We start from the raw sequence: 1111059 nt of genomic DNA, 5'->3' as shown, positions 1-1111059 counted from the left end.
GCAAGGAGCATTCATGTTAAGAGTATGGGTTCATAGAAACAGAGAGTAGGTTGGTAATTACTAGGGGGTGCGGGAAATGGGAAGATGTTGGTCCAAGGGTCTAAACTTCATGTATAAGGTAAACAGGTTTTGGAATGTAATGTGCAGCGTGATGGCTGTAGTTGACACTGTATCGTGTACTTGAAAGTTGCTAAGAGACTAGATCTTAAATGTTCTCATCACACACACATACCAAAAAATGTGTATGATGTGATGAATGTGTTGCCTAACCTTATTGTAATCATTGCATATTAGATACAAAGAGCCAATCATAGGCACCTTCAATTTAAACCATGCTGTGCCAATTATATCTCAAATGGCTATGTATTTAAAAAACCAAAAAAGTATGGATTCAGATGGTGAGAAATTGCAACTTGTTGGCTGACCTAACAAATTTCTTAAAAAAATTTTTGTGATAAAATATAATTTAAAATATGCTATTTTAATCACATTTAAGTGTAAAAACCAGTGGCATTAATAATTACATTAACTGTTGTAATCTATATTTATGTTACCATCACCACTATATTTCCAGAACTTTTTCATCACTCCACACAATCTATTAATAATTCCCTATTCTCCCGTTCCCTCAAGAAAATTTCAGTTTCTTGGCCCCAAGAAAATGCTAAACTTTTTTGTCTGTAAAAGAAAGATAACATAGGATTTTTAGGAGAATTAAATAAGAAAAATCCATATACCAGGGCTGCAATAAGCTCACAACTTTAGTTGCTATTTTTAGTTCTTTTCATTAGCCACATTTTAAGTAATAAATTATAAAAAATAGAAAAAATGTTATAAAGAGGAGGGCAGTAAAGAACCAAGAAAATTATTAGTTCTACTTCCTTCTTTTATTCATAAGGAAATGAAACCAAAGGGGCTAAAATGAAGGCATTAGATGATCTTTAAAGTGGTTTGGCAGGTTTATCATTCATAATTTTTTAAACGTCGTGTGCAGTTTTGTTGCTGTAAAGAAAGGCTAATGACATGAAAATATATTAATAATATATATGAACCGAGCAGTTTAAAAACTGTGTGTGGAGTTCCCATCATGGCTCAGTGGTTAACAAATCCAACTAGGAACCATGAGGTTGCGGCTTCGATCCCTGGCCTTGCTTAGCGGGTTAAGGATCTGGTGTTGCCGTGAGCTGTGGTAAAGGTCACAGACGCGGCTCGGATCCCGCGTTGCTGTGGCTCTGGAGTAGGCCTGCGGCTGTGGCTCCGATTGGACCCCTAGCCTGGGAACCTCCATATGCCCGGGAGCAGCCCAAGAAATGGCAAAAAGACAAAAAAAAGAAAAAAAAAAAACTGTGTAGTAGAAGTCACTTATTGTTAAAACACATAAACAGCAAAAAAATATACACTAAAAGTTAACAGCAGTTATTTTTGTGTAGCAAGGATTTAAGAGGTTTTTTTTTTTTTGCTATTTGCTTATTTAACTTTTTTAAATTAACAGCTTTATTGAGGTGTGATTTACATAAAATAAAACTTTCCCATTGTAAGTGGGAATTTCAGTGATGTTTAGTAAGCTTACAGAGTTGTACCACCCTCCCACAATCCACAAAGATCTTGCATGCCCATTTGCAGTCACTATCTGTTCCTATCCCAATCCTTAGCAAACACTCATCTCCCTTGTGTCATTATCCATTTGCCTTTTCTGGGCATTTAATACAAATTACATCATACATAGGTGATCTTCTGTATCTAGTTTCTTTAACATAACATAGTATTTTCAAGCTATGTCTATGCCGTAGCAGGAATCGAGTTTTTCCTGTGTATTAATGAAAATATTTCATCGTATGGATGTACCATATTTTGTTTATCCATTTTCAGTTGATAGACATTTTGGTATCCACTTTTTGGCTATTATGAACAATGCTGTTATAAACCTTGCATGAAATATGTTTTCATTTCTCTTGGGTATGGACTTAGGAGTTGGACATGCTGGGTAATATGGTAAGGTTATATATAACTTTTAAAGAAATTACCATGCTGTCTTCCAAAGTGACTATTTTTACATACCCACCAGCAGTGTACCACGGTGAGAGTACCAGTTTCTTCACATCCACACCAACATTTGTTATTGTCTGTCTTTTTTATAGCCATTCAAGTAGGCGTGAAGTTGTATGTGAATGTGGCTTTGATTTGGATTTCCCTAATGACTAATGATACTGGGTCTGTGGATATGTCTTTGGTGAAATGTCTATTCAAATATTTCTCTCGGTTAAAAAATTGGACTGTCTTACTGAGTTGTAAGAGTTCTTTATATATTCTGTATTTATTTTCTCTGAGATTGTGGTTTGTCTTTTCATTTTTAACGGTGTATTTTGAATGCAAAATACTTTAATTTTTTTTATTAAAGTATAGTTGATTTACAATGTTGTGCCAATTTCTGCTGTACAGCAAAGTGACCTAGTCATACATACATACACATTCTTCTTTATATTCATTTCCATCATGGTCTATCCCAGAAGATTGGATATAGTTCCCTGTGCTATACAGTAGGACCTCATTGCTTATCCATTCAAAATGTAAGAGTTTGCATCAACTAACCCCAAACTCTCAATTCATCCCACCCCTCCTCTCCTCTCCCTTGGCAACCATGCGTCTGTTCTCTATGTCCATGAGTCTGTTTTGTAGATTCATCTGTGAACCTGTTTCGTAGATTCATTTGTGTCATAGTTTAGATTCCACATATAAGTGTTATCATAAGGTATTTGTCTTTCTCTTTCTAACTTACTTCACTTAGTATGATAATCTCTAGCGTTGCTGTGAATGGCATTATTTCATTCTTTTTTTTAATGGCTGAGTAATTTTGATTAAGTGTAATTTAGTAATATTTTCTTTTATGGATTTTCGTTTTTTTGCCTAATCCAAGATCACAAAGACTTTAAACCTTTGTTTTCTTCTAAAAGTTTTATAGTTTTAGCTCAAATTTAGGTGTATGATTCATTTCAAGTTAATTTCTCACATATGATAAGAGTCTAAAGTCATTTTTGCATATGGGTCTTTAATTATCCCAGACTATTTGTTGAAAAGACTATCCTTTCCTTATTAAGTTGCTCTGGAACCTTTGTAAAATATAATTGATCATAAATGTAAGGTTTTTGTTCCAGATTCTTAATTTCGTTCCATTGATCTATGTCTTTCCTTATGCCAATACCACATTATAGTAGATTTAATGCAGTGGTCCCCAATCAAGGGATAATTTTTAAAATTTTTTTAGGGCCACAGCCGCAGCTGCTGGCCTGTGTATACCATAGCAACATGGGATCTGAGCCGTGTCTGTGACCTACACCACAGCTCACGGCAACCCTGGATTATTAACCCACTGAAGGTGGTCAGGGATCAAACCCTCATCCTCATGGATACTATTTTGGGCTCGTTACCACTGAGCCACAGCGGGAACTTCCAAGAGATAATTTTGCTCTGCCTCCCCCAGGAGACATTTGGCAACATCTGAAGGTGTTTTTGATTGTCAGGTCTTGGGGAAAGGGTGGGGGGGAATGGTTATACTGCCATCTAGTGGGTGGAGGCCAGGAACAGAAACCGTATTTATGGCCACTTTTTTTTTCCTGAATAGGCCAGTCTCCTGTTTCTTTGCATATCTTTAAATTTTTTTAATTGAAAACTGGACATTTTAGGTAAATTGCAGCAACTCTGGATTCTGATCCGATCTTCGCTCAGGGAGCTAGTGATTGTTGGAACTGCCATTTTTCTTTTTTCTTTTTTTTTCTAACTCGTCCTGTTTTTTTCATTTTTTTTCATTTTTACAGTCTTATTGAAGTATAGTTGATTTACAACATCGTGATAATTTCTGTTGCACAAAAAAATGATTCAGTTTTACATATATACACATCCATTCTTTTTCAGATTCTTTTCCCATATAGATTATCACAGAATATTGTTTGTTCCCTGCTGCTATACAGCAGATCCACATTGCCCAGTCATTCCATAGACCACAATGTGCACATGTGATACTGCCATTTATCAATTTGTTTGTTTGTTTAGTGATTTCCCTGGACTAATTCTTTTTTTTCCCCTGTCTTTATTAATTAAGTAATTTATTTATGTCTTTTTGTCTTTTTAGGGCCATACCCACGGCATATGGAGGTTCCCAGGCTAGGGGTTGAATCGGAGCTGTAGCTGTCAGCCTACACCAGAGCCACAGCAATGTGGGATCCGAGCCGCATCTGCCACCTACACCACAGCTCACGGCAATGCTGGATCCTTAACCCACTGAGCAAGGGATCAAACCCGCAACCTCATGGTTCCTAGTTGGATTCGTTTCTGCTGCACCAGGACAGGGACTCCTCCCTGGACTAATTCTACAGAGATTGTCTTGCCTGTGGTGAATGGGCTGATGTTTCTACTTAGTGTTGCATGTTTTAAATATTATTTATGTTGTTAAATATGGCTTCCTAAGAGTCGCCCCTGTGTCAGCATAGCTTAGTGGTCAGCCAGTGATTTGTCAGAGGTTGTACTCAAGTATCTAATTTAGCCAGGAAGGGCTTCCACCCTTTGCCAGTGGATTTGTGGAACACATGCAAAATGTATGCATCTTACAAGTTCATGCAGCTTTTCCTTTATCCTGGACCCTTATTCGTGAGAGCTACCTGTGTCCAAGGCCTCACCTTCAGCCAGGAATGTATGCAGATAGCTAGGACTTCCTCTGAGTATGTACTCTGCCTTGCTCTTGCTCGCAGCCTTCCACACCACCAGGGATATGTGGCAACATGCACTGTGGTTGTCTCATTCCATGGACCTATCCCCCCGTTAAATTTCTGGCCAGTCCACCAATCTGTTGCTTGTCCCAACCAGAACCAAAACTTCAGGCTAGCTGCACTGATCTTTCCCATTCATTTGCCGCTATTATTGCTATTTCTAACAATGCCCAGGAGAATGGAGATTCGCTGCACTTGCTCTACTCAAGCTTGTCCTTGTCCTGCCTGATGGAGCTGGAAGGAGATGGGAGCAGCCCCAGGCTGCAGTGCCGCAGACAAACAGTCCTTACCCAAGGGGCAGTTAATTTTTCTTGAATAAATGCTTCTGACTTGTTACATGGCTTTGCCCAATTTCTAAAAATTTCATCTATGTGATTCTATTCGGGGGAAAAGATTTGCTCTTCCCTTTGCAATTTGCCATTCCAGGAATAAATATAAGATGGGTGAACAGATATTTTTCTTGATATTCTTTATAAATTACCCTAAAAATTTTAGCTTTTTAGCTTTACTCTTCCCACCCGAAAGGCCTTTATCCACGTCTATCAAAATCCTACACATTTTTGGTGTTCTGCCCTGCTTCCCTAACCTCAGGTGATTTCTTCCAGATTTGCATATCTTTTGTTCTTGTTCATAACTTTCTTATGATGTATCACATTTCGCCTTACATTTACTTTGGACATGCCTTTATGGCCTCTGCTAACTTGTCAGAGGCTTAAGGACGTAGGCTGGCAGTCATCTTTTTCACCCGTGGCATATGGAGGTCCCCAGGCTAGGGGTCTAATCAGAGCTGTTAGCTGCCGGCCTATGCCACAGCCACAGCAATGACAGATCTGAGCCTTATCTGCGACCTACACCACAGCTCACGGCAATGCCGCATCCTTAACCCACTGAGCGAGGCCAGGGATTGAACCTGCAACCTCATGGTTCTTAGTCGGATTGGTTAACCACTGAGCCACGATGGGAACTCCTGGTAGTCATCTTTTTAATCCACTCAACCACTTCTATGTTTGTGAAACACCCAGTTCTCAGACCTTGGTACTTGCCCCCAGACCAGGCGGCTCCATTCAAGGGTCCATATCTCTTGATTCGGAGTATTCTAGCACTAAAAACTTTATCAAAGCCACATACTTGAGAAAAGCCTAAACATTAGAAAATATGTCATGTATTGGGTCCTCTTAATGCAAATGTGGGAAATACACAATGTAGTTGGTACAGAGAATCTCAGAAGAGCCTAGTGGGAGAACAGGGATCTCTGACTAGTCAGGAGTCCAACATTCTAGTCCTTTATCCTCCTCTGAATGATTGCAAGACCTTAGGTAAGTTATTTGACTTCTCTAGGCCACCATGTATTTTCTGTAAAATGAGGAACCCGGACTAGAAAATGTGAATGGGATTCAAGAGATAATATGTTATTATGCACACACGTTATTGAATGTCCACCTGCTGTTTCCAGAAGCTCTAATGAGTTTCAAGTATACAGAAATCAAAATAAAATCTCCATCCCTGAACAGAAATGGATACACTTAATATGGTGACAAATGCTCTGTCAGAGGAACGCATTCCATGTTATAGTGGTCTGCTCTGTGCTTTTAAGTTTCTCTTTTTTTCTTCTGGGTGGAGAAGAGATTGCGGGGGCCAGTTTAGGGGCCGCTCAAATAATCTAGGTGAGGCACGGTGGTAAGTCAGACCATTGGCAAGGACAGTGATTGGGCCTCTAAGCTGCAGATAAAGCTGCTGTGCTTTGTACATGGATTGGATGTGACTGTGAACGAGAGAGAGGGCAAGGCTGACGTCAGCGGTTTGGACCTGAGTGACTGGCAGAATGGAGCTGTCATTTATGGAGTAGGAATGATTAAGAATTGAGAGGGGTAAAATTAGGCATTTGTTCTTGAACATGTTAATTTTGTAATTCCTATTAGAGAAAAGCTGCAGAAAGCTGAAGGCACAGCTGTGGTGAGTCGGTGGGAACCAGGCAATCAGGAAGCCAGGACACAGAAATCACTGGGCAGGAGGCCACCCTCAGACACAGCCTCTGCTGGGGGACACTACAGACCTGTTCTTAGCGCCCTTTGCTTTGCAACCTCACGCGAGGCTTGACGTTTGTGTTTGGTGAACAGTGGAGAGGGGTCCAGGCACTTACTCTGGCTGGCAGGGTTAGGAGCTTTCCACCCATTGAGACTCATGTAGAAAGGGATTCCCTAAAACCTGGATGTTCTGAGTGCTGGCAAGAAACAACACCAGAAGAGACAGCTACTCTCTAAAGCCAAACACTAGAGGTGCAAGTCCCAGGTCAGATGCATACGCCCTCCACGACCCTGAGCCCCAAATCCAACCTCTCGAGTCCTCAATCTTCCCACCTGAAAAATGGGATAACACATACCTCTCACAGCAGGGTGGGGAGGATTAATTAACTTGTCCCACTCGGCACCACCAGGCCGGACCAGCTGAGGCTCAGACCAGCCTTGCTCGCTGAGCAGCTGTCCTGCTGGACGGGAGCCGGGAGCCCTGATCCTTTAGTTTACAGTGGGAATCAGCCTTCCCTGAGAAAGGTTACAGGGGTCCCACAGTTTCTTCAGAGCTGGGTGGGGCCCTTCTTCCTAATTCTGGTCCAAGCGTGTTGCCAGGCCTCGTGAGTCTATTGGGCTGGTGCTTACAGGGGCTGATGGTTACAGGCCTCTGATTTATGGGGGCTGTGACTTACAGCGGCTGTCCTGGCCAGGGAGCAGTCCCTGAAGAGCTCAGGACCAGGGAGAGGACCTGAGACTGCTGGGAGCTCCCACGCAGGTCGAAGATGCTCTCTTACAAAGGACCCCTGTGTGATGTGGTGTGTGCGGTTCCCTCCGGGCCTTCGGGGCCCCCCACGCACGCACACTTCAGACCAAATACTGGGAGGAGCAGCCCTGTTTGTGGAGGACAGAGGGAGGCTGCTCACACCTGGCTCCCACGGGGATGCTGGGTTTCCTTTGAGCCCTTTCATGAAACGTTTCTGAGAAACGCAAAATGAAACCTGAGCGCTTGGTATTTTTCCACTTAGCCCACATCTACGATTTAGAGGGCACATGTTACTCCCCACTCACCCCAGTCCTTTCCTTCTTCCTCCACCCACACCCCCTGTCAGCCCAGCTCAGGCTGAGGGCCCAGGTCAACTGGGCACGTTCAGCTCCCAAGGCCTTGTCCCCTTGATGGGGGGACCAAGGGAGATGACCTGCAGGGGAGAAACCCCACATTCCCCCAGAGCCTGCGGCCAATGCTCCTAGGTCAGCCACGTGCCTTAAAAGTTAGGCAGATTCCTTCTTGGCCTCTGCAGGAGCCAGGAGATGCCAGACAGGACCTCAGTGGTTGACATGCCTCCTGGTTCCCCAGCAATATCAGGAGAGCAGAGGATGCAAAAGGTGAAACCACCTTGGCCGCAGACTGAGCTTCCTATAGCTTCCTCCTTCTTGGGCTTGAGAAGCACCCGGCTTCTCCTAAAAAGAAAGTATAATTAAAAAAAAAAAAAATCTAGCTTTAATCAGTCCTAGATACTGTCCTTGAAGATAATTTGCAAATTAGAAAAAAAAGAAAAAAGAAAAAAAAATGAGAGAAGGAGGAGATTCTTTTAAAAATTTATTCATGCAAACTTTATTTTTAAAGCACATTCAGTTGTCGTTAGTGCCAAGTTACTGGAAGGTTTGCAAAGATTAGTTATATTTAGTCCCTACTCTCAAGGACCTATCCCTATATTGTCATTTCAACTTTGCCCTCAGGAAATCACCCTGGAAAGGGCCTTATTCCACCTAATCTTTTGTCCATAAAATTGAAATCTGGGGGGGGTTTGGGGAGCAAAAGTGACTCAGCTAACAATTAGGCTAAAGACATTTTTAATTAGAGTCAGTTTAGCCAATATGAATTTCATTCAATTCAACAAGCATTGAGTGAGCATCTGTTACATGGCAGGAACTGGGCCAGGCACCAGGGGTGCAGAGGTAAATAAGATGCAGTTTCTGTTTTCATGAAGATCGCAGTCAAAACACATTCTAGCTACAGGTGGATCACGTGCCATAAAAAGGCACAGGCATGCTGTGGGCAGGGAGAGTAAGGCCACATGGTTGGAAATTAGGAAAGCCTTCTGAAGAAGCTGGCCTTAGAGTGTTAAAACAACCCTCCTCAATTCTGCACCCTTTTCTGTCCATCTGCCCTACCCTCTTTCTCCCTTCCAGGCTGAGAAGTCTGTTCATTCATTGAATCATTCATCCCCACATTCAGCAACTATTTATGTCAGCAACTATTCATTCAGCAACTCTGCACTGTCCTAGACCAGAGACCCAGCGATGAGTAATGCAAATTAAATCCTAATACTTTGTGTACCTTCCAGTAGGGAAGGGATGGGTGACAGAGACCAACAAATGAATAAATAGCTATATCATAATGTCAGTGATGATGAGTGTGGTAGATTAAAACAGGGTGGAGGAGACAAAGAGCATCAATGGGGAAGGTGTGCGTATTCCACCTCGAATACGGTGTTGGAGCCATGACGGAATGAGGAGGTGGGCGAGCCGGGGAGCTCCAGGGAGAAGAGTATTCCAGGCAGAGGCAGGAACGTGTTTGCCGGCCATGTGGCAGGAGCATCATGAATGAGCAGAGGGATGGAAAGAGAACGAGGATGGAGAGGCAGGCAGGTCAGGATGGAGAGGCAGGCAGGTCACAGTCCCATCTCCAGCATGAGGAGCTGGGACTGTGTTCTCAGGGTGATGGGAAGCCACTGGAGGCTTTGGACAAGGATTCAGATGATCTGACGTGGTTTTTAAGAGATAATTATGGCTGTGGGGTGGAGAATAAATTTTAAAAGGTCAAGAAGAGAAGCAAGGAGGACTTGTGAAATATTTTCAATTGAGGAACAAAAATAGGGTTGACTTTTCTGACACTGGAAAACAGCAAGGGGAGTAAGGTTGGGGGCGGGGGACCTCAGGGGCTCAAGCTTGGACGTGGCAAATGTGAAATGCTGTTGGATAGCTGAGTTAGGATACTTGGATCTGAACTTTAGGGAGCAGGATAAATAAAGAGAATCCATGTCTAGACCCATTGTAGTGAAATGGCCCAACAGGAAAGATGGAGAGAAGACCTTGAAAGCAGCCAGAAGAAGATAGATCACTTCCAAAGGACAGTTGGAATGATGCTAGCTTCTCAACAGAACAACAAAAGCCAGAAGATGGACCACAAAGCGTTGAGTGAAAATAGCTCTCGACCGAGATTTGTGTGCTTCGCAAAAATATTGCTCAAGAGTAAAGGCCAAGCATTTATAGGAAACAACATTGAGAGTGATTACCACCTAGAGAGCTATTCTAAAGAATAAACTTCAAGGAAGAAAGTGATGCCCACGGAGGGTGTGATATACAAGAAAAATGGAAAGCAGATCAATGGTAAAATTTATCAATAAACTCGAAATTGGGTGTATCGATAAACTCCAAAAAGGTCTTTGCTGAATTAAAAAATATTCTAAAGAGCCCCGTGTGAGTTCAGAGAGGGAGGAAGGGAGCTGAATTCTAGGAGAGGAAGGGAGATGAACTTCAACTTGAACACTTTCAGTTAAACATGGATGGTAACCTTTGAAGGCAACCACTGAAAGGACAGAAGTAGCCTGCAAGCGATCCACATGTTTAAGGGGGCGGGGGAGAAATAAAGGAAATGAATAATGACCTGATTAAATAATGAATGATGAATTTTTTAAAAGGCCACCATGGAAAAAGACAGAAACGGTTGGATTAAAATAAAACAGTGATATGCTGTTGATGCCAGGCACATCTACATAATGAGGACATGGAAAAATAAGTGCTTTAAACATGAGAGCAACTAATCAGACTTGTGTTTTAGAAAGAGGAGACTGCCCGTAACAGGGAGCGTGGATGAAGGGATGAGAGAGGAGGCAGGACCAATAATTAGGAAGGATCACCAGAGTCTGGGTGAGGGGGGCTTAGGGCCTGAGCGGAGGCTGTGGCAGTGACAGCAGGGACAGGCAGGCTGGGCTGGGGAGATGAAAAAGACTTGTCCATGATCCTAAAATAAAGCCCCAAAGGGCCATGCTCTTGAAGTCAACGTGACAGCCATGGGCCTCTGAACTCAAAGAGGGACACGGGAGCCCTGTGCCAAAACCGGGCCTGAATTCTGGCCTCAATGCCAAGGCCTCTGGAACTGGAGAGGCTGACTTTTTTTCACCTGCAAGTGACATCATTAATGCTCTCAGCAGCCTGGGCCTTCTTCTCATCCTGCCATTGAGCGAGGTGCCTATCAAATTGTCACATCGAAACCCTGTCTCTGGAATTGTCATTTGAGGCTCTGCCCTCTTGGAAACCAAAAAACATTGGAAACACACACACACACACACACAACTACCAACGCTAATGTTATTGCAATAAAATTTCTCCCTCTTGAACAAAACTTGGCAGATTTCAAATCCTGCTCTCCGGTCCTTCGCCTTTACCATGTGAGGAGATCCCATTATTTGACCAAGCTGGACGGGGGATTATTTTTCACATTTCCTTTTACTGAGGAGGAGACACCAACCTAGAAATTGATGTGCCTTGCTCAATGGTAAGTGGCGAAGCCGAGAATGGAAACCGGGTTGCCTGGGGCGGGGCCCGTTTCTCTTCCTGCTGTCGGGTGTGAGCTCGATGTGTCACTAGAAGGGCAATATGGAGAGACACTGGCCACCTCTAGCCTATATGTCCATCCACCCTCACCCACGAGTCTTTTTTCTTTGTTTTTTCCCAATAAATAAAGACATTTTGTAGATAAATATATTTTGTTTTTAATTAAAGCGTAGTTGATTTCCCGTGTTGTGCCAATTGCTTATTCATTCTAAATGGAATAGTTTGCATCTACTAACTCCAAACTCCCTTCTATCTCCTTTGTGCCCTATTTTAATTAATTTATTTATTTACTTTTATTTTTGCTTTTTAGGGCCACACTTGTGGCACATGGAGGTTCCCAGGCTAGGGGGTCCAATCGGAGCTACAGCTGCCAGCCTACGCCAGAGCCACAGCAATGCTAGATCTGAGCCGCATCTGCGACCTACACCACAGCTCACAGCAACGCTAGAACCTTGACCCACTGCACGAGGCCAGGGATTGAACCCTCAACCTCACCATTCCTAGTCGGATTCATTTCCGCTGCGCCACAACCGGATCTCCTGTGCTATATTTTAGATTCCCCTTTTGTTTTATTTTAAAATAGAACCTTGCTTTTAGATTTTCACAGATTTCTTGATTTAAGTGGCCAAAGGCAGTTCCCAAGAAAAAAATCCAAATCCAAATAACAACAGTTCCTGAGAGAGAAAATAGAGAAGGAAATCACCAAAGATATAAAGACAATTTCCCCAAACTAAAAAAAATGTATATTTACAGACTGAAAAGACTCTCCGAGTGCCCATTCACAAAAGACGAACTTAGACTCACTGCATATGTGAAAGTGTGACATTTCTGAACATTGTGAACGAAGAAAGAACCCGGAGAGCTGCTAGAGAGGGTCGGGAGATAAAAGTCAGATAAAAAGACCAGGAGCAGAAAGGATTTGAACTTCTCGGTAGGACCCGTGAACGCCAGAACATATAAACCACTGCTTTCAATCTTCTGTGGGAAAATGATTTCCAGCCTAGAATTTACACTGGGCCAAACTATCAAGCACGAGGCGAAAATAAAGACATTTTCAGACAAGCAAGGTCTTAAAACTTCACTATCTAGCAAGGGATGCTGCAGAATGGTCAAGCTAAAATTAGTAATTGGCTGAAGCCAAAATTTACCATTATCGAATGCACTTCTGAGAAACATGACTAAACCAGAAATTTTATTTGTAGTTTACTTATTAATATATTTTATGATTAAAATGTGTAGAGGTTGATTTTTTTAAGTTCAGCATTATAGGGCAGGAACAAGAATTTGTCAGCATTGCAACATGCTAGATTACTCCCGTGATCATTATATTTGTCCAGGAAGCAGATACTCACTTGCAACTGAGGTGTGAAGGAGGCGTAGTATTTTTAGTGTCACCTTGCCACTAGAGTACCCCTGGTGGTGATGTTGCTCCCAACATATTCATCTTTCTTTTTTTGTCTCTGAGTAACTAAGATAATGCTTATTTCAAGTCCTACTTGATGATTTGGTTGCTGAAGATGCCATTCGATGGAAGCAGTCCTGCAAATTGAAGTTTTCGTACTGCTGGGTTATTTTCATAAGGAGGCTTCAGATTTTTATTTTCACTTAAATTTGTGTCTCTTTAAACCTGGGATAAACAAGTGTGGAAGTGAAATAATACAGCTGGGTTTCAGAATAAGAGAATTTTCCATACATTTCCATCAGTATCTAAGATTTTATTGTATGCACCCTGATTTCAGCATCTTTTTTGGAGAAGGATGAAAGAGGATCTTTTCAACAGATGTAATTTAAGAAAAAGTTGCCTTAACCTGATGTGCCACAGAAGCATGTCCCTCTCTGCAATTTTTTACACATAATTGTCACCCTTCAGTACCAGGCAAGATAGAAGATAGAACCATTTCACCCGCTAAAGGAAGAGGGTACCGCCATCTGGAGGGCCGAGGGAACACATGCACATGGGGTGAGTTTTAACCAAATGAGAAACCAGAGACAAGTAGGAGCCAGGCAGATAAATTCTCTTGTCCTCTTTTCTACAGAGGGCACTGAGCATGGTTTAACCTTGCAGCTCCTCTGGGGAAATGGCAGGCGCGGGCGAACATGCTTGCTGGGCAACCTGCTCCGGCCCTTAGCGGCTCTGGTTTCTGCCCAGGGTGGTAACACAGCACTCCGCCTTGCCTCCCATCTTCCCTGGCCTCCCGTCCCTTCCTCATCCTCTCTGCCTGGATTTGTATCTCCCAAAGAAGGCCAATGCCCTCAGACTCTACTTTTTTGGAGAATCTAGGCTAAGATTTTTTTTAAATTTTTATTAAAAATTTTTTAATTAAAGTTGATTTACGATGTTCTGTCAATTTCTGCTGTACAGCAAAGTGACCCAGTTTTACATTTATATATTCTTTTTTTTGACATTATCCTCCATCATGTCCCATTACAAGGGATTAGACATAGTTCCCTGTGCTATACATCAGGGTCTCATCACTTATCCACTCCAAATGCAATAGTTTGCATCTATTAATCCCTAATTCCCAGTCCATCCCTCTCCCTCCCCCTCCCCACTTGGCAACCACAAGTCTGCCCTCCAGGTCCATGCGTTTGTTTCTTTTCTGCAGATAGGTTCATTTGTGCTGTATATTAGATTCCAGATATGTGATATCATATGGTATTTGTCTTTTCTGACTCCCTTCATTCAGTTTGAGAATCTCTAGCTCCATCCATGTTGTTGCAAATGGAATTTTTTTTTTTTTTGCTTTTTAGGGTCACACCTGCAGCATATGAAGGTTCCCAGGCTAGGGGTCCAATCGGAGCTGTAACCACCAGCCTATATCATAGCCACAGCATCACCAGATCTGAACCACGTCTGTGACCCACACCACGGCTCCCGGCAGTGCTGGATCCTTAACCCACTGAGCAAGGCCAGGGATCAAACCTGCACCTGCATGGATACTAGTCAGATTTGTTTCCACTGAGCCACGAAGGGAACTCCACAAAGGGCATTATTTTGTTCTTTTTTATGGCTCAGTAGTATTCCATTTTGTATATGTAGCACATTTTCTGGCTAAGATTAAAATTGAACAAATGATTAAACAAGAAACTCAACAGAAACTAAAAGGAGCACAAGAAAAGAAAAATAATAATAGGATGTGGAGTTCCCGTTGTGGCACAGTGGAAATGAATCCAACTAGCATCCATGAGGATGCAAGTTCAATCCCTGGCTTTGCTCAGTGTACTGGGGATCCACCATTGCTGTGAGCTATGATGCAGGTTGCAGATTTGGGTCAGATCCTGCGGTGCTGTGGCTGTGATGTAGGCGAGCAGCTGTAGCTCTGATTCAGCCCCTAGCCTGGGAACTTCCATATGCCGTGGGTGCAGCCCTAAAAAGCAATAATAATAATAATAATAATAATAATAATAGTATAGTGCATGGTCAGCCATTAATAGTACTTAGGTATAACATAAAAACTAAATATCCAACAAGAATGGAGACAGAGCCACACTGGAAGGATGGTGTGGGCAGAGGTGTCGGTGTGTGCAGCAGCGGTGGTTAAAGAGACCTAAATCCTCACCTTCCACAGTGAGGTCAGTTTGAGAGAAAGATCTGAAAAACTGAAAATTAAAAAAAAAAAAAAACCCTGGAGTTCCCGTTGTGGCTCAGTGGTGAACAAACCTGACTGGCATCCATGAGGACGCAGGTTCCATCCCTGGCCTTGGTCAGTGGGTTAAGGATCCGGCATTGCCATGAGTTGTGGTGTAGGTCGCAGACATGGCTCCGATCCTGCGTTGCTGTGGCTGTGGTGTAGGTCGGCAGCTACAGCTCCGATTAGACCCCTAGCCTGGGAACCTCCATATGCCGTGGGTGAGGCCTGAAAAAAGAGAGAAAGACAAAAACAAACAAACAAAAAACCTAAAAGAAATAATAGAATTCAAAAATGGTTACACTCTTGGGAAAGGGAAATAGGGAACTAAAGGCAATTCTGTTTTATTTACTGTTACTTGATTCTTCAACCATTTACCTTTATAACTTCAACTTTATTTATTAATTTATTTTGCTTTTTTTAGGGCTGCACCCTCGGCATATGGAAGTTCCCAGGCTAGGGGTCAAATCAGAGCTGCAGTTGTTGGCCTACACACCACAGCCACAGCAACACCAGATCTGAGCCCCATCTGCAACCTATACCACAGCTCACAGCAATGTGGGATCCTCAACCCTCTGAGCGAGGCCAGGGATCAAACCTGCATCCTCATGGATACGTGTCCGGTTCGTTAACGTTAACCACTGAGCCACAATGGGAACCCCTATAACTTCAATTTTAAAAGCTACATTTAGAAGTTCCCTCTGTGGTGCAGTGGGTTAAGAATCTGACTACAGCAGCTCGGTCTCTGCAGAGGCACAAGTTTGATCCCCAGCCTGGCACAGTGGGTTAAAATGATCCGGTGTTACTGCTGCTGGGATGTAGGTCACAGCTGTGGCTCAGATTCAATCCCTGGACAGGAAACTTCCATATGCTGCAGAATAATTTAAAAAAAAAAAAAGAAGAAGAAAGGTACATTTAAAAATACATTTCAAATGCAAGAATATGATTTTATTGTTTCTTATAAAATCGAATTAGGGTAAATGTATGTTTAACTTTAATTTTTATTTTATTTTATTTTTTTGGACTTTTTGCCTTTTCTAGGGCTGCCCCTGCGGCATATGGAGGTTCCCAGTCTAGGGGTCTAATCAGAGCTGTAGCCACCAGCCTACGTCAGAGCCACAGCAATGTGGGATCCGAGCCTTGTCTGCAACCCACACCACACCCCACGGCAATGCCGGATCTTTAACCCACTGAGCAAGGCCGGGGATCGAACCTGAAACCTCATGGTTCCTAGTCAGATTCACTGACCCATGATGGGAACTCTTAAATGAATGTTTAACTTTTAAAGAAACTTCCAGTTTCCTGAAGTAATTGTACCATTTTTCACTCCCTCTAGTACATGAGACTTTTGCCCAGGATGCCTTTACAAAGGTCAGGACATCACAGAAATACGGCGGTGGGGAGGGGAGACTCTGAGGCCCTGTCTCCACCTGCAGGGATGCTTCTGAGCCCCAGGCTGGGCTGTGTGAGTCAGACCTGACCTCTAGTCCACTCTGCATCAGGAACCAGGCTTCCACCTGCCCTGGGTGGCTGGCTCTGCTCTCTGCCTTGCAGGTATCAAGCTGCTTGCCAACTCTGGCAGCCGCGCCAAATCAGAAGCTAAACAAGCGCAGGGGACAGGGTAACTTGAAAGCCATCTCTATAGTGAGAGTTTCATAGGTACCAGCTCAGAAGCCTCTAGGTTTCTCAGGATGGTGTTGTCCAGGCTGATGCCCAGGCTGGCACTTCCCAGTGCGTGGACCATGTGTGAGGGAGAGAAGTGTGTTAGGCTGGGAGACACACGCTGTGCAACAAGAGAAGATACACTGACATACCCCCTGAGTGCCAGATGACCTGCTGGGCGTTTTATGTCTCTGTCCCCGAGTCCCACTTAACTCTGCAGGATAAGCCTTGTTCCATCTTGCGGATGAGGACTTGGGGTTCAGAGAGGTTGAGTAATTGGCCAACAGGCACACAGCGCCAAGGGGGGAATCGGGATCCCTCTACCAACAGAGCCCCATGTTTCCCCACTAACCTGCCACTGGCCCCTTAACCAGAAAGACGCCGAAGCTGGGCGGCTGCTGGAGGTTGAGAAGGAACAGGTGGGGTGGAGGTTTGCAAGGAAGAGTGTTCCAGAATCTGCTTGCTCTCAGATCACTACCCCAAGACTGGGCTAGAGAGTAACTCGGCCCCACAGAGACGCTTGGAAAGCTTCAGGAGACAGAGTCCACCACCAGCATCACCACCACCACCGTCGTCATTATGGCTATAACGCTGCCTGGCTGGACAGCGGATGAAACCCTTGCACGCCCCTTCCTTGATCTGAACTTACAACGGGAGCTGCTGTTCTGCCCATTAGGCAGAGGAGCCAAACGAAAGTCGGAAATCCTTCCTCCTTGAAGCTTCCTTTCGCGTGAGCTACCTTTGGGCCACAGAGCTCTGAGGCAGCCCCTTGGAGGGGCGGGGTGGGAGGGCAGGGAGCAGGCTCCCCATCTCAGGCCCATGAGGGGCCCAGCCAAATATTTGTGGGTTTGAGTCCTCACCCAGGTGAGGGAGGAAGAAGCCAGGCCGAGTGGATTACTGAGCATTTGAACTCAGCCTCAGAACAGCAAATATTGATTCAAGAAGCTGCCCAAAGGAGCTGACATTTTTATAGTCAACAAATAAACCCGAGCCCCTCCCAGGCCCTCTTCGTCAAAGGCCCTTTCTCCTGGCAGCTGACAGGGCACATTTCTGCCCTGGACACCTGGGAAGAGGAGGAAGAGCCGGTGGGAACTGTCCACAGGGACTTGGCTGACGTCACCAACTTCACCTTTAGAACGAGGATCCCCAGGTCCCCAGGGTGGAACTGTGGGGAACAAGCCAGCCAGCCAACCTCACAGGTGCCAGAGGCCCTCAGGACAGAGCAGAACCTGGCACGGGAGTCCCCAGGGACAGAGGCACGCCTCCCACAGCCAGCTTCCTCCTGCGGCCACTCTCCACAGCTCAGGCCCCGGATTCACGGAGGAGGAAGCTGAGGCCTGAAGAGATAAATGGGTCTCCAAGGTAAACAACGCGAGAACAGTGCAGTCCGCCCAGGCGTCCACTCCAAGGCTGCAGGAGGGTCAGCTGTCACGAAGCTGGAAACGAGGGGTGATCACCGGGCAGACAGCCATCCCTGCCCACGGGGCTCTGCCTGTGGGACCCAGGCTGGCACTCACCCTCCTGCCTTCCTGGTCTGCCTGCAGGCCCTTGACCTTTTCTTTTTTTTAACGATACAATTGGTGCCAAATGATAGGTTTTCTTTTTCCAGTATTCCTTTTTCTTTCACTAATTTGCTTTCTTCTATAAGGATGAGCTTTCCCTTTTCATTCATGGACTTTGTTGGTTGGCTGTACCTGTGACATGCACAAGTTCCTGGGCCAGGGATCAAACCTGCGCCACAGCAGTGACTCAAGCCGCAGCAGTGACAATGCTGGAGCCTGAACTGCTAAGCCACCAGGGAATCCCTCCCTGCCCAAGCGGTTATAGCCCGCTCATTATTCACAGCCTTGCTCACAGGCCACCTCTTCAGGACATTTTCCTAACTCCCTGCTCCCCCCTGCTCCCCTGAGAGGAGGCAGAAATCCCTGCTCCTTCCTCGGGGCTCCTGGAGTACAGGCTTGCTTCCTGTCCTGTGGCACTAAGGCTGCTCCACCCTGGTCCTTCCAGGCTCACATCCCCAGCCAGAGCAGGAGCTGTGCTTGATCCAATCCCCTTGCCCCAAAGAGACCAGAAAAGGGCCTGGAATTTGGCGGATGCTCCACCAGTGCCTGTGGAATTGAATCAGGTCAATCCAAGACTAAGATGCGACTCAGAAACCCAAGGAGCAAATTCAGCTGCGTCTGGGCTCAGGAAGGAAGCAGACGAACGCCAGGCAGGCCCACCGCAGGAAGAAGGCTTAAGCCCTCTGTTCCTTTACCTGCCACCTTGCCACTCAGCCTTCCCTTCATCCCTCCATCCGTCACCTGGGGTGGAGCTTCTTGCCGGGTGGGGCCCTGGTTGCGGGTTGGGAAGGCGAAGGTGGCGAGGAGCACAGCTCCGCACTCATCTGGAGCTTCTGGGCACCCAGGAGGCCTTTGCGCTGCCACGCTGCTCTGCGGGCCAGCCTCTGTGGGCTGTGGCTCTAGAGTGTGGCTTGTGGACTTCATGGAGCCGAGGGCAGCCCTGCTCAGGACCGGCCCAGGCAGAACCATGGAGTAAGCCGTGGAGCTCACTACTGCTGTTCACCAAAGGCTCTCGGCCTCCTAGACACGCGGTAGGATTAGACTTCCAGGCCCCTTGTGGCGGGTGGATACATGGAGCTGGATCAGGGCAGAAGCAGCACAGACCCCTCCTGCGAGGCCTCTCTCCTCACCTGCAGGAGACCCTCGAGGACTCGCTTGGCTCCTGAGCCGGGGCCCAGAGGTCATCCCGGCACCCGTAGGGGCACAGCTCTGCTACCCTCCACATCCCATGTGCGCAAGGCAACTGCCCCATGGGTCACCATTTCTCAGAGAGCAGAAAGGGGACAGAGGAGGAGCGGCTGGACCTCAGGGAGGGCACCTGGAGTTGTTTTTGTGGCTCACAGCCTAAACTTTGTCACGTGGCCACAGTCCCGCAAAGGCACCTGGGAAATGTAGTTCCTAGCGCGGCAGCCACGCGCCTGGCTGAAACTGCGCAAGGTTTATTATTCACACAGAAAAGGGGGCTTGGGGCATTTCGTTGTCGTCAGCTCACTGGCCCACTCGTAACAGCGCTGGCCTCTCCTCCATAGGCCCCAGCTGCCCACAGCTCATCCCTGAGCTGGCTGGATCTGGGGACTCTTCCTCACCCTTCCGGCTCTGAATGACCTGGGGCAAAACGTGTCACCTTCGGGGCTTCCTTTTCCTGACCTGCAAAAGAAGTGCTCACTGAGGTTCCTTCCAGCCCTGACATTTGACGGCCGCGGTATTGGGCAAGTTATTTAACTTCTCTGGGTTTCCATTTCCTCATCTAGAAAAGAGAGATAAAAATAGTTCTTGCCTCAAAGGGTTGTGAAATCATCGAGGGTTATGCCTGACATATAAGGAATAATCAATAAATGTTTCCTATCATCAAAATAACCTAAGTTCCGCTTGTCAGCTCCTTAGAATCCGATGAACTTCTTCATGCACAGGCTGCTTAGAGTCAGAGAGTATTGACGGAAGGCCCGTCTTCATCCTTCCGCTGTCACAGACATCACCAATCAAGCGAGGCCTTCCCTGGATGAGCCCCCGTGCACCTTCACAGCCCTAAAGGCAGACCTTCCACAGCCCCAGTCAATTCAAGATGCTGTTGCCTCCTCTGGGAAGCCTTCCTGCTTCAACTCCCCCCATGTTCCCAAAGCAGCCTACACATACCCTGTCCTGGCTTTTGTTATGTTATGCCTGGAACACTGCCTATGTTAAAAAGAGAATTCTAGATCCTGTGGCTGGCAAGTAGGGGGTGAAGTTGGGGAGGGGATGGACTGTGGGCTGTGGGATCGCCTTACAGACGACCTGCAGGGGCTGTGGGGAGGGTCTCCCCAGCCAGATCTCCCCTCCAGGACTGGCTGCACACTTCTGAGGGAGCAGGGGCAGCCTACAAATGTAGGGCCGGGACAAGACCAGCAAACACAGAGGCCTCCAAGACCGCTCCAAGGCAGCTGCCCTCCCCAGGGCACACCACGTGTGTCTGCCTGCAGGACAGCTTCCAGCTTAGCAGCTAATGGACCTGGGAGAGGTCAGACACCTGCATTCTACTCTCACAGACCAATGCTCAGCATCACCTTGGTGACAGAATGGAAAATGGGGGGGAGGGGAAAGGAGGGGCCAGGGAGCTCCATCTGCCTGGTTAGTCCAGAGTGGTGCTCGCTGCTGGGCTCAGGCAGGCCGGGCTGGGACAGCAACCACAGCTGTCCTCAGGAGACCCTGTCAGGCTGCACGGAGAGCTGTGTCAAGCTCATGGATGAGGCAGAGGCATGGCCACTCGGGACTGGGTCCTCAGTCCTGGCTCAAAGCCACATAGACTTCTGGACATGGGTCCGAGGTGGAAGCAGCGTGTGATCTGAAGGCACTGGGAAAAACTGTATGCATCACACACCTTCTTCTGGCCTGTGACAGGCCCTGAAATGCCAGAATCAGGATGAAGCCAGGTTACCTTACCTAGAATACCTCTTGGCTACCCAATCTATCATTGCGGCCGCTTGATAGACGAGGAACCTGAGACTCGGGAAAGCTAGGTGACTTCCAATGTCACATAATTTGGAAACGAAGTCAGGCAGCTCCAGACATAGGGCTTGTCTCTCCATCCTGCAAGCCTCTGCAGGGAGGACCCGTTCCTCACACAGTCCTTGGAGCTGTTGTCTTGCAGCAGAACAGATCCGATGGGCAAGGGTCACCCAAGAAGGATAACTAAGAATTACTCAATATTTGACATTTTCCATCCCTAATCTCAGGTGATCCAAATAGCACCCTGGCCAGGGGCTGGGGATTAAGATAGGAGCAAGCCACGGACCCTGACCTTCAGGACTTTGGAGCGGGACGGGGGGACTCAGAACTGCTGCATGGTGGCATCTACGGGGCGTTCAGTGGTGGGTCGATGGCTTCTCCATTGATGGTCTTGGATAAATGAGAATAATTATCATACATACAGACACACACCTGTTATGCAAGGAGAACTGTGTTGAACACCACCAGGGAGCTTACCCATCACACCCTCCCCTTCCATGTCTGCCACCAGCCCTCTTGTATGCAAGGAGAACTGTGTTGAACACCACCGGGAGCTTACCCATCACACCCTCCCCTTCCATGTCTGCCACCAGCCCTCTTGGGGCTCGGCCAGAGCTGTGCATTGCCTCCGGGAGGGTTATAGGATTGTTGTAGCAGGAACCAAACACTGTCCCTGGATAGTTGCCATGTCCTGGGCCATAGGGAAAAAAGGAAGAGAGGTGCCAGCCACCCTCTGAGGCTTGGCTCAGGGCCTCTGACCTGGAGTGGCACCCCTTTGTCTTCAGTGACCCAAGATACCTGGGCAACTTACTCATCTTCCTGAGCCCCCAGTTTCTCATTTTGTGAAATGGGGTCAGGATTCCGCTTTGCCTGGAACATCCTGTGTCCCCCTCTGCGCTTATGCCTCAGAACAGATTATTTGATGTGCGAGGCTCAGAGGGCATCAGCACTTGTAAGACTGACGCTGCACATTGCCAGATGGCTCCCCTGGGATTGTGCCAATGGAAAATGCCACCGGCCACAGGCAAAAGCCCTTCTTTCCTCACGTCCTCATCAACACAGAGAGTTAGCGTTTCCAGAGCGGTTCCAATCTGGTGAGTAAAAAAAAGGCAGCCCGCTGTGGATTTTAAGCATGCTGTGTGGATTTAAGTTCAGGTTCTAGGGTCAGACTGGTGGGTACAGGGGTGGCCCTGCCCCAGATGGGCACACGGCCCTGTTCAGGCTGCGTGTGACCTGGGCCATTCTCCTTGGCCTCAGTTTCTTCCTCTGTAGGATGGCGTTACATCCTGGAACGGCATCGTTGTGAGGCTTAAATGCTTTTTATTTTTTTATGTTTGGCCATGCCCGAGGCATGCAGAAGTTCCCAGGCCAGGGATCATACCCATGACGTAGCAATGACCCAAGCCACAGCAGTGACAATGCCAGATCCTTAACAGGCCACCAGGGAACACATTTTTTTTTTTTTAACTTTTTTTTGTAAACTTTGTGCAGCATGGCAGGTGCTTAATAAGTGTCTTGGTTCCACTTCTTTGGCCAGTGGTAAAGTTGCATTTTCTTTCCTATTTCATATCTTTCTTCTCTGACAGATAATGTTTGGGTTTTTTTGGCCTCCTCTTCTATTGCAGTACAGGACTTTTTCTTACTGATCTTTTAATAAGTCTTTGTCTGCGAATTATATTAAGTGCTCTAACTTTTAATTCTGGATGCCCATCAGTCACCTGTGAGCTTTTAAAACTTCAGGCCATCTCTGTGGGTCAGAACGGGGCATAGCAATTGGTCGCGTTCCTGAAGCTGTGCTCCTGTGCTGCCAGGGTGTGGATGTGGTCGGTTTTCACAGCATCATCTGCTAATTTTGTTTATATACAGCTTGAGCTTCGGAAGTCTGAATGGTTATGTACGCAGCCATGTACCTCTTTCTTTTCCTTTAGGATTTCTGCAGGATCTTTCACGTTTAAGGGGTGCCTCCAGTTTTTACTGGGTTCCCTTTCCCAACCAGAGAGTCACGTGGCGCTTCTGTTTTTGCGGTGGTGGCGCTTCTCACTTCCTGTGTGATCTTTGAACCCGTCTAGGCTTCCATTTCCCCAAAATGAGGGGGTTGGGCTAAATCAGACTTTCTCAAATTCTTCTGAGAGGCTGTGTGGAAAAAGGGTTTCCTGGCCAAGTCAGTCTGGAAAATGGACATTATGTCAAAAGTTCTGAGAAACAGCACAGTAAAGCAGGGCGACCTGACAGTTTTTCTCCTGGGTATGTGCCCAAGAAAATTGAAAACAGGTCCACCCAGAGTTCATACACAAAGGTTCGTAGTGGCATTGTTCAGAATAGTTAAGAGGTGAATACCACTCGATGTCCAGGAACTGAGGAATGAATAACCAAAATATCCACACAATGGAATATTATTCAGTGGTAAAAAGGAATGAAGTACTGACTCAGGCCCAGTGTAAACAAACCTGGAAAACATTATGCCAAATGGAAGAAGCCAGTCGCAAAAGACCATGCAGTTATACAAATGCCCAGGTGAGGCAAATCTATAGCAATAGAGGGTAGTTTAGTGGTCGCCTTGGGCAGAGGGAGTTGGTGGGGGGGGGATGGGAAACGACTTCCGATGGGGAACAGGGAATGACTTCTGATGGGGGTGAAACACATGTTCTAAAACTGAATTTGTGTTGAAAGGGGTACAACTCTGTGAACACATTTGAAACCACTGAACTGTACAGTTTATTTATTTATTTTTGTCTTTTTAGGGCTGCAGCAGTGGCATATGGAGGTTCCCAGGCTAGGGGTTGAATCAGAGCTGTAGCTGCCGGCCGACGCCACAGCCACAGCAACGCCGGATCCTTAACCCACTGAGCAAGGCCAGGGTTCGAACCCACGTCCTCATGGATACTACTAGTCAGGTTTATTAGTCACTGAGCCATGACGGGAACTCCTGAACAGTAGAAATTAAAGGAGTATGTTTTATGGCATGGTGATTATGTTTCATAATGCTCTTAAAAAAAAAATATAAGAAAAGACAAGTTAGGATCACAACATTGGAAATCAACTATACTCCAATAAAACTTTGACAGAAAAATAAATGCAAGCTATTCCAATGAGGTCCTGCTGTACAGCACAGGAAACCTTATCTAATCTCTTGTGTTGGAGCAAGATGGAAGATAATGTGAGAAAAAGAATGTATATATGTATGTATGACTGGGTCACTTTGCGATACAGCAGCAATTGACACAACATTATAAATCCATCAAAAATTGTTTAAGATCACACAAAAAAATTTAAATGTTAAAAAAAAAAAGTCTTTGGAAGAGCTAAGTGCTTCCCAACTTTGTATTCAGTTAACCCCAGGCCCTGGAGCAAGATTTTTTTTTTAACTTTTTGAAGCCCCTCTGAAAAGCATGGCCCAGAACACGACTCTGCGTTGTGCAGATGCAAAGGCACTCCCACTTGCATGCCCCATCTCCAGGAAGAGGTGGAAGCCACAGAAATGACAAGCAAGGCCCCGCGAGGGTGGCTGGGCTTGGTGCACCCAGCCACTAAGTGGGGGTGTCCGGATTTGAATCTGGGGCCCTTGGAATGATGTCTGCACTTCCGAGTCCTGGGTTCCAGAGAGATCTGCAGTAATAAAGCCAGTGCGTGTGCTCTGAGAGCCGGAAGGGGCTATGCAGTCAGGGGGTGTCACGCTAGCCGGTGAGGATGGGAGACACGTGCCGGGTAGAGTCACACCTATGCCTGCTTCCTCTGAGGCTCTGCACAACCTGCAGCCCCTGACCTGAGCTTTGTGTTCCCCCTTGTTAAGACGGGCGGCTAGCCCTTCCCTCATGGGAGCTGATGGGAGCGCATGGTACGGGCAGCCCCTCTGTCCAGTGCTGACCAGGTGGCCTGAGCACCTCTAGACTCAGGGCCTCGGTGAAGGCTTGGGGGACCCTGGGAGTTCAGTGTGGTCACCCCCTTCCACAGGGAGCAGACGGAGGCACACCAGCCAGTGTGCCATCACTCCCTAGCCCTCGAAGAGGTTGGCGAAGGCTGTGTGATATTGTCTTAGGCATGTACCTCCTCGACGCTGTCCCTGGTATTTGACATTTGTTCCTATTTTATTTGAAAATGCAAACAACTGTGGACACACTTACACATAGATTTTCGTGCAGCTCTCTGCTTATCCTTGAGCTGGATTCCTGGAAGAGGAATTCCTAGGTGAAAGGGGATGAACTCATTTACTGTTCTTCTTGTGTTGCCAAGTGGCTTTCCAGAAAAGAAAGACTGAGACATCCACGCTCCCACGAGCAGCGCCGGCGGTGCCAGTGGAGGTAGATCAGTAACCAGCCTGGGCGTCTGTTCTTCCTCTCATCCATCTGGACGGTCCCCTGAAAACTGACCTCACCTCACACTTGTTAAAACTCGCGTTAAGTAGTTAACTGGAAAGAGCTGGATCCATCCATGAATCTCTTCTATGGGTCTATGGAAAAGCCCAGGGCCCCTTCCCACAGAACCCTGGTTGCTGAGGTTGATAATAAATCAAGGAGTCACCCATCCTGCTGACAGCCTCCTCTCAGACATTGTGTGCTGAGATCTTTGAGGGGCCATCTGCTGCTTGCAAAGGCCCATCCTCGTGAGAAATACAGGAGTTTGAGTCTGTGGTCCTCCAACCAGCCAATCCTAACCAGTCCTAACATGTACCGAGTAGATACTCAATAAATTATGTGTATTCATTTAATCCTGATAGTCATCCTGAGAGGTTGACTTTATTAGTAGGCCCGTGTTAACTGTGGCATGAGGATGTGGAGGCACAGAAAGGTTGAGTAATTTGTCTAAGGTCACACAGTGAGTCAGTAGGTGGTGGATTAGGGATCTGATTCCAGACAGTCTGCCTCTAGGGGCCACACAGTCTGTACTGTCTGGCGATGGGCAGCAAGTACTCTGGTTAGTCCCTCTTGAATTGGCAGGAGGGTGTGGAGGCCTGAGACCCACAGCTAGGGCCACCTTCTGGTCAGCGCCTCGGAGAAGAGCCCTCGTAGGAAGATTCAGCAACACTTGAGACAACCTAGGGAGGTGTTAGCATCCATCAAAGGTGTTGAGATATAAAAAACCGATGAAAAATTCCTTTTTTACATTTTCCTTTGCATTAAAGGGGGATGTCTCCTTGTGCCTCTTCCCTGTGCTACTGAAAGTGACCAGGACTAAGGATTGACGTGGCTGCCAAGATCCTCCAGGGTCCTGCCCAGTGTGCCCCCTGCATTTTGCCCCCTTCCCCGTGGGGCCGTGAGGAGTGGGCATGTGTGGGCACGCATGTGCCCGTCTAGTGGCGCCTCCTGTCTTGCTGACGCAGCACTGAGCCCTGGGCCTGCGGAGAAGGCACTGTGCCAGCCAGCATGGTGTTGGGCACAGCAAGTGCTCAGAGAGGTGACAGAGCCAGGGATGGCCTGCCGAGTGCCTGGGGAGTGAATGGATGGCTCAGAAAGGGTCTCAGCACCTTTCCCTCCACGAGCCCTCTCCACGCTATAAGCTCTGTGAGAGCCAAGGCTCTGCTGCTTGTTCATTGCCACGTCCCCAGGGCCTAAGGCCATGTGACATGCAGAAAATAGACATTTTTGAGTGATAAGAAAATAGACATAGGAGTCCCCGCTGTGGTGCCATGGGACCGGTGGTGTCTCTGCAGGGCCAGGAAGCAGGTTGGATCCCCAGCCTGGCACAGTGGGTTGAGGATCTGGCATTACTGCAACTGTGGCGTATGTTGCAACTGCAGCTCAGATCTCATCCCTGGCCTGAGCAGCCATATGCCACGGGGTGGCCAAAAAAGAAAGAGAAAAGAAAAGAAAACAGACTAAAGCCCAGGAAGGGAAAGGCAGACGTGGAAGGAAAGAGGCATGAAAGGAAGTGAAGTGAGATGCTGTGTGGGGCCTGGGACGACAAGAGCATCCTGGAGTCTGCCTTCTGGGGACCGGTGCGCGGACATGCCCGCAGGGCTGAAAGAGTGAAGGCAAAGCAGGACTGCGAGTGGCCGTGGGCTTGTGGTCAGAGAAGAGGTTAGAACAGGGATGGGGCCTGTCTGTGAATCCCCTGCTGCGTGTGTATCACAACCCTGGAGACAGCTTTGTAAAAACAGAGACTGCCTGCGCACACCCGAGTCTCTGATTCAGTCAGTCTGGGTTTGGGCTGAGCGTTTGCATTTCTGGCCGTTCCTGCTGACAGCTGCACAGCTTTGCGCTCAACCTTTCTACTGTTGGGGGACACCCCGAGCCTGAGCCTGCATCCCAGGCTGAGCCTGGGGCTCAGGGCTTCAGAGCCGGGGAGCTGCCCCCTGTCAGCACATGAGGCCGTGATGGGGACAGATGAGGCGGGAGGCTGCCCTGCGGTTTCCTGCCCACACACCCGCCAGTCACATCTGTTTTCCTCCCGAAGCGGGTCCTTGCATGAGTGCACAGTGGAAACGAGATGTCAAGGGCAGCGTGAAGCAGGGCCCCAGTGAGGTGCTGCCCACCCCCTGCCGCCCCACGGCTGACTCACCAGAAACAAGCTGGGCTTCCCTCACCTGGGTCCGTGCTGCCTGCAGACCGTCCCAGAAGCCAGCAGAGACTGGGTTGGAGGAGGGCTGGGGGCTGAGACAGCTTCAGAAGAGAGTCCTTCCTTCAGCAAACTCCTGAGAGATGCTGGACAAAGCGTACATGTTTCCATGCTCTGGGATGAGAAAACCAGGGCACATGCCACCAAGATGCCAGACTGCACCCCAGAGCTGTGGGGATGGGGTGCAGGTGTCCTCGGAGTGAAGGCCTAGGGGATCCGGGCAGAGACCAGGAGAAGCAGGGCCCCTGTAGCACAGGCTCTGCCGCCCACCTCTGCAGTTTAGGAGTGAGCAGCCTCAGCCAGGTCACTTGGCTCTCTGAAACCGTGACACCGCATTGGTAAAACCAGGATACTGAGAGGATCCAGTTCAGCAGGGCTGGTGGGGGCTAAAGGGGATGAAATGTAAGTGGAGCGCCCTGGTGCCCCACAGGTCCCGCTCAGGGCCGGGGATGTGCCCCCGTGAGAGGTTGTGCCCAGCCCGGGGCCTCCTTCTGGGCGGCAGGGCTCTGGAGGGCCCAGCCCGGGCAGCCAGTCTGCAGACCCAGGACAGTGGGGGCTGCCTTGATTGGCTGGGTGTCCCTTCATGGGAGGGCACAGCTCAGAGACTAACCGCCCAGGCTTCCTGTGCTCCTGTGTAGCCTCCTCAAGAGCCTGACCCCGAAGGCCCGGCCTGATCCAGTCTCACCTTAGGATGGGGTGTGTGGGGGCGCAGGGGAGTCAGGGGCTCCTTTAGGCCAGAGCTTCATGTACATCAGAACCACCTGGGGGTGGGGTTGGGGCTTGTGAACAGACTGCGGGGCCCACCCCCAGTGGTTCTGACTCAGGGGGCCTGGGGTGGGGCCTGAGAGTCTGCATTTCTAACCAGCTGCACTTCGAGAACCACTGTACTGAGCTCATCTCCGCCAGGCTTCTGCGGATGCCACCCAAAGCTGTGCTAGGTCTGGCACCGTTCCCACCTGATGTCACCAGCGACGGGCTCTGAGAGCCTCTGCTGGCTGGTGACTGTGCTGTGGCTCGGGGTGCAGGCCCCCAATACCCACTGTCGCGGTGGTGGCTGGTTTCTGTCACGGTCTGTCCCACGGGTCCCTTCCCTTCTGCTGTTCCTCCCTAAACCTGAACCCAAAGATCCCCGAACCTGGGCTGACTTTCGGGGTTCTTTATGCCATGAAGACAAAGAACTTTTTCCTCCTCCTGTTGCCTTTTGCTTCCGGCACAGCTCTGTCAGCCTTTCAGGCCACTCTCTAGGCCCATCCGCCACTCACCCTAGGATCACCTGCCTCTTCAAAGCATTCCCTACTCTCTGAAGCACAGCCCTTCCCCCGCTCCCCCCACACATGCACCTTGCACCTTGCTGGCCTTGGCCTCTATCTTGCTGGGCTCTGTGTTTGACCAGGTCCCTGACTGGAGCTTTCCCCCAGCCCCACGGAGGGGCAGTGAGGGAAAGGCTGCAGGCTCAGGAGTGTGTTGGTGCCGGTGGGAAATGCTTGCCTGCTGTGGATCCAGCTGCAAAGTACATATGAAGCAATTCTTGAACAAAGGGGAAGCCAATAAAGGAGCTCAATAAATATTTGTTGAATTAGGGAACACAAGAGCTACTTTCCATGATGCACACTCAAAAATGCCTCTCCTGAGAAAGCACTTAGATTCTGGGAGCCCTGCAGGTGTGCAGGCAAAGCCTTTGAGGCTGACCCCAAATGGCAAACAGGAGCCCCAAGGTAGGAATTTTCTCTGCACAGTGGGTTCCGTGGCAGCTGGTGCCCTGGGCTAAAAAAATGCTGCACACCCCAAAAGGGACCTGAGGATGGTTCACTTGAGAAGCCCTGGAGTGACGGAGGATCAGCTGGTCCCTGTCCCAGGGGGACTTTTCCAAGCCTGGATCACAAAGGGGGGTTTGCTCTGGTCTTGAGGCCCCTGTCCCAGGCTTATTGGCCCTGAGGCCTGTGCGTGCAGGATACGTGTCTGGGAACTTAGGGGAGGGTCAACTTGGGGGCCAGAATGAAGGCAGCTTTTATTTCCCAGCAGAGCTCCTCTCAGCCCAGAGGCACTGGCATTTGTGCCCAAAAAGGACAGGGTTTTCCTTTCCTTCCAGGTTCACACCTGCAAGCAGGGGGGAGGGGGGCCGGGGACGTGCCCGCCCCCCCCCCCCAACTCCCAAAGGGTTAACTGCTGAGGACTGTGAATAACCTGATGACCTGGGGTCAGAGGTCTCCTCACATCTGCATGGGCGTGAGCGAGCTCCTGTCGTTGGCTGGCTGGCTGGCTGGCTGCAGGGAGGGACGGGTGGTTTTCACCCTCTTCATGCTTGCCAGCCCCGGCGCTGAAACAGATGCTTCCCAGCACTGAATCAAGTGGCCATTGACTCAGCGTGCTTTGGCCAGCTGGGCCCTGAGCCCTAGGCAGCACGGACAGGCAGGTGCTATTATTCCCCCAAAGACTGCGATCCTGCCATCTTTGGCCTGGTTTAACACAGTGTCTGCGTCTGTTCAGGCTGCTATAACAAAAATGTCATAACTGGAAGGCTTAAACAACAAACATTTATTTCTCATGGTTCTGGAGGCGGGGAAGCCCAATATCAAGTTGCTGGCGGGTCAGTGCCTGGGGGGGCCCACTCCCTCGCGGATGGTCAGCTGTCTTCTTGCTGTGGCCTCACGCCAAGTAAGAAGAAGGGGCAAGGGAGCTCTCCAGAATCTCTTTTACTAGAGCGCTAATCCCGTTCCCGGGGGCTCTACCCTCAAGGCACTACCTCCAAATACCATCATATTGGGGGTTAGGGTTTTTTTTGCTTTATTTAAAATAATTCAGTGAATCTTATTATGTTTATAGTCAAAGCATCATCACAACCTAATTTTAGAACATTTCCATCCCAGAGGGGGTTAGATTTTAACATATGAATTGGGAGGAACACAAACATCCTGTCTCTGGTACTCTTCTGGCTGGCATCCAGGACATCCCAGTGGTCATCCAGGCCCTTCGGGGGCACACAGATGGTTATACAAGTGGACCAGTGAGGGATGGTCCAATGAGCGGACCAATGAGGGATCGACTCCTCCAATCCTCGTCGCCTCGCCTCCTTGACACCCTGCCAGGCTGCTGGCAGCATGGCACAGAGTCACGTGTGGACCCTTGTGGGGTCTGCCCAGCGCAGTGACTACACAGTGCAGATGCCAGCACTGTGACTACAGGCGTGTATCTGGGTGCATCCGTCCCAGGGATTCCGGTCCTCAGGCTGGAAGTGCGGTCTCCCGGACGCCTCTCTGCTTTGTGTTCCTGCGCCCTCGGCTCAAACCCCTGCTGCGGCACCATCCTTTTTCCGGGCTGACTCTACGTCCACTCCAGGCCCCTACCAGACGTTCTGACCTTGGCCTGGGGACAACAGCCTCCTCTGCCCTGAGCCCCAGGCCCTTCCCTTGGCTTCGGGCCAAAGCACCCCGTTTTGCATCACCCCCACCCCGAGCCCCACTCACCCCATCCCTTCCCAAAGCTCAGCCAGCGGTCTTCACCACTGTGGTCTCACCCTTCCCTTGCCGCTGCGGTGGCACTGGCACTGCAAACAGAAAGATGTGATCTGAACCTCAGCTCTGCCCCACTGACCGTGGGCAATGACTCAAGCGCCCTGTGACCCATTTTCCTTGTCTCTAAAACGAGGGCCCGGCACGAGGGTGCAGTGAAGATAAAGTAATGACACGTGCCAAGTGCCGGCTCAGGGCCGGAAACGTGGCATTGGCTCAAGACATGTGGGTTTTCCTCTCCCCTCCCAGCGCGCTTCCTGCTCTGCTCTCAATCTCCAAAGTGCCCCCACCAGGGGCACCCACACAGAAGGCAAAGCCTCTGCCCACCTTGCTCAAGGAGGCTGAGTCTGCGTGGAACAGGAGAGGAGTCTAAAAGTTGCTGTCAGCCTTTTTCTATGCTCTTTTCTTGCCCTTGAAGACAGGAGGCTGACAGGATGCAGGCCCACGCCTGGCCCCGAGCCCTCGGTGGCGGGCAGACGGGGCGAGAGCCTGGCATTCACATGACAAACAGCAGGCCTTGCCTGGCCGCTCGCTTCACATCATCATGGGACAGAGACAGGGTTGTCCCGGCCCCAATCCACAGTGACTCGGGCTGGGCTTCGCTCCTCCGGCTGGGGGATGCCCATTGCTGCCGACAGCTCTGGATGCCTTCAACATGGTTCAGCTGGAATCAACGCCATTTCGCCTCCATCCTCTGTGTACCGGGCATCACCTTGACACCTCGGGGGAGGCAGGGGTGATAAAGCCTCTGGGGCTGCTGGCATAGGTGACAAGATGGATGCTGACAAGCATCATTTACAGTGGTGGTGCTCCACTCTCCATGTAAGGAGACGGAGGCCTGTGCCCGCCCAGAACACACAGCGCAGACACACACTCGCGTGCACACTCACTGCACACGCACACACACCAGCCCTGCCCTCTCCACCGTGGCTGGCTTGCGGCTCCTCCAATCCTCTGCCATTCTGCTGGGCACATTCCAGCCTCCAGGTTGCTGATGTCTGGGATGCTTTTTGATGACGTCAGGTTTTTTGAGGTATATTTATACAAGTACGATTTCTTCTGGCTGGCTCAGTTTCCCCTCCAGGGCGGCGCTCCTGCTCTGCTCCTCACCTGCAAGTGCCAGCCTCTCAGCTCTGGCCACACTCTGCCTTCATGCTTCCCGTTGCCGTGGTTTCAGCTCTCCACCTATCAGGAGGGCTTTGCAACTGAAGGACACCAGTGGGTGGCTTCTGAGCCCCTCTGGAAGCTTCCTTCTGATTCATCCTTCCAGACGGCTGATGTGTCCTGACATCTCCATGGGGCTGTGTGATGCTTGGGACTTTGTCTTGATGTCCGTCTTAGACATCCAGCCCCTCGCGGGCCTGGGCTGGGACTTTAGATTTGCTTTGCCAAAGGGGCATGAAGCATGAGTCAAAAGATGTTGTTGGAGTTCCTGTTGTGGCTCAGCCGTAACAAACCTGACTAGTCTCCATGAGGATGAGGGTTTGGTCCCTGGCCTTGCTCAGTGGGTTAAGGATCTGGTGTTGCCGTGAGCTGGATCCTGTGTGGCTGTGGCTGTGGTGTAGGCTGGCAGCTGTAGCTCTGATTCAACCCCTAGCCTAGGAACTTTCATATGCTGCATGTGCAGCCCTAAAAAGACAAAAAAAATTTTTTGTTTTTGTTACTTTCCATTTTGGCAATTTTTTTCACTCAGGGCTAAGCTCTGTGGTGGGAGCTGAGGGTGTGGAGATGAATAAGGCACACAAATTGCTTGGAGCAGAACAAGGGAAGATGACATATCAGCCAATAAACCACAACACAGAGACACATAGATGTAGAGCGCAATGTGGGACACCTCAGGAGGGTGTGATTGACTGGGAGGGGTATTCGGGGGGAGCCTCCTGCAGGAGGTGACTTTTGGGGTTTTGAAGGATAGATAGGAGTTCAATGGTGGTGCATAGCAGGAAAGCTGGCAGGTATTCCAGCAGAAGGAATAGCTTCTGCAAGGCCTGGAGGATTAAAGATCCTTGATGGGTACAGAGCTAGGATCATTGATAAAATCCTTTCTGGGCTGCTGAGGTGACCAAGAGTGAGTCTCAAAAGCAAGGTATTCATCTTGGAAAAAAGTGCAGGCAATTCTTGACTGATGGATTTCAGCCTCAAACTATGGCTGATGGGCATTCCCTGGCATTCTACATCTGCCATCCTTTCCCCATGGCCTTCTCTTCTCTTCCTTCTAATTCCCCCACCTCTCTCTGGGTTTGCCCCTTCTATGAGAGTCTGGGTGCAAGGCGCTGCAGGATTTTCTCAGCCAGAGAGCAGGATCTGGAGCTGCTCTAGCAGCTCATGGAGAGGCGAGGTGTGGGGCAGGGGCTACAGGAGGCAGCTGATGCCCAGGGCACCGGTGGGGATCTGTCTGTGGGTGAAGGATCCCAGCTGTGAAGCTAGGCACAGAGAAGGAAGGGCAAGCTGAGCACCTGCTCACTGATCACCAAGTGGGGCTCAGAGCAGGATTCCAGGTGGAGGGCACCTGGGATTCCAGCAGGGGGCGCTGCTCAGAACAGGCCTAAGAACCGGGGCAGAGAAGATGGAGTGGCACCCATGGGGTAGGGCAAAGGCATCATATAAGGATGCCACCTGGACACAGACTTGGGGGCTTGGCGTGCTACAATCCAGGAGCTGCCACGCGGGGCTGAGCGTGTTGCCAGAAGACCTCACCCTCTGATGTCATTGGCTGAGACCCTGGCAAGGGGTGGAGTCAACAGGTGGGAAGGAAAACCAGCCCCATCACCTCGGGAAGGGAGTGTTTCAGATTTTTGACTGTCTTCTTTCATAGAATGTTGGAGCCTTGGCAGATGTGAGAAGCTTATGTTTCACATCCATACCTAGTATTTATCTGGGGCTTTCCATGTGCCAGGCACTGTGCTATGTGTTTTGAAAACATCGCCTGGCTTAGTCTTCATACCCGCTCTGCTCTGCGTGGGAGGTGCTGTTCTCACCCCTCCTTAGAGAAACCATGGCTGTTACACAACGTGGCCCAGGCCCAGAAGCTGTTAAGTGGTGGTGAGACTGGGAGCTGTGCCCTGGACCACTGCGTGGTGCCTCCTCGTGTGCCCACACTGTGTGCCTGCCCTGCTCCCCTATGTTCCCCACTCTGCACAGCGTGTGCGGATGGGGATGGGCTGGACTGGGTCCAAGTGGTGGGCGAGGGAGCAGGGCTGCCCGGAGCCCAGCGGGCGGTCCGGTCCGCCTCTCCCCTCCCCCAGCAGAGCAGAGGCCGCGCCTGGACGTCTGTAAATTGGGTTGGCCCTCCTGTGGCTGAGAAGCCACTGGGGGCTGAGTCACAGAGATTTCCTCGGGATTAGCAATCCTCCAAGGTCCGTGGTACCTGGTTGTGGCCGAGGCAGCTGGCTCGTCCAGCCAGGCACTAATCCTAGCGAAATACTTGGTATTTCCAGTCATTCCGGCTGGAATTAAACTTAAATCAAGCCCCAAAAAGCACAGCCAAGAGACTGCGAGCCAAGTCGCCAAAGAAACCAGGCATCCGGCCTGCTCAGACGCCTGGCTCCCTTCTCAGGGCTCATGGGGCAGGAGTGGCAGGGAACAGAGCCTGCTTCACACCACCCAGCAGGCCCCGACACCTCCCACCTCGGTCCCACCTGTCAGGTGTGGCCTCGTGTCCCTGGAAAGTACCACGTGGTCAAATGACAGCCTCTCAGGCAGGCTGACTGAGGCAGGGGGGTCAGGCTGGGTCTAACCTGACTTGGTGGCGATCACAGCGCCTCTGCTGGGCATCGGGTGATCATGGTCATTGGTGGCAGAGAGGCGGCAGCAGCCTGGCAGCAAGGAGCAGGGGCACCAGAGCACCTGAACCTGACTCTACCGTCTCCAGGGTGACCATAACTTGCCACCTTCTGGGCCTGAGTTCCCCCATCTGGAAAACAAAATAATGGGCACACCGGGGGTGACTGTGAATGTTGAGTGGGTTAATACACAGACAGAGCCTAGAATCGTTCTGGCCTGTTTTTCGCACTGTGTGTCAGCTGTCATTATTCTCTGGGCCTCGGGTTCCTCACGGCAAGACGCAGCTGGGGGGAGGGCCTGACCATCCAGGGCCCTCTTCCTATCCTGTTCTTGGCCCATGAGGGAGACCCCTCCCCCAGGACAGCACCTCCCTCCAGGGATAGAACTGGCTGGACAGAGCATATTCTGCTCCACACGCCTCATCCATCCAGTGGCTGTGCATGCATGCAGTGTGTGTGTTTGTGCATGTGCATTTGTGTGTGCGTGCGTTCACTGTGTATATGTCTTCCATCCAAATCAGGCCCACCCTGCTTAGCTTCCAAGATCAGACAAGATCGGATGCCTTCGGGTGGTATGGCCGTGGACTGTCTTGTGTATCTGTGCATGTGCATATGAATGCTTGTTTGTGGGTACCTGTGTACAATATACATGGGTATATGTGTGTAGGTGTGTTTATGTGTGTGTGTAGTGTGCATGTGTGTGTATATAAGTTCAGGTGTCTGTATGCATGCGTGTATGTGTGTTTGCATGTGCATGTGTGCAAACATGTGTGTGTAGGTGCATGTGTATATGCATGTTTGTGGACAGATATGCATGTTTGTGTTTTGTGTATTGTGCACATGCATGTGATGTGTACATGTGTGTGCATGTGTGAAGGGACAGCTGGGTGGCCGAGAGCAAGCGCATTTGGTTCTTCGTTGAAGCACAGATGGGAATGTGGGCCTGACCTCATCGCATACCTCTTCCCGACCTGTCTGAGGGGGCAGAGGAGGTGACATGAACCTAAAAGGAAGAATGGGGGGGTCCGGGGAGAAAGTAGAGGAGGGGGGTGGGGGCAAGAGCATTTTAACCAAAGGAGCCCAGCAGGGTTTAGGGTGCGGGAACTCAAGAGTGAAAGTGAGGCCCGCTTCTCGGGGGCACTGTGCTCTAGGTTCTGTGATAGTCACATCACAGACCAGGAAGGAAAAGTTCAGACAGGGCGAGGGACACGCCTGAGGGCCTGAGGGCAGCAGTGGAGGAGCCAGGACCAGGCTACTTCGACACCCCCCCACCTGCCCCCGGGACTGGCCTGTAGGAAAAGGCCGGCAGACTGGGAGGGGCTGTCCCTGGCCCTCCCTCTGAACAGCTCCAGGCGGGGACAAGGCATCGCCAAAGTGCTGAATGCCAATACCCCCAGCCTGGTGCAGGGAAGAAATTACTAAGAGGGAGGTCAGGGGGCCCCGGACCAAAAAAGCTTCAACATAGTCACCAGGGTATTTACATTTTAGTTCTATTTACATGTGTGTCTTTGGGTGCCTCGAGTCACCTCTCTGAGCCTCAGTTTGCACATCTGCCAAATGGCACCACTCTTCTGAACCTGGCCTCATAGGAAGAAGCCATGTAATATTGACGTTAAAAGTCCAGCCTTTGGTGCCCTTAGAGTGAATCTCAGATTGACCCTTAGCAGCTGTGTGACTTTGGGCAAGTCACTGAACTCTCAGCCTCCTGTGTCTGTCAGGTGAAATGGTGATAAGAGCCTCACAGGGCTGGTGTGAGAGGCTCACAGGACTGGTGTGAGCGTTTACTCGAGGAATGTCTACAAAGTACTTTCAAACAATACCTGGCACAAAGAAAGAGGCTAGTAGAGGTTAATCACTTTTGTCACTGCTATTATTTCATAAGGCTGTTAGGAGGACAAAAACTGTCTTGCTCAGAGGAGACTGCTGAGTGGTGGAAAGAGCTGTTGAAAGGAAGGTAGACTGTATTAACACACTATGTATTAACATAAGAGTTTGCCCTTATTAGTGCCCTCCTTCCTTTTTCTTTTCTTTCTTTTTTTCTTTTTATAGCACACCTGCAGCATATGGAAGTTCCTGAGCTAGGGGTCAAATTGGAGCTGCAGCTGCCGGCCACAGCCACAGCAACACTAGATCGGAGCTGCATCTGTGACCTATGCCATAGCTTGCAGCAACATCAGATCCTTAACTCACTGAATGAGGCCAGGGATGGAACCCGAGCCTTCATGTATGCCTTGTCAGGCTCTTAACCCACTGAGCCCACAAAGGGAACTCCTTCTGAGAGAAATATACATTCTCACCCCATTGACTTTGGACTTGACTATGTGACACAACTCAGCCCATGGAATATAAATTAACATGATTCCAGGTCTCAGCAGAAATTTAGAGAATTTTGATCATTGCAGCTGCTTTTCCTTCCATCAGGAGAATGAGCTGACCCACTGAGGCAGCTCCTACAGCTTGGGCCCTGCGATGAGAGGGTGTGGGGCCAGGCCGCAGGAGTCACAGGTAACAGCCACACACAGGTGATATGAGTGAGAAAGAACTGTGCATTGTTGTGAGCTCCTGGAGATGCTGAGCTTGCTTGTTACGACAGCCAAACTGACACATACAGATGGCATTAAGACGAAGCGGTCTTAGAATATTACTCAGCCGTAAAAAGGAATGAAATCCTGTCATTCGTGACAACAGGTAGAGAAATGTCAGACAAAGACAAATACCGTATGATTTACTTATATGTGGACTCTAAATAAAACAAATGAACGAACATAACCAAACAGAAACAGAGTCACAGATACAGAGAACAACAGATGTCTGCCAGAGGGGAGGGAGGGGAGGAGGAAGAGAAAAATAGGTGAGGAAGATTAAGAGGTACAAACTTGCAGTTACAAAATAAATGAGTCACAGGGATGAAATGTACGATGTGGGGAATATACTCAATTGTTAGGTGAGATATTTGTATGGTGACAGATGACAATCAGACTTCACATGGCGATCACTTTGAAATGTACAGAAGGACCAAATCACGATGTCATATACCAGGAACGAACATAGAGATGTCGCCCAATTATGCTTCAAAAACAAACACAGGAGTTCCCGTCGTGGCGCAGTGGTTAACGAATCCGACTAGGAACCATGAGGTTGCGGGTTCGGTCCCTGCCCTTGCTCAGTGGGTTAACGATCCGGCGTTGCCGTGAGCTGTGGTGTAGGTTGCAGACGCGGCTCGGATCCCGCGTTGCTGTGGCTCTGGCGTAGGCCGGTGGCTACAGCTCCGATTCGACCCCTAGCCTGGGAACCTCCATATGCCGCGGGAGCGGCCCAAGAAATAGCAACAACAACAACAAAAAGACAAAAGACAAAAAAAAAAAAAAAAAAAAAAAACACAGAAAAAGAGATCAGATTTGGGGCCACCAGAGGGGGGAGTGGGGGAGGGGAGTGAGATGAAGGTGGCCAAAGATACAAGCTTCCAGCTATAAGATATATAAGCACTAGGGAGTGTCATGCACAGCAGGACGAGGATAATCAGCACGACTGTAGGTTATAAATGAGAGTTGCTGCGAGAGTAGATCCTAGGAGTTCTCATCCCAAAGAAAAAAAATACCCTTTTTCTGTTTCTTTCATGTTGTGTCTATATGAGATGATGAATGTTCACTAAACCGGTTGTAGTCATCGTTTCACGACGTGTTGAGTCACATCATTATGCTGCACCTCTTCAACTTACGGAGAGCTGTGTGTCAATTACATCCTCATAAACCTGGGACAGAAGAAGACAAACAAGGAGAAGAAGAAGGAGGCGGAGGAGGAAGGGGAAGAGGAGGAGGAGAGAGGGGAAGAGGAGGAGCAGAAGAAGGAAGGGGAGGATGAGGAGGAAGGAGTAGAAAAAGAAGAAGAACAAAGAAGAGAGGGTCTTAGAAATATCCCCACCCCTGGCTGAGAGGAGAGGTGCTGTATCTTGAAGGCTGAAGCCAAGGAGGGGATTGACGCAGAGAAAACACATGCACACGCGGGCGAGCTTGCATACACGTGTGCAACACAAGGAAACCCTCAGCATTCTCTGCCCTTTGTTTCCATAAGACACCGCAGGACCTACTCCTCAGCAGGTCCCTGGAGCCAGCTAGCTTTCCCGCAGGGTCCTTTGGCCCCCCTACCCTGCCCGGGGTGGGGGTGGGGGGCTCCTCCTTTGCTCCTGGCTTTGGTTCCCAGGTCGTTCTCGTTGAGAAAGCCCCAGAAGCCCTTTGGGTTGGCTCCTGTTTTGTTTGCCTTCACTCGTGCCATCCTGTTGTGGATGAGAAGGAAGCATGCCAGCATCAGCCCTTGCCACAGACCAAGGGAAATATTTCTCAGCCTCCGGTTGGATGTGGTTCCCTTCCCGTGGGTTTTCCTTCCAGAGCCAGGTCTGTCAACTTGGAGAGCAAATGGTGTGTTGCCACACTCTCTCTGGTCCGGTCCAGAAGAGGTCCTCAGAGGGGACCAGAGAGGGAGGGGGCGGAGGTCTCTGCGGTGCTGCCTCCCGAGGGGACACAGAGGGGCTGGCAGATGCCATCATCTTGCTTTTTGGAAGAGGGGCTGCTCATAGAATCTGACCTCACTGGTCCGCAAAAGTTTTCCATTTGGAGCTCTTTCCATCCAGGAGGCAAAGCAAACATCTGGTCGCATAGTTCCCTTTCTCCCTGCCAGCCATCCCGCTTGGGGATTCCAGGCATTTGTTCCATCACTTCTTTAGTTTCTTCCATACCATCTAGCTGAGCTTTGGCTGCTCGTGCCTCCCCTCCCATCCAGGGAGCCATTCACAGCCTCTCTCCCCTTGGGTCTGCTTCTGGCCCTGACGGGAATTTTCCTGTGGCTTTCTGTGGTCTCCAATCCTGCAATTTACCACCCAGTGCATGCAGGCTCTCCCTGCACTGAAGACTTTTCCAAGCAAATCTTGGTCGAGTGTGGTCACTGCGGGTATTCATCACATCACGAAAGCCTTGGAGAAGCTGCCTCTGTAGCCCCGGGGCACCCCAGCCCCCACCCAGATCAGGGTAGCTCACGGCAGCTTTGTGCTATGTTTGGTGTCCTTGGGGCGTAAGGATCAGAGGGACCATCGCTGGCAGGATCTGTGAGCAGAAACCCAGTTCAGGCTGCCACAGTGGTGGGGCTAGTAGAGAACCGCCTCTTGGCCCCTCTCCCTTCAGCAGGGCTGCCTGTGGCTCCTCGGAGGCTGCATCTTCTCTTCCCTGCTCCCGTTTCTTTGGCATCCTTGTAACTCAGGTTGTCTCGACTGCTGCTTCCACGGCTGCTACCCCCTGTCTTTCTCTCCTCTCCTCTCCCTCTCCCATGCTGTCCAATGCTTTGTGGCTTCTGCTTGCTGCCATCCCTCGTGCGGTCTCTCAGTTCTGCTCACTCTACTGCCTGGAGCCACCTTGCTGGGCTGCTGTGAGACTCCCTGTGACGATGCTATTGGGGCAGTTCTCTCTCTGGCCTCTCATCCTGGCTGGACAGAGTCCTGTGCCAGGCCACCTCCTGTTCAGGTGTCCTCACCACCAGCCCAGGCGTGGCTCACTTGGAATCAGGAGCCGAGCCCAGACCATTGGTTATTTATGGCCAGATGTGCATGGTCACGTGACCCAAAGCATGACAACCAGTGGATGGGGCACTGCCTGTTCAGAAGGTGGTGTGGGTGTAGTGGGCACTCATGGACCCTCCAGCCATCTAACAGTGACCACAAATGCAGTGGGCTAGCATTCAAAGTTATATCAGCTGGAGTTCCCGTCGTGGCACAGCAGAAAAGAATCTGACTAGGAACCATGAGGTTGTGGGTTCGATCCCTGGCCTCACTCAGTGGGTTAAGGATCTGGTGTTGCCGTGAGCTGTGCTGTAGGTTGCAGGTGTGGCTCAGATCTCAAGCTGCTGTGGCTCTGGTGTAGGCCAGCGGCTACAGCTCTGATTGTACCCCTAGTCTGGGAACCTCCATATGCCGCGGATACTGTCCTAAAAAAACCCAACCAACCAACCAACCAAACAAAAGATTTAGCCACAGGAGCTCAGCTGCAGAATGGGTTCTCGAGAGAGCACAGATAACCTGGCCTTGGTCTGGGTCCTCAAGAAGGTTGCTGAGCCCCTTGTGGGGGCTGAGGCAGCTGCAGCCTGCCCCTCAGGCCAGCATGGCTGAAAGACTGTTCTGGGGTGTCTAGGCCTGCTGGTAGTGAATCTGACTCAGCTGTGAGGAGCTGGGCAGTGGCGGCGACAGAGGTGGCAGGGGTGGCAGGGGTGCTGTGCTTCTGATTGAGGGTCTCCCTGCTCCTTGACAGTACTTCCAACAAGACATGTGACGGGGCTGCAGTGGAAGCCACAGCCCAGAGCATGGACTTGGGGTTGGCTGAAGATGCTCGGCTACCTGGGGCTCCCTGCCTGCAGGCGGAGCAGTGGCCCACCACACCCAGGGACTAAAGTGGCAGGTTCCATCAGCAGGCGATGTTTTTCAGGCTGACTCTTGAGTGGAACAGCTCTCACAAGTCTGCAGAGCATCTTGCTCCGCCCTGGTTTCTGGAACACTGGGCTCACCTTGAGGTGGGCCCCAAATTACCATTAGTTGCATTTGTATGACACTAGCGCTTGGAACAGGAGGCGTTGGCTCTGACTCAGAGCCAAGAGCAAGCCGGGGCCTGCTGCTGCCAAGCCGAGGGCTCTTGGGCTGTTCCCGCCCTTCTCCAGGCTTCCTTTTGTGCATCTAAACAAAATGAAGATCATGCTCGCCCAGTCCTTCGTCTGAAAGTTCCGTACAGGTGAGCTGGTTATTAAAATCGGTGTAAAAGGGAGTTGCCGTCGAGGCGCAGTGGAAATGAATCCAACTAGTATCCATGAGGTTGCGGGTTCGATCCTTGGCCTTGCTTAGTGGGTTAAGAATCCTGTGTTGCTGTGAGTTGTGGTGTAGGTTGCAGGTGCAGCTCGGATCCGGTGTTGCTGTGGCCGTGGTGTAGGCCGGAAGTTACAGCTCTGATTTGACCCTTGCCTGGGAACCTCCACAGACCACAGGTGTGACCTAAAAAGCAAAAAAAAACAAAAACAAAACAAAAAAAAAAACCAAAAAAACCTTGGTGAAAAAGCTGTGCCATCCATAACCCCGTTTCATGGTCACCATAAAGCTGCAGTAAGCACAAGGCAGTCATCATTAGCCATAGTTACCAAGGAAACAAAGGTTCAGAGGGTTATGAAGCCTACTGAAGGGCCAACAAGCCCAGATCTTTCCACCTCAAAGCAGGTGTCATGCACCCCCTGCTTGGGGTCCCCACAAAGGCCCTCTGGCCGCTTAAGATTCTGATTCAGAAGGTGCAAGGTGGGTTCAAGAAATGACCTAGCAATCCTCCCAGACCACAGCCTGAGGAGCATTGATAAAGCTGGTACGAGGAGGGCAGAGGCTGTGTCCCCTCCCTCCCTCCCCGTCCCCCGATCCCCGGCCTGTAGCTTCTAACCTGAGCTGAGCTGCTGCACTCGAGTCCCTCAGGAGCAAAGGATCAAAACAGGTCGCACTGGGTAAATGATGGAAACTTCTCAAAGGAGAAATCCATGCCCAGGAGGTGTCTGGAGGATGCTCTGCCCTTGAAAAATTCTAGAAAGGTATTGCTCTTCAACAGTGGCCAGCTCTGGAGCCGGATGGGCTGGAATTTGAATCCTTCCTCCCGGCTTGGTTTCCTAGCCCTGTGGCTTTGAGGTGTCCTTTAGTCTCTCATTCCTCAGTTTTTCCATATGAAACAAAAGATCCCGCCTCCAGGAAGCAGCCCTTGGTATAGCTGCTGGCGCCCTAAGTCATCCAGAGCTGCTGTTAAGAACATGGCTCCCACTGGCTCTGGCACCCTCTCCTCCTTTTCAGCTGCTGCTTGTCCACAGCTTACAGCCAGGAACAAACAGGCACAAGGAGGAAGTGCAGAAGAGGCACCTCCAGCAGAAGAGTCAGGCCAGCTTTGCTCCAAAGCTCTGCCATCCCCTCCCTGACCCTACAGCGCCTCTCCTGTCATCAGTGTGACCAGGGGCCCGTGGCATGCTGGCCAGATGCAGGCACAAGCCAGGCCAAGCCCTCACCCTCTGACTGACATCACCAGGTGCCGTCTTGGAAACGACGGCCACTGAGAAGCTGGCTTTGCTCTCCTGGACACCCACCAGGGCAGGGGCGGGGTGGGTGGCAGAGGCCCGTGGCTGCTGGGCCAGCCCCTCAGAGCTGTGTCTCCTCTGCATCACCCCAGAGAAGCAAGGACTCTGGCAGCAGGGTGGCCAAAGGCACGGGTAAGGCCCAAAGAGTGGGCGCCCGGAGGAGCTGTCCGCTCTTCCTCTCACTGTCCTGGCATTGGGCAGACCCGGCTGATGGTCTTGGTGCTGGAAACTACGTCCTCTTCCTGGGCCTTCTCCATTACGACCAACCCCGCTCTGCTTGGATGGCTGCCCTGGGGAATTGGTTCAGTGCACAGCAAATAGAAATTTATTTTGTATTGGATCCTTGGCAGCAAGGATGGATTCTCCCTGCCCTCTGGCCTGTTAAACTAGAACCAAGCCCAAGCGTCATTCTACAGAAACACTAAGGTCAGCTCACCCAGACACACCAGCTCTAGGTTCCAAGGGTGTGGGCCTGGGGGCTGACTCCCTCGCTGCGTGGAGAAACGCTTGCCCAAGGTCACATGGCAAGGTGAGAGCCAGCACTGGAACCCAGGTATCTGACCCCTTCCGCGACCCAGGTCCCCAGCTGGCTTTGTGCGGAGTAGACACAATTTGTGGATGGCTGCCAGGACTTTAACCCAGGTAGAAGCTGGGTTACCCTGAATGCTAATGATTAGAAATGCCATTTGGGGGCTTCTTAGACACATTGATAATTGTTCTTCATCCTAAGGCCAGGAGAGGTTTGGAAGATTTTAATGGAATTTTCAAATGCTTGAACATTAAATTATGTTTAGCGGAGTCTGGGAGTTACCAGACGCTCTGTATAAAGTAACTATTCTCAAATAGTAATGTATGTAAAATCAGCCAAACTACTGATTTGCACCATTTCTGGTGGGCCCAAATTGCTGACCACATCAAATAACCTGTTTCTCCAAAAGCTAGATACTGGTTCAAAAACCAGAGGTCTGGAATTCTTGCCGTGGCTTGGTGGAAACAAATCTGACTAGCATCCATGAGGATGCAGGTTCGATCCCTGGCCTCGCTCAGTGGGTTAAGGATCTGGCATTGCCGTCAGCTGTGGTGTGGTGAAAGACGCGGCTCAGATCTGGTGTTGCTGTGGCTGTAGTGTAGGCCAGCGACTACAGCTCCAGTTCAACTCCTAGCCTGGGAACCTCCATATGCTGCAGGTGCAGCCCTAAAAAAAAAAAGACAACCCCCCCAAAAAAACCCCAGAAGTCTAAGACTTAAGAGTACTCAGGGTGGCTGCATGGGACAGGGGTGTCTACACAGTTGGGACGGGAGCACAGGGGGCAGGTTCCCTACTGACAGGTGTTCTGTTTGGGGGCCATGGGGTGGACTGTGGAACAGGCAATGAAACACTGGGTTTCCAGGGAGAGGGCTTGGGAAGAGAAAGGAGGTGTGAGTGTGCCTGGGGTGAGGGTGTGTTAGGACTGCCTTCTTTATCAGTGATGATTCTGGATGGGGCAGCGAACGCTGGCATTTCTTCAGGACCTTAGAATTACCATTCACCCATGCAATGTGTCCCTTGACAAATACAGTTTCTTTCTTTCTTTCTTTCTTTCTTTCTTTCTTTCTTTCTTTCTTTCTTTCTTTCTTTCTTTCTTTCTTTCTTTCTTTCTCTCTTTCTCTCTTTCTTTCTTTCTTTCTTTTGTTTTTTTAATTTTATGGCTGCACCTGTGGCATATGGAAGTTCCTGGGCCAGGGACTGAGCCCAAGCCATAGCTGCGACCTACATCCCAGCCGCAGCAACACTGGATCCTTTAGCCCACCACCCCAGGCTGTGGATCAAATCCACACCTCCACAGTGACTGAGCCACTGCCATTGGGTTCTTAACCCACTGGGCTGCAGCGGGAACTCTTGACAAGTACAACCATGCAAGTGAGTTTTCAGTCAGACCGTATCACCTTGCTCACCCATCCCCCACATTTGAAAGCAGCACTTCATTTATTCTTCCTGATGCCCCAGTGAGGTTGGTATTATTGTTTCCATTTCTCAGAGGAAGAAACTGAGGCACAGAGAGATGAGAGAGCTTGCCAAAGGTCACACCATCAGTGAGTGGCAGAGCAGACTATGAACCCAAGCTTACCTGACACTCAAAACTTCCTCTTAGGCCAGGTGTCTTTAGCTGTGGTCCTGAATCAGAACTACCAGGGTCTAGGGTGCTCATCAAAACTGAAGACCCCTGGGTCCCACCCCGGAGCTAGAGCATAGGAGCCTCTGGGCTTGGGATGTAGGAATGTGTCTTTTGAATAAGAACCCCGGGTGGCTCCAATGGTCTCGAAGTTTGAAGAACCATGTCCTAAATGAAGGAGCAAAGTTATGCCCACAGGAGGGATGCCCTCTCTAGGCACTTCAGATCCAGATGTCAGGGATGAGCTTCCTCCAGGAAGTTTACAGGGGGCAGCCTTGTCCTCAGGCTAGGTCCTTTGAGCTGGTTCAGTACAGGGACCAGAGCATCTTCTGGCACATGTTATGCTGAGTCATCCCCTTAATGCTGTGACATTCAGCCGCCAACACTGCCCCAGCCCCCCACCTGCAAGAAGGAGGGAAGGGACTCGCCGCGCCTGGTGTACGTGATCCTGAACAAGACAGCTCAGAAACAGACTTCTAGACACTGCAGCAGGAAACCTGCACCCCACAGGCCAGCCCGCAACAGCATCCTCTGCTTTAGCCAATTTGTACAGATTAGAGCCGATGTGGTTACAAAACCTTGGTACCGTCTGCGAGCCCCAGGCCTGTGATTATTCTAGGCTCTTTCGTACAGAAATCAGCCCTTGGGAGACACGCTGTGACAGCTCCCAGGCTCTACTGGGACAATGCCTTTAGCTTTGGAGATGGCACCAGCTGGACAGGAAAGGATCTTTGGCCTGGAGTGGAGCCACCCGAAACAAGACACTGAGAAAGGAGGGAGGAAGCAGCCCTGGGGAAGGAGCCCACTCCTGGTGACAGCTGTGTCACACTGCTATCCCTGAAGCTGGTGGCCCCATCCAGCTATGCAACCTCAGGCTCTTGGCCCCGCTCTGCTGTCCCCTGAGCACCTATGTCTGTGATCCCATCCACGTGACCTCAGCTGAGGGCACCTGGCCAGGGAAGGCCTCCAGAGAGAAGGTGGGTGCCCACATGGTGACTAAGGGGGCCAACCTCCCCTTCGGATGCTCCCTCTGGGAGTTTGAATTTTAAATGGCAGAGGAGTGTGGCATTTGTGGGTAGGGAGGAGCCAAGTCTCACGAGTGAACAGACATCATCAATACGCTGCTGTGATGGCAAGGAGGAGCCTGCGGCCCTAGAGCCGCCACCATGTGTTAGTTCTCAAACCAGGTCCTGGGCGCTTTGAGTTCAGACCTCCCCTCGTGGGGCGCGTCTCTGTGGGACACTTGGACCCCAGCAACCCTCTGAAGCTCAGTCAGAGAGCTTATTCCGTCTCACCCGCAGGGGGCGCTCTTTTCAGCGCTCTTCCCATTGCGGGGCGGCTGGTGGCCTTGGGCTCCAGAAGGAGGAGGGGAGCCTGGTCAACGAGCCATCAAGGGAAGAGCAGCATGCCCCACAGCACGTGGGTTATTTTCTGTGATCCTCATGGTCCGCCTGAGCGATGCGGAGGGCGAGCCTTACTTACGGAGCAGCAACGTGAGGCCCGGCGGAGCGAAGAGCACAGGACTTTAGCCCCTCAAACCCGCGCATGCTCGGTCCTGCTCTTGATGTGGGATGTACGTGCGGGCCCGCGCGGATGGCCCTGTGTTTCCCTGCTGCAATCTCTACACTGAAAACCGAAGCCAAACAAACTGAGGTGTTTCCCTAAGATCCCGGAGGCCACCTGACAGAGGGTCCCTGCGTCATTTCCAAGGGCAGGGAGGCGCTCTGCTCCGGGCCTCTTGCTCCGCCACGAGAGAACCCTCTGCTCCTGTCTCAGGCAAGGGCAGCACGTGGGCCTGGAAAGGACTCCGAGGATCCCTCCTCCTTTGTCAGGACAGGAGACTGAGTCCCCAAGGTGGGGACGTCTCTGGGACTTTCTAATTGATATTTTTGGGAAAATTCCTGTTTGCCATTCAAACCCAGGCTACATCCCTTAGTTTATTCAATCCTCATCCAGAGGCAAGAGGGCCTCTTAGCACGGCCTTGTTATCTTGAGATAAGAAAGCTGAGGCTTCGCAAGGTCAAATCACTCTCCCAGAGAGAGACTTGAATCCAGCAAGTCTGATCTGGGAGCCCATCCCTGCAACCACCAGATGAGCCCTTGCCCTTCACCCTGACACATTGTTGTGCTACAGAGAAGTCAGCATAAATGGTCGGCATGATGCATGTGGGGTTGTCCTTCTAGGCCCCTGGGTTCCTCTACACTTGAGAAGCCTTCATTGTCAAGGCTCAAGTATCTGATGCTTGGTCACTGCCAATAAAAGAGGAAAGGAGTGTTTTATTTGCAAAGAAAAACATATAGGGAAAACCTATAGAAAAAAACATAGGAAAAACATATAGGAAATGCCTGTGTGGCCAGGAGACTTTGGGACAATGAAAATTTGGAAGATCAGCTTGAGTGAAGTTGCTAGAAAATCAAGATTGATTGTTCTTAAATTGTTGCATGTGACACCCTTTGTTTGGTCAACATGACAGTACTACTTTTTCTATTGGACAGTAGTTGGGTTGGAAAAAAGTTATTTAATTATATCAGATGCTCTGTTTGTTAAGTACCAGGAAATATAGATAAGTTTGCTAAAACACAGAGCGTTATAAGCTTCTGGAAGACAAGAGTTCAGTGGCAGCGTGGTCTTCTGGCTTGCTTGTCCTTGAGTTTTTGGCTTTGACCTTGCTGGTGTGTAGACTTCACTATATACACTGGCTTCTCTCATGGCAGCAAAATTGCAATAACCATTCCCAAACGCACATCTGCACAGCATCCTGTCCAGAAAGAAATGAGCATTTGTAGCTTCCCTGCCTCCAACCACTGGACATGCCCTTGAGATAGCGTCTCAGCCCTAACTGATCAAGGGCAAGGGGTGGAATTAGGCCCATCACTAGAACCTGGGGTATCCACATCAATTCTACTCAAGCAACATGGCAACTCCTCAATCTTGGAAAGAGAATGGATGCTGGGCACCAGCCTAGAATTCCCACTATATGCATTTTTCTATTATCTCTTCACTTTTAAATAAGGAACATCAATTATTTCATGCCCTCCCTAGTGTTAGAGTCCAGGCTTTCTCCATGACTGGCTAAAATTCATCTGCTGTAATTCCAAAAACGACTAATTAAAAAGCAATTCTTCCCCATTTCATAGACTGAAAAGACTAGGGCACCTTGCAGTCATGTTGTATAAATCTTGACAGGTATTTAAAATTATGCTCTTCTAGTGAAAATCACAAATCCTTAAACTTCCCCTCTTCCTCACAAACGAGATGATAAACATTACTTGCACAGTCTTTAAACTAGATACTCTCAGTTCTTCTGGAGCATTTCAAATCCCAACATGACCTGGACTTGGCCCCTGGGTCCTGGATAATACCAGCAGGGCCACCCTGGCCATTCGCATGTCCACAAGGCAGCCACAGGCAGGGCAGCTCTCAGCCACCTGGAGCCATCCTCCCCTAAGAAGATGGGCCTTAGGATCTATAATTTTTACTCTGTAGTGTAGACTACAGAGTGGACTAGTAGACTATACATCTATATAGTGTAGCTCTCCCTTACATGGTCCTACGATTTAGGCAAGAAAACCAGTGATACCAACCTTGATCTCATAATCCAATGGGACTGCTTTGTGTGAATGCCACAGGAAAACGTAGCACAGCGGTTCTCAGACTTTTTGGTTCAAGGGTCCTTTTTGGGATCCTACAGGAGCCGCTTGAGGACACAAAGGAGTTTTTGTTTATTATGTGCGTTATGTCTGTTGGGACTTACTGTAGGAGAAACTCAAACTGAGAAAGTTTTAAAACACAGAACACACAGCACACATTCCAGTAGCCTGAGTGATGTCACCACATGTCATGGGGCCTCTGGAAGCTTCACTGTGCCCTCGTGAAAGGATGAGAATTCCAAAGGCAAATGATGACTTAGCACTATTATCACAATAATTTTGATGCCAGACTTACTGGAAGAGAACACAGATTTTTGAGAAAATGGGTTTTTGAGTCAGACTGCTTGGGTTCAAACTCTGGTTTCGCCATTTAAACGTTTCCTTGCCTCAGATTCTGTGAAAGTTTTTTAACCTTCCCATGCCTGTTTCTTCAGCTAGAAAATGCAGCTACATAATATGACTTACCTCACGGAGCTGGTGGGAGATTAAATAATAGAAATACCTAATAAAGCACTTAGAACAGACCAGTATGTAGTAAACATTACCTGTTATCAATAAATATTAATTACTATTGGCCTAAAATATTAGCTTTTATTACCAACTCACTATGGTTAGTGTAGACCTTTGTGCCTTTCTTATGAGGCTTGCCCCTCTGGGTGATGACACTGGTGTTGAGCACCCAACACCCCCCACCTCCTCAATCCCGCTGCATGAAGCTTTGTTTCCTGGAAGCCAGTCTGCGCAGATTCTGCCTCGGTCCCCAGCACTGGGTCTCATGTCATGGAGGAGGCCATATTGACTGAATAACTCAATAGCTGACTCTGCCTCAAATGAGCAAACAGAGGAGACAGAGCTAGCAGCCAGGGCTCCTAACTCCCTATGTGGAGGGCAAGAGCGCAAAGCAATAGTTCACTCATTTTCTGTGGTCAAGGGGAGAATTAACTCAGAACAGTGTTTTCCTAGATCTGGAATTCTAGAAATTCAAACCCACACCTCATGCCCGTCAGAATGGCTATCATTAGTAAGACTACAAACAAATTTTGGAGAGGGTGTGGAGAAAAGGGAACCCTCCTTCACTGTTGGTCGGAATGTAAATTGGTACAACCACTGTGGAAAACAATATGGAGATTCCCTGGAAAACTAAACTTAGAACTACCAGCCATCCCACTCCCGGGCATGTATCCAGACAAAACTGTCATTGAAAAAATACATGTACCCCTATGTTCATAGCAGCCATAGCCAGGACATGGAAGCAACCTAAATATCCATCGAAAGATGAATGGATTTGAAGATGTGGTACATACACACAATGGAATTCTACTCAGCCGTAAAAAAACAAACTAATGCCATTTGCAGCTACATGGTTGTAACTAGAGATTCTCATACTAAGTGGAGTCAGAAAGAGAAAGACAAATATTATATGATATCACTTATATGCGGAATCTAAACTATGGCCCAGAAGAACCTATTTGCAGAATAGAAACAGACTCACAGACATGGAGATCAGACTTGCGGTTGCCGAGGGGGAGCGGAGGGAGTGGGATGGACTGGGAGTTAGGGGTTATTAGATGCAAACGATTCCATTTAGAATGGATGGGCAATGAGGTCCTACTGCATAGCTCAGGGAACTATGTCTAATCACTTGTAATAGAACATGATGAAAGGTAATCTGAGGAAAAGAATGTTTACATATGTATGACTGGGTCTCTTTGCGGTACAGCAGAAATTGACAGAACATTGTACATTGATTATAATACATTTTTTTAAAGCTAAAAAAAAAAGAAATGCAAAACCAACCCTCATGTTCATAAACGCACATAGGAACGTGTGTCGGACCGCCTCCCCTTGCCCATCCAGACCCTCCGTGCACCCTTCTCCCTCCCCAGTCTGCATCTCAGGGAGGCTGCCTTCTAGGGGCCACAACCCCCTGCTTCCTTTGATCGGGGTCCCAAGGAGGCCCAGGCAGGAGGCCAGAGGGCAGGAGGTCAAAGGTCATGAAGAACAGGCTGAGCGCGTTTTTCCTTGGGTGCCCTTCCTGTTGGGAAGCAGACTGGTTTTCAACCAGAGCTACAGCTCTGTGGGCCAGCTATCTCCTAGCTGCAGTGAGGCGCCCCAGGTTCTGGAAACCTCCCTCTCCTCACCCCCTCCAGGAGCAAGGAGACAATGGCTCACTGCCTGTTGCTAGTCCTTCAGGGCTGCCCATCGTTTGTGAAGACTTCCCTGAGCCTGTGGCTCAAAACTAGGTAAGTGGTCCCTGCCTCGGGCCCTTCTCAACAGCCATGACTGAGCGTGCCCCCTGCTTCCTCTGGGACCCTGACTGAAGCAGGGACAGAACATGTGTGTGTGAGTGTGTACACACACACTTACACTAATTCTGGAGGATAAGCACCAAAGGACTTAGCGAATTGTTGGCGTGAGATTAGTAATGATTTATTTTCTCCTTTTGCTTCTCTGCACGTTCTGATTTTTATGCAATGCGACATGTATTATTTATGCTAAAAATGTTGTGCAAGAAACGAAGTAAAATTTCACGGATTTACGAAGTCCAGTTGTGGCTCTCTAGGGAGACTGGGCTCAGGGGAGACCGGAGGCCCTTGGATCCAGATCCTGCAGGGGCAGATCTGGGCCCTGATCTACTTTGATGGAGAGAAACTAAAGACACTGGCCAGTACCCCGGATCAGGTGTCATGAGGATTAATGAGATAAACACGTCTGCAGTTTGGAATTCTTAATGGGATTAAAAAGGAAATAAGAGGCCCATTATCATTCCTTGGCTTTGGGAAGGCCCCTTAACCTTGGTTTCCTTGAATCTTGCTTCCATCCTGACTCTAACCATGCGAGGTGCAGCGTAAAAGCAAGAAGGCCGGTCCGCCACGGGGCAGGGCCCAGGCTCGGCCCGGTGGTTTCCAAACGGCAGCGTGTATAGAGCCATCTGAGGATGTGCTAAATGCAGCTTCTAAGGCACCTCACCAAAGGGGCCAAGGCGGGGCCCAGGAATCTGCATTTTACGGGTGGCCCTCCTCGCGCACACACACACGCATCGAGAAGAATGGAAATGCCTTGGCCGTGGAGTTTGGGGTGCAGGTCCTGCCTCCTTTAGCCTCTCATCCTGACTCAGTGAGCAGAGGAAGGGAGAAGGGGGAGACGAGGAGGAGCGCGGGGCGGTGGCGAGGGGCAGTCAGGCCCAAGCCAATCTGGTCATCACCAGGAGGAAACCCTCAAGCGGGACATTGAACCGCCGGGGCGATTAGTGCTCCGGAAACCACGGGGACCCACTGAGATGTTGACTGATGCCGTGTTCTTTTCCATTTCTTCTCTGATTACATTGATCCTGTACTTTTGCTGATGTTGTGACAGTCTAATTATAGACTTCTCGGCTGCTGAGCAAACAGTTGTGCCCTCTCGGTAAATCCGCCTGTTACACAAGCACCAGCTCTGGGACACTGTCATTATATGCAGCCAACCCCATGACATGCTGGGCAGCTCGGCCACACACCCTTTACCTCCTCGTCCCCGTTGGAGCCACAGGTGCTGGAGGTAAGCCTTCCCCCCTGACTTTTTTAACAGATGGGGAAACTGAGGCCCAGGGCAGTGAAGTAACACAGAGCTAGGCATGACACCTGGGACTTGATGAGGGGGTGCGGTGATGAGTTCCAAGGCCCCTCCCTCCCTCTTGCCCCTCCCTCCTTCCTTCCTTCCTTTCTTTCTCTTTCTTTCTTCCTTTCTTTCTTCTTCCTTCCTTCCTTCCTTTCTCTCTCTCTCTCTCTTTCTTTCTTTCTCTTTCTTCCTTTCTTCCCTTTTTCTTTTCTTCTTTCTTCAAACATCATCCACTCAGTATCTATTCTATGGATTTTGAAGGAGAGAAGTGTCACCGGCCAAGAGAAGAGAGTATCAGCAAGGTGGGGCCAGGTGGAGAATGTCCATCCTCAAAGTTCCTCAAGAATCTATTTCGTGGTCCTCCAACTTGTAGGCCTCAAAAACTTTTCTGGATCTGTGTCCCAGAGCTAGATGGATCAAAGAAGGCTTATTTGCTCCAGCAATGTTCACAAGAGATGGATGTGAAGGCTGGAAGGAAGAGGTACATGTTCTGGTTATCCAGCATCTGAAGCTCCTTATTCTGTTTGGCGAATTCCCCGTCTTAAGCAGTAGAGCCCACTTCTCAGAGTTAAAGCTGAAAACATCAGATGATCTGGTTTTTGAGCTTTCTTTGCAACGAGGGCTTGGGCACACCATCTGGGCTGTGCTGATCAGATGCTCTCTCTCAGAAGCTAGTGATGGGACACCAGATTCCATTTATCAATGCGTGGTGGCAGTGGTGGGAGTGGTAATTGCATCATTTCCAGAGGCAGCAGTAGCAACATGTATTGCCTGCATCTATGGTGACATCAGGCCATCTTCCCTGGGCCTGCAGTATGATTTTTAAGCCTTGTTCCTGGTAGCATAGCCAATTGGCCAAGTTCTCCAGCCACCTGCTGATTCTGTGGGCTCCACAATGCTTTTAAAATAAATTCCATTGTTCTTAAATCAGAGTCATTTTTTAATTTTTTAAAATTTATTTTATAGGTATCATTGATTTACATTATTGTGTTAATTTTTGCTGTACAGCCACGTGATTTATTTATATACATACATACATCCTTTTTCACATTCTTTTCCATTATGGTTTATCATAGGATCTTGGCTATAGTTCCTTGCACTCTAATAGTAGGAATTGTTGTTTATCTGTTCTATATATACTGAGTTATTTTTGATTGCTTACAACAAAAAGTCTAAACTGATATGAGGACTGGAAGACCAGTATTTGAACATTGAGAGCAACACCTGGTAAATGACTCAGACATTCCTGCAGGTGGGCATCCCCTTCCTCTAGCAAGTGTTATGGGAGTGGTGGAAGTCTCTTCCCCAAAAAACCAGACTCTTGTGCTGGGAGATTCAGGCATTATGGCAGCTGGCGAGAGAGACATCCAGGGCTTAAATGTAAGGCAGATTCAGAATGGACCTAGTGGCTGGTCATGAGTAGTTAACAACCTACACTTCCATGGACTCCCTTTTCCCTGAAGGGAGATTTGAAAACATTAATCCTCAGATAAGAGATCAAGGGGCCCCAGAAGTGAAGGCAGCCACAGGAAGGTGTTGAGAAATTACCCTCCTCAGCTCTCATCTGTCTTGCTTGCCAAGGGCTTCTGACAGTAAAGGGAGAAAAGGACCCAAGGTTGGCAAAGAGAGAAATCTTGTGAGCAGGGCAACTTTTCCAGGCAGTCACTACCTCATTGGATCAGCACACATCTCCAGCAGCAGCGAGGCTAATTATCATTTCCAGTTTTCAATTAGGGAGCTGAGACTCAGAGGGGTTAAGGCATTCAGTGGGCATACAAACCATCCAGCTAAACCCTGCATCCTTTCTCCAGTGACGCCTTTAGGGTGATGGGTAGGAAGGGTGCCTAGAGACACTGGCTCAGAAAGGTGGGGCCGGTGCCCCCCACCCCCGGCATCCTCATTGCTCTGGCAGTGCCACTGCACCCCTCCCCTCCTTTCTGGGCTCCTACTTCACTCCATGCTGCCCAGTGCCCCAGGGCTTCCACCGCCATGCATGAGCCTGCTGTCATAATCGCGCCCAAAGATGCAGCCCGCTCCGTCCTCCCTGCCCCATCCAATCTGATCAGTCCTACGCAGGTTCCATTCCTGGCCTTGCTCAGTGGGTTAAGGGTCCAGCATTGCTATGAGCTATGGGGTAGGTCAAACATGTGACTTAAATCCGGGGTTGCTGTGGCTGTGGCGTAGGATGGTGGCTACGGCTCCAATTTGATCCCTAGCCTGGGAACCTCCATATGCTGCAGGTGTGGCCCTAAAAAAAACAAAAAAAAAAAAAAGCAAAAACCAAAAAACAAAAACCAAAAAAAACCCAAAATATCTGATCAGTCCTAGGTCCTTCCCTTCTGTGCTTTCTCCTGATTAAATGCACAACTTCTTACTCCAAACCTAGCTCTTGTTCTGCAACATCCAAGAAATATATTGGCCTGAAGAAGCCAGAGAAGAGGCAGGGATTTACAAAGGAGAGTTCTAGATGGGAAGAAGAAAGCGAGTCATGCTTTGGCCACACTAGAGATCGCAGGGACACCGACAGTGCCACCGCAGTGGTTTTAAAATAGGTCTGCAAGTGCTGCAAGTGCTCCTTTGTTTCTTGATCTGTGTGCTAGTGACAGATTGGTTCAGTTTGTGAAAATTCACTGACCTGTGCTCTTATGATCTGTGCACTTCTCCGTATGTCAAGATACATCAATGACATCTTTACTGAAGAATCACTTTAAGATAAGATAGTTAGACAAGGGCATTTTAATATACGTGTATCAAGGTGATTCACTTGGGGATAAAGTCATACAAAACTCAAAACTTAAGAAATTGATAAGTGAGAATAATTGTGCACTATGCAAAAGGTTTTTCTTGCCCTAAAAAACATAGATCAATGACAGCATTTCTAAGCATTTAAATTAAATCCTGTTGAAAGGAGTTCCCATTGTAGCTCAGGTGATTTAGGACCCAATGTTGTATCTGTGAGGATACGGGCTCGATCCCTGGCCTTGCTCAGTGAGTTAAGGATCCAGTGTTGCTGCAAGCCGTGGAGTAGGTCACAGATTCGGCATAGATCTGGCCTTGCTGTGGCTGTGGTGTAGGCTGCAGATGCAGCTCTGATTTGATCCCTAGCCTGGGAACTTCCATATGCCACAGGTGCTGCTGTAAAAAAAACAAACAAAAAAAAACCCCTATTGAGATAGAAACCTTTTTCAGTGTCATGGCCTCAGTTGAGTCACACCTCCATTTTTTTTTTTTTTTTTTTTATAGCTATGCTGGTGGCATATGGAAATTCCTGGGCCAGGGAGTGAATCCGAGCCACAGCTGTGACCTACACCAGATCTTTAACTCACTGCACTGGGCCAGGGTTCCAACCAGAGCATCCAAGCTGTTGCAGTCATATTCTTCACCCACTGTGCCACAGTAGAAGCTCAAGATTATCTCCTTCCTCCTCTTTCTGTTTCTCAGATTTCTTAGGTACAGATCCGTGAGTCACTCAGAATGCAAACATCTTTAAGCCATATTGATTTGGCAAGAAGGAGGCTCTGATAATCCTGGAAGGGCAGTTTCAATATCTGGTTCTATGTTCAGTGGGCAGTACCTGGTGATTTACTGAGTCCTCTTCTAGCTCCAGGATGTCACAGTTTCACGAGATACAAAGGACAATGTGTATTGTAAAAAAAAAAAAAAAAAAATGAAAAAATGGAAACAAAATTCTATGAAAGTCATGCCCAGGAATAAAAGGGAGCTCAAAGAAAAATATACACATACATGTGAATAAAGAATTCCTCACATGATGGAAGATGGTATGAGAAAAAGAATGAGTGTGTGTGTGTGTGTATACATATATATACATATACACACATATATATATGACTGGGTCACTATGCTATACAGCAGAAATTGCCACCACACTGTAAATCAACTATACTCTAATTAAAAAAAAAATTGTCTTCTAGCTTTTGGTTCGCCCCTCCTTCTTACTACAAAATTGCTTTAGGTAGGCATGTTACCTTGCTAGATCAAATTCTAGGAATGAATTTCTGACCTATGTCCTACCTTGAGGCTACTTGTGCTAATGGCATCCATGAGTTATTGAAAAAGCAGAAATGGTCCTAGGGTAAATGTAATGTAATAATTTGCATTAATCTTATTGCAATCACGTGCCCTAGATTTTTCTGGACAATCGGAATTTTAAGTAACTGATTACTTTGTTTTCTTAACTGAATTTTTCATTCAATAAACATCCATTTATTCATTCACTCATTCAACAAAGCTACTTGCCAATGGTGCTAATTGGATATCCATATGGGAAAAAATAAATTTGACCTCAGAGTGCACAAAAAATTAATTTGAGGTGAATCATAGGCCTAAATGTGAAGGTTCAGGCAATTGAGTTCTCAGAAGAAAACGAAGAGGACCTCTAAGGTCTTAGGCTGGGCCAAGACTTCTTAAACAGGACATAAAAAGCACTAGTCGTAAAATATATGATTAATAAATTAGATGTCATAGGAGTTCCTACTGTGGCCCAGTGGGTTAAGTAAGAACCTGACTGCAGTGGCTTGGGTTGCTGCAGAGGCATAGGTTCAATCCCCAGCCCTGTGGGAATTTCCATATGCCATGTGGGAACAGTCATTAAAAAAAAATAAAAATCACCACAATAGATGTCATTAAGAATTTCTGTTCATCAAAAGATAGTATCAAAAAAATGAAAAGAAAGCTACAAGAAGATATTTGTGATACGTTTATTGGACAAAAGACTCAGGCAGGATTATGTAAAGAACTCTCACGGATCATTCAGACAGACAACTCCCTAGAAATAGGCAAAAGACTTGAATAGACACGCCCCTAGAAGGGTATCAAAATGGCAAATAGCATATAAAACATCGCTCAACGTCATTCTCGAAGAAATACATATATCACAATGAAATATACAACCTCATTTATTTATTAATGTTTTTAAAATCTTTTAATTTTTCATTAATATATAGTTGATTTACAATGTTGTACCAGAAACCCCATTTTTAAATTGAAAGGACTGATAATAACAATCCTGGCAAAGATGTGGAGCAACCAGCAATCTCGTGTTGCTGGAATATAAACGATTATACCGCGCTGGAAAAATGTTTGGCAGTATTTTTAAAACTTCATGTGTATATTGACTATGGTCCTGAGATTTTAATACCTGTGTAAAAACCCAACATCAAGAGATATTATGCCCACCAAGAGACATAGATAAGAATGTTTGTAGGTCAGTAAAAAAGTTCAGAATAAGTTCTGGGGATCCAATGTGCAGCATGGCGGCTCTAGTTAATAATACTGCATTATATACTGGAAATTTGATTTTAATCATTCTCATCCTCTCAACACACACAAAGCTAACTATATAAGGTGATGGATATGTTAATTGCTTCAAACATTTGTATCAAAACATGTAGTAAGGACACTTTTTAAATAAATAACAATTTTTATTCATCAAGTATACCTCAATAAAGCTGGAAGAAAAAGACCGTAGCTGCTTTATTCACAACAGGCAAAAACAAGGAAAATCAAACATCCACCTGTGGAATGAGTACATAAATTACTGAATATTTACATAATGAGATAATACATGACAATGGAAAAGAATGAACCATTGTTACACGCAGTGACACGGATGAATTTCATAGACACACTGTTGAGTGAAAGAAGCTAGACACAGAAGTGCACATATTATGAATTCATCCATACCAAGCTCAAACCTTTTGTGGCACACTGAACGGGAAGGGGCATGAGGAAGCTGGGTGGTAGTTACATATTGAGAAATTCATCGTTCTGTACACATAAGCACTTTACCGAATTTGTACCACAAAAACAAAAAAGGAAAACAACAACAAAAAAAATTAGATCATCTATCTTGACTTGATGTCCAACAACAGAATCACTGTAGCTTTCCCTAAAAGCATTCATACTGATATCCTATTCATTAATGTTGCAGGGGACCGCCCCCTCCCCTCTCATGTTTGAGAACTCTATCCTGGCAGACATTGAAAATCACACTTATTTCAGGCAGGGGTGGAAAGGGCCAGGTAGAGAAATATTGCATCTAGGAAGTAGTCTTTTCCCCTAGCACCCAGTAGAAGATTAGCATAAGCTCAATAAATGCAAGACCTACTATTTGATATAAAGAACATTTACCACACACTTTACACCAGGCACTGCGCTAATAACTTTCCATTTTCTTATTTGATACTTATATAACGCTACAAAGCTGTTCCGATTTTAGTCCCTCCGTACAGGTGAGGAAATGGAGATTTATGGAGGGTTGGTTAAGTTACTTGCCCAAGGCCTTACAGATAGTTAGGTAGTGAATAGAGATCCCAATCCAGGTTAATCTGAATTTAGAACCTGGACTCGAAACCACTTGCTACGGAGTGACGGGACAGCGTCCAAACCCCGCCTGCATGTTATGTAACAGACACGACTGAGCCCTGTGACATTCCGAGTACGAGTAAGAGTACGGCTGAAGCTGCCGCAGTTTGCAGGCTTGGCGATGGATTCCTCCAGGCCCTTAGTCCCACTAACTGCACACAGGTGGTAACCGCTCCAGAGAACCAACTGTGCTGGCCCTTTCCCCAATGACCTCCAGCCAATTTGCTTGGGGGATCAGGAAGGCTCGTCTGGCTCAGAAAACAAGTGTTCTCCCCGACTTCAAAACTCGAGTCCGGGGAGTTCCCGTCGTGGCGCAGTGGTTAACGCATCCGACTAGGAACCATGAGGTTGCGGGTTTGGTCCCTGCCCTTGCTCAGTGGGTTAACGATCCGGCGTTGCCGTGAGCTGTGGTGTAGGTTGCAGACGCGGCTCGGATCCTGCATTGCTGTGGCTCTGGCATAGGCGGGTGGCTACAGCTCCGATTAGACCCCTAGCCTGGGAACCTCCATATGCCGCAGGAGCGGCCCTAGAAATGGCAAAAAAAAAAAAAGAAAAAAGAAAAACTCGAGTCCGGGGTAGGCGTGGGGGCTTCACTCCCCACTACCGGAGAGGGAACTAAAGCTAAAATTCCCAGAGAAGTAAAAAAAACAGACCCGCGAGGGAGCGGAATAGAGCTGGAAAAAAACTTGGGCGCGGGGCAGTTGGGTGATAAGTTATGCGCTACCACCAGCAAAAGAGAAGGTAGTGGAAAGTCGAAAGGGAGTCTGAGTAACTCCGAAGTTAAGGGGGGGGTTGTCAACGCAGCCCCTCTCTATTGAGCCTGCGCAATGCTATCTCCTTTGGCACCCCGGCCCCTTCCCGCCGCCGAAGATTTACTCGTCTCTCGGCAACCATTCACCCGAGGAGCCAATCAGAGGGCACCTTTCGCCCTGCCCTCGTCGTCAGCGCCCCGGCGGAAGGATTTGGTGGGTGCCGGCTCCGCCCCGCCCCGCCCCTCGCTCCCCCGGGAGGGCAGGCTAAGGGGCGGGGGTGGGGGCGGTGGCGGCGGACGGGGGCGTGGTCAGGCCATATAAAAACGGAGGGGGCGGCGGCAGGACTGCTCACTCGGTACCGCTGCTTGGGGGCTGTAGTGACCGCGCCGCTCCTGCTGGGGGGCTGCCCACGCCAAGGACCTGCCTCTGTGGTCTCCTCCGCCGCCGCCGCCCAGGTGAGTCCACCAACCCCCTCCTTTAAAGGTGCGAGGATGCGCGGTCCCAGAATGCCGCGCGCCCTGCTCTCGGGGGGTCCGCTCCAGCCGAGAGGAGCCTAAGTCTTCGCCTAGCCCGGAGGGGACGCCGCGGCCCCGAGGTGAGGTGCGGACAGGTGCCGGGCCCCTGTGCCCCCTTCCCCCTCAGCTCCAGCGACGACACCCCCGTTATCCTGTCGCCCCCGAGGGCCAGGCGAGACGCTCCGAGAGGGAGCTACAACTTTCGAGAGACTTCGACCGGGCCTGGCAAACTTCGGCGAGTTCCTGCTCCGCGCGTCCCGCGGGCTCCGTGCTGGCCCGAGCCTGCCGAGCAGCTGAAGTGTATGTGACGGGGCCTTCAGCTCCTTCCCCGGGTCCGACGGCGGCCGCACCACTCCTCCCTTGCTTGCGGTCTCTCGGGCTCGTCCGGGCGCTCCGCGGGTGCGCACACCTTGGCCGGCCGGCCGAGCGCAAATTCGAATGCGGCGGCTCTGGAAGGTGCAGTTGGAGACAGCAGCGGTCGGGGGCTGTATCAGTCCGGGAAGGGGAGGACAGGGGTGGGACCCTCCCCCTGCTGGGTGCCAGCGCCAGGGTTTGAGGGAGAGGGCGGAGATCTCTAACTTCTCCTGCACTCGCACTAGACTGGGGACGCCGAGAGCAGCAAAGTGATCCAAGCGAGTGACGCGTGGGCTTTGCTTCTCTCGGGAAGACGGCGTCTGCGACCTGGTTCCTCCCCTTTTAGGAATGAAACTTGCTTAGCCTGTACGCGGAAAGCCACGGCCGTCCGTTGACTGGGCTAGCGGAGCCGCGGGCGGCTTAGGGGCACGGCTGTCCAGAGAGGTGTCACAGTTCAGATCGCGAAGGTGGGAGGGAGCCAGAGGAGGGTGACGAACCTGACGAGTGCAGGGTAGCAGCCTGTGCACCTAAACGCGGAACGCCTGCCCGAGAGAAACAAATCGGCGCTACCTCGAAGGAAGAGACGACTTCCGGGGAAGTGCCTGGCGAGTTTCTCTGGAGAACTCCGGTTCATCCAGGAGCACTAGAACCGATTGTTAGGGCAGGACCCTGTGGGGAGGATCTGTTCGGTCTCCTTGCAACCCCCCCCCCTTTTTTTTTGTCCAGAGGGAGGCTTCTGCAGGGCTGCCTAAATCGTTGTCTCAAATAGGAACCTGCTGCTTTTTTAACGTTTGTTGATTGCTTCTGGAGTTAGAATATGCAAACCGTGGAGTGCTTCAACTGCACTTTTAAACATCCAGCGTTTATAAAGACTAGGTAGCCAATTTGTATGGTGACAGTTGGTATTCAGGATAGTTAGGAGGTGAGTTGGGAACTTGAACCTCCCCAGGAAATAAAGTTAAGATTATTAAATCCTCCTGCAGTAGACTCCTGGGCTTGGCCCAGCTGCCTTGCAGGGGGGATGTGAGTGGCCATTGTTGGCTACACTAGCCTTTCAACGTGAGTAGCTTGGCAGGGAAGCAAGCCAGGCAGCGGTCAGGGCAGTAGGAGCGCTTACCAAGAATCGTGCTGTCTTAAACCTCCAGAGGTATTAAGGGAGTGAGACCCACACAGGCGACCCTGAAGCCCTGCCCTCAAAGAGGGTGGCGGGGAGTAGAAAACGCTGACGTTTCTCTTCCCTTTCAGGGAAGCTCAAAGCTGGACCAGCAGGGGTTTGACGTTCTTGTTTGCAAAGATGGAAAGCTTGGTATCTTTGGAGTCAAGCTTTTACTTGAGATAACTGGAACCTTGGTCTTAAGTTGTACCCTCATCTTTCGAGTACATTTATTCTCAATAAGGAGTTTTCAGAAAGCAGGGTTTGGTATATTGTATATAATCATTCAGGTAGCTGCGGGTAATTTTAACATCAACGTTAAAAAAAAAAAAAAAACCCTTTTTCTCTGTCAGGAGGCCTCTAAAATGGTTAGCCTCAACAAGGTTCCCTAATTTCTTAAGCTTGTGTGTGCACAGAGAGCAAACAGCAGCATTCTTTAGGTTGTTTCTTCCACGATTCCTACCTTGTACCCGGAGATTAAGTTGGGGTGACTTTGAGGGAAAGGATTTGGCCCTTGGCCTGTTTGTCAGAATGAATGTGATTTAGTTGAGCACCCGTGGCTCTGTCTGTTAAATGTCCTCAGCTCTCCTGTGAGTACGAGGAGCCACCAAAATCCCCTCCTGAGTCGCAGAAGCTCCCCCTGCCCCATCTCTACCGAGTCTGCATCCCCCAGTGGTCAAGGCCAGGCCAGATTGTGCACCCGCTGCCCATCCGAGAACAGAGAAATCCTCACACTTCCAAGAGTCCAGGGAACTGCCTGGAAGTAAAGATAACCCAGAGCGCGCTGGAGCATCCTTCTTCTCCCAGTGCCAGAAACTGGGCACATTGAATACAAAGTTGGAAAAGGACATTATTTTTTTCAACTGCTTAAGCAAATAAATACCCCGTTTTCATTTTCATCTTTGATATGTTGTGTGCATGGGGTCAGGCACTAAAGAATGACAAGCCAAGAGCTCTGAACGGATGTGGTAAACCTCATTTGTGTTACCTAGAGAGTCTCGTCCTGTGGATGCTCAGGACTAGTTTCATGAGTTCAGTTAAACTTGGGAGGCTGTGTTTGGGTTTCTCAGTCCCACACCAGACTCTGGACTGTGTCTGTTGTTGTTGTTGGGGGGAGCGGGGCGGGGTTTAAGGGGAAGCAATGCGGAGTCTGAGGTGTTGCTTGGGATGAAACATTATTCGGTTAGATAAGGTCCATTGCTTTTTTGTGTGGTCACTGAGGTAAACAAGGCAATATAGAAAAATATTCTCTCTTGATGTTTTGACGGTAGCAAGTTCAATAAATTGGCATAAGTTTAAGTGGTATGATGATGAGGCCGATACCTCTGTGTTTAAAAAATCGGTCGTGTGTGTAAAGCCACTTGGTTATGGCAGTAGTGCTGATCTTTGTGAGGCTTCCGGAACTTCTGGTCTCAAAACCTTTTTTTTTTGTCCTTTCACTACATGCATGAATAAGGAAGCTGCTATTTGGAATATAAATGGCTTAGAGGAAGCATCTTCATATAATTCAGCATGTAAGAAAGCCTTATGAATTGTTTAGAATTAATAGATTTTGTTCAGCTGAGCCCCGTAGCCTGTTCTAGAACTGTTTGCAGAACCTCTTGGAACAATAGGAAACAAAACGAATGTCAAGAAATAATTGCTGATGTTAAGCAACTCTCGTGGAGGATGTTTTTTAGTCTCAGAGCCTTTTTGGAGTCTCGGTCACCCAACTGTGTAGAGTGTTTACTTCTTGGATAACAGCAACCGAGTCCGTAAGTGGTTAAGTGCTTGCTGGGCCGCAGCTGGTGCCAGGTGCTGAGGCGGCCCAGGGAAGGAAGGGCGTGTGAAAAGGCCAGTGGGAATGCTCTGGGTGCGAGAGGAGCTGGGTGGCCTCAGAACGTCCTCGAGGCCCTTGGTTTTCGCCAGTTTGGGGCAGCCATGGGCACATGAGCCCCAGGGAGTCAGGGGTCTGTGCTCATGGCTGAATGCCCGGTGCCCAGAGCGGGGCCTGGCACGCAGAGGTGCTCCTGGTAACTGGACCCGGTGCTCCGCCGGCGTCCTGCTGCCGGTCCTCTCAGGGTGGGAGATGGCGTCCCGGGGGCCGAGGGGCCAGAACACATTTTTAGATCAGAAGCCCTGAGCCCCAGTGCTGGGTGGCTTCTGGGCCTTCTTTAAAAGGGAGGTGTGGCGAGTAGGTTTGGAGGCAAGGGGTGATGACTAATTGGCCAACAGCTGAAAGTCCTCAGGCCCAGCTCCAGGCCTGTTGCCGCCAGGCTCTTCCCTGCCTGCCCATCCACCCAGCACCACCTCACACAGCTCACTCAGCCTTTCTCTCCCCAAACTCACTCCATGCTAGTTCTGCTGAGTCTCTGTCTTTGTCACTTTTTGTTTCCCACTGCCATCACTGCCCTGGTTTCCAGCTGCAGACAGCAGCTCCATGAGAGCCATGGCCTGCCGCCTCTCCCTGCCTCCCGCCGGCTCTCCATCCTGGCCCCGAAAAGAAAATACCTTAAGAACTCACGGGGGAGTTCCCGTCGTGGCGCAGTGGTTAACGAATCCGACTAGGAACCACGAGGTTGCGGGTTCGATCCCTGCCCTTGCTCAGTGGGTTAACGATCCGGCGTTGCCGTGAGCTGTGGTGTAGGTTGCAGATGTGGCTCAGATCTGGCGTTGCTGTGGCTCTGGCATAGGCTGGTGGCTACAGCTCCGATTCGACCCCTAGCCTGGGAACCTCCATATGCCGTGGGAGCAGCCCAAGAAATGCCAAAAAGACCAAAAAAAAAAAAAAAAAAAAGAACTCACAGGGGAATTCATAATTCATGTTGCAGCTCAGTAGTAACGAATCCGACTAGGAACCATGAGGTTGCGGGTTCGGTCCCTGGCCTTGCTCAGTGGGTTAAGGATCCAGCATTGCCGTGAGCTGTGGTGTAGGTTGCAGATGTGGCTCAGATCTGGTGTTGCTGTGGCTGTGGTGCAGGCCGGCAGCTGCAGCTCCGATTCAGCCTCTAGCCTGGGAACTTCCATATACCATGAGTGCGGTCCTAAAAAGCAAAATAATAATATTAATAATAATAATAAAAGAACTCAGAAGAAGTGGCCATCCCCCTAGAAGAGGGGCACCTTTGGGGGATCTGTACCTTTCTTGACCTCTCTTCCTAGCTGCCCTACTTTGCCCCTGGAATATATACTCAGATTTTCAAAAGTTAATGTTCTTCTTTCCTCACCAAATTTATTTTAATCCAGCTTTGGCCCTTTCTCAGGGGCTTCTGATCTCACCCCATCCAGGGATCCGTTTATCCCACACCCTCCTCATCAGTGCTGCTTTGTAGTTCTACCTTGTACCTGACTTGCTGGTTTTTTCAAATCTTAAATTGGATGAGCACCCAAAGGTGCATGTCTGTCTATTTGCTCCCTGTAAACACCATTTGAGAGATAATCACCCATGAATCCTGAACTGCCTCCCCCCCCTTGTGTTGCCATAAGCCTCTGTCACCTTCCGAGCCCTTACTAGGCCAGGAAGAGGGGTAATCCACCTCCCTTGGCAGTTTGCCCCTCCCCCCCAAATACACCCTGTTTCTCCCTGACCTGTGCTTGTGATGGTTGAAGAGGTGGGCACCAGGACCACGGTCCCGGCTGATGCTGAGGGGGGCTTGGCCAGTCTTGGGCAGAGGTCTGACCTGAGCTGCTGTGGGCACTAATTGGTCACCTACTATGTGTCCAGGTGCTGGCCTGGGGTCGCTGGGTAGAACAGTGGCACTGCTGCTGTCTCCTGTGCCCAGGCCCTTTGTGGCCTTACACCTAGCCCCTCCCTGCCTCTGAGGCCCCTTTAATTGTCAGGACACCCAGGTTCTGGTCCTAGCAGCATCTCCGCCTCTTCAGGTTCTGCCTTCAGCTTCATCATCAGATGAAATATGAGTCAAAATTAAGTTTCTGGTAAGCACATTAAAAGGTAAAAATAAACAGGTGAAATTAATTTTATGTAACCCATCATGTCAAATATTATCATGTTAATTTGTAATAAATATAAAAATATTAGGGTTTTTTTTTTTCCTCCCCTTATACGGCGTCCTTGAAATCCAGTGTATAATTTAGGTTCGTGGCACATCTCAGTTTGGTATTGGGTGGCACAGGTCTAGACCATCCACAAAAATGTTTCACTCTCAAATCCTGATTCTCCTTGCATGGGAGGCAAGGGTTAATGCAGCGTTTTGGAGGAAGAGTGTGATCTAGCACCTAGCTCTCGGCCGCTTGCCCTCTGATGGAGCGTGAGCTGCTCAAACAGTGCTGGGAACGTGGTAGGCTCTCACATACCTACAAGAAGCAAAGGAGGCTCAGTCATTGTGGCCACACTTACTGATAATCATTCACCGTGTGAGTCAGCCCTGACCCTAAAACACAGGATGTTTGAGTCCTGGTCCTGTGCTCGTTCAGTTGTTTTTCTGTAATTTCTTAGAGAATAATCATAAAGTGATAGAATTTTAAAGAATAGCAGATAAAATCTTCTGAGACTGGCAGGGGACCGCGACTCCCACAATTCATCAACAATTTAAATCTATTAACAACTAACATTTGAAAATGCAAGAGGAAATAACTTTCAAGTAAAAGGTGCCTAGGAGATGTCTAATAACAACAGCCCAGGATTTGGTAAATGCTAATTAATCACCCCAGTGAGCCATGCATGTGGCCTCTATGGCTCACACGGGGAGGGACACCAAAGACAAGGCGGTTTGGCCACCTCACCTGCAGCTGGTGCAGAAATAGCTGCTATCCCATGGTCTCGCTCCTTGACTTTAATCCCACTCCTGCACCGCCGCCACCACCTCCACCGCCGCCTGCCCTTCTACTCGAATTTCTGTTCTTGGCAGTGTTTATGATGTTGTCACAGAGACCATTGCTAAGTCCCTGGAGGTTGGGTACCTGTTATGCAAAAGTTAACTCTGCCGGGAAGGATCTATGTGAAACTAGAACTGGGATGGACCTGTGCATAATTAGCATCCTCACTGAAATGCTTAGGTAGCAGGGATGGGGGTGTGTCTGTGTCCAGAGAAGGAGACGTGCTGCTTTTGACCGACTAAGAGTTGCTTATCCCTTTCCTGGTAACGCCCTGGGATGCTGCTGGTGACGAGGCTGGTGATGAGACAGCTTTTAGCTGACCGAGGTCCTCATTTCGGACAAGTGTTCAAAGCTCTAAACTGGAGATTCAGATGGCAAAGTAGCCTGTGGACACAACCCTTGATAAAACCTGGAGCTGTCAGCGCTTCAACCCTATGTATGTAAACTCGTTCATCTTCACGGTAAAGTCTCCTAGGAATCGTCCTCTTTTTCTCAGCCTGGTCCATCTCTGAAAGTATAGGGCTGTCCTGGGGATCTCTAAATGAGTTCAGACCTGTAATAGTTTTGATTTAGAAAGAGGGAGGGAGGTAGCCAGAAGCAACAAGGATTATTTCCATTTCAAGTTGTGTATGTAGCACTTGATCATGCTGACACCTTGGGAAAAAATCAAGGCTTCTCTGCCTCACGCCCATGCAAAGATATCTATGTTCTGACCTTGTTAGTATTTATATTTGCAGCAATTTGGGGTATTCCTTTAAGCACTTGAACTTCTGCGGTGTCCCTGTTATAACATCTGGGCCCGTGTTTTGATTCTGTCTCATGCTGTTTTGCAGCCACAGCATGAGTCCTTCCAGCTTTATCTCTCCAACCACACTTGCTTAAGCGTCCTATTTTGAAAGACAGGAGAGAGCCTTCTGCGGAGTCGGCTCAGGATGGGTGTCTGTGGACAGGGCCCGGTTGTTGATAACCACAAAGACTGTGTTGGCACTGGTGGGGAGTCTCCCCCTGGGAAAGCTGGGGGCAGAGCGAAGGGGCACGAACCCCTGTACCTGCTTCTGCTTCCTTCTGGGACACTTTGCGTTCAGCTCAGGCAGCATCCCAGTTGCCGTGGGAATCAAACCAAATTTTTCGAGTCTAGTAAACATCAGTGCTGAATGGCTGGAAGGATGCTGATAACCCTGAGAAAATAGATTGAGGCCTCTGGCCAAACGTGCTGGAGCCCAGTGAGAAAAGACCACCTGCAGGGCTCGTGTCGCAGCCGGACAGCCGTCTTCTCTGGGCACAGCTTTGGGGCGTGGGGCACTTGTCTCCTTGAACTGAGGTAGAGTGCGCTTGTGGGTGCTTGTGGGCAGCTGTGAACATAACTTCTTGGAAAAAGTTAACCAAGAATACATCTTACTGTCCTTTTAATAAACAAAGCATTATTTTATCTGGTTCTGTGGCTTTGGGCCATCTGTTCTCAACTTGCATTCCATGTGCATGAAAGACAGGTGTGCTTCTCAGCTATCTGACTTTGTCGTGTATTTGGGGGCAGGGGAAGAGACTCCACAATGTGGCCCCCTGGCAGGTGGTGGGCCCAGGGCCCTCCCGAGGGGCTGGCAGACAAAAGGCTTCCTCAGGCTTCCCCCTGGTCTTTGATAACTTTGGCCTTCACCTCCCAAGGATTTCAAGGAGTAAGGGGGGCTTTCTTCACAGAAGGCTGAATCCCTGTTGATCCTGGTGTTTCTCCTTTCTACCCACTTACTGGCTGCAGCTTTCATCAAGTCCATGGTCATTCCAAGCGCCTGGCTCTTTCTTGAGGATGAAAGACTCTCAAGGGTCAGACCGTGTGCAGGTGGGAAAAGGGGCAGGTGTCTGGTCTTAGGTTCCATGTGCACACATCTGTCAGTCTGTTTCAGCTCTCCTTCCCGTGCCAGCCCTTGGGGTCCTGGTCACCTTTTGCCAATTTACTTACCCTCTCTCTGCAGCCCTGGCTGGGTTGTCTGTTTCTTGGATCCAGTAAAGTTGCCCTCTCATCTGTAGGGAGTGTCCCATTCTGGTGCTTTGTCAGCAGATGTGCAATCCTGATCTTCCAGCCTCCGGAGCAAATCCCAGCAGCCGTTCCTTTATTCCATGAGCTGGGCACGAGCCTGAGCTGCAGAGCCAGATCGGGATCAGCCCATTCCTAAAAGCTCCCTCCTGGGCCATTACTTTGTCCTGTTAATGCTTGTCCAGCAGGCTGTCTGTCCCAGTTCCTTCCACTCCTGGCTTCTCTCTCCCTCCAACTTGCTTGTTCTGAAACCACCGCTGCCTCCCAGGCTGGCCAGCGCCCGGGAGCTCCCTTAGAAGGGAAGATGCTGGGCTGTCATCTCTCAGCCCTTGTTCCTGGATAACAAACATTTCCAAGACTGTCAGCCTGTCTCTGCTTAATTACATTCCACTGGGGTGGCCCCATCAGGCTGGGGAGCCACCCCCAACTCCATGACAGTTTTGAGGGAGTTTCTGTCCTGACACTTGTTAGATTCTTTCGTTCTAAATGCTTCGGCCTTGCTTTCGGCACTTGCCGTCTGGCCATACGTCCTGCCGGGGGCCTTTGCACGTCCAGCCAACTTCTTTCCCACATCTTAAAACAAACCTTCATATCTTGCTCCCCTTTTCTTCTTCTTGCCCCCTCCTTCCTACAACTACCTGAGCAACCAGCTTCCCTTCAGAGCCCTGCCCCCACCCCAGCACAGCCACCAAAGCTGCCACCCCCCGGGGAGGTTCCTAAATCCCATTTCTGCCACTTGCCAGCCAGCAGCACATCCTTGGACAGTTACCAATGTGTGTACCTCTTTGTTCTCCAGCTCCCCCACCTGTAAAGTGGGGATAACTCTCTCTCAGAGGATTGTTGAAGGAGTCAGAGGAGTTGATCCAGCTGAAACCCTTGCAGCGCTGTTTCTCTGCCTGTTTGGGACCTTGTCAAATAGTTTGGTGGCTCATATTAGGGCACCTGGCCAAACATCTAGTCATATTTGGGGTCCCCTGGCTGTGGCTGTTTCTACGTGAAGAGCTCCCTGGAAGGCTCTGCACCTGTCAGTACCAGCCTGAGCTCCTCAAGTAGTAAAATTAACCCAGTGGGAAACGGAAGTGAGGCTTAGCAAAATGTTGGTTAGGAAACAGCTGATGTGCCTGCGCCCCCACTGAGAGCTGGCATTTCCCACAGTGGGGCCGGCGAGTTATCTTTTCTGGAGCCTCTCTGAGAGGTGTCCTTAAGCCGCCGATCTCTGACTCATGTCTCTCGCTCACCTGGAGTCTCACTCAAGCAGGCGGGAAAGGGTGGTGGACGGACGTTTGCTGCCTTCCGGGGTACGGAGGGGATAAGGAAGATCAAGTGTCATAGTTATGTTGTTAGCCGGGACCTCCTTTTTTTTTTGGTCTAAGACCAGTACAGTTTCCGTTTTAGAAGAGATCACTTTGGTAGCAGCGAGAACTGGTCTTCCCCGCGGATGTGTGGGTTCGGAGTCTGTGCTTCCTGCCCGCTCCCCACCTCCTGCCCACCAGAGGCAGAACTGGACCTTGGTGGAAGCTGTCGCCCGTTCCAGGAGTCAGCACATTAGCTCCGGAGTAGGGTGTCTGGGGTCCATTCGCTCCACCTTTGCCATCCTTATTCTTCCTGTAAGATGCAGGCGTGGCTTCCTCAGGGCGCAGCGAGGGTTAACCAGGAACAGATGCCAGGGGCTTGTACTGAACACTCTTCCACGGGCCTGTGTGCTCCCCTCTCCGTCCTCACTTGCAGGAAAACAAGAAGCAGGCCCAGCGCTGTGGTTTCCATTCACTCCGCTAGATGAGGGAGCAGTGGACAGGCTGTTAGGACGTGCGTTGCCATCTGCTTTCGCTTCTGCTTAAACTCTCTAGGCCTTTACATGCAGTGAAGTACTTTCTTTTTGCTTAAAGTGTCCTGGGTTGTGCCCAGAGAAGAGTCTGCATGGAAGACGACAGCCTTGGGTACAGGGGTCCCCCCTCAGCCAGGAGCCAGCGACAGCAGAGGGCATCGTTGCGCATACCCCCCTCCTTGGGGTCTGTTGCAGGCTTGGTCGCTGCCCATGGCTGGGTCTCTGACCCCGAGCTGGAGAGGGTTGCCAGGAAGGGCCATTGGGGTAGCATGAGGTTAACAGTGAGAGGGTGTGTTGTCATCAGAGGAACGCTGAAATGTGCCTGAGTTTCTTTTGTGTTCTAGAGCCCACAAAGAAAGAGGGGGCCGTTCAGTTGTCTTCATGGACAGCTGTGCGGCCAAGAGCACCGCATCTCCCATCGCAGCAGCATTTCCACAAAACCTTCTGGAGCTTTCATGTGAAATGTCCCAGACCTAGGCTTAACTATATAATGTCTAACTTGGAGCCTGCTGAGGACTTTTTGGGCAGCGTCCACATCAAATGCCGGGCACAAAGAGGAAGCAGTGTTGACTTGACCTAAGCCCTCGACCAGAAGGCCTGGGAGGGTTGCACATGCCCTTGGCGTCCGCCTCCAACCCGTCCACCTGCCTGTGCTGATGCCCACCTGCAGTCCCCTTGTGCTTTTGTAGCCTGTCACTCTCGTTTCTGGGATCTAGATAAGCTGGGGAGCGGGACTAGATGTAGCTTTGTTTTCCTTCTCAAAATGAGCTCAAACAGGTTTTCACATCACCCTGCCTTGAGTGTCCCAGGCAGTGGGGAATGAAGGAAAGTCAGGTGTCGTCTTGACCTCAGGGGCTTAGTTTCATTTTTGGGCTCAGGGGGTCTTTCCCTCTCATCTTTGGCTGCCGTCTCTGCAAACTTGTTTTCCACTCATGTGTTGTTTTACCCTTCTGCTGTAGCCAGATGATAAAAGGGGATTTAAGGGTATCTAAGAGAGTCATTCAGCTCAAGTCAAACTTTTTAGAAGATGAAATAGCTTAAACGGAGGAGGCACTTAGGCATCCCCACTTGTGAAAAGGTGCCTGGATTTTCCAATCAGTGAGAAATCAGGGTTCCCACCATTTCCAGTTTCTATTGTGCAAAATACAGTGAATCTGTTTCTCAGACAATAAAAGTGTTTGATGTAAGCACTTTGGTTTGAATTTACCAGACTTCAAATTAATTTTTTTCCTAGCTACTATTTCATTCATTCTGCTAATTAGAATTTGCCTTTAACCAAGACCTTTCATGAGTTGACACTGTATGTTTGACATGATTCTTTTCTGTGGGGATTATATCAATGTCGATCTCAAGTGGTTAATTAAAACTAAAGCTGTTACACCAAGCTCTGATGTCTTATCTAAGCACTATGGGCCTATGGCTTGGATTTATTCTAGTAATGCCATGTTTGTCTAAGTAACTTGTAAATGTACGTTTGATATTTGAAACCCTTGGGATTGAGGGGAAACAAAGAATTCCTTTTTAGCAGGCATCGGTAAGGTAACTTATTTGGGGCTCTTCTAATGAGCTCAACACCAAATATGAACTCAACCTAAATGTGAGCCTTTAATAGCTTCAGGAGCTCCTCCATATCTAAATCATGGTAAATTGGGAGAATTTAAAACTATGCCATGCACTCGGCATCTGTTATGTCCCACACTGTGCTTTTATATAGACCACTTTTTTTTTCCCCTAAGACTTCTAACTCCATTATTTATATATGCTAACGTTGTTGACATGGAAGATGCCAACCATAGGCATCTTAGGCTCCTGAAAAAGCATTTCTTGCATTTATTAAGGTTTTTGCAACTGTAGCCAGTCGTCAACAGTATCATAAGGATAGCTGTTGTAACAGGTCTGAAATGAGGAATAGCAATTCTTGTAAAACTGCAAAAGACATTTCTGGATACTAAACACAGAATGGCATAGATGAGATGGCTTAGCCATTGTTTCAAAAAATTTTTTTAACTTATAAACAATGGACTTCTTCTTTTACACACTGTATGAATAGGAAATTGCCTAGAAGCCATTCTAGAGAAAAACTGTCCCTCCTCCCTTGCCCAACCCTCTAGAGATCAGCTTTTAAGGCTTGGAGGGGAAGTTCTAAGTGCACTTGATTTTGGATGAATATGGGGCTTGAGGGGAGGGCGAGGAGGAAAGGAATTGAAGGATTTACCCAAGGTAGCAGATTAGAAGGCTCCTAAGAGAAAGATTTTTGAACCGGGCTCATAAGAGTTTCATTTTTTTCAACTAACGCACGTATCTTCAAAAGAGATAAAATAAGTTTTCCTTGTATCCGTCGCCCAGCCTAGAAGTGGTACTTGGTGTAGCCTGAACTACCTGTGAATTCTTCCAGAGGATTTTTTTCACTGTATAAGCATAGACTTATGCTTTTATACACACTGTTTCACACATGATTTTTTGCAAATAAACCTTGATGAGCATTTCATATGCATACAGTTCGAGCTGCCACCATTCTTTGGGACAATGCATGCATTCATATACTGTTGTATACATGCATCAAGTCATTTAACCTTCTTGACTGATGACTGTATCTTTATAAATAATTCTTCACTGAGTATCCTTGTACGTGCTTGAAGTATATAGTCCTAGGATAAAATTCAAAGTAGATTTCCTAGAAGTAGAATCGCTGTGCCAAAGAGTGTGTCCACTTAAAATTGAGAGTCCCACGTGATTCTTCACGGAGAACCCATGGAAGGGACTTCTTGTTCTTTACCAGTCTGTACAGATGATGCATTGAAGTCTGAATTTGCCCATCCCTTACGGTAAGGTTGAATATGCTGTGTGTCTGAGCCACTGTTCTGTCCTTTGTCCCTTCTATTTTATTAGGATTCTAGTATCTCTGATTTGTAGGCGTTCCTTACTCATTAAGGACATACTTTGTCTAATGTTACAAATATTTTCCTAATTTTGTCTTCTCACTTCTTTAGGGTGTTTTTACTATGTGGATATTTTAATTTTTACATAGGCAAATGTATCATTTTTGTGACTTTTATGTGATTTAGAGAGGACTATCTATTTATTCTGTGTAAGTGTGTATTTTTTTTTCTAATGCTCTTTTAGGGTTTCATCTTTTACACGTAAGTCTTTGATTCATTCATTGAGATATTAGACTGGCACAGTCTAAGGAGCCATCTTCACTTATTTTTAAACTCTAAGTAACAATCCAGATGTCTCAAAAATCTCCTTTTACTATTTTGAATGCCTCCTTTATTGTATACCAAATCCCCTTATATATTAGATTTAAAATTTTCCGTTTCATCATTGTGTCCTTTTGTGCCATTACCATACTGTTTCAATGATTGTGGCTTCATAATATCTCTCACCAGGCTAGTATACATCATTCCTATTTTTTGTAACTTTTCTGGCTATTCCTGCCCCTCCTCCCATATAAACCATACAGATTTTCAGTCTCAAATAGATTCTAACTTTGAACCTACTACAAGTTGAGAGAGTTTAGAAAACATGAACATTTTCAGGCCTATGTACTGCTTGCCTCCCCCCACCCCAAGAAGGAGCGATAGCTTTCATCAGATTCTCCCTGGTCTTAGATGTCTCGCTTCTAATGCTAAGAACCACTATTCTAGAGGTGGGAGTGGTCCTGACTTTAATTCTAGACAATGTCTTCTTTTTTCTTCTTTTTTAACAAAACGTTAAAAAAAAAAAAGGAAGGTGGAGTTCCATCGTGGCTCAGTGGTTAACGAATCTGACTAGGAACCATGAGGTTGCAGGTTTGATCCCTGCCCTTGCTCAGTAGGTTAACGATCCGGCGTTGCCGTGAGCTGTGGTGTAGGTCGCAGACGCGGCTTGGATCCCATGTTGCTGTGGCTGTGGTGTAGGCCAGCAGCTACAGCTACAGCTCCAATTCAACCCCTAGCCTGGGAACCTCCATTTGCTTCAGGAGCGGCCCTAGAAAAGGCAAAAAGACAGACAGACAAAAAAAAAAACAAGGCATGAGTCAAAACAGCTCTTCTCCTCTACAACACCATTGAGTTTCTTCCTGGAGATTTTCTTAAAATTAATTGTTCCTTCTATTCCAAGTACTGATTGGATTGCAGCTCCTCTGTGGCTGTGACTTCTGGCTGCATCGTAGATATGAGCCTCGGAAGCACGCCAACAGCTGATACACAGGGTAAAGCAAGTTGTATTTTTATAGGGATGTCAACATACCAGACAGAAATCTCTGTCACCAAATCATAGTTGAGCCGTGTTGCAAAACAAAGCTGGAGCCGTCCCTTTCAGGGACCATTTGAACTTAACTGTGTAGGGCCTTGCCTAGTGGGCACAAGTACCCTGTACACACATCATTAAAGGGGCCCCAAAGATCCAAGGGGGTATAGGGCACATTCAAAAGGGAACTCTGCAGTCCCAAATCTGACCTGAAATCCAAGGCTACCCCAGTGAACATCACGATTTCATCACAAAGTTTGCTTGGTATCCTCCACTTGGAAGTGCTTTGGTAGGATAATCTAGGTGGCCTGGGGCTTCTAGCACTGTCCAAACAGGTTTGCAGGGACACTTTTATCTTCCCCTTGGCAAGTGTTCTTCAGTAGCAAGCAGAAGCACGCCCATCCAGAGCCTGCTTTGGTCACGGGATCCACCTTCCCATTGCCAGCCAAGCAAATTCAGTCCCCGAACCTACATACTAAAGGAGATCGGGCTTGAGGAGAGGCGCATGATGGCCAGACTGGACGGCCTGCCAGGTGTCGACTGCCTCCTGCTTTCTGCCCCTCAACCCCAGCCAACAGCTCTGTGGGCTCATGTCCCAGCCCCATAAGTGAGCTCTTTGGTGGCCTTCCTGCATCCCAATCAAGGGACACATCTTTCCCTACCTTTTATGTGACATTTTCTTTTGCCCACACACTGCCTTGTATTGAGATGTTGTGTTCTTACCCTCCTTCTAAATGGCTGGCTCCTGGGGTGTCCATGGGGCCCCACCACAGAGTGACAATCACCCCATCCGAGTGCCATAGATGAAGCAAGGATCCTTGGCACCCATGCCAGACTGCAAACGCACATTTCTACCCCGGGACTCTGCATGCTGGATGTGCATGCAATACTAGCAGCTTCCAGACAGTGAAACTGCAGGCCACTGAGATGGATTGTGTATGTCTAGGAAGGCAGAAAAGTGAAGGGGGTGGCAGAAGCTCTCTCTGGCGAAGTCTGAGGATGGCACCTCCACCTGGTATGCCCATCCAGCTCATGTGGGACCCATGTGGACCCGCTGGCACTTGACTTCCCAATATATCTGTTTTTGTTACTCCACCTTAGGATTTCCAGCGATCCGCTGGGCTTCATTTTTCTGAAATGCGTAGCTTGGCTGAAAACTGCTTTGGTAACTGTGGTTCTAGCAGGCGAAGTGCGAGAAGCATGCTTTTCTCCTGGTACTGTGTGCTAACTTTGTTCTCCTTGAATAGCTTGAAGGGACTCTTTTTCAAAATATAGCTGAAAGATCACACTGCCCCAGCAGGTTTCCCACATCCTGTGCGGGGGGCCTCCTTGCTGGGCAGAGCGGTTCCACTCCTTAGCTGACCTAACCCTTTGTTACACAGGAATGTTGTCCTTCAGCCGATTCCTTGGTCCTGCCCTGGATAACAGGAGAGCTTGTTACAGGGCAGCCGGCTCCTGTAAGCGAGGGGGATGAGAGTGGTGGGCTTGATTCCCGCAGGACTAGGCGGACTCCCTCTTCTTGGTGCGGTTGTAGCTTCAAGTTGAAAATCCACCTATTCGCAGAGTGAAGGAATCTTCTTTCGTGGGTGGTATGTTCTGTTGAGCCTTGCAGCCTAGGTGTAGTTAGGGAGCCACAGCGAGGAGAGGTGATTTCCATAGCAAACGAGGAAAATGAGCAAAACTTCCAGACCCTCCACGGAATGATGCTATGTTTAGGTTACTTGGTTGGATAAGTTTTCGTCCCTTCACACACAAACTCTGCCCCCTACCCGATACTCTCACACAGAGGAAACCAGCAACCCGAACAAACAGACCTGATAGAAAGCAAAATTAAAAACGTGTGAGCCTTGGTATAGGGTACGTTTGTGTGTATTTTGTCCTTAACTCCACGCAGGCCCTGGTCTTGACGTGTTTAACTCATTTAACCCTCACAGCAGCACCCAGCGGTAGGTGCCGTTTACCACTTGGCCAGGAAGGAAGATGTTCAGAAAGAAACCAGCATCCTCCCCGGGTCCCCGGAGCCGCTTGGCCGCGTAGAGTGAACCCTAACTCTCTTTCTCCCCCTCCCTTCCAGTGTCCCTGGCAAGACCATCGCCCAAGATGGCAGAGGAGAGCAGCAGTGCCAGGGACTGCGTGTCCTTCAGCGTGCTCAACTGGGACCAGGTGAGCCGGCTGCACGAGGTCCTGACCGAGGTGGTCCCCATCCACGGGCGAGGCAACTTCCCCACCTTGGAGATCACGCTGAAGGACATCGTCCAGACTGTCCGCAGCCAGCTGGAGGAGGCGGGCATCAAAGTGCAGGACATCCGGCTGAACGGCTCTGCGGCCGGCCACGTCTTGGTCAAAGACAACGGGTTGGGTTGCAAGGACCTGGACCTCATCTTTCACGTGGCCCTTCCCACGGAGGCGGAGTTCCAGCTGGTCAGGGATGTGGTTCTGTGCTCCCTCCTGAACTTCCTGCCAGAGGGCGTGAGCAAGCTCAAGATCAGTCCAGTCACCCTGAAGGAGGCCTACGTCCAGAAGCTGGTGAAGGTCTGCACGGACACGGACCGCTGGAGCCTGATCTCCCTGTCCAACAAGAACGGCAGGAACGTGGAGCTGAAGTTTGTGGACTCCATCCGGCGCCAGTTCGAGTTCAGCGTGGACTCGTTCCAGATCATCCTGGATTCCCTGCTCTTTTTCTATGACTGCTCCAGCCACCCCATCTCCGAGCACCTGCACCCCACGGTGATCGGGGAGAGCGTGTATGGGGACTTCGAGGAGGCCTTCGACCACCTGCAGAACAGACTCATCGCCACCAAGAACCCCGAGGAGATCCGGGGCGGGGGGCTGCTCAAGTACAGCAACCTGCTGGTGCGGGACTTCAGGCCCACCGACCAGGACGAGATCAAGACCCTGGAGCGCTACATGTGCTCCAGGTTCTTCATCGACTTCCCCGACATCCTGGAGCAGCAGAGGAAGCTGGAGACCTACCTGCAGAACCACTTTGCCGAGGAGGAGCGGAGCAAGTACGACTACCTCATGACCCTGCGCCGCGTGGTCAACGAGAGCACCGTGTGCCTCATGGGCCACGAGCGCAGGCAGACCCTGAACCTCATCTCCCTGCTGGCCCTGCGCGTGCTGGCCGAGCAGAACATCATCCCCAACGCCACCACCGTCACCTGCTACTACCAGCCCGCGCCCTACGTCAGCGACGGCAACTTCAACAACTACTACGTGGCCCACCCTCCGCTCCCCTACAGCCAGCCCTACCCCACCTGGCTGCCCTGTAACTAACCTTGAGACCCGAGGGTTTCCACAGGGGCAGCCCCCCTAGGGCGAGGGCTCTCGGGTAGGGGAGCCTCCTTCTAGATGTAGGTGTTTGGCTTTTAAAGGGGAACTCAGCTCTGATTCTGCTTTTTTTTTTTTTTTTTTTTTTTTTTTTTTTTGTGTGTGTGTGTGTGTGTGTGTGTGTGTGCCCATTGGAACGGGTCGACTGTGTATCATGAGCCAACCCCAGAGGGACCCATTATGCCCGTGCCACTTTGGAAAATGCTATAGGAAGTATGACCTGTGCACATCTTTCCAAGACGGACACTCACATGCCGGGCCCCAGACATCGGCACTGGGGTGCCCGAGCTCCGTGCGGTCACTGAGACGGGGTCTGCCCCGCGGGCAGGTGTCAGGAGTCTTTGGCTGCTGGGCCCCTCTCTGGGGCCCAGGGCGGGCGACGTCGGCCCTCACTTGGAATTCTCAGCAGTTAGGAAAGTTGTGCGGCTAGTCCATTTCCTTGTCGGAGTCTTAGGCAGAAAATGGCAAACGTGAGGGTGCTCTTGTGGTTGAATTTCTGTTCAAGGGACTCAGTTGCTTGTGTTTATTCTCTGTCAGCAGAGCTGAGGACTCCTCGTGTCAGTCAACCAAAGCTGGAGCATTGCGATCTGGTTGGAAGTGGTTTATGGTTTAAATGCTGTGCTATCACGAGGAACTGAGATTATCGCTGACAAAGGAAAAAAAAAAAAAAAAAAAGACCTTTTCTGGAAATGTAACTTGAAAACAAAATAAAATGTGCAACATGATGTTCAGTAAAATCGTGGTGGTGGCGGCTGGGGCGGGGGGTGCTTGTAAATAGGAAACGTGAATGTTCAGTTTTTTTCTTTTAAGTAAGGAATTCTTTTTGAATGACCCTTCCCCCCCCCCATCAGCTCATCACTTTTGCGTTTTGCTCCTCCCGAGACTAAGGATTGTGGTGAGTCTAAAGTCCTTGCAGTAACTGATGTGAGGGTCTTCCCATGTTTTAATCGGAAACCCATCTTGGTCACATTCCAAGTATGACTGGCTGTTTTTCTGGAGTACTTTTGGCTGATTGTGTTTGCTTTTGTTTGTATTTTTACTTTTCAACAATAGTGGTTTCCTTCTCCAGGCATTTTGGGCAGCAGAGGAATGCAGGAATTTCCGTGGATCTGTGACCTGTGGAGAGGCCCGCTCTTGCAGGCAGAGTTCTTTGGTTTAACATTGCTTTAGAGTCGCAGCTGCTGTCCTGTGCCGCGTGTCAGGTGGCTGCTCCTTCCACAGTGGGGCCTTGTGTGCTGCCGAGGCACCTCGAGGTGATGACTGCTAGTGTACTTGGGAAGAACTGCGTGAATGAAGAAGAATCTTCTTCCTCTGATAGATTGACCACACGTGTTTATACTCTGCACTTTAGAAGGAAAACAGTGTTAATCTCTCTAATCTGAAGCAAGCTTAGTAAATGGGAGAGTTTTAGGCTATTGTTGCTTTCCCAGTAGCTTAAGATAAGGGACTTTGTATTTTGAAACTTTGTGGGATCTCTTAGAAAGCATCACTTTGGGGTATCAAGGGCAAAGCAACTTAATGTGGCCATCCTGCTTGGTTTGTCAAGTGATCCAATCAAATCCATGCTCCTGATTTTGACTTTCTCCTGTGGCCGTACACATCCCAAGCCCTGAGTGAGTGCTTTCTCCTTGTTTGAAGCAATGAAGTTACCTTAACGCGTAGTAGAAAAGGGGTGGTTTACCTTTTTCTAAAGAGTCTATTTTCAGGTTTTTTGTTTTTTTGTTTTGTTTTTTTTTTTTTTTCTGGAAGGTGGTGTGTTGGTCCTCTTGAAAGCAGATCGGGCATGACCGAAACCCAAGGCTTGCTTAGTTGGTATCCATGTTGTGGGCGAGGTGAACAGAAACCACTTCTCAGTGTAATCAGCTCCTGTTTCCCTGGGAGCCATGGTTGTATTTGAATTCACTGGCTTTGAGTCAAGGCTAGTTCTACACTGAGGTGGCAGCGAGGAGTCCTGGCGTGCTTCCATGTTAAAAAGGGCAATGAAGAGTGAACCCCAACTTTACCAACTACGTGGTCATCTGTAACCTAAAAAGGCTGCCCTTGTGGTCAGATGGCAACATGTTTGCACAAAAATGACAGAGCTGTTTCACCAAAGCTTTGAAATTGGACGCAGCCACCGGCATAAGCACTTGCTCACAGAAGCCAGTGTTGCCTCTACTCGAAGGCTTGAGGATCAGCATAATGAGGCTCCAGAGGAAGATAGGATCAGAACTGCATCACATTAACTGCATTAAATTGCCGGTTTGTCCTTGGAGTTCTTTCTGCTTGTTTCCCCCCCCCCCCAATCTGGTACTAGTCTTCCTTTGAGGATGAAGGGAGGCACAGATGTTGTTAGAAATTCCCAGCGCCCCTGCCCAGTTGTTTACCACCATTGCACCGTGGCTGTCTCGGTAGACCTGAAGTTCTCAGTCAGCCCAGCCGCCTGAAAGCGGGACAGTAGATCTGGGCTCTAGAGCCGTCAGGGTAAAAAGCTGCACTTTTAAACACCACCCTGGCCCAGCTCTGTGAGCCTCTTGCCTGCCTCGGAGCAGACCAGGTAACCTTGAATTTCAGGTGTCTGGAAATTCTAGCTGAAACCCGCCTTTCGTGCTGCTCACACAAGCACCGGGTACACTGAACTTGTACTGAGTCCAGTGGTTCCTCTTTGTGTGTTGAGTAATATGAAACCTGGCAGTGGCCAAGGGCACTAAAGTTCAAGTGCAAGTTCTAATAGAAACGTAAGCAGCCTTATTTGCCTCAGGACTCTGAGCAGTTTTCTGAAGCTTTCTGCAAGTCCGCAGCTCATTACCCCAGCCTGCCTCTTGGCATCAGGTTGAGCAGCTGTGAGATTCAAGCAGTACCTTTCCCCCCCCTTGTCTTGGCAGAAGGGGACACACTAAATTCCTGGCCTCGAGCTTCACCTTCCCTTCAAATCTTAACTTGGCAGCGAGACACTATTCCTCACTCAGTAATTTCAACTCTGACACGAATCTACATCACTGACACCTTCAAATCTGGGCTCCTGCTGATGGCACGTGGGAGGTGGCCTGGCTCACACCTGGCAGGACCTGGCCAATGGGGAGGGTCGGGTAGGAAGATGCTGGGTTCCTGATGTGTGCTAACAGATGTGGTTTGGCATTCAAGGTTTTTTTTTTTCCCCCCAGTGCGATCCCCCTCTCCCCCCAAGGGATTTGAGTCACAGTGAGCTGTGTGTGAACCTGTATTTTGTGGTGACGCATTAATAAGTTGCTAAAGCCCCGAATCTGCTTGTCCTTCAGCCTCCCTGCTAGCACTAGCCCCTTACCTCCACGGTAGATTTGGATTTGAGCGAGTACCACTTTGTTAACGTTGGGAAATGGTGCCATTCAAAAGCAACTTCCTAACTTTAGGAATACCTCCTTTGTAGTTAACTTTCTGGAACCGGTGCCTCATCTTAGGATGCAGCTAGATTCCGAGCTCAAACGTCCTCTTCTTGAGAATAAATGGTAGTTATCTAGTTGGGAGCAGAGACCCTGATGCTCCCTGGGGCCATTGCTTCCTGGGTATCTGGGCTCCACACTAGGGAGAACCCTTGGGGTGGATTCTGTGAGGCGAAGGAACTTCCAGTTGCCAAGGTTAGATTCGAATTTTTCAATCTGGCAGAGACCAGAATGTCACAGCTGACTTTGGAACATACTTTAATTCAGCCAGTTCCATTCAGGGGACCAAGGGAGGGCATGGAGCGGGGGATATGTTTAAAGAGACCTGGCAACTTTTCAGGATTATTTGTGGAGATTTCCAAGGAGAGGATCAGGAAAGAAAAATGCCTTTTTATGAGTTCAAGTTCTAAATCCTGTTTACCTATCACTTAAAAAATAGTTTAAGTGGAAGCAAAAAAAAAAAAAAAAAAAAAAAAGAAAAAGAAAAAAAAAAAAGCTTGGAGTTTTCCCTGGGCTAATGAGAGTTGGTGCAAATTTCCGTGTTTGTTTGCATAGGAAGGTTAGAAGACCATCCACTAAAGAGGAAGTCGTTAAATAACATAGATCTGTGGGTGTTTTAAAACCAAAGCCATCTGGTCTTTTTTTTTTTTTTTTTTAATGAATAAAAGATAGTTGCTTTAGGAAAATTCAGTTTTTATCCATTAATTTCCAAATTACTATAGATGAAAAGATATGAATTAGACTAAATTGGGAGCTTTTTTGTTATTCTATATCTGCTTAGCCTTTGAAATCTTTCTTATGGGTGCCTAGGATGTGTGAGGTTTCCTCTTTGGTGTCACGGTCACTGACCTTCTTATGTGATGCAGGTGAAATCACTTGTCATTGCAAAATGTATTAGAACTTGATGAAATAAAGCTTTGAGTTTGAGAAATAAAAATATATTTAAAAAGACCTCGTGGGTGCCTCTGATTTCTTGGTGTCTCCACAGTGGTGAACTAACTTAAGGTTTCAGGAGATAACCGCTCACCACCGTGCAGCCTATCAGCATTGTCAGCCTTGGATACTTATCTGAAAGATGGTGCGTTCTCTGGGAGAAGGGATGGGTGGTGACCTTGGGGGTGGTGATCCACTTAATATTTAGACTCTTCTCCAAGGTGCCTCATTTAAACCGAGCTTTGTTATCAACCCCTGCCTCTCAACTGTCATCTATATCAGGTGGTGTGGTCTTGAAATTCACCTTCACTAGCACCTTGTCAGATTTTGTGCTAAAGGCTTGGTTCTCTTGAGCTTGACCTTGGCCCCAGACCTGCTTCTGTAGGAGGACCAAAATAACCTCAGCTATATTATACGTTGCTGTTACCGTGGATTCCTCCCATTTGAAAAGAAGCACAGAAGTGATAAGTGGTACTTGAGGGGTGGTCGCTTGGAGGATATAAAGACATACTGTGGACCTAGCATGGTGCCCAGCTCGCTCCCTGATTCATCTGATCCAATCTACAACCCCTCTGCACTGCTCCCCACCCCAAGCCTTTTCCCTTCCATGGCCTCTCTTCTGGGCTGAATTTCTTTAATTCCTCTGGTTTTCTGGTGACCCTTTGTTTCTCTGAAGCCCTGACTCCCAGCCCTCACCGTCTCTGTTGCCTCCTCCCCCCTCCCTTCATCCACTGCTGTCAACATCAGAGTCAGTGGCCTCTTCAGCCTTTTCGTTGACTCCCTCTGTTCTAGACACCTGCTCTCACTGGGTAGCCTTTGTCTGGACCTAGAACTACTCCCAAAGGTTGGAGTGACTTTCTTTCCTCTCTCTCCATGGCGGCAAGAATTAGGAGCCATCAGTCTTTTTGGCCTACGAGCCAACACCAGGATCCTTTTCCTCCATTTGTACTGCGTGTTCCTTGGGAAATGTTTGACTCTGCCTTTTTGGTGTTGCCTTCCCCTCTCATCTGGATTATTTCATGAGTCAGGTCATTTGTCTCCCCTCCTTTTTTTCTTGACTCATCCGAGGGATCGTTCTAAAACAGACTTGCCCATGCTCCTCCCAGACATGCAAACCTGCTGAAGGCTCTGCTGTGCAAGGGCCCGTGTCAGACTTCACCTGGCAAGGAGTCTTTCGCAGCCAGCCCCAGCCTGGCTCCCTCTGCTAAGCGGGCCCTCTTGCAGTCCCGTGCAGCGAGCCTCTGAAAGAACATGGTGGAAGATCGTATGAACAAAGGGTCACTTTGCTGTGCAGTGGAAATCGAAGGAACATTGTCAATCAACTATACTTTGATACAAAATTTTTCTTACAAAAGAAAACTCAAAAAATGGGCAGCCGAGATGCTGTACCTTCCCAGCTTCCCAGGCACCGCCGTCCCCTGCTTGTTTTCTACTCCTGTACTTGTGGGGTTGCATCAGTTCTTCGCCTAGATTGTGAACACCTGCTTGTTTCATTTTCCCCCAGCCTGCCTCCCACACAGCTGGTGAAGGCTGAACCGGCTCAGATATTGAACTTGGTGTTTTTGCCCTGGAGGCCTTGGACGTGGGCCACGAGCAGCTAGGAGGCTGAATCCTGGATATTAACCTGGATATGTTATCATGCCTCATTCTCGTGCCAGGAAACATTTTAGTCCAGGCATCCTCCAGACCGATATTTACACACAGAGCAACTTGTGTGGGCAGGGGTGGTGCTGGGTTCCCAGGAATGAGGAGTTATCTCCCGGACGCTGTAGCACTGTTGACCACAAGCTCTCGACCTCCTGAACAAGGTCAATAGTTAACGGCTGCACACTTCACACTCTGTCATATTCGTCCTAACTCCCCATCCATCTGATACCCTCAACAGACTTACCCTCCTGGTGTTTTAGCAGAACTCCTGATTCACCTCTGAGCGCTACTTCCTGGAGCAGGGCTCCTGTTGTCCCCAGGATTCCAGGAGTACCCTTTCCATTGGTGGGGAGTTGTTTTTTCTCCTTCACTGTCCAAGTAGTGACCTGGGTGGGATATTCACTCACCTGGAGTTTGGGATGACCTTCTGCTGGGAGATGCCAAAGGCATTAACAGGGCCTCAGAGGGCTTATCAGACAGCTTCCGGGAGAAGCACAGGACAGAGCTTACCATGGGGTGGAGCACCATCCTCTCGAGGGGCCCGTGGCTCCTTGTGCACCTTATGGCAGGTGGAGTCGAGAGGCAGGGCAAGGTGGGTCATGGCAGGGACCTGGATGGCACCATGGTGAACATCTGGTACTCCACCCCCCCAGCTCCCAAAAGCTAAGGGGGAGTCGGTGAGGCCCAAGTGACTTCCTGCCCCCAGTGACAGCACCAGAGCTGGGCCCCCAGAGTGCTTTCTCCTGTACTGTAGGCCTGTGGCCCTGTCCCGGGGTGAAAGCTATCTAGAAGAATGTGCTGGCCTGGCAGATGAACCACACGTCTCTCAGCTGCTTGACCAGCATCCCTCCCTTGAGCAGATTTCTGTGAGTGCCGCCAAAAAGCCAGGGCAGCTGGGCCACGGCGGGAGGCTCAGCGTCATGCCCAGGAAGGTGATTCTGCCCCGGCTCAGAGCAGGCAGGCCGACCTGTTCTTCATCATGGGAGTTACCACTCAGGCTGCCTTTTATCGTAGGAAGTTTCTTATGTGTGGTCCTAGGGGAGGGCATGAGAAGGGAGGGTCGCCTGTCCTTATTTATTTACTAAGGTCCCGCCTGGAAGTGTCCTGGCATGGGTTGAACCCGAGCCACTGCAGTGACAGCTCTGGATCCTTAACCCACTGCGCCACAAGAAAGCTCCGTCTTCTTTAGATGCTTATGGGGGAAGGAGGGGTCTGAGGCTGTCCTGTGTGTGTGAGTGAGAGAGCAAGAGGGAGAGAGACGGAGACAAGCAGTCTCACAGTGGCTCTCCTAAACAGTTCGAATCTGTTCAATATGGGTAGCATATTTGCTCAAGGGGTCTGTTGGACGTTAAAGCCATGAGAAAGTGGAATGACAATTGCTCACATTTGAAAAAAGCTTTAGAGTTTACCATGTCCACGTTATATGCACATCCGCATAAGGACCTCAGAGACCTGGGAGGAGGGAGTAGTATCCCCGCTTTAGAGACAAGGGGCCAGCAGCTCCCAGCACCCTGCAGTGGCCCAAGTTTTTGTACCTTGGGAGAGACAGAGCCTGTGCACAATGGCCTGCCTCCAGGGCCCAGCTCTTCCCACTTGGGTGCCCCCGAAGGCATTCTGTGAACCGTAATTCAGCGGGCAAGGGTTAGCTGTCATGCCAGCCCCCTCTCAGGGGCCGAGGCGGTGTTGAGTTCCCTGGTAATAGATCTGCTTCCACTTGCGCAGGAAAGGAATTCCTTGGACTGTTCAGCATCTTTTCTCAGACAACCCTCCCTTTGTGAATCAGGTGGGGGATGGTGGGGGGACCTACTGCAGGCTCGCTGACATGCTCGGGGGGTGTCACCCAGTGCCAGGTCCTGGAATAGGTGTTATCACGGACTCTCCCAGCAGCTCGGAAGTAGGACAATTCAGTTTACAGAGGCCTGGGCCTTGGGGTGTCTGACTTTGGGGCCCAGGCTTTTAACAGCTCTACGATATGCTCTTGTGCTTTCAACCTGTATTTTACAGGGTAGCACATGCAGGAGGCACAGGAGAACAAACAGCCCACCTTCCAGCAGGAACCCTTGGAGAGGAATGAGCAGAGCTCCCGGGTCCATGGTCAGTACATGGTGTTAAGTGGAGGCCAAAGACATGGGGGACTCCACTCAATATCTCGTAATAACCTATAATGGAAGAAAATGTACAAAAGAATGTATATATAAATAGATATATTTATATACGTGAAATCACTTTGCTACACACCTGATTTACAACATTGTAAGTCAGCTATGTTTCTATAAACATTTTCAAAAAACGAAAATAAATGGAGGCCAAAGACACTGACGAAACTGATTAGTTAAAAACAAAAATGAAGCCGGCTGACTAAGCTGAAATAAGGTTGCCCCTGTTGGGTTGGGATTGGCATACAATTTAAAATCAGAATCAAAATTGAAACAGCATCCTTCTTTCCCTTAAACAAGAAGTTACATAATAGAGGGGTACTTAAACCACCTGCAAGCTGGAGAAGAGGGTGAGGGCCATCGGGAGGCCTGTGCAGAAGTCTGGAAACCAGCTCACCCACAACTATGGAACAATGAAACCCAGAAGGGAGGGGACTCAGAAAACTAATAGCAAAACCCCAAGCAGTTCCTGGAGTCAAACACCTGTAGATTTTCATGCACTAAATATAGTGCTAGTTGGGTCATCTTATCCTTAAGTAAACACTAGCTAGGCAAAGGCTTTTTTAAAAAAAGAACCTTTATGTTGGCTCACGCAAGCTGGAGGCTGGGAGGCAGCGTTCTGCTCCTCCGCCACCCTGCTCTTTCAGGTTCCCTCTGTGCTTCTTCCTTTCTCCAGGGTCAACTGCATGTATCTGACTGTCCTTGTACCTGTTGTCCCTTCCCCCAACAGGAGGGATCTGTTTTCCTGGCCTTCACATGTTCAGCATGGGGATAGGGCGGGGGCGGGGGCGGGGGAAGAGCCCCTGTCTCTCCAGCGCAGGCGCAGAGGCAGCCCTCCAGCAAGCTTCTTTTCCGTCCTAGGGCAGATATCCTGAAAGGGCAGTGATGCGTCCCTGGCCTTTGTCTTCCGAAGTTGGGCTGCTGCTGAATTGGGTGCAGCCCCTATTTCAGGAAATGTCAAACCAGAGGCTTGCTGTGGGCATCAAGCTCTACCTCTTGCTGGAGCGCCAGTCCTGTGCCCAGCAGGGCACAAGGGACCTGGGGTGAGGAGCACCCCAGAGAGGCAGGAAGGCCAGAGCGCCAAACCCAGCATGCCTCCCCTCCTCCCTGAGAGTTCCTGTAAACCATGCCCAGCCCAGGTTTCCTCTGGATGATGCAGAGGAGAATGGTACCAACTTTGGGGGTGCTGAGAATTAAAGAAACAAGGTGTCTGATAGAAAGCCCCGAGCCCAACACCAGATGCTCAGAGATGGTACCTACTCCTTGATAGCCTTGGCCTTCCTGGAGCTTACAGTCTGCTTGGGAGCTACGAGAGGCTGCGTGTGAAAGCTCTAACCACGTGCCCCAGATTCCTTGGTTCTGTCTGACCCCAGGAAATAAATAGTAGCACTAACTGTGACTTATTGGAACTTAACAAGGCCCGTTAAGGGTGCCACCTGTACCATCGATAACCCTTATGACAGCTCTGCCAGGTGAGTAGTGGTAACCTCTCCCCTACCCCACTTCCCACTTAGCCAATGAGGAGCCAAAGCTCAGAGAGGTTAAGCAACAGGTTGCAGCCCACACAGCTGCTGAGGGGTTGACCAGCCTGGGCTGAACAGTTTCACACTGGGACCCAAGGTGGTGTGGACCATGCCCAGCTGCTGGGTTGGAGCCTGGGGTGCCAGCCAGTGCTCTGTCCTGGCAGACCGCCCCGTTGCCCGTTGGCCCATGGCTTGCAATATCATCATATTCCTGCTAGACAACCAATCAGCCTCACTTCCGAGGTGTCGCCAATTCACCCAGTTCCCTGGAACCTCGGGTCTCCTTCTCCCATCCCTGTACTGGGGGTGAGCGGAGAATGCGAGATCCTGTTCTGGACCCGCCACAGTGAACTCACTGTACAATGAAGGCATTTTGTTCTTTCCCCCAACAACTTCCCTGTCCCGGGAATTAGAACCTATGCACTGAAAAAGCCCAGAACCCTCCTGCTCCAGTGGGGCAGGCTCTTTTGTAACTGTGTGACCCACTGGTTTTGCTGGGATGTGCACATTTCTAATCATGGTGATGATAAACAAAGAGGACTTTGCAGGGCAGGGGCGTTTCTCTCTGCAAAGCTGCTGTTTCAGATGTTCCTCGACTGCCTGAGCCCCAGAGCCAGTCCCCTCGGTCCCCCACCAGGGCCTGCTCCCCCCAACCCCCGCTCCGTGACCCCGAAGCTCAGGGAAATGGCGCAAAGGGGGCTGGAGGGAGCCAGGGCTTTTCCTGCCCGAGATTTCACATGTTCACATCCCCCGGCACCATTGTGTGTTCTCTGCCAGACCAGGGCCTCCCCAACCCAGAGAGCATTCAGGGCTTCTAGCAGGGTCAGCAGCCAGGGCCTTGGGGAGAGCAGGTGGAGGGATGCTGCCCGCCATGTGGTTCCAGCTGGGGTGAGTTTCCAGTCCACCTGTCGTGGAAACCATTTGGAGAAATAGATCATTGGGGACATTATAAGGGTTTTTCTAGCTCAAAGGTCAGCCGTCTTTTTCTGTAAAGGACCAGTTAGCAATAATTAAGATTTTGTGGGCCATACAGTCTGTCACAATCATTTGAGTCTCCTGTTGGTATCACAAAAACAACCAGAGATAATACATAAATAAAGAGACGGGACTGTGCTCCAGTAAAACTTTATTTATAGACACTGGAATTCGAGCTTCGTATAATTTTCAGGTATTGTGAAATCCCATTACTTGTATCTTCCCCAGGCATTTGCAAAGTGAAATCCTTTCTTACTTGCCAGCCGTATGCAGATAGGAGGATGGATTCGGCCTGGCTGTTGCGGGCTGACTCTTGTTCTAAATAATAGGCTCCTTCACAGCAAGACACTCGGCTCGTTTTCTGTCCCTCCTCCCACCATGTCCCTCAACCAGGTGGAACTGCAGACCGCCAGTTTGTCACCTACGCGTCCCCAGCCTCCTTGGGAGCTCCCTCCACAGGGTCCGGTTGTGGTTGCCTGCTGCACCAGCCCGTGTGAGTTGCCATCGCCACGACCCTGAACTTGAGCCCAGAGGTTCTCACTGCGTGGGCGTTACTGCCCTGTGGCCCCAGATAGTGCCCTTGGCCCACCTCCAGAGAGCGCTCAGCTGGGGGGGGGGCGGGGAGCCCCCTCCCTGCGAGAGTTACCATTTTTTCTAGACAGGGTGGACTCTCCTCCTGGGGTCTTCATAGAGACCCCCACACATTACAACTCTTATTAGATAGGCTGCTTCTGCTCCTTACATTCCCTCTCAGAGAACTAGGGACATGTTGCTTGGGACTTTCAGGCTGTGCCCCTCAGTGTCGAGTCAAATTCATCCGTCCTGCCCACAGCGCCCCAAGACGCTCCCCTAAGGCTAAAGCAAGCCCTAGGTTCTCGCATCCTGGGGGCTGACTCTCAGACTCCAGAGACCTTTACCCCTGCTCTCAGGGGTCCCTGGGGGCTGTTTGAATGTGCAGGCGGGGCATCCGGCAGGGTCTCCCCACCTGGCTCAGACCTCCCTGCTCCGGGAGTCCACCTGCGCCTTTGCAGCAGGCATGTGGCTTGTCAGAGGTTCAGAGAAATGGTGGCCCGATGTGCCAAATGCCCAAGAGGGATGGAGGCCCCAAATTGACATTCTCCCTCATGGGTCTAGAAGAAGTGGGCGGGTGCTCACGCCATCAGCCCATCGGTGTGACTACAGGCCGTTCCGGCGTTCACACACGGGGTGAGCACGGGGTGATGGAGGGGCCGTGATGGGAGAGAGGGAGTAAGAGGCTCAAAGCTGCGAAGAAAGTATCTGAACGTCAGCAGCTTTACCGTGAGGACGTGGAGAGCACGGCCCCGCAGCCTGGGGAAGGAGAGAGAGGCGCGGGTGACACTGTGCAGCCAGCGACAGGCTCCGTTCCTCCTGGGGCCCCTGCCTTTTCCATTCAAGAGGGAACAGGCGGTGAGAGTGAGAAGTGGGTGAGGGCTGCGGAGTTGGATGGACTTTGCACGGCCGTTTCCCAACTCCGTGTCCTTTGGTAAGTTATTTAACCTCTTTGTTTCCTCGGCTATAAACAGGGGGATGCTTTTACCCGGTCCGGTTAGTATAAAGATGAAAGGAGATACAGTTAGTAAAATCCCCGGCGCTAAGTAGATGGTTAATGAGTGATAGCCTGCGTGGGAAGCCCTGTCCTCCACTGTGTGTTTAAACAGGGCGATTCTTCAGTAAAGCAGTGGCCTCCCTTGGGGCCCAGATTGCCTGATAAAACCCACCTAGGGTGCTAGTTACAAGGTCAGGTTCCCCAGATCCCACCCCACAATTCTGATTCCGTAGGTCTGAGGTAGGACCAGGGGATACTCGTCAGATGATCCTCCCGTGCTTGGCGTTTGAATGTCACGGCCACAGAGGTTAAGGAGGACAGGGGGGGTCCTCAGGACCTGGGGAACAGGGCTCAGTCTCAAAAGACGTCATCCCAGGCCATGGAAAACCCTGGAAGATGGGATCATGTGTCCTTGGTACCAAGAGGAAAAACGGTGACCAGAAACATCAGACTAAGAGATGGCCACCCGTAGAGTTAGTTGGAATCCTTGAAATGACTGCCCACACAGATTCAACAGGAGAGACCCATCTGCCTGTCGTTTCCTTAGACTTCCAGCTCAGGTGCAGAAAGACGGTTTTTGTGTGTCTGTATTTGTGTGTGTGTGGGGGGGGTGAATTGATTATTGTTAATACATTGCATTTCATCAGATACTGAAAAAAAAAAAAATCATGGGTTCCTGGGGAGGAAGTGTGTACTGAGGGGCTTTGCGGCAGAGTCTAAGAATTGAAGTCAGCTCAGAGGGTGGCGGTAAGAGGTTTTCACTTCCTGTGATAAAATCCCCGGTCTTGAGGGTTTCACTCTGCAAGGAGAATGTTCCATGAGGATGGGCAAGTGACCAGTAGCTCTTCCCACCCCTCTGGAGTCTTCAATCTAGTGGCCCCTGCACTGCCCCCTGCCCAAACCTGTCCCCGCGTGGGCACCACCAACACACTTGGTTCCCCTGGAGCCAGCTCAGACAGGCTGGGTGTTTTTTGGTTTGGTTTTTTGGTTTTTTTTAGTGTAGCATCCACAGCATATGGAAGTTCCCAGGCTAGAGGTCGAGCCACATCCTCGACCTGGACCACAACACAGCTCATGGCAATGCTGGATCCTTAATCCACTGAGCAAAGCCTGGGATAGAACCTGCATCCTCATGGATACTAGTTGAGTTCTTAACCTGCCGAACCACAGCGGGTACTCCTGGATTTTAAAAGCACATTTTATGAAATTGTAAAGGAGAACCAAAGGAAACGAAATATCAAAAGAGCAAGGGTTATAAACACAGAACGGTGTGAAGTTCATGGGCTCCTGGTTCTCCCCGAGGTACACTGGACCTTCAGGCCCCAGCCCGCACTGTCCCTGGCTGGCCAGCCCTGCGCTCCAGCTCCTGAGGGGCCGGCTCCTGCCTCAGCCTTCATGGGTGGGACCCACAGGTACTGTCACTGCTACTCCAAGGCCCCCTCCTTGACCTTGAGACCCTTCCTGGGTACAGACCACAGAATCCAGGGACAGATTCCCTGCTGCTCTTTGCCCAGGCTCTTCTCTTTGGAGTTTTCCATCCGCGGAGCTGAGAGAGTTCCCAACAAAGACCTCGCCAGGCAGGAGAGCCACTGCCTCTTCTTTGTACATGACTAGCCGCGGCATCCGTGGCTCAGGACCGACACTTATGGTGACTTTACCATCCCTAGAAGCCTGCATCTCCCACCTCTCTTCAGTTGGAAGCCCTGCTCCAGTCAAGTCAGCCTACTCTCAAAAACCTTCGCTAGCTCCCCATGACCTGGAAAGTCTCCAGATCCTCCACCATTGGTCTCAATCAGCATCCAAGACTCTCTCATGTTCCTCCCATCCCCACGCCCTCCTCTAAAGCTTCTCCGCCGGTGAGAAGGGACGATGAGGGTGGGGGTGAAGCACTCGCTTTTTCTAGAAAACAGCAATTTCCCACTGGTCCCATCGAACCCAGAGCGAGAACTGTGGGACACTGGCGGTGGGGCCAGGAGACTGTGTCCTCACCTGGCGTGTGTGGCCACGGTTTCTTCACCTGCAAAGTGCAGATGTGGGACTTAGGCCCGCAGGTCTAGGCCGAGCCTGATGCCATAGTGACCTCTGTGACTCAGAAAAGCCATGACGGCCTCAGGTGCTCAGAGGAGGCCTGACGTGAGCCCCTTGCTCATGTCGGGGTAACAGGAGTGCCCCGGGGCCTTTCTCAGAGCTCAGCCTTCTCATGAGGAAGATGTGAGTCAACTATCCAGTAGGCGTTCCAGGAGGTGCTGACTCCATGCCAGACACAGTGCTGGGCACTGGAGCTCCAAGGATGAGGATGAGAAGCCGTCTCTGCCTCTGAGGAGCGCGTGGACTCCCGGGAAACCCTGTATAACAGCTCCTAAGTGTCACACTGTGGAGGCGAATTAAAATGAAGGGGTACCATGTTAGGGTCTCACTAGAAAGAGTGACAGAGCAAGCCTTGCAACGAGGTGTTTGGAGCCGGGTCTTGAGGATGAGTCAGTTTGTCTGCGTGCACTCCAGGGACTGGCGAAGCAGTGGGAACCCACTGAAAGCTTTTGAGCAGGGAGTGACACCATCAGATTTGCATTTGAGAACGATCACGTGGTCCCTGTGCAGTAGATGGCGGGCAGGGGTGAGCCTGGAAACCCGGAGAGCCAGGGGGAGGCTCCCCTGCGGTGCCAGCAGCACGTGGGAGGGCTGTAGAGGTGAACTGGGCCCAGAACAGTTAGAGCAATTAGGGAGCCCTTTAAACTGTGCGCCTCACCCCAAGGAGCTGAGGCACACTTGTTTATTTTAATCCATCACTGTAATTTTTCTCCTCCGGCGTGTTCTGACTCTCCTCCATTCTCCCCACGTGAAACCTTCTTCTCTACCTCACCCGACCAAGCACAGGACACCCTCTCAGCCCCACTTGAAGCACAATCAGCTTCACAGTGAAAGCAAAGGAGGTGTCTGAGTATGTCTCAGGGATGCACTTTTCGGATGACGGGCAGGGCAGTTCTTTGCTGAAGGACCGTCCCACGGCTGGAGGACATTTAGCGTCCTGGCCCTTGGGGAACTAGATGGCCGTAGTGGCCCCTAACAATTAGGGCAACTGATGGCCCCTGTGCTTCCAATCTCCCCTTAGGACAGTGCTTGACTGAGGACTGTTCCTGCCAGGGTGTGTCCCTTGTCTGCCCTCCAGTGAAAGACCAGCTCCCGGACAAGTCATCCATCATCCCCCCCACCCCACCAGGTGGACAGAAGGCAGGGTTCCCACCCAACCTGCTTGCGTGCCTGAGATATCTTTATTCTACTCTCACATTTGGTTGAATTGAGATTGAGCCGGACATAAACTTCTCGGCCGGAAGTCATCTTTCTTTAGGATACTCAGGCCATCTTCTCATGGCCTTCTAGCTTCTAGTATTGCTGTTGAGGCATCTGATGCCACATGGGCTCCTGATCCTTTGTATGTACCTGTCCCCATTGCCTGCCCTCTTAGGGTCTTCTCTTCTGGGGTTCTGAAATTCCATGATAAGTGCTGTGTGCGTGTGCCTGTGCGTGTGCGTGCGTGCGTGCGTGGTGCGTGTGTGTGTGTGTGTTAGAGAGAGAAAGGAGGGGGATTTCTGTTCACTCTGTGTGTGTGGGGGGGGGGGATTTCCATCACTGTGCAGGGAACTCCATGGGTCATTTTAATCTGGAAGTCATATCCTTCAGTTGTGGGAAATTTTTCCTTTATTACTTCTTTTAAAAAGCTTTTGTCCTGTTCCCCTTCTGGATTTTGATTGTTCAAATGCTCGACCTTCTGGGCTAATCATGTTATTGTTTCCTCTGGTTTTCAATCAAATTCTCTTTCTTTGTGTTCTGTCTCTGTCTCTCTTTCTCTGTCTGTCTCTCTCTCTCTCGACATATATCTATATATCTGTATCTACATCTTTAATTTTCTGAGTGATTCCTGAATACCCTAAACCATACTTTCTAAATTTTCTGTTGAATTTAAATTTTTTGCTATCAAGTTTTTAACTTTCAAAAGTTATTTTTTAATACTTTTTATTTTACCTTTCTGTTGCACAGATGCAATATCTTCTCTTATCATTCTAAGAGTAGTCTTTATACGTTTTGCTGATATTTTTCATGCTCCTTTTACCCCTTTCCCTCCAGTTCCTTTTCTCTCTTTTTGTATTTTAGCCCATCTTTTATTTGAGACTGTCTTCAGAAGGTAGATGACCTTTGGCTGTTCATTCTTATTTTGAAATGAGTCACTTAAATATGAATTAGAAGCTCTAGTGGGTGCACAAGGCCAATTTATAGTCCCCAGCCTTCTCTCTAGAGGGATTGGGCAGATATCAGCCATGCCTTGTTGGGAGACCCCCAGTGTGGGTTTCTGCAGGAATTTCTCTTGGGCTGGCCAGTGTTCCCAAGAGGACTCTTTCAGCCATACATGTATCCGGAGGCACAAGCTTGACTCACAGTCAAGTGTATGGACTTTCACTTAATCTCCACTTTCAGAATAGTGTCTCAGCCTCCCCTTAGCAATTGCTGATAGCCCCTGATCCAGAGCTTTCAGCTCAGCTTCTGCAAAGTAAAACTCCCATCTTCTATCAATGTCCAATCTGCTGTTATTTACATCCAGGGTGCTTTTGATTTCATGTGTTACAGTTGTCATCTCTGGAAGTTCATTTGGGGTCTTTTACATCTTCCATTTCTTTACAATATATTCAATCTTCTGTCTTTCTGAACAAATGGAATAGACATAACATTTTTGTACCTCATGTAGCTTTTTTAATTAAAAGACTTTTTTTTTTTTTTTGGTCTTTCTATCTTTTCTAGGGCAGCACCCGTGGCATATGGAGGTCCCCAGGCTAGGGGTCGAATTGGACTTGTAGCCACCGGCCTACACCAGAGCCACAGCAACGCCAGATCCGAGCCTTGTCTGCAACCTTAACCCACTGAGCAAGGCCAGGGATCGAACCCACAACCTCATGGTTCCTAATCAGATTTGTTAACCATTGAGCCGTGACGGGAACTCCTTAAAAGACTTTTTAACAGCAGTTTTAGGTTTACAGAAAAATCAAGCAGAAAGTTCAAAGAGTTTCCATATCCCCCTCTTTTCCCTGCCCTCCTCCTCCCACTTAGTTTCCCTGGTAACTACCATCTAGCATTAATGTGGAACATTTGTTGTAACTGATGAGTCAGTATTGATACATATTGGAGTTCCCGTTTAGGCTCAGTGGGTCGTTGTGGCTGGGTCGACTAAGAACCTGACACTGTCTCTCCGAGGATGCGGGTTTGATCCTTGGCCTCAGCTCGCTCAGTGGGTTAAAGATCTGGCGTTGCCACAAGCGGCAGCATAGGCCACAGATGCAGCTTGGCTCCTGTGCTGCCATGGCTGTGGCGGAGGCCCGCAGCTCCGATTTGACTCCTAGCCTGGGAGCTTCCACATGTTGCAGGTGCAGCCATAACTATATATATAACAGTAAAGTCCAGAGCTTACATTCGGGTTCCCTCTTTGTGATATACACTCTATCAGTTCTGCCAGATGAATTGCTGGATCATATGGCAAGAGTATGTTTGGTTTTGTTAGAAACTGCTGACCCATCTTCTGGAGGGGTTGTACCATTTCGTATCGTCACCAGCAATGAATGAGAGTTCCTGTCACCCCACATCCTCATCAGCATTCGATGCTGTCATTCCTTTGGATGGCAGCCATTCTAACCGGGTAATAACTTTTTCAGTGTTCCAGTCTCCCAGTTCTTTCGTCTGTGTCTGTTCTCCCTCCCCCTGATGCCCCCATAAGGTTTCACACTCGGCTGTGGGGAGTAGGAACAAGTCCTGATTCTGTACAACACTGGAGAGTGTCCCCTCTAATCCTTTCAGGTGGTTCTATCCCAACCTGGAGTAGTTTCCTGCACACGTATGCACTGGGCAGGGCTCAGCTGAAGGCCTGAGGGAGACCCTCTGCAGATTTTGGCAGTTCCCTCTGTCTCTTCTCTCTGGTCCTCTGCCCTGTGCGCTCCCAGACCCCCTGCTCCATCTCCAGACTAGCTCTCCTTGGCTCCCTCCTCCTCGTCTCAGAAGCCTGCAAACTCTCTGCGGCCAGGGGATGAGCAATCAGAGGACTCAATTCCAGGGTTTCCTATCTCTCAGGGATCACTACCTTTCATTGCCTGACACCCAATGCCTTTCATATATTTTGTCTGATTTCAAGATTTTTCAGACAGGAGGGTAAGACGGCTGGAAGTGAAAGTCCGAGGATCTCTTCTGAATTGAACCAATTTCTGAGAAACAAATCTTTATTCCTGCCGGGCTCAGCACAAGTAGAATCCACAGCAGGGCACTCAGGATAGAAATCAAATCCGCCAAGCACAACTCTTTAGCTTGTGGCTGGGTTCAGCTTTGATGGCGCCACCCCTGGGGCCCATGGCCTGTACCCATCACTTCCCCATGAACGGGACCAACAATGATGGGAGTTGGTGATTCAGCCGTGGAGGCTGGACCAGATTCACCCAAAGGCCGGAAGGCCAGTCTCCATCTTTGGAAACAGCAAAGGGATGGGGCGGGGGAGCCATGAAACTGTCAGAGGAAGAGATCATAAGAGCAGTGCTGTTTATCTGATGAAAAAGCTTCATCTAACAGGTCATTATTCCATTTCTCTAAGACACTGGATGGAGGGGTATTGCTAATTAGGGAATCTACTTTGGAAATTTTTAAAAAGATCACACTAACCCAGTGACTCCTTGGTACTTTATCTCTTATCTCCAGTGGCCTTATGGTGCCACGCCTCTGGGTTACCCTGCCTGTCAGGTGATAGGAGGGCTGGGCCAGCTGGTTTCTCACATACCTAGAGATTAGCTGTTGAGGGCCAGTACTTCCAAATTTTACCTTCTTGATAGAATTATTCCTAAAATTCACTGCATACTTTTCTACCTCAAGAGAGTAATAAAATACCAATACCAATAATAATAATAATGATACTTAATGAGTTTGGCACAATTTTGAGTGCTTTACAAGAGTTTGTTGTTGTGGTGGTTGTTTTGGGTTTTTTTTTTTAACACCAAATAATTTATTTGGAACAGACTTAAAAGAACATTTGATAGTTGTGAAATGTGTTTATTTTGATACTTCTAATCAGTTGTACAGCTAATCTAAGACAAATTACCAGATAAATTTGACAATATTTCTTCAGGGCTCTGGTTTTTCAATGGCTTCAAATTTGGGGTCTTCAAACATGAAGTTAGGAAATGTAGTCTTGTCTACTTCACCATACATTTGCTGAAGCTTAAAAAGCTCCCTGTCCAGGAGTTCCCTTTGTGGCACAGCAGAAAGGAATCCAACTAGGAACCATGAGGTTGTGGGTTCAATCCCTGGCCTTGCTCCGGGGGTTAAGGATCCGGCGTTGCTGTGAGCTGTGGTGTAGGTCGAAGACACGGCTCAGATCCCATGTTGCTGTGGCTGTGGCGTAGGCTGGCAGCTGCAGCTCCGAATAGACCCCTAGCCTGGGAACCTCCATATGCCGTGGGAGCAGCCCTCAAAAGACAGAAGACAAAAAAAAAAAAAAAAAAAGAAAAAAGCTCCCTGTCCAGTTCTTGCTGATACTCAGGGTCAGCGCCCACGGGTCCTCCAGGCATCTGTCACTTAGTTCTATCTTCTCCAATCTTGTCCCCCAAGAGCTTCTGCCCAGGATCTCGTTCCTTATTAAATGCCACTGCTGCAACGCCAGAGGTCCTCCTCCAAGAGCCTGAGACTGCAGATTGAATGACAGGCGACCACCTAGAGAGCCTCTGAAAAATCCTGGTGATTCCGTGACGGGCAGAGATGCTGCCCGTAGAGCCTGAGCCTCCGCGGTTCTCAGCCAGCTCTGGAGGGAGGCCCATCAGGGGCCAACGGGGCCAAATCCGGAGCAGGTGCGCACGGCCGCGGGGAGGAGGGGAGCGCGGGCCGGCTTTGTTCTGCTACAGGCGTTAACAAATATAACCCTAATAACGACCCTGTGAGGTATGTACCAAGTGGTATCACCATTGCTTAGATGTGGAAACACGCACAGGAGATTCAGTGTTGGTTTGAGACACGCAGATCACAGGGCACAGTTGTATCCATTCTTGGTAACTCAGCCATGTCGCCAGAATCATCTCAGGTGGGACTGTAGCCACGAATGTAGAAACACATCTGGAAGGTCTAGAAGTTTGGGGGCTGGCCTGCCGTCCCCAGATTAGATTCCTGGGGGGCTCAGGGAGGACCTTGCCCTGGCAACGGTGGCTCTCCGTGGGGGAAACGACCATGGAGTGTCCCTAGAACTGAAGGCCGGGGAACTATAATGGGGACGGGGGGAGTGGGGAACCCCAAGCAAGGTGGTGGGGGAAGCATGGAAAGGCGGACGGGGATGTTGAGGTGCCCTGACGGCAGCCACGGTGGGCTTGGCGCATGCGGGCAGCAGCCTGATCGCTGTGGATACCTCAGGGGATTGGATGGGGCCGTTCAGTCCTGGGCTCACCTGTATGGGCGGGGTCGTTCTGCAAAGCTTCCAAACCTCTCCGTGGATTCGTTTCTGCATCAATACAATGAGAAAAAATAACTTAAAATCGAGGTAGGACTGACTCGGATTGACCCAGATATGTACACAAAGCACTGAGTAGAATGCCTGGAATGTAGTCATAACTCAGTAAATAAATGGTCCTCGCTGTTTTTAATAATGACGTTCTGGAGCGAGGCCGAGATGAACAGTTGCCTTTGGTTACATAATCCATCCTGTCTATGACTTCGAATGTGGTCTCGGAGCCGCAGTGGGCAAGTTTCTCTGGAGGGAGCTTGTTCTCTGCATGGCAAGTGGCTAGTGTCCAGCGAGTTTCCAGCCCTCATTGCCACCCTACGGGCAGCCCCTTTGAGCATGGCCACTTCCATTCTGGCTCCCTGGGCCTCTGCTCCGGGCAGTCATATGACTGGTCCTCCCTGCCCAGCGGGCTCCAGCAGGGATCAGGCAGCCTGCAAGGTGCAGGACTCCTAAGTCAGCAGCTCTGGAAGCCAGCAGGTCAGAGGGGAGGGCAGAGGTCTTGAGCTGGAGGCTCTTAGAAGCCCAGCAGCAGACAAGTCTAGACAAGGACACCAGACCTGGCAGCACATGTGCCCCTGGGATCCAGACCATAGTGGCTGCAGCTGGTCCCTGACTCCTCCTGGGGCCCAGCGGTGCCTCCTGCCCCATGTGGACCTGGGGACTCCACTTCCTAGAAACCATACCTTCCCTAAAGAAGACCCCTGGGTAAGCCGGCATTGCTGGAATTGGCCCCCGACCCCACAGAAGCAGCCTTTTTCTCAGCAGAGAAGTCAGGGAGGAGGCAGTTGGAAGGGAGGAGGTGGGGAGCCAGGGAGCCCAGGATGCAGAGGGCAGCCTGAAGGCAGTGTCCCTAGGGAATAGTCTGGAAGAGAGAAATTTTTTTTAGAAAAATAAAAGTAATTTTAGTATTTCTAAATAGTATGTCTATGACTGAAGGAAGAACTGATACCCCAGGGATTTTCTACATTTTTCTTTAAGCATCAAAAGCCACTTTAAAAAGAATGAAGTCCCTTGTGGATGCCCAGTATGTAAAGCAGCTAGAAGTGGAGCATCTGTGCTGCAGCTGATGTGGGGCCTGGAGCCCTCTCGGGTGCTTATCAGAAGCCTGACTCACCTCCACAGAGCCTCGGGGACCACTCTAGGAAACCCCTATAAAACAAGAGGACGATAAACTGAGGCACTGCCCGAAGCAGCAGAGCCCATAACACCCTGTGTCCCTGTGCGCCTCCCACCCCACAACTTCCAGCTTCAATTCTCAGAAAAATGACCTGCTCCACCGATTCTGGACTGATGAATTCAAATGAATGAGCTTTTTGTTTGTTTGTTTCTTTTTCCTTTTCAGTGCTGCACCTGGGGCATATGGAGGTTCCCGGGCTAAGAGTCGAATTGGAGCTGCAGCTGCTGGTCCACACCACAGCTGCAGCACCTTGGGATCTGAGCCACATCTGTGACCTACACCACAGCTCACGGCAACGTCAGATCCTTAGCCCATCGAGCGAGGCCAGGGATTAAACCTGTGTCTTCAGGAATGCTCGACGGGTTCATTACCGCTGAACTGCGGTGGGAACTCCTGAATGAGATTTTTAAAAAGGAATTTTTGAATCAATGAGAGGAGAAGATGTATTCTTTTCCTTATTTGTATAACTACCACCCAGTTGAACCGATAAAACCTTGTCGGTCTCTCAGAAGTTGCTGGAGCCCCGTGTTATATCACTCTCCCTCCTCTCTTTCCTGACCTTTGTGACGGCGATTTTTTTTTTCTTTGTAGTTTTATCACCTGTGCACGCACCTCTAGGTTCTATAGGTGAGTTTTGCCTGGTTTTGAACTTGGTAGAAGTGAATTCATAATTGCATTCGTTTAGAACATGCTTCTTTCCCCTCAACAGGATGTTTGTGAGTCAGCTCTGTGATTGAATAGGATGTTTCCACTGGCAGAGGATTTTGAATCGGTCATTCCCACGTCCTTGGGCAAGTCATTTAGCTTTTTTTTTTTTTTGAGCCTCAGCTTCCTCATCGCAAACTATGGTTCAGAAATGGGTTCCAGAGCCTCCTCCAAATTCCTGTCTTATTGGGGAAGAGATAAGGCAAATATAACAGAAGGGTCATAAATCACTGACGGGGATGAACGCAAAGAGAAATAAACAAGTTTCCATGAGGAAAGAACCACCTCTTCATCCAACAGAGAAGTGGACGTATCTTTGGGAGCGAGGTGATTTCAAAAAGAGACAGAGATTTTCCCATAAAATTGGAAATTTTATTTTTTAAAAGTGCAGAAGTGACTTTCCTACTTCAGCAAGTCAGCGGGACCCCTAATAACTGAGCTTAAAGGGACAGGCCTGGTGGATAACACCTTGTCTCTACCACATTCCTTTTTGTTATTAAGGTATCGTGTGAAAGCCAGGAAAATTACACACAGACCTCATAAACACCATGTATCGGATCACTAACCGTCACTGAAATTTTGTGGACCGGGAATTGGGCTATAATCACCCCCTTTTACCCACCATCTTCTGTCTACACAGCCTGAATGCTCCAACCTCTCCCGTTGTGCTACCCCAATAGTTTCCATCAGTACAGCCTGGCCCACGCCCCTTTCTCCTGTGCATTCAGGCCCGACGATCATGAGCTGCCATGGACCCTTGTTGGAGTTGGTGGGAAAACATCATGAACACACAGAATACCCACACTTGCCCCTGGACCACATCCCAAGGTCCGGCAGCCTCCCTGATGCCCCCTCTGACTCCTCCCAGGGTTAACTCGCACTCACTGGGGCCAAACATGACTTCGTCCATCATGCATAGATGGTAATAGACTCCCAAGAGTTATTCTGCTGAGTCCGGAGCATGTTTGGGGTAGGAGGAGGGGGGAATGCTGTGCACGGGTTTAACGTAGACTCATTTTACTGAAGCCAGCGTAGGCATGATGGGTTGGAACTTTTTCCTAGAGCTGCACTCTAGAAGTTCCAATAAAAGATCCGATAGACCTTTTGGCATTGATGGATGTATTCTCTAGTTGCTCGGTGCAAGGTGGTGGCCACTCAACAGTTTATTAGGCACTCAGCTCAGTAGCCACTTAGCTGCTGGGATTGGAGAGCTGCATTTTTAATTCGTTTTCATTGAAATAGCCACACGTGTTACTGGACAGCACAGTGACAGAGCACGCCTTTCCTGCATGGGCTCTTCTGGGCAGGTACCGAACTGTCATGTCAGTGCAACACAGACAACACAAGTGCCTCTTAGTCTCCCCTTTCACTGTCTCATCTCCTCTTCCTCACCTCCTGTTGACTTCTGCAGTCTGGCTTCTGTTCCACCAGTGTACAGAGATTGTTGCAGGGCCCAGGGGGCTCGCAGCCTTGCCAGATCAGGCCTCTGACCCAGGGTTAGCTTTCTCTTCCCTCTCGCCCTCTAGCTCGAGTCCTTCATGCTGTATGTCTTCACTGAGAGTCCATGGGCCGGGATTGTGGGTGCTGGTAAGAAAAAGGACATGCTCTGTGTTATAGTCTCTGGTGCTCATTTGATAAATTGATGATATTCCAAATAGCTGGAGCATGACCTGGAAATACGCTTTACTTGCAACCTGGTACACATATAGATACGTAGATATATTCATAACAAATATTTCTGGAAAAGATTTTTACCTAAATTCTTTGTGTGTGTGTGTGTGTGCATCTTTTATATTTTTAGGGCTGCACCCATGACATATGAAAGTTCCCAGGCTGGGCATCAAATTGGAGCTGAAGCTGAGGCCTACGCCACAGCCAGAGCAATGCAGGATGCAAGCCTTGTCTGCGACCTACACCACAGCTCACAGCAACGCTGGATCCTTAACCCACTGAGCAAGGCCAGGGATCAAACCCACAACCTCATGGATATTAGTTGAACTCATTAACCACTCAGCCGCGATGGGAATTCTGATTTTTACCTAAACTCTATGCATAAGCAGCCTAAACCATACAAAGCACCGTGTTAATTGTAGACCTCATTGAAAATGTGTAGGAGGAGGGATTTCTATCACAGCAAATACATAGCCAAGCAGGAACAGCCAATTCAATTTGAATTTCAGATAGACAATTTTTTTTCATTGTATGTCCCAAATATTGTTTCTGTTTGTTTGTTTGTTGATCTTGCAACTGTAACAGCGTGGCTGACAACTTCAACTTGAATATCAGATGTCCTGTCCTTGGCCTTACTCCAGCTGACTGGGAATTTCTCATGGTCCGTGTCATCCCTGTGGTCCCCGGCTTCCACATCTGTCAGGCTGCCACGCTGGACACTCTTCCCCACCCCCAGCCTTTGCTCTATGGCAGGTCAGCTGGCAAATCCCAATCCAGCCTGGCTCCCAGCACGACAAAAGGGGGGCTTCTCCTTTGCCCAGATCTGCTCGCCTGTGGAGGTAGTTTTCCCACTTCCTTAAATATTATGTGATTACACTCTTAAAGTGGGCCACTCTGGTGACAGCAAGCCCTTGTCTTCTCTCCAAGGCTGTTACAGACCCCCTCGCTGGCTGTGGTGCTCCTGGTGGAGAAGGTGTGCCATTCCTGCAGTCGGCACACGTTTATTGCATCCCTATGACTTCACAGGCGCTGGGTGTACAGCGGTAAATGAGACGAGATGCAGGGCACTGAGTGGTGGGCGAGATCTCAGCCCAGGGAGCTGAGGACACGGCCGGAGGAACAGACAGCCCGTCGTGAAATCCCACAGCAGGGGGTCAGTCTCAGAGGGTTTCATGGAGGAGGTGGCATTTCAGCCAGTCCAGGAATAGATGGGAGTTCACAGGTCAAGAACAGTGCAGATTCTAGGCAGAGAAAAGAGAGGTTCAGGACATGATGGCAAAGTAGGTATGGGGGAAGGTGTGCAGGAGAGGCCAGGAAGATGGGTTGGTCCAGCAGGTTTGGGGCATCTCTGATGGGTATACACCCCTGTTAAAGTCAGAAAGAGCTCAGCTCCACTTGTGCAAACAGGAGAAAGGCCTGTAAATGTCTTCATTTCCTATTGCCACGTGATAAATCAGCACTGGCTGAGCACCTTTGTACAATGCACGTTATCTCCCAGTTTCTGAGGGGCGGCAGTCAGAGTGCAGCCGAGTTGGGTGCTATGCTGCAGGGTGTCTGACAAGGTTTCAGTTCAGTCAGGGTGGCCTGGGCTGGGGCCTCATCTGGGGCTCCCCTGGGGAGGAATCCACTTCTAAGCCCATATGGCTGGTAGGGTTCAGTCCCATGCCGGATGTTGGACTGAAGGCCATGGAGAGACAGGTGGAGGACCAGGAGAAACAGGAGCGTCTGACATCCCAGAAGCCAAGGAAGGAGGATTGGCTGCATCAGAGGTTGCATAGACTAGAGAATGGACGTAGCACATCCCTGCGACTGCAGAGGCAGCCAGGGATGAAATGGGAGACAAAGCCCTGTTGCAGGGGGCTGAAGAGTACGTGCGAGTCATGACCATCAAGTACAGATGATTCTTTTAAAGAAAAGGCAGTAGGTTATGGGCTCGGAGCCCTGGCTTCACAGCTCACCCGCTGGGTGGCCTCTAGGCAAACCTCAGCCTCTCTGAGCCTTGTTTCTTCATGGCTACCCAGGCCCAGAAGAACGAGGATAATAACAGCCACCTATTAAGAGTGTCTCGAGACTTAAATGAGCTGTTGCAAGTAATAGCACAGGGAGAGGCAGCTCAGAACATACTCCTTGGCTTCTGCTCCTGCTTCCATCAGCCTATTCTCCCCAAATCCCCTTTCAAAAGTATTTTACTCCCCAGCTCAAATGTTCTCCCTGGATGTAGGATAACATTGAAAATCCCCCTGTAGTTTGACTTTTTTTTTCTCTTAGGGCCACACCTTCGGCATATGGAAATTCCCAGGCTAGGGGCTGAATTGGAGCTGCAGCCACTGGCCTACGCCACAGCCACAGCCACGCCAGATCCGAGCCACCTCTGCATTGCCACCTCTGGATCCTTAACCTACTGAGCATGGCCCGGGATCAAACCTGCATCCTCATGGATGCTAGTTGGGTTCTTAACCCACTAAGCCACAACGGAAACTCCTGGGTTGGCTTCTTTTTATCTCCCCATCCCCCCTTGAACATGCAAAGCTCCTCCACACCTCGGGGTCTGTCCACGTGGAGTCGCCTCCACTTGGGACCCTCTTCCCACCCACGTCACCTGGCCGTCCCCTCCCCACCTATCCTTCAGGTAAGTGTGGCTTTTGGACCCTCACCCTCTGGGGCCTTCCTGTCTCAACAGACCCCAAGGCTGCGTATTTGGGCCCTGAGGATTTCATGCCTTTTTTCTGAGGTCAGAAACAGGGCTAGGAAGGGGAAATAACCTGAATCACTCTCCAGGTGTGCAGCTATTTGCATCTCCCCAGCCTAAGGAGCTAAGAAAAACTAGGTCTCGCCACTAGAAACTTGCAGATGCAGGTTTCGAGAGACCCGGAGAGCGGTGACGTGTAAGTAGCCAAGATGTGCTTACTCATGAGCTCATTTAACCCCCACAGCGGTTCTGTGCAGGAGGGCTTACAGATGACGCAGCTGAGACGCGGATAGATCAAAGGAACTTGCCCCCGGGCTCGCAGCTGTGATGGGCAGGTGTGGGCTCAGATGGGGCCCCAGCAGGCCCTGCTTCCAAAGCCACAATCTCCGCCACCCCCACCAGTCAGCCTCCTGCCTTCGGTTGTTCCCCGGTCGCTGGGAGCTCCACTTGCAGGCTGCTGGCCCTCCCCTCCCTCCCGCACAGCCCTCTGGGAGCCCCTGCGCTCCAAGGGGATGCCAAGACAGTGGGTGATGTAGAAACTCAAGGAAGCACGCCAGGGGGAATGGCTGATGAGATGCTCCTGGCCCAGTGCTCCTCCCAGCGAGGCCGGCGGTCTCTGGAGGAAAGCAAACCTGAGTCCGAGGACAGACACACACAGGTCACATCTGCATATCAGCTGCCTGGGCGTCAAAGTGATGGCGCGATGACTAATTCTCGAAAGCTGACGCTGAAAATCTTTTTGAAATGTCAAGCCCGGTTGACCATTGCATTAGTCCTCCTCCCGCCGCCACGCCTGCATGGCTGTGGGACTGGAGTGCTCAGGGTAGCCTTCTCCGAACCCGTGTTTCCCCCACCATCTGGATGTCAAGAATTACCTGAAGTACTTGTTTTAAGGACAAATTCCAGCCCGGGTCCCCTGCCAAGCCTCCAGAACCAGAACCTCTAAGGGAAGGGCCAGGGAACCTGGATGCCGTACAAGGTTCCTGGAAGACTTTGATACCAGGAGAGTTTGGAAACAATCTAAATCAACCCCTTCTTTTTACCAGCCGAGTGCTCGCCATCCAGAGAGGCCTGTGGCTGCCCAGAGTCACGTGGCAAGTTGTCAGCGGGGTGAGCTGGGAACCCCCAGTGTGGGGTCCTGACCACAAGGAGGAGTGAGGCGGGGAGGAAATGAGAGTCACCTCGGACCAGGATCTGCACCTGACAATTTAGCGGTAAAAGCAAAGAGGACCTCCCGGTGCCAGGCGCTTGCTTGCGTGTCATTCAGCCCTTACGGCAGTGCCTGCTGGGACCCACTGCCTCCTCATCTAAGGAGCCAGGAAGTAGCCACACAGGGCTGAGTGTTTCCCCGGGGACCCAGAGTTAGTGCGAGGCCTCCAATCTGGGTCCGGGAGAACTCAGCACCCTATTGGCTCCCAGAGCCACTTTCCTGGTGTTATTTCATCTAACGCTCACCCAGAGCTTGTGATGTAAGCAGCTTCTCTTGGGAAGGTGAAGAAGCCCAAGAGCAGGACAGCGAGGTGACCTGCTTAAGCTCCAGCAGCAGGGGGAGTTCCCCCTGTGACTCAGCGGGTTATGAACCCGACTAGTATCCACGAGGATGTCGCTTCTGATCCCTGTTCTTGCTCAACGGGTTAAGGATCCAGAGTTGCTGTGGCTGTGGTATAGGCCTGCAGCTGTAGCTCCAGTTTCGACCCCTAGCCTGAGGACTTCCATATGCCACAGGTGCAGCCCTAAAAAGCCAAAAAAAAAAAAAAAAAAATTCCAGCTGCAGTGACCCACGACAGTGGGATCCAGCCTGGCTCTGTCTTACACCAAAGCCCACACGCTTCTCTTCGCACTTGGGGTTTTCAGACGCTCCTTCTGGGGCTCAGACCACCTCTCCTGACAGTCCCTCCCTCTGTCCCTGCCTCGCCTTCACCTTCCCTTGGCGGTCTCTGTGTCACCAGACCCTCTTCCACCTGGTGCTGCCCATTGCTCCACGTCTTCTTGTCCACGAGTCCTCTTCTGATCCCCATCGGCTCTAAGGTCCTACAGGGGGGCTCGGAACACCGTCTGCAGAGGGCCGGACAGTGAGTGGTCAGGGCGTTGTCCTCGCTCTTGCATCAGCTCGACGTGGCACAGAAGGAGCCACAGAGAGTTTGCGAATGGGTGGATGAGTGAGGCTCCATACGCACTGATTCTGGAGGCCACACTTTGCCCAGCCCCGTTCTGGAAGATCGCTGGGGCTGCCTGTTAAGGTAGATTCACATTTGTTTCTGCTCGGTTTGGAGAAAGAATATGTCTGTGTGAGAAAAGCCCCCATGTCGTCTCAAGAGCCTGTGCTGTAGACTCAGCTCTGAGCATGGGAGCTGTGGGCAGGTATTTGTCACTTTCAGTGAACAGCCTCTTTCCCCAGCAGGACTGTCACGGCTCCATCACAGAAGCCTCGTGCCTGAAAAGTGAAGGGAGCCCCAAGCCTCAAGGTCTGTGGCTCACTCATTCACCCATCCATTCACTCGTTCACTCGTAGGATGTTTTTTGAACACCTGCCAGGTGTGGTATAGACACTGAGCTGAGCTTTGGCACAACAGGTGGATAAGTCCCTGCTCTCTCAGGACATGTAACTCAAGCTGGGGCTCCCCCTGTGAGGAACCAGAGCCCAGAGTGTGAAGCAGACATGGCTTAGTTGGCAGCCAGGGAAAACTTCCTAGAAGAAGCATCATTTAAGCTGGGACCTGAGGCCTGGCTGGGAGTTACAGGTGAGGACAGAGGCTAGTCAAGATGAAATGGACAGGCTTCTAGGGTCGCATGTACAGAGTATGGGCACGGCTGAGTTGACTCCGTTGGATATAATTCTTTTCAACTGCAGGTGCATCTCATCTTCCCACAAGCAGATGGACCTGTCTGTGGATCTTCTTCCACCATCCAAATGGTGCAGTGTCCGTACTGGGAGAAAGGCAGTGGGGTGTAGCTGATGTTTTGTTCAAGTTGGTGCATGGACACACATGTGGACAAAGCCATGCAAAATTTCCAGTTGTTTCTTCAGTTTTACTGATGGCTTGAGTCTCTCCCATCATTCCAAAACATCTAGATCACAAACTGTGGTAGAGGTGACATTATTTTTCATTTTAAAGCAAATGCTTAAAGCTTGACATTTGTAATCATTATTTAAAATACAAAGTGGGAGTTCCCATCATGGCTCAGTGGTTATAGAACCCGACTAGTATCCATGAGGACTCGGGTTCAATCCCTGGCCTCACTCAGTGGGTTAAGGATTTGGAGTTGCCTTGAGCTGTGGTGTAGGTCTCAGACACAGCTTGGATCCCGCGTTGCTGTGGCTGTGGTGTAGGCCGGCAGCTGTAGCTCCAATTCAACCCCTAGCTTGGGAACCTCCATGTGCTGTGGTTGCGGCCCTTAAAAAAAAAAAAAAAAGTGATTTATTGCCTTTTAAAACAATTTTTTAAAAATCTTACCTAGTAATTCCTTCTTCCCTGGGTCCCAAACACTCAATTTAGCCTTTTAAGGGACATATAAGACATACTAAAGGTAGGAGGAAGTTAAATGGATATTTGATTCAGATACTAATTTAATGTTTATTTTTTTCACATTCTTCCCAGACGTTGTGTAGTCTTACCTGTGCCTGTGCTGTTGATTCAGCTCTGAGCATGGGAGCTGCGGGCTGGATATTTGTCACTTTCTGTGAATAGCCTCTTTCCCCAGCAGGACTGTCACAGCTGCATCACAGAAGCCATGTGCCCTAGGCAGGGGCTCACTACATGTTTGGCAAGGATGACAATGATAATACAAAGTGCTTGGGGCAGTGCTGACAGCCCAGCATAAATGAAGCTAATGCCGCGCCCACCTCCTCCTTGCACCCGCGCTCCGGGCTCCCTGCTGGTCAGGCGAGATCCCCTGGAGCGATGCCCTTGGTGAGTGTCCTCCCCGGCTGCTGGCTGCGCACATCGCCCCTGAGCCCTGAAACCTACACCCCAGGAACTGAAGAGACTGCCGAGGGTCGTCGTGTTCCCAGCACACAACAGTCTCTGGGGGAGCGGAGCTTTACCAGGTAGAAGAATGGCTGGAAGTCAGTCCCTGGAGCAGCTTGAGTTTCCAAACAATCTCACATCCAGCTGCTTTCAGGAAGGTCACTGAAACCTGGCCATTTCTAGGGCGTGGGCGGGAAAGGGTTGGCACCCGGGCTGGGGTAGGGGGGGCGGGGGGGGCGGTGCCTGCAGCCTAGATGACAGGGACCTCAGAGGAGGGGCTCAGGCTCCTGATGTGAGGAGGCGGAAGCTCGCCTTGAAGGAGCTGAACCCTGACGTGGGGGGTGGGGAGGCCCTGGATTGGAACCCCAGTGTTTCCTGTGGTTCTGTGGGCATGATGGGTGTCCCGGTTCCCCGAGCTTGAACACAGCGTCTCAGCACCAGGCGACAGGTGGCCTGAGTCAGTGAGGCAGGCAGGAAGGGGCCCCTCCTCTCCCCCCGGGTGTTTGTTTTTCCCCCAGTTGCAGGGTTCTAGGGTTCAGGAGCTTTTGTTCATGCCTGATGTACCAAACTTAGTCCAAAAGCCCACACTCACTATTGGAACGGCCTATAGGTTCCATCTGGGGTGCCAGTTCTGGTCCTGCCTGGTGGCTGCCAGGGCGGCTTTGCTGAGATGGTCCTTGGGCCACCTCTCGTCCTGCTGTGATCAGTCACGGGTGACGGCCTTGGGTGTGGCACAGTTTCACAATCTCTACAACTCAGTTGTGTTCTTCTGCTCCCTGGACCCGCGCGTGCAGTCAGAACAAATTGAGTCTACCTAGAACTTTCTCCTCTTGAGTGGCTGGTAAACCCACACTTCTTGGATGGCTCTGCAGGTGAAAAGGGACAGCTGGCTGTTGACTTAGCCCAGGAAATTTTGTTGTTTGGGCAGAGCAGGAAGGAGGGGGAGTAAGTACCTTCATACATTCAGGAGCTGATGACTGAGCTTCCACTGTGGTTGCTTGCGCCCTGGAGCCGGAGGCAGAATTGAGACCCCCTTCTCTGCTGAGGTGGAGGGTCGCCAGGACGCCTCCCTGCTCTGAGGAGCCAGAGAAGTTCTGCGACAGGTTGGGAGCCTGCTTCCAGGGGCGGGGAAGGGCAGGGGCGAAGCATTGCATGAGGACATCTGCCGCCAGAGGCCGTCTTGCCAAACCCCCTGCAGACATCTTTACCCCAGGCTGCCAGTCCTGACAGGCGGCCCTTCTTCCCACCAGTGATTCCCTCTGGGAATGGTGGCGGCATCCATCGGGCCAATAAGCGCCTCTCTTCGTGCCTGTGTATACTGGTGGAGGACTTGAAGTGCTTTCTAAAAATAAGCTGGTTGCTAAGTTCTCCTAGTTCCAGAAGGAGCAGATAAAGAATGCAGGTCCTCTGGCTTGAAATCTACCAGCCCGTCTCTTCTCCCCTCAGTCCGGCCCTCCCTGAGTCCACTGGGCTGGCCTGGTTTTCCTGGTCCCACACATGCATGCAAACCCTAGATAAGGATTTCCAGAGAACCCAACCAGCAAGAGCGAACAGACTGCTCACTCGGGTACGTCATGATGTATGTTTCTTTGCAATTGATTCCTAAGAACTCGGAATTTGCCACTTTATGCACTTTTAAGTGATTAAATAAATGGTTTGAAACCCCAGAAGTTAAAATGGCAAGTCACATAGATCTTTGAAGACTATCTTTAAAAAAAAAAAAAAAAAAAAAGCAGGAGCTTTTGGGGGTTTGGTTTGGTTTTCTGGGCTTTGAAAAAATGAAATAAATGAATGGTTTATCTGTGGAAATAGGCTTCCTGATATCTTCAGACACACGCACACCCGTGTGTGTGTAAGACACCATGGCCACACTTGCTGAGGCTCATGTCCATGCCAGAGTGGACACACGCTCACACACTCTCTCACACACACACACCCCTCTACCCTCAACTTCTCTCCTGGTTTCGGATCATCTGCCACGGCTGGTTTGTAAAGATTTGAATACCCCACAGCACACGGGTAGGAAACACACAGGGGTTAGCTGCGACTTCTCCTTAACATACTTTGGTTTTTCCAGACCTCCGCCCATTACATCGAGTATATGTCATGAGTGCACTCAGTTACAAATTCACAGAGACCCCAAACTTCCCCCACTGTCCCCTCTTTGTACTTCTGGAGGCAGCGCGACGTGGCAGAGGGAGCGCCACCAAGGGAGCTGGCAGGCGTGGGATGAGCTGCGGGACCCAGGGCAAAGACCCGACCTCTGGAGCCTGGGTTTCCTGATTCACACAAACAGTGGGTATGAGGATGTCTGCTTCGCAATGGTTGTGTTTAGGATTAAATTAGATGATGTGCATAAAATCAATGTCACCGACCTGGCCAGGAGGGTGCTCAGTAAGGGTAGCCTCTTTCCCTCTGTAACCGATAGGAGAATTCTATCTATTATAGAGTAGGAAGGAGCCTTAGAGGTCATGGCCAACCCCCACTATGGTCCTCTCGGCGCCTGACCCTGAGCACCAGCGCCAAGCCTCAGCCAGCAGCAAACGCACAAGGAAGAACTGTAAGACCCAGTTGGACTGAACCCCCTGTGGTGCAGCTCGGGCTTGTCCAGCTCTAGGGAGGAGGAGGGAACAGGAGGGAGCTCGTTTTATTGTTAGACACTGGAAAGCACTTCCTGGGAGACAAGGGCAGCCCAGGGATGCGTTGGGTGAGGGGTGGCTGTCTTGGGAGGGAAAATACCCACATGCACAACCATGTGCTTGTGCCCAGGATCCGGAAAGGGCCATGACCTACCCACTGCCATCCTTCACTTGCTGCCGGTGTTGCTGACAACCTCACTTGCCAGTGCCAAGTGAGGTCTTGGGATGTATTCTCCTTTCCCTCTGGGTGCCATCTACGGGGCACTATGGTGGATCAAAGCCACAGGCCCCACCTCTTCATGTTGCTTCTGGGCAGCAGCTCAACAGATTCAAATGTGAACTTGAAGCCTGCACATTTCTAGAAATCTAACGTCGGCAGCCTCAAATCTCCATGACTTATGCAAGTGGACGTTGTGTCTGGTTTATGATGCCTTTTTGTCACTCTGACAGCTGACTCATGCCACGTGGGAGAAGAAAGAAGAAGTGACACGTTGGCCGTTATCTCAGAAACTACGGCGGAGACTCCCCCGTGGGAAGGCACATGCGTCATCGCCAAGAGCCTGTTTGAGCACCAGGTAGTCACAGGAAGGCCATGTGACGTGGGAAAGTTATGGGGCTTGGGTTCTACTCCAGGCTCACCTTTGCAATGGCTGTGGGATCTTAGGGAAATCACTTATGTCTCTGAGTCTTCCCTCATTCCTCACGTGAGGGCGTGGATGGGATGCTGTCGTTAGGCTGACATTATGCAACCACAGCGCAGACACAAAACTCCCAGATCTGCAGGACCTTTGCCTTCATCTCTATCACCTTTCTGCAGAGTCACTAGGACACGCTGCTAACAGCACTCACTGTCCCCAGCTAGGCCAGGCCTTTCTCAATGGTCTTTAGGTCACAGGCTACCTGAGTGGTCCTTCTGAAATACACAACCAATGCCTTTTCCTCCTATTTAAAAATTTCCAGGCATTCCCATCGTGGCTCGGTGGGTTAAGAACCCAATATAGTGTCCCTGAGGATATGAGTTCGACCCCAGGCCTTGCTCAGTGGATTAAGGATCCAAGCGTGACCCCAAGCTGTGGCAGAGGTAGCAGAGGTGGCTTGGATTTGGTGTTGCTATGACTGGGGCCAGCAGCTGCAGCTCCAATTTGATCCCTAGCCCGGGAACTTTCATATGCCCCACGTGTGACCCTAAAAAGAAAAAGAAGAGAAAAAAAAAATTCCACTGGCAGCCATTAACTGTTTTTCCTCTTGTCTACTTGTGGCATTTTTCTGCTTCTTAATCCGTCTAGTGATTCTCTATAGTGCACTAGACTTTGTGAATGATACCGTGTAGGGAGCCTGGATTTTCTTGTCTTCTTTAAAAGGCACTGAGTTTTGTTCTCCCACAAAAGGAAGCAGGGAGCCCCCCTGCCTGTGTTTGTGTGTGGCAGGCAGGGTGCCAGAAGGCTGCAGCCTTGCCCTGTCTCTTGGGGTCTGGCCTCCTGGGCATTTGCTTTCTGCATCTTTCATGGATTCATTCAGTTTGTTGTGGAGACTCTAAGAAGCAAAAATGCTCCATAGTTTACTCACTTTCCAGAGAATCTTTCTGGTAGAAAAGCTCTAAACAAAATAAAAACCATAACGGCAAATGCTGTGCTTGGTGAAATTGTTTTTTCACCCCCAAATTAACAAAAATGTTAAAATCCTAGATCATAGTGGTTTATATAAAATTTGACCCAGGGAAGTCAAAGTTGGTAAGAAAGAAAGGCATGCATGCTCATAAGGGCAAATGTTAGTACAATTTGAACAAAGCAGAGAGATGAATAGATGAAACCTTTTTTGTTTAACTGCAAAAGGAATAAAAAAGAAGCTATAGCAAAAATAATTCGGATAACATAAAAGTAAGGAAAAATAGGAAACTATCTGACCACATTGTATAGAAAAATTGACAAAGAAAATAAATTGGCTCAACAGAGTTCATGCTGGGAAATATTAACAAAATTTATTAACGTTTGCGTAATTCTGATTAGAAATAGTTCTGGAGTTCCCATTGTGGCTTAGCAAGTTAGGAACTCAACCTAAATCAGTGAGGATGTGGGTTCGATCCCTGTCCTTGCTCAGGTGGTTAAGGATCCAGTGTTGCAGAGTCCCCCTCGTGGCTCAGTGGAAACAAATCCAACCAGGAACCATGAGGTTGCAGGTTTGATCCCTGCCCTCGCTCAGTGGATTGAGGATCCTATATTGCCGTGAGCTGTGGTATAGATCAAAGATATGGCTCAGATCTGGCATTGCTGTGGCTGTGGGGTAGGCCAGCAGCTATAGCTCCAATTTGACCCCTAGCCTGGGAACCTCCATGTGCTGTGAGTGCAGCCCTAAAAAGCATAAAAAAAATAAAATAAAAAAATAAGAAAGAAAGAAAAGAAAAGAAAAAAAAGATCCAGTGTTGCTTCAGGTTGCAGTGTAGGTCACAGCTGCACCTCTGATTCAACCCCTAGCCTGGGAACTTCCATATGTTGCAGGTGCAGCCATAAAAATGAAAAAAAAAAAAAAAAAAAAAGAAAGGAATCGTTCTAATTGAAATATCTCAGGATGAAAAGGAGAGTTCAAAATGCCTGTGCATCCTTGGGCCTTTCTACTTCCCTAAGTCCTCGTCCAAGGGGTCTTTTTATCTGGAAAATATACTTCTGAGCTGCCTGTAACTACTTCCTCCCCACTCGATGGCCCAGCCCAAGAGTCACCGTGAAGACCTCCCTGCAACCTGAGGCACAGCCAGCCCTTCCTCTAGGCACCCACTATCCTCTGTCCACCCCGCCTGGAGCTTTGCTGGTGGACTGTAAACGCACACCTGTCTGGAGACTGTGAGCCCTTTGATGGTAAGTGCTCATCCACGTGCCTTGAATTTGGTTCTGGATCCCCGGGATCCAGGAGAGTTTTGGATTCAACACATTTGTTGAATGTTGATACGTGTGTATGAAGCCCTGGCCTGGGCACTTGAAGGGGAGAGAGAGGACACAGGTGACCAGACCCAGCCCCTGCCTCAGGGAGCATGCTGTCTAGAGGCAGGTGGCCAGGGTAAGTAAGAGAGTCACAGGGGGCCATGCCAGCCACCAGCCATGTGCCTGAGGAAGAGGCACGCAGGCCCAGAAGAAATGGCCCTGGAGGAATCTAGGATTTTTTTCTTAAAAATATTTCCCTTACATTATAATGAACATGGAAAAATTCAGAAAAAAAAGGAAGGAAATCCCCTCTATTTCAATCACATAATAGAGCCCCTTTTTTCAAGATTTTAATTTTTTTATTTTTCAGGGTTTTAATTTTTTTCTATGTCAGGTTTGGGACTTTTTAAAAAAAAACAACTTATTTTGAAATGATTATAAATTCATGGGAGGTTGAAAAAAATAGAGCAGAAAGGTCCCATGTACCCTTCAGCTAGTTTCCCCCAATAATAATGTCTCACGTAAATATAATATCAAACCCCAGATGCTGGCATGGGTCCAATCCACAGACCTTACTCAGATTTCATCAGTTTCACATGGTATGGTTAACAGAGGTTTTGTATGTGTGGTCTGAATTTTCTTTTTTTTTAAATGTTTATAATGATTTTTATGTTTCCCGTTACAGCTGGTTTACAGTGTTCTGTCAATATTCTCCTGTACAGCAGGTGACCCAGCCACACATCCCTGTACACACTCATTTTTTCTCACATTCTCACGCTCCATCATAAGTGACGAGATAGAGTTTCCAGTGCCCTACAGCAGGATCTCTAAATTTTATTTGTTCAGTTAACCTGATCTCACATGGCTCTATAAAAAATATTATCGCCTAGTCTTCATAACCATCACGGGTGACGTCTGGATAGCACACATCCATCCACCATGTGCAGCCCTTTGCCAAACGCTTCCTCCTCCTTTGAGGTTTCCTTTGCCTCCAACTTCACTGTTAGGAACAGCATCGTTCTATTCTTTCTATTCTTGTTACATTACGTATGCACGTTCTCCTTTTATACTATTTCCTTCTGGATACATTTCCCAAAGAATGGAGGGAGGGTGGTAAGTGCTTCGGAGGCTACATAATGCCTTGGTCTTAGGACAGGAAAGCTCTAAATGTATTTTGGCATGGGGTCTGATCAAATAAGAGACGGAGCAGCTGAAGACACAGGAGGAAGGGTCTGATGACCACACAGGGTACAGGAGAATTGGGAGCGGGGGGGTAGGTTATGGTCAGAAACGGCCCCCATTCTTTACCTCTGTCCATGGCCCATCTGCCGCGTAACTCTGGAGCCCCCCTCCTTTTTTAATGGCCAAACCCGAAGCGTGTGGAACTTCCCGGGCCAGGGATGGGATCTGAGCTGCAGCTCTTACAACACCAGATCCCTTAACCCACTGTGCCAGGCCAGGGATTGAACCCGCGCCTCTACAATTGGATTCTTAACCCACTGCACCACAGCAGGAATTCCCTGGAGTGCCTCCTCTTAAATCACAATATCCCCCTGCTCTACGGGCAAACTTTGGAAGGTAGCATGAGGCAGAAATGCCAAGTGCCAGCTCTGAGCCCAGGCTCCAAGGGCCTTGAGTATATCCCTGAGGTGTCCTGGTTGGTTGCTACCCCGCAATTTCGTAACAAGAGCTAACTGATAAAGGGGGCCTAGGATAGAGGTAGAAGGAAAGAGGGGTGAGAGGGCTCGGGCCCAGGCAAGCCCAGGTACCCCAGAAAGAGCTGCCCGAATTGGGTGCTTTGCAAAGCCCACTTCTCTTCTGCTTCAGGCACTGGGACGGTGGCACAGGATGGTGACGCATACCAAAGGAACCACTTGGTTTTATACAACGAAATCCAATCTTAAAGGTTCCCGTTCAGGTTTCCTGAGACGGAATTCCTACTTAGCTGTCAGGGCTAAGGCACAAGAAAAGAGAAGCTAGACTTTTGTTTGAGGAAGCACGAGACAGGCCACTCTGATGACCCGAGGCGCCATGGACAGTCGCACAGGCTGTGCCCTGTGTGGGGGTCTGCCTATGGCAGCGCGAGGTGCACCTGGGCGCAGGGAAGCCTTATGTGACAGGAGAAAAGACCCCCATCCCCGCCCCTTTCTTTCCAACTCAAGAATAAATGTACATGGTCAAAGTGTGGGCTTAGAGCTTGGGTACCAGAAAGAGTTTCTGAGTTTCACATAGAATTAGATATGGAATGACCTCAGGATCAAAAATCCAAGTGGTGGAGTTCCCTGGTGGCACAGCAGGCTAAGGATCCAGCGTTGTCACTGCTGTGGCTAGGGTCACCTCTGGGGCATGGGTTCGGTCCCTGGCTTCAGAACTTCTGCATGCTTCAGGCTTGCCTCCAACCCCCTAAAAAAACCAAAACCCAAAACAAGTGGTTTCTTTACGGAGGCCCTTGATATGCATTAAAAACTAATTTTTTGGAGTTCCTGTCGTGGCGCAGTGGTGAACAAACCCAACTAGTATCCATGAGGAGGCGAGGTTCCATCCCCAGCCTCGTTCAGTGGGTGGTGTTGCCGTGAGTTGTGGTGTAGGTCACAGACACGGCTCGGATCCAGCATTGCTGCGGCTGTGGTGTAGGCCAGTGGCTGTAGCTCCCAATTTGACCCCTAGCCTGGGAAACTCCATATGCTGTGGATGTGGCTCTAAAGAGACCAAACCAACAAACAAACAAAAAAAACCTCATTTTTTTTTCACCCACAGAGAAAGTTGGCCTAATTCTGGTTAGCTCGGTGACATCAAGACCTGCGTGTTCCCTAGGAAGCACGACGGGAGAAAGTAAAAGAAAGGAACTTCTTACAGAATGGCCTTCCTCTCTGTAAAGAGGACTCATTCTTCCACTCGATACTCTGGGGGCGAAGATTCCTGTGATTAAAAACTCTGAGGTCAGAGCCACAGAAGCCAGGTAAGGAGAGAGTCCCTGACCAAAGGGGAGTGAGCAAGATCTGAGGGCTTATGCCGACCATGCTTCCATTGCTTTCGTGTCACGAATGAGGAAAAGGAGGCCCAGAGAGGTAAAGGGACTGGCCCAAGGTCACACAGCACAGCCGGAATGAAGTCTTGGGATTTTTCACTTTTCTTTTGCTGTGCTGTTTGTGCCCATCACACCTCAGAAGCAGATGGATGCTTGTTACACGATATTGAGCAGGGGGGATGGGCTTTAAGGTGTGTCCAGCTGCTCTGGGGAAGCTGCCGGTGTGAGCAGCCTTCTGCAGCGTGGCCTGTAGGTGCAGTGCAGCTTGCCCTGCTCCGGCCGTCTCATCCCGCAAGGCCTCCGAAGCTTGCTCTGGGTGTGTCTTGGGTCTCCCTGACTGGGGACCATCAGAGGCTGGTCACATCCCCAGCCGCATCCTCCCGGGCTGTGGTCAGAATCCAGGAGAAGTGGAGCTGCCGTTGAAATCTGACAGCAGTCGCACGGCTGGACCTATTTTTGGATCAGGACCGACAAGGTTTAAACTTGAGCATGCCATCCATCAGGGAAGCTGCCTGTCTGTCAGTGCCCGAGAGCAGACTGGGCAGGGGGTGCGCTGGGTCGGGGTGTTGGGGGGGAGAGGACAGCGGCCCCCAGACGTGCTCAGTGAGTCTGCCCTGCTCAGCTCTATGCAGCTGTGCACCTTGGGGCGGCTCCCTCCCCTCTCTGGGCCCTGGATTCCCCAGTGACGTAAGGGAGTCCACTGTATGGTCACCGAGGCCCCTTCCAGCTTGGCCAGACTTCCAGCCTTGAGACATATCGAGATTCGAAGCAGCCAGGCCGAGAAGAGCGCCCCAGACACTTCCTCTTCCTTGGCCCTGCACCTGCAACCACTTCCTCTCCTGGAATTTTCTGTTTTCTTCTCCGTCAGGACACCCGGCTTGTGTGGCTCTGCTTCCCTGCCTTCCTCAGGAGCCCACTGATGCACAGGGTGCCCGGCTGCCGCTCGGTCCTGGGCCACCGTCTCTGGAGGGCACAGAACAGTGGGGTGAAGGGGAACCTCTCTGTCAAAGCCCTGGGCAACTGCCAGGCTGAAGGAAGGGCAGCGGCTGGCCCGTCCCTGTCCCCAGGGTCACAGTGTCGTGACGCTCTCCTTCACAGCTGTCCTCCTCCTCCACCATCCCTGGGGGCAGAAGGAAGCCCTGGATGCCATGGAGCAGAAGGGGAGGTGGCACAGCAGGGCCAGTCTCAGGAAGGGGAAGGGTGGCTCTTGGACGACAAGTCTGGAGACCAGAGCAGGACGCCCCCAGGACAGAAAGGACGGCGCACTGCCTGGATCCCTGCCCCCTAGGAGAGTGGACACAAACCCGAGTGTGGGCACCTAGAGTGACTGCCCTAAATAAGGAATTGTTGTGACCCTCCCATGTTTTACCTTAAAAAGCCAGCGCCCAGCTCGTGACAGATGCTCCGTACATGTTTACTGAAGTCATCGGAATTCTGCATGCGACTTGCATCTTTTGTACAATCCCCCATTTGGGAGCCAAACTTCTGCTCTCCGGCGATCCAGGACCTCTGGCAGCCCTGCTCTCAGCTCGTGCCTGGGCAGGAACTCGGCCCGGCTGAAAGCCTCTGGGCAAACTATCAGTGTAAGCTATCGCCTTGACTTGTTGACCAGGTTCCAAAGGGCCTGCAGCAAGTCCCTTCTCCGTCCCTGGCTTCAGTTCCCAGTTCCCTGTGTGAGACGGTGCAGAGGTGGGGGGTGGGGGACGTGAGGTCCCAGCCAGCTCTGGGAGCTCAGCTGCCTGACTCAATTATACCTGGTGCGCCTGGAGGGACGTGGTGAAGTGAGCCCTGGGGAAATGCTTGGGGAACATGCAAAGCTCATTAGGGGCAGAGCTCCGTGTGCCAAAGGAGCAGGAATGAAAGAAGGTTCAGTACTTTGGGCCACTTCTGACCATCTTTGGGTGTCTGGCTATGACCAGAGGCTTGGAAAATGGGATCTTTGCATTGCAATTCACGTGTTATCTGTATTTTATAAAACGAAAGCCAAAGTCGGCATCGTGCTATTTGGAGGCATCCTTTCATTTGTTTGCTCCTTCGTTAGAAAAACACTCATGGAGAACTGACTACAGTGGCCAGGTCGGGGAGCTGATCAGGAGACAGTGAAGGAAGCGGGAAATCATCACAAGTGAAAGGGGCGCAACGACGGCATGAGGAAAGGGTCTGGCCAGTTGCCACGGACGCACTACCTGTCCCTCTGATACACACGCTGTCATAAGCGCGTCACCACCTCTCCCTGGAGACTGTGCAGGACTGCACAGGAGGATACAGGCTCAGCCAGGGGAAGTGACCTGCGCAAGATCACGCAACCCCTATCTTCTGACCCCAAATGCAGGACTGCCTCCGTTACCCCACAGCCACAGATAGAACATCATGAGTCAAAGCCGTATAGGCTTCCTTCAATGAATCACTTTTGCTTTGCTAAGCCGCTTGTGTTCCCACTTAAAATAATAATCATAAAAGCCCTGGCTTGCCTACTTTTGGTATAAAGCTGAGTGGTCTAAGGGGCTTTAAAAAATGAAAATGTTTATGGATAAACTGCAAGGTCCTACCGTATAATATTGTATTCTTGCAATAGCTGATAATGGAAACGAACCTGAAAAAGAACAGATCTATGTCTGCAGAACTGAATCATTTTGCTGTATACCTGAAACACTGTAAATCAACTGCATGTCAATAGAACATTTTTAAAAAAGAAAATGAGAATATTTGAAGATTTTCACCCTCGGCCCTTCATTGGGAGGGACCATCATTTCCATTGCTTGCCAGACCCTTTACTCCTTCAGAATTCTTTTTTTTTTTTTTTTTTTTTTTTGTCTTTTCTAGGGCCACTCCCTCAGCTTATGGAGATTCCCAGTTTAGGGGTCTAATCAGAGCTGTAGCCATTGGCCTACCCTAGAGCCACAGCAACTCGGGATCCAAGCTGCGTCCTCAACCTGTACCACAGCTCACGGCAACGCCGGATCCTTAACCCACTGAGCAAAGCCAGGGATTGAACCCGCAACCTCATGATTCCTAGTCGGATTCGTTAACCACTGCGCCACGACGGGAACTCTCCTTCAGGATTCTTGAGAGAGGCTGAGCACACTCACGTGGGACCCTGGCTTTGCTGCATGGCTCTGGCCCAGTCATTCAATTTCCCTGAGCTCCATGAGTTTGTCTGTCTTACAAATACATCAGCGGCACATCTCACAAAAGGACTCCAGAGTCACGAAGCAGTCTGTAAACTCCTTCCTTGAGGGAAGGAGGGTGCCCATCGGCCTGTCTGAGGCATGTGGGCAAGGTGGCGCGAATATCGGAAAGAGCTTGGACTTTGGAGTTAGACGGTCCCATTTCAAATGGCGCTGAATGGGCCTCTTATGAGTCTAGTAGCCTTGAGCCTGGAGACTCAGCGGCACAAGCAGGACAGCCATGCGGCTTGCCTGGCTCACCTCCCCGCAAGGTTGTTGTGGGGGGGAGGGACAGAGAGGCCAGGACACTGTCTAAGCAGGTGGTCTGGGACCAATGGACGTGGGTGGGCACCATGACCAATGCTGGTTTCTCCTTCAGCAGCTGCAGTTCTTCCAGGGGACAGAGGTCTTGTGAGCGTCTGGCCTTAAGATCCTATCCAGACAAGGAAGGGAAGGAAGCTGGCAAGCTCTTCATGGACCCTGCCCCCTGGCTAGGCTTCTGCCTCTTGAACACCTTCCGCACGGGCTGGACCCCTTCCTGCTGGAGTAGCGCGCACTGCTCTGTCTAGTCTGAGGGGCGGGCCTCCAGCATCACCCTCTCTAGGAAATGCAAGGGCTGTGGCCTGGCGCTGGCACCCACACCAGGCCCCCTCTTTTCCATGTCACGAAGCTCTCCCGGCCAGGTCTGGTTCCCTGGTTCCCTTGGTCTCTTCTATCACGAAGGCTCAGTCCAGCAGGAATCACCAGGACACTGCCTGGTGACTGACCCACTCGGAAGTCCTGTGGTGGGAAGGCCATCTGGGGCTGCCCTTTGAGCTGAGTTGCCCAGGGGTCGTCTGTTGTGCCCGTGGGGCTCCCCAGCCCACGAGGACCCATTCGCCTACTGGAAATTTGCCGGCTATGTCCAGGTGGCTGGCGAGGGTGTGGCACCTTCACAAATAAGGAAAACCAGGATAAGAGGCAATGTTTGCCCCTGTGAAACAAGTTTGTGATAGTTTTGTGATAATCCTGATTAGGCTGCTCCCAAACCATTGTTTCATCCATAACAGCGCTCCTCCATTTTTTTCTAGAAATCAAAGGCCACGACTGTTCACCTTTGCTTTGAAGTAGTGCGTCTGTTTGCTCATTTGATTCAGACAGATTGAGAACCATATAACTCTGTTTTTCATGTGAAATTTTCCTCCTTTAAGCCACAGGTCCATAGGAAACAAATGTCTCTGGGACTAAAAAGTATATATACAGTGGATATTGACTAAATAGAAAACATGTGTTCAAGTTAGAAAGCAAGCTATCTTAGCTGTGTTAGTAACCATTGACTCTAAGTCACCTGTCAACATGACCTGAGGTGGTAAATGCTGGATCAATAGTAATCGTTTCTGGAAATTCCAACATCAAGACTTTCAGGAGAAGGGCGTTTTCCATATGGCATGCCTTTCTTAAAAATATTTACCCTATGAAAATTGCATAAACATAATTCATGTTTTTCTTGCATATACTTCAAAAATGATTTTGGAAGGAAATCCATAAGCCTCTCACAGAGCATCACACGGAATACAGAGGAAAGCTGCCTAAGAGAATACAAAGACAGATCCTGTGGTTCCCAGGTACCAAGGCATACACCCGCCCAGCGCAGGTCGGCTGAAGAAAATCAGGAACATCCAGCCCCCAGCCAGCTCCTGCAGACTTGAGCTCTGAGCTTGAAGATGCCCTCTTCTCGCGAGAGGCATAAAAAAGGCCCATAAGCACCCTGTTTGGACAGCTTTCCACACCTAGGGCTTCTCCCTACAATTTCAAAGGCGCAGCTCAACTTTTTCTCCTTCCCCACGTTTTCTTCCAAGCAGGGCCTCAAAAGCCAGAGCCTCCCTTCCATCAGCCCAGTTGAGAGCTGGCCCAGACCCACGAGGCCATCAGTCCGTCTTGTACCCCAGCACCACGGACGGCCCTTGATCGACTAGTTCAGTGATGGAGAACCCCCCGCTGTGGACAGCTGTCTATTTGACTTTCCATCACTCACGAGTTGGTCCTTCTGGTGAGCTGAAATTGGCTGTCCTGAAATTTTACCATTGGTTTCGGTTCCTTCCTGGGAAACCAAGAAGCATTGGTTTCTTCTTCTTTTTTTTTTTTTTTTTTTTCCTTTTCGGCCACCCCTCAGTATGGAGTTCCCAGGCCAGGGATCAGACCTGAGCCTCAGTAGCCGTAGCCACACCTGATCCTTTAACCCACCATGCCGGGCTGCAGATCACCCTGTGTTGAAATGATCTGAAAGCTCATTGCTGGCCGGGCCTGGGTGCAACTCATCTCTGTCTCCCTGGAGCCCAACTGATAAATGATCTGGTCAGGTGATGGTCACACTGTGCCAGACTGGGCTGTGAGGAGCCAGGAAGGGGGAGGTGTCCTGGGACTGTGGGTGCGACTCCAGGGCCCCCCACCCTTCCACTTTAAGAAGAGCACCATTGCTTGTTCTTGCTCAAGTATTGGATTTCCAAGTGAGATTTCACTTTAATACGAGGTCTCTCAGAGTTCTTGCTGTGGTGCAGTGGGTTAAGAATCCCCTTGCAGCACCTCAAGTTGCTGTGGAGGTTCGGTTTCGATTCCCAGACTGGGAATGAAAGGATCCAGCGTTGATGCCCCTGTGGCTCGGATTCAATCCCTGGCCCAGGAACTTCCATATGCTGTGGGTGCGGCCATAAAGAAAAATTAGGAGTTCCCATTGTGGCTCAGTTGTTAACGAATCTGACTAGGAACATGAGGTTGTGGGTTCGATCCCTGGCCTTGCTCAGTGGGTTAAGGATCCAGCGTTGCCATGAGCTGTGGTGTGGGTTGCACACATGGTTGGATCCTGCATTGTGGAGGCTCTGGTGTAGGCTGGTGGCTACAGCTCCAATTAGACCCCTAGCCTGGGAACCTCCATATGCCACGGGAGTGGCCCTAGAAAAGGCAAAAATACAAAAAAAAAAAAAAAAAAAATTAAATTAAAAAAAATTTAAATAAAAAGAGTTTTCTCAGCTTTAAAACAAAAGATTTCCGAATCTCCAATCGCGTCTGGTTCCTCAAGTTATATATTTTTCACATAGTCAGGCAACGTAAAGGAGCTAAAGTTTAATCTCTGAGCACCAGCCTTCTTCCCCTCTTTCCCTAGTCCCCACTTGTGCTTAATCCTCTCTGCCCCGGCCCTTCCCTCTCAGGAAAGGATCAAATACCTGCTATCGAGTGAAAATATTTGTCCTCTGTTCAAGGAACTTCGTCCGTGACAAGCAAGAGAAGGGCGTTTCTAAGGAACGGGAAATCCGTTTGACCAAAGTTCCCCCATTTTATTCTCTTTTATTCTCACGTTTGTGCGTGAAGGCTCCAGGTGACTCCAAGATGCGTCCTGGTATCTTTCTGACCGTGAGATAAGAAGCTGGGACGTTAATGCCTGAACATCTGGGATTGTGAGTACACCAAAGGCAGGGCCAGCTGCAAGCGTCCCTGTGAAAGTGAAAACAGCACTTTCGGAAAAAACAAGAGCTCTGGGTCCAAACGTCTGGATGTTGGTCCCTGGTGTCCACTTTATGACTGTGTTTTCAGGTACATGATTAACCTCTGTGTCTTGCATTCTTTCTCCCAGAGCTCTTTATTCTGATTATTAAATAATATAGGTGAACATCCTTTCCAAGCTCCAAAGCCCTCCTCGAAATGCTGACTCTTACTGATGTTGATGATCAACCGGAAGCTTGAAGAAAGGGAGACCATCCCTGTCTTACCAGTAGCAGAGGGAACTTGTCCCGGAGAGACGAGGCCCTGGGGGCTCCAGAAACTTCCTTTGCTAGATGGTGTTGGCTCTATCTCCACGCTTGAAAAGAGGGAGCTTCTTCTATCTCTATCCCAGGTCTGCAGAATTGCCGGTGTGCTGATGAGACAGGACAGTCTAAGCCAGTGTGGGCCAGCTTGGCCTCTTTCCATGAAGGGCTTGTCATGCTCTGGTGCTTAATTGCACCTGCTAATGGACTCCCTGGAGAGTGACCAACAGCTTCACTGGAGGAGGGAGCAAGGGGCCGGCAGCAGCAGGCAGGCAGGTCAGGTCTGCCCGTTGGCAGGACTGTGCAGTCCCAGGCCATTTCCCACTGGAACACCCTCTCATCCCCCGGAAGCCCCTGACTCTCCAGCTTGCAGGAGCAGTGAAGGGGGATGCTGGGCAGCAGGAAGCTCACTTAGCAGCCTGAATTTAGAAGTAGAAGCCAACGGGCCAAGGCAGCCACAGCCCTGAGAAGGAAGTGGCAGCTGCGAAGCGGCCAAACCCAGAGTGGTACCCAGTCCTTCTGGTTCTAAGTCCCCAAGTTCTTCCCATGGCATCAGGGACCTCTACCTCTTCTCGAGAGGACACATCTTAGAGCTTCACGTGGCACCTTCCCTCTTCCCCGACTCTGAGCGCTGTGATGTCTCACCCAGGCTGAAGCATGATCACATCACAATGTAAGGCGCAAGAACACAAACCCTAAAACTAAAGTAAACGGACAGGTTGCATATCATCAGCAGAATACGGTAACTAAAGTTCCGCGTGTCTAGTGGAATGGAAGAGGAGGTTTTGCAGAAAGTCGATTGCTCTGGTGGGATGACAGCCATGGTTAAGGTTTTTTGGCACCTGTTGCCTTAAACTGCACACCAGCTGCTCTGTTGGAATAACTGCAAACCCTTGGTGTGATGGTATCACATGGCCTTCACCCAGAACGAACACCTTGTTTCCATACTGCCTCTGCCTCCCTTCTTTGCTAGTTCGTTTATGCCAATTCAAGTGCAGCCGGGCATTCCTAAGTGTCAAGGGAAGCCTCTAAGGGCAGGCCCCAGTTATACGTGTCATCAGGAGATTCGGAATAAGCTTATACTTTAAACAAAAACAATCTGGGGAAAAGCTCTCCATGCAAAGCTTGTGGATCCCCTAGAATAGTCCACTGGTGGCCCTTTGGTCTGGGGCTTTGAGGAAGGAAAAACAAGCCCCCGGTGAGAGGGGCAGATGGGGACTTTGCTCCACACTGCCCCCTCGTGGTGGGCTCTTCTCTACGCCTTGCCTAGCATCTTCACCTGCCCAGTCTATTTCTAGAGAGGAGGGTCCCTACCTGAAACGGAAAAGGAGAGAAAGGACAATGACAGGGGATGCTAGCATGTTGGCTGAATTGAGGGTCCTAGGCCACAGAATAGGCATGAGGACTGGGATAACCTAGGTCATGGTTAAGTCTGAGCTCTTTCTCGCCCAGGACCCCTCCTTCCTTGCTTCCCACAGCCACTGCTAAGGGTAGCATGGTGCTGGTTGAAAAGTGGCACCATGTCTGTTCTTGAGGAAGAGTCTGAGACCCTGGGAGGGGGATGTGGTACCCCCTGGAGAAGGAGATGGGATGGAAGGGAAGTGACTCCAGAGGCAGAAACAGCAAGTGGTGCCAGCCTAGCAGCGGGGAGGGTGGCCTCCTGGCTTGCTCTGGCTCCTCTTGGGCCCCACTAGCCTACACCTCCCAGCTCTCTGGAGCAGGGTTTGGACCACGAGGCCATCTGGAGCGCTCCGGGCTCTCCAGCCCTGTGTCTGTCCATGTTAAAGCGTTGGCACCTGTCCGCTTCACTATCCTGTCTCCTCTCGAGAGGTCAGGGTGCTCCCCATTTGTGCAGCCCCAGCGAAAATGCCCTGGAATCACACAGACCAACACTCAGATCCCAGTTCTGTCATTTACCGATCGAGCCAAACTTCTCAAGGCCCATGAGCCTCAGTTCTCTCACCTGTCAAATGGGAATGATGGTGCCATTCGCTCAGTCCTGTATGAGAACTTAACAGGATAATGTCTCTTGGACTCACAGCTCCGTGCCTGGCACATGTGATGCTTGGTGACTTAAGGCCCCTATACCCTCCCAGCTGTGAGATGAATACTTTTGAAGCCCTCATGGATGTTTAGAAGCTCTGACTCCAGCGCTAAGCCCTTGTAGCCTTGGCCACACTGGTGGCTCCATGACCTGACCACTGTGGTCATCCACTGGCTGTACCATTGGGGTCACTGAAGATGCTGTCACTCATCCCCAAACAAGGACAAGCCTGGGTTTTGTACCATGATTTTCATTGTTCTCCCCAAAGGACGTTCCCACGCCATGAGTTTCTTGTGCAAGCATCCTTTTTGGCCCCTCCTGGGTATGTGTTGTGCTCTGGCCTGGAGTTGTGGTGAAGCCAAAAGCTATTCTGAGATTTTCTGTAGTCTCAACAGCTATTTCAGGCTGCAGCTTGGATATGGGGAGAGAACCCAGCACTCTCTTTCTGTGTCTTGGCCACAAATTCCAAGACTGGTCCTTTTGTGTTCCCGACACCCTCAGACCTGGACGTGGTGACTGGAACCGGCTTGGATGGAGCAAGGTTGTGTGTGCATGTGCCACCCAGCCTGCAGCCGGAGGGAGAGGGTTCTGGAAGGGTTAGATCTGGGGGTTGAGACTGAGTGGAGGAGAGGCAGCCAGGGTGACATTCCTGCCCAAGAACTGCAGGCTTCTGGAGGGGAGGGAGCCCGCTGTGAGGGGCAGCGGCATCCAGTCCTGTTCCTCTGACTTCTCAGTTTGTCTGCCTCCTCCTGGGTGAGCATTGGTCTATCTGTGTCATCAATATTACTGTGTGTCTGCTATAGGCCAGGCCAGACTCCTGAGGTGCAGTCATGGATGAAACAGACAAGATCTTTGCTTTCGTGGAGCTCCCGTGTAACAGGAACTATAATAACTCATTTGCGTTGGCCTTTATGGTTTGCAAAGCACTTTTCTATACCTTCATAGAAAATTCTATTGAGGAGTTCCCTGGTGGCCTAGCAGTTAAGGACCTGATGCTGCTGCCACCATGGCTCGGGTCAGTTGATCCCTGGACGGGGAACTTTTGCATGCTGTGGGTACAGCAGAAAAAAAAAAAAAAAGGAAAATTCTATTGCATGCTCTGTGCTAACACAATATGTGTAGTTCTAACTTGCCTGTTCTCAATCCTAGTGTTCCTCTGAGTCAGACACATCTCCGTTTTACTGATGAGGAAACAGAGACGCAGGAAGAGTCAGCAGATTGTGTGAGGTCTGCAGGACCAGTGAGCAGCAGAGCAGGAATCTGAACCTGGGTGTGCCTGTCTTTAGGGCTTGCCAAGATCATAGCCAGGATGCACAGAGAGGCTGGTGGTGGCCTCGCCTTACAGGAGAGGCTCGGTGAGACGCAGAATGCCAGGGGCAAGTTCTGCTCCATGGAATGATGGGACATCAAGGGCGGAGGGACGCTGAGTTGGCCCAGCACAGGACTCCTTTCATCTCAGCTCAAGTAGAGGGAGAAGTGGATTCTGCTGAGCACCTCTGGGTTCTAGGGCACCCTCTGTGCTGCAGGGCTGGACCCTGGGATGGTTCCATAGTCCTTCCTGGCTGTGAGGGACCCTCTGTTGTTTATTTTCCCTCCAATAAACAACATTTCCCAGCCGGGGTGTGTGGTGGCCCCCTCTGCACTCCTTTTTTTTTTTTTTTTTTTTTTTTTTTACGGCTGTACCCCTGGCATACGGAAGTTCCCAGGCTAGGGATCAAATCAGAGCTGTAGCCACCGGCCTACACCACAGCCACAGCCACACAGGATCCGAGCCACGTCTGCGACCTACACCACAGCTCACGGCAAGGCCAGATCCTTAACTCACTGAGCGAGGCCAGGGATTGAACCCGCATCCTCATGGATGCTAGTCGGGTTTGTGAACCACTGAGCCACAACGGGAGCGCCGCCCTCACCCCTGCCCTGCATTCTTACAGCTCTTGGCCCACACGCCTGATGCATCTTCTCTCACCATTGGGGATTATAGCTGTCTCCTGCCTGCCAGTGCCCCTCCAGAGCACACTGTGGGCACCACCAGCTGCTCAAGCCGTGGTTACTGAGGGAGTGTTAAGGGAACCGAGAAATCTGAGCTGCTGCGTGCTGCATGGAGAGACTGGATGGGTTCTTCTTTGATCATAGCCGCCTCATGGAAGAGAAAAAGTCCTTTCGATCTTTCCTACAGTCTGGGTCATGACATTAACGTGGCCGATGGTGTTCAATAAACATTGTGGCTTCCGAGTATTAGCGTGTGAAGACATTTCTGAAGGCTTTGGCTGGTGTTCTAATCCCTGGGGCCACCTGGACTGGACACCCTACAGTGAGATGATTGGGGTCAGCAGCAAGCTGGTATCAAAATCAAAGACAGCCGACCACGAAGAAACTGACCATCTGGGGGGGTCTAGGAGGACACGAGGGAGGTGCCTTAACACTGCAGCAATGCCAAGACTATACACATGTCCATGGCTCTGTGGTTTGGTCCCTCCTCTGTGTGGCGGCAGCTGTCCCAGGCGACCAGCTTGTGACAGTCGACAGCCTGCCTGTCATTTGGGTGGTGCCTGAGCTTAGCACTCCTGGAAGGGTCCCCCCGGCCACGGGATTTCTGTTCAGGCAGCCATCTCTGAGCCTCCCTGGCATGGACCCTCTTGCCAAAGGGCAAACAGCCAAGAAAAAGACACCTGTGGATTCCTTAACCCCCGCAGTCTGGCTGGGCAATCTTTCTCTCAATCTCTATTCCTCCTAACCCCATAAAAGCCTATTTTTGTCTGCAATTTCTACTTTAGGTTGAGCCTCTTCCAACTGGTGGCCTAGAGGCTAAATAAGGCAACAGACGCTCTTGCTTGGGTCCAGAAGAGGATTAAAATAAAATGGACTGCTTTTGGGCACAGGAAGCCTTTTCCAGTTGTCACGGTTCCCACCAGGCCCGGTCATGTTGTATGAAGTGTGTTCGAAGCAGGAAAGTGGTTGGGAACACGGTTACACGGCTGGGTCTGAGTTCTTATCCACCCCTAACTAGCTGTGTGCCTTAACCGCTCTGTATTCCAGCCTCTTCCTCGGCAACATGGGCAGCGTAATAATAATAACCACCACCACCAAGTGGTGCCCATCTCATAAGTTTGTGGAGGGATTACATGCGTTAATACATCCTGGTGTTTAGCACAGCGCCTGGCCTTGGGGACACAATGACTATTTACTGGACACCTACCACAGGCCAGGTTGTTTGTTTGTTTGTTTGTTTGCTTTTTAGGGCCGCACCCGTGGCATATGGAGATTCCCAGGCTAGGGGTCCAATCGGAGCTACAGCTGCTGGCCTACACCACAGCCACAGCAACGCAGGATCCAAGCCGCATCTGCGACCTACACTACAGCTCACGGTAATGCAGATCTTTAACCCACCGATCAAGGCCAGGGATCGAACCGGCAACCTCATGGTTCCTGGTCAGATTCATTTCTGCTGCGCCACAATAGGAACTGCAAGGGCCAGTTTTTTTGGGGGTGTGTCTTTTTTTTTTTTTAGGGTTTGGGGATACTTTAGGGGACAAAACAGACTAACCTCTGCCCTTCTGGCACCTATAGTAGGGGCATGGCAGGACAGACAAGAAACAACATGGTCGACCATATAGTAAACATAACGTCGGGGGCATTCTATTTGCAGACACAGAGTAGGAGGAACAAGGCTCTGGCTGGCTCTCGTATAAAATGAGGATAATAGTACCTGCCTCTCTGGGTGTTGTCAGGATCCATGAGACATCTCACAGGAAGGGTATTATAGGACGATGAGTAAGACAATGCAGGTATTAAAACGGCAGCTCCCTTCCTTCTCTGGACCCCAGGAGGTAGCTCCTCCCACGAACGCTGTAGAAAAAGATAGGGCAGGGCAAGTGGGCGGCGAATGCTGGGGACTTAGACAGGATCGGCAGGGAAGCGTCACTGAAAAGACAGCCTCCAGGGAAGGCACAAGGAAAGTGAAGACACAGCCACGTGGCGCTCTGCAGGGAAGAGTGTGCAAGCAGATGGAAGAGCAGGCACAGAGGCTTGGAGACCAGCCATCCACATTTGCTAAAATGTCAGCTATTGTTCTTACTGCCTGCCTGCTCCCCTGCTCCATTTGAGTCTGTGACACTGCTATCAGCTTTTGTTGATAGAGGCTGTAGAAACTGACCTAGGGACTCTGGTATTGACTGGGAAAAGGCATGGGGGTGGGGGGTGGAGAGAGGTATGGACAGTGCAGAGGACGAGCAGAGTCGTGTCCCTCTCCTCTTTGTGAGGGCAGAGACCATGGCCCCAGGTCTGGGTTTGATCGCTGCCTTCCATTGTATGTGTAAAGGCCTGGGTCCTGGGCTGCAGGAGCAGGAACAGAATAAGGGATGATGATGGAGCTGGCAGGGTCAGAGGGAGCGAAAGCTAGGAGCAAGTTTTGCTGGAGGGCCCCAGGTTTCTAGTTGTGCTGACGACTCTGGGCCAATGGCTGGTAGCTTTAAAAGGAGTTTTGTTTCCGGCTCATTAGAAACAGTCTGTTGGCGTAACTGCAAGGCTAGCTCCTAATTTGATGCACATCTAAGCAGATTGGAGACATTTTTGCCAGAGTTGCTATTTTCACAGGCCACAATTTCTGTGCCCACCAGGAAACCAGGTTTGGTATGAAAATAGTGTCTTCCCCTGGCATCTTGTCCTCAGGAAACAGCAGTAGCTGGCTTTCTATGGTGCTGCCTCTTATGTGGAAAACAAGGCCGAAAAAAGAGGGGTGAGATGGGGAGAGAATGACATGTGCTATTTGCAGACACAGAGTAGGAGGAACAAGGCTCTGGTCGGCTCTCGTATAAAATGAGGGGCGTTGTCAGGATCCATGAGACATCTTACAGGAAGGGTATTATAGGATGATGAGTAAGACAATGCAGGTATTAAATGGCAGCTCCCTTCCTTCTCTGGACCCCAGGAGGTAGCTCCCTGGAGAGGGATCGTCTCCCTCCATTAGATCAGGACACAGAAGAGGGGTTCCTCTCTGGGAGAGGCAAGCGAGAAGAAATCCAGCAGGAAACAGACAGGCAGGACCCGCCAGCTGAATCCCCAGTGCTGGAGCTGCAGCTGGCTACAGCCATCCCCCCACCTCATACTGCTGCCTGCCTCCCCTTCCCCAAGTGGGGGCAGCCTCCTCTTTTTTTGTCTTTCTTTTTGGGATTGCACGTGAGGCATATGGAAGTTCCGATGATAGGGGTGGAACTAGAGCTGCAGCTGCCAGCCTACGCCATAGTTACAGCAACGCCAGATCCAAGCCTCATCTGTGACCTACACCACAGCTCACGGCAACGCCAGATCCCTAACCCACTGAGTGAGGCCAGGGACCGAACCCGCATCCTCGTAGATACTAGTCAGATTTGTTCCCACTGAGCCACAACGGGAACTTCTGGGCAGCACCTTGAAACGAGCTACAGCGCCGTCTCAAAAGGTCAAGGATGCAGCTGCCAGGTGTGTAAATCACAAGTTCCGGCTGGCAGGTGGGTTGAGGTGAAGGCCACTCGTGCTTTCTAACCTCTCCGTTCTGCTCTTGTTTTTGAAAAAGAACCCAACCCGTACAAGGGTCACACATCTTCTGTAATCCTGATTGCAAATATCAGAGCCTCACCTCAGTGAGCAAGAAGAGGAATCCATTCTTTCCAGAGTTCTCAGAAGCGCAGAACCAGCAAACCATGGGGGGCGGGGGGGGGGCGCAGATGTGCTAGACAAGCTCCTCAAATGCCACCCACCTGCCTCTATTATTCCTTGGCCTGTTTAGCGCTGCCTTTCTCACTGCGGCTGCAGTCTGGCTTTCCAGAAACATGACCAGCAATAGCTTCTCCCATAGGAGGGAGTCGACCTAACTTTCTCAATTCCCAGTTAAAAATTCCCAGGGAAGGAGTTCCTTGTTTCAGCTGGAGTCAGGCCCAGCCCCGAGGTGGCTGGCTGTGGCCAGAGGGGTGGGCCCATGCGAGAATCTGGATGCCCTTGGCGTTCCCTGGTGGCTTAGAGGTTAAGGATCTGGCATTGTTACTGAATGGCTCGGGTCACAGCTGTGGCGTGGGTTTTCAGTCCCCGGCCTGGGAATTGCTGCATGCCACAGGGGCAACCCATTAAAAAAAAAAAAAAAATCAGAACATTTTAGCCTTGCTTGGGGGCTGCAAGCACGCTGGGCAGACAGCTCTGTGGATGTCTACACCTCATATCTAATGTGTAATCCTGGACTTCAGGAGTTTACAACTGTCGGTGGCCACTCCAGGGCTGATGTCACCGTGACCTTTGTAGTAAGGTGCTATTCCTGTGCTTCTGGAGTGAGAAGGGAGGCGAGGCCTCTCCCAGGACGCAGGCACCCCCACCTCGTACTAGTCCCCCGACCCCTGGCCTTCCCCCCTTTCTAGGCATCCGCTGCCCTGTGTCGTGGTTCACAGGTTAAGCCTGCAGGGGGCGCAGGGAGCAGGGGTGGGTTACATTTAAGAGGTGTTGGCTGACAGTTTCCCATCTTAGCTTTCCTCTCTACCCTAAGGCTCTCCCTTGTTAAAACAGTTCTCCAGGCAATAGACAGATCGTAGCTCTAAGGGTGCAGGAGAGGTTACTGGGATGATTTTGGGGTCTCTCACACGCTCCAAGGAGGCTGTGGGAAGGGCAGAAGCAGGGCAGCTTGCAGGCTTCCGCAGCGGGAGTATTATGCACCTCGACTGTGGCTCTACCCATAACCCCACCCACCATCACCAGCTTGGTTTAAGGCCCCTTGTCCCTTAGGCCCACGCTTCTCAGTCCCAGGAGGGCTGATTGGTCACGTCCCTTGGGTCAACCAGCCAGGGATGGACGTGGCATATTAGGCGCTTGGAGCAGGTCATTTTTTTTAACATTCCCCCCAACAAACATTTTTAATAATAATCATGAAATATGGCTAATAATAAATAATGCTAGAAAAGAAACACAGGGACTATATTGGAGATATAGTCGTACCAATAAAACGTAAATAAACAAGTAAGATACAAAATAAAATAACTAGAGCACAATAATGAAGGAAAAATGCAATGAAATAATACGCTTTGTTATATTATGTATTTTTTGGCCAAAAGGGAAATAAATACTTACATATTGGTCTATCGCAGTAATGGACTGATAACATTTCACTTTTTGTTTTTAAGTTACCACATTTGCAATCGGATAAATAATTGTGTCAAATAAATCTTTGCAAATAAATCTTTGCATATTCGTGTTCGACAGGCATTATGATAAGATGTCCAGCTCTCTTTGCTCACAGTTGATCAACAATACTTTTTGTTGATTTTACTTTTAAAATATCTTTCTCATATGAAGGAACATAATAAATAGGTAAAGTTTTCAACCTCAAAATAAATTTAAGGGATTCACCAAAATCCCATTTCACAATAAAGTCTAGAACTTGAGATACCGTTCATGTCTCTGTGTGGCAGCTATTCTAGTAGACGTCAAAGGTGGACATGGTTGAACAATTTCTAGTAAAATAAAAAATTCATCAAACATTTAAATTATGTTCACTTAAAATTTCTGAAATTTTTGTCCTCCCCAAGTCAGAGTTAATGTCTGAATGGGTGATTGCAAACAGGAACATTTTTTGACCCCTTGCCTTATATCAAGGGTCTGGTTTTGGGGGATAATGATCAAGGCACTTAACCGTGACCCTCTGAATTTCCGTCAGTGTAAGACCAGCGACCTCTGTCACTTCTCCCAACATTCGCACATGGCAGAATTAAAGTAAGGCAAAGTCTTTATTTTTTTGTATTTCCCGTGCTATTATTGCTTATTTTGAATCTGCAGTTTGGAGGTGGTGTTTGTGGTACTACAGAGGTCAAACACATGAAATGAGTGTGAGTGATTTCAAGCTGTTAGGGATTTTTGAAATAAACTTGTGTGGCTGTACCTGTGTCCTGCAGTGTGATGGTATAACTGGGAGACTCTGAACTACCATGGAGAATGCAGTTATAAAGGATAAGCAATAAAACTGTGCTAATTTGAAGCTTACATGTGTTATTAAAACTCACCAGTAAGGCAGAAATTGTTTTTTTTTTTAATAGGGCTGCACCCTTGGCCTACGGAGGTTCCCAGGCTAGGGATTCAATCAGAGCTGTAGCTGCCAGCCTAGGCCACAGCCACAGCAACACAGGATCTGAGCCTCATCTGCGACCTACAACACAGTTCACAATAACACCAGATCCTTAACCCGCCGAGCAAGGCCAGGGATTGAACCTGAGTCCTCGTGGATGCTCGTCAGGTTTGTTACTGCTGAGCCATGACGGGAACGCCAGGCAGCAATTGTTTAGAATTTAGACCAACCAAAGATTCTTTTAGGAAGGAGTACTTTATCACCGACATTTTTTTGAAATTGCCAGCACATGGTGATAATAAAAAGCAGATTGGCTTCTAGTTGCTTTTATTATTGTTTTTAAATTCGCTACAGGCTTCCTGATTGCCTGCACCTGGGGCAGACTTCCCGCCTTGCCCAGCCCTTGGCGCACCACTGGTGGGGGGCATTCACGTAATATAGACAAAGGCTTCCCCTGAGTTTTAGGGCTGTACTTGGAGAAAGGTACACTGAGGTGACTCAGGCAGCTGCCCCATCGGTGACTATTGCATTCTCCTTCCTATTTGTTCAACATAACACACACACACACACACACACACACACACACACACACACACACACACACAGTATGCTTCATCCCATATGTGCAAGATGTCCTGCCCAACATGATTGGACATGTCCATGTTCAACCACAAATGCAATGGGCTAGCATTCAAAGTTACATCAGCTGGAGTTCCCGTCGTGGCACAGTGGAAAAGAATCTGACTAGGAACCATGAGGTTGCGGGTTCGATCCCTGGCTCACTCAGCAGGTTAAGGATCTGGCATTGCCGTGAGCTGTGGTGTAGGTTGCAGACGCGGCTTGGATCCCGCATTGCTGTGGCTCTGGCTGTGGCTCTGGCTGGCAGCTGTAGCTCTGATTTGACCCCTAGCCTGGGAACCTCCATAAGCCATGGGTGTGGCCCTAAAAAGCAAAACGAACAAACAAAAAACAAAGTTACATCAGCTACTGCATCCAAGTCATGGAGCCATTGTTCTCTGAGTCTAGGCAGCTGGGTGATCTTCATTCCTTCCCTAGCGCTACTGGGAGCCAACTGATAGTCATCAGACTATGGATAACTTAGCAACAAAGCCACTAATAACAACCCCTCCTCAAAATCTATGCCAACTCAATTTCTTCCATCTCCATAGCATTCCTTAGCCAGTCCCTGTACATAACTTCTTTCTTCTCTACATTGACTCTGCATAACTCCCTCTAGAGGTTTACGCTGAATTCAAATACTGGCCACGGAGTGGGCATTACTGAATGGTGGAGGCCAGCAGTGTGGACGGTTTGTTTTCTCCAGTAGGGGTGCAGTGAGAAATGTTTCAGAGGGGCTTGAAGGCTTGGTTCCCCTCTTCCTCTGGTGCTCCCATATGTCACAATTCCTATGGCTGGAATTCCACTTTTTGCTGATCGTGTTATATGCATATGAGATGTCCTGAGTTTGTAAATTCAAGGGAAAGTATAATTCAATAACCTGAAATATCCATTTCTGAACTTGTTTCTGAGCAATCTCAGATCAGTAGTTGTGGGATCCTATTAAGACCTTGACTTTGAACTCATGCCTGTAGGGAAGACTTATGGGACTGAGTTTGCTGTCCTCTTACCATAGGTTATCCCAGGGCACTCAGAAGCAACTATCTGACCCTCTGCTCTTGGCCTTTTTTTTTTTTTTTTTTTGGCCATACTTGTGGTATGCAGAAGTTCACAGGCCAGAGAACTTGTGCCACAACAGTGACACAGTTGGATTCTTAACCCACTGAGCTACCAGGGAACTCCCTCTCATCTCTTTTAAACTGCTTTCTGGTGGCAGCTATTGGGTGCCCCCACCTTACCACTCATGTGGTCCCAGGTGATCACAAGACATAACATTTATTGATATTTCCCCCCCCCCCCTTTTAAAACAGAGGTTGCTAATTTCCTACTTCTGAATACAGGATAGAGTCCTACTGCCTTCACTTCTACCTCAGTGCAATGACCTATTTTCCTTGTATTTAGTCTGGAACTTGCAACACTCTCTAGGCTCAATTTATGAATTGTTTCATTTTTTTATTTGAAAACTTAACAGTAAAGCTAGTTGATTTCAGCAAAAAAAAATAAAGGGAGGAAGACATTTATTGGAAGAATACTGGAGCATCTACAAGAGGGTGAACGTGGAGGAAACAGCTCAGCTGTCGGGAGGGGAGAAACAGGCCACGCGCGAGGTCTCAGCAGCAGGAGTTTATGGCCCTTCTGTCTAGAAGCCTGTTATTAGTGTGAAACACTCAGCGAAAACCAGGCTGAGTGTTTCTCAGGGGCGAACTTGGCACCGGCATCACTCTGAACTGGTGTCTGACTCTGGCCAGGGGCCAGGTTATGCAGTATAGACAAGGCCCACTGGGGATGGAGCCTGGAGGACACACCCTGCCTAGAGAAGGCGCAGCTCCCCTGTAAGTGTCCACTTCAGCTTTAGGGATAAAAGTTGTATCTTCTGCTTCCTTCGTTTCTGTCTGTACACACAAAGGAGGCCCATTAAATCCCGATGAAAATGTATCATTAGCTGAAAACAAGAGAGATTATAGAAAAGGTTCAAGGAGTTCCCACTGTGGCTCAGTGGGTTAAGAACCTGACTAGTATCCATGAGGATGTAGATTCGATCCCTGGCCCACTCAGTGGGTTAAGGATCTGGCATTGCCGTGAGCTGTGGTGTAGGCCGGTGGCCAAAGCTCTGATCCCATCCCTAGCCTAAATAAATAAATAAATAAATAAATAAATTGGGCCACGGGTGTGGCCCTAAAAAAATAAATAAATAAAAATAAAGAGAGAAGAAAAGGTTCAGGTTCAAGCTGGTCTCTGGGTAGGAAGAGGATGGTGATTCAGTAAGGGAGAAAAGAAAGCAGGGAGTGGAGCCCGAGATCCAGAAGGGAGAATTCAGAAGAAAAGCATGGATTTGTGTGACTCCAAGGCTTTTCCTGGTATCCTTAGCTCCCCAAGAGCCCTCTCGTCCCTCAACTTGAGTTCCTCTTGTCTGCACTGTCCATTCGACTCTGAGCTTGATAGCCTGCCATACTTTGTCCATTTCTGCACGAAAGTCCCTTCTCTCAAACCACCTGTCCAGATCCCCAAGGGCAGAGGGTTGGTCTTACATTTGTTTTGCATCTCTGGTATCAAACTGTTGCTCCCTCACAGACGAACTACGAAAGGACTCTGTTCTGATGATGACAATTATGATAAGCTGTCCAGAGAGGCCTCGCCATAGGCGTGAATGGGGGAAAGAACTGAGCAAGTTTTCCTTTTTAATTATGTCTTCGGATTTTTTTTTTAAAAAAAGCATTAAATTAAGAGCCTGGCAACGACTATATATAAAATTGATATTCCATTTAGAACAAGATTTACATAATTCCATAAGCAGAGTTTGGTTCATTTTTTATTTACCATTAATAGTTGTCATAAATGCTGAATCAGTTGCTGGTTTCCTTTCAAGCTCAAGCAGATTGCACACTTGTAATGCTACAGTAGACAAGGGCTCTAAGAAATCTAGCAATCTGCTTTCCACATAGTAGGCACTCAGTAAATAGTAACTAAACTGTAGTGGTTATAAAACTAACTCCCTTTGAATCATTTGTGGCCCAAACTTCCATCTGAGGCCCTTTGGAATTTTGGGTCATCTTGATTCTCAGAATCATTACAGGGGAGTTCCCGTTGTGGCTCAGCAGAAATGAATCTGACTAGTATCCATGAGGACGAGGGTTTGATCCCTGGCCTCGCTCAGTGGGTTAAGGATCCAGCACTGCCGAGAGCTGTGGTGTAGTTTGCAGATGTGGCATGGATCCTGCATTGCTGTGGCTGGCTGTGGCTGTGGCATTGGCCAGCACCTGCAGCTCCGATTCCACACCTAGCCTGGGAACCTCCATGTGCCTTGAGTGCAGCCCTAAAAGGAAAAAAAAAAGAAAAAAAAATTATAGGAAACTTGTATTTATCCTAGTGGGTCTCAAAGGGTTGCGGTGAGGGGACTCAGTAACCAGAATCTCCCTAAGAGGGAGGTGTTCTCATCTCTCACCCCCCTCCTCCCTTCACCCCTGGGAGAATCAACAAGAATTGTTATCCCCACATGGGAACATGGGTTGAGATCACTTAGCCTCATCTTTTCTTCCTGCCTTTTTCTAAACAAGAAACACTTAAAAGTACACATTTCTGACTTCTCTTCTCTTATGAGAAGAGGCTTTCTTTTTTGGTCTCTTCCTTACTGTCAGATAAAAGTAAAAACTGGGGGAGAGAAATCGCACTGCAGGCACAGTCAAAACAGTCTCAGTCATGTCGCTAACCCAGCTCTAAATTTCTCTCTCCCCAGACTTTTTCTTTGAAATCGTTCTTCTTAGAATAGCATGGGCAGTTGAGGGTGGCTGACAGCCTGCCTGTTTATAAGGCAGCCCACTTGCAAGTGGGAGAAGAAGGAAGCTCAGGCTCACAGACAGTGTCTGGGCTTGAATTGTACATCCTACTTCCTAACCGCGTTCTCTCTCTGGGCCTCAGCTTTCTGTCTGTGCATGGAGATAATAATAGTTCCTAGCTTTGGGGTTATAAAGAATTAAGAGAACACTCAGCATATAATAAATACCTAATAAATACTAGCTCTCATTCTTTTTATGGGCCCCTAATTATTGGGTACTCACTGTACCCACTGTATGCCAGCCACTGTGTGTGTGTGTACACTCGCCATATCTTATCCGTTCTTGGCTGCCTTGTTTTAGTAACAGAACCTTCTCCACCTGGAATTTTAGCAGTGTATGACTTCCTAGCTATTTCTGAATAGAATGAAGGGAGAATCAGACATCGGGGCTGGTAAACATTTCCAAGCCTCCCTTGCAGCTAGATGTGATCATATGACTAAGTGCAGACCTTCACGCACTATGTATTGCTTACAAATATTTGTTTATTGTGAGTCGACTGCAATTTTCATCAAAGGAGGTGCTCAGACTATTTGATTTACTGCTGGCTCTTTGCACCTGGAGCAATGCCTGGGCATAGCAGGTACCCCATATTCATTTGAGTAAATGAATGCTCAGGGATAGCCCTAAATATAGATATCCCTAAATATATACACACACTTGCACACACACATGCATACCCATATACACACACTCATGCAATTATACACACACACACCCCTACACCCACAACTAGGAATACGAAGTGCTTTTTTCCCAGGTATCTTGGTATTAGTCTAAAGGCTGATAAGGCAGCAAAGAGAAGGTTGTGAGAGATTTGGTGAGCACAGTCCAATGTCAGGAAATAGTTTAGGATGCAAATTCTGAGGTTTTGAGGAAGAGGTTAACCAGGAAATCTGAATCCAAGAGGAGGGAGTGGGAAGTGGTCCCGAGCGAGGTGATAACAGGAATGCGGACTGTGCAGCGGTGCTGACTGACTGGCCCCTGACACTCCCCCTGGCCCCCCGCCCCCCACATCTCACCGGGTTTCTGCAGGGTGGGTTTGCACCCTCTCCAGGGCTGCCTCCCTCCAGCTGTCCTAAAGCTTTTCTATTTAGGTTTGCTCAGTTTCCCAGAGCTCTGGGGATTGCTTTAACTGACAATTCCTGGACATTTTAAGACCTTTGCTGAGTCACTGCTTAAGAACTTTCCAGCGAAGAATGCTGAGACTCCACGACTAAGGCCACAGGCTGCTGCATCACAGCTCTAGCAGCTGGCTTGAACTGACAGCAGCTGATTTGGGGGCTGTAGCTGCTTAGCATGGGTAGAGAATCCCGGGTTTTCCTGACAGGGGAGATGATCTGGAGCAGACCTTTCTCCACGTGCCCTTTCCCTGGGAGTCACAGGCTGCCATGGCTTCAGCTAGAGGCCCCCACCGTCCTGCTGGGCTTCTCCTGGAACTTCTCTGGCCCGTTCACTGCTCCATTCCAGCATCCCTGCAAACAGTCCAAACGTGAGTGTCCAGACCAAAGAATGTGAGGGGCTGCTGTGGATGATTTCCTGGGCCATCTGCTCTCTGGAGAAACTGCAGAGACACTCAGAAAATGTGATGTAGCAATCACACACTAAACCGTAGGTCCTTAATGAGGTTAGTTCTCCTCCTCTGGGAGTTTTTGAGGCTTAGGGGGACTCAGCATAATTCCATTCGTTTGGCACACTGATGATGCAGAAAGAGAACCCTTTATCCAGTTATACAGTGAACTTCGTGAGCAGCAAGCTTCCATACAGCAATAATGAGTGAGCAAATTACAAACTCTTTTACCTAGTTAGAAATGGTGGGCCTTCAAAACGAGCTCATTCACTTCAGCCTTCTTCATTCATCAATGATGTAGGAAGAAATTGCTAAGCTGCAGGCTGCTAGGCAAGTGGGGAATGGGGGGATAATTAGGAGGCGTGGACACTGATTTTGCTGCACATAGTGTCGGGTGCTGTCCCCATCTTTGCATTTAGCCTTTGCAACAACTCTGTGAAGCAGGTGTGGCAAAGACTGGGACTTGTCTCTCCTCATCCATTCTTAGCTGCCTTCTCTGAGTAGCAGAACCTTCCCCACTCTGAATCTGAGCAGTATATGTGACATCTTAGCTGTTCCTGAACAGGATGATGGGACAATCAGATACTTGGGGTTGGTAAGCTATTCCAAGTGACCCTCGAAGCTAGGTATGGTCATATAAGTTCTATTCAGTAGGTTTTGAGGCATTCCCTTTGTGGCTCAGCACGTTAAGAACCCGACATAGTGTCTGCGACAATGTGGATTTGATCCCTCGCCTCGCTCAGTGGGTTAAGGATCCGGCATTGTCATGAGCTGCGGCATGGGTCTCAGATTCCATGGCTGGATCCCATGTTGCTGTGCCGTGTGGCGTAGGCTGGCAGCTGTAGCTCTGATTCGACCCCTAGCCTGATAACATGCCACAGGTACAGCCATAAAAAGGAAAGAAAAAATCAGATTTTGAACAAAAGTGATATGTGCAACTTCGGGGTGAAGTCCTTACTAAGGGAGCTATTTGCCAGCTAGGGACCCAAGTCCTTTTTGTTGATTTGGCTCATCTGGCAACCTTAGTGCCATGCAACAAAAAGGACCTGGGTCCCTGGCTGGGCTCAGGGACCTATGTCCTACCTGTTCCCAACCACCTGCCTACCTATGGATCATTACATGAAAGGACAATAACATTTCATCTTACTTGAGTCTTTCTACTCAGAGGGCTCTCTCCTACATAAGCTCAGTTTTTACTGTTCTACTCTAGTGGATAAGAAATCTATCATAATGGTGAAAAAAAAAATGAAGATAGGCACATTTTCTAAAATCACCAAGATACCATATGGCAGAACCAGAATCAGACTCAGGTCTGATTGTGTTCTGCTACCCCATACTCTCATCCCCAAAATAAGCAGAGAGACACAATTGTGAAATCCCTGGGCTCCTCGGGAAAAGAGGTACTGCAGAGATGAAAGCAGCTGATCTTAGAAAAGGCTCAACAGAAAAGGAGAGACTAGCATTTGCTGAATACCTGCTCTATGGCTGTCAGGCTGATGTGCACTTTACATAGGATGTTGCAGCAAAGACCCAGATGTTTGTCTTAAAATATGCACAACCTAAGAGGGTCTTAAAATATGTACCAAAATGACAATAATTTCTGAAAGGGAAAGAGAATCAAAGAGGGCTTTCTCCTCACTTAGGAGAGGGTACATCTGCCTGCGTGGGATGAGGAACACCTTCCAGAAGATTCCAGAAGGTTTAAACAGGAGTAGGCACTGGGGGGTGGGGGGGGACGAGCACTGCAAGTAGAGCACAAGGACACGAAGCAGGAGATGCACCAGAAGTGGTCCCCCTGCGGGGCAGGAGGAAGCTCGAGATGGTGGCAGCGACGTGGGCAGGGCCAGACTGGGGAGGCCCTCCAGGGGCAGGCCGAAGAGTTCATGTGGGGGGTGGGTCGTGGGGTACCTGTAGAGTTTTGAATAAGATGATGGAAAAAATCAAAGATTTGGGGTTAGCAAATGTTCCCTAAGCCATGCCTGGGCCCCAGGCACCGGATGAAGACAGCCCTGTCTGCACTGTGTGGAGGATGCTGGACTGACATATGGGAAACTGGGAGGCAGGCAAGGAGGGCAAGGAGGGAAGCAGCAGCGGTGGAGAGAAGGGAGGGATGTGAGAGTTGCCCCGGAGGCAGGACTGACACCCCTGGCAGCGACTGGCAGTGGGAAGTAAGGGAGAGAAGGGAACCCAAGGTAACCTGGAGGTTTGTTTTCTTCTAGAAGCTCTCAGGGAAGAAAAGGACTTAAATCCTGACAAGCTTTCTTCTTAATTAACACAGTGAATGCCACAGGAGTTTCCAGTAGCTCTGCAATGAATGAAAGAAGACCTTCCTTTTCTGCGGAATAGGTTCCAAGCAGAGAAGCACGAGAGGTATGGTCCTGGCATGTGGCCTTTCTCTGAAGATAAAAGTTCGGGGGGGAGAATTGGGCTCAGTGAGCCTGAAAGGCTGCCCTTTTGAAGACCAGGATCCATGTGTGCCTGTGAGCTGTCATGGCAGAAATGACCGTGGGCTGTGTTACCAGCGCTCTGGGGTATGACACTGATTTATTTTTTGTTCTTTCATCGTCAGATAACTTTTTAATCCGGACATTTATTTGAAAGTTTGAAAATACCTTGAGGAATCTTAGGAATCTCAGGAATCACTGAGCGAGCAGGCTCTCAATGTAAACACGACAACTGCAGGCTTCATACACACCCATGCTGCTCGGCGGGAGCTGGGAGACGGTAAGCACTCTCCTAAAACCTGGCTTCCTCTTTCTTTACCTTTCCCTCCCATATTTTCCATCACCTCGTGTCACAGGACACACAAGAGGAATTGGAAAGTGCTCCACTCTGACTAAATCAGAAGCAGAGTTAAAGGCCACGGTTTCATCGCCATCAGACACAAACGAGTGATGAGTTTTAGGCTCAAAGAAGTCAAACGTTCCACATTCTTGAGAAATCTAATCAGTTTCTCATTCTGGTGAATATTTTCATGTTGCCCTTTGCTGCCACAAACCAAGTGGGTGTACCTTTTTGAGAACTGATTTATCACTAAGAAATGTGAATTAGGAAACTGAAAGAAAACACTTGGTTGCTATGCCTTTTTTTTTTTTTTTTTTTTTTTTTAAATCCATCCTTGTGGGAGTTCCCATTGTGGCTCAGTGGGTTACAAACCCGACTAGTATCCATGAGAATGCAGGTTTGATCCCTGGCCCTGCTCAGTGGGTTAAGGATCCAACGTTGCTGTGGCAGTGGCGGGCAGCTAAGGTCCCGATTTGACCCCGGGCCTGGGAATTTCCAGTGCAGCCCTAAAAATTTAAAAGAAAAAAGGAGTTCCCATTGTGGCTCAGCGGAAATGCCAAAACAAACCCGACTAGTACCCATAAGGATGTGGGTTTGATCCCCTGCACCACTTAATGGATTAAGGACCTGGCATTGCCGTGAGCTGTGGTATAGGTCACAGATGCGGCTCGGATCTGGTGTTGTTGTGGCTATGATGTAGGCTGGCAGCTATAGCTCTGATTCAACCCCTAGCCTGGGAACTTCCATATCCTGCAGGCGCAGTACCCCTCTCCACAGCGACCCTCCCCAAAAATAGCAAAAAAATAAAATAAAAATCCATCCTTGAAAAAGAAGCTAGGTGTCAGTTTCTGATGTGGAGGGAATGTTCTCTTGAGATTTTTGACAGGATTGCCCAGGAATGACATGGGCGGTGACCAGGGGCAGCTGACCCCCGATGGCAAATGGAAGGAGCCACCATGTTTTCCTCCAGCTCACACCCACGGGTGTTTTCAAGTCTTCCTGCTCCCCACACTATTCAAGACTGCTGTGAATCCCTGTTATTTTCAATTCAGTTTTGGGGGGGGGGGGTTGGCCATACCCACAGCATATGGAAGTTTCAGGGCCAGGAACTGAACCCATACCACAGCAGTGATCCAAGCCACAGCAGTGACCACATTGGATCCTTAAACCACTGAGCCACCAGGGAACTCCTCGATCAAATTTTTATTTTCATGAAAACGTTCAAATTATGAACTATTTCAAGCATACATCAAAATATTGAGAATACTGTCATAGAAGCTCAGGGGTGGCTTTGTGTGACAGTTAAGAGCACAGGCTGTAGCTCGAGTTCAATCCCAGCACTGCCTCCCACTAACATGTGATGTGGGCAGCACCCCTGTGTCCTCCTCTGACATGGGGACAGCCATCGCCACCTCGTCATCAAGCTGCTGTGAGGTTAAACAAATTCACACTCGTGACGCCCTAGCACAGTGCCTGCACCTACGCGTTAGCTTGCATGGTTTCTAGCAAGCGTAATAGTATAGTTTTTGCAGTCAAGCCGCTGGCAGCTGAATCCCATCCAGCTCTGCCATCTGGTAACAGTCTGATCTTGAGTAAGTTATTTCACCTCCTGTGCTTCCATATCTGCAAGAGTATAGATTGTATAAGAACAACCTCGTAGGGTTGTTTTAAGGAATTAAGTGACTCAATCCCTGGAAAGCTCCTACAACAGTTCTGACACGTAGTAACTCCCAAGAAATATTATCTACTGATTACCCTCACTCAGTCTGCTTTTTTTTTTTTTTTTTGCTTTTTAGGGCCGCACCCGAGGCATATGGAAGTTTCTAAGCTCAGGGTCGAATCGGAGCTACAGCTGTCAGCCAACACCACAGCCACAGTAACACAGGACCCAAGCCAAGTCTGTGACATACACCGCAGCTCAGGGCAATGCTGGATCCTTTAACCCACTGAGTGAGGCCAGGGATCAAACCCACAATATCATGGATACTAGTCGGGTTCGTAACCCCCTGAGCCACAATGGGAACTCCCTTCACTTAGTCTTAACAGGTGCTCATATTGGCCATATTTACCTCAGACCTTTTTATTTTTTCAATTAAATGAAATGTTTTGACTAAAGTAGAAGCCCCCATCTTCCCTCCTCGCCCCCTTCTGCCCATCTCCAAGCCTATCCACTCATTTGACCATTGTGTGTCCTGGTCCCATGGTATGGTTTTTACATTATAAATCAATATAAATCAATCCCTTAATCACTCCACATATATATCCAAAGGCAATGCACACATCTGTTTTTATGTTCTAAATGCTATATAAGTGGTATCATACTATATGAATATATATGTCCATTCATCTGTATCTTGGCTTTTCTCCTCTTTCTCTGCCATCTCCATGCTCCCTCCACCCATCCTCATTTCTGAGACTTATCTATGTTCTAGTTCATTCATTTTTCACTGCTCTATTGTACACCACTGGATGCATAAGCCAGAGTTCATTAGTTCATTCTCACGGGATGGACAAGTTAGGTTGGTGCCAGTTTCTGTTATAACAAATCGTCTCCCATCAGGCACCTTTGTATGAAACCCTCTTGATATGCTCTGATTGTGGGGCTTCCATGCTTTTCAAACTAGTCTCTATCTGTCTTGCTCTGCAAAGCATCACACAAGTGTCTTTGGTCTCAGTGTGTTGAGGATTGAGCCAGATGCATTGCCTTATACAGTCCTTACAGTTACTCTGCAAAGCAGCCAGCAGAGTGGAATGATTAAGAACAGGGACTCTGGTGTCAAATACCTGGGTTCAAAGGTCAGCTCCTCTGCACACCAAGAGCAGGGTTTTGAGAAAAATCACTGAACATCTTGGTACCTCTGTTTCTTTCTGTATAAAACAGCAGTGATGATTGTACCTCTTTGGAGGGCCATGGGAAAGATTGAGTCAGTTAGGTGGAACTCTTAGAACAGGGCCTGGTACATAATGAATATAATCAAGTAGTTTTAATTTTTCACAAAAGGTGAAATAGAGCTCAAAGAAGCTAAGTGACATTTCCAAATTCACTCATCTAAATTGCATGCAAGTTAGGCACACCTGATGCTGCAAGCTTCCAAACCCATGCTTTTTCCCCATGCCACTTCCTCCTTACATGGACCTTAGTGTCCGTGCAATAACTGTCTCGCCTGGGAGTTCTGGGGCCACGAGTGAAATCACTGTGCTTGGTCCCTCTTTGTGAAGCTCTAGCAAGTATCCTAAGTGCAATCAGAAACTCATCACTTGGCTAATGCACAGTCCTCCCAACCATCTTCCCTCCTTCCACTTTGGGAGCCGGAGTCATCTGTTAAAATGCAGATCAGGACAGGAATTCCCATCAAGGCTCAGCGGAAACGAATCTGACTGGCATCCATGAGGACACAGGTTTGATCCCTGGCCTCGCTCAGTGGGTTAAGGATCCGGCGTTGCCATGAGCTGTGGTGCAGGTGGAAGACTCAGCTCGGATCTGGCATTGCTGTGGCTGTGGTGTAGGCCAGCAGCTGTAGCTCTGATTCGACCCCTAGCCTGGAAATCTCCATATGCCAGAGGGGCAGCCCTAAAACAAAACAAAACAAAAAAAAAGTAGATCAGGACAAAGACGCAAAAGCAATACAATGGAGCCAGTATAGTCTCCTTAACAAGTGGTGCTGACAAAACTGGACGTCCACGTGCAAAAAGATGAACTAGACACAGACCTTACAACTTTCACAAAAATTAACTCAAAATGGACCATAGACCTAAACGTAAAGGATAAAACTATAAAAGTCCTAGATGCCAACATAAGAGAAAGCCTCGATGACCTTGGGTATGGTAATACCTTTCCAGACACAACACCCAACACATGATCCATGAAAGAAATATTTAAGTTGGATTTGATTGAAATTAAAAACTTCTACTCTGTGAAAGAAAATATTTTTAAAAAATGAGAAAGAGAAGACAAGCCACAGACTGGGAGAAAATATTTGCAAAAGACACATATGATTGATAAAGGACTGTTATCCAAAATATACAAAGAACTCTTAAAACTCAACAGGAAAACAATCTGATTAAAGTAATAGGCCAGGAGTTCCTGTCATGGCTCAGTGGTTAACGAATCGGACTAGGAACCATGAGGTTGCGGGTTCGATCCCTGGCCTTGCTCAGGGGGTTAAGGATCGGTGTTGCCGTGAGCTGTGGTGTAGGTCGCAGACATGGCTTGGATCCACGTTGCTGTGGCTGTGGGATAGGCTGGTGGCTATAGCTCCGATTAGACCCCTAGCCTGGGAACCTCCATATGCCGCAGGAGCGAGCAGCCCTAGAAAAGGCAAAAAGACAAAAAAATAAAATATAAAATAAAATAAAAGGCCAAAGATCTGAACAGACACCTCTCCAGAGCAGACATACAGACAGTGAGTGAACATATGAAAGGATACTCCATGTCACATGTCATCAGGGAAATGCAGGTGAAAACAACAGTGAGATACCACCGTTACACATCTATTGGAATGGACAGAATTCCGAATGCTGTCAATGCCAAATGCTGGTGAGGATGTGTAGAAGCAGGAATTGCTAGTGGAAATGCAAAGTGCCACAGCCACTTTGGAAGAAGGCTTGTCGGTTTCTTACAAAACTAAACATACCATACGATCCAGCAATTGCATTTGTTGGTATTTACCCAAAGGAGTCAAACACTTACGTCCACACAAAAAGCTCCACATGAATGTTTATAGCCACTTTATTCATGATTGCTAAAATCATGAACCAAGCAACTAAGACTTTCTTCAATAGATGAAAGTGTGATACATCCCAACAACGGAATATTATTCATCATTTTAAAAAAAAGCCATCAGGGTTCCCATTGTGACTCAAGGGGTTAAGAACCCAACTAGAGTGCACAAGGATGCGGGTTCTATCCCTGGCCTCATGCTGTGTAAGGATCTGGCAATTCGTGGGCTAGTAGCTGCAGCTCCAACTTGAGCCCTAGCCTGGGAACTTCTATATGCTGCAGGTGTGGCCCTAAAAAGAAAGAAAAAAAAATTTAATTTAAAAAAAAAAAAGAGCTCTCCAGCCCTGAAAAGACATGGAGGGACCTTAAGTTCATATTACTAAGTGAGAGAAGCCAACCGGAAAAGGCTACATAGTGTACAATTCCAGTTCTATGACATGTCAGAAAAGATGAAACTATGGAGACTATAAAAAGATCAGCAGTTGCCAGGTGAGGGAGGGGAAGGTAAGAATAGGCAGCGAGCACAGGGGATTTTTAGAGCAGTGAGAATACTCTGATAATATAATGATGGACGCGTGTCATTATACATTTGTCCAAATCCATAGAATGTATACCACCAAGAGTGAACCCTAAGGTAGACTACGGACTTCAGTTGATGACAATGCGTCAGTGCAGGTTCGTGTGTGTGTGTGTGTGTGTGTGTGTGTGTGTGTGTATTTTTAGGGCTGTACCCACCAGCATGTGGAGTTTCCCAGGCCAGGGGACAAATTGGAACTGTAGCTGCTGGCCTATGCCACAGCCACAGCAACGCTGGATCCAAGCCGTGTCTGCAAGCTACACCACAGCTTGCAGCAATATTGGATCCTTAACCCACTGAGTGAGGCCAGGGATGGAACCCGAGTCCTCATCGATCGATACTAGTCGGGTTTGTTAACCCCTGAGCCACGACAGGAACTCCAGTGTAGGTTCATCTTGATAACATGTGCACCGCTTGGGTGAGTGAGGTTGGTAATGGGGTGGTGATGCATGTGTAGGGGCAGAGTGCATAGGGGAACTCTCTGTATCTCCCTCTCAATTTGGTTGTCAATCTAAAACTATTCTAAATAAATTAAATCTTTTTTAAAAATGTAAATCAGTTCCTGTCACTCTCCTGCTCAAAGCCCTCCACTGGTTTTCCCATCACACCCAAAAGAAACCTAAATTCTCCACTCTGATGTGCTGGGCCCTGAAGATGCGCTCCTGGCTTCCTGTCCACTGCATCTCCCCCTTGATCTCATTCTACGGCCTCTTTGTGCCCTTGAAATTGGCACCTCATCCCACCTTAGGATCTTTGCATCTACTATTCCTTCAGCCCAGGATTGGGTTGCCCTGCCTCTTTGTGCGTCATTCCTTTGTTTCACTCGGGTCTCTGCTCTAATGTCACATGCGGCAAGAGGTCTTTCCTGAACACCAAAAGACTCCTCTTGCCCTTACCTGCCTTTCTTTCCAACCATTCAGAGCCAGTGCTGCCCAGGGCTCTGGAGCAGGTCTTTTTGTTGCTGGACCTTTGGGAGGTCCTGGGGGCCAGCCTGGGGGAGGGGAGCAAGGGAGAACCACTTAGAGTAGCAGCTATTTGCCCGCTGGTGGAGGTTCCTTTCAAGAGTCTAACCAGTAGGGCTGCAGCAGTCCATACCACTATATCACTAGGGCCCAGACCTATGCCAGGCAGCGAGGAGGCACTCAAGAAATGTTTGTTTAATTAATTAAGCCAATGAGGAAACATGGTCAGCAAGAGCAACACTTTGGGGTGAGGAAGCATAGACAGCTCGAGACATGAAGGCAGAAGGTGGTGAGGGGCTCCTGGCCATTGGATTTGATGTGGGAAGCTGGGCAAGTGGAGAGGGGCCAGTCTCTTCCTCTGGTGGTCACTTCTCATCTGCTGCGGGTAAACGGGCTCTGTTCTCATGTCATCCACTGGAAGCAGCAGTGCCTGCTGCTGCCTTTGCTGGTGGGGACGGGATCTGGTTCTGCTCCAGAATGCACTCTTCCCTCCACATGGGTGGCCATAGAGGAAAAATGGGGGGGGCGGACAGCCCTTCTTGGCCTGCTCTGCTTGGATGGCTCCCATCATCCCCCAAGGCTCTGAAGGCGTTACAGGGACAGTCAGGGCCTCAGAAGGGCTCTACGCTTAGTTTAAGGCTCTGCTATCGCCATCTAGAAATTTTAATAATTTTTGAGCAAGGGACCTGCATTTTCATTTTTCACTGGGCCCTGCAACTTATGTAGCTGGACCTCGACAAGAAAACAGCCTTCCCAAGTTCAACCCCAGCCACAAAGAGTCTAAGACTTTCGGCAGGAAACAGCTGAGCCCTGGACCTGCGTTGCAAAGTGGGGCCCATTACCCAGCTTAATGAACTTGGATGGCCACCCAAAATTAGATAGAAGTTTTAAAGAGCTGCTGAGAGAAAAGACAGCAGCAGGACTTAGGATTCTCTGGCATAAAGAGAGATGCCCAGAGCTCCAAGCGTGCAGCGTACACGGGGAATGAATGATCCGTGGGTGTGTGCGCCCCTGCGCACCTTGGGTGTTCTGGTTTCTTTTGCTGACTTGTTGCTAATTGGCTAGAGACACCCTGACAACTATTTCTGGCTTCTCAGACTCTGGGAATCCCTGAGAGTCTCCTCACAGGCATTTGATTTTGCCCCTGAAGACCCTCAGATGAGCTAGCGAGAGGAAGCTTCAGCTTAAGGCTGCAGCTGTGTGAAACCCCAGTGCCTCCAAGTTCTGCCGTTTTTCCAGGGACTATGAAGCCCCCCACAGACTAGGTCTGTGTTGCAATTGTCTGGTTCTTCCTAGCACCAAGTGTGGTGCCTTGAACATGGCATGGCTCAGTCAATGTGACCTTTTCACCAATGAATAAGCCCCTGGCCCATTCCACACTGCTGCCTGAGGCCCTGCTATATGGCAGCTCAAGACTAGGGGTTCAGCTATAAGGGGCATATCTCCTCTGGACCACAGACTGTGCATCCAGCTCTTAGCTGACCTCAAACTCAACATGCCCAAAGGTGAGCTCACGTGCCTTGGCCTAGTCCAGTGATTCCTATTGACTGGACAGCTCCATTACTCAGAACAGCAAAAGGATGCACGGGACCCATAATGCCCACATGTGGGTACTGGCCAGGCCCTCGGCTGGGTGCATTACTCTACTCTCTGTAGCTCAGTTTCCCCAGAGAGCTGTGAGGCTTGAATGAGCTGATGCTTGTAGAAGCTGTTACGGTCACCTATTCAGGTTCTCAAGCCAGAAAACCAGGAGTCAGGTTCGACACCTCCTTCTCTTCCAACCTGCAGCCCCCAGTCCTGTTAGATCCCTTCTCAGTGGTTGAGGACTCCATTCAGTGCTCTCCCTCTTGGCCAACAAGGTCCTGGTCTGAGCCACTATCATCTGTCAGCTGGACTCCTACGATTGTCCACAACCGGTCTTTGCACTCCCATTCTTGTCTGATCTGTGCTTCACACTACAGCTAGACTGATCTTCCAAATGTCAATCTGACTGTGTCACCACGCCTGCAAGCTCCCCATGATTTCCAGCTTCTGCTCACCCCACCTTCCCCTTTGCTCTCTGCTCTACCAACAGGGGTGTCGCTGACATTTGGAGCGAGATGATTCTATATTGTGGGGGACTGTCTTGTGTACCATAGGATGCTTAGCAACATCGCTGACTTCTGCCTACTAAATGCCCGTAGCAGCCCTCCTCCTAAGTTGTGACCAAAAAAAAACATTTCCAGACATGGCCAAACATCCCCTGCGGGGACAAAATCACTCTGGTTGAGAATCTTTGATGTTAGGTGCTGTCTTCTCTCCCGAATCGAGGGAACAGGCTGCTCCTTCTGCCTAGAGCTCTCTCTAGGTCTTGCCCTTGCTCCTACGTTAACCCCTTCTTGGCCTCAGAATCTCCATTCTATCATCCCTTCCTCAGGAGAAGCTTCTCCAACACTTCTGCCTCCCTGATGCCCCATCATAAACTCGTCTAATGTTGGGTTTACACCTGTGTGGAACATATTACGGGGTAATCAAAATAAATGGTTACCTACCTGGTGGTAATTTTGCTGTTACTGGCATCCTTATTTGATTGACATCTGCCTCAGCCAACACACCGCAAGCTCCATGAGGGTAGGACTGAACTTGCTTCCATCACACGGTAACCCCAGGAGCCACTGGACCCCCCAGTAGCTGACTCATAAGTCAGCATCTATCAATATTTGTTGAATCAACAAATGCATGAAGATATAGCCCCTACCCTCATGAAGCTGCTTTTCTAGGGAGGAGGTTGGCAAGAAAACAATCAAATTCAACCTAAAATTCTCTGATGAAGGATTCCTACATTGGGAGCACATGGAGTACGAGCTCAGCCTCAGGGAAGTCACGGGAGCTCCCAGAGGAGGTGGGATCCCAGACTCTGTCAGGAGAGCTGAAGGGTATTTAGGAGTGAAGTGAATGAGGGACAGCAATGAGGTCCTGCTGTTTATCACAGGGACCTATATCCCACCTCTTGGGACAGACCAGGATGGAAGGTAATATAAGAAAGGGGATGTATATATGTACGACTGGGTCACTTTGCTGTACAGCAGAAACTGCCACAACATTATAAATCAACTATATATATATTTTTTTCTTTTCAGGGCCATAGGTGCAGCATATGGAGGTTCCCAGGCTAGGGGTCCCATCGGAGCTGCAGCTGCTGGCCTATGCCAGAGCCACAGCAATGCCAGATCAAGTCGCATCTGTGACCTACACCACAGCTTGAGGCAATGCCAGCTCCTTAACCCACCGAGTATGGCTAGGGATCGAACCCACACCCTCATGGATACTAGTCTGGTTCGTTTCCAATGAGCCACAACCCTCCAACTATAATTTAATTTTAAAAAATACATCACTTTAAAAAAAGGAAAAGAAAACGTGGGGAACAAAGGGGCTCTAGGTGGAAGGATCAGCTTGAGCAAAGACTCAGAAGTGAGGCTGCGTATCTCTCACAGCCCTGTGTCTTTTCTAACTCTTCTGCCAACTCCTGACTCCTGTTAAGGCCTTGCTTGGGTGACCCCCTTCAACAGGAGGTGGGAGTGGGGGCAGGGAGACCCCCTTCTGGTTCTTGAGTAGGGGGACCAACCACCCCAGTTTTCCCAGGACTGTCTTGGGTTTAGCTGAAATTCCCACCTCCCAGGAGACCCCTGGTCCCTGAACAAACCAGACAACTGGTCACCCTGCATGGGGTTTGTCTCTGGCTATCCGAGCCACCTGGAAGGAGCAACGGGGCCTCTGACCATCTGGGAATGACCTCCATTCCTCGCCAGCCCTGACATTCTGGGGAGTCTCGTCTCCCTCTCCTCCCGAGCCTTCCTGTCTCATGCGTCTGCCACAAGGGCCTAATGAGAGAGCGTCTATGAACATGCTTTGTATGCTTTGAAGTGTAAGGAATTTTTATTACCATTCCTTTCTGGATCGTTCAGGTCTGAAAGTGCTGGAAATCCCTGCAGGGCCCTACCGAGGACTCAGGGAGGCTGCTCTGCTCATTCTGCTGTGAGAGATCTGCCTGCCCGGCAGCCCCAGCCAAGCCCCGTTTGGACGGCCGCCCCCTGGACTCCTGGTCTGGCCGTCTCCTCTCCAGCTTGCACCTCCTTTTCCTTTCTCTGGGGGAACAAACACATTTAGAGTTTAGACGAATGAAACCACTCTATGAAGTGCTTGTCTGAGGGAGAAAAGCTTCCCAACCCCTTAGACAGTGTGCATGCCACAGGGCAGAGCCTCCCAAGCCTTCCTCCAAGGGGAACACATGGGAGGCCTTGAAGCCACCAGGCAGGAGTGCTGGGCAGGCCCTCATCGTAAAAGCAGGAGGCCGCATCCTCTCCTCTAATCTCTTCCTGGAAACTGTCCTTTTCTCCTGCAGCCCCGGGCTGTTTACTCTGGTTTACCTCCCGACTGGGTGGTTCACACCCACACAGCTAAACTAACACAGAGGCTGCGCATGACCCGTGACCAGGACTGCCTCCTAGACTCCCGGGCTATGAAATAAATCCCAAGTAGGCTAGGCCAGCTCTGTGGTTCTGGGGCTTCCGTGAGTGCTAAGTGGGCTTTACAGTAGCTCTTAGGGCCTTTGGATAGTGTTGCCAGAAAAAACATGGGATGCTCAAATGCTGCATGGATCATACTTACACTAAAAAGCATTTGTTGTTTATCCAAAACTCAAATTTAACTGGGGATCCTGCGCTCTTATTTGCTAAATCTGGTAACCCTACCTTGGAATCCTATTTCTGAGTCTATTTTTCACTTCCTGGTGGGACAGGCCCATACCCTTCATTGCTTGCTGAGATTTCTGTATTCGGTCTCACTCCTGTCCCCTGCTGCTGGGTCAACAGATTCCCAGGCACAATCAGGTGGGCTTTGGAGTAACCTGTTCCGAAGTCTATACCTAACAAGTGGATGAGAAAGCCGATGGGAGATTGGAAAGCAACCCAGCTGGGGCAACTTGCAAAACCTTGAAGAGAGCACTTGTAGACACAGAAACCGTGGCTGTGGTTGGCTGAATGAGGGACTCTTCCAGGAAAATGTGTGTGGAAAGACCTTTGGCTGGGTAGCTGCCTGTTGCTGAGATGCTGGGATTGGGAAGGTTAGATATCACCCTTTCTACAACACATCTTTTGGCTTTGGGATTTGGCCTACTGGGAAGAATGGAGCCTCATGCATCTATTTGTATCTAGGAATTTGCAAGGGCTCTGGGAGAAAAGGCTTTGGGGTTGCAATCTATCTTCCTAGACTTTCAAAATAGTAAGGCTTGGAGTTCCCGTCGTGGCTCAGTGGTTAACCAATCTGACTAGGAACCATAAGGTTGCAGGTTTGATCCCTGGCCTCGCTCAGTGGGTTAAGGATCTGGCGTTGCCATGAGCTGTGTGTGGTGTAGGTTGCAGATGTGGCTCGGATCCAGCGTTGCTGTGGCTCTGGTGTAGGCTGGCGGCTACAGCTCCGATTAGACCCCTAGCCTGGGAACTTCCATATGCTGCAGGTGCAGCCCTAGAAAAGGCAAAAAGACAAAAAAAAAAAAAACATATATATATATATATATAATATATATATATATATATATATGTATATATAGCAAGGCTTGAGTAATGGAGGAAGTAGGCTTGGCTGAAGACAAAGAATAGGAAAGGGAATGAGGCTGGGGGTCTGGGGTCTGGGGAACCTTCAGGAAAAACACTTACGAAGGAAGGAGGTGGGAAGAAACAGAGCTGATGAAGGAGCAATCGTGCTAGACACTGTGTAGCTGATACAGGACCCCGTTTTGATCCTGGCCCAACTTAGGAGGAAAAGGCCATGTGTGCTGGGCGTCCTCACGGTGGGGATCGTCTCTCAGTCCTTGACCAACAGCAGGACAAACTGGCACAATCTATGTGGGCAGTTGTAGAGTCAGCGAGCTGGGCTCCGAAGGCAGCAGGAGTGGTGCTCAATCAAGCCCGTATCTCTGGAGACTGGCCAGCACCTTGGCACACTCTCCCGCACACCTGCAGGTTGGAGGAGCTGAGATGGAGATGGTGGTGCTGAGCCCAGCGGTCCTGAGGTCACTATTTGGTGATGTCTGTTTCTTCCCTTCCAGGAGGTGGCAGCAGGTGAGTAAGGAGAAGGACCTGGATGGGTTGAGGGGCACAGGTGGGAGTATGTGCGTGAGCATGCATGCATGTGTGTACGTGTGTGTGTGTGTGTGTGTGTGTGTGTGCGTGCATGTGCAGTTTTGAGGAGAAGAATCTGGGTGAGTAACCAAACTTCTCCAATTTGGCATATGGGAGTTCCCAGTTATTTTAACTTGCTTTTTAAAGAAAATGGGCCCTCACTGTGTAGTCAAGGGTTAACTGAGATCAGAACTTTCAGGAAATGCATATTTGGAAGGAACTGTCCATTTGGATACAAGCTGACACCAGATTGAACTTTTTTTTTTTTTTTTTCTCTTTAGGGTCACACCTAAAGCATAGGAAGTTCCCAGACTAGGGGTCAAATCAGAGCTGCAGCAGCCAGCCTATGCCTCAGCCACAGCAACACTGGACCCGAGCCACGTTGGAGACCTACACTGCAGCTTGCGGTGACACAGAATCCTTAACCCACTGAGTGAGGCCAGGGATCGAACCTTCATCCTCACAGACACTATGTAGGGTTCTTAGCCCACTGAGCCACAATGGCTACTCCTGAACTTCTTTGACATCAGATTAAGCTTCCACAGGGAAAAGCTTGTTTAAGCTTGTCACGTCTTATCTTTCACCAATATTCAATTTGTAAGGAAGTGGGAAAAAAATTTTTTTCTGAGTTTTGGAGGGTGGGGTGCAGACTGGATTTCAGGCCCCTGTTGCCTCCTCAGATGTTTGCCTCAGCACAACCTTACATTCTAAGAAAGAATGTCCTAGAACATAAGCACCACTTCCCTATCACGACATGGTTGTAGTAATAGAATTAATGAACATTTACTGTACACCAGGTACCACTCTAGGCACTTTCAATATTTGCTTGGAACCTTTTGAGCCTCATGGCAGCAACTTCAGGTGAGGAAAGAGAACAACCTGCCAAGGTAACAGCCACGGCGGAGCTGAGATTGCTCTCTTAACCATCTGCTGTCCTGCTAGACATGGAAAGATCTGTAAGCAACTTCAGGCAAGGCAAGGAGAAAACAAGAGAGAAAGCAGAGCCCCAAGTAAACCTGGTGAGAAAATGCTTGGCATGAAATCCTATTTACTAGAGAGAAGCCACATGCATAGTTAGTGCTGAGCTTTTTCTAAAATAATCAACAGGGAGGGAAAACTCAACATCATTTTAAGATTCCCAGTATCCATAAGGTATAAAGTTCAAGAATTGGGGGAGAAGCACAACTATTTGTGGAACTAAGATAAAAGGAAATTGTCTCCAGTTGGTCTTTGAAGAGCCACTTATCCAAGGTCTCCCAGCTGCTCAGCCAGGATTTAAACCACATGGTTTCAGAGTCCACATTCTCAGGCACAGCCCCCCTCTGCCTCTGGAGCTGGACCTGGTGCTCCTGATAAATGTTTCTTGAATGGATAAGTGACCAACCAGTGAAATCAAAACAGTAGTTCAGGAGTGTCTGGAGCAACGGGAGGGTGGCTTGATATGACTGTGTCCATTCTTACATTAGAGTTGTTTATAATTAAGTGTTCAGAGACTGCCCAGATTAATAATAATCTTAACACCCTCCCAAACACCAAAGCAAACTAACTTCTAACTAAGGCTTTCACTCAGAGAAGCAGCACAAATGGCTATTGTGTCTCCCTTGTCTTTTGCAGAACCTAAGAATTTACTTGGAACCAACCTGATATGAATGGAATTTCACTTGTAGGAGTTTCGCAAAGACTCAGTCACATTCTCTCTCTCTGTCTCGCTCGTCTGTCCCCCCTCCCTCATAGGACTTGGATGGACACAAGGCTTGAAATCAGATATTGGGCTGCTCTGATCGATGCAGGGAGGGCATATTATTACAAGTATAAAACTGCTTATAAAAGTCTTACAGCAACTGGAAAAAAAATGGAAACATTAACAGCTAAGTCCCAGTTCAGCTTACACTCTATTAAATATAAAATCCTTCAAACCTGATAATCATTCAAAGAGGGCTTTACTCAGCATAGTTGAGCAGGACCAACTCCATGGCCAGTGAGAAGGAGGCAGATAGCTTCATATCCAAAAAATTCCCCAAAGCTCCATCATCAGGCATATATTTTCACCAAACAGTGTCTAATATCTGTGTAGCGCCTCTTAAACTGCATGCCTGAAACGAATCCATATTGGGTCTCTGCTCCAGTCTGGCACTAATTTGGTTTCTCACACACATTCCCTCCTTTGGAACCAACAACAACCCTGGGATTTAGGCTGGGCAGATGTAATTATCCCTGTTTTACAGCTAAGAATGCAGGCTTAGAGATGGAAAGGAAGTTTGTGGAAGCTGTAAGTGAGCAGGGGCCCTCTTGAGAGCAGCAAGGAGCCCAGAACTTAAACCTGGGTCTCCGCACTCTTGCACTCTGCTCTCTAACCTCCGCTGAAGATGTGAACCCCCACCCACTGGAAGGTTGGAGAACTATGCAAAGGGAAGCCAGGTGCCAACAGAGTCCAGCTCCACATCGTCCAATAAACCCACTTTTCCCGAGGGTGAGGATAAGGAAAGGTGAGCTCTTGGTGCCAAACCTCTAGTCCACTGTGTGGAGCGCCACCAGAGCACCCTCTGCGGAGGCGACCCAGGCCATGCTTTTCAGCTTTCTCCTCCTCCTGCTGCTGTGGATGAGCTCCCTCTGACTGTGTCGATGCATCAGGAGCCTCACCCCCATCCTGCAGGTTTTGGAGGCCCAAGAGCAGAGGCTAATGCACAGAGACACACTCATGCTCCAGTAGGCTCTGCCTATCACTAACTGTGTGCGTGGAAGCATCCCTAACTGTCCTGGGGTTACTGTGAAGGTTGAAAAAGAGGGAAATGTTTATAGCACCCAGCAATCTTCCTGGCATGAGAGTGTTAGTGATCCCTAAACGTTCATTCATTTATTGAGTCATTCATCCATTTATTTGGCAATTTTTGTTGAGCGCCTGCTATATATATGCCAAGCATTGTTCTCAGCACTAAGGATTCAGCAGGGGACAAAAACAGACAAAAATCTGTGCCCCTAAGGAGCCTACATTCTAGGGTAGAAATAGATAATACAGATAAAATAAATCATTGCAGGATGTAATCAATAAAATGAAGAAAAACTGAGTGAAAGAGAATGGTTGACCCGGGAAGGTCTCGCTGAAGGGATGACATGTGAGCTGAATTCCGGAGGAAGGGGGAGCCAGCTAAGCCATGAGCCCGGACAAGGGCTTGCCAGCCGTAGGAACCTCAGCACTGGACTTGGGTGGGAGGGACCTTAGACTTTCTCAGAGCTGTCAAAAGAGCTATGTGATGGGAACGAGGATGTGAGGGTGAGGGGGGTCAGTCGAAAGGGTAGGAGACGAGAGCAGAAGCCAAATCGCACAGGCCTTGGAGGCCATGATACGGGGTTTCATCCATCTGAAGCCCACCGTGTGGACACACCTGGGAAGAGTGGGCCGGTGGTGGGGGCATCCGATACGCAGTGTGTGGCTTCACATATGTGTGCATGTGTGAACTACTTAAAAAATAACCTCAAAATAAAGAAATCAACTATCGGCACAGAGGGGAGAAATAGATCCAACCGACAGTTGGAGATTTTAACACATCCCACTGGGAAACAGATAAAAAGTGTGAAGTACACAGAGACATAAAAGATCTAAAAATACAATAAACAAATATACCACACATATATCCTCTTTTTAGCATATGCATTGCTTTTGAGTACACACGGAACCTTTCCGAAACTGCCCATGTACTACGTCAATAAAGAAGCCTCAACAAACCAAAAGGATCAACCTCATTCAGACTGTGTTCTCTAACACACAAAAGGAAATTAGAAATAAATAACAAAAAGAATTCCCTTTTTAAAACACCTGTATGTCTGAAACTAAATGGCATCACTTGGGTGAAAGATTAACTAATAAGAAAAATAACAAAAAAAAATTAGAACTGTATGACAATGAAAATACTGTGGAACTTAAAATGTAAGTGAGTGGTTTAAAACACATTTATCAGGATGTAAGAGAGGTTGAAAACAAGTGCGCTAAGCCTTCAACATGAAAAAGAAGCAACAGAGCAAGCCTCAAAGAAAGAAAATAGTAGGAAATCATAAAAACCAGAGCAGAAATCAATGAAAAAGAGGGATAACTACAATAACAGGAACGATGAGTCAAACTAAAACCTTTTCTTTCAAAAGGCTAGTAAGATAAATCTTTGTCAAGATAGATGAAGAAAAAAGACAAAATAGGAGTTCCCGTCATGGCTCAGTGGTTAATGAACCCGACTAGTATCCATGAGGACTCGGGTTCAATCCCTGGCCTCTCTCAGTGGCTTGGATCCTGTGTTGCTGTGGCTGTGCTGTAAGCTGGCAGCTGTAGCTCGAATTTGACCCCTAGCCTGGGAAACTCCATATGCCACAGGTGCGGCCCTAAAAAGACAAAAAGAGCGAAAGAAAGAAAGAAAGAAAGAAAGAAAGAAAGAAAGAAAGAAAGAAAGAAAGAAAGAAAGAAAGAAAGAAAGAAAGACAAAATACAAATAAACACCAGACGTAAAAATAAATAGAGCTATAACAGAATAAAGTGCAGTTAGGGACTGGATGTTTGAGGTCCCCCCGACCCCCAGATTCCTATGTTGAAGCCCTAATCCCCAACATGATGGTATTGGGAGGTAATTGGGTTTAGGTGAGAGCATGGGGATAGGTCCCCATGATGGTATCAGGACTCTTGGAAGAAGAGTTGGAGATATCAGCTCACTCTCATCACCTCCCCCCAACCATGCACCTATGCGCACACTGAGGAAAGGCCAGGTGAGGTCACAGTGAGAAGGCGGCTCTCTACAAGCTAGGAAGGATTTGCTAGGATTTGCTACCACAGTCCAAGCTCACTAAAACAAGTGCATTATGAAAATCCACAGTGAAAATTTGAAAATCTATATGAAATAAGAGCATTTCTAGAAAAATATCAAGCAAAAATTGATGAAGAGAGAAATTGAAATTTGAATAGACCAGTAAGCACTAAATAAAACAAATTGGTATCAAAGCTCTTTCCTAAAAATCCCCAGGCCCAAGCGGTTTTTCATAGGAATTTTACCAAATTCCCAAGAACAGATCATTCCCACTTTTTTTTTTTTGGCTGCACCCATGGCATATGGAAATTCTCAGGCCAGGGATCAAATCCAAGCCTCAGATGCAACTTACGCCACAGTTGCAGCAAAGCTAGATCCTTAAACCACTGCGCCAGGCTAGGGATCAGCAGAGGCAATGCTGGAATCTTAACCCGCTGTGTCAAAGCGGGAACTCCACTAATTCCCATCTTAAACAAGTTCTAGACCATAGAAAAAGAATGAAAACTGTTCTACCATGAAGTCTGTGTAAACTCATTTTCCAAACTGGAAAAGAATAGTTCAAGAAAATAAAAATATAGGCCTATTTTACCTTGACTATAGATGTGTAAATTTTAAACAAAATATTAGTTAAACAAATCCAATGATGTATTAGAAGAAAAACACATCAAAATCATAACCATCATCAAACATTATTTATCATAGGATGCAGGAATGGTTCAGTGTTAGAAAACTATATCAGCGTAATTTTCCATATTATGGAAGGAGAAAATAATTTAACTCAATGACACAGAAAAAACATTTGGTAAAAGTCATACTTGTTTATGGTTTTTTTTTTTTTTTGTCGTTTTGCCATTTCTTGGGCCACTCCCATGGCATATGGAGGTTCCCAGGCTAGGGGTCTAATCGGAGCTGTAGCTACCAGCCTATGCCAGAGCCACAGCAACTGGGATCCGAGCCGAGTCTGCGACCTACACCACAGCTCACGGCAACGCCGGATCGTTAACCCACTGAGCAAGGGCAGGGATCGAACCCGAAACCTCATGGTTCCCAGTCGGATTCGTTAACCACTGTGCCACGACGGGAACTCCCATACTTGTTTATGTTTTAAAAACTCTTAGAAAGTAGAAAAAGGGAATAATTCCCTTAACCTGGTGAAGTTTATGTACCCAAACCTTGATATTATACCAAATATATCCTATAGAGTATATCAGTATAAAATGTTTATATTATACCTACTCGAGGTATTTCCTTTAAGATCAGGAATAAGACAAGATGCCCACTATCACCACTGTTTAACATAGCACTAGAGGCCCTCACCATACTTTAAGGAAAGAAAAGGAAATAACAGGTATAGATTGGAAGGAAAGGAATTGTTCTTTGCAAATAATTAGATTTTCTACAGAGAGGAAGCAACAGAATCAATGAACATTAAAACTAATAAGAAAGTTCATCAAGGCTGTCAGATACAAGATCACCTTATAAAAATCAGTAGCACTTTTGGTCATCATTGGAATAAAGAAAGAAATAACAGGAGTTCCCATTGCGGTTCAGCAGGTTAAGAAACTGACATAGTGTCCATGAGAATATGGGTTTGATCCCTGGCCTCGCTCAGTGGGTTAAGGATCTGGTGTTGCCATGAGCTGTGGTGTGGGTCACAGACGCGGTTCAGACCTGGCGTTGCTGTGACTGTGGCGTAGGCTGGCAGCTGCAGCACCAGTTCGACCCCTAGCCTGGTAAACTTTCATATGCTGCAAGTGTGGCACATAAAAAATAAATAAAAATTAAAAAAAATAAATAACAAGGTAGCTGTGTGGTCTAGGAACAAGGAAGTGCTTTTTTCAAACCCCTATTTATAGGGTGACCTAAAATGAAGATCCTCTGATCCTGGGGTCAAACCAACCAATAGGCAAAGAAGTATGGCTATCAGGGGGAGGGGGTGCAGAGACATGGAAGAGAAGACTGGGTGTGTTGTCTTCCACTGGCCACCCCCTGCCAGATCCTTTCTCACCCTTTCCTGTCCTGTTCTTGCTCTGGGAGGCTCACCTCAATGGACTGCAATTCCCAAGAGTCCTTTGCCCTCTGACTTCCCTTGGGCTTGGCCAGTAGGAGGCTCAGTAGAAGGAGGGGACAGAGCATTTAACGCCACCGTTCCCTCCTGGCCTTGCTGTGAACCCAGCACTGCCTCTATGTCATAGCTCCTATGAGGCAGCCCCCTGCCCCTGGCTCCGGCTCTCAAGGGCTCAGATAACACCCTTCCCTTCCAGCCCCTCCAGGTCTAAGGGTGGTCACAGCACCTGCTTTTGGTCCTGGGGTATTTCCTGTGACCCTGCCCAGTCCTCACGAATAGTTCTTTCCTGAAACTCTTATCAGTCTCTTTGGAGGATACCATTCATTCCTGCCAGGCCTTGAACACAAAGGCCAAGGACAGAAAGGTCATCCAGGTGCTGAACAAAGGTGAGATAAGTGGAGGCGGGGTGGGTGCACAAGAGGAAACAAGCAGAAGTGTAAGGGCCATCGGTGAAACCTGCCCCGGCCTGACCAGAGAAGGACAATTCTGCCGTTTCCCCGTGGCCTTGGTGCCTCCTCTCCTCGAACTGGGGAGAATGTCCTGTTCTCAAAGGACAGAAAGAGCTCAAGTTGATACTAAAGCGTAAAGAGGTTGCAGAAACCAAGCCTCCGTGTTCCTACCCAACAGAGGACCCAAGGGATAGGTAAAGGCAGGCCCTGCCCTTGGGCTTGAAGTGTTCTTGGAAGCCACTGACGTATGACAAAGGTGCTCAGGTTTCCCACACACGCACACAAAATAGCCTTGCCAAAAATAGGGCAACAAACAAATCTTTGAAAAGGGCAAGAAAAAAGTCATGGCTGAGCCCAGCCATTCATTACCTAAGTAGGTCTCCAATGATAAGCTTCTCTATATGCTGCTCTCTCCCGTTTATTCAGCGTGCCCTTTTCAGGGGTGTGTGCCAGATCCGGGAGAGGAGGATCCTAGCTCTCTCGTGTAATGGGCAAATCCTCTTCATCTCTGCCTTCATTCCTTCCTTTATAAAGTGAAGAGCTTGAGGCCCACTTGGTCAGCCTCACCCTGCTTGCCGTGGTTCTTCTTCCAGCTTCCCCCAAATAAACCCAGTGGGCCAGACCTGACAGCCCTCGGGCTTATGGTCATGATCTCTGTTCAACATCACTGTTACGTCTCCTCTACCTACATCCAGTGGGGCCAGCAGACCCAGCACCCAGGGCTCTGACGTGAGCCCTGGACCCCTTCATCTCTCTGCCTCTCCCGCTCTGCAGCCAGCCAGACTCCTACTGGCACCTCTGGAGCAAGACCTTGTACTGGAATTGAGTGGACCTGAGTTGTTCAAATTTAACTCCTTGTCTCCGAGCCTCAGTGTCTTCCTGAATAAAAGCAGAGATGGTAACAGCTGCCCCAAGGCTTGCTCTGAAGTCCCTTGCAAGACACCTCGCACACAGAAGACAGTCAACGAAGGGAAGTGCCTCCTTTCCTCACCTTGAGGTTCTACTGTCTGATGCCTGAGCCCTAGGATTTCCCCTAAATGAACCACTGTAGTGAGCACAGGGCTTGGGCTCTCACTGGACTTCTGTTTCCCTCTTAGAGAGTGACCCCTGAACCTAGGGTAGGCTCCTACCTCACTGACTCAAGTTTCCTTCTTCCTTTTCCCATCCTGCTTTCAGCCCAAACCTGTCTGAGTAATAATATCTTTGAGCTCCAAGAGTCTCTATGTCTTTTCTCACATAAGGTAATGAAACTCCACTTCGAAATCTATAACATGGGTGAAATATTCTGTGTTCACTGGTGGCAGAGGGTAGAATGCTTGATATCCTTTACAGCATTCATATATGACATTTAAAGAGGCAGTATTATTCTGCAGACATTTGACTTAAAATTAATTATGAGTTAAAATAATTTTTTTTTCTTTTTATGGCCGCACCAAGGGCATAGGGAAGTTCCCTGGCTAGGGGTGGAATTCAGAGCTGCAGCTGTGGGCTATGCCACAGCCATTAGCAATGCCAGATCTGAGCCACATCTCTGACCTATGTGGCAATGACAGGTCCTTAACCCCACTGAGGCCAGGGATTGAAACTGTATCCTCACAGAGGCAACTTCAGGTCCTTAACCTGCTGAGCCACAGTGATAACTCTGAACTATAATAATCTTTACTTCATCATCCGATAAACTAATTTTATTGGACCATTTAGGACATTTGTGTTTGGACAAGATTTGGATAGCTCAGGTCTCTTTAATATCTATCCAAGGACATCTGGGTTTTCATTTGATAACATTTCCCAGCAGTAAAAGGCATTAAAAATCATACCATAGCCCAATATTCAGACAAAACTATAACTTGAAAAGATACATGCACCCCTATGTTGATAGCAGCACTATTCACAATAGCCAAGACATAGAAACAAACTAAATGTCCATCAACAGATGAATAAAGAAGATGTCATACATATACACAATGAAATACATACATATATATACATACATATATACACATATATGTATATATACATACATATATATACATATATATACATACACATATGTATATATACATACATATACATATATACACATATACACTATAAAAAAGAACAAAATAATGCCATTTGCGGCAACACAGATGGGCCTAGAGACTATCCTACTAAGTGAAGTAAGTTAGAGAAAGACCAGCACCATAAGTTATCGCTTACATGGAGAACCTAAAATGTGACAAAAACGAACTTATCAATGAAACAGAAATAGACTCACAGACATAGAGAACAGACTTGTGGTTGCCATGAGGAAGTGGGAATGGGGGAGGGATGGGGTGGGAGTTTGGGACTAATCGATGCAAACTATTATACATAAAATGGATAAACAACAAGGTCCTACTGTAGAGCACAGGGAACTATTTTCAATATCCTGTATGAAACCATAATGGAAAAGAATATGAAAAAGAATATATATAATTGAATATTATATATTTATTATTATATATAATTAATATACAACTAAATATTATATGATTAAATATTATATATATAGAATTGAATCACTTTGCTGTATAGCAGAAATTAACACAACACTGTGAATCAAACATACTTCAATAAAATAAATTTCTGAAAAAAATCATACCATAGTCCAACATCAGAGTTAGTTCATAGTGAGGGCCTTTGGGGACAGAGACTGCAAAGGGGAGACAGTGTGGGGAGCAGAGGTCCTCTCTCACTGCTCATCATGAGCTGCTCTAATGCTCTAACTGTACAGTTATATTACTCTTCTTTATAAATGTCTCTGTCAACAGAGGCTGGGAATTTGTCAGTGATATGTTCGTTCTCTTCTATGTTTCCTGTCTTTAAAAAGATTCTAAATCTATGTAATTTATACATTGTACTATTTAGAACATAGACTATGATGTATGTAGTATATATTTATATATATATATCATTTGAATAATTTAAGGCATAATAAACAATAAGATGCATATATTTGATGAGTTCTAACATATCTACACAGCCATTAAAATATCATTATAACCAAGATAATGAACATATCTATTCCCCAAGTGTCCTTGAGACCCCTTCTTATCCCTCCCTCGTTCCCACCCTGCCTCACTCATCCCCCCAAAGCACTGATCTGCTTTCTGTCACTGTGATTATTCTGCATTTCTAGAATTTTCTAGGACTATAGTCACACTATATGTACTCTTTTTTGTCTGGCTTCTTTCACTTAGCGTGATTCTTTAAAGATAAAGGGATTATGATTTATCTGACAACAAATTTAATTTCTGGCTTAGTTTTCGGCACACGCATGAAGTTTCTCAAGGCAGAGGTATAGATATGTCCTCTAAAGTTTTTTTCTCCCTCCAGCTTTATTGAGATATGATTGATACTCAGCACTGTATAAGTTTAAGGTGGACGGCATCATGATTTGACTTTCATGCATGATGAAATGATTACCACAGTAAGTTTAATGAACATCCATCACCTCATATAGATATGAAATTAAAGAAATAGAAAAATTGTTTTTCTCATGGTGAGAACTCTTTTTTTTGTTGTATTTTTGCCTTTTCTAGGGCCACTCCCGTGGCATATGGAGGTTCCCAGGCTAGGGGTCGAATCGAAGCTGTAGCCACCGGCCTACACCACAGCCACAGCAACGCGGGATCCAAGCCAAGTCTGCAACCTACACCACAGCTCACAGCAATGCTGGATCCTTAACCCACTAAGCAAGGCCAGGGATTGAACCCGCAACCTCATAGTTCCTAGTCGGATTCGTTAACCACTAAGCTATGACGGGAACCCCAATGAGAACTTCTAGGATTTACTCTCTTAACAACTTTCATATATAATGTATAGCATATTAATTATATTTAGCATGTATTCAAAGATCTAGTTTCTAGTGAATACTCTCTCCTGGCCTTGCAGATGGCCATCTCCTTGCTGTGTTCTCACATGTCCTTTTTCTCTGGGAACATGTACTCCTGGCACCTCTTCCTCTTCTTACAAGGACACTAATCATATTGGATTAGGGCCCCACCCTTATGACTCATCTAACCTTAATTACCTCTCTAAAGGCCCTATCTCCAAATACAGTCAGCTGTAGGGTTAGGGCTTCAACATATGAATTTTAGGGGAATATGATTCAGTCCATAACAATGGGGAATTGAAAAAGGTTGTCTATGGTCAAAGGAAAAGACACAAAGGTATGCATATTTATTTAAGGAACTTAAGATACTGACAACTATTAGAACATCTAGATAGGCAAAGGTAGAACTGGAGACTAGTTCCTCATCTAGGAAAGCAGAAATTTGATGGATATTATCCTGAACTTAGAAGTTAAGAAATAGTGGTAGAAGCAGATGATATAGCCAGAATAAACAGCTGGAGAGTTACAAGTTTTATCCCTTGGAAGCGGTTATCCTGTTGATTGCCATGTCAATAGAGGTAGGAAGCACATTGCTTTTCCATTTCATTATTAACCTCTCCTTACTATTTAGCTTTTATCTATGTATTTATCTATGTATTTGATAAAAAAAAATTTTTAAAAACCCAATAAAATAAAACAAATCTGTGGCTTCTCCATCTGTTCTGTTTTGTTTTTTTTTCCCCCTTCCAGTTAGGTCCTTTTTCAGTACTTCCAAATATAAAAAGGCTGTTTTGGAAACTCAGGCCTGGGAGTTACAGGCTCAGCTCTCATTCAGCATTTCTAATTTCCTCTTTTGTCCCTTTCTGGTTTTATCTTTGCGCATGTTTATTTTGACAATCAGAAAGTAGGTTGCTTTGAAGACTTATCTATGGCTCACCTCCAATGCCTTGAACAATAACCTGGCACATGTCAATGTTCAGGGAATATTTGCTTTATAAACACACATCTTTTTATCCCTTTGGAGAGCAGCTCTGCTCAGAATCTCATCATCAATTGTCGCTCAAGCCTTGGAACCAGTGCAGAGGGATTCTCATCAGGATCACTTTAAGGCAAAATGCCCATTTTACATTTATAGTTCCTTTGTATATTTAAGAAAGCGATGCTTGAAAATCCTATTGAATTGTCTAGGAGAACCCTCTCCCCCTTTACTAAAACATTAAGTTTTCAACCTTATATGCATCTTCTGCCTCATGCATTCATTCATAAATGTGTCCTTAGCGGGTTCTCTAAGGTGCCAAGACCTGTATAAATGCATTATTTTTCAAATAATGACCCTGTCCTCAAGGAAATTATAAATTGCCCTCAAATGTGGAAGTTAGGATTGTTACATACATACAGAATTTATACTACAAAAGCTCCAGAGAGCTGACCAATATTCCATCCTGCATATGTATATGTATTCCCCATTATGAAATAAACGAGTTGGGGTGTAAAATGTACAGTGTGGGGAATATAGTCAATAACTGTGTAATGTCTTTGTATAGTGACCTATCATAACTAGAATGATCATAGTTATCATTGTGAAATGTATCGAAATATCAAAGTACTATGACGTGTACCAGGAACTGACATAGTTTTGTGGGTCCATTATGGTTCAAAAGCAAACAAACAAACAAAAAACTCATAGAAAAAGAGATCAGATTGGTGGTTACTAAAGGTGAGGGTGGGGTAGAGAGAATTGGATGCAGGTGGTAAAACGCTACAAACTTCCAGTTATAAGATAAAGGAGTATTAGGGATGTCATGTACAGCGTGCTAAATATAAGTAACGAGCTATACATTATATATGAAAATTGTTAAGAGAGTAAATTCTAAGAGTTCTCACCATGAGAAAAACAATTTTTCTATTTCTTTAATTTCATATCTATATGAGGTGATGGATGTTCATTAAACTTACTGTGGTAATCATTTCATCATGCATGAAAGTCAAATCATGATGCCGTCCACCTTAAACTTATACAGTGCTGAGTATCAATCATATCTCAATAAAGCTGGAGGAAGAAAAAAACTTTAGAGGGCATACCTATACCTCTGCCTTGAGAAACTTCATGCGTGTGCCGAAAACTAAGCCAGAAATTAAATTTGTTGTCAGATAAATCATAATCCTTCATTGCTTAATGCTGCTAGCTCAGGGATTTCTTTCCTGAATTTGATTTATCCTAACTTAAAAGCAGTTCCTGGGCCTCTAGCTCTAAGTTCTCTGCCAGACCCAGACTCTTTTACGTAGTTAACAATCTGAGAAATATGCTCTGGTCACTCCTTTCAGAAAGGAATCCTCTGTGAAGGCCAGTGGGCCATGGGGAAGAAGACGGTCATTCTCTGTGCAGTCTGTTTGGTTTAAAAGAGGCACAGAAGCATCTGGCTTTGGAAAAGAATTATTCTGTGACTTTTACCCCTGGGAGTGCTCCTATGCCTGGGCTCGACATCTAGACCCTCAAACACTCGGGCTACTTTCAGAATCTCCCAGAGGTCACATAAGGATGACGGGGAAAGAACAGTAAATGTGCTGCTCTGGATCCTCCCCATGGGCTTGAGTTAACTTGGAGTACTCTATTATTCAAAAGACATTTATGGAGGATTTAGGCCTTTAGGGAATTCCAGAGCTGACCTTTCCTCTGCTCTTTTCATAAGACATGAACCCTGCTATTGAAAGTCTAGCTTCAGGTAGATGTATAAACACATAATAGAATGCACTGTGTCTTGAGAAATCATTGAAGTAAGCACACGATTCAGAAGCAGCTCATGAGGGAATAAATCCTTCTGTTTTTGAAGGCCAGGAAAAGTAGGGGTGATTGTATCTGTCCAGACTTTTTGAAAGAAGTTTGTCAAATACAGAAAGTGGAAGAAAATTCTAAACAGTGAGAACAGCCTATAAAAATGAAGATGGTTGCGATCACAAGGGGTTTTAAGAAGTATCTACTGTCTATCACCAGATCTACATATGCACTTATTTATCCATTTTATTTTATTTTTAAAACTCTTTTTAAGGTGGAATAAGTATCCCTTAGGGAAATCGACATCTTTCTGATATTGAGATTTTCATCATTAACATGGTATATATTTGGATCTTCTTTATGGTCTTTTAGTAAAATTTAATGTCATTTTTTCCCACAAAGATCTTACACATGTTTGGATACTGTTTTGGGTTATTGTTGTTGCTATTATAGATACTAACTTTAGAAAATTATTCTTCCTATTTGGGCTGGGTAGAAAAATACAATAGACTTTTGTATGTTGATTTTATATCCAGCTACCTTGCTAAATTTTCATTTCAGTAGTAATTATTTTTAACTTTCCATATAGACAAGTAATGACCTTCCAAGTTGTCTGCAAGTAATGACCAATTTGTTTTTTCTTTAAAAGTCTGGGAGTTCCCGTCGTGGCGCAGTGGTTAACGAATCCGACTAGGAACCATGAGGTTGCGGGTTCGGTCCCTGCCCTTGCTCAGTGGGTTAACGATCCGGCGTTGCCGTGAGCTGTGGTGTAAGTTGCAGACGCTGCTCGGATCCTGCGTTGCTGTGGCTCTGGCGTAGGCAGGCGGCTGCGGCTCTAATTCGACCCCTAGCCTGGGAACCTCCATATGCCGCAGAAGCAGCCCAAAGAAATAGCAAAAAGACAAAATAAATAAATAAAAATAAAAAAATAAAAGTCTTATACCTTATATTTACTTTTCTTGTATTTTTAAATGATTTTTATTTTTTCCACCATAGCTGGTTTACAGTGTGTTTTTCTTGTATCGTTTTACTGATTATGACCTCTGATACTCTAGTGGATATAGTATGAGCAGGCACTTTTGTCTTATTCTTGATTTTAAAGGGTCCCATTCATTCTCTCCTACCTCTATACTTCACTTTGCCGAAACTGATGTTGATTGCTAAATTAAAAAAAAAAACATTTTAAAATGATAGTTTGACCTCGGTTACACTGACATTGCTGATCACGTCTGTTCTTGAACATTCTCTTCTTTTGGCTCTCCAATACCACATTCTCCTTCTGTATCTCTGGCTGCTTCTTTTCAGATACTCTTTTTTTTTTTTTTTTTTTTTTTAACATCTATCTGTTCTTTAAATGTTGAAGTTCTCCTGGGCTGCTCCATCCCATATCTGTTCTTCACTTTACACTCTTCTCAACTGAGTTCATCCATTCCATGTCTCTATATGCCATTCTGTACAGTGCGCACGCACACATACAGACACACACACCCCTGGCAACTTCACATTATGTTTAGATGTCACTTAGGCATCTCATGTTCAAGACTAAACTCTTCCCTTTCCCTAATCTAATGTCATCCTCCTGCAGTCCCCTCATCTTGGTAAGTGACACCTTCAACCAGTAAGTTACCCAAAAGAGAAATCTGGGAGTCATTGCCTCCCTCACTTGCAGCCCTCAAAATCAGTCTACTACCAGGTATTATTTAATCTAACTTCTAGATATATCCCATATTCCCTCTCTTCTTTATGTCTTTTTAGTCTATCACCCTTTCTTGCCTGACCTATAGTAATAGGATTCTAACTGGTGTCCTTAAACTTTCATTCCTTTACAATCCCTTTGACAAAGGTTTCTGTTACTTGTAATCAAAAGATTCCTAACTACGACACATTCCTTGACTTCCCAGTCTAAATTTAGTCTTCCTATTATACTCGTTAAAACATCCTATACTTTTCCTTAAAGTTCCTAAAAGTTATTTTAGAAATATAAACCAAGTTATGTTACTTCATAGTATCTCTTCAGTGACCTCTCACTGCATTATGAGAAAAATCCAAAACCTCAGGATAGCCTTGAAGGATGTGAAGGCTATGACTTCTTTCTTCTCCACCTTTTTCTTGTGCTGTTAATCCTTCACTCAATGTTCTCTAGCCACTTGGACCTTCTTATAGTCCTCTGAGACCTAGTTTTTCCTGCTTAACATCTTTGTACTTATAAACTCCAAAAGGGCAGGCATTATGTCTTTCTTGTTCCCTCAGTTGTGTACCCAAGCCATGTGTAAACAGTCAATAAATATTTGCTACATAAATGAGTAAATGTTTATTTAGACTGTTCTTTCCTCATGTATTACCTGGTTAACCTTATTTACCTTTTAGATATCCTATCACTTTATATATCACTCCCTCAAAGACATATCCTGATGAACTTACCTGTCCTTTCTTGAGACGATGGCCCTCAGTGCCTGGCTGTGGGCACTGACCCTGGATGAACTAACATCATAGGTTCCCATTTCTCTCAATAGAAGTCTTCCCCTCATATTTTCCTCTTTGGGGTTGTAAGGTAGGCTTTTTTGGTCTTATGTCCCTGAGCTACTTCTCTCATGTGTGGAGAAAGCTTCTCTGCAGTAGGAGAGTAAGAGGCCAACTCAGAGAGATGTGATGAAGAGGAATAAAGAGAGTCCAGAGGGTTGCCAGCCTCTGGATCTCATCAGCCCCCTTGAGGTCTTCTCCAAGCCTGGACTGGCAGCTCTTTCTGCTTCTAGGAGCAACCCCACTATCTTCTCAATCAGTTCTTTCTCTTTGCTTAAACTGGTTCAAATTGTGTTTCTATTACTTGTAATCAAAGGATTCCTAACTACGACACATTCCTTGACTTCCCAGTCTAAATTTAGTCTTCCTGTTATACTCCTTAAAACACCCACACTTTTCCTTTAGAACATTTATCAGAATTTATAAGTATGTATTCATTTGAATGTTCATCTGTTTGAAGTCTGACTCCCCAGAGGTGGCAGAAAGCATATTTATTTTGTTCATCACTTTTAATCCAGGACACAGTGTAGCACTTTACCCATAGCAAGCACTCAATAAATGTTTGTCGAATTAATGACTGAATAAATGACTCTGTGATTGACTAGATATGAAGGGCGACCAGAAAGGGAGGAGGCCTAGGATAACTCTCCACTGTCTGGCTTCATCAAGAGGGCGAAGGACAATGTCATTTACTCATATTGGGAACATAAGAGGAGACACTGTAGAGAAGGAAGACCATGAGTGAAGTTTTGGACATGAGCTTGAGGTACCCCAGTAGCCATGGCACAGGGGAGCTTTCCAGCAAATAGGGGGTCTATTTGTCTCCAGCTTAGAAGAGAGGTCAGGTTGGAGATCTGATTTGGGTGACCTTAGATCATAGGGAGCACTGGAAGTTCTGGGGGCAGATGAAATCTTCCTGGAAGCATGAAATGTAGGAGAGACACAATGACTGAAGAGAGGCCCCTAAGGAACATCCCTTTGGGATGGCCTAAATCCAGAACTGTCCAGGGCCTCAGGGTCTAACTCCCGGTTCTAGCTGGGATCCAAGAGCTCCTGGCCGAGGAGCTTAGTTGTAGGCTTTGGGAAGTCTCTGGGAAAAAGGAGGTGTGAGACTGAGTTCCTCCTCGACCTCTTTGACAAATCAGTGCTCTCCAGAGCAAGGCAGAGCTTCCCATCTACACAGAGCCTATGTCCATCTGCTTAGAACTCAGATCCCACCCAAGACTGTCTTAGGGTATCTGACATGTGCCAAGAACTTGGAAAACTTCTCCATATGTGATCTCGCTGAAGATTTAACCTCCTAAGACATAAATTATTATACCCATTTTACAGAAGAAGGGTCATGGGTTGAGAAGGTTAAAACAAACAAACAAAAACTTGCCTTGGATCTGACATCTGGGACATGTTCAGACCCAAACTCCAGCATCATGATCTTCCCATTATCCTGGCTTCCTCTTCATCAGAGGTTTGTGTCGTACAGAAAGGGGGAGCAGATCTGTCCACAGGAACTATAGGAACAAAAGGTCTGAGGGCAAAGCTTTAATATGAACCAATTGCCAATTCCTGCCAAACCCACTGCTCAGAGGAAAGTGGGCAAGGTCTCCAAACCCATCTCATGCAGGAATCTCTTCCTCTGGTGCTACCAGTCAGCCTGTGTGATGACTCCCAGGGGCCCTTGCTTCAGAACTGGTCCCCTGACTTGGCCTGCCTTCTCAGAAGCTTACCAGGCTTCCCTCCAGCCCCCGGCAGGGCAGCCCTTCAAGGAGCCTCCTAGGTTTTCCCTGGAAGGTCCTGGCAAATGGAGACCCAGCACTCTGAGCTGAACTGTACTCAGGATTCTTTTCCTAATTCGGAGAGTAGAATTGTTCATCTGGAGAGGTAAAGTTTGTGGAAATATAAAAGCAACAGAGGAAAAAAAAAAAACCCTCTTAAAACAAAAAACAAATTTTTGGAAAAATGACCTTGCCTTCAAGTACCTTTTGGATGTCATTGCTGATCTAAAGCCATTTCATTAATTTAGGGCCATAAAACATAACTCGCTTTACTCCAAAAATTATCACATCTGGTATATTTGGAGACAACCAGGCCCAGGGAAAAATGGAAAAAATATGGGAAAGAAAGGGGATTCCCATATTTCCTTTGAGTTTTCCAAGAAAACAAAATTATTCTCAGGAAAAAAAAAAATCCTTCAGATTTTATTGTGACCCAATTCTTATTATGAAAATCCAAAAATATATTTACCAAAAATAGTCATCTCTCCTGGTCAATATTTACCATATATGTCCACATTGGAGGGAATATTATTTATCCCTCTTCCACTTCCAAAGGTTTCAAAGCCAAGGTTAGGGGCCAGGGGCGGGGGGCTTGCTCGTTGTTTACACCCCAAACTAATGCATCTTATAGAAATGAAGAGAGTTGAGTTCTGAACAGGAGTCATAATCTAAGTTTCTAGCTAAGACACACAGTACAGATAAATTTCCCAGGAAATTCTTATGTCTATTTTATAGAATCATAATCAACAATCATTTACTAGGTTTTTTCCAGGCCAGGAGTCAAATGAAAGGAGGGAGGTCTGAAGGTGGATGAGCCATGGTGTTCTCCCTGAAAAGTCTCACAGCCCAATGAGAGAAACCAAGAGGCAAAGCAGCAACAGTTAAGGTTTACACAGGAGGCTCCCCCTGCACTGAATCTGTGGGACTGGGGTGGGGAGGGGATGAGGAGAGGCACGGTGGAAAGTCAGGGAGGACTTCCTAGAGAAGGGACTGCCTGAGCTGTGTCCTGTTGGACCAAAAGGAATTGGCCAAGCAGAGTGGGAGAAAAGCATTCAAGGCAGAGGGAGCAGCCAGGGAAAAAAAGAGACAAATAAAAGGACGAGGGAGAGCATGTGGCACTTTTCTGGAGCTATGAGTAGATAGAATGACTTGAGAGATCAGAGAGAGGAAGGAAATAGTCAAGATGAGGCTAGACAGGAAGGGGGCAGCTCATGATGAAGGGATTGGGCTGCTGTATTTCATTCCATAAATCAGGGGTCAGCATTTGTCTTTTTCTGTAAAGGGAAAAATAATAGGTATTTTACATTTTGTGAGTCATAGAGTCTCTGTCACAACTATTCAACTCTCCTACTGTAGCATAAAAGCAGTCATAGACAATATGTAAGTGAACAAGTATGGCTAAGTTTCAATAAAACTTTATTTACAAAAACAGGCAGTAGCCTGAATTAGTCTGTGGCCGATGTTTGCTGAACCTTGCTGTAAATCATAAAACCCCAGAAATAGGATGATCAGCTCATCCTGATTTTCTTAGGAATTCCCCAATTTTAGCACTGAAGGTCCCCCATCCTGGGAAATTCCTCAATCTCTCCAAGCCTATGTATGTAAATAGAACATCAGTTATCCTACCTGGGAAGATTGGTTAAAAAAGCACAGAATCCTGATGCTACTCCTGACTTGAATCAAAATCTGTTAGGGTTGAGGGAGTTACAGGGGATGGGATACCATCTCTAGGCAAGAGAGTGATCAGATTTGTATTTCAGATGGTTTGCTTTCAAGGCAGAAATAGTTACCCAAATATTCTACCCTAGCTGGCATGAGAACACGGTCACCGTGGCCCTTTGAAAGGACAGATTCATCCTGAGGCTGGGCATTAATTGGTTTATGCAAATGCCTTTTCTCTATGTAATTCTCTAAGTAATCACTGCCCACTAAAGATAGGGGAGGGTCCACAGAATCCAAGTGACAGGACCAGACCAAAGCAGAGAAGCAACCAGAGGAGCCATCCCTGTCCCTCCTCCCCCCAGAGACTGAGGCTCACCAGGCCAAGGAGGGCTTTGCTACTTGTCTAGAGCAGCCACACTCAAATCAATGCTCCTTCCAGAAATGAAGAGGGGAGTGAGTCCTGGACTGGCTTCACAATCTCTGTGTCTGGCTAAGGCTCTCATAGAGAAACAGAAAATAAGTAGAGGGGAAGATAAACTTTTGGGCCCAGATGTCAATTTTTGGAAGCTTTTCATGGTCAGCCCTTATCAGCGACAGCTCTCAAAAGCCAGGTCTGAAATTTTCCTTTCTGGAGCAACAGGTGTTTTACTTCTCTTAGAAATGGCAATTGTTTGGCTTGGACAAACAAAGAGTTTGCCCTAAGAGGACTAATAGTGCTCCCTTTACTTTCCTTAATCAGTCCCTTATTTCTAATTGAACTTCAGAGCCATGGGGGAATTTTCCACTTAATTACAAATAGGGCTTCCTATCTTCTGGAGTGCTCCTTTCCAAAACAGGAAGGTCTTGTTCTAAGAAGGTCAATGTATGAAAACCCATGCTTACAGTAGAAATAATCTGAATTACATAAACATGCTTAATGTTTAAAATAGGCAGTGCTTTGTATACTGCAGAGTTTGTTTATGAACTATGAAGCCATTAACTGCTTGGCTAGCATTTTTTATTGCCAAATGAAGAGCAACCAGAAATGAAAATAAAATCTATTTTAAACCAACAGGGAAATAAGTAGCCTTGCGGTATGAGGCAGCAGAGCTTTGGTGACGAAAAGAAATGGCTCTTGAGTCAAATTGCCTCAGTTGGAAATCTTGTCTTGCTTCTCACTAGCTTTGTGGCCTGAGGCATGTTAATTTATCTCCCCAAGCCTCAGTTTCCTTATCTGTGAACTGGTAATACTGAAAAATTGCTTCCCTATAGAATTGCTGTGAAGATAAAATAAGGTAATATAAATGCAGCACTTAGCACAGTACATGCACAAGTACCAGCCATAATACTCCTCCCAATAGGCAAGTCATGTTAATTAGGTTTTTGCATTTGTGAAATGAGAGAGTTGACTTCTAAAATCTTCCTGTTAGTTACCCTTTCCTCACCTTATGTAGAAAAATCAAAAAGAAGTGAGGGCAGGGCTATCTGGGTACAAAAACATCATTTGTCATCTGAAAAGTAGCAATGTGTTAGGAGGCTATATCCACAGGGATAGAGCATCCATTTGATAGTAAACGGAGAGAGAAACAGGAAAGGTACTGTGGGGATAGACTTCGTACCATGTAGCCAGACAATAGGTATTGATGTATTGTCCTAGTACATTGGAAAACCCACTCAGAGGCTGAGGTATCAGACATTACTGGGAGGTGTATGTTTTAAACTCTGTTGGATAGCTCATTCTTCTAAAAGGATTTCTCAAATTTTTAACCTACTTCACTGGTAGTTTTATTGTGTTGAGTGGGAATGTATCAGCAAATGGAATAAAGCCTAGACTTCATCTTCACCTTCAAAGAGGAATAGGTTGGTGCTATAACTATGGGAGGAACTTTGAGAGAAAAGATCACATGTCTCCCAAGCTATAACCCTAAGGGAAGGAATGCTGGGCATACCAGACGGTACTCCAAACAGCGGTGACTTCGAAAATGGAATCTGCAATTGCAAATTACACCCATGAAGAAGAAACTTGTAGAGTGTTACCAGGGGATTCATTTCCTCCAGGTATTACTGAGCACCGTCTACTTTCCAGGTTCCATGTGATATACTAGGGAGATATAAATCTTTTTTAAAAAGCCATTGTCTTAAAGGAGCCCACAGCTCATGGAGTACAGTTGACAGAGATGGCATCAAGTCTATAATTCCAACATAGCTTCAGTACTGCTATTATGCACAAGCTGCTATGGAAAACCTGGGAGGGGCCCCTAGCTGGATTGGTAGGGGTCAGATAAAGCTCCCCAGTCAAGGTGATAGCTGAGCTAAGTTCTGAAGGATGTGTAGAAGTGTAGTAAGAAGTACAGGTAAGGAGGAGGTTCTAGTCTAAAGAAATAGAATGTCTGTAAGAGATCATAGTGGAATCTTAGAACAACATAGCATTTCTCTAAAACTGAGTTTGAATCACAGAATAAAGGGAGATGGGGACTGGAGACGCAGAGAGAGGTCCAGGTCCTGTGGGCCTTGGATGAGGAGAGCCTTGCATAAGGGCCTTGTTAATGAGCCTGGATGTTATCCTGCAGGCTAACAGGGCATCACAGAAAAGTGTGAATCACAAATTATATTTTAAATATAAACCTTTAACTTTACATTCATAATTTAAATCTGTGGCATTGCGTAGGGTTGATTTTAAAGGCTCAAAGCTGAAAAGAGAGAGGTCAGTGGCAGAAATCTAAAAGAGATGTGAAACACAACAGAGAGTGGCAAGAGGATGGAGAGGGGAGTGGGTTGAGTTATGGTAGGAGGTAGAATGATTGTGCTGTGGATTGGATATAGGAGATAAGCAAAAGGGCCAATGCTAACGAGAACATAAAGGATAATGGTGGTAGTTGAAGACGGAAGAGTCGATGAGACAGCCCAGGCACAGCAGGTGGGGTAAAATGAAAAGATGATGGAGGACTGGCTGAGAAGCAAACCAAGATGGGAATGGAAAAGAAGTTGCCAGAAGGATTTCTCTCATGGTGCAGTAGATTAAGGATCTGGCAATGTCACTGCAGTGGTTCAGGTTGCTGTGATGGTGCAGGTTCAGTCTCTGGCCAGGGAACTTCCACATGCCAAAAGCAGACCAAAAAAAAAAAAAAAAAAAAGAAAGAAAGGCAATGTTTTTGGGAGTTCCTGCTGTGGTGCAGTGGTTTAAGGATCCAATGCAGCTGTAGCATAGGTCACAGCTGAGGCTCAGATCCAATCCCTGGCCAGGGAGCTTCTGTATGGCATGTGTATGGCAAAAAAAAAAAAAAAAAAAAAAAAAAAAAAAGTAGCTAGAGAAGCAGGAAGCAAACCAGAAAAGAGAGAGTTCCCCAAAAATCAAGAAAGGCAAGGGTTTCGAGTGGGAAGGTAACAGATTCTAAGCATTGGACTTGGCCATAAAAAGTCCATTTTTGCTCTGGTCAGGAGTGGTGTCAATGGAGCGGTAGGGACATAAGCCAGATTGCAGTGGCCTGAGGGGTGAGTGGGAGGTGAGGAAGTAGAGATAGAACATAGGTTGCTCTCTCAGAGGCTTGGCTGTGAAGAAAAGAATAGATTTAAAGAGACACCAGATTGAGGGAGAAATTTTATAAGATAATTTAAAAATTTTTGTCCAATTTAAAAACTATTGAGAAACCTGAGCACATTACATGGAGAGGAGAGGAGCCATCAGACAGGGAGCAGTGGAAGACAGAGGCTGGATGAAGGAAGCCCTCTCTGGCAAAGGCCATGCCACCCCTCACCCCCCCAACCTCCCAAAGGGGGCACTAGCAGAGCTGACCTGCTGTCATAGATGTTAGAGGAAGGGCTTTTCCTTTGATCAAACCTAGCTGAACCCAATGATCCCTCATAACTTGTAGATTCTTCAGTGTGACAGTGATGTATTGACCTGTTCATACGTTTATTGCTGCACATTGACCCAGGTGGAACATTCAGATAGGTTGAAGCCACATCATGGATTGAATTATGCAGTTCTGCAGCAGGGCCATGTGGCCCTCTTGGCAGCGCCCAGCCCCCTATGACTCAGAGATCACAATGAATTAAGGCAGGATAGAGTTGACTGTCAGGCCAGTCATCTTCCTAACCATCTTCCCATATCCACCTTGGGGGAAAGCCAGGCAAGGCCATTTCTCTCCAACTTCTAAAGCAATGGTTGGCTTCATAGTCCATCATTTCAATTCAATTCAATTCAATTAACCAAACATGCATCGAGGGTATATTGTTTGCCAAGGTTGTGTGATGACAGGAATAGGCTTCCTGTCCCCAGAAATGTAGTCCTGCCCTTGATCATTCATCTTTTCTGTGAATTGAAGATAAACAGAAGAGAAATTAATATGACAATCGGGCGAGGGTTTTTCAAAGTTTGTTTACGAAGCCCTTGGATTCTAAGGAAGTGCTCCCTGACCAAGGAAGTGGACAGAAGGAGGAGAAGCAGACTCCAGGCCCCCATCCCCCCCATTTCAGCTTCAACTCAAGTAGCTCTACTTTCATGTGTTTTAAATATTCAGGTTGTCATAGGTGTTTGTTTGACCCAAAAGTTCCATTGCTAGGAGAAGCTTAAAACGCCACCAAAATAATGCTTGCTTCTCAAAATCAAGAAAGGCAGAACTCTTACTGCTAAGAATTAACAGAGAAGCAGACCCAACACCTTGAATAAAGGGGTTCATTAAGTCTTCCAAAATTCTGTTCATGAATTAATTCATCAGAAAAACAGAGAGCGGCAGTCACTGCAGCCGTCCCACGTTGGTTGCTGGGGAAAGAGAGGTGAAGACGACTTGGTCCTGCTCTCAGAGGACCAAGTAATGGAGACAGGCGGGCATGGTCACTGCCTGGGGCAGTAAGTGTCATGCCCAAGGTGTGGATGAAGGATGGTGGGGAGACAAAGGTGACAAGAATGACCTCTGTCTGAGAAGAATGGGAGAGGACTTGTAGAGGGGAAGCCTCACAAGAGAGCAGTTTGAGCCGAGTCCTCAAGGAGGTGCAGGGCTTTGCTGGGAAACAGAGGAGGACAGTGTGTACCTATTTCTGCAGTGCAGCTCTGAGTGCAGGGAGGGGACAGGCAGGAGATGACTCAGTACTGGTGCCCTGTAAATGTGTGGGGACGAGCTGAGCGGGTGATCCTTGCTGCTTTCTCCTCAGGCTGCACCTGGGCCTCTCAGAGGCCCTAAGTCCTCCAGAGCCCTCGGGGCTGTCAGTCAAGGACTTCAGCTCCTTGTCCTTCCCAGTACTGCCACCTAGTGGCCATGCTGGAGGATCTTGTTTCCCTGGAGAGTCTTGAATCTTGACTCAGACAAGGAGTCATGTCTATTTTCCCAATGATTTTAGACTTGAGAAAAGAGTGGACATAGGAGAGTGACAAGTGACTCCTCTGGGAGCATAGAGTGTGGGAGAGCTGGGGGTGGGGCTGGGACCAGGTCACATGTGACCTAGTTTGCTCCCAGCCACCCTCTGGCTCTGGCAGGTTTATGATTGAAAGTCAAGAGAGACTCAACTTGATGGCTGCCTCTGGAGTATGCTTAAAATCCTCATCTCTGGATTTGGTGGGATGAGGGGACATTTTAAGAGAGAATGTGGCGGTAAGTAGCTGAGCTGGAGATCAAAGAGGATATATTCTCCCCACCCCTTCCCCACCGGTCCAGCCTTCGAACTTCTAATAGCAATGAGAAAAAGGTGGCTAGTGATGTTCTGGATGGACAGAGACAATATCGTTCAGGCATCGGGACCAGCATGTCAAAGAAGAAGGGGAGAGGGCTCTCCAGCCAAGTACTTCTTGAGGAATGGATGGGAGGGGAGGAGCCCCAAGGCCACGGGCAGAGGGGAAGACATCAAGATGGGGCTAGAGCTTCTGAAAACACCTGTCACCTGCTGAATGTCCAAAAAAGTGCATTCAAATATGATTTCTATTTAAGCCAACCATTTACATCCAACATGTTTCAGAAGTCCATCTGGGGTTGCAAAACCCACTATGGGTTCAACCTGTACTGTGACAAAGCCATGCAATCCACTATCCTGATCAAACACCATACATCCACCATGTGTATGTGTGGTCATACTGCATGGTACCTGCATATGTTTCGCATTTTATTATGTTATTCATTAGCTATACATATGATTGTTTTATACCTAGCAGCTAATGCAGAATGGATTTTAAAGACTTCACAATAAAAATTATGGAAACAGTAAGGCTAGTCTGATTGACATAGTCAAAAGAAAGCAGGAAATAGATAGTTAGGGAGGTGGAAAAAGAAAATTGATGTATTCAACAACAGCAGCTTTCGGCAGAGGACTACAAGGTTGAGCCTAAGCTTTGGTCTGAGCATCTCATCAGCTTGGGAGAGAAAAGAACTGTCACTGTTGAGCCCTAATGAGCACCAGGCATTTCATACATTATCGCATAACATACCATCAGGTAAGTATCTTGATATTCATTTTGTAGAGGAGGAAACGAAGGCTCATGGGGTTATTTGACTTTTCTGAGGTCACACAGCTATTACATGATAGAGTCACTTTATGAAATGGGAAATGCTAGAGCCCTAAATTATTTCATTGGCACCCTAATCTGTTTACCTCCAAAACCCTGAGCTGTCTCCACTCCCTCTTGCTTTTTTCCAAGCATCCCCAGAATGAAGACTTCTGGCACAAAGAGAGAGAACTTTCTGGCCTGGAGTAGGAAGATCTGGGCTTGCTAATATTTCCTGGGAGAGCCCTGGCCAAGGTGGGCTCATGAGAAAGTCTCCTCCCAACTTTCAATCAAAAACTCCTTCAGTTGTTTCTGAACATCCCATACTTGAGGCTGGGCAGCAAGACCAGGGATCAAAGCCCTGGAACTTCTCCTTGTACCCATCAAACTGAATCCACAGAAAGAGGGAGGGAAGAAGGAAGGAGATGCTGGGGGCTGCTTCTGATTAGCCTATGTCTTCTGCCAAAGTGAGATGTCCTCTCTGTGGACAATTAGATGATTCTCACGAACCCACCATCTGGGTTCAACAAAGTGTGGGATGGCTCTCTCTCTCTCTCTAGCCTACCCCACCCTGGCTCAGGGACCAGGCCAGAGAGATTGAGAACATCTAGCCTTTCCCCCACTTCCCACCCTTCCTGGCCTGGCTGTTGCTAACCCAGTCATCTAGCCCTCCTCCTCTCAGTGGATAAAGCCGGCCTAGGAGCAGATGCCCTCAGCAGTCCTGAAAAGAGCCAGGGAGCCACCCTTGTCATTGGGCTGGACCTTGGGACAAGGACTGGTGGTCCTCAAGAAGAAAGTGGCACCAACTTCCCATTCACTCCCAGGGAAGAAGTTCTTGGAGAAGAAAGCCCTGACTCAGTCACAGTTTACAGAATAATATCATGCCTTGCTATTGCTGTTACTGTTATTTTGTTTTTGAGTGGATTGACATGTGGGTTTTGGTAGCAGCTGGCAATGGGAGGTGCCAATAAAACCAAGTTTCGACAATATCGTCAAGTGGGGAACATCTAACCACCTTGTTCAGTCTTCTCAGGCCTCATCTTCCTCACCTACAGCCCCAGGGCCATGCATTAGCAAATACTCCTTTTGTTTATACCTCCTGTTTACACCAGGCACTGTGCTAGGCACCAATCCTGAACTGGCCCATCTCTTGGCTGGGGAGGAGAGACAGCAGACAGTGAGGTGACCTGTTAGGATTACAGAGAAGGGGCTATGAGAAGGACCTCTGAGACAGATCTTGAAGTGCTCAGGAGAGCTTGTGAAGCTCAGGAGGAGAGAGATAAGTATACAATAAGTGTACAAAAGCAAATAAGGAGTTCCTGTCGTGGCTCAGCAGAAATGAATCTGACTAGCATTCATGAGGACACAGGTTCGATCCCTGGCCTTGCTCAATAGATTAAGGATCCAGCACTGCTGTAAGCTATGGTGTAGGTTGCAGACTTGGCTTGGATCTGGTGTTGTTGTGAGCTGTGGTGTAGGCAGCAGCTACGGCTCCAATTTGATCCCTGGCCTGGGAGCCTTCATATGCTGCAGGTCCTACCCTAAAAAAGACAAAAAAAAAAAAAAAAAAAAAGCAAATAACTAACAACTCTAGTATGCTTTTGTTTTGTACTATGCTTTCTCCTAAATAATCTCGTTTGATCCTCAAAAATAACTCTTTTAAGTTGGGAAAGAGGATATTATAGTCTTGGCCCCTAGCAAATAACTCATCAATGTTTTCCAAGTGAATTAATCTCCCTGTTAGAGATGATGAAATAGGCTCCAGAGAAATTAAACCTTTGCCCAAGATTGCAGAGCGGGAAGCAGCGAGCCAGGGTTCACACCCAGGTCTCTGACTCTGAATCATGGGTGTTTCTCTCCACATTAGTATGGGTCACAGATCCTTGGGGCCCTCTTGAGAGTACACCAGTTCGCTCTAGGGATTTTCAAATGTCGTGGGGGTTTTGTTGATAATTTAACAAATTAACATAGGCATATTCTGGGTCACCATAATGGCTCTTCCCGGCCAAGTACACACAGGACTTTGGTGCCCACATCTGTGTCTTACATTGTGTGTATTTATGCACAAATCAGAGGCATCATGTATTGGAAAGGAAGAAGTACCACTGTCTTTTTTTTTTTTTTTTTTTCCTTTTCTAGGGTGGCACCCACGGGACATAGAGGTTCCCAGGCTAGGGGTCTAATCGGAGCTGTAGCTGCCAGCCCATGCCAGAGCCACAGCGACACAGGATCTGAGCTGTGTCTGTGACCTACACCACAGCCCACAGCATCGCTGGATCCTTAACCCACTGAGCGAGGCCAGGGATCGAACCTGCCACCTCATGGTTCCTAGTCAGATTGGTTAACCACTGAGCCACGACAGGAACTCCCTGGAAAGGAAGAAGTACAACTGTCTTTATCTGCAGATAGCATGAGTGTCTATGTAGAGTGTCTGATGCAATCCACAAAAAAGCTACTAAAAGTAATAAGTTTATCAAGGATGTAAGACATAAGATCGACATTAAAAAAAATCAATTGTATTTCTGTACACCAGCAATGAACAACCAAAACTGAAATTGGAAAAAATACCAGTTACAATAGAAGAAAAGGAATATGAAATATTTAGGAATAAATCTGGTCAATTCTGCACACTGAAAACTAAAAATCATTGCTGAGAGAAATTAAAGAAGATTAGATCCCGTCGCAGTTAATAATGACTAGAACATGAGGGGGTCAATTGCCTGCTCAGTGGTTAGGATGGCATGCGTGAGCTGTGGTGTAGGTGCAGACGGCTCGATCTGGTTGCTGGCTCTGGCATAGCCGGGCTAGGCTCAATTAGACTAGGAATCTATATGCGGAGCGGCTAAAAAAAAAAAAAAAAAAAAAAAAAAAGAAGATCTAAATAAATGCAGACAGATGCTGTATTTATGGATCAGAGATTCAATACTGCAAAGATAATCAATTTTCTCCAAGTTAATCTGTAGATTCAAAGCAAGTCCAGTCAAAATTCCAGTAGGATCTTTTTTGTAGAAATTAACATGATGTTTAAATTCACTTGGAAATGCCAAGAGTATGGAATAGCTAAAATAATTTTGAAAAAGAAGAACAAAGTTGGAGGACCAGCACTACCTGACTTCCAGATTTATTATAAAATTTATAATAATCAAGTATGATATTGATGTCAAGATAGACAAATAGATCATGGAAAGAATAGGAAGTCCAGAAATAGACCCATATGTATATGGCGAATTGAGTTTCAACAAAGATGGAAAAGAATTTAGTAGAGAAAGGAGAGTCTTTTAATAGATGATACTGGAATAATTGGTATCTATACACAAAATAATGAACATTGATTCATACCCAACACCACATACAAAAGTTAACTCAAATGGATATAAATCTAATAACTTTTAGAAGTTTTATAGAAGACGACATTAGAAAATCTTTGTGATCTCAGGTAGGCAAAGATTTCTTAGGTACAATACTAAAATAAAGGAAATAATTGATTAATTGATCTTCATCAATTATAAAAATTTGCTCTTTGAAAGATACTTTCTTTCATAGTGGTTTTTTTTGGTTTTTGGTCATTTTTTTTTTTTTTGCCATACCCACAGGGCAGGGATTGAACACACACCACAGCAGCAACATGTGCCAAAGCAGTGACAATGCTGGATCCTTAACCCACTGAACCACCAAGGAACCCTGGAAAGATACTTTCAAGAGAATGAAAAGACAAGCCACAGATTGAGAGGGAAGTATCTGCCAAAAGTGCTTCATTTAGAATATAGGAAACACTCTCCATACCCAATAATAAGAAAATAAACAACAAAAGCAAATAGGGAAAAATGGGCCAAAAAATTTTGAAAAGACACTTTACCAAAGATGCACAAAGGGCACATGAAAATACATTGAATAGTACTAATCATTAGGGAAATATAAATGAAATCCACATAGGATATCGTTGCTCTCCTATTAGAATGCTTAAAATTTGAAAGTCTGACTATACAATGCATTGGTGAGAATGTGGAGGAACTGGAATGCCTCTTTACTGCTAGCTGGACTAAAATGGTACAACTTTGGTAAACAATTTAGCAGTTTCTTAAAGATTTAAATACACGCCCACACGTGATCCAGCCGTTGTGCTTGTAGGTCTTAACCCAAGATAAAGCATGTGTTCATACAAAGACTTGTATACCAATGTTCATTGCATCCCTATGCGTTATAGCCCCAGACTGGACACAATGAAAATACTTATTAATAGGTGAATGGATAAAGACATTGTGGTATACAACCCATCGATAAAAAGACATGAACTATATACTGATATGCACAATAGATCAATCTTAATATAATTATGCTGAGTAAAAGAAGCCAGGTAATAAAATATTACATACTGTATGATTTCATTTACATAAAATTCTAGGAAATGCAAACATACATAGCAACAGAGAGCTGGTCAGTGGCTGCCTGTTGATGGAAGAGAGGAGGGTAGTTCAGGATGCAGGGATTACAAAGGGTGCAAGAAGACTTTGGGGGATAATAGATATGCTCATTTTCTTGATTGTAGTAATGCAATATGTCAAAAATTGTCAGATTTCACACTTTAAATATATGTGGCATGTTTTATGTCAGTTGAAATTCCATAAAACTATTTAACAAAACTCAAATAGAGCAAATCTTTATTGCCTTTCTTTTTATTGTCTGTAAGTAGTGCACAATTTTTTTTATTGTAGTTGATTTATAATACTTTATTAATTTCAGGTGTGCAATGGTAGTTCAATATTTCTATATATTATACTCCATTTAAACTTATTATAAAATATTTGCTATACTACCTATGCCCTACCTTACAACCTTGTAGTTTGTATTCTGCTTCTGTGATTCTGTTTCTGTTTTGTCCTATTCATTCATTTGTCTTAGTTTTCAGATTCCACATATAAGTGAAAACATACAGTATTTGCTTTGTCTTTCTCTGCCTGGCTTATTTCACTAAGCATAATACCCTCCAGGTCCATCCATGCTGTTGCAAATGGCAAATTTTCATTATTTTTTATGGCTGAGTAATATTCCATTGTGTATGTATATCACATCTTTTTTAACCATTCATCTGTTAATGGACACTTAGGTTGCTTCCATATTTCAGCGACTATAAATAATGCTGCTATGAACATTGGGGTGCATGTATCTTTTCCAATTAGTGCTTTTGTTTTCTTTGGATATATACTCAGGAGTGGAACTGCTGGGTCATATGGTAGTTTTGTCTTCTTCAAAGCACAATTTTAAATGAAAGTAAACACCATATAAAAAAAATCCTTATTTCTAGCCAAATAGGTTGTCACTTCAGCTGAATGTTCATAGTGTAGCCCAGATGCCTGCATGATTAATGGTTTACTGGGGGAAAGAAATGCATGACCTGGCACTCTCCAGACCAGTGTCTTGAATCGCTTTAGAGTTCTGCTGTCCAGCACAGGAGCCACTAGCCACATGTGCCTATTTAGGTTAAAATTAATTATAATTACATTAAAATTTTAAATTAGTTCATAAGTCATGCTAGTATTTACGGCCACATGTGACTAGTGGCTCCTGTATTGGACAGTGCAGATAAAAAACATTATCACTGCAGAGAGTTCTATTGGACATTGCTGCTCTGGAGCCTTGCCTTTCAAGTGCATGGTCTAGGAATCAACACCGAATTATCTGGAAGTTTGTTAGAAATGCCTAGTCTCCCCTCCCAGGGGATTTTGTCCACATGAAAGTTCGAGAAGTCCTTGTCAAGATAGTCTAGAAACAGGTACAGAACGAGTACAGGGGGATTTCGTGTTGTATATCAGGACAAGGGACATGGTCTTTCCTCTGAGCTGCCAATATGAAGTTGAACACTTAGGAAAAGTAAAGACAGCTCTTATGAATCCAAGTTGGGTGCTGGACAGAGCTAGAACATGGTGGGAGTAGGTACAGAACACAAGAAAGTAAGGTTTGTCCATAGGTGACCAGTCACTTAGCCAAGGTCAGGTGCAGGGGTGGCAGAACCAGATGGAATCGTGGGTGCACCACAATTCCATTTTCATAGAGAGGATGGGGCTTGCCAGGGCCCCAGAACATAAGCTGGTACTATCTTCCCTGTTTTCCTAAACATCTGGCTGGCTGCTCTTCTTCCAATTCCAGAGTTCCCAGATCTCAAAGCTGGAAGGGTCTTTAGTGGCACCTCTTACCTCATTATCACCCAAAGATCACAGACACACTAAGAAATCTGCAGGATTCTTACATTTGTCCCACGATCACTGAGCATCTACTCTATGTCAGAAAGACCAACAGTCCACCTCAAAGAGACTCTGGGAGAGACCTGGTCTGCCCGTTAAAGGAATGGGAAGTTTCTGACTATTGCCGCTGATTGTGTCAGGTACTGTGCTAGGTGATAGGACTTCAAATATTCTAGAAGTCTGGCCCAGAGTGCAGAGATATGCACCCTTAGAACCGGAATATTCTGGGTATATGTTTAAGTCCAATATGCAGCTTCTTACCCCTCCTTCCTGCCCTCTGACCCTGAATAAATGGGTGGGTTATCATTTTACATCTGTTGAACTGCAAAATATATTTACAAACCTCAAAACTGGACCTCTGTCCTGTTGGGCTTCCTCATTCCCATGTTATGTTGTTAAACATTACTTGTCCTCTGGGGATGCTTTTGGCCACACATTTCCTACTCTATCCTTCTACTCTCCCACCCTAATTCCCCCCTCAAATCTAAAGAGTGATTTTTTGTTGTTGTTCATTTCAGATCATTTTCCTAAGCTTCTCTGACCTAGGTTATTTCCAGCTCCCTTTGGTAATTGCTCTCAGTCCTATTGGGTAAACTCCTTGCTGGTTGGTGTGTGTCCTTTGTCTATAGTTGATGTGCTTTGCACATTTTCTTGACATTTGTTTATTCCTGCTTTTAAATCATTAGTGAAGATGTTAAATAAAACCAGACCCAATCCTGCTCTCTAGGGAAGTGCCCTCAGGCCCCCACTCTCCTCTCTGGAGCTGTTTCTGGGTGTTTATATCATTATCCTTCACTAAGGATCTCCCAGCCAGTTGCAGAGTCCATGTGACTGTGTTCTCATCCAAAGCAATCTGAACTGGCCTTAGAGTAGAAATGGCGTGGCAGGCTGAGCGAAAGCCTTCACCCAAGTTCCAAATTCTTTACTAAAGACCTGGCTTTTGGATTTTTTCTTCTGCCGAGTCTCTTGAACTCACTCCTTTTCATAAATCCTTTGTGATTTTATCCTTTCCAGATGTTGATGGATTTTCACTGTTAACATCTGTTTTATTACTATGACTATTCAATTTACTGGCCAGTAATTTCCACAATTAGCTTTCTTTTTTGAATGTTAACAGCATATTATGGCCTCATCTCATTCCCTACCCTTGAGTTTCAACTCTCTTTTTACTTCTCCAATAATTTTTCAAACCTTGGACACTTTGATCCAAGACAGCGATGCTCAGGACGCCATTCTTGGTGACAGATTTGAGCATCGACAGAGGTGAGGCTTAACCTGAATTTGGAGCTAGTGTTGCTTAAATCTATGTTGCCAGTAAACTGTCCAGGACCTTCTTAAAAACAGCGCTCAGGTTAAAAGAGAAAAAGAATAATTTTAAGAATAATGTTAATGGTAACTGTACTTATTTAGAAGGCCCTTAGCTAGTCATTCAGGTACCTAGACCTATAGCAACAATAAAAAAATAAATAAAGCAAAAAACATACAAAAATTTAAAACAGAAAACATTTGAGTCAGAAAAACCACTACAAGGCCAAAATAAAAATCGTTAAGTCCACATACTGAATGATGCCAATTTTCATCACTTTTTTTGAGTTCCTAGGTATTAGTAGTTTTCCTGTGTCCTCCATGAACAGGAAGATATAAACAATCTCTTGCTTTCTTGGGCATTGCCTCTAGCAGCACACTTGTACCAAATAACTATTTGGTGTCCACCAGGCCTGCCTACCACGAGGACCTGCCCTATGAAGGCTCAGCATGGTATGATTTTGAGTGAGTGAGAAGTAAATCTGATGTTGGATCAGAACGCCATTCAAACCAAACAACTTTGTAAAGCCAGACCCCACACAGCTGGTAGCATTTTTTTTTTAACCACTGGAATTTTCTTCTTCCCATCTCCACTTGATGAATTCTATTTACCACCTGAGATCACTTGACTTCCAAGTCACATCAGAGCAAATGAGCAAATCAGAAGAGAGGAGGGGCAGTGGTTGCTATAGGCCGTCACTATGATAAAAATAAAAAGTGATGGCTGTCAGGGAAGAGATAGAAAATATAAAACGTATACCAAACCCCAAGCCTCTGGAGGCTTAGAAGTTTTGGAGCCATTCAGTATAGGGGCAAATAACTCTTTATAGCTTTAATATCCTTTTTGGGGGGAGTAATGCTTTTTAGGAACAAGGCAATAAATAATATTTATAATGATGAACTTGATTCAGAAAGAAAGGTTACATTAGGCTCAGCACCTACATTTAAAGAAGTAGGAAATGTGTCATTATTTTTAAATTAATGGATAATAAATGAACTTATTTGCAGAATAGAAACAGAATCACACAGACGGTGAAAAACTTGTGGTTACTGAAGAGGATGGGGGAGGGAAGGAGGGAGAGATGAACTGGATGTTTGGGACTGGTATATGCACCCTGAGGTATGTGGAATGATCAGCCAACAGGGACCTGTTCTATAGCACAGAGAACTCTACCCAATATTCTGTGATAATCTATGTGGGGAAAGAATCTGAAAAAGAATGGATGTGTGTATATATATAACCGAATCACTTTGTTGTACAGCAGAAATTATAACAACTTTGTAAATCAACTATACTTCAATGAAATTTAAAAAAAATTTTTTTTAAATAAGAGCTAAAAAATAGGTAATAGATACACATCATTCAAAATTCAAAAGGTACAAAAGAGTACCTAGTGTACAAAAGAGTACATAGTGAAAAGTAAGTTTCCCCCCACCTCTACTCCCTAATCTCCAAGTCATCCTCCATGGACACAACCCCTATAACCATTCTTTTATGGAATTTTCCAGAGATATTCTGAATGCCTTAGAAAAGCATGTTTTATAAATCATTTTTTAAAAAATTTTGGATTTTAATAAGTAATCTCCAGTGATCTGGAAAATTCACAAAGGTGGAACTGCTAATTTCCCAATGAATTTAATCTGGGGGGAGTTCCCTGGTGGCCTAGTGGTTAAGGACTCAACATTATCACTGCTGTGACTCAGGTCTGCTGTGGCTTGGGTTCAGTCCTTGGCCAGGGAACTTCCCTATGCCATAGGTGCAGATGAATTAAGCATCACTGAGAGTGAATTTAGTTTTTAACTTTTTAGATTCTTGGGACAGAAGGGACTATTGTCAATCTCAAAGATACTGTAGGAGAGACCTGATCTTGCCCTTTGCAGGCCTGGGAAGTGTCTGACAATTACCACTGCTCTTTATAAAGACTGTTTTCTCAACTGTTTCCTCAAGTTTTTCTCAATCCTACCATGTGCAAATGTAGGGTGGTTGGGGGAAATGCATGTTGATTTAGGGGTAGAATGAGATGCAAAAAAGAATGAGTATGATCTCTGTCTATAAGGTACTTAGAATTTAATCTGGGGGGAGTTCCCTGGTGGCCTAGTGCTTAAGGACTCAACATTATCACTGCTGTGACTCAGGTATGCTGTGGCTTGGGTTCAATCCTTGGCCAGGGAACTTCCCTATGCCACAGGTGTGGCCAAAAAGAATTTTTTTTTAATTTTTTAAAAGTTAAGGTATGCATAAAATGCCCTAATATAAAGTATATTTGCTATAAGAAATTTTAGAATGCTATGAAAAGAGAGCTTACTTGGAGCTGCAAGTGAAGCTTCATGAAGGAAGTAGCACTTGAGATAATCTTGGAAAGAAAAATAGGATTGCAACAGGGCAGAAGGCAGAGAACATCTCAGGAAGAAGAAAAAACATAAAGTTTGGAGGCTGCAAAACAGCACTTTGAGTAAAACCACTAATGGAATTATTGCTTGGTATCTATTCACTTTCTTTCCTGAAATACTTCAAGCCTGCTCCCAGATATTGGAGCCATTGGACTTCGGCCTGCAGACCCAAGAGGTGTCTTTGGGAGGGAGCAGTGATCGTGTCCAAAGGCAGGGAGAATCAAACTGATTTGTTTGCCTGAGAAGCCAGTGGTCGCCTCCACCCTGACTCCAGCAAGTCTACCCTTGGCATCTTTGCTGGCCTAGTGTGCCTAAGCCATGAGTCTCGTTACGACTCCCTGTTTTCCTGGAACCGTCCCTTGGTTCTGTGGTGGTACTTGGAGGAGTAAGCCCAGAATGTTCCCAGAACGCTACGCCATCTGCTCACTCTGGCTTGGATTGGCTCACTGGCTGCCTCACTTTCCTGAAGCAGCCCCCAGAGCCAGGGGAAGGGGACAATGCCAGAAGGTGAACTTTCCTGGAAATGGGTTCACTTTTCCTGAAATAGTCTCTTCCACACTTTCCCAGGAGTAGAAATGGCCTGAGACCATGTGTTTGCTATTTCCCTCTGGTGGAGGCCTGCAAGAGTGCTCATGTATACGATGGATTTGATTAAAGAGACAGCCAGGCAAATTCTTTTATTTTAGGCTGACGGAGTGCCGTCATAGGTGTTGGGTTCTTTATTTCTCTGTACTCAGTCTACCTTGCTCAAGCCTCAAACCGAGGGCATGAGAGAAGCAATTGCCTTACTAGAAGACAAAGGTGTGTTTTATGGTTGTTGTTTAATCCTGGAGATACAGACTTACAGACCTCCAGAAGAGACCTCTGGGGTCACTTTGTTCTCTATGCAGAAATCCCCAGTATCCTGGACATGCTGCCAGATTTTAAGACCCATGAGGACAGAGACCATATGACCCTTATTTAACTACTGTTATTCCCAGTGTCTGGTTCATGGTGGATGCTCTGTGAATGGGGGTTGAATGAAGATAGTTTGGTCTCTCTTGCATGATTCTAGTCTCTTCCAAAGCAGCCCATCCCATATTTTTATCATTCTTTTTCGGGGTAAAATATTGTGAAATGATAAATTGCTGTGTTTTTCATTTCAATCATACTTAATCATGTTTCTTTGCAACTACCATTACGGTTTGAGGGCTAGGAGGAGGCTAAATGCTACCTTGGGAAGGAGAATAAGCAGTATAACTCCCTATTAGACAGAAGGGAAAAGGAAAAGGAAAGAAAAAATTAAAAACAACGGAACTTGTGATCCAGGTTATGGTAAGAGTATAGAGAAGAAAAATGTTTCACATCCATTTTTAATTTTTTTAAAAATTAAGATATAGCTGACATGTAACTCTATGTAAGGTAAAGGTGTACAATGCATTTGATACATTGATATCAATTTTTGAATCAGCTGGTCAATTTCTACAATCAAACCTGCTGGGATTTTGTTTCATATGGTGTTGAATCTTACAGATCAATATGGGAAGAGTTGACATCTTCTTAATACTGAGTCTTAAACAATCCATGAGCATGGTATATCTCTTTGTTTATTTAGGCCTTTAATTTTGCTCAGCAATGTTTTGAAGTTTTCAGTATTCAGAGATGCACATCTTTCATCAGATTTATTTCTAAGAGTTTCATATTTTGATGCTATTATAAATAGCATTTTAATTTCAATTTGACTTTTGTTTGTCATATACAGAAATACAAATGCTTTTGTAGATTAATTTTGTATCCTGCAAGCTTGATAAATTCAATTATATGTTCCTGTGGCTTTTTTTGTAGATTCCTTAGGATGCTATACATGGATGATCATGTAATTAGTAAATAAAGAGTTTTATATTTGTCTTTCCAATGCCATGTGTTTTAATTCCATTTTCTCCTCTTATTGCACTGGCTAGAATCAACACTACAATGTTGAAGAGAAGAGGAAAGAGTGGATATTCTTACCTTTTTCCCAATTTCAGGAAAGTATTCAATCTTTCACCTTTAAGTGTGATGTTTTGCTGTATGTTTTGGTAGATGTTTCTTGTCAGGATGAGGACATTCTCTTTTATTTCTACTTTGCTGGGAGTTTTAATCATAGATGTATGCTTTTTTTTTTTTTTTTCAAATATAGCCTCTACATCTATTGAGACAGAAACATGGATTTGTTTTAGTATATTAATATGATGAATTACATTGATTTTTTTTTTCAAATGTTTTATCCCTTCACTCCTGGGATAAATCATAGTCATGTTATATTAACATTTTTATACACTGTTGCTAAAATTTTGTTGAGCATTTTCCATTTGTTCCTGAAGGACATTGGTAGGTAGTTTTTTCTTATCATGTTTTTTACTGGATTTGTTTCAGAGTAATAGCGGCCTTATGAATTGAGAAACACTCTCTTTTCTCTTAATTTCTGGAAGAGTTTGTATGTAATTGGTATTATTTCTGCCTTGTTTGATGGAATTTACTGGTAATGCCATCTGGGCCTGTGGTGTGTGTAGGTGTGTGGGTGTGGGTGTGTTTTCTGACTGCTTTTAATATTTTAATGTTTGGTTTGTTTAGCATGGTCATATTTATCCTGCTTCAAGTTTTAGTGAACTTTTTTATAACTGAGTGTTGATGGGTTTTATTAATTTTGGAAAATTCTCAGCTATTTCCTCTTCAAATGCTTCTTCAGTCTCCTTAACTCGCACTTTTTTTTTAATGTCTGGCTCTGTCTCTCTCCCCCCATCCCTTTCTATGACTCCAACTATATATCTTTATATAAGTCGATACTATTCCACTGATTTGTAAGGCTCTGTTCTTCATATCTACTTTTCTCTGTGTATTCTTTAGTTTAGATAACATACATTGACCTATCATTGATTTCACTAAACTTTTTCCACTTTGCCCAGTTCACTGTCAAGTATAGCAAATCTATTCTTTATTTCAGATACTATATTTTTTAGTTCTACAATTCCCACTTGAATTCCCAATTCTCTTTTCAGTTTCTATTTATCTGTTGCAATTCACCATTTTTTCATTAACTTTGAATACCTCTTATTCTACATTTTAAATGTACTTATAAAAGTTACTTTAATGTCCTTTTCTGATAATTCCAACATATAGGTCATTTGTGAATCGGATTTATTTAACTTCATTCATCTTGATCACATAGCACATTTTCCTGCCAATCTGCTGCTTCACTGGATACCAGAAGTTTTGTGTATATATATAACAAAACAGACTGGAGAGGATAATATTTATCCTCAGAAATGGCTTGCCCTTTCCTCTTAGATATGTATGTCTGAGGGCTTATCTCTTCTATCTAATTAGGAATCATTGTGGGTGGGGGTTTGCTTGCCAATTTAGTTCATTTCAACTCATCTTTTTATTTATTTATCTATATATTTATTTTCCTCCCAGCTTAAGTGAGATATAATTGACAAATAAAAATTATATATATTTAAGATGTCCAATGTGATGCTTTAATATATATATACATTGTGAAATAATTCCCACAATCTAAGTAATACATCCATTACCTGACATAGTTACCTTTGTGTGTGTGCATGTAATGAGAATACTTAGGATTTATTCTCTCATCAAATTTCAGGTATACAATACATTATTATTTACTATAGTCACTACAGTGTATACTAGGTCTCTAGAACTTACTCATCTAATAACTGAAAGCCTGTACTTTTTGACCAATATCTCCTTATTTCCCCTACCCTCTATTCCCTAGTACCATCCTGTTACTACGAATTTGATTTTTCTACATTCCACATAGAAGTGAGATTATGCAATATTGTCTTTCTGTGTCTGGCTTATTTCACGTAACTGAACATGCTCTAAATTGCTCTCATGCTGTTTTTTAAGACTGATAAAATTTCATTGTATATATAAACCATATTTTCTTTATCTAGTCACATATTAATGGCCATTGAGGTGGTTCCATATCTTGGCTTGTGTGAATAATGCTGCAATGAATTTGGGAGTGTGGGTATTTCTATTTATTTTATTTCTATTTATTTGGAATGTTGGATCACATAGTACTTCTATCTTTATTTTATTTCTATTTATTTGGAATGTTGGATCACATAGTACTTTTATCTTTATTTTATTTGTATTTATTTGGAATGTTGGATCACATAGTACTTTTATCTTTAATTTTTGGAGGAACTGTCATTTTACTTTTTCTATAAAGTCTGTACGAATTTACATTCCCATCAATAGTAGATAAAAACTTCCTTTTTTCCACATCCTTACCAATAATTGCTATTTTTTTACTTTTTGGTAATAGCCATCCTTCAGGTAGGAGATGATATTTCACTGTGGTTTTGATTTGCATTTCTGTGATTAGTGATTTTGAGCATATTTTCATATACCACATAGTCATTTGTAGATCTTCTTTAGAAAATGTCTTTTTAGGTCCTCTGCCCATTTTAAATTGGGTTATTTTTGTTTTTGTTTTTGTTTTTTTGTTATTGACTTGAGTTTCTTATATAATTTGTATATTAATCCCTTATCAAATAAATGAGTTTTTCTCCCATTCCATATTTTTTTAACTATTTCCTTTGCTGTGCAGAAACATTATATTTTCATTCTGCCCCCCTTGTTTATTTTGCTTTTGTTGTCTGTGCTTTTGGTATCAAATCCAAAAAATTATTGACATGACCAACATTATGAGACTTTTCCCTTATGTTTTTTTTTCTAGGAATATTATAATTTCAAGTCTTATGTTAAGTCTTTAGTACATTTTGAGTTGATTTTTGTATATGGTGTAAAATAAATATCATATTTCCTTTTTTAACATGTGAATATCCAATTTTCCCAGCACCGTTTATTGAAGAGACTATCCTTTCCCTATTGTGTATTTTTGGCAGCTGTGGTAATGACTGGATGATCATATATGCATCAGTTTATTTCTGGGATTTTTTTTTTTCTATTCTGTTGGTATATGTGATTGTTTTTAAGCCAGTATCATACTTTTCTGATTACTATAGTTTTGTAACATAACTTGAAATCAGGACATGTGATACTTCCAGCTTTGTTCTTCTTATTTGAACTTGCTTCAGCTATTTGAAGTCTTCTGTGGTTTCATATGAATTTTAGTTTTTTTTCCTCTTTCTGTAAATGCCATTGGAATTTTCATAGAGGTTGCACTGAATCTATAGACTGCTTTGGGTAGCATGGACATTTTGACAATATTTATTCTTCAAATCCATGAACATGTGATATCTTTTTATTTATTTGTGTTGTCTTCAATTTCTTTCATTAATGTTTTTATAGATTTCAGTTTTAGTATCTTTTACCTCCTTGGTTAAATTTATTCCAAATTATTTTATTCCTTTTGATGCTATTATAAATAGGTTTTTTAATTTCTTTTTCTGTAAAGTTGTTAGTGTATAGCAATGCAAATGATTTCTGTACATTAATTTTGTATCCTGCAACTTTACTGAATTAATTGGTTATAGTTTTTGGAGTGGAGTGTTTAGAATTTTCTGTATATAAAACATGTTTTTGTTTTTTGGGGGGTGTTTTTTTTGCCTAATTTCTCTGGCAAGGTCTTTCAGTACTATGTTGAATAGAAGTGGCAAGAGGGGTCATTTTTGTCTTGTTCCTCATCTTATAGGAAAAGCTTTTAGCTTTTCATCATTGAGTATGATGTTAGCTATGAGCTTGCCATATATGGCCTTTATGATGCTGCATTACCTTCCTTCTATGACTAACTTGTTGAGAGTTTTTATCATGAAAAGATGTTTAATTTTGTCAAATATTTTCCCACATTTATTGAGATTAAAATATGATTTTTATCCTTCATTCTATTAATGTGGTATATAACATGTATTGATTTGTTTATGTTAAACTATCCTTGCATCCCAGGGGTAAATCCCAATTGATCATGGTGTATGAATTTCTTAATACACTGTTGAATTCAATTTGCTACTATGTTGTTGAGGATTTTTGCATCTATGTTCACCAGGCATATTGATTTATAATTTTCTTTTCTTATAGTGCCTTGCCTGGCTTTAGCGGCAAGATAATACTGAGATCTTGTAAAATGAGGAAGTGTTTAGAAGTGTTTATTTCACCTCAATTTTTGAAAAGACTTTGAGAAGAATTGGTATTAATTCTTCTTTAAATGGTAGAATTCACAAATGAAGTCATCAGGTCCTGGGCTTATCTTTGTTGGGAGATTTTAAATGATTGATTTAATATCCTTACTCCTCTTGGTCTGCTCAGATTCCCTGTTTCTTCATGATTCAGTCTTAGGTTGTATGTTCCTACAAGTTATCCAATTTTTTTCTAGGTTATTCAATTTGTTCATGTATAATTGTTCATAGTTGTCTTTTATGATCCTTTGCATTTTTGTCATATCAATTGCAAGGTCTCCACTTTCATTTTTTATTTTATTTGAATCTTTTTTCTTCCTATCTTAGCCTGGCTAAAGGTTAATCAATTTTTTATCTTAAAAACAAAAACAAACTCTTAGTTTCATTGATCTATTTTTTTTCTAGTTTCTACTTCATTTACTTCTATTCTGATCTTTTTTATTTGCCTTTGACTTTGTTCTTTTTTTCTAGTTAGATGAAGTGTGAAGTTATGCTGTTTCTTTGATACCATTTTTCCTTATGTAGGCATTTATCACTGCAAACTTGCCTCTTTGAACAGTTTTTGCTATGTCCCATAAGTTTTGGTATACTGTGTTTTTATTTTTGTTTTCTTTCATGGTTTTTTTAAATTTATCTTTTGATTTTTTTCTTTGACTCATTGGTTGTTCAAGAGTGTGTTTAATTTCCACATATTTGTGAGTTTTCAGATTTCCTCCTCACTGGTTGCTAATTTCATATCACTCTGTTCAGAGAAAATATTTGAGATAATTTCAATTTTCTTAAATTGTTAAGAAAGCTTCTACCAACTACTCAGCTGTGCTGATCACCTTAGTAATCTGGTTGAGGTGAGAAAAGAGCAGGCTCCTCGGGCAACATCTCACGTAATTGGGGGAATCAGGTGCTCACTCACCATACTTTCACTTTCCCTGTGGGAGACATTATGGCCTGAGGGAGTTTCTCTTGGCACTGAGTTGTACCACCTTGGGAGAGGAGTTATGCAGGTAAAGTGAAACTGTTCTTCTTACCTTCTTTGATGCATCTATTCCCAGATTTTTATTTTTTATTTATTTATTTTTGCTCTAACAGTGTGCTGGAACTTCTCTACTAGACTCCTGGACTCCCATAAAGGTACTGTCATCCCTGGGCAGTTGCCAAATTGATGATGCTTCTAGAGAGGTATGATGACAAAAAGCTTCTTTTCTTTCATTTTGCTGATGTCTTGATTTATGATAATTTCAATTCACCTGCTGTTTTAAATGTCAAGACTTTGGGATCTAAGTACAACAAAACTATCATATCTTTCTTGTCTTTTCACTTCTAGCCTGGCCTTATCACTGTTCACTCAACAGACATCTGATGGGGAAAAACTGGTGGGTACTAGACCTAGCCTGTGTTCAGACTCCTCCAGGTTTCAATCTATCATGATAGCCCATGTACACTGGTAAGAGCTTGACTCAGGCAAGTTCCTTTGCCCACAGCCACTCACTGTTTAGCCCACCTATACCCCCCCAGTGAATTCCCTCAAAGATGAAATTAGTACCAGCCATTGCTCACCTAGGAAAGTTTCATTCCTCTCTGGAATTTAATTCTCTTGCTCTTCTTTACACTCACATCTCTTTGATGATTATAAATAAAAATGTAGATTTCTTTTTTCCATTTACCCGGTATTTTCTTGAGTTACAGTGTAAGTGATACAATCCTCTTCATCCCAACAATAAGTGGAACTCTGCCCTTGTATTTTCTCTTTCTTACAACTATTCTTTATTTTAACCAACTCTCTTCCAATCTTCTTCATTTTATCCTATTTTCCTTTTGTTTTCTTGCCTCATTTAACAGAAGCTACATCATTTTCTGCCTTTTCAAAGACTCCTAAGGATGATTTTTTTTTTCTGAGAAAAATATCTTTCTCTGAGCCTTTAGGATTATTCTCTATTTTTCCTTATAATGCGGTAACATTTTCTGAATTATACATATTTTGTTGTTCTCATTGTCTACTTGGAAGCTGGCAGCATCCCTCTTTCCAATTTAAATTTAAATGTAAAGTTGATGTTCATCATGCCCAATTCAGTTTGCACTGCCTGACTGTAATTCATCTGATGAAGTCTGTTGGACTGGGAGAAGACCTTCTCTAGCTATCACTCTTTAGTTTCGAGCTAACCAGAGTCTCAAATGCAGTTTGCAGTTGGAAAGACTTTATAGAATGCACTCTTCAGTTTACACTTTACACTATACTTTCTTAGTTACTAAGTATGCCAGGTGACAACTCAGACTTTCTTCATCTTTCTTTACTTACTGTCATGTTGTACTCCAAGAGTGGGGTGAAGACTAGGTGGGATGTGGGGAAAAGAAGAATGCTCTTAGGATGGTAACTATGATATGAGGTGAACATAGTGATAGAGTTTGGGGCCTGAGATGGCAAGTTATCTTTTGCCAACTTCTTGTTGAAATACAACCATGAATAAATACCCAAAGCAAAAACAATAAATGAGGAGTTCCCATTGTGCCTCAGCAGTTTAAGAACCTGACACAGCATCCATGAGGATGCGGGTTCAATTCCTGGCCTTGCTCAGTGGGTTAAATATCCAGTGTTGCTGCAAACTGTGGCTTTGATCTGGTGTCACTGTGAGTGTGGTGGAGGCTGGCAGCTGCAGATCCAATTCAACCCCTAGCCTGGAAACTTCCATATGCCACAGGTGTGTCCCTAAAAAGAAAAAAAGAATAAATAAATAATAAAAAATGACAACAATAAATGGTCTGCTTGGCTTTATAGTTCAGAGTACAAACAAAAAGACAAGATGGCATGAGCTTCAAGTGGATTTTGAGTAGTTTGGAAGAGTACTAATTTATAGGGAGCAACCAGGAAATGGGGGGTGGGGTTGTTCTGACTCCTGGCTCTGAGAGCCCTGGAGCCTCTCCCTAAAGGTTGCTGGGGAAACAGGGTAGGGCAGAGGGGTGTTAGAGGAGTATCAAGAAGAGGCTTATAGTGAAAGAAAGTATTAAAAGAGCGGAATGGAGAGGACTAGAAGGGAGGTCCTTGGAGGGAGCGGGCCCAGGAAGAAAGAGGAGAAAGAAGAGCTGCGCTGAATATGATGTAAATAGCTGACCTCAGGGAGATGCACTTAGGTAGCAACTGGAATTGTAAGTGAGCAACTGTTAGTGAGCAACCTTTAGTGATCCTGCTAAGCCACTGGTCAGCATTGTAGTGAGCCCTTGCCCCAAGCAAGTGACAGTTAGTGAGTGACCACTGGCCCCTCCCTCTCCTCTTCCTCTGTATAAAAGGAGCCAGAATTCAGACTGAGAGAGGATGGTTTTTGGAGACACTCATCTGCCATCTTCTTGGTCTGCTAGCTTTCTGATTGAAGTCATTATTCCTTGCCCCAACAACTTGTCTCTGAACTTATTGGCCCGTTGTGCCACAAGCAGAGTGAATTTAGGTTTGATATCAGAATAAAGAAAAAAGAGAGTTAGAGAAGGGGACCAAAAGTGTCAAGATAGAATAACCATCAGTAGGATTCTTAAAGGAAGGCATTCCTTAGGTTCTTGATGTCATAAAGGAGACAAGATGGGTACAGGGAAAAGTCAAATAATAATGACACTATTTATTTATTTATCAAACATAAATTGATCCCTGTTCAGGTCAAAATGTTTTGCCATTGCTGAACAAACATTAAGTGATATGGAAACACCAAAAGAGATTTCAATGCAACTTGAAGCCTAGCATGTGACTCTGGTCTTCAGGAATTGAGAAAGCAATTGAAGCCCTCAAACGTCTATCCATCTGGCAGTGTGTGCTTGCTGCACGTTTCTTTTTTCTTTTCTTTTCTTTTTTTTTTTTTTTGTCTTTTTGTCTTTCATTATTGTTGTTGTTGTTGCTATTTCTTGGGCCGCTCCCGCGGCATATGGAGGTTCCCAGGCTAGGGGTTGAATCAGAGCTGCAGCCACCGGCCAACGCCAGAGCCACAGCAACGCGGGATCCGAGCCGCATCTGCAACCTACACCACAGCTCACGGCAACGCCGGATCGTTAACCCACTGAGCAAAGGCAGGGACCGAACCCGCAACCTCATGGTTCCTAGTCGGATTCGTTAACCACTGCGCCACGATGGGAACTCCCGCTGCACGTTTCTTGTAGCCAGTATAGGGGGCTATATACAGTAGCCCATCTTTCTTCAGGTACTTCCCTTTCCTCCTCTGAATTTAACAGATTTATGCACCTGGTCACTGACACAATGGACCTTGTCTCTTAGAGACAAAACCCCTGCTGCATGGAGAAGAGAGCATTAGAATGTTTTTTGCTTGCCAGCAGATCTAGAGAGGGACCTCAGAAGAGGGAGCAGTGGGATCTGAAGCAAAATTCTGACAACATTCAGGGACAATGAGAAATACTGATGTGGTACCTGCAAACCTCCTTTTTGATTTCTCACTGTTTCTGAGGGATAAGGGTTAGTTCCTCTTGGTTCTGAGCTCTACTCTCTTTGCAACAAGATCCCTATCCATTTGGCTTTCCAGTATAGGAAAGGTCAGCTTAAGTTGGAAGATGGTTCTACCTGGAGCTAAGCCCCTAGCATTTTAGACTGTAATTCCTAGGTTTTTTGAGTGGAAATCCTAAGCCCCTGATTCTGTTCAAAGATCCACATAAGAACTTTTAGAGGCAGTGTTCATTCCACCATCCACGTGAGCCCCTCTTCCACAGTCCCCATTTGTGGAGATCTGTTGGTTCAAGCCCTTCCCCAGTCTAAGGTCCTGAGAGAACTGGTGTTGCACACAGGGACCTTTCTTGGCCAAGTGCAATAATATCTCTTTCTTATTAACAATATATTAAGGTGCACATATTTGTTTTGTCTTTTTTTGTATAGATAAAGGCTAATTGCTAATCGGATATCAAAAGTTAAAAAAAAAAACAACTGATGGGTGTAAGTCAAGCATTTAAGGGCTGATAGACTGCTTGCCACCAAACCAAAGACTCTCATGCTGGGATAAGTTGGTCACAGAATGGGTTACACTGACACTAGATCCCTGCCAACCTCAAGAAAATTTCTGTGCAATGAGGTGCATTGTTAAACATCACACAGTCCCTTTTAGGTATTACTTCAGCTCCAAGAAACCCAAAAGTTTAGCTAACAAAATCATTGAATTCCAAAAAGCTAAGTGCACTCTCTTCCAGCACATCTGCTTATTTTATGTCTAAGAACTGTGGGTCCTAGAAGCTATAAATATCTATAAAACTGGCAAAATTCTCAAAAACAATCTAGAATTAGAATGTTCATTAGAAGGAGCATTCCGATTAGGTAAGATCATTTAAGAAGTGCATCTAAAAGTGAGAATTCCCAACTTAAACAAGCAGAATGGGATACTTGTTTTATTGGTATACAGAAGCTTCCAAAAGGCTTCAAACTTCCAAAATAGCTCCATTAAAAATTTTGTTGCAGAAGGCTAATGAAAAATATAAGACACAGATTATAAACAAAAGCCCAACAAATCAATGGCCTTACAGACACTCCCTTGTCCACCTTCAAGGGAAGGAGCCCATGCGGACCCCTCTCAGAGTTGATAGGACTCTGAGAAAATTTTTTTTGGAAACTAACGGCTATGTTATTCTCTTACATAGTCAATGGGAAACTAAAATTAAAATCAATTTCTAAAGTAATCTTGCCAAATTCTGGTAAATTTCAGAGCTTTGCTCTCCACTTTAGCTCAGAGCCTGCAGGTGGGATCCTGAGAGAGCTAGCAGAAGCCAGCAAAGGGTGAAAATTATTAGTAGAGCTAATTCTCCCCAAACTCTGTCTCTAACACTCTATCAAGAGAGAAAAATAGAATTTCACATGGTCCCTTCCTTTCCAAATTCAGATCCATCGCACTGATCCTTTTGTTCCAAGTGAACGTAAAATTCTTGTCTCATAGCAAAAAGAATTCAGAAATGAGATAGGGAGTTGGAGAAAGTAGAATGAGGATTTATTTCAGCAAGATTATGCTCTCAGAGGGAGAAAGGGCACCCAGGTGGGTAGCTGCCCTGGGTTTCTTTGGCAAACTGGTTATAAGGGGCCTGCAAATGAAGGGCTGGAATATTTTTTGGGGAAAGAGGGCTTTGGGGGTTGCACTCCCTGACTTTCATCCCAGGTCTACCTTCACAAGTGGAGGAGAGATTTTTGTCCTTATTTAGACTTGATGGGAAGTGTCATGGTATTGATGCAGGACAGGAACTTTTGATCTGCAAGGCTAATTTTACTGTAATGAGGGCATAATGAGCAAAAGGTTACATTGGAAAGCCAGAGAGTCTCACCTTTCCCACCTTTTTTTGTCTTCCTCCAGGACACTTAATACCAAAAATGTGTGGCTTCCTGTCAGTCTGGAGGTTCCTACTTTTCTTTGTCAGTCATGGACCCCTGCTGTTTACAAGAAGCCTGGTGTGGTTTCCTGCCACCTGCGCCTGGGTCCCTCTTTCTCTTCTCTTCTCTAGCTACCTGCCTGCTTTAACACGTTCTTCCCCAGGGCTAACTAGTTCCTTCTTGCTTCTCTCATGTTGTGTTCTGTGCGCTGGGTTTGGCCTTCTGCCTGCCTGGGACATACAGGCTGTCAGTTCTTTCTTTTGGCTATCTTTGGGAAGGACTGGATCTTGGGAAGGTAGAAACATTTGAATCCTCCTTGGGACACCTCTTGAATCCAAGACGTTTTTCAACATTGCCTAAAATATTTGCTATTTGTCCCAGCTGAACCCTAAGAAGATATTGAAAAGGATTTAATAATTCTATGACCAGAAATTTGGCCTGGAATTCCTGGGTGGCCTAGTGGGTTAAGGATCTGGTATTGTCACTGCTGTGGCTTGGGTTGCTCCTGTGGCATCGGTTCAGTTCCTGGCCCTGAAACTTCTGCGTGCTGTGGAAACAGCCCCTCACCCCCAAAAATAAGAAGGAAGGAAGAAAAGAAAAGAAAGAAAGAACTTTGGCCAAATTGGAAGCTAATATTCAGAGCCTGATAGAAAAAAAATTTAGGCCTCCTCTCCTAAACTAAATGTACTCAGAGGAAAAGAAAAACTTTCTAGAGCTCTCGTAAGAGGCTTTATGGTTGAATCAATCTATGAGGTCATTTAAATTGCAACTCAGTTCTTTGAAGCATTAAAAGTAGCTGTCCTTGCTTACAAATCTGCAAAACCAGAAATGCAGGTCCAAACACAGTTCAAAATTTACCTCTTTTACCAGCTACCAAACCTCCCCTTTTTATGTCAAAAGACTTGTAACTGTTGGCCTTGGGAAACCAAAATCCTTCTTTAGGGAACGTGCATTCCTTCCCTGTGCTTTTGAGATATGATTGTTCAAAGCTCTATTTACTTGGATTAAAAATGAAGACGTGCTTATAGGAGTTAAAATAAAATAGAAACTAAACCAAATACTTTCTAAGTTCTCATAATCTAGGATTAATCTTTAGTAAATTAAGGCTGTTTGAAGTTATTGGTTTAATCAAACAAGCATTTTTTAAAGAGTTGTCAACATTGAATATAATGCAAACATACAACTTGTCTGCTATTTGGGTTTATTAATCAAATAAGTTCATGTTACAAAACTTGTCAGGACAAAAAGTATCTTGGTATGATACAATTTTCATAAGCATTTTAAACCTAATTGTTGAAAAGAAATAAATAGAGGTAAGTGAATAAAGGTTTTTAGGTAAATTTTTATTAACAATAATTGTTTAATGGTATGACTACTTAAAAATAGTCACACCAATCTCTTTGGGGAATTTCACTGTTAAGAGTTTTGCTAAGTTAGGAGTTCATGTCATGTCGTGGCTCAGAGGGTTAAGAACCCAACATAGTGTTCATGAGAGTGCAGATTTGATCCCAGGCCTCACTTGGTGGGCTAAGGACCTGGCGCTGCCACAAGCTGCGGCATAGGTTGCAGATGTGGTTCAGCTTCGGTGTTGCTGTGGCTGTGGTGTAGACTGCAGCTGTAGCTCCATTTTGAGCCCTGGACCAGGAACTTCCATATGCCACAGGTGTGGCCATTAAAAAAAAAAAAAAGAGTTTTGCTAAATTAAATTAAATGATAGAAATTCATTAAATATCTGGGTCATTTCTAAATAACATAAAATACTGAAACATATTACTGATCATAGGTTTACCTAGTTTTGGCTTCTTTTCACAGAGGAATTAAAGATACTTGGGTATATTAATAAACACGTTGTACGCAATTTTCTATAAAAAAAGCATATGTTTCTAGAAATTAACTTGCCAAGCCACAGAATGTTAATATAAAGGATAGTTCACAAATGTTTACTTCTTTTTTTTAAGGTTTTATTGACATATAGTTGACTTAAAAGGTTATGAGAGGAGTTCCCCTTGTGGCTCAGCGGTTAACCAATCTGACCTGCATCCATAAGGACACAGGTTCAATCCCTGGCCTCGCTCAGAGGGTTAAGGATCCGGCGTTGCCGTGAGCTGTGGTGTAGGTCGCAGACGCAGCTTGGATCCAGTGTGGCTGTGGCTGTGGTGTAGACTGGCAGCTGTAGCTCCAATTGGACCCCTAGCCTGGGAATCTCCATATGCCGCATATGCGGCCCTAAAAAGACAAAAAAAAAAAAAAAAAAAAAAAAAAAAAGGTTATGAGAATTTCTGCTGTACAACAAAGGATTCAATCATACATATACACACACCCATTCTCTTTCAGATTCTTTTCCCACATAGATTATCACAGAATATTGGGTAGAGTCCTCTGTGCTAAATAGCAGGTCCCTACTGGCCAATCACTCCGTATATCTCGATGTGCATATGCCAATCCCAAACCCCAAGTCCATCCCTCCCCCCACTACCTGTCCCCTCTGGTAACCATATGTTTTTCACAGTCTTTGAGTCTATATCTCTTCTGTAAACAAGTTTCATTGTATACTTTTTTTTTTTAGATTCCACATATAAGTGATACCATATGTCTTTCACTGTTTAACTTCACTTTATGAGATAGTTTCTAGGTCCATCCATGTTGCTGTAAACGGCATTATTTCATTCTTTTTTATGACTGAGTAGTATTCCATTGTATGTATGTACCATGTCTTCTTTATCCATTCCTCTGTTTTTGGACATTTAGGTTGTTTCCATGTCTTGCCTATTGTAAACAGTGCTGCAATGAACATTGGGGTGCATGTATCTTTTTGAATTATAGTTTCCTCCAGATAAATACCCAGGAGTGGGGTTGCTGGATTGTATGGTAGTTCTACTTTTAGTTTTTTTTTGAGGAAGCTCCATACTGTTTTCCATACTGATTACACCAATCTACATTCTCACCAACAATGTAAGAGCATACCGTTTCCTCCACACCCTCTCCAGCATTTTATTGTTTATAGACACAAATGCTTACTTTTACTAGAAATGAAGGGTTTCTAAGGCCCTTCATTTTAAAAAAATTGATATATGTAATTAAAGCTACTGAAAATAAATAAGGCAAATATCTCTGTCTGCAAGGAATGTAGAATGTATGTATTTGGTAAAAGAAGATACGAGTAGTGAAGACGCATTCTTTGTTGAGGGGAAAGAAAGTAATTTTGTCCTAAAGGGCGGCTGAAAAAAGAGGAAAACACAGGACAAAATCTGAATGTAAATAAAAGGCAATTATTTAAGGTTTATAAGAATCTTTGGAAAGCAAATTTTATGCATTGTCTGGACAAGATAAAATCAGAATAAATTTGAGTCAATAAATTCTAGCATCAATAGTAAGCTGGTGCAAAATTAAAATTTGGTTCATTTTGGTTAATGTCCCTATAAAATGGTTAATGTCCCTATAAAAGGGACAAAGTTTTATTGGACTATTGGTGTGCCGTTGATAAGAAATTGTAAAAGGATTTTTTTTAACCTTTTAAAATAATCTGCCTAGAAAGCAAGCATTCTGTGTTTTGGCAAAATAATTTCCTGTGTTCAGAAAGCTAAATCTTTCCTTTTTAAAAAAATAGCCTTCTTAAAACAACTGTTTAACTTTCTGTACTTATCTTTAACATCTTCTTTTGTCAAAAAAAAAAAAAAAATGGAGTTCCCATCGTGGCGCAGTGGTTAACGAATCTGACTAGGAACCATGAGGTTGCAAGTCTGATCCCTGGCCTCGCTCAGTGGGTTAAGGATCTGGTGTTGCCGTGAGCTGTGGTGTAGGTTGCAGATGTGGCTTGGATTCCGCATTGCTGTGGCTCTGGTGTAGGCCGGCGGCTACAGCTCCAATTAGACCCCTAGCCTGGGAACCTCCATATGCCGAGGGAGTGGCCCTAAAAAGACCAAAAAAAAAACCCAAAAAACAAAAAACAAAACTTCTTTTGTCACTTTGATTCAGTAGATAACTAAGTTTTATTTCACAGTTACCTAAGATTCCATTTGACCCAGTGCTTTAAAACCTTCCTGATATTTTTTAAACAAACTTCCTCAAAATCAAATTCTAAATGAAGTCTTTTTTTTAACCTCAAACTAACTTTGAAATGTTCCAGGAAGTCCTATTTCAACATTTCAAAAGATTTTTTCTCTCTCCCTATAAAAACAGAGATATTAAAATAATTAGGCTTATTTGATACGTTAAAATACAAGGGAAGCATTGATAAATAAGAATGCCTTCTTTATGTTGTGTTTATATAGGTATATGTTATCAGTGTCGTCGCAATTATGAGAAATTCTTGAAAATCTGATATGTTATGTTATAATATTATCAGTCAAAATTCCAATTATTATTTTAAAATATGTATCACAGAAATAATCACATTTCCTTGTCAATTCCACTATAATGAACTCTCATCAGATCTTTAATAGTGGGCATCTTTTAAATCTTTTGCCATCTATAGACAGTTTCTGTTTTACTCAGATACTTTCATAAAAATTTTTTTGCAAAAGTTCTTCATCTTCAAGGAGATTCATGAAAAGGATTTTTTTTTTTTCATCTTTTTAGGGCCGCCTCTGTGGCATATGGAGGTTCCCAGGCTAGGGGTCTAATTGGAGCTATAGCTGTTGGCTACACCACAGCCACAGCGACATGGGATCAGAGCTGCATCTGTGACCTACACCACAACTCACGGCAACACCGGATATTTAACCCACTGAGCTAGACCTGGGATGGAACCTGCATCCTCATGGATGCTAGACAGATTCGTTTCCTCTGAGCCATGATGGGAACTCCTCATGGAAAGGATTTTTGGCATATACAGGTTTCTGATTACTTTAGATTGTAAAACTGAACTGGGTAAGAAATTATAGAAGTCTAATGGAAAAATCAATGGCTTCCTAAAACTGCTAACAGAAGATCAAGATCAACAAGAATTTATTACATGGGACTAAGGAAATTGAGAAGGATTATTATTTTTGAAACATTGCTGATTCTTTGTTTTAAGGAAAACTCTCAAGTTAACTATGACAGACAACAATCTTGGTACAATATACCTGTGCAAACAAGAATAAAACATTTACTTTTTCTCTCTACTTGATCCCTCCAGAATCTGGAGGTTTAAGTATTCCTTTCATGGTAATACAGTTAGTCATTTGCATAAGTTCAATGAGAATCTGTTCTCCTTGTAAAAGGACACAACTGGAAATACTGCCCATATTACCAAGGCTTTGATTAGAATGTCATACTTAAGAGAGATATGCATAGCCTCAGACAGATCCAGAGAGTTTTAAGGAATGCTTAAACTTTGGCTTGGCTTCCTGGCCTTGAGAATTTCTTAGGAAGTTCAGTCAGAGGTTCCTTATAAAAAGTTCCAACAAAGCAGTCTTAAAAGGAAGTTATACGGTCACTCACTACCCTTGCTGCATTTATGTAAATAATCAGTCCAAGCCTAATGCAAACAAATTACTTCTATTGTGATTATACTTAGAAAAAAGAAAAAAAAATGGAGTAATTATAGAGAGAAAATGTATGTTTGTATGTTTCAGATATTAGTTTCTAGTTCTCTTAATTGTCTTTGAGGTTTTGTTATATACCTGTAAACTGGACTGGATCCTGAATTCTTCCAAGTTTTTTCAAATATCTGGTTACGACTCTCCACATCAGTAAAAACAACGACTGCCCTTAAATCTCCTTGGAAGGGATTATACCAGCTCCTCCTCACTATCCCTGGCAGCAAAACTGCAAGGACTCAAGCCTTGGGAACACATCATAAGAAGACCTACCTGACACCTGGTCCTGTACAAACACTGGAGGCCTCCAAATCAAATTGACTAGGAAGAGAAGTAGCTCACATCAAGGTAGACTGCTTCTTCCCAAGAAGCTGGGTGGAGACTTTAACTAAACATGAAACCCTTTCTTCTTTTCTTTCTTTTATTTTGGCATTAGCCTGCAATGATAACTCTTTCACTTGTACCTCCCAGGCCACTGCCAAGACTTTTCAGACTGCTAGATTTGTCATCAACTCTGGTCTGTCCATTAACAGTACCCCTTTAATACAAATGGCTTGTGCCCAGACAGAGTTTGTGTTTGCGCTGGTTATCATTCGTCTTGGGCCAATGACTATCCAGATAGTTGGCACACAGCTGGGCAATGCCTCTCAGGCTCTCTAACTGTGCCCCTAATCACCCACAAACAGACAGAGACACCTCACAGGTTGTCTTCCCTGCATTTGCAATGTCAAGTTAAAAAAAAATTACCAGGAGGCGTTCATGATACAGGATTACTTCCTTTGTCAGGATCCTAGTTCCCTGCTTAGGAGTAAATATAAAGGACTGATCATGAACCTCTCCTTAACTTTTGAAAGTATTGCAAAGTGTTCCAAAAGCAATAGATGTCCGACAAAAATCCTTAGCCTCTCTGGCCAAAGCTGTTCCTGACAATAGGATAGCCCTTGGTTATCTTTTAGCTGAGCACAGATGTGTCTGTGCTGTGGCCAACACCACCTGGTGCACTTGGATTAGCACTTCTGGGCAAGTTGAAACTCAATTACATAAGATCACTGAGCAAGCCACGTGGCTTTAAAAGGTGACTTCTTCAACAGTTTCTTTGACATATTTGATTTTGGGTCTTGGTAACCATGGCTTCAAAGTACTCTCCAAACTTTGGGAATTGTCCCGCTTACTATAATCACAATAATTTCCCTCATGCATAGTATTCTCTCAATTTCTTTTTCTTTTTTTGTCTTTTTAGGGCTGCACCCACAGCATATGGAGGTTCCCAGGCTCAGGGTCAAAATGGAGCTGTAGCTGCCAGCCTACACCACAGCCACAGAAATGTGGCATCCAAGCTGTGTCTGCAACCTACACCACAGCTCAAGGCAACATTGGATCCTTAACCCACTGAGCAAGGCCAGGAATCAAACCAGAGCCCTCATGGATGCTACTCAGATTCATTTCCACTAAGCAGGACGGGAAAGCTCTAAATGCATGTTCATAGCCACCAACTGTCAAGGAAATCATCTCCCTAAGACTGGAATGTCAGAAGAGGAACTTAAAAACTGTGAGCCTGGAGTTCCCGTTATGGCTCAGTGGTTAACGAATCTGACTAGGAACCATGAGGTTGCGGGTTCGATCCCTGCCCTTGCTCAGTGGGTTAAGGAACCGACATTGCCGTGAGCTGTGGTGTAGGTCGCAGACATGGCTCGGATCCCGCGTTGCTGTGGCTGCTGGCATAGGCCAGCAGCCACAGCTCCTATTCAACCCCTAGCCTGGGAACCTCCATATACCATGGGAGCAGCCCAAAAAATGGCAAAAAGACAAAACAAACAAACAAAAACTTCGAGCCTGAAGTTATGACTGTGAATATCCTGGAGATTAAGCAAACGATGCCATTACCCATGGATATCACACAGAAGATGGACAAAAGCTGCAAGAACTACAGAAAAGTAGGTGAAAGTGGTGCTAATTCCTTAAATTTTGATAGGGTATCTGAATTAAGCTGAGCGTCTGACCAAAAGGGGGGAGTTATTTAAAGATACAACCAGTCCAAAATGGAGCTACGGTTTATAGGCCCCACATGAGCAAACCAAGAGTTAATACATAACCTAATTATATTTCAACCTTCCCCAGGAATATGATCTTTAATCAGCCAACCTGAAATTTCCTGGTCAGCACTAGGAAATCCACTGATAGACTGCTTTCATTCTCCTTAGGAGGGCAACCTTGCCTAAAACAATGCATTCATTGCTAACAATTTCCTTTTTTTTCAGCTCCTTCTCTTCCTTTAAAAACCTTTTTTTTTTTTTTTCCCCTTCTGCATCTGACAGAGTTCCTCTCTACTCACTAGATGGAATGCTGTCTGATTCATGAATTGCTCTATCAAGAAAATCAGCTCTTTCAATTTTTTTTTTTTTTTTTTTTTTGTCTTTTTGCTATTTCTTGGGCCACTCCCGCAGCATATGGAGGTTCCCAGGCTAGGGGTTGAATCGGAGCTGTAGCCACCGGCCTATGCCAGAGCCACAGCAACATGGGATCCAAGCCGTGTCTGCGACCTACACCACAGCTCACGGCAATGCCGGATCCTTAACCCACTGAGCAAGGGCAGGGATCGAACCCGCAACCTCATGGTTCCTAGTCAGATTCGTTAACCACTGCGCCACGACGGGAACTCCTTTTTTTTAAATTTTTTATTTATATATTTTTTTGTCAGAAAATCAGCTCTTTTAAATTTACTCAGTTGAATTTTGTTTTTCAATAGAGTTTAGGAAAACCACAAAGTCTAGAGAAAGAGGGGACAAAAGCCACCTCTACCATTGCATTTCTAGCACTTAGCCTCTTGGGGAGATGGATGCAGCAGGCATGAGGTTCTCAGGCTCATTCCCTGGCTTGAATGCCACCCCCATCAAATCACATTCCGATAATAATTTCCCTTTCTGAATAGACTTTCCAACAGAGGAGAGGTTATGCTAAAATGGATATTTGGATTTTATTTCCAACTGGAAATATAGACACTGGCGTCTGCTTTAGTGTGGGTTGTTTGATAACAGTCTTCCTAAGTACAATCATCTTCGTGAGAACTAAAAAGCTTGAAAAGCTGAAAAACAGACTTGGTTCCTGATTATCGCAGCAAGACATGAGGAAGTCTCAACTACACTTTGGGTCTTCACTCTAACTTGAATATCCATGTGGACCCTAGCCCAGGAAGAGATGAAATAATTGGTATATCTGTACCTGTGCTTTTGTGTTAACGCTGACTACATTATAGTGACTTGTGAAAATTAATAACCCACAATTATATTTTCTATGGTAAGGTACCTAGAACCAATTAATTATTATATATACAAATGAAATAAAAGCCAATAGCAGCTGAAATTTTTAAAGCTGATACTTCTATATTTCTGGACTTTTCTGACACCCCAAAAGCAGCCTGCCTCTCCCTTTCCCTAATCTTCTTATCTCCCTTTCAGAATTTCTTTCTCAAATACAGTGAACCAACCCTTCCACAACAATAAATGCCTTTAAACTCTGTGCACAAATGATGAGATTTGGCTCTGAGGAGTTAAACTGAAGTGAAAGTCATACATTTCCTGTCATGAACATGTGGAAATGTTCTTCCACAAAGAGGACTTTAGCTGGTGTCCTAAACACTCAGAAAAGCAATGCAGATATTTCATAGACTGAAACGCAATTCTTGAATGTGGCAATAATTCTGCATGTAGGAGTAACACTGAAATTTATAAACAAAACTGCACACATTTAACCCTAGAAACCTAAAAAAAAAAAAAAAAAAAGAGCTGTTTAATTCAGCATATGCTGAGAACTTTGCTTCAGAACCTGAAGCCAGGTCAGAGTTGCTTGTTCTCACTTCTGTGACAGAACCCCTTAGCCCTCCACCACGTGGTGACGGGCGCTCTGTCAGAATGATCAATGGTCCCAGCAGGCTCAGTGCATGGAAAAGCCTCTCTTGGCCTTACAAGAGGCTCAGCCTGGGAGGATGGCCTGGGGGCTGACCAAGAGAGAAAGAGAAAAACCACTAATAAGATCCAGCTGGAACAAATAGCCTCTGTTTATTTTGGGAAAATAATGTTATGTCATCATGATACATATCTAACTCTTGTGTTTCCAATGGTACAGGCCAGATATGTGAGCAATAACTCAGACACAGATCTTCTCCTAGAAGATGGATTTATCTGTTTTGATGATCTTACTCTTTAGGTGTGCCTTGCATTAAGCAATTGCATTATCAAGAACTTCAAATTTCAAGTAGTGGAAATTTAGAGAGGCTGCTTATTTTCCATAAAGAGATCAGAATCAGAAGTAAGTTTAAGTGACAAATGATAGGTTTAATGGCAGCAACATCCTTTGCACCTTTAGTAGAGAAGAACTGGGTAACCAAGGCAACGAAGGCACATCTTTGGTTTTGGTCTGAGAAAACATGAGAGGAAAAAAAAGAGCTGGGAGGCCACTGGCACAACGAGGAGCAGCTAAAGGAGCAGTATGATTATCTAAAATGCCCTGAAAGGAGTTCCCGTCGTGGCGCAATGGTTAATGAATCTGACTAGGAACCATGAGGTTGCGGGTTCGGTCCCTGCCCTTGCTCAGTGGGTTGGGGATCCGGTGTTGCCATGAGCTATGGTGTAGGTCGCAGACGCGGCTTGGATCCCGCGTTGCTGTGGCTCTGGCGTAGGCCGGTGGCTACGGCTCCGATTCGACCCCTAGCCTGGGAACCTCCATATGCCACGGGAGCAGCCCTAGAAATGGCAAAAAGACAAAAAAATAAAATAAAATGCCCTGAAGTAAGTCGCCCTGCCATGAGTCAGGCACAACACCCAACAGCATGTCCCCCAGGATAACTAGTCACCACACTACCCTCTCACCTCCAGGATGGATGCAGAGCTTTGAAATATGTGGCCTGCAGGTCAAAAGTGGCCCAGACATGTGTTCTCTTTGACCTACTTAACGATTTTTTAAAAAAAATTGAGCGTGCTAAAACAACAGACACCCAAATTTCAATTTCTAGTTTCTTTTTCAGGAAATAATAATAATAAAAAAAAGAATGACTGGGTAAGGCTGACCTCATATTCTATATGGTACCAACTGGCCAGAGTTCAGCAGCTGCTGCTCCTTTAGAGCAAAAGCAATGCTTTGTGCTATAGTGTGTGGTGATGAAAAGAGGACTCAAGCCAGCTGTGTGAACTTGGGCCCATTTCTTAACTTGATGTGACTCAGTTCACCTGTTCATTAGCTGAGGCTCGTAATTGTGCCTGTCTCATGGGTTGTTGTGAAGACTAAACAAATTAATAAGTATACTGTGCTTCCACTACTGCCAGGTAAATAGTATATTGTAAACATTTGCTGTTATTATAATACTTATAAGTATGCATCACTTTTTCTTCTAAATTATTTACATCTGTTCATTGCTGAATCCTCATAATAACCCAGATTTTAGGAATGAGGAAACTGAGGCACGGGGAAGTTAGGGAACTTGCCTAACTTTGTCATATAATTAGTAAGTGGCAGAAATTGCTCTGGGATGTAGGATCTCAACCGCCATGCTATCAAGCAATGTTCTTTTAGGTGGAGCACATACTTTTGTTGGCACAATACTGGCTATTTACACACTGTATATGGTCCTCTTCTTCTATCTCCCCACCCCCACCCTGCACTCCTTCAGGTTCTCTTCCGGGTGTCCTTCTCCTGCAGAGTAGATGTGCTGCAGAGCTGATGGACAGGCCTCCATGTAGAGCATCTCTCCTAGCGAAATCTTTACGAAGAGCTGAAGACAAACAGTATCTGTCAAGAGTCTACTCTTGCATGGGTGGTCTATGGTAGTGAAGTGCAGTCCCCTGATGAGGGCCTCAGATCATCTGAAACTTGTTAGAAACACAAATTCTTGCCCCCCCCAAATATGCCACTGAATCAGAATCTCAGGTATACAGAGTTCAGAAATCCGTGATTTACAAAGCCATTCCAGTGATTCTGATGCAGGCGAAAATCTGAGAATCACAACTACAGGGTCATGTTCTTTCATGCAAAATAAAGAGGTTCCACGTTCAATGGTGATGGATAGCCATGTCAGCTCCTACAGAGTTGGCCAAGAGAAGGATGTAGAAAAATCTCAAGAACACTTCAGTAGAAGGACCAGTTGGGAACAACACAGTTTTCCAGTGAAGCCATCAGGGTGAAATAGTAGGAAATTGTGTAGGCAATGAATTAAACTACACTTTTAATTTTTGTCATATAAATGACATGCTTCCTCCAGGATGGAACGATTAACCTTTGGAGGCCCTCTGCTCAAAACTATCATCTTAAATTTAAAATAGCTGTTATTTTCTGGCAATAGTTAGATATAAGGTCCAATCGTCTGCAGAGGCCAGTATAAAGGAGAACACGCATCCACATAACTCTGTGGTAGTGAGTCTGCAACGAGGTCATCCAAACGTTGCTTTATAAAATTACAATCTGTCACAACTCTGGTTGTAACTGACAGAAACTCAGCCCAAACTAGCTTAAGCAAAACAAAACATCACAACAGTCATTCTGACCACATTTAGGTGCAGAAGATGAATATGCTTTTGGTATAAAATATACAATAAACCAGTTAATTTTATGTGGGTCAATAATACCTACTCAGAAGAATCTAGTTACTGATTCTGACTTCCTAAGAACTGAGCCAATCCTAATTAGGTCCCTGATGACCTGACTTCTTATAGTAAGAAATAATCCAATGAGAGATAAAGCCCACCTGTGCGGATAGAGCCTTACAGAAGAATGGCCACAGAAACCTAGCCCTGCTTGAGGACAGTAGAAAAAAGGAAGAGGAAACATAATGCAAGTCTGAGGCCTGGAAACAGACCAGGCTCTTGCTCTTTGGTGTAACACATATTCTATTTGGATTACACCCGGATTCAACCCTATTTCCCTAATTCTCCTAGGATGGACATTGGGGACCTTGCAGCTGATCCATTGTCTAGGAAGAGCCATTAGCATGACATCTGAAGTCAGCCAACTTCATCTGGAGGGAAAGAATGCTCAAACCTTGAAAGCATCCTGGCCTGGAATTGTGGAAAACAGAATGAGGTGAGTGTGACACTTGCTTCTCTAATATTAAAACCATCTGATAAATAAGTGAATCCTCTCCTCCTTTTTTAGAGTGTGTGGCCTAAAGAACATTTCATTTCTTTAAAACTTATGAGTAGGCCATGGAATATTTAGCCAAGCTGGTCCAATTGCTCTTTTGCAATTCCATGTTAAGGAGTTTGGACTTTATCCCAAGGGCAGTAGGAAATAATTAATGATTTTCAGAAGAAAAATGACATAATCGGATGTGAGTTTTAGAAAAAATGACTCTTGGAGTTCTTGCTGTGGTGCAGTGGGTTAAGAATCCAACTGCAGTGGTACAGAGTGCAGGTTGGATCCCTGGCCTGGAGCAGTGGGCTAAAGGATCTGGCATTGCCACAGCGGTGGTGTTGGTCACAGCCACAGCTAGGATTCAGTCCCTGGCCTGGGAACTTCCAGATGCTGCAAGTGCAGCCTTTAAAAAGATAATAAGGGAGTTTCCATTGTGGGCTCAGTGAGTTAAGAACCTGATACAGTGTCTGAGGATTCTGGTTCAATCCCTGGCCTCACTCAGTGGGTTAAGGATCTGGCATTGCTGCAAGCTGTGGCGTAGGTCACAGATGAGGCTCGGATCCAGTGTTGCTGTGGATGTGACACAGGCAGTTCCAGTTTGACCCCTTGCCTAGGAACTTCCATATGTCACAGATTTAGACTTAAAAAGAAAAAAAATTAAAAACTAATAAAATAAAAATCGACTCTGGTTGCTGTGTGGAGACGAGAATTATTCTGCTCCCTTATAAAATATCAGATTAATACATCAAGAACTACAATTTGTTAAAGAGTAAGCTTGCATGAAACTTGTCTGAAATATCAGACAAGCTAACAACCTACAGAAGATTGTCCATTTTTAAAATGTGTAATAGGTGATGCTTTTGTTTCATAACATTGGGTTCAAACCTGTGGAGTTAGCTTATTGGAAAGAATCAGAGTGCAGTTAATACACACTTTGAATAGTGATAGAGGAAAATTTCGTCTTGATTATTTAACATTTTAAGTAACCTATATTAGGAAATGTTAGTGAGTCAAGGCAACACCCCTAGAACTTCAGAGCTGAGAGAAACAAGCCTCTGGAGCATAGATTGTAACTGTAATTCTAGGGCCTCTTTCAACCAGAACCATGTTGTGGTCCACGACCCTAAATGTATTCTTTTTTTTTTTTGTCTTTTTGCCTTTGTCCAGGGCTGCTCCCGCCGCATATGGAGGTTCCCAGGCTAGGGGTCCAATCAGAGCCGTAGCCACTGGCCTATGCCAGAGTCACAGCAACGCGGGACCCAAGCTGTGTCTGCAACCCACACCATAGCTCACGGCAACACCGGATCCCCAACCCACTGAGCAAGGCCAGGGATCGAACCTGTAACCTCATGGTTCCCAGTCGGATTCGTTAACCACTGCGCCACAACGGGAACTCCCTAAATATATTATGTATGTTTTCAAAACCAGAAGTGTGACCTCTTGCAAGTATTTATTACACCCAGATTTTCTTGAGGCAATAATAAGTTTATAATGAGATTTAAATTTGATCAGTTCATGGGTCATAGAAAGGGAGTGCCTCACTTTGTTCTCTTTTACCACTCAACACACCCACGTAGAGTTTATGGTTTGTTTTTCCTTTGGCTTCCTAACATTCTTGTCAAATCAGGAACTGAGAGATTAAGACACATTTGCTCAAGAATGAAGCAGACAATGGTAGACCCAGTTTATCAACAGATTCTTTGTAAAAGGAAAAAGGGAATAACTTATCTAAGGAGAGAGAGTAGGCATCAAATAATTAAGCAGTGGGTGAACGACGGTATACTCTACAAATATTGAGTTATTTACAAAGATGGTATGTGAAGGGCACTTTTAAGACTGTAGGAAGGAGACTGTTCTTCCAGTGACATAAAGGCCAGTAGCAGCAGCAGGTAAACAGCCTCACTACATCCTTAGTAAGTCAGAACCCTCTCCAGCTGAAGTCTTGGCCCTAATTAAATCAGTTCTGGGCTTTTCAAAGGTTTCTAAATCAAGTCCTTCAGAAACTTGCAGTAAATTTTTGTTCTTGCCTCTCAGTGATGGTAGCTCAGTCTTCTAGAAGAGATTTGTACAATTCTTCCTTTTGTCTCTATTTGTAAAAAGTCCTTGGTTCCTCCAGGACATCGGTGTCTTCTCCCTACTATAGGAGGAAACTCTTGCCCTCCACTCCCACTCAAGGTTGTGAGGGACAGGTTCACAGCAGGGCAACTGGTTTAGTCATGCAACTCAAAATTGCTGAATACCCAAACTAAACTTAGACCAGGGAAATACAAAATGTGCTCTCATGTTTGGCATTACATAAGCTTCTATTATCATAGAATTTAGAATTCAGATTCTTGTGGTATGGCATAAGCCACAAAGAAGTGGAACTAAAAATCAAAACCAACTTAGCCTATCTGAGGTGACCACGTGACACTCCCTTAGTCCAGCAAGGCATGGCCAGCAGGGCTCTGCAGAGATGATCTCACACATGGTCTCACCTAAGGGCATGGATACAAATGCTGCTCACATTGATGCTAAGATGGATACATATTTATATCAAAACCAAGAGCCTTCAAATAGATCCTCCACATGGAAAGCCTGTGACTTCCTATCCAAGAGTATGAGGTGGCTTCTTTTCAAACATTTATGAGCAACATAAATTTTTGGTTTGCTCTCCCAGGTGAATTGTAACAACTCTTGATGGGAAGGATTCCTCCAGAGAGAGAAAAATATCCCAAGTCACTATTAATTACAAGGAAATGTACTATGACATATATCTCTTTGGCTAGAAAGAAATGGCATTCCAATTCTGAAATAAAACTGAGTGAGCCAGCTCTCAATGGAAACCGGAATTAATTTGACCAAGAAAGCCTAATCAGAAAAGTACCTACCAGTTCTGAGCTGTTGTCAGACTTCAAATAAATTGGAATGGAACAACAAGAGTTAAGGCAGGAATGCTCTCTGAGGCCAGCTGAGGACAGGGAGACTCGTGCTGACAAAGAATTCAAGATGACTGAGGACTGACCCACCCATAAGACTTAGCAAATGGGCACCGTTTAAGTAGGCAGTAGGAAATGAACACAATATTTTGGTCAATTCTTAGCAAAATTCTGTTGAATGATACGTGCCATGTTTTGTTGACAAAGGTCGTCCAGATTAAGGGCCAAGGCAAATACATGCAAACTCAAACCCTCTCCAGAAGGTGAAAGCAATGCAAACATTCATTGATGGATGAATGGATAAACAAAATGTGGTATGTGGATACAATGGAGTATTATTCACCCCCAAAAGGAAGGAACTTCTGACACATGCTATAACACATGCTCTCCTCTTCCATAGGCGAGCATGCAGCAAGAAGACAGCTATCTATAAACCAGGAAATGGGCTCTCACCAGACATGGAATCTGGTGGTACCTCGATGTTGGACTTCTCAGCTTCCAGAACTGTGAGAAATGAATGTGTTTGTTTTTTATTTTTTGCTTTTTGGCCACACCCTCGGCATATGGAAGTCTCCAGGCCAGGAATTGAATCTGAGCTGCAGCTCTGACTTACACCACAGCTGTGGCAACATCATATCCTTAACCCACTGTGTCAGATTGGGGATTGAACCCATCCCTCATCAATGACCCGAGTGGCTGCAGAGGCAACACTGGATCCTTAACCTACTGTGCCACAGTGGGAACTCCTTTTTTTTTTTTTCCAAATAAACGTTTTTTATGTAAGCCACCCCACCCAGTTTATGGTATTTTTGTAATAGCAGCCTGAATGGACTGACATGGAAGTTGTTGTTTGATGGGTTAGAGTTTCAATTTTGTAAGATGGAAAGAATTCTGGAGATTGGTTCCCCAACAATGTGAATATACATAACACTACTTAACTGTATATGTTAAAATGGTTAAAATGGTAACTTTTATGTTATGTGTATTTTGACACAATTTAAAAAAAATTAACAGATGAGACTGCATTTTTCTTTGGCTGCACTCACAGCATGCAAAATTTCCTGGGCCAGGGACTGAACCCACACCATAGCAGTAACCTGAGCCACAGCAATGACAACGCTGGATCCTTAACCTGATGAGCTACTGGGGAACTCCAAAATTGCATATTTTATATTGGTGCAATTTACTGTCTTTCAGTTATACCTCAATAAAATGGTCTTTAAAAAATAAAGAAAAAGCAACACCACCAGGTGGGTTGGCGGGGATGAGGCCATTGTGCCTGCATGGTCAGAGACGGCTGCAGAGCTCCACGGAGCACCTGGACCAGATGGCTGTGGCTGGACACATGAAGTATGTACCGTGAGGTATTCAACACTAGCATTCTGTTACATATAATGTCTTTCTGTTCTTGAATCCACTTCTAATGATTTCATGACTTCAGGTCCTCATTTTCTCTTATTTATATTTTTCCAATAACTCCCTAAATTGCTTTCCCAGCTACACAGGCACATCACTGGATGTGGTGAATGGTGACCTTTGAAAGTGCAATTTCAGTAGAAAAGATAGGATATAGATTATAAGTCATAATAATCATCACTAAAATTTATTACGCTATATTCTTAGTTGTCTCTTTTTATATAACCCTAATAAGAATCCTATAAAATTATACACACTTCACAGATTAAGAGTCAGATGTTGAGAGTAGTTAGCAATTCATCCACAGTCCCTAGTCTTGTGCCAGACAGGGTCCTAGCAGAAGGCAGAATTTCACTCAGATGCTCAAATTAAAGATATTATAATGAATGGGCCAATTTCAGGGATTGTGGGCTGGGTTAAGGAAACCAAGAAGAAGTGTCAAGTCATCCAAAGTCTAAAAAATGAAAAGCCATTTCTATTTCTATATGTGAAGGGGCCAAGGGAGGTAACAGACTGGGTGAAAATTGGATGGTTATAGGATTCAGACCATACGACAATGTTTGCGAACTGAAGGGAAGAAAGTATTAGAAAGGGAGAGGTTGGAAAAGGGAGAGCTAAGAGAGCAGGAGGAAGCAGGAATGGGTGAGGTCAAGAGCACAAGGGGAGGTAGCACTGGAGACAGGAGAGAACCTAGCCTCCTGGCAGAGCCGGGAAAAGACGGAGAGAGGAGTGAAGGGAGCATTGTTGTTTGAATGTAAAGTAGCTGCAGGTATCATCTGGGAGGAAGGAGCCTGGGATTCTGTAGGAACCAGAGAAGAGCCTACGTAACAGCTGTTGTGGGAATTTGACAGAAACTCAACTAGGGATGGAAAAATAATTACAACATGGTGCTGTGGGCCACACAAATGCCTGCATAACCCAGATCTGCAACATGCTCTGCAGCATTGTCACAGAGCAAATATAACATATCAACTTTTACCCTTTCCTAAAGAAAATGGAATTGAAATGGTTACCAAACCATCTAAGAGACATTTACTTCTAGAATTATGGCTACTAGCACTCTGTATTAATCACTGCGTGTGTGTGTGTGTGTGTGTGTGTGTGTGTGTGTGTGTGTGTGTGTGTGTGTGTGGAGATTTTGTATATAAAGCATTGGGTTTTGGGGTTTTTTTCATCTTTTGTCTTTTTAGGGCCGCACCCACAGCATATGGAGGCTCCCAGGCTAGGGGTCTAAACAGAGCTGTTGTTGCCAGCCTACACCACAGCCACAGCAACACCAGATCCGAGCCATATCTAAAACCTACACCACAGCTCACAGCAATGATGGATCCTTAACCCACTGAGCAAGGCCAGGGATCGAACCCTCATCCTTATGGATACTAGTTGGATTTGTTTCTTCTGTGCCATGACAGGAACTCCTAATATAAAGCATTATATATGAGATTTATTATGAAGAAATGGAGGCTAAGTTCCATGATCTGTCATCAGCAAGCAGAGACCCAGGAAAATCATGGTACAATTCAGTCTGGGTCTGAGAACCAGGGAAGCTGATGGTGTAAATGCTAGTCCAAGGCAAGAGAAGATAAAATGAGATGTCTCAGCTCAGCAATGAGGGAGAAAAGGTGGGGGGACAAACTCTTCCTTCCTCTGCCTTTTGTTCTATTCAGGCCCTCAGGGATTGGACGATGCCCACCGATATTGGGGAGGGAAATCTGCTGAGTTCACCAATTGAAACGCTAATCAATCTCATCCAGAAACACTATCACGATGTAAGCAGAAACAATGTTTAATCTGGGCACTCAATAGCCCTCTCAAATTGGCACATAAGATTAACCATCACGAGTCCTCCCCTTGTTAATTTGGCACCTACACTTATCTCCTTAAATAAAATAAATCTGCAAATAAAGATGACAACAGGTCATAATTTCACCTAACATGATACAACTATCCTGCATACAACCAAAAATGCACCAACTCCTTCTCCAGAAAGGGAGATAAAGTCCTCGAGTGATATTTACTCTTCTTGATATTCATAACTTAAACACAATGATGAAAATTAACAATACTTAAATAGTGTGATATAAAATCAATACATCTCATGTTACATGATAAGGGAATAAGAGAGGAAAAAATAAAGATTATCTATCTAACTATCTAATTATCTAATCTATCTATCTATCTGTCTGTCTGTCTATCTATCTATCTATCTAACCATCCATCCATCCATCCATCCAGTTGTTTTGGTCCCTGCCTGTTGATAGTGATGTTCTCAGCTAGGAATGTGTGAGGCACTCCCCAGGCAGCATTTGCTCATAGACACAAACATTCACTCCATCCCAGCCCTTGTGGTTCTTATGGTCACCAGATACATCTTAGCAAAAAACTGCCTAGGTACCTAGAAGAACAAGAAGTAATAAACTCGCAGCCCTAATGGGTATATGGCATACCTGCTGGCTGCAGAGTGAGTTCAAAGATAGAGAGGGACAGAGGAAGCGTGGACTTAGAACTCCGCCTTTTATTAGGGTCTGAGGGTGAAGTTCCTAAGGTTTTGTTAGTTCACTCTGTATTAGTGAATTTAAAGCACAAGAGTGGGAATTAGGGCATGGGGAGAGAGAAGCAAGATCATTCAAGCAGTCAGGTTACTCGGGGCTTTCTAAAAGGGGGACTTCATGGGTAGGGGCAGCCTGTTTCCTTACCTAGTTGTTTTGCTAGTAGGGTGTGATACAGCTGGAAAAAGGTTTATTCAAGATGAATGTCTTTGAAATTGATATTCTGGCAATCAAAAGTTTAATGTCAGGCACTTATATATACATATAGCACTAATATGGCTATGGCCACTGACGCCCAATATGACAGTAGCAGAAACCAACACTGAGGTCATGATAAGACATCATCCCTAGAGTGACTAGCCAATTACCTGGTGGCAGGTTGATCATACATATATAATATGCACACACACAAATATATCCATAACAAAATAAGGAAATACTTATCACAAGTATAATTCTCACAATTCTCATATTTTCATTTCTGTCACTGGTCATATTGTTGTTGCTAGTATTTATTATGACTCTTCCACTACCCATTCTGAATACCCTTTTGCCTTTATCGGCACTTCAGCTGATTCTCTATCTGATGAGGTGACCTAAACCTTTATTCCTGAAGGGTCTGGGCCATTAACAGTCCTGCCTGGATTGGGCTATAGTTTCCATTGACTTGAATCACAGGTCATGGTAATATTAAGCGATGTCCTAAGGAATCTTCTATATTCTAGACATACTGTTCCTTACCTCCCTTGTGGAACAGTAGTTCAATTTCCCCTTTGTATTCAGCATCAATCATCTCAGTCAGTACCCTATTTCCCTTCTTTTTTGACTTAGTGGCATGAGGACCTCAAAGCAGGTCTTAACTTACAGTTCAATGGAATCACTATCATGACTCCTGGTGGAAGCAGACCTTCCACTGTAACCAAGACCTTTAGGTCAGCAGAGAATAAAGTTGCAGGAAGAGGAAGCAAAATTTTAACTACTAATTTACTAGGGTAATAGCAAGGGTTGCACTCTCTCATTTCTCCTCTCGATTCCTGGACCCGTGAACCCTAGCTGAGAAACAGCACCATGTATTGGACATGGATTCAAGCATATACAGCCTACTGGGGAACTTTGCCCAGTCCTGCAAGGTATTGCCACGTAGCTGGCACTGTTAACTAAGTCTTCAAAAGGCCATTTCACTGTTCTATCAAGCCAGCTGTTGCAGGATGTTGGGAAACAGGGTAAGACCAGTAAATTCCATGAGTATAGGTCCATTGCCACCTTTCTTTTGCTGGGAAGTGAGTTTCTTGGTCAGAAGCAATGCCACGTGGAATACCACAATGGTGTATAAGACATTCTGTAAGTTCATGGATGGTAGCATTGTATAAAGAGAAGGAAAATTTATATTCAGAAAAAAAAAATGTAAGGACAAAACACGGCTCTTGAGGAGGCAGGAGGGGAGAAAGGATTGGGAGTTTGGGATTAGCAGATGCAAACTAGTGTATATAGGATAGATAAACAACAAGGTCCTACTGCATAGCCCAGGGGAACCATATTAATATCCTGTGGTCAAACCATAATGGAAAGGAATATGAAAAAGAACATATATATGTGTCACTTTGTTGTACAGCAGAAATTAACACAACATTGTAAATTAACTATACTTCAATAACATTTTTAAATGCTCTAAATCTAAAAAGGTATAAAATTTTAAAAATCCGATTTTGCACAAAACACTGCTCCTTCTATGACAGAAGCAGTCCAGTGTAATGAACCTACCATTGGGTAGCTGGCTGATTACCCTGAGGATGATGCTTTATTGGGGGCTCGGTATTGGTCTCTGCTGCTGGCAGACTGGGCAAATCAGCCTTGATGAGAAGTCCAGGTTGCTGGTCCATGCAAACTACTCTATCACCATGGTCACGTTGCTAATGATCCCACGGGGTTTGACGGGGTGAATGGGGAAAGAGGTTGACTGATGTCCACAAAACATCATCCTAGTCACTTGATTATTAAAATTGTCCTCTGCTTTGGTAAGCATTCACATGGGACACAAACCCCTTATTTTTTTGTCCAGTCAGAGAGGTCTATCCATATACCGCCCCACCAAATTTCTTTGTCACCAATTTTCCATCAGATCCTTTCCAAGTCCCTGGCCATCCAGCCAAATCATTTGCTAACACCCATGAATCAGTACGTATTTGTACACCCGACCATTATTCCTTCCAAATAAAATGAATAAGCAGACACGTTGCTTGAAGCTCTGCCTATGGGAGGACTTCCCTTCACCACTATCCTTTAGGGAGGTCCCAGTGTTGCAGCTGTCCACTTCTGGGTGGTGCCTGCACATGGTGTAGAACCACCTGAAAGCCAGGCCCGAGTCTTTTCTTCCTGTCTTAACTGATTGTGGGTAACCTCCCATGAGGCCACAGGTAAGGTGTAGGCTGAGAGAGAGAAGGCAGTACAACAGGAGTAGGGACCATGGGCATTTGAGCCATTTCTTCCTGTAACTTCTTTGTGCCTTTAGGACCAGCTTGGGACTGATCACGGATGTAACACTTTGATGATGGAGTGCTATTGTGCATGTCTAATTTTATGGTTTGGTGGGTTAAATAACACCCAGTTCGTGGTGGGCAGGACAGGTCACATAGTAACCTGGTGGCACACAGTTAAGTGTTGAATGTCTCCTAAGCTGTGGCAGGCCAAAAGTTGTTTGTCAAAAGAGGAGCAGTTATCCAAGGAGTATCTCAGGGTCCTGCTCCAAAAGCCCAAAGACCTGAGCTGCAGTTCACCTATAGAGATGAGCCAAAGACTCCAAGCAGCATCTCTCTCTGACACTGACACTTTAAGTACCATTGGCTCTGCTGGATAATATGGCCTAACTGGCACAGCAGCTTGCGCAGCAGCCTGGACCAGTTGCAGTGCCTCCTCTGGTTCGGGTCCCATTAAGAAATAGCAGCTTTTCAAATCATGTGGTAGATGGACCAAGGTAACACACCCAAGTGAGAAATATGTTGCCTCCAAAAGAGGCCCACTAGGCATAGTGCCTCTTTCTGGGTGATAGATGAGGCTAACTGTTATAACTTACCCTTTACTTCAAAAGGTATATCTCAATATGCCCCACATCACCAAATGCCTAGAAATATGACTGAAGTAGAAAACCCCTAAATTTTAGATTTATTTCTACACTCTGACACACAAATGTCTTACCAATAAATCTAGAGAAGTTTCTATTTCTCGCTCATTAGTTCTAATCAGCATAACGTCATCAATATAATGGATCAGTGTGATATCTTATGAAAGAGAAAGTTAATCAAGATCCCTGAGAACTTAACTATCACCTAGGGCTGGAGGGTTGATATACCCCTGAGGTAGCACAGTGAAGGTATATTGCTAGTCTTGCCAGCTGAAAGTAAACTGCTTCTCATGGGCCTTAGGGACAAGTATGGAGATAAAGGCATTTGCTAGATTTGTGGGTGTATATCAGGTATACAGCCAGGGGATGTGTTAATTTGCTCCAGCAATGAAAACATTTATTGTTGTTTTTGCTGTGTCCCTTAAGTTTTGGTATATTATGTTTCCATTTCTTTCCTTTTTTTTCTTTTTTTGCTACTTTAGGGCTGCACCTGCGGCATATGGAGGTTTCCAGGTTAGGGGTCGAATCGGAGCTGTAGCCACCGGCCTACACCATAGCTCACAGCAATGCTGGATCCTTAACCCACTGAGCAAGGCCAGGGATCAAACCCACAAACTCATGGATCCTAGTTGGGTTTGTTAACCTCTGAGCCATGAAGGGAATTCCCTCCGTTTTCATTTTTCTCATGATATTTTTGATTTCCCTTTTGACTCCTTCTTTAATTCTGGTTGTGCTAGAGCATGCTGTTTAGCTCCATATATTTGTGAATATTCCAGTTTCCACTTGTAACTGATTTCTAGTTTCATACCATTGTAGTCAGAAAAGATGCTTCATATGATTTCAATCTTAAATTTCTTAAGGTTTGCATTGGCTCTGCTGGATAATACCGCTGAAGAATGATCAATCCTGAAGAATGTTCTGTGTGCACTAGAGAATATGTATTCTAGTGCTATTGTATGGGATGTCTGTTAGGTCCACTTGACTTAAAATGTAGTCTAAATCCAAAGTTTCCTAACTGACTCTGTCTGGATGATCTATTCAGTGTTGAAAGTAGGGTACAGATCTACAGGGTTATTATCGTATTGCTGTCTATTCTTTCCCTTCAGATCTGTTAATATTTGCTGAATATATTTAGGTGCTCCAATATTGGGCACATATATACTTACAGTTGTTAATTCTCTTGATGTATTGATTGATCCCTTTATCATCACATAATGACTTTGTTTCTTATTATAGACTTTGAGTTAAAAATCCATTTTGTCTGATATAAGTATAGCTACCTTTGCTTGCCTTTGGTTTCTATTTGCATAAAATATCTTTTTCTATATTTTCACATTCAGTACATGTGTTCTTAAAAGTAAAGTGAATCTCTAGTAGGCGACATATTTTAATGCTTAGGGTCTTGTTTTAATCCATTCAGTCACTGTAAGTCTTGCTATTGGAGAATATAATTAAAGTAATTATTGATGCATAAGCACTAACTATTGCCATTTAATTATTTTCTGGGTGTTTTGTAGATCATGCATTCCATTCTTCCTCTCTAGTTACAAGTTTCTTTGTAACTTGATATTCTGTAGCGGTATGTTATGACTCCTTACTAATTATCTTTTGTGTATCTACTCTAGGTTTTTGCTCTTAGTTACTGTAAGTATTATCGAAAGCATCTTAAAGTAAAATAGTCTATTTTGAGCTAATAACAACTTAACTTTGATCACATACAGAAGCTCAACAGCTCAACTTTTTACTCCCCTACTTATATTTTGTTCTTTATGTCACAATTTAAATCTTTTTACATTGTGTATTCATTTAAAAGTTATTATAGCTATAGTCATTTTGAATACTTAGAGGCTTTTATCTTTATACTAGAATTATAAGTAATTTACACAGCACCATCACAGTATAATGGTATTCCAAATGTGACTCTGTATTTACCTTTACCAGTAAGTTTTACTCTTTAATATGTTTTCATGTTACTTATTAGTGTCCTTTTATTTTAGCTTGAAAGAACTCCCTTCTCCCCCCCCCTTTTTTTTTGGCCTGCAGCATGCAGAAGTGCCTGAGCCAGGGATTGAACCCAAGCCACACCTGTCACCAGAGCCACAACAGTGACAATGCCAGATCCTTAACCCACTGAGCCACTAGGGACCTCCTGAAGAACTCCCTTTATCATTTCTTATAAGTAAAGACTGCTGATGATGAAGTTTAGCTTTTATTTGCCTGGGAATATCTTTCTTTCTCCTTCACTTCTGCAGAACAACTTTGCCAGGTAAAGTATTCTTAGTTGACAGGTTTTTTTTTTCCCAGCCCAGTACTTTGACTATATTATCCCATTTCTCCATCAGGTTTGGGAAGTTTTCAACCATTATTTCTTTGAATAAGTGTCTGGCCCCATTCTATTTTCTCTTTCTTGTACTCCCATAAGGCATATATTGGGCCACATGATGGTGTTGAATAAATCCCTTAAGCTATCTTCACTGTTTTTCATTCTTTTTCTTTTTGCTTCTTTGTATGATTTCTGCTGACTTTCCCTGGAGTTCACCAATCCTTTCTTCTGTTTAATACAGTTTGTTGTTGAAACTCTCTATTGAATTTTTACATTCAGCTACATTCAGCTATTTTTGTTTGGTACTTTTAAAATATTATCCATCTCTTTGTTGAAATATTTACTTTGTGTATACACTGTTCTCCTGACTTTGGTGAGTATTTTATGACTATAATTTAAAATCCTATAGTGAGTAAATCACTTACATTGACAAAAATTAAATATGAAATTGATAAAAGTCATCAATGATGACAAAAATCTGTCACCAAAGTGGATTTTATCACATCCATCTCAAATATTACATATGACACATGCCAAAAGAACATAGTAATGTAGATTATTTGAACATTATTTAAGTAATGAGCTTAATCAAATATAGATCATATATTAACTCTGCTTTTTAAAACTAGATAATCATCTTTTTCTTAACATTTACAAAAACTGATCATAAACATGTAAAGCAAGCTGCAATAAATTTAAAACTTGGCACATAAGAACAAAAATTCTCTGACAAGAATGCATTTTAGTAAGAGTCAGTAAAAAAAGTTTTAAAATCATATATTTGAAAATTTCAAAACACCCTGTAAATAAGTCATGTGTCAAAGACAAAATTATATTGGATATTAAATTAACTGTATTTGAATAATAATAAAAATAATACATATCAAAACTTGTGACATGAAGTTAAAGCAGAACTTGGAGAATAATTTATAGATTTTAATGTTTATTTTGGAAAAGAAGAAGTCTGGAATAAATGATCTTAAGAAAATAGAAAAGAACAAACACAAAGAAAGAGATAATGAAGAGTACAAATCAATGAAATAAGAAACATAGATACAAAAGAGAGCATCAAGAAAGCCAAAAGTTAAATATTTGAAAAGAATAAAATTACTAAACCTCTGTCAATGTTGATAATCAAGAAAAATGAAATGCACAATTAAACAATATCATATATGGCAGTGATTAAGGGGAAAATATAGTATGACTTCTATGCCAATAAATGTGAAAATGGACACATTTCTAGAACTTAAAACTGACTCTAAAAGAAACAGAAATCCTTAATAGTCCTCTTCTTATAAAATACATTGAAGCAATGTTTAAAACACTTTCAACAGAGAAAACAGCTCAGACTAATGGTTCAAGTGAATTTTACCAACTTTTCAAGGCACATATCATTCCAACTTCATAAGAGTTTCTCTACAAAGTAGAAGAAAGATGAATACTCTCCCAATAAATCCTATGAGGCAAGAGTAATTACACCAAAGCCAAACAAAGACAGCAAAAGAAGTAAAACAACAGGACAAAAACCACTCATGAATTTACACATAGAATTCTTAAATAATACTAAATTCACCTGTTTTTTAAAAAGAGAATACAAGGAGATTGATTGCAAATGACATGAGGGAATCTTATGGTGACAAAAAAGATCTATGTTCATGGTAGCAATGGCTAATGACTGCATATATTTGTTAAACCTCATTGAACTATACACTCTAAGAGGTGAATTTTGTTTTATGTAAATCATACCTCAATAAACTTTTAAAAAATGAAATTTTATAGAATTCTACATATTTCATGATAAAAATTTTTAGTAAATTACATGAATAAAAGATAATATTCCTCCTCTGATAAAGACTACCAAAAGTTTACAAGCATCATTCTTAATAAGGAATGTCAGACACATTATACTTAAATTCAAAAGACAAAGATGTCCAGCCTTAAGACTTCTACTCAACACTGTACGGGAAATTCTAGCCAGCATAACATGACAACAAAAGCAACTAGAGACACAAAAATAGGAAGAAAGCAAAATTGATATTTCCAGATAATATGTCTGTCTACACTGAAAGTCTCAAACAATAGAATTAGAAAGAATAATAGGATTTGGCAAGGTGAATGACCAAATGAGCAAGAAAAAAATAAACTTGTATTTTTATGCCAGCAAGAATACAAACAATTTTAAAAAGGAAATCATTTGGAATAGCAATAAAAAGGAAGTATTTAAAAATAAATTTAGCAAAAATGTGCAAGACTTATCAAGACAAATATAAGAACATTCACCAGGGAACTATTGGTAGGAACAAAAACTTGACAACCATCCAAGGGTCCTATTTTAGTTATCCTTTGCTGTGTGACAAACAGCCTTAAAGGTTAGTCACTTAAAATGACAATAACATGAGAGCCTGCAATTTTAGGAGGGCTTAGAGAGAACAGCTGGTCTCTCTCCACCCAGAGTCAGATAGGGCAGCTGGAAGACTAGGAGTTGGAATCATTTGAAAGCACACTTACTCACATGTCCAGTGGTTGATGCTGGCTATTTGTTAAGACCTCATTTAGTGCTGCTCCATTTCACCTATAAGAGACTTTTCTAAGTGGCTGCATTCTAAGTAGTGGGAGGAAGTGGAGGAGAAAAAAAGATAACATAGAGGGAGAAAGGAAGAAAGAGGAGAGAGGGAGAGAGGGATGGAAGCACAGAGGAAGGAAGGGAAGAGAGAAAATTACATAATCAGTAACTTTTGACCCAGCTTCAGAAATCATACAGTATCATGTTTGCTTCATTTATCAAAAAAGCCTCTATGCAAGAGAGAATTACCTTTTGATAGGGATATCAAAGAATTTGCAGATATGTTTTTTAAAACCACCACTTGTCCTGTAACAGAAAAATAGATACATTACTTGAACACATAGTATATGTAACAGTGAATATAAATGAACTGTAACTGTCACAATACTGTTAAATTCCTTTTTTTTTTTTTTTTTTTTTTTTTTGGCTTTTTAGGGCCACACCCATGGCATATGAAGGTTCCCAGGCTAGGGGTCTAATCAGAGCTACGGCTTGCCAGCCTACACCACAGCCACAGCAATGTGGGATCGGAGCTGCATCTGCGACCTACACAACAGCTGATGGCAACACCGGATACTTAACCCACTGAGCAAGGCCAGAGATCAAACCCGCAACCTCATGGTTCCTAGTCAGATTTGTTTCCGCTGCACTACTACAGTAACCCCACAATATTGTTGAATTCTTAAAATATAATTTGAGTGGAAAAAAAAGAGCAGTCCCAGAAGATTACATTAAGAGTAATATTACGTTCAGTCCAAAGCCCAAACAAAAATAAATAATATATGGTTTAAGCATAGATTTATATTAATGGCAAAACTATTATTTTTTAGAAGAGAATAATATAAAATTCAGAGCGTCCTTTCTTTAAGTGTAGAGAAGGAGGAGGCAGAAGGTTGAAATGAGATGAGCAAATATGAAGCTATATGTTATTGGAGAGTTCTGGATTTTATACTGGTTTCTGGTTTTCAGCTGCTCATTATATTATTATACATCATTATGTATGTACATATCTGTCTATAGTTACATATTTTGATACTCTTTTGAATGTACCAAATATATTAAACACAATAATGGGGAACTTTAAAAATGAAGAAAGAAATGAAAGGCTGAGATGGGTTAGGAACTAAAGAGAAAGTATCTAGTCAATTTAAGTGAGCTAAATTTCTGTTCCAGGATACTAAAAAAATTTTTGAGATGTGGCTGTTAAAAATCTTTAGGAAAATCGGAGTTCCCGTTGTAGCTCAGTGGTTGGCAAATCTGACTAGCATCTGTGAGGATGCGGGTTCAATCCCTGGCCTTGCTCAGTGGGTTGGGGATTGCATTGCTATAAGCTGTGGTGCAGGTTGCAGACATGGCTCGGATCCAGCATTGCTGTGTTACAGGCTGGTGGCTACAGCTCTGATTGGGCCCCTAGCCTGGGACCTCTATATGCTGTAGGTACAGCCCTAAAAAAAAAAAAAAAAAAAAAAAAAAAATTCTTTAGGAATATGATGTATGGGAGACATGATAGTAAGTTAAATAAGTTAAATAGATGCCCTGACCTCCTAGAAGCTAGAAAGGTAGATTTTAAAAAATAATGGCAATCAACTTACTATTGATTTCTGTCATGAGTTTCTAACAGATGATACTTTGGCATTTAGAAAAGAATCACATGCTTACCATGAGCTTCATGGGTTATAGACAAATGTAATTTCCTTTCATTATTGGGCAACTGAACTTGCAGCATGATTAGGGTAGGCATGAACATAGCTGTAACATGATCTGAGCAAGGCCTTTGATAAAATAACTCATCTACTCTTACAGACAAGATAGAGTAATGGGTTAAAATGTATGTGGATATGTGGAATGTTGTGGAACAATCTGAAGGATATTGGTCAGTATCAACCTGAATGAAGGTAAAGTGAGCTCTGTGTTTGGCCCACTTGTCTTTATATGCAAACCTGAAATGTGATGGGAGAGTAATACACTGAGACCAGAATCAGGACTGAAAAGCACCTGGACATGACAAAAGGAACATAGATACAAAACAAAACCCTCAATTTTAGGTTGAAAATGTACATGGAAAAACACAGTTTTGAGGAAGGGCTGAATGAGCAGCCATCATCTGAAAGGGTGACTGGGAGAAGCAGAGACAGGAAGTAGAATTGCGTATTTATTCCAAGTTCAACATGAGGCCATGGTCTGCCAGGGCTGCCAAAAGAGCTCTAAGATTGATACTCCATTTTGCTAATGGTTAGGATGCACTTGGAGTTGGGAACCAATTATGGGTACTGCATTTTAAGAGGGACATTGACCAACTAGAAAGAACCCCATGGAGGGGAGGTTGACTGTGTACAAGAAACCAGAAAGCACTGAAGGGATTTTAGGATTTTTTTGCTTAGAGGAAAAGTCTTGTGGTATGATGGCTACTTTTAAATATTTAGCCAAGTATCATGTGGGGAAGGGATTAGACTTATTTAAGCTCCAAAAAAATCTAGCTTGGTTTGGTGAAATGAAGCTTTAGGAAGGCAGATTTTCTTTCAGAGAGAGATCAAACTTTCTAACAAAACCATCCAAAGGCTGAATATTTGCTCTCACAGAAGCGAGTTTCCATAACTGGAAGTGATCAAGCAGTTCTGGGTGTTTTAGGGAGAATTCCATCACTGGGTGGAAGGTTTTACTAGTTGACCATCAAGATCTTTACCAGCTGTTAAGGTTCAGGGATTCTATAGCTACCCTTTACCAAAAACCTTCAACCAAGCTACTGAGATGATATTAGAAAAACACTATTTGACTATCAGTTGACTTCAGGAATCCATCCTAAAAGTACAATTGCTTCTGGGAGTAGCCAACTTTAAGCAGTTAACACATAACCCAAACCTAATTTGTCAGAGATTGGCAATACAGTGGACTCAAGTATCTGGAAGGAAAGAGAAAGAAATGTTTTAAAAATCTCTTTTATTAACAAAATATGACCATAATAACTGTAAAGGAATTTTTATGGCAGGCAAAGAAGTGGCCCTTGCCCTATGTCTTAAAACTGATTTCACTTTGACCTCTCCTGAATTTGTCCCTCTGCACAATGGGGTCTCTCTTTCTTTCATCTTTTCTTTTTCTTTCTTTTTTTGGGGGGTGGAGGGTGAGGGAAGATAGTGGTAGTAAAGGGCTGCCCCAACCAGGAGGGATGGCTACTTCCTCCTTAGGCAAAAACCACATGCCCTTCCCACTAGCTCTGCCTCCAATACCCTTGTACCCTTTCTGCTGCTCTCTCTTGGGTTTCTTCCTGCAGGGAAACCCAGCCAAGGGAGCCTCCTTTTATTGCAGTGTGACCAGATACACTCCCAGTTCCAGATGTTGCTGGCATCAGTTGAACAAGCCTCATGAAAACCATAAAGCCAAGCACAAACCCCTGATTAACTGTTTTAGATGTTTTTTCTTTCTGAGAACTAGGACAGGGGTCTCAGTCTTCTTCGTGCCCCTCTCAAGTGAAAGCTATGTGGGGACAAGTGAAAGTTACAATTTCAACCTGATTGATCATGATTGCATAAGAAGAGGTAGGGTCCATGAGACTCTAGTGAATATTACCAAGGGTTCTAGATATGATGTTGAGGGATCCGGCCCATTCTTGTTGGGTACAGTGGGCTGTTGGGCACAGTGGAGCAGTGGTCTAATTTGCCCAGAGGCCATGGAGTTTCTAGAAAAGTCACAAAAAGAAATTTTGAGACTTGTTTCCTTACCTAAAGGTAATGAAACGCATTAGAGTGGTACAGAAAAATATCCCTCAGCTAATGCAAGGGTCAACCCATGCCAGGGCTGTGTAGACCCTCAGCCCATCTCAGGGAGAGTGCCACGGTGGTACAACACCAGTAGGGTCTGGTCTGCATCCCCATGGGGAAAGCTGTCACCTTCTGGTAGGGTCAAGAGCCTTGGGCAATATAGGTTCATCTTCAGGCCCCATAAGTCAAGACAAAGACGTACTTTTTTCAAGTCTCTATAACTGTCTCCTATGCCTCTGGGTCAACATGGATGTTGATTCTCCTGCCTAGATCCCTTTGTCTGGCTTCTACTCATGTGTTAAAACACTTCTCTACGTTCTCCCTCTGGGAAGTCTTCCTGAACCATCACTTCCAAGTTCCCAGTCACCCGGTGCTCCATCATTGTGTTATATATTTTTGTCTCTCTCCCACCTAACCTGCAGTCTCGACTGAAGTCAGGACTGAGTTTTGTCCACTCTGTCCATATAGAGACACTCAGCGCTGTTATTTCAATAAACATAGAGGAATGGCATCCTGGGATTCTGAGGAGCAGCAGCAATAGTAGCAAAGATAGCCTAAATATGCTATGTCATCCGAAGGGAGTAGTGAGGTTTCTCCCAGGGACTCCAAGGCCAAGAGTTCCCATCAACATCAAGGATGGGAAAGAGATGGAGCCCCAGGGATGGCTTGATGACCATCGTTAGAACTGAATAGGTAGAGTGGTGGAGGATAGCAGTTCAGAGGCCACTTGCAGAGCAATGATGATGAAGGCCTGTTTTAAGTTATGAAGTGCCTTGAAACAGCACTGGGAGGAGCCCCCTGAGACATCCAAATTTGACATTGCCTCAGAGATGCTTTCACAGCAGGACCATTAGGAGCCCCAGTTGACCTGTGTTTTGTTACCAGATACAGGGAAGCGTCCAGACAACCACAGGGATAGTCACTATGGCACGGGGCCTTGATGTGAAAAAGCAACACGTGGGATCTGGCACTAGTTTGACTCAGTCACGTTGCCATGTATGACATAAAGCCTATAATTCCTGGCAGGGTAAGCCCCATATATGGGAGAATCACAGTGGTTATTATATCATTATTATTATCAAGTCAAAAATTAAAATGACTCTAACACTAAATGGCCAATTATCTGTGGGTGGAGGGATTGACTATTCACGGGTCAAGGGGTTTCACGGTGAGATGAAAGGAATCGGAAGTAAGTGGGAGTCGAGAACCCTCTGTTAGGCTGGGTCATCAAAGGGCTGGGGAATCTTGCATTTTACCAGTTGCTATGTGTCACTTTAGACAAATATCTCAGAGATTTATGACAATGGATGACAGCTTAGCTTCCATTATACTTCTTTTGTTTCGGTCCCTGTGGCACCAAGAAGCTCTCCCTGAGAGGAGTGGTGAGAAAATTGAAGAGCTTTGTCCCAAGGACTGTCCTACTTCAACCACAGAGAAGGACTCCACACTAGCTCTCTCGGCTGGAGCAGGAATGTCCCCATAATTACGGGGTGCGGTGCTGCTTTGTGAGACCAAGAAGGCAACTGCATCTCCTTTCGACTTTCTGTTGTATGGCACTCACTCATGTCTTTCAAGGCTCAAGCAACTTCCAAAGAAAACACCCACTAACCACTTCAACTCAGAACAATCCTGGGACCTTATTCAAACAAGCCTCAGACTAAGCAGTGGATATTCTAGGTCAGAGGCTGGCAATTTTTTTTTTTTTTTTCTGTAAATGGCCAGAGAGTAAACATTTTAGGCTTTTTGCAGACCATGCTGTCTCTGTCACAGCTACTCCACTCTGTCCTTGGAGCATGAAAGTAGCCATAGACACTCTGTAAACGAATGGTGTGGCTATGTTGCAGCGAGGTTTTACTTACAAAACGGTGGGCTGGATTTGACCCATGGGCCATGGTTTGCTGCCTCCTGAGTTAGAGCAACAGAAGGCTGTCATTACTGAAATGGTACTTCCACATTACAGCAGGTTACTGGAACGTTCTGGGTTCCTCTGGAGAACAGGGCTGAGGATGGCAGGCCCAGAGGGCAGGAGGTCAAAGAGCAGGTTTAGAGTCCCAGGCTGGCTATTGTTCTCAAGGTCACCCTGCTGAAAGGGGCAAGAGGAAAAGGACTCGTCAGGCATGAGGGGAGGGATGGGGAAAATTAGAACGCATGATGAGAAAGGGAGCTCTGTCCGGTGGATCTGAAAGAGTGGGACAGAGAAGGGACTGGGGATAAGCTGGTTGTGGGGGGAGCAGTAGTAAGACAAGTGGGTGGATAGGGACCTCTGCTTTAGCCAATCCCCTTTCTCTGGGGCTGGGAATGGAAAACACCATTGCTCTGGAACACAGCTGACTTCTCCCAGCAGCTCCTGGACAAACCTCCACCTGCTGGAGCTGGGTGAACCCTCACTGGTCCATGGTTTTGAGGGGAAAAGACCTGGTCCATTCTTTCTGCCATCTCAGTTCTTGCATCCCCTACCCTCTAACTCACTAACACATATTTACTTTCAACTGAACACAATCAAATAGACAGTGTGCTGAGAGGTGTCCAGGGAAGATCCTCTTCCTCAGGCCTGCCTCTGCTCTCTACCATTGCAGAGCTAATCTTTAAAAGAAGTGGGCCTCCACGATGGTCATGGACTCCTGCTGGGTAGGAGGAAATACTCAGTAATTATTTTCTTTCCTGTGCTTTGACTTCTTAGAATGCTGAGAGTTCTGCTGTGTTTATTGTTGACAGTTCCCACATAATGGCTGGTCAAGTCATGGGATGACTTTGGAAATGGCAGTCAGCTCAGTGACAAAGAGCAGGTCCTTCCAAGGATACTCACATCATGGGGAGGTCTACATTACACCTGTGTGAGGACTTGGTAGAGGGATGCATGGGGCCATGTGGCTCCACAGAAATTCTGAATGAATACTGCACTGGAAAGCAGTACACATGAGGCTGAGTGGCCTTTGGGAAGCCTTTTCTTCCTTCTCCTGGCCAAGGCTGTTTTCACACAGATATAGGGGAGAAAGGCAGAGTGCTCAAGGAGGTGGGCTCTAGAGTCTGATGGCCTGGATCCTAAATCCCTACCTTGACACATTCAAGCTGTCAATGACTTTGGGCAAATCACTTAACCCCTCTGAGCTATCTTATCTTTAAAATGAGCACACTGGCGTTCCCGTTGTGGCGCAGGGGAAGCGAATCCGACTAGTAACCATGAGGATGCATGTTCCATCCCTGGTCTCGTTTGGTGGGTTAAAGATCTGGCGCTGCCATGAGCTGTGGTGTAGGTGGCTGGCAGATGTGGCTCCAATTAGACCCCTGACCTGGGAACCTCCACAGGCCGTGGGTATGGCCCTAAAAGGCAAAAAAATAAAAATAAAATAAAATAAGCACACTAATACTATCTAACTTAAAGGGCTGATGTGAGAATTAACTGAAATAATCTGTGTGAACTGCTTAGGATAACAAATGTTTCTTTTTCCTCTCCTCCCTATTATTTTTGCAAGGACGTGTATCAAAGGATGTAGAGCCATTCCCACAAAAACCCCAGACTCCTGCTCTGGGCCTATTTCAGCTACATGAATTTTCCATGGAGATTGCTTTGGAATAAAATCTCTCTGGAGATAGAACAAGGTACATCGTTACCAGCCATTGATACCCCAGGGAGAGTTGATATGCTCCTCTTTGCATTTTTCCTTTACTTTGATGAAACACTGTCACATACCATGTTCAGTGCTCACACAGTCTTGGAAAAGTAAGGCTAGGGAGGGATTGTTCTCGTTTTACCAAGGGAACAATGAGTCACACCATCTAAGTCATTCCGCAGGGGCCTGGCCATAAACCAAGTGCTTGTTGCACTAGAAGAGTGTTTCTCAGAGTGCAGTCCAAGGATGCTCTCTGGTCCAGAGTACTTTGAAGGCTTAGCTAAAAATGCACATTCCTGGTGCACATCCACTTGAGACTGACTTAATTAGACTCGCGAGAGGTGGGGCTTGGGAATCTCCGTTCCCATACCACTGTTATGTCATTCTGATATGTGTTAACACCTTGGAACATCATTGCTCCAGAGTTTACACCAGTGGTTCTCAACCCTGGCTAAACATCTAGATTACCCGTGGGGAGTTACTTAAGAAAACACACTCAAGCATTCCTGGGCCCCTGCAATTCCTGGGCCCGTGCTCCAGAGCTCTGATTCAGTCGGTTCGGGGTGGATCTCTGGCATCTATGGTGATTTGATCCTCCAACTAGAGTGGAGAGTTTCTCATCTAAATCAGAGGGTCTAAAACTTGGCTGCGCATTAAAGTGACCTGCACAGGCTGCACCCCAGACGAATGACGTCAGTATCTCTGGGGATAGAGCTGGGCCATGGTCATTGGAACATCTCTCCCAGGTGTTCCTAACGTGCTGTCATGGCTGAGAACTGGGGGTCTAGAGCAGGGTCAGTAACCTTTCTCTACATGGTCCATGCAGTAAATATGTTTTGCTCTGTGGGCCATGTGGTCTCTGTCACAAGTATAAAGTGCTGCCACTGTAGCATGAAAGCCACTGTAGACAACATATAAATGAATAGGTGTGTTTGTGTTTCAATAAAATTTCTTTAGCTATGACCATGGCATGGCAGAAGTTTCCAAACCAGGGATTGAAACTGCATCACAGCTGCGACCCCAACCACAGCAGTGACAATGCTGATCCGTAATCAGCTGAGCCACGAGAGCACTCTGCAATAAAATTCTTTTTATTTACAAAATTAGGTGGTAGGCTGGACCTGCTCATGGGCCATAGTTTGTGGACATGTGGTCTGGATCAATACTTCTTGAACTATCTGTAGTACAGGATGATTTTTTTTTTTTAATTACCAGTCTGTGGTAGATCAATTCTTTTGTAAAACACAATGAAGGTGAATTATTAAAAAAAAAGAAATTAAAAAGACAACATGTAAGTCCATTGATTATGCAACTGGTTGTCATAGCAATGTCAAATTGCTATTAAAGTTTCTGAGCACTTAAAATCAATGGCTTTACTTATCTTGCATGAACTGGCAACAAACATCTCAAGACTAGATCCATCCAAAGATGGTACTTTGAGATGCATTGGTAAAATCACATAATTTTTCTATTTAAGGGATAAAGGAGTAGAATCGGATAAAAATTGGTGTCAACTTTGCAGAAAAAGTTGTGAGTTCAACTTTGAAAAAGGTGACAGAACTTGAGAGGTAAAGAAGGAAAGACAAAGCAACTAGCATAATACTTGCCACTTAAAAAAGTACTTAGTAAAGTGAGCTGGGTTTGACTGGCGCAGGGAAAGGCAAGATTCATTTGTTCGGCAGATGGAGAGAGGTGATTTTGACACTGTACACAGAGTAGGGCTGAAGGACCCCTAAGCGAAAGCACATTGAGCAGCTTTGAAACTGGACAGGATTTGAAACATGGCGTCACTCATTAGCTGAGCTGGGCAATCAGTGCCTTCTCACAGTGACTTTGTCTATGAAAGCAAGGCTATCACCAACTTCCCAGGATTGTTGAGGGAATTCGGGTCACATCCACAAAGTCCCTACCTCAGCACCTGGCACTCAATAGATGACAGTGATTGTCACTGGGACCAGCAGGCCTGTGCAGAGAGCACCATGGCTGCAGCTGGGCAGACTGGAGCTCAAATTCTGACTCTACCACTGGGGTGACATTGGGCCATTCGAACCCCTGTGAAGCTGAGTTTCTTTACCTGTAAAACAGAGACATTAACACCACCTTTTAGGTTATACCAAGGATATAGGGATTATAAAAGTGTAAGTGCTGGCACAAAAAAAAGTGCTCAAAAGTGGGAATTATTATGTTTCTAGGGTAATTTTTTACTGAGCTATCGTCACATAGCCTAAAATTCACCCTTTCAAAGAGTACAATTCGGTAATTTTTAGTATAGTCACAATGCTGGGCAACCATCATCACTCCTGGATTTCAGGATAGCTATGATATTTTTAACTCATTTGACTCAACAAACCCTGAAGTCTGCCTCTGCCCTCCCACACTCTGCTGATGGCTTTACTAAATGAAGCTTGACAAGGGACAAATCACACCACACAACACTCAGTCCCAACACTCAGACCCCTTTCCTAATAGTTTCTTTCCAAAGCCTCACACTTGACAGCAGCTGCTCCGGTCTAGTCTCTGTCCTCCAGAACTCCATCTTGGCCGGCTCTCCTCCTCACCCGTCTCCCTTCCCTTGCAACTTTTATAATCCTTCCTTGATAAGTTCCATGTGCTTCTCCTTGATGAGTGATGTCTCCCATGCCTTCAGAGTCTTGAGTTTGCCACCGCCAATCGTGACTTCCCAGTGCTGGGGACCGACAGCTAGCTGTTTTTCGGAGATCTGTGCTCCTCTGTCATCATGAGGAGGTCTTTCAGAAGGCTCTCCAGCTGGAGCTACATTTCTCAAGCCCCTTGCATGTGGGTAGAGTCCTGTGGACCAGGCAGACTAGTCCTCGTCGCTGGGAGGTGAGCAGAAAGGACGTGTGTCTCTTCCAGGCCGTCGTGACCAACAGGTGGGTACTTCTCTACCCTCCCTTTCCTTGTCTGCCAGATAAAGGCAGAGGACTCTAAGGCCCAAGGGGACAGCTACGCCTCAAGGAAAGAACGTGTCCATCAATCACATGGGAGGCTCTGTATCAAATACCTGCTTGGGACTGATGGGAGCAACGAGTAAAACCATTCTAGTTTTGCTATTGACAGTTGGAGGGTTTGCTTATTACAGAAGCCAGGTTTGCCTTCACTAGTACACTGGTCAGACCAAAGGAAACCAAAGCGCTTTTAACCTCAGAAGGCCTCAGGGAGAGGATCGTTGTAAACATTATGCTTTATGTAGATTTTTCTGTCGCGGTTCTGTGACTCGTATTACACACCCATTCCACCTAAGACTGGGACTCCCAGGAAGAATGTTAACATGTCTTTGTGGACAAAGAGATACTGAGTTGCTCCCCCAGGGGGAGTGCTTCTGAGGCAGTTGGGGAGAGCCCTCCACCAGCTGGGCCATGAGTCGTGGAGTCAGAAGCCCTTGGCCTGCAAGTACTTTCCCCAGAGACCCAAGACCTCATGCAGAGATGACAGGAGACAGGCAGGGAGGCCTTCACACTGACTCAGGGAGTAGCTGCAGCTGCTGATTACTGGGAGAGTGGCATGCAAGTCAGCCTCAGGCATGCAAACCACGGTCTGCCTCAGGCTGGGGAAGGCCTCGTTCTGAGGGTTGGATGGCGACTCAGGGAGTGACTCAGGGAGACGGTGGACACAAGGGAAAGAAACGGGGCTCTGCAGGTGAGGCTTGGAAAGCCCAGCGCCTCAGAGGCCATCCATGAAAATCTCCCCCAAGTGCACACTCCCAGTGGCCACAGCAGCAGGGTGGGCATGGGGCTCGGCCTCCCCTTCCTTGCCTACCCGTCCCCCTTCAGGATCCCTTTAACAATGTCCTGTTCATCCTCCAAGGCTGCCTTTCCATCCCTCGGTGTTTTTATTTCATCTTACTGTTAGTGGAAAAGAACACGGCTTTGCTGAGAGCTGAGGATGTCAGTAGCTCACCTCCACTTCTACTCTAGGATGAGCTGCTCTAGCTCGGATCCCAACTCCATTGGTCGGTGGTCCCAGGGCTTTCATAAAGCTTCACAAACGCATTTACTCATTTATGCATCTACTCGTGCATGTGCCAGACATTTCCTGAGACCTTACTTTGCAAACAGTACGATGCTCCCATCGATGGGAGCAACAGCTTGTAATTAAGTCTGTGTCAAAGCAGTGGCAGCAGCCCTCTGGCAGCGTGCCAGGGGGCCTGGTGATTTATAGGGCACAGAACGCTGGAGGCCTCTGGATGCTCTAGGGCCTGTGGTCAGGAAAGATGAAGCCTTTGGCAGTGGCTGCTCCATCTCACAGCAGGACTAGGCCGGAGTCCACTGGCATGGTGTTAAAGCACAACACTTAGGAGGCGCCAGAGTTCAGCTGGCGCTCCAAGGCACTAGGGAGGGGGTTCTGGTGGACTTCAAACAGAGATGACACTCCCCCTTCCCAAAGTTTGGTGCAATAGTCCCAGAGAAGAGCAGAAAGCCTTCCTTGGAGCCAAGCACACAGGCCGAATTCAGTGGTCAGGCCTGGTGCTCTCCCCTTCCTGCTTCTCTAGCTCTCAGCTCACTGGCCCCTAAGCCAACTGTGCAGGTGAAACATCAGTCAGACTGTCTTGTCAGAGAAACCTCCAGGGTGTGTCACCTGAAAGGACATCAAGACGCCTTTCTCTACTGTTAGAGGATGATCCTGCTGTCTGTGTACTGGGGGGCAGTGGGGTGTCCCCTGCTGATGAGCAGGACTGCCCCGGTGCAGGTGCTGGGTTTTTCGGCCACTGACTCCTCCCTCTCTCCTTGGGAAGGAAGTCAAGAGGGTCATATTTCCTACAGCCCAGTGGGTAGGCAACACCAGTGTGAAATCCACCTGTAGCAGCTCTGGGGACAGGTGAATACTTTTATATTCTCTCCAGATTCCTTCTTCAGGGTTGAGCCACCCAGCTTGCAGCTGCTGTTGCCTTCCAGCTGTGCCCCTATGAGACAAGGCCCTTGGCAGATAACTGCCTGGCAGAAAATGAAGGCCCCTCCCAGGGGCAGCTCACAGCCAGTGACTGACTAATCTAAGGATATAAATGTCGGTCCCCATTACTTCAGGTGGAAATCATTCTGAAAGCTCATCCCAGCTCCAGCGCTTCCTGTAGGCCTGTCTGAGGCCCCGTTACAACCATACGTGGGGTCAGTTTCTCCCTTTCACCAATCCTTACAGTGTAACACACACACAATACACCTGCTATATATAATTCTCCACCACAAGTCTGCTGATCTAAGCCACACTCTCTCTGGGGTTTCTTTAGTATTTTATGCGCATCGTGTCATATACCTTTTACCATATGAAATGATCAGATTTATATAAACGCACAGAGTAAATTGTTCAAAGTCACTTGGTAATGTCAGGATGGGTGAGCAGCTAGAACCTCTGGGAAAGGACAATAGTTCGAAGGAACAATCTGAGTTTCCCTGAGGAAAGGAGGTAGATCCCAGAGGGACCAAAAGGTTATCTGTTCTCTAATTTTCTAGGACAAGTCACCTTCCCCCTGGGCCTCACTTCCGTCATGCATCGGATGCTTAGGTGACCACCCGGTTTCTCTGCTCATACTTTCTTTGGTTCTGCATTTCTCTTTTTCTCTACAGCAGTGGTGCTCACTTGAGTGTGCATCAAAACCTCTTCAAAGACTTGTTAAAGCAAAGATGTCTGGGCCCCACCTCCAGAATTTCCCAGTCAGGAGGCCAGGGTGAGGCCAGAGAATCTACATGTCTCACAAGTCCCTGTGGGGGGCAGCGGGCGGGGGGGGGGGACGCAAATGCTTACACTGTTGGTCTGGGGGCCACACTATGAGGACTGCAGCTCTAATGGCATGGGAAGGGCTGTCTGTTCTCTCAGATGGAAGAAGCTGCACTGTTACGCACATGCCTGAAAGATTTGATTTCGTTTATTTGCTGGGTGAGAAGCTCTCTGTCAAAGAAAAATGTTCCTAGCCCAGTAGAGGCCTATCTAAAGCTAAATCTTACATGAAAGACAGACCACTTTTTCCAGAGGAGACTACAAAGATCATAAACCAAATAGACTCGGGTTTCTGGGAAGTTCCTCTAAGAAGGGAGGGAGGGAAGAAATTGCCTTTTGGAGAGAGTCTCGCCTAAAGCCCCTTGCCACCTGAACACCATCTGGGATGCTGACAGCGTCAGATGCTGAGCCTCATTTATGAGCAGGCTCTCAGGCTCCAGCCCCTGGGATTCTGGGGAAAGTGCTATAATCTTCTAGGGTGTGCTCAGTGCCAGCAAGAGTCATCCACATAGGGCTGCACTGCTGGAAGCACTCTCCCCTCTCTGGCTTGGGGCCTCGCCACCCAGTCTGTTTTTACTGGACATCCTGGAGGTCGGAGAAGCCAGGCGTCAGGGCACTTCCTCCTTGAGAGTATAGTGTCTGGGATGCTGAACCCGGGCCTGCCAGTTCTCATGCACACCCCCAGGCCATGAGGCAGCGCTGCTGGCTGAAGGCAGGCTTTGCCTGTTCTCACCGAGTGTTTGGATGGACAATGCCCTGGCACTCTCCTCTGGGAGCACTTGGGCACTGCATGGGATCAGGAAAACCTTCAAATAAATCTCCCCTTTCCCCTCGAAGGCAGTTAATGCATCTTTAAAGCCTCAGAGGACCTCAGGACTCTGAGGGACCTTCAGAGACTGTGGGTCTGGCTTTCTTTAATAATCATAAATGCTCTTCATAATAATGATGATAACATTTTCCAGTTGGCAAAGTTTACTAGGTGCTTCCGTACATATTACGTCCTTCCTCCCATGCTGCACTGAATCTGTTAGAAATCCTCTTAACGCTCCTCAAAAATACATCCCGTTGCTCTGTCTGCTCTTCCCTCCTTTCTGCTACCACCTTAGCCACTATTCTCTCTTCAGCATCCGCCCCCAAACATGTTTCTCCTTCTGCACTCCTGCTCCCCCACCACCCAGTTCCCACAGATCCCAGAATGATCTTGACAATATAAACTGGTGGTGACTGCACAACATTGTAAGCGCTACTGAAATAGTCACTTTAGAATGGTGATTTCTATGTTATGGGATGTTCATCTCAATTTTTAGAAAAGTGTGCGTGTGTATCAATCGGGATATGTCACCTGCGGGTGGAAAAACCCTTCAATGGTTTCCCGCTGCACCTGGCATAAAATTCAAATTCTTTACCAGCAGAATCCTAAGCCTCCCCGATGGGCCTTACAACCTTACCTCTTTATCACGCCTCCTCTCTTCCCCGGCACACTGACCTTCCCTCTGTGCTCGCACACTGAGCTCATTCCTCAGAACCTTGGCATTTCCCTGCCTGTGTTTCACCCAGATACACTCTGTCCAAAGGAGCCCCACCACTCAATACGTTTTTCTTCATTCTCATTCTCAGCTGAAAACCATCTTTCTTATTGAACAGAAAAAAAGAGAAGAGTTCAGGAAAAAACTTCCACATGTTCTTGATACCTGCCAATATATCCACATCTATCCCCACATACTCCAGTGTCCCTTACTGCCACTATGGGTGAACGGCCCAGGGGCATTTTCTGAGTCCTCTCTTTGCATACGGGATTCCGCCTCCTCTCACATACTCAACATCTTCCCTCCTGCAATCATTGTGTCATCAATTTTCCCTCTCTGCTCTATTATTCCCATCAGTACATAAATAATCCATGTAATTTCATGACCCCAAAATATCTTCTCCTGATATCATGTTCCCCTCTATATTTTAGAAGGTGGTAATTTGCAGGGAGTCAGCTCTGCCACCATCTCACCAATGACCTTGGGTGGCTGACTTCTGCATATCTCAGGTTTCCCTGTAAACTGAAAAGGTGACACTAGTTACACTCCAAAGTCCCTTCCCTGGTTAACATTTGACACACAGGACATGTCACCTCATAATGTGCATATCTGGCACAGAGCAAAGCCAGGCTGTTTCGGAAAGGTGTCAGGCTAAGTAAGCACCCCAGGGAGCGCAGGGAGGGGTGAGGCGCTGTCCCACCTGTGAATATGTAGGGGCCTGAGACAACACAAATGCCCTCGACTCCATCACAAAACAGATGGGGAAGCTCTGGCTGAGATTCAGCCCAAAGTTTTGAAAGTAAGGGAAAGGAAAGTAGTGTGAAGAAGATGAGGCTATAAAAATAGGCTGGAACCATGCTCTTGGGATCTCGAGGTCTGGATGAGAAATTTGTATTCTTTACAGGTAGCACCGAAACTAACGCTGGGAAAACTAAAGACAATGGAAACAAACATGTGTTGCAATTCAGCTTGAGTTCTACATTCAATGTAAAATTGTGTAGCTGAGGTTCTAGTCTCTAATGGAGCGAATGGGGCTGGAATAGAGAAAAGCATCTTTCTGATGAATCTGGTCAAAACACACTTGGAAATTATCAAAAGAGAATAAATAACCCCAAAGTATTACTCTATGAAAAAATTTTTTTCTGATTATAACTACATATTGAACTCTGGAGCCTAGTCTCTCCATATAGAAATTATTCTTTTCCAAGTTACCCCAGGAGCATACCTATTTCTTGTTTCATATTGGGACATGCAGTTATTTGGGTGGTGGCCAAGACAAGTCTTGCTATAGGAAGGGTAAATGCTTAATGATAGACAAAATGCTCAATTCTAAGATCAAATATACATTCTTTCCCATTCAATTGCTGGCGCAGTCTTGGTTTGCTTTGTATAAAACTTAGCATTAAACACTTCAAAGCCTATAGCCTTTGACATGGTGCCAGTTTTACGGTCCATAAAGCTGTGAGGGGAACCTAAGAGCCTGAATTCCCATTGATCCCACCACCAATGCACAGGGTCTTCTTAGGGAAGGCAATGCCTCTCACTGCTCACTGGAAACCTGGAAACTGGAGATGTCAATACCAGGGTCAAATCTTGGCTCTTCTACTGATGTGACTTAGAGCCTTAATTCTCACTGTGCCTCAATTTCCTCATCTGCAGAGTGGGGATGATAACATTTCTAGCTCCACAGGATTCTTAGGAGAATCAAATGTCTCTATACATAGAATAACGCCATGCATGTGGTAAGGGATTATACATACTGGTCATTATTATTCACTTCACCATGTACCTCAACCTCTCTCGAAAGGTATCTCTGCTTTCGGATGACTTTAAATACAAAGGGCAGGAACATAGTTTCAGTAAACACACATGACTGTGAAACAGAATTCAGGATGCTCAAAATGTGACCTTATACCTCCACTTCCTCTCTGACTCACTGGTGTGTATCCTATGATCAGAGACCCCTGGGAAGAAAGAGAGAAGTTCAGTCAGAATTCTTTCTGTGAAGTGGTCCTGGTCATCCTCTGACACAGCTTGTGCTTCAGGAAAACTCTGCCCCCCGCCCCCCACCACGTAATCCATTTCTTCTGCCTTCTTCAATGTCTTGTTAGTTCCTTTCCCCCTTTTCCTTTGGTGGATTTACTGATACCAGTTTTTCTTTTCATTCCTACGTAGCCCATTTTTTTAAGTGTGCTGACTGATGCACAGATAAGAACAACAGAGCAAAGGCGCTAGAGGTCAAAGTCTGATACCTTGGGTCAGGATATCAGTTTCTCTCCTGAGGGGTTGAAAGGAGTACACAGCCTCTTGGTTTACACACTGAAAGAAAGTGCTCTGGGACAGAGGAGTGGATCAAGAAGATGGGGTACATATACACAATGGAATATTACTCAGCCATTAAAATGAATGAAACATCAGCATTTTTAGCAACATGGATGGACCTAGAAATTATCCTTCTAAGTGAAGTCAGCCATATGATGAGACACCCACATCAAATGCTTTCACTGACATGTGGAATCTGAAAAAAGGACAGAATGAACTTCTTTGCAGAACAGATGCTGACTCACAGACTTTGAAAAACTTAAGGTCTCCGGAGGAGACAGTTTGGGAGCTGGGGGGATGTGCTTGGGTTGGACGATAGAAATCCTGTGAAACTGGATTGTGATGATCATTATGCAACTACAGATGTGATAAATTCATTGAGTAATAAAAAAATAAAAAAATAATAAAAAAGAAAAAAACAATGTTAGGTTAAAAAGAAAAAGAAATAAGAAAGTGCTCTGGGAACAGTGTAGGATTTTTTTTGGGGGGGTGGGGGTGGTTCTCAGGCTAGGGATTGAACCCATGCCACACAGCAGTAAACAGAGCCACAGTGGTGACAATGCTGGATCCTTAACCTGCTGATCCACCAGGGAATTCCACACAGAAGACTTTCATCAACAAAATTTCCTCTGGAGAATTTGGAGAACATGCATTTTCTACTCCTGTGTGCTTTCCTCACAGATGGAGCCAAGAAAATTAAAAATTCAGCTCATGAGTTTCCACAGGAATGCTCTTAAGACATGTTTAAAATTCAGTTGAGGAGTTCCTATTGTGGCTCAGAGGGTTAAGAACCTAATAACCATGAGGATACGGGTTCGATGCCTGGCCTTGCTTAGTGGGTTAAGGATCAAGCGTTGCCATAAGCTGTGGTGCAGGTGGCAGATATGGCTCGGACCCAGCGTGGGTATGGCTCTGGTGTGGGCTAGTAGCTGCAGTTCCGATTCAACTCTTAACCCGGCAACATCCATATGCCCCAGGTGCACCCATAAAAAGAAAAGAAAAGAAAAAAAAAAAAAGAACATTGGTCAAGTTCAACATCCTCCCAGACCTAACTCTCTGGAGAATCTCTACAAGGTCACGCTGTGACCAAACAAGGACATCCTGTGCAGAGGGATTACCGTGTCATCTCTATGGAACAGCACTGAATTCAAATAACATTCTAGTCTCCTCAAATGTTCACTTCTAACTGTCATATCATTTGATGTTTATTTGAAAAAAAAAAGATTAAAACTCTAGGACAAGAAAGTACAGTAGACTATTCCTGTTCACAGGTCACCCAGAACAAAAGTCAGGACTGACCATTTTACATTGGAATGTGTTTGCGTTTGATCCTTCACAGCAAAGTGGGATTCTTCAAATGAGACAGAAATGATTTGGTGAACAGATAGCCAGATCTCCTGGCCTTTACCGCTGAACACAATGTCCTTGTCTCCTCCAACTCATTCCATGACATATCTGCTTGAGGAATCTTGACATTTTCGTCACTTCTTTTCTCTATCTCCAGGTTGGTTGCCAGCCCTTGCTAACACTGCAACAGGATGTAATCATTGACCAAAACTCACAGAACTTTGTGAACTGCTTCTGTTGCACTCTGTTCTTTACAGGAATTTGCTCTGGCAAAGTCCTTGCATTTATTATATTAGACTTGGGCAGGCAGAGGCCACTTCTAAAAGATATAATTCTAATAAATCTTTATAATATCCAGAGTCAAAGGGTTGGTTTTGAATTTATAAAAGATCCAATGATGATACTTTGTAAGGTGGATATTGTGCTTTATAGTTTAAAATTTATTTTCAGATCCATGTTGAAGTAATAAAGTAGAGAATCTTATTCTATAAGAAGAGAATAAGGCTTAGAGATAAAGCTTAGATAGATAAGAAAACTGAGAGGCTGGGGTTTCTCAGGTCTTCTAATTTCAGAGACTGTGTTCTTTCTGCAACATTCTCCCAAGTTGAGTGCTATAAACAAGGAAGATAGGAAGAAGAAAACAAATCTTCAACTCTTAAAACATGGTACACTATTAAGCATTTCTAAACTGGGACAGGCCCTCTCTCACTTTCCAAAGAATGCACTGTTGGTGAAAATATACTCATTCTTTATGTCTTTATAAATAACTCACACAATACCCAAAGCCCTTTAGGTCTTTAGATATTTAAATAGGACAAGGCGTTGATTTTCCTGCCGCCTCTCTTCCTATCTTCTCCACTCCCTAGTTGTAATGTGTGGCTTTGCAGATATATGCCTAATTGATTTTCGAAATTATATTGCTGTATAAAGCCAAGAAAAACATAAAAATGGGTGTGAAACAGTTAAAGACACCCATATCCCTAGCAACAAGTAGTAACCTAGGCAAGAAGTACATGTTTATACTGTCATGTCTGGAAGTAACTATAAAGGGCAGGGCTTATGATTAATGTGAGAATCCAAGGTAGCACTTAGCCCCATCAGTCAGTGAAAAAAGTACACACTTAGTGCAGATATTGCACTCAGCACTGCATACTGGGGTATTCAAAACAGATACTGCATAGTTTGCCCTGCTAGAGGGTACAGTCTAGGTGGGAGGTTGTTGTTTTTCACCGAAACCCATGTGGAAGGTTAATCAAACTCCTCTTGTTACTGTAGCAATGTGAAGAAAGTATTTTGAGGCAGGCAGCACCCAAAGGCGTATCTGAATTGGCAAAGATTTGCACATGTGATTATCGCAAGGATTTCCCCAGTAGCCTATAGGTAGACAGGTGGCTGGAGCAACAGAAATACAGCTGCTAAAGATATAAGCCACTTGAATGTCTAGCAACTACTCACAGTGGCAGGTAACTCTGAAATGTGTTATGATGTGAGAAGGTACCTGGTCTCTAACAGACCACCTGGATCCCATAAGCAGATGCATGATACAGAGCAGCCTGGTAAGAAAGGATCTAGATAAAAACAAGGCTCCCGTGGATCAGGTATTAGCCTCCTGAGAATAACACTTTTCTGGGAGAGGGAGGGTCATCAGGAACTGAATCATCGTAAATACAAGTGGGGTGTTGGTGGTTCCCCTTCTGAGGATGGGCATGTGGTCTCCAAGCCCATTCAAAGGGTAGATGGTAGTATTTAAAGAAAGAGCACAGAGTGTATCACGAGGGGTTCTAGACAAGGAAGCCTCTCAGAATCATAAGGAAAGCAGTGAAGGCCATAGTGGGAGCGTCTAGAATCATGGTCTAGCCCTGATTAAGCAGAAAGTCTATACAGATCGCCATGCAGTAAGTGGATCAATGATTCTACATGGTATTCAAATATCAGATACAGGGCGGTCATGGAAAATCAGGCAAGTACACGGCACACCACTAGCCTTCAGCACTTTCTCCTGCTCAGCCCAAGAGGACATCATGGTCATTCTCAACACAGTGATGCCAGCAGCTGTGATCAGTTAGTATCCAAAACATAACCTTTTGGCAACATTTGGACTCGGCTTTTTCCAGACCTTGGTTTGAGTGTGGAAGGACCTACTAACTCATTGCCTATAAAGAGTCTCATTGGATATAATCAACTATAATTTAACTTAAAAATAAAAACTAAAAAAAAAGAGATTCCCATTGGATGCAGGACTGTGAAAGGGAGTTTTCAGGTAGCTGATCACCCTTTAGTGCAGAAAGGGGAAGGGCTAACAGAACAGACACGTCCCTTGTCTCTCCTGGCAAAGGATTTTTGTCCATCCTTTGTTGTGACAGAACTGGTCATTAATATTAGATTAACACTTCCCCAGAATGTTTGCAAGAAATTTTAAAAATTTAATATCCCTACCAGGCTATAAGAGGCATGAAGAGAAGGCCCATGACCGTCTTGTACAAGACTGTATTCCCTGGAGCCCAGGGCATAGCAGCTGCTTGACAAATTATCTTTTTGAGTTCGTAGTAAATTTGCGCCTATTAACTCCTCAGTAGGACAAACACAGGAGTGTGGGTTCAGGTGCTCACAACTACAACTGATCCCTTATTATTTGTGGTAGTTATGTTCTATAAAGTTGCTGAAAATGCTAGATTAGTGGATCCTGAAACACTGGTCCTAGGAGAAATATGAGTTTCCTCTGAGGTCACATATTTCATCAACCAATCAATCCGTAGCTTTGTTTTATGTGAGTTTCTGTTTAAAGACCCTTTGTATAATATATTCCATTGATTTATTCACACTGACTCACGGCCAATGGCACCATAACCCATGCCTGAATAAAGCTTATCTGACACATGTATTTTTCTCCATAAGGCACATCACGGCCTTCCTCCATTTAGGAACAGGAGACAGCACTTCAACACTGTACCGGGAGCCGTTTGCAAAAGAGAAATCAACAGAGAGCAAAAATGCAAAATACATGGCATCAAATAGAACACAGAAAGAAACTTGTTGACAGTATGAGCACTGAAATGAGAAGGCAGTGCAGCCCCTTGTTCCACCTCAATTATCTTGCTACACCAAGGAAGAAAACACCCTCTTTGGTGTGATTAAGAAGAGCAATGGGGGAGTTCCCGTCATGGCTCAGTGGTTAACGAAACTGACTAGCATCCATGAGGACGTGGGTTCGATCCTTGGCCTCACTCAGTGGGTTAAGGGTCTGGCGTTGCGGTGAGCTGTGGTGTAGGCTACAGTCGTGGCTCAGATCCTGTGTTGCTGTGGCTATGGTATAGGCCGCAACTACAGCTCCAATTCAACCCCTAGCCTGGGAACTTCCATAAGCTGTGGGTGCAGCCCTAAAAAGAGTAAAAAAAAAAAGAAGAGTAATGGGGAGTTCCCGCTGTGGTGCAGTGGGTTAAAATATCCAATATTGCAGCAGCTGTGGTGTAGGTTGCAGCTGCTGCTTGGAATTGATCCCTGGCATGGGAACTTCCATAGGCTGCGAGTGCAGCCAAAAAAGAAAAGGAAAAAGGCAGGGGGCAGGAGAAGGAGAAGAAGAATGGACCTATAAAGTAGTCTGTGGTTACCAATGGATGCCCAGTAGTTCCCCAAGAACATGGGGCCTGATCAAGAGCTATTTTCATCTGGGGATGGTTCATAAGATGAGACATTAGGAAGCTGAGTGTAGAATCATTTGGTTTAAATTATAAATGTAAAATGCTATATTTGGCAGGTACTCCTTGAGCCTTAAAAAGTGTATTTAGAGCAATCAGAAGATTATATATATCACAGAGAATAGATGAAAAATAAGAGACAGCATAGGCTGGAAACAGCTTCAGAAGTTCAGGGACATTCAGAACTGGCTCTTGAGGACAGGCAGGAAGTGTTATGAGAATTCTAAATGATGCACCCCACTGAACGTTTTGGATTCTGTGAAAGGGATGTGAAATGGGTTTGTGTCTCCTCTGATTCCTGGCCTGACGACACACATGCTGATGTGGTACCCAGGTTTGCACGTGCAGACTTTACCTGAGAGCAGCTCCCCGAGGAGAGTAAGCATCATCGGTACTTGCTCTCTTTGTGTGTGTGTGGAGGCCCAGCTGTCAGGAAGGGCGGGAACAGCTCTGACCACACAGGCTCCTTGGCTCACTTTAGTTATCTTGGTGACTCGGTCTCCACCAGCACAGGAGACTGCACAAAACTCCTCAGCAGGCCTGCCTCATCACCTCATCAAGGTGGAAGCCTTTCCTCTGGCTTCCACGCCTTGTTGGCTTAGCATAAGATGATAAGCTGCTAACTTCAGGTCTAGTATTTGGTCATTAATGAGGCTATTTGGGACCTAAAACCCAATCCTCACTTACATTCACCTTTCCTGGAAAAAAAAAGAAAATTATTAAGAGTTAATGTTGTGAAGCAAGGCTGCTCACTGAAGGAAAGATCATTTGATGTTCACAAAAAAGCACCATATAGGAATCCACTTGACTCATGTATCTGATCCAATGACTCACCAAATCACTCCCAATTCCTGATGGATCAAGTGGTTCTCCTGCTTTAGACCTTACTTCTTTGATACCTTAAGCACACTTTTTTTTTTTTAGCAATTATTTAAAAGCATACTATACATCAGGGACCGTTCAAAGAGACACTGGGAACACTGCAATGAACAAAACAGAAATGTCTACACCCCTAGTCATTCATGTATATGTCCATTTATACATATGAATATATAATATAGTAATAAATAAGTGTGATACATAAACTGGTGTGGCACTGGCACTTATCAGTCAGAAGAGTTATTAGCCAGTCTTGGAGTAGGGTTCTGGAAGGGCAAGAAGTGTTAACCCTTTAGCTGTTTGATTGTGGGGAGATCAAGGGAAACTGGGGGAAGGGGAGGACAGCAAAGGACATTTGGAAGGCTCAGGGTAGCAGCTATTTACCAACTCATATGGAGCATGCTGGCATTTTTAACAATTGACATGGCTGAATAGGAGCCCTGGTAATAAATGTCCTGGAGGAAAACTAAAGGGCGCTTGACATGACCAAAGTGTGAAGAGTGACTTGTCCCAGCAAGTGAAAGAAGAAAATACTCAAATTTTTGAATGGGACTCCTTTAGGGGGTCGCAGTGAAAGAAAAGTGGGAAGGGAGTAGCAGGTGAATGCAGTACCTTAATGGTTTTAAGTCTCCATGTGCAACAGATTTTTTTTTATAACATTCTATGAAAAAACAAACAAACAAACAAACCCTTAATCTTACTATTTACCCAGTGCAGTGAGTCATGATCTCAAGGTCCTGATGTATATGCAAAGGTATATAAAGAACAGATGCTTTATAGGGAAAAATAAAGATTAGCAACATCTGAATTTAATGATGTCAGAATATTAATAACTCTGTCTCATCTACTTCACAGGAGACCATGGGGTAGAAAGCAATGACAAGAAGCAGAAGCAGCAGAAGGCCTGATCTGAGTCACACACTGGATTCAGATTGGTTGACCTTTGGGCAGTGAGGAATAGGCATGCCTTCATAGCCGCATTTCTAAAGGCAAAAGATTGCATGTTAGTCTTAATAGGCTTTGGCTTCTCAACTTCATGTTGAAGCAACTTGGGCCCAGTAAAAGCCATTTTTAAGTAACACTTTTTGAGAAAGTGATTTTTAAGGGAATATAAGTTTTAAAAAGGATGCCCGGGAGCTATGATCAACTGTAGAGAAGAAAACATTTTAGGCCTGGTTTAATGCCTTTAATATCATGATTTCAAGAAGAGGAAAGACATACGACATCTCCAAATCCTGTTTCCATACTTATAGAAAGAATTATAATCAGTATTATTCAGAGTATATGAACAGCATCTTTTTTTAGTAGTCTGCCAAATATTTAAGGCATGGTTTCTCAGTATGAAATTTAATTCACCTGGAGAGATGGTCCAGAACTCTAAATTATTTCCCAAAGGTATCTTTGATCTCAAAAAAAAAAAAAAATTTAAGAACCAGTGAGTGGCATAATGGAAAAGTTCATTCAGTCATTTATTCAACACTTATGCAATGCCTATTATATACCAGGTATTAGTCTAGGCACTGGGATATAGCACAGAGCAAGTCCAATAAGGTCTTTACTCTCATGGGGTCTGTATTCTATTGAGAGAGTTGGAGGGCTGAGGGGAGCCAGACACCTGGGTTTAGATACTGGTGTTGTAAACTTGAGCAGGTGATTTGCCTCTGGGCCTCCATTTCTTCATCTGTAAAGTGTAGATAATAAGAATTGAGACCAGAGGGAAGGAGATATGGCACAACCTTTAAAAGAAATGAGCTAGTAATTGAGGATACAACAAAATCTGGTTGGAACAGATTAGCCCAAGATGGTGTCAGAACTGACTTCTGGTGGACCCTGAGCCTCATTATGCGCTCCCTGTAATACATCAGTTAAACGACATGCCCGCAGGTGCCGTGACAGTTCCAAGGACGACCATAAAAGGCCAAAAAGTGGGCAGGGGCTCAATGCCTGGACATCTCTGCCCCTTCTCCAAAAATGTTGGAATACCCTACCACACATTAGCCTATGAAATTACCCAGCCCATAAAAGTTAAACACCCCATATCTCAGGCTGCTCTCTCGCCTTCTGAGTGTGTTTCCCCCAGGCCCACTCTCTCACCTTTTGAGACTGCACTCTACCTATGGAATGTGTATATTTCAGGCTACTCTTGCCTTCTCTGATGGCCCACACTCTCTCTCTCAATAAATTTACTTATCACTTTGCCTCTTGCTGAATTCCTCTGTGCTGAGACATAGAGAACCTGAGCTTCAGTATATCCTGAGACAAGTTGTGCGATTTCAGTTGGAAGGAAGACTGTGGGTTCAAGTCCCATCCGAGGTGCAGCTTCAGATTGGAGCTAAAACGATCCAAATATCTAACACAAAGGTATAAATTCAATAAGTGACAACTATTATTAAGCTCCCTTCACCATTAGGAAGAAAGTATAGGTCAAAGAGCTATGACTACTTCATTTTTACAGATGGAGACGTTAAGCTCAGAGGTGCTGCGTGATTGTGCCAGACAAGGGAGTGATTAACGTAGCTATGATCTGGGCTGGCTGGTTAATTGGTCAAAGCTCTTAATTCTTTTTCCTCCACATGCTTTTCCCTAATAAGAACTCTGCTAGATGCACCAGCTTTAAAGAACTGCTGAGTTATTTTAAAAGGGGTTGACAAACTACAGCCCACTGCCCGTTTTTAAATGGCCTTCGAGCTAAGTGTGACTTCTACATTTTTAAATGGTGGAAAGTAAAGAGAAATAGTATTTTAATGTACTTGAAAATTATTAAAATTTAAATTCCGGCCTCCATAAACAAAGTCCTATTGGAACACAGGCACACCCATTTGCTTAAGCATTATCCACGGCTGCTTTCACACTATAGCAACATAGATGAATAGCTGTGATAAGGGACCATATAGCCTGAAGAGCCTAAAATATTTACTATCTGGCCCTTCACCAAAAATGTTTGCTAACCCTTGATTTAAAATGTCATTTTCCCTGGAAGGAGAGACATACAAAATATATCATACATCTTCTGAATTGGTACTAGGACCTAATTTAAAATTAAAGAGCCAAATGCATCTGGTAAGTCTGCAATGTGACACTTTGATCATAGCAGTTAGTATATTTAAATAAGACAATAGCGAATATTTATGAGAATTTTAGAACGATTAAGTTATGTGATCCTTACAGCAACTCTAAGTATTCTTTATATATGAAAGAACTGAAATTCAAGGAGGCTAGGAAATGAGTTCAAGGTCACAAATGAGACGTGATGCCTATGCATCTAGATGCCAGACCAATGTCACTAACGGATAGCCCATTGAATTGGCAGAGTTACACAATCTTCCCTGCCCTTCCAAACCAAATCCCTGATGTTACCTACGGCTAGTTTCTTTAGTTCAAAAATCTTTTCCCCTTCTGTAAAATGAAGGAAATACCTAGCTTGCATAGTCATTGTTAGGATTCGAGATAACATATTTACAATGCCTAGTACCCTGTAAATGACAGCTACTAGGATTTCATTGAATACATTTTCATAAGATGCATACATAGCAAATCTGCTGAGGCAACTCCAGGGGCAGAGGGAGGTGGTAGCTATAAGAGCAGAAAAAACAGTAAAATATGTCCCCTAGTCCCTGAAAGGTCTATCCATCAACCCTAGGTTACCAGGTGCCTCAATTAGACAGCTTATCCTCTGGAGAGGGTTTCTGTGCCCCTGGAGAGGAAAGCGACAATGACTGTTGCTTAAATTGGGATGAGGGTTTGGTAATCTGCCCTGGAAGGCTAGCTCTTTGCTGCTATGCTAAGTATGGCTTTTCCAGGAGACTCAACGCTCCGGACGTGGGGGGGCAGCTGTCAGTGCAGAAACAGGAGAGGCAGCAGTTTGAGGTAAGGGAAAGGAAGTAGTTGGAAGTTGTACTCTAGCATTCTCTTCTCTGAGAAAGGAAAGTGGGGAGACTGCGGCACAGGAAAATGCCGCGCCACCACTGTGAACCCCTAGGACGGTGACCGGGGGAAATATCTGCTACCAGATTGCTTTGAAGTCTAATCTGGTAGCAGTTACTTCCCCTGGTCACCGCCTAGGGGTTTCCCTTTCATCAATGGACAAATATGACTTGCTTCCTACTGTGGGTCAGGCACTGTGCCGAGTGCTATAACTGTGTTTTCTCAAGTGACTCCTGCAAGCATCCAGTGAGGTAGATACTGCTGTCTACATTTTACAGACGTGAAAACTAAGGCTGCGAAGGCTAAGTGGCTCTACACCCAGAACAACACAGCAAGTGAGCATCAGTCAGGATCTGAATCCAGCCTTTTGACACCAATTCCACTGCCCTTTCCATTACTCCTTAGGTGCCACCCCTGGCTGGTGGCTTCAGTAGGTTTTATTCAACAAATGTTTATGGAGACTCTGTTCTACTGATGAGTGCAACACGAAATGTCCTGGAGGACACACGGCACAGGAGGGAGGATGGCGAAGACGGGGAGGGGTGGGTTTGCTTTTAAGAGGTTGAAAATGGTCTGAAAGTAGCTAACGGTGATGGTCTGCACCTCTGAATGTACTAAAAACCAGGGAACTGTACACTTTAAATGGTTGAATCTTAGGATATGTGAGTTGTATCTCATTAAAGCTGCTAAAAAAAAAAAAAAAAAAAAAGGAAAGAGAAAATAAAAATGAACACACCAAAAAAGGATAAACTCCATTAGATTAGAATAGAAATAGAAGTCTTTATACTCAAAAAGGATATAATGGAGGATTCTAGTATAATTTGATTTTGGTACATGTTACAATAAATTATAAACATAAAAGCAGAACAAGCAACCGCCCCTCCCCCAGAGTGTTCTAACACTGTGCCATTTTACTACTGAGACTAAAAAATGAGATTCCTGCCTTTTTCCCGTTTCTTGTGTAACTCCTATGTGAGTTATATGAGGTTCAAAGTTGGATTTGCTAGGACAACAGATCAACAAAAAGGATTCAAGAAGAAAGTATTAGCACTTCTTAGTTCTGGCCTTGTACTAAGTGCTGTAAAAAGCAAACAACATGCAACATGCTGGACTTCGCCTGGCAAATGTTAGGGTGATTTTTTTTTCTATGAATTGGGAAGCCAGCTCTAAATGCATAGGACTGTATACAAATTTAGGCTTAAATGTTCCTATTTGAACTAAAATGTGAGTGGTTTTGGCTTGCTCCTTTCCTGGAATGAAGGCCATAATCATTAAGGTTGTCCAATTTATTTTTCAACTTAAAAAAATTTGGTGAGCATAAGGTAAACCACCTATAACAACAATAAACATACCTTAATTAAACTGGAATTCTAAGATTATAATTTAAGAGAAAGAAAGTCACATAAGCTGATATTAGGAAGTGACTTGAAAGATGCTTTTAAGTCCAAGATGGTGTTCTTAGGGCAGTACGTAATTAGCCTTATCTCTGATAACTTTCTATACTAGCCACGTAGGATTAAGAGAAACAGTATTAAACAGATAAACTCAAGGCACTGAAAGATCTAGATACGTTTCTAAGTTACTACATAAAGCCAAAAACTAACTTCAATGTGCATATATTATACTTACTAAATGAGGCATTAAGATTATACTACTAAAACACATTCCTGAAAGGTTGAAATCCAAGTTATTTTCTGGTTGAACAAAATTATTTGACCTACAAATATCTGGTTTCTCCTATTTCAATTAATCTAAGCTAACTATAGATGTTATGACTAAAGTCTTTAAGAAGTTAGTGTCTCTCAAGGTCAGCAGGTTAGTGGATCATTTCTGTGTATAAAGTTTGTAGCCTGATAGTTCATAGATTAAAATCATGGCTGCTGTCTATATGAGGGCTTACTAGGACAAACACTACTTGTTGACTCTGGAAATGTTTATTTTTCTGGGCTTACTCATTTCTAAGGAACACTAGACTATATGAATTAAAAACCCTCTCACCATTTCAAAGGGCTAAAGTCCTCAGTGTGACTAAAGAAGGACTGAAAGAGGATGAGTTCAATGGTTACAGCTCAAAGAGCTGTATCTCCTTTTAGTTATTTTTAAAATAAACCCTTAGTGTGAGAAAATATCCATTACTTGCTAAGTGTCAGGTGTTATTTAACTCTGTGGACGTTATCTCTGGAGATACCCTCACCCCCATCGTACAGATGAAGAGGTGAAGGGACAGAGTGAGTAATCTGGCTAAAATCATACAAATAATCACAATCATTTGGAGCCAGGATTACAACAGTGACTCAAACCTTCATGTGGACGTAGATCACCTGGGGGAAGCTTGATAAAATGCTGAGTGAGATGCTGTAGCTCTGGGGTGAGGCCTGCAAACCGGCATTGCTAACAGGACAATACTCTTGATTCACAGACTTTAAGTAGTAAGATAAGTTCAATAAACAGCATCTGGATGCCCGCCTAGTCTGTCTGCTCCAGAGCATGTGCACATCTGGTGACAGGGCTTCGATTGAGAGCGGTCCCGAGCTATGCCATGGGGTTTTGTTCCAGGCAAAGTTGTGATCATGTGCCAATGCCCTTCTCTGACACTTGACATCTCTCTAGGGGAGCATTTCTTTCATTACAGAGTAATTTATTTCTACTTGGCTGGAATATATTTTTCATGGCTTATTTTTTTCCAGCACAGAATAGACTGCCTGGATTACTGGAGAAAGCTGAGCAGCACCAAATTCCTATCCTGGACCCACAGTTAGACCCCATTCCTTACCTCCTGACGTTGCAGTTAGGTGGAGCCCATGACCGACTTCTAAACAGTGGAATATGACTGGAAGTGACACGTGCCACCTTCAGGTCTGGCATAAAAAAACCTTGTGGGCAAGTCCTCTGGGTTCTTTCCCATCTGCCAGATTCAACTAGAAAAGCGTGGATCCTTTGAGAGCTACATGTTGAAGAAGATGGAGCCACAGAATTGAAGGAGTTTAGGTCTCTGCATCAGGACTTGGAGAAGAGCTGCTTGCTCACCAGCAATCTGCTCAGACTTTACGCAATAAATAAATTTCTATTGTGTTTAAGCCATTATGTGCTTTCAGTGTATTTGTTACAGCGGCCAGCATTCCTTTAACGTATGGATCCTTAGTAACTGTTCACTGAATGAGTGGAAAAAGTGGAACATTTCTCTGTATTGTGCTCTTGCTCACTGATTCAGGAACACGTAACCGAGAGAATTTTTGTGCCATAAAACTAAATGTCAGAAAAATGGGCTCATAGGTAAAACTTCAGTTTCTCCTGCAAGAGCCTCCATAATTTTAACATAGAGCTTATTGTGGCACTTGATTGGGTAGCACTGCCAAAGTCTGTGTAGTTTCCTGGGTGGCATACATTCAGCACATTCAGCTCAGCATTTCCTCAGTGTTATTTGATTTCCAAAGAGGTAGGCTGCTTTCTTGATCAACTTTGCTAAAAGGAGGAATTTTTGTTTAAGAGGTGGATAGTGAATGGGAGTGAATGGATTATTGGGTAAAAAGCTAAAAACCTCAAACCTATAACTTCAAATTAAATCCACCTCCCACCCCCAGGTATTTTCACAGTCCCTGAATGATGACTGATAACCTCTGCTGAACTCCTGAACTTGGTCTTCCCCTAGAACTTGGCTGAGCCAAGGGCAACGTCAATAAAAAATAAATGATTAGAAAACCCTACTTTGGAGGACATAAGAGGGAATGTCACATTCAAGTAGCTGCGCATAGTTAAATCAAAGAGCTCTAGCTCTAGCTGGCAAGGTGCTCCTCAAACTACCTACAATCCTCATGATCTGGCTCTGAGTCCAACCTGCCTTAACCTGCCTGGGCCTCCATTTCTTCATCAGTAAAATAAGAGGGTTCTGTGGTTCTCCACTGTTTAAGAACAATGCCTCTTTCACAATAAATTTTAACACCTACTTTACTATAGGAAAAAAGATTCTTAGAAAATATAATTCACCTAAAATGTTTAAAATAGCAAGGACGTTATCATTTATAATTAGCATTTCAAGATGAAAATGCCAGACACGTCTGAACTGGAAGACATAACTGTCAGAGGCTTTACATACATACTTACAAAGAGTACATTTGGATTTTTAAAGAAGCAAAAAAGAGAAAAGTTAAGTCAACCAGTCTTAACATTAATAAGAGAAAGAGGAAATTAACTTGAACTGAAGTAGAGCTCACAACCCAAATCAAACAGCAGATCGCTAAAATGGAGAAAATCAAGTAGACCTGGGCTGTACCTATAATGTGAAGCCAGAACAATTTCCTTATGCTGCGATACAGGATGCGGCAGGGAAGTAACACAGAAAACGCAGCTTCTGTCTTGATAATGCACATGTACGGAAAGGCATGGCTTCACTGAGCTTAAAGATTATGCTGATGGGGGAAAAGAGGCTGGATTGGAAACAATCAAAAATTTCCACAACATAGATTATTATCTGGCATATATATTATATACATATGGCATAAAGGGAAGTATTTTTACAACAAATTTTAATAAAATTCAATGACAGCCTCACATTTAATGTGTCCCTGGTAATTTCTGCAAATATTTTGGTAAGTAGGGAAAGACGTTTAATTTGATACATACTATCTTTGTTAATAAATGAGTTCTTACAACTGTCTTCTGGTATTTTCTCCCTTCACCCAATTAGATAAAAAAGCAAAACAAAAAAAGGCCAGCCTCCAGGTATGCGTGTTCATTTTTCAAAACTTCAGATTTTTTAAAATAGAAAACTAGGAAAAGCGAGAATATAGAAACTATTTAAAAGGAGAGTTAGAACAATTTTTGTTTTTCGTTTTTTTGAACAACAGTTTGGTTTTTTTTTCTTTCTTTTTTAGGGCCAAATGCGCAGCATATGGCAATTCCCAGGTAGCGGTCTAGTCAGAGCTGCTGGGCTACGCCACAGCCACAGCAACGTGGGATCCAAGCCACGTCTGCCACCTACATTACAGCTCATGGCAACACCGGATCCTTAACCCACGAAGCAAGGCCAGGGATCGAATCTGCATCCTCATGGATACTAGTCAGATTTGTTTCCACTGAGCCACGACGGGAACTCCCAGAACAATTTTAAAAAATATATTTTACAGGTGAAAACTAAGATGTCTGTGTATTATTCTTCAGACCATCAAGAAATATTATGATAATACTGGTGGGGGAAAATTATTTTTCTGCCAAAAAAAAAAAAAAAAGAAAAAAAAAAGACTCAGGGAGAATCTCATGTTACCATTAGTTATGAATCTTAAATGCACAAGTTGAGACTAATGATCCTAATATTCTTTCACTGGACCACAGCCTAGCATGACAGATTTTAAAAGAAATTTACCTGTAATCTACGTCAACTTGATTATTAGCACACTCCCAATCATTAAAAGGAAACTTAGTTATTTCCCTTCAGGGAGACATTATTAATTTTATAATACAAATTTAACATTAAATAACTTTTAAAATAAGCAACTTACATTGACGGTCTATATTAGATTCTTTTTTATAAGAGCATGAGCTTTGGAGTCAGACTTGGATTTGAACCCCAATCCTACAAGTCAATACATAAGATAACACATACAACGAGTTTAGCAAAGTTGAAGGCACAGGGTATGTTCTCAAATGTCAGTTATTATTACTTCTAATCAAAGCAATGATAGCTACTATTTCTAAACACTACGCATGCTTTATGATCATGATTGCATTTATGTCTCTTAATTATTCAATGAGTATTACTATCCCTGTTTAATACATGAAAACACTAAGGTTCAGAAAATGTTGAGAAACGTGCCCAGGGTCTGAACCCAGGTACATCAGAAGCCCAAGAACCAATTTTGTTAATCACAGTGAAAAATATTGTTGGGGGGGCTGGAGAGAGAGAGAGAGTGCAGTGGAGAGGGAGAGAGAGAAAGAGAGGAATTATGCGTCTTTGTGGAGTGGGAGATCCATGAGTTTACTATAAGAATTAGACATTTTTTCATGTTGATGAACATTTTAAAAATAATTAATATTCATGTTCTGGATGATCCGGATAACTGCCTTAACACCAAATGTAGCCAGAATGTTTCAATGCCTAGGTTTGTACATGTCTTTACTTGCATGTTAAGCCAGCTTCTGCTTTAGTTGTGTAAGGCTTATGGAGAACAGAGGCTGACTTAATAGGAAAACGATGCATTCAAGCTAGAGGACAACCAAATAACATCATTATGTGTTAAACAAAGGAAAGTAATAGTGTGAATGGAGAAAAAGAGTGGAAGAACTGAGTCACCTCCTAGCCCATGGTCATAGGTGTATGCGGAACACGAAAGAACCTGCACTCTGGTACTCACACCATAATAAAATACGAGGGACAGTTTCACTTTGGCAAAACATCATCATCCACCATATTTCGTTAACGTTATTTTAAGTTGTATTCGTTTTAGTGTTGCTTGTGTCTAATCTGTACACTTTTGGTTTTATATTTGTGCAAGAGCTAAAAACATAAGGCATTCATATATAATATATAAACCTAGATACCATTATAACAAAATAAAGTAAAAACTAAGGCGCTAAAAGAATTTCTCCTTATTAAAAGCGGATGTGCATTATTCAAGTCTGAGAAACACTGCGCTATTCCACATTGCTTGTGTGTTTGGGTTTTAGCAGATCACTTAAACTTTACCACCACCTACCTCACAGGCTTTGTAAGAAGATTAAATGAGATAAGGAATGTGTGAGTGTCCGGCCCACAGAAGGAATTACAATGATAGTGCTGTCTCCTTTACCAGAAACAGGGGAAATATGGAAGCTAGATATAGTCTAGGTGCTTTTACTTGGAGTGTGGTCTTGGGACCTGGAGCACTGATATCACCTAAGAACTTTTTAGACACTAGAATCTCAGGCTGTCCCCAACCTACTGTATCAGAATCTGCATTTCAACATATTCCCAGCTGTTTAATATATGCACATTAAAGTCTGAGAAGTACTAGTCTAGGTCTCCATAGAGAAGGCTGACAATAAAATTCATCACATTTTGTACTGCTCTGTAGGCTAATTTTTTTTTTTTTGTCTTTTTGTCTTTTCTAGGCTGCACCAGTGGCAGATGGAGGTTCCTAGGCTAGGGGTCAAATTGGAGCTATAGCCACCAGCCTACCCCACAGCCACAGCAACCCCAGATCCGAGCCACGTCTGCAACTTACACTACAGCTCACGGCAACGCCAGATCCTAAACCCACTGAGTGAGGCCAGTAATCGAACGTGCAACCTCACGGTTCCTAGTCAGATTCCTTTCTTCTGCACCACGACGGGAACTCCTCTGTAGGCTAATTTTGATGATTAGAGAAATGTCAGGTGTAATTGGCCAAAAAAGACTGTACTTGGCTGAGGTTCAATTTAAAAATTGCCATTTATCACCCAATTCTTAATGGCTGTATTTGCATAGAGGTGGACTCTCTTTAAAAAGGGTCTAACTTCTAATTCATAAAGAACAAAATATATTTTTAAGTACAAAACATTCATAAAAGCTTTCTGAATTTTGAACAAATTTTAAGATCAAATCAATCAAAACATTGTTAGGTCTCCTTTGCCCAACAGCAATTAAAATCATTTACATATGTTAAGCTCTTATTTAAATATTTTGGTCCACAACATCTGGTTTGACAAAGTCTTGGCTCAGTTTATGATGACTATGTGCTTACACTAACAAAACAACATTACCAAAAAAAAAAGTAAGACTGTATATGCAAAATGTATTAGTTTTAACTGTTCAACAAAAATATTAGATCACATTCAGCAGATATGATTTTGTTAGTATAATTCACCTAGAGAATATCTATGCTTTTCTTGAACTCAGAGACCCTATACGTTTTTTTTTTTTTGGTCTTTTGTCTTTCTAGGGCTGCACCCATGGCATATGGAAGTTCCCAGGATAGGGGTCTAGTCAGAGCTAAAGCTGCTGGCCTACGCCAGGGCCACAGCAACACCTAGATCTGAGCCGCATCTGCAACCTACACCACAGCTCACAGCAATGCCGGATCCTTAACCCACTGAGCGAGCCCAGGGATCGAACCCGCAACCTCATAGTTCCTAGTCGGATTCGTTGCTGCTGCGTCACAAAGGGAACTTCCAGAGACCCTATACATTTAAGTCATGCTGTATTTAAAAAGATTGAAAGATAACTGTTCTTGGAAGCACAGAAAACAAAGATAACAACTAATACTGAAGAGAGCCACTCACATCTAAAATGACCTTGATACCACTGGCTCAAAGACTATTTTGGTAGAATCAAAGCTTAAGCTAGGCTTTTTATTGCTCTCTGTTCTCTACATCTGGGTCATATAAGCCATATTATAATCCCTATAAGGCAACCCTTAGAATCTCTGGGTTTAGGATATGACCTAGATTACAGGTAGAACCCACCTTGACCCTTCAGGGTCTCAGGCGATCACAAACCAAGAGTCCATCCTATACCACGAGGTATATCAGCACCCGTACAGGTGAAATATTCCAGTGCATGTGGATTACAATGACCGTAATTTAAGAGAACCACAATCTGAAACTCACTGGCTAACTCCAGTTTCAAAGGGGGTTTACATGCTACCTGGTAGTCCTTTCGTTCTTAATACAATCAATCCCTGTTCCTAGAATCATACAAGTCTTCTCTTTCTGCACTTCAAATTTCAATAATTTATGTCCATATATTAAGCAACTTAAACTCTATATACATAGATACACAGGCAATGTATCAAGGGAAACACAAAGAGTGATTTTTTGCTTATACTGAAACTACATTTTCTTGCTTTCCTATTAACTGCAGCAAAGAAAAGATGAAACCATTACCTACAGTTTGAATTGACTAAAAAATATCTAAGCAAACTGAGGAGAGGAAGAAAGAGGTAAGCCATGTTCTTCTACTACATCCCTCTAGAGAGGGATGATTATTCAGATATTTTAGGATGATTATACTCATCCCTCTCTAGAAATGGAAGATATTTTAATCATTTTAAACTTCAGATATTTGATTAAAAATCTACACCCATTTATCCTACTAAAAATCCTCTAAAAATCCTCTGTTAATCAGTTTCAAACTAATGTAGACGGATTACCTTTGGAAAAAATAAATATAAAAAAGCACCAGCCAATGACATAAGATATATATTAAAGAAAAGAAAATCTTTAAAACATGAACCGCTTGGTCTCTAAGCCTCAAGAGTCTAATAAATACTGAGGTTTTGTTTTGTTTTGTTTTTAGGGCCGCACCTCAGGCATATGGAAGCTCCAGGCTAGGTCAAACTGCAACTGTAGCTGCTGGCCTATGCCTCAGGCACAGCAACGTGGGATCCGGGATCCGGGCTGCATCTGCGACCTATATACCACAGCTCATGGCAACACCTGATCCTTAACCACTGAGCGAGGCCAGGGGTGGGACCCACATCCTCGTGGATACTAGTCGGGTTCGTTACTGCTGAGACATGATGGGAACTCCAAGACTGAGTTCTTTTTCTAAGAAGTCATTTTTGCTGTCAAGAAATAAAGACATAGATGAGTTAAGAATGAACATAGGTAAGAATCCAAATATATGCTGAAGCAAGTAACAAACTTGTTTTAAAAATCATAGGATGCCTTTTACGAACTGATTCATGAATTAACTTAATATTTTATAAGTTGTTTCTGCCTCAATCCAACTAGCATTTGGCCTGACCAAAGTTCAATAAAATTAAGGGCTTGCTGGTGCCTTGAATTAACATCAGATGCTCATGGTCCTCTTTATCCCTTTATCCTCTAACGTGTCCTTAAAAGTGGTGTGTTACCTAGGCGATCTAACCTTTGGAAAAAGGCAGATGTATACTGAACGTTACTTTTTCATTTCAATATCAAGGTCATTATGTTCCCCGCCTAGGATTTAGTATGTTGAAACAACTCCATTACATAATACTTCAGACAGCTCTAAAAGCCTGAACTTGGTCCCGTATCAAATTCAGTTTCATTGAGAAGAGCAACATCATCTTTTGTGACCATCAAACTACCAAATGCAGTTGATATGTATACAGTCCCATGTAACCTTTACCCTAGGACATCAATGAAACATTCTTGCTTACGTTACTCATTGTTAATACACTAGTGTCAAGATAGCAAGAAGCCATCCTTTCAACGTTATGGCCTATATATAAGAAATTATACATACAAATTTGCTTCTTTTCAAATAGCAAAGTAGCCTGAATGCTCTATTATTTATAGAGGAAATGATTCAGGCCAGATGCCAACTGAAGGTAGCCAGGTCCACCTTTAACAAAGAAAAGCTGGCATGTTTTTACAACTGTTCCCAGTGAAAGGATACCTCAAATATGAACTCACAGTTGACTGGAGAGGATGAGGTTAATTTTTTCAGATTTTTTTTAAAGGTTAAGGCTCAAGGGGTTAAGGAGGAATGTTTTGAGAGGAAGCTTAATATCAAACATTTGACTGGCTGTCTAGACCTGATGACCTAGGGAACATAATAGGAAGTCCTTAACAAATAAGCATATGTAAGGAACAAGTGGTATTACTTCTGGGCACAAAGCAAATGTGTCCATTACATGCGAAAGATAAGACTGCTTATCTAAGAAACGTAAAGCCCCTTTTTGTTTATGTGGGAAAATAGAGGATGGGGTTAACACAACTACAGGTGGATCTCCCTACCAAATCAAGAAAAATGTTTATCGCCCCGCTGAAGAATTAATTTCAATACAAGAATGGGATCCTTGGAAGCGTCAATCCTGAGCACACTGGGACAGGAGAGTTCTACCTTTTCTTCTCTGAACTGCCAGTATACATGACAGGGTGAGGGGGATGGGCGGTTAACGGAAGAATCAAAAGGAATATGAAGACACCCAGATGGAAATGATAATGGTTTGACCTTCATGCAAGAAGTAATGTTTAAAAGGGCTAACAGCTGCCTCTCGTTAAAGTGTAGCACTGGAGGAGGAGTAGGCCAGAAGAAATTCTGGACCAAGCGTAGGAAGGACGTCCTAACAGTTGGGATTTTGCACTAACAGCTCTTGTCCCCAGAAAAGGGAAATCACTCAAGAGGTGCCAAGGACAAGAGGAGTGCCCTGCAACACTCCTTCAAGTGTATTTCTTATCATTTAAAGGCTAAATGAAGACACCCCATCACACAAACTCTAGTCCTAGCACTTTTCATCCAAGGTCATCAAAACCCTTCCTAAGGGCTACCCTCAGGATAGCTCTGTGAGATAGGTCGCATAATGCTAATTTTATTCATTAGCAAGTTAAGGCACAAACAAAGCCTGAGTGGCAAAAAGGAGTCTGGAATTTTGTTCACTGAAACACACTTCTTTCATCTTGGGGTAGGCAACTCTGCGTTGCCTTGAGACACACCGCAAGGATGCCCTCCCATCATTCATGCCTCTGGGAAAGCAGCTCTCTAAGCTCACTGAGAGAGTCTTTAGCAGTTGCCCTCCACTGAAGGCTTCTAATGTGTGCACTCCTGTCGAATGAGGAGACCAAATCACCTAGAATTATAGCAAAAAGGCTCAAGATACAGTCTTCTTGTTTCCCCTACTGTGGAGACTAGACCAGTGACAATCTGAACGAATCATTTAATACAAGGAAGGTCAGTCCTGAAATCTTAAGTCTTAACTGGTGCAGTAAAAGTCCGAGACCCCTATTTCGCTAATTTGATGTGTGTGACATCTCTATATCCTTGATCCCAGACAATTCTCTTTTAACATAACCAAATGGTCTGTATAAGATGTGATGCCAGGATCTGAAGCAAACAATGCATCGGGTCAGCGTACGGTGGTTCTATATATTTTCAGAAACACTTGAGTACACAAAGAAAGCGTGCAAGGTTAAAGAGATGATGTGGACAACACTGTGGCTTGTCTAATGGAGAATCCAGTGTCCTTTCAGGAAACTGAAGATACTCAAAAATTGCTCCCCCATTTCTATTAAGGACCCTCGAAAAGTGAACATTTTCATTTGATACAAATATACAAATTTAAAATAAGTGTACAGTTCGGAATGGCCTACCATTTTCAGAGTGCTTATGTGCCAGAAAATATACAGTCAATAAAAAAATACCAGAGAGGTGGGGACAAAAGGCTCTCTGGATCTGTACAGCAAAAATGAATATCCCTTCAATAGGTAGTGATCTGTGGAGAAAGTGGCGTCCTTAGAAACCAGGAGCACGGAAAGACAGCAGGTCACAAATCTGGTGATGGGGGATAAGATGTATAATAAGGCCCATTTTCCTGTAGAAAGAAAAAAAAAAAAAAAGACAAGAACAATAAATACTATGATCACTGTAACTGGGACTATAAAAGTCAACGATAAAACAGATGGAAAATGTCTAGCCCAGGCCTGGCCTGGCCCTGAGCAGGCCTGTCATCAGAGTTGGCGTCACGCACGCAGTGGGAATCAGGATGATAATATTTAAAAATACTATTACCATTCTTATGTGCCAGACACTTAATCAGCACTCTTCTTTCATCATTCCTTTATATCCTCACATGATGCCGTAAGCAGGTTAACATCCTCATTTTACAGAACAGGAAACTGAGCATCACAAAGATGGCATAATTGCACGTAGGTCACCTAACTGGCAACCAGAAGAGCCTGAATGTAAATCCACGTCTACCCAAATCTAAAAAGCCCAGGTTCTTTTGCATTAGACTATGATGTCTCGCCGTGGGCTGAATCTCTGAGTTATGAAACAAAAATGATCACTGAGGGATTTAATAGCGGTAACTGTGCTGGCGGAAACGAGTCTTTTCCATGACATGCCTGAGTGGGAAGGCTTTCAACAATTACAATTTTTAGGGCATCCAAGATCAGGATGGAGAATAAATGCCAAACTTCAATGTCAAGGGTAGCAAGCGACGAATCAGTGTAAGGGGACATTTTCTGACTATATTTTGGCTAACTTTATCTTAATAAAAATCAAGACAGCTAGCTTTATGGTAAGATGGACCTGAAATCAGATTTATGAGACTTATGACTCATTTTTTTTTTTGCCTTTTCTAGGGCCGCCGCTCCTGCAGCACATGGAGATTCCCAGGCTAGGGGTCTAATCGGAGCTATAGCCGCCAGCCTACACCTGAGCCACAGCAACTCGGGATCTGAGCTGCGTCTGCGACCTATACATACCACAGCTCACGGCAGCGCCAGATCCTTAACCCACTGAGCAAGGCCAGGGATCAAACCTGCAACCTCATCATTCCTAGTTGGATTCACTAACCACTGAGTCACGACAGGAACTCCTCATTTCTTGTTATTAAGGAAAGTATTTCTTTGACAAGTAACCTGTTTTTCAGTAAACCGTAAATAAAAAAAATGCTTAGCATGAATGTCGGATAGCAGATAAGGAGAATGAGAGGCAGGATGAAAACAGCATTGCTTTATGGTTTATTTACATTACTGTTATTATGCAGCATTAATTCCCCCAGTCTTAAACATAGTAGGCAGTTAAATGTTATTCAGGTCACTGAATCAAAAGCTCTGCCATTCTTCAGAGCAAATGCTCTGGAGCAGAAATTGATCCTAGAACCATAACCAGGAAAACGAGACTATCCAGGAGAACTTACTTTCTGATTATAGATCTGAGCAGGCAGCAAAAAGATTAAAAAAAAAAAAAAAAACGGTAGAAACAAATCCAAGGATTGGATACACTTTTTGAAAAGAATAATGCAAAACATTTGTTTTTGTATTTTAGAATTTCCTACCAAAAACTGTTATACAGGAGTTCCCACCGTGACATGGTAGGTTTAGAATCTGACTGCAGCAGCTCGGGTCACTATAGAGTTGCAGGGTGGATCCCCATCCTGGCTTAGTGGGTGAAAGGATCTGGCACTGCTGTGACTGTGGCATAGGTCACAGCTGTGGCTCAGATTCAATCCCTGGCCTGGGAACTTCCATATGCCATGGGTGCGGCCATAAAAAGAAAAAACAAACAAAAAACAAAAAACTGTTATTCTGATCACTCCAGTATTCTCAATGTGCATGGAAGCTGTACTTAAGACACATGCTGTAAGAGAGAAATCTATTCTGAAGTTCAACTGAAAAGAAATGGTTCACTATCCATCTTTTAAATTTCTCCATTCCATTCCACTGCAATATTTTTCTAGGTTTCTTATATCTACATTAAATTGTGATAAAGTAAGAAGGGCAAATCTAATTCTTAATACTATGAAAAAGCGCTTTTATATTAATCTCACAGTGTGGAAAAGACTGACAAGCAATAAAATATTTTCTCTATTTCTGGAAACGATCACAGAACTTTGAAGAACTATTACCAGGTAAATCTGTACACTCTCTACTTTGATTGTATTTATAAAAATGCTAACTCCCTTTCTGAAATGGTCTCAGTACCATTTTGATCTAGATAGGTAAAAATTACCTTCTAACTTCCTTCAAAGCTCCCTTTAAACCTATAAAACTTTCGTCACTATTCTAAGTCCCCTAAGATTCAGAAACACAGAAGCTCCTGAAACTTGCCAACAACCAACACCACATCATACCTTCGCCAAATGAACAGCCTATTTTGGGCAAGGCACACTTCGACATCATGATAAAATTAACCAACTCGACACTCATTTCCTCTTCTCTAATCATATTCTTAATTCTTCCTAGCAAAAGGAAAAGTTTTCTTTACAAGGTAACATCCAACCACCTTCCATACCTCCACCTCAATGTCCCACAGGGCACTGCAAACTGGACAGACCACCTGTCCTCTCTTCTCTCCAAGCCCCACCCCTGCCCCAATGCTTTTCCTTCAAATTGCCTATCAGGGACGGTGGCAACACCATTCTCTGAGTCTCCTAAAGCTAAAACTCTGGTGGTCACCTTAGGCATCTTTCCTCCTTCATTCCCTGGCAGTAGCCGGCTGCTCAGTCACCATAATGCTATGGATTGCATTTCCTAAAATGTCGACTTCTAGATATCTCTGAGATCTTCAAACCCTTGCCATCATCACTACCACTGTGGTAGCTTTAGTCTCATTTCTCCCCGTGCTTTCTCTGAAAACCTCTTACTTGTCTCCTTGCCTGTCGCTTGACATTCTTTAACCATCTTTCTAAACAGGAACATAACGGCGGTTCTCCCCAGCAGGACGCTCCCCACCGACCACAGAGGAGCTAAGGTACTGCAGCATAACACATAAAGCAGCATCTAGTGATCTGCCCTCTGGCTGCCCTTTCCACATATCTCCCGATAGCTTCTTTGTTTCCTCCCTCTTTTTATTCCTCTCTTTGGCCTTCATATGTGGATGGCCTAATACCTCAATCTTAGAAAGCTCTAATACTGCTACGGAAAGATGATCCAGTGACCGAAGTGTTTGATTATAGGTTATTTAATTTTGATTAACCACATTATTAATTAGGCCTGTATTTGATATATAAAATACAAAAAACCCCCGATAAAACCATGCACACAAAACACTAAAAACCAAAACCAAGCTTGAGTGTAGTGTTGATATTTGATGAAAACCTGCTTTCTAGGCCCTTAAGTATACAGAAAATGTGTTGGCTTAAAAATCGACCCTTTGGGTTTTCAAACCAATACAACTGAACTTATATATTTCTACCCCAGAAAATAAACAATGAATCCGGACATCAGTATTGAGTCATTATTCCAAATTGTTGGCATCAAAACGTCACTGCCTTTCACATTTCCAGCTATCCATTTTTTAAAAAATACTAAAAAGAGTTATGTATAATTCAAAGAACATAATAGGATTCATTTTCTACTCTAGCAATCTGCAAGAAATAAAAACTGATAATCTTTTTCCCTTCCCGTACATTTACCAATCTTTCTATTATTATCCAGTCACTCGAATTACAAATCATCTGTGCAGAAGCGAAACATGAAATTTTATTAGCTATTAGAACACACTAAATACGTTGCTCTTCACATAGAGTGAAACAGAAATCATAACTAAAATCAGACAAATGGTACAGAGAAAATGTCTTGTAGAATATTTACTTTGTACATGGTTTACACTAATTAGGGAAGAATAATTCATTTTGAACTTAATATAACCTTCAAATACATTCCCTAATTCATACACAAAGACACTGAATAAGGAGATTGATAACTTTCGGGCCAAACTTGTTCCTTTTTTGTTTTTGTTTTCATTTTTAAGTGATAGTGTGACTAAACACAATGGAATAGAGCTTTGATGAAATTTGGAGTAGCCCTTAGTGTTTACTATATTCACAAATGCATCTGTAAGTAATAAGGTCATTGCTGATGCTCTTACAAACATTATATAACTTTTAGCAAAATGAAACTTTTAGTCGAGTAGAGACTAAGATAGGCTACCTGGCTGATAATTAATGCTGAAAAACGTTGGACACTAACAGATTCTTCAGGCTCTATTTATGAAGATGAAAAGCTATTCGGTCTTAACAAAATTGGGCAGAGGTGTGTCTCAAAGGTGGTAGAAAAATGACAATATAAGCAAGGATTGGCTTTAAACCTACAGCAGAAATACCTCCCACTGAAGTTTCCTGGGTTTTGGAAAAGCCCTCTCAGAACCAAGCATTTTCCTAAATTCGCTGTAGGAAAAGAATGTCAAATGATACTATCAAATTTACTAAAACACCTTAACTGCATTAATATCATCTCATGGTGAAAAGATGCTGTGCTTATAAGCACTGCTCTATAAAACAGTTACAACACTACAGCAGGTGAGGGAGAATTCCTGGTACTTCTTACCCTGGCATCATATTCAAGGACAAAAGGAGGAAAGTCGATCTGTTCTGGCGAGATGGCAGAAAATAGCTGGTGGAGGCTGTCCACATGGTGGATTTTGTCCTTCAGGCCTGAGACAGAAAAGGTGGTAAAAAACCATGTTGATACCTGATTAACAGAAGAAAAAAAAAAAAAACAATTTAAGCCAGTGGCCAGAGTTAGAAATGTAAATGTGATTTTGAAAATTTATGCTGGATAAAAACCATTTCAAAACTGAAGTTGATATCAAAAAAATCTTGCAATAAGCAGTGTTTTTCAACGTGCAGGCTGAAGCGTATCAGTGAATTGGGCATCAGTTTACTGGATTGTGAACAGCATTAAAAACAACAAAAAGAAACACACCAGAGCAACAACTTCCAGGGGATGTGGTTAAGAATGAACTCTGTTTTATGAAGCTTCAGTTTCTGTTATAGGTCTGTCTACACGCTCCTAAGCATAGTGTGTTGTGATGCAATTGTGTATGCTTCTCACTGTGGGCTGGGGTCAAACCACCTCATTATTTGATGGAATAACGGATTCACTGGTACGCTGGAAACGGTTAACATCTCCAAATCGCACAAATGCTTTTCATTTTTTCAAATGAGATTGAAAACGTTTTGCCAATTTTTGAGAGATTTACTTTTCAGTTGACACTTGGCAGGTAATCCCTTTCTCAGTTGAAGTGAATCTTCTGTGGGCATGGAGGCACCTTTGCTCATTTGACTTCACAACATGCAATCTCTCTATAAAAGCTAGTCTGAAAAATTTGTTGGTTGCAAAAAAAGAGAAAATTCTTTTATTTATTATTTTCTTTCTTTGTATTTTTTTTTTTTTTTTTTTGCTTTTTAGGGCCACACCTGAGGCATATGGAGGTTCCCAGGCTAGGGGTTGAATCAGAGCTGTAGCTGCTGGCCTGCACCACAGCCATAGCAATGCAGGATTTGAGCTGCGTCCGCGACCTACACCACAGCTCACAGTAACGCTGGATCCTTAACCCCTGATCAAGGCCAGGGATCAAACCTGCATCCTCATGGATGCTAGTCAGATTTGTTAACCACTGAGCCATGGTGGGAACTCCAAAAAGAGAGAAAATTTTTGATAGCAAACAATACTGGCATGAACTGGGTAATAGCTGGAACTTAGAAACTGTTCATCTATCCAAACAGACAATCATAATTAGTCATGTTTACCAATGGCTTATACAACAGTTCTATGGGGGAGGTATGGTGTTACTGCTATCCCTCTTTTATTTACAGAAGGTAACATGTGCTTATGAATTCTCGGTGCACTGTACACTCCAAATATACAACTGAGTACATTATAAACACGGGACATGCCACCATGGGCACCTGTCACTGAGGCCAATCACTTTGTTAATTTCTCTTTGACAGTCTATCATGTTCTTCAGTGGTTGTTCCAGACGTTCCACATATTCTAGGTGCCTAATATAGCATATTCTTTTCATACCTACCTAGGAGAAAAGGCATGGTATAACAGAGACAACACTGAAACAACTTATCACCATCAGAATCTTATCCAAACTTCCAGACTCAGTAGAGTTGCATCTCCATCATGATTTCTCCTTTCCAGTTCCAAATAGAGTATCCTCTCTATTGAAGTCACATAACCTTACGTTTCAATCTCATTTATAGCTCTTTAGTCCTACTTTGTAGGAATATAAGTAGTTCCTTATATTCACTCCTGTAACCTCCTTAGTACTTGGCAGACACTCATAAAATAGTCTAAACTTTTATATGGTGCAAGATAGAACCATGCATTCTTAAGCAGAATGAATGAATGTGTTTCATAACTCCTACTTCATAATGAGTTTTATGGCCTGGGACGCTATTCTGCTTTGGCTACACTACCAAAGACGGGCGGAAGGCTTCACATTTAACGTTACCTTCTGTCCTTTTCATATTACCAGGGTTATTAGCAGGGAAGACAGGCTAGCACCAAAGAAATTAATGTATATCAAATTAGACAATCCGTTAATTACACACCTGAGGCCAGCTCTGAACAGCAGTTTTATACCTAATTGATACAAACTTCTGTGAACTGAATTAGTTAAAATTCCAGATTAGAAGCTCTACAATCAGCTGAGAGGTAGCTGATAAACTAGTAAGAGTTTTGGAGGGAACATGGAGATTTCAGAGATTCTAGAAAGAGTTTAAGAATACTGTAGAGGCAGAACAGAGAACCCCAAGGATGTGTTAGGAGACACAGTTGTGCAAGGACTCACAATCTACTGGGAGTCCACTATGTGCTAAGTAAGCACTGTGCATGGCTATGGGTGATACAGGGTAACGGTGACATGGCCTTTCTGATGTGGGCTTAGATTCCAGGAAAGGAGCCAGCCTAACAACAACTTCCTTAAGGCAAAAAGTGCTAAAGACAATGAATGGCCCTAAGAAACACACAGATACCTATGACAGGCAAGGAGCTGTGCTACTTGGATAAAGGTATAAAATTACAGAGCTGGAAGGGATTATACAGGGAATTTGTGTTCCATTATCTCTTACCTGAGGACCTTACGACACGCCACTGTTTTACTCCTGAAACCCCTTTCCTCAATTCTTTGCCTGGCTAAGAACTGTCCTTCAGAGCTCAGTCAGAACTCACTTCTGTGAGGGAGCTTTTATTGACCGCACCCCGCCCCCCCAAACTGGAGAAGCAGCTTCCTCCTAAGGGTTCCAACAACACCGTGTTGACTCATATTCCTGCACAAGGAACATTCTGTACGGGAGTAGCTTAGTCTTTAAAGAGACGAAATTCCCCCGTGTGGGGACTGTCTCCTTCAATATGGTATTCAGAGGGTCTAACTAATGTCCAACATGAAAAGTGAAGAATTCAGGATGTGTAGAAAGAATTAACAAATAGCGTCCGGACTTATTACTTTAATACTATTTAGATGGTCTAATAGTCCTCCTTCTACAAGAAAACAAACTGTACTTCAACCTGGGCCTCAGTCTCTTCATTTATAAAATGAGCAAGTTAGACTTAAATGAATTTTAAAGTCCCTCTTAGTTGTACAATTCTATGAAAGGACTCTCGACTATGCTGCATGTACGGATGTGGTAAGGTGACGGTAAGTTCAGAGAAGGCTGGGTTGAGGAAGAATAGGCAGCGATCTCGGGCACACAGTCTTGAAAGACAAGCACATTTCTCTGCTGCATTTGCTCCCATTACCTCCTTCACATTCTTCAGGCATTAGCAAGAGAAAATTACTCAAAGTAGAGAAGTGGAAGCCCAGTTCCAAGTTCTCTGTTGAGTAACCCAAGAGCAGGGTCTTCCCCTTTTTCCATGTCATTTTTCTAGAGATCAGCTTTTCATTTTCAATTATTTACGACATATCCTAAACATACACCTATTTAGGTAAACTTGCATTACTCAGTATAAACTATTAAAAGATTTTGAAAAAAACTGAAGAAAATTAAAAATTTGGAAAAAGGCTGCTATGATATTTTACGAATGCTAGAAATTCTTTCACTCAATTATTCACAAATGCAGAGCCAAGAACATGGGATCACAAAACAACATAAATGAGGAAAAGATTGTTCACACATGTGTGCACTTAAGTCATCTACTAGAGCCAGAATCAACAGTGGACTTAAATACATTTTCGTTCTATTAGTAAACATCAAAGAAGAAAAAGAGTAGTGATTTATATGAGCCATCAATTTATTATCACTTTGGGTGGAGAGGCCTGGAAAAGATCTGAGAAATAGGGAAATCAGAAGAGCATGATTCGATTGTTTCATTACCCCTTGATTTCATCTCATCTCATTATTTTATAATTATAACCACTCCTTTTACAGTTTTCAACGTAGTGTAAAACAATGGTGGATTTCATTATACATGCATTTTCGTCTCAGTCCTCCCTCATTTTCTCCATCCTCCCAAATTATGGAAAGGTGACATCATAGCTTTCACTTCATACAGTTGGTCTTCAGCTCTGCCCTACCTGCCATTGGCACTGACTCCTATCTGAAGCTATTCCAGTGGTGTGACAGCCAAGACTAGTGGCTCTGACACTGAAATTTCTGGTAAAGTCTATCCACTGATGTCACAGTGTGGGAAGAGCAGCTATTCACTGACTCTCTTGTGTGGGGGAGGAGGGGTTAAAGTCAGATCTTAGCAAACAGTGGCTGCATAGCCTCATAAGTCTGGTACAAAGGAACACTCTTCAGGTAAGTCTGAATTTGTGGCAGAAGTGAAAAAAGTTCTTGTTTTTTCATTAAAAAAATTATGAAAATGTCCCAACATTCACCTAAGTTGAAAGAATTTTACAGGGACCACCGGATAGAAACCATGCAACAGTCACTGACATTATACTTAAGTCTTCTTTATCACAAATCTGTCCACCCTTCTATCTTACTTGTTTGCTGCATTTCAAAGTAAACTGCAGACATCAGTAAACTCTCCTCAAATACAGCATTCATATCTTTAACTGAAGTTCAATGTTATTCCATTTCTTTGCTATAAATTTTGCATTCAATGAAAGGCACAGATTTTAAGTACTTCTGCTGTTCAGACACATGTACACACTCGTATAAGCAAAACTCCTAAGATATAAAACATATTCCTCACCCCAGAAAGTTTCCTCATGCTCCTCTCCCCAGACACGCATACTGTTTTGATTTTTTTCTGCCATGCATTAGTTTTGCCTGCTCTAGAATCTCATATAAATGGAATTATACTGTATAACTCTCTTATGTAAGGCTCCTTTCACTAAGCATAATGTTTTTAAGATTCTTTCATGCTGCTATGTATCAGTAATACCTATGTTCTCCTTTATGACTATGAAATATTCCATTACAAGAATTTACCATAGTTTAATTCATCATCATCCCACTGATGGCCACCTGGGCTGGCCATCACTGGCTGCTATGACTAAAGCTGCAGTGAACATTCTTGGATAAGTGGTTTTATGCACATGTTTCATTGCACTTGGGTAAATACCTAGTGGTGGAATTGCTCAGCCACACATGAGGTATATGTTTAGTTTATAAGAAACTGTCGTAACTTCTTTCAAAGTGGTTGTACAAATTTACATTCCAACTCACAATGTAGGAACATTCCAGTGCTCCACATCATTCATATTTGGTGCTGTTAGTCTTTTAGACTTAAACCATTTTGGTGGCAGTGTAGTGATTATCTCATTGTAGTTTAAAAAAAAAAAAAACAGTTTAATTAAAACATAGAGAACAGACTTGTGGTTGCCAAGTGGGATGGGAGATGGAGTGGGATGGTCTGGGAGTTTGGGGTTAGATGCAAACGTTTCCATTTAGAATGGATAAGCAATGAGGTCCTGCTGTACATCACAGGGAATTACATCCAATGTCTTGGAATAGAACATGATGGAAGACAATGTGAGAAAAGGACTGTATATCTATGTATGATTGGGTCACTTTGCTGTACAGCAGAAATTGACACAACATTTAGTAAATCAATTTACTTTAATAATAATAATGAAAAAGATATAACTGACTGGCCAACAGGGACCTGCTGCAGCACAGGGTACTCTACCCAGTATTCTGTGATAATCTACATGGGAAAAGAATCTGAAAAAGAATGAATGTATGTATATGTGTAACTGAATCACTTTATTGTACAGCAGAAATTATCACAACAATGTAAATCAACTATACTTCAATAAAACTTTAAAAAATGAAAACAAAACAAAAAATGAAAAAAAAACTTTAAAAATGAAAAGTTTCTTTTAAAATGTTATAAATATTATAATATATGGTTTGGTAGGACAATTAGTCCTGTGTTAATTTATTACAGATTAATTTTTATTTGAATTTGTAATAGAGAAAAGAAAATCAAATGACAGATAAAATGTTTCAATGTTGTATTAGGAAACGGAAATTCTGTCTTAAGTACTACAGATTTAGAATAAGTTTTGAAAGCAGGGTGTTTGTCCTCCAACTTTGTTCTTTTCCAAAGTTGTTTTGAATATTTTAGATTCTTTACATTTTGATTGGTCAATTTCTTTTTTTTTTTTTTTTCTTTTTCTTTTTCTTTTTAGGGCTGCACCTATGGCATATGGAGGTTCGTTCCCAGGTTAGGGGTCCAATCAGAGCTACAGATGCCAGCCTACAGCACAGCCATAGCAACATCAGATCTGAGCCTTAAGTCTTCACTCACCTCTTGGTCATAAAATATAATGCAGACTTTTCACTGCTCATCTTCTGAATTTCTCCACTGTGCTTTAAAATAATAACTCTTTCTATCATCTCTGATGCTTCTCCGTGCACTAGCTAAGATTGACGGACGCTCCCACTGGCATCCGTTAATCTTAGTTCTCCTGCTTGCTTTCTACATCACCTCTTCTTGGTCTCCTTCCCTGATCCCAGAGCTCTGCTTTAGTTGCCCTCTTTGGTCTAAGTCTGCAATTTTATTCATTAACACTTTTACTTTTCTCTGAGGCTGGGGGTTGGCAGACTTTTGCAAAGGACCCTATAGTAAACAGTAAATATTTTAGGCTTCTTATATTACCATTAAGAACATTGCAGTAGGTAGGCCGGAAGGCATGTGGAAGAGTGCTATCTATACTGGAGGCTGGACAACATGAATGTTGATTAGGATGCTGCTGTATCCTTTCAGGTAAGAGATGACGGTGGGATGAACTAAAGCAAAGGCAATGAGACTATGGGACACAGGTACAGAGCTGGACAAGAGTAAGCACACAGAACTGATGCAATATGGTGACAGGTGAGTTAGGTCAAGCACTCAAGGTCTCCCTGGTTGTTGGCTTAGGCACTGGGTAGAGAGCGTTCTATTTACAAACAGGATACAAACAGCGTTTGGGGAGTGAGAGGGAGAGGAGGACGTGAGTTTTCAAAATGTTGAACTTTAGGTATAACGTCTAAGTGACGGTATCTAATTTGCAGTAAACATGCAGGCCTAGGCCCAGGAATGGTAATGATGATGACGATGGCAGCTAACCTTTACTGGGTATTTATTACGTGTCAGGTAATGTTTTATGTTTTAAGGATTTTACATGCATTACCCAATTCATCCTTCAGACAGCCAATACAAGATAGCTACTATTATCCCCAATTCATAGAAGATGAAATTAAAGCACAAAGAGGTTACATAACTTACCTGAGATAATAAGTTGGTGACTGGTAGAGCTGGGGTTGGAACTTATGATACCTCAATCTCAAACCCACGCTTTCACACATAGACTTTACTGCCCCTCCAGACATAGATTAAGGAATTGCATATATCTTGGAGGGTTGTTGAAAACATAGTAATGAAACAAGGTACAGAATGAAAGAGGACAGAGGATTTGGGGACATGAACACTCAAAGTGTGAGCGGTGAAAGAGGCCTGCAAAGGAGATTGAGGAGTGGCTAGAGGAAAAACCAGGCAAGGTAAACTTCAAAGAAGCTAAGACAAAGTGTTTCAAGGAAGAAGTGGTAACTATATTTAAGGCTGTAGGGATTTCAGGCTGTTGGCGATTTCAGCGTGAGCAGCTTTAGCTGCCACAGTGGGATGTGAACCAGACTGAAGTAATTCCAAGTGTATGAAGATAGAGGTGGTGAGCAGAGAACGCAGATTACACTAAAAAATGCTGGTTGTAAATGGGAGATAAGTGGAGGCTTTAGCATGTTTAAAAGTTAATGAGTTAGATCCAGAAAAGTGGGAGACAAGGAAGAAGGTGAGTGCTGAAAAGAAGTTCCCGAGGAAATGGAAAATACACTGTGTAGATGAGAGGGTAGGCTCTTGAATTAAAGTGCCTAGATTCGAGTCCAGCCTTTGCTACTTATCAGTTGCGTACTCTGCAAAAGTTATTTAAGCATCAATTTCTTCGCCTCTAAAATAGGAAGACCACTACTATCTACTTCAGAGATACATTATAAGGCTTAAACAAGATAATGCATAGGGAGAACTGGCACACAGCAGTTGCTTAGGAAGCATTAGCTATTGTTATTACTATGGGATCCAGAGCACAGGTAGAGAGACTGCCTTTCATTAAGAAGGAACACACCTTTGTGACAGAATAAAGGAGGCAATGATAGGAAGAGATGGCATGTAAGTTTGCAGTAGGAGGGAGAAACGGGGAGCTCCTTGTTGATGTTTTCTATGTTCTCAGTGAGAAAGAGGCAAGGCCATCTGCTGGAGTGAGGAAGTGTTAGAGGGACAGGGCTTGAGGAAAGTGGACAGCCACGCTGGACAAAGTATCAAAGGACCTCCAGCAGTCAAAGCCCCATGAATCTGCTGAGAAGCCCAAATATGCATGGAGTAAAGAAAGCAGTGTGATGAAATATCTCAAGATCAGGTTTGGATGGGCAAGTGTGATGAAAGGGCACAAAGTCATAGGTTATTTTAGGCATTGACAAGAGTGGCCGAAGTGATAGGGACATGGGTTTTAGCTGGACAGGGAAGAAAACAAAAACAAAAAAAGATGCTCTTTTCAGAAAAAGTAAAAGGACCAAAGGACTAGATGTCTTGAAGAAATCAATATATACGATTAGATACAAGGGAATGAGCAAGATAGCTATATCCCAGCTCTCACAGGTCTGGCTGGCTGACATAAAGGGTGGAAAATTAAAGTAATTAAAATTAAAAGTAGGAGTTCCCATCGTGGAGCAGTGGTTAACGAATCCGACTAGGAACCATGAGGTTGCGGGTTCGGTCCCTGCCTTGCTCAGTGGGTTAACGATCCGGCGTTGCTGTGAGCTGTGGTGTAGGTTGCAGACACGGCTCGGATCCTGCGTTGCTGGGGCTCTGGTGTAGGCCAGGGGCTGCAGCTCCAATTCGACCCCTAGCCTGAGAACCTCCATATGCCGCGGGAGCGGCCCAAGAAATAGCAAAAAGACAAAAAAAAAAAAAAAAAAAAAAAATTAAAAGCAAATATGAAAGAAGACTATAAAATCATAAGGAAATACAACACAGTAGTATCTATTAGTTGCAGGACTGATCAAAGAGGTTTTTTACAGAAAGTAATTGTTGAGCTGAGAGCTGAAGGACAAATAAGAGTTAGCTATGAGCAAGGGTAGGAAAAAGCCCAGACGAACAAAAACCACAAAGAGGCAAGGACTCAGGGGCTAATGGCTTGTAAGGGTCGCCTACTACGATACTAGAGTCATGTGGGACCACAACTTTAGGACCACAACTCAGAAACACTTGAAAAGGAAGGGTAAATAAAGAAATTAGCCATCACAATGGTTATAGCAAGAATTAAGAAGATGAAATATATCTTAATATGCAGGCATATAATGCACATAAATTCAAGATTTAGCTAAAAAAAAAGTACTGTACCTTTGAACGAAATGTTGGATGAACAAAATAAACAGCCTTCAAATTCCTCTTGTACCTGATTCAAAATTTAAAAAAAGGGTCAGTATAAGCCATGCCTAAAACCGGTGACCATTAACTCTTTTTCCAGGTGTTAAAAAGCAGAATCAAGTTTATATACAAATCTATTTTGATACAAAATAAGCTGGAGTTAAGGAAGGCCTCCTTTATTATTATTACTATTATTATTATTATTATTATCATCATTATTATTAACTGTGCCCACAGCATGCAGAAATTCCTGGGCCAGGGATTGAACCTGCCCCACAGCAGTGACAACACTGGATCCTTAACCCGTTGAGCCACCAGGGAACTCCCAGGCCTCTTATTATTAAACTATCCAATCTATGCATATTAAAAAAATCTTTGTTACATGAAATATCCTTTCACAAACTACACAGCAATGTTTGCTATTGCTTAATATCAGGAAGAAAGAAGCTGTGCTCCCCCCTTTATAATGTGCGAAAATAACTAACTTGACATCGACAACATCATAGAGTTTCTTCAGGAAGTCAGAGTCCAGGTGATTGTATTCGCTGGTCAGTGTGTGAAAATATACTAACACATATTCCTTCACAGCAATGTGATCCATTACATGGATAAAATATAAGAGAGCCTAGAAGAAAAAGGAATACAGGGAAACATCATTTTGTATAGTGGTCTATTTCACAGAGGCCAAAAGAGAGAAAAACCCAGAAAATTAATCTAATTTATGCCCCAGGCAGACATCGCAGACTAAAGAGCGTCTCCTTAAAAAGATGTTCAGGAGAGTGGATCATGCCAGTGTTCAGCAGTTCTCGTAGTGCAACCGCACAGGCCCTTGCTTGGCTGCTTCTGTGTGATGGAGAACAGCCTCCATCCTCTCAAACAGCTCCTCACACACTCAGAAGAGCTCTTTGGTCAACTATCTGGGATAATGATACCGAAACCATGAGAAGCAGAATTTCTAGACTTTTACTTAGTCTTGAAAGCTCTACTTGAATTCGTGAAAGTCGTCACATCTCTACTGAGTTAAGGACTCATGGCTCTCACGTAACCAGCGAGTGCTATAAAGGACAGAAGAGATGCTGCAGAAGGCTCACAGCGAGGGCTGATTTTCTTAGCATCCTTAATGTTGAACTGAATGAGGAAAATGAGAACAGGTTTAGTGAGTGGATGGCCGTGGGCTGGGCAGCACTTCCACAGCTCTGACTCAAATGTAATGTGACCTCCATCAGTTAGAGGACTATGCCATCAGAAGAAGGATGAGCTTTAAGAGAATCTTTAAATACCAAGCTGAGACACAAGAAGGGCAGGGCCAGCGTGACCCAGTGGTGTAGCTATAAACAATGACAAAGCTCAGGAAGTGAAGAGGTAACAACTGAAGGGTTACTGTCAAACAGGCTGTTTCCCTCTTCCTCCTCAGGGGCATCCTTGGCATTGGCATGAATGGACTAACATGGATTAGGATCCAAATGCGACCAGAGCAGACAGAGGAGGGCACTAGGAAAACAGCATCTTTCCAGTTGTTGCCTAATTTGGACCTCATGATATTTATGAAATGATACATCAGGAACATCCAGAACACCATGTAAGTACACACACAAGGTCAAATGCGGGGATTTATGCTTCCACTGGATCACTCACATTATCAATGCTGAGAATGAATGTCATACTGATTATCAGTTGAGTTTTTTTTTCCCCCCTCTGTGTGTGTGTGTGTGTCTGTGTATGTGTGTGTTTACTTCTGCTCTTACTAGGTTGCTTCTAGTCCTCCTTTTATCCACTCACCATTTCCTCCAAGGGCAAGTAAGTTACCCATTTTCAGCTTCAAATCCCCCATCATTAACTTTAATCTTTTTCATTATAAAGAAGTACAGCTGCATGACAGAAAAACATAGAAAACAAATACTCCCTAAAACTATGAAATCCATTTTGAGAAGCCAACTTCCAGTTTTTACCTTTATGCTTAAACACGCACTACCCTTGCCAAAAAAAAGTCAGTATAATGCAATTTAATGCATCACTTTTTCTCCTATTGATGTTTTCATCTTTAACATCTCTTTATAATACTTGCCTCTACAACCATAATTTTAAGGGTCACAGAATATTCCATTTGTGGATGCACAAAATTACCTGTCAGAAATTTAAGGTATAATTTTGTGCTACAAATGAGCCTGTGAGTAACCTGCCAAGATTCAATGCTTTCACAAATTTTTTTACCCACACGCCAGTGATCAGGAGTCTAGGGCATAGCCGGATGCAATTATCTACTTTTGCACAACTGTGTTTTATCTTAAAGTTATGTGTAATTTTTACACTTTTTTTTGTTGTTGTTGTTGTTGTTGTTGCTATCTCTTGGCGCTTCCGGCATATGGAGGTTCCAGGCTAGGGTTGATCGGAGCTGTAGCCACCGGCCTACGCCAGAGCCACAGCAACGCGGATCCGAGCCGCGTCTGCAACCTACACCACAGCTCATGCAACGCCGATCATAACCCACTGAGCTACGCAGGAACGAACCGCGACCTCATGGTTCTAGTCGATTCGTTAACCACTGCGCCACGACGGGAACTCCTAATTTTTACACTTTAAAGTATGTATTTTTTAAACTATGGTCAAGAATTACTCATTAAAGTCATTCATCTCCTTTGCAGTCAGTTTCTACTAAAACCTATGTTCCAGGAAGATCTACGTATTTATCCTGTGGATTCGACGGTTCCTTGCCCAAGTATTCCAGTTTGGGCAGTTTCTGGGCCCATAACTACTTCCATATCTAGGGTTACTTCCTTAGCACAAATTCTCAGAACGACTGGGTCAATGAGTGTGACCATTCTGATAGTTTCAACTCATCTTTGACAATACTTATTATTTAAAAGTAATATCAAATTGTGAAGGTGAAAAAAGATACTTCACTTTAATTCCCCCCCCTTTTTTTTAACTACTAATCAGGTTGAACATTTTCTTGTTTAGCAGGAATATCATTTCTTCTGTCATGAACCACTTATTTTGTCCTTTCCCTCCAAATGAAGGGATTACGAAAATATGACATCTTGGGTGAACTGCACGCCAGGTTTCTCCTCTTCAGATAGACACTCAAGAGTTAATGTTTCTTTTTTCGAGACAGGAAAACGCGATCATTAGTACAATTATGATACCGAATGAGTCCAACCAAACCCTTGCCAGTTACATCACATCCAAAACAGAGCAGGTGCGTTGTTGCAGATCACATCATGCATTCCAGTGTTTCTTTTCTCCCAGAGAAAAACCAAACCCTAACACACCTACAGGACCAGGGCTGCTACTCTGTCGGAGACACACAATTCTGTCTCCCCTCGTAGTCTAAGCCCTGATCCCACATGCACATTCTATTCTTTTTTTTTTTTTTTTTTTCCTCTTTTGGCTGCCCCGAGGCAAATGGAAGTTCCTGAGGTAGGGATCAGATCCAAGCTGCAGTTGCTACCCACCCCACAGCTGTAGCAACACTAAATCCTTCAGCCACCATGCCAGGGCAGGGATTGAACCCAGCACTCTAGGGACACTGCTGAGCCCATTGCACCACAGCAGGAGCTCCCCACTTACTTTTTAAATCAACGTTACTTACAAGACAAAGCTTTTTATGGCCTACCTTGTCCATATCTATTAATGTTACAGGAATGTTTCTTCCAACTACCACCATCACTGTGCGACCACAGTTATCGACACCTACAAAGAGGAAAAGTAATCAGTGCCCAGAAACTTTATTCCAAGCTATCATCTGTCCTGGGCTCTGAACTTATAAACAGAGTCTACACAAATGTAAAACATAGGTTTTTCAAATTTCATCTTCAGATTTCTTTTACTGTGTGGAAAACATCACTTTTTTTTAAGGAAAGGTAAAGGGGAATCTGATAACTTTCACTTTTCCATTATGTATTTATGTAAGGTTTGAATTTTATATAGCAAAATTATGGTATGTTTAAACGGAGAAAAAATTCTAAAAGAAGGCCATTAAGAAGAAATGAAGGCAGCCAAGGTGGAATTACTAGCTGAAAATTTTATAGGTTAAGATATATTTTTAAGATCTTAGTGATGAGCAAAAACTGTCTTCATTAGTACAAAACTATTTTATTCATAGATAAAATGGACAAAGTCATAGAAAAATGAAATCTCTAACAGTATGCTAAGTAAGGTCCTTAATAAGTAAAAGAATAACTTAACACATCTTTAAGCTCACCTGTTTGGTATAAGGCTTTTAGAGAAGCAATATCAGATAAATCCTCAGATCTTGCTTGACATAACCAGCGATTATAACTAGAGAAATAAAGAATAGAATTGTTATAACAAACCCTTGTAAATTAAATTTAAATGAGAATTGTTTTCATCGTTCTCTGTTCCTAAAGAACAAGGTTTTATTATAATGAAGGAGTTGAAGAGGCTGTTACATTATGCAGAATCTGTGTTACTGATTAAAAACAAAACAAAAAAAAAAAGAGCCACTGAGAAAGGAAGGTGCTAAAACTAGATAATTAAAAAAAAAAAACCATTTTTGAGCAAAACTACTCATGTAACCAGCTAAGATACCAAGTACCCAAATTAACACTGTTTTTTAAGTACGATTATCTTCTTTTACTAAAAAAAACTTTCAACGAAAACCTAAAGCAATAGCAGTTCTCCACAACAGGTGTTCATTCACTCATTCAACAAAGACTTACTGAGTCCTCACCACACAAGAGGTGTTTGAGACTACTCCAGTGAATGGACATGATCAGTTCCTCAAAGAGTTTGCCTTTCAGAAGAATACTGGGTAAGGGCTGAACATGTTATCTCAGACCACAAAGAAAGCAGGTCATTTTTTTTCTGGGAAGTCCAGGCTTACTTAAGATGGGCTAATACTTAGCTGTACTGATGCCCCACATACCAGATCATAGAGACTACCATTTGGCCTTGGCTAGGAGGATATTAAAACGGGAAGAAATGAGAGTTCCCATCATGGCTCAGCAGTTAACGAATCCGACTAGGAACCATGAGGTTGCAGGTTTGATCCTTGGCCTTGCTCAGTGGGTTAAGGATCTGGCATCGCCGTGAGCTGTGGTGTAGGTTGCAGATGAGGCTCGGATCCCGTGTTGCTGTGGCTGTGGTGTAGGCCAGCAGCTACAGGTCCGATTTGACCCCTAGCCTGGGAACCTCCATATGCCGCAGGAGTGGCTCAAGAAACGGCCAAAAGACAAAAACAATTAAATAAATAAAATAAAATGGGAAGAGATGTAAAAGATCTCAAAAAGTGGAAGTGACCTGCAAAAGGGCGAATGAATCTTAGAGTTATTAGCCAGTTAATGGTAGAGTTGAATCTGAAGTTGCACTCAGGTCTCCAGATTGCTGGAAGGGTGAGTACTTTTTTCATTCTAGCTTTCTTAAAATTCAAAGTGCTACTTATTTGATTGTGAAAAAAAGCTTCTAAGAGACCTAAATGCATGAAAAGCAACTCTGAAGCATCTAGGTCACAGATGGCATCATCCCATAACTTAAAACAACAATAACAACAAAAAACTAAACCAGGAGAAGGAACTCTTTTTTTTTTTTTTTTTTTGCTATTTTAGGGCTGCACCCACAGCATATGGAGGTTCCCAGGCTAGGGGATGAATTGGAGTTGTAGCTGCCGGCCTATGCCACAGCCACAGCAACTCGGGATCTGAGCTGCATCTGCGACCTATACCACAGCTCACGGCATCACTGGATCCTTAATCCACTGAGCAAGGTCAGGGATTGAACCCACATCCTCCTGGATCCTAGTTGGGTTCGTTAACCCCTGAGCCACGAGGAGAATCCAGGAGAAGGGACTCTTGAGTTCTAATTCTACCACTGCCTACGCAACTTTAGTAAAATCGTTTCATCTCTACTGACCTCAGTTTCCTATGGACTCCTTTCAGCTATGAAGTACAATCACACAACTAAGGATATTTAACAGGAAATCTATTACATATGGATTGTAATCAATGAAAGACATGCCCGCTAGTTTCACAGAAACTGTTATTGTCTGTAAAAAACACTTAGTATGCACGGTTATATAGTCTGCCTTTTTAAATTTAGAAATGTGCCTACCTATGCAAACTGAATTCAAAGACCACAGCTTTTTATTTTAGTTTAAGATAGAATTTGCAAGTCAAGAAAGGATCTATATTTACTGTAGTTTTCCATATTCATATGGACTCTTCCGTATTTTCACACAGGGTTATCTCCTAGGTTATTTGCACTAACTCCCCGACTGTCTCTCTTTCTAATTGTTTTATGATTAGGTCATCTCCACATCAAGACTATATACAATAATATGCCTAATGAGAACCACAGGTCGTAGCACAAAACATGTACAGGAATTCAGTAAATATCTGTTAACTTCTACCCTTTGTGTGTTCATTAGCTCATTTTGCAAAGATTTATTGCATAAATGCAATGCCTGCATCATAGCAGGGACTTAAATCTTTGTTGAATGAAATAACAAACAGGAGTATTGCTCAAAGTATTTTTGGAGGCTGGAGAAGAATTAAAAAAGGCCCTGGCTTCAGAGTCTAAGACTGAATGTATGAGCTAGGCACATTGCAAAGACAACTAATACCGTAATAAGGCAGAATGAGACAGGCAATCCAGCGGGCATCTAAATACTCTTCAATCAAGTATGTAGACTGAGGGTGATTGGCAGGAGTAGGGGCTGGGGGTGGAGAGAGGCAAGGTCCAGAACTGCTGGAGAATTCACTGCTTCCTTCTTTGTATCACAGAGATCAGCGGAGGTTTTACCCTCTTATTGCAACATTTGCTTCTACTCTGTTAGACCTTAAGACAGGGACTATGTCTTAGTTGTCTTTATATTTTTAGCAAATCTCTAGAGTAGTTCCTGACACTTGGGATCTATGTATTCAGTGAATTCTATTTTATTTTTATTTATTTATTTATTTATTTATTTATTTTTTGTCTTTTTGCTATTTCTTAGGCCGCTCCCGCGGCATATGGAGATTCCCAGGCTAGGGGTCGAATTGGAGCTGTAGCCACCGGCCTACGCCAGAGCCACAGCAACGCGGGATTCAAGCCGCGTCTGCAACCTACACCACAGCTCACGGCAACGCCGGATCGTTAACCCACTGAGCAAGGCAGGGACCGAACCCGCAACCTCATGGTTCCTAGTCGGATTCGTTAACCACTGCGCCACGACGGGAACTCCTCAGCGAATTCTAAATAAAATAAGTTTAAGCTGGAACTCAGATGCACAAAACAGAATTAATCACCCTTGGTTGAAAACACTCTCATCACTGGTACATGCATGGTTCTTTTTAAAAAAACTGGTTATCTAATTAGCTATTTTTAATGAAATAATAAGCACTCCACAATCTACCCAAAACAAAAGTTAGCACCGTCACAATAACCTACATCTTATCATGGTCACTTCCTTCCATTCTAGCCTCTACCTCTCCTTATCAGGTTCATCATTTTCTTGCTTTCCTTTTTATATCATTTAAATTCATCTACATGATTCCCTCAGCAGGTTTTGTGGTTGTTCTTAACCACTTCAAACAAGAAAAAAGCCTACCATGCTGTGTGTAATCATTTGGGTCTTACTTTTTGGACTTATTATATTGCTAAGATTCATCTATATTGTTGGGTGTCAATGGTGTTCGTCGCTTTGACCACTGTATATAATATATTATATGAAAACAATAGTTTTATCCACTCTCTTACTGACAGGCACTTGCTGTTCCTGGATTTTTGCTGCTGTGAACAGTGTTAACAGTTACTCTACATATCTCCTGGTCATGTGTGTATGATTTTTCTTGGGTAGACACCTAGGAGTGGAAATGCCAGGCTATAGGGTATATTGGGGTTTAAGAGACAAGGCCAAACCTCTTTTCCACAGTTTTATTCCAATTTATACTTCTACAAGCAATGAATAGAGGAGCCTATGACTCAATGTCTTCTTCAATACTTGGTTGTAGCAGATGTTTTAACTTTTCTCAATCAATTGGATTTTAATTGGTATTTCATTTCTCTGGTCTCTAATGATGTTGATATCCTGTTCATTTTTTCCTCTTCTGTGAGATGCCTGCTCATATGGTTTGTCCATTTTTCTATTGGACTGTTTGTTCCTTTCTCTACTATTTGTAGGACTTCTTTATTCTCAGTACTAATCATTTGTCACTGGCATGTACTGTGAATATTCCAACTCTGCTACTTGCTTTTCCCTTTGAATTTAATTGCTATACTTTCTTAATTTCTTAATTTTAATACAGCTAAAACTATTTTTTCTTTTATAGTCGATGCTTTTTAAAATTTTATTTAAGAAACCTATCTTTTCTCCAAGATATGATGGATACTAACCTATAACATTTCCCAAGAATTTTAATTTTTTAAAAAAATTTTAAGTCCTTAATCCACCTAAAATTAACTTTAATCCATGGTGTGAACTCTGAACTAGTGTTAAACTCTAAAATGTTTTTAATCTTGGCCAGTGATTAACAACTTGAGATCCTAGGATAGGCAAAATCCACATAGAACCTTTATAGAAGGTTTACAGCTTACATCAGATTCTTAAAGGCTTTATTTATGATTCAAAAAAGGTTAAGAATCTGAGACACTGGCATGGTTCCAGTGTCTAAGGACCTTGAGATGAATTCCAATGCAACAACTCAGATTGTTTCTTCTTTATTTTAATTAAGTCTGCTCTATTCCCACTACAGATTATGTAAAATTGATTTGATTACCTAGTCACATTTTTCTTTTAAATCTGTATTTGGAAGGAGTTAGCAAAAGCAAAGGTGTCAGCTCTATCTCCTTATCCAGCAGAGAAACAGTGCTTTCTCTGTTTCCCTCATCTATTCAAAGAATATTTTTCCCCATTATATTGCTTATAAACTGCACCTCACTTTTTGCTATAGTTTCTGTTTTATCTCAATGTAGACATGCAATCTTTTATCCTAATCAGTCAAAGCAAAAGCAAGAAAAAAAAAGTAAAATTCAAAGTAGTTTATTATTTTCCTATAGCTTATTCCAAATAAACAACTTTCTATTACTTGATGGGTAAAATATAATACTCATGGGTAAATGGTGATACAAAACATGTCACAATGGCAGTAAAAGTGGCCACTACAGTGCTCTCAAGGCAGAAACATTGCGTAGTTTCTCAATAGACTGCAGTTGGCTAAGGTTGGCTGCTGTCCTCACAAAGTTAACAGCAGGCAATTTCCTCTGGTTTATAAATGACCTGCACAATCAAGAGGTGAATGATCGGAGTTCCTGTCATGGCTCACTGCTTAACGAATCCGACTAGGAACCATGAGGTTGCAGGTTCGATCCCTGTCCTCGCTCATTGCATTAAGGATCCGGCGTTGCCGTGAGCTATGGTGTAACACACAGATGTGGCTCTGAATACGCATTGCTGTGGCTCTGGCATAGACCGGCAGCTACAGCTCTGATTAGACCCCTAGCCTGGGAATCTCCATATGCCGCAGGTGCAACCCTAAAAAGATGAAAAAAAAAAAAAAAAAAAAAAGAGTTGAATGATCATGAAAATTTAAGCTAAATTACTCTGTCAAAGTCCACTAACTGGAGTTCCCGTCGTGGCGCAGTGGTTAACGAATCTGACTAGGAACCATGGGGTTACGGGTTCAATCCCTGGCCTTGCTCAGTGGGTTAATGATCTGGTGTTGCCGTGAGCTGTGGTAGAGGTCGCAGATGCAGCTTGGATCCCATGTTGCTGTGGCTCTGGCATAGGCAGGTGGCTACAGCTCCAATTCGACCCCTAGCCTGGGAACCTCCATATGCCGCGGGAAGCGGCCCTAGAAAAGGCAAAAAGCCAAAAAAAAAAAAAAAAAATCCACTAACTAACCTATTTGTGTACAACCAATAGCCTGGGGCAAATTTTGGCTTAGGCATTAACAGAAGTTTTTCCTGACTTCACACATCTGTCCCACACTGGACTTGGTTAAAACCCTTGTTATATACACTCTTACTGAACCCTTTGTAAATGAAATACATTTTTTAATATAATAAAATGTATATTTAATTTTACATGTAAATGCATATTTAAGTTAATGTAATTGAAATATATTTTTCATATAATAATTTAACATTTCTCTCCTCTGTAAGAACCTATGCTTCACGAGGGCTGGAGCTGAATCTGCCTTGCATGTCACTTTATTATCTTTCTTGCTCAACACTTGGCACAGCAGTAAGGGCTCAATAAATATTTAATAATGAATAAGATAAAGTTTTCACTATCAGAAATGACATAAGAGTTACAGGCAATGGGACCTTAAGGCAACAAAGGAAACTTGATGAAAAAGAAAAATTCTTGTAAAATAATTTTAAGAGTTTTAAAAGCTGTCTACTTGAAAAAGAATATTCAGATTGCTTGGCAATTATTTTTTTTTAAGTAAGCCAATATCTATCTTATGATACACCCAAATTAGTGTCACAACTGGATGGAAGACTTGGAAATATTACTCAAGACTCAGACAACATGTCTAATTATTTCAGATGTTAAAAAGAATTATTACACAGAGACATGGCAATGCTATGAAAGGATATAGCTGATCCACACGATTCTCAGTTTTGTTACTGAAGGAAGAACTGAAGATATTACTAACTAAAGATCTACTTATTTCCCAAGAGAGAAAACAATCATTTTTATATTTGATCAACTAACGTCATAACAGAAACAAAACTCAACATGTGTAAGTAGAAGTCTGATCTACAGAGAATAAGAGAAAAAAATTCAAAAACTATAACCTTCAATCTTAAACATTTAGCACATGTATGTAAACAGATGACTTACCACTCAGTTATATAAACTCATAAACAATTAGTCATCAATTCTCAAACTTTTGAATTTCAGGATCCTTTTATGCTTATTTCAGTTATACTCACCAATATTTACCAAATCAGAAATAAAAACAAATTTTTAAAATATTTACTAATTTAAAAACAGTAAAAACCCATTATGTGAACATGAATTACTTTTTATTTAAAAAAACCTCTATTTAGGGGGAAGAGTTACACTCTTCATTTTTACAAATCTCCTTAATTTCTGCTAGATTCTCACATCCTCTTCTGCATTTAATCCACTGCAATATCGCATATTAAGAAGTCTCTGGAAAATTCCACTGAACACTGATAATGAAAATGAACAGGGCAAGTAAGTCTAGTAAGATTATAAAAATGGTTTTTGGCCTCACGGGCTCCCTGAAAGGATTGAGGTTCCCTGGGCTACACTTCTGAGTTGCTGCTATTACTTTGAGATTTTCTGCAACATAGATAATAAGACCTCATCTTTAATTATCACAGACACGGGGCACATGAGCAGGAAATGTAAAGATCTTTTGATTCAGATGGAACTTTTCACTCAAAGGAACTGAACAGTTGAGGTACCAAGCCTTTGCTTCTTGGTTCAGGCTTTGGGACCCACAGGCTGTGCTCGTCCCCAAGCTTGTAACTCTGTGCCGACTGGACGCACAACAACCTGAGCACAAGGTAGAGAACACACCCTGACATGGGAGGGTAATGCAACTCATTCCTGAATTTCCAGGTGAGAGCGACTACCTTATTTATCTGTGTATTTCAGTTCTAGAATATTATCTTGTACAGAGGAAATATCCAAAGTCTCCTGAACCAAACGGAAACTGTCGACCATGTGACCAATTTGCATCATAAGATCATAGCCTTGTACCGATAAGAACAACATGCTTTACACGCTGTGTTCCTATTCCTTCCTAGAACATACCCCTTTGCTGAGGACCCCTTTCCAGAAAGCATGAAATCAGGGAATACAGATTCATTTTAATACTGGCTTGAACTAGTCATTGTTAAATGAAACGAATTTCCTCATTAAACAGAGAGACAAACAAGTAGCCAGGGCAAACACACACTTAAAAATTTCAGGTTAGCTGTATCACTCAAGTAGAAACGGAAAAGATGTGTGTGTGTGTGCGCGCGTGCGTGTGTGTCATGAGAGAGAGAAGAGGAAAGGTAACTGGTTTGAGAAAGGTGATAACAATGCAGTTCTTTGTATATGAACACAGAACACGTCTGGTCCTTTCTCTGAGGTTGGTCTGTGTGGTTGGCTGGAGATGGTAGTTGGGAAGATGAGCCGCAGTAGCCACCTTAAGGCGCTTCCTCAATAAGCTGCAACGCTGGGCAAGCCACTCTTGGGGATTAATTTACCCTTCTGTAAATTAAAGGGAGCAGATCAGCTGAGGTTCAAAAGAATTGCCTAAGAAACCTTCGAAGGAGGATGCCGGAGCCCTTCCCACAGAGGTTCCAATTCAGGAAGTTTGGTGTGGGGCCTAAGCATTTTCTAAGTACCCCTGGTCCTTCTAATGCTTATAGACTGTATGCTACATTTCGTAAAACTCTATCAGATGATTTCCACAATTCTTTTCAGCTGTAAGGTACTGCTGAGAGACTACAGACCAGTGGTTGTCAAAGTGTGGTCCACAGTCCCAAGGCTTTTTCAGGGGGTTTGCAAGGTATAAACCATTTTCATAATAATTCCGAAACATCATTTGCTTTTTCACTACGTTGATGTTTGCACTGATGGTGCAAAAGCAACTACTGGGTAAAACTATGGCTGCCTTAGCTGAATCAAGGTGGAAGCAACAGACTGTACTAGCAGTCATTATATTATTAAATTGCCAAAACACTCACAGGGGAAAAAAAAAAGCCAGTTTCATTTAATACTGTCTTTGATGAGGAAGTAGAAATTATTAATTTTATTACATCAAGCCTTGGGAACACATCTTTTTAATATTAATGGGTCAAAAAACGGGCAGTACACACAACACTTTTGAGCCTGAAGCATGAGGCTGTCTTGAAGAAAAGCACTGTGTGTTTGACTTGCAAGCTGAACTAGTTGTTTTTTTCCACGGAACACCATTTTTCTTCACTTAATGACTAGCAGACAAACCATGGTTTTTCAACATGAGTATCTGGCAGATGTTTTCTTAAAAATGAATACAGTGGCCCTGTCATTTCAAGAGAAACAATGAGTAGTATTTGCTACCAATGATAAGACCTTAAAAAATATATATAAAATTCTGGAAAATTTGTATCCATTACCAGATGCTAAAAGTTTCCAATACTTAAGGGCTTTTCTGATGTGATCAGTGGTGATATTAATAAGTATAATTTTTTGATATTGTGTAATGTAATATGTTAATATTTGGAACTACTGAATAATTCAGTGAGTCAATATTTTCCAAAAGACCAACGTATCATGTTATAAATTCATGCTATACATTCCTATTATAAAATCCACTCAAAGTGCAGGATAAAACAACATATTTTAATATAACAATATAAAAATTCTTAGGTTTGAGATTCCATATTACAAGAAACATTATGAACTGCCATATACTGAGTTATGGTGTACTATCAAAGAATTTCCTCAATTATTTGAAAAGGCTATTAAAATACCCCACCTTTTTCCAATCATGTATCTGAGGTCAGGTTTTTCATATACATCACCCCAAACAACATATTGCTATAGTTTGAATGCTGATATGAGACTCCAGCTCTCTTCTACCAAGTTGAACATTAAAATATTTGCAAAACTGTAAAACATGTATTTCTTACTAATGAAAAAAATACTTTTCATAAAAATATTTTTGGCTTATTTTTAAATTAATTACTATTTTATCATGTGATAAATATGAGTAGGTATAAACCACGTCAAAACAAAAGTTCTTTGGAGTCCTCAGTAAATTTTAAGCATACAAAGGGGGCCTGAGACCAAACAGTTTGAGAACCACTGCCCTAGTCCAAAAAGAGATACCCAAATCTAGCAGTGCATGAACCATGATATGAAAAAGTTTTAAAATATATATAGATGCCAAAGTCTGTCATGTGAGGAAGAGCCCAGTCAATGTATTTAAAGAAAAATGTTTGCCAGATGATTCTTAATATAGGGCCAAGATTCAAAACCTCTTAATCTAGCATTTGATTATGTTGCCTTTGGAAAAGCTGTTCATGGGTGCCCCCTAGTGGCTAATTTGCTTTTGTTTCTAAAAATAAAATGAGAATAAAGTGAAGACCAAGGAAATCCTAATTTTACAAGGGACTCCAGAGATCATCTAATCCAACTCCCACCTTAGAGATGGAGACTGACAACAACCACACATAATTACAGTATAGTGTGGTAAGTGCCAGGCTATGCTTTGGTGCTTAAAAAAAAAAAAAAAAAAAAAGCATGGGGCAGGGGACATTGATTGCAGAGAGAAGTTTCCAGAGGCAATCACTTATGAGCTCATGCCTGGAGAATGAGCAAGAATGGAAGGTTGAGAGTTATTCTAGTCAAAAGAGATGGCAAGTCCCAAAGCTCAAAAACCATAATTTGCTCAGTATTAAAGAGAATAGCAGTGACCAATTTTAAGGGCTTGCTAAGTACCAAGCACAGTGCTAAACTCATTTTATTACTTAACACTCACAACAACCCCATGAGATGTTACTCTCTCAAACCAACCCTATAAGATAATGACTATTATTAACTAGTTATGGTTTATGATTTTTTCCTTTCCTTTAAATTTTTTTTTTTTTTTTTGAAAAGCAGCTAGCTTTGCAAGGACTGTTTGTTAATCCTTGGACAAGATTTCCCAGAAGTACAGAAGCTGCTTTTATGTTTCAAAAAGGATTTATTCAGAATTGCTTAAGAAAACACCTAAAAGAAATGGAATGGCTTTATAAGGTCCTTGGGATAAATCAGTGAGAAATAACACTCTTCTAGTATTAATAAACCATAGATTATGCTTTAATTATAAATACAGTAACATTAAGCAAAAACCTTGTAATTCAGCTTTCCCCTTTCCCTACTTCTTGCTTTTAGAATATAACTTCACCTAGAGGTACTACAACTGCAGTAGAAAAGAGCAGGAGCTCTGAAACCAGAGATGCATCTGAATCCTGCCTCACTCCATCACATGCTGATAAATTAACTTTGAATTCCTGCATCTACAACATTGGGACAAACATCCTCCTTAAAGGATTGTCATGAAGAATAACTGAGAACACTTTATATATGTAGATCATTTAGCAGAGGTAGGCCTTTTCTCATTTTCCGTGTTCTTATGTGTGTGTGTCAGTCCACAGGGATTTGCCTTACTTTCTCTGATGTTGCTTCTGCAGGGCTGCCTCTGATAACTGTCCTTGAAGGATCAGTCTTCTTTGTTTATCAATATCTCCTTCCATCCGAGCAAAAGCATGAGAGCCAATAAAAGAAAGATCAACTCCCAAGCCTTCATCCTCCTCTTCTTGGTTGTCTGTAACAAAAATGCTATCAATAGAAGAGCTCATGGCAAACGTAAATGCTACAAACTGTGAATGCTGCAATAGTGACGACTGCCCAGAAACTCAAAAACTGGGGTTAAGATTGTTTTTTGGGAATGAAACTGAAATCAGATTCAGGCATCCGAAGAACTGAAATAATGAAAGAAATCACCTGTCCACATGTGGCGGAAGTTTTAGGAATACATGAAATCAAATCAAGGTGATCCAGGTGTAACCTTAGGAAGGAAAGAGTAGAATGTAATAATAAATAGAAAGAAGCAATTCTACCGTATGTAGAGTTAAGGATGAACTGTAGGAGTTCCCGATATGGAGCAATGGGACTGGTGGTGTCTTGCGAGCGCTGGAACGCAGGTTCGATCCCCGGCTCGGCACAGCGGGTTAAGGACCCGGCATTGACACAGCTGTGGCTTAGGTGGGCAACTGTGGATGTGCTCTCTGGCCTGGATGTGCTCCATATGCCTCGGGGAGGCCCAAACGGAAATAAATAAATAAATACAGACAAACTGTGGTGCAGCGTCCAACAAAAGAGAAATATGAAGAAAAAACGTTTGGGGTCATTTATCAGGAACTGTTAAGGAGGGAGCATTTGATTGGTTGGCACGTGATCTTACATCCTTTTGTCAGGTAACCTCTGATGGAAAATGGATGGACCAGGATTGCAGGGCAGAATCCACATTCACTAAGATATGTTCTGACTCTAGTGTTGTGACTGTCTACACTGGTCGTGCCTACATAATCATTCTGATACACAGAGTTACAGTTCTCACTACAAATAAATGTTAACTTTCTGATTTATCCACGTGATCATTTTATGGCTGGCAAGCAGCCAGCCTCTTGGGAATGGCTCAGCCTCTTGGGAATGGACCATCTCCACTGCCTCACTAGATCTCTTAAAATAATTATATATATATATATATATATATATTTTTTTTTTTTTTTTTTAAAAAGAAAGGACAGCACACAATCAAAAACCTTGGACAATGAGGACCTTCCCAAGCAATGCCATCACCTGAAGCCCAGTTCAGCTGGGACTTCCTCACCTCTATACCACTGCTCCTCAAACTGACAGGCAATAGCTTAGAAGAGCCTGAATTTTATTTTTTTTAATTAAAAAATACCCATAAATGAAGTTTCTTTCAATCCCTCAAGTAAAGCTAACTTTACAATCTATTTTAAGATTCAATATTCTAACTGAAGATATCTATGAACCCTTGAGTCTATAAGGTAACAGTATTTTCTGAGATATAGATGCAAACCAAGCAGTCTTTGAGAATGGTGGATAGAAGGGTACCTTCTGGCTAATGAGTTAGTCTCACCTACTGCCCAGCACGGCTATCTCAACTGGTTTTGCTTTCCATGACCCCGTGTAGTGCATTCGATGCACTTAAGAAAAAGTAAATTGTATCGCGATAGTCACAATTATGAGGATTTCCAAATGACCCCAGGCACATTTCAAGGCTGTACTTTACTGGAGGGTCCCTAAAAGTTCATGAGAACCCCTCCAGCAAAGCCTGGTTCACAGACACTTTCTGATGCTAAACCATTTATAATTCCCTCCAGTTGATTTAAATCTGGGTACCAGTGACAAAAAAAGAGATGGGGAGCCTTCTACAGATTTTAACTTGACGACTGTTTAAGTGTTCATGGTAGGAATAACTCTTAAACTGCTGGATTTTGAAATTAAGTTCCAGCAAGGCAGCTTGTGAGGCAGGCCTCCGATAACGACCTCAAACGTGTGAAGATCAGCACAAGCTGTCATACAGATTCAGAGGGGCTCCCATCCTGCTTTACTATCCTTTCCATCTACATGGGTGTGTAACCTGAAGAAACAAATGGCTATGGGATTCTTGTTTTAATAGTTAATGTTAAGCATGGCTTTCAGAGGACATTGTCCAAACCATTGAAAATTTTAGATGATAATATACTTGACTACTAACTCAACAGTGCCCTGCATGAAACTTCATACACACACAATTTTTTTTTTTTTTTAAGAGTAAATCTTAACAAGAATAAGACTCAAAACACTTAAGTTGCTCTTGATCTTAGTGTCGCACTAAGAGCGAGCCTCCCAGAGGGTCAAGTTGAACTTCCTACTTCTTCAGTAGTCAGCACTGATTATCAGTCCCTTTCCTTCCTTAGGAGGGAAATTAAGAAAAGGAGAACTCACCCTCTGGGGCGCCGGGTTTTTCACTTATTCGAATCTGCCGTTCAGGGACCACAGGCTCCCCTTCTGCATTTCCAATATCTGCAGGTAGGAATGGCAATGAGCGACTCTCCTCCTTTAACGACCTTGGGAAGTACAGAGGGAGCAGCTTTCGGTAAGTAGCCTGTGTAAGAAGAGCCAAATACTCTGTGAAAAACAACGAAGTGATGAGGCGGGCATGAGCAGTGCTTAGCGCTGTTCCCTAGGTTGAGAACAGGCTCCATCACAAAGGGAGACTCTACCATGTCTATGCTCACATGAGATGCTGCCTTGGCACCCTCAATCAGTTCTTGTGTTAAAGATCAGGCTACTGTTAGTCACCATCCTGGCAGTCCCAGGTCCCTGAACCTGGAATGCTAAGTCCCTTGACTCCTGTCCCTGAACCCTACCTCACCTCACTAACATACTTGTCTTTCAAGATTCAGCTCAGATGCTACTTCCTTAATTCTCAGGGTACCATTGGGGCCCATTCGATTCAGCTTTAAATTTTGAGGATTTTTTTTAGGTAGCTCTAACTCTTTGTGAAGGATTTCTACTTCATGACTTTTATTCTTTCTTAGAGGTTTCCCAAAGATATATCTTATTTTCAGAAAATTAGAATAGGGAGTTCCCTTCGTGGCTCAGTGGTTAACGAACCTGACCAGGATCCATGAAGATGCGGGTTCCATTCCTGGCCTCAGTCACTGTGAGCTGTGGTGTAGGTCACAGATGAGGCTCAGCAGCTGTAGCTCTGATTCGACCTCGAGCCTGGGAACTTCCATATGCCGTGGGTACAGCCCTAAAAAAAAAAAAAAAAAAAAAAAATTAGAATAAAATTCATTCTACTTCATAATTTTCACATGAGTTGGTCCACTGGACTCATTCCTAAATCTACGATATAGTACATGATACACAGACACTTACTGCTCCTGTTTTTATTATCTTGACGCATTTTGCTTTTCCATCATCCTAGAATTATTTATCATTACTCAATTATCCCCAGCTATCCCAAAAAAGAATAAAACAGAATATGAAACCAAAAGAATAATGGAACTGCCTAGAAGGACTATGTCTCTGGGTCCCCTGCATTAGCCATGTGAAATTTAGGATCAACTTGCCAGTTTCTACAAGAAAGTCAGTTGGAATTTTGATAGGGATTTGGCTGAATCTGTAGGACAATTTGGGGAATATTGTCATCTTAACAACAAGGTTTTCCAATCCATAAACAGGATATCCTTCTATTTATTTAGGTCTTTTAAATTTTCTTCCAAAGATATTTTGTAGTTTTCAATTTACAAGCTTTACACTTCTTTGCCAAGTCTAGTCTTAAATATTTGATTCTTTTTAATGCTATCGTAAATGTAAGCATTTTCTTAATTTCACTTTCAGATTATTCTTTGCTAGGGGTAGAAACACTATTTTTTATATTAATCTTAGGTCCTATAACCCTGCTCAACTCTACCAGTTCTAATAGTTTTCAGTGGACTTAGGATTTTTTTATATACAAGACCTTGTCATCTGTAAATAAGGAGAGTTTACTTCTTTCTTTCCAATATCTGTTTTTTTTTTTTTTTTTTTTTTTTTTTTTTTTTGTCTTTTGTCTTTTTTGTTGTTGTTGTTGCTATTTCTTGGGCCGCTCCCGCGGCATATGGAGGTTCCCAGGCTAGGGGTTGAATCGGAGCTGTAGCCACCAGCCTACGCCAGAGCCACAGCAACGCGGGATCCGAGCCGCGTCTGCAACCTACACCACAGCTCACGGCAACGCCGGATCATTAACCCACTGAGCAAGGGCAGGGACTGAACCCGCAACCTCATGGTTCCTAGTCGGATTCGATAACCACTGCGCCACGACGGGAACTCCCAATATCTGTTTTTTGTTTGTTTTCGTTTTTTTTTTTTTTAGGGCCACACCTGTGGCATTGGAAGTTCCCAGGCTAGGGGTCGAATCGGAGCTGTAGCTGCCAGTCTAGACCCTAGACACAGCAATATGGGATCCAAACCGCATCTGTGACCTACACCACAGCTCACAGCAACACCAGATCCTTAACCTACCGAGTGAGGCCAGGGAACCTGCATCCTCATGGTAACTAGTCAGGTTCATTACTACTGAGCCACAATGGGAACTCCCCTAATCTCTGTGACTTTTATTTCTTCTTGCCTATATGTTCTTGCTAGAACCTCCAGTACAATGTTGAATAGAATCAGTGACAGTGACACCCTTGTCTTGTTCTTGCTCTTAGGCAGACAGCTTTCAGTATTTCACCATTAAGTACAATGTTAGCTATAGGTTTTTCCTACATGCTTTTTATCGGGTTGAGGAGGTGACCTTCCACTCCTGGTATGTTGATTGTTTTAATCATGAGAGGATGCTGGATTTCGTCTAATGTTTTTTCTGCATCTAATGAGGTTTTACGCATTATTCTATTAATATGTTGCATTACATGACTGCCTTTTGGATGCTGAACCAAACTTATATTTCTGGGATAAACCCCACTTGTTGATGTTGTATAATTCTTTCATATGCTGCTGGATTTAGTTTGCTACTATTTTGTTAAAAATTTTCACATCTCTATCCTTATGTACAGTCCATAGCCTGTTTAACTTTCACTGGAAAAATCTGCTAATTCAGATGCTTTCATTTTCAGACTAAAACGGCAAAGAGGCAACTGAACAAAGATGACATATGAGAATTATTAAAGGAATCAAAGATGAATGTAAAGAGACAGCACCACTTTAATAATGATGAGGTTGAGACTGATTATATGAAGTAAAATCTCAGACAATGAGTCTTCAGATGATAACATCCTAGATTCGCCTTCTCAAATTTAAGAACCTCTGAGTTAACAGCATGTTTCTAAGGACAAAGGGGGACATGTGACACTCTCATTCAGTCAGTCACTATAGGAAGGACTTGACCATTCGGGATTTTGTGCTAAGAAATGGGATATCATTTTACCAAGATGTGACAATATTCTTTCATCTTTTATGTTTGTACAACAAAATTTACCTGATATAAAAAGGTTTGCCATGCTTAAACTTACTGAAATATCTTTTAAACCTGTTTTCATCATCCCTTTATTATTCAGTAAATTATTCATAAAGTCCATTGGACCTAGGTGACAGATGCTGATGACTATTTTTTTCAGGTATACCGAAGGTGAAGAATTTTTCTGTTCCCCGAGGTCTGGGTCAGGTGTCCTGACAGTCTGCCCTGACACTGTGATGTACACTCCTAGCACAGCACCTGCCACACTGCAGGGTGGTCTCTGTTTATCTGGCTCTCTAACTATTAGCCCCCGCCCCCCTGTCCCCCGAGAGCAGGATGTCCTATCTTGGTATCTCACGCAGTACCCCGGTTTACGACAATGGCCACATCTCTAGCCCAGACCTCACTCCTCAGCTTTGGACTAATAAGCACAATGGTTTACTGATCATCGTGTTGAATCCACTGATCCCCTCTGATCCAACATGTTCAAAACAGCACTTGCCTTCATTCCTCCCTTCTCCTCCCTGCAACACTTTTCCCTCCTTCTATCTGCTCTGTCATTGGTGGCACACCACCCAGTCATCCAAGCCAGAAACCTAGGAGTCATCCTTCACTTCCCTCTCATATATTTGTGATCTCCAACTCCAGCTGAATTTGTTTACGAAATACATATTTTTCTAATTTCAATATCAGAGTTCCCTAGTGGCTCAGTGAGTTAAGGATCTGGCATTGTCAGTGCTGTGGCTTAGGTCACTGCTGGCGTGGGTTTGATCCCCGGCCCGGGAACTTCCTCATGCCACGTCTCCCCCCACCCCCCCAAAAAAATTTCAACATCACCAGTGTCCTTGTTCAGGCCTGATCATTTCTTACTTGGAGTACGAAAACACCTATTATATCATCTCTTCTTGTCACCAGTCTTTCTCCTTGGAAATCATCTTTTACACAGCTAATAAAGAAACGAGACCACATCATTTGTGTGCTTAATGCTCTTCTATGTTCTCCCATCATATAACTGATAACATCTAAGGTCCACAGTATGAGATACCAGGCCAGCACTGATCCTGCCCCTGCCCAATTTTTGCCAGTCCTAGCCTCACATTTTATCCAATACACCCTTCATGCTATTTCTTACTTATCTGCCTCTGCTCATGCTTACATGACTATTGTCTTCTGCCCTTCCTTTGGAAAATCCTATTTATCTTTTACAATGATTTCAACTCACAAATCACCTCTTATGGGAAGCATTCACTAACCCTCTGCCAGGCTGGAGTCATGTGCTCCTATCCTTCCTGTATCTCACACAATTATCATAACTTCTCCAAACTGTCAAACGGACAAAAGGCTCCTTGAGGACAACGACCAGAACTCACTGGTGTATTCCCAGAACCCAGGAGAATAACCTGATATATTCTAGACCCTCAATAAAAGGGCACTGAAAGAACGAAGGAATAGGTAAACCAGGTGAAACAAAAAGAGATAGCAAACCTGGTAAATGTGTCTTATTTTAGCAAATTCACAGTGATTTATATCTCATATATGCACCTATATATACTTGGAATGGATATTTCATATGTATTAACTCATGTATCACAAAACTCCTATGATGTAATAAGGCCTGTCCGTCTTCACATTTTATCAAAGCACAGAGACGTTAAGTAACTTACCCAAAGACACAAAACTGAGAAATAATATAAATGGAATGGGACAGACAACACTAAAATTAAATAAAACTTAGTAAGATTTAAAAAAGAATTTTCTAAAATGGCTCTGAATGAAACTGAAACATACTAAACCTAACCACGTACAACTAAACCTAAACCTCACAGCCTACTTCTACAAGCCACCAGGCTAGGCTGTCAGCTGTTTCCAGGTCGGGCAGACACCAGAGCTTTTCCAGCAGAGAGGTGTGGTTTTCTAGGTATGCTGTTGAGGTGCCCAGGGCTTAGGTCACAAGGTGATGCTGAGATGTCTTGCAAGCTAACAGAGTGAGGAAATCAGAACAACCCATGTTGTAAGATTTCGTTACATGTTAACCATTTACCCATGAAAAATATGAAAAAACGCTCCTTTCTGACTTGTTTCTAGTCTCTAATGCGGTCTTTGTTAACAAGTGATGGTCAGCCCCACTGCCAAAGCACAGACATAATTAGGATTTGACTGCTGGCAGTTCAATTAATAGATAATCATCAGACAAAGGCAAACACTCACAAGTAAACACAAGCTTGAAACAATACAAGATCATTAGCAAAATACCTCTTCAAGTTCAGAGACAGCAAATACTACTTTTTCAATAGTCTCTCCATGAATTTCAAGGAAGCGTCTTACAGTGCCTAAGGAAGAGAATAGAAAAGTTATTCAAAAAATAAAAAATGACGAAAGTGTGAAGAAAAAAAATCCACCTCTTCAAAGTTTTGTTTCTGTAATGGATCAGTCATTTCCCTCAGGTCTGTGCTCAGTGATGCCTTGTCGGTAAAGCCTACCCTGGTCACCCTCCTTAAAAACTCTTCCCTGATTTGCTTTCCTTCCGAGTAACTAGACATTTTGTGGAGTTTCCTGCTTACTGTGTATCCTCCCCACCCTCCCTACCCCATCAGGTAGAATGAAAGTTCCACAACAGCAAGAGTTTCCTTTTATGTATTACATCATTGCCAGTAAAAAGTGCCTGGCCGTAAAGGTGCTAACTCCAGACATCCAGGGTATTCTTTTTATTTTCTGGGGCCTCCCTCTCGGACCAGAATGGTCTGGCACAAGTGCCTTTCCATCCATCAGTTACAGTATCAGATTTCCTACTCAGCCCTTTATCCCTGTCAACATCCCATCAAACCAAAGCTGAATTATTTTTTCTTAATTTCTATCTTATCTGAATCCTTTCTCTATCAACTTCCCAATCATGAGACCTAGTGGCCTGTTCTCATCCTTTACTTACTAGGAATCGCTCCAGTTTTAGTTTTAAATGGCCACGCTCCACTTTTTTAAAATATTGTCCTCTCCAGGTTCTGTCCTCCACATTTTTTATTTTCTTGATCCAAACCTGACCCCAACAGGACCAAACCTGACTCTCTCCGCTCCCCACCTGCTCCTGTATCTGTATTCCTTATTTCAGCTACACAGCAACATCCAACCACTCACCTAGGCTAGAATCCTGAATTTTTTTTTGACATCTTCTTTACTTCTTCCTTCATCCTACATTTTCAGTGGGTTATCAGGTCCTTTAAATTCGATTGCTAATATTTCTAACAGCTGCTCTCGGGTTCTCAGTGCTTAAGAAGACTTGGGCAATGAGCTCTCAACTGTTCTCTTGTTTCTCTTTTCCAAGTCTCCATATTCACTGTTGCCTGAATTACCTCATGCCACCCTCCTTACTGAACACCTTTTGATGACTCTGTACTGCTTACAGGTTAAGATTCAAAGACCCCAGCATGGCTCTCCACACTCTGACAGCTCACCCCTCCTCCATCCCGCCCCTTAGTCCTATTTCCAACTATTCCTCCACATAGCTTGGGCTTTCACGAGCCGCTTCTTTACTTATTCAGAATACACCACTCACTTTGGTGCTACCCTACTTCTGCTAACAGTGACCTCTCACGAGGATACCTTTCACCCACCATGACCCTCGCTTAGTGAACTCTTCACTTTTCAAGACCCCGTCAAAGGCCATCTCCTCTGAGCAGAACTCCATCCTCCTCGTGTTCCTCCTATAATCTTGTGACTAGCCCTCCGGATAGGAACTTCTCCCAGCATCTTACAGCTAGACTGTGAACTTTCTGAAGGCCACATGAACTTAATGTTGACATTACCAGGGCCGGCACACCTTAGGAACACGGCAAGCAATCATCCAAAAGTTACTAGTAACTGAACGAACATGTCATGGCTCTGGTTACTGACCTACTGCCTGCCTTATTCACTGCTGTATCTTGAGAACCTAACAGAGGAGACCCATTTGTTGGAGGACTGAACAAATCTTCCTAATTCTCGCTCTGCCCGGTGACAAATTTATTTTTCATTTCTTTCTCTATCCTTCCTTTGTAATCTAAAAAAATGAAATTTCAGAAAAAGATTTCTTTTATTTACTTTAAGGCCAAGTTTTATGTTTGCACCGTAACAGTTTTCCTGCATGTAACTGTGGAGTTCCCTTTGGAAGACAAAATACGATGTAGAGCAGTAGCTAAACGGAATTCCCTCAGCAGCAGAGTTCATTCAGAAAAGAAATTCTGCAAAAAGGTGGGGGGAAAAAAAAGAGTGATATCATGGCTATAAGGTTGTAGCAGTGACTCCCAGTCCAGTGCAAATCAATCCTTTAAAAGTTTCACTTACGGACTATTCTCTGCAACCAACCTGGATGTCCTGTGCCTGACTATGGGGAAAAACTCTAGCTGGTGAGAACGACATGTGGGACACCAAAATTCCAACCTGGCAACACAAGGACAGCACCCCTATCTTTTTGTCTCACCACTGTGTCCTCTTCCACACAGCCCAGGGCCTAGCATAGAGCAGTCGCTCAAGAGTTTTGCTGAATGAATAAATAACCTACTAATTTCAATGCAGAGGTTCCTTTAGACTTCTTCTGGAGAAGAACTGACCTGCACATGACTAAGGAAAAAAAGATAAATAGTCTTGGTATATCTATCAAGAAGATATTACTGGGGTTTCAAATGAAATAAATTCAGTAACATTTTAATAAGTAAGAAGTCTTTTGGAATGGAGAACTTAGAATTACATCCTTAGATATGTTCTTGGCTCATGCGGGCTACAAAAGCGTACCAGCCATTTATTTCCCAGATGCTCAGAAAGCAAGTGAGCAAAGGATACTACTGTCTATATATATGCATGTACATATATATGCATGTATGTATGTATGTATATGTGTGTATATGTTTTGTTAATGAGATGCTACAGTTTTGCTCTTAGATTTAAGGTGTAATAAGTCAGGTAGGTCCTATAAAATATAAGTTAACTTGCTTATCTTAAAGCTTTACATTTCCTTTGTGCTAATTAAAATTTTAGAAATTGCTTCATCAAGGTCCCTTATACCTACCTCTGATCTTTATCTGCTGGCACTACAATCAGTGACAAAGCTGACGCCTCTATGGTACTGTATCAAGTGATTCATCTGGGGCCACAGAGCTAGAGCTATAGTGATAGAATTGGGACCAAAAACCAGTCTTCCTGACTCCCTCTTCAGAGCCCTTTCCAGAAAATAATGGTGGCTCTTTAAATTCTAATCCATGTGATTACTTTAATAAAAAGTGGAGACAGTAAAAGGCCTACCTCAAGTTACGAGATATGGGCACAGGCTAGGTGAAATCAGAGAAAGCTGAGATCTGCAACGCCTTGCCAGGAAGAATTATATAAAGGAAAGAACTCTGCTTTGATAAGCCACCGTTCAGAATACATGCAGGCCAGCTATAACACAGCAGTTTTTCACTGAAGCAGTTCCAGCTCAAGCATGATGAATTATCTAGTGTAACAGACAGCAGACTTGGGAGTCATAAGGCCTGGATATATGTCCCAAGACTGCATAACTCTAAGAACACGATAAATTTCTGAGCCTCTTTATTTGTTAAACAGACACCATGCTATCTGAAACACCAGGCTGTTGAAGAAATAAAATGGGATTTCTTTATCCTTTTTAAAATACATATTTCTTGAGCAAGTACCATGTATAAAGCATTTCTGACATATGGAAGCCCTGGATATATAGAATGAAAAGATAAGATCTCTACTCCTCAAGAAGCTCGGTGTAAATATAACTTATTGAAAGTATAACTATAAAACATATAAATTTACTGTAAAATCCTTGAGCAACAAGAATCTTAGTTTTAAAAATAATTACTAAATAAGACTATTTAAGGACTGAAAATTCCCTCATCCTAAATTCTAGACATATAGTCTAGAATAATAATAATAATTCTATACATCAAATACCTATGTAGTTTTTGGTGAATATAAGACTTTCAGCTCTTCATCTTTAAATTCTAGAGACAGAAAGGGGTCTTAAAGATCATCTAGTATAGTTTCCCTCCCAAATGAGATTGTTATTTAGCCTCAGCATGAATATTCCTAGTGACAAGAAGTTCACTTAAAATTCCTGTTACATTTAGTCCTGTATCAAATGGGACCAATCTTCTTCCTTGTCACTTGGTCTTAGACTTGTCTTCTATAGTTGGGGATCTTATCTATAACCTTTACAAGGATCTGTGAACTTTCTGAAATAGCATGTAAATTCCCTATGTATGTACATTCCTCTGGGGAAAGGGCCCACAGCTTTCTTTCATCAGATGCTCAATGTTGTTTATGGTGACTTGCAAAGGAGTTAAGACTATTGCTCTAAAATGCAACATAGGGGAGCTGCCTTGTGGCTCCATGGATTAAGGATCCAGTGCTATCACTGCAGTGGACTAGGCTGCTGCTGTGGCATAGCTTCAATCCCCGGACCCGGAACTTCCGCATGCCATGAAGCATGGCCAAAAAAAACCCACCAAAACAAACAAACAACAAACAAAACCCACCAAAAAAACAGCATAGAATAAGTCCACATGAGACTCCTTCAGATATTTGAAGATAGGCACCATATCTGCTAAATCATGCTCTTCTTTAGAAATATTACCAATGTTTCAAACTATTTGCCCTCCAGTTTGTCAGTCTCATGAAATATGATACCCAGAACAATATAAAAACTCTAGATGTGATGTGAACCTGCATATAATACAGTGAGATCATGGACTCTCTTAAGCTGAGCATCATATTTTTATATTACATGTATGACATTTCTGGCTCATAATGATTGAGCCCAGTCTTTTTAAAACCTAAATGCAGGGATTTATATTCAAATAGCATACGTGAAAGCTACTGTTCACACTGCATAGTGCTGTATCAATCTGATATTATAAAATCTGTTTTGACTTCATTGTTGCAGCCTGCTCAGATTACTCTGAATTATGATCCAACGTGTTGGCCATACTTCTCAGCTTGGTATCATTTTCAAATTTAAAAGGCACAACTTATCAGACACAACTTAGAATAGATTTACAAGGAGATCCTGCTGAGTAGCATTGAGAACTTTGTCTAGATACTCATGTTGCAACGAACAAAGGGTGGGGAAAAAAAATGTACTTGTAATGTATACATGTAAGGATAACTTGATCCCCTTGCTGTACAGTGGGAAAATAAAAAAAATATATATATATATATATAAATAAAATAAAAATAAAAGGCAAATTTTCTAAGCCTTCATTCAACTGGATAAAAAAGTCAACTCTAGAAAGTAAAGTGAAAGCTCTGAAACTTGTCAATAAAATGTCCCTTCAGGGTGCCATGATCAGTCAAGCAACAAATATTTGGCTATAACTATTTTATTTAACTAGTGATACAAAACCTTTTTCTAACTTAATTCATGTACAGCATCTCCAATCCTACTTACGAAGTGCTATGTGTGTTGCATCCTCTAAAGGATAACCTCGTTTTGCAGAATTGATGACACAGAATCCAACAGAAGACATTGACTGTTCCCTGCAATCACATAGAAAACACGAAAATTGTACTACAAACATTCATAATATGTAACTAATTTAAAAATGCAGCATAACTTCTCCTTCTCTGAAATCTAAACAAATCTACTAAATCTACCATAACAGTTAACCCAATTTCACTAGCTAATAATTATATACTAATATATAATTTAACTGTACCATGTGGGGGAAATATATTCCGAGTAAAATGGGAACTGAGTAAAATGGGAATAAGTTAAACTCTCAAGTCACCCAAATCCATTCCTTTTATTCTGCCAAGTTTGAAAAGATGATTAATTCTATCTTCACGGTCCTCCTAAATTATTTAAATCTCTCACAGTTTGACTTTCATAGTTAGGCTTCATTTAAAAACCAGGGCCATTGACAAAGTATGGCATGCTGTGTCTAGGAAATGAGTTAGCCATACTTTGCCAGCTGAAGTACATTTCTGTAGCAGCTGTACAGGGAACTCTCAGCGGCGGTGCGATAGCGGCTCTTATATTTAGGTCCTACTGTGTGAATGATGAACCTTGCAGCTAGATTAAATCCTTTTGTCAATTTTGCTTCACCTGTCCGGCAACCTGGGGACAACAGAGAATATATGTGTCATGGAAGTGTCAGGGAAAAAACAAACAAACAAACAACAAAACAATGTATGAAACACAGAAAGTATTAAGAACTTGGAGAAATTTCAGGTTAAAAATATGGACTGAAGGCCAACATGGCTGGATCCCAAAATGACAGTGAAGCAATATAACATGTATAAAAACAGACAAAAAGGATGGGAGAGAACATGAAGTAGAAAAGTTTCACTCAAATTTTGGAAGGTATAAAGTGGACTGATTTAGCAAAGCAGGGAAATCTAACTGCTTGCAGAAACGAGGGGACCATTACAAAGCAAACTGGTCTGTTCTGAGAGGCAGTGCTGGACTGAAGACAGACTGCTTTGATTCAAATCCTGAGTCCGCCATGTTCCTGGTGCGACACTTTGGGCAAGTGCTTGGCCTCTCCATGCCTCAATTTCCTATATGAGGGGGACAGTGGTAGTACTTACTTCACAGGAGTAAATGCATTGATATAGTCAAAGTGCATACATGCAATAGCTATTATTATTGCTGTTGTTATTATTGCAGAACACTAAAAAGGCTCAGAAATCAGAGGCCTAAGAACTTCTAAAGGCTATGATGTGAAGTGGGACTAAAAAGAAGAGGCTGAGGAGTTCCCACTGTGGTACACTGGGTTAAGAATCTGACTGCAAGAGTTCCTGCTGTAGCTTGGCAGTGATGAACCCGACTAGTATCCATGAGAATGAGGGTTCAATCCCTGGCCCCACTCACTGGGTTAAGGATCTGGCGTTGCTGTGAGCTATGGTGTAGGTCGCAGACTCAGCTTGGATCCTGTGTTACTATGGCTGTGGTGTAGGCCAGCAGCTCCAGGTCCAATCTGATCCCGAGCCTGGGAACTTCCACATGCTGTGGATGCGGTCCTAGGAAGCCAAAAAAAAAAAAAAAAAAAAAGAATCCGACTACAGTGAGTCAGGTTGCTGTGGAGGCATGGGTTCAATCCTTAGCCCAGTGCAGTGGGTTAAAGCATCCAGTGTTGCCACAGCTATGGCTGCAGCACAGGTCGCAGCTGCAGCTCAGGTGCAATTCTGAGCCTGGGAACTTCCATGTGCTGCATGTGGGGCCATTTAAAAAAAAAGAGAGATAAGGCTGAGTTTAAAGTTTGCATAAAAACACTTTAAGTCTAAAACAACCCTTCCCCCCAGCCAGCACGGCGAGGTGATGATTTCTTTACCACCTCAGCAACAGGCAGCTTTAGTGTCAGGAGATGCTGAACTAGAGAGTTTCTGGATTCCAGAACCCCAGGCACAGCTGAAAAGAGCAGATTTAGCTAAAGTGTTATACTCAACAATAATAGCTGTAGATCTCTGCTCCTACTTGGCTTCCAAAACACAGACATCCATGCTTATATCCCAGAAGATTCCTTTGCAGGAAACTAAGAGACTCAAACCAAAGGACCTATTGTGATAAAAGAGGGATGTTTACCCGACAAAACATAAGGGCTTCTGCTCATCTATTTCAAGTTTCACCATGAACTTGACCCCTGCTCCCAGTGGCTTCTCAGTTCCTCCCTCTGGAATACAGCTGACCCTCAAGGATCACCAGGATAGAAGGGAAGCCTCTTAAAAAACAAAACAAAAAAACCTTCCAATACCATAATTATTACTACTCATAAGATACAGTATATTTGAAACAAAACCAGGAATATTCAGAGAATAGGAAAAAGCACTTATCTAATTGTTATAGCCAACTTATCTAAATGTTACAGCCAAGTGAAAAATACGACAGAAATTTAAAAAAATGACAGCAGAAATAAAAAGTTCAATAGACGGGTTAAAGCTAAAGTGGAGGAAATCTTCCAGAAAATAAACAAGATGGAAAATAAGGGGTAACATATATAAAACTTGGAGGATGAACTAGGAGGTACGGCATCCAATAAGGTTTCTCCAAAGAGAGAAGAGAGACTGCAGAAGGAAGGAAATTATTAAAGGATAAAGCAGGAAATTTTTTTTTAACAGAAGGATATGAGTTTCTAGACTCAAAGAGCCCACAGAATAACCAAACCAGATCAAGCCACATCACTGTGAAATTAAAAGAACACCAGAAAGAAAGATGAGATCATAAAGTTTCCAGAAAGGAAACCAGAAACATACAAAGAATCAGGAACAAGAACAGGTTTTCCAAAAGCAATAATGAAAATAGAAAACAATGGAGCAATGCCTTCAAAAATCTGGATAATAATTTATAACCTAGAATTTTATTTCCACCCAAGTAGTCAATTAAATGTCAAGACAGAAGTAAGATCTCAAAGGTTTTATCCCCTTTTGCTTTTCTCAGAAATCTCATGGTAGATTTCCTCACAGAAATGAAGGAGTATACTGAAGAAGAGAAAGGCATGCAATCTAGGAAAGGGGCATGGGATGGGCAGTCCAATCTATTATATAGAAAAACGAATGTGTTAGGAAGATAACTGTGCAGCAGACACAGAGAGCACTCTAGACAGGACAGGATGGAAGGAGAGGGTGTTCCTGGAGGGCCCTTATTAAGAAAAGGACAGAGCTGAGAGATGAAGAGAAGTGTTTGACTTGATTGAGAGGAAGCTTATGAGTACATTTAAAAGTCTGAATTTAAAAGACTGAAGTAATGATAGGGATATAGACAATTAATTAAATAATCTAATCAATTAACAACCTAGAAGAAAAAGCAACTGTTCAAAAAGAATACTAATCTGTTTTCTAATCAGCTGTAACATTTACGTAGTCACAATATTTATGCTGGATATCAATTTAAAAGTCTGACGAATTGGGGAAGCTGCTGAAGGGGGAAGAAAATGTATATGTTTCATGTATTTGAAAAAGAGGGGAGTGGATGAAAGAGAGGTTAATCTTTAGTTTCACAATAAAAGTCAACAGATAATGAAAAAACAAGGGAAAATGCGTAGTTTTAACACACTATTTGTAAATAGAAGATAAATAAGACAAAGGACTTAAAGGTTTGAGTACTGCCTCTGGAGAATGGGACATCAAAGTAAGGAAGGGGAAGGCAGAAGGTCATTGCTTTCCTTCATACATTTTGACTTAAAATCCTTTGACTTTTAAAACTACAAACTTGATCAATGAAAAGATATAAACGCAAAATGATATTCAAAAAAGAGAAAGGAAGAAACAATTTATTTGGCCCCATTTCAAGCCGCTATTAAACCAATTCTTTATTTTGAAGAAAGGTAATTAAAAGAATCAAGCATGTGTCCTGCCCCTCTAACAGAAACTATAATCCAGACCAGTCACATAATGTCAGTTAATGAGGAAAGGCTCTACTTTGCAGGCGAATGCCTGCTAGTAAACATGGATGGGGTGACAGATTTTAGAAAAACATAAATTCATCATCTTAATGAAAGGACTGATTCAGACAGGGACTATAAACTGTTGCTAAAACCATTACGTGGATGGACGATAAGGAACTGGACATTCACAGAGCCTAAGTAATACCATATCGATTACTTCTCAGGCACAAAGGATAAAACATTACTGTACAAATGGAAGGATCATGCTGTCTGTCATCACTCAGTCTGGAGAGCCTCTTCGTAATGGTCCACTAAGGAGCCAATCAGATTTTATGCACCTTCTGAGGTGATACAACATTAAGTATACAACACTGATGAAATCTTTTAGCCAGTCTTGATTCCATTAGCTATAACTCCCAGTTGATTGGAAATAAGGATAAAGGATAGTGAATCAGATAAATCCAGAAGGTGGGACATGTTGCAAAACATCTTGGATTAATTCCCTCAACAAGTGAGTATCATTAACAGGGGGGGCTGCTGGGTTTAAAGAAAAATTAAGGGATATAACAATCAGACGTGATGCATGGTCCTGGATTGGATATTGGTTCGGGTAAACTAGCAGCAAAAGGCATTTTTGGATCTAGTGGAAATTTTAAATGTGGCTTGGGTGTTAAATGAGGTAATTTTTGAAACCAAAAGATGGAATTCATTTCCTGAAAAAAGCAGATTGTAGAACAGTATATACAAATTTTCTTATTTTGAGGACAGTATAATTATTTTATTTTGGTAACAAAATATTTAAGAACGTGTGCATACTTACATCCACATACATAAAGACCCAGAAGCATAAGCACTAAAGTGTTAGTAGTGGTGATCGTTGTGGTGGAAACATTAAGTTTTTACTTATTTTAAGCTTGTGTATATACAATGTTCTATAATTCACGTATACTGCTTCTATAGCTAGAAAATAATAAATGAAATGATTTAGACACATTACTTTGACTTAAAAAAAAAAAAAAAAAAAAAAAACAACTAGAAGGACTTCCCCTTCTGGCTCGGCGAAAAAGAATCTGACTAGTATGCATGAGGATTCGGGTTGGATCCCTGGCCTGCTCAGTGGGTTAAGACTCCAGCATTGCTGTGAGCTGTGGTGTAGGTCGCAGATGTGGCTCAGATCTGGTGTTGCCGTGGCTGTGGCATAGCCCAGCAGCTACAGCTCCGATTCAACCCCTAGCCTGGGAACTTCCATATGAAAAAAACAAAACAAAACAAAACAAAAAAAACCAAAAAAAACCCAGCAAGCAAGCAAACATGCATTTGGCAGTCAGTGTGCTGAATCAGTACTAAAGATCTCTCTGGACAGAGGTCAGAAGCAAATTCACTAAGTTCACCCAGCCATAGCTCTGTCAACCATGCCTTGCAGCCCTTTGTTAAGGAGCACTGCTGGGATGATAAACTGAGTACTTGGATATTATAAATTAGTTAGGACTTTTCCACTTCCCTTGTTTCTCTCTAAATTCTAACATCCACAGCAGAAAACACAAAAACTGTTTTAATACTTAAAGCAAAAAGAGTGCTATTTGCAAAAGAACAGAGCAAGCAAAAACTGTAGTGTTATGTACTTCCGTCCTATTAAACCTGCACAAGCAACACAGAACACTGAAGCAGCAAAACTGCACAGTGATCCTGATTGGAGAAGAAAATATTCTCCTTCTCACTTTGCACATGGAGATACCTAAGCTTATTTCTTAAGATAAATATATGTATTCCTGCCTAGAATCAAGGAGACAGGTCAATTATCAATGCTATGCTGATTCTAAAGCTGAACATGATCTGTCAATCTAGCCACATATCTTTTCCCAAACTAAAAACAAACTCTACACAGCTTAGTTTCATAAAATTGTTAAATTCAAAGAATGAATGTAAAACTGATACATATAATGATATACATATATATTGGGGGAGGGGGAAGATTTAGGTACAATAAGATTTAGGTACATTCCATTTTTTGGAAGGTCTCCTCCTTAAAAAGTTTCTTTAACCTAACTGAAATGAATTTTATGTATCTTCTCTTAAAGAATTCTAGGAACACGACAAAATTACCTCTTGCCCTCAAAATGACCTTTTTCCAACAATCTGAGAAAAACTATTGTTTCCCTCAAATCTTCTCTTCTCTGTGTTGATCTTAGCTCTTTAAACTATTCCTTCAAATAATACGGTTTCCACAATGTCTATCATGCTAGTCATTTTCTTTTAGGTATATCCCACTTCACTCTTAAAAAGCAGTAGGAGGAATTCCCACAGTGGTGCAGTGGAATCTGTGGCATCTCTGCAGCGCCAGGATGCAGGTTCGATCCCAGCCTGGCACAGTGGGTTAAAGGATCTGGTGTTGCCACAGCTGAGGCATAGGTTGCTACTGTGGCTCAGATCTGATCCCTGGCCCAGGAACTCCGTATGCCAAGGGCCAACCAAAAGAAAAAAAAAAAAAAAGTAAAAATAAGACGAACACTATGCAGCATGGGAGCATGGGGTCCTAAGAAGACAGAATAAAGAAAAGCCTTTCTTGAGTTTGACGCTGTGCTACTTTTTTTTCCTCCTCAGCTTTACTGAGGCACAAGTAACACATAACATTGTATAAGTTTAAGGTGTACAACATGGTGATTGGATTATGTATGCATTGTGAAATGATTACCACCATAAGGTTACCACAATAGTTAAGATTACCACAATATTAATGTATCTGTCACCTCAAATAACTACTTTTCTTTATAGTGAGAACATTTGAGATCTACTCTCTTAATAACTTTTACGTATATAATACAGTATTATGATTATTATTTTTTAGAGCTGAACCTGCAGCGTATGGAAGTTCTCAAGCTAGGGGCAAAATTGGAGCTGCAGCTGCTGGCCTACACCACAGCTCATGGCAACACTGGGTCCTTAACCCACTGAGCCCACTGAGCGAGGCCAGGGATTGAATCCTTATCCTCATAGACACAGCTGGGTTCACTAGCGCTGGCATTGATGGGAACTCCTATGATACAGTATTATTAATTATAGTCACCATGCTACCCTTTACATCTTCAGTATTCATGGTATAGCTTGAAGTCTATTCCTTTGACCAACATCTCAGTTCCCTCATCCCCTGTCTACCATCATTCTACTCTGTTTCTATGTCTTCAGCTTTTTTCAGATTCCACATATAGGTGAGATCATGCAACATTTGTCTTTGACTTACTTCACTTAGCATAATACAATCAAGGTCCATGCACGCTGTTGCAAGTGGCAGGATTTCCTTTTGAAATGGATGAATAAGATTCCATTGTGTGAATATATAATATATGCACACATATTTTATACACATATATACCACAACCAACACCACCACGTGTTCTTTAGTCATTCACCTATCAATGGACACTTAGGTTGTTTCCATGTCTTGCCTATTGTGAATAAAGCTGCAATGAACACTGGGGTGCAGATACCTCTTTGAAATAAATGATTCATTTCCTTTGGATATATAAGGATTCATACAGTAGTTCCACTTAAAAAACTTGCTCCATACTGTTTTCCCAATTTACGCTCTCAGTATGAATGCACAAGGGTTCTCTTTTCTCCACATCCTTAACAGCATGTTATTTTTTTCGTTTTTAGTAATAGCTATGCTAATAGGTGTGAGGTGATATTTCACTGTGGTTTTTATTTGCATTTTCCTGATGATTAGTGTTGAGCATCTTTTTATGAACCTGCTGTCCATCTGCATCTCTTATCTGGGAAAATAAATTTATTTGGGTCCTCTGCCCATTTTTTCATTAGATTATTAGTCATTCTATGAGTTCCATTATATATTTCAGATATTAATCCCTTGTCTGACATATTTTCAAATATACAGTTGGTAAATATTTTCTCTTATTCTGTAGGTTGCCTCTACTTTGTGGTTTCTTTTGCTGTACAGAAGCTTTTTAGTTTGATGCAGTCCCACCAGTTCATCTTTGCTTTTGTTATTTGTGCTTTTCATGCCAAATCCAAAAACTAATTCCCAAGATCAATTTCAAGGAGCTTTTCCCCTGTGTTTTCCTTCAGGAGTTTTACAGTTTTAGGTCTTATGTTTAAATATTCAACCCATTTCAAGTTAATTTTTGTAAGTGGTGTAAGACAGGGGGCTTCCATACCCCCCACCATCCCCCTCAAAAAAAAAAAAAAAAAAAAAAAAGAAGATTAGGGGCCAATTTCATTTTTTTGCACATGATTATTCAGTTTTCCCAACATGTTTGCTGAAGAGATTATCCTTTCCCCACTGAGCATTCTTGGCTCCCTTGTCAATCAGCTGACCATTTATGTGCAGGGATTTATTTCTGGGCCCTGGAGTCTGTTCCATTTGTCTATATATCTCTTTTTACACCAGTACCACACTGTTTTGACTATAGCTTTGTAGCATGGTTCAAAATCAGGAAGTGCACTGCCTATCATTTTGTTCTTTCTCAAAATTGCTTTGGCTATTTGGGGTCTTTTGTAGTGCCTTGCAAAGTTTAGGATTATTTTGTCTATTTCTGTTAAAAATACCATTGGAATGTTGATAAGGATTACAGTGAATCTCTAGATGACTTTGAGTAGTATAGATATTTTAATAATATTAATTATTTCAATCAATGAACAGAGAATATCTTTCCATTTATTTATGTCTTATGTCTTCTTCAATTTCTTTCATCAGTGGCATTTATGATACAAATTTCCCTTACGACTGGGGTTTGTGGTTCTTTTTCTTTGTTTTACATTCCATAGGTTTTTGCATGTCATATTTTCCTTCTCATTTGTCTGAAGATAATTTCTGATTTCCCTTTCGATTTCTTCTTTGACTCAATGGTTGTTCAGAAGCATGTGGTTTAATTTCCACATATTTGTGATCTTTTCATTTTCTTTTGGTTATTGATTTCTAGTTTCACACCATTGTGGTCATAAAAGATTCCTGATGTGATTTCAATCTTCTTAAATTTGATAAGACTTACTAGGTGGATTAATATATGATTTATCTTGAAGAATGTTCCATGTATGCTTGAGAAGAACATGGGGAATAAAGAAGAGGGAAGTGCTAATCCTAAAGTGTTTTGCTTCTAAGATGCAATGAATGATGATGTCACTTTACTGAGATAGCAAATATTTTCTTATGTAAGAAGAGTTGTTAAACTGGGCTTCCTCAGTTCAGATACTTAAAAATCTTTAGTCTATCATTCAATGTCTTCTGTTACTTCTCCCAGCTTTTTATCATCTCCCCACTTTTATTTTGGCTTTGCTCACAGCATGTGAGCCAGGGATGGAGCCCACAGAGTGACCCGAGCTGCTGCAGTGACAATGGCCAATCCTTAACCTGCTGCACCAAAAGAGAGTACCTTATCATCTACAAATCTGTTAAGTCATATTTTATAATCATTTACTAAGACGTTATTAAAAATGTAAAAAGAGGACAGAACTAAGTACTTAGCCCTTCAGTGCATCATTAATAATCTCTCTTGGTTGGCACTGATTCCTTAAGCAATACAACTGAGATGTGCAGCCAGCCCACAGAACACTTAGGATGTGCCTAGCACTTAAGGTCCGTTACTTAATTTAGTCTTCATGGTATTAATTTTTTCCATCCTCAAACACTCACTGAGCTCTTGCTATGTGCCAGGAACTGAGGTGGTGACTATTATGACCATCCCCATTGTAGAGATAAGGAAACGCAGACTCAAGGTAAAGTAATGGGTCTGAAGTCACACAGTTGCTAAAGGACACAGTTATAATACGAACCCCATCTTGGAGACTCTCCAAACATATGCTGTTAAAAATTGAGTTTTTATTTTGTATACCTAAATTTTATTATTTTCTTTTATTAATAATTTTCTTTTTGGCACGTGGAAGTTCCGAGGTCAGGGATCAAACTCATGCCACAGAAGTGACAACACCAGGTCCTGAACCTTTTAAATCACAGAGGAACTCCTTATTTTCTTGTTTTAATCCATAAGTCTAGCTCTAAGGTTGAGAATACACACACACAAAGGCCATCTGGAGTTTTTTCAGTTTCTCTGTTACTTCTATCAAAAAGCCTCTCAGTTTTAATTTTTTAGTTAAATTGGGGGCTTTTTCCCACTTCTGCCCTCACAGTCAAAGTTCAGTTTCTTGATCAGATTCTTTTTTGATCTCAGTTCTCTATTACTTCTTTCATGATCAGCATTATTAGTATTCCTGTTCAAATTCTAATATTCATATTAGGCTATAAAACTGTCATTGTTCAATGGTAGAGGTCTAAGACAATAAGATTGTATATAGGTAAGAGCAGCTGTTCACATTTTTAGAAAAATTGGTGTATTTCATAAATACTTTTTTATAAAACCAGATGACTGAATTCTACAATATTCCCTTTTCACTCAAGTAACAATAATAAAAAGTTGCCAAGTTGGTAACTTAAGAAAATAAATGCAAGTAAGTTAAAAAAGATTCTGAATAAACAGGACTCCTCCTGTCTCCAATTCCTAAGAAATACTCCCAGAAGAAGAATGTTCTGGTGGGATTAAAAAAAAAAAAAAAAAGAAGAAGAAGCAACAAGTACACAATTACCCAGAATGCATTTGATCTTACAATGCACTTTGGTTTTATCAATAAATCGATTTCATTTCAGAAGTGCAAAATTCTATGTCCAGGAGGTACATTTAAAAAAATTCTCTATCAATATCAAAATACAATAAAAATGTTCAGCTTTTAGACAAAGAATCGTTATTTTATAAGGCTTATCAGTGCAAGACGATATACAGCCAAGAAAATGCTACTGAAGAAAGATCTAACTGGCCACTATGATTGTCGCTTTAAAATTTAGGAACGTGACAGAAGAGTTTTCCTGAGTAAAGTCTCAGCATTCAGCTTCTAACACATTGTGGGTTTTTCAAAGGCTGTTTCATTCTATTTTAACAACAACAAAAGAGCTACAGCTACCTAGTTTTTCACTTAAGTGCAAAATATACTTCTTCAAATATCAAAATGAGTGCTTCCTAAGCAATAACATATTTAAGAAAATTCACTCACCTTTAAGTTTCTGGAGGTCCTCCTTCAAATCAGGCCCTGCAAGCATGAAGATACTTTCTGACACAGGATTCTTATCTGTAAGACTTTCATTGCTAGTATTCACAATAGCTGTACAGTTCAGCAGTGCAACATCTCCTTTCCTGAGGAAATAATAAATAAATAAGAGCAAGCAGGGGGAAGAGGAAGGAGATAAGAAAGCTAGTTTCTAATTCGTTCAAACACTCTCTCTTCACTCCCTTCATAATATTGGTTTTATTAGCTCACAAGCTTAATAGTAAAAAGCTGTTTCTGATTTATAAAGACTGACACAGTATATCAGATCTTGAATGCAAGTACTACAACCCTGAAACTCACAAAAACCATCATGTCATCCCGTTGCTTCTTTCATAAGAGATGGATGTGAGATGGGGAGTGACAGCTCATGGGTATAGGGCTTTGGATTCATGAAAATGTTCTAAAATTGACAGTGGTGATGGTTATACAACTTTGTGATTATACTGAAAACCACTGACATGTACAATTTAAATTGGTAAATTATATGGTATATGAATTACATCTCAATAAAGCTTTTTTAAAAAAAGAAATGTACTACTACTTATACATGAAACAACACGGATGAACTTTCAAATAATTATGCTGAATGAAAGAGGCCAGACTGAAAAAAGAGTACACGACTCCATTTATATAAAACTCTAGAACATACAAATGATCTACAGTGACAGAAAGATCAATGGTTGGTTGCTTCAAAATGTGGAGGCAAGAAGGGGCAGGAGAGAAGGATTACAAAAGGACACACACACAAAACTTTGGGGGTGATAAATATATTCACTATGTTGATCGTGGTGATGGTGCATGGGTGTATGCATGTCAAAATTTACCAAATTGTACACTTTAAATATGTGCAGTTTATTGTATGTCAATTATGCCTCAATAAAGCCATAGATGTGTATACAAAGTAATATTTAAATAATGTAAGGATTTACCCAAAAAAAAGTTTTGAAGAAATTATGAGAAAGTATTATCATATCATGATGTGATTTAAACAAGGAATTACCAAAGAACACTTTTCCATTGATATCCTTATTATAAAGAAAAGGTGATCTAATAGTCTCTTCATGATACGTGTCAGCTGCTGTATTGGAAGCATTTAACTGATCGTCACATGAGCTGCCCCAGCTTGGCAGTGTATCCACATCCACAAACTGAGAAGGTGCACCCAAGGGATCCATGGACTGGGAACTTCAGGTTTTCTCTTCCCAAATTCCTCAGCAATTCAATTTTCACTCAAGATTTGAACTTAAGAGAACAGAAACAGTCATTTTAATAGAGAAGCACAGACACTACTTGAGAGCAAAAAAAACAAAACCATACTGTGAAATGCTCTAAGAGTACATTGTATGATTATAGCCACTTAAATAGTCCAGAAGAAAAGTCAAATGTACGACAATGAATTATTACAGCTTTTTTAAATCAGGAAGAAAGAGGAATTATTTAAGCACAAATTATTTTCAAAGAATTACTGCCATTTAAATAATCACATGGCCCACCAGTTCCACTTTCCAGAAACACAGGACTATTTAACATTCATTGAGAGTCTGCTATTGGTGGGTTGGGGGGAGTGTTAGGTGCTGCAAGAAATACAAAGATAAATAATATGCACAATTTAAAGAGTTCAGTCTGATGATAATATGGAGGATGAGAAGCAGGGAGGTTATGGGTTCCCACCATGGCGCAGTGGAAATGAATCTGATTAGTAGCCGGAGGATGCGGGTTTGATCCCTGGCCTTGCTCAGTGGGTCAGGATCTGGCGTTGCCCTGAGCTGTAGTATAGGTCGAAGACCGGGATCAGATCCCGAGTTTCTGTGGCTGTGGCGTAGGCCAGCAGCTGTAGCTCCGATTCAACCTCTAGACTGGGAACTTCCACATGCTGCAGGTGCGGCTCTAAAAACCAAAAGAAAAAAAAAAAGTTAGCAGTAGCAGGGAGGTTACTGCAATTAGGCAGTAAGAAATAAAAAAGGTTTGAACTACGTAGAGAAAGAGATGGAGAAGAAGGTGTGGATTGGAGAGGCAATACATGAAGGAAGAATGAAGAGCATTTGCCAATTTATAGGATATAGTGCATGAGACACAGATGTGGTGGGAGGCTGGCTGTACAACAATGTAGAAATCAGAGGAGAGGGTTGATAGGAAGACACAGAGTGTCAAGTACTACAGTGAGCTCATGGGAAATTTAACATGAGAAAAGGATACTTCATTTGCCAATAAGTCAGAGCGCTGTTTCAGTAAGATGGTAGACTCATTCATTCAATAAATCTTTGCAAGCATTTGTTATATGTCAGGTATTGTTTTAGTCACTGGGGATACACGGTGAGTAAGACAGAGCAAGGTCCTGCCTTTAGAGAGGTCATGCTTCCTTGAAAGGAGATGAGAAACAATGGACAAGCAAGCAGATATCTAACAATGACTGGAGCCAGTGAGTATCATGAAAAAAAGGTGCTATCTGAGTAAAGTGCTAAAGAAAGTGAGAGAGCAAGCCACGTGAAGCTCTGGAAAAGCAGTTGAGGAAATAGCAATTGCAAAGGCTAAAAGGCCAGGGAGGAACTTGGTTTTTTTCTAAGAAGAGTCTGGAGGTTGGTTTGGCTGGAGTAGAATGAGCTAGGTACTGAGGAGTAGGGAATGAGGTAGTTGAGACAGGAAAGGCCAGAAGATCCAGTTTTTAAGCCATGATAAGAGGTTTCTATCTTAATGTAAATAAGAAGCTATTTGAGGATCTTGATAGACACAATGACTTCATATAAATAATGCTTGAAAAGATTAGCTACAGTGAAGCTGAGTCAGGGCAAGAGTAAAAGCAGAGGCCAGTAGAAATCAATTGTAGTAATCTAGGTGAGTTGGTGATGGTAAGAAATGGTTAGAATCGGAATGACTTTTGAAGGTAGGGTTTCTAAATGAATACAAGTGAGGAAAAAGAACAGAATCAAAGATATCTGCTAGATTTCCTACTTGAGCAACTGAATAGATGGTAATCCTATTTATAGAGAAGACTGGGAGTAGGTTGTGAGGCAGAGTAATAATCAAGGTTTTTTTTTTTTATGTATTTGCATGTGCTAGATTTGGAGTGCCCATTATATGCCAAAGTATTTACACCAAAGATGCAGCTGGTTATGAGAGGCTAGGGTCAAGCTAAAGATAGGAATTTAGAAGTCTCAGCATATGGATGGTATTTTAAGCAATGGAAACTAGACAAGATCACCAAGACAGATAATGCAGAGAAGAGATCCAGAGATCCAGAGTTAGAAGGCAAAATTTAGAGGCTGGAAAGAGGAAAAGTAAAAAAAAATGAGATATAAAAGGAGTCATAAGGATGGAAGGAAGAGCAGGAAAGTATGGCAGCCTCAAAGCCAAGTAAGGAAAGTAATTTTAGACAGAATGCTCAAGAAGGATCATCTATAGTTGAATGCTACTGAAAACTTGAGCAGTAGGACTAAGAATTGATTAGTGGGTTTAGTAAGCTGGAGATCGCTGGTAACATTGAACATACATGAGCAGAGACGATCAGGGAATGACAGCTGGGGTGTGAACTTCTTGAGAAGTTTTTCTGTAGGATCCTACTGCTTGTTGTTAAGAGTTGAGGAGAACAAGTATGCCCTTCTATGCCTAATTTCTTGGTGTTTCTTGCTAAAAGATATAGGATACTAATTGGAATGATTAGTATATATATAATTGATTCTAAGTCCTGTACCAACATCCTGAGGTAGGAAATGTGTTCATTTATATAACAATTTCAGAGAGGCCTTGTAGACTGTACCATGAAATAATTGTATCAAAGGATTATTTTTATTTGTTACTAAGTACTCCTTTGATATTACTATGAGATAAAGAAACCAATTTTATCTAGAAGTTGGTGTTTAGTCCAAGTCTTTGAAACCAGAGGCAACCACAAGTTCTGTTGATCTGTTCACAGGTATGTGGATTGGAACTGGACAAGCCGAATAGAGGACAAGAGGAGGCCACACACTGTCTATGACTGAACTGCCTTGAGATTCAACGCCATGACACCCTGCAGAATTCATAATATCAGAAAATTTCCCACAGGGTTTTGGTGACAAAGACTCATGCTGAAGCTTCTTAACCATAACATAAAAAATTCCATTAAAAACTTATTTTTCAGTTTGCAAACTTGAATGTTAAGTTTCGGGACAAAATCACTTCTTTAAAATAACTTTCCTTTCCAAGTCTAAGTACTAACTCACTTACAGAACATTTGGAAAATACCAAAAAGGAGGAAAAACTTTCAAAATGTGATGTAGTTCCTACTGATAGAGATAGAGTAGGCACAGGTGGTTGTAGAAGTCCCAGTGGGGGATCATAGATAAAGAGGGAAACCTGGGAGATGCTGGGAGCTCACTGTAATTTCAAGAAAAGGCAGGCTTGCTTAACTAGTGGAGGTGCGAGAAGTGCCTCAGGTCATTGGGTGGGGATGGCATGAGGCCTGCGTGCAGATTCAGACCAAGAGCAAGAGTTTGAAGACCACACTTCAGCTGATTTGAATACATACCTTACCAGATACCAAGAAGGAGCTGCTACTCCCAGAAAGGAAGAGGCAGGCCTTTCCAACCCCCACTCCCTTGGATGATAAAACTGTGGCTCACCGGATCCTCGGGCAGAGCTTCCTTGCCTGCCCGCTTGCATCTCTTACAAGCGTCCTATCCTACTAAATCTGTTTCTTGCCTATCACTTTGTCTCTCACTGAATTCCTTCTGCGCGGAGGCATAAAGAACCTGAACCATGGTGAGTCCAGGCAAGGGTGAGTAAATCAAATTTAAAACCGTGGGTTTAAGTCCCAATTTGGGTTTTGGCTGGGTTCAAGTCCTGGCATGTGGGTTCAAGCCCCAATCTGTGTTCTGGCTAGATTCAGGGTTATATGATCATAAGGTATGTACAATTATGAATCGGGTTTCTTTTGTATTGAAAGGTAAATATTTCCACAGCAATTACATGGTGAAGCAGAAGCAGCATGGTACAAAGTAAGAGCTTGGGCTCTGTTATCAGAACGCCTAAGTTTGGTTCTAGGATCTATCACCTAATAGATATATTACCCTTGACTCTAAGCCAATGTTTCCTTATTTCTAAAATAGGAGTCATACATTCCTAGGGTTACTGTGAGGATCAAATGATATAATCTGTATTAAAATCGCACAGAAGAGCCCTGGCAAAAAGCTAGGCATACTAAAAGCTGTAACTTTCTCAGAGCCAATGTGAAAAGCACCTGCACCACTACTGAGATAAAGATATGTCTTCATGTGCGGCAAAAAAGTAGATACTCACTGTCAAAGACTCTCTAAGCACCAGATAAACCAAACACAGACTGGTGAATTAAGACATACTCTTTTATTTATCTCAATGTCTGCCCTTGCTAACGGCTTGTTAATCCCTAACCTAGATCAAACCAACTCTGTTTTCTCTATTCTGCTCCTGAGTTACTAAGAATAATTTTGAATTTTTTTCTATCTGCTGTCAAAACAAATGAATGTTTTCACATTTTAGCTAGACCCTCCATCAACACTATTGGGGGAAATTGTTTGATTAATTCTTGGATGACTTTTATCTTTTTGCCATTTCTTGGGCCGCTCCCGCGCATATGGAGGTTCCCAAGCTAGGGGTCGAATCGGAGCTGAGATCTGAGTCGCGGGATCTGAGTCACGTCTGTGACGCAGACCACAGCTCACGGCAACGCTGGATCGTTAACCCACTGAGCAAGGGCAGGGATCGAACCCGCAACCTCATGGTTCCCAGTTGGATTCGCTAACTGCGCCATGACGGAACTCCCTGGATGACTTTCTAGGCTACCCCCGGAGCATTCTGTGGTAGACATCCTCCAGGATGTGCTTCTGTGACACCTGCCTCTAGATATTAATGCCTCTGTGTAGATGCCTCCCAGAATGAAAAAGCCTGGCTTACATGCCCAGTTGGACACTGCAGAAACAAAAGTAGGTTACTTGTGGCTTCTGCCACACTCTTGTAGACTGCCTGTTCTGGGGAAGCTAGCTCCCATGAAGAGGGGCACTCAAGGAGCTCGAAGAAAGGCCCGTGTAGTGAGAAACAGAGTTCCTGCCAACAATCAGCATCAACAACCAGACATGTGAATGAATCACCTCAGATCCTCCAGCCCTGGTTGGGCTTCAAGTGACTTCAGCCCCAGCTGACATCTTGACCACAACCTCATAAGAAACCCTGAGCCAGAACCCTATGACTAAGCAACTTTTAAATTCCTGACTCACAGAAACTGTGAGGTAATGAATGCTTATTTGGCTATTATGTCTCAGGCATTCATTCAAGTGCTTGAGTCTCTGTCTAATGGAAAGATAGCCCCACAAAAAAAAAATCACATAGTTACAGAAAAAATAATAGTCAAATCTGTGATAAGTGTGCCACAATGAAGAAAAGGAGAGCTATTTAGATTGAAGAAGCAGAGAATGTCTCTTCTAAAAAGTGAGAGTTGAAACCAAAAATAGAAGAGCTTTACAAACATCGAGCAGAAAGGGTATATCTGGGCACCTTAAGGTAGGAAAGCGCCTGAGACACTAAAGGAAAAAAAAGGCCACTGTGGAAGGTACAGTGAACCACAGGGTATTAGATATGTTATGCATGTGCTATCTGAGCCTTAACAATAATCCCGCAAGCAAAGGACATATTAGATCTCTTATTTTACCGTGAGGGCACCAAGACCCAGAGGCTCAATTATCAGCTCAAGGCAACAGAACTAATAAGGAGTACCTTGAGATCCAAATCAAAGACCAGCTGGCACTAAAACCCATGCCATTTCCATTACATCGTATCACACTGCCTGAGCTCTGAGAGAAGTCATAGTTCAAATTACCTTAACTTCTCTCCGACTCAGAATTTCCCTATCTTCATTTACTTTTTCTAACTTGCAAGTGATTTTTAGGGTGCATTCCACACTTTTGGGCCTGTCAAACTGCTTCATTTAACTACTTTACTGTACTTGACTAGCTCTCCTCCAAGAGAAGGTAATAACGTCATCTCCCTTCACAATATCTGATCTCTGCTTCCCCAGAGTCTCCTACTCTCCAAAGCTTTCCTCCATCACTTCTTCAGAATACCAACGCAACTCCTCTTTGCCATTTAACTTTTTAAAAGTAATGTTTCACAGCTGGACTTCCTTTTCCTGCATTTATTCACCCCTTTGCAGTTTTGCTTCCATGTCTATTAACAACACTAAAACTGCTTTTTCAAGGTCAACAATAATTCCCCAAATGTCAAATCCAAGAGCTAATCAAACTTTAGCTGCATCTACTATTGATTATTCCTTCTCTGAAACTCTATTATCTTCTTTGACAACATACTCTGGTGGTTCTCCTACATCTCTAACCACAGCTTGTCAGTGTAGTTTGTTCGATCTTCTTCCCAGATCTTAAAAGTCATTGTGACCCATGAGATACTGGGTGTTAATGAATAATAAGTAATGTTTGGAGATCTTATTGTACAGCAAAGTTTAATGGCATGGTACGAAAGTGTCATGGCATTAAACAAAGGGTGAATTCTTTTTCAGCTCCATTGCTAAACAGAAATGTATTTTTCTCATGAGAAACAGATTTCAATCTCTCCCTCCCCCAACACACACACCTTGGCAATAAAGCAAATGGAGCATGCTGGGCTGGAAAATCTGATCCCTGATCCTTAAGGAAGAGTAAGTAGTTCTTAACATTCTTGGAGTCTTGTTAAGTAATTCTTAACATTCTCCTTTGAGAATTACATGAAGATAAAAACGCTTTCACCTTGAGAGTTTTCCCAGACTCAAATTAGGAATTCCAGGAGTTCCCGTCGTGGCACAGTGGTTAACGAATCCGACTAGGAACCATGGGGTTGCGGGTTCGTCCTGCCTTGCTCAGTGGGTTAATGATCCGGCGTTGCCGTGAGCTGTGGTGTAGGTTGCAGACGCGGCTCGGATCCCGCGTTGCTGTGGCTCTGGCATAGGCCAGTGCTACAGCTTCAATTCGACCCTAGCCTGGAACTCCACATGCCGGGAGCGGCCCAAGACATAGCAAAAAGACAAAAAAAAAAAAAAAAAAAAAAAAAAAAAAAAAAATTAGGAATTCCAGTGATAAGGAGTTCCTGTCATGGCTCAGAGGTAACGAACTGACTAGCGTCCATGAGGATCAGGTTCACTCCCTTGCCTCGCTCAGTGGGTTAAGGATTCGGTATTGCCCTGAGCTGTGGTGTAGGTCACAGACTTGGATCCTGCATTGCTTGTGTCTGTGGTGTAGGCCAGAAGCTACAGCTCCAATTCAACCCCTAGACTGGGAATCTCCATATGCAGCAGGTGGGGCCCTAGAAACACACAAAAAAAGAATTTGAGTGATAGATAGAATGCGGAGTGCTCAGGTGAGGGAAAGAGGAGGAAAGGCTACAGTAATCTACAGCAATAGCCAGCATCTTGGATAACATTAAACAGGATCAGGACTTTCCACTGAAAATCAATTGAGCCGTTCTGTATTTTGAAAATGTTCATAAGCAAACACAAAACTTTAGGTTAAAAAAACGGCTCCTGGAGTTCCCGTCGTGGCGCAGTGGTTGGCAAATCCGACTAGGAACCATGAGGTTGCGGGTTCGGTCCCTGCCCTGGCTCAGTGGGTTAATGATCCGGCGTTGCCGTGAGCTGTGGTGTAGGTTGCAGACGCGGCTCGGATCCCGCGTTGATGTGGCTCTGGCGGCGTAGGCCAGTGGCTACAGCTCCGATTCGACCCCTAGCCTGGGAACCTCCATATGCCGCGGGAGCGGCCCAAGAAATAGCAAAAAAAAAAAAAAAAAAAAAAAAAAGACTCCTGAAGCAAAGCATTTATGCCTGGGATCCAAAAGTTTACAAGGAACAGCGGATTCCAGAATTGATCAGATCTATTTCCTTAGCCATACTATCTTAAGGGTTATCTTCAGTAAGGACCTAAAGACACAGAGAATCCAGTATGTATCTTTCATAATTCAAATTTGTAATGAATATAAACAGTTCTCATTACACAGCAGTTTCTTTTCTTTCTTTCTTTTTTTTTTTTTTGAAAATCCTATCATCTTCCAGTTTAGGAAGTCCTCCAATGGTGCTTTATCTGAATAATTGGATTTGCTAGAGATTAGAATTTTATTGTTTAAGACAAGGCAGAATCTGGAGTTCCCATTGTGGCGCAGTGGTTAACGAATCCTACTAAGAACCACGAGGTTGTGGGTTTGATCCCTGATCTTGCTCAGTGGGTTAAGGATCTGGCGTTGCCGTGAGCTGTGGTGTGGGTCGCAAATGGGATCGGATCCCGCGCTGCAGTGGCTCTGGTGCAGGCCAGCAGCTACAGCTCCGATTAGACCCCTAGCCTGGAAACCTCCATATGCTGTGGAAGCGGCTCAAGAAAAAGGCAAAAAAAACAAGGCAGAATCAGGCAGAACATGTTAGCTCACTGTCTCAAAACACCTGATGTTTGTCTGTTTAAAGAGAACTTTAAATCTGTTTTCTTGTTCTTCAAAATACTTAGATTACCTAGGCCTAGTTAAAAATACAAAGAAAGCTGATCCACACTTTTAACCTCCATTAATTACAAGCTCTATCTCATTGTTTTTGCATAAATTATAGGTTTACCACTCTATGTCTTTGTCAATATCTAAAACTTCTGGATACAATATCTGTATCCCAATGCCAGACGTATTATATTTAAGAATCATCCTATGCAAATAGAAAGAATGACCTTTTTTTAAGCAAGTTACTTAAATGGAAAAACAAACTGAAGCAGTCAAACATGTCAACATATCAAGAAAAGAGTTCTGTGTTAATGGACTAGGTCAAATTTAACACCGTCATTCAAAAACATCCAAAGCACATGCTCTAACGGTGAGTTGATAATACCACCTCATATAAAAGAACTTTACCATGTTTTGATAATATTAATACATTAAGCAATTTTGAAACAAGAAACTAGGGTTATGCTCTTGAAACAGTGTATTGGGAATTTATAAGATGCATTATCTTAGCACTCACAGTTCCTCTTATAGCAATTTTTATAAAATTATTTTTTCCCTTTGTGGTTGTTCCTTTCCATAATATTTATTTTTTAAAGATTTTTAATATAGTTTATTTACAATGTTCTGTCAATTTCTGCTATACTGCCATATTATTTAATAATGTTAATTTTTTTGAAAGGTAAAACCATGACTTAAAATGCAAAAAGAATATGGTTCAAAATTTTATTTAACTCACAAAGAAACCAGAGAGTAGAAAAAGGGAATTACATAATCAGACACATTAATCGGCCAAGAATACTGAAATGAATGCACTCATGACAAAACTTCCACTGAGCCTCTAAGGGGACAGAATTTTTGTGTCTATAGAAAAAATTGTTTTAGTACTGACAGTATTTAAATAGCTTTCTTAAATCAGTAATTCAAGGGGTGTCTTCAAGATGGAATCTAGACTATAAAGTTTTCTACCGAAGCAAAGTTTTTCTCATATATACGCATTTTTCATCTATATAATACAATTCACATTAACTATGAGATATTAACCAGACACGCTCACCTAAGTTCTCCTTTCCACCACCAAACTTACTGAAATAATAGTCTGTTGTCACAATTTCCTCCCTTAACCATTCATCCAACCCGCAGTAATCTTTTTTCAAATACCTAAACAGTTACAATTACTTTCATCTGATCATATACATTCTTTACAATTGCAATTTTCTTGAATATAGAAGACTAGCTGAACATGTCTTAAAAACTCAACGCTTAAAGAAAATCGGATACTATAGATAGAAGTCTTATTTCAGGGCTGGCTGCAGCTATCATACAATAAGTGAAGGCAGAGGCTTATTTCTTCTATACTGTTATATGTTAGCTTTAATTTTTCACAGCTACAGACATCAGAACTCCTTTGTGAACACTTCTATGCAGTTCAAGAATAAGATCGGACAGAAACTGCAAAAGAGAAAAAAGCCCACTTGGTGACAGAGCACTTAAAGCCTCAATTACCATTACCAAGCAAGGAGGAGTCAGCTCCGGTCACTTCCCCCTCAAGCGGCCAAGGAGCGGAAACTGAAAGCCAGACCAATGTCACTCCAGGGACTGCAGGGATCCAGACAACTCAGCATCCTGGGCTCATTGCCTACCCAGCTCTGATTCTAGCTGCTCTCGGTCGGTGGAACGCCCAGTCCACACAGGCGACCCCAAAAATTCGACTCTGGGGTTATATAACTCCAGGGCTCCCGGCCGCCCTAATTCACCTGCACTCCAAGGTGCGCGCCTCCCCAGTGACTCCAGCACCACTGTCCTAATGCCCGGGTCTACCTACTGTATATCCTCTGGTGGGTAACTCGTCCCCGACAGCCCCTCGGACCAGAGGAACCTGACCAACAGCGGGGAAAGAAACGGCAGGTGCATTTTTGCAAAGAATGAGGAGAACCAACCCTCTCGGTCCGCACCCCTAACCTGGGCCGAGTCCGTGCGCCTCCCGCCGCTCCCCCGGCCCGCTCTGCCCCGCCCTCCCTTCCAGCCTCCGTCCCGCCTCTCACAGCTCTCTGGCGGTCCCATCCGGGCGGCAGGTGCGACGGGTTAAGTTCCTCGTGGAAAGCAGCCGAGTCGCATCGCCTGACAACCTGTGCCAGCAGCTCAGTGGTAAACGCGAGCCGAGTCCCAAGAGGCTGGAAGGAGCAGTCGCGGGAGCCCGGGGCTGCAAAACACGGGCTTCCGCTCCCGGCAGGCATCCGCCAATCAGAGCCTTGCTCTGACGTCATTTCCCCTCGAAGGCAAAAGGAACGTTGGGCGGAAGAGGGACCTGGAGCGGACCCGGAAGGGGTGGGCCCAGTGGGCGGGTCCAATCAGCCCAGAACCTCGTGGAGGCCCAGGTGCGTGCAGTGGTCTCGCGGTGGCAGATCGTCTTTGCTCCGCTCCTTTGGTTTGTTTGGTCCTGACTGAGGCCTTCGTGGTGCCAGTAGCAGACAAGCCAGGGGAATTTGGGGGCCCGTAGCTAGGGTGGAGGGGAACCTGAGCTACTGCGAGCGCTTCACTGCTGTCCCGGGGGGCCGTCTGCGGAGCCTGAGGCTGGCGCGTGCGGTGTCGAGCTGGCTGACCCGGGGCTTGCAATGCTCGCCAGAGGATGCTCCCGCAGCGTGGTGGGTGTGAGGAATCCCCACCTCACTCTCTCCTGACTGAAGTCGTGGTTTAGGGGCGTCTGACAGGTTTGTTACCGCGGCCCAGCCTTGCAGCGCATCATAGAAGCATGTTTTGGGGGGCTGTGGGTTAGGAAGCATGGATGTTAGGGGCTCAGAGTAGCGTTATCTCGTGAGCGCTATCCAAAAAGCGTCGAGATCTGTGCACGTTAGATACAAGTGACCAGTTCCAAGTTATATGGAAGATCATTGAAGTACTGAAGCATTGGAAAAGCTTCAGGAATTAGACTAGTCCCGAGGGAAGTGGGCCTCAGAGGATAACACTAATTAAAATAGGTAGATAGGAGAGGAATATCATGAAGGCAAGGCACAGCACAAGGAGGGTAACCAACTAGCCTGACAGGAGAAAGGTTATGTGAGAAATAAAGAGGGATAAATGGGTTGAGTTTGGGGGAACTGAAAACAGTTTCGCTTTTTCAAGGGCTTTGGGATAGTGCATCTGATAAAATTAGGTCGTATTACGACTTTTAAATGAAAAACCTGGAGGCGGTGGTGCTGCATAGAAAATTGGTGCAGGAACCCAGTGATTAAGCCACTGGAACAGAAAGTTGTGGAAAGAGGGAAAAGAATCCTACTTCAGACAGGACAGAGGGTAAGAGAAGTAGTTTAGTGGTTTAAAGAAGAAAATTTGGAGTTTGACGGGATTGTAATCTGGCTTTGGCACTTAAAACCAGCTGAATGACTTTGGGCTAGCTGTTTCATTCTATGTGCCTTGTTTCCTAATCTGTAAAATGCAGGTAGTAACGCACCTATCTTGCAAGGTTATTGTGAATTTTTTTTTATACTCTTACAGTATGCTAGATGCTTTTTTAAAGTGGTTTACATATATTAACTCGCTTAATTAACTTAATTACTATATGTAATGAACTATGTGTTTACTCAGTTATATACATTTAATGTATTAGGTAGCATATAGTAAGCACTCTTTAAGCGTTGGCTGCTTAAATAATATTAATTAGCCAAAAATTATGACAAGGCTGTGATCCCAATAGGTTGGAGAGCTGTGTGTCTTAGTGTCAGAAAAAAATGAGTAGGGTTCAGGAAGCAGGTTGGGCATGACTTTATACATGTTTAAGAGTGATATTGCAAGATATTTGGATGAGGATGTCTTCATAAATTCTTGAAATTGATAATTAGTATTCACACATGTGGGGAGGACTGAATAGAGATGTGGAGTCCCTGGGCCTAATCTCCAAGGAAAATACTGTGGTAAGTAGCCAAAGACTCCATGGAAACCAGTTATAGGGCTGGAGGAGTAAGAGGAAATGGAAACGAATTGATCCAATGGCCGGGTTAGATGCGAACTAGCATATATAGAATGGATAAACTATAAGGTCCTACTGTCAAGCACAGGGAACTATATTGAATATCCTGTGATAAATAATGAAAAAAGATATAACTGAAACACTTAACAGCAGAAACTTAACATTGTGAATCAACTACAATAGTTTTTTTTTAAATGGCCTAGGTTGTATTATCGCTATGTTAATAGTATCTTTCCTTCACGTTTAACTGGCTTTATGTTGGTTCCTATGAGAAGAAATGAGGCCAGTAAGTGATGATTAAAAGAAAATGTTAGCATAGAGTTGGCATTGAGTATTTTCCAGTTAAAATAGATGAAAACACCAGGTTGTAATCAGAAAGAGACCCTGTGGTGTTAAACAAGTGAACCAACAAGAACACAAAAAGCTCCAAAAAAAGGCTGTAACTTCTGTTTAGTATTCTTGTGGTTTTTAAGTTGCACAGGTGTTTTGGGGAATACTTTTCACATTTCCAGACCAAGAGCAGACAAATTTAACTTATCTCCTTCACGTGTTGCCTCTTTTACCCATAACCAAATGTTTTCAGTGAATTTGATTTAGTGCAGTTTTTAACCAAACCAAACATGGGCCGCTAGCCCAGGAGAAAGCAGTAGAATCCACTGATAACCTGGTTTAAAGTTAAATGCGGCTTTTATTGCAAGGCTAAGCAAGGAGAATGGGCTGCAAATGCTCAAAAGACCCCCACCCATGGCTTTCAGGGAAAGGTTTTTAAAAACAGGGTGAGGGAAAAGAGGTGGGTGTGTTATCAGCTCATGGACTTTCTTCTGATTGGTTGGTGGTGGGATAATCTGGAGCCAACACCATCAATCTTCTACTTCCACCTGGTCTGAGGTCTCTGTGCTAGTGGTCAGCAGGTAGTTAACTTCTTCCACCTGGTGGGCATTTCATTTACAGCAAAGCAGCTCAAGGGTACGGCTCAGAATATTGTCTATAGCCCTTGACTTTGTGTAATGGCTAAACTATTATTATTTTGTCTTGCTTGACTGTTTTCCTTTCTTTCTACACTTTTTTTTAATCTTTTTGTCTTTTTAGGGCTGCACCCGTGGCATATGGAGGTTCCTAGACTAGGGGTCCAATCGGAGCTGTAGCCACCGGCCTCCGCCAGAGCCACAGCATCAGGGGATCCAAGCTGTGACTGCGACCTACACCACAGCCCATGGTAATGCCAAATCCCTAACTGACTGAGCGAGGCTAGGGATCCAACCCATGTCCTCATGGATGCCAGTTGGGTTTGCTCACCACTGAGCCATGACGGGAACGCCTCTTTCTACATTTTCAAACCTGGGAAAAACCTGGGAGGCTAAAGTTTTTCCACAAACAGGAGGCAGGTGGAGGACATGGCGGTAAGGAGTAGGCTTCTGACTCAGGAAAGCCCCACAGGGTCCTGCTAAGTTACACAGGAATTACGGCATTTTTCAAAAATAGTTTGCCTAGTTGCAGTATTTGTGTGTGTGTGTGTTCCGAGCCACATTTGCGCCGTACACCACAGCCACAGCTTACCACAGTACCAGATCCCCAACCCACCAAGTGAGGCCAGGGATTGAACCCACATTCATGGATACTAATTGGACTCTTTCTGCTGTGCCACAGTGGGAACTCCCTGTCAAAGATTTATTGACCGTAGGTGACTGGGTTTATTTCTCAGCACTCTGTTCTGTTACATTGATATGTATGTCTGTTTTTGTGCCAGTACCACTTGATTACTGTAGCTTTGTGATATTGTCTGAAGTCTGGGAGAGTTATGCCTCTTGCTTTGTGTTGGCAATTCTTTGGCAATTTTGCATTGGCAATTCTGGGTCTTTTATTGCGCCATTTACATTGTTGAATAAAATTTTTGGATTATTCTGTGAAAGATGTCATGGGAAATTTGATAGGGATCACATTAATCTGTAGATTGCATTGGGTAGTATGGCTATTTTGACAATATTCTTCCAATCCAAGAGCATGGAATGTCTCCATTTCTTTGAATCCTCTTTAATTTCCTTGATTAATGTTTTATAGTTTTGAGGTGTAAGTCTTTCACTACCTTGGTTGGGTTTATTCCTAGGTATTTTATTTTGGAGGATGCAATTTTAATAATTATTATTTTTTAATATTCCATTTATAATATTTCATTGTTAATATACAGAAATGCAACCATTTTCTGAATGTTAATCTTGTATCCTGATACTTTGCTGAGTTCATGGTTCAGTTCAAATAGTTTTTGTGTGGAGTCCTTAGAGTTTTCTATATGTAGTATCATGTCATCTGCATATGGTGACAATTTTTACCTAACTCTTCTTTTCCAGTTTGAATCTTTTTCCCCTTTTTGGTCTGATTTCTGTGTCTAGAACTTCAGATAGTGTGTTAAATAAAAGTGGTGAGAGTTGGGAAGTTCCCACTGTGGTTCAGCAGTAATGAGCCCAACTAGTATTCCTGAGGATGTGGGTTCAATCCCTGACATCACTCAGTGGGTTGGGGATCTGGTGTTGCCGTGGGCTGTGGTGTAGGTCTCAGATGTGGCTTGGGTCTGGTGTTGCTGTGGCTGTGGTGTAGGCCAGCAGCTGTAGCTCTGATTGGACCCCTAGCCAGGGAACTTACATGTGCAGCAGGGGCAGCCCTAAAAAAAAGTTTAAAAAAAAAAAAAAAATGGTGAGAGTGGGCATCCTTGTCTTGTTCCAGATTTTAGTGGAAAGGCTTTTAGCTCTTCTATGTAGAGAAAATACTGGCTGTGAGTTTGTCCTAAATGGTTTTCATTATGTTGTGGTATGCTCCCTCTATACCCACTTTGGTAAGAGTTTTTTGCTTTTTTAGGGCCGCGCCCAAGGCATGTGGAGGTTCCCAGGCTAGGGGTCCAGTCAGAGCTACAGCTGCTGGCCTACAACACCGCCACAGCAATGCAGGATCCGAGTCGCATCTGCAACCACCACAGCTCATGGCAACGCCAGATCCTTAACCCACTGAGCGAGGCCAGGAATTGAACCTGCAACCTCATGGTTCCTAGTCAGATTTGTTCCTGTTGTGCCACAACCCAGAACTCCTGCTAAGAGTTTTATCATGAATGAATGTTGAATTTTGTTAAGTGCTTTTTATGCATCTGTTGATTTAATCATGTGGGTTTTGAGTCATTAGTGTTGTATATGACATTGATTGATTTGTGTATGTTGAACCATCCTTGTGAACTTGGGATGAATCCTCCTTGGTCATGGCATATGATCTTTTCAATGTGTTGTTGGATTCTCTTTGCTACAATTTTGTTGAGAATTTTGCGTCTATGTTCATCAAAGATACTGACCTATAATTTTCTCTTTTCTTTTCCTTTGATCTTTTTGCCTTTTCTAGGGCTGCATCCGCGGCATATGGAGTTCCCAGGCTAGGGGTCCAATTGGAGCTGTAGCTGCTGGCCTACACCAGAGCCACACCAATGCAGGATCGGAGCCTCATCTGGGACCTACACCACAGCTTGTGGCAACGCCAGACCCTTAACCCACTAAGTGAGGCCAGGGATCGAACCCACAACATCATGGTTCCTAGTCGGAGTCTTTAACCACTGAGCAATGATGGGAACTCCTATAATTTTCTTTTCTTTCTTTTTTTTTTTTTTTTTTTTTGGTGGTGTCTTTGTCTGGTTTGGGTGTTAGGGTGATGATGGCTTGATAAAATATCATTGGGAGTGTTCCTTCTTCAGTCTTTTGGAAGAGTTTAGGAAGCATCAGTATGAGTTCTTTGTATGTTTGATAAAATTCACCTGGAAAACCATCTGGTCTTGGACTTTTGTTTGTAAGGAGATTTTAAATTACATATTCAATTTCGTTTCTAGTGATCGGTCTGTTCTGTTCAAATGGTCTATTTCTTCTTGATTCAGTTTTGGTGGTCTGTATGTTTCTAGAAAGTTGTCCGTTACAGGTTATATGTTTTTAACCACATGATAAACACTTGGTGTTGCTAGCCCAGCAGAACCAAGGTACCCAAAGAACTAAGTTTTCTTTGTTTGTACATGCAGCTGCCTCACTTGGGATATCAGGTGTTAGAGCATGGGGCTCACCAAGCAGTACCTACGCTATGTTGCCAGTGCAGTCTTTGGCCTTATTGGCAGCCAAAAAGGTAATATTGTCTTTGTGACACTTCGTGGTGAAAAAGGACGCTATGTGGCAGTACCAGCCTGTGAACATGTTTTCATCTGGGACCTACGGAAAGGAGAGAAGGTAAGCCAGATATCACCTCGGTTGATGTTAATTTATGGGCGTTAGAGGATGGAGGCAGTAGGGGGAGAGCTCTGCTTTATCACGCACAGAATTTTGTGTGCGTGTGCTCCTAGGAATATGTTTTCCTTTGGGTCTGGGTAGCCAAGAATCAGATTTTACTGTGTTCTTCTACATTAAATTCAAAAAACCACATCCAGGAGTTCCCGTTATGCCTCAGCGGAATTGAATCTGACTCGTATCCTTGAGGACGCAGGTTCTATCCCTGGCCTCACTCAGTGGGTTAAGGATCCTGTGAGCTGTGGTGTAGGTCGCAGACACGGCTTGAATCTGGCGTTGCTGTGGCTCTGGCGTAGGCCAGCGGCTACAGCTCTGATTCGACCCCCAGCCTGGGAATCTCCATATGCCGTGAGTACAGCTCTAAAAAAAAGAAAAACCACAACCAGATAGGAGCTTACCTCTTAGGTATTTATTTGTAGTGATAGAGGTAATTATTTGTAATCATTCCCAACATGTTTGCTTTCTCCACCAGTTCTCCATTTTGCAAATTCTTCTACTTGCCCTTATAACTAGTTATAAAATACTAGGCTTTAAAGGAGTTCCTGTTGTGGCTCACAGAAATAAACCTGACTAGTATCTATGAGAACATGGGTTCAATCCCTGGCCCCGATATTTGGGTTAAGGATCTGGCATTGCTGTGGCTGTGATGTAGGCCGGCAACTGCAGCTCCAATTCAACCCCTAGCCTGGGAACTTCCATGTGCCGTGGGTGCGGCCCTGAAAAAGCAAAAAAAAAATTAAAAAAGATTGTTCATTTAAAATGCACATTGCTATGTTAACTGAATCTTTTCCTTACACAGATAGAGGCCCAAGGGTTGTTCAACTAGCCTTTGGTATTTTGTGTGACTGAATTTCTAAGCTTGCACTTCTGCCAAACCACATAGGGGCATTTTGATCTTGTCCACCCACTTGCCCTTGGGGATAAACCACTGTAGCACTATAATGACATGCAGGCTTAGTTTCTAATAGAGCTCAGTTAAAGCAGGGATGTGTTTATAACCCTTTATGGAAAGTCATTTGGTGTTGACATAGAATAAGTACTTAGTAATTTACTCCATTGCCTGGGAAATTTTTGCATGTATTACGCTAATGCAGAGCCTTAGAGAAATGATATAGCTTTACCTTTTCTTGAATGTTTCATTACCCAGTACAAATAATGATTTCTATATCAAAGAACTTGAGATAGTGTGCAGAGTTTCATTAGAGCGATTTGGAATCATTGATGCTCATAATTTTACTGTGCCTAATTATTCCTATGCCTTTCCCTTGGTGACATGCTTAACTCTTCTGCATTGTTTCTGATTCTTATTATTTCAGATCCTCATCCTTCAGGGACTTAAACATGAAGTCACTTGCTTATGCCCCTCCCCAGATGGGCTGCACTTGGCTGTTGGTTATGAGGATGGGTCTATCAGAATCTTCAGTCTCCTGAGTGGAGAAGGAAATGTGACCTTCAATGGACACAAAGCAGCCGTCACTTCCTTGAAGTATGATCAGCTGGGAGGCAGGCTGGCGTCTGGGTCCAAGGTGAGACCTTGAATTAGGTGCCCAGACTTTGCTCTGGTAAAGAAGTGAAAGACTAATGCTAAAGCAAGTTGTTCACAAAAATTGTTGGGTAAAACAGCAGGCACTTGATGTACAAAATAGTATAGATGGATGGGTGTGAATTGGGCGGTTCATTTTGTTTCCTGTCATGTTCTCTGATGAAAGCCTATTAAGTACTAGAATAAGATAAGGCTTCCCATGATAATTATTATGTAACATTGTAGGTATGCTATCCAAAACAGTACACAAGCGCAGGGAACAAAACAGATTGGAAAAGGAGAGTCAAAATATGATCATTCTTGGCCATTTGTTTGAGTAAAATTGGTTGCTTTCCTATATCTTAAAATCATTAGTTAGAAAATAATAATAATCTAAATGATTCCATTTACAGTAGTATGTTAGTAATGAACACAAAGATACTGTGAAACTTTACTGAAAAATGTACCAGAAGACTTGGAGGAATAGAGAGACGCAAACCATGTTCTTGAATGGGAAGACAAAGTATTGAAAAGATGCTAGTATTTTCTAATTTGCATAGATAAAGCATTTAAATATCCCAAAGGTTTCGTTGTTTTTTTTAAGAACATGACCAAATAATTTAAAAGCATATATGGAAAAACAAATGAATAATATAAACTGCAGAATTTTGAGAAAAAATAATAAACATGTTTCAGATTTTTTAGGCTAAATTTTTTTAGGAGTTCCAGATATTAAAATGCATTACGAAGTCATAATTTATAATGTGTTAACCTGGCATCAATACAGAATAGTCTGATTTTTGCAACCAAATCAGATTTGCAGAAGAAACCCACTTAGTATTCCTAAATAGTATATTTTAAAGGTGATGTTCTTGCTGAGAAGAAAATGATGGATTATGAAGCAGGTCTTAGACAATTGACTAACTTGGTTGAGGGGAAATTATAAAGGAAAAGATGGATAAACTTGAATACTTAAAATATTTGTGCATTAAAACAATACAAGGAAATTGTTAAGAGAGTAAATTCTGAGTTCTCATTACAAGGGGAATTTTTTTTTTTCTTTTCATTCTGTCTGTATGAGATGGATGTTAGCTAAACCTATTATGATCATCATTTCACCATATATGTAAATTAAACCATCATGCCATCTGCCTTAAACTTAGGGATATATGTCCATTACGTTCTTGATAAAACTAGAAAAAATAAAGGACAATGAAAGGGAGAAACTATTTAATAGTTCCAGTATAAAAGGGAAGGATTAATATCATGACTTAACCTACAATCAGGGAAAATATAACCCAAAGGAGGACAAAAAGGCATGACTTGGTAGTTCGAAGGAGGCACAGAATGGCATAATCAGCATAGAGCATGTGCAGAATTTCTCACTGGTACTGAGAAATGCAAATCATACACAGACTCAGACAGCCTTTCCAACCCGTCAAAGTGGCAGTGGTTTTGAGCAACTGTTAATATCCAGAGCTGAAGAGAAGGGGAAACTGGCCTTGTCATGCATATCCTGGTGGATCTCTAGATTGGGGAAGCCTTTCTGGAGATCACCCTGACTCACAAACTGAAAACACCTTTTAACCCAAGAATGTCCCTTTTTAGCCTTTATTCTGACCAGAGATATTTACAAAGATTGATGTACAAGAATGTTCATTTCCGTGTAAATGTAATAGCAGAAAATTGGGAACTACCTAAGTGGCTGAAACAGAAAAAATTTAAAATAAATTACACTCTATCCTTAAGGTAGATTATTATGTGACTGTCAAAAATGAGAAATCTGGAGGGATGTGAAAATATATTAAATGAGGAAAGGGGGGAGGGTTTACAAATGGTAGGAATAGCATCATCTCAAAAACATGTACAGATAAAAGACTGGGACAGTTTACAACAAAATGTCTATGGTAATTGTATCTGGATCTCTACAATCAGCTGGTTTTTGTTTCCTATGTACTTTTCTGTAGGCTTTCCAAATTTTCTGTAAGGACTACATACACCTTTGTAATCAAAATATTACAACCTGTTGTCTGTCATGTTAGACCTTAATGTGGTAAGGAAAATTCTTTTCTATTTTGATCCTTTTAGGACACAGATATTATCGTGTGGGATGTGATCAATGAAAGCGGCCTCTACCGTCTAAAGGGACACAAGGACGCCATCACACAAGCATTGTTTCTACGAGAAAAGAATCTGCTAGTTAGTAGGTAAGGAAATCAGTTTTGTTTCCAGTTCTTTTTCTAGGTGAATTCATGAGAGAGGGTTTCGAAGAGGAGACTTGCTTCATCTTTTACTCCTTTCTCCACATGTCGCTCGGGCTTATGTGCTGGTTTCTTCTGCTCTCTGCTTTCCTCTCTGCTTCCCTCCTCTCCCAAACAGTATCATAGATGAGACCCAGGGTATTTATAGCATTTTTAAATTCGCTTTTCTGATTTGTCCTTATTTTACCAATAGTGGCTTTTCCATGCTCCTTAACTCTTTGACAGATGTTACATAGCATGAGCTGTCGACTTTTCTGTATCCCTGGGAAGTCAGGAAAGCAGATTATAGAGCAGTGTGGGCAGAGGTGAATACCAAATGTTTGTTTTAGTCTGCCTTCTGAGAAGAGACACACTCCATACTTAGGCCTTCTGAACATCTTTTTGGGTGAACCATTTGAAATTTACATTCGTGGGGGTTAAAAATAATCAGATAGATAATTAGCTCAATATAAGAGTTATCATTCCTAAGGAATGGCCACCCAGGAAAGTTTGGGGTCAAAAGTTTTGCCAGGCAGTAATTAGAAAAACCATGGTAATGTCCCAGAAGGGGGTGTGGAGGAGCAGCACGCAATGCTGTACCGCTGGTGGATGTGCCTGTGGGATAGGATGCAGGGAAGTCAGTACGTCTTGTTCAGAAAACACACTTTCCATGAGGGAATGACTCTACGTCTGTGAGAGTGCACGTGCACATTATAGCCTAGGGAATGTAAGGGAAAGGCAATAACACCATAAGGTGGGATTATAGAGGAAAGACTTTGTAAATCAAGTTTTTGTTTTTTTCCAGTTTTGTCATGATGTAAGATTATATTAGATTTATGTTGGTGAAGAAGCAGGGCACAGGCATTCGAGGCAGGAAAAATAGAACCCATTGGCAAGGAGATTAAGAGCCGGTTAATGGGAGGTTTGGGGAATGGTGCTGAAGAGCCTGATTCTGATTCAATAGAGAGCCTTGAGCTTGTGCAAATTTAGAAAATTGAGATATCTAACAGTAGTGTGTTGGATGTGATGAGGAAATAGGAATAAACAAAGAGACCAGATAAGTTATTAAAATAATTCAGGCATTAGGGCTTAAATTGAGGTCTGTGTACAGAAATGGATTGGAAGGAATCAAGGCTTAGAGACCTCCCAGAGGAGGGAGGCATATTCAGGACCTAGAGATTAATTGGATGTGGGAGACAAGGGAGCAGGAGAGGTCTGCGGTGCTTCTGTGTTAGACGGTATGTAGAAGATGGGAATGATGGGTCAGGTTCTATGTTCTGTAGCACTCTGAATATAAGGCGGTTTTTATGCTTACAGACGAAATATTTTTCATCTGAGAATAGCCTTGTGGAAAGTTAGGATTCTTTACTTTTTATCTTTACCTTTTAAAAGAAAAGGTCAGAATTTCTCTTATGGTACAGCAGGTTAGGATCCAGCATTGTCACTGCAGTGGCTTGGGTTCGATCACTGGCCTGGGAACTTCCATATGCCATAGGCTTAGCCAAAAAAATAAAAATAAAAAAAAAAGGAAAGAAAAAAAGAAAGGTTGGGTAGAATAATAGCATTAGGCATTTGATATCATTGTGTGTATTGTCGTCTTCTTTTTTTTTTTTGGCTGTGCCACAGCATGTGGAAGTTCCTGGCCAGGGATCAAACCATGGACCCACAGTGCCAGTGCCAGAGCCTTAACCACTAGGCCACTAGGAAACTTCTGTATTATCTTTGTAAGGCAGCAGATGAGTTGATCACCCTGTTAGTTTAATGATTTCTTCCTCATAAGACTTTTTTCCTATTTTTTCTTCTAGTGGGAAAGATACCATGGTGAAATGGTGGGACCTTGACACCCAGCACTGCTTCAAAACAGTGGTTGGCCACCGAACTGAGGTACCTGTGGGGTCATGGGCCCAGGGAAAGAATGAGAAGGCACAAAGGAAAAGATGGTTTCTTCTCTGCCCCTTTCGTGGCTCTTTGTTTTTATTGCCAACCATCATTGTCATGTACTGTCTTGAAAGAGAAGTTGGTGTGATGGAAGAAATGCTTACCACAGGAGCAGATAGCGCTGCCCTGAAACTTGGTAAAAACTGGCCTTGGATAAGTTTGCCATTTCATCATTTTTATTTTTTGTCTTTTTAAGGCCGCACTCACAGCATATGGAAGTTCCCAGGCTAGGGGTCAGGGAGGCCAAGGATCGAATCTGCATCCTCATGGATACTAGTCAGATTCGTTAACTGCTGAGCCACGGCAGGAGCTCCCATTTCCTCATTTTTAAATAGTAAGTGTCCACCTTTATGATTGTAAGGAAGTTTATGATGACTGTGTACAGTGCCTGTTCAGGTGACACGTAAACAGCAAATCGTAGCCATTATAATAGCTACCTGGACATAGACCTGTTCAGTAGAGATCAGGGAATATTTTCTATCTTTTTGTCCTTCCTTCATCGTGCTTTGTTCATACCAGGCTTTCAAAATAAACACTTGGGGGTTGGGGAAGGAACGAGAGGCAAAGGGGATTAAGAAGTACAAACTTGGAGCTATAAAATAAGTTATGGGATGTAACGTACACATAGAAATTATAGTCAGTGGTATTTTAACAGCTTTGTATGGGGATGGATGGTAACCAGTCTTTATTGTGGTAGTCATTTCATAATGTGTAAAAATATTGAATCACTGACATTCCCATTGTGGCTCAGCAGATTAAGGACCCATTGTTGTCTCTGTGAGGTTGTGGGTCCAATCCCTGGCCTTGCTTGGTGGGTTAAGGATCCAGAGTTGCCTTAAGCTGTGTCATAGGTCACAGGTGCAGCTTGAATCCCATGTTGGCATGGCTGTGGCGTGGGCTGGCAGCTGTACCTCTGATTCGACCCCTAACCCAGGAACTTCTGTATGCTGCAGGTGTGGCTGTAAAAGGAAAAAAAATACTGAATATGATAATTGAAACTAATATAATATTGTATGTTAATTATAACTTAGTAAAAAAAATACATATACCCTAGATTTAGGGGGAGGAGGAAAAGCAAATTAGAATCTTTGTTGATTTGCAGCAGTACTGTTATTTTCATTGTTTACTTCTTGGATATTTGAGGTTGAAAATTATACTCTGATAGACATTAATGGAGCACCTTTTATTTTCAAGGCACTGCTGAAAGCAAAGGAGTATCACACTTAAAATCATCATCTGAGTGGCTTCTGGTTTTATGCTAGCAGTCATCTAAATTTAGGAATAAGAAATTACAGGGAAACTGCAAATTACCACATAAACAACAATTCTATCACAGATTGTTTTCTTTCTAAAAGTGAGCTTTCTCTTAGTGTATTTCGAAAGGGGTGCCTTAATATTAGACTCTGGAAATGCCAAAGAGATTTCACTGCATTGTCCTTAAACTTTGGGAATGTCACGTCATACGTCCTGGCATTTCTTAAGAATCCTATTATTTGAATCTTTTTATACTCTGTAGGTGTGGGGCTTGGTTCTGGTGTCCGAAGAAAAGCGGCTCATCACTGGGGCCTCTGACAGTGAACTGAGGGCCTGGGACATAGCTTATCTGGAAGAGGTAATGGCTCCTTTTTCTGATCATGGCCAGTGTCAGGTTTTAGCAATTGCATAGGCTTGTTGAATTTAGAATCAGTGTAATTGTGGAGTACTTCACATGGTATTAGAATTTTCTCTTACTGATAACCTGTGATTTCTAAGCAATTGTTTTTTTTTCCACTCTCTGCTCCATTGCCCTCATTTGAGCTCAGAAGAAGGCTAGCTTTAGGCTTACAGCTTCCAGTAATGCTGCTAACGTTTTAGTTCTGTGGGGCTCTAAGCTTGATATTCCCTGACCTTTGGTTGTCCATGAATGGGCTTCAGAATATCTATGACTGACCCTCTTCCTCAAGCCAGAAAAGTCCATGTAAAATTTGCATGTATTTATGTAAATATCTATATTCTGAGAAGATCTCTTTCTCAGATCCTCAGATTTTGTTGAAGAAGGTTGTGGATCTTAGGTTTAGCTAGAGTCAGGTGTGTGGTGGTGTGTTCTATAGACATTTTAATAATTCTACATTAGTAGGCTAGGGTTTATCTTTTCTTTATTGAAAGAGAAAATGTAACCTCTCATGCAATGCCTTTGCAATTCTTGATGCCAGTTTGAATCTTTCCCTCTAGATAATGTGGTAGATCTTTCACCAAAGAAGCCTTTAAAGTTAATAAGATCATCATTTTTTCACCTGGTTACAAAACAATATTCCTCATACGATGGAAGCTTATTGGAGCGAGTATAATGAGTCATGTTTTGTTTGTATTTGGTGCAGTCACTTTTTGATATATTCTGATAAATATGCTGCCATTGAAGAGGTTTGATCAGAGAGATTAGTAAATGGAAGTTATCAGCGGCCATGAAGACAGGCTTCTAAGTCAGTAGGGTTAAGGATCTCTGCCTGAAATACATTATTTCAGCTTTTATTTTCCCATTTTTGTAAAACAGATTGAAGACCCAGAAGAACCAGAGCCCAAGAAAATCAAAGGGTCTTCTCCCAGAATGCAGGACACAGATGAAACAGAGGATGGTACCCTGGAGATGGACGAAGCTCCTGAGGATGTAATTCATTTTTGTTTCTTACCTTCAATTGAGTTGAGTGGTGGGAAAGTATTCGTTTTAGGGAAGGTCTTTATTAACCTACATTTCTTAGAATTGTATGTTTTCAGAAGTCAGCAGAACTACCTCTAAACCGTGGCCTTTCTTCTTGCTTCTGTAGCGCATCCTCACATGCAGAAAAGCTGGCTCCATAATGCGGGAAGGAAGGGACAGGGTTGTGAACCTTGCAGTCGACAGGACAGGCAGGATTCTTGCTTGCCACGTGAGTACCCAGCTTAGGGGAAAAGAACAAGGTCTAGGTTGTTCCTTTCAGAGACTCCTTTCATATTCCATGTAGAGATGAATTTTTCTTTGGTCCTGTTGAGAATTCATAATATGGCACCATGTGGAACTATACGCCTAGCTTCTGTTGGTGTAACAACAATCATAGTTGCTATTATTATTAGTCAACATGCATTAAATCCCTGCTTTCTAAGCAGTTTAAAAGCACTAGCTTCTTGGAGTTCTCATCATGCAGCCGTAAGAAGAAAATAAATAAATAAATAGAAAGCATTAGCAATGCCAAGTAGTTATGTTGTGAGCAGATTATTGCCTTTGGAATGGATAAGCAATGAGATCCTGCTGTATAGCACTGGAAACTATTGTCTGGTCACTTATGATGCAGCATGATAATGTGAGAAAAAAGAATGTATAAATGTATGTGTGATTGGGTCACCTTGCTGTGCAGTAGAAAATTGACAGAACAGTATAAATGAGCTATAATGAAAAAAATAAAAATCATTATGTGCAAATTAAAAAAAATAAAAGCATTAGCTTCTTATATAGTCTTCAGAGCAATGCTGTGTGTAGCCAGTGGTGTGTCCCCACTTTAAAGACAACAGTCCCAGAGAGATTGAGCTGTCTATGGTAATGCAACTAGTTAGGGAAGAAAAGAAAAATGTTCTTACAGAGCAAAGCTAAATTTCAAATGGCCTTTCTTGGACTCACATCATCAACCTTTTTCCTTTTTTAGGGAACTGATTCCGTGCTAGAAGTATTTCGTGTCCTTTCCATAGAGGAAATTCAGAAGAAAATGGACAAGAAGCTGAAGAAAGCTCGAAAGAAAGCAAAGTGTGTTTTCTTAGTATTTACAACTAGTAAAGAATCCTGGGTGGGCCACATAGCACTATAGAAAAGCTATGGCTTCTGTAAGGGAATATTTACTCTGTTTCCAATTACATTAAATGCTGGAGGAGATTTTACGGAGGGCAGGTAGTCCGAGTTTTCAATTTCTGTTTTTTAGCACAGCTGCTTAACTAGCATATTCCTAAGTCTTGCACTCAGAGCCACACAGAACCAGAAAGACTGTACAGATATTTGAAAAGACCTTTTATTTATATATTTATTTTTGGTTTTTTTGTTTGTTTGTTTTTAGGGCTGCACCTACAGCATATGGAGATTGCCAGGCTAGGGGTCAATCAGAGCTGTAGCCGCTGGCCTACACCATAGCCACAGCCACAGCACTGTGGGATCCGAGCCACGTCTGTGACCCACACCAAAAAGCCCACAGCAATGCCAGATCTTAACCCACTGAGCAAGGCCGGGGATTGAACCTTCGTCCTCATGGATGCTAGTCAGGTTCATAACTACTGAGCCACAACGGGAACTCCTAAAAGGAGCTTTTAAATGATTTAATTCTGAGAGGCCATCAGTGTGTCTTCAGTGATAACAGCCTAAACAGAAGGAAGCTGGGTTGCACAGCACCGACCTTGGGGACTGTGAAAAGAAAGACTTATTGGACAGGTTATGTAATTGAGGCTTGGGGCAGTGGAACCTTAAAATAGTTCATTGTAACCCTAGAAAGTGGTTTCTCAATAGTGGAAATTTATCAGAGTCTCAAAGATAAGTCACCTGGTTTATTTGCCAAGCAAACTTGTGAAGACCTCTGGTTTATTTGATAATGTTGGATTGATAGGTGCAGGTTAACGGAATTTCTGAAAAGTCCTGAAGTTAGAAAAATTTACCAGAAACATTTCAGTAGAATAGTTTGAAATTCAAAAATTTGTCCCAGGAAATTATATTGGCTTTTGCATTTAGAATCCAGTTATTGAGGGTACCCGTTAGATGGAATCATAACTTTATATTGATTGCATTGTGGTTCACAGAGCATTTCTGCATAGACTGTAATCTGTGAGACGGTTGTCTCATGATAATCCCATGTGGGTAAGTGACTCTCCAGCGACCACAGGTTGCTGGTCTCAGACTAGAACTTGACTCAATAGGAAAGCTTCTAGAAAAGTGATTGCATGATAGTCTTTTTAATTTTCCTGTAGATTAAATTCTGGCAAAGAGGAGGAGGAAGACCTTGAGGTCAGTGTTGAAATGACTCTGCAGGATGAAATCCAACGGGTGACTAACATCAAAACTTCCGCCAAAATCAAGTGAGTGAAAACGGAGTACCTGACGTATCTGAGGTGTCGTAGAAATAGTAAGCTGCCCAGTTGCATCAGCTTTTCGTGCTCTTCGTAGGCAGTCTCTACTCATTCTGTAGAGACAGTGCTTATGGGACTCACTCAGCTCCTACTGGCCTCATCATGGGCTCACCTATTCATTACCTCATATTGGTTTTATTTTAATAGCCTTTTATCTTTTCATTTACAGTCTTTCCTGCTGCCAATTAAAAAGTAAAATGTACACACCATGTTCCAGTAGGGTTTGAGGTCACTTATAAAAAATTACACTGGGAGTTGCCGTCGTGGCACAGTGGTTAACTTATCCAACTAGGAACCATGAGGTTGCAGGTTTGATCCCTGCCTTGCTCAGTGGGTTAAGGATCCAGCATTGCCATGAGCTGTGATGTAGGTTGCAGACGCGGCTCAGATCCTGCATTGCTGTGGCTCTGGCATAGGCCAGCGGCTACAGCTTCGATTCGACCCCTAGCCTGGGAACCTCCATATGCCGCAAGAGCGGCCCTAGAAAAGACAAAAAAAAAAAAAAAATTGCACAGAAACAAGTCACATCCAGTATCTGAGCCCACATTTCTTTGACTTAACAGCCAATTCTTGACTACTGTCCAGTACTCAGAGAACTTTTCTTTTTTTTTTTTTTCAATCTTTTTAGGGCCTCACCTATGGCATATGGAAGTTCCTTCCCAGGCTGGGGTTCCAGACAGAGCCATGGCTGCCAGTCTGCGCCACAGCCACTGCAGTGCAGATCCGAGCTGTGTCTGCGGCCTACACCACAGCTCACGGCAACGCCAGATTGTTAACCCACTGAACGAGGCCAGGGATCAAACTTGCGTCTTCATGGTTACTAGTCGGGTTCATTACCACTGAGCGACCACGGGAACTCCAGAGCACTCTCCATTGTAAAATGCTTTACACCAGTTCCAACTTTGTGCAGATGGAGGGCATTGCGAAGTCTTTCTCCTCGAAAAAGTTAACCTGGTGAGCTAAGATGGCTGCCAGAACATTCATGAATATTTCCTCTTGCAGATCCTTCGACTTGATTCATTCGCCTCAAGGAGAGTTAAAGGCTGTCTTCCTGCTGCAGAACAACTTGGTGGAATTGTACTCCCTGAACCCCTCCGTGCCAGCATCTCAGCCCGTCAGGACAAGCAGAATTACCATTGGGGGTCACCGCAGTGATGTGCGGACTTTGTCATTCAGCTCAGACAATATCGCTGTCCTTTCAGGAGCCGCTGAGTCCATTAAGATATGGAACAGGTGTGTGAAAGGATGCTTTCTTCCTTTGAATTAGTTTGTAGCACTCTTAATGAGTGCTTATTCTTAGGGCCTCAAATACAGTTTCCTCAAAATGTGTCTTCAGTGCATTTTAACTGTAGGCCTGTGGAGTTTAGAGAAGGAAAATTACCTTTTTAGATTTGGTACAGAAAGTGCAATTTTATTCCAATCTTGTAGCTGTACGTGGCTAGAGAAAGACGCACAAACAGACTATCTACTGTAAATTCAAACGGACTTTTAATGCCGTCTAGTAATGTTACCGTGCTTTCTCGTTCCTCACTCTCCTGGGTGACGATTTCATGCCTTTATATTTCTCCCACACCTCAAACACCTCTGGCCTCTTGCTAGGTTCCCTGAAGAAATGAAACCATCTAGAAAACATTCTTAGGCTCCCATGACATCTGCCAACCAGCTGCATCTATATCCACATAACCTGTCCTTCCGCCTATGACCGTTGTAGGTCCTGGCAAAGTGAATCCCAACCTGCGTTTCTCCTCTCCTAACAATTTTCCTCCCTCTCCTGCATCATCAAGATTCCCTCTCTGTTAGATCATTGCCGGTAGCCTACGGATAGGCCGCCTCTCCCGTCTTAAAGGAAGTAGTCCTGTCCTGTCTCATCCTCATCTCTCTCCCTCCACTCATTCCCGCCTCCTCTGATTTCTTTTCTCCATCAGGCCTTTATCCTCATCCCTGCCATTTCACCAAAACAGCTGTGTCCTCTCCCCTGGGGTCTCCATGTTTCTAAATGCAGTGATCTTCAGTAGGTAAATAATTCAGTGATCTCTGAGCTTTGTTCGACACCTCCTTCAGTCGATAACCTTTCTCCTCTTGGAAGCACTTTCTTTGACTTCACTGCTTCCCCTTCTAGCCGTTTGTTCTCGGTCTTGGCTGCACCCTTCTTCCCCCGCTGACCTCTCGCGGGTGGAGTGCAGTGCAGCGTCTTTGGACCTTTTCTCCTCCCGTCCTCGCTTTCTGTGACCTGTGGAAAGTGGCTTTCTCCATGCTGGTGAGGCACGAGTTTCTCTCTCTAGCCCGGGCTTCTCCCTGGACATCAGTCACGGACCCACATCCTCTTATCACCCCTTGGATGTCTCATTAGGCCTCTCAAAATCCCAAACCCATACTTGTGATCTTCATTTCTCCAGCAGTCTCCCCACCTGCTGTTCCTACAGACTTCCCCAGCTTATTTTTTTTAATTTTTTATTATCTTATTTGTTTGCTTTTTAGGGCGCATCTGTGGCACAATGGAGGTTCCCATGCTAGGGGTCGAATCGGAGCTACAGCTGCTGACATATACCACAGTCACAGCCACGTGGAATCCAAGCCTCGTCTGCAGCCTACTCCACAGCTCACGGCAACACCAGATCCCTAAACCACTGAGCAAGGCCAGGGATCGAACCTGCATCCTCATGGATCCTAGTCGGGTTTATTAACCATTGAGCCATGAAGGGAACTCCAGACTTTCCCAGAGTAGTAATTAGTTTCCTGGAGTTCTAGCCCAAATCCTTGTAGCCATTCTTGATTCTCTCTCACACTGTCCAGTTCATCAGCAGATCCTGTCAGTTCCACCTTCAGAATTTACCAGGAATTCAACCACATCTCACCTGCATGGCCACCACCCTGTCCAAAGCTCTGTCATCTCTGGACTCCTGACTGGTCTCCATGCTTCCTTGCTTGCTCCTTTGTAGTCTGTTCTCAACACAGCAGCCAGTGTAAGCTTTTTTATGATGAACATTTTATCACTTTCAGGAGCACCGTCTCACGCTGACCAGAAGCATGGTCCTCACAGACCTTGTCTCTTACCACCCTCCCCTTCTGCTCCATCAGAGCCCCACTGGCTTTTTTTGTTAGTCCTTGAACACAGCGAGGACGTGCCTATGTCATTGAGGTTGTGCTGCCTCTTCTTTCTGCCTGGAACTGACTTCCCCTTGTGGCTGCAGGCTATCCCTCTGCCATCTCACCTCATGCCAACCTGTTGTCCCCTTCCCACCCTTGCATTCTTCATTTCCTCCCCCCAGCATCGTTTCTCCATGGCACCTGCTCTCACCTGATACGGCAATATCTGTCTCATTTCCAGAGGCTGCTAAGCTTTATGAGATCGGGCCTCCTCTATTAAATTGACTGTTCTATCTCTAGCACCTAGAACAGTACCTGGTGTTCAGTAGGTGTTGAAGGAAGTGGGCATTTGATACATATTTGTTGGATGGATGAATGTTTATGGCTTAATAAGATGAACTTTGCTTGCAGGGACATAATATGCTAATTAGACTTCCAATCTTCAGGGTTCACGTACTTCTTCAGAGTGAGAGATGGGGGCTCTTTTAAGATGCTCTTCTCAGCCTTGTTTTTTTTTTTTGGTCTTTTTTTGTTGTTGTTGTTGTTGTTGTTGCTATTTCTTGGGCCGCTCCCGCGGCATATGGAGGTTCCCAGGCTAGGGGTCGAATCGGAGCTGTAGCCACCGGCCTACGCCAGAGCCATAGCAACAGGGGATCCGAGCCGCGTCTGCGACCTACCCCACAGCTCACGGCAACGCCGGATCGTTAACCCACTGAGCAAGGGCAGGGACCGAACCCGCAACCTCATGGTTCCTAGTCGGATTCGTTAACCACTGCGCCACAACGGAACTCCTCAGCCTTGTTTTATAGAATCTGTCTCTTAGGATTGGGAGCCCCCAAGAAAGTTAGGTGCCATTTACTCTTTCTTCCTTTGACTCTAAGAAGCCAGGAGCGATTCAGAAGAGGTCCTCTCGCATGCGGATCACTCCGTGAGGCTAAGTTTGTGTTCAGCACACATGCTGACCTCTTAGGTGGAGAAGCAGGTTCTCCTGATGTAGGCGTTCTTTCTTTATTCCTTCTCTCTCCACAGATCCACGCTACAGTGTATTCGCACGATGACCTGCGAGTATGCACTTTGCTCCTTCTTTGTACCTGGTGATCGGCAGGTGGTCATAGGAACAAAGGTAAACAGATCTTTTCTTGGATTTGGGGGACTTTTCTACTCAGTTTTCTTAAAGTTGTTTGAGAAGTCAGCTTCCTTTTTGAGCATATGGGAAATGTATTAGAGCCAAATAATATGAGAGGGGTTAGTTCATTGCCCTTTTTTGAGGTTTTTATTTTTTTACGTTTTTCTTTTTTTTTAAGCGAAACCTTATGTCAAATTATGGGGAAGGAAATTAAAATCCTGACCCTGAGATAACTTGTCATTAACATTATGACAATCAGCCTTTCATGCATCTTTTTATGAGCATTTATGTAATTGTGTTTTTGAGAAGACAAAGGATAAAATAGGTTGTGTACCAGCATCACGCATGGTAGAAAGAAGCATTCAGTAAAGACAGACTGAGTGACCAAGTCCTCAGCTGCTAATCAGACTGGGAGACAGCCGTGAGGGAATAAACATACATGGATTTGGGTTTGGATTCAGATTCTCCCTCTTAGGAAATGGGCGATTTGGAGCAAGTCGCATGATTTCTCTTCGTGTGCTGCCTTATCTGTATAACGGGATGAGCTTTTGCACCAGATGGACCTAGGTTTAAATCCCAGCCCTTCCACTCACTAGCTGTGAGACCTTTGGGCAAGTTACTCAACCCTCTAAGCCTCGGTTTTTTCCTGTAAAATGATGTAAATAATCTCCTGCACACTCTGCAAAGCCCTTAGCACAGCGACCGGCTCCCAGCAAAGAAGTAAGAGATCAGAGCTGGTAGCAGAAGTCGAAGGATTAAAGTGAAAGAAGGTCTGTGGAATGTTTTGAAAAGTGCCTGACTAGCATTTGCCATTGCCATATGTGCATGATTATTTTATTTGAAAACCTCTATTATCATAATGGTTATTTTTTTGCCCAGCAGAAGGGGTAAAAAATCAATTGGCGAGATTTTAGGGTCAATGTCAGGGAAAGAGCATTAAATTTCTGTTAGAAGTTTCCCGCATTTTTCATTCATTCTTCCAACAGATATCCACCCAATATTTGCTGTTGGGAAAACACTGCAAATTGCTTCAGAGACTCTTCGAATGACTCAAATACAATCCATAACCTAGTCTTTGTGCTAGGTCATTAATGTAGATTCTCTCAGTTATCCCCTACAAAAGCTTGGAGACATTGGTGATATAAACTCTGTTTTTCAGATGGAACACCAGGCTCATGGAGATATATTTACCCAGTCACACCATCAGGCAGCTCTGGGACTCAAGTCTTCCACCTTATGCTCTTCCCACCCCATGTGCACAGGCTCTTCCTAGAGCAGGCTTTGCTGCTATGTGTGTTCTGTGGTCACAATGACCACAGCATTGAGTGAGTTCATTGCCCTTCCTAGCATTGTAGGTAGATTTCTGTCTCTCATTATCAGTGTGTTGTAAAGGAAGAAATCAAATCTAGCTGGAGAAGAGTTGATTAAGCCAATTGCCATAGAGGACAGTCCACTGAAAGGGTTGATTAAATTTTTAAGTTTCCTATTATGTTTATTCTGATATGCCCATGGCCATGGTATTTCCCTTTTGAACTTGGGAAACCAGTGACAGTGACAAGAGTCCAGGACTAACAAGGTTGTCCTGTTCCACACTCTGCAGCATAGCAATCCTGCTAGGATCACCCCAACATGTCAGTAGGGGGTTTCACAGCATTTATTCACATGGAAAGTACAGGGCTTGCAATGTCCTGAGAGTTGGCCGCATTGTTGCTGCACGGCTATGAAAGTGCGTAGAAGTGAATCGTGGAGGTTGTGGGTATGTGGGTCTCTCATTTTGTATCTTCCATAGACAGGAAAGCTGCAGCTTTATGACTTGGCCTCAGGAAATCTGCTGGAGACAGTAGATGCACATGATGGAGCTTTGTGGTCCTTGTCTCTCTCTCCCGATCAGGTAACTAAACCAGATGCTAAGATTCAGACTGAGTACTCGGGCTGCTCTTCTTCTGTCTTTCTTTGGTGTTTTTTTTTTTTCTTTGTCTCTTTAGGGCTGCACCCATAGCATATGTAAGTTCCCAGACCAGGGGTTGGATCACAGCTGTAGCCTCCTGCCTACACCACAGCCGCAGCAACGCCAGATCTGAGCCACGACTTTGACCCACACCACATCCACCACATCGACACTGGATCCTTAACCCACCAAGTGAAGCCAGGATGGAACCTGCGTTCTCATGGATACTAGTCGAGTTTGTTACTATTGAACCACAACAAGAACTCCCACTATATCTTATATCAAGTTGATTGCTGCCTAACAAGGATTTTTCTTAGGGTTTCTTTAAAAGAAGCCCACTTTATGTCTAATCTTTGTATTTGATATGTGGTTTCATAGCCTGTGCCTGATAATATGAACTGCCATTATTATGATTGAATTCAGCTGCTATTGAGCATCAGCTCCATGATATCAAATTGCTTATTACCCTCATGACTTGTTAACAGTGGTTTGTGATGCTTCTTACAAGAAAATATTTCCTCGGGCAACACCATGCAGAGGATAGAGTAGACTTTTCTGATCTCCTTTTAGTCCATACATCTGTGACTGTACGAGTTTAGTAAATCCTTGAGCCTTTTCAGGTCAGTAACAGTGGAGAACCGTATGCTTATTCCAGTAGTGGTGCTTTTGCTTAGAACATTTTGAAATATTTCTCACCTTAAGAGATTGTGGCCCATTCGTTTATTTGAATATTTTCAATGGTGGCAGACTTTCACTCACTGAAAGTACATTTTTTTGGGGAAAAAAAAACCAAAACACAGAATCTGGAATGTAGACGGGGTAATGCCATCTGGGGTGAGAAGTGAAACAGCGTTTAAAATTTAAATAGTAGTAACATCTTGCATTTTGTAGGGTGTTCTCTTTTCTGAAGTGTTTTCAACATTCAGCGTGTCCTTTATTGTTTTGTTTTGTGAACTAGGTAGTCTTTATCATGGCAGCAACACTAAAGATCATTATAAAGTCATTTTCCTGTGTTTCAAACCTCCGAAATGGCAGAGGAAACATTTGAGATCTAGTTTTCTGACTCCACGTCCTTTATACTTTACACTGACACTACATCTGATAAGACCAATTTTCTTGCTATTGAAAAAATTTGAACATAGTTTAAGCACGGACATTGCAGGAATAAATTTATACCCTTCTGAGGAAAATGACTTTGAACAAACTTATTTAGATTATCCAGTCTATTTTTCAAACTATGTTAATACTTCCTAGCAAATTCTCTTGACTGTTGCTGTCTTCAGTGGCGTAAGAATACCGCACAGTGTCCACTGAGTCTTTTCTTGCTGATGCTGAACTAAACTATAACTAGAAATTTATACCAGTTATCATCTGTTATTAGTCTCTGCTCAGAGTTCTCAAATAAGATCTGTAACAGCAGTCCCAAAAGAGCAATGAAAAGGGTTAAGGGAAAACTGCATTTCTTCTTCTCCCAGGCCATTAAATAAAAATGGTCTTGGAGAGAGTTCCCGTTTTGCAGCGGAAGTGAATCTTTTATCCACCAAGATGCCAGTTTGATCCCTGGCCTCACTCAGTGGGTCGGGGCCTGGCGTTGCTGTGAGCTGTGCTTTAGGTCGCAGGCACATCTCGGATCCTGCAATGGCCGTGGCTGTGGAATAGGCCAGCAGCTGTAGCTCCGATTCAGCCCCCTTCAAAGGAATAGGTTCAATCCCTGGCCCAGCACGGTGGATTAAAGGATCTGAATTGCCACAGTTGTGGGTCAGAACTGTGACGCAGATCTGATCCCTGGCCTGGGAACTGCACATGCCATGGCTTGGCCAAAAAAGAAGAAAAAAATGTCTTACGCTATTTTCATGTGTCTTATCAAGGTTTCTGTACAAAATATTTTTTTTAAACAGAAATGTCATTTGATTTTCAGCGTGGCTTTGTGACAGGCGGTGCAGATAAATCTGTCAAGTTCTGGGATTTTGAGTTGGTAAAAGATGAAAACAGTACCCAGAAGAGGTCAGTAGATATTTTTTGTGTCTTTTTTTTTTTTTTTTTTTTTTTTTTGGAGTGACAATGGGGAGCCACTACAAGGGCTTTGGACATGTGTATTTCTGTTGAGCTCCAGGGGGTTCTTTGAATTTTGGTTTGTCTTTGTAGAGTACTTACTATTTTTCTTGATACTTTCTGTGATGTTAGGCTTTCTGTGAAGCAAACTCGAACCCTGCAACTAGATGAAGAAGTTCTGTGTGTCAGTTACTCTCCCAATCAAAAGCTGTTGGCTGTGTCTTTGCTGGACTGCACTGTGAAAATTTTCTATGTTGATACTTTAAAGGTACATGGTTACACTTGGGAGTATTTTTTCCCTTTGACTGACCTTGAGACTATGAAGAGGTGGCTTTAACTGACCCCAGCAGTGGTATGTTTTCTAAAAATTTGCGTGTGTTATCAAAACATTGCAAGTACACTAAGAATACTAACGTTTTAAAATGATCCTTTTGGTTCATAAATTTTGTTTAAAGCAAGTTATATTTCATTTCATATGTTTAGAACATCTGAAGACAAAATCCTATTGTAGCCAATAGTTTTAAAAGCATTGCTAGGTGTCCTAGGCAGTGATTCCATGCTTGGCTGTACATCAGGATCATTGGGGTTGCTTTTAAAAATATATAGATTACTGGGCTCTGTGCCCAGGGTCTTGGTAGGAGTGGATTGGGCCTGGAAATATTGTTGTGAAACAAGTGCCCCAGAGACTTATCAGCGAAGAGATCCAGAGAACGTCTCTGTGCTGTATTCTGATTGGGCGGTAGGCTTTTGGGACAGCCCTGGCTCTGCTGAATTGCAGGGTTCTTGGCAGGTTGCAGGCAGGATTTGTATGCTAGAAATGGGTGCAAGCTGCCTTCACTGGTCGGTCTGTCTTTGAAAATACAGACATAAAGCAATCCAGAACAGTGTCTAGCATTGTATTTTAAAGTTAGGTTTTAGATCTACAGCTAATAAAGTGTGCCTATTTATAGGCAGACATAAGTTATTTATATTCTTTTCTTTTAATGTTTAGTTTTTTCTCTCACTGTATGGACACAAACTGCCTGTTATATGCATGGATATCTCTTACGTAAGTAAAATTTAAATACTGTCTCAGGAACAAGCTGTCTTTTTTTAAAACTTTCGTTCTTGGCCTGATTGCTTCACTTTAGTGCTTTTCAGTGTATTGTATTACCGACTGTCTTAAAAAAGTATATAAAATATGTATTGTAATTTTACTTTAAATATGTGACTTTAATGCTTTCAGAATATTTGGCAATTCTGAATTAATCCTCATAATTAAGTCCCTGTTTTGGATTCTGAAAGAGTATTTTTTTATCTAAAATAATTGGTAGAGCATCCTAAAGTATGAAAGACTTTTCAGAAGGCATCTCTTTGTTCTGAAGGATGACGTTTGTAAGGAAAATGGAGCTTTACAGTATTTATGTTGTTTTGCAATGTGTGTGACTATCAAAGGTCATAGTTTTTGCAGTGTCTTAGTTATGATTAGAAGTGGCAGTATATATTTAAAAACAGTATCTCGTCTGTATGAAAGGAGTTGGCCCCATGCTCTAGCTGTCTGCCATCGGCATGTTAACAGAGTGAATTGATGTTGAAAAATATTTTCAGTTTTCTCGTTATGTTGATAACCATTTGAACTAGGTGATGAAATAGGAAAGATAAGGGAAATTGTGATAGGCGCATGGCTTAAAAGGCTAAGTCGTAAACATTCTAGTACATTCTTTCCCAGCTTCATTCTTTCCTTCCTACAAACCCTATGACCCATCAGAGATTCTTTTTTCTTTTTCAGTTTGACAAAGTAAGCAGATAACCTACATCAAGGCATAACACTACCCTGTAGCAGTGCCAAACGTCTAAGCCAGAGTTCTTGCTCACTTTACAAGCTTCTTAAGTAGATCTGTAGGTCAAAGCAATGATGTAGGTGCTCTGGGGAGAGATGGAATGAATTTTTTGGCACTGACACTAATATTTTTGAAAGAAAGGGGATAAATGTTCTGGTTAGCTTTTCTCCACCTACTTACAAAGTTCCAGATAATCAAGTAATGTTTGACTTCTCCTCTAGGATGGAGCACTGATAGCAACCGGCTCTGCCGACAGGAACGTGAAGATCTGGGGCTTGGACTTTGGGGACTGCCACAAGTCTCTCTTTGCACATGACGACAGGTAGGTGCCATCTTTTCAAAGACCCCCTGTTGAGTCACCTGTAAGTATCATTTCCTGGGAGCATGTGTGTCTATTACTTACTGTTCTCAGTCAGAAATTAAAGATTCTAAAATACAAATAATGAGACACTCGAGCTGTTCGAAAGCTATTTATGTGTGTAGGACTCCTTTTGGTAACGTGGAGCTGTCTCCCCTTTCAGTGTGATGTACCTCAAGTTCGTACCCAAGTCTCACCTCTTCTTCACTGCTGGGAAAGACCGTAAGATTAAGCAGTGGGATGCAGACAAATTTGAACACGTCCAGACTTTGGAGGTAACCTCTCGCCTGCTCTGTTTTCCACTCAGTACCGAAGAACTTAAGACCGAGTGTTGACCTCCCGCTGACGTAAGCAGGTAGCAGTCTGTGAACAGATTTTCTTACTCAGGATTTTTGCTTTTGTTCTTTCTCTCTCCAGGGGCATCACCAGGAAATATGGTGTCTGGCCATAAGCCCCAGTGGAGACTACGTGGTGTCATCATCCCATGACAAATCTCTGAGACTCTGGGAGAGAACAAGGGAGCCTCTTATCCTCGAGGAAGAAAGGGAGATGGTAAGGACCTCGGGCTGGGTTACAGATGTGCTGGTGGGTGGGGATGAGGGCCGAAGACGCTGTCCCAGCTGGAGTTTCCCGTCCAGTGCTGTGACACCTCAGGCCGCACAAGTCCAGGGCCTCCCGGAGATAGATCTTTCCAGGACTGCTTATGCCACCTTGGCAGCTGGGCAGAGACAGAGATGCCATTGAAGGGTTAGATTTTGAAAAAAGCACGTCCTCACTGTCTCATTCCACTTCGTGTAGGGACCATGTTTTTTCCTTTGAAATTAATTGTATCTGTCTCTTGGCAGCAAAGGGAAGCAGAATATGAGGAGAGTGTTGCCAAAGAAGACCAACCCGCAGTAAGTTAATCTTTTGGAACCAGAGTTCCCGTTGTCACTCAGAAGGTTAAGGACCCAACATAGTTTCTGTGAGGATGTGGGTTCGATCTCTGGCCTTGCTCAGTGAGTGGGTTAGGGATCTGGCCTTGCTGCAGGCTGCCGCGAAGGTCACAGATGCAGCATGGATCTGGCATTGCTGTGGCATAGGCCTGCAGCTGCAGCTCAGATTCGACCCCTATCCCAGGAAGTTCCATATGCTGTGGGGCAACCCTAAAAAGAAAATCTTTTGGGACCCTCAGATTGCGCCTTGTAATTATCTTATTGGAACTTACTGTAATTTTAAGACTGTAATGGAATTAGAATTGGGGCCAAATACTGAAGTCATCAGCAGCTGATATGGGGAGGAATCTGTGTAGTCCTTCTGAATTCAGCTGTATATCCTGATTTTATGAGACAAATGATTGGCTGGGTTTGGCATTGAATGACTGTTATTCTGGCTTTTTTTTTTTTTTTTAAGGAGGCTTCAGAGAATTGTTCACTTTAAAACAAAAATCAGAAAAAAGAATTTGAGAATTTGGGCATTCTCTTTAAATGTGTAGAACAGGATATCCTTATGAAAATGCATATAAAATACTTAACATAGTGTCTGTTATTTTACTTAGTATTTACTAAGTACTCAGTTGATGGTAGGTGGTAATACCATGTTACAGTAATCACGACAATAATGTAGGGCTTTCCTGTCATGGCTCAGTGGAAATGAACCCAACTAGTATTCATGAGGATGCAGATCTGATGCCTGGCCTCGTTCAGTGGGTTAAGGATCCAGTGTTGCCATGAGCTGTGGTGTAGATCTCAGACGCGGCTCAGATCTGGCGCTGCTGTGGCTGTGGCACAGGCCAGCAGCTATAGCTCTGACTGGACCTCTAGCCTGGGAACTTCCACATGCCACAGGTAAAAAATTAAAAAATAACATAGTAATGTATGTTTATTTCTGGATATAAGAGTAATTATTGGCTTTTTAACACCTGTCAACAATATTGTTCAAAGATCTTTTTGCTTCTGGCAGGTTCCGGGAGAGACTCAAGGTGACAATTACTTTACTGGAAAGAAGACCATTGAAACCATCAAAGCAGTAAGTTGATAGAAAATGTGATATCTCACTGTTAAATAAGGTCCTGGAGTTCCCGTTGTGGCACAGTGGAAACAAATCCAACTAGGAACCATGAGGTTGCGAGTTCAATCCCTGGCCTCACTCAGTGGGTTAAGGATCCAGCGTTGCTGTGAGCTGTGGTGTAGGTCACAGATGCAGCTCGGATCTGGCATGGCTGTGGCTGTGGTGTAGACCGGCAGCAGTAGCTCTGATTTGAACCCTAGCCAGGGAACCTCCATATGCCATGAGTGTGGCCCTAAAAAGCAAAACAAAACAAAAAAAACCTAATAATAATAAGAAAATAAATAAATAGGGTCCCAACCAAGTAGCCCTTTTGTGGCAACAATGTGATGAAATTTTGAGACAAAGATTATAACTTCTGTCTTCCTCCACCAAGGACAGGAGTAGTGCTGAATCTGTTTAATCTGTGCATCGTTTCTAGAAAGGGAAGCTTGAACTCCTGAAAGTGGCATCTCTCAGGTGTTCCTGGGAGCTGCCCTACTCAGGGTGTCCTCTTAGGACTTGCATCTGAATCCATGACATGTAGGCTCCTCCCTGAAAATAAAGAAGAAAAAAAAACCACAGACATCTTTAGATGCTGTTTGGCACCTACTGGCCCATCTTTATTAAATTGACTCAAGCTATTGCATATGGTAACTTCATCTTTGCAGTGTTATGGGATGATGAGTGGGTTGTGGTTTCTGTCCTTTGTCGTCATCTGTATAGGCTGAGAGGATCATGGAGGCCATTGAGCTCTATCGAGAAGAAACTGCAAAAATGAGAGAACACAAAGCCATTTGTAAAGCTGCAGGGAAAGAGGTAAGACAGTCCATTAAGTTATGTTCTGAGAAGCATTTACAAATATAGATAATCCCTGAGGGGGGAAAATGATTGGGGGATTTATTAACTCAGATCAGGAAATGAGATAAATGTAATAGAATCTTTTCTCTCTCTCTTTTTTTTTTCCCCCTGCTTTTCTTTTTCAGGGCTGCACCTGCAGCATTTGGAAGTTCCCAGGCGAGGGGTTGGTTGGATCAGAGCTGCAGTTGCCGGCCTATATCACAGCCACAGCAACACCAAATCCGAGACGTGTCTGGAATCTACAGTGCAGCTCATGGCAACAGTGGATCCTTAACCCACCGAGTGAGGCCAGGGATCAGACCCACCTCCTCCTGGATACTAGTTGGGTTTGTAACCCACTGAACCACACTAGGAACTCCAGTAGAATCTTTTCTAATTTAAACATTAGAAGAAAGGATGGAGAAACTGAGAGGAAGAAAGCTTTGTCTAAATAAAAGGTGAAGGGTAGAAATTTTAGATTGAGGTGATTATCATATTAACTTTGAAACTCAAGTTCCTGCATTAGTTTGGGAGGCACGGTAACCATTTCAGATTTATAGGTGAAATCTATTGCCCAGACTCATTCATAAGCAGTATTGAAACTAAAAGGCCTGATAGTTCTTTTAATTTTAGGGTCGTCATTAGGGTCTCTCTTTTCAAAACTAGCATACTGTTATGACCCTGCCTATGCTAAGTGCTATCAAAGGCTTATTTTTTAATGACTGGATTTAATAACTTTTTCATAGGTTCCTCTTCCCATCAACCCCATCCTGATGGCTTACGGCAATATCTCTGTGAGTAGAATGTCTAACGGTTCCCTTTGGTTACTCAAAGGCTACCTTCAGGCACAAGAGAGAAATTGGAGAGGCATTATGATTTGAGGATGGATGTATTGGGAAATACTTTGTTAAAAATCTCTCTTAAACGTTGGAATCCTCTAGGGTATTTTGTATTTCAAAAGGACCATTTTAGTATATCTTCCAATTCATCCTTTTGGTTGGACTAGATTAGTCCTCTGTTTTTTAGTGCTTATTTATATTCAGTATCCAAAGCCCTCTGAAGAGTTCTTCACTGAAACTGAAGTTTTTGGAGGAAAAGTTGATAAAATATCAATCAGGGGGAGAGAGGGAGAGTAATGGGACCGTATCTGATCTTTAGTTTCTCAGTACTTCATTTGCATGTCAATAATAACACGAGTCAGTGTGTCGTCATTTTATAGATAGGACATTGTCCCAACTTAGAAATTGAGGGGAGAACAGCTGGTAAGTGGCAGAGCTGGATTGTGAACCCAAAGCTGACTCAGTCTAGGCCCACTCACCTAGTGCCATTTTTATACATGGTTTCTCATGAGAAAGAGAGGGACCCCTGGTTTTTTAGATGGAAATTAGAGAGCTTCAGTAGAAACCAAGGGTATCACTGATGCTATTATGCTTCCTTTATAGCCTTCAGCTTATGTGTTGGAGATTTTTAAAGGAATCAAGTCAAGGTGAGTCCATGCATGATTGTTATAAATTGGCAGGTAATGCCATTTACCAATTGCCTAGCTGAACATGAGTTAAATGGATCTTATAATTGATGGTTATCTTCCTTAGAGGTTTAACTATGTCAGAATTTTGATGGAAAACAATTTATTATAATGTTCTTTTTAAATTAGAACAAGGAGTCTCTCCTAAAATATGAGGGGAGATAACTTTTTAAGGACAAATGAAGGCAATGCTACTTTACATCATAGGTAATAAAATCATCTATAAATTCAGTCAGACATACCAATGGTTACTATTTTTTATTGTGTATTTCCTTTGGCTTATCTGTATCCATACACAGTTACACTCGTACCGTAATACGTCTTTATAGCTGTCCTTTTTCACAGAATATTTCCTGAGCATTTACTCATGTTAGTAATATTCTTCAAAAACACATCATTGAATTAATTCAAAATATTTCATTGCACATATAGTGTTGCATTTTTTTGCTATTATCTATACTGCTTCTGTGAACACCTTTATATAGAAGTCTTCATCACTAATATTGATTATTTTACTTTGGTATTAAGGTTCTAATTTGCAGCCTAATAACTAGTCAGTGATTATTATATTTGTTAGCCATTTGTATTTTTTCCTATGAATTTTTAGTTTCCTACTTTTGTGCTTTAGATAGTTTCTCTTACTGGTTTTTAAGAACATTTAACGTTTTTTTGTCACTTGTTTTTAGAATCTTTTTTTTTTTTTTTTTTTTTAAGGGCCAAAGCCTCAGCATATGGAAGTTCCCAGGCTAGGGGTTGAATTGGAGCTACAGCTCCTGGCCTCTGCAACAGCCACAGCAACACAGGATCTGAGCTGTGTCTGCAACCTATGCTACAGCTTATGGCAATGCTAGATCCCCCACCCACTGAACAAGGGGTGGTGGGGTCTCCTGGTTCAGGTATGGAACCCACATCCTTGTAGAAACCATTAGATTCGTTTCCACTGTGCCACAATGGGAACTCCTAGAATAATGTTCTTGTGATTTATCTTTGGATTTTGAGTTTGACCTACTGAGAGTTAACTGTTTTATATCTCTTATAAGAAATAAATAGGACCTATCTGAGTTAATGATGCTTTGTTAGAGAAATATAAAAGAGAATTTAGATTAATGGAGGTATAATGCATTCCTAGATGGAAAAATTCTATGTTTAAGAGATTTTTCTTACACTAATCTATAGGTTTGTGATCTCAATTGAAATCATCTTGAGAGTTCTAATTAGAATTGATGAAATGACAACAGAACTGGCTCAAGAAAAGTAAAACAAACCAAAGCCAGAACAAAAAGCTGTTCTCCTAGATTTAAAAAACTATACAAAATAGCAAAATTAGAATAATACAGGATTGTTGTCAGAATCAGTCATCAATAGACTATTATATAGGACTCAAATGATAAAAGCATATGAAGATGGGATATTCAACAAAAGACTTGGAAGAAATTGGTTATCTGAAGAAAAAAACAAAACAAAACCAAACTTAGATTCTCCTACCATGCCTACAAAATGAATCAAGTAGGTGAAAATACTAAGTTTTAAAAAAAAAAAAATCAAAGAGAGAACCCTCTAGAATATAGATGAATATTTAACTCTGAATGGGTAACATCTAGTCAAGTATAAAAGTAGAAGAAAAGAATAGGAGAGGAGGGGAAGAGATTTTGAAATTGACCATGTTAAGAAATGTGGTATTTCAGTGCTGCAGAGGGTATGCAGAAAAGGAAACCCTCCTTCACCGTTGGTGGGAATATAAATTGGTACAACCGCGATGGAAAACAGTATGGAGGTTCCTCAGAAAATTAAATATAAAACTATCCTATGCTCCAGCAATCCCACTCCTGGGCATATATCCAGATAAAACTTTCATTCAAAAAGATACATGCACCATATTCACAATAGCCAAGACATGGAAAGAACCTACATGTCCATCGACAGATGACTGGATTAAGATATGGTACATATACACAATGGAATACCACTCAGCCATAAAAAATATATTGCCATTTGTAGTAACATGAATGGAACTAGAGACTCTCATACTAAGTAAGTCAGGAAGAGATAAATACCATATGATTTGTGGATTCTAAAATATGGCACAGATGAACCTATCTACAGAACAGAAACACAGTCAGGGACATAGAGAACAGATTTGTGGCTGCCAAAGGAGAGAGGGTGGGAGTGGGATGGACTGGGAGTTTGGGGTTAGTAGATGCAAACTATCACATTTCAAATGGATAAGCAATGAGATCCTGCTATGGAGCACAGGGAACTATATAGCCAATCCCTTGTGCTAGGACATGATAGAATATGAGAAGAAGAATGTGTATATATATGGATAACGTGGTTGCTTTGCTGTACAGGAGTTGACAGAGCATTGTAAATCAACTATAATTAAAAAGAGAAACGTGGCATTTCTAATGTTTTTTTCCCTCTTCAGCGAGCTGGAGGAGTCTCTGCTTGTGCTGCCATTCTCTTACGTCCCAGACATTCTTAAGCTCTTTAATGAATTTATCCAGCTGGGCTCCGATATTGAACTTCTGTGTAGGTGCCTCTTCTTTCTCCTCAGGTAACATTCTTTCCCAAAGAATACCTTGTCTCCTTAGCATGACTCTCCAATAGTGCCTTACCTGAAGTTGTCCACGCTTTAAGATTAAGAAATGTAATGTTTCAGTTTTAGAGACTATTATGAATTTCAGTGCTGCCTGCTATAAATTATTCTTTTCTTTTGGAATTAGTCTTACTCTTAAAGCAGTTAATGATGAGCTGCCTCTTTTTTTTTTTTTTTTTTGATCTTTTTAGGGCCGCACCCTTGGTAAATGGAGATTCCCAGGCTAGGGGTTAAATCGGAGCTGTGGCTGCCAGCCTATGCCAGAGCCACAGCAACACAGGATCCGAGCTGCATCTGTGACCTACACCACAGCTCTCAGCAACGCTGGATCCTTAACCCACTGAGCAAGGCCAGGGATTGAACGCACATCCTTATGGATGCCAGTCAGATTTGCTAACTGCTGAGCCACAACAGGAACTCTAAGCCACCTCTTTAAGTAATATGAGGTACTGCCTTGCTCAGGCATAGGTAGTTCTCCAGGTTGCAGTCTAAGCCAGCGACTCTTGACTCTAGCCAGTTTGCCAAAAGCCCATCCCTGAATGGCCTGTCTGCCTCAGTGTTGTTTCTTTTTAACTATTTAAATAGTTTTGCTTTGATTTTATAAGAGCATTTTAAGGAAGAGTCAGTTTATTTCCCAGGTCTCTAGAGGTACAAATGGAAAAGTAGGGGCATATATAAAGGGAACTAAGGAACATAAAGAAAATATGTTCATTAGATTATGTCCTTACACTGAAGAATTCTTATTAATAAGTAACCAAGAAAAATATATTTACAAAGCCTTAGAAATACTCTTATCTCCCACTCTGCTCCCTAGTCTCAAGCTGTTATAAGCAGAGAACAGGAATAGAGAGAAATTGAACATTCCTTAAAATGCTATTAGGAAAACAGAATAGAAACTGATCAGCCAATACCAGATAGTTAAATAGAGGAAAACTGGTCTGTTTTCACAATCCTTAACCCTTCATTCCTTTTTTCTTTCAGGATAGTAGCAAATGAAGGGCAATGATAAGGTTTATATTATTCTGTTGCTGTATTTACAATTTATTTCTTACTGCTGTGGCATATGTGCTGCTGAATCAGGGTTTCTCATTCTAAGAGAAACACTGTGAATACTTATAGCAGGTCAGAGGTTGTAGTAGATGGGTGCCTGCTTGCAGGTAGATGTGGCAGGTAAGCGGGGTGAACATGGAGGTTAAAGGAGCATGAATCATCAAGGGCGTCTGGATTCTTTAGGTCAGAGTTTGATCTCTTTTTTTTTTTTTTTTTTTCCGAAATACTAATAAGTCTTTGTTGAATTGGCATTCCCTCTGAGCTTTCCAGAAATTCCATTGTCAGAATCCGTGGACACCTGGTAGATCGTTGGGAAAGTCAGCTTTGCAAATGAGTCAACTGTTAAGATAGTATTTTACAAATTGTTATTATATAAAACTGAATGATAGGGAAGAAACTTTTTTTTTTTTTTTTTTTTTCCTGTCTTTTTGCCATTTCTTGGGCCGCTCCCGTGGCATATGGAGGTCCCAGGCTAGGGGTCGAATCGAGCTGTAGCTGCCAGCCTACGCCAGAGCCACAGCAATGCAGATCCGAGCTGAGTCTTCCACCTGCACCACAGCTCATGGCAACGCCGGATCCTTAACCCACTGAGAGAGGCCAGGGATCGAACCCGCAACCTCATGGTTCCTAGTCAGATTCGTTAACCACTGTGCCATGACGGAAACTCCGGGAAGAAACTTCTTTAGCTTGATTTGCTAGATGCTTTCCTACATTCCCATGATTGGTGAAATGATTTTTGCTTGGACATCTTGTCTGTTTGCTAGTTCTAGAAGGAATAGGTAGAGCCAGAACCATTAGGCTTGTGACATGCATACCTCTTTTTTGTTTTTGTTTTTTTTTTTTTAATTTTATTTTTTTTCTGTTAGGATTCACTTTGGCCAGATCACAAGCAATCAAATGCTTGTGCCAGTGATTGAAAAATTAAAGGAAACAACTATTTCAAAAGTCAGCCAAGTCCGGGTAAGTATCCTTGTAAAGATACGAAAGGGGAGGGAACATTCTAGTGTGTATGTGACTCACGGGTAGCATAGTATGCTGTGCTCTCTGGTGACACTGACCAGACACACGTGTATTTAGGATAAGGTTTTTGTTGGAGCAGGTAGACAAAACAAGGAAAAAACCAAGGGAAGAATGAATAACGACATGTGAAGCTTCAGTTGGCCTAGCCTGCTGCCATATGGAGCTCAAGTGAGAGAACGTTTCTCGTATTGTTCCTCAGGATGTCATCGGCTTCAACATGGCAGGTCTTGATTTCCTCAAGAGGGAATGTGAGGCAAGAAGCGAAGTTATGTTTTTTGCTGATGCTACGAGCCACTTGGAAGAAAAGAAGAGGAAGAGGAAAAAGAGGGAGAAGCTGATTTTAACATTCACTTAGAATTGAAATGTGGTAATTTTTTCTTAAGGGGGACTTGCAAACTAAGCAGCAGCAGAGTTGATGTAACCTGTGAGATAAATAACAGAAGTTATCATGTTGCAAAAATCTTAGGATGTGCTTCCCAGCTTTGCCTGAGGGAATTCCAACATAGTACGGGCTCCATTTCTTGGCTGAAACAGCTTTGTTGAAAATCTGTCCTCTCAGAGGTGAGCCCTGCAGGAATTGTTTCCTTTATATTCCAGCAGGAAGCCAGGAAACCTTTAAATGAGGTATTTGTTTCACTAGAGTTGAAACTAACATTTCAGAAGTTTTTCTTATTTCTGTTTATATAGATTTGTTGGGTCATCTATTACCTCTTTGTATTTGGTTTTACTGCCTGGTGAGGCTAATTGCCCTCTGCCCATAGATGTGGAGTCTTGAACTTAAGAGAGCTGAAAGGGACTGGAAAAGTTATCTGGAACAGCTTCCTTTAAGTTAACCCATTGCGGGGTTTTTTTTTTTTTAATCTGTATATAAAAATATCCTAATTGCTGTTAATACTCCCTAAGTAGTTCTTTTTTAAAATTTTTTTATTAAAGTTGATTTACAGTGTCTGTCAATTTCTGCTATACGGCAAAGTGACCCAGTTACACACATACATAAACATTCTTTTTTTCACATTATCCTAGATCATGTTCTGTCACCAGTGATCCAATATGGTTCTTGGGCTCTACAGCAGAATCACATTGCCAATCCACTGCAAATGCAATAGTTTGCCTCCCACTCTTTCCCCCTCCCTATAGGCAATCACAAGAGTGTTCTCCATGTCCATGAGTTTGTTTCTTTTCTGTGGAAAGGTTCATTTGTGCCCTATATTAGATTCCAGATACAAGTGCTATCATGTGGTATTTGTTTTTTCCCTTTCGACTTACTTCACTTAGTATGAGAGTCTCTAGTTCCATCCATGTTGCTGCAAATGGCATTATTTTGTTCTTTTTTATGGCTGAGTGGTATTCTATTGTGTATGTATTCCACATCTTCTTAATCCATTCATCTGTTGATGGACATTTAGGTTGGTTCCATGTCTTGGCTATCATGAATAGTGCTGCGATGAAAATAGGTGTGCACGTATATTTTTTTCAATTAGTGCTTTGTCTGTATATGCCCAGGAGTGGGATTGCTGGATCATATGGTAGCTCTATATTTAGTTTTCTGAGGTACCTCCATACTGTTTCCCATAATGGTTGTACCAATTTATATTGCCACCAACAGTATTGGAGGTTCCCTTTTCTCCACACCCTCTCTAGCATTTATTTGTAGACTTACTAATGATGGTATGAGGTGGTACCTCACTGTAGTTTTGATTTGCATTTCTCAAATAGTAATGTTGAATGTTTTTCATGGGCCTGTTGTCCATACATACGTCTTCTTTGGAGAAATGTCTATTCAAGTCTTCTGCCCATTTTTCAGTTAGGTTGTTTGGTTTTTTTGATGTTGAGTTATATGAATTATTTGTATATTTTGGTGATTAGGCTCTTGTCAGTTGCATCTTTTTAAGGCTGCACTTGAGGCATATAGAGATTCCCAGGCTAAGGGTCCAATTGGAGCTATTGCTGCTGGTCTATGCCACAGTAATGCAGGATCCAAGCTGTGTCTGCAGCCTACAACACAGCTCACGGCAACACCAGATCCTTAACCCATTGAGCGAGGCCAGGGATAGAACGCACAACCTCAGGGTTCCTAGTCAGATTTGTTTCCACTGTGCCATGACAGGAACTCCAGTTGCATCTTTTAAAAACTATTTTTTCCTGTTCTGTAGGTTGTCTTTATTTTTAATGGTTTCCTTTGCTATGCAAAAGCTTGTCAGTTTGATTAGTTCCAATTGGTTTATTTTTGTTTTTATTTCTATTGCTTTGGGAGACTGACCTAAGAAAATATTTGTATGGCTGATGTCAGAGAATGTTTTGCCAATGTTATCTTCTAGGAGTTTTATGGTGTCTTATGTTTAAATCTTTAAGCCATTTTGAGTTTATTTTTGTGCATGGTGTGTACTAGTTGCATTGATTTACGTGCAGCTGACCAGTTTTCCCAGCATGACTTGCTAAAGAGACTGCCCTTCTCCCATTTTAAATTCTTGCCTCCTTTGTCGAAGATTAATTGAGAGTAGGTGTCTGGGTTTCTTTCTGGGTTCTCTATTTTGTTCCGTTGGTCTGTATGTCTGTTCTTGTACAGTACCACACTGTCTTGATTTCTGTAGCTTTGTAATATTGTCTGAAGTCTGGAAGAGTTATGCCTCCTGTTTGGTTTTTTTCCCCTTCAGGATGGTTTTGGAAATTTTGGGTCTATTATGGTTCCCTATAAATTTTTGTATTGTTTTGTTCTAGTTCTGTGAAAAATATCATGGGTAATTTGATAGGGATTGCATTAAATACATAGATTGCTTTGGGTAGTATGGCCATTTTAATGATATTAATTCTTCCAGTCTAAGAGCATGGAATATTTTTTCCATTTCTTTGAGTCCTCTTTAATTTCCTGGATTAATGTTTTATAGTTTGCAGCATATAAGTCTTTCACCTTCTTGGTCAGGTTTATTCCTAGGTAATTAATTTTGGGGGTGTGATTTTAAAAGTTATTTCTATATTCCTTTTCTAATATTTCATTGTCAGTATACAGAAATGCAACTAATTTCTAAATGTTAATCTTGGATCCTGTTACTTTGCTGAATTCATTGATCAGTTTGAGTAGTTTTTGTGTGGAGTCCTTAGGATTTTCTATGTATAGTATCATGTCATCTGCATAGAGTGACAATTTTACCTCTTCTCTTCCAATTGGGATACCTTTTATTTCTTTTGTTTGTCAGATTGCTGTGGCTAAGACTTCCAATCCTGTGTTGAATAAAAGTGATGAGAGTGGACATCCTTGTCTTGTTCCAGATTTTAGCAGGCAGGCTTTCAGCTTTTCCCCATTGAGTATTATACTGGCTGTGGGTTTGGCATAAGTGGCTTTTATTATGTTAAAATAACATAACTTTGGTAAATAATAAATGGATGTTGGACTTTGTTGAATGCTTTTTCTGCATCTATTGAGATGATCATGTGGTTTTTGACTTTTCTTCTGTTAATGTGGTATGACATTGATTGATTTGCAGATGTTAAACCATGCTTGTGAACTTGGAATGAATCCCACCTGGTCATGGTGTATGCTCTTTTTTATATGTGCTGGCTAAAATTTTGTTGAGAATTTTCGTGTCTATATTCATCAAAGATATTAGCCTATAATTTTTTGGGGGGGTAGTATCTTTGGTTTTGGTATTAGGGTGATGGTGGCTTCACAGAATGTCTTTGAAAGTGTTTCTTCTTCAATGTTTTGGAAAAGTTTAAAAAGGATTGGTATAAGTTCTTCTTTGTGTGTTTGGTAGAATTTGCCTGTGAAGTCATCTGGTCCTGGACTTTTTGTTTGTAGGGAGTGTTTTTATTACATGTTCAATTTCATTTCTAGTGATGTGTCTGTTCAGTTGATTTATTTCTTCTTGATTCAGTTTTGGCAGGCTGTAAGTCTCTATGAAGTTGTCCATTTTTTCGAGGTTGTCAAATTTGTTGGCATATAATTGTTCATAGTATTCTTTTATGGTGTATTTCTGCAGTATCCATTGAGATTTCTCCTTTTTCATTTCATATTTTGAGTTCTTTCTCTCATCTTAGTCTGGCCAGAGGTTTGTCAATTTTGTTTACCCTTTCAAAGAATCAGCACTTGCTTTGATTGATTTGTTTGTTTTATTGATTTCCTCTCTGATCTTTATGATTTCCTTCCTTCTGCTGACGTTAGGTTTTGTTTGTTCTTTTTCTAGTTCGTCTAGATGGTGGGTTGTCTGTTTGAGATTTTTCTTCTTTTTTGAGGAAGGTCTCTATTGCTCTGAACTTCCCTCTATGCACTGCTTTTGCAGCATCCTATAGATTTTGAATGGTTGTGTTGTTATTATCATGTGTTTCAAGCTATTTTTTAATTTCCATTTTGATTTCCTCATTGACCCATTGACTTTTTAATAGCATGTTGTTTGGTCTCCATGTAGTTGGTTTTTTCTATTTTTTTTTTTTTTTTCCTATGGTTGATTTCTAGTTTTATGCCATTGTGGTCAGAGAAGATACTCAAAATAATTTTTATACTCTTAAATTTGTTGAGGTTAGTTTTTTGTGCCCCAATATGTGGTCAGTCCTTGAGAATGTTTCATATGCACTTGAATGTATATTCTGAATTTTTTGGATGTAATGTCCTAAAAATGTCAATTAAGTGTAACTTTTCTATTGTGTCATTTAGGATCTCTATTGCCTTATTGATTTTCTGTCTAGAGGATCTTTCCATTGACGTGAGTGGGATGTTAAAGTCTCCTCGCTGCTATTGTATTCCCATCAATTTCTCCTACTGTATTCCCATCAATTTCTCCTTTTATGTCTGTTACCATTTGTTGTATGTATTTGGGTGCTTCTATATTAGGAGCGTATATATTGACAAGTGTAATATCTCTTCTTGAATCAATCCTTTTATCATTAAATAGTGTCCTTTATTTTTCTTTATGGCCTTCGTTTTAAAGTCTATTTTGTCTGATATGAGCATTGCAACTCCTGCTTTCCTGTCTTTTCACGCGAAATATCTTTCTCTATGCCCTCACTTTCAGTTTATATGTGTCCTTTGCCCTAAGGTGAGTCTCCTTATTGTAGACTCTTGTTTTTTTTTAATCTGGTCTGCCACTCTATGTCTTTTGATTGGAGTACATTTGACATTAAGGTAATTATTGATAAATATTTATTTATTGGCATTTTAAACCTTGTTTTCCAGTTGAATCTGTTTCTCCTTTGTTCCTTTCTTTTTATTTTATGCTTATGTCCTCTTTTTAGTTTTTGTGAATGTATTTTTTGGTTTTCATTTGTGGTCGCCCTGTTTTTCAAGCATGTTAATCCCTTTTAGTTCTGTATACTGGCTTATTTTTACTTTCCAATTGTGATTTCCTCCATCCTATTTCTTACTTTTTTATTTAGAGAAGCCTTGCAGTATTTCTTTTAGAATGGGTTTAGTAATGCTGTATTCTTTCAGTTTTCATTTGTTGGAGAAATTCCTTATTTCTCCTATTTTAAGTGATATCCTTGCTGGGTATTCTAGGCTGAAATTTTTTGCTTTTAGAACTTTAAATATATCTTGCCACTCTCTTCTGGCCTGTGGTGTTTCTGTAGATAAATCAGCTGATAGGCTTATGGGGGTTCCCTTATAATTAATGCTTTTTCTTTTGCTCCCTTTAGAACCTTGTCTTTAACTTTTGCTATTTTTATCATGTTTCTTGATGTGGGTCTGTTTGGGTTCTACTTGTTTGGGTCCCTCTGTGCTTCCTGAATCCTGATACCTGCTTCCTTTAGGTTTGGAAAGTTTTCAGACACAATTTCTTCAAATATATTTTCAATCCCCTTTTCTTTTTTTCTTTCTGGAATCGCTATTATGCGTAGATTGGCCTGCTTATATTATCCCATAGATCTTATATTGCTTTCGTGTTTTTTCATTGGGTTTTCTGTTTGCTGACCCAATTGGGTGATTTCCATTATTCTATCTTCCAAGTCACTAATTCATTCCTCTGTGTTATCCATTCTGCTCTTCAGTGCCTTTAACTCGGTCTGCATCTCTGCAAATGAATTTTCTAATTTTTCTTAGCTCCTCCTTATATTTTCTCTTTCCTTTCTAAAGTAATCTGCATTACTGTTTATATATGCTCTTAATGCCTTCATATTCATCCTTAATTCCTTCAGTATTTTCACTGTCTCCTTTTGGAACTCAGTGTCTGTTAGACTGCAGAGGGATGTTTCCTTGTTTGCTGCTTCAGGTGAATTCTCCTATTCTTTTAACTGAGAATGGTTCCTGAGCTTCTTCATTTAGCTTATATTTTTCTTATTCTATGAGTTTAGGGAAACCAACTATTGTAGCCTTGTAGGGCCATTTATATGCAAGGGACACCTGTGTATTTTGTGGAGGCTTACTGTTTATTTTTGGCATGGGAGTTTGAATATTTGCTGTCTCTTTCCTCAGTGGAAGCAGGCTTTTATCTGCTTGATAGGGTCCTGCATGTTTTCCAGAGAAAAGGAGGCAATGGGCAGGGCTGGTAGTCAGTGCCTGGTTGCTGGGCTCTTGATAGCAGCAAGAACCCACAGGAAGGTGGCAAGCTACTCCTAGTTGCAGAGCTTGGGAAGTGGTAATGAGGCTTACACAGGTTTAGACAGTGCCCAGAGCATTTGGCAGTGGCAGTGGCAGGGCATGTGCATTCCCAGGAGAGTGAGAGCAACAATGGGTGGTGCTTGGTTGCCATGCCCTCCTCTGAGCTGACCTCTGAGGTGATTGGGGCCTCAGGTGGCACATGTGTACTGTGGTGGTTTGTCCCTGCCACCTGTAGACCAAGCAAGAAGCACCTGTCCCACTTAGTCCATGCAAGAGGTGCTGCCACTCATAGCCAGCTTGAGGGGCTTTCAGTGGTGCAAGAGGTCCCTCACTGCCCACAACCCCGCCCTCTGAGAGTCTGCACACGCACAGAGAAAGAAACTCCTATGGCCATCTACTCCTCCTCCTCTCACCCTCCCCAACAATGGCACCTTGTTTTTCCTGCAGGCCCAGTTCTCCTCCCAGGTTCCCTCGGCTGTGGTGCTCCACTCCCCAGCCCTTGGTGCACTGCTCCCTAGCCCTTCAGGCTATCTCTGCACCATCAACCCTAGTCCTTTCCCCAGAACTGACCTCTGGAGCCTGAGTCTCAATGCCCAGCCCCCACCTGAATGTCTCACACTGTGGTGTCTGGGGGCAGTGGTACTGATGTGCCATTTTCTGCCATACAGCAAAAAATGTATGTATTCTTTTCTCTTATTATCTTCCATCATCTTCTATCCCAAGAGTTTGGACAAAGTCCTCTGCACTATACAGTAAGTACCTCATTGCTTACCCATTCTAAATGTAATAGTTTGCATCTACTAACCCCTCACTCCCAATCCATCCCACTTCCTCCCCCCTCACCTTTGGCAGCCACAAGTCTGTTCTCCATGTCTGTGAGTCTTTCTGTTCTGTAGCAAGATTCATTTGTGCCATATTTTAGATTCTACATATAAGTGATACCATATGGTATGTCTTTCTCTTTCCTAGAATCTCTAGTTGCATCTATGTTGCTGCAAATGGCATTATTTTGTTTTTCTTTATGGCTGAGTAGTATTCCATTGTATATATGTACCACATCTTCTTAATCCAATCCTCTATTGATGGACATTTGGATTGTTTCCATGTCCTGGCTATTGTGAATAGTGCTGCTGTGAACATAGGGGTGAATGTATCTTTTTCAGTGAAAGTTTTGTCTGGATATATGCCCAGGAGTGAGGTTGCTGGGTCATATGGTAGTTCTATTTTTAAATTTTTGTGGAACTGCCATACTGTTTTCTGTAGTGGTTGAAACCAGTTTATATCCCTACCAACAATATAGGAGGGTTCCCTCTTCTCTACAGCTTCTCCAGCATATTTGTTATTTATAGACTTATGATGATCTACTAATTGTGGTACCTCACTATAGTTTTGATTTGCATTTCTCCAAAAATTAGTGATGCTGAGCATCTTTTCATGTGCCTGTTGGCCACCCATATTTCTTCAGAAAAGTATCTATTTAGATCTTCTGCCCATTTTTTGATGGGGTGTTTTTTGTTGTTTACTTGTATGGTTGTTTCTATATTTTGAAGATGAAGGCCTTGTTGCTTACATCTTCTGCAAAGGTTTTCTCCCATTCTGTGGGTTGTCTTTTTTTTTTTTTTTTTCCATCATCATTTCCTTTGCTATACAAAAGCTTTTGAATTTAACTAGGTTCCACTGGTTTTTATTTTATTGTTATTATTCCAGGAGGTGGATCAAATAAGATATTGCTGAGATTTATGTCAAAGAATGTTCTGCCTATGTTTCCCTCTAGGAGTTTTAAAGTATCTGGCTTTATGGAGTTCCCATTGTGGTTCAGTGGGTTAAGAACCTGACATAGTCCAACATAGTGTCAGTAAGGATGTGGTTCAATCCCTGGCCTCGCTCCAGTGGGTTAAGGATCTGGTGTTGCCATAAGCTGCAGTGTGAGTCACAGATGCAGTCAGGATCCAGCATTGCTGTGGCAGAGGCCTGCAGATGCAGCTCCAATTCAATCCCATAGCCTGGGAACTTCATATGCCACAGGTGTAGCCCTTTGGGGTGGGGGGGGTAATATCTGGCCTAACATTTAGGTCTTTAATCCATTTTGAGTTTTATTTTTGTGTATGGTATTAGAGAGTGTTCTAATTTTATTCTTTAACATGCAGCTGTCCAGTTTTCCCAGCACTGCTTATTGAAGAGTGTTTTCCCTCTACTAAGTATCTTGCCTCCTTTGTCATAGATTAGTTGACCGCATGTGCATGGGTTTATTTCTGGGCTTTCTTTCCTGCTCCACAGATCTATATTTGTTTTTGTGCCAATACTGTCTGATGACTGTAGTTTGTAGTATTGTCTGAAGTTGGAAGCCTAATTCCAATTCTGTTTCTCTTTTTCAGTATTGCTTTGGCTATTCCGGGTCTTTTGTGTTTCCATGTAAATTGTAAAATTATTGTTCTAATTCAGTGAAAAATGTCATTAGTAACTTGATAGGGATTGCACTGAATCTGTAGATTGCCTTGGGAAGTATAGTCATTTTGACAATATTGATTCTTCCAATCCAAGAGCATGGTATGTCTTCCCATCTGTTTGTATCTTTTTTTTTTTTTTTTAATAATTTTATTTTTTCCATTATAGCTGGTTTACAGTGTTCTGTCAATCTTCTACTGTACAGCAGGGTGACCTAGTTACACATATATGTTTACTTTCTTTTTTCTCACATTATCATGCTCTATCATAAGTGACTAGACATAGTTCCCAGTGCTGTACATAAGCAATGCTATCCCATTGCTTATCCATTCCAGAGGCATTGTGCAGCACTGTTCACAATAGCCAAGACATGGAAACATCCTAAATGTCCATCGACATATGATTGGATTAAGAAGATGTGGTATATATACACAATGGAATAATACTACTCAGCCATGAGAAGAACAAAATAATGCCATTTGCAGCAACATGGATGGAACTAGAGACTCTCATACTAAGTGAAGTAAGTCAAAAAGACAAAGACAAATAGCATATGATATCACTTATATCTGGAATCTAATATACAGCACAAATGAACCTTTCCACAGAAAAGAAAATCATGGACATGGAGAACAGACTTGTGGTTGCTGAGGGGGAGGGAGAGGGAGTGGGATGCATTGGGAATTTGAGGTTAATAGATGCAAACTATTGCCTGTATCATCTTTAATTTCTTTCATTAGCATCTTTTAGTTTTCAGAGTATTGGTCTTTTATCTCTTTAAGTAGGTTTATTCATAGGTTTTTGATGCTATGGTGATTGGGATTGTTTCCCTAATTTCTCTTTCTAATCTTTCATTGTTAGTATATAGAAATACAGTCAATTTCTGTGTGTTAATTTTGTATCCTGAACTTTAACGAAATTCATTCTTGAGCTCTGAAAGTTTTCTGGTAGTGTCTTTAGGATCTTCTATGTTTAGTGTCATGTCATCTGCAAACAGTGATAGTTTTACTTTTTCCTTTCCCATTTGGGTTCCTTTTCTTTCTTTTTCTTCTCTGATGGCATGGTTGGGACTTCCAAAACCATCTTGAATAACAGTGGTGAAAGTGGATATTGTCTTATTCCTGATCTTATTGGGAATTCTTTCAGCTTTTCATCATTGAGAATGATGTTAGCTGTGGGTTTGAAATATATTCTTTTTCTTATGTCTCTATACACACATTTTTTATCAGAAATAGGTGTTGAATTTTGTCAAAAGCTTTTTCTGCATCTATTGAGATGATCATATGGTTTTTATTCTTCAGCTTGTTAATGTGGTTTATCACACCGATAGGTAGATGTTGAAGAATTTTCGCATCCTTGGGATAATCCCACTTGATCACAATGTATGATCCTTTTAATATGTCATTTAGGATTTTTCTATGTTCATCAGTGATACTGGTCTGCAATTTTTTTTTTTTTTTAGGGCTACACCCGCAGCACATGGAGTCCCCAGGCTAGGGGTGGAATTGGAGCTGTAGCTGCGGGCCTACACACAGATCACAGCAATGCCAGACCCTTAACTCACTGAGCAAGGCCAGGGATTGAACCCATATCCTCATGGATACTAGTCAGATTCATGTCTGCTGAGCCGCAAGAGGAACGCCCTGCAATCTTCTTTTATGTGTTACCTTTGTCTGGTTTTGGTATCAGGATAATAATGGTGGCCTTGCAGAATGAACGTGGGAGTGTTCCTTCCTCTACAATTTTTTAGAATAGTTTCAGAAGGATAGGTGTTAATTCATCTCTAAATGCTTGATAGAATTTGCCTGTGAAGCCATCAGGTCCTGGACTTTTGTGTGTCAGAAGTTTTTTAATCACAGTTTTCATTTCAGGACTTGTGATTGGTCTATTCATGTTTTTGATTTCTTCCTGGTTTGGTCTTGGAAGGTTGTACCTTTCTAAGAATCTGTCCCTTTCTTCTAGGTTATCCATTTTATTGGCATATAGTTAGTTACTTATAGTAGCCTCTTATGACCCTTTGTATTTCTGTGATGTCAACTGTAACCTCTCCTTTTTCATTTCTAATTTTATGGACTTGAAACCTCCTTTTCTTGATGACCTGGCTAAAGGTTTATCAATTTTGTTGATCTTTTCAAAGAACCAACTTTTGGTGTCATTGTTCTCTATTTTTTTTTCCTTTGTCCCTATTTCATTTATTTCTGCTCTGATTCTTATGATTTCTTTCATTCTACTAATTTTGAGCTTCTTCTCTTCTTCCTTTTCTAGATTCTTTAGGTGTAAGGTTAGGTTGTTTGAGATCTTTCTTGTTTTCCTGAGGTAGATTTGTATTGCTATAAACTTCCCTCTCAACTGCCTTTGCTCTGCCCTAGATTTTGGATTGTCATATCTCTGTTGTCATTTATCTCTAAGTATCTCTTGATTTCCTCTGATTTCTTCAGTGATCCATTGCTTGTGTAGTAGCATATTGTTTAGTTTGTATTTTTTATTTTTAGTTTTTTTAGTAGTTGTGTTCTAGTCTCATAGCATTGTGATGGGAGAAAATGCTTCAAATGATTTCAGCATTTTAAAATTTACCAAGGCTTGATCTGTGGCCCAGAATGTGGTCTATTCTAGAGAATGTTCCATGTGCAGTTGAGAAGAGTGTATTCTCCTACTTTCAGATAGAATCTACAATGAATATCTGTTAAGTCTGTCGGTGTAATAACATCATTTAAGGCCGTTGTTTCCTTGTTGATTTCTTTTTCTTTTTTTTTTTTAAGGTCTCACTTGCAGCATATGGAAGTTCCCAGGCTAGGGGTCGAATCAGAACTGTAGCCACTGGCCTACACCGTAGCCACTGGCCTACACCATAGCCACAGCAATGCAGGATCCAAGCTGAGTCTGTGACCTACACCACACCTCACAGCAATGCTGGATCCTTAACCCGCTGAGTGAGGGCAGGGATCGAACCTGCATCCTCATCGATGCTAGTCAGATTCATTTCCACTGAGCCATGATGGAAACTTTTTCCTTGTTGATATTTTGTCTGGATGATCTGTCCATGCTGTATGTGGGGTGTTAAAGTCCCTCATTATTGTTGTGTTATCGTCCATTTCTTCTTTTATGACTATTAGTAGTTGACTTATATATTGGGTTGCTCCTATGTTTGGTGCATATATATTTATAATTGTTTTCTTCTTGGATTGATCCTTTAATCACTGTATAGTGTCTTTTGTCTCTTGTGACCTTTATTGTAAGGTCTGTTTTGTCTGATATGAGTATTGCTATCCCAGCTTTCCTTTGATTTGCATGTAGTACCTTCTTCCATCCCCTCATTTTTGTCTGTATATGTCCTTAGGCCTGAAGTGGGTTTCTTGTAGATAGCATATATATGGGTCTTGTTTTTGTGTCCATTCCATGTCTTTTGGTTAGAGCATTTAATACATTTACATTCACTCTAATTATGGGTAGTATATACTTTCTGCTATTTTTAGTTTTGGATTTATTATTTTAGGTCTCCCCCCCCCGCCCCCACCCTTTGTCTTTTGTTCTCTTTTTGTGATTTGCTATCTTGTGTTGTATTTGGTTTGCTTTGTTTTTTTATATTTGTCCATTGTAGTTTTTTGGTTTGTGGTTCCCATTAGATTTTGATATAGCATCTATATATGTACAGAATTGTTTTTTGCTGCTGGTATCTTAATTACAAATGCATTTTTAGTATTCTGCATTTGTCCTCTTTTCATGCTTGCTAGTTTTGATATAGTTGTCAGTAGTGATTTCTTACTTCTATATTATCTTTGCCTATACCAGTGAGCTTTCTCATTTGTAATTTTCTTGATCCTAATTGTGGGCTTTTCTGTCCCAAGAAGCTTCTTTAGTAGTTGTAAAACAGGCTTGCAGGTTTTCCTTAGCTTTTGCTTGACTGAACAGCTTTTGATATCTCTGTCAAGTCTGAATGAAAGTCTTGCTGGGTAGAGTATTCTTGGTTCTAGATTCCTCCCTTTCCTTACCTTAAATATATCCTGCTACTCCCTTCCAGCTTGCAGAGTTTCTGCTGAAAAATCAACTGTTATCCATGTGAGTTCCTTTGTATGTTATCTGTTGCTTTTCCCTTGTGGCATTTCTTTTTTTTTTTTTTTTTTCTTTTCTTTGTATTTCACTGCTATCTAGTGCACGTCTTGCTGTGTTACTCCTTGGGTTTATCCTGTATAGGATTTCTGTGCTTCCTCGACTGGAGTGAGTGTTTCCTTCCCGTACTAGGGAAGTTTTCGGCTATAATCTCTCAACTGTTTTCTCTGGCCCTTTCTCTCTCTTCTCCTTCTGGAACCCCAGTGATGCAAATGTTGTTACATGTAATATTGTCCCAGAGGTCTCCTAGACTCTCCTTTATTCTTTTTTCTTTATTTACTATGGCAGTAATTTCTACCACTCTGTCTTCCACCTCACTTATTTGTTGTTCTGTCTCTGTTATCCTGCTATTGATACCTTCTAATGTATTTTTTATTTCAGGTATTGTGTTATTCATCTTAGTTTGCTTGTTCTTTAAATCTTCTAAGTCTTTGTTAAATATTTCTTGTCACTTCTTGATCTGTGTCTCCATTCTCTTTCTGATATCCTGATATTTTTACTGTCATCACTCTGAATTCTTTTCAGATAGATTGTCTTCTCTTCTTTTAGATGTTTTCATCTTGTTCCTTTGTTGTCTCATATTGTCTTAACTTTGTGTTTGTGGTCCCTTTGACAGAAGCTGTGTAGATGCAGTAGCTGGTGCCCAGTCCTGGAGTTTTTGGAGGTAACAGCCACTTATGTGGACCCAGAGCACGCAGTGGGAACAGCAGTATCACACTACCTCTCCTGGAGCCAGGAGGCTGCTAAGAATGGGATCCCTGAGAGAGGTGGCAGTGGTTCATGGGACTGTTGTTTGTAGCAGTGGTGGAGGGACAGCAGGAACTCCTGCAGTCCCTCCCATTCCCAAGCAGGATGGCTTCCTGGCAACCTCAACAGCTGCTCCCTCCTTTGCCAAGGAGATTGTCATGACTCTTTGTAGCCCCAAGGTTGGGGGCTGCTCCTTAGCTGTTGCTAGGCAGCAGGTGCTATCCTACAGCCTGAGAGCACACACAGGGAACAAGGCCTGTCCCTTCCCTCCAGCTCCCCCAAACAGTGGCACCTGGCTTTCAAGCCCATTTGGGTTTCCTCATATGTGATCCCCTAGACTTTAGTCCCTCCAGGCTGTTTGTGTGCAGCCAATCCTAGCTCTGAGTCTGATATCCTAGGCCTGAGTTTAAGTTCCCAACCCTGCCCACACCAGCATTTAGTTGGGAAGTGACCTCAGTAGCACTGACCATTTGTGGAGAACTGTTTCCATAACTGCTTCCCATGGATGGCTGTGTTCTCTTCCAAGGTTCTAAAGGTTCTTCCTCTGCCCTGGCTGATCTCCTTGCTGGTGGGGGTACTTTCCAGGGTGCAGGAGCTTTTCTTCTTAATAGCTCCTTCCTAGGGGTGCACATCCCATCCCGACTCCTTTCTCATTTTCTCTCCTTATTTTGTCCTGCCTGGTTTTGTGAAGATTGTCTTGCTCTATCAGAATCCTGAAGTCTTTTTACCAACATTCTGCAAATTTTCTGTGCAAATCGTTCCACATGTGGGTGCATTCTCGATGTATTTGTGGAAGTAGGTGAGCTTCATGTCCAAGCCATCTTCTCTCCTCTCTAGGAATGTCTTCATACACTTGTCTCATCATTGTATTTCCTAGGCTGATAACTTGTTTCCTAGTTTCACAGATTCACAGATGGAGAGGACACCAAGATCGGTGAAGACACTGGGGAATGGAGGGATGGAAAGTGTATATTTTGCCTGTGAGATGGATGTGAATTTGGAGGGACCAGAGGGTAAACTGTAGAGTCTGTCTCCTCAAAACTCATGTCTACCAGAACCTATGAATGTGAATCTATTTATAAATAGGGTCTTTACAGATGCATTCAAGTTAAGATGAGGGCATTCGGGATTAGGGTGGCCCCCAGGTCTAATGAGCATTGCTCCTCTAAGGAGAGAGACGCTTAGAAATAGGGAAGATAACATTGGAGACAGAGTCATAGCGGTGCAGTTATATGCTAAGGAACACCAGGGATTGAGGGCAACCACCAGAAGTTAGTAAAGAAAGAGTCATAGAATGAATCTCCCTCAGAGTTTCCAGAAAGAATCACCCCTGCTGACATCTTGATTTTGAATTCCTGGCTTCCCAAACTGCAAGAGAATAAATATCTGTTGTTTTCAGCCCCCTCGTCTATGGTCGTTTGTTACAGCAGCCCTAGGAAACTCATACAAGATGTTATTTGCCTTTTTCTCTCATGAGCATACACTGGAGTTTTCCAGAGACTATATTCTGTATGATATGGTGAGAGATTGAATACAGATCAGATGTGAGAATCCAGCTATGTTCTATGCCAGGCATTAGAGATTTGCAAAAATATAAAACAGTGTTCCCTTTTTCATTGGGTTTTTGTTTTGGAAAATAGTTATTTTTTCATTAACAACTTATAGATACCAAAATAACAACTTATAGATACCCAGTTTATGGTTTCTTAAAATAAACTTTAAAAATTTTCCCTGTTTTAATTCTATTTTGATCAATAGTCTTAGATATAATCCTCATAAGCAAAATAATGTTTAAGAATATATAAGGAGTTTTGAGTGCGAAAAATTGAAGAGCCACTGGCCTAAAGGGCGTCTTACTGTTTGTGCCCTTGCTTTTTAAAGAGTCGGATCCACATTAAAAATAACACTTAAAGGGAATTCCCACTGTGGCTCAGTGGTAATGAACCCAGCTGGTATCAATGAGGATGTGGGTTTAATCCCTTGCCTCGCTCAGTGGTTAAGGATCTGGGGTTGCTGTGGCTGTGGTGTAGACGGGCAGCTGCACTCCAATTCGACCCCTAGCCTGGGAACTTCCATATGCCACATGTGCAGCCCTAAAAATAGCCCTTAAAGGACTTGAGGATCACATTAAAGTAGCTTAGCTTTTTACGCCAAGATTCTGTTTCCTTACTTAGAAAATTATCTCGTAGATAGCATGTGGATTAAATGATGAATTTAAGGGGGTAGCTGTTAGTTATTTAAAACAATAGTTTCATTCCACCAGACTAGGTGGCTCACTGGTTTCTGACTATATGAAGACAGGAACAAACGCAAGGTCTAAGGCCTTGGACTGAATGGATGACAATCAAATGACCACTTCTTACTTACCTGACCTAATGCGGAGAAACTGGACGGGACATGAAGACTCCCAGGCAGAAGAAGAAACTGTAGAAATCCTCTGGACCATGGGATTTTCTTTTCCCTGGGGAAAATCTTTTGGTCTCTTGTCATAATTGCTGCTTGTTAAAACTGGTAAAAATACTCATTAAGGGCTATAATTTTAATGAACAAATTTAAACGTTTTCATGAACAAATGTGTACATGCAACCTAACATTTTAGAATTAGAACCTCCTCTCTAGCATCATTAGCTTGATTTGAGGTATTTCCTGTCTAATGCAAATTCTATACACCAGGCGTAGGGGATGAAGGATGGATACTGTCTGGAATTTCTTCTGTTCCTTCTAGTGTATGTTCTGCTAAGTGTGACTGGCCTTTCTCTAGGTGCCGTCAGTCACCATAACCAGGCCCCAGGCCATATCAATATCCAGCGTTCATGCTTTTTTGGTAGGGGGCGCCTAGATTGACACTGGAAGTAGATGGAAGATCTAATAGAATATTTATCCCCACCTCTCCCTGAGAGGTTGTCTCTGATCTATAAGTGAGGAAATAGAAATTTTATTGGCATAAATGCAATGTTATTTAAGTGCTATGACCAGCGGCAGGGATTCAGTTAGTCTAGATCAGCACCTAATAACCTGTGTGAAGATATAAGAGACTCAATTTAGTCCCAGAGGGAAAAAAATCATTCCCATTGAAGTCAGTCCTTAACCTTCCCTCTGCTTCCTTCCTACTTTACATTTCACCAGTCGAGTCCATATTTCACTTACTTCAGATACTGTCTCTTCCCACTAGAATGTGAGCTACAGAAAGGCAGGGATTTGTGACTCTTGTTCATTGCAGTATCCCCCATGCCTAGCACCTTAAGGTAACTTAGGATCTTTGAAAGAATAAATGAACATATGAGTTCAACTGCATTTCTAACAAAATCAAGGTCATCTGACACAAGTTCTCTTGCATTTCACTCTTACACAGAATGTCTGGCTCCTTAGCCATCTTCACCCCCTCCCTTGCCAAGACTAACCAGTGACTTCAGGTCTGTTCTTGACTATCCTCTTGCCCTCTTGAAAATTGCTGCTTCGGGTCTCCCATTCACATGTTTAATGTTTCTCTTCTGATCCAATCTCTTCAGGCTAGAAACACAGTAAACACACTAAACACAGTGAACTGAAAATCTTTGCTCTGGTGCCTCCCTGAATCTGATGTACCATATTCTCTTGCTCTTTCCTTTAATGATTTTCTTGTAAGTGCATCCCTAGTCCATATTTCTGTTTTCTTACATCCAGCCATTCTACATTTGACAATTTAGTTTTTGTCTAGTAGTCCTATTTAATTCCTAATTCTCCTTGACATCTCTATAGCATCTGTCAACTGTGTCCATATTTTTCTTGAAATTCTGAGATATTTATTTCATGTTTTTTCTAATTGCTTGTTCTGTCTCCATTAGCTCCTGTTTCCTAAATAGACCCCAGGTTTCTGATCCTTTCCCATACCTTCCATCATGTCTCCGGCTCTGACCTTCAACTGAGATCCAGGCCTGAATACTCAGGATTCATTATCTGAGCCCATAACCTTGCAGATGAACTCTTAGGTCGTCTTACTTCCTTCTGCCAGTGGGTTCCACCTTGGAGTTTACGGTTCCCCCGCCAAATGCCTTTCATCCACGACCCTCTTTCACGTCTAACGTTGCCACAGCATAGCTCTTGTCCTTACACTTGGCCTGTTGAAGCTGCCTCCCTGGGGTTTTGCATATCTAGTAGCTCTCCTCCAACATAAATCCTGCACAATAATACTGGATTCAATTTTATAAAGATATGCTAATTATGTCACCCACTGGGTCAGAATTGCAGTGATTCACTGTTTCTTATACAATAAAGTTTAAGCCAAGGATTCAAAATTTTCCACAACTGGATTCTAACCAACTTTGCCTCTATATTACTAATACTCTAAGCTGTCTACAAATTGAACTCCCCGCTTTGCCTCCTGAATATTTGGAGCTTTCCTATTGCTACAGAATTGCTCATTCTTCCTATTTTAAATCTCCTCTCATCAAAAGTTTTTTTCTTCTTTTTCTTTTTTTTTTTTTCTGTCTTTTTGCCTTTTCTAGGGCTGCTACCCACGGCACATGGAGGTTCCCAGGGTAGGGGTCGAATCGGAGCTGTAGCCACCAGCCTACGCCAGAGCCACAGCAATGCCAGATCCAAGCCGCGTCTGCAACCTACACCACAGCTCACGGCAACACCGGATCGTTACCCACTGAGCAAGGGCAGGGATCGAACCCGCAACCTCACGGTTCCTAGTCGGATTCGTTAACCACTGCGCCACGACGGGAACTCCCTCTCATCACAAGTTTTTGCATTCTGTAAGACCCAGCTCAAATATCAAATAGACACATAACACAAAGTAGTAAGATTCATGCCGCTGGAGTACAATGTAAGAATCAAGTGTAAAAATCTGCTGCCAGATTATGTAAGTCTTTTAAGAGTCCAATTTTCATTTTTACATTTGATAAAATACTTAATACAGTACCTTGCACATAACAGGTTCTTGATATCCATTATATTCTATAAACAAGAGACTAATACGAAGGAAAGTATGTATAATTCAGTGGATATCCATTCAGCTTCTATAATAAGTTATCTCCTATCCCCTGAAAAGATTACAAGATTTTGGTTTCTTTTTTTATGACAAAGACTTGCTTTTTTTAAAAAATTCTGCCTGTCTGCTACCCCAGAGATGGCCAGTAACATTGAGATTTATTCATCTTGCAGTTGCTGCACATGTACTCTGTATCAGGCTATCAGGCATTTTGCTAGACGCTTTCAAAGATGGACGAAGATACACGTCTTTGTCCTACGGAATTTAACTCTGACTTTAAACATAGAATAAATGAAGCTATGGATTGTAGATGGGCGGGGGGGGGGTTGAAAATAGTATTTTGAGGAGTTCCTGTCATGATGCAGTGGTTAACAAATCTGACTATGAACCATGAGGTTGCGGATTCCATCCCTGCCCTTGCTCAGTGGGTTAACGATCCGGCATTGCCATGAGCTGTGGTGTAGGTTGCAGACGCAGCTTGGATCACGTGTTGCTGTGGCTCTGGCGTAGGCTGGCGGCTACAGCTCCGATTCGACCCCTAGCCTGGGAACCTCCATATGCTGCGGGAGCGGCCCAAAGAAATAGCAAAAAGACGAAAAAAAAAAAAGATAGCATTTTGACTTTTGTGTTCTCCTTGCTCAAATGAAATTTTTGTACTCTGTATGACTATTCAAATTGAACTTTAAAGGATATTTGCTTCCACAGGCAAGAACAGGACATCATGCTCAGTCATAATCTCAATATTGTGAGAGAAGTGTGCTGATCCTTTGCCACCACCCTCTCCAACAGCCATGGCAAATAATTCCACTTTCAGTTCTGCCTGCAAACCAGCTGCCACCTGTAAGACACAATGTAGCTTTAGCATCAGACATAGATGAGTTCAGATCTTGATTTTAACATGACTTTGGGCAAGTTACTTAAACTCTAATCTTATTTCCTCATCTGTAAATTTGTCACTAATGAATGATTGCTGTTCCTGCACTTAGAAGAATTACTTCATAGATTAGTTAGGCCGAATCCCATTGAGTAAGTGGGACCCAGGATAAACTGCTGAAGGAGAAAACCAGGTGCTGTTTAGGAAAAAGCATGAGGAAACTAGACTCCAGGGTGCTGGAGGTGGCATGGAGGGCAAACTTTTGTAATGTCTGTAACTGTGCTATTTCTTGATTACCAGCAAGTTTCTATTTGTTGCGCTGCAGATAAAGACATTTAATTTAAGGTAAATGTCTTAAATATCATGTAGAAGACTGGGTGAATCCCACAACTCCCGTGTCCTGCCTGTTGGTTTATGGTATTCCTAACGTAGGACTCTAACATGGTAACGCCAGTAGAGGGAGACAGAATTGGCTTAAATGCTAAACTGCTTAAGTCTGAAAGCTGCATAGAAGAGGTTTGTACCAACAAAAAAGAAACTTGATATATAACGAAGAAGAAACACAGCAAAGAATAGGCTTCTTGCCTTGTTCCACGAAAAGAACCCTAGCCAGGAAAGAAAGCACTGTTTATGTTTCTAAGCTGCCTCTCTAGGAGGTGCGTTAAAAAACAGACTTGAGAATAGTTATCTGGAAAAAATAAATCAGAAACTACCACATGGAAAGCAATTAGATACGAATGGATGTTTTCTTCTTCAATAGAGTTTTATAAATAATGGAATTGAAAAATGTTCAGATTTTTCAACAATGTGCTCGTGAATGCCTGCATGCTGGAGGGTCTCCAGCAGCTCTGTTTCTGAGAACTGGGCCCTCAGCCCTCCAAGCCCAACAGTCAGCAGGGCTGGGGAATGACGACATCCTGCATGAGGGGAGCTGGAGGGCTGCCATCACACAGGTTTACCCAGGCTTGGAAAGGACATTCATTTAGTGCTGGCAACGAACCAAGCTGAACAGGGGTTAGATTTAGATATGGGGAAGTCCATAGGTTACATTTTGCCAGAGCCAAAACCTACCATCAAAAAGGAAAAACAACAACAACAACAACAACAAAAGTAAAGAGTGAGCTTCAAAGAATACAAGCTGGCTTTTTAGTGTGCATTCAAGTTGATCCAGCAGTTGTTTTCGCTTTTGGCATAATCCCTACTTTAAATGAAAAAGATTTGCTAACTTCCCAGAACAGTGGGAGAACTTGCTTTGACTGGGTCTTTGCTTTATGCTGTGAAGATTCCGAAATTTTGACACAGTACAGTGATGAATTGTTTCAGAGAGGTACTGAATTTGTGGATCTAATCCCCAAGATGTATTTCTGTTTGGATTTGCAGGCTGAATACTACTGTTGTATAGATCATAAAATACTGGCAACTGGAAGAGGGCTCAGAAACATCCATCTAAGCTCCTTTTACAGATGAGGAAAGCAAGGTGCAGAGGATTAATTAACCAACAACAGCACCGAGCTGCCGGGTAGCAGAGTCATGACAAGAAGCCACCTATGCACTGTAGCTAGCCAACCCTTCTGTGTCAGCATGTAACAACTGTGGCTACTTTAAGATCTTGGGATTCGGGAGCTGGTTATGGGAGGAGGAGACCTTAGCTCAGCGCTCCCATGAGCCTGTGCAGCCCCTGCCCGTGAGGAATGGTTCATGTATCCACCAGACCTCCTCATATCATCTGTCATTCAGTCACACATCTCTTAAATGCCCACCCTGTGCCCTGCTCTGTAAGCTCCTTATGTGTCTCACTCATTTTTAATATCCCTTGTACCCTGGCGCTATCAGTGCTACATGGGAGGAACTCAGAGTTTACTGAGTGAAATGAAGGAGTGATAAAGCAGCAAGACCATATGCTGATCAAGAAATAAATGTTAAGATTTACAGGTGTGATTTAATTGTATTTTGAGAAAACCTTTTCTTTATATCATACTACACTTCTTAAGGAGTAATTTGAAGTAAGTGGCAATATACACATAGTCTACTAAACACCCTATTAGGGGACTGTATCAAATAAAATCAGAGCAGATCGATATTTTAGAATTTGTATTTTCAGAGAATTTTGGAGACATGAGACAGCTGGTGAATTTAAATATACTACTATTTCTTAAAATGTCATCAAATAATCTCTAGCAAATACTGAGAACAAACTTTACTTACATAAAATATGAAGAATAGGATATTTATTTTTCAAACGATTTTTCACCATGCAGACGGATTTGTTATAGGCTATCTTTAGGTAATCAGTTTTCCAAGTGCATGTTAAATAATATTTAATTTTTTAAAAGGTATTTTTAGACAACTGTATAGAACTGCAGTATTGGAGCAATACAACTCCACAGCTGGAAGTTTAATTCTAGTTGCACTGGATCTGCTCATGGTTGTTACATGAAGTAAGTGTTATCAAGCCAGATACTCTACAAACACCAGGACTCTTTTGCTTATGATACTAAAAAAATAAAAAAATAATAAAAAAACAGAGGTTTACAGTGAATAGGTTTATGACTTAAAAGCTCACTTCACCAGAAACATGTACATATGTTTAAAGTGAACAGGTAGACTTATATATGGTTTAAAGTAAACAGGTAGAATGACTTAAAAGCCCACTTCACTGAAACATGTACCTATTTCTATGCACGCACACAGACAAAACAGACAGCACATAGGACTTACAGGCCCAGGTGTATAAGTCACTTTCAGTCCTGTGTTGGGTGGGGGCTGTTTCACCTTAAACCTACCAGGAAAAAAAAAGATGGGAATAAATTTATGCTATAATGAAAAACATGAACGCAAATGAACTGGGAAGCAATAAACTCAGGAAGGTGTTAATATTTGCTACACAAGAGCAGGGGGTCCAGACTATTAGAAAAATAACCTAATATCCACTTGGGAGAAGGATCTGGGACCTGTTTCATGACTGCCTTTTCAACAGTTTTCACTGGCGTCAAACAGACTCCAAACCTGAGTTTCAACCCTTTGTCATTGGATGCTGATGAGCAGCTCAGGCCTGGGCTGGGTGTTATGAATATTTGGCCGGTGTGTGCATTGCAGTGTAGCTGCCAGCATGAACACAAATGCTGACTGCCAGATCATTAAGCTGAAGAATAAAGGCTCTTTTGGAAAGCAGTGGAGCGTGGGAGCCAATCTTGCTCTGTCGTGGTATGAGGTTTGCATGTTTGGGGAAAAGAGAGACAGAAAAGGCTCAGAAAATGTTGGAGAATTTGAAAAGCCCCTTGCTCACACATAGTGCCTATTGAGCTCTTCCCCTTCCTGTGGTTTGTGGGTTCTGCCTGAAGGTTAAAGACCTGGAGTAAATTAAAATGCCAAGGAAAACCTACCTCCATGTCGACCTCAATCCACTCTCTCTACCATCACCTTTGCCCTATTGTGGCTGAACTTAACAAGTGAGGAGTGAAATCTCTAACACTAAAATTCTGTACTGGACACCTGAGTCTACAGAGATGAATTTAATTAGTTTGAAGTTGACTATTTCTCACCATCCACTTTGTTTTAAATAACCTAAAAAAAATAATGTCTAATCTAGTGGCCTGGGTCCCTCATCAAGTTGTTTCTAAGGAAGTGAACATGATTCCTGAAGTCGAGGATAGGCCTCAACTAAAATGAGATGGTGATCTTTGCAACTGGATGCCCCTGTAGTTTTTCTCCATCTGATTTGCAATTCTGAGCCTAGAGTCACAAGTATTCTTGAAGACTTGCTACTTACACTGAGAATAAGTCTGCAATTGAAATAAGCATTTATTCCATTTTTAGGGAGGGAAAAACCAGTATAGAGGAGAATTTGTAATTGGGAGTTGTTTTGGTATAGGTTTATGGTATACTGACCTAATGGGAAAGGCTGCTCTCCCACAAGAAGCAGTGACCACAGCTGTGTTGATAACATAAGGTGCCCGATCAACTGGTACTTGGGAGATCTGAGATCTAGTCTTGCAGGGGCCTACAAGAACTTTGATCAAGTTTGTCGAAATTTAAACTCAGTTTGTTCCCTTATAATAGTCTTTAAGGAACTATAAAATCTATTGGTTTTGATCTGAAAATGAAGGACTGAATCTTTCTTGTCACTGAATGCCAAATACCATGTATTTGCAATTGGGAGTACACACTGTGAGTTAAGGTATTTGTTATAAATTCCATGTCATATGGTTCAGGGTTACTTTATTTTTGCCTCAATTATGCAGAATTAATGGAATTAAAATCACATTTACATCAAAAGGTAAAATTGATGTTAGCTGGTATTATAGTTGGTGGTGGATTTGATAAAATAAACTTGCAATTTTGCGTATTAGTTATCGTAACCTTGTACAATTTCCTCTTCATTTTTTGCTAGTACAAAAAATTGAGTTCCTCTTACTGAAGTGTGAATAATAATTAATGAAAAGACAAGGAAGTACCCACTATATAGTTTAGACTTGGTAAATACTGATTTGTTAAAGAATGACTGAATTAGGGAGAGCGTGAACAAATAGTTTCAAGAGTCAAAAGTTCAGGTGTAATTACAGTTCAATTCAGTAAACCTTCACTGATATAGGCAGCCAAAGAAAAGTCACAGGAGGAGAAGGTGATCTAAGACATTTGGAGATTTGGCCTCACCTGCAGAAGTCAACTCCAACATTCTTGAGTTTTACAGTGGTTGCATAAGTGTGTCCTTCTTTGAGCACTCCAAACTTCACTGAGGGTGGGAGAAGGTGGAATCCAAAAGGGGATGAACTTATATTATTAATGGCAGCAGATGCAACAGAGGATGTTCTCACTCTTCCTCCAACAGAATCTTGCACCTGGCATTGAAGAAAAAGCAATAAAATATAAAGAAATGGTTCTATTTTGCATTCTCAAGATAAGAAAAAGGCTATGCCCACCCCCACTCCCAGCCTGGGCCATGAAACAAACCATGCAGGAAGCTTACCTCGTCCTCCAGCCAGCCTACAGTCACTACGCAAGGTAGGGCCTTGCAGCGAACTGGGCTGAGGCCAGCCTTCCCTACCAGTGTATCCACAGTAGGAGGCTCTGCCACAGCAGAAAGGCTCATGTAGCCCACCTAAAGGCACCCTTGAGTACATAGCTCTGGTGACCAGAGGGGAGCATGCTGCTGGGTCCATGGGACATTCCTACATAAGGCTGTTTCTTCAAGACCAGGCAATGTAACCAACATGTCTAACATACAGAAATAAATACAGAGGTTGGGCAAAATGAGGAGACAGAGGAATACATTCCAAATAATGGGACCACACATAACCTCAGAAAAAGGACCAAAAAAGAAGAGTAAGCAATTCAGCCAACAAAGAGCTCAAGATAATGATTTAAAAGATGCTCAGTGAACTTGCAAGAGGAGCATGAATGAATATGGTCAAAATTTTAACAAAGAGAAAAAGAAAAACCAGAGCTGAAGAACACATAACTGAAATAAAAAATGCACTATAAGGAATCAACAGTAAAATCATCATGCAGAGGAATGGGTCAGCAATCTGGAAGTCAGTAGTAAAAATCACCTAAGCAAACAGAAAGAAGAAAAAAGAATTTAAAAAAATAAGGAGAGTTTAAGAGATCTCTAGGACAAAAACAAACTAACATTCACATTATAAGGTTCCTAGATGGAGAAAAGAGAATGGGGCAGAGACCTTAATTGAAAACTTCTCTAACCTGGAAAATGAAACACATTCAGGTCCAGGAAGTACACAGAATCCCAAACAGGATTAACCTAAAGAAGTCCATATCATGACATTAAATTAATAAAAATGGAAAAAATAAAGAGAATCTTAAAACAGCAGGAGAAGAGCAACTAGTTATGTACAAAGAACTCCCGTAAGACCATCAGCTGACTTTTCAGCAGAAATTTTGTAGGCCAGAAGGGAGTGGCATGATACATTCAAAGTGATGAAAGGGGAAAAATTACAACCAAGAATACTCTACCTGGAAAGTCTATCATTCAGATTTGAAGGAGAGATAAAGAGTTTTACAAACAAGCAAAAGTTAAGAGAGTTCAGTGCCACTAAACTGGCTTTAAGAGAAATGTCAAAGGGATTTCTCAGAGCAGAAAAGGCCAGCTAGAACTATAAAAATTATTAAATGAAAAAACCTCAGGGGTAAAGGCAAATATATAGTAAAAGTAGTTATCAAACACTTATAAAACTAATAGGAAGGTTAAAAGACAAAAGTAGCAAAACTAGTAGGAAGGTTAAAAGACAAAAGTAGATAGATCTACAATAAGTAAAAGGTACACAAAACAAAAAGATATAAAATATAAAAAACATGGAATGTTTACAAGGGAATGAAGAGTTGTTAGAATGTGTTCAAACTTAGGAAATTATCAACTTCAAATTCTCATATATAGGGAGTTCCCATTATGGCCCAGTGGGTTATGAACCCAACTGGTATCCACGAGGATGTGGGTTCAATCCTCGGCCTTGCTCAGTGGGTTAAGGATCTGGTGTTGCCATGAGCTGTGGTGTAGGTTGCAGACATGGCTCAGATCTGGGATTGCTGGGCCTGTGGTGTAGGCTGGCAGCTTCAGCTCCAATTTGACCCTTAGCCTGGGAACTTCCATACGCCACAGGTGCAGCCCTAAAAAAATCTAAATCTATATCTATATCTATGGTTATATGTTGTTAAATATAAACTTCATAGTAACCAGAAACCATAATGTGCACAAAAAAAATAAAAAGACATCCAAACATAACACTAAAGGTAGTCAACAAACCACGAGTATTGGACTAAATCTTCTAATCAAAAAACAAAATGGAGAGTTCCCATCTTGGCTCAGCAGTAACAAACCTGACTAGTATCTATGAGGATGAGGGTTCGATCCCTGGCATTATTCAGTGGGTTAAGGCTCTGGCATTGTCATGAGCTGCGGTGTAGGTCACAGACATGGCTCAGATCTGAGTATTGCTGTGGCTGTGATGTAGGCCAGCAGCTATAGCTCTGATTTGACCCTAGCCTGGGAACTTCCATATGCCCTGGGTGCAGCCCTAAAAAGGCAAAAGGAGAGAAAGACTGTCTTGGATAAAAATCAAGATCTATGTATATGCTGTCAACAACAGATTCATTCCAGATCTAAAGACACAGAATGAAAGTAAAAGGAAGGAAAAAGATAGTCAATGCCCAATGAAAATGACAAGAGAAGAGACAAAGAAGGACATTTTATAATGATAAAAGGATCAGTCAGACGAGAAGATACAATGATTCTACATATATATGAACACAACATAGGAGCACCTAACTGTACAAAACAAATATTAACAGACATAAAGGGTGAAATTCACAGTAACATAATAATAAAGACAGCTGTAACACCCCACTTACATCAATGGATTATCCAAAGAGAAAATCAATAAAGGAACACTGGCCCTGAATGACATGTCAGGCTCAATGGACTTAATAGATACATGCAGAACATTTCATCCCAAAAGAACAGAATACACATTCTTTTCAAGTGCACATGGAACATTCTCCAGGATAGATCAAATGCTAAGCCACAAAACAAGTCTCAAAAACTTGAGTAGACTGAAATCATATCAAGCATCTTTTCCAACCATAACCCTTTGAGACAAGAAATCAACTACAAATAAAAAACTGCAAAAAACACAGATAGAGGCTAGACAACATACTCCTAACCAGTCAATGGATTATTGAAGAAATAAAAAAGGAAATTAAAAATACCTACAGACAGGTTAAGAATGAAAACGCAAAAATCCAAAACCTTTGTGACACAGCAAAAACCATTCTAAGAGAGAAGTTTAATAGCAATACAAGCCTAACTCAGGAAATAAAAAATCTCAAATAAACAAGGCTATTACACCTAAAAAACTAGAAAAAGAACAAACAAAACACAAAATTAGAAGGAAAGAAAAATAATAAAAATGAGCATGGAAATAAAATAGATAACAAAAGAACAAGAGAAAGACCAATGAAACTAAAAGCTACTTCTTTGCAAAGATAAAAATTAGTAAGCCTTTTTTATCCAGACTCCTCAAGAAAAAGAGAGAGAGCACAAATAAAATCAGAAATGAAAGAGAAGTTACAACCAACATCACAGAAATACAAAGGATCATGAGAGATTACTACAAATTATTATATGCCAATATAATGGATAACCTAGAAGAAATAAATAAGTTTCTAGAAACATATAATCTCCTAAGACTGAATCAAGAAGAAATAAAAAATAAGAGCAGACTGATTTCCAGTAGCAAAATCAAATCAATAATTAAAAAAAAAAAATCCCAACAAACAAATTTCAAGGACCAGATGGCTTTGCAGGTGAATTCTACCAAATGTTTAAAGAATAGTTAAGATCTATTCTTCTTAAACTATTCCAAAAGATTGTAGTTCCCATTGTGGCATAGCGAGTTAAGAACCTGACTAGTATCCATAAGAATGTGGATTCAATCCCTGGTCTCGTTCAGTGGGTTAAGGATCCAGAAGTGCTGCAAGCTGCGGTATAGGTCACAAATAAAGCTTGGATCTGGTGTTGCTGTTTGACCCATAGCCTGGAAATTTCCATGTGCCAAAGGTGCAGCCCTAAAAAGAAAAAAAAATCTATTCCAAAAAACTGAAGAGGAAGGAGAGCTTCTGAAGTCATTCTATGAGGCTGGCATCAAACTGATACCAAAACCAGACAAAGATAACCACAAAAAAGAAAATTATATATGTCAGTATCACTTTAGATATAAAAATCTTCAACAAAGTATTAGGAAACCAAATTCAAAAAAACATTAAAAGAATCATATATCATGATCAAGTTATGTATCAAACTATATGGTCATCTCAAAAGATATAGAAAAAGCTCTTAACAAAATTCAACAACCACTTATAAAAATTTTCAACCAAGTGGGTATAGAGGGAAAATACCTCAACATAATAAAGGCCATCTATAACAAGCCCACAGCTAACACCATACTCAATGGTAAAAAGCTGAAAGCATCCCTCTAAGATCAGTAGCAAAACAACATGCCTACTGCTGCCACTTTCATGTAATATCAGAAGTTTTAGCCACAGCTATCAGACAAGAAACAAAATGTAATATCAGAAGTTTTAGCCACAGCTATCAGATAAGCAACAAAATAAAAGGACTCCAAATTGGAATGGACACAATAAAACTCTCATTATTTGCAGATGAAATACTATGCATAAGGAATCCTAAAGATGTTACCAAAAAACCAGTAGAACTTTGTAATGAGCCACATTTTAAGGATATGGATTACACGAGTATATGCATTTATCAAAACTCAGCAAATACACACTTAAGATAGTGCATTTTATTGCATATAAATTTTATATTAAAGGAAAATATAAACAAATATTGAACTCTAGGTAATGATGTGCATGTTTATTTATGGGCAAATGTAGTAATATCTGCAATTTACTTTTAAGCACACCAAAAACAAGGTGAATTAATGAACAGATATGTGGTAAAACAAATATAATATTATGGACAGAATCTACAAAACACATGCATAAACACAATTAGAACTGATGACAATTCAGTAAAGTTGAGGATACAAAATATACAGATATATCTATTGCATTTTTATACACTAATAATGAACTATCAGAAAAGGAAATTAGGAAAACAATCCCATTTACAATTACACTGAAAGAATAAAATACCTAGGAATAAATCTAAACAAAGAGGTAAAAGATTTGTACTCTGAAAACTACAGGACACTGATGAAAGAAATTGAAGACAACACCACAAACAAATGGAAAGATATACGAGATTTATGGATTGAAAGAACGCTGTTAAAATGACAGTACTGTCCAAGGAACCTACATATTCAATGCAATCCCCATCAAAATACCAAGAGCATTTTTCACAGAACTATATGAAATAATTCTAAAATTTCTATGGGATACAACAGATCCTTAATAGCCAACACAATCTTGAGAAAGAACAACAACACTGGAGGTTTCGTGTGCTCTGATTTCAAACTATACTACAAAGCTGGGGTAATCAAAACACCATGGTACTGGCACAAAAAGAGGCACATCAATGGGACAGAATAGAGAGCCCAAAAATTAACCCAGGCTTTACTGGTTAATCAATTTACGACAAAGCAGTCAAGAATATACAATGGGGAAAAGATAGCCTCTTCAATAAATGATGCTGAGAAAACTGGATAGCACCATGCAAAGTAATCAAACTGGACTACTTTCTCACACCATATACAAAAGTATTCAAAATATATTAAATATTTAAATGTAAGACCTGAAGCCATAAAATTCCTGGAAGAAAACATAAGCAGTATGTTCTTGACATCAATCTTAGTACCTTTGTTTCCTCAAACAAGGGAAACAAAAGCAAAAATGAACAAATGAGACTACAACAAACTAAAAAATTTTGCACAGTGAAGGAATCTATCAATAAAATGAAAAGACATCCTACTGAATGGCAAAATATATTTATAAACAAGATATCTGATAAGGGGTTAATATCCAAAATATACAAATAACTCAAACAACTCAACATCAAAAAACCAAATGACTAAAAAAAATGGGCAGAGGACATGAATAGACCATTTTCAGAGAAGACATACAGATGGTCAATAGACACATGAAAAGATGCTCAACATCACCAATGATCAGGTCAATGCCTATCAAAACGACTATGAGATACCACATCGCATCATCAGAATGGCTATCCCTCAAAAAGACGACAAATAACAAGTGTTGGCGAGGATGTGGAGAAAAAGGAACCCTTGTGCACTATTGATGGGACTGTAAATTGATGCAGCCATTACTGAAAACAGTATGGAGATTCATCAAAAAATTAATAGAAACTGCCATACAATCCAGCAATTTCACTTCTGGGCATTTACCGAAAGAAAACAAAAATAATAATTAAAAAATATACATATCCACACCAATGTTCATTGCAGCATTATTTAAAATAACCAAGATATGGAAGCAACGTATATGTCTTTTGATAGATGAATGAAGATGTGATATATATAAATATAGATAATATATATAAAAAAGGAAATTTTGTCATTCATGATAACATGTATGGACCTAGAAGGAATTATGCTAAGTGAAATATTTCAAAGAAAAAGAAAATATTGTATCATGTCACTTATATGTGAAGTCTAGAAAACAAAATAATCAAAACAAAATGAAAACAGACTCATAGATACAGAGAACAAACAGGTGGTTGTCAGAAGGGAGGAGGTGAGGGGTACAAAATAGGTAAGGGGATTAAGAGGTACCAACATCCAATTATAAATAAGGCATACAGATGTAGTATAAGGAATATGGAAAATAATATTGTAATAACTGTATAGGACAGGTGGTTACTAGATGTATGGTGGTGACTGATCATTTCATAATGTATGCAAATGTCAAATCACTATGCATTTATGAAATAAATGAAAATATTTAATAAAATAATATTGAAAATAATATAATATAATATATTATTATATAATATAATATTGTTATGTCAACTATATTTCAATTTAAAAAAGAAAAAAGCCTGTCACCAGAGGGAAACAACTGCTTGGCTGGAGAAGGAAATGATCATTCATGGTCTATCGAATCCTTACCACAGCACTGTAAGGAGGTATTTTAGGCTCTGGTTTAAGGATAAAGAAGCTAAAGTTCAATGACTGGAAAGACATATAACCTACTCATCAGTGGCAGGGTAAAGTCTCAAACTCAAGTTTGCCTAATTCTGAAGTTCATGCTCTTTCTTCTGTGCCAATGATTATCAAACTTGAACCCCATCAGAATCACCTGAGGACTGGTTAAGCCATCAATTGCTGTCCCCACTCCCAGAGTTTCTCCATCAGCAAATCTGGGATGGGGTGGGGTAGACAGTAGTTAGGCGGGGAGGGGAAGGGTCTACACAGATCAAGAAAACCTGCTCTGAAGGGGAGCACAGTCTCCAGAGGACGCTTTAAGACACTGGTTTCTGACTCCCCCCCCCGCATTTCTCCATCAGGACATCTGGGATGCGGCCCATGAATCTGCATTTATAACAAGGTCTCAGGTATGCCAATGCTGCCAGTCAGGTAATAGCACATGGAGGACTACTGCCTTAGGTTGTTATTTTCCAGGTTGGCAGCACTGACCTCACCTGGGAGCTTGTTAAAAACTGCAGAATCTCAGGCCCCACAATGGACCCAGTGAGTCAGAATGTGTATTTTAACCAGATGCCCAAACAACACATGTGCACATTAAAATTTGAGAAGCACTCCTATCACATCACTTATATACACTGCAATAAACTGTCCAGTGGCAATGAATACTGTGTGCCGTGAAATGTCTAAAGGATATCTATCGAGACTTGATTGGTAGGCTCAAGAATGGCTTTCCAACAGAGCTGAGATGGAATGTTAATCTTAGCAGCTCTGAGGAAGGGGCCTGGTATTTTTTAAAGAACTAAGAGGAGTTCCCGTCGTGGCGCAGTGGTTAACGAATCCGACTAGGAACCATGAGGTTGCGGGTTCGGTCCCTGCCCTTGCTCAGTGGGTTAACGATCCGGCGTTGCCGTGAGCTGTGATGTAGGTTGCAGATGTGGCTCGGATCCCCTGTTGCTGTGGCTCTGGCTCTGGCGTAGGCCGGTGGCTACAGCTCCAATTCGACCCCTAGCCTGGGAACCTCCATATGCCGCCGGAGCCGCCCAAGAAATAGCTAAAAAGACAAAAAAAAAAAAAAAAACAAAAAACAAAAAACAAAAAAAACTAAGAGAAGCCTACAGTGGGTGAAGTGTAGTGAGTTTGGGACAAAATGAGGGTAAAGTAGCAAATGCAGCCATGCCTTGTAGTCATGCTAAGTCATCTGGATTTTATCCTGAGTCTTGGGAAGGGCATCCAAAGATCCCCTGAGCCAGTAGTGTGCTGGTAAACTGGCTCTCTGAAAAGAACCTTCGTCAGTAGCATTTGCCAATATCTATGGCATGGCTGACTGCAAGCTAGTGAAGGGTCAACAGCTGGCTCATAAAATTCTTCTCTTCAGCCTGTATGAGCTGGTTCCAGGAAAGCACTGCCTTAGTTTATCCCTGTGTGATCTGATCATGTTGAGATGGTTTATATAGCAAATAGCTGTACACTGTGGCTGGAAATCCATCACTTTAATCAGCCAGAAATACATGAAACACTACCTGGGTCTGGGAAATTTCTTCCCATCTCTGTTTTACCTTTGCGAGAGGTTGAGACTTGGGCTTGGCGCTCTGCAAATAGTGAGGCAGCTTCACTTTCTCTTTCCTTGCTTGTCCTGCCACATCCTGCAGCAATGACTGGGTTGGAATTTTCACGGGCACACACGATTCTGGTTCTATCAGAGAAAACATTGAAATTATACCATGTAGACATTGTTTCCAAGGGCATTCAAGGTCAAACTAAAGCACAGAACACAAAACCAACTTGAGAGACTCTTCTTTCCTTCTTAAAGAGCTTGTTGACAGGAACAAAGGCTTTTTCTTAACTCTAGTGTTCTGTCTTTACATTTTGCAAAGAGATTTTACCTGAGATGAGTCCTCACAACAATTCTATGAGATGCCCAGGGCAGATGCTATTGGCATCACCTTTTTTACATAAATGAAGGAAATCAGATTCTAAGAAGTCGAGTGACTTGCCCGTGGATCAACGAGGTATATATAGATCATGAAATTGTTGACTCTCAAAGGTTTCTTTTTAAAACTAACATGGAAAAAAAAATCTTCAGCATTTCTTTGTTTCAACGAGTAAATTTATAGTTCAAAAAAGTGGTGTAGCAATTACAGATAAATTAAACCAGGGAATTAAATCCTCTGATCACTAAATTTGGTGACAGAGTGAGCGAAAGTCAATAATCGGCACAGCTGCTGCTGTATGTATTCTCTGAATATCCAAGAGGTCTAACTAAGAATTGTGCTTAGGTCAGCATATTTAAACATCTTTTCTTGAATCAGATCATCCAGAGAGGAAAGGAAAGGGAACCAATGGGATATTTGATTGTCACTGTCTGCAGGCAAGTACCACTCGTATTGTTTTCACACAGAGCATCTCAGCTCATTCTCATAAAGTCCTCTGAGCTGAGGGTTACAGTAACTGTAATCTTTTATGCTCAGCACTCTCCCCACCCCGCAACCCAATCCTTCCATGCATACTTCTCGTGCCACAGCATCCCTGGCCCCAGCCATCAGGTTGGTACATGACCCATCCAAAGCCAAGGATATTCACTGGGATATTTCCACTGTAGCTGACAGGGCTGATCCCATCTCGCCCATTGGGTTACATATCTGAAAGAAACAGAATCCTGGACCTCTCTGGTCACATCCCTGCCACATGGACAGAGCCTGTCCTTTGGAGGAGAGGGTCAAACAAACAGGGACAAGCAGGGATGTGACAACATGGAGGGAGGGAGGATGCCCAGGGAGACAATCAGATGCAAACGGTCTCCTAAAAAGCCTCAGTGTCTGCATCCAGCCATCCCTGGGCTGGCACCATAGCCACATCTTTACGTGGTTTGCTTTGAACACCAATAAATACCACCCACTCCCTGGCATTTTTGTTGTTGTTCAGTGAATTTGAGTTTCAGTTCTCAAACTGAGGAGTCCTAACTAATGTAATATTAGTTCTTTTTTACACATGGGGAAACCGAAATTTGTTCGAGAAATTGAAAAGTGGCAGGGCTGGAATGTGTGCCCAGGTGTGTCAGATTCCACAAGGGGCACACTCCTGATAGTGTGAGATAACAGAAAATGCACATTGGTCTCTGCCCCTGGTTCCCAGCACAGAGCTCCTAAATCCCTCGTAATTTCCTAAGTGATCAGAGTGCTAGGAGCATCTTTTGTTTTACTATTTGGTCTGTGACTCTGATTCCTGACAGAGGGCTCCTAAATCCTTTGGGACTTCTTGGGTAATAGAAGTGTCTTTTGACATGAATGAGGTAATTCTTGGTGGGCTCCTGGACAGCATCAGGATGGAGGCTGGTCACCAGAAAGACCAAGCCATGACTAGAAGCTTGGGACTTTCAGCTTCACCCCCTATCCTCTGGGAAGGAGAGAGGACATGGAGAGGAAGTTAGTCATGCTTGCATGAGGAAGTCTCCTCAAAATTCCTGCAGTACAGGGTTCGGGGCGCTTCCAAGTTGGTGAGCACATCCACATGCAGGAGGCTGGTGCACCCCAAAGCCACAGGGACAGAAGCTACTGTGCTGAGCACTTCCAGACCTTGCCCCATACACCTCTTCCTCTGCCTGCTCAACTATGCCATTTATCATGTCCCTTCTTCTATAATAACATATGAGTTCTGTGAACTGTTCTGGCAAATTATTGAACCATAGGAGAAGGTCACGGAAACCCCAATTATAGCTGACTGCTCAGAAACACAAGGGACAATCCAGGCCTACGACTGGCATCTGAAGTGAGAGGGACAGCCTTGTCTGTGCTAACCCTGGTTTGTAGCAGAACTGAACTGAATTGTAGGACACCCAGCTGGTGTTGCAGAATAGCTTGGTGTGAGAAAAACCCATGCACTTCTGGTCACAGAAGTGTTCTTTCTGTTTGAGTCGTGAGTTTTTTCTAGACAACTACTCAGTGCGTCCTAAATTCATCTGTACATCATAATCCCTGGAAAAATAGAGACTCCCTAGCCATATGCCAGACAAGCCATATTTCAGACCAGAACAGAGTCTGAATTCTGAGGATGAAGCTCAGAGAGAACGTTTTAGTTCATTTATTCCCTGCAGTCACTACTGCCTATGCAGGCAACCATACTAATAGCTTGATGTATCTTTCTGCTTATATTCTTACCATATATGTATTACTATTTTATATGAATACATTTTACCAAATAATCACTCAGACTATTATTAATAATAAATACTGATATGGCATTTTTCATGTGTCAGGCACTGGTGCAAAGATTTTACATATACTAATTTATCTCAAACCCTAGGATGTATATACCTATTATATTCTCTTTACAAAAGAGGAGAAGGAGAGAAAGAAAGGTTAAGCAGTATATCCAATGTAACAGCTATTATATAAGGAGTCAGGTGGAGCCTGTATAAATCATTCTATAAGTCACATTATATATATGTGTGTGTATATATATGTATATGTGTATGTATATGTATATATATATGTCATTATATGTTATTATTACAAGTCATAAGCCACTATAAGGATCAGGTAGAGCCTTATCTCTGCTCTGTATTATATGCCTCCCCTAATAGACAGGTTACCATCCACTGAACTACCCAGGGCTGCCCCAGGGATTAGGGGATGGAGGCAGCTGGCTACCAGCTGATACAAAGGTATTTTAATATTTAAACAACTGGGATGGTCCAACTAGTGGTATCATCTGAAATTGGACTGGGACCTGACCCAACTGAAGAACCAGTAATGGTTCCCTGTTTCTATGCTGAAACCAACTGCAGTATTCATGCGCAATCATGTTTTTTTTTTGTTTTTGTTTTAACTTCCTCTCAGAGCACAGCTTTATTTCCTTTGTCTCTGAGCATGGCACAGCTGTGGGTAGAGTGTACTTCTCTGCACCGTTGACTCTGAGCTTGGCCATAGGACTTGTTTTGACCCAAAAATGTATGTATATGTGCCCCCCCCCCCAATTCAGAGCAGAGGCTAAGGGCAGCAGCCTGCAATCCATCTCTCCTGAGCCACCTCACTGGACCCTCAGCCCCTCAGCATGAGGACAGCCAGCCACGGAGGACAGTGCTCCTTCAGGGAGAGAGCAGAATAACCCGAGCTCTCCCTACGGCCGGTAGTGAGCTGGGAAAAGCTTAACAACTGCCTCCCTGGAGAAAGGATGGCACACTTTGCACATGTGTGGCACTGAGCATGGGGTTGGGAAGAAGCAGCACCATCAGATCTCAGGGGCCCTGGTGCCAACCCCAGTTCATGCTGCCTGCAGTATGGAGCCATGACTGCATAGTCAGCCAGTGCACAGCCCCCAGCACTGGTTATTCAAGCAACTATAGGATCTATGATGTGTTATCACAGCAAACACTGACAAGTTCATTTTATTTCACAAAATCCAAATCTCCTCTAGCTGACTCTACTGTGTTTTCCAAACATTATCTGGTACTATTACCAAATAAGAATACTCTGATCTATACATTGGTTTCCAGTTCATTTCATTTCTTTTTTTTTTTTTTTTTTTTTTTGTCTTTTTGTGATTTCTTGGGCTGCTCTCGCGGCATATGGAGGTTCCAAGGCTAGGGGTATAATCGGAGCTATAGCCTCCGGCCTACACCACAGTCACAGCAACGTGGATCCAAGCCACGTCTGCAACCTACACCACAGCTCACGGCAATGCCAGATCCTTAACCCACTGAGGGAGGCCAGGGATCGAACCCACAACCTCATGGTTCCTAGTTGGATTCGTTAACCACTGCGCCATGACGGGAACTCCTCCAGTTCATTTCTACTCAGGCTTTGAACACTTTCTTTTTTGTTTTCCTTCCCTTCCTGTGGAGGGCACTGAATAAAACAGCAAATACAGAGTCGAAAAGCTCATGATCTGGCCCTGGTGCAATCCAAAATTTGCTGTACGATTTCAGATGTTGCTTGACTTTTTCTAGGTGTCAGTTTCCTCAAGTGAAATGAGGGTTGTCTCGGGTGATCCGGTCTTAAATCTTAAAATCTATGCAGTTTATTTATTCTTTAAGACTATCTCTCCCATTAAAGCTTTCCCCACTGCTGTCTTCATCTCTTCCTACTCTTGGCTTTGTTTGACTTTATTGTTTTGATCAAAATTTAATTTTCCACTTAGAGTGGAATTACAATATTGTCTTTTGTCTTAGGTATCTCAGTGTGTACGTGTTCCCTTTATTTCAAAACAATTTTTTTCCTCCTTCAAACACTCCCATTCCTTTGAAGCTCCTGCCATGAGACTGTTTTGCCTACGACGTCTCTAGTAGCTGCTACTTACTGACCTCAATCATTCCCTTGATTCACTGCAGATCCTGACACTTGGGATGGTCTTCCACTTCATCTCTGTGGGTGACATCCCCTAGATGACCCACCCAACACCCTGTCCTCTCTGATTCTCCCTCACCCTGTTTCGTCATCTTCTTCTCTGTCTCGGAAACTCCCATGGTCACACCTTGGCCCTTGCCAACACCAATAATTCTACCACTTTCCAAGTCCCTGTTTCGAGCTGCCTTCTCTAGATCACTGTCTCTTTTTCTTTTAGCTTATTGCTCTATCATATCTGTCAAGCAATTATTCGACCGCCTTAAGACCTCTAATCAATGGACACTTGCCACCTTAAACAATCAGTCACCCCTTCTTGTTTTGCTTTCCTGTTTCTCTGGAATGGATTTTATGTTCTATCATTAGAGTCATTCCTTTGACATCGGACTTGCTCATCTTTCCAATACCAAACATATCAACCCACTAGCCCACATAGAGAGTAGTATTCTTTCCACTCTCTCTGTCATTGTGGAAGATGTGACCATATGCACACCCAAGGTCAACTCTGCCACTCAGGCTTTGCCCCAAATGTCATGTTCTCTCACCTTCTTTAACACCTTGCTGTCCTTCAATTAGGCCCTTTTCTCCTGTACCCTAAGTTCTCGTTTGCTACAGAATCATCATTGTTTGCAAATCAACATGCTCTATTTCTCATTTTAAAAAAACCTCTCCTTGGTCACACATCTTCCAGCTGCAATGCCACTTCCTTATTCTTTTTAGCAAAACTCTTGGATACAGCTCTGTATTATGCTGCTGCTGCTGATTCCTCTTCAGCCATTCTGTACATAATCCACTTGAGTTGGCTTGGGTCTCCTCCGTGCCCTGGAACTGCTCTTGTCTAGGTTGCTAGTGACTGTCCTCTGACCTAATCCCCTTGGCATTCTTTATCTCACTCAACTTTCAAGGAACATTCGATACAGTTGAAACACTCAGTGATTTTCATGCTCTTGTGTTTCTCCTATCTTGTTGGCTTTTTCTTCTTAGTTGCCTTTACGGGCTCCTCCTCTGCCTGATTTTGACATTCCACAATTTGCCATAGGCAGTGGTTCTTAAAACTTGATCCTACATCAGCAACATCAGCACCACCTGGACACTTGTGACAGCTACCAATTCTCAGCCTCACATTACTTAACTTAGGATCACCCTTGATTTCTCTTATTTATTTCTCACCCCTACATCTAATTGACCAGCAAGCTCTGTTGGCTCTACCTTCAGGATATATTTCCAATTAATTTGCTTCTCACCCTCTCTACCTCGAGCCTCTCTGTCCAGGTCTCTGTGCACGCTCATGTGTATCTTCTGTTGCTTCCCCCTGTTCCACTTTCCCCACGCCTCCCTTCCCTTGCCACAAGCTACTGTCCACACAGCTACAAGTATACATTAGTCATGTCATTACCCTGCTCTAAACCTTCCAGTGGTGTTTGAACACAACTCCACTTAGAATAAAACTCAAAGCTCCCTATGCAGTGTCACTGGATCTCATTTCTGCCCCTCTCTGACCTCAATTTCTTCTACCTGCTCTGATGCCCATTTTCTTCCAGCTCCATGCCTTACTTTCATTTTTTTTTCTTCCCTCAGGTCCTTCATATTTGCTGTTCCACCACCTGGAATATTCCTTTCCCCCAGTCTTTGCATGGCTGCCTCCTTCTTGTCCTCCTGTCTCAGTTCAAATGTCCCATCGAAGAGGGACCTTCTAAACCCCCTAAGGAAGGTTGTCCTTCTCCCCAAGACATTCTCCATACATTATACTGTTACATTATGTGACACCACTTATTATAATCTCAACTTATCTCATTTATTTGTTTACTTATTTATTGTCTGGGTCTATCTACAGTATGTTCAGCTCCATATGGCTTGCAGGGCTTCTTAACTGCTGTATTTTCAAGCCTAGAAGAATGTCTGGCATACAGCAGGCACTGAGGAAATCACCTTCTAAATGAGTAAATCTTATAGGAGAGATTAAGATTAAAGTCAGGAAGGCAAAAGGCTTGTGTAAGTTAAATCTCACTGTAAATGTTGCAAGATGCTCTGTAAGAGGCAACTAAGACCCATCAGCACAGTCCCATCTCGCTTTCAATATGGAACCTGCCCACAGGAATCAAAGGGTACGAATTTATCTATGCAAGTTAAATTACTTTCCCTTCCTTCCTCCTTCCCTCTCTTCCTGCCTTTTTTTTTTTTTACCAACTGAATTATCTGAATTAATTTCAGTGAAACCAGGGTGACGTGACTCTATGGGGACTGGATATTATTCCATAGTGGTCCATACTTCAGTTTCTGCTGCCCCAGTAAGACGATGGATGTGCTATGTAAGACAGAGACAACATCTTATGTTTCTCTTCTAGCACCTGTAGACCAAGGAAGTACTGAAATGAAAGGCAAATCTATGCCCAACTATCAATTACCGGCTGCTCATAAAAAGCTACCAGGTTCTTGACTTTCAGTAAATCACATAAGCTCTTAGAACCATGAGGGATAAAATAAAATAATAAATGATTCAAAAAAAGAAGACATAAAATAACACATCTAAAAGAAAATCTGTCATTTCTTTCATTAAATTTTGGACTTGTAATCATTCACAAAATATTTCTGAGATACTCTGATGTGCTAAGAAGCCTTACAAAGTTCCATAGGTTCAGGATCCTTGACCCACTAGAATTTTTTCTGTAACCACAATCCATATCTCAGCCCCAGGGCAATCTCCCATACTCTAAAAAGACGTGATATTCGGTTTTGAGCAACAGTAGATAAAGCAAATGACTGCCGTACCTTTGGTAGATTCTGTTAAATTTTCAGTTTGTTTCTGACTGTCAGACTCTTTGATATTCATAAGGTTATCTGATTTTGGAAGATTAAGCATATCTGAGGATTCCTGTTCTGAAACTTTATTTTTCTGGGAATCTAAAAAAAAAAAAAAAAACAAAAAAAAAAAAAACCCAAAGCAAATGTTTTAAAATGACATTCTGAACAATGATACAATGACTATAGTGTTTGTATTATTCTTTACAATGAACAAGGTACCTTTCCCCCACCCTCTACAGAAAGACTAAATGGAAACAAGCCATTAAGAGGCCAGGATTCTTCATAATATGGTTCTATGTGTGCCAGTGAAAAACAGGACAGTATTCCTAAGGCTCACACTGTCTAGTTGGTTCTTTCTGGCCTTAAACACAGAGTAGTTGTTATCTATTTTTTTTTCAGTAGTTGTTATCTTATTGGGTTATGAAACTTTTACCTGACAAGAGTAATTGAGATGTGATTTTTTTTTAAGTTTCCAATCTTAAATCCATTTACTACCATGAAAATGTTTCTCTTTATTAAAATGCACTCTAGGAAATCAGTGCAATATGAAACAAACATTTAAAGTAGACATATCAAAATCAAGGGAGCAAAGAAAAGTTGGTTGGAGAACAGGGCATTCACATGGTCTCCAGGTATCTCACATGTGACCTGCTAATTATAAGCAGGAGAATGTGCCTACATATCAAAGACTGGGGATACAAACACATTCTACTTGTGTTAAATGATGGTGGCTGCCTGGAGATCTGTGCTGAAAAAACGGTGGCCTCACTCCCTTTCAAAGGGAAGTGGGCGTGATTGGCTTGTGCCGTCCGTGCAGGATGCAGGTGGCAGCACAAGCACCATCCACCTTCATCCCTGATTTCACCCATCACATTTACAAGTCATGGTTCCAGCCTTTGCTTTGCAAACCCTGTGGTTATTGGATGTCTCCTTTGGCTGTGCTCATGCCAGGCAGCTAAATGTGTGGCACTTGTATTGTACGGTAAAAAATCCCTCTATCTGGGTGTTTTAACAACCCAGTTTATTAACGAGAAGCACTAAATTTCATTTCATCCCTAAATTCTTCAACAGGCATCGCCGGAAACAAAGACATTCTCCTCTACGCCCACAACACCATCATCACACCCAAGAAGACTTCCCACAACGTCCTCTAATCCAGAGTCCCTAAATCAAACGCAGGCAGTTGCTCTGAAATATCATCTATAGCTGTTTTTTCTTAATCCAGCATCCAAAATGTATGAATCACAAGTAGTTTCTAATGCCTCTTTCATCTCTTTTAATATAGAACAATCACCCCATCTTTTAAAATCTTTTTAATGACACTGACTTTTTTGAAGCGTCCAGGTCGGTTGTCTTGTAAAACGTCTACATTCTAGATTTGTCTGATTGTTTCCTTTTGATTAAATCCAGGGTAAGGATTTCAGGCGAGAATTCTACACAGGCCCTGGGAATTTCATATTCATTATATGAGAAGGCATCTAATCCTAGGTTGTCTCATGATTGGTGCAAGTGTGATCACTTGGTTAAGGTGAAAATGTCATCTCCCTGTAAAGGCACATTCTCCTGCTTATAATTAGCAGGTCACATGTGAGGCGATACCTGGAGACCATGTGAATGCCCTGTTCTCCAACCAACTTTTCTTTGCTCCCTTGATTTTAAAATTAGTCAGGTTTTCTTAATGCTTTTTAGCTTAATTTTAAGCATACAGGATGAAAACTAACTTTTATTTCCATCTTAGTTTCCTCGTATATAACTCAGTCAAATCTGTAATAAAGCAGTCACAGGAGGTTGGGTCATTAGCTATGACTGAGAAAAAGTGGTTGGAACTAGTTATGTTCTAAGGTGCCACAATTAAGTATTCTTTATTTAATCATATTAACAGGAATAAGAGCTACATGAACACATTACCTGGAGGAAGACTGGAGGTATTCTGAACAGCTGATTTGCAAGCATCCTCATTTTTCTTTGTAAGAGGAGGCAAGTTTTTGAAAGGGCGTCCAGATAACCACACTGAAAGGAAAAAACCAAAGCCTTATTTTACACACGGCTGGAAGGCAACTGCCACAATCATGTGAGCAATGATGAAAGCATTTTTTTTTCAAGGCCCTGAAAAGAAAGTTTGCAAACTATAAGTTTTTCAGGAGACTGATTAACTCAATTCTAGATTTTGTCTGGAATTTTTTTGTCAGGGAGCCTCTGGTTAATAACAGCATCTGGGATTTTCAGAGAAGCACAGGGAGTTCTGAACACATGACAATACCCCCTCTGCTTGGGAGTTTCAAGGTTTCACAGAAGAGGAGAGAAGTGCTCTGCCCCAGGGGCTTCCGAGAACTCACAGTCTCTCAGTGTTGCCTCTGCAGCTGATGGGCAGGTCATTTTAATAGAATAAAACCTTCAAAATGGGATTTATCAGAGGATAATACCAATAGGGACAATGTAACCCAGAGAAAGGCTTAAAATAGATGGGAGAAGGTAATTAATATCGATAATACCGAGTTTCTGTGTCGCTCAGAAGGTTAAGGACCTGGCATTGTCACTGCAGTAGCTCGGGTCGCTGCTGTGGTGTGGGTTTAATCCCTGGCCTAGAAACTTCCACATGCTGCAGGCATAGCCAAAAAAGAATAGTGATAATGCAAGGCAGAAAGGTGGAACTGTAGTAATACGTAAGTATTATATGCAGTAATACATAAATATTACATGTGTGTAAATATATAAACATATAATACACAAATATTATATATGTAAACAGATATAATAAACATAATACATAAATATATATTATATAAATATTAAATTACGTAGTAATACATAAATAAAATTTCTTCTCATATGTTTGTAAGGACACATGGATTTGAAGAGTATGAGTTAGTTGGGTTGATGATTGAAGCAAGAAACAAACAACTTTAGGAAAGGTAGTTATGTTAATAGCATAGGCATTGTATCAATATTTATGAAGACTCTTATTCAATTTTTGTTAATTACATTCAATTACCTGAGATTGATATGTCTTGCTCAGTTCAGATTTGAAGTAGGGTGATATTACTTTGTTCCGAATTTCTGTTAGATAATTTTGTGTTTTTTCAATTTCCTTCCTGGTTGATATTCCATAATGATGCAAGACAGACACAGAATATTTTAAAATGTTATTTGTGTTTTAGCTCTAAATCCCACAAAAAATGTGGATCATTAACAGTAAACTAATAAGAATAAACTTGCATTTTTGGGTCAACTTGTTTTAGTTTATTTTCTGCTTCATCTACAATCAGTACTTCAGAAATCAGACTTTTGTATAAGATGGGGAATAATGATACCACCTGGCAGTTTGATTTTATAGTCGGTCTCAAAAGGCTACAAAGCACATGGTTGACCTTTTTGGATGTCTCTCCATTTCTCTGTGGTTTAACTGCCAACTGGGTTCTACTGACTTCTACAATTGCAGTAGCCATGGTAACAAAAACTAAAAAAACCTGGGGAATGAATGGCTTATGAATCATGTGATTAATGATCACAACGTAAAATAAAAGCAATCATAATACTCCTGCTAGTTGTCATTCCAATATCAGAACCTGTGTTGGGGAGCAATATTCCAGCTACAGACCACACCTCCCAGCCCTCCTTATATATAGGGATAGCCAATGAGATGTAAACGGAAGCCACTGGGTAAGACTCGAGGAAGCTTTTAAAGAGGGCTAACTCAGCTGGAAGGCTTTCCTTTGTCCTTGCCTAAACTCCTTTCCTACTTGCAACTATGAGATAACCTTGAGGATGGAAGTCATGTGCTAACAATGATGGAACAGAAAAAAGGAAGGACTCTTAGCTCCTGATGACGCTGTGGCTCTGCCTAGCACAGGCTGCCCGCTTCTGACTTCTTTCACATTTGAGAAAATTAACTTCTTTCTTGTAAAAGCACTGATTTGGGGGTTGTCTGTTAAATGCAGCTGAACCTAGCCCTGTCTGGAAGAGTTTTCATTTTTAAGTGCTTATTGCACGCCTGGAATGTTCCACAGTACTTTACATTGAATCGTGCAATAACTCCATGAGTTATTATTCTTACCCCCATTTTATTGGTCAAAAAATCAAGGTGTAAGAGTTCCTGCTGTGGTACAGTGGGTTAAGAATCCAACTGCGGCAGCTTGGGTCACTACAGAAGCATAGGTTTGATCCCCAGCCTAGCACAGTGGTTAAAGGCTCCAGCGTTGCTGCAGCTGCAGTGTAGGTCACAGCTGTGGCTCAGATTCAGTCCCTGGCCTGGAATTTCCATATGTTGCAGGTGTGGCCATTAAAAAAAAAAATCAAGGGGTAGAGAACTTAAGTAACCTATTTAATCACATAGCTAGTAAGAGGTAAAGTTTGAATTAAAATCTAGTTGCCTGTCTCCATCCCCTGATCTTGATAAGTGCACATGCATGTCAGCCGTATGTGAACTGACAGAGATTGTACTTTAATCACTCTTATTTCATAGATAAGCAAAGTGAATTCTCAAGTCAATTTTTCTGACATAAACCAACCAGCTGGCATCATACAGTCTGTAAGTAATCAAACTGGAGAGGATTCTAGGTCTGCTGGCTCTAAGACCAGGGCTGCTTCTCTTACACTAAATGGTCTCGCTGGAAATACTCGCTGAATCCACTGTCTTATTTAAACAACTTGAATTTCTCATTAAAATATCTCTACTGCCTCAGATTAAATCTATGGCAGTTTGGCCACTGCCTACCACTCTCTTAAAACTGTTCTGGAGTTCCTGTCATGGCGCAGTGGTTAACGAATCTGACTAGAAACCATGAGGTTGCGGGTTCGGTCCCTGCCCTTGCTCAGTGGGTTAAGGATCCAGCGTTGCCGTGAGCTGTGGTGTAGGTTGCAGACGCGGCTGGATCCTGCATTGCTGTGGCTCTGGCGTAGGCCGGTGGCTGTAGCTCTGATTCAACCCCTAGCCTGGGATCCTCCATATGCTGTGGGAGCCGCCCGAGAAACGGCAAAAGACAAAAAAAAAAAAAAAAAAAAAAAAAGATACTAAAAGTGTTCTTACAAAAGAAATCAGTAAACCTTCCAACTAATAAGCCCAACTTCCTCTTTTCATTTTCCTTCTGATTCTTCCGGGCATCTGACCTTTATGGTCCACCTTCTATTTCCTTGAAACTTCCTCCCTCCTTAACGCCTCCTCCCCCATCCACTGTCCATGGCCAGCCCTTCTCTTTCTAGGACATACAGCTTATGTTTCACTTTCTTCTTCAAAAACTTTGGTTGGCTTGCCATTACCTACCTATGGGTTAAAGTTTGAATCTAAAAAATACACCAGACACTTGAATGTAACAAAGAGGCAGACTCAAGGATATAGAGAAGAAACTAGTGGTTACCAGTGGGGAGAGGACAGTGGGGGAAGGACAACAAATGGGTTGGGGATGAGAGGTACAAACTATTCAGTATAAAATAAGCCACAGGGATGGATTGTGTAACACAGGGACTACGGCCAATATTTTATAGTAACTATAAATGGAGCGTAACCTTTAAAAATGGTGCATCGCTATATTGTACATCTGCAGCTTATATAATATCACTGTAATGAACTGTCCTTCAATAAAAATGAAATGGTTAATGTTTCTAAAATTCAAAAAAAATGTGAATGGATGACATGTGCACATGTACATAATTCAAAAAGCATGAAAAAGTATCGAATGAAAAGGAAGCCCAACCTCTCCATCTCCTTGCTCACCAGTACTCCCCATCCCCAGGCTCTTGGCAGTTCTTTCGGGGAGATTCTTTAGGACAATCCAGACCTTCTACTTTGACATTTTATAGAGGGGCCCATGAGACCGAAGGTCTTATCTCACTGCTTCACCAGCACATTCCACACGGTAACCCAGACGTTTTAACGAAGAAGCATATTCATCCTGGGAGTCATTCTGGAGAGGAGCCACGCAAACGTGTACAATGGTACTAAACATACTACTAGACACTCCATAAATACAAGCTGGCTTCCTTTCTTTATGGCAAGAGGGCCCGGGTTAGAATCCTCAGACAGGCTTGAAAGGAAACCAAGCACACAATGGCTAGAGCACTTTCCTCATGTGCTTTGTAAGCATCCTTGGATGGCGATGACGATGCTCTGCATCGAGGTCTAGAACATTTACGAGCTTCTGAGAGTTACCCAAGCACAGGACGACCCGAGCGCTGTCGTGCTCATGAGAGACAGAGAGGATCTAATAATGGGCAAATGGGCTTCCTCAAAAGATAATAATGGCATTGCCCGAAAGATGAATGACCACTGGGCAGAAACATACAGAGATTTACAGGACAGAGAGGGGCCTGGATGGAGGGATCTTGCAACCTACCCCGTTCTAAAAGTCTACGACTCCACAACCCTGGGCCTTTTCACATGCTCCCGTATACTTCAGGATAGAATGGTTAGGGGACCTTTGACCGAAACTGTTCACCCCTGTCCAGGAACGATGATCAACTGTACGGGTTGTCTCATGATAGGAGATCCCAATAAGGAACAGGGAACTAACAAACCGCCTCCCGCTGAAGGAATGAGGGAGGAGACAACCCACCCCCCAGAATCCTCGGCGCTGGAATCCATCTTGACTGAGAGCCATGCCGGCTACAGAAAAGGACCCTGAGTCACTTCAAGTACGAGCCAAGCAAGACAATTGACTAGAGACAACCTGGAATTTAACCCCATTCCCATAAAACCGAAGACTGCGAGCCATGTGGCAGAGCCGTTCTCCTGGGTTCCTTTACCCTGCTGCTCTCTGCCCAGGCCCCCTTCCCAGTCAAGTCTTTGGCTTTGTTAGCACATATGTGTCCTCAGACAATTCATTTCCAAGAGTTAAGACAGGAGCCCATGCTCGGGGCCTGGAAGGGGTCCCCCTTCCTGCAACGGAATTACCTCTTTTGAGCTAACTTTTCCTTCCAGCGCTTTGTTACTTCTGTGTGCCTGCGTGAAAGGAAAAGTACAATGAAAAAGGACAGTGTTTTCAGCTCACAAACAATAAAAGAAAAATCCTCTCTGTCTAATAAATTGTTAACCCTGTGGACGGTGAGAGGCTGAGGTACTTATAACTCAGGGGGACCCTATGGGACCTTCCTGCCCCCATAGCCTCTGCTGTAGCTCCTCTCCAAGTGCCCAGATAACAGTATCTGAAGCTGTTGTATAAATGTGAAAATCGCCCCCACCAAAAGGAAGATGTTAATTGCTTGAGGACCTTGAGCACATAGCCCTCAGGAGCCCAAGGACTGATAATGACAACAACTGCCACGCTGCCCTCACCATCAGTCAATTAGTGCATCGTGCACAAGCTGATCACTTAGCCTGCGACCCCGCCTCCCTCGCCTGGCATTTAAAAATGCTTTACAATTTTTTTAAAGGGTTGTTTTGGGCGTTTGGAGGACATGAGTCAGCCATCTCCTTGCATGGCCCGGCAGTAAACTTTTCTGCTCCAAATCCCAACGGTTTGGTTTTTTGGCCTCACTGTGTGTTGGGCACAGGAACTTGCTCTAACATAACACTCGCAGTATGCACCTGCACCTTGCACCTCTCTACTTCCTCAGTCATTGTGTGCTCACGACTAATGGGAACACATTATTGGATCAGCTTACCTCCGTTTCTTTTCCGAGAAATCGGCATCAAACGTTTCTGATGGACGTTCTGGAGTACTAGCCAAAGACTGTTTGAATAGATCGGTGAGGTGGGCTGCAACTTTAAAAATAGATGCACTTCGCTTTTATCCTTATTTACAGCACAGCACACAGTCAGTACCCAGTTACTCATTTGAGATGTTTTCTAAGAGCCTCCCGTTAATCTAGCAAGTGTTTAGGAGACTCCCTAGGACCCAGCTGTAATACAACAGGAAACCAGGCACGTCTATGAACCATCCTAGTAGAAAACTCACATCTTACAGACAAAATATAAAAGGCAATGACACTTCTGTGTCCCACATCATCATCAGTGTTCTACCCCACAGGATTTCTTCACATCTGAAGCACCAAAACTTTTCAAAAAATGAAACATTTTATTGAAATCGTTTTTCTAAAAAACATATCTGAAGATCTGCCTCTAAGGATCTGAATATAATACAATTTATATGCATAAATGATCATGTTTGATGATGTGGGCAATGATTCTCAGAGTTCACACCACAGAACATGGTCTCAGTGGGATGTGAAGGGGAGATTAAAACAAGAAAAGAGCCTCCACGTGCCATGCTCTGTGAGTTTGGGAAACACTGATTCATACAATATGTTTCATGACTGGAGGCTTTTCTGGACCCTTAATTAATTCATGTCCTTTGTGGCTGTCTAAGAAAATAAGACAATACACAGCATTAGCCAAATGTAGTTTATCATAAAACTCATTTTTTTCTGCAGCCATCTATAGACCAGTGTTTTAGGAAGTTCTCTGGAGAGGGCTGACTTAGGATCACCACCGTTTCTGTGTCAGAGACAGCTGCAAACAGGCCAGACTCTGTTGACTCCTGCATCTGTTTGTCTGCATAAAAATACTTTTGGTTTGTCCTTCACTGTTGGGCAACTTGTATATTTACCTCAACAGTGATTGTTCCCTTGCACCAGAGGTTAAAAGTTCAAATGCTACAATGTTACCAGATAAAGGACATGGCAGGTACTTAAATTTGAATTTCGGATAAACAACAAATCATTGTTTAGTAAAAGCATGCCCCGCGTTGTTTTGGGACATCCTTGTAATACAAAAATTTTGGTGTTGGTCTGAAATTCAAATTTAACTGAGCCTTCTGTATTTTTCTTTGCTAAAACTGGCCACCCTGACATACGAGGCTGCCCTGGTAAAGAAGTGACAACAGGGTGTAAGGACAGGAAGACATCAAGGGTTGTGATGGATTCTTCTGTTCATGGCAGTTCTGACAGGGCATCAGCTAATCATCTTCAGCCACGTGTCACCATGTGGTAAGGAAAATTCAGATATACAAAACAACAAAAACAGGAGTTCCCGTCATGGCGCAGTGGAAACGAATCTGACTAGGAACCATGAGGTTGTGGGCTCGATCCCTGGCCTCCCTCAGTGGGTTAAGGATCCAGCACTGCCGTGAGTTGTGGTGTAGGTTGCAGATGCGGCTCAGATCCCGCATTGCTGTGGCTCTGGCATAGGCCAGCAGCTACAGCTCCAATTAGACCCCTAGCCTGGGAACCTCCATATGCCACGGGTTTGGCCCTAAAAAACAACAAACAAACAAAACAAACAACTGTGCAAGCCAACATTATGGGGGATACACAAAACACATCCGTGGCCTGAGGGGAACCTATGGCTGCCAGTTTCTGACTCTGGTTATGTGGCCAAAATGGAAAAGAAAATCCCAAACCACCAAGTTCTCCACTGCTTATCTTCTGTAAACTGAGAAACCATATAACTAAGTTTTTTGGGAATGTATATATCCCTAAATAAATATACTTTCCAAAAGTAGACTGTTTGGGCTACATATAGTATAAAGTAGTGAAAAGTTCTGTCATATCTGTGTAGTTGTTCCCAAGTTTTCTGTGTGTGTGTGTGCGTGTGCGTTGGGGGTAGAGTATTGGTTGGTTGACTGTTTCCTTCCTGTATGTTTGCTATTTTCTAAATACAAGTCAAGGCTAACTTAAAAGCCAAACATCAACTTTTTAAAATTCAACATATGATATTTGAAGGGGAATTAGAGGCAGTCATGGTTTCTAGGATCTCACAATTTAGGCAGGAAAATATGTAAATAAATCATTACGATACAACATGGACAATATGACAACAGAAATATGTACATGGTACTTTGCTATCAGATGAGAGAGTAACTGAGAACAGCCCTGAGGACCGTTCCTTTGAAATCCATAAATATTCTGCAGAAAAATATTAAATGTAGTTACCTTCCGTGACATGACTTTTTGTAGTTTCCTCCATTTTAGGGAAAGACTGAAATGAAGACAGAATTCCTTAGTGATGAGGATGATATTAATACAAAATCTGTTTAGAAGGACTCTCTACACATTCAAATTGATCTTTTCTGGAAATTACTATAAAATGAATTATTTTTTTAATGCCAATACAGAAAGTTACTTGAGTTTTTTAGCTGTATCTTTTACTTAGCGAATTTCTAAAAATGCAAATCACTTTAAGAGTAGAAATTGCTTTGGGAATTCCCATCGTGGCGCAGCGGAAACAAATCTGACAAGGACCATGAGGTTCTGGGTTCCATCCCTGGCCTTGCTCAGTGGGTTAAGGATCCAGCATTGCTGTGAGCTGTGGTATAAGTCAGATGAGGCTCGGATCCCGTGTTGCTGTGGCTATGGTGTAGGCTGGCAACTGTAGCTCCGACTGGACCCCTAGCCTGGGAACCTCCACATGCTGCAAGTGTGGCCCTCAAAAGCAAAAACAATAAAAATAAAAAAAGAGCAGAAATTGCTTTTTCTTTTGAGTTTCACTCAATTCTTACAACATTTCCATGAATGTCAGTTTCTCAGAAGGCAACAGAAACTTTTAAGAGCCTTCAAAATTATTTATGATCTAAGGAAAAGCCTATCTGGAAAAGTTGATGTATATAAGGAATTGGCATTCTGAAGAAATAAGAAATTATAAGAAGGGGAGCAAAGGCTTCATAGAAGTGACAGAAATAGCTAGTATTTATAATACTTATCTCAAAGCACTTAATATTGAAACAACAGTACAAACACTGGTGTATTAAACATTTCTTTCTCACCATAACCAGCTTGAGGAGATCTGCAGCATTGCCTCTTTCTTCCTTAGTTCTGGAATCTTTAACTGTCATTTCCTGCAGTTCTTCTTCTTTCTTTAGAATATGGTTTATATAATCCTAAATCAGCACAATAAAAGAAACCAATAAAACCCGGCAATATGAGTTCCTGCTGTGGTGCAGTGGAAACAAACCCAACTACTATCCATGAGGATGTGGGTTCCATCCCCGGCCTTGATCAGTGGGTTAAGGATCCTGCATTGCTGTGAGCGGTGGTGCAGGTCAGAGATAAGGCTCGGATCCCGCATTGCTGTGGCTGTAGTATAGGCTGGCAGCTGTAGCTCTGATTTGACCCCTAGCCTGGGAACTTCCATATGTGCAGGTATGGCCCAAAAAGCGAAAAAAAAAAGTAAAAATAAATAAATAAATAAAATCCAGAAATATAGTAGAAAGAGGCACAAAATAGTCACCATCACGTCAAAATATTATAACAAGGTTAAGAATATGTAAGTTTACAATGCTCAACAACCAGTTACTGGTCAAGAAATCTGGAAAGCCTTTTCCTTAATATGTTAATAAACTAAGACCCGAAAAGTCCAAAAGCCAAGCTTTAGGGCCACAGAATAGTAGAAATGTTTGAGGTCCTCGGAGCAGCCTCCAGTCTCCTCATCAATGAAATGGACAGAGTAGGGTGTGAGGATTTCAAGAGGCCTTTCCAGGTATGATCTTTATGATGATATCTATGAATATAAGTTGCTCAGTCCATGCCTTTGCTTCCAAGAGAAACACACTTTGCTTTGTCTGTAAATATTTGATCTGTTTCCACACAAAACAGTTCCTTGCTGTGTGACAGGTGCTGGGTATATAACCATAAACAAAACACATGATACCTGCTTTGAGAGAGTGGGCCCACTAGAGAGTGAGATGTTATAGATATGCTTATACAGTTAATATACACTTACAAATTCCTAAGACCATTTCCCAAACCCAGCAATCCTTTTCTTCCATGGACAAGTGTCAGGTTAATATGCAGTTCTGCCTTTTTTCTGGAGGTCACTAGATCATACTGTGAGAGAGGAGGAAGATGATGCGGCGACCACATCTAAGAGTTACTTATCTTCTCAATGTCTTTGGGGCCGCCATACTTCCTATACCTGATGGGAACCATGAAGTATATGCCACCTCTCAACGTTCTACCCTCCAGACAATTGATATCCATGGGATGCAGTAGATACGTATTGGTGGAATTGCATAATCTCAGGTTCCTCAGGAAACCAAGAGGAACGACTGCCCTGTTCCTGATTCTTTGGGGTCAGGTTACCTCAACTCATTACCTTCAGAGAAATCTGCAGCTTCAGCTTCACCTCATTCTTTATGACCTCGTGCTGGATGAACTGGCGTATCTGCAGCACATCGGGGCTCCTCAGTATAGGAGCTGGGGCACTCACTAACTGTTTGGAACCGATATCGAGGCCCTTCCAAATTTGAGTGCCAAACGGAGGTCCTGGAGTTTTTTTCTGTTAGCAAAATAAAGCCAAACCCACCACCAAATAAATGAGAATGTTTACCATTAGAATTTTTTTTTCCACCAAGTGCTTATAATGTAGACAACATGCTAGGAACCCCTTGGTAGGGAATATAACAGTGAAAAAAAATGATCCCTGCTGGCAAAAGGCTTTGCAAATATAAAGGAAACTGGGAACTGGGCAAGTTTTAAGAATCAGAGTATTTTCAAATCCTGTCGCATGATGTCCCACTGGACAGCGTTTAGGGAATGCCAAGCAGGGCTATGCCATGGTAAGGCCGCAGCAGCCTACTTTATGCCTCATGCATGGGGCTATTCCTTAATACCCAGAGGTGGCCTTAGACATTGGAAATTAAGTTATCTTTACCTCTCTGGTTCCACGTTCATTTTGACCTGGAGAGATTCTTTGAGAGAGCAAATCACCCCATAGATCTGGGTGCTCACTGAGCTCACTCTAGATTAAACACCCTTCCAGAGCCTTCCCAGGGTCTCTTGGGCAGAGAAGTCTGACTCGGTAGAGTCACATCTCTGTCTTGTCCTTGTAACTGATTTTCAGGAGTGTGCACTGAGGCCCCGTGTTCTGATGTGTATCTGGTGGGTTTCACTTTGAATTGCTCTTCAGTGTCAAATGCCCGGTCAGCAATGGCTACTCTGGGGCTTTCCTGGGCTGGGCCACTCCACTGGGCACAGAAGGTCGGAGGTATAGGAGTTGCAGAGGAAGAGAATGAACTTCCTTCATTCATCTCAGATGCAGTATATTATTTCTCCTAATGTAGGACTTTCACCTTGGGTATAGTCTTAGTAAACCGTTTGGTGTAGCCTTTCATTTTTTCAAATAAGGAGGTACAGATCCAGTCTAAGATTGCCCCAAACCTCACATTAATAATTGATGGAGTGGGGACTAGAATTCAGATCCTCTCCATTCAGCATGTTGATTATAGTCACAAAATCAAAATACAGAGCTGGGAGATCTTTATTATCTGAAGTGTTCATGATCTGTGCCTCACTTTATAAGGTTGTGTAAGGAAGCAAAGATCATCATAACTCAAAAACATTATCCTCCTCACTTGACACCAGTATCTCTCTCTGATCATATTACCAGTGCCTTCCCTGACTTAGTAATTTAGCATCTGACAAAATGCTGGACATATTACATAAATTGCTTCCAAAATGAAATGGCACATCTGGCAAGAGGCAGGACTTTATGATTCTTGCTCAAGATGTTGCTTTCACTCTTAAAAAAAATCTTCAGTGGGCTTCTCTAAGCTGACACAATCACAATGTTCACTTTTTTAACACTGATGCTGCAAATTCCTGAGTTAAATATTTCTATCGAGTTCCCACTGTGGCACAACAGGACCAGTGGCATCTCTGGAGCACCAGGACGCAGGTTCAACTCTTGGCCTGACCCAGTGGGTTAAGTATCCAGTATCTACAGTGTAGGTCGCAACTGCAGCTTGGATCTGATCCCTGGCCCAGGAATTCTATGTGCCACCAGGTGGTCAAAGAAGAAAAAGAATACAACTGAGTATTTCATATTATTCTTATATACTCCATTTGTACATTAATAAATTAAGAATAAAGAGAAAATGAAACTCCTAAAATTGTGTGTTAAAACTAACAAATAAATAATGAGAGAAGGGACAGTTTCTTTTTTTCTTTTCTTTTTTTTTTTTTGCTGCTCTTATGGCATGTGGAAGTTCTCAGGCCAGCGATGGAATCTGCACCACAGAGGTGACCCAAGTCACAGCAGTGACAACACCAGATCCTTAACTCCTAGGCCACCAGGGAACTCCAAGGGAAGGTGTCTGTACTGCATAATATCCCTAATGGGTTAGTCAAAGTGGATATTTTCATGTTACTGGAAGCTGTTCAAGCCTGCAATGAATGTAGGCTAAAAGAAATAAAACGGAGATGAGCTAGTCAGGTATATTTCTCTAAAACCTACAAATATTAAACCCTTCAAATATAAAACTCCTTGAGCCCATTAACAATTGACATAAGAATGAAAATATGTGAATGTGCAGGAGGAGACCTGATCTCTGGTTCATGGATAGATGGATACACACATACAGTTACTTTACAGCAGAAAAATGTGTACCTCAACTGAGGGAAATGTCTCCCATGTCCTTGACTGCAGATTGGGAGGAACGACTGTGTCTAATTCTTTCTTCATTAGCCACGGTGATGCTTCATGGACAGGACGCAGGACAGTAATGCTCAGGGCCCCTGGTTTATGGAGAGTTATCAGAGGATTATTTCTCTATCAAAAATATTCTGAGAAATCCCATAGGTTTTCACTCCAACAGTCACTTCTTTAAATAATTTATTTAGGAGTTCCTGCTGTGGCTCAGCAGTTATGAACCTGACTAGCATCCATGAGGACATGGGTTCAATCCCTGGCCTTGCTCAGTGGGTTAACGATCCAGGGTTACCATGAGCTGTCGTGGAGGTCACAGGCACAGCTCTGATCCCATGTTGCTATGGCTGTTGTGTAGGCCGGCAGCTGTAGCTCCAATTCAACCCCCCTAGCCTGGGAACTTCCATATGCCACAGATGCAGACCTAAAAGAAAAAAATATATATTTATTTATTGGCTGTACCTGGGGCATGCAGATGTTCCCAGGCTGAGAACTGAATTCGATGGGAGTTTCTGTTGTGGTTCAGCAGGTTAAGAACCTGACTAGCATCCATGAGAATGTGGGTTCAATCCCTGGCTTTGCTGAGTGGGTTAAAGATCCAGCACCATTGTGAGTTGTGGTGTAGGTCACAGATACAGCTTGGATCCTGCGTTGCTGTGGCTGTGGCTTAGGCCAGCAGCTGCAGCTCTGATTCCACCCCAGCCCAGGAACTTACATACGCTGCAAGTGCAGCCCTAAAAAGAAGAAGAAAAAAAAAAAGCAAAGCAAAGGATTGAACCTGAGCCATAGTTGTGGCAATGCCAGATCCTTTAACCCACTGTGCTGTGCTAGGAATTGAACTTGTACTTTTGTAGTAATCTGAGTCATTGCAGTTGGATTCTTAACCCACCACACCACAGTAGGAACTCTGAACTAACAAAGCAATTTGAGAAGATCGAAATAGACATTTCTCCAAAGAAGACATATAGATAGCCAATAGGCACATGAAAAAATGCTCAACATCACTGATTATTAGAGAAATGAAATCAATACTATAATGAGGTACTACCTCACACGGGTCAGAAGGGCTGCCATTAGTAAGTCTACGCATAACAAATGTTGGAGAGGAAGTGGAGAAAAGGGAACCCTCCTACACTGCTGGTCAGGATGTAAATTGGTACAACCACTATGGAAAACAGTATGGAAGTTCCTCAGAAAACTAAATATGGAACTACCATATGATCCAGCCATCCTACTCCTGGTCATATATCCTGACAAAACTACAATTCCAAAGAGTTACATGCACCCATATGTTCATAGGAGCACTGTTCACAGTAGCCAAGACATGGAAACCAGCTAAATGTCCATGACAGATGAATGGATTAAGAAGATGTGAGATCACACACACACACACACACTGAACTACTACTCCGCCATAAAGAAGAACAAAATAGTGTCATTTACAGAAAAATGGATGCAACTAGACTAAGGGAAGTAAGAGAAAGAGAAAGACAAATACCATATGATATCACTTATATGTGGAATCTAAAATGTGGCACCAATGGACCTACCTACAGAACAGAAACAGACTCACAGACATGGAGAACAGACTTGTTGTTGCCAAAGGAATGGAAGGAGGGAGTGGGATGGACTGGGAGCTGGGGGTTGGTAGATGTAAACTATTCCATTTAGAATGGATGGGCAATGAGGTCCTACTGTGCAGTACAGGGAACTGTGTCCAGTTTCTTGGGACAGAACATGATGGGGGATGATATGAGAAAAAGAATGTGTGTGTGTGTGTGTGTGTGTGTGTGTGTCTTGGTAACTTTGCTATACAGCAGGAATCAGCACAACATTGTAAATCAATTATACTTTAATTATTTAAAAAAAGCAAATTGAGGTGAGTTCTCATTCTCCACACATGTACTTCACCACCACTCAGAGCTTCCCATTTGCCATATTCACAGAGAAAGAACAAGTTTATTATATCATGCATATGTACATCGACGTATTAAAAGATACAAGTGCATATAGATGTAGATATATTCATAAGTGAGCACAAAATATATCCCACCAACCAGAGAAAAGATAAAAGGAAATGAATCTTTTCTCTGGTTTGGTACACAGGTAAATGAAGGATTTTCTGTGTTTTAATACACACATTACACATATAGTGGTTCTTACATTTACAAATGTAAATACCAAATGAATATAACATAGGCCATCCTATGTTTCAGGTTGGCTTTCTAACTCACATAACAAATGTACTTTCTTTTCTTATTATACTAAATTCATCAAGGCGACATCTTCAAAATGATAAAAAATGAACTTATACAAGATACCTCACTTTTGTTTTTTCCTACCAAGATGAAACACACACATAAATAGGAACCTAGGTACATAACTAAACATACATAACATACCTAAACCCAGATATGAATCTGCTTATAGGTGTGGGGGGGAGTTCATGTACAATTTACATGGGCTGAGGATGAGATAAAGCTTGGTATAAATATAAATCACTGTACAAGGTTGGTATGGCCAGGTGAAAAGCAGAGTTTGAAAAGCAAGCAAAGAGAAAAAAGGTAGAGATGACCCCAGGCCAAGGAGGACAGAGTTAGTGAAGGGACACAGTAAGTTCTAGTCTGGCTTCCCCACCTGGCTGTTCCTGCACCGGCTCTTGAAGAACGACGGTAGTTGATTCTCCATATGCCAAGGACAGGTACTCTTCTATGTCGCTGTCTCGGAGAAGTTCCAATCCCGATCCATCAGCATAGATAACAAAAAACCTATGCAAAGAAATAAAAATCAAATCCCTTGACATATTCAGCTGAAATGCTCCTTGAACTTGGAATTGAAAAGTCATATTTTTCTATTACCTGGGGATGTGTTCACCATAGATTGCAGATGATTCTTACGAAGGTAAGTAGCTGACAAGGCATCATAGCCTTCATTTTTTTCATTTAAATCATCTTCCAAATTGTTTTCAGGTAGGATAGTTGATGCACTACCATCAGCCATGACCTAAGGGACACAGTATGTAAAAGACTAAAAGAAAAACATGCCACAAAGCTTACATTTCTGTTGATCTTGTTTGAGAAAGCAGGTGATTTTTTTTGGTATACTCAGAGAATCAGGGGTATGTATTTACAAAACTGTTCACTAAGAATGGACTGCATTAATAAAAGTGAACACAATAAAAAAATTTTTAAAAAAAGAAAACCAGAAGCACATCTCCACATACAAACCACACCTAGACTGTGAAAACAAAGTGGAAGACAAACCAGAATACGTTCAGAGGAAGGTGACTGGGAAGGCAGGTGATTCATAATCTTATCTTCTGAGGATCAGTCTAAGGAACTGGGAACTTAAACATGGCAGAAAGGCTACTCAAGTGACAGCTGTCTTAAAATATTAAAAGAGTGACAGTGTGGAAGAGGTTTATATTCTGTGATTCTAAGTACAGAACTAGGACTCATGCATAGACACACAGGGAAACAGATTGAATATCACTATGAGAAGAACTGTTCTAGCCACTACTGTATCCTGTATAGAGTGTGGTTCAGGCTAAAAGACCACTGAAGAGGATGCCCAAGAAGAGCATCAGGAGTTCCCGTCATGGTGCAGTGGAAATGAAATCTGACTAGGAACCAGGAGGTTGTGGGTTCAATCCCTGGCCTTGCTCAGTGGGTTAGGGATCTGACGTTGCTGTGAGCTGTGGTGTAGGCTGCAGACGAGGCTCGGATTTGGCATTGCTGTGGCTCTGGGGTAGGCTGGCAGCTATAGCTCCGATTAGACCCCTAGCCTGGGAACCTCCATATGCTGTGGGTGCGGCCCTAAAATGACAAAAGACAAAAAAAAAAAAAAAAAAAAAAAAAAGAGTATCAATGCCTAGAAGAACACTTGGCTTAGGTGTTTCAACACAGGGGCTTTGAGCTTTAGGTTTATCTTCAATTCATCATAATTTGAAATCTGTTAGCAGCCTGAACTCACACTGTGAAGAATCTCAGTTAGTTGGCATAGAAAAACTAAGCTGGATCTGGGCTTGTCTGCCGCCCAAACAAAGCTGGACACCTTTTGGTAGAGTTCCAAGACTAAAAAGTAACTTTGCCACCCACTAGCCAAGACCGAATTCCACGTTGGGTGAGGAGTGAAAAAAAAAAAAAGCACCTAGAGCAGGGATGGCAAACTTATTTTTGTCAAGGGCCTGATAGTGAATATTTCAGGGTTTGTAGGCCACACAGTTTCTGTTGCAGTCACTCCACTCTGCCCATTACATGCAAAAGCAACTGTAGGCAATATGTAAACAAACAAGCATAACAGTGTTCCAATAAGACTTGACATCCTGGCACTGAAGCTTGACTTTCCTACAATTTTCATGTGTCATGAAATATTCTCCTTTTGATTTTTCCCAATTATTTTAAAATGTAAAAGCCATTTTTAGCTCATGGGCCCCTATAAACATGTGGCCATGGTTTCTCAATGCCTGGCTTAGAGATAAGAGAAAGGACAGAGAAGCAGAAGATAGAACTCTACTGCTGAATAGCTAAGCACCTCTCGAGGCTTCCCACCTCCCCATCCCCAGCCTTACTAGAACCCTCACACCAACTGATATTTCTCACTATGTGGATTCTCTGACTAGTCAAACAAACTCACCTGCTGCCCCATGTATTTTCTCTCACTTTAACCCAGTTACGCTGCATTCTTAAACCATTCCTCTTTGTTGGCATTATTCTTAGATATTTAGTAACATTTCCCCCTTTTGTTCTAATGATTTCTTTGGCCTTAACATTTCAACCATCCCAAGTGTTGGGCTTGCTATCCCCTAGTGAAATATACTTGAGAATTAAAGATATCGACATATGTTACATATGCCAAAAACCTTGGCAGTAAGGGGATAACAAAACCCAAGACAACTAAGGTAAAAATTACAAGGAAGCCCTCTGGTATGAGACTGCTCAAAGCTGAGCCCCAGCCTCTCTCTCCATACTGATGATGCACTTTACCTGAAAGGTGTTTCCTTCAGGATCCATGACCTCACAGATGACCTCTGACGTATGCTTCATGATGTACCTGCTAGCTCTCAGCTGCTCACGTTTTTGAAAAGGATGGTATATATCACTGCTTGATTCATGGCAATATATAGCTGAACAATCCCTATCAATATGAAGACAGCCTGTGTTTGGAGGTAACACCTAGACAGGTAAACAGAAAGAAATTTTTGAAAATTTTTTGCTCCATTTGAGGGATTTGGAAAATCATTTAAGGAAAAAATTTATCCAAGATCCCAGACACAAACTGTGTTGGCTGGAAGAAAACATTCCCAAGAGAAGACTTAAGTTTTGTGAAGGGCTACTTGATAAGGAAGCAAACGATGATTAGGATATAATTTCTCCTGTCTCTCATATTTTATCTACTCATTTTAATATCTCTTCAAGTAATTGCCTTGTGGCTCCTTATTTCAGATATTTGATATAAAATATTAAAAACACATTTTTTTTTTGTCTTTTTGCTATTTCTTGGGCCGCTCCCGCGGCATATGGAGATTCCCAGGCTAGGGGTCTAATCGGAGCTGTAGCCACCAGCCTCCACCAGAGCCACAGCAACGTGTGATCCGAGCCGGGTCTGCAACCTGCACCACAGCTCACGGCAACGCCGGATCGTTAACCCACTGAGCAAGGGCAGGGACCGAACCCGCAACCTCATGGTTTCTAGTCGGACTGGTTAACCACTGAGCCACGATGGGAACTCCTTAAAAACACATTTTAACTTAAGTAAACACATTTGGCCCTATTCAAAATATTTGGAATCCTTTCATGTTCTTGGGCAAGAAGCATCTCTAGGAGGGTCAAAAGCTATGGAATAAATGCTTTTAGAAACTTTTATTTATCCCTATTCCTTTAGTGGCTGACATAGTCCTTAAGTAATATGTGATGTATAATGACTTCTGGTTCAGACAGGCTCTTTTTTGAGATATATTCACATGCCATAAATACACCCTTTTCAAGTGCACATTTAGTGAATTTTAGTGTATTCAAAAACTTGTACAAACATTACCACTAATTCCAGAATATTTTCATCATCCCCAAAAGAAACCCTGATGCCATTAGCAGTCACTCTGCACCATTCCTGGCCCTAGCAACAACTGATCTGCTGTGTCTATGGATTTGACTATTTCAGACATTTCCTATAAATGGAAGCATGTGATATGTGGCCTCTTGTGTCTGGCTTCCTTCAAATAGTATAGTATTTTCAAGATTCAGCTATGTTGTAGATGTATCAATACTTCATTCTGTTTTATGGATAAATAATATTCCATTGTATAGATATGAATTTTGTTTATTCATGAGTTGATGGCCATTCCAGTTATTTTCTCAGTCTAGGTATTACTAAAAATGCTGCAATCAACATTTGTGCACAAGTTTTTGAGTGAAAATAGGTTTTATTTCCCTTGGATGTCTACCCAGGAGAAGAATTGCTAGGTCATATGATAACTCTTTCATTTTTGGAGGAATGAATGCCCAGCTGTTTTCCAAAGTGACTACACCATTATACATTCTCATCAGCAATGAATGAGGGTTCCAATTTCTCCATATCCTTACTGACACTTGTTACTGTCTCTTTCACTCCAGTTATTTTAGTGAGTGGGAAGTGGTATCTCACTGCAGTTTGATTTGCATCTCCAAATGACTGATGACACTGAGCATCTTTTCATGTGGTTTCATGTGGCACACTTTAGAGGAGGTGCTGGTGGCTGGTTAAATCTGCAATTTTTCCAGCCTCCACAGTTCCTCATCAAAATTGACGCAAACCATCAGCATGACTCTGTAATTTACTGAAAGCTGCTCCGGACAGGAAAAGATAGCCTATAACTCCCAGAATTAAGACACACATCATCAACAAGGTGAAACAACCATGTAAGAAAGACAAATCAAACACCTGATGAAAAGGAGATGTCTTGCTCTCTGGGAAGTCAACCTGGAGAAACATCTACGCTGAAGCCTAGAGGCTCGACATGACAAATACAGCAAAGGACCCATGTTTTTGCTGGAGATTGTCTTCAATTAACCTCATAGCCAACTAGCAAATAAAATTTTCATGCTCTAACATACTTTATTGCTCAGAATTTACTATAAAATATGCCTCCTCCAATTGACATCACATACCAAGTAGAGGATAAGCCACCCTTCATTATGATGTTTGTACAGTACTGCTAATAAAGACAAGGACTTTTGAAATCCTTTTCAGTGGGATTCTGAGATAAGAGGGCAACAACCGAGCACGCAGCAGAAGGGTCACAACCCCGGAGGAGAAGGTTTTTCCCGATGGGCGGACTTACCTTTGGCTCTCTTCACTTCCTCTCAGACCCACCTGGTATGTTCCCTGTGGCTTTGCAATGATAGATGTCCCATCCCCAAAGGTGACGCAGCAGCTACTGTCCTCGCAGTTGGTGATGACAGTGGCGTAGTGTGTGCTTTCGATCCACATGCACTTCACCTGCCTGGTGATAGTTTGAGGCCCTTCTGCTGTGAGCAAATGCAAGAGAAGCAGGTCTGGTAGGACACATGTGTGGGGGGACATGCCTGCTGCTGACTGTGTGCCTGAGTCCTGGCTGAGAACTCACTCCCTGGGGCTGGACTGTGGGCTACTCTCTAGGTCAACGCAGAGTCATCCTTCCAGAATCTGTCTTCTTACTTAATTCAGTCTGCTTTTTGGTTGTGGCTATTCTTTTTATTTTGAGAAATTGAAAACATCCAGAAAAGCATACAATATAATTTACCTACTCATTTAAATTTACACTTGTTGATATTTTATCACATTTGTTTTATTTTTAATGTGTACAAAAAGAAAAGTTACAGATAAAGCTGAAGTTCATTTTTTCTCCTTATCTCTGGGTTTATTCATATTTCTCACAGGAGTTTCACATACACATACATCTATATATAGCATATAAATGTATGTATCAAAAACAATGTATAGCATTCTGTGTACTTTAAATTTGCATAAGTTATGTATTACTCTATGTATTATTCTACACTTGATTTTTTTCACTTAACAATGTTTTCAGACCTTTAGCCATCTAGATATGTATGTGTGTGTATATATATGCCTTTGTGTGTATATACCTATATGTGTGTGCACTTTATTCCTTTTAATTGCTATATAGTATTCCTTTGTAAGAATATACTACAGTTTCTTTTTTATTCTTTTTTTGTCTTTTTTTTAGGGCTGCACCTGTGGCATATGGAGGTTCCCCAGGCCAGGGATTGAATCAGAGCTGCAGCTGCCGGCCTACACTTCAGCCAGAGCAATGCCAGATCCAAGCCATGTCTGCAACATAGACCACAACTCATGGCAATGCCAGATCCTTAACCCACTGAGCAAGGGCTGGGATGGAACCTGCGTCCTCATGGATACTAGTCAGATTCGTTTCCACTGAGCCATGATGGGAACTCTACATTTTATTTTTCTATTCTGTTGTTGACAGACATTTATGCTTTCCCAATATTTTAATATTATACTCAGTGTTGGAAATAGTAGCCCTATACCTGTTTCCTTGTGCAAATGTATCTTTCTATATACTCAGAAGTAGAGTTAGTGTAACACATGACATGCACATTTTCAATTTACTAGATATCTTTTAAGTTTTTTTTTTTCCTTTTTCTTTTTCTTTTTCTTTTTTTGGCTGTGTCTGCAGCATGCAAAAGTTCTCCAGCCTGGGGACTGAACCTGTGCCACAGCAGTGACAATACTGGATCCTTAACTGCTAGGCCCTCAGGGAACTAGCTATTTTTTAATTGCTCTCCCAAGTGGCTCTTCTAATTTTTGCTCAGATTAACAAGGTATAAAGGTTCCTCTTTTTCCATTCACTTGTCAATTTCGTTGCACTTAACTTGGCAATGAAGCACTGAATGCATTAAACAAATAAACTCTGGAATAAAAGAAAGGTGAGTCAGGGAATAATTTGTCTTTAAAAAACTTGTTTACATTTAGCTTAGGAAGGTGGTAGGCTTTTAGATAAAATGAAGAGACTCCAGTTCAATACCAGCTGCTGCTTGCTTTTCTCTCACATCTCCTTTCTGATAAGAAGAGGCAGGCCCAGAACTGAAGGTGGATCTGCCTAAGGTCACCTATGCATGCAGATTAGAGTCCTTATGGATCAAAGGAAACAGGACTGAGATCCAATGTCCGGGACAGTCGAGTCCTGATTATTAACTTTTAATAACCACCAATCTAGGCTACAATCTTTTAGTGGTCAGAATGGAAAAGGCACTGCTGCTCTGCATCAGCCAACTAGAGCTGTTATTGCTCCCATGTCAGCTGGGGACAGAGATCATAAGAAAGGGCCTCATTGGCTCTGCTTCGAGTCCAAAGCATGAGTATTCTTTGGTTGGCCCAAGTCCTTCACAAAGTTAGTTTCCCACTGTGTGTTTTCAAAAATCAGTGAGGTTTTTACTTAGCATATTCTAAAGACATGAAATATAGACATCTACTTGAAAAATAAAATTACCTGTCTCTTCATCTTCTAGAGAAATAATTTGATCTTCATAAACTTGATAAAAGGTGGTGATTCTGGTACCATCAGCATGATCCACTATCCGAGTACCATCTTTCTTTTCAACAATGACCACTCTGTCTTCTCGAGTTGTCATAACCTGAACATACAAAGGCAGAGTATCTTAGTCAAGGGCTTAATCTCAAGCGTGCTTATTTTATGATCATCATCAAAAGCCTGGTAATTTATTTATAAGTGGAACTTTTTTTTCCATCCACTTGGTTTAACCTTGACAACAATCCTGGTAGGCAGGCAATAGTATCTTCATTTTATAGATGAGGAAATACAGGCTTAGAAGCTAAGACCCTTGTGCAAGGTCTCAAAGTCGCTTGGCCAGTGTCAGGGCTGATATTGGACTAAGGCTGTCTAACTTCAAAATTGACTCTTCACAGAGTTCCCGTTGTGGCTCAGCGATAATGAACCTGACTAGTATTCACGAGGATGAGGGTTCGATCCCCAGCCTCACTCAGTGGGTTAAGGATCCAGTGTTGCCATGAGCTGTGGTGTAGGTCACAGATGCAGCTTGGATCCTGCGTTGCTGTGGCTGTGGCATAGGCCGGCAGCTGCAGGTCTGATTTGACCCCCAGCTTGGAAACTTCCATATGCCATAGCTGTGGCCCTAAAAGGCAAAAAAAAAAAAAAAAAAAAAAAAAGAGAGAGAGAGAGAGAGAGATGCTTCTTCCACTGTCACATATTTGTGAGTAAGGACTGACCCGACCCAGGTCTGTACAGGGAAATGACACCGGGCCCTGTCTCCTTAGAAACTACAGGTTTAAGGCAAGCAAGGCATGCTGAGGCTGCCATATGTGTGCCAGGAGAGTAGGCCTGCAGGGCTTAGCATCTTAGTCATCAGAAGAGAGCATAAACATGGTGGGAACAGAGGCTTCTCTGTGTCATGCTGATCTCCACACTCACATGCTGCTTTCTGTTGCTGATACACGTGCCTTGCACTGTGCACTTGAGGAGTAAAAGCAGCTGTGCCTGTGGGTCATCACTGGGCCTCCCAGGTGAGTGCGGCTGCTGCACTGATCATGCTTTATCCTGTTTTACATCCTTCCCCAAAGCTGAGTAAATGTCGCTGCAGGTTAAAGCCTACTGTGTTCTGTTTGTTTATCAGTTTTAAACTATGATCCTTCTGTTCCAGAGGAGAGTGTGGGAAAAATGGAGAGAAGGTCTAAGAAGGAAAACACCTGTATCACTCAAGACAGGAAGCCAAAGGTAGTCCCTCCATCAGCCCAGAGGCTCCAGATCTACCCCAAGCAGTCCAGGTGAATGCAGACCTACGGAGTGCTGACTCCTTGGCATGAACTGTGGGAGGTGCTGGGGATACGATGATGAGCACGACTCAAGTTTAAATCCCTAACCTCTAGGAGTTACAGACCAGAGGAAGGACCCACATTACAGAAGTTGCTAAAGGAGCCAGTTAGGGGACCACCATGTCTTAGTGAGGGTTCTGATGTGGTCTGGCCTCCCCCTGGAAGCAATGCCAGAGCTTGGATTTTGTGTGTCAGTACAAGGGAGAAATGTGGGTGAAAGGCCTGTGAGATGCAAAGGACTCCAGCGAGCAGTGGATAGAGAAGCAGGAGAAAAGCTAGCAGGTGAGAGACCAAATTGGGGAGACCTTTAAGCCATATGAAGGATGTTAGCCTTTATTCCAAGGGGTGGCAGGGCACTCGTAAAGGGTTTTAAGTATTTGGACTTGAGTAGGAAGCACAGAAGAAGTTCAGTTAGTCCTGGGAAGTGCTTCGATCTAAAAGAACAAGCAGACCTTTATATGCTACAGCTAAGTGGTTCACCAGCCAAGCTCTAAACCCCCAGGAGATGCATGACCCAGGTCTCCCTTCAAGACAGGACTTGCTCCCTAGCTATGGGGAGGGCACTTGGCAAACAGCCTCCAGATGTCATCTCTTGCAGCATCTGTCTCAGCTGCAGGAAGATGCTTTGCCGGAATCACTTTGTTTCAGGGGAGGTGTGTCCAATGACTGAGTGAGGCTGGTTCCTACTCCCAGACGTGGACACTGGGACAGAGGATTCTGGCTCCTGAGTTCCTGGCAGGTGACTGAGGCACCACAGCTCAGCTCTGCTCTTTGCCAATTCCTCTTCCCCTCTTCTTCTCTCACAAATGGTGTCCCTCATCTTGTACCCCAAACTTTATCTTAGGGTTTGCTTCTGGAGACCCCCATTGGCAAGAGTGTGTTACAAATTATATAATGCATGTTCTCATCACATATTCTAACTTGTATTGTCCTAATCATAAGGGACACAATTCTTACTAAAGAGTCCAGATGGATGTGAGAGTGAGTTTGCTAGATATTTTTTGGCTGAAGTGTCTAGGGCTTTTGGGAGCAGGTGATAATTACCTTTTTGTCTTTTTACAGTAGGCTGAAATCACTATATTTAAGAGAGGAGAACAGGCTGACAGTTATTTTAGGTTCTCATCTTTGGTACTTTCAGCCAATGATAGATATAGATAGGCATATCTCTCTGTATCAATATCTCCCTACCTACAGATCTATTGAGTGTGTATAACAAGAAATACTTCTGTAGGATACAGTGATGGAGAGCATAGATCTGGAGTTAAACTGCCTGAGTTCAAATTCTGGCTCCACTGACAGCTGGGTGATTCGGGCAAAGTGCTTAACCCTTCTAGTTTCCTCATCTGCAAAATGAAACCAACGCTGGTGTACTCTTCAGAGATGCCATGTGGCTTCAATGAGGCAATGCTGGCAAGGTAATTAACACCTACTTCATCAATCAAGTGAGCAATGACAAACACTAGCTCTTTATCTAGTATAGATATTTACATATTATTCTTTAGAATTATTGAAGCATTTTATAACACCACATAACACTGACATTTTCTGATCAACACAGGCTGGGATAATCCTTATTCTTAGTGGGGGTAAGAACGAAATAGCAAGAATACTTACTGAAAACCTGATTGTGCTAAATCTGGTATTACTCCTCCCAACTATTTTAGGTAATGACTATTATCTCCACTTTAGGAATAAGGAACCCTAGGTTAGAAATAGCCAAAGTCATACATCTAGTAAGAAATGTGGCTGGGGTTCAAACCCATGTCTGCCTCAATACGAGGTCAGGGCCACTCCTCCAAAATGTGATACTTTAAGTCAGAAGTCTTGAAAGCACACATCCATTTTCAACTGTGTTTCACATGCTCACCAGCTCCTAGTAATTGCCCTAGGGTTAAGCACTTCAGATCTAGAAACTTCAGGTGCACATTCTGCATCTGCCACCTGCTCTGTGACCCTGGAAAATTATTTAGCTTGTCTGTAGCTGAGCTGCCTCATACGTAAAACAGAATCGACATAGGTTATTGTGAGAAGTAAATGAATTAGTGTGTGGAGAGCACTGAGAAAAGACCCACAGTGGGTGTGCAATAATATTACCATTGCTGTTGCTGTGATTAGACTATTGGGTGTCTGTGCTTACATCCAGGCTCTCAGATGTTGGTTTGTGCTTCCATAATGGTGCGAGGCATCCACAGAGGAAACCATGTGTGGTTAACCCAGAAGTATTTGAATTTGGAATATGCGAAATCAGATTTGCATTTTAAGCCACAGAATCTGTATGGGGGCTGAGGTAAAGTGAGGTATTTGAAGTGATCCAAAAAACCTTCCCGAGATGATGTGTATTTTGAGCTCACAAAATAGAAAAGAAGGCAAGAGAGCATGCAATTATTTCAAAAGTAGACTGAAGAAGAAAACACATTTGGTTGGAGGATGGAATGCATCTCAATAGCAAGCAGACATTTTGCTTTCAACTAGCAGCCTATGGTTGTAAACAAGGGCTGGAAGTCCACAAACGAGAGATAAGGCATGCTGGAAATCCTCTGTCTTGTTTAGATTGAGAGGGTGCTGCAAAGCGCCACATATGACGTCAGCAGAATGGCTAAGGAATGGAAAGAGCCCAGTTTTCAGTCACCAACAACTGGGTTCTAAACCAGACCACATTACTTAATATCCTGGCCACACAACTTACAGAAGCCCAGCTTCCTTATCAGTAAACTATACACTGTGTGGAGCCTGCATGACAGGATGTATGTAACAGACTTGTCACATAGCAGATGCCCTTGTTCACCCCAGGAGTTTCGATTTCAAGTCTGCTTCACAGATAAACAAAACTCTTTTTTTTTTTTTTGTCTTTTTGCCATTTCTTGGGCCCCTCCCGCGGCATATGGAGGTTCCTAGGCTAGGGGTCGAATCGGAGCTGTAGCCACTGGCCTACGCCAGAGCCACAGCAATGTGGGATCCAAGCCGAGTCTGCACCTTACACCACGGCTCACGGCAACGCCGGATCCTTAACCCACTGAGCAAAGCCAGGGATCGAAACTGCAACCTTATGGTTCCTAATTGGATTCGCGTTAACCACTGAACCACGACAGGAACTCCAAAACTATTATTTTCTATACCACTTATTTGTCACTTTTTTCTTAGGCTATAAATAAAACTTTTTTTTTTTTTATAGTTGCTTTGTGGTGGTGTTGAAGTCTTGTGTGATTTAATGTGAACATCTCATGAAATATATTATAAGTTCTTTGAAGTCAAGGACCATGAACAAATTTCCGTACGTCATTTCAGGTACAGGCAAGTAGCGGCAATAAGGCAGAGACCCTCACTTCCAGAATATAGGACATATAAACAAACACCGTCAACATCAGGAAATATAGACTATCACTAATCATAGGCCATAAAAGTGGTAAAGAAAAGGCATGCTCTGCCTCTCACTTCAAAAATTAGTATTTCACGATACACTATACTGGTCAAATGAACCACACAATGTTTCTAGATTTGGAAAGATGGATCCATCCATCCATCCATGCATCCACTACTTAACAAATAGTTATTGAAAATTTATCATTTGACAAGCACTATTCTGTGTGACTCATATGATTTAGAATAATTTGCAAAATATATTAGATGGCCATACCGTTCCGTTGACAGGATCTGTGGCCTTAAAGGATAAAAATGGGGCCAAGTCAGCTATTCTTTCTAATCCTTTGGTGCCGATCCGATTTCCTTGAGGTGTAGTTGTAAACCAGGTGCCTAAGTGAACCTCCACAGGAGTTACTGTTTGAACTACTTCTGGGGGAGGTTCATGGCTTTCATTCTTTTGTGCCATTGATGACTGATTTTTGTGACTTTTACCTGTGGAAGTTCAAATAAAATCAAACACAACAATATAACTATATGTCAATTATATACAATTATTCATTGTTTTAATATAGTGCAGGCTACCTCAGACACTGTGGCATAGAAATTCTAAGTGATATTCAAGTATATTATTTCTTTCTTTTTTTTTTCTTCTTTTTGTCTTTTTAGGGCCACACCCGAGGCATATGGAGGTTCACAGGGGATCCCAGCTGCATCTGTGACCTACACCACAGCTCACGGCAACACTGGATCCTTAACCCATGAGGGAGGCCAGGGATCAAACCTGCAACCTCATGGTTCCTAGTCGGATTTGTTTCCGCTGCACCACAATGGGAACTCCAAGTATATTATTTCTTAAGAAGGAAAAATGTCAGGTTATAAATGTATTAATCTGTTTGTTTGTTTTTGGTTTTGCTTTTTAGCAAAAAGCATATAAAAGTTCCCAGGCTAGGGGTCAAATCGGAGCTGTAGCTGCTGGCCTATGCCGGAGCCACAGCAATGTCAGATCCGAGCCATGTCTGTGACCTACACCACAGCTCACAGCAGGGCTGGATCCTTAACCCACTGAGCAAGGCCAGGGATCAAACCTGCAACCTCATGTTTACTAGTTGGATTCATTTCCACTGAGCCATTACAGGAACTCCTTAGTCTTGATACTTTAACCCTGGCTAGATTCCCACCGCCTCGCCCTGAACATAGACATGCATACACAGCTTACTCTCTACAGCACAATACCTATTCTGGTCAATTTCTATGTATTTTGAATCTTCCTTATATTCTTTGGATTCCAGATATAACATCCTGTACCCTGGGTTTGTTTGTTTGTTTGTTTTCATTTTTAAAAAATAAATGTATACCTCATCAAAGATCATTATTTATATTTTTTCATTTTTAAAAAGTTTTATCGAAGTACAGATGTGATATTACCTGGTTTTTTTAAAACTTGTATTTTCTCCTATGTATCTATTAAACTTTCAGATGCTTTCTTTTGACTTAGTATTTTACTAGGTTTCTAACTCATCATTCCCCTAATTTTGTCATTTTTTTCAGTCATAAGAACCATATTTCTTCAGCCCTGGATATGGAGAACATTACCAACCAGGCATATCGTTGGGAGAGAATTGGTGCAGCTTAATTACTATATTGATAATCATCTGATATGTACCTCCCTCTAAAACCCTTCCCACCATCATCTAACTGGACCAGCAAGGTAGAACTGAAGAAACCCACATGGAACTCTGTAAAGATTATCTCAATCCTCTATCAAGGTAGATTTAGCCCATCTGTATGGATAATAATGATTAATCTGTAGGCAAGATTTACCAGTGTTATCAAGTTCAATGATGACGTGAACTCAAACCAGAAACAAATTGCAAAAAAAAAAAAAAAAAAAAAAAAAGTAAAAGACTGTTGCCTCCACGAAGATTCTCTAGATTCAGACCATGAAATTGGATCAGGGTACAGATCTTGGCCTAAGAATCCATATTTAGGGGATTACCAAAAAATAGAGATACATTTAACTAAGCCTTTCCATTGCCCTAAGATTTAATTTCAACCCATTTATTATTCCAGAGCATTAAAAGAAAACTGAAAGATAGACCTATAGAAATTATTTAGAATGAAGTTCAGAGAGCCAGTGGGATACAAGTAATGACAGAGAGTTAAAGTTCTTTAATATAAGTTTGACTGAAATTATAGAAGAGAAAAAGATGGATCAGAAACAGTATTTGAAGAGATAATTATCAAGAAATTTCCAAAACCAATGAAAAATACTAATCTACAGATTCAAGAAGCCCAATGTATTCCCACTGGGATAAATAAAAAGAAATCCACACCTAGTTAAATCTATTGAAATTGTGATTTAAAAAAAGAATTTTTTTTTTTTTTTTGTCTTTTTGCCATTTCTTGGGCCACTCCCACAGCATATGGAGGTTCCCAGGCTAGGGGTCTAATTGGAGCTGTAGCCACCGCCTACGCCAGAGCCACAGCAATGCCAGATCCAAGCCGAGTCTGCAACCTACACCACAGCTCAAGGCAATGCCGGATCCTTAACCCACTGAGCAAGGGCAGGGACCGAACCCGCAACCTCATGGTTCCTAGTCGGATTTGTTAACCACTGCGCCACGAAGGAACTCCAAAAAAAAAAAAAAAATGTATACATTTTAAAGGCTGTTAGATTGTCTTCTAAGCAACAACAATTAGACTGACAACAAACTTTTCAACAGCAATACTGGAAGCAAGAAGAACTTGAAGAATATTGTCAACATACTGAGACAAAATACCAATTACTCTATAATTCTATACCCAGTGAGATGATCTTTCAAGAATAAAGACATTTTCAGAAAATTTCTCTTATGCAATAAATAGACTAAAACCTCAAGTTAAAACACTAACTTTTCAAATTCAAATTTTAAAATATATACCTATACGCTGTTCCCAAGAGACAACTTTATTTTTTAAGTTTATTTTTAATTAAAAATTTTTTTTGCTGACAGAAAAGTGACACTACAAGAATAGTGTTTTAAACTTCTCTTTTATGCATTAAAAAAATCAGGTCTTTAATGCTTAAAGTGGCAAATTAAATTGTGCTATATAAAACAGAAGTAACTGAAATCATCTTTAGGGGAAAGAATAGAAAGAGGTAGAAAAGAAAAAGAACTCAGGGGAGGTCCCATTGTGGCTCATCAATAATAAAGCCTACTAGGATCCATGGGGATGTGGATTTGATCCCTGGCCCCACTCAGTGGGTTAAGCATCCTGTGTTGCTGTGAGCTGTGGTGTAGGACAGACGCAGCTTGGATCTGGCGTTGCTGTGGCCGTGGTGTCGGCTGGCAGCTGTAACTCCAATTTAGCCACTAGCATGGGAACTTCCATATGCTGTGGATGTGGCCTAAAAAGCCGAAAAAGAAAAAAAAAAACAACTCAGGTTAAATACTAAATATGTGCCCCGTCCCATTACTCTGTGAACAATCTGGGCCTCAGTTCTCCAATCTATGCCATGAGGATCATGGATCATAGTATCCGTCTCCCTCACCCTACAAGGTGTTATGAAAATAAAATAAGGATTCAGTAAACTCTAATTGTTATTACTGTTGTTTTACAAGGAATTCTAGTTTTACTCCAACAGGGGCTAGTCATAAAGATTAATATATGGGGCTATTCTTTTCAGTATAAGCACCAAATGACCTAAGTCTCTTTGATTTGTTGACTTTTTCTGATTGACTTAGTTCAACTCTAGATGGCCTCCAATGATCCCCAACTCTCAGTATTCACCTTTTGAGTAATTCTTTCCCTGGACTAGTTTTGTATCTAACAAACAAAATCAGGCAGAAGTGACAATGTGTAACTCAGAGACTAGACCATAAAAGACTCTGCAGTCCCAAGAGATAATTTTAAACATAAGCTACAGAAAATAAAATAAAGTATGGAAGAAGTTATTCTGGGAAAGTATTAAACAACAGCTGATGTAGGCATAATAATATAAGCAAAATCAACATTAGGGCAAAAAGAATTCTAGTAGAAAAATTCATTATGTACTGATAAAAACTTAAATTCCCCATGAAGATATGACAATTCTAAATTTGTAAGTATCTAAAATCATATCCTCAAATATATACAAAGGCACATCCGAGAACTATAAAAAAGATGCAATTATTTCATATTTAAAGAAATAAGGATTAAATTATAAGGAACGAAGAGGCTATTCTACCCATTTAGGAAATTCAAACATACTTCTGCTGAATAACTTTGTACCTTAAAATGTCTGTAGGGATATAGAATAAAATTATCAAATTTTGACATGAGGGAAAAATATAGCCTACTGTCTCTTTTTGTACAGTCTGTGAAGTGATAATTCTTTGTACATTTCTAGATAATTAAAAATCAAAAGACTAAAAAGAAAAATAAATAAATAAAAGGAGTTCCTGTTGTGGCTCAGTGGTAATGAACCTGACTGGTATCCACGAGGAAGTGGGTTTGATCCCTGGCCCTGCTCAGTGGGTTAAGAATATGGCATTTCCATGAGCTGCAGTGTAGGTTGCAGATGTGGCTCAGATCTGGTGTTGCTGTGGCTATAGTATTGGCCAGTAGTTGCAGTTCTGATTTGGCCCCTTGCTTGGGAACTTCCATGTGTCACAGGTGTGGCCCTAAAAAGAAAATAAATAAAAATAAATAAAGGAAAAATATTTTGTTAAGTATGGAAATTCTATTAAATTCTACTTTAGTGTCCATATATAGAAGTTTAATGCTCATGTAGTTATATATTGTCTAAAGCTACTTTTATGCTGCAATGGCAGAGTCAGTAGTTGTGACAAAGACCATATAGCTCACAAAGTCTAAGATATTTATTGTCTTGCCCTTTACAGAGAAGTTCCATAAACTTGGATATAAATAGGACAACGCAACTAACAAGTTTGGTCTCATAGATATAAAGGGTACACCAGACTCAATAACTGCAGGATATATGACCTTTCAAACACATAGTAAAAAAATTTTTTTAAACTTGACTATATCATGCTTCAAAAAATTTCAAAGGATTACTTAAAAATCAGTTATTAAAAAACTAGAAAAATTTCACAGGCTTGGAAATTTAGAAATGAATTTAAATAACTTGTGGGTCAGAAGAGGTTAAAATGGAAATCATAAAATGTTTAAAACTGAGAAAATAATGAAAATACTAAATATTATTTCTTGAGAGATGGGAGAAGCACTTCTAGCATGGCAAATCAGCACCTCTGAAAATCCACTCAGTAAAATCAGTGAGAACACTGGAAAAAATGATCAAAATCAACTTTTTCAGAACTCTGGAAATAAAGGATTACAACAGTTTGAGGAATTCAGAGGAAACAGGTGAATTGCAGCAAGATCAATTGCTTTGCCGTGTTATAGTTTAGCCTAGTCCCATCCTTCATTCTCCCCTATTTCCAGCCCCATAGGAGCCTTGAAAAACAATGGCCTTGAACCTGCAGTAACTGAAAAAACAGCCTAGCAACCACTGGAGGTAGCAGATAGGCTTGGAACTCTACTTATAATTCCTATTCCTATTTCCAGAGAATTGTTGTCCCGCTTGTCTGAAAACTCCCTGGAAATCCTCACTCTGACCTGAGAGAGAGTGAGTCAGAATTCATTAATTGTGAATAATCTTTTCCTGGGGCCCCTGTTGAAACAATCTGGGGCAATCATTCATAATGTGAAATCTGAGGCAGCAATAATAGCTGGGGCAAATAAGAGGCTGACCAAAAAATTTAACAGGCAAAACTAGAGCATGTTATGTCCATAGAGGGCTTTGAGAAAATTTGACATTTGCCTGGGAATCTAGAAAGCCACATGAACATGCAGGACTGTATTCATACCCAAGAAAGCCCTGAGCAATACTGAATCTCTCACCTTTGGCTGACCTTGAGGCTTAGGCTAGGCTCTAAACTGCCAAAGTGATGAAGGTGTACACCCCAAAGCACAAAAAGCCCTTTGGCAAAGGATGGGACACTTTTTGGTTTGAGGCATTTAAGGAAATCTCTGTTCATTTATTAGCTGACAACTAAGTTAAACTGTGCAAAAACCTCAGTGGCCACACAGGACAAAAGAAATAAGACTTTATTTAGAAAAGTCACTAAACAAACAGCAAAAACAGCAGCAACAACAGACCCTGCAGGTGGGGAATCTTATTTCCAGAGTTGCCACAAATCAAAAACAATGAGAATTTTAAAATTCAGAGAGGCTTCAGGATACAATTTCAATATACAAAAAAAAATGTATTGGAATAAGTGAACAATCCAAAAATAAAGAAAATAATTTTGTTTATAATAGTATCAAGAAAAAAATACTTAGGAAAAATTTAACAAGACGAGTTACTGCACATTGAAAACTACAAAATATCACTGATAAAAGAGAAAGAAGACCTAAATAAATGGAAAGATATCCTATGTTCATGAACTGGGAGACAATATTATTAAGATGGCAACACTCTCAAAATTTATCAACCTATTTAATAGAATCTCTCTAAAAATCCCAGCTGTCTCTTTGGCAGAAATTGATAAGCTTATTCTAAAATTCACACAGGAATGCAAGGGACCTAGAATAATCAAAATACTATTGAAAAAGTAAAAGAGGGAGTTACCACTGTGGCTCAATGGAAAGGAACCCGACTAGTATTCATGAGGATTCAGGTTTGATCTTTGGCCATGCTCAGTTGGTTAACCATCCAGCAATGCCGTGAACTGTGGTGTAGGTCCAGCCTTGTCTCAGCTCCTGCACTGATACGGCTGTGGCATAAGCTGGTGGCTACAGCTCTGATTCGACCCCTAACCTGGGAACTTCCATATGCCACAGGTATAGCCCTGACAAGCAAAAAATAAAATAAAATAAAAAGTAAAAGAAAGTTGGATGACTTGCACTTTCCAGTTTCAAACTTACCATGATGCTACTGTAACCAGGACAGTGAGATACTGGTATAAGATCAGACATAAAGATCAATGGAATAAAATTAAGATTTCAAAAATAAATCCTTACATTTATGGTCAATTGATTTTTGGCTGGGGTGTCAACCAATTCAATAGGAGAAATAACTGTCATTTTAACAAATGTAAAAGAATGAATTTAGACCCCTGTATCACACCATATACAAAATTAAACCAAAATGGATTAAAAAAAATGTGAAAACTAAAATGGAAAACTCCTAGAAGAAAACAGAGGAATAAATATTTGGATTATGCAGTGGTTTCTTAGATATGTTACCAAAAGCACAAGCAATCAAAGAAAAAAGTATATAAATTGGATTTCATCAAAGGACGTCAAGAGACTGGAGTTCCCGTCGTGGCTTAGTGGTTAACGAAACCAACTAGGAACCATGAAGTTGTGGGTTTGATCCCTGGCCTTGCTCAGTGGTTAAGGATCTGGCGTTGCCATGAGCTGTGGTGTAGGTTGCAGACGCGACTCAGATCCCACATTGCTGTGGCTCTGGCATAGGCTGGTGACTACAGCTCCAATTATACCTCCATATGCTGCAGGAGTGGCCCAAGAAATGGAAAAAAGACAAAAAAAAAAAAAAAAAAAAGACATCAAGAGAGTGGAAAGACAAACCACAGAATGGGAGAAAATATTCACATATTGTATATCTGATAATGAACTTGTATCCAAAATACATAAGTTACACTTACAATTCAACAAAATATACATGCACCCAATGTAGAAGTACCTCAATATATAAGGGAACAATTAATAGCCATAAAAGGAGAAGATGACAAGAACATAATAATAGTGGAGGACTTTAACACCCTACTTATAGCAATGGACAGATTATCCAGACAGAAGAATCAAGGAAACATGGGTCTTAAATGATGCATTAAACCAGATGCACTTAATAGATATTTATAGAACATTCCATCCAAAAGCAGAAGAATACATATTCTGCTCAAGTGCACACAGAACATTCTCAAGGATAGATCACATACAGTGCCACAAATCAAGCCTTGGTAAATTAAAAAAAAAAAATGAAATCATACCAAGCATCTTTTCTGACAAAAATACTAGAAGACGAGAAATCAAAAACAAGAAAAAAAATGCAAAAAAACACAAAACATGGAGACTAAACAATACGTCACTATACAGCCAATGGATCATTGAAGAAATCAAAAAATACCTGAGACAAATGACAACACAGACACAATGATCCAAAACCTATGGGATGCAGCAGAAGCAGTTCTAAGAGTGATTTACAGCAATATCAGCCTACCTTACACCTAAAGCAACTAGAAAAGAAGAACAAACAAATTCCAAAATTAGTAAAAGGAAAGAAATCATAAAGATCAGAGCATAAATAAATGAAATAAAAACAACAACAACAAAAAAAATAGAGTAGATGAAACTAAATGCTAGTTCTTTGAAAAAAAATCAACAAAATTGACAAACCCTTAGCCAGACTCAGCAAGAAAAAACGGGAAAGGCTCAGATCCATAAAATTAGGAATACAAAGGGAAGTTGCAACAGACTTCACAGAAATACAAAGGATCATAAGAGACTACTACAAATAACTATATGCCAATAAAATGGACAACCTAGAAGAAATGGACAAATTCTTAGAAAGATACACTCTTCTAAGACTAAACTAGGAAGAAATAGAAGAGATGAACGGGCCAATCACAAGTACTAAAATTGAGACTGTGATTTAAAAACTTCCAACATGGAATTCTCATCATGGCTCAGTGGAAACAAATCTGACTAGCATCCATGAAGACGCATGTTCAATCCCTGGCCTTGCTCAGTGGGTTAAGGATCCAGTGTTGCCATGAACTGTGGTGTAGGTTGCAGACGTGGCTCAGATCTGGTGTTGCTGTGGGTGTTGTGTAGGCCAGTGGCTACAGCTCCAATTGACACCTAACCTGGGAACCTCCATATGCTGCAGATGTGGCCCTAAAAAGACCAAAAATTTTTAAAAATTAAAAAAATTAAAGATCTCCAAAGCACACACACACACAAAAAAAACCCAACTTTCAACACAAAAAGGTTCATGACCTGAGGTCTTCACAGGTGTCTTTTATCAAATATTTAGAAATGAATTAACCTATCCTTCTGAAACTATTTCAAAAATGCAGAGGAAGGAATAATTCCAAGCTCATTCTATGACGACTCCATCACCCTGATACCAAAACCAGAAAAAGATACCACAAAACAAGAAAATTATGAGTCAATACCACTGATGAACACAGATGCAAAAATCCTCAACAAAATTCTAGTAAAGTGAATCCAGCAATACATTAAAAGAATCATGGACTATGATCAAGTGGGATTTATCCCAGGGATACAAAGATTTTTCAATACCCTTAAATCAGTCAGTGTGATATACCACATCAACAAATGGAAGAATAAAAACCATTGGATCATCTCAATAGACACCAAAAAAGCTTTTGACAAAATCCAACACTCGTTTATCATAAAAACCCTCCAGAAACTGGGCATGGAGGGAACCCACCTCAACATAATAATAGATCATATATGACAAACCCACATCATTCTCAATGGTAAAAGGTGAAAGAATTCCTGCTAAGATCAGGAACAAGACAAAGATGTCTATTCTTGCCACTTTTATTCAACATAGTTTTGGAAGTCCTAGCCATGACAATCATGAAGTAAGCAAGATGAAAAAAAATAAAAAGAATCCAAATGGAAAGGAAGAACTAAAACTATTATTGCTTGCAGATGACATGATACTCTACATAGAAAATCTAAAGATGCTACCAGAAAACTGTTAGAGCTCATCAGTGAATTTGGTAAAGTTGCAAGATACAAAATTAATACACATAAACTATTGCATTTCTAAATACTAACAATGAAAGATCAGAAAGAGAAATTAGGGAAACAATCCCATTTACCAGTGCATCATAAAGAAAGAAACCTAGGAATAAACCTACTTAAAGAAACAAAAGACCTGTACTCTGAAAACTATGAGACACTGATGAAAGAAATCAAAGATGACACAAACAGATGGAAAGATATACCATGCTCTTGGACTGGAAGAATCAATGTTGTCAAAATGACTATACAACCCAAGGCAATCTACAGATTCAACACAATGCCTATCAAATTACCAGTGGCATTTTTCACAGATCTAGAACAAAAAGATTTAAAATTCTATGGAAACAAAAAGACCCTAAACAGCCAAAGCAATCCTGAGAAAGAAAAATGAGCTGCAGGAATCAGGCTCCTGACTTCAGATTATACTATGAAGCTACAGTAATCAAAACAGCACAAAAACAGAAATATAGATCTGTTGTACAGCAGAATTTATCACAACACATTCTAAATCAACTATACTTCAATAAAAGTTTAACAAATGAAAAAAAAAATAAATTATAAAATGAAAAAGGCCCAGTTTCATTAAGATATAACTCACTGGCCAACTGGGAACTGTTGTATAGCACAAGGAACTCTACCCATATTCTGCGATAATATGTATTGGAAAAGAATCTGAAAAAGAATGGGTGTGTGTATATGTATAACTTAATGACTTGTTGTACTTCAGAAATTATCACAACTGTGTAAATCAACTATATTTCAATACAAGTTTAAAAATGAAAAAAAAAAAGTATCTGACTGCAGTGGTTCAGGTTGCAGCTGTGGCTCAAATTCAGTCACTAGCCTGGGAATTCCATATACCATGGGTGGGGTCATAAAAATGGGGGGAGCACTGGAGTTCCCATTGTGCCTCACTGGGTTAAGAAACCAACACAGTGTCTGTGAGGATGCAGGTTTGATCCCTGGCCTCACTCAGTGGGATAAAGATCTGCCATTACCACAAGCTGCAGTATAGGTCACAGATGTGGCTTGGATCTGGCATTGCTGTGGCTGTGGTGTTGGCTGGCAGCAGCAGCTCTGATTCAACGCCTAGCCTGGGAACTTCCCTGTGCTGTGGGTTTGACTGTTAAAAAAAGAAAGAAAGAACAGAAAAGAAAAAAGGCAGGTGGCAAAATATATCAAGACACCTCATCAAATAAGATATAAAGTTGTTAAATAAGCATATGAAAATATTTTCAATATCTTAAATCATTAGGCTAAAATTATTAAAGGCATATGAAAAATAGAAAAATTTGTAATGCATGAGAGACAGTATATTTTGGGGTTTAGTTGCTCAGACTCAAGTCCCAGCTCTACCACTTACTAGCTGAGAGACCTCAAGGAAGTTACTTGTTCTCTCTGTGTCTCAATTTCTGGAAACTGGAATTATTAAGATTATACCCCCAGAGTTGTTGGGAAGATTTAATATATTAAAGTACCAGAATTGTGTCTAGTACACAAACACACATCTCCTATACATAAAGAGCTCTTAAAATGAAACTGATGACCATTCAACAGTAAACCAAGGAAAGAGGTGAAAAGAAACTTCACACACACACAAAGCATCAGACAGCTTTAGATGTTTAATCTCAGCCATAAGCAAATAAATGCAAATGAATATAATAATAAGATGCATCCAATGTCTAACAAACTGAGTAGGATGAAAAGAATGACAGTAGCCTTGGCAAGGTTATAGGAAGTAGACATTTTCATACTGTGCTGGAGATAGGGGTGTAAACTGGAACTGTCTTAGAGGGAGAAGGTTTGTAATTCAGATTAGGGTAGATACTGCTGATTGCTTACCCAACTGTTATCCACCTCCTTTTGTCCCTACTAAGAGTACTTATCTCCTGAGAGAAAAGCCGCAAATGTCACACGGTATTTTCCTCACCTAAGTCCCTGTGGGGTCTAGTCAATGAATATTCAAGGAGAGCCGCTGGAGTGGGGTTGGTGGGGGAGGGGCGGTGCTGGTGGAATCTGGAGATATTCTCCTCCCTGATAAAGAGAGATAGGGAAAGCTCTTGTGTCCACCCTCCTCTTCTGCTTTGGAAGTTACGATGAGAGGACCTCACACTTGGAGCTGACGTGGCTGCCTTTCCTTAATTCTGAGGAAATAAGGACAGAGCAGCCTACACAGAACCTTGATATCTCTGACTGCTCATCTAACTCTACAACATGAGCCCAGGCGTTCAAGCTAATGTTGGGTCAGAGTACAGGATGACATAGGAAAATGTTCATTATGTACTACTGAGATAAAAACAATTCATGGAACAGCTCCTAATGCTGGGATTCCCATTGATATCTGTACATATGCGAATGTGAATGAATATGTTCAATGAAAAGATAAGCACAATAATAATACTGAACATGTATTGAGCCCTTGGATTTATCAAATCTATTGAAAGTTGAGAGGCTTTGTTATTACCTTTCTTTGTGACGACAATCTCTGAAGGTGCTGTTTCTGATTTTTGCTGAGAAACTGTGTCCATCAGGTCCCCACTGTGAGGGGTTGCTGGCATGTCGGCAGGAGGACCAATAGGACCTGAATCGGGGCTACTGCTCACAGTACCATCTGCAAAGAGAATCTGAAGAAAAAGGAAAAGCTTAGCACTCTTGGAAGGGAGGAAATAATGGGTAACAACACTGTGTGTCGAACTGAAATAGGTTAAATATAATTCAAAGAAATGCTATTTGCGGACTTCTAGACTCAGCAGCAGAAGGCATGTTATAGGAGAGTAGACTGGGAGCTCAGAGACAACAGATTAATAATCAGCACAGTAGTATTACTTTGTTTCCATTCACTTTTTATTTTGCTTTTTTCTTTTTATTTCCTGTCTTTTATTAGATCGGCTTGTTTTATGTTTCCCATCCTCCACTCTTCCTCCTTGTAACTGGGAAATTATTCACTCTATTTCAGTTTTTCTAGTGACTACATTTAAAACTTTATGACATCTTTGAATGTTTAGTTTCTATCAATAGTTATCTAGTATGTTGCATACTTTACAGTCTTTTTTCTTCTAACTACATTATGTTTTGCCATTTGAAAGCATTATCCTGTTCTCAAATGAGTTGTTTCTCTTCCCTATCATAATACTCTTCCTCACCCTAGCTTGTTTGAATTTTACTTTGTAGTCGAAAAGAGAATTTTTTTTTTTTTGTCTTTTTGCCATTTCTAGGGCCACTCCTTCAGCATATGGAGGTTCCCAGGCTAGGGGTCGAATCGGAGCTATAGCCGCTGGCCTACACCACAGCCACAGCAACACAGGATCAAGCCGCATCTGCAACCTACACCACAGCTCACGGCAACACCAGATCCTTAACCCACTGAGCAAGGCCAGGGATTGAACCCACAACCTCATGGTTCCTAGTCAGATTCGTTAACCACTGAGCCACGATGGGAACTCCTGAAGAGTAATTTATCTTAACATATTCTTTGAAAATTTTTTTTACTGAAGTATATAGTCCATTTACAATGATGTGTTAATTTCTGCTGTAAGCAAAGTAATTCAGTTACATGTATATAAACATTATTTTCACATTCTTTTCCATACTGTTTATCTCAGGTTATTGACCATAGTAGCTTGTGCTGCACAGTAGAACATTGTCGTTTATCCATCCCATATGTAATAGTTGGTACCTGCTACCTCCAAACTCCTTTTACCTGTGTAGATCCATCCAACATGTATTTGACGACAGTGCCTTGACTGGTGATAACTCTCGAGGCCTCCTGCTCCAGCGGTGGCATCACCGTTTTGTAGAACTCATAGTGCTTCACCTTCTGGGGGTAGCTCTGTCGGACCATGATGTCCCAATAGGTTCCTCATCTATAACATAATGATCTTAAAAAAAAAAAAAAGGCTTAACTCTGAACTGGGCAATGCCGTGTGGCTGGAACTTTATCTTCTTGCTTACTTTTTTCTTCATTCTTTTGACTGCATGTTTTGTCTATTTCATGTCTTGACAGATGACCCCGAGGAGTGTTCTTTGCTGCCTTTCTTACAGTCACATGTAGTAAATAAGGTCAGCTACAAGAACTTAGCAGGTACTTTCTCCAGGTAAAAGCCTTTATCCCTAGCGATGTTCAGGACATCTCAGGGCAAAATTAGGAAGCGGCAGTTATGCCCTCTTACATGCTCCCTTTTCTCCCCGTTGGTATTTTCCTCTCACCTTTGAGGGAGTGCTCATCCCTGAATGCACAATGCTCCCTTGGTGTCCCCTAGTTCTCTGGAGCCCCTGGAGAAGTCACTTGCTCAGATTTGCCCTTCAGAAATCATTTATCATCTTTCAAAGTTAACATAATCCTCTCATCTCTAACCAAGTCTAGATTTTTCTCAGGGTTCTATTACTTTTTTTTTTTTTTTGTCTTTTTTCAGGGCCACACGCATGGCACATGGAGGTTCCCAGCCTAGGGGTTAAATCAGAGCTGCAGCTTCCAGCCTACACCACATGGCAACACCAGATCCTTAACCCACTGACCAAGGCCAGGGATCAAACCTGCATCCTGATGGATGCTAGTCAGATTAGTTTCTGCTAAGCTACAATGGGAACTCCTCTCAGGGTTCTATTCTTAGCTGGCAATCAAGGAGAAAACCACCTAATACAGCCCTTCAAAAGAAAGCACTATCATTGAGAATTTCTGGCACAGCAGCTACTCAGTTTCTGCTAACTGAATAATTTCCTCTCTCAGATTATACACTTGCTTATTAACATGAAATGATGCCATTTCAAGAGACTGTACCAGGCCGGTTGGAAAATATTTTAGAATAAGCACCGTTCACGGTACCCTTCAAATCAGAGGAGTAATATTGATATGGTAATTAACATTTGTTGAGATATTTCTATATGTTAAATGCTTTGTCTGAATATTTTATCCAGCCCACCTCAATAACCCTTTAAGGTGGACATTTTCATTTTCCAGAGTTGTTCGCTAAATCAGTGGAGGCTGACTTCCCAAGGTCACACAGCTAGCAAAAGCAGAGCTGAGATTGTACCAGGTCTCTACGCTGTGAAAACAACCACTGCTACCATGACCAAAAAAAAGAAAAAAAAAACAAACCCAAAACCAAAACGAAAACCTAACATCGGAATTAGATGTTCAAATTAGAAAGTATTTTCGCATTTAATGCTTATAACAACCCTGTTTCGTATATGACACTATTTTATAAATGAATAAATCAGGTGGGAAGGGTCACCCTGGAAAGAACTCAAGTCTAGGCTCTTTCTTCTTATGCCATGTGACCATCTCTCCCTTGTTCAAGGCTGACCCTATGAAGACAGCGCTACTTTGGTATTTATGTCGTAATGATGTTCAAACTTGTACTAGGGTAGTCATAATATAGGGACTGTTTTAAAAAGATTATGTTCCAGGCAGGGTTATTATGATCAAATTGTCTAGCCTGACATAAAGATGCAAATGTATGATAATGAAAGTAACAGAAAAGACAAGTGAAACAGATATTAAGCTGTAGTTTCATAACAGAATCAAGAAAGTAAGCAAATATGTCCTTGAACTTGAAAACAATATCCCTCTCAGTACATTCATAGCATCTTTGACTTTAGAAGACCCTCAGTGGCCATCAGCCATGGCATACACAGTTAGTGCCCATTGTGGAAAACCTAGGGTCCATGTTTTTTTTTTTTTTTTTTTGTCTTTTAGGGCTGCACCAGCGGCATATGGAGGTTCCCAGGCTAGGGGTCGAATTGGGGGCTGCAGCCGATGGCCTACGCCACAGCAACAGCAACACGGGATCTGAGCCGCATCTGCGACCTACACCACAGCTCATGGCAACACTGGATCCTTAACCCACTGAGCGAGGCCAGGGATCGAACCTACGTCCTCGTGGGTGCTAGTCAGGTTCGCCAACCACTGAGCCATGATGGGAACTCCCATGGTTTATTTTTAATAATCCAGAAAGCCCAATGAAAAGAACAACTGAGACAAAATAAATAAACTTGAACATTTAGTTTCTTTTCATTTGGCTGGCAAGTAAATACAACACTGAATTATCTTTCAATAGGCATACTCTTTTTCTTTGATAGATAAATTTTTCAAATATGCGATATATAGGCGAATTATAATAAAGAGGCTATCTGGTTGTGAAAAAATAGGATTCACTGATATAACATTTATTAGATGGAGAAACATGGTCCAGAGACAGCAAGTTATTGAAAGGGCCATGCAGTTAACCAGAGCTCAGGTCCCAGCTCAGTGCTTATTTTGTTGCCTTTCCTAATTCTACTGCAATAGTGGCTCTATTTAAATAATATTCCAGTCAACCACCAACATGGATCCCCGTCCCCATCAGGGTAATTAAAGAAGTCCTACTGTACTTTTTATTCATTTTAATAAGGAGCCACGTACAGAATCAACAGACATAACAAACTCTATAAAAGTATATACTGGAGTTCCCGTTGTGGCGCAGCAGAAATAAATCTGACTAGGAACCATGAGGTGACGGGTTCAATCCCTGGCCTTGCTCAGTGGGTTAAGGATCTGGTGTTGCCGTGAGCTGTGGTGTAGGTCGCAGACAGATCTGGCACTGCTGTGGCTGTGGCATAGGCTGGCAGCTACAGCTCTGATTAGATCCCTAGCCTGGGAACCTCTGTATGCCACGGGTGCAGCCCTACAAAAAAGGACAAAAAGACGAAAAATAAAAATAAAAAAATAAATGTATATACTGATGCCTGGGAACAAGATTGGTTTTCTTCATCCATTTAACCTGCACTTATCTCTACCTACTCTGTGCTCGCTCTCCTCTGTTTTGATCAGACCAGTAAAGTTCCATACCAGTGGCCCTCTGTTGAGACAAGAACATGGGGCCACGCAGTTGTTGCTAAGAGCATTGGCTTTGCCGTCACTGGACCAAGAATGGCATTTTTATTTCTGACACTAAGGGACTGAGTGACATGGGCCAAGTTACTGAACCTCCTGATGGCTCAATTTCTGTATTTTGTGAAATGAAGTGATTAGGATTAGCTGATAGTAGTTGTACTTTGTCATGCATATTAACTATTTAGTGCCTGGCCCACAGTGCTCAAAAATGGTTGTTATTATTGGCCTATTAGTCATTATCAACAAGTACACACAGACACACACACATATTTTTTGGCGGTGCCCATGGGGCATGTAGAAGTTCCCGGGCCAGGGATTGAGCCTGAGCCACAGGAGCTTTGAAGTCACTGCAGTGACAATGCCGGATCCTTAACCCTTTATGCCACAAGAGAACCCCAACAGGAAGTATATTTAACTGATAGGAAAATACACAATGTCCATGGTGATTTGAGAGTTTTCTACATACTTTTTCCCTCCTGTCCCCCTCCCCCCCGCTTGACCAGCACTCACCTGGCGACTCTTGCCCAATGAAGGTCACTTGGAGGCCACTGGGGCAAGACACATTTAGGTTTTGGAAGGTGGGACTATCAACAATTTCTTGTAAAACAGGCTCTGGTTCTTCTTCTTCCTGTAATAATGTAACATGTCATTTTCTCAGTGAGTTATTGATTGATTTTGACTAGACAAGGACTTGCTGAATGCTTAGACTGTGACTAGCCCAGGACCAATGGGCCCTGCAATGGCACCTGTAAGGATGTATGAGTCTCTACTTTTGTGCAATTGGCATTTTGTTTGTAGAATAATACACAGACATGTGAAACAGCTAAATAATAGTACCAAATGGTTGTCACATCTTACCTCAGAAAAGGAGATGTCAAAGTTAATGAGCATAATTAGGGAAGGGTCATGGAGGAGCTGAGGCTTGAACTAGACCTTGAAAGATGTCTCTGTTTGCACATGTAGGTGTAAGGGCTGACCAACATCCCCACTACTTTCTTTATGTAATTCTCACAGTTTGGATGCCAGCGACATTGTGCTATTAGGGTATGTGTCTTTATTTTTATTTTTCTATTTTTTTCTTTTTTTAAGGCCCATACCTGCAGCATATGGAAGTTCCTGGGCTAGGGGTCAAATCGGAGCTGCAGCTGATGGCCTACACCACAGCCATAACAATAGAGATCCAAGCCACACCTGTGAACTATACCGCATCTTGAGGCAATGACGGATCCTTAACCCACTGAATGAGGCCAGGGATTGATCCCACATCCTCATGGATACTAGCCATGACAAATGTATTATTACACTTAAAACCAGTAACTATTCACCCTACCCTTCCAAAATGTTGGGTAGACTGGCTGGTCTGCCACCAAATTGCTTTTGGCTAATGAATGAACTACCTGGGAATATTCTGCTCAATTCTTGAATATTTTTACTTAACAAGGATCAAGTATCCTTGAGAAAACTCATCTAATAAAGCTGTGTAAATACAATGCAGAGGTAAAGTAACATTCAAACCCCGTAACTGTTAAAGGGCCAGGCTCTGAAAATCCAGGTCCCTGATCACTTTTTAACACATTTTTTTCTTTCTAATAAATTGAGAATTTGTACTTTGCACAAACTCTACAACTGTACTAGTAAAACCAAAAGAGTCAAGATTTGATCAGTAGTTTCCTTCTTCTCAAACTTCTTTTGATCTGTATGCTTCTGTTAGGAAAATGTTTATAGTCAAAGTGTGTGCATGTGTGTGAGTGTGTGTGGTGTGTGTGTGTGTGTGTGTAAAGGGTTGGGAGTAGAGGGTGGACTACTCTTTAACTAGAAATGAGCTTTCCTTTAGTCTTGCTGAAGCCTTAGCACATCAATATCTAAGTCTAAATCTACCAAATGGAAGTGTTTCCACTATTTGGAAATATATTTTATACATACATATATTTTTATACATACATACATTATATATATGTATGTATAAATACATACATACATATATATATATATACACACACACACACACACACACTTTTTTTTAGGGCTGCATCCATGGCATATGGAAGTTCCCAGGCTAGGGGTTGAATCAGAGCTGCAGCTGCTGGCCTACACCACAGCTCATGGCAACACAAGATCCAAGCCATGTCTGCAACATATCTGTGTGTGTGTGTGTGTGTGTGTGTGTGTGTGTGTGTGTGTGTGTCCTGGGAATTCAGCTCCTGTGTGCAGAGCTGTTCTTGTCCGTTCAAAATTGAAATTTTGAGGACTGTTAATGTATCTGCACAGTAAGGTATATGCACTATAATAACACTGTTGACATAACTCATGATTTGAAATAAAGTTGACAAAGAGAGTTTGGGAATCCATGGCAAGGTCCATTCACCTTTTTCTCTTCGTCCTTTGGGGGGTCCTCTTCTTTAAGAGATTCTTTGGGTTTTTCTTTGCCTTTTGTTTTCCCTTTTCCTTTGCTTTGAGGTATAGTCACTATTGCAGGAATTATTGTTGGCGTAAGTGCTGATGGGATATTCAACATTTCTTCCAAGTCAGGATCTTTATCCTCTACAAAGAGAAAGAGGAGCAAACAAGTAAATTAGACATTTCTATATGATGTGTTTGTTAAACAAAATTTACATCTCAAACATCTAGACAAGTTGGCAATGTTTACCTTGCTGAGTAGGATTTATGAGTTGCATAGGTTTCAAGGGTAATGTAGTTGATTTATAAATTGGGAATGTATTTATAAATATGAAAAAATTTTAAGTGCAAGGCATTAATACGTTGATATATTTGACTGAGTCACTATGTCACATGTTCTAGCCTTCCCATCTAGACTGTCAACTCCTAATGATAGTGCAGTAACTAGTTTTATCTCTTCACTTCTTTGAGAAATGTTTATCGAGAGGCTTTTATTTGTAAACTATGTGGAGCAGTAAAAAATAATGGGGGAGGAGTTCCCGTCGTGGCGCAGTGGTTAACGAATCCGACTGGGAACCATGAGGTTGCGGGTTCAGTCCCTGCGCTTGCTCAGTGGGTTAACGATCCGGCGTTGCCGTGAGCTGTGGTGTAGGTTGCAGACGCGGCTCGGATCCCACGTTGCTGTGGCTCTGGCGTAGGCCGATGACTACAGCTCTGATTCAACCCCTAGCCTGGGAACCTCCATATGCCGCGGGAGCGGCCCAAGAAATAGCAACAACAACAAAAAAGACAAAAAAAAAAAAAAATGGGGGAGAAAAAGATCTTATGAAGTCAAAATAGTCTAAATAGGATCTGTACTCAAATAGCTTCAATACAAGGACATATTAAATGGAACATAATAAGGGATACAAATGCAAATTTAGAAAGGAAGTAGATTATTTCTAGCTGAGATGATGAAAGTTTTCTTGTGGAAGGCTGACTTCATTCTGGGCTTTAATGCAGAATTCCAAAAGGAGAGCCAGTCCTTGGAGGAACTGTGTCAGAAACTTCAGAGCCTTGAGTTACATTCACCTCTGGGCTCCAAGGTAACACCCCCACCTGGATCTCCTTTTACCGCCTGGTCATTTTATTGTCTCCTTTACTGCTGCTTCTTTTTTTAAGCCCTTAAATGTCGTTAGGGTTTCTTTCCTTCTCATTAAACAGCAGATGTTCTCAACTCTGGCTGCCCATAATATTTATTTATAGAGTTAAAAAAATGCTCAGGCCCCCACCTTGACCTACTGAGTCAGACTCTGGGGATGAGGCCCAGGCATTTAAATTTGTGAAACACCACATGTGACTGTGATGCGCAGCCAGGGCTGAGCACCTTTATTTTTTATATTAAAGGTGAGTTTCTTATTCACTATCGGGGCTCCAGCTGTCATCCACATGCTAATATCTCCAAAATTTACATCTCAAGGCACAACCTTTCTTCTCACTTCCAGCTCCCTATTTCCAACATCTCCCCCTGCTTGTGGTACCGGAGACACTGCAAAGTCAGAAAGTCCCTCCTCTTCCAAGCAGGTAACCTTCCTACGTTCTCAACCTCAGTCAATGCCATGACCCAACGTGAGCTTTGTTTCTTGAGTTCAATGATGAGATCATTTGCGTTTTTTTTTTTTTCTTTTTGACTCGCTCTATATATCCAACCAGTCACCGAGCCTTCAGAAATTTCTCTCAGATCATCCTTCTCCTATCTTTTCCTACCCTCTTAGTTCATATTCTCATTCTCTTGATTTTTAGCGGGCGTTTCCTACCACCACTACCTCAGTGTACGTTCCAGATGCCTGCTGTAATTATCTTACTAGAATAAAATCTTTTCATGTCAGTTCCCTTTCCTCACTTAACAATCCCTGTCACTCATTAATCTCGTGGGGCACACAATGATCACCCTCCTCCACTCCAGTCACACTCAACTTTTCAACTTTCTGTGAAGACATCATGCTTTTGCACAGTTGTGTCCTTATGCGAATGCTTCTTATGGTCTAGAATTCCCTTTCCTTGTTGCTTTGCCTGCATAGTTCCTACTCATCTATAAAGTCTCATCTCAGATGCTATGTTTTCTCTCTCAAGTATTTTCTGGCTGTCCTCGGTACTTGGTATATGTATAATTTCTAGCACTTAAGCAGTTATTTCACTATTTATGGTTTCTTGATTCATTAGGCAATGGCTCGGGTAGACATAGCATGGTTTTATTCATCCTAGTGACTCTGTGTGAGCAAGACGCCTGACCCACAGAAAGTACAGAATATAAATAAGTGGATGGCATCCAGCTATAGGCAGCTAGAAACTCCTCCCTCTTGTCCTCATCCATGTACTCATTCAGTAAATATTTACTAAGTTCCTATTACTATGGACCATGAATTGCATAACCAGTGATGAATGAGAGAATGGGAATTTTTAATGGGCAGGTCAAATGAATAGAACCTCAGGTATACAATGTCATGTGTTAAGTCTGTGACAGGGGATGTACAAAGCACTGTGGGGACCCAGAAGAAGGGCATTTGACACAAACTCCTCCATACAAGCTGTACTTTACATAGTTATCCTTCAGTATCCACAGGCAAATGGTTCTGGGACACTCCATCAATACCCAAACCATGGATGCTCAAGTCCCTTATACAAAATGGTATAGTATTTATTTGCATATAACTTCTGGACATTCCCCAATATACTTTAAATTATCTGTAGATTATGTATAATACCTAATATGATATGAATAGTTGTTATGCTGTATACCGTATAGTTTAGAAAATAATGACAAGGAAAAAAGTCTGCACATGTTCAGCACAGTTGCAAGGACATGACCATCACAGGCGTAACTATGTGGTACACATCTGCAACAATGTAGCATTTTCTTTCTTTCAAAAGATTGCTTTTGTTTAATGACCCAGAAGAAAAACACATAGAATAAAACACAGAATATTTAAAATATAAGTACATATAGAAAACAGAGAAAATATAAAGTCATTCATTCATTCTCTCCTTCTCCCTCTCTCACAGACACACAGCCATAGACACACACACACACACACACACACACACACACACACACAGTGTTAACACTCACCAAAACCCTGGTTCTTCTTTTGTATGATGATGTTGATGACAATGATGACTGCTCTATGGTACCTACGGTGCCAATGTGGTGAGACAATGATGAGATATGTGGCAAGTGGGGTGAGACATTAAGCTAAATTAAGACTTCAGACAGAATGTTGAAAGGATTATCTAGTCAGAAGAACTGGGTTCTAATTGCAGACGCTGATACTTTGGAGGAGGCTCAATAATACCAATGGCAGGATCTCTGGAGGTTGAGGGATGAGGATCTTGAAGTGTTGATGGTCTAGGCTTCACAACTGCAGATGCTTTGGTTAGAAACACTGTTATGGGAAGCGGTTTCTTCCTTTTCCTTGTATCATCAGACAGGTCTTGCAGTGGCTGTAAGCCTGTTGGGTGACACACAGAGGCTTTAACCCATCAAAGTGGATTTTATTTGAGGATCATACCATTTAACACTTGCACCTATTGAGAAACCACTGTCATTTTTTCAAGGGTCCAAATTGATGGCTCTGCTTCTGCTAAACTTTCTGCATCATCACAGTCATCTGGAGATGACTTCCATAGATCTTTGAGTTTCTTGTTGGTAAGGACTCCTTGGTACACTTCTATGTGTTCCTCAATGACGTCAGAAAAGCCTTCCCCTCCAACTTCCCTTGCTACATTTGAGATATTCTTGACATCTGCATCAGTAGTTGGGAAGCCCTGAAATCATCATCTATCTCACTTCATCATGGCTTCCAACACGCGTTGACTGTCTCAGGCTTTAGGGCACTACATCCTCTGCAGTAAGCACAATTCCAACTGCAATGGTGAGGCTCCTCAATAAATCCACAATGCTGCAGTCAGGGTTAGCACCAAGGGCAGCAGAAATCTTCCTGAAGGTGAAGTGGGTATAAGGTACCTATTAATGGCCTTGATGATGACTTGATTGAGTGGCTGCAGAAGGAAGGAGGCAGGAACATCGCTTCTAGTTTCTTGTGGATGAGGCAGAGGAATTGGGGGTGCTTGGGAGCACTGTCGATTATGAGCACCTTGAATGGCAGCCCCCTCTCTTAGAGGTATTTCTTCACTTCAGGAATGAAGTAATGGTAGAACCATTCCAAGAAGAACATGGTGTTACTCAAGCCCTCCTGTTTTGCTGCTAAAACATGGCTGGGAATTTTTGGTTTTGTTCTTAAGGGCCCAGGGACAGTTTACTCATAGACCAGATTTGATCACGTGACCTGCTATGTTGCCACCCAGCACCAGAGGTAAGGTGAGCTTTCCAGGCTTCGAACCCCAGGGTCTGCTTGGCATTCTTGTGGATGTGGATACCACTGAGAATCTTCTTCCAGGACAAGCCTGTTTTATCACAATTGAAGACTTGCTCTGACAGGTAGCCTTTCTCTTTTATGAGTTTCTTGAGTCTTTTGGGAACACTGATGCTGCCTCAGCATCAGCCAATGTCAACTGTCCCAGGGTCTTTAAGTTCTTGAGGGTGTAGCACCTTATATACCTTGCCAGCCACCTCTTAGTAGCCCTAAACTCCTCCCTTTCACTCGCTCTCCTCAACCTCCTCCCAGCAGTGCTCACAGAGACTAAGTGCTCTTTCAGGCATAAATCTGCATCAACAGAGACAGGCTTCTATGATATGTCCCCTAGCCACAAGCAAAATGCTTTTTCAGTCTCTGCAAACACTTTGTCATGAACCCAGAAGACCATTTTGTCATTGCAGGGGCAGCACTGACACCTCCATCAATTTCAGCTTCTTTCTGCTTTACTGTGAAAACGTTCCATTCATTCTTAGTGACCTAACATCCTACGCCGGCAAGCCACATGCCACTTTTCAAAAGATCTAAGATTTGTATTTTCTTGTTGAAAGAGAACACTTTCTGCTCCCTTTTGGCCTTTGAGGGACCGTTTTGACCACTTAACTGCTTTGGGGGAGCCATTTCTCACAGAAACCAAACATGCGCACACAAGGAGCAAACAGAGGAGATGAGCAATGCCCAGAAAATGAGTGATGGAGACAGTGAGGATGTGTGACATGGTGGGAGGCCACAGCAGGATGAGCCTACCTGTCACTTCACCCAAGTGGATTCAGCACAGTGCTCAGCATGTGGTTAAGTGTGGGGGCAAAAATTGCTTTCGGAAACTTTCTGGAATTTTTTTTTTCAATTTTTTTAAAAGAATATTTTCAGGAGTTCCCAGTGTGGCACAATGGGATCTGTAGCATCTATGCAGCACCAGGATGCAGATTTGATCCCTGGCCTGGCACCACATAGTGGGATAAATATCTGGCATTGCTATAGCTGCAGTATATGTCACAACTGTGGCTTGGATCTGATCCCTGGCCCAGGAACTCCATATGCCATGGGGTGGCCTAAAAAGGAAAAAATAAAAAAGAAAAAAAAATCCAAGGCTGGTCAAATCTGTGAACGTAGAACCTGCAAAAATAAAATAGAGGGGACTGACTGTACCACAGTTTGCTTTTCCACCAAAATGTCATGTTTTTATACCACTGAGCTTTTGCACACACTATACCTGGTATAGAATTCTCTTCCTTTGGTTCTTTGCTTAACCAATTTCCACTCACCCCCAAAGACCCACTTCATATGGGTGAAGCATTTCTCAGAGCAAGTAACCTGTAAGCTGAGTCCTGAAGGATGGGGGAAGTTCCTTGTTCAAAGTGGTGGTGTACGTAGCAGGAGAAAGACTTCTGAGCAAGTGGGACAGTGCAAGCAAATGGTCAGAGACAAGAGAACAGCAGTGCATTAGGAACTGAAAGGCACCAAAGGACTAGCACAGCCACATCGTGGAGAAAGCCTTAAGGCCCATTGACAGATGAGTGGATAAATCAAATGTGCTACATACATACAATAGAATACTATTCAGTCTTAAAAAAGAAGGAAATTCTGTTATGTGCCACAATGTGGATGATCCTTGAGCATGTTAAGCTTGGTGAAGTGAAACAAGACCATCACAAAAAGGCAAACACTGCACGATTCAACTTACGCCAAGTATCTAAGATAGTTGAATTTACAGAAGACAGTTGAATTCAAAGAATCAGAGTAGAATGGTGGTTGCCAGGGGCTACAGAGAGAAGGGCATTGGAAGCATAAAGTAATACCATAATCAGTGGGTATAAAGTTTTAGTTAAGGAAGATGAGGAAGTCCTAGAGAGCTGAGTATATTGAAATAAGAGGGGAAAATTAGGTTGGAAATTTGTTTAGCCATTAATAGATGAACGTCTTTAAACAGGAGTTCCCATTGTGGCTCAGTGGTAACAAACCCTATTAGTATCCATAAGGAAGCATGTTCAATCCCTGGCCTTGCTCAGTGGGTTAAGGATCCAGCATTGCCATGAGCCGTGGTGTAGGTCAAATAGGTGGCTCGGATCCCGTGTGGCTGTGGCTGTGGCTGGCAGCTGCAGCTCTGATTCGACCCCTAGTCTGGGAACTTCCATATGCCACAAGTGTGATCCTTAAAAAAAAAAAAAAGCCTTTAAATATTACTATTAAGAAATAGGACAAGATGGTGGAAGAGTAGGGGGACACACTCGCCCTCTCCCACAAACAACAAAAAAAACCATATCTACAGTATAAATGACTCGCACAGAACAGCAACCAATCGCTGGCAGAAGAACCTAAACTCCAATAATGGCAAGAAGTTCATGACATTGCTAGGTAAAACAAGAAAAAAGAGGAGAGTGAGAGAAGGTGAATCCAAGCTGGACGGGTGCTCCCGAAAGGGAACTGCAGAGGAGAAAGGGATCCCGAACCTTGGAAAGTCACCTACTCGGGGGAAAGATCAAACAAACTGGAGGAATCTCCAGATGCAGAGAAGAGTGTAGCAGTAACTGAACGGACCATCTGAACTACGGGCACAGTCACCAAAAATTGAGACGCCTGGGTGGGGGCTGGGCACCGAGTCCTTGGCTCCAGAGGTTAGTCCCTGGGAAAGGGCTGGGGGGGCAGGGTGGAGGGGAGACTGCTTGGGAGGTCTAGACACCGGTCTGTCAAGTTTGACGGGGCAGAGACTGCCTGGGAGACTAGAAAACAAAGCTGCCGCGGAGGAAGGGAGCAATACTCTAGGGGCGGGGAAGTGGAAAGCCACATCAGAGGGAACCTGGGAGAAGAGCCTGGTCTGCACCCATGCTGGGGAGGGAGAGAAGAAGGGGTGGGTCCCCATAGAATACTCCCCACACCACAGCAAGCTTACAGGCCCACTAGCTAGCAGAATGCTGTGCTTTCCAGTGCATCCCTTCCCCCCACCCCCCCACCCCCTACCCACTCGCCAGACCTGGGGCTGCCTGCCATCTGGGAGGGATGGCCTCAACAACTGCCTGAAGCCTACCACCGCAGGGGCTGTCCCTGCACAGGCCTGCTTGCCCTTTGGAGGGGCTACACCCCCGCAGAGCAGCACCAAACACCACCAGCCCCCGAGAAAAGGCCTGCAGCCCAGAAAAGCTAGAACAAGCCTAGCCAGGCCGTGAATAGATCTGCCTAATTCTCGGACAGTCTTTTCGAGTCGGCCTGCCCTGGGGAAGAGTCTCTTGGGTTGGCAGTGGCCCTGCTAGCTGCCAAAGCCCTCAGGGGGTGCTGAGCTCTCGCAGATCAGCTGCATAGGACTGACAGCCTCAGGCAGGACCCCTGCAGCCCAGAAAAGCTACAACAAGACTGGCCAGGCCGTGAAAATATCTGCCTAGTTCTTGGACGGTCTTTCTGAGTTGGGCTGCCCTGCGGAAGAGCCTCTTGGGTTTTCAGTGACCCAGATAGCTGCTGCAGCCCTTGGGGGAAGCCGCACTCTTGTGGAACAGCTGCAAAGGACTGCCAGCTCTCTGCAGGACCCCCTGCAGCCCAGAAAAGCTACAACAAGCTTGGAAAATATCTGCTTACATTCTCAGGCCGTCCTTCTGAGTTGGGCTGCCCTAGGGAAGAGCCTCCTGGGTTCTCAGTGACCCAGATAGCTGCTCCAGCCCTCAGGGGGTGCTGCACTCCTGAGGAACAGCTGCCCAACACCGCCAACCCCCTGCAAGAACCCCACAGCCTAAAAACACCAGAGCAAGCCCTGCCTGACTGAGTGAAATCTGCTACCATTGTGGTGTGGACCTCCCAGTCCTGTTTGCCCTCAGGAAGTCCTCCTTTGCTTCAAAAAGACCCTGTTAGCCCCATCAACACTCCAGAAAAGCCACACTTCCTCAAAAAAGACTGACCAACAACGCCAGCCCTCAGGAAACATTCCATGGAAGTGACAAGGCGTTTGCAGTGACACTGCCCAGTCACGGAGAGTACAACTCCCTCAGGAAAAAGAAAACAACAAGCAAAATGAAGAAGCTGAGAAACCACCCCCAGTCAAACCAACAGGAGAACTCACCTAAAACAGTCAACAATGAAACAGATCTCTGCAGTTTGACAGACCTGGAGTTCAAAAGAGAAATAGTGAAAATACTGAAGGAATTAAGAGAAGATATGAACAGTAATGCAGATACCCTCAGAAAGGAACTAGAAAATATAAGGAAGAGCCAAGAAAAACTAGAACATTCATTTGCAGAGATGCAAACTGAACTAGGGGCAGTAAAAACCAGAATGAATAATGCAGAAGAACGAATCAGTGATATGGAAGATAGAATAATGGAAATCACTCAATCTGGTCAACAGACAGAAAACCGGATCAAAAAACTGGAAAGCAATATAAGAGACCTATGGGATAATATAAAGCGGGCCAATCTACTCATGATAGGAATTCCAGAAGGAGTAGAAAAAGATAAGGAATGGAAAATATATTTGAAGAAATTATCACTGGAAACTTCCCAAATCTAAAGGATACTGAGTTTAAGATACAGGAAGCACAGAGGGCCCCAAACAAATTGAACCCAAATAGACCCACACCAAGACACATCATAATAAAAATGGCAAAAGTTAGTGATAAAGAGAGGATCCTAAAGGCAGCAAGAGAAAAGCAGAATATTACCTACAAGGGAACCCCCATAAGATTATCAGCTGATTTCTCTACAGAAACACCACAGGCCAGAAAGGAATGGCAAGAGATATTTAAAGTGCTAAAAGGAAAAAATATGCAACCTAGAATACTCTATCCAGCAAGAATATCATTTAAAATAGAAGGGAAATAAAAATTTTTTCCAACAAACACTAAAAGAATACAGCACCACAAAACCCAGGCTAAAAGAAATACTGAAAGGGCTTCTCTAAACCAAAAACAAAGGAAGGAAAGGGAAGAAAAAAGAAAAGAAAAAAAAAGAAGAAGAGGAAGAACTAGGACTGAGGAAGCCACAATCAGAGAACAGTCTCTCAAATAAATCAGCATACAGATTTAATCATGAACATGCTTCAAACAAAATAAAATTAAAAAGAAAAAAATAAGAGTCATCAAAATCATAAAATGTGGGCAAGGGATGTTAGGAAATAAATAACCCCTTTGTTTGTTTGTATGTTTCTCTTCTTAATTTTAATATAGTAATGAAGTGTTTGAACTTACAGGACCATCAGGCTAAAACACACAATTATAGGAAGGGGTTAGCATACTTAAAAAACAGGGCAACCACAAGCCAAAACCAAATATTTCATTTTCAAAAAATGAAAACAAAAATACTCAAGCAGATAATAACAGGAGACCATCCAACCAAAAAAAAAAAAAAAAGAAAGGAAGAATGGAGAACCATAGAATCAACTGGAACACGAGGTTCAAAATGGCAGTAAATAATCATCTATCAATTATCACCTTAAATGTCAATGGACTGAATGCCCCAATCAAAAGACACAGAGTGGCTGAGTGGATAAAAAGGCAAAAACCTTCAATATGCTGCCTACAAGAAACTCACCTTAGGACAAAAGATACATATCGATTGAAAGTGAAAGGGTGGGGAAAAATATTTCACGCCAATAGACATGACAGAAAAGCAGGAGTCACAACGCTCATATCAGACAAAATACACTTTAAAACAAAAGACATAAAGAAAGACAAAGAAGGACACTACTTAATGATTAAGGGATCCATCCAAGGAGAGGATGTTACTATCGTCAACATATATGTCCCAAATATAGGAGCACCCAGATACATACAACAAATACTAACAGACATAAAGGGAGATATTGATGAGAATACAATCATAGTAGGAGACCTAAATACCCCCCTCACATCAATGGACAGATCCTCTAGAAAGAAAACCAATAAAGCAACAGAGATCCTAAAGGAAACAATAGAAAAGTTAGACTTAATTGATATCTTCAGGACACTACATCCAAAAAAATCAGAATACACATTCTTCTCAAATGCTCATGGAACATTCTCAAGAATCGACCACATATTGGGACACAAAGCGAACCTCAACAAATTTAGGAGCATAGAAATTATCTCAAGAATCTTCTCTGACCACAACGCCATGAAATTAGAAATCAACCATGGGAAAAGGAAAGAGAAAAAACCTACTACATGGAGACTAAACAACATGCTACTAAAAAACCAATGGGTCAATGAGGAAATCAAGAAGGAAATTAAAAACTACCTTGAAACAAATGATAATGAAGACACAACCTCTCAAAATCTATGGGAGGCTGCGAAAGCAGTGCTCAGAGGGAAATTTATAGCAATACAGACCTTTTCAAAAAAGAAGAAAGACCCCAAATTGACAACTTAACCCTCCACCTAAACGAATTAGAAGAAGAAGAACAAAAAGTCCTAAAGTCAGCAGAAGGAAGGAAATTATAAAGATCAAAGAAGAAATCAATAAAATAGAGATTCAAAAAACAATAGAGAAAATTAATAAAACCAAGAGCTGGTTCTTTGAAAAGATAAACAAAATGACAAATCCCTGGCCAGACTCACTAAAAAGAGGAGAGAAAGAACCCAAATCACCAAAATTATAAATGAAAAAGGAGAAATCACAACAGATACTGCAGAAATACAAAAAACCATAAGAGAATACTATGAACAACTATATGCCAACAAATTTGACAATCTGGAAGAAATGGACAATTTTCTAGAATCTTACAGCCTGCCAAAACTGAATCAAGAAGAAACAGACCAACTGAACAGACCCATCACTAGAAATGAAATTGAAGAGGTCATAAAAACACTCCCTACAAATAAAAGTCCAGGACCAGATGGCTTCACAGGTGAATTCTATCAAACATATAAAGAGGAACTGGTGCCCATCCTCCTTAAACTCTTTCAAAAGGTTGAAGAAGAAGGAATACTCCCAAAGACATTCTATGATGCCACCATCACCCTCATTCCAAAACCAGACAGAGATACCACCAAAAAAGAAAACTATCGGCCAATATCATTGATAAATATAGATGCAAAAATTCTCAAGAAAATCTTAGCCAACCGAATCCAACAACATACCAAAAAAATTATACACCATGACCAGGTAGGGTTCATCCCAGGTTCACAAGGATGGTTCAACATACGCAAATCAATCAATGTCATACACCACATTAACAAAAAAAAAGGTCAAAAATCATATGATCATCTCATAGACGAAGAAAAAGCATTTGACAAAGTCCAACATCCATTCATGATCAAGACCCTCGCCAAAGTGGGTATAGAGGGAACATTCCTGAACATAATCAAAGCCATTTATGAAAACCCACAGCAGATATAATACTCAATGGGGAAAAACTGAAAGCCTTCTCACTCAAATCTGGAACAAGACAGGGATGCCCACTCTCACCACTGCTCTTCAACATAGTTTTGGAAGCCCTAGCCAAAGCAATTAGACAAACAAAAGAAATGAAAGGCATCCATATAGGAAGAGAAGAGATAAAACTGTCACTGTATGTAGACGACATGATACTATACATAGGAAACCCTAAGGACTCAACCCAAAAACTACTTGAACTGATTAATAAATTCAGCAAAGTAGCAGGACATAAGATTTACATTCAGAAGTCAGTTGCATTTCTGTATACCAGCAATGAAACATTAGAAAAGGAATACAAAAGTACGATACCTTTTAAAATTGTACCTCACAAAATCAAATACCTCGGAATACACCTGACCAAGGAGGTAAAGGACCTATATGCCGAGAACTATAAAACTTTCATCAAAGAAATCAAAGAAGCTGTAAAGAAATGGAAAGATATTCCATGTTCCTGGATTGGAAAAATCAATAGTGTGAAAATGGCCATCCTACCCAAAGCAATCTACAGATTCAATGCAATCCCTATCAAATTACCCAGGACATTCTTCACAGAACTAGAACAAACAATCCAAACATTTATATGGAACCACAAAAGACCCAGAATCGCCAAAGCAATCCTGAGAAACAAAAACCAAGCAGGAGGCATAACTCTCCCAGACTTCAAGAAATACTACAAAGCCACAGTCATCAAAACAGTGTGGTACTGGTATCAAAACAGACAGACAGACCAATGGAACAGAATAGAGAAGCCGGAAATTAACCCTGACACCTATGGTCAATCAATCTTTGACAAGGGAGGCAAGAACATAAAATGGGACAAAGAAAGTCTATTCAGCAAGCATTGCTGGGAAACCTGGACAGCTGCATGCAAAGCAATGAAACTAGAACACACCCTCCCACCATGCACAAAAATAAACTCAAAATGGCTGAAAGACTTAAATATACGACAGGACACCATCAAACTCCTAGAAGAGAACATAGGCAAAACACTCTCTGACATCAACATCATGAATATTTTCTCAGGTCAGTCTCCCAAAGCAATAGAAATTAGAGCAAAAATAAACCCATGGGACCTCATCAGACTGAAAAGCTTTTGCACAGCAAAGGAAACCCAAAAGAAAACCAAAAGATAACTTACAGAATGGGAGAAAATAGTTTCAAATGATGCAACGACAAGGGCTTAATCTCTAGAATATATAAGCAACTTATACAACCCAACAGCAAAAAAAGCCAATCAAGCAATGGAAAAATGGGCAAAAGACCTGAGTAGACTATTCTCCAAGGAAGATATACAGATGGCCAGCAAACACATGAAAAATGTTCAGCATCGCTGATTATAAGAGAAATGTAAATCAAAACTACCTTGAGATACCACCTCACACTAGTCAGAATGGCCATCATTAATAAGTCCACAAATAACAAGGGCTGGAGGGGTGTGGAGAAAAGGGAACCTCCTGCACTGTTGGTGGGAATGTAAACTGGTACAGCCACTATGGAGAACAGTTTGGAGATACCTTAGAAATCTATACATAGAACTCCATATGGCCCCGCAATCCCACTCTTGGGCATATATCCGGACAAAACTCTACTTAAAAGAGGCACGTGCACCCGCATGTTCATTGCAGCGCTATTCACAATAGCCAGGACATGGAAACAACCCAAATGTCCATCGACAGATGATTGGATTCGGAAGAGGTGGTACATATACACAATGGAATACTACTCAGCCATAAAAAAGAATGACATAATGCCATGTGCAGCAACATGGATGGAACTAGAGAATCTCATCCTGAGTGAAATGAGCCAGAAAGACAGACAAATACCATATGATATCACTTATAACTGGAATCTAATATCCAGCACAAATGAACATCTCCTCAGAAAAGAAAATCATGGACTTGGAGAGAAGACTTGTGGCTGCCTGATGGGAGGGGGAGGGAGTGGGAGGGATCGGGAACTTGGGCTTATCAGACACAACTTAGAATAGATTTACAAGGAGATCTTGCTGAGTAGCATTGAGAACTTTGTCTAGATACTCATGTTGCAACAGAACAAAGGGTGGGGAAAAAAATGTAATTGTAATGTATACATGTAAGGATAACTTGATGCCCTTGCTGTACATTGAGAAAAAAAATTTAAATAAAAAATGCAAATTTAAACAATAAAAAAATATATTACTATTATATGCATCCTTATGAAATTAAAAAATTATTAGAGTATAGTTTATGTACCATAATATATTTTTTACAAAGACTCACACCTTTAACTCTTTTTAATATTCAGGAAGTCAAACATTACTTATTACTGACACTGTGAACATTTTCAAATGCAGTACTTATAACCTGAAATGAAAAACATGTGTCTTAAATGGAAATACTACATATTAATTTCAGGATTAAATAAAAACAAGGAAATCACTTAGGAAATAGCAGCATCATAGTTGATAGAGAGTAGAGTATAAACAACTGCATCTAAAATAATGATAACTTTGTTCAGAAGGGGTAGGGTTTTTTAGTGACTGTGTGTGATCATGGATTTTAATACGAAATTTGTTAGGCACAAGAAGACTTTTCCAAGTGCTAGATTAAAATAAATCAAATACAAAATTAAAAGTCAAAACCTCAAATAAAGCAAAAATGCTAACAAGTTTAATGGGCTCTCTAACTCTCCAGAGTACTAGAATATTTGGCACAAGGTAAGAGACACAGATAATTATGCTCCATGGGAATGTTGTCTCTACAGAAATGGAACTACACAGGGAGGCAGAAATTTGAATCACCAGGATTCACATATAGTTTAAGGGGACAGCATAGAGATTACTTTTTGATTTTGTAAAGTTTTTAATTAAAACAGTTTTTAGAAAACCTATTGTGGTTAGATTCCTGTAAAATGCATGAGAACCCACAAGATTTCCTAATTGCTTCTTGGTAAAGTGACTGGTTATTTTGTGGTTTGTAAGGAAATAGCTTCCAGTTGGAGAATTTGTTTATTAAAAGGAGGGTAAATAAATCCTTCAAGATGTTCAATGAATGGCTCCTTTAAGATGAATGTTCTGAAGCATGCTGAGAAGTTCCAAACATGGGATGCATAGAAATAGCATTCTGTAGAAAACCAAGAGGATACCCTTGGCAAATCACATTTTTTTTTTTTTTTGGCACCAGCTAAGACTTATTTTCATGGGCTAGTTAACAAAGATAACTTATATGTATGTACATGTGGTTATAGGTAAGATTATACGTATGACAAATGTTGTTTAAAAAGAAAGATTATATATGTTCATACCTGTATACCCACAGACATATATACACACACACTGTGTATACACATATATACACAGACACATATGTACACATACATCCCCACTGCTCAGGTAATGAGGGGCATTAAATTGGAACTTGTTTGTCAACACGTGAGCAGGCTGAGGATGGGCAGACACCCTTAGTCACAGACATTTATCTTTTCTGCTGTGTTGATTTTACCTGGCGCCATTCCACTGGATCCATAGTAACTTATAGAGAGGCAGATTCCATTTTCCAAGGTGGCAGAAAAAGATCCAAACTTGCTGACAGCTTTATTTCTGCATTTGATCCTTCTAAAATATAAAATCAAATCAAGAACATTTCATTTTATCAAAGAGAAACATAAGCAAGACACGGTATGAAGTGGAAATACCTAAATGTGTAAAAACATGGATGTGATGAAGTAAACTGTGATACAGATACGCTAAGGAATTATCGTGAAATCATTAAAACATCTTACTTTTGAAGAAGAGTAAATGAATAGGAAATGGCTCATCATGATAAAGAAGGAAGAAATACACTATAAATAGCATTTATTGCCAGGGTCATAGAATTACAGGCAACTCCCATCTGTTAAAAATATTCATCTATTTCCTCATTTTTATATTAAACCATATACTTCATGTCAGGTAAAACAAGGAAAAGTAGCTTTTAAATTTCTGCTTTTAAATTCTTAGGTACATTCAAACTTGTCAAACACTGTGTTCTTGAGTTTAGAAAACACTGTGGCCATAACTAATACATTAGCAAGATTTAGTGACTGATATTGCTAACTTGAGTCCAAACCATTTTATTAATTCATTCATTTCCATTTGCAGGTATAAGCCACACTGGGTGAGAAGCAATCTATTTCCCCAGGTGGTATTGCCTGGAGATGTTAAATAGTGTTATCAGGAAGCTTCATGGTATATAATCAATGGACATCCACTTGGAACTCTCAACTACAAGCAGGTAGAGACACTCAGGGCCAAATTTAGGATTTTTCTCTCGTCTTTGTAACCAGGAAATTTGGTACTACAGGAAGAACTAAATGATAGAGCATAGATAGAAACCCATCATAGTTATAGGAGAGAAGCCAAAGCTTCAGTAGAAATCAATTAATGAGTATCTAAGTCCTAGCGTTTGCACTTGGTACAGTGCACAAAACAAAATTCAGGCCAGTGTGGACACTGCCAACTCCATGTTGCTACATAAAGGTAGCCAGACTAGGTAGACTCTGCATAACAGCTAGAATCAAGAGCTAGGTGCCAGAGGAGGCAAAACCAAATGAGCAGCCCACTACAGATGGGCTCTGTATATACAATGTATGTACACATTACATTAGGGAAAATGTATATAAAAAGAATGGCAAAACACTTCAGTGACCTTCCGGAAAAAATTACTCATGCTAAGTGCATCCCTGATACTGAGCACCTGTTTGTGTCAGGTGGATAGGTCTACACACTGCTGGTGTATTGATACCCAGTGCCACAAAGATGCAGCTGCTTACCTGTTTCAAAATTGTGCTCGCTTCTCTCTCTTCTTTCTCATCTTCTAAAGAACAATCCTCTTCTTTTTTTTCCTTTTTCACAATTTTCTTAGGATCTCTTAAATGGATTATGAAACTGTGTTTGTCCTTTTTCACTTTCACTTTGATAAAAGTTGGGCCTGGGGAAGAATTACAGATCAGAAGATAGGCTGACTGTGATGCCCTTGAAAAGACTTTCTAGACAAGGCAGCATAGAATTTAACCCAGGGAATAGAAATACCGAGGTATATCAACATTTTTCTAGAAAGATATGCAAAGGAATAAAGTGATGGTGGAATTCTAGGAATAAATAGCAGGTGGATGAAGGAGATGTTTGCAGACTTTCTGCTCACGCCTAAAACCAAGTTACATGAAAAATACACACATGCATAAAACAACCAAATTACAGAGGGAGGATAAATTGGCTGAGCTAAGATATACCAATACTCAACTTTCTGATTAATTACATGCGGTAGTTAATGTGAAAGGGTTTTGTAACCTATAGAGAATTGCATAAAGGTTAGTTATTATTGTTAGTAGGAACATATACTATATATTTCCTAATCCATACACCCTTTCCTACTCATTCTTTGACTAGTCTTTCAAGTTTCTTCTTTTTTTAAACCCAGATTTTCTTCAACTTTCATTGAATGATCATCTTGCAAAGTTGATAGGATAAAATGAAAAAAATAGGATGAAGATAGGATTATGAACCATCTGAAACATATACATCATATGCACACACAAATCTTGATAAAAGGAAGCATGCTTATTGAAAATAGAACATAGCATTATAAAATTTGAGTCCAGTGCTCTTCTCAGTTATGTGATTCTGAGCTTCATTTTGGATTACCGCTAATTGTACCCTATACCCAGGGATGATATTCAAAATATTAAATATTAATGCATATGGAAATATCAATAAATATGTGTACCTATATATTTATAAAAATCCCTTTTATGTTTTAAATAAACAAACGTTTTATAAAAGACAGTCTGGCATTTGATATAAATTGTACCACAAACTATTCTTGAAATAATATGAGTAGCTCGTAGGCCTTTTTGTTTTAAAAATTATGGTATGGGGAGTTCCCGTCATGGCGCAGTGGTTAACGAATCCGACTAGGAACCATGAGGTTGCGGGTTTGGTCCCTGCCCTTGCTCAGTGGGTTAAGGATCCGGCGTTGCCATGAGCTGTGGTATAGGTTGTAGACGCGGCTCGGATCCCGCATTGCTGTGGCTCTGGCGTAGGCCAGTGGCTATAGCTCCGATTGGACCCCTAGCCTGGGAACCTCCATATGCCGAGGGAGCGGCCCAAGAAATAGCAAAAAGACAAAAAAAAAAAAATTATGGTGTGATCTTTTGCTGTGGCAGTTATTATCTAATGATGCTTGAGCCATGATTCCACATAGGTATGGCGTCTTACTCTTGCAATGATTTCCTCATTAAACTGATGGTCATTTGATGAGAAGGAAGGAAGGGTGGGGGGAGGGGAGGCAGTAAGAAGGGGTGGGCTGGCATCACAGGGGGAGTGTGGGTGGGAGAAGTATCCCTTGTTGGGTTACAAAATCTTGTGGACTTTAAACAGGGTCCTGCCCACATTCCCTCCCCACTGACTCTTCCCAGGGCTCAGAGACCCCTGCTCCCTGCTAGACAATAAACTGTCCAACAAAGTCCAGGTCCTCACACCCACTCTAAGGAATCTTTAAAGCACAGTGAAAACAGAAATTCTGTAACATGTCCCCGATTGGTTCCCTAGAGCTCAGATCTGCTCTTCCCTTGGGGAGTAAGCATTTCCTTTTTCCAGACTAGGTCCTCCTCAGCTCATCTGCAAAACTCATCTCCCACTTATGAATCCAGAGGCAATTCTTCTATAGGTAGAATAACTGGATTTTGGCAGCAGGCCCCCAAGCTCTGTGATCCAAAATCTAACTGAGAATTTGCTCTTAAATCCCAGTATGTGTTTGGTTTCTGAGACAACACTAATGTGTTACAAGTAATACTACGAATTCTTTGCTTATCATAGTTACTATCACACTCTTTTCCAGTCGTATAGTTTATTGCAGTTACTGTCATACTGTACTCTAATCATATAGCAATATTTTAATATTTTAACAACTGGAGGGTTTGTCTTAGTGTGTCCCAGCTAACCCCTCAGCTGGCTTGTGTCTTGCAGACTCAATTATCACAAAAGAGTGTGAAGTGTGCGAAGGGTGAATGTGGTACAGAAACGGATCACAGTGGGCACATTATCACTGTCCCCTATTACACCCAAGAGTACAAGGCCCCGCGATGATCTGAAATAGGGTTACTATCTCCCAGGCCATTAACCAGTCACTTTCAAAATGTACCTTTTTCAAATGTTGTCTTTTCTACTTCAATCTGCCCTCCATCCGAAGGGTAGAGATAATAATTTGTTCCGGAGATTTGGACGGGTACATCTCCCATATCGTATCCATGAAACTAGAAGAGAAAACACCATGCTTTGAGTGGGAAATGGCAATTGACAAAAATTGTCATCAGTCTACTGATGACAGTTTCAATGAGCCAATGAAAGTTGCCATACGCTGAATTTCTGTTAAATGCTTTGTCCATCAGGCTGTAGACGCAGAGGCCAGTATCCACTGCCTTTAGCACCTGCCATGGTGTTACAATGACAGGAAGAATGAAAGGAGGTCCATGAGTTTAAACTCTGTTCAGTGGAGCTTCCTCATAACCAGCGCAAGTCAAATCATTGGACTACGGCCAAGCAGTGTGAGAAGAAATCATTGGCTTCCACTGGCTCTTATTTTTCTGTTTATGGTGAATTGGTCTTGATATTTTACACTTTAGAAGGTCACATCTTAGAGTTCCTGCTGTGGCACAAAGGAATCGGCAGTGTCTCAGGAGTGCTAGGAGGCAGGTTCGATCCCTGGCCTGACACAGTGGGTTAAGGATCCGGAGTTGCTGCAGCTATGGCTTTGGTTACAACTACCATTTGGATCTGATCCTGGCCACAAACTCCACAGGTCTTGGGGCAGTCAAAAAAGTACAAGAGAAAATTAGAGAAGGAGTTCCCGTCGTGGCTCAGTAGTTAGCGAACCCGACTAGTAACCATGAGGTTTCAGGTTCGATCCTGGCCTCACTCAGTGGGTAAGAATCCGGCGCTGCCATGAGCTGTGGTGTAGGTTGCAGACACAGCTCAGATCCCGTGTTGCTGTGGCTCTGGTGTAGGCCGGCAGCTACAGCTCCGATTAGACCCCTAGCCTGGGAACCTCCATATGCTGTGGGTGTGGCCCTAAAAAGACAAAAAAAAAAAAAAAATTTAAATAAATAAAAAATAAATAAAAGAAGGTCATGCGTTAAAGGCATTTTTTTTCTACTAAGCTCCAAGTGACGCTGATACATGCTCTGGAACTGGCTCAGAGCAGTAACTAGAAAGGACAGGGGCTGTTACATTTTTTTTTTTCTCCATTAGGTTTTCCTCATAAAACCGCCTAAAGGAGAGACTGGCAAAGCAAAGCTTTTAAAAACGCATGTAAGCAAGAAACATGTGTGCCTGCACCGAGGCAGACAATGTCCTCAGCAGGTCCTGTCCTCTGGCCCAGATTAAGGCCCACCTTTGTGTCCACCTGGACCTATGACAGTCACTTATTTACATACCCCCCTACGTGAATGCTTTGGAGTCCCATTTCCATCTTAACCCCCTAGTACCCTAGCATCATAGTACCCAAGAAACTGGCTTGAGGGTGTTCCTATCTCGGTGGTCGGCTGCAAAGAAGGTCCTAGGTGTGAGGGGGTGGACGGCAGGTCTGAGACCGTCTATACTGGGAGAAACCCCAAGGCCTCTATGGTAGCAGTGAAGACTGGGGACCTTATACTTCCGCAGAAGCTGTGTTTTCCCAACCAATTAGCACTGTCCCCAGGGGTCTTTAGAAAATTGATTTTACCGGGTGATCGATCTCCTGTTCTGGCTCCTGAGGGGGCTCCTCCACCACCTCAGGGACCTTTATTGGCTCTTCTTTCACTTTCTCCTTTAAAAACGATTTTTTCTTAAAATTCTTGCTATCGTCGTCGTTCTCTAATTTCTCCTTGCCTTTCTTTTTACTGGTTTCCTTATTCTTCTTTTCTGATTTTTTTTCTTCCTTTAAGCGATCCTCTTCGGCTAACCGACCTTGTTCTTCTTTCCATGCCTGTAAGTAAAGTGAAGCACATTTAAAACAATTTTTAATAGGATTTTGAAACAGATCTGCTGCCATTCAGACCCATTCTAGAGAATATTTAATATGATTTTTGAAAGCAGTATCTCTGACAGATCAAAATACTGAGCTAGAAACTGTGGTGTCATCCTTGATTCTCTTTTGATCACCCGCTTCTGTGTATTAAACCCTGCAATCCTCTTCAGAGACCTCTCTTCTCTAATGCTTTTTCTCTTAACCTCTGTTGAAATTTTCTTGACTTCAGGTTTTTCATCTTTAGCCTGGATTATTCCACCAGTCTCTCAGCTGGATTCCCTGTTTCCTCTACTTTTCTGCATGAGTCCAATCCCCAGTGTAGGTCCTAAACATGATTAATCAACAGTATGTTAGATTATACATCCAAAGAAACATTCTTGGCATAAAATATTTCAAAAATGGGAGTTCCCGTCATGGCTCAGCAGTAACAAACCTGACTAGTATTCATGAGGACACAGGTTTGATCCCTGGCCTCACTCAGTGAGTTAAGGATTCGGTGTTGCCATGAGCTATGGTGTAGGTCACAGATGCAGCTCAGATCCTGCGTTGCTGTGGCTGTGGTGTAGGATGGCAGCTGCAGCTCCAATTCGACCCCTAGCCTGGGAACCTCCATATGCCACAGGCGCAGCCCTATAAAGACAAAAAAAAAAAAAAAAAAAAAAAAAAAATCCAAAATTTCTAAAATGATTGATAAAATATCAAATCACCATTGTAATGCTTAACAGCGCCGGCAGCAAAGTAAACTATATGAGAAAGCACTAATCCAATGAGGGAAGGAAGCACTGAAAACAGCAGTTTCCCAGGGTTATCTGCCCATCCCCGGCAACCTAGAATTTGGGGTTTACGGAGTTAAAGTGACTAGAGCCAGACCCTGGGAGATCATAGACCTCTGAATAGGGCAGATATTTTTGAGAAAGACACCTTCCTTGAGTGAACTAGAAAAAAATCTTGCCCTGTAGAGTAAGACCATGAATTCTAGCCTGTTCACTGGCCCCAAGTTAAAGCAAGAGCGGAGGGGGTGGCGGAAGTTGGCTCTGAGAACTTCTAACTTCAAACCTCTCCTCACGTAGATTCGTGGCCAAAATGTACGTCACCTTAAAACTATTCGGCAAAGGTTGTGAGCTGATATGAACTCACAAACAAAAATCACAAAATGTGAGGAATTAGCCCAATCAAAAACCTAAAGAAGAAACAAACTGAAATTATTCCTGCAAAGACTGCAGATCTTAGGATTATCAAAGAAAGCATATCAAATAAGTATTTTAATACACTTAAATAAGAAAAGGTGGCATCACAGGTATCAGAGGGAAACAAGAGAATTTTGAAAATGGCAAGTAGGTTGAAAGCCCTCTTGGAAAAGGAACAGGACTTTTGAAAAGGTGGTATTTGAATAGATAATGCCTGAGACATTTCTGAAGTTGACAAAAGACATCAGTCCTAACATCTAGGAAGGTCAGTGAATCAAAACCAGGAAATAACAGTGGTGTGTTAGACTGGCTCATATGGACTTGAAAGAGTTGATTGCTAAATTTTCAGGAATTTTGCCAGCCAGTTGTTAACCACAGACATTACTAGAATCAAACTATTAAATGCACAATTAAATGACATTGAAAACAAAGGCAATTAATACTCAAAACTTAACCACTTTCCGAATTATGTTGTTACATTTAGCTACTGTCTATGCCCTGCAGATTATCTAAGTAAACTGTATATGCATCATCACAGTGAACAGAAATATAACAGTGTGCTATTGACTACTGCTTCCAGGTCCACCACATTCAGTGACATCACATGGCAGGGTGAAGTCAGCCATAATGGGAGTATTCATACCACAGGTATCAGGAAATGCTACAAATCAGGGAATGACAATTTGTTGATTATTTAGACTTTAAAAAATGATGGACTTGGAGAACAGACTTGTGGTTGCCAAAGAGGAGGGGGAGGGAGAGGGATGGACTGGGAGTCTGGGGTTAATAGATGCAAGCTATTGCCTTTGGAGTGGATAAGCAATGAGAGCCTGCTGTATAACACAGGGAACTATATCTAGTCACTTGTGATGGAGCATGATGGAGGATAATGTGAGAAAAAGAATGTATACATATGTATGACTGGGTCACTTTGCTGTACAGTAGAAACTGACAGAACACTGTAAACCAACTATAATAGAAAAAAGAAAAAAGAAAAAAAAAGTGGTGGAGAAAATGTTACTAATGTGGATGAAACTTAAAAGTGTGCTATGTTTGGAGCTGTGACACTGTAACTAGCACAAACAACTGTGGAAACATTCTTCCAGTGTTTAAAAGTGTTATCTGATTCAGCAAAGAGGTCGCTCATTCACTGATGAATGAGTGGGACATATCCCTTTGTTGTGTACTTTTGCTTGTTCATGTCAATGAAAATACCAATCAACATTCATTTTGGAATTACACTTGTTTGTCAATGGCGACCACTGGCTGGCTAAGGACATAAGAACTTAGCAAAAATCAATGAAAGCATTTGGAGAGAATCAACTGGCTAAATAGAATTTACAATAAAGAGTATTACATGTTTTGTTATTTGTAAATTGTGTGCTATACATACTATGTTATCAGTAAAATTCAGAATCTATCTATAGCTACATTATCTATCTACATTTTTTTTTCCCTAGAGAGCTATTGCTAAATATTTACCAGCATATCACTATGTTTTCAAAGCAGATAGGGAGAAAAGATGAACTGTCTATAAAGGAAAAACAAATTAGATTGACACTCAATTTATTAATAACTACAATGTCAGCAAGAAAATTGTGGAAGACAGTCTTGAGAACTAAGAGGATATAAGAAAGCCAGCCAAGAATTTTATAAATTAAAACTATGTGTAATGAATAAAGGTAAAATAAACCCATTTTTCAGACATGTAAAAACTGAGGTTTAATATCAACAACTCCCTACTAAAGGACGTTCTAAAGGAAATACTCCCCAAGTAGAAAATATAAGAAGAAATACTCAACAAAACAAGTGGTAAGCCTGGGGCTAAATCTCAGTAGCACTGATTATATAAAACAATGGTAATAATAATGTCTAATTTGTGGGCACAAGAAAAATCAAGATAAAACCAACATCAGTTGGGAGAGGGGAAGTAATTTTAAATAATTTTAATAGCTTGTTGTATTGTTCTAGAAGAAAGTAAAAGGTATTTTATTGAAATTTCATTAAATTATACAAGTTGAAAATCTAGAGCAGTCACTAGTAGAATAGAAATAGAATGTATACAGAAGAAATTTTCTTATCAAGGGCCATAGAGTAAATATTTTAGGCTTTTGAGTCAAAAGGCCAAATCAAGGGCATTGTGTAGGTATTTATATAATGAACAAGGAAAGTAATTTCTGCAAATATTTTATTGAAAATTATTGAGTACAATTTTTTTCCCTTAATAAAGTCTACTAATAAGAAAAACAGAATTCTTCTGGGGGGAGGATAATATTTTACTTAATTAGAGATAAAATTAGTGTTCCCTATCATCAAATTGATTGCAAATGAAAAAAATTAAATACCAAAGAAAAGAAGAAAAAGGGATCATAGAAAAGGCAGGAAAATATAAAACAGATTGGTTAAAGAAATTCCTAATACACAGTTAATCAGAATATTTATAAATGAGTTCCTGTCATGGCTCAGTGGCTAAAAAACCCAACTAGCATCCATGAGGACATGGGTTCAATGCCTGGCCTCCGTCAGTGGGCTACGGATCCTGCATTGCTGTGGCTGTGGTGTAGGCCTGTGGCTACAGCTCCGATTGGACCCCTAGCCTGGGAACCTTCATACTGTTGCAGGGTGTGGCCCTAAAAAGACAAAAAAAAAAAAAAGGAATATTTATAAATGGACTCATTTCTCCTGCTAAAAGAGAAATCATCAGACATAATTATTTTTTTAAAATCTAGTTTATAGTACCCATTTACAAGAGACAATCTAAATTATAAAGACAGAAAAAGGTGAAAATAAAGATAGAATTTTCCAGTCAAATACTATCTGAAAGAAAGCTCTTGTCCCTTTATTTTTCTTTATTAATTTTAGAATCAGTTTTGCAAAGCTCATAAAAAACTTGAAATTTTGATAGGAATTACATTGAGTTTATACTGTTCCCTATCATCAAATTGATTGCAAATGAAAAAAATTAAATACCAAAGAAAAGAAGAACAAAGAAAAAGGGATCATAGAAAAGGCAGGAAAATATAAAACAGATTTCTTAAATTGTCTTCTCATCCCACTCATTTGGGGGTTTATTGTCCTTCAATAACATGTTATAATTTTCTCCATAAAGACTTGGCACATTTTTTATTAACTTATTTTTCTTGGTACCTTATAGTTTTTGTTGCTCCTGTGAATGAAATTGGTTTTCAATTATATTTTTTAATTGGTTATTGCTGGTAAAAAGGAACTCCAATGATTTTTTTTCTATGTTAATTTTGCTGCATTAAGAAAGCCAGTATGTACCCCAATGTTTACAAACAGCACCATTACAACGGCCAAGATATGGTAGACCTAAGAGTCCATCAGTAGATGAGCGGATAAAGAAGATGTGGTACACACACAGGAATACTACTCAGCCATAAAAAAGAATGCAATTTTGCCATTTGCAATAACATGAATGAACTTATAGGGTATTATACTAAATAAAATAAGTCAGACAGAGAAAGACAAATACTGTATGATATAAGTAATATGTGGAATCTAAAAAATATGACAAACTAGTGAATGTATCAAAAAAAGAAGCAGACTCAGATATAGAGCACAAACTGGCAGTTACTAGTGCAGAGGGGGGAGGAAAAGGGGCAACATGAAGGAGCAGATTAAGAGGTACAAACTATTATGTAAAATAAACCACAAGTGTATATTATAAAACACTGGGAATATAGCCAATATTTTATAATAACTATAAATGGAGTGAGTTTAAAAATATATAGTCGGATCTTTATTTAAAAATCTGATCTGCCAAGTTAGCCTTTCCACCAACTGAGGGTGCAGAAACCTTCACAGGCTTCACAATCTTTTGCTTAAGTACTGCCTTTGTGACAGCCTTTGAAGCAGCTATTGGAGTCTTTGTAAAACTGTGAATCACTATATTTATACCCTTGTAACTTGTATAATATTGTACAATTACATTTCAATTATTAAAAATCTAACATAACCTTAATAGTAATGCTTGTTAAGAAGAACACAAAAGTCTACAATTGCATTCATCAGACACACAAAATTTCTAGGTAAAATACCATCAGATCACACTCATTTGTTTATTAAAATAATATCATACCATGAAAAAATAGTGCTATAATTTTTACTCAATGATGTACATCAGGACGGACTCAGGAGCTTATTAAAAATTAAAATTCCTAGGTTCTACTCCCAAAGATCAGTTAGGATGGCGTGAAAGCATAACTATTTTAAGTCTCTCCTCTCCCTAGAGACACCGAGGCAATTATGGCATATGTGGTTTTTGTGGGATGAAGACTAAGCTTTAGAAAATGCTGAAGAGAAGTGTGTTTCAGAAATGTATGGGTTATTAATATTGTTAAGTCAATCTCCATAATTTAATATACCTCCTAAATAGAGGGAAAAAAACCACCATAGATTAGTTTCCATACCAAGAGACATTTAAAAATTTAAGAAAATTAAGTAGCAATTAATAATAAACTTAACAATTTGCCATGTAATTATCTTTACCATTAATACCAGGAGCCAGGGAGGCTCACAAATATTAACCAACATTTGTCTTGAGGGTTATTGCATACTGTTGGAGGCAGGGAAGTTGGCTCTTGGCTGTCTAATATATATGCTTACAACAAAGTTACTGTAATTATAATAGTACGGTATTTGTACAGGAATAATTAAGCGGGTGACTGAAGAAGAATATAGCATTCAAAAATGGATTAAAATACTGTTGCACTGGGATTAGGTTTTCAACATATGGATTTTGAAGAACACACTCAAAATAGTGTTCCTAAACAGTTCAGAATATCTCTTTTAGCATTTTTATAGGGATCTTAAAAAATGGGATTAAAAAATTGGGGGGAGTTCCCATTGTGGCTCAGTGGGTTAAGGATCCGACATTGTCTCTGTGAGGATGTGGGTTCAAACCCTGGCCTCACACAATGGGTTACGTATCTGGCATTGCTGCAAGCTGCAGTGTAGGTGTCAGATGAGCTTCGGATCCAGTGTTGCCATGGCTGTGACATAGGCCATGGCTGCAGCTCTGATTAGACCCTAAGCCTGGGAACGTCCATATGCCACAGGTGCAGCCATAAAAAGAAAAAAAGGGGTACCTAATATGTGACGTAGCCAAATTCCATTTAAGGGGTGGGGATTAATATTATACTTAATGGAATGGTACTAGTAAAATGACAGTCCATCCAAGCAAAGAAAAAGACCCCTACCTTATACTATAAAAATGTATTTCAGATAGATTAGATCTCTGAATATAAAAAGTAGACCTAAGAAAATATTCTAATACAGTGCAGGAAAATTAACATACAACCTCATGGTGGAATCAATGGAATGGAACCAATAACACAGAATCCCTAAAACCATAAGAAGAATGACAGATTTTTTTTTAACTTTTTTTTTCTTCTTCAGCCACACCCGCAGCATATAGATGTTCCCAGGCCAGGGACTGAATCTAAGCTGCAGCTGCAACCTACACCACAGCTGTGGCAACACTGGATCCTTATCCCAGCCCATCAGGCTGGGGAGCATACTGCACCTCCACGGAGACAAGCTGGGTCATTAACCCATCGCACAATAGCAGGAACTCCAAAACTTTTTTTTTTTTTTTGATAAGCTATAACATACATATACAAAGAACACAGATCCTAAGCAAACAGCTGAATGAATTAACCAGCAAGAAAGCACTCCGGTAAAACTATCACAAGGTCAAGAAATAGACAACCTCCAGCTCCCCAGAAGCCCTCCTCATGCTTCTTCCCAAAGCACTACCTACTTGTATTGCCCCAAAGGCAACCATTATCCTAATTTTTTAATACATTAGTTTAGCTTTGTCTATTTAAAAACTTTATGTAAGTGAAATCCCACATAACATAGAGAGTTTTTTCTCTTCTTTTGTTTCCCGTGATGCTTATGAGCTTTCTCCATATTTCTGTGTGTGGCTACAGGTCAGTCATTTCCAGAACTGCATAGTATTTCACTATACAAGGAAACAATACCAAGCATTCTACTGATGAACATTTGAACTGTTTCCAGTTAGGGAGAATCAAAAACAATGCCGCAAGAACAATTTTGTCCATGTGTCTTGGTGCACACATGCATGCGTAAGTATATTAGGGATATACTTAGGAGGGGAATTATTAAATTCAAGTGAAATTGTATGCTTAACTTTAGTAGATAAGTCCAATTTTCCAATATGGAAATTACTAAGTTATACTTCAACAAGCAATGCATAAGAATTTGCCTTACGTCACATCCTTGCAAAAATCTAGCATGTGTCTATTAAATTTTGACCAAAAATGATTGATTTGACTTCGTAAAAGTTAAATATTTCTGTATTAATAGAAAAAATGAATGGTATTTACTAACACGAAAATTGTTTAATAAATTAAGGTATATCCAAATCACAGCCTAATAGAGTGCTATGAAAAGAAGTTAGATCACTAGATATTGTCTGGAAGTGATATTCATGATGAGTTACTAAGAGAAAGAAGCATGTTGCAGGGTTAAAAAGCCAAAAAACCAATTTTCACCAAAAGCAAACAAACACCCTCTTTATAATTGTGCATGCATGCTTGTGTGTGCATAGAACATACCAACTAGTTAATATTTCAATTTCAGGGGCTCCAGGAGAGTTAGTTTTAATTTCTTACAAAAATATGCATTACTTTTATAATTAAAAATTCCAATAAAAATGCAAAGACAAATACCTGCAGCCAAAGCAGAGAGTATACCAACCATGAACAAGGCACAGTTCATAGCTGATTTTGGCATAGTTCCTTAAAGGAGGGAAGAGCAGACAACTTAGTGGAGAAACTGTCTCTACTGCAGATTTAACTATTTCGAGAGTTTAGAAGAAAGATCATTTCCTGTTATACCACCCAAACTTTCCAGCACAAAATTATTTTGAACTTGTGATTAGTCAATTTCATTCCTCTTTCCTTGGATTACCTTGAGAGAGCCTTCTAAAATAAAAGGGATCTTTTCCTTCTCTTTCTCTTTTTCTTTTTCTTGATCTGATAGCTCTGTTTTGCTCATTCCTTTGTTACCTATAAACAAAGAAAATTAAACTTCTTAGTAAAACTCTTTAAAGTTTCTTGGAAGGACCAAGCGCCTGGGTTGCAAGGGATCTCCATTCATTCATTTCTGAATTACTTTTTGCCATCTCTAGAGTGGACATCTGAAATAGAATTGAGCTTGATTATTTATTTATTTATTTATTTACTTAGTCCTTTTGGGGGGCTGCACTCACAGCATATGGAAGTTCCCAGGCCAGGGGTTGAATCAGAGTTACAGCTGCTGGCCTACACCACAGCCACAGCAACGTGGAATCTGAGCCATATCTATGACCTACACCACAGCATCCTTAACTCACTGAGTGAGGCCAGGGATCGAACCCACATCCTTATGGATACTAGTCGGGTTCATTACCACTGAGCCATGACAGGAACTCTAGAAGTGAGCTCTTTTAGGGATGAACAACTCACCATCAGTGGAGGCAGTGCGCTCCATTCTCAATGTGTTGAGACTTTGAAGCTTTTATTGAACTGGACTCTCTCATTAGAGCTTTAACCTAATTAATCCTACTTTAATCCCTTAAGATCACACAGAATAAATTTAACATTTCCTTCCATAGAGAAGTCCTCCTCTTGCCATTACAGCTACTCTGCTGTGAAGATTCACATCTGCCCTGACTCAAAGTCAGACCTCAAAGTGAATGCAAAACCTACCGATGTATTCCAATTCCAAATCAACCATTTTCTGAATGTGGTCCTCAGACCCAGATAATTATTAAGCTTTTGGTTCTGCTCAAAAGCAGAATAAAGAAAAGGCAGTCAACCCACAATTCTTCCCATTAATGGGCAAGTATGGCCCTGGACACAAGTATGAGAATGAAGTCTTATCTGTTTTTTTTGTATAATCCCATCCACTATTCCGAGTACTTAGTGCCATCCTGCTGTGCCCGCATCAGGAGGAAGGCTGAGAAGGTAGATGGAATATATAATTTTATGTGTGGGGGGGTCTTTTTAGGACTGCACCTGCAACATATGGGAGTTCTCAGGCAAGGGGTCGAATTGGAGCTGTAGCAGATCCAAGCTGCATCTGTGATCTACACCACAGTGCACGGCAATGCTGGATCCTTAACCCACTGAGTGAGGCCAGGGATCAAACCTGTGTCCTCTTGGATACAAGTTGGGTTTGTTACCACTGAGCCACAATGGGTACTCCAGATTATGTAATCATTTTGCAAAAGGTGAATTCTTCCTCGTTGACTTGGTTTTCTCAGTTTTATTTCAGAATCAAGTCAAGCACAGATCCCTTTGGTAATTGATAGAGGTTGAAAAACTTTGGAAATTGGCTTTGCCTCTTTATAGGAAATCACTCTTAACTTGACTATCAAAAATAATGAATATTGGGGTTCCCATCATGGCACAGTGGAAACAAATCCGACTAGGAAACATGAGGTTGCAGGTTTGATCCCTGGCCTCACTCAGTGGGTGAAGGATCCGGTGTTACCTTGAGCTGTGGTGTAGGTTGCAGACGTGGCTTGGATCTGGCGTTGCTGTGGCTGTGGCGTAGGCTGGCAGCAATAGCTCCAATCAGACCCCTAGCCTAGAAGCCTCCATGTACTGTGGGTGCAGCCCCAAAAAGACAAAAAAAAAATAATGAATATTATTCACACAGAGTTCATTCCCTTTGCACGAACCCAGTGAAATACCTTATTTTCTAGGTGAATTACCTTAATATTTCACTTTTTTATCAAGTATTCTTCCTCCTCTCCCTTCCTGACAGCATCAAAGCCATGAAAATCAACAACAACAAAACCAAAAATATCTACTGATCCAACATCCTGTCAAGTCCCTGTCACAGGCCCCCAAGAATCTGTTTTTCTTTTATTTTTAGAATCCAATCCCCAGTTTGCTCTTTTTAGGAAGGTCTTGTTTTAATCTCACGTTGGAAGCTATAATTACTCATGGAGACATGGTGACACAGAATTTACCCCGTATATTGCCAACAAATCTTAGGTAGGCGAACCCATCAATCCACTGAAATAAAGACGTCTGGCATTCCCTAACATCACATTTGATCTAAACAGGTCAGATCTTTCAGATCTGGCGGGAGGCAGGATCAAGATAAGACTAATATTCTAATCATATTTGGAATGCAGCCATCCTATTTTTTAGGGAAAATGAAGAGTCACAGAAATTCTGTGGACACCTCTTTTTAACCCTGAAATATTCACTGTCTTGAATAACTAAATAAGTAGGAGAAGGTCTTTGGATTTCAAGTATAAGTTCAACTGGTTACTTACTTTTAGATTTTTTAATGGAATAAATTTTGCTAGAAGAAATTTTGGTACTAGCAGAAGATTTCATTTCCAGCTCATTCTTGGTCCTAGTGATTTCATCAGCCATTTTAGATTCCTGATATATAGCTTCTTCTTTTATGATCCAGTCTTGAATGGATTTTGCAACAAGTTCCAAATAATTCCTTAAAAAAAAGCAAAGTAGCTAACAATTATGTTAATATTAAAGTCAATATGTACTTAAGATACTGATTGTCTGAATGAATTTTTCAAAAAGGAACTGATCCTAAATTGCATATGTAACAAATGTAATAGATTCAAGCATACCCTAGATATATTTTGTACAAAGTAGTCATATACGAATATCCAGTGAACATACAAAACATGTTCGACTTCATAATTAAAGGCGTGTAAAGCTAAAAATTAGTTATTTCTACCCAAGCTAGGGATTAAAATGTTTGATAATATCAAGACTTGATGACAGTTTAGAGAAAGGGTCACTTCAATACTGTTAATTAGAAAGTAATATGGTATGATATCTTTTTAGGCTAATTTTATAGCACAATAGGAACTCTCTTAATTGACCACCAGCTAACTGACTCGCTGGATTAGCTGAAAGACTTCAGTCTTGCTATAAAACTTATTGGCCTTGTGAATACCCACGTTCTAAATACTAGACCCTAAGCTGCTTGTGCATTTGTACACAAATCAGCAATGTACCAGTTATCAGGACTCAGCAGTATTTGCTCCCAAATTCATCTATTCTATTTATACTGATTATTGTCATTATTTTTAACTAAATGTTATGTACACTTACAACATAGGAATATCCAAAGAAATTGTTGCTGAAAAAGAAGGTGAAATATTTAAGGTTGACAGTAAAGATTAGTTATTGTCAAATTGTGTGAAAGTGAGGAGTATGTTTTAAAAAATAAAGCTAGATGAGTTCTATACCCAAGTCACTTCACAATTTTCTGTAATTCTCCATCCCTTTTAGAAGAAATAAACTGAAAACGGTAGATGATAATTATAGGTACACAACATCATTTGTAAGGCCAGAGACATCTCAGACTCAACATGATCTTGAAATGAACTCCTGATCTTCCATTCCAAACTGCCCATCAAAGTCCTTTGGCATCTTAGCTGATGGCACGTTGACACTTGTCATCAGGTCAAATCAAACAGGTCAAATACCCTAAAGTTAACTTTGATTACTCTTATTTCTCATGTTCCTCTTCCAATCAGTCTGGAAATCCAAATGATTTTTTACAATACATATTTAAAATACATTCAAAATCTGATCACTTCTCACTTCCTTTACTGCTATTGCCCTGGTCTAAGCCACTACTGCCTCTCACTAGGACACAGGCTCCCAAGTCTCCTTGTTCCTGCCCTCAACCCCCTGCAGTCCAGGCTCAGCAGAGTCGCTAGGGAGAGCCTTTCATCCTTACATCAGATCATGTCTCTCTTATGCTCAGGGCTTTTCAGTAAATCTGCGTTTCAAGAAAACCCCAAACCCTTACTATTGATCTGTGAGGAGGGAACACAGATATCTACATTTCAAATGAGATGACAAAATAAAGAATATTTCAGCATGCCGTAATTCAGGAAGTCGGCCACCCACAGATAATTCTGAAAGAATTACTCACAAATGTACTCCAGCTGCATTAAAAAAATTTCCAAGAAAGACAACATGGGATATAAGTACAAGAGTTGAGGAGAAAACAGTAAAATTTATAATTAAATGTAGACAGCTATTTATGCTACTTATTTGTGATTAAAGGATATTACTTTATAATTGGAAATAAAATTTCTAGGCAATTTCTAAATGGGAAGTAGATTTGTCGTAAAGTTAAAATATGATCAAGATTTTAACATCCTCTATGAAATGATATTAATACTCATTAACTCTAGGTATTATACAACAATATTTAAATATATAATTTAAAAGGGTAAGTGTAACCTCTAGAAAATATAAATAGGACGTATGACTGAAAAAAAAATCACAAACTAAGGAGTTCCTGCTATGGCGCAATGGGATTGGTGGCATCTTGGGGGCACTGAGACACAAGTTTGATCCCTGGCCCAGCAAGTGGGTTAAGGTTTCGGTGTTGCTGGAGCTGCAGCTTAAGCCACAACTGCAGCTCAGATCTAATCCCTGGTTCAGCAACTCTATATGCCAAGGGTCAGGCAAAACAACAATGAAAAACCCCACAAACTAAGAATGAACTAAAAAAAAAAAAAAAAAAAAAAAAAAAAAAACTGAATCTAGCAAAAGGAAGGAATTAGTCCAGAAGTAAAAATATGTTTATATAAAATTAATGGGGAGTTCCTGTCATGGCTCAGTGGAAATGAATCTGACTAGTATCCATGAGGATGCAGGTTCCATCCCTACCCTTGCTCGGTGTGTTAGGGATCTGGCATTGCCCTGAGCTGTGGTGTAGGTCGCACACGATGCTCAGATCTGGCATTGCTGTGGCTGTGGTGCAGGCCAGCAGCTTCAGCTCCAATTCAACCCCTAGCCTGGGAACCTCCATAGGCCGTGGGTGTGGCCCTAAAAAGACAAAAAGTAAAAAATAAAAATACATAAATGGTACGAATGAGGCTACACATACTATCAATAAAATAGAAGTGAATAGATTAAATAGTTTAAAATGTAAAATTCTTTAATATTGTTAATTATTATTAAAATCTTTTAAAAGACAGGAGGTCTTAGAGTGGCTAAAAAAATTCAAGCTGATATTTAGAAGAAATGTCTCTAAAAATCAAGTTGATGCAGAAAAATATAAAGGTGGCAGCTGGTTGACGAGGAAGCCAGAGGTCTAGGTCCTTGATGACTATTGTGAGTAGCTGCGCCATCCCTGAGATGCTATCCAACTAGAGACTTTTTGTTTCAGGAGGAAAATAATGTCCTCATTAGTTTCATCATTGCAGTCGGTTCTCTATGAACATAGTGAAATGCCATTCTTAGTTGACCGACACGTAAAACGATGGAGGAAGTTAAATCAGTACATTCCTCCATAAAGGAGAATTTCCAAAAACATTAACATCAAATATGACCAAGTTCAAGGTGGAAGCATTAAAGGAAACACAGAGAGACATTTTATCGTGTTAACAAAATTACAATCTTTTAAGAAGACTACTTCTAAAAACAGATTCACAAATAAATGCATGCATAGGCACATACACACGTCATATGTCATCTATCATGAGAATACTCTGTTGAATTTTGTTATACTAGACTGGAAAATCTAGAAGTCCTGAAGGATTCCATAGAAAAATATAAAGTATCAAAAGCAACTGAAGGAAAAATAGAAAACCTAAATAGAGAATTAACTTCAGAAGGACTGCAAAGGTTGTAGATAATCGTCTCTTCACCCTTTTGCCCTCACATCGCTCCTATTGGGTCCTGCCATCCAGCTCTGAGTCCCCTAACGCTACATGGTTTTCCATGTGAGGAGTCTTACTATTTGTAAAATCTGGTACTTTATTATGGAAGCTACTGTATGTGTGAGCACAGGGTTAGCAACAGGGCCTTGGAAATGAACTTCTGACACCACTGTTTATTTTGTTTTTTGGAAACTACAGAGTTAAGATAAAGATGGCTGTTCGGACTGCCTGATGGGCTGTGAAACCCCATTGCTGGGGGCTTGCACGGTAGAGAGGCAGCGGGAGTGGCAGGTAGGTCTTGATAGGAAACAGACTGTGGCTTCTCTGGGTGAAGGGGAGCTGCATATACTTTGGTGCTCATTTCAGCAGGCCTACGCCACCAGTGTGGGGACAGAAGCAAAAGAAGTTATGCCTTGGGGTAGCTGCTGAGTCCCCTGATGAGATGAAGATGCTGGTCAGGCTACATTTCCTGCCTGTGTACTTCCCTGAAGCTAAGTAAACACAGAACTGGATGAAAGCCTACCTATCATGCAATTCAGGTTAACTGGAACCCACAATCATGCTGGAGGACCAGGTCACAAAATACTCACATAATCGCCAATGTTACCCATAAGCTTAGCATAACTCTGATACACCTCAACGTGTTACATTTTATGCATTTGGGAGACTATTAATTATAAACTTTGCTGAGAAGTAAATTATAGAACACGTCTTATAAAATAGGTTACTGAAGGAGTTCCCGTCGTGGCGCAGTGGTTAACGAATCTGACTAGGAACCATGAGGTGACGGGTTCGATCCCTGGCCTTGCTCAGTGGGTTAAGGATCTGGTGTTGCCGTGAGCTGTGGTGTGGGTTACAGATGTGGCTTGGATCTGGCATTGCTGTGGCTCTAGCATAGACTGGTGGCTACAGCTCCAATTAGGCCCCTAGCCTGGGAATCTCCATATGCCGTGGGAGCGGCTCTAGAAAAGGCAAAAAATAAAAAGTAAAAAAAATTAAATAAAATAGGTTACTGAAAGACAAAAATTGTAGGCCACTTATTTTATTAAGTTATAAAAGCTAGGTAATAAATTGGTATGTTGGGTTCTATTACTTAATTTGTGATATCTGAGGCAAAGTGTATCTAATATTTTTACTTGGGCAAGGAATGGGAAAAGGCACATTTTCCTAGGGTTTGGATTTTTGGGGGGACTCTATAGATTTTGTTTCCTCTGTTGACTGTTTTTTTGGCTGTGGTGTGCAGGAGCTTGATGTGGGATCTCCATACTCAGACTGGGGATTGAACCCAGGCCACAGTGGTGAAAGCATCAAAATCCTAACCACTAGACCACCAGGGAACTCCCTCTTTTCCTTTTTAAAACATTCACTTTTCTAACAATTTCTTGTGGTACACAAAAGTACGATTAAAAGATATGATCTCCAGGCATTTTTTCCTATTAATTCACATTTTTCTATAGACCGTTTGGGATAATAATCTCAACTGTCAATAATATTTTCCTCTCTTTCAAGTCTTAAGCCTTTAAGGTACTTTCATCTATCTATTTTGCTGATTTAGATCTTCATTGAATTTTGCTTAGAATTGGTGATAGTGGTTATCTCTGTTTTGTTTCTACTTTTATAGAGCATTCTTGTAACTTTCTCATTATGAATGATGTCTACATCTTAATAGCTTCAAAGGCATTCAGAAGACAATGGGATAATATTCTTCGATGTGCTAAAAATTTCCCTGTCCATCTAGAACCACATCCTGAGCAAAGTTATCTTTCATGAACAAGGTTAAAATGCAGACATTTTCAATAAACAAAATTGATATTATTACCCAAGATCTTCATTACAGCAACTTTTAAAGCCCTTACTTTAGGAAGAATGGCAATGTTAATTTACACAAATGCTAGATATCGAAACAAATATTAATGATACTAACTTGTGGGATAAAAACACCAGGATAGAACTAAAGTCTTAGATTATAATAACAATATGTGGAATGAAGATATAAGTAATTTAAACATTCTTGTGCTTAATTATTTGGTAGGAAGGTAAAGGCACTGACTTTAGACTTTTAATTTGAAAGTGTATATCATAATATCTAAAGAATAAATTAAGAGATATAGTATATAACTGTCTTTCTGGTAGTAGTAAGAAAATGAAATTAATTCAAACAAAATAAAAGAGAAATAAAGAAATTGAAAAAAGAAGAAAATATAAGCACAAAATTAAATGGTTGAAATTAATTCAAATATATGAACTAGATTCTCAACTAAGAGGTAAATATTGCCAGGCTAATTTTTAAAATCCAGCTATGTACAGTTTATGAGAAGTAAATGTACAGAAAAGGATATACCACATAAAATGTTAGAGGCTTATAAAGTTTATCACCATCAGACAAGATACATATGATAAAATCTGTGTAGATACATCAATATCAGACCAAAAAAAAAAAAAACTTGAAAAGAGCAAGACTGAAAGAGCAATCCTAGAGATAAAGAGAGATTACATGATGATAAAGTCTTGATAAGGAAGATAACAATTCTATTCTTATTTTGCTTTGTAACATAACCTCAACATGGATGAAATCAAAAATTGATAAATTTATAGGAAGATATTGACAAATTAACATCACATAGTGAGTGTTTTCAAAAATCATTTTTCTCATTAATTGACCAAGTTTTTAAAAATCAGAAAGAATGGAAAATTTTAAAAATATAACCCTGTAATGAAAAACTGGAGAATATACTTTATTGTCATGCAAACCTGGAGTACTTGTAAAAACTGATGACATATTAAGCAATAATAAAGCAGATCAACAAATTTCATAGCATTGGTATTCTATAGAATATGTTATCTGACCGCTATAACCTGAAATTATAAACTTTAACAAAAATTTAACTCACAGCCAAATGTTTAAAATTAAAACTCACATTTCTATACAATCTACAGGTCAAATAAGAAAGTATGATAACATAGGCCGAACACTCTCTGACACAAACCACAGCAACATCTCAGATCCACCTCTTAGAGTAATGACAATAAAGACAAAAATAAACAAATGGGACTGACTTAAACTTAAAAGTTTCTGCACAGCAAAGGAAACCCTAAACAAAATAAAAAGACAACCCATAGAATGGGAGAAAATATTTGCAAATGAAGCAACTGACAAGGGATTAACCTCTAAAATTGATAAACATCTTCTGCAGCTCAATAGCAAAAAAACAAACAACCCCATCAAAAAAATGGGCGGAAGATCTAAAACAGACAATTCTCCAAAGAAGACATACGGATGGCCAAAAAAACGCACGAAAAGATGTTCAACATCACTAATTATTAGAGAAATGCAAATCAAAACCACAGTGAGGTACTACCTTACACAGGCCAGAATGGCCATCATCAAAAAGTTGACGAACATTAAGTGCCGGAGAGGGTGTGGAGAAAAGGGAACCCTATTACACGGTTGGTGGGAATGTAAATTGATGCAACCACTGTGGAAAACAATATGGAGACTCCTCAGAAAACTAAACATAGAATTACCATTGGATCCAGCAATTGCACTCCTGGGCATCTATCCAGAGAAAACCATGACTCGAAAAGACACATGTACTCCCATGTTCACTGCAGCACAGTATACAGTAGCCAAGACATGGAAACAACCTAAATGTCCACAGAGGAGTGGATATAGAAGACGTGGTACATATACACCAGGGAATATTACTCAGCTATTAAAAGGAAAGAAATAACAGCATTTGCAGCAACATGGATGTGGGGGGATGCACTGAGGGGATGGAAATGCTATAAAATTTGGTTGTGATGATTGTTGTACAACTATAAATGTAATAAAATTCATTAAAAGATAAAATTAAAAAAATTTTTTTTAAAAAGCATGCTTCTTGGAGTCTTCCATGTGGCATAGTGGGTTGAGAATCCGGCTTTGTCTCAGCAGTGGCTCCAGCCACTTCTGAGACTTAGATTCAATCCCCAGCCCAGCACAGTGGGTTAAGGCTCCGGGTCGCAGCTGCAGCTCAGATTTAATCTCTGGCTCAGTAATTTCCATATGCTGCCAGGGCTGTCAATAAAATAAAAATAAAAATAAAATAAATAAAATAAAATAAATCCTGCTCCATCTCAGTCAATGTAAATAAAAATTTAAGAAATGGGCTCTTAGAACTTGCTTCTCATTCTGCTGTCTTTGCACCAGCAGCAACTCCGGAGCTTGTTAGAAATGTGGAATCACAAAATGATTCAGTTATACATACATATATATCTTTTTTTTTTCAGATTCTTTCCCCTTTAGGTTATTACAAAATACAGAGTAGAGTTCCCTGTGCTATACAGTAGGTCCCTGTTAGTTATCTGTTTTATATACAGTAGTGTGTATATGCTAATTCCAACCTCCTCTAATTTATCCTTCCGATGATATTTTCCCCTTTGGTAACCATAAGCAAAAAAAGAAAAGAAAGTATGTTGGAGGAGTTCCCACCATAGTGTGGAGGGTTAATGAACTGGCTTGGCTTGCCTCTGTGGTGTTGTCAGTTCGATCCTTGGTCCAGGAACTTTCATGTGCTGTGGGTGTGGCAGTAAAATAGAAAAAAAGGAAAGAAAAGAAAGTATGATGGAAATTAGAAATGAAAGATAATAAAAATTCAATCAATCAGGTATTTTGTGGTGCTGCTTAGGTAGTATTTAGAAAGAGATTTTGCCTTAAATGCTTATGAAGCAAGAAACAACAACTCAAAAGCTGGAGATAAGTTTCTAATTTAAGAAGTTAGATAAAGAACATCAGAGCAATCCAAAGACATTAAAAGAGAAGATATAAAAAGATGATAATAAAGATGAGAGTATAATTAAAAAAACAAACAGAAGGGATCAAAAACAATAGATGATTTTTTAAAGAACTTAACAAAATCAGTAAATCTTTGGCAAGACTGGTCCAGAAAAATATAGAGAAATTACAGATTAAGAACATGAGGAATTAAAAGGAATGCAGACAGATGTACACAATGAGACAAGAGCATGCTGTAATTAACTGTCTGCCAGTAACTTTGAGAACAGGTGAAATGGTCAAATTCCTAGAGAAATTGAAATTATCAAACCCAATTAAAAAATAAATAAAAACCCAAAGAGTCTAATAACCATGAGAACAGCTGAGTCTGTAAGTAAACATCTTTCCAGGTCCAGATGTTTTCATCTGCAAGTTTCACCAAATGCCAAAGGAACATAATACCTTAGTCTTGCACAAACTCTTTCAGAAAATCAAAATATAGAAGTCAAAATGGAGACATCCCTCCACTAATTTATGAGGCTAATAAAATCTCAATACCAAAGCCAGACAAGAACATTTAAAGAAGGGAAAATTATAGCTGAATCTCATCCATGAATACAGATGCATATATTTTAAACAATGTATTAGCAAACCAAATGCAGCAATTTATAAAAGAGAAAACATAACGAACAAATTGGATTTTCATGGGAATGTAAGGTTGAACACTAGAATATCTATTAATAAAATTAAGCACCTTAATAGATTAAAGGAAAAAAAAAAAACACCTAAACTGATGCAGAAAGATCATTTGATGTGATTTAATTGTCATTTATGGTTAAGAACTCGGAACAAACTAGTAATAGGAGAAAGATTTCTAACCTAACAAGGAATATTTACATAAACCCTACAGCAAAACACAAAAACATACTTCATAGATAGATGAATATTCAAAACAGAGATTAAGACAAGACTGTGTTCTAGTCAGCAAAGAAATGAACAGCATAATTATTGGCAATGAAAAACAAAACAAGAAAAACACAGTTCAGGAGTTCCCACTGTGGTGCTGTAGAAACGAACCTGACAGATATCTATAAGGATGCAGGTTCAATCCCTGGCCTCACACAGTGTGTTAAGGATCTGGTGTTGCTGTGAGCTGCAGTGTAGGTCACAGAAGCGGCTCGGATCTGGTGTGGCTGTGGCTGTGACTGGCAGCTGTAGATCCAATTCAACAGCTGCCTTGCCTGGGAACGTCCATATGCCAGGGGTGCAGCCCTAAAAAACAAAAAAATAAAGAAAAGAAAAGAAAAACAAACAAACCCCCTGCCCCCATAGTTTAAGATATTAGCTTGGTACACTTATCATGCACCTTCATTTAAAAAAAATTCATTTTATGACTTTAAAATGTGTGCATTCCAGTGTATGTGTCTATGCATGCACACAACCTCTTTCCTGAATTATTCTGTAAGTCCAAGTCCATCCTATCTTTCCGTATCCCTTAGGACTAAAACAATGGTATACAAATAACAAATACTGAGTATACAGTAACCAGTATTGAAAAGGAATGAAATTGTCCTCATTATCAATGAGGAGAGAGAAAAATTTAAGATAGGAAAAAAAAATAACTAAGGAGCTAGGGAGACAAAAGAAATGACTGCTTCCTAGAAACCTCAGTTGCTGACTACATATGTTCCTTGGCTGTCCTATTTTTGAGTCTTCCCTAGATCAAGCGGAGTTACTCCAGACCAGAATGTCATGTTTTGTAGTTCTGACTTTAAATCTTTCAGAGGCTGTTTTACTGGATTCTGAATGAATCAAATGTAATTTGATAATATTCCTACTAGACTCAGTGGGACCAGGAATGATATCTGTCTTAAAGGCATCATTAAATGATATCTTAAATGATCCCTCCAGTGGGATAGATTCAACACCTATCCCAGTGCCTGGCACACAGAAGACATTCAAGTTGAATGTCAAGTAGAATGCCACCAAGTTGGTGACCTGAATTGAATCTGTAGTACCACCCAAATGTCTTTATCAAGTTGAACCACCCAGCTTAGGCCAAGGAACGAAAAACTACCTACCAAGCTAAGGAAACTAAGATACCTCAGTTGTTTACCTGAATCCAACATTGGAGTGAAGAGCGACGTTCCAGCGTTCACAGTGCAGACGGTGTAAATTCATTGGATTATGAAAGACTAACAGTAAAGAGTTGTCTTGGGTGTGGTGATAGGAATCAATACACCTGTACTGCTCACTGGCTTCTTGAAGAACCTGAAAATCAAAATAACCCCGTTGTTGTGTCTTATTTTCACCCAGAGAAGGGTCTCCTGCTGGACATGTCTCCTTTCTCTGCGGGGAGCTGAGAAGATGCAGGGACTCAAAACAAGGACCTTGCCTGATGGCAGAAAAACCTGAAGGCAGGTTCCTAACCAAGATAGGGCGCTCACCTGAATGGTACAAGCCGAAGGTGGGCTTCTGGTCAGGAAATAGGCTCACCTGAACGGTGCATGCTGAAGGTGGGCCTCTCATCAGGATAAAAGCCTGCCTGCGCGGTACAAGCTGAGGGCAGGCCTCAGGTTACACAGCTCTCATTTTGATGTTGATGGGGAAGAATTGGGGCTTTCCTGAGAAAGCAATTTCCATGTTTGCACTGGAAAACATGGATTGTTTCTTGGGTGACCTAGTCTTTCCTGCTGTTTTATTTGCTATTCAGGTTTCCTCAGTCTTTCCTGATTATTTACTTCTTATTCTTATTTTCCATTCTTATTTTCCTGTGGTGATTTGTGATTTAACAAAGTTACAACAATAATATAATAAGAATTTCATTCTGAAGGACTTTCCCCTATTTAAATCCAACTTAGTTAAAACATAGTGTTTATCTATTAACTAGTTATATAGTAAACTTTAGAGTTAGGATTTTAATGAGGTCCATAGAAGTTAGCCATATCTTATCCAAAAAACCTAGCTGTGAGTTTTGTCTTTGATTTGAAAAGCTTTTTAGTGATAGCTAGTTTAATTAAGTTGGTTTATATTTACTTACACTGTCTCCCTGCCATAACGCTTTGAAGATAAGCACCAGTCTACAAACAAAGTTTGCAAATGCTAAATTCTTGTGTTTTATGGCCTCTTCAAAGTACTCACTAAGTTTAGTTAAGATAGCGATCTTAAAACAGGATGCATAGCTGCTATACCATGTAATAGTTAACCAATGTGCTTTTAACACTGTGATGTAATCTGTAGTGAAAAACTGTCTATATAATCAACCACTGTTGCCAATAAAGTTTGAGCAGTCCAGCACCCTGAAGGAAGGGACAAAGAGGCTGTCTCCGTGACTGTACATTCGCTGACGCCGCATCCCTCTCCTATCGGGCAAAAGTGTACACTCCCTGGCCGCCGGAGCTGGCCTCCGGCATTTCTCCTCTTTTTCTCCCCTTATCTCCATGATGTTAGTCCAGGTGAGAGCACACAGGTATTTCCAGGAGCATTTCAGTAATCCTTACAGAAAAACAAACCCTAGGCTCCAGGCACAGAGGCCTTTGCACACGTGTTTTTCAGGAAGGCTTGGTGATAATAACTAAGTCTGGGGATTATTTGTTTACCAATTTACATTTTCCATGCCTTCACATAGAGCATCTCGTTCTATCACCATAAAACCCCCAGATAAATACGTATGGTTATTTTTCCCATTTCCGAATATTAAAAATCTGTGTTTTTCAGCATTGGTTGTGGCCAAGAGAGGATTAGAGACTTGTCCAAGAATACGGTGTCCCTAAGTTCCAGCGGCAGGGCTCATACTTGGATGGCCCCACATGTCACATGTGACACTTCACACGAGGCTCTCCTCTCCACGCGCTGCATTAAGAGGCGTGACATGAGTATTCTTGATATATACTGATTCTACATGACTTTTATCCCTGGCCTTTTCCAAAACATTCTATCTTCTGCCCTGCAACGGCAGCCACAAACAGAGGGGCGTGGCAGGCAGCTGGCTGTCCTACTGCCTTTCCCTTATGCCAGTTAACATAAGGAAATATGTCCTTAGGGAAAGAAGTTAGACAGCTGTGGGTTTTTGTTGCTGTTTTCATTGTCCATATCAATCTGGCACTGGCAGCTTTCTGTTCTCTACTGTTCAGATGATATGAAGGTATCGAATTGCATATTATGTCAGGAAAGAGCTGTTTTATTTTTGCTTTCAATTTTACACTGGTAGTATAACTGAAATAATGCATTTACTTCCCCAATCTTGTCCCCTGTATGAGTGGCTTTACGAAGTAGCATTTAAAATTTTACATCTGTTCCCGGAGAGCCTATACAAGAAACACACATGTGGTAAATATTTGTGCGTTTAAAATTTTTTGCTATGTAGGGCATTATCCATTACTTTACTTTTTTGAAAGGCAAATTCCTTTCAGACGTTAAATCCAAAAAACAAATATGTTTATTTCTGATGAATGTGTGCATATCCTTCTATTAGAGAGCTCTGCAATCTTTGTATTTCACATTTACTGTGGCTCCTTGATCATGCAGCACTAAGTTTCTCAGAGCTGTAGTTGCTTTCAATCTTTAATAAGCTTTCATATAATTCATTTCTTCTCCTTTTTAAAAACCCAACTTTTACCTTTAGTCTATATTAATATTGTTGGTCTCATTAGCTAGTTCATTTATCATTTAAATTAAAAAAAAACCATACTATGTGCCAGGCACTGTGTAGGTTCAAGAAAAGCACAATGAACAAGATAGGTAAGATTTCTTTTTCTAGGAGTTGCCATTGGGGCTCAGCAGTAATGAACCTGACTAGTATCCATGAGGATGCAGGTTCGATCCCTGGCCTCCCTCTGTGGGTTAAGAATCCAGCTGAGGAGTTCCCGTCGTGGCGCAGTGGTTAACGAATCTGACTAGGAATCATGAAGTTGCGGGTTCGGTCCCTGCCCTTGCTCAGTGGGTTAACGATCCGGCGTTGCCGTGAGCTGTGGTGTAGGTTGCAGACGCGGCTCGGATACCGAGTTGCTGTGGCTCTGGCGTAGGCCGGTGGCTACAGCTCCGATTGGACCCCTAGCCTGGGAACCTCCATATGCCGCAGGAGTGGTCCAAGAAATAGCAAAAAGACAAAAAAAAAAAAAAAAAAAAAAAAGAATCCAGCTGAGCTGTGGTGTAGGTTGCAAACACAGCTATAGCTTGGATTTGACCCCTAGCTTGGGAACTTCCATATGCTGTGGGTGTGGCCCCCCCCCAAAAAAAAAAAAAAGTTTTGTTTTTTTTTAACCTAAAATCTGATTAGGATTTTTTTAGAGGATTCTGGAGCTCAGAGACATGTGTCTAAGAAGATGAAATTGATGGAACGTCTGATATGGAGAGAATGGATTGGAGTGGGGAAAGACTAGAAGCAGGCTGATGACTGGACCAGGAGGATATTAGGGTAGATCAAGAGGATGGTAGTTGGATTAGGAAGAACTTAGAGCCAGATTCAGAGGTGTACCCTCAAAACTCGATGATGGATCAGACATGAGGGCCAAGGGAAAAGCCGAAATAAATGATTCTTAGCCTTTTGGCTTGATAGTGATGCTTTCTGAGATGATGAGGAAAGAGATATACTTAGGTGGGAAAATTATGAGCTTTCAGTGGGACGCTAAATTTAAGATGCCTATCAGAAAAATCAAGTGGAATTTGGAGGTAGGTACATTAAGGTGGAGCTCAAGATAGAAATAATTAGAAAGAGAAACTTTATGAGTCATCAAGATTAGATACACATAGTAGATGAAATCATTAAAAGAACATTTACAGAAGAGAGAAGACAATTCAGGACTGATACCTGAGACACTTCAATATTTAGATATTAAATGGAGGACAGATATTCAACAAAATTCCAAATTGAGGACCAAGGAGGAATCCAGTAAGGTGCCTTGGAAATAAGAATGAAGAGTGTTTCACAGGAAAGCAATCAGCTTTAGGACTGAAATGGTCAAGGAAGATGAACAAAGATAAGCATTCATTAGGTTTGACAGGACAATTATGCGTGACCTTGAAAAGTGAAGCTTCGTGGAGTGGTGAGGACAGAACTAAATTGAAATTAAAAGTCTGGAATGAACTTCCAGTTCAAGAGGAAAGATTAAACACATGTACCCACCCCTTCATCCCTCACTAAAGGAGTAGTAAAATTTTTTGAGTTTTAATATCACAAAGTGGAAGGCCACAGAAGGGGAGACAAAAGCAACATTTTAGAAGCCAGAAAGCCGAAGGGTAAGTGGTAACTGACTTAGCAGAAGAGAGAAAGCCAAATCCTAAGATTTTTAAGAGAGACCACAGGGAACTTTGTGAGCAGAACTACAGAGAGACTCAGGAAACGGCAGTGCAAGGTTCCTCTGAAAGTGGAGTAAAAGTGGTACTGAAAACAGGAAGACGACAGTCTTTTAAGAGCTGTTAGGGTCCCCAGAAGCCCTCAGTAGTTCTGAGCATCCAGGGGACTGTCCATCTCCCAACTCAGCACAAGAAGGGAGGATCATTATCTATAGAAAAGCGAGCTTGTGATTCTAAGAAGAGGGACCTTTGGCACTGCTGAGGGAGCGATCCATCACAGAAAAAAAGACAACTGTAGAAGAGTCTAAACTGGCATTGTCTAGTGGAAATAATGCTAGCCGTGCGTGTAATTTTAAATTTGATAGTAGCCATACTTTAAAAGTTAAAAGAGGTAAAATTAATTTTAACTATATATGTTATTTAACCCAATATGTCAAAATATATTATCACTTCAATATACAATCAATATAAAAATTGTTAATGAAACATATCACATTTATATAGCTATACTTACAGAGTATATGGCATACTTACAGCATATCTCATTTTAATTTGCTACATTTCAAGTTCTCAGAAGCTATATGTGACTAAGGGCTACCACATTGGACAAGGGCAGATCTAGAGGCTGAGGTGGTAAGAAAACTTAAATTCCTTCCCGCATCACTCAGCAATCAAAACCCTGACTGATAAGTTATCTCTTGAAGACAAGAGATTAGTTTTTTTTCTTGGAGATGCCTAATGGCTCAGAGTACAGAACTAATACATCAACACTCCCAAGGAAAGCCCCAGCCAAATCACCTAAGAACAAAGTTCAGTTATTGACCACGTCCCCTAACCCTGACCTCACGCAGCACTTCCCATCTTATTTTTAGTGTCCCATTATTAATATGAACAAAGAGGCAAATATCATCAGATATTACTCTCCGATATGAAAAAATGGAGGACCCCTCCAAAAAAAATGTTAAAAAAAAAAAAACCTCGAGGAAAAAAGATAATGCAGGGCAAAGACATTAAGACTTCAAAGGACTTTAATATCCTCATAGAGATAAGAGAAGATATCGAAACCAGGAAATGTGAACAGGATGTTCTATAAAGGTAATTTGTAATTATAAATAGAACTGCAGGAAATTAACAATATAACAACAGACATAGAAGACTCCAAGGAAGAACTAGATGAAAGCAGAGCCATGTTCCAGAATAAAAAAAAAGTGCTGGAAACTAGGAGGGAAAAGATAAGGAAACTGGAAGTTCAGCCCAGGAGGTCTAATACCAGAATAGTGAGAATTTGGAAGAAAGACTAAAGAAAACAGAAGGGAGATGATTATTAAAATAATGATTGTAGAACACTTCCCAGAATATAAATACAGGAGTTTCTAGACTACACTGGGCTCCCCAGTACCACATTCAGGAATAGAGCCATACACCAATGCACATGGACAGGAAATCCGGAACACTGGAATGAAGAGACAATCTTAAATCCTTACAGAGAAAGAAAAAAGCAAAAACAAAAACAGACAGACTCAAGATCGAGAATCAGAATCTCATTGTTTTTTCTTGAGGACAATCTGGAAAGTTAGAAGACTGCTGAGGAAGCCTTCAAATGGAGGGGAAATGCTGTTTAACTGAATATTTTCTATAAAGTCAAACTGGCAGCCAAATGGAAAGGGTAGAATTAACATGTTTTCAAGCATCCAACGCCTCAAAACTTTACCTGCTATATATCTTAATCCAGGAAGCAACTGGGAGAGACGGTCCCCTACAAAAAGGCAGTAACCCAAGAAAGAAGATGACACGGGATTCAGAAGACAGAGTACCAAACTGGACACAGAGGCAAAGGATGAGGCCGGGATGATGCCGGGAGATCCCAGGAGATCCCAAGCTATGCAGCAGGCCTAGGGCAAGCAGAAGGTCCTGGGGCACACGGGAAAGGCATGGCTTAGATGACAAAACTGACAGAACATCCGTTAGGTTTGAATGTACCAAGAGATTTACTCTTAGGTAGAGCATTTGGGGATGAGTAATGAAAGATGCATAGCAAACTAAACACATGAGAACAAAGATGGGAAAATGAATTCCAGGGAAAGGAAAAGTAGTGTCAGGAAAGGAAATGTTATCATAGAATGCTACGTGGTTCCATTGGGAATAGCATTTGTAAAACTGAAATAAAGTAAATCTTGAATACTGATCTAACAAGATGATATAGTTAACAGTGGCAGAGAAGGGCAAGGAGATGTGCTAGTGTGAACGCAGGATTGCGTGTGTTTGCACGTGTGTGTTTGTGTGTCGTATGGAGGTGGGCAAGCTGTTTTCTTGAAGATTTTTACTCCGGGGGTGTAGGAATGTAGGTGGAAACTGCTATTTTTCATAAGACTCTTTAAAGAACTTTTTGGCTTCAAAATGATGTGGATGTAAAACTTTGATAAAAGCAAAATTGAAATTAAAAAGATAAAACAAAACAAAAAAAAGAATACAGGTTTCTACATAAAATGTAACAACCACCAAATACCTTCTTTTAGTATTACTTATTATTTTTTGTCGTGGTTAAGAGCACACGTTCTGGGGTCAAATTTCTTGGGGTCATATCCTGCTTCTCTCACTTACCAGCCATGTACCTTGGACAAAAGTTAGTACTGGATGAGGGGCCTCAGTTTCCTACTATTTAAATAATTTCCATTTCATGGGATTATTGAAAAGATTAAATAAACTAATAATACATATTGATCATTGACTCACATACAGTAAGTGCTCAATAAATGTTATATTTATTGTAACATTTCTATTGACCTGTTAATTGCATTAGAAAATACTCTGAAGTATGAAAACTGAAAAGAAGGGACAGGCAATATGGGGAAAAATAAAGTTGCTGCTAATAATGTCTTACTCTTTTTTTTTTTTTCAATGGCCACATCCATGGCATATGGAAGTTCCCTGGTGAGGGACTGAATCCAAGCTGCAGTTGTGACTATGCTGCAGCTGCAGCCACACCGGATCTTTTAACTCACTGTGAGGGGCTAGGGATCAAACATGCCTCTCCACAGCAACCCAAGCTGCTGCAGCTGGATTCTTAACCCACTGTGCCACAGCGGGAACTCCAAAAATGTCTTACCCTTTTATTATAATGTTCTTTTTAATAAAATATGTGCATCAGTCATGCACATATCCTTTTTTCCTTAAAAGATTTTATTGAAAACATCCTTTTAGAAAGGATATTTGAAACTATTTTGGGCACGCATAGTTCGGTCTGCAAATAAACTCATTTTATAGCTGAAATAAATGGAGTATTGATCTGAACTAGATCTGAGAGAAACCTAGACGTGAACTATTCTAAATCACTCTGTGCCTCCCCAGACCTATCCGACTGTCTTCCAGAGCCTCACAACCCATTAATACCTGAAGCAGAACTTTCGGTTTAAAATGTTCAGTAAAACTCCAGTCCATTAGATTGCGTTGCTGTGTTTTCTTATGTCCTCTAATTCTGCTTCTACAGTCATCTTCTTGGGTTTCTTAAAAAAAAAAATCACAGGAATACAATTTCAGCTTTAATTTGCTTAAGTCCAAATGGAGCCCTCTTGGACTCCATCAACTAACCAGCATGCACTCCATCCAATGGGGGAATCTGCATATATATAAGTCCATATGGCAACATTTTAAGAGAACTGCTGCCAGAAAGAGTATGCCTTTGACTTTTTTTTATGGGCAACATAATCTAAATATTTTTATTGTTAGGTTATACTCTTCTGAGTCCTGTTAGCAATTATAGGCAGGTTTTCTGAACTCACTTCAAGCCAGCATTAGTTCTACATGGTTGTATGGTCAGCAGGTGTTCGTGAGGTTGCCAAGCCACACTGTCTAGAGAGGAGCATGGAGCCTGGAAGTTTTGCTTGAGCGGCCAGTGAAATTAACTCCATTCTCTCCAGTTGGAGCTGGTCCGGGGATGTCGGAATAATCCCTCTTCTCTAACATTGGCATCCTCCTGCTAAGCTTCTCTCTCTCTCTCTCTTTCCTTTGTTCAGGGTTTTCTCAGATCATCTTACTTGCATCTACACTTTTAGGACAATAATTTCTTACCTTTTCAAGAGGATCAGCATTTGTGACCGCTTCATCTTTGATCTCATTGTTCGTGGTCTGCTCTGTAAATCAAAGACACCAACATCCAGTTGTGTTTGGGCTTTGTTCTTGCGCTGGTCAATGCCGTGCCTTTCTGTTGCCATATGATCTATGTTTCTGTGCTGAAAAGGTAATTCTTGGAAGGCATGTTTCATGCCTCCAAAAATGTGTTTGTGTCAATAATTCTAAATCAGTGTCTACCTGAAACGTTATACTAAATCCTTTGAAAAGAACCCAGCTTCCTATATAATATACTCCTTAATCATATATCAGATACTCTGCCTTCAGGCTGTACGGCATATTTCCAAAGACGTAACTTTACAAGCTGCAAATATTTGCTGATTGAACTTTGTCAACTGCCCATGACACACAGTTGTGTCGTGTCTTGTTGGTAAGTGTCACAAAGCCTTTTCAAACTTCTGTGGGTCCTGTCTTGTGGGTGACAGAGTGGGACAGGGGCAGGGGACACATGAAAAGGAGAACTACCAGGTGAACGTGACTCCCATTAGAAAAAACAATACTATTCACCCTTCTGTAAAGTTTTTCTTCCATTCGTTAATCATTTATTAACAGAAAACCCATTTAAGGGGCATCTGCAGATTTATAGACGAAGTTTTTAAAAGCTGGTTAAATGAATGAAATGAATTGGTAACTGGACCCCATGGGACCATACCATGGACCAGAATGAGTCGTGCACACTAGCTCTCTTTGTGACCAAAGTGTATGCTTCTATGATAATTGGGATTGCAACATCTTCCTTGACTGAGCCAACAGCCGTACAAAGGGACAGAGAGGAGACAGACTCGTGTTGTGACTTCTGAATCACTGTGCTTTAGTAGTTCCTAAAGTTAACAAAGGTTACATAGAAAAGAAGCGTCCCATGAGATAGAAATTTAACATGGATACATAGACAGCTTTACTGAGAATGTCTCAGAATTTGTAATATGCTCTTGTGACGTGAATCTCTAATAAAGAAATGGATAAAGTATAGAGCAGATCCACATTTGACCAAAGTAATAGAATGTACGTATTATACTCCTGTAACACATCTGTCATGCTGCTAAGTAACAGCCAGCCTGACTTTTTATCACCCTTAGAATAACAGCAAATTAATCCCTACAAGGTCATAAATGAAATAGCTCCAGCCTAACTCCCCAAATACATCTCCTTCCCACTCTCCCTTGCTCATTCCATTCCAGACTCACTGGTTTGCTGGTTGTGTCTTGAAGTTTTTGAACTTGGTTTTCTCTCTGTCTGGCATGCTTTGCTTTTAGATAGTCAACTGTGTCAAACTCTTACTTCATTCATATTGCTGTTCAAATGTCACCTTCTCAAGAGCCTTCTGCCTCTTACCCCGCCTTAGGTCCTAGCATTTATCGGTGTCTAATAATATTTGTTCGTGTCTGTCTCACCATCTCAACTGTGAATTCCTGGAGAATGAGAACTTTATCCTATTTTTCCTAACCATACTCTGGGCATCAAACACATGGTAGGAACTCAGTAAATATATTTTTTTTTATTGAATGAAAGAAATATACCCATATATTGAAACTGCAAATAAATATAGAACCACATAGAGAGAGCAGAAATGTGGAAGAAATCCTACAATAAAAGCTTATTTAGGGGGTAAGCATTAGATTTAAGTTTTCATTCTGTTGCAAAGGAAACTGTATCAGGGCTTCTAGAGGGAGTAGTTAATTATATCTAAGTAGGAAAGGCCAATGTTTTCCTTTCTTATAGAAGCACCGTTACTTATATTTTTGCTACTGGTTCCATCTTGTCTTGGGGTGATGAAGGTGACAGCATGAATGTTCTATTTTGATTTAGAAGAAAACTACAAAGTCAATTCAGTTTCGTATTTATATAAATACCGCCACTCCAGGGAAAACTCTGGCCAACGATAACTCTAAATAGACCGTGATGTCCCCTGTGTCCTTGAAGCAATTGATATGAAACCTGTGGAATAAAAATTATTCTATTCTGTGGGCTGCCAGATTTCCTGGAGATTTGATATTCCCTCCTGTGTCTACAGATCCAGCATAAGAAAAAGGTCTCCAGCTTAGAAAACAGGCTCTAAAAAATTGTGCATCGGTTATTTTGTCAAAGGAAAGAACATTCTAAGGCTAATCTGAACTCTTTATTTAACAGTAGAGTGAAAGTCATTTTTTCTTTTTTTTTTCTGATCTCTTCCTTCAACCGCATAATCCTTTGACAGTGTGATTCAGTAGTTTTTGACACATCTGGAAATGGACGCATTCTCATCCCTTTGAAAAACAGCTTTCCTAATCTGTTTTACTTTAGAGATAACAAGATCCCTCTGCAAAGCAGTTACTTTATTAAAAAAACACCCAACAAGCATAAAGGGCACATCTAAACCTCCAGCCTCACGGTTATCAACTCTCAGGTTTTTCATAAATATCCAATAGGCCCTGTCAAGTTCAAAAACAGTCTCAGATGGAAATCTAGCGTTTGGTTGAGAGAAAAGCACAAATATTCAGCCCTTCATGTCCTGGAACAGACTTTTATATGTATTTGATGGTAAGATGGTTGTGCAGGAAATACATGAACGGTTTCTGCTTTGTTTAAAGAGATTTAAAGTGGCTGCTTTACAAGTGTGACTTGGAGTAAGGGGGGAAAATGGAAAAAAAAAAAAGATCAGCAGCAACAACAAAATTCTCTTATGTATAAGAGCCACCGTGAGGTACTAAGGCTTAGCTGTCCTCCCCATCCAAATATGATAAATAGTTCCTTGATGTGGGCCAGCCTACACCCTCTAGAATCCCTTTCAGGTCATAGGTTCAGCTCTCAAGGTTGCTGGGCTTCTAGGATACACTGTCCATTATAGCATTTTCAGCCTTGACATTTTAGGAAGGTGCTATAAACATTTCTTTGCACCAGGATCCAGAATGCCAATTTATGTGGTTTGACCACCAGGTGGCAAAAGTTGCCTAAGGAAAACTATACATCGATTGCTCTAAAACAAAAACAACACAAAGCAAAACAAAACCAAAACCCCAAACAAAAAACAAAACCTTCAGGCTTTATACCGCTCCTGGCTTATTCTTGTTCTTATTAACTCAAAGTGACTTCTTTGTCATACATTTATAACGCCAGAGCACACGCTAATGCCATAACATCAGGTTAACTTACTTGGCTTAATTTTTTTGTGAGCTAAGCTAATAGGTAAGGGTACTTAGAACAGAGGAATAGAGAACCAGCTCTAATAGGAAGGAAGGAAGGAAGGAAGGAAGGAAGGAAGGAAGGAAAGCAGGCAGGCAGGCAGGCAACAAAATCAGGCTAAGTATCAGCATGAAGAGACTATGAATATGGCTAAATCATCAGATGCATCACAAGGAATTTCTGGAACCAAGGAAGCCACAAGACACAGTGGAGGAAGCACTGGTTTGGAGTGGGATAGCCCTCTGCTGGAATCCTGACTTCCAACTTGTATGTGGTTGATCATGTTACTTAACTACTCTGAGTCTGTCTTTATTTTCAGTATTTGGCTAATAGTATCTTCCTCACAGACTTGCTGTTATACAACATTATTCGTTAATATATATAAAACATCTCAGCCTAGTGTTTGGAATACAGCAGGCAGTATTAAATAAATGTCACCTCCTTCCCTCTTCTGTCCCCCTCGCCCTTACTTAGCTACTCTACTAATAGGCAAGCAGATTTTCCCTAATTCTACTTCATAGATGACTTCCTTTTCTACCTTCATTTAAGTAAATGAAAATGGGAAGGTGACAATTTCAATGCTGACTTATACCTGTTCTTTTGTGGAACTGACTTAATAGTTTTAAAGATTATAATATATAATAATACAGAGGAGGGCAAAAAAATAAATGCTTGGTATAATAAATAATAAAAGTCACAGCTCTCCAGACATCTTGTGTGTGTTCTTATACACTTGTACTTCTTTAATTAAACGTTCATCTTATTTCTGATTTTTCAGTGTAAATTATTCTGGGTTTTCTACATATAATATTTACAAATTATAACAGTTTTATTTCTACCTTTTCGGCCTTTACACTTTGGTATCTTTTTCTTGCCTTACTGAGTTGGCTAGCCTCTGCAATGTAATCCTGAATATGAGTGTTTATAGTGGATAGCTTCGTGGTCAAGGGAAATCTTTCAACTTTCATCTTGATATATAATGTTTATTATGGTAATTTAAAAAATAATTTTTTTTTTTTTGTCTTTTGTCTTTTTTGTTGTTGTTTTGTTGTTGTTGTTGTTGCTATTTCTTGGGCCGCTCCCGCAGCATATGGAGGTTCCCAGGTTAGGGGTTGAATCAGAGCTGTAGCCACCGGCCTACGCCAGAGCCACAGCAACGCGGGATCCGAGCCGCGTCTGCAACCTACGCCACAGCTCACGGCAACGCCGGATCGTTAACCCACTGAGCAAGGGCAGGGACCGAACCCACAACCTCATGGTTCCTAGTCGTTAACCACTGCGCCATGATGGGAACTCCTAAAAAATAATTTTTTATGAGGTAGAGAAATTCTATTGCTGGGTTGCTAAATTATTTTTCATAAATTGTTACAGAATTTTAAGAGATTTTTCTGCATCTATTAAGATTACATTTGGAGTTCCCATTGTAGCTCAGTGGTTAACGACTCTGATTAGGAACCATGAGGTTGTGGGTTCGATCCCCGGCCTCGCTCAGTGGATTAAGGATCTGGTGTTGCCGTGAGCTGAGGTGTAGGTCGCAGACGCAGCTCGGGTCCCAAGTTGCTTTGGCTCTGGCTTAGGCCGGCAGCTACAGCTCTGATTAGACCCCTAGCCTGGGAACCTCCATATGCCGTGAGTGAGGCCCTAAAAAGCAAAAAAAAAAAAAAAAAAAAAAAAAAAATTCCATTTTTTTCTCAGTGCATTGATAAATTATATTTTTTTACAACTTATTTTTTCCTTCAATTCTTCTTATAAAAACTACTTGCTTATTATCATCTTGTATATTGCTATATCAGTTTGCCTATGTTTTATTCAGGATTTTGGCATATACTTTGGCATTAAGTTTGATTTAGAATTGTCTTTTGTTGTACTATCCTAGACAGTTTTATCATAAGGCTTATGGTAGCTTCATAAAGTGAGTAGGAAAGAGTACCCCTTCTTTATTTCCTGGAATTAATTTCTGTTAAGATTAGCACTATTTCTTTTTTGGGTGTTTAATATCACTAGTCAGATTATTGGTGTTTGGCTCGTCCTATTCACGTTTTCCATTTTTCTTGACAGAATGTTGGAAAGTTACACTTTTTCAGTAATTTGCTCATTTTTAGACTTAGATAAAATTTGTTTACGTCTTCTTCCTATCTTTTAAATTTCTATAGGATTAAAAGGAAGTCCTTTCTTTTTCACCTTTTTAATTTTTTTTATTTTTTAGGGCTGCACCTGTGGCATACGGAAGAGCCCAGACATGGAGTTGAACTGGACCTGCAGCTGCTGGCCTATGCCACAGCAACAAGGCATCTGAGCTGCATCTGTGACCTATACTGCAGCTCACGGCAATGTCAGATCCTTAACCCACTGAGTGAGGCCAGGGATTTAAACCTACATCCTCATGGATACTAGTTGGTTTGTAATCTGCTGAGCTACAACAGGAACTTCTGGGAAGTCCTTTTTTTTTTTTTTTTTTTTTATTCCTGATGATTTTTTGTTTTCTGATACAATTTTGCTTTTTGGTTTCTTTTCTTTTTTTCTTTTCTTTCTTTCTTTTTTTTTTTTTTTTTTTTTTTTTTGTCTTTTTGCCTTTTCTAGGGGCCCTGCTGCAGCATATGGAAGTTCCCAGGCTAGGGTCTAATTGAAGCTGTAGCTGCTGGCCTACACCAGAGCCACAGCAATACAGGATCTGAGCTGCATGGACAACCTACACCACAGCTCACAGAAACACCAGATCCTTAACCCACTGAGCAAGGCCAGGGATCGAACCTGCAACCTCATGGTTCCTAGTTGGATTCGTCGACCACTGAGCCATGACGGGAACTCCTCCTGATACTTATACTGTCTTATTCCTAATACTTCGTGCTTCTTTTTTTTTGTGATTGGCCTTTTATTTCATAAAAAACCTCTCAATTGGAAATCTTTTCAAAGAACCAAAGTTTGCATTTTTTGTTCTTCCTACTCCGTCTATATTTTCCATAATTTCTTTGTGGTTTGGGAATATACTCCATAATTTTTAATCTGTGAAAATTGGTTGACTTGTTTTATGATGCATTTAAGATAAATATATTTATGACCTCTAAGAAGCAACAGTATAAGAAGGCCTTAATATATGCAAATGAATAATTATAACTAGTAGGAAATGATACCTGATGCCCCAAAGGAAGCATAGATTAATATGACCATGGAAATTCTAAGGGAGGGCTTTCCAGATAAACCCATCTAACAAAGCTTCATGAAGGTGCCACTGACCTAATCATGATCAAGAAGAGAACATCGGCTTGGGGGGTACTGTGGGGGAAACTCAAAGAGATTGAAAAGAACAGGTTGTCTAGAGGAAACAGGGCCTAATTCTGTTGGGCTAGAGCATGACATAAGTAAGAAAAAGGCAAAAAGTGGAAAAGGTTTTGGAAGAGTGATTTGGTACTTGTGAAGAAGCATGTAAAGCAGGCCAAGCAGTTGGGTTCTGTTTTGTAGGTAGTAGGGAGCCACTGAAGGTTATAAGCAGGAAAAGAATAGAACTGTATTTTAAGCAATTAGTCTGATGGTTGTTTGAAAGATGGCACAATAAAAATTCACCCTAATATTCTTCTATGCTTCTCTACCTCTATAACAAGAACTACAATGCTTTATTCTAGAATGAGACTATTTACCTGAGTTCTAAGGAGGAGAGAAGGGAACTGATGTTCATTGAGCATTGATTTTGTACCAAGCTCTGTACTGAGAAGTTCATTATGTTATTGCAGGTAATTTTTGAAAAATAACTTCCACATATAATCACGATAACTTGTGAAATACTAATGACGGAAGTTTTATTTATGTTCACTGTACCACACTTATGAAGGTGAGAGTAGACTAAGAGGCTTTATGATGCTTTGAAAAGCAGGGGTTGAAATAATGAGGACTTACTCTGCAAACAGTAAATGCTGGAGAGGGTGTGGAGCAAAGGGAACCCTCCTAAATGGCTGGTAGGAATGTAAATTGGTTCAGCCATTATGGAAAACACTATAGAAATTCCACAAAAAAACTAAAAATAGAGCTATCATATGATCCAGCAATCCCACTCCTGGGTATCTACCTGGAGAAAACAATAATTCAAAAAGACACATGCACCCAAATGTTCACAGCAGCACTATTTACAATCTCCAAGACACAGAAGCAACCTAAATGCCCAATGACAGATGAATGGATAAAGAAGATGTGGTGTATACATACGAAGGAGATGTTGAATATGACTCAGCTGTAAAAAAGAATGAAATAATGCCATTTGCAGCAATATAGATGGACCTAGAGATTATCATACTAAGTGAAGTAAGCCAAAGACAAATATCATATGGTATCACTTATATGTGGATTCTAAAAACATGACACAAACTTATTTACTAAAAAAAAATGGAATCGCAGACATAGAAAACAAATTTATGGCTACCAAAGGGAAAAGGGGGGTAAATTAGGAGTCTGAGATTAACAAATACACATTACTGTACATAAAATAAACAAGTACCTGCTCCACAGCACAGGGAACTATATTCACTACCTTGTAATAACCTATAATGTAAAAGAATCTGAAAAAAATATCTATATATATTGACACATATGCACTTTGCTATACACCAGTTGATTGTAAATCAACTCAACTTCAACTAAAAAAATTATAAAAATAATGAGGACTTACTGAAAAAAAAAACAGTAGCAAAGTTTAATTAACCAAATAATTTAGATATTAAACAGTTTTTCAATTGAAATGAGGAGGTGTTTAAATTTAAACAATGCACCTTGAATCATTATTTTTGGTTTATAAATTTGATCACAGTATCTGCACACACACACACACACACACACACACACACACACACACACACTTACTTACCCAAAGGCTTAGGTTGGAGCTGAAACTTCGAGCTGTTCTCCTGTTCTGAAGGTTCTCTATTATCAGAGTCTAAGGATTGCTTATTATCCAGGTCATAACCGTTCATACAGTTAGAACCAGACTGACCAGGATCTGAAGGTTCTTTGTTGATCTCATCAGCCTGCAGAGATGTTGATAAATGCTGATCCAGAAATAAAATTCTGTCTTTGGTTCCACTATCTAGACAGTGTAAAGAGGATCCATAAGATACTAGACAAATGGACAATCATATAATACCAGAATGCCTTTTGCCCTTGCAGGCAGTGTACCTGTTTGGTGTCTGGCCACTTGGGTGTTTGTCTTCATGATGTGTTGTTGCCTTATCTGTTTAGCAAATCTGGCAGGGTTGTCCCACGGTATGTTGAACATCTCAGAATCTGTCCCATACATCATCCTAGAAGGCTTTAGTTTCCCTTCTTCATCAACCTCAGAGAGTTTCAGGCTCTCAAAAGTAAATACTTTGAAGGCTCGTTCTACTTCATGCCAGCTCAATATATCTGTAAGAAAGCAGGACCAGTGCTGCTAGGAATGCTCTTTATTGCCCCTTGGTACAGGGCTGACAGAGGGGCAAGGGGGGGGGTCAGTCTATGAGAATGACAAAGGAGTCACACCATGATGGATGTTGACCTGACTTTAAGTGTGGGCTCAATTCTGCAACAAATATCAAAGGTAACTAATAAGAAGAAAGCTATACAATCAAGATAGAAGGTATCAAGATAATGCTCACAAACTGCTTCTTAGCTTAATGAATTTAGGACTTTCCAGGGTATCATATTGGTTGAATATGTTTAAAACTTGTCGTTTTTTTAAGCAAAGACGCCTTTTGCTGCTGTTTTTTAAGCAAAGACGCCTTTTGCTGCTGTTGTAATTTAAATCATATTACTCACTTGTGTCTAACACCGTCTGTTCTATTCAGTAGGCTTTTCTATTCACTCAGGCTCAGAAAAGGCATCTTTCCACCCAATGAACGGGTGTGGTACTTTTCCTAATTTTACTTCAAAGATGGTCAGCCTTCAAGGAGCTCTATTTTTTGCCTTTTTCTTTTTTCTTTTTTTTTTTTTTTTGGCTTTTCTTAGGGCTGCACTTGTGACATATGGAGGTTCCCAGGATAGGGGTCCAACTGGGGCTGCAGCTGCCGGCCTACACCACAGCCACACAGGATCCGAGCCGCGTCTGCGACCAACACCACAGCTCCCAGCAGTGCCAGATCCTTAACCCACTGAGTGAGGCCAGGGATCAAACCTGCAACCTCGTGGTTCCTAGTTGGATTAGCTTCCGCTGCCCAGGACAGGAACTCCAAGGAGCTCTATTAATTTGCGTATTTATTCTTTTATAGCATTTATTCATGTGTTCACTCACTCACTCGTTTTTGTTTTCTATGTATTGGGCTTTGTCATAGATGCCTGAGATTCAAAGGAAAGATTTGGTTCTTGCACTTTAGAAGTTCAAGACAGACAGGTGGGAGATGGGCGTTAACAAATAATCGTGGAATGCAATGAGGAAAAGTGAAATGATTGTGACAGATCAATGAATGAGAGGTCACTTCCACTTTCTCTCCATCTTCCTCAGAGATTGGGCAGTGGGAGGGTTCTTCCTTTTGGGGAAAAAAAACACAGGGAAATTCAGAAGAGAGACAGGAAAGAGGTAAAAGACACAGAATTAAGGAAAGTTTGCTCATTCATTTCACAAATATTTTTCTGAGCATCTACTATTTGTCAGTGACTTTAATAAAAGGTGGGACCACAGCAGTAAGCAAATCAGTGAACTCCCCTTTTTATGGAGTATCCATCACAGCAGTTAGAAACAGAGAATATAAACAGCTAAGTATATACTGTGTCAGAGATGATAAGAAGAACGAAGCCGGAGTTCCCGTCGTGGTGCAGTGGTTAACGAATCCGACTAGGAACCATGAGGTTGCGGGTTCGGTCCCTGCCCTTGCTCAGTGGGTTAAGGATCTGGCGTTGCCGTGAGCTGTAGTGTAGGTTGCAGACGCGGCTCGGATCCCACGTTGCAGTGGCTCTGGCGTAGGCAGGTGGCTACAGCTCCGATTCGACCCCTAGCCTGGGAGCCTCCATATGCCACAGGAACAGCCCTAGAAAAGGCAAAAAGACAAAAAAAAAAAAAAAGAATGAAGCCAAATGAGGGGATAAAAAGGAATAATGGTTGAGGAGGCGCTTCTATTTTACATAAGGTAGCCAGGGAAAAGCCCTCTGAATAAGTAGAGCAAAAACGTGAAAGAAGCAGGGGAGCTGTATCAATATCTGGGAGAAGAGGGATGGAGGCAGGGGTGTGATTGACTCGTTCAAGGAATCACATGAGGCCAGATAGATAGGGTCCAGGGGAACAATGAGAATTTGACAGATGATCAACTTGAAAAGTGGGTGGCAGAACAGTTAGACTTTACCTTGAGGGAAACAGGTAATCACTAGAGGGTTTTGCGTTAGAAGACACATGATCTGACTAACATCTTAGAAGGGTCATTCCCATTACTGTGTGAAGAAAAGACTAAGTAAAAAGGGGAAGCCTGAAGACTAACTGGAAAGCTAGTGAAATAGTACCAGTGAGAGGTGCTGGTGGACCGGGCTGGGATGGAAGTGAGGGATGGGGTGAGACTGGTTGTGGGGCAGAAGAAAGAGGAAACCAGCATAAATCCAAGGCTTTGGTAGAAAAGAGTTACCATTTAGTGAAAAAAAGGAGGACTATGAAGGGACGAATTTCAAGGGAATCAAGAGTTTGGTTTGGACCCATTAAGCATGAAGAAAGATAAAAGAGAGAAGGAGAGGTGGAAGAATAAGGGCTCAGGGTGGGTCACGAGAACAGGATATGTGGGGTGTTTCAGTGGTGGCCACAAAATCAAGAATCCTGTGACCGTACAACATGGGGGAATATAACCCAAATTTTGCAATCACTGAAAATGGAGTATAACCTTTAGAAATTGTATTAAAAAGAATATATGTACATATTTCCCCATAAAAGACAAAAGAAAATGTTTGCATAATAATCATGCCCTTCTTATCCATTGTTTCCTTTTGTAGTTTTTAGTTTAATTATCTCAGAGCCGGTTCCATATCATGATATCAATACGCCTCAGTGTTGTTAAGTTACAAGATATTATATCACATAGATGTGTGATATTTCAATGACAGCTTTTGATAGACATTCAATTTGTTTCCAGTATTTTGCTACTGCAAAAAAAAAAATGATTCAATAAATGTGCTTGCTCATGTAAAAAACAAGAAAGAATCCTGTGCTGTGTGTAGAACTGACTGAGGTGGAGAGAGAATGAACTCCCAACACGAGGCAGAAGGAGAAGAGGAGTGTGGCAGGTCAGAGGTGAAGGCCAGATGCTCTCCTGACATCAGGAAGGGGGTGATTATGCAAACAACAGATAGGACATCCCCAGGCCCATGAGGCTATACCCCACATTTGCAGGGGAAGATGGCATGGTCACATTCAAAATTTTCATGTTTTGTATTCATGGCTTACTAAAAAAAGGAAAAAAGAAACCAAGGTAAAAATATTTCATAATTTGCTTAGCATAGAGGTGAAAGGAGAAGGGAGAATCTGCACATGCTTTTCTCTTTTCTAGGTCAAATCAAGAGGTCTAGGAAGGGAGTTGCCACTGTGGCTCAGTGGGTTACGAACCCGACTAGTATCCATGAGGATGCAGGTTCGATTCCTGGCCTTACTCAGTGGGTTAAGGATCTGGTGTTGCTGTGAGATGTGGTGTAGGTTGCAGATGTGGCTCAGATCCCAAGTTGCTGTGGCTATGGTGAAGGCGGGCAGCTACAGCTCCAATTCGAGCCCTAGCCTGGGAACTTCCAGATGCTGCAAGTGTGGCCCTAAAAAGAAAAAAAAAAAAGATGTCTAGGTAATCTCATACTTCTTCTTATAAGCAGGAATCAATCTGCATGTTGCCTCAAGTGGAAATAGGACTTGTTTTAAGCTGTTCTTTCAACCAGGATGGCGACTACCATTCACCTCCAAAGATGTCAGTGAGGGGGGGTGTGGTTGGCAATTAGAGAGGAGGAAGAAAGAAGGGGATTATTCTTATTGTGGAAACATGGTGGAAAGAAAATCCAGGGCGTCAGATTAAAGGATGTTCTATGTCATAGCTATCATACTACTGCTAATGACATTATTCAAGATAAGAAAATTGCAGTCAATCAAAATACCCACCTCAGCCTCTGAAAGGTGTTTCAATAATCAAAACACTTTTTCGCAGGTAGGGGTGTAATCATTAGAGACAATGTGACCATAAATGAATGAGTTGAAGCTATGACACAGCACTGTACTCACCACTTGTACAAAAGTGCATGAGCTCATGAATTGTAGCTAGACGTTTCGTACTGTTCCGTGGCGGGGGGAGGGGGAATTCAAGGAATTCCCACAGTGGCAACTTGGACTGCATCTCCTGCTCAATTTGAACTGGATCAAAATTCTTTAGGTCCTGATGAAAAAGAGGAACATGACGGAAGACGTTAAAGTAAGCTGTCAAGTGCCTTATGCATATGGAGAAGGCAAAACATGATACCTTTGCTCTCATTATTTTCGAACAGGGGAAATCAAGGGTAATTGGGGAAGACAAACTGTTAGTACTTTGCTGACAGTCCAAAAAAAAGCTAGTTCTCACTTTGCCAGAGGTTCCTGGTACACAGAAATGATGGATTCCTCATTCACAGTGACAAACTGCCAAAATCTCAAATATATTCCGCTCTCCCTTCGGAGATCTTTTTCTGGCCTCCACTAGTTTGTTCCCCTCCCCCCATATTAGCAGATATATAAAGCAAAGAACCATTCGATTTTAATGCAAATTTGGTGTAGTCACAATCATTTTAATAGTTAATCGGACCACTATACTTAGGACAGTTTTCTTTGAGGATGTAATTTCTCCCTGATCCACTTCTGTTTCCTGAGATTCCCCCTTTGCAAGCAGGTACCCACTTTGTACATTATTTTTAATTAGTACCAGTATAGCTATCTAATTAAGATTCCTTCAATGGAATCATTACCAATGAGCTTTCTTGGATCCATTTAGCTGCAGGTTGACCTTGGTTAATTACCTTTAGCACGTACTTCTTATGGGCGTGGGCATCGTGATAGTTCAGTAGGAGAGGGCCTTTGGGCACTGGTTTGCTTTCATTTTCTTCTTCAGATAAGAATATTTCATGGAGATTCTATTCAAGTGAAAATTATATTGATTTAAAGAGAGAATCCAGGCATTCCCATCATGGCACAGTGGTTAACTAATCTGACTAGGAACCATGAGGTTGCGGGTTCCATCCCTGGCCTTGCTCAGTGGGTTAAGGATCCAGCATTGCCATGAGCTGTGGTGTAGGTTGCAGACGTGGCTCGGATCCCATGTGGCTGTGGCTCTGGTGTAGGCCGGCAGCTACAGCTCCAATGGGACCCCTAGCCTGGGAACCTCAATGTGCCACAGGTGCAGCCATAGAAAAGGCAAACAAACAAGGAAGGAAGGAAGGAAGGAAGGAAGGAAATGGAAGGAAGAAGAAAGAAAGAAAGAAAGAAAGAAAGAAAGAAAGAAGAAAGAAAAGAAAGAAAGAAAGAAAAAGAAAGAAAGAAAGAAAGAAAGAAAGAAAGAAGAAAGAAAGAAAGAAAGAAAAGAAAGAAAGAAAAGAAAGAAAGAAAGAAATTAGAAAGAATCCATACTTTTCCGAAGCACGCATGCTTTGCTTTGGGGATTTCTCACGCCCTCTGACCTTTTTCTCCCTCTCTGTCAGACAGAGAGAGGGCAGGATGGACACAATGTGAGCTGCGAGTCTGTGGTCCAGCCCATCTGCTCTGGGAGGCGGCTCCACCAGACTGGGTGGGACGAGGTCTTCTTCACTTGCCACAACCTGTTGATGTATAGAGTTGGAAGGAATTGGTGTCATGGTCAGCTCCTCCCTCACATTCATGTATTTTCACTGCTTTTCATAAATACAAGGGAGTTTCTGTCAATGAAGTATAGTGATTTTACAAAGTGGCAGTGTAACTATAAGAGACTAACAAAATAAAAGGGAAATGCTTTTTAATCCATGCATTAACGTATGTATCATTTTTAATACATATATTAGAATAACACAAATGCAAATGGTAAACAAGAAAATACCAGATAACTATGAATATAGAAGCCAGATAACTATGAATATAGTATTTCTTAATGATTTTACTTTCTCCTAAAGCACCCAAAGCTGTACTCTCACATCTTCAGATTCGGTAAATATTTATTGAGTACCTACCACTGCCACACACTGTGTGGGGCATCCTCGCATACATTACCTCATTTAGACTTGCAGCAATATTGCTGAGTAGACAGCACTTCCCATTTTTCAGAAATGGAACCAGGATGAGTGAAATTAGGTGACTGGCTCAAGTCCAAGGCTACTTAGTGGGGAGGAACTAGGGTTCAGGTCAAGTTCTCAAGATAGAAATGTTACAGGTTGTGAAATCAGTAAAGGGTAATATTCCCTTTTATACGGAGAGAGAGGTCTAGAAAGATTAACTGCCTTGTTTAATTTTACATGGTTGACAAAGGAAGTTCAAATATAATCGACAGGCACCTAATTTTATCATTTTCCTCTTCACCTTTAATAGTAAAATCACCCTCTTTGACTTCACATCTGTCTATGGGATTTCTCAATCTTGAAACTTAGGACCTTTAGACCAGATGATTTTTGTCCTGGGGGCTATCTTGTGCACTTGAGAATGCTTAGCAGCATCCCTGGCCTCTGCTCATCTGATGCCAATTGTACCCCTCCAACTGTGGCAACCAAAAATATCCCTGGACATTGTCAAGTGTCCCCTGAGAGGCATGCTCCTTCTTGGGAACAATAACAAAATAGTCTTATACTCTTTGCTGATTGTCAACATTTTTCTTTTTCAAGAGTCACTCCTGTCTCCACTTCTATCTTCCTACCACCTCTTGGACCCACTCCAAGAGACCACGCAGAATGCTCCATCTCTGAAATGTTAAACTTGAATACCTCCTTTTATAAAATCTCACCCAATTTCCCTTATATTTCAATTTTTCATTCCTTCATCATCAAGCATTTATTCAGCATTTATTCATTCAGTATCTATTATTGAAGCCTTCAGTGTGTCAGGCACTGAGCTTACCAACTGTCCCCTTTGGTACCTAAAAAATAGTAGATGGTTAATAAATGTTTGTTGCTTTGAGTGGAGTTGAGTAAAACAAGGAAGATTAAGATAAATAAAATGATGATACTGTAAGCCCAACAGCACTGTTGAATTCTTACAGGTTAATTGATATAATAAAACTATTAATCTTTCAAAGGCCTCATGGGGTAATTAAAAGCAAATATGGGAGTTCCCATTGTGGCTCAGTGGTTAATGAACCTGACTAGTATCCATGAGGTCATGGGTTTATCCCTGGCCTTGCTCAGTGGGTTAGGGATCTGGTGTTGCTCTGAGCTGTGGTGTAGGTCACAGACAAAGCTCGGATCCTGAGTTGGTGTGGCTGTGGCTGTGGCTGGCAGCTGTAGCTCCGACTTGACCCCTAGCCTGGGAATCCCCACATGCTGTGGGTGTGGCCCTAAAAAGACAAAAAGGAAAAAAAAAAGCAAGCAATTATGAGTGTTTGCCTAATTGATTAGAAAACTAAAGCAGCCAACAAACATAAAAATGTATACTGGAGGTAACACTGATGACAGAGCCTAATGTTTTAATATTCATCAAGGTAAAGCAGTGTGTTACACACATGAAATAAGAACAACAATAGGCAGTTATAAAAAGGACTTGGAGAACTTATAAATTAAAAACATTAATGTTGAAACAAAACATCAATAACAGACTGGACTCCACTGGAGAATGAATTAGTTGGAAATTTAACCTGGAATTCTCCAATGGAAAAAAAACTGCAAGAAAATTTAAAACACATGGAGGAAAAAGTCAAAAATTCCAACATTCATCTCATAATAATTAGGATAAATCAATAGAAATAATATTTGAAGATGTAATTTAAGTGAGAAAATACATAGTGTCTACTATGGGTTAGGTGTGCTTGTTGTGTGCAGAGAGTGATAAATAAGACTAGATTAGGTCCCTGCTTGCATGGAACTTCTATTCTCGTGGGAAGAAGGTGAGACATAAAGCAAGTAAATATTTTTAAAAGAGCAGTTGTTGATAAGAAAATGAAAGGAGGTGCAGCAGTAGAGGAATGCTCTGGGTTGTGGGCTTTCTTTAGATCAGATGCTCGGAGAAAGCCTATCTCAGGAACGCCACTTCCCCTGGGGACTGAAAGACAAGGAGTATCCAGCAGGCAGACATGGGGGAGCAAAACTTTCTAAGGAGAGAAGTTGGAGGAACAAACAAGGTGGAATTAGGGTATGTGAGGAAAAACCAGAAGATCTGTGTAGATGACCAATAGTAAGAGAGAGAGACAGTGTGTGGTTGGGGGCAGGAGATGAGAGGACAGGAACAGCCCAGAACCATATTTTTAGGGTCTTTATTATGCACCAGCACAAGGTAATTTTGATTTTCCTCAGAATGTGATCCCAAACCACATTATAATCCTTTAGATCATAAAGACAATGATAAAACAAAGACAGATCTATAGATAGCCTTGCATTATCAACTATAAAGATAAAACTCTAAAGACTTCCCAAAAGAAAAAACAGATTACGTACAAAGGAAAAAGCGTCAGATTGACATCAGACTTCTCATAAGCAACATTAGCAGGAAGACCACACACAGCAACGCTATCAATACCCTTGGCCACGTAGACTGATGAGGTTCAAAAGTCGTTTCTGACCGTTTCTACTTGGACCAGTTACTTAACCTTTTCATGCTCCAATTTCCTTATCTGTCAAGTGGGGAATAAAAATAATTCCTGCCCCATAGAGTTGTTCTCAGGATTAAATGAGTCGATTAGTAGTAAACTCTTTCCAAATGTATATACAACACTCAAAAACATTGACAACGTGCACCAGGTCACACAGGAAGTTCGCTAAGTTATAAAACGTTTTTAACATGCAGACCATCATGTATGGTGACCACGATGCATAACATTAGAAACGGACAAGAAACAGTGGAAATTAAAATGAAAGATTTAGAACTGAATACATTGAAAGCATTGTGACGTGGCCAAAGAAATACTCAAAAGAAAATGCGCAGCCTTAAGTACAGTGAAGAGACCGAAAACAAACAATCCAATTAAAGTAAAATAGGAAATAAACCCAAAGAAAGTAGAAGGAAGCAAATAATAAACATAAATGAAAAAATTACTAACATAAAAAGTAAAAATGAATCAATGAAACAAAATTCTGATCTTTGAAAAGGCCAACAATTGATATACCATTGACAACTGTGATCAAGAAAAGAGGGTACCAGGAGTTCCCACTGTGGCTCAGTGATTAAGAACCCTTCTAGTATCCATGAAGATGTGGGTTCGATCCCTGCCCTTGCTCAGTGGGTTAAGGATCCAGTGCTGCCGTGAGCTGTGGTGCAGGTTGCAGACGCGGCTTGGATCCCGCATTGCTGTGGCTCTGGTGTAGGCTGGCGGCTACAGCTCTGATTGGACCCCTAGACTGGGAACCTCTATATGCCACAGGTGTGGCCCTAGAAAGGATAAAAAGACAAAAAAAAAAAAAAAGAACTTTTATGATATTGATATCTCATAAAATAAAATGGACATTTTAAAAATATGAATAATCAGAGTTCCCATTGTGGCTCAGCAGTTAACAAACCTGACAAGCATCCATGAGGACGAGGGTTCAATCCCTGGCCTCGCTCAGTGGGTTAAGGATCCAGCATTGCTGTGAGCTGTGGTGTAGGTCACAGATGTGACTCAGATCCCACATTGCTGAGGCTCTGGTGTAGGCTAGCAACTACAGCTCTGATTGGACCCCTAGTCTGGGAACCTACATGTGCCACTGATGCGGCCCTAAAAAGACAAAAAAAAAAAAAAAAAAAGAATGATTAAAAAACTGGCCTCAGAAGTGGGAAAATCTGATCAAATGTATAGAAGAAATTTTAAATGCAGTTGAAGACCATTAATCACCCCATTCACCTAACTCCTCTTTCTCTTCCATTAAAACACCACCAGAGGGTTTTAATGGATATGCCTACCAAAACTCCAGCAAATGTTATATAAATCATTCTAGAGAACAGCAAAAGAAAGAGGATTGAAGCTGATAAGGCAAATTTTAGCTTTATTCAAAATGCTCTTTTTTAAAATTATTTTTATTTTATTTTATTTTTGGGGGGCGACACCTGCAACATATGGAAGTTTCCAGGCTACGGGTCAGATTGGAGCTACAGTGCCAGCCTATGCCACAGCCACAGGCAAGCCACATCTGTGACCTACACTACAGCTCACAGCAATGCGGGATCCTTAAACCCACTGAGGGGGGCGAGGGATCAAAACTGCATCCTCATGGATACTAGCTGTGTTTATTTCCACTGAGCCACAGTGGGAACTCCCTATCCAAAATGTTCTAATCTTTGTACGGGAGGATGCATTCAGGTATTATGAGCATAATTTCAAAATAGGTTTTTAAAAATTTTTAAATTAAAATATAGTTGATTTACAATGATCTGTCAATTTCTGCTGTACAGCAAAGTGACCCAGTCATACATATATATACACATTCTTTTTCTCATATTATCTTCCATCATGTCTATCACAAGTGATTAGATATAGTTCCCTGCAAACAAAAAAAAAAAAAAAAAAGGGAAGCAAAGGGAGATGACGTGATTGATTCGAGGTTTGCCCACCTGCGAAGAAAGCTTCAGCAAGTGTCCACCCACCTGTTCCAGCATACAGTGCAGTATCAAGGGCACAGAAATGAATTCTTCTGGAATTGGATTCAGCAGATCGTTGTAATATCTCATGTCTACTTCATTTGTGATGATGGAAGCCACTGTAAAAGATACAAAGTATCATCGTTCAACCACGTGTTCTGTTTCCTTTATCAAAATCATATCCACCAAGTGATTTTTTTTGAAAAAGAATTAAAATTTATTGTTTATTTTTTAGAAAACCATTGATCTTTAAATAAAAAATGAATTCACCAGCATATTCCAACTATGATCATGCCCTGAAAAATGTAGGCTCTGTAGGTGGAGAGAGAAATGAAAGCAACATCAAGGGCCATCATTCCTTAAAGGACCAGCTCCTGGCATGGATCTTCCAGCAACAGGTTTTATACATGCCTGGTGGTGGTGGTGGTGGTGGTGCTGGGCCTGGAGCTTGCAGCTCTTCATATTGCTGTGTTTTCTTCTTTCCAGGGATAGTAGCAACAGTTTGTAGAGGCTGAAAGGAGAAGAGTTTAAAAGAAACAACTGAAATATCCAGCTGAGAGAAGCTTTCCTCCAATGCTGGCATGATGGACTCTGACGGGATTCTGAGATTGTATGATTGTGTTCATACCACAAAATCATTTGCTAATATTAGGATAAATCAATGGGTTTTGTCTGAGAACAGAAAGAAGTTAATGGGAAGGGGCATTTTTCAGCTTTTCCTAGTAGAGGCCATTCAACAACTTCCAGGAAATGGAAGGAATAATGGGGCAAAAAACCCCCCAAATCTCCCTGGGGTTATTTAGAGTCATGCCATTCTCCCTCTTGGAATCCTTCAATGGTTCCCCATTGCCTTCAGGATAAAACCCAAACTCTTGAGCTTAGCACCAAAGAACATTCTGGCTGCCGCCTTTCCAGCCCCTATTGCCGCTCTCCCTTTTGCAGGAATGGCCTGGGAGCACAGCCCCATCCCCGTGGTGTGGTTCTGGCCATAATACTTCTTTTCTTTGGCCATCACATCTTTGTGTATCTTTGCCCCTTTCTTAAGAATATGACTCTGTCGCTGTCCCAGGTCAGGTTTCACCCGGGCAGTTCACCCTCAGCCTCCACCACCTCACTTATCCTTCCTGGTAAGGTCTTTCTGATGCCCATCTCTCCACCCTTCTCCTCCCAGGATCAGGTTAGCTGCCATGCTTCTCGCTTCTCCTGCGATCTCAGCTGACTCGTCTCACAGCACTCACCACTCGAGGTTGAAACCGCCTCTGCCTTGAGCGCCATCCCCTTTAAAGGCTGACCTCAATGAGGCAGACGGGGGCTGGGTCTTGTTCCTGGTTGTATTGCTAGCACCTGGGACAGTGCTAGCACCTGGGACAGTGCCAGCACCTGGGACAGAGCCAGCACACGGTAGGTGCTAAATAAACATGGTGATCAGTTATTAATATCCCTCCTCGTTCCAGATGTTATTTTATTGCACCACGACTGAAATGTGGGTCCTAGCATCATCTCTGCGTGCAGACAGTTGGGGAGCTTCATAAAGCCCCCACCACATGGATGGTCTTTAATGCTGTGCTGGGGGCCTTTCCCTGATCCCACCCTCATCCATTAAATCCCAGCTGGCAGTGTTCTCTTGCTACCAGTATTTATGTGATTTTTTTTTCTTCATGTTTTACAAATGTGAAAATTAAGGTTCAGTGGCTTGTTCAGCCCACTAAGACATTCAAGCATGTGCCTACCTCAGAAATTGACATAGCTGCTAAGACAGGTTTCTCACTAACCACCTGTGGGACATGAATAAGCCGCATGCTTTCCAAATAGTGCTGGTGCTGCCTTTTCCAATCCAGGGTGTCGTACATCAAACAGGCAATATTTTCAAAAATTTCGGTGCCCAATTCCAGCTACAGGTGAGAGAATTAATGACATTAGTTAATCGTTTCATGGTGTTGGGATCAGATGTTTGGTTTGTATCTCCCGTATAGCCAAACCCATCACTTTTTTTATGGAGAAGCACCTCCCCAAATCGCTGAATCCCAGCCATGGTAATCAAGTCTTCATTTGCAGAATCCTCCCAGCCCTTCTTGCTCATCACGACGCAGACTGTTCCCTTTGGAGGGACCGAGGGCTGCCTAATAGTGTAAGAGCCTAATTAGGGCTTCATTGAAGTGAAAAGAGCCCCATTCATTACTTTCAGCAGTGTAGTCAATTTTTGAGGCTTCTCCATTGCTAAAGCAACGTGATAGGCAGTTTCCATATCCTCAGCCCCAGACAAGCTGTGGGGGATCTCTTACTTGGTGACACAAGAAGTGCAAGTGGAGGGAGTTCCCTGGTGGTCTAGTGATTAGGACTCAGGGCCTTCACTGCTGTGGCCCCGGATCCCACCTCAAACCACTGCATGCCACAGCCAAATTAAAAAAAAAAATCACAATGGCAATCACCACTCAGGTACGCTGCAGCATGTAATTAGGATTTCTTCCTTCCCTCCCTGCCTCCTTTCTTTTCACCTGTGCCTCCTTTAGGGAAGAAACTCTAAGACATCCTGATAGATTTGTACTGCTATAATACCCACGAGTTTAATGATCTGGCACGCTGATCCAATACCTCTATTACCTGGGGTTTCCTTTCCAGAAGTGGAAAAGCACTGTTATCCCTAGGTGTGTCTGCTTGAAAGCAGAGAAGGATTAAGTCGGCTCATCCTATGTCCGAGTTGAAGCTGTAAGGCAGTGTGAGAAAGCTCCTGGTGTGGCCAGGAGATCACAGTCTGGCGAGAGTCCAGGGAAGGACCCCGCCTTGCCCATCCTCACAGCACAGCCGCCAGTCTGGGCTTCACGTATCCGCTCTAAGCCTGAGAATTCTTCAGTTAAGCTTCAACTTGATATGCTTTGCCCAGCTTCTGGCATGTAAACACGTTTTTGTTTGTTTGCGTTTATAAGATATCTACTAAAAACTTCTGCCCAATTATCCCTTAGCTTAACTGGTTAATTTATTTTTAAATCAAACAGCAAATTGCTTGCTAAAAGCCAGAAAATTATTTCAGCAAGCAAGGTCTTAACTTGAGATGTTGCAGATGTCCACGAGCAGTTAGCACTTCTTGATGGGCATTTATTTGATGTGAAGCTTTCATTACCTGGGCTCAGAGGAAATGCAGGCTGCTTGTTTGCAGCCAAAGGTACTAATGCTTTCCTTCTTCCAGGGAGGAAGAAGATGAGCTGGCTGGCTCCCGGCTTGGATAAGAGGCCATTATCAACTTACAGATAGAGATGAGAGTAGGTTATCTTGTATCTATACCATGTAGTCTACTTGTACTGGAAATAGGCTTATTTCTTCCATATTTCTTAGGTGATCCTAAGTTTATTTTAATTTAACTTTTTTCATGGCTTCACTCACAGCATATGGAAGTTCCTGGGCCAGGGATTCAATCTGAGCTGCAGCTGTGACCTACGCCATAGCTGTGGCAATGTCTGATCCTTTAACCCAGTATGAAGGGCCAGGGATCCAACCTACACCTCTGCAGCTGCCCGAGCCACTGAGTCAGATTCATAATCCACTGTGCCATCACAGGAACTCCTGTGATCCCAAGTTTAAAATGAATGTGTTGCAGTTCCCATTGTGGCTCAGCAGAAACAAATCTGACTGGCATCCATGAGGATGCAGGTTCAATCCCTGGCCTCGCTCAGTGGGTAAGGATCCAGAATTGTCATGAGTTGTGTAGGTTGCAGAAGCGGCTTGGACCTGACATTGCTGTGGCTGTGGCATAGGCCAGCGGCTACAGCTCCGATTGACCCCCAGCCTGGAAACCTCGATATGCCATGGGAGGGGGGGAAATGTGGCCCTAAAAAGCAAAAAGATAAAATAAAATAAAATAAAATAAAATAAAATAAATTTGTTCTTCAGTATTATATCCAATGGCCTCTTCTGGAACCTCACTCTATGACTAAACTGCTTTCAAGGCTTTCTTGCCTCCTCATCCTCTGTGCAGGGTTGCTCACTCACAAACCATACCTCACAGAGGCATGCCTAGACTCTACAAGGCTCCTGTCATCAGACCCAGATTGCAGCCCTGGCTTGAAGAAGATGGTCAATAACTACTTGCAAAGCGACTGATAGAAAATCAGTGTGTCCAGCTGCGCAGCACAGTCCTCAATGGTTCCTTAGACAGATGACATTTTCACTCCTGACAGTTGCCTTCATGGCCCAGCTAGAGACCCTAGACGTTCATCTTCTAGTTCCGAAGTCAGGAATGTTCTACCACAACTAGTATTTCAAACTGATAATACTTTTTCAACATGAAATTTCTCAACTTTTGTTGCCATTTAAACTCTTCCACTTGAATTGCTGCCATGATGCACTGGGTAAAGAATTTGACTGTCACGGCTGGGGTCGCTGTGGAGGTACAGGTTCGATCCCAATCATGGCACAGTGGGTCAAAGCATCCAGGGTTGTGGCAGCTGTGGCTTGAATTCAGTCCCTGACCTGGGACTTTCCATATGCCACAGACGTGGCCATAATTTTTTTTTAAAACAAAAAGTATAAAAAACTCTTTCACGCTCTATTTTTTTAAAAAGAAAATATAGCCATATTCACTCTCCTTAAAAATGGAGTGATTAAATTCTAATGAGTAGAAAATTGTTAACACTGGAGTAGGAAGCAGAATGCTGGGAATGACGCTGGGTCTTCGGGAGTCACAATTGTGTGCCTTGCTGTTCACACCTGTGTACTGAGGTCTTCTACCTCGAGGCATTTCCGCTCCTCTCAGCCAATGCCTGGGGAGTAAATCAGACACAGAGAAGGAGCCCCAGCTAGAGCAGGAGCAGAAGGTTCTGGCTTTGAGGCTGCCTTAGAAGACTCTTAGAATTGCCACCTCTGAATTATGATTCAGGATCAGCATGGCTGGGATCTCCTATGGTCTGTTGAACTAAGTTCTTGACAAGGTTTGTGGCCAGAACTTGGCCCAAATGAGAGGAGGATGGTCCCCACAAAACGTTAATTGGTGGACGTGGGTTTTTGTTAGATGCAGGTTTTTATGTTCTTGAGAGAAGAGCTGGTCTCTTGTAGAGAAAGGGTAGAAAGCTGCCTTTGAGATGGGGTTTCAAGATCCCAGGGATACAGCCTCCTTCCCAAACATACGTCACATTGGCGGGCCCAATCTAGGATTCCAATAAAACAGAGTGCAATATTCAAAGTTCGACACGACGTGGAATGCCCGTATCTCTGCGATAAGGAAACAGGGCCCAACCTAATATGAAGCAGCAGAGGACAGATGGACTCTTTTATGAGTTCAGGATTAGGAAGCTGGGGAGTGAGAGGCAAAGCAGGAAGGAGGAAGAGATCAGATGAAGGTGCAGGAGGAGGCAAAGCAAAGGGAGTCTCAGCATTCAGTTTCGTCTACATCAAGCTCTGCCTTCCGCCAAGCTTTTCTACATTCAGCTTTGTTTTCCACGTAGAAGCTGAGGCTAAATATTTATGCTCACCATTGGCGAGGTGTCAGACTCAAGTGTTCTATTGCTATATGTGACACCTCTGCCTTATGTTGACAGCTGTATAACTCAAACTGATCAATCCATTGCTTCTTATGCAAACCCTGTCCATCCTTCAAGGTTCAGATCTCGGCGACCTTCCAGTGTTTTCACTTACTTCACCAAGTGCACATGCATCTCAAGGGAACAGAATCAGGGGCTCTCATAGGGAGAAGCATCCATGCCCCAGTCCTTGGCACCCTACCTTTTGGCTCAGAAACTGTTGCAGGCTTTGATCTCACTCTTCTCGTCTTAGACAGCCAGGTTTGGGGGTTGTTGTTTGTTTGTCTGCTGGCAGCTACCCCAGCCACTATCCAGACACCCGTCCTCCTCCTCCACCCTGCTTTTTCCAGCTCCCTTCAGTGCATATTTCATATGGTCCCTCTTCAGGACTCTGCTTCAGTTCAATTTCTTTGGAAGCTGATACATATTGCCCTGCAGGGATTCAACACTTCTGGGCCCCTGTTTGTTGAGAGTGAATCAGATAGAAACCTGAGAGGTCTCTTTTTTAAAAAACAGGAATGCGTGGATATCTTCCTCAACATCTGTGATAAGTAGTTGCTCAATATATATATTTTTTGTCTTTTTAGGGCTACACCCGTGCCATATGGACGTTCCCAGGCTAGGGGTCAAATCAGAGCTGTAGCTGCCAGCCTACACCACAGCCAGATACAATGCCAGATCTAAGCCACACCTGTGACCTATACCACGGCAATGCTGGATCCTTAACCACTGAGTGAGGCAAGGGATCAAACCTGCCTCCTCATGGATGCTAGTCAGATTCATTTCCACTGAGCCACAATGGGAACTCCAATATTCTTTTCAAAAAACACCCTCATATAGCTAGCATTTGCTACTTTTCAAAGAATCTCATTTTTTATTTTTCTGAATGAATAGGCAACTTGGAGTGTTTCACACACAGAGCACATAGCTGGATGGCGCTTTGAACACTGCTGCTCTGTTCCATGGTTTTGGTCTTGCCTCTCTGCAAACACCTCAGTAGCAGGGGCCAATTAATTCTCTCGGGAAATGCCTGCTAATTGTTGGGCTGGGGTCAAGTCAATACATTAAGATAGACCTTGTTTGGCAAATATACTAAAAGTATGACTTTGGCAATAAAAGCAAGGGCCTAGAAGAGCAATGTTTTGAATAGATATATAAAAAAAGAGAAAGACAATGTAATTCAACAAACTGTGAAATTTACTATTTTTACAATTAATACATATTGGGACTCTACTACTTAGAACATTGTTAAGGTGTAAAGCAATGTGACATGGCACCAAATAAAATAATTACCATCCTTCATCTTCATCTATATCTTATTTGTTGTTATTAATTCCTACAGAAAAAGCTGAAGAACCAGGTCATAACCATTATTGGACATTCAATAATGACCCTGAAGGTGAAGGCGCCGGGCACAAAGCCTTCTCTATAGTCAGTGATGAATAAACATCTGGGAGTGAATGGATGGGTAAATGGAATCACAGTGTCACATAGTCAAACCACTCCCTCTCATTAATGCATGTACTAACCAGCATCTTGCTGTCTGACCAGTCAGATGGGAAGTCATCAGCCTTGACCATGTATTCAAGCCGAGCAACATCAAAGAGATTTGTTTCAGGTTTGTCATTATTCAGGATGGGTTCCAAGTACTTCCAGAAAATTTCAAGTTCTTTTATGCCATCCTCTTTCTTCAATTTGTCAGCTTCTATATCTATAAGAGCAACATATTTATACTACAAAATGACAGTGTTGAATTTCATCCCACTTTAGGTGGATAAGGTGAGTCATAGGCATTGCAAGATGTTTGCACAGTACCAGAAAATGCAAAGAAAGAAATGCCATTTTGAGACATGTTTGGACCTGGACTATTTATGAAATCAGAGGATTTTACATCTGAAACTGATATTTAATATGAGCTTTTCCCACCCTTTCATTTTATACTGGAGGCCCAGAAAGATTCTGATAAGGGCCCACATTTCAGAAGCTTCCCTCATTCTTAGACTGCCTCGAGAGAGGAGCAGTTTTTCCGACAAACATTTTTTTTATTATTATTTTAGTGTTTGCTGTACAGCTGGTTAGAAAAGCAGTTGATCCAGTTCTCCTTCCTACATGGCCAAAACCTAACGGGACCGACAACTGACGCTTCAGTTAAATTTTGGTCACGTTGAAATAGCTACTGGCTTCTCTGGGCATTTGAGCTCTGACTGCAAAATAACAAGAGTTTTCCAAAAAGTTATACTTGAAATTTTGTCTGACATATTTTGGTTTTGGCCAAATAGGTTCTACTTTTAAGATTTCATTATTCTACTGCAAAGTTTATTTTTCTATGGTTGTATTTTTATATATTAATTTTTTAATTTTTTTTATTTTTTAAGAGAGAGAGACTATGGAACTTATGCAGCATTTTCTCATTGGCTTCAATAATAGTTATTTAGTGTTACAACTATCCCTTGAGATAGTCAGGAGTAGCTGGGGTTGAATCTCAACTCTTTCTTTTACTTAATAGCTGCCTCTAGATTGGGAGTCCTTTTTGGTAAAATGGAAATAATAAAACATATGTCCGAGGGTTGTCATGGAAACTGCATGAATCAACACACTTAAAGCCCTTAGCGCTGAGCCTAATCTCAAGGCCTGTGCCCAATAAATGGCAGCTATTATGATTACCAGGGGCCATCCATTTCTAACTTGGAGAAGAAATTTTTACAATGTTGTGTTACAGAAATTGGGACGTGGTTGTACAAGTTACAAAGCACTGGGCAAAGGATAGCATTAATAAATAAAGACAAAACAATAGCATGTGGCAAAAAGAGCTTGGACTTCCAGGTCACGCAGGCGTACAACGAATCCTAATTCTACTACCTAGAGTACACAGTAGGGTTTCGTGCCCATCCAACGTGGGGATCTATTGTAATTCCCTTAGATGAAGCCCCTGAGGCTCCAAAGGGCTCACTGGCAGTAGGTGGTTGGAACTTCATCCCACAGCTTCCTGGTCTAAGGCCTGGAAGATAAGCGCCTCAGATCTATCACAATAAGCCAGTCGCAAGGCAGAGCAAGAACCCAAGGCTATGACCTCCCTCGGGCCACGTGGTGACTGTGGCTTCTGGCAGAACAGATCATCTACAGTCCTAGCTCATGCTTAGGGTAAACGTTATAGATCAAATATCCCTGAGCAATGCAGTTGGATAACCAAGTCTATGTTCTCTGTGGCTACACAGGGGTATAATCACAGGGTACAAGGTGAATTTGCAAAACGTACACCACCTGGCTAGAGCAAGCAGCACAAAGAGCAAATCAAAGTTGCGCAAGGATTTACTAATGCATGTGTTGTACAACTATGTTTTGGACAGAAAATCGTATTTGTCCTTTAAGGGCAGGGGGTCATATGGAAGCATTCAGTACGTTGTGGAGCGGGCTGCATACCTTCTGGCTGAAGAAAACTTTCCTGCTGCTGGCTAACGGCGGCCAGGTGTGTCTGCAGAGGTTCATAATTCTCTGACGATATTTTAATCACGCTGCTTATGGGAATGCCAAGCTCAGTCATAATCGCCAAGAGCTGAGGATCGCTGAAGCCCACAGCTATAATGTAATGCTGGGCACCGTCGTCCGGCTCATCGTCTGTTCAAAATACCAGCGAGAAGAGTGGCCGTCGTTTTAAAAGAGAACAGGTTGCACTCCGCCAGTTCAATGGCTTCTATACATTATGCATGCGTTCACAATCCCTCTGGCTTGCCAAAAGCCGTCCAGTTGGCTGGAATGCAGTCATGTTGACTGGTTTTCATTATGGCCCTTCCAGGAAGAAGGCTGTGACCATTTTACAAAATATTAAATCACGTTTGCAAATGAGACAGAGGCGTAATAGGAGGACAGACATACATTGGGCCTGTCGTCATGGAAAATGTGTGCTTGGGTTTTTGTGAAGAGGAAAAAAAAAAAAGTTTAGGCTGTAATTTTTCTTGGTTCTAATCTCTTCTGAGCAACATCTGGCTTTACTCCTGAATTACGAGTAGCTGCAGCTTTGTGGTATTTTATAAGCAGAGGTGTTTACAGGAGCGGGAAATATTGAATATGACCATACACCCTAGCAAATCATTCTGTATATGTATGTCAATAGGTGTGAATGCTGAACATGGGTTATGTAGCAACTATATATTTATTGCTTTCCATTTAAAAACATATTGTGTATTTCCTAAAATTTTTCTCCTCTATTTTGTCCTGGCTACACAGTTTTAATAGAGTTTAAAACATGAGTTTACCCTAGAATGTGAGATTCTGGGAGGTGAGAATAATTGATGTACTCTAATATCAGTATGAGATAGTGTGTGAAAATATTACCTCTTATAATGGTCCATTGAGATTAATTTTAAAACTGTACAACAGACTTTTAATTTTCTTTTTTTTTTTTTTTGGTCTTTTCTAGGGCTGCACCCGTGGCGTATGGAGGTTCCCAGGCTAGGGGTCTAATTAGAGCTTAGCCACCAGCCTACACCAGAGCCACAGCAATGCAGGATCCGAGCCACGTCTGCAACTGACACCACAGCTCATGGCAATGCTGGATCCCTAACCCACTGAGCAAGGCCAGGGATCGAACCCTCAACCTCATGGTTCCTAGTCGGATTCATTAACCACTGAGCCATGATAGGAACTCCAAGACTTTTAATTTTCAAGTAGTGATTTTCCTTCAATTACTGAAACAAATCAGTGTTGATATGGCCCGTGGAATAGTTGCCTCTAAGTCTAGTGGATTTAAAGCAGAGATATATCGGACTTCCTTGGTGGCTCAGTGGGTTAGGGATCCGATTGGGCTTTGTCACTGCTGTGTCTCGGGTCACTGCTGTGGCACAGGTTTGATCCCTGGCCTGGGAACATGCATGTGCCACAGGTGCAGCTGAAACAAAAAGGCAGAACTGTATCAGAGGCGTCAAATTGGTAAAGGATGTGAGGACCTGCCATGTCATCTACACAGGATGGAAATAGCAGCAGCTCCACTTGGGTTCACAGGAAGGTGGCAACGAATTACTCATAGCTGCTCAAGTCAAACAATTTTTACATCGCTAACTAAATGAAAGAAAGTTCTGGTTGCTCCGTCTAGGACAGACAGTGGGAGAAGTTGAGGCAGGAAGCTATGCGCTCTGCGTGAGTCACAACGTAACTGGCTTGATTTTCATTGCCACTGTATTTCACTCACAACAATAATCACTTTTACTTTGCCATCTAAGTGTGTCTGACTTTCCCCAATGTTCCCAACAAGACAGTAAGTGCCTCAGTGACACGGTCAGCTCATTATTGCATCTTTTGTCTGAACTGTAGCCTATAGCAAGACACATGCTAAATAAATATTGGCTGAACATACAAATGAACTGCAAGTGGAAATATTTTTCTATGAGAGTGTCATGGGGAGTAGGTGATTTGTGGCTTTAAAAAAGTGAAGATGCTGGAGAAGATTAAGCATGGTTATAGGAATGATTTCTCAAGTTACTCCGTAGGTCATAAGGCAAGAAGTGAAAGGCGCGTCTTACTGACCAATGCACTCCCTGGTGTCCTCTTCTTCCCCCCTCCTCACTAACTGGGTGGCCTTCTTCACCGCCGTGTTGGCCTCGGGCTGGTCCTTCCCCTTTCCTTTGGCAACCTTGGCATTTGGGGCCTTCTTCTCCTTGGGAGTTTTTGCTTTCCCTTTATCCTTTTCTATCTTAAGTCTGTCTTCTATCACCTGGAAAGACAGGTTACTTTTCATTTAATCATACACTGAGCAAGCAATGGCTTTTCCATCATTAGGTAAATTAACTACTTCATTCAATCACTCCTTTGCTCATTTATTCTTTCTTTTTTAAAGTATGGTTGAGGAGTTCCATTGTGGCTCAGTGAGTTAAGAACCCGACTAGTATCGGTGAGGATGTAGGTTCCATCCCAGGCCTCGCTCATTGGGTTACAGATCTGGCATTGCTGCAAGGTGCGGCATAGGTCACCGATATGGTTTGGATCTTGGGTTGCTGTGGCTGTGGTGTAGGCTGGCAGCTGCAGCTCTGATTCAAGCCCTAGCTTGTGAACTTCCATATGCCTCAAAAAAAAAAAAAAAAAAAAAAAGGTATAGTTGATTTGCAGTGTTGTGTCACTTTCTGCTGTACAGCAAAGTGACCCAGTCATACATATACATACATTCTTTTTCTCATATTATCTTCCATCATGTTCTAGTCCAAGAGACTGGATATAGTTCCCTGTGCTACACAACCCTCCTATACAGTTGGGGACAATGTAAATTGGCACAGTTACTCATTCTTTACGCTAGGACAATGGGGATCCCAGGTTGAGCCTATGTTGTAAGAAGGTGCATTAAGCACCCAGACTAGAGGAGATGGTCACACGAACAACGTTCTGGAAGGGAATTCATCTTAAAGGAGCTAAGCTTGGCCTAATAAAGTTAGTTGGTGGTGGACAGGGCAAGTGGCAGATTCTGATACACTGTGATGGTAGGAACTTGGGTTTCCCGAGCAGCCTAACTTTGGGGTTTCTCCATCTGGGTCTTGCAGAGAGGTGGGGTTGTTAAAGAAGAAAACAAAACTTAAAAATAAAAACAGAAGACTTTTCCCTAAAGTCACATTGATAGTTTTTCCAAGTTTAAATAGTGTATCAACCATTTTTAACTGTTAAAAGATTTTTTTTGGTTTCTAGCACTAACATTATAATGTCACTTAAAATGCATAGATGTCATCAGTGGCTATTATTTGATAGGTTCCAAAAAGGGACCCATATAAGATCTCAGCGGGCAGTGCTAATGCATTTCACATCGGTCTGCGGCATCTGAGATTGTCATACACCCAATTTTTCTAAAGACCCAATTTTTCTACCATTTTTTTCATTTCGAACAATTGCTGAAACTGCTGTCTACCATTTCATGTGATAATGATACTTTCCATTCATGTGTTATAAATACAAATAGGGTGTGTTTGTTGAAATAATGTGGTCATATTGGATCATCAGGTGGCCGTATAGAAGATCCAGAACATGCTTATGTTCTTTAACTTTTCCATGTTCAAAACTGCACACAACAATAACAAATTATTGGAGCAACATGTGGGATTCTGTATTTTCCTGAGGTTGCAAGACCAAATTTGAAGAACTCTGTCCTAAGACACTTTGAGACAGAGTAGATGATACATTGCTTGGGTACCTAGCTAACAGAATGTAGCACAGGGTTGGGGCAGCAGGGAGGAGGGTCTGCCTACTCCATGAGGCTTCTGGATATTGATGGTCCAGAGATCCAGGTTAGCTTTAGCACCTGGAGGAAGTGGCAGGGGTGCCCATGGATTCTCCATGCAGGCCTGGCCCCTGTGGCTCCAGCAGTGGGGAAACTTGGACTCCCCATCACCTGCTCCTCAGCAGAGGGAAACATCAACCGAGGCTGGAGATGTCACTAACAGCCTTGGGTAGAGGCAGCAAGAAAAGAACAAAGTAGAGTACAGAGGTATGAAAAGCCCCAGCACTCCTCTCTATGCTAGATAGAAATTGGTCCATAAAATAGGGCTGGGTTCTGTCTCCTTGAGCTTCTACTCTACTAGAGAAGAAGAAGAAGAAGAAGAAGAGGAAGAAGAAGAAGAGGAAGAAGAAGAGAGGAGGAAGAAGAAGAGGAGGAAGAAGAGGAGGAGGAAGAAGAGGAGGAGGAAGAGGAGGAGGAAGAAGAGGAGGAGGAAGAAGAGGAGGAGGAAGAAGAGGAGGAGGAAGAAGAAGAGGAGGAAGAAGAAGAGGAAGAAGAAGAGGAAGAAGAAGAGGAAGAAGAAGAAGAGGAGGAAGAAGAAGAGGAGGAAGAAGAAGAGGAAGAAGAAGAAGAAAAAGCACATGAACAGTGACATAACAGTATAACTGGAAATTTTCATGAGTTCTATGAAGGATAAAACCAATGTGGTAATAGACACACAACTCACCACTCTCTAGTAAGCTGGTGGGAAAGACTCTGAGGAAGTGACATTTGAGTGAAGACCTCAAGGATGAAGAGTCATTCATGTGAGAAGTAGGGAAAAGGTAAAGTGTGTGTGCAAAGGTCCTGAGACAGGTGTGCTCAAGGAATTGAAAGGGGGTGAGTATAGCAGGAGAAGAGTGGCCAAGGGAGAGTGGTCCAGGATGAGGAGGGAGAGGCAGGGCATCCAGGGCTTTGGAGGGGGTGGTTCATGAGTTTATATTTTATTAAAAACGCACTGGCAAGACCATAAGGTTTTTTTTTTTTTTTTTTTTTTTTTTTTTTTTTGCTATTTCTTGGCGTCTGCGCATATGGAGGTTCCAGGCTAGGGTCCAATCGGAGCTGTAGCTGCCAGCCTACGCCAGAGCCACAGCAACGCGGGATCCGAGCCGCGTCTGCAACCTACACCACAGCTCATGCAACGCGGATCCTTAACCACTGAGCAAGGGCAGGATCGAACCCGCAACCTCATGGTTCTTAGTCGGATTCGTTAACCACTGCGCCACGACGGGAACTCCCATAAGGGGTTTTAAGTGGAGGAGTATTGTGATTTTGCAAGATAGGAAACCAGACTAGTAAGGAAACTCTAGCAACAGTCCAGATAAAATCTAACGGTGCCTCTAAAAGTTTAAAGTGTGGTAGAATGGAGAAATGCAGAGGGGTTTAAAACTGCTGTGGATGCTGAAACTACAGGGGTGGAAAGGTTAGAGCTGAGGAGTGAATGAGGAGGCAACAACAAAGATAATGCCCCAGATTTAATTTAGGTACCAGGATGGTTGATAATGTCACTCACAGAAAGAGAGCAGCTGGGACAAGAAATGGTTTTTACCTAAGATGGGAAGACCATTCAGAATGATCTTGTTAAATGTGAGGTGCTCCTGAGATGACAAGTAGGCAGCTAAATACACACGTTTTCTTTGCGGAAGAGTGATCTGGCTGGAATTACAAACTCAGGTGTGGGTAACATACAGATAGTGGTTGCAAATGGAAGAGATAAGACCCCCTGGGATAAAAGATCTCAAGAAATGTGAGAAGTGAACCTGGGATCATGCTGGAAAACTCCAATACTTATCCAATACTTATAGGAGGAGGTGTCTGCAAAAGAGATGGAGAAGTTACTAAAAAGGTAGAGACCTGAGGGACTGAAAAGCATTGGTAGTTAGAGGTGATGTTATGAGAGCAGTTATGGTGGACAGTGGAGGCAGTGAATAGGGAGGCAGTGGACAGTGGGGTGACCAGTTGCATGGACAACTGTTTCAAGAAGTTTGCTTGTGGAGGGGAACCAGGGCTCTCTGATTGTTCAGTGGATGAGTGGACAGAAGGGAGAGTGTGAGGTCAAGCTATGTATAGATGCATGTATGTGTATAAAGTCAAGAGATGTGTTTGCAGGCTGATGGAATGATCCAGCAGAGAGGGAGATACGGATAACATGGGGGAGACCAAAGTCCTTGAGGAGGCCAGATGGGATAAGATCAAGAGAATGTGTCAATAACTGGACTTCGATTGGAAGAAAGACAATTTCTCAGTTTAACACAAAGAGTGAAGAGGGGATGGGAGGCTGGATACGAGTGCAAGAAAGAGGTCTTGATGGTGTTGAGAGAATGTTTCAGTGTTTCACTGAAGTGAAAGTTGAAAACCAGAACGGCAGGTACGAGGTAGAAGGCTTGAATAGAAAAGAGACTGTGAGTCATCTCAGAAAGCAGGGGAGCAAGCTTACTGAAGAAATATGGTAGAACTCTCTGCCAATGTTGAGAACTTATTGGAAAATTGAGGTTGTTCATTTAAATTGAAACCAGAGCCCCAGTCAGTGCCCTGAGTCCAATCAGCTCACGGGTGTTGGTAAGACTCATGCTGGTATCTCCCAGCTATGCCTTGGATCACAATGGGTCCACTAGAGTAAAAAAACCCTGCACAGCTCTGAGGCAGACAGCTAGCCTCACCACACAGAAGTCCCAACCTGGCCATCAAAATCCACCAGACACTTCTACAATGATCCTTTTAAATAACATCCCAGGGTGATCTTTAGAACTGAAAAGAAGAAACTGTTTTAGATTACATTATTCTAAAGTTCACCATCATTCATTTCATTCATCTCCATTCATTCAAATTCCATCATTCCCAAAACATTTCCTGAGTATAGTGGACATTCATGTCCTGATAAGATAGTAAAAGTGCCCTCTAGCCCTGTGGGCTCTCTGAGGTAGGATGTTGAGCCAGTGCACCCACATGGCTCTCAGCCCTTTGCAGCCTCTATAGGAAAGTCGAGGTTCTACAAGGTAAGGAACTCCCTGAGCCCTTTCTCCTGTAAGGTTTCTTTGGATCCCAGAGAGAGCAGGGCTGATGACAACCAAACTTTCAAAATAAGGATGACTTTTTGCGTGCTTTCCCGATGTCATAATTTGTTCTCACAAAGCAAACTGCAAAATGGGTTATTTTATTCCCATTGTATAAATGAAGACCTGCCGTTTGCCCTTGCACCCACAGCTATCATAGAGATTCAAGTTGGTTTGACCCCAAATCTTTAATTCATTTTACTTCCCTGGGTCTCCTGTGAGCCTCGGTCTTTGATGTTCTTGCACGTTCTTTTCCAGGCCTGTCTGCCCTCTCTCTACTCAGTCTTTCTAGGAGCCCAATAACACTAGCTGCTTGCTTTTCTGTTTCTCCTCCTTCAGTGCTTCACTTCCCTCAGCTCTCTTTTTGCTCAGTGCTCCCTTGCTTCTTTTTCTCTCTTTCTTTTTGCCTTTGCATTCCCTTAAGCAAGGCCAAACTTGGTACCCTGGAGACAAGCGTCTTTTACATTAACTCTGAAATCACTCATATTCCTCACCCTCCTTTCACAAAAATATTTAGAAAACACTTCTAAATTCTGACTTAGGTAACTTTCAAATTATCAAAATAATCATTACTGAAAAAATGGAAAAAATATACATAACCTACCAAAATCACCAAATCTCCTTCTCCAGAGAAGATGAGTGTGGGAGCTGCTAATGAACTCTTTTAGATTATGTTTATGTGTCATTTGAATGTAATCTTTATTGTTGTTTCTATACAACTTAAGAGTTCTGCATTTTCCATTTCACAGTGATGCATCTTCAGTTGGAGGAATTTCAAGAAGAATTACAACATAAGGAATTTCCCAAAAGCATTTGTATATGTTCCCATTCTCGGGTCATCTGTTCACAACTTAAAGAACTCAGAGGGAACTCTTGCCAATTCGAAAAACATTTAGTAAGGGGGTGACATCCAAAAGGTCCCTCTTTCTCCCGTGTTTGGGGAACACAAGTTCTCTGGCATATGAAGGGAGAGTCAAGTTCATTACAGAGCATATTTTCTTTAAAATGCAGTGTATACAAAAAGCAACTGGATCCCTCCTACTGTGAGAAAGCTTTGGATAGGCAGGATTTCTTACCAGTTAAGCTACAGAGCAGATGTTGGGCTCTTGTCTTAGCAACAACCAAAAAATATTAGCTTTTCACATACTCAGTTGAGTATCAAGTGACACCTCCCTAGAATCCTTAATCTTGTTATTCTCATTTTTTAAGGGGACAAAATATTCCTCTTACATTCTCCCTCTCTGGAACAGGGAAACCTAGTTATTTATTGCATCAAAATATCTTAGATTCTATTTTTTTCCTAAATTACTTCTTAATATTAAAGCTCAAACACCTCAATGGGTATTCATTCTGTTGATCTTCACAATGAAAGGGCAATAAATGGTAAAGTCCAGTGGAACTGAGGGTAATTATCTGTACTTAATCTTATAGCTCATAGCACCTCTATGTATTTGTGTATAACTTTGTGTTAGATAGAACACATTCTATCATAAAATTCCTACAATGATATTATTAAGGCTATAGATAAGAAAAGATACTCATGGAAGTTAAGTGTCTAAGTCAACTCCATTATTATGTGGCTTATGAGAAATAAGGTCTGTCTCCTGAGTGCTCCTCAGTTTTCTTTCAAGATATCACTCTGTCTCGTGAGCAACCTATTCTATTGGTCACAGGTGATGAGAGGACAACAGATGGAAAGAAATGTGTAGTATCAAATAAGTTTAAGAGACAGTAGATTTAACAATATTAAAGAGATTTGTTTTAATGGCATTACTCTATCTTTAAAGCTAATATGAAGTTCATTTGAACAAGGGGTCATTTGTTATTTTGCTTAAATGGAGAACTGGGTCTAAATGGTCCTAGAACCTGCTTTGGAAACACAGGTCATGGGAATAGTTAAGTAATCCATTTCTATAAAACTAAGCTAAGGAGATTATCCAAAATATGAAGAATTTTATATGATGAAATTGTTCTTCACAACTTTGTTACCATGAAAAAAATACAGAAATAATGGAAATGTTCAAGAATAAAGGAATTTTCAGAAAATGATTGTATTCAATAGAATATTACCTAGCCAATAACAATGATAGATGCTGTGAAAATGAGTATAATTATAGTATATTTTAACTGAAAAAAAAAACTGGATTAAAAAAGTTTACAACAATGACAGCTATGTAAAGAAACAAATCCACAGAAAGAAACAGACAAAGGAAATACACCAAAATGTTAACATTAGTTGTAATAGGGTTATGGCATTATGAACATTTTGTTGTTCCTTTTCTGTATTTTCTATTTACTCTTTCCCTTCTTGGCTTACCTGCTAAAATAGAAAAGATAATGCATGGGATTGAGTTAGGAGCTTGCTTTTCCAGAGAGCTGCTCAAGTGTAGCACATAAAAGCCTAGGTATATACTGGATTCACTTGACTAAATGAGGCAATCTAAAGGTTGCACAAAGTCCTGCGGTGTCACGTTGCCATCTTCATGGTGCATTTCCTCCTCTACAGAATCAGAACACGACCGTGTTTGTTAGTGGTGGTGATGAGGGGGTGTGTCTGATGTCTATCTGATGTCTGGTCCTGCAGAATCTTATGTGATTGAGAGGTTTTAGCACAGAAGCAACCAGTGTTATCCTACCTAAATGTCCAGGACACACAGAAGGACCGAGGATGTTTGGAATAATCCAGGAAAGTCTAGTTCTAAGAGATTCCCCTGCCTACCAGGGACCAGCTCATTTCTGGGCAAGGGGCAGGGTAGGACTGGATAAGAAATTGGGATTCCCTTGGGAATGGGGGGTTGGTTAGCTCAGTGGCCTTTGTCTTTGGTGACTTTTGTTTACTTCTTTGACCAGTCCCCCCACTTAACCTCAGGATGTTGTATGCAATGTAATTAGCGAGTTGGTTGATCCCACTGAGCAAAGCCATTTGTCCCTACAAGGAAACATCTCTGGAAAGTTCACTCTTTGTGAGCCAAGGGTGCTATTTTGCATCATTATTGAGACACACTCAGAAGGGGTATGTACACTGATTAAGAACATGGTCTTAGTGTCTGAGAGTTTTCGGATTCAAATCCCAGCTCCACCTCTGAGGAGCTACTTAGCCTTGGGAAATACTTTTCACACCCTCAGTTTCCCCAGCTGCAAATTGAGACTAATTCTCTACCTCATAAAGTCATTTAAAGGAGAAAATGATATAACATATATAAAGAGCTTAGTATTGTGCCACGCAGTCAATAATGGTAGCTAATTACTATTATTAGCTGCTGAACAGCAGCTGCTTATATTTCAGAATACTACTCTATTTTACATATGTGTGTTTCTGTACATTTTTCTGAAATCTATAACAAAGTTTTATTAATTAATAGCATCCCAATCGGGAAAGGACTGCTCTAGTTTACAGGTAAGCCAGCCGGGGAGTCACTTATTATTTACCCGGAATTGTTGAATTTTATAGCTCTTCAAATCCAACAGCTTTGTTGGTAGAATCCTCATTTCGATAATATAGCCTTAAAGACTTCCATCCAGTTAGTGAGGCAAGTTATGCCTTTCCTGAAACCACACGGGCCCCTCTAAACTGAGTTTCTGCTCTTCCTCTGTTTGATTTCTTAAAATACTTTCTGAAGATTTTAACCACAACTGAATCAAAACTAACCAGCCTGTAATTTCCTGGTATGTCCCTATGGCCTTTCTTTTAAAACAAAACACACACACAAAATGGCATTACATTGGCTGGTTTCCAGTGTTTCGGGGTTTCAACTGGAGTAAAGCTGGAAAACGTCTGTGAACGTTACCCTAACATCTCTCCGTCGGTCATTTGGAGCAGGCTCTGGGTTGTTGGGGTTTCGTCATGAGATCTGACCAAATTTAGGTGCTTTTAATTTTGAGTTGTTTTAAGAAAAGTTTACCAATATCATCCGTCCATATTCTTTACTGCATCTCTTGCTTCTTTCTCTTCAATTCTAGGGCATTGGAAAATAAGGCAACTTGTACCAAGTACATAAGCCAGAAAAAGAAAGAACTGTTCTGCTTTTATATAAAAGATATGCTAAAAATATCGAAGAAAATATGGACTGGTTATTTGAATTCACAAATTAAAAGCACAGCAAGAATATATTTGGATCTTTTCCGAAGACCTATCCAAATGTTCTGAACCTGACACAGAGGCACAGACTAGATGTAGTTTGGCTGATTATTTAGATAGTCAATTTTTTCGTATTATAGCCCCTTAAAATTTTTTGATGATTAAATATTTTCTTTTAGCTGAATTCTCAGCATATTTTAAATACTTTGATTCCCAATGACGTGTTTTGGTTTTTAAATGTTTGCAACGAAGGAATAATGTAAAAGGTGGAGTTAAGAAGAAGTAAAAAATGTGAATAATACTGTCATATTCAGGTAATGACTAAATTAAAACATGGATCAGAATAGAAACCAAGCAGTTTATTTTGAAGTTATAATGAACGTTAGGAAAATATAGGTGCCCAGCACATTGTTTCTACAAATGTTAGGTTAGTGAATTAACAACAAATTGATAACTATATACATAAAATGGAGAACGAATGTTGAGATGATGATGTGAGCAAGGAAAGGTCATTTCTAACAAAACACTCTTGTTCAAATTTTAAGACAGAAAATCTAATTTGGTATTAACTGTATGAAAGAATCATATTCAGAAGTTCTGAAATGCTAAAATATAGTTACAGAAATATGGTGTATTTTCTTCACGATGTACATGTATTTGGAAGTAATCAATAAGATGTTTCCAAATAGATAAAAGTTTTGAAACATATTCAACTTATTATAATTAGAGGCAGAAATTGGCTCCCCAGAAATTCACGTGCTAAAAGGCTTCTAAACTCTTCTTCTCAGAAATATCTTCCTTGTGTTATTTTTTCATAATATTAATTATCCATCAAATTTCTTCATGGACAAAGCAAATGCAATGTTAAGCACAGCGCAGACTAAAGTGTTATAAATTCCTAAATTGGTGGAACCTAAAATAATGATATTTTTACTGTATCTGGCTATTGGAAATCTATTATTGAGAAAAGTTTTGACAGATTAAAACAGGATCAAATATATCGTATACAGTACATTTGTTTCACTGGGGAAAAAGGACAGGGACCTAATTATATTAGCTGTTTTTGTCTACACCTTCTCCCCAGTATTTTCTGTAATTACTGCTATGGATATTTTTTCAGCACTCATTTTAAAGAACACAATTCCAAAAATTCAACATCGAAGACAGAAAACACTCTGGGTTTTACAGCTATAAGCCAGCGAACCAGTACTGAAGAGAACACATCTACATATACGTCACACTGATGTTAAAAAGCTGAAGAGTTCATCACTTCCTTTGCCTGAATCTCAGGACGTCACCCGGGGGTTCAGAAAAGAGGAAGAAATGGAGTAAAGTCTTCCTTCCTCTCTTTCTTTTTTCCCCTTCATTTTCTGATCCACAGCATGGTGTGAGTTTTACATACTTTATACTTATTTTGCTTTCTGCTAAACTCCCTGGCTCATAAGCATTAACCTCAATTGCTCCAGCTGACCTGCTGGGCAATGCCGTTGAAATGAACATAGATTATATCATCCCTCCAACAACTCCCTTCGTCTTGCTTCTACCAAGAGTGCTTTCTGGAGAGCACGCCATTCCAGTCAGTTTTCAGCAATGCATTTAATACTGACTCGTATGCTTGCAACACAGAGATTTGTGGCTGGTGTTTTGGGAAACCAACCTAATGAAGACATCAAATTAAATTATGTAATTGTTGGCCCTTAATTGCCCCAAGAGTTCTCTTACGTATCTGGTACTTTTTTATTTTTATAAATCTAAAATTCAACCCTCGATTCCTTATAACTCTTGAATTTTCAACAAATAAAGATTATTTCCCTATCTTTAGAATCTCAGAACTGTGTTATTATAGTGTTCACTTTTCAAAGAAATGCTGAGCACAATAATAGCATAGAAATATTTTTATTCTGTTAGTTTTAGAAACTTTTCCTGAGCTGCAAGGATATTTCATTTATTGCTACTTAAAATCTGTTAACTGAGATCTAAAATCTATTCCTCTTACAAAAGAGGACTGAGTGAAAACAGGTAGCAAACAATAGCTGACAACTCAGCATGTTATGTCTATTCGTGGGTGCTGTGGAAAAGCGCAAAGTGAACAGAAGGTGCCAGAAGTTTTGCAGGACTCCCGGTCTAGTCTTTATAATTCAGATTTCCATGTGACATTGGAATTTTAAAAAGGCAAGGAAAGATGTTTCAAGGCTAGTTTCAAATTTTCCAATTTTTCTTCTGCCAATTTTTCACGTCTATAAGTATTTCTTAAGGTACCAACCTCCTGTACATGATGGAAAGAGCTTCAAATAGATGGAAAGCCATACCACCAACCATGCTAATATGAGCAGAATTTTTCTGGGGACAATATATACCACCCTAGTAATATGCTATGTGGGGAATCTCTTAGAAAAACATAAACCCCTATATTACAAATGTAAGGTGGCATTATTATTTTTTCCTACAATTATCCTGTCAAGAGTTCAGTTCAAACAGAAAAGCCAGATTTGGGGGTCTTAAAAAGGGAAGGAAGGTAGAAGGTAGAAGTTCACTTTTTCTTCTTCCGTGACCTGGTTTTGCCTCTTTCACGTAGGGGCATAAAGGAACAATCTACTCATAAATATATTTCATAGATACATGTGCACACACACACACATACACACATTACACACGTACATATAAAAGCATTTGGCTTTCCAAATATATTTTAGCATAATTTGGAAAATAAGACAAACATCTCTTATTGTGACTGAGATTAGATGGCAAATGGAATGGAAACCGGCAACACTTTGCTAAAAGCTAATTTTGAAATATTTTTTCAGATGAAAAACAGAAATTTGGGGAGAACGCACAGACTGATTTCCGTAGGCAAATCAAACAAGAAACCTACACGTGGAGAAATAATCAGACGTATAATAAGGGAGTAGAAGTGACGGACCGCTGCTGAAGTATTTAGATTATTAGGAAGGTGCGGAGGTAGCCAATTATTTTAATAGGTACTCCTATCAAATATCATGTAAAATATTTAAAATAGACCCTGACTTCGCAGGTTTTTTTTTTTAACCTTTTTAGCTTTACTTCTCCTGACTCTGTCTCTCCTTTGGTTCCCCTCTTTTGTTACGAGCAAGAGACAATCATAAAAGCAATCTCAGCCACATGCCCTGGATTGTTGGATTTCTCTGTCTTTGAGAAAATGTGATTCCTCCAGTAGATCTTTGGACATCGTTTTCCCTAAAAAGTTGAGGTGACAGTTAAATGTACTAGGTGACACTGCGTGGCAGCTTATGAAGAGAGGAAGCGCCCCGGAGAACCTGGCTGCGGTTCACTCTCTCCTTGCTGCCTTTAGAAAACCCACCATCGCCCACCCAGTACCTTCTTCTCGGTTTCCCGTCGCTGTTGGTCCTTAAATTTAACCTGGAGAAGCTGAAATTTCAAGAGTTTCCCTATCAGTGGTAAGGTTAATTTCTCTCCGCTGTCCATAATTGCTTTTGCTGCCATTACCACCTATGAAGAAACACAATTATTAGGAAAGTGGCATTTTAAAACCTTTGGCACATCTGTCAGTGGTGAAAAGATGAAATGGCATTTTGAGTTTTGTAATATTTGTCTTACTGCAAAGGTGCCTCACTGCTGGCCAAAAAAATTAGGGAAAAATGCCCCAAGGCCATAGAGGGAGGCATTTATCCTCTGTTCTAAATGGATTGGGTTGTCTGAAAAGGAACTTTTTCCAGTAGGGCAGGGAGTGCTTTCCACGATGGTGCTAGACTCACATTCCCAAAGAGGGGCAGAGGAAGACAGGAGGGGCTCCTCGCTAGGACCGCTGAGAGGTCAGCGTCATGCTACAGAAAGTCCATTGTCTGGCAGAGCCAATGGTCCAAAGTGTCAAACGCTAACTTACTAGGACATTATAAATTAAACAGGGTTTTATAATAATAGGAAATGGCTATGTTAGCAGTCTTTTATTTCTTGGGGACCAAATTCCGATGAAAGATAAAAGCTGTTTGACATAGAGGCGCCGTGCGAACGTGGCTCTCCCTACCCCCTTGCAATTTAATGCTGATCCTGTTGGTATGCAGCCTAATTGGGGTGAAATAAGGTTATTGAGTTTTCTTTGGGTGACGACAGCCACTAGGAACATACAGCTGTATTGTCCAGATGTGTGGCACTGACAGCCTGTTTTATAACTGCACTTTTTACAGCTTGTTTCCCCTAAATTTCACACAACTCTCTAACATCTGGGCCCTTTTCCTTGGAGCCCTATAACCATTTTATTTACTGCAAAAAAAATAAAATCATGTAAAATATACCATAAAAAGTTGTTACGTGTTTCTCTTTATTCATGTTGTCTCCCTAATAAAGTTCACCTCCGCCGGAAGCACTGTCACAAAAATAATCTAGTCAAAGTGTTTTTGACTTTTGTTTTTAAGCAAGCATCAGCTTTATTTATAACCTCGGGATGAATTAGGTGTTACGAAAATGTTCTGACATGTTGCTTTTCTCCCCCCCTCGGAGCAATTACTCCTCTGGGCGCATATGGTGTCAATTTCAGAGCCTCCCTCTCAGACAATGACGGCGCATACGGCATCTCATCCGGCTGCCTCTTGTCTGAAGTATGAACCAGCCCTTGGTCAGGGCTTTCCTGACCGAGGCAGTTCCTTCTGACTTTTCCCTTTGCCAAGGGAAATAGCTGAAAGAGAGGGAGATGGCTATTTTGCTTCTAACTTCAGAAGCCCTGTGGATTATCTTATGCCAGAATGTAATCGGACCGCCTGGAGACCACATCGGGGTTTTGTGCATCGCATTGCAGACGGGGGAAAGCCAGGGAAAGGACTCCTTTAAGGCTGCTGTTTCCAAAAAAACAAAGGAACGAACCAAATGTCAGAAAGCTTTGCACGTGTCTAAGCAAACACCCTCCATGAAACAGAGCTCCTTGCTTTTTATGGCAGTCAGTTCTGCTCCTGCTAACACGATTTAGGGAAAGGGACATGATGGCTGTGATTTCTGGGAGCTGGAAAACATAAGGGTACACCTGCAGAACCTCACCATTTGATGATGACCAGATCCGAGAGAGAAGGGATCCTAAGGGGACGGACAGTCACACAGAAAATGAAAGGCTGTCTGGTTGGGTCCAGCCTCGAGGGTAGGCGTATTTGGTTTGAAACGGCATTTTTCAATACCAGTGAAACTGTGTGCTGACAATCAGCCTTCTCTGTGACATCTGGTTCAAAATATACAACTAGGGGTTGTTCAGAGCTCCTAGCAATCTAGTACGGGGCGTTTCCCTGTGATACAAATATAACGACAGCATTGAAGGGAAGTCAACACTGGACTGGGTCTCTTTTCCTGATGACCTGTGAAAACAGGATATTTACCTATGTCTGGGGCGGTGTGGATGAAGCCTGCCTGGCGTCATGGTGATGGATGAGATGTCTCTGGAGTTGCTTTCTATCCCCGTGTCCCTGTGGGTCTATGACTGTTACCTCACTGTGTTAAAATGTACTCAGAGCACAACAAAACGTCCTGAGGGAGGGGTCTTTTGTGGGCCATAAATGTTATTTCTGGTCCATCGAAAACCGTCTGTAGAGAGCCGGGTTTAAAACAAAAATCTGGCACAGCATCAAAATAACAATGACATCCTAGTGGGAAATGGGGAGATCAGGAACCCACCCACGTTCCCTGTCCTCATGGGCACAGAGCGAGCAGGCCCATGGCAGGGCAAACCCAGAGGATGCTCCCTTGACCCTGAACAGCCCACGCTCCTGGAGAAGGGCACGCAGCACACGTGGCACCCTTAGCGATAGCAGAAATCCACATGCCTGCCCTTCCCCGGGGTTGCTCAGAGGAGACTGGACTCCCAAATGTTGCCTTTCTGTGTTTCCCCCAAAGGGAATGATAGTGCGAATCCTTGCGAAAATTAAGGGAAATTAAATAGAATTAATGGAAATGGATGGAATGGATTAATCATGCATCATTAATGGAAAGGGAAGTCTCTGTTGAGCTAAAAATCCCAGGCTGACTATTTTTATGGTCTGTAGGTCATCCCCAGGAGAGACAGACAAAGATGCTTAAAAATGAATTTCTACTGAAAAGTCTGCTCACACCCAGAGTTCACAGTTCCACCCAATCAGCAGCCAAAGTTAGGTCCCAGCAGTTTGGTCTCAGATGAAAAACAAATCCTTAGAGGACCTTTGTTTGAAGGGTAAGTCTTTGAGGGAAGTTAAAAAAAAAAAGTGCAGAAGAGACAGAATATAAGAGGTAGTGGCTTCTCATGTAACATTCCAGAAAGGGTTCCCTCCTTTGTCTTACCTGCATTAATTAAAATCATAATCAAACCTTTAACCTTCCAGTATCTAGTCAATGTGTGTGTGTCTCCATGCGTGTGTGTGTGTGTGTGTGTGTGTGTGTGTGTACCTCTGCGTGTCTGTGGGTGTGTGTGCTGGGGAGACAAACGAAGAAGGGCTATAGGTCTTGAGAAGATGAGAGATACAAAAGAAAAAGGGAGCAGTGAGCTGGTCGGGGTTGAGGAGTAATTAGACAAGACTCCAGGCTTCCAGAACTAGGCAGAAAAACAAGTCCTAAGTGGGTTAAAACCTGGGTACTCCTCTAGCCAAAATACCAAATAAATGAGGCTGGCATGAGTCAGAAATTAAAAAAAAAAATGAGTCTTATGGGCAAGTGAGACTCATTAAATGGAGAAAAACTGTTGCCAGGCGAGGCCAGTACGTGTCTCTTGGACCTACTCGGGCCAGGCCGTGGGGCCTGCCAGGGCTGGGAGGAGGCCAGGACAAGCTACCAGAGGTGCTGGGTTCTGGGAATGACGGGTGTAGGAGGCAATTTAGCTTCAGAGAGTGCAGCTGAGGCAGGGAAACACATCTGTGTCTTCCTATGTGAAGACCTTACTTGGAGGGTGGACGCCCTTCGTTCGGAAGTTTGTGACTCTGAGCACACTCAGCAACAAAAGCTGTCCCTCTTTATCACTGACCTGGCTCAAAGACGAATGCCACATTTACTATCTAATGATGTGATCCAACAAAAACATAGCAAAGGAGCCAAATTCTTTCCTTGCCTGGGGCTCAGGCTCACCCCCAGACACTAACGCCCTCCCTTCCTGTCTTCCCTCCCTCCTCCCTGTGAATCCTTCCCGCATAAGCAGTAAGCACCGCATCTGTCTGGACACCGCTTAGAACTGCTCCCATGGAGACCAAATGTAAGCGTGTGTGCAAGGGTGTATACATATACACACATATGCATACGTAGAAATGTATGTGTATAGATGTAACAGATAGGGAGGGAGGTAGATAAAGACAGGACTTCCGTGAGGTCTGCAGGGGGGCTGCCTGGTTTCCCCGGTGTCCTCCTTACAAGGAGGCACATGGGACAGCTTGAACCATTGCCTAACTTGCTGCAAGTTCAATCCAGGTGAGTTCTGGGGAAGGGTAAAGATTTTGGATCTGCATTTCTCTTGCCTAGAACAAGCCAGGGAAGGAGGTGGAGGAGGAAAGAGAAAGGTGTGGCTGTGGGGGGCAGAGAAGGGAGGGGTGAGGGGAGAGGGATGGGCCAAGGGAAGACTTTCCCTCCAGGAGCTCCAAACGGTCACCAGTTCTCCTAAAAATAGCTATTGGTTTCAGGGCCCTCCTAGAGGGTCAGGGTGTTTGCTAGAGTAGCTGTAAAAATGCATAGGATATGATTTCATATTTAACGTGTTGTCTAATGTGACTTAGCGCTGGTTTGGTATGTAAAGCCCTCAGCACATAGAAGCAGAACCCATAAACTTGACTCAGTCCAGACTAGCACAGGGCTGAGCCGACAGGTTTTTCACATGCATATCTAATTCTGCAGGTTTGTTCGTTCACTTGTTTCTTCATTCATCTGGTATCACATTCTTTCGCTTATCACATTTCCTTAATACATGACTAAGTATAATAGTTCTTCATCACGGTAAAAAGTCCGAGCAGTACCTGAAAGATGTACAGTGAGAAGAAAATGCTTCCCCAATCTCCTCCAATCCATTAACCAATTCCTGTGCATCCTTATGTAATTTCCTATACATATACAGACTTATAGCCTTTCATAGTTTAAGGAAAACAGTATCACACTTTCATACTGTCAAGTGGCTTATGTTTTTACATCCAAAGTTATCTAGGACAGCTTTTCTGTGCTGACATGTATTGCCCACATATATATTTTTTAATTTTTTGCATTGTCTTCTGTTGCATAGGTAGGTAATCATTTATTTAGCCAGTTTCCTATCTATGGACATTTTAGGTAATTTCAGATTTTTTTCCATTAAGTGCATGTGTATTTTAAATATTTATTGATACGTCTAAATCGACATTTGAAAAGTTGGCAGCATTTTTGTTCCTGCCACCACCATGCGGAAGAGTATGTTTCACCACCACCCTCATTAACCCTGGATATTCTCCAACTTTTGTTTATGTCAATGCAGACAGATCTTTCTGTGATTGTGGAAATGTCCTTTATCTGTACTGTACACAAGAGTAGCCACCAGACCCTTCTGGTTATGGAGCACTTGAATATTGCTAGTGTGATTGAGGAACTGAATTTTTAATTTTATTTTTTAATTAATTAAAATTTACATTTAAATAGTCACAGGGAACTAGTGGCTACTGTTTCTTTAGAACATGTCTGTGTGATAGTGAAAAGTGGACAGAATAGTATTTCATTTGAAATTATGTTTGTTGAAAACAACAAGGATTTACTTTAGAGCACAGGGAGATATATTCAGTATCTTGTAATAACGTAGGATGGAAAAGAATTGAACAAAAGAATATACTCACATGGAGACACAACCAAATCACTTTGCTGTACACTTGAAACTAACACAGTATTGTAAGTCAACTCTACCTCCATAAAAACAGAAAATAAAATTATGTTTATTTCATTATCCCATCACTTTGTCCCTTTGATTTTATCCCTAAACTGAAAGGAAAGATATCCAACTTGGCATCATCCTTGGCAAAGCTTATTAATGTAGGAAATGCTTACATGCACTATTCGGTAGTAATGGTGTGCTCAGATATATACAGCACTCGAGGTGGAAGGGAACAGAAATCTCTGACTTCCAGGCTGAGACTATTTTTTCTGCCACTCAAGAACTGTGCCCTTGTGCAGGTGGGTACAAACGGCGTTGGTCTGAAGCAAAATTAGGAAAGAAACAGAGTGACGTTTTGCTTTCTAAATCCCTCCAGCCACTAAAACAGAAAAGATTTCACGTGGTAATGCACTTTGAAGGAATTTTACTCAGACCAGTGAATAAGCTGTATTTTAAGATTTTGATCCTTTAGTTAAAGAATGAAAAGGACTAAGCAGCTGATGATCTGATTTCAAGGAATAAGTAGCAGGTGTGGCAATTTAGAACCCAGGGTGGGAGAGAGCTCTTTTCTGTGACTCAGAAGCTTGTAAGGCCTAAGGCTGGCTCTGAAGACAAATGCAGTGGGGCTTTGTAGTGCTGGGAGGCTACAGTGTGGCAGCAGCCATGACCAGCTTCCTATGCACCTGACCGTCAGGTTTCACTGCCTGGAGTGGCTCCCAAACTCCAGGACTAGGTCGTTCAGAGGAAGGATCTGAAGGGAGGATCAGAGAGAAAACTGCTCTGGAGAGTAAGACCTGGGACTTACCTGCATCTGTGTCTGAGTGTGTGTCTGTGTGTTTCACAAATGTTTCAATGTTTAGAGTGAAGGGCTGCTTTAGACGAGCCCGATTCTGTATATCTGATGAAGAAAACGGATGAGCAGTGATCTGTGCACAACCAAAAAGATCCCTGTTGGGAATTTTAGCTCCTTTGGTACAAGGGACGGCAAACCAACTGCTGAAGCCATAACTACTCATGGGCAGCGTGATGCAAAATCACAGGCTGGTTTGTATGCCAGTTTTCTCAAATACCACTGGGTAGCCTTGGACAAGTGGCTCAACTCCCTGAAACCTAGCACTTTTTTTTTTTCATTTTTTTAAGGTTTTATTAAGTATAGTTAATTGACAGCATTGTGATAATTTCTGCTGTACAACAAAATGATTCAATTAGACACATCCATTCTCTTTCCGGTTCTTTCCCATGTAAACCATCACAGAATATTGGGTAGCATTCCCTGTGCTATATATAGCTTTTAAATCTACAGCAGGGTTTCTGGACAGTGGCACTATTGACATTTGAAAGCAGGTAATTCTTTGTTGCGGGAGGTCTCCCTGTGCACTGGAGGGTATTTTAGTGCACCCTTGGCTACCCTGCTGTGAGACTCAAAGGTATCTGCAGACATTGCCAAACTACCCTGGGGGACCACCGTCCCTGGTTGAGAACCCCTGAGGTACAGAAAGAGAATATGAATAGTGCTGGCCTCATGAGACTGTGCTGAGCATGGAATGGAAAACACGGAGGAAGGCCTAGCATGGTGAATGATACGGTATATGCAGGACCGATCCTTACAAACACGAGCTCTTGCTGTTTTGCTGGCATCAAGGACAGGATTGGAATTCTCCAAGACCCTTCGGCTCAGGTGGGAAGAAAGAGAAAAGGAATGGAGCAAAAAATGTGCATTTAGGCAGCAGAAGGGATCATAACTTACTATTAGCTGGGTGTAATCTGGTGGCTACTTTCCTTTGACCCTTTCTCTGCTCTGATAAGGACAAATCAAGATCCACTGAAGGAAAGCAGAGATAAAAAGGAAAAAAAATGTAAAAACAGATTCTGCTATGGTGCCGTGGATGCTGGGAGGAGGGAGAAGGAGGAGGTCGGCTATTCTTAATTTCTCCTCAATGAGATGGAGAAAGAAGGGGAGGGTCCTGAAAGTCCTCAGCCTCCCTCGCCGCTCCCTCCACGGTCTTCCCTCCTTCATTCCTCCTGCCTTTACTGAGTGGCAGCTACACTGCAGTCATTGCCTTCCTGGATCCTTTACATGTCTAGCCTATCCAGTTCGCATTCTTTAAGTAATGAATAATTTCCAATGAGGCATAATTGGAAAAACAGCTGGAAGGAGCAGGGAGGGAAGGAAATGGAGAGAGACTGAAAAAGAGGAAAGAAAAAAGAATGGGAATGACGGGAACATATTTTCTCACTCTGAGCAGAGGAAAAGAAAATAATCAAGCAATATGAAAGTCAGCTTCCAAGGTGACTGCATATCTAGGCTCCATATAGATCATACTGTCTAAAGCAAGTGGAACGTTATAAAAGTGCTCAGGCCAGAGATTGGTGAGAAGTTCATCATGATGATAAATATCCGTAGCAGGTGCCTCCTGGATCATTTTCAGCTGTCCATAATTAAACTGGTATCCATCTCTCGACAATGTCAGGGCTGTAAAATAATTCCAGTCATTGGACCCCTTACATCTGTGCTGAAATGAAATAATATTTGGCAGTAACAAGGAGTCGCTGAAACTAAATAAACAACTCCTTTCAAGACTACATAAAAGTCGGTAACATAATAACATTTGACAGGGATTAAGACCTCTTTGGGGCTGTAAGGAAGTTTCAGAAGCAGCAATAACAAATACATGGAAGGGAGAACAGATCTATGCTTTAACAGACATGTATAATTTGAAATGTGATGAATTTCCCAAGGGAGGTGTGCATTTTGAACTTCTAATATGCACATGTCCAAAAGCATGGGGCTCTCTCTGAGAAATGTTTGCTGGGATTCCTCTTCCAAAGAAGGAAAAGCAAAGCTTCCCTTTTTTGATTCAGGAGTGTTGGGGGTTTGGGATGCCCACCAAATACATAAAGGCACGTAAAGCAGAATGTGATAATATACGGAAGGATGATTATGGGAAGTTCCACTATGTATTAGCTTTAGGTGTGTATCAGTAACACATGGTTTTATTATCGCAGGAATCTTTTTTTTTTAAGATCAAGCTCTTTGCCTCAGTCCCAAGGTGCTGCCGCCCCTCTGAAGTCATTCTTGGTTCTTTTGGCTTGCCATGAGAGCTACAACCCTACAACTGTTTTGAACCTCCCCGAAGGGATTTAGCCCTCTTGCTGAAATTATCTGTGTGCTCAGTTTATATCCCCTAGGCCTGGAAGCACAGGGCCCGATCTGATTCATCATTTTCCACTCGCTCACAGAATCCAGTATCTATGCCATTCAATAAATTTAAAACGGTGTCTTTGGAGTGATGTCCTGTTTGCCTTGAAGGTGGGTGTTTTCAGCTGTTCACTGCTACCATCACAAAGCTCCAGGGGTAGACTGCAGTCAGGAGCGTGGTTTCGAGGGCTAAGTAACACACAAACACGCACAAGGATTGTTCTGACAATGGCACTAAAATAATCTAACGATTGCACTTTTTTTTTTTTTTCTCATTTGGCCTCCCCGGGGCACATGGAGTTCGTGGGTCAGGGATCAGATCCAAGCCGCAGTTGCCACCTAAGCCGCAGCTGTGGCAATGCTGGATGCTTAACCCACTGTGCTGGGCCATGGCCCGAACCTGCATCCCAGTGCTCCCAAGATGCCACTGATCCTGTTGTGCCACAGCGGGAACTCCAGGATTGCACTTAATTAATTTATTTATTTTTTTGTCTTTTTGCTATTTCTTGGGCTGCTCCCGCGGCATATGGAGGTTCCCAGGCTAGGGGTCGAATCGGAGCTGTGGCCGCCAGCCTACGCCAGAGCCACAGCAATGCAGGATCCAAGCCGCGTCTGCAACCTACACCACAGCTCACGGCAACGCCGGATCGTTAACCCACTGAGCAAGGGCAGGGACCGAACCCGCAACCTCATGATTCCTAGTCGGATTTGTTAACCACTGCGCCATGACGGGAACTCCGGATTGCACTTTAGATATTCGAACTCACTTAAGGCTCACCTTCCCTTCCAGATGGGGACTCCTCGTCCCATTTCACAGATCAAGAAACTGAGGCCTGGTGATCACCAGCAAGGAGTAGCCATGGCCTCTGAACCTAGGCTAGCTGGTTCCAGGATCTTGCTCCTCCTCCTCATCTTTTGTAGCCTCACAATAGGCCTTTTCACCCCTGGGCTGGAGCTGCAGGGCTTCTATCAAGTATCCCAGCCCCTCCCCCATCTCCATACCCAACCCTCGTCTTAGCCGCAGGGAGGTAGAGCTTTTAGGTCCAAGTTTTTATGTTTAAATACTCTTGACTCTCTTTTAGCTTTGTCCTTATATGGTGTCTCCACTCTACAGAGCTGAGCTGCTTTTTCCCCTGAGACCTAAGAGGGACCTGAGACAGGGAGCCCTTGGTCCCGAGAGCTCTGAAGGTGGCAGATATGCCACTTTGGCGTCAAGATTATTTTGAACTAAAGGCCTCTGAGAAACAGCAGATGCAAGAAGGACATTCTGTTCTTCCCCTTTCTTCACGAAAACAAAAGATAAAAACTTCCATATGAAACGTGCCCTCCCTGCGCCAGAAGGAAATTAACATCATGGTCTTTGAGGAGGAGAACTTGCCAACCTGAGAAGCTGCTATGCACCCAGACCTTGACCTTGCTAAACCCACTCTCACCTTCTTTTACCTGCCTCACATAGTTTAGCTGCCTTTTTTTTTTCCCCCGTTTTTTTAGGGCCGCCCCCTTGGCATGTCCAAGTTCCCAGGCTAGGGGTTTAATTGGAGCTACAGCTGCCGACCTACAAAACAGCCACAAGCAACACAGGATCAGAGCTGCGTCTGCGACCTACACCACAGCTCACAGGTACGCCGGAGCCTTACAACCCACTCAGTGAGGCCAGGGATCAAACTGGCATCCTCTTGAATACTAGTCGAGTTCTTTACCACGGAGCCACAACAGGAACTCCAGTTTAGCTGCTTTTTCACGCTGCCTCTCTCCGTTCAACCCAACAGGCCCAGAGTTTTGGCTCTTTCTTTGGGAGTGAGTCTTCATTTCCTTAGGAGGGCTCCCACGTCAGGTTAAATGTGTGCAAATTTGTATGCTTTTTTCCTGTTAATTGCCCAAGGCCAATTTAATTAGGTCCAGGCAAGAAGAACACCAAGACGGTAAAGGTGAAGGGATTGGGGGTTTGGAATTAGCAGGTGCAAACTAGTATATTTAGGATAAACAACAAAGTTCTACTGTATAGCACAGGGAACTATATTCGACATCCTGGGATAAACCATAACAGAAAAGAATATGAAGAATAATACATATACATAAAACTGAGTCACTTTGCTGAACAGTAGAAATTAACACAACAGTGTAAATCAACTACACTTTGAGAGAAAGTTTTACCTCTCCTGTACCCCTGTTTCTTGTCTCCTGGCTTCACATGTCTTAAAAACTTAGAAACTCAGGCTGGCAGCCACCTTCCTTTCCTAGCCATCTTCTCCTTAAACCCCAAACCACTCTCCTAAAATCCTGCCCCAGTCTGAGTCCAGAAACTGACCCCCTGCTTGTCACTGACCAGCCCGGATGTCTGAATACAACTGGTCCCCGGTCCTCCTGTACCCATCAGCCGATCACTAGATGTGTCATCTGCCATTTTGTTAGGATTCCACGTTCTACCTCCCAGACCTGGCGATGGCCGGGTGCCCACACCACCCTCCTTCCTTTCTAGAACAACCTGACCTTTTTCCAGGCATTCATCCCTCTCCCATTTGGCTCAGGTGCCCCAGGGGATCTGCAGCCCCAGGGATGGAGCCCTTTGCACTAAAAATACTCTAACCTCCCTGGTCCAGGACCGGCGTGTGATGTAGTTCAGGCCAGTGGGATGTAAGAGGTGGTTTCCTGGGGCTGCTAGATCCCAGTTCCTTGGTCATGACGCAGTTTCAGAGGCTGGAGCCGCCACTTGGATGGAGGAAGCATCACTCCTCATAGATGAAGGAGGTGGGGCTGGAGCTTGTGGGCTAAGCTGACCCAAACACCTGCCTAGACGTCTAGTTATACGAGCCAGCATACTTCCTTTTGTTTAGGCCTGCTTTAGTTTTTTTTTTTTTTTTTTTCTTGTGAAGTTAGAAGGGGATTAAGCTAGCACTGATAAGGTGAGATTCATGCCTTCAAATTGAGAGAGATTTTTTTTTTTTCCCCCCGAGCCACACACCGCATCTGTGACCCTGGGGAATGGGCCCTGGGGATGAGTCCTGGGATGGGCTCAGCAGTCAGTGATGTAACAAGCTCCTGGGGACCCCGATGCGCTGGAGGTTTGTGCACCACAGCACTCTGGGTTCTTTTGTGGTCTTTCATCCTAACATATTTAACTCACTTATTATCAGCACCCCTGAGTCCTTTGTGCTCAGTTATGTGCATCTATAATGCCTTAATTTTTTTGTATCTATTTTTAAAAAATATAGAGTCATCAAGTTGCTCATTTCGGAGGACAGCCTGGAGAGGATTTCTGTTAGTGTCCTGCTGGGTAAAGCATGTATTCAGTGTGCCAGCTCTTTCCTCCCTTCCCTCAACACTCTGTTCCTCCACAATCATCAAAGACCTATAGTGTTTCTTTAGTTTGATTATGGACACTGTTCATCAAGGCTGTGGCTGCCACCTAACTTTCAATCAATCTCAAACGTGTCCCACACATACTTTTTTATTTGATTGGTCGGGTTTTTTTTTTTTTTTTTTTTTTTGTTTTTTTTAAGGCCACACCTGCGGCATACAGGAGTTCTCAGGCTAGGGGTTGAACTGGAGCTACAGCTAAAGGCCTACACCACAGCTCACAGCAACACTGGATCCCCAACCCACTGAGAGAGACCAGGGATGGAACCCACAGTCTCATGGATACTAGTCGGATTCATCTCCGCTGTACCATAATGGGAACTTCTGCTTCCCCCCATCCCCCACCACCATACCTCTCCTGATCTCTTTGAGAAGGTGAACAGGTATCAACATCTCCTGGCTGGCTATACGGAATGACCTTTGTGAGCAGACAGATGCTATGTAGTTTCCCATAAGCATTTCTCTGTGTGCCCTGTGGACCCCCCCCACCCCAGAATCTCCAGGAGCCTAGTTAAAGATACAGATAACTGAGATCTATCCTCAGAACCACCAACTCAATCTCTGGAGGTGAGGGCCTAGGAGCACAAAGTTTTAACAAGCACTCTAGGGATTTTAAGTATACCGTTGAGTTTAAGAACCATGGCAAAGGTCATTTACATGGGACCCCAGGATGACAAACTGAGGGGTTTCCCAGGGCTTGGTATTTTCAGCGCTAAAATTGAAAGTCTCTGGCACCTGGGACAGTGGGGCACCCTGGGATAGAAGGTCAAGGCGAACCACCTTGAGCCTGCCAGAGCTAAGGTGACAGTGTCAGACCTCATCCCTTGATCTGCTTCCCCCAGTTCTTCTAGCCCATAGAATAGTGGCATATTCAGCAGCCACTGGAAACTGGAAAGTGGTCAACAGCCTTGATGGGTGTGGGAGACCAAGAGTGGCAGTGACAGGGGAGGGGAGAGAATGGGGGAATGTGACATTGAAAAGTAACCAGGGGTGAGGCCACCAGAGGCTTGAATAATATATTAAAGAAATTTGGACTTTATCTTGAAAGTAACAAGGAGACAGAGTTTTAAGCAAGTGGGGGACAAGATCAGGTGTCTAGAGGTCTCCTTCTGAGTCTTGGTATTTTACTTATCTTCCGTGACTGTCTTTATGCAGCAAACCCCCCAGGCTTTATTAGGTGTGTTGGTGACCCATAGCAAACCTCAAAACCCTTGAATGTATATTTCAGGGCTTACGCTCTGTACCCTCCCCCTCCAGCTTTGTTTGACTGTCATTTGCTCCTAGTGCTAGAGGCATGCATGTTGACCAGAGGTATTCTAATGTGCTCAGAGGCTAGAGAGAAAGAAGTGGCCGGCAGGCAGTACCACCTGCCTTGACGATCAGGGGAATGAGCAAAGCACCTTCTCTGGGCCTTCTCAGATCACTGTTACTTTGGCAGAACTCAACAGATCAGAGACTGTAAATATCTTAAAGGCAAGGGCCTTTGAGGGCACTTCCCCTCTGTCCCTCCAGCTCCTAGAACAGTGCCTGGCACAACTGCTCAAAAATGAAGACTGGGATGGATGGATGGATGGATGGATGAACACTGGGCAGTGGGAATGTGAAGCGAAGTAAGAATAGTGGGCCATTGTTTCCTGGGTGCTTGCGGAGAGGGAGCCAGAGAACAGATGGAGAATCCATCCTTGAGGAGGATGGCCCCTTTCCTGGCCCTGTGAGCAGTATGTGGACATAGTGGCTGCATCTCTCCAATGGGCAGGCTTGGAAGTGCCTGGATGCCTGTTGAGAAGGTGTGTTCCTGGACTTTCCTGAGGACACTTTCCTAGACACCTGATCTTGTCACCCACTTGCTTAAAACTCTGTCTGATCCCCATCACTGTGGTTGGGATCCGGAACAGGCATTTTTAATGTACTCTCCCAGTGATCTTGCCACTAGCCACTTTGAGGACCACCAACACAGGCCAGAAGAGGTTAGAAATAGGAAGGGTTCACACCAAGGAGCTTCCTGTAACAACCCTTTGCTGGTCCCCTGACTGAGGCCATTCTCCCTGGTCCCACTCCCCAGCCTTTGTTTGTATTTCCATCCAGGTCTCTCCTGCATTCTTGCATGTGTGACCTTCTCCTGCAATGCACCTTGAGCTTGTGCAGGGCCCTGATGATGGCTTCCTCCTCTTTGTATCCCTCACAGCATCGAAAATCTGCTTTGAGCACACTTGAAGCAAATATGCCCCATTCTGAATTTAGACAACAGCAAGTCCCCTCCCATTACCACAAGAAATCTGAAAATGAATTACACAATCACGTCCCTGTAATGAATTCCACAGCCACAAAACACAGCCAACAAAAATATGATTAAATGTCCAACCTTACATTTTTGCTTATCGAATTGACTGAGACAAAAAATACAATGTCGAAGAGGGTGTGGCTAAATTGGAACTGTTAGAAGGAATGTAAATTGGCACAAATTATCTTGAATGCATTTCGACAATGTGTGTCAAGAGCTTTACAAAGATTTATATACTTTGACTCAGTAATTCCACTTCTTGAGATTTTTCATAAGGAAACAATCAGAGTCCGAACTATTGGTAAACAGTCTAAATTTAGCAAAAGGGGGAGTGGTTGAATGAATTATTGGGTAGACATGCTTTCTATTATAGAGACACTGGATATGGATTTAGAAAAAGGCTAACGTCATAATATGTGAAAAGGATGTGATAGAAAGCATATACAACATAACTTCTATTTTGTAAAAAAGAAGCATACATCTCTGAATGGTGGAATATTCTACAGATTCTTAAGTACCTACTACTCTATGGACTATGCTCTTTCTACATTTCCCACATTTTCTGTAAGTAGCAGGCATTGCTTTTATAATAAAACGGCCCCCAAATTGTATATATAATGTGAATGCTATACAGCAATGGACTGTTTTTAACTGCCACCCCTCCACCCTCCTGCAGAATTTTTCCTGCATGCCGATTCTACTATCTTCACCTCTCACATTACTTTTCGGCTCAGAATTCCTCAATGACTCCCAGACCCAAAGGACAAAGTGTTCACTCCTTAGCAGGGCAGACCAAGCTCTTGCTGACCTGGCCTTGACACACCTGTCCAGCGTCGTCCCTAGCTGCTCCTTCCATTTTCCCTCCTGTCCATCAGGGATGCCCACTACTCGGAGTGCTGATTCTGTCTGCCTGATTGTGCACGGGCTGATTCCTTAGCCTAGAATCCCCCTTCATCTTTCATGGCTCCATCAATCCCCTGTTCGGCTTTCAAGCTGGTTTCCTAAAACCTTTCCCTCGACACTTTAGAAAGATTTACGCCTTTCTCTGTGCACTCAACGCACCTTTTAAAATTTTGTTGTTATCATAGGATAATAGAATGGCTCATTTCTATATTTGTCTTTTAGGCTGAAGGCTAGAATTAACTTTGTGATAGGCACCAGGGAAACCACCAATAAAACACACGCTGAATGAAAGACGCGGCAGACAAGTCGCACAGCCCTTCACCAACTTCATGCGGGTTGTCCCTTGTCAAAGGGCACCCTGCGACAGGGCCGAAGTGGGCTGCCAGCCAGCCCTCCTCTCACCAAGCCAGTGTGCTCAGAGGTGGGGGAAGCATCTGGCGCTAGTTCACTATTTAGAAAGCGACTGGTGTCATGAGAAGGGCCTGCTGTGCTAAAGAGACTCATTCCACAGACCCATTGCACAAACATTTACAGTGTCCTGCCAGCATGTGAAAATCAGTGGCTTTGGTCTCTAACCCCCTCTCTTCCCCGCCCCCGGGCCAGTACCAGCCCATCCATCAGGAGGGGAGAAATATCAGTAGCCCTGATGACATTTGACTTTATTTTGTCTTTTTATTAAAAACGTTTTTTAAATTAAAGTATAGTTGGTTTACAAAGTTCATTCAATTTCTGCTGCACAGAAAGGTGACCCAGTCATACATATTTATACATTCTTTTTTTATACTCTCTTCTATCACGTTCATTTTGTCCTTTTTTTTTTCTTTTCTTTTTTTTTTTAATTTTTTAGGGCCACGCCCATGCCATATGGAAGTTCCCAGGCTAGGGGTTGAATTGGAGCTACAGCTGCCGGCCTACACCACAGCCACAGCAACTTGGGATCTGAGTCTCGTCTGTGACCTACACCAGAGTTCACAGAAACACCAGATCCTTAATCCACTGAGCGAGGCCAGAGATTTAACCTGCATCCTCATGGATACAGTCAGATTCGTTTCAGCTGCACCACAACGGGAACTCCTAATTCTTACTTTTGAGAATGCTCTATATAGTTGTAATATCTGTGTATTCTTATACAAATCTCTTTCTCTCTCTCGTGTATACACACACCACAAGGCGCATGGGACAAATGCTCAATTTTTGTAAACTGATGAGACATGCAATCAAAATGATTCAGGATTGCTAGCCTAGAGCACTGGCTTTTAGTGATGAATAACACACATACGCTAAAGTTCATGCCATTCACTACGGAGTAGAGGGAGCAGACACAAACAACCACAATTTAATGCAGCAAGATGAACTTTGCCTCCAGGAATCCAAGCGAATTTCACAAAAGAGATGGCATCTGACCAGGGCTATTTGGCTGGTAAATGGGAACATCTAAGTCTAAATTTTACATAATTCATTTAACTCAGTGCACTTTGCACTTAACTGAGAAAGGCGTATAAAGTGAATTGAGTGCAAAATGGCTAAAAAGGGATGAGCTGGAGCTGCTACCAAAAAAACGATAGCTTCGTCAGCTACAGAGATGGGGGCAATGTGTGTTCAGTTACAGTGCAAGGCAGATGTGCTTTGATATAGAAATTCTAGATTCACAGTCACTTCATCATGCCTGATCCATCTCTAACCTGACTTTTTATCTACTCAAAAAACTCCAGGTCCCAAGGGCTCTAGACAAAATCCTCAGTTAATATCTGCCAATTCGTATTTTTATTTTCCCTACCTAATTTGGTTTACTGTATTGCATAGAGGTCAGCATTCTAGATGGGGAATGTTTTTAGCTTGGGGAATCAAGCCTAACAAATATCTGGGCCAAATGTGTGCCCACATGAGCCTGTGTTTGGCCAGTTCTTTTACAAACTTTAAGATGAGGGGAAAAACGTGCTCAGCAAAAGCACAAGAGAAAACTCCCAGAGAGCTTGCTCTTTGGTTTGGATGAATGACTATGTGCATTAAACTTAAGTGTCAGCTCCTAGACTGTAGCAACTGGTCTTAAAAGAGCCTGAAGTAACAGTAATTTGGAATCAGGATGCCTGGGTCCGATGAGGGGCTCTGACTTCTTAGGGGCAGGCACAGGACAAGTCACCTAACCTCTGAAGTTCTTTTTTGCTTGTTTGTTACATGAGAATAATAAGACGTAAGTCAGCCTCACAAAGCTGTTCGGATCAAATTTGACATTGTGCCTGACAGTAGTTTTTATTCCAAAAGGTTATCTTCCAAATGTGGGTTGTTATCATTCTCGTTAATAAGGTCCCGGCAAAAAGCATTGCCTGTTTGAGAAAATATCATAGTCCATAAATATGATTTAAAAAAGACCGACAGAGGGAATGAATGTGGAAGAAGAAGTTTTGTTTCATCAGTCACTCAATGATGATGCAGAAATTGCTTGTGGGGACTCCCATTGTCACCCTAAGCCTTGGACCTTGCTAACCCCCCCACCCTCCCACCCCGTACAAAAAGACATTCCCTCAGGGTCCAGCTTTTATTTCTGAGAAATAAACAAATAAATGCATGCTGATAGGATAATATCATGGGTTAGCATTCTGAAAATGCCCTTTCATTTGAACCAGGGTTTTACGGACACTGTGCCTGAACTCAACAGGCAGTTGTGGGGCTATTTTTGGACAGGCAGAACTTCCAGCACCTCTTAAATCACAGCACACGGCCACTGCCCGCTCCACCTACACACAGGGCGGGACTGCATTCATAAAACAGGACGCTAGTCCAGGGTGAACCGAAAAACTCTTTTCCCCGTCTGATGACTAATACTTGTCTCTGCTTTCAGAACGGGGAAAGCGTCATATACACACTTTACCAATGCAATCCATTTTCTTTTGCTTGCTCCGAAAGAGGGGGGAAAAGTGTGTGTGTCTGTGTGTGTGTTCCTCCAGTGATTGAGGAATCCTGAAATGAACCTCTATAGGCAACCCCCGACAATGTTCTGTGGATGGTTTTGCACAGGGAATGGAAACAAGTTGGCAGGAAGAAGAATTCTTTCTGCATAATTCAAAGCAGACATTTTACTAGGAGAAAAGCAAATCAGAAATTTGCTGTCAGTCCTTGAAATTTTATTAGTTACAAAAAGTAATATATTAGGCCCTGGCATTAAATCCAGATAGGATCTATCCTTTTTTCTCTCGCAATGATATTCCTAAAATGAATCTCTGAGAGTGTAATAAGACTAGATCCTCATAAATTCAGAGGACTCAGCAGTGGTGGCCTGTGACTATGGCACATGTTATTAGACGCTGCTCTGCTTCTCTGCAGCTCCAGAGATAAATCAAAGGATGATCCTCTAAGACTTGAGAATAACTAATGACACGCTCCTTTTGAGGAAGAGGTAATTCAATGAAATCTTTCCCAGTGAGTGAGTCTACAGTGAGTTTGTCTTTTTCATATAAATTCTTGATACAGGCTAAGGAGGATAATAATAAACTTGATCATTTTGAAATGTTTGATGTGGTATAGGGTGCTCTCCAGGGCATCCTGCTGGCCTTGCTCACCTTCAGAGTTCTACAGATTTCAAATGGTTATAAGCACTGTCGTCCAAACAGGTATGAAGCTATAATAGGCAGTTTTAAAGGCAGGATTTATTGAACAATTTCACTTCTCTGGATATGAATGTTTATAGGGCTGGTTTCCTATGTTTCCAACCTCTAAACTTATAATTACATGCTTTTAATATATGTTCGAAGCAATATAGGGATCACAGTTAACTTACACTATCAGGCTACTTAATTGGATTTGAGAAGGGTTTTTTTTTTTTTTTTTTTTTGGCCAATTACATTTGTGAAATAGACGAATGGATGGATTCTAACATCTACACATCTCTTTGAAATTCACTTATTCAATTAATATTCTTTCAGTTTAACAGGCACAGTAGCTTTTCCGGAAATATAAATGAATTGCTATCTAATAGTCAACGCTCTCTCCTTTAGTCTGGTCTTCTTCCTTTCCTTGCTACCAAAGATTGAGGAAAGAGAATTTCAGAAATAGAGGTCACACTAAAAATATGTAGAAGCATGAAAATTGTTACCATACTTCCATTCCAGCTACAAATTCTCTCCCTCTAAGGAAGCAGGGCTTTCTGTATCTTTGTTGCATCTCTGACTGGTTGGGTGAGTACCCTGCCCCTCCCTCTCCCGTCTTTCCAAAACACCCTGTCTGGGGACCATTACCCTTTGGCTGAAAGTCATGAACAATACGTGAGGTCAGCCACAGGGCTCAATGAAGAACAGGCTCAATTATAACCAGGGATTGAATAGCTAACTTTTACATCAGACTTGTACAAGATATTAAAATGTCATGAATTAGCAGGAAACAAACAGATTATTTACAACATGATGGGCTATGAGCCCTGGAGGGCAGAGACCAGGCCTAACTCAATCTTCTGCCCATTATCCAGCTTGTAACAGAAACTCTGCAAATGTCTTCTGAATGAGGATTGGGCTGAGTGTCTGCAATATCCTTCCATCCAGGGAGATGCAAAAGGAAGATAATGCAAAATAGGTTTAGAGGATGCTAGAGTTTTTCCAACTTTTTTGGACCTATATTTATGGCAAAAAATGTTTCCATCACAAACCACACACATACACATAGTTGCCACCAACTAAATATCTGTAAACAGCAGGTCGTCACCCACAGTTAGAAGACCCCGGTGTAGGATGTGGGACCAAGAAGGAGACAATGGAAGGGACCAAACCTACTCAAAACTACCAGAACCCAGGAAATATTACTGAACTACTATTGTTAAAATGGTGCACTATGTTCCAGCTGTGGTCTTTACCGGTAACTCTCACTAGTCCCTCATTAAATAAGTTAGTTTTTTTTCAGACAACAAACATCCCTTCGATACTTATTATGTACCAGCACTGAACTAGGCACATAAGGATAACAAAAAAATTAAAAAGACTAAAAAAATCTGACTTCTGTTTTGACAGCTCCTCTTACAGACGCTCTCTCAGACATATCAAATTTAACCTTTCTCAATCTGTACTTCCAAACTTCCCCCCAGTTTAATCTCTCTCTCTCTCTCTCTCTTTTTTTCTATGGGAAGATATTTGCACTCAGTTTCTCAAGTCAGAACTTTGGAATCACTCCTGAAACCCTCTTCTCCCTCGCCTCACAGCTCACATGATAGCCATTCTGCTAATTCTTCCTCCTGAATATACCAGGCCTGCTCTCTGTCTCTACCCGGATATGCCAGTCACCTCCTAACTGGTCTCCTCACTTCCATGTTTGCCTCCTGCCCCCACCCCAATTTATTCTTCACTCTGCAACAGGAAAATATTCTGAGAAAGAACTCAGACTGTATCACTTTCTCCTTCAAAAGCCTTTATTTCCTAGAAAAGTAAAAATGCAAACTTTCTTAACAAGGACTTACCAACTCCTGCAGATCTAGCCTCTGCCCACCTCTTTTTCATACTCGGTCTAATTAAATTTCCAGGCACACTGGCTTTTCTCATTCCTCTGATAGGCTGACATCTTTCCTTTTCTGCATCAGATTCTTTGCATGTGCTAGTCTCTCTGGCTGAATGTTTCCCCCCACTCTTTTTCATCTTTCAGTTCATCTCCAAACACTCAGTCTAAAGTATCTTCCTCTATTATTACTTCTGATTTAAAGCAATCATTCTACTTTATAATTGTGGGCATATTTGTTTGCTTATCTGCCTTTTGCTTAAAGTATGTCGTCCCCATTCAAATGTAAACTCTATGAGGAAATTATATGTTTTATTCACTAAGATAAACTCAGCCATAGATTTAGTACATGACAGACATTCAAATATTTGTGCAATGCAAGAAAATGAAGCATTTCTGAAGCCTTGTTATTATCCCTTGATCATTTAAAAAGCTGTGTGGTCCTTACACACGATGGAATATTACTTAGCCTTGAAAAATAAGGAGATTCTGACATATGCACAGTGTAGATGAACCTTGAAGACATTAAGCTTAGTGAAATAAGCCAGTCATTAAAGATAAATACTGTATAATTCCACCTATTTGAGATATCTACAGTTGTCTAATTCTTTTGAAAGAGAAAGTAGAATAATGGTTGTCAGGGGCTGGGAGGAGAGAAATGGGGAGCTGTCATTTACTGAATAGAGCTTCAGCTTTGTAAGATGAAAAATGCTATAGAGATATGCTGCACAACAATGTGAATATATTTAACATTATTATACACTTAGAAATAAAGATAGTAAATTTTACGTTTCTTTGCAACAATAAAAAACTAAGAAAACCTGCACATAGATGTTTCTATTTTTCTTGCTTTCTAAAGTACAAAACTGCAACAATCACTGTGACTGAGAACGGACATTTTAAAAATAATAATATTCATTATAATAGCTAAATGTTATTGGACACTTACTCTAGGTCAAGTATTACGCTAAGTATTTATATCTCATTTAATCATCACTACAGCTTTATGAGATAGATACTATTTTAATGATGACTTTACAAAGAGCAAACTGAAGTTCAGCAGAGTTGTGTAACCTGTCCAAGATTATATAGCAAGTAAGTAGTAGAATTTGCATATGCGCCCAAGCAGTATGGTTTGATCAGTGCCTCTAAATCCTGGATGTGGGTCTCACCAAACTAGCAAAAGGCATTCTGGAGGTGAACTTGGCTCTCATTAGCCTAGGATTTCAGATAGATCTCTTTTTTTTGACACCTTTAACTCTGATGAATATATAAATATTAACTTCCCTCTTATTTCTCATTTTTCCCTCTTCTTTCTCCCAAGGAAAAGACCCAGTCACCTTAACCATATAAAATCTTAACTGTAAGAATTAAAAATTTCCATATTTCCCTGGTGGCACAGCAGGTTAAGGATCTGGTGTTGTCACTGCTGTGGCTCAGTTACTGCTGGGTTTGATCCCTGGCCTGGAAACATGCATATGCTGTGTGTGTGCCGAAAAAAAAAAAAAAAGAGAAAAAAAAGAAAAAAGTTTTTAAAAAAGATTTAAATATTCCTATTGATTCAAACATTTGGGCAGAAGCTACTCATCAACATGGCTCAAAAAATAACTAAAATTGTCTGGCACCTTCATCATCTATTGAAATATCTTGTTTTCACCTGAGTAACAGGAAAAGTAACACCATATCACAGAACTACCTAGAGGGTTAAAGTTTAATTCTAATTACTAACAGTAGTTGCTACTCAATAAATGTTAAACCACAACCACCACTTGTAGAATCTCAACTCTTCTTCATGGCATGCAGTGGCTTGATATGCGATCTCAGTTTGCAGACTGGGGATTGAACCCAGGTCACAGAGGCAAAAGCGCTGACTGCTAACCACTACACTCCTTGAACCTAAACTATTCTTAATTTTTGTTTAAGACAAGCAGAAGGCTTCCAAATCAACAAGTTACTGAAACTGCCTCGCTTCACTCTTAACATTTGCTAAGATCCTGGCAAGTTGTTGAGAAGATTAGGTTAGCTAATATATATGAAACACCCAGCACTCCAAACTTGGGATAAACTAAATGTTCAACAAATGGTAACTATTTTTATTGCCACATATAAAGGGGGCTATTCACAATCTTAGATAGAGGAATACGATGAGCTCCTCTTCTTGGTTCCTTCTCTGAGGTCCTTTCAGTTCTGGTGGGTGTGTCGTGTAACATGTTGGAGCGGCTCCAGACACCCCAGCCATGGCAGTGACGGCCAGTTTTCACTAGTTGAACCTTGTTTTGTTCTTGCAGCTGCTCCTCCACTGATATCTGTGTCCTGGAATCCTCGATTAGATCGTGTCCTTGCCCAGCAGTTCTCCCGCTGACCAAAGGTCCTAGCCAGCACCCCAGCCCTTGCACGGTGTATGCATTTCATGCTAATGAACCCCAGGGTCCTTCGCTTCGGGAACCACTCCTCCCCAGGGACTACCTGCCTCCTCCTGGACTGCTGACTTCTTGCCACATGGGCTTGGCCAGCTGCCTGTGCCCCAGGGTGGAAAAGAGCTGGGGGCACGATTTGGATGTTTTGAATGCCTTTGCTTGAGTTACGCTGTTCTTTGAAAACAGAACTCCAGGTTTCTGACTATGAGAGGCAAACAGAGTCGCACCCCAGGAGCCCATTCCTAAAGTGATGGAGCCCTGACCTTCTGCCCCTCAGTGACCAGCCTGGCCTTACTTTCTCTGCTGGGCTCCTCTGGCCTCCTCCAGAATGTGGAGGCTCAGGCCGATAACCCATCCAACTGCTCTTTTTTTCCCATCTTGACAAAATTCCTTTGGTTGCAACTCTTCAGAACCCTCTACTCTATAAACGTTTCTAGCACTGGGATTTCTCCTCGTTTTCCCTTCTTTGGGTGAGAAATGCCTCCAAAGCCCAGATTTTGGCACAATACCTCCTAGATTGTTTTTATAGTCCCAACGTAGTCTTCTTTGTTACGGCTCCATATCCTAAATTTTGTTCCAAGTCGTTATTTTACATTTATAAATATCAGGTTGTATTAATTGGTTCCAGCTTTAAAAATGTTCCATCAGAGGTTATTTTCTGCTATTTTGATAGTGGTTTCTAAACCTGGAGCGCCAAGGCCCTGATGGGGGCCGTGTCCTGCAAGCGTCCCCAAAGGGCTGATGCGGAGCGGAAAAGAGACACAGACCCCGGGCCGTGCTGTGCTCTTTGAAGACTGGACTGGCCATAATAGCTTCAAAGAATTTCAACAAGTTCCTAAGACATGACCTTCCCTTTCCGAAAACCACGTTGGCCAGGCTTGCCTTAATCAAGCTGTGCTTTTCTAAGCATCCTTTCACTTGATCTCCTGCAGCAGTTTTTAATACTTTCCCTACAAGTGAAGTTAAACTAACTGGCCTGTAATTTCCTGGTGTGTCCCTAAGCTCTATGAAATAACGGCATTAGGTTGGCTACCTTCCAATTCTTCCTGAATTTTTTTGTTTTGGTTTAAGACGCAGGGTTGAAAAGGCCAGGGAACGCTTCCTGTCTCGCTTTCCCCCTTCGTTCCTTCCGTGACATACTGCTCTCTCTGTTCCCAGCAGATCTGCCATTTTAATAACTTCAAACCTCTTAAATGTGTTCACGTAGTATGTGTTCCTATCTCTGAAGCATGAGTTTCCCATTTTTCATTTTGACAAGGGCCACCCCCCTCAAATACGGGCCTACAACTCTATTGAACAGGCTGTTAATTCGAGGCACAGTTTAAGAAGTGAGTTTCATATTAGGGATCTGGAAAAGGGCAGCAACTAGATCATAATTAAGTCTGTGTTCTTACTTGTGAATTATTAGGAATACATGTTGGGAAAGAGCTGGGAACTATGTCTGCACACCCAGGAATAGGAACCACAAAGGGAACTATGACATTTGGGGATTCTAATCCAATGTATGAGCAACGTGTCGTAACACTGGGGTGAAACTATTTAGATCTGAAGATATAAAATTTGCATCCTATACCTGTTTTAACTGCATGTGGTTTATTACTCTCATACTGAATAGCACAAAAATCTTTCCACATTTAATGATCGCCCAGAATTTTTTCCCAAGGGAAAACGCTCATTTTAATACATAACCTTAATAAAAGGTTTGATTTTTTACTGATAGGAGGAAAGCGGACAATTAATAACTATTTGTAAAGTCACAACATATCACATAATCTTTAGATTGTCCAAGTTCCTTATTGAATAGAATTGACTATTCTTTGGTGTAAGTGAGCCATTAACTAGGACATAAAAAACTTTATTCTTTATACATGATTTTTGTCTCAGCAGCCTATTGGGTTTTTGTGCGTATGCTGACCCAATCTGTCTTTCCTCAGTAAGTCACAGGCAGGCACGTAAACCACGTAAGCCCATGTGCCTTCCAGATGGGGGGGACGATGGTCGCCCTTATGAAATGAGAACTACGGAGTGCAATCTAAAACTTTTAAGACAGTTCCCTCTGATGGCAGGCAAGTCGGGTAAACAAGTAGCTGCTCAATTAGTAGTTTTTTTCTTTCTAATTTACTGAAGTCACAATGTCAAAGTCTGAACATTTTACATCTTATAATGCTCACAGGTGGTGTATCAGATTCAATCCCAGGTAGGAGACTCTTTTCCTGGATGACAACAGACCCTCTCTCCTAGGTTAACATTTTAGTTGGTTCTGAATCAGCATGAATATTTTTGTTTCGGGTTTTGGTCAGGTCTGAATCTACCTGCAAATGAACAGGTCAGATTCCCTATGTGGGCCACTAATGACACCACATACACACACACACACACACACACACACACACACACACAGATATTTGAGCATATTTAGTGAGTAAATTTAAGTGCAGGCATGAATCTGAAAGCATGAATTTTCTTTTCTTCCCTAGTGTTTGACATGGTTTCTTATGGATTTCCACTTGTAGGATTTTAAAGTCGTAATGAAAATATGTATGGGGTTTTCCTTCCCTATTCCGTGCCTGTCGTACTAGGGAACTCTAAATTCAGTACATATGCATTCAGTCTTTTCTCTCACTCCCATGCCTTTGCTTGAGCGGTTCCCTTTCTTAGAATGCCCTCGCCCTCATTTGAAAGGCTAACCCTATCCATCCAAGGGGGAAAGCTCTGAGCCCAGGGAAAGGGTGCTGGGCGGGTGGAAGAGTGGAAAAATCTGAGGCTATGTGTTTAACTATGGTTAAATCCAAGGTCTTCAATTTTCCAATTCGTAAACTTCCTACCTTCCCTATGCTTCCATCTCCCCTATGTAAAATGGGGTATTTATATTTCCTTTTAGAAATGGGACATGGGTTAACTGGGATAATGCACTTAAAAAGTCAAAACTGTCAGCTCCCTTTCCTTTGCAATGCCACCTTCTCCACAAAGCCTTTCTAGATCTCTCTCCTCTCCAACTCACCCTGGCTAATGGTGACCTCATCTTCCTTTGAAGGCCAGAACCCTCTAACTCCCCCTCATGGACTTCACTATTTTCTGCATTGTGTTACTCAATTGAACAAACATTTATTGAATACCTACTATGTGACAGGCATACACACACACACACACACACACACACACACACACATATATATCTCCTAACTAGTCCTTAAGCTTCTTGAGGTTAGAGTTTTTATAGTATTCATATTCTCTTCCTCCCATTGTCTAGATAGTGTTTGACACTTAGTGCTTGCACAAGAAGGTACTTGTTAATTCCTTGGTATTTGGTAAAACTGGGCACTAATAATGCAGGCCAAAATCTGTATATCCATTCTCACCTGTGTACACACTCTCAAACAGGAGCGCCTGGTGGAAATTGGCTTATGTGTGATGCCAGCCTATGGGATCACAATTTTCTTCCTCCTCAGATTAAACACTACTGCTCCAGCTACTACCTCGACTGCTGTAAGAATAGAGAGTGAGGCTGTACATTCCTGAGACTCTACACAAAGGAGAATGTTCTCTTCCCATTCCCACACGGGTCTCCAGTGTAGTTCCTCCTGGAGCAAAAGTCATCTCCAAGAAGAAAGGTGAAAGAACACATGAGCTACGTCTCTGTGGACTTACATGAGCACAAACCTAAGCAGGTTTTCAAAGAACTGTGGTTTATAAATAAAGACTCTCTCATATATACAATATCATGGCTAGATGAAAACCTAAAGTTTCAGGGGGAAATGACACAATTTCAAAACGAGGCTGTGTGTACACAGCACCAAGCCATCCAAATGAAAGCCTGAGCAAATCATTTAGGAATGCGGTCTTTGCTAGCCCAGACATTTCAAGTCGTTATTGGAAATACGTAATGTGGTTCTGACACTCTTTTACTTCTTGCAGATCAACTGGGCGATAGGAAAGTTTTCCTTAAATTCTCTGCTCCTGATCGACTGCAGGCTGGGAAACCAGAAAGCCCAATCGTTAGAACTGTGTTTAATGTAGAACGATGAGGCCTGATTTCAGGCCAATGAGAGTGTCCTACAGACAGAAGGCAGTTGTAAATGCATGGCATTTTTAGTATCTCTTTAGAGTTCTTCCTTCTCCAAAATGGAGGTCTAAAAGGAAACAGAACTCCACGAGTTTCCTATGTGACAGAACCAGTTTTGTTAGATTATCTTTTCTTTACCCTATTGCACAGTTTCCTTTGAGAAGGAACATACAAGGCTTCCTCAACAGGCTCCTGAGTTCACCTGTGGCCACTGTCCTAGTCGCTAAAGACCATGCAACATTTTAAGCAGAAACGGAGTCCATAGCAAGCTGTCCGTCTGCCTTGAAAGTCCAGAGGTCTGCAAAGAGTTTGGCTTCTGGGTCTCTTTCACCACCACCACCCCTAACTGCCTTGGGGGCTCTCAGGAGGAGCTGCCTATAGCTTTTCAATTCTCTTGGAAAGAGGGGCCAGAACAGGTCCTAAGTGTGGAGGGACTGAGGCGGGAAATGTGCCCCTCTCCTCCAGATGTGCATTCTGGCCCTGGCTGATGCTGCCCAGGAGCCCGGATTTGTTTTAAGTTTTTGATCCATTTCTGCCACAGTGATTGACATTAATGCACGGCTGGTGCACCCCGGGGTCCCATCGCTGTGGTGCTCATTCTGCCTTCGCTTTTCTTCTGGAACCATTCAGAACAGGGTATGCGAGAGGGAGGCTTATTGCCCAAATGCTCCACTGGAAGAATGTGGGGGAGCCAGATGTGAAACGGACCTCCCCTGAGTGAAGGCTACGAGGAGCCCCCGCACATGTTGGAGAGGAATGGCTTGCTCAGTGAACTCTGGGTGTGCAACATCGTGCTATCCCACATCCAAGTCAAAATGCCTGTCCACATTAGACGTCAAAACCGGCCTGTTATCATCTCTGATTTTCACCGAGCATCTTTGAAGAAGAAAGAGTCCTTGGGGGGAGGGGGGGCTAATTGATCCCAGGCCTGAGAATGGGACATGGATTGCTATGGCTACTTCAGAAGAACATGTCCAATATTTTAAATCCAGGTATCACATAATGGCTCAGCTGGGGCACACACATGCAGGATATCACCAAAAAAAAAAAAAAAAAAGCTAGGAGGTGTGGCATTTGACTTCAGCAGCGCCGAGTGAGTTTGCCATGATAGTGAGAGTGGCGTAGCACAAGTTAATGCTATAAAATCCACAGTCCTGGCAATCGCAAATACATCCAACGGAACTTGTTCAGATAGAACTCAGGCGACACGACAAGGCCCATTATGAAACCATCCAAGAACCGAGACACATAAAAACTTTATTGGTCATCACTGAAATAAAGTGCAAACAAGTTCGTCTTGAAAGATCCCCAGATCTTCATGCTTTCGGTCTGCAGGGTCATAAAATAGTGCCTGACAAATTTTAAGTGATATTCTAATTAATCACTGGATTTTTACAGTTTCTTGTAAGCGGTAAGGTGGATATTAACAAGGTGGGGTAAGAGGAAAGCCTCTGTACTGAGCCTGAGTCCTAAGACCTTTGCACAAAACCCTTTGGTCAGCCAGGCCAGACTTCTGCATCTGCTAGAGATGGAATATACCGTTCATCTGAAGGTGGTCGTTATTTTCACACTGATTAAAGCAGACTGTAAAATGGACGCGAGGTTCACAAATGGATGGAAAAGTATGCCAGTTGTTCCTCTGCCCTGTGCAGGAAGCCTTTCTGGGGCATTTTTACATTGTTTCTTTGGTGAAACTAACTCTTGGTCATACACGCCTATCACGACCCCTGTAATACCATCACACCCTCAGTAATCACCATGAAAAAGTATGAACTGACACTTACGTATACACGCATTTCTGATTTATGGTCTTCAAGTGGCTACGGTGATAGTGCAGATCATCTTGGACAATTTCCTTCCTAATGGGGGATCTTGTTAAAAGGGAGGCAGAGTTTTTACATGCCCACCACTGGGAACAAACAGCTCCAACAAAGAGGAGGGGTTTGCTTTCAAAGAGTGACTGGAAGATTACCACTTAAACAATTCTCGTTTCTACAAATTACAAAAATATCTTTAATCGATACGTTCACCTACCTCATAATATAAGGGCACACTACTGCCTAGAGGTTTCTTTGCCTTTTTAGAGGTGCTTCCAAAAAGTGCACTCGTTCCATTGATCTGTAAGAAAATTCATCCATAGTGAATAAAAAGGCTAACTTAAAGAATACTTAGGCATATGTAACTATCAAATACCTAGGTGAGTTGAGGGGTAGGGGGACCTAGTAAAGAAGAGAGAGTCATCGATTAGCTCAAATATTTATAGTCACCTTTTTTCCTTTTTTTTTTTTTTGGTAAACTGTTAGTAATTATATGAGTACGTGCCATCTGACAGAACTTTTCTGTGTTATCATTCCCCTCTAACCTCTGACAGCTATGGATCTCTGTAGGCTTCATTTTTCAGTTAGTTATGGGTTTTGGAACATTAAGTAGTTTTGTCTTTTATTGTTATTGAGTCTTTTATTAAATAATTCCTCACAGAACCTAGCATGGAGCCTGGTATGACCTCAGACATTTTTGTTGAATGAATGAATGTTGAATGGGCAACATTCACGGACAAAATAATAATAATAATAATCCTTCCAGGTTAGACAATTCAGATTTATTCCAGCTAAATGTTCCCAGTAATTCACCAAAACTTAACAGTTAAGAATATGATCGTCCTTTTCATTTATTTAAAAAAAAATAGTCTGCAAGGGGCTTAGAGGTGGGAAGGGACAGGTACCTCCTGGAGAATGTCTTGCCATGAAACCACGCTGAAGAGTTTGCGCTGAGGGGCTTGGACAGCGAGGGTGAGGGCTCCAATGAGAAGCTCGTCCTCAATCCGGTTTCCAACTACAAAGGCGATGGAGGCCTTCCAATCGTTCTGTTACAAAACCAGAAGAAATGTGATTCTAAGTACTCCTGGCTAGATAAGTCTGGATCAAAGCCTTCCACTGAAAAACAGGATAACGCCTATAAACCTTACCTTAAAGACAGAGTTGACCACATAGACTGTGTGCGTTCCTGACTCAAGCAGCCACAAGGCGGCAATATTGTGCCAAATTTCATGCAAATTTGACCAAAAAGCCATTTTCTGGAGAAAATAGGCCTTTTAATTTTATTTGTAAGGTTTTTATTTTTTCTATTATAGTTGATTTACAATCTTCTGTCAATTCTTCTGTACAGCAAAGTGACCCAGTCATATATATATCTACATTCTTTTCTCAAATTATCCTCCATGATGTTCCATCACAAGTGATTAGATAAAGTTCCCTGTGCTATACAGCAGGATCTCATTGCTTAGCCTTTTATTTTAAGGAAGGCATTTTTTTTTTTAAGTCGCACTTTCACTAAAGAATTCTGCCCGAGATAATTTGATATTGGGAAGCAATAGTTCATTCATATATCACATATGCACATTAAGATACAATCGCCAATGCAGGAATCTTTGTTTTGTTCCCTGATACATCTTAAGGCTCTAAAAAATGCTAGGAACATGGCAGGAGCTTGATAAATATTTGCTGAATGTTGGGTAATATTGAATAAGTGGCCAAATGGACTTTCCTATGAGGCAAAATTCAATCCCTAAACTTTTGCAAAGCACAGAACTAGAGCACATCTTTTCCTCCTGATGTAACACAAGACTCTCTTTGCTAATTCACATGAGTTCTTTACATTCTCAAGAAATAGGCTGCAATATTAAATTTAAACATGAAGTTTTTCATCAAATAATTTAAAGACATACGTTACTAAAAAACAATATTCTTATTCAGTAGTCCTTTTCTGTCTATTACAATTTCTGTGGGGAAGAAGCAATTCTCTGGAGGCAATTAAAAATGGAATTTACTGAATTTCCCATTGTGTGGTGCTGAGGAAAAAGCCAAACTCATGCAAATCAGGTCTAGTGCTGGTGAACACTCACCACCTAATGGGGAGATGGATCAAGCAAACACGATAAAGGTGTCAGGAATGAGAGAAAATAATATGAGAGGGCACGCTGGTCTGTGCCCTCTGCAGGCCTTCGTTCCTCCTTTGATAAAATGAAAGGGTTGGACAGGGCACTATCTAAGCTTTCCTCTAGCTCTGCTCCAGAGATCTGATACAAATAGAGTGAAAATTCCCCTTGATCAATTCCAAAACGGCATCTAAGAAGATGCGGAAAGAGTTTACACAGATTTAACGAAATGCTCAGTTTTGTGTGGTTCTTTCCAGTTTTGCCCAGCTCATCGTCAGGGGAATGCCGAACTCGGGTACAGATGGGAGAAGAGAACCTGGTGCAAAGCCTTCCTCCCCACCAAAGAGTGATCATCCTTAAACTTCTCTCACGTCTCTCCACGGAAACTAACTAACAAAACCCACCCGATTTTCAACACTATTCCTAAAACAGACAAAAATCACACATACAAGCATAAAAATGTGCTACAAGGTGTGCATATGTGTTCGTGCACATGTACATGCATGCATGTAGATGTGATCCTGCGTTTCCCCTTGCTACACTCGGTTTAAGGTCTTTTTTTTGGTTGGTTTGCTAATTCACTATGGGAAGACTGAGCATGTGTTTTTCAAATATCTTGATTCTGAAAAGCAGGTCTGATATTTATAATGTATTCTTCTGAAAAAAAAAGAAAAAAAAAAAACATGATCACAAAACGTGACGTTTCCCACATTGGAGGTCTCTCTGTTCTCTGGTCCGCTCCCTCAGTCAAGACTGCAATTATAATCACGCTTAAAGAAGGAAAATCTCTTTCATTCCACGACAAAGCAAGCACAGTTCCTGAACAGGCAATACTTCGATGGTCCTGCCGGTCGAGGTTCCTTCGAATTTCCAGGTAGGAAGTTCCTGTCCTATGAACTTTCTTTCCAGCACTGAAGATTTTAATGACTGCCTCTTTCCCCTTGTCCTACCCCCTCTTTTAAGTTTCCTTGCCAGTATTCAAAAGCTAAGGGTGACAAGAAAAGGCTGCCTCTCAGCTCTTTGGGGAACAATTCAGAGAGAGGGCCTTGTAATGCACTATCCACCTATTAGTATCTGGTATCAAAAGACAGGTGTTGACTGTTTCAGACCAGAAAAAAAAGAGGGGGAGGAGGAGGAGGTAGGAACTAACAATTACCCAAATCTGCCATGTGCCAGGCATAAGTTATCTCATTAAATCCCTGAGTAATCCCTTTAAATAGGGGCACTAATACTTTATAGATGGAAAAACAGAGCCCCAACAAAGTTAAACAACTCGTTCAAGGTCATTTTGGCAGAACTTCATGGAGACCACATACGTGGCTCACAATTTTGTGATCATTTCAGAACAGATTGAGAGCAAGCCTTTGGGGTCAGAATGCCTTTCCATAATCCTTAAATTGCACCTAATGGCTACGTTGGCCACAGTAAACACAAGATTGAAGATTTATGTCACATGTTAAAGTGTACAGAGCCTTCAAAAACAGATTATGCAGTACACCCTGAACACGTCTAAGATTACTTTTTTAAATCAATGATCGTTTTACAAAGGCTAGAAGAGTATAAGGACATTTCCCAAGGTTGGCTCTCTCTTGAAGCCCATTGCTCTTGTTACGTTGCTCTATGATGCATCTTAAAATAAGATAAGATCTGGGAGTTCCCATTAGTGTCCATGAGGATGCGGGTTTTATCCCTGGCCCCACTCAGTGGGTCAACGATCCAGTGTTGCTGTGAGCTGTGTTGTAGGTTGCAGCTATGGCTCGGATCCCCCTTTGCTGAGGCTGTGGTGTAGGCTGGCAGCTGTAGCTCCAATTCGACCCCTAGCCTGAGAACTTCCATATGCTGTGGTGTGCTCCCCCCCACAAAAAAAGCAGAAATAAGACCTGTTCCTCTGATTCTCGGCACTGCACTGAAACTTTTGCACTCCCTGTGATGTCCCTGAGACAGTTCGACTGTGCTAGAGCAAGTTCAGAGCTCCTCACCAGGCCCATCGGGGGCTAGGCCCTGTCTCTCCTTTGGAAGGGGTCTCAGGAGTCCAGCTGAGGCCCACACTCCCATCTGCACTCTCTAGCCCTCCAAACTCCTGCTCCAAAAATTGGGTCTACCTGGCAAAATAGAACTCATGGAGGACTTTGTGGGCATCATAGATCAGTGTCTAATTGCATTGCCAGGACCCAGGTAAGCATGAAATGGACTGATGGGACTGCGGTAACACAGCCGGTCTGCAGAGAAGGATGCACTCCCCGCATGCTACACTAGGGGGCAGCGAGATGCCAGGAAACGCATGCTATTCCACTAAGGAAGGGCAACTCCCTGTTCTGCGTCTAATTAGGAAGGATTGTTAAATACGTGACGCTCTGCAAATATGAACTTTTTTCGTAGTACTTCAGGATAATGGTAGATTCCACATCTCTCCTAACTGGCAGCAGTTTTTAAAATCGGAAATTATTTTGGAAAAAACTCCAACCCAATTTAAATTTGGCAAGCTGCTATTAAGATACACCCTTCCACCTGTATCCCATCCCCAACACACAGCTAAACACAGTCCTTAAACTTGAGCTCGTGGGGCAGGGAGAGAAACGAGGACAGAGAAAATGAATGTTGGCCAGAGGGGAGAAATGAAAGCACAACGCACAGAACTGATTCATCACACCCATGAGTCCTGCAGGGCTCCTACCTGGGCGTGAATTTGCTTAAGACAGTTGAAGAAGTTTGGGTGTAATTAGGAGCATACGCCTGGAGAAAGAACACATTAATCATTTCAGGAAAACTACCCTGGATGTATCCAACAGTGAAGGAAGAGGGGTTGAGTCTGGCACATCTCAAACACCTTAGGAAATAAAGTCAGCTTTCGAGTGCCTGGAGACATACATTGGACATGGTTACGGCTGAGTCTTGCCCTCTGGCAGTTATTGATAAAGTCATTCAAAGGATGGAATGAAGTCATGTATGGACACAATCCATTACCTTTTATTTACTTTACCAGCCTCACCTAATTTGAAGCCCGGCGGGAGGGCGTCCTAACCCAAACACTTTACACACGAGACTCCTCCTGCAAGAAAGCACTCGTGCAAATGCAGAACGTGGCTGGCTTACATAAACCCACTGTCCCGGAGACTCAGGGTAGACCCGCAACTATTTTTCTTTCCTATCTGGCACATTCTCCTAGTTTTACCCAGGCATTCCTGTATCCTAATGTAATCACCAAAACCCTTTCAAAAATAAGTGAAAAGCAGCTTTTGGATGATGAGAATGAGATCGCTTCTTTCCGTGAGCAGAAATCATCAGTGCCTGGGGATCAGCACAGGCAGGCACGCAGGCAGGCTCTCTTCTGCTGTCACTGTTAGCCTGATGCTCAGGGCCAAGAGCCCCACAGTCCTCTTCCCAGAACTGATTGGAGCCCGTGGAGCTCTAGGAAGCAATAGCAGTCAGCACCTTTACTGGGAGAAGATGTTATAAAAGTCCCAAATACAATCAGTGCAACATTGAAAGAGGCAGGTTTTGTCAAGAGTTACTGAACACTGCAGATAAGCAAACCTGCACTTTATGTCGATACTCCGCTGACAGCATCACCTTTTTGTTAAGCAGATTTACTGCCAAATGGACAGGGATTTGTCAATGTCTTTCTCATACTGGGTTTTTCCTTCAAAAAGAGTCTTGGATCTCCATCAGCAAAGGAGTGTTAGTACGGGCTGTTGGCCAGCAGAAGAAATATTTTTATTACATTGAACTGGCTGCTCTAATGGTATTTGTTAAAAAGGGATTCTAACTGTAAAATAAGTTGGAAATATAAGTTTAAAGGTGGGTACATATCATCACAGAACAAACAAGAAAAATACAAATGATCATGATATGCAGTTGTCAAACTCCTCTGACTGTCTTCACCAAATGAATTCTCATTCTAGGCTCTTTAATTACAGCTTCCTCACAATTTATAATAACGACTATAGTTTGACATATTGTCATCATGCTGTTATAAAGGCTCCTTATTTAGGAATTTATTTCTGTGACTGTCACATTTTCTCAACTAGATTGTAAGCTCTTTAGGTCAGAAAAACGTTCTTTTGCACTGCTGCACCTCGGAGTGCCCCATCCGTGGAAATTGGAGCAGAACTCATTATGTAAATACTGTTGATTGACAGAGGAGATGCTTAGAATGGTGATTGTGACTCTGGGAATGATAAAGCACTAGAATGTCAGGAAGCCCAGTAGGACATATGGTCCATAGCCTCGAGGTCATTCTGAAGGAGGAGAGACTGTGTCTGGTCTAACATGGTTCAAATCGGGGGCTAGTGACAAGGGTTTGGGGAGTTAGGTCTGCTAAACCATTCCTCTGCTAAGACGTGCTTCTTGGGAGTGACTCAGAGCAGCAACCAGACTGGCCACCAGGGGAAGGAGGCAGCTCTTCCTGATGGGAGGGAAAAACCCAAGACTCAGAGACACACATGTGTTGACAATAAAACCATTCCTCCCACCTCTTTCCATCTTCCTACTGGCTCCCCTCTCCCATTAAGAAGGACCTTGATGGGCTGCCACCTACAGGTTCAAATTCTGATGCCTTTCTCTTTTAATTTGAAATTCTCTTTTGTCTTTGAAATTCTTATGAACTTGATTTTATGGTGAGAGAAGGTCAGGTTACAGTGGGAGAGAAGGCGACAGACAGAGTGAAGCCACACATAAAGGGCGTAGTCTGGGTCCAGGATCTGAACCTGCCACGTGCCTCCTGTAGCAACACCACCACCCTGTCCACCTCGTCTTCTGACCTCCATTCAGGAGTGTGCTGTATCTGACTGCCCATGGCTCCTCCTGACTATTCAGTGAGATTGTGTTGCTAACTTCAAATTTGCCACGGTGGCAGCATGTTCATTACAGCAATGGCAAATGCTGCCAATCCGAGCTTTCCCCCTGGAAAGCAGGTTGGTCAACATTCACCAGCACACAGCAGCCCCCATCCCAGGAAAGCCCGTGTGTCTAGACTGACTTAGAGATGATCTTGATTTCAAAGGCCAGGGTCATCTCTGAGAAAATACAGAGGGCAAAGCAGATTCTCATCACCCATTGCCTCTCTCACACCCCCAATGCACATTGTGCAGCAGTGGCCCATGTGAGTTGATAATTAAGTGTCTGCTAATGTTGTTTCAGGGGTGACCGGTCTTAAGTGCTATCCTTCAAAATGGGCTCTATGAGAAGCAGGTGACAAGAAAAGGACAGAGAGGCCACTGTGGGAAGAGCAGGGCCAACCCACTCCAAAGTTCTTTCCTCTTAGCTATCTCAGGGGTCTACTTCTCCACTCAGGATCTGAGCCCTGGGGTTGCTGCCATGGGACATCCCCAGCATCCCTTGCCCACAGGGATAAGTACCCCTCATATTTTGGTGGCCCCTTGGAGAAGCACAAGTCATTGTGACACAGTGATGAAGAGCCAAGGCTCAGGAGACAGAATGCCTGGGTTTGAATCTCAATGAACCAGCTGTGTGTCCTTGGGCAAGTTATTTAAGTTCTCTGTGCCTCGTGTATAAATTGAGGGTAACCAAGGTACTTACTTTTAGGGATTGCTGTGAAAATTGAATGAGAAAACCTATAGAAAGCCTTTCTGAGCACAGCACTCAGCAATAATCATAGCCATCATCATAGATATTATTTTGAGGGCTGTTTCTCATGTTAGTCATTAGAACACACTGTTTCAAGTGTGGAAAGCTTATGGGCGAACCAAGAAAAAAAATCCAACAGAATATCAACAGTTGCCTTATGAGTGACAGTCAATTTATAAAATTTTCTCTTTGATAACAATCAACTTGTTAACTAAGATACTTTTAAGGTATTTTAGGGTTTTAGAAGAGAGACCAAAAATCATGAACACAGGATATTTAAGTCCTCTAGGTATAGAATTTTTGGAGCTGTGGGAGAGAATGTGAGCGTGAGGCAGAAAGGACCTTTAAGTCATTCTGCACCTGGTGCAGGTTTGTCAGCGATGTCAACCCATCACCAACTGTGAAAAGATACCAATTAGAGTTAAATGAAGGTACAGAGGCAGACTAGGGAGATGATGGGTTCTCAGGGAGTCACATAGAGGCCTGGGTACCAGACTAACTGTCATTAGAGACAGGAATCTGCTTATTTGGTTTTAAAAAAATAAGAACCTGGTTTGGGTGTCTGGTATCTGGACTGCAAATGTTGATCTGGTTAGTTTTACAGATCTGGATCTGAAATACAGGTGTCAGGTAGGGTTATTTCTTAAAAAAAAAAAAAAAGCAAAGTTTATTTTTGAAGTTTATTTTTGATTAGGAGCCTTAGTATACCCTTCTCTCCAGATCTCTTTTGGCTCTACTGGGTCCTTACAGGTGAATTTCTAGAATTTACCATCCCTCTTTACTGGGCAGGATAAGATTTACCCACATCATCTCCAATTCAGTTCAGGGCCTTAATAGTTGATTTTGCTAACTGGATACCCCAAAGCTTTAGTAAAGTTAAAAAAAACCATTTTTTTAAAGGATTTTTTTCTTTCAAGCTATCAACCTTTTGTCTTTTTTTTTTTAATTCTATTTTTGTAATCTTTCTTTTTTCTTTTTTCTTTTCTTTTTTTTTTTTTTTTTTTTTTTTTTTTTTTTTGTACTTTTAGGACTGCACCCGTGTCATGTAGAGTTTCCCAGGCTAGGGGTTGAATTAGAGCTACAGCTGCTGGCCTACGCCTCAACCACAGCAACGCAGGATCCAAGCTGAGTCTGCAACCTACACCACAGCTCACGGCAATGTCGGATCCTCAACTCACTGAGGGAGGCCAGGGATTAAACCTGAAACCTCGTGGTTCCTAGTCGGATTCGTTTCCCCGCTGCACCATGATGGGAACTCCTCTTTTTTTTTTTTTCCTGTCTTTCTGTCTTTTCTAGGGCCACTTCCCATGGCACATGGAGGTTCCCAGGCTAGGGATTTAACTGGAGCTGTAGCTACTGGCCTACGCCAGAGCCACAGCAACGCGGGATCTGAGCCTCGTTTGCAACCCACACCACACCTCATGGCAATGCCAGATTCTTAACACACTGAGCGAGGCCAGGGATCGAACCCGCAACCTCATGGTTCCTAGTCGGATTCGTTAACCATTGCGCCACGATGGGAACTCCGGAACTCCTCTTTTTTAAATCTTTCTCTTAGCTCAATGAATTTTAATACATTTATAGTTGTACAACAATCATCACAACCCAATTTTATGGCATTTCCATCTCATTTTCTTTTCTTTTTTTTTTTTTTTTTTTTTTTTGTCTTTTTAGGGCCTCATCTGAGGCATACAGAAGTTCCTAGTCTAGGGGTTGAATCAGAGCTGTAGCTGCTGGCCTACACCACAGCCACGGCAGCGCCAGATCTGACCTATAGCACAGCTCAAGCAACACCAGATCCTTAACCCACTGAACGAGGCCAGGGCTTGAACGTGCACCTCATGGATACCAGTGTGTGGTTCGTTACTGCTGAGCCACAATGGGAAGTCCCAAGCTATCCACATTTTTGAAAAGGATTCCAGTGACTCTTGGACTAACTCGAAGCAATGCCATGCTAAGGAGGGTATTTTAGGCAGTGGGCTGGGCCACTGGAAAAGGCTCCCCTAGAATCATACCACCTAGACAACTTCCTACTTTGCCCATGTGCCTGGCACATAGTAGCATTCAGTAAATGTTTCTGGAACTTAACAGCCAAAACCACACACTAAAGAGAATTTTTATGCATGCTTAGTATGGGAATGCCAACTAAGTATGTGGCATTTTATCCGCTCTAACTCAGCACTTTGGAAGGGACCGTGTCTCTGAACCACTGAGCATTTGAAAGAATGGAAGAGCATATTCTTTTGATGTTTAGACAATATTGCAATATCTTATATTCATTGATAAGAATCAGCATTCTAGAAACATCCTTACTGCATAGCACACAGTACCTATCTGGTGTTCCTTGTCTTCATAAATATTGAATGTGATCGCTAATTAAAATTATTGAAATTCTAGTGTAAAGATGCAGAGCTCTGAAGTGGTATCAAATTCTGCCTCTGTAGTTTTTTAGCCAAATGACCTTGGATCTATCTTTGCAACTCAATTTTCTCATTTATAAAAAAAGATCTAATAATACAAACTTCCAAAGGTTGGTACGAGTCTCTAAGGAACAAATATATATATGCATTTTGTAAATTGTAAAGCCCCGTGCAAAGGTAAAATAGCAAAATATTAAATGCAAAGAAAAGGTTCCAATTGTCCTTAGAAAATTCTGCAAAAATGGGTTAAAATAGATGATTATTTCTGTAATTTCGAATGTGGTTATATCCTGAGACTCTTCTTTGGATAGTCTAGTCTCCGAGCCTAAGCTGTTGATTGTTTTTCTTTAGTTTTTCAGAGTCCTTGGCCCTTCGCAGCAATCTAGCACATGAGCCTAATTCGGTTTTGCTGCATGCATCAGAGAGCTTTAAGACAGCTATTAAAACACCACATGGAAAAGCTTTGCAGGGAATTCTACTCCACAGAGAAACCACAGAAACCACTACACACCTTAACTATCTCCCCACCCCCAAGAGTTGGCTAAAATTATGGCTCCATTATGTTAGTACAATCCAACCAGTTTTATTGCTTGGAGCAAAATCTGAGGTCCAAAATGAACTTCAGAACATAAAAAGTAAGGCAAACCTCAAAAGGGAACAAGCTTCTTTGGGTTTTCAAACAAATATTACATATCAGAGGCATTCTTCTAACGGAGGAGACCAAGCAAAGCCTAGAGGAGTCCTGCTAATTGCTCCACAGATGTAAAACTGGAATCAGGGACTCACCCCAAAGAAAGGAGATCTCTTTTCATCATCAGATATAAAGGCTACAACCTTTCATCAACATGAAACCCTCAGACATGAGGCCCTTTTGTGCCTTCCTCGAGTCCCTTCACTGTGGAAGTTACCATCTTCCACATTAAAAATTAAGATATGCTTTTCTAGACTCAATACTAGTTTATTTTCTTAGCCCTTTTCTTGTGATTTTTTCCCCCCACCTTCCTTTCTCTAATTAAATGCCATTTATTCACTAAGCATTGTGATGTAGTCCATGAACTTGCATGGCCTTGGCCCTGGGGCTACACAAAGGAAACAAAATAACCAACCGATGCTCTTTCGAATAAGCCACCCATGTCCCATAGCTGCTGCTTGGTTGGTTCATCTCACTTAACATTACATTACTACAAAGCCACTGATACAATTTAATTTCTACACCCATTTTTTTAAAAAGAATTTTACCTTGTATTTTATTTATTTTTTGGCCACACTCACAGCATATGGAAGTTCCCAGGCCAGGGATTGAACCTGCACCACAGCAGTGACAATGTCAGATCCTTAACCCTCTGTATCACAAGAGAACTCCTCTACATCCATCTTGAGCTAGTGCAGAATACCCAAGGATACTACTTCTGACTCCAAGGCTAAGAAGACTGCCCCGATTACAAACACTCTATCCTATTTGCCCCCAAATTCAATAAAATGTCCAAGAACTGCTAATACTTTGGTAACCAAATTATATTCCCCACATGGTCTTTAATACGTGGAAGCAGAACAAAAATTCTTTGTCTGACCACCTGTCCTGATTTTTAGGTCTAAAACTATGGTCTTCAAATTATGATATGGAAAGAAGGGGCATGCAAGGATAAGCCTAGGGCAGCATCAGGTCTTTAGACATCTGAGTTTGTATTGTGTTAGTAGAGAATGAGGAATCTATCCGAAACTCCCTGGGGGGAGGGGGTCAGAAAAACCATGAGAATGTACCTTGAGCAAGACGTGTGCTAGGGAACCTGGGTTCAATGAACAAGAAGAGTAGTTCAACTCAACAAGCATTTTGTAAATCCCTATGATTAAACGTCTATGATGTAACCAACTGTAGAAGACACACAAAAATAACTAAGGTAGGAGTTTGGAAGTGAGTAAACAGTGCTTGTCTTTCAAAATACACTCCTCAAAAGGCCTTTTCTTTGGGCAGGCTACTCAACCACACAGTTGTGCTGACCGGCCTGTCGGAGGAATAAGGGTGTATGTTTCTGGCTGCCCAGGACCCAAGAGTTGTCCCAGGAAGCCAAGATGTGGTGGAGACTTGTTTCTGAGTGAGGAAGCTGGGGTAAGATCCCCACATCATCAAGTGAATGGTTGAAAGTATTGATCAATATCGATCAATCCTAGCAGCTGAGCAGATTAGAGTGTGGGTGGGTATCTGAGGCAGTTCCTGAGATCTTTTCCCTAGAACTCTTATAGTGTCCTTCTTATCTTCACTCACCTGTCCCTGTTTTAGGGAAGGATTTCTTAGGAGGTGGACAAGAAGATGATGTGGAGGAGAGCCAGCAGGGGAGGTGTCACAGAATCCAGGGGAGCAGTGGGGCACATCATCAAAGGCAATGACAAGGCTGCCAGTGACCATGGCATGAGCTGTTGTATTTGAGCGAGGCGGCCTCCTGCTCATTCCTTCGCTCCTGCAAACCTGTACACTGTCATAATTCACCTATCTCCTGTACAGTGTGAACCTCACATGGTTTAAGGACCATGCGACAAAATATTCCAAGACAATGATTATGATAAATTTCAAGCCCTAGATCTAGTTACAGTTATTAATTTCCCCCAATTACATAGGTACATAGAGTCTATTTATTGGTGACTTTGGGGGCAATAATTCATTATAATTATTCCTCTCCTATTGATTCCCTCCCATAGTCCTTACAATAGCTTTTTCAATGGTATAATGAAAAGACCGCTGGATTCAGTATCAGAAGATCTGATTATTAGTCCTGATTCTAACCACATGGTCTTGGAAAAACATTCATGTACTCAGAACCTGGACTTTAACAAAACAACACTTATGGCAGAGAGTCATTCATTCATTCGGTCAATATTTACTGAGGAGTTACTATGTGCCAAACATTAAAATGGGCATTAGAAATAGAATGCTAGAAATAGGATGCATAGGCATAAGACAGAATTACTATCCTCAAAGAGCATCAGCCTGCAGAAGAAAACCCACAAATAAAGGAAAAAAGAGATTATAGTTAAAATTGTTTCATAAGAAAGCACCATACAGGAGTTCCTGTTGTGGCTCAGCAGGTTAAGAGCCTAACATGGTGTCCGTAAGGACAAGGGTTCAATCCCTGGCCTTCCTCAGTGGGTTAAGGATCTGGCATTACCTGGCATTGCCACAAGCTGCAGTGTAGGTTGCAGATGTGGCTTGGATCTGGTGTTGCCGTGGCTGTGGTGTAGACTGGCAGCTGCAGCTCCAATTTGACACCTAGCCTGGGAAAAGCATTGTACAAAGTACCTGTATCTCTTATTATAATTACTTACCCTAATTTATTCACTAATAATTAACATTTGCTATGTGGATATCTACACTACCCTGGGAATGGAGGATGTAAAGATTAATAAAGGAAATTAAAGGAGATGAACTAAATCTGTATTTCATAACACAGACATCAAAACATAACGCTAAATTTTAAAAAGGACAAATTGCAGAATTGGTAAGCACAACATGGAACCATTTGTGTAAATTTAAAAAACCATGCAGTAAACAACAGTATATAATATTCATAGATATGGATAAATAGATACATAGATAAGCTAAGAGGATATGCATCAGATTCCTGGCAGTGTTTGCTTCTAGGAAGGAAGAGAAAGGAACAGAACGGGATGAAGTTAGGTCAAAGTGTTTCCACTTTTCCCCCCACAGTATTTATTTAAAAAAAAAAAAGAAAGATGCTAGCGATTGTCATGACGGTACAAATGTGCTTGCTATATTACCCTTTGTGGTTTCCTGTGTTAAAAAAGAAAGAAGCAAGTCTCTGCGTGCAAAAGATCCACCTTCTAGTAAGGGATTCAGATTGTGAACAGTCATAACGTAAAAGGATGTGAGTTTATGACAGACCGTGTCTCTCCTTGTGTCTTATCGCCTGCCTCATGGGCGGATGCCACTTGGAACAGTGGAAGGAATTCTTTGTCTGTGTCTCTTGCTCATCTACTTTCTGGGTATGCAGTGGCCCCGCTTCCATGTCCTCGCGAGAGCAAGGCTCTCTTGGCTTGCTTTCTCCCCCCTCTCATTTTCGTCTCAGCACATCCTTCACAGTCTCAGGAACTTGTTCCTTTTGCTTGGGCTGAGGGAGACAGACTTTCTCTTTTGTACCAGAACAAAGCATTCACTTTCCTTTGGCTTCTTTTTAGAACTTTGTTCCTTCAGTCTTTCCAACGATCCCTTCCTGCCCTTTCCTCTCCATCCATTCACAAATACATAGTTACCTTTACCTAATTCCAGTCTTCCGTCTTCCATGTGATCTTCTTTTCTTCACAGTCAAACTCCCCCCAAACATGGAGCAGGACATTTGAGGCTCTGCATTCTGATAAGCCACCTGCCTTTCAAGCCACAAGTCTTGCTCCCACCTCCCACACCACCACCACCACCATTCATTCTACTGAAACTGCATCCACCAATGGTGTCTCATCACCAAATATGGTTGCCTTGCCCTGTTCTCCACAGGTGGGGACTCCAACTGCCACTTTGTGCCTTTCTCCCTGATCTGACTTCCATGACACCACCCAATTAGTCTTTAATTCTGTCTTTAATTCCTTTAGCTGGTCCTTCCCTGACCATCAGGCTCTTTCTTTTCTTTCTATCTCATAAACAAGGACATCCAGATATTCCATAGACCTCTGTGCTCAACCTTCTCATCCTTTCCTGGCACATCCTCTATGCTGAAGAGTCTAGCTACTCCCACGGCATCCACCATACCTCTCTACTGACACTCCCTGGGTCGACATCTCTAGTCACGGACTCTGAGCTATCGCCCACATTTTGGACTTGCTGATGAATTTCTTCTTTGATGTTCTACCATCATTTCAAACTCAACATATCTAAAAGGTGAGTGCTTTACCTTGCTATATGACCTGAAAACCAAATTCTCCCTCCTACCCTGCCACAAACAATAAAAAGTTCATTCATCTAAGTTCATAAGACTAAATTTGTCAGTTCCCGAGACTTTCCATTTTCCCCAGTCACCATCACTACAAGTCCTCTCCTATTCTCCTTTTTGGATATACAATCACAGTTACTTTCCAGAATTTCTTGACTCTCTTGCCTTCTTTTTATTCTTTTGGTGATTCTCCTGCTTCAACCTATAATGACCTCAATTCTGGACCCTTGAAAATACCTTCCAGAGAATCTGTTTAAGTCTCCAGCTTCTACCACCTCTCACCTATTAATTTTTCTGGGATATTAACTTAATCATTTCACACTTCTCTTGCAGAAGACTTAATTGTCTAACTCTTAGTTTCAAATGAGTTAAGACAGGGTCCAAACTCCAAGGACTGGAGTTCAAGGTCCTTTACATTCTCTTCCCCACATATTTTAAACATCGGATCTCCCACTATTACTGCACTCTCATAGCTCTCAGACAGATGGCTCTGTGTAAAGTTGTGAGCCTTATATTGCCATGTAAATGGGAATAACATTTTTAGACCTGTTGTGAGGATGAACCATGAGAGTGTGTGTAAAGCACTAATACAAGTTCTAGTTCATGGTTAACTGTGTACCACAAACACGTCATGTGTTTTCTCAGCTCTCTGCTTGCTTAGCCTGGTCCTTTCATACAGAATGCCCTCCTTCTAGCTGAAATTCCTGTTTCACCTGAGACTCTTTACCTGAATGTCCTAGCCCCAAAGTGACCTCTACGTCCCCTGCTTGCCTATGACAACTCACCATCAGTGCTATACTAGTAACACGGGACCTACGCTGTGGTCACAATAGTGTGCATCTTAAGCTGTAGTTGTGCGTCAGAGTCTTTCTTATTAATGTACAAATCTAAGTATAAACTAGGCTCTGCCCTGAGTTTCTCATTCAGTAAGCCTGGGGGGGGGGTCTGAGAATCTGCATCTCTTATAAGTTCCCAAGTCATGCTCTTGCTACTCAACCAGGGAATCACACTTTTAGAATCACTGATAGCTCTGTTTTCTTAGAGTAGCTCTAGGCGGCAGGAATACTGTATTCCTTTTTTCACTGACTCCTCCTTCCCCTTCTGTACATTCCAGGTAGTACATAGGGCAGTGGTTTAATACAGACAGAACAAATGTTTTTCAATTGAATTAAATCACTGACTGAAGTATAGTCAAACTCCACATTCACTAGCTGGTTGTACTAAGTCTTAAACCACTTCCAACATTTAAAATTCTACTAAAAGAGAATGCCTTAGTGATGGCAGGTAAACAACATATTATTTATTTGGAAAGAAAAACATATTAGACATAAATATAGCCAGACAAGCTTCAATTCTTCACGTTAGTGGAGAGGTGTAAGGACTCTGGGAATTTAAAAAAGGAAATTATTTCTATTTTCCCCTGGAATGCATTTTTTTTTTTTTATGGCTGCACCCACAGCATATGGAGGTTCCCAAGCTAGGAGTCTGATCAGAGCTACAGCTGCCTGAGCCACAGCCACAGCAATGCTAGATCCGAGCCGCATCTGCAACCTACACTACAGCTCACAACAACGCTGGATCCTTAACCCACTGAGCAAGGCCAGGGATCGAACCCGAAACTTCATGGTTTCTAGTCAGATTCGTTTCCACTGCGCCATGACAGGAGCTCCTGGAATGCATTTTTAAAGTTATATTTTGGGATGAGCCCATTGTACATTTCTGGAAATTCATAATTTTTTAAATAATTCCCTTATGAAAGTATGTTTCTGTGTTACCATTCGCTGCCTCCTCTAAAGCGTTGTGATAGATTGCGGGTAAGGGGGGTTTGAAGGAAGATGTCCATAGCAAAACAGGACAAAGGAAGGAAAATAGGGAGAAATTTCAGGAGATAATAAAAGGATAATTCTCTTCTAAAACCTGGGGAAAATGATGGCAACTTAGTAATTGCCTGTTCTCCCTGCCAACTCACCCATGACTCAACTACTCCTGGGCCAAAGACCAATTACACAAAGAGGCTCCTGCTCCACAGCCAACCATGCTTAGGGCTTGGCACTGACCAGCAGGAATGTCTACTATAGATCCAGGAAGGCATCTACCTTTTCTAGTTTGTTTTTATTTTAATCCCACCCATTTCCCAATCCAAACTGAACAATTCAGGATGAACATTCTTTCCTCCTGAATTCATTTAAACCACTGCCAAGTACAATGCCTTTGTTTCAAGATGCTTGTTTGTTTACTAAAAACTTTCCTTGAGCAACTTGAGTTGGATAATTTTAGACACTTTTTCTAGCAGCTAAAATTCCAAGCAGAGAAGAAACTTTCAGCCTCCTTGCTTTTGGAGGAACACTTCTACAAAATGAGAGTAATTCAAGATGCTGATGAGATCAACAAGGAGATAAAGCAAAAGGAAGATGCTGCCAAAGAGGCTGAGAGCAAACTTGCAGTGATGCTGCCAATGGACTCTGCATGGTCTATACCATACAACAGGAGTGGTCCTGAGCTGCTCCAAGGACGGTACTAATGAAGGTACAGCCAGAAGTCAGGTTCCCATATGATTTTCACATGACCCCAAATTCTGCTCCACATGGCCAAAACCTTTGGCTCCAGATAAGACTGCTCTTACTTCACACAAGGGGGACTAAGCACAAAAGTTTCTTCAGAAAAACAGATCATCACTGCTTTAAACAGAATTTAAAGCATAGACCTTGCTGAATAAAGAATAAAATCACATGTAAAATAACACATCCACAGTAATTTCCATTGCAAAAGTTGAAAATAGAGTCATAATAAATCATTTTTCCACAAACCTTTTCCTAGGGTGGTGCTAAATTTATAAGATATCCATGATGAGTTAAACAATAAGCATTCTCTAATGTTTCACCATTAATGATTACAATAGTGAGTGTGAATAATGAACCTCTGTCCTTGCTCAGCCTTCTAGTACTTGGTGTGGAGACAGAGGTGAGTGAAATCAATATTCCTAACCTTAAACTAGTTTAACCCAAACTCAATTACTAAATGTATATATGTCACATACCCTTTTAGAGATCACATGAATTTAACTGGTGTTTATGTAATTTGGGGGGGGGTTCTTTCCATTTCTATTCAATATATCCTGCCTGAGAAACTGTTATATTGTCTATACCACCCAATGCCACACACCACAGTCATATTTAGCAGAAAATACAATAAGAATAATACAAAGAATAATGACTGCCAGGGGTGAGGACAAGGGGAAGCCAGGAAACAGAATTTATTTAATTTTAGAAAGCATTTCACAAGTTTTCATACCAAAAATATGGAATTACCATGGAAGTAAAGGAAACATTTTGTCATGATTAGAGAAGTGGCTTCAAAACAAAGGTGAGGTTGAGTGGACACTTCTCTGGATGCAGAAGTGTTAACAGGGGGAGCCCTGGGAATCTTCCTTGTATACGTCTTATTTAACTGCCTTTACACAGGATATGTAAATAGATTACAGTGAAACCTAAAATTGTAGAGTTCAGGGCAAGGTGATTTCTATCACTGCCATTTAGTTGAATTCCTTCATCTTGAAGATGGAAAAAAAAAATCTATGCTACAGAGACTTGGTCAAGGTGACACAGAAAGATGCATGCCCTGATTCCCAGACAATGGGCCTTCCTCTGCCACCATGTCTTGACTTCATTCGCTGATGCTGGGAGGAGGACATAGTGCCAAGGGGATAATTAAACACTGTAGGGAGATTTCCCAAAGCTTTTAGTTGAGCAAGCATGTATGTCAGATGAGCGTCAATACGGAGAATATAAGTAAATGCATTGAGGAAAACATAATTCATACTCTAGTCAGAAGTTTAGAGGCTTTATATGATCCAACAATCCCACTCCTGGGCATATATCTGAGAAAACTCTAATTCAAAATGATACATACACCTCAGTGTTCACATTGCAGTAGCATTTACAATAGCCAGGACATAGAAGAAACCTAAATGTCCATCGACAGAGGATAGAGAAGATGGATAAAGAAAATGTGGTATTCACAGACACACACAGACATAGACAGACAAATGCACATACACAGTGCAATACTACTCAGGCATAAAGCAGAATGTAATAATGCCATTTGCAAAGACCTGGATGGACCTAGAGAGTATCATACTAACTGAAGTAAGTCAGGAAGAGAAAGACAAATACCACATGATAACACTTACATGTGGAATATAAAATAGTCTACAAATGAACTTATTTACAAACAGAAATAGACTCACAGACAAAAAACAAATTTATGGGTACCAAAGGGGAAAGGAGTTGGGGGAGGGATAAATTAGGAGTTTGGGATCAGCAGATACAATCTACTATATGTAAAATAGATAAAAAACAAGGTCCTTCTGTACAACACAGGGAACCATACTCAATATTAATAAACCACAGTGGAAAAGAATATGAAGAATTATATTATATATATATGAATCATTTTGCTGTATACCTATAAGTTTGATCTACATCTATATCTATGAATCATTTTGCTGTACATCTATGCTTCAATAAAACAAAAAGTTTAGAGGCTTTGATGATCAGTGATAGGAAAGGGGCCTATATGTAATGCTTTCCCATAACCATCAGCTTATTATGCTGCAACTGTAATGAAAGGCCTTGGCTCAGAGATCTAGAAGAAAGTGGGAACAAAATAGAAAACATTATCCTACCATTGTACATAAAACCAGAGTGTCTTTGTGCTTGGAAAGCTGCCTTGAGATTTAGGCATAAAACCTAAAAAGGGATTGAATGGCTGAAAAGAGTCACAGAATGTCAAATAAACTGGTCATAAGGAAGGAGAGACTTCAATGGAAGGACTGACTAAAACAAATTTAGGATAGAGAGGGGAAATGTTAGAGTGTGCCTCAGTCTGTGTCGATAACAGAATACCACACTCGATGGCTTTCCAACAACAAAAATTTATTTCTTATAGTTCTGGAGGTCAAAGTCCAAGATCAAGGCACCTACAGATTTGCTGTCTAGTGAGAACTCACTTCTTTGTTCATAGATGGCCCTTTTATCACTATAATCTAATATGGCAGAAGGAGTGAGGGAATCTCTCCAGGGTTTTTTTGTTTGTTTGTTTGTTGCTTTTTTTTTTGCTTTTTAGGGCCACATCTGTGGCATATGGAGGTCCCCAGGCTAGGGTTGAATTGGAGCTACAGCTGCCAGCCTACACCACGGCCACAGCAACACCAGATCTGAGCTGCATCTGTGATCTACACCACAGCTCAGGGCAATGCTGGATCCTTAACCCACTGAGCGAGGCCAGGGATCAAACCTGAAACTTCATGGTTCCTAGTCAGATTCGTTCCTGCTGTGCCATGACAGGGACTCCTCCAGGGTGTTTTGAAAGGGCAATAATTCCATTTGCAAGGCCCCCATCCTCATGACCTAATCACCTCTCAAAGGTCATCACATTACAAAATGTACTATCACATTACAAAGAAATGGAAACAACCTAAATGTTCATTGACAGATGAATGGATTAAGAAAATGTGGTATATATGCACAATGGAATACTACTAAGTCATTAAAAAGAACAAAATAATGCCATTTGCAGCAACATGGATGGAACCAGAGACTCTCATGCTAAGTGAAGTAAGTCAGAAAGAATAAGACAAATACCATATGATATCACTGATATCTGGAATCTAATATATGGCACAAGTGAACTTTTCCACAGAAAAGAAACTCATGGACAGACAGAGAACAGACTTGTGGTTGCCAAGGGGGAGGGGGAGGGAGTGGGATAGCCTGGGAGCTTGGGGTTAATAGATGCAAACTAGGTGCATTTGGAGTGGACAAGCAATGAGATCCTGCTGTATAGCACAGGGAACTATATCTAGTCACTTGAGATGGAAGATGATAGAGAAACATGTGAGAAAAAGAATGTATGTATATATACGTGCGTGTGTGTGTGACTGTGTCACTTCGTTGTACAGTAGGAAACTGACAGAACAGGGTAAACCAACTATAATGGAAAAAATAAAAATCACTTAAAATGGGTTTCAACAGAGAGATTTGGGGGTGTAGAAATATAGAACAAAAAACTGAATTAAAAAGACTGATAAGTGACTTGTATTCTCATGCATTACTAATGGGGGGTAAATTGGTGCAACCCCTTTGGAAAACTCTATGGTTGTAGCTACTAAGGCTAAACACATCCCTGCCTTATGACCAGCCTTTCTTTTCCTAGTTATATACCCAAGAGAGTACATATGTCCAAAGAAAAAGCTGTATAAGAATTTTATAGTAGTGCTATTTGTAATATCTCAAACTGGGGATTGCAAATGTCAAATGTCAATCAGCAAGATAACATACAAAAAAATTATGGTGTATTCATATAATGAAATACTACGAAGTCATAAAAAGGAGCACTATTTGTAATGTAACAATACGTATGAATTTCAGACATTATGTTGAATGAAAATAGTATATGCGTATCATTTAAATAAAAGTTCAAGAACAGGCAAAATAACTGATGATGGTAGAAGTCAGACAAGCATTAACTCCCTGGGAGGGATGGGGGTAGGCATTATTTGAGGAAGTTTTCTGTAGGACTGGAAATGTTCTATATCTTTATCTGGGTGGCAAATTATACGAGTGTGAATATATTTCAAAATGTATTAGACTGAACATTTAATATTATTGCTTGTTTTACCTCAATTAAAAAAAAAAGAAAAAAAGGTAGGAAGAACATGATTTAAAGGAGGGTGGTTTTGGTATAAATAACAGGAAGAATATTTGCATTTTTTAAAAATCATTCTTCACTTATGATTGGCTGAGTATATTCCAGGCACTGTGTTCCAGAGAAGGGACCAAAAGATAGTATGACTCACTACTTGTCCTTGAGAAGTTCGCAGTCAAGGGAGAAAGCAGATCCACCAATGACTCTAAAAACTATGGTAAGTACCATCATCCTGGTATGTATACGTTCTGCGGGAACATGGTGAATTGAATGTAGGAAACAGGAAGTCAGGCATAGTTCCATGGAGGAAGTACACTTGTTTGTAACTTCCATATAGGACTTTTTTTTAGAAGGATATTCTAAAAAAAAAAAAAAATCCTATATACATGAAAGCACAAAGTTGTCTAGCAGGTTTGGGTTGTCTAGTTGTTAGTTATGATGGAGGATGGGACAGGAGGAAGATGAGGCTGGAATGGAGCTAGGGGGATTGTGAAGGGCCAAGTAAGTAATAGTAAGGATTGAGACTGAAGCAGGAAGTGACGCAATCATATTGTGTTATAGAAAGACAACCCAGATGGCCATGCAGAGGATATGTGGAGGAGAGAAGAGGAGGTGGTTCTGAAAGCCACTAGATGCACAAAGGTATGCCAACCTGTCCTGGCCTAGCTCAGTGGTTAAGGATCTAGCATTGCTATGAGCTATGGTGCAGGTTGCAGACGTGGCTCGGATCTGGCGTTGCTGTGGCTGTGGCTGTGGCTGACAGCTACAGCTCTGATCCGACCCCTAGCCTAGGAACCTCCATATGGCACAGGTGTGGCCCTAAAAAGACAAAAAAAAAAAAAAAAAGAAAAAGAAAAACAACAAATGAACATGATGGAAGAGAGTATAAATAGCAATGCCAGATCTTTAACCCACTGAGCGACGTCAGAGATCGAACCTGTGTCCTCATGGACACTAGTCAGGTTCATTTCCACTGAGCCACGACAGGAACTCCCCAATAAAAAAATTTTGCAATCGTTAATGAAGCAATATTTGAAGAACATAATATAATCAGCTTCATGCATTAAAATATTTGAAATAAAACTTTAAGTGTGTCAATAAAGCAAAACATTTAAGAACATCATCAGAGCTTTTAAAGTAATCTATTATGTAATTAAATATAAGTGAGCATTTTCAGACATGAAATACTTAGCTGAACTTCAAAAAATAATATATGGGTGTACCACTGCAATGTAGATTTATAGTTGACTGTGGCAAAGTATTTATCTTCTGAAATGAGAAAGCAATCTTTTGGAAAACACATAAATCAAAGTAGTAAAATTTAATCATTGATAAAACTTTAAATGTTTCATGTAAAATTTGCAAAATTCAAGAGTCTAAAGATAGACTCAATTTTTCACAGATCTGGCGGAGCAGGATGGAACAGCACCTGTGATATCTCAAACTATTTCAATCGCTACCAAGAAAAATGGCTTCACTGAGAAGTATTTTCAGGAAAATAGTTCTGGGACAGTAAAATAGAGAAACTCTGGAGTTTCAGTTCACAATTTTGAAGAAAGTTCCAAATGTTTTGTTTTGGGTTCTACTCACTATATTCAATATATCCAGCTGATGCAGTAAAAGATGGAGATCAAATAAATCAATATAAATATTTTCTTGATAAATTTTTTATTTACTACTGTATAGTAAATAAACACTAGAGACAATTAATTCAACTGAAGGGAGCCTGGGATTGAACATGAGAAAAATATTAGGGTCCCAATGGGCAATCTATAGTGCTGGAACTGCAGCCACTGAGTGGGAACTATGCCAAGACTTGGGTGTTCCTTTTAATGTGAATTGTGAAGGGGGAGTAGTTAAGCATTTGGAAAATGAAATTAACTTTTAGGGATTTGGCTTCAGTGAACTATTCTAACAGAAATGTCAACTTTCCTTAGCTTTATAGAAAATAAGGGAAAATATTTTGCCCATATAAAATTAATACAGCAAACCAAGAAAGAGAAGCAGAAGATTCATAGAAACAAGGAGATAACTGGTACAATCTGAAATAAACCAAAATTGAGCTCCAATTATAAGAGAAAAACCATTAGATTATCTAATAAATTATATATAAATGGGTTATTATTTTATTACAAAAATGAAAAGTAAGAGGAATTATTAACGCTTTCAAATTAATCCTAAAGTTTAGTCATAGAAAGTTTATAAACAAAGTGGACTTAAGTGTTAAGTCAACAAATTAAATATGACCTTTCAAGAAATGATTGTGAGACTTAACTGATACTAAAGAAATTAAGCATATAAAAATTTCAGACAATATTATAAAGGCTAGAAAAATGTTCACCACAATTATTAAAAGTTCAAAAGCCTACAGGCACATGAAAAAAATGTACAATGTTACTAATTATTAGAGAAATGCAAATTGAACCTAAATGAGGTACCACATCACACTGGTCAGAATGCCATCATTAACAAGTCAACAAAAACAAATGCTGGAGAGGGTGTGGAGAAGAGAACCCTCCTACACTGTTGGTGGGAATGCAAACTGTACAACCACTGTGGAAAACAGTATAGAGGTACCTCAGAAAACTAAATATAGAACTACCATATGATCCAGCAGTCCCACTCTTGGGCATATATCCAGACAAAACTTTCCTTGAAAAAGATACATGCACCCATATGTTCACTGGAGCACTATTCACAAAAGCCAAGACAAGGAAACAATTGAAATGTCCATTGACAGATGAATGGATTAAGAAGATATATATTGGTATATATATACAATGGAATACTACTCAGCCATAAAAAAGAACAAAATAATGCCATGGATGGAACTAGAGACTCATACTAAGTGAAGTAAGTCAGAAAGAATAAGACATACCATATGATATCACTTATATCTGGAATCTAATATATGGCACAAATGAACTTTTCCACAGAAAAGAAACTCAAAACTTGTGGTTGCCAAAGGGGAGGGAGAGGGAGTGGGATAGCCTGGGAGTCTGGGGTTAATAGATGCAAACTAGGTGAATTTGGAGTGGACAAGCAGTGAGATCCTGCTGTGTAGCACAGGGAACTATATATACTTGCTTATGATGGAGCATGATAGAGGATAATTGTGAGAAAAAGAATGTATATATATACATGTGTGACTGGGTCACTTTGCTGTACAGTAGAAATTGACAGAACACTGTAAACTAACTGTAAGGGAAAAAATTAAAATCTTTTAAAAAAAGTTCAAAAGCCTAAAGATCTTCCAGTATTATGGACAATATTGTTGATATTAAGAGAAATTCTCCATGTACAGAGAATACAAACTACATAATGACTATCAATTTAAAAGGAAAGTTATGGGAAAAGCCTGTGTACATTTTCCAGGTCACCTCATGGCTTAGACAAGGGCTATACTTAGTGAAAACTATGTCAACCAAAGACTGTACCAACACTTCTGAAAACCAACAACTGATCTTGAAACAATAAGAAAAATTTGATGAATGATATATACTAAAAATTATATCATCTAGCAAGGAGTTTTATATAGTACACGCAATTTAGTTTATATGGTAAATAAAAAGTAATGTACAATTTTTGATTTATATGTTGATTTACATATAACTTTAAGAGTTATTAATAAATTTAAAATTTCACCCCTAGTTGAAAGAGGCAAGAAGAGAGGTTGGAAGGCTATTGTGACAGTGTTGGAAATTATAGGAGGTACAAAAGAAGGGAAAAAGTAGAGGGGTAGGAGTAATAGGAACTGCTGACCAATTTGACGTTAGAAGATTCGAAGATGATTTCTAACTTCAGTGAACAGGAGGGTAGCAGTTTTGAATGTAATGAGTTTTAAGAACATGTGTAACATCCATATGGACCCATATATAAAGGAGTAATAATAACTATTATTATAATTATTTATATCAGACTATTCCACACTCTTTCATATACTCCTTTGATTTTCCCACCACTCCAATATAGTAGTATTGCTACTTCTAGGAACTCCTTCTTATTGGACACCTACTGATACTTCATTCATCCCTCAGTGGTATTTGAGCACCTCTCTGTGTCAGGTGCTGGTGATATACTAGTGAGCAAGATAAATCCCTGCCCTCATAGAACTTACACTCATATAGGTGGAAACAGACAATAATGAGATAGAAGTAAAGCAGAAAGTCAGGAACCGAATCAAGTTAAGTGGATCGAGTGTGATAATGTAGGGTCAGGGAAGGCAATATTTGAACAAGCCTCCTGAAGGACAGTTGGCAGTGGTTCATGTTAATATCTTGAAAAAGGTCATTCTAGGAAGAAGGCACAGCAACAGCAAAGGCTCTAAGGTGGCAGCGTGCTTGCTAATGGATATGAAGATCAGCAAAGGCCAGTGTGGTTGCAGTGGACTGAGTAGAAGGCTGAGCCATAGGAATAGTTGGAGTGGTTGGCAGAGGCTGGAGACACACGCTGTGATAGAGCATTTGGATTTTACCCAAAGTCTTGTGTATGAAAAGAACCACCCCGGCTGACTCCAGAGCATCAAGAGTGGGAGAAAGACTAGACTCGAGCTCTTGAGCTGTCTGCTGCTAAGCCAGAGATGATGATGGCTTGGATCATCATTTTAGGCCTATTTCAAGGCACAGCCAACAGGATTCAGGAAAACTTGATTATAGGGTACAGCAAAGGAGGAAAAAACAGTGAATGCAAGGTTTTGTGTTCCTAGTGACTCTTTGGGTGAATGGTGACACAATTCAATGAGAAAGGGAAGATTTGGTGGAGAGCAGGTTTGAAGGGGAAAATCCAGAGTTTGGGTATGGATGGGAGAAGTCTGAGATAATATGCGCTACATGTCTTCAAATCATCTCAACAATCTTTTTATCATCTGCAAGGGATGTATGACCACTGTTTCTGTGTTACAGACACCAAAACTAAGGCTTTGCAATTTTCTTACGACCAACGGGTTGCAACAGGAGCTCAAAATATAAAACAGGCCAGGAAACAAAGGCAGTAAAACACAGTCAGTGAATTTAATTCAGTAGGTATTTGTTGAAGACCACTACGTACTAATCACTATTAGGTACTGTGGACAGGAGGGAAGGAATTAAAAATATTAATCTTTTGCTACCTCTCCAGCAATTTGCAGTGCTGTAGGAGAATGCAGATATAGTAGGTAACACTGAAATTTTTGGACCATGGCTCAAAGAAGAAAAACATTAAAGGTAACAATCACTGAAGTAATTTTGTGGAAGGCGAAACGTCAGTAAGGGGCAGAATAATATGACTTAAGCTCCCTTTTGGAAGATATGAGGGTTTTAACAAGACGGTGCTGGATGGGGCAGGGAGATCTTCAGGCCAAGAAACTGCATAGGTATAGTCACATGTGCCTGGGGACACTACAGGGACCATTCAACTGGAATAAAGGAAGATAATGATGGATGGGCAGAGAAAAACCAAATCAGGCAAGGTCGTGAGAGCCAGGCTAAACATCTTGGATTTTATCCTAAATCTTGGATTTAGCCAATGATGGTTTCTATGGCTAGAGCTGAAACGTGGTCCACGTTCACCATTTCTTAACTAATATTTTCCTAGTATGTTGCCAAACTCACACTGGCAACACTTACATTTTACTTTTATTTAATATTTTTCGTTTGCCATAAAAGTGATCACATATAACATCTAGGTAGATATTTTGACATGTGAACTCCCTTTGGTTCCAAACTCATTCAAATAATACATTTTTGTCCAAAAAGAGAAATTATAATGTGAGGTTATGAAAAGTCCATTTCCCTCTTAACATTCTTCCTAGCAACTCAGTTGTTTTCATTGGCTTTTATTAAAACAATCTTTGTGTGAACTGGCAATTTGTTTTGTAAATATCAGTGAAAGCATATTTCAGAAAATACAGCAATAAAAACCAACCCAATTTCAGAAATACGCTTGCTGCCAGACATCAGTCTTCAGCTCATATTATGAGTATTTCCAGTAAGTCTTAAATACACATTAACATGAGAAATGGCTTACTGTTTAAGATCAAAAAAGCTGAAAACTCCTTCACTGCCTCTCAAAAATTATCCAAGGGTTCTGTCCAATAAAATGTATTCCTCTTTTGCTTTTTTTGTTTTTTTTTTTAAGCTTTTTATTAATTTATTTTTTTCCCACTGTACTCTTTTGATACATTGCATTTATAATGGTTGTAAGAACTTTGGTTCAATCGTTTTCTCCCCAAAACCTATATAGACTGTTGATTATCATCCTAGTATCTATATACTTGATAACTTTATTAAAGAGGTCTGGAATATTAACATGTCAGCAACACCTAGCTGGAACCCTTATCTACTTTCCAAACCTTTATGAGATACAAGCTTTGTTCAAAACTCCAAGGAAATTCTATTACTGTTTTTCAAGTGTGTACCACTCAGCTTATTGTCCCTCAGCTATATTTAATATATGGCTCAGCTGAAGTAGAATGAGAAGGAGAAACTGTTACCTAAATGTTCCAAAGAGCTTTCACTTGAAGGTCTCCTGGCTGGCAGATGAAATGTCTCCGAGAAGTGAAATGGAATCAGTGCATAGTTCTCTCGGGAGCACTGTCGCAATCAGCATGGTCACAATTAGCCTGTGATGCTTTTTCTGTCCCCTCCTCTTCTCCTAGAAAACATCGCTTCAGTCTACTAATTGCCCTGGTTTCTACAATAAAGGTTTCTTCATATTTCAAATTAAATTAGTGAATTGATTTTGTATAAAGTTTGAGTGTGGTTCTGTGTGCCTAGCAACATGCAGGTCCCTACGGAGTAGCTGTAAGGAGTGAAAAATACGACTTTTCTGTAAAGCAGCTCACATTTCACTTGGGCTTTACAAAGCATGAAATGATAGCAAATAATGTGAGGCATTCTTGCAACTAAGGTCTAAGTAGTAAAAGAGCGGAGAGACATGGGGAGGGAAGATGAAGGCGGGTTAGTGTAGTTAGGAAAGCTCACTGCAAGACATGGCTTTACGAGGGCCTCAAAGAATGGGTCTGACAAGGAGAATAAAGGTGGAAGTTCATTTCACGGATAGAGACTAATATGAGTGAAAAAGCAAGATGAAGGGAGGGAAATTTTACTAAAGGGTTAATAAATGCCAGGGGCTATAAAATATTCAGGAAATGAAATAAATATCATTTACTTTAAATCACATCAAGTCTTTGAAGTGGATATTATTATCTCCATGAGAAAAAAGGAGAAAAGCCTCAGCAAGAATAAGACATTTGCTCTAGGACACCCATTATGACTTTGAGAATCAGGATTCGATTGCTAGGTCTATCCAGTTCCAGAGCTGGGGCTGCCTCCTTTGTGGGTCTATGCTTCAGTGAGGAAACTGCCTTGCCTACAACAATTGAATTTGATGGTTAAATGGGGGCCAGGTCAGAAAGGGCTGAAGAAGGAAGTGAGGATGATGAGATTTTGAGATTATGGACGGTCAGTGACAGTTTTTGAGGTGAAGTGAACATGGTGCGAGCAGCGTTTAGGAAAGATAACTTGGTCATTGGTTTGACAAACAGGTATAACTGATGTTATAGTGAGTAGAGGTAAGGGATCTTGTAAAAACTCAGGGATCGAAAGATGCAGGCTGGGGCTAGAGGGATGGCATGAGAACAGAAAGGAAGAGATGGAAGTGAGAAAATGTTAAAGAAAAAAATTAAGAAGACTTTGAAGCTGGCTGAAAAACAGGACCAATGACTCATAGATGAACTGGCATGCCTATGAAAATTATAGCGTCCTTGACAGAAACTGAAAGTTGAGAGACAGAGGTGGTCTGAGACTTTGATGAGCCAAATTTTGATGGGCACAAAAAATAGGGCATACGTCCAGGTAGCAGAAGGAGCCGTTTTTCTGCACTTTAAAAAAATAGTATTTTATACAGAGCTTAGTTTAAAATAAAATATTTATTTTAAATTTGTTTTTAAAATGTAGCTTAAAAATATTTATTTTAAATTGCAAGGTATATAAAAAGTGCTGTAATTACCATATCATAACTTGTTCTATTGAGGAGGAGGATGGACTAGCGAGAAAATCTATGGTCTGGTCCCTCATGTGCCAAATGATTGCATGTTTTTGTATCGGACCTTAAAGTGCTGGGTTCCTTAGTTCTACAAAAGAAGCAGGTTAGCCCAGATACCCTGGGAGTCTCCACCTCCGAGAGACTGATATAAAGGACAGCACTGCCATGCATATCATCACTTTGTGCCTTTGATGCAAGTTTTATTTATTTGGAAAGGGGTAAACATATATTGAGAATGAAAATATAGAAATTAAAAGCAAGACCTCATGCGTCTCAGTAATGATCTCAAGATATCATAGTGGATGTTTAAAATATGTGGATATTTATATTAAAGAAGAATTGAAGGTGTAATCAAGAAGCAAAATCTTCTTAAGTGTAAGGCAAATGAACAGTGAGTGCCCAGCCTCTTAGGTTGGGTATGAGGATCCTAAAATCATCATTACAAAATGATATCAGTGAACTGGACTAGTGAGGCTGGCTGGGTTAAAAGGGTGTGTGGACTGCCATCATTTTGTTTCTGTTTTTTAATGTTTTCTGTGGTGGGGTCCTAGGAAAAGAATGAAATAATTTCTATGCTAATAGCTATTCTCCTATGTTATGGCTGCCTTCTTGCTACACCTAAAAAGGAGACCTTAAACTTGAAACAAATGAAAATAACTATCTTCAGATAATTTGAAAATAGGAAAGTATTTAAAAATTAAAATTAATGAATTAATGAAATCCCAAACCAAACTCTACCTGTGAGATATTTAAAGCAACCCAAACTTTTGGAGAACCCTCAATTCTGAAGAAGGTATCTGGGACAAAAGTCCATCATATTTTAAAGAAAAAGAAAGGAGTTCCCATTGTGGCATAGTAGAAGTGAATCTGACTAGGAACCATGAGGTTGCGGGTTTGATCCCTGGCCTCACTCAGTGGGTTAGGGATGGATCTGGCGTTGCTGTGAGCTGTGGTGTAGGTCACAGACGCGGCTCTGATCCTGAGTTGCTGTGTCTCTTGTGTAGGCCAGCAGCTACAGCTCCAATTAGACCCCTAGACTGGGAACCTCCATTTGCCATGGGTGCAACCCTAAAAAGCCAAAAAAAAAAAAAAAAAAAAAGATAGAAAAAAGAAAAGAAAAAGAAAGAGACCTGCATCTGGCTTTTGAATACTCTCTATACTGGTATCATACAGTCACTTAACATGAATAATATTTGTGAGGATCTACCCCACTGTGTTAACACAAAAGTCTTGATCATAACAAAATTCCATTTGAAACAAGAAGCTCACTCCTTTTGAAGCATGTGACCATTTGTAGGCTCCTGAAGGGAATGGCTGTGTGGTTTGAAGAATTTGGGGAAATTTTCCTAAATTTTCATGAACAAAGATTCTACTAATCTTTGGTTTCCCAGCATCACCAGCCATATAATAATCATGGAAGAAATGGAAAAAGTCAGAGTTGATTATATGATCTCTTAAATCTCAATTAGAAAACAACCAGAGATTGACTAAAATAACTTTAGAAGAGCAATTTATAAAACCAGTCTAAGGTCTAAAGCAATCAAATGAATGCTCAATCAAGAAAAAGCTACATTCAATACGGTAGGAAATTTTGTGGCACTTCTACTTTCCCTTGTCCCACTCTTTCTCCATTTGGAGAAAGGGGAGTCTTTTCGGTAAAACTGGATATCTACATGCAAAAGAATGAAACTGGACTCTTATATCACATACAAAAATTAACTCAAAATGGACCGAAAATCTAAATGGAAGTCAGAAAATGAGAAAACTCTTAGAAGAAAACACAGAGGAAAATCTTCATGACACTGGGTTTGGCAATGATTTCTTGGCTATGACACTAAATGCATAAGCAATGAAAGAAAACTTAGATAAATTGAACTTCATTAAAATTAAAAACTTTGTACATCACAGTACACAGTCAAGTAAAAAGGCAACACATGGATTAGGAGAAAATATTTGCAAATCATGTATTTAATAAAGGATCAATATCTAGAATATATATGTTAAAACTCAAAATTTAACAATAAAAAACCAAACAGCTTGATTTAAAAATGGGCAAAAGAAGGTACACACATGGCCTAAAGTACATAAAAAGATGGTGAGCATCAAAAATAGTTAGGGGAATGCAAATGAAAACCACAATGAAATACTACTTCATATCCATTAGGATGGCTGTCATATATAGTTATAGAAATACAAAACATAGACTTTTAAAAGCATTTGTGAGATGTAGAGAAACTGGAACCCCAGTGCATTGCTGGTGGGAATATAAAATAGTATAGCTGCTGTGGAAAATGGTATGAGTGTTTCTCAAAAAATTAAGTGTAAAATTATCATATGAGGAATTCCTGCTGTGGTACAGTAGGTTAAGAATCTAAATGCAGTGGCTCAGGTCTCTACAGACATGCAGGTTCAATCCCTGGCCTGGCACAGTGAATTAAAGGATTTGGTGTTGCTGCAGCTATATGGCATATGTTGCAGCTGCAGCTCGGATTCAATCCCTGGCCCAGGAACATCCATATGCTGCAGGTATGGACATAAAAAGACAAAAAAAAAAAAAAAAAAAAAAAGACAAAAAAAAGCACATGATCTGGCAATTCCACTTGTGGATATGTACTAAAAAAATTGAAAGCAGGGACTCGAACAGATATTTGCACACTCATGTTAACAGCAGCATTATTCACAATAGCCAAGAGTTAGAAGCAACCCATGTCTGTCAATGAAAGAACGGATAAATAAAATAAGGTCTATACAAAAAAATATTATTTAGTCTTAAAAACAAGGAAATTCTAATACGTGCTACAACCGAATGAAGCCTGAGGACATTATGCTAAGTGAAATAAATGAGTCGTAAGAAGATATTAAAAAGTGTATTATTACATTACGTGGCACCTAGAGTAGTCAAATTGGTAGAGACAGAAAGCAGAATGGGGAGTTCCTGTGGTGGCTCAGTGGCTAAGGAACCCGACTAGCATCCATGAGGACACAGGTTCAAACCCTGGCCTTGCTCAGGGGGTTAAGGCTCCAGCGTTGCCGTGAGCTGTGGCTGTGGTGTAGGTCGCAGACGCGGCCCGGTTCCCGTGTTGCTGTGGCTGTGGCTGTGGCTGGCAGCTAGAGCTCTGATTCAACCTCCAGCCTGGAACCTCCATATGATGCAGGTACAGCCCTAAAAAGACAAAAAAAGAAAAGCAAAGAAGGATGAATGGGGGGAATGGGGGTTGCGAGGTACTGGGGGGAGGGATGTGGAGGAATTGTTTCATGGATATAGTTTCAGCTGGGGAAGATAAAAGAGCACAGAAGATGGAAGTTGGTGATGGTGGCACAGCAGTGTGAAGAAACTCAATGCCACTGAGCAGTGCCTTTAAACGTGTTTAAAATTGTAAATTTCATGTCATGCATATTTGACCACAATAAAAAACACAATATCTGAGACCGAAATGTTTCCAGAGAGCACCCTCTATCACGAAGGCCTGGGTTAACACCTCTCCCTCTCACTGTGGTCCATAGAGGCTGCTTTGATAGTTGCATGAAAGGATTTTAATTTATATGACACCAAAGCATCTTTAACTTCTTAGGGCTGCTAGGCATCATAAATATAATGCCTATGTCATATACAAGCCCATACAAAGATACATTTTTATAATCTTGTACCTAAATATTTCCTATTTATCTGAGTTGTAATATTTTACATATATTAATAATATATTTACATATAATAATAAAATATGTTCACATATAATAATATTATAGATTCAGATACATAGTAATAATCTAAGTGTTTGGTATATGGATGGCAAAGTCAGTAAATGATCAGGCTTGAGAGAATTAATTTATGAGTAGTGTATATCCGGAAGCTGTCTAACCTACATGTTTCTCTGTCTCAGTTTAAGTGTCTCAGATTGATTTAAGGCACGTATTGGTCTCCTTTCCTAAAATAATTGTCCTCCTTCATTCTACCTGCTCAAATTCTATCTGTTCTTTACAGCTCAGGTTAAAGTAAGTATTTTATAAAACATTTACTGGCTAGTCCAGTTCATCTTCATCTTCCTTATCTCTAGATCTGTATAATTAATTAGTCCCTTGTAACAGAAGGCTCTGTGTTATTCTGCTATGCTTTTACATTTTAGAACCAACGAAAATGTACTGACATATCAGACGATTATTCTAGCATGAAAGGACGGCCCAAAATAGTGAGACAATTTCCACAGGAAGTAGCCAGAGCATTTGTCACCCCGTTCCCTAAAAGACCCAGGGAAAGATAAAACAGAAGTGGGGATTTTAAACCAGGGCCCCCTAAAACTGAGTTCCTCTGCCGAGTTTATGATTAACGTCTCTATCGAAAATGAGTACTCTCTTTCTTGTCCAGCACCTGTTCTCCTCAAGATTGAGAAGTATCACAGAAAAGGGGGGAGGGGATGAAACTGAACGGGGCCCTGTGGGTCTCCTGGGCACAAAAGCCTTTCTGTGCCCACATTTCTTGTTTTTAGAAAATGGGCCTCGTTCAGCCTCCTTGGCCTTCCCTGCGTTCCAAAGGGCAGGTTCAAACAGTTGCTAATCAGGGAAGGAAGGGGATGCAGAGACCTGGGAGGAAGACAAAGAACAATAGTGAAGCCCTGGCTCCTCTTCAATGGGTCCACATAACAATAGCTTTGTGCTCTTCTACACAACTAAACCCCCCAACAAATGCAAGATGTAACTACTCGCTGAAGCATTCTTCATTCCAGGACCACCAGAACGATCCTGGGGCCACTAAACACCAGCTTTGAAGAAGAACCCTGATCCTTTTCTGTGACCCTATTTTCCGCTTCCAAACTATCAAACCACGTCTCTCCCAAAGAAGGGCCCAGTCTTCAGGGCATTAGTCTGCTGTGGCCTCCTTTGCCTGGCAAAGCAAGAAAAGCTATTTTTTTTCTCCTTCACTCCCTCTCTCCAAACAACAACAACAACAACCAAAATAGCAAGGCAAGGTAAATTCACTAAAATCAAATTGTGACCTTGTTTATTCTCCAAAGTAGCTCAATACAAAGACGGGTTCAAAACTATTATTGATGAGGATTAGTTAATCAGTTAATGCTAAAAACCAGCTTACAGAAGACCAGGAGGAAAACTTCCATTCCCCCTCCCCCCCATCCCGAACCCCAGTACACATACAACACACACACAGTAGTACACACATACTCAACCACACATACTGGAGCACAATCTGCACAGGAGTAGCAACCCTATGGAAACTGAAGCAACAACATTTTTTTTTTGAGCACCCACTATGTGCAAAGCACTTTGCTGAGTCCATGAATAAGGAATCCACACACAGAGAGTCATCATTAACCCAAATTCAGTCTGTCACATTGGTGGTTAGGGCATGCCTCTAGGCACTGGACTTTGGGCATAATCTGGGAATTTTCCTTTTGGATCAGACATGAAACCAAGCCAAGCAAAAAAAAAATATGAGAGAATGTGGAGGGTAGCTGTCTTTGCCCTGCAATCAAAACCCCATGTATTTCAACAAACGAAGAAATTTACTCTTTGTAGTTAAAGCGACATGTTGCTTTGAGTTCAAATTCTTTCTATTAATATATAAGATTTATTGAAATTATATTGTTTAAGCAGGAACAAGAAAGCTGAATATTATTTCAGGTTTTCAAGGCATAAGGAAAAATAGTGCCTTTAGGTTTTCCACTCAACTAGGAAAATTATAGCTTCATATTTGCAACACTAAAGCTAATGCAATGTCAGCAGCTCCATCAAACTCTGTTGTTCAGCAGTTTATAATTCAAGCAGAAATGTTCACTCCAAGCCCAAACTTGGCCTACACAATTTCAAAGAAAATGGAGAAAAAATTATTTTGGCCAGTGCTGACTTATAAAAGCAAAAGAGAGGGTGCTTTTATAGAGTATTTTTAAAAACATCTTTGAGAATTTGAGAATGTAACTGGGAATTACTGAATCTTGACATCCTTCATTCCTAAAGTTATAGAAATAACCCCAAATTCCATGACATCATGTCAGCATCAGCAGTATCTTAACTACTTTCATGAAATGCTTCATCTGGTAGAATTTTCTATCAGACAGAGTTACTGTTTATAGAGAAAAAACAATTACGGTGAAAAATAAGGACAAATAGGTAGAAATTTCTCAAGAGGGCATCATAAGCCTTCAGATATTTTTTCTTTAAGGGCTAACTCTCTAGAGCAACATAAACACACACAGAAAATGAAAAAGAATTTTTTTTTTCCTGCAGTTTTTAAAGTATATTGGAATGGCAGGCTGGAGTTCCCAGAATCTAGCTTTCTCCTTCCAAATGTTATCTTGGACTTGGAAACATCTTAGGGTTGAAGTGAATGTCTGGCAGCAGATGACAGGAGCTACTGGGCAGCCCAACTCACTTGAGGTGGGTGGGTGTGAGTGAGGTGGGGAGCTGGTCGGCTCTGGAGTGGCAGTACGAAGAAGTCATGTGGCGGGTGGGTTATAGATTGCCCTTGTTTCATCCTGCGGATGAGTCTAGCAGCCAACCCCTCATTACTCTGACATCCTATAGTGACTTCAAAATATAGAAAACCTTTTGATATTGTAATATCAGGGCCATAAGAAAGCCATCCTTTGCTATCTGCAGAAGGCTCACTTGTAATAAATACACTGATTCCTTAAGTACTCCATGTCTGTTTTCATAGAGCATTTACTGAAGACTTACTATGATGCCCAGGCTACAGATGATTCAACAGGATATCTTTCTTCAGGTGTCAGGAAGAAGCCAGCTGTTTATAAAGACAACGCAGGCACAATTGTGGAGTGCCACCTGGATGACTTCACTGCAAAGATCCTGAAGTGTCAGAACGACACTTCGTCTCTTCCCGACCACGCACCTTTCACCACTTTTTGAAATCCTCGTCCCCCCTCCTTCTTCCCTAACTCTCACCTGGTCAAGCACACCCTGCAGATGGGACCCTGGGTCGCTTCGAGAGTCAGATAATCAGGCCTGGGAATTTAGTAACAGGCACAATTTTCAGAGGGGGTAGTGGTGGCCTCTGGAAGAGAAGGGAGCCTGGTGGCTTTGCCCGGAGGGTCTGGCCGGGCTTCAGCACTGCCAGGGGGCAGAGAGGATTTATGGGGCCTTGGCATACCTGGTTGAACTGTGCAGCAATGAGTGAGGGCTCCCATGTCTTAGAACCGGTGGTCGCCGTCCCGCCTTTCTCTTTCTTGGGTGCCATGCAAAGAACGGGAGGAGCATTGGCCTTGAAACTGGCCTCAGGCCCAGACAAAGCGTCCTCGCTGTCATGGTAACCGAAGCCACGCCCAGTTCCTGAGCGTTTTGGCTCCCCCCTGCCAAACCTGTTCTGAACCCTTTGGTCAACGGCTTCCGTTGCCAAGGCAACTGCGCGCCTACTTGCGGAGGACTCCTAGCCCCCGGGTGAAATCCTAGAATTTTCCAGCAGGCGCTCTGTGCAAGTGGAGGAAGGAGGACAGGACCGACGAGGCTAGCTTCAAGCTGCTCAAGCTACTGTTTCTTTTTTCTTTTTTCTTTTTTTAAGTTTAATTCTACCCTCTGTTTCTTCTTGGAGACTCCTCTGGTCCAAGGCATTGTCTAGAAACTCAAAATCCCTGGAATTCCGTTCAAGACTTCTTCACTAAGATTTCTTTCATCCTGGGTAACCTAGAGTGAAGACCCGATCCCCTCAGAAAAAAGCGCATGCCTTTTTCTCATCTGCTCTAATCTGCCGGGGATGCTTCACTCCCTGAAGCCAAATTTGTCTCCCTGCCTCCATCCTCTGCTTTGGTCTCAGGTCTGCCCCCCAGGGCCTTACTAAACAAGTCCAATCACTCCTCCACAAGATCCTTTATCTAACAGTAGTCCAGAGTAGTGTCTTTCTACACCGTTTTCTCTGCCTGATTAGCCCCAGTTCTTTTTCACTGTCCTCTACTGCTAAGTGAAGCCTTTCTTTCCTCCTCTCCTTCCCCCCTGCAGCAAGAAGATCTAAAATATCCCGACCAGAGCTCCCCAAACAATAATTACAGTAATAAAAATAATGGCAATAACAACAAATGTGGTTTCTTGAGCATTGGTTATATGCTGCACATAGTTACATTATTTAATTCTTAAAACCACTTTGTTCCAAGTCCCACGTGTATCACTGATGACACAAGAACTAGAGTCCAAGATTATCTGAGTCCAAACTCCAGTGTGCTTAAATTCTATACTACTATTTGCCACTGTTTCAGGCCTGCTAAAATGAGAGATGAGAGATGCCCCCCTTCTAGGGCTAGACTTATATTTTATTGCAATGAGACAAATTTGAGGACATTTAGGGGGAGAGCTCAACCAAGGTATTTTGCTTTCTCTCTCTCTCTCTCTTTTTTTTTTTTTTTTTGGCCACCCCTGAAGCATGTGGGAAGGGCGAGGGATGGAACCAGAGCCGTAGCAGTGACAAGACCATGCCATTATGCTGTAGGCCCCAAGGAAAGTCCTCTCTCTTTTTTAATCCGAATTTTCTTCTTTTATAAAAAAAAAATTATTGAAGTACAATTGATTTACAATGTTGTGTTCATTTCTGCTGTATAGCAAAGTGATTCAGTGATTCATACTCTTTGAACATGAAAAAGAATGCATATGTTTGCTATCTCGTTAGTCTGTATATGACGCAGTGCTGGCCAGCGCTTACCCATTTCTCCCAGCCCTGCACTTTGCCTGGGGGTGAGATGCTTCAATTAGCATCTCAGGGTGGCTAAGGTGGTGCATGTGACCTAGAGCTCAACTTCATTCAGCCCAACCTGGCAGGTGATCTTCCACAGGGGGAAGGTGTTCTGACCTTTTGCATTGCTTTCTTTGAGGAAGAAATTTTGAGTAGGATAGTGATATTATTCACTGCTATCTTACTTCATTTGGGGAACAGATTTAGATGATGCTTCTCCTCAACTATTCATAATTTGGATCAATGAAGGGAAAGTTTATCCTCCCCCTCCAATTCTTTGAAACAGATATCAAAGAGAAAGCACAACTTCTAGAAACAGTATTTTCATGGGAAATTTACCAAATAATTCAACTTTTCCTTTCTTGTTGTAATATGAATGGTTGATCGTCTGGGGGAATAGATTCATGCAGTCACAACTCACATCTTGAAGCCCTCTCTTCTTGTCATAAGAATAAAATGTCTGACGCACAGCGATGCCAGAGGGATCATGCCAGAAAGGGATTTTCCTGAGGGTTTCCATAGCAACCATTTAGGCTGACATTGATTCATTATCAGAGACTTTTCTCCAAAACTTGGTTCTTCACTAAAATTTTTCTTATGACAATTGTGTTTGGAAAATAGCTTGACTATAAAGATGAATCTCTCACAGACAAAAAAATTTAAGTAATCATTGATTACATCATTCTAAATTTTGATCATAATTTTCCCCATAGGTTTATACTGTTTGGGGAAAAAAAAAGTCCTGGTTTTTCACTAGAAAAGTAATAAAAAGTTTGTTGCCCTTTCAGTTATGTTTTATATGCTTTATAAAAAAATTAACTAGATGTTTATACATGTCATACTATGTTACCAATTTTCTTCCTGAATAGGAGTGCACATTTCAAAATAAAACTTTTTGTACACAATCAGTTCAGCCAAATCACTAGCAGATGATTAATAAAACAGGTTGCAGATAAGAAAGAAATACAAAGGAGAAAAAAATGGAATAAGGATAAAAAAGTAATGTTCGGTGTTATAATTGCAGAGAAAGTGTCACTAACCATGTCTTACAACTTACGAGTTGTAAGTTCTGTCGTCCAAGCATTGTTGATTCTCTTTCCCTGTCGCGGATACTGGGGTGACATCGAAAGCGTTGAATCCCTGAATGACTGCACAAAGGTTCCAAAGTCCTCCTTTCCCCTGAGCGTCACCCCGATTTCTCTACCAAAGGCATTTAATTGAGACTATTAAATGGATGAGAAATGGGCTTGTCTATTCTTACAGGTGCTGAAATGTTGGGGTTTGCTGTAGCAGCTAAAGTTGCCCTAACTACTCTAACATTTAAAAATAATTTTCACTTAGGAATCAGCTTTTAATAAATCTAACAGGAGCCAGCCTTCCCCAAATGGCAGGAGCAAACCTCCTTGTTACCTTCAAGTAGGCAGGATACAGTCTGAAGACTGCCAATCCAGAGACTGCATCTAGTGTTACCAATGAGGTTTTGCTCTTTACCTTGACTTCCACCTGCTTTTACAGTAATTCTTTCACTTCTTTATCAAGTAAATACTTTTCTTACTTTAAAGAAATAGTTTGCACATTACAGTAATACAACAGACAAGTCTGCTCATATACACTCATGAAAATATTTGCCTGTTTTTCAGAAAATGAACCAACAAAATCCATTGCTAGACATCTATATACACAAATCACAATTTGGAAAGTAATCTTAAAGAGTCAAAGATTTTAAAATTCAAAAATAAAGATTTCAGGATGGCAGAAAGCACTTCCAGGATAATCTTTTATAATTCCCTTTGTAACGTCCTACTAGAATAGATTTAAATATAGGTTTTCCAAAATTGATTTAGAGGACTGAAAATAAAGGTTTTATTACAGAATGCTTTTTGCCTAGTTTTGGCCTGTTTCATTATTTTAGAGAAAGTATTGGTTCTCGAGATAATTTATGATACAAAAGGGGAGGTCATTATATAGTAACCAAATTTATAAGGGGTTTCATCTTAGAATTGGTCTGTTTAATTTCAGAAAATAGGTGTGAATGACAACTTTCATAGTTTTAAGAAGCAAAAGCCATTCAGCTAAAAGGGGACCCTGCCAAGAATAGAAAAAAAAAAAAAAGCACTACCATCTGTCATACATTTATGTTTTTTGGTATAATAAATTGTTTCCCCCACTAAATATAAGTTGAAACTTTATAAGCATATACTTCACTACATAAATTTTCCCATATGTCAGTGGCTAAAACAAAACTATACTATTTGGAGAATTTTCTTTCATACTGGCAGGGTCATTCCCAGATTGTTTGATTTAGTTTTTCCAGTAAGATTTTGCATTTAATATTATTTAGCTCACCAAGGACTATCTACTTTTAGGGATGTACTGTTGCTTCAGGATAATATGATTACTGAATTTTTTTTTATTCAAGTTTTATACTTGGATCTTACAGCATTCAGGGGACCCTTGTTCGAGTGTAAAGTCTGAGGCATGATTTCTCCTACCTGAAAGGGTCGAGCCAGCTATTGGCGTGATGAGTGTTTCCACTATTACCAGGTTACATCGGGAGCTATGGATCGGTTCACGTCTAGGCCAAGATTTCGGGTATTTAAGGTACACCGAGCTGCAGCAACCTGCTTGCTTTCAGCTCCAAAGGTTCACAGATGTCCACTGATTCTCAGATTGGCAGCCTACACCTAAGAACACCTTTCCCTCTGTGGCTGAGTTATTTACCATCACGGTCTTTGGGCTTCTAACCTTCCACACAGAATGCTAGAATATGTTGTCCTGGAGTTTTTATTGTGTGTGATGCAGAGGGCTTGATCTCTTTTGGCTACAAGGTCCAAAACATATGGAGAAAATTACACCTGCATTCAATGGTCAGCCTTAGCTTCCTATCCAGTCCTGAGTGCAATTTAAAGTGTTGACTTTAATCTTTAAAGCCCCTCATTGTTTAGAAGCCAGTTACTCCAGATATCACATCTCTCCCTATGCATCATCGTGGCAATTAAAATCAGCTGCAGTTCTTACAGTTCCCAATCCCGAGTGAATTGTGGGGAGCCTGGGAGTAGATCATTTTCTAAAGAGGAACTTCTCCAGGAACCCTCTTGTTTCTGTCAACGATAAAAGCAATATTCGGAGTTTATAGTTTTGGCCTTGAATGTCTTGTCATATAACTGTAGGTCTCTGGAACCATAATTAAGTGCTGTTGACTTAATTTTTATGTTATTTTATGTAATTTGTGGCCAAGAGTTTAGACTATCAATCTACTTTTTAATGAATCAGAAAAATAACAGTTGTATAATATTAAAAATAGAAAAAGCTAAAATTCATCTGTTTCATATTTATTAGTGTGGGAGTTTTCACTCTAGTATTCTCTCACTCAAGTTTTTCTTTGAATCTAATTTTAAACGTCTTCAGTGAAGGGATTTACTGTAAATCCTTTGGGGACTATTTCAAAATCCATAACTCATGGTAAGTCATTTCTCTAAATGCTTAGCTAAATGTTTGATTTCTTAATGTTTTATCGGATGTCTGTTACTTATAAATTTGCACTATGGTAAATAACTTTTTAAAAATTGTATACAAGGTTCAAAATCTATGGCTAAGGGGAAATATACACCAAAGCATATTATGCCAGATCACGGAGCAACTGTGGGGCAGAGAAAAGATGATTGGTCGTGTGGCCATGAGCAGCTGGGAGCATCATATATGGGGGTTTAGACAAACAGTGGTGTCTGCTACCTTTCTTACCTCTCTTCTCTCAACTTTCATCTTTCTCTTTTTCAGCCTGACCCTCTCTGACCCGCAATCTTCCTAAAAACTGCAGGGTACCACTAAGGATGTCTGAATGATTTCCAAGAAGGTTTACTAGGATTTTGTACTTTTTTTTTTTTTTTTTTTTTTTTTTTTTTTGGTCTTTTGAGGGCTGCACCTATGGCATATGGCGGTTCCCAGGCCAGGGGTTGAATCAGAGCTGTAGCAGCTGGCCTATGACACAGCCACAAGGAATCCAAGCCGCATCTATGACCTACATCATAGCTCATGGCAATGCCAGATCCTTAACCCACTGAGCAAGGCCAGGGATTGAACCTGTGTCCTCATGAATACTAGTCAGATTCATTTCTGCTGAGCCACGACAGGAACTTCCAGTTTGGTAAATCTTAAATGCAACTAGGCAGAGTTGCCTCTTTCTCTCTTATACATACCAATTCTTGTTTCCATGGATTAATTTTACTTTTTCTGGCTTCCAACTTTAGCATAACATTCTGGTGTCAAACAAACCCAAATTAAGACTATCTGTAGGATACCACACCACTTCACTTACTGAGAAAAGGCGTATTGTTCAGTGGGGACTAAGCTGCTTCATTTCCTCTTATATTTCAAACTCACAGATCATTTTTTCATCCAATAACTTTTCATGTGTTTGCTTAGGTTTCTTCTGACTTCTACATGTTATATTTTTCTTTTTTCTTTTTTTTAGGGCTGCATATGTGGCATATGGAGGTTCCCAGGCTAGGGGTCCAATCAGAGCTGCAGCTGCCAGCCTATGCCACAGCCACAGCAATGCAGGATCTGAGCCACGTCTGCAACCTACACCACAGCTCACGGCAACGTTGGGTCCTGAACCCAATGAGCAAGGCCAGGGATCAAAACTGTGTCCTCATGGATGCTATTTGGGTTCATTACTACTGAGCCACAGTGGGAATGCCTCAAATGTTATATTTTATAATATATTCATCTCTCTGTAAGAAAATGCAGTTTTTATTGTGTGCATTTTACTTGACATCTTTTTTGATATTGACAAACATTGGCTTCCATGTAAGTATAAAGAAATATTTACAACACTGGCACTTTTTTTTTATGTTTTTAAGAATTTTAAGAGGGAATTTCATGGACACCTAGATATTTTTCTAGTAGAGTTTAATCGGGAAGAAATCATATTGCAGTCTTCTTCAACTATGTCTTGTGAAGATATCAGTCTGAAAAAGAAAGGATTCGCCAATGTTAAGAAAAAGGTCCTACGCTCAGTTTCTGTCCCCTCCCAAATATATATTCTCAGAAAACTTCCAATGAAGGCGCCATCTTATGGCTGACATAACTGGGTATAAGGAAATAATATGAGGAAAAAGAAAACATTTGAAGTCAGATATTAGGGGAAAGGAAGCCTATGAGAAAATACTCATTCAAAAAAATAAATTCAGCTGATACACATGTCAACCAGCAGAACAAATATTGCTTCTAAAGGTCATGTTAGAGCTGCTTCCTCTGCCTCGCTCCATTTCTGAATGCATCTCTTCAGTTCTTCCATCATTTCCTGATAGGAGCCAACCATTTCTAACTTCACCTACCCAAAACAATGGTTTCACTAACTCTTTCTTATATTTCAACTTTTGCTATATTAAACAAAACAAAACCTCATTCTTTGTCTTGCTACACTTTTTCTTTTGTGCACAGCAGTGCCTTCTTTGTGCTCCCATAGCTGGCTTGGTTTCTTTTGTTTTTGTTTTTCCTTAGGCTGGCTAAAATCTCTAGGCTTCTATTTCTGTCCACAATCAAGTTATACATTTTGTCAAGCATCCAGATTTTAAAACTTTAATGATGATTTTTGCATAACGGTACACACTCTACCTGATCCAGCTGTCTTCATCTTTAAGAGTGTGGCCATTTTTCTCTATTATGCTTTCGGGTAATAACCATTGCCAATTTATCCTGCTAAGTAAATGCCTCATTTTATTGAAATTGTTTTTATAAAGCTTATGTTTCTCACGTGTATATCCATAATCTCGTCTCCCTCTCCCATCACTCTGGTAGAAGTCTGAAACCCTATTAATCTATTCGCTATTAAAGTTTCCCGACTCTTCCATATGAGCTTTTTGACTTGCCATACCCACCTTCCTAAGTACAACAGAGGCTTATTAAAAATCAGAGAATCAGGAGTTCCCACTGTAGTGCTGTGGGTTAAGAGTCTGACTGCTCCAGCTCAGGTGAGTGTGGAGGCGATGGTTTGATCCCTGCCTGGGAACTTCCATATGCTGTGGGTGCAGCCAATTAAAAAAAAAAAATCAGAGAATCAAATCACAGCGCTGAGAGGCACTTCCAGAGATCATCTTGTACAGAGAGGACAAAATTCTTTCACCTGGGTTCAATTCCCCGCCCCACCCCTTGCTGGCTGTGTGACCAAATTGCTTAACCCTTTTGTGCTTCAGTTTCTTTTTGAAATGGGGATAATCACGTTTGCGTTATAGGATTGTTGTCAAGACTGAAATAGTAGATATAACTTCTTAGAACAGCTGATGGCATACATTGTGCCCTCAATTTAGGTTAGCTAATATGTTTTTAAGCAACTTTTTACTTTAAAGCAGTTTTATATTTACAGAAAAGCTGCAAAGTTGGTGCACGGTGTCCCCATATACCCTACATCCAGTTTTCCCTACTGTTAACATCTTCATATAGCACGTTAGATATGTCACAACTAATGAATCAATATTAATGTGCTATTATTAACTAATGGTTTTTAACCTAATGTCCTTTTCCTATTGCAGGATCTCATTCAGGAGACTGCATTCCATTGAGACGTCGTGTTCTCCTTAAGGTTCCTCTCAACTGTGACAATGTCTCAAACTTTCCTTGTTTTTGATGACTTTGACAGTTTGAGGTAGCAAGATATTTTGCAGAATGTCCCTGAATTTTCATGTGTCTGATGTTTTTCTTATGCTTAGATGGGGGTCATGGGGTTGGGGAGAGAGACTGAAGACATAAAGTGACATTCCCGAGAATCATGTCACATCATATCAAGAGGACTTGCTCTCAACATGACTTCTCATTGAGGATATTAGACTTGATTTCTTGGCTCAGGTTTCTCCACTATAAAGTGTCCCCTCTCCCAACATTCCATACTACATGCCCTTTTTTTTTTTGGCTGCACCCACAGCATGTGTTAGTCCCCAGGGCCAGGGACTGAACTCATGCCACAGCAATGACCCAGGCCACTGCAAAGACAACACCAGATCCTTAAGCTGCTGCACCACAAGGAACTCCCTCCACTATATTCTTTGCAAGAATGTCACTATGGGCAGCCCATACTTAAAACATGGGGAGTTATGGTCCACGTCCTTGAAAAGCGTACCATCTATATTAATATTTGCAATTCTTCTCTATCAGAAATTTTCTGCTCTCCGCCATTTATTTATTTAATCAATCATTTATATCAGTAAGGATCATAAATATTTATTTTATCCTCTGGGTCACAATGCAATACTACTTTATTTTGTTGCTTAACTCAGTTGTTGTAGCTTTGACCACTGGGAACCCTTTCAGTTGGGCCTGGGTCCCCTTGAGATACTCTGTCATTGTTCTGCTTTTTCCTTTGAGCACTTTCCTTCCTGGCACTACAAGATGCTCCAGGCCCTAGCCCTAGAATCAGCCATTTCTTTCTTTCTTTCTTTCTTTCTTTCTTTCTTTCTTTCTTTCTTTCTTTCTTTCTTTTTTTTTTTTTTTTTTTTTTTTTTTTTTTTTTTTTTTTTTTTTTTTTCTTTTTTCTTTTCTTTTTCTTCTTTCTTTCTTTCTTTCTTTCTTTCTTTCTTTTTTTTTTGCTTTTTAGGGCCATACCTGTATCAAATCAGAGATACAGCTACTGGCCTTCACCACAGCCACAGCAACACCAGATCCAAGCCACATCTGCAACCTACCTACACCATAGCTCACAGCAATGCTAGATCCATAATCCACTGAGCAGGGCCAGGGATTGAACCTGCATCCTCTTGGATACTAGTCAGGTTCATTACCACTGAGCCACAACAGGAACTCTCGGAATCAGCCATTTCTATAATGAGGCCTGGTTCGTTTTCTTGGAGAATTGTATTAAAAACTCAGACCTGCCTGGGCACTTTGCTACTGGAGTGTCTTTGCTTATAGGCTCTCTCAGTACAAAGAATTAAGAAATAGAACGTGTGTGTGTGTATATATATATGCTTACACACACACATATATATATACACACACTCACATACATCATTATATCTATAAATACATATGTGTATCTATTAAGATAAACATGAGTTCATACTGATGTTTTACCACTTTAATCCAAGAGCACACAGTTCCTTCTCGCCTGCTAATGTTTTAGTCACTATTTAGTCAGTCAGTCAAGACATTTTGTTGAATGTCTACCATATACTAGGCCTTATGCTGAGGACTGGGGAGCAGAGAGTATGGTGCATGCTATCCCTACTTTCATGCGGCTTAGAATTTAGGTAACAGCTTAGATTTTTACTTTAGCTCCTTGCTGCCCCCAAAGACTGACACCACTGACAACGGTCTCTTTTCGCATCTGTCTGTTTTCTCTCAGCATACTTCATTCTCCCACTTCCAAGACTATCTATTTCCCCCTCTACCCTCAATTCTCTTCCCTCAACTCCTTGTCCTCTGGGTTTTTCACCTCTCAGAAAACACTGCAGCAGAAAAGTGGCTCTAATATAATAGGCACCTCACTACCTCCACTCCAAAGCTCTTTCAGATCTCATTTTGGACTACAGAATTCCTTGAGGAAGATAAGGGTATTGCTCAGGTGCCTGGCCATTTTGCTATTGTGGCATCTTATGATCGCTACTGACTGTCTGAACTGGTTTGGGATGCTTCACGGAGAAGGTGCCACATGGTCACCTACTGCTGTCAGGAACTGGGGGCCACAAGGTATTATTCTCCTCTGCAGGTAGAGAATCTCTACTAATGCAACACACCGCAGGGCTGCTGATTTAGTGCCTTTCTCTGCTGCTTGCTGAAAAAGAGTTCACGGACATCTTAATATACTGTTACCTTTACTAAATATTTTAATTCCTTTAAGTTAATTTCAACCCAATCCTTCTCACCACTTGAGGGAAACTAAGACTGTCTCTGTCCATGAAGGAAACTCACTTGTAATTTTCTTTTTTGTACTGTCCTGGGTTTGTTTGGGTAGTAAATTCATACTAGCCTATAAAATGGACTGGGCAGTATTTACTCTTTTGCCATTTGCTGATAGACTTTGTATAAGATTGGAATGAACAGTTCCTAGATTATTTGGAAGAGATCATCTACAAAACTATAAGGGCCTGGTGATTTTAATTTTTTTTTTGGAAAAATTAATAACTACTGATCTGATTTCCTTAGTGGTTTTAATATTATTCAGGTTTTCTAATTATTCCTGAGCTCATTTTAGCCAGTTATACTTTTCCAAAAGTGTTTTGTTTTAAAATTAATGACATTAACTTGTTATACTATTCTCCCATTATTATTTTTTATCACAGAAGGAATGTAATTATATCCCATCCTTCATTCTGAAGGTAGTGTATATGCATGCCTGCTTTTTTTTTTTTTTTTTTTTTTTAGGGCCACACTTGCAGCATATGGAAGTTCCCAGACTAGGGGTCAAATTGAAGGTGGTCTACACCATAGCCACCACAAAGCCTCAAAGCCACATCTGCAACCTGCACCATAGCTCATGGCAACATTGGATCCTTAACCCACTGAGTGAGGCCAGAGATCAAACCCGTGTCCTAATGGATACTCGTCAAGTTCATTACTGCTGAGCCACGATGGGAACCCCCACATCTCCTTTTTTTTGTCTCGAGTAATCCATAGAGATTTGCCAATTTTATTCATCTTTTTTAAGAATGACTATGAGATTTTTTTTTTACTCTTTATATTATATTTGTTTTCTATTTTATTATTTTTTGCTCTTTGTTATTTCCTTCTCTTTTCTATCTTGTATTCTGACTGCGTGAATTTGTTGTATAGTAGAAAACTGACAGAACACTGTAAACCCACAATAATGGAAAAGAATCACTAAAAAAATAAGATGTGTGTGTAGTACATCAATTTAACCTTTTCTATTTGCTAATATAATCATTTAAGCCCTCATATTTCTGTCTAAGTGCTATTTTAGCTTTATGTCATTTCGATAAGTAGTATTTTATTATGCTTTATATTTTCTAATTTTCATTATAATTTCTTTTTGACCCATAAGTTATTAAAAATGCGATTTTATGTTTCCAAATGTGCAGATTTATTCTCTTTAATATTTATTCTTAATTGTATAATGATGAATTTGCTTTAAAGGATACTTATTCTTTGAAACCTATTGTCACACATTTTTATGGCCAAATCTGGGCTCTATTTTTGGAATTGTTTTATGTGTACTTAAAATGCAGGAGTGCTCCTCAGTTGACAGAAACAATGTCCTATGTAAAGATAAGACTGAGGTTTTACTTTCTTTTTTTTTTAATATTCCTACTGATATTTTTTCCTGGTTAATCTGTCAATTATTTAGAAAGGTGTTAAAAATCTCTCTCCTTAAAGACATTTATAAATTCATCCTTGAAGTTTTATTGAATTTTGCTTTATGTCTCTTGAAGTTGCATCATTTGATTCATATAAGTTTAGATTATTCTTATTATTTTCACATTAGTGATGTGAAACTTTTTATTATTATGCAGTGATTCTTCTGCTTTTGAAGAATGGGTTTTGCCTTGAAGTCTATTATTTTTTATATTAATAAGGCTACTCAAACTTTCTTTTAGATACTGCTTGCCTGGTTTATCTATTTTCATCATTTTCAAACTTTTTTATCTTTTTATTTAATAGCAAATAATCATTTAAAAATTTGGTCTTTGTCCCGATGGAACAGAACAGAGAACCCAGAAATAAACCCAGACACCTATGGTCAATTAATCTTTGACAAAGAGGCAAAAATATAAAATGGGAAAAAGTCTTTTCAGCACATGGTGCTGGGAAAACTGGACAGTGGCATATAAATCAATGAAACTGGAACACACCCTCACACCATGCACAAAAAATAAACTCAAAATGGCTTAAAGACTTAAACATGAGACAAGATACCACCAAAATCCTAGAAGATAACAGGCAAAACATTCTCTGACATCAACCTTACAAATGTTTTCTCAGGTCAGTCTCCCAAGGCAACAGAAATAACAGCAAAAATAAACCAATGGGACCTAAGCAAACTGACAAGCTTTAGCATATCAAAGGAAACCATAAAAAAAAAAAAGACGATTTAGAGAAGGGGAAAAAATAGTTTCAAATGATGCAACTGACAAGGGCTTAATATCTAAAATATACAAACGACTTATACATCAACAGCAAAAAACCAACAACCCAATAGAAAAATGGGCAAAAGACCTGAATAAAATATTTCTCCAAAGAAGATGTACAGATGGCCAACAGGCACATGAAAAAATGCTCAACATCACTGATTATTAGAAAAATGCAAATCAAAACTACTGTGGGGTATCACCTCACACCAGTCAGAATGGCCATCATTAATAAGTCCACAAAAAACAAATGCTGGAGAGGCTGTGGAGAAAAGGGAACCCTCCTACACTGTTGAAGGGAATGTAAGTTGGTACAACCACTATGGAAAACAGTATGGAGGTACCTTAGAAAACTAAATATAGAACTCCCATATGACCCAGCAATCCCACTCTTGGGCATATATCCAGATAAAATTTTCCTTGAAAGAGACACATGCACCCATATGTTCACTGCAGCACTATTCACAGTGGCCAAGGCATGGGAACAACCTAAATGTCCACTGACAGATGATTGTATTAAGAAGACGTGGTATATATACACAATGGAATACTACTAAGCCATAAATGAGAACAAAATAATGCCACTTGCAGCAATATGGATGGAACTAGAGACTCATACCAAGTGAAGTAAGTCAGAAAGAGAAAGACAAATACCATAGAATATTTTTTATATCTGGAATCTAATATATGGCACAAAGGAACCTTTCCACAGAAAAGAAACTCATGGACTTGGATAACAGACTTGTGGTTGCCAAGAGGGAGGGGGAGGAAGTGGGATGGACTGGGAATTTGGGGTTAATAGATGCAAACTATTGCCTTGGAATGGATAAGCAATGAGATCCTGCTGTATAGTACTGGGAACCATATCCAGTCACTTATGATGGAGCATGATAATGTGAGAAAAAGAATGTATATATGGACGTGTGACTGGGTCACCTTGCTGTACAGTAGGAAATTGACAGAACACTGCAAACCAGCTATGAGGCAAAAAATAAAAATCATTTAAAAAATTTGGTCTTTTGTCTTTAAACTTTAGAGCATACACACTGGTCATAATTATAACCAATTTATTTGGATTTGTTTCTATCATATTATTTTGTACTTTTTGTCCTGCTCTTCTAGCTATCTATGGTTTCCTTCTCCTTTCTTACAATTTTATTATTATCTTTATTTGCTGAGACTTTTCTTGATTATTTCATTTCTACCCTCTACTAGTTTGCAAGTTATACATTCCATTTTCATTATTTTAAAGGTCACTTTAGATATTTTAAAATGCACACCTGAATTGTCAATGTCTTTTCTCAAACAAAATAAGAACTTCAGACCACTTTAAATTCCATCAACTCCTTGTCATTTGTACACTGCTGTTGTCTCGTATTTTGTTCCATTTTGTCCTCTCCCCAAAAGATGATCAATGTTTGTTCCCTTAGATGCTTAGATTTACCCACTCTTTGGGTTATTCCTTGCCCATCACTTTTTCTTTCATTTTGGACCTTTACTTTTGTATAATTTCCCTTCTTTGTGTGGTTCAGCCATTATAATTTACTTTAATGATAATCTGTCGGAGATAAAATAGTTTAGATTTTATTTGTATGAAAAAGACTTTACTAAGTTCTTAAAAGGTAATTTCATTTGGTATACAATTCTAAGCTGATGATAACTTCCTTTTAGAATATTGAAGAAATTATTCTCCAGTTTTCTGATTTCCATGGTTGCTGATAAGTCAGCAATGTTTATTTGTTGTTTCTTTGTGTGCAGCTCTTATGTCTTCTCTGATTTCATCAGGGTGGTCCCTCCATCTGAGGTTTTCCATAGAGTCCATATTATGTAAGTAGTAATGATTACTTTTTATTTATCCTGCTTGGGATTCATTCTTCCTCAATCTGTCAATTAATATCTTTAATAAATGATTGAAAAATGCTCAGCAGCTATATTGTCACATATCTCATCTATTTTCTCTATCATTTTCATTTGAAACTCCAAGATGCATGTTTGATCTTCATACTCTGTCCTCATATGTATTACTTTTATTTTCCCTATCTTTATTTCTCTTTACAGGCATACCTCAGAGATACTGTGGTTTCAGTTCCAGACCACCTCGATGCAGCAAGTATTACAATAAGTGAGTCAATGAATTTTAAAATTTCCCGGTGCATGTAAAAGTTGTTTACACTATACTGTCGTCTATTAAGTGTGCAATAGCATTATATCTAAAAAACAATGTACATAACCTAATAAAAAATACTTTATTGCTAAAAATGCCAACCATCATCTGCATCTTCAGCGATCTTTTTTGCATTAGTAGCATCAAAGATTGCTGATCACAGACCACCATAAAATATGTGACATGGAAACATGAAGTGAGCAAATGCTATTGGAAAAATGGTGCCCATAAACTTGCTTGAAACAGGGTTGCTACAAACCTTAAATTTGTAAAATACACAAAATCTGTGCAGCACAATAAAAGGAAGTACAATAAAATGAGATATGCTTGTACTGAATTTTCTGTAATTCATTCAGTTTTATCTTATAATTCACTCATTCCCTCTTCATCCATGTCTAACTTGCTGGTTAACATTTAGTGCTGCTTTTTATCATTTAGTCCAAGGACAGCTACATGAATTTTTTTTTTCCCAAATGTGCCTGGTCCTTTTTCTTTTTTAAGTGCTTACTGCTCGATCTAGTCAAACCTCTTCTATTTCTTTTAACACGTAAGCATGCTCATTCTCTATTTGTATTTGATAATTCCACCATCGGAAGTAGTGCGTCTGAATACATTCCTTTGGTTTCTGGTCTCCCTCATTGTTTCTTTCTTTGTGCATTTTACTATTAGCACTTTTTCTGTGTACGTATGAATGAACTAGTTATGGCCTGGATTGAGGTATCTTTCTCTCATAAGCATGGGTAGGCCACTCTGGGTCTGAAGTTCTGTGGATCACAAAACTACAAACCTGTGAGCTTGCAGTTTTAAAGTCTCAGCGAGACTTCGTTTTCAACCTTGCCAAGGCTGGGACAGGCAAGCTGCTTTGCTCTCACCCTCTCGTGAGTGGAATCTACGTATACACACCTTCGGGCACTCTGTCGCACCACAGGTGTTCTCCCTTGTGGTTTCAGCTTTGAGGGAGGGCTCCTGTCAAGGCCCTAGCTCAGGTAAGCCCTGTGCATTCTTTCCAGTCCTCCCACTGTTCACACGATTGTCAGAATGGAAGCTCGTGGTCACTTTGCTGTGTTCTTACCTTCCTGCTTTCCTGCTTTTACTTTGTCTTTGGCCTCTGAGGATTTCTCTTGCATTTTATCAGCTCATAATAGACCTTAACACATTTTCAAATACAATTTTAATCAGAATTTAAAATTTTTTTTGTAAGGAGAAGGTTGTTCATTGTATTAGTGTATCATGTTGTCAGAAGTGTTACCATCTATTTTCAAATAATGTCCGTTCTAGACAAAGTAGCTTTCAAAATGGAAGTGCAGCAGGTAACCTCTTTCTTCTTAAATTATCCCCACATTGAAGAATTCTTATCTGACCAGCTGATGGCTGTTTGGTCCTTCTCCTTCAACATAGGCAGCCTCATTCATATTTATATCTAAAGATGATATGTAAAGAACATTTTTATGCAGATGTTTTGAGTATTTATTCTCCTTAAATTGATATTCATTATTTATCTATACTAAAAATGAACTAAACCTGTCCAGTGATAGGAACACTTGAATATAAAGGAGAGAAACCATGTGAGGCGATAAAATCTCTAAAAAATATGACCATTGGCATAGTCGCAGGAAGAGCCGAAGGTAATGCCCTTTACCCCAACTCCCCCACCCCCACCCAAAGACTGAAAACGAGTGTAAGCCAAAAATGCAACAGAAGGATCTTCTGAGAGTGAGACGAAATAAATCTTCCAAGCATGGAATAAATGTCATTGCAATCAAAGGCATTGTCTACCACATGAGAGGGATGCTGAACACATATGCCGAACAAAGGAAATCCTCTAGTCAAAGGTCACACATTAATAGGCAACAAACTGTACAAAATCACTTACTGGGGGAACAGCACAGATATAAAATGCCGATTTGAATGGAACCACACCCCGCATTTACTCCTCCTTCCTGGTGTACAAGGGCTCTATGCTGCCCTTGGGAAATGAATGATGCACTAAGAAATATTAGGGAGGGGCTTTATGGATGGAAACAGATGGAGTGGGCTGCTGGCAGGGTAACGGCTCTGTGAGTTGCATTTCTTGAGCATTTTGAAGTAGGAGAGAGCAGCAGAAGAAAGCACGAAGAACAAGAGGAAGGAGGTACGGGGAATAGATTTTCAGAACAAAAAGGCTAGTTGTGGCAACCAGATGGAGAGACGTCTGGGGAGCTTGTTTGGATTTTCTTTGGTTCAAAAAGGACAACTAGTTTTGGCTCCATTCCGAGCCCCTTTATAACTGCAAGCCCCGCTTCATATTTACACCCAATGACAATATGGAATAATGGAAGATCTTTATATTCAACTTCCTGTCAAACTTTCTTAAACAAGCAATATCTCACTTTTCTCTATGAGTTATACCTCCAACACCCTCTGAAACACTGATCTGTTCTGAAAATCATCTACTTGAAAATTACAAGTATAATAATAGTTTCATATGAATTAAATTCTCTTCAGCAGCCCAGGAAAGGAGAAGGGGTAGATATTTTTCAAATCTCGTAAATTAAAATTCAGAATGTCACCAGTTTTACATGAAACAGAATTTTTTTTTAAACTTATCTTTTTCATTCTCATTGGAACCTTAAGATAGGCATTTGCCTGAAAAGATGCTTTTCTTTTTTTTGTTTGTTTTTTGCTTTATAGGGCCACAGCCATAGCATATGGAGGTTCCCAGGCTAGGGGTCAAATCGGAGCTATAGCTGCTGGCCTATACCACAGCCACAGCAACGCAGGATCCAAGCCGCATCTGCCATCTACACCACAGCTCACGGCAACGCTGGATCCTTAACCCACTGAGCAAGGCCAGGGATCAAACCTGTGTCCTCATGCATGCTAGTCAGATTCGTTAATCACTGACCCATGACAGGAACTCCGAGATGACAAGTACTTTATAAAACTTAATCCTTGCTTGCTGGAATTCGAGCTGAAATAAATGTGTGTGCTGAAACTTTGCTTTGCAGAAATTCAGAATATTTATGTTCAGTTAAAATGTCCAATCCAGAATGCTGTGGCTCTGAAATCCAGAGTTAATCATCCCCTCCCCATGCACTGCATGTTGTCACCATGATTCTGATTTAAATAATTCTGATCATGGTTGATAGTTACAATGAGGAGGCATTTTTGTGTGTGTGCAGAGAGATACAATCACCAAAAGGGAAACAAAATTACTGATTCGTGCTTCTGTAATCATTCCCACAAATACTCTGAAAAGTATCGTGTCCTCATGGTACCAACAACAGAGCCTAAGAAGCCTCTGTAAAATCAGTGTTAGCACAATGATGAGCACATATAAACATCAATATATGGTAGCCATTTTGGTTGTCATTTTCATTATTAATATTATTATTGGCCTTATAAAGGAGATTTCATCAGTAACTTGTAACATCTTTGTGCCAATGATGTCTGATAAATAAAAATAAACTCACTCATATAAATCACCCATGGCTGTTTTCCCTGTCATTTTATTCTGGCCACCAATACCCCTCGTTCACCTGCAATATTAGATAGAAACCTCACACATTCCAACTCCCTTCCTGACCTCTCACCTTCATCGGAATCTTCATCTTATTTGTTTTGCTGTTGATGTGGTCTCAATGCTAAGAAACAGAGTCCTCTCGCTTCCTCAGGCCAGGAAAGGAGAAGGAATGGGTATTTTCCAAATCTCCCAGACTGAAATTCAGAATAAATTTCCCTTAGAAACAAAGTCCAAGTGGAAGTAACCAACTGAGTCAGTGAAATTCAGGCCTGTAAAACATTGTTCTCGTGCTAGGACAATAAGGAAGCTGGTCCATGGGAGCAGCTGGCGAAGCTTCCAGTGATTCAGAGCAAAGAACCCTCCAACTTGGAAGTTTCAGAGAAGAGCTGGATGATGAGAGAGAACACAGTAGGCATTATAGAGAGTCGGCACAGGCAAAAACCTATAAAAGGAAAATCCCGTGGTGTGTATGGGTTTGTGTATGTGTGCTCCATTGGGCAGTTGGGGGGTTACAGCAAAGAGACCAATAAGACTGGAATCACGAGTGTATTCAAATAAAGAAAGGCAGGATATAAAGTTGGTAGCCAGGGTTAAGCCAGAGTTTGTGGTCTGATTCCCAACACCAGGCTTTCAACTTGTTCCTGTTCTGAAGCCTGATCCCATGTCCTGATGCTGGGGTGTGGGTTTCTCGCTTGCTTCCTCTTCCTGGGTTCTTGTCCTGTCCAGATGTGAGGTGACATTGCCTTCCTCTCATGTTGGTCTCCCCCCACCCCCTTCGGCTGCTCTGCCCCTTATTCTGGTCCTCTTTCTCTCCCTATACTTTGGAATCTTTCCATGAAAGCTAGTTCCTGTCACTCATGCCAGATCTCTTTCATACCAATTTCTTTTTGAAGATACTACCTGTAACCTGCGCTATGGGCTATCCACTGTAGGCAGGTCTGTGACAGTTCTTTTGTCCTCTCATTTCTTCTCTGCCTGCTGCTTAAGAGATTACAGCTATGTGGAGATAATTTTTTATTTTGTCACTACCTCATTCAAGAACCTTTAATAACTCCCTTTGGCTTACAGTGTGGGATCCAAGTTCCAGAGACTGGGAGCAAGTTTCAAAAGCAAGAGAAGATTCGGTGATTTCTTCATCTTTATGTATCCCCAGGGCTTAGCACATAGAAGGCACTCAGCAAATCTTTTTCAGAAAGATTTTATTCGCTTTCTATGTCTTCCTCTATAACCTGATGTCATTCTACCCACCCACTTTGTCTTCTTCTTTTTAACACATACATTATATTCTAGTTAAACTTATCTTTGACTAGCTTTCTCCACCCTCCTCCTCATCCACCCACATCATCACAGCTAGTCATTATTTCCATGTCTTTGCTTATTATGACCTACCATTGAAATGACCCCTTCTCCTCTCTAAGTTTTTCTTAGCTCAAGCCATGCTTTCTTTAGGAAAGCGTCATTATTTTTTCCAGCCAACACTAATAACTTCATTTTCCATGATTATTTCATACGTCTTCATAGAGTACATGCCTAGGCAAAGGACTCCCCAGACACGCTCTATTTCTCTTTTACTTTCCACTGAGCCTAGGTCCGTGTTAGATACACAACAAACTCAGGACTTATTGTCTGGTTATTGATTGCTGGAGGCCTGTGTCCCAAGCACAGAAAAGGTAGTTTCCTCCCCTTTTTCATGAACTGTCTCTAAGAGCTCTGGACTTTCATGTCTGCCTTGCTGGCAGGATCTTACACTTAGCGGGTATCAAAAGATTTGAGTTCAAGAGACCTGTACTCAAATTCCAGCTCCAGCTATGTGTATGGGTCAGGGTTCTCCAGAGCAACAGAATCAATGGGATATATGTGTATGTGTTTATATAGATACAGATATATATATATATATACAAGAACAGGTACATATATATATCACATTAAGAAGGACTTTAAGAAACACTGTCTCAGACACAGCTAGAAAAAATGTTTAACCAAATATGTGGGCATTCCATGACCCAGGCAGGTGGACACATAAAGTTCACCATCACAGTGTATGAGTTTAGGTAAGCTACTTATGTTTGTTAGCCTCAGTTAACTCACAAATAATAATTAAGTAATAGTAATAATTGCCCCACATGGATGTGGAGAGGATAAGATGTGGAAATGTATATGAACAGAGTTTCATAAACTATAAAGTGCTTGGTAAATATTAGTTGGTTTTAGGGGCTCAATAAAAGATGCTTGAATGAATTTGTCAGAGAATTACTCATATTCCTCATGTGGTGCCCAGATGAGGAGGCTCTGAACTTTATGACAGAATGATTTGACAGAAAACTCACAGGATACCAGCCATTTCATCTGTATTTGCTATGTTCTTTCTAAAGGTCCTTCTTAATATGTTATTTTCTAAATTTCTTTCTTCTTCATTTTAATTAGCATATAAAGGGTTCCCCAGACACCATCAACATCTTAACAAACACTTAAAACATACTTTTCTGCTTATCTCCATTTTTTTTTTTTTTTGTCACTTGGATCATTCCATCTGGTCTCCCTATCCTAAGTATGTTGCACACCTTCCAAGGAGTGGCTTTGCTTATCCCCTTTCCTGAATTCTCCTGGGAGATGCTACGTGGGTTAATGGCAGGTTAGCATCTAGGGATCCCCCTCACACTTCTCCTCTAGGAACTTTCTGCACCTCCCCTTTCCTGCTGTCATTCCTTTGGCAGGAATTCCAAATGGGAAGAGCCCCAGGTTGGTGAGACCAACTGCTGAACTGCAAATGATAACTCATTCTGATGCAGTGCTGACAGAGAAGAAAGGCTGAGGGAGGCATGCACCTGAGCAGGAGGGGGTGGCACTGGTCCAAGGACAAGTATCTGGACAGTTTTGACAGCAGCACATGCTTGGTTTAGGATGTTTTCTTTTTTCCTCCATTTAATATGATTCATTCTAAGGATAGGGAAGAACCTGGCAGAAAAGCCCCAGAAGGCAAACTGTTCTGCTTAATATCTTAACATCTCTAATGATCAACAACTGAGACACAGTAGCTCTCCCTTATCCCTGGGAAAGATGTACCAAGACCCCCAGTGCATGCTTAAAACCACGAATAGTACCAAACCCTATGTATACTAGTTTCTTTTCCTATACATACATACCTACGATGTTTAATTTAGAAATTAGGAACAGTAAGAGATTAACAATAATAGCCAATAATAATATTAGAACAATTATGACATTATGCTGTAATAAAATTTATGTAAATGCAGTCTCTCTCAAAATATCTTTTTTGTACAAATTTCATGCCTTTTCCATCTTAACTAACCTCAAGCTTAACTAACTTTAAGTAGCCACAGAATAAGTTTTTTTTTCTCTTCATGAGTCAAGAACATTCATCTCTTCTTTTAAAGGAAGCACTTTACAGCTTCTCTTTGGCAAATCCAAACTGCTGGCATCACATACTCTTGTGTTCTGGGGCCATTATTAAGTAAAATAAAGGTGACCTGCACTCAAGCACTGAGACACTCCACAGCTGATCTGGTAACCCAGATGGTTACCAAGTGACTAAGGAGAAGAGGGATGGTTCACACCCCAGGAGAAAGGGAGCAGGATGGAGTAAGAGTTCATCACACTACTCAGGAAGGTGAGGGATTTAAAACCTATGAATTGCTAATTTCTGAAATTTTGCATTTAGTATTTTCAGACCAAGGTTGACTGTTGAATTGAAGGAAAACAAAACCCTAGATAAGGGGGGGACTACTGAACAATCCATGTATGTTTGAGCTGCACTGCAGGCTGTGGATGGTAGAGACTTGTAAATTTCTTAACTTTTGGCTGAGTGATTTCAATTCAAAACTGCAAACAAAAAAGTCAGTTAGGACATTCATCACAGTGTGTCTATAGTAGATTGGAAAATAATTTAAATTTCTGCCAATAGGAAGTAATAAATTAATTAATAATGGTTCATCAATATGATAAAATATTATGCACCTATTAAAATGGTATTTTAGAAGAATATTACATGAAAACATTTCAAAGTAGTTTATTAATTAGGAAAAAATAAGCTACATATTTTGTACAATCGGATCTCAAGTTTATATGTGTGAAGCAGGATATCTTAGAGGCTAAAAGCATACTCTCAGGAGTTTGGTTCAAATCCCAGCTCCACCACTTAATGTGTGTGTGGCCTTGGGCAAGTCAGCCTCTGCTGCCTTAGTTCTGCTAAGTGGAGATAATATGCTAAATGGAGATAATAATTATGCCAATCTCATAGTGTCAAAAGAAATCCACATAAAGTGTTTAGACTAGTGCCTGCTCACAGTGTTCATGGAGAAGATTTCAGCTGTACAATGAGACAAATCCATGGAGGAGAGACGTCTTATGGAGAATTCTGCAGAATGCTCGAAGGAGCTACTTGGTGCTGTGAGCAGGGCCATGTGGTGGCCACAGCAGAGAAGAAGGCTCTTAGTGCCTGAGTGAAAAGAGAAGGGACTCAATAATGCTATAAATCAACTGCACTGCAATATTTTTAGAAAGGGAGAATGACAGCGCAATCACATCTTTGATATCGGGGAGCATCTTGGGTTGAGGATGAGATGCCCAATTCTTGTCTATTTTGGAATCAGAAAGACCTGGGCTCAGTCCTTATTGCCCTTTTCCTTTATTTCTTCACCCCTTCTCTCCCCTTCTCTTTTGCTTTTCTCCTTCTTTCATTTACTCAGCAAACTTTCTGAGTTTAGGTATGATGGTAAGCTTCAGGAATACAAAGTTCTACAAAATAGGTCCCGCACTTCAAGGAGGAGGGTCGGGACTGGCGGTGGTGATAGCCACCTCAATAGACAATTAGACAAAGGTGTGCTCAGTGCTTGGGTTTAGATATTCATCAGGTGCCGCATCAGCAAGAGGACTGGAACTAAACCTGATTCTATGACAAGGTGCTTGGTGTTGGAGCACGTGGGGTGGTGGGTGCTTCCCAGGGAAGGACCCACAGACGGAGGTGTCAGAAGTTAAGGGTAGATGAGGAAGGGGAGAGTGAACAGCACCTATGATGTATGTAGGGTTGAGACAGTGGCCTGAGGACTGGAAGAGAGCTCCATGTGGTAAGAGAGACTGGCATCCGTGGGGGAGGAGAAAGAAAGGCGGGCAGGAGCCAGAGCATGTTGACTTGGTGTGCTGCGATAAGGATTCACTTTACCCTGAAAGCAGGGAAAACTCTGAAGAGCTCTTGATCTTTGGAAGTCAAGGAAAGTAACATAGATTTGGGGCCGAAAGCATCAGAATTGTTTCTTCGTGTGGCTATGTGACTTGGGGCAATGTATCCTTTATGAGTCTCATTTCTGTAAAATCTGCAAGCTGACTATAAAAACCTATCTCGTTGGGCTACTGCAAAAATGAGACCATGTCTGTAGAGCACCCAGTACAGTGCCTGGGTTTATAGCTCTGAGGTGGTGAACAGCTTCAAAAGCAAATAATTAGGGCTTGATAAATAAGAGCAAACGATGGGCTTGAAATAAAAATCATTCTTCCAATCTTGGTTCTGCACTTCCTGGCTCTGTGACCCCAAGCCCCTCCCTTGACATCTCTGAACCTCCGTTTTTTTCACTTGCAAGATGCAAACAACATCGCCCTCACTGAAGTCAGGAGAGCGCTTGCCATGAAAAAGTTCCAGTACAAATCATTTCTTTATTCTTTTCTCTCTCACTCTCTCTTTGTTCTTTTTCCTTTGAAGCTGCGGGCTTTTCTAAGTTAACCCTCTGGTTCCTGAGAAAGAGCACCCTGACGTGGGGTCTCGCCTGGCTGGGACCTTGACTAGCAGACCAGCATCCTGGGAGCACCCTCCAGAGATCCCTGCAGTCGGGGCAGGGGTGGGGGGCGAGGAGAGGTGCCAGCCAGCCTGCCTGCCAGGGAGGGCGAGCGAGTGTGTGGACAGCGAGTGTGTGCACAGAGCACAACCTCGAGGGCTGCCTGCTGAGCCGCCCGCTTGCAGGCCTGCACAGGTGTAGACCAAAGTCAAGGTCTGCATCACGGAAAAGTACTACCACATGTTCCCACATGGAGACTAATGGAGAGGGCTGCTCACGGCAAGGCGGGAAGGAGGACAGCGAGGAACCAGGAGAAGAAGGGAGAAAAACAGAAAAGCTGCCAATAAAAAGAACTCATTAGAGGAGAGTCATGGTGTGACCTCCAAGACGAAGATGAGTGAAAATTCTTGTATGATTTAATATTCTCTGGAAATATGCCAAACCACATGCCCACCTGCTCTTCGCGCAGGCTGTGGTCTTTCGCCTTAATTTCAGGGAAGTCCTCCTACTCATTATGGAGCCTGAGCCTTTTGTAAAAGGCTGGCAAGTTAGAGGGAGCGGCCTGACTCAGGTGGCGGCTACAGAAGCCTGGCTAACAGTCTGCAGGAGGAAGGGAAGCGTCCTGGCCAGGACTGGGCAGGCCCGCAGGTGGCCTTACCTCTGGGGAAGAAGTGTTATCAGTCCGTTGTCACTTTTTCCAGCTCGTTCAGGTAGTCAGATGACTCCAGTGGTTTCAAATGACCAAAAAAAAAAAAAAAGTCTTAGAAGCATCTTCTGAAGATGTCTTATGAAGCCATGGCACTCCCTTGGGGGGAAAAATGTGCTCTAAAATCCAATACATAAAAAAGCCAACACCTGCTCTGGTTGGAAGTTAGATTGGGGTCCTGGGGAGCCTCCCACTAGCTTCTCGACCCTTATGCAAATCAGTTCCTGAAGGCTTCACAGAGAAAAGGTGACCGGGCAGTTCCCGTGCAGCTCCTTCAATGTGTGGATGAGGAAATGGAGACGCTAGAGACGGAGGTCTGTTCGAGCACCAGTAATTAATTAGTGGCTGAGTTGGGATTGCAATCGCATTCTTCTGGTACCCCTTTCGGCGCCTTTTCCCAGCCCCAGACACATAGCTGTTTGCTTTCGGAAGAGAGGTGGTCACAGTGATGTGTCTCATCAGCTAGAAGACCCAGGGAGGAGCCAGAGATTCAGGGATCCGGATGCCCTCCCCTCTGCAGAAGCCCTTGAGCAAGTCTCCACACCTGGTTCTTGCTGGGCACAAACTCCACATCTGCTGAATTAAAATGAGACACTGTGGTTTTAGGCAGGAGTCCTGGGAGAGCCCACAGTCCCCCCAGTCTTAGACGGTCCCTGACTCCAGGAGAACTGGACTCCGAGGAGCTGCCTCCTCCCAGAAATGCTCTGTGCTCCTGGATACCGGCTCCGGGCTTGAGGCAGAAAAACCCCAAATTGCTAGTTTATTGTTTAGACAAGCGAATTCATAACAACTTGCCGCATCTCTCAAGTGTGGCAAGGAGGACCAGAGTAAAGCCAGCTTGGGGTTTTTGCTGAGCTGTAAGTCTCCTTCCGAGTTACAGGAGAGTGACTGGTTTGGCACATTAGTATTTATGAATGGTTATATATATATATATATATATATATATATATATATATATTGTTTGAAGATTCTTGAGCTTCTGATTTTCCCAAGGCATTCAGTCAGGTCCTTTGTTTCTCCTTAACCCTGGTGGATCCCCTGAATATGGTATGTCCTGAACCATCAAGAAACACTGATGCCTGCTAAAACTATCATGGGTGTGATGAGACTGTGGTACTCACCAAACATTCCATCTGCTCCCTCGCACTTGCCAGATCTCCTGCATTTAGCTGCGGCTGTGAGACTAGTTCTGACTAGAGAAATATGAGCTGGGATGATGAAAGCTCAAGTGCAAATCTCCAGGCTCCCCTTCACTGCCACCAGCACTGTCCAGATGGTGAAGTTCCATCACTCTGGGACCTGAGTAATTTTGATACGCCAAGTACCCTTCTACAGTGGATCCAAGGTGGACGGGCATCATGAATGAAACATAAACCTTTGCTGTTTAAGCCACTGAGCTTTCTGGGTTAATTGGTTATGTAGCATAACCTAGCTAGGCATGGCTAATACAGAGGAATTTGTGTTGGAAATAAGGAGAGCCTAAAGATCTACCTTGGGAGGAGCTACACTGAAGACTTCTCTTGAGATCAGGCAGCTCCAGGGTTTCAAGCAGTGGTGCACTGGAGTTGGCTCACATGGGCTTAGAGAAGTTGACTATGCACATGTATTTTCCCAGCTCTGTTTTCAGTGACACAACCTTGGTGATTTGTAACTGACTGTAGGTGGGAATATTTACACCACAGAAATTGGCAAATGCTGCAAATCATAGCCTTCCCTCTCCCCAGGCCCCCACCCCCAGCAAACTGGCAATTAAACATTTACCAACACACCCCTGGTTTCAAGTCTCTACAGAGAGATTCAAGGTGGGAAAAGCAGCTATAAGGAAATTTTTATTCTGGCTTTGCTAGTTGCTGGCATACAACTTGGAGAATGTTCTCAATTCAGTGTTAATTTTCCCCCAGCATTCTGTTTTATGTTTTCAAATATATTTTCCATGTATTTCTTTCTCCTTTATTACCACTATCCTTCGAGAGTACGAAACAAATAGATTTAAGTTTTTGCTTGGAGTTTGATATTAAATTTCAAAGCCTAATGAATTATCATTTCAGTGAATGATATTTAATTTAAATGCTTGAGGGCTTCAGGTATGAAGGCTTTAATTCCTTAATGTGTTACCTATAATTTCACGTACAAAAACAAGTACCACCTAAAGAAACTCCTTGCCTTGACTACACACTCATGACAATCCCCGCTCTTTTCAATATTCATGATTCTAAGAACGTTATAGAGGAGAAGTGTTCAAGAGACTGGCAATGCCATTTGTCCCCCTCTCCAGAAGTTAAGGAAAAGGTCTTGCTTACTAAGCTACATAGTATTACCAATTAGCAAACACTCTTCTTCTAGTTGCATTTCTACTTACTCTTTCTGGCATTTTCCTGGTCATTCAACTGTGAAATGTAGGTGGTTTGGAGTGGGGAGGCTAACATACTGACTTCAGAAAAATATGAAAACTCGATTTATTTTATGAGGAGTCATAAAATCATTTTGATCACCATATCACACTATTTGGCTTGAATATTAAATACCATTGGTGCATAGTCTATGCTTCATTGCACTGGAAACTCCTATCTGCTAAAAAATAAATACTAAATACTTTTCCGGCTTATGTCATTCTGAGAAACAGTCTTTCCCTGACTTGCCTGACGTAATTCTTCATTGTAAAGCGAGGGGCCTGACCTGATGATGAGGGGCCGCTTCAAGTCAAATTTGCTTTGATTCTGTAGGTATGGTGTCATATCAGAGACACACAGGGCTGAAAGTAGATTCATTTATGCAAAACACCGTCACTGCCTACTAGATATCAAGCACTATGACAAGGAAAGTCATTCAACATTCCTGCCCTCAAAGAACTTACAGCTTAACAGGGAAGAAAAATAAGCAAAGAACAATTACAATATAGCAGAATAAATGCTACAGAAGAAAGGAACAGTGGAGGCAAACGGGGGAAGTGGGAGAGCACCTCATCTATTTTGAGGAAAGAAGATTCTAAGGATCAGGAAGAAAGTGCTATTAAGCATATGGAGGGCTGGAACTGGGGTGAGGCAAGAAGGGCACCAATGGTGTAAAATTATAGCAGGTGTTCCCTCTCGGGGTCATGCATGTGTACTTACCCTCATCCTGGGCACTGAATATGTAATCTGACAGTGTGCTGGAGCTTAGTATGTAGGAAGATGATAAAAGCTGTTCCAGGCAAAGGGAACAGCATGTGCAAAGGCTTAGGGGCAAGGGACAAACACTGAGGAAGCTGCAGATGCCTTAGTATCTCTGGATTTGGGAATAAAGTTACAGGTGTGAAAGATGAGAAGTAACCAGGCTGGCTCATGAAGTGTCTTGTAGACTACGGTAAGGTATGTGAACTTTCTTCTTAGGTTAATGGCTATCCATCAGGGAATTTTTTTAAAAAGGGATTAGACTTGTTTTTAAAGATTTTTGTTTTTTCTATTATAGATGATTTACAATCAATGTTCTGTCAATTTCTGTTATACAGCAAAGTGTTCCAGTCATACACACACACACACACACACACACACACACACACACACACAGATGGCTGCACCCGTGGCATATGGACGTTCCCAGGCTAACGGTCGAATTGGAGCTGCAGATCCCAGCCTATGCCACAGCTCCAGCAACTCGGGATCTGAGAGCCGCGTCTGAGACCTACACCATAGCCTAAGGCAACACCAGATCCTTAACCCACTGAGTGGGGCCAGGGATCAAACTCGCATCCTCATGGATACTAGTCAGGTTCATTTCCATTGAGCCACAACGGGAACTCCAGTCTTGCTTTTTAGAATATTCTCTTTGGTAGCAGTGTGGTTACAGTGATAGAGAATTAGAGGAGAAGACTGGGGGTAGACAGACCAACTGGGTGGTGGAGGTGGGGATGCAGAGAAGTAAACCCAGCAGCTTCTCGAGGTGCTTAGGAGTAGGAACCATCTAGAACTGTTGACTGACTGAGTAAGTGGTGTGTTGAGAGAGGGAGAGACAGAGGATGCTCCAGGTTTCTGGTCTGAGAAAACAGTGCCGGCTGTTGATGCTGAAATATGGAGCACGCTGGAAGGAACAAGACTGAGAGGGAAGGCGATGCGCTCGGCCTTTGACTTTCAGGGTTTGGCCTCTGCGGTTAGGTGGCTGCTGTACAGAGAGCCCTGGGTGTGGGTGAGGAGGAGGGGTCAGTCATTTGCCCATGAGTGGCCAGGAGGGCAGCAGGATGGAGGAAATGCCCCAGGGAGGAGAGGTTAGAGTGAGAAAAAGAAGGCCTAGGGGGTACTGAGACCTCCCTGCCCCCCTTCAGGAAAACCATCACAGAATAAGAGCACATCCTCCAAGCCCTCCCTGGGATGTGAGGGGGACTAGGATACATAAGCAGTTGTGTTGTGCCTCTGCTGCAGTGGATTTCCGAAGTCACTGAAGACTCTGTGTTAGTTTGTGGTTACAGAGACTGTGCTGCCACTGGGGACTCTGTGCCCTCCTTGCAAAAACGGAGCGCGGGGGCCTCTCTGCCTTGCGGTTTTGGAGAGCAGGGCCCTGCTCATTCCTGAGGCGGGGGGGGGGGGGGAGGGACATTGGGCAGATTTAAGTTTCTCTTTTCCTCTAAATTGCAAAAGCACAAAATTAGTGACTTTTTTGGATGCCCCCGTCTAAATGTTCACACTTGAGAGAAAATCGCCCTCTCCAGGAAGTGAGTAATAAATCTCTCTCACCAATGGAAGTCGCTACATCCTGAAACAACAATCGTCAGCTGAAACGGAGAAAAAAAATTCAACATTCCTTCCCACCATGAAACCCTCTTTCTCCAAACACGTGTCGCTCTCGGACGATAGAGAGCACCATTATGCAGACCGCTCGGCCTTCCTCAGGACTTTTGCCCAGAAACATAATTGGCTGTGACCAAATGACCATGGCAAACTGCCCAGGGTGTGAAAATGTTTAGTCAGGGTTGTGGCTGGAGGGGCTCTGCTGGGTAAGGCAGGTTGAATGAGCAAACCCGGCCAAGTGTACACAGATGTGGCCAACGTTCAATGTGAAGAGAGCGCGGCTGGGGAGGGGACGTGGAAGGAGAGATTTGGACATATGCCCTTTAAGTCGTTTACATCTTCATTTTGCAGGCTCTGTGTGGGTGTGTGTGTGTGCATGTGCGTGTGTGTGTGTGTGTGTGTGTGTGTGTGTGTGTGTGAGAAACAGCTGAGCGTTGCTTCTTATCCTTTACCTGTGTTTTGCCCTCATTGTCAGGCTTTCTAACCTTTTCTCTGCCTCTGGTCTTGCTTCTTTCACGTCCATCTTCCAAACTGTCACCAGAATGAAATGCACCCCCCCCCCCATAATCTGCTCCAGACTCTGCCAGGGCTCCCCTGCTCGGCTGTGGGTCTACACACCCTGGATGCAGAAGGGACGACATGCCTGATGCCCAGACTTGGGCCAATTCACCCAGAAAGAGGAAATCTGCTCATTTAAACTTCAAGGGAACTTTTTTGATTCATTCTATAACATACCCGTGTTTGCTTTGATAAAAAATTATTTTAAATTACTTATCACTGAGGAAAAATGAATTCTCCAGGAAGATGCACTATTTCATCCCCAAAAGTATATGCGTCCCAGTTTAAGAAAGTGGGACCTGGGGGAACCTGTCCCAGCTCCGATCTGGGGCTCCTTCTTTTCTACAAATTAATCTAAAGCAAGTTCCTACATGGAAGTGGGGCAAAGCATTTATTTTCTGATTGTGTCTATTAATATATATCTGATTATTGATGCAGTCATTCTATTTGATACTGACATGGGATAGCACAGATGTTAGGAAAGAGCTAAGCAGTTCTAAGCTTGATTCCTGGTTCTGTCATTTGCCATATATGTTACCTCATGGAGCCTCAGTGTCCTCAGCTGTAAGATGGACATTAGAGTGGTGACTGACTCCTGGGGGGAGCATGAGGACTCAATGGGATGTCTGCAAGGTGTACAGCATGGGTCACATAGTAAGAGTTCAATGCACATAAACAATGATGCTATGGAAATCATCTTAGAGGTAATTCAGATACACATCTGCTCTTTGTACCTTCGGGTATCGAATCCACAGAGTCAACCAAATTTGAATCAAAAATATTTGGAAAAAAATCTAGAAATTCCCCCCACCCTCCAAAAAAAAACCCCTGGATTCAAGGCCCACCAGCTTCTATTTACCTAACATTGACATGGCATTAAGTATCATAAGTAATCAAAGGAGGATTTAAAGTATACGAGAGGCTGTGTTTAGGTTATATGCAAACACTATGACATTTTATAAATGGGTTCAGGCATCTGAGGGTTTTGGTATCCATAGGAGGTCTTGGAACCAATCTCTGCAGATACCGAGGGAGGACTGTGGTTACAGACAGTAAATCATCCCAGGCAGATATAACCGGGTTGATTAAATTAGATGATTTCCAGGCTAGGGGTCACATCAGAGCTGCGCCCAACCTAAACCACAGCCACAGCAACAGGGGATCCAAGCCGCATCTGTGACCTACACCACAGCTCACAGCAACGTCGGATCCTCAACCCACTGAGCGAGGCCAGGGATCGAATCCATGTCCTCATGGATCCTAGTCGGGTTCATTAACTGCTGAGCCATAAAGGGAACTCCAGAAAGAAACAATTTTTAAAAGGCTACTTTGCATTGTGCCAATAGATATTTCAAGACTACTAAGATCTAGAATATAAATAAGAAAGGATTTAAGAACTCATTATAAGTAGACATTAAGAAATTATAGAATCATATCACTTTTTTTGTTATGCTCAGTTCTGATGAGCATGCTATTTTGACATTCTGTGTAATATAGTTTGTTGTACTAATATGTCTTTCTCCAGAGCAGAAATATCTCAGAAACTTAAGCAAAGAATATAAATAAATAGGAACATCTGGTAGAGAAGCTGAAGCAGATGTGCAGATTGAGGTACATCAAAGAAAAGCCCACTATTATCCTGGTGACTGACTAGTGGTGCATAATATAAACAACTTATAGAAATGGAAATTAATGGTCCAGAGGTGTCAGCTCACATAAAAATATATCTGAAAAGCAAGCAACATTATTTAAACAATAAATGATTGCAGTATAAAAAGTGAGCACTCAGATGGATAAAGGGCCTTGAGAGAAGATGCACTGAAGAGCCAGAAACACCGAGTGTTTGGTTCTGTGTACAGGCAAATGCTTTCCTTCAATGTGGGGTAAGAGCGTCTCTCTGAGATTGTTCTCACACAGCCCAGCGCATACTGGATAGATGACTGTTTCTGAATGGATAGGTCACATGTGGGGATTAACTGACATGTTTAATGCTATTGTGTACACACAGCTATGCATCTGTGGGACCAAGTGAAAAGGGTCACATGACATGCCACTTTTCAATTCAGGAAGCAGTGGAATAGCCTTCATCCCAGAATGATTCTGTTTGATGTCATGTAAGGTACAGTTATAGACCTTCAAGTCTGAGGTCAGAAAATCAGACAGAATAATAACAGGACTTTAGATTTATTAATAATAAATCCAAATATATTAGTTTTCTTTGATATACTGCGAGACAGGGAAGGGTAGTGTACCGGCTGCTTTGAGTAGTTGCTCTAATATCCTATTGATGACTTTCATAGATTCTCTCTGAAATCTTTATTGGCATGTTATACAACAAGGATACAGGAGTGATGTCTTTCTTCTGATGGTCTCAAAGGTGACAAGAGGTCCAAACCCTGAACTTTGCGTAGCTAGAAAATTACTTTCAAAGGCACAGAGTCTTCACTGCAGAGGAAAAATAAAAGCCACCCCTTCGGTGTGAATCCTGCAAGTTCAGTGTCATGGGGTTAGCAAAAGAGTCTAAAACTCCTTCAGATGTCAGACTCTGACTGGGTAGGCTATGCACAGTCCTATGCGGTATTAAATAATACAGTTGTAAACAAGTAAACCTGGGTACCCAGAAGCACAGCGCAGTCTCCCTAAGTGCCACAAACTCCATAAAACACTGAACTATAACAAGGTAGCAAAGGAGGGATTTTTTTAAAAAACACTTGAACAGGTAGCTAAGGAGGGATTTTTTTTTAAAAACACTTGAACAGGTAGCTAAGGAGGGATTTTTTTTTTTTTTTTAACTCAGAAAACTTCCAAAAATCTCCTTCACTTATCTCTCTTTACCAAACTCTAGAGCAGTTGGTTCTCCTATTTAATTCATCACCAGCCTCTCTCTCTCACCCACTTTTTCCCACTTTCTGCGTCTTCCCTTGTGTTCTCAGATTACAATGATTTTTCCTATGCAGCATGACCTACAGCATCTCTCTGCTCCTTAAGTTCTCTTTAGGGTTGTGAGTGTGCTCAGCACAGTAAAGGCTCAACACTCGAGCAGGGCAACTACAGAGCCTCCTGGGAAAGGAAGGGAAGGAAAATACTGTCAGTACTGAAGGGTTTTTTGTGTTCATCCACAACATTAAAATGTCCTTTATTAAAACAATAGAAAAATGCCACAAAATCCTATATAATAACTGTAATGTGGGTGGCGTAGGCAGGTAGGAAGAGACTAAATTCTTCACTTTTAGCCAAAGCGATCAAGAAAGAATTGATGGACAAGGTGAATAGGAAGTGGGTTGAGCTGGGAGCAGGGAAGAGAAAAGGATTTTTTTAGGTAATCAGATATTTTAAGAATGCATCCTCAACATTATGCATGTAAGCTCCTTGCAGATAGAGGAATTTGAAAAATTCTTGACACATATGGTAATAGAAAATAAATATTTGTTTAATGAATATAATTTACAATTATGGAACAGATATGGTATGTGACATACATTATATGTTTGTGGAATGTGAAACTTGAATATAATCTTAAGGAAGATCTTAATCCTTCCGAAATACTCTCCAGAGCAGTGTTTTCCAGACTTTTGGACTTACCACCCCAGTAGGGAATGTATTTTATTTTATCCTATTTTATATTTTTTTAGGGCCACACCTGCCGCATATGGAGGTTCCCAGGCTAGGGGTCAAATTGGAACTGTAGCTGCCCACCTACACCACAGCCACAGCAACGAGGGAGCCAAACCGCATCTGCGACCTACACCACAGCTCACGGCAACACTGGATCCTTAACCCAGTGAACAGGGCCAAGGATCGAACCTGCGTCCTCATGGATGCTAGTCAGATTCATTTCCACTGAGCCACGACAGGAACTCCAGGAATGCATTTTAAATTTGTGACAGAGTCTCTGTGTACACATTCATGCAAACTCACATACTTGTGCACACACAGGTGTGCACACAAGTTAGAAGTGTTGTAAAATAAGCATACCTTCATACCTGTGATGCACTGCTAATTTCTATCTAGTTTGTGGAAAACGATGCTGATCCCAGAACCACTGAATAGATTTCATAGCATCTACTGCTTGGAGGCCAACATCTTAAGAAATAAACTGCTCTGGAATAGAGACTAAAGCAACAAAACAAATAAATAAAAATGTGCATATAAACCAAAGTTACCATAGATGTATGAATTTGCCTGGATATGACAAGAGCTAGTCTTTGGATAAAATTGATATAATGTATGACCCGTGTTAAGGGCATTTAAAATGTCTTTAAAACAGGATCAATTATAACCAAGGAAAAATAAATGCAACATAAAACAAAATGTAAGTGTTAGCCAAAAAAAAAGCTAGTCTGGGCCTAATTTGACCCATGGTTAGTTGGTTTGTCACTTCTGCTTTAGAGGGTAGCATGCAATTTCAGAAATTTTATACAAATCACAAATGTCTTAAATGGGAGGCTTTAATTTCACTCTTTGAGTTTCCTCATCTACCTTCAATTTCTTCTCTCTTCAGGCCTGTTAGTAGTGATCAAAGGAACTTTTAATAAAATAGAAATGACTATATAAAGTTTGAAATGAGATGCACAGATCAATTTATCCAGTTAAAAGCTATCCACTGACAATTTTCCCATTCAATGGCGCGTGTTTAACTGTCATTATCCTCATTAAAATTTGTCAACAGGCCATATTTGAAAATATCTAAATTTCAATATTTGAGTTTTTCCTTATGATATGAAAATAGCTTTTCTTTCTTGTAAAGTTCAATTAGGGCTACCCATGATCTTCAATCCTACTTTCTTGCCCCACATATACAACCAGAGGCTGGTTTTTATTTTGCACAGAAATAAATTTTAACTTAAAATAATTTCCACACCTACTTTGTTTAGTTAAAGAAGAGCTACGAAACATTAAATTTAATTTATGAAGCCTTCTATTCGTGTTCCAGTTCTTCGCACATACACGCTGTGGTAAAACTGCGTCTCTATATGCCAATGGCATTAGAGTTTTTGGCAAAACTCAATATGTAATCAATTATCACCTGTCATGAATGACTTTTAAGATCCAGCCAGATATTTCAGAAACACCACTTAGTTCTACTGAGAAGGGAAATCCCCCTCTGAAAGTGGTATGGCCCTCATCCTTAAATCTCTTATTCAAAGGAGTTTGGACAACTTTCAGCTTAGTCAATACGAAATAGAGTCCAATGACTTACATCTTAAAAAACATCTTAGGCATTTCAAAACTGCTTCAAGAGCATGCTTTTTGCTTAGAAAAGAAATGATACTAAGTCTCTCACAATTTTTTTTTTTTTTGTAGGGAAGCAGAAATTTTACATGCACCAGTTACAGGTCAGCCTCTCTTTTTATCTCCTTGCTTTGATGCTTGTTTTGATTTCAAAATCACCAATCGAGAACTGGAACCTGCCTCCTAGGAGTCCAAGAGCATCACACCTTCTTTTCCTTAACTGATTTTCACAGAGTAAACAAGAATCAGTCATTATCTTACTAGCCAGAAACAATCACTAACACCCCAACGAAGCAACTTTTCTAGACTTAGAAGCATATTTTTATTTTCTCAAAAATTATCAGATGGTTTGGGGAGCTTCTTTTCTCCTAATTGATAACATAGTGGTATCATCTCTTTGTTGGCATTTAATTGACTCCTACCTATCTCTATCAACAGAAGGAAGCTCTAGTGAGGGGAGTTTCCACATCCCCCCACCGCCTGCCCCAGAAAACTGCACAGATTCTCAAATGTAGTGAGATAACTTCGACTGGTCCATGCTCATCACTATGTATTCTCTCAGCCTCACATGCTCATTCCCACATACTCAGCAAGTGCCCAGCCAGGATCATGACCCGTTTGATCCCAGTTTGGGGGAGCCTGTGCTAATGAATGGAAATCGATTATGTAGAGACACAAAAAGCATAGATTGTTTCCTTGGCAACAACTGCATTTGCCTGCGAATAGAGAGGTCAGAGGATCATTACTTTTAAACACAATCGTTGTCATGGTACCAGAAAGTTGAGCAGCTACTTTGGATATTTTATTTCCTGAATTTAGGTACACTGGGATTCACAGGTTGGTTACAGTTGTCAGGAAGCAAACAACTAATGGATAATGCTAAACTCACTGTCCTGTCTGCAGCACATAAGTGCCATCAAGATATGAATGATCTTCCTGAACAATCTGGATACTTACAGAGAAACTTAAACCCACTTTTCCCCAGTTCCAAAAGCTGAAATAAGTTCCCTGATGAGGAACTGATTGTGAACCCCACTGCCTTGCATTGCCGGGAGGCAGCTCTGAAAATGACTGTATCTGTTACGAGTGGTTCCCTAATGTTGAAGCGGCTCTGCCCTCCGTAAAGGGTCTGGACCAGATGGACAGAAGATTTCTCCCAGGTTCAGTACCTGAAATGCCTCTAGGTAGAGCCTCTAGCCTACCTTTAAGGGAACAGGCTTTCTTAAACCTCCAGAGGGCAGCCCCGCACCAGTTGTTATGAGGGACAGGGCTGGACTGCTGGGAAGAAGAGGGTAGAATTTCTGCTCCTTGTTCAGAGAGACAGCAGCATCCACAGAGATGCTAACATGGACATTTGCATGAAATTCATGGCATCTTCCAGGGACCTAGAGTGGGGTTGGGTGAGTGTGGGGCAGAGATGCGTTGTCTCTACTGGTGGCTATCCAGTCAAGGCGCCTCCTAGCTGTGAGTGGTATTTTCAGTGAGTTTCCTGAGAAGTGTAGGAGTTTGTGTCCACAAAGCAATCGCAGGTGACTAATCACATCCCAGCATCTGTCTCCCAGGGTCTGAGGACACAAAAAGCATATACAAGGAGTTCCCATCATGCACAGTGGAAGCGAATCTGACCAGGAACCACAAGGTTGCGGGTTCGGTTCCTGGCCTCGCTCGGTGGGTTAAGGATCTGCGTTGCCATGAGCTGTGGTGTAGTCACAGACGCAGCTCGGATCCTGTGTTGCTGTGGCTCTGGTGTAGGCCGGCACAGATTAGACCCCTAGCCTGGGAACCTCCATATGCCGCGGGTGCGGCCCTAAAAAGACAAAAGACAAAAAAAAAGCATATACATTCATTGTATATTTGTATGTGCAAGTGTGTTATTAAACTGAGAGATCAATAAACATCATTCAATCATCTCTTTGAATATATACCTGCAGTTCTCATAACTGCCCATGGCTCAATTTATTACTCAAGGCTACATCCTGCAAAACTACCCGGCATCCAACATTGCATGCCTGACCCCCCCCAAAAAGACTGGAAAAAATTTCAGTGATTTAGATGCTTATTTTGTGCTCCTGGATTTCCTGAACCTCGATGAAAGCTAAAGAGATTCATTAGTGTTTTTGAAGCTCCCACAGGGAATGTTAATAGCCAAAGTTGGTTGACAGCAGATTCTAGAATCTATAGCAGCCAGGGGATTGGGAGGAATTAACACTCGGTTTGGTTCATTTTTGGCTCTATAGATTTCCACTGCTTTCTTTAGGGAGATAAGACCAGAAAGGATTCCCTATTGGTAGACTGACATTTTAAAGTGGATCATGTTATAGAAATACTTGTTAAACTTCCCCTGGGGGTGGAGGGGGGTGGGGGTGGGGTGTTTCAAAAACACTAATGACTCTTGTGCTTTCAGTGAGTTGATGCTAGCAGGAGATCCAAGCATCTAAGTCATAGCATTTTTTCCCCCGTTTGGGGAAAGGTGTTGGATGCTGGGGAGGTTGCAGCATGTAGCTACACTAAGAGAGCCTGTTCTAGGGTGCAATGTGGTCAGAGAATCAAAGTTTTCTTCCTCCTCCTGCCGCTTGGGATCCCCAGTTCTGAGCTGTAGGAGAAAAACATCAAGTAGGCTATCAAAAAAGGTAGATGACAATCATTCCAAAACCAGTTCTATCCGGAAGTAACACTCTGTGGTCTGCTGGTCATTTAAGGTGAGGCAAAGGTTAAATTATCAGTAATCCTCACATCCAATCCCCTGAGAAATGCTTCCTAGAGGGATGCTCTCATTTATGAGTTCCAACGACTGTCTGAGCTGCTTGAGCAGGAGTTGTGTGTTTGACACGGAGACACACAAGCGCACATGTGCACATACATGAGCAATGGCTTGCAAAGGTGGACCCACTCAAGGAATTCAGTTGTAATTAATGCTGTCTTTAAAACAATAAATTCAAACGTTCATCATTGCACATAACTGGAAGTCTAGAGGAAAGCCAGTTCTTAGAGGAGACCTCTCTTGGAAGATGCTGCAGAAGAGCAGCTTAAATTCTCCTCTCCATAAACCCTGAGGTACCTAATCTGTGCACCTCATGACTGAGTTCTCCTGGATGCAAGCCAATCCAGCTCATCTTGGCGGTCTCCCCAGCTGCAGGACTTATCTAAGTGACAGCTTAGCAATGGGTTGCTAGCCTGGGCAAGTGAGATTTAACCTCTAGACTAGTATTATTCATTCTTATACTGGAAGTTCATCTGTCTATGATGTTGTTTTATAACACTGTTTTAGTAATACTACTTTTTTTTTTTTTTTTGGTCTTTTTGCCTTTTCTAGGGCTGTACCCGTGGCATATGGAGGTTCCCAGGCTAGGGGTCTAATCAGAGCTGTAGCCGCTGGCCTACGTCAGAGCCACAGCAATGCGGGATCCGAGCCATGTCTGCAACCTACACCACAGCTCACGGCAATGCCGGATCGTTAACCCACTGAGCAAGGGCAGGGATCGAACCCGCAACCTCATGGTTCCTAGTCGGATTCATTAACCACTGTGCCACGACGGGGAACTCCAGTAACACTACTTAACACTTGGTATTTTGACTCCACTATGTTATTTAAGCCTCACAACTACTCTGTTATGATGATACTATTAACTCCATTTTCCAGAAGAGTAAGCTGGAGCTCAGTGTTTAAATACCTTGCCCTATGCAACAGAAATAAAAGCAAAAATAAACAAATAGGACCTAATCATATTTGGAAGTTTTTGCACAGGAAAGGAAACCACAAATAAAATGAAAAGACAACCTATGAACTGGGATAAAATATTAGCAAACGATGCACTGATAACAAGGGCTTAAATTCCAAAATATACAAACAGCTCATACAACTCAATAACAAAAACCAAAACAATCCAATCATAAAATGGGCAGAAGACCTAAACAGACATTTCTCCAAAGAAGACATACAGATGGCCAATAGGCACATGAAAAGATGCTCAGCATCGCTAATTATTGGACAAATGCAAATCAAAACTACAAAAATACCACCTCACACTGGTCAGAATGGCCACCATCTTAGAAAGTCTACAAATAACAAAGGCTGGAGAAGGTGCAGGTAAAAGGAAACCCTCCTACACTGTTGGTGGGAATGTAAATTGGTGCAGCTACTATGGAGAATAGTACGGAGGTTCTTCAAAAACTAAAAATAGAGTTTCCATATGATCGAGCAATCCCACTCCTGGGTATATATCTGGACAAAACCGTAATTCAAGAAGATACATGCACCTCTATGGTCATAGCAGCACTATCTACATAGCCAAGATATGGAAACAGCCTAAATGTCCATCGGCAGATAAACAGGTAAAGACATGGTAAATATATATGAGAGAATACTACTCAATCATAAAAAGAATGAAATAAAGCCATTTGTAGCAACATGGATAGAGCCAGAGATTATCATACTAAGTGAAGTAAGTCAGAAAGAGAACAACATATACTATATTATATCACATAGATGTGGAATCTAAAATTTGACAGGAATGAACTTATCTATGAAACGGAAACAGATTCACAGACATGGAGAACAGATTTGTGGTTGCCAAGTCTGGAGGGGGGCCAGGGGAGGGTTAGATTGGGAGTTTGGGATTAGCAGATGCAAATTACATATAAAATGGATAAACAACATTGTCCTATTGTATAGCACAAGACACTTATATTCTATGTCCTGTAATAAACCATAATAGAAAAGAAAATGAGAAACTATATATATATATACACACATATATACAGAACTGAGCCCCTTTGCTATACAGCAGAAACTAACACAACATTGTAAACCAACTATACTTCAATTAAAAAAAATCTTGCCCTATGCCTTACAGATAAAAGGGCAAAAACCTGACCTTGAGCTCAGGTACTTTTTACTAAATCCAGTGTTCTTTCCCCTGTATCATCCTAAATGCCTTTAGGTCTGTTACGGATACAATTTCCTGGTAGGCTATCCTACCAGGTGTACATGAACATCAGACAAAGAATGGCCATAAAATGATGATCGAAGACGGCACATTAGGAGTTCCCCTGTGGCACACAGGGTTAAGGATCTGGCATTGTCACTGCAGCAGCTCAGGTTACTACAGTGCAGGTTCCACCCCTGGCCTGGGGAGTTCTACATGATATTAGAGTGGCCAAAAAAAAAAAAAAAAAAAAAAAAAAGGAAGGCGCATTAAAAATTATCCTCACCACCATATTATCACACTTACGCACGTACTTAGCTGACATTCTTTGGAGTTATTATCTATGCTCACTCCTACTGTGTTTACCTGATTCTGATAAACAGACCCTGCCCCCACTCACTTCCTCTGCTCTGGTTCTGGAGGCTCTGAACAGCTGGACCCACCTTCCACCCCAAACCTGGCACCTCCACCTTGGCATTAGAGACGGTCAGGATTTATCTCTTCCCTCCCCACACCCTTGTATCCCAAGACTCCCAGGTCACTCCTTGTCACCAGACTCTCTTTCCCTACATGCACCAACTTGCATAGCTCTCTTCAACCCCCGACACATTCTCCTGCAACTCATGGTCTGTCTGCAGCAAAAACCTCCAATCTTCAATTCCTTCACATTCTTATCCTAACCCAAACCTGGCTCTTCTCTGAGGGTGCTTTCTGTACAGCACTGTCAGGCAGCATGTGTTGTCTTTCCTGTACCGTGAATGCTTGTGGTGTTCTTCTCACTCTTCATCAGTCTTCACTGGCTCTTCTAGACCATTCTCTTGCCTCCCATCTCAATCCCTTTCTCTTCCCAGCTTGTTTTAAGTTCATACACTCAGGCTCTACTGTCTACTGCTCTTTCTTGCTGCAATCAGCTAGAGACCTCTAGGTTATACCCCTTTATTCCTGAGGGTTTCAGTACCTTGCTGATACCCCACTATTAAAACTACTCCTGTAATAATTCACAATGTTTTCAAATCCTCAGGGGCAAGGAATGCCCTGAACAATCTGTTCTTTGGTTCCTCCTCCTTTTACTAAACCCTCATTCCTTATTCTTAGAATGAGTTCTACCCCAGTTTACTCAATGCCAAGAACTGCAGCTACTCCAAATCTCATTTCAAGCATTCCTTTCCATGACTAGCACTTCTGCCTATCCATCTTTTTCTTCCTTCCTTCCTTCCTTCCTTGTCTTTTTAGGGCTGCACCCACAGCATATGGAGGTTCCCAGGCCAGGGGTCAAATCAGAGCTACAGCTGCTGGCCTATGCCACAGCCACGGCAACGCAGGATCTTAGCTGAGTCTGCAACCTACATCACAGCTCATGGCAACACTGGATCCTTAACCCACTAAGTGAAGCCAGGGATTGAACCTGCATCCTCATGGATACTAGCCAGGTTTGTTAACCACAGAGCCACGATGGGAAGTACACTTCCTATTTTTAAAGTCATTCTATCTAGTCTCCTGTCTCCAACAGTTCCCTAACTCCACAGAAAACTACAAATCTACAGACCCCACTCCAGCTTCACTATCAGTCATCCTTCCTTATCTCCTCTTTCTCCTACTACATTTGAGTCCATGGTTCCCCATCATAAGAACAACTTTATTCATACTTAGCTTTCTCATTTCTCTCTCCCATCACTATGCTCGTCTAGAAAAACCACAACTCAGCTAAGCCCAAATCTCAGACTACTCTATATCATTTACAAGAAGCTGAACATAACTGGGGAAAAAGCATTCAACCTTATGGATGGAGCTCACATTTAAGCCTTGACCACTTAGCCTGGGGGGCCCTGGTGCTGCCAGCAAGTCCACTCCATTTTCCTTTACCAGCCACTCCACCACTCTCCCACATGACTGCTTTACTGCTTTCCTGTTCTTCTTAAACCTCCAACATCTCCTCCAACTTCCCTCTGGGCCATTACTGGGCTTCTTATTTGATGAGGAAAACACTAAACCAAGGAAACTCCATACATCTTTTCCTATATTTTCTTTGCTTTTCTTTTTTCTTTTTTTGTCTTTTCTAGGGCTGCACCCGTGGCACATGGAAGTTCCCAGGCTAGGGGTCCAATTGGAGTTGCAGTCGCCAGCCTACACCACAGCCACAGCAACACTGGATCGGAGCTGTGTCTGCAACCTACACCACCGTTCACAGCAAAACCAGATCCTTAACCCACTGAGCAAGGTCAGATATAGAACCCGCAGCCCCACGGTTCCTAGTCAGATTCGATAACCACTGAGCCACAATGGAAACTCCTTTTCCCGTATTTTCTTCCTTCCAGCCTCTTATTATGGATGTGCTGAAACCTTCTGCATATGCATGTGAGCCCATTTCCTCTCCCCACCTGAGGGGATTATGTTATGTGCTGAATTATGTCCATCCAAAGTCAAATGTTGAAGTCCTAACCCCCAGTACCTCAGAATGTGACTGTGTTTGGAAATGAGGTCTTTAACAAGGTAATTAAATTTAAATGATATCGTAAGGATAGAACTAATCCAATGTGCCTGGTGTCCTTATAAGAGGAGTAGATTAGGACACAGGAGGCACAGAGGGAAGATGATGTGAAGACAAGAGAAGAAGACAGCCATCCACAAGCCAAGAAGAGAGGTCCTCAGCAGAAACCAATCCTACCAACACCTTGCTCTCGGACTTCCTAGCCCCCAGAACTGAGGCAATAAACTTCTGTTGTCTTAGCCACGGAGTCTAGACTACTTTGTGATGGCAGCCCTGGCAAACTAATATAGCAGCTCTTCTGAAAGGCTTTATATGTTTCCTATATCATCAACTTTTCCTTCTATAAACAATTCACATCAGTATACAAATAAGCTAAATACTGTACTCCACTGTCAAAAGCAAAACAAAACCCTGCCTCAGGCTCACATTGCCTTCCAACTCTGCTCCTTTACAGGAAAACTCCTCAAAGGAATTGTCCCTACTCACTGCTTCCATTTCTTCTCTCTTGAATGCCTCTGAACCAACTCTAGTTGGGTTTTCAGCCCCATCACTCCACCAAAACAGCCTCTTCCAAGTTCAACTGTGACCTCACCTTGCCAAGATAAGCGGGCTTTTCTCAGTCTTCATCCTTCTCTGGTCTCTGTCCAGACACCTCCTGTCTGTATTTTTGCTTGTTTCTCCTAATTTTTGCTGCCTCTTTTTACCTTATGGTTTCCAGGGCTCAGTCCTTAAGATTTCTCCTCTGACTACACTCACTCTTACATAAAATCTCCTCCTAATGTCTTGACCTCAAAAGCCATTTCCGTGTTAACGATCCCCAAATTGTTAACTTTAACTCAAGACTTTTTCCTGAATATAGACTTCTCTATTTGGATGTCGTAACATTTTGAATTTGATTTGCTCAAAGCAGAATTCTTGATTTTTGAACTGTCCTCCAATCTTGCTTCTTCTATACTCCTCCTCATCTCATAAATACTGTTCCAGTTTCTCAGGGAAAAACTTTTGGAGTTATGTTAATCTCCTCTCTTTCGAACACATCTCACATCCAATTCAAAGCAATTTCCTAAAGGTTATTCCTTCAAATATACCTGGAATCCAACCACACCTCAGCACCTCCACAACATTCGTTCTGGTCCCACCCCTCATCTGCTAGCCCTTGAACTAGTGGAGTAGTCTTCTGATAGTTTGCCTTGTTTCCATCCTTGGCCCTAATGATCAACCAAAGTGGTACTTTTATTTATTTTTTTTTAAACTGATTTTTATTTTTTCCACTATAATGAAATAATAGTTGATTTCCAGTGTTCTGTCAATTTCTACTGTTGATTTACATTGCTATAGTTGATTTACAGTGCTATAGTTGATTTACAGTGTTCTGTCAACTTCTACTGTACAGCAAAGTGACCCAGTCATTATATATATATATATAAAAGAATATATACATATATTCTTTTTCTCACATTATTCTCCATCACGCTCCATCACAAGTGACCACATTCAGTTTCCCTGTACTATACAGCCAGTTCTCATGCTTATCTACTCCAAATGTACTAGTTTGCATCTATTAACCCCAGAATCCCAGTCCATTCCACTTCTTCCCCTTCCCCTTGGCAACCACAGGTCTCTTCTCCAGGTCCATGGGTTTCTTTCTGTGGAAAGGTTCATTTGTGCCGTTTATTAGATTCCAGATATAAGTGATACCATACGGTACTTATCTTTCTGACTTACTTTACTTAGTATGAGAGTCTCTAGTTCCATCCATGCTGCTGCAAATGGCATTATTGTGTTCTTTTTTATGGCTGAGTAGTATTCCATTGTGTACATATACCACATTTTCTTAATCCATTCATCTGTCAATGGACATTTAGGTTGTTTCCTTGTCTTGGCTGTTGTGAATAGTGCTCCAATGACCATACGGATGCATGTGTCTTTTACAAGGAAAGTTTTGTCTGGATATATGCCCAGGAGTGGGATTGCCAGGTCATATGGTAGTTCTATATTTAGTTTTCTGAGGTACCTCCATACTGTTTTCTATAGTGGTTGTACCAGTTTACGTTCCAAAGTGGTACTTTTAAAACTTGTTCATCCATGTCCTCTGCTCCCCTCCCCTCCAAGCAAGTTCTTAAATAGCATCTCATCTCACCAGAGAAGATCCAAAATCTTTACCATGACCTAAAGGTGTGATGTGATCCAGACCCTTGACACCTGTCTTACTTCTGCCTCCCAGGCTCCCCTTGCCTGCTGTGTTCCCTGGGCACAGGCTTTCTCTGTTCCTACAACATGCTCAGTTCCTCCTGCTACAGGGCCTTTGCAGGTGCCATTTCCTCTCCCTCCAAAGCTCCTTTGCTGATTATCTTCATAACTCTTTCTCTCACGTCTTTCTTTGTTTCATTAGAAGAGAGATCTTGCCTATATTCTGTGTCTAAAATAGGTCCTCTCTTCTGTCCCTCTCTCCCTCTCACTGTGTCTCCCTCTCTACTCTGTTCTGCTCTTCATAGAACCCATCATCATTAAACTTCTTATGTATGTATTTGTTGACTGAATAAAATATACTGAGATATTTATGAACATAATTTAGTATATTCAAATCATTTTATAAAAAGAAGAAAAATTCCCTGCAATCTCATTTCCCTTAGTTAATGATAATTGAGAATTTTGTGCTTGGAAAAATAGCCCCTGATGCAGTCCCCAATGTTTGGTAAAAACATTATTTTGAAATATAAAGGGGACATAGCTCCTTCTTTATGGCCAAACTACTACATACTTAACACTAACTTGAATGACAAAGAATCTAAAGGTAAAGGCTTATTGGTGCAGAAACCAGACCAAGTCTAATGATATCTAGGAAATAACTAATAATTATTCAGTCTATAGGAATAATTATTCAGTCTATAGTGTGTCAGACGACATGTTTCTACAATCTTTTCTTAGCCTCTCTGTTTCTATTTTCTATGCTAAAAACTCCACCTTGTCTTGCTTTACTTTACCCTATATTCCTCCCTGAAAAACAGTCGCAGTGCTGGTAAATAACTAAAGCTTAAAAACAAAGACCAAAAGGCATACGTTATTCATGTGGTCAGCTGAATGAGGACATAACGCGTTGGTCTAGGCACGCAGGACCTGTGCAGATAGGACCGACATTTGCACAGTATGAGATGTCCTCTTAAGAATAAGAGGAAGATGAGCCTCATGGCCCCAAGCGGTTTATGGGGGGATCATTAGCAGGATATGCATCAGCAAGGAGAACCGAGGTGCAAACCTAGACACACCTTCTGCAGATGCACAAAGGTGATTATCTAGATGCTATGCATTATTAGCTGACGCGAAGTTTCCTAAATGCTAATGACTGTTAAATGCCTAAAGGTCAGAATAAAAGTTTAACCAGCTACCAGCTTTGTGACTTTTAAAATAATAAAAAATTATATCCTGCACCTATAGCCCCCTCCTCACTTGACATGATCCTAAAGAGCACAATAAAAGCTCTTGTGTAGTTTCTTGAGGCAGTGCTCTTGGTCCCTGAGACCTTGAGTCCCCTGGTTCCCACCTTTGATTAACATAAATGTTTCTATGTCTTGTTTTATGTTAACTTTTTCTTAAGTTTCATAGCACCCGTTCTTCAGCCCTCACCTGCTGAGCTGGTCTCAGAAATAGTGAAAAAGAAAAATAACAGGTAATATCTCCTAAGCTTCATCTTGATGCTGAAAGTCTTCTATACTACATTCTAGCTCTTCCTTGATTTGTTTTACTGTGAGTCTGTAATGATAGGGAATGTTTTGAAGATAGATGCTTGCTTTTTTTTAGATTTGCATTTAAAAAAACTGGAGTAGAGAAATAGAAATTCCTAATAGCAGTGGTAGTAGCAGCAGTAGGAAGTGGCACAGGTATGTAGGAATGTAGGCAAGGCCAAAACAAAATGAGTGAATGTCATTTTTGTAGGCTTGGTGAAAACTCACTGCAAAGTGACCTGCAGGAACATTTTGGGTAGTGGGGTCCATAAAAAAAAAATGAAGAAATTACTAAGTAAGGGAGCAAAATGCTTATAGAGGAGAGTAGACATCATTTTCTAAGAGATTTCTCAAAAACTCCTGTTAATGGAAATAAAATCAATATGTATTTGCCCATTTTATCCTTAGAGAAGAAATGTACATATGTCATAAACATTAGTGATAAAAAAGCCCAGGAGTTAACCTTATGACTAATGATCATTACTCATTGTTATGTGTCTTTTTATTGAAAAACTAAACTGAAAACTCACACAGTGACCATTTCTTTTCCAAAGTTGTTTGCCTATTTCCAAAGTCATCAAATTATAGACATTAAATATATACAGGGGTTTTTTGATATATCAATAAAGCTATATTTAAAAATGTTAAAATCTTGGGTTGAATGTGCTTTTTAAAAAACATTAACAGTAACCAATCCTCTGCATTGCTATTTAAAACTCTATAGAGTAGAATAGAGGTCTGGTTAATAAAGAAAATATTTGATGATTCTGATTTTTGCTGTTAAAAGATTCCTGCCACTTGAAAAATTTGGCATTTAGGGTCATCTTTTACTTATAAATAAAGAATATTAAAACCTGTATTATAATGCATAAATAATGTCTTCCCCATTACTTCACCAATAATCCAAGAACATTTTACAGTCACCTGTTTCCTCTCAAGGCTGCAGGAACTGTAGTGGCTCCCAATCCTTTCTTGGACATAGTAACAATAGAATTTGGAGAAAAAGAATACATTCTTTAAAAATATACCCTCCTAGAAGCCCTAAGCATAATAAATAATAATAATATATTGCTATAAAATAATAAATACCTTGCATTCATTCAATACTTTATAATTTTTAAAGTTCATCATTGACTTCTTGTCCATTGACCCTCATAACAACAATCTGATGTATGGCTTAGATACATTTTGTAGGCAACGAAATTTAAGTTCTGCAAACTTAAGCTATTTGTCAGAGACTCACAATGAAGCAAAACAAAGTTACAATCCATACTTATTCTGTTCATCTGTAACAGCCTCTGTACAGAGGCTGTACCCCTATAATTTTCCCACCTACTATAAAGTAATTTAAGAAGTTTCAAATCCTAGGCTCATGCTGCCATCAGTGTGTTCAAAGTAGGCAGGGAGTGGAAGGAAAAGAGAGACTTTGTTCCTGAGACAGAAGCCCAGATGGGAACTCCAAATCCTGGGGTGGCAGCGGCATGAAAGCCAAGAGGATGGTGTTGGGCAGCGAAGATTTTTAAAGACAGGTATTCACTCTCTTGAAATGTTTGGTTTTTAGCCTTGACCTCAAAAGCAATGGAAAACTATTACTCAAATCCTGTCTTTCATCAGGTTTCAGGTCTCTGAGATCAACTACTACGGGGCTCTGACTTTGTACTTCTAGCTTGGGGTATTGTATAAATATTCATTTAGAACTTCCACCTCCTCCCTCTGACCAAGTCTCACAGATGAAGTGTAAAACTGAGACCCTGGCCATTTGTGCTTATTAAAAGGCCCCGTGGCACTTTTTACAAGAATTGGGTGATTAACATTCACAGTCTTGGCCTCTTTCCAACAGGGAGAAGGCAAGTGTGCTTCAGCATTGCCGGCTCGCCCCTGCAGTTCCCACTGGGTGAAACACAACAGGGCCCGCAACCCTGGTAGACTGGCCATGAAGGGGTTGGGGTGAAAAGCCCATTCTCACTGTGTTTTAATTTAGGACATCTGAGGACCACCTGGATGAAGGAAACTAAATTTACCCCTGCCTTCAAAGGAGGGGAGAATCAAGGTTTTAGGAGTAATTTACTTCAATCAATTTCAACTTCGCTTCCCTGGGCTGTTTTGTGGAGCCAGCCTTTGCTTCCTCACTATGAAAGCCACTGGCTCTTAGGCAAGGAGCAGATGCCTGTTTCTGAACACCTGGTAGATACACACCTGTAGCTGCGTCTTTGCTCTTGGTTCTGAAAGGTGGTTTCAAGGCTAAAATATCACACCCATATTTTAGCTTAGGGATAGATGGCACAAAATCAATAGCCTCGTGACTCTAACTTATTGCTGCAAGGGTGGAGGAGGGGAAGAGAGTAGGCAGAGCAAAAGAGAAATTTTGCTCAGTTTTGCACGCGCTTCGTATTTCAAAGCTTCTTGCATTCTGGTTTGCACACTCCTGGTAAAAAGGTAATCACTCTTAACAAAAGCTTTGGTAGACATCAACTGGCCCTTATGCAGTGACCTATGAGTTGAGTGTCCATGAATCTGAAACACGAAAGTTTCAAATTATCCAAGAAAGTACACGAGCCAAGAGAAAACCATCTGCAGAACATGGAAGGAACCTAAACGTATTCCTAGGAAGGACGTAACCCCTTGGCCGCAGTCAGTAAAGTGTCCACGAGAAAGCACGTGCTACTCTAAGGTTTCGACTTTGGAAAGTACGCGGTCACTGGGAGAGCATCTAGTCTGTAGTCGCTAATGAGAAAGACTGATGGTCATTAGTCAGGGGGTTAAATCCCTGAGCCTTTTCATGGCTGGTATTTATGAAATACATAGAAAGCACATTTCTTCTCTAAAAGTAAAAAAGTGGACACATCTACATTGCTTAAAGTCTTCCAGCATGGTTGGGTCCCAGGCTACAGAGAAGAGGCAGAGACAAATGTTTGGAGATGGACGCGAAATAAAAGGGGAGAACAGGTTTGCGGATTAAGCATTGCCACCCATGCTTCTCTAGCCTATTTATTTTAGGATGAGGCTGAGTTACTCTTGATACTCTGAGGGGATTCTATTTCCTTTCATTTTCCAATCACAGGCACCGCTTAACACCACTTAAGCCAGTGACTCTCTAGATCTTACCCCATGGGCCCAACTTCTGGCAAAGCCCATTTGTGCCACTCTTCTGCTAGGCTTTAGGTCATTTTAGCCATTTCAAAGGCCAGAAGAGGCTGCAAATGCGTGGCAAGCCACGAACGACTCAGAAATTGGTGGTCATTATAGAAGAAAAATCAACAACAAAACCAGCCCCAAACAGCTGATTTGGTCATGGAACGAGAAAATTTGAGTAGACATAACCATAGATTGGACAAAATTAAAATGTTTTTCATACTATTTTTCTTTTCTTAATGTTCCTATATTCTGCTGAAAGGGCCAAAGGAAAGCTTGGTTGAAAAAGTGAGGGGGCATCTCTCTTGTGTGCCAGAGCACTACCATTCCCTATTAAAGCTCTACTTTCGGTGCCTTAATTAATTAGTCAAACTGATATTTCTTGAGCAAGTACCATATTAACAAAGTGCCGGGAATATAACAAAAAGCAAAGACAAGACACAGGACACCAAAGAATCATTTGGGATAGGTGCGGGCACCAGGCAGCTCCGAAACAATCTCTAACAAGGTCAGCAGAAAGTTGAAAGTAAGAAAACAGGATTTTACCCTGCTCTTCCCCAGAGCAACAGCTGTGGCCTCCTGCAAAGCAATTAAGCCTGTGGCTAGGATTCCAGGCCCATCTCATCTCAGCAGCCTCGTAGCCTTGGAACGTTCTTGAAGGGAGACTCTTAATCGACTGCATTCCTTTGTTTCTGCCTTGGCATCTCAGATGGTGGCATTTCCAAGGCTGATTAGCTCGGAGTTCCTTCCCTGTGAAGCTAAAGCCACCATGTAATTTCCATTAGACCTGAAAATGATCCTGATTTAAAACATAGATGGAGCCTATAAGCCATCGTCTAATCATACTTAAGAATCAACTGGCCTGGGCTGTATGTTCTCCATTTCTTTAGCAGTGAAATTATTCTTAAAAATATGTGTCACTCTTTGTGGACAATCACATAAGCGTGATGACAGCCTAGTTTAGAATTGAGAACTGCACTAAATGTCAGAACGCTGATGCTGAATTGCTGTGTGACTTTGGGTAAGCCACTTAACTTTCTTTTGTTTTCTCTTTTCTGTTCTTTGAGTATCTTTGATGTGCCAATCTTCAAAACTGGACTTGGGGTGGGGTCCAGTGTTGGTAGGTGGGGAACGGAAGGGTCTACAAAGATAAAGAAAACCTGCCCCAGCCCTGCTCTGGAGAGGAGCACAATCTACCATGGAAATAGACTTTAAAGTCAAAAATTTAGATCCCCGAAACCTAGACCTATCACTGAGGGGTATTCGGGCTACTGAGGAGCACACAGGGAGGAGACCCACTGCTTCTGGGAGACTGTTCAGAGGACTTTGACGAGGTGTCTAAGAGGTATGACCAGTGAGCTGCATTTTGAAGGATGAAAAATTCCCTGCATGGACAAGGGGGAAAGGCACTCCTTGTCCTATCTTTGCAAAGAAATGATCGTTTTTGATTCTGCTTACCTCTCAGAAGTGTATTGAGAATAGATACAGAAAACTCAACGGAATTGGGATTCCAGCTCCTCCACGAATGCCAAAGCACTCAAGCCCCACCAGAAAAACGATGCCACGTTAATCTTCAGAACTTCTGATGGCTTCTCCACCCCATGCCAGGAAATGATTGTTAATCTTTTTTCCCTTGGCAAGTGAGAAAAGACCTGCTCACAGCCGGCTTCTTTATCCTCTCCTGGCTCAGCTGGGACGGACACAGCTAGTGGCCACGATGCTCAGAGCTGCTGTGGGACAGAAGGGGTGTAGCATCCAGGAGCAAGGTGGGGACCCTGTCTCCCACCATTACCATGGAGGCCCTCCTCACACACCTTTCTAGTAAGTGCGTGTAGCTGCTCAGTTAGCTCTAAACACTCATCCCAGTCAAAGATTCCCTGGAAAGGCCTCATGAGCTCATAGCTGCCATCACACTCGTTGCCTCTGTGTGAGCAGAGCTGCCCTGAGAATCAAAAGCACATCAGTGGAGCAAAGAACATAAGACATTGTTAAGGCAATCCAAAGCCTTGAAGTTAAAGGGATTTTGTGTCAAATCAGTCACTAGTGAAAAGGATGACTATTAGGCAATGGCAGCAAAGCCTTGCTGTGGTACTCAAAGCTATGCTAAGCATTACGGTTCCCACAAAAACTCCTTTTTTTTTTTCCGGCCATACTTGCAGCTCATGGAAGTTTCCAGGGTAGGGATCAAACCTGTGCCACAGCAGTGACCCGAGCCACTGTAGTGACAATACTGGATCCTTAACCTGCTGGGCCGCATGGGAACTCCCCATGAGAAGTCCTGCAAGCAAGAAATGGGGATGCTGCCACGTGAAATCCGAGGGCTTCTGCTGCCTTACTTATGATGTAGTGAGGAGAAGGGACTCAGATTACGTGATTCTTCAGAGCTACGTCTAACAGCCTGTGATGCTCTAACTTCACACTGTATGTAAGACTCCCACACCAGGAGAAGACACAGTCATTACACGGGAGTGGGGGTTTTAAAGACTGATTTAATAGACCATGGTTCTACGAAAGCACTGTATAGAAAAAAGGTGTGACATTTAATGTGTTATAAAAAGGGTCAGGATGCTGGTCATCTTCAGTATTAAAACCTCTGTTGTATAAAGGTGGGGGGGAAGGGTCACAGGTAGATTATGTCCAGTGTGCATCACGGAAAATGGTGTCGTGCCAATTCATGTTCTCCCTTCTTCCCTGATGCAAAAACCACTGGCCTCGAGAATAAGCATCCAAGAAAATGTAGGAAGCAGTGAGATTGGGCGGTATTGTTGGTTTGTGAGGCAGGAAGAGGAGGTTTTAGTTTTTCTCTTTCTCTACTTTCTGTTTTATGACCTATAGCATGTTGTCATTTTTTTCTAGGATTTTTTTTTTTTTTTTTTTTTTTTGGCTCTTTAGGGCCACACCTGTGGCATATGGAGATTCCAAGGCTAGGAGTCTAATCGAAGCTATAGCTTCCAGCCTATGCCAGAGCCACAGCAACACCAGATCTGAGCCACACCTGCGACCTACACCACAGCTCACAACAATGCCGGGTCCTCTAACCCACTGACCAAGGCCAGGGATCGAACCCGCAACCTCATGGCTTGTCAGATCTGTTTCTGCGAGCCACGACAGGAACTCCGAGGCCCTTTATTTTTGTGCCTCTCAAATCAGGGGTGGCAATGCTGTCCATATTGATGCCATAGGGACATTTTAAGAATAACGACAGGTGGGTATTAAGTGATTTTCTGAGATAAAAGGTGCTGAGAGGTGGTCTGCCTGGGTGCTGGTGGGGTCCATAGGCTTGACTGTTGGGCGTGAGTGCAGCAGGGCTCCTTGCTTGTATAAAATCCTCAGCCACTGTTTCACTGTTGTTTTAATTCCAGTGGGGAGCAACCTCTCTTGGCTGCCACCCTGACTCATACTGCTGGAGATCTCAGAGCATGGGAGCCATGCTCAGCTTGGCTTCTTCACCTCCTTTCTTTCTCCCCTTCTCTCTCAATTCACTGACTCACTCACCCAATAAATATTTATTAAGCCCCTGCTATGTGCCGGGTCCTGTTTGGAGCAGGTAATCCATGCTCTTTTGCAACATCTTTTAGCATGGGGAGACAGGACGCAAAGAAATGGATGATACCATTTCAGATCGTTGATTACAGGCAAAGAAAAAAATACATGGGATGATGGCGAGAAAATGACTGGAGAGGTGGATCATCCCACCTTCAGATATGCATACTCTGGAGGCCCGGGGTGGGGTCCAGGCATCTGCACTGTTAGCCACAAGGTCAGGGGATTCCACTGCAGCTGGTCCCTGGAGGATCCTTTTAGCATCACCACTCTAGGGAATGTTCTGAGTGTATGACCCTTGGCGGAGTGGTCTCCTTTGTGAGTGGTACAAGTGGAGTGGGGTGTGTTTCAGGGTGAAGGTTAATTGCTCTGTGCGGATTCCCACCTGAAGCTCCCTTATCCTGGCACCCCTTCTCACTCCCAGCAGCTGCCTTCTGGGCAGGGATGGGCCTTGCCACCTGTTGGCTAGAGCCTCACACTCAGAGGATTAATATGTTCTTATCTGAAATGACAGAAAGAGGAGGAGGGAGAAGCAAAATTGCTAACATGGTTTTCCTTATCTCTCCTCTCCCAGATCCTTTTCTGATCCCCCCCTTCCTGAATCCTCCCCCAACCCTCTCAAATCCGCTCTGAGCAGCTGCTGGCCTCCTGGCCTGATGGGCCTCCTTGCCAGCTGTCTGACGTCACACATCAATCTTCCATCTTTACTGCAAATCTCTACCGATCAAATTTCACATTTCCAGGACTCTGGCCATAAAGCCCCTTTCTCTGGTATAATTAGTAATTAGAGGGAAAACGTTAGCTAACAGACACTCAATCCCCATCTGTCAAGTAAGGAAATTCCCATTCAAGTGACACCTGACCACTTCATCCAGGTGACAGAGCCGTCCCGGCCTGCCTTCTGAACTAAGCGAAGTAAAGGGAATGAGAGGGCTATGTTTCCAGGTGTCCACTTTGGCTGTACACATATCTCTATCCGCACAATTTAACTCATAACTTAAAAAAATCCCCCCTTCCCTTCTCTCATCTTTTTTCTCATACTGCGTTTAATACTAAGTCAATGGAAACATTATTACAAGAAATTCCTCTTACGAATGCGTACTTCCTAGGCTGTCACTGGAACCTCCTCGTGATTCCCTCCTGAAAGGCCGGCTGCAGCTGCCAGTTGGTCAGTGAAGGGTCCTAACTGTGAAAGTGGGAGGCAGGAGACCTGTGCAAGGCCTGCGAGGTGCCTGCAGGTTTGCCTAAGTGGGGACACTTGAAGCGGAAGGCTGTCTGACATTGTTGTTATTGTTTCCATCACTTATTAAAGGATCTCAGGAAATAGCCCCCAAACCATGCTCTGCAAAGGTTGAATTATTATTTAGGTAAACATGAGCCACTGGCACAGCATGGGTACCCCAAACAAACATACAAATAAAACTCCCTAAATTGAATGTGGTTCTAGAGAGAAACGACAGTTTGGTGTTCTTAGTGCTGATGGCATTGGCCCGGGTGGATTACTTCTGTGGCATAAACACAAGGAGCACACGGAATCACAGAGGTGGCTCAGAGGCCAATCTTTAAGGAGGTAAAATAATTTTAGACCCTGTCATTTGAAGAATGGTTGAAAAATTGGAAGATTCAGAGAAGGAGAGGCCTCAGAGAGAATGTTAGTTGTTTTCGAATAGTTAAATGTTTGCAGGCTGTAAGAACCTGTGCTCATTCTGTAGCACCCAGCACTCTACACGGGATTATGATCACAGGGAGTGGGGTTTTGACTTCATATGCCGGACACTGGAGTCAGAAGGTCTGAGACTGAATTCTGCTTCGGTCACTTCTTAGTTGTCTGATGGTGGGCAAATTTCTTAACCTCTCTATACTTCTATTTTCCCATCCATAAAGTGAGGATAATAGTTGTACCTTATGGGGTGGTAAGAATTAAGCGAGTTTATACATGTAAAGCATTGAACAGTCTGATACACCATAAGCACTGGCTATTTATTTTACTACAAGAAGATGCAGCATGATCACCTGGTCAAGAAGCTCAATATATCTCAAAGTATTTTCCACAAAACACGACTCCCGACTCCCTGCAGATGCCGCATGGAAGAGAGTTTTGAAAGCAAAGAGTTCTGAAAGCAAACTATTCGACTGACCTCCAGCCTTGAGGTCATGAAACACTGGCCAGTGAGAGAAGGCAAGTTGCTTTTGCTTAACCAAATATTCCCCACTCATTTCACCATGTCCTTCAGTGGAGAGAGAATAGTGAAACACAGTGTTACATAAAACATATTTGAGTAAAAGCTAAATGACAGAATTGGCCAATCAGTTGCGCTGTGGGAAGGTGGCTACATTTTGATGGGCTGGGTAGGTCTGATTTCTGGAAAGGACTTCTGCTGATAGAGCATCATATGCCCGAGGGGAGCAGTACTACAGTGTGGAGATGCCACACGCATCGCTTCCCCAAGTCGCTCTGCCTTGAAACAGACTGAACCTGAGCAGGTGAGAGGTAGAGAGAAAACAAAACATTGGATTCGATTGTGGAAAAGACATTTGTTTATCTGAGGCCTTGCAGTAAATAACAGAGACACAAAGATGATCAAGACACTGTCCTGTCCTCCGATGTAGTGACATGATGGCTGGAGGTGAGCATGGAGTATGATCATGGCCTCAGCGGAAGTTTAGAAATGAAAGGCCAAGAGTTCCCATTGTGGTGCAGCGGAAACAAATCCGACCAGGAACCATGAGGTTGAGGGTTCCATCCCTGGCCTCGCTCAGTGGGTTAAGGATCGGGCGTTGCTGGGAGCTGTGGTGTAGGCCAGCAGCAACAGCTCTGATTTGACCCCTAGCCTGGGAACCTCCATATGCCACAGGTGTGGCCCTAAAAAGGACAAAAGACCAAAAAAAAAAAAAAAAAAAAAAAAAAAAAAAAAAAAAAAGAAAAGAAAGAAAAGAAAAAGAAAAAGAAATGAAAGTCCCTGGAAGACAGACGAGGGAAAACTAATTCCGTTTGAAGGAGAGAGGTTTCTGGAGATGAGGGTTGCTTCTACCCAGATCTCCCGGTGAGGGAAGACGAGATACATCTTATAGGTGGAGATGTGGGCCGCGGGGAGGGTGCTCATTAGAGAAAGGCAGACCCGGGAGAGGGACCTGGGGAAAAGACACCAGAAGAAACCCCAAATGAATTTATGCTCAAAGACAAGAAGACATCAAAGATGACGCCACATTCTGAGATTGCTGGGTTAAGGGCTTAAGAGCCAAGAGCTCTGAGGTTTCAAATTTACTTCTGTTGCTTGAGAAATCACTTTAATCAACTATACCCTTTTTTGAACTATTTAAGACTTGGCTTCGTTTGTAAAATGGGGGAGGGACGGAGTAGGTTTCTAAGATCCTCTCTTTCTCTAATAGTCCCTGATTCCACAGACGTTTACAAACTAGGATCCCTTGTGCTTTGTGTCCCCATCACAGCCTGATACCATCCAGCCCATTCGGTGAAAGGTTGAAATCTGCATCTTAAAAAGACCACCTTTAATTACCGAATTATTAATTCTGCACTTTCCTGACCTCTTCTTCATTTTTCTTTCTCATGCGTTATTTTCAAAGAGAGAGACTTGAACTCAGAATTCCAAGTGTGGCCTCCCCTAGGGCTACAGAGATCATCCATCTTCTATTCACCAGGATGATGATTCTGTCTCCAGCTAATTTTGTTGCCACAAAACATTGCAAACTCATGTGTTTCTGGTTACTTGCTCCCAAATGCATCACTTTGCATTTTTCCAAGTTGAATCTTACTGTATTTTTTTCTACCCATATTTCTATAATCTCTTAATATCATTCATCTGTTCAGTGCCTGCCCACACTGGGGTCTGCTTCTTCTGGCTTGGTACCATCTGCATGTTCTATTACTCTTTTTTCAAAGAACACTAGTCTAATACTTTTCTCCTATGACCTTACAGCCCAGCGCCTGGTCTGGCACTCAGATCCAAAGTTGCCTTTGCCTTTTAGTCAGAAATATCACTCCAAAACAGCAGTTTAAAATTCCAAATGCTGCTTCTTTATCTAATAATTGCTCGGTTCTTGTGGATTTTAACATCTTGAAGTTGCATGCTCTTATTAAAATAATATTATGCAATACCCCCATTTTACAGATAAAGAAACAGGCCCAGAGAATTTAAGTGTGTCATCGGCAGGGCATGGTGTGGCAGACACCATCTCTTAAGGTTCCCATCTTCCAGCTGTGGAGTGGACAGGGTGCCAGAGAGGACAGGGCTGTCCTGACGGTGGTGTGGGAAAGACCAGGGACAGGAATGAAGGCAGAATAATGGTATAAATTCTCTTGCTCCGAGGGAGCCTCGTAACTGTGGTGCCGATTTAATTCTCGAGCCCTAGGACTCTCATTCTCCCTAGGGTCTACGCCCTCTCCCTTTCCAGGAGCCTCTAAGAGGCCTGCAAGGGGGCAGGGCTTATCCATCCTCAGCATTAAGGAACCATGTCGTAAGGAAGCGCGAGGTTCCAAACCCCTTCCCCCTCTTTCTCAGCTTTTGCTCTAATAGTATTTATTGTCGGCCAGATTCCTGGGATTCTTCTCCCTTCTTCATTAGCCTTCAATATATGACGAGTGGGTTGCTTCTACGCCCTTTCTCATGCCTCACATTGCAGTTTATTGTTTTCTGCTAATCTTTGTGCATTCAGAATTTCCAAATATTGACAAAAGTAATTCCCAATTCATCTTACTTTGAAACACCTTCATGGCTTCCTAACTTATCAACCGATCATTGGCCTGAATTGTGCAAGAGGTCTAAGAGCTTCGTGCATTATTTTCTGTTGCCTGGTCATTAGTCACTGCCTTATTTAAAAAAAATTTTTTTTTCCCAGTGTCTTCTCACATCATGACAATTATAAATGAACAATCTTTATTGTTTTAGTCTGTTATACTCACATTAAGTCATTCTCCTTTCTTTCCTGCCAATTTTTTTCTCCAAGTCTTAAGAGGCTGGTTCTACATGATACCAAAACATCCAAATGAAAAAGAAAAATTCAGTTGAACTACTCGGATGTTTACCTACCAAATCCAGATGTTTGGCAAGCGTGGATGATCCTTCTGGATAATGAGAGATTTCCCCCTCGAGTCAACATTCTCATCTTAACGCTTTAATTAATAAAGACACATCTTGACCAGGTGTAAAGAATGGTAGTTTTGGATAGACTCAACCCTTGTGTGAAAAGAGCCTCTGACTCACTAGTCTGTGGAGGTTGTTGGGATGAAGTTGCTTGTCCTGTGTGGATGTATTGGGCTTGTTACCATGAAGAATTGACGGTTGGGACGTGGGCATCTTTCCCAGCATAAATAAACCCAGATGCAAAAAAAAAAAAAAAAAAAAAAAAAATTCAAGGGAGGAAGATTTGGGAACTTGAATCTTCCTTGGCTATAGAATTGTGGTAAATATTTCAGGATAGCCACGCTATCCAAGGCTTCTAGTTTACATAATTTGCCTAAATTGTCCCTTAATATAATTAAATGAAAAACAAATATTTTGCATTTAGCCATTGTCATTCTGAAAGATTTGAAACACTGAACACACGCTGCCTTTTACATTCTCTCAGTATTCTGGGGAAAAGAATTATATTAATTGATCAAACGACTAGAGTGAGGCTTAGACAGTTTCACATCAAAGGAAGAAAACATTTGAAACCTAGACCTGAGCCTAGGATTATAGATTTGAGGAACTTGAAAGATCTCTGAAGGAAAACCCCCACCCAATGCCTAAAGCTGCTCCCCATTTGGCACATCTGCTGAGGGGTCCCCGGGAAGTTCTAGAGACAGACAATGTTCTTATATCACTTTTAATTTGCTCAAGAATCCACCCCTCTGTAGCTTCCACTTCCCGAATCCCAACGTCTTCCTTGGCCCCTCAGTACAAGTCAGGCTGTCTTTAATTCATTTACATCACTGATATGTGAAATAGTTTATCACATCCTTCACCCCTCACCACCCACTTGTCCTGAAATTCCAACTTAGGCTTCTCCAGTCACCTCTGCCCCTCCTATTATGTGGTTTGAGGTTCTTCCCCCAGTGCAGTCCAACTGTTTGTGTTTCTCGTAAAGCACTGAACACCACGAGGGCTGTGCTTCTTGGAGGCCCCTTCCCCTGAGCCACTGACTCTGCCTGGAGTCGGGCAGCTTATCACTAAGGTGAGGGGGTTGCCTCACCAGCCAGATCGAGACGGCTTCCACCATGGTCTCTGTTTCACCTCCCAGTTCATTCTCACCTCAGAGGCCTGACTTTTTTTTTTTTTTTTTTTTGTCTTTTTTTCTCTTTTTTGTTGTTGTTGTTGTTGTTATTGTTGCTATTTCTTGGGGCGCTCCCGTGGCATATGGAGGTTCCCAGGCTAGGGGTTGAATCGGAGCTGTAGCCACCGGCCTACACCAGAGCCACAGCAACGCAGGATCCGAGCCGCGTCTGCAACCTACACCACAGCTCACGGCAACGCCGGATTGTTAACCCACTGAGCAAGGGCAGGGATGGAACCCGCAACCTCATGGTTCCTAGTCAGATTCGTTAACCACTGCGCCACGACAGGAACTCCTTTTTTTTTTTTTTAAATTAGAGTATAGCTGATTTGTAGTGTTGTGTCAATTTCTGCTGTACAGCTTAGTTACTCAGTCATACCTACACATAATTCTTTTTCTCATATTATCTTCCATCAGGGTCTATCCCAAGAGACTGGACTTTTTGATGACAAACAGAAACTTGAGTAATGCCTCCCTCCAACACAGTTAACTACTCCTCCCAGCAGCAGCCACCACCACCCAGCCTCTCTTGGCCGAGCTCCAGCACAAGGTGAGGGCTCTGAAATTTTTACACCGCACTAAATAGGTCAGGGGCTCTGACAGGTGCCCGGACCACCTAATGATGGAAAGTTTGACCTGGCAGGCAGTTAATCAGCAGCAATGATCCTGGCGCCCAGGGCAGAGTTGAGATGCATATGTCCACGCTCCCTCTTTGCGGCAGGCAGGGGTCGGCCCCTTTTCTCACCTGAGCTTTGCTGAGGCTCCCACGCATCTGTACTTTCTTGACAGCTTCCAGCAGCCCTTCCTGAGACCCCCATGGTGAGTCCTCGGGTAAGAACACTGAACTTTTCCTTCCACCTTTTAGCCTTTCTCTAGGTACAGCCTAACACTGCCTGGTCCCAAACTGAAACTTCTTTGAATTGCACTAGCACCTTGGGTTTATAAAAAAGGGGGAAAATTTCTGCCTTCTACTGTGGCTGTAAAAACCCTTAACCTAATTTTCCAGCTGAGCCAATTTCAAATTAAACGGCTTCACGTCAGGAACATCAACATCTGGACGAGACGCTAATAGATCCTGTGATAAATCGGCAGCTGCTGTGGGCGAAAGGTCACCTTAATTCCAGATTCTCTGCCTGGAAAACACTGAAACAATAAATCACCACACGGATTCTGCGAGAGCCACAAGAGGTTCACGTGGGAGACAGAGGAGAGGTGAACAGGACGGCCTTGGGTGGCAAAGCTGACAACCTCTGTGACATCGTTGTTAGCCTGAATGAGTTGACGGGGGTGCAAACTGGAAGTGACTGGGCAGCCTCTGTTCTCAGTGTCATATACCTGGTGACGGCAGAACCCAGCACATCACTGCACTGGCCCAACGCAGATCCAATGGGTGATACTGGTAAAGATTCTGATGGGGGAGGTGGTGGGAAAGAGAGTTTGCATCACAGACTATCTGACGCAGCTTCATAGAATCCTGTTTAAACGGCTCAGCCAGTTCTCAAGAGTCCTCGTTGGGCCTCTGCCGCTTCATCTTTGCCCTCTCTCCTGTCCTCTTCTGGGCCAGCATCTACCTCTTCCTTTCCTCCCTGGCTCCTACTCTCAGCCGAGGCTCCAGCGCTACCCTGGACCAAGCCAGAGCCTCTCTCCATCCTTTTCTTACACAGAGCACTGCCACCCCTTCTCAGCTTCTAATGGGGAGCCCATAACCATGGCTTCACACTGCAAGCTAAGGACTGTTCTTAGGGCCCACTCATCTTCAGTGGGAAGGATCGGGGTGGGGCTGTTGCCAGCAAAACACCTTCTTAGACACAAACATTTTTTCCCTGACACAGCTAAATTATTTAGCACTGTGCCTAGCACACAGTATATGTACTGAAATGGCAGAGTCTAGCATTGTTATTAGATAACATCATTTTAGAGGGAAAAAAAGCTCTGATACCCATGTGTCCAGTCTCTTTGGAGTTGAAATATACATCAAAGACACTGTTGAGGAGTTCCCGTCGTGGCGCAGTGGTTAACGAATCCGACTAGGAACCATGAGGTTGCGGGTTCGGTCCCTGCCCTTGCTCAGCGGGTTAACAATCCGGCGTTGCCGTGAGCTGTGGTGTAGGTCGCAGATGCGGCTCGGATCCCGCGTTGCTGTGGCTCTGGTGTAGGCCGGTGGCTACAGCTCCGATTCGACCCCTAGCCTGGGAACCTCCATATGCCGCGGGAGCGGCCCAAAGAAATAGCAAAAAGACAAAAAAAAAAAAAAAAAAAAAAAAGACACTGTTGATTTTCAGTTATAAGGACTTGAGTTCTTTATAGTCCCCAGACTTTGGTGTTCAAAAGAATAACCTAGCAAAGACCTCACAAGGGTTCTTGTAAGATTTTAATTCTGTAGATCTGGTCAGGGACCCGGGAATCTTTAGTTTAACAAGTTCTGCAGGTGATTCAAACGTGAGTTTATTTATATGACCTTGGAGAAATACTGTCTCAGGACTTCCAATTTCTTCCTTTTCACTATACCTCACCATGGCCACCCTAACCCTTCTCAGGTCTCACCAGGATTATCCCACATCACTCCCAACCACCCGCCCTGATGCTGCCCTTACCTTCCCACAGTGAATAGACAAAACAGTGGTCTTAGATGCCATAGAGACCTCCTTCAGTATTCACGTTTAGCTATTTCTCCTTAGCTCAAAATCCTCCAGTGGTTTCCAATCTCATTCAGAGTAAAAGTCCTTACCGCTACCCCCAAGGCCTCTGTGATCTGGCTCAGCCATCCTCCTGGCCTCGTTTCTTACCACCGCCCCTCCCTCACTCTGTTCTAGCCACAAAGGTCACGGTGCTTCCTTGAACCAAAGAAGGGGGCGTTGCTGACAAGAATGAGATGCTTAGGTGTGGAGCATCGTGGGAGTGGCCGAGAAAGCCATGGGAAGACTCTGTCAAGTCAAAGCCTTACCCCAGACCCAGCTGCATGGCTGTAATGGCTTTGGCGGAGTTTGTCAACTGCCCCTGCTAAGCTGCGAGCTTTTTGACACGAAAACAAGCATCGTACAGTTCTTTTGTCCACCATTACCCTCCTCTTCCCAGTTTATGCACAACACACCAGCCCGTAAATGTTTGTTGGGGAAGTAATGATGGTCCGGCTGTATAAAGAGACTGCCTTGTTCTGTCCTAGCGTAATTACCCTTTAAGAAAAGCCTTTCCTAATTTTATTCTGAATTCAACCACTTGGAAACTTCTACATGCGATTCAAAGAATAACAACCACTGTCAGCTTATTTGTACTACACCAAGATGGTAACCTGTTCCTCTGTGTAATGAGACTGTAGCTCTGTGTGGAGCAAAGGCCAGAGTGCCTTGCTGAGGCTGTATTTCTGGGTCTCCAGGATAACGTTAAAGGACTCGTCAAAACCAGAATGATGGTTGCAGTGACTACAGGAGTTTAAGAAACAACGATTGTAAGACTTCCCTCCCTTACCTGTTCAAGGCTGAATTTCATTGACTATCTGGTTCCAATGATAGTAGCCAAGAATATTTTTTTCTTTTTTGCCTTTTTATGGCCGCACCTGTGACATATGGATGTGCCCGAGCTGGGTGTCGAATCAGAGCTGCAGCTGCTGGCCCATGCCACAGTAACAGCAACACCAGACCGGAGCCACATCTGTGATCTGTGCAGCAGCTTTGGACAACACCACATCCTTAACCCATTGAGTGAGGCCAGGAATTGAACCTGTATCTTCAGAGAGAAAGTACTGGATCCTTAACCCGCTGTGCCACAACAGGCACTCCTGATAATAGCCAAGCTTTTGACTCAGATTACTTCCTTTTTTGTTATCAGATGGGTAAGGACCACAGCCTTGCTAGACTTCAGTATACTGTGCTGTTGTCTGGTTGCTGGCTGACACTGAGTAGTAGGTCTAGAAAGCTTTGTTGGGCAAGTTGTAAGGAACAGGAGAAAACCACTGGTCTGTACAGCAGTTCCTTATTGTGTGGACAGTCTGCCTATCACCAGATTTGCATCAAGCCCACACGCTGCTGTTGTGCGATACTCTCTTAAAGACGCTGTTGTCTGCATCACACAGGATACCTCTCTAAAGAATGCAGAGAGTACAATTTCTTAGGGCACAGGAAGAGAGATGCTCCTCTTAAGCTATTGGTTTATTCTTACCTTACAGACACAGTGACTCCTGTAATTATCTTTCCCTATTTATTTCCTGGTCTCTAGGAAGCTCAGAGTCAGATTTGCAGCAAATGCAGAGGTTCTTAGGGCCTTCATGTTCTATATTAATCATGTTCTATGTTAATCATTAATCATCTGCTTGTTCTCCATCCATTTTTCTTTTTCATTAATTTTCTCACTTTAAAAACTGTCTTTCTGTAATCTTCCTAAACTCCTTTTAGAAGAGGGCAGTGTTTAAATAATGATCCTTTCCTGTAACAGGTGTTCCCACTGTGCTCATCATAATACCATCCACTATCTGTAGAGAATCCAGAAAATCCAAGGGCCTAGAGATCCAGGACTTCCCTTACTGAGGGAACAAAGAAATAAGACCAAAGCACTTCTGCAGACTGTAGCTAATGAGTGGTACTAATGCCCAGAAGCCCACCCAGAAGCCTGAGAAATGTGGGTAGACTTCCCAGGGTTACAACTACTTAAGGCAAAGTCAGTAAGACAAGCCCCACTGCTGCCTGGGTGTTTTCAGTCCATGGATGTAGCTAGATGTTCAGCTGGTCCCAACTGGCACAGCTGTCCCCAGCTGGGACTGGAGTATCACATAAGCCAGCAGCTGGGGAGAAAAAGGCACTGTAGCTTGACTATCTCTGCTCAGAAATGTCATCAGTTTTAAACACCTTTTTGGCAGAGGGAAGTCTCCAGACACCCTGGTCTCATTCATTCATTAACTGACTTCCCACTGTGAGTCAGGCATTGTGATAGGAAGTGTTAGAGACACAAACACGGATGATGCACAGACTCTGAGGTAAGCAAAATAAGCCGGGGACATAAATAGCCCTAATATACGGTGAGAAATGCTAAGTGCCAAAAAGCAGCATAAGTAAACTGCTGCAGGAGTTGAGAAGAAGGAAGGGCTCCTTTTGGCTAAGAGATCGGAGGAACTTTAAGGAGTTTTAAACTCAAGCGGGCAAAATTTGGGCAGTGCAGGCAGCGGGAACTGTAAGAGCAACACCATGGAAGGGTCTGAGGGCAGCGTATACTTATAGAACAGAAATCAGGTCTGTCTGGCTAGGTGGAAGCTGGGAGAAGAAAAGAGATGGCAGGAGATGAGGCAAAACGTAGGATGGGTAACAGGATTGTGCTTTATGGGAATTAACCCCTAAATGATGGTTACACACTTGAGATGGAAATTCTAACACGGGAACTGCTGTAATAGTCTAAGCAGGAGGTAACACTCAGAAAACACTAGTGATACTTCGAAGAAATGTGAACAAACTGGACAAAGGTACCGTCAAAAACACAGATGTTTTCAGTCTGCCTTGTGCTACCTCCTCCCATCTCTTCCACCTCATGTACACTTTCACACAAACTTGCAAATAACTTCTACAGCCTGTAAACACCAATGAAGCTAGTTGCTTGCAAGCTGCCAAACTTTCTTCCTTGAAGGGATATATATTTCCCAAGTAAACTGGAAAATCAAGGCATTTATGCAGGGAATATGTGTGTGTGTATGGGGGGGGGAATCTAAAGAATTCAGGTAAATATTACTTTTTAAGCTAGTAAGTCTATTACTTTGACTCTTCACTTTTTTTTTTTTTTTTTTTTTTTTTTTGGCACCTGCGGCATATGGAAATTCCCAGACCAGGGTTCAAATCCAAGCCACAGCTGTGGCAACACCAGATCCTTAATCCACTGCACCAGGATCAAACTTGTGCTTCAGCAGCAAACAGAGCCACTGCAGCGACAATACCAGATCCTTAATTCGCTGCACCACAGAAGGAACTCCAACTCTTCACTTTATTATAGACAGAGACTGAGTGCTTCAAAGCAGGCCCTCCACTATCCCTGACCCAAATGTTATAGCAGTGCTGAGATGAATGTGGCCTTGAGCTCCTAGGAAAGCTTTGCTACCACTGAACCTGGGAAGGGACTGATCCTTTTCTTTCCAAGAGTTAATAGCCAAGTTGATTCTGGGTTCCTCTCTCAATTGTGTTACTGTTCTACAGGACCAGGGAATCTTGGGTGTAACTGGAGCTTTAGATCCTCAGAAAAGCAGTTTAAACCTCTGAGTGGTATCCTAAAGCAACCCTGACTTTCTCACGACTAAGGGTGATCCATATTCCTAAGCTTTAGCTGGCCCTGCCCACAACCTCATTTCTTGCCATGTCTCTACCCCACCTCCCAATCTTCAGAGCAATTTGAAGTTCTCCAGGCATCCGCTGTTTCCCATGTCTATGCATTTACATACATCATTCTCCATTCCAAGAAGGCCCTTTCCTACTCTACCCAACTCTAATTGTTGGCTTTCTTTCCTGATATTCCTGCTATGCTGTGAGTTTCTTGAAGGCAAGGAAATAGCTTAGCCTCTCTTACCGATCAAGTGCTTAATAAATATTGAAAGATTAAATGGAAGTTTGCTACTAATAAGGAAGACTCAGAAACTGTAGATATTGGGCCTTGGAATTACACTGAGGTGAGCAGTTGTCTGAGTTATTATCAGGTTGGAGTCATCAGGCTTGGAAGGGACCTTAAAGAGAATGCAACTGCATCCTGGTTCTCTTGGGACAGTCCCAGTTGATACTTGTTTTCTAGCATCTGTCTGGGTTAGCATTTACTCTGGATTTTTCTTTTTTGCAATGAGGTGTTGTTTTATTAAAGTAAACTGAGATGGATTTGGTAGACGTTTACTCTTTATTCTTAGATTCCGCCATGGGGAAAGGAGCTGAAGATGGAATCAAATCATCCATAACCAATGATTTTATTAATCCTGTGCATGTAATAGGGCCTCCATAAAAACCACAAGGACAGGGGTCTGAGATCTCAAGGCTGGTGAACACTTGGGGACTTGGCGGTGGAGGTAGCAGGCTAGCTGAGGGCATGGAAACTCTCTGCTCTTTCCTCACATCTTGCCCTGTGCATCTCTTCCATTTGGATGTCCCTGAGTTATATTCTTTTATAATAAACTGATAATCTAGTAAATAAAATGTTCTCTGAGTTTGGTAAGCCACTTTAGTAAATTACTCGAACCCAAGGAGGGGGTTGTTGGAATGTCCAAATTACAGCAGGTGCGTCAGAAGCACATTCATAACCTAGACTGTGACTGGCATCTGAAGTGGGGGGAAAGCAGTGGTCTTCACTGTGGAGCCCTTAACCTGTGGGATCTGACACTATCTCCAGGTAGATAGTGTTAAAATTGAGACCAATTGAAGGACACCCAGCTGGCACTGGAAAATAGTTTGACATGGGGAATAACCTTTATGTATTGGAATTGTAGGGGCTACTGTCAAAAAATATCTTTATAAGAGAAACTGTAAAGACAAATAATAAATACAATGACTTTAGTAGGAGACGTTACTCCCCCCTCACATCAATGGACAGATCCTCTAGACAGAAAACCAATAAAGCAACAGAGATCCTAAAGGAAACAATAGAAAAGTTAGACTTAATTGATATCTTCAGGACACTACATCCAAAAAAATCAGAATACACATTCTGCTCAAATGCTCATGGAACATTCTCAAGAATCGACCACATATTGGGACACAAAGCTAACCTCAACAAATTTAGGAGCATAGAAATTGTCTCAAGAAACTTCTCTGACCACAACACAATGAAATTAGAAATCAACCATGGGAAAAGAAATGAGAAAAAAACCTACTACATGGAGACTAAACAACATGCTACTAAAAAACCAATGGGTCAATGAGGAAATCAAGAAGGAAATTAAAAACTACCTTGAAACAAATGATAATGAAGACACAACCTCTCAAAACCTATGGGATGCTGCGAAAGCAGTGCTCAGAGGGAAATTTATAGCAATACAGGCCTTTCTCAAAAAAGAAGAAAGATCCCAAATTGACAACTTAACCCTCCACCTAAATGAATTAGAAAAAGAAGAACCAAAAAGACCTAAAGTCAGCAGAAGGAAGGAAATTATAAAGATCAAAGAAGAAATCAATAAAATAGAGATTCAAAAAACAATAGAGAAAATTAATAAAACCAAGAGCTGGTTCTTTGAAAAGGTAAACAAAATTGACAAACCCCTGGCCAGACTCAATAAAAAGAGGAGAGAAAGAACCCAAATAAACAAAATTATAAATGAAAAAGGAGAAATCATAATGGATACTGCAGAAATACAAAAAATCATAAGAGAATACTATGAACAACTATATGCCAACAAATATGACAATCTGGAAGAAATGGACAATTAACTAGAATCTTACAGCCTGCCAAAACTGAATCAAGAAGAAAAAGACCAACTGAACAGACCCATCACTAGAAATGAAATTGAAGATGTCATAAAAACACTCCCTACAAATAAAAGTCCAGGGCCAGATGGCTTCACAGGTGAATTCTATCAAACATATAAAGAGGAACTGGTGCCCATCCTCCTTAAACTCTTTCAAAAGGTTGAAGAAGAAGGAACACTCCCAAAGACATTCTATGATGCCACCATCACCCTCATTCCAAAACCAGACAGAGATACCACCAAAAAAGAAAACTATCAGCCAATATCATTGATGAATATAGATGCAAAAATTCCCAACAAAATCTTAGCCAACCGAATCCAACAACATATCAAAAAAATTATACACCATGACCAGGTAGGGTTCATCCCAGGTTCACAAGGATGGTTCAACATACGCAAATCAATCAACGTCATACACCACATTAACAAAAAAAAAAAGTCAAAAATCATATGATCATCTCATAGACGAAGAAAAAGCATTTGACAAAGTCCAACATCCATTCATGATCAAGACCTCGCCAAAGTGGGTATAGAGGGAACATTCCTGAATATAATCAAAGCCATTTATGATAAACCCACAGCAAATACAATACTCAATGGGGAAAAACTGAAAGCCTTCTCACTCAAATCTGGAACAAGACAGGGATGCCCACTCTCACCACTGCTCTTCAACATCGTTTTGGAAGTCCTAGCCACAGCAATTAGACAAACAAAAGAAATAAAAGGCATCCATATAGGAAGAGAAGAGATCAAACTGTCACTGTATGCAGACGACATGATACTATACATAGAAAACCCTAAGGACTCAACCCCAAAACTACTTGAACTGATTAATAAATTCAGCAAAGTATCAGGATATAAGATTAACATTCAGAAGTCAGTTGCATTTCTGCATACCAGCAATGAAACATTAGAAAAGGAATACAAAAATACGATACCTTTTAAAATTGCACCTCACAAAATCAAATACCTCGGAATACACCTGACCAAGGAGGTAAAGGACCTATATGCCGAGAACTATAAAACTTTAATCAAAGAAATCAAAGAAGATGTAAAGAAATGGAAAGATATTCCATGTTCCTGGATTGGGAAAATCAATATTGTAAAAATGGCCGTACTACACAAAGCAATCTACAGATTCAATGTAATCCCTATCAAATACCCATGACATTTTTCACAGAACTAGAACAAACAATCCAAACATTTATATGGAACCACAAAAGACCCAGAATCGCCAAAGCAATCCTGAGAAACAAAAACCAAGCAGGAGGCATAACTCTCCCAGACTTCAAGAAATACTACAAAGCCACAGTCATCAAAACAGTGTGGTACGGGTATCAAAACAGACAGACAGACCAATGGAACAGAATAGAGAAGCCGGAAATAAACCCTGACACCTATGGTCAATTAATTTTTGACAAGGGAGGCAAGAACATCAAATGGGACAAAGAAAGTCTATTCAGCAAGCATTGCTGGGAAACCTGGACAGCTGCATGCAAAGCAATGAAACTAGAACACACCCTCACACCATGCACAAAAATAAACTCCAAATGGCTGAAAGACTTAAATATATGACAGGACACCATCAAACTCCTAGAAGAAAACATAGGCAAAACACTCTCTGACATCAACATCATGAATATTTTCTCAGGTCAGTCTCCCAAAGCAATAGAAATTAGAGCAAAAATAAACCCATGGGACCTCATCAAACTGAAAAGCTTTTGCACAGCAAAGGAAACCCAAAAGAAAACCAAAAGACAACTTACAGAATGGGAGAAAATAGTTTCAAATGATGCAACTGACAAGGGCTTAATCTCTAGAATATATAAGCAACTTATACAACCCAACAGCAAAAAAAGCCAATGAAGCAATGGAAAAATGGGCAAAAGACCTGAGTAGACTATTCTCCAAGGAAGATATACAGATGGCCAGCAAACACATGAAAAAATGCTCAACATCACTGATTATAAGAGAAATGCAAATCAAAACAACTATGAGATATCACCTCACACCAGTCAGAATGGCCATCATTAATAAGTCCACAAATAACAAGGGCTGGAGGGGGTGTGGAGAAAAGGGAACCCTCCTGCACTGCTGGTGGGAATGTAAACTGGTACAGCCACTATGGAGAACAGTTTGGAGATACCTTAGAAATCTATACATAGAACTCCCATATGGCCCCGCAATCCCACTCTTGGGCATATATCCGGACAAAACTCTACTTAAAAGAGGCACGTGCACCCGCATGTTCATTGCAGCACTATTCACAATAGCCAGGACATGGAAACAACCCAGATGTCCATCAACAGATGATTGGATTCGGAAGAGGTGGTATATATACACAATGGAATACTACTCGGCCATAAAAAAAGAATGACATAATGCCATTTGCAGCAACATGGATGGAACTAGAGAATCTCATACTGAGTGAAATGAGCCAGAAAGACAATGACAAATACCATATGATATCACTTATAACTGGAATCTAATATCCAGCACAAATGAACATCTCCTCAGAAAAGAAAATCATGGACTTGGAAAATAGACTTGTGGCTGCCTGATGGGAGAGGGAGGGAGTAGGAGGGATCGGGAACTTGGGCTTATCAGACACAACTTGGAATAGATTTACAAGGAGATCCTGCTGAGTAGCATTAAGAACTATGTCTAGATACTCATGTTGCAACAGAACAAAGGGTGGGGGAAAAAATGTAATGTATACATGTAAGGATAACTTGATCCCCTTGCTGTACACTGGGAAAATAAAATAAAATAAAATAAAGAATGATATAAACATAAAAAAGATAAATAATAGATGTAATGATTTGCTTTTTTTTTTTTTTTTTGTCTTTTTGCCATTTCTTGGGCCGCTCCTACGACGTATGGAGGTTCCCAGGCTAGGGGCCAAATCGGAGCTGTAGCCACCGGCCTACACCACAGCCACAGCAACGTGGGATCCGAGCAGCGTCTGCAGCCTACACCACTGCTCACGACAACCCCGGATCCCTAACACACTGAGCCAGGCCAGGGATCGAACCCTCAACCTCATGATTCCTAGTTGGATTCATTAACCACTGAGCCATGATATGCTCTAATACTTTATAGTAATACCCGAATTTATTATAGGCAATTGCTATCTTCCTGGTTTTGAGACACAATTCCATCACAAGTAAGAGCATAACCTTAGGTAAATTAACTCCTTTGTCACTCTGTTTCTTCACCTGTAACATATGTGTAATACTAGGCATCAAGCTCATAACATTTCTATAAGGCTCTAACTAGTTAAGTATTTAGAAGAGTCTCTAAAACCTACTAAGCAATAAAGTTTGCATTTATTGATCTTGTTGCCATTATAAACATAACAATCATGATTATTATTAAGCATATATTTACTGAAATATATGTGCCAAGTCCTGAAGACATCTGGATGACGAAGATACTAGAAATAAAAGAAAAGCCTACCAAGAAATATCATCAGGCCGGGTGGGAGAACCAGCTGCTCTTTCACTCTTCACAGTCTGCATAAGCCCAGGCTGAGCAATGAAGGTACAAAAACTCCAGTTCCTGCGAACACCATGGAATTAGGTACTATTCCTAGCTCAGCCAGCAACTAACTTCAATTAGCTCATCCAATAACATGGGGATAACAACACCTACTTTGCAAGCTGGTGGGGAAGGGATTATATCAGACTGTAGTTGTAAAAAAGACAACAGAATGCCTAGAAAGTCTAGATGCAAAGACATTTCAAACATGTTTGAATCTATGAAGTCCACTTGTCTTCCACCTGGACAAGACTAGCTTGGTCATTGCCGAAAAGGGCAGGCTCCTTGGCAGGAAGAGCTGTGTGAACAATACGGCCAAAGGTGTACCTCCTGATAGGCTCAAGGTGGCGGCCATTCCTGGCAGATTTCTCCCGTCATCACAGCACCATGGGTTAAAGGAAGGAAAATATTGATGTTTTATTGAATTACTCCTATAGGTCAGATCATGTATCACTGCTGTGATCTAAACAATGAGCCGGTGCATGAGGAATGCACAGCTGAAGCTGATGAGATAAGCCTTCCCTAGCCCTGACTCCTCCAAGAGTCAGTAAATTGCTTCCTTTATTTAATTACAAATTAATTGAAAACACTCTCATGCTGATAAAACAATACTAGTCCCCGATTTGTTGATAATAGCCTAATCCTCCTGTAATAGTCCCATAGACACCATCACATGATTATGTCATCAATTTTACACTTGCAGGGTCTGGATAAACATGGCTGCCTGAGGTTCAGGAAAAGGATAAATACACAGAGGTGCATTTGGGAAGGCCAATTTAGAGGTAAGTTTGGTGTCAGACAGTTCTGGGTTGATTCCCAGTTCTGCCAGTCACTAGCCAGGAGGCATTTTGGAGCCCTTGGAGCCGCTGAAGATGAATAAATACTAAAAATGTCTAACACTGAGTTCCTTCTAGCTACGTTCTTTTTTTTTTTTTTTCCCTCTCCTCCTCTATGCCATTAGGGAAACTCATGTTTTTCTTATCAGTTGAGAAGGCCATCTTAGTCCCAGGAGGTCAGAGACTATAATGATACCCTCTCCAGGATCCAGAGTCCCCCATCAATCTGGTCGTCTATACCCACCAGGGCACTGTGCATTCTGGGATCACTCCTTCCTGCTTATTCTACGCTTGTCTATGCTTCATTACCAGACTCTCCCACCTTGCCAGAGTGAGCAGTGGACTCCATCATGTGAGGTGGGCACCAACACTGCTGGCTAGCAAAGCTCATGTGTGGGGAAGACGACTGACTCCTGGGTAGGGCAATTAGAGAAATGTTACTGCCGTTAAGGATAGGCCCATGTACTAGAAAGTGAGGCAGCATCCCAAAGCATCGGACTCATTTTAAAGGAGCAAAGGTGTTAAAGCTCAGAGGATTTTTGAGGCCAGGCCATCACTGGGACATGATATATGGTCCCTATTAAAATAAGAACCATCTCTCCATTGTGACTGTCAGAATACTAAGATTTTACCAGGAAGAATAATTTATTTTCTTGCACTTTTAAACAGAGCAGAAAGTGAGATGCTGTTATCTTTATTTCAATGGATGACACTTTGAGAACAGGATAGAAGACAATCAGATACTGGCTTTGCATATCTCAAGGGAGAGGAGGGGCTGGTCTCTCATAGCTTTCATCTTCAAGAAGGAAAAAGAGAAAAGAACATGGGCATGTCCATAAAGCAGAGAGACACACTTCTACGAGACTGGCCCAGGAAACACTAGGGATTCATATATTCAGAATTCTCAGGCCACTTTCAACTTTCTAACCAAACCCCACACCACCAGTCTCTGGAAGAAGGCCAAAGGAGGAAGGAAGTTCTTCTTTCTCAAGACAGAATTACAGTCCTCGTTACGTGTTCATGTCATTTTTGCAGGAATCTTTTTGAGACTGTCTAATTGCAAAAGGAATTGATGTGGGAAGATGGACAATATTTACGTAAACCTTTAGTCAAAAAGAAAAAAACATCTTAAAGCAGGAATTCGGGGAATTTACGGACAGGCTTTGCTTGGGGTCAGCAAGAATGACTTGCTCCCTTCTCCTCTGCAGCATGTGGCTCTGCACTCACTGTGCTTTTCTCTTGGCACCTCTGACACTCCTCGACTCCTGAGAGCTTGGAGGGCAGGTTATGGGCTTTGTTCATCTTTGAAGTTCTTCACCCAGTGAATGTATGACACATAGTAGAAAATTAGTTAACTCTTTGCTTTATGAAACAATGAGAAAGAGGAAAAAAGAAAAGCAGAGGAAAAGAGACAAAAGAAGGAAAATTCTTTCAGTCACAGAAATATGTTTGCTTCAAAGTTAATCAAAAAGTAAAAGCTGATTTTGCATGTATTATAAGAAAAGACATAATGTTTTTGGATCTGAAAGTTGATAAGTCAGCATCACATCCTATGACTATTTAAGCTACACACAGACATCTCTGGAGTCAGAGCCACAACAGCTCTCAGCGTAGTGCAAACAATGGTTTCACCCAGGTGAAGATAAAGTAAACTTCTCAAGTTCAAAGCATGTCTAGGCCAAGCCTCTCTCCCCTACTGAGGGACTGATTTGCTGTATTGAATCAGGTCATCTAATTGGCAAAGCCAAGGTAAAATACTGATGGCAGATTGTGGTAATCCAAATGTCTGCTGGATCTCATCTTACTAAAACTAGAGAAAGCAACAGATACATTTTTTATTAAGATGTCTTGCTGATAATTTCACATTTTTTTTTTTTAGTGTTTTAGTGTCAATGAAGTTCAAAGTTTTATTCTGATCAACCAAAAAAAAATATATTTAGATCAATTATAATACGTTCGGCTAGAGGTATATCAATGTCTGTATATTGTTTAAGGAAACGCATTAGCTCACATAAATAGAAGAGCAATGATAAGGCAGCTGTCTCAGTTGGCTCATCTGATGGCTCCATGCTGTCATCAGGAAGTCTAGGCATCCTCTTCTATTGAACTATTGGCTATATCAGATGCACCTAAGTCTAGTTTCTTTCATGGCAATGGAATGGCTGTTGGTAGCAGTTGAGCCTACTTTCATTTTTACATCTGGTGGCAGAGAAAGAAAAGCCTCATTGGCTTTCTTTCAAGATAGAAGAAAAATATCTCCCCAAACCTTCAGCAAATCCCCCCTCATATCTCATTGGCTAGAATTGGGTAATATATTCATTTCTGAATCAGTCACTGGTAAGGGGATGGGATTTCTCTAAGACCCATCAGACCCATCCTTGAAATTAAGAGTAAGGACTGCTTCCCCTAAGTCTTATTAGCAGCTTGAGAAAGACCTCAACATATATTATAAAATGTATTAGGAATGAAGAAAAGGGAGTGGGGAAAATACATCCTGAGATGAGAAATAAGAGGGTCTCTAAAAAGCAGAACTTGACGAAATACACATTTTGATAGAATGCCAAATACTAGAAGTTAAAATAACTATCTAGTTAAAATCAAGGCTTAAGTCAAATGTTACCATCATAAAATTGACTTTGGGTATAAGAATAAATTGAAAAACTTCAAAAATTATTATTGTAATTTATTACAGTATTATTGGATTATACCCACAAGAAAATGGAGGGCGTATTACATTTGTTTAAAAAATTATGTGTAAAAGGACTGTCTTTCACTTTAAAAAAATTTATTGGAGTATAGACTTATAATGGTATATTAGCTTCAGGTGTCCAGCAAAATGATTCAGATCTATATCCATCTATGTCCATTTTTTCAGATTATTTTCCTATATAGTCCAGCACAGAGTATTGAGTAGATTTCCCTTTGCTATATAGTAGGTGCTTTGCATGGAAACACAAAATACCCCAAATAGCCAAAGAAATCTTGAGAAAGATAAACAGAGCTGGAGGAATCAAACTCCCTGACTTCAGACTATACTACAAAGCTAGAGTCATCAAAACAGTATGGTACTAGAGTTCCCACTGTGGCACAGTGGGTTAAGAATCTGACTGTAGTGGCTCAGGTCACTGCAAAGGCACAGGTTTGATCCTTGGCCTGGCATAGTGGGGTGGGTTAAAGGATCTGGTGTTGCAGCTGCAGCATAAGTCACAGCTGTGGCTTAGATTCAGTCCCTGGCTTAGGAACTTCCATATGCCACAGATACAGCCATAAAAACAAAACAAAACAATTTTTATTTATTTTTTAATATAGTTTTTTTATCTTTTATATATATATATTTTTTTTTTTTCTACTGTACAGCATGGTGACCTAGTTACACCTACATGTATATATTCTTTTTTCTCACATTACATGTTCCATCAAAAACTCCAAAACTACCTCTTGTTAAATGTAAAGAAAATAAATATTTTGTTCTCTCTGAAAAAACAAACAAACAAACAAAAACAGTATGGCACTGGCACAAAAACTGAAATATAGATCAGTGGAACAGGACAGAAAGTTCAGAAATAAATCCACTCACCTATAGTCAATTAATCTACAACAAAGGAAGGAATAATATACAATGGAGAAAAGACAGTCTCTTCAATAAGTGGTGCTGGGAAAAATGGACAACTACATGTAAACATAAACAAATGAAATGAGAATATCCTCTGACACCATGCACAAAAATAAACTCAAAATAGATTAAAGACCCAAACATAAGACCGGATAGTATAAAACTCTTAGAGGAAAATATAGGGATATAGTCAGAACACTCTTTGACATAAATCACAGCTATATTTTTTTGGATCCGTCTCCCAGAGTAATGAAAAAAGAAGCAAAAATAAACAAATGGGATCTAATTAAACTTAAAAGCATTTTCATAGCAAAGGAAACCTAAAAAAAAAAAAAAATGAAAAAATCCACAGAATGGGAGATCTTGGCCAACGAAGCGACCACCAAGGAATTCATCTCCTCAACATACATCTCATACAGCTTTATACGTATATATATGTAACCAATCAAAAAATGGTCAGAAGATCTAAACAGACAGTTCTCCAAAGAAGACAGACAGATGGCCAAAGAGTCTCTCACTTTCAAAGTAGTAGAACTAAAGGAGAAGTTCCCAAATCCTTGGAATAGATCATAGAAAATTCAAAGCAACAGGATGATGGATGGTATAAATATTTCATGCTTGGAGCAGGCCTGCCACTAAGGCATCAAACATCAATTTGTCATAAATTTCCTGCTGACTAAACAGAAGAGCAGGATGAAGTACTCTTTTGAGAAATAGTGCATTTATATACACTCAGTGCAAAAGATGATATTGTCTGGAAAAATGTCGACAAAAAATAATATAGAGGAGTTGGACTCAGAAAGTCATGGGTGACTATTTATTTTTGCTTTTTTATGTAAGCACAAGTGATTATGTAATTATGATAAAACTATGTCCAAATTACTCTAAAATTGATATTTTTCTTTTCATGGCCATACCTACAACATATAGGGTTCCAAGGCCAGGGACTGAATCCAAGCCTCAGTTGCCACCAACCCCACAGCTGCAGCACAGCCAGATCCTTTAACCTACTGTGCCAAGCTGGGATCAAACCCATGCCTCCACAGTGACTCTAGCTGCTGCAGTCAGATTCATAACCCACTGTGCCATGGCAGGAACTGCTGATTTTGATAAGTATAAATAAAAATTCAAAATGATAAGAAAAAATGTTGGAGGTTAAATTTAATAGTTTGACAACTATAATGTAAGAACAATCTATTCTTGGAAACGTTAGCTATTAGATTATTCCTGAGGTAATACTGCTCATTCGTGACATCATATAGGCACCTACCATTAACTAAGGTCAGTGGAAAAGCAAAATATTGTTTGGCAAACTCATGTTAGAAAGAGTTTCTCTATTTTGAATATTAAGTAAGAAAGAAAACTTATCTTTTTTTAATCTCTTGAACTTGAAGATTTGGCCCATGATTCTGACAGTCCTGTTGAAGCAATCCCCAACTGAATCTTCGTGCACTACTGCTCGATGATATTTTCTGAATATTTTCAGTAGACTTAAAATTGTTCTTCTTACTTTTACTTTTATTTCTAACACGTATGCTATCACTTACTGCTTTTCCCAATTGCTTGAGAGTTTTTTCTTTTGATCTATTAGGGTAGTGATGGAGCTGTCTAAGAGACCTCAAGATAACTACATTGCTCTGCCTTTTCCTCTATACCTGCTTTCTTGGCCTACGCACAGCTGTTAACATCATAACTGCAGCTGAGTGATAGCAGGCTCTTTACCACATGATTCATGAAAGAAATACTTAACACTCAAGGAACATCAGTCAATGTCTTTGCAGCAAGCTCTAGCAAACTACTTTCTTGAAGCAATTCTTTATTTTTGCTGAGTTCTGCGATGTAAGTACTGCGATTTACAAATTACAAAGTTCAGGCTTGTGTTGTTGGAACAGACTTTTTAACTTGTACTGGCTGTGATTTCATTTTATTTCAACATTTTTTTTTCATCTTACAAGGTACTTTTCAAATTAATTGTTTGGTAAGAACGACCCATTGTCGTTCTGGGTCAGTCTGTGATTCCATTACACTAGGCTGTGCTATAATTTCTGTCTGAATACCCTGTTGAAGGGTGTGAATAAAGCGTCTTATTTGTGACTCCTAAACTGCTTCACTTGGCTTTTCCTTTGTCAATGGCAATTGTATGACATTTTCTCAGTCTGTAATTACTTCTTCAATTAGATTTACGATGTTATTAGCTGTATGAGACCCAAAAATCTCCTGGCAGAGGGATAAAGCAATAGTGTGGTTTAATGCGTCTTTAATCTACCATTCCATGAAAAGTTAAACAAGACTTGTGTTTGCATTCTCAGACTGTCTATGCAGTGTGAACAGTTATTATTAAAAGTGCTACTCCTTTGTCATGTAATTAGATTTTTGTTTGACTAATGTGTCAGATTTTCTTGAACTTTAGAAACTTTAAATAATAAACATAAATCACAGTATTCCTAAACATAATAAAATATTAATAGTATGTGTTGAGTTCCTTTGTCATTTCTACCTTAAATTCTAAAAATTCCCAGGATTGAAAAGGTGCTTTCACTATGATAAGGAAGAGTTTTTCTACCTTAATCAAGCGAGGTTTCAAAATTGGGTCAGACTCAAGAGAATAACATGGGACCTGGGGTTGTAAATATCTAGGATGAGTCTACTGGTGCCACAGATGATCATGAACCAACTATAGGACATCATTTTTCCATCTTGGGAGATTAGAAGAGATTGGATAAAAATATATGAGACCAAGTTACAGTTATTTTTTAAGCAGAAAAATAAGACCAGGACATAGGACTTCTGCACTCTTATGTGTGAGATGATACTCATAGGCAATGATGGGCTGCTTGGCCTCTTTTATGGCCCCTAACTCAATAAGACTTCAAGTCCATATCCTTAGATGGGATCAATTTCATATCTTGAGTCCCTAAGTTCAATTAGCCTTCTCTCTAGTTCTATAAACATATCCAGAGTTTATTATCTAGAGTCCACGTCATGGAACCCGACTAGTATCCATGAGGACATGAGTTCAATCCCTGGCCTTGCTCAGTGGGTTAAGGATCCTGTGTTGCTGTGAGCTGTAGTGTATATCTCAGACATGGCTCAGATCTGTGTTGCTATGGCTATGGCAGAGACTGGTGGCTACAACTCCAATTCAACCCCTAGCCCGGGAACCTCCATATGCCGCGGGTGCTGCCCTAAAAATATATATATATATATATATATATATATATATATATATTTTGTCTTTTTGCTATTTCTTGGGCCGCTCCTGCGGCATATGGAGGTTCCCAGGCTAGGGGTTGAATCGGAGCTGTAGCCACCAGTCTACGCCAGAGCCACAGCAACGCAGGATCCGAGCCGCGTCTGCAACCTACACCACAGCTCACGGCAACGCCGGATCGTTAACCCACTGAGCAAGGGCAGGGACCGAACCCGCAACCTCATGGTTCCTAGTCGGATTCGTTAACCACTGCGCCACGACGGGAACTCCCTAAAAATATTTTTTAAAAAAAGTTTATTACCTGATTTAGGTAGACAGAATCCCCAAAACTCCACCTAGACTGCTTTCAATTAATTTACTTGGTGTGTATTTAAATTCTTCATTTTTTGTCTTCTTGACCAATTTGGTCATAATTATAAAGACAGTTTAATGACTTTACACTTAGCACTAGCCAGAACTCTAATATCATTCTATTGAGTTGTGAAGTTTTGTACTTTGGCTCTCCAGTCAAAACTTTAAAGACAGAAACCTTAAAAATCAAGAAAGCATAATTTCCATAATTTCTAAGCAAGTGAATATTGCAGATAATTACATATTCCCTTCTCCTCTGAAAATACATAGTCTTCTAGAGAGGAAACACATATTCTTACTGTGCTTTATGTAAGAAGAATACCCTTTTTAGTCCACCTGGTTCCCTTAATCAAGGAAAGATGTTGATATCAGGCAGCTCAATGTCAATTTATCAAAGGACAATTCCCTAAAACCAATTTGCCAAATGGTGAATTCACAGAATTGCTAATTAACTAGATTTATTTGACGTTTAGAAACTATAATATTTACAGTAATTCATAACAGCTTTTGGAAATTTTGGTGAAGATGTTTTGATGGATTTTTACTTTGTGTTCATAGTAGGGTGCTGAGGGATGTTCAATTTGCTCCTGGCCAAGTCCCAGCTACTGTAGCTGGAGGGAGCTGGGACATGTCAAAGGGAATCCTCTGCAATGGAAAAGACTGGGAAAAGAGCCAGCACACAGCTCGGACTGGGCTGTCAATCCTAGAGCTGGGGTGCCCGAGGGTGACAAGAGGGGAGGGAAAGGAGAAGACAGCGGGACTGGTGGTAGATGTACCCTTGGCTAAACACTCTTCAGTTTTAAGCTCTACCGAGGTATATAGTTGGCGTAATAAACGGCATATACTTAAAATCTTCAGTTTGAAAAAGTCTTGGTATATGTGTGCACCCATGAAACCATCACTGCAAATCAAGATCATAAATGGCCATCACTCCCAGTTTCCAATTATGTATTTATTTATTTATTTATTTATTATTATTATTATTATTTTGCTATTTCTTTGGGCCACGGAGGTTCCCAGGCTAGGGGTTGAATCGGAGCTATAGCCACTGGCCTACGCCAGAGCCACAGCAACGCGGGATCCGAGCCGCGTCTGCAACCTACACCACAGCTCACGGCAACGCCGGATCGTTAACCCACTGAGCAAGGGCAGGGACCGAACCCGCAACCTCATGGTTCCTAGTCGGATTCGTTAACCACTGCGCCACGACGGGAACTCCCAATTATGTATTTATGAAGCCATCTGAAACCATCCTATATCATCCATACTCTGTTCATTTTTTCAATCTTTTTGCTCTCTGAGTTTCATTCTGGACACAATGGGTAGAATATACCACCTGGGGGCAACCATAGGTTTAAAGAATGAGATGAACGGACAAACCTACGATAAGTCCCAACTTTTCTCTTTGGAAGATTGGGAAAATGATAGTACTGTTCAAAGAAATCAGAAGTCAAAAGAAGCATGTCCAGATGATTCCTAAATGACAATATTCTTTTCAGGAACATTGAATCAGAGAAGCATCCTGGCAAATGCAGTCTAGCCCCAAGAGGTGAAAGATTCTGGGTGCCATTAGCTCAAGAGTGTCAGAGAGGCTGATTAGGGTGAACAGGGTGCTGAATCCCATGGGAGCTCATCCATGTAGGGGACACAAAAGGGATGGAAGGTGTTTCCTAGCTTATGACCCATCTAAAGGCAAGAATGATGCACACAAAAGATGGTGTCATGTAATGAAAAAGGCGCAGACTTTGCTGCTAGGTAGATAAGAGGGCCTGTACCAGCTGGCCTGTCTCTGGTAGACTCATAGACTCTTTCCCTATTTTGGTCTCATTTGCCTACTGTGTCATCTTAGGCAAGTTTTTTTTTTTTTTTTTTTTTTTTTTTTTGTCTTTTGTCTTTTGTCTTTTTGAGGGCTGCACTTACGGCATGTGGAGGTTCCCATGCTAGGGGTCTAATCAGAGCTGTAGCTACCAGCCTATGCCACAGCAATGCCAGATCTGAGCCACGTCTGCGACCTACACCACAGCTCACGGCAATGCCGGAGCTTTAACCCACTGAGTGAGGCGAGGGATCAAACCCTCAACCTCATGGTTCCTCGTCGGATTCCTTTCCGCTGCACCACAAAGGGAACACCTTAGGCAAGTTCTTAACCTCGGTTTCTTCATTTTAAGATGGGGATTATGGAGCTTCCCGTGGTGGCTCAGTAGTAAGGAATCCAAGATCCATGACGACATGGGTTTGACCCCTGGCCTCACTCAGTAGGTTAACGTCCAGCATTGCTGTGAGCTGTGGTGTAGGTCACAGACTCAGCTCGGATCTGGCCTTGCTGTGGCTGTGGCTGTGGCTGTGACTGGCAGCTACAGTTCTGATTTGACCCCTAGACTGGGAACTTCCATATGCTGCAAGTGAGGCCCTAAAAAGACAAACTAATAATAATAATAATGGGGATTATAACAGCTAATCATAAAGTTACTGTACATATTAATCAAGATAATAAAGTATATCCATGAACAATCTTGCCTTGTGTGATATAAAATCAAAGCAACCCTTTCCCATCCCCCTTGTTTCCTCCTGCCCTTTTAATTTTAAACAGGGAGACAAGTTTTCCCCCTGCTTCTCTGAGCAAACCTGAACATGTCCCATGTATTAGCCTGCTATTGCTACTGTAATAAATTACCTCAGACTCGGTGGCTTAAAACAACACACATTTATTATCCTATAGTTCTGGAGGTTAGGAGTCTTAATAGGTCAGCAGGGCTGTGTTCCTTCTGCAAGCCCTGGGGGGAAATCTGTTTCCTTACTTCCTTGGCTCATGGTCCCATTCTCTGTCCTCAAAGCCAGCAATGTAGCATCTTTCAACCCCTCTCTCTGTCCCTCTGCTTCTGTAATCACATTGCCTCTGTGTCTGTGACCATGCCCCTCTCTCTAATATGGATCCTTGGAATTACATTGGTCAACCTGGAAACTCTGGGGTAATCTCCCCATTTCAAGATTCTTAACTTAATGGCAACCCCAAAGTCCCTTCTGTAAGGTCACGGACTCACAGGTTCTAGGGATCAGAATGTGAATGTTCCATTCACCCTCTCATATCCCAATACTTCTCCAGTTGCTCTCAGGTAATGCATATGCTACATTGTTTCATGCCACAAATATGGTTTCAACTCAGGGATTTAAAATGTAGAGCTTCATGTAATAATCAAAGCCAAATTTTATTTAAACTTGATGCTTCTACTCTTCTGCATTTAGTGCCTCTTTGAGCAGGAAGTGTGCCATCAGTCCTGGGAAAGAAGATACAATTGGGCTTCTTTTCTCTTTCCTCATGGAGTCTCTCCTAATCTGTGTTTCTAATTTCCCCGAGGGCGAGAGCAGAGGGGAGAAGGCAGAGGTAAGGGAAATGAGAAATCTGGGGTAGTCTAAAGCCAGCAGTCTATGAGTCTGGTGGATACTGAAATCATTCTTCCTTTCTTGGGTGCTTCTGGGAATTCTTTGGCAACCACGCCCTTAGCCATCAATGGGTTCTCTTAAAGTTCTCCCATGCATTATTACTTGACTTCCTGCATAGCTTCCAGGCATCCATGAGTCTACCTCCAGCTTCTCTTTTGCTGAGGTCCTTTTGCCCTCCAGAGAGAGAGTCCTCTCCAATCATCTGGTTCACAGGAAATGCACAAAATCTTTGCTCTGATTCAGGGTGTACTCAGTTCCCATACCACAGTCCCCCGCTCTGAGCCAGCCTCTGCCTATTTATATTCCCCAGATTGGCTCTAAACACAAAATGCATTATGTCCCCCCAAGTTCATAGGAATTGTATTAAGATATTGAGTTGCTCTCTTCAAAATCCCTCTCTCCGGATTTGGGTTTAGGAGGTGGTACTCTCATCCTTCTCTCCCTTGGAGGATGAGAGACACACAGTACAGCTCTCTCCAAAGAAAATCACTCCAAATATGTGCCTCTTGATCTTTCATATCCTTGATGTGAGTGACTGAGTCCTACAGAGTTTTTGAATACCTCCTTTGCCAACTGTACAAATTGGAATGAGTTGTTTCTTTGTATCTCAGCATCAAGTTCCATTTTATCATTCTGTTACATTTGTCAAATAGCTACCAGTGTCTGGCATAGAAAAGCACTCAATGAATGTTCATTCCCTTCTTCCCAAGGAAACTAGAAAAGCATAATTACATGTATAATTAAATTAGTCACATACTTTGAGATGTTCCAGATGGAAACACCAAAGAAGGTGTAAAGCACTATTCATAGAGAAAATTTCATCCTCTCTCTTCATGCTGGGCAGCTGGCAGTCCTCTTACAAGGAGTGTTGACATATTCTGATGTATCTTTCTCTGGGACCAATTTTGATGACAGGCAAATACAATTTGACATTATTCAGAACTGTAAAATTGCCCCTTTCTCCAGGAAACATGCATATCAAACTGAGCATCTTGGCTCTTTTGTGCCTCTTAATGCTTTAGAAGTACCTCAGGTAAACTGAATTTTTAGTATGTATGTATCGTTGATGCCACTTACTGGAAAACAACCTATCCCTACACATATGGTGTGCCATGAGTTAACTGACCCCAGATGAGTAAACCGCATCATTTTACAAAGCCTCTGTGATGGGCAACTACAGGGTAATGAATGGTTGGAACGTTTATCTAAATTTACTGGTGAGATGCCTAAGATACAGCTTAAGGTCTGGTTATTTCACACACCTGATACTTGAATGGGGTGGGTCAGCCAAGGCTTGACTTCATCTTTTTGGAAGGTCAATCTGTTAGTTTGCTGGACATTCAAGAGCAACTGGACCCTACAAACCTCTGCTTCTATCAAAGTTGTCAACACCCACCTCAAAACTATGAATACCTCCACACAAAATAGGAAGCATAAAAGAAAAGCCTGAATGGTCAACCAACGAGGCTTTCCCTACCTGGGGGTTATGTCACTATGCAGATTGATGGAGTTTCTTCCACGCAACTCCAACAATTATTTACCAAGATTAAAAAAAAAAAACTAGCTTCAGAGTCATAATTTACATGTGCATATAATTCTGGAAGCTTATTAGTGGGGAGGCTGCATTTTTCTCTCCATCTTATTTTCTGTCATCATGCCTATAAATTCAATATTCATGTTGAAAATCCTTTATTTCCATGGATTGAATGGTTAGATGTGGAACAAGATCAATGAGTGTGTGTGTGTGTGTGTGTGTGTGTGTGTATTTTCTTTAAAGATTTTGAAATATATTTCCCAAGTGTCCTCCAAGATGGCTGATACCAATATATACTTCCTCTAATAGGGGATACAGGTATGGGGTTTCTCAGGTTTTTATTATTACTGGTAAATTCTACTGGCTTCTGACTTTGGGAGCTCCCATGAACTCTTAAACTTGTACTATATTACTTTTGCTGTGATAACCCTGGAACTGACATTAGCCGTTGCTTTCCATACCCATGGCCTTGGTTTTGATTCATGTGTTAAGGTTTGGTATCATGTCAACATTTTATTTTTGTTTTGGATCACCAATCTACCCTTGGTTTCGTATAGTCACTCTGACCTCAACCCTGCACACTTATCCTGACTGATGTGTACCTCATGGCCAAAAGAGATTAGAACTGAGATTCTGGGAAGCCTGTCATAGGATGAAGCCTTGATGAACAAGGCGGAGACCCACTTCTCAGGCCTGGTTTCCATCTTGGATTAATTGCAGAGGTGAATGAAGGCTTAGAAAAGATCCAGAGCTCCTTAAATTTCCCTAATGTCAAAATTGGTCCCAGAGCTTAGAGAAGGAATGAACCTGCTGGAAATGGGAGAAAGGTGTGATTGGCTCTATCTGTGGAGATAAAGGGCAAGAATTTTAAAAGTACAAATTCCCCAAGTTTGTTTCATGGCCCTCCTTGTCTTCTCACTGTAAAAATCTCACTCTATCCACTCTCGTCATTTCGAGTATCAGTATGTACAAGTGACCCTTAAAAGTCTCTCTTGGAGTTCCTGTTGTGGCTCAGTGGTTAGCAAATCTGACCAGGAACCAAGAGAGTGCAGGTTCAATCCCTGGCCTTGCTCAGTGGGTTAAGGATGCGGCGTTGCCATGAGCTGTGGTGTAGGTCACAGACATGGCTTGGATCCTGAGTTGCTGTGGCTGTGGCATAGGCCGGTGGCTACAGCTCCAATTGGACCCCCAGCCTGGGAACCTCCATATGCCGTGGGTGTGGCCCTAAAAAGGAAAAAAAAAAAGTCTCTCTCTAGTCCTGACCTCCAAACTCCAGCTGATTTAACACCTTCTGAGGAATAGATTCACATACTCTGAAACTTTCAATTTCAACAGGCACAAAAACATTTTTTGCTTCATTTGCTTTCTTTTACAGTGAAAAAAAAGAGAAGGGCCTACAGAGACACCAGCAGATCACCTCTGATGTTTGACTACTGACTGAAATGTGTCATTTTCATTTTATTGAATTTGAACTTAAGTTTAAGTAACCTATCAGTGAAGCCTGTGGCCTGGATCCAGTAAAAGAATAAAGTTCCACGGAATGCTTTCTTCAGAAACCAGCACTGTGTCTTCTAAGAAGTGCAGTGAATGCCTTGGCCACTATCAATGATGTCTGGCACTCTGAAGGAAATAAGAAACGTCCTGAGGAGACCTTGTGTTATGGTTGGTGACCGCCACTCTAATGGCAAATAGCATGTAGCTTTCTTGAGAATACCTAGAAATTTTCCTCAGAACTACGCTTCTATTAAATATACTTTGGAAACATATCTTCCAATTGTCCTCCAAGATGGCGGATACCAATATATACTTGTAATGAGTGTTTACAGCAAACCTTAAAAAGATTCTTTGAATGGTATCTGACTCACAGTAGGAATGCAATAATTATGCAGGGGAAAAAGCCTGAGAGTCAATGATTCCATAACTAAAAGTTTAATGTTTGGTAGCAGACATTTACCTAGGATACAGAAAGCATTACCAGTCATACTTGATACCAAATACACATAACTGACTTGAATAAATTAGTAAATGTGACCCGAAGGCCTCTTTCTGTTTTGCTTCTTTTCCCTTCAACTGAAGAAGCACACTAGAGCCAAGAATGGGCTTGAACCTCTGCTCTTATAGTCTCCGTTTCTTGCGCAGGTAGTGTGGCTGCTGGAGACAGTTTCAGACTGCAGTCAATGAAGTGGAGCAGAATTGTTTTTGTTAATTGTTTTTGTGCATATCCTTCTTAAGTATCACTCCGTTGTAAGCTTTTTCCAGAGAAGAACCCTGTCTCCTTCCATTACATCCTGTTTCCAGCATTTGCCCGGCACTCAGAAGGTGCCCAATAATGTGAGAAGATTACAACCCTTGAAACTCCCCCTTGGGAGGTGAGGCTGTCAATCAAGCTTCCCCAGCAGATGAGCCCAGAGCTCCTGCCCTTGAGCCCGTGGCCTTGGGCCAGGAAGGTTCTACTGTGCTGCTGTCAAGTTTTCCACTGTGTCCTCAGTTCAGCCTCAAATGGCTGATATTGCTGTCCTCACACTATTTTTAGTCATAGATCAGTTATCCCTGACACGCAGTGATGAGGATTAACGAAATGCACCCATATGCATCTCTGAAGCCTGAGCATGTGTGTCCCTAGCCCAAAGTAGTCTTGGGCAGTTCTGGGTAGGATTAGCAGGCTTAGTTTTTTTTTATTGTCTCCTTCTACTCTCCTGGCAGAGAGAGATCCGGGCCAGAACCACTCCTAATTTGTTTAAGGAATTTGCTAGGAGACTATTCTAAACTACACATCGGACCTCGGTTTTGTCCCATTCAGAACCTTGCAGCCCCCAAGGCGGCTGGGAGAAGTTTTCCTTCTGCTGACAGGAAGGGGCCAGCTGAACGCCATCCCGATTTTACGAGAACACAGAGTAACAGGTCACGCTGTGGGGATGTCCCCACCAATCTCCCATGTGGCGAAGGTTCCACATGCCTGGGGCAGGGAATTTTGAAATGCCCCATGCCAGCTGGGCAGGCTGTGCATGACAGACTGGACACCATCGTAATCACATCATGTCCTGAAACTTCAGCCCTGATTACTCTGATCTTTATCCTCCTTTGACCTGAGATGAATGCAAGGGATGGTCTTTAAATGACCCCGTTGTTTTCAAACTCTGGTACAGTGTTGACTTGGACTTCCCCAGGGGCAGCAAATCATACCAACTGACTGGAGCTTGTCCGACCTATTTAATTATTTTAACTGGGGGCGGGAGGTGGGGTCTCTTCGCTTCATCCAGTGACCCTTGATTTTTGTCATGGGGAGGTATTCAAGACTTTAATAGGGGGCATTAGAGACTTTGTGCGAGTTTTTGTAAAATCAGTTGTCCTCTATGAGAAATCCTTCTTCCTGCTTGGTGCTTAAGTATCTGGGTTTGTTTCAGGGCCCTCTTATTCTCTGCAGAGACTTTGCCATCGGCTTAGAAACACTGGGGGACAAGAGCCTGACACGACGGTCTCATATCTTCTTCAATGTAATGCCAACATTATTTTAAGATCCTTATTCAGAAGGTTAGAACCTCTTGGGAGATCTCAAGAGCCAACCTGCCATTCTCCTGTCTGTGCAACTCCTCCCTTGCTGTGGTTGTCCAGGGTTCCCAGCAGGAAGGCAACTACAGCCAGTGGTTTTTAGCTCTAGGATTTTATTCTTTTACCATCCTGTCTGCTATCCTGCCCCTGCCTCCTTCCTTGACTGTCCTCTCTGTCAGGATTTCAAGGCTTTAGAAAAACAGCCACCTTCATCATGTTAATAACATCTACAACTACCAAAAAAGGAAGAAAAAAAACACACTAAAATCTTTCTTTGCTCATCAGGCAATAATTATTTATTGAGTACCGAGTATATGGATAGCAACAATGGTTTAGTCTGCCTCCCCTCCATAAATTTTTTTTTCTTTTTTTTTTTTGTCTTTTTGCCTTTTCTAGGGCCACTCCTGTGGCATATGGACATTCCCAGGCAGGGGTCTAATCGGAGCTGTAGCCGCCAGCCTACACCAGAGCCACAGCAACGCGGGATCTGAGCCACATCTGCAACCTACACCACAGCTCATGGCAAAGCCAGATCCTTAACCCACTGAGCAAGGCCAGGGACCGAACCCGCAACCTCATGGTTCCTAGTCGGATTTGTTAACCACTGCGCCACGACGGGAACTCCCATAAAATTTTTCTAAATGTAACTTTTCCTACCTAGATTTATCTTACAGATGAGACCTTGCTCTATCCTTGAGACAAATCTGGCCTGGCAAGAGGGTGTACTAGAACTTGCTTTAGTAGGTCTCTCTGTCAGCATTAAATAAGGAATGGGGATATTTAAGCTGCAGGGTGAGAGTTTCTGCTGAGTCACTGCTCCCCCAGGAAGCCAGGGCACTTCTTAGGTAGTTTCTGGACTCTGTCTCAGCCAGGTCTCCAGGGTCTAACATTCCAATCCCTTCTATTGGCCATGACCACGGAAATACTTGGTGTATTTATTTCCTCGGTCCCTTGCTCCCTGTTATCAAATCTCTCTAAGAGAGCCTGTCTGTTCACCTACTGACCCCCTATGTCTCTCCTGCTTGCAGGAACTGGTTTCCCATTTTTATGGTCCCGGATTAATATATCCTTGGTCTCACACATTTTCAGACCCACCGTACACTTGATCTTTGGAACCTATTGAATCTCTGATTATGATATTGTACCACAAAGGTGGGGTTTCTTAAAAATCATGAGCTTCTTTACCTTAAGGTGCTTGGGACCTAGGTACAGAGGCAAGTTAATTCTTTGTAAAGATCGCAAGGGATGTTCGCATACCAAATTCAGATTTTCTGCTTTTCGTAAGAGTTCAGAGAAGTGAGATCTTGCTGAGAGAAACACAGTAGAAACAGATTCAAGGAGCTGCATGGAGAGAGAGTAGGTTGGAACCTGGAGAATGGTCAGGTGGAGAGGAGAGGAGGGGCGTCCCTGACAGAGAAGAACAGAGAGGGACGCAGAGGAGGAGCGTGCTCAGTGTGTATAAAGAGATGGAGCTGGTGGGAACTGAGAGGTCGAAGTGCTTCACTCAGACAACTGAGAAGAAATGCTTCCTTTGCTTCTCTCATCAGACACTCCGGGCAGGAAGAAATGCCACACAGCACAGACTTCCTTCCAGTCTGTGTGTCTGTTTCCTGTGACCAGGCATCTAGGGAGCACATTCTTTTAGGGAACTGCCTGCCACAGCTGGGAGCAAGGGAGCCCCGCAGCCTTGGCCAGAGATAAGCCCCTCGACTGCACAGAGGTCCTCGTGAGTTTCCCCCTTTACTTTTTCAAGGGTTTGAAGGAGAAAGTGTTATTGCATCCTTGGTGTGATGATAAAAGGCATCGAGATTTAATCCACAGATTGACAAAATGGAGCAGACCGAAGTATCTGCTTGGAGCTGAGAACCCCCAGGAATGTCCGAAGTACCATTTAATAAGGAGCACTCAGAGCTGATTTGCTTTCTGAAATGTCACCGTACAGAGAAGCTTCCACCAACACTCTCAGCCAGGTATGCCCGGGCTGGAGACAGCCCTCGGGTCCTGGACAGGCCGCCAAGTTCTATAAATCAGTGCTAAGTCATGTAGTCAGATGTCTCCATGGTGTTTGCACGATACCATCCCAGGAATCCAGCCCGGGATTTTCCTGCAAGCTGCAGGGGGTTTGGGTTTCCCAGAAAACTCACTGTCCCCTCAGCTCCTCCCCTGTAAGTGCCAGAGACATCACCATCATCATCGTCTTTTATTGAGTGCCTACTATGTGTGAGGTGCTTTACAGATATTATTGTTAATCTTCTCAACAATCCCATCCCATCGGATAGGCATTATTACCTCAATTTTATAGACAATGGAATTGAGACATGGTGTGATCAAATCACTTGCCAGAGGCATAAAATTAGTAAGTTAGAAACTAGATGTCCCTCCCTCCTTCCTGTGATTCCTTTCAGCTTCTAACTTTCCACTTGTGTGTGTGTGTGTGTGTGTGCGCGCGCGCGCACGTGCATGCACGTGTACTTGTGTGCAAGTGAGTGAGAGATAAAGGTATTTTTTGAGTTTGTTTCTTAACTTGCATGTATTTGCTGGCACTGGTTTATTTCACAAATGTTTCTCTCCACCAACATGCCAAAAATTACATATCTTAGTTCTTAATTGTTTCTGACATAAGTGACTCTTAGCCAAAGTGGAAACTGAATCGAAAAATAATGGTAATTTTTGAGGCTAAAATTCTGGCTAGAAAGCAAAGTGAGACTTCTGGTCTCAGGATGACAGAAAAGCTCATACGTAAGTTAGGATCAACCTAAGAGCGGCATTAAAGGAACAACAAACAAATGTCAAAAGTCCCTTACGTCACGCCCGGCAGAGCCCACGCTCAGACCCTTTGATTCCACTGCTTCCCTGACACGTGGGGAACCATCACTGGGTCTTAGCATTCCAGGCCCCATATTCAAGAGGTTGACTTTGTGTTTAGCTAGCCCCAATCACTGTATATACTGCATCCCTGTCTCTCCCTCTTTCTTTCTTCGATAGATAGACATCCAAAGCCAGGCACCACGCTAGAGAGCCCCAGGAAATAATGAACACAACTAGCATGGTCCTTGCAGTCCCTGGGGGGAAGAGACCCACAGACACTAAGATGTAATCAGGAAAGCAGAGGGTGCTCAGGGGGACAGATTTGGTCAGCGAAGGCTTCCTCCACCAAAATACACCTGAGACCTGAAGGACCAGGTAACACTAGCCGCGTCGGAGCACAGAGTCTGAAAAGTCTGGAAAAGGCCAGAGAGGGAAAGGCTCGGCTTAGCTGGCTGTCTCATTCTGTCTGTTCACCACTGGTACGTGAGTGTGGCAGAGGGTCTAACAGGTTCGCTTTTAACTTTTTAAATGAAGAAGTATCAGAATTCAAGGCATATCAGAATTCCTGTGGTCTCTAAGAATGTCACAAAAACACTGACGCAAGAGAGGTCCACAGAGGAAGCATAAGCTTGGAACCTGCCTTGGGAGGAATGGAATACCAGTTTTCTGGAAGGAGCTTGGGGCCCACAAGGGAGAGACTGTGTGGCAAGGTTTCATTCTGAACCGCATGGGGCTACTCTCAGCACGTCAGGCTGCGTCTAATTTAGGGCTGTGACTACGACCTCTGCCACAGAAGACGACTAGAAAAACAGCCCCAGGTTGACCTTGGGGATAAGAGCGGCGGTGATTCAGGCATGAAATCAGATTTAGCTTATGACAGCTCCTTGTAGCCACTGATCATCATAAAGAAATTCTAGTTCAGGATACGAAGCCTTCAGGGACAGCACCTGAGGCGTTAGACACACTCAGTGTTTGAGCTCTGGTCTGAGTCCAGGGGCAGAGTCAGGACGAGGCGGACCAGCTTTCGGTTTATCGAGGTTTCCAACACACAGCCTGTTACTAAGGGTCTAATCATATAAGAAGCTCAATATTAACACAAGGCTCAGGCAGGGCTTCAAAGTCAATGTTATTAAGAACCTTTCCTAGTTGTCCAAGTTCACCATTTCATGAATTTCTTTTCCTTCCTCTTCCTCTCCCTCCCTTCTCCGTTAAAATAACATAAAAATGTATCTCATAAGTTGAATGCTTCGTATGTGCCACACGTTATAAAGGAGCTATAAGGCACTCTCGAGCTCACAGTTCACGTGACTGCTCTCTGGAGTCAAATTTACGCTGTGGAGTAAATTCATCTCTAATTTCACTGAATTTAGAGATGAGGAAACTGAGATGGATAATGAATATGTTCATTGCAAGTGGACACACAGACAGTCACGCCAACCTGAACTGGGATTTAAACCCATTCTTGTCTGAAATCTCATGTCTGCGCTATTAACATCTGTGGCTGAGCAATTAAAATATACATGCTGGCCGCACTGCCTGCCTGCTGTCCCAGGTGCTTCCTCCACTAGAAGCCAGGGACCAGCTTTCCCAGTTCTTCTCTCTGCGGATGCACTAAGCAATGCGTGGAGCACATGGTAGGATGTCAGTAAATGGGAGGCCTGGTCTCAATTTACCCCTGCCATACAAACTGCAGGATTTTGCACCATTCTGCAGCTCACCTTCTAAGGACAGGTCTTGCTCCCATTACAGGCCTGAGCACCCATTCCAGAGAGCTCCCTGTCCCTGGGACAATAGGGACAAGGGAAGGGAAAGCCATAAATTAGGCCAGGGGAGCGAGGCAGGGGAACATAGATACAAACTGCTGACAAGATTAATATGCAGTTGACGGGGAGCGCTTTCACACCCGAGTGCCAACAAATAAACACAATTCAGAAAGCTCATCCCTGCCTTACCGAGGAGGCAGATTCCGAGCCAAAGAAAGGGAGCAAATGAGCAAGAGAAAGAGAAAGAGAGGCATGCGTGTGCATGGGCCTGGTTTGCCAGGAATTCCTCCGACACCAGCAGATGGCTGAGGGGTGACAGAAGCAGCAGGCCCTGTGATTATACATTTTCTGACCTAAACCAGGCCAAGGAGAGGCAGGGCCGGGCCCTGCAGGGGAGGTAGGTTTGAGGACATGGAGTGCATGCTGAAACTTAGTGCCTTTTCTGGGCACAGCCTGCCCTGTGCTGCCAGCTAAGGCAGGTGTCATTTCTCACAGGAGTCAGCAGACCTGCGGGCCTTTGGCTGGACTCCGATAGGCTGTGTCACTCCCTGTGGTAATGAATGGGACCTCGGCAGGCTCCGGCTGCTTCAGAGATGGGAACCAATTCTTCCTTTTTTTTTTTTTTTTTTTTTAAATGAGGTTGAACCATATGAGACTGCCGTTTTTGAAGGTCAGGAGTGCGTGAATATTAGCAGTTTCAAGGGGTTCATGATAAGAGTGAAGGCTTTCACACCCAGGCGTCGATTTTAAAATTGAGGCTCTTACCTACCATGCTACAGAGTATTGCCAGGTAATTCTTGCTTGAACATAAAATCCAGACATTGAGCTGGCCTAAAGGATATTTCACGATCTGACCTTTGCTTAGCTGGCTAGTTGCTCTCTCTGCAGCAAAATTCAACTTTTGGCCACTCAGCTGTTACCTTCAGGTTACTGATTCTTTGTGTGTAGTCTTTCCTCTTCCTGGAATCCTCACCTCCCCCTCTTTTCTTCCTGATGTATCATTCCATCCTTCAGGCCTTCACCGTCATAGCGGTTACTGTGCTCTACTGGAACCCCTGGGCAGTGAGCAACTGTTAGTCTTGTGCCCTACTGCTTAGCATCTAGTTAAATGCCTGGCACACAGATGGAGGGATGAATGAATGATTGAGTGACTGAATTACATGTATCACCACCCCCTCCCCCAAACACACACCTTCTTTCTATGGCTAACTTGCTATTCCAAATTAAATAATTCTCTGTCTCACCACATGGATGTCCAGTTTCAGAAAAACTTCTTGACTTTGGCTAGTACTCTGCTATAGAGTTTGGTGATGCACAGACTGTAAGCCAGGAGAACAAGTTAGAAAATTCAAGAACATTAAACATACCCTGAGGACCTAGCTCAGCTCTAGGTTTTGCATACAGTACAGTAAGTTTCTCATTTTTGTGTTCGGTTTATCCTGTGGAGCCTGGCTTTCATTGGCAGAATTTTCCAGAAGTATCACTAACATAAATAAACAAAGCCCCTTGGAGGCACTTATCACTAATGTAAACAAATAAAGCCTTTAGAGGCACTAGCTACAGATTCTGATGCTGGTTATAGATACTGGAGCTGTTACTGCTGGTGATTGGGAAAGCTCAAATTATTGCATAAGCTTTGCTTAGTTGGATTTACATAATAGTCTTCCCCTGAAGAGAAAGTTATGGAAGAAAATGGCTTCTCAGCAGTGAATCTTTTTGAAGGATTAAATTTGAACCCTCCTGTTTCTGCTAAAGCATGTTGTGCTGTGTAGACAGAAGATTCTGTAAACTACACGTGCTATACAAACATTCGTCGAAATTGGGCAAAGGAGGTGATAATGAGCTCCCTGACAGCAGAAGCCCAGGATCAGATGCTGGGTATTATCTGTCAGGCATGTTGGAAAAAGCACCTCTGGAATAAACCAATTCTAAGAGCCCCTTCAACCCAAGATTTTATAATTCTATAGTTATAAGTTCTACACCCACCCATTTGGGCTATTAGCTTGGTATATAATTTTAATGTAAATATACATATACACATCAATTTAAATAGACTCATATTTAATGCTATTTGCAAACTATTTTGATCACAATATATCATGAACGTATTATCATGTCAGTCTATTTATTCTATAACTTTGTTCTTAATGGATTTATAGTATCCAATATATTTCATAATTTAACCAAGATCCTGATTTTTTTTTTTTTGTATGTGTGTATTCTTTAGGGCTGCATCTGTGGCATATGGAAGATCCAGGCTAGGAATCCAATCCATCCTGGATGCAGCCGCCATCCTATGCCAGAGCCACAGCAACGTGGGATCCAAGCTGCGTCTACAACGTATGCCACAGCTCATGGCACTGCTAGAGCCTAATCCACTGAGCAAAGCCAGGGACTGAACCCACATCCTCATGGATACTAGTTGGGTTCATAACCTGCTGAGCCACAAAGGGAACTCCCTAAAATCCTGATTTTTAACAGAAGGGTTTTCCCCCTTACTTGTTAATATTATCAATAGCATCAATGAATACCTCTGCCTAAATTTTGTGAATGTCTTTATTTTTTTTAATTTAAACTGTAAAGTCAAGGTATGTCACTTTTCCAGGATTTTGATGACTACTGAGAGATGGCCCTTCAGAAAGATGGTACAATTTAGATCCCACCAGCAATCATACTGTGACTCTTGACCATGACTTTCTGGCAATAGAAATCTGTCACATGAGACATCCCAGGAGATTGGGTTGCCTGTGTCTGATCCTCTCTAGAACAGGCTCTCCTCCTACAGTAGAAGAGAATTAAAGGAAGGCAGGAAACACACTCAGTAATTAAATGCACGGGTGTAAGAGTTAGACTTTGGTTCAAACTCTGACTTCACCATCTACTAGTTCAACAACTTTAAGTTACTTAACCTCTCCTAACTGGTTTCCTTGTCTGTAAAAGGACAGATTCAACTTTGCAGGGTGTTTCTGTCTTTTTGTTCTTTCACGAAGTAGATACATATAAAGGACTTAACGCGGCAGACAAATAGTAGCTGTTTTTTAACCATTAGCCAATATTTTATTATACTACGTCTAGTCACTTATTCTTCACAACAACTCTTTCTCCTAACTGAACCATGCATGAGCTGGGACAAGAAGGGAGAAAGGGAGAGGAAGGACTCAGGCTGTTCCAGAAAAGGGTTTTTAGGGTGTGGAAATATGTCTTTATCTTGTTGGGCAGCCTTTCCCCTTTGAGCCCTACCTTTCCCTCTAGAATTCGCAGCAGTTGGGGAAAGCCCTCCACCTGCCAGTGTCACTTGGGGTTTCACTGCTTTTGCAAGCTTTCTGCCTGTCGCCTCTCCTTGCTCTAAAGGCAGCTCTGCTGACCTTGAGGGTCCAGGACATAGTGTTGATCCCAGGAAAGACAGTAATAGTTTTGTTGACAGATACTTTTCAACAGCTGTATGGTATCTGGGAGGCTGAGAGAAGAGGTGGGAGGAGAGTGACTCAGGGTTAACCCCTTCTTGGCCCCAACAGTGTTCCCTTCATAAGAAACCCTTGGAATGATGGAATTTCCTTTGACTTTCAGAGCTGTTTTTTGTTTGTTTGTTTGTTTGTTTGTTTAAACAGACGCCCAGTCATTTTCTTACAAAAGCAAAGTAATGGCTAAGGTTCAGAAACACAACACAAAATTTTTAAAGCATTTGAAAGCACTATTCTTGGGAGAATACAGAATAAGGGGCCACTTTGAGAACGAGAGGATCCTGAAATGCCCTGGGATTCTACCATTGCACCTTCAAGGCATCTTTGACCTGCAGAGGATGAGATATGAGTCCTAAATTTAGAAGAGTGAGCATAATTTATTTTGTTAAATTTCATTCCAGTTTTCATAGTAGATAATATTCACATGTGGTTCCTATAGTCATTTTCCTATTTATTACTCATAATGTATGTGCGATCATAGCCAAGGCTGCTTTTAAAAAATTATTAAAGTGCTTTAAGTGCATGACATTTCAAGTGCTAATCCAGTGGGACCTTTTATAATGTTGAGGGATAAGACTAACAACAGCTTGCAAGCTGACTCTGGTGTCAGACTTTACCTTTGGGCTCTGTTTATTTTAAGGGCAAATATATCTAGAATGTCTGAGTCAGTGTAGTAAACAAGATATACAATGATGAGATTCTACAGAAAATTAGTCTATTTCATCGCAAAAATTCATCAGTGAGACTACAACTATATTCATTTTGTTTCTATACACATTCACTAAGAATTTATGGAAATACACAACTTAGGCATTCTAGGGAGCACTAAGTGCTAGTCACCTGTTAGGAGCTCTGCCTTTGAGAAACTGCTCCCCAGAGATGGAGCCCAAATTATCTGGAACTAAGTGTAACACAAGGCAGAAAGTGATGATTCTCAAATAGATAACAAACAATGGGAGGTCTTAGGTGGCTGAGGTCTCAAAGAGGAAATACTATAATTTAGGCTTTGTTATGGGTTTGACTCCATGCTCTGTTCCTTTTTAGCTAGGTAACTTACATACTGTGATTTCTCTGGTCATTTGCCTTACCTGAAAAATGGGCATACCTAACTTACGGTACATTGGTGAAATTGCATGTGTAAAACTTTTAGTGCTATGCATAGCACAGTGCAGATACTCACCAAATGACAGTTAACAGTGGTAGGAGAATTTAAAGGGGGGCTGGTACTAGACATTGGAGAGATGTAAGACTGGAGCTGGACTAGACAGGAGGAGTGCACATTCCAGGGGGCAAGGCTGCTCGCATATCAATGGGGTGGGATGGGATGAGAACATACTGGGCATCTTTGGAAACTGAGACTTAGACTGAGGGGCTGGAATGTAGGGTACACAGTTTGGAAACAACAACATATCCAATAATACTCTGATTTCATCACTGTAAGACAGAAGGGTAGTCTGAGAAAGCTGATAGAGGACCTAGATTGTTATGTTAAGAAGGGAGGGATTTATTTGGTGACAATGGGGAGCACATCTGTGTTTTACAGGATTCCTCTAGTGACTTGGAGGGAAGAAATGAAAGGCAAGCAATTCCAATAACCCAGCCAAAAGGTAAGCTCAGTGCTTTTTTTTTTTTTTTTTTTTTTTTTTGTCTTTTTAGGGCCTAGCCCACAGCTTATGGAAGTTCCCAGGCTAGGGGTCAAACTGGAGCTACAGCTGCCAGCCTATGCCACAGCCTCAGCAATGCCAGATCTGAGCCCTGTCTGTGACCTACACCACAGCTCACGGCAACGCCAGATCCTTAACCCACTGAGCGAGGCCAGGGATCAAACTGGCATCCTCATCGATACCAGTTGTGTTCATCTCTGCTGAGCCCCAAGGGGAACTCTGCAGTGCTCTTTTTACAGCAAAATAAGAAATATCACCTTTGGCTTGAAAAGGCTATTGTGAAGGTAACCGTTAATAGGCTTCATGCAATTCGCTCTTTATTCTGATGAGCTTCATCGTTCTCCCAGGGTTAAGCCAATTTCCCCCTTTTTCACTTCTCTCCGACAACTGCTTGTTTATATATTACTGCTTTATACCTTTGTAACTTTGTCATCCTAAGCCCACCACCAAGAAGCATACTCTAGGCTACTTGTTCCTGAGCCCGGCTTACCTCAGGGGGCTTGGTGGAAATACAGATCCCTGAAACCTCTGATTTGGTAGGTCTGAGGTGAATCCGGGAAACTTTTTTTTTTTTTTTTGGAAGTTCCCTTGATGAATCTATGATTAGCCAGGTTTCAGAACCACTGTGCTAGATTTAACCTTGCTCAGCAAGCCTGGTTCTTAAGTATTTTTGAATCTATAGGACCTATCACATTTATTTAGCCCCAAATAGGTGTCCTACGAATATGTAGCACATAGAACTGAAGTTTTACAAGTGCAGAGAGTGACACTAAACTCTAGGAAAATAATAGCTGCATAAAGCCTAGCTGGGAACCCAGCGCAATCTCTGAAAAGAGCAGTTTCTGCTTCTGTTCTGGCAGGGGGCAGGGCTGGAAGTCCAGTGTGGAACTTTCCTTGATTGATTGCCCTGTAACTTGAGGCCTGACTTTGACCTGAAGGTTAGAGCACTGAGTCTACCAACTTGCAAATTATTAAAAATTTGTTAAGGAGAAAGCAGGTACTATCAGAGAGCTACACTTTCTCAGTGAAAGGATTCTGGTCTGATTTCCAAAGTTGGTACATCCTTACTAATAATTAAAGAAATGTAAATGAAAATGAAGATATTTTAAGTTAATAAAAACATGTTTTTAATGTTAAGAACTACGGCCGTTAACACCGTCATGACATCACAGTGACCCAAGCATTTCAAAAAGCCGTTCAGTGTTTTATATCAAGCAAGACTCATTTCATGTCCATGAATAGATCTTAAAAAGTAGCTGAGATCTGAAAAAGGACAATTGCACAAAGATGTTTCCTGCAGAGTAATTTACAAATGCAAAGCAACTAAAAGTCCTATAATAAAGGAATAGGAAAGTAAATAAATGGATTAAATTGTACGTAGCCATTAAAAAATGATAATGAGGTTTACTACCACCATGGGAAAAAGCGTATGATAGAATATAAATAAAGAGGTTAAATGAAAAAACTTTTATACATTAGAGTTATAACTACAAAAATAAGAAGCCTATTTATAGCACTAGAAGGATATACACGAAAGTACTTCCAGGGTTCACATGGCAGTTTTATGAGTGATTTTTCTTCTCTTTCCTAAAAGGTACAGGTTATTTGTGGTACTTTTATAGTTTAAGATTAAAAGATATACATATTCACCAACACACACTGAGGTGGGAGACCAGATCACAGTCACCTCTATTCTTGCCTCTATCTGAGGCAAGAATCTAGACAAACCAGGTCACAATCCCCCTTCCTCAGCCCTCAGGGACCACCACACGACTTTATGAAAGAATGGCACTTGGCTTCTGTTATACACACTTCTCCCGAGTTTAAAAACAAAACAAAAAACCAAAGCCAAATGAACAGGGAAAAATTCTCCAGACAACCCTATTTCCTCCTCCTTACCATTTTCTACAGGACTTCGATCGGGAGAGGTTTTTACATCTTTCCTGGGTGTTTTTGTTTGTTTTTTCTTTGGGAAAGTCTTTTCCTGCCTCACTTGAACATGGCTCGTATAGGCTCCACCCACATTAATATCTCGATCTTGGTGGGCTTTTCAAAGACGCCTAGGAGAGGGAAGCTTCTGAGGCAAGTGTGTAATGTCAAATAAGGTCATGCCTGCTGTTGTCGGTGATCTCTCCCACATGACAGGGGCCTATTTTTAACGGAGACAATTGGTGAATGACTCAGGAAGACCTCTAAAGCCAAATGGCAGCACAGGGGATGAGAACTTGCTCTTAACCAAGGAGAGAATAACGAATGCAGTCAGCAGAAATTGCCCATTTTCTGATTTCAGGAGATCTAGCAACCAAAGAATGATACAATAAACCCTGTTTAAAAAGTCTCGGTCTAGACATAGGTATGTTGCTGGTTAAAGACTTTTTTCTTTCCTGTTCAGAAAATAATACTGTGAGGAAATAGTTTTGGAAAGTGCTAAACAAGGAATACCCCTTTGGGATGTTCACAACATAAATTTGTATGATAAAGACGGTTTTTGAATGGATTTCACTGCAGATTGTTCATTTTTGTGGAGGTAGGAATGAAGGGGGACAGGGCAGCAAAATGGATAGAAAGGAACATAGGCTGGGATACTCTGATCTAGAGCGATGCCTTCACTTTATAGATGAGAAGAATAGAGACTTAGGCTGTTCTGGTAACTTTCCCATGAGTACCTAGCTGGTAAATGCAAGGACGAGGGCTAGAGCTCTACTGTAGTTCCCTAAAGCACCAGACTGTGTCTGCCTTCTCACACAGACTCTAGGTATTGTTATACAGAATCTATAATAGATGTGTTTTTAGATCTATAATGGGTGTGTCAATTAATACTGCTATTATTACTCTTGTATAGAATTTTCCAGTTAAAATCTTTAATTGTCTGGAGTTCTCCAAAGTTCTATCAGCCACAAACATATCTGTTACTCTTTGAATGGGAGATGCTTTATACAGACAGGTCATATTATTATTAATAAGGTCCTGTGGCTGGTAAATCAAAGAATTGGGACTAAGAGACAGAGCTTTTACTGCCACATTAAGCTCCCTTTCTGAGCTAACTTTAAAAGCAGTGAAGCCCTTTGTGGGAATCAAGGGAATTTCAGGCTGGGGTTGGCTAGGAGAGGAGACCTGTCTCTCCTAAACTTAGGTGAAGTGATCCTACAGAGTGGGAAGGAAAGAGGCCACACTGATTGCTGCAATAATAGTAATAAAGATAAGTTTAAGTTTGAAAGAGTGCTTTAACTTGTGTTATCTCAAATGACTGCTTTAAATATCCAAGGTGCAGTTTCACCCCAGTGAGCCAGATGCAGGATCCTTTGTCTAGAAAACTATGGTTTTCCAGGTCGATTAAATCTGTATCGTCTCTCTTTTTCTTCAAAATTTTGGTCAAGGTGGAAGAGCTCACGGGTTTGAAGGTATAGTTGAGAATTGCAGCTTGTCAATCTCACATTGCTTTGCTCTGGTAAGTAAGAGACAGCCTCAAGGGCAAACTCAATGGCGCAGTGTCTGAGCAAGGGCTTTGGGTTAGGGCTTAGAAAGGTCATGAGTCTTACTTTCAGAGAGGGGAAAATAGCTGAAAAGCAGGTCAATAACTCAGCTGTAAGAAGAGTGGCTGCTTCTAGGCAGTAAGTTGTAGGGGCTGGGGTGCATGGGGGCGGGGAGAGCCCTTAATTTAGGTCTAGAGTCATCGTTATGTATTAAGTGCTTGTAGACTTTTGTCTAAATTTTAATAAGCTACCTATATGTTCGGCTGAGTTGATTGAATCCACCTGAATAATTTCCTGCCTATTTCAGCAGCATTAATCATATGTACTGTTTCTTGACACTTTTACTAATGTGGTATAGGACATGGACAAAAGCTGTAGTTTCATTCTTGTTGCTGTGCCTAAAATACCCATATATACACTCACATAGAAGACTGGCACTTGAAATAGGCAAGAAAGTATATATTTCTATTTTAAATGGCCAGGATGTAGGTGAACTCTACTGAGAGGCCTGTTAGGAAAAGGGGTTAATGGAATAATCTATTTGAATGAGAGCAATCAAAAGATGTCTCCTTTAGTCCTCATAAAACACATGGTGAGGAAGAAGATAAAGCTTGGAGAGACTAAATAACTTTTCTCCAGGTCACATAAAGATGATTTCAGAATTCAAATCCAGTCTGAATTCTTTTCACGCCACCAAGCTCAGAGAGTTCAACTCTCCTGAGCATGGCTTTTATCTTTCAGGGAAGAGTCTGCAGGCACTTTAGAAATGCCCAGAGCCTCAGATGATTGTTCTGAATGTCAGGCATTGTGTTAGAGACGTATTCGTGTATACATCTGTATGTATAATGTGCACTGTATGATTTTGTGTTCGTAGCATAAAACTGCTTATTACTTACTTTCACTAATAGAACTCTAACAAAGAATTTTCACTGTGGATAAAATTCTAGAATGTTCACTCCAGGTGACTGAAGGTGCAGTACTTAGAATGTGATAGCCTTTAAACGTCACAGTGAAACCTCTGCCTTCATTTATGCAGTTAGGATAACAATATTTGACCCTATTTGTGATTCCATGGTGAGGGATATTATGAAAGTTATTTTGGGCTCACTTGAAAACAAAACAAAACAAATCTGTTATGGTAAAAAGCATCCCCTAAGTTTGTCAAGGGACCCAGTCTTTGCAAATTTCCCAACCTGGTAAACTTCTTAGGAGTCATGAAAAATGCATATAAAAAGGGGGATTAACATTTTGAATGTGCCTGTAGAAATACTTCATATGGGAAAACGTCTTAGTGGTTTTATTGTGTTGAATAAAGCCAAAGAAGGATTATTTTTACATAAAATCTCTCACCTAACTAGGACCACCTGGTGTACAATTGTGTCCCATAAACCAGTGATGTCCCAAATCCCCTTCCAAAACAAAAGTCACACTGCTGAGGTTAATTCTGTTCTAATTAGAAGGCACAGTCAGTTCTCCTTTCATACTCTGGGGGGCTGCATGCTGCAATCTTTAAAATGTACAAGCCCAGGCACAGTTTGGCCACTTAACTTTCCATTTTCTTTCTTTCCTTTTCTCTGGCTTGTAAAGTGCTTATTTAAATACCTTACCCATGTGCTGAGCTTCTCAGGTCTCTATGCATGTTGACACCTAACGTGTGCAGCTGGTGAAGAGACTTCAATTGTACCGAAGGACTTCTACTTGCTACTGTGAATTTCTTGGTGTAAAATAACACAGGCATTATTAGCGATGACAAATTAGAGGTTTGTCTGAGGTTTCTCTTAATAAACAAAATAACTAGATACTTCTTAAAGCAGTTAAAAAAATCATCTGTAAAGTTTTCTCTGTACATTTGATGACAATTATGTATACTTTACCAGGAAAAATATATGTACACATATTTTTAGGTGGTTCTTAGTCTTTTGAAAGCCCATTGCTCTAAGCATGATTCAGAATTCCTGCTTTAAAAGCCTACCTGAACACATAGCAAGAATACGCATTTGGAATATTATTACCAATAACCAACATTTGTGCATATTATTTGTTTTGAGGGGTTTTATTTGGCTGTGTCTGTGGCATGCAAAGTCTGGGGCCAGGGACTGAACTTGCACTACCGCAGTGACAAAACTGGATCCTTGACCCACTAGGCCACCAGAGAACTCCCATCTGTGCATATTGAACTTGCATGATATGAAAGTGACCTCAAAGATGTAAATGTTTAAAAAAAGAGGACAAAGAGAAGTAAACAAACGGGACCTAATCAAACTTAAGAGCTTTTGCACAGCAAAGGAAACAGCAATGAAAAGACAACCTACAGGATGGGAAAAATATATATAAATGATATGACCAACAAAAGGTTAATTTCCAAAACATACAAACAGCTCATACAATGCAAAATCAGAAAAGCAAACAATCCAGCCAAAAAATGGAGAGAAGACCTAAATAGACATTTCCACAATGAAGACATACAGACGGCCAACAGACCCATGAAAAAATGCTCAATGTCACTATTTACCGAAGAAATACAAATTAAAACCACAATAAGGTATCATCTCACACTGGTCAGAGGATCATCATTAAAATATCTACAAATTATAAGCTGGAGAGGGTATGGAGAAAAAGGAACTCTCTTATGCTGTTGATGGGAATGTAAATTGGTGCAATACCTACAGAAAACAGTACAGACGTTCCTTTAAAAACTAAAAATAGAGTTGCCATATGATCCAGACATCTTGTTTCTGGGTATACATCCAGAAAAGATGAAAACCAACTCAAAAAGGTACATGCACCCCTATGTTCACAACAGCCCCATTTACAACAGCTAAGACATGGAAGCAACTTAAGTGTCCATCAATGGATGAATGAATAAAGATGAGATATATATAATGGAATATTACTCATCTATAAAAAAGAATAAAATATTGCCATTTTCAGCAACATTGATGGACCTATAGAATATCATACTAAGTGAAGTATGTCAGACAAAGACAAGCATCATATGATACCACTTATGTGTGGCATCTAAAAAATAATACAGTGAATATATTTATAAAACCAAAATGAGACTCATAGACACAGAAAACTTATGGTTACCAAAAGGGAGGGGGGGAGGGATAAATTAGAAATATGGGATTAACAGATACATACCACTATACAACAGATAAAAAGACAAGGATTTACTGTATATAGCACAAGGAACTTTATTAAGTATCTTGTAATAACCTATAGTGGAAAGGAATCTGCATGTGTATACATAATTGAATCGCTTTGCTGTATACCTGAAACTAACACAATATTGTAAATCAACTACATTTTAAAAAGGAGTAAACAGACTTCTGGTTTGAGATAAACAAATCTGCAGAGAGGAATCTCCTACACATTCTTCTGTATGTGACTATCTGGATGTGTATGAACATGAGTGGGTGGGTGTGTATATGTATAGTTGTAGGTGTGGGTTTATGTGTGCAGGGGTAAGTGTATGTATATTTATCAAGTATTAAAATTTTTCTATGTTTACTCTCTTTCTACATACAAATATGTATATATATACACACATATGAATATGAACCCTTCTATATAACCATGACATCATTTCAATACCCAAGAAATGCTACATACCGAAATTTCTGCAACTGTCTCAGAATATCCCTATAGATATTTTTCTTAATTCCAGAACTCTATAAACTACAGCTTATTGCATTTAGTTGTCACATCTCTTTAATTTCTTTAATCGAGAGGAGTTTCCTGATAGCTTTTGTCTTTCATAACATTCACATTTTTGAAGAGTCCCAAGAAGCTGTCTTATAGAATGCTTCCAACTCTCTGTATAATTAGAGTCAGGTTAAACCTTTGTGGTAAGAAGGCTCCACAAGTGATGTGGGAACTTATTCTTAAGCACAGCTTTTGCTGTTTTTGGAGCACTCACAATGAATATACTATCAAGTTCCTTACCCTTAGGCACTGTTGAGTTAGGACAACATTAATTGGACACAAGATATCACACACACACACACACACACACACACACACACACCACACAGTACTTTAAAAGATCAGATTTTTTTCTTTTCTTTTCTTCTTTTTTTTTTCTTTTTTTTTTTTTAGTGTATCAATTTTTAAGGTTTGCCACAGAGCCCATGAGGATATTTTGGAAGGCAGTATGAATCCATTATTTTACTGGCCCCGGCCTTGGAAGGTTTTCATTAAAAGGGAGGCATTCGCCAAGAGGATTAAGGTGTCTGGAGGTCTGTGGACTTTGGTGATAGAAACCCTGAAATTGGTGGAGGGTCAGTGTGAACAAAGAAGAACCTGACCAAAGGAAAGAAAAAGGCAAGGAAACCAAGCTTGAGAAGCTGAGAGAGATTGGCATGAACCAAGGAAGACTGACGGAAGAGTTTCAAACTCAAAGAATCCCAGCTTCAGTGTTTAGTAAATCTTTTGGTAGTTTCCTAGGATTTACTCTCAGAAAACTGTATCTTTTTTGTTTCTAAGAAATAAAAAAAAAAAAAGGAGGAAGGGGCTTGAAAAGCCTTTGGACAGAAAATAGCACCGAGAGAAACAATATTTTGGTGAGTTAGTGCTAAATGAATTAGAAACATGTGGACCGAATTTCCCTTGAAATACAAATGGATTGAATAATTAATGGAAAAAGCACTTGGCAAAATGTACTTGAGGTTTTTATTGAACCCAAACCAAAACATTTGAAAATATTTTGAAATATGTGAAAAGTACAATATACATCTGGATTTGCCCAACCCTAGTAAGGATACAGGAAATATTATTTTTATTTAACATTTATATGATAGCTGCAGTGTGCCTCAATCCTAAGGTATTTCTTGCAACAGCCCTGTGGTCTAGGTCGTAATCATTATTTTCATTTGGGGCAAGAAATTTACCAGTACTTACACAGTGGGCTTCAAGTATAACCTTCTATTGGTCTGTGTTCTTTGGAGATTTTTGTTAGTAGGAACACTAGACCAAGCAGATTCAAAACTTGGGTCCAAGTCCTGAGTTTAATTTTTATTGGACCAATCAAATTGTTTATCTTCTTGGTAATTTTATCATGGTATAATTTCTCCCGTTCCCCTACTAATATATTTTGACTTATATACTATTATGCCAGAGAGTAATAACCATCACTGAAAGAGTTTTCTTTGGTGACTGTCTGCCAAATCTATCTGTGAGGGGAAGAACAATGATCTCCCAAAGATGTCCCTTCCTCATTCCTGGAAATTGGGAATATATATCACAAATCTAAGAGAAGTTAAGGTAACAGATGGAATTAAGATTGCTAATTAGATGACCTTAAAATACTGAGATTATCCTGGGTAATGTAATCACAATGATCCTTAAAAGGAGACGTGGGAGGTCAAAGAGGAGAGTCAGAGAAAGATGTAATGACAGAAGTCAAGTCAGAATGATGGGATTAGATATCACTTATATCTAGAATCTAATACATGGCACAAATGAACCTTCCCACAGAAAAGAAACTCATGGACTTGGAGAACAGACTTCTGGTTGCCAAGGGGGAGGGGGAGGGAGGGGGGATGGGCTGGGAATCTGGGGTTAATAGATGCAAACTATTGTGTTTGGAGTGGATAAGCAATGAGAGCCTGCTGTATGGCACTGGGAACTATATCTAGTCACTTATGACAGAACATGATGGAGGATAATGTGAAAAAAAAATGTGTGTGTGTGTGTGTGTGTGTGTGTGTGTGACTGAGTCACTTGCTGTAGAGCAGAAAACTGACAGAACACTAAATCAACTATAACAGAAAAAATAAAAATCATTTAAAAAATAAAAAACAAAAACATAAAATCATTGAAGGGAAAGTTATGAAAAACCTCAAGACTGTGGTTACTTTGGATAAAGGGAAAGAGGTATACAGTGCTTTACAAATATTTCTGTAAGATTTTCTTCTTAAAACAAAGAAAGGGATCTGAAAGAAATCTATCAAATGCCAACACTGATTAAGTCTAGAGTAGGAGACAGTTTGGGGGGGGGATGTGCTGGGGTTATGGGATGGAAATCCTATAAAATTGGATTGTGATGATCATTGTACAACTATAAATGTAATAAATTCATTGAGTAATAAAAAAAGAAAAAATAAATAATTGTAGAGTTGGAAATTTAAAAAAAAATGATGAGATTAGAGAAGGACTCAACCAGAGTTGCTGTCTCAGAGGATGGGGTGGGTGGATGATGACCCAAGGAATGAGGGTTTCCTGTAGAAGATGGAAAAGGTAAGGAGCCTCCCGAAAGGAATGCAGCCTGCCTACACCTTATTTTTAGCTAAGACCCATGTTGGACTTCTCATCTGCAGAACTGCTAGATAACAAATTTGTTTTCCTTGAAGCCACAAAATTTGTGGTAATTTGTTATAGCAGCAACAGAAAACAAATAAATATCTTATTAACAGCTTTCATTTTGGACCATTCTGAGCATCTTGTGTTTCTTGTACACAATATTTAGCTAGTTTCCTAAAGTCAATTTCATAATTTTTATCTTTAAGTAGTTATGTAATTCCATCCACATTTCTTGTGATTCTTAATCTACTTGAATTATTTCTGCCATAGTAGTTTGTCCTCTTTTTCTAACTTCTTTTTATTTCTTCTTTTCTGCTTTCTGTTGTTTAATCACTTTTTATTCCTTTTCCTTTTTCTTGAGGTTTAAAAATTAGAAAATTTTATATTATTTTGGTGGGAACCCTACATTAAAAAAATAAACTACTTTTTAGTGAAATATATACACACATACAGAAAAGTACATGTGTCATAATTATACAACTAAATGAATTACCATAAAATGAATATAGCCATGTAATAGTCAAGCAACTATCATCTAAAAATAGAACATCCCTGGGAGTTCCTGTTGTGGCTAAGCAATAACAAACCCAAACTAGTATCCAAGAGGATGGGGGTTTGATCCCTGACCCCGTGCAGTGGGTTAAAGATCCAGCATTGCCGTGGTGTAAGCCAGCACCTATAGCTCCAATTCGACCCCAGCCTGGAAACCTCCATGTGCTATGGTGCAGCCCTAAAAAGACAAAGAAAGAAAAGAAAGAAAAGAAAGAAAAGAAAGAAAAGAAAGAAAGAAAGGAAGGAAGGAAGGAAGGAAGGAAGGAAGGAAGGAAGGAAGGAAGAAAGAAAGAAAGAAAGAAAGAAAGAAAGAAAGAAAGAAAGAAAGAAAGAAAGAAAGAAAGAATAGAATAGTCCTTGTACCTCAGAAGCCCCCTGGGCAACTCTGAGGCACCACCCCTTCCTTCTTCCTCAAAGGTAACCACTTGTCAATTCACACAGACCAATAAATTAGTTTTAACACTTAAAAAAATGAGTTAACAGAATATACATTCTTTTTTGAGAGATTATGTTGCTGTGAAATGCTGTATTTCATTCATTTCCACTGCCCTATGGTGTCATACATGCATCCAAAGAGATGCACAAGAGTGTTTATAGCAATATTATTCACAATAGCCCCAAACTGGAAACAACCTAAATGTCTAGCAACAATAAAGTGTATACATAGATCTTGGTACATTCATGCCTTTACATTTTTAACATGCATAATTAAAGTTAACCACTATCTTTATGTGTATTTCTGAACAATAGAAGGACTCCAGGATGGTTTAATTCTTTCATGTTGTTACTGCCTAGTATTTTAGTTCTCTTTTTTCCCCCTTTTCTTTTTAGGGCCACACCTGGGGCATATAGAAATTCCTAGGTTAGGGGTGGAATCAGAGCTGCAGCTGCCAGCCTATGCCACAGCCACATCAACACCAGATCTGAGCTGCATCTGTGACCTATGCTGCACTGTGCCACAATGCCAGCCTTAACCTACTTGAGCAAGGCCAGGGATTGAACCTGCCTCCTCACAGATACTAGTAGGGTTCTTAACCCACTAAGCCACAACGGGAACTCCCCCAGAATTTTAGTTCTTAATTGATTTAAACCTAATCCCCATTGGTCACGATAATTTTTAAAACATATCAAATATTTAGATTTAACAGCATGTTTACCATTTTTTTGTTTACTTTTATATCTTGTTTTTTATACTCCTTTCCACATTAAATTTTCATTTTGTTAATGTATATCCTTTTATAATTCTCTTATCACAGATCTGGGAGTAGTAGCTTCAGTCTTTTTATGTCTGAAAATGTCATTTACGTGCTCATTCTTTAAGGATGTTTTAGTTGCTTATAGAATTCTTGGTGGGTTTATTTTTCCTCAGTCCCTTTAAGATATTTATTCCACTTTAAAATTGCATCTGGTGTCACTGAGGAGAATTCTTCTGTCATTCTACTACCATTTCTTTGTAAGTAACCTGTTGTCTCTGATAGATTTCGAAAGTTTTAATGCTCTACACCTAGATAGGTGTGGATGTATCTTTATTTGTCCTGCTCAAAACTCAGTGCGCTTCTTCAGTCTATGGAATCACATCTTTATGCAATTCTGAAACATCACATCCATTGTCTTTCCCAAAGTTTCCTCTTTATTCTTTCTCTTGTTTCCTTCTGGAACTTGAATAAATAAAATTTCAAGTATTCCTTGTCTCTTCATTTCTCCTTTCTATTTTCTATCCCATTATTCTTTCCCTGCTGATTTTCTGTGTGATGCTTGGATTTTCTTTCTAAAGCATCAGTTTTATCTTTAGCTATATCAAGGTGTTATTTAAGCCCTGCATTCAGCATTTCATATCAATGACTATATTTCCCATTTGCAAAATTCTATTTACTTATTTATCAAAATAACTTTTTCTTTTTAAAATAATGCTTTTACTTTATGTTGCATTCATTCCTTTAAATCTGGGATCACTTCAGATATGTTATAGTTTCCTTCAGATTGTCATATCATCTCTAGTCTTTGGTGTGCAGATTTCCCCTCTTACAGTAAGAGTCTGCTGTGTCTCCTAAATGCTAGTTTATTTAATCTTAAGATTTGCATTGTACTTGAACATCATCTTCAGGGACGAAATGCTTCCTACTAGAGTTCAGTGTGTCTGATGATGTGGGAATGCTCCTATAAACTGTTCTGCAGGAGCTGTACGATTTCCCTGGACTCACTCCAGTTTTCAAGTTAATTTCTCATTTTTGAGTAACTTTAGCCATATGGTTCCATGAACCTCATAGGCACATACTGTACAAGCCTGGGTTTCCAGTTCTCATATATTTCCTACTCATGGTTCCAAGTGGATTCTAAATTTCCCTGCTGCCCATTCCCTCCCTGGGCCAGACTCCTGAACTCTCTTCCTGTGTGCATTTCTTTGTGACTTTCTCTGAGCCCTTCAGCATCTGGTCCACTTCTTTAAGAAAAATCAAGAAATTCTCTCATCCTTTCTGGCACTGGGAATTTTCATTTCTTGACTCTGCATTTAATTGTCCCTGCTGTATTTGGGGAGTGGGGAATTTGATGAGCTTGATATGGGAGAATTTTTCATATTTTCTCAGTCTGCCTGACTGATAAAAATCACTTAATATCTCTGGATATTACATTCTTCAAAGGTTAAATAGAATAGATTATACCTCTTTCCTAGAATTCTTGTGTTATTAAATGGAATCAGATATTCAAAAATTCTTCTTTTTTTTTTTTACATCATAAAGCATCATACGAATATGTTATGAGAATAAATTACCTTGCTAGCAAATCCAGGCTCTTTGGACAGTTACTTTCAGTAACACAGCCATAAAGGTATGTGATTATTTGTCCTGAACGTAGCAGTCTAGCATTCAAATGACTTTATCAGTGTTGGGGAAAGAAAAGGATGGCCTGGTGAAGGTATGCTTAAGGATGCGCGACGAGAGAGGATCCTTTCACAAAGTGTTGACATGATTAGGATTATTACTGCAGTGACATCCAAAATAGAAAAGGAGTGTTTGTTAATCGTATTTGAGAAAAAGTTCAGTAACTCTGTTACAGTAATTATCATCTCATATTTGTAGGAAACTTTCATTTGATCAAGTAAATGTCAAGGTGCTGCACATTTTATAAATTTCTTCTGATCTCATTTTCAGATGATATTTAAAGCTTTGGCCTACTTCTGATGGAAGTAATGTAAATACCTTTAACATCAAAGTACATCAAAGTACGACAAAAACAGAGGTCCAGACGGCTCAATGACTTGTCTAAGGGACTGCCCTTATAAGAAAGGGCAAAGCTGCAAGGTACTCTGTGCCTCTTTTCTCACCTGGTGCCTTTTCCAATGTAAACCTATACTGCTTTTGCCCTTATCTATCTGTGCTGTTTCTTATACAAACCAAGGCTGGGATTTAAAAATCAGTTTCTGGGAAATAATTACATTAATGCCTCTACTTCTATTTTTGACCTTGCTAGAACCATTCTTTCTTATTATTTTTCTTATTTTTAAAAATGATTTTTTTTGTCATTGCAATTAGTCTCTTCTTCTTTTTTCTTTTTATTTATTATTATTATTATTTTTTTTTTTTTGGCTTTTTAGGGCTAAAGATGTGGCATATGGAAGTTCCCCGGCTAGGGGTTGAATCAGAGCTACAGCTGCTGGCCTACACCACAGCCACAGCAACGCTGGATCCGAGCTGCGTCTTCAACCTACACCACAGGTCACAGCAGCACCAGATCTTTAACCCACTGAGTGGGGCCAGGGATCGAACCTGCATCCTCGTGGATACTAGTTGGGTTTATTTCTGCTGAGCTACAACGGGAACTCCTAGTCTCTCTTTTTCAATACACAATGTTGAACATGGAATTACCCATTTTACTCACCCTCGCTGTTTTTTGATTAACAGTCAATGCACACAATCAGTCAATGGCTATTGTTTACTCCCCAGAACATTTTCTCACACCATGTACAAAAATAAACTTAAAATGGATTAAAAACCTAAATGTAAGACCAACAACCATAAAACTCCTAAAAGAAAACATAGGCAGAACACTCTTTAACATAAATCATAGCCATATTTTTGGGGGGATCTGTCTCATAAGGCAAAGGAAACAAAGGCAAAAATAGATAAATAGGACCTAATTAAACTTAAAAGCTTTTGCTTGGCAAATGAAACCATCAACAAAATGAAAAGACCACATACTGAATAGGAGAAAATATTTGCAAATAATATGACTGACAAGGGGTTGGTATCCCAAATATATAAATAGTTCCTACAACTCAATATAAAAAAAAACCCCACAAACAACCTGATTAAAAAATGGGAATAAAACCTGAATAGACATTTTTCCAAAGAAGATATATATATAGATGGCCAACAGGCACATGAAAAGATGCTCAACATCATTAATTATCAGAGAAATTCAAATCAAAACCACAAAGAGATATCACCTCATACCTGTCAGAATGCCTGTCATCAAAAAGACCACAAATAATAAATGTTGGTGAGGATGTGGATAAAAAGGAACTCTTGTACAATGCTGGTGGGAATGTAAATTGGTGTGGCCACTGTGACAAACTTTATGGAGGTGCCACAGAAAGCTAAAAATAGAACTACATATGATCCAGCAACTCTAAACTCTACTCCTGGATATGTATCTCAAAAAAAATGAAAAAACACTAATTTGAAAAGATATGTGCACTTCAATGTCCATAGCAGCCTTATTTATAATAGCCAAGATATGGAAGCATCCTATGTGTTCATCAACAGATGAATGGATAAAGACGATGTGATATATACACACACACCACGGAATACTACTTCATAAAAAAGAACGAAATGTTGCCATTTGCAATGACATGAATGAACCTGGAAGGTATTATGCTTAGTGAAATAAGATAAAGACAAATACTGTATGCTATCACTTATGTAACATTTAAAAAAATAAAACAAACCAATGAATATAACAAAACAGAAGCAGACTCACAGATATAGAGAACAAGTCATTTCCAATGATGGGAAGGATGGGAGGAAGGGCAAGATAGGGGTAGGAGTAAAAGTACAAACTACTAAGTATAAAATAAATAAGCTACAAAGATATATTGTACAGCACAGGGACTATATCCAATATTTTATAATAACTTTAAATGGGGTATAATCTGTAAAAAAAAAAAAAAAAACGGAATCATTAAGTTGGACAGCTGAAACTAATATAATATCGTAAATCAACTATTCTTCAATTAGAAAAAGTCATGGCCACCAGAGGCTTTAAGATATTTTCGCAGACTCTTAATTTTGAAGTATTCTGGAGAGCTACTGCAGACTCTTTATTTACTATCAAAATGCACTGCCTATGGAGTTCCTACCATGGTGCAGTGGGTTAAGCATCCAACTACACTGGCTCGAGTCACTGCGGAAGTGCAGGTTCGATCCCTGGCTCAGCACAGTGAATTAAAGAATGTGGTGTTACTGCAGCTGCTGCGGGGCTTGGATCCAGTCCCTGGTCTGGAAACTTCCATATGCTGCAAGTGCAGCCTTAAAAAGAAATGCACTACCCATGATCATGAGCCAAACTCTAGTACTGTATTCACATCCTGGCTCTGCAATTTATTGGCTGTGTGACCTTGAGCAAGTTGCTTTCTGTGCCCTAGTTTTCTCCTCTCTACAATGGAGATAATAGTAATACCTGTGTATAAAATTGCTACAGAATGATTTAGAATTTGTAAAGCACTAGAGTGATGCTTCGCAAGCATGTGTGTGTTAAATAAAGTGGATGAAAGCTCCATCTTTCTAGACTGTAGGCACCAAAATCTGTTAAAGTCAGGGTTGGGTTTGGTGATCGCTAAGGTCCTCTTCAGGTACGATGTGCTTCAGTCTTTTGCTCAACCTCATAACTGGTCTGAATTAGTGTCTAGATTGACATACTTCTTCAGGGATGAACATAACAGCATCTATGGTTAAGATGCTTCAACTATCCAGTTTTCCTTGGAGTCTGATGAATCTAATTTTCAATTGTGTGTGTAAATACTAGCTGTTGGGCAGAATTTACTTTTTTTTTCAAAGAGAAGTCTGGATATCATGCAGACACAGTCTTTGATTCAAAGAATTTTGTGTTGAAGTACCAAGATGTTTTTCTACTATTACTGTTAATGATATATTATTTACATATTTATTTATTTTTAATTTTTTTTTATGGCCACACTCTACGGCATATATAAGTTCCCGGGCCAGGGACTGAATCCAAGCCCCGTAGCAGCTGAGGCAAGGCCAGATCCTTTAACCCACTGTGCCAGGCCAGGGCAGAACCCACACCCCCACAGTGACCCAAGCCACTACAGTCAGATTCTTAACCACTGTGCCACAGCAAAAACTCCCTAACAATTTTTTTTAAGAGAGTATGTATGTTATGATCTTTGAGATTATTTAGGTAATATGGCATTCCATTAGTTGGAGATAGGTTAAAAGATTACTTCTCCCAGTATGAGATAACATGGACATAGACTGCTAGAGTCTAGAGTGAATCTAAGGGATCATCTAGTCTAATCATCTCATTTTACAGCTCAGGAAGTAAAAGCCCAGAAGGAGAGTAGCTTACCTAGTCACCTTGCTAGTTGGCCAACTTGGGTCTAGAACTCTTGTCTTCTGACTGATACAATGGTGCTCTAACTGCTTGCCAGAGTTCATAATAATGACTTTGAAACACCATATGATTCCAAATTACCTGAAAATTTAAAAAAAATAAATTAAAATTAATTAAAATTTCAGTACAGTTTTGGAATTAAGAATATTTGAGTGTATTGAAATTTCCTTGAAAATCACTGATTCATATGTTGTGTAATGCAATTTCTTTTAACCGCTACATCTGATTAATTGGAATTTTGCTAACTCCAGAAAAGAGGACATTCAAGATAAATTTTTTGATTTTTGGAAGTAATGTTCAGTGCTAATGTTAATAGATAAGAGATGTTGGTCTTGGGTTTTATTGATTTTGATAAACTATCTCAGAATCTTCACCATCATCATCAGTTGCATTTCTTGAGTATACAAAGTATGCAAGGAATATACAAAGTAGCTTAAAGCTTTATATTACAGGGTAATATAAGGTCTGTTCTTTCGATGGAGGTGTGAATGCAAAGAATGAAAACAGAGAATTATCATTGTCACTTTGTTTTAAATTTAGGTGAATTCATAGGATACCAAGCTTAAGAAAAGCCCATCCTTCTTTCTTCTGTCAGGTTCACAGAAAATGCTGAGAAAAGAAACTTTGGGGAGATAATTATGTATTATAATTAAAGGTAGAAATATTCTGGTAGAAGTAAAGTGTGAGATTGTTCAGCTCTGTAGAGTAATAGTTTCAATAGGGAAATGAGAAAAAAAGGCTAGATGATTAGAATCTTTCCTACAGGGAAAGAAACAGCAAACAAGCAACAAGAGACTTGGAATTGCAGAATATATCTGGGGTATATCTGGAGAGAAAAATCTGATGCTAATGAATGTCCAAATCCTCAAGATGTATGATCTTCTCTTTTCTCTTTGATGATTTATAGAGTCTAAAGTCTCTGTCTTTAGTCTACTCGAGTATCCAGATTGGAATTTCTTTTCTTCTGTTCCACAAGAATCTCTGGTGTGCTAATTATCTCTCATTTTCTTTAGTGTTTGGTGGATAAGCCAAATAGAAGAACATTATCATCCTAGATATTAACCTTGCTTAAATGCTATGAAATGCATCAAACCTTTGTTTAAATGCTATGAATATAATGCAGTCACTTTTATACTGATCACCATAAAAACATACATCTCTCTGTTTTTCCTTTCATTTGTATCTTCATTGTCAAAACTTTTAAGAATGAAGACAGTCACAGGCTAAACTGACTATTCTCTTGGAGAAATTGCTGCAAGCTGCATCTAAAAAGCTTTTTTTTTTTTTTCCGGAAGAGAAATAAGCTTCAATGCTCAATGTTTACCTTGTACAAATTTTTTTCCAGGTTCTAGACTTTGGAGTCAGTGGAAATCCACCTAACTAGGTTGTGCCTGTGTGCTGTTTAAAGATTCTACAGAACACCAGGAAGCATCAACCATCACAACTGGTCCTCACTTTCCAAAGCCTGATTGCCCATGAATCAGAGTTTCCCCTTTTCCAGGTTGAAAGAGTAAACAATATCTGTCTGTCCCTACTCCCAGCTGGTCTGGCAGTCATCTGACTTGTCAGAGGGCCATAATTTATTGGTGGAGGCTCTGTTGGGATGCTCCAGGAAGGTTTTCCAACCACTGGCACACACTTTTCAGATGCTGCCTCTGGAGAGCCTGGTGGCAAGACTGGTGGTGTCTGTACTCTAAAGCTATGTCTGGAGCTCTGAAAGTACAGAGGCAGCTCAGAGATTATGCCAGGAGTCCTTTTGCAAAGGTAACCCTGGGCACTGTCATTCCAGCCAGAAATACTGATCTCCAAACTGCAATTGTTGGCAAAGGGGAAGACAAAAACAAACACAGCACTGGCAACATATTTGCATCAAGCATCTGGGTGAGGAGTTCCTGTCGTGGCGCAGTGGTTAATGAATCCGACTAGGAACGATGAGGTTGTGGGTTCAGTCCCTGGCCTTGTTCAGTGGGTTGAGGATCTGGCATTGCCATGAGCTGTGGTGTAGGTTGCAGACATGGCTCAGATCCCACATTGTTGTGGCTCTGGTACAGGCCGGTGGCCACAGCTCCAATTAGACCCCTAGCCTGGGAACCTCCACATGCTGTGGGAATGGCCCTAGAAAAGGCAAAAAGACAAAAAAAAAAAAAAAAAGCATCTGGGTGAGAAGACAAAATGAAGAAGAAATGCTTCTGTCTGAATTATGAGCCTATCACCATCAGTATCATAATCTGCAGATTCCCTTGCACCACCTGAATAAATGGATGAATGGATAGATAGATAGGTAGAGTTAAAGACAGATTTCTGTTGATGATTGAATGTGTTGCCATTTACCAGTTGTGCGCTTGGGCCAAGTTATGTAAGGTTTCTTTCAGTTTTCTCTTTTGTATAATAGGAATAGTAATAGTTTATGCTTTACAGTATTGTTTCTCTTTAGTCCAAGCTAGGAATGAGTTCATATTTATAAATAGTATTCAGAACATAGTAAGCACTTCATAAGTGGCATCTTTGTTATGTTTCTACAATTATTTAAATTCACTGACACTTTCAGATTTCATAGCATTCTGAGTTCAAAGGACCACGTCTTACTCAACTAGGTATTCTCAGTCCTCAACACGGGAAACAGTAAGTTCCTCCCTGGTGCTATGCTTAACTGATTGGCTTTGCCTGTGGTAACAACTTCTTTCACAGTTTTGTCAAGGAGTGAAGATTTTCATTTTTTTGTTTGTTTTTGCTTTTGCATTCTTCTACTTACTGTACTCTGCATTTTCTGAAAATACATCACTTATGCACTTGGCCCCTTCAAAGCATTTATTCCCTCTGTCAGTCTGGATTTTTTCTTCCCCATCCAAAGAAAGTCTAGAATTCTATCAGCACAGATTTGTGCAGCATGTTGTTCAAATATGGGTTAAACAGAAACTTTCTTTTGAAATGCAAACAACTTTGCAAGAAGTAACACGAAAAGTCAGGAAAACATCATGTGAGAGAATGAGTTTACCAGATTTATTTTTTAGCTGGACAAGAATTGTTAGGAGAGTGTGACTATTGTTATGTGTGTGCATGAATGAGATGGGGGGAGAGAAAGAGAGAGAGAGAGAGAGAGAGAGAGAGAGAGAGAGAGAGAGAGAGAGAGAGAGAAGATGTGATGGGAAGGGAGGAAAGTAGCAATAGTACTGGCTTCCTGATTCCCAGGTATGTCACATCTTTTCCTTTCTGTGGTCATTTTCAACAGTGGCTCCCCTGGAGTGGTTCATCTGGAAGATTTTTCATTATTGGTAGCCAACTGTGGAGGCTCTGGGGGCCATTCCACCTTACTAGACTTGGGAGGAGTACTGCTGGTTCTAGGGCAGAGGTGAGTTTCCCTGTTTTCTATCCTTGCCATTTTTCTTCTCTTAAGTGGGTACATTAAATATAATCTACAATGGACAAGTATCTTAAGGACTGGAGTATGAGCCAGAGAGCTGCTCTGGGTTTATACCCCCATATGCTGATTATGGAAGTGTTTATTTCTCTATAGTATTGTTAACACTGGATATCATCATCTAAGCCTCCTTTTATTAACTTGTTGGGGGAAACTGATTCCTTATTGTTTCAAACAGCATTTATTAAAAATCCTTGTGAGAGTGAATATTTTTATTTTCAGTATGTCTGTTTGTCATTTTTATTTCTTCTTTTTGACCTTTCAGTTCACATGCTTAGTACATTTTTCTACTGGGCTATCATGTGCTTTTTATGTTCAAAACTGACTCTGTTATTCTTGATAGTTTCTTGCATTCTAGAAATAAAGTTCCATTCTCACCAAAAGCTCTATCTGTTGTCAGAAAACTTTTCCAATGATTGAGACAGGCCTCTAATTCCAGACTGTTGTTTCAGGAAAGTTCTGAGTGTGGCTTTCTATTGACTGTCTGTTTCACAACTCTTTAGGGACAAGGGTTACCATGAACATTTTTGCCCAGTAGAGATGCAAATAATTACTGCCTGATAGAACACTTCACTAAAAGGTTTATAGACCTTTTGGACATTAACTAGCTTTGTATCTAACCCATCAATTTATTAAGTTGCCTATACCTACTCAGATTCTCAAATAAGCATAAGATCAATTTTATGGTTTTACTGATTCCCCCATTAACTAATGAGTTAACTAAAATCCTTGACATATGATCATTTTATATTTGCCTAACAGTCCCGAGTTTACCTTTGCAAAAATTATATTTTAACACCAAAGTTCCATTTCTCCCCAACTCCATTCCCATTCATTGCTTTTCCTGAATGCAAAGGAATTTTAAAGTTTATACTCTTGGAATTAGGAAAGACAGATGTTGTCCCTTGCCATCCTCTCCTAACGCATCTCATTTTAAGGTTGAAAACTGAAAACTCCAAATCCAAAGAATTCAGCTCATGGGTCTTCTTTTTTTTACTGAAAGTACAGGGTTCCTTCCCATGAAGCCTGCCAGGACTCACAAACCTAACATTTTCTGTTTCCAGGTGGCTGCGGTGGAGTTTTTACAGCCTCACTTTCCATCTCACTCAGCTTAATTTTAATGGCTGCCTCTTTCCGGGGGTCTTAGTGAACTGTTCCAGGAAGGGTTATAACCTACATTAAATAATAACCATTAAAAAAGAAAGATAGAGAAAATAAATTCCTTCTGTTTACACATCCCAACCAAAGGTCACGGCGAACAGGCTTCTTGGCCTACTTGAGAAAGACATTAGTTACCCTCATAATTTCTTGCCTGTGTTTCTGCAATTGCCTCCCAAGTGCTGTCTCAGCCTCACATTCCACTCCGTCCCACTCCTCACAACCACCAGCAAATATATTCTCCGTATACTACTGATTTGACTTTATTTAGACATAGATGTAATCGTTTCACTCCCCAATTAAAATCCTGCAGTGACTCCTCTCCCTGCTGGGGGGTTATAATGAAAGCCCCTCCCTATGACCAATGGCTCTGATCTCTCCAAAACCTTCCAGACTTACCACGAACCGCATCTGTGCACACTCCTTTCTTTCTAGCTGTTCCCACTTAAAACCCCTGAACATCCCAAGTGCTATGACACCACCACGGCATCGGGTACGCCTGCTGCAGTCGAGGAGGCCTCCCCCTCTCTCCAGTTAATCCTGACTTGTCTCCTAAGACTTAGCTCCAGCTCATTCGTCTCTTGTAGGTACATCCTAATATCCCTTCCCAGGTTGAGTTAGCTGGTCTTTTGAGCCCCTCCGGAAGTAGCCAATGAGCAGCCCCCTTGCAGCCCTTTATATACTGCTTTATAATCATTACTTTTGTGCTATGTCATTCTCAGGGACTAAGCTTTACCCCTTTTTGTGTCCTTAGAATTTATCCTATTGTCTTAATGTGGGAATGCTCAAAAAATGTTAAATATGTGACTTCCTCCTATGACTTGCATTCTTTTGCAACAAAGAAGTTCCATAAGAGCTGTATGGGAAATGTTAGACATCTTTAAAGAGCCCTAAATTAATATCAAACTGAGATTTTTTTAATGTGAAAATTTCAATCACCTCCTTGTCGTTAAATACCCTATATCTGAATATTGACTGAGCCTCTCTCGATGGGTATGTGCTCCCAGTGAAGTCACAGGATGGCAGTGCAGAATATGTGAGGTATCTGCTTGTGGGAAGAACTTCAGGGAAGAGAGAGCACAGTGGTTTCTCTTCAATCCCCTTCAGGACTTAACATATAGCTAGCCATTTACCAAGAGCTCAGTAAATACTTGTTGTTTGATGGACTGTTTGAAACATAGACAGTCAGGGCTGCCAAGAAACTTCCATTCTAATTGAGTACGTGATGACAAGTTAGTGATGCAACAGGGAAATTGGGTGATTATATCATAGCAGTGTAGGATGGTAATTTGGGAAGCACCTTACTGGCAGTCATTTTGTCCATTGCCTCTACATTTGAAAGAATGGGTCAATTCATCTGCCTCAATTTATTCAATAACATTCACTACTAAGCTTTTAAACCTTTTTCCCCCCATCTTTTCTACCTGACATTCTATAGCTCCAATATTTATACAACGACTGACACCTCCAGCTTTAATCTGTCTCCTAAACTACAGACTATATTTCCAACTGTAGAACATCTAGCCTTGAATGAATAGCAAGTACCTTGCACACCACATGCCCTATGAGCTCACTGTCTCATCCTTCTCCTCCATCCTCTCTCTAGGTTATTGGCCCTTGACTCTCTGTCATTTACTAATTTGTGACTGTGGATGAGTTACTTAAACACTCTGGGCTTTGTTTTTTCTGATCTGTAAAATTATACAACATTATGTTTCTATCTAATAGCATTGTTGTTAGCATTAAATGGGTTACTATATGTGGAGCAGTAAGAGTGGTTCCTGGAACTTTCTAACTCTCAGTGAATAGTTGCTGGTATTATTTTTCTTACTGGGTCTCATGACTTCAAAGGGTCAGAGCTGTCCTCATGACCATGGTCATCAATTCTTGTACATTCTCCTTTGTACTGACACTCTCAATTGTATTAAATCTCTTAGTGTCCAGTCAGGAGAATAGACACCATTCAGTTGTATCTAAACAGACAGATGACAATTCAGGAAATTGCTTTAAGTAGGTACTGGAAGAGCTGAGAAGGGACATTTAACAAGAGCAGGAAGCTACTATTGCTCCTAGAGCTAGAAGGACACTGGGACAACCCTGGCTTTCTCTTCCTCTCATCTTCAGTTTTCCTCCAGTATTTCTTCTTCAACAAGACATCACATGGAAGCTAGTCAGCAAATGAGACCAGGATAGGAAGTAGTTCCCCATAATACAAAACAGAACAGAGGAAAGGACAGTTACTTGAGCCCCATCAGGCCACTCTCTGTCTCTTTCCTGCCCTTTAGATTGTCACGACCTCATGCCTGGGCTGTTTGTACAGCCTCCTCACTGGCTTTTCTGGCTTCACTTTCCTCCTACTGTAGTATCTACTCTATATCTCTTCCAGAGTTAATCTTCGAAACAATTCCATGCATGTCATTCTGACTTAAAGCTTCACTTTGCACCCAATTTTCCATAAGATAAAGCCTAACTTTTCTATAGCAAGGCTCTACCAGATTCTTCTCAGAATTCAAGCATTATAAGCCAAAATGGTGGAATAGAAGCTATGCCTTGTGGTTTAACTTAAAATCTCTCCTGTTGCATCTGCCATCACTTCTATGCTATAGGCAACAGAAATTTATACCAGTCTTTTTTCATGTCCCTTCATCTGCCTGGAAAAATTCAATTTTTTTTCTTTCAAGAAACATCACCTTTGAAAGTTTTCCATGGGCCTTTGAAGTTAGTTGTCTCTTCCCTCTGTACTCCTTCTGTATCAGTCCCTAACTCTGCTCTAGCATCTCTGCTGTCATGTCAAATTGTCTGCTTTTTTGACTATTGACTCAATTATTTTCCTCCATGCACATTTTTCCTGAGCCACTGGACAGAACATCACAGGATCTCTATAAATGTCAAATAAATTATTAACACTGCATACATTCACTAAGCTAGGATTTGCCTGACTGAATGATTTTGTGTGGGTTCCAACTGGAGTCCTGTGAAAACTGCTGTGGGAGTAATAGCAGCTTACTCTTTTGTCAGACCACATGGACTCTGATTTATTTCACCAGATCATCCAATCGACCTAGTCTGCATACTATGAATGGAGATTCAATATGAAAATTACTTTGTGTCCATCATTTAAGATTGGAGTTCTCTCTTTTGCATCTTTTCCAACTTTCTGACCCATAAATTCTCAAGATACACCTGGCCATGAAAACATAGCCACCACACACTATGGTGTCCTAAGCCTTTAGTTGATGAATCTAAAATATTTTTGGTGTGATGCTTTTCAAGGAGCAGAAAATTTCTTTGATATGGTAAATAGAGTCTAAAATCAGTTCCACCTTTTTGGCTTGTGCTATTTTGTCAGAGTTCTCTGAAGTAAAAATGTTCATGCTGCTACAGCATTTTGACAGCTAACTTTTCTTTTTCAAAAGAGCAACTGGCATAGTCACAAAGGAACAGGGAATATGTTTCAATAATTTCTAGCTTACTTTCAATTTTTCTAGCTTACTGTGTATAGTTTAGATGGAACCCCCAAAGCAGGCAGCACAAAAGGTTAACATTTTCACTTAAGTTACAACGAATCTAAGCAGATCCATGGGGCTCCTTGCACCTTTCTGGAAGGGTCCGTTGGAGATGTCAATTGAAAGTGAGTTAAAGCTGAGTTAATTCACAGAGAATATTTTATTTAAGCCTTTCAATAAAGAATGCATACACACTTTAGGCACAGAAGGGAGAAATCCTACCTTTGGGACCAAGTCTAATACACCTTGCTCCTGTAGCTGACCCATGACCGTATGTCTATACAACTATGCAGTAAGTGCTGCAATAGAAGTATAATCGGAGTTCCCGTCGTGGCTCAGTGATTAATGAATCCTACTAGGAACCATGAGGTTTCGGGTTCAATCCCTGGCCTTGCTCAGTGGGTTAAGGATCCAGCGTTGCCGTGAGCTATGGTGTAGGTTGCAGACATGGCTCGGATTCCGCGTTGCTGCGGCTCTGCTGAAGGCCAGCAGCTACGCTCTGATTAGACCCCTAGCCTGGGAACCTCCATATGCTGAGGGAACAGCCCAAGAATTAGCAAAAAGACAAAAAAAAAAAAAAAAAAAAAGGTATTGCAGCTTCCACTTAACTCCTCTTAGATTACTTGCTCAGGGGAAAACCAACTGCCATGTTATGAGGACACTCAAGCAGCTCTGTGGAGAGACCCACATGGCAAGGAACTGAAGTCTCTTGCCAATAGCCACACCGATTTGCCAGCCCCAGTCAAATCGTCACATGATTGCAACCCCCAAGTGACATCTTGACTATAGCTCAATGAGAACCATAGCCAGAAACACCCAGCCCAGGCACTCCTGACCTACAAAAACTGTGTGAGATAATAAATGCTTAAAAAAAAAAAAAAAAGAAGTATAATCAAGACAAAGCAGGGCAGCTTGACAATATGAGGTAGAGTTGGGGACAAGAGAGACAGGATGCAGGTCAACTGGGACAACAAGTAGGACCTTTTAAGATAAGAATACATGTTTCATAAACAAAGGATTTGGGAAACAGCAATATCTTTTAGTTGAGAGAGTAGGGTTGATAAGTGGTTTTATCAGAGATACACCTGCTCTGGCTATTTCCTTGGTATCCCCTTCCCCTGGCTGGACTATCCCACCTGGAGAGTGAAAATAAATATTGGCAGCAGTAATCCCACTGTAAAAAATACACCTTCCGTTTATGAAGATCTTGGAGGAAATCATTAGCACCAGTAACTCGTGTCTGTTTTTCCAGTGCAATATAGTTATTTTCATACATGTCTTAGCTTCAATAATTTAAACATTTCTCAGGGCAGGATCATGAGATGACTCTTTGTGAATGCCACTATGTGTCAGGCCCTGTGCAGTACTGCAGTACGACTACAGGGCCTGACACATAGTGGCATTCTAAATAACTTGTGGAATAATTATTGGACATACGGGGAATGTATGGAAACCATATACATGGGTGAATTCTAAAATAAGATTCTTCCTTGGTCTGATTTCTGCTATGACAAAAAAAAAAAAACCAGATGAATGATGTGAGGAGAAAATTTTCTTGGATTCTTCCTTGAGGATGGACTATGGCCAAAATTACTTCCTGTAGGACAAATACGTGAAGACTATCTAAATTCTATAAATTAGCACATTTAGGCAGGGATGAGGGTACTGGGAGCTCAATACTTAAAAGAAGCGGCATTCAAGAAAAATGGTTTGATAGCAATGAGTGTATCTAGAAGACGAAGGCAGGAATACAAGGAACAGAGCTGCCCTGCATGTCAAATGGAGGATTGTATTTAGTAGCAATGAGAATTAGAACAGGACTAGTTTAGAAGCTTAAAAAAATCAGATTCCCATTGAAGCCAACCATTCACACACAGCTTGGCAACAGGTACACTAAAGAGCTAAATAAAACTGAATAGAAATGTGCAAACCTAGCCACTAACCCATGTAAATGAGGCCTCTATCTACACAGTGCTTCCCACTGCCCTTCATAGCAAGACACACTTAGAAAATGATAATGTGTCAGCACACCTGTAACCACAAATGATGGGAAGCTCTGTTTTCTTCAGTTACTCCACGCAGATTCTCTCTGGAGCCTTTGGTAGCAAATAACCAGCCCTGAACATATTAGGCAAGTAAAGCTGCTAGGTTCTGGGAAAATACTTTGTTTGAACATTGTATTTCACTGAAATATTACTTGTGGTAGAAACGGAACAAACCCAATTAAGGACAGAATAAACTCTAATTGCCACTAAATACAATCACCCATTTGAGATGCAGAGCATGGTTTGGCAGACACAGGAAAAAAGCCTACATGGATTGAGATCTTACCCACAATTTTCTATTAATTTCTAAGCTTATTGCAATTACCAGTTAGTGTTCATTAACTTTTCAAGGCAAGCAAATTCTATCTTTCTCATTTTTAACTATAAATATAATTATGAGCCAAGAGTATGTCTATGAGTTAAGTACGTGGAAGGCTAATAAAATTTCTCAAAATCACATAGCTAGGGAATGGCAGAGCCCTGACCCAAATTCATATTTCTCTAGTTCCAAAGCCCATATTTGTTTGTTTTTTGTTTGCTTTGGTTTTTTTTTTTTTTTTTTTTTTTTTTTTTTTGCCAGGTCCACAGCTTGTAGAAGTTTCCAGGCCAGGATCAAACTCATGCCATAGCAGCAATGCAAACTACAGCAGCGACAACACAAACAATGCCAGATCCTTAACCTGCTGTACCACAAGAAAACTCTCCCAAAGCCCATGTTTTTACTAGGCTTGAGTTGTCTCTTCCAATAAAACGAAAATTTTAATTTGATTAATTCATTGAACACTCATTGAATAGGTACTACGCATCTAATACCACAAGATACTATGTCAGCTGGTTTGAGTACAAAGAAGAAAAAGACAGGGATCTTGTCAAGTTCTGTGGGGTCTGAAGCTTATAAAATTTGGAGTCCCTCTTTAAGAGGAAAAGAATAAAGCAATAATATACACAGTAAAGGGTAGTTATTGATGGAGATCCATAAAATGTATAATGCAAGTTAGGAGAAGGAGGTCCGTGGATGAGTCTGGAAGGTTAGCTGAACATAAAACCTGAATAGAATTGACTGGAGGTAGAAAGGCAGGAGGCCATTTGGGCAAAGGAAACTACCTGCCAAGTCTGGAGAGATGTGACAGAGTCAGGGCATCCTGGAGGACTGCAAGGCAGACGGTGTGTGTCTAGAGAAGGCAGCGGAATGATGAAAAACCAGGGATCCAGAGGAAAGACAAGGGGAAAAGGATGGTATATTGAGGACTTTAGATGTAGTCTTTTAGGGAAGGGGGTGTGACTGAATGGTTTTGATCAGGGTATCAGATTTTTATTTTGAGGTATAATCTTGTCAAGGAAGGAGCAAAGCAGGACAAGGTTGAGGCAAGAGTGATAAATAAGGGAGAAATGACAAGGACTTGAACTCAAGGACAGAAAAGAGAGAACTGAAGGGAGAGAAAATATTTTATATAAGAATAATGGATTAAGAAGTTGTGGTACATATATACAATGGAACACTACCAAGCCATAACAAAGAATGAAATAATGCCATCTGCAGCAACAAGGATGAACTAGAGATTCTCATATTAGGTGACGTAAACCAGAAAGAGAAAAACCTATACCATATGATATCACTTATATATGGAATATAAAATATGGCACAAATGAACCTATCTACAGAGAGGAACAGACTCACAGACATGGTTGCCAAGGGGGGAGGGGAGGGGGTGGGATGGATGGGGAGTTTGGGGTTGGCAGATGCAAACTATTACATTTAAAATGGATAAGCAAAGAGATCCTACTGTATAGCACAGGGAATTACATCCGATCTTGGGGTAGAAAAAGATGGAAGGTAATATGAGAAAAAAACAATGTATATGCATATGTATGATTGGGTCACTTTGCTGTGTATCAGAAATTGGCACAACATTGTACATCGACTACACTTTAATAAATAAAAAAAAGAAGAATGGAAAGGGGGAGGCAATCAATAATATTTTAAGTTTTTACCCAAATCAATGAAATAAATGATCATTTATTTTTCTAATATTGAAAGTTATGTAAGTAAGCATTTTAAAGAGAAAATTAAATACAAAATGTGGTTTTTCTTATAAATTATCAAGAAAATTCATAATAAATTTAAAAGAGATACAAAAAAGAAAGAAAGAAAGAAAGAGAGAGAGAGTTGAGAGAAGGATAAATACAACTTTGGGGTTGAGGAAAGCAGGTGAGAGAGAGGAAGGGATCCAAGCTGATTTCCACATGTCTGTCTCTGCTGGATCCGTGGATACCAGAGCCACGGCAGAAGAAAGGAGGTTCGAGGGAAAAGGCTACCTTCTTTCTTTTATTAGTCTTGATTGGTTAGTATGAGGACCTGGAGGACTTTCAGATAGGAAAGTCTAGCAGCAGTTGAACATGTAATTCCCAAGATGGGGGGAAAATTTGGCCTAGAGACTTGGATTTGGTAACATTAGCCTGCTTTTGGTATTTGAAATAGTACAGATGCCCATGCCAGGGACCGTCTATAGTGTGAATAGAAGAGGGTAGAGGGCAGAGCCAGGGGGAAAACAGTTATTCTAAAGTCAGAGGCAAAGGAGTCTGCAGAGAAGTCTGAGAAGAAAGAACAAAGTCTAGAATATTCCATTTGTTAAATATTCTTTGAGTTTGTTAGTGTCAAATAGAATTTCAAATTTTCACCTTGAGAATCTCTACTCTTATTCTTATAAGGCGCACCCCTTGCTCCAAACATATTTGGACCCATTACCTTCCTTCTCTACTTTTATTCAGTGGTTCTTAGCTGCGGTTACTCATTAGAATAATGGGTAGAACTTAAACAAGTAACAAGTAATGGAAACAGTGCCTTAGATCAGAGACTCTGATTTCCTGACTCTGGATGGGCCCCAGGGTGACCACAGTTCTTCAAGTGTCTTCAGAGCATTTTAATGTGCAACTAATACTGAGAACATTAGGTGATCAAGTCCATGATTTGAGTGACAGCTGTAAACTACGAATTTCTAACTTCATCCCTCCGGTCCTGACCTCTTCCCTGGGCTTAAAACTATATACATTTGCTGTTTGATATTTTCACTTCTAATAGGTATTTCTTACTTTTTTTTTTTTTTTTTTTTGCTTTTTAGGGCTATACCCGCGGCATATGGAGGTTCCCAGGCTAAGGGTCAAATTCAAGCGACAGCTGCCGGCCTATGCCACAGCCACAGCAACGCAGGATCCAAGCCACATCTGTGACCTACAACACAGCTCATGGCAATGCCAGATCCTTAACCCACTGAGCGAGGCCAGGGATCGAACCAAAACCTCATGGTTCCTAGTCAACTCGTTTCTGCTGCTCCACAACAGGAATTCCCTAATAGATATTTCAAAACGACATGTTCGAAACATCATTCTTGGTTTTTCCGTCAAAACTCTTTATCTCTCAGTGCTCCTCATCTAAATAAACAGCATCATTAAGCCACACAGGCCCTGACCCAGCAGTCACACTTAATTCCTATTTCCCTCTCACATTCCATTTCTAATCTATCAGCAAGTATGACTGCTTTACTTCCAAAGATGTCCTGACTCCATCCGCCCTTCACCACCTCAAACACTATAGCCCAGTCCAAGCCACCATCACTTCTTGCCTAGGCGACTGCAGTAACTCCTAAATCACCTTTCAGCATGCACTCACATTCCCTTAAAGTCAACTGTCTGCACAGCTGCTAAAGGTGGGGGTGTCAGTTTAAAAACCACTGGCTGGAAATCAGAGAAGCAAGCTGCCAACAGAAGAAGGTCTTGTCTTCATACTCTCAGAGACTGAGACCCTCCCAGGTCACCTGGCAAAGCCAGCTCTCAGCCTAACTCGACACTTCTTCCGGGCTGTTTCACCTCATGGTGCCTTCAAAAGTTCGCATTGTGGCCCGCTATCAAGCCCATTCCCCAACTCCCAGGCCTAAACTTCTAGCTGTGCAGTTGTATTTGGACCCACTTCCTTATACTCTTGCAGCTTGGGAAAAGGACTTAAGATTTCCATTCACCAGGGGACTTGGTGAAACGAGTGATTCCCTCAGTTGTTCCTCATACTTCCGTCTGCCTCTACCTAGCCGCGGAGGACTGCAAGGCTGAGCTGATGGAATTTCGCAGTAGCCTAAATTAAGTCATTTCAGAGTCACCCAGGAAGGCTTCCTAACTGAAGATGGGTCCTTGGTCAGCTTGCTCTGCTGCTTGAAATTCTCACAAAGGCTTTTTGGGGAAGAAGTGGAAAGGAGCACAACAGTTAGTGGCTGTTAACAGGGCTATGAGTCAAGCCTCTCCAGAGAAACAGAACCAGTGTGTGTGTGTGTACAGACAGAGAAGCGGGAGGTGGGGGGTGGGGAGAGAGAGAGGCAGACAGACAGAAAGGCAGATAAAGAGTTAAAGAGAGACGAAGAGATTTATTTTAAGAAACTGCCTTATAGCATTATAGAGGCTGGCAATTCCAGAATACACAAGGTAGGCCAGCAAGCTGAAGACACAGGGAAAAGTTTACAGGGTGGCTCAAGTCCATAGGCAGTCTGCTGGAAAACCTCCTTCTTGGTGGAAGTCAGTCATCCTCTAGTTTGCCTTCAACGAACTGAAGGAGCCTTCCCATTTCATGGAGGGTGATCTGCTTTACTCAAAGGATATTCATTTCAATGTTAGTATCATTTAAAAATACTTTCAGGAGTTCCCGTCGTGGCGCAGTGGTTAACGAATCCAACTAGGAACCATGAGGTTGCGGGTTCGGTCCCTGCCCTTGCTCAGTGGGTTAACGATCCGGTGTTGCCGTGAGCTGTGGTGTAGGTTGCAGACGCGGCTCGGATCCCGCGTTGCTGTGGCTCTGGCGTAGGCCGGTGGCTACAGCTCCGATTCAACCCCTAGCCTGGGAATCTCCATATGCCGGGAGCAGCCCAAGAAATAGCAACAACAACAACAACAACAACAACAACAACAAGACAAAAAAAAAAAAAATACTTTCACAGACATCTACAAAAACATTCGACCAAATATCCGGGTATGATGGCATAGCCAACTTGAAAATATTATGGTAAATTATAAAATTAACCACTACAAAAGGTAAATGTTATTTGGAAGAAGTAGAAACTTGTCAGGCTAATTAGGCATGCTTCTATATAAATTATATTGGTCCCACCTAAGTCAGCAAATGCTCTTCAAGCACTTTTCTCAAATGTTACTTTTAATGTCCCTCGAGAAAGTTTTTTAAAGTAGTAGATAGAACTACATCATAAAAAACTTTGAGATAAAAGTAAACTCATGGTTCCCAAGTGCACAACTGAGGAGACACTTCAAAACAAAGTTGTAAATTCCATTCTAGAAACTACTTTCTCTATTACGGTAAGTTTGCTTCAAAAGCTCCTCAGAGGAAAGCGGCTGTCCACTAACCTGCAAGGGCCAGCAAACCCAGAACCTTCTCTCTCTTCTCCCCCACTATCTCTTACATCAAGTACTTGGTGGATGTTGTTCAATAAATGCTTGTGGAAGGAATAAATCACCTCTAGGTTGTCAATTAAAATTGGTTTCATCCTTTGTGTTCTGTACATGGTAGCTCTCTGGGGCCACAGAGTGTGGTGAGGCTCTTGCGATGTCTCCTGGCTCTCCTCTTTATCAATACGGGGGGGTGGGTACAGTGCAGTATAGGGGTATAGCGACAACAGTCCAACAGTGGGTGGACTGCCTCAGGTCATGTCCTGGTGCCCCAATGACTGTGTGATCCTGGACACATTACTTCACCCCTTTATTCTTCAGTTTACTCTCATGTAAAATGGGCGTAAGGACAGTACCTATCTCAGCGAGTGGTTGGAAAGACGACATGAGAATTCAAGTGCCTGCTAAAATACCTCGCACACAGTGACATCGCTAAGTATCATCATCGCCATTATCACAGGAGTAGTGGGGGTGCCGGGGAGGAGTCGTTGCCGTTTAGTGCTTTTGCTGTTGTTTAATTAAGTGCTTCTTGAAACAGCTCATTCCTACAGATGTATCTCATTGCTCTGGGGTAAAACCATTGGTGTGGTGATTACTTACACCTCACTTAAACAGTCGTCCAAGTTCTGTTTGACATCACAGCCCTAAACCACCTCTCTGGCTATGATTCATATTCGCAGCTCCAAACAAGGGATACTTCCCTAGGTCTGAGTATCTCTCTAATGTTATGAGGGAAGTAAGACTAGACCCTCTGGTCATTTTTCATACCTTCACTGTACCTTGCTGATGTTTCTGTGCCTTCTGGGGTGACATTAGCTGAGTCAGCAGGTGTGAGATGAGTTTTAGTTTTTACAATATTTTACTGTTATTCTCTTGTGTTAGAGTTTAGAGCTAGTCTTAGGAGGGCACTGCTTAGTGTCCGGGGGTGAGTGGAGCTTAGAGTCAGGCTGTTGGTGGTCATAGGACCCATGTTTTCTGGGGAGAGGAAGGGTGGTGACCAGGTGTCCTGGCCAGCTTCCAAGTTTGGCTTAGTGAATTTTACCTCCTGAAATTCCCTCCTGTCCTCTCAATTGGCTATGGTATTCCTCTTGGCTTCCTGTCCCAAACTGAGGTCCCTGGGATTGTGGTGCGGCTGCAGAACAGCTGCTACATTCCACCACCGAGGTGCTGTGCATGGGTTCCAGTGGCGGATGAAGCAAGAGGCTTATGCACAGCTTGGACAAAGTATCAGCTTGCAAAATATTTGGGAACCCTCTGGGATGAAGGACTCTGGGCAGAACAGAGATGCTGTAGTGGTGACGTGCACTGATTCATTGCTATCTCCAGGAATGTCATGGGCCTTAGCAGTGTGGACCAGAGCCCATGTGGTTACTTGTTCTGCCAGCCGGAGAGCCAGTGTGAGAGGAATGGCTGCATGGTGTTCACAGCGGGATGCTATGATTGACAGGACTGAGAAGCCTCAGGGGTGAATTTCAGCTGCTAGGTCTGGCCAGATGGGAGAGGCCTCCCCCGTGCACTGGGGTGGGGATGGGGGCTTCTAGGATATCTAGCCCACTGAATTACCTTGCATTTCAGAATTTATATTTTTTGGTGGAATGCTAATGGCCCATAACCGGGTGGAATGTGATAAACACAGCAATGACAACAATGAAATCCTACACACTGACAGTGAAATCAAAACACTTGCCTGGTGTGAGCCTCCATGACTACATATAGGGGAGGAAAAAGAGAAAAGCAAAATATTTGAAATATCTAATTTTATGACAACAGCCAGGGCTCTACTTATCAAAAAAAAAAAAATACCTGAAAATATCAGCTTCAAGTCATGGGAATAATAGAAGGAGTGTATTCTGTACCTTTTGGGAAATCTCAGACCTTGAAATTGGGCAGAGAACCTCCCCTCCCCCACTATTTCACACATTTCTGAGTCTAGCCTAGGATTTCAAGATTAATGCCCCAGTGGTTGTAGATGAAATGATCCGGTGATTACTTGTCATTCATATGACCATGGAGACTGGGTTTGGGAAAATGGACCTAATTTGTTCCAATGAAGTCAGGCAATGACTTGAATTTGAACCACAAATACATGAAAAGTCCTGGAACTACATATATTTTCTCCCTCCTTTCAACATCCTTTTCTTTTCCCCAAAGCCCTCCCAGCTTCCTTTGTCTTCTCTGTTTGCTCCAACATTTCTTTGTTGTATGCACTTTGTTTCACCCCAATCCCACTGTTGAGGAGGCTGAAAACAGCAATTAAGGTAGATCGTGAACCAGGCTCTGCTCTTTGCTCCAGAATCAACCGTATAGAAATCACAAAAACCACAAGGAAAGTGGACTTGGGGACTAACTTAAGATTTTTAGACACCCCTGGGGCGACTGCCCTGGAGGCGGAAGCCTGGGGAAGAGGTAAAAACCAGGTACTGGAGAACTTTTCAACTCTCTTCTTTCCTCTCTGCAGTGTTGCTTTGAGAGAATGCTGCGGCATCTCTTCCGAATCAGTCAACCCTGAGTCAATAAGAAAATTCAGGTCAGTGCCCAAAGCCCTATGCATAAGGAAGGCTGCTGCGAATACAAATTCTCTTCTTTAGCTCCTTCCTCTCCAAACCTTCAGGACTTCTCCCAGGAGAACTACTGCTTCCCAGATTTGCTTCTTGGGTCCACTCCCAGAAGCCCAATCACAGCACTCTTCCCAAGGGTTATTTATCTCATATTTTAATTTTTTTTTTTTTTTTTTTTTGCTTCTTCCAGACTCTGGACCAACCACTGAAGCCACTTGTCAACAAAGCAAGAGTCCATGAGAGCTGTTATCTCAGGCCACTTCTTTCACGCAAATGAAATCACAAATGTAGACCTTACCGTTTTGCACACCGGGGAGTTTCTCTTCACCACTATTTTTGAGAGACTTCCCTGAGTGCAGCTGTGGTGTGACAGCAGTTCATTTGTGGCATTATGCCAAGCCATCTCTAAGCCGGAGATTTCCCTCCTTTTTCAACTAGTTGTAGAGGATCCGCATCACCGTGTGGGCCCCAGAGCTGAGGGAGCAGAGTCCGTGGACTCTTGGGAGTGTTGAAGCATTTGTTTATGCACTTTACATGCACCTTCTTGACCTTCTCAGGCTCAGTGCTGGATGTTCTGTTTCCTCTGTACAATGGAGTGTGGCTGCTGTAGATCTGAAAATACCTAGGTCATGACAAAAAGTTCTGGTCACATAGTCACTGCTGCCCTGTGGTCAGGCTCTCAGTCTCTATTAGGGCCCAAAGCTGTTTATTAGCAAATGGTGCCTAGTATCTGTTGCAGAGACATGATCTGTTTTAGAATTCTAGGAGTCTGCCCCGAATATTTCCTAGTGTGAATTGCTGGAGGCTCTACACAGCACGCTCTGTCTCTGCTGGATCGTATGGCCCAAGCTGCAAGAAGACATGTCATGTAACCGTTTATTGCTTTGGGCATACTCAAAACCAACATTCTTCTGAGTCACCTGACAAATGGATTAAAACATTATTCCCAAGTGTGATGTATGCTACATTGCAATTTGAAAGAGGACTGCTAAACACTGTGCCTCTTTCTTTGTGGCAAAGGGTTCAAGATGCAATAATTTGTGCTTTACCATAGAGGATGTCTCAGCATGCTCCATGCGCTGCACCCCGAAAAACTTCATTAATGTAGAAGGCTCCTGAATTAATGTGAGGTAATCTCCAACTTACATGTGTCTGATTAGGGAGTCTAATACTTCTCACTATATTCAATGTTAGCCTCATGATGACTAAAGAAATGCAAAGAAAAAGAAAGTTTTTCCACTTAAAATGTTGGTAAAAGTTTACAAAATGATTTAACGATTTACATTTCTTGAATTTTCAAGGATTTGGGGACTTGTCACTCCTAAGCATTGGTAATGATACTATAAACTAACATATTTCTGTGGGCAATACAGCAATATCTATAACTGCTGTCTGTGATGTGTATACACATTTATATGTATATGTAATATATGTAGTTATATAATTTAACTATATTATATACAATAATATGTATATACATATAAAACACAAATACAAAATCTTTTATAGAACTTCTGATCCAATGCTCTCATTTCTCTGTCTTTATCCTGAGAAAACATAAGGGTGAAAAAAAATACATATAAAAGAACTTCTTTGTAACACTGTATATAAATAAGAGATTTAAAAAGAGATAAACTGAATACCTATAATAAGGACTTGCAAATAAATTATAATACATACATAATTTCATATAATGAAATATTATGACACTACTGAAAATTATAATGTAGTTATTTGATGTGCTGTAGTGTAAGATAAAAATCTTTTTATAAAAAATCATTTCCTGAGGAAGTCATCTCTTGCTCCTTAGGCTAAGTTAAATTCCATGACGGGAACTCCCCCTACCTCTCTTGAAAATTCTTGTTGAATATCTATCTTCACAGTTAGTAAGCTTCAGGACAGGGGTTGCTTATACCTGTATCTTAGTTCTTAGAATTGTGCATATTGCATTCAATTAAATAGATGTGACTTTAATAGCATAGTCCCATTAAGTAAAACATGTGTGCCTCTTTGTATCCATGCATAGGGAGATGCTTGGAGGGATGGTCACTAAAATATGAGCAAGGCTATCTTGCGTGGCAGGTTTTGAGTAATTACAATTTTCTTTTTTCTACTCTTCTGTAGTATATGAACCTGTAAAATTAATACCAACCATATTCCACAAAACAATGAAAATCATTAAAATCATTTCATTCTTTTACAATATGCAAAATGTTCAATAAGCATTTTTGATGCTGTAAGTGAAAGTGCTTTTCTCATAATAATACATTTAGTGTGATCCACTATTTAGTACAAGCCAACATAGTGTCCTTTCTCTCCCACATGTATAATAACCTGACATCAGACAAAACAATGATACCAGGAAACAATAAGTCCTGCTAAATCACTTTGCTTCTGTCACTGTCACAGCCAGCTTAGTTTAAGAGATTCTCTGTGTTGACTGCTGAGCCAACGAGGGGGTGGGGAGACCACCATGTGTTCTTTATTGAAAGTACACTATCTTTAAGAGTCCAACAAAACCCCAAACCCAGAAGCTCTACCCCTCTCTCATTGGTTCTATACTCACACCTGCAAAATTGAATTTAAGTTGCTATGTCCATCAGGACAAACTAGATTATACTTAATAACAACTTCAAAATCCTAATGACTTAAAATGGCAACGGTTTGGTTCTCTTTCTCACAACACATCTGTCATGTGTTGCTAGAGCTCTCTGCATCATCCAGATCAAGAGTGATGGAGCAGCCTCTATCCAGAGTACTGCTTTCACCCATAGGAGATGAAAGACAGACGCAGCGTCCTGCCCAGCTGTTTAAACACCCTCCCTAGAAGTAACATTTTCTACTCAGATTTTACTGGTCAAAATCTTCTATGTGCTTGAAGGCGGAATCAGATATATTTGTTCCTGTCAATAACTATCCCAGTGGCAGAGGCTTTTACCCAAACTAATTTTAATTCACCACCTTATTTCTACATCATGTTAATCATTTATTCATTAAAATAATTTTCTGAATGCTTACTATATGGTTTAAGGCTATGCTCTCTGCTGAGAACATGGGGCTTGATAGATGCACAGTGTTTTAGTAATACTTGCTTCACCACCTGTGAACAAAAAACTTCATACCTCTTTTCCAAGCAGGTGAGAATACCATTATTAGATTATAAATATGAAGTTGTAAAAGAAATGCAAAAGCCCCTGCTGTGTGTTGTTCAAGGTGAAACTGCCAAAAGAATAGACTAAAGGATAGAGCAAGGAGGTCTGGGTAGGACTTGCACATGCTGAATGTAGAGGCCAAGAAAAGCCAGGTGCCAAAAAGTCCATTTCTGGCAGATGTGTGTAATGGAGCGAAAGCTGTGCCGTCCTTTGTGGTGGCCCCACGTTCTCACTTGAGCTGAGAACCAGCCTTTACAGCCGTTGTGCATCTGGTGAATCAAACGCAGAGGGTGGCAGGCCATGTCCTCATTGGAGTCTTGAGGAACAAATGCTGAAAGACGGCTGAATGTTTCCTTCTGGCTCCAGATCGGGCTCACACCAAAGACCTGGGGGCCCCCTGTCTTGGTCACTTCCTTGGGCTGGAAGATCCATGGCAAGAGGAGGGCAGCCATGTTTTCAGCCTGTGAAAATGCTGTTGTCCAGTGGAACCTTCTGTAAGGGCAGTGAACAACCTCCTAAACCCCTAAGTGTGGCTGGGAGGCCACTGTCTCATAAGGCTGGGACACCATTTCTGTCGGAAGTGTGATGGGTGGGAGGTTTGAGTAGCCCTACCTGTCCTCAGAAGGTTCCGGGTTTGTCATGGATATGATGAGACGTGTTGAGTCAATTTACAGTTTATTCACATACTTGATTACAGCCGTGGCACTTCTACCTGATAATTACATCTTCTGTGAGAGATGGTGCTGGAAGCCCTGTAGCACAGCAATGGGGATGAAACCCCAGCTTTCAGGTTCAAGTCAGTCAGTGGGTAATGCTACTCCCTTTGTTCACATCAGAAGCTTTGTCTCTAAATTCACTAATGGTTGCATAGTTTCATGACTTGATGAGTATGGACAGTCATTTCTTAAGGACAGAACATTCCTCTTTTTCAAACCACGTGAGCAGGAACTGCCGACGGCTGCTCTGGGATTTTTAATGGGACTAGTAAGCCCTGTAATTACTATTCTGGATCACTGTTGCTCACCCTCTCTTTTGCCAAGTTGAGTAAAGGTCACCTAATTTTTCTTCATCAAAACACAAAGTGTCCCGGGAAAAAAATTGAATTTGTTGCTAAATGAAAACCAGTTAAAAATCTGAAGCCAAAAATTGTTGGCAACTTTCATGCTGAATTATGCAGTTTGCACATTTCAGGCAGCCTGTGGGTCCTGAGGCTGTCGCAAAATAACAGGGGAGTGTGACTCTTTCTCCCAACAGAAAGGGCCTCTGCCCAGTGGTCTGGGCCTTGGGCCATTGCTAAACCTTGCTGCTGCTCCCAAGGAAAGCGCTCTGTTTCACTCACAGATGGAACTGTTATGCTGCTGAGAATACACATTTTCTAAATTAGTTTTTCTAAGCATGGAACAGTCTAGCTCTCCACGGGTCCGTGAGCTATGTCTTGGTGCCTCACGACAATGGTAAAGGCAGTTCTCGGTGTCAGTACTCCCTCATGGTGCATCTCCAGCTCGTTCTTCCAGCACTCTTGGGCACCCCCTGTCTATGCCGGGGCCCTGGCTTCCCAGCATGGCCCCCCTGCAGTACCCACTCCATCCCTTCTTCAACTTCTAGGTGCCCGGGGGTCCAGGTCTTAGAGCTAAGTGACCCACTGATTCACTGTGATGAATCAGATCTTCATCATGCATCAGGCATTAATCCAATCTGGTAGCTCAAAGCAAATAATGGTTTACTCAAATGACACATTAGTATTATAACAAAGTTCCTTAATGCTTAACCCAAAAGAATGACAAGGAGTGGGAGTTCTGAGACAAAGGATGTGGAGACTTTTAGGCTTGGGACTAGAGGGCCATTCGAGGACTCTTCCGATCAAACCACAAAGGCAGCTGCTTTTCTCACCTGCCTTTTAGGTTGCCGCTGCACATAGTTGAAAGAGAACTCTGCTGCTGTTCTCAGGCATGGGTTTCCCTATCAGGAGTCTGCCTGCGCAGGAGGAATGCTTTGCTTTTTTTTAATTGCTTCATGAACCATAATATATACTGTCTCAGAGGAGCCACTGGGGTTGTACTATAGATCTTACCCTGCACTGACTACTGTGAAAGATGTATTAGAATCTTAAATAGCTGAAGGAGGGAATCAGACAGTTTCTGAACCAAGCAGGCCCAGGGGACCACTGCAGTCTTCATTTCCTGTGTGCCTACCTACAAACCTCCCTTTGGTCTGTATAACGCCTGTTAAGGAACCTGGCTCAGGAATACCCTGCCCTTTTCTATTATACTTGGAGGATTCTACTACCAGGTTCCTTTTCTGTTCAAATATGTAAAACATTGATTTTGGAGTTATGAGAGCTTTATTCCAGTCCTGGCTCCATTAAAATGGATTTTAAATGTTAAACAGTTGATTTCAATGAGACTATTCTGAGAGTTAGGTGAGACAAAGGGTGCAAAAGCTCTGTAAAAAATTTAAAAGGATTATAAGGGGTCTCTCAAACACCCGCAAAGGCACCTGGCAGCAAAACCAGAAATGACTCTTGTGCTTAACTACCCACCCCTAAGGCACAAGGTGGGGTACTGGGTCTCAGAGCAAAGCAGGAGTCTAGGTGCTAGAACTAAACAGTAAGTTCAGAACAGGAAACACAAGATTCACATAGGGCTGAATTTCTTGAGCTCGCTTATGCTCTCCCTACCCTTGACAAGGTTGGTCCCAGAAAATGAAACCAGACAGAGGCTACAAAAATGACTTCTTAGCAATGAGACTGGAGCATTGTGGATAAAAGGCAACCAGTAGATTATAGAATTTTTTTTTAAATAATGAGATTTTACAGACAGATTCCATAAATGTTTTTTAGCTTAACAGGATTCTTAAAGGCAATTTCAATACTTATGTTTTAGGACATGGCCCTGCCTTTAGTTTGTGTGATAATGAGCCATGCTATGACAAATGTACCTTGGCAGTCCTCTTAGACAGCGGAATGCCAGTGGCAAGTACCAGCAGGAGTGGCAGGTGTACGAATGATCCAAGGATCAAGTGAAGCAAGGGATCCATCTGGCAGTTTCTCAACATCTAGAAAAACAAAATTACCAATGAGAGGGGGTGTGGAGTATGAGGGTCAGGCAAAGTAAAACAAGCTGCAGGGCTATGATTCATGAAGCAGGATTGCCTAAAAGCCCAGCTTGAGAAGCAGTGCAGTCTTTATTGGATACAGGAAGAAAGCAACGTGGTCCACCCACTGGTTCAGCTTGTTCCCCCATGGGCTTTGGTGTTGACAACTGCAGCAGCAACACAAACTGGAAGTCTACAGAGCACTTTTACCTCTCTTTTCCTCCTTTCCATGGGACAATGTTTCTTCAGATTCATTTGGCTTTAAAGAACCAGGAGCTGTTCAAACTCTTCCAAGCAAAGGAAGCTTTGTCATAAAACTTTAACAAAGAGTTCCTGAGAAGCTAAGAAGACGAATTTTAGCAGAGTAAGACATCATGGGCAATCCAATCAGTACTAAGGCAAAATGGTCTCTCAATTCATCACGGCATCCCTATCTCTTTCTAAGCCTATTTCTTTCCATACTCTGATATCTCAGTGTATTTCCACTGCGTACTCACACTTCTGGATTCTCAAATTTCAGCTTAAATATGGCTCTGCCTTATCATAGCCATCTGGGATGTGGGTAGGAGAGATTTGCTTGAAAAGGATGTGACCAGGATAGTCAATAATTAGAACACACTTTGTTTATTAAGAATTGCAACCTACAGTAGGGAAATTGTTAAGAGTCAGGAGAGTACTGACTCCATAAGCACAAGAACTATTCCATTTTGTTTATCATGGCATTCACAATGCTTAAAACAGTGTCTAGTACATAGCAGTCCAATGATTAACTGAAGAATTTCAGAAAGCATTACATGCTTATCCTTATAATCAGAGTATTATGTTTCACAATAGAGGAAAAGCACAAAAGAGAATTTTAAGAATTAGAATTCCCAATGAAGTCCTACTGCATGGCACCAGGAGCTATATCTAATCTGTGATAGAACATGATGGAAGATAATATAAGAAAAAGAATGTATATATATATATGTGTGTGTGTGTGTGTGTGTGTACAACTGGGTCACTTTGCTATACAGCATAAATTGCCACAACATTGTAAATCAACTATAATAAAAATTTTAAGAAATATATTAGAATTCCTGCCTTTTAAGGAGTTCTAATCTAATTGAAAAATGTCATGCAGATATAAAATCATACAGCTATAATGTGTTTATCAGTAACAGTCCTGAGAAAAGTAAATGTTATACTTAATAGGACAATTGAGGAAACTTAATCGAATTTTTTTTTTTAAGTTAAGGGAAATAAACAAGGGCTGGTATATCACTGGAGAATTAGCAGGAGACCAGAATGTCACATCCTTAGATCTGAAGACACAAAAGGAGAGAGAAGCTACTAGAATGGTAAGAAGAAGGTGTGATTGCACAAGAGAGCTGCTGGATGGGAACTGTGGCTTTTGGGAGAGGTAGCTGGGGAGGTGGGAAAATAAAAACCTTGACTTCATGCACCTCCCACATCTGATTTCTTACTTGTGCCTCCACTGATGGACCCCCTGCCTGAAGACAAAAGGCAGGGGAGCTCAAGGCAGTATATAGAGCTACCCTTATGGTGCCTACATAGTCCAAGGCAGAGAAGGATGAAGAATACATCATATGAGGAGTGTCTGTCGTAGCTCAGTGGTTAACAAATCCAACCAGGAACCATGAGGTTGTGGGTCCGATCCCTGGCCTTGCTCAGTGGGTTAAGGATCCGGTGTTGCTGTGAGCTGTGGTGTAGGTTGCAGACGTGGCTCGGATCCCACGTTGCTGTGGCTTTGGCATAGGCCAGCGGCTATAGCTCTGATTCAACCCCTAGCCTGGGAACCTCCATATGCCATGGCAGTGGCCCAAGACATGGCAAAAAGACAAAACAAAACAAAACAAAACATCATATGAGAAAAATAGTAAATATCTAGCAAAAGGGGAATAATATTTTATTCTTTTGGTATCCTGATGAATTTCCAGTTGGGGGGTTTACACCCACACCAAAAAGCAATTCTCAGACACCAGCAGAGTGTCTGAGAGTTCAGTTCAATTATGTATGACCCTTTTTACCCAGAGATAACATCAGATTCCACAGGTTCACAATACAAGAATGTTGTCTGTGGGTCCACCCTCTCCCTCCCCCCACCATCATCCCAGGTTGTGACTTGTGCTTTTGACCAACTAGTGATAAATCAGAGGTTCCCACAACCTCTTTCTTGGGCTCAATGAATTTGCCACAGTGGCTCACAGAACTCAGAAAACAGTTTATGTACTAGATCCTTGGTTTATTATAAACGCCTCTAACTCAGGAATAGCCAGATGGAAGAGATGCACAGGGCAAAGTATGGAGACAGCACACAGAGCTGCACGTCCTCTCCTCAGGAGAGGGGAGACGTACCTCTCCTCAAATCTCCACATGTTCATTAACCTGGAAGTTCTCTGGATCCCATTATTTTGGAGTTTTCTGGAGGCTTCAGTACATAGGCATGATTGATTAAATTACTGGCCATCAGGGTCTGATTCAATCTGTAGCCCCTCTTTCTCCTTGGAGGTCAGGGGATGGGACTAAAAGTTTTAAACCTCTAACCATGTGGTATGCTCCACTGGCCACCAGTCCCCATCCCTGAGTGCTGTCCATGAGCCACTTCATTGACATAAAAAAACACCTTTATCACTCTCAATAGTTAGTAACTTCCAAGAATGTGGGGAGCTGGAAACCTGCAACTGTGAGGAAGACCAAATATACAGAGAAATATATTTTGGTCACCCAAATGACCAAATTTCTTACAAATCACAGTATCACAATTACTGTGATTTTTATCTTTTCCACTTTATGGCATGTGGTTCATTCCTGTCCCAGCCAGACGCAGACCGTTAAAGCAGAGAGGCAAATAGAAATTGACCAACTTTCTGTTCCCAGGCTCAATGCTGAATCTGGTCCATGGAGAATATATAATTTTGAGAGTCAGACTTTGAGAACAAAGAAGTTCTTAATTCCAAAAGTTACCTGCATAGTTAAAAAATGTATCTTAGAGGTTGGGATGCTGCTTTTTGCCATTATTAATAGCATAATAGAAAGGAAGGGAAAAGATTTTTTTTTTTCCAGTAGAAGCTGGCAAGAGAAGAGAGAGGAAGAAGCAAGAGTCAGAATTCTCACTTGTTAACCCACTCCCTGCACAGCCAACCGTGAAGGGGGACAGTGTGAGGAAAACATTCAAATAAATTTGGGGGGAAATCAAGAATCTGTCAGAGGTAATAACACAGAGAAAAGTCTGGTGTCCAGATAGTAACTCAGAAACACGTGAGAAAGGTGTTTGAGTGGGTAGGCTAGAGGACAGCTTCACAGGGTCCTGCACGATTATGCATGGTGTAAAGAAGCCTATTGCAATCCCTAGGCCTCTAAAGATACTCCGCAAATCAGAAGAGGCTGAGGGTAGAATAAATGAGTGGGCCATCATAACAGGAACCTGATTATCCAAGGCTGTGGTAAGAACTGTAGAGCCCAGAATCATGCTCTGAAAAAAGTTAGATTCAACCAGGTATACCTCAGAAAATGTCATGGGGCAGGACCCTAAAGGGGGCTTTCTAGGACAGGCCCTTCCCCGGATCCTCTGCTTTAGCTCCTCTCTGAGTTAACCAGATGACAGTATCTGATGCACATTTCCTGAGTTGTTGTACAAATGTGAACCCCCCTACCAAATGGAAGATGACCACTTGATGAACACAGAGCAGCCAGGTCCCTGGGAGCTTAAGGACTGATAATGATAACCCCTGTGACACCACCCTCACCATCAGCCAATCAGAGAAGTGTGCACAAGCTGATCACTTACCCTGCCACTCCCACCTCCCTCACCTGGCTTTTAAAAATCCTCTACAATTTTGTTTGGGGAGTTTGGGGTCTTTCTGGGGCACAAGCCACCCATTCTCCTTGCATGGCACTGCAATAAACCTTTCTCTGCTTCAAACCCTGACGTTTTGGTTGGTTTGGCCTCACTGTGTATTGGGCACAGGAACTTGCACTATCGAAAACACCAGCTCAAAGGCCCATGATCAAGATATGATCGACTAACTAACATCAGGGACCAGTGAAGGAGAGGAGAACATGATATGTGTCCATCTCTCCATCTCTGTGAGAACATATAAACCTGCATGCATGTGTGCATGTGTGTTTGCATGATATATATACATGACCAGCAGACAGGGGAGTGGAGAGAAAACACTACTTTCTCCTTGACAACCTGAGTTAGCCCGAAAAAAAATTTTTTAAGAAGATTCTAATTTTCCTAATTTCCTTTAGTTGGCAGGTTTAAAACTCTACCTCCCACTGGTACTTTTACCCCTGAAAAAAGAGGAGTAGATTTGATAAATATTTAGAAAGTAAAAATAATTGATGAGATTGGGATAATGGAATAAGATGGAGGTAAGATTTCCAACTAGCTTCATCACTGGTTGGATAGTGAAAGGACCAAAAGAGAGAATATAGAAGAAGTAGCATATTTAGGCAGGAAGATGATAAGTTCAAACACAGACACATTGAGATTGACTGCTTGTGGGGCATCCAGACATCCAGATGGCTATAGATGATTAAACATAGGAGATTATGGCTTAAAGCAGAGGTCTAGGCTATGATTATAGACATGAGAGTAGTTAAATAGCTATAACGAACAGTTGCCATCAAGGAGAACTTATTTTGTGGCAAATGTCAAGCTAAACACTTTGCAAATATAGACTCATCTGATCACTACTAATCAAATAGTTCAAATTCAGAGGTGTTCCATCTCCTACGTAAAGTCAAACAGCTAGTGAACAGTACGGCTAGAGTTTAAAGTCCATTTTATTCCAAGCTCATGTTTCATGTAATGCCCCTAGCCCTGAGAAACCATAAGAACAGATATGAGGAATGAGGGGACTGATGGGCCAAGGGTAAATACCTGTGAAGCACCAGAATTAAGGTGTGGGATTAGGAATAGGTGGCAATGAAGTCGCCAGAGGATAAGGAGCCAAAAAACCAAAGAAGAACCAGAAAAGGTAGATACCAAGGTAATAGACTGTTTCAAATCAGAGGTCAGAGACAAGGTTGTCAAATTCAGCAAAGAGAAAATGGGCAAGCCCAGAAGCAACTGATCATAAGACAGAGATGGTTTATCCTGGATTGAACTTGAGTATGACTAGAGGACACAAGCAATTTACATGAGCAAGAATTCCAGACCTTCACTGTTTTACCTACCATGGGTGCACAAGTGTCTCTTTCAGGTCCCACTTACAGCTGAAAAAGGAGGAAGAAAAAGCCTGAGCTTGGTTAAATGGATGGCTTGATACATGGATAAAAGACAAAATTGGACGACAGCTGGACTACAGCTTTCTTTGGAGATGTTTTAAAAGACAGTGGCAAGGAAATCTGTTCAAGAGAATGCACTTTAGATGATGAACTTGGTTATATTGTTTGCTGAAAGGAAAAGTACTCCTGAGTTAGAATATGTATGGATTAATCAGAAGTTGTGAACAGCCTAATTAGCTGTTCAGGGGCCTGAAAGGAGAAAGACTGGAACATCAAAATAAGGAGGCTTGAGATAGAGGCATATGGACAGACATACGAGAGTAAACAGTGTGAAGATCATTACATCATGTGTTAAAACCCAACAGAAAACATCCGTAATGGAAGAGGCTCTAAATAATGAAGTAGACTAAAATGATGTGGCCAACTGATGTTAGACAGACTTTACTAGCAGTCACCCAGTGATGGAATGAAGAGCACACAAACCCAATGGCCATGGTGGCAAAGATGAAGACAGTGCTTGAGTCAACACGAACACCCACTTACAAGGCTAATTTAGTTATATCTGCCTCTAAACTTCCACCTTGTCAGCCACAGAGACCAACACTGAGACCTCAAAATATCACTATACCTTGAAGAAACCAACTGGCCACTTCAAGACAAGCTGGCACCAAAACAATGGACAGTTTCAAGTAGTAGGTTAGGATCAAGATTGTCCAATTCAGCAGAGAAAAATCAGGCCCCTTCTGTCCTAAAAGGGCCAGCAGGAAGAGACATCTATTCTAGGTTTGAGTTTAATTGGTTCAACCGACACCACTATGTGGGACTTATACAATGTTTGGTTCTCAGGCATGGAATCCCACACAATATCCCATTTGATTAGGAAACACAATTTCCAGTGAAGGAGGCATTGACATGGTCCTATGACCACAATTCTCCTCGTATTTGCACATACTAGTAGCACCACCTAGAAACTGCCAGCATGATTAAACACTGGAATGGTCTCCTAAAGATGCTGCTGATTAGCCAGGTGAGAGGTAATCCCTAAGAGGAGGGGATGCCATTCCTCAGGATGCAGAATATGCATGAATAAGAGTTTTATATGGTGCTCTGCCCCCAAGAGTACGTATACATGGATCCATGAACCAAGGGCCCCCACTTACCATCATGTAATAAGTCACCTTGTGCTTCCCACCCCTGTTACCTTGGGCTCTGCAGGGTCAAATGTCCTGGTCCTCAGAGGAAGTGCAAACTACAGAGGCTTCTTAGATACTTTGGGATCCTTGTGTTCAAAAACCAGGAGGCATGAAGAGGGGTCACCACCTCGTCTGGGATTACCGGCCCCAATCAGCAAGAGGAAGTAGGCTTGTTCTTACACAGTGAGGACAGGGAGGAATGAAATAAGTATGTGTGAAGCTCAGGTGAGCCAGTTGGGTGCCTTTGGTACTCAACTGCAGCTGTGATTAGACAAGAGTAGTGATGCAGTCTGAGAAACATATGATTACCAAGAGCTCAGAAGTGAAGGATCTGGTCACACCACCAAATAGGCAGAGGTGGCCGTTGAGAGTAAAGGGGAATCTGAATGGAGAGCAGAAGAGGGAAACAAGTGCAGGTTGCAGCCCCAGGCTAACTTCAGCAGTCGGGGCTTTGGTTTGTTCTGCCAAGCCCCCTCTTCCGAGTTCCCTCAGAGCTCTGAAGGAGCTGCTGCTCCCCACATGTGTAAAGAGAAGTAGATCTGCACGGGGCAGGGTGTTGACATGGAGATCATCTGCTCAGATCCAGAAGTACCACCAGCTTCCAGGAGTATGGTAACTGAGAGCTTCCAGCTCTTACCTCCTCTAGGATCTGTCTAAGTTTTAAGCGGAGGACAAGATAGTCACCCAGCCAATGACTGAACCAGTTGGCAGTACAAGGGCCTAGGCTTTTCTGCCCAAAGCGGCACTTCCCTCGTGGTCGGTTTTCACACTCCATCTCTCTGTTGGTCTGCCTTAGACTTTGGTCAGGTTTGTTGTGGTCTGACAATTTCCTCACCCAATCTTGTCTTTTTCTTCCTTTCATAAATTTTACTTCCCCAAAACTAGCTTTCCTCCTAACTCCCTCTCAATGTTGACTCCTCCGAGAACTCAACAGACAAAGAGGGCTTCCTGCCTCCTCACTGAAGTGCCCATCAGACATCTGTCTGGAGGCCCACAGCTCACTCTCTCTCAACACGCACTCTTCTTGTGACTGAATTTGTCACACAGGTCTACAGTCTTCCTGGGCAAGTGGACTTAGAGTCCAATCCGCAAACCTTGCACTTGCCAAGGTAAGTCCCCTGGTCTAAACTGGGGACGTGCAGGAAGCTACTTGGTCCTGAGGACCCACATTTCCAAGACGGGGTTACCTTGTCCTGTGGGAGTTATGGAGCCTTTACGTCCATTTTTTAGGACCGATATTTTGATCATCCTTTGTTTTATATCTATTATCAACTGATTTAAGGGCTGGGGGAATAAATTAACTGGCATTCTGAACCTCCAACAACAGACTTGAGTAAAATACTTGTCTCAGCTCTTCTGGGGCATGCCATAGCTTAGGAACTATTGATTAGCTTAGATGAGTTTGATCCAAAGTCCTTTTAATAATCCCAGCAATCAGCTTTTGGTTCACTAGTGAGAGGGGTCTCATCGCACCATTTCACGCTCAGCCCTGGGATTTTCCTCTCTGCCCATTTCCCTCTTTCTCAGCTCCTGAGGGGAAACTCTCAGGAAGAGAAACTGTTAGCATGTTCTTTTCCTAGTTTCCTTTTCTGCTCTGAAGGCAAAGGTAATAGTCTTTCATTTTCATTCTCTTATTTTTTCTTGAATAAAAAAGTTTGCTTTCTTTGTATCACTTTCCAGTTCATGTAGAAACTGCCTCTATTATGCTTCACCAACATAATCATATATCATCCAGAATGAAATAGTGTGAATATACTTAAAAATTAATTTTGAGCACAAATTTAAAGCAGTTTTATGACCATGGGAAACTTGTGAAGAGATTTTTGGAAAATCCAAATAGATAGATAGCATGCATTAGTTTACCCTCCCTCAGAGATCTTAATTATCCACATATTTGAATCATCAAAAGCAAAACTTCTTTTCTCTCCATTTCGGTCACATTTTCTCCTTAGTCAGCAGCAAATTCCTTCGGGGCCCTTCTGAAACATCTGGTGGGGGAGGGTGAGGAGGAGAGAGAAAGAGCTTTGCTTCTGCATTCCAACCATCTGAAGAGCTTCTGCCTGGATCTTCTCTCAGCATTAAAAAAAAAAAAAAATTCCACTTACCTCTATGTTCAAAAAATAAGAGAAAATACTCTGGAATTAGAGAGTGAGAGAAGCACACTATAGAATGTGTAGAGAGGAAACCAAGTGTAAAACTAAGCAAATTTTATCGAGTCTTATCACTCTAGAATTTGGTACCTAAATGAAACAAATATTTGCTTTTGCCCTCCCCCAACACTGCAAAAAGAAAAACCAGCTAAATGGGAGTTCCCGTCGTGGCGCAGTGGTTAATGAATCCGACTAGGAACCATGAGGTTGCGGGTTCGGTCCCTGCCCTTTCTCAGTGGGTTAACGATCCGGCGTTGCCGTGAGCTGTGGTGTAGGTTGCAGACGCGGCTCGGATCCCGCGTTGCTGTGGCTCTGGCGTAGGCCGGTGGCTACAGCTCCGATTCGACCCCTAGCCTGGAACCTCCATATGCCGTGGGAGCGGCCCAAGAAACAGCAACAACAACAAAAGACAAAAGACAAAAAAAAAAAAAAAAAAAAAGAAAAACCAGCTAAATGAATGAAACTTGTGAAGATAACCCAAAGTATGCATTATCATGATTTTATACCTGTTTTGATTTGTATAATTTTTATTTCCAAGGCAATACTGGCTTAGTAGCAAAGATCATTCATTTCTTGTTTAACTTCTTAATTTTAATTCTTTTAGTTTTTCTTCTTTTAACCTTTTTATTGATCCATAAGAAACATACAGAAAATTGTATTGCACTATACATAAACATGTAGGACTATATGAAAATGGGTATAGCTCAAAGAATTTTCACAAAGTGAACACATCCAGAAAGTTCTCTGATCTTGCTTCATTCACTGTCCTCCTTCGTAAGGAAAACTGCTATCCTGATCTCTCACATCATAGGCTGGCTTTGTCTATTTTAATTTATTATATGAATAAACTCACAGTGTAGGAATTCTTTTCTCTGGTTTTTTTTGGCTCAATATCATGTTTGTGATCCTTGCCCATGTTACTGTATATAATAGATGGTTTATTTTCATTGCTGGATATAATGTTAATGATCATATATAATAATCAATTATACTATATGTATTTATTTCTACATTTGTGTTTTTACACTTGTGTACTTTTGGTGCACACATGGACACACTCTCATACTATATACACTAGGTATATCTAGGAGAGTAATTTTTGTATAACTAGGTGTGTGAATCACCTTTTGTAGATAATGAAAACCAGTTTTCCTACATGGTTGTACCAATTTACATTCTCCTATTAATAAAAAAGATAGTTATTTCACATCTGAAAATGTTAGTCATTCTGGTGAGACTGGAAGGAGGGGAGAGTTTGGGCAAAAAATATTGACATAAATAATGGCTGGATATTTTTCAAATTTCATGAGAACTATCAGCTCACAAACATGAGAAATCTGATAATCCCCAAGCTGCAGAAATGCAAGGAATATCACACTGAGGCACATTATAATTAAGTTGCTCATAAACAATAGGAAAATATTAAAAGCAACCCTGCTTTCCCAAAATACTTTAAAAACAGCCAAACAATAATAAGAATTGTTGCTAAGTTCTTAAAAGAAACACTGAAAGCCAAAAGGCAATGAGATGACATCTTCAAAATGGTTAAAAACTCAGAATTTCATATCCAGTTGAAAATATTCTTCCAAAATGAGGATAGAACAAAAACATATTCAGACAAGTAAATTCTAAAAGAATTTTTTGGCCAGCAGGCCTACATTATAACAAATATTACAGGAAGTTCTTCAGGGAGAAGCAAATGGTAGTAAATGGGAACTCAGATCTACACACAACATGAAGATTTCTCAAAGGTAAACATGTGGGTGTAGAATAACTTTATGTTTCTCCTTCCTAAACTGCTTTAAAAGATACCTTACTGACTAAAGTGACAATAATACTATATTCCAGAAGTTTTATATAGAAAGAGGAAAGTTGCATGACAGCAACTGTACAAAGATATGGAGGAAGCAAGATGTATACTGTTGTAGGTTCTTATATTCCATGTGAAATCATATAAATTAATTCAAAATAAAACTGCTATTAGATTAAGGTGCATATAGTAAATCTTAGATCAAACATTAAATATAAAAAAGGTATAAGTACGAAGCTAAAATAGTGTACAAAATGGTATGTAGTAATGGTAATAATCGCCCCATGAATGAAAAGAAGGCAAGAAAATAGAGGAAAGGAATGAAGAAGAGACAAGAGACATAAAAGACATATAGTAAAACTAGTAAACCTAAACTAAGTAAGTAATAATATGACATGTATGTGAACTAAACACTCCAATAAAAGGGCAGGAATTGTTAGACGAAATAAACAAACAAGAGCCATCTGTACACTATTTACAAAGGCTGCACTTTAAATAAAAAGACACATAGGTTAAAAGAAAAAGGAGTAGAATACACTATGCAAATTCTAATCATCAGAAAGCTGGAGTGGCTAAAGTACTATGAATCAAAGTAGATTTTAGGCAAAGGAGAATCATCAGAAAGGAAGAGAACATTTTCATAATGAAAAAAGGGTTAATTCACCGAAAATATTTAATAAATGCAAATTATGTACAACTAATTCAAAATGCATGTAGCAAAACTGTTGAAATCAAAGGTAGAAACTGACAAATTCACAGAGTTAATTTCAGCTATGTTTTCTAGGTAATTGACAGACAAAAAGACAAAATTCAATAAGGAGTAAAAGATTTAAACATTACTATCAACCATTTGATACTTATAAAACCTAGACCACATAATGCAGAAAACACATTAAAGTGTAAGCAGTCTCCAAAGCAAACAAGCAGATGGCCAAAAGGCACATGAAAAGATGCTCAACATCACTAATTATTAGAGAAATGCAAATCGAAACTACTATGAGGTACCACTGTACACCAGTCAGAATGGCCATCATCAAAAAGGTTGCAAACAATAAATGCTGGAGAGGGTGCAGAGAAAAGGGAACCCTCCTACACTGCTGATGAGAATGTAAATTGGTAAAACCACTAGGGAAAACAGTATGGAAATTCCTCAAAAAACTAAAAATAGAACTATCATATAATCCAGCAATTCCACTCCTAGGCATGTATCTGGACAAAAACCATAATTTGAAAACATATATGCACTCTGATGTTCATTGCAGCGCTATTTATAATAGCCGAGACATGGACACACCTAAATGTCCATCAACAAAGGAATGGATAACAAAGATGTGGTACATATGCACAATGGAATATGACTCAGTCATAAAAAAGAATGAAATAATGCCATTTGCAGCAACATGGATTGACCTAGAGCTTATCATACTAAGTGAAGTAAACCAGAAAGGAAAAGACAAACACCATATGCTAACACTTAGATGAGGAATCCAAAATATGACACAAAGGAACCTATCTACAAAACAGAAATAGATTCACAGCCAGAGAGAATAAACTTTTGGTGGCCAAGGGGGAATGGGTTGGGAGACTGATGGAATGGGAGGTTGGAGTTAGCAGATATAAGCTATTATGCATGGAGGGGATACACAACAAGACCCTATTGTATAGCACAGGGAACTATATTCAATGTCCTATGATACACCATAATGGAAAAAAAATTTTTAAAGGGTGTATATATATGAATAAGTGAATCACTTTACTGTACAGCAGAAATAATAGTATTGTAAATGAACTATGCTTCAATTTAAAAAGACACATCATTACCCTAAAGAGAAAAATTATAACTATAAATCTTCTAGAAAAAATATTACAGAATATCTTCCAGACATTTGTCTTGGCAAAACTTTCTTAGATCAGTCCTAGAAAGCACTAACCATTGTAGAAGAAACAAAATTAATAAATTGGAAATTTATCAAAATTCACCATTAAGAAAAATAACAGGCAAGCCACAACCTAGGAAAAAATGTTTCAATGAATATATATTGCAAAGGCCTTTTGTCAATAATATAAAAGACAACCCCATTAAAATGGGTAAAAAATCTGAACAAGCACATCCCCAAATACAGAAATGGTCGACTAAAGTGTAAAAAAAAATGCTCATTGTTATTACATCATTATTAATCAACAGTGAAATGCAAATTAATCCCCAATGAGATATTGCCGCAGACCCCTAGAATGGCTAAAATGAAAAAAGATTTACAAAACCAAATATTGGCAAGTCTATAGAAAAAGAACTCTTAAGCACTACTGAAGGCAATGGGACAACGGACTATCTTTGAAAAAAAAAATGGGCAGTTTCTTATCTAGCTAAACATATACCTACCCCATGACTCAGCAACTATACTTTTAGGTATTTATCCAAATGAAATGAAAACACATAACCACAAAAATGTCATAACATCTTTGTTCATAATAGCCACCTGAAAACAGCCAAAATGTCCATAAAGGGGAAAAATTAACTGTGGTATATTCATTTAATGGAATACTACTCAGCAATAAAAAGAAAAGACTGGTACATAGAACAAAACGGATTAACCTCCAAATTATTGTGCTAAAGAAGCCAAAGAGTATATACTGCAGCAGTCCATCATGAAACTAGAAGGCAAAACTAACACATGGTGAAAGAAATCAGAGCAGTGGTTGCCTCTGGCAAGACAGAATTGAGAGAGTGGGACAGGTGTGAACTTGCTAAGGTGAGTGGAATATTCCACTTCTGATAGGGGAGTGGGTTGCATGGGTATATGCAGTTGTAAATACTTAAAACTCACAATTTAAGAGTGTACAGCTCACTGGATGCTAATCATACCTTCATAAAAACAAAGTAAACAAATCTCTCACATGATTGTAGGTTTACTATTTCTTCTTTCTATTTTTTCCAACATTTGCTTTTTATTTTTTTGAGGCTATGATAGGAGATACTCACACACACACAACACACACACACACACATATAGACATATATATAAAATGGGCAGGAAGGTTAGTCTGATACAAATAACTCCGTCATTACACAAATCTGAAACCAGTTCTTATGCCCAACATCCTTAGAAAATGGCATGCTTCCAATGGATTCTTAAGTAAATTCAGTAGGTAAAATAACAATTTTATTGCAGCATATTTAATATTGGGGATATTTCAGACATTCTTCCAAATTTACATATCTCTGGTGAAATTCTATTGTTGTCCTTCAAAACTTTTATCTACTACTTCTTGTATGAAATATGCCCTGATTTTTTTAAAAAAACTATTCACCAGGCACTGATAAGTGTTTCATAGACATCAGTTTTTCAAGTCTCACTACAACCTAAAAGGAAAGTAGTATTCCAAATCTCATGTTATAGCTGAAGTCAGCTTAGAGAGAAAAAAATAATACATCCAAAGTTACACCGCTTAGAAAGCAAGAAATCTGGGATTTGAACCAAGTTTTCTGTGTATACTCTTGGACATTATGCTACTGCCTCTTGGCATAACTCTCCAGCCAAAAGTAATTTCTCTTTTCTTTAAATTCTTTTAGCAAAATAAATCCTTTCGTCCATTAATCACACTGCTTCATTATCAAAGTGCGTTTCTATTCCTCTAAGGGCCTTGAAGTCAAAGGCCATATCTTATTCAGGACCCTCCATGAGAAACTGTGAAACAGACTTGGATTCAAATCCCACTCTCACTTACTGGATGACCTTGTACAAAATCATATAACCTTTTTCCAATTTCTTTTCCACTCATCGACTGGAGACCATCGCGACATACGTTCATTGCAAAAATTAAGTAAGATCATGTACTAGATTCACAGTAATCATCAATAAGGTATAGCCAGTGTTATTAACGTTCTCTGGAGATCTTTTCTCATGTAACATCTTATTGAATCACCACAACGTATTTTCCACTTTCCAGGAGAGAAAACTGATGCTTCACAGGGGCGGTACCCTTGCAGTAACTGTTTCTAACTGAATGACTCTCAGCATGGCCTTTAAATGCCTCTCCAGGCACGCAGATTCTTACACTAACAAGGAACCCTTGCCCACCTTCCCCCTTACATGGGAGCAAGGTGAAAGGTTGAGTAGCAGCTCTCAAATCAATCTTTGAAAGCGAAAGCAGTTGACCCTTTGCCAGCATTCTCTGGTCTAATTGACTTCCCGCGGTGAAACCTTTATTTTGAAACGGGACTCCAGAGCCACCCCTGGCTAAAAAGACAAAAATAATGTCGTTAACTCTGTTTGTTTTGCTTGGGATAAAGTGTCCTGAGTTCATAACAAATGTCCTCTTGTTAGCAAATGGAAAGGTATAATTAAGACGGCTTTTCCACCACTTTTAACGAGCTTTCAGTTTCCTCTCTACCTCACTCTCTCATTTTTTTAATGAGATACCAATTTCCTCCTGCCCAGCACTCACAGATACTTTAAGCAATAAAACAGACAGCTTTGATTTTCGTCTTAGTGCGAAGTTTTGCTATTAATTTATTCATCTGCAACCTGCACCACACTCTTTTTGTACTAAACGGCCTGTTAATCTTTAAAAATTAACAAGGTATCTCAGGCCAAAATATAAGGGAGAAAGGGGGAAAAATGAAAGAGGAGGTTGGGGCGCGGAAAGAAGGTTTCTGCTTAGGGTAGCATGGAAATATTGGTTTTTTCATCCCACAGCCTTTAACTTCAGCATCTTCTGGAAACACAGGCCCACAATGAAGACTTTTTCCTGGTTTCCTGCAACCTCTCTCCAATTAAGATCCAAGTATAACCCAGTCTGCCCAAACTGGGAAGCTGGTTGGGGCCTGGCTGACGTAAACAGAGACCCAGCTCCGGGGCCAGGAGCAGCAAGCAGCTCTTGGAAGATGTGTAGGTGGTGGAGAGCAGAGAGAAGGGCCTTTCTAAAGGCTTAGAATCGGCCCAACCCAGGCTGCTGCCTGCCATCTGGAAAGAGGCAGTCTTGGCAGATTTGGGCGATAAACTGCTTATTTATGAAAAGTTATTTAAAAAATTCAATGGCTCTTTAAGACTTTCAGAAATCTTGGAGCTGAGTACAAAGATTAGATGTGCACTCAGCAAAAAAACTATGTACCTTGTTCTATATGTTCTGCCCCTCCTTACCAGAGACCCCACATATGTACTATGAGTTGGAATTCATGTGACCCTATTAAATCAGATTAACTGTTTCTAACACAATATGCATTTGCTTCAAGCTTTATCGGTGACTGCACTTTCCTTTCCTCTGTATAAACAGCTTTTTAAATCAGCATCATAAATATGCTTCATTTTTAAAAAACGGAATTTTTATTTTACTTTATTTTTGATTTTTAAGGCCGCACCCATGGCATATGGAGGTTCCCAGGCTAGGGGTCGAATCAGAGCTATAGCTGACAGCCTATACCACAGCACAGTAATGCAGGATCCGAGCTGCATCTGCGATCTACACCCACAGCTCATGGCAACGCCGGATCCCCGACCAACTGAGTGAAGCCAGGGATTGAACCCATATCCTCATGGATACTAGTCAGATTCATTTCCACTGCACCACGATGGCAACTCTGAATTATTAAGATATAAATTACATACTGTAAATTTTACCTATGTACAATCAATGGTTTTAAGATATTTGGAAAATTGTGCAAACTGCACCATAATCTAAGTTTAGAACATTGTCCACAACCTAAAAAAAAACCCTCAATCCATCAGGAGTCACTCCTCGTTTCCTCCGACTCTCTAATCCCAACTCTAGGCAATCACTAATCTACCATCTCAATAGATTTGCCTATTCCGAACACTTGTAAGAATTATTCCATTATTCTGGAATTATAAGAATTGTTTACCTATTCTGGATATTGATCCTTTATCAGATATGTAAGTTGCAAATATTTTCTCCCATTCTGTGAGTTGCATTTCACTTTTTTAACGGTATCATGTGCAGCACAGACTTTTTAATTTTGATGTTCAATTTATCTATTTTTTCTTTTGTCACTTATGCTTTGGGTGTTGCTTAAAATTCAAGGTCATAGAGATTTATTCTTATGTTTTCCTCCAAGAGTTTTATAGCTGTAAGTCCAACATTTGTATCTATAAATCCATTTGGGGTTAATTCTGCATATGCGAAGGAGAGATTCAGCTTCATTTTTTTTTCATGTGGAAATGCACTTGTCCCATTACTGTTTGCTGAAAAGACTATTCTTTCCTCATTAGATTGTTTTGGTACCCTTGTTGAAAATCAACTGATTATAAACAGAAGGGTTTATTTCTGTGGTCTCATTTCCATTCCATTGATTTAATATATCTATCATTAGGCCAGTACCATGCTGTCCTGGGTCATGCAGATACGCACAAGTTTTGAAATCAGAAAGTGTTAGTCCTCCAACTTTGTTCTTCTTTTTGAATTCTGGCTATTCAGAGTTCCTCAAATTTCCAAGTGAATTTTGGGATCAGTTTACCAATTTCTGGAAATAGCAAAGCTGAGCTTTTTACAGACATTATGCTGAGTGTGTAGATCAATTTTAGGAGCATTGCCATTTTAACAGTATTAGTCTTCCAATCCATGAACACAGGATGCCTTTCAATTTATTTGGATCTTTTAACTTTCTATACTGATGTTTTATAGTTTTTAGTACAAGTTTTGAACTTCTTTCTTAAATTTATTCCTAAGTATTTTCTTCCTTTTGATTCTATTAAAAACGGAATTGTTTTCTTAACTTCATTTTTGGATTGATCACTGCTTCTGTATGAAAATACAATAGTTGTGTGTGTGTGTGTGTGTGTGTGCATGTGTTTTGTTCTGTTTTGGCTGCACAGCATGTAGAAGTTCCTGGGCTAGGGCTCAAACTTGTGCCACAGCAGGGATCCAAGCCACAGCAGTGACAATGCTGGATCCTTAACCTTCTGGACCACAGAGAAACTCCTACAATAAATTTCTGTATAATGATCCAGCATCTTGCAATCTTGCTGGAAATGTTTCTTAGTCCTAAAAGGTTGTTTGTTTGTTTTTTCCCCCTTTGGTGAATTCTTTTAAGATTTATTCCATTGCATCATCTACAGGCAGAGATGGTTTCATTTTTCCCTTTCCAATCTGGGCACCTTTCATTTCTTTTTCTTACATAGTTATCCTGACTAGAATCTCCAGTACAATGCTGAACAAAGTGGTAAAAGCAGACGCATGTCTTGTTGCTGATCACTGTTGTGTATCTTTCATTGAAGCCTTTTATCATGTTGAAGAAGTTCCTTTAAAAAAAGAAGTTCCTTTTTATTCTGTTTTTTGAGTGATTTCATAATGAAGGTGATATATTTTGCCAAATGCTTTGTCTGCATCTATTGAGTTGACCATGTGGTTTTCATTCTTTTTTCCATAAATATGAATTTATGTAACTGATTGACTTCTGTATTACTGGAATAAATCATGGTGTATAGTCTTATTTGAATGATGCTGGATTTGGTTTGATTGGAGATACCTGAATCCACATTCATAAATGATATTTATCTATAGTTTTATTTTCTCATGATATCTTTGCATGTTTTTAGTATCAGGGCAATACTGACTTCATAGAAATGAATTAGGAAGTGATCCTTCCTCTTCTGTTTTTCAAAGAGTTTATGAACATTATATTAATTCTTATTTGAATGTTTGATATAATTCACCAGTGAAATGAATATGGGTCTGGGCTTTTGTTTTGTGGGAAGTTTTCAAATTACTAATTAAATATCTTAAATTTTTATAGGTCTATTCACATTTTCTATTTCTTCTTGAGACAGTTTTAGTAATTTGTGTTGTTCTAAGAATTGTCCACTTCATCTAAGTTATCTAATTTGTTGGCATATATTTATTCATAGCATACCCTTACAATCCTTTTCATTTCTTTAAGGTTGGCTATGATGTCCTTTCTTTCATTCTTGATTTTGATAATTTGGCTTTTCTTTCTTGGTCAATTTAGCTAAGTACCTGTCAATTTTGTTTATCTTTTTAAAGAAAACCCTTTCTGTTTTGTTGATTTTCTCTTTTTATACTATGAATTATTCTCTAATCTTAATACTGGTTCTTTTTACTTTAAAACATACTTACACCTACCCACTTTCCCATCCCAGCTGTCATCTTCATTGATATCCTGTAGTCTACGTCACCCAGGCTGATATCACTTAGAGACTTGGGAGTTACACTAGCAGTCATATCCTATTACTGTTAGTCTCTCAAAACAACCACACAGCCCATTTGCACTAAGAAAAAGGAAGGAAAGAACTAAGAGAGAATTGAGGAAGACAGAATCACTTTTTTTTTTTTCTTCCAGCTTTTGCTCCATGACTTCTGGAATTGCTTCCTCTGTCTTGTTCCTTAACTTTACACTTGGAACCAATTACTGGATGAACTAATTCAACTATTGAATAATACTTGGAATTCCAAATATTTGGCATGCATACTATTGCTGTCCCTTGCCAATGGAAGATATTAATCATGTTGTCATTTCTTTTAAGGTCAGATGTGGCCTTACAGTTCTCACAGAGGGAGACTCCACATAATCACAACCAACACCTATGGGGCAGTGACTACAATCCTATACATTTACAAAATATAAATACATACATACGTTAACCAGAGACATATATTGGGATTATCATATCAACATTATTTGTAATAGCCCTAAAGAGAAAACTACCAAATACTAATCAATAATAGATTGAATAAATAAGCATGATATTTTGCACAATGGGCTACTACACAGCAATGAGAATGGGCTAATATTCAGCTCTACAACTAGACTGGACAATATAAATGATGCTCACCAACCTAACACCGAACCAAACAAGCCAAAAATGAAATAACCTATTCTGTAGGAGTCCATTTATATGGATTAAAAACAAGAAAAATGAATCTGTGCTATTAGCAGTCAGGATAACTGTTACCCTTGGGAGGAAACTGGGAAGAATCATGAGAGTGGTTCTGGGGATGGATAATTTGTTTCTTTTTTTTCTTTCCTTTTTTTTTTTTTTTTTTTTTTTTTGTCTTTTTAGCTATTTCTTGGGCCGCTCCAGCGGCATATGGAGGTTCCCAGGCTAGGGGTCGAATCGGAGCTGTAGCCACCGGCCTATGCCAGAGCCACAGCAACACAGGATCCGAGCCGCATCTGCAACCTACACAACAGCTCACGGCAACGCCGGATCGTTAACCCATTGAGCAAGGGCAGGGACCGAACCCACAACCTCATGGTTCCTAGTCGGATTCGTTAACCACTGCACCATGACGGGAACTCCTAATTTCTGTTTCTTGATACGATGCTCAGTGTCACCCAGGGTGTACTGAGTGCGTGAAAAATCTTCATCCTTTAATCTTATAATGTGTTTCTCTGTATGAATATTATATTTCAATAAAACATTTTTGACAGTTTGGTTTACTCATCTCCCTAAGTAGATAGTGAACTCCTCCAGTTTTTGGAACCATGTATTTATTTCACTGAATCTCCTTTGGATTTAGGCCAGTGATGGAAACATAACAGAAACATGTTGCTTTACTTTTCTACCAATTCTACTTTGTGGAATCTGGAATGTACTTGATTTTGTAATTGTCCTTTATCCACAGGGTACAATGTTCCTGGAAAACTTTGTAACTTATTCCAATCCAGGCTAACTCAACTCCATGGTGTCCCTTCTCATATTCTGGTTCCTGTTTCTGATACCTTTACTTCCCGCCTTTGCTGCCAGACCTTGGTAAACTGTGGGGTTAGGACTACTCCCCGGTGTTCTATATTGGACAAACTGATTTGGAATACATGAAAGAATTAGAAATACAACTATCTATAAATTATGCCAGTTACATGCTGTTCATCCCCCACACAGAAAACTTTTTCAGTATGCTTAAATGCTATAGATATTGCCATTCATATGAGAAGTAGGCTACTCTCAGTATCTTTTGCTTTGGGGCTTCAATATCTCCCAGTGTTATGTGTTTCCTTGGAGATGGATATAATTATGCCCAAGTTTGGGCCAAGCTCAGAGAGGTCAGTTAGGTCAGGTAATACAGACTGAATTATGTTGTGATGACAAACAGTTCCCAAATCTCACTGACTTATACCAAGCATTTGCTTTTGCTCAAACTGTTTCCATTGTAGACCATCTATGGCTCTGCTCCACCTTATCTTTCTAGGATGCAGGCTGAAGGGATGATTTTTTTCAGGGGTGGTCCTAGTCTTACGGTAGAAATAACAGTGAATATTGTTTTATGGCTCTTATTTACACTTTTTTTCCTCAGAAGTGGCACATAACACTTCTGCCCATATTTAATCAGTCAGGGCGAGCAACATAACCATGCCTAACACCAACAGGGAAAGGATATATCATCTTTACACATGGAGAAACAGGGAGTGTTTATAACAACAAAGCAGTAAAGCTGAAAGGAAGACAGGGATGTGATCCCTCCCTCTATTAATTTATAAACAAATGGCGATAATTCACATTCCATATTTTTCTACTCTCAGTTTAAGCTCTGGCATTTTTATCCTGAACAGCTCGGGTGAGAACAAAGACTAGACATTAGTACTACAGAAACCATCTTGGCTGCAACCTTGCCTTGACCTTTTCAGAGGTCCCATACCCCGCATATTGTGGAGAGATGGAGGCAGGTGTCTTCCTCAAAGCATCTGTTTGATGGAATGTGTTCCTTGATGTACCTGGATCCATTTACAGAACTATCCTTATCTAGCTCAAGTATGTTGTCTGAAGAATAAGAATGATAATAGAAGACAGACCATCCTAGACTCCACCCTCAGTTTATAGAATGAAGGAGGCAATTACTATTTTCTGAAAATGTCTAAAAGTTTCCTTTAGAGGGAGGAAATATTGGGGAGGGAGAGATGAAAAGGAAAAGCACAAAGAATTTTTTAGGGCAATGAAACTACTCTATATGATGTTATGCTGGTAGATACAAGTTATCATACATTTGTTCAAACTCACAGAAGTTATAACACCAAGAGTGAACCCTAATGGACACTGTGGACTCTGGTTGATAAGTATGTTTTAAGGTTGGTTCATCAACTATAACTAATGTGTACCACTCTGGTGGGGGGGGTGTTGGTATTGGGGGAGGCTATACATATGCGGAGACAGGGAGTACATGGGAAATTTCTCTACCTTCTGCTCAATATTTCTGTGAACCTAAAACTGCTTAAAAAATAAAGTCTATTTTTAAAAGATAAGGGAATCTTTTGTTAATTCTTGAAAAGCCTAAAACGAAGGTCATGAAATGCCTAGTTGCCCTCCCTAAGGCAGAGGGTGGCTTTTGCCAATAAGACAAGAGTTCCCTAGCCTGTCATAACAGAACTGGTCAGTACTACATCCTCCAGAGAGTACCTACAAAATGTAGATCACTGGACAGATAAGCACAGTTCAACAGAGAGAACTTCTAGTTGGCTGGAGTTGTCGAATTAAGCTACTATTGTCCTACTAAACAGATGGGGCTCTACCTCAAAGCTGCAGAAACACCCAGGTGTCTAGGCTGAAGGGTGCTGAGTGAATCAGTTGGAATTCGTTTCCCCTTTGATTCTAAGCACAGGAAAAGTCTGTCACTGCTGGTCACTGTTTGTGGAAAAGAAAGAGAGGGTCGGGCTGAAGAAGGAAAAAGGAGGCAGTGAAGCACAAAGCCTATCCTTAAATTCCTCTGAAAGGAGGGTGGTGAATGAAAGGATGAGGAGGAGGAAAATTACAAAAACAAATGTGTGCCCAAGATCCATATGGAAGCCAGATACTCAGTGTGTGGGCAAAAACTCTCTTCTGTTCCAGGTGCTGTCTCTGGTGGCTGTGTGGCTCGTCAGCCCCTCCCTTTCCCCAAACCACAAGCCATTCCCACTCCTCTGCAACTCCTCCAAGACACAGAGCTTATGTCTGAAAACATGTTCTATGAAAATTAATATCATTATTTTCCCTATCTACTGTCTCATGAAAAAGATTATAAATCATATAATCAGGAGTTGTTGGAATACGAAGGAACTTTAGAGAATAGCAGTAATAGAAAACTAAAGAGATAGTGGACAGATGTGAATTTCAATTCTGACTCCCATTCATGAGCTAAGTAAACAAGTTACTTAATTTCTTCAAAACTGAGTTATTCTAATTTGTAAAGTGGTGATGAAAACAATATCCCCCTTATCCTGCAACCACTCTTTATTCATTCATTCATCAGATCTGTACATTTAACATGTATCTATATAATGTTTACTCTATACCAGACACCATGCTATGATGGGGGCATATGGTAGAGGACCAGGGTATGGTTCTTAGCTTCACGATGCTTACAGTTTCTCTGCTAGGGAGGACAGACATCAATAATCACATAAATAAATAAATAAATATATGTGACATGAAGTCAAAGGATCTCAGCATTTGGGCTGAGATGTGAAGAAGGAGTAGGAATTAGTGGAGTAAAGTGGGATGGCAATGGGGTAGGGTGATACGTTGGGCAGAGGGAACAATTTGATGGTGCTGACGAACAGTTGAGTTTCCATAAACAAAACAGTATGAAGATCATGAACAAAATGAAAATAGCATTGCAGGCAGAGCTGAAAGGAAAAACGGAAGGGCAGCCTTGTGGACCATTTAATGGATTTTGTATAATACCGGAAGTGAATAAGGAAGCCAGAGAAGGGTTTAAGCAGATGAATGACTATTAAATAATGTTTATAAAATATCACTTTAACAGTTGTTTCCTGAAGTGTTTTCATGAAAAAAAAATACACAAAAAGTGTGTTTGTGAAAAATACACAAGTAGTTTAATTTCTTTATTTTTAAAATGAGGAGTCATAAAATCTATCATATGATCAGAACGGCCAAAGAGAACAAGAGTATGATAATGCTGAGTCCTGAAAAAAAAAACATTTGTTTACTTGGATTGATTTTAAATAAGAAATCTACTGCAGCTTCAATAATTGATGGCATTTAAGAAAAGATTATCTATTTGACTTTGAATCCAGGAATATTCTCCTTGGAATAGCCCAGGAGTGAGGCATTAGCTTGATGAAGAAAGTACAATCCTTGCACAGGGCATTACCTTGTAGGCAGTTTACCACACAAACCACAAATGTTCAAATTTCAGATAAACAACACTCCTTTGGTATAAGTATGTACCAAATATTACATGAAACATACTTATATTTAAAAAATTTGTTGTTTACCTGAAATTCAAATTAGGGATTGTATAATTTTATTTGCTTAATCTGGCAACCATCAGTCATAGACTCACAATAATATTATCTGTTGGTTTTCCATTTTTACAATTGCTTTAAAGGTAAAACATCAACTGACTTTATAATAGATCAGAATGTAAATTTTAACAACTTCTTTTCATTGTAAAATAAAAGACATATAGGGTGGAGGGTGAGAAAGACAGGTAAAGGAATCTTTTTTAAAGATAAAAAAATAAAGAAAGAAAGGCGTAGAAGACACAGGATTGGGAGAGAGAGAAAAGAGTGAAGAAAGGTATGGGGATGGTAAGGGCACCCATGTCTTTATCTTAGACAGCTGGGATACTGGTAAAAGTTGATGTGTACTGCATGATCCATCTATTTCAATATGCTTTTGTGCCAGACAAAGTTGTAAGAGATTTCATGGCCATGTTTTAATTAAGGCATAGATACCTTATTGCTTCTAAAAGCTCCCCCCCAATATACTTTCAAAGTCTGGTTTGTACCACCTTAAGAAAGGAGGAGCACTCCAACTTTACTAACTGCTATATAAAATAGTTCACTAAAAGTCATCTTTAGCCAGTGCGGTTGAAACCAGTAGTTAATGTGTTGGTCAAAAAAGCCAGTTAAAGTGAGAAATCATAAAAAGTGATACACACATACCTTATGCATTTTATAATAATTTAAAACATGTGAATGACTATTTATGTGCCAATCTTTTCATGCAGGGCCAAGACCTTTTCTTTGAGTTTGAATCCCTGAGTATGAGTTTTGTGTCACCAAAAAGCAACATCTCTCATTTCCATTTATAGTTTCCATAAAATGTAATGAGAATTTAAGTACACTTTTAAAGCAATTTGAGTGCAGAAGCCCTCTGTGTTTTCACAGAAATTTCCTACATCTTCCACACTGTCTTGCCCACAGCATTTTTTTTTAATGATTTTACTGAATCTTTCCAAAGCATTCAATGTGATTTCTTGTAGGAAATAAATCCCAAACAACCTTATTTTTGCATTCCTAGTCCACTGATTTTAATACTCTTCCATTACGTTATAAAATTATATAACCAATAAGACTGAGATACACAGGGCCGATTTTTATAATAGCATAGGGAATTTACTAATTCTTCTTTTCCCTTTTTTTTTTAATTGAAGTGAAATTTACATTTTGTCTCCCAAAGCAGTGGAAATAAAATAGCTAAATTATCTAGGTAATTAAGTCTTCTTAGAGGCTAAACTACTGGGAGGCAAGAAACGAGATTAAGCAATTTCTGAAGGTCAATTTCACTCAAAATTTACACCATGATATGTATACTGATGTCACTATTTCATTTCTTAAAATGCTACATGTTTGATTTTCCTAAAATTTTAGTGCTTCCATGAAAGGGTTTTATATTTCTCTTGCAGCTTCTTCTCTTTACCTGCTTAAGGGTGACATGGGGTATATAGGAATAACCTATTTGTTTAAAAGCCTAAGAAAGTTTCTAGGAATAATGCAGGTTATACTGAGACTTAATTTTCAAATAACTTACTCATTCTCAATTCCTTCAAGAAATCTACTTTCGGAAAAAAAAAAAAAAAAAGAAATCTACTTTCATGAATGTATAATCTTACCTTCCATGCTACATCCAGCCAGAAGGCTACAACTGACATAATCACACTAATGAAAAAATGTTTATATTTAGTTTTCAACAGAATTGTAGCAATCCTTGCCTTACTTCCTCTCAATCAAGAACATCTATGTCTTAAAGCATAAAATTTCTTCTTGCTTCTAGAAATAAATTGTTTCATAAACCAGGTTATAGTCCCAATTTTTCTTATCCATAAATACAATGCTTTCCATTAATTTCTAGAACTGAAGGTTAAATTGGGCTGTTTTCCTTGAGACTAATTTTCAGTAAAGCCAAATTTTTACAAATAACTGTTTTTGTTTTGTTTTGTTTTGTTTTTTGAGCATCTTATATGGATTTTCTGTTTTTAAATGTTCCTTTAAACCGAGAAAAGAGATTCATTGTTGGAATGATGGATTTTGCTTTTTGTTAAAAAAGACAGAGTGCTCAGGGTGGGGTCTGACCATTTCCTGCCCCAAAACACAACTGTAAAGATCAGTCACGTTACAGGCCTAAACAACCTGACAAGATCACTTTAAAGGCAGTAGCAAATACAGGTGATTCCCAACAGGGGGCTTAGGGAAAGGTAGCTGGGTTTAATTCACCCTTAATGAACAGGCAGTTTTTCCTTCTGGTAACACTGCCTCAATACTGGAGCCATCAGAGCAGGCCAGGACACTCCTCAGGAGAGCATGTTTCCTTGGCTAAAATGAATGGATCTTGGTACAGACTTAAAGGGTTCCAAGACTGTTGAAATCCTACCCTTCACTGCAAACACAGATTAAAGGCAACCTCTTCTCTAGATTGAACAAATCTGAATTGACGTTCCTTTTCTGAAATCCCACTGAATTTGCTTCTGTTTATTTTAACTCATTGAGATTATACTTTCTTTAATTTTATTTTTAACCAATAGGACCTCCCCACTAGATTATAAGCTATCTGAAAAAAGGATCTTGTTTCATTCATTATTGTATCTCCAAGGCACTGTGCTAGGAAGAAAGGGTATAGGATAGGACAAAGATGCATTAATTCCTGAGATCCCAGTCTAATGGAGGGGAATAATCTCTAAATAAATATTTGCAATGCAATTTGCTAATGGTTATGTTAAAAGGGTATACAGGGCAATATGGAAACTAAGAGGAGGGAAGAAGCTGACTGCATTTTGAGATTTAGTAAAGCATTCAAAAAACAGTATTTTACACACAAGACACACTATCCCAGCTAAGCAAACTGCATGAATTTCTAGTCCCAAGATGCACCTATGTATACACATACACTTTGGGTCTGTAGTTGACACGTTTTTGAGTTGTCTGAAGGCTCCTCTACTCTCCTTCTCTGACAAGTATCCCTAACTTCCCCTTCAGGCCATTTTTATAACTCCATCCCTTAGCCTTAGGTGATTGGCCCAGGAGAAGGATCTACCTCAAGGCAGACCAATCCAACATGAAGTATTGAAAGGTGTGGTGCATTGGATCCATAACACCTTCCAATACTTCTCATCTTATGCTACTGTGGATATGACCATAGCATGCATAGGTTCTTTAAATCTATAATGACAAAAAAATTACATCCTGGCAATAAACTTTGTTAAATAAATCAATGGGATCACTGTGAGAAATTTACTGGGCCCACACACTTACGGTCAATTAATCTATGACAAAGGAGGCAAGAATATAAATGGAAAAAAGACGGTCTCTTCAATAAGCGTTGCTGGGAAAACTGGACAGCTATATATAAAAGAATGAAATTAGAACATTCTCTAACACCATATACAAAAATAAACTCAAAATGGATTAAAGACCTAAATGTAAGACTAGAAACTATAAAACTTCTAGAAGAAAACATAGGCAGAACACTATGACCTAAATTGCAGCAATATTGTTTTGGATGTCTCCTAAAGGAAAGAAAATAAAAGCAAAAATAAACAAATGGGACCCAATTAAACCTAAAAGCTTTCGAATGGCAAAGGAAACAAACCACTGGCAAAATGAAAAGCCAACCAAATGAATGGGATAAAATGTCTGAAAATAATATGACCAAAAAGGGGTTCATATCTCAAATATATAAATAGTTCATACAACTTAACATAAAAAACCCAAATAACCCAATTAAAAATGAGTAGAAAGCCTGAACAGACATTTTGTCAAAGAGGACATGCAGATGGCCAATAGATACCTGAAAAAATATTCAACATCCCTAATCATCAGGGAGATGTAAATCAAAACCACAATGAGGTATCTCCTCACACCTGTCAGTATGGCTATCAACAAAAAAACACAAAGACCAAATGTTGGCAAGGATGTTGATAAAAGGGAATGCTTGAACATAGTTGGTAGAAATGTAAACTGATGTAGTCACTATGGAAAACAGTATGGAGGGTTCTCAAAAAACTAAAAATAGAACTACCATATGACCCATTAATTCCACTCCTGGGTATATATCAAAACAAAAAAACAAAAACCCAAAACACTAATTCGAAAAGATACACACACCCCAATGTTCCTGGCAGTATTATTTACAATTGCCAAGATATGAGAGCAACTTACGTGTCCATCAACACATGAATGGATAAAGAAGATGTGGTACATATATACAACAGAATACTACTAAGTCATAAAGAAGGATGAAATTTTATCATTTGCAGCAACATGGATGGACTTGGAGGGTATTAGCTAAGTGAAATAAGTCAGACAAAGACAAATACTGTATATTATCACTTACCCATGAAATATAAAAAAATAAAACAAACAAACAAATATGACAAAACAGAAACAGAATCACCGATAAAACAAACTAGTGGTTACCACTGGGGAGAGGAAAGGGCGGAGGGACAAGAGAGGGGCAAATTTTAAGAGCTATACACTAGTCTGTATAAAAATAAGCTACAAGGATATTTTGTACAACAGAGGGAATATGTCAGTATTTTAGAACTATAATATATAGCCAGTATTTTATTTTATAGCTGTAAATGGAGTATAACTTTAAAAAATTGTGTATCACTATATTGAACACCTGTAACTTATATAATATAGTACACCAACTATACTTCAATAAAAAAGTGGAAAAACACAAAAATTTACTGGGAAAAGTCCATACTGAGTGCTTACTGTTTCTCCGTGGCTATCAATGAGCCACTAAAGGATAAATGAGATATAGTCCCTTCCATCCTGGGCAGGCACATAGAGAAATAATCACAATACATGGAAAGCTACAGGCAACAGCAGAAGAGAGGTCCAGCTCTGCTTAGATTATGAATCCCTGGTTTTAGGTCACTCTGAACTTCACTGACCTCCTAGACACAATCACAAACAAGGAAAATGTTTTCAACAAGATTTTGGTGTATTTCTCCCGTCATCAAAATTTAGTACAAGAAACCTGCCTGATGTGAGTTCAGGTTAGATTCCCCAGCTGAATTCACTGTAACCTTTCTCTGTAGGGATTTTTCTCTTCTTCCATTCGGGTTATTGAGCAGAAGCTGAACAACTCCAGTCTGCCCCTTCAGTCTGGCAACCAAGACCTCATGGGCTGCCAGACCTAAGGGACGGAGCTCCAGCATGGGAACTCTTGAAAGGGGTGGCACTGCCTCCTGAGGGGTCCCCCAACTGGGAAATTCAGGGATGACAGATTCCCTTCCTGGTCTCTATTTCTCTATTTGCCCTGTTTTACTGGGATATGAGCCTCACTGAGGCAGCTGGGGTATGCGTGTTCGCAGCTAACAGGGGCAAAGGCTGGCACTGAAAGGAGCTACTTCCAGAGTAGAGATCCTGTTTCCACCATTACCACTTTCCTAGGACTTATTCAGCACCCAGGCTCCGGGAAGATTTACGAGCTGCTTAAAACATTCATGTTTGCTTACTGCTGATCACTGGAAATTCAAGGGTGAGAACTGGATTGTTAGCAGTCAGGGAGCCCTCTGTTCCAGGCCCCTGGGCTCTGCATACCCCCTTAGGTTTATCTCTCTATGCCTCCCTTCACAGCTTCCCCTGAGGCACATGCCACAGATTTCCTCCTGGGCTTTACTTGAATTTGCCAAAATTTAGTAAATGTGCAACAGATTGGGAGAGCTAGAAAAAAACCACACAACCTATATAAGAACTCATATTTGTGAAGTAGTTTATGGTTCACAAGGTACATTCACATACATTAGCACCTAGTTCATTTGTTCATTCATCCAACCATGCATCCTTATATCCTATTTATTAGACCCAAATGCATGCCAAGAATTGAGTCTTGACCTTGTATTTTACCAAAGAGAGAATAATGCTTAATTTCTGTGGACCTGTATTTAATTCTGTAAAATCTACTTATTGAACATTTTTGAAATACCTAGGCTGTGAAAAGTAGTATGTGAAGTATTATGAGTAGAAAATATCAAATTCAGTAAGTTGGGCTAAAGATAATACAGGTATCATCTAGTGAAGGAAAAAGATGTTACAAGAACAAAACGAAGAAATGCAATGGGGTGGGGAAAGGGAATGGGATTAAGATAGGAAGCCCAGCTCCTCGATTTCAACTGGGAACAAAGCAGAGTGATCAGGTCTGGGGGGACCTCTTTCCAATTCTGACTAAGAAGCAGAATCAGCATTCAACCCATCCAAGTCTAGAGGAAAGGGGGTTATGCAAAAGAGCCTCTTTTAATATGATGTGTTGGAGTAAATCGATGGTTTTAAAAACCATATTCCATGGAACCCATAGGTATTTGCTTTGCTGCTGTTACACACTAGAGCAGCTTTGCTGTTTTCCTTTATTCACTCTGAATTTCAGCAGTGACTTTACTTTGAATAAAGGGTTCTAAAGTTAAAAAAGAAAGAACACAAAGGGGGAAGAAAAACCTATCGGAGTAGCCTTCAATATCCTGTGACTCTGTTTACTATCATTACGTTGGTGCATTCTTGGAATGTTTTAATTTTAATATGAAAATTAAAAAAAAAACACGAACAAAAAATTTTTAATGAGATTTCAGACATCACCATAGAGAAGACAGCGGGGGATTTGCTGAAACCTTCAATTCCCCTCCTCCAAACAACCAGCCTTGCGGCCCAGATTTATTTAATCCTGGCCCCGATTTTATGCACTTAACAATTTAATGGTATCAAAATAGGTTAAGATTTGCCTTACCTTAGGTCAGGATAAAGATTTAACGTCTCTTCATTTTCTGAGTTCTTCATGTCACCTACTCCGTTTTATGCATTTAGAAATCTTGAAAAGTGCAAGCTCCTACCTCTAGTCATTAGGACCCCTCCGGTTTCCGCACTGGAGCCTCCGCGCACGCAGAACCCTAAGACTCATGGGAAGGCGGGAGTTCCCAAGATGGCAGCCGCCAGGGCGCCGCCTTTGGTACCTGGAGCTCCGGGGGCGGTGCCCCAGGGCGGCTTTGCATCGGAAACCGTGTCTGAACATCTCACATGTATGCACGCCAGCCTCTTAAAGATATCCGGAGATGTGAATGGGAGCTTTCTCAGACAGACAGTGTTTGAATAATCCATTTATGGGGCCATCAGGGCCTCATGGAGTTTAGGAGTGTGGGCCATCACCTTGCAAAACGGGCAACTTCTCAAACAGCGACCGCTGACTGCCGGGTGAGTACCAGCTGGTAGGTTTGTTACCGAATTAGATGCAAAGTCCACCTCTTGGGGCCCTGGCTGAACCGGAGTCCCCTCTGGAGGGATTCTTGAGGGGCTCACCCTCAGGTTTGCACTGCCAATCACCGAAACTGAGTTTAGTACCAGCAAGATAGGCGTTTATTCAGTGGCCAAAGAAGGAGAAGGGGAGTTTAGTACCAGCAAGATAGGCGTTTATTCAGTGGCCAAAGAAGGAGAAGGGGAGTTCAAGCTCATGGGTTTTAAGGGGTGAGATGTAGGTGCATTAGGAGACCCTGGAAAAAGAGCCAGGAATAGGCGGTGCATGTGCAGTCCCTCAGGCTGCCTTGCACAGGGTACAAATTGTGCCTAGCAGAGTACCAGCCTCCCGCTTTGGGTGGAGGTCTTAGCATGGTAGTGAAGGAAAGGCACCATTTGGATGCCTCCAGGTTTTGTGTGTGGTTCCTGTGGTTAAGTTAGAGCAGGTTGGGTCTGGTTTTATTGCTGGCCTTTGTGGTATCCTGTTAATAAAACACTATTCTGCATGGTTTAAAATAATTTCTGCACCTGGGGCCTGGGCTACATAGCACAGGTAACAAGTTCAGTCCCCATCCTTCTAGAATAAATGTTTACTCTCTGGATCTGGAGAGAAATGTTTAGCCTCATTTTCTTGTTGTTCTACCTGGTTTTTCTGGGAAGCAGTTTTTTTAACTTCGACTACAGTTCTGAAGCATTGACAAACCAGGAGAAAATTTTCATCTGTATACCTCACAAGTATGCAAATTCAAATGTACAGTAATTTAATATATGCTTCCTTTCAATGCAAACAGCTTCTCACTCTCCTCTAGAGACCAAACTTTAGTCTTTAGAGATAGAAATATCTATTTTTCCCATTATGTCAGCCCGTCTATTTAGACACTAAGGCCTATGAAGTGTACCTCAAAAGTGTCTCTGAAATCTTCCTCTTTTCCTTAAATTTGTATTGAGCGCAAAAAGGCTTGATGAAACCCTGTGCTTTTTACTGATGACCATGTGAGTCCTGGGATATGAACAAAAAAATAGCAGTTACAGTCTGATGAGAGCAGTAGTTCAATAGCACAGGGTGCTCTGGGGGGCAGAGAGGAGGTATCTTTTTTTTTTTTTTTTAATCTGGTAGCAATCCTGGATTATCGTGGATATTCAAATCTTTGTTGAATCGAACTAATCTGAAGTGGAAATACATGTTTTCGGTCTTAAAGGATGAACTTGTCAGACTAGCCATTGTAGGTCAAAGAAATAGCACATCTAACATACAGAGGTATTAGTGAGACTGATATAATTAGAGAGGAAGTAGTTAGAAATGGGGCTAGAGAGCTAGTTAGGGTCTTGTGTTTCTTGTTGATGGGTTTGGACTTTAAAGCAAAGGGATACTATACAATAATTTTAGACATGGAAAAGAACTGACCAAATTCATCTAAAATGGTGCATGAGAGGAAGAGTTAAAATAGTCTAGGATGTGGAGTTCCCGTCATGGCGTAGCGGAAACAAATCTGACTAGGAACCATGAGGTTGCTGGTTCAATCCCTGGTCTCGCTCAGTGGGTTAAGGATCCAGCCTTGCCATGAACTGTGGTGTGGGTTGCAGACGCAGCTCAGATCTGGCGTGGTTGTGGCATAGGCCAGCGGCTACAGCTCCAATTAGACCCCTAGCCTGGGAACCTCCATATGCCACGGCCCTAAAAAAAGGAACAAAAAGGCAAAAATAAATAAATAAAATAAAATAGTCTAGGATGTCAAATAAGCAGTGTATTCCAAGATGGTTTTATTAGGCAGCCTCATTAAGACACTGGTGATAAATACAATAGGGGTGGTGGGAGAATGAGGGATGGAAGAGTTTTGAGGAGACTTTGGAGTTTCTGACTTGGTCATATAGGCCACTGCCATAGTACATGTCTTCCTCTCTTTCTGGTGACTTGGCAGTACTCTAACTGGTCTCCTTACCTTTGGTCTTTCCACCTTCCTTACTGAAGAAAGAGCTGAATTTCCTAAGCCAATCAGATGACCATCCTTAAGGCCCTGGATTGATGTTCACTGCATACAGCACTAAAAAGTCTAAACTCTGTAGCAGTTTTCTTTACCCACCATTCCAGTTCCACTCCTTGCCACCCTTTGAAACCCTCACCTCAGAACCCCAGCCACACAAGCTGTGTCTGGGCATGGTCTGCATCCCCCCTGCCTCTGTGCTTGTTCCCATGTTTTGTACTCTGCTTAGGAAGTTCTAATTTCTCTCTTCTGGTAATGCCATCTATCCTGTAAAAATCCTTCTTCCTCCCCCCGGGCATAGCTCATACCTTCTCTTTGCTTTCCATTCTGCCTTTCTCTCTCTCTCTGTCCCTCTCTTACTGCAACTCTGTTAAAGTGAACTTGACATAATACTGAATCATTGTATCTGGATCTGTTTCCCCCAGTATTCTCTCAAGTTTGGAAGTATTCTTCAGTTATATGTCCTATTCTTATCAGAGTTTACGGAGAATACTTCATAAAAGTTTTCTGAGTGAATGTAAAAGCTATCCCCTTAGAATTTTCTTTTCTCTGATTGCCCAATGTAACCACTAAAAAGGGGGAGGAGGAAGAAGAGAAGCAGCAGCAGAAAAAAAAAAAAAGGCAAGATTTCCCCTTTGATAAACATCACATTGGAGAGCAGATAGCAGGCTTGAGGCTTTGGGGAGGGTTTTTAAAGGTCTAAAATGAAGTTTCCTTATGAAAGAATGGATATTACAAATAGAGCCGTGTAACGTGTCTGGAGTGATCCTCAGGACTATGAGATGGTGTATTTTCAATCGAAAGAGTTTCTCTCATTCAGTTTTAAAGGCTTTGGGGTGTGAGTGTGTGTGTGTGCATTCATGTGTGTATCAGAGAAAGAGCAAGAGCGAGAAAGAGAGGAGGAAAAGGAGAGAGAAATGTGATCATGTGAGTTTTCCATTTTTTTTAACAGTTTTATTTGTGAGTGTATTTGCAAATCTCTTTGTATGCATATTGTTTCCATGTGTTTATGTGGGTGTGTTTGTTTATGTGGGAGTGAGCTGTATGAAAATGTGTGGTTTTCCTGTGTGAAGTAGCTTAATAGAATAAGGTGTACATGTGCATTTAAGTAGTAGACCAGTGTACTGGTGTATCTGTGAAATATTGTGAATTTTGAAACATGCTTATAAGCATATATAGGATTCTATCATTATATTAAATTTCAACATGCAGTGATTCTCTCAATAAGGCTTTACAAATGAACAATTTTTAAAAGTAATGCATGCATAAGTCTTCAGTGTTTTTCTTTAAAAATTGTAAATTTTGCAGAGAAGTATCTTAGAATTGTACAAGCTGGAGAAGGTGCCAAAAGAGGATGGTTTCCACAGCTTCTTGATTCTTTTTTTTTTTCTTTTCTTTTCTTTTTTTTTGGGGGGGGGGCCCACATTCAAGGCATGTGGAAGTTCCCTGGCCAGAGATAGGGCCTGTGCCACAGCAGTGATCTGAGCCACAGTAGTGACAGTGCTGGATCCTTAGCCCACTGAGGCACTGGGGAACTCTTATTAACTTCTTGATTCTTTGGATGAGGTTTAGGTAGGGTATTCTGTGAGAATTAATGATTGTTGTCCTACACCTGCAGGGGTGACCCCAGCGCATCCCTTTGTTGACCTTCGTACTTCTAAAATAAACCAAGGACAGTGAAGAAGGGCTTGAGCTAATGGCCATTTAGGCCAGATGAGGATCTGTAACAATGCCTAAAAGGAAGAGGGTGGTGGTGTGGTCCAAAGGCAGCAGGCTTTGGAATCATTTCCAACTGGGTCTCAACCTCAGCTCTTCCACTTCCCAGCTGTGTGGCTTTGAACACCTGACTCCACTTCTTCAAATCTTAATTTCCTCCCCTATTCAATGATGTTAATAATACCTACTTTACCTTTAAGGGTAGTTGTGAGTAAAATGCTTTGTATGGAGTCAGGGAAAGAGGTAGAAGTTCAGCAAATGTTTAATGCCCTTATCAAAAGGAGTGATCAAAATGTAAAATAATGGCACTAAACGGGGAGCGCTCACTTTCATTTCTCTGAGATCAGCTAGGTACAAAAGCCAAGTGTGAAGATTCTGAGCTAGGTTGGCTGGGAGGTGATGGAGAAACATGAAGCCAAGTTGGCTGAGGAAAATAGTTTCAAGGGACTGGTGGCCCTGAGAATGATAAAGAGTGGAGGGGTACTTTAGTTAGACTGTGCCTACCTCCCCAGAGCTTTCCAGAGCCCACCTTTCTGCCTCCATCCCAGAATCCAACCCAATCAGGAGTTGGAACGGAAAAGTCTATGCTTCTTCCCCCACTCTTGGGGTCCTCCTAAACGAAAGGAATTTGAGCAGAGGCCTTGTGCTATGAACAGGTTGCCCATGCTACTTATCAGAGACCAGGTTTTATTTAGGGGAAACAAAAGAAAACTGTCATGAGACAAAAACGGGAATGTGTGTGAGCTGACTCTGGGATTCAGCAAGTATATTGATTCCTGCAAAATGAAGCCAGTGTGAGCTCAGCATGGTACTTAAGGCCAGTATCATATTTAATCAATTGAATCATTAATTACTTTGAGGAGAATGAACACTTAATTTCTAATTCATGTGTAGTTTAAAAGGGGGGAATGCAAAAATCCATATGGTTTTGATTCAATTACACTTAAACCATCACCATCAAAATAGACTTTTTTAAACAAAGTTATGTCTTGGCCAAGAACTTCAATGAGCCTTTTTAACAAGCAGTTTAAGCCTTATTTCTTAAAAACAGGGAAGTTATATTTGACTTTGGATAAGCCAATTCCCCCTGGACAAGTTTTAGGAATGGCTAAATTTTGGACACCTGCATATCCTAAGTTTGTTTCAGTCATGTGGAAACCAGTTTTTTGAACTTCTGAGCAGACAATCTCAGACCAGGGGAGTGGTGACCCACATTGCTCAACAGTTAAGTTCTTTGCAAAATACCCTCCTGCTGTGAATAGTCAGATGTTCAAAAACAGCTCTGACTCTTTCTGTCTACCTACTGTGTGGTCTCAGGCAAATCCTTACCAGCCAGTCATTTTAATTCCACCAGTCACTTGAACGCTAGGATTCTCAAATTTTCAATACTCTGTTCTCTGAGGTTCTTTTCAGTTTGAAAATGTGCCGTGTCTGTGATTCTGTAACCAGCACACATTTAGAATCACTGCATCAAGGTACTGTTGCAAATCTAGGTTAACATTCTATACTAGTAGTTACTGGCTATTCTATACTAGTACCGAGTAGCTATTTGACCTTGGGAAAATAATTAAAAGTCTAGGCCTCAAATTTATCATCTGTAATTATTTGAGATGATATGTATTAAGGGGCCTTCCCCAGTACCTAGTTCAAAGTAATCACATGATCTTTAGTCCTTTGTTTTCCTCTCCCTCCTTCTTTTCTCTTCCTCTCCCTCCTTCTCCTCACTTCTCCCTTTTTTCCTATCTCTTGTCTGTACATCATTTTTTTTTTTTTTTGTCTTTTTGCCTTTTCTAGGGCTGCTCCCACGGCACATGGAGGTTCCCAGGCTAGGGGTCTAATCAGAGCTGTAGCCTCCAGCCTAAGCCAGAGCCACAGCAATGTGGGATCCGAGCTGCGTCTTCAACCTGCACCACAGCTCATGGCAGCGCTGGTTCCTTAACCCACTGAGCAAGGCCAGGGATCGAACCTGCCACCTCATGGTTCCTAGTCAGATTCGTCAACCACTGAGCCACGATGGGAACTCCTGTACGTCATTTTTTGCCTTTTTATAACATGGTGAAGATTTTTACTGGCCTATGCAATTTCTTCTCAAAAGATTTAGCTGTGTGATTTCATCTCCTGTAGTTGGTAAGCTGTTAGAGGATGGAAGAGTTACATCTGTTCGATTGTATTCACGTTGCCTCACCAAGGGTCCCCCAAATGGTCATTCCTAGATTAGTGCTATGGCTGGACTGGCCTTAATGTTTCTGGTGGCTATTTATACTCACCAGCAGGTAGATTTTGTGAAAAAACTCACTCTTTTACCTCCTTGAGGTTCACCTTGTAGCTTTAAGGCTATCATATCACCTTATTTAATCCATAAAACCTGGGTTCTTGGTGTTGGTTAAATTCTAAGACTTCTAAAGGTAAATTTATATTCCTTGAGAAAAAGTCATGCAAAAACCCTTATATATTCTAACTATAACATTTCTAATGAAATTTAAATCACCAGAAAATCAGGAAATTGTAAGTCAGACATGAGACCAATGAAGCAAGACTTACTGCCCTTCCATGCATATGCTACAGGTCATTTTGAGACTATATCTATGCTATAAAATTGAGAGCTTTTGATGCCTGAATCATTTAAGTATGTGTTGATTCTTAGAAAATGTGAATCAGGACACTCTTTAGGATTAAAATTTCCTAAAAATGTTGTTTTGCTCTTCCAGCAGTTCCTGTACCTATACATTATAAAAATCATTTCAGCTGCACTTCCCTGGCAGATAACCTGTTTAGTTCTGAATTCAGCATTTTTGACTCTTTATGTAGGACTTCCTTTCTTAGAGTAATGCTTCTCGAAATTAATGTACATGTAAATAAACTGAAGATGTTAATATACAGATTCTGGTTCAGTGGTTCTGGGATAGGACCTAAGATTCTGCATTTCTACTGAGTTCCTAGATGAGGCTGAGGCTGCTGGTTCACAGACCATACTTTAAGTAAGTCTTAAATAAGCAAGCATTTAGATCAACTTGAATCTCAAATCACATTCTACATGACAGGTGTGCCCATGAGCTTTCATAATAATACGGCTTTAGTATCTCTCTGGAGGTTGGAGAGCTGGTAGCCTATGGTCTTCCTTGCTTTAGGAGAATTTGTTAAGAATCTGTAAGATTGTCAGTGTCCTACAAATCCTTTTAGAACTTCATTAGCTTCTTCTCCAGCCCTTGCGCATGTAAGTTAAGGAGAAAGAGTACACAGAGCGTTTCTATATTGTTGGTGCTTTGGTAAAAGTCACAGCCGCCAAAGTGTTGCCAGCTCCTTCTCTACATTTCTGCTGAGCCAAAATGGTGCAGCTGAAGGATCCTTGGCTTATCCAAGGGTGGTGAGGTCAGAGCTTGTACTGTATGTTAGGTCACCATCTCTACCCAGTGGTGCTTGTACACAAATCCTGTTTAGATGATGCTTGTATTCAGAAAATTTTAGTAGGGGATGTTGGGAATAATACAGAAGGTTTACAAGCTATGTCTTTGGTCAAGGAAATTTACATTGCTATGTTTCAGGACCTTTCTCTGTAAAATGAGCAATAACAATTTGTAGTGTTGTTGTAAGAATTAGAGATAATTGAAAAGTGCCTGACAGAATGAATGGTGGATACTAGATTATATTCATCATTAATCACAGTTTGATATAATTGTTTAAGGCTTCTGGGGACAATGGATGAAGCTGTTTGTTAATCAGACCTAATTACGAGATTTGGCCAGTATATGTATAATTAGCAAATTCTGGTATTGAGACTTTTAAGTAATTTATTATACCGGTGTTCTCATTTTAATTGCATTTAAGCTCATTCAGTATAATATATTAACCAGGGTTTTAAAAAGCCACTTTAAAAGTTAAATGATGAACATTAAAAATAGTTCATATAACTGAGTTTTATAAAACATGCTTACCAGGTGAAAATGGGTAAGGGTTATTTGATATGCACATAAGCCCCTTCCTGACACACATTTTAAAGTAGAAAATAAGCAAAACTCTGGGACAGTTGACATAATGATTCGTAATCAGGTTTGAAGTTGTAGCATAGTCTGCAAGGGTGTCTACCCCATTAACTCTGTCTTATTTAGTTTTCCCCAGAGTTTTCTGGGGTAAGAGGGACATCCTGTTGCCTTCCTTAGCTCTCCCAATAAGGTCATACTAGAAAAAATTCAGTTTTGTTCACTGTGTTACCTATTTGCTTTGCTTTCCACTTCCCGCCATAACTTTCTCCTGCTTTCTTTTCTTCCCCATCTGATGTAGGAGAGGAGTGAATGTGCCCTCATTGATCCATGCTGGTGCAAAGGTCCTGATGTCCACTTAAAGAGTTTAAGAGGCAGTGAATAAAATGAGTGGCCTGGCCGTTAAATCACTTGGTGCCTAGCAGATGCACTAGAGGACAGACTGGGGCAGGGCGTGTATCCATAAAGCAACTCAAAACCCTTTATCTTGTGTGAAAGACAGTTGCCATCAGGGAAAGGCTTTACTGCTCTTGGCCTCCTCTTCTTCCTCTTTTGTTTTCACAAATACAGTGATATTTCTAAGAAGAAAGCATGCTCTTTTATGCCCTGCACTTAGACAACCTTCTTACATAGTCTTCATCTACATTTAGTTGTTTTACTTGAAAGACCCTCTTCATTTACTCAGTTCAACAAACTGAAGAAGGAAAAGAATTGTGAAAATGACTTTTTACTTTTAGGAATTATCAAATCACTCAGACTGTCACATGAAGGCTCTCCAGGCCCTTTAGTCATCCTGGCCAGTCTACATGCACACCTTTGTACGCAAACAAGTTCATTTTTGCAAAAGCGAACAAATGGCTTCTGTGCTTGTGTATAAGCTCTATTTAATTGAGGCAAGAAGACTGAGCATAGGTATGATATATACTTGTAAATGGTTTGATGCATACATTTGTAGGAAGTGTATGTGTATATATTTACTTGGTGTGTACTTTTTTAAAAAAATTAAAGTATGGTTCATTTACAATGTTGTGCCAATTTCTGCGGTACAGCAAAGTTTGACTCAGTCATTTGTGTGTGTGTGTGGTGTGTGTGTGCTCAGTCATATATTTGTGTGTATTCTTTTTAAAATTAATTATTTTTAATATTTTCTTCTTTATATAAGCATAATTGATTTACAATTTTACACCAATTTCTGCCTTACAGCAAAGTGATTTAGTCATACGTATATATACATTCTTTTTTAATATTCTTTTCCATAATGGTCTATCCCAGGAGATTGGATATAGTTCCCTGTTCTATACTATAGGACCTTATTGTTTATCCATTCTAAATGTAACAGTTTGCATCTACTAACCCCAAACTCCCAGTCCATCCCACTCCTTTTCCCCTCCCCCTTAGCAACCAGAAGTCTATTCTCCATGTTTGTGCCATATTTTAGATTCCACATATAAGTGATATCATATGGTGTTTATCTGTCTTTTCTGACTTACTTCACTTAGTCTAGTTGTATCCATGTTGCTGCAAATAGCATTATTTCATTCTTTTTCATGGCTGAGTAGTATTCTGTTACACACACACACACAGAGAACATCTTCTTCATCCATTAATTTGTTGATGGACATTTAGGTTTTTTCATGTCTTAGCTATTATGAATAGTGCTACTATGAACACAGGAGTGCACATATATTTTTGAATCATAGTTTTATCTGGATATATGCCCAGGAATGGGACTGTTGGATCATATAACAATTCTATTTTTAGTTTTTTAAGGAGCCTCCATACTGTTTTCCATAGTGGTTGTACCAATTTATATTCCTAGCAACAGTGTAGGTTGGTTCACTTTTCTCCACCCCCTTTACAGCGTTTGTTATTTCTAGACTTATTAATGATAGCCATTCTGACCGTGTGCAGTGACGTAGTATCTCATTGTAGTTTTATTTATTTATTTATTTAATGGCTGCAGTTGTGGCATATAGAAGTTCCTGGGCTAGGGGTCGAATCAGAGCTGTACCTGCAGGCCTGTGCCACAGCCACAGCAACACTGGATTTGAGCTGCATTTGGAACCTATGCCACAGTTTACAGCAATGCTGGATCCTTAATCCACTGAATGAGGCCAGTGTTCAAACCCACATCCTCACAGGCACTGTGTCATGTTCTTAACCTGCTGATCCACAATGGGAACTCCCTCATTGTACTTTTGATTTGCATTTCTCTTATAATTAGCAGTGTTGGACATCTTTGCATGTCCCTACCAGCTATTCCTATGTCTTCTTTGGAGAAATGTCTATTTAGGTCTTCTGCCCATTTTTCAATTGGGTTGTTTTGTTGTTGTTAAGTTGTATGGTTGTTTGTATGTTTTGGAGATTAAGTCCTTGGGGTTGCATTATTTGCAACTATTTTTCCCATTCTGTATGTTGTCTTTTCATTTTCTTTATAGTTTCCTTTGCTATGCAAAAGCTGGTAGGTTTGATTAGGTCCCATTTGTTTATTTATGTTTTTTATTTCTATTGCCTTGGGAGACTGACCTAAGAATACATCAGTACAGTTTATGTCAGAGAATGTTTTGCCTATATTCTCTTCTAGGAGTTTTTTAGTGTCATGGCTTATGTTTAAGTCTTTAAGCCATTTTACATGCAGCTGTCCAATTTTCCCAGCACCACTTAACCGAAGAAACTATTGTTTTCCAATTTTATATTCTTGCCTCCTTTGTTGAAGATTAATTGACTGTAGGTGTCTGGGTTTTATTTCTGAGTTCTCTATTTTTTTTTTTTTTTTTTTTGCCTTTTTAGGTCCACACCCACAGCATATGGAAGTTCCCAGGCTAGGGGTTAAATTGGAGCTGTAGCCACTGGCCTGCACCACAGCCATAGCAACACCAGATCCAACCCGTGTCTGCAACCTACACCACAGCTCATGGCAATGCCGGATCCTTAACCCACTGAGCAAGGCCAGGGATCAAACCCGCATCCTCATGGATATTATTAGTCAGGTTCATTGCTGCTGAGCTGTGATGGGAACTACTATTTCTGGGTTCTCCATTCTATTCCATTGATATATATGTCTATTTTTGTACCAGTACCACACTGTTTTGATTACTGTAGCTTTGTAGTATTGTCTGATGTCTGGGAGAGTTATGCCTCCTGCTTTTTTTTTTTTTTTTTTTTTTTTTACTTAAGATTGCTTTGGCAATTCTGGGTCTTTTATAGTTCCATGTAGATTTTTGGATTATTTGTTCTATTTCTGTGAAAGATGTCATGGATAATTTGATAGGGATTGCATTAAATCTGTATATTGCTATGGGTAGTATGGCCATTTAACAATATTAATTCTTCCAATCCAGGAGCATGGGATATCTTTGAATCTTCTGTAATTTCCTTTGTTAATGTTTTATAGTTCTCCACATATAAGTCTTTCACCTCCTTAGTCAGGTTTATTTGTAGGTATTATTTTTGGTGTGATTTTAAAAGGTATTTTTTTTAACATTCCTTTTCTGGTATTTCATTGTTAGCATATGTAAGTGCAACCAATTTCTGAATGTAAATCTTTTCCTGCTATTTTGATGAATTCATTTATCAGATCAGGTAGTTTTTGTGTGGAGTCTTTAGGGTTGTTTATATATAGTATCATGTCATCTGCATATAATGACAGTTTTACCTCTTCCTTTGAAATGTAGATACCATTTATTTCTTTTTCTTGTCTGACTGCTCTGGCCAGAACTTTGAATAATATGTTGAATAAAAACGGTGAGAGTGGGCATCCTTGTCTTGTTCCAGATTTTAGCAGAAATGCTTGCATGTTTTCTCTTTTGAGTATTATGTTGGCTGTGTGTTTGACATAATGGCTTTTATTATGTTGTTCCCTCTATACCCACTTTGGTAAGAGGTTTTATCAGATGCTGAATTTTGTCAAATGCTTTTTCTTTATCCATTAAGATGATCACATGGTTTTTGACTTTTGTTAATGTGGTGTATTGCATTGATTGATTTGCATATGTTGAACCATCCTTGTGAACTTGGGATGAATCCCATTTGGTCGAGGTGTATGATCTTTTGCATGTGTTGTTGGACTCAGTTTGCTGAAGTTTTGCTGAGAATTTTTGCCTTTATATTCTTCAAAGATATTGGCCTGTAATTTTCTTTTTGGTGGTATCTTTGGTTTTTGTGTTAGGGTGATGGTGGCTTTGTAGAATGTCCTTGGGAATATTCCTTTCTCTTCACTCTTTTGCAAGAGTTTAAGAAGGATGGGTATAAGTTCTTCTTTGTATGTTTGGTAGAATTTGCCTGTGAAGCCATCTAGTCTTGGACTTTTGTTTGTAGAAAGTTTATTATTACTATTATTATTATTATTATATATTTGATTTCATTCCTAGTGCTTTGTCTGTTCAAAGTATCTATTTCTTCTTGATTCAGTTTTGGTGGGCTGTATGTTTCTAGAAAGTTGTCTATTTCTTCTAGGTTGTCAAATTTGTTGGCTTATGATTGTTCATAGTATTCTCTTATGGTTTTTTGTATTTTTGCAGTATCAGTTGAAATTTCTCCTTTTTCATTTCTTATTTTGTTTATTTGGGTTCTCTATTCTTGGTGAGTCTGACAAGAGGCTTGTCAATTTTCTTTATCCTTTCAAAGAACCAGCTCTTGGTTTTACTGACTTTTTTCTGTTGTTTTTTAATTTCTATTTTACTTCTTCTCTGATATTTATGGGGTTTTTTTTTGTTTGTTCTTATTTTTCTAATTCTTTTAGGTGGTAGGTTAGGTTGGTTTTTTTGTTTTTGACTTTTTTTCTTGTTTTTTGAGGAAAGCCTGTATCACTATGAACTTTCCTCTAGGAATTGCTTTTGCAACATACAGTAAATATTGTGTGTTGTGTTTTCAGTGTCATTTATCTGAAGGTATTTTTAATTTCTTTTTTGATTGACCCATTGTTTTTTTAGTAGCATGTTGTTTGGTCTCCATATAGGTGGTTTTTTCTCATTTCTTTTCCTGTGGTTGATTTTTAGTTTCATCCTACTGTGATCAGAGAAGATGCTTGAAATAATGTCTATACTCTTAAACTTGTTGAGGTTAGTTTTGTGCCCCAGTATGTGGTCAGTCCTAGAGCATGTTCCATGTGCACTTGTAAAGAATGTATGTTCTGATTTTTTGGATGTAATATCCTGAAAATATCAACTAAGTCTAACTTTCTGTTGTGCCATTTGGGATCGCTGTTTGTTGATTTTCTGTCTAGAAGATCTGTCCACTGATGTGAGGGGGTGTTAAATTCTCCTATTATTTTCATATTCCCATCAGTTTCTCTTATGTCTATTAGTATTTGTTTTATGTATTTGTGTGCTTCTATATTAGGGGCATATATGTTGACGAGGGTACTATCCTCTTGAATTGATCCTTTTATCATTAAATAGTCTCTTTTTTATATTTCTTTAAGGCCTTTGTTTTAAAGTCTATTTTGTCTAATATGAATATTGTGACTCCCACTTTCTTGTTTCCATGCCTAAAATATCTTTTCTATCCCCTCACTTTCAGTCTGTATGTGTCCTTTGCCCTAAGGTGGGCCACTTGTAGTCAACACATTGTAGGCTCTTGTTTTTTTATCCATTCATCCATTCTGCCACTTTATGTCTTTTGATTGGAGCATTCAGTCCATTGATATTTAATGTAATTATAAGTGCATAAGTATTGCCATTTTAAACCTTGTTTTCCAACTGATTCTATGTTTCTTTGTTCCTTTCTTTTTATTTTTGTGGTTTGATGATTTCCTTTTATTTTGTCCTTATATCCTCTTATTTTTGGTTTTTGTAAATGTATTGTTTGATTTTGGTTTTTTGTTGCCCTGTTTTTTGACTGTGTTAACCCCTTCATGTATCTGCTTGCTTTAGACAGATAGTCATATAGGCTCAAACACATTCTTAAAAAAGTTCTAGATTTTCTTACTCTCCTTCCCTACAAATTTTTATTTTGATGTCCTTTTTTACATCTAATGTTTATCCTTTTGCTGTCCTTTGTTGTGTTTATCATTTCTTTCACAAATAGTTTTTTCTTTTTTCTTTTTGATCTGTATACTAGCTGTATGCTATATATTTAACTGATAACTTTCCAATTGTGATTTCCTCCATTCTGTATCCTTTAATTCTTATTTAGAGGTGGCCTTTCAATATTTCTTTTAGGATAGGTTTAGTATTGCTGTATTCTTTTAGTTTTGGCTTGTCTGAAAAATTCTTTATTTCTCCTATTTTAAATGATAATTTTGCTGGGTAGAGTATTCTAGGTTGCAAATTTTTCCCTTTTAGAACTTTTAATGTATCTTGCCACTTTTAATATATTTTGAGGGGTTCCCATTGTGGCTCAGCAGAAATGAATCTGACTAGCATCCATGAGGACACAAGTTCAATCCTTGGCCTTCTAGTGGGTCAAGGATCCAGCATTGCTGTGAGCTGTGGTGTAGGTCATAGACCCAGCTCGGATCCTGTGCTTCAGCTGTGGCTGTGGCATAAGCCAGCAGCTACAGCTCCAATTTGACTCCCAGCCTGGGAACCTCCATATGCCATGGGTACAGCCCTAAAAAAGACCAAAAAAAATGTGTGTGTGTGTGTGTGTGTGTGTGTGTGTAATATTTATTTATTTATTTGTTTATTTTAGGGGGAAATTTTCAGCCCTAATTTCTTTAAATGAATTTTCAGTCCCCTTTTCTCCTTCTGAGATCTCTATGTAGATAGGCATGCTTTATATTATCCCATAGATCTCATATTGCTTTCATTTTTTTTTCATTCAGCTTTCTGTATGCTGTACTGATTGAGTAATTTCCATTATCCTATCTTCCAAGTCACTTATTCATTCTTCTGCATTATTCATTCTGCTATTCATTACCTTTAGCTGAGCTTTCATCTTGGAAAATGAATTTTCTAATTTTTCTTGTTCCTCCTTATAGTTTCTAGTTTCTTTTTATAATAATCTGCCTTACCATTGATAATCATTCTTAACTCCTTAAGTATTTTCATTATCTCCTTTTTGAATTCTGTGTCTGTTAGACTGAAGCATACTCTATCATTGTTTGCTCCTTCAGTGGAATTCTCCTCTTCCTTTAACTGGGAATCATTCCTGTGCATCTTCATTTTGCGTATATTTTTCTTACTCTGTGACTTTATGGGAAACAGTTATTTACAGTAGTTCTGGAGAGCTATTTATATGTGGGCGCTTCCCTGGGTAGATTGTGTGTGGGTTAACTCTGTTTTTGGCATTAAGGGCTGCTTTTGGTTTGACAGTATGTGCTATTGATTGGAGAATTCATAGGATAGGGGTTGGAAGAGTCCTCAAAGACAGTCTTTTGAAAAGCAGCTCATGTGATACTTAAATCCTCTGTATGCTTTCTTATCCTAGGGTTTACCAGCAGAGGCTTGAGAACTTCAGTTATCAGGAAATTTCCTACATCTCCAAGCTACTTGTATCATCTTCAGCTCCATATCTTCACTTGGTCTGTGAGTTATGCATGTGAATGCATTTCATAGCCACCTATACCTGAGGCAACGGTCCTGTCTGTGATGTGTGTAGTTGGTAGCAGGTCAGGGTTCTGCCTGTGGGAATCTGGGCATCACAAGCAAGTTGTAAACAAGGCAGCCATCTCTGCCAGTGCAGAGAGCCCTTTTGTGATCTAGGTGCCCAGTGTGTGTGGATCTCTGCCTCTGAAGAGTGCCAGTGCTTATGGATTTCTCTCAGCTCTTCAGGAAAATCTCTTAACTGCACACTTGGAATATTTCTGTGTTCACCTGCAGCACTCTGTCAGCAAGCAACAAGAGCTTTAGGGCAGAAACACAGGACACCAGGTTCTTGAAACCCCTTGGAATGGCTTCCATTAACTAAAATACTTGCACTTGTTTTCAACAACAGTTCTCAGGTTAAATTTCAGCAATTTCTATTTTGGTTAGGGAGCTGTGGCAGAAATGTCTCCAGATTCTTGGTGGCTGTAATGCTTCTGTAAAGCCACCTTTCAGCATGCTCCATTTGCTGTGCTCTCAAGGACTCAGCTGTGTTCATGCCTTCACAGTATTCAGCCCCAAAAGGCAAGTAGGGAGACCTGGGAAGGGCTTTTGAGAAGAGGAAGCCCCTGGAACAGGCCACTCCAGGAATCTCCCTGCTTAAATTGACTCACTCTTTGATATGTAGAAGCAACAGCAAGGGGTGGCTTCCAAGTGCTTGTCTGTGATGATGGATGAGCTTGGCCTTGCAGCCTGGGGAACAGATAGGAGTCAGCAGAACACAGATGTTGTAAGGCAGCCAAATTAATCTTTAGTGAGAATGTACAAGTTAGGCACTCATTGAATAGCTAATAGCTGAACCTCATTGCAAAGCAAGAGCTAACCCTACAGAATGGCTGTGGCCTAAAACATTCCAGTCTTGGTTGAGGTATCAACTGTGAGGATTTCTTAAAAATATTTCAATTGTGGGGGAAATTTTTCATGACTGAGAAGAGCATGGTTTCAAATGTACACTTTCTACAGCCTTTCTGGGAAAGTTGGAACTCTGGATAGTAGCCACTTGAGCTTTATCTAATCAGACTGAATCAGGTACATGTATGTGTGATTAAGATGAAGCAAGAACCTAAACCTCTGGAAGGCCTTGGGTGAGAAGTACCCTTCTCTGCAGAAATATTTCCAGATAAATAGGCATTTCATGGGTTAAGAAACTCAACTTCCTCTCTTTTTCCATTAAGAAAAACCATGTGATAACTGGTCTAGATTAAAGTGGCTACTTGGCTGTGTAGAAATGTATGAAAAGTGTTGTTGACATCAGAGACCAAATATATCTTGGATAGCATTTATTCTCCTAAATTATAGGTGGTATCTTGATATCTGCATTTATTTCTAGGTTTATAAAGCTTTCAGGGAGTTAATTTCTGAGTTTAAGGGTGCCATGTAGAAGTCAAGAGTCTGATGAATCGAGCCCTCTTTCAGTATATTTTCTGAATAAATAAGAAAGGGTGATTGAAGGGAGAAATTATTACCATAAACAGGATCAGGAAAATGTATGTAACAATTGAGTGGCATACTGGTTGTGCATTACATCAGGACCATATAGTGAGTGGGTCTTTAGTGAACATTCGTAGACAAGCTATCCAGAGACAAGAGGCAATAATACCAAATACATGGTATTTGGAGAAAGACACACCTATTTAGAACTTCTGTGAGTCTGAGATAATTTTCTAAGAAATAAAGATAATGATACCCATCTTTTAAGACCATAGAGGGGATTCAGATCTAATTTTTAAGTACTTGAAGAATGAATACCTTTTCTTATCAGGTGTGGTGGTGGATATTAATACTAAAGGTTGTTTCTATAGTTCATTATCATGGAACAAAGTGTAGGTCTGAGGAGCTTTCTGAAAGAGCATCAGGGCTTTGCTGGTAACCTAAGCTTTTATACCATTCCCCAGAAAAAACAGGAGATGTGAATGCCATCCACCCCAGGAAATTTGGTAGAGAATTTGACCCATATCTTTTGGAGATGAGCTATCCCTATCTGATGTAGCCATTTCTTAGAATCCTAAAAATAGAGTTGAAACTAGCACTCTTTAGAAGAGAAATTTTTAAAAAAAGAATTAATAGAATTTACACATAAAAATTAATCATCTACTATAAATATACTCATGAGTTTAAGGGGAAATTTTGATCATAAATAGGAATCTCAAAAATGGAGACTAACAAAAGGAACCAAATGGAAATTTTAGAACCATAAAATACAATATCTGAAGTGAAAAATTTGCCTGATGGGTTAACACATTAGATACTACAGAAGAAAATATTAGTGAATTTGAAAACGTAGCATTAGAACTAGACAAAGTGCACAGGGAAAGAAAAGGCTGTCAAGTAGAAATAATGAACAGTGGGAAATGAAAATAAACAGACTTTAGTGATTTGTGGGAAATAATGAAAAGTTTCAATATATCTGTAATTATAGGACCAGAAGGAGAGGATAGGTGAACATAGGAAAAGAATATTTAAAAAAATTAATTATAAAATATTTTCCAAATTTGTTAAAAGTATAAATTCACAGATTTAAGATACTCAGTGGACCCCAAGTGGTATAAACAGACATACAGACAGACACACGTAATAAAATTGCTGAAAATCATTGATAAAGAGAAGATCTTTAAAACAATCAGAGAGGAAGACATGTATAACAGAAGGAAAAAAGACCTAATGTAAGTTCTCATCAAAAATGCTAGAAGCCAGAATATTCTATAATAGCATATATGAGGAAAGAGTCTGGAAAAAGAATGGCTATATGTATATGTATAACTGATTAACTTTGCTCTACACCTGAAACTAAAACATTGTAAGTCCAATAAATATACTCCAATAAAATTTTTAAAAAAGTACTGGGAAAAAGAGTCAACCCAGAATATAAATTCCAGTGAAAATATTTCTCAAAATTTGGACATAAAAAGACATTTTTGGTGAGAGAGTGGAGAGATTTCATTTCTAGGAGACCTGCACTACTAGAATTTTAATGGAAGTTTCTCAAAGTGAAGAAAAATAATGCCACATTGGAAATTCAGATCTACAGAGACTATTGAGCATGACAAATATATAGGTAAAGACAGGAGACATATTTTCCATTACTAATTTCTCAAAAGAGCACGGTCCCATGAAAGCACAAATAAAAGCAGTGTACAGTGGGATTTACAGCGTGTTTATTTTATTTTTTTATTTTTTTGTCTTTTTGCTATTTCTTTGGGCCGCTCCCGCGGCATATGGAGGTTCCCAGGCTAGGGGTCGAATCGGAGCTGTAGCCACCGCCCTATGCCAGAGCCACAGCAACGCGGGATCCGAGCCACGTCTGCGACCTACACCACAGCTCATGGCAACGCCAGATCCTTAACTCACTGAGCAAGGCCAGGGACCAAGCCCGCAACCTCATGGTTCCTAGTCGGATTTGTTAACCACTGCGCCATGACGGGAACTCCTACAGCGTGTTTAGAAGTAAAATATATAATAAGAAAAGCAAAAGTAACAAGAGAAGAATAATTATAGAATACTATTGTAAGTGTCCTACATTATGTGACACTATGAAGTGATACAATATCAACTGATAGTAAATTCTAATAGAGTCAAAACCCTAGAGAAATCACTTAAAAAATAAAATAATCACTTAAAAAATAAAACAGGTATAGTTAACAAACCAGTAGAGGAGTGGCTAAACTGAAAAATACCCAATCCTTGGGAGATTGAAAAGGAGAGAAAAAGAATAACTGTAACAACCAATAAATGTCATAAATAGAAAACAAATCACAGTATGTTGGACTAAAACTAACCATATTGATAAAATTGCATTAGTAAGTAAACCAAATATATTCTCTTTATAAGTAAGACAGTTTAAGCATGATGCATTTGAAAACAATACAGTGGAAGCCGTAGCATGCATTTTATACACATAAGAAATATGGCCTGGCTACATTAATATTATACAAAATGAACTTAAAGACAAATAGTATTACTAGAGATAAATAGGAGTTTTTCATAATGGTAAAAGTGTCAATTTATCAGGAAAAAAAAAAAACTGGTCTAACAAAATGAGGTGTAATTCCTGGTGGGTTTCTGTCTACTGCTTTGGTTTGGTATAAAGAAATATTAGGCCACAAGAAAAGAGTAACTATATGATATACAAGGAATGCTGAACAGTACCTAGGGCTAAGGGAAACTTCCTGAGTAAGGACAAATTTTGCAAGGGGTGGGGAATCACTCCCCATAGCTGGAGTTCAGATCTCATTGGAGAAGGTGTGGTTGAAGCTAATGAAGAGCAGAGAAAATTCCTGTGTTGCCCCGACTGTTATTGGAATGATTGGATATCCATATGCAGAAACATAAACCTAGACCACTACCTTGTACCATATGCAAAATAATTAGCTCAAATTTGGATGACCTAAATGTAACAGCTCAAACAATAATACTTCCAGAAGAAAACATAAGAGGAAAATCTAGGTTACCTTTGGTTAGGCAAAGATTTCTTAGATAGGATACAAAAGCATTAACCATAAAAGAAAAAAATTTGATGAACTGGATTTCTTCAAAATTTTGCTCTCTAAAAGATACTGTGAATAACATGAAGAGACAAGCCACAGAGAGGGAGAAAATATTTGTAAAACAAAAGGCTGATAATTATATCTGTAATATGTAAAGGATTCTTATAATTAAATAAGACAAACTGATTAAAAAATGGGCAAGGGATTTGAATAGACAGAAAAGAGGATATAGGAATGCTAAGTGAAGATATTTATTATCACTATTGAGGAAAAGCAAATTAAAATCTAATGCCATCCTGTACATCTACTCTAATGAATAAGTTTAACAAGTTGGGCGGTACCAAATGTAACGTCATGAGGATGTTGGAGCAGTTTGAAATCTCCTGTTTCTGGAGGGATTGCAGAATATCAGTCACTTTTGAAAACAATTTGATGGTTTCTTAAAGAGTTAAATGTTCACCTACCACATGACCTGTCAGTCTCACACTTAGTTATTTGCCCAAGAGAAAATAAAAATACATGTCCACACAAAGACAGATTTATGTAGTCATTACAGCTTTATTCCTAACAGTCAAAACTTTGAAACAACTCAAATGTCTGCTGCCTAGTTAAGGGATGAACAAATAATCTCACACACACACACACTTAGCAAGGAGTACCAAAGAATGCACTACTGCTAAAACAAACAAACAAACAAACAAAAAAAGCAAATGTGAGTAAATATCAAAATCATTATACTAAGTAAAGTAAGTCAGATACAAAAGACTACAGTATGATTCCAATTGTATGAATTTCTAGAAGAGGCAAAAGTATAGTGTCAGAAAATATGTTAGCGGTTTTCAGAAGTCCGAGTTGGCAAGGAGGGGTTTGAGTGCAAAAGGGCATGATAGAGCCCTTCAGAATAATGGGAATGTTCTGTTTAATGACTGTTGAATCATATTTTATGTTAGATGTACCACATAAAGTTGATTTAGATATGTTCGGTACACATGTATGCATATACCACATAAAGTTGATCTATATTTGTTATATATGTGTTATATATTTTTTATATATATATGTAGTTTTTTCCCCCTGTTTTGGCTCAGTGGGTTAAAGACCTGATATTGTCTTTTTGAGGATGAGGGTTTGATCCCTGGCCTCATGTAGTGGGTTAAGGATCCAGTGTTGCCACAAGCTGCAGTATAGGTCATAGATGCAGCTCGGATCCAGTGTTACCATGACTGTGATGTAGACCACAACTGCAGCTCCGATTTGACACCTAGCCCAGGTGTGCCCATAAAAAATACATATATATATACACATATATACATATATATGAGTGTGTGTGTATATATACATATATATGTGTATGTATATGTACGTTGATGTAAATATGTAAATTGATGCAACCCCAGTGCAACCAATTGGGGAAAATATTTGGTGATATTTAGAAAAATTGAATGTGCACTTATCCCAAAATTCAGTTATTCCTTCCCTTGATATATATCCTAGAGAAACTCTTATACATGTATACTAGAAAAATATGTGTGTGTGTATATATATATATATATAAAGGGACAAGCTTTCTTAAACCTATAATACTCAAGATCTTTGTATTTTATTGCATAAAATGATATTTAAATATAAATCTTGAAAAGGCAAAAATATATTGTTATAGTTCTTTTTTTCATGCCTGATAACAAACAATTTTAGAAAATATGTAAGATGCATTTATATAATGCACGGTTTGGAAAATGAGTCTGGCTCTTGGAGCAAAGGTTGACAGAGTAACTGTGGGGCTTTATTCCATTCTAAGACTGAGAGAAGAAACAGGATTCTTTGGGACATTAGTCTAAGTTTTTATTTAAAGGATTGGGCTTTTGGACCCAAATTCATAGTTTGGCCCATAGGCAGCAGAAGGAAGTCCCCCAAAAAAGACAGATGAAAGTCTCTCTTCAGCAGGTGGGAGACATAGCCTGATGATGTCCAGAACTGAGTGATTTTCTGATGAAAAGCAGGGATGACAGGATCATTGGGACAGGTATACCAAAGTAAAGGAAACAGTTTTTTAAGAAACAAAATATCCAACCTCAGTGCCTAAGTCACTGGAAATGCTAAATATTATGCAGAAGTTCTCTCATACTCCCTGTCTCATTAGGCCTTCGTCAGCCAGGTCTAGATGTTCCTAAATGTGAGGGAAAAAACAAAACAAAACAAAACAAAAAAACACAACTTCAGCCGTCAGTTTGCAGGTTTTGCTGCATGTATTGTTTGTTGGCTCAGCAGTTTATGCTTCAGACACATCCAGAGTCTTGAATTTGTTGTGGGATCAGAACCTTATTTTCTCTCAGAATCTCTGCTTGCTGTAAACAGGATTGGGGTTTCAACTTCTCTTCAGCAGCACAGGAAGCCACTAAATAGACTCTGATGAGCAAGGCCCTAAGGAATGGGAAACCTGGAATAGTGCTTAAGAATGATATCTCCAGGAGTGCATAATCCATAACAATACTGAAGTTCAGTCTCTTGGGGAAATTTGTATTTGATCTAGATGAAGGCACTGTATTAATATTCTTATTTTTGCCAAGAAGGATGTGGGTGAGAGGTTAAAAAGAAATGTAGTGATTTTAAGATCAGTAAGTAATCTCTCTGTAATAAGTTAAATCATTTATTCACTTATTCAGAAAATATTAGTTAAGTGCCTCCTATGCACCCACATACTGTAGAAGGGAAACAAGAGACAGTGTCCCTGTTCTCAAAGAGCTAAAAATCTCTTTAGTAAAATAAATGCATTCATGAGAAATTCAGTAGCTATACATGGTAAAAATAATAATAGCAAGCATCATATTGAGTGCCATCTTTTTCTCAGCAACATATTTCCTTTGAGGGTATGTAGTCTCTGGAGCCTCCTGGGTTTAAATCCTAGAACTTCTGCTGACTCTAGAACAATGAGTGGCACAAAGTAGTTCTGTTTAAGTGTTTGTTATTGTTATGTTTTCTTTCAAAAATATTACCTGAGATCCTCAAAGCAGTCCTATAAAACAGGGATAATAATCCCTCTTTTATAAATGGAGATCTGAGGTTCATAGAGGTAGTGAGTGATGGAACTGAGGTACATTTCACTCTGGACTGAAGTAATCAGAAAATCACAATGACTGGTGTTAAGATTTTATCTGTACTATGAAGGATGAAGTAGGATTTCCAGTTTATGGAGAGAAGAAGAGTAGCAGAGACAGAACACAGTATAAACAAATTGGATAGAGGCACAAGTAAATCTAAGGGATGAACAATCCAGATTAGTTTGAGTTGAGTTTTTCTGTGGAGTAGGAGTAATGAGATGATATATTAAAAGTAAATTAATTTAATCTGTAGAAAGATTCAAATACCAAGCTTAAGGAGTTTGGAATTTGTCCTATAGAAAAGCAACAAAACCAAAAACCTGTGAGGAAGGGACAGCAAGCTGTTATGAGCTGAATTGTATCCTCCCCTCCACCCAAATTCACGTGCTGAAGCCCAAACCCTCAATACCTCAGAATATAGGTGGATTCAGAGCTAAGGTCTTTGAAAAGGTAATTAAGTTAAAATGAGGCCCTTTGGGTGGGCTCTAATCCAGTCTTACAGGCATCCTTGGAAAAAAAAAGATTAGGACACATAAACATCAGAGATGCATTTACACAGAATACAGGCCATTTGAGGAGTTCGCATCATGGCTCCCGGGAAACAAATCTGACCAGCATCCATGAGGATGCAGATTCTATCACTGGCCTTGCTCAGTGGATTAAAGATCTGGCATTGCCATGAGCTGTAGTGTAGGTCACAGCAGACACTGCTTGGATCTGGCGTTGCTGTGGCTGTGCTATAGGCCACTGGCTACAACTCCGATTCAGCCCCTAGCTGGGAACCTCCATATGCCATGGGTACAGCCCTAAAAAAAAAGCCATGTGAGGGCACAGTGAGAAGATGGCCATTTGTAAGCCAAAGAGAAGGTCCTCAGAAGAAATCAAATCTGCTGACACCTTGATCTTGGACTTCTAGCCATCAGAACTGTGAGAAAATGTCTTTGCTGTTTAATACCCAGGCTGTGGTATTTCATTATATCAGCCCTAGCCAACTAATACACACAGGCTTTGATGCCCCAGCACCAATGATGAAGCTGGCCGTAATCCAAATATGTAACCTAGACCAAAGCATTTGCTGATGCAAGTAGGAAAAAAGTAAAATAATGCTGGAGTGAGGAGAGTAAGGGAATAAGAAAATAGAGATCCTTAATAAAAAACATGAGTTATTATGGCCAAGTAACTTCTATTGGAAAAATCCTTTCAGAGGTGGCACATGCAAACTCTGGAAAAAAGTAATTTAAAAATCTATCTGAAAGCACTGAAGATAGACCAAAAACAGAGACACTGGAGAAGATGTGATGCTTTAAAGAAAGAGATGGTACTGGGTGAGTTTCCTATTTTTATGGCTTTTGCAAAGACAGGCCCCAAGCAGCACTGCACAGGATAGCCAGAACTCTGATAGAAAATCTTCAGTTTTATTGCTTTGAATAACCGGAGGATAGGATTTGGAACAGTCACAGTTTCTGGAAAGTGAAGGTAGAAATTCTGAAAAGGAAAAATCCAAAGAGAATATTTCTAAATCTGTAGGTAACTTCCAGCTTAAACTCTGGCTGACTACTCCTGAAGTATGCGTTTGTGGGTAGATTCAAAGCAGCCCAGGAAGGAAAGCAGCCCAGGAAGGAGAAAAGACCTGAAATTATTTGAGCTGCTGCTCACCACAGGGAGATAGAATTCCCAGTACAAGAACAGTCAAGTTGAATGTCTGCTAAAAACGCTCGCAATCAGCACTCTTCAGAGAAATATAAAAGAATCTAATGTCTACAACGTGTTATTCATAATGCCCAAGATATAATGTAAAATTGGTTGAGGTACAGAGAAACAGGAAAACCTGAGCAATTCTAAAGGAGATAAACAATCAGAACAGACCAATTCTGAGATGACCCAAATGTCAGGATTAATAAACAGGTGTTTTAAAGCAACAATTATAAAACTATGCTTAAGAAAGTAAATGAAGGAGTTCCCCTTGTGGCTCAGCAGTAACTTTACTAATATCCCTTAGGGTGCAGGTTCAACCCCTGGACTTGCTCTGTGGGTTAAGGATCTGGCATTGCCATGAGCTGTGGTATAGGTCACAAATGTGACCTTGATCCCTCCCTTGCTGTGGCTGTGGTGTAGGCCAGTAGCTATAGCTCTGATTAGACCCCTAGCCTGGGAACTTCCATGCCACAGGTGTGGCCCTAAAAAGGCAAGAAAAAAAAAAAAAAAAAAGTGAAAATATTCTCATAATGAATTAAATGGTAGAAAATCCTTAGCAAAGAAATAAAAGGGAAACTAAGAAAAATTGAAAAATGCAATACTTGAAATATTAAAAATTTGCTAAATGGGCTTAATAGAATGGAGATGATAAAAGTCAGTGAACTTGAAGATTAAGTATCCAAGTTGAAGGACAGAGAGAAAAAACTTGCAGGGGATGGAGGGAAAAAGGGATGAGGAGACCCTGGGGACCTATGGTACATGTATCTGGAGTCCTAGGTGGGAAGTGGAGACACATGAGTGCAGAGAATAATATTTGAATAAATAGAGACACGAATTCATTAAACGCTTCATATATTGCTCATTAGTGACGTAACTGGGATGGGGCATGGGGAGCAGTCTGCCCTGGTACAGCCAGTAGGGACAGACCTTTCTTTTGATGATAATTTGTAAACAAAATAAAAGTTACTCAAAGTTTATCTGCTTTCTATTATCAACATGTACTAGCAATTTTGAAGAACATCAATGATAAAATACTTCTCCCAGAATTCCTTGTTGGTCCAAGTTCTAAACAAGTACTGTGGTTAATGTTGATTTTTAATAATATATATTTAAGCTTCTAATTAGCACATTTAAAATTTTAATTTTTAATAAATATTGTATTCTAAGTCAATTTGGAGTACTCCCACTTGTATGCTTAGCCCTCAGCGCAGACTCAGTATATGCACTCATTTCAAGTATAAATTAAGTTTGAATAATTTGAATGCACTTTGTGTATGGTTTCATTTACAATGCTTGTAGTGCAATATATTCCTGCATTTAAACTGTAGATTTGAAATAAGTAATAATAGCATTGTGATTGTAAAGATGAAGAAATGGATTATAATTACTTCAGTTTTGTCATTCTTTGTGGCCAGATGGAGATATTATTTGTGTTTAAAATTTAAACAGTGGGACAGAGTGAAACCTGTGAGGTGTGATATTTTTCCTCAGAAATAACAAATTTTAGTTCATATGTGACATTTTTTAATTATCTTGGAAAATATTTAAAATATCAAAATATATTTAAATTGCTTAAATTGCTAACTATTTGTTTTTAAGCTAAAGGACAAATCAAGAAATAAAACATTACTCCAGTGGTACAATTTAGTCATTATATAAATTGGCCTTTTTGCAGATATTTTGGTTGTATTAAATTTCACTTTTTAGTTATTGGACAATTATTTCTATAAAATATTTTATATAAGATTTTAATAAAAACATCAAAGTTAAAACAGCCAGGTTGATATAAAAGTTAGTGAATTTTACACTTCTGTCTCACAGGAATTCGAAGCACCTTTCTTTCAGTCATTCAGAATATTGTTCTAAAAATAGCAGCTGTTAAATTATTTTTTTCTGAATTTTGTAAAGTAATTTGAAGTGAAAAGCCCATACCAACATGAAAGGGCAACAACCCCATGGAGCTAAACAAAGAAAACATTTTAAAAAGCAAAGAAGGCAGTTGCAGCAGTATCTGGATCTATTTTGAAATATGTAATGCCTTCAGTATTGCACAGAGTTTTTGAAAACTGCAAAGAGTGCAAGTTGGCACATCCTAAGGGTGGATACTAGAAACAGCACATGATTCCGATGACACAGGGATGAAAGGAACAATGCATCATTTTCTATAGCACTGACAATGAGGACGAGAAAGGAAATGTTAGTGAGCCTCAACACTGACAGGGTTGGGTTTTTTTGGGGGGGTTTGGGGGTTTTTTTTGTGTAATGGAGTAGAAAATGGAACTGGTAAAGCCAAGACTTTGATGAAGAAGAGACAGTGAATGATATTTTAATCTATTTTGATATTTCTGTTTGGTCACTCGTATTTCCAGATGAAGAGAGTTAATCCAGTTAAGAAAGGGAAGTGAACCTTTTCAGAATAAATATGGACCTTTCTCTGCAGTTCAAAGAAAAGCAGAAAAGAGCAGAGGAAGCAGTCAACACTTGACAACTTCATGATTTTATAAATTCTTACCAAACACTGAAAAAATATCTCGTTTTTTCCAAATTGAAGTAATTATTTTTGGGTGTAGACTATGGATATTGGGACGAAAAAATGAACAAATGAACATCCAATCTTGTAATCAGTTTTAAACCTAGTAGAAATGAAATCCTAAGGTCTGAGAGATATCTGAATAATACCTCTCCTGTTTTTTAGGCTATTATTTTTTATTTTATTTATTACTGAAAATTTTGTAATATAGAGGAGAGAGTGTCAAAAAGGATTCACTCAAGGTATCAAATATGCTGGTATGCCCTTATTAATAATAATATAATCAGTAATTCTTCTAAAGTGATCATTTTGATGATAGATATATGTCACTTGCTAAAGTCATATTTTTATGACTCTTTATTCAGAAAAAAATCCAAAGATGAGTAAACAAGTATAAAAATTGCTTATCCTTTGTATTAATGAAAGTAGTGTAAATTAAAGCAACATAATGCTATCATGTTACATACATGAAAATAGATTTTTCAAATTATTGTTATAATACTTAATACTGGTAAGACTAACATATCGTGCTATATAGTGCTAACAGCAGTGAAATTTGGACATTGACATGATAACAAATAGAAAAAAAAATCTAGTGAAATGTACATATGTAAGGCCCAGGAGTCTTAAATCTTACACCTGGAAGAATACACACACACATATATAACACTGCATTATAAATTACATTATATAATATGTAGATGTACCATATTTGAGGATTTAGAGTGTTTCCAGCATTTTGCAATTACAAGCAAAGCTGTAATGTGCACATTTATTTTCATATTGTTAAGGCACACTTTAAGGTAGATTTCTAAAACTGAAATTCCTGATTCAAAGGTAAACACATACTTAGTTGTATTAGTGATTCCTAAATTTCCTGCCAAAAAGGTTTGTGCCATTATGTATTCATATCAACAATGTGTAACTATGCCTGTTTCCCCAAAGCCCTGCAGGCAGAATGTTTTTTCATGCTTTTATTATTCTTGACAATATTACAGGTAAAAAAATGATATCTCAGTTGTAGTTTTTGTTTTGTTTTACATTTGGGCCAGCACACATTTTATTAGCTTAACCATAGTCATAAATATTTTAAGTTAGAGAACAACTTTAGGGCTTCTTTAAATTGGTGGTAGAATACATGAAATAATTAATCAACATTTTAAAATGTATAATTATATATATATATATATGTATATATATAAATAAGTGTATTCACATTGCTATGCAACCAATCTCCAGAACTTTTTCATCAGGCAAAACCGAACCTCTATACCAATTAAATAAATAACAGTTATCCATTTCTCCTTCCCCAGAGCCCCTGAAACTACTCTACTTTCTACTCTCTATTCTACTTTCTATTCACATTTGACTACTTTAGATATTTTCTATAAGTGGAATCAGTATTGTTATTTTGTGACTGGCTTTTTTTCACTTAGTGTAATATCCTCAGAGTTCATCCATGTTGTAGTATATGTCAGAATTTCTTTCCTGTTTAATATTCCATTGTATATATGTACACATTTTGTTTATTCATTCATCTGTCCATGGATACTTGGGTTTCTTCCACTTCTTGGCTTTATGAATAGTGTTGCTATAATATGGGTATACAAATATCTCTTTGAGATTAATAAAAATTTTTATAACTGTACAGTAAGAAAAGCAGTATATGTAAAACTTTGTTAGTTATAGCTGAGGTAGTGGTTAACAGGAAATTTAGAAATTGCTGCTTATACTAGAAGAAAAGGAAACCTGAACTATTTATACAACTTAATGAGAAAAAAGAACAACAAATACACCTGTAAAGTAAAAAAAAAGAAATAGTCTTGTTAAAATAAGAGGGAAAAAAATAATAAGAAGAGAGAAGGCATAGATATTAGACTTTAAAAGAGTATGATCTAACTACATTTGAAGCAGGGATGAAAAGATAAAATTATGATTAACTTTACTTAATAATTTGAAAACTTGTGAAATATATAATTCCTAGAAGAAATATAAAGCATTAACTATATTCAGTGAGAAACAGAAAAAACTAAATAGTTCTGTAAGTATTGAAGAATTAAAGTAGTATTTTTAAAAATCCTATTATGAAAATAAAAGGCCCAAATTTTTGTAGGTAACTTTTACCAAACATCCATGGATTAGAAAATTTAAATTCTACAAAACATCTTCCACACCATAGTGGGGGAAAGGGGGGAAAGTTATCATCTAGTATAATTTTGATATCAAAACCAGACAGGAACACCTTAAAAGATGAGAAATAATATAGATCAAAATCACTCATGAACATGTATGACAATATCCTAAACAAAATGTTAGCAACTGAATGTAGCAGTGCATGGAAAAAAATACACTGTGACCAAGAAGTGAATATCCCAGAATTCAATTTAGTTCAAAGTTGGAAGGAAAAAAAACCTATCGATGTAATCTACCTCAAGATAAGCAAGAAAAATTATAATATTCTTTTCAACAGATACAGAAAAAAAGTAAGGAAAAATAAAAAAGCATAAGAAGTAGAGGGAAGAAGACAAAAAAGTGGTAGACATAGCAGATAGTATAACTGTTCATATGGAAAACAAAATGTTAACAGAAAAATTCACGAAATATAAGATCAATATAAAAAGTTATCTGCATTTCAATATGGTATTCTTTTTAAAACGCATCAGTAAACATAAGGTACTTTTGTCAAATGTGAAGTCCTATATGGAAAAATTATATTGAAAATCATTAGAGTTCCAAATAAATAGAGATATATACTAAATTCATGGAAGGGAAGACTTGAAAATGTAAAGAAATTAATTCTTGTCAAATTTAGTGGAGGTTTGCTCAGAATACAACAGTGTTTTTATGGAATTTAGCAAGCTGATTATATAATATATATGACATAGCAAACAGCCAAGAATGGCAAAGCCACATTTGAAGAAGAGGGTACAGTAGATTTGCCCTACAGATAAAAAGACGGTTTATAAACCTGGCATCATTAAAAACACATGGTTTTGATGCAGAGATAAACAGATCAGTGAAATAGGATTAGAAAGCCGGGAAACAGAGCCCTATATTTATGGATACTTGGTGCATAGAAAATGATTATCTTTTCAAAAAACAATGTTCAGTCAATTATCTAGCCCTATATTTATGGATACTTGGTGCATAGAAAATGATTATCTTTTCAAAAAACAATGTTCAGTCAATTATCTAGCCATCCAGGAGTTAGAAAAATAACTCCTCTCTTACACAAAACTTAGTTTTGTGTGGATTATAAATCTAAATATGAAGAATAAATAGAACTAGAAAATAGTGTCGAGGTACAAACCATTAAAGGAAATATTGATACACTGGATAATGTTAAATTTAAGAACTTCTGATAATCAAAACATGCATTAAGAAAATGGAAAGGCATACCACAATTGGGGAGAAGATATATTCAACATATGTAACTAACAAAGGAGTTGTATCTACTTTTAATAAATATCCTGTATAGTATCCAATTTTACAAAAACTTCAGTCGCTAAGAAAGACAAACAATTCAATAGAAAACTAGACAATAGAAAACTAGATAAGAGCCTTGATTAGACATTTCATAAGACAGGATATCCAACAGACCGATAAACATGAAAAGGTGCTCATATTTTCTAATAATTAGGAAATTGTGATTAAAACCAAACAAGGTACTGCTGCATATCCATCAGAATGGCTGCAGTTAAAAAGACTGACAATACCATTTGATGGCATGGATGTGGCACAACCCTCATAGTCTGTGGGTAGAATCGTAAGCTGGCACAACTGCTTCAGAAAACTCTTTGACAACATCTACTAGAGCAGTACATACCCATGCTTTATTACCCAGCAATTCTACTCCTAGGCATATACCCAACAAAAATATGGCACATTTTCCAAGAGATATGTGCAAGAATGTTTGTATTGGTGAGTATTAGTAGTACTAAAACTGGAAACAATACAAATGTCCATCAGCATTAAAGTGGATCAATAAATTGTAGTGTAATTCATTTAACAATATATTTCATATCAATGAAAATGAACAAACCTGCTGCTAAAGGCAACAACATAGATTAATAAGAAAAACATAATATTGAAGGAAAGACGCCAAACACAAAAGGTTATCAATCTTTAGGTTTCATTATTTGAACTCTGCAAACAGGCAAAACCAAACTATTGGGTTAGAAGTCCAAATAATGCTTATACCAGGTGAGGTAGGCAAGGAATTGTCTTTGGAAAAACTATGAGGGGAATTTTGGATGACTGACCTACCTTCTGTTTCTTGACCTAGATGGTGGTACATAGATGATTGCTTTATGATAATTAAGCTATATTTTACATTTTATGCATTTTTCAGTGTATGAGTATACCTTACAATAAAAAATATTTTTATAATATCAGACAGAATTAGGACAAATTTAGTAGACAAAAACTTTAGAATTGCTAGAGTAGAATTCTGTATGACCTTAGGATATGGAGAGATTTATTGTTCAAGACTCAAAATATGCAAAAAATAAAAGAAGATATGAAGTTGACATTAAAATTATTTTTTGGTCAAAAGATGCTGTAAATAAAATGAAAATATAAGCTATAGACCCAACAGAGTTATTTGTAACATGTAACTGGGAAAAGGTTAGCATTCAGAATATGTAAATAGGAAAACAGACCCAAAATAAAAACAAGCAAAAGACATAAACAATTAATTCATTAAAGAAGATATATGAAAGACTAATAGTTATATCTGAATATATTCAACCTCATTAATAATCAGGAAATGCAAATTAAAACCCACATTAGCCAGAACTATAAAATATGACATTTCCAATTGCTGTCACGGATACGAAGCAAAAGACACTCATACACTATTGGTGAAATCCTAAATTGGTATGATCATTCCATTGGTTGACACTTTCCCATTATCTGACAAAGTTGAAGATACGTATGTATCCCTGACCAGTGATTCCACTCCTGGAGACATACCTTGAAAAACTCTGAAATGTGTACCAGAGAACATGTACAAACAAATCCAGAGCAGTATTTCTTATAATAGAAAAATACTGGAAATAATCCATATGTACATGAATAGAAAAATAATAAATTATGTTTATCCATACAGTGGAATATTTTACAGTGGTAAAATAGAAAGGGCTATATGCATCAATATGGATGACTCTCAGGAACACCATTGGACAATAAAAAGCAAGTAATAGGAGTTCCCTTCGTGGCTCAGTGGTTAGTGAACCCAACAAGGATCCATGAGGATGTGGGTTCAATCCCTGGCCTTGCTCACTGGGTCAAGGATCCGGTGTTGCCATGAGCTGTGGTACAGGTCACAGATGTGACTCAAATCCTGCGTTGCTGTGGCGTAGACTGGCAGCTGTAGCTCAGATTCGACCCCTACCTTGGGAACTTCCATATGCCGTGGGTTTGGCCCTGAAAAAAATAAAAAAGCAAAGCAAGTAAATAAATAAGCAAAACAAGTAATAAAACAGTACTTAGGATGAATCCATTAAATTAAGTTTAAGAAATAGAACTGATCAGTTCATTATTTAAGGACATACCATTTGTGGTAATGATATAAAGTAGGGAAATAAAAACTAAATATAGCATCGTGATTCAGGAAAAGAAAGGGGAATAGAGTCGGTAAGGACCCACAGGAAGCTGTAGGTATTGGTGAAAATTGTTTATTAAATTGGATGTTTATTATTGTTCTTAAACTCTACATATACATTACATATACTCATATGCATGATATATTTCACAATGAATTGTTTATAAATCTTATATATCTTTTTTTTTTTTTTTGTCTTTTGTCTTTTTGTTGTTGTTGTTGCTGTTGCTATTTCTTTTGGGCCGCTCCCGCGGCATATGGAGGTTCCCAGGCCAGGGTTGAATCGGAGCTGTAGCCACCGGCCTATGCCAGAGCCACAGCAACGCGGGATCCGAGCCGCGTCTGCAACCTACACCACAGCTCACGGCAATGCCGGATCGTTAACCCACTGAGCAAGGGCAGGGACCGAACCCGCAACCTCATGGTTCCTAGTCGGATTCGTTAACCACTGCGCCACGACGGGAACTCCTATAAATCTTATATATCTTCTATAGAAAATTCATCATTGGGAACCAATAGCAGAAGACAGGAAATGAGCTACGTTGCTGTTCCAGTGGTCCAGCAGTAGCTGATGTTGCTCTAGAATATTGATAGAGAAGAGTGGAGAGAAATAGCTGATAATCAATTCTAATTTTCAATGTTGTCATTAAATTTTAATTTTGTTCTGGGTATTCTTAGGTTCTTTGCAAGAATGAGGAAGAAAACACATTACAAATTCATGGCCAAATGACATACTGAATTTTGACTGATTTTCTCAGCAATCCTATACTGTTAGAGTGGGGGTGGGATGTTGTCCATTTTGCTTGATATATCAAGAAACTGGGTTGAAAGAGGTTAAAGCAAATTGCCTTAGGGCACACAACTCATAAAGCTGAAAGCCATTTTGGACTTCCCTTCACCAGCTTTACTCTGTGTGTCTATGCACAGAATTGTCAGCAACTTCCAGCATCGCAAGCACTCAGGCTTGGAAGCACTCAACCTACCTCGCTCTTTGGGGACCTTCTCTGGGCTGTGAGGGAGGTGTGATATACTGGGTACAGTAGAGGTTAAGTATCCATTTCCTCTGAATTTCTTCCCCTGAGCAGCCTTTTGACTTAAGCCCCCTGTTCTCCTGAAGGCTGCGGCACTGGGCTTACAGAGGATCTAGATATTTAAAGGTACATTTGTGGAGAGGAGACCCTCTGCTGATCTAAGGAACAGCTTGTGAGAGTGGGGGATAGGTGAGGGGGCCAAACCTGAAGCTTGTGAATGATAGCTTCATCAACTTGACGTTCCCTCAGGACCCACCACCTACATAGGGGTTCTTTCCTGGCTATTTCTCCACCAGATGTAAAAATTATTAAATGTATTTGGCTAGCGTTTCTTGGGGACTCTTCTTTCTCAATTCTTTTCTTTATGTTATTTCCCTCTCTGCCCCCGGTTTTAATCCCTATTTTTATTTTCTGCTCTCACATAAGCTATAGCCAAATGGTGTCTGGATTTGCTCATGTATCAAGGCACAGAGAAGGAGCTCCTATGAATCCCAGTCTTAGTGCTGGGTGCTGAGGTATTTTCCCAGGAGCCTCAACATTCTGGGATGAGCCAGACCCAGTAACAAAAGCATTTCTTTCCCCAACAATTCATTAGTCTAGTAACTCTGAACTTTAAAAAGACTTAGAGCTGGCTTAGAGAATTCTCCACAGCTTAAAAGAATTTAAGCAGTTGACTGGCAAGTGGATGGGTTTATGAAACAAAGTGGAAAAGTTGTCACAGGAGCTTTTCATTGGATTGTGTCACTGAAGCTTAAGGACTTGAGAAAATAATGAGTGAGTCAAGGTCATTAGAAGAGCTGGGGCCTTGAACTACTGGTTATGTATGTTGTATATGTATTTCTGTATACTTATGTGCATATGCATAAATATCTATGTACGTATTAGTAATATATACTCCTAATCTACATACTGAGATCTGGAGACCCTAGATAGACCCTCACTTGCTCTAAAATCTATTCATTAGTGGCTTTAAGATACATCTCTGTTATACAGAAGTCATTATTGTGGCTTAGTTCTTAGAATTGTTAGAATTCCATTGTTAAAAATGCATTTAGTTCTGAGAGAGTCCTATTAACCGTCACGACAAATATTTGTTGAGCATTTTGCAATTTACAAGCACATTTGCACACAGTGCCTCACTCAAAGCAACAATTTATCTCACAATATTAGAAGGATCAGGAAACTCAGAAAATTGTTTCCAGTCCTGAGATATAGAAGCTAGAATTTGAATCTGATATATGCCTTTAATTCTGGTCATTATCTCTTATTCCCAATGCTAACTATTAGTCATTACTGTCTTAGCATAATTTCGTTGCTGAAATGGGGACCCCTTTCAGGGCCTGAGTGTGAGCTCTCGTCTAACACTCAGAAATGAATTAATTATACAAAAAGACACATTTGCTGACAAAGCAAAAGACTTTACTGGGAAGGGATACCTGGCAGAGAACACTAGGGTAAGGGAACCCAGGAGAATTTCTCTGCCACATGGCTCACAGCCTCAGGTTTATGGGAATGCGGTTAGTTTCTGGGTTGTCTCTGGCTAGTCATCTTGCTTGGCGCATATTTGGTCTCACTCAAGGTCCTTCCTGATGGCACATGAATCTGTCAGCCAAGACAGGTTACAGTGCCACAGATTCTAGGAGACTGATCATCTTGTCCCTCTTTGGGCCCCTCCCAAATTATCCTGGTTAGTGTTCAGGAAAGCACCATGTTCTTTATGGGCACTCCCTGTTGTAAGACAATTTATGTAAGCAGTTATTATCGTGCCTGGCCAAGGTGGGCTGCTTCAGTCAGTGGTTCCCTAACAATTTTATTCCATGTGATCTGGAATGTCAGCTTCATATGACCTGGGCCTCAGACTATTTAGCAGCCAATCCCCAGAATCCTTTCAGGGCAATTTTCTACTCCCTCGAACATTGGTGTGCAGATCGCCTGGAACAGAATTATTCGAGGGAAGTGGAGTTATTGTTAAACCGACTGAGCTTACTAGGGACGGGAACCTGCTTTTTAAAAACAAGCACACAGGTGAATTTTAAATGCTCTAGGTTTTGATGGCTGTGGTTTAGTAGCCAGACAATCTTCTCTAGGGCCACTGTTAAATAATTCTGAGTGCTAACTTCTTGGGTGAAATAAGTCATGGTCAAAACAGATTTCTGAAGATTGCTGGTTGGAATTTGATCCATTGGCCAAAAATTTCTTCCCCATCCCACCCAATAATGTAGGATTTTTTTTCCAGGCTGGCCCAAAGGAAAAACCAATCATTGTTCTCATTCTAACTAATTGGAGACAGTCTGGCCACAAACATCCCGCTTTGTGCCTTTTCTCTTCTACAGGGTTTGGGCAGGGCTGCAGAGAAGCTGCTGGAGGGTGGCCTGGGTGGGACCCAGAGGAGAATAATTACCACTGCAGCGCCTTCTGTCATTAAGTCTGAAGTGGAATGCTGAGTCAAACAATGGAAAAGTTCTCTGCTGTCCTTGAAAATATTTTTGTTATTGTCACAAGCCAAGGACTTGAGTGTTGAATGAGATTCTTTTATGTCTGTACTTTTTCACAATTTTTTGGAATTTCCTATGGTCTGTGCAGTAATGGCAGTTTGCTTACAACCTTGCAGTTGACTGCCCTCAATTTGTTTCAGATGGTCCGGAGGTCCTTGGGCAGACCAAATGGACTATAACTAGAGAAGACTCTTATTTCTTTTTGTTTTCTTGCAGTAGGGAAGAGGGTAAACTATTGTCTCTAATGTATGGCATGGAATCTCAGGTTTTCTGTCAACAGCTGTACCTTTTTGTGATAGCATAGTGTTGCTTTCTCCAAATATAAATTCTACACCTAAATAGTAATAGTAGTAAATATTTATTGAGCATTTATTTTATTTCAGTCCCTGTCCTAAGTGCTATGTCTGCATTTTTTCATTTGATCCCTCAATAATTCTAAAGAGATACTGTTATTATTCTCACTTTATAGATGAGGTCATGGAATCTTAGAAAGTTGAAATAAGTTGGCTAAGGTCAAATAGGTAAGCATTAGAATGGTGATTTGTACCAGGAAAGTCTAGCCCCAGAGCCGTATTCCTTTTTGTTTTAGCCTGTATTTCTCCTGTCACATATAATCTCTCCTATACCTAGATTTTAAGTCTTTAATTTTTCATGATGAGAAAATCAAGTTTGATTATTATGGTGGCTATATTTTTAACCAAAAGTTAGGAAACTTTAGAGGATATAAGAGTGACATTTTGAATTAAAGCTGTTCCAAAAAAGACTGGGATAAAATCTCTCATATCTCATGGAGACCACACTGAGGATATCACTTCTCCTTTATCTCTTTAATAAAAGACTTTCATGTATACATCCTCACTGTTTAGCACCATTTTAAAATAGATGTTGGAACACTTAACAAATATTTATTGGGTGCATGAAGATAGTTGTGTCCTCAAAGAATTTCTGATTTAGAAAGTACAGTAAGTCAAACATTTGTAACACATGAAGTTGATTGCTATAATAGAGGTAGCTGGTACCTGTTGGGCATGTAACAGTATTTACTGAGGAAATAAGTGAATCTATAGGGTGTGTGGGGATCAAGTAATGCTGTTCAGAGGCATCATCACCTACGATGTGACCTTAAAGACAAGTAGGCATAGGCCAGGTTAAGAGGAATGGAAAAGCATACCAGGCGGGGGTGGGGGGGTGGTGAATGTACAAAGTACCAAGAACAAGAGAGAAAACAGACTGTTTAACAAATTCCTGTCATTCAGTATGTCTGGAACATAAATAATGGTGGAATTTAGGGGAAAGATGGTAAAAATGAGGCTGAGAGGCTAAGCAGGAATAGATCAGTAGGGTCTTTTATGCTATGGAGCTTATACTTTATCTTGACTTCTCTGGGGAATTTTGAAAGATATGTAGTAGCAGAATGACAAAAAATTGTGGTTATGTAAGTGTATATGTAAACATGCATTTTTAATGATCTATATATAATTTATTCCTCATGGATTCTCCTCTTCACAACTAATTTTTCACTGCTTTTATTATTATTAGCATAGTTATTAAAGAGCCAAGGGAGGGCTTAAATACTATGATGAAGCAGGGTTTCTCAATCTTCCATGTCCGTGAAATTACTGGGAATTCTGTCTAAAACTATATTTTGATTAGGTATGCAGTAGAACCTTAGGTTCTGCATTTTCGACAAACTTCCAACTGATGGCGATACTGCTCGTTCTTAGATTACACTTTTAAGTAGCAGGGTACCAGAAAAGGAGCATGATGACATCTCAGAAAGAATAAAGTATGTTAATGAAAACTGAAAATGGGAGTGGGGCATAGAAGAAAGGATGAGGTATAGAATAAAAGAGGTGGCTTTAGTAAAATAAAATTTAGTCAGACAATATGAAAGAAGAATAAGAAAAGACTACAGAGGCACATCAAGAAAATAAAATGGAAGCACCCCTGTCTAAGCTGATGGCAAAGACGTGAGAAATAACATTTTCAACAGGAAATGAAGGAGGATGTACTGACAGCAATGACTATAAGCTCTAATTGAGAAAAGTCTGTAATAGCTTATGTGCCATCATTTCCCAAATTGCTCTATAGAATTCTAGAACTATAAGAATTTAATAAGTGTTTTCAGAAAAAGTCTTCATAGCCAAATAGGTTTGAGAAATGTTAAGAAAAGTTAAACTGATTTCTATAAGGTATTTTTCTAAGGAACATACTCGTCTTAGTTTCTTTGAGTTGTTGTAGCAAAAATACCACCGATAGAGTGGCTGATAAACAGCATTTATTTCTTACAGTTCTGGAGGCTAAAAAGTCCAAAATTAAGATGCCTACAGATTCAGTGTCTGGCAAGGATTTGGCCTTCTGGTTCAGAGATGGCCATCTTCAGTTATTTTTTCCCTTCTACAGAGTGGAAGAGGGAGGGGACCTCTCAGAAACCTCTTATATAAGGGTCTTAATTCCATTCATGAAGGTTGTACTTCATAACCTAAACACCTCCAAACACCATGACATTAGGGATTAGGTTTCAACACAGGAATTTGGGGCAAGGACAGGGGGCACAGACCTTCAGTCACAGCAGTTCTTTTCACAAGACATTTCATTAACATCTCAAGACCCCAGGATTTTCATTGAGCACAATATTAGAAAACCTAATCTGCTGAAAAAGACCATTGGATTTGGAGTAGGATCTGGGTTTAAAACCCATTTCCTTGGCAAGTTACCTAACCTCTCTGAGGTACAGTAGCTTCATGAATAAAATGGGCATTATATTAGTAATATCTCAGTTGTTATATATATTGAATTAAGAGTAGGAGAGTATAAACGTCAAAGCATTATTATGCCTTTTTAAAATTTACTTAGCATCATTTATAGTGTTTCAGTCATTGGGATTCCTTCCTCAATGAAAGAAAAAATTAATGAATTAATTGATGTTAGAAGCCAAGAAACTCCCTACAGGGCCATAATAAGAGAACTGGCAGTTGATTTTCTCCTGAAAAAGGCAGGCATTAGGTTAAATCCAATGAAAGATGTGGCTTGATGTGTTGCTTTACCTTTCCTCCTCTTTTCTATGAGCTCTTTTATTGCTAAAGGGTAGAAAAAAAAGATCTGACTTCTAGGAGAATATAATTATTTGCAAGACAAAAAACGGATACTACTTCAGCAGGAAAAATTTGGAAAACAAAATCAGCCTCCATGTTCCGGTGGGTGGGCCAGTGTTAATTACTTACAAATGAAATATTAGGATTCTTTATAACCCATCCCATGATGGTGAGTAATACATTATTTTGACCATATGAATATCCAGCTGGAAAGTTAATAGTTTTCATACCTGAGGCTATAAAATTTCTCAGTGTAACTCACCATATTTAAGCATCTTATGAGAGTGGTTGAATATTACAGGTGGAAAAAAGGAAGGAGATAACTCATCTAAAATTACTTAGAGGCAGTTGAAGTTTAAAACATCTAGATGTTTACAAAGCATTCAATTGATTATATATTTGGTAGTCATGTTGAAAGTGTCTAGCCATTTGAAAACATCTGGATGATTGAATGCTCATCCAGATGTTCAGTCTTGAGTAGATATTTGACGACTATAAAATATAACTTTCCAGTTGCTTGGTGTGAATTTTGCTGAATTTTTAAAACACTAAGTTGAATAGTTAGTTTCCCGTGTCAGTGGCCTAGTTTCAGACTGATAACAAAGAACAGCCTTAGGAATAAAACTCCTAGGTCAAGGTCCAAACTATCTCACTCTGCTTAACAACAAGGTAATGTTCTTTTTTTAAAGTTTACTTGGTAGTGGAGTTCCCCATTGTGGTGCAGTGGTTAACGAATCTGACTAGGAACCATGAAGTTGCGGGTTTGATCCCTGACCTCGCTCAGTGGGTTAACCATCCAGCGTTGCCATGAGCTGTGGTGTAGGTCGAAGACCTGGCTCAGAACTGGCGTTGCTGTGGCTATGGTGTAGGCCGGTGGCTACAGCTACGATTAGACCCCTAACCTGGGAACTCCATATGCCACGGGAGCAGCCCTATAAAAAAAGGCAAAAAGACCAAAAAAAAAAAAAAAAGTTTACTTGGTTATATTGAGCAAGAATATAAAAGTATTTGTAGAGGTGTAGAGGAGAAGATACGTGTGATAATGGGTATAAAATTGTGATTACGGATCAAAAGACCCAAGTTCAAATCCTGGTTTATCTCTTATCAACTGTGTAATCTTGGGCAGCTATTTTAACTTCTTAAGAGCAGAGTATCTTCTATGGAATAAGTGTGATAATAATAATAACTGATCTCCAGCTTTGAGGTTTGTTATGATAATCAAGTGAGACAAGAAATGTGACTTTTTTGTTAACTGTGTATGTTTATGTATATGTCTATGCCTGTGTTAGATGTGAATGCTCTTGTTTCTATTTCCCTCCAGATAAGCAGAGTTAGTACTATATGTGTCCATTTTTGTGTCAATTTGAGGAATTTAAAAGAGATTGGGAAAGACAGAAATTTAAAACAGAAAAAAATGGAGAGTATGGCCAAGATGACAGAGTAGGAGAACCTGAACTCATCTCCTCCCACGAGTGCACCAAAATTACAACTGCTTACAGAGCAGCCACCTAAGAGAACAACCTGGAGACTAGCTGGAAAGTGTTTTCTCAAGTAAAGATATAAAGAAGGAACCACAATGGAATAAGTAGAAGTGGCAGAGATGCAGCATAGTCAGGACCGACACTTGCAGGTTGATGATCCACAGGTAGTAGGAATCTTATAAATCGCATAGGCAAGGCATGAGGCATTTGAGTGCCATATTGGGCTCCCCTGTCTCAGACCCCTGCACCAGGAAGATAAGTCCCCAGAACGTCTGGCTTTGAAAACTAGCTGGGCTTACATTCCATAGAGCCAAGGGCTATAGGAGAGAGATACTCCACTCTTAAAGGGTATGCACAAAAATCTCACATGTTCTGAGTCCTAGCAGAGAGGCAGTAGTTTTAAAGGAGCCTGGGTCAGACTCAGTTTGGATCTTGGAGAGCCTCCTGAGAGGCAGGAGGCAATTAGGACTCCCCCGAGGGATGTAGATATAGGGAACAGTGATCTTGAAGAGTTAATTCTACTATGAGGACATCAGCACTGACCAGCACCATTTTGGAATCTTCCTTCTAGCTTATCTGTACTGGGGGCTTACTTGCCCAGCCATGGGTGAGCACCAGCCCAGTTCCCATCAGGCTGCAATCCCAGCCACTTAGGGACCTGGATCCATGAACCGGTGCACAGACAGTTGCCCTGTATCCCCTGGGCTGCATAGCCAAACATACAGGAAGCTTACCCTGCCTTCCACTGGAGCAGCCACCACATAAGGCAGGACTTTGCACCAACATGGCCTGGGGCTATACCTACCTGTTAGCACACCCACAGTACTCAGCCCACTACAGCAGACAGACAAGCAGCCCACATAGGGAGCACCCCTGATTCATACAGCTCTGGTGACCAGAGGGGAGTGAGCTGCTGAACCCCATAAGATGCTGCTACATAAGGCCACTTCTAAAAGGTCAAGAAATGTAACTGGCCTACCAAACACATTGAAATCATCACAGAGAATTAGGCAAAATGAAAATACAGAGGAATATGTTCCAGACAATTGAAGGAATAAGACAGAACCTCAGAAAAAGAACTATAAAGTGGAGACAAACATCCATCTGAAATAATCAGAGTTCAAGGTAGTGTCCCAAAGATGTTCATGAACTCAAGAGAAGTATGGATGAACCCAAGAATTTCAAAAGAGTTAGAAATATAGAGAAGAACCTAACAGAGCTGATGAATCTAATAACTGAAATAAAATATACACCAAAAGAAGTCAAGAGTAGGTTAGATAATACAGATGAACAGAACAGTAATCTGGAAGACAAAGTGGTAAAAATCACTCAAACTGAACAGAAAAATAAATAAACAGAATTAAAATAAATTAGGATAGCTTAAGAGATCTATGGGACATCAGGTGTAAGAACATTTGCATTATAGAGATCCCAGAAGAAGAAGAGAGAGAAAAGGGCATGGAACTTATTTAAGAAATAATTGCTGAAAAAATCCCTAATCCTGGAAAGAAAACAGGCATCTGGGTCCAGGCCAAAAAAAGATGAATCCAAAGAGAACCACACCAAAATGCGTTATAACTAAAATAGCAAGTTAGAGATAGAGAATATTAAAAGCAGTAAGAGAAGAGCAGCAGTTATATACAAAGGAACTTACACAGAGCATAAGTTGACTTTTCAGTGGAAACTTTGCAGACCAGAAGCAAGTGGTACAAAATGTTTAAAGTGATGAAAGGAAAAAACCTACAAGTAAGAATGCTCTACCTACAGTGTTCAGATTTGAAAGTAAGATAAACAGTTTTATAGTCAAGTAAATCAAAAGAGTTCAGCACTACTAAGCCAGCTTTGAAAGAAATATCAAAGGAACTTCTCTAAGCAGAAAAGAAAAACTACAAATAGAAATATGAAAATTATGGAAGATGTAAAATAGGACACCAAATCATTAATGGGGTGGGTAGGAAATAATCATATCTCATAGAACGAATTGAGAATTGAATGAGCCAATGCATACCCTTTTAGGAGCAACTGTTTTTTCAAAAAGTCCTGTTTCTGCCTCTGTCAGTGTCTCTAAAGAAATACTTTAGTTTCTGTTTTTATCAATATGCATTCTTTTAAAAAAAACAAGTAGCACTACAAGGCCTATAAGAAAAGAGGTTCCTTGTTTCCTGTCTCCCAATATATGACATCCAGCAGCAATCACTTTCACCTCTTTTAGCTGTTAATTATATTTGACTCCAGATTTCTAATTACCATCCTTATACTGCCATTTGTTGGTTTTTCAATTTTAGTTAGTAGTCTTTTACTGACTTTTCACAATGGAAAATAGAAATTAACCCCTCATATTTTCTTCCCTGACATGGATGCATTTTTCTTCTCCAGTTTTTACAAGATAGTGTATTGTTTGCTATTGGGACTATTGAAATATTATTCACAAGTAAGCTAAGAAGGAAATAATTTTATTTCCGTTCTCTTACTATACTTTGTATTCTCTGGAATAAATAATTTCTTTTTTTAAAGGATTTTTATTTTTTCCAGTATAGATAGCTTACAGTGTTCTCTGAATTTTCTACTGTACAGAAAAGTGACCCAGTCACAATAATTGCTTTTTTAATATCATAATTTACTATCCTATTTACTCTTTCTGCTTTCTTTCCTAATAATAATCTCTTTGAACTCCCTTCAGCCTTTTGAACAGTCTTCGTCTGAGTGGTGGTAAAATTTAATAGAGAAGGATGTAAAGTTTAATTTACTTTGACAGCTGTGATCTTATCAAATGCACATTACATTGATTCTTTTTTTTTTTAAATGTGTTTCCTTTTTTTAAATTGTTATTTCCCCAATACAGTTTTTTTTTCCTACTCTACAGCATGGTGACCCAGTTACACATACATGTATACATTCTGTTTTCTCACATTATCATGCTCCATCATAAGTGACTAGATGTAGTTCCCAGTGCTACACAGTAGGATCTCATTGCTAATCCATTGCAAAGGCAACAGTTTGCATCCATTAACCCCAAGCTCCTATTCTACCCCATTCCCTCCCTCTCCCCTGGCAACCACAAATCTGTTTTCCAAGTCCATGATTTTCTTTTCTGTGGAAAGGTTCATTTGTGCCTTATGTTAGATTCCAGATGTAAGTGACATCATATGGTATTTGTCTTTATATTTCTCACTTACTTCACTCAGTATGAGAGGCTCTAGTTCCATCCATGTTGCTGCAAATGGCATTATTTTGTTCTTTTTATGGCTAAGTAGTATTCCATTGTGTATATATACTACATCTTCCTAATCCAGTCGTCTGTCGATGGACATTTGGGTTGTTTCCCTGTCTTGACTCTTGTGAATAGAGCTACAGTGAACATGCAGGTGCATATGTCTCTTTTAAGGAAAGTTTTGTCCGGATATATGCCCAAGAGTGGGATTGCTGGGTCATAAGGTAGTTCTATGTATAGATTTCTAAAGTACATCCATACTGTTCTCCATAGTGGTTGTACCAGCTTACATTCCCACCAACAGTGCAGGAGGGTTTCCTTTTCTCCACACCCCCTCCAGCATTTGTTACTTGTGGACTTTTTAATAATTCTGACTAACAAAAAAGCAAGAACATATAATGGGAAAAGACAGTCTTTTCAGCAAGTATTGCTGGGAAACCTGGACAGCTGCATGCACATCAATGAAACTAGAACAGACCCTCACACTATGCATGAAAATAAACTCAAAATGGCTTAAAGACTTAAATATAAGACAAGATACCATCAAACTCCTGGAAGAGAACGTAGGCAAAACATTCTCTGATGTCAACCTTACAATTGTTTTCTCAGGTCAGTCTCCCAAAGCAGCAGAAATAAAAGCAAAAATAAATTGACAAGCTTTTGCACAGGAAAGGAAACCAAAAAGCAAACAAAAAGACAACTTACAGAATGGGAGAAAATAGTTTCAAATGATGCAAGTGACAAGGGCTTTATCTCTAAAATATATTAGCAACTTATACAACTCAACAGCAAAAAAAGCCAACAACCCAATTGAAAAATGGGCAAAAGCCCTGAATAGACATTTCTCCAAAGAAGATATACAGATGGCCAACAAGTACATGCAAAAATGCTCCACATCCCTGATTATTAGAGAAATGCAAATCAAAACTACCATGAGATACCACCTCACACCAGTCAGAGTGGCCCACATTGATTCTTTGTGTCAGTCCAATGTGATATCAATCTATGTATCCTCTCAATATTACCTTCTGGATGATACATTTAGAATTTTCCTTATTAACAACAGAAAGTTTTTAGAATTTTTTAGGAATTAGTTTCCAGTTCTCCAAAAATGTACATCCACTTATATCTATAGTCTTGTTTTGGTAGAACATCTGTTTGTCAATTAGATTCTTTTATCTATAAATCCGTCATATAATATGTTTGTGATTCCCATGATTTTTGTCCCCTTGTGTATGTGCCGTTTATAAACCACTCACCTTGCATATTATGTAGTTCACTACCATAATTATGTTATTATGACAAAGGTGAAAGGAATTTGCAGATATAACTTTGCAAAAATAATTTGCAAAATCATTTAACTTTGCGGTAATCAGAAGGGAAATTATCATTGATGAGTCTGACTCCATCAGGGGAGCCCTGTGTAGGACTGGGACTTTCCTGTAGGCTGAGATTCAAAGTGAAAAAGATACTCTTCTGCTGGATATGAAGGAATAAACTGCTGTGTTGTAGAGAGGACTGCATTAGCATATGACAGCAGGCCATTCATAGGAGCTGAGAGCAATCCCCAGACAGTAGACATTAAGAATGTAGAGACCTGCAAGCTTGGATGAAGACCATGAACTGGCTGATACCTTGATTTCAGACTCTCAGCAGAAGACCCAGCAACACTGTGCTTAGACATCTGCTCTATAGAACTGTGAAACAATAAATGAGTGTTGTTTCAAGACACTAAGTTTGTCTTATAACACTTGCTCTGTAGCAGTAGAAGACTAATGCACTATTTGCACCTGAAAGATCTATCATTTTTAAATACTCTGAAGCACACTGAATGCATCATAATGGAATCTCTCTTTTTTAGAAAAAATTGTTTAAAGCACAGAAGTTACTTGAAATTGAATTCAAAAGTATAGTTTTAGCAAAGAAACCAAAAAAGTTCTATTTAATTTGATTGCCATTTTATGGTGACTATTTTTTTTTGTTCTACAAGCAGTTTTATTTCCAACAGTATGAATTTTTAAAAATTAAATTCAATTATTTAAGGTATAGTTGATTTACAGTGTTGTGCCAATTTCTGCTGTACAGCAGTGACCCAGTCATATATATGTACACATTCTTTTTCTCATATTATCTTCCATCATGTTCTAGCCCAAGAGATTGGATATCAAATCTCAATTCCTTATACCACACCTCAAACAATTAAAATTAGACTCACTGGGGATGGAACCCAGGCAGGAATAGATTTTTTAAATTCTCAGGCGATTCCAATGCAGAGCAAAGCAGAGAATTACTAGTTAACGCAGTAGTTCTCTAACTTTACACACATGAAAATCCCCTGGAGGACTTGTTAAAGCATAGGTCCTGGTCTCTGGTCTGGAGTTTCCAGCAGTATGAATTTTTGTCACAACCTGTATAACACAGACAACTCAGGTCAGTTAGGTGATCCTTTTCTAGCCTCTTGGTGTTCTCTTCAAAGATCATAAAACAGCATAAGAATTTCTATTTTACTATAATTATTTTCTCCATTTTCACCCTCAGTATATTTCTAAATTAGGTAAGAATATTGTTCTTATCCCACACTTTGAAATATGATTTTTTTTTTTTACTTGAGGCCAAATTTTAACATTTTCTCTGTGGCTGGCAACAGTGATAGCTATCTTGTAGGCACATGTCTAAGACAGCTAACTCCACCTTCCACAGAGTTTAAAATCTCATTAAGTGCTTCTATATAACTTTACAATAACTTCAAAGTGACCAAAAATTTATGCTATGAAAGTCTTAATTTCACTTGTAAGCAAATCATATCCCTTTTCAGCAATGCAATATCTTTTCATTTTCTTCAGAAGTTAAAGACAATGTTAGTTGCCAAAATTTGCATATGCACTGTCTTCCAAATATGCAGATAGATGAGCAATGTCTAGTTTGTATTTTAATAGCCTATCACCAATTTTTTTATTTTATGCTTTCTTCATGTTTATAGTCATGTTTATAGAAATCAAGAGGACAGTTAGAAAGTGTATTTTCACATTTCCATATGAATTTTAGAATTATTAGATATGCTTTTGTAAAAAAAAATTCCATTGCATCAGAGTATTTTGGTAAGATATAATAGAATCAGCTGTGCACTATAGAGGGCTAACAAAATTTCCCCATTTTGATTTATACCACCTCTATTTTTTTATTAAAGTATAACTGATTTACAATGTTGTGTTAGTTTCAGGTATACAGCAAAGTGACTCAGATATGTACATATACATACATTATCTCTGTCTATATATACATATACATACATGTAAGTCCTCATTATTTTTAAAACTTTTTAAATTGAAGTTGAGTTGATTTATAGTGTTTTCAGGTATATAGCAAAGTGATTCATTTATACAAATACATATGTATGTATATATATTTTTTCAGATTCTTTTCCATTATAGGCTATTACAAGATATTGAACATCACCCTCTGTACTATTCAGTAGGCCCTTGTTGTTTATCTATTTTATATATAGTAGTGTATATCTGTTCATCTCAAACTCCTAATTTTTCTCTCCCTTCCTCTTTTCCCTTTGGTATCCGTAAGTTTGTTTTTTATGTCTATGAGTCTGTTTCTGTTTTGTAAATAAGTTCATTTGTATCATTTTTTTTATTCCACGTATACATGAAGTCATATGACATTTGTCTTTCTCTGACTTACTTCACTTAATATGATAATATCTAGGTCCATCCATGTTGCTGCAAATGGCATTATTTCATTCTTTAATGGCTGAGTAATATTCCGTTGTATATATACCACATCTTCTTTATCCATTCATCTGTCAGTAGACATTTAGGTTGCTTCCATGTCTTGCCTATCGTAAATAGTGCTTCTGTGAACATTGGAGTGTATGGATCTTTCTCTTGAGATCACAATATGACAGTAACAGAATTATCTTAAGCTTAAACTCATAACCATGAGTAAATATGAAAACAGATAATGAATAAGAGATGTTAAAATTTGGGGAGGTTGAAAGTGGATGACCAAGTAGGAACTGATTAGAGCAGAAGCCCAAATGCGAAGGGGAGGCCAAAAAGAAGCAAATCAGTCTACACCCTTCCAGTAGAAATAACAAAAACAAAGTTTGACTGTTTCTCTTTCCCATAAAATTGCTCTCCTTTGAACCCTCCAAAGCAGTGCTTCTCCTACCCTACCCTATAATAGTACTTTGACCCCAATTTTGCTGATTATTTTAATATGACAAACATTAACCTTTTTCCCTCCAGTGGTCTTGTGCTACCCTTTGAATTGAAGTGTAATCTGCTAGTTGGGTTCTTTTTTTTTAATTTTTTTTTAATTTAAAAATTTTTTTTTTTTTTTTTAGTGTTCAGAATGATGCTTTCTTTTCATGTGAGGATTATAGTCAAGATGGTCATAAAAGGAGATTTGCCTAAGCAGTGCTTAATGGAAAGTGGCTTAGCAGGCTGATTATCAAGTACGTGCCAAATGAAAATCAAATGAGGTGGCACAGTGGAAATGAATCTGACTAGGCACCATGAGGTTGTGGGTTCAATTCCTGGCTTTTCTCAGTGGGTTAGGGATCCGGTGTTGCAGTGAGCTGTGGTGTAGGTCACAGATGAAGCTCGGATCTGGCATTGCTGTGGCTGTGGTGTAGGCCAGCAGCTGCAGCCATGATTTGACCCCTAGCCTGGGAACCTCCATATGCCACAGGTGCAGCCCTAAAATGACAAAAAAAAAAAAAGAAGAAGAAAATAAAGAAAATCAAATGAGGTATGTGAAAGCTCTTTTCAAACTATGTTGTATACTGTAACGTACTGTAAAAATACTATATTATAGTAAATAGATGTTTGAATTGGTTCAGTGAATTCTAGGTAGGTGCTATAAATAAAATTCATCAGGCCTGGACTTCAGAGTTACTCATATCCTTTGTTACTATGCTGTGTTTGAGGTTTCTTCATTATTTTCCCCATTCCAGCTTTGCACTGTTTCTTCATTTCAAATAACTACTCTTTGTCCGTGGTTACATGCTAGGGATGGAGGTGGGGTCTCAGTAAGGATCATGAGCTTGGGGCAGCCTACTCTGATCCAGTATGACAGGAATGGCCATTTCAGGAAATAAATTGGACCGCAAATTTTGCTGAAAACTTTTTCAATAAATACCAAGATAAAGATGTCATTCAACTGCTTTGTCACTTTGTTTTTGTTCCTGAGCATCACCATGACCATCTTATTTGTAGTTCTTCAAATATATTTCAGAAATTTCTTGGGAGTTTGAAAAGCCTGTTAGGCTACCTTGGTTTTGGTATACACAACCTACAATTTGGCTTCTCTGTTCCCCTGGGAAGCCTCAGATTTGCCTTTCAGTTCCACTCTGAATAAATATTCAGGAGTGTGTAAAATCTCTCTCTCTCTTTTTTTTCTTTTTTTTCCAATATCCAATCAAATAATGTAATTTTAGGCCTATAGAGTCCAGGCTATTCCACTACAGATCAATGTCAGATACACAGTTCTAAAGTGCATTTTGAATTAAACAGACTCATAATTGAATGGTAAATAATAGCAGATGCCCAGAGGTAAGACCAAAGTAGAAAAGGTGGTTCGCTTTGGGATTGGCACAAAGGCATGTTTCAGAGGGCAAGGATTGAGAAGGGACATACCAAGAACAATGATCCAAACAAGTCAGACACGGCCAAGCCTTAGAGACTTACAGGGTAATGGACGACTTGCCAATAGATAAAAGACCACCAAAGTCTTTAAGCAAGGTGAAGTATAGAAAGAAAGAAATCAATTCAAATTTGACCTCAGGCTCAGACAGCTAAATTCTTTGCAGAGAGATATTTTTTGTCTGTGTCTTTGATGTATGCTATAAGGTGGATCAGATTAAAAAAAAAAAAAAGCAATGGTTTTTCATATGGTTCTACTACTAACAGGACGTGTGACCCTGACCAAGTTCCCATTTGCAACCTTAGTTTTGTCATTCCTAAAAGGAAAGGGACGTGCCTATGAGTTCTCTGAGCTTTGGTTTTGTGAGTTGCTGATTCTGTCTCCAAAGAATCGTCAGTAGACTTGGGAGCCCACAGAAGGAGAATTTCTCTCACTTTCCCCAAATATGGTGAGAGAGTATATCTGTAAACAAAGATGGATATGAAAGTGAGTTTTTCTGTATAATTTTAGTCAAGAATTTGAAATCCCATTTTACTTGTTGATTAGCATCAGCCTATTTAGCCTAGTATTGAGACTAGCAGTAGAGAGCAGTTGTTTAATCATTACATGTGGAATGAATGAAGAAATAGAGGACAGTCCCACATGAACACTCCTTCGGTGTGTTGTTATTCCATAATTTACATTTGTACTCAACTGCAGGCACAACTGTTCATCTACACTCTTTCCCATTCCGTTTCCTCTTAGGCTCTTTTATTGTCCTTTAAGGAAGAGGGAAAGTTGTTTTGTTTTTCTCTTAAAATGCAGAGGCACTTATATTTCTCAAATCACCAGAGAGATCCTTAACTAGAAAAGAACATTGAACAGGGAAGAAGAGAGGAGTAAAATAGTAAATCTCTTCTTACTCATGAAAAGCAAGAATTTATCTGTTAGAGAGGCATGGCTTTTCCAAGGAGTTGTACTGTTTATGTTCTATAGAAGCTAAATTCTTAAATTGAATTGAATACTTTCAGCTTAGTGGGGCATTTTAGTTTACTTAATGTAAGATTGGGCCTGTATAGGTGAATGAATAAAGGGCATATTTCGGTAAATGAGAAGTGGTATTTTTAGTTTCTAAACTCTTGGGAAAGGGCAGTGGAATATGGATGTAGAATGTAGGTGATGGTTGAATCCACATTTATCTTTTTAGCTGAGTATGAAATACAGATAAATCAGATAATCTCCTTTAGGCTCATTTGTCCAAAGATTGCAAATACATGTTCCCTTTCCAGCCGCCATGCACTGGGCTATATCTGTAAAACGTCAAGTATGTTGTATACTGGCTATATATTTGCAAGATGTTTATAAACATACAGCTTTTTCAGATTTTCATCCCATTGTTTTTTATGATATAGAGGCTTCCCTCCCCCGCCCCCCTTTTTTCTCTTTATCACTAGTTTCCTAGAACTGTGTTCTAAAGTTCTTCTATATTCCTTGCCAGAGTCTTCTGAATATACAGAGAATTCTCGAAAGTTCTCTACTATAGGAGAGGTACATTCTGTTCTGTCATGGCACTACTAATATGTGTGAAATCTGTACTATTAATGTTACACAGACATGTTTTCTAAAAGACAGTTATTGGAATTCATTAATCCATTTATTTTCTATCATCCCAATAATATTTATTGGAAAACTACTATGTGCATTCTTTCTTAACTGAGGCTGATGACTAGACCTTCTTTTTTTCTTTTTTCTTTTTGGTCTTTTGAGGGCCCCACCTGCAGCACATGGAAATTCCCAGACTCGGAGTCGAATTGGAGCTGTAGCCACCAGCGTACACCATAGCCACAGCAATGCCAGATCCGAGCCGCATCTGTGACCTACACCACAGCTCACAGCAACACCGGATCCTTAACCCACTGAGTGAGGCCAGGGATTGAACCCACATCCTCATGGATACTAGTTAAATTTATTTCTACTGAGCCACAACGGGAACTCCTAACTAGACCTTATCTTTTAAAACTCTTCACCATTCAGGCTTTTTGTGCAAATACCAACTTTTTTTTTTAATGGCTGCACCCATGGTATATGAAGTTACCAGGCCAGGGATTGAACCTGAACAGCAACTGCAATGCTAGATTCTTTAACCCACTGCCCAGGGCCAAGGTTTGAAACCGTACTTCCATGGTGACCCAAGCCACTGCAGTTGGATTCTTGACCCACTGTGCCACTGCAGGAACTCCTTGAATACCAGATTTTTAAGTCAGCGTCCCCTTAATTGCTAATATAAAGAGTTGTCATCATACTCCAAACATAGAATTTTGGTTTTTTTTTTTGTTTTTAACTTTTAAAAATTGTAATGTAGTCAAATTGACTTTTACCAGGAGGTAGTTCTTTGAATCTTAATAATGTATAGATTCATTTAATCACAGCATCAGGACACAGAACAGCTCTATTACCTTGGAAAAAAAAAGCTCTCTTACATTACTTCTAAAGAGTATTAAACTCACTCCTCTCCTAGCCCCTGACAGCCATTGATCAGTGGACTAATTATAGTTTTGTCCTTTAGATAATGTCATAGAATGGAATCATACATACAGTGTATAACCTTTTGAAACTGACTTTTTCCACTCAGCATAATGCCCAATAGATTCAACCAAGTTGTTCCTTATATCTATAGTTCATTCTTTTTTGTTTTTGACTAGCATTCTGCTGTACAGATGTACTAAAAGTTTATCCATCCATCTGTGGAAGGATATTTGGATTGTTTTATTTGGTTATTATGAATAAAACTGGTATAAACTGTCCTGCATAGGTTTTTGTGTTATCATAGGTCTTAATTTCTCTAGGGTAAAATACCCAGGAGTAGAATTTCTGGGTCATTTGTTTAATTTGATGAGAAACTACCAAATTGTTTCCAGAATGGTTGTACCATACTACATTCCTACCAAAAACACATAAGAATTCCAGTTGCCCTGCATTCTCACTGGTACTGACTTGGTATTATCAGTTGTTTTTTTTTTTTTTCTGTTTTTTTTTTTTTAATTATGGCCATTTTAATAGATAGTGGTATTTCTTCTTGAGTAAATTTGCATTTCTCTGATGGCTTATGATATTGAACGTATTTTTATATAGGTAATTATTGTCATTTACGTATTACCTTTTTTGAAAGATGTTCAGGTTTGTTTTCTTATTGTTGAGTGTTGAGATTCCTTTATATATTCTGAATGCCAGTCCTTTTTTCAGATGTGTGATTTGTAACTATGTACCCTAGCCTGGGTCTTGTCCTTTAACCCTTTTAATAGGATCTTTGGTAGAGCAAAGTTTTAAGTTTTGGTAGGCTTCAACTTATCAGGTTTTTCCCTTTATGTATCATGTTTTGATGTCATGTTCTTTGATGTAACTCTTTACCTAACTCTTGGACATGAAGTTTATCTCCTGCGTTTCTTCTAAAAGTCTTAAAGTGTTACATTTAAGTCTGTGATCTTGTCTTGATTTTTGTGTAAAAAATGAGGTATTGGCTGAGGTTTGTTTTTTGCCTATGGATGTTCAGTTTTTCTAAACTTTTTTGTAAAACTATCCTTTCTCCACCAATTTGCGTTCATATTTTATAAAAAATGAAATAGTCACACCTGTGTGGGTCTACTTCTAGGCCCCCTCTTCTCTTCCATTGATCTATATGTTTGTTCCTTTGCCAGTATGTCACTGTCTTTATTACTACACCTTTACGCTAAGTATTAAGATTAGGTAGTGTAGTTCCTCAAACTTTATTCTCCCTTCTCCAAATTGTCATAGCTATTATGGTGTCTTTGTCTTTCCATATATATTGTAGGATTTGCTTATCCAGATATATAAAAATCCTGCTGGGAATTTTTTTTTTTTTTTTGGTCTTTTTGCCATTTCTTGGGCTGCTCCCGAAGCATATGGAGGTTCCCAGGCTAGGGGTTGAATCAGAGATGTAGCCCCCGGCCTACGCCACAGCAACACGGGATCCGAGCCACATCTGCGACCCACACCACAGCTCCGGATCCTTAACCCACTGAGCAAGGCCAGGGATCGAACCTGCAACCTCATGGTTCCTAGTCGGATTCGTTAACCACTGCCCCACAATGGGAACGCCCCTGCTGGGATTTTTGTTGTAATTGTGTTATATCTATAGAGGAATTTGGAGAGAACTAACCTCTTTAGTATGATGAATCTTCCAATCCATGAACACAATATAACTCTCCAATTAATTAGATCTTTAAAATTCTCTCTTACCAGTATTTTATGGTTTTTAGCAAACAGATTATGTTAGATTTATACTTAAGTATTTCATGGGTTTTTTTTAGCTATTGTAAATGATATTTTTAAAATATTTATTTTTTCCAATTATTTAATTTTAGAATGTAGAAGTTTCACCTTGCTAAACTCATTAATTCTAGGAGTTTCTTTTATTTTTGATAGACTCCTGGGATTTTTCTATAAAGACAATCATGATGTCTATGAATAAGGGCACTTTATCTCTTCATTTCAAATTGCTATGTCTTTTATTTTTCATGCCTTATTGCATTGATTAGGACTTCAAGTACAGTTTTAGTAGGCATCCCTAACTTTTTTTTTTTTTTTGTCTTTTTGTCTTTTTGTTGTTGTTGTTGCTATTTCTTGGGCCGCTCCCACGGCATATGGAGGTTCCCAGGCTAGGGGTCCAATCGGAGCTGTAGTCACCGGCCTACGCCAGAGCCACAGCATCGCGGGATCCGAGCCGCGTCTGCAACCTACACCACAGCTCAAGGCAACGCCAGATTGTTAACCCACTGAGCAAGGGCAGGGACCGAACCCGCAACCTCATGGTTCCTAGTCGGATTCGTTAACCACTGCGCCACGACGGGAACTCCGGCATCCCTAACTTTTATCTGATTTTAAGAGAAGGGTAGTCTGTCTTTCATCATTAATCACATTTTTAGCTGTAGGGTTTTTTTTTTAGTAAATGTTCTTTCTCAGAATGAGCAAGTTCCTTCTGTTCTTAGTTTGCTAAGAGGTTCTTATTTTTGTAATGAATGTTTAATATCAGTGTTCCATAATGTTCCACAATAAAATCATTTGGGCCTGGAGCTTTCTTTACTAAAAGATTTTAAACTACAAATTCCATTTTTAAATTATTTGGAGGTCTGTTTAGGTTATTTCATCTTGAATGAGTTTTAGTACCTTAGAATTGTTGGGTCAGACAGACTACAAGGTGGCCCCAGTGCTGCTTGCCTCCTGGTATTCACACCTTTATGTAATCCACTTCCTTTAAGTTTGGGCAGAACCTCTGTCTTGCATCTAAACAATAGAATACAGTAAATGTGATGAGCTATCACGTGCATAATTAGCATAATTAAGTTATCTTGTGTGGCAAGGATTATCAATCCTATGATTACATTGTTATATGACTACATCGTAGTAGGCTTTTTCTAGAGAATTTCCTTTAGTGCTGACTTATGTAAGTGTCCATGTTGGAGAAGTCAATGTGGCAAGGAACTGCAGGCAGCCTCTAGGAATCGCAGGGGAATCTCAGACCCCAAAATGGCCCCCAGCCAACAGTTATCAAAGAACCAGAACTGTCAGTCATGCAGCTGCAAGGAAATAAATTCTGTCAATAACTTGAATGTGCAGGGAAATGGAAGCAAATTCTTCCTCAAATTCAAGCATCCAGATGTGAATAACATTTTGTGTAATGTAAGTACCTGATAATTAGCTTTTTAGATTATAATTAAGGGCCTTTGATTGTTGAGGCAGCCACTTCAAAGAAATTCATCTCAAATGAATACATTGCCAGCTACCTAACTAGATAAAGAGCCAGGCCACCCCACCCATGAATTTCTCCTTTTTAGAAAGCTCTGGTTGCCTTACATAACTGACCAATTGACTGACTCCTTATTTTCCCCTTCCTACACTTTAATTTCTGCTCTTATATTTTAAATTCTCCAATAAACAGTGAACCTGTGAAACTATGCACCCTGCCTTAGATCCTAATGAAGACAGAACCCTAGGTTTTTCTTTCTCTATTCATAACCTCTCTGGCCCTAGGTATGCCATGTATCCTTCAGGACCTGTGAATAATAAATCTTGTTTATTAAAGTTCCCTGATGGTTGTTGCTAAGGTGTGTCTTGCAATTATAAGAACCTCAAAGGATGGTCCAGCTACAAAATGAACTCTGAAAAGGGAAATGTCTGTGAGGGCTCATCACAAGTAGTACAGGAACAGGTGAGAACCCTCAGGCATTTCTAGTTTATAACATGACCATCAATAGGCTGAGACCAACCCAAAATAATTTGATTGCAGCTTTCTGAGATCTCAAGCAGAGGATCCAGCCAGATAATAAGTTTCATTGATTTTTGCTGCTAGGTTTCTGTAATTTATTACACAGCAACAGAAAACAAATGTAGTGGTTTTTGAAGAATTGGTTTATTTCCTCTATGCTGTTGAACTTATGAATATAATTTTGAATTTATGTGTAAATTTGTAGGATTTTTTTTTTTTGTCTTTTTGTTGTTGTTGTTGTTGTTGTTGCTATTTCTTGGGCCGCTCCCGTGGCATATGGAGGTTCCCAGGCTAGGGGTTGAATCGGAGCTGTAGCCACCAGCCTACACCAGAGCCACAGCAACGCGGGATCCGAGCCGCGTCTGCAACCTACACCACAGCTCACGGCAACACCAGATCCTTAACCCACTGAGCAAGGGCAGGGACCGAACCCGCAACCTCATGGTTCCTAGTCGGATTCGTTAACCACTGCGCCACGACGGGAACTCCAATTTGTAGGATTTTTAATGTCTGTGGAGTATATGATGATATCCCTTCTTTTATTCATGATATTGGTAACTCGTGTTCTTATTTTTGCTAGAGGTGTGTTGGTTTATTGTTCTTTTTGAAGAACCAGACTGGGTTCATTGATTTTTTTCCTTTTGTTTTTCTGTTTACAATTTTATTTATATTTTTCTTCTCCTTTCTTTGAATTTACCTTTTTTTCAGTTTCTTCAGGTGGAAACTTAGTTTGGTTTGAGGTCTTTTTTGTTTTCTAATATAAAGTTTTTAATGCTAGACATTTTCCTATAAGTGCTGCTTTAGCTGTATCCCACAAAATTCTATATGATGTATTTTTAATTTTGTTAAGTTCAACACTTTAAATATTCTTTTGAAATTTCCTTCTTGACTCATGGATTACTTAGAAGTATGTTGTTTGACATTCAAGTAGTTGAAGATTTTGCTGTTATTTTTTTTGTATTGGTTTATAATTTAATTGTATTACTGTCAAAGAATTCTTCCTGTGACTTATTCTTTTAAATTTGTTAAGATATGTTTTCTGACAGAATGGAAGTAGGCTATGAGTTGGCCCTTAAGGTGTGAGATTATGGTTTTGAACAGGTGGAGAGAAAAAAGAAGAGTTTTCAGTCATATAAGCAGTGTGTCAATAGCAAAGGAGGGGCAATAATTATTTTGAAGGATGGAGACTAACAAGTTTATCTGAAGCAAAAGGCTTATGTTGATGAGGTACTGGTTGTATGCAATGAGACTAGAAAGACAAATTGAATCCAACTTATGTAGAGACTTTAATAGCAGGCAAAGGCATTTAGATTTTATTCAGTGGGTAAAGAGGAAGTGATAAGAGTTTAAAACAGGCAACCACATGATCAAAGTTGTAATTCAGAATGATTGCTATGATGAGCAGGAAGAGAGTGAAGGCAAGGAGAGTAGTTAGAAGCTGTCTCTATTGGGAGGTAATAATTTAAAAGCATGAATCAAAGAAGTGATAGAAGAAAGAAATAAAGAGGAAGTGACCCATATATGTAAGCAAAATCCTCACTGATTGATTGGCTCAGCTAGAGCAGAGGGTACAATTAAGGAAATGGTGGGACCCTTGTCAAGAGACAGGTAGCTTTTTCCAGAGCATACAGGGAAAGACTTTAGCATTGTTTCTTTCTGAAAACTAAAACTCCATTTTTAATCTTTTTGAGATGGAATGTGACTGAACGCCCCACCCCCTTCTCCATTTCTGTTCTTTGGCTCACCAAGCCCTATTGCTCCAGGGGCTCTGACCTTTCTTTAGTTGCCTGGCATCCAGGCAAGTTCTTAGCCATCAGATTTCAATCCAGGTGGCCTCCATAAATATCTCAACAGAATTTATTTTCTTTAATTTTCTTTGGCCTTGCTTGAGAATTTGCTGATTGGGAGACTGTTTGGAGGCCAGTATGCCCAAAGATGGATAGCCACATCTGCTAGCCATTTGGATTAATTATTACACCTGTGTCATAAAACCTGCATTAATAAAGAGGTGGCAAGGAAACTCATACTGCAGCCTAGACAGGACCCTCATTCCTTCCCAACATTCCATCCCCATCAATAGCATTCTACCATCCTATTCTGGCATACCACCTGGAGTGTTACAGGTTACTTCCTCCATCACCTCCATGGCTAGTATGTCTCTTAAGTCCTCTTATTTTTTTTAATCTGAAAAACCTTTCAGAGCCATCCTTTCCAACTCTTTCTAGTCTATAGTCTAGTCTGAGCCTTCTCTAATCATATGACACCTAGAATATTACAAATCATCCCTCTTGCCAGCTGCCTGCCCCTTCTGTCTGCCCTTTATACAGTAGAAAGACTCTTCCTTCTCAAACATTTTGATCAGGTTACACCCCAGTGCTTTGACTGGTAAACATGAATCTCATCTTTGATCTGTTGATAAGCTCTCAGAAATTTACATGGTTTTCTGTTGTCTTTTTCTTTTTAATCAAATACAAATGCTTCATACTGGTATTTAAGATTGTCCGTCAACATCCTTCAACATTCTTGTTGTTATTTATGATTAACCCATAATTTCTACCCCAACCAAGCAAACTTGCTTGTTCTCTCATGTGCATAAGTGTTTGATTCTTGACTGCAGGCTGTTTCAAATCTTAATTGCATATAACACCCCTAAATACCTTCCCTTTTTCTTTCTATCAAATTCCTCTGCAGAATGCTTCCAGTAGTCATCCATGACTTACCCTTCAGACCTCAGTACATGGGGTCCTTATTAATGAGAGATCTAAAGCATTATGGGAGACTGTTGAAAATCCAGTACATGAATGCCCAGAGTAGGTACTGAAAATGAAGAAGGGAAATAGCTTTATATCTTTAGGCTGAGGCTGTTGACAAAAAAAGACTAGCCTTCATAATGTAGAAGTCTCTGGCAGAAGTTTTTCCATGTTACAGAGCCACTTAACACATTTGGGGAAGTGAAGGAGAAAACAGACACTGGCCTAGGCAATCAGATCTGGAAAATCAACTATATCAATAAATGAGGTGACACATATTACAATCTCATATCCCTCATACTATAGCTCTGTCTAAACACAGCTAGCTAGCTAGATATAAGCATATCGTATATAATATATGCAACATATATCATGCAATATATATTTATATATGTGTGTATTTATGTGTATGTGTATATGGAATAGGAAGCCTGGAAGAAGTAGAAAGAAAAAGAATATCAGTGTGTCAAACAACACATCCCGTCAATTCCTTCTCTCTCCCAATGTATTTAAATTTTCCTGTTGGTTCCTTGCTCCTCCCAATGCATTTAAATTCTTAAAGTAAACCCATTAGCATACAATTAAAGAGAGTGATAATGAAGCCCTCATTCCTTTCTGAGGTCAGGAATAGAGGACCTAAAAACAGAAGTATTTTAAGGTGATATAGAGCCTCTAAATTTTCCTTTCCTTTTATTGTTTTCAGTAGAGTGTGTCATTCTTATGTAGAGGAGGAATCTTTTGTTTCAGGAGAAAATATACAGTTCTGGCTAGTTCTGTTTCATACTGAAAAATTCTTTTCTTCCCTCTCCTCTCCTCCTCACATATATTTTTCTCTCTTTTTTTTTTTCAATTTTGCATCTCTGCTTTCTCTCTTCCTCATCCCCCTTGTTCATTCCATTTCTCCCCTTTCCTTTCTAAAACACATTGCTTTTAAATGTAAGGGGAAAGAAAAATCATTAATCACACTGCAGGATATAGTGCTCTAGATGGCTGTAGTTGCTGAAGGAGGTCTGTTTAGCATCAGTCGATTTTTCATTTCCTTTCACTGGGGACAGTGGGCTGTTCTGAGTCCCTGGGGCCAGCCAGCATGAATGCAGGTATTGAGTGTTCAAGAGGAGACGATTAGAACCAAGTGCCAGAGATACAATAGCATTTAAATTAATCTAGTACCTGGATGGGCATCCTTCAGTCCATCTTTTAGTCTCTCTGGCTTAAAGATACACATTTTACAAGCTAGACATTGATTAGTATTAGCTCTGCATTGTCTGATAGACAATGATTCCTTGCCACATAATTTATTCTCCTCCTCAGTTGAAACTTGCCTTCCTGAATTTTAAAACTTAAGTTCTACAGTTTCAAAAGGATTGAAACACATGACCAATTTTTCCAACAGGACATTTACTGAATTCTAGAAGAGAGGAGAAGGCTAGGGAGGTAGGCTGCAAACCTAAAAATCAGAGTGAAATCTTCATTGTTTTGGAGGACTTAGGGGATAAAAGTTCCATCAGAGTGGAAGACTCAATAATTGTTGTATTTCGAAACTCCATGGGGCTGGAGTCTCAGAAGATATATTTGAAATCTCTTCAGGGTAAAACTGAATCTCATATTTCAGGGCCAGATTTGCCAGACTGTCAATCAAAAACCAATATATAAAAAGTATACTACATTATGACCAAGTGGGGTTTGTTTACTCAAAGGTTGGCTTAATATTCAGAAAAATCAACCAATGTAATAAAACATAATAACAGAATAAAGCAGGAGAGAAAACTCATTTATCTCAGTAGATGCAAAGCATTTGATAAAACTCAACACATGTTTATATTAGAAACTCACAGCAAACTGGGAATAGAATTTTAACCTGATAAAAGTCATCTACAAAAGCCCTGCAGATAGCATACTCAGTGTTTTAACACTGAAAATTTCCCTTAGGTTGAAAACAAAGTAAGGATATCTGTTCTCACTACCTTCATTTACTAATGTACTCCTGTGTAATAATAGAATAAAAAGAAATAAAATATAGTTTGGAAAGGAAAAAGAAAAAAGATTTTTATTCATAAATGATGTTGTTTAATATCTTTTTGAATCTCCAAAATTATAATTTGAATCAAAGAGTTAATTTAGCAAGGCCATTACTGGTAAATTAATTCATATGAGGAGTATGTAGAAATAAATTGTAGGTCTAGATCCCTACAGCAATTTGAAAATGAATTATAAAATACTGTCTAGAACATCTAGGAGTTCCCTGGTGTCACAGTGGGTTAAGGATCCAGTGTTATCACTCTGTGGCTTGGGTTGCAGCTGTGGCATGGGTTTGATTCCTGGACTTCTACATGCTACAGGTACAGCCAAAAAGAAAAAAAAATTAAAATAAAAATTAAAAATAAAATATTATCTACAGAAGCATCAAAATTAATACTGGGCATAAGGCTAACAGAACATTGTTGAGGTCCAAATAAATGGAAAGATATCCCATGTTCATGTATTGAAAGTCTCATGTGGTTATTGATTCTCACCAAACTTGTCTATAACATCACCTAATTACTTGAAAAGAATAAAATCAAAAACTCCTTGCAGGAGTGTTCAAGACAAAAAAAAAGGTAGTGAGATATATTTATAATCACAGAAAATATAAGTTGCCTAAATTCACCTAAAAGACATAAAATTTAAAAATTAAAAACTGTTTTTAAAAATTTTTAATTTAAAAACTTAGAAAATTTTAAAACAAGTAACCACATTGTGATTACCTGAGATTAACACAAATATAATGATTGAAAAATGATAGCTATTTACCAGAAGAGGAAACCCAAATGGCCATTGAACATATGGAAGATTGTACAATCTCAGTGTTAATCAGGGACATGCAAATTAAAATAATGAAATGCCACCTCTCAAATGCTTTTGTAAGTATTGATGAAAATGTAGGGAAATGTGTAAGTCTTAAGCATAACTAACAGGAATATAAATTTGCAACCTAATATGTCAGTATGTAGTAAAGTGAAAATATGCATATCTTCATATGCATATTTGAGAACTTAGGGTTCAGAACATATACTTAATGGCTCAGAACTTACCCTATAATGTTAGAGAAAACTCTCGTACTTGTACACCAGGATCTGTTTGAAGATATTCATTGCATCACTATTTATACCACCTGAAAATTAGAAACAATCCAAATGTCAATAGGAATGCTTATAAATGGTATACTCAGGGTGACCCAGCCTCTCGATTTGCCTTGGACAGTCCTTGATTATACCTGTTATATTGGTGTTATTATTAATTGACTTTATTTTAATTTTCAAAAGATGCCTGCCTTGGATAATAAATTGTATCGTTATATACCCATATAATGAAATACTGAATAGTTACTTAAATGAAATAAACATAATATGTGTTAACCTGAACAAACCTGAAAAAAGCATAATGTTGAGTGAAAAAAATCAAGTTGCAAATGGATATATACCCTCACAATATTATTTACATATTTATGTAAAACTTATAACAAAAAGCAATACCAATATACATATATTCGTGTACATATGTATATGTATATATGTATATACATACCTGTGTGATTACAATTTTATTTTTTTAAAGATTTGAGATGAAAATGTCAAAAGGACATCTTTTATTAAATCTGACATTTGCTATATTATTGAAATTATTTGTAATTAAAAATATATTTAAAAATATATATATATATGTATTTTTTTTTGCTTTTTAGGGCCACAGCTGTGGCATATGGAAGTTCCCAGGCTAGAGGTTGAATTGGAGCTGCAGCTGCTGACCTATGCCATAGCCACTGATCAAGACCAGGGATCAAACTCACATATTCATGGATACTAATCGGGTTCATAACCCACTGAGCCACAGTGGAAACTCCCTTAAAATACTTTTAATAATTTTAAACTGTTGGTGGTCCTACCCATCTTTGGTGCTTTAGAAAATGTTTTTGCTATGGAAAGGAGATGGGCCTGAGTGAGCTTTAAGGTATTTTTTAATTTCATTATTCCACAAATATAAGAGCCTTTCTTCATTAGAAGATGAGTCTTCCTTGCTTTGAGGTCATACAACAGCCTGTATTTGAATAAGCCAATGCACTTAAAAAAGGAGCTAGATGTGTTGGTCTTGGATAGGTCTTAAGCTTGGAAAATATTTCTTTACAATTACAATTGTTATTTTTTAAAGACATTTTAGCCATTTTCCATTACCCAGTATACCAAAAAACTGCTGTCTGTGTTTGGCTAGATCTGAGAATATTTTTTAATGTCTAGTCTGACCCGACCAATTGATAAAAGGAGGAGGCAATTTTTACTGGAGTTAAACTTACATGTTATTATCCATCTATTTGATATGACATGTTTATGTCTGGAGAACTCATAGGTGGAGTCTTGAGACTTCTCATAGATCACAGATCTGAGAAGGTCTTTGTGATGAGCATGTTTGTTGCTAAGACAGGTGGGGCTTCATTTTAGAATAAGATGGTTAACAGCTGCACTCTGAACTTGTTTCTTCTTACTTATTGAGTTACTTCTTTGGATGGAATTTGGAAAAGGTTGACGCTCTCTGATCAAAGGGAATATACCTTGGCTTAGTCATCGGCAAGAGGAAAAATGGCTAGTGTGCCCCTTGTCTGGGGTTATCAGGTCTGAGTGACCAAACATTGGTGTGAACCTGGGTCCAGGTAAGCTTCAAAGAAGCTTTATCATCTCATTCAAAACAAAACATATAGGACACTGTATGATAGAATTTTACTATATTATTTAATAAACACAATCATAGGAGTATCTGAAGTCATTCATTGGATTGAATCCTGGTTTGTACCATTTGATAACTTTAAAATCCAAGGGAAAGACCTTAAACAGGTTTCCTCCTCTGTGAAATGGGTTTAAATGTGCTAAAATTTATAATTATCCCCTTAATCATCTTACCTACTCTAGCAATTGTATTGTATATGAATCAGTATCCTCAGTGTACTGTCTATACCTCATCCATGCTTGCTTTCCTAAAGCTTTCTTTCTTCTTTTTCATTTTTTTTTCTTTTTAGGGCCACACTTAACAGCATATGGAAGTTCCCAGCCTAGGGGTACAGATAGACCTCAGCTGCTGGCCATAGCCACAGCCACACAACATGGGATCTGAGCTGCATCTGCAACCTATACCACAGCTCATGGCAACGCCAGATTCTTACTTAACCCACTGAGCAAGGCCAGGGATTGAACCCACATCCTCATGGTTCCTAGTCAGGTTCATTACCACTGAGCCACAAGAGGAACTCCAGCTAAAGCTTTCTTTAGTATGTAAATTTTGATCCCCAAGCAGAGAGACAACTCCATGGGATAGGGCACATATCCTTATTTTCCTTATTTAATATCTTTACTTCCTTCATCTATAGTGTATGTCTGGGTTTTTTAATTTTTATTAGACTATAGTTGATTTAGAGTGTTCTGTAAATTTCTACTGTACCAGCATAGTGACCCAGTTTCTTTTTCTTATGCTTTCTTCCATCATGGTATATCGCAAGATGCTGGATATAGTTCCCTGTGCTGTACAGTAGGACTTCATTGCTTATTCATTCTAAATGTAATAGTTTACATCTATCAGCCCCAAATTCCTACTCACCCCACCCCAGGAACCACAAGTCTGTTCTCTGTCCATGAGTCTGTTTCTGTTTTGTAGGTCGGTTCATTTGTGCCATATTTTAGATTACACAGATAAGTGATATCATATGGCACTTGTCTTTGTCTTTCTCTTTCTGACTGACTTCACTTAGTATGGGAATCTCTGTTTGCATCCATGTGCAGTGGCATTATTTTGTTCTTTTTATGGCTGAGTATTATTCCCTTGTATATGTGTACATCTTTTTAATCCATTCATCTGTCCATGGACATTTAAGTTTTTTTCATGTCTTGGCTATTGTGAATAGTGCTGCAGTTAACATAGGAGTACATGTATCTTTTTGAATGAAAGGTTTGTCGAGATATATGCTGGAGTGGGATTACTAGATTATATGGTAATTCTATATTTAGTTTTCTGAGGTACCTCCATACTGTTTTCCATAGTGGTTGTACCAATTTACATTCCCACCAACAGTGTAGGAGAGTTCCCTTTTCTCCACAGTCTATCTAGTATTTGTTATTTAAAGACTTGTAACAGTTACCATTCTGACCAGTGTGAGGTGATACCTCATTGTAGTTTTAATTTGCATTTGTCTAATAATTAGTGATATAGAGTATTTATTTCATGTGCCTACTGGCCTCTTTGGAGAAATATCTTCTTTAGAGAAATGTCTATTTAGGTCTTCTGCCCATTTTTCAATTAGGTTGTTTTGTTGTGTTGTATGAGTTGTTTGTATGTTTTGAAGATTAGGCCCTTGTCAGTGCATCATTTGCAAAGATTTTCTCCCATTCTATGGGTTGTCTTCTCATTTTTTGAATGGTTATTTGATTTGCATTGAACACTGTACAGCAGGAGAGTTCTAACCTCAGGCAGTACTTCCATGGCACAGACAAAATGGCTCAGGATCTCCATTTTTTGGAGCATCTAGTTGGCAATGACTCTTTTATTCCATCAAGGTACAGCTTAAGTTTTGCTGCATTTTTAAAGAAAATATTTAAGAACACAGTGGAGTATTACTCAGCCATTAAAAGGAATGAAATACCAGCATTTTTAGCAACATGGATGGACCTAGAAATTATCATGCTAAGTGAAGTCAGCCATGCAGTGAGACACCAACATCAAATGCTTTCACTGACAAGTGGAATCTGAAAAAAGGACAGACTGAACTTCTTTGCAGAACCAATACTGACTCACAGACATTGAAAAACTTATGGTCTCTGGAGGAGACAGTTTGGGGGGTGAGGGGATGTGCTTGGGTTTGGAGATGGAAATCCTGTGAAATTGGACTGTGGTGATCATTATACAACTATAGATGTGATAAATTCATTTGAGTAATAAAAAAAACTTAAAGAGGAATAAACTTACTAAGGACAATAAAAAAATAGAATAAAATAAAAACTGGGAAGTAGAAATAGAGTGATAGAGGCAAGTAATTTTGAAATAATAATGCTGGAGAAAGAGAAAGAAAAGTGTGGGGGTGGGGAACAGACCAATTCTGAAATACATCTGCCCAGCAGATTCTGGCCCTGAAAAAAAATTTCAGAAAAGATAGAGTTTTATTTTAGGTATGTTAGATATTTATATATTTTAACATGAAAATCTCCAGTATAGTAAGTACATACTTTATCAATGGAAAACATACTCGGAGTTCCCATTATGGCGCAGCAGAAACGAATCCGACTAGGAACCATGAGGTTGTGGGTTCGATCCCTGGCCTTGCTCAGTGGGTTAAGGATCTGGCGTTGCCTTGAGCTGTGGTGTGAGTAGCAGAGACGGCTCAGATCCCACGTTGCTAGGGCTCTGGCATAGGCCTGCAGCAATAGCTCTGATTGGACCCCTAGCCTGGGAACCACCATATGCTGTGGGTGTGGCCCTAAAAGGACAAACACACACACATATATAAATGGAAAACATACTAGTAAAGACTAAAATATTGATTTAAAGGACATTAATGAGATATTCTAAAAATTGCTGATTTGCTTTTTGACAAGAAATCCAAAGCTTTTCACTGCAAATAAAACAGACCTGTAAGGCAAATGTTGAGGGATAGGAGGTAAGATATATGTCTTAATGGTAATGTAAACCAACTTTTTTGATCATTTATTGGTTCATTTTTTTAACTAACTTCTTATACTTCTAAATATCTATCCAAACAAAAATATCATGGGAATGCATATGGAATCTGTTTCAATTTAAAGGCTGGAGGTGGATGTGGATGATGGATATGAGGTAGCTAAGGCCAACAGGCAAGTGTCTTGTATTGGAATGACCACTAGCCTTACCTTCAGGGGACAAGGAGATGCCCCCTATCTTGCCATTGGCTGGCTAACCAGCTAATGGTTAAATCTACCAGGTGTGTCTCACACAAAGTAAGAAGCAAATACATAGAGAAAAATATTCATTAGGTGTTTTTATAGCATCCAGTTGTGCACTGTATTTCCCTACCACATATTCTCATTTTTCTTGTTCACTCATGAATAAAGAAACTAGTTGAATGACTTGTCCAAGTTGAGATAAGTCAAGAAATAAGTCCATTTCTGGAGTTATTGAAAGACCTTGGTTCTAGTCCTGAATTTACTGCTTGCCATCTGATATGCTTCAAGTATCTGAATTCATCTTTTTGAGCCTTAGCTTTTATATTTATAATATTATCAACATAATAGTGCATGACAAGGTTGTAGATAGAATTGAGTTTACTAGTTACCAAATGAGCACTGACTACAAAGATTAAAGAAGATGTACATAACTAGTTCTGACAGAGGATGGGGAAAATGTTATCAAACCGTGTGCTATGGGATTATAGGAGTGTAAGTAAAGAAATATGACTTCCAGCTGAGGTTATCTGGAAGGAATTCATGGAAGAAATGGGTCTTAAAAGATAAAAGTGCTTTGGTGGCAAGTAATGAATAGTGGATGGTTAAAGAAGGATCAAACAAAAAGAACAGTTCTCTTGTAGAATGGTACAACCAGTGAAATTGTAGGTTTAATTTAAATTTTTTTTTTTTGGTCTTTTTTGTCTTTTGTTGTTGTTGTTGTTGCTATTTCTTGGGTTTTGTCTTTTGTTGTTGTTGTTGTTGCTATTTCTTGGGCCACTCCCGTGGCATATGGAGGTTCCCAGGCTAGGGGTTGAATCGGAGCTGTAGCCACCGGCCTACGCCAGAGCCACAGCAACGTGGGATCCGAGCCGCGTCTGCAACCTACACCACAGCTCACGACAACGCCGGATCATTAACCCACTGAGCAAGGGCAGGGACCGAACCCGCAACCTCATGGTTCCTCGTCGGATTCGTTAACCACTGCGCCACGACGGGAACTCCTGTAGGTTTAATTTAGAGAATTGCCAGTATATGATCAGACTCTCAAGAATTGGCACTTTGTGTCTTATTCATTGTTCATTGTTTATTTCTGGGACCTAGCACAATGTCTAACATAGTATAGTAATGGTTGAAGTTTACTTATTATTTGAGAGTCACTTTACCTATATTATCTGTTTTAATCCTCATAATGTTAATATAAGGCAGAGTTTTATTCTCCCCCATTATAGATAGGAAAACTGAAGCTTAGAGAGATCAGCTAACTTACCCAAGGTCATGTAAGTAGAAAGAAGTAGAGAAGGGACTGTAATTTGGGCTTTTAACTGTTATACTCTACTGCCTCCCCAGGTAGTAGAGGAGACTCAGTCTTTGCTTGCATTAATGCAAAAATGATATAGAATAAATGGGAAAATGTATTTGGAATATAACAAGTATGAGGGCCAAGTTGTATAGGACTTAAAAACCTGCCTGGATATAGCTAAAGCCACCCCGAGGGAAAAAACACGTCAGCACCTGATGATAGGTGGACTTAAAATGTCCCTTTATTACTTCTTTTTTAAAAAGAAGCCTAGTCTAAAGCCATGAGACTTTCATCAGGTTTGTGACACTTTACAAGTTACGTGACCTTGAGAAAGACAACCTTTCTGGGCCTCAGTTTCCTCACTGGTAAAATTAGCAGACGGGACTTAGTTATTTTAAGTCCCTTTCAACTATCTCATCCTATGACTTTGTGGTATTAGGACTTTACTCAGTTTCTTCCATATGTGTTGTCTATCCTTAAGGCAGTCCTAGCTTCATAATCCTTGGAGCTGCCTAATCTAGTTTTCTGCATCCTACCTGCCCAGAATCTTCAAGTTTCAATATCAGATGTGAAAATAAGGTTGCTTTTCTCACCTTTTTTCAATATACATAAAATATCTTAGAAAATGAATACCCACAGTATGGGGATGTTATATGTTCATGTTACAGAATGTCATATAGCTGTTCATAATAATACATTGATATTATTGTAATAATGTATTGCATTATTGATAGGTATTATTGATATGTAATAGTAATACACTGGATACGTATGTGTATTGGGTTTTAGGAATAAGAATCTGTTTTTTCTTCATAAATTTAGGTACAGTTTGACTTTTTACCATAAGCTTATTTCTTTTATAATTAAAATAATGTAGAAAGGAGATAATAACCTTAACTTGCTTTCCCACACCCTGTCCACAAAATACTGATCACCCTTCATCTTCCTCCTCTGATATTATCACTCTTCCCCTCGCCCCATGCAGTCTCTACTTCCATATATTCTTCACCAGCTACACAGATTTCCATAGAGGTTTCCTTAATACTAGCCAAGTAAAATGCCACCCCCCTCCCACCACACATACACACACACATTTTTCCAAATAGCACACTGCTGTTGTGCTGCTGAATGTGCTTTTTCAAAAAAACCCTCCTCGAGCCTGACTATACCATTCCCTGTCCCCATGGAAAGCCCTCGTCAGTAGTGCACTCCTACTCCAGGAGAGCAATTTATGACATTTTATGTTGCTGGCAAGGTATCACTGGGATTGTGTGTATGTTCATATGTTTCAAAACAAAATGTCTCTTTAACGTTTTTCGCATTTCTAGAAGAACGTTAAACTATCCTTTTTAATGTGTGACCCAGAGAGAAAATCTGGGATGTTATTGCTATCCAAATCAAATCCTTTTGTGGCTCATAGAACAAAAGAGAGAGGGAAGCATAACAAAAGAAAAGCAGCCCATCGTGGGTTTTTTTTTTTTTTTCCTTCTTTTCAGTAACATTTCATATGTCAAATCTTCAAGGAAATTACAGGCAATTTGAGTATCAAAGTGTTAGGATCTCAAAGCTAAATGAGAACTTGGAAACCATTCAGTCCAACCCCTATATTTTACAAATAAACTGAAGCCCAGAGAGGTGAGATTATTTGCACAAGATCACTCAACAAGGTAGTAATAGAATTGGAATTACACCCTCCATCTCCCACCTCCCAGTATAGAAGTGAACATATGCAGGGTCCTGGACACAGGTAGATCTGACTGGAGTCTTGGATCTTCCACTTAGTAGTTCTGTGACATTTTGATTCTTCATCTGTGAAAAGGAGAACATAGTAATATCCATCTCATGGAGTCACTGCAGAGATTAAATGAAATAGTGCATGTACACGGCTTAATACAATATGTAGAGCACAGCAAGTGCTCATAAAACATTTGACTTAGTATCCATTCAGATATTCTGTCCACTGTGTGTATTTTCTTTGCATGTCACCAATTACCTCTATTTCCAGTGCATTTTATCCTGTTCTCACATTCATGAGGCAAAAGAAGACCATCCAAAATCATCCTCTTATGTCACTGCTCTGGTCTTCCCATGTTTTTCAAGGCCCAGATGTTCTCTGATTACATCCTACTGTAAAGCTGCCAAGTCACTTCTATCTTAGGAAAAAATGTATAGCATTGTCTTTGGAGTCTAGGCCATAATAGCAGCCTGTCTAGAAAGATTTCTTAGCCAAGTTATCTATGAGCTGACACTTTTTAGCCTAGGAATGGCCTACTAAGGAAAGAAGTAATTGTGTAGAACTTTGCTGTCCAACATGGTAGCCACTACCCGTATGTGATTAAACTAGTTAAAATCAAACAATATTAAAAACTAAGTTTTTCAGTCTTATAAGTCACATTTCAAGTGCTCAGTAGCTATATGTAGCTAATGGCTGTTATATTGAACAGTGCAGATTATGGAACATAAGCCTTTCTACATCCCCCATTTCTTGTTTTTAGGAAATAGGCCTTATTTCCATAGGGCCCTGCTGGTTACAAGACCAAACCCATATGACAGGAAAAACCTGTAAGTTTTGAGATCTAAAATCATGAAGAATAAAAGGAATGAGTCCATCAACAGAAAAATAGTTATCAGAAGATAGTGGGCTTCGAACTCCTCAGAGCTTCACTTGCTTCATGTCCACATGAAGGTATTTTGTATAGTCCCTTCTTTGCCCAGTATTCTAGGACTGTAATCTCTAAGGGGTATTCTTAGGAGATGACAAAGACTGCCAAGAAATAGAATGTATTGGGATGACCATCCTAGAAAACTGAAATGGCAGCATAGTAATTTCCTTTTGGGTGTGAGGGGGAGAGCTGGGAAGTGTTCTCTTGGGTGTGTTCTAAGGGCAGCCTGGAAGAGGGCTCAGTAAGCACTTTGGTATGCATACATTCAGAGCTGCACATTCCTTCCTAAAATGAGCTTAATAATTTTCTTTCTCTTGGAAAGGCTGAGATGGTGGAAAGACAAAAGACAGATGAAACCTCTTCTGCAAATCCAGATGTGATCCAGTTGTATGTCAGCTCAGGTCTCTCTTATGTGGGATCCACTTATGTGGGATCCCTATTGTAATAGAAGTGCCTTCTCCCCTCAGCAGAGCACACAATCCTGGTTTTCTTTCCAGAACTACTTAAAAATGATAAACTCAGCATTATCCATCCCTAATAATATTCTGTACCTAATAGTCCATGAGTAGGATCTCTCCATCCCTAATTTGTGGAGTGGCACAATACACCAGACAGTTACTCACAGATCTTCTGTTGTTGAGTCTAAAACTATGAAGAGTATGAGATATTTTCCTGTTTTGAAAGCTAAGAAGTTAAGCTACATAGTTTTAGAGACACACACATTTCCAGAAGCTCAAAATCTGTGAATCCCAGAAGACCTTTTGTTTGCTCAAAGAACATCTTGCATTGGTCTCGCATGCCACAGTTTGTCACATGGTGGTGTATCCAGAGTCAGATGTTCTTGCATGTGCAGCAGGGAGTGCTCCATAGAAGAGGAATGCTGCAATTATGAAACTTTGAGCTTATATAGGAGCTGCTCACACATGTGACCCTCCTCCCCTCCGGAGAGAGGGAAGCATGTTCTAATCTCTGGCATATAAACAGATCTCCTCAAGGGAGAGGAATGCAGTTCTCTAGTTTCTCTTCACCTTGGTAGGTTATAAGTAATCAGCTCTAGAGTAGAGAAGACTTTAAATACCTCTAAAACAATACATAATCTCTAATTTCTAAGGCTTATTTGGCATGCAATACTTTTTTTAACACAAGTTTCCAGAAATTTCTTTTCAATAGTAAGTCGTAACCATGCAAAAACATGAAAATATTCATGGAGAATTATTTTATTATTAAAAAATTGTATCAGTACACAGGCTTCTGATGAAAAGCTGAAAATCTGTCCTGAGGCCAGTTATGAGGGACAATGGAGGGAGGGTTGTATGTAGAAGACACGTATTTGTTTAGGTCTGCCCGGTTTCAAATCTCTTGTTACATCTTTTCAAAAAATATTGTATTATTTAGTTTTTATTTTATATTGGAGTATAATTGACTTACAGTGTTATTTCAGGTGTACAGCAATGATTCAATTGTATGTATACATGTATCCATTCTTTTTCAGATTTTTTCCCATGTACATATACTAGAATATTGAGTAGAGGTCTCTGTGATATACAGTAGGTCCCTACTGATTATCTGTTCTATGTATAGCACTATGGATATATCAATCTCAAACTCCAAATTTATTCCTCTTCCATCCACCCCATGTTTCCCCTTGGTAACCATAACTTTGTTTTCAAAGTCTGTGAGTATGTTTCTGTGCTGCAAATAAGTTCATTTGTATCCTTTTTTTGTTAGATTCCACATAAAAATGATACCATATGACATTTATCTTCAATTAGTATGATAATATCTAGGTACATCCATATAGAAGCAAATGGCATTATTGTATTTTTTTTTTTGTCTTTTGTCTTTTTGTTGTTGTTGTTGTTGTTGTTGTTGCTATTTCTTGGGCCGCTCCCGCGGCATATGGAGGTTCCCAGGCTAGGGGTCGAATCGGAGCTGGAGGCACCGGCCTACGCCAGAGCCACAGCAACGCGGGATCCGAGCCGCGTCTGCAACCTACACCACAGCTCACGGCAACGCCGGATCGTTAACCCACTGAGCAAGGGCAGGGACCGAACCCGCAACCTCATGGTTCCTAGTCGGATTCATTAACCACTGGGCCACGACAGGAACTCCTATTGTATTTTTTTAAGACGGTAAAATTCCATTGTATGTGTGTATCACATATTTATCCATTTATCTCTTGATGGACAGGAGGTTACTTCCATGGCTTGGCTATTGAAAATAGTGCTGCAGTGAGCACTGAGGTACATGCATCTCTCCAAATTGTGGTTTTCTTTGGCTATATGCCTAGGAGTTGGATTGCTGGATCATATGATAATTCTATTTTTAGTTTTTTGAGAAACCTCCATACTGTTCTCCATACTGGTTGTACCAATTTACAATCCCATCAACAGTGTAGGAGGGTTCCCTTTTCACCACACCCTCTCCAGCATTTATTGTTTGTAAACTTTCTGATGATGGCCATTGACTGGCATGAAGTGATACCTCATTATAGTTTTGATTTGAATTTCTCTAATGATTAGTGATGAGTTTATTTTCATGTGCTCTTTGGCCATCTGTATGTCTTCTTTGGAGAAATGTCTATTAAGATCTTCTACCCATTTTTCAATTGGATCATTTTATACATATTTTGAGCTGCATGAGCTGTTTGTATATTTTGGAGATTAAGCTTTTGTCAGTCACTTCATTTGAAAGTATTTTCTACTGTTCTGTGGGTTACCTTTTCATTTGGTTTATGGTTTCCTTTGCTGTGCAAAAGCCTTTTAAGTTTAATTAGTTCCCATTTTTTAATTTTTTGTTTTAATTTTTGTTACTCTGGAAGGTGAATCCAAAAAGAAATTGTTGTGAAGTTCCCTGGGGGCTCAGTGGGTTAAGGATTTGGCTTTGTCACTGCTGTGGCTCAGGTCACTGCTATAATGTGGGCTTGATCCCTGGCCCAGACTTCTGCATGCCATGGGATGGGTGTGGCCAAATAAAACAAAAACAAAATGATATTGCTATGATTTAAGTCAAAGAGTGTTCTGCCTGTGTTTTCCCCTAGGAGTTTTATAGTATCTGGTATTACATTTAGGTCTTTAATCCATTTTGAGTTTATATTTGTATATGGTGTTAGAAAATGTTCTAATTTCATTCTTTTACATAATGCTGTCCAGTTTTCCTGGCACCACTTATTGAATAGACTATCTTTTCTCCATTGTATATTCTTAACTCCTTTGTTGTAGATTAACTGACCATATGTGCATGGGTTTATTTCTGGGCTTTCTATGCTGTTTTGTTGATTTATAGTTCTGCTTTTGTGCCAGTACCATACTCTTTTGATGACTGTTGCTTTGTAGAATAGTCTGAAGTTTGGGAGCCTGATTCTTCCAGCTCCATTTTTCCTTTTCAAGATTGCTTTAGCTATTTGGATTCTTTTGTATTTCCATACAAATTTAAACATTTTTTGTTATATTTCTGTGAAAAAATGTCATGATAACTTGATAGGGATTGCATTTAACCTGTAATTTACAATGGGTAACATAGCCATTTTGATAGTATTGATTCTTCCAGTCAAAGAGCTAGTATATCTTTCCATCTGTTTTTCTCATCTTTGATTTCCTTTATTAGTATCTTATAGTTTCTGAGTCCAGGTCTTTCGCCCCCCTTAGGTAGGTTTATTCCTAGGTATTTGATTCTCTTTGATGTAATGGTAAATATGATTGTTTCCTTAGTTTCTCTTTCTGATGTTTCATTCTTAGTGTATAGGAATTCAAGAGATTTCTGTGTATTAGTTTTGTATACTGCAACTTTACCAAATTAATTTGAGCTCTATTTTCTGGTAACATCTTTAGGATTGTCTATGCATAGTATGATGTGATCTGCAAAAAGTGACAGTTTCACTTCTTTTCAAATTTACATTCCTTTACTTCTTTTTTTTTTTTTTTTTTTTTTGTCTTTTTGCCATTTCTAGGGCTGCTCCCGTGGCATATGGGAGGTTCCCAGGCTAGGGGTCGAATCGGAGCTGTAGCCGCCAGCCTACGCCAGAGCCACAGCAATGCCAGATCCGAGCCGCGTCTGCGACCTACACCACAGCTCAAGGCAATGCCAGATCATTAACCCACCAATGCCAGATCATTAACCCACTGAGCAAGGGCAAGGATTGAACCGCAACCTCATGGTTCCTTGTCGGATTCGTTAACCACTGCGCCACGACGGGAACTCCCTCCTTTTACTTCTTATTCTTCTCAGACTGCCATGGCTATGACTTCCATAACTTGTTGAATAAAAGTGGCAAGAGTGGACATCCTTGTGTTTTTCCTGACCTTAGAGGAAATGCTTTCATCTTTTTACCATTGAAGATGTTAGCAGCAGGTTTGTCATTTATGGCCTTTGTTATGTTGAAATAGGATTCTCTATGCCCACTTTCTGGAGAGTTTTGTCATAAATGGGTATTGATTTTTGTCAAAAGCTTTTTCTGCTTCTATTGAGATTACCATATGGTTTTTATTTTTCAGTTTGTTAATATGGTGTATCATGTCACATTGATTAGCAGATTTTGAAGAATCCTTGCATCTCTGGAATAAATCCCACTTAATCATGATGTATGATACTTTTAGTGTATTGTTGAATTTGTTTTGCTAGTATTTTGTGGAGAATTTTTGCACCTACGTTCATCAGCAATAATGGCTTATAATTTTCTTTTTTGTGTTACCTTTGTCTGGTTTTGGTAATAGGGTGATGGTGGCCTCATGGAATGAATTTGGGAATTTTTCTTCCTCTGCAATTTTTTGGAAGAGTTTCAGAAGGATAAGTGTTAACTCTTCCCTAAATGTTTGATAGAATTTGCCAGTGAAGCTCTCTGGTCCTGGGCTTTTGTTTGTTGAAGTTTTTAAATCACCATTTCAATTTCAATACTTGTACTTGGTCTCTTCATATTTTCTATTTCTTCCAGATTCAGTCTTGGAAGTTTGTACCCTTTTAAGTATTTGTCCATTTCATCTAAGTTATCCATTTTATTGGGGTATAGTTGCTTATAGCAGTCTCTTATGATCCTTTGTATTTCTGCAGCGTTGTTTGTAACTTCTCCTGTTCATTTCCAATTTTATTGATTTGAGCCCTTTCACTCTTTTTCTTGATGAGTCTGATTAAAGGTTTATCAATTATTTGATTTTTTCAAAGAACCAGCTTTTAGTTTCATTGATCTTTTCTGTTGTTTTCTTTCTCTCTATTTCATTTCTTTCTGCTCTGATATTTATGATTTATTTTTTCTTCCACTGACTTTGGGTTTTGTTTATTTGTTCTTCTGTAGTTGCTTAAGATGTAAATTAGGTTGTTGGAGATTTTTCTTGTTTCCTGTGGTAAGATTGTTTTGCTCTAAACCTCCCTCTTAGAACTCCTCTTGCTGCATCTCATAGGTTTGGAATATCATGTTTTTGTTTTCATTTGTCTCTAGGTATTTTTTTATTTCCTCACTGATCTATTAGTTGTTTAGTAGCATATTGCTTACTTCCATAAGTTTGTGTTTCTTCCACTTTTTTTTCTTGTAATTGATTTCTCATCTCATATCATTGTGGTCCGAAAAGATACTTGATATGATTTCAATTTTCATAAATTTACCAAGGCTTGATTTGTGGCCCAGCATGTGATCTATACTGGAGAATGTTCCATGTGCACTTGAGAAAAATGTGTATTCTGCTGCTTTTGAATGGAGTGTTCTATAAAAGTCACTTAACTCCATCTGGTCTAATGTGTCCTTTAAGGCCTGTATCTTCTTATCAATTTTTTGATCTGGATGATTTGTCCATTGTGACCAAGTCTTGTCATTAATGATCCAAGATGTCGGCTGCCAGCAGCAACAGTGTCCGTGAGGTTGAATGTTCCCAAGTATTTCTGCCACCACTATCTGTGTCCTCTGCCCCCCACCTACTCCAAAGACTCTCCAAGACCAGCAGGTAGGTCTGGTCCAGTCTCCTATCAAATGATTCCTTTTTTCCTTGGTACCAGTAACTGAAAAATACACTAGAGAGAATAAGAAGGTTAGACGATGTAGAAAAACAGATAAGTGATCTATAAGATAAGATAGTGGAAATCACCCAATTAGAATAGCAAAAAAGAAAAAAGAATTTTTAAAAATGAGGATCTTTTAAGGGACCTCTGAGATAATACCAAGCATACCAACATAACTGCATTATAGGGAGCACATAAGGAGACAGGAGAGAGATAGGAACAGAAAATCTATTTGAAGAAATAGTGACTAACCTGAGGAAGAAAACAGACGTCCAAGTCCAGGAAGCAAGGAAAGTCCCAAACAAGATAAACCCCAAGAAACCTGTGCCAGGACACATTATGGTTAAAGTGCCAAAATTAAAGTACACAGAATTGTAAAAGCAGCAAGAGAAAAAAAAAAAAAACCCTGTTACATACAAGGGAACTATCTGCTTTTTTAGCAGAAATATTACAAGCAACAAGGGACTGGCAGTATATGTTCAAAGCACTGAAAGGAAGAAACTTAACAAGGAAGAATACTTTACCTGGCAAAGCTATCAGTTAGAATTAAAAAGAAGATAAAGAGTTTCTCAGATAAGCAAAAGCTAAAAGATTTTGTCACCAAGTTGGCCTTACAAAAAAATGTTAAAGGTAGTTTTTAAATGGAAAAGAAGACAGCATAACATGGAAAAAGAAAGTTATAAAAGAATAAAAATCACACTGGTAAAGTCAAACATGTAGTAAAGGTGGTGAATCAACAAATACAAAGCTAATACAAAGATTCAAAGATAAATGTAGTGGGTTAACAATCCGGCGTTGCCGTGAGCTGTGGTGTAGGTTGCAGACACGGCTCAGATCCCGAGTTGCTGTGGCTCTGGCATAGGCTGGCAGCTACAGCTCCGATTGCACCCCTAGCCTGGGAAACTCCATATGCCGTGGGAGCGGCCCAAGAAATAGCAAAAAGACAAAAAAAAAAAAAAGATTAATGTAGTAAAAACATCTGTATCTACAAAAAGTAGTTAAGCAATACACCAATATAGAGATGTAAAATATGACATCAAAAGCAAAACATGGCAGGGGGAGTAAAAACGTAGTGCTTTCAGAATGCACTTTAACTTAAAGTATCATCATATTAAAATAGATTTCTATATACATAGCTTGTTATATTGAACCTCATGGTAAGCACAACCAAACACCACAGATACACAAAATATAAGAGAAATAAATACAGATGTAACACTAAAGAAAGTTATCAAATCACAAAGGAATAGAGCAAGAGAAGAACAAAGGAACAAAGAACAGTAAAAAAGAGAATCAAGAAAATTGCAATGAGTACATACTTATCAATGATCACTTTAAATGTAATAGACTAAATGCTCCAATTAAAAGACATAGAGTGCCTGAATAGATTAAAAAGACCTATCCATATTCTGCCTATGAGAGAATCATTTCAGATCTAAAGACACACAGACTAAAGTGAGGAGATGGAAAGAGGTATTCCATGTCAATGGAAATGAAAAAAAAAAAAAAAGCTGAGGTAGTAATGTTTGTTATAATAGACATAAAGAAAGACTTAAAAACAAAGACTGCAACAAGGGACAAAGACGGGCATTACATAATGCTAAACAAGAGGATATAATACTTGAATATAATCATGCATTCAACACAGGAGCACCTAAATATATAAACCAAATTTTAGCAGATGTAAAGGGAGACATTGACTGTACTACAGTAATAGTAGGGGGCTTTAATACCCCACTTTCATGAATGGATAGACCACTGGATATAAAACTAATAAATATTGGCCTTAAACATTATACCAGATTGACTTAATAGACCTTTGTATATAAAATGTTCTACCCCAAACAGCACATTCTTTCCAAGTTCACATGGAACATTCTCCAGGATAGTATGTTACACCACAAAACAAATTTGAATAAATTTGATTTGAAATCATATCAAATATTTTTCCAAGCACAATAGCATGAAACTAGAAATCAATTACCAGAAGAAAACTGGAAAAAAACAAAGCACATGGAGGTAAACAATATGCTACTAAACAACTATTGAGTCAATGAAGAAAACAAAGAGGAAATCAAAAAATACCTTGAGACAAATGAAAATGGAAAGGCGGTATTCAAAAATCTAAGGGATATATAGCAAGAGAAGGTCTCAGAGGAAAGTTTTTAGTGATACAGGCCTGTCTCAAGAAACAAGAAGAATCTAAAATAAATAATGCTGGAGTTCCCTTGTAGCACAGCAGGTTAAAGATCCAGCACTGTTGCTGTTGTGGCACAGGTTCGACCTCTGGCCTGGGAACTTCCACATGCCATGGGTGTGGCCAAAAAAGATTTTAAAAATTAAATAAATAATCTTACCTTATACCTAAAGCAACTAGAAATAGAACAACAAGACCAAAGTTATAGAAGAAATAGTAAAAATCAGAGGAGCAATAAGGAGCAATAAATGAGATAGAATCTAAAAAGTAAAATGATAGAAAAGATTAATGAAAGTGAAAGCTGGTTATTTGGAAAGATAAACAAAATTGATAAACCTAAAGCCTAGACTCATCAATAAAAAAAGAGAGAGGGCCCAAATAAATAAAATCAGAAATGAAAGAGAAGTTACAACTGAAATACAAAGGAACCTAAGATGTTACTGTGAACAATTACATGCCAACAAATTGGACCACCTGGAAGAAATAGATAAATTCTGGAAACATAGAGTCTTCCCGGACTGAATCAGGAAGAAATAGAAAATCTGATCAGACTGATCAGTAGTAATGAAATTGACTCAGTAAGACAATAAAAACCAAAAAACTCCCAAAAAACAAAAGTCTGGGACCATTCTACCAAACATTTAAAGCATTAGTATCTTTCTTTCTCAAACTATTCCAACAAATTGAAAAGGAAGACACACTTCCAAATTCATTTTATCAGTATTACTCTGGTACCAACCCCAGTTAGACATTACAAAGAAAGAAAATTATAGGCCAGTATCCCTGATAAACTTTTATGCAATTATCCTTGACAAATATTAGCAATCCAAATTCAAGAATATATTCAAAGGACAATACATCAATATCAAGTGGGAATTTATTCTGAGATGCAAGGATGATTCAATATTCACAAATCAGTCAACATGGTACACTTACTACACTAAGAAAATAAGTATAGGAATACCTGCTGTGGCACAGCAGGTTAACATCCAGCATTGTCTCTGTGGCAGCAAGGGTTTGATCATCTCGCCCAGTGCAGTATGTTAGGATTCAGTGTTGCTACCACTGTGGCATAGGTCACAGCTGCAACTCAGATTTGATCCCTGGCCTGTGAACTCCCATGTGCCACAGATACAGCCAAAAAAGAAAAGAAAAATGTATAAAAATCATATGATTTATCATCTCAATAGATGCAGGTGCAAAGTAGGTGGAGAGGGAACATACCTCGACCTAATAAAGCCCATATATGACAAATTTACAGCAAAAGCCATAATCAATGGTGAAAAGCTGAAAGCATTTCATCTAATGTCAGGAACAAAATACAGATACCCACTGTCATCACTTTTATTCTACATAATATTGAAAGTCCTAGCCAGAGCAGTCACAGAAAAAGAGATAAATGTATCCAAGTTGGAAAAAAAGAAGCAAAATTATCTCTATGTGCAGATGATATGATTGCACATATAGAAAACCTTTAAGATTCAAAAAAAGTTAGAACTAATAAGTTCAGTAAAGTAACAGGATAAAAAGTCACCACACAGAAATCAGTTGCATGTTTATGTATTAACAATGAACAGTCTAAAAGGAAATTTTTAAAAATCCCATTTATAATAGCATCAAAAAGGATAAAATGAAATACCTTGGAATTAACTTTATCAAGGAGATAAAGGACTTGTATGATGTAAACTACAAAGCATTCCTGAAAAAAATTAAAGCATAAATTAATTGAAAGACATCCGTCTTCATGGATTGGGAGACTTAATATTGTTAAAAGTTCATTATTATCCAAAGCAATCTGTAGATTCATTGTAATCTATGTTCAAATACTCATTTCCTTTTCAGAAATAGACTCACCCTAAAATTCACATGGAATCTCAAAGGACATGAAAGAGTGAAAATCTTTCAAAAGAACGAAGTTGGAGGATTCAACCTCCTAATTTCAAAACTTACTACAAAGCTATAGTAATCAAAACAGTGTGGTACTGGCATAAAGACAGAATAGAGATCTTGGACTAGAATAGAGATCTCAGATATAAACCCTCACAGATATGGTCAAATGATATTTGACAAGCCTGCTGAGACCATTCAGTTGGTAAAAGATAGACTTTTCAATGAATGGTGCTAGGAAAGCCCAATATCCTCACATTAAAGAATAAAGTTGGACCTCACACCATATATAAAAATGAGCTCAAAACTGTCAAAGACATAACTGTGAAAGCTAGAACTCTTAGAAGAAAACATAGGACAAAAGCTTTTAACATTGAATTTAGTAGTGCTTTCTTATATAAAACACTAAAGGCACAGGCAACAAAAGAAATAATAAACAAATTGGACTTCCTGCAAATTAAAAACTTCTGTGCTCACAGGATACCATCAACAGAGTGAAAAGGCAGTCCACAGAGTTGAATAAAATACTTAGAAATCATGTATGTAATAGATGATTCATATTCAGAATGTAGAGGGGACACCTAAAACTTCACAACAAAAACAACCCAATTCAAAAATGGCCAAAGAACTTGAACAGACATTTCTTCAAAGAATATGTATGTGTGTGTATATGTTGTATATATGTGTGTTTGTATATGTATGTATCTCAGTACCAAAAAGCACATTGAAAAAATGTTCAACATCACTAACCATTAAGGAAATGCAAATAAAAAGCACAATAAGATATCCCCTCACACACATTAGGATGGTTAATATCACACACCAAAAAGTAAATGTTGATGAAGATGTGGAAAAACTGGAACCCTTGTGCACTGCTGGTAGAAATGTAAAATGGTACAGGAAAACAGTGTGGTGATACCTCAGAAAATTAAAAAAAGATTTATGGTATGATCCAGTGATTCCATCTGTGGAATATACCCCAAATAGTTAAAAGGTCTTGAAATTATATATGTACACCTATGTCCATGACAGCATTAACAGTATCTAAAATGTGGAAGAAATCAAAGTGTCCAGACATATTAATAAACAAAATGTGGCATATACATACAATTGAAATTATTCAGGTTAAAGGAAGAAAAAGATATTCTGATACATGCTTCAGTATGGATGAACCTTGAGGATATTATGCTCAGTGAAATAAGTTGGTTACATACTGTATGTTTCCACTTACATGAGGTACTTAGAGTATTTAGAATCAGAACCACAATGAATGGTGGTTGCCAGACCCTGGAGGTAGGGTGAACGAGGGGTTACTGTTTAATGAGTATAGAGTTCAGTTTTGCAAGATGAAAAGAGTTCTAGATTCTGGAGATAGAACATGATGGTGGTTGTACAGCAGGAATGTACTTAACACTACTGAACTGTAACAACTTAAAAATTGTTAAGATGATAAATTTTATTTTACATGTATTTTACCACAGTAAAATGGTGGGACAACAGATGGAGTGTACATTTCCCCAACTTTCATTTATACTTCCTCATATTTCTGTTAAATTTTGTCAAATTTCTGAGTTTCCGTTGTGGCTCAGTGGAAACTAATCTGACTGGTATCCATGGGGATGTGGGTTCAATCCCTGGCCTGGTTCAGTGGGTTAAGGATCTGGTGTTGCCGTGAACTGTGGTGTAGGTCACAGACGTGACTTGGATCTGATATTGCTGTGGCTGTGGTGTAGGTCAGTGGCTACAGCTCTGATTCAACCCTTCACCTGGGAACCTCCATATGCTGCGGGTGTGGCCCTAAAAAGACAAAAAAAAAAAAATTGTCAAATTTGACTGGCCTTTTTTGTTATATTCTTTTTAATAGGAAAATATCTGCCTATGCCCTTGAGAATATGTAATGTTATTTTCATGGGAATCCTAGTTCTCAGGGCTCACTCAATTGCAGTGTAGGCCCAGCTCCCAGAACATGTTCAGATGTATTAGGGCCTTCCCAGCTACCACCCATTCTTGCCCTTTCTGAGTTCCCTTGCATACAGCAGGCCTAAAAGCCATTGACTTGCATGGCTATGGACTGGAGTCCCTTCTGCTTTTATGTTCTAATTCTTCCTTCCATATCTGGTGATTACTGGACATCAGTTCATCCCCAAATAGTGAATTTAGTCAGCAATGAGGAAAGGCCAATTCAGATGCTCTTGAGAGGTATATCAAAGATTAAAGTGGAAACAAAAACCTTTAAGGCATAATTAAAAGAATTTAAATTTGCTGAACAACATTGTATACCAATTAGTTGCTTTTCTCCTCAAATCTCTTATTTTCTCTTGTTTCACAGCCAAAGAAACTAAGACTCCAGTTTATTGGTGAATATTACCAACAGATCAACTCTCACTTAGAATTCTATTATTTGTGCCTTTAACTTAGTTAATTATAAGAAGAAAGTTTCCGTATTATAGACCTTTGAATTCTTCTCAGTACTGAGCATAGTGCCTAATATATACTCAGTTTTTAATAAATATTGAAATAAACAATTATCCTAGTCCGACACATGTGCTATGTCCTAACTATTTTTCTGTGTTTAAGTACGATGTATCTAATTTACAGAACCCACTTGGCAGGGCCAAAGATTTCCTGGGCCATCTTCTTATATTTCCTCTACCACAGGGAAAAAAAGATACTAAGATAAACTGTTATAGCTCTTTTCTTTAGGTAATTGGGTATTTGTGGTACTTAAATGGACTTTTTTTTCTCCAGTTCTCACTAATTTTTATGCATTTTATTGTAGATTCGAATCTGCAAGAGAAAAATGCTTTGCCTTCTTTCTTTTCTTTTCTTTTGGTCTTTAGGGCCGCACCCTCAGCATATGGAGGTTCCCAGGCTAGGGGTCTAATCAGAGCTGCAGCTGCCGGCCTACCCCACAGCCACAGCAACACCAGATCTGAGCTGCATCTGCGACCTACACCACAACTCATGGCAATACCAGATTCTTAACCCACTGAGTGAGGCCAGGCATCGAACCTGCGACCTCATGGTTTCTAGTCGGATTTGTTTCCACTGCGCCACAACTGGAACTCCTGTGTTCTTCCTTTAATCTGCTTTTCAGTTTGATCAGTTTTCAAACACCTGGAAGACTAATATGGATCACCCAGAGGAACACTATCTGAAACCTACCAGCAGCTCATGGTAGTGTAAGATCAATGGTTGAAACGACAGTTCTGAGTTACTAATCCATCTCTGCCATTACCTGGCTGTAACATTCAACAGGTCACCTAACCTCCTTATACCTTTCTTTGCTAGGAGTATTATGAAACTCAACAGAAATCATGTATTTTCAAAACTTTGTACTTTGAAAAATATAAAATGTAACAAAAGTATATAAAGCATTGTTACAAACAAACTTTTATAAAGCTGAGCCTTGCAAATTAAACAAAATCTTATGGGTCCTTGTGACCACCCACATTGCCATCTGGGAAAGAAAGGAGAAGGTTTTGTTTTGTTTTATTTTCTTACTGCATTCTTTGGCAAAAGAAACAACTTGTCTAGCTGCTAGAACCATAATAGAAGCAACAATAGTAGCAGCAGCCTACATTTTGCAGTGGACTATCCATATCTATAAAATATCTCATGCCTCCAGTCGCCAGTAGTTAAGTTCTCATATTAAAAATCTCTCAGATTGTGTACTAAGCCCATGGGACAGCAGATCTAAATATTTAAATAAATAATATGGTGAAGCAGAATTTACAGGACAAACGCCGCCTTTCCCCCAAATAAAAAGGCCTGGTGGTTATTATAATAACCATTGAATTCTTACTGGAAGTCTCCCTGGGTAATTAATTTGTGGATATTGCTATATCTGAAATAACAGATTTCTTAGGCTGATCTCTTTGGATTGCAATGATGGGAACTCGACTCAAAATAGCTTAAGCCAAAAAGGGAATTTTCTGACTTGGTTGTGAATTCCAGAACTAATTTTGGCATTGGCTTATCCCTGTGATATGAATACTACCTCATAATCAATTTCAAGCAACCAATGTGATATTACCAAGTATAGAGTAGGGAAGAAAGGTACACAATTCACAATCTAACTCCAGCACACCTCTGCTTATACACTGGGCAGGTGCTGTGTGCCAAAGCTTTAGAGTCAAACAGAACACCGGTCCCTCTCCAGTGAGACAGGAAGAAGCTTCTTTGCAGTTATTACAACATCAAAAAGAGCTTGCCAGATGCGAGGCAGTCAGTTCCATTCTAATTGTTACTGTAGCCCAGACTCTGAATCCATATTGCTTGGATTTTGTTTAGTGTTTGATTTTTGAGGAAATTACTTAACCTTTCTGTATCTTAAACAATATTGGAATTTGTTTAGTGTTTGATTTTTGAGGAAGTTACTTAACCTTTCTGTATCTCAATTCCTTAATCTATAGAAAGGGGATAGTAAGATCATCAGCCTCATAAAACTGATTTGGGGATGAAATACATTGATACATATATTTAGAATAATTTCTCACTCATGAGGAGTACTCATCAAGGATTCACTGTTCATAATTATTTTTGTCATTTTCTAATCCTAACAAAAGCCCTTTGATAAGTGTGTATTGTTATCTCCAGTGAAGAAACTGAGAGGTAAGGGGCTTGCCTGAAGATAAATATAATAAGTTAAGGTGACATTTGACCCCAAGTCTGTATAATTCCAAGTTTCATACTTCTTTTTTTTTTTTTTTTTTCCTTTTTAGGGCTGCACCTGCAGCATATGGAATTTCCCAGTCCAGGGGTTGAATTAGAGCTGTAGCTGCCAGCCTTCACCACAGCCACAGCAACGCCAGATCTGAGCTGTATCTGCAACCTACACCACAGCTTACAGCAACGCCAGATGCGTAACCCACTGAGCGAAGCCAGGGATTGAACTTGCATCCTTATAGATACTAGCTGAGTTCATTACCACTGAACCACAACAGAAACTCCTCCAAGTTTCATACTCGGTCTGCATACTGCACTAATAACAACACCATTTATCATATGCCCATTCTGAACCAGGGGCTTTAGATATATTTTCTAACATATTCACACAATAGTACAATGGATCAGGGCTTTCTATTTCTACTTTACAAATAGGAAGCCGAAAGTCAGAGGGTTATTTAATTTTTAAGGCCTACACTCAGCTGGGATTTGAGGCAAGTCTGCTAGGTTCGTAGGCATGTATTCCTAATTGCCAAATGACCTCTAACTATTTTTGTAGCTATCTTTTTTTTTTTTTTTTTTTTTTTTTTTTTTTTCTATCTCTTGGGCCGCTCCCGCGGCATTTGGAGATTCCCAGGCCAGGGGTCCAATCGGAGCTATAGTCACCGGCCTACGCCAGAGCCACAGCAACGCGGGCTCCGAGCCGCGTCTGCAACCTACACCACAGCTCACAGCAACGCCGGATCGTTAACCCACTGAGCAAGGGCAGGGACCGAACCCGCAACCTCATGGTTCCTAGTCGGATTCATTAACCACTGCGCCACGACGGGAACTCCTATAGCTATCTTTCTTCTTTTTACCCTGAGACAAGATGTGGATCATGGATAATATGGAAAATTACATATTAATCTTGAGGATCTGAGGACTGAGTTTTTTGGCACCCCCTCAAATCTTGCACCAGAAGCAGGTGCTTCACACCCCTCACCCTTGTTTCAGCCCCGAGTATCAGCTTCCCAGTAAACTGCAAGCCATATTTGCAGGGACCATGCCTGCTTTTGTTCCCTACTACATCCACTGTGTGCAACAGAGCAATTGGCATAGAAAAAGCCATGAATGAAATGAGTTGAATGATTAGAATGAATGTTCAAATATATCATCTTATTTCATCATTGTGGTAGCACTGTGTCTGGATATTCTCTCAGGTTTATAGATGAAGAAACTGATGATTACAGAGGTTAAGTAACCTGGCCAAGACAGATACACCATTAATTAGTACTAAGCAAAACTAGAATTGGAACCTAAGCCTCTGACTTTAGATCCAGGGTTCTAAGTTCAGCAGACTCTACCCTGAGGTACCTTCAAATAAATAGAATAATAGACATTTATGAGGGCTGTTGCAGGAAGGCACTTATCAGGGCTTGATTATATAGGAAGCTGGATTTGTTGGTTTACCAATTTTCTTCAAATACCATTCTATAATTCTATGAAGATTATCTTATAATACAGCTCATGGGTTTTGACATGGAATAGAACTTGGTAATGTCAGCATATCCATCTGCAACGTAGGAATAAAAATACGGATCAAACCAACTTGTTTTGCACATTAAGATGGTAGATATCAGTTGCCTATAACAGCATTTGCCGTATAGGAGATATGGAGTGTTATTATTTTTAATAATAATAAAATTAAACAACATAGGTGAAAGAAGAACCCTGGAGTTTGAAAATGGAGTAACTTCTCCTTCCCTCTGCTTCCACAGAAAGGCAAGCTCTCTCCTCCCTCTGTCACTTCTCTGCTTTCCTTCCTGATGGCCGGCAGGTCACTCAATCCTATTTTGATGTCGAGAGACTTAGGCTCTGAAAGTGACAGAAAAACCAGAAACAAGATGTCCCAGTTTTCACCTAACACTTCTACCTCCTCGCTTTTTTAAATGGAATTAATTTCTAGTAGCCACGCCTTTCCTGGCCCTTCTCTTCTAGTTAGCCAGGTGACCTGATACTTGAGAGGAACAGGGAGGAGACTCTGTCTTACAGAGAAGGAGTCTCCAGGAAAAGCAGCATTATCTGTAAAACATCTCCACAGGGGGAGGAGGGAGAAGAAGAATGTTTTATCTCCGGACAGGAAAGTCAGACTGTGTTTCACGGAGAGGGTATGGTTTCAATCAGCTGAGGTTGCATGTGGGGGCCTCCTGGCTCCTCTCCTTCACCTTTACTTATGCCAGAATCTTACTCCAAAAAAAGCTGAACTAGGCCAGTGATAGAATTATATCCAGTGCAACACTTGCCCCTGGGGTCAACTTCATAACCTCAAGAATGGTGTGGGTCTCATAGCAGACACCCAATAAACACATGTTGAGTGACTGATAAAACCTAAGTGTATAATGGACAACTTTACACACATGCTCACAAATTTACAGGCGTCTGGTATGAGGCATCTGTCTTCAGACACTTTCTCCTTTGAATTTCCTTTCATGTTTTTTCTTTCACTTTCTTGGTTCATTTTTCCCCTCTTGCCTTTACATACACTTGCACATGCATACACACACACACACACACACACACACACACACACATTTCAAGATCAAAAAGATGTAAAAATATAATAGATTGATTTTATTTATACCAAAAGAGGCAAACTGAAATTGTTAGTATAACATACCACACCAAAATTTCCTGTTCTGCTGCTGGTTCAGTTTTCATAAAAATGTTAGCAAGGTCTGACTGAGTTTGCATCATTATCTAGACAATTTAATATTCTATATCATTTTTGATGAGTTGGTGTGGCATAATAGCTATTCAGACTGAAGTGAAGCACACAGAGGACCTAATTCTGAGACCAGAAAGCAAAACAGAGGGGGACGTGGGTGTGAATATGTACTGACAAAGAGTGGCAAGATAGACTAAGGGCAGGAAGGGGCTGAGGCAGCATAGAGAGAGGGTAGGATATGTAAAGTACTTACCTAGCTGCCACTGCTGAACACGGTGTGATCTGATAGACAAGGCAAGACCATGTATTTCATGTCATAGTGAATACAAGTACCCAGTAGCCAGGGGGATGTGGTGCATAATGTGAAAGGATATACTGTCAGGTGAGGAAACCCACCAGAGGAATCCAAAGTGTATAACATTGAGGAGTCCAGATAGGTAGCAACTTGGAGATCTGCTAGTGGATCAGTAATTGTGCTGTAAGCCACAGAGACTGCCAGTTAATGCAGAGCTGACTGGAAAGAGCAAGGCATGCCCCAAACATGGCAGGAAGCACAGTGTAGTTGATTATTAAAAAATGGCCCTTTGGCCGTGTAAACTTTGCAGCTTATCCCATCAAGAGGTCAAATCTGTTCTCCATCCATTGATTCTCTACCCATTTGACCATTTGACTTATTTTATCCAATATATTGCAAGTAGATGCTTGAAAAGAACTTGCTCACTGGGATGTGCCTTCTTTCTTTCGAACCCCAGTCATCGCCACCCTATGATGATTCCCAGGCTCATCTATTGAATGATGAGAGATGTATGTCCCTGTTACCTGTACCACCCAAGCCAGCATCCTCTGCCAACCATCCACAGCAGAATCATCTAGCTGACCAGCAGCTGTCTGCAACACATGAATGAGCCTGGCCCAGGACTGGTGGATGAACCACCCAGCCAAGCCAAGTCCAAATTGCCAGCACACAGACCTACATGCCTAAGTAATGGTTATTGTTTTCAGCCACTAAGTTTGTGAGTTGTTTGTTTTGCTATACATGAAAAGTAACTGATATACAAGGGTATTGGGTGAGTTACTAGTCCAGTGATTTGGGAACAAGAATTCAGCTAATGGAGGAACTCAATTTTGGGAAAAACCAGGAGGCCAGTAATAAGAACCTGAGTAAAAGGGAGGACAGGGTCTTAGAAACAGAAGCAAATTTGTCAGATTTTCCGGACATCACAGTTGGGCTGGGAGGCTTTAAATGTGAACATGTTTTAACATCATAATGTGGACTAAAATTTGCTACGTGCCTCTAGGGTCAGGTCAGGATTATCACTAGGAACCTTGATTTAAAAATTTTCCCACTCATCTCTTTTGAGCCCGTTATACACAGGAGCCATTCCAAATCCTTTCTAAGCTCTTCAGATCCCAAATCATACTTCGTTTTACTCTCTCATCTGAGGACCTTATCTCCCATGCCACAAAGAAAATAGAAGCAACCAAATGAGAACTGACTCATTGTTCTTCCGCAAAAGCTACAGACTTAACCAACTTCATCTAGATATGCCTCCCCCTCCCCAACATGATGGAAGCAGTGTCCTCTTCCTGCCTGAGGTTATCATCCTACTCATGCTCTAGATCCACCTAGAGGATTTCTATCACTATTTCCTGTCTTCTGTATCTTCCCTCTCTTACCTTTCATGCAGGTTTTTTCCCACCAGAATGGAAATATTCCAATAATTTCCGTTAAAAAACCCTCCCTTTTCCCATGTTGTCCTATGACCACCCTATTTCTTTCATCCCCTTTACTTTAAAAATTTAGCAAAAAATGATACACACTTACTGCTCCTATGTCCTCCCCTCATTTAACTTATAACTTAGTTTAGTTTTTTGTTGTTGTTGTTCTTGCCCTCAACACTTCATGAAGTTACTCTCATTCAAAGTTGGAGACCAGACTTCACCTGAAATACACAATGCCATCCACCTTGTTCTTCCTGATAACATGTGAAGGGTTGTGATAATCTGTCAGACATCCCATTTCCTCTTACAGTATTATCCTGGAAGTGATACAGTTTCTCCAAACTACAGGATATCCCCTCGGTTAACAATTTATTTGGAATTATCATCCTTAGTTTAAGAATTGGAAGGGATGGTCTACAAGGCTAGAGCTGGATTCTGATTAATGAGCAGTCTGTATGATACTGAAGTTTTTCTTCTGAGATGTAATAGCCAGAGATCACCCGTAAGGAAGGCCATATCAATACCATTAATCCAGAAATAATCAATGGGTCGGAAGTCTAGGAGATCCATATAGGTGGGAGAAGATAGAGAAAGTTTCGTGTCTGGGAGTTAATCATATCTAGACAGGGTCATGCAGTAGGCTATTGCACTGGGACGTGGAAGCTAGCAGTTGCAAACATGCATGCATGTCTAATTTTACCTGCCATTATGATGTCACTCTGTCCTCCTGTTTACTCAAGTTCATGTCACTGGCCTCCTGATTTATTCTAGAAAAAATTAACTTGCACCCAAACCTTGCAGCAAGAGAGAAATTGAAGTGGAGGGGTTTTTTGTTTGTTTGTATCCAGCTTCTGCAGTTCAAGAAAATATGTATGTGGGGAATGGGACTGGCTACATAGTGCTAATAGACTGTATCCAGAAACATATTCCTAAATGTTAAAAGAAGCACTCACAAAAAGCAAATAGACAAAATCTTTAAAAGCTATTAAAATAGGGGAAATTCCAGAAATTAATAGGCAAAACTAAAATTAAACAAGTTAAATTAGTAAATGTAATGCAATACTGTTAACCTAATTTTAAAGTCTGTCCAATTGAACCACAAAGCATTTCTACTAAATACAAGCCACACAACTAAAATTTAAGTTACTGAAAAATGTTGATAATCAAAGACTATGCAAATATATACTAGTTAGGTTCAAACAAAAAGGTGAATGTCTAATTTTAACTTGAGATTAAATTCAAGTTAAAAAATTGAAAATAAAGAGCACTTTATAAATGTTCTATCAACAATAAATAAGAAATAGTTATAGTTACAGCACATAATTTAACATCAATATCTTAAAGCAGAAACTATAGCAGATAAAAAAAAATGGTAGAAACAAACTAGTAAAGAGACTTTAGCCCATCTATATAATTCTCTCACCATGACAGATCAAGTGCCTATAAAACACTTCCCAAAATTAACCAAATGTTATGCTACAAAGAAAACTTCAAAAATTCCTTACGTGGATAATTTACAGATTATATTCTCTAAACAGAATGTAATAAAACTGGAAATTAACACCAAATCAGAACACAAAAATACCTTATTACTTGGAAATTAAAACTCAAATAATTCTTGAGTAAAAGAGAAAACTCAAATACAGATTACAAAGAATGAAAATACTCCCAAAAAACCTGTAAGAGTTCCCACTATGATGAAGTAGGATAAGAATCTGATCCTCAGCCCAGCGCAGTGGGTTAAAGGATCTGGCATTGCTGTAGCTATGTCTTGGATTCAGTCCCTGGCCTGCAAACTTCCATATGCCATGGTGTGGCCATTATATAAAACAACAACAACAGAAATTCCTAAAATGCTACATATGAGAACTGTGGAATAGCAAGTAAAACAGGACTTATCAGAAAATTCATAATTTTAAACATTTATGTTAACAAATAACAAAGAATAAAAATAAATATTTAACCTAAGACTTTGGAAAGGAAAAATTAAACTCTAGGAAGTGGCAGGAAGGAATCAATAGATAAAAGGCAAAAACTTGTGAGCTAGATAACAAATGATAGAAAAATAGAACAGAAAATAGAAAAATATATTCAGAAAGTTCCCATCATGGCTCAGCAGAAATGAATCTGACTAGCATCCCTGACGATGCAGTTTCAATCTCTGGTCTCGTTCTGTGGGTTAAGGATCTGGTGTTGCTGTGAGCTATGGTGTAGATCACAGATGCAGCTCAGATTTGGTGTTTCTGTGGCTGCGATGTAGGCCAGTGGCTACAGCTCCGATTTGACCCCTAGCCTGGAACTTCCCTATGCTGTGGATGCGGCCCTAAAAAGACAGAAAAAGGAAAAGAAATTCAAAACTGACAATTGGGGAAAAAACACAGTAGGTTCCACGAGCTAACAAACTGAAGAAAAGCACACAGAGAAAGCACCAAAATCACAAAATAAGAAATTATTTTGAGGAAATAATCAAAGACTTAGAGGAAAATAAAAGATTATATATTATTTGCTTAGTGTTATAGACACAAACTTTGAAACTTGATTGAAATGGATGTTTATTTAGAAAAATATAAATTATAAGAGCTAACTCTAGAAGAAATAAAAAATGTAAACAATGTCTGTAGAAGAAATAAAAGTTGTCAGTAAGCTACCTCATCAAAACATACTCTAGATCCAGATGTTTTTATAAGGAAATTCTGCCAAATATTTCAGGAGTTGCTAACTTCCTGAATGTAGGAAATACATGCATTTTATTAAGTATTATGTGATATCTTTATCTATATGTAATATAACATAAAAGATTACCTAAGAAAAGTAAACTTGTGAGGGAACTCCCCTGGGGCAGGAAGTCCTAGCCATGGCAATTAGAGAAGAAAAAGAAATAAAAGGAATCCAAATTAGAAAAGAAGTAAAATTGTCACAGTTTGCAGATGACATGCTATACATAGAAAATCCTTTTCTTTTCTTTCTTTCTTTTTTTTTTTTTTTTTTTTTGTCTTTTTGCCTTTTCTAGGGCCGCTCAGGCGGCACGTGGAGGTTCCCAGACCAGGGGTCGAATCAGGAGCTATAGCCGCTGGCCTACGCCAGAGCTACAGCAACGCAGGATCCAAGCTGTGTCTGCGACCTACACCACAGCTCACGGCAGCGCCGGATCCCTAACCCACTGAGCAGGGCCAGGGATCGAACCCGCAACCCCATGGTTCCTAGTCAGGTTCGTCAACCACTGCGCCACGATGGGAACTTCCAGAAAATCCTAAAGATACTACCAGAAAACTATCAGAGCTCATCAGTGAATTTAGAAAAGTTGCAGGATACAAAATTTATACACAGGAATCTCTTGAATTCCTATATGCTAACAATGAAAGATCAGAAGGAGAAATTAGGGAAACAATCCCATTTACCATTGCATCAAAAAGAAAATACCAAGGAATAAATCTACCTAAAGAGGCAAAAGACCTGTCTCTTAAAACTGTTAAGATGCTGATGAAAGAAAGATGACACAAACAGAGGGAAAGATATATCATGTTCTTTGATTAGAAGAATTAATATTATCAAAATTATGATACTAGCCAAGGCAATCTGCAGATTCAGTGAAATCCCTATCAAATTACCAATAGCATTTTTCACAAAAGTAGAACAAAAAAATGTTTAACTTTGTATGGAACACAAAAGATACTGAATAGCCAGACCAATCTTGAAAAAGAAAAACAGAACTAGAGGAATCAGGCTCCTAGACTTCAGACTATACTACAAAGTTATAGTCATCAAAACTGTGGTACTGGCACAAAAACAAAAATATTGATCAGTGGAACAGGCTTTCGTGATGGATCAGCAGTGGGATCCTGCTGTGAGCACTGGCAACTGTCTAGTCACTTATGATGGAACACGTAATGTGAGAAAAAAGAATGTATACATGTAAGTATAACTGGGTCACCATGCTGTACAGTAGAAAAAAATAATATATATATATAAATAAATGATAAAAAAATTGAAAGAGATAAATGCATGCAACTGTGGTCAAACCATCTCTGACAAAGGAGGCAAGAATATACAGTGAAGAAAATATAGTCTCTTCAAAATGTGGTGCAGGAAAAACTAGACCACTGCATGTAAAAGAATGAAATTAGAACATTCTCTAATATCATAAACAAAAATAAACTCAAATTGGACTAAAGGACTAAATGAAAGGCCAGATACTATAAAACTCCTAAGGAAAACATAGGCAGAACACTCTTTGACATAAATCGCAGCATTATGTGTTCTTATCCTTAGAGTAATGAAAATAAAACCAAAAATAAACATGTAGGGCCTAATTAAATTTAAAAGTTTATGCACATCAAAGGAAACCCTTAAAAAAAAACTGAAAAGACAATCCACTAAATGGGAGAAAATCTTTGCGAACAAAGCAGCAGACAAGGGATTAATCTCCAAAATACTCAAACAGCACATGTAGCTCTGTATCAAAATAACAACCCAAACAAAAAAAATGATCAGAAGATTTAAATAGACATTTCTCCAAAGAAGACAGATGTCAAAAACCACATCAAAAGATGCTAAGTATCACTAATTACTAGAGAAATGCAAATAAAAATTATAATGAGATATCACCTCACACCAATCAGAATGGCAATCATCAAAAAATAAATGCTGGAGAGGATATGGAATAAAGGGACTCATCCACCACTCTTGGTGGGAATGTAAACTGGTGTCATCACTATAGGAAACAGTATGGAAGTTCCTTAAAAAAACTAGGTATAGAAGTACCATATGACTCAGCAATGCTGCTCCTGGGCATATATCCAGAGAAGACCATAAATCGAAAAGATACATGCACCCCCAGTGTTCATTGCTGCAGTGTTCACAATAGCCAAAACATGGAAGCAACCTAAATGTCTATCAACAGAGGAAGGGATAAATAAGATGTGGTACATATGTACAATGGAATATTACTCAGCCATAAAAATGAAATAATGCCGTCTGTGGCAACATGGATGGACCTAGAAATTACCATACTACATGAAATAGGTGAGACAGAGAAACACAGTTTTACTATATCACTTAGATGTGAAATCTAATAAAATGATACAAAATAACATTTATAAAACAAAAACAAACATCACAAAATCAAACTTATGGTAACCAAAAAAGAAGCTGCTGGGGTGAAAGAACACCCCAGAGAGAACACATCCCTGGGGGGATGGGATTAATACATATACATGGGATTATATATAAAAAGGATAACTAACAAAGAGCTGCAGTACAGCAGAGAGAGGTCTAATCAATATTCTGTAATAACCTGTATGAGAAAAAAATGAATGGATATATGTATATGTATAACTGATTCACTGTGTTATACATCTGAAATTAATATAACCTTGTAAATCAACTATACTCCTTTATCATTTTTTTAAAAAATTAGGAAACTATAGACCAAACTAATATATTAATATCAGTGTAAGAATCCTAAATAAAATATTAACAAATATAATTCAGGCGTCAAAGGACTAATAGCTAAATGAGATTCATTTAAGAAAGGCAAAGAAGGTCACATTGGACAAAATCTAATATAGTTTATGGCATTGACACATCTAATGAGAAAAAATGTTAATAACATAATGGTAACACTTTAATGTTTCTTATATACCTGGCATTATTCCAATACTTTGCATATATTGACTAGCTATTTTTCATATCTATATGAATCATTATTCTCTTCACTTCATAAAGAAGCTGCTATTTAGAAGCACTAAGAAACTGCTCTAGGATTGTATACTTTAGTGATACAAGCACTTTTTGGAATCCAAGTAGTAACTGACTTTAGACTCTATCTTCAAAACCATTAGAATTACTGCCTCTTTCATCATCTTCATAGATGTTAAAATACCATTTGACACAATGCAAAATCTATTCCTGATTTTTAAAATATAAAATGGAAAGAGATGAATATTTCCTTAACAGGATTAAAATATATCTATCTGTTCAAAACATAGGTTATGCTTAATGGAGAAACCATTAGAAGCATTCCAACCAAAGTCAAGAAAAGATGAAAGGTTTTATTCTTTTGATGCCATTATAAATAGGATTGTTTTCTCAATTTCCTTTTAAAATAGTTCCTTGTTTTTTATAGAAATGCAACTGATTTTCGTATGTTGGTTTCGCATCCTGCAACTTTACTGAATTAGTTTATTCTAATACTGTTTTGATAGATTTTTAGATTTTTCTACATACAAGAGCATGTCATCTGCAAACATAAACTTTTATTTCTTCCTTCCTGATTTGAATTCCTTTTATTTCTATTTCTGGCCTAGAGGCTCTGGTTAACACTTTCAGTACAAGAGGTAGCAAGAGTGGGCATGCTTGTCTTGTTCCTGATCTTAGAGGGAAGCTTTAAACCTTTCACCGTTGAATATGATGTTACCTGTGGGCTTGTCAACCCTTATTAGGTTGAGATACATTCCATCTATACCTAGTTTGTTGAGCATTTTTTATCATGAAAGTGTTATTTTGCTGAATATTTTTTCAACTATTGAGATCGTGATCTTTATCCTTCATTTCATTACTGTAGTGTATCACATTGGTTAATTTGCATATATTAATTTATCCTTGCATGCCAGGGATAAATCCTACTTGATTACAATTTATGATCCTATTAATTTGTTGTTGAGTTGATGCACTAGTATTTTGTTGAGGATTTTTCCATTTGTGTTCATCAGGGATATTGATTAGTAGTTTTCTTTCATTGTAGTTTCTTGTATGGCTTTGGTATCAGGGTAATGCTGACCTCATAAAATGTGTTGGGAAGTGTTCCCTCCTTTTCAGTTTTTTTTGGAAGAATTTGAGAAAGATGGGCATTAATTCTGTTTTAAATGTTTACTAGAATTCACCTGTGAATTCATTTGGTCCTGGGATTTTTTGTGTGTGTTGGGAGGTTTTACATTATGATTCAATCTCCTGAATCATTATTGGTATATTCAGATGTTCTATTTCTTCAATATTTAATCTTGGTAGGTTGTATATTTCTAGGAATTTATTTTTTTGTAGGTGATACAATTTGTTATCATGTAAGTACCCATAGTATGTTTTATGATCCTTTGTATTTCAGCAGTATTAGTTGTAATGTTTCCTCTTTCATTTCTGATTTTATTAACTTTAATCTTCTGTTTTTAGTCAGCATCATTAAAAATCTGTGAAATTTATCTTTTCAAAATACCAACTAGTTCTTTCATTGATTTTATTTCTATTGTTTTCCTAGTCTCAATTTCATGTGTTTAATTTTTATTGTTTCCTTTCTTCTGCTAATTCTGGGCTTAATTTGTTCTTCTCTTTCTAAATCCTTGAGGTATAATGTCAGGCTGTTTATGTGAAATATTTCTTTTTTTAATGTAGGTGCTTGATGATATAAACTTCCCTCTTAGTACTCCTTTTGTGACAGGTAAAACACTTGTGCAATGAAAACTACAAAACATGGATGAGAGAACTGAAGAAGAAACAAATAAAAGGAAAGATATTCTGTATTCATAGATTGGAAGAATTTTGTTTGTTTGTTTGTTTTTTGCTTTTTAGGGCCGCACCCATGGCATGTGGAAGTTCCCAGTCTAGGGGTCTAGTAGGAGCTGTAGCTGCTGGCCTACGCCACAGCCACAGCTACATCAGATCTGAGCTGAGTCTGCAACCTACACCACAGCTCACAGCAACGCTGCATACTTAACCCATTGAGCAAGGTCAGGGATTGAACCCGCATCCTCATGGATGCTGGTCAGATTTGTTTCCCCTGAGCCACAACGGAAACTCCTAATTTTCTTAAAATGTTCTAAAGTGACATGTAGATTCAGTGCCATCCCGACCAAGATTTCAATCTCATTTTTACAGAAGTAGAAAAAAATTCTAAAATTCATCTGGAACCACTGAAAGACCCAGGATAGCCAAAGTGATCTTGAAAAAGATGTTTGATAAGGGTTAATTTTCAATATATATAAGGAACTCCTACAAATCAATAGCCCAAAATAACCCAATTTTTTAAATGGGCAAAGGATTTAAATGGACATTTCTCCAAAGAAGACATGCATACAGCCAACAAGTATATAAAAAGATGCTCAACATCATTAATTATCAGAGAGGGGAGTTCCCATCATGGCTCAGCAGTTAATGAATCTGACTAGGAATCATGTAGTTGCAGGTTCGATCCCTGGCCTTGCTCAGTGGGTTAAGGATCTGGCGTTGTCATGAGCTGTGGTGTAGGTCACAGACGCAGCTCGGATCCCGAGTTGCTGTGGCTCTGTGTAGGCCTGCGGCTACAGCTCCAATTAGACCCCTTACCTGGGAACCTCCATATGCCATGGGTGCAGCCTTGGAAAAGACAAAATAACAATAATAATAATAATAATAATTGTCAGAGAAATACAAATCTACAATGAGATATCACCTCACATCTGTTAGGATGGCAAATAAAGGGTAAATGCTTTATACATTGTTTGTGGGGGGAATGTAAAATGATGCAGCCACTATGGAAAACAGTATGGATGTTCCTTAAAAATAAAAAATAGAACTACCATATGATCTAGCAGTCCCATTTCTGAGTATATATCCAAAAGAAGTGAGCTCAGGATGTCGAAGATCTCCACTCCCATTTCTTTGTAGCACTATTCACAGTAGCCAAGATATGGAAAAAAAAACCTGATTGTTCATCTGAAGATGACTTTTTAAAAAGTGAAGTGTACATACTATGGGATATTATTCAGCCTTTTAAAAAGAAGGAAATCCTGCAGTGTGCAACAATGTGGATGAATCTCGAGGACATTTGCTAAGTGAAAAAACCGTCACAGAAGGACAAATACTGCATGATTCCATTTAAATTAGGTATCTAAAATAGTCAGTTAGGAGTTCCCACTGTGGCTCAGTGATAGTGAACCTGACTAGTATCCATGAGGATGTGGGTTCGATCCCTGGCCTTGCTCACTGGGTTAAGGATCCGGCATTGCATGAGCTATGATGTTGGTCGCAGACGTGGCTCGGATCCCACATTACTGTGGCTGTGGCGTAGGCCAGCAGCTGCAACTCCAATTTGACCCCTAGCCCGGAAACTTCCACATGCCACAAGTGAGTCCCTAAAAAGCGAAAAATAGATAAAGTAAAATACTCAAAAGTCATAGTAGCAGAGAATACAATAGCAGTTGTCATGTGCTAAAGGGTTGGAAATATGGGAAATTGTTATGCAGTGGGTATAAAATTTAAATTTCTTAATAAGTTACAGAGATCTGCTGTACAACATAGTGGCTGTAGTTAACAATACTTCAACATTTAGGAAGATAGATCTCATGTTAAATACTCTTATCACAAAAACGATGGGACACAGGGAAACTGTGGGAGGTGTGGATATATCTTTTACCTTAATTGTGGTGATGGTATCATGAGAGTTTGCACAGACACTTCAAGTTGTACATATTAAATATGTGTAGTTTTTGTAATCAATTATAAAGCTATTTTTAACAACAGGACTGCTCACTTCATTAGCACATATACTAAAATTGGAATGATACAGAGAAGATTCTTGCATTCCCTATATGAGATGACATGAAAATTCATAAACCATTCCATATTTAAAACAAAAACAAAAGAACAGAGGAAAATGTCCATTATAACCACCATTTTTAACATTGTTTGGAAGAGTGTAAACCTCAGTGATACAACATAAATTTGAAAAGTAAAAATTAAGAAAAAAGGAAAATTATCATTATGTATAGATAATAAAACCCAAGCCAATACATTTTTTAAAATTATAAACTATAAATAAATTCAGGAAAGCAGTAGAGACACCCCTAGACCAGTCAGTTATTCAATCACATGTGTAACCAGACAGCAGACCAATAGAACTACACAACTCAGCCCAGTCCAAAGTGTTGACCCAAAGAGATGTGAAAAAATTAAGTGGATTATTGTGTTAAGCCTCTAAATGTTTGAATGGTGTGTCATGCAGCAATAGTGAATTGACACAGTATGTGACAAATGTAGTATATTAAATCAGTGAAGAAAAGATTCACTATTTGGAGAACTGGATAGTCATCTAGAAATAAATTAATTTAGATGCATACTTTATAGTTCAACAGAATTAGTTACAAGTGAAGAACATATTCAGATTAGAAATATGAAAACATCAAATACTTTAAGAAATCATGGGAATTCTTTTTATAACAGTGGGAGCATGAAGAAGAGCACTCTATTACTGGACACAGAAATCAGAATGAAAGATTGATAAATTTAACAACATAAAAATTAGAACTTGATGGGAGTATTTATCTTTCTCTGTGCCGAGAGTTTTAGAAAGAATTATTAAAATAGAATTTCAGTGCCTCAGAAATTTAACAAATGGATCAATGAACCAAAATAAGGAATCCAGGAAAAGACTCACACAGAGAATAATGCTTGAATTGTAACAAAACTAGCGTTGCAGATATGTGGTGCTGGGATACTCGGTTCCCCATATAGAAAAAAAAGTTGAAGATGGTTCCCTACCTCCCATTATATAAAAATATCATTTTCAGGTAAATTAAGATTTTAATGATGTTGGGGTAAAAGAAGACTTTTTTTAGAAGGACAAAAAATGCAAGTCAAAAGGAAAGAAATTGATACATATGACTACATTAAAATTAAGAACTTTGGTTCATCAAAATTCAAAACATAAAAGTAAAAAGCCAAGTCACAAATATGCACATGCACACACAATCTGTGAATTAATAAGAAAAAGACAAAAAAATGGTCAAATGTCATGAATAAACATTTAACAGAAGAGGAATTACAAATAACATAAATGGCCAATAAACATGAGAAGATTTGTTTTTACTAATCAAGAAAATACACATTAAAACCACAATGATATACCTCTATGCTCACCAGATTGTCAAAAATTAACACTGACTTTGGCAAGTTGGTGGAAAACTCTTATATGTAAGAGCTCATATATGATGGTAACAGTGTGGTTTGTTATAAACACCATGGGACATAATTTAGCATCATCCAGCAAAATAAGAGTGCCTGCCCTACAACATTCCACCCCCAGAATACATCCTTGGGGAACGTGCCTATACGATAACAAGGCAGATGGATAAGAATGTCACAGCAGAATTATTCTTGACAGAAAAGAAAGGAAGAAAGAAGGGAAGGAAGGAAGGAATAAAGGAAGGAAGACAAAGAAACAAAAAATAGTAACCATCTACATATCCATTTACTGAAGAATTTAAAAACACATTGTAGAATAGTGTATAGCAGTGAAAATGATTGAATTAACACAACAATGTAGATGAATTTTACAATGTTGGGCCAAAAAAAATCAGATTAGTATTTCTACAGACCATTCCCAATTTACAGTTGTTTGTCTTAACAATTTTTCAACTTCACGATAGTGCAAAAGCAGTGCGTATCCAGTAGAAACCATACTTTGAATTTGGATCTTTTCCTAGGGTAGTCATATGTCACAACAGTACTCTCTTGTGTTGCTGGATAGACAGGGAGCTTCAGTTCTCAGTCAGTCATGCGATCATGAGGGTCATCAGCCTACACACAACCATTCTGTACCCATACAGACATTCTTATTTTCATGTTCAGTACAGTATTCAATATATTACATGAGCTATTCAACATTTTATTAAAAGAGAGGCTCTATTAGACTATTTTGCACAACTGTAGGCTAACGTAAGTGTTGTGAGCATATTTAAGATAGGCTAGGCTAAGCTTTGATATTCATAGCTTAGGTATATTAAATGCATTTTTGTTCTAGGCTGTTTTCAACATATGATGGGTTTTTTGGCATATGATTCCATTGTAAGAGCAAGACACGCAGTAGGGAAGGGACGTTGATGTGATTTGGGAAGGGAGCAGAAGAAGCTTTAAAGGAATTGTTGACATTTGCTTTTCTGAAAGTTTGTACCCTTTTCTCAGTTTCTCCCTATTTCCCCTACTCTGCCATTCCCTGGTAACTGCTCTTCTTTCTGTTTCTGTGAGTTCACCTTTTTTCTTTTTAAGAGTCCACATATAAGTGATACCATGTGGTATTTTTTTTCCACTGTCTAGTTTCTTTCATTTAGCATAATGTCTTCCAGGTTCATCCATGTGACTCAAATGATACGGCTTCCATCTATTTTAAGGCTAAATAATATTCCATTGTATATATCTCTATATATGTATAGAAATATAGAGAAACAGTCAGTCCTTTGTATCCACAGGTTCTGCTTTAGTGGGTTCAACCAACTGCAGATATTCAAACAAACAGATCAAAAATACTTGAAAAAAATTCCAAAAAGTTGCAAAAAGTAAAACTTGAAATTGCCGTATACTGGCAACAATTCTCATATCACTTACATTGTATTTACAGCTATTTACATTTATGTTGTATTAGGTATTAATAATCAATCTGGATATGATTTAAAATATTTGGAAGGAGGTGCATAAGTTATATGCAAATACAGTGCAATTTTATATAAGGGACCTGAGCATTTGTAGATTTTGGTATCCATGGCGGGGCAGTGGGGGAGAGGTGTTGTCCTGAAACCAATCTCCCTCAAGTACCATGGGACAAGGTGTGTGTGTGTGTGTGTGTGTGTGTGTGTGTGTGTGTGTGTGTGAGAGGAGAGAGAGAGAGAGAGAGAGAGAGCGCGCGCGCATATTTTTTTCCATTCTTCCATTGATGGACACTTAGTCTGTTTTCACATCTTGGCTATTGTAAATAATGCTGCAGTGAACATGGAAGTAGTTTTCATTTTTTTTTTTTTTTTGGATGTATACCCAGAAGTGAGATTGCTGGATTACATGTTAGTTTCATTTTTAATTTCTTGAAGAATCTCCATACTATTTTCCATAGTGTCTACCAGTTTACATTCCTCAAAATAGTGCAAAAAGTTTCGCTTTTTTCCCACATCCTTGCTAGCATTTATTATCTCCAGTCTTTTTGATAAGGAACATTTCAACAGATGTAAGGCAATATCCCATTGTGCTTTTGATTTGCATTTCTGTGAAGAGTGCTGTTGAACAACTTTTCATATACTGATGAGTCATTTGCATGTCTTTTGTAGAAAATGTAAAAATGTCTGTTTAGGTCATTTGCCCATTTTTAATTGGGTTAATTAGGGGTTTGTTGTCATTTTGCTATTGAGTTATAAGAATTCCTTGTATATTTTGGATATTAACCCTACATTAGATATGTGGCATTCCTATAATTCCATAAATTGTTTTTATTTATTATTTAATGTTATTTTTGCAAATACAAAATACTTATATTTGTCACTAGTAGGAAACGGAGCTATAAAGGCAAGATTGTTACTTAAGTGCCAGATGACAATATATGAATTTCATTCTATGGGAAATGAAGGAGTGATTGGAACTTTTGAAATCATGTGGTAATTGGGGAAATTGAGCCTGGCAGCAAATATCTTCTCTCATTCAGCAGGTTGCCTTTTCATTTTGCTGATGGTTTCCTTTGCTGTGAAGAAGCTTTTTAGTTTGATTTAGTCCCACTGTTTATTTTGGCTTTTGTTGCTAAATGTATTTCTTTTTTAAGTTGAGTGATGAGTACATGTTTTCTTTTATTATTATTCTTATGTCACATGTAGATATATGGTCACAAAATATTTTTTAATTAAAAATAACATTTAAGGACAAAATTAAATTCCTAGAAATTTATAAACTGTTAGCGTTATGCAGTGGTCCTTCACAGGACTTAGATAACCAAGAAATCCATATGGTAAATATCTGTGCATAGGACTATATGGAATAAAATAATTACATAACAAATCTTATCATCAGTAAATACCTCAAATCCTGATGTATCATAGACATTCTGTAAATATTTGATGGGTGAATAGATGAATAAAAAGCAGGGAACGAAAATTCTTGAGCTAGGCCTTTAAAACTACAGGCTTTATTTCACTACTAATGAGAGATAAGGCTTTAAGAAAAGATGATGGAATGCTTTGAAAATGTCCCCTGTGGTATATAGTCCACTAAAAATACAGAATAATAAAATGCTTATAATTGGAGGGAGTCATGGATGTAATGAAAATAACTCTTCAATTAATTTAATCTGGCAGCCTTGTAGCCCCCACATAGAGTTTAATAATTTTATTCATGTAGCAGATTAATTTTAGGAGTATCCTGTGGGAAAATCCAATCTTCATAAGAAAATAATTAATAACATAGTCTTAGAAATACAGCTTTTATGTAGCATTTAGTATTTTATATGTGTAAAATGCTGTCATATACTTTGTATCAATTATTTATAAAATCTCTGTGATCACATTTGTACTTTATAATTGAGGAAACCAAAAATAGAAAGACAGTGTATCACCTTGTCACACAACTAATGATAGAAATACTCAGCGAGCCCACAGACTGCATTGAAATAGCAGAGTTAAGTACTCACAATTAAGTGCTCTATGGTTCATAATAGACTGAATGTGATCTGCTTAAATTAATTTGAAACATCAATGCCCAAATGATTCATTTAACAAAGGAAGTAAACTGGAGGAAATGTGTCTTTGGAATCTATTACCATGTTGTTCTTACGGCTACCTCCCCTTTTTTTTTTTTTTTTTTTTCTCCCCAGGTTCCTCATGTTCCTTTACTGTTCTGATTCCTGCCCACCATACACTGTGCTCTCCTAGACCCAGGCTTTCCTGGCCACACCCTAGGCAGACAAACCTACTATTCCATTTCCTCCAATTCTTAACAAAACTTTCCCATTTCATGCTTAATCCCTCAGTGATCTGAGAGCTAGCTAATTTGCATCCTCATTTTTGATAAAGTCATAATTTCTCAGACTTACAGTGGTGTAGTATGTCATGTCTCCCAGGAATATTACCATCTTAACAAAGGATTGTCTGTGATTAGGTACATTATGATAAGGATTGACAAACTCTTTTCCTTTCCTACAATTGCTAGAATCCAGTATGCTCCCCAGCTTTCCTGAGATGTACTTTCCTACTTCATACACATATGATTCATGTTCTAGATAATCTCTTTGAAATACTACATATACTAGTATGTACTAGACGCACCTATTCTGTAGGGGAAGCACTTAATAGTTTACAAAGTGTTTGTATTGATATTTTGGATTCTGGAAACTCTCATATTTGTATTATATATTTGCCTGAGGTGTCAAGACATGAATGCTCATTTTAAGGGGTAGTCTTTCATGTAGCAGAAGAGTTATGATTCAAGGATGCAGGAATGTCCTCCCTGCTACACACACAACTCCCTAATTGCCCTTCCCCTATAAAGCCTGAAATGTCACACCACTTGAAATTCATTCCTTTGGGCTAAAAGATGGACACAAACAAATTTCTTGGTATTCATTGAAGAGAGAAAACCTAAGTACTTATTTGATTGTTTTCTTACAGGTGCAGTAGCCAAGAAGTCTCCCAAGGGAATGAATGTATTATAACTGAGGGACATTGACCTGGGAAAGGCTGAGGTTAAGTTTCCTCCTTGGAGCATTGCCAAGGAGGCCACTCTAGGAAAAGCACTGAGCAGGGAGATTCAAGACTAACAGAGGAAGCGGGAGATAGTCTGCCATCTTGAAAGGCTACCAGAGGAAGAAATGTACTGCTGAATGGCCTCAAAGTCTCATGTTATCTACTCCACCATTAAACCCAACACATTCCTGTTCACCTGCCCAACACTTCCTAGGAGTTTAGTAAAAAGGAGAATATCTTTTAGGAAAAAGGAGAGTATCAGTAGTTTTAAGTGTTCAAACCACAGCCCAAAGAAGGTTAAAAATTATTTTTTAAAAGAGTGACGTGATATAAAAGCAAGTTTTAATACCAAAAGAGAGGACAAAGAATAAGGTATAAAAAGTGACCCTGGTATGTAGTTCATTTTGGAGTTTTTCATTCTGCCAATTAGGTATTTATTGAGCAAGAACTGGTAGATGTTACCAGGCCAGGTAGTGAGGTGATTCCAGAGAAGAATAAGACATTGACAGTCTGACAAGGCATGAATGTTAGTAAATGATAGAGACAGTGGGCTGCACCAATTCTTAGGAAAGAGAATTCTTTGGGGGCACATGTATTCTGTGGGGGAGTAAACATTTGAGTAGAACTTCAAAATGTTTGAAATTATGTTGAGAGGAGGCAAGAAGGCAGTCTGGAAAAGGGAAGTAGTCAAGCAAAGGCAGTGAGGTGGTGGAGCAAAGCTGTCTGTAGGAGGCAGAGTAAGCTGTTGTAACGAGGTAATGGTGTGGTTTCTGAGACCTGTGGGCTCTGAATCTACTTGCATAGGTCAGGTTCCACCTCTCCCATTGGTAATCTTGAGCAAGATACATAGCTCCTTTGTGCTTCAATTTTATCATCTGAAAAGGATATAATAACAGAACCTGCCTCATATTACTGTGAAAATAAAATATTTTCACATATTTCACATATGTGGAATACTGAGGGAAAAAATGCATGTAAAATGTACAGTGATGGATACACCCATTTTATAATTTTATTTATTATTTTAATGTTATTTTTGCTAGTACAGAATATTTATACCTGTTATCAGTAGAAAATGGATCAATAAAGGCAAGATGGTTCCTTAAAGGCCAGATAAAAATATTTGAATTTTATTCCATGGGAAATTGAGGGAGTGATTGGAAGCATGTCATAATTGGGGAAATTTATCCTGGCAGCAAAGTGCTAGGTGTGTTGTAAGTGCTGGATGGAAAGGGATCTTAGAGACTAAAGGAAAAGAGATTGAATAGAAGCAGTGGCTGCAGCTGACACATGACATAATATGGTACTGAGCTAGGAAATGAGAGCAGAAGTAAGAAGGACATTGTAGATTTGAGGGACATTGTGAAAGAAGGAAGGAGAGTGTGGGATGTCTGTCTGAATCTAGAAAGGAAACAGAAATTATATCTGATATTTTGAACATCAATGACCAAGACTAATATGATGCCATAATAAAAAGCAGAAAATCAAGATAAAAAATTAGGGAAGACAAGAGAGAATAAATTAGTAGAAAAACTATGGATTTAAGTGAAATGTACTATAGGCAGCTGGAGATGCAGAATGAGAATTCAGGAGAGAGAGTGGTCTGGAAATGTGCTGACATCCAAGTGATGATAGAGAGCAGATCGACAGATGACTTCTCTGCACAGCAAGGTAAGAGCCTTCGCTGATGTAAGAGCCGAGCCTTTGCTCATGTCTGAGCCTTGGGGATTACACAGATTTGGGCTTTGGAAAAACATCATTATTTGTATCTCTTTACTGTGATTGTGCTGTTACAGAGCTATTAGTCATGAGGCATAAATTCATCTTTTTCATTCACTTATCCTTGTGTGCATTTGTTCATTTGTGGAATATTCATTATGCAGTTTTAAGGTGTCTAATGCTAACTACTTGATAAATGAGTGAAATCCATGACATCTATCCATACATGCTTATCTGACAGTCCGACAGACTGTTGTCATCTTTGGGGTGAGCACTGCATGGAGAGGTCTGACATCACTGGGTCCCATACCACCTTGGCCCTGCACATTCAGCCTATAACTTTGAAGAAATCTGAAAGCCCTTTTAAAGGATTTCACTCTTCTTTATGACCAAGCACTTTCATTCAGCATTTACCAAAAGTATCTTGACTCCATTCCATTTTGCGTAATCAACAGCCAGATTTGGAGTGTGAGGGGCATGAAGTGCCGCTGAGAGTTCTATCTTGGCAGTGCATGTGCCACAACAACTCACTCGGACTCACTTTGGCTGGAGTAGCTCCTTTGTGGGACAGTGCCTTTCCATTTTAACACTATGAATTGAGGTTCTAAGTAGCATAAAATCATCAACTAAACACTGTTAACTCACTTTTTTAAAACAAAACAAAACCCTACGCTAATTGTCCTTAAGTGCCTAAGCCACACTGAGGCAAAGAGCACTTTGTACCCTTTCCCACCTCCCAAGACCTACCCCCCATCCTTTCTCCACCATCTCCATGGCGACCTCTAAAACAAGCCGTTACAATCCTGACATGGCACCAGGCTGACACCTTGGGCTGGGATTTAATTTTGAGTTATGACCGTGTTAGGAAAACATATGATGTGGCCATTTGCTTGCAGAAGAGGGGGGAAAATCATAAAACCCTCTTTTTTTACGAGCTGTCGCTTGATTCGTTCCTGGAGCCCCAAGTAGCAAGCTTCTAAATCAATGTGTGCAGCTGTTTTGGCTTCTTGGAGCCCAGCAGGTGTATTGCTCAGCTCGGCTGCCATCTCCCTACACTCACATAACAAATAATAACGTCTTACACACACCAGCCATCCATCAGAGTTACTGCTGGTCCCTGAGAGGCTTCCTTCCCTCTTCCCTCCAATCCTTTATCCTCCTCCTTTCTTTCTTCTCTTTTTCTTTTTTTCTTTAACAGTAGATGTACTGCATCGATGGATTTCTTTGTCACACTTTCTGGATGCCTTTAATTGAATACCCTTTGACTCTTGAGGCAAGAAGAGAGAGGGAGAGGGAAGAGCAAATCCTCCATAGTGTTTATTTGTGTTTAAAAAATAAAACAATAGACGTATTGTGACTAGTGAAATCAATTAGTCTTCCTAAGCAGTAAAGGCCCACATCTGGTGTGACTTAAGTTAATGTAAGGGAAAAGGCTGCAGAGGCCTAGAGACCCTGCGTTCTCATTTCAACAGGTGACAGAGAAGGCATAAAAGGCTAATAATATACTACAAGTGCAGAGACAGTGCGATAAATACTGGGGGGCTTGCCTAGGAGGTAAAATCCTTGCTCGCCCATGACAACCAAATAAATGTTCCTTCTTAAGTCTGACCATCGACTTTAGGGAACCAAAGGGCTAAGTGCCAACTTGAGAGTATTGCAAAGGGTCAGCCAGCCCATTTCCCCAGAGATGCAGAGATAAGAGCTAGAACTCCTGAGATTTGATGGTGGGGCAGGTGAAGACAGACCTGACAACTTGTGGACCTTCCGATCAGTATGGGTCAATTGAAAGAGGGCTGTGGCAATGCCAGGCGTGGTGATTATTTCATAGTGGAGGCTGCCAGGTGATTCAAACATATGACTCAAATCTCGACCTCCTAGTTGGGTTGCTAGATTTAGCAAATAAAAATGCAAGGCACCCAGTTAAATTTAACTAAAGAATGAAAAAATTATAGTGTAAGTGTGTTCTATGTAATTTTTAGACACATTAAAAATTCGTTCATCTGAAATTCAAATTTCACTGGGTGTCCTGTACTTACCTGGCAATGCTACCTTCTAGAAGTTATATTTTTTAATTTAATGCCCTCCCCAGTGTTCTCTACATTGTGTTATGGGTCAGATAAGAAATGGCTTATAATGGAAACATGTCTGCCTTTTTTTTACAAAGCCACTGCTCATGACAGTACCCATCACATTATCGAGTATCCTTTGAATAACAATTCATGGGATAAATAACCTTTTGAAATTTATTTTCAGAAACAGGTGTCATTCTCATCTAAAGAGCAAGTCTATATTCTTTTATTGGAAATGTCCTTTTTGCCTTGATGCCTAAGGATCTGCAAGTTTAAATTACTACTTAGTTCCAGAGATCATTTTGGCATGGGTCCATTTTTCATAAAGTGTGTTCTGCAGAACACGATGGAAAAAAAACATTGTGTAGTGGTGTCCCTCTTTTAAAAGTTCATAATACTTTTTTTTTTTTTGTCTTTTGTCTTTTTGTTGTTGTTGTTGCTATTTCTTGGGCCGCTCCCGCGGCATATGGAGGTTCCCAGGATAGGGGTCTAATCAGAGCTGTAGCCGCAGGCCTACACCACAGCCACAGCAACTCAGGATCCGAGCCATGTCTGCAACCTACACCACAGCTCACGGCAATGCTGGATCCTCAACCCACTCAGCGAGGCCAGGGATCGAACCCGCAATCTTATGGTTCCTAGTTGGATTTGTTAACCCCTGAGCCACAACAGGAACTCCCTCACCTTCTATTTAAATAGCAACTGTCCAGAGTTCCTGTCATGGCTCAGCGGAAACGAATCTGACTAGTATCCATGAGGATGCAGGTTCGATCCCTGGCCTCACTCAGTGGGTTAAGCATCCAGTGCTGCCATGAGCTGTGGTGCAGGTTGCAGACACAGTTCGGATCTGGCATGGCTGTGGCTGTGGTGTAGGCCAGCGGCTACCCCTAGCCTGGGAACCTCCACTTGTCATGGGTGCATCCCTAAAAAGACAAAAATAAAATAAACAGCAACTGTTTTATTCTATGTATATTTTACACTATCTCAAGTCTTTCTTCAAAGTATGCAATAAATAAATTTAAACAAATATGTAAATAAATACCCTGAGATGATCGACATGCATCACATATGCAGTGCACAAAAAGTCAGCGAAGGACCTGTGACTGAGAACATTTCAGAGGATTTTGGTCTTTAAAGAGACATCTCTCCCTTTTCCCTCTCTAGAACAGTGCTCATCTTGGGAGCCCACTTTCCCAAAACAACTTTCCCTTTTCTTTCTGTATTAGCTTCTGCCCCCATGATAACCCCTCACCTGAGTGGGGAGACACATAGGGTGCTGGAACTCCTTGCGTCCAGCCTCTCCCAGGTGTTACCTTTTACCCCAGACACAGCTGGGTTTATCAGAACCCCAGGCTTGGGAGTACATTACATATAGGACTTGGGGACCCTTCCGGGATAAAGGGGGTGGGGACTATGTGACTTATTGTTCTAACAGTCTCAATTATTAACTTAGCCCTCAGGCAAGACCCCCTTGGTACCTACCAATCATTCCAGCACAATATAAATCTATTTGTCACAGAAAAATCTCATTCCAAAGGGGGAAACCCCCCTAATTTATTCCAAGGCTGATGGCAGGTCCCAGGAACCTGGACTGACAGGATAGTCCATGATTATTTTTATTTTTATTATTTTCTTAGACCAGTTTCCAACAGCTGGTCGCCAGTTGCCCCCTAACGTGGACACATAAAAGCAAAAGACTCCAGCACTGTGCCAGCCAGGATCAGGGAAGAAACGCAGCCCTCATAAATCAAGGCTGCACCGTTCTACAGCTTTAGCTCAATGAAATGCATGTGTATGGGATAAAGGGGATGAGCTTTGACTGGGGGGAAAAAGAGTGCTCCTCCCCCACAGATAAGCCAGCACCAGTTTGGATAAAGCTTTTGTCATCTGCTTAGTCTTCCTGCACCAGTCAGATCATTCAGTTAAGACCACATGTTCCCATGGGTAAAACTTCCTAGAGCTTAGTCTTGGCTATTTTTTGAGAGGAGCTTGATCCCTATTTTAGTGTCAGAGGATAATCTCAAGAAAGCAGGGAAGAAGATATCTGAGCATGGTTTATTCCTGACCTGTTAGATGATAGATAACATCCATCACTAGAGATAGTGAGGCAGATTTGGGGCTGGGTTCTAGGAAAGAGAGAAGGAAGGTCATATCTAAAGAGAGGGAAGATGGGAATAAAAGGGGATAAATGGAAGGAAAAATGATAAAGATATAAGCACCCCTCCCAAATGGCTTGAAGTTCCATTTAGTATAGAGGAATAACTTTTCAGGAATCAACTCATGTGACATTCAGAAGACATTATAAACTAAGTACTAAGTCTAAAGATAAACTCTGAGCACTCATGAGACCAGAATAAATGTCACAACAATGTAGGAGATTTCAAAAATGGTCCAATATCTGCAAAATCAATGTGATACACCATATTAACAAAACAAAGACTAAAAGTCACATAACTCTCATCTCAACAGATGCAGACAAAGCTTTTGACAAAATTCAACATCTATTTATGATATATATATAAAAAAAACCTCAAGAAAGTTTGCATAGAAGGCACAACATGATAAAGGCCATTTATGAGAAACCCATGGCTAACATTATATGCAATGGTGAAAAGCTGAAAGCTTTTCCTCTAAGATCAGCAGCAAGACAAGGACGCCCACTCTCACCCCTTCTTTTTCACATGGTTCTGGAAGTCTTATCCACAGCAAATCAGACAAGAAAAAGAAATGAAAATATCCAGATTGGAAGGGAAGGAGTAAAACTGTCACTGTTTGTAGATGACATGATACTATATGTAGAAAATCCTAAAGTTGCCACCAAAAAACTATTACAACTAATAAATGATTTCAGTAGAGTTTCAGGATACAAAATTAATATACAGAAATCTGTTGCATGTCTATACAGTAATAATAACCATCAGAAAGCGAAATCAAGAAAACAGTCTCATTTACAATCAAGAAAATAGCTAGAAATAAACTTAATGAGGGAGTTGAAAGACCTATACTCTGGAAACAGTAAGACACTGATGAAGAAAGTTGAATACAAATAAATGGAAAGATGTCCATGTTCATGGATTGGAAAAATTAATATTGTTTAAATGTCCATTATTACCCAAAGCAGTCTACAGATTTTATGCAATCCCTGTCAAAATACCTAGGACATTTTTCACAGAACTGGAACAAATAATACTAAAATTTGCATGGGACCGCAAAAGACTCTCAATAGCCAAAGCAATCTTTAGAACAAAAGAGCAAAGCTGGAGGTATCATACTTCCTGGCTTCAGACAATAACACAAAGTTACAGTAATCAAAACAGTATGGCACTGGCACACACAAAAAAAGACACAGAAAGCAACAGAACGGAATAGAGAGCCCAGGAATAAACCCAAATTGACTTTTAATAAGGGTGACTCCACTTAGTACTAGATTAAAATAACTAGAAATATGTCAGTAAAATACAGTCAATGAAGAATTTACCAGGGCATTGCATTTTTGGTTTTTGCTCAACCCAGTTATGCTTAGGACCACCCACTGGCAAAGCATTCATAATTCTTCAGCATAAACATGTGCCCCCATCTAACTCCCAGAGGTGGGAATATTGGTCAGAAAAAATGTGGCCTTGACACTAAAAAGGGCCTAGATGCTAAGGCTGAGGAGGAAATATTAATGAATTCAGTGGAGTGGATAATTTAGTCCTTCATTCACATGAGAAGGTCAAATCTATGCCAGACATTGTGCTGAGTGGCTGTCCAAATAAGATGAAAATTTCAGACCCAACATTCCTGCCACCTTCCAACCCTTATTCAAGCACAGATAAATGACTGGAGGATGTCAGACTAGGTTCCCTCAGAAAAAGCAGAAAACAGGGGTCATTAGATTTCAAATGGAGATGGGAAATCATGTAATTAATATTACTCATGTATATTTTTAGTGCCTCAGTGCAGTCATTCTACTCAGGAGTAGTCAGGATAAACTGAGAAAACAAGGTCTGAGTTAAAGGACTAGTCAAAGGGCACCCAGTCTGTAAGTGACAGATACAGCCTCACCCAATACCACCTTTTCAAAGGGCCTTTTCTTCCTTAACTGGTTAAGAAGGTCAACCATTTTTCTCTTGTACTTCCATATCTCCACTGCTTTTATTCCCACCATCTCCTCTGTGTGTTGACTGGTGAAAAAACAGCTGCTGAAGGAACCAGATGTTTATACAGCTACATTAACTAGCATAAGCCTCCGAAGGTAAACTCCCTAACCCAATAGTCTTCTGTGACTTGTAGATGATCTTTAAAAAAATCTTGATTTTAAACAGAGAGGGGAAATTAAACCTATAACACATATAACCCTTTTTCTCTATTCCATTTAAAAGGAAACTCTACCTCATCAGCCGTAGGCCAGAGCATAAAGGGCGTGAAATAGGACAAAATTTAATTATAAGTAGTGAATTTGATAATAGAGAAAAGATAATGTCATAAAACTTACTTATGTAAGTGTAAAAAAGAAAATACTCAGGATTCTAACTTGTTAAAGAAATACCATCAAAATTAAATCTTTCTAGACAGTTTCTCATCTTTAAAAAGAAAACAATGAATAACTGACAACCTAAGTGTACTAACTTAAGATGTGGAAAAATATTTAAAAGAAATATCATTTATTTCTTATGAAAATTGGAGCAAGTTATTTTTATTATTAATAACATGGTTACATGATTTCTCCCTGTAAAATGTAGATGACCATGTATGTTGCTGTTCTTGAAGCCCAGATGAGACGGAGAGGTCCTGGAAGGGATTTTGATACCCTTATAGAATTAGCACTTTGCTTTATTGTGCATTGCTATTATTGTTATTATTTGTGTTTGATTGTGGAATCTACTAATTTACCATTGTACTCTATTCTCCCCCTTAAAATTCTAGTAACTAAAGTGTTCTCTGAATTAGGGAGAATAATTCAGGAGTCTCTAGGTTTTTACAACAAGAATATAAGATAAGAGATAATTGCAAGCCTTTTTGTCATATTTTATGACTATATTCATAGATGATTCTTTTTGTTTTTTCATTTGGTTTTTTAGGCCCACACCCATGGCATATAGAGGTTCCCAGGCTAGGGGTAAAATCAGAGCTGCAACTGCTGGGCTACACCACAGCCACAGCAACACCAGATCTGAGCCACATCTGTAATCTACACCACAGCTCACGACAACGCTGTATCCTCAACCCACTGAGCAAGTCCAGGGTTTCAACCGGCGGTCCTCACTGATGCTAGTCAGATTCATTTCCACTGAGCCACGACAGGAACTCCACATGGATGATTCTTTTAGTCCACCTCCCAGTTTCCTGAATTTCGCATTTTCGGTGGTATTGTTTCCCACCCTATTTCAGCCACGTACATATATGCTCTTCCTCATACTTTGTTGTTAAGAGGAAGTGCACACACATATAATCCCAATTTCAAGTGTATTATTTTCTAGTCAGTAACTCCATCTCAATAGACGCAGAAAAAGCATTTGACAAAGTTCAACATCCATTCATGATCAAGACCCTCGCCAAAGTGGGTATAGAGGGAACATTCCTGAATATAATCAAAGCCATTTATGAGAAACCCACAGCAAATATAATACTCAATGGGGAAAAACTGAAAGCCTTCTCACTCAAATCTGGAACAAGACAGGGATACCCACTCTCACCACTGCTCTTCAACATAGTTTTGGAAGTCTTAGCCACAGCAATTAGACAAACAAAAGAAATCAAAGGCATCCATATAGGAAGAGAAGAGATCAAACTGTCACTGTATGCAGATGATATGATACTATACCTAGAAAACCCTAAGGACTCAACCCCAAAACTCCTTGAACTGATTAATAAATTCAGCAAAGTGGCAGGATATAAGATTAACATTCAGAAGTCAGTTGCATTGCTGTATACCAGCAATGAAACATTAGAAAAGGAATACAAAAAAAATGATACCTTTTAAAATTGTACCTCACAAAATCAAATACCTCGGAATACACCTGACCAAGGAGGTAAAGGACCTATATGCCGAGAACTATAAAACTTTAATCAAAGAAATCAAAGAAGATGTAAAGAAATGGAAAGATATTCCATGTTCCTGGATTGGAAAAATCAATATTGTGAAAATGGCCATACTACCCAAAGCAATCTACAGATTCAGTGCAATCCCTATCAAATTACCCAGGACATTCTTCACAGAACTAGAACAAACAATCCAAACATTTATATGGAACCACAAAAGACCCAGAATCGCCAAAGCAATCCTGAGAAACAAAAACCAAGCAGGAGGCATAACTCTCTCAGACTTCAAGAAATACTACAAAGCCACAGTCATCAAAACAGTGTGGTACTGGTATCAAAACAGACAGACCAATGGAACAGAATAGAGAATCCGGAAATAAACCCGGACACCTATGGTCAATTAATCTTTGACAAGGGAGGCAGGAACATCAAATGGGAAAAGGAAAGTCTATTCAGCAAGCATTGCTGGGAAACCTGGACAGCTGTATGCAAAGCAATGAAACTAGAACACACCCTCACACCATGCACAAAAATAAACTCAAAATGGCTGAAAGACTTACATATACGACAGGACACCATCAAACTCCTAGAAGAAAACATAGGCAAAACACTCTCTGACATCAACATCATGAATATTTTCTCAGGTCAGTCTCCCAAAGCAATAGAAATTAGAGCAAAAATAAACCCATGGGACCTCATCAAACTGAAAAGCTTTTGCACAGCAAAGGAAACCAAAAGAAAACAAAAAGACAACTTACAGAATGGGAGAAAATAGTTTCAAATGATGCAACGGACAAGGGCTTAATCTCTAGAATATACAAGCAACTTATACAACTCAACAGCAAAAAAACCAATCAATCAATGGAAAAATGGGCAAAAGACCTGAATAGACATTTCTCCAAGGAAGATATACAGATGGCCAACAAACACATGAAAAAATGCTCAACATCGCTGATTATAAGATAAATGCAAATCAAAACTACCATGAGATACCACCTCACACCAGTCAGAATGGCCATCATTAATAAATCCACAAATAACAAGTGCTGGAGGGGCTGTGGAGAAAAGGGAACCCTCCTGCACTGCTGGTGGGAATGTAAACTGGTACAGCCACTATGGAGAACAGTTTGGAGATACCTTATAAATCTATACATAGAACTTCCATATGACCCTGCAATCCCACTCTTGGGCATCTATCCGGACAAAGCTCTACTTAAAAGAGACACATGCACCCGCATGTTCATTGCAGCCCTATTCACAATAGCCAGGACATGTAAACAGTCCAAATGTCCATCGACAGATGATTGGATTCGGAAGATGTGCTATATATACACAATGGAATACTACTCAGCCATAAAAAAGGATGACATAATGCCATTTGCAGCAACATGGATGGAACTAGAGAATCTCATACTGAGTGAAATGAGCCAGAAAGACAAAGACAAATACCATATGATATCACTTATAACTGGAATCTAATATCCAGCACAAATGAACATCTCCTCAGAAAAGAAAATCATGGACTTGGAGAAGAGACTTGTGGTTGCCTGATGGGAGGGGGAGGGAGTGGGAGGGATCGGGAGCTTGGGCTTATCAGACACAACCTAGAATAGATTTATAAGGAGATCCTGCTGAATAGCATTGAGAACTATGTCTAGATACTCATGTCGCAACAGAAGAAAGGGTGGGGGAAAAAACTGTAACTGCAATGTATACATCTAAGGATGACCTGACCCCCTTGCTGTACAGTGGGAAAATAATAAAAAAAAAGAAAAAAATCAATCACAGATGAAGAAAAGTACAGAGTAATATCCCTTATGAATATAGATGCAGACATCTTTTATAAAATAGTAAACTGAATGCAACATATAAGAATTATACGGAGTTCCCGTCGTGGCGCAGTGGTTAGCAAATCCGACTAGGAACCATGAGGTTGCGGGTTCGGTCCCTGCCCTTGCTCAGTGGGTTAACGGTCCGGCGTTGCCGTGAGCTGTGGTGTAGGTTGCAGACGCGGCTCGGATCCCGCGTTGCTGTGGCTCTGACGTAGGCTGGTGGCTACAGCTCCGATTCAACCCCTAGCCTGGGAACCTCCATATGCCGCGGGAGCGGCCCAAGAAATAGCAACAACAACAACAACCACAACAACAAAAAAGACAAAAAAAAAAAAGAATTATACAATGTGACTAAGTGGGACTTATTCCAGGAATGCAGTGTTGTCATATAATTTGACAGTCAATGTAATTCACCACATTAATAGAATGAAAAAACAAAGAATACATGATGATCATCTCAATATACACAGAAAGTCTATCTGACAGAAGTTAGCCTCTCTTCATGACAGGTGCTTTCAACAAAATAGGAAAAGAAAGGAACTCCCTCAACCAGAAGAAAAAAAAAAAAAAGACATCTTTTAAAATACTTGTCAGCATTTTATATCAAGATTTCCAGGGTATGGAGTTCCCGTCGCAGCTCAGTAGAAACAAATCTGACCAGCATCCATGAGGACACATGAGGCAAAAGGTTTCTTGTGCTTCAAATAGAACTAGAATACCAGAAACTAACCATATATGTCTGTTTATGTCAGTGGGGTATGTGCATATGAAATGAAACACAATGTGGACTCTTCACTTATTACTTCATCCTCCTACTCTTCCTTGCAAAACAACAAAAAGTAATCTGGGGCAGCTTATTTTTTATTCTTGCAGGGCTCCCATTATTTAATAAATAAACATCCATTTACATTAGGTATTGGGTTATTAACTATTCTCCACGTAGGGTTTAGACATATTTATGTAGCTGCTGTGTGATTTATTAACTCATTATGCTATGTGAAACACAATTAGGCACTCCTGCTCAGAATATTTTGTTTGTTCTGTGTTCTGGAATAAGAACTCGAGTTCGTATATTTGTTTATTTTTCAGATACATTTTTTAAAGCCCCGATGCTTTTTTTTATGAGTTGGAGTCATTAATGAGAGTAAAATCAACATAACTTAGCTATATAAATTCTGTCTAATAGGGCCCTTTCCATCCAGAGGGGAAGGTGAAAAAACAGGAATTCGGCTTATTCTATGGCCTGAGTTAGGAAACGAAGGCTTTGTTGACACAGGAAAGGAAGGGAAGCCCCAAGCCAGGGCCTCCCTGAGGGAAATATCTTGTTGCTTCCTGGGGTCTGGCTTCCTACAGCCGCCAAGTTGTTAACACAAGTGCTGCTGTTCATATCTGCAGGCCCGCAGAGTGGCTGAGGGGGGAGGGGTGTCAGAGATGGTTGGAAGGTGATCAGGAGCAGAGAGTGGGGCCTGAGTTCTTCTCCAAGTGTTAATGCAGTTAAGTGCTTTCTGGTGTCTTTCCCACCTCATTATGCTTCTAGTTAAGAAACTCTTGTCAAAGAGTGGAAGCTCTGGCCCAGAGACCGCCATCTTTGCGACAAGTGGAACTAAGAGGCTGTCCAGCAACCTGATGGGAGCATGTAGCTGTAGACATGGAAGAAATCAGATCCCAGGGGCCTCAAGTGGTTACTCTCACTTAAAGTTACATCGTTAGCCAAGGCAGAAAACAAAATCCCTTCTCTCCCCCCTTCCCTCTCTCTTCCTCTCTGTATGTGTATATGCAGACAGATGCACACATATACGTATATTCTACATTATATATAATATGTATGTATACTTAATAGACATTTTTGTTTCAATAACTCATCTAATAGTAAATAACTTTGGCCATAAGATTTATCCCTTTGAGCTATCTTAGGAGGAGAGGGATGGGAAGAGACTGCAAGGCAAGAAATACCCAGGAGTCTAGTGTAAACTTCCTGGGTAAAGGCAATGGGGAAAAAGCAAACTCAAAGGCATTTGTAGGGAAGTGAAAACATTTTTGACTATGGAACAAATTTTACTTTTCTGACCTATATTCTATCACACATAAAACAAAAAGAAACAAAAACCTAAGGTTTCCAGCAATGGCAGGTCACGGTCCCTGGCATGATGCCTGACACCTGGCAGGTCATGAACAAGTGTTAATCTTTCTCCCGCTCTTGTACACTATGCATAAGTAGGCCTCCAAAAATAAGTACGCTCACTACATAAAGTCCAAATTTACACGAGAGATATATTAGATGTTTCTACTTTATAAAAGTCTTTCTCTTCTCGTTAGCAAATTGATTAATAATTTGAACTATTGTGCAGCTTACACCTATCTGATTTGTCCACATTTCAGGGATACACCAGTTTTATAAAGTGAGACCGAACTATAGACATGTTTTCCAAATGTGAGTAAATCTAATTTTGAATAGTTGAATCAGATATTAAATTTCCTTGGAGAGTTGGTTATTTGAAAGGGCCCCAAGGTGAATTCTTTTGGTAAAGCATAAACTCTTTCTGAATGGTGAAAAATTTCTGTGAAACTTGATGACAACTTCTCTTGGCCAGAAAGAAGTTCTTGTCAACTTTCCCAACAGTGGAGTCTAGGCAAAGTTCAGAGAGCAGCTCAGGGAGGGTAAAGGAAAGAACAAGTTGTGGGAGGGGGTGAGCAGATCATCAAGCAAGTCTGTGTGGATTTCGAACCTTGGCTAAATGATGGATGCATGGTTTCAAAACACAAAATCATGCATGCTTATATTTTTTATTTTTCAGATTTTGACATTAAATTTCCCTCATGCATGTACCAGCTGCATTTTAGAAATCAAAAATGCAGTCTTGACTAAATCTGGAGAGCATTACTTACAAAGCTTCACATTACATATGAAAGCAGGATAAATTATACTTACAACCAGAGAGAAGATGTAGGCATTCAAAGGATTGTGTAGCTTGAGAAAAAGGGAAAAGGGACAGGAACCCCCCTGAGAAGTACCAATAGTTAAGACACAGCAAAGGAAAAGAAGACTGAGAAAGTGTGGTCTAAAAGAGGAGGAAATAGGGAGAGTACAGTACAGGAGGCTAAAGAAAGCCTTCCAAGGAGAGCACGGTCAGTCAGGTCGACCACTGCAGATGAGTCCAGGTAGATAGAGTTTGAGAGGTATCCTTTAGATTGAACAATCCTGAGATCACTGGGGGCCACGGACAGACTGGGTTCAGCATGGAAGGAGGATGGACCTGGCCGTAGAAGACCCGTGCCCCTGGAATTCACCTGTCCCCGAGAGGCTGCTGATAATCAACAGTGGCTCTCACATCAAGACTGGATTCTCTAGAGAAAGCAGTGTGTTGCTATTCAAGAGAAGAGCAATGTGCCTCGAGATAAAAGGCACAGGCATAGATGCTTTACTCTAGTAAATACAGAGATAACCTTGTATTTTTGTCTTAATAGAGCATCCCAACTTGCCTGCAGAGTAGTTTTCATGCAAGTAAATTTTATACTTTTCTCAGTAAACAAGTCTGAACCTCTTTGTTATTCAACAAGCTAGTTATACACCATGATAATCTGAGACTATTTGTAGACACTGCTTAGTCTTATCTCCTCCAACAGTTTCCAAGTCATTGTCATGGAGAATTCCTAAGTCTATATTAATTATATGTAAGCATTGATGGAATTCATTTTTTCACATTTATTGAAAGAAATCACTGTTTTTGGCACTGTGGTAGATAACCAGGATGAGTAAGGCATGTATCTCAACAACCTGATTATTTATGTAATAAATAACTATACTATGATAGACTTAAATACATGTTATAAGATGAACACAAGCAAATTCTTGGAAGAATGTAAACAAAAGAATAATTAGAGCTAATGCTGGATTCTAAATGTTTCAAGTAAGAACGTATGTTAAAGTGTCCTTGGCTTTCCCTTCTCTCTTTCATGGTTCTCATATATTTCTCAAATCTTTAAATATTTGCAGCTCTTCTTTGCAATCCATTTCCAAATTTTTCAGATTGCATAGAGTCTAATGCCTGGCCTATTGTAAATGCAAAAATTAATGTATAAATATTCTCAAATGAATGCAGCATCATGTAGAGCATTAGTATGTAGGAACAGAGTCAAACCCTTTGTCCTGACATGAATGCCATAGACATGTTTGAGGTCAGGGCACATGATGCTTCTGATGAATGGGCAGCAACCTTTGCCTGTAGCCTCCCAGTCATGCTGGGAGAATTTCCAGACAGCACCTCCAAGAAACGTGCATATCCTATTTCAGCCTGCAATTGTATCACCATTAATACAAACATAACTGACAACCAAAAAGGTGATGCAGAACTGCCCAACATGGCTTGGGAAGTCAGTAGAGTTGATTAAGTGTTATTTCCTGATCTATAAATCATCAATTTTCAACCGTTTTGTGTGCTATCCATAAAATATGGGCTATGAGCCTTTTTATACAAGGACATCACATTTTCAAAATGACCTTGTAAATAATAATTAATATGCTACAATGAAAGAGTACCCTGTATCCTGCTGTAAAACATACAAAATTGGGTCACATACTTAACTGCTTTGGTAGTTAGGGAACATGCTGCACGTGTGTGTATGCCTGCATGTCTATTCAACACTTCATTAAGGCTTTGTATCTCAGAATAATCATTTGAATTAGCTTGTCAATAAAGTTGCTGAAGGTAAGGACTAATACTAATAATGCTAATTTAAATAATAAGGGATTATATATGCAGCACATTTTCAAGTCATGAAAAACTTTCATACTCATTATACCATTTGATTCACATAATCAGTTGGGAAGTTATAATTTTCTCTACTTAAAAGATGAGGAAAGTAAGATTCAAAGAGAGTAAGTAACAGAGTTCCCTTTGTGGCTCAGCTGTTAACAAACCTGACTAGGATCCATGAGGATGCGGGTTTGATCCCTGGCCTTGCTCAGTGGATTAAGGATCCAGTGTTGCCATGAGCTGTGGTGTAGGTCACAGACACAGCTGGGACCCCACGTTGCTGTGGCTCTGGTACAGGCCAGCAGCTACAGCTCCTATTCAACCCCTAGCCTGGGAACTTCCATATGCTGCAGGTGCGGCCCTAAAAAGCAAAAAATAAATAAAAATAAAAATAAAAATAAATAGAGAAAGTGACTTTCAAAATATCGCATTATTGATAAATGACAGAAATGTGACTATTTTATACAAGCCATGACTTTTAGTAGCTTCCTGTATGATTGTCTGAGGACATTTTTGTTAATAAAGATGAGATTCGTGGACTAGTAAGATCAGCATCTCCTAGGAGCCTGTGAGAAATGCAGAAATCAAGACTATAAGATTTATTGCTAACAATATACAAAGTTTCTATTGCAATAGGTATTATGTTACATTAACAGAGATGCTATATATATTTAAATAGCTTTTTGTTACGACATAATAAATGTATTGTAGTCAACAGAAGTTGCTGAATATTATGCAGATTTGGAATCCCATGTGAAAATCTATGGAAATACATGAAATATACACTCCTTTAAGAGACATAAAATCTGATTTTTATCTTTGCCACTGATTTCCCATTTGTCTTAGAGAAAAATCATAAAATCATAAGGGGAGAAGTTTGTATAATCATTAAGCATATATATTTGCATTGTATATCCTATTAACTTCCAAAAGGATTTGACTTACAGATTGAAACCCCAGAAAAATAGGACATAAAAAGAAAACAGATAATATTATTTATTTATTGTCTTTTTGCCTTTTCTAGAGCCACTCCCGCAGCATATGGAGGTTTCCAGGTTAGGGGTCTAATCAGAGCTGTAGCTGCCGGCCTATGCCAGAGCCACAGCAATGCAGGATCTGAGCCACGTCTGCAACCCACACCACAGCTCACGGCAAGGAGAGGGATTGAACCCACAACCTCGTGGTTCCTAGTCGGATTCGTTAACCACTGAGCCATGATGAGAACTTCCTATAATTTTAAATACCTTTAATACACTGATGTTTTAACTGATTCCAATATTCGGGCATTATCTTTGGTTCTAGGTATTTTTGGAGAATAAAAACAAAGACAGGTACATTCACAGTCTTTTAAGTTCTCTCACTCAAGAAAATTGGGTGCTTAATTATTTCAAAAGAGTCCATCTTGATTCCAAATGCCAGGCAGAGAAAACACTGGATGTCTACCATGTTCAGTTGCCATTGCCTCGTGGTCTGATGAGTTTTAATTCATGGCTGTCTCCTTTGTTGGTTAGGCAGTATAATACGCTTGAGAATCTTCAGATTATGGCTGTATTTACACACCTGAGCTTAGCCATTCCCCTTATAGCATGTGAGTTGTGTAAAGGTGTTTGGGACTTGGAGTTCCCATCGTGGGTCAGCGGTTAACGAATCTGACTAGGAACCATGAGGTTGCGGGTTCGGTCCCTGCCCTTGCTCAGTGGGTTAACGATCCGGCGTTGCCGTGAGCTGTGGAGTAGGTTGCAGACACGGCTGGGATCCCGCATTGCTGTGGCTCTGGCGTAGGCTGGTGGCTACAGCTCCGATTCGACCCCTAGCCTGGGAACCTCCATATGCTGCAGGTGCAGCCCTAGAAAAGGCAAAAAGACAAAAAAAAAAAAAAATGTGGTTGGGCCTAGGGAAGGCCCTAAGCTAGGCCACAAGCTAGGCCATTACTGGCCCTCCTCCAAAACCCCCAGCCAACGTCAGAATCTTCTTTCTCTCCTTGTGAATTTATCTTGGGGTTCTTGATATAATCTTACTCCAATGACCCTTTTTTTTAAGTTTCTATGATTTTTTTCCATTATAGTTGATTTACAGTGTTCTATCAGTTTCTACTGTACAGCAAAGTGACCCAGTCATACCTACATATATACATACATATGTATATTTTTTCCCACATTATTTTCCATCATGTTCCATCATAACTGACTAGATACAGTTCACTGTGCTATAAAGCAGGATCTCATTGCTTATCCACTCCAAAGGCAAGAGTTTGCATCTGTTAGCCCCAGACTCCCAGTCCATCCCTCTCCATACCCGTCCTCCTTGGCAACCACAAGTCTGTTCTCCATGTCCATGAGTTTCTTTTCTGTGGAAAGTTCCTTTGTGTCATATATTAGATTCCAGATATAAGTGATATCATATGGTATTTGTCTTTTTCTTTCTGACTTAACTTCACTTGGTATGAGAGTCTCTAGTTCCATCTATGTTGCTGCAAATAGCATTATTTTGTTCTTTTTTATGGCTGAGTAGTATTCCATTGTGTATATATACCACATCTTCCTAATCCATTCATCTGTTGATGGACATTTAGTTGTTTCCATGTCTTGGCTATTGTGAATAGTGCTACAATGACTATATGTGCATATGGGTGCATGTATCTTTTTCAGTGACAGTTATGTCTGGATATATGGCCAAGAGTGAGATTGCTAGGTCATGTGGTAGCTGTATATTTAGTTTTCTGAGGTACCTCCATACTTTTTTCCTCAGTGGTTGTAGGAGGGTACCCTTTTCTCCACACCCTCTCTAGTATTTGCTATTTGTTGACTTATTCCAGTGACTCTTCATTAGGTTATTCCTAGTTACTACACTGAACCTCAAAGGTCTCTTTTTCCTCCAGAAAGACTTTTGATCCAATGTATATTTATCTCCTCCCTCCCCCAACCCCTGGAAACTCAGCATTGTGTACCAAGAAATACTGGAAGAAACTCTTTCATGAGGCTTTAAAGGACCATTTAAACCATATTCCAGGAAAATAAGTAACTTATAGACTTATGTTTCATTTATTTATACAACAAGCCTTTAAGAGTGCCTCCAATCTGCCAGGCACTATTCCAAGCTCCCAGGAAATAGCAGTGAATAAATCTGACCAAGTCCTTACAGCCATGGAGTTTATATTCTAGTGAAAAGATGAACGAAAACCAAACATCAAAATATTCAATGGCAGGTAGTATAAATATTATGAAAATAAAGCATTCGGCTAGAGAATGAGACAAGTTATTATAGATAGCATTGTCACAGAAGGACAACAACATGGAGCAGTGATGGAATAAGCCATCTAGATTCTCAAAAAAGGAAGTTATAGAGAAACAACATGTGCAAAGCCCTGAGGTCAGCTCATGCTTGGCAAGCTCACTGAACAGCAAAGAGGCTGTGTGTTTGGAGTAGAATAAGAAACAGCAATGTGGCAGATGAGGTCAGAAGGGTAGTTTGGGGTAAAACACATAGAGCCTTGAGGATCATAGTAAGAACTCTGGATTTCAGTTCTGCATTGAAAGAAAAGAAGACTGCCACAACCTGATTTGTGTTTTAGAGGAAAAAACCCCACTATTATGTGGAGACTGAAGTGTGGGTCATGGGGTTAAGAGTAGAAGGAATAGTAAATGCTGTTAAAAAAAAAAAAAAAAAAAACAGAGAGGGAGAGAGAGAGGACCAATACTGTGCCATTGGATTTAACACAAAGGAACTTATTAGTGATCTTGATAAGAGCAGTTTCATTAGGCTGGCGGAGACAAAAGTTTTTTGTACAGCCCTCTGCCTTCTATTTACATCATGAGCTGGCTTTGAGATTCTAGCGGAATTCATTCATTCAGCATGACTTTTTTTTTTAATTGGGCTATTACTATGTGCCAGGGCCTATACTTCTCATTAAAGATACCATAGATTAATGAAGCATTCAGTTCTTTTTTATCATGAGGTAGGAAAGACATGTAAAATGATAAATCATAAGCCCAATATAGTAAACAATTATTTTCTTGTTGGAATGAAACAGATAAAAGGAGCCTGGCTGCTTTTCTTCATGAGCATATAGCCCTTCTAAGAATTATCAGAGGCCTAGGAAACACATCAGAACATATTCTTTCTCCCTCAATTTTTATAAAATATTTTTAAAAGGAGAACCTAAATTATTAAATGGTTTTACGTATAGTAGTCTCACAGTAGAAAACCAGTTTTCTTGCTTTGCCCTTATTGGATACTGTCCCATCCCATTCACACAGGACTTGTATGGGGTGATGTGGTTTGTTTTCATTTCCTGGAACAGAAGAGAAGGCAATACAAAGGATGAAAATGGGAAAGAACTGTACTGTAGCAAGGACCCTTACAAATCTAGGGCAGAGTGTTTATGTCACCAAATAATACAAGAACCTAATACTTGCATGACCACACTATAACCCCTTCAAATAAACACCCTGACTGGATTTATCTGAATGCTTCATGTGTGCAAGGGTGTGTATGTGTGCACGTGTGTGTGTGCACATTTATGTGTTTGTGTGGTCATACAGTTTAATAAGAACAGCTGTGTTTATTCAACTATCTAACATTCCACATATACATAGAGCCCACCTGTGGCTAGAGATCATTCATAGCTTCATTCTTGGAAAGAGTGTAAGTAGAAAAATTGCACAACCCATGAAAACCAATTCACACTAGCTTGTATATGCATAAATGCAGGGAGATGCTTAAAGTAAATTTACAGCTAAAATCACTGCTTTGAAACCTGAAACTATTGATTCAACCAAATAACTATATGTAGTCCATTCAGAAGAACTTCTAAGAATAGTTACACACATGATTAAAGGGATTGGAAAGTCACATTTACATGAAAATGTTAAGGAAGCTGGGATTATATGACATGGAAAAAAGCCAAGTAGGAGTGATAACTTACTGTTTTGATATATACAAAATTTAAACTACTGAATACAGTAAGTAACCCATATTTTCTTTTTTCTTAATACTTACTTCCCCAATACAGTTTTTTTTCTACTGAACGTCATGGTGACCCAGTTACATATACATGTATACATTCTGTTTTCTCACATTATCATGCTCCATCATAAGTGACTAGACAGAGTTCCCAGTGCTACACAGCAGGATCTCATTGCTAATCCATTCCAAAGGTCATAGTTTGTATCTATTAACCCCAGGCTCACCAACCACCCCACTCCCTCTCCCTTCCCCGTGGCGACCACAAGTCTATTCTTCAAGTTCATGATTTTCTTGTCTGTGGAAAGGTTCATTTGTGCCTTATATTAGATTCCAGATATAAGTGATATCATGAGGTATTTGTCTTTCTCCTTCTCACTTACTTCACTCAGTATGAGAGGCTCTAGTTCCATCCATCCATTCATGTTGCTGCAAATGGCATTATTTCGTTCTTTTTTATGGCTGAGTAGTATTCCATTGTGTATATATACCACATCTTCCTAATCCAATCATCTGTCAATAGACATTTGGGTTGTTTCCATGTCTTGGCTATTGTGAATAGAGCTTCAGTGAACATGAGGGTGCATGTGTCTTTTTTAAGAAAAGTTTTGTCTGGGTATATGCCCAAGAGTGGGATTGCTGGGTCATAGGGTAGTTCTATGTATAGATTTCTAAAGTACATCCATACTGTTCTCCATAGTGGCTGTACCAGCTTACATTCCCACCAACAGTGCAGGAGGGTTCCCTTTTCTCCACACCCCCTCCAGCATTTATTATTTGTGGACTTATTAATGGTGGCTATTCTGACTGACATTAGAAGAGATACATATAGAATTAGATAAAGAGAATTTGGTCTGGCAAAGAAAGTTTGTCAGCTACTCAATTATATTACAAAAATGGAGACTGAGATCTTATGTTAGTTCAATAGATATTTTTAACACTTAACAACTATAAAAATAGTGAAATTCTCTCCAAGAACTTACTGCCTTTTCTCAAAACCTTCTTTCCCTTCCTTGGCTCTGTGAAGCATGGACAGCAAAGGATCCCATGACTGCTGTGAAAATAAGAAGCCAGGCAGAAGAGAGAACTGACAACTCCAAATGTTGGCTAGTAAGCTGAGCACCTGAAACTCCCATATATCACTGGTTGGAATATTACATGGCACAACTCAGAAAACTCTTTGGGTTATTATCGAGTTAAACATGTATTTACACAATGACCCACCTATTCTACTCTTAGGAATTTACCCACAGAGGTGAAAACATATGGGCCTTTTTTCTGCCACCCTGCCTTGCCTTCATTGGCAGATATTGTGACAATGACACTGTACCAAAGGGACAATTAAACACTGCAGGGAGATTTCACAAAGCTTTCTGAGTTGAATAAGCATGTGTGTCAGGTACGAGTCAGTGTGGAAAGTATAGGTAAATGCATTGAAGAAAACATAAACCAAACTCTAGTCAGAAGTTTAGAGGCATTATATGTTCCAGCAATCCCATTCCTGGGCATATATCTGAGAAAACTCTAATTCAAAAATATGCATGCATCCCAGTGTTCATAGCAGTATGGTTTATAGTAGCCAAGACATAAAAGCAACCTAAATATCCATCAACAGAGGAATAGGTAAAGAAGATACAGTATATTTATGGTGCCTGGGGGGGGGGTGTGTGTGTGTGCATGTGTGTGTGTGTGCATGTGTGTGTATGTATATATATGGTGCATGTGTATATGCACACCATATATATACACATACATAAATACACACACATACATATATGGTGTGTGTGCATACACATGCACAAACAATGGAATACTACTCAGCCATAAAATAGAATAAATAATGCCATTTGCAGCAACATGGATGGACTTAGAGATTATCATACCAAGTGAAATAAGTCAGACAGAGAAAGACAAATTTCATAGGATATCACTTTTATGCAGAATCTAAAAAAATGATAAAAAATGAACTAATCTACAAAACAGGAACAGACCCATAGACATAGAAAACAAACTTATGATTACCAAAGGGGAAAGAGGGAGGTTAAATTAGAGGTTTAGGATGAGCAAATACAAACTGCTGTATATAAAGTAGATAATCAACAAGTACCTGCTATATGGCACAAAGAACTGTATTCAGTATCTTGTAATAACCTATAATGGAAATGAATCTATATGTAGATTATATATACATCTGTAAATCACTTAGCTGTACTAAGTGTACTTAGCTGTACTTAGCCGAAACTAACACAACATTGTAAATCAACTATAATTAAAAATATAAACATATGTATTTGTTGAATGATTGAATAGTTAAGCAGAAGTTAGATAGGTGATAGTGTATAAGAGATGCAAACATCAGTGGGAAAACAAACTAGATGCTGCCACTATCTATAGTTGCATAACACACCCCTCCAAAACTAATTGATGAAAACAACAACAAAAGTTTTGCTCACAAATCTGTAATTTAGGTAAGGTTCAGCAAGAACAACTAGTCTCTGTTCCATGCAGGGTCAGCCTTGGTGGCCTGACTGAGGGGAAAAGGATGCACTTTCAGGGTACTCACTCACATATCAGCTGGGAGTTCACAGAGCTAGAGGCAGCGGTTCCTCCTCATATGGGCATGGTGGCAGGCTCCCAAGAGCAAATATCTCAAATGAAAAGCTGAAGCATCACCTTCATACTATTATAAGAGGTTACAGAGCCCAGATTCAGTGAGAGAGCATATGAACCCTACCTTTTGATGGGATGAGAGCTGAAGAATTTTATGGTCATTTTTTTATAACCACAAGATGACCTTTTAGGTATGTTCCACCATCCTAGGATTTATAATTCTGTGGTTTGTTTTATTGTAGAGGTGCTCCATATTCATATGCAACTTTACATGACATTAAACTAAAACCATGATATAATAATTCACTAGGTAATTATATTAATATTAAGGTTCTGATTATGTCCTAGATATAGTGTGTTAAAGTGTTTTATATACTATATCTCATTTTTAAAATTTAACAGTCATTTGATTAGCACTTACTATATACCAGGCACTAGTCTTTGTTCTTTATGGATAAAACTTAATTCAATCCACATAAAAATCCCATAAATTAAGTGCTGTTATTGTCCCCCAAACTACAGATTGGAAAGCCTAAGCAAGAAGAGATTAAATATCTTGTGCAGGAGTTCCCATCGTGGCGCAGTGGTTAATGAATCCGACTAGGAACCATAAGGTTGCGGGTTCGATCCCTGCCCTTGCTCAGTGGGTTCAGGTTCGGGTGTTGCGCTGTGGTGTAGGTTGCAGATGCCCACATTGCTGTGGCTCTGGTGTAGGCCAGCAGCTGCAGCTCCAATTAGACCCCTAGCCTGGGAATCTCCATATACCACGAGTGAAAAAAGGCAAAAAGACAAATAAATGAATATCTTGTGCAAAGTCACACAGCCAATGCCACGAGTGCAGCCTTAGAAAAGACAAAAAGATAAATAAATAAATAAATAAATAAATAATTTTGTGCAAAGTCACACAGCCGATGAGGATGGACTCAGGATTTGAACCTTCCATCTGATCCCAGAGCCTATACCCTTAACCACAGTGTCATGCTATCTTTCTCTTAATCCACACAGGAATTCTACAATATAAATACTGTCGTTATCCGGATTTGACAGAAGAAAAAAATTAAGGCTTAGAACAATTATGTCCCCTTCCCAGGGTCTGTCTGCCTACGTGCTGCAGTTTTTTATACATTGCTTTTATCCTCACACAGCATTGCAAGATAGATATTACAACACTGAGACTCAAAAGTTAAATAACATGCTCTAGGTCCCATAGCTAGCAAGTATTAGAGCTGGGGCTTCAAAGTCAGCTGCAAAACCAGGCTTCTTTATTCTGCATTGCCCTCATCTTCAGGGGCAGGGCAAGAAGGTAGGACTGGAGCAGCTGACACTAGGAGAAGAGAGTATCTGCCTCCACTTTGGGACTCCTGATTCACCCCTATGAGCGCTTGGAACAGAGATGGCCAGAGGCGGTGAGAGATCTACAGATTGTTAAGAAAAACTTCTGGATCTATTTTTATATTGTAACTGTTAGCTTCATATTTTTCCTTTCTCCTTTGGAGAAATAGTTTTACTTTCATTTCTCTGCTCTCAGGCATGACCTGTTTTTCATTGCAGCCATCGTCTTCAGCCCAACTGATAGAGGAGGAAGGTGAAGTGATGAAAGTCAACATCTACCCAGGGACCTCTTGTGGTTTAGTCAATTAATTGCCAGTCCTTTGGGGAGAAGGGAGTGGACAAAGAGTGAAGAGCAAAGGAAGAGACAAGAAAAAAAGAAATCAACTAATCTCCCAAACCTGTCAGGATTCCTCTCAACTTTTCCTATGAAGACGTCCCCTGTGGCCCATTTAGAGCCATTTACCAAAACATTTTCAGATTTCTTTGATTTTAACATCTGCTTTCCTCTTTCCTCCCTGCATAGTCCTGTGCTTCCTGGATACATGACAGTCAGCCTTTGATCTCGGTGCCTCTGGTTAGCTGCATGCTCTAAGTTATCCCTCCTTGAGCTAATTCTGGGCAATGATGAAATCTACATCCCTTCCTTCTTCACCCTCTTTATCACAAGCCTCCCATCCAGCTTGACATGAGTCGGACCAGCTCTCCCATGAGGACTCACAGAACTCACTAATTCTTTATAAAGAACAGGGAATTTAGGCTATACATAGTCCCAGAGTTACTGTGTTAATCCAATAAATCAGCCACCCTAGAAAATCCTAGCAGTGCCAAAGAAATTAGATTATCAGCAAATAAGAAGTTTAGCATAATTTTCAAGCATAATGAGGTTGGGTACAGCAATTCTCTGAGATATCATCACCATTGCTATCATTGCTTGATTTCTGTCAACTTCAAATTTGCTATGATACTGATCTAAGTGTGGGAAGGACTGGAAAATACATTAAAGACATTAAAGGCTAACTTGATAGTGAGAAGGTTAAGTTGTAAAAGCTTTTTAAAATAACATAATTGTAGTAACAAGGCTTATAAAATTTTTCCAATTATCTGTGTTCCTAAGAATCTTGGCATGGCGAAGAGATGAAGATGATTTATAATAAATTCTTAAATGTAAAGATTCAAAATATTTTCCCAAATAATTTAAGCTTTTCCAGGTGATATGTCCATCACATAATATGTGTATTCAAATGGTTCTTTAATGATAGCAAGGAAAAGGTAAGTGTTAGAACATTCCCTAAGCAAATAATCATGAATTATGAATAATGGAAATTTTATTGTACTGCTTTATACCCTCTGGGAAAAATCCAGTAATATGTAAAATGTTTCTTCTGGTGATTAGGAATTCCTTCTTATAATTTAAAATTACTCATTATAAGTTTCCCAGAGGAAACCATGTCCTGTGACTATTAATTCTTGAATCCAAGTGAATTTTTCATCTTGTGACTTTCCTGAGGTCAACATACACCTCAAATTACATTTTAGTCACAGATTCTGTCTACTTCACGGTGTCTTTCTGGTAGTTATTCTTCATCTCTTAGCTGGTACAAAAGCTTATGGAAACATGCATTGTGACAGCAGACTGAACTGACCAGTAAGTTTAAGCATTTGACTTCTTAATTATCTGGTGTTTAGGGGTAACCCATATCATGCCCCTTTCTATCTAATTAAGAACAAACTGGGGAGTTCCCGTCGTGGCGCAGTGTTTAACGAATCCGACTAGGAACCATGAGGTTGCGGGTTCGGTCCCTGCCCTTGCTCAGTGGGTTAACGATCCGGCGTTGCCGTGAGCTGTGGTGTAGGTTGCAGACACAGCTCGGATCCCGCGTTGCTGTGGCTCTGGCATAGGCTGGTAGCTACAGCTCCGATTCAACCCCTAGTCTGGGAACCTCCATATGCCGTGGGAGCGGCCCAAAGAAATAGCAAAAAGACCAAAAAAAAAAAAAGAACAAACTGTATTAACCTATCATGTCAGAAGAGGGCAATAGGAAAGTGCAAAACACTTTTTGTTTATACAATTTGTTACTCATCAAAGTAAAACACACACACAATTTTGTATTAAAAAAAACAGATAATAATGTGTTTTGGGCTGAATACTCAAAACATAAAAAAAAAGAGACCATGGGACCAAAAAGGTTGGCTTTTTAGATCTGTGGTTTTTAAACTGTTGCATGGCCACTAAATTTATCTATGTTCCAAGACTGAACAGAATCAGGGAGGAGACAGAAACTGAGGCAGGAAGAATCAGGGAAGGTATTCTGAGGCAGAGGTTCTTAGCTGTATTTTGGAAGCAGGTGAAGAAGGGTGAAGTTGGCAGAGGGAATGAGAATGTCCTAGGCAGCGGTGATCAGCACTTCTCCCCCCACTGGCAGATGTTTTCAGACCTTCTTTGAAGCAAAGACATACCCTTGCAGAACCTGGGGTCAGCTGTCCCAGGCAGGGGTTCAGTTTTGCTGACTCCATCATGTGCTGCTGATGGCAAAGGGCGATTGCCCTGGAATGCCTATCTTTGAGCCTCATCCCTCTTCATGACTCCCCAGAGAGAACTGTCAGTGGGGCGTTCCGGGCCATAAAAAATGATCCTCTTCCTGGGGACTAGATTATTTCACCTGGAAAACCCAAGCATTCTTTCTTCCTGCAAGCATTTGTCAATGGGACAGGACCTATTGCTCTCTAGAGCAGGGATGGATCTGGCCCCTGGAGCTCTGAGATTCAGCTGCTGGGCGTTATTGCAGTCTCTGCTCTTCCCTACTGCCCACGTCCCCAGCAGCACCTGGTCCCTTAGAGCTACAGCCTATGTATGCACACAATTCTAAGAGAGTAGCTCTCTGAGACAAATATTTCTCAACCTTTCCTGTCTACTTCCAATGAACCAATAAACCTAACAGCTGGTGTTTACATAGCACTTACCTTCCAGGGAGCTCAGAGCAATTTCCAGTAATAGACTAATCCTCCCCCAAGGTCTGGGTGGTAATAGGTATTAATACTAGTCCCCTGAACACATAAGAGAAAGACTGAGCCAATGTACTTGTAACTTGTGATGGTTTGCTGAATACATCTTGGTCCTTAGAAGGTTCATTCATTCAACTTTTTTTTTCCAATTATGTCCTTATCACTGTATTGTAAGGCATTTTCACATATATTAACTCATTTTTCCCCCACATTTTCTCAGTGATAAGAATCACCTGAGGCTGTTGTTAAAAGCTTCCCTGCACCCTATCCTGAACATTTTCATTCAGTGGGTTTTCAATAGGACACAGGAATTTGTAGGTTTGTCTGGGTGATTTTTTCCCCTCTTTTTGTGAAGTAGAACATTCCAGATGATTATTATCATTATTAAAGTTTGGGAAATATTATTTATTTCATTTAGTTTTTATAATAACCCTGTGTGGTATTATTATCCACCTTTATTGGAAAAAGAAACATGATCAGTATGTCAGTATAGAAAGCCAGAGACATGAAATCTCAATTAATTCAACTCTAACACCCACAGACAGGAGGTGACAGTTGACTGATTTCTGGATTTTTCCCAATCACATTTTCTCACTTTAATAATTAAAAACAGAACTATTCATCTGGGGTTCAAGCATTACATAATTTCTGCCTAGACCTGTGCTGTAAATTAGTGCCATGAGAACTCCCTATTAAAGATTGTTCAAAATAGACCCCTTTCCCTTTTCCAAAAACATGACATCTCAACTTCAAGTTTAAGCTCATCTTAGCTCTCCATTGGACTTTCGCTCATTTCACTCTTGTAATTACTGGTTTCTCCTCCCTCGCCTCTTTCCTCACTCCCTCTCTCCCTTCTCCCTTGCTGGTTCTGACCATTCTTCTTTTTTGTTTTTTGGCTGTGCCTACGGCATGTGGATGTTCCCAGGCCAGGGAAGGAACCTGCGCCACAGCAGCAGTGACCTAAGCCACTGCAGTGACAATGCTGGATCCTTAACCCGCTGACTATTCTTCCTTTGATGAGATCCTTTCCTTTCTCTGTCACAGCTGTCCTGTGACCACTGATAGGGCTGCACAACTCCCACACACAGCCCTGAAGATTTATTCCTGAGCCCTTGGGCAGAATTTCTGTCACCTTCATCCTCAAGAGGACTGATCAACTTGTACATGATCCTGGAGATCCCGGAAACCCAGCAGCTCTTTTTCTTCTGTGGTTTTCAGGGCTCCTGCAAATGTCACGTTAGGGAATAGTCCGGTTCAGGCATGGCACTCACAAGCAACATCTCACATCTAAATGAAAAGTGTAACAATTCAGTCAACTGCTCTTATGTGGTCTATAAAAATTTAATGTTGGGTGTTACATAAATCCAGTGGTATTCCGGTAAACTGGTTCTCTGGGGGAAAAGAAGAAAAGAAAAGCGAAAAAAAAAAAAGAGAAAAGAGGAGGGGAGAAAAACAAAAGGAAGAGAAAGGGGGAAAAAAAGCCCTGGTTTGTTATGTTTGCAGATTTTAGTAGTGTCAATATGATAATGATGGCCAATTTCAAGTTACCAAAGATTTAACAACCAGCTTAAAAAATCCTTAATATTTTATAATCAGTTCTCATATCTCAGCACTAGCATATCCCTATGTAAATCTGATCCCTGAAAAAATTAAGTCATTTTCCCCCGATCTTCTAATGCTTTCCAACATATACCCTATATACTAGTACACAGAGGTTACTCACTACTCTGCAAACATGCTCTGTGTTGTCCCACCCCTGTGCCTTTCATCCTGATGGTCTACTTCCCAGGAATGTCCTTTTCCCTCATTTCTTGAAGGCCTGTCACAAATGCTTCCTGTTCCCTGAATAGCACTGGATCTATCACTCTCTCATGACACTTATAACTTTCTATCTTGTATTAGAGCTTTTTTTAAAAAAAAATTTGTGTCCTGTACAATTACTGAATAAAGGCACTCTGCTTTGCGCCTGTATTCTCACAGCACTGAGAGCAGTGCCTGGTGCATAGCAGGCACTTAACGCCACTTTAACAACCACCTATTGCATGCTTCTAATGTTGCAGGCCCTGCTCTATCCCCGAGGAGCAAAAACCTCTGTGTTTGAAGAACTGGAGACCTTAAAATTAAGTTCTTCTGAAGGGAAACTCTGGAATCAGATGGTCCATGTAAGTTGACAGCTAACACAATGTATCTGGAACAAGTTGATGACTTCGCTAAGTAGATGGCTTCCACCTAGGACCATTGGACAATTAATCTAAATCTGGGTTTGGCAAATTCTTCCTAAAAAGAGTAAATATTTCAGGCTTTTGAGTCCATAAAGTCTCTACCAAAAAACTCAACTCTCCTATTTTAGTGAAAAAGCAGCCATGGCTATACATAAATGAAATGAGCATGGCTACATGCCAGTACAGCTTAATTTATAAACACAGGTTGGGAGCCAGATTTGGGCCACAGGTCCTAACTGGCTAACCCCTGGTCTAGATACTTGAAAGCTCTGATTTCTAAATTGTCTTGTGAATTCCTTTGTTCATTTTCCTTGTGGTGTCAGTGTTCCTCCTTACTAGCTTCTAACTTAGCCCATCATAATCTTCTTACCAATAATACTTGCCTAGGTGTAGGTTTTAATAGAAATAATCATCACTCTAAATGTAATTTAGCTCATCCAGGCATTGTTAGTGCAGCCAATTTGAAAAACAGTATAAGGATACATCACCCTGACTCTGCCAATACACAACTTATAGATAATACATTAATGTCCTTGGAAGAGAAAATGATACAGATATTATTGGAATATAACTATGACTGCTGACATGATAATGCCTACAGATATATTTCAGTTCCATGAAGGCCACTGCATCTCTTATGAAGTACCAGTGTTCTTTTTCCTGTGATGAAATCAGCATCTTTAATGCCAGTCAGAACCAAGAACAATTGTTCTGTGGTGCTGGGAGATCATTGCTAGTGTATGACTCTCCAACACCACCAATAATAGACTGTCTCTTACAAGGAGTGTGTATGGATAAAACCCTTCCTAAGACAATGAATAATAATTGGTGAAACACATTCCTAATAGTAATTATTCTACCCACAGAAGGTAGAAAACTTGAGGTGGTCCTCGAAAATGAGTTCCTTACTTTGGCTGCTATAGTAAATAATAAAGGTCTTGCCCTGGGTGCACAACTGACATTTTAACATTCCTTTTCCAAGTAATTATGGAAAATAATACAGCCTTATTTTTCTTTTGGAAAAATCAGGGGAATTCTGCACCATTTCTAATCCTTATTTGTACCGGGACTAACAAAATGAGTTAAAATAAAAGGCAACCTAGCTATCTAAGGAAGACCCAAGGAGCAGAGGTCCAAAAAGTGGAATTATCTTTTTTGGTCAAATCTGAGAAGTCTTGGATGATAATGTGACAGTGCCTCTTGGTTCCTTCTTGTAATATTTCACTTATATTGTTTGTTACACAATCATTCAGTATATATTTTCCAGAGTCTTAAATGTTTCCATGCAGCTACTGTATCAACAAATAATTGACCACATAACAGAAAAACAAAGAGGACAAAACCATGCACATCACCAGTCAACTGAATTTCATGTATCTGCAAACAAAACTCATCTTCAAGAAGAATCAACAACTATGCCAAAAATATGAGTAATGCATGATGTCTTTCTTGACGCTTATCTTGGAGAGGACCTAAAGGATGATTGGAAAAAAATTTTACCCTTTCATTCTCCCAAAAGACCAATTTTTTCTATTTCAAGAAAGACAGGGCGCCGCTAAAATAAGTTTTAAACCTGTGTAATGCATAAAAATTCTGTAGCCATGGAACAATCAGAATTGGTTTTAAACATATGTAATCAAATCAAAGTCAACTTGTTTTAGTGAACACACTTCTGTGAGCCAACCAATTAATAAAAACCCCTTGCTTCTAAAGGCCAGTCAGGAACAGGCTCTTTCCAGTGACTTCCTCCTAATGCCATGCAGTCAACAACAATCCCCCTTAGGGAACCACATTTCTACAGTTGGCCCCAGAACTTCCACCAGTCTCTGAATTCCATGCTCCCTAAAATTCTTAACATATGATCAACCGTCTTGCCTCTAAAGAAAATGCAACTGGAAAGCAGTAAATCCAGCCCTGCGGGCTTTTGTTTGTTACTTTCATTACCATTTTGAGTGGCAGTTTCCTACTTTAAGAAAATGGAGGAAGATAACGAAATGGAAAGGGCATTCCAGGCACAAGGATTAGGTTAAGAAAAAACATGGAGGCACGAAAGTACTTGGTGGGTTCTGGAATATGCAACCCTTTGTTTTTGTTTTTTTAATGATTTTATGTTTTTTCCATTATAGTTGGTTTACACTGTTCTGTCAGTTTTCTACTGTATAGCAAAGTGACCCACACAAAAATATATATACATTCTTTTTCTCACATTATCCTCCATCATATTCTACCACAAGTGACTACATATAGTTCCCTGTGCTATACAGCAGGTTCTCATTGCTTATCCACTCCAAATGCGCTAGTTTGCATCTGTTAACCCCAGACTCACAGTCTCTCCCACTCCCGCCCCTCTTGGAGTCTGTTCTCCAAGTCTACACATTGCTTTGCTGTGGAAAAGTTCATTTGTGCCACATATCAGATTCCAGATATAAGTGATATCATACGATATTTGTCTTTCTCTTTCTGACTTACTTCACTTAGTATGAGAGTCTCTAGTCCCATCCATGTTGCTGCAAATGGCATTATTTTGTTCCTTTTTATGGCTGGGTAGTATAGAATGTGGAGCCCCTTGAAGGAGTTGCTTGGCATTGAAAAAGTCAACTTGAGAAACAGATTTTGAACTTTGGAGACCAATACGAAGAGTTCATATTTTATCTGTTAAGTGTTGAGGGTCTATTGACTATTTCAAGGTGAAGAATATTATAATTAAATATGGGTTTTAGGGGCTGAAAAATTCAGTGCCAAGATCAGTGGTTGAAGTGACCATGGCATATTCAATGTCTATGTTAGAGATAGAAGCTACTGAATTTTATGACTTATTGAATGAGAGAAGTAAGGGAATTAGCATCAATGGTATTTTTGACTTGTATGATTTATGGAAGGAAGGCGGGGATGGGGGGGAATAAAGGCCCAAGGACTGGGATTGTTTTTTCAGTCGCATCTGATGAGAGACCACTTCCAAGCACACCAGTATCACCTTTATGACTTCTTTTTCCTTCAAATCTGTGTCAGAGGGTCTTTCTAACATTATTATACCAAGATTAAGATGTAGGCTAAGGGCAAAGTTAATCACACTTTTAGCTGAAGCTTTCACTGCCCTAAGAGTGACTTTGGATCTAAATAACACTGAAAAAATTGCATTTCCATTTAAACTGGATTATCTGATGCAAACTGTTTCCTTTGGAATAGATAAGCAATGAGATCCTGCTGTATAGCACTGGGAACTATATCTAGTCACTTCTGATGGAGCATGATAATGTGAGAAAAAAGAATGTGTATATATATATATATATATATATATATACACACACACACACATATATGTATATATATATATACACACATATGTATATATATATATATATATATATATATACACACACACACACATGGATATATATGAATGTGTGACTGGGTCACCTTGCCGTACAGTATAAAATTGACAGAACACTGTAAACCAGCTATAACGGACAAAAATAAAAATTATAAAAAAATAAATCAATAAACTGGGTTATCTGGACAGTGATTCCTTCCCATGTACCTTTCCTCCTGAGACTGTGATACCTCACCTTCCATATTAGTCTGACAGGACTGCCACAAAAATGTACTACAGGCTGTGTTGTTGCTTAAGTGACAGAAATTTATTTTCTCACAGTTGTAGAGTCCAGAAGTCTGAGATCAGGGTGTCAGCAGGGTTGATGTCTTCCGAGGCCTCTTTCCTTCCTGTCTTCTCCCTATGTCTTTATATGATCTTCCTTCTCTACATATCTGTATCTCTACATATCTGTATAAGGGCACCACTCATCCTGGATTAGGACAAACCCTAATGACCTCATTTTAACTTAATCACCCCTTTAAAAACTCTGTCTCCAAAGAGTCACATTCTGAGGTACTGGGGGTTAGAACTTTGACATACGCATTGGAAAGAAGGAAGGAAAGACTCAACCCATAACACCCTCCCAGTCTTGAACTAGCACCTGGCATGCTGCTGATGGTCAGGAAATGGATAAAACCTTTAGTGGTCAGATAAATTTGTCCAGAAAAGCAGAAGGAGCAATAAATAAAATGGTGGCCCAGGAGAGATGTTCAAGTGAAGGCTGAGTTTAAATTCCCTCTTCTGGGGTAAATGAAGCTGGAGCTTTGGTCTGAGAGCATGGCTGGGAGTGTGAGCTGGGGAAGGAGGTCTGGCCTTGGCTCTTCAGTAGACTTGCTGTGTGGCCTGAGGCGGTTTAATGGCCCCACATCTCAATTTCCTCTTCAGCAAATGGAGGCTGGATATCATCTTTCACCCCAGGGGCTGTGACAGTGAATTAAGGAAAAGGCAGAGTCTTTGGGGTTCCTTAGTGCAAGGAGTTGAGCTAGTAGAAAGTTTGACCACACAGCTTAAACATTCTTCCATCATTACACGTTCAAGCAACAAATTCTCAGACTCGATTTCAAGCCTGCAAGCAAATATTTTTGGAGACTTGAGACTCACCCACTGGGATGTTTTTGAGCTATAGTGCAATGAGAGATTTGACTTTCAAAGCTTTTCACTTTGGCCTTTGCTTAGCTTCGAACACAGGATTATATTTAGACCTGCTGTTTTATTTTCTCACTTATAGTTTAGGGCCTTAGGAGTCTGAACAAGTTCTCTCTGTCTTCCCTGGGGTTTAAAAAGTCTGAAAACAAAATAAAGTCTCTGCATGCAGGCTTTTCTTGGGCTGGTTTTAAAGAAAAAGAAAAAAGCTGAGGTGATGAAGCAAGGAGAGAATTAGACCCTAAATTATCTGGTAAATACAGGCACTATAAACTGTGTGCCTGCCCAGCCTTTCACCCTCTTTGGCCGTGAGGACAGTCAGGCTGAGGTACTTTTTCTGTGTATTTCTGAGACTCCTTGGCACATGGTTCTTGTGGCCTCATGTTCCATGGAAGTCCCTTGGGGACTGATAGTCCTCTGAGATTCACCACTCAGGGCTGAGCAATAGAACACAGCTGCCTTCCTTCACACTCTATCCAAGGGTGTCATCCTGTGCCCTCTTGAGAGCTTAAATCTGAAATACAGAATGTCTTTTTGGAGATCCCAAATGCTTTCTTAAATGATACATTCATCTCCCCCTTCCCCATACTCTTTCCTTCTCTCTAATCCCTTCTGAATGCCCCATTCTCTACTTTCCTTCTTTTAGGTCATCAGACTTAGAACTCTAGATATACTGTCTCAGTACATCTGCTTATTGGAAAGAATGTTGATGAGTTCCCTTGTGGTGCAGAGGGTTAAGGATCTGGCATTGTCACTGTAGTGAGTCAGGTCCTTGCTGTGGCATGGATTTGATCCCTGCCCCTCTGGCCCTGGAACTTCCACAGGCCATGGGCATGGCCAAGAAAAAAACAAAAAAAAAAGGAGAGAGAGAGAGAGAATGTTGAGCAAAGAGAATGAAAAGACCTGAGTTCCAGATCCCACTCTGCCTTATACCAGCACCATCACTTTAGGCAAGACACTTTCTTTAGGCTGTAATTCCCACATCTGTAAAATGGGGCTAACAATAATGCCTGACAGTTTTATTGTGAGCAGCTCATAAAATAATAAATGTGAAAGTATCTAGATTTGACTTCCTATTAACCGGGCCTCTGAATAAACCTCAAACCTGAAAAGCCTCAGACTCCTAAGCTGTAAAATGAAAATAATGATAGCTACCCTGCCTTCTTCATGATTAATCATGAGGATTATGAGATAAGATGTGTATAAAAGAGCTGTGTGAATTGAAAATCATTGAAACCAGGTAAAGTGCCTCTTTCCCACTGCTTCTTCATGGGGTGGAGGACAGCAGCTCAAGATCAGCCAGTGTGATGCTGTTGAGGGATGGAATCGGAAGTCGGTGATGCCAACTGGCTCTGGATCTTCTCTGTCTCTGTGTCTGTGTCTCACTCAGGATGGAATGCTATGTTGAAAGACTCTCCTTTTCTGTGTGACATGATTTCTTTCTGCACTGCAGGCTGTTCTCCAAAATGAATGATGACAGTGCCATGCCTTCGGTGAGGCAGAACACCAACACTAAATTGTGTCATCACTTCTCTCATGCTCTAAAGTAGCATGTGGTGGGCCCAGGATCTCAGTCAGGGAACGGCCACCCTGGTGAGCTGGACAGATATGGCCTGTGGAATCCATTGCTCAGATCCCTTGGCAGTCATTTAATCTTATTACTTTCCCTCCTTTTCTTGGAATTGTGCTTCCTCCTGTCTCCTCATGAAGCATGAGTGAACTGGGAGAAGGCTGGGAAGGCAAAGAGGCTCAAAACAAGAGCAGAGGATAATAATGATAACTCACATTTGCAGAGTGCTTTACTGTTATGATGCCCTTTGAAATGTACTGTTACACATGGCCTTGCTCACTGCATAAACTCATGCAAATTATCTCACCTCCACACCTCAGTTCCTCATCTGTAAAATGGTAATGCCTACTTTATAGGGTTGTGAGGGCTGAACAGTAATGTATGGAGACAATCCACAGGTGTGTCTGGAACTCGATCCTTCATTTGCTTAATAACATTTATGAAATTCCCAGTAGGTCTCAGATACTGGGCTAGGAACCAGGGAATATCAGTAAATACAACACACTTAAGCCCAGACCTCACGGTGCTTACACTCTAGTAGTAGCATACAATAAGTGTGTGTGTGTGTGTGCACACACGCACACACACACAAGTGATATTATCATTAACAGAGAAGTGAGAAAATTGAGAGGAACAAATAATTTAAAGTGGGGGTATGAAGATAGAAGTCATTTGGGTTAGCAGATCAAATAGTATTGAGAGTAGGGATGGGGAAGGGCAAACAAAGATTATTCTCAAGGTTCTGGATGGGTTGGGGAAAGACTTTGGCTCCACCTGCAGAGGTAGGGACTATGGCAGGAGAGACAGTATGGGTGCGTGGTAGGCAGCGTCTATAGTGGTTCTCAGATATCCTTGCCTCCTGGTGTTCATCCCCTCCCCAGAGTGAAGGACTGAGGGCCAGACCTTTCACTGGCAAAATGATGGGATGTCACTTCCAAGATTACATTACGTAAAATGTTGTGACTCTTGTCTTGCTTCTCCATTTTCACTTGTTCTTCTCTCTCTCTCTTTCTCTCTCTCTCTCAAAGCCCTCACTGTGATCAAAGCTGCTACATTTTGTGAGTAGCCCATTGGAGAAGCTCAACTGGTGAGGACCTTATGTCTCTTGACCACAAACAGAAAGGACCTGAGGCACTCAATTCCCATGAATGAGCTTTGCAGTGGATCTTCTGAGGCCTCCAAAGTAGTGAGCTTTCAAGTGGATCCTTGCCCAGTCAAGAGATGACTGTAGCCCTGGCTGACACCCTGGTTTCAACCTTGTGAGAAACCCTGAGTCACCCAGTTAAACTTTGCCCATATTCCTGACCCAAAGAAACTGTGGGATAACAAATGTTTGTTGTTTTAAGGCCATGACATCTTGGGGTGATTTGTTTGGAAATATCTATTATGCAATAACTAACTAATACAAAGTATGAAGATACTGAGTTCATGTTGGAGATTATAGTGTGAGGCACATAACAAGCATCTAAGAGTTAGTCAATGGTCAGTGTAGAGTGTGGGCCTATAGTTCATTTCCCCAAGAGGGGCAGTGAGAGCAGGAGCTAGCATCAGTGGAGTGAAGAGTGATGAGAGGTGAAAAGCTGCAGACAGGAGACTCCTCTTTGAAAGAGCGTGACTTTCAAGGAAGAAGAGGAACACTGGGCCAGCTTCTAAAGAGAAGGAGATAAGGAGTTCAAGGAAAGCTTTTTGTTTTTTAATTACACATTTAAGTAGAGACGATTTTAATCAATTAGTGTGAGGTGAGAGTATTTACATTAGGGGAGAATTGCACCAACTTAGAAAGGTGGAATGTAAAGGAAAATGAGAGGATAATTGATGAAGCAAGCTTGTGGAGAGAATGGGAGAAGAGGGAGTCAAAAGAAGTAGTGAACGGATTACACAGAGCCCAGAGAGAAGTGCATTTGTTTTCTTCTGTTCCATGAATCACTGCTTAAAATAACATACATTTATTATCTCATAGTTTTGGGGTTAGGGGTCCAGGTATAGGTTGGCTGAGAACTCCCATCAGGATTTACAGGCCTGCCATGAAATGTCAGTTCCTTTCTGTTCCTTAGAGTTCTCTTTCAAACTCACGTGGGTGTTGGCTAACTACAGTTGCTAGGGTTGTAGGACTGAGGTCTCCATATTGTTACTGGCTGTCAGCCAGGAGTTGTTTTCGGCTCCTGAAGGCCCTCTTCAGTTCTTACCATGTGGCCCTATCACAGACCCACACCACATGGCATCTAACTTCTTCAAGGTCAGCAGAAGAATCTCTCTTTAGTCCTCTAAGGTGGAGACTTAACGTAATTTATGTATTCAAGGGAATGGCTTTTCCATCATCTTTGCCACATTCTATTGGGTAAAAGCAAATCATGGATTCCACCTCCATTTAAGGTTTATGGATTGCACTGCATGTCACTTTGGGGTGTGCCCACTTTAGGAAGGGAGAATAGGGACATGAACATTTGCTGGGAAGTTTTTTTCAAAGGGATGTTGTTATGAGCAACTCATGATAGCTAATGTAGGCAGCCCACTCTCCTGGACATGCAGTTACTAAGGTGCTGAAAGGCCCTCTTCTTTTTCCCATAATGATCCCTACTGGCATTATTTCAGCTATGCAGGGGCATGCCTTTTTAATATCCATGTCAACAAATGGGCTTGACAATGAATTTGAGAGGACATCTACATTCCAGCTAGTCATTCTATTCAGACATGCGAATTTGTAACACAAAAAATTTTGAAAATAAGCCCTGGTGCTGCCTGGGATGCAGTGGTTCTAGAAAAACACCATGTAGTGTGAAATAAAGACTAGAAATCACAAGTCAAACTGGTACTATGCAACCAGCTATCTGTATAGACTGAGAAAACTGACTCTAGGGCTCAGTTTCTCATCTGGAAGATGATGCTCTTGAAGCAGAGTGCTGGCTTTCAAGTTAGACTTCTCAAACTATAAATCACCTTTCACAGAGGTGCTTAAGAATTTTAGCAAATGAAAGGGTGTTTTCTACCCAACAAAGATTTCACTTTCCTGAGGAGCCCATTTATTCATCATATTTATTTATCTATTTGATATTGCAGATTTCCTATGTAATTTTGTAGAAAAGGAATTTGGTTTAATTTCTCAAAATCAGTGTGAAAATCACCAGGGTATTTAATCTCTAGGGTCTAACGCTGATCTTCCTTGGATCTACGAGAGTGTGCATAGCGATACTTCTTTCTCTTTTCGTTCTTCTTATTGTAGAAAAAAACACTTAACATGTTATCTACCCATATTTTAGTATTTTCTTCTTTTTAAGGGAATTATATCATATTGTATCTATATACCAAATACTTTAATCCATTCATCTGTCTATGGACATTTGAGTTGTGTCCATAACTTGGTTGTTGTAAATAGTGCTGCAGTGAACATGGGAGTGCTAATATATCTTTGAGAGCCCGATTTCAATTCTTTTGGGTATATATCCAGAAGTGGTATTGCTGGACCATGTGGTTGCTCTATTTTTAATTTTTTTAAAGAACTAAAAGAAAAAAGATAACAAGTGTTGGTGTGGATGTGAAGAAACTGGAACACTAGTACGCTGTTAGCTGGAATGGAAGATAGCGCAGCCACTATGGAAAGCATATAGCCAATAAAGACATATAGCCAATAAAACAGACATGGTTCTTGCTTTCATGAAGTCCAGTAAGAAATCTAGATGATCAACAAATAAACACACTCCTGAACATGCAATACAAATGGTATATTCTATGATATAAAATGATTATTACTGTGAGCGAGAATAACATGGAAGACAGTGAGCAAAGGCCATAGAGGAAGTGTTGTTCCAGCTGAGAGGTGAAAGTTAGAGTAGAGAGAAAGGCCTGTCAGGTAAAAGTGATAGCATAAAGCCTGAAGGCCAGCAGAAACATGATGTAAGAACAGCAGAAATAGGAGCAACAAGGATATCAGTGGTGAGTCAGTGAGGGTCGGAGATGCTAAGGCAATACATGGGAGCAAATGTCACAGGCCTTTGCAAATCACCTATGGCTTCGAACTTTACCTTAGGTGCAGTGGAAGCCCATATACTTTTTTTTTTTTTTTTTTTTTTTTGCTTTTTAAGGCTGCACTCTTGGCTGCATATGGAAGTTCCCAGGCTAGGGGTCGAATCGGTGCTACAGCTACTGCCCTACACCAGAGCCACAGCAACACCCGATCCGAGCCATGTTCGCAACCTACATCATAGCTCATAGCAACGCCGGATCCTTAACCCACTGAGCGAGGCCAGGGATCAAACTCGCATCCTTGTGGATACAATTTGGATTCATTTCCACTGCACCACAACAGGAACTCTCCATATAGGGTTTTAAATGTAAAAATAATATGGTCCAGTTCAGATTAAAAAAAAAGAAGATGCTTCTGACTTCTGTGTGGAAGATGAATGAAGGGAGCAATAGTGTAAAACTGGAGGCCAATTAGGAATATATGTCCATTGCTCAATTGGGAGATGAGAGGAGCTGCATCAGGAAAGTGGCCTCAGAGATGGAGAACAGTGGGGGAATCAAGTTATACTTTGGAGACAGAACCAAGCAATTCAGTGGGTTGGGGACATGCCTCATCTGAGAAGAGGAATTTGTGTTTTCTAGTTCAGAAAAGAGAATCCATTCAATGAGAATAGTTTTTCTAATCAGACATAGGATTTGAGATTGTTCAGAGACTCAATTTGGGCAAAGGGGAGGCTCCAGCTCCTGCTCTGTGGCTCTTGGATATAGTTGCTTTCCCCGTCTTTTAAAATCCTCTGAAATAGTGCCAGATACAATTCCTAAAACTCTCCAGTGTTAAATGTGTGTTCTTATATCTAATCTGAATCTTTTATGTTTGAGAGGTTAAATTCAAGTTTCCTGTTGGAAAATGGCTTTTTTCTTCTCAGCAGGAGGCAGTGTGATGTTTTTGTAGAAGCCTCAGAACCTCACTTTTCACCTTCTCCTCTATGGCCTCTGTGCTGAGAATCCACTTTATCTCCCATACGTGGGACTTCAGGGGAAAAAGGCCATCTTCCCTAGACTGCTTCTGAGGAGGCTATTAAAAAGACAGCTTTACAGGACATTTATAGCGTTCCTGATCCTAGAGGGCAGGCCTGCAGGGCCTGGCAGGGGAGAGTATTTGTGTGTGTTCTGGATGAAGCTGCTGTCTTCAAATCCATATGGCCCATGATGTCAGTGGGAAAAAACCCTGAAACGTGCTATAAGGAAGAACTTTTTTATGGCTCCCAGTGTAATATTCCTATACACTGGGCTTGAGATGGGGGAAAAGGAACCGAAAGACTTTTCCACACCTGGCGGCCCTGCCGAACTGTCAGTGTGGACTGCAGAAAAAGGAAGGGCTGGAGGAAGGAAGGAGATTAGTGGGAAGAGAGAACAAAAACAAAGACAAAGGAATTTGAAAGTTAATTCTCCCTCCTTTCTATTTCCTCTGTATTTTGGCACCAGGTACTTGCCATGCTGGGGCACAGCTCTGGTTTATATACTGGCTCCCCTACTGGACTGTATTTAAGAACAGTGTGCCTACCTTACTTATTTCTGTAACCTCAGAATCTAGAGCAAGGTTTATTATTACATAATAGATGTTCAGTAAATGCCACAGCAATGGAGTTGTGCATTGGAGCCACATTATTAAAGACCATACAGAAAGAATCAGGATAAAGTAAAGAAAGGAACTAAAATGTATTGATTGTTTCATACATGTCATACATCATAATAGACACCTTTGGATATATTTTCCTTATTGCTATTGTTTGAGATGACAGTCAGTAATTCCACTTTACAAAGGAGAAAGCAGAAGCTTAGATAAGGTAAATAATGTGTCCAAGATCAAGCAGCCATAGAGCCAGCATTCAAGCCCAAATGTGATTGACTCCAAAGCAGTTCCTGCTAATATGGCTTGCCTTTCCTAGGAAAATACCCTCCACATTCTTTTCTACCTCAAACATAAAGCAGACAGAAAAAAAAATAGGCCATGTGTGGAAGATGTGGGCTGGGAATGTGAGTCCTAATTCACTACTCATTACAAACAGATTCTGCTATAACAGTTTGCCGATGCTTTCAGGAACACACAGATCTCTTATAATTTTCTAGCTATTTCCCACTGAACTGAAAGTAAGTTCCAAAGAGCCTAAGTTACTCAAGTTGTGGCTTATATAATGAGAAGATATGGCTTACAGGGAAAACCATTCCCTACTTAGATTAAGCACAACTCAAATCAAACCTTGATTCTTCAGCTTAAAAAATAAGTGGTGGAGGAGAAAAGGACAAGAAAGAAATGATCAAGAATGAGTCAGATGTTTTGTAATCAAACAAGAAAAAATGCTCTCTCCTGGATTTTATGCCTTCACCATTGGACCTTACATAAGCGAGTGTTTAGGGATAGGAGTTGGGGTAGGTTGAGGTCTATATCTTGTACATAAGATTTTAGAACTGAAAACTCTTTAGACTCTGAATTTAAATATCTGAGCCATCTGCTTCATTTCATCTCTAAGAAGACCTGGCCCAGAGGATAGAGAAACTTGCCAGACTCTATACCAGGTTAACGTCAGAAGTAGCATAGGATACAGGGGTTGGGTCCCCCAGTTAAGAGACCTTGCCAATACATTAAGAAAATATATAAGGCAAGTTTAGGAGATCAAGATGGCAGAGGAGGAGGACACTGAGCCCACCTCCATCTATGAACACATCAAAAATATGTAAACATGTGGAACAGTTCTCACTGAAAACAAACTGGAGACTGGCAGAGAGACTCTCCTACAACCAAGTCTGCAAGAAAGATGCATACAGAATGAAGTAGGAAGAGAGGACAGGTTATCATGTCACGACCCATGCCTGTAGGAAGGGACACAGAAGAGAAGAGGGGTATCAAACATTTGGAGATCCTTTCTGGGGCATAAGGGGATCCTTTCTGGGGCATAAGGGGATCCACATTCTGGACACCTCAGCCCTGACACCAGGAAAACAAGTCCCCTTGGTTGGTTTGAAAACCTCTGGGTCTTAGAGGAGGGCTCTAAGAAACTTAGACTCTACTAGTGAAGAGTATGCACATGCTTGCATACTCTTAAAGAGGAAGCTGATTGAAACTGCCTGGGATTCTGGCCAGTTTCCTGAAACTGCCCCAAAAGGTCCCCTGGCCCCTGCCAAGCACTCACCCCAGTCCCTCTAGCTCCAGCTCAGATTCTCACTGGGGTGAAGTTTGCTGTTGCCGGAGAAAGTGCATACTTGGGGAAATGGAGCAGGCTTGGACAATGCACTGTATGAAGGTGGTGAGGGTGCTTATGGAATCAGTGGGTTGGAACCTGTCTCTCAATCTGAATGGCATGCCAGAATTGTCCAAGCATGCCCCCTAGCCCACACTGGGTGCCTGCTCCAACCCCTCCTGCTCTAGCGCTTCTTCCTTCTGAAACAAAGGTGTCATTGATAAAGGCAGGAGTTGGTGGGCAGAAGCATACTCTTTAGAGAAAATGAAACCACCTTGGGCCTGATCCTCAGGGCTTATGCTTTGGCACATTGGGACCCAACCCTACCAATAGGACATCAGCAGTCGTTGAGTATAGAAGACTTTGCTTATTCCTGGTTCTAGCTTGAGCCACTCCACCTCCAGCCTCACTTCCCATCAAGGTGATAGCTACCAGCACACACTGGAAGAAGATGTGACCTAACTCTCCCACCAAATCTAGCCCTCCCACCAAAGCAACTGGGTACAGATAGAATGCATAGGGAAGCTCCTACACAAGGACAGGTAACTGTTTCACCCAATTATATAGAGAAAGTTAACATGAAAAAACATAGGATTTTGTTTCAAACAAAAGAACAAGAAAAAAGCCATGAAATTATTTTTCAAAGCTATAATCATCAAATCAGTATGGTACTGGCACAAAAACAGAAATGTAGATCAGTGGAACAGGATAGAAAGCCAAGAAATGAACTTCACACTTATGGTCAACTAATCTATGACAAAGTAGCCAAAAATATACAATGGAAAAAAGACAGTTTCTTCAATAATTGATCCTGGGAAACCTGGACAGCTACATGTAAAATAATGAAATTAAAACACTCTCCAATACCATAGACAAAAATAACTCAAAATGGTTTAAAGAACTAAATATAAGACCAGACAGTATAAAACTCCTAGAAGAAAACATAGGCCAAACAAATCTGACATAAACCACAGCAATATGTTCTCAGATCTACCATCTAGAGCAATGAAAATAAAAAGGACCTAATTAAACTTAAAAGTTTTTGCACAGCAAAGGAAACCATAAACAAAACAAAAAGACAACCCACAGAATGGGAGAAAATATTGGCAAATGAAGCATCTGACAAGGGATTAATCTCCAAGTATACTAACAACTTCTGCAGCTCAGTATCAAAGAAACAAACCTAATCAAAAAAGGGGAGAGGCTCTAAATGGGCGTTTCTCCAAAGAAGATATGCAGATGGCAAAAAACACATGAAAAAATGCTCAGCATCACTAATTATTAGAGAAATGTAAATACAAACTACTTATGAGGTACCACTTTACACCAGCCAAAATGGCCATCATCGAAAAGTCTACAAAATACTGGAGAGGATTCAGAGAAAAGGGAGCCCTCCTATACTGTTGGTGGGAATATAAATTAGTACAAACACTATGGGAAACAGTATGATGGTTCCTCAAAAAACTAAAAATAGAACTACCGTATGATCCAACAATCCTACTCCTGGGCATCTATCCAGAGAAAACTATAATTCAAAAAGAATGCATCACAATATTTATTGCAGCAGTATTTACAATAGCCAACATATGGAAACAACCTCCATGTCTATTGACAGAGAAACGGATAAAGAATATGTACTACAAGTCTATTCTCTATATGGTATTTGTCTTTCTCTTTCTGACTTCACTCAGTTTGAGAGTCTCTGGTTCATCCATGTTGCTACAATAGACTTGTGGTTGCCAAGGGGGAGAGGGAAAGGGTGGGATGGATTGGGAACTTGGGGTTAATAGATGCAGACTATTGCCTTTGGAATGGATAAGCAATGAGATCCTGCTGTATAGCCCTGGGAGTTATGTCTAGTCACTTATGATGAAGCATGATAATGTGAGAAAAAATAATGTATACTTTTATGTGTAACTGGGTCACCATACTGTACAGTAGAAAATTGACAGAACACTGTAAACCAGCTATAATGAAAAAAAAATCAAAGTATTTTATAAAATTTAAAAAAATTAAAAAGAAGATGTAGTACGTATATACAATGGAATATTAGCCATAAAAAAGAATGAAATAACTCCATTTGCAGCAACATGGATGAACTTAGAGATTATCATTCCAAGTGAAGTTAAACAGTGAAAGATAAACATCCTATGATATCGTGAACTCTAAAATAAAGGATACAAATGAACTTATTTGCAAAACAGAAACAGACTCACAAACTTTGAAAACAAATTTATGATTACCAAGGGGACAGGTAGGGGGTTTTGGACTGGGGGTTTGGCATTGGCATATGCACACTGAGGTATTTGGAATAATTGGCCAATGGGGACCTGCTGTAGAGCACAAGGAACTCTACCCAATATGGGGACCTGCTGTAGAGCACAGGGAACTCTACCCACCATTCTGAGATAATCTATGTGGGAAAGGAATTGAAAGAGAATAGATGTGTGTACATATATAACTTTGTTGTACAGCAAAAATTATCACAACATTGTAAATCAACTGTATCAGTAAAACTTAAAAAGCTGAAAAAAATGCTACTGAAACAGACAATAAATTTATCATATAAAGAGCTCAAAATAGTAGTAATAAAAATTCTAACTGAATATGGAATAGATAAACACAGTGAGAATTTTAACAAGGAACTGAAAATTTTAAAAAGCACCAGTCAGAGCTGAAGACTATAATTACTTAAATGAAAAAAAAAACAACAACAAACAAACAAAAACACCAGAAGGAATAAAAAGCAGACTGTGTGATTCAGAAGAACACATAAGTGATCTGGATATAAAATAATGGAAATCACACAACCAGAATAGCAAAAAGAAAAACAAATTCCACAAATGGGGACAACTTAAAGGATCTGTGAAGCAACATCATGTGTACTAACATTCATATTACAGGGACCCAGAAGCAGAAGAAAGAAAAGGGTCAAAAATGTATTTGATGAAATTATGGCTGAAAACTTCCTGACCTGAAGAAGGAAACTTATATCCAAGACAGAAAGCACAGAGAGTTCTAAACAAGATAAACTCAAACTGACCCACACCAAAGATATCATAAATAAAAGTTAAAGAATTTAAAGCCAGTAGAGAAAAACAGAGAGTCACATACACAGGAACCCACACAAGGCTAGCAGCTGATTTTTCAGCAGAAACTTTGAAGGCCAGAAAGGAAGTGGAATGATATATTTAAAGTGCTGAGAGGAAAAAATCTACAATTTAGGGATACTCTATCTAGCAAGGTTATTGTTGAGTATTGAAGAAGAAATAAAGAGCTTTTTATACTAGCAAAAACAGAAAGTGTTCATCAATACTAAACTGCCCCTAAAAGAAGTGTTAAAGGCTCTTTTGATAGGTGGAAAAGAAATGGCTACAACAAGTAGAATTTATAGGAAAAGAAAATTTTCACTGGTAGAGGCAAATATGTAGTGAAGGCAGTGGATCGAGCACTTAAATTGTTATGGAGATTAAAATACAAATTGTAAAATCAACTCTATCTGCAGTGAATGGTTAAGGTATAAGTGTGAAGATTTAAAATATGACATCAAAAGCAAAATGTTGTGGGGGTGTAAAAAATGTTGAATGTGTTTGAACTAAATGACTATCAGTTTAAAATAAGTAGATATAGTTTAGGTGAATATACATGAACTCCATGGTAGCCACAAATCAAGAAACCTGCAACAGATGCATAAAACTTAGGGATACCTTGCTGTACAGTGGGAGAAAAGAAAAAAAAGAAAAAAAGAAAAAAATAAATTAATAAAAAGCTTAAAAAAAAACTTAGGGATAAAAGAATTCAAACTTAACATAAAAGAAAATAATCAAACCACAAGGGAAGGGACCAAAGAAGAAAAGAACAAAGAAGGACAAAGACAACCAGAAAACAAGTAACAAAATGCCATTAAGTACATACTTATTCATAGTCACTTTAAATGTCAAGGGACTAAATGCTCCAATCCAAAGACATAGAGTGGCTGATTGGATGAAGAGAAAAAGACAAGATCCATCTATATACCACCTGCAATAGATTCACTTCAAAGCTAATGATATACATAGAGTGAAAGTTAGAAATGGAAAAAGATATTCCACATAAATAGAAATAAAAAGAGCTGAGGGAGCAATACTCATATCAAAGGAGACTTAAAACCAAAGTCTTTAATAAAAGACAACAAATAGCATTATATAATAATAAAAGGGTCAATACAAGAAGAGGTATAACATTCATAAGCATCATATGTGCCTAAATACAGTAGTACCTAAATATATAAAGCAAATATTAACAGACATAAAGGAGTAAATTGACAGTAACACAATAGTAGTAGGGGACTTTAACACCCTGCATACATCAAGGGATAGATCATCCAGAGAGAAAATCAATACGGAAATAGTGGCCTTCAATGACACTTTATACCAGAAGCAACTAGTAAAAATCTATAGGACATTTCATTCAAAAACAGGAGAATACACATTCTTCTCAAGTACATATGAAACATTCTCCATACTAGATAACAGTCTAAGCTACAAAACAAGTCTCAACAATTTAAGAAGTTAGAAATTATATCAAGCAGCTTTTCTGACTACAATGGTATGAAACTAGAAATCGATTATAGAGAGAAAAATGGAAAAAAAATAAACGTGTAAATACTGAACAACATGCTACTAAAAAATGACTATGTCAATTAAGAAATCATAGGGAATTAAAAATTACCTTGAGACTAATGAATACAACTTACAAAATCTATGAGATGCAGCAAAAGCAGTTTTAAGAGGGAATTTTATAGTGATACAAGTCTAAATCAAGAAACAAACAAACCAAAAAGCTCAAATAAATAGCATAACTTACCACCTAAAGAAATTAGAAAAAGAAGAACTAACAAAGTGCAAGATCAGGAAAACAAAGAAAATAATAAATATAAGAGCAGAAATAAATAAAAGAGTCCAAAAGAAAGGTCAATGAAACCAAGAGCTGGTTGGTTATTTATTTACTTATTTATTTAATTTTTTTAGGACTGAATCCATGGCATATGGAAGTTCCCAGGCTAGGGGTCGAATTGGAGCTGTAGCAGCCAGCCTATACCAAAGCCACAGCAACACCAGATCTGAGCCGTTTCTGTGACCTATACCACAGCTCATGGCAATGCCAGATTTTTAACCCACTGGGTGAGGCCAGGGATTGAACCCATGTTCTCATGGATACTAGTGAGGTTTGTTACTGCTGAGTCACAATGGAACTCCTTGTTTTTTGTTTTTTAAGATAAACAAAATTACAGCTTTTATTCAAGCTTATTAAGAAAAAAGACATAATAAAGTTGGAAATGAAAAAGAAGTTACAACCAATATCACAGAAATAGAAAAAAAAATAAGAGAATACTGTGAACAGTCATATGCAAACAAATTGGACAACCTAGAAAAAGTGGATAGATCCCTGGAAACATACATTCATCCAAGAGTAAATTAAGAAATACATAATCTGAAGAGACCAATTACTGTTACTAAAACTGAATCAAAACCTCTGAACAAAAGTTCATGGTTAGATGGCTTCACAGGGAAACTCAACCAAACATTTAAAGAAGAGTAAATAACTATTCTACTATTCCAAAACACTGAAAACAAGGGAACACTCCCACACTCATTCCAAGAGTCCACCCTATCCTAATACCAAAACCAGACAAATACTACAAACATATAAAATTACATCACTGTCCCTGATGACCATAGATGCAGAAATCCTCAATAAAATATTAACAAACTGAATTCAACAATACGTAAAAAGAGTTGTACACAATGATCAAGTGAGATTTATTCCAAGGATGCAAGAATGACCACTGTTATAATTTTAATGTAACACAGCACTGGAACTTCTAACCACAGCAATCATAAAAGAAAAGGAAATAAAAGGCATCCAGATTGGAAGGGAAGAAGTAAAACTGTCACTATTTGCAGATGACAGAATACTATATTTGGAAAATTCTAATGATTCCACCAAATAACTATTAGAACTAACAAATGAATTTGGTAATGTTGAAGGATTAATATATAGAAATTTGGTTGCTTTTCTTATACATATGATGAACTATCAAAAAAAGAAAGCAAAAAAAAAATCTCATTTGCAATAGAATAAAATCAAATACCTAGGAATAAACTTAATCAAGGGGATGAAAGACCCATACTCTGAAAGCTAGGAGACATGGATGAAGAAAGCTTGAAATGTACTGATTGATGAACATAGACACAAAAATCCTCAATGAAATATTAGCAAAGTATCCAACAATACATTAAAAGGATCATACATCATGATCATACACCATGATAAATGGGACTTATCCCAGGGATGCAAGGATTCTTCAATATCCACATATCAAACAGTGTGATACACTGCAGGGAGCCGAGAAGATACAAGAAGCCGAGGAAGGGAGCTTGCCTGAACGGTGCAATTCTGAGGGCAGTCTCCTAATCAGAAAAAGAGGCCTGCCTGAATGGTGCAGTTCCGAGGACAAGCTCCTAATCAGGAAAAGGGGCCTGTCTGAACGGCACAATTCCGAGGACAGGCCCCAGAATACAATAAGTCTCGCCTGCTGACATAGGTGGAAAACTAAATTTCCCGGGAAATAATTTCCATTTTGTGTTGCTGAGTGGGGATTGTTCCATGGATAACTTAGTCTTTTCTGTTATTCACTTGCTATTCAGTTTTCCTCAGTCTTTCCTGATTATTTACTTATTATTCTTATTTTCCATTCTTACTTTCCTGTGGTGATTTGTGATTTAACAAAGTTACAACAATAATATAATAAGAATTTCATCCTGAAGGGCTTTCCCCTATTTAAATCCAACTTAGTTAAAACATAGTGTTTATCTATTAACTAGTTGTATAGTAAACTTTAGAGTTAGAATTTTAATGAGGTCCATCCAAAAAACCTAGCTGTGAGTTTTGTCTTTGATTTTAAAAGCTTTTAAGTGATAGCTAGTTTAATTAAGTTGGTTTATATTTACTTACATTATCTCCCTGCCATAACGCTTTGAAGATAAGCACCAGTCTACAAACAAGGTTTGTAAATGCCAAATTCTTGTGTCTATGGCCTCTTCAAAGTACTCACTAAGTTTAGTTAAGATAGAGATCTTAAAACAGGATGCATAGCTGCTATACCATGTAATAGTTAACCAATGTGCTTTTAACACTGTAATGTAATCTGTAGTAAAAAACTGTCTGTATAATCAACCACTGTTGCCAATAAAATTTGAGCAGTCCAGCGCCCTGAAAGAAGGGACAAAGAGGCTGTCTCCGTGTTGTACATTCGCCGACATGCGTCCCTCTCCGATCGGGAAAAAGTGTACACTCCCTGGCTGACGGAGCTAGCCTCCGGCAATACACCATATTAACAAAGTAAAGAATAAAAACCATATGATCATCTCAATAGATGCAGAAAAAGCTTTTGACAAAATTCAAAATCCATTTATGGTAAAAACTTGACAGAAAGTGGGCATAGAGAGAAACTACCTCAGTGTAATGAAGTCCTTACATGATGAATCCACAACTAACATCATTCCCAACAGTGAAAAACTGAAAGCATTAGGGACATCAGGAACAAGACAAGGATGTCCACCCTTGCCACTTTTATTCAACATTGTTTTGGAAGTCTTAGCCATGGCAATCAGAGAAGAAAAATAAAAGAAATCCAAATTATAAAAGAGAATTAAAACAGTCACTGTTTGCAGATGACATGATACTATACATAGAAAATCCTAACTATGCTAACAGGAAACTACCAGAGCTTATCAATGAATTTGGTAAAGTTACAAAATACAAAGTTAATACACAGACATTGCTTGCATTCCTGTAACAATGAAAGATCAGAATAAGAAATTAAGGAAACCCATTTACCATTGCATCAAAAGTACAAAATACCTAGGAATAAACCTCCTAAGGAGGCGCAAGTCTTATATACACACATACATACACACGCACACAGTGGAATATCACTCAACTAAAAAAAAAGAATGCAGTTTTGCAATTTGCAATAACATGAATGGACCTGGAGGTTATAATGTTTGGTAAAATAAGTCAGACAAAGACAAATAGTGTTGTTTCACTTATGTGTGAAATCTGAAAAATAAAACAAAAATGAATATAAGAAAACAGAAATATCATTTATAATAGCATTCAAAAGACATGAAATAACATAAGATATGGAAATCCTATACACAGAGAACTTTAAAATACTGGTGAGGGAAAATAATTATCATCTTAAAATATTTTCCAGTTTTTGAAGTAAAAAACTCATTTTTAAAAATTTTTTATGGCTGTATTCACAGAATATGGAAATTCCCAGGTCAGGGAGTAAATCCCAGCTGCAGCTGTGGCAACACCAGATCATTTAACCAGCTGCACTGGGCCAGGGATTGAACCCATACCTCTGCAGTAACCCAAGCCATTGTAGTGGGCTTATTAACCCACTTCACCACAGGGATAATGCTGAAAAACTCATTATTTTTAAGATATAAATTCTCCTCAATTAAATTTTCCCAAATTAAAGCTGATTCTAAATTTTAGAGAGAACAAACCTTGGAAACTACCTGATTTCAGCATTCTATACAGCTACAGTAATCAACACAGACATTGGGCAAAGGACAGACCAAAAGATTGGTGGAATAGAATAGAGAGCTTGGTTATACATGCACATGCACAGAAAACTGCTTTTTAACAAGCAACCAAGCTAATTCAATGCGGGAAATGATACTCTTTTTAAAAATTCATGCGGAAACAAATGAGCATGTGTATAACAAAAATTAAACTGTAAATCCATAGCTCACATCATACACAAAAATTAACTGGAGATGGGTTACAGATATAAATTTGAATGCTAAAGACCTAACAAATGTAAAGGAAATATAAAAGTTTTTACCATTATCGAATTGGCAAAGATTTCTTAGTATACACCAAGCACTACCATAAAAGAAACAATTTTGATGATCATAGAGATCATCAGAATAAAAACTTCATTTGAAAGTGCATTGAGGAGAAAATATTGGAAATGCATGTAGCTGATAAAAAGACTTTCACCTAATAAGAGAGCTCAAAACATTACTAAATAGATAAAAAATAAAAATGAGTAAACATCATGAACCAACACTTAAGACATGCAAATGGTCAGTAAGCATCTGCAGAGATGTTCAGCATTATTGGTCACCAGGGAAACACAAATTAAAGTCACAGTGAATAAAATTAAAAAGGTAGATAATACTAAGCACTGGAGAACGTAGAGCAGCTGGAGAACTCATACAGTTTTGGTGAGAATGTAAACAGCACAGTCAATTTGGAAAACAGACAATTTCTTTAAAAGGTAAATATACACCTACTCTTTGGTCTAACAACTCATACTAGAGAGCTTTTTTTTTTCCCCAAGGGAAATGAGAAACTAAGTTCATAATAGGGCATATGCAAGATATTCATAGTAGCTTTATTTTAATAGCTCCATACTAGCAACAACCCAAATATCTATCGACTGGTGAGTGAATGAACAAGAAATGTGATGTGGCAATAAGAAATAAACTACTGGTGCAAGCTATAACATGAATCAACCTAAGAAATATTAGGCTGAACACAAGAGCCAAATACCAAAGAGTTTATATGGATTTATATGAAGTTCTAGAATAGGCAAAACTAAGCTGTGATGATAAAGACTAGATCAGTAGCTAACATGGGCAGGGAATGGAATGCAGTGGTTGCAAAATAGCATGAGAAAACTTTCTGTGATGAAGAAAGTTTTATGTCTTGATTGAAGTGATTTACAGTTCTATACACATTGAGTATATACATTTGCCAAAAGTTGTACTAGAAAGCCTCTGAGCCTCTGTATTTTATTGTACAGAAATTATTTTTATAAATGCAAATAGAAACTATTAAAAAGAATGATCAATGAGGAAGAAAATATTCTAATCTGGATAGATATATGATAGCATAACATTTAGAAGTAGAACAAAACTTTTTATTTCTGCCATGATGAACACTGCATAAAAGTATGTTAGAAAACAATTTTCTTATATATTAAAATATATATATCAATCCAAGAAGACCAATGTCTACCACTGGAAGTTTCAGAAAATAAAAATAATAAATATGCTAGGAAATCAAGTTGTAGAGAACTAGCAAAGATGTAATAGCAATCTTCTCATTAGTGGATAGCAGCTTCCAGATGAAAGACAGCGAATGTCAAACAACATGAATGTAGGGATCTACACTAGGTATAACATCATAATGTTTTTAGACTATGAGGATAAAAAATGATTATGAAATCTTCAAGAAAGAAATAAAAAGCATTCTATTAAAAAAAATCAGCAATTGGGATGGCATCATAATTTTCAAAAGAAACATTGGAAACCAGAAGAATGGACAAATAATTACAACATTCTTCATGGAAATAATTTCCACCCTAAAATTCTAAACCAAGACACACTTTAAGTCAAATGTTAAGGTAAAGTAGATTGCGGCCTCATAAATTCTCAAAAGTTTTAGCTACCATGGCTCCTCTTCTCTGAAATAAATTAGGTGATGTGCTTCGGTGGAATGAGGGGGAAAACAAGAAATAAAACATAGGACCCAGGAAACATGATCCAACACAAAAGAGAGGTGAAGGTAGTTTTCAGGTTAATAATATAGGCAAAACCTTGCCACAGTCTACAGAGCCATGAACCTGTGCCAGCAGAAGGAAAAGGACACCAAGAGGGAACTGTCAAGGGGGAAAAAAGGATGACAGAATACATTTGACATTTTTTTAAAAGAGTTTCCAAGAAAGAATTAGAGATAGGTATAGAACACATGAAATATAAGCATATGTGTAATCAGGAGGGAAGTTGATGTGGAAGAGAGGAAACCCCCAAATGCAAGAAACCAAGAGATAGTAGCCTGTAAAATCAAGTACTATATCTCGTTGTTTAAATTGGAATTTTCCCAACAACATATGTATGATGTGGAATATGTTTTCATGTGCTTGCTTACCATCAGAATATTTTCTTTGGTAAGTTGTCTGTTCATATTTTTTGTCCATTTTTTAATTGGGTTGTTTGACTTACTATTGTGTTATAGGAGTTTTTTGTATATTTTGAATAACAGTCCTTTATCAGATATGTCATTTACAAATATTTCCCTCCAGCTTCTTTGAAGATTTTTTTGTCATTGATTATCTGAGGTTTAAATATGATATCCCCAGATATAGTGGTTTTGTTTGGTTTTGTTTTTTACGTTTGTCCTGCTTGGTGTTTTCTGAACTTCTTGGCTCTGTGGTTTGATGTCTGACATTAATTTTGGGAGATTCTTAGTATACATTGGTTTGAATATTGTTTCTCTTTCTCTCTTCTCAATATCTCTATTATACATATATTATACCTTTTGTAGTTGTCCTATAGTTCTTTCATATTCTGCTCTATTTTATTCAGTTTTTTTTTTCTCTTGGCTTTTCAGTTTTATAGGTTTCCGTTGTTATACATTGCAGTTCAGGGATGCATTCTAGACAATGTCAGGTCTACTAATAAGCCCATCAAAGTCATTCTTCATTTCTTTGTAGTATTTTTTATCTCTAGTGTTTCTTTTTGATTCTTTCCTAAAGATTCCATCCCTCTGCTTATATTATTTGTCTATTATTTCATGTCATCCATTTTTCCATTAGGCCCTTAGCTTTTTAATTATAGTATTTAAAAAATTGGTCTTACAGTTTCAGCATTCTGGTCATATCTGATTTTGGTGCAGATCTGGTGTTGATGTGGCTATGGAAGGCAACTGCAGCTCCAATTTGACTCCTGCCTAGGGACTACCACAGGCCGCAGGTGCAGCCCTAAGAGAAGAAAAAACAAAAGAAAAGAAAATGTACTTAGTGGTTAGAAAATGAGAAGATCAAGAAGAGATTGGAGAGAAGATTACAAAAATGAAGTATCAGCTCAAGGCATACACGGTCCATGAAGGAGAACAAGGTGCCAAACACTTGTTTCTGTTGGAACATGGCAGCTGGTTCAGCACAATAAGGAGGGAGTATAGACCCTGGCTGAGACTTTTGAAAAACAGCTATATAAAGCTCATGTATACAGACAAAACTTTCCTTGAAAAAGATACATGCACCTGTATATTCATTGCAACACTGTTCACAATAGCCAAGACATGGAAACAACCTAAATGTACACTGACAGAGGAATGGATTAAGAAGATGTGGTATAAATACACACAATGGAATACTATTCGGCCATAAAAAAGAACAAAATAATTCCATCTGTAGCAAACTGAATGGAACTAGAGACTCTCATACTAAGTGAAGTAAGTCAGAAAGAGAAAGACAAATACCATATGATATACCTTATATCTGGAATCTAATATAAGGCACAAATGAACCTTTCCACAGAAAAGAAACTCATGGACATGGAAAACAGACTTGTGGTTGCCAAGGGGAAGGAGAGAGAGTGGATTAAAAACTATTGCCTTTGGAGTGGATAACCAATGAGATCCTGCTGTATAGCACAGGGAACTGTGTGTGGTCACTTGTGATGGAGCATGATGGAGGATGATGTGAGAAAAAGAATGTGTATATATTTATGTGTGAGACTGGGTCACTTTGCTGTACAGTAGAAAAATTGACAGAACAGTGTAAACCAACTATAATGGAAAAAATAAAAATCGTTAAAAAAAATAAAGCTCATGGCTCTAAGTGTATGGTAAAGCTTATAAGTCTACAAATAACAAATGCTGGAGGGGGTGTGGAGAAAAGGGAACCCTCCTGCACTGTTGGTGGGAATGTAAACTGGTACAGCCACTATGGAGAACAGTTTGGAGATACCTTAGAAATCTATACATTGAACTTCCATATGACCCTGCAATCCCACTCTTGGGCATATATCCGGACAAAACTCTACTTAAAAGAGACACATGCACTTGCGTGTTCATTGGAGCACTATTCACAATAGCCAAGACGTGGAAACAACCCAAATGTCCATCGACAGATGATTGGATTCGGAAGATGTGGTATATATATGCAATGGAATACTACTCAGCCATAAAAAAGAACAAAATAATGCCATTTGCAGCAACATGGATAGAACTTGAGACTCTCATACTGAGTGAAGTAAGTGAGAACAAGAAAGACAAATACCATATGATATATCACTTATATCTGGAATCTAATATATGGCACAGATGAAACTTTCCACAGAAAAGAAAATCATGGACTTGGAGAATGGACATGTGGTCGCCAAGGGGGAGGAGGAGGGAGTGGGATGGATTGGGAGCTTGGGGTTAATAGATGCAAACTATGGCCTTTGGAATGAATTAGCAATGAGATCTTGTTGTATAGCGCTGGGAACTATGTCCAGTCACTTATGATGGAGCATGATAATGTAAGAAAACAGAATGTATACATGTTATGTGTAACTGGGTCACCATGTTGTATAGTAGAAAAAAAATGTATTGGGAAAATAACAATACAAAAAAAATTCTTTTAATTTTCAGAAAAATACAAGAATTGTAAAATTATCTGGGCGTAATCTTTATCATCACCATGGTGCATCCTCACCATAGATGCTCATTCACCTTGTCCAAGCCACTGTGCTATGATTTTTCTCACCTTCTCTCTTGTACATTTCTCTCATTCATATTATCACCATACCCCACATGTTAATTAGATTTTAAGTTTTATTTTTCAGGTTTTCTTTATGGGGTTAGTTTTAGTAATTGGATTTCTGTTGGTAGCCTGTAGATTTCATTAATTTAGGAGTATAATTTTTTCACTGTGTTAAAAGCACCTGGTAAAGTTAAAGTTCGTGGGTGTTTTGTTTTGTTTTGTTTTTTTCTTCTTCTTTTTTAATTTTATTGACTTGCCTTTAGGCAAAAACTGGCCAGATTGTTCTGCTGCAAAGGTAAATTTGGGCTATGATTGAAATATTAGAACAGTTACTCTAACAGCTTGCTAGTAGCTACTTGAAATGTAAACACAATTACCAAAAGGCTCTTTATTTTCTCTTATTATACCTGGTGGCCCATTTCAAACAGGTCCTTTTAAAACTCACACCATGGATAATTACACTTGCTTTCTCCCTACATTTTATGGACATAAGAATAAATGACACAGTCACATTCAGGCAAACACACACACATACCATTTGAGGTCACTAAAATTGCATGTTAAAACTAGATTTTCTTGAGTTCAAAGGTAAGACCTATGGTAAGAGAACCAGTTGGTATAAATACTTGAGAATATTAGAAGTACTCTGTAGATGTCTATTTTACAGTCCCTGTTCCTGCTAATGGCTCTGTAACCACCCCAAACTTGTTGGTTTAAAATAATTACCTCATTTATTTGGCTCTAAAATCTGCATTTGGGCAGAGTTTCATAGAGATAGTTAACTTTTGCTTCACTTGGTGTCAGCTGCACAGGCACTTAGGGTGGAGGCTGGAAGCACATCATGGCTCATTCACTTGTACGTCTGGGATTGACCCTGTTGGCTAGGAGTCTCATTTCCTTTCCTCATGGGCTTCTCCATGTGATCTGTCTGTGTAAGCTAGTTAGGACTTCCACAGCGTATTGGCTTGCTGTAAAGTTAAGCATCCAAAGAAAGAGAGCCAGACAGAAGCAATATGGCCCATTGTGACTTGGCATCAGAAGTCATGCAATAGGATGCTTCTGCTTCATACCATAGATCAAGTTATTAAGTTCCACTGGTTTAAAGTGAGGGAACACAGAACTTGCTTAGTAGAAATAGAAAACTATCAAGGGTCAATATCACATTATAGAAACACCATGTGAATATATATATATATATATATATATAGAGAGAGAGAGAGAGAGAGAGAGAGAATTGGAAAACACAATATGCCACAGGATCCATATGGAAAAGTTCCTCTCTCTCCAAACTTAGGAAGACACTACTTCATAGCTACTACATATCAAACATAGAAACAGTTACCCCCTTACATTCTCACTGCCAGTCATTCAGTTTCTTGCCTTTAGAAATCAAATGGATCTTAGGAAAGGATGATGCATTCACTTCCTGGGGCTGATTCACTTACTTTCCTTTACCTATCCTAGAATAGCTGTCCTCCTCTAGGCTCAGAGATAGATGGAACTACTGCCTCTGCCCCACCAGGCCCTCCCCAACCTCATGCTCTTTATCTTCATCAGAATGGGTGATGCCTAGGCAAAAGGTGAGTGTCATGATACAGCAACCTGTATCATGTTAGATAGGTTAGACCCCAAGATATATCCTAGTGATGTTAACATCTACAGGTTAACATCTACAGGTTAGACCCCAAGCTATATCCTAGGGATGTTAACACCTCCATAAGTAAAAAAGAACATTTCATCTCAAGAAGAGTCTCTCTTGAATTCAACAGTACAGAAGAAATATTTATTCCAAATGGGGTTTAAACATTATTGTCTTTTTAAAAATTATTTAATTTTTTTCAAAGTTTTCTGAGCCAGGCTTATAAACTAAGCTTCTAAAAATGTCTGTGGTTCATACAAACTTTCAAGGTAACTCTAATCTCCAACAATATCCTTCGTCCAAAGAAGTTCAAACTACCATCTTTTCAAATCAGTGATTAAGCCTGGTCCTCTCATTTGAAAGTTCCTATAAAAGCAAACTCGGGAATCAAGGTACTATTTTCTTTCTTCAAACAAATGAGAAAGCCCTTCTGAATCTAGAACCCTGAATCTAAATCTAATTCTGAGAACCCAATTCCAAATTGAGCCCAGTTCCAGTGCCCAAATTCTGAAGAACTGTTCAAATGTCCTCTGGGTTCAAAGCCAACTGGATGTCAGGAGCTTTATTAATTTTAGACAAGATGGGGTTCCCTATACCTAAGAAAATAAGACTACAAATAATACTCTAATAGTTCTTATATTTAACATATAAAGTTAATGATACATTAAACATACATATATATGTTCTACTTTCCTATGCCTCTCAAGTATATTAAGATAAACAAGGGCTTAGAGATTAAGGAGTGGGGGTAGGAGAAGAACTTTTTGCTGAATATGCTTAGAAGGAACAAGACCAAAGCCTCTGCAAATCTGACATACAACTGCCTAGCACAAACAGGCAGGGATAATCTTCCCCAACTCTGTTTTCCCTCCACCAACTGCATCCTAATTAAAAGGGAAATTGACCTAGCACACTCTCCTCTCATACATATTCTTGACCTTGTAAATTCATCTTTTAAAATAAGGGGTGTGTTCTGTATCAAGGGACATCCAAGATTCTGCCTTTTCCCGCAGTCGACACCAGTTATCAGAAAAGAAAGAAATGAACTAGCAAGAACCTGCTTCTTCCCCAGAGCAGAGCTGAACTAGATGAAGTGATGAGTGTATGTCATTTATGTGACAGCTTCACAGGGTGGGCACCCAGTCATATTAATTCTACCTTTGGAGCCTCTGGGGTGTCCCTAGTGAAAGGAATGTGCTGATGTGAAAATCTCTCATGCCATTTTGCACACTATGAGAACACGACTAACATTAAATAGTAAGACACAGGAACTCTTGATATTCTTGATACGAATAGTAGCTATTTAGTTTATGCAATTCAGTTGAGTTGAAACACATATGTAGTCATTTCCCTGTTCTGGTTCCATAATTATCCAACTTATGTATTTCTGAAGACAGATTTCTTTTAAAACTGTGATTAAATGAGTATACTTTTCTTACTGTTCAAATATTTTATACTAAGTCCAGGCATCAATTAGGAATGGTATTTTGTTACTACAAAAAAACAGAACATATAAAGTGGTTTAATGATGTAGAAGTTAATTTCTCTGCTCCATAAAATAAGTTTAGAAATGGGAAGTTCAAGCTGATACGCATGGTTTCAATTGAGGCCTGAGCTCCACTCTCTTTAGCTCATGTCTTCTCTCTTCATGATCCAAGAGACTTGGTTTATATATCGCTCTTGCTAGTTTGTAATTTTCTCAAGAGAAAGGAACATTTCTTTTTTCCTTTTTTTAGCTGCAGCACCTAACACATACTGGCTCCAAGTAGCATTTGTTGGATGAATAAGTGAATATAAGAAAGAATAAATAAATGAATGAGAGGCAAATGGAGAGCAAGAATAGTGAGGATAGATCTAAATGTATAATTACTGCACAAGGCAGCAGTACATTTATTTACCACTACTTCATTAATGGGAAGTATGTATTATATACACCAGGTAAAATCTTATGGGGAGAAATAATATTTAAACCAGATATTGAGTGAGATATGCAGGGGTTTTTTTTTTGGTTTTTTATTTTGTTTGTTTTGTCTTCTTAGGGCCACACCTGCAGCCTATGGAAGTTCCCAGGCTAGGGGACAAATCAGAGCTGCAGCTGTCAGCCTATCCCACAGCTACAGCCACACAGGATCCGAACCATGTGTACAATCTACACTGCAGCTCACGGCAATGCCAGATCCTTGACTTACTGAGTGAGGCCACAGATTGAACCCATGTCCTCATGGATACTAGTCGCGTTCGTTACTGTTGAGCCACGACAGGAACTCAATGGGCAGGTTTTGAGTAGAATGTAAAGTTGTTACTTGGTTAGGAACATAGGATTTGAGTCCAAAGACTGGCTTGAAGCCCTAACTCAACCATTTACCAGATGTGGAATTTGGGGCTAATTAAGGAAAACTCTGAGTTCTATATCCTCATCTATAAAATGGAGATAATAACTGACTACCTTATAGATTCTTGTGAGGTTTTCTTTATTCTTTCAACTCTTTAAATGCATGCCATTTTATTCCATGTTTCTTATAAATCCTTCTGTAAATGTGTACTTTTGTCATTTTAGGCCCGCGCCCACGGCATATGGAAGTTCCCAGGCTAGGGTCAAATTGGAGCTGTAGTTGCTGGCCTACACCACAGCCACAGCAATGGGGGGTCTGAACTGCATCTGTGAACCTACACCACAGCTCATGGCAATGCCAGATCCTTAACCTCCTGAGTGAGGGCAGGGATCGAATCCATATTCTCATGGATACTAGTCAGGTTCGTTACCGCAGAGCAACGATGGGAACTCCAAATGTGTATATTTTTAAGAATTTGGGGTGGTTAACTTTGTGTGCCAACCTGAAAGAGCCAAGGGATGCCCAGATTAAACATTATTTCTTGTTATGTCTGTGAAGGTGTTTCTGAATGAGATGAGCATTTCAGTCAGTGGACTCAGTGAAGGAGATTGACCTCCCCAATACATGCAGGTATCATTCAAGCCAGAGGGGCCTGAATAGAACAAAATGCATAGAAAGGGAGGATTTGTCTTCCTGCCTGTCTGCTTAGTTGAGACACAGGCGTTTCCCTGCCCTCCAATTGAGTGGGATTTATATCATTGGCTCCCATAGTTCTCCAGCCTTTTGACTTGGACTAGAATTACACTACTGGCTTCCCTGAGTTTCCAGCTTGAAGACAATAGACTATGAGACTTCTCAGGTTCCATATATATATATATATATATATGTATGTATGTAGCATATTGGTCCTGTTTCTCTGAAGAAATCTAATACACTTGACATAAAAAATTTAATTTTCTTATCACCAAATACATCAAAACTTCCTTCAATCCCAGGGTACTGCTCAGTGTCTATTAAATATTCTATTTTTTTCACCTGTTCATTCAATTCATTTATTTATTTCTAGGCAATATTCCAGTCTATGAGGATTCTGTACTAAACAAGCAGATGATGTGAATCTTTTAAGTGGGGGGGAGGGAGGGGGTCATGAGAACCGAAGAGTTAATGTTTGAGCTGAGATGTGAAGAAGCCATGACCCAACCTTATATATAACTAGAATTAGACCTGGGGTATAAATACTGCAAGCAGACAGAATAGCATGTGAAATGACTGAGAAACACAGAGAAAATGTATTAGTTAAGGTAATGCTAGCTGGTATAATAATTAAACTACCAAATCTGGAGTTCCCATTGTGACTCAGCAGTAACAGACCCAACTAGTATCCATGAGAATGCAGGTTTGATCCCTGGCCCCACTCAGTTGGTTAAGGATCCAGCATTGCCATGAGCTATGGTATAGATTACAGATGCAACTTGGATCCCACGTTGCTGTGACTGTGGCATAGGCTGGCAGCTGCAGCTCCAATTCGTTCCCTAGCCTGGAAACTGCCATATGCCATTGGTGCAGCCATAAAAAACAAACAAACAAAAAAAACACTGAAAACTCCCAAATCTCAGTAGCTTAACAGAATAAACATTTATATTCCATTTACTTAAAGTATAAGTGATGGGTAAGGTTTTCACCTGCAGCAACATCGAGCTAACAGATAAAGAAAGAAAGAAGAGATTGTGTAGTCTAGGGTCCTTTAGGGTCCAGGTTTAAAGTGATAACCTGTTACCTCTGCTCTGAGGGAGGACTCAATCAATGGCCACACTTAATATAACAGCAAGTGATGATGAGAAACATCATCTTAGGATCTCATTCTAACTAAGAGCTCAGACCAATGGTTTGTTGAGGAACTCACCATTCTTTGACCCAGGAGGATGGTGTGGCTAGAGTTTAATTGGTGGCAGGAGAGAAGAAGGAAAAGGAGGAGGAAGAGAATGGAGGGGAGACAATAGAATAATTTGACACTGAGATTTGTTCAGAAGCAAAATCAGGCAAGAGACATGGAAAGAAGTTCTGATTTTAAAGAAAGAGCAATGAAATCCACTGGGAAATGTTAAGTGTGAAAGTGACGTGATCCACTTTACCTTTGTATAAGATCACTCTTCCATGGGAAGAATGAATTTGAGAGGCAAGAGTAGGAGTTTAAATAGCTACTGGAAAAGTTCAGATGGAGAGTGACTGTGGTGTACTGAAGGATGCCGCCCATAGTGATGGAGAAGAGTGGATGCCTTTGAGACAGATGTTGGAGGTAGAGCCAACAGCATATAGACGATCGGTAACCATTTTGTGAATAAACGATGATGCCTGACACTTATGAGCACATACTACGTCAGACTCTGTGCTAAGAGCGCTTACGTGGATTATGACATTTAATCCTTACAGCAGTCTTAGGAAGCTGATATTATTGTTATCTCCATTTTTCAGATGAGGAAATTGAGGCTTGGAGAGTTTAGATCACTTGCTCACGATTACACAAGCTAGAATTAGAACACAGGTATTCTGATTTCAGAGCTCTTACCCTACTGGCCCTAAACAATCCATAATTCTCTCCTAAAGGTAACAAACCTATTAATGATCATCTTCAAATGACCGCAAACTCCCAGCCCAGTGTTCCTCTTAGCCCCAGACATACAAAAAATTTCCAAAAAGCATAGTCCCAACAACTACAGGTAAACGCTAAGATGTCGAAGGTATTTATGGTGCCTCATCTTTGGAGGAGTTCACATCTTGTTTCTGAAATCCCTGCCTTTGGTAACTCCTGTTAAAGCCAGTTGTAATGTACTTGTAAGATCAATTGCTCAGAGGAGAGTCTGTTCTGAATTATAAAATTGTTGCTGCTAAGGAGCCCCTGGAGGATGGAGAGTTGGGGTGGGGGTGGGGACTGCACATGGGTTCAGTATGGCAGGATCCTACGCTGATAATGAATGGGGAAACGTGGCCAGTAAGGCCCACAGAAAGAAAAACACTTAAGCCTCTTGATGAAAGGCCAGATGAGAAGGTAAGTGTTATAATTCAACTGAAAATAAAAGCCAGCGGCAGGTTATCCTTCCTTCCAGGCAGACAGTTTTCAGGGCTGCTTTCCTGCAGCTACAGTGGCAGTGATGGATTATCCGGGAAGGTGAAGCAGCTGAACTGATCCACCCCCTCCTCTTCCACCCTCAAATCCCCCTCAGGCTCCAAGGTTTCAGGGCAGCTTTAATCCCTCTTAGCCTCCACTCTCCCACGGATCCCAAGACAAGTCCCAGGAGTTGCGGAGCCTGGAGAGCATCCTCCCAAGCTGTTTCCTGAAACCCAAGCCTGAAAGACAGGAGTTGGCCTTCAGGTGCTTGCCAGAAGCCTCCACTCATTACCCTGCTGGGAAGGATCATTTGAGGAGTTGGAGCTGAGAAGGATTGTTTGAGCCTGGCCTTTGAAAACGTGTGGGTTGTTCGAGAATAGCTTGTACAGGTATGTCTGGAGTGAGCTGTTCATTTCAGGAGGCCCTCTGCAAGTCTTACTGGAAGATGCAGTGCTGATGGAGGTGAGGATGGTGGAGTGGGTCCTCTGTCCATGTCACTTTCTTCCTCCACTCTTTAAAGAAGAGGACTTGGATTTCTGCTTTTTCTGCCTGGAATCTGGGTTCCTATCACAGTCAGCTTGAGTCACCAGCCCATTTAAAGCTATGTATTTTATTTACATTAGGCACTGTGGATCCTGCAAAATATTCCAAGAAATATATATATATATAGTTTTGAAATTCTATGATTCTTAGAGAAATATTTTTGGATAAGGAGGCCAACCTAGACTCTTTCAAGTACTGGGTGGCTATCATACGTCCTGTTCAAAGTCTGGCCAGAAATCCCTAGACTTAAAGCAAATAGAGACATCAGAACAACAGACCAGTTATCCGTCTTTTTCTCTGCTTTGCTTGTCCCCTCCAAAGATCTTACATTCAATACTTGATGCAACAGGTAACACACCAAGTGTGGCAAAAAGCAGATCGAGCAAGCCTCTGGGACTAATTTGTGTAGGGATGGTGGGCCTGTTTCAGGAGAAAATAATTCTCCACCAAGAACCAGTCCATCTTTTAGTCCCAGTCACATTTACTTGGCAGGGAATCCCTTTCAGAGTATTCCATGAAAGCTTAACCATTTTATACCATATCAATTTTATACAACTTGGAATAAGAAATCCTAGCCACACAGTTATAACAATTATGTACTCTGAGGAGCGTTTGAGTGTGATAAAATGGTACAAGTTATTTAGAGTAGGACAGATCTGGGTTCAAATTATACTATTTATAAGTAGAGTCTTAATTTTTAGTTTTTCAGCTATAAAATAATAATAATCCCTGGAAAACTACTATGAGGGTTGTATGAGATATGTCAATCCCCTCACAATAATAAAATAGTGTCCCTTTTCTATAGAAGCAAAGTTGAATTAAACTAGAAAAGAAACTGAATTTTTCCTTTTTTCTACAATTCTCTACAGCATAGTTCCTGGAAAGTAAAAAAACAAGGGTGATTGTTTTTCTTTTCTAGTTACAATAGCAATCTGATTTTTGTATGTAAATAACATATAATGTTTTCCAAAGAACATTCATTCACTTTGTATCACACTCAGTCTTCAGAGCCTCTGAATACACTCTGCCTAGCAAAGAGTAACAGGATAACAAGGGACAGGTTTTAGAAGGTGGTTTGGAAGCGAGGGGGAAGCAGGGAAGAGGGAGGAGGTGCAAATTCTATTCCTGATCATCAAGATCTTGTATTCCAGCTGGGGACACAAGGCCAATCCATGTAAAGTCCAAGAAACAATGCTTGTTAGGGCCTGATTAAGAGCAGAATGAGTGAATTTTCCAAGTGCCCCAGTGGTTTAGAGGCGGGTGAGAGCAGTGTAACCCGGGGTAGCCTGAGGTTGTATGGCATGTAAGCTAGGCCTGGCAGGAAGAATACACAGAAAATGTGAATAAGAATAATGCACATGCGGCAACAGTCAAAGCCAGAGGTTCTCAAACTTGGCTGAACATTAGAATCACCTGAGGAGATTTTTTCAAATTCTTTTTTTTTTTTTTTTTCTTTTTAGGGCCCCACCCACGGCATATGGAGGATTCCCAGGCTAAGGGTCAAATCAGAGCTGCAGCTGCCAGCCACAGCAACGCGAGATCCAAGCCACATCTGTGACCTACATCACAGTTCACAGCAGTGCAGGATCCCCAACCCACTGAGCAAGGCCAGGAATCCACCTCCTCCTGGATACTAGTCGGATTCAGTTCTGCTGTGCCATGACAGGAACTCTGATCTTTTTGAATTCTGATTGCTCTCCCCACCCCCAGAAATTCTGCTTTAATTGGGCAGAATTTTGTAATATTTTCCTGGGTGATTCTAGTGTGCAGCTAAGGCTTGGCACTGCTATACTGTAGATAAACCCACTTCAACAGAATCTGGTATATTAACCTCTCATGATAAAATATTGTGTTTATGAGTGTTAATTTAGGAGTTCAGATTTTTCTTGGGTTTTCTGTAAGTCTTCCTGAATAAAGATGTGGATTACTTATTATAAATTATGGATCCTGAAAATGTGTCATCTAACCCCAATTTGGTTAATCCCTGCTATATCATGTTTTTGTTATTTAAACATATTTTGATGAGTGTGCACTGGCACACTAACCAGCTGTTTGGTTTTAGTGCAAAGTCTAGGCTTCAGTTTCTTCACCTGTAACACAGAGGAGATGGACTTACTCAGAGACCATGGACTCCACAGAGCGCTCTAGACTCCACGGAAGAGCTCTTGGTCTACGTGGAGGTACAAGGGCCACACACCAGGCTTCAGAAAAGCTCCACTGCCATCTCCTTATATCTGTGAGGCTCCATTTGTATCTATTATAATAATAGTTACAAGGCTTCTAAGAATAGTTCATTTGAAAAAAAAAATGAGGCTAGATGTCACTAAAAGGGCAGAATAGACAGCGCCAAACACCTGCCCCCAAAGAGCACTATTCATAACAGTCAAAAAATCAGGAGTAGCTCCATTGTCCATCAATGGAAGAATGGATAAACAAATTGTAGTGTGTGCCGACAACGGAATGTTATTCATTAATAGAAAGGAAGTGCTTGTGTACCCGACAATATGGATGAACCTCCAAAACATTATACTTAGTGAAAGAAGCCAGACACCAAAGGCCATGTGTTATATAATCCCATTTATGTGAAAGATCCAGAAGACATAAATCCAGAGAAATGGAACACAGATTGGTGGTTTCCACAGGTTGGGGGAGGGAGGCAGGACCATGGGGAAACTGCTTAGTGTGTGTATGTGGGGGGGGGGGGTTTACTCTGGAGTGATATGACTCTTTTAGAACTAACTAAATAGAAGTGTGGTTGTGCAAATTCTGAAGATAACAGATGCCACTGAATTGTTCATTTTAAGATGGGTCATTTTACTTTAACAAAGTGTTATTTTTTTAAGCAGGAATGAGAACTGTTGGGTTAGATGGTAGTTAAGGTCCATCTCAGCTCTAAAATTGTGCAACTGTATGGAAGAAATATATATTTAAAAATTGGGACAAGTACCAAGGAAGACATTAAGAAGGTGCTCTGCGAGTTCAGATTAAGATTTCGGGGCGTGAGGAGGAGCCTCACGAAGGATACATGTGAGCCAGGCTCTAAAGGAGACGGGGGCTTCTTCATGAGAGCATCCATGAAAGGATGGAGAGATGAGGACCTGTAGAGGAGCAGCTGGGTAGAGGAAAGGGGTCCATGCAGGGCCTGGGGACCTAAGGCTAGAAAGTGGATGTGAGCCATACTAAGGAAGACCTTCAATGACAGGGTAAAAACAAACTTCATTTGGACTCAAACAGATTATCTTTAAAAGTTTTGGAGTAAGTCAGTCATATAATTGGAATTACCCTGGTTGTTCTAGCCTCAGAGAGCAAGGGGAAAGCTGTAGAGAGGCAGCCGGGGAAGTGGTAAAGGGTGAGGACTCTGAAGCCAGACTGCCAGAATGTGAGTCCCACCCTGCCGCACTCCAGCCAAGAGAATTTCGGAATGTTATCTAACCTCCCCAGGCCTCAGTGTCATCATCTGTAAAATGGGAACAATGCCCACCTCATAGAATTGTTGTGAGGATTAAATAAATCAATACAAGTAAAGTGCATAAAATAACATGGGGAGCCAATCAATGTTAGCTATTGTTATTAGAACGAGGGATATGCGTATCCAGGAAATAATGGGGTTAGTGGTGAGAATCATACCTGCTTGGTTACTGTTCTGTGCTGGGAGTGAAGAAGTAATTTGTGTGAATTCAATGTTGTACTGCACTTAGAAGACTGAGATGCTTTATGTAATGTTTAAGCAAGAGTACACCCTGGACAAAAGTTTTGGACTTTTCCTGGGGCATGGGTTAGACATCATTAACTGATATGGGTAAGGATTTTTTTTTTTTTAATATTTTCAGATGATGTTGGGAAGTTTTCACAAGCCCAGGTTCCTGGGGAGTATATGGCAATAAGTTTGGCTGTATGAAAGTCATTACTTTGGAATAGATACGTTGATGAAGAAATTAGAGGAAAACCACATAGGGTGGAGCAGGGTCTGGCAAGAGGAGATTGTATTGGTTGAGGACACCTTTTTATCAGCAAGACCGACACAGTGTTTGGGAAAAGACAGAGCTGACGTGGAGGTCACCTTCTGAACTCAGAGGGAACACAACGCCAGTGGCCAATCGGAGGAGACACTAGCTGCTGACTTTGACAGCACACAGTTCTTCAACAGATTCACTCCCACAGCAGGAATTCAAGCCTTTTAAATCAGTCAGTCAACACATCTATTGCACATCTATAGTGTACAGTGATGTGGTGGTTTCCAGATATATACTGATGAAAAAGGCAGACAATCCCTGACTTTGTTATAGTCCAGCAAAGGAGAAAGAATTAAGTCAATGTGTACAAAACTGAATTTCAGAAAAGACCTCTGGGCTTCTTCTAGGTTTCTTTTTGTAGTAAATTTTATAAACTAAAATTCATCCTTAACTTTTTCTCATTATCCCTACATGCAACTCATCATCATGTCTTATACATTTTGCCTCTTAAATATCTTCTAAATTCAGTGGCCCCCCCCCTTTTTTTCATCTCCAAGGTCCCAGACTCCTTTGAGCCAGCATCTTCTGCAGCACAGCAAAAGCCTCCAAAGTGGTACCTCATGGCCACTCTATCCTCCCTCCAATCCCGTCTGGACATAGAGGCATGTGTGAGACAAAGTGCAAAATACTTCACACGGCCTACAGATGCAAAGGCAGTACCATGGAGTGCCTTCAAGGAATCTGGCCCCTACTATATGTCTTTTAGCACAAATAACTAGGTAAAAACAGTGTGCTCCTTACAATGCAAACAGAACCTCAACACAAGCCTTGCAGCAATTCCTTTCAACTCCTAAGTTCTTTCTACGCAAACTTTGTCCCCCAAATAAGTGCTACTATTACTTTCAAAACAGCATTTTAAAATGCCATTTAATGAGTATTTTCATATTTCACTTCATTTAATAATCACAACTTTGTTTCTCGATTTTTCCAGATAGAAAAGGAAGTATAATAAAAAAAGAAAGAAATCCGGCCCAAATTATAGCATTGAAAATGGCTGAGCCAGGGTTCAAATCCAGATGGGTCTGTTTGCACTGCCCAGACTCTCATCATAAAACTCCCCGGCCCTTTCCTCCACCATGTGGCAAACTGACACGCTGGGCAGCTCCTTTCTCCTGAAAGTGGTTTGGAGCCCAGGCCTTAACTCTAATGGGACGTGAGCAATTCTCTTTGCATTCATCCCCAGACATCTCTTTAGCTTGGCTTATTCTATCACCATATTTCCTATAGCAAAGGAAATGCTGTGGAATATGGGAGCTTTCAGATGTGGACTTGATTGAAATGGGTGAAGTTTGTTTTCTTTTATGTTCTATTTCTCTCATGCCTTCCTAAGCTAGTGAATCCAGATGGCTGGAATCACCAATTAAAAACAAAGAGAACGCAAGGGAAGGAGCCAGGGGAAGAGAGAGATACCAAGTGGTAATTAGGGATGAGACAGCTGAAATGGCTTCATGATGGTAAAGATTCTTTCATTCCAGAAGAATGTGTGTGCAAATTAGAGTCTTTTTCTCCTTCTGCGCTGTAAAGGCAGCTTAACATTAATAAATTGCCACCAGAATGCTTTATTTCTGTAAGAAAATGTGTGCTGCTGGATGTTTCCACAATCAATGCATGCTATTTAAATTTCAGACTGACTGATGTAAAAAGGTTGAAAAGGCAAGAGGAATAGAGGCTTCCTACAGGCTTCCAAGCTGTCCAAACCAGCAGTGTGAATGGCTGCTCCAGAGGCCGCTGCTTGGAGGACAGATATTTTCAAGGCCTGACAGCCTCACCCAGAGAAATTCACAGAGAAAGCCTTAGTATTTGGAAACATAATGATCACCCAGTTTCTTATTTGGTAGTGCATATCTCAGTTATAAACTCCTTTCTGCTTCTGGTTGGAAGAGAAGAGAGAGAGGTAGAAAGCATGAGAGGAGAGGAATTGGAGTTGGAAGGTGAAAAAGCCAGAAAAAGAAGAGAAAGGAGAGGGATAAAGAGGGGATAAAAAAGGAGAAGAGATGGGGAGGGGGAAGGAGAAGAGAAAAGGGGAGGAAGAAGGCCTTACAGAGGAAAAAATAGGGAGAGAATTACAGGCCACTTTAGAAAGAAATGTAGTTATATTACTTTCAGATTCCTGAAATACTGCAAGTCTACGTACTAGTAGCAAATTTAAGGACAGCGCTAAAATGATTTGTAATTAGCTTTATACTTGCTCATTTCTAATAGAGAACATTGACTATGTTTAAAGGCAGATTTACTCAAGTTTACAGATTCAATTTGTTTGGAAATTTTTTTTTGTTTGGGGGGATTTTTTTCATAGATGAACTTAGATAAACTTTGGTTAAGCCACTCTCCAAGTTATTACAAATTCCTGCTAATAAAATCCAAATGATTGAGGTCTGGCTGTATTCTTCATTCTAAAAATAAGTTCCGTTCCCCCTGTGGTTTTACTGAATGAAGCTGAAACAAAACGTTAAAGAGGTACAGAAAATGCGTATAGCCTCCCTTTCCTTCAACTTGCTCTACATCAAATCTTGTGCTTCCCTCTCCACCCCCACCCCCAGTATCTCTTTACTAGAATTTGGCTACCAAATGTCAGCAAAGACTACTGAGTGTTAAATTCCCCCACAGGCTCTCCAACACAAAAGTGAGCTCTTGAAGGCAAGGATTCTATCTGGGTCACCCCAGACTGAGTACATCTCAGGGCATGACTGCTCTTTGTTAATAGGCATCATTGACCTATCTGAATCCTAAGCTGACTTTTACCAAGCAGCAAATAATAGGCACTACACGTTCTTAATGTCTAGATTCCTTGAGGTTGACATCCATGAACTGATTCTGGAATTAATCATATTTAGGAATATAGCTATACTTAACTACTCTACTGTTCTTATCTGGTTGTGTCCTGTGGCATCTGCTGCTCACTACACTTGTTCTGGCCTTGGCTCCATTCCATGACACTGTGTTCACAGTTGTACATCTATGCAGGTTGTTCCTAAATTATTGGTGATAATGACACCTCCTCTAGGTGAACTACCATAGAAGGGACCAAACAGTAAAAGCAACTGGATATCATGTAAACAGATCAGACTTCATGTCTGATCTAAACTGCTAATTCTCGAACCTAGTGCACATGAGAATGTTCTGGGTACAATAAATGATTATACGCTAGCAAATTAGAGAACCTAGAAGAAATTGATAAATTCCTAGTAATGTATGACCTTCCAAAACTGAATCATGAAGAATTAGTAAAACTGAATATACAAATTATTAATAATGAGATTGAATTAGTGATCAAAGTCTTCCCAATAAAGAAAAGTTCAAGACCAGATGACTTCACTGGTGAATTCTACAAAATGTTTAATGAAAAATTAATACCTCTTCTTCTCAAACTATTCTGAAAAACAGAAGAAAGAGGAATATTTCCAAATTAATTTTATAAGACCATCATTATCCTGATTCTACAGACTGACAAGGACATTATAAGAAAAGAAAATTACAGGCCAATATCCTTGCTCAATACAGATGCAAAAATCCTCAGCAAAATACTAGTAAACTGAATCCAAGAGCAAATGAAAAGGATCCTACACCACAATCAAGTGGGATTTATTGCTAGGATGCAAAGATGGTCCAACATCCACAAATAACTATGATGATATATCACATTAACAAAAAGAAGGATAAAGATCCCATGATCATCTCAATATACACAGAAAAAGCATTTGACAAAATAAACATTTCATAATAAAACTCTCAAGGAATTATGTAGAAATGGAATGTTACTCAACAAAATAAATGACTTATATGACAAGTGCACAGCTAACATTATAGTCAATGGTGAAAATCTGACAGCTTTTCCTCTGTGATTAGGAACAAGATAAGGATATCTACTCTTGCCACTTTCACAGAAGTTCTAACCACAGTAATTAGGAAAAATAAAGAACAGCCAAATCAGAAAGGAAGAAGTAAAACTGTCACTGTCTGCAGATGACATTATATTATATATAGAGAAAAACTCTAAAAACTACCAAAAATCTGTTCAACTAATAAATGAATTCAGCAAACTTGGATACAAAATCAGTATAAAATATCAGTTGTTTCTGTACACTGATAGCAGACTACCAGAAAGAGAAATTATGAAAATTATCTCAATTACTATAGCCTCAAAAAGAATAAAGTGCTTACAAATAAATTTAAATAAGGAGGTAAAATGTTTACACACTGAAAACTATGAAACATTGATGAAAGAAGTGGAAGAAGACACATACAAAAAAGGGAAGATATAACATTCCCATAGGCTGGCATAATTAATATTGTTAAAATGTCCATACAACCCAAAATGATCTACAGATTCAACATAATACTTATCAAAATTCCAATGGCATTTTTTACAGAAATGGAAAAAAAATCCTAAAATGTTCATGAAACCACAAAAGATCACAATTAGCCAAATCAATCCTAAGAAATAAGAGCAAAGCTGGAGGCATCACATTTCCTGATTTCAAATTATAGTACAAAGCTATAGTAAGCAAAACAGTATGGCACTGGCACAAAAACATACACAAAGATCAATGGAAGAGAGTAGAGAGCCCAGATGTAAACTCATGGCTATGTCATACATTAATTTATAACAAAGGAGCCAAAAATATACAATGGGGAAAGGATAATCTCTTCAATAAGTGATTGTGGGCAAACCAGATATTCACATGCAAAAGTATGAAACTGGACACCAGTCTTACACCACTCATAAAAATAAACTCAAATGGATTAGAGACTTGAATGTGAGACCTGAAACCATAAAACTCCCAGAAGAAAACAGAGGCAGTAAGTCCCTTGATATTGGTCTTGGAAATGATTTTTTTGGATTTGACATCAAAAGCAAAGGCAAGGAAAGCAAAAGTAAATATATTAGACTATAACAACCTAAAAAGTTTTTGTACAAGAAACAATGAAAATGAAAAGGCAAAAAAAAAAAAAAAAAGGAAAATGAAAAGGCAACACTTGGAATAAGAGGAAATATTTTCAAACCACCCCTCCAGTAAAGGTTTAATATCCAAAATATAAAAGAAACTCATACAATTCAATGGCAAGAAAGACAACAACCTGATTTTTTAAATGGGCAAAAGAACTGAATAGACATAAAAATGGCCAACAGGTACATGAAAAGATGCTCAACATCATTAATCATCAGAGAAATGCAAATTGAAACCATGGTGATATATCACCTCACATTTGTTAGAATGGCTGTTTTCAAAAAGACAAGATATAAATATTAGTGAGGATGTGGAGTAAGGAAAACTTTGTACATGATTGGTGAGAGTGTAAACTGGTAAATATATAAAAAGTATGGAGGTTCCTTAAGAAATTAAAAGTAGAACTATCACATGATTCAGTAACTCCACTTCTGGGTATATATGCAAAGCAAATGAAACCATCATCTCAAAAGAGCTCTCTGCTATTGCAGCATTACTCACAATTGCCAAGATAAAAAAACAACCTAAGTATATATCAACAGACAAATAGACAAAGAAAATATAGAGTGTGAGTGTGTGTGTGTGTGTGTGTGTGTGTGTGTGTGTGTGTGTGTATGGAATAGAATACTAGGCCTTAAAAAAGAAGGGCATCCCACCTTTTGCAACAGTATGGATGAACCTGGCATTATACTAAGTGAAATAAGCGAGACAGAGAAAGGCAAATATTGCATGGTTTCACATATACAAAATTCTAAAAAGAAAATCGAGTTTATAGAAATGGAAAGTAGAATGGATGGCGGTTGTCAGGGGCTGGGATGAGAAAAATAGAGAGAGGTTGGTGAAAAGGGAACAAACTTTCAGTTATAAGAGGAGTAAGTTCTTAAGATCCAATGTATAAAATAGTGAATAGGGTTGATAATGCTGTATTGTGTAACTGAAATTTGCTAAGAGAGTAACTTGTGATCTCACCAAAAAAAAAAAAAAAAAAAAAAAAAACCACAAAAACAAAAAAAGAAAGGTAAATATGTGAGGTAATTGCTGTGTTAATTAACTCAATAGGAGGAATTCCTGGTATGTCAAATAATCATGTTGTACATATGTCTAAATATAAGTACATGTATATATGTATATACACATGTATATCTATATAAATTGTTTAAATATATCACATGTATCTGTCAATTATACCACAATAAAAGTGAAAATAAAAAAGAATCATCTGGGGATTAAATTCCTTGGCTTTATCTCTAGGATATCTGATTCTCTCAGTGGAGAGGGGAGGGGGGAATACCTGGGAATTTTCATTCTAGTAAATGATGCTGACCAGGTGGTCTTTTAACCACCTATGAGAATGACCCAGACTCAACTTTTTTATACTGTTCAGCCTCACTGTCTTCACTTCAGTATCTGCATGCTCCTAATTTTCTTCAGAGTGCCTACTTAAGCTATTTACTGCATGAATTCTTCTGGGTTTCATTTTATTTAGCTTGTCACATGGCTAAGATTTAGGTCTGGCTAAAATAGTTAGGTTAGAAACAGGAGAAAACAATCTTAAACAGAAAGAAAAAAAAGAAGACAGAAAGTTCCTTTGCTGAGATACTTCTTTTTATAATTTTTCATTGTAAAAAAATTCCTTTAATTTGAATATATGAAACCAAGAAGCAGAAGAGTTTCTTAGGGTCTGATTACTTTTCAAACTCCATCCATTCATGTGTTTTGAATTGAGAATACTGGAGTTATAACAGTGGTGTCAGCAAAGCCACTAGACTATTTAGTCATTGTCTGGACTCTTCTCATTTAGGGAGTCCCAGCCCTGCTTTCAAAATCATATGTGTTTTAAAATTGTCTTCAGAAATGTCATTCTTTCTATTTAACTTCACTTTAATATTATTTAAGTAGAGCAATTTCCATGTAAATAGAACAACATTCATGGTGCAATAAAAATGTTATGAAATAATGTTCAATATGATTCTTTTCCATAAAAATAAGTAGTTGATATAGATCTTTAAATTTTTATTTACTTAAAAAATGATCTAAAGACTATTCACCAAAATGTCAATGAGTCCCTCCAACTAGGATAAATCTAGATGAATTCAAACATTTCCTTTTTCCTATCAGTGTTTCTTTTCTGAATTTTTTCTGAATTAGAGTATAACAAATATGAAATAGGGGAAAAAAAACTATTTTCCTGAACATCAATTCTGAGCTACAAATCTAAATTTGTTGGAAATCAATGTGTCAATTCTCGGCTCATAATCAACTCCTCCATTTTCAAAAGCATCTAGACTCTTAAATAGTTTTTGTCCCCAGATTATTTTTCCTCAGAGTATTACAATCTGGGGGAGTTCCCATTGTGGCTCAGTGATAATGAACCTGACTACTATCCATGAGGACATGGGTTCAATCCCTAGCACTGCTCAGTGGGTTAAAGATCCTGCATTACTGTGGCTGTGGTGTAGTCTGGTAGCTGTAGCCCCAAGCTCCTGGGAACTTCCACATGCCATGGTGTAGGCCTAAAAAGCCAAAATAAAAACAAAAAACTATCTGGTACAGTGCCTCTCCCTTTGTATTCCCTTTTCCTCTGGTCACCAATTCTTGGACATCTTTCCATAGGAGGGTTTTTGCCCTCGTGCACTTCCCACCAATAGCATCATATTGATTATATATAATCTGTGGTTGAATTATTTTTTTAAACATCTTCCTTCTGATTTATAGTCATGGTCTACTAATTTATAGAAAATTCAGAAAAAAATAATTCACTTATAACTATACTAGCTAAAGACACATGAAAATACTAATAGATGCTATTTTTTACTAAGTTTTTATATATGGATCTGTGTGTATGTCTAGTTGAGTGGAATCCACTTGGCTTACCAGAAGAAAATATTCAATCGAGGACCAGACTAGAACTACCTCAGTATAAACCAATAAAATTAAGTAGAAAGGAAAGAGTTGATTTCTACATATACAAATAGTTTTACATATAAGAATCAGGCTAGAATGTTGTCACAAAAATGAAAAAGTTAAGTGATTTCAGTCAAACAGAAATGTTATTTCTCCCTCTTGTGAGAACAAGAGGGTGGCATGTCTACTCCATGGTGTGAGGTTTCTGCCATCCTGTTGGTCAGTTTCCTCTTGACATTGTCATTGTCTTCATCTGCTTCGTTTTAAAATTTCTTACTCTTGGATTATTTCCACCCCTAGGAATCTATTCTTATGAAATAATCAGAGATAAAGCTAGAGAAAACAATAGAGAGAGATATTCAAATGTAAGAGAATTATTAAATAATTCATGCAGAAATCACACAGTAAGATAGTATGCAGCCTTTGGAATCCTATTTTGAAGCTTATGAGAAAATGTTAATAGGAAGAAAAGAATGATACAAATTTCTGAATTTAGAATGATCTCAACTTTGTTTAAAATAGATGACCTAAAGTTTAAATACCACAATACCTGACTGGTATGTTTAGGAAACTTTTGCTTTCTTTGTTATTTGTTTTCTATAAATATTTTCTATAATTAGAATATATTTTATAATTTTTTTTAGGGCTACACACACAGCATATGGAAGTTCCCAGGCTAGGGGTTGAATCCGAGCTGCAGCTGCAGACCTACCCCTCAGCCACAGCAATGCAGGATCTGAGCTGTGTCTGCAACCTATGCTGCAGCTTGTGGTAACACCGGATCCTTAACCCATTGAGCAGGGCCAGGGATCGAACCTGTGTCCTCATGGATACTTGTTGGGTTCATTACTGCTGAGCCACAACAGAAACTCCTATTTTATAATTTTATAAATGCTATTTAGAAATCCTTAGGCAAAGTAGAAGGTAATTCCCTAGGGATGGCAGTCCTGAGTGAAAACACAGGACTGCCTTCCAGCTTCAGAAGTCTTTCAGAATAGACACACAGGAATGCCATCTCCAGAGAAAGTCTCTGAGGACTGACGTATCAGATCTCAATCACTGCAGAATTTCCTGCTTTGTAATTTTAACTCTGGTACACCGTAACTACTGCAGTATCATTTTTCTCCATTTTATCCATTAGGAAACTTTTGATTGCAACTATCAGAAATTAGTCTATATGCACCAATTAAAACCATACAGAAGGAAGAACTTACAGTTATCCTTATTCAAAGCTAGGAATTGTCCAGAGTCTTGGAAAGATAACTGAAGTCTAGAAAGCTATAGATTCTTTTTTTTTTTTTTTTTTGTCTTTTGTCTTTTTTGTTGTTGTTGTTATTGTTGCTATTTCTTGGGCTGCTCCCGCGGCATATGGAGGTTCCCAGGCTAGGGGTTGAATCGGAGTTGGAGCCACCGCCTACGCCAGAGCCACAGCAACGCGGGATCCGAGCCACGTCTGCAACCTACACCACAGCTCACGGCAACGCCGGATCGTTAACCCACTGAGCAAGGGCAGGGACCGAACCCGCAACCTCATGGTTCCTAGTCGGATTTGTTAACCACTGCGCCACGACGGGAACTCCTAGAAAGCTATAGATTCTTTTTCTCCCCTGCCACCAACCCCACCCCACCCCAAGATATCTGCTTTCTTTTGTGTGTAGACTGGCCTTTTTTTCTCTGGCCCATATCACAGACAGAAGACAGTTGCTAACTCTCCCATATCCAAGGCTATAGTTCTAGTTTAAAGGATATCTGAATTTCTTTCCTGAACTCAATTTCAAATTCCAAAGAAAAAGACCTCAAATGGCCCATTGCCCATTTGGAGCCTGATAAACTCTGGACAGATGTGGCAAGGTCATAAACAGTGCCCCTAGGAGCTGACTGCTGGGAATGGAGGCCACAGTGAAAGGGATCCATGAGCTGGGCAGACAATTCAAATATGGCCAAGTGTATCCATTATCAAAAACTGGTAGAAGACCTACTGGCTACACACTTAACTCTGAAAGGGAAAACGCAGGCTCCTACCTTCAAAGAGATAACATCGTTTCAGTAACTAATGGTGCAATGTCTCTATATTAGGTTCAGCTGCAATGTTATTAAGCCAACTACTGAATAACCCACAACTTCATGACTTTGCACTAAAATATAAATTTTCAGCACTTTCTCTGAACATTCAGCACTATGAACACCACTCAACTCTTTTTTGAAATGTGGGCTTTAAAGATATTGTAGAAAGTATCATTATGAACTCATGGTTTTAAGTTAGATGATCATGATAGATAATTGAATGATGGCTAGACATAGATTAAATGACAAGGAAGGAAGTAAAGAAAGGAGAAAGGGTGGAAGGAGGGAGGGAGGGGGGAAAAAAAGAGATGTGTGTGTATACCCTGAGAAATAGAAAAGCAGCCAGTGACAACCAGGAGCTGGCTGGCACTCCCATCTAGGCTTTGATGTTCTCCTTTAGAATTTAAATAACCTCACAAAACCCTAACCCTAATCTATTGAGAGGATGATCCTTGAAATGATACACACAAAAGCACTTTTTAAAACTTTGTTTAAGCACAGACAAAAGCAAGATCACTGTGCAAACCATCAAGTAACTAAACATCCCCTTATGCTGGCTACTATGTTGATTGCTCCCTTTCAAATTAGAGCTTTAACCTCCCTCTAGACTTCTCTTTTTAGACAAAATTTATTAGTGTCCCCAATCAGAAAATTACTCCACTCACTGACAATACCCATTCCAGAGCAAAGTCCCACTTTCTTAAACTCTTCCCCGAAACACCTGACACAAGCCCAATTATTGTAATACATTCTTTCTAACACTCTCTTATTAAGACGATTCGTGATCTCTACATTGGGCAACCTCCCTCATTGCAATAAGCAATGATAACTTGTTCAACTACAGGTATGTTCCCGATATTTCCTAAATTTAGGTATTTAGGTAATTCCTAAATCTGTCTGGTAAGAGGGACTACAAGCAGTGATCCCATTGTAGCCATGAGTACTACTAACACCAGGTATTAGATTCTAAGTATCATTTTCCAATAAAAGGCAATAAGATCCCTTAGAGAAAAATCTGATTCAAACACAAGCAGGTAGAGCAACAGCTGAGCCTAGTTAATTATATCTCAATAGAAAAGGAAGGAAATTTTTTTAATTAAAAAAAATAAATGAATAAAAGATGAGCCTGGAGCATTTTATGGTGCCAGGAAGTAAGGAAGTAGTGAAAAAAAAGTGGTGAGAACTTGTTAAAGGGACACAGGAGCCAAGTTGATGGGGATTCTGATAACCATGTTTGAGATAATTTGAAAAGCAAAATAATAAAGTTAGTAATGGATTATAACTCATAGAACAGGATAAGAATATCTGTCCATGCTGATAGAAATAATTGAATAAATAAATGAAGGAGAAGGAATAGCTCTTCCTTTCCTTAGAATTCCTGCTAAGAAATGTAGAAGGGATGATGGAAGTAGAAAATTATCATTTAGCAAACAAATTGCTTTAGACAAGAATCATCAATGAATTTTTTTTTCATTTTTAAAGTTTTATTGAAGTATAGTTGATTTACGATGTTGTAATAATTTCTGCTATACAACAAAGTGATTCAGTTATACACATACTCATATCCTTGAGTAGAGTTCCCTGTGCTATATATATAGCAGGTCCCTGTTGGTCAATCATTCCATATACAGCAGTGTGAATATGAATTTTTTTAAATTAGTGGGCAAAAGTATAATGAGAAACAGGGTATTTCATAGTCTCAAGATATCTCACCAAAAGATGCTTCCTAATTGGAAAAGGAAAAATGGTAATTTTAGAGAGGAGAAATTTGGTACATATGACCTTAATTAAGTCATGAAAGTTAACATCACTAGCAATGAGGAAAATCTTATTCATATACCTCTTGATGCCATGCTGAGAAAAGCACATCATAAATTCTGTTGTAATCTTGATCATGAAGAAGCGTCTGACATGCAAATTAAGGGATATTTTACAAAAATAACTGGCTAGTACTCTTGCAAAGTACTAAAGACTAAAAGACTAAGAAAGCCTGGGGGGGAGGGGGTTGATCCAGATTAAAGGGCATGTGAAAACTAAAAAGAGTGTATGATCTTTAACCAGAAAAAGGACTTTAATTGGTTAAAACATGAATAAAGTCTATAAATTAGATAATACTGTATCCGTGTCAGTTTCTGGATTTTGATAGCTGTGCTATAATTATGTAAGATGTTAACATTTAGAGACTTGAGATTATGGGTCTTTGAGAATTTTTAATACTGTTTTTGAACATTTTTATAAGTCTGAAATTATTTTAAAATGAAAAGTACTTTTAATCAAAAAATTTGAAAATAGACACTATTTCTGTGCCCGTACACTTGTCTTGCCCATGTATTAAATCAACAAAAACACAGTAAAAATTTAAGCCTTAAAAAAACCACATCATAAATGCCTCTCTAGGAAATAGTTAATACATATGTGAGATGAGGAAAATTATGAAGAAATATATACTATCTAAACATCAAATTTCACTCATGCTTAGTCTCAAAAATCACCAGTGTTCATATGATATGGGATTGGAAAAGTTGCCCAGGCAGTTATTCATATTGCAGCTTTTCCCTGTGTTTTCCCCTTTGTTTTAAATAATTCTTACTATTATTGCATTTTTGATTATGCCTATTCTATTAATTTTTATTTCTTAAATGACTTTGTGATTTTTGATATTTTTCAAGAATATTTTAACAAAATTGGTCAAAACAAAAATCATTCACAATCATAGGAATTATTATTTTTAAATATGTAAAAATAAACCATTTGTATTTTTAACATTGTTAATGTCACAAGGTAGAAATATGATAACTATCATTATTTTACATTTGTCATGTCTAAGGCTGTATCTGCCCAAAGTCACAGAAAAAAATGTAATCAGCCAGATGTCTTCATCTAAAAAAGAGCAAATATTTGGCTATTAGAAACACCTGGTGTAGATTATTGCAATTTTACTCAAATGTTTAGCTTCATCTAGCCGTCATCAGTGTGGCTCATTTCCCTGGGTAAATGAACACATTTTCTCTTATATTCCACTATCTCTGAGCTGCAAAAACACCCATGTATATATAATTCTATAGGTGCTGACACTTCAAGATAAAAGAAGATCTCACATCGATGTTAATGCTAGTATGTTTTGTAATTGTCTTCAATGCTCTAACAAATGCTAAGAATGGTGGTTAAAAATATACTCTTAAAGAGATTCTCTGTTCATAGTACTTAATCACCATGGACTAGGATATACTCAAAGTTTGAAGTCATGCCAGTAGCCTGGAGCGACAATGTTCTAATGTATTTAAAAGAATATCTTCTCTGGCCCACTGGAGGCAGAAAAGGCAGAAAGTAGCACTGACCACCAAGCCCCAAAACTTCAGTGACAACAGAGGTCTTTAGGTGGTAACTGGTAACATCTTGTCTCCTGGGGGGGTCTTCTTATTAGAAGATGCTCAGCCCTGTAACAGAAGTCCTAAGGTACATTATGTATCTCTTTTATCAGCACCAGGAAGTGCAAGATTTTATTTAAAAAACATAGTATTTCATAAAAGGCATCCATATAGGAAGAGAAGAGATCAAACTGTCACTGTATGCAGATGACATGATTCTATACCTAGAAAACCGTAAGGACTCAACCCCAAAACTCCTTGAACTGATTAATAAATTCAGCAAAGTGGCAGGATATAAGATTAACATTCAGAAGTCAGTTGCATTTCTGTATACCAGCAATGAAACATTAGAAAAGGAATACAAAAATACGATACCTTTTAAAATTGTACCTCACAAAATCAAATACCTCGGAATACACCTGACCAAAGAGGTAAAGGACCTATATGCTGAGAACTATAAAACCTTAATCAAAGAAATCAAAGAAGATGTAAAGAAATGGAAAGATATTCCATGTTCCTGGATTGGAAAAATCAATATTGTGAAAATGGCCATCCTACCCAAAGCAATCTACAGATTCAATGCAATCCCTATCAAATTACCCATGACATTTTTCACAGAACTAGAACAAACAATCCAAACGTTTATATGGAACAACAAAAGACCCAGAATCGCCAAAGCAATCCTGAGAAACAAAAACCAAGTAGGAGGCATAACTCTCCCAGACTTCAAGAAATACTACAAAGCCACAGTCATCAAAACAGTGTGGTACTGGTATCAAAACAGACAGACAGACCAATGGAACAGAATAGAGAATCCGGAAATTAACCCTGACAGCTATGGTCAATCAATCTTTGACAAGGGAGGCAAGAACATAAAATGGGAAAAGGAAAGTCTATTCAGCAAGCATTGCTGGGAAACCTGGACAGCTGCATGCAAAGCAATGAAACTAGAACACACCCTCCACCATGCACAAAATAAACTCCAAATGGCTGAAAGACTTAATATACGACAGGACACCATCAAACTCCTAGAAGAAAACATAGGCAAAACACTCTCTGACATCAACATCATGAATATTTTCTCAGGGCAGTCTCCCAAAGCAATAGAAACTAGAGCAAAAATAAACCCATGGGACCTCATCAAACTGAAAAGCTTTTGCACAGCAAAGGAAACCCAAAAGAAAACAAAAAGACAACTTACAGAATGGGAGAAAATAGTTTCAAATGATGCAACTGACAAGGGCTTAATCTCTAGAATATATAAGCAACTTATACAACTCAACAGCAAAAAAACCAATCAATCAATGGAAAAATGGGCAAAAGACCTGAACAGACATTTCTCCAAAGAAGATATACAGATGGCCAGCAAACACATGAAAAAATGCTCAACATCGCTGATTATAGGAGAAATGCAAATCAAAACTACCATGAGATACCACCTCACACCAGTCAGAATGGCCATCATTAATAAATCCACAAATAACAAGTGCTGGAGGGGCTGTGGAGAAAAGGGAACCCTCCTGCACTGCTGGTGGGAATGTAAACTGGTACAGCCACTATGGAGAACAGTTTGGAGATACCTTATAAATCTATACATAGAACTTCCATATGACCCTGCAATCCCACTCTTGGGCATCTATCCGGACAAAGCTCTACTTAAAAGAGACACATGCACCCGCATGTTCATTGCAGCACTATTCACAATAGCCAGGACATGGAAACAACCCAAATGTCCATCGACAGATGATTGGATTCGGAAGATGTGCTATATATACACAATGGAATACTACTCAGCCATAAAAAAGGATGACATCATGCCATTTGCAGCAACATGGATGGAACTAGAAAATCTCATACTGAGTGAAATGAGCCAGAAAGACAAAGACAAATACCATATGATATCACTTATAACTGGAATCTAATATCCAGCACAAATGAACATCTCCTCAGAAAAGAAAATCATGGACTTGGAGAAGAGACTTGTGGTTGCCTGATGGGAGGGGGAGGGAGTGGGAGGGATCGGAGCTTGGGCTTATCAGACACAACCTAGAATAGATTTACAAGGAGATCCCGCTGAATAGCATTGAGAACTATGTCTAGATACTCATGTTGCAACAGAAGAAATGGTGGGGGAAAAATTGTAATTGTAATGTATACATGTAAGGATAACCTGACCCCCTTGCTGTACAGTGGGAAAATAAAATAAAAAAAAACTAAAATAAAAAATAAAAAACATAGTATTTCATAAATCTAAAGGACGTTATTACAATCATTATGATTACCTCTTGGTTTGCAATGTCTCCTCCAGAAACCTATCGCATAGCCAGGACCACAACCCCACCACACAAACAACCACAACAAGGCACCACTTAATATGCCTGTTTCTGGAATTACAAAGGAGTGAGAATGAGGATAGTGACCATTGTGAGTGTATTCATGTCTGTGTGTGCATATGAAAAAGTGCTAAGTACTAGCCCCCATATATCTAAGCCTGTCCACCTTGTTCTAATACAAACTTGCTTCATTTTGGAAGGCATGGTTGTCCTTGAACTGAAGAACTAAGTACCACTTCATATGTAGATTGCAGACATCTTATATTTGCCTCTGTGTTAGAAACACTACAGCCTCAAATGTGAGGGACTCCTTAAAACAATCAAGAATAAAAATCAGGTCATCCATAAGACATAATAAATAAGACCTGAAAAAAATAGAGATATACAGTGTTTATTTGCAGATAACTTTATTGAGATATAGTTAACATAAAAATTAACTGCACATACTCGAAGCATGAAACATAAGACATAATGTATCATTGCACACATGAAATCATTGACATAATCAAAATCATGGACAAATCCAACCACCAAAGTTTTCTCATGTCCCTTTTACTTTGCAATTGGAAAAAAATTTTGCCATACTACCCTTTTGTTTAGGGTACAGCACCATAGCACTGTTTATACACACCATGTTGTACAACAAATCTCTAGAATTCCTTCATCTTGCAAAGTGGAAATTCTGTATCCATTGAGCAGGAACTCCTTTACATCCCCTGCCCACAACCCCTGGCAACCATCACCATCATTCTATTTTCTGTTTCTAAATGTTTGACAACTTCAGACACCTCATATAAGTGGAATCATGTAGTATTTGTCTTTTTGTGACTGGTTTATTTCACATAGCATAATGTCCTCAAGGTCCAGCCATGGTGTAAAATATGACAAGATCTCCTTTTTAAGGCTGAATAATATTCCACTACATGTATATACCATATTTTCTTCATTCATTCATCCATCCATCAGTGGACATTTACATTGGTTCCACATTTTAGCTACTGTATTATTGCAATGAACATGGGGTGCAAATATCTCTTCAAGATCCAGTTTTCAATTCTTTTGGACATATACCCAGAAGTGGGGTGCTGGATCATACAGTAATTCTATCTTTAACTTTTTGAGGTATACTGCTTTCCATAGAAGCCGCACCATTTAACATTCCCAGCAATGGTGTAAAGGGGTTCCAGGTATCCCAAAACTTGATATTTTCTGTTAATTTATTTTTTTAAAATAGTGGCCATCCTGATGGGGATAAGGTGATATTTCACTGTGGTTTTGATTTGCATTTGTCTGATGATTAGTGATGTTGGGCCTCTTTTCACATGCTTGTTGACCTTTGTATATTGCCTTTGGAGACATGTGTATTGATGTCCATTGCCCATTTTTAAATCAGATTGTTAGATTTTGTTGTTGAGTTGTAGGAGTTCTTCATATATTCTAGATGTTAACTCTTTATCAGATACATGGTTTGAAGATACTTTTCAATTCAGTAAGTTGCCTTTTCACTCTGTTGACTGTTTTCCTTTGGTGCACAAAAGTTTTTAAGTTTGATGTCATCCCATTTGTCTCCTTTTCCTTTTGTTTCTTGTGTTTTAGTGTCATATCCAAGAAATCATTGCCAAATTCAAAGTCATAAAGTTTTTTTCCCTATGTTTCCTTCTAAGACTTTTATAGTTTCAGCTATTACATTTAGAACTTTGGTGCAATTTGAATTGATTTTTGTATATGTATAAAATCCAGCTTCACTTTTTGCATGTAGGTATACATCTTTCCAGTACTATTTGTTGAAGAGACTATCACTTTCCCATTGTGTATCACTGGCACACTCATCAAATATCATTTGATCATACACATGAGGGTTTATTTCTAGGCTCGCTATTCTGTTTCATTATTCTTTATATCTGTCTTTATTGACAGTACCATACTATTTTGATTACTGTACATTTGTAGTAAGTTTCAAAATTGGAATGTGAGGCCTCCAGTGTTGTTTTTCTTTCTCAAAATTATTTTTGTTATTCAGGTCCTTTGAGATTCAATATGAATTTTAGGATTTTTGTTCTACTTCAGCAAAAAAAAAAAAACTATTAGAATTTTGATAGGGATTGCATTGAATCTATAAATCACTTTGAGTGAGATATTTTAATGTTATGTTTTCCAATCCATGAATATAGAATGTCTTTCCATTTGTTTGTATCTTGATTTCTTTTAACATTTTGTAGTTTTCAGTATACAGTTTTTTGTCTTAGTTAAGTCTATTCATCTAAGTATTTTTATGTTTCTATAACTGTGATTGTTTTCCTAATTTCCTTTTCAGATTTTTTATGTTAATGTATAAAAAGAAACACAACTGATTTTTTTTGTCTTAATGTTCTGCAATGTTACTGAATTTTTTTTTTAGTTCTAACAGAGGTTTTAGTGGAATACTTAGGATGTTCTATATATGTGATCATGACATATGTGAATTTTAGTTCTTTTCTGACTTTGATGCATTTCTTTTTTTTTCTTTCCTAACTTCTCTGGCTATAACTTTGAGGACTTTGTTGGATAGAAGTGCTGAGAAAGGGAGTCCTTGCCGTATTCCTATTAATAGAATAAAAGCTTTCAGCTTTTTACCATTGAGTATGATGTTAGCTGTGAGACTTTCATATGTGGCCTTTTAAATATTGAGATAATTTCCTTTGGTTCCTAGTTTGCTGAGTTTTTATCATAAAGGAGCATTTAATTTTAGGAAATGCTTTCTTTACACTAATTTGAGATGACCATGTGGCTTTTGTCCTTCATTCTGCTAATATAGCGTATTACACGGACTCACGTTTTTAGGTCAAGCCATCTTTATATTCCAGGAAAAAAAAAATCATACTTGGTTATAGAGTATAATCCTTTTAATGTGTTGTTGAATTCTGTTTGCCAGCATTTTCTAAAGTATTTTTGCATCACTATCCATCAGGAATATTGGTCTGCCGTTTTCTTACAGTATTTTTGTCTGACTTTAGGATCAAGGTAATGCTGGCCTCATAAAATATCAAAAGTTCGTTGCCTCTTGAAGTTTTTGGAAGAGTTTGAGAAGAAGTGGCATTAATTCTTCCTTAAACATTTGGTAGAATTCTTCAGTGAGGCCATTTTGTTTGGTGAAAGTTTTTTATTTCTGCTTCAGTCTCTTCCTTAGTTTTAGGTCTGCTGAGATTTTTTAAATTCTCCATGATTCAGTAGGCTGGTAGGTTGTACATTTCTAGAAATATATCCATCTCTTCTAAGTTATTCAGCTTGTTGGGGTATAGTTTTTCATTGTAGTCTCTTATGATCTTTTTTTCTGTGGCATCCATTATAATGTCTTCTCTTTTTTAATTTTATTTTTGTGTTCTCTCTTTTTTCTCAGTCTAGCTAAGTTTTGTCAATTTGTTGATCTTTTAAAAAACTGACCCATAGTTTCATGTATTTTTAATTTTTTTCCATTTTCTGTTTTGGTTATTTGGCTCTAATCTTCACTGTTTACTTCCCTCTACTAATTTTGGGTTCGGTTTTGTTCTTTTTCTAGCTCTTTGAGATATAAAATTAGGTTGTTTATTTAAGATCTTTTTTCTTTAATAGTTATCACTATAAAATCCCCTTTTTTGTTGTATCACTTGAGTTTGATGTTTTACTTTCACTATTATTTCTTATGATATTTTCTAATTTCTTTAGTAATTTCTTTTTTTATTGAAGTATAATTGATTTACGATGTTGTGCCAATATCTGCTGTACATATTTAGTAAGTTCTTTTTTGACCTACTTAGTGTTTGTTCAAGAATGTGTTGTTCAGTTTCCAGATAGATGTGAATTTTCTATTTTTCCTTTTGCAAATAATTTCCAGTTGTACTCCACTTGCTTGGAAAAGTTACTTGGCATGATTTCACTCTACTTAAATGTGTGAAGACTTGTTTGTGGCCTAATATGTGATCTACACTCAAGAATGCTATATGTGCACAGAAGTCTGTGTTTTCTGCTATTGTTGGGTAGAGCATTCTCCATGTGCCTGTTAAGTTCACTAGGTCTGTTGTATTGTTCAAGTATTCTATTTTCTTATTGACCTTTGTCTGGCTGATCCATCTATTGTTAAAAGTAGATATTGAAGGAGTTCCCACAGTGGCACAGCAGGATTGGTGGTGTGTCTGCAGTGCCAGGATGTTCAATCCCCGGCCAAGTACAGTGGGTTAAAAGACCCGGCATTGCCACACCTGCAGCATAGGCCGCAACTGTGACTCAGATCTGATTCCTGGCGCAGGGACTCAATATGCCATGGGGTGGCCAAAAATGGAAAAAACAAAAAAAAGTAGGTATTGAAATCTGCTACTATTTTTATGTTACTTTTTCAACTCAATGTTTACCTCATATTTAGTTACTCTAGTGTTAAGTGAAAATATATTTATAGCTGTTATATCTTCCTGGTAAATTGATGCTTTTAGCATTATATAATGTCTTTGTCATCTGTGATAGTGTTTGACTCAAAGTCTATTTTGTCTGATATAAGTATGGCTACCCCTGATCTCTTTGGGTAGAATGTCCATACAATATCTTTTTCTATCCTTTCATTTTCAGTCTACATATGTCCTTAAGTTGAAAGTGAGCATGTTGCAGTGACACCATCATCCCAATAGAATAAGAGTTTTCTCTCATTTTACTCCCAAACAACATCAATTTACAAATCAACCATAGAGGATACAGTCTTTGTAGAAGTCCAGGAGTCCAGTGGGGAACATGGGAGCAAAAAAAAAAAAAAAAATCTGAGAACAGGATAAGAGGAACAGTTTCACTTTCCTGCATTACTCCTCCCTCAAGGCACACATCTCAGTGTCAAGAGGGATTTTCTCAGCCTGTGATTTCTCATGAGGGAAAGTAAGAGCATGTAAATAAGTACTAAGCTTCCTCAGCTATTCAGGTCCCTGCCAAAGAGATACACTTCTTTCTTTCCCTGTCCAGAAGAGTGAGGTATGCTACATGACTAGCAGGCAAGAAGTGGCTATAAGAGCTCTTGAAAGGCATCAAAGGAATGCATATTGTACTAACACTGTCACAGACTCCATCAGCAAACGCACCCATGAGCTGCTGGGGAAGGCCAACTGTTTATACCCCCATCAGGCCCACATGTACCCCCAATGCTTTGTATGCCTCATCTACATACCCACTCCCCCCTGGGCAGCTGTGTGGGCCTGCCCTTGAGAGGGAAAGAGCAGGCTAGTAAGAATGCCCAGAAAACTAGTGCAACAATGCAGACTGAGAGAAACCATACAAACTTGTACATTCAACATCACCTTACAAGAACTAAAAGGGAAACTTTCAATACCCAGTCTGGTTTTTCAAGAGAAAGCATATAAGCTTAAAAATTGCTCCTTAAGAGGAAACAAGAAGTGTGTACAAGTCTTATCCATAGAAAATGTCTGAGAAAGCCTCAGAATCTCTAACGGGGCTAGTGGGCTGTATTTCTCTCCAGAAGCCCGTCGGTAAAGACTGGAGGGTGTGGCATCTTCCTCAAATGCAAAGACAGCAAAGTGAGACTTTAAGGACATGAAAAATCATGTAAACATGATGCCACCAAAGCAACAAAATAATTTTTCAGTTACTAACCCCAAAGATGAAAATATATGAATGTCCCAGTAAATAATTCAAAATAGTTATTTTAAGAAAGCTCAATAAGTTACAAGAAAACAGCAAAAGAGAATTCAACTAAATCAAGAAAACAATACCCAAGTGAAAAGAGACATTTCAAAGAGATAGAAATCACCAAAAGAACAAACCAAAATTCTGGAGCTGAAGAACACAATGAGTCAAATTAAAAATGCTGGCATTCCCATTGTGGCTCAGTGGTTAACGAATCCGACTAGGAACCATGAAGTTGTGGGTTCAATCCCTGGCCTTGCTCAGTGGGTTAACAATCCGGTGTTGCCATGAGCTGTGGTGTGGGTTGCAGACACGGCTCGGATCCCGAGTAGCTGTGGCTCTGGCGTGGGCTAGCTTCATCTCTGATTCGACCCCTAGCCTGGGAACCTCCATATGCCGCAGGAGCAGCCCAAAGGAGAAATAGTATATAAAGACCAAAAAATAATAATAATAAAATAAAATAGAAGCAGAAATAAAAAAAATTCTCCAACAAACAAAAACTCAAAGAATACAGCAATACTAAATCCATTCTAAAGGAAATACTGAAAGGTCTCCTATAAATAGGAAAGAAGTAAGAAGACATAGGATTGAATTGATCACAATTGGAAAGTAATCACTTAAATAAGCCTATATACAGATTAAAAAAACTATTTGGGAAAGTAAACACAAGGAACAGCAAAAGGATAAACATGAAGATGTAAAACACAAGGAACAGCAAAAGGATAAACATGAAGATGTAAAACACAAGGAACAGCAAAAGGATAAACATGAAGATGTAAAAAAAAAAAAACATCAAAATCATAAAATATGGGAGAGTAAGAAAATCTAGACTCTTTTTTTCTAGAATGTATTTGAGCCTATATGACTCTCAGGCCAAAGCAAGCAGATTTGGAAAGGGGGTTAACATACTTGAAAAACAAGGCAACTGCAAATCAAAACCAAACACTACATTCACAAAAACCAAAAAGAAGAGGACACAAACAAAATAAAAGGAAACAATCCAACCACACACACAAAAAAGGAACAAAGAAGAAACAGGAAAACAAGGTTTAAATTGGCAATAAATATATGTGTATCAATGATTACCTTAAATGTCAATGGACTGAATGCTCCAATCGAAAGACATAGAGTGAAAGACTGGATAATAAGAACAGCCTACAATATGCTGCCTATAATAAACCCACCTTAGGGCAAAGGACACACCTAGATTGAAAGTGCAGGGATGGAAAAACATATTTCATGCAAATGGACAAGACCAGAAAGCAGGATACTCTTATCAGAGCACAATACTCTTATCAGACAAAATAGACTTTGAAAGAAAGTCCGTAAAAAAGGACGATATTTAACGATAAAAGGATCAGTTCAAGAAGAGGATAGTACACTCATCAACATATATGCCCCTAATATAGAAGCATCCAAATGCATACAACAAATAGTAACAGACATAAAGGAAGTTAATAGGAATACAATAAAAGTAGGAGACTTTAACACCCCATTCACACCAATGGACAGATCTAAACAGAAAATCAATAAAACAACAGGGATCCTAAATGACACAATAGGAAATTTAGGCTTAATTGTTATTTTGGGGACATTACATCCCAAAAAGCCCCCCAGAATATACATTCTTTCCAAGTAAACATGGAACATCTCCAGGATTGACACATACTGGAGCACAAAACTAGCCTCAACAAATTTAAGAGTATAGATATTATTTCAAGCTTCTTCCCTGACCACAACAGAATGAAACTAGATATCAACCACAGGAAAAGAAATGAGAAAAAGATTATGTGGGAATCAAACAACATGCTACTAAAAAAACCACTGGGTCAATGAGGACATTGGAAAGGAAATTAAAAAATACCTTGAGGTAAACAACAATGAAAACACAACAATACAAAATCTATGGGATGCTGCAAAAGCGGTTCTTAGAGGGAAGTTCATAGCAATATAGGCCTTCCTCAAAAAACAAGAAAAATCTCAAATCAACCACCTAAACTACCACCTAAAAGATTTAGAAAAAAAGGGGCAGGGGGAAGGGGAGAGAGTGGGATGGACTGGGAGTCTGGGGTTAACAGATGCAAGCTATTGCATTTGGAGTGGGTAAGCAAAGAGATTCTGCTGTATAGCACAGGGAACTATATCCAGTCACTTGTGATGGAACATGACAGAGGATGTGAGAAAAAGAATGTATATATATATATATATATGTATGATTGGGTCACTTTGCTGTATGGTAGAAATTGCCAGAACATGCAAATCAACTATAATGGAAAAAATAAAAATCATAAAATAAAGAAAAGAAAAATAAGAACAAACAAAACCTAAAGTCAGCAGCAGGAAAAAATTATATAGATCAGAGAGTAAATCAATAAACTAGAGATTAAAAAACAATAGAAAAGAAATAAAACCAAGAGCTGGTTCTTTGAAAGGTTAAAGAAAATTGACAAACCTCTGGCCAGACTCACCAGAAAGAAGAGAGGACCCAATGAAAAAGGAGAAATCTCAACTGATACTTCAGAAATAGAAAAAACCATAAGAGAATACTATCAACAATTATATGCCAACAAATTTTAAAACCCAGAAGAAATGGACAACTTGCTAGAAACACACAGCCCACCAAAACTGAATCAAGAAGAAATGGATAACTTGAACAGAGCAACACTAGAAATGAGACTGAATATACACTAATTAAAAAAGAAAACAAAACCCTACAATCAAAAGTCCAGTACTGGATGGCTTCACAGGTGAATTCTTTTGAACATACAAATAAGAATTTATACCTATCCTTCTTAAACTCTTCAGAAGATTGAAGAGGAGGTAACACAAAGACATTCTATAAAGCCATCATCACTCTAATACCAAAACCAAAGATACCACCAAAAAATAAACTTACAGGCCAGTATCTTTGATGAATATAGATGCAAAGATTCTCAACACAATTTTAGCAAATGAATCCAACAATACATAAAAAATACCATACACCTGGAGTTCCCATCCTGGTGCAGCAGAAACGAATCTGACTAGGAACCATGAGGTTGTGGGTTCGGTCCCTGGCCTCAATTAGTGAGTTAAGGATCTGGTGTTGCCATGAGCTGCAGAGTAGGTCGAAAATGCAGCTCCGATCTGGCGTTGCTGTGGCTCTGGCATAAGCCAGCAGCTGCAGCTCTGATTCAACCCCTAGCCCAGGAACTTCTATATGCTGCAAGTGGGGCCCTAAAAAGGAAAGAAAACAGGAGTTCCCGTCGTGGCGCAGTGGTTAACGAATCCGACTAGGAACCATGAGGTTGCGGGTTTGGTCCCTGCCCTTGCTCAGTGGGTTGACGATCCGGCGTTGCCTGACCTCTGGTGTAGGTTGCAGACGCGGTTCGGATCCCGCGTTGCTGTGGCTCTGGCGTAGGCTGGTGGCTACAGCTCCGATTCGACCCCTAGCCTGGGAACCTCCATATGCCACAGGAGCGGCCCAAGAAATAGCAACAACAACAAAAGACAAAAAAAAAATAAAAAAAAATAATAAAATAAAATTTAAAAAAAGGAAAGAAAACAAAAGGAAATAAAAACAAAAACAAAGCAGGAGGCATAACTCTCCAAGACTTCAGACAACACTACAAAGTTACAATACTGCAAAACCAGAACAATTATGTAAGAAAAATAAATAAAAAGCATCCAAATCAGAACGGAAGAAGTAATACTGTCCCTGATTGCCGATGATATGATCTTATGTAAAGAAAGTCCTAAGAACCCCACCAAAAAATTATTACAACTGATAAATTCAAAACCTGCAGGATACAAAATCAGTTGCATTTCTATGTGCTGACAATGATCTATCTGAAAAAGAAAACACTCTCATTTAAAATAGCATCAAGGAGTTCCCATCATGGCTCTGTGGTTAACGAATCTGACTAGGAACCATGAAGTTGTGGGTTCGATCCCTGGCCTCGCTCAGTGGGTTAAGGATCCTGCATTGCCATGAGCTGTGGTGTAGGTCGCAGACTGAGCTCGGATCCTGCATTGCTGTGACTGTGGTGTAGGCCAGCAGCTATAGCTTCAATTAGACCACTAGCCTGGGAACCTCCATATGCTGCGGGTGCGGCCCTAGAAAAGATAAAAACAAAATAAAATAGCATCAAAATACAATAAAATATCTAGGAATAGATGTAACTAGAGAGGTAAAATCTGCACACTGAAAACTATAAATAGAACTGATTGTAGAAACTGAAGAAGATACAAATAAGTCGAAAGATATCCCATGTTCATAGATCAGAAGAATTAATATTATTAATGTCCATATGACCCAAAGCTATCTATAGATTTAATATAATTCCTATAAAAATTCCAATAGCATTTTTCACATATATAAAAAACAATCCTATAACTGGTATGAAACCATAAAAGATCTCAATAGCCAAAGCATCGCTGAGTAAGAAAGAGCCCAGAAAAAAAACCTATATATACATTGTCAACTAATATTTGACCAAGGAACCAATGTGGAAAGGATAATCTCTTCAATAAATGGTGCTGGGAAATCTGGATAAACACATGTGAAAGAATGAAAATGAACCTCTGTCTTTTCACACAAAAATTAAATTGAAACAGTTTAAACACTTAAACTGAAACTGTGCAACTCCTGGAAGAAAGCATAGGGAATAAGTTCCTTGACATTGGTCTTGGCAATGATATTTTTTTGTTATGACACCAGAAGTTCAAACAGCAAAAGCAAAAAAATTGTTAAGTGGGACTTATATCAAACTAAGAGGCACTGCACAGCAAAAGAAACCATTAACAAAATTCAAAGGCAACCTACAGAATTGATAAAATAGTTGCAAACCTTTTAAATGATAAGGGGTAAACTTAATATGTATAAGGAACGAATATAGCTCAAAAGAAAACAAATTAAATCATCGATTAAAATGAGCAGAGGCCCTGAATAGATATTTTTGCAAAGACACACAAATGGCCAACAAGTAAATATAATATCTAAGCAAAAATCTAAAAATATTATATGTGAAGCCATGATGCCAAAATAATAACACGCACTAATTCTGGTATTGGAATCACACATCTTTGATAGCACATCCACATTTATTTTACTTTTGCCCCATCAAAATCAAAGAACTGAAAGAAAACTTTGCCTATTGCCTGTGTAAAACAAAGAAAAAGAAGGCAAACTCTCAATTCCTTTCCCTTTTTTCCTATATTCACTAACTTTCTACTGATCTGTCCCAAGTGTTTAGCAGTAAAGGCCATTCCATTGTTTTGTTGTATCCTGTCATGCAGTATCCCAAGCCTGACTCTGTTGTCATTCTTGAGTGCCAGAGGCCTGCAAACCCTAGCACAGCTTTTCACAATAACCCGCTGGCCGGGAAATCTGAGCAAACAAAGAAAGGAGAAAATTAACTCTGGTCTCTGGCCAAAATAATTTGCTTATGATAAACAAAATAGACAATTTCCAGTTCCCACCCATAGCAGATTAAGACCACCTGTTGTTAATTCTCTTCAAATATTTGATAGTTCTTATTCCTTTCTGTTTCTCAATTATGTCATTACTCTTCAGTTTTATTTTTTAACCCGTGCAGCACTCTTTGCTCTTCCTTTGCTTTCTACTTTTTAGAGTGGCCACTTCTAACATTTCTGCCTCCCCCAATCCAAGATTTAGATAGTGATCTTAAACACTGATCTTGTTGCTTCTTAGCAAATAATGTCCAACGGAGTGTGCAGTCTTCCTCTGACTTTTCCTGGAAAAGTGCACTGACTTCACATCTCCTGCTCACCCCAGGGGTGGAAGATGCTGGTTCTCCCATTCTTCAATACTTGCATTCACTAAATAATGCTTTCTTGTAACTCCTGACTGCCTCTTGTTTCAGTGAGGGGTCCGGCAGGCAAAAGAATGAATTTGTATTGACTAAATGATATGACTGCTTACAGAGACGTGGGCAGGTTATGGAGTGAAATAGGAACATTAAGAGAGACAGATTAGCAAAAATGGAAAGGCACTACCACACCTAAGGCTAAAAAGGCAAGGGAAAGGAACATTTTCACAGAACCTAATGAGAGCTTGCAATGTGGGGGAAGGGTTACTTTCTGGAGCTGTCTTCATAGAAGGACTCAGCTGCTGCTAGAAGTGGTACTAAAAGAATGGCAAGCAGGGAAGAAATAGGGCAACCTGTCTCCTCTCTTGCCATGGTTTTATGGTGGAAGGGACAAACTGAATAACCAGCACAACCCTGAAGACCTGAATGTTTCCTTCTCCTTATATAATCTTTCCTCCTTTCAAGCTCATGTTATCTGACTATGCCACCTTCTACTCCTGGCTGATGTTATTTATTCTTTGTCATCTCATAGCTTCAGCCACCACCATATGCTAATGGCTTTCAAATTCCTACCTCCAGACTTCCTGTTGTGATTCAGCGAGTTAAGGACCCAATGTTGTCTCCATTACAATGTGGGTTCAATCCCTGGCCTCCCTCAGTGGGTCAAGGATCCAGCATTGCCACAAGCAGCATCATAGGCCTTAGCTGCAGCTCTGATTCAACCCCTAGCCTGGGAACTTCATATGCTACAAGTGCAGTCTTTAAAAGAAAAAATATTTCCTGCCTCCAGCCCAGATCTCATTTCCAAGTTCTAGACCCCACATATTTAATTTACAAATACTTCAGTGCTTTCTATGTTCTAGACACTGAGCTTTACAAATGTTAATTAATGTAAACACATAACAACCACAAAGGTTGGTATAAATGAAGAAAACTGAAGTGCTGACAGGTTATATAACTTGATCAAAATCACATCCCTGGTAATTGACAAAGTGAGCAATTGAACTCAAAAGTCTGACTCCAAAGCCCATGTTGTCAATCATTATGCTGTCCTACTATTATGACACATAAATTCTTGATGTCCTTGGTTTTTTTTTTTGTTTGTTTTTTTTAGGGCTGCACCCGCAGCATATGGAGGTTTCCAGGCTAGGGGTCTAATAGGAGCTACAACTGCTGGCCTACACCACAGTCACAGCAACACCAGGTCTGAGCCGCATCTGTAACCTACACCGCAGCTCATGGCAACGCTGGATCCTTAACCCACTGAGCGAGGCCAGGGATCGAACTCACACCTCATGGTTCCTAGTCAGATTTGTTTCCGCTGCACCACGATGTGAACTCCTGGACGTCTTCATTTTGACATCCCTTGAGGATACTTTGAGTACATGAGTGTCCCTTAAGTATCTCTAACCCAGCAGGTCCAAAACTTGATTTATCACTTTCTCTAAAAACTGGAATTTCCCAGCCTAACATCAGGCAAGCTAATAATCAAGAGACTCCTTCAAATTGATATCATTTAATTATTTGTTCAATATTTAGTTAGATATAGTGGGAGAAAATGACTTAATAAACATTGTATATGTCTATCTTTATGACAGATTTACTATAACCTTTGACAAGATATACCATTTTTATATTTTTGAAATTGTCTTTTATTTTAGTTTTTACCATTCTAAAATAAATGACTTATTAGTAAGGATGAAGTTTTACTTTGTGGACATGGTTGGATTCTTTTTAAAATACATTTTAAAGCTTTTATTTTCTGATTTATAGGTCAGTAAAGTATTTTATGATCACTTTTTGAGTAGTGACATTTTAAATAGTGTCAAATAAAAGAGACATTATTTGACATGGGTATTTCTGTATCCAATAGGTCAGACTCTCTCTTCACATATGTGATAGAGTTTTAAAGTAAACCAAAATTACTATAGAAATAAACGTTGTTCACATGTCAATGAATGCTTTGCCCATTGAGAATCTATATAAGATTGTAGGTAAATTCATCTTAATGAGCTAAATGCTTCTAAAACCACAAGCCAGATTTACAAATAAAATTCCTCAGCACTTTTCCTATAATATTTGGAATAGAATCAGTTATAATTAGAATCTGAAGGACAAATAAATTCACTGTTCATTCTTGTAAATATTCCCTACAATATAATTTGGTTTCATATTGTGAAATTTGGTGCAACAGGCCACCTAGCAAGATTATAGTAATGTCAGCAATTAGCAAAATATTATTTTGCTGTGTATGCTACAGTGTCAGTTCTACAAGAAGAACACTTGCAATCAATCAACTTCAGTAACAAAATCTTGGAAGTAATTTTCTAATACAGCAGAGGTTGCATATTGTTCTATTTTTCAACTTAAATTCAAGAAAATTTCTAATAAAATAGGAGAGACAGAAATAGATGCACTAATTCACTTCTGCTTATGAAAGCAGAGTATATGTTCTGAAATGGAGAAAAAATCCAATGTTTTCCCTACTTTTTAAGGTTCTTTTCAACCAGTCAATCCCTTGATAAGCATATTAAGATGTTTCCATTTTAGCTAGTAGAATAAATTCATATAATAAATCACACATGCCAGGCAAACGCGTTCCAAGCACCTTGCCACACTTGAGTTAGGTTCAGAATTGTGATTGACAGTAGGTACTGGCTTCATGTGACATATACGACTGCTCTCAGGTTTGGGGACAAGACACCGTGCAACTTGAATGCATGCCCCCCATCATTCCTCAAAGGAAAGAGGGTGGCATCCATGAAGGGTTGTGTTTATTTCTCCTCCACATGCTACATAGTTTGGGACCAAGTGAGCCGGAAAACACTGTGTAAGTGGCTGTGTGTGGAAGGCTGGGTCATTAACTGGCCCCATAGTTGTGATTTATGACAGTGGTGTTTTACCATCTTTCATAGACTGATGCCTTGGGCAGCTGCCTACGAGCATGACTGAGCACCTAGCTCTGCACTCTCCTCATTTGTGAACTGCAAACATTATCCAACCAATGATTCCTAAGACAGAAATCAGAGAATCATCAAAATTCCCGTCTCTCCATTTTTTCCCAAACTCAGCATATTACCAAGCTTTGGGGCTACCCTGTCTATTGTGGGCCAAACTATACTCCTTGTATAGGTGTGGTTTTGCATCTCTCCTGCTTCTCCTCTCTAATCAACTCTAAGGAGGAGGAGATAGAAGATAGAAAAGTTGTCTTGTTTTTCTTTGGCCCTAGTCCTTAGGGCAATGCCTGGCTTTAAAAAAAAGAAAAAGAAAAAGAAAACATTGAAAGAATCTGTGATTCAATGGATACATCCTGAGTTGGCCCTAGGAAAACTGTCCAGAAGATAATGTTAGGCATAGGGGAGCATCACGTAGTTATTTGAACATAAATTTAGATATAGAACATCAAAAATAACCAGAGCACCTCTTTGCTATCCATAGTATCAGGACACCAACAATAAGTGACAAATAGCCCTTTGGGGATGATTCGCCACTAATGACATGTAGAAAACTGTTACCTTTCTTTATCCTAGACTTGGATTATCCGTAAAATCTGGTTCTCCCAGTTGGCGAAGCAGCCATCTTTCTTGATAGATGGTGCTGTTTATGTTGCAAAGAGGTCAGCCTCTCTTTTCATTACACGTGATGAAGCTTGAAAGAAAACCAAAATTATCTAATAACACATCATACACGTTTTATCCTCTTAGGTTCTCTAATAAATTCATAAGATATCAGATGCAATTTTATAGATTAGAGAACAGTAAGACTTAGGCCCAAACTGCTCTTTAAACTCTTTGACCTCTTTTATAAAACTTCTGAATATTTCTATGCTTCGGTGAATTATATATGCACTTCTTCCCTTCAGAGACAAAGGCTCGCAATTTGTATGCCAGGACTCAGCGTTTCATTGTTTCATTGTCACATTTAGCTTTACTCATAGGAGGACTAGGACTATTTTGGTGCTTAGAATCTTACAAAGACCTTTACCAATGGTTTTTGAAGTTCTCTGAAAAAAACTCCCTGATTTGTCTACAAGAAAAACGAAAAGCCTCTGTGCATCCACCCCAGACATGAAATCTTTCAATGGTCCCTTTCCATACTAAAACTGACCTGCTTTATGTGAGAGGGTTTGAAATATTCAAGGGGAAAGAGTCTCTGTGTGTATAGCTTCTCGCTATTCTCATGAGAATGTCTTCACCTTAGAACTGGATCCAACAATTGAAACATAACAAGGTGATGTCTATTCTGCTTCCTTTTCCTTTGATTATTTCTTTACCCCAATTCACTTTGTATCAAACTCATATTCATATCACATGATATTTACTCTCCTTTTTTAACCAACTTTTTTTGTAGCTTTGGGCCTATCGTCTTTGATAGAATTTACTTTTAAATAACTTAAAATGGTACTCTTTCTCAATTAAAACTCAGACATAATATTACTATACACCTTCTTAAAAATGTCTTAGCTATTGTTTTGTGAACACTGAAGATGGTAACAATAAGGCATTTTGTTCAGTTGTAAGTAATAGAAAACTATTACAAATAAGAGGTTGTTTCCCACAAGAAGCCTAGAGATAGTCACAGGAATTTCAAATTGCTGCCAAGCAACTGGGATTCTTCAGCTTTCTACTTTATGGACCTGGGTATCTCAGCTAGAGTATAGTAGGCTGCACTGCTCTGACGGATAAACTCTGATGTCTCAGATGTCTAACACAAAAACATGGCTGGTGGCGATAAGGTCGTCATTCAGGAACCAAGGTTCCTCCCAAGGTTCTCCAAGTCAGGGTCAGAGTAAAGGGGGAAAGAACATGCAGTGGATCGATCACACAGGGGCTTCTTTATAGCCAGGGGTAGAAGCATGGTCCAACAGCAAGTATCCATATTCTTTTGCCAGAACGTTGCTTGGCCTTCTTTTACATCTCATTGGTCACATGATTAATTCTAGCAGGAAGAGAGTCCAGAAAGCATCCTTTAAGTAAGGAAGACAGGGGAACATTATTTGGTAGGTAACAAGCAATATCTACCACAGGGGTAACATGTTGAATAATGTAGAGTCTCAGCCTTTTCTTGCACTTATATTACAATATGGGAGATATGCTACATCAGGAGTGCTAGAGCAGAGGTTTTGAAAAATACCATAGGAATTCATAATACAAAGCAGCTATCTTTTTTTAGAGGACTTAAGGAAGGCTTCACGGAGAATATAACATTTGAATTGAATATTAATGAAAAATTAAGGGTCTATTAAGTAAGAAGTATAGATGGAAGAGCAAGATGACATCACATCATAATTGGACTTACGCTCTTTATAAAAGAATTATCTAGTCATTGGAGTGTCGCCTGAAATTTTTAACAAGGGAGTGATAAGACTGGCTTCATCATTGAGTAATGTGCTAAGGGTGGACTTTGTAACCTTACAGCATCAAAATCGCCAAGATGCAGGAGACTCATATTTTTCAATATAAGAAGAAAGGGGTAAAAGCCAGGGATCTATCCCACCACTAAGATCTCTGATAATGAGGGTCCATTTAGTGTACCCTCCAACTCCTAAGATGTGTTTATCTAACATCAGATGAAACAGTTCTTGAGATACAGTTTTTGATGCTCTCAGGATGACCCACTGCATTTTGATAATTAAAATCTAAGAATAATTCCTCTCCTACAAACCAAAGTGGGACTCCCTGAAACTTTCATCCACTTATTTTAGTTTTATTTTCAAGAGTTAACCTTTCCGAAGGTCATGGTATTCTTTGGCAATATAGAGAATGGTTATGAACATTTCCCCCAGAAAAATAAGTAAATATACAAAACTCACAAGCATTTTCATAGGTTTGGAGGACTCTGTAGAGTATTTCCACAGATGCCCAAATTAGGAAACACTTGACCTATATCAACTTGACTAAAAGCCTACTTATACTTCTATATTACAGGCCCTCAAATATTGGAAAACAGCTTATACATTCTTTACTTGTGAAACTCTGATAAAGTTTTCCTATGTTCAAATACTGTTTCTAAGTACTTTGTTATTATTAACTCATTTGATTCTCTTAGCAACATTATAAAATAGGTATTATTATTATTATTATTATTATTCACTTTTTACAAATGGAGAAATTGAAGTACACAAGAGTTAAAAATTTGCCCGAGGTCACACAGCTACTACATGGAAGAAGCTAGATTTGAAAGTAGAACATAGGCGGCCTCAGAGCCTATGCACTTGGAACTATGATACCTTATTAATGTTTGATGTGGAAAAGAGAAGTCTAGATTTACATTTTACGAATTTTAGGCTTCTCATTCTTTTCTAGACAATGCAGTTTGACCATGTCCCTTAAAAATGTGTTGCTCGGTTCTAAACACTACAAATGGACTGGTATAGCATCATACACAATCAGCCCTTTTTTGACAGCCACTAAGGAGTCATTCGTGCTGAGGAAGGACAGGATAAAGGGGAAGGCTTAGGGGTCTTCTTCGGCTTCCCACTGTTCTGGGTCCTCTGGGCTAGGGTTGGGAATAGCTTTGGGATGGATATATCTGCAAGACTTTGTTATGCAATATCCCAAGCAAAGTCAGGCGTGGATTCTTTTCCCCTCAGAAGAAACCTATCCCAGGCTTCAAGTAATCATCCCCAAGGGAATTAAGCAGACCCTAATTAAGAACAATACTACTAAACCACAAAACAACCACACGGGAGAAGTCCACAGCCTTAAATGAAGGACTGTTAATCTATGCTGACACCTTTAGCTTGATTTTGTTTTATTAGAAGGATTTTATAACAGTTATTATCTCCTGGTTTACCTAATCCTACACTTCCCTTAAGGCAAGGTGAATTGAGATTCACTGGAGTTTGAATTTACAATCCAACACAGCTGGCAAAGCTGGGACTCAAATTCAAGACCGCAGAGCACCACGCTAGTAGATACATATTCGAAAAGTTGGGGGTTGGTGGGGAGTTGCTGGGATGTGATCCATCAAATTGTCTGAGGTGAGGTGTTTGGGAATTTGTACTACAAGTGAATCTAAACTTCAACTAATTTGACTTAAAGTTTCCGTGACCTCTCTTAAGTGGGAGACTCCCTTGCTCCAGCTTACTTACCCTCCATCTTTGTCTGTTGCTAATAATTTAGCCAGCGACAAGGTATGCTTAAAGATCAACTTTTTTCTGCTACAAACATGACTTCAGTCCAAGTATTTAAGCACCTGAACTCAAGTGAGGATAATAAATGTCAAAGGAATATTTATAGCTTGGTATATGGAGACTTTCCAGGTCCCTGTTCTGCAATAACACAGATCCATCTGCTAAGGGCATTAGAGTTGTGTGTTGTTGCTTTTTTTTTTTTTTCCAAGATGATAGGTTCTGAAAATAGAAAAACTGCAGTACGCAAAGACTGACATTGATTTTAACCCTTTCCTATTCAAATAATTATTGAATTAGGAGTTAATTACCAAGGGTAAAGTTTCTCTATAATTCCTGGCGATTGGATGCGAGCCCAGAAGAAACCTTAGCTCAGTCTTATGTAAGCCCCTGTCATCATTGTGCTGATAGATCTACCTGAGGATTTACTGTATCCTTGTCAGACTTTAGGGACCTGGGGTTAGTCCACTCCCTAATCTATCGTTGGGATTATGATTGTTTTTACTGCTATCCCATAAACATGCTTACCACTGGTACTATCATGAGCTAATGTATTTCTGCCCTAAAGCCTGAGAAAGAGTACCTTTAAACACCTACAAAGAGAGTTTATATGTATTTGTACCAGGAGGTTATTTAATCCCTCTTCTACAATTGGCAAGGGGGGGAAGAAACTCTCTACTTCCTTTCCATCTGTGTGCCCCAACCTAGAGAATGTCCATGGAGCTGAGAGTCCGTTAGCTGCTAAACAAGAAATTCTACACACTTATTGAAATTAGCATTAGACCATAAGTCTAAACAACACAATAAAGTGGAAGAAGAATGATATCCTTTCTGGGACTAATACATGCATGTTCTCTGCTGCAGAAAATAGAAGACAACACTTTAATATGTGAGGAAGTGTGTCTCATGTTATGTCTGGGCTTGTTCTGAATGGTATGCAAATTAAATTTTGCACAACCTATTTTCCCTTATAGCACAGTTTCAATAATGTGTCATTTCTAGGAGTTCCTGTTGTGGCTCAGTGGTAATGAACCAGACTAGTATCCAAGAGGATGCGGTTTGATCTCTGGCCTTGTTCAACGGGTTAAGGATCCGGCATTGCTGTGAGCTGTGGTGTAGGTTGCAGACGCTGCTTGGATCCCACATTGCTATGGCTGTGGTGTAGGCCAGCAGCTGCAGCTCTGATTCAACCCTAGCCTGGGAACCTTCATGGCCCACAGGTTCCCCCCCACTCCCCACCAAAAAAAAAAAGAATGTGTAATTTCTAGATCATCAATTGGCACTTAATTTTCTTTTTAAATTTAAATGTAAATTTTATTTTGGTTTTACAAAGACCCCAGTTGCAGAGTTGAGTTAACCAGTTAACCATGCTCTACAGGTAGTGACATATTGTTTTTCTTTTCTCTTGCCTTTTAGGGTTGCACCCATGGCACATGGAAGTTCCTAGTCCAGAGGCTGAATCAGAGCTACAGCTGCTGGCCTACGCCACCTCCATAGCAATGCCAGATCTGAGCTGCATCTGCAACCTACACCACAGCTCAAGGCAACACCAGCTCCTTAACCCACTGAAGTAGGTCAGGGATTGAATCTGCATCCTCATGGATACTAATCAGGTTCTTAACCCACTGAGCCACAACGGGAAACTCCCAACAGTGGCATATTATTGTTGTTGGTCTGAACAAGGCACTCCTCTTGCCTTATGTATTAAGTTTTTCCCTTTCATTCTCATTCTGTAGCCCCACCTCCTATTTTCACACTCTGTAGTCAACTCCCCTCATATGCTTGATTTAAAATACTTTCTTTACGTGTAAATCTCAAAAAAATGGAAATGGCTGTTTGTATACATGTCATTTAATTTACACTTCTGCTATGGTGCCAGCGATACCAGCTATCTTACTTTCTTCACTCAACAATATGCTTTTGAGATATGATCTTATTGCTATGGATATATTCAGCTTATGGCTTCTGATTTCTGCCAAGTACTATATCTTCTGCACCCACCTTGTGTTAATACTCCCTCAGGGCTGGGACCCAGACTGCTCTCATCTCCCTGCTACCACAAACAACACTAATGATTAACAGTGCTTTGACCTTCTGTTTGTTCTCTATCCAATAACAAAACCTTTAAGCAAATATTGAAGTACATTGATAGATTCCCTAAGAAAACATGCAAAATCTTACTGAACATTAGGTCAGATGGCTATTTCTCTTACTATGCCAATAATTATCCTTAATATGTTTGTGGTATAAGTTTCATGTTTGGACTTATATACATTTGACTTCCATAAAGAAAGATAAAGCATCTATATGAAACAATTTCGACATTCCTCCAGCTCAGTGGGCTTAATGCTTCGTACTCCTCCATTTAAGCTCTCCCGAGTAATCAGCTTTCTTCTCTGAGATTTTTGTATACCAGGCCAATAGACAGGACTTCTTGCAAGTCCTAACATTTGGCTTACATTCTCCTTTTCTTAAGTTGATATCAAAAGAGTGAGCTCGTCAGGCTAAATCTCTCCCTAAAGAAATGAGCAGTGTTTAGGCTTAGCTAAAAATGGTAGGTTCATAATAAGACCTCTGTAACTATTTGGGTTCAGGAATAGGCATGGGTATATGAAGGTAAGACAGCTTTGTAGATGTCCCCACATCTATAAGCTGGGGCTAAAATTTTATGATAGTTCTTCAGTAAAAAGTGATGTTGAGTCTCTTCACCTTTGTGCTAAAATAATATGAAGCCTGGGAAGTAGACTCATGTATTTTCCATGAGTTGGGTGATTGCAATGCTTTAATTAACCAATGTACTGAATATTTATTATACTTGAGGCACTGTCATATGCAATGGGATAGAAGAATGTGGGATGTAAGCATTTATAATTGTAAGATTATAGGACAGTGGGGGTTCCTGACATGTGAATAACAGGAGAGGGTAAGATTGCAGAAATCCAGCAATCCAATTCAACAAATATTTATTGAATTTCAACCAAATACAGGCCTCTCATTTTAAGTCCTCATCAAATAAACAACAAATGACTTTGGTACAAGCCCTCACAATCTGCAAGAAATGGAAAATAAGAAAATGAATGTGACTAAGTCTTATGAAGATTATGATGGAAAGAATGCAGAAGGGGGGAAAGAAATCAATGCTATCTAGAAGAGTAAGGCAAAGCTTTATACAGAAGGTGGTATGTGAACTGAGTGCTGAACCTTTAGTGGGTAAAGAGGGAAAGAATTCCTTGTAAAGCAAGATCCTGGAGGGGAAAAGAGTCTCGTGACTAGGGAAACAAGTAATTCAGTAGAATAATCTGGGTTCAAACTCTGGTTCTACAATGTACTAGCCTATGATCATCAGCATGTATCACTTTCTTCATCCATAAAATGGACACGATAGAAGTTCCTTCCTTAGGGAGTTAATTTTAAAATCATGGAAGATAGCCCATGTAAAGTTATTAATACTGTATGTGGAATATACAACATTTTCAATAAATGTTACGGTGTTAATAACAGAGAATGTATTGCTAGCTGGTGAGAGAGTGTAGGGAAGAGAGAGAAGGCAGTAAGAAATAAATCTGGAAAGGTAGGCAGAAGCCAGGTCATGGGGGACCTTATATACGTCCTCTGGAGTTTAAAGTTAGTTGGGAAGGCAGTGGGAAGTTGGAAAGGGTTTTAAGGCAAGGAAGAACCTTGATAAAATTTAGATTTTAGAAAGAATGCTCTGGTTTTAGCATAGAGGATAAACTGGAAGACTGACGATTTAGAGGCAAAGAGGTCAATTAGAAGACTACTGCAGTGTCCCAGGATAACTGTAAGCGTGGAAGTGGGAAGAAATGTGAAAAGTTTTAAGAATGATTCTGAAACATATGCCAGATTTGTTCTTGGATTTCATAAGGAAGGTGAGGGTGAAAAAAAAGAACCTGGAATGATTTCCATTTCTAGCCTTGGTGACTCTCACTTGGTGGTGTTATTCTTCAACACAGGAAGTCAAAGAAGAAAGATAGATTTTATAAGAAAGATAAGGAATTCAGAAATTCCAAATAAGCTTTAAACATTTAACTGGTGTCCTCAAGGGAGCAGTCCAAAGGTCAGATTTGGAAACTAGGAAAGAGGTCTCACTTGGAGGTAAGAGACTTGAAGTCAGAGCTTAGAGACAGCCACTGAAGCCAGGAGAGTGGATGATCCATAAAGAGAAAGCATATGGAATTAAGATGTCATGTGGCAGCTTAATAGAGTCCTGTGAAACAGTAATACTTAGAGACAGGCAAAGAAAAGAAAGCAGCAAAAGGACATTCAAAAGGGAAAAAATACAAATGTAAACATTAATAATGCATACTCTTGGATATTACAAGAGACAAAGTAGGTAGCTTGAGGAAGTTACAGAAGGACATGGTAGGAGGATAGGAGTGCAGCAGCCTGGAACTGTGCAGAGATGTGAAGATATCCATCAGAAGGGTGAGCGAGGTCAGCAAGGAACACACTCAAGGTTTGATGTGAAGGGAAGTGAGAGCTTAGAAAGAAGGTCAGATCTGTAGGACTAGAGATTGTGATGAGATCAAAAAAAGCATAAGGAATGAGACAGTTGAAAGGACAAAATATCATGAAAATGAGTGATATATAGAATGCTTAATTTATAAAATACTTCACACATTAAAAGAAGTGAAAGTAGTTCATTTAATCCTTAAATACCTATGATCCATTTTAAGAAGTAAATCAAACCCATGGATCCAACGCCACTTTGGAAATCCCTCTGATTCCAGTCTTCCACAAAGGGAACCACTGTTCATCGTTTTGTGCTTATCATCCACTTGCTCTTCTTCAAACCATTATCACATATGTATTGATACATAAGTAATATAAGCTTTATATCCTCTTGAATTTTTTATTCTGTGATTTTTTTCTATTCAACATTTATATTTGAATTTCACCCATATTAAAATTATCTATTTGTGCCTTAACATTTTTTATTACTCCATCTTGCCAGAGACAGTCTGCTTTCTTGGTTTTCTCAAAGAAATGTTTGGATTTGTTGATCATTGTATCTTCATTTTATATGTCATTAGTTTTTGTTCTTATAATTATTTACATTTTTATCTTTCTTTGTATTTGAATTACTTCTGTTTCGCTTTGTCTTTGTTTGGCTTCTTAATTTTTTGTTTTTTTCATTTATGGAGGAAGTGGATTTGTCCACTACTCCTTTTCTTTCTTTCTCTCTCTTCCTTTTCCCTTTTCTTTTCCTTATTTCATTTCTACTTATCTATTTGAAGTTAAGTTCTTACATTTACCCAAGTTTAGAATGGTTGTATCTGTTTTATCATTTTGAAGTGACTCTCTTTATTCTTGATTATATCTTTGCTGCAAGAATGTAAAACAGGAAAATGACAGTCTCTTGAGCAAGTGATGCTGGGAAAAACTAGACAACCATATGTGAATCAATGACACTGGAACAAACCCTCACACCATGCAAAAAAAAAAATGCAAAATAGCTTAAAGACTTGAGACAAGACACCATAAAATTCCTAGAAGAGAACTAGGCAAAATATTCTCTGCCATCAGCCATACAAAAATTTTCTTAGGTCAGTCTCCTAAGACAACAGAAATAAAAGCAAAAATAAATAAATGGGACATAATCAAACTTATAAGCTTTGGCACAGCCAAGAAAACCATAAAAAAAAAAAAAGACAACGTATGGAATGGGAGAACATAGTTTCAAACAATGCGACCAACAAGGGCTTAATCTCTAAAACATACAAACAACTTATACAACTATACAACTCAACAACAACAAAAACAACAACAACCCAATTGAAGATGGGCAAAAGACCTGAATAGACATATCTCCAAGGAAGATATATAGATGGCCAACAGGCACATGAAAAAATGTTCAACATCTCTGATTATTAGAGAAATGTAAATCAAAACTACAAAGAGTTACCACCTCATATCAGTCAGAATGATGGTCATTAACAAGTCAACAAATAATAAATGCTGGAGAGAGTGTGGAGAAAAAGGTACCCTCCTTCATTGTTGGTGAGAATGTAAATTGGTACAACCACTATGGAAAACAGTATAGAGGTACCTCAGAAAACTAAATATAGAGCTACCATATGACCCAGCAATTCCACTCCTGGGCATAAATCTGGACAAAACATTCATTCAAAAATATATATGCACCCCTATGTTCATAGCAGCACTATTCACAATAGCCAAGACATGGAAGCAACCTAAATGTCCATTGACAGATGAATGGATTGAGAAGATGTGGCACATGTATACAACAGAATACTTCTCAGCCATAAAAAAGAACAAAATAATGCCATTTGCAACAACATGGATGGAACTAGAGATTGTCATACTAAGTGAAGTAAGTCAAAAAGAAAAAGACAAACACCATATGATATTGCATATATCTGGAATCTAACATACATCACAAATGAACCTATCTACAGAAAAGAAACAAACTCATGGACTTGGAGAACAGACTTGTGGTTGCCAAAGGGGAGGGGGAGGGAGTGGGATGGACTGGGAGTTAGGGGTTAATAGATGCAAACTATTGCATTTGATGTGGATAAGCAATGAGATCCTGCTGTATAGCACAAGGGAAATATCCTTAGCCACTTGTGATGGAATATGATGGAGGATAATGTGAGTAAAAGAATGTATACAGGAGTTCCCGTCGTGGCGCAGTGGTTAATGAATCCGACTAGGAACCATGAGGTTGCGGGTTCGGTCCCTGCCCTTGCTCAGTGGGTTAATGATCCGGCGTTGCCGTGAGCTGTGGTGTAGGTTGCAGACGCGGCTCGGATCCCGCGTTGCTGTGGCTCTGGCGTAGGCCGGTGGCTACAGCTCCGATTCGACCCCTAGCCTGGGAACCTCCATATGCCGCGGGAGCGGCCCAAGAAATAGCAACAACAACAACAACAACAAAAAAAAAAAAAAAAAAAAAAAAAGAATGTATACATATGTATGGTTGGGTCACTTTGTTGTACAGCAGAAATTGAAAGAGTATTATAAATCAATTATAATAAAAAATTAAAAAAATAAAATGTGTTTTAAATGTGCCTGATATTAATATAGCTATGACAGCTTATTTAAGTTAGTATTTATATTGCAGGGTTTGTATGTGTGTCTTTTTGTCTTTTAGGGCCGCACTGGCAGCATATGGAGGTTCCCAGGCTATGGGTCGAATTGGTGCTGTAGCCACTGGCCTATGCCAGAGCCCCACCAAAGTGGGATCTGAGCCACATGTGTGACCTACATACAACACAGCTGATGGAATGCCAGATCCTTAATCCTTAACCCACTGAGCAAGGCTAGGGATCGAACCTACATCCTCATGGATGCTAGTCAGTTTCATTAACCACTGAGCCACAACATGTAGTTTTTAATCATACTTTTATTTTCAACATTATCTTGGTCTTTACCCTTTAGTGTTTATCAGTCTTTTTAAAAATTATTAAAAACAGGAATTCCCATTGTGGCTCAGTGGTTAACGAATCCAGCTAGGAACCATGGGGTTGTGGGTTCAATCCCTGGCCTTGTTCAGTAGTTAAGGATCCATTGTTGCCGTGAGCTGTGGTATAGGTCTCAGACGTGGCTCGGATCCTGAGTTGCTGTGGCTGTGGCGTAGGCTGGCAGCTACAGCTCCAACTGGACCCCTAGCCTGGGAATCTCCATGTGCCGTGGGTGCAGCCCTAGAAAAGACCAAAAAAAAATATATTAAAAACATTTTAATTGAAGTACAGCTGATTTACAATGTTGTGTTACTTTCAGGTGTACAGCATAACGATTCAGTATTTTTGCAGATTATACTCCAACATAGGTTATTAGAAGATATTAGATATAAATCCCTATACCATGGGGTATATCCTTATTATTTATCTTTTTATCTATACATAAACACAACATACATTATTTGTGTTACTTTTAGATTCCACATGTAAGTGATATCATACAATATTTGTCTTTCTAGGACTTATTTTACTTCACATAATATTCTCTAGATCAATCCATGTTGCTGCAAATGGCAGTATTTCATTCTTTTTCTGGCTGAGTAATATTCCACTATATGTGTATATGTATATATATACACATATATATGTAATGTATAGACATATGTATATTATATGTAATGTATAATATATATACACTATAGCTTAATTCAATCATCTGTTGCTGGGCATTTGGGTTGCTTCCATATCTATTGTTTCTCTTTTAAATAGCATATAGATGGATTTTGTTATTTTCATTTTAACTGAATATTTTAGCAATTAACATTTTATTGTAGTTTATTTAGGTTATTTTACCAACTTACTCTGTACTATTTACTTCTTTTCTTTGTTCTATGTTTTTACTTCTCCTTTCATGCATTCTTTTGAATTGACTGAGGTTTTATGTTTGTTTCCTAATTCTACTTTTCTATTTTTTTCTTCTCAAATGATGTTTGGAAATTATTTACTTTTTTAATTTTGTTAACATATAGATTACACATAACAAAGTGGACAACTAGTTAGAATACTTATCCCCTCTCTAAGCAACTCAAGCGCCATAGCACACTTTAGTCGCTATATTAGACAGGTTTTCAATCCTCCTATTTTTCAGCCCTTAGTATAACTTTAGTCCTTCACATTTTTATTTTTTTACTTATATTTATGCATGTTTAGCAATTTATTTTTTCATAGTTTCTTTTTATATCATGTATTCTGAGATTATCTTCCTTCTTTATGAAAAAACATTATTTAAAACTTTCATTAGTACTAAGTGCTCTCAGGTATTATTTTGAAAATATCTTTATTATGTGCTGACTTTTAAAGGGTGGTTCACTAGAAGTGTAATTCCAGGCCAGCAGCTTTTTTATTTCAGCATTTTCTAGATATGATTCCATAGTGCTGTAATCCATTCCCTTGTTCCTCATAAGAGGTCAGATATCAGCCTAATTGTCATTCCATTGTAAAAACAGGTTTTTCTTTTTCCTTCTTTTTTTTTTTTTTTCTTTTTGGGTGCACCCATAGCGCGTGGCACCAGGGATCGAACCCATGCCACCATCGTGACCTGAGCTGCTGCAGTGACAACGCTAGATCCTTTACCTGCTGCACCACAGGGGAACCACAGTAATCTGTCTTTCTATCTGGTACTTCTAAGATCATCTATTTATTTGATGATCTGCTGCCTCACTATGATGTTTAGGAATGGATATATTTTGATTTATCTTATTTGGGATATGCCATGATTTTTGAGACTAAAGGGCCATAACAATCATCAATTCTGAAAACTTAGGTCCCGGGCCACATATGGTACACATCCATCCATTAATTTAGGTCTACTCTAATCCCTCTTGAGGATGTTATTGTTTTCTGTGGTCTTTCACATCTTTCATTAAGCATACTCCATGTTTTAAGTGTTGGATGTTGCTATCATTTTCTAACTGCTTTTCATGAGTACATGAAATATAAATTGATCTTTATATATTGACTTTTCATCCAGCACCCTCGTTGAACTCATTTATTAATTCTAATAATTTATATATAGATAGATTCTTCTGCATTTTCTAAGTATACTATTTACAAATAATAATAATGTGATTTCTACTTTTTCAATGCAGGTGGCTACAGAAGCCCGTGTGTCATAAATAAACTGCTAGAAGCCTTCCTTCCTCTACACAAGTGTGGATAATACTTCCTCTCTATTTCAAATAGCCTGATCTGTAGGTCATGAATCACAAGATCCATCACAATGCGCACTATTTATTTTTCAGATTGCTAAATGTCTTCACAAACATTTACTTCAATAGCTCATTCAACTTTGCTCAGAATTTCCAAAATCTCTACAGGGTTCAGTCTGTATAAAATGTCAACCTGAAGTGGATTTGTCTGGAAATTCATCCTCAGAGTTTTTACATAAAATATTCTCCTCACATGTGACTATAAAGATTCCACTGGCAATACTGACATATAAACACATGTGAGCCCCTATAAACCATGTAGTATATAGTATTTGATCCTTTTTTTTTTTTTAAAGAGCTGCACCTGCAGCATATGGAGGTTCCCAGGCTAGGAACTGAGTTGGAGCTGCAGCTGCTGGCCTACAACACAGCCTCAGCAATGCAGGACCCAAGCCGTGTCTGTACCTATATCATAGCTTACAACAATGATCTATAATTAACCCCCTGAGTGAGGCCAGGGATGGAACCTGCATCCTCATGGAAACTTGTTGGGTTTGTTACTGCTGATCCACAATGGGAATTCCTCCCTCCCTTTTTTTTTTTCTTTTTTTTTTTTTTTTTACTTAGCATGCTCACATAGCAAGTTCATTACTACAAGGGAAAAGAAAGGAATGAGATTATAGGTGATTTGAAAATAACTATTCAAAAAGACAAAAAGAAAAAACTATTCTTGTTAAATTTGGACCTATTTAAAAGTTTATAAACTCAATTTCACTAGTTTTATTTTTGTAAAGTGCAAATTGGATAAAATTTCCTAACTTAATTCATGTCCTAGCTGAGAAATCTTTAGGCTAGTGACAGAGCAGAGCAGAGGAGTTCAACCAAGATTAGCAGGTACATGTATTTACATGTTGGAATCCCCTTAAGGAAAAGACACTAGGCATATATAAAGGCTAAGAAAACATTAATATTATCACTTTAAGACTTTGCAGTTCTCCCCTGCTTGAAAAATCGCTTTTTTCCTCCTTCTTTATCTGAACAATTCCACTTATCTCTCAAGTCTCAGTTTAAATGTCACTTCCCTATATCCTTTTAAACCCATGTATCTCAATCTAAATTTGCCTTCCTCATGTCATTCTGTTATATTTTAGGGTTTTTTCATAAATTTTAATTCCATATTTGCATGTTTACTAGTGGTTCTCAAACTGCAATATGCTTAAGAACCACTTGGGGAGCCCATTAAAACTGTAGACTCTTGCACCAAATTTCAGAAATCTGCACTTAATAAATCTTAGCTGGGACTCAGAAATCTGCATTTTTAACTTCTCCCAGTAAACCTGATGTAGGTAGCCCTAAGAACATACTTTTAGAAGTTCTCCATGAGAGCAGCAACTGTTTCTTTCCTTCTGCATCTCTAGCATCTAGCTGAGTGATTAGTAAATATTAGCTGCATTGCAAATATTAGGGCCCAAATATTCAACACACTTTCAAATGAGTCAGTGGACTAATGAATGCTTTAGGATCAGGGCTGCCTTCAGGCCCAGAGAAAACTTTCTAAAGGGTGAGTAGAATAAGTTTTAAAAGGAGAGATGGAAGAGTTTAGAGGAGAGGAAAAAAGGAAGCCGAATGTTGAAGTTTGGGCCAGAAGTCAAAGTTGAGGAGCTGTCAGCAGCCAGTCTTTCTCATGATGAGTCAAAGACTGTGTATGAAACTCCTACAGGGTATCCAGTTCAGAATTTCAGCTGGATAAGGGCACTATCTTCCTTTCATCGCAGTGCTGCTTTCAACACATCAGGAAACACCATGTCACTCCTTGACAGAGGCTGGCAGTTCGAACTAGGGAGATAATTTGATGGCTTTAATGCTGGCTGATATTTTCATTTGTAATTCTTCATGGCAGCATTGCCCCCCTTTTTTCTGCTTTGTCCCCCATTGTGAGGTTTGGCAGCTAGAACTGTATTTTCAGGCAGGGTTGGTGGTGGGGTGCTATAAGGGAACTGTAACACCAGCACTTCTGGTATGTGATACCAGCACTTTAAGGGACAATGATGTACAGAGAAATGACTCTTGGGGACTAAAAAAAAAACCCGGAAGTGGACCAGAGGGACTTGAGGGCTAAGGCCTGAGGTTAACCTCTGGAGCTGTAGATAAGCAAGAGCAGACCTTGTTTGCTGTTTTAGAGTGTGAGAAAAGATTTTCAACTTTGTCTTCCAAGCATAAGTTAAAGTTGGGTGTGATGACATTAAGGACAATGGAAAATAAAATCAATAAAATCAACTGTTCAGGAAACCAGCTACTGAGAAAAATTAACTCAGTAAGGCATGGTAAGGATGGGGCTGGAAAGAAAATCAGTTACTGCATGGCAGTCAACATAGCTGGGTGAATTCTATCTGTATCTTCAGGGGAAAACAAATTTTACTCATGCCTTCTTACCTGCCATTCTGTTTTGGGGAGGGGTATTTTTTTTATAGATCTCAGTTTTTCAATGTTACTTTTTTTACAGAGTTGGCATGTAGACAGTCTCTGACAGGGCAAAATATCTTTAATGGGTTCTCTCAGAGTTAAGATCTTTGGCCTCTTCCAATCTTTCATCTCCTTTGAGCAGTAAATCCCTTCTCTCTTTCAGACAGCTCTTGAGACCAGGTTGACATAAACAGTAATATCTGCCAGGAAGCATGGCAGCTCTGCTTAGAAGAACCTAGAGTGCCTGGGGAATACTTGGCTGCAAGTTTTTGTGGTGAGAAATGTGGCACCAGAGATCAGAGGGTGTACGTGTCTCTCTGGCTTTTAGTCTGCACTCAAGGGCTGTGCTATGAGTGACCAGAGGCCAAAGCTAGAACAAAGCCTCCTTAATCTGTGCATCGACCAGTATCTTCCCCATCTGGCAGGAAGATCCTCCTCTTCTGTTTTCAGTTACTCCCAGTTAATATTTCAAATAGCATTTTTATTTCTGCGGTTCCAGATTCTAATCAGACCCCTGCCAATCTCTAAAAGCCTTGTGGGTCTCCTATTGCTGGCCTGTTTTATTGACTTTATCTGAATTACTCAAGTTATGGCCATGCTGACATTTGTCCTCCAGCCTGACTTTAATTACAATAAATATAAATTTCAGATGGCATTGTTTCCCTTATCCTAACTCTATCCCAGTATGACACTCTAACTATCTACATCAAAATTACCATGAAAGGGGGAGGGTTGCTAAATGAAGACTCTTGGGCCCCTGTATAAACATATTTAATCTGAGTCTTTGTAGATAAGACCTGATAATTTGCATCCATTAAGCTTTTGTGGAAACAGGGGCTTCCACTTACAGCTTTGGCAGAAGAACTAATATTAGACTAGCCCTCCACCATAGATGGCCATAAAAATGCACCAAATACTGAAACCATTTTCAGTTACTGAAAAACATGCAGTTTAGAAATGTGATCTCTCAAAGAAAAAACATAAGTGATGTGAGTCCCAATTCACACAAGCTTTCTACTCACAATCACTTTCCAGGAGATGTCCTAGGAAAATAGACAGAGATAAGAATTCAGTGGTGCTAATATAGATGAAATTTGTGGGGCAGATCTTTAGAAGAGGAACCATACAGAAAAGGAATGCCAGAAATCTTCATGGGAGTCCTAAGGGGTTTGATTCAATGCTAAACTGTACAGGCAGAGATTTTGCAAGTTCTGGCAGAAATTAATTATCAGGTATTTCTGATTTATACGAATGTACTGGAGACCACACAGGGCTGGGAGATGAAGCTCTAACCATCCAAAGTAGAGAGATATTGATAAACACTTCAGCCATTAGCTGATATCCCCAGAATGTCCACACCTTAAGAGCAAGATTATTTATGGGCTAAAGTGAAACCAAATCTAGACTCACAGAACCAAATTCAAAGTTCCTAATAGGAAGATAGAAAACACCCCCAATGCCCCAAATTAAACATTTCCTAAAAAGTAAAGAACTAGTTGGAGTTCCTGTCGTGGCTCAGTGGTTGACGAATCTGACTAGGAACCATGAGGTTGCGGGTTCTGTCCCTGGCCTTCCTTGCTCAGTGGGTTGGGGATCCAGATTTGCTGTGAGCTGTGGTGCAGGTCGCAGACGTGGCTCGAATCCCACATTGATGTGGCCCGGGATCCAGATTTGCTGTGAGCTGTGGTGCAGGTCGCAGACGTGGCTCGAATCCCACATTGCTGTGGCCCTGGTGTAGGCCAGTGGCTACAGCTCCAATTCAACCCGTAGCCTGGGAACCTCCGTGTGCCTCGGGAACAGCCCAAGAAATGGCAAGAAGACAAAAAATAAAAGTAAAGAACTAGGAAAATGTGGCCAGTAACCAGAATTAAAATCAGCCAATAGAAATAGCCCCAGGAATGGCAGAGTTGTCAAAATTAGCCAAAGAGAACTTTAAAAGAGCTATTAAGTTTCCACTTCCTTATCCAACCTCTGCTGATAGGAGTTATAAACTCAGGACAAGAAAAGAAAAATTCAAGGAACTGAAAGCACTTAGGAGTGAAAATAGTAGGCAATTCTGGACAGGAGAGGACAACTTGGAAGAAGGACATTTCAGGGCTGAGTTACCCAATTTTATGATTTTTCAGCCTTAGTTTGGGACATGGTTGACACCTAGCCAAGCAGCTAGAACTCTGATGGAAAATTCACAATCTTTCCGGCTGAACAACCAGAGTAGAGATAGTGTTGCATCCAAAGCCATTAGAAAGGGAGGGTGGTTTCCTATAAAGAAAAGAATTAGAAAGAAGGAGCCCAAATTTATTGTATAAACATTGTCAACTATTCTGTCTTTTCCTGAACTAGGTATATGCAGAGCAGACTCCAAATAACTCAGCCTATATTGAAGAACCAAACTGAAACTTAAGCTGCCAAAATGGAAAATTTAAAAATTGGAGCCCAACCAAGCTAAGTGCATGATACAGCAAAATTTAAACCATAAATTTTAATTAAGAGAAATATAACATACTTCAGAGTCCCCCAAACATAATATTTACAATGTCCAGGATACAATCCAGATGTATATCTGAAGAGTCAGAAAAATGTGAGCCATTCTCAAGATAAAAGATATTTGATTGAGAGTGACCTAGAGGTGACCCATAAGCTCAAATTAGCATAAAAGAACTTTATAGGAGTTATTAGAACTATGTGCAATGATTTATAGGAAAATATACATGCAATAAATAAAAAGGATGAAATGAAAAGATTTATTTTCTAAATAGAGAAGATATAATATCTATATTTCAGCAAAGAAATAGAAGTTATAAAAATATTCAGATGGAAATTTTAGAATGAAAAATACAGTATCTGAAATTTTAAAAGTTCACTGGATGGGCTTGAAAGAAAAATGGAGCTGCCTAAGGAGTCAGTGAACTGAAGACAGAAGAAACAATAAATTTTGAGGAACATAACAGAACTGGGGGAAAAAAGATGAAAAGTGTGTCAGTCACCTGTGAGATAACATACATATAACTACAGTCCAATGAGCAAAAGAGAAAGAGAATGGGGAGAAAAATAAGGACTGAAAATAGCTCCTATTTGATGGAAGACATAAATTTACATATTCAAGAAGCTCAATAAGTCCAAGCCAGATAAATACAAGGAAAACCATGCATTAAAATGTCAAACTGATGAAAATGGAAGAGAAAGAGAAAATCTTGAAAGCAGCCAGAATAAAATTACTTACTACATATAAAGGGAAATGATAGCTAATTCCTCATCAAAAATTATATAAAATAGAAGACAGTAGAACAACAACTCTTAAATGCTGGGAAAGATATTTAGCCAAAAATTCTATAACCAGTGAAAATATTTTGAATAAAGATATTTTCAGATAAAAGAAAACTGAGATTATTCATTACCAGAAAATGCTAAGGGATGTTTTACAGGCTGAAGGGAAATAATACCCAAAACTTGGATGTCTGGGAGAGAAAAAAAAAATATCTGATATGGCAAAGATCTAGATAAATGGAAGAGCTTATTTTTGCTTTTAATTGCTTTAAACTTCATAGCACTGTTTAAAACAAACTTGCAACATTTTCTTTTGGCATTTATAATGCAACTTGGTGTAAAATATATAACAACTTTAGCATAAGGGGTTTTGGAAGTAGTAAATGAAGACATATTGTTGCAAATTTTTCACGTCTAAATTTAAGAATGTATGCTAAAATCTTTAGAGCAATCAATAAAAATTAATACATATGGTACAGCTAAAAAGGCAACAGTAAAATGGAAAAGACAAAGTAAAATGGAATTCTAAAAAAAACTAGTCAAGCAGTTCCTGCTGTGGAACAGTGGCTTAAGAATCCAACTGCAATGGCATGGGTTCGATCCCTGGCCTGGGGTAGTGGATTAAAGGATCTAGCATTACTGCAACTGTGGTATAGGTTGCAGCTGTGGCTCAGATTCAGTTCCTGGCCTGGAACGTCATATACTACAGGTGCAGCCATTAAAAAAAAAAAAGTACTCAAATATATTGAAAGCAGGTAGAAAAGAAGGAAAAGTATCAAAATGAGGAGGAAGCAAAACACAAATAGTAAAAATAGTAAAATAGAAGACCTAAATACAACTATATCAGCAATTAAAAGAGAGATTGTTAAAGAATCAAGGCCCAGGTATATACTATCTATAAGATACGCATTGCAAATATAAAAATATTTATAAGTAGTTCCCGTCGTGGCTCAGTGGTTAATGAACCCAACTAGCATCCATGAGGATGCGAGTTCGGTCCCTAGCCCCACTCAGTGGGTTAAGGATCCAGCGCTGCCATGAGCTGTGGTGTAGGTCACAAATGTGGCTAGGATCCCACATTGCTATGGCTGTGGTGTAGGCCGGTGGCTACAGTTCCGATTCAACCCTTAGCCTGGGAAACTCCATATGCTCTGGGTGCAGCCCTGAAAAGACAGAAGACAAATATATATAGATAGGTAGGCAGATACGTAGGTAGGTAGGTAGGTAGGTAGGTAGGTAGATAGATAGATAGATAGATAGATAGATAGATAGATAGATAAAATGAAAATAAATGATGAACCTAGGACTTTCGTTTAGCTCTAATCCGCAAAAATCTTGGAAGCCATCATTCCCATTATTTCAATAAGAAAAGGCTTAAAAAACTGAATATCAACAACTTTTGGGGGGTTCATCAAATAAAAAAGTTTGCAGAGCAAACCACAACCCTCAGTTCTGGAGAGAAAGGCAAATCCAAAGCCAAGAATAACAGAAGCTGCTGAAACCATCAGCTGGTAGGAACTCTTAACTAGAAATTTTGACAAATTGCTGGGAGCCAAATGTGGGCTAGCCTGAGAGTGAGAAATGCATAAAGCTGCACGGTTTCATGGTTTTCTCCAGGAACCCCACTGTGTTCTCATGATAACCCAAGAAAGTTAACCTCCTGGCTCTGGCAGAGTTAGGGGAGAAATAATCACTGTGAAATATACCCATGGCATATACACAATGAAGATCTACTCACCAGGAAAAATATCTTTGCCAGAGCCACATCTCAGGAGAAGAGGATCTCTCCTATTCCAACAACTTCTGGACTTCCTGCCTTACCTAACACCACCACCAAAAAGCAGTCAACCCAGTTCAGGGATTTGAGGAAAGAGACTGGAGACACTAGCCAGGAAAGGGAACAGGTTTGGGGTTGAGGGGGTTATATCACTGGATAAAAACTTGTGAATATCACAACCCTAAGACACAGGTTTACTAAAACACTGAGAATTACTTAGATGACCATGGAACTCTCTCTCCCCCACATCTTACCACTACATTAACAGGGCTCTAGTACAAAACAGTGTGTTACAGGTGAAAGAGCTGAAAGATGCAGATTCTCTGAGAAGTACTTAGGGAAGCTCAAAACCAAGAGGGGGACAAATACAAAGACAATAGAGGAATTTGAAGCCTATGACACATGCATCCACAGAAAACATTAAACATCCCAACCTCTAGACAGGTTACTTAAATCCTCACACTGAAGGCTTACTTACCCTCATTCTTATTACCCAAAACAACATCTCCAGCTTTCAATTAAAATTGCACAAAGCCAGAATGCAAGAACAAAATCTGAGGAGACAAAGCAAGCAACAGATTCAGGCTAAGATGTGACACAGATGTTGGAATTATCAAACAGGGAATTTAAAATTATAGAACAGGAATTTAAAATTTGTGGTTGCCAAGGGGAGGGAGAGGGAGTGGGATGCATCAGGAATTTGGTGTTAATAGATACAAACTATTGCCTTTGGAATGGATAAGCAATGAGATCCTGCTGTATAGCACTGGGGACTATATCTAGTCACTTATGATGAAGCATGATAATATGAGAAAAAAGAATGTATACATGATGTTTGACTGGGTCAGCTTGCTGTACAGTAGAAAATTGACGGAACACTGTAAACCAGCTATAATGGTAAAAATAAAAATCATTATTAAATAAATAAGTAAAAATATGGTAAGGACTCTAATGGAAAAAGTAGGTAACATGCAATAACAGATGGGAAAAGTTAACAGAGATATGGAAACTCAAACAAATAAATAGATGGAAAAAATAGATCATGCACATAGTAAGCATAAGAAGGCTGGAGTCACTATATTAATATCAGCTAAAAATAGACCTCAAGCTAGAGTACCATCAGAAACATTTTATAATGATAAAAGGGTGAATTCAAGCATATAACACTCAAAATGTGTACACAGCTAATGACAGGGTTTCAAAATATATGAAAAAAATTCAGAGTTGAAGGGAAAAATAGACAATTTCATTATCATAGTTAACAATATTAATACCCACTTTTTAACAATTTATAGATTAAAGGACAAATAATTAATAAAGATATAAATGATCTGAATATTACTGATCATCTTGACCTAACTGATATTTGTAAAAAAAAAGAAAAATTTACTTCCAACAACTGCAGAGAAACTATCCTTTTCAATTGCACATAGTATGTTCATCAAGATAGACCCTGTGCTGTGATCTAAAATAAGGTTTTACAGCATTGAAATAATAGGGGATAATAGGGAATATATCTGGTCACAATGGCATTTAATTAGAAAGCAATTAATAATAATATATCATAAAATATCAAATATTTGGAAATAAACAACACATTTCTAAATAGTCTATTGGTCAAAAAAGAAATCACAAGGAAAAATAGAAAATAGTTCAAACTAAATAAAGGAAAATATATCACATTTTGTAGGATGTAGCTAAAACATGCTTAAATGGAGAATTTATCCTTAAATATTGTATTTTTTAAAAAAGAAAGTTATAAAACCAATGATCTAAACTTCTCTCAATGATCAAGTTTTCCACACCCCTCCCAAAAAAGTAAAGGTCAAATAATAAAATGAAAGGGAATAGTAAAGGGCAAAAATCAACAAAATAGAAAGGAAATAACATGAAAATTGACAAAGACACAATTTGGTTCTTTGGATCAATAAAAATGAAAACACTTTGGGCAGTGTAGCCATTTTGACAATATTGATTATTCGAATCCAAACCTGTCAGAATGGCCATGATTAACAAGTCAACAAATAAATAATGCTGGAGAGGGTGTACAAAATGTTGGTGGGTATGTAAATTGGTACAACCACTATGGGAAACAGTATGAAAGTACCTCAGAATACTCAAAATAGAAATACCATATGATCCAGCAATCCCACTCCTGGGCATATATCTGAACAAAACATTCACTCAAAATGATACATTCACCCCTGTGTTCACTGCAGCACTATTCACAATAGCCAAGGCATGGAAAGAACCTAAATGCCCATCAACAGATGAATGGATTAAGAAGATGTGGTACATAGACATAATGGAATTCTACTCAGCCATAAAAAAGACAAACTAGGAGTTCCGTCGTGGCTCAGTGGTTAATGAATCTGACTAGGAACCATGAGGTTGCAGGTTCAATCCCTGGCCTTGCTCAGTGAGTTAAGGATCCAGTGTTGCCATGAGCTGTGGTGTAGGTTGCAGACGTGGCTCGGATCCCACGTTGCTGTGGCTCTGGTGTAGGCTGGTGGCTACAGCCTCAATTCGATCCCTAGCCTGGGAACCTCCATATGCTGTAGGCGTGGCCCCAGAAATGGCAAAAAGACAAAAAAAAAAAAAAAAGACAAACTAAAGCCGTTTGCAGCAACATGGATGGAACTAGAGATTCTCATACTAAGTGAAGTTAAATCAGATAGAAAAAGTCAAACACCGTATGATATTACTTACTTGTGGAATCTAAAATATGGCACAGATGGTCCTATCTACAAAATAGAAACAGATTATGGCCAAGGAGAGCAGACTTGTGGTTCCCAGGGGGAGGGGGGAAGGAGTGGGATGGAAGGGAATTTGGAGGGTTTGGGATGAAAACTGTTAATATTTAGAATGGATAGTCAGTGGGGTCCTACTGTACAGTAGAGGGAACTGTGTGTGATTGGGTCACTTTGCTGCACAACAGAAATTGAAGAAACATTGTAAATCAACTATATTTTAATTCAAAAAAAGAATGAAAACCCATTGTTAGGTTGATCAAGAAAAAAATTTGAGAGAAAATTCAAATTACTGATATAAGGACTAAAAGAGGGATTATCAATACAAATTCTACACACACTGAGACTATCATAAGAGTATATTATAATCAACTAGTGCCAACAAATATAATTTAGATAAAATGGTCAGCCAGCTCCCAAGATTCTTTTGTTTCTGACAAGGGTAAGGTCCTTGAACTCTTTACCCAATAGAAATTATTGGGAAGCCAGATGAGAAATTCAGGCAAGGCTTTATTGTTGTAGCTTGAGGCAGTGAAAACAGGTAAGAGGTGCCCTTGCTCACTTTCTGAGGTTGGGCAAGCTGATTCCCTGAATGAAGTGAGAGTAGGTGTGGTCAGGTGGGGAGGCATTCAGGAATGGCTTAGCTATGGTTTGCCTGCCTCCTTGGTGGTGCTATATGCAGGGATCATGTGCAGCACCGTGCTTTTGCTCCCCCACACCTCAGAAGTGGTAGTTGGCTTTTGGTCTTTTCATGTCTTATTGTTCCTAATTTCCCCCAACTGTGCAGGCATGCGGTTATTTTTTTGTCTCTTATAGTTTCTTTGTATTATGTTGCTCTGGAAGACACTTGTTCAGGTACAAGTGCAAGCACTCTGGTAAAGGATCCCAGGTCCTAACCTATCGCATTGTGCAAGCACTCCTGCAGAGGGTCCCAGGTCCCAGCCCATCGCAATTCGAGGCTCCTGTAGCTCAGGCGCCCATCAGCCCCCACAAACCCAGTCTCCTTGCCAGGCCCAGAGATAGGCAGACTAAAGTGGGCCCAGGCTTTTGACTTATCCCCCCCAAACAGGAACTCTCCCATGACCCCAGGACCTCAGCCCAGTGGTAGGCCACCCTCACAGACCAAACCTCCAGGCTATTACAATCACTCCTACTTAATGACTGCTAATAAAATGTCTGCTTTTCTTGCTTCTTCTAGTGGACTAGGACTCAGCTAGACTCAGCTTTTCTGGTCAAGACTCAGCATTGCTGCTCTGGGTGGGGAGAAAGTTTTTCTACTGACCCAGGGGCTGGAGAAGGTAGTTGTTCAAGCTACTCTTACTTTTCTGCTAAATGAAACTCTTTCCAACTGGGAGAGTCTTCTTGACACTGAACATGGCCCTCATGATGGCTGGGGAGGATGGAGTGAAGCAGGCAAAATGTTTTCCTTATCTTCCTGTGTGAGTATTCTCAGATTGTTGTTGTTGTTTCGCAGTGTTGCTAAATATCCTAAGTGGACTCCTGAGGTCTCCCAGAGGTGTTTATGGTATTAAAGTATAATTGATTTACAACGTTGTGCCAGTTTCAGCTGCACAGCAATGTGACCCAGTTATCTATCTATCTATCTATACACATTTTTTTCTTATACTATCTTTTACCATGGTCTATACCAAGAGATTGGATATAGTCCCCTGTGCAACAGAGTAGGACCTTACTCTTTTACCATTCTAAATGAAATAGTTTGCATGATTTAAACTTACACTATTTAAGGAACAAGAAGAACAAACTAAACTCAAAATTAGAAGTAGGAAAACTATAGTAAAGATTAGAGCAGAAATGGAGAAAATAAAAATATTAGAAAAATATCAATGAGTTGGTTTTTTGAAAAGATGAACAAAATTGAAAAACTCATAGCTAGACTAAAAAAAAGAGACATTCAAAAAAATAAAATTAGAAATGAAAGAGAAGGCATTACAGCTTATGTCATGGAAATAAAAAAATCAAAAGAGACTACTATGAAAAATTACATGCAAACTGGATAAACTAAAAGAAATTAATAAATTCTTAGAAGCATACAGCATAACAACCTGAATCATAAAATTGAAATTCTGAACATACCGAACATATCTGAACATACTGATAACTAGTGAAGATTTAATCAGTAATCGAAAATAAGCCAAAGAAAAGTCCAGGACCAGATGACCTCACTGATGAATTCTACCAAATATTTAAAGAAGAATTAACACACCAATCCTTCTCAAACCCTTCCAAAAATCTGAAGTGAAGGGAACATTTCCAAATGCATTTTATGAGGCCAGCATTACCCTGATACAAAAGCCAGGCAAAGACACCATAAGAAAAAAACATTATAGTCCAATATCCCTGACGAATACAGAAGCAAAATCCTTAACAAAATACTAGCTAACTGAATTGAGCAGCTCATTAAAAGACTCATACACCATCACCAAGTAGGTTGTATCCTTGGGATGCAAGGATAGTTCAGCATATGAAAATCAATTAATGTGATATACAACATGAACAGAATGAATAAAAACCATATGAGCACCTCAATAGCTGCAGAAAAATAATTTGACAAATTCAACATTCATTCATGATAAAAACTTTCAACAAACTAGGATTATAGTGACATTCAATAACAAAGGTAATATGTGAGATTACAAAGCTAATATCATCCTCTATAGGGAAAAACTGAAACCTTTTCCTCTAAGGTCAGGAACAAGGGAGTGATGCTCACTCTTACAACTTCTATTTTAGGTACAGAAACAACTTGCAAGGAAAAGAAATAAAAGACATCTAAGTTGAAAAAAAAGGAATAAAATTATTTCTATACACTAACAATGAACTATCAGAAAAGCTAATAAGAAAAGTCTTATGTATGATAGCTACAAAAAGGAAAAAATACTTAGGAATAAACCTAACCACGGAGATAAAAGACTTCTGCATTTAATACTACAAAATATTGCTAAGAGGAATTAAAAACACAAATAAATGGAAAGACATCCATGTTCATGGATTATAAGACTCATTATTGTTAAAATGTTCATACTACACAGAGTGATCAGCAGATTCAATACTATTCTCATAAAAATCCCCATAACATTCTCATAGAAATAGAAAAAAAATTCCTAAAATTCAAATGGAATCACAAAAGACTCAGAAAAACCAAAGAGATCTTGAGAAAGAACAATGAAGCTGGAAGCATCACACTTCTTAATTTCAAAATATACCTCAAAGCAATAGTAATCAAGTCAGTATGGTATTGGCATAAAGATGAACATACAGGCCAATGGGATATTTAGGGAGCCCAGAAGTCAGCCCCCATGTGCATTATTAGCTGATCTTTGGCAAGGGTGCCTAGAATACAAAATGGGGAAAGAATTGTCTCTACTGTATATGGCATTGGGAAAACTGGATATCCAATGCAAAAGGATGAAATTATACTCTTACCATACACCATATGCAAAAATAAACTGAGAATGAATCAAAACCAAATAGACCTGAAGCTGCAAATTTCCTAGGAGAAAACTGGGGAAATATATTGGTATTGGTCTTGGCAGTTATTTCTTACATACAACACTATAAGCACAGACCACAAAAGCAAAAGTAGACAAGTGGACTGTCAAAAAGAAAAACTTCTGCACAACAAAGGAAAAAATCAACAGAAAGAAAAGGCAAACTATGAAATGGGAGGAAATATTTGTAAGTCACATATATAAGGAACTAATATCCAAAATATATAGGAAACTTCAACTCAATGGAAAAAATCAAATAACCCAATTTAAAAATGGGCAGGGGATTGCATAAACATTTCTCCAAAGAAAACATGTAAATAGGTAGTAGGCATATGAACATGTGCTTAACATCAAAAATCATCATATAAATATGAATCAAAACCACAATGAGATACCACCTTACACTCCTTAGGAAGACTGTTTTCAAAAAATCAAAAGATAGCAAGTGTTGGTGAGGATGTTGAGAAATCAGAACCCTTGTGCACTATTGTTGGTAATGTAACATGGTGAAGATCTATAGAGAGCAGCATGGAGGTTCTCCAAAAAGTTAAAAATAGGAGTTCCTATTGTGGGATGAGAGGGTCAAGAAAACCCTTCACTGTCTCTCTGAGGATGTGGGTTTGATCCCTGGCCTCTCTCAGAGGGTTAAGGATCCAGCATGGCTGCAAGCTGCAGCATAGGTCACGAACATGTGTTGCTATGACTGTGGCATAGGCTGGCAGCTGCAGCTCTGATTCAACCCCTAGCCCAGAAACGTCCATGTGCCACAGGTGCAGCCATCAAAAGGTGAAAAAAAGGAAAAGAAGTTAAAAATAGAAGTACCATATGATCCAGCAATCCTACTTCTGGATATAGATCCAAAAGAAATGAAATCAGGATCTTGAAGACACATCTGTACTCTCTTGCGACAAGAATTTTGTGTTTCTGGAATGAAATATTTTTCCGCCTTTAAAAAGAAGGAATTCCTGCCATTTGTGAGATGACGTGGAGAACATCATGCTAAGTGAAATAAACCAATCACAGAAGGACAAATAGTGCATAATTCCACTTATATAAAGTATCTAAAATGGTCAAACTCAAAAGATCACGAAAAAAATGTCTTTGGGGAACAGGATCAAAAGAAGATATGAAGTCTTCTTTGGAGGCAGGGAATAGGCCAAAAAATGACAGAGAATAAGAATTGCCCAAAACTAGAGGAAAAAATGGAATCTCCTTGGTGAGGCTGAGATGTTCAGGAAGAGTTCTTTGCCCTGATAATTTTCTTAAGAGAGTGTATACTGCTTGGTGCAAAGCACTGGATTCTTCTAGGGTAGAGCTCTGAGAAAGAGAAATACACAGGAGAGCTGGCATCATCATAAATTCTAACAAGAATCCTCACAGCAGAAGAATTACATCAAAAGGGATGATGTATGAGAGGAAGTCTAAACCAATGATCTGATTCCCAAATATGAGAATTTTTCCTCTAGTGGCAGTAGTTGAGGAGAGAGATAATAATACCTATGGATCATTCGGCAAATAAAGAATTTACAGACATTCTAAGACATCGTGCATCTCTCATGGTATCTGCTGATGTTTTGTTTTCCTTCAAATCAATCTCTTTCTACAACATCATTTAATGTTCCCTGGTAGGCTACACTACTAGGATTTTTCAGGTTTCAGAGTAGGAGCTTGAGCTAAAATATAAGACCTCAAAATATATTTGAGCTGGCCCTAAATATAATCCATATCCTAGATTCCATAGCTATCTTTGATGAAAATGTCCCATTAGCAAGCATTTGATCTACCTATAGCTAGACATGGAAAGCCAATGGAAGAAAAAGAAGTGTTTAATCTTGGTTTTTGCTATGGAATTCTCCAAGAAATTCCTGATACCACTTCACATATCCAGGTATTTCACATCAAGTTATAGACCTTGACCCAACACAAAAACAGGCTCCTAGTAACTTCCAAAACTGCGTAAGTCCCAGAAGTGTCCAAATAAGACATAAAAAAGCCAGCCACTAACTATGGTAGTGAGAGTTATACAGTTGGGAAGGAAATTGATCTTTATCCCATTTAAGTTTTAAATGTCTTAAGCTTCAATCTTCACAACTTTTACTCCTTCTATCCAGTTCTTTTTTAAAAAAAGTTTTTCTAAGATTGGTGTCAATTGGAAAGTATTTGTATATTCTGGCTGTTAAGATGGAAAGTGTGAATTACAGAAACTCTAATATGTAGAGAGATGGTGGTAAGTTTAGTAGAGTGATGGAGGGGCAGTAGATGGGAGTGGGGTGCCTGTGGGACGGAGCCAAGAAAATGAGACTCACAGACTGAGAGTCAATTATGCTCAGATTTCACAGTCTCCCCAACTATGTGCCAAATGCAACGTGTTAGATGCTGGGTGAAGGTCTAGCCAGGAAAAGAGAGCCTAGTAATGTGTTGCTCTGTTTAGTAATAAGGCTGGCAAGCACTTGGCCTTCATTTAGTTTTGCTGGCACATTCAGACAACACACCACTAAGCCTAAACATAGTTCTAAGGTTAAATAATATTTTGTTGATTTTTCACAATCACTTTTTAAGGAGGATATCAATTTTAAAATGGCAAATAAAAATGTAAACTTCTTTCCCCAAATCCCACCCTCACTCTCCAAAAATATGATCCATTAACCTGGGAGGAGTGGAGATGGGGAAATGAAGTCAGCCTCCTGGTCTTGTCCTTGGATTGAAGTTTAGGGACAAAATTCACAAACAAGTATTTAGTGTGTACTACACTTTAAAGTTTTCTTTTCTTCCTTGTCCTGTGTTTTGGGTTTTTTTTTTTTTTTGAAAACAAAAACAAAAACAAATATGGTTATATCTCTTTTAAGGGTTGGGAAAGAGAAGCTGTAATTAGAGCTACAGGGAACTGCTTGAGGTCTAAGCCAATTGGCTCAAATTGACCTATTTGTAACTGGAAAGTTAGTTTGGCTCCTTTGTGTTTTGGGTACTTTTATAGACTTTATTTTGTTTTTCATTCAGCATGATTTCATAAGCTCCAGAAAGTCAGCGCTGCTGGAAAAAGACCTGCGCTTATTGACTGCTTCTGCTTTTCTAGAAGTGAGATCTTCCTCCTCATGTTGACCGCTCTACTCCAGCCACAGTCTTTAATCTGCATCTCCATTGTTATCCCACAGCAGCTCCACAGCCACCTGCTCGCCAATTCTGTGAGCTCACCTCTTGGTTCTCACGCTGAGAACTTGCCCTGAGCTTTGCCAAGTCTGGAATAATCAGAGCTGCTTTGGGGAGCGACTTCACTGGGGTCACTGCTTTTCTAAAAATCAAAGTCCGCAATGAAATATGATGAGAAGTTAAGAAATAATATCCTAGAGTCCCAAAACACATACCAGTGCCATTACACAGCACTTATTTATGAAGCCCCTTTTGAATAATTACGAGATGGAGCCAAGGCAGGAGCTGTTGGAGGGAGCAAGCTGAGAACAAATGTTGGCAGTTTTATTTAAAGCCACAAAACTATCTAAAGTAGCAATAGCTAGTTCAATCATTGAGTATATCGTGCAAAGCTGCTACTCTTCCTCTCCATTTTTAATATTAATAATGGTATGTATGCTCATTCTCACTCTGTCTAGCTGTAATACTACACAATCACAATTAAATACTGATTTCAAGAAGCATTTTAGCATGTCTGAGTAGTAGGAACCCAAGAAAACAACAAAAATCTTTATAGCTTGCCATAGAGTTATTCCTTTAATATGAAATTAACCCCAAAAAGGCTATTTGCAAAGTAATACATATAAGGATGATAGAGGACCTTCTCAAAACCCATATTTTATATTACAATGAAAGTAACCAGTGCATATCATGTCTACATTGTAGCCTCATCAACTGTGTTCTCTGTCATGAAAAATAAAGGTGCTAACTTCCAGAAGTTGGTCAGCAGCTGTGTTAGTAAAAGGAGGCTAATGAGTAAGGTTTGACTCTGTGTATCTCCAGTGCTGTTCAGAAAAGAAACAGCCTGGCCAAAGGACCCCAATCCATTCCTTTTGGTAGGTCTTCCTGAAGAGTACACAGGGCAATGGCTGCAGCCATTAAGATCTCCCAAGAAAGTCACTTTTTAATTCCATGCTTACCAAGCTCCTGATTTCACTCCTTTTGCACGGAGGCTTGGGGAGCTATGAATAGGCACTAAGGGGTTTCACTGTGGAGGGAATTGTAGGAAATGCCAAAAATAGGAGAAAAGCCACAAGTCAAAGAGTCAAGATCAAGCAGAGGAACACAGCTTATAAGCCAGAGAAGAGAATCTAAGCTAGTCTCCAAAAAAAAAGGGTGGGGGGGGGAGAGAACCATAAATAGAAACTATGTGCAATTACAGAACCAAAGACATAAAGCCCTGGGTAAGACCTTGAAAAATTGGAGCAAGTAAGTAGGAAGAACAGAAGAAATTTTACTTCTGAAGCATATGATATTGTTTGAGCCAGCTTTCAAATACTCTTTGTAGCTGGATATGAGAGAGATATGCAGGAATGGGACCATGAAGAGTCAAGAGGACCTAAATTAAGAAGCTTTAATTTTATTTGAAAAAACATATGAGGAGCCACTGAAAGAGAAAAATAAATACATTAAAAGTACTGTTATTTAGTCACAAGCCAAATGCAAACAAATAACCAATAAAAAAGCACATATTCTCTAATTAGTTAGCCACATTTTTAACTTCATTCAGATAGAAAATGACGAGCAATCAACTGACCAGACCATCTCTGACTCTTCTGATGTGAGAATGGGTCCATCTTAGAGGAGAGATTGTTGGCAAATCTCTTATCAAAACTCAATCTTGACACATCTACTTTTTGCTCTTTTCTTTTGGTCAAAACATTTATTGGGTCATGAGGCCAAATCTCTTCACCAGTTGCTCTCATGCTCTAGTAGAATTGTCTGTCCCTTATAACCAAGGTGTGTGGGGGGGAACAATGTGGAAAAACAATTCGTTCATATTGTTTCTTAAAATTTAAAATCTGGAAGAGGCTTTGTCTTCAGGGTGGGATTTGATGCCTAAATCCTGCCATTTCTCTACATCTCCTTGTTTCTGGCAAATAGACTTGCATAAGAATCTGATTAGTAACAATTGCCAGCTCTTTTCTTATCGCTCTAAGAGACAGACAATTAAAAAGACAGTAGAAAAAAAAATAAAAATCATTTAAAAAAAAAAAAGACAATGGAACCTATTTCTAGCTTTTGCAGCATGGTAACTCCACTTACATATAACCTGGCCCAATGAATGCCAATGTCTGAACAATCAGATTACTCCTTTCCTAGTGGGGGGATCCCGTGAAGGAGTGGAGAGGAAGCAGAAGCTCTCGTTCCCATCCCCATCCCCAACTGGTGTGGCCAACACAGAGGGCCCCTTCTCTGTGAAAATGTGAAGACATGGAAAGTCAGCCCTTCTTTTCCAACAGTGATCAGCTCCATTAAGTCACAGTTTTATTTTAACAGAGAAACAATAACTGGCAAAACTAAATACTTGTCTAGGAATATTGAGTGATGTCTAAGCAGGGAGTTGTAAAATACCTAATGAATCCTGGACTATTTACAACGAACTAAAAAAAAAAAAAAAGGAAAGATGGGATAAATTCAAGTAGATTTTTAAGTGCCATGAAAATATTTTAATTCTCTGTTCCATTCACATGTTTTTCATAAATCATCAGAAAATACACTTTTCTGATGAAACATTTATTTGGAAAATGAGAAATTGGGGCAAATAATTTATAACCATTTTATCTTTTGATGATGTGGACCTACCACTTTAGATTTTACTGAGTAAAAACTAGATTATCCTTGGGTATAAAAGGGAAAGAGTAGATGCATGCACACATAATTCGCTAAATAATTCAGGCTCCAAACTACTTTTTACATTAAAATATTTAGATAATTTGGTAATCATGATTATAATTATTGAAGTTTCCCAGTTGACATAATGCAAAAATAGTCTTACTGAAAAATGGCTTTTTCCTTAGGCAAGATTATTCATGAGTTGCCACTGAAACAACTATATTCCACCTCCTTATAACTTATAGCACATGTTCATAAAGCTTACTAGAAAGAGGAACTCAGTCTATGGCACTAAAACAACATTTTTCTCTGCATGAGAAAAATTGCCCCCCCTAGAGGAATCAGACGGGACCGAATGAAGATCAGACCTTAGACTCATTAACACCATAGTTTAGCCTAGTAAAATAAACAGTCCTTTAGTACACATCTAAAAATTGTACCTATTTGAGAGCATTCATTAAGAGAACTTTGTCAGTGAGCAGTAGGACAATTTTTCCTATGTCCTATTCAATGCCTATAATGGTGTGGTGAATGAAATAGGTCAAATGTTTTGGTCTTATCTTGCTGAATCTACTCAAATCGATTTGGCCACAACTCAAACATGATGATTTCTTACTGATCAAATCCAGTCTCCTATTTTAAAAATAATGTCTATAAACTGTCAACTCCTAAACATACCTCTCTAATCCCGGCCTTTCCCCTGAACTCCAAACTCATATACACAAAGGTCTACTCAACATTTCTTCTTGAATGACTAATAGACACAACAAACTTAATCCATCTTTTCCCAAACTTGTATTTCCTTTAACTGCACCCAAATTGTTGATAGAATATTATCCTCCCACTGCCTAGGGCCAAAAAACTCAATATGTTTCTTCAACCATTTTTTACATCCTACTTTCAACCAGTCAAATCCTGTTGGTTCCATCTTCATGTAGATCCAGGATCCGACTACTTCACATCACCACCACTGCTCTCACCTGAGTCTAAGCTACCATAATCTGTTGCCTGAATTACTGCAGTTGCCTTTTACTTGGTCTTCGTTCAGCTCGCATTTTTCCTCAGCTCTGCATTAGCTCCCTATTTAACACTGAATAAAAGAAGCCAAAGTTCTTAAAATAGCCTGAAAGGCTTTAGACTGTCTGGCTCCTTGTTACCGGTCTGGGCTACTCTCAAAGTACTCTTCTCTTCATTTGTTACACTTAACCACATTGGCATCATTGCTGCTCCTTTAACACATCCAGTCATACTCCTGTTTAAGGGCTTTTGCCCTGGATGGTCAGCCAATTCTCTCACCATCTCCCTTTGTTTAAATGCTATCTCTTTTTTTTGTCTCTTTAGGGCCACATCCACCGCATAAGAAAGTTCCCAGGCTAGCAGTAGAATTAGAATTGCAGCCACCAGCCTACACCACAGCCACGGAAATGCCAGATCCAAACCATGTCTGTGAACTGCACCATAGCTCACAGCAATGCCAGATTGTTTAAGCCACTGAGTGAGACCAGGTATGGAACCCATATCCTCATGGATACTAATCATGTTCATTACTGCTGAGCTATGACAGGAACTCCCAAATGCCATCTTGTCAATGACACATCCTATTAAAAAATGGAAACCACCTAACTCTCCCCCTCCAGCACTTATCTGTTTTCCCTTATCTTTTTTTTTTTTTGAGAGTCCTTATCACCTTATAATATGCTATATCATTTGTTTGTTTAACTGTCCCTCCCCACTAAATTGTAAGTTCCAGAAGATCAGGGATCTTTGGTTCACGGATATCTTCTAAGCACCAAGAACAACTCCCGGCACAGAGTAAGCACTCAATAAACATTTTCCAAATCAACTGCAAGGTCTGGTATTGATTATAAATATATCAACGTGTTTAATTGGAAGGTAAGTTATTTTGCTATTTTCCACCGACTAAAATAACTAAAATACCATCACTTTCATGTTTGGTAACTGACAAAGTCTCAATTCCTGTCAGCACTATGTGATTTTCACAAACTCATGGACAAAATAAAGGAAAGTCTGTGGGGAAGAAGGAAGCCCTTTTTCCTCACTCTAAGCCTCCATAAGGTATTGTATGCTTACACCTATCACTGTATTTTACAGACCAAATTATACTTTTTGTGTATCGCCTTCGCTAACGTGACAACTCCTCAAAGGTAAAACCTAGTTACCTTTTTATCTCCAGTACCTGGTACATTATATAACAATAGCAATAACCAATAAATGTTTTCTAAACAATGGATGAATTAATAAATGGTGAATTTGGAGGCATTCTGGTAAGAAGGAGAAAAGAGCATAACATTTGAAGTTTGAGTTCCTGTTCTACTAACAATACAACTTGGCCAAATACATATATATCATACTAGGTCCTAGTTCAAGACAAGTACTCTGATTTGAATTTGGCACCAAAAGCAAGGCAGCAAAAGCAAAATCAAACAAGAGGACTACATCAAACTAAAAAGTTTCTGCACAGAAATAAAAAATCAGCAAAATTAAAAGGAAACCTACAGAATGGGAGAAAATATTTGCAAACCACATATCGGATAAGGGCTTAATAATCAAAATAAAAAGGAAAAATTCTTGGACCACAATAGCAAAAAATCAAACAACAACAAAAACAAAAAATACCAAACAACCCAATTTAAAAATAGACAAAAGACCCAAGTAGATATTTTTCCAAAGAAGACATCCAAATGTAAACAGGTAAGTGAAAAGGCACTCAATATCACTAATCATCAGAGAAATAGAAATCAAAACTACATTGAGATATCACCTCACACCTGTTAGGATGTATATTATCAAAAAGACAATAGATAAATACTGGCGAGAATGTGGAAAAAAGGGAATCCTTGTACACTGTTGGTGGATATGTAAATTGTAAATTCCCATACTATGTTGTAAACAAGTACATATTACACATGAAATATAAATTTCCATACTATGGAAAACAGTATGGTGGTTCCTCAAGAAATTAAAAATAGGAGTTCCAAGGTGGCACAGCAGAAACAAATCTGACTAGGAACCAGAGATTGTGGGTTTGATCCCTGGCCTTGCTCAGTGGGTTAAGGGTCCGGCATTGCCGTGAGCTATGGTGTGGGTTGCAGACACGGCTCGGATCCCACGTTGCTGTGTGGCTGTGGTGTAGGCCAGCAGCTATAGCTCTGATTAGACCCCTGGCCTGGGAACCTCCATATGCCGAGGGTGCAGCCCTAAAAAGACAAAAAAAATTAATTAAAAATAGTAGTACTGTGTGATCCAGCAATCCCATTTTTAGGTATATAGCCAAAGAAAACAAAGTCATTATCTTGAGTAGATATTTTTACTCATCTTTCATGAAGATATTGTTCACAATAACCAAAGTCTAGAAGCAACCTAAGTGTTTGTCAGTGATGAAGTGTTCATTGATGATGAATGGATAAAGAAAATGTGATATTATTATTATATACTACTCAACTTTTAAAAAGAAGGAAAGCCAGTCATTTGTGACAACATAGATGAGTGGAGGGCATTATGTCAAATGAAATAAACCAAACAGAGAAATATAAATACTGCAGAGTATCACTGATAGGTGGAATCTAAGAAAGGCCAAACTCAGAAACAGAGAGTAGAAAGTGATCACCAGGGGCTGGGGCTGGGCGGATGGGGTGGAATAGGGAGAAGTTGATAAAAGGTACAAGCTTATGGTTACAAGATGAACAAGTCCTCAGGTCTAATGTAACATAGTGATTATGATCCATAGTCCCATTTATAATTGAGATTTGCTAAAAGAGTAGAATTTAAATGTTCTCCCCAAGAAAAAGAAAAGGTCAATATGGGAGGTAATTGAATTTAATTAATTGCAAGAATCCTTTCAAATATATACATATGTGAAATCATCACATTATTCATTAAATATCTTGCTTTTTGTCAGTTATGTCTCAGTAAAGCTGAAAAATCCTGTTTAAGCCAAAAAAGAAAAAACATAACACTGACCTGTTTATTGACATGGAATGTCATGCAGTGACATGGAGTGTCTGTGATATGCATCAATAATCGAGTTGCAGAACAAATTAAAACTATGTCTGGGTGCGGAATTTTGACATTTTTATGAAATCATATATATAGAAAATTCCTTCATATACTTTTATGTTTGAAAATTTTCACAAAATATACTACCTTTGCAATTTAAAAATCATTAAATTTTTTCAATGAAAGGGACATATGAACATAAATTCAATAATTATGGGAATACATACAAATAAGATAAGCTAGATTTTCATAGTCATTTTATATGTTACCAAGTAGCTTATCATCTGTGACATTAGAGATAGAATTTCTATTGTTTCTGTGTCATATGCTTATATTGCATTGTACATAGTAAAGATGGTCAAAAAGATCCTGTTGAAGAAAATATAATCCAATATTCTGGTGGAATGGAAAATGGATGGATTTCATTCTGGTATGTTTTCTTACCATTTTGACATGGACACAAAAGAATGAAAGGTTAAACACAGTGGATAATTTGGAGGATGTGGGATAAGTATATGCAATGAAATTTAGTCAAATTATCAGATGGAACAGAGAGAGTTTGTGGGATAAAAAAATAAGAAATTATTAAATTTGATTTAAATTATTTTTCGACTAGAGTCTTCTGGGACATGAGTGTAGATGAAATTAAAATAGTTGGTGGAGAACTATAAAACAACATAGCAATTAGGGGTCACCTTAAGAGTGTGGTACTGTCAGTTTCTAGTATGAAAAATATAACTGGTGTGATCACCAGCAGTTAAGAGTAAATATTCATTTGCTATAGAACAGTTCAAATAGTTCAATATATATTAAAAAAATCCAAACAACTCAATCGAAAAATGTGCAGAAGACCTCAATAGACATTTTTCCAAAGAAGACATACTAATGGCTAACTGGCACATGAAAAGATGCTCAGCATCACTAATTATAGAGAAATGCAAGTCAAAACAACGAGATATCACCTCACATCAAAAAGTCTATAAATAACAAATGTTGAAGATTTAGAGAAAAGGGAACACTTGTCCACTGTTGGTGGGAATGTAAATTAGTGCAGCCAGTGGAAGACAGTATGGAGGTTCCTCAAAAAACTAAAAATAGACATTGTATATGATTCAACAATTCTACTTCTGGGTGTATATCCGGAAAAAACAAAGACACTAATCTGAAAAGATACAAGTACCCCAATGTTCATAGCAGCCATGATATAGAAGCAACACAAATGCCCATCAACAGCAGGATGGATGAAGATGTGGTATATATTTACAATGAAATATTACTCAGCCATAAAAAGAATAAAATTCTGCTATGTATGGCAACATAGATCAACCCAACAATAGTATGTTCAGTGAAATAAATCAGAGAAAGACAAATACTGTATGATATCATTTACATGTGGAATCTAGAAAATAATAAAAATGAATATATATATTAGATATATATATATATAAAAGAGACTCACAGATATAAAAAAGAAACTAGAAGCAATCTGGAAAATAATGCATATGAATATATATATTTATGTTACACATATATGTGTAAAACAGACTCGCAGATATAAAAAGCAAACTAGCAGCTACCAAAGCGAAGAGGGAAAGAGGAAGGGCAAATTAGGGGTATGAGATTTAGAGATACAAGCTACAATGTATAAAATAAGATAAGCAATAAGGCTAAAATACAGAGCATAAGGAATTATAGCCATTGTCTCATAGTAGATTTTAGTGGAGTATAATTTGTAAAAATATTGAATCACTATGCTGTACACCTGAAACTAATGTAATATTGTAAATCAACTACAATTTTTAAAAAAGAATAAATACCCACTTGGGAATCGACAGAACATCCCTACAGCTCCAGCTTACATGAGGCCTTTATGGGGGTCCTAAACTTCTAAAGGAGGGTTGAGTTGATGAACTGAAGGCCAGTGAGGCTCTAGAAAACTGAATCTAGCAATATCACACACAGTCTATGACCCTAAATCCTTAATCTAGATACTGCTCTCTGTGGACTAACAAACTGGATTACACAAGAGACAATTGTTAAGAGATAACCCGTAAGAACCATTCATATTCTCTAAGTTTTCGAGCTTGTTTTCTCAAGTTCTGTTCTGCAAAGCTCTAGAGGAAAAAAGCTTCTTCCAGAAATTCTGGCTGGAGATCTTCCAACGTTCAAAGTCACACAATGAGAGTAGAGGGAGGGGAGTAAGTACAGGGATTATTTTTTGTAATCACAAGAATAATGGACTTGGAGTTGCAGGCATGCACGCCTCTAACAAATCCACAGTTGAGCGATATGTATCAATGGCTTGTTAGAACAAAACATTAAGTCATTCCCCAGGAGAAGAATGAACTAAACTCAGAATCCAGAATTTTGCCAGGGGAGACTACATTAAAACTGAAACTAGAAATCAATGAGAGAAATAATAGATAGAAAATGGACAAAGCAAAAACAAAAATAAAAACAAAAAACCCCCCCAAAAAAAACCAAGCAGAGCACAAACTTGAGGTGAAATGTTGTGCAAGTTATAAAGTTAAACAAAAGAGAGTATTAAGAAGTCAGAAACAGAGGAGGTGGAAAAGAACATGGAGCTAAGAATAAATCACAAAACCAAACAAAGAAAAGATTATGTTGGTGTAAATATGTCAGCAATTTTGAACTTACACGTTATTTTACTACAGAATGGATAAAACAGACAATAGCCTGTTCTTATACAGATATGAATATTACTTACTGAGGCTCTACTCTGCATTAAGTAGTGAATTAGACAGGGGAAGAATAACAAAAGCAAAAATGAGTCGACAGCTTCTACATTGGCTATTTAACTACTTGTAGTTAACTCACGCATGCAAATAAATACAGCAAATATTTGCTGATATTGCCTCAGCAAATATCAGAGGCAATCATGGATACCTAGGAACAAAATTGGTTTCATCATTCTTACGTTATTAGCTACAAACGAGCACCAGAAAATATAAGTAGGAAAGTCCAACGTATACACATGGATGTGCATGAATAGATGAAATGGTACGTGTAGACAAGATATTTGTCAGGAAAAGCAGATCATCTTGAGAGGTGTAATAACGTGTGTTAAAAAAGCCAGCCTAAGATGACTTTACGTGGAAGAAAACAGAGAATAAATACTCTGATTGGATTTTCTTTCCTCTCCCAGACCTGGGGTTCCCCACTGTCTGGTGGCACCTGGAAAACTGTGGGCAAGGGAGCCCAAGGATGTAAGCACCTGGAGCACAGAGCAAAGCGGGGAGGGCTGAAGAGGGGATCAGAGGTGCAAAGAGAAGACAGCTAGAGCACTAACTTTACTGGCAATGTTTCAAAAGTTTCTTTTTTAAGTAAAATACTTGTTTTCTTTTTAAGTATATACTTTTCAAATAAGATACTTTTTAAATAATAAGGTTAAGACAAGGAGAGCAGATTTGTGGTTCCCAGGTTGGGAGTGGGGGGAGTGGGAGGGACAGGGTAGTTTGGGGTTTGGGATGCAACCAGTTTGGAATAGATGGGCGATGGGACCCCACTGTACAGCACAGGGAACTGTGTGTGATTAGGTCACTTTGCTGTACAATAGAAGCTGAAGAAACATTGTAAATCAACTAAACTAAATTTTTTTTAAATTCCCTTCTAATTCTAGTTATCACGAATAAGTTGAACATTTTCACCCTTTTTTCCCTACATATATTGAGATAATAGCATGGTTTCTTCCTTTGCAAAAGCTTTCATCTAAATTGTTATGTTTTCTTATGTGGAACCATTTTAGCATTTCATAGATTAAATACTACTTGGTAGCAATGCATTATTTGTATGTAAATACTGATTTATTTTGCTTATACTTTCTTTAGAAGTTTTGAATATCCACATTCATGTCACAGTGTGCTCTAATTTTATTTTCTTGTGCTATTCTTGATTTTATTTTTTTTTCACAACTTTTAATTTGTATTTACTGAAACACGTTACATAGATAAACATTTAAAATATCCCAAAGGCGGAGTTCCTGTCATGGCTCAGTGGTTAACGAATATGACTACGAACCAGAGGTTGCGGGTCCAACCCCTGGCCTCGCTCAGTGGGTTAAGGATCTGGCATTGCCGTGAGCTGTGGTGTAGGCCGGTGGCTACAGATCCAATTAGACCCCTACCTTGGGAACCTCCATATGCCGTGGGTGCTGCCCTAGAAAAGACAAAAAAAAAAAAAAATGTCCTAAAGGCTTAGTAAAGTGTGCTTATAAAGCCTCTGAATATAATGCTTTACTTCAGGAAGAGGTTTTATTTAATTAAAACTGATTCAATTTGTCTTTAATGATTTCCCATCAAGGTTTCATCATTCTTAATGAAGTAATTTTGTTAAATTCTGTTTTATATAAATTGGTTTTATCCACACTTTCAAAATTATTAGCATATAGTGTAACAGGATATATTTTTTAAGTTAATAGCATTATCAACTTCATGTGGGTTTATGTTACCATATTTATCCTTAATATTATTTTTGCCTGTTGAGGCTTGTCTCTTTTGTTTGTTCAAGGTATCAGCATTTATTTTTCTGGATCACCTCTACTGTTTATTTGTTGTCTATTACATTACTTTTTCCCTTTTATTCTTATCATTTCCTTCTTTCTACTGATTTAATTTTTTAAATCTTTTTATTACTTTTGTTAGTTAAGCAGTTTATTTTCAGTGGGGTTTTTTTGGGGGGGTTGTTGTTGTTTTATAATATACATTTTTAGGGCTATAAAATCATGCCCTAAGTACTGTTTTAAGTATATTCTACATATTCTGATGTCATGTATTCTCTGTACCTTCTGCTCAATTTTTCCATAAACCTAAAGTTCAGCTTTTAAAAAACAATCTATTAATTAAAAAAATAAATGCATGAATACAACATAAATATATGTATATATGTAGATAGAATTAAATATAGTCTCAGGCATGTTAGGGATATTATCTGGATAATATATTTAATATCCCACTTTAGCTTCTACCAGAAACCAATAAATTATTAAGAAGATTTTTGAAGACTGTAGTTATTTTTCTTACTACATCTGAGCTTCATCACCTGGGTGAAGTCAGGATGTATTGGGAATTTTACTGTGGGTCACTGGGTTCCCACACAGATGACGCAATGGAAAACAGCACACAAGCAAGGAAAATGGTTTGACTTTGTTATTACGAAGAGAATTGTTGGTTGACCATAGAATATGCTAGAAATTAGACCTTGCACCCCAGGATCTCACAGCTATCCTTCTGCCACCTAATTTTTCTCTGTCAGAATGTTAGAATACCTTTGTAGAATACCTTTATGACTTTTTAAAAAAACAATATTCATGTATGAATTCCTGCATTTGGGAATCCGTTGCTGGGTTGATATGACTCAGAAGAGAAAATGCAGAACAAATGAATGAACTGAAGGGCTCAGTCTCAGCAAAACCAGTACACGGTTTTACTTTTCTGTTCCCTCATCTTTCTCACCCTTCCACATCCTTCATGGTATTTATTGTGTGGTCTCTGTTTTCAGAGCAATAAAGAGATGATAAAATGGTTCGGCTGGGATGCGTGGTAGAGAGATTGTATTTACATTTCAATAAATCATTCTGGTGAAAAACAGGTCAGAAGGAGGCAAAACCAGACATGGACTTACCTACTAGGAGGCAATTATAATCTTCTAGATGAGAGATGGTTCTTCTCTTCTAAGGGTAGATGCATGTTAACAGCTAATAATCCTTTCACTCAAGGGAAGGGAGTAAAATTTCAGATATTCTTAATTATATAGAAAGACGTTTGAACTGTCTCAGAGCCCCTCAAATTATTCTAATTATCTTTAAATAATATACTTTCTGAAATTTAAAAAAATGAAATCAAGCTTAATATTTCTTGCTCAGTTCCCCAGTGGCGTTTGGGATATAGGGCCATGTCTCAGACCCTGATGGTGGAAAAAACTCAGACCTAATGGAGTCATATGATTTCAGCCTTGGTAAATTTACCTAATTTCTCTATTCTTGAATGATCTTTCATTTGGTTGGCAAATGGGTGACGAAATATTGTTGGGTATTATACAGAATTATGGTCTTGTCAATGAGTACAATAAGACTCTGCTACTCATGCACTATCGTATGCATTTAAATAGCTATTGAGCCCCTAGAACCATGCTTGACATTGTGGGAACATAAAAATTCATGAACGTAATACTCCTCTTTGAAGGAATATATAGAAGATATGCACACAAATAAATAAAACCAAGGCGAACAGACTTGCTATTAAGTTACCTATAAAACTATGAGTGTTCACAGGATGAAGATATCTAAGAGAAACATTTAAGAAGGGGATTGCATTTGAATAACACTTTACAGAGTAGACGAATGGAAGCAAAGGACATTCTAGCTTGGAGCTCAGCATGAACAAAGGCAGCCCAAATTCACAGAATGGTGAGAGTCCAATTAGGATGGGGCATAGAGTATCTGAAAAAGTATAAGGCTTGAGGATTTCCCTTCATGGTTCAGTGGTTAAGGAACCCGGTTAGGATTCATGAGCATGAAGTTCGATTCCTGGCTTCACTCAGAGGGTTAAGGATCTGGCATTGCCATGAGCTGTTATAGGTCGCAGATGTGGCTCTGATCCTGTGTTGTTGTGGCTATGGCTGTGGCATAGGCCAGCAGCTGCAGCTCCGATTCAACCCCTAGCTTGGGAACTTCCATGTGCCTCGAGTGCGGCCCTAAAAAGCAAAAAATAAATAAATAAATTTAAAAAAATAAAATAAAAAGTAAGGCTTTGAGACTGAAAAGGGTGTGGAGCCAGACTATGAACTGAGTATCATGAGTATAAGGGATCCCAAGCTCATGCTTTATTAGTCATGGACGAATAAAAGAAGATTTTAAAATGAGAAATAGCAGTGGTATATGGAATTATAGAAATTTTCCTAAGACAATGTTTCTCAAAAATACCCATGGTTGGAGCTCCTACTGTGGTGCAATGGGTTAAGGATGCAGCATTATCACATGGCAGCATAGGTCGCAGCTGTGGTTAGGATTCAATCCTTGGCCCAGGAATTTCCATATGCCATAGGTGAGTCTAAGAAAGAAAAAAAAAAAAGTCCATGTTTGTACCTTACCTCCAGAGATCCTGAATTGGTCTGATCATCTGTATTTTTCAGAAGTTCCCTGGTGATTTTAATGTGCTAGCCAGTGTTGAAAAAAACACTGCTTTAGAATGTATCTGCTAAGCTCATAATGACCCTCTCCAGGACCTCCTACATAATTTGCAGGTCCCAGTACAAAATAAAAATGCAGGGCTGGTCTCTGTTCAAAAAATTATGAAGAATTTCAAGACTGCAACAGCATTAAACCAAGGGTAGGGCCCTTCTGAGCCCAAGACCCTGCGTGACTATAAAGTCACAGGGCCCTGAAGCTGGCCCTGCCTCCCTCTTTGTTTTTCTGTGAAATAGCATCACCCTAACCCAGGTGAGGGCTTTCAGCAACCACGTTGGAACTTTTTCACTCCGTTCCCTCAGCCACAGCAGATTGGTGCAGCCCAAATTGTGTAGTTTAATCTACTCCACAACACGATGCAGTAATTGAGACTGAGGGGGGCTGTGTAACTTGCCCCGGATCATACAGTTACACAGCTACAGATCCGAGATACAAACCTGGAGAGCTTGACTCAGAACCAGAGCTCTGCCGCCCCAAAGTGCTTTGGGTCAGATGATGGTGTGTTCTCAAATAAAGTTTATGACAAAATGGCTTTAAGACTCAGTTCCTTCCAACTAATAAATGAGATTGTATTTTGTAATTTTTTTAAATATGTGCTAGCTATAAAACACTTTCTTAAATGACTATTTAAGTAACAGCTTGGTGGGTATTTAGCAACTCAAGAATTTTTTTAAAAGAAAAAAAAAGAGAAGAAAAACTGGCTTTGTATACTGCACATGTAACTTTGATGTATTTTTGTTTCAAACAGCAGTTCTTTTCTTCCATTTCCATTGCCATCTTTTTAATCTAGGACTTTATGACTCATATCAAGACTATTCTAATAGCCTACCTCTAAATTCTCACTGTTCTACATTGCCCTGGATCCTTTTCCTTAGAATGCTACAGTAATTATCATGCACACCATCCCCTCTCCCCCAGATTTAAAGTCCCACATACTGGTCTTCACTAGCAGGACCAAAGGATTCACCCCATGAACAGCTTTAGCAAAACTTCAGTTTCTCCATCAGTTCAGTTCCTAACGGAGGTAAGAAATTTACCAGCATCCCCCACTCCCACTTGTCAGTCTAGTGAGCTTTAATATTTAGTCACCCCCTCTGATCCAAAGACCTGTCACAACTGCAGCCTCTTTGCTAAACCTGTGCTCCCAATGATGACCCAGGGGCGGATGAGTCACAGGGTTTGCCCTCAACCTGTGCTCTCTCCTACCGCACATTCCTGCCCCCTTTGCTCAGGAAGGAAGATTAGGGCCCTGCCTTGGATGTTCTTAGTTCCATCTATCTCTCTCTCTAGGTCAAAAAGCCCTATAGAGCTGGAATCCTTTCCTCTGTAGCAAGCAAGGTACCACATTCGAGAGGATAACGAAGACAAAAAAGATATGGTCCCTGCCTTCAAGAAACTTAGAATAAGTTATATTATAAATAACTAACTATAATCTAAGGCACTGTTAAATGCATATTATAGGAGAAGGATAAGCAAATTTGAGGGAAATTCAAAAGAGAAAAGCTCTTAACTCTGGCTTTAAGGACTGGAAAAAAACTAAGCAAAGGAATGGAATTTGAGCTGGCTGTTGGGGGATAAGCAAGAGTTTGATGGACATAAACCATACTGTTCTCATGTTACAAAGCTGAATAACAGTGTCAATAAAAATCATACAATTATAAATTAGTAGTCAAAATTAATACCAATCTGGAGTTCCGCTATGGGGCCATAGGTTAAGGATCCAGCATTGCTGCCGCTGTGGCACAGTTTGCAGTTACAGCTTAGATTCAGTCCTTGCTTGGGAACTTCCATATGCTGTGAGTGAAGCCAAAAAAGAAAAAAATTAATACCAATCTGAGTTAACAACTCTTATCTTGGAAAATGTATAAATAATTTCATAGTCTAGTAAAATTAAAGACCTTTAGAGTCATGATCATACCAAGTTAGCCACATTTGTATTTAAAATCTTATGTTTTAGTCTGGATCACCAGAGGGAGTTTAGTATACTTAGAGAATTACACATTTCTAGTGAAATGGCATCAGTGTGGTAATCCTCTATTTATTTATGTCCCCCACTTGACTGGGAATCTCTTGAAGGCCAGGTCTTCATTTAAGCATCCCGTATCCCTGCATTTGACACATGGTGAGCCTGCCTTAAACATTTATGAAGGGAATGAATAAATGAATTGCTACCTATGCGCCTTACCACCCAAAAACTTTAATTCCTACAATCAGTAATTTCACAGATCTAAAGAAGAAAATACCACTCTAGTACCATTCCTTTCTTAGTCAGATTTCAGACAGGTTTCCTGATATCCAAAAGTAGAGCATTCCTAGGAAACTTTTTGTAAGCCGAAATGGTATAAAGCCAAGAAGCAATTGTCTTAGGACACATCTTGCTAACAGATGCACAAAATAAACTGAGGTCAAGTCAGATGCGCACAGACACAGTTCAAAACCATAGCGGCTTGCTGCTTGAGATGCAGAGTGTAGTTCTCTGGGAAGGAGTTGGCGGTGCAATTTTCTCTGCAAAAATCCTCCCTGTTTGGATTTCTTTTGTTAGCTAAAACAGGTACTAATATAGGTCTTCTATAAAACAAAGTAGTGTAAGGCAAACTTTGGAAAAGTAGGGATATATCTCATTAAGTCTTTCAATTAATGGTGACTTTTTTTTTTTTTTTTTTTTTGCTTTTTAGGGTGCGCTTGTGGCATATAGAAGTTCCTGGGTTAGGGGTCAAATCAGAGCTGCAGCCACTGGCCTACACCACAGTCATAGCAATGTGAGATCCAGGCCAGGTCTGCGACCTACACCACAGTTCATGGCAATGCTGGATTCTTAACCCACTGAGCAGGGCCAGGGATCAAACCTGTGTCCTCATGGATATTAGTAGGGTTTGTTACAACTGAGCCACAATGGGAACTCCTAATGATGATTCTTAATGCAGTCCTCCCTCAGTATCTGTGGAGAAGTGGCTTCAAGAGCTCCTGTGGATACCAAAATCCATGGATGTTCAAGTTCCTTATAAAAAATGGCACAGTATTTATACATCCTCCCATATACCTTAAACCAACTGTAGATGACTTATAATAACTAATACAATGTAAATTCGTTACTGGTGCAACAAATTCAGGCTCTGGTGCTAGAACTTTCTGGAATTTTTTTTTCAAATATTTTTGGTCCCCAGTTGGTTTACTCTGCAGATGTACAGCCCACAGATACCAAGGGCCAACTGTACTCTATTTTTAGGAGAAAGAGTCAAATTTCCAGGACAATCTCATATACCTTCCATATCAACAGCTACAAGTGTGTGAAATTAAAAATAATGAGCGTAAGCAGCAAAAAAAAAAAAGCCACAATGCTTAATGATTAGTATTTTCCACATGCAGAGTGCTTAGCATGTATCAATTTCTTTGAGCTACAACCCTCAGAGGTAAGAGCTACTAAAATTATCATTTACAAATGGAGAAAGTTAAATGAGGCCATAAATTACTCCAGATCGCATGGATATAAACTGTAGAGCTAAGTTTTGAACATTAAATTATCTTATTGCACTTATTGGAGTAGAAAATACACTAATATTTCAGAAATATTTGCTATATCGACTTACATATTAATCAGAAAAATCCTGCCCACTAGAAATCATACTTCTCAAGCAATAAAACAGTACACTTGTTTTCCTGCCTGATATATGAACCCCCTTTCTGTTTGAGGAATTTTCTACCATATGAGTTTTGGTGGCAGTCAGGACTGCCTCCCACTTACAGAAGCTGAAAAAGCCAAATACTTGACTTCCTGGCCTCTGCTTTGGCATTGATAGAGACACTTGACACGTATTTGGTGACCAGAGGCCTCTGTCCTAGACTTTGGATCTGGGTACTTGTGCCACAGAGAAGTAGGGACAGTGGACACCTTGCAAGCAGTGCTTTGGCGTGGCATCACTGCGTGACCTCCCTCATGCCTGTCTAGTTGCTGACTCTCGTTCTCCAGCTTTCCAGGGATTCCAACAGGTTTATAATAAATCATTTTTCAACTTATTCAGCTGGAGTATGTTTATTTGCTTGCAATAATGAGCCTTAAATGACAGATGCAATCATGTCCCTCGTTAATAGCTGGACTGTACAGAACCAGTTCTGTCAGGTAGGACTGAGCTTTTTTCACACCAGCTGGGCTATAGTCAACTTAGAACACTTGAATGATGGAATGAAAAAGTTTAGGAACCAGTGCAGTAGATCAGTTTATTCACTGACTGTTTTCATGTTCATAATATTTTGTAAAGCCTTGCATGCCACAATAAAAATTTGCCAGTGCTCTATGCACAGACCTGGAAATTATGCTCTCTGCTTCTCACATTTTTGTCGCTTGTTAGTTTTCCGTGCTGGCCCAGAGTACAGGATATTCAACCTAGAGTAGTAGGTCCCATGTTAAGGTGCCCATCAGAATCCCCTCTGGATTTTTTTTTTTTTTAATGTAGAGTCCAGGTCTCACTCTATATCTGTTAAATTACATTGTCCAGAGGTGGCATCAGTGAAGGACACACACTCCTCCAATGACTCTATAGCATACCTGTGGTTTAAGAACCACTTGTGGAGTTGCCATCATGGCTCAGTGGAAACGATCTGACTAGCACCCATGAGGACACAGGCTCAATCCCTGGCCTTGCTCAGTGGGTTAAGGACCAGCGTTGCTGTGAGCTGTGGTGTAGGTCGCCAGATGCAGCTCGGATCTGCGTTGCTGTGGTTGTGGCGCAGGCTAGCAGCTACAGCTCCGATATGACCCCTAACCCCTGGGAACCTCCACAGGCCACAGGTGCAGCCCTAAAAAGACAAAAACAAACAAACAAATAAACAAAACAAACAAACAAACAAAAACCCACTGGCTTTTTCACAAATTCTGCTGGAATTTTTAATATGCTTCATTCAGAGGACTCCCACTATGGTGGTCTCTTAATACAAATAATAAAATCTAAGGAGAAATTACTGAGTCTAATCTTACCTATCAACACCACCATTCTCTTCCTGATTTCTTTAGGAAACGTTCTCAAACATTAACACATTGAATCATGTAGCCTTCCTAATATTTAGAGTCCCTATGACCTATACGCAGGTTTTTCATCAATAGGATATTAAAAAATAGATTTCTGCAGCACTTTTGAGTAATCATGGCAATTAGAGAAATTAAAGAGGAGGTTTTTTCTAAGTCAAAGTGATTCAAGTCCTATTATATTATCATCGCTGAAGAGTGAAAATGAAAGCAGCAGCATGATGTCATCAGCACGGTGTGAGGTCAGGAAATTAATCATGACTTTCATGGCTCTGTACCTCATCAAGTAAACAGACTGTCCAAGACTTCAACACCTTCGGCTTTTTAAATTTAAAAATATCTAGTGGGTTCTCCGTGTTTCCTCACCCAGGCATTTACAGGATCTTCACATCCGTCTTTATACTCCACCTCAGGATTGGATCAGTGAGAAGTGGATTCACACACTCAAGACATAAGTCAAGTCGGGTAGATGCCACTGTATGTCCCACTATGATGTTAACGATCCCTCCTCAATTTTACTTTTTTTTTTTTTAAGGTTTCATTCTGCACTAAGAGAGTTAGGTCTGTATTAGAATAAGACTTAAGTCTGTATTAAATCTCTCAGAGGAAGAAAATTGCCTTTCAAAAGTGGAACTGATGGAAGTTCCCATCATGGCACAGTGGTTAACAAATCTGACTAGGAACCATGAGGTTGCTGGTTCGATCCCTGGCCTTGTTCAGTGGGTTAAGGATCCGGCATTGCCTTGAGCTGTGGTGCAGGTCGTAGACGTGGCTCGGATCCCGTGTTGCTGTGGCTCCGGCATAGGCCGGCAGGTGCAGCTCCGATTCAACCCCTAGCCTGCAAACCTCCATATGCCGCGGGAGCGGCCCAAGAAATAGCAAAAAAAAAAAAAAAAAAAAAAAAAAAAAAAAAAATATATATATATATAAACTGATCTACAGTGCGTTTAAATCTATAAATAAGCATCTATTTTATTACTGTACTAATTGAAAAATTACCATATTGTAGATACAAAATGGATCACTGTTTCATTCCAATGAAATTGGAACAATCATTAATACAACCATTGGCAAGATCCATTATTTAAGACATCATGACAAAATACTAAATGGTTGATCTGGATTGACCACATAATCCACCTATTTGGCAATTCAAATAATCTGAAACACATTCCTTTTTATATTACATCATATAGACACAGTCGTTAGTTTTATTGAACAGAAAAAAAAGTGATATAACAAAATTCAACTCAAAGGCATGAAAACAATGAGAAGAAAGGACTGTCTTATCTGTAATATTAAGTATATTTTTATCCAAGACCTGAATGCTTAGAAGTCAAGCACTGGCCTTACACTGCTTTTGGCCAAAGGAAAAGGTAGAATTTTCCACTATCAATGCCAAAATCATGAGAATAACTACAATACGGTTATCACTTAACAATGCAGATCCACTTCTTTCTGTATTCTGCAAATGCTTTTTTCATGCCTACCATCTAACAGACCCTGTGCTAAGGAGCAGGAAATACAAAATAGATAACATACTGATTGTGCCTTTGAGAAACTCGCAGTCTCACAGGAGTGAGAGGCATTTTCATAATTAGTTATTTTATAAATATAGTATGTAATGCTGTGAGAGTATATGGTATGAAGAGGCGACATATTAATATTAAAGTTTATACCTTTGATAAAAAAATTTTGCCCCTTAGAGTTCCCATCGTGGCACAGCAGAAACGAATCTGACTAGGAACCCTGAGGTTGCCAGTTCAATCCCTGGCCTTGTTCAGTGAGTTAAGGATTCGGCATAGCCGTGAGCTGTGGTGTAGGTCACAGATGTGGCTTGGATCTGGCCTTCCTGTGGCTGTGGCGTGGCCAGCGATTACAGCTCTGATTCGAGCCCTACCTGGGAACCTCCATATGCTGCTGGTGTGGCCATTAAAAAAAAAAAAAAAAAAAAAAAAAAAAAAAAAGACAAAAAAAAATTGCCTCTGGAAATCCATGCAATTCAGAGAATGATCTGAAATAGAGAGGGAGAAATTTAATGCAACAGATAATCATCCTATTGTAATGACAGTATAAGAAATATTTAGAACAATTACCAAAAATACGCACATGCTTACTCATTTGGGACCAGCTAAGTTATGCCACAGGAACAGATAACCCTAAAATTTCAGTGTTTTAACAAAGCAAATGACATAATCCAATGTGAACTAAAGGCCTCTCCTTGTCAGTTTTTCTCTAAGAAGTGACTCAGGAATCAGACCCTTTCTCATATGAATTAACAGTTGTGATATTTGGAATATGTGGCTTTCCAGGGGAGAGAAGAGAAGGCTGAAGGATCATGCAGGGTATCACGAAGGGTGAAGCCAAGCAGAGGCTTGCATCACTTTGCCAGCATTTCCCTGGATGTAACTCAGTCACTTAAGCCCCCACCTAACTGTAATCATATTGCACGCCAGGAAACCAAACAGTATAGAAATGCATAGCCTTATTTCTAACACAGAGTTAATAAATGGGGCAATATATACCTGCAATTTTCAAGAGTTTGTAAAAATACAAAAAAAATTTTCTTATAAAGTTTAACAAAAATTTTATGGAGTTCCCATTGTGGCACAGTGGAAATGAATCTGACTAGTATCTGTGAGGATGTAGGTTCAATCCCTGACCTCGCTCAGTGGGTCGTGATCCAGCATTGCCATGAGCTGTGGTGTAGGTCACAGACATGGCTTGGATCCTGCGTTGCTGTGGCTGTGGTGTGGGCCAGCAGCTCCGATTTGATCCCTACCCTGGAAACCTCCATGTGCTGTAGGTGCAGCCCCTCCTAAAAAGCAAAAAAAAAAAAAAAAAAAAAAAAAATTTACCATGCATGCAGATTTATCATGATTGAAAAAATGTGAATATAAAAAGGACTGGCAGGAAATATATTAAAATATCAATGATAATATGGGATGAGAGAATGGCGACAAAAAATTATTCTATTTGAGTTTCCTCGTTTTCTATGAAATGTGATAAGATGGAAAAAATTAAAATGACTTTTTGAATTTCTTTAAGGTTGTGTTACAGCAATCACCATACTGTTAGGAATAACTGGAAATCAGATACTGGGAAGGAGGGGGTATTGGCAAAAAGGGAAAAGGGAATGAGATGGGTGGTCAATTAGGAATAAGTAGTTTTGGAGATAAAAGCAACAGATCAGGGGCATTTTGGCCTAGGAACCACATGCAAAAAAGGAGAATCACTCACGTAAGAGGAGAGGCTGGAGGAACGGAGCAACACCTAAAATCTTGCATTTGTGCAAGAGCAGAGGGCAGGCTGCAGTGCAGCCCTGGCGTGAGGTCTTCACAGGTGAGGCTAAGAGTCCATAACCCACGGTGTGCGGGACACGTAGAGACCATTTGATTCTGTGAGTGTAGGATTGAATAGAGGAATGAAATGTTTCCGAAAAGATATCCAAGTCATACTATATACCAGGCCACAGCCAACAGCAATGTGTACCTCTTGATGTTGGATTTCAGGTCACTGCACCGTGAGTTGTGTCCTGTGTAACCATTAGATGAAGTGTGAGTAGTTTAAGTCCTGCACAGAGAACTACGGAGTTTTGTGTACTCACAGTCTAAAATCAACATGAACTATCAATGATACTGATGCAGACTTTGGGCCAATGAATATAGAAAATGCTTTCACTGACAGTGAAATATATTGAAGGTCACTGGGGATTTTTCATTCATCTATTCGTCTTCTACTTTCTACCTCAGAGTGAAACAATGTACTACTTATTTGGTTAGGTTAATTCTTTCAGTACCAGTTGGAAGGTAGAGTATGGCTTATACTCTTAGCTCCTCTGCTAAACTTCAACCGGACCATGTCTTAGCATCTCTCTGTCTTCCTCAGGTCCTGACATAGTGTCTAGTACCTAGTTTCTTAAAAAAATAAATAAATAAATAAAAATTAAAAATAAAAAAAATTTTTTTAAATCATCCATTGAATAAGTGAGTCCTTACAGCTCACATTTACATTTGCCATATGTTTAACTATTATCCTAAATCTAATTTTCACTTTGAAACAAACTTACTGAGTATTCCCTCAGATGTCATGTTTCCAGAGCAAACTGCTCTGAAGCTTTGCAGTCCTCCTTCAATGGGTCAGCTTGTGTAACTGCCCCACAGAAGCTTGTGGTGTGCCCTCTAGCGACCACCATCACCAGCAGATGAACTGCACGAAGGATATTTGTTATTTTAGATACATGCATTAAAGTTTTACTACTATTTGAGTAGAAAGGAAGTGTTTTACAAACAGTTATGTGCATATTAATATCACTGATGTGTGGCACTCAAATAGAGGAAGAATGAAAGAGATATTGGCTGATGTTGACCTCCTGCTACTAAGCATTGCTATACAGTGTACAAAAGGATGAACCATTATGGTAATCCTTGTTATCACCAGTGGGTACCCACCATGCACCTACACTGCAGGGTACCATGAAGAGTATTTTAAAAATCATTGATATACTAAACTCTTTCCAGATGTTATGCATGTATAGGGAGTTCATGGCAAGTGACAAATATGTCATGTATATCACTACAAAAAAATTGATAAATGCATGAAGTATAAAGAGTTATAAGAGTAGAAAAGGCAAAAATTGAAGTGAATGTCTTAAAAAGGAAAAATAGGAGCAATATTGACAAGGCATAAGGTAACGAACCCTGGTGCCATGCTAAGATATTGTGGCTTCATCGTTTAATTTTTTAAAGATTTTTATTTTTTCCATTGTAGTTGGTTTACAGTGTTCTGTCAACTTCTACTGTACAGCAAAGTGACCCAGTCATACATATATATATATATATACACACATATATATATTCTTTTTCTCACATTATCCTCCATCATGCTCCATCACAAGTGACCACATATAGTTCCCTATACAGCAGGACCTCATTGCTTATCCACTCCAAATCCAACAGTTTGCATCTATTAACCCCTAACTCCCAGTCCATCCCACTCCCGCCTTCTTCCCCTTGGCAACCACAAGTCTGTTTTCCAAGTCCATGAGTTTCTTTTCTGTGGAAGGGTTCATTTGTGCTGTATGTTAGATTCCAGATATGTGATATCATATGGCATTTGTCACTTTTTCTGACTTACTTCTCTTAGTATGAGAGTTTCTAGCTCCATCCATGTTGCTGCAAATGGCATTATTTTGTTCTTTTTTATGGCTGAGTAGTATTATGTATATATACCACTTCTTCTTAAGCCATTCATCTGTCAGTGGACATTTAGGTTGTTTCCATGTCTTGGCTATTGTGAATAGTGCTGAAATGAATATATGAGTGCATGTACCTTTTTCAAGGAAAGTTTTGTCTGTACATATGCCCAAGAGTGGGACTGCTGGGTCATATGGTAGTTCTATATTTAGTTTTCTGAGATATCTCCATACTGTTTTCCGTAGTGGTTGTACCAATTTGCATTCTCACCAATGGTGTGGGAGGATTCCCTTTTCTCCACACCCTCTCCAACATTTGTTATTTGTTGAATTGTTAATGACAGCCATTCTTATTGATGTGAGATGGAACCTCATTGTAGTTTGTTTGCATTTCTCTAATAATTAGTGATATTGAGCATTTTTTAATGTGCCTGTTGGCCATATGTATGTCTTCTTTAGAGAATAATCTCTATTCAGGTCTTTTGCCTGTTTTTCAATTGGGTTATTGGTTTTTTGCTGTTGAGTTAACAGTCCAACATCCATTCATGGATGGTAAAAACTCTTACCAAAGTGGATATAGAGGAAACATACCTTAACATAATAAAAGCCATTTATGACAAACCCACAGCAAATATGATACTCAATGAAGAAAAGCTGAAAGTCTTCCCACTAAAATCTGGAACAAGACAAAGATGCCCACTCTCACCACTGTTATTCAACATAGTACTAGAAGTCCTAGCCACAGCAATCAGACAAACAAAAGAAATAAAAGATATCCAAATTGGAAGAGAAGAGGTAAAATTGTCACTGTATACAGATGACGTGAAAACCCTAAGGACTCCACACAAAAACTACTTAAACTGATTAATGAATTCAGCAAAGTAGCAGAATACAAAATTAACATTCAGAAATTGGTTGCATTTCTGTATATTGACAATGAAATATTAGAAAATGAATATTAAAATGTAATAACTTTTAAAATCACACCCAAAAAATTAAATACCTAGGAATAAACCTGACTAAGGAAGTGAAAGACTTATATGCTGAGAACTGTAAAACATTAATCAAGGAAATGAAAGATATTCCATGCTCCTGGATTGGAAGAATTCGTATTATAAAAATAGCCATATATCCAAAGCAATCTACAGATTCAATGCAATCCCTATCAAATTATCCATGACATTTTTCACAGAACTAGGACAAACAATCCAAAAGTTTATGTGGAACCATAAAAGACCCAGAATTGCCAAAGCAATTCTGAGCAACAAAAACCAAGCAGGAGGCATAACTCTCCCAGACTTCAGAAAATATTACAAAGTGACAGTAATCAAGACAGTGTGGTACTGGTACCAAAACAGATATACAGACCAATGGAACAGAATAGAGAACCCAGAAATAAACCCACATACCTATTGTCAATTAATCTTCGACAAAGGAGGCAAGAATATAAAATAGGAAAAAGACAGTCTTTTCAGTAAGTGGTGTTGGAAAACTGGACAGGCACATGTAAATCAAAAAATTGGAATACACCCTCACACCAGAAACAAAAATGAACTCAAAATGGCTTAAAGACTTAAATATAAGACAAGACACCCTAAAACTCCTAGAAGAGAACATAGGCAAAACATCCTCTGACATCAACTGTGCAAATATTTTCTTAGATCAGTCTCCCAAGGCAACAAAAATAAAAGCAAAAATAAACCAATGAGGCCTAATCAAACTGACAAGCTTTTGCACAGCAAAAGAAACCATAAAAAAAAAGACAACCTTCAGAATGGGAGAAAATAGTTTCAAATGATGCATCTGACAAGGGCTTAATCTCTAAAATTAACTTCATCTTGAATCCTGTAAGTTATAAGGATCCCTGAAGGTTTTTAAGGAAGACAGTAACATGATTTAAGTGGCTTTTGAGCAGCAAGCAATACAGTTAAACAATAAGCACAAATCCTCTAAGAGGAAATAGAGATTAAGAATTATTTAATGCTAGATCAATGCAACAATTTTCATAGTGTAATCTATCCAGAGGATACCTAATATTTATTATTATATAGATGATCATGAAATAATATTGGCAATAGTGTCATATTCTTAATTTTTTTTACAGTCCTATTGCTCTTGCTAGATGGGAAAAGTAGAGAATGGACTTGGTTTTCACATAGTTGTGTGTGTGTACCTGGAATGTGTCTTCTCTGTTTCTCTTTGTAGGAGCTCTCATAGATCCAGGGGAGAGTTTAAGATGTTTACTGGATGTCAATCCTAATGGTAAGGCTAAAGGATCCTGTCTGATGATTGATGGGTTCATGTGGGGCAACCTTCATGCTAGCAACACAAGTTTGGTTGCTAGATAAACACAGTCAGAGGGATCCCGCCTTGGCGATTTCCAACAGTGACTGATGGCAAAGGCATTTAGGATTCTCCTTTCACCAAGCAGGACACATCAAAATGATTTGGCAAGATGGAGAAAAAGTATTAGATTCAAATAACAATTACCTGACACCAGCTGAGTTTTCTCTGGAAGGGTTATTATGAGGCTACAAATAGCCGACATGTCTATGACTTCAAGTTTGATAATTTATTAAGAAAAGCAATAAGAAGGAGTCATCTCCCAGGTGAGCATTCAGAAGTAAAGGCTTCACCTCCCCATAATTTGGGCAACCTTTCCTTTCTTTTAGCTTGACTTGTGACATTGATGTTACTAGGAAACACACATAACATTTCTCTCTAAAAAAAGTTTTTTCTAACAATACTTTAGTTAACATGGGAATACGTACTTTTAAAAAGTTCTTTTAAATTTTTGTTTCTGTAAAATTACCTAAACCCAACCATATCCCCACAAAAGATAGTCAAGAGGTTTGATAGTTCTGAATCCTTAGGAAGAAATTTTTCCTTTCTATTTTATTAGGGTTCATAAAACATTATTTTAGATCCATATTTTAAGTCTAAATGAAAATGTGTATTTGGGCTCCATTCCATGTGAACCAAAACAACGGGGAAATATTCTTCATTATAATAGAAAAAAAGAGGAAGCCAAAAGAATGAAGGTAGTGGAGGAGATTTGTCAACAAATCTGCAGGTGACAAATCAATCACATGTGAGTATCAAGTAGATCACCTTCTTACTGATTAGCATCAAGGTGTTTTCTGCTCCCTAACTGCCTTTCACATGCCCTCTGCTCCAGTCCTATGGCCTTTGTTCATGCAGTGTCCTTGCTGGAAATCTTCCTCTCTAGCTCCTAAGAGTTCTCTGGCTATTCCCTATACTCCCTTCAGAGGTCAACTCCACCATTACCCCCTTAGGACTGCCTCACTAATTATCATCCAGCCCGTTCTTTGCCATGTTCAATGCCCCCTCATTTGCATGCTTCCAGCGCCCCCAAAACTTCCTAACTATAATAAGGAAATAACTGTAAGTAGTTAATCTCTTTCTCCTCCTGCAGAATGTGAGCTCTTGTCTAACTTCTCAGCTATGCCTTCAGGAAGAGAGTGGCAACTGGAATCTAGCACATTTTCAATGCTCCTATGGAATCACCACACCAGCAACCTCCCAGAAGAGTGCCCCTCCCACCACTGCCCCCAAAGAGGGTGGAGCCTGCCCAGCTGCCACACCCAAGTCGCTCTAGCTCCACTACCCGGAAACTGCCCTACTCTACCCAGGGGTGGGCCACTTTGCAAGTCAGCACCATAATCTGGCTACTGCTGCCAAGGGTTTGTAGCAGGTAGCTTGAAGTCCTTGGGTCATTTCTACACCTGTTTTGAAGACTTTGGATGCAGTCTCCCACATTGTTCAGCCTTTGACCTAAGAAGGGTCCCAACTTATAATGATGCTGATGGCTTTAATAAGGATATAGACAACTTGACTTGAAAGTTTTTTGAATAAAGAGATGAAGGAAACAACTCCTGATTTTAAGAACACACTCATTCAAAATTACTTGGAGCCGGGGGTAATGATGGACAGTTAAGTACATGTACAAGTTGCAATAAGTGGAGAGAAAAACACTGATTATTTCTTTTTAGGTACTTTATAGGAGCCACTAAATGCTGTTATTTACATTGACTGCTATGGAAATATAGATAGAATCAAAACCAGTAAATGTCAACGCAAAAGAAATAAGGACTTAAAGCATTGCTTGACTGGTAAGTAAAATGCTTATTCCTTAAGGCTCTTGCACATTTTTTTGCATATCACATTTATGATGATTCTTTGGAATTAGCCAATATGGACTCTGTCTGTAGGAGAAATCATCTTTTTTAAGTAACTGCAACCTCTCAAAGTAGTGAATTTGGTCCATGGAGACTATTTTTGTTGCTCCTGAAATGTCTTTCCTTGGTATAAGGCTTGATAAGCAATACTGTATATGTAATCCAGAGAAATGTCTTATAGGTAGATCAGACCCATCAATATGAATTGCTATACCTGGTATTCACACTATGCCAATTTTATCTTAGAGTTCCATGCAAGTTTGAAACTTGAGAAATTATTGCTAAGATTTGAAAGTTAAAACAAAAATAATTTATATTTTATTCCCCAAAATGGATACAAACTCAAATAACTGTTTACATGCCTCTTTCAAGAACAGGGACCAAAGATCCCTTGGATTCTCAAATTTAAGTTTTGGTAAATCAAAATAAAGAGCATATGTGACTTACTTTATAAAAATAACTTTGTTTTTAGAATTTTGATGTTCAGACTTATGTAACATTCCAATATTACTTGTTTGGAAAAATAAAGCTTATATCACAGCTTAAATGGTGATGCTAAAATATAAATCCATATCAACACTAGAAATATGTATAGATCTTTTCATAATTGGACAAGTACATGTACACATTCTTGTTTGGGTAAATACCTGGGAAATGTTGGTAGGAGGTGTCAAGTCTATTTTCTCAAAGATCCAGCAACTGCAGCTAGCAAAAAGGGATCTGAAGGATGTATACAACCAGAAAAAAAGTAACATAAAGATGAGAAGCAGTCTCACACTTTCAATTAAAAGAAAATCTGTTAGCTGTTCCATTTCCAGCAATATGGAGATAAAATATCCTTTTTTTTTTTTCGGTCTTTTTGCCATTTCTTGTGCCACTCCCACAGCATATGGAGGTTCCCAGGCTAGGGGTAGAATCAGAGCTGTAGCCACCCGCCTACGCCACAGCCACAGCAACATGTGATCCGAGCCACATCTGCAACCTACATCACAGCTCATGGCAGCACCAGATCCTTAACCCACTGAGAAAGGCCAGGGATCGAACCTGCAACCTCATGGTTCCTAGTCGGATTCGTTAACCACTGAGCCATGACAGGAACTCCGAGATAAGATATCCTAAAGCAAAACTTTTTACCTCAAAAAGGCAGGGCAAATGTATGACTCAATAGCAAAACAAACAAGCAAGCAATCAGATTAGAAAATAGGCAGAGGAGTTGAATGTAAATTTTTCCAAAGAAGACATACAAATGACAAACAACTATGTGAAAAGGTACTCAGTGTCACTAATCATCAGGGAAGTGCAGATCAAAGCCACAGTGAGATGTCATTTCGGACATGTCAGAATGGCTATTCTCAAGCACACAAGGGGTACCACATGCTGTCAAAGATGTGGAGAAAGGGAATTCCAATGCACTGTTGGGGAGAATGTAAACAGGTACAGCCACCATGAAAATACAGTATAGACATTCCTCAAGAACTTATAAATAAAAACAGAATCTCAAAGAGATGTGTTCACTGCCATGTTCACGCAGCATTATGCACAGTATCCAAGACATGGTAACATGAATAAAGAAGATGTGGAATATGTAAATACAATGGAATATTATTCAGCCATTAAAAAGTAGTTATCCTGCCATGTGACTACATGGATAGACCTTGAGGGCCATCCCTTACTTATTTATTTGAAATAAGACAGAGAAAGGCAAACACTTTATCATCTCATTTTTATGTGGAATCTGAAAACACTGAACTCTTGGAAACAAATAGTATGATGTTGATTGCCGGGAGTTGAGGGGTGGGGGGGAAATGGGGAGATGTTTGTCAAAGGATATAAACCTTCTGTTGTAACATGAATAAGGTCCAGGGATCGAATGTGCAGCATGTAACTATAGTTAACAGTACAATATTGTATACTCAAACATTTCTATGAGGGTGGAACTTTAATTTTCTTATCATAACAACAACAAAGTGGTAATTATATAAGGTAAAGGATGTGTTAATTAATCTTATTGTGGTAAATATTTCACAATATACATGTGATAAATCATCACATCATATACCTTAAACTTACACAATGTTATAGGTCAATTGTCTCGATAAAGCTGGGAGAAAACTTAAAAAGAAGAAATAAACTGAAAATCTATGCTAATGAAATAAATTGAATCAGTCATATGGTAAATTGCATTATTTGTTCAAAATACTTGCTGTATCTCTTTACCAAACCCTCTTGATATATCCCTTCCCAATTGATGGTACACTGGGCTGCATGACTGGTTAACTAATGAATATGAGCAGAAGTCACACATACCATATCTGAGAAGCAGCTTTCGTTCAGCTTTCCTTGCTTCACTTTTCTTTCATCTTTGATTTATCTTATTTAAGTGGTTCCAGTGTTCATAATTGAACAAAATTCTGACTTCCTATCCAAGTGTCTATAATGATATCCCCTTAGAGAACTTCAAGATGCTTCAAATACAAATCTCTTTTCCTTACAACACTCTAGTGTTCCTGTCTCGCCAACAGCTCTTGTTATAACCACTGCTGTCCTCACTGAATGGGTATTTACATGGTGAAAAATATCTGTGTATCAAAGACAGCCACTGACTCTCAGACAAATGCTTAAGTATTTCTCTCCTTCCATCCTCCCCACTGATGTTACCAGCTCAAATCACTATTACTTTGCTTCTCCTCTTACAACAGTTAATTCCCCAGCAATTCACAATATAGCTTTCTTCTCATCACTGGGGCAGCTGTGTGCCACACCCTGCCATTAATTTTTATGAGTCGTGGATGTTGGTTTTCCATTTGCTCTTGCACATGGTGTTCTAATGCTGACACTCGTTTTCTCATGATGGTTCATTTATTTTCCCTATTTGTTAAAAGCAGGTCAAAAATCACTAAGGGGAAAATAATAAAGGATTCTAATTTCAGTTTGAGTCACACCCAAATAAAAAGAAAAGTTAGAAATCAAAGGCACGCAGTCCATTTTTCCATGAAATTTACTTCCTAAATCAAAGTCAGAACTCAGATCACTAGAATTGTGCCCATCTTTAATGAAGGAGGGAAATTTTCCCCATGAAGCCAGAGTAAAGCCAGAATGCATCAATGGTCTTGACTAGAAAGAAACTATGGCGGCAAACATCAATTGATGCCAAGCATCTGTTACTATTGAGAAAAAAAAAAAAAGAAAAGGCAAGTGAAGGCTGCTGCCAGGGTTCAGCGAGGCAGAGACCCAGGCTGCCTGGAGCCCGTGAGGAACCCTGTTAGAGGGTCTCTGGAAATGTCCTTATGGCAGTTATCACACCACAAACACATGGACCGATTAAACAACTTCTCTGTTAACTAACTTTTTGGTCAACATTGTATCTGGTCAGAGATGGAAAAACTATTTTTAACAATCTGACAGTTTTGGTCTGGAATGGAAAGGAAAATAGAATCCCTAAAACTAAAGATCCCACATATTTTCAATCTCATTTCCTAGAATAGGCTTCTGCTGCAGGAAAGCTAGGAAACTTGTATCTTTCTACGACCATCATGAAGATTTCCTCCATAGCTTTATTCTTAAGCACTCACCTTGCCATTGCTAAGAGCCCACTGGAAATACCCAACATGCAAACCATTAGTGGTTCTCTTTGGACCCCACCAGTGAAGCACCTAAAATGAAATTATTTCACTGACTAAGGGAAGACTTGGTAAGGAATAGGCATAGACTCGTAAAAGCATACAAGAGTACGTGCCCATAACTGACTCACACATTCAAATCTCCTAGCCCTCTCAATTTACAAATTAGCAGACAGTGCTATAGTGGATATCTGTTGTGTTTGCCTTCCTGGCATCCTTTTCTGGTTCTACTAGTGACAGACTCCACCTCATTAAGGATTGAACTATGGCACCCCTCACCTTCGCTCTGCCCTCATCAATGGATGGGTCCATTAAACAAGGTAAACCAATCAAGTGATTTCCCAATGGGACCCAATGAGGGAGCCAAGTCCCATATATGGATGGCAGTGTCCCAGAGGGAAAATTTATCAGTTCCTGACTCAAAGCTCCTTGGAGCCACTTCCACAGCCTGGTTGCTCACTTCTTCCTTTGATTCTGTGAGGTCTCACATATCTTTCCAAGAAATTCACCCTGCCTCTCCCCCAACTTCTTAACTTTTGCTCAGTTAGCCAGAGTTGCTTTTGGTTCTTGCAACCGAAGAAACTGATACAGAGATCCTGTCAAATGCAGGGGAGAAAAATCTCACATGGTCCCCTCTGACCATGCTGTATGCTGCACAAAGCTGGCTTCATAAGCAGGCAGAGCAGGTGGCCAGCTATGAATGTAAATGGCATCCTTGTATAGCCAACAATTATGCTTTAACTAATTGCCTGAAATAACACCAATTTCAATTAAGGTTCTCCTAAATTGAGCCTGTGACTTATCCATCATTCAATGACAAATGGATTGCTTACGCCAATGTTTAACAAAAATAGACTTTGCTAGATGGAAACATGAGTGGGAAATGGAAGAAAAGGGCAGAATAGAGGGTAGACTGCAGTGGACAGTCTGGGACAATGAGAGCAGCTGGTGCAAGGGGGAGCATCACTGTGCCCCTGTGGCCTGGCATTTCCCACCACCTTGCCTCAGGATCTCATTGATTGCCTGTTTTATCAGTGATTCACTGCCTCACTGACAGGGTGAAACCCAAATTCCTCATGGAAGGTCTTTCATGATCCTGGTTTTCAACCTGTGTCTTGTGGCTGCCCCACATTCGCTCACATCCCAGTTGTCTTTCCCTACACCTGCAGCGGAGCCTCTGTACATGTCTTCTCTCCATCTGGAATGCCTTTCCTTCTATCCCTCTGGACTCACACTCTTCCCAATATAAACTCAGGAATCATCCTTACCAGAAAAGACTCCCAGGACCCCTTAATTAGAACTAGGTATCTTTTCTCTGTTCTCCTGTTGTGTCCTGGAATTCTCATTTTAACTAAAATGTACACAAGAGACTTTAATCATCCAGTTGCGGCTCTAGACTTAGAGTGTCTGCAGAGTTCAGAATTGTATCCTTTATCTCTGGATCCTCAGCACCCAGAACTGGAGTGCTCTCAATAAATGGTGTTATTAAATGATTCCAGTGTTCAAAACTGAATTGAATTTTCCCCTTTAAAAAACGCATTCATCACCATATTCTTTGTAAATAATATTATTATCCATCCCATCAACCATGCAGAAAATTTTATCATATTTAACTCTACTCCGTGCCTTTCTACCTTTCAGCATTCTGCACGCTCAGGGCACCAAACACCCTCTCCAAAGAATTATGCTTGTATCCCATAAGGAAAAACGATTCACTTCTTCACCGCTTCACATAAGGTTACCAGAGACCATGAGTCTGCCTTACCCTAGCAATGCCCTTGTCATTAGAGTTTTCTGACTTGAACTTTGGTTTATTAAAAATAGTCATACGTTATTATGGTGTCCATTTGCTGAGGGAACCAAATCCACTGGGTTTAGTGATAAAAGCTTTAAATGGCACCGCATATCTCCCAGATAGGAACATCCGCTGCAATAAAATTATCACCTCAGCCTGGGAAGAAGGGACACGACCTAAATTGGAGCTGGCGGGGGATTAAGGTGGGGGAAGGAGGAGCAGCTGGTAGACATTCTACCTTGAGCACATAGTATTCGGAGTTCAAGATTAGCATGTCACAGTCCTTCCCTAAAACCACAAGCTCCTTTCACTCTTTTCAACAGCTGAGGCTTCCAGCTGAGAGACAGAATACTTGCCTATCTCAGACTATTTTCCCCGCTCAGTGATTGATATGTTCTCCACGGCTGGTGGGGTGTGGGGGAAAAACACTCTCATACATCGCCAGGAGAAACGTGAATTGCTGCAGTCTTTTTTTTGGACAGCAACCTGGCAATGTCTTTTAAAATTCGAAATACACATACCCTTTGACCCAGCCATCCAACTCCTAGGAATCTATCCCACAGAAATAAAGGCACGAGTATGTAGGGGAAATAAGAGGGCCAATATTCAGCGAGCACACACCCGTACAATGTAGCAGCCAGCATCTGTTCTCATTGGTCTGTACCTGTGCCATACCGGTTGTTAAATATTTTTAATGCCACCTCTGGATATATAAATAAAATTTTACATAAGTGAGATTTCTTAAATTATGAGCACTTTTTTCCTTACAAAGTGTGTGTGCGCGCACGCGCCTTGCCTGCTTTCGTCCCCTCTGCATCCCCATTTCTCCAGAAAGTCAATGTTCTTTAGCTTTGGGGGGCTCATAAAATTTATATGTAAATATACACACTTATGCACATGACATTTGGGGAGGCTCATCACTTATCAAAGGAGGGGACCACATTATTCACACTCCTCTACATCACATTTTTCTGAGGATTCAAATGACTTAGAACTGGGTTCCCCCCTTTCTAGGCAGTTCATTGTTAGTTGCTGTGCCCACTTTATCATCATCACTATCCCTTGGTATGCACTGAGGCTTCCTTTGTAGAGGGTCAAGTTTTGTAAATATCCTGTGAGAGCTCAAAAATCCATCTTCAGTGTTGCTGAGAGTTCTGCAACATTAATAATAATTAAGCATATCGATTCCTCGGGTTAGTGCGTCTCTATCTTGGCTAGTTTTTCCTACCTCATTCCAAGAGGATTGTGTTAAAAATCTAAGGCAACAGCAATGGATTCATCTATTTCTTCTCACAACTGTTGCATTGCATTTTGAGGTTATGTTTTTGGATATCAATATTCATTATTATTATATGTTCTTGTTTTACTATTCTTTTTAGTTGAATTGTGACCTCTTCTTTCATTATTTTCATTAACTTCTATTTCATCACATATTAAGATGGTTAGCACCCCATCTTGTTTTGTTACCGCTTCTCTGTTTTTTCTTATGCCATATATACACACACACACACACAGACACACACACACAGTCTTTTTAGAGCCACACCCATGGCATATGGATGTTCCCAGGCTAGGGGTAGAATCAGAGCTGTAGCTTTTGGCCTAGACCACAGCCAAAGCAATACAGGATCCAAGCCACACCTGCCATCTACGCCACAGCTGAGAGCAATACTAGATCCTTAACCCATTGAGTAGGGCCAGGGATCGAACCCCCATCCTCATGGATACTAGTCAGATTCATTACCACTGAGCCACAACGGGAACTCCCTTATGCTACCTTTTTTGTTTCTCAGTTTCTATACATGTCTAAGTTCCATTTAAACATTGAATGTTTTTGGAAATTTTCAGTCTAAATTAATGAACTTTTAATTGTTGAGTTTAGCTCATTAAATAGAGTACATTCGTTGCAATTACTATTGTATTACTACCACCCCATTTCACATATTCTATTTCCCAGATTTTTTTTTTATCCCCTTCATTGCTTTCTAACGAAGAGAACAATTACTTTTCCCTAATGGTTTAAACTTGATTCTACTCTATTTTTATTTTTGCAGAAATTATCCTAAACCCCAGCCTCAAACATAAATGGTTTTTAACTTTTCACTCTCTATACCTTCCTCTCACTAGGACAATAACTATAGCATGCTCTCACACTTCCATGGTTTTTCCCACCTCTCTCTCACAAGGTGAATATTGCCTGGAATTCCAATTCTGGGTTACTTTACAAACATCCAGTCTTGGGCCTTAAGGTGAGGGGCATGCCTTGCCTATGCTTTATTTTCCTTTTACCCCAGCAGGAAACTATGGAATCCCAGCTGAGACCAAATAATGATAGTGTCCTAGGAGATGGCAGAGCAACATGATGAAAGGAAATAAGGTCCCTGATATAAACAAGTGTATAATGTATATGTGTTTATGTGTAATATGTACACATACTATCTGCATACATATTGTATATGATGTCTATATTACACAGACTCATCAGTTCCCAAAGTATGATCCTCTCATCCTTGAAGGTTCCTGAGAGTGTTTCAAGGAAGCCACAGGTAAAAACCATTTCCTAATAACACTAAAACATTATTTGCATTTTTCATTGTGTTGGCATTTGTACTGATGTACAAAAGAAACCATAAGTAAAACTGTTTAGCACAAATCAAGGCAGAACATGAATTCATTAATTTTATCAAAAATCAACCCTTGAGTACACTGTTTTTAATATTCTGTGTGATGAAACGCAAAATGTACATAAATTCTTCTGCTACATATGACAGTAAGATATCCTAAGGAAAATCACTTGTCCGATGGAGTTGAGAATTTAACTAGAATATGTGGAGGTAGATATACATACACACACACATATATATATGTTATATACACACACATATATATATTCTAGAAAATATTGACAATATTTCTAAGGCTAAACTACAACTTTTAAACAAAAGTAAGATTTTGAAAAAAACTTGAGCTTGAACCCTTCCTACTACTTAAGGACTCTTCTGATGAAATGGTAATGATATAAATCAATCTAGTTTTCCAACAGTGTCAAATAATTTTCACAACATTTGGAAGATCTGCAAACTCAATGAAACAATATTTTCCACATTACTAGTGCTTGATGGTTCAAAGATCTCTTCAAGGTGCACAAGATATCAATGGGTTTCAGTGTAACTGAGTATGAAAGGTTCATTGATACAGCTCTCACACTGCAACTAACATTTAAGAACACATCGCTTGTTAATATCCACAATTATCTGAAAAGGTTATGAAAACATCCTTTCCTTCCCAACCACACATGAGGATGTATGTATGAGGCTGGATTTTTCTCACGTATTGCACCTAGAAACAGCATATTGTAGACAATGCAGAAGCAGAACACGAGAATATGTTTTGTCTCCGCTAAGACAGACATGGAAAACTTTGGGAAAATGCAAGACATGGTCACACTTTCTATATTTTGTTTTTGAAAATATAGCTGTTATATAAATATATTCTGTCTGTAACATGTGATGTTATTATTTTAAATAAATATTTTAATTATTAGTTTTAATTACCAATATGGTAAATATAGATATGTTCTAATGCATCTGTTCTAATATATACCTATATATACCCACATAAAACCAGTATATTGTAACTGATATACACAAAAGCTCTTTGGGGACTGCAATAATATTTAAGAGTATAAAGGAATCCTGAGACTGAAAAGATTGAGAGTCATTGATATATGCAGATATATATTCTCAGGTCATTTGATGCAATACTGTAGTGTTTATCAAACTGATATTTGTGTGTGTGTATAATGATGTAATTTGAGTCTCCTGAGTCCCTAGCAATTTTTGACAAGATTCATCAATTCTGAAAGAAGATAACAGTATCCCACACTACAAATTTAGTTTTTCAGTTTTTTCATATAATTATTTTGCTTTGCATATTTAGCTTCTGTGTGTTTCGGTGCACATAGTTTTTTTAACATTAGAAAAGGTCACAAACAGCTCCTCAGCATCATTTATGTCTCATCTTATCCTGTTTATGCCTTTTAACTTGTCTGATAGTAATAGCATGACTTGTGCTTTCTTATTTGCCTGCGCCTGTTACCTTTATTCTTCTAATTTCAAATTTGCTTTATCACTTCGAGTGGTTTCTTACTTGTAAATAACTTGTAATTGGGTTTTGTTTCTTAACCTAAAGAGATCATCTCTGTCTTTTAATAAAGAGATTCATCTGCTTCTTCTTAATGAAACAGCTGACAGACTAACTTGACACTTTCCATGGTACTTTAAGCCATTTATTTTACTTTGTGATTTTTATCCTGATCAGTTGCTTTAAAGAGGATAAACAAACAAAATATTAAGAATAAGCTTGGAGGAGTTCCCATCACGGCTCAGTGGTTAACGAATCCAACTAGGAACCATGAGGTTGCAGGTTCAATCCCTGCCCTTGCTCAGTGGTTTAAGGATCCGGCATTGCCATGAGCTGTGCTGTGGGTTGCAGACGCAGCTCAGATCCTGCATTGCTGTGGCTCTGGCGTAGGCCGGTAGCTACAGCTCTGATTCAACCCCTAGCCTGGGAACCTCCATGTGCCGCGGGAGCAGCCCAAGAAAATGGCAAAAAGACAAAAAAAAAAAAAAAAAAGAATAAGCTTGGAATCCCTAAAAGGAGAGAAATACAGCAGTTAGGTCAAATAAAATAAGTCACCAATTTTCCATCTTAAAAATGTATTCTTTTTCTTTTGTGTTAATTCTTGCAGGTGTCATCTGGGGGAGATAATGTCTCCTAGTATGCCTTGATCTCAAAACACAGCCCCACTTGAGATGACAACATTGATTGTCACAGCACTGACAAAGCATTGTAGGCAATAATTAACCTCACAACAAACCTATGGGACAGATACTATGTTGTCCTCTTTAACACATAACTGCAGCTCAACGAAATGACTTGTCTACAGTCATATAATCTATTGGTTTAATTATAAATTTCTAGTTTTAAAGTTGGAGATAGATGATTTAAAAAAATATATACTTTCCCAGAGACCCAGGCTTAGATAATATGGACTAAGTATACATAAACTTTCTCACCACCTCCCAGCCTCCTGGGTTGCATGGAAAAAAGATGGGGATGATGCCCAGTGGAAGATGGGTGTCAAGGGCTGCAGGTCCTCACACTCCAGGCAGGTTTAATATGGGCTGCTGAGGAGAAGGGTGGGTGAAATCTTCTACCAGCCCACCAAATCTGAAAGAAACAGGGTCTGCACTTTTCCAGGCAAGAGAGAAAAACCACCACCATCAGCTGGTCCGAACAGGTGTCACAGCAGCCACAAAGGCTGAGGAACTTTCCTTCGGTATCCCATAATTGGCTTTCAATCCAGTTTACAGTGCCATCTTCCAACAACTGTTCATGTCTTGGCTCTTTCCCAGCCTGTCCCTTCCCACATATAACACTCATTCCCTCTTTGGGTCCACCAGGAGAGACAATGCCTCTGCAGTGCTGTGAACAAACAGCCATCTGGCCAGTTCACAGTATCACGTTTGCTTTTCTATGCAACTGTAGTTCTTTTTCGATTTGTTTAAGCTACACAGCCATGCGATCATTTAAACAGTACTCCCCAAAGAACTAAAAAGTAACCCTAGATCCAAAGAAGTTAGAATCACATACTGACGCTCCACACGAGATCCGACCGCTTTAGAGTGTCGATGAAGTCCCAAGGCCCAGAAAAGAGAAGCCAAGGCGGACCTTGTTGATGCGCAACTGGACGGATGTCATTTTGTCTGTAGTTAGCAATTTGCCCTTGGGACTTTGTAGAGAACCACTCTTGGGCCCTAGATCCCTTGCCTTTTACTGAGAGCCTGAGGAGTTTGACAGTTTAGGCTCCCTGTTACTCAGCCCACGACAGCCAAGAACTACCTGGCAGAAGAGTACAAAAATCAGGGGCTTTGCCTCCAGGTAAACTCTTAGGGGAGATTTCACTCTCCATATTCCTGGGGTTCAGGCTGAGGTAGAGACTTCTCCTGAAATTGCATCCTCACTTGGCTTCTGCCCTTTTACTATTCTGCTCCTCCAATTCCTTTCTGGCCTCATCCAAAGGGGCACTAGAGTGATAGGTCACTTGTATCTGAATACACGTCTAGGAGTCTGCTTCCGGGGAACCACTCTGGAGTAGATTTACCCTGGTTGAATCTACTCAGAGGTGGAACTGGGACAGGAGTGTGTGACTTTGGCAGCTCTCCACAGGGCTGCCCCAAAAGTCAGCTGCAAGACGTCGTGCTCAGGCTACCCAATTAGGGAATCCTATGTACTCAGCCCCCCTCACTTTGATCTCTGGCAGCTTCCTCTACTGAAGTGACATAGTGTTCTGCCTATGGCCTCTCCAAGGGATGCAGTCAAGAATCTCATAACACCATTGTGTTTGTAGTGGCTCGTAGGGGACCACAAACACCGCCCACCACATGGCCAGTATCCCGTCTGTGAAGACCTACAGGAGAAATTTTTATTAGACCTCGGTACCAGGGAACTCTTTGCTTCTCTTAAAAACTCAGTGGCCTATTTATTATATTGTCAAAAAGAATCTTGCTGTTCATACTTTCCCCTTTCATTTTGGCCATTAAGAAGCTCAGAGATAAATTTGTAGTTCATATCACTAATGGCACTGTGCTTTAAGGCATGTCTGTTACTGCCTTTTTCTCTGCCCTCACCTAGCACTGTTTGCTCTGCCTTAAGATATTCATTTTTTCATCTTTTGAATCAGAGTTGTTCAACAGTCCTAAAGCCAAAGTGTGGAAGAAACAGAACGTTAAAGGAACCAAGATGACAAAAGTCCATTCTGCAGCTAGAGCGCAAAGTAATTTTACTGAAGGAAAATTGTCCTGCAAATACGAATTTAAAAGTGTTACATACTGTTTCTTCCTCATATTGTAGTATGTTTTTCACTGATTATTTTTAAGTAATTTATGGTAATAACTGTGTTTTTTCAAAAAGTATCTCCGTAATATTACTGTGCAGATATGACAACACAAATAGACTTTCACTGTTTAAATCATTGCAATATAATTTTCCCATGGTTTATTTTTTAAGATGGTTTTCTGCCTCATTAATACAGTACATGTTTTCAACTTCTATCACATGTACTGTAACTTGTACTCATTAAGCAAAAATTTCCAGTGACTATTCCCAGCCATTTCTGTAACCTTGGCCATAACAAGTAAAAAGGATTTTCACTAGGAACCACTAAAGGATTGGTACTTTCTTTAGAGAAGCAAAGGTAATTGCAATTCAAGTACCAAGGGCCTCTTTTCAAAGGTTAAGTGCACTTATGACCATTAAAGGCATTTCCTTGACCGACGCTTACCTCATACAAAGAGGTCTTCCAGATAATAATACACACTAATTTGGCATTTACTATACACATCATATTGTTCTAAGCACTTTCAATATGTTAATTCATCTAATTTTCACAATGATCCTTTGAGATATACACACTCATTATGTCCATTTTACACATGAGGAAGGTGAGTCCCAAATAGATTTTAATTACTTGGCAAGAAGTAGAGACACAGAGAGTTTAAATTGTTTTTGGTCATGATCATACAAAAATGATTGCAATGGCTGCCATGGAATTCATGGTTTCTGGTTCACAAATCCAAATTTAGTACCTCTGTACTTTATACCCTCCTGAGGTTAGCAGTACCTCCTTATGTCTTTTTGTGTATTTCCTGAAAGATTTCACAGGAAGGAGACAGTGGCCAAAGGCAAGATTCAGAGTTTCAGAGTCCCTTGGCCAGAAGTTTGTCAAACAAATTAAATTTACAAAGTGTTTACAGAAATCAGGAACAAAAGATGATGGGCAATGATCACAGAGAGTAAGCACTATAATAATAGGAGAGGACTGTTCAGTTAAACAGCATCATCCACAAAAGACTTTATCTATCCATCCATCCATCCATCCATTTACTGATGATCCTGTGTCGGACAATGTACAAAGTAAATAAGCAGTCATAGTTCTTGTCTTCTGGGGAGTTTGCCAAATTAAAAATGCATGAACATCCTATTACTCATGAAAATTAACCAAACCATGAATGCAAAGAGGAAATAACTAATACATATTAAATTTCTGTTGTGCCTGCACCTTGCTTCCAGGAGAATGAGGGAGTCATTTTCTTACTACATGTTCAGATAGAAGCCAGGTTGGTCATTGACAAACTCTGTCGGCTTGAACCATTTGTTGCATATCCTTAAAATGCCCTCACTAAGGAACAGTGCCCAGCAACAGTCCTTGCTGTCCCTTGAAATCTCAAAAGTCACATGAGACCTATTAGACTAAAGACATCTGGGTCTCCTCACTCTTCTCTACACCCTAAGAGGGTGACACCATGAGGGTTATATAAGCTTCCTGTGTATAGCTGAGAGTCTCCTAATGGAGTGTAATGCAGGAGTTCTTTAGAAGAAAAAAAAATATCAATCCACGCAATAAGCAAAGTTAAAAGATGAAAGAGTTAAAAAGTAGGATTAGGATGATGAAGGTGTGTTGAACAGATTTACCTAAAATTAACTAAGAGAAAGGATGGAAGAACACTGGGTGACTCCAAAAAATCAGGGGGACTCTAACCTAACACCTTGGAAGAGAGCATAAAGAACTAAATGTTGACTCATGGCATAATGGCAAGTCACCAGGCCTGGAACAGTGCCTTCCAAAGAGCAGTTATGCAATAAATATCTGATTCCAAGACAATGATGACAATGATGACTTTAAAGAAAAGAAAGTGTCATGGTGTGCTCTACTGTCAATCGAAGTAGCTTGGGCAGCTGTTCTTATTGCCTCTCAATCTGTTTGTGTCCATTAAGGAAATAAACACTGAGCACAAAGCTTGAAAAACCACAGTGTCCTTTAAAAACAGCAAAGAGCAGCTAGCTCAGGAATGAACAGAAGCAAAGCTGGCCAACAGGAGAGCTGCAAGGGTGCACAAATCCCAGCTGGACTTGAAGACGGCCCCTCCTGCTTTCACAATCAAGTAATTCCTGCCATTCCCTCTAGCTCTCAGCATCCACCAGGAAGCCTGATTTTCCTCTTCACGTTTATAAATACGTCACTGGCACCGTCCCCCCTCACCATGCTGCTGCTATCTTCCCTCTCATCTGGATTTCCCCAGTGTAAAGTGACTGGTGAATAAACCTCTGGATGTTTTCAGGGAAATGAAGACAAAGCGAATACAGTTAAAGCCTTTCTGCATACAGACCTGTCCAAAAAGAGGGAAAGAATGTGTGCGAGGGAGAGAAAAATCAAGGCACTGGGTACTTACCTGGCTGCTATTACATACAAGAAATTCTGCATCTTAAAATAACTTTAGCATCTGTGGCTACTTGGGGAAATGGCAATAAGGTGGAGGGTGCATTCCATATAAAAAGAAGATGCCCTTCTACCTTGGGGTTGTAGATTACAAAAATAAAAATGAAAAATAAAAATTGAGGTCTGTTTAAATGTTAACGAGGCCACTGACACAGAAGCTTAATATATTAAAGAGGTGTATGTGCCTGCCAGAAATGGGGCTAGAGAGGAGGAGGAGAGTTCAAACTAAAGAGAAGGCCATTGGCTGGTAACACATTCAGAGACTACAGAGAGCTGTGAACCATCAGGAGAAATAACTAGCAAATGATAGGATAATGGCAAACAGATGTATGTGAAACTACTGGCAGGATTTGGCATTGTGGATTTTATCAGATGGTAATTTATCCTGGAACAAATGTCAATCAATGAACTATCCCATTCCAAAACCAGGATTTATTTCTACAGTTTGCCAAACTATCATAGGAGAACAATTATTATTGAGAGAGTAACCATTCTCTCAAATAAATGGAATATTCAGGGAATGAGTCATTCTCTTTAAAGGATACTAACTGGTAAACTGAAAATTACTCAGGAAACCCTTGTAACTCTCATCTATATTCTGGAGAATGCTTTCCTGCGACTTTCCATAAAGCGTGGTGAACGTAATGGAGTTTTCCTGCTGTTGGGAAACATGATGTCTCATTGTTTCTCACTGCCCAGGACTCCAGGTAGAGGGTGTAAACAAAGAGGCTGCCTGTGTCCCTCCCTCAAGTCATCCTTTGAGGACCTCAGCATTACCTAAGTCCAGGGAACACTCTTCATGGTGAGACCTGCGTTCTGGGGTGCCAGTCCCATCCTGCATAGGATCCCCTGGAAAGACAATACTGTCTAGGGATGCTACGGTTTTAAACAAAGCCCTGACGTTTGTTTCTTTTGTCATGTGCTTTCTTCTCCAAAAGCAGAGAGCTGAGGAGAGGAAAAAGGGATGCATATGAGGAATCCAGTTGTTCTCAAGCAGTGGTTCTTAACCATGGGATATTTTGTGCCCCCAGGGGACATTTGGAAATGTCTGGAGATATTCTCAGATGTAGTTAACTAGTTGAGGGGGGTGGTGCTAAAGGAATCTAGAAGGGAGAGGCCAAGGATGCTACTAAACATACTACAGTGCCCAAGACAACGCCTCATGGCAAAGAACTATTCAACCCAAAATGACAATGATAGTGAAATTAAGAAAAGATGGGCTACCACTGTATTGTGTGTTTCCAGTTTATTATTTACCTTAAAAGACTATCAAATGGTATGTTTATTTCACATAAGAGAGCTATGTAAAAGAAAGGGGTTATTGGGGGAAATGGGTGAAAAGGACTATTCTTCTCCTACCTATGAACACGTAATGTGCTCTGAGAGCTGGGCCTGGTACACTGCTGAGTGTATCCCATTGACTGATCCAGATAATGCTAGGAGACAAATGTTTTTCCTGCACTTTCTTTATGAGCAGACTCTTCTCAAATAATGAAGATACACTTGAGGAACTTGTAAGCAGCACTACAGAGAAAATGAATTCTAAAGGTAAGGTTACATATAGGTAATAACAGAGTATTTGTTTTTCTCTCTGACTTATTTCACTAAGCATAATCCACTCCCTTTTATGTGGAATCTAAGAAATAAAACAAACAAAAGTATATAACAAAATAGAAACAGACCCACAGATGTAGTAACTAGTGGTTACAAGTGGGGAGAGGAAAGGGGTAGGGGAAAGATAGGGTTAGGGATTAAGAGGGGCCATACTAAGTGCAAGTCCTGCATTTGCCCATCCTTGAGACCAAGGATAGAGCCCCAAGTCAGTGACAGAGAGGTCAACGATTTAATTTACAGAAGGAGCTTAGGTGCCCGAAGCAAGGTTCTGGAAAGACACCCCACTGTGTGCAGCAGAAGGCGGGCAGGTCAGGGCAGCAGGCTTTGCTCCAGGGGGAGGGGGAGGTTACCAGTTATAAGAGGAATTGACAGCAGGTGGGTCCATGGGCTACCAGGGAAACCAGCAGAGGGGCTCGCCCCTTACTACCTCTTTGATAAGGAAAGTGAAGCGTTCTGATCTAAAGCTAGAACAATCATCACCTGGGGCCCAGAGCAAGTTTGTAGGAAGATCAGTCATGTGAGTAGATGTAGGTGAAACAGGTCCTGCAGGGAAAGTCCAGGAAGCAAAAGCACAGCCCTCTTGGGTGGCCTGGCCATACACGTGTATAAAATAAATAAGCAACAAGGATATACTGCACAACACAAAGAAATAGAGCCACTATTTTGTAATAACTTTAAGTGGAGTCTAATTGATACAAATACTGAATCACTGTTGTACACCTGAAACTAATGTAATATTGTAATCACCTATACTTTAATCCAAAAGAAAATGAAATGAGACTAGAAAACTTACTTAGGTTGCTACCAAAATAGTTTTTAAAAAAAGAAAAAAGAAAAAAAACTCCAGGCCCCAAATCCTGCTTAATTGGAATCAAAAAAACCCCTAAGACAAAAGCAGCTAACTTGTGTAGCCTCCAATCTGGTAGAGCTGGCTCTTGCCAATGTGGGAGGAAGTTCCTTTAATCGCTCAATCACAAGAACAACAGGCTCCCAGAGGGTAGGATGCCTCTAAGCTAGTTCCACACTTATTCTGAGTCTTAATTTCTGACCTGTTGTCTGAGCCTGTGTCTCAAGAAGACTGTCAGAGGGGAATGAAAAACACATCTGTTAGTCTGCATGACATTCGCTCTGGCCACCCTGCAATGGGACAAACACTGTCTATGCCAGACATCTGCAAACCCACAAACACCAGGATGCCAGGATGTTTTTCTGGCTAATTAAGATGCTTTAAAATTTTCAGATTTCTATCTAAAATGTGCCCACCACTCAACAGCAAAAAAACCAATCAATCAATGGAAAAATGGGCAAAAGACCTGAATAGACATTTCTCCAAAGAAGATACACAGATGGCCAACAAACACATGAAAAAATGCTCAACATCACTGATTATAAGAGAAATGCAAATCAAAACTACCATGAGATACCACCTCACACCAGTCAGAATGGCCATCATTAATAAATCCACAAATAACAAGTGCTGGAGGGGGTGTGGAGAAAAGGGAACCCTCCTGCACTGCTGGTGGGAATGTAAACTGGTACAGCCACTATGGAGAACAGTTTGGAGATACCTTAGAAATCTATACATAGAACTTCCATATGACCCTGCAATCCCACTCTTGGGCATATATCCACACAAAATTCTACTTAAAAGAGACACATGCACCCACATGTTCATTGCAGCACTATTCACAATAGCCAGGACATGGAAACAACCCAAATGTCCATCGACAGAGGACTGGATTCGGAAGATGTGGTATATATACACAATGGAATACTACTCAGCCATAAAAAGGATGACATAATGCCATTTGCAGCAACATGGATGGAGTTAGAGACTCTCATCCTGAGTGAAATGAGTCAGAAAGACAAAGACAAATACCATATGATATCACTTATAACTGGAATCTAATATCCAGCACAAATGAACATCTCCTCAGAAAAGAAAATCATGGACTTGGAGAAGAGACTTGTGGTTGCCTGATGGGAGGGGGAGGGAGTGGGAGGGATCGGGAGCTTGGGCTTATCAGACACAACTTAGAATAGATTTACAAGGAGATCCTGCTGAATAGCATTGAGAACTATGTCTAGATACTTATGTTGCAACAGAAGAAAGGGTGGGGGAAAAACTATAATTGCAATGTATACATGTAAGGATAACCTGACCCCCTTGCTGTACAGTGGGAAAATAAAATAAAATAAAATGTGCCCACCAAATACAGGCTCTAGCAGCAGCATCCTGGGGATTTTAGTTATTATCCTTTACTAGTCGTCTACCAAACGACTCTAAGTAAGTGTTGGGGTGGCTCTTCCATTTCTAGTCCTCTAATTCCGTAGCTACCATATGGGGAAAAGTTTTGACATTAGGGGGAGTTTAGGTCCAACACTGCAGCAATGGGTGGCCCAGAGAAGAAGAAAATATGCACAATTCAACTAGCAGTGTTTCTTCCATAAAACTGATTATTATTCAAGTGATTTCAAAAGGTTCTTCATATAAGACCATGAGGAAGACTACAAAGGAATACAATCTAATCATCTTCTTGTTTTCCACTCTCAGTTGTTTATCATTAACTTGTTAACTCTTGTCCGTGCCTTGTCTCAGGGAAGCCTTCTCCCTCTTTTACTTTGAAATATAGTTGATTTACAATTTTTCTTATATTTTTAACATTGCTTGTCTTCAGCTTTTGGATCTCTTCGAAGTGTCTGGGTCTGGAGCATGCTATGAAAGTTCTACATTTTAGCCTTCATCACACCTTGTGATGCCTTCCTTCCATTCTTTTCTTTTTATAATGATTTTTATTTTTTCCATTATAGTTGATTTACAGTGTTCTGTCAATTTTCTACTGTACAGCAAAGTGTTCGCTTCTTTAGATAGGACCTCATCTATTCCTGTGTGCCAGGCTGTCCTTGTCTCCTGCAGTTTGGGATTCCCCCTCACAGGCAGAGGACCACAGCCCCCCTGCTCCATCCTTGCTGCTCATACAGCTCCGACTGATCACACAAGGGATCTCCATGAAGATGGGCCCGTGTGCACATTTCAGCAAGGCTTCCTCACTCAAGATTAGCTGCTGGTTCAGTTCTCTGACTGTGATCTTTCTATGTGGCTCTCCACTCTCATCCATCATGTACTCGCCTACATTTTCTTGATCTTTTTTCTTTTTCTCAAATTACAATTTTTGAACAGAGCAAAATAGTCCTAAAACTTAGGATCCCATCAAGCTTTCATCAAAAACGCTTTTGATTTGGGAGATGCAGATGCAATTTATTGAAAATCTAAAGAAATTATCACAGGCACATCAATGAACACATTGCATATATGTGGAAAAAATGATTTTTAAAAAAGCCCAAAATTCTAGGGTTCTGAGAGTTTTTAAAGCAAGCTTTTTTTTTCTTTTCAACAACTTGCTAAAGGAAGCTGTGAAAGGGAAATTAGGTGCCTTAAGCAGTTGCCAGTTTCTTTTAAATTGAATCCATGAGGAAAGAAAAGAAGTAAATGAGTAGTGAATACGGTTAATTAGACCCCTGAACAAAATAGGTGGCTGCCAACTGAAGTGTGATTTGAAGGATTCCAGAAATACACATTCACCTTAAAACACAAATCTCCCCCCTCTAATCTGTTAGTGTTTTTAATGTCATCATTAGAGGGTTTTTTAAAAAATAAATACTGTCATGTATAGAATACCTATTAAAATGTAAATGCCCCTGGTAAATAAATGAATTAAATGATTTTGATCATTAATGTATTAACAAGACTAAGGGGGCAGGTTGTAACCCAAAAGGGATGGCATTGAGGAAATGAGCATTTGGATAAGCATGAGCGGGACTGGAAAGCCAAAATACAGCTGAAGGAAAGGCTGGTACCCGGTAGCATGGTTGCAAGGGAGGAGAAGATAGAGGGCCTGGGTCAATAGGAAATGGTGTGAAGGAGGAGGAATCCAAGAAGAGAAATGAGTAAGAACAGCAAGGTGAAAACCCCTAATTCACAATTTTGCAAAGTCTGGAAAAGTATTATTCTGCACAGCTTCCCCCCTGTGTCTGACACTGAGTCTCTGAGAGTTTCTAAAAAAAGAACACTTTTCCTCCCAGTCCTCTTAATACTCTGCTTAAACCCAGCTTAGCACAGTGCCTTTCACGTAGTAAGCACTCAATAAATGTTTGATTGATACTCACTCTCCTGTCAGCCTACGTGTCCTGAAACCAAGACCACATCTCCAGAGGCTCTAAAAACTAAGTAGGAAAATGCTCATGCTGAAGTCAAAGAAGACAGATCAGATATATTCCCACGGTTAATGGCATGCAACCACACAATTGGGTGTGTAGCGCGGGAAATCACACTGCAATTAGCATTTTTATAGTTTATTAAGATGGAGGAAAAGTGAATGCAATCTCACCTCTCCTGAGAATAAATATCAAAAGAACTTCCCAGCATAGGTTACTGTGGTTAGAAAGACAGGCTTAATAATCCTATGTCACAGACAGAAGATACTAGCTGGTAGAGAATTAATTATAGTATTCAAATGCCATCTAAGTGAACACAGTCAATGAACATTAAAGCCTGGACTCCTGAAAGTATCCACCCAATCCATTTCCTAGTCTCAGTGAAATCAACCAAGTGTCTCTAAATCCTAACTGGTCACACATGGAAGGCTCTGGAAGGAATACTGCATTTCTTTCAGATGCTATAGCATTATGCCATTTGGGAAGTTCCATACATTTTTTTCTGATGGTACAAGTGAAACTGTAAGCTGCTGTTAGTGAATAAAACCAGATTGCTCTGGGCACAGAGCCACACCAGTCCAGGCCTAATGTGTCAACCAGAACTGAGCTTGGTAGGTAGCCACTGCAGAGCAAGAAAGTTATGCTAAATAGATGAGAAGGCTGTAGCTATTCCATGTAGGCAAATCAGTCTACTTACTGCATTGAAAGGATAGTCAAGGGCCCAGGGCAGAAGCATGGACCTCAGTTAGGGACAAGTATTGCAAAAAAAACCTAAGCAAGATATAATAATGGCTTAAACTAGGAGGGTAGCAGTGGAAGTAGTATTAAATGGTAAGAATTTTGGGTAGAGTCTACCAGCAGAGCTGAGAGAACATGCTAACAAACTGAACGTGTGGTGGAAGAGAGGAAATAGTGAGGACAATATGTTTGTCCTACCATTTGGATGAATACGGGTGCTGCTTATCGCATGGAAATGATTCAAGAAGAAAACCAGGTGAACTCATTTTAGTTGAAAAGCCTTTTAGACATCTAAGTGGAGATGTCAAGTAGACAAATAGATTTACAGCTCTGGATTTAAGAGAGGTTTAGACTAGAGATATAAATTTGGGTGTGATTAGCATATAGACTGTGTTAAAGCTATGAGACTAGATGAGATCCTTAGGAGGTGAGTCTTTTTTTTTTTTTTTTTTTTTTAAGGGCCACATCCGCGGCATATGGAGGTTCCCAGGCTAGGGGTCTAATTGGAGCTTAGACCCACTGCCAGCCTACACCACAGCCACAGCAACGCCAGATCCGAGCTGTGTCTGCGATCTAACCACACTTCATGGTCACGCCAGATCATTGACCCACTGAGCAAGTCCAGGGATCGAACTTTCAACCTCATGGTTCCTAATCACATTAGCTTCTGCTGAACCACAATGGGAACTCCAGGAGGTGAGACTTAATAATAAAGAGAAGAGGTCCAAGGCCTGACTCTGGGGCACTTCGGATGCAAATCTTGGCCCTATTAATGGAATTTGCCAGAGGATGGTTATAGGAAGCATTCTGAAACCATTGACCCATAAAGAACCAAGTGATCATTATGGGATATGACTAGTTTCATAGAAAGAAAATCAGGTATGCTAAAAGCTCTTATATCCCTAATGAAGCACTTTATTATTTATACTGTATACATGGGAGAAAGTGAATAAAGAATTAAATAATTATTCTGCGAATAGTTAACTAGATGTTATTCATTTGTCTGTTTAGTCAATCCACAATCTTCACCACTTCAAACTTTTTTCATTTTTTAAAGTTTTATTGAAACAGTTGATTTACAATGTTGTGATAATTTCTGCTGTACAACAAAGTGATTCAGTTACACATGTACACCCATCTATACTCTTTCAGATTCTTTTCCCACATAGCTTATCACAGAATATTGGGTAGACCTCTCTGTGCTATATAGCAGGTCCCTGTTGGCCAATCATTCCATATACCTCAATGTACATATTGCCAATTCCAAACCCCCAGTCCATCCCTTCCCCATCACTTGCCCCTTTTGGTGACCGTAAATTTGTTTTCAAAATCTGTCTGCTTCTGTTCTGCAAATAAGTTCATTTGTATCCTTTTTTTAGATCCCACATATAAGAGATATCATATGTTGTTTGGCTTTCACTGTCTATTATTAGTTAGATAATCTCTAGGTCTATCTATGTTGCTGCAAATGCTATTATTACATTATTTTTTATGGCTAAGTAATATTCCATTGTGTGTGTGTATATATCACATCTTCTTTATCCATTCCTCTGTCAATGGACATTTAGGTTGCTTCAATGTCTTGGCTGTCTTAATTAGTGCTGCAGTGAACATTGGGGTGCATGTATCTTTTTGAATTACGGTTTTCTCCAGATAGATGCCTAGGAATGTGATTGCTGGATTGTATGGTAGTTCTACTTTTAGTTTTTTGAGGAACCTCTATACTGATTTCCAAAGTGGTTGTACCAATTTACATTCCTTTTTATTTTATTTTTGTCTTTTGTCTTTTTAGGGCCACACCCTGTAGTACATGGAGGTTCCCAGGATAGAGGTCCAATCGGAGCTGCAGCCACAGGCCTGCACCACAGCCACAGCAACACAGGATCTGAGCCGCATCTGCGACCTACACCACAGTTCATGGCAACACCAGATCCTTAACCCACTGAGCAAGGCCAAGGATCAAACCTGCGTTCTCATGGGTGCTAGTCAGATTTGTTTCTGCTAAGCCATGATGGAATTCCTACTTTCCTTTTTAAAAGATAATTTAGGGTCTGAGTTGCCTTAATTCTCTACTTCATTGTGCTTAGTGCTCATCATTATTGGTTAATTTGTGTTGTTCACGTCAAGAAAACTTTTAACTGGGAAATGCGACTTTGCCTTCAGGCTTAGCCATATGCTATTTATGTATATTTGTAAATTCCTGGAAATCATGTATCCATTTTTCATGATTTAAGAGTTTGGGTAAGCAGAATATACAGCTTTGGACACCCAGATGAGTACTAATCTCTTTGAGATAGCATTGACTGGATGGGTGGATAAAGGAAGGAAGGGAGAAGTGAACATACATTGCACAAACAATCTCTAATGATTAGTGTACATCTAATCCAATTACACTGGGATCATTTCTATGAACTTATCTTAATGAAAAGAACTGCACTTCCTGGTGCACACACTTAGCTGTGGCTCATTTGCACAAATATGCTTGTTAGCAAGCCCATAAACACATGTCAGATAAATACTCAGAAACTGTTCTCTTAATTATATTAATACTTTGATTAAAAAACCTATTGAAAACAACAACAGCAAGATGGTGAAATAGAAAGCCCTGGACTCTCCTTTCCCTGCATGGACACACCAATTCAACAATACAGGGATTAATTTTCCTTGTGAGAAAGCCAAAAACTGCTTGAGAGGCTCCCGCATCCTGGTCCAATGTGAAACCAGCCACATCGAAACTTGTAAGAACATTGGAGAAATGCTCTTGACATAATCCCCACCCCCAGCACAGTGCCAAATGATCAGGAGAAAAACATCAGACCCCAACTCTTCCAAAGAATTGGGCTGGCTTCTCATCCAACATCTCAACTTTTCAAGATGATTCCCAAGGGACTGGCTTCTAACTTACCCCTTTTGGAGAAATGATGGGACCCTCCAACGCTAGACCCTTGGAGGCTAAAGAGAACAAAATGACAATTTGAGCTAGTCAGTAGATGCCTGCCACAGGAAGAGGCCTGTCTTAATACAGAGTGAATAAGTAGGGGAGAAAAACCCAACTCCCAGCTTCTCCCTGGAGATGGAAAGAGCTGAACTTCATATCAAGCACTCAAATTTTTCTGAGGATTGTCCAAGGGATGGCTTCTGTCTTGGAGTTCTTATGGACCTAGCAATTCTCGATACTGGGAGCCACTGAGAAAAAAGAATTTAGTTTGAACTGAATTTAGTTCCTCCCAAAGCCTCTTGACCCCAACCCAATATAAGAGGTTTATGGAGCCCCTTAGAGGAATAATTTGGGGGGCATTAAGAATAAAGTTGGCAGTTGAGAGTGCATGAAGATTTGAGAGACCCATAGAAGTTCTGGCCAGGTTGATTTGTGAAGGTCTTCCATACTTAGCCAATGTGTAAAGACTGGGAGAGGTGGCAGTTTTTCTAAATACCAACACAGAATAAAGGGAAATGAAGTAACTGGAACACAAAATCTCAACAAAGGAAACAAGCTAAAGCTCCAGAAATCGACCCTAATGAAACAGAATATATGAATTATCTTTAAAATTTTTCAAAATAACCATCACAAAACTCTCAATGAGCCCAGAAGAACAATGAGAAAGTGTCAACAAAGAAAAACAATGCATTAGGAGTTCCCATTGTGGCTCAGTGGTTAACGAACCTGACTAGAAACCATGAGGTTGTGGGTTCAATCCGCAGCTTTGATCAGTGGGTTAAGGATCTTGCATTGCTGTGAGCTGTGGTATAGGTCACAGACATGGCTCAGATCCTGCGTTGCTGTGGCTGTGGTGTAGGCGGCAGCTACAGCTCTGATTAGACCCCTAGCCTGGAAACCTCCATATACAATGGGTGCGGCCTAGAAAAGACAAAAAAGAAAAAAAAGAAAAACAGTGCATTAAAAAGTACCAAAAAGAAATCAAGGAGCTGAAGAATATAATAATTGAACTGAAAAATTCAAAAGAGGGGTTCAATAGCAGACTAGAGCACAGGAAAAAAAGACTAAATGAACTTGCATACAGGTATTTGAAATTAGCCAGCCAGATAGCAAAAGGAATAATAAAGAATGAAAAAAAGTGGTTTATGGTTCACCATCAAGCAGACTACTATACATATTATGGCAGTCTCAGGAAGAGAAGAGAGTGGGAAAAAAGATAACAAACTTTATTCAAAGTAATAATCACTAAAACATCACCAAATCTGGGGAAGGAAATGGACATCCAGATACAGGAAACTCAAAATACCCCAAATGGAATGAACTCAAAGGAATCACAAAGAGACTTTATAATCAAGTTGTCAAAAGATAAAGACAAAAGGTGAATTTTGAAACAGCAAGAGAAAAAAATTGTCATGTATAAGGGAAGTACAATAACACTATTGATGGATATTACAGCAGAAACTTTTCATGCCAAAAAGCAATGGGATAATATATTCAAAGTGCTGAAAAAAAGGAAAACTACCAACCTGGAATATTAGACCTGGTAAATTGTCCTTAAAAATAAAAGATGAAGTCTTTCTCAATCAAAAGCTGAGGAGTTCATCACACAAGAAATGCTAAAAGGAGTTCTTCAATTTGATAAGAAAGGTCACAAAAGGGCAAGAGAATAACATTAGAAAGTACAGTTGACAGCTGAACAATGCAAGTGTTAGAGGCACTGACCCCCTGTGTAACTGAACATCCACACATAACTTTATGGTCAATATTCCTTATCTGTGGTTCAGCGTCTGCAGATTCAACCAACTGCTGAGTGTAGTACTGTAGTATCTACTGAACAAAATCCACATATAACTGGACCCATGCACTTCAAACCAGTGTTTTTCAAGGGTCAACTGTATAAAACTTGTAGGTAAAAGTAAATATATAGACAAATATAGAATAGTGTATTACTAAGATGGTGGTTGGAAAATCACTTTTGATTCTACTGTAAAAGTTAAAGGGAAAAAGTACTAAAATAAATACAACTAAAATACGTTAATAGATACAGAGAACTATATATATATATAATTGCAAAGTCAATAACAAAGTTTGGGTGACATTAGTAAAGTGTGACATTTTTGTATATGTGATTGACATTAAGTTGATATCAGCTTTAAACAGACTGTTATAAGGTATTTTATGTAAGTTCTGTGGTAATCACAAAGAAAATACCTATACACACAAAAGAAAGAAAAAAGAATCAAAGCAGGTAAATCTAAAAAAAAAAAATGCAAAGAAAGCAAAACACGAAAAGAACAAAAGAACTACAAGACAAATAGAAACCAATTACCAAATGGCAATGGTATATCCTTCCCTATCGATAATTACTTTAAATGGAAATGGATTAAACTCCTCAAGCAAAAGACATAGGGCTGCTGAATGAATTTAAAAAAACAACATCCAGCTATGTGCTGTGTACAAGATATTCATTTTAGTTTTATCTGAAAAACATAGATAAGGATATATGCAGGCTGAAAGGGAAGGGGTGAGAAAAGGTATTTCGTGTACATGGTAACCAAGAGTAGAGGTGGTTATATTTATATAGGGAAAATAGACAAAGTCAAGAATTGTCACAAGAGACCAAAAAGGACACTCTATAACAAGAAAAGATTCAATTATTTAAGATATAAAATTTTTAAATATATACACGCCCAACATCAAAGCACCTAAATATATAAAGCAAACATTGATGCACTGAAGGGAGAAACAGAGAGAAATACAATAATAACAGGAGACTCAATGATCCACTTTCAATAATGGATAGAACAACCAGACAGAAAATCAATAAAGAAAAGCAGACTTGGGAGTTCTTGTCATGGCTTAGTATCCATGAGGATGCAAATTCAATTCCTGGCGTCGCTCAGTGGGTTAAGGATCCAGCATTTTTGTGAGCTGTGGTGTAGGTTGCAGATGTGGCTTGGATCCATTGTGGCTGTGGCTGTGGCTGTGGCCAGCAGCTGCAGCTCCAATTCAACCCCCAGCCTGAGAACTTCCAGATGCCACAGGTATAGCCTTAAGAAGACCAAAAAAAAAAAAAAAAAAAAAATCATTAAAAAAAAAAAAGATAAGCAGACTTAAACCACACTATAGACTGAATGAACCTAATGGAATATGCAGAACGTTTCACCCAATAGTAGCAGAATTTCTCAAGTGCACAAAGAAGACTCTCCAGGATAGATGATACGTCATAAAATAAGTTTTAACAATATAGGAAGATTGAAATTACATCAAGTATCTTTTCTAAAACATGAAATGACACTGGAAATCAACAAGTTTTGATGAGGACATGGAGAAATTGAAAGCCTTGTACACTGTTGGTGGAATAGGAAATGGTGTGGCCGCTATTGAAAACGATACATATGTTTCTCAAAAAATTAAAAATAGAATTACCATAAGATCTAGCAATCCCCCTCCTGGTTTATATCCAAAAAAATTGAAATCAAGATCTCAAAATTATACTTACTTCCAGCTCATTGCAGCACTATTCCCAATAGTCAAAATGTGAACACAACTCAAATGTCTATTGAAGGATAAATGAATAAGGAAAATGTGATAGATACATACAATGGAATATTACTCAGCCCTTAAAAAGAACTAAATTCTTCATTATCTGTCAGAATGGACAATGGTCAGTCAGTAAAGGACAAATACTGCCTGATTCCATATATACAATGTATCTAAAAATAATCAAACAGGAACTGAGAGTTCAACAGTGGTTTTCAGGGGCTGAGGAGGGGGAGAAATGGAGAGCTTCTAATTAATGAGTATGAAGTTTCAGATATGTAAGATGAATGCATTCTAGAGATCTACTGTGCAACATCATGCTTATAGTTAACAGTATGGCACTGTACACTTTAAAATTTATTCAGGGTGGATCTCATGTTACATGTTATCATAATAAAACAAAAATTAATGATCAAAAAATTAATTTACTTCTTCCTACTTTATTTTAAGTTCCAAATAGTTGACCTAGTGGTCAAGGTTCTCTGCAGTCTATTGATATCTCTCTTCATCTTATTCAGCTTCCACTGTCCCCTGGATGACAGCTTTCCTGCTGTCATTTTCTACTCACTGTCTTTGCCTACCTTGGGTTTTCCTCTGTCTCTGCCCCTATTCATACCATTCTATGTGCCACTGCAATGACCTTCCTATTCAGCTCCTTCTATACACATTTAGGGTCCCTCAAAGCCAAGTCTAACCCTTTTTTTCTATCCAGAAAATCTTTTTTGAGCATCACGAATGGGGCAGTATTTCCTCATCTGAATGCTGGTAGCACAGTAACTAAGTTCTTCTCAAGACTTTTGTCACTTTTCATCTTGATCTACATGTAGTCCCCCTATTAGACACCAACTCTAAATTAACATAAAATAAAATCCAACTCTAATTAACATTTGTATCATCTTAAGTGGTTAAAAAAAATCATGTTTGAATAGAGTGGGTATTCAAAAAGACCTTTGTTTAGTGAATAAAGCCATCGTGGAGAACCAAACATAAGGAATGCATTGAACAGAACAATTACTAATAGAAAATAATTTATGCCTGGCTTTGGCAAACATAGCTAGATATATAAGCTGTGTTTGTGAGCAATAACTTTTTTCCCCCTTGGAAACTTAACTTCTTCAACCATCTGCAGTACAAAAACACTCAGGTCGTCTGGGCAGTCTATTTAGCAGTTGTGATAGCCAAAAACAGTAAATAGATTCGGCGTTTGGTCTTCTATAGACAGAGACTACGTGTTATAAACAAAGAAGCTCAAATTCACATTGCTGCACCCTCCACCACCGTCAATACTACAGAGAGCTGCCTCAAAGGAAGGCTTCAGATCACAGAAATAACTGGCCAAGTAAACAGTCAATTTCACTGTACGGAATAATTGACCATTGTGCATTTCAACAATGTATGCCGGCATCACACAAAGGCTCCGTGTAGAATGTTAAGAGCCACTGGTTCCAGTCTCTTTCCTTCTCTCCTCCTCCACCTTTCCCCGGCCCTGCCCTAGCACCTTTTCCTGCCAAGGAGGCTTGCAGAAGGATTTCCTTACTTCTATTGTATTTGTTATTTTTCCATCATCTCATTTGGAGCAGAGGCTTGCTATGGTCTTGTTTTAAATTTTGTGTTGGGCCACGGTGGCCACGGTTGAAGTGGAACAAAGTGAAATCCAGTCTGGAAAATGATAATGCTGCTTTCCAACTTCTCATCACTGCATATTCTGTCCGCCTTGGCTCCAGAAAATTCTCCAGTTATTTCCTTTTGGCAGCACCGTTTTAGTGCACTTAATAAATCTGGACTTATGAGGGCGTAGAGTAGCCTTCCCAACATTTTCTTAATGTTATGGACATTGCTGTTTCCCTTAGAGAGAGCTCAGTAAAACACCTCCTGCTCTCTGTCATTTCTGGCTTTGCTGTCTGTTTCGGGTTTTGCTGCTCTTGATGCTGCTTCAGGACAGGCAGAGGAAGGGTTCCTCTACCCACGGTGATTCAACAGGGTCCAAGGGAGTCCTGAGATTCTTTCCCCACCTGGAAGCCAATCAGCTTCACCCTTTAGAGGTATTGGGTGCTTCCTGTTTCCAAATCCCCCCTTATTATCTATCCCCATACATTATTTAACTCAAATGTCACTTCCTCCATGAAGCCTCTTATGCTTTCCTTCACTCATTTCAGTCTCCTGCTCCAGAGGTAAGAAATCTACTGCTCCTCTTAATGCTATGATTGAAACTGATCATGTTCTGTTAGAAAATTAGTGTTTTTTTTAATGTTTCTCTCTCCCTTGCTGGACAGTGAACATCTCCAAGGTTAGAGCCACATCTTACCCATTTGTGTTTCCCTAGCATCTGACACATAGCAGAGGATCAATCAATGTTCCACGAATGACTACAGTGCCTGAGATTCTACCATACGTCATTCCCCTGGATTCCTTTCCCACAAAGCTTCTTCTTAAATGCAAAGCCTCATGTGTAGGATATCATGGTGGAATACTAATTTAGCAATTATTACTGGTCAACTATTAAAGCATTCCTCTTGACAGGGACCAGGATCAAGATAAAAATACTGGGGGCTGGGGAGAGTGCCAAAGGATGATTTAAAAGGGAAAGAAAAGGCCCACAAAGGGAGGCATCAAAGGTTATCTACTTGATGAGTTCAGTTTTTAGGCCAAAGCTATCTCTCAGCTCAAGGCTAATTTACTACAGAGAATTATGCTTTCAAAATGCTTGCCCATAGAGGATGTAGGAGTTGACTGTCACAATTCATCTAGAGATACATTTGTATCTGCAGCATAATAGGGTACATGTAACCTTGCCTAGCGCCAATATGCCTTTGGGCTGGAACTCAATAATGATGCGCCTATAAAAACGTTCCAGCTATTACCAAAAATCCTGGCAAGTCGAGGGGCTCTTTTCACAGCCAGCCCTCTGGGGTTCTCCAGTGACTCAGTGTGCCCTTGCTATAGCCCAGCTCATTAAGCCGCTGGTTATACAGACAGACATTAATTACTGGGAATTAAGTGCCTGCGTATAAATGCTTGTTTTGGATAATTCAGAAAGTTATTCTGAAGAAGTACCATAAGCTCCCTAGCAATTATGACTTGTGTTCCAAAAGCTTTGCTCTGGAAGGCCAGACACTCCAGCTGGATGACCATTTAGTAAAAAGACATCACATTTAGACTACAATGGTTTGCTCTTCAGACTTCTTCCTGGTTCTCCTTTCTGCAGGATTCTTAGCACCTACAAAGACTGTCTCTCCAAAGATTAATTTACTTACACATAGCAGCACCCCTGAAAAAAATGTCTCAATAAATACCTGAATCATTCTCCCATTAGCTGCCGTGTTGCTGGCACCACTTTTCTGAGCAGCCAAGCTACGGTACTTATCATAGAGGGCTCACTTAAAAAGCAAGATAAAGGGTAAGACTTTGACTTGTCACCACAGCTACTGCTTTTGGTAGCAGCGGGCTTCCTGGGACCATGGAGATTTAGGTGTTTAACCATAATCTTTTTAAATCACCAAATTCATTATTTTAAATTTTTGTGCCCAAAGTACAGTTTTTTAAAAGTTAATATCTGTATCAAATTTACATTCTATTAGGTGTCTCCCCTCACCACATCCACACCTTGCCAAGATATTGACATTAAGAGTAGTATCTGAAGAGTTCCCACTCTGGCACAATGGGTTAAGAATCCAATTGCAGTGGCTCGGGTTGCTATGGAGGCACAGGTTCAATCCCTGGCCTGGTGCAGTATGACCAAAAAAAAAAAAAATGAGTATGAGAATTAAACTATAATCCACATATCACAATAAAGATCTGAAAAGTCACTTTGATGAGACAATAAGCTTCCAGGATGAGACTCCACTGTAAACCTGATAGTAGCTCAATGCACTGCATTAATACAATCAAAAAGTTCCATGGAGTTCCCACTGTGGTTCAGTGGGTTAAGTACCCAACATAGTGTCCACAAGGGTATGGGTTTGATCCCTGGCCTTGCTCAGTGGTTTAAGGATCTGGTGTTGGCACAAGCTGTGGCATAGGTCACACATGTGGCTTGGACCTGGCATGACTGTGGCTATGGTATATAGGCATGCAGCTTCAGCTCTGACTCAACCCCTAGCCCAGGAACTTCCATATGCCACAGATGTGGCCATAAAAAGAAAAAATAAATTAATCAATTTTTAAAAAAAGAGAGGAAGAAAAAGGAAGTTCCTGTCTTCCTCCCTTACCTAACTTTCGTCATTATACTTTTTGTACCTCAGTTTCCTCCTCTGGAAGGTCAGAATAATACTATCTCCCTTGCAGGATTGTTTGGAGCATCAGTGAAAAGATACACTTAATATAGTGTCTGGCTCATAATGGGCACTCAATAAATGCCAGGAGTTATCGCTATGAACATCCACTGATAAAATGTGTCCTCAGATTGGAACACCAACATGTGCTGTATTATGAGTGAAAAGGCCACATGATCATGACATTTCAGAATTCCAGAGCCAAAGAAAGGGGTCCAGTAGGGAGGGGAAATCCAGATGATGCACAAAGAATAGGAAATCAGGGTGATGTCAGACTTCTCAACAACAACCACTGAAGTTATAAAAGGATGGAATCACGCTTAAAAAATCCTGAAAGAAAGGGATTTTCAACTTGGAATTCTAGTTGAAACAGTCTAATAATCTAGGATAATGGGGGAATAATACATTACCATCAATATCCTCGGGGAGATCAGATAAAATAATGCATTTGTTTGTTTTGTTTTCCTTTTTTTTTTTTTTTTTTTTTTTTAATAGCCACGCCAGTGGCATATGGAAGTTCCCAGGCTAGGGATTGAATCAGGGCTATAGCTAAGGCCTATACCACAGCCACAGCAATACCAGATCCAAGCCACATCTGTGACTTACATGGCAACATGTAGTAACTTTGGATCCTAAACCTGCTGAGTGAGGCCAAGGATCAAACCCGCATCCTCACAAAGACAACATCAGGTCCTTAACCCACTGAACCACAGTGGGAACTCCCAAGATAATGCATTTCTAAAAGAAAGACAGGATGCCATGAAAAAAGATGAATATGAAATGGGGGAAAGATAGAAATAATTCTTGGGAAAAAAAGTGAGAGTTAATATAAGAATTCAGAAATAAGGCCTGGAAGATACAGTCAAGAAAACATCTCAAAAAAATAGGAGAAATAACAAGTTAAAATAAAAGACAAGAGAAGCTAAGAGAAAGATAACCAGTTCAGAGAAAATGATCACCTAATAGTAGCTCCAAAGAAACAGAAGATAGAAAAGCAGGGGAATGAAATTACCAAACAAAAACTACAGCTTCCCAGAACTGAAAGACATGAGCCTCCACATTAGAACATTCCATCCTGTGCTCTATTGGAGGAAGCACTTAAAGCATATAATCAGAAAAATTCAGAAGCATTGCAAGAGAAAAAAAACCCCCACATGACATACAGTGGAAATCAGAATGACTTCAAATAACCCAATAGCAACTGTCAGAGACAGAGGAAAAGGGAATAATGGAATAATGCCTTAAACATTCAGAGACACAACCAATCTATCTATCTAGCACAGGAAGAAAATAAACACACTTTCAGAATTATGGGTCAACATCTTTTTTTGCACCTTTTTAGATATACCTAGCAAGGGTTCCATCAACCAATTGAATACAGACTCCAGTAAAACCAAAGTGGAATGAGATTTGGGGTCCAGGAGACAGGAGTTCTATTATAATTTAACAACAATGTAAAATCCTGTTTTGATGGGGGAGGAAATTCCAGGAAGACAGCAGTGAAGCAGGCCCAGAATTAGAGGTAAGCAGGATGGAGAGACAGATGACTCTGGGGGACTGGTGTCTAAGGGGAAGTGGAATGGACGGCTTATATGATTGTCTGAGCTTTTATAAATAAAATTAAAGAGCGGTTGGCAGATCTGTTGAAACATTTGGGAAAAGTTAGTGGTAGACACGTAGAAAACCACGCAAATGAAAATTAAAACAACCATGTTTAGATCATGATTTCTAAATACCATTCCCCAATAACAGGAACCAAAGCCCTGGGGAAAATGGCTGATTCTGGGGCCAAGAAGATAAATGCAAGATAAGGCTGGAGCATCTTGTGTTGCCAGAAAGTAGGGAAGTATTCAAAAAACATAAGGATGGAAGCATGTCATGCAGGAATCAACCTGGAAGAGCTGCCAATGGCCAAAGCTGAATGAGCAAAAAAATAAATAACCTAATACAGGATTATAATTCAAAGTATCGAAGTCCATAGAGTCATGCTGATATAAATAAATGATTGAATAAATAAATCAATGAGAGAGAAGAGACAAATCTTCTCTATAGCGGAAACCCAAATAACTTATGTAGACATCTCCCTCTCTTCCAAGAGGTGAGGCTTCATTATGCTCTGCCATGAGTGTGAGCCAGATTTTGCGAATTGCTTCCAAAAAGTAGACTGCAGAGAAGAGGGACAATAACTTTACACTGAAAGATACTGGTAAATGCTACCTTGACCAGGTGGTTGAGGTTAGCACCACCAGTGATAATTCATGCTGATGGAATTTATCCACGGATATGATGATGGAGAGGGCACTTTCTCACTGTCTCTGTTCTTCCCAAAGACCCATAACCTCAATCTCATCATGGAAAAAAAAAAATCACACAAACCCATATTAAGGGGCATTTTACAAAATACTTGATCAGGACTCCTCAAAACTGTCAAGATCACAAAAAGCAAGGAAAGAAGAAATTGTAACAGACCAGATGAAACTAAAGAGATATGGCAACTAAATGCAATATAGCACCTTGGATGGAATTCTTGAACTGAAAAAAAGACACATCAAAAAACAAGTGACATCCTAACAGAGTTTGAAGTCAACTTAATGGCAATGTACTAGTGTTGATTTCTTCTGACAATGTACCATGATAAGGTAAGATTATATTACATTATGAAAGGTATATGGAAATGCTCTTTACTATCTTTGCAATGCTTCTGGAAACCTAAAATTATTCCAAAATTAGAAGTCTATTTTTTAAAAAGTAGCAATTAAGAGTTCCCATTGGGGCTCAGCAGTAACAATCCAACTAGGAACCATGAGGTTGCTGGTTCAATCCCTGGCCTCACTCAGTGGGTTAAGGATCCAGAATTGCCGTGAGCTGTGGTGTAGGTCATCAGCGTGGCTTGGATCCTGGCTGACTGCAGCTGTGGTGTAAGCTGGCAGCTGCACATCTGATTCGACCTAGAGGCTGAGAACTTCCATATGCAGTGTGGGTGCAGCCCTCAAAAGACAAAAAATAAAATAAAATAAAATCATGTTCACTACAGCACAATGTGGCAATACTGGCTCCTTTAACCCACTGCTCTGGGAGAGTGATTGAACCTGCACCTCCACAGAGAACTGAGCCACTGCAGTAGGATTCTTAACCCACTGTGTTGTAGCAGGAACTCATTGACATTTTAACCATCACTGTTTTAGCATTAGGGTTAAGAAAGAGACTGAAGTTAGTCAATCTCATTCACATCTCAACTGTGTGACTTTAGAAAAACCACTGAAACATTTTATGTGCCTCTGTTTCTTCATTTATTGAGTGAGAAAACTAATTATATGTTCCTTATAGCAGTGTAGTGAGGATTAAATGAGATAATACATTAAAATGCATAAAACTGTGCCTGCCACTAAAGGACTCAATACATGCCAGCTGTAATTGGTTCTTAGGTGACTCATCTAAAATAAAGTTGGTGTGCTCCCCCTCGCCCAGTTGTCATGTTGCTAACTGGTTAGGAACAGGAGCTGCTGATGTCTTATTTTCATGGAGTCAGGCTTAACAAGAGGGAGGGCAGACTTTCATCATCTAGCTGCCCCACAAAACCTGCGTGGTCCCACAGAGCCTACTTCTCTCTTTAGCAAAGCCAAGGAGAACAGCAGGCCACTACTGCACTGCCCCACACGAATCAGCAACCCTACTACATTGCTTTGATTCATTTGTTATTCTTTCGATTGATTAAAACATTTTATTGACACTTACAATGAGCAAGGAACTCAGCTAAGTCCTGTGACTGATATAAAGATGTAAATTTTGGGAGTTCCCATCGTGACGCAGTGATTAACGAATCCGACTAGGAACCATGAGGCTGTGGGTTCAATCCCTGCCCTTGCTCAGTGGGTTAAGGATCTGGTGTTGCCGTGAACCGTGGTGTAGGTTGCAGATGCGGCTTGGATCCCTCGTTGCTGTGGCTCTGGTGTAGGCCGGTGGCTACAGTTCTGATTAGACCCCTAGCCTAGGAACCTCCATGTACCGTGGGAGCAGCACTAGAAAAAGCAAAAAGACAAAAAAAAAAAAAAAAAAAAAAAGTAAATTTTGGCCTTCATTACCTCTTGCTCAGACTCTTACGATAGCACTATTACTTATGTCCCTGCCTCCTGTCTCTTACCTAATTCAATTTATACAGAGCTCCAGATTACTCTCTTTAAAGTATAAAACTTGGATCTTGGCGTTTGTACCTTAAACATTTTTTGTAAATGTCTTTTCCTTCCCAAATCCAGTTCAAACTTACCAACTTTTTGGTTCCAGTCTTCCAGCATGTAGCCTGATTCCACAGTTTTATCTCTTTATAGTTGTACTGCATCACTCACAGCATCCCTCAATTGCACTGCCTCCGAGGACTTCCGCACAGCATTTGAAATCCCCCAGCCATTCCTGCCTCTTGAAATACTATGTACCCTTAAAAATTAGCTCAAAACCCACTTTCCCCTTATAACCCACATTCATTTCATCCATCTATTCAGCCAACAAATACGTGTGCAGCATTTCCTGGGTTCCACGTACCACACTCTGTGCAAGGGATACACAAGTGAATGAGGTAAAGTTCTTGCCCTTAAGAAGCTCACAGTGGAGGGAGAGAAGGTCAAAAATAATCAAGTGATCAAACAGAAATACTTACCCAGTGAAATAAATGAGAGAGGAAATGTCGGGGTGACCTGGAGGGTTCGGGAATCATTTCAAAGAAGATTTGACCTTTGGGCTCCGTGTTGAATAAGGAAACATTTATTAGGCAAGCGAGCTGGTAAATGGTATACAAGGTGGTGAGGACAGCATGAGTCTAAGAACAGGGCATGTACCCAAATGGCAACCTCAGAGCCTGGCAGTGAGGGCTTTGACAAGGAGAGTAAGGAATGAGCAGGAGAGAAGGCAGGGCTGGTCTCATGGGCCATACTAAGGGCACAAGATGTTTCTCTGGGGGCTGTGGGAGTCATTAAAAAGCTTTGACCAAGGAGGTGATATAATGAGATTCAGATTTTGAAAGATATACCATTCTCTGGCAGCAGGATGGAGGATGGATTAGAGAGACGCTAATGAGGGAGGGAGTCGGGGAGACCTGGTAGCTCTTCCTATTTGCCACTGACAGATGAGAAAGGTTGGATTAAAGCAGTGGCAGTAGGCCTAAGATGCAGGGAACAAATTGAGAAGTGGTGAAGGCAGGAGAATTGAGAGGATTAGGCCGGAGTCTGGATATAGAAGAATAATGAAAATGAGACGTGGAGGACAACTCCCAAAGCCACCCTCTCCCAGAGCTCTGTCGTCTAAGTGGAGAGGACAGCATTTGCTACACAAGTAAATATATAGAAAAAAAAAAAAAAAAAGAGTAATAGGCACAAACTAGCAATGGAACAAATGTTCACATATTGAGGAATGGGGAAGTCGTTCTGGCTTATACATGGTTAGCTTGAACTTTATGCTAAATAGAACAGCCTGTTTTGTAGCCTATTAAATATGCCTTGTACATCTGCTTTAACCATTAAAGAAAAGAATGCCTTGAAAAATCAAAACGGTGTAAGAATGTTTCAGGCATCTAAAATGAAGCTGGTTGGCCCTTTCGGATGTGGTTTCTGAGCTGAATCAAACACAAGGACACCTCCAGCCACTCTCAAACGATATCTGTTGGCACCTGCCAGCTGCAACGTCTTGGCCTCAAGGTCTCCCCTTGGAGCTATGGATCCATTTTGGACCCCAAATAATCCTTAATTCTTGCCAACTTTGACCCTAATTGTTGACAAACCACTTATGTGATTTTGAGGGTTTTGCCTTTATAAAACTCCCTCATTTTGTAGTCCAAGGGAACACAATTCAAGTGCTTCTTGCATCTGTGTCTCCCAGCCCAAGTCCTCAGTTTGGCTCAAATAAAACTCTATTCCTATTATAGATTGTTTATTGATTATTTCCATTGACATTAGTGATAGCTTTTTGTAATTAAGAGGAACTATTTCAGTGACTTCTTTGATCCAGAGCATCTGTTTCAAGGCAGTTTTCTGCATCCAATTACACAGAGAGGTTTAAATCTCTGAAAAGTTTAACTTCTACCTTTCCAAATATCCTGTTAAATATGCATACCTTAACAGAGGAGACTGTGCCCTATTCATTTTGGACGCCTTATGTTATCTCATTAAAGATTTTAACACCAAACATAAAGGGCTTGGAAATTCTGAATTACAAATTTACTATTTACCTTGTTCACATGCACTGAGTAGTTAAAGGCTCTTTTATTAGTTGTAGGTATCACAACTGCCTACATGAATGAAGTTGAGGCAAAACTAAACACCAAATACCATCTGAGCACTTATTATGTGTCAAACAATTTCACCAGTACAAATATAGCATCAGGGCACAACATCCCTCTAAGGTAGATTTAATGGCACCTAAGGTTAAAAATAAGAACTTGCTCGAATTCTAATAACAAGCAATTAACAGTGGACTCTGGATACAAATCTATTCAAACCTGGCACCATGGTCTATGCTCTTTTGGTAGCTAGCCTCATTTCTGAAGCATCACAAGAAGTGTATTTAAGAAAAGAATTCAAAGGCTCCTGCTGAACACCATGGAAACATAAATCAGGTGCAGATGGGGGGAAAAAAGGGTTTCAATCACAGTACATTTAGGCAGAAGCAGGGTAATCACAGGTTTAGGTGTTAGATAAATACAGCTGAAAAGTAGTGTCTTTTTGCTGGAAAACATTTATTTGCAACACATTAAGTGGATGAAATACTAGCATCCAGATTATCTGAAGAAAAAAAAAAAAAAAGATAATCGACCCATTAAAAAAATGGGTAAAAGAACATGAAGCAGAATTTCACAGAAGAGAAAATACAAACGGCCCTTAAACATATGAAAAGATATTCAACCTCATTAATCATCAGAAAAAAGATGCAAAGTAAAACACCACAGTGATATTTAATTTTACACTTACTAGATTAACGAAAATTTGAATAATTCAAATCACAGAGAGGTACTAGGATGTAAGGTAATTCTCATTCATTAATACAGAGAGTATAAGTTGGTGCGACCACGCAACCACTTTAAAAACTGGACATGGAGTTCCTGTCGTGCCTCAGTGGAAACAAATCAAACTAGTATCCATGAGGATGTGGGTTCGATCCCTGACCTTGGTCAGTGGGTCAAGGATCCAGCATTGCCGTGAGCTGTGGTGTAGGTAGAAGACACGGCTCGGATTTGGTGTTGCTGTGGTTGTAGTGTAGGCCGGCAGCTACAGCTCCAATTCAACCCCTAGCTTGGGAACTTCCATATGCCATGGATATGGCCCTAAAAAGACAAAAAAAAAAAAAAAAAAGAAGAAGAAGAAGAAAAGAGAAAGTTGGACATCACCTAGTGACTCTAAACATGCTTATACTTTGTGAGTAGAAATTTTGCCTCCTACATATGAATATACTCTAGAGAGACATTCTCCTATATATATGTGTACTAGAGACTTGTACAAATGCCCAAAGCAACATTGTACATAATAACAAAAAGAAAAAAATCTGTATATAACAGATAGATAAATTGCAGCAACTTCATAAAAATAAAGCACTACAAAATAGTGGAAATAAATCACCTGCAGCATTAAAATGGATGAATCTCAGAAGCAAATGCTTTAGAGGAAGAGAAGGGGAGTCACGAAGAATGCAACAAAAATGACTCTGTTCACCTACAATTTGGAAGCAGGCCAACTGTAGAATCTGTCTCTTAGCGATCCATATAAAGCTGATAAAATTATGTAAAAATCAAGAGAATATTAATGCAAAATTCAGGATAGAGGCTATTTCTGGAGTGTGATCAGGGACAGGTAAAAAGGGGATTTTTGAATCACTGCTAATATTTAGCTTTTAAATTGAGTGGTGACTCTTTAAATTGCATGGTAAAAATGCTTGCTTTATCATTATTCTTTAAATGGTACACATATATTATAGGCTTTACTATTATATCTTATTCACAATGAAAACTTTGAAGGAATAGTATGCTTAAACAAAAGATGGGACAACTGCACATTTGCACAAAGAATTCCTGTAGGCTCTCTACCAGCATGTGGTCCAGCCTAAATGGGCTGCAGGAAGCAGGCTCTCCCGCCGGGCCCAGCGGGAAAGGGAGAAAGCATTCGTGGCAATTGTCCATGGTGATTAGGATCCAGTGAAGAGAGGGCCGCTTCCCAGAGCTGAAATCTCTCCTCACCTGTCTGCTGTAATCCCAAATCTGGGACAGAAAGCAAGGAACCAAAGTTTAGTACTTCAGTGACCAGTGATCAGAATCCATGATGTGATCACGGGAGAAAAAAAGCAAAAGTATGGGCTGAGAAAATCCAAGCGGAATAGTCAAAATCCATATACTCTTGCCTTTGCCCATCCATCTTCTCTTCCCACCTCTGCTTTTAAACCACCCAGAGGCCAAGTCTGTGGTCTCCCTTCTTCTTCCTTTTTAACTTTCCTTTAACACCCCAGGTAGTTTTCGAGTAAAGATACGCTCTGTCTGTCCAGCAATGCTCACAAAGATTACGTGAGAAATGCATAAGGTCACTCCTGAAAAAGTACGGCCAACCTTGGCATATTTTCACTCCCTAGCCAGCAGGCTCAATCAACCCCCAAAGGCAGATTTTCAAGGCATTTTGTAACGTTCTTTGCTTTTTTTTTTTTAGGGCTACACCTGTGGCATAATGGAAATTCCCAAGCTAGGGGCTGAATCAGAGCTGTAGCTGCCAGTCTACACCATAGCCACAGCAACACCAGATCCGAGGCATGTCTGCGACCTACACCACAGCTCATGGCAGGGCTGGATCCTTGACCCACTGAGCAAGGCCAGAAATCAAACCAGAGTCCTCATGGATAGTAGCCAGGTTCGTTACCAATGAGCCAGGATGAGAACTCCTGTACCGTTCTTTATACAAGTTCTGTACACATGCAAATGTAGATGACCAACCTCTTGACTTAAGAGTCCTACCTCCAATTTTACTGAAACAGAATCATTCATTTTGATCAGCACTGAGTTCACTGATGTTCACAGAATAACAGTGTTTTCCAGAGAAGAGTGTTTTGTTCCATTAACATTAATTAAAGGTTATGCTTCAGGCTTCAAAATCAGTTCCAAGTTAGGTGCATTTTCTAAAGCCCATGGAAAACTGTGGGGTAATAAAACGAAGCCCAGAGTTGGATTCAGAAGCTCTGAAGGTTGAATTTGGGTCTGCCTCTTCCCAGCTGCACTACTGCTTCGAACAGGTCTCCATTTCTCTAGGTCTAAACTTTCCCAATTGATTGATCTTAGAGATTGATCTTAGAGAGTTGGCCAACTCTCTGAAATGGTTGCTGGGAGGACCAAGTAAGAATTATAAGAAATTACTTTGTAAACTGTCGAATACTGTGTAAATGTTAAGAGTCTTAATTCTAAGTCTAGGAAGCACAAAAGAGAGTTGTTTAATAAGAGATCAGGCTTTGAGGTTAGAGAGCTTTATATCCCTTTCCAGACCTCCTGGCTGACCCCAGACACTAACATAATCTCTCTAAACTTTGGTTTCCTTAGCTGTAACATTGGATTGGTGATAGTATCTACTTCTTGGTGTCACAGCAAAGGATTAAATAAGATAATGCTTGTAAATACTTAATCCTTAGGCCTATCCATGAAAACAGTTAAGTGCAAAATGAATATTAATTGCTGTTATGTACAAAGAAAGTTCTTTCTTGGTCCCATCCACACAATTTGGCATTCTCTTTTCCTAAAATTATAATAGCTCATGCGTGAAAATACTGAAAATTTTAATCTCCTTAAACTGAAAAGTGAATGGCCATGAACACATATGCATCGCCATACCCAAAAATCACTTACTCGACAAATAGCTACCCTTTCTGAGCCTCTATATCAGGTGCCAGGCACTGGGCTAGACATTTTGCAAACAGTAGCTAATTTAGTCTTCACAACTAGCCTACCATGGGGTGATTATTGCTAATTTTCAGAAAAGAAAGCTAGCCTCAGTTATGGAATTTGCCTTCAGTCACACAGCAAGTCAGGGATAAAGACAACATTTCAACTTAAGTATTCTATTTGATTGCTAGTCTCATAATAATCTTTTCCTTTCATCTTATTGTCCATTCTTCCTTCCTTTTCTTTCCTTGTTCAAAGTTTTAATATAACAATTATTACTCAAATATAAATCGTTTACAGGTTACACTGATGAATGCAAGCAAAATCAGCGTGTCCTAAATCTTTTGTGGTGTTAACTATATCTGAATCACTGAACAAAATAAAGATTGAGGGTGGGGTAGTGGTGGGAGTTACAAACTATTGGGTGTGTAATAGGTTATGAAGATGAATTGGGCACCACGGGGAATATAGCCAATATTTTGCAGTAACTATAAGTGGAATGTAATCTATAAATATTTATTATTGTTAGAAGATTTTTTAAAAAAGATTGAGTAGGTGCAAACATGTGGTGCTGTTCTTACTGCTCACCCCTTGGGGACTTTTCTCCTGTCGTGATAGATGTGAATTAATGAGGTGTCTATATGGACTGAGGGCAAAAAGTTGCCTTTACTGAGCTGTACTTCTTCATCAGATTTGGGCCAATCCAGTCCTATTCAAGTCACTACTGAATTCACTGTATAGGGGTGAGAACTTTGAAATTTGCCATCATTCATCATTCAAGTATCAATCAAATATTGACTGAACACCACTCTTGAAAAAGGGGTTACATTAAGTACTAAAGATAAAACATGTTGTACTAAGTGAAGTAAGCCAGGCAAAGATGAATATCCTATGATATCGCTTATGTGTGGAATCTAAAAAAAATGATACAAATGAATTTATTTACAAAATAGAAATAGACCCACAGACATAGAAAACAAACTTAGGAGTTTGGGATTAAAAGATACAAACTATAAATAAATCAGATAAAACAAACAAGGTGCTAATGTACAGCACAGGAAACTATACTCAATATTTTACAATAACTGGAGTTCCCTTTGTGGCACAGCAGAAATGAATCTGACTTGGAACCATGAGGTTGCAGGTTTAATCCCTGGCCTTGATCAGTGGGTTAAGGATCCAGCGTTGCTGTGAGCTGTGGTATAGGTCTCAGACGTGGCTTGGATCTGACGTTGCTATGGCTGTGGCATAGGCCAGCGGCTACAGCTCCAATTCGATCCCTAGCCTGGGAACCTCCATATGCCGCAGGTGCGGCCCTAAAAAAGAAAAAGCCAAAAAAATAATTTTGCAATAACATATAAGAGAAAAGAATTTGAAAAAAAGTACATGCATCTGTAGGTATAACTCAATCACTTTGCTGTGCACCTGAAACTAACACGTTATAAATCAACTATACTTCAGTAAAAATAAAATGATGATTAAGAGTTGGAAAAAAAGAAAAATAAAGCAGGCCCTTTTACTGGGAAAGTTGACAGAGTAGAACTTGATTTCTCACATCATTTCAGTTGGGTTTTAGCCTTTCTGCTGATTCAGTCGTTTTTAATGAGGAAGATATACAATGAAACATAAGTATTATGAGGGAAACTTGACCTTTTAATGATGCTCATATGGTAAGCTCTGCTAGGGACATTTACAAAAACCTTTATTCTAATGATATCATCACAATTTGCTAGAAAAAAATCATAGTTATTGCACAACTGAAACAGCATCAAGCAGAAATGGAACCAATTATGAAGATGTTTGAAAACAAAAAACTACATGATAAATGCAGTCAACTAGTGATGATTGAATGCTGTTTGACCATCTAGGTGAGGAACAGGGGTTTAAGAAACACTGAGCTGGGCTCTCAGGTATACAAATTCCAATATAAATGTGGTAAATACTGGCAGCAGGACACTTTTACATGTTTTAAGGATTTGTTTCAGTAATGAATGGAACTGCTTTGAGTTCACGCTGAGGAAAATGGGCCTCTGGAATCCTAATGCAGCCATGGAAGGCCTTACGGGATGCAAAGAGACCACAGGTAAAAATTCCATCATTCCTCCACTCGTGTCTCATTAGCAGTGAATGAGACCAGTCAGACTAAAAGGACCAGAATGGTCATACCAAAGGCAGTTAACAGCATTATTAATCTCTTCTTTTACCAGCTACAGTATCTTAAATAATTCAGACCTTGTGTGCACATATTCTCCACTATCTGACTACAGCAGTCATAACAAAAATGTTGGAAAACACAGGTAGGTGCTAAAAGAGCCAGTCTAAGTTTTGACTAAGAGCCTCTCCCATGTAAAGACCCTGCTTTCATTGGTTGAATGAGTTTGATGGGGCGGGGGAGATGTGAAGAGGTGCTTGTGAAGGGCTTTTTCTTGTGACTCCACTTGAGGATTTCCTTAAAAATGCTTCTCCCTGCATATTAGAGATCTGTTTGCATCCACCAGTGAAACAGCATTAAATATGCTCATGGATAAACTGAGCATGACCCCAGGAGATGATGAAAGGTGCATTTTGTTTTGTTGTTTTGTTTTGGCCATGCCCAGGTAATGCAGACGTTGCCAGGCCAGGGATCAAACACAGTGACAATGCTGGTCCTTTCATCACTAAACCTCCAGGGAACTCCTGAAAGGTGTGTTTTGGATTTATGAGAAATGCAAGACTGATTCTAAAGCTAGACCCTGTAGTAATAGACAGTCTCACTTTATTCGCAAGTACTCAAAAATAACAAAGTCTCTTATTTACAAACCAGACACTGGCCCTAAAAATGGAGAAAAGCTAAATCAGAATGATAGGTCAGATGCTCTCAAGTGGGCAACTCAGGACCCTGTGCAATGTACTGAATATGTCCCTACAAAATCCATATGTTGAAACCAACTGTGAAACCACTGTGATGGTATTTGGGTGGTGGGGACTTTGGGAGTAACTAGGTCATGAGGGTGGAGCCCTCATGAGTAAGATAAGTGCCCTTATGAAAAGAAACAGAGAGCTCACTCTTTTCACCACAAGGATGCAAGAGGCTGGATAGCCATAAGCTAGAAGACAGCCCTCACCAGAATCTGACCATAGAGGCAACAGGATCTTGGACTTCCAGCCTCCAGAGCAAGTAAATTTCTCCAGTGACAAATAAAGTTCTATTGTTTATAAGCACCGCAGTCCATGGTGCTTTGTGATAATAGCCCAAACTGACCAAATTGGGGCCATACCGAGGAATTATAAACGAACTATTTCGAAATTCAACATCACAAGCCCACTATAAGAAGTATTATAGACATTTCAGACATAATTGAAATAGTGTGCAGAAATTTGGCAACAGGGGAATAAATCAGATCTGGATCCTACCCTCAAATCACCTAACAGGGAAGATAAAACACGGAAATAAATAACTGTAGGCAAAATGGAAATGTAAAACTGACACAAAAGATGATAGAATTAGGCATTACAGGATCTCAGGAGGTGAGAAATTCCTTAAAGCTATAGAAAATCCAGGTAAGATGTATGAAGGAAAGAATATTTGATCTGGGCATGGAAGAATGGTAGGATGTGGTACATGGAGAAGGAAGGTGAGAGAAAAAAGAAAGCAAAGTGACAGAGAAGATGGCTTCTCAGAGCAAACTCGCACACTGACCGGATGGGAAGGCACGTGAGGAACATTAGCAGGGCATCTGTGCAGAAGTTAAGCAGAACAGAGTCACACGGGACTGAATGGAGGCTGCTCACAACACGGCCCAAAACAGACCTCCTCCAGCTCCCTGTTGAGTCTTCCTCTGTTTCTGACAGGCTCTTTCCAGAAAGTTCCCATTTATGGCTCCCCACTCAATGCCATGGCCTTATTAAATCATACCTGACACCCAACACCTCTCTCTTTTCTTCCCCAAGACATTTCCCTTCCAGCCTTGACAGGATGCATGGCCACAGAGCAGACGGAGCACCAAGCTCCCACTTCTGCAGATCTTACTGAGAGACTTGTGGTGTGGCAGCTTGCCAGGCCCTGATCACTTAGCCCAGGGAGCCCGCCATAGGGGAGTTAATCTGACATGCAGAATGAGCCTCCAAGCCCCCTCTCCAAAGGCCCTGCCGGGGCATCAGCGCTAAATTGTACCTGACATTTAATTCCAGCTTTGGGCAGTTTTGTGTGAAATGACTTCAGCGAGACATTGATCAGCCTGCAGCTCTTCATGAGCTTTGACACAATCAATTTTCTCCAGTGGATTGGACCATCATTAGCTGACGCACCAAAAGGCCTGGGTCACGCACAGCTTTCTGCAGGCTCGGAACTGCAGGCCGGGAGGAAATGATGAAAAATTGCTGTTGGCAAGTGACTGCCCCCTTCCCCACAGAACATAACCAACAAGAGCCTGCGAAGAGCAGACACACCTTCAATCTCATCATTTCAGAAAGCTGGGTCTTGGAGAGGCTTTAAGGAAATCATCTGGATGATTTAGAAACCAGAGACAAAGTTGATGAGATTCTGCTTGCTTGAGATGTCTTTTACAACCATGCCTCATTGTCCCAAAATGTCCTGAACTTAGTCTCCCCATCTTTTCTTATCTAGAACTATCTGGGATAAAACAACAAAAGACGGCTCCTGATGAGTGTGGTTCCACAGACCTTGTGAGGTTTCAGTCAATGGATTAAGAATACTTACTGGATTCTTGGAAACACTATGAAGGTGAAACAGGTTTTTGAGCCACTAACTCCCATCTTTAGCCCCAGAACTGCCCTGCAACGGGACAGTATGGGATGACTCCCTGTGTCACATGACTTGTAAGATACAAAAGGCTTCTTCTTCCCAAATATGAACCACATTTTCAGACACCAGGGCAACATTTTCTCCCACCTCTGTGCCCAGTGGTCAGCTGAGTACCTTCCACAGGGTGAGCCCTCATTTTTAAAAAGGTGCCATATTGGAGTATTTCTAGATGTGTTTCTAGAAAGTTCCCATAAAAAGCATTCCTATTAGCTCATGGGCACATTGTATAAATGAGCACAACACAGCATATGTTCAGTAAAAATTTCCTGTATGACTGAACCCAGTCAATACAGTCATTTTGGAGAGGGCAGTAAGACGGGTAACTTTTAAGGTGAAGGGACAGTCTTAGAGCAGTACCACCTCTGGGTCTCCGCAGATACAGGTACAGTCTGCAGGAAGCCAAGGTTCCTCGCTGCAGCATCTCAGGGAGTAACTGTGCCATCCTCCCTACCTGGGCACCTGGGAGCTTTATACTCACGCAGGTAAAGCCCCTACCCACTGCCCACAACTCAAAGGCTGTTAATTAGAGTGTTCACTGAATGTGTCTGCTGTTCTTGATGACCTAACCCCCTTGGTCCTTTTGTGTCCTCATGAGGCAAAGCAGTTTCCACTCCTTTGAAGGAAGAAGATCTGTGGGGCCTGACCCAAATGGGCTTTGAATTACCCCTCAAGGAAAGCTGGCACCATCTATGGCCTGGTACAAGACAGGCCAGGTTCAACTTTGCCAGGCACTGAGGCAATATCTACTAAGCAGGTATTCAGTAAAATTTGCCGAGAGAATTCCTTTCATTTCATTAGGTATTTTTTAAATATATTTTATAACTTGTAGAACAGATGTTCCCATATTATGCATCGTAAAGCAGCATGTTAGAGGGGAAAGAGCTTCAATTTTAGAATGAAAAACATAGATTCCAATCCTGGCTCTGTCCATCTTGTTCTTAAATTCTCTGGCCTCCAGTTCCTCAGTTATAAGGTGGGAATGCCTTCCTTACAGAGTTTTTATAGGGATTAAATAAGAAAATAAATATGAAAGCTCTGTGGAAAACTAATTTAGTACATAAATGAAATGTAAGCTTTCACTAGTATATAAATAATATAGTTTAACAGTACAAATAGCTTGTGTTTGAAGTTTTGAAAATTTCTATGAAATGTATTTTGTTGTTTTAATTGTTTTTTATTTTATTTTATTTATTTTTTTTGTCTTTTTAGGGCTGCACCCATGGCACAGGCTAGGGGTCGAATTGGAGCTACAGCTGCCAGTCTAGACCACAGCCACAGCAACAAGGGATCCAAGCCGCATCTGCGACCTACACCACAGCTCACAGCAATGCCAGATCCTTAATCCACTGAGCGAGGCCAGAGATCAAACCAGCAACCTCGTGGTTACTAGTCAGGTTTGTTAACCACTGAGCTACGATGGGAACTCCAGAAATACAGTTGTTTTAAATGCTGTGTTAGTTTTAGGTGCACAGCAAAATGATTCATATATACGCATGTATATTCTTTTTAGGTTATTTTCCATTATAGGTTATTACAAGATATTGAGTGTAGTTCCCTGTGCTATACAGTAGGTCCTTGCTCGTTATCTGTTTTATACACAGTACTATGTATATTTTAGTCCCAAGCTCCTAATTTATCCCTCCCCCCAACCCTATCCCCTGTGGTAACCATAAGTTTTTCTATGTCTGTGAATCTATCTCTGTTTTGTAAATAAATTCGTTGTTTTTAGATGCCACATATAAGCAGTATCATAGGATATTTGTCTTTCTCTGTCTGACCTACCTCACTTAGTATAATAATCAGTGGGTCCATCCATGTTGCTGCAAATGGCATTATTTCATTCTTTTTTTATGGCTGAGTAATAGTCCATTGTTGTATTTGAACTTTAAATGGTATTGTTGGTACATTACTTTACACACACTACTGAAAAACCCTAAGTAGACTAATAACCATGTTGCTTAAAGACAAGGGGCACAGTAATAATTAGGACAGGATTCTGATCCCAGGTGATCTATTCTCAGTATGACCTTGAAAAGTGATTTAGCTTCCTAAAGCTTCAGTTGCTCCAGCTCTGAAAATTGATAATACTTGCTTTATTTATCTCATGGATACTTGGTAAGCATCAATTCAGATGGAATACACTTTGCAAAACATTAAGAGCAATAAAAATGTAAGGTGTATTTTGTGTTTTTCTTTAAAAAATATAGATTCTTCCCTTGGCAGGGACCAATGGAAAAAACTACATTTCCCATTGACATGCGTCTTCCCTGCAGGTGGATTCTGGCTCGGGGACTGACCATCCATGCATGCAGCTCTCCTGTTCACTTAGGATGACTAGGAAGCATACTCATCAGTGTGGAAAACTTCACCTACAGGTATTGGTCAAAATTTACTCAGAATACTCAGTGGAATGGAAATAAAGTAATATCCCTGGTTTCCATGGTCTTTCTCAGGTCACCACACAAGTACAATGTGGCCCTTGGAAATGAACAAACTTAGCAGTTATGCACCACTTTATCCATCCAGGCAATAATGTCAGCAATGGTAGAAAGCCTTCAACTCCCCAGTGGCTTCACGCAACTAAAGCTCATTTCTGACATAACACAATCCAATGCGGGTCAGGTGGCTCTCCTTTAAAAATAGTTCAGGGGATCAAGCTGCCTCCCTTTTGTGGCTCAGGCCTGGTTCATTGGTTAGATGGGGGGAAGAGAGAATATGGAAAAGGCATAGAAAATATTCAACCATCTCAACCCTGAAGTGATAAGCATCACTTCTCACAATCCATAGGCTATGCTAGATATACAGCAGCTATGCTAGAGACTGGACAAGGCAGAGTAACACAAAGGATATCAGTGGGCACTAACAGTCTCCTTAAGAGCCCTAATCCTGGTTCAGCAAACTTTCCATTCCTGCACACATTAACTGAGCACAAGCTACCCAGATGGAAATACTTATGTCATTCTTGATTAGATGAGATAGGAGGGGAGGGGATGAGACGGAATGCAATGGGATGGGATGTATGGGAAGAGATGAGGTAGTCTGGGTAAACTGATCCTTACAAGTGTCTGTATACCACCTGTACCTGCATGGTGTCTTGCTTACAGCAAGTGAGCAAGCAGTATGACTCAACAGCAAAAAAAAAAAAAAAAAAAAAAAAAAAAAAAAAACCAACAACCCAATTGAAAAATGGACAGACGTCCTGAATAGACATTTCTCTAAAGACGGCCAACAGGCATATGAAAAAATGCTCAATATCACTAATTATTAAAGAAGTGCAAATCAAAACTACAGTGAGTTACCACTCACGCCAGTCAGAATGGCCGTCATTAACAAGTCAGCAAATAACAAATCATGACTTGGAGAACAGACTTGTGGTTGCCAAGAAGGAGAGAGGAGGGAATGGGATGGACTGGGAGTTTGGGTTAGTAGATGCAAACAATTGCATTTGGTGTGGATAGGCAAAGAGATCCTGCTGTAGAGCACAGGGAACTACATCTAGTCAATTGTGATGGAACATGATGGAGGATAATGTGAGAAAAAGAATGTGTGTGTGTGTGTGTGTGTGTGTGTGTGTGTGTGTGTGTGTGTGTATGACTGGGTCACTTTGCCATACAGTAGAAATTGACAGAACATCTAAATTGACTATAATAGAAAAAATTAAAAAAAATTTTTAAGAAGTGAGCTATATGTGTCTACCAAATAACATTACAAAAGAATGACAGGAAAGAGTGACTATCCAAGGAAGATGTCTGTCTCACCAGCAGACTAGGATTGTGAAAAAAAATCAGTGAGGCTCAAGGATGGAATGACATGGAACAGTGTTAACTTGGCTCCACAATATCTAAACAGACACAAATTACTGTCTTCACTCCACAGCTAAATTTTTCATTCTTCTTCCCTCTCTCTTTCTGCTTTCCTCTTCAGCTCCTGTTTTCTCCTTCATGTCCTCCCCCTTGCTCTGCTTCTCTCTAGTACCAAGTTGCATAAGGACTGGCAAAGACATGGACAAGATGTAAGAGGTGGTTAAGGCTGGACAAATGGGCAAAACTGAAAGTGTGGTCAGTCACCGAAAAGAACACTTTGTCTAAAAGGGACCGTGAAGATTGTGGAATTCACAAACAAGTAGTACAGTAGGAATTTCCTGATCAATAACTGATTTAAACCCTCTCCATTTACAACATCCTGTAGATATTGATATTTAGTGTAAGATTCTGTGCCATATAGTTGGGAAAAAAGTGATGCAGACCAGTCCTCTTTTCTTGGCCACACCCACAACATGTGGAAGTTTCTGGACCACGGATTGAACCCACGCCACAGCAGCAACCCAAGCTGCTGCAGTGACAATGCCAGACCCTCAACTTGCTGCACCTTAGAGGGACTCCAGACTAGTCCTCTTTTTAATGGACGTGTAAAAATGAGCCATAGAAGAGAAAGTGGTTTAGCCAAGGTCGTATAGTGAGAGAGTGAATGATGGTCAGGATGCTCTAGAATTGCACTGGCCAATGTGGTACCCACTAGTCACAGGCTGTATTGAACACCTGAAGTGTGACTAGTCTAAACTGAAATGTACCATAGTATAAAATACACACTGGGTTTCAAAGACTTAGCATAAGAAGAACACAAAATATCTCAATAACTTGTTTGTCCGATATCATACTGAATGATATATTTGTATTATATTGGGTTAAACCAAGTATATCATTAAAATTAACCTGTTTGTTTTTTTAATGGAGCTACTAGAAACTTTAAAATATATTTTTGCCTCCAAATATATTTCTGTTGAACAGTACTGAACTAGCATGCAGGCCTTTTGCCTCTTCTGAAGTTCTTTTACATACCACAATACCAATTTCATTTGCTTTGTTTGCTTGATTACTTTCTTGAGCAGTAATCACAGCCTGGTCAGGACCTTATCCCTTTTGTCAATTTTAAATCAAAAGAAACAGGAGTTCCCATCGTGGCACGGTGGAAATGAATCCGACTAGGAACCATGAGGTTGCGGGTTCAATCCCTGGCCTCGCTCAGTGGATTAAGGATCTGGAGTTGCTGTGAGCTGTTGTGTAGGTCGCAGATGTGGCTTCGACCTGGCATTGCTGTGGCTCTGGCGTAGGCTGGCAGCAATAGCTCAGATTAGACACCTGGCCTGGGACCCTCCATATGCTGCTGGTGTGGCCCTAAAAAAAGACAAAAGACCAAAAAAAAAAAAAAAGAAAGAAACATATGCAAAAAGTCCCTCATTCTACTTTTTGCCAGATATGAAAATGTTCTACAAAAACACAATTATTTATCTACACTCCCTATGTCCCTCTAGCTTTGCCTAGCTATGGTGCAGGCGGCCTTAGAGCATGATCTCCATGTTTTAATCTGCCCGTCACACCAAGGATTCTGCTAGGCCCTGTGTTTGCTAATTTGTGCAGGAAAGGCCCCAGCAAATGCCAAGGCTGTCCAGCTGGCCTCATGGATTGGGAAGTTTGTTTTTAATCGATGCAGAAAAACAACTGCTGGCCCAACTACTCTTCATTCCAATCACAACCTGTTTTTTATATCTTTTTTAGAATTTTTAATATGTTTTTTTAAGTTCCTCCTAAATAGGAATTAAAATAGCAAAGAGCTCACGGGGCATGGATTCAGAGCTTTTTATTCCACTGTGAACTCAGAGGGAAATCTAAAGTTCCCCTGGGAAAAAGAAGAGGAGAAAAGCAGAAGAGAATGCAAACCCCTGCTACTGTTGTGCGGTCTTGTCTTCCTTTTCTTGGCTTCTTGCGCTTTTGCATTCTGGCCTCATCCTCTCATCCTACATTGTTCGTCATGCTTGTTGTTATAAGTTGGGTGGTAGAAAGAAAGAGTATCCACTGAGGTGGCCAACCATCAGAAGCAGGGAGAAGCCAACAGGACCAAGTCCTTCAATCAGACGGAATTTGACTGGCCTGTTGAACCTGAAAGGCCAGAGGCTGTGAGGTATTCTGTGGCAGGGAGAAATTGATCTCATGTAGCCATCTCTGCAGCATCACTGGCCTCCGACACATTCAAGAGTGTCCCATCCAGCCATGCATTCAGAGAAAGTAAAAAGCCATCTTCTGAAGGAGATTCTTTCTGTACACACTGTCCTTGGCACTCAAGCCCAGAGAGATTTCATTAGTGGTTGGACCTTTTACTTTTATTAATTTTCTTCTCACTGATGTTTATTATAATCCTTTAAGAGGAGCTTCTCTGTGGTAAGGTCATGGATTAGAGGTTTACTTGCTGCCAAGGAGTATCAGTGTCATTAGTAAACCCTGCCCCTCTGAGTTCCTGCATTGTAGGTGTCTTTTAAATGTCCCTATCAGCTACTGTTGAGTACCCCCATTACTTTTGCAATAACTTCAAATGGAAGTATGTTTCTATACATTCTCAAGCTTGCAAAGGAAATCAGGGTATATTGCCTGAGTAGGTATTTTCCCCTCTTTCAAGATTTCTCAGTGGAAACACAAACGTTCACTTAATAACCACTCTTTCCCTTGACCCAAGAAATGAGGAACAGAGGTAATTCTGGAGAAAGAAAGAAAATGAATTCTCATTCAGCTTTTACTGCTACTTAGAGAGATTCTAGATTCTAAGGACAAGCCCAAATCCCCACCCCCCAAAAAAAACCAGTACACATCCTTCCCAAACTGTCACCAAAGTCAGGTCATAACAACAAGGTCTGTCACTTGGGTCCCTCACCCCCATTCTAGTTTCTGCATACCATCTTGGGTGAGCATCGGCCACATTTGGGTCCAGACTCCAAGGTCCCCAACACACTCTCCTGGACATTCTGTCCCATCATTCCCAAATGGCTCTGTTCAGGGTCACAAATGTCTCATTTTAATCCAAATCGATTTATCCCTCCTTTACCCTGAATAAGAACAAGGAAGGAGATGGAAGGAGTAGAGAGAGCGAAGGGGAGGATTGTACCCAAAAGCAGATGTTATGTTAGGGTGTGACTGGCTCAAAGGAGTAGGAAGGAAGAGGGAAGAATCCGTAATGAACCCCGGGAAGCCATTGCTGAATTAGTGGGCAAGGTCAGGAGTAAGTCCCAGTTTTATGGAGAGTGTAAAGCAAAGATGTAAATCCACATTTTAGCACATTTCTCTTGCCCCCTACGTTAGTATTCTATTACTGTGTAACTATTACTCTAAAACTTAGAAGCTCAAAAAGAATGTTTATTATTTCACAGCTTCTTTGGATCAGAAATGTGGGCATAGCTCAGATGGGTATGTTTGGCTCAAATTCTTTCATGAGGTTGTGGTCATAGGCCAGGGCTGTGGTCTCATCTGAAGGTTGGGCCATGAGGAATCTAATTCCAAACTCACTCACGTGTTGTTGGCAGGACACGTTCTCTCACACCAAGGATTTCTGCTAGGTCTAGTGTCTACTAACACAAAGAAAATAACTGCACATATTAGGAGACCAGCAAATCACACCAAAGCTGTCTGACTATCCTCAAGTGGCCTCACAGTTTGGGGAGTCTGTTGTAATTGAAGCAGAAAAACAATGACTAGTCCAATTACTCAGTCTTCTCTCCAATCCCAATCTGCTTTTTATATGATCTGTATATTGAGATCTCTCCACAGGAATGCCATCGAACATGCCAGCTGGCTTTTTCCAGGGTGAGTAATCTGAAAGATGGCAAAAGAGGATTCCCAAAATAGAAGCCACAGTCTTTTTGCAACTTAATATTAGAAGGTTATAAAAGGCTATAAAGAAGGATACGACTTACAAGTTATATCCCAATACGTTTGCCATATTCTATTCAGTAGAAGTATATCAATTGGTCCAGCCCACATTCAGGCAGAAAGCATTATAGAAGAGCCAGAATATAAGGATGATTAAGATAATCTTGGAGGCTGCCTATCATATCCCCTATCGAAATTCACTCTCATTTAAAGGTTTTGATTTTTGCATGAATTGACCGACTGTGTTTCTTAAAGTTTCAAAGAGCAGTTAGGCAAAGATATAAAAAGAGACTACCTCATGATGATTTAGCCAAAACCATCTGGACAGAAAGCAATGTCATTGAATTAGAGTGGTTCAACAACAATTTGGTCAAAATATATCCTAGTTACTGGAGAAATAGAAATATAAAAGCAAATAAAAATATAACTTCCCCAAATCCTGAAAGGCAGATGAAAATTCCTGAAGAGTCATAAGGAATTGCAAAAAAAAAAAAATGTTCATGAGATACCAAAATAAACCATGTCTTACAACTATGACAGGTTATTTATATTCCAGTAGATTATCGTATTGCTTCACCTCACTTCATAAGAAATTGCATTTTGCCAAATTATCATCAGCTAAATCACCCCATCCTATTAGAAGAAAAAAAAAATGTGACTCCCTTTGGAACAAGCTTGTTGTCAGCATTTTATATCAAGATTTCCAGGGTGTGGAGTTCCTACTGTGGCTCAGCAGAAACAAATCAGATTAGCATCCATGAGGATGAAGGTCTGATCCCTGGCTCTCGCAGTGGGTTAATAATCCAGCACTGCCATGAGCTGTGGTGTAAGTCACAGACATGGCTTGGATCTAGCATTGCTGTGGCTGTGGTGTAGGCCAGCAGCTACAGCTCTGATTCGACCCCTAGCCTGGAAACCTCCGTAAGCCACAGGTGTGGCCCTAAAAACACAAAAATAAATAAGTAAAAGATTTCCAGGTTAGGAGTTCCTGTCAAGGCTCAGCAGAAACAAACCCAACTAGTATCCATGAGGATGCAGGTTTGATCCCTGGCCTTGCTCAGAAGGTTAAGGATCCAGCGCTGCCGTGAGCTGTGGTGCAGATACAGACACAGCTCAGATCTTGCATTGCTGTGAATGTGGTGTAGGCCAGCAGTTGCAGCTCCAGTTCCACCCCTAGCCTAGGAACTTCCATATGCCACAAATGCAACTCTAAAAAGACAAAAAAAAAAAAAAGGAAAAAAAATTTCAGGTTAAGTGACTACTGCTGAAAGGCCTAGAGATGGTGCCAAGCAACAAATTATGTCAAAACCTAGGGGTTAAAATAACAATAATAACTTATCATAGCTCATGGTTTCTGTGGGTTAAGAATTAAGAAAGAGGAGTTCTCCTGTGGCACAGCAGGTTAAGGATCCGGTGTTGTCACTTCTGTAGTGCAATTGGATCCCTGGCCTGGGAACTTCCATAAGCCATCAGCATGGCCAGAAAACCCCCAAAAAACAAAGAATTCAGAAAGGACTTGGCTAACAGTTCTTACTTAGGTTTCCCATGCAGCTGCAGTTGGATGCTGGCTGGGGTTTCAGTCATCGGAAGGCTTGACTGGGACTGGAGCCACTTCCTAAGTGTCTTAATCACGTGGTTGCCAGGTTGGTTCTGGACCTCAGTTTCTCTGTATGATCATCTCCATGAGCTGCTTGCCTGAGTGCATCACGGTGTAATAGCCAGCTTCCTCAAGGTAAGAGATAAGAGACACCAAGGTGGAAGCTGCAATGACTTTTGTGACCCAGCCCCAGGAGTCATGTACTTTGACTTTCGCAGTGTTCTATCGGTCACCCAGAACCTGCTCTGCTTCAGATTGTGTGAATTCTAGCAGACGTGGATCATTAAGGACGTTCTTGGAGGTTAGCTCCCATATATGCAAAGAAGATGGGCTTCCCCCAGCCAGTTTTCTACACCTCCTTCCCTCTAAGACCCTTTGTATCTCCACAGGGACAAATACTGGCCCCTTCTTGGCTTCCATGGAGCCAAGGTCATGGTGACGCCTTTTGACTACATCCAAGACGGAAACTGAAGTACAGCTGATGAGAAGAGTCAGCCTTATACCTAATAGCTGCCTGCTGGAATACCAGGGACAGCGCGGGGTGGAGGGGAGGGGGAAGCTTCTTATCTAGTAAAATACTAATCCCTCTGCTGGGTGAATAGAGCTTAAATTCGTCTAGAAGCAGGCAAGATGCTGTCACACATTGAGAGGAAAATCTAAAAGTGCAAATGCCCCAGGGAGAGGTAACATGCTGGTCTAAATTTGCATCAAAGTGTGAGTGATTGGTGACAGATCTTTTCCTGAGAAGAAACCTTCATAGAGGTTGGGCAATAAACAGAAAATGGAAAGACTCTAGCAAAAAATATGGGAGAGGCTTTCAGGGAAGTGAAAGTCAAAGTACTGACATCACCATTTTTCCAGGATCTACACTTACCCCACAGCAATTCAAAGAGAGAATTACAGAAAGTAAGATAGAGTGGCCAAAGAATGGTAATGGGTATAAAATAGATCGCAGTTAGGAACTAGTAACTGAAAGAAACCTAACTTTTAGGAACTATAACGTATTTTTGCCTTTTGATGGTCTTTCCATACATGCTGCTGTGCTGGGTCAGACCTTTAATGGCTCTTACATAAGGCGTTATCATTAGACACAGGACAGAGATAGAGGAGGTGCCATGGGGTTCTGTAGAAACTCAGTCGTAAAACCACACTTGGACCAGAAATAAGCTATTGCTGCCACACTTCTGCTGGCCCTTTATACCTGGAATTCTCTCAAATGGGCAGAAAAAAAAATATACCAACATTGGCCTATATTCCCACAAATGACTAAGAGCTGGCTGTGTAGAGAGTGGTTTTAGGTCAAATCCCATGACAGTGAATTTTAAGGAGCATGGAGGGATGTTCAAATGCTTCCAAGGTCCTGCAATTTGGTTGGACCAGATACTGCTCAAGATCACTCCCAGATACCTCAAAACCATTCCAAAGAAACAGCCCCTATTTGAATTAATTATGACTAAAGATATAGAGCTCATAGACCGTAATTTTCAAAAATGTGGATATTGTAATACCTAATTCCGTTGCCATGTCTCCCTTTTTCCTGCCAGAACCAACTAGGCTACCACATTCTCTCTTTCTGCTAGGGAAAAAAAAACCACTTCCATCTCTTTTTTCCTTGTTAGCCATGGCCACAAGATAGCATTTTTGTCATTACCAGCGAGCACTGTCATGGATCATCTTGCCCACAGACTACACCATGCAACTCAATGTTTCATATCTTGGCTTGAGAGGAAAATCCACTGGTACATTTAGAAATTCTATACACACACACACAATTTTTTGTGTGTGAAAAGTTCCTTATTGGAGTACTAGCCTAGATAAGAGTATCTTCCTCAGTGAAGCCCTTCACAAAAGAGGCAATAGTTGTATAATATTGTCTCTGGCAGGAGATTATAGACTGCAGAACTCAATACGGGAACAAAAGAATTTAAAATTACATCTCTTTGCATTCTTCCTTCAACTGGACTTTAAAGGGCCATATCTGCCTTGTTCACTCTTGTGTCTTGGTAAATAATGAAGTGCCTAATGTCATAAGTACTCCATAAATATTTCTGAAATGAATAAATGTGGATTAATAATAAATGAGTCAGGAGTTCCTGTCAGGGCACAGCAGAAATGAATCCGACTAGGAACCATGAGGTTGCAGGTTTGATCCCTGGCCTGGCTCAACAGGTTAAGGATCCGGCATTGCCATGAGTTGTGGTGTAGGTTGAAGATGGGGCTGGGATCCCGCATTGCTGTGGCTCTGGTGTAGGCCGGCAGCTACAGCTCCGATTAGACCCCTAGCCTGGGAACCTCCATGTGCCACGGGTGCAGTCCTAAAAAGCAAAAAAAAAAAAAAAAAAAAAATTTAAAAATTTAAAATAATAATAATAAATGAGTCAGTGGGTCAATGAAATATATTATGATTCCTCCTCTTAACTGACAGGCTATCCCACAAATTCCACAGAAAACCTATTTTTCCAAAGCCTAGAATCCAGCTCTACACTCATGATTTATCTGGATCCCCAGCACTCTTCCCCTCACTTTACCAGCTAGCCCTCATTTCCAGACATCAGGATATCTCCTTTCTCCCTTCCCAACTCCCTCTAGTCCTTACTGATCCCCACAGATAAGACAGACAATTTTCTACCTCCACATGCAGAGCAAAATTAAAATATGTTCAAAGAACCCAGCACCCAGAAAAATTACCTACCTGCCTTGCTATGCCACAACTCAAACCCTAATGTCAATCATTCATGAATCATGTAGTAATAGTTCATTCATTCTTGCAATAAATATTATATGTCAATTATACCTCAACTGAAAAATATGAATAAATAAATACATTAAAATTAAAATTTAAAAATCAAGTGACTTCTCAGCAGCAGTAGCTACAGCGATACAAAGATATGTCCAGGAGTTACAGTTCAGGAATCAAAATCTGGCAAAAAAAAAAAAAAAGAATTTATTCCTAGTGCTGAAGTGCCAAGTTTACTCCTAGTCCTGAATCCTGTTTCACTGAGGATTATTATAGAGAGACCAACATTACTGCGTCTCTACCGTGTGCCAGGCACTATACTGGACACTCTCCATACATCATAAAAAATCATTACCATGGAGCATGGACAATGTCCTTGGATACTGTTTTATTACATTGGGTCTGCGTGTCCAAGAGAGTCCCCTGGCTCCCCACACTTCCAGAGTCCTCTGGCTTCTGTGAAGCCAATAACTGAGTCACAGCTAATAGAAGCAACTCTTAGCTATCAGTCACAGACCTTGTTGGTGTTTGCAGAATTGTGATCCCACCAGAGTAAACATTGGTTTGGGGTATTACTCAAGGTTATAAGATTAGACCTGCATTACTCTCAGAGTTGACAAGAAATCTGACTTCAAGTTAGTCACAGAGGATGACTATCATAGGATAAGTCTTTGACTTTATTAAACTCTGACCAAAATGAGCATATCCATAGCTCTTTTTCCTTTCTCCCTTGAGCCTCTGTCTTCCTCCTCTCCCTTATCCTCAGGCTCATCTCTCCATCTCTGACTCTGAATGGTTGTTTTCATGCCTCGTACATTGGGAAACATTCAACAGAGCTCACCATCCAAAATGCTTCTAAGTTTGAAGACCTCCTTCTGAGTGTCAGGAAAGGCGTGGTGGTTGGCCAGGTGTGTAAGTTCTCAGTGCGTGCCAAAGTAATGTGCCAAATCACTTGGGAAAAGAATATAAGATTTTCCAGTGTCCAGATGAGCCAATGAAATAGGTTTTAAATTCCTGAAACATACATTGACTACATTTTGTGAAAAGATTCTCTGTTATAACTGAAAGCTGGCAGAAGGGGGAGCAACCTGAGGAGGACTTTCTCCTCCCTGACTTGAAACCCTGGGGGAAATAAGGTTTCACCTTGAAGCAGGTCTGGTTGCCAATGAATTCAGTATGCTTGGACGTCACATTTTAGATTCCATGAGATTTCCTTTAAAAATAAGACTCTTGAAACTTGACCTCTTATGGTCATAAAATTCCACACTATTTAACACGTTTAGCAGCACCTGAAATGATGAGTGAACATCTTGATTCAGTTTAGCATAATAAGCATCTGATAAAACAGGACCCTCAAGGGCATCTCTGAGGTTTTATAATTAGCTTGAGCTGTCATCAGCACATTATCTCTGTTATCTTCCTGATGAATTTATGATTGTTACCGCCAAACCCACGGTGGGTGAAATGATGAAAATGAAAATATTCCTTTTGAATTGATGAAGAGAACTGAAAAGGACACATAACCTCTAAACACTAAAGGTAAGAGACAGAGATGGTTTACCTTCCATCAGAAGCTGGTACTGTTTTACACACTCTTCTATTCCCCACCAGCCTCCCTTCTAAAAGCGTAAATAAATGAATAGATTAAATAAATAGTGTGTCGGAAGATTGTGTCATTAGATGGATGTTTGTTTATACTAAATAAAATCGCAATTTTCCTGTTATTTCAAAGCTCCAAAATACCCTTGTCTTGTTTTTATCACAACCAA

General features: G+C 40.9%; 4 protein-coding genes, 5 long non-coding RNA genes and 1 other non-coding gene across 20 annotated transcripts; 5 read left to right on the top strand and 5 right to left on the bottom strand.

Moving 5' to 3' along the window:
• LOC110260469 lies at positions 51950-53514 on the top strand. The gene is made up of 2 exons (XR_002343778.1): positions 51950-52532; positions 52854-53514. It is a non-coding gene; the product is annotated as an uncharacterized LOC110260469 (long non-coding RNA).
• On the top strand, positions 60073-82328 carry FAM46C (family with sequence similarity 46 member C). 2 transcript variants are annotated; one of them, NM_001315609.1, is given in 2 exon segments: positions 60073-60183; positions 76724-78045. In NM_001315609.1, a coding segment is annotated over 1 exon segment (1176 nt). In that variant the 5' UTR covers positions 60073-60183; positions 76724-76749; the 3' UTR covers positions 77926-78045.
• LOC110260336 lies at positions 108313-128704 on the top strand. 7 transcript variants are annotated; one of them, XR_002343465.1, is made up of 5 exons: positions 108313-108977; positions 111987-112111; positions 117206-117407; positions 122485-122672; positions 128401-128704. It is a non-coding gene; the product is annotated as an uncharacterized LOC110260336 (long non-coding RNA). The 7 variants fall into 7 exon arrangements; XR_002343466.1 differs by lacking the exon at positions 128401-128704 and adding an exon at positions 123880-127574; XR_002343464.1 differs by lacking the exon at positions 122485-122672 and having other exon boundaries at positions 108316-108977.
• On the top strand, positions 197643-222585 carry LOC110260335. Of its 2 annotated transcripts, XR_002343460.1 has the most exons (4): positions 197643-199164; positions 199250-199339; positions 216934-217078; positions 220448-222585. It is a non-coding gene; the product is annotated as an uncharacterized LOC110260335 (long non-coding RNA). The 2 variants fall into 2 exon arrangements; XR_002343459.1 differs by having other exon boundaries at positions 197643-199339.
• Positions 227752-249086, bottom strand: LOC106510178. The gene is made up of 4 exons (XR_002343457.1): positions 241293-249086; positions 237631-237854; positions 232266-232322; positions 227752-232055 (listed from the first exon to the last, which is right to left on the bottom strand). It is a non-coding gene; the product is annotated as an uncharacterized LOC106510178 (long non-coding RNA).
• On the bottom strand, positions 259566-335404 carry GDAP2 (ganglioside induced differentiation associated protein 2). The gene is made up of 14 exons (XM_021090826.1): positions 335258-335404; positions 324741-324992; positions 323697-323836; positions 313222-313375; positions 312707-312795; positions 307540-307616; positions 302286-302445; positions 299934-300090; positions 289035-289111; positions 288447-288523; positions 285319-285458; positions 284807-284861; positions 275516-275659; positions 259566-271053 (listed from the first exon to the last, which is right to left on the bottom strand). Exons 2-14 carry the CDS (start codon positions 324923-324925, stop codon positions 271006-271008), a joined length of 1503 nt encoding a protein of 500 aa, XP_020946485.1. The 5' UTR covers positions 324926-324992; positions 335258-335404; the 3' UTR covers positions 259566-271005.
• WDR3 (WD repeat domain 3) lies at positions 335511-372688 on the top strand. 2 transcript variants are annotated; one of them, XM_021089970.1, is made up of 27 exons: positions 335511-335590; positions 341219-341420; positions 342794-343003; positions 345088-345206; positions 347045-347123; positions 348694-348789; positions 349708-349821; positions 349979-350080; positions 350831-350928; positions 352131-352238; positions 353292-353522; positions 356406-356499; positions 358292-358393; positions 360369-360454; positions 360635-360770; positions 361494-361550; positions 362544-362644; positions 362844-362955; positions 363098-363232; positions 363526-363576; positions 364622-364687; positions 365432-365524; positions 366292-366339; positions 366988-367031; positions 369496-369624; positions 371583-371676; positions 371936-372685. In XM_021089970.1, exons 2-27 carry the CDS (start codon positions 341250-341252, stop codon positions 372089-372091), a joined length of 2832 nt encoding a protein of 943 aa, XP_020945629.1. In that variant the 5' UTR covers positions 335511-335590; positions 341219-341249; the 3' UTR covers positions 372092-372685. The 2 variants fall into 2 exon arrangements, with proteins under 2 accessions (XP_020945629.1, XP_020945630.1); XM_021089971.1 differs by having other exon boundaries at positions 335583-335923; positions 371936-372688.
• Positions 365296-387922, bottom strand: LOC100155374. The gene is made up of 2 exons (XR_002343458.1): positions 386029-387922; positions 365296-365474 (listed from the first exon to the last, which is right to left on the bottom strand). It is a non-coding gene; the product is annotated as an uncharacterized LOC100155374 (transcript).
• SPAG17 (sperm associated antigen 17) lies at positions 387934-617682 on the bottom strand. Its single transcript, XM_021089972.1, is given in 54 exon segments — positions 387934-387974; positions 387977-388072; positions 391230-391374; positions 394129-394189; positions 396064-396248; positions 404603-404739; positions 412154-412285; positions 414095-414169; positions 414172-414196; positions 415179-415278; positions 419073-419120; positions 419783-419882; positions 422051-422096; positions 422881-422994; positions 424209-424391; positions 426501-426628; positions 429177-429307; positions 429398-429425; positions 429428-429542; positions 431525-431713; positions 433890-434044; positions 436030-436174; positions 441025-441242; positions 453001-453160; positions 454237-454388; positions 454391-454414; positions 457918-458035; positions 459773-459948; positions 475030-475127; positions 476256-476262; positions 476332-476496; positions 478708-478819; positions 480286-480528; positions 488715-488812; positions 491077-491255; positions 501330-501484; positions 508898-508971; positions 508974-509010; positions 509576-509637; positions 517647-517865; positions 517955-518182; positions 521985-522135; positions 522749-522862; positions 523406-523543; positions 528456-528568; positions 528861-528960; positions 530180-530341; positions 535489-535670; positions 537380-537574; positions 539480-539666; positions 551673-551804; positions 580860-580943; positions 581548-581688; positions 617544-617682. Coding segments are annotated over 54 exon segments (6690 nt in total). The 5' UTR covers positions 617631-617682.
• On the bottom strand, positions 623871-786942 carry LOC110260334. Of its 2 annotated transcripts, none has more exons than XR_002343455.1 (4): positions 786800-786942; positions 756334-756450; positions 732076-732201; positions 623871-624079 (listed from the first exon to the last, which is right to left on the bottom strand). It is a non-coding gene; the product is annotated as an uncharacterized LOC110260334 (long non-coding RNA). The 2 variants fall into 2 exon arrangements; XR_002343456.1 differs by lacking the exon at positions 623871-624079 and adding an exon at positions 712845-713824.

Source organism: Sus scrofa, chromosome 4, assembly GCF_000003025.6.
Source record: "Sus scrofa isolate TJ Tabasco breed Duroc chromosome 4, Sscrofa11.1, whole genome shotgun sequence".
In the NCBI taxonomy this organism is placed as follows: Eukaryota; Metazoa; Chordata; class Mammalia; order Artiodactyla; family Suidae; genus Sus; species Sus scrofa.
This window is presented reverse-complemented; position numbering and strand designations above follow the sequence as displayed.

Excerpts from the sequence above, each read along its gene's own strand:
- FAM46C (XM_005663542.3), top strand. The coding sequence starts at position 76,750 with ATGGCAGAGGAGAGCAGCAGTGCCAGGGACTGCGTGTCCTTCAGCGTG.
- GDAP2 (XM_021090826.1), bottom strand. The coding sequence starts at position 324,925 with ATGGATCCCTTGGGTGCACCTTCTCAGTTTGTGGATGTGGATACACTG. Across the intron at positions 313,376-323,696 it reads GGACCTCCAGAAACTTAAAG|GTTGCCGGACAGGTGAAGCA; the intron begins GTGAGTGAATTT and ends TGTTGTCCCCAG. Across the intron at positions 312,796-313,221 it reads AATGTACTTCAGCTGGCAAA|GGAACAGTCAATGTCTTCTG; the intron begins GTATGGCTAACT and ends ATGTGATTGCAG.
- WDR3 (XM_021089971.1), top strand. The coding sequence starts at position 341,250 with ATGGGGCTCACCAAGCAGTACCTACGCTATGTTGCCAGTGCAGTCTTT. Across the intron at positions 348,790-349,707 it reads ACATAGCTTATCTGGAAGAG|ATTGAAGACCCAGAAGAACC; the intron begins GTAATGGCTCCT and ends TTTGTAAAACAG. Across the intron at positions 360,771-361,493 it reads TCTATGTTGATACTTTAAAG|TTTTTTCTCTCACTGTATGG; the intron begins GTACATGGTTAC and ends TTTAATGTTTAG.